The sequence below is a fragment of the Phyllobates terribilis genome, unplaced genomic scaffold (genome assembly GCF_046119375.1).
Source record: "Phyllobates terribilis strain yellow unplaced genomic scaffold, ASM4611937v1 Scaffold_11__3_contigs__length_659146591, whole genome shotgun sequence".
NCBI classification, from domain to species: domain Eukaryota; kingdom Metazoa; phylum Chordata; class Amphibia; order Anura; family Dendrobatidae; genus Phyllobates; species Phyllobates terribilis.
In genome coordinates, this window is record NW_027362771.1 from 158,558,033 (window position 1) to 159,711,465 (window position 1,153,433).

Here is a 1,153,433-nt window from a genome sequence, read left to right on the forward strand (position 1 = left end):
AAAATGTTTATTTCTTTTATTTAAATTTTATTTCAAAGGTTTTCTATAAATGTAAATATTTTTTTTCTTCTTTTGTAGCTTCTCTGGGAAGATCCTGCCAGATGCCTTGAGATCAATGGTAACATCAGAGCCCATAGGTTTTTCCAGCATATTTACTGGGACTCGGTGGAATCCCTTAGAATGTGTCCACCACATGTTCCTGTGCCAGTAAGTATTAAAGGAGATGTTTAATACAGACTCATAGATTGATAGTCTCACATAGCTTTAATCTATTTTTCCAAAATCATGTTACTAATAAGAGTGGAGGGGGCTGGTCTGAGTCTCCCTACCATGCTGGGATGAAGCTGAAACCAATAATATTTCCTTTAATATAAGTATATGTACACATAGGTAATGGATCTGAGGTCAAATTTGTCAGTGGAGAGATAGAGATGGGAAGCCCCCATACATGTTAAATGATCTGCAGTGACAAAATCTGCCAATCATTGGTTGACATACAGTATATAGAGGACCTCTAGCTTTCATGAACTTTATATATACTGTTCTCATATAATCATTTTGTTGTGCTTTCTTTTTCTCTTATAGCCAAGTAACATCCAGCGCGGCTCCAGACCATTCAATCTTCAAATTCAGGAAGCAGCAGAGGCTAACAACTCAGCCCTCTCAACAGACCACCAGGCCTTATTCACAGGGTTTTCATTTACCAACATCAGCTGGAAAACCCCAAACCATCCACCGGCTCTTTAATGCCATCAGAGCAAGCTGTCTTCCTAAGGCCCAAGAAGAACATCAAAATTAAGAAGATCCGGATGGACAAGGACCTGGCTGGGCAAGCAAGAAATAAGCATGTCAGGACTCAAGCCAGGATCAGGACCCCAGAAGAACACCAAAGATATTCCTGTTCAAAAGGATGGCCACAAAAATGGATGAGGTAAGGGAGGTAAGTGCCCAGTAGGGACTTTTCTATGGGGCATTATGATGTGCCTGGAATACCATACACACTACATGCCCCTGACAGTCACAGCCTTAAGATACTATATGTATAGTGTTACGCTACATATATACTACATACAGTGGGAAAAATAAGTAATTGATACACTGCCGATTTTGCAAGTTTTCCCACCTACAAAAAATGGAGAGGTCTGGAATTTTTATCGAAGGTACACTTCACCTGTGAGAGACGGAATCTAAAAAAAATAAATCCAGAAAATCACATTGTATGATTTTTAAAAATGAAATTGCATTTTATTGCATGAAATAAGAATTTGATCACCTACCAACCAGCAAGAATTCTGACTCTCAGGTGTCTCTGAAGATTTGAGATCAGACTCCACGACTATTTTCTCACTTTCAGACAGACAGCAGGACGGCAACCAACACACCGTGGATTATGAAGTATAACCATCAAGTATGATGAGAGACAGCTACATCATAACCACTGAGGTGCCTATATCGATATAACTCAGCTGAATCATAAGCCACTCCAACTACCGCACTGGACCATAAGACGCTCCTGGGTTTTAGAGGAGGAATATAGGAAAAAAAATGTAAGCAAAAAAATGTGGTCATGATGCCCTGTTAAGGGGGAGGGGGTCTGCTGCTGACACTGTTATAGGGGTAATATCCCCCAATTCTGTACTAATAGCCCCCATCCTGGTATGCATGGAACCCCTCATCCTGGTATGCATGGCTCCCCTCATCCTGGTATGCTTGGCACCCCCAACCTGGCATGAATATTCATTTTCCTTTAGAAGCAGGGGCAGTGTAGGCTACAGTAGCCGCAGCTGCCTCCTGTACCCCACTCCTCCGCCGCTACCGCTCCCCCCTATACCTCCACTACCAACAGCAACAAGACAGTATATTAGAAGGTTTGGACTATAAGACGCACCCCTCACTTTCCTCCAAAATTTTGGAGGAAAAAAGTGCGTCTTATAGTTCGAAAAATACGGTATATTGTTGGGACCTGGACAGCAGGAGCACTGGATTCATTTTTGATCTAATACGAATGTTACATAGAGGAGTGTGGTAAGAGACTTCTACATCCACACATGTCCACTTGAACATCATTGTATTGTAATTTTCTTCATGGATATATTCTTGGACATTTATTCAAATATATAAAGTGGTGTTACACAAAACGCACTCAAATAGCAACAAAAAAAACTATGCTTTTTTTTTCAATTGTCAGATATCTTTAATATAAGGTTGTTCACACATTAATTCCAAGTGCTGTGTATTGGAATTACTGACATTTGCATGCTGTATTTCTTCCATGAGGGCTACATGTTAACTTTTATTTAGGTATCATATTTCTGATTGTATTTATTTTGTTTAATAAAGTATTACTAATTGGTGGATTTATATCTGCCGGTAATTATTATTATTCAATTTAACTGCCTTTTTACTTTGTTGGATGTAAGGATTTACCAGAGCACCATCAGACATTGTGTCTTCCCTATAGTGATACCATAATGTCACGCAAGGTGTGGAAAAGAACCCAGACTCTAGGGAAAGGGGGGAAGTGGAGACCTCCTAGATTGATCTAGAGTCACCCTGTCTCCCTTAACGTCCCTGTATGGGCTCTTAACCAATCGCCGCACGTTTACCTCACCCTGTCTTTCCCTGGCGATTGGCCCAGCACTAGATGATCTCCACTAAACACTATAGACAACAAGGAAGGACAAACAGGGGGAAATTGCTTAGCTTTAGATGACTCCAGACAAATGCGCAAACGTCCTCATGCTCCAGAGAGGAGAACGTACTGCTTTTGCTGAAGCCTTCACAAGTAGTAATGAATATCGCCGGCACCTCCCTCTAGAACACACCAGATATTTATACACCCAGGCCAGGGAGTTAATTAGCCAGAGGGAGGTAGCCTGGGTCCTAGAAACAGCCTCTAAAAAGATGTCTGTAATGCCAAACGTAGAGAACTCCTGCAACCAACTGCATGGCGACTGTTTGTCACATTTGACACACCCGTGACACATATGCATTTTATTATTATTAGCTTTAAGTTTATGAAACTATGTTTTACCAGCTTTGCATACTTTTGTGAGCGACTTTGTCACATTTTACCTGCGTGATTGGTTCTAAGTTGCTCTAGATTGGAAAGATGATGACTGTATATTAAAAATTTCTAAATAATATTACAGATTCTAAATAGGAATTGGGATCTGGACTTTGACACAGTTTTGTGGAATAATTACTTTTTTGCTGGTAAACCACTTCTGTATTGCTTTGGCCTATATAGCCATCCTCACAATTAGTTGTGTAGAGTTCTTGATGTGGTTGACTGGCGCTCTAACACTCCAGTCGAGGCCACTAATTTATGGAGCTCATTCAAAGTAATTACACTGTTCTACATATTTTCAAAAGTTGTCAGGTTCAGTTATGAAATGAGCCATTTCTTAATGATTTTGACTTCCTGAATTCAAATCTGACAATGAAAATTTTTAGTTGGCTCTTGTTTCTATGATATCAAAGAGTTTTCCATTTACTGCTACATATAATTAATGCATAAAAGTTTCAGTACTTTGAAACATTATTATTTTTGCAAATATAAAGATGCAGAATATTTTGTTACGACAATTTTCTGATATTTATTTAGAGGAAATTAACAACAATTCAATTAACTAAAACCTGTCTAAACATTATTGCGAATCATAAACAGTTACTGAAATTGCACTACAACATTTGGTCCTCATTCAGTGACAGCTCTTGCTTGCTTGTATCTTGTACTCCTGCATCAGATCATCTCTTACAATTGTCCAACAGTAATCTGCAAGCATTGATTCCATTTTTCTTCATATCTTTTCTATCTTTCATATCTTGGTGAAATCTCTCACGGAGCTCGTCGTTCACTGCTGTGGAAAAAAGTCTAGATGCAAATAAAAGAAATGAATCTTTAAGGACATGTTACAGCCAAGATCCTTATATGTTTTGAGGAGATTTTCCACCAACTCTTCATAGTTATCTGCTCTTGAGTTTCCCAATAAATTAGTTACCACTAATGCGAAAGCTATCCGTGCAGCCATTTCCTTGCCCTTCAACAAATGGAGAAACTCCTCATCTTGAAGAAGCTTATGAATCTGAGGTCCAATAAAGACTCAATCCTTTATCTTTGCTTCACTCAACCTTGGAAATGTATCAATGAGATACTTGAATGCTTTTGCATTTTTAACCATTGCCTTTACAAAGTTCTTCATTAGGTCCAACTTAATATTAAATGGTGGTAACAAAATTTTCTCTGGGTCAACAAGTGCTGGATGCAGGACATTTTTACTCCCTCGCTGAAGTTAATGTCAATGTAGGAGAGGCCAGTCTCTTTTATTGTAATGATATCCTCTTGCATGACTATCCCATTCACACAGAAAGGAGCAGTGCTTTGTGTATCTACCCTGGAGGCAAGGTAATAGGGCAACCAACTTTATGTCAACACAGAGGGGCCACAAATGTTGGTCATAGTTCAGGCACCTCAACAGCTGTTTCATGTTGTCATAGGTTAGTTTCATGTGGACTGCATAACCAAATGGAATTAAAGGTAGCGCATTGCCATTAGGCAACAAGTCGGCTTTTAGGCTTGCTTTGGATAAATCGATGAAGAGCCTACATTTCTCTTTATTATGACTTATCTTAAGAGGACAATCTCTTTATCATGATTGTAGAACAAAAAAATCAAACATCACCGTATAGGAGATTCCACTGCTGTAGCCTGGAACCTAAGAGCTTAGCCTTACTCTTGGGCAGATTCAAATCTCTAACAAGATAGTTCAGTTCACTTTGTGTTATAAGGTGTGGCTCAGTTGAGGTTGCTGACAGAAAGCGTGGGTTGTGAGAGGAAGATGCTTCATGACACCAAGTGCCCTCTTCTTCCTCACTTTCCTCACTTGGCTCAACTGAAAATGTCTCTGGTGCTTTTGGAACTGGCAGTTCTTCTTTGTGTGGTACTGGGTGTCTTGCAGATAGAATGTTTAGATACTGTAAAGTCCACTTCTTCCTTGAAACTCCTGTCTTAACGGTGGGCACCATGCAGAAATAGCAATTGGCAGTGTGATCGGTTGCCTCTCTCCAGATCATTGGGACTGCAAAAGCCATAGATTGCTTCTTCCCATGCAACCACTGGGTAAGATGTGATGCATTCTATTGCGGCATATATGTGTAGCCCAACTCTTGTCCTGATCTCCTCATCTGCAGTCAAAATACAGGTTGTATGCTTTCCTTATCATGGTAGTCAAGTTTTGCCTTTGTGACACATATTTAGCAAAAACTATTCGCTTTGTTAATGCAAGAACGAGGCATATCTGAAATAACATATAGAAATATGCTAAGAAACTAAGCTAAGAACTCCTAAAACTGTATCCCTTACACAGAGAGCATTTATAAAAGTAAGTGATACAACTGTATTTAGGATTATGTCAACGGCGCTGAGTTAGCAGTTTTTGATCGGTTACCCTAAAATGATAGAATAAAGACGGCTCAATAGACTAAATAGAAGATGTAATAGACTAGCTACTAACAATACAATAATGATGATGAAATAATAAAGATGCAATTATTCTTTAAGCCTGCGTGAAAGGTGTCATAAGTAATTACAACATCCTCTAGATCTTGAATATTAGAGCCAATCAGAAAATTTAAGCTTTGTATTCGTTTTCAGCCCACAAAATTAGTTAAGTTCAACTGTTTTCATCTGTGAACCAATTTGGCTGTAGAACACTGTAATAAAACTAAAATTCCAGTACTTAATAGGTATAATATTTTAAATGACCAAATTTCTCCAGAAAAACTGAGTGATTATCCCCCACAAACCATGTGGGCATTAGCCGGGTATTGCGCCCCCCCACCTGCCCCCCATAAACCACAGCAGCCTTTTCAATAATATTTTAAAACCCCACATTGAATATATGTAAACCTATTTCAGATAAATGAACCAGGTCATTCCTGTACAATGCTAGGACAAAGTCTGCTAAGTCAATGCGTCTCTAAGGCCATCCATTAACCAATGACAGAAATTTTCCCTGATTTCTATTTATTCTCTTTCAAATTTTTTTCAAAGAAGAAAGATTGGGCATTATTCCAAAGAATTTTTTTTAACTATTTCCATAAATACAAGTCTTTTTTCATCTTTGCCAACAGATCCAGACTCTTTATTCTTCCCAAGTCATTGCCACCCACGTGTATTATAATATCATCCGGAGATGGTGAGGCCTGTAATTCACAATTAATATGTGATGTACCTGCCTCCATCACAAACTCTGATAATCCGTCCACTTAACAGTGATAAAAGGATTCAATGAGCAATTTCTCTGCGTAATTATGCTTCTCAGCCCTCTTCTGTGCCAAATACACAAAAGAGTGACTGCATATCCACATAGAAAGTTGTCTGGGATCTTAAAAAAGAATTAAATAATGACATTTGGCCGAATGTACATCCTAAACCGCTCTGATTCCCATATACCGATACTATTGATAAGAGCAGCATCTAAACCCAACCTCGCTGCCTCAGTCGCAGTACCAATGTGGGAAGAAGGAGATGAAAATTTGAATGACTGATTCCATGAGCTTTGAAGCATTTTTAACTACTGAATGGAACTGAACTTTAGATAAAGAGGAGACATCTAAATTAATTGAGAAGGAGTCGGGAATCTTAGGTCTCATTTGTAAGTAACCTCCACTGCTAGGACTGGACAAACAGATAATCTTTACCATGTAACATTTCCAACCTTTCCAACCACCTTTCACTGAAATTACTGCTGTAAGGCTATGTGCCCACGATGCAGAAATGCTGCATATTTTTTCCGCTTCTCCCTGGCAGGAAAAACGCATGCGGATTTTCATGCCAGGTAGAAGCGTTTGTCAAGCGTTCTTCACATCCATTTCTGCATGCGGGTTATCAAGCGCTTTCCAAGCGATTTTAGCATCACTTGGAAAAGTGCTTGACAGCTTGTTCACACTATATAAATCCATGCAACCGGCATGGATTTATATAGTGTGACCAAGTTAGTTAAAAAAAAAAAAGAATAAGAATGGTAAAAAAATAAAGATTATACTTACCTTCCGATGGCCCCCGGTGTTTTCTCTGCTCCGTCCGGTATCTTGGGCGGCTCGCGCTGTTGTGAAGGACCTGAGGTGACGTCATTGAGTCATGTGTCAGGTCACATGACTCAATGACGTCATGGCAGGTCCTTCACAACACCACGACCCATACAGCAGACCAGACGGAGCAGAGAAAACACCGAGAGCACATCGGAAGGTAAGTATAATCTGTATTTTTTATTTTAAATTCTTTTTTTACAGGTTCTATGGTACCCAGGTCTGGATGAGAGTCTCTTCTTCTCCAGACCTGGGTTCCATCCGCACATTGAACCGTGTGATATCCGCATGTGCAGATGCAGTAATGCGGATGTCACGCGGTCCAATGCAAGTCAATGGCGGCGATTACGCTGCGTGTTCACAAAATTAATGGACAGTGCACAGCACATGCGGATTATCATTGGGGACCATGGGGCACGTATTACCAAGCGTTTTTAAGCATTTTCGTTGCGGAAATTCCGCGGCAAAAACGCTTGAAAAACGCATAGTGGGCACGCAGCCTAAGTCTTTTGGGGTATTTCTCTACCAGCTTTGCACATCTAGAGGATGAATTTTTTGCCCATTCTTCTTTGTAAACTAGCTCTAGCTCAGTGAGATTAGATGGAGACGTCTAAGATCAGCAGTTATCAAGTCTTGCCACAGATTCTCTATGTGATTTCAGTCTGGCCATCGGGCCATTCACACACATGAATCTGCTGTGAGGGGCTCAGCATGAGACTGCGCTATGTCCATTGCATTACATACATCTATTGCTGGTACATTTTCATACTTACCATAATGCTCTTCAATTCCATAAAATAGGAATTTTGTAGACTGTGAGCAGGGCCGCCATCAGGGCATTACTGCCCTTACTGCTGTATGGGGCCCGGTAAGCAGAAGCAAAGAGAGGGGGGGCCTCGGGCCATGGGCTTGGGCTGGCGGGGCCACCCCTCTCTTTGCTTCTGCTTACCGGGCCCTTAGGGACAGCAGTTCGATGCATGATGCACCTGGAGGACAGAAATGAGTGCTGTACCTTTAATCCGCTGGGTGCATCATGGTCCTGTGACAGGCTACGCAGCTGTGCACGCTCATCTTCAATCTGTTGCGGCCGGGGACGGCGGCAGGCTGTCAGGCAAGTGAGTGAGTGAGTCTGCGTGTGTCAGTTTGTGTGTGTCAGTGTGTGTGTGTCAGGCAAGGCATTGTGTGTGTTTGGCGGCGGCGTGCAGTGTGTCTGTGTGTGATAGTGACGGGGATGCTGAGGGGGCGGCTGCTGAGAGGGAGGCTACTGAGGGGATACTGCTGAGGGGAGGCTGATGACAGGGAGGTTACTGAGGGGAGGCTGCTGAGGGGAGGCTGATGAGAGGGAAGCTACTGAGGAGAGGCTGATGAGAGGGAGGCTACTGAGGGGATGCTGCTGAGGGGAGGCTGATGGGAGGGAGGCTGATGAGAGGGAGGCTGCTGAGGGGAGGCTGATGAGAGGGAGGCTACTGAGGGGATGCTGCTGAGAGGAGGCTGATGAGAGGGAGGCTGCTGAGGGGAGGCTGATGAGAGGGAGGCTACTGAGGGGATGCTGCTGAGAGGATGCTGATTCGAGGGAGGCTGCTGAGGGGAGGCTGATGAGAGGGAGGCTACTGAGGGGGGAGGCTACTGAGGGGATGCTGCTGAGTGGAGGCTACTGAGTGGATGCTGCTGAGAGGGATGCTACTGAGGGGATGATGCTACTGAGGGGATGCTGCTGAGAGGGAGGCTACTGAGGGGATGCTGCTGAGGGGAGGCTGATGAGAGGGAGGCTGATGAGAGGGAGGCTACTGAGGGGATGCTGCTGAGCGGGGAGGCTGATGAGAGGGAGGCTACTGAGGAGATGCTGCTGAGGGGAGGCTGATGAGAGGGAGGCTACTGAGGGGAGGCTGATGAGAGGGAAGCTACTGAGGGGAAGCTGATAACAGGGAGGCTACTGAGGGGAGGCTGCTGAGGGGAGGCTGATGAGAGAGAGGCTGCTGAGGGGAGGCTGATGAGAGGGAGGCTTCTGAAGGGAGGCTAATGAGAGGGAGGCTGATGAGAGGGAGGCTGCTGAGGGGAGGCTGATGAGAGGGAGGCTACTGAGGGGATGCTGCTGAGAGGAGGCTGATGAGAGGGAGGCTGCTGAGGGGAGGCTGATGAGAGGGAGGCTACTGAGGGTATGCTGCTGAGAGGGAGGCTACTGAGGGGATGCTGCTGAGAGGAGGCTGATGAGAGGGAGGCTGCTGAGGGGAGGCTGAAGAGAGGGAGGCTACTGAGGGGATGCTGCTGAGGGGGGAGGCTACTGAGGGGATGCTGCTGAGTGGAGGCTACTGAGGGAATGCTGCTGAGAGGGAGGCTACTGAGGGGATGATGCTACTGAGGGGATGCTGCTGAGAGGGAGGCTACTGAGGGGATGCTGCTGAGGGGATGCTGCTGAGGGGATGTTGATGAGAGGGAGGCTGGTGAGGGGAGGCTGATGAGAGGGAGGCTACTGAGGGGAGGCTGATAAGAGGGAGGCTACTGAGGGGGAGGCTACTGAGGGGATGCTGCTGAGGAGAGGCTGATGAAGGGAAGGCTGATGAGAGGGAGGCTGCTGAGGGGAGGCTGAAGAGAGGGAGGCTACTGAGGGGATGCTGCTGAGGGGGGAGGCTACTGAGGGGATGCTGCTGAGTGGAGGCTACTGAGGGAATGCTGCTGAGAGGGAGGCTACTGAGGGGATGATGCTACTGAGGGGATGCTGCTGAGAGGGAGGCTACTGAGGGGATGCTGCTGAGGGGATGCTGCTGAGGGGATGTTGATGAGAGGGAGGCTGGTGAGGGGAGGCTGATGAGAGGGAGGCTACTGAGGGGAGGCTGATAAGAGGGAGGCTACTGAGGGGGAGGCTACTGAGGGGATGCTGCTGAGGAGAGGCTGATGAAGGGAAGGCTACTGAGGGGATGCTGCTGAGGGAATGCTGGTGAGGGGAGGCTACTGAGGGGAGGCTGATAAGAGGGAGGCTGCTGAGGGGGAGGTTGCTGAGGGGAAGGCTGCTGAAGGGGAGGCTGATGAGGGGGAGGCTGGTGAGGGGATTCTGCTGAGGGGAGGCTGCTGAGGGGGAGGCTGGTGAGTGGGAGGCTGGTGAGGGGGATTCTGCTGAGGGGAGGCTGCTGAAGGTGAGGCTGCTGAGGGGACTCTGGTGAGTGGCTGTGTAGCGGGGGCGCCAATTTTGTTTCAAGAGGGTGCCAAACTTTGGCAGACAGGTAGGGACGAGTAGTTGTGACGCGCCCCCTGGGACATATTCCTTTTTGAGGGGAATACCCGGCACCGGATCAGATGGGGGGGGGGTTGTAGTCTCCGAGCGGCTGTGACCCGGTCCCGTGCCCAGGGCGTCAAGCTCAGTGTGATGTGGCAGTTCTACAGGTGTTACTAAAGTTCTTTTGTGTCGACTACGCCACCCGTTGTGATGCGGTCACTGTGGCCGCCGCTGCAGCAGGGTCCGCTGAGGCTGATGGTGGGTGCGCAGCTTGGTGAGATAACCCCCAACGGGAGGGGTATAGCCTCAGAGGGGACAGGCGCAGAGGATGGGGGTTGTGGTGGTGTAGTGCAGACGGCAGTGAAGACAGAGTCGGGTTGTGCAGTTAAGGGTGTTTACTTACTGCAGATGTTGTACTGGTCACTCCAGCTGCTAGTGACCACCCGAGCCGTGCTGCGTCCACCAGGTCCTGGATCCAGCCAACCCCCAAACAAGTCCGGAGCGTGGCCCTGAGCTCTCCCTCTGTCCTTTCTTCAGCCGTCCCCACCAGTGATCCACCTAGGTCCAGCTCCCTCGGGCCTTCTGTTGGGACACCCTTGGCCCTGGGTTCCCTGACCCTTCATGTGGTGTGCCTTCGGGGTGAATGTGGTGGGTGACCGTGACAGACACTGCCCACGGTCTCCGGTCTCTGGCTGGGGATTGTTTTTACCCCCACCAGCTTGGGTTCCGGTACCCTGATGCTGACTCCTCACCCGGTGCTCTGATTTGGGTTCTTGGGTCCCTTCTCTTCTGTGCTCTGGGTCTTTCTCTTTTCTCCTCTCTCACTCTGGGTCTTGGTCTTTCTTCTCTCCTCTCCTAACTTGTTTTCTGCAGCTGATCCTCTCTGCATCTGACTCTCTGCGTCTGACCCTGATCTTAGTTGGTGCCCACCTTATATACACCCTCTATGTGTGAGCTCAGGTGACCAGCACCCAATGAGCTCCTATCTTTACCCAGGCTGCTCCCCCTATCTGCCCCTACACTACATGGGATGTACCACCCCCCTCCCACTCCAGCCAGGAACAGACTCGGTCGTACCTGCACATTTCTAAGTGGGAGTACCGTCGGCCTGTTCCTCGGAAATGGGATGTGTGTAGTGCATGCAGCCTACCGAGCTCAGTTCCACACTCCATCCTTACCCGGGAGTGGAATATCACACCTCTGGGTTGAGGTGCAATACCCCTGTAGCAGCCGAATCCTCAGGGTGCTACATTCCCCCCTGGTAAATCACAGCACGTCCTCGGGCTGTAAAGACAAAAACACCAAAACATACAAAAATTTTTTCATATAAACATATAAAACATATAAAAAACATTATATAAATAACATATCTTAGCAGATAAAACTTTCTCGTCGTCTCCTGTTTCAAGTTCCTCCTCCGGACACTGTGCACCGTGTGTCCGGGAAAAGTGCGACAGTCTCTTAGAAAATCTGGTTTTCTATAAAACCGGTAGGGGGCGCTTTAGGACGCGCAACTATTTACAGGGGAAGTTGGCCGCTCTCAGTCCTCGGCCAGTTAGAGGGAAGGGAATGGCTGCTCACAGTCCTCAGCCTGTAGGATGAAGGGGTTAACGGGTAAACAGTTCACTGGTCCCAACGGGGACTATTTTAGCAGCAACGGTTCACTGTGCCCCGACGGGCAACTATATACAGTCTCTACTCCCGTCCTCAACGACGGCTCCCTCCTGCTTTTTCTTGGTGATATGGTGTTGCTTCAGACCCGTCCGGGTCCTCTGGCTCCTCCTCCTCGCACCGCAACTCCTCCTCCGTCAGGCGGTGTACGTGGAGGGCGTAAGGTCCTTTGGCACACTTGTGCCGGGTGAAAGTGACCTCGTCTCCGACGTAGAGGTCACGACCTCTGTGCCCCTCCGGCAGATGGGACTCCACGTCTCTGCGCGTGACAAAGACGTCACCGCGGTTGTTACGGTCCCGAATAAAGCCCCACCCATGCTGCGGGTTGAACTTTATCACCGTCCCGATGGTGCGGGGACAGTGCGCTGCACGGGGGTTCCTCCTAGTCCGGCTCTTCTGCTCCGCGCTCCGGATTTGGGCCTGTTGTTCTCTGACCCGCCTCTCCTCCCGTTCTCTGGCAAACTCTGCTAGCTGCTGACGACAACACTCAGTACGCTCAGCGGCGACTGCCCGAGTTTCTCCGGTGAACCCCATCAAATCTTCTCCCGTGGGGTCCCACTCAAACTGTGCTTCCGCTAGCGGGGGCGAGATCCGTGCCACGGGCTTCGGAGCCGGAATCAGGGGTTCATCCAGGGGTCTTAGTCTCTGCTGCCGTTCCAGCTCATGGTATCCTTCGGGCCAGATGAAGGGCCGCCCGTCCGGCCATGTGAGCTGGCTGAACAAGTCCTCCCCCAGGTGTGGCACCCTTGGTATTGCGGGCGCGGGCGCGGTGGTGGTGGCGCCCGGGTTGCCCAGGCCTTGCGGCCAGGCCTGGGGCACCTGGAAGGTGAAGGGCACCGTTAGGACGGCGGCGCCCTGGGCTACTTGGCCCTGCGACCAGGCCGGGGGCTCCGCGGAGGTAGGGGGCGCTGTTGGTATTGCGGCGCCCGGGGGTACTAGGCCTTGCGACCAGGCTGGTGGTAATTCCTGCTTTGTCACGCTCCGGATCGAGGCGCGTGACGTCACAGGGGTCGCTGCGGCGGCTTCCGGTCGGGGCCTAGTCCATAGCGGTGACGTGGCGGCTACGGGCACAGCAGGGGGACTTTCGGGCTCTGCGACGGGGAGCTGGGGCAGGTGAGCGGTGTCACGGCTTGGGGTATAGGCGTCCCCTTTACCTGCCTCCATGCGTTCGGCTCCCTCCTCGGCGCCGTCTCCGGCCTTGGGTCCTCCCGCGCCATCCTCAGAGGCGGTCTGCTTCCTCTTCCAGGGTAGCGTGCTCCGTTGACTGGTCTCTGCTTGCTGGGCCATCTCCCGGCTCCACTCCGCCAGTATCTCACGCTGTACCCGGGCCATCCTCCGTGCGAGGCCCTCCAGGGCAGTTTGTGCACACTCCCGGTCTCGGGGGAGCTGCGCTAAGATCTCCGCTAGACCTAGCGGGGTTGTGGACTCTAGCAGGCTCCTGACCATCGGGTCGGTGCTGCTCTGCTCTGCTTCCGGCAGGCTCCTGGCCAGCGGGCCGGTGCTGCTCTGCCCTCCTTCCTCGGTCTCTAGCAGACTCCTGGCCAGCGGGCCGGTGCTGTTCTGCTTTCTCTCCATCTCCGGGTAAGCTCCTCCGCTACTCCTCGTTAGACCTCTTGTCTCCGGGTGCGCTCGCTCCAGACTCCTCCAAGCGACACCCATCTTTTCTCTTCTCTTTCGTCTCCTCCCACTTCGAGGGCGGTCCCGGGGCAACTCGGTGACTGTCAGCTCCAGGGGGAGTTCTTTCACGCTGACAGACACCTCCAGCATCACAGTCTCTGTTGGTGGGGGCGGTTTCCACTTTTGGCGCCATTTTCTGTCCTGGCCCACGATGGGAGGTGGCCTCTTGCCCTCCTTTGGCACGCCCATAATGGCGTCCGCTGCTCTTCCAAGGCGGGAAATCTGCGGTTTTGGCGGGAAGCGTCGCCCAGTGGCGGGAAACTCTGCAGATGGCGGGAACAAGCTGGAAATGGCGGACAATCGGCGGGAAACGACTGGTGATGGAGTCCGATGGCGTGGACCCTCCGGAACCGGCGGGAGACTTCTTTCTGAGGTAAACTTGCACTTTTCTTCAGGCACGCAGTACCCGGGTGTTGCGGGCACGTAATCCTGCCGACTACGCCAAAGTTGACGCGCCCCCTGGGACATATTCCTTTTTGAGGGGAATACCCGGCACCGGATCAGATGGGGGGGGGTTGTAGTCTCCGAGCGGCTGTGACCCGGTCCCGTGCCCAGGGCGTCAAGCTCAGTGTGATGTGGCAGTTCTACAGGTGTTACTAAAGTTCTTTTGTGTCGACTACGCCACCCGTTGTGATGCGGTCACTGTGGCCGCCGCTGCAGCAGGGTCCGCTGAGGCTGATGGTGGGTGCGCAGCTTGGTGAGATAACCCCCAACGGGAGGGGTATAGCCTCAGAGGGGACAGGCGCAGAGGATGGGGGTTGTGGTGGTGTAGTGCAGACGGCAGTGAAGACAGAGTCGGGTTGTGCAGTTAAGGGTGTTTACTTACTGCAGATGTTGTACTGGTCACTCCAGCTGCTAGTGACCACCCGAGCCGTGCTGCGTCCACCAGGTCCTGGATCCAGCCAACCCCCAAACAAGTCCGGAGCGTGGCCCTGAGCTCTCCCTCTGTCCTTTCTTCAGCCGTCCCCACCAGTGATCCACCTAGGTCCAGCTCCCTCGGGCCTTCTGTTGGGACACCCTTGGCCCTGGGTTCCCTGACCCTTCATGTGGTGTGCCTTCGGGGTGAATGTGGTGGGTGACCGTGACAGACACTGCCCACGGTCTCCGGTCTCTGGCTGGGGATTGTTTTTACCCCCACCAGCTTGGGTTCCGGTACCCTGATGCTGACTCCTCACCCGGTGCTCTGATTTGGGTTCTTGGGTCCCTTCTCTTCTGTGCTCTGGGTCTTTCTCTTTTCTCCTCTCTCACTCTGGGTCTTGGTCTTTCTTCTCTCCTCTCCTAACTTGTTTTCTGCAGCTGATCCTCTCTGCATCTGACTCTCTGCGTCTGACCCTGATCTTAGTTGGTGCCCACCTTATATACACCCTCTATGTGTGAGCTCAGGTGACCAGCACCCAATGAGCTCCTATCTTTACCCAGGCTGCTCCCCCTATCTGCCCCTACACTACATGGGATGTACCACCCCCCTCCCACTCCAGCCAGGAACAGACTCGGTCGTACCTGCACATTTCTAAGTGGGAGTACCGTCGGCCTGTTCCTCGGAAATGGGATGTGTGTAGTGCATGCAGCCTACCGAGCTCAGTTCCACACTCCATCCTTACCCGGGAGTGGAATATCACACCTCTGGGTTGAGGTGCAATACCCCTGTAGCAGCCGAATCCTCAGGGTGCTACAGTTGCTTAATGGAGTGGCCTCCCCTTCCCCCTTTACTCTTGACTACTTGATAATTTTTTTATATTATCACTTTGAGTTATCATGTTTTGAGATGTATTTGTATTTATATTCTAGAGTTTATAGGTTTTTAAGGAATACCAATAAAGATATTTTTGTAGTGTATAATCGGTGAATATATATGCAGTAATTTACCGTTTACATTTATTAATTCAGTGATCGCAGGCGGCAATGGGCAGGCTGAGGTGGCAGTGGTGGGCAAGCTGAAGTGACCATTAGATTCTTCTTGACTGGGCGGCGGTGCCACTGGCTGTGTGACTAGCTAACTTAAGTCCATGTATTAATTTGCCCACCATTTCAGTGTGTGATTGTATGATGCAATCATTCCCTCCCCTCCCCCCTTCCAAAACTTAAGCTACTGGATGACCCTGAGCGATGCTGCAAAACCAAATGCCCAATTACAACATCAGGCGGCAGCTCTCAGGATTCTCCAGGAGTTTATACATTTTGGTTGGGGAGGAGAGGGAATGATTGATGGAATCTACAATCAGAAATACACATTATAAAAAAATTGTCACAATCAGTTTACAATTAATTTTAAAAAAAATGTATGTGACACATTTCCTTAAAGAAAAATAAATAAAATATGCCTAAAAAAAGTATTGGGTATTATAAGAAATGTTTAACCCCTTAGTGACCAATAGATGTCTTTTTACTGACCTGTGATATAAGAGACTAGCGTTCCCCGACAGGTGACAGTCCTGTAGCTGACAGCTGTACATTATAGCTGACAACTTGCTGCATCAGCCATGATCAGTGTTGGCACCGACCATGGACATTTAACCTCTTAGGGATTCTGCTGTGAGTGTGGGGGCTTCCTCTTTAACCTCATCAGCACCCTGAGATCTTGATTGTGTGGTCCTGATGTTTGCCATGGCAGTTCTTGGCCAAATAACGGCCTTAGAGCCTCCCAGCTATAGCGGCCTGTTCAGAAGTTATCAAAATTTAGGTGGTGAAAATAAACTTTTTCATTCTTGTCATGCCACTTTCCATTACTTCCTGAAAGGAACCAGAAGGGTTAATGAACTACCTGAAAGCAATTTTAAATACGTTGAGGGGTGCAGTTTTTAAAATGGTATGACTTTTGTGTGGTTTCCAACATATAGAACCCCCAAAGTCACTTCAAAACTGAACAGGTCCCTATAAAAATATGTTTTGTAAATTTCCTTGAAAAAACAAAAAATTACTGCTACATTTTTAAACCTTCCAAAATGCTAACAAAATAAAATAACACTTTGCAAATGGTGCTGATGTAAAGCAGACATGAGGGAAATGTGATTTATTAATGTTTTTGGGTGGTATGACTATTGGGATTAAAAGGATAGTGATACAAAGTTTGAAAATTGCAATTTTTAAAACATTTTTGTCAAATTTCTGATATTTTTATAAACGCAAAACAGATCAACCTAAATTTACCATTATCATAAAGTATCATGTGTCACCAAAAAAAAAAAAACAGTCTCAAAATCAATGGGATTTGTTGAAGCATTCCAGAGTTGTTACTACATAAAGTGACAATGGTCAGATTTAAAAAAATTGGGTCGGTCACTAAGAGGTTAATAGGTTAGAGCAGCGTAGGGCCTGACCAGAAGTCCTGGTAGCGGCTTAAGAAATCTTTTGGCCAAAACAAAAGCTGCTGGCTCTGTATGTGATCTGGTGTTCACTGGGAACTGGTAATGTGTGATTGGTGAGGACGTGGTGGAGAATGGAGTTTTTCCAAGAGTGGGCGGTGGGACTGTGGAAGGTTCGAGGGGTGGAGGCGGAGCCTGGGCGGAGTCTTAAAGGGGCCCAAAAATTTTGACAGTATGGGGCCCTGAAAATCCTAGTGGCAGCCCTGATTGTGAGCCCTCGCGGTCAGGGTCTTCTCTCCTCCTGTACCAGTCGCTGACTTGTGTTGTTCAAATTATTGTAAGTGTTTGTGCTATGTATACCCCTTTCACATGTAAAGCGCCATGGAATAAATTACGCTATAATAATAAATAATAATAAGAAATAAAATGTAAATCTGACCTTTTACAGAGTCAATAACCAACACTTGGCCACAAAATTGGAATATGTCACTCCAGAGACAATACGTAGATCACACGTCACTCACTACACACATCAGTAGAGGGCATAATAGAGTATAGACACCATTAGACTATTAAAATATTTTTTATTAATTAATTAAAAAACAAAAATATTATCACACAATAATAATTAAAATTTAAGCAGGAGAATTATTAACAGTCCAGGATTATATATATGGGTCTCAATTAGAGATGAGCGGTGTTCTACTCGAACTGTTCGCCAATCTCAAATTCGAGCTGTTTTGGGCGGTGTTCGAGCCGGTCGGCGAACACGAACAATTTGAGAAAAATTCGGCTGTTCGAGGTTATGTTCGATAACTGTTCGTGCACCAAAATCATAACTGGATTTTTTCTCAGTAATGATGAAAATTAATGTTAATACGCAGTTTGAGTGTACAGCGGGGCGGGGGGAGGGGCAGGGGATGGATCTCTGCAGGAACAATGAAGATCTCCATTTTTTTTTCTCTTTCCCGCGTTTGCAGTGGGGAGGTGCAATCTGTCAGCCTATCAGCAGCGCACACACGGAGCGAAGTGCTTTTTTTCACACAAGCAAGGGCATGTGTGATTGGCAGTGTATGTCACATGTCCTTGCCCTATAAGACCAAGCCATTTTCCCCGTCGCCACCATTTTCTCACTGCTGCAGCTGCGTGTTAGACGGCACCGCTGTTGCTGTGTGCGCTATACCTTGTTAATTTCAAGCCAATTTTCGCACAAATATACAGATAGCTTGGGAGTAGGGAATAGTTGTGATTGCAGTCCTTTTAAGGACTAGGTTACAGCATTTCCTACGACTTTTATCAGGCAGGTCTGTGCTCTTAAATAGATAGATTGTGGGAGTAAAGACTAATTGTAATTGGAGTCCTTTTCAGGACTAGGTTACATCAGTTCCTATCAGTTTTTGCCAGGCAGGTCTGTGCCAGTGCTGTGCAAGTTTTTTTCACAGCATTTGGCTGAATCTAGCAAAGCTAATCCTTTTTGGCCTATTGCAGAGTGTGTTAGTCAGTGGAGTAGCCTATCTGTGTTGCAAGATATACCACCTGTGTATAGAATACCAATTTTTTTACTGCACCTAGTGAAGTAAAATCTTTTGGGCATAGCATCATTCTATTAGTCCATCTATACTGACCTCCATCAGGTTGCAAACTGAATATAATTTTTTTCTGCATCTAGCTCTGAAAAAATATTTGGGCTTCTAGCAGTGTGTGGGACTTGGTCTATTAGTCCATCTATACTGACCTCCATCAGGTTGCAAATTAAAAATAATTTTTTTCTTCATTTAGCTCTGAAAAAATATTTGGGCTTCTAGCAGTGTGTGGGACTTGTTCTATTAGTCCTTCTATACTGACCTCCAGCAGGTTGCAAATTGAATATAATTTTTTTCTGCATCTAGCTCTGAAAAAATATTTGGGCTTCTAGCGGTGTGTGGGACTTGGTCTATTAGTCCATCTATACTGACCTCCATCAGGTTGCAAATTAAAAATATTTTTTTTCTGCATCTAGCTCTGAAAAAATATTTGGGCTTCTAGCAGTGTGTGGGACTTGGTCTATTAGTCCATCTATACTGACCTCCATCAGGTTGCAAATTAAAAATAATTTTTTTCTTCATTTATCTCTGAAAAAATATTTGGGCTTCTAGCAGCGTGTGGGACTTGTTCTATTAGTCCATCTATACTGACCTCCATCAGGTTGCAAATTAAAAATATTTTTTTTCTGCATCTAGCTCTGAAAAAATATTTGGGCTTCTAGCAGTGTGTGGGACTTGGTCTATTAGTCCATCTATACTGACCTCCATCAGGTTGCAAATTAAAAATAATTTTTTTCTGCATCTAGCTCTGAAAAAATATTTGGGCTTCTAGCAGTGTGTGGGACTTGGTCTATTAGTCCATCTATACTGACCTCCATCAGGTTGCAAATTGAATAAAAAAAATTTCTGCATCTAGCTCTGAAAAAATATTTGGGCTTCTAGCGGTGTGTGGGACTTGGTCTATTAGTCCATCTATACTGACCTCCATCAGGTTGCAAATTAAAAATAATTTTTTTCTGCATCTAGCTCTGAAAAAATATTTGGGCTTCTAGCAGTGTGTGGGACTTGGTCTATTAGTCCATCTATACTGACCTCCATCAGGTTGCAAATTAAAAATAATTTTTTTCTTCATTTAGCTCTGAAAAAATATTTGGGCTTCTAGCAGTGTGTGGGACTTGTTCTATTAGTCCTCCTATACTGACGTCCAGCAGGTTGCAAATTGAATATAATTTTTTTCTGCATCTAGCTCTGAAAAAATATTTGGGCTTCTAGCGGTGTGTGGGACTTGGTCTATTAGTCCATCTATACTGACCTCCATCAGGTTGCAAATTAAAAATAATTTTTTTCTGCATCTAGCTCTGAAAAAATATTTGGGCTTCTAGCAGTGTGTGGGACTTGGTCTATTAGTCCATCTATACTGACCTCCATCAGGTTGCAAATTAAAAATAATTTTTTTCTGCATCTAGCTCTGAAAAAATATTTGGGCTTCTAGCAGTGTGTGGGACTTGGTCTATTAGTCCATCTATACTGACCTCCATCAGGTTGCAAATTGAATAAAAAAATTTTCTGCATCTAGCTCTGAAAAAATATTTGGGCTTCTAGCGGTGTGTGGGACTTGGTCTATTAGTCCATCTATACTGACCTCCATCAGGTTGCAAATTAAAAATAATTTTTTTCTGCATCTAACCCAGCCAATAGTTTTGGCCTAATACCACAGTTTGGCCACTCAGCTCTGCTCGGTTACCATCCATTGTTTTTTTGTGCAAACAACTCCAGAGTTGTGAATTAGTTAACCACCAAAATGAGTGGAAAAAGGCCTGCTGCTGGTGGAAAGGGGAATAGGCGTGTTGGGAAGGGGAAAAAAGGTTGTGTCCGTGGGGTAGGTGCAGAAGAAAGACCATCTTCCAGCCAAACTAAAATGTCTACTTCTTTTAGCGGACATTGTGATAAGATCCCTTTCTTACGGCCACGCCAATCGCTACAAATTCCAGATGAGGCACAAAAACAGCAGGTGCTTCAACGGATTTCAAGTGCTCCTTTAAGTGGGCTCTCCTCCACATCAACTTCAACATCACAAATACTCCAGTCCTCAAAGGTGTCACCCAAATCGCACTTGCTTCCTCACAGCTCCCAAATCTCCAGCTGCCCGTCTGAGTATGAGGTAGAACAGATGGTTGAGTCTGCAGAGCTGTTTACTCATACTATAGCGTGGGAATCAGAGGTCGACTCCAGCGCTTCTGTGAATCCAGACGAGGAAATGATCTGCACTGATGCCCAGAATCTTTATGAGTCGGATCCAGGACCAGACGCAGAAGGTTCTGACCATAATGTAGACCCTCATTCCCAAACTGTAACTCCTGTTGGTGGAGACAATGAGGAAGACGATGATGAGACTCAAATACCTGATTGGAGCGACAACTTTAGTTTTTTGTCAGGGCAGGAACAGGTTGGCTCTGAGGACGACGGGTGTGATAACGCACAGGGTGATGATGATGAGGTCGGAGATCCCACTTACTGTCAACCCACAGTCAGCCAAGAGATGAGGTCAGCAGAGGAGGTGGAGGAAGATGCTAGTGACGACGAGGTCAGGTTGCGCCTTCCTGGACAGAGACGTAGTACTGGAAGCACGTCAACAACTGCATCCTCAAACACAACTCTACCTCTCACCACAAGTCGTGGTGGCTCTTCAGGTCGCATGGGTGCTAAGCCTTGCATAGCCTGGGCATTTTTTCAGATCGATAAAGATGACCCAACTCGTGTTATCTGTAACATTTGTCAGCAAAAGCTAAGTAGAGGCCAAAAAATACATAGTTTGAGTACTTCATGCATGAACCGGCACATGGACATGAAGCATAAGTTGCAGTGGGAAGCTCAGTGTGCTACAATGCGGTCTAGCCGGCCGGGCCAACCACCGTCTGCCATATCTTGTGCATCCGCGGCCTCTTCATCCTCTGTGACTGGGGGGACAGCAGTCACACCTGTTTTGGGGCGCAGACCTGCCACCTCTTTACCCGCAACAGCCAGCGTGATTGGCAGGTCATCATTTTCTTTGGAGGTGGTAACACCAGCTGGTCTTGAGCGCTGTCCGACATCGATAGCACCACCTTTGGATCAAGGCAACCTAACATGTCCGCCTGCATCTTCCTCACAGACCGGCAGTTTGCCGGGGACACCCTTATCAACCCCGTCTAAGCACAATAGCCAGCCCTCGGTCCCTCAGATGTGGACAAGTAAAAGACCATTTCCTCCTAGCCATGAGAAAGCTAAGAGGTTGAATTTCACCATCTGCAAGCTCTTGGCTACAGAAATGCTGCCTTTCCGCCTGGTGGACACAGAGGATTTTCGAGACCTTATGTCCGTCGCAGTGCCCCAGTACCAGATGCCCAGTCGGCACTACTTCTCAAAGAAAGGTGTGCCTGCGCTCCACCAGCATGTCGCACACAACATCACCGCTTCTTTGAGAAACTCTGTGTGTGACAGGGTGCATTTCACCACAGACACTTGGACGAGTAGGCATGGACAGGGGCGTTACATGTCGCTGACTGGGCACTGGGTAACTATGGTGACAGCAGGACAAGGGGCTGCTGTCCAAGTCTTGCCGTCCCCACGAGCTGTGCGTCAATCCTCTTTATGTCATTTTTCCTCCACTGCTTCTGCCTCCTCAACCTCCTCTCGGTCTTCCACCTGCACCCAAAGCCTGTCTGGTCATGCCACAAGCTTTCTAACTGCGCAGAAGGGATCCTGCACACCTCCTTACTATGCTGGCAGTAGGGCTCAACGTCATCAGGCGGTTTTTACATTGAAATGTCTGGGAAATGTGAGTCACACAGCTGAGGAGTTGTGGTCAGCTCTGGAGAACCAATTTCATGAATGGTTGTCTCCACTGGACCTGAAACCAGGGAAGGCCGTGTGCGACAATGCTGCAAACCTGGGTGCGGCCCTTCGCCGGGGCAATGTCACACACGTGCCTTGTATGGCTCACGTGTTGAACCTGGTTGTCCAGCAATTTTTAGCCCACTATCCCAGACTAGATGGCCTTCTGCAGAGGGCACGGTCGCTGTGTGCTCACTTCCGCCGTTCGCATCCCGCAGCTCAGCGACTTACATCTCTACAGAAGTCGTTGGGCCTGCCACTTCACCGGCTAAAATGCGATGTGCCTACCCGGTGGAATTCAACTCTGCACATGTTGCAGCGACTGTGGCAGCACCGACAAGCCCTGGTGCAATACGTTCTGACGTATAGCCTGGGCCGAGATTCAGAGGTGGGGCAAATCACGCTGGAGGCGTGGTCTCAGATCAGGGACCTATGCACCCTTCTGCACAGTTTTGAAATGGCGACGAAGATGTTTAGTGCTGACGATGCCATTATCAACATGACTATTCCGGTGATTTACATGCTGGAGCACATGTTAAACAGAATTCGGAGTCAGGTGGTGGCACAAGAGGAGGTGGAGGAAGTAGAGGAGGAGGAGTTGTATGCGGAAGGGCTAACATCTGCAAGGTCCAGACGGTCGGCAGCACCAGGGCGGCAGGCATGTGAGGGTGGGGGAGATGATTTTACCAGGGCGCATGGTAGCAGCCAAACTAGTGAGGAAGGTGCAGGAGCCCAGGAAGAAGTGGAGGACGAACTGATGGAAGACTCATCAGATGAGGGAGACCTTGATCACATTTCTGTTGTGCGAGGTTGGGGGGAGAGGACAGAGGAAGGAAGCATGATTGTTACCTCGCCACCAACACAACAGGGACTTGGTGCTCCTGGATGCGCAACACACATGAGTGCCTTCTTGCTGCACTACCTGCAACATGACCCTCGAATTGTGAGAATTAGAAATAATCCTGACTACTGGGTTGCCACACTGTTAGATCCCCGGTACAAAAGTAAATTTGCAGAAATTATTCCTGCCATAGAAAGGGATGCACGCATGCAGGAGTATCAGCAGAGACTGTTGCAGAATCTTACATGTGCTTTTCCACAAAATACCAGTGGTGCACGTAGTGAATCTCACAGTTCCAACTTGCCAACCGTGGTCTGTATGGAATTGTTCAATAAAGGGCCCAAAATTAAGATAACATAGATGGGAGAGGTCTCTATGAATAGGAATTCCTAAGTATTTGATACCCTGTGAGGGCCAGGCAAAGGGAAAGTTGGACTGGATGGAATCCTATATGGATTTAGGGAGGGAGACATCGAGGGCCTCAGACTTCGCTGCATTGATTTTAAAATTTTACCATGTAACAAAGTGATCTATTTCAGCCATAACAGCAGGGATGGATATATGTGATTGAGTGATATATACTAGGACATCATCAGCAAATAGAGAGCACTTGTACTCGGTGCCTCCCACCTCAATCCACCTAATATTGGGGTTATGGCGAATTGATGAGAGCAGGTGCTCCGTCACTAGGATGTATAAGAGAGGGGACAGAGGACATCCCTGCCTTGTCCCATTGGTGATTGTGAAAGGTGATGAAAATGTTCTGACGCACCCCCTGGGCCTTGGGACACCCGAAGCCGGACCCTTTTTGGTGGATGCTGGTGGTTGTAGTCTTCGTGGCGGCGATCCGGTTCCGTGGCTCAGGGCGGTCAAACCAGTGGCGGAACTATTTATGTGGTTTTGATGTTTAAATGTCCGACTACGCCACCCGTGGATTGCGGTCAGAGTGAACCGCCGCTACAGGGCAGACCGCTAAGGCTGGTGTTGTGGGTGCAGCAGAGCGTAGCATAACTCCCCACGGGAGGAGTATAGCCTCAGGGCAGTGTATGCGGAGGATGGGGGTGATGGTGCAGGGCAGCAGCAGTAACGACACGGAGTCAGTGATGCAGTTCAGGGCCTTTACTCACAGTTCTTATTATCCAGACCACGTCTGCAGGTAACGGCTGCCCACGTCGTACTGTGCTCACCAGGTGAGGGGCTCAGACAACTCCCAGATAACTTTGGAGCGCTTCACAGGACCCCCTTTGTGTGTCCTTTGTCTGGCCTTTCTTACCAACACTTCTGTCCGGCTGCCTCGGGCCTCCTCTTGGTAAACTTGGCGCCAGTTTCCCTGACCCTATGTGGTGCCTTCCTAGCGGGTGGAGCAAGGGGCTGCGCCACATAAAATGTCAGAGCCTCCGGTTTCTAGCTGAGGGTCGTTTCCTGCCTCCACTAGTTCGGGGACCGGTCTCCCCCTTTGGCCTGACCCCTCCACGCAGGTGGATTCGGGCGTGCGGTGGCGACTCGCCCGTCCGCACCCCTGGGATCCCTTCATTCCTCGTTCCTGGAGCCTTCTCCGCTCCTCTTCCTTCCTTCTCCCTCTTGCAGGCCTGGGCCTCTGTTACTAGGCCCGCCTCCGGAGCAGAGCTCATGCAGAGCCCCTGCTCCCTGCCACTTCTGCTCAGACTTCTCTGCACTGAACTAAGATGGTGCCCACCTTTTATACTCCCTTCTCAATGCACCCAGGAACTGCTTCCTCCCTGCTCCTGCACTGCAGGGTTCCCCTTCCTCAGTGTTCCCTCCCCCCACTCCAGCCAGGGACAGGGACTGTCGTGCCCATCTCAGGGGCATATTGGTCGCCCTGCCCCACGGCAATGTGGTGTAATGCATGCAGGTGTCGGGTCCTGATCCACACTCCATCCTTATCTGAGAGTGAGATATCACACCTCTGGGTGAGGTGCAATACGTCTGTAGCAACCGAGCCCTCGGTGCTACAGTTCCATTTATCTTCAGCCTAGGTGACGTATTGTGATACAGGGCCGTGATTTTGGCTATAAAAGGGTCCCCTAGACCCCTACCCCAAGCTTTTTAAGAGAATCATATATGGCGTGCCAGGAGACTCTATGGAATGCTTTCTCAGCATCCAACGAGAGTATCTACTTACAAATTTTTAACTGCATCTAGCCCAGGAAATACTTTGTGCCTAGTAGCAGTGTCTGCTAGTCAGCGGATTATCCCGGCTGTTAAGCAAGCTACACCACCTGTAGTTTGGACACTTAATTTTTTCAAAGGAAATGCTTCGGGACCACGGGATACTTAGTGAAGAGCATCAGGAGGCACCCCAAGACATAGGGGCTGGGACTGGCACTAGGATGCCTTGCGGTGGACAGCCGAGCTCGATCCTTATAAAAGCTTTTTAACTGCAGCAGCTTTAGTGGACGCTACTGGAGCTGGAATTACGCGGCTGCTGGCATGAGACTTGCCCTCCAATAGATCCTTGTAAATGGATTTAAAGTGTATTCATTCAAATTAGAGGGACAATTTAAATTAAAAAGCTTAGAGCTGCCTCCACCACAGGGGGGCTCTCTCGACCCACCAGCGGACAGGCACCAGTATTGGGAGAGGGGGGCTGGCCGTCAGGGTTCACCGCGGCTCTGGCACAAACCCGGCGACACGGAGGTGGCACGGGCAGGAGCGGACTGGCCGTCTCGGCTTCTCACTTTTTGGATTTTAGAAGGGCATGACATGCCTATATCTGTGTCTCCCCCTCCTTTTACTCCTCCACCTCTTTTCTTTTCGCATGACTATATGTACTTGTCACTTTTCCATGTGTTAGTTGTGTCTTCTGAGCAGTTTGTCAGCTTTTGGACACCTTTGAAGGTGTTTTCTATGTGTTTCTATGTGTTTTTGTTTGCCTGCCATTGGTTTTAACGGTGTTCGAAGGTGTTCGACGAACAGTTCGACGAACAGTTCGGCGAACACACGGGTGTTCGACGAACCGAACCGAACTCGAACACTACGGGGGTGGCTCAACACTAGTCTCAATCCAATATAAGAGAGGCAAGGAAAATCTACATATTTTACTGATATTTAAACTATAAAGTTCAATTCCATAGAGTATTTATGGGTTTTCAATCGAAGAATATAAAGTGCAGCTGCCCATAAGGTGTCGAGTGCAAGCAGCCTGGGTGTATTACCCTAATGATTATGTACCAAATAGAGTTAGTTAAATATCCGGGGTGTATAAGGTGCCAATGTGTAAAGTGTCACGTGCTGATAGCCTTATAACTCTGATAGAAATATACCTAAAGTGTTAGCTAATAGTCTATACAGTTGTTCCATTGATTAGACAGATATCTAATGTATATGTAAAGTGCCAATCTGAGATATCCTGTGCTAATAGCCTAGGCATATTGCTATATAGAGACATATCCAAAGACCTACAATAGGCCCAATGAGTCCTAAAAATGCCAGTTACTTACAGGGAAAGAGCAGTAACCCCAGAAATCCCGAAACTGCACCCCGACGACGCCATTTCGCCACGCTTCTTCCAGGGGGTGGTGACTACCATAACTCAGCCAGCTCCTTAAATGGTGCCCACAGCCTATCATATCACACTAGAGCACCCATGTGATGCTCGACGTAGTGGGCGCATGCGCGCAGTCAGGCGCCTCATATTGATTGAGACCCATATATATAATCCTGGACTGTTAATAATTCTCCTGCTTAAATTTTAATTATTATTGTGTGATAATATTTTTGTTTTTTAATGAATTAATAAAAATTATTTTAATAGTCTAATGGTGTCTATACTCTATTATGCCCTCTACTGATGCGTGTAGTGGGTGACGTGTGATCTAATTTTACAGAGTCACCTGTATCTCAAGCTTCAGAGCTACAACTAGAAGATGATTCCAAAAGTAGAGAATCCAGAATATTAGTAATATACAGTGAATAGAAAAATAAGATGATCCTAAGATAATAGTACAAAACGCCAAGGTGTCATGCAGTGCTCCATCAGTAGTGGCAAACGTTGCCCCTGTCAGTAATGTCATACAGAGCCCATGTGAACAGTTTCACTGTCAATATTATATACCCAGATATGACACTAGTCATTATGGCACATTATATCGATGCGCGTGTATTCTCCGCATGGTGCTGGAATTCAGATGTTCCAAGTGTACATTTCTTATAGATATTATATGGCAACTATATGGCACAGCTGAATGGCATTACTCATATGGGCAATTTGTGGCACTAGTTATTTGCCCAATATGTGATAATAGAATTGTATCCACATGTATTATATATAAATTGCTGTCTGTAATAGGATAGTTTTTTTTACATCAGTCAGAATAATTTAATTATTAAAGGGCTAGACTCAATTCTTAACTGGATAAAATTGCAAAGTGTTTGTAAAAACAAGGAACTTTGCAATTTACCCCTTTTTAAAAATCCTCTTCATTTCTCATGAAAGGGATTTTTAATTCTAGAGTTTAATCGTTGCCTAGATTACCAGCCACTATTTCCGTCAGTCAGAGTTGACTGAAACAAAGAGGAGAACTCTTACAAGCTGTTTTCCATAGAGCTTGCGAGTGCTGCTGTGAAGCAGTCTAGAATAGATAACTGGGGATAACTGGAGTCAGCCACCTTCAGTGCCCCTGTGCTCCTCCGATCATGCAGAAGCAAATATGTATCATACAGCAGCATTGGAGAGAGCACAGTACGGCCAGTGATGGAACCATACCACATCCAGGCACTGATTTCACAATGCATACTGCTTACTGTAACGGGTCTGGGAGGCGGAACCTCTGGGCTACTATACAAGGGAGCGGTCCTTGTAAGGGAGCGGGTGGCGACCAGGCAGGCAGTCACAGCAGGTGACCGGGACAGTCTCTGGGTGTACGGGCAGGAGGTCACGGCAAGTGATCAGGGCAGTCTCTGGAAGAACGGGCTGGAGGTCACGGCAAGTGACCGGGGCAGTCTCTGGAAGAACGGGCTGGAGGTCACGGCAAGTGACCGGGGCAGTCTCTAGGTAAGGGGTAGGTACGACCTGTGATGGCTGAACCTCCAGGTAGGCTAGCAAGGCAGATGGAGGATGTGTGCTCCCAGGTGAGCAAGCGAGAGTCTCTGGAATAGCAGGTGGTCACAGCACGTGACGGCGGAGCCTCCAGGTAGGCAAGCAGGCAGGTAGCGGAGAAGCGCTCCCAGGTGAGCGGGCAAGAGTCTGGAATAGCTGGTGGTCACAGCACGTGACAGCGGAGCCTCCGGGCAGGCAAGCAGGCAGGTAGCGGAGAAGCGCTCCCAGGTGAGCGGGCAAGCTGGTCCATAGACAGACTGACCGGAGTTGTAAGGCAGACCGTCGGACCTCAGGCAAGCAGGCAGGTAGCTGATGTGCGCTCCCAGGTGAGCGGGCAAGTTGGTCCTTAGACAGACTGACCGGAGTTGTAAGGCAGACCGTCGGACCTCAGGCAGGCAGGCAGGTAACAGGAAATCAGGCAGGATTAGGACAGCAAGCTGGCAGGAATCTGGCAGGTAACTGGCAGGTAACTGGCAATGGGACCTGAGGGCTGAAGCAGAGTAGAACGGTGCAACAACATTGCTCGGGCACCTCCATTTTGGAGGAGGTGCCTTATATATGGTAAAGTCCTCCGGCCATTGGCCGGGGACTCCTTAGGACGGCGCGCGCGGCCCCTTTAAGAGGGAGGGAGGGCGCGCGCGCGCCCTAAGCACAGTGGCCGGGAAGGAGCGCGCGCTGCCAGCAGAGCGGGAGAGGGACGCCGGGCACGGAGCAGAGCGGTGAGGGGAACAGCGTCCCTGCCTAGCAGAGGGCAGGGACGCCGGCACTACAGTACCCCCCCCTTTAAGCCCCCCCTTTTTTAGGCCAGATAGAAATTTAGCTAGGATGAGAGGGGCATGGATGTTCTCCCGGGGCTCCCACGTTCTCTCCTCAGGACCAAACCCCTTCCAATCTACCAGAAAAAAGGTCTTTCCTCTTACCCTTTTGGTGGCAAGAATGTTCTCTACCTCAAACTCGTCCTCAGCAGAAACCGGAGCAGGAGGCGTACCTGTAGACTTGGAAAAAGAGTTAAGCACCACGGGTTTGAGGAGAGATACATGGAAGGAGTTAGGGATCCGTAAGTTGGCCGGGAGTTTCAATTTATAGGCCACCGGGTTGATCTGACTGATGACCTCCAGAGGACCGATGAACCGAGGCCCTAACTTGTAAGAAGGTATCTTGAGTCGAACATATTTAGATGAGAGCCAGACTTTATCTCCTGGACGAAATTGTGGAGGATCCAGGCGTTTTTTGTCAGCGTGTCTTTTCATACGCTCGGATGACAGAAGGAGTGCGGACCGGGTACTCTCCCATATGGAGGAAAATTTGCTAACGAGAGATTCCGCAGCCGGGTTGTCCACAGAGGTGGAGACAGGAAAAGGAATCCGAGGATGCTGACCAAAGACTACAAAAAACGGGGATTTGGAGGAGGATTCGCTCTCGTGATTATTATAAGAGAACTCGGCCCATGGTAGGAGATCCACCCAGTCAGAATGGTGGGCATTAACGAAGTGCCGGAGGTAACTGGTCAGGTTCTGATTGATCCGCTCCACTTGACCATTGGACTGTGGGTGGTAAGCGGAAGAGAAGTCCAGGGTGACGTCTAGTAGTTTACAAGTGGCTCTCCAGAAACGTGAGGTGAACTGTACCCCACGATCCGACACGATGTGGAGGGGCAGGCCATGAAGACGGAAGATGTGGCGGATAAAGTCTTTAGCCAGCTCGGGTGCAGACGGAAGGCCTGGCAGGGGAATAAAGTGAGCCATCTTGGAAAAGCGGTCAGCGACCACCCAAATGACCGTACAACCGGCAGAGACGGGGAGATCAGTTATAAAGTCCATTGCTATATGCTGCCAGGGGGCAGCAGGTACAGGAAGCGGAAGGAGGCGTCCGGCTGGCAGATGTCTCGGGACTTTGTTGCGGACGCAGGACACACAGGCAGAAACAAAGTCTATTATGTCCTTGTGCAGGGTAGGCCACCAATAGTGCCGGGCAATAAGCTGGAGGGTCTTTTTCTGACCGGCGTGGCCAGCTAGTTTAGACGAATGGCCCCAGTGTAGGATCTTCTCCCGATCAGGTACTGAAACAAACGTCTTACCGGGAGGGAGACGATTTAGACTCACGGGAGCCACCTGCATTACTCTGGCGGGATCGATGATATGTTTAGGTTCTTCCTCGAGATCGTACACCAGAAAGGATCGGGACAAGGCGTCTGCTTTGACGTTTTTGTCAGCCGGGCGAAAATGAAGAACAAAATCAAAGCGAGCAAAAAACAAGGACCACCGGGCTTGGCGCGGGTTAAGTCTCTGGGCATGCTGGAGGTAAGCCAAGTTCTTGTGGTCAGTGTAAATTATTACCGGATGAAGAGCCCCCTTGAGTAGGTAACGCCACTCCTCCAACGCCAGCTTGATGGCCAATAACTCTCGGTCTCCTATGGAATAGTTGCGCTCAGAAGAGGAGAAGAGTTTGGAGAAGAAGCCACAAGTTACCATTCTCCCGGAAGATGATTTTTGAGTAAGTACCGCTCCGGCTCCAGAGGAGGAGGCGTCAACTTCCAGGAAGAACTGCTTGTTGCCGTCCGGGCGATGCAGCACCGGGGCGGAAGAGAAGGCCTGTTTTAGGGAAAGAAAGGCCTCCTCTGCTTCGGGCGGCCACTCTTTGGGATTAGTACCCTTACGGGTGAGCGCGGAAATTGGGGCAGTCCGGGAAGAGAAGTGCGGGATGAAGAGGCGGTAATAGTTGGCGAAGCCCAGGAACCGTTGAATAGCCTTCAACCCCTCTGGTCGGGGCCATTTCTCGATGGCAGACAGTTTCTCAGGATCCATTTGTAGGCCGGTCTGAGAGATAATGTAGCCCAGAAACGGAAGCGAGGTCTGCTCAAAGAGGCACTTCTCATATTTAGCGTAGAGATGGTTCTGCCTGAGCCTGAGCAGGACCTGACGAACATCCCTCCGGTGAGTCTGGAGATCCGGAGAGAAGACCAAGATGTCGTCCAGGTACACCACTACGCAGGAGTAGAGAAGGTCCCGGAAGATGTCATTGACCAACTCTTGAAAGACGGCAGGAGCGTTACAGAGGCCAAAGGGCATTACCAGATATTCATAGTGGCCGTCCCGGGTGTTGAATGCCGTCTTCCATTCATCCCCCTGACGGATACGAACCAGGTTGTACGCCCCACGGAGGTCCAGTTTGGTGAAGATTCTAGCCCCCCTCAGACGATCAAATAACTCCGGAATGAGCGGAAGGGGGTACTTATTCTTCACCGTGATCTGGTTAAGGCCTCTATAGTCTATACAGGGACGGAGAGAGCCGTCCTTCTTTTTGACGAAAAAGAAGCCTGCTCCCGCCGGGGAGGTAGATTTCCGGATGAATCCCCTGGCCAGATTCTCCTCAATATATTCGGACATCCACCGGGCCTCAGCAGCGGATAATGGATAAATACGCCCACGGGGAGGAGAAGTACCAGGTAACAGGTCGATAGGGCAGTCGTATGGTCTATGAGGGGGTAGTGTCTCTGCCTCCTTTTTATTAAAGACATCAGCATAAGACCAATAAGGAATCGGAAGTCCAGGTAGATTAGCTGGGGTAGGAGAAGGACGGACGGGATGAACGGGAACCAGACAGGTCTTATGGCAGCCCTGTCCCCAGCGAAGGACTTCTCCGGTCTGCCAGTCAAGAACGGGTGCATGTTTCTGGAGCCAAGGTAGGCCTAGCAAGAGGGCGTGAGAGAGTCCAGGCAGAACATGGAAGGAGATACTTTCAGAATGCAGCATTCCCACCTGCAGAGTAATGGATTCGGTGATGAGTTGGATGGGGCGTGGTAAGAGCCCCCCATCCACGGCAGCAACAGACAAGGGTACAGCCAGAGGTTTGGTGGGGATGCGGTATTTCTCTACCAGGGACTGTGAAATAAGATTCCCGGCTGCTCCAGAGTCCAGTTGGGCTAGTTCGAAATAACGGTTCTCCCCGTAGACGATTGAAACTGACAACAGCAGGGATGGAGAGGATTTATTCTTGTCTAGGTGGACCTCTCTGAGCGAACCTAGACACAGGCGTTTCCCGACCTCTCCGGGCAGGCACGGATCCGGTGCTCCTTACTGCCACAGTAGAAGCAGGTCCCCTCGGCACGGCGTAAGTCCTGACGGGTCTTGACCATCTTGGTCTGGTCGACCTGCATAGGCTCAGGAGGGTGTACCTGGTTAGAGACAGAAGGAGTGACGGGTTTCTGAAAAGTAGGAGCTAGACGTGGTAACCTCCTCTCACGGGTGACCTCTCTGGCACGCTCCTGGAACCGTAGGTCAATCCGGGTGGCAAGAGTTATTAAGTCATCGAGAGTGGTAGGAATGTCCCGACCGGCAAGTTCATCTTTAATACGGCCGGACAGACCCTCCCAGAAGATGGAAACCAGAGCGTCGTTATCCCAGGCCAGCTCCGAGGCAAGGGTACGGAACCGTATGGCATATTGGCCCACGGTGAGACTTTCCTGACGGAGGCGTAGCAATGATGATGCGGATGAGGTCTTCCGTCCGGGTTCGTCGAAGACTTTCCGGAAAGCCGTGAGAAAAGCAGGCAAGTTGGACACCAGGGGGTCTCCTCTCTCCCATAGAGGATTTAGCCAGGCCAGGGCCTCCCCGGTGAGATGGGACATGATGAATGCAATTTTGGCTCGGTCGGAGTTAAACTGGTGGGACAATAGTTCAAAGTGCAGGGTGCACTGATTTATGAAGCCCCGAGCCTGGGCTGAGTCGCCTCCGAAGCGAGGAGGTGCAGAAAGCCGAGGTCCGGGGTAGGATATCATGGTGTTAGTGGACAGCGGAGCTGCCGGATTGCGAGACATGGCACTGGCGGAGGTTGTTGGTGGAACAGTCAGAGTGTCCAGGCGAGTATTGACATTCCGCAGGTGACCCAGGATGGACTCCTGTTGGGACCTTTGACGGGACAGTTCATGACACAGGTCCGAGAGCGAGGGAGCTTGGGTGCCACCGGGTTCCATGGCCCGAGCAAACTGTAACGGGTCTGGGAGGCGGAACCTCTGGGCTACTATACAAGGGAGCGGTCCTTGTAAGGGAGCGGGTGGCGACCAGGCAGGCAGTCACAGCAGGTGACCGGGACAGTCTCTGGGTGTACGGGCAGGAGGTCACGGCAAGTGATCAGGGCAGTCTCTGGAAGAACGGGCTGGAGGTCACGGCAAGTGACCGGGGCAGTCTCTGGAAGAACGGGCTGGAGGTCACGGCAAGTGACCGGGGCAGTCTCTAGGTAAGGGGTAGGTACGACCTGTGATGGCTGAACCTCCAGGTAGGCTAGCAAGGCAGATGGAGGATGTGTGCTCCCAGGTGAGCAAGCGAAAGTCTCTGGAATAGCAGGTGGTCACAGCACGTGACGGCGGAGCCTCCAGGTAGGCAAGCAGGCAGGTAGCGGAGAAGCGCTCCCAGGTGAGCGGGCAAGAGTCTGGAATAGCTGGTGGTCACAGCACGTGACAGCGGAGCCTCCGGGCAGGCAAGCAGGCAGGTAGCGGAGAAGCGCTCCCAGGTGAGCGGGCAAGCTGGTCCATAGACAGACTGACCGGAGTTGTAAGGCAGACCGTCGGACCTCAGGCAAGCAGGCAGGTAGCTGATGTGCGCTCCCAGGTGAGCGGGCAAGTTGGTCCTTAGACAGACTGACCGGAGTTGTAAGGCAGACCGTCGGACCTCAGGCAGGCAGGCAGGTAACAGGAAATCAGGCAGGATTAGGACAGCAAGCTGGCAGGAATCTGGCAGGTAACTGGCAGGTAACTGGCAACGGGACCTGAGGGCTGAAGCAGAGTAGAACGGTGCAACAACATTGCTCGGGCACCTCCATTTTGGAGGAGGTGCCTTATATATGGTAAAGTCCTCCGGCCATTGGCCGGGGACTCCTTAGGACGGCGCGCGCGGCCCCTTTAAGAGGGAGGGAGGGCGCGCGCGCGCGCCCTAAGCACAGTGGCCGGGAAGGAGCGCGCGCTGCCAGCAGAGCGGGAGAGGGACGCCGGGCACGGAGCAGAGCGGTGAGGGGAACAGCGTCCCTGCCTAGCAGAGGGCAGGGACGCCGGCACTACACTTACATTATTAAACTAGTCTTTTAGACCAGAGGAGGCTGGTGTACTTGTCAAAATCCCCATCAGGAGGGCTGTATAATCCTTTGTGAAACTTTTCCTTTATTATTAAAATAAGGATAAAATTCTCGCCCTAACATCAGGATATCAGAGCCTTCTTGATGTGAATTTTCAGGGTAAGTACATTAGCCCCATCTAGTACGGGATCTAATTACTAATCTATTTAAAGTTTGCTTTGTGAAATCTGGTCACATAGATGCTTGATAGTGTGAGTGGTGTAAAGTTTGGAAAGTGGAAGCCCAGCATTAATGTTTTTGCCAATCATCTACCTGTGTTGAAGCCATTACCCTATAAGAGCATAAGGGAGCATGTTGGAGTCTCGGAGACTCTGTGACCAGTAAGCTTGTTGCCTCTTATGAGTAACATTATCCTAATCTGTCCCCAGTATGTGCCTGAATTATTTCTGCTATCTATGAGTGGTGACACCAGATACCAGGCTGCCACCAATGTCATTGTATCCTATAGAAATGTTATAAAGGATTACCACCCCCATAATCACAAGGCTTACAGGCATATAGGTTTCATAGAGAGGGTTGCCTACTCTGGACCAACGTATATCATAAATCTTCACATGAAGAGCGTCTATCCCTTCTGTAAACCCAATATTTCTATACATTAGCTTTTTAACTAATAATACATTGAAAGCTCTGGCCAGAAGTGGCATTCTTGGTATTTCGAAAAGGGACTGTGTTCTTGAAACAAATTGCTTACGTTTTTTTTTTTTTTTTTTTTACAAAACATTAATATAAAATTTAGCACAGTTTTTTTGCATTAAAATTTTACTAAATATTATTTTTAGGTCAAAGTAAAATTCATAATAAGAAAGAATAAATAAAAAGGAAATCTGACGCTCCAATATCGAGATATAGCAGAATTTATTCAATTATATGGTGTAAAAATGTGACGTTTCGGTCAGTATAATTAAATCTTTATCAAACATGCACTGCGAAAAATACAGAAATAATGTGATACAAGAAAAATAAGAAAAAATCAAATATACATCCACGACAAAATTTATCATGTAGAATATAGTGAATAAGCAAATACTATAGACAACTGAATATCATCACGTATAAGCAAATAATCCCTATTATTTTTTAGCGGAAAATTACAACAAAGTTACAAACAAAATTATAATATGCTGAGACATTAGCAATGACTAATCTAGGTTTTAGCAGAAAAAAACAAGCTGTATTTAAATTACAAATAACTCCAGTCCATATACTGATAATCCAATATATTACAAGAAAATAGTAATGCCTTGATGTGAAAAAAGTATGTAGGATAGTGTAGAAAATATAGGTCATCAATATTATTGCTAGTAGCCAAATAAAATCCTTGTGTCCAGCCTAGGAGTGCTGTATTTCCCTATCTACACTAATAAAAAGGTGTGTTCATTACCTTGTCATTTCTTATAGTATTAAAACCAGAATGAGTAACCACAGCGGCATCTCAAGTTCAGACCTTATTTTTGATGGACTAGAAGCCGAGCGCATGTTCACATATTGCATTTTTTCCACATTTTTCCTGAGATATTTCCACTCGTTGTTTCCATGAAAAAACAGTGTTTTAATGTACTTGCAAAGTAAATGCGATTTCTGAAATCTCATGTACATGCTGCTTATTTTTTGCCCCATGTCAATTCGTTAAGTGTTTTTGCAGCGTTTTTCACCCAAATAGAAAAAACAAATAAAAATGCACATATTTTAGGCAGAAAAGCTAAAGTAAACCTCCAAGTGTGAGCTTCTCCTAATACTATGTGATATGATAAGAAGAAAATAAAAAAAAACACAAATATCTGTATAATTGATATATATGACTGCTTAAAGTCATTACTAATCACATGACCAGTGGCCTGAGCACATTGGAATATTGTCGGTTGGCAGTTGGAGAGTTGCGGTTGGATTGCATGCGGATGAGGAGGAGCTGCCTTCAGCAAAGCGACATTATGGAGATTAAAAAGGAGGTGTTTAGGAAGAGAGCGGAGAAAAGGAGAAGAAATGATTTGGACTCATCGGATGATGAGAAGCCGTCCATCAAGAAGAGCCATCGGAGAGGAGAGAAGAGAAATGGCTCAGAGTTGGAGATCGTCTCCCAGAAGATTGATCACCAAGGCCAGAACGAAGAACAGGAATGTCATCAGGAGGTCCAAGCTAGAAGAAGTGGAGCCAAGAGGAGAAGACAAATCTTTGGCTCATCACAAGAAAACTCTTCAATCAAGAAAGAAGAAGAAGGGCAGAAGACCACCAAGGGCACAGGTAATACTATACATCAATTTACCACAGGGAGCACCATGACATGTAGCTTCTCATGTCTACACTTACAGATCAGGGCTATGTTGTCACTTTACACAAGTTACTGACACTGCTTTTAAATCTGTCAGGTGGAGGATGTGATACATGAGCAAGATCTGAAGCTGGAGGGTTATAGAACTGTTCCCCAGTCCATATATATATATATATATATATATATATATATATATATATATATATATATATATATATATATATATATATATATATATATATATATATATATATATATTCATTCAGGCCTTTATTAAACCACTACAAGATCAGGCCATTTTTCCCCATTCTTGTCAAGGCACATTTTTTTATTTATGTACATATGGTTTAAAACACTGTAAAAAATATTATTGTTCAGATATTTAAATATTTTTTTTGCATCATTTTATGTGAAACATGGAGTCTAAAATGTACATTATTTTAATACTGTCTTATTTCATTTTTCTGGCAATATCAGTACTAAATAAAGAATTTATGTGTCTGTTTTACATTTTTGTTTCTGACCGCAAGGAACCACTAAATCACATGTTAAAATTTGCTCCCCTATCAGTATCAATTATTAATATATATGAGATACATGTCCTTTTGTTGATTGTGGGGCTTGAAACAGCAATTTGGATAGTCGGTGGTTTTTTACTTATTTATTTTTTTCTGTTTTTCTTGTCTTTTATTTTACACAGGGGTTGTTTAACTTTTGAAACATTTTTTTTTTTCTTGCTTGAATGGATACAAAAATTTGCAATTGGGTTTCAGTATAAAAAAAATGAGCCTTTCGCCTCCTATAGTCTTTGTGTTGCACTGTCTATTGCTGGCTGCAGAATTATTTAATAAGGATGGCCATTTTATCTTTACTTTAACAGATGTGTTGGGGATTTTGTGGCATTTTCTATTATATAGGTATGACAGGTTCTCCTCTGCTCTTGTTACTGCAGTTTTCCTTACAGACTGCACAGCCTTCCAGTCTATAATATGGCTGCTGGTGGAGGAGCAGTGACCAGACCTGTCCATCAGTCTACTTCACTATAAGGCTGTGTGCCCACAATGCGTTTTTTAAGCGTTTCCGCAGCGGCAAAAACGCTGCAGAAACGCTTAAAAATGCATGGTAGAAGGCCTGCCATGTTCCCCAATGATAATCCGCATGTGCTGTGCACATGCTGCGGAAATTTCCACTGCGGATTATCATTGCGGAAAAAAATGCAGCACTACCAATTATTTTGCAGAAGCGCTGCATTTTTGCCTCCATTGACTTGCATTAGAACGCATGGATTCTGCTTCACTAGATAAGCACATGCGGAATGCATGTGTTCAATGTGCGGATGGTACCCGGGTTTGGAGAAGAGGAGACTGTCCTCCGGACCCGGGTACCATAGAACCTGTAAAAAAAAGAATAAAATAAAAAATAAATGTTATACTTACCTTCTGATGGCCCCCACTGCGCTCGTCCTCTCATGCTGGCAGATCGCGATGGACTGGAGGACCTGCGCTGACGTCATAGTCATGTGACGGCAGGTCCTTCAGTGTACCGCGATCTGCCGGCAGCCAGGACGGAGTGAAGCAAGACTGCAGGGGCCATCGGAAGGTAAGTATAGATTTTTTTTTTTTTTTTTACCATTCTTTAAGGTCACACTATATAAATCCATGCCGGTTGCATGGATTTATGTGATGCTAAATCGCTTGGAAAGCGCTTGACAACCCGCATGCGGAAATGCAAGTGAAGAAGAATGCTTCACATCCGCATGTCCCTGGCAGGAAAACGCATGTACAATCCGCATGTACAATCCGCATGCGTTTTTTTCTGCCAGGGAGATGCAGAAACGCTCAAGAAAAATCCGGGGCATTTCTGCATCGTGGGCACATAGCCTAAAAGCATTTTTCTCATGTAAGGTTTCAATAGGACAAGGCTGATGGAGTGTTCTGCTCACATGCTCCTCCATCAGTGACCATTGTATGGACTGGAGAGCTGTGCAGGATGTGAGGAAAGCTGAACTAACAAGTGTAAGTGGAGAACCTGTCATACTTATATAATAGTAATTGTACACAAACCCGTGTCCTAAACACATTTGTTAAAGTAAAGTGAAGGCCAACCTCTTTAAAAAAAAAAATAATTAAGGTCTTATGTCCCCTGTAACTGGTGCTGTTATATTGACCCTAGTTACAGGGGAAATTCAACCTACTGCCTGTATAGCAGACTTGACTGGGTCTCCTAGGACCCATAAGCTACTGCTCTCTTCCTGCACCCAGCCATCACATGATCACTGGGTCTGTAGAAGGAAGTGCTATCTGCGCTTACCATACTGAATACATAGCACTTATTCAGTGCTGTGTACACAGTAACTTATAAGACAGTAATAAATCCTCTATACCTTCTCTATAGGGAATCCGACGGTGACTGACAGTAGGCTCCTCGCTGCAGCAGCTGCACGATCTGGTGCAGGTGTTATACAATGTAGGGTTATTTTAGAACAGGCCGGCACAACATATGGCCTGCGGACCCACCAAAGTTTTGCTGCAGCCCATGGAGCCATCCCAGATACGCAGCTTCCTTCTTCTTATATTCAAATGTATTTGAGTCTTTCAGACGCGAACATATTTGAATACGGTCGTTGGGACAGGGGTAGAGCAGCGCACATCAGTCCCAGCCCTGACATACAGCGACGTGATGAGATAATCATATTACTGTTGGCACCGAAGCGCCACAGAGGAGAAGAGATGGAGCTGCCAATAGTAAGTGCTCCATTAAGTAGCCAAAGAGTAAATGAATTATATCAATGTGGATGAGGAAGGAGGGAGATAATGTTACAGTGAGGGCACATATGGGGTTGACAATTGTGAAAGAGGACACAGTTTTGCAAGAGACAGTGGTGATGGGGGGTCCTTCATTAAGAAGGGCAATGTGTGGGGTTAGTTTGGAGAGGGGCAGTTTGTGGGAATATTTTGCAGAGGGGCAGTGTGAGGGGGACATTTTGCAGAGGTGCAGTTTGGGAAGGACATTTTGCAGAGGGGCAATGTGCGGGGTACATTTTGAAGAAGGGCAGAGGTGCAGTGTGCGGGGACATTTTACAGAGGGGCAGTGTGGGGGGTATTTTGTGCAGGAAGCACAAGCAATTAGTTATTCATGGGCACAGCATAGGAGATATTTTTATTTCTGGGGCAGTATAATGATACTTTTATTTTTAAGGGCACTGTGTTGGGAAGTTCTGCTGAAGACAGAGAAGAGGGAAATCTGCAGAGGCGAGCTCTGGGTGTGAAATCTCATCATGGGGTCTGTAATACATGGAGACAGAAAGGGATGAGAACAACTTCAATCAGGGAAGACAACAAATATAAGGTACCTGTATGTATTTGGTTATATATGATCCTTCCTGCTTCTCTTCAGTGCTGTGGTTTGTGTATGGTCCACAGTCTGATGATGACTGTTAACAACTCCTAGTATCTCCTTACCATTGTTAAAAACATACTGGGAGTTGCAGGTACTGATGGTGGTTCTCAAGATGTATTTATGTAAATAACCCTTTCAATTTTTGGCAGCCCTTGGGATAGGTTCAGTATGGCATTGCGGCTCTTAGACCAAAAAATGTTGTGTACCTCGGTTTTAGAACATCACTGCAGAGTAGAATGTAGACTGCCCCAAATGTTTAAAGTCTATTGGTGGCCCAGAAGTAGTTATTTGGTTATCAGATTTCACACCAACTTTGTTATATTATATTGGCTATGAAAAAAGGAATGATCCTAATATAATCCCATGCACATGTGAAGTCATGCCATAACAGATCATGGCTTAGGAGTCTTCTATATCAGGCATAATCATAAATTTCCACTTAGTAGAGTCCAGCAGCTGATTTCTCCGACAGAAGGAAGCAGTCATTATGTAGTTATTTCCCGAAAACAATCAATAGCCATTAATGTAACGTGTGAGCCCTCTGCTCTATTAGCTCTAATCCACTCTAACTATGAGATTGGAGAAACTGAATAGCAAATGATTTTTGCTATGACCCAAACTCTTTTAACTACACTTCCAGGTTTAATCCTCATAAGGGATTTTACCCAAAAAGGGTTATCACAAAAAAGGTAATAAAAGTGTAAATTCTGGGAGCCAGGGAAGCACTGCTGCCCCTTCAAGTAGTTGATAATTAGGAGTATTGGGATTTAGACACACTGTAAGCTGACACTGATGGCCTATTCTACATGCATTATATAAATAAATAAATAAATAAATACATAAAAATACAGTTGTTGCAGATTCATGGTTTTGCATAGCAGTGGCCCTCCGGCACTAATTATGGGGCAGAAACCTCAGGGTGGAGAGCTTTTATCTTGTACCATTTACATTTCCAATAAATACATTTAAAATCTCCCCCTTGCTACTTTAAAAGATTACAAATAGTTTATTAGTTTATTAAATAGTAATATGTTGCAATAATCTGATTTACTATAATGCAGTTGTAGTAGACAATATATCACGTTTATTTATATTCTATAATATACAATAAATATCCATAGTCTTCAATCATTTGTGTAAGAAAAACAAAATGTAACAAATATCATCCCTCACATATTATTCTATCATCCCTCCTCCCTTGAACCAAAACAAACCCCACCTGCACCCACTGCCGGATCCGGTTTTTGTGGGCCCTGGGCGAAAGAGTCTCAGTGGGCCCCTTTAACACATACCACGATTCATGGTGCACAGGTACCGCAGAGAAATATAGATATAGTACAATGCCAAAGATTTCACTTACGTCTTACATTACATGAGTGATATCTATTGTAAATTCTACAATAGCTCAGAAACCGGCGAGTCCCAGCAGCGCACAGTGCGTGCCCTCAGGGCATTCAAAAGTCTGCGGTCACATAGAGTATAGTCCTCCATACAGTATGGGCACCACATAGTCTTCCATACAGTATTATGGGCACCACATAGTCCTCCATACAGTATTATGGGCACCACATAGTCCTCCATACAGTATTATGAGCCCCACATAGTCCTCCATACAGTATGGTCACCACATAGTCTTCCATACAGTATTATGGGCACCACATAGTCCTCCATACAGTATTATGGGCACCACATAGTCCTCCATACAGAATAATGAGCCTCATATATTGCTTCATACAGAATAATGGGCCCCATATAATGCTCTACAGAATAATGGGTCTTATATAATTCTTCATACAGAATAATGGACCCCATATAATGCTCCATATAGAATAATGGACCCCACATAATGCCCAATACAATATAATGGGCCCCATATAATGCTCCATACAGAATAATTGGCCCCATATAAAGCTCCATACAGAATAATGGGCCCCATATAATGCTCCATAAAAAATAATCAGCCCCATATAATGTTCCATACAGAATAATGGGTCTCATATAATGCTCCAAACAGAATGGGCCCCATACACACGTGGTCAAAATTGTTGGTACCCCTTGTTTAATGAAAGAATAACCCACAATGGTCACATAAATAAGTTGAATCTGACAAAAGTAATAATAAATTAAAAATCTATGAAAATGAACAAATGAAAGTCAGTCATTGCTTTTCAACCCTGCTTCCACGGAATTTTTAAAAAAAATTAAACTCATGAAATAGGCCTGGACAGAAATGATGGTACCCATGAAAATAATGTGACAAAATGGACATGTTAAATCAAGTTGTGTCCACTAATTAGCATCACAGGTGTCTACAATCTTGTAATCAGTCAGTGGGCCTGTATATAGGGCTACAGATACTCACTGTGCTGTTTGGTGACATGGTGTGTACCACACTCAACATGGACCAGAGGAAGCAAAGGAAAGAGTGGTCTCAGGAGATTAGAAAGACAATTATAGACAAGCATGTTAAATGTAAAGGTTATAAGACCATCTCCAAGCAGCTTGATGTTCCTGTGACTACAGTTGCACATATTATTCAGAAATTTAAGATCCATGGGACTGTGGCCAACCTCCCTGGACGTGGCCGCAGGAGGAAAATTGATGACAAATAAAAGAGACGGATAATACGAATGGTAACAAAAGAGCCCAGGATAACTTCTAAAGAGATTAAAGGTTGTGGGGTAGCGCTATTCATCACTCTGGGGTACTCGCTTCACCGGGTCAATTAAAGCACACATGCAACGTTTTTCCGGTAATTCACAGTCCATCAGTTTATTACACATCATAAACCGCTCAAACATAGTCCATCTCAGTGGCTCACAGGAATGTTACATATGTATCCTAGAGCCTTTTCAGTGGCAGCTATGCCCGCTTGGCTTCAAATACAGACTTCAGCAAGGTACAGCAACTTATTGCTTATAGCGCCGATTTACCTTTGCCGGGTCTCAGCTGCTTCTATCAGCTTGGTTCTGCCACAGCTGGGGCTTTAAGGCTCCCCAGACGTAGTCCCCAAGCCACGTGCCTTCCAAGGCCACTGGCATCTCAAACCCAGGGATCCAGGCTAGTGGAGTCCCACACAGGGACCAGCCTCTGCCTTCCAGGCTTCACCAGGCCTCACCAGGCCTCACCAGGCCTCTCTCTCTCTAATTGTTTCAAAACCACCAGGATTTATATATCCTTCTGTGCACACAGGACCTGTGATGATGTCACAGTCATGTGATCAGTCACCTGAGGGGGAGGTAAATGGTCAGACAGAACACACCCCCTGGACATTTTAGCAATGCAGCAAGCCGCTGCATTACATATTCCTCTCCTCTGTTCAAACCTGTGGGGTTGAACACATAATAACGCACAGTTCACACAGAGATCATGTACTTGACATTTGCGCTCCTCAGCCCCTGGAACATTAGTCATCAACATCCCATTCCTTAGGGACCTACCATCTGTCATTGTCACTAACTTAGTCAAGTCACATTTCCGAGTCGTTCTTGGATTCACACAGCTCCCGGTTGAACTGTTCGCGCAGTCGTTCTAGGTCTTGATCACGTCCAGAAACTTCATCCTGCAGCGCCCCTTTGAAGGCAGATAGCTCCCTATCCCTCTGGTGTAGACCCTCATTCAGCCTTTGCTTCTCCTGCATCAGCTGCTTCACCTGCTCCTGAAATCTCTGCACTTCCTTTGAGACCTCTGCTTCTTCCGCATCCACAGAGCCTTTCTTTACTTGGTGCAGCTCTAACTGTACCAGGGAGAAACGATCGTTCATCTCGTATAGCTCATCTTCAAACACAGCTTTGTCAAACTTCAACCGAAAAACCTCCTCTTGGGTTCTGCGGAGGTCCTCTTTAATTTTCTGGAACATTTCCTTCCATTTGTTGATTTCCTCGCTGCTTTCCTCCAGTTTTTGCTGCAAGTTCCTCACAACCTGGTTTATTTTCTGCCATTCAGACTCCAGGCTCAGCTGGTCAGAGGACACGTTCTCGATGTTTTTCCTTAGTTGCTGCACGTCACTCTGATACTGCAGCCTGATAGGCTCCAGCTTTTGGTCAGGATTGGCCACCTCCTCTTTCAGGGCTGTCGGTTCATGATCCTTCTGTCTCAGTAGATCATCCTGCTTGTAACTAATCTGCAGAACTGCATCCAACTCTTCCTCCTTATCTTCTGCTTCTAAAGGAGGATCCACACTTGGAATAAAAGGCACACAACATTGCATTTTCTTTATTTGCCCTTTCATCAAAGTCTACAGGAGCAACTTTTTTGTGGCCCTTGCGCCGTCGACGACGAAAGGGGGACTTTCTCACCTCGTCTAGCTCCTCCTGACTGAACTCTCTTTCTACTGTCGTAGTGTCACCGTCAGCTATAGGGTCTGTGTCACTCCCCATGGTGTTGTGGACCAACAAGTCACCTCCCACTTTCACGTCAACCCCTTCTACTGGAGCTACCCCGTTATCAACGGTCAAATTGTCATTTTTAGGCGGCACCAACCCACTACCAGTAACCAATTTTGGTTTTCTATACTCCACGCTCTTTTGAAACCCCTCTCCCTTTTGAGACTCCGCCCCCTTTTGGGGCACCCACACCAGTAGGGGGATTTTTAAAAAAAAAAAAAACCACGCGATAGTCTTAGGACCCAGTTCACAACATCTCTTACCACCTCCCCGGGCACTCGGGGATAATACCGGCGCCCCAGGAGAACTCACAGAATGGTCCGCTGTCGCCATTCTATACGGTGCCAACAGCTCCTGCCGTTCCTGCACCATGTCCTGTTGCTGTAACTTTAACAGGTACCTTAACGCTCAGCAGCTTCAGTCTCATCTGCTGCTCCCTTCACAGCCATCTTTATCTGCTCTTGCATTTCTTCAGAAAACTCTATTTTGCTGAAGAGTGTTTGCAACCGGTCATCTAACAACTACTCCATTCCATCTGGGGATACTGCTCCATTCATAGCCATCGCAGTCCACTGTTCACACTAGACACTTCACACCGCTCTCCCCGGAAAATTTTCGTGGCCCCACCAAGCCACAGCAAACCAGGTTCGAGTGCGACAACAATTTTCGTAACCCCGCCGAGTTACAGCCAGATTCTTTAATCTTTGTGACTCCGCCAAGCCACAGCAAGATGCTTGCATCCACATTCGTCGTCCTGTGCCGTTACCCCTAGCAACCAGGCTGCAGTTGCCCACATTCTCCACCACATGTGGGGTAGCGCTATTCATCACGCTGGGGGCACTCGCTTCACCGGGTCAATTAAAGCACACATGCAACGTTTTTCCGGTAAATCACAGTCCAGCAGTTTATTACACATCATAAACCGCACATAACATAGTCCATCTCAGTGGCTCACAGGAATGTTACACATGTATCCTAGAACCTTTTCAGTGGCAGCTATGCCCGCTTGGCTTCAAATACAGACTTCAGCAAGGTACAGCAACTTATTGCTTATAGCGCCGATTTACCTTTGCCGGGTCTCAGCTGCTTCTATCAGCTCGGTTCTGCCACAGCTGTGGCTTTAAGGCTCCCCAGACGTAGTCCCCAAGCCACGTGCCTTTCAAGGCCACTGGCATCTCAAACCCAGGGATCCAGCCTCCGCCTTCCAGGCAAGTGGAGTCCCACACAGGGACCAGCCTCTGCCTTCCAGGCTTCACCAGTCCACACCAGGCCTCTCTCTCTCTAACGGTTTCAAAACCACCAGGAATTATATATCCTTCTGTGCACACACGACCTGTGATGATGTCACAGTCATGTGATCAGTCACCTGAGGGGGAGGTAAATGGTCAGACAGAACACACCCCCTGGACATTTTAGCAATGCAGCAAGCCGCTGCATTACAAGGTGAACTTCAAGCTCAATGAACATCAGTGTCAGATCGCACCATCCGTCGTTGTTTGATCCAAAGTGGACTTCATGTGAGACGACCAAGGAGAACACCATTGTTGAAAAAAAAACAATCACAAAAAAGCCAGACTGGAATTTGCCAAATTACATGTTGACAAGCCACAAAGCTAGCTTCTGGGAGAAGGTCCTATGGACAGATCAGACAAAAATGGAAGTTTTTGGCAAGGCACATCAGCTCTATGTTCACAGATGGAAAAATGAAGCATATCAAGAAAAGAACACTGTCCCTACTGTGAAACATTGAGGAGGCTCTGTTATGTTCTGGGGCTGCTTTGCTGCATCTGGCACAGGGTATCTTGAATCTGTGCAGGGAACAATGAAACCTCAAGACTATCAAGGGATTCTAGAGAGAAATGTGCTGCCCAGTGTCAGAAAGCTTGGTCTCAGCCGCAGGTCATGGGTCTTGCGACAGGATAATGACCCAAAACACACAACTAAAAACGCCCAAGAATGGCTAAGAGGAAAACATTGGACTATTCTGAAGTGGCCTTCTATGAGCCCTGACCTAAATCCTATTGAGCATTTTTGGAAAGAGCTGAAACATGCTGTCTGGAAAGGGCAACCTTCAAACACAAGACAACTGGAGCAGTTTGCTCATGAGGAGTGGGCCAAAATACCTGTCGAGAGGTGCAGAAGTCTCATTGACAGTTACAGGAATCGTTTGATTGCAGTGATTGCCTCAAAAGGTTGTTCAACAAAATATTAAGTTAAGAGTACCAAAAGAGAGAACCAGGTGATGGCGCTGCGTTTGCCACCAAGTGAGACCACGGTGCAGGAACTTCAGGTTGCTCGTAAGTAAAAAAAAAAAAAATTTATTATTCACACTAATATAAAACAATAAAACCTACATACACATTTGTGTATATAGGTTTTATTGCTTTATATTAGTGTGAATAGTAAAAAATTTTTTTTTACTCACGAGCAACCTGAAGTTCCTGCACCGTGATCTCACTTGGTGGCAAAGAGAACGTCATCACCTGGTTCTCTCTTTTGGCATCCTCGTTGTGGGATACTCCTGTCTCAGGATTCAATCCCACCTCACCAGGTCGGCCGCAGTTTTTTGCAAATTTATCCATACTACAAGCGGGAGTTGTGCCTCTGCTTGCACAACCGCATCAGGTGAGCAATTTCCTATAGATACTCACCCTTTTAATTGATCAAATCTTACTACGCTTAGATAGCGCCACGTTTTTTCTCCTTTAGGAAATCTATTATCGTTCAAGTTAAGAGTACCATCATTTCTGTCCAAGCCTATTTAATGAGTTTAATTTTTTTAAATATTCTGTGGAAGCAGGGTTGAAAAGCAATGACTGGCTTTAATTCGTTCATTTTCATAGATTTTTAATTTATTCTTACTTTTGTCAGATTCAAGTTATTTCTGTGACCATTGTGGGTTTTTCTTTCATTAAACGAGGGGTACCAACAATTTTGACCATTTGTGTATATTGCTCCATGCAGTATGGGCCCCATATAATGCTTCATGCAGTATGGGCCCCATATATATATTTTTGTACCGTGTTAGCCAGTAGATAGAAAAATATTTAGATTTGAGAGTCCTCAGTGGTTGATACCTTTTAATTGCTAACTGAAAAGATGGTAACAGGTTGCAAGCTTTCAAGACTACTCAGGTCTCTTCATCAGGCATAGTAAAACACAAAATCTGAAGAGTCACATATTTATACACAATATGGCACAGAAATAATGCAAGCTTATTTAATACACTACTGAATTTCCATCCAGTATCTTACTAAATCTGGACATCGCCAGGTCAAATTAATCAGCACTGTGAGTTTTCACTCTTCCCTATTTTATATAAAAAATCTGACGTACGATGTAACCTGCAGAAGAAAAAAAGAGTGACATTATATGTGATGCATTAACCCCTTAATGACATTGTCAGTAATAGTACGTCCCTGTGCCCTGGGCCTATTAGACCAGGTACGTACTCTTACGCACAATGTGATCGTGCCAGCACAGAAGTTGTGCGGGGCGATTGCCGTCGGGTCTCAGCTGATTCTCACAGCTGACACCCGGCACTATTTGCCAGGAGCAGTCCCGCACCGCTCCCGGCACATTAACCTCTGAAATGCTGCGATTGATTAGATGGCAGCATTTCCAGGGCAGGAAGTGGTAAGAGCGCCCTTCTTACCTTGGATAGGTATCCCACGCTGTGTGCGTGGGGTCCCGATAGTTGGTTGCCATGGTGACCCGATGTCATGACGACATCCGGGTCCACAGGCATCATCAAGTTAGATAGATCGCTCAGTGCACGATCTATCTAACTTGCTGCTGCATCTCTATGCTATGCAAGAAATCAACCTGCAAAAAAATGAAAGTCCCATAGTGGGACAAAGTGTAAACGTAAAAAAAAGTGTCAGAAAGTGAAAATAAAAATAGCAAAAAAATATATAGTACACCAAAAGTTTGGACACACCTTCTCATTTAAAGTTTTTTCTGTATTTTCATGACTTTGAAAATTGTACATTCACACTGAAGGCATCAAAACTATGAATTAACACATGTGGAATTATATACTTAACAAAAAAGTGTGAAAAAACTGAAAATATGTCTTATATTCTAGGTTCTTCAAAGTAGCCACCTTTTGCTTTCATGACTGCTTTGCACACTCTTGGCATTCTCTTGATGAGCTTTAAGAGCTCCATTCATGCTGCCCTGAAGCTACACTCTACCTGTGGGGAGTTACATCACCTTGCAGCACATACCACCAGCTTCAGCGGACTGCCCCGCAACGGCGGTTACCAATAACCGCAATCCACAGGTTGCGTAGTCGGACATTGATATTAGTGCACATAGACTACCCTGGTTTGACCGCCCTGGGTCACGGACCGGGTCGCCGCCACGGTGACTACAACCCCCAGCATCCACAAGGCCCGGCTCCGGGTATCCCCCCGGGGCGCGTCACTAGTGTTAAGGTTGTGCTAGGGTTGGGGTTAGGGTTGTGTTGGGGTTGGGATTTTTTCAAAATTAAAGAAAAAAATGATGACGATATGACAACTAGTTTTGAGCGCAAGTGCTCGCTACTTGAGTTTGCATAGGGTGCTCAGGTATGCACCGAGTATCGCGGGTGCTCGATTGGCATGCTCGAGTCTGCACACCATGTTTCGCAGCTGTTTTACAGCCAAAAAAACCTTGCGGGGATTGCCTGCCACGCACGAGCAATCCCCGCATTTTTTTGGGGTGTCTAACAACCGTGAAACATGCGGGGGGGCACTCGGGCATGTCACTCGAGCACCTGCGATACATCGTGCATACCCGAGTACCCAATGCAAACTCAAATAGTGAGCACTTGCACTCAAGACTAATGACAACTTATTCAATATGATGACCTAATGTTATCAAATTCTGTGTCGCACCTCTGGGTTCAAAATGTTCACTATACCCCTTGAAAAAATCCTTAAGGGGTGTAGTTTCCAAAATTGGGTCACTTGTGGGGGTTTCCACTTTTTAGGCACATCAGGGGCTCTCAAAATGCGACATGGCGTCTGCTCTTGATTCCAGCTAATTTTGCGTAAAAAAAAAATCACACAGTGCTCCTTCCCTTCTGAACCCTGCCCTGTACCAAAACTGTGTCTTTTCTCTACAAATGAGGTATCGGCGTACTCAGGAGAAATTGCACAACAGTTTTTGGGGTCCATTTTCTCCTCTTACCCTTTTGAAAATAAAAAATTTGGAGCTAAAATATCATTTTTGTGAAAAAAGTTACATTTTTTGATTTTTACGGCTCACTGTTCTAAACTTCTGTGAAGCACCTGGGGGTTCAGGGTGCTCACCACACATCTAGATAAGTTCCCTGAGGGGTCTAGTTTCCAAAATGGTGTCATTTGTGGGGGGTTTCCACTGTTTAGGCACATCAGGGTCTCTCCAAACGCGACATGGAGTCTGCTAATTAATGAAGCAAATTTTACATTCGAAAAGTCAAATGACGTTCCTTCCCTTCCGAACCCTGCCGTGCACTCAGACAGTGGTTTTCCCCCACATATTGGGTATCAGCTTACTCAGCACAACAAATGGTATGTTGCAATTTCTCTGGTTACTTTTATGAAAATGCAAAATTGGAGGCTGAAAAACATTTTTTGTGGGAAAAATCTGAAAATTAAATTTTTACGGCTCAATGTTATAAAATTCTGTGAAGCAGCTGGGGGTTCAAGGTGCTCACCACACATCTAGATAAGTTCCCTGGGGGGTCTAGATTCCAAAATGATGTCACTTGTGGGGGGTTTCCACTGTTTAGGCACATCAGGGGCTCTCCAAAACGCGACATGGCGTCCGCTAATTATTCAAGCAAATTTTACATTCAAAAAGTCAAATGGCTCTCCTTCCCTTCCGAACCCTGCTGTGTGCCCAAGCAGTTGCTTTCCCCCACATATGGGGTATTGGCGTGCTCAGGAGAAATTGGACAACAAATTTTGGGGTCCATTTTTCCCTGTTACTCTTGCAAAAATTGGTTCTAAAGTAACATTTTTTGTGAAAAAAGTTAAATGTTCATTTTTTTCTTCCACATTCCAAAAATTCCTATGAAGCACCTGAAGGGTTAATAAACTTCTTGATTGTGGTTTTGAGCACCTTGAGGGTGCAGTTTTTAGAATGGTGTCACTTTTGGGCATTTTCTGTCATAAAAGCCCCTCAAAGTCACTTCAAATTTGATTTGTTCTGTAAAAAAATGGTCAACTTTTAGCTTCCTAACAAAAAAAAATATTTTGGTTTCAAAATTGTGCTGATGTAAAGTGGACATGTGGAAAATGTTATTTATTAACTATTTTGTATAATATATCTCTCTGATTTAAGGGCATGAAAATTAAAATTTCGCCAAATTTCTGTTTTTTTCACAAATAAACGCAAGTCATATTGAATAAATGTTACCACTATCATGAAGTACAATATGTCACGAAAAAAAACAATCTCAGAATCAGGGGGATCCGTTGAAGCGTTCCAGAGTAATTACCTCATAAAGTGACAGTGGTCAGAATTGTAAAAATTGGCCTGGTCATTAACGTGCAAACCACCTTCGGGTGTAAAGCGGTTAATGGAAGCTTGCATCAAATTTCAAATATTTGCTTTCACCTCTTTCCTTAATATCTCCTATATCCGCCATACATTTTTCGCTGCATCACAACTTTTGATTGCTTTTGCTATTCATTTATAATAAGGTTAGAGCCTCTAAACACAAAGCCATTCACCTTCTGATCTTGTGTGATCATACATATATTTCAACTATAATTTTTTAAAATTTATATTTCTGTTTAATTTAGTTCATTCACAAGTGCAGATTTGTATAAAATTCCAGTCTCCCTTGTTAGTGCATCAAATTCCTTCAATTTTCCCTGTTACAAAACGGGCTCCATTATGTATGTTACTTTTTTCCCAGTCTATACAGAGTGGGTCATTTATATGGATACACCTAAATTAAATGGGAATGGTTGGTGATATCAACTTCCTGTTTGTGGCACATTAGTATATGGGAGGGGGAAAACTTTTCCAGATGGGTGGTGACCACGGTGGCCATTTTGAAGTTGGCCATTTTGGATCCAACTTTACTTTTTTCAATGGGAAGAGGGTCATGTGACACATCAAACTTATTGAGAATTTTATAAGAAAGACACTGGTGTACTTGGTTTTAAACATAACTTTATTCTTTCATGAGTTTTCTACAAGTTTATGACCACTTATAAAATGTGTTCAAAGTGCTGCCCATTGTGTTGGATTGTCAATGCAACCCTCTTCTCCCACTCTTGACACACTGATAGCAACACCGCAGAAGAAATGCTAGCTCAGGCTTCAAGTATCCGTTGTTTCAGATGCTGCACATCTCGTATCTTGATGGTATGGTGTGGTATATGGGGTACAAAGATAGTGGGGCCATTCTTCATCAACAGAAACCTCAATGCCACTGGATATCTGAAATTGCTACACGATGATGTGTTGTGCCCTCTCTATGCACTGAAGATGGCACGTTCCCTGAGTTTTTCCAACAAGATGGTGCACCACCACATTATGAGTGTCAGGTCCGAGCATTCCTACATGAACAGTTTCCTGGAAAGTGGATTGGTCGTCATGGGCCAGTTGAATGGCCACCAAGGTCTCCCGATCTGACCCCCTTAGACTTTTATCTTTGGGGTCACCTGAAGGCAATTGTCTATGCTGTGAAGATACGAGATGTGCAGCATCTGAAACAACGGATACTGGGAGCCTGTGCTAGCATTTCTTCTGTGGTGTTGCTATCAGTGTGTCAAGAGTGGGAGAAGAGGGTTGCATTGACAATCCAACACAATGGGCAGCACTTTGAACACATTTTATAAGTGGTCATAAACTTGTAAAAAACTCATGAAAGAATAAAGTTACGTTAAAACCAAGCACACCATTGTTTTTCTTATGAAATTCTCAATATGTTTGATGTGTCACATGACTCTCTTCCCATTGAAAAAAATAAAGTTGGATCCAAAATGGCCGACTTCAAAATGGCCACCATGGTCACTACCCATCTGGAAAAGTTTTCCCCCTCCCATATACTAATGTGCCACAAACAGGAAGTTGATATCACCAACCATTCCCATTTAATTTAGGTGTATCCATATAAATGGCCCACCCTGTATATCCCCTAATGTTACTTACTTCTCAGAATTTAATATTATCCCAGAAATAAGTAAATGTAAGATAACCTGTAATTTCCAAACCTTATTCATTTGGATTCAATATTCCGTCAATCAATTGCATCATTTAATTTTTACCTTTGTGATCAATACTCTGAATTAGCCCAGTTTCTAATATACCAAAGATGGACAAATAATCTACATAGTAGCTCACCTTTATAATTCACAATGTAGTAAACCGTCCTTCCATCCTCCGTCTCTCCCCTCTTATCTGTGCCAACTGAGAGACCAAATTGCCAATATTCCAATTGATCAGAGACAAACCTGCATCATAGGTTTCAATTGCAAAATATTATTTTTTATTCTTGCTATTTTTCCTCCCCAAAACAAATCACTCATTAAAGTGTCTATGACTTTATTGTCTGTGGTATTTTTATTGGCGACAGGACAGCTTGAAATATCCTTTATTTTGTCTGGAGAAATTGAGAGTAATTAATCAGGAACTATTTTTTTTTCTTAAATTCTTTGTCAGTTGCTAATCTAAGGGTTTTGGAGATATAAGTAGATAGATATGCTCCCTTACAATTGATTATGGAAGATTCATTTATTTAGGGGAGGGTATTTGTCAGTGGGTGGATGTCTGATTGAGGAGTTCTCTAAGGTCTCGTTCACACTCCCGTATAACATGGCCAACTGCTGTGTGATGTTTTATCATATAGCGCTCGGCTCAATGTTACACTATGGGGCAGTGCAGATCTGCAATTTTTTTCTCATTGCGATTCGGCATGAGAAAACAATCACAGCATGCTCTGAGTGGCTCCACAAATTGGATCACATGCACCCATTCAAGTCTATGGGTGCGTGTAAAACATCGGACCACACTCGGATGTCATCCCAGTGTAGTTCGATTTACGCAGACACAGACAATGGAGAAGATGGAGAAATTAAGTTCTCCATCTTCTCCGCACCTGTAATATGATTGTCTCAGACAAGAGAATTGGATCACAGTAAGCTCTGGTCAGAGCTTGAGCCTAGTGTCATTAGCATAAATGATCCAATTTTCTCATATGAGAGAGTCAACGCTCGTGTGACCCAGCCTAACATGTGAGGTTAGGGAGCTAAGAGTGGGAGATGGTTTGAAGGGGTGGGTGAAGTGTAAAGTGGAGTGGGGGAGGTATCATAAGAGGAGTGATATTTTAATTTAATTATTATTTTAGTATTGTGAAAGTTATTTAATTTAATGTTGCAGCGGTTTGAGATAGGTTGAAATGGTATGCTGTCTTTGATTCGATGGAAGAGATCTGTTGTCTCTGATATGTCTTCAAAAGACAAACTCAGAGGGTGATTCAAGAGTTAAAAGTGGGTTGTCCAGTACATGTATATCATGCTATACATAATGCCTACTCTCAAGGGTCTTTATCCTTGTTCAAAGGGGTGTAAATTTTTAGTATGTATCACACAGGGCAGAAGGAAAAGGTAATATATATTTTTGATCTTTAAAATTAACAACATAAGGTTAGAAATCGCAAACACCTATATTCCTCTCCCATATAAATGTGAGCTTCACTATGAAGAAAGTGAAAAATTCCAATATCCGATTTTGATTGTAGGAGATTTTAATACTGTTATTGACTTTACCCGGAATAGAAAATCACATAGACGTGTGGCTAAGTCTAGTCATACAACATCTTTTCCAATCCTCTGGAAGAATTTTTTGGGGAAGATGCTTATAAATCCCAAGGATTATCAGGAATCATGTTACTCTAAGATTTAGCAATCCTGATTCCATATTGATATGATTTTTGGCAAAGGAGAAATTTTGTAAAAACTCCATAAAGTGAAATATACTACCATGTCATTATCAGACCATTCTCTGGCAATAACACAAGTTAATTTACAGGGAGAAAGGATTCATAGGATACAGAATTTCCAATCCCAATGACTGAAACCATTGGATTAAAAAAACAAAAACAGAAATAATAGCATCTATACAAGTGAATTTATAGTATGGAATTAAAAAGGGACTTAACAATAATATCCACCAAGCAGAAAGGGAAGCAAAAGTGGCTTAAGGAGTTACTCTGGAAAAAGACCCAAACTTTACTCTTCTTTTTGAATGCTAAGATTTATGAAGAGGGAGAGAGAATGAGTAAAATGTTAGCTAGATTAATGAACAAATGTGATAACAAGGTAACAGATAAAGCAATTATGATTCTATTCAAAAGGCTCAGGCCTATGGAAAATGCTATAAGAAACTTTGAGTCCAAAAATGATTATGATTTAGTAGAATTAACAACCTTTTTTAAGAACATACCAGTTCAAAAACTTACAGAAGAGGAAAGGATAGCCTTGGATGTACCCATAGATGTTAGTGAAATGCAGTTGGCTCTTAAAGGGAATCTGTCATCAAGATCAACCCTCCAAAACGGTCTATAATTGTATAGATACTTTGCATTTTATGCAGTGTTTTTCCTGCCAACACATCAGGATTTGCAGAACAATTTTCTGCAGCAATCTTGAATGTGTGCACATAGCCTTAAGCAGGTTTTATTCCCATAGCTATTAAATACTATTAATAAAGTGAAGGAAGTAGGTATATTACCTAATAAAATGTAGGAAGCTATTATTACTGTTATTCCTACAGAGTTATTGCTAGAATCATATACGTTTATATCCAATGCAAATATAAACAAGATATTAGCTAATAGGGAGGCAAAGATAGAGGGTGAATTGATACATAAGGAACAAACAAATTTGTCTCAGGAATCTAGACTCGAATATACATCTGTTTTATTTTCAATTATTGTCTTCCATCCAGATAATGACGGTGCTAGGGGATCTTGTCATTAGATGCTGCAGTAGCATTTGATTGCATGGAATGGGCTTGTTTGGAGGAAATATTGGGTAGACTTGATCCAGAATGTATTAGGCTCTAATATACAAATCCCCAAGAGAGGGTGATGGATGGGTTATGTCCCTGCCTTTGCTGTTTTTGGGGGCACAAGACATGGATTTTATAATCCACACTGCTCTTTGCACTACCTATTAACCATATATAAGGGGTTGTAAAGGAATAAGGGGATCTCAGCGTGGGAAACGTTAGCAATGTACGCAGGTGATGTGTTATTATTTTTAGGCAATGTAAGGGAAGATCTAAGGACAGTTATTAAATTGGTGAAAGGATTTGGTATTTTTTCTGGATTAAAAATTAATTGAAATAAGTCACATGTTGATATTGGACAATAATTTAGAAGTTATAGAGGGTGATATACTTATTATTCAAGAGGGCAACAGTTTAAAATATTAGGCATTAAATATATCACATAAGATGGGGAACTATATAGAAACGAATTTCCAGAGTTGAGTCGTTTTAGCAGAATGGCAAAAATGTGGAGGGACAAGGAAGTAACAATCTGATTAAAATGTATTTTGTTTTTTATGTATATTTAATCAATTCCCCTTTTTGCTACTTAGTGACTGATTGTAGCAAGAAATATATGCTAAAGCGACCTTCCACCGAGAATGAAAAGTGACTACTTTGTAAATATATAGTCATCCTTACTGCCGCCCTCCTTTTGCCTCCCGCTACCTCCATTGCTTAGATCTATGTTCTGTTCATATTTCCTCCAAGATGGCCACCACATTGGTAAATGTAAACCACGTCTTCCCTGTCTTTTCAGTGCTGTCAGATGGGAAAGGAAAGGCAGGAGAGGTGCGGTTTAGATTTACCATTGCCCTCTCTGTGCCACTACGGCGGTCATCTTGGAAGTTGGAGGAAAAGAGCGCCGATCTCAGCAGAGGAGGCAGCAGGGAGAGTGCCTATACATGAGAAACGTATACCCACTTCTCAGTCCCGGGGATAGGGGAACTTTAAGTCTGTTGGTTGCAGGACAATATTAGAGTCGAGCTGTAATTCCTTCCTAAGGCAGTATGTTTAATATAGGACAATTACTGTGCTACCAGTATTATTCTGCACAGAAATGATGTTGTCTCCGCTTTGTAGGAAAATAAATAACCCTTTGTGCTAAAGTGAATAGTAAATTCTAGTCTGTTTTTCAAGTAACAACATAGTGCAATATGCTCACAAAGATGAATACTCCAACGCTGACCAAAACTGAATTCTCTGCTAAGGTTACAAAATAACCAACACATTATAAATGGACATTAAATAGTTTCTCTAATTTCTTGTCTTATTTCTGTTTGCCCTTTTAGGAGACAGCGGTGTGCGGCCATCTCTCCCCGGCAGCACAATCTCTGATAACATCAAGAGATTAGATTTTCATCAGGTGCTTGGCCGGGGAAGCTTTGGAAAGGTAAGATCCTACAACATTACGAGCACAGATTGTATATTCTTTGCCATACAATATAAGATCATGAGTGATGTACATAATAACACAGCTAATACCCATCCTAGATCCCCAAATTCAGGTGTTTCTAACAGAGGCAAATGCAGGGCAGTTTCCAAATGTGTTCTACCTATATGAGTAATAGTGTTTTCTAGAAGTCTACAGTGGGTTAAAGTGTTTTTCTGGTGCCTCTAGCTTCTGCACTAGGAAGTTGGACGCGCTGCTGATGTTGTCCCCACAGGTGCTTGCGCCTTGGAAAACTTGCATGGCCAGCAGATAACATGTATTTTTCAATACAAGTGCACGATCCTATTGGCTGTGCAAGTGTGGGCCAAGCACCTGTTTACACAACATCATGCAGAAGTGAGAGCTGCCGTAGAAACTCTAGGTGTAAATATCTGACCAGAGCACCTTCATCCGCATGCTAACTGTATCTCCTTCATGGAATGTGGAAGAAGGTGCTCTGGTCAGATGAGACCAATAGTTGAACTTTTTGGGTTCAATGCAACTATGTGAGGAGGTAAACTAACACTGCAGATCACCCTGAAAACACCATCCTCATTGTCAAACATGGTGGTGGCTGCATCATGCTGTGGGGAGCCTTTTCTTCAGCAGGGACAGGGAAGCTGGTCAGAGTTGATCAGAAGATGGATGGAGCTAAATCCTGGAGGAAAACCTGGTAGAGGCTGCAAAGACTTGAGACTGAGGCGTAGGTTCATCTTCCAGTAGGACAATGACCCTAAACATATGGCCAGAGCTACAATGGAATGGTTTGGAGCAAAACATATTCATGTGTTTGAAAGGCCCAGTCACAGACCAAACCTAAATCTCATTGAGAATTTGAGGCAAGACTTGATAATTGCTATTCACAGACATTCTCCATCCAATCTCACTAAGCTAAAGCTAGTTTGCAAAGAAGAATGGGCAAAAATGTCATCCCCTAGATCTGCAAGGTTGGTAGAGACATACCCCAAAAGACTTGCAGCAGTAAATGGAGCGAAAGGTGGTCCTACAAAGTATTGACTCAGGGGGGCTGAATACAAATGCACATCACAATTTTCGGATTTATATTTTTTAGAAAATGGTATATCATTTCCTTCACACTTCACAAATACTTGCTACATTGTCTTGGTATATCACATAAAATTCCAATAAAATACATTTAAGTTTGTGGTTGTAACTTGAAAAAATGTGGAAAAGTTCACAGGGTATGAATACTTTTTCAAGTCACTGTACATATTGTACATATGCATGTACATAGGTATGTGTAAATATATGTGTGTGTACTGAAAATTACATTTATTAAAGTTATTGTCCAGGATTAAAAAATAATAATAATTAAAAAAAATTCCAACAGCAGAGATTAGTTTAAAAATATATGACCAATCCTTACATCCCCCCGCTTATCCAGTGATCTCTGCTTACTTTGCGGCAGTGGTGACATCTCATACATTCTCCTGATTGCTAACTAATGACTGGTCTCAATGGTTTTGTCCAATAAATAGAAACATCCTCAATGAGACCAGTGATTGTCTGCAGCAAGGCAAACAAGCACAGGTTTGGACTACTGTGCCTGACTATGGAATAGCAAAGGATTTATCAGGGTAGCAGTTGTTTTTTTTTCTTCAAGATTCAATTTTTATTGAAAAATTATACAATTTTCAATGACAAAGATACAAAAAAAGAAGAATAAACAGGACAATATCAGCATCAATATATCATGGAATATACCGAAAGTATAACGTCCCAAGAAAAAAAACCATCAAGTTATAGGAAGAAAAAGGGGGAGGGGATAGCGTTTTAAGCCATCAGTATTCCAAATATGAAGTTACTAAAATCCAATGGAAACCATACATAGCGCAGCCAGGCGCGGACCAAGGCGGAGCAAGATCAGTAAAGAGAAGAAGCGCACCGGAGAAGAGAGTGGGTCACATCAGTCTGATGAAAGACGGTAGGTATCGGATTCCTAGAATTCAATCCAGTCTCTCCAAGTCTTACAGTATCTATCACAGTCAGTGGGGGATTGGGCAATCACATGTTCCATCCTATTTAGAAGGGCTATTTCACAGAACCACTTCTGCAGAGTAGGTGGAGAAGTTTTCCAGTGACGAGGAATGATATTCTTAGCAGCCTGTATAAATAAGGTAGCTTATTAAAGATCTTTTATATCTGGTGAAACTAGTTGGGATCATAAAAAGCAAAAGAGATTCAGTAGAGTCGGGCACAGAGAGACTAGTAATTTTTTTGAATAGTCTGAATTACCTGGGTCCAGAAACCTCTTATTATGGGACAGCTCCACCAAATATGTGTCATCGTCCCCTCTTCAACTCCACATCTCCAGCATCTAACTGATACTGCGGGAAGCCATTTATGAAGTATGTAACATACCTGGCGGCGTCCTTGCATAGTGGTCCATTTCCCACTGTGCAGGAGCGCGCACTTGATCTCCTGTCCGGAATGTCTCTCTGGCTTCCCTCCATGCTGTCTGTTTGTGTCTGTCTCTGCTGCTTAAGGGCGGCGCCCGATCACTTCCTGCTTTTTGTACCTGCTGTGGGTCACACCCCTTGTGCGTCCTCAGCCTATTGCTGTCTGACACTTGGTATATAGCTCAGCAGCTCCCTTCTATCCCTGCCTGAGCATAGTGTTTTCCTTCAGTGTGTGCTTGCACTCTGAAGGTGCCAGGTCCCGTCTCTTGTCTCCTGCTTTTTGTATCAGTTCCCGTGTCTGAACTGAGTCCTGTATGTCTCCTGCTTTGCGGTATCAGCTCCCGTGTCTGAACTGAGTCCTTTCTGTGTTCTCTTGTCTGTCCTGTCTGAACACGCTCCTAGCCTGTTCCTCCTGCCTTCTAGGGGCCGATTACCTAGACCCGTTCCTGTATCTTGTCTGACCTGTCTGTACTCGCTCCTAGCCTGTTCCTCTCGCCTTCTAGTGGCCGATTTCCTAGACCCGCTCCTGTGTCTGGTCTGTCCTGTCTGAACACGCTCCTTGCCTGTTCGTTCCGCCTTTTAGTGGCCGTTTTCCTAGACCCGCTCCTGTGTCTGGTCTGTCCTGTCTGAACACGCTCCTTGCCTGTTCGTTCCGCCTTCTAGTGGCCGATTTCCTAGACCCGCTCCTGTTTCTGGTCTGTCCTGTCTGAACACGCTCCTTGCCTGTTCGTTCCGCCTCTCTGGGGGCCGTATTCCCAGACCCGCTCCTGTATCCCGCTGCAGTGTCGGTCTCCTCCGTACACTCAGTTCCAGTCTGAACACTCTCCTGTCCTTTACCTGTTTTGCCTCTATGTCCGTTCCCTTCCTTTTTCTGCAGAGTCTGAACTCGTACCTAACTCCTGCTTGTTTTCTCTGCAAGTACTGTGTGAGTATCTGGCTCTGTCTTTCCCTTCCTGTCTGTTCCGTGTGAACAGAGCCCTGTCCTCCCTGCTCAGCCTTGTCTGCACTCTAGCTGTGCTTGCCTGTAACCCTCTGCCTGTATTGTTCCTGAGTCCCGGTGTGTACTGGGTCCTATCCCGCCTGTGTTCCTACCTGCTAGTGCCTCCCTGTCTGCACTCTAGCTGTGCTTGCCTTTACCCCCCTGCCTGCATACCCGCCTGCCTGCATACCAGTCGTGCCTGCCTATACCCACCAGTCTGTGTGCCAGCCTACCAGCCTGTTCCTGTATTCCCCTGTGTGGGTCAACAGCCGTGTCCGGGGTCTGTCCTGGAGTAGCACCTGGTCCCTCTGCTCGGTTCCTCCTTGGTGCACTGGCGTCGTATGCCGTCGTGCGACCCTGGTCGGATCGGGTGAATACTTAGTCACGCCCCTCCAGGCATTCACTCTCCGGCACGGTCCAGTGGAATCACTACCAATCACACGCACACGCCGCTTAGCCCGGGCGTGTGCATAACAAAGTAATACGGGAACTCGGTACCATCTGGAGATGATCTTAAAGGAGGTCTCTTGAGCTTTGGTTGCAATGGAAGTTTTGTGAGCAAATTGAAAATTACTCCCTATTACTCTCAACTCTCTCAGAATTTGCAAGACAATCCAGGGAAAAGGAGAGAGCGCATTGATTACCAGAAAAGCCAGCAAATTTCCCAACGCATACTCTTCAAAATATATTCACCTCTGCTTTTCCTGCAGTCCTTATATCTCCTGGGCATCACTGCAACATAAAACCTGACACCAGGGGTGCTGTGGAGAGAAAAAGAGTTTAGGGTCAGGGCAAAGTGTCTGCAAATGTAGTCTCAGGTCTGTGCTGAAGATTAAGGTGTATTTACACTGTGCAGTTATTAGGAACCAGTGGAAACAGGCTGACAATCGCCGACAAACAAGCAAAATGGTCTTTTGTAGAGTAAAATGATCTTTTGGTTTGCTTAAATGATCATTGATCTCGGTAGCACATTGTTTGTGTGAACAGGACTCATGCTGCTGGGAACAATGACCGCCTATGCACAGTGAATGCACAGATCGTAGTGCATGCATTACAGAAGCACTCCTTCCATCAAAGTCCTTATCCTCTTAATATTTTGCAATCATATTATATAGCACTGTGTACTTACAATTGCTCATTTTTCCTTTCTACGCAGTTAATTCTTCTCTCTTATCTACTCTATATAGAAACAGGATGTCTCTTTTCCTTGCATGATTCTCAGCAACTCCTGTCCCAGCTTCTCTGCTCCTCCCTCTGCCAGACACTTTTGCAGTGATGAGTCATGCAGGAAAAAGAGACTTCCTGTTTCTACATACAGCTTAGAAGGAGTCAGCTAGTCCGTTTTTAATCAAGTGATGTCATAGACCTAATAAAAAAGGAAAGAATTAACTGGATAGAAGGGCAAAATGGGAAATTGTAATTACAGAGTGCTATATAATATCACAGCAATATATTAAGAGGATAAAAAAATTGATGGGAGTACTTCTTTAAATATGGTCTGCCTTACTAAGCAGGTTACTAAACAACTGCTGATAGGCAAATAAGTAGCTGATCGGCGGATGCTTAGTGCTGAAAGTCAGGAGGCGTAAACCCACCTTTACTCTGGTTAGGGGTCTGTAGCAATGGTGAAAGATAGACTTCAAACCAGAGTCTGGAAGATATTGAGACTCGGTGCCTAGGGCAGCATGATTTATAAGTACATCCCTGAATGTATGACTGTCAGAAGACGCCACTACGAGTGTGCAATGCACTTTAGATTTCTATATTTCCCACAGGGTTCAATTGTAACTGTATAAAGCCTTATACAGAGTGCTCCCCCTAGTAGTGCTTGCTAACAGACATTTTAGTCGCTAAACAGGAATCTATACACTCTTTCTACTGCTAATAGAGAAATGCACAAATACAAAAAATGTATATAAGTTCAGTAGGAGGAATAATGACAACATAGCTAATAATACTAGAAACCTTCTCATCAGTTCTCCTACTGCCACCCAGTTACTTAACGGAGTTTTCCGACAAAAACAAAAGTTAATTTTACTCAATAGATCTTGGAATAATAATAACTTCCACAATTGGATGTGTTTAGATAAAATGTTCCTGTGCCGAGATAATCTTATAAATGTGCCCCTGCTGTGTACTGTGTAATGGCTGTGTCTGACCGTACAGGAACATGGTCTGATCATACCACATCTCCTGGACAGGGGAGGAAGCAGAAGAGTATACAGAAATTCCTGTACGGTCAGACACAGCCATTACACAGGGGCACATTTATAAGATTATCTCGGCACAGGAACATTTTATTTAAACACATTCAATTGTGGAAGTTATTATTATTCCAAGATCTATTGAGTAAAATTAACTTTTGTTTGGGGTTAAAACCCTTTATTATGTGGCATATTATTAATAAAAGGAGCCGTAAGGAACTGTAAGTAAAAAAAATAGTTATTAGAAAAATAATTTTTGTGAAGCTGCATAATTAGCACAACTTAATCAGAATCAGGACTGCTTCCATTCAGTATAATGGTTGTCAAATAAACTTGACCCTTGTCTTGACTTGACTCCAGACCCTCAAGTTTACAGCTTTATCAGCTTAGATGGACACAGAATGCTATTAGTTATACAAAACAATTGAAAGGAAATCTGTCATGTGAAAAATGCTATTAACCTGCAGATATAGCGATAATCTGCATTTTATTAGTGCTTTAAAGCCATGCGGCCGTGGCAGTGAAGGCCTGGCTGTCAGGGGGAAATAAACTTTATTCCTCTTGGCAGCTTCCGGCTTTCAGTCATAGAGGCGCGGCTGCAGTCATCGCTCAGTGCACAGTTGATAGCGGGCATAAGCCCTGGCACTGACTGACAGCTGGCTCAGAAAGTGCATAAGTGCTGAGTCAGCGGTCAGTAAAATTAGTAAAAGTAGGTATTTATACAGCATATTTTATGTATCGGACAACACCTTTTATTGTTTAACCTATACAAAATTGGAGTAACACCACCAAGTAAAATATAAATATTTTATTAGATCCAAATTTGATAACAAATTTTTACAATTACAAATAAAACAATTAAAAATGGAAGACATTAAACTGAGGAAAGACCCACATGGAATACAAATACATAAATAACAATATAGTACATGTTTGGCTATTATTGTGTACAGACTATAAATACATATGCCCTGGTTTATTACCAAGGACTCAATGAGTCCAGATCAATGCATTCTTAAAGGGTACAGATATAGGAGCACCGCAGTATTCCTTAGTTTGGGAGCAGGCGTTTAAATACCTTTTGTGTGAATGGTACAGTGAATGGGCACTGACGCTTGAGTAAAGTGGAAAAATTCCTACAGAGTCAGATAATCCTATATGAATTGCAAAGTACATGCATATGTGTGCAGCCATATTCGAGGATATCAAGATGTGATCACATGTTCCTACATTTGTTTAAACTGATTTAACAACTTTCATGTCTGCTTTGTATATCCCCTGGGCATGTTATACTGTGATTACATCTTGATATCCTTGAATATGGCTGCACACATACAGTACAGACCAAAAGTTTGGACACACCTTCTCATTTAAAGATCTTTCAGTATTTTCATGACTATGAAAATTGTACATTCATACTGAAGGCATCAAAACTATGAATTAACACCTGTGGAATTATATACTTAACAAAAAAGTGTGAAACAACTGAAAATATGTCTTATATTCTAGGTTCTTCAAAGTAGCCACCTTTTGCTTTGATGACTGCTTTGCACACTCTTGGCATTCTCTTGATGAGCTTCAAGAGGTGTTCACCGGAAATGGTCTTCCAACAATCTTGAAGGAGTTCCCAGAGATGCTTATCACTTGTTGGCCCTTTTGCATTCACTCTGCGGTCCAGCTCACCCCAAACCATCTCGATTGGGTTCAGGTCTGGTGACTGTGGAGGCCAGGTCATCTGACGTAGCACCCCATCACTCTCCTTCTTGGTCAAATAGCCCTTACACAGCCTGGAGGTGTGTTTGGGGTCATTGTCCTGTTGAAAAATAAATGATGGTCCAACTAAATGCAAACCGGATGGAATAGCATGCCGCTGCAAGATGCTGTGGTAGCCATGCTGGTTCAGTATGCCTTCAATTTTGAATAAATCCCCAACAGTGTCACCAGCAAAGCAACCCCACACGATCACACCTCCTCCTCCATGCTTCACCTTGGGAACTAGGTATGTAGAGTCCATCCGTTCACCTTTTTTGCATTACACAAAGCCACGGTGGTTGGAACCAAAGATCTCAAATTTGGACTCATCAGACCAAAGCACAGATTTCCACTGTGTGGCATTGACCTGGTCTCTAATCTGAGCTGCTGTTAACCTGCGATTTCTGAGGCTGGTGACTCGGATAAACTTATCCTCAGAAGCAGAGATGGCTCTTGGTCTTCCTTTCCTGGGGCAGTCCTCATGTGAGCCAGTTTCTTTGTAGCGCTTGATGGTTTTCGCAACTGCACTTGGGGACACTTTCAAACTTTGCCCAATTTTTCGGACTGACTGACCTTCATTTCTTAAAGTAATGATGGCCACTCGTTTTTCTTTACTTAGAATTTGTATTATGGCAAGAAAAAAGCAGCTAACAGTCTATTCAGTAGCACTATCAGCTGTGTATCCACCTGACTTCTGCACAACACAACTGATGGTCCCAACCCCATTTATAAGGCAGGAAATCCCACTTATTAAACCTGACAGGGCACACCTGTGAAGTGAAAACCATTTCCGGTGACTACCTCTTGAAGCTCATCAAGAGAATGCCCAGAGTGTGCAAAGCAGTCATCAAAGCAAAAGGTGGCTACTCTGAAAAACATAGAATATAAGACATATTTTCAGTTGTTTCACACTTTTTTGTTAAGTATATAATTCCACATGTGTTAATTCATAGTTTTGATGCCTTCAGTGTGAATGTATAATTTTCAAAGTCATGAAAATACAGAAAAATCTTTAGGTGAGAAGGTGTGTCCAAACTTTTGGTCTGTCCCCTAGCCAGATTTTCTTCGATGTACTCCGACATGGCCCGGGTTTCGGCCAACGACAACGGGTAGATATGCCCACGGGGTGGAGTGGCACCGGGTATCAGGTCAATAGGGCAGTCATATGGCCTATGGGGTGGCAGAGTCTCTGCCTCCTTCTTGTCGAAGACATCAGCATAGGACCAGTAGGGTGCCGGTAGACCGGGTAAATTAGTCGGAGTAGATTGGGGTCGAGACGGGCGAACCGGAACCAGGCAGGTCTCATGGCAATCCTGCCCCCAACGGAGCACCTCACCGGATTGCCAGTTCAGAACGGGTTCATGTTTCTGTAGCCAGGGTAGACCTAGCAAAAGGGGGTGAGAGAGTCCAGAAAACACATGGAAGGAGATCCTCTCCGAGTGCAGCATTCCCACCTGCGGGGTCATGGGCTCTGTGACGAGTAAGATGGTCACCGGAAGGAGTCTTCCATCCACGGAAGCGACTGCCAATGGTTCGGCCAGAGGTTTGGTAGGAATCTGACACTTCTCTACAAGGGACTGGGATATGAGATTCCCAGCGGCTCCGGAATTCAGATGTGCGGTTTCAAAGAAGCGGTTCTCTCTACAGGAAATAGAGACAGATAAAGTCAAGAACGAGAAGGATTTATTTTTGCCTAGGACAACCTCCCCGAGCGGTCCTAGACAATGGAGTTTCCTGGCTTCACCGGGCAGAAACGAATCAGGTGCTCCTTACTGCCGCAGTAGAAGCAGCTCCCCTCAGCTCGGCGTGTCTCCTGGCGAGATTTGACCATCTTGGTCTGGTCGATCTGCATAGGTTCGGGCGAGCATGCCCGGGGAGTTGCAGATTCGGAAGCAGGTCTCTGGAAAGCAGGAGCAAGACGAGGAAATCTTCTCTCCCGGGTAGTCTCCTTAGCACGTTCTAGGAAACGGATGTCAGTCCGGGTTGCTAGTGACACCAGGTAAGACATGACGAACAACACCTTGGCCCGAAATGTTATGGATCCGGGTGGTGGAACCTCTGTGCTGCGGTGCAAGGAGGGACCAGAGGGGCATAACTAGGTATCAACTCAGACCGACCAAGGTCGTACGGTGGCTCAATCGACTCTGTGACCAGGGAAGGACCGAGCAGAGGGACCAGGTGCTACTCTGGGGACCGACCTTGTATGAGAGCAGGTGACTCCCACGGGTCAGAAGGCAGGGACTGACCGGTACAGCAGATGAGCACGGCAGGCAGGCTGATGGGTGATCCGGGCAGATGAACTGGCAGGCACGGCAGGTAACAGGCAGGAGCCTCCAGGTAGGCTGGCTGGTAGGCACGGCAGGTAACAGGCAGGTGCTTCTAGGTAAGCGAGCTGGCAGGCACGGCAAGTAACAGGCAGGGGCTTCCAGGTAGGCTGGCTGGCAGGCACGGTAGGTAACGGGCAGGTGCTTCCAGGTAAGCAGGCGGGCAGAGCCCATAGACAGACTGGCGGACTGGCAGTAGGCAGACTGTCGGGCTGGAGAGTAGACAAGCAGACGGACTGGACTAGTAGTCCGGATGGTGGACTGGACTTGAAGTCTGGCTGGTGGGCTGGACTTGAAGTCTGGCTGGCGGGCTGGACTTGAAGTCTGGCTGGCGGGCTGGACTTGAAGTCTGGCTGGCGGGCTGGACTTGTAGTCAGGCTAGCAGCGGGACCTGAGGGCTGAAGCAGAGTATCACACACAAAGCTGCAACCTTGCACGGGCACCTCCATATTGGAGGAGGTGCCTTTTATAGGGGAAGTCCTCTGGCCATTGGCCGGGAACTTTTTAGGACGGCGTGCGCGGCCCCTTTAAGAGGGAGGGAGCGCGCGCCCCCTAAGCACAAGGCCAGGGAAGCTGCGTGCAGCAGCTGCAGGGAGGCCTGAAGACGCCGGAGCAGGACCGCGGCGGTAAGGGGGACAGCGTCTCTGCCGGGCAGGAGGCAGAGACGCCGATGCTACATGAAACTGCCCACAAGCCGCTACCAAGCTCACAACTGATTTCACAACTGGGTCACAATAATAACTGTATAATCAGGCAGTAAAGATAAGCAAATGGCTCTGTGGGGGGCGCTGCTTGTGGTACCAGGTAAGAAATGCATTCAACATAGGAAATGCAACCTGCACCATGGTCTATGATACATACATCAACATCTATACACATTTGTGGACCCCCACACAGTCTTTTTCTATAGATTCTCATCTCAGCTTTTCGTAGCTGACACAGAAATAATGCCAACCAGCTCTGGAGATGGAGTTATTCCTGTCTCAATCATGCATGACTAAGACTGAAATAATCCTTTAACTTCCTAGCTGTAATGGGTAATTCTAGTGGGGTTATTTCTCGGTGTCCATGTTTATATCTATTACGTCTCCTTTATGTAATCTAGTAGGAAACTGTGTAAATATAAAATTATAATAAAAGCAATAGCAATGGTATCACTTTCCTGCTCCCCTCCACACCTATTTAAACGGGTTGTTTGTCCTTAGGGTACAAGTCTGCAGTCACTCTATGTGACTGCAGACTTGTGAATCCTCGCACCATACAATGTGCTTGCTGTCAAGATTCTCCAGTGCCGGCACCAGGAATGGGCAGGAACATAACTGCAGGTGGCAATTTCCATACATGTGGTCACATGCCAACGAGACGTGTACAGTCTCACTTAATACCAGTGAATTGAGTGAGGCCGGATAAATGACCACCCGCTCTCAACACTGGAGAATCCTCACTAGTCTGCAATCACATAAAGTGTCTGCAGACTTGTACCCCAAGGCCGGACAACCCCTTTAATGAAGATCACCAACTAATGACCATTGTTTTCTAGGTGGTGCTGGCGGAAGATAGATATACCCGCCAGCAATTTGCTGTAAAGGTCATCACAAAGAGGAACCTGCTAGCTGAAGGAGAGGAGCGCGTGTTGGTGGAGCGGCGTGTGTTACAACTTGCATCTGGCAGCCCCTTCCTTCTTCATGGCACATTCGCCTTTCAGACCAAGGTAAAATTGTGACCGCTTCATTAATATTGGATAAAGAATAAAGTGCACTCATCTATATGTACAGGATATGTCCACATTTATATATGGTGTTTGTTAACATTTCAGCATTGGAAACATTTTAATGGCCTGCTCCTTGTATGTGTAGCTGTCACCTACTGTGGGAACACTGGACAAACCCTGGGAACCAGGCAATCTGCCTACAAATATGATCTGACGGTTAACTTTTTGGGTTTCTCTATTGAAGTCTATGGAAAATCTTGGAGTGGTCCAACTGGCTCCCAAAATCTGAAGTCATTTGTCCACTCCTATGGATGTCATTCTTAATGAGTACTTCACAATGGTGAGAAATGCAGACTTTATCATACCACTGATCTCTACATCTTGTCTGACAGGAGCTTGTGCTTCTTGGGATGGAGTATGTCACCTGTGGCGAATTCAACCATCTCCTGATGAGGAAGGGGTGTCTTGACATCCCCAGTGCACGGTACAGTAGTCACAGTCTAAGCAATACAGCTATGTATTTTCTTAATGAGACTGACTAGATTGATTAGATTGTTAGCCCTAAGGTTCAGGTAAATTCCTATCTCACATTCACAGGGATGTCATTAGCGAAACACTTAGGAAAATATGGCTCCTTTTTTTAACCAAAAATAGCACCACACCTGTCCATAGGTTGTGTATGGCATCGCAGCTCATTCTCATTCACTTTAGTGATCCTGGATAACCCTTTAACACCATATAAATAGTCCATTAATACTTGTGTTCCTAGTATTCAGATGAGCAGGTGCACTATAATTAGTGCGATATGTGCGACTGCCCTACTGGACCATAAAAATAATAATAATAATAATGTATAAATATATGCATATGATAAACATAAAATCCTGAAAAGTCCTGCCTGTCTAGTCTATTGAGCAGTATATATATCTGAGTTTCTCATTCACTGAATACTATTCTCTCCTCTTCTCTTTCGGCCAGATTCTACGCCGCGGAACTTGTGTGTGGAATTCAACACCTGCATTCTAAGGGCATCATCCACCGGTAACTAGAAATACATCTAATCCTCCACCACCAGTGATGCCTATAGCTCAGCATTACTGATAATTATACAGCAGACACTGATAAGAATCCATTTGTCTTCTTCACAGAGACCTCAAGCCTTCTAACATCTTGGTGGCTGCGACGGGCCATATAAAGATTGCCGACTTCGGTTTGGCACTTGAGAACATCTATGGAGACCGGTCAGCCACCGAATACGCTGGGACACCTGGCTTCATGGCTCCTGAGATGCTGGCTGCGGAGGAGTACAATGCTGGGGTAGACTGGTATGCATTTGGCATCATTTTGAACATCATGATTACCAGCAGGTCCAAATACCATCGAGGACTATTCAACGCCTCCAACAAGGAGGCGAAGAACATCATTAAAAAGGTCAGTACATGATATAAATTATTTTACTTTTATATTATTGTTTGATTCATTGTGATGTTAGCGGTAATTTACTATTATATCCAGCTCCATTGGCGGAAGGGATATAAATGTCCCAATCTCATAGTAGGTCAAGTGGTTACGTGGTCAATATATGGTAGGGAATTAGCAATGGTATATATTACCTGTCATGTATTATTGTAGATTTCAGAATAAAAACACTAATATGAAGCTTTTAAAAAAAATGTTTATTTTTTTATTTAAATTTTTATTTATAAAGCTATTATATAAATATTTTTTTTTCTTTTCTAGCTCCTCCGGGAAGATCCTGCCAGCCGTCTCGGAGTCAATGGTAACATCAGAGCCCATAGGTTTTTCCAGCGTATTCACTGGGACTCGGTGGAATCCCTTAGAATGTGTCCGCCACATGTTCCTGTGCCAGTAAGTATTAGAGGAGATGTTTTATACAGACTCATAGATGGATAGTTTCACATAGCTTTAATCTATTTTTCCAAAATCATAATATTACTAATAAGAGTGGAGGGGGCTGGTCTGAGTCTCCCTACCATGCTGGGATGAGGCTGAAACCACTAATATTTCCTTTACAAAGGTAATTAGTCTGTGGTCAACTTTGTCAGTGGAGAGATAGGAAGCCCCCATACATGTTAAATGATCGTCAGTGACAAAATCTGCCAATCATTTGTTGACATACAGTATATAGAGGACCTCTAGCTTTCCTGAACTTTATATATATACTGTTCTCATGTAATCACCTCGTTGTGCTTTCTTTTTCTCTTATAGCCAAGTAACATTCAGCGCGGCTCCAGACCATTCAATCTCCAAATTCTGGAAGCAGCAGAGGCGAACAACTCAGCCCTCTCAGCAGACCACCAGGCCTTATTCATGGGGTTTTCATTTAGCAACATCAGTTGGAAAACCCCAAACCATACACCAGCTCTTTAACACCATCAGAGCAAGCTGTCTTCTGAAGCCCCAAGAAGAACATCAAAATTAAGAAGATCCAGATGGACAAGCAGGACCTGGGCAAGAAAGAAATAAGCATGTCAGGACTCAAGCCAGGATCAGGACCCCAGAAGAACACCAAAGATATTCCTGTTCAAAAGGATGGCCACAAAGATGGATGAGGTAAGGGAGGTAAGTGCCCAGTAGGGACTTTCCTGTGTGGCATTATGATGTGCCTGGCAATACCATGCACACTACATGCCCTTGACAATCACAGCCTTATGATACTATATGTATAGTGTTACGCTATGTATATACTACATAAGAGATAAGAAGCATTCTAGTTATATTTACTGGTGGCTACCGGTGACTATAATTACCCTTTTCCCCCTCCTCCATAACAACTCATTGAGCTGTCCTGGGTGACGGGGAAATAAGGTGTGTGATGGCTGGCTATTAAGGGGTGGAAGGAGGCCAGTTTTTTTTTTTTTTAAATTTTTTAATCATAGCATTTAAAGCTATATTGCTTTGCTATGTAAAATAATTATATTTACCGGTGACTACCGGTGACTATAGTTACCCTTTTCCCCCTCCTCCATAACAACTCATTGAGCTGTCCTGGGTGACGGGGAAATAAGGTGTGTGATGGCTGGCTATTAAGGGGTGGAAGGAGGCCAGTTTTTTTTTTTTTTTTTTAATTTTTTAATCATAGCATTTAAAGCTATATTGCTTTGCTATGTAAAATAATTATATTTACCGGTGACTACCGGTGACTATAGTTACCCTTTTCCCCCTCCTCCATAGCAACTCATTGAGCTGTCCTGGGTGACAGGGAAATAAGGCGTGTGATGGCTGGCTATTAAGGGGAGGAAGGAGGCCAGTTTTTTTTTTTTTTTAATTTCTTAATCATAGCATTTAAAGCTATATTGCTTTGCTATGTAAAATAATTATATTTACCGGTGACTACCGGTGACTATAGTTACCCTTTTCCCCCTCCTCCATAACAACTCATTGAGCTGTCCTGGGTGACGGGGAAATAAGGCGTGTGATGGCTGGCTATTAAGGGGTGGAAGGAGGCCAGTTTTTTTTTTTTTTTTTTAAATTTCTTAATCATAGCATTTAAAGCTATATTGCTTTGCTATGTAACATAATTATATCTACCGGTAACTACCGGTGACTATAGTTACCCTTTTCCCCCTCCTCCATAACAACTCATTGAGCTGTCCTGGATGACGGAGAAATAAGGCGTGTGATGGCTGGCTATTAAGGGGTGGAAGGAGGCCAGTTTTTTTTATTTTTTTTATTTCTTAATCATAGCATTTAAAGCTATATTGCTTTGCTATGTAAAATAATTATATTTACCGGTGACTACCGGTGACTATAGTTACCCTTTTCCCCCTCCTCCATAACAACTCATTGAGCTGTCCTGGGTGATGGGGAAATAAGGTGTGTGATGGCTGGCTATTAAGGGGTGGAAGGAGGCCAGTTTTTTTTTTTTTTTTTTTTAATTTTTTAATCATAGCATTTAAAGCTATATTGCTTTGCTATGTAAAATAATTATATTTACCGGTGACTACCGGTGACTATAGTTACCCTTTTCCCCCTCCTCCATAGCAACTCATTGAGCTGTCCTGGGTGACGGGAAAATAAGGCGTGTGATGGCTGGCTATTAAGGGGAGGAAGGAGGCCAGTTTTTTTTTTTTTTAAATTTCTTAATCATAGCATTTAAAGCTATATTGCTTTGCTATGTAAAATAATTATATTTACCGGTGACTACCGGTGACTATAGTTACCCTTTTCCCCCTCCTCCATAACAACTCATTGAGCTGTCCTGGGTGACGGGGAAATAAGGCGTGTGATGGCTGGCTATTAAGGGGTGGAAGGAGGCCAGTTTTTTTTTTTTTTTTAATTTCTTAATCATAGCATTTAAAGCTATATTGCTTTGCTATGTAACATAATTATATCTACCGGTGACCACCGGTGACTATAGTTACCCTTTTCCCCCTCCTCCATAACAACTCATTGAGCTGTCCTGGATGACGGAGAAATAAGGCGTGTGATGGCTGGCTATTAAGGGGTGGAAGGAGGCCAGTTTTTTTTTTTTTTTTTTTTTTTTCATTTCTTAATCATAGCATTTAAAGCTATATTGCTTTGCTATGTGAAATAATTATATTTACCGGTGACTACCGGTGACTATAGTTACCCTTTTCCCCCTCCTCCATAACAACTCATTGAGCTGTCCTGGGTGACGGGGAATTAAGGCGTGTGATGGCTGGCTATTAAGGGGTGGAAGGAGGCCAGGTTTTGTTTTTTGCTTTTAATTTCTTAATCATAGCATTTAAAGCTATATTGCTTTGCTATGTAAAATAATCATATTTACCGGTGACTACCGGTGACTATAGTTACCATTTTCCCCCTCCTCCATAACAACTCGTTGAGCTGTCCTAGGTGACGGGGAAATAAGGCGTGTGATGGCTGGCTATTAAGGGGTGGAAGGAGGCCAGTTTTTTTTTTTTTTTTTAATTTCTTAATCATAGCATTTAAAGCTATATTGCTTTGCTATGTAAAATAATTATATTTACCGGTGACTACCGGTGACTATAGTTACCCTTTTCCCCCTCCTCCATAACAACTCATTGAGCTGTCCTGGGTGACGGGGAATTAAGGCGTGTGATGGCTGGCTATTAAGGGGTGGAAGGAGGCCAGGTTTTGTTTTTTGCTTTTAATTTCTTAATCATAGCATTTAAAGCTATATTGCTTTGCTATGTAAAATAATCATATTTACCGGTGACTACCGGTGACTATAGTTACCATATTCCCCCTCCTCCATAACAACTCATTGAGCTGTCCTAGGTGACGGGGAAATAAGGCGTGTGATGGCTGGCTATTAAGGGGTGGAAGGAGGCCAGTTTTTTTTTTTTTTTAAATTTCTTAATCATAGCATTTAAAGCTATATTGCTTTGCTATGTAAAATAATTATATTTACCGGTGACTACCGGTGACTATAGTTACCCTTTTCCCCCTCCTCCATAACAACTCATTGAGCTGTCCTGGGTGACGGGGAATTAAGGCGTGTGATGGCTGGCTATTAAGGGGTGGAAGGAGGCCAGTTTTTTTTTTTTTTTTAAATTTCTTAATCATAGCATTTAAAGCTATATTGCTTTGCTATGTAAAATAATTATATTTACCGGTGACTACCGGTGACTATAGTTACCCTTTTCCCCCTCCTCCATAGCAACTCATTGAGCTGTCCTGGGTGACGGGAAAATAAGGCGTGTGATGGCTGGCTATTAAGGGGAGGAAGGAGGCCAGTTTTTTTTTTTTTTTAAATTTCTTAATCATAGCATTTAAAGCTATATTGCTTTGCTATGTAAAATAATTATATTTACCGGTGACTACCGGTGACTATAGTTACCCTTTTCCCCCTCCTCCATAACAACTCATTGAGCTGTCCTGGGTGACGGGGAAATAAGGCGTGTGATGGCTGGCTATTAAGGGGTGGAAGGAGGCCAGTTTTTTTTTTTTTTTTTAATTTCTTAATCATAGCATTTAAAGCTATATTGCTTTGCTATGTAACATAATTATATCTACCGGTGACCACCGGTGACTATAGTTACCCTTTTCCCCCTCCTCCATAACAACTCATTGAGCTGTCCTGGATGACGGAGAAATAAGGCGTGTGATGGCTGGCTATTAAGGGGTGGAAGGAGGCCAGTTTTTTTTTTTTTTTTTTTTTTTTCATTTCTTAATCATAGCATTTAAAGCTATATTGCTTTGCTATGTGAAATAATTATATTTACCGGTGACTACCGGTGACTATAGTTACCCTTTTCCCCCTCCTCCATAACAACTCATTGAGCTGTCCTGGGTGACGGGGAATTAAGGCGTGTGATGGCTGGCTATTAAGGGGTGGAAGGAGGCCAGGTTTTGTTTTTTGCTTTTAATTTCTTAATCATAGCATTTAAAGCTATATTGCTTTGCTATGTAAAATAATCATATTTACCGGTGACTACCGGTGACTATAGTTACCATTTTCCCCCTCCTCCATAACAACTCGTTGAGCTGTCCTAGGTGACGGGGAAATAAGGCGTGTGATGGCTGGCTATTAAGGGGTGGAAGGAGGCCAGTTTTTTTTTTTTTTTTAAATTTCTTAATCATAGCATTTAAAGCTATATTGCTTTGCTATGTAAAATAATTATATTTACCGGTGACTACCGGTGACTATAGTTACCCTTTTCCCCCTCCTCCATAACAACTCATTGAGCTGTCCTGGGTGACGGGGAATTAAGGCGTGTGATGGCTGGCTATTAAGGGGTGGAAGGAGGCCAGGTTTTGTTTTTTGCTTTTAATTTCTTAATCATAGCATTTAAAGCTATATTGCTTTGCTATGTAAAATAATCATATTTACCGGTGACTACCGGTGACTATAGTTACCATATTCCCCCTCCTCCATAACAACTCATTGAGCTGTCCTAGGTGACGGGGAAATAAGGCGTGTGATGGCTGGCTATTAAGGGGTGGAAGGAGGCCAGTTTTTTTTTTTTTTTAAATTTCTTAATCATAGCATTTAAAGCTATATTGCTTTGCTATGTAAAATAATTATATTTACCGGTGACTACCGGTGACTATAGTTACCCTTTTCCCCCTCCTCCATAACAACTCATTGAGCTGTCCTGGGTGACGGGGAATTAAGGCGTGTGATGGCTGGCTATTAAGGGGTGGAAGGAGGCCAGTTTTTTTTTTTTTTTTAAATTTCTTAATCATAGCATTTAAAGCTATATTGCTTTGCTATGTAAAATAATTATATTTACCGGTGACTACCGGTGACTATAGTTACCCTTTTCCCCCTCCTCCATAACAACTCATTGAGCTGTCCTGGGTGACAGGGAAATAAGGCGTGTGATGGCTGGCTATTAAGGGGTGGAAGGAGGCCAGTTTTTTTTTTTTTTTTTTTTATTTCTTAATCATAGCATTTGAAGCTATATTGCTTTGCTATGTAAAATAATTATATTTACCGGTGACTACCGGTGACTATAGTTACCATTTTCCCCCTCCTCCATAACAACTCATTGAGCTGTCCTAGGTGACGGGGAAATAAGGCGTGTGATGGCTGGCTATTAAGGGGTGGAAGGAGGACAGTTTTTTTTTTTTTTTTAATTTCTTAATCATAGCATTTAAAGCCATATTGCTTTGCTATGTAAAATAATTATATTTACCGGTGACTACTGGTGACTATAGTTACCCTTTTCCCCCTCCTCCATAACAACTCATTGAGCTGTCCTGGGTGACGGGGAAATAAGGCGTGTGATGGCTGGCTATTAAGGGGTGGAAGGAGGCCAGTTTTTTTATTTTTTTATTTATTTTTTTATTTCTTAATCATAGCATTTAAAGCTATATTACTTTGCTATGTAAAATAATTATATTTACCGGTGACTTCCGGTGACTATAGTTACCCATTTCCCCCTCCTCCATAACAACTCATTGAGCTGTCCTGGGTGACGGGGAATTAAGGCGTGTGATGGCTGGCTATTAAGGGGTGGAAGGAGGCCAGTTTTTTTTTTTTTTTTTTAATTTCTTAATCATAGCATTTAAAGCTATATTGCTTTGCTATGTAAAATAATTATATTTACCGGTGACTACCGGTGACTATAGTTACCCTTTTCCCCCTCCTCCATAACAACTCATTGAGCAGTCCTGGGTGACGGGGAAATAAGGCGTGTGATGGCTGGCTATTAAGGGGTGGAAGGAGGCCAGTTTTTTTTTTTTTTTTTTTTATTTCTTATTAAAGCTATATTGCTTTGCTATGTAAAATAATTATATTTACCGGTGACTATAGTTACCCTTTCCCCCCTCCTCCATAACAACTCATTGAGCTGTCCTGGGTGACGGGGAAATAAGGCGTGTGATGGCTGGCTATTAAGGGGTGGAGGAGGCCAGTTTTTTTTTTTAATTTCTTAATCATAGCATTTAAAGCTATATTGCTTTGCTATGTAAAATAATTATGTTTACCGGTGACTACCGGTGACTATAGTTACCCTTTTCCCCCTCCTCTATAAAAACTCATTGAGCTGTCCTGGGTGATGGGGAAATAAGGTGTGTGATGGCTGGCTATTAAGGAGTGGAGGAGGCCAGTTTTTTTTTTTTTTAATCATAGCATTTAAAGCTATATTGCTTTGCTATGTAAAATAATTATATTTACCGGTGACTATAGTTACCCTTTTCCCCCTCCTCCATAACAACTCATTGAGCTGTCCTGGGTGATGGGGAAATAAGGCGTGTGATGGCTGGCTATTAAGGGGTGGCAGGAGGCCAGTTTTTTTTTTTATTTCTTAATCATAGCATTTAAAGCTATATTGCTTTGCTATGTAAAATAATTATATTTACCGGTGACTACCGGTGACTATAGTTACCCTTTTCCCCCTCCTCCATAACAACTCATTGAGCTGTCCTGGGTGACGGGGAAATAAGGCGTGTGATGGCTGGCTATTAAGGGGTGGAAGGAGGCCAGTTTTTTTTTTTTTTTTTTTTTATTTCTTAATCATAGCATTTAAAGCTATATTGCTTTGCTATGTAAAATAATTATATTTACCGGTGACTATAGTTACCCTTTCCCCCCTCCTCCATAACAACTCATTGAGCTGTCCTGGGTGACGGGGAAATAAGGCGTGTGATGGCTGGCTATTAAGGGGTGGAGGAGGCCAGTTTTTTTTTTAAATTTCTTAATCATAGCATTTAAAGCTATATTGCTTTGCTATGTAAAATAATTATGTTTACCGGTGACTACCGGTGACTATAGTTACCCTTTTCCCCCTCCTCCATAACAACTCATTGAGCTGTCCTAGGTGACGGGGAAATAAGGCGTGTGATGGCTGGCTATTAAGGGGTGGAAGGAAGACAGTTTTTTTTTTTTTTTTAATTTCTTAATCATAGCATTTAAAGCCATATTGCTTTGCTATGTAAAATAATTATATTTACCGGTGACTACTGGTGACTATAGTTACCCTTTTCCCCCTCCTCCATAACAACTCATTGAGCTGTCCTGGGTGACGGGGAAATAAGGCGTGTGATGGCTGGCTATTAAGGGGTGGAAGGAGGCCAGTTTTTTTATTTTTTTATTTATTTTTTTATTTCTTAATCATAGCATTTAAAGCTATATTACTTTGCTATGTAAAATAATTATATTTACTGGTGACTTCCGGTGACTATAGTTACCCATTTCCCCCTCCTCCATAACAACTCATTGAGCTGTCCTGGGTGACGGGGAATTAAGGCGTGTGATGGCTGGCTATTAAGGGGTGGAAGGAGGCCAGTTTTTTTTTTTTTTTTTAAATTTCTTAATCATAGCATTTAAAGCTATATTGCTTTGCTATGTAAAATAATTATATTTACCGGTGACTACCGGTGACTATAGTTACCCTTTTCCCCCTCCTCCATAACAACTCATTGAGCTGTCCTGGGTGACGGGGAAATAAGGCGTGTGATGGCTGGCTATTAAGGGGTGGAAGGAGGCCAGTTTTTTTATTTTTTTTTTTTATTTCTTAATCATAGCATTTAAAGCTATATTGCTTTGCTATGTAAAATAATTATATTTACCGGTGACTATAGTTACCCTTTTCCCCCTCCTCCATAACAACTCATTGAGCTGTCCTGGGTGACGGGGAAATAAGGCGTGTGATGGCTGGCTATTAAGGGGTGGAGGAGGCCAGTTTTTTTTTTAAATTTCTTAATCATAGCATTTAAAGCTATATTGCTTTGCTATGTAAAATAATTATGTTTACCGGTGACTACCGGTGACTATAGTTACCCTTTTCCCCCTCCTCCATAACAACTCATTGAGCTGTCCTGGGTGATGGGGAAATAAGGTGTGTGATGGCTGGCTATTAAGGGGTGGAGGAGGCCAGTTTTTTTTTTTTTAATCATAGCATTTAAAGCTATATTGCTTTGCTATGTAAAATAATTATATTTACCGGTGACTATAGTTACCCTTTTCCCCCTCCTCCATAACAACTCATTGAACTGTCCTGGGTGATGGGGAAATAAGGCGTGTGATGGCTGGCTATTAAGGGGTGGCAGGAGGCCAGTTTTTTTTTTTATTTCTTAATCATAGCATTTAAAGCTATATTGCTTTGCTATGTAAAATAATTATATTTACCGGTGACTACCGGTGACTATAGTTACCCTTTTCCCCCTCCTCCATAACAACTCATTGAGCTGTCCTGGGTGATGGGGAAATAAGGTGTGAGATGGCTGGCTATTAAGGGGTGGAGGAGGCCAGTTTTTTTTTTTAAATCATAGCATTTAAAGCTATATTGCTTTGCTATGTAAAATAATTATATTTACCAGTGACTATAGTTACCCTTTTCCCCCTCCTCCATAACAACTCATTGAGCTGTCCTGGGTGTCGGGGAAATAAGGCGTGCGATGGCTGGCTATGAAGTGGTGGAGGAGGCCAGTTTTTTTATTTTTTTTATTTTTTTAATCGTAGCATTTAAAGCTATATTGCTTTGCTATGTAAAATAATTATATTTACCGGTGACTGTAGTTACCCTTTTCCCCCTCCTCCATAACAACTCATTGAGCTGTCCTGGGTGTCGGGGAAATAAGGCGTGCGATGGCTGGCTATTAAGGGGTGGAGGAGGCCAGTTTTTTTATTTTTTGTATTTTTTTAATCATAGCATTTAAAGCTATATTGCTTTGCTATGTAAAATAATTATATTTACCAGTGATTATAGTTACCCTTTTCCCCCTCCTCCATAACAACTCATTGAGCTGTCCTGGGTGTCGGGGAAATAAGGCGTGCGATGGCTGGCTATTAAGGGGTGGAGGAGGCCAGTTTTTTATTTTTTGTATTTTTTTAATCATAGCATTTAAAGCTATATTGCTTTGCTATGTAAAATAATTATATTTACCGGTGACTACCGGTGACTATAGTTACCCTTTTCCCCCTCCTCCATAACAACTCATTGAGCTGTCCTGGGTGACAGGGAAATAAGGTGTGTGATGGCTGGCTATTAAGGGGTGGAGGAGGCCAGTTTTTTTTTTTTTTTTTAATTTTTATTCATAGCATTTAAAGCTATATTGCTTTAACCCCTGTACAACCCAAGGTGGTTTGCACGTTAATGACCAGGCCAATTTTTACAATTCTGACCACTATCACTTCATGAGGTAATTACTCTGGAACGTTTCAACGGATCCCCCTGATTCTGAGATTGTTTTTTCGTGACATATTGTACTTCATGATAGTGGTAAAATTTATTCGATATCACTTGCGTTTATTTGTGAAAAAAACAGAAATTTGGCGAAAATTTAGAAAATTTAGCAATTTTCAAAATTTGAATTTTTATGCCCTTAAATCAGAGAGATATGTCACACAAAATAGTTAATAAATAACATTTCCCACATATCTACTTTATATCACCACAATTTTGGAACCTTTTTTTTATTTTTATTGGGGAGCTATAAGGGTTAAAATTTGACCAGCGATTTCTCATTTTTCCAACAAAATTTACAAAACCATTTTTTTAGGGACCACATCACATTTAAAGTCACTTTGAGGGATCTTTATGACAGAAAATACCCAAAAGTTATACCATTCTAAAAACTGCACCCCTCAAGGTGCTCAAAACCACATTCAAGAACATTATTAACCCTTCAGGTGGTTCACAGGAATTTTTGGAATGTGGAAGAAAAAAATTAACATTTAACTTTTTTTCACAAAAATGTTCCTTTAGACCCAATTTTTTTTATTTTCGGAGGGGTAATAGGAAAAAATGGACCCCCAAATTTGTTGTGCAATTTCTCCTGAGTAAGCAGATACCCCATTTGTGGGGGAAAACCACTGTTTGGGCGCACGGCAGGGTTCAGAAGGGAAGGAGCGCCATTTGACTTTTTGAATGTAAAATTTGCTTGAATAATTAGCGGACGCCATGTTGCATTTGGGGAGCCCCTGATGTGCCTAAACAGTGGAAACCCCCCACAAGTGACACCATTTTGGAAACTAGACCCCTCAGGAAACTTATCTAGATGTGTGGTGAGCACCTTGAACCCCCAAGTCCTTTACAGAAGTTTATAACATGGAGCCGTGAAAATAAAAAATTCAAACTTTTTCCACAAAAATGATGTTTTAGCCCCAATATTTTTATTTTCACAAGGGTAAGAGGAGAAAATGGACCCCAAAAACTTTTGTGCAATTTCTCCTGAGTACGCCAATACCCCATATGTGGGGAAAATACAGTGTTTGGGCGCACGGCAGAGTTCAGAAGGGAAGGAGCACTGTGTGACTTTTTGAATGCAAAATCGGCTGGAATCGAGAGCGGATGCCATGTCGCGTTTGGAGAGCCCCTGATGTGCCTAAATAGTTGAAACCCCCCCTCAAGTGACACCATATTGGAAACTAGACCCCTCAGGGAACTTATCTAGATGTGTGGTGAGCACCTTGAGCCCCCAGGTGCTTCATAGAAGTTTATAACATTGAGCCGTAAAAATACAATTTTCACATTTTTCCCACAAAAATGTTTTTCAGCCCCCACTTTTGCATTTTCATAAGGGTAACAGGAGAAATTGCACAATGCAGTTTGTTGTGCAATTTTTCCTGAGTAAGCAGATACCCCATATGTGGGGGAAAAACCACTGTTTGGGCGCACGGCAGAGTTCGGAAGGGAAGGAGCGCCATTTGACTTTTTGAATGTAAAATTTGCTTGAATAATTAGCGGACGCCATGTTGCATTTGGGGAGCCCCTGATGTGCCTAAACAGTGGAAACCCCCCACAAGTGACACCATTTTGGAAACTAGACCCCTCAGGAAACTTATCTAGATGTGTGGTGAGCACCTTGAACCCCCAAGTCCTTTACAGAAGTTTATAACATGGAGCCGTGAAAATAAAAAATTCAAACTTTTTCCACAAAAATGATGTTTTAGCCCCAATATTTTTATTTTCACAAGGGTAAGAGGAGAAAATGGACCCCAAAAACTTTTGTGCAATTTCTCCTGAGTACGCCAATACCCCATATGTGGGGAAAATACAGTGTTTGGGCGCACGGCAGAGTTCAGAAGGGAAGGAGCACTGTGTGACTTTTTGAATGCAAAATCGGCTGGAATCGAGAGCGGATGCCATGTCGCGTTTGGAGAGCCCCTGATGTGCCTAAATAGTTGAAACCCCCCCACAAGTGACCCCATTTTGGAAACTACACCCCTCAAGGATTTTATCAAGGGGTATAGTGAACATTTTGAACCCAGAGGTACGACACAGAATTTGATGACATTAGGTCATCATATTGAATAAGTTGTCATTAGTCTTGAGCGCAAGTGCTCGCTACTTGAGTTTGCATCGGGTACTCAGGTATGCACCATATATCACGGGTGCTCAAGTGAAATGCTCGAGTTCCCACCCGCATGTTTCACGGTTATTAGACACCCCAAAAAAAACATGCGGGGATCACTCGTGCATGGCAGGCAATCCCCGCAAGTTTTTTCTGGCCGCGAAGCATACGGGGCGGAGACTCGAGCACCCGCGATACTCAATGCATACTCGAGCACCCGATGCAAACTCAAGCAGCGAGCACTTCAACACTTCACACTAGTTGCCATATCGTCATTTTTTTTTTTTTTTAACTTTTGAAAAAACAACACTAACCCCAACCCTAACATTAGCACAACCCTAACCCCAACCCCAGCCCTAGTGTTTATTTTTTATGCCGTTCCTAGTGTGGTACAAAGTGATTAGATGACCTTATTCTTCTGGTTGGTGCGACTACAGAGATACCAGAATCATATCGGGTTTTTATGATTGGCAGCTGTCACACTAAAAGACACATATTTTGTAAAATCTAGTTTTTGCATCGCCATATTTTGAGAGCTATAATTTTTCCATATTTTGGCCGACAGAGTCATGTGATGATTTGTTTTTTTGCGGGATAAGATGACGTTTTCAGCGGTACCATTTTTATTTATATTCGTCTTTTTGATCGCGTGATATTCCATCTTTTGTTTGGCGGTATGATGATAAAGCATTGTTTATTGCTTTGTTTTTTATTTTATTTTTTTACTGTGTTCACTGAAGGGGTTAACTAGTGGGACAGTTTTATAGGTCAGGTCGTTACGGACGCGGCGATACCAAATATGTGTACTTTTATTGTTTTTGTTTTTTTCATAATAATATTTATTGATGGGTACATTATATTTTTATTTTTGGTGGATTATTATTATTATTTTTTTTTTATTTTTACAATTTTTTTTTTATTTTTTTTTTCACTTTCTGAGAGTTTTTTTTACTTTTTTACTTTGTCCCACTCTGGGACTTTCACTTTTTTTATTATGATTGCCTGCATAGCATAGGGAAGGAGCACCATTCCTGTGCCATGCAGGCAGTCAGCGCTGCACAGTGAGAAGATTGTTTGGTCATGCAATGCGCATGACCAAACAATCTTCCTGCTGTCTGGTGACCCGGATGTTGTCATGACGACATCGGGTCGTCATGGCAACACCCGGGAAGCCGCAGCAGACAGCGCTGGAGGCCGGAAGAGGAGGTGAGTATTGCGATCACCTCCCCTTAGCCACCGCAATGCTGCGATCGACTTCGATTGCAGCATTGCAGGGGTTAATGTGCCGGGAGCTGTGCGGGACCACTCCCTGCACATAGTGCCGGGTGTCAGCTGTGACAATCAGCTGACACCTGGCGGCTATCGCGCCCGCACAACCTGTGTGCGCGCGCGATCGCCATGACGTACTAATACGGGTCAGGCTCTTAAGTCCCAGGGCACAGATGCGTATTAGTACGTCATGGGCTTTAAAGGGGTTAAATGACCTTCATTTAAAAACTGCATTTTGTGTTTACTTGTGTTATCTTTGTCTTATATTTACATTTGTTTTGTGGTCTCAAACATTTAAGTGTGACAGACATGCAAAAGAATAAGAAATAAGGAAGGGGGCAAACACTTTTTCACACCACTGTAGCTCTCTGCAAAGTCGTAAATTCTCGGGAGTTTCAGTTACTGGAAGTAGCTGAGACCCTGAAGAACACGATCAGGGTCGGTTTTTCCCGTCCCTGATCACGTGATCGCCGTTATTCAATGAATAATGGTGATCACGTAAAAAAAACCAACCTGTGTTCCGGTTAAAAAATAATTTCTCTTTCCTCCGACATGATATAACATATCAGACGAGAGAGAAATGATGTCCCCGAGCCCCCCACGGTACCTTTGCACTGGATCTGTGATCCCCCAGCCCCCCTTCTCCTTCCGCTGACAGAAAAAAATGGATGTATGCGCAGTGCCCCCGCCAAGATCTGCCTCCCTGCACCCACCAACCACTGGGATTTTTTTTAATTGGCTGATGGCTTTTGATTACTGTGATAGACCCTATCACAGTGATCAAAAGCACCCAATATTTGTAAATATGGCAGCACTTGGGCTGTACCTCTCTCTTCTCTCCTTGTTGTTGTTCTGGGAGAGGAGAGAGATAATTTCAGAGAAAAAAAAATTCTAGCTCCGTTTTTGTTACTCCTTCCCCTATGTCCTAATCACCCCTTTGATCAACCCTCCCTCCCCCGTGTCACCTCCCTTGTCAGATTTTTTTTTTTATATAATATTTCTTTCTTTCATTCTTTGCAGTTAGGGTTAGGATTAGGTTTGTTAGGCTTACAGTTTTTTGAAAAGTAAAAAATATATATATATATACTCATTATTATATTTACTAGTGGTAGATTAGGTTTAGGTCTAGTAGTGTTAGATTAGGTTTTTGGTCTAGTAGTGTTAGATTAGGTTTTTGGCCTAGTAGTGTAAGGCTGCGTGCCCACGTAGCGTTTTACAAGCGTATATGCGGAATTTCCGCAGCGTGAACGCTTGTGAAACGCTTGGTAATCCGTCCCCCATGGTCCCCAATGAGAATCCGCAATTTCAATGCCCATGCTGCGGATTTTTCCGCAGCTTTTATGCTGCGCTCAAAAATCTGCAGCATGTCCATTAATTTTGCGTTTACGCATGCGGAATTGACGCTTGCCAAATTCCGCATGCGTTTTTCCAGGAGAGGACATGCGGAAATGAAGCAGAAATTTTCTGGTTCATTTCTGCAACGTGGGCACATACCCTTAGAGAATGTTGACCGCGGAGCAGACATTCCCCATGCTTTTCCCCAGCAGTTCGAGTTGCAGAGCAGTTTTCAGCCAGTGACTACGACATTTCCTCCACGGGGTCAGACACCCCGATGGTAGTGGAGTCGGTTATCACTGCTGAAGTGTCAGAGGTAGGACCAAGTTTCTCAATTCACTGTGGTATCCCAACAATTCCTTTTTCCCGCAAGTTCTCCCTTTTTTGGCAGCCCCTCGTATAAAAGTTGATGTAACTAATTTTACCCCCTTTGATTTTTTCCAAATTTTCATTACCCCAGAAGTCCTATAGTCGATTACCCACAAAACAAATTTAAATGGCCGTCAAAACATTTCCCCAAAATCCACATCCTTTCATTCCCTTTCCTGGATCCCCACAAATGTCCCCGAAATATATACGGTATATATTTTTTTAGGTATTACCCTGAACATAGGTTTAGTAAAAAAAAAAAACACACTCCGCTCCTACTGAAAAATCTGTTCACAGTAATCCTGTATTTGCAGCTGTCATGTCCTGAGCTTGTTATGAAACCCTAAGGAGATTCCTTAATTTTAGTGATAATCCCCAAGCCACCCAAGAATTAACCCCAACTACAATCGCCTGAACAAATTGAGACCCCTAATTTCCCTCCTAAAATATTTATTTTTAAATTCATATACCCCTGAGCAAAATGTTGCAGTTAACGAGCCCGTGATGAGTTTCAAGGGCCGCCTGTAATTCCAATAATACCTCCCCTCCAAGCAGGGCCGGACAGGGACCAAAAAGCAGCCCTGCCACACAAACCCCACCAGCCCACATACTTACTTACATACATACATACTCCCCACCCCCGATCACTGAATTTTGCTATACTTTGTTGTGCCCTTCAAGACTCTCTTAAAGGAGTTATTTGAAGAGCCGCATGTGAGTGGCGCAGCCGTGTGCATTATCCACCACAGCTCCATTTACATGGTGCTCTTAAGAGCTCCTGTTCTCAGGATAATGGGAGTCTCAGTGGTCGGACCCCAGCAATTGGAAAATTCTCAGGATAGAGGATTACTTGAGATAATCCATTTAAACGAGTTTTCCAATATATATTTTTCCCATAGGAATATTGAATATAATAAACTAATATTGACCCTCCCTCCCTCGCCTTTCCGACAACAGGACAGGAGGAGTGGTACTGTGCTGTATATATATACAGGACAGGAGAAGTGGTACTGTGCAGTGTACATATACAGGACAGGAGAAGTGGTACTGTGCAGTGTACATATACAGGACAAGAGAAGTGGTACTGTGCAGTGTATATATACAGGACAGGAGAAGTGGTACTGTGCAGTGTACATATACAGGGCAGGAGAAGTGGTGCTGTGCAGTGTATATATACAGGACAGGAGAAGTGGTACTGTGCAGTGCAGGGGCGGAACTACCGCCCGTGCAGCCCGTTCATTGAACGGGGGCCCCGAGGGAGAGGGGGCCCCTCCAGGCTCCAGCAGGGCCGCCATCAGGGCATGTCTGCCCTGACTCCAGTGTGGGGCCCAGCCGGTAGGGGCCCCCTCTTGTGAGTCTCTCTCCTCATGGGGCCCCCGGCCCCATGCTAAGCGCCGGTCCGGGACATCTCAGCGCTGCGCCTTCATGATTCCCCTGACTTCCGGTCATGTGACGGTGCCGTCACATGGCCGGAAGTCAGGAGAACCTGGTGTCAGCGATTTGGACGAGTGCCAGGATTCTGCAGGGATCGCATGGGGGTAAGTATAACAAGTTTTGTTTTTTTCAAAATACAATTTACTAGGAGTGGGGGGAATGGGAGGTGTGTGTGTGTGAGAGATAAGAGATGCACATGGGGGGGGGGGAGATGATAAAAGATGCACATGGGGTGGGGGGGGTGAGAGAGGTGCACATGTGGGGGGAGGGGGATGAGAGAGGTGCACATGTGGGGGGAGGGGGATGAGAGAGGTGCACGTGGGGGGAGAGATGATAAAAGATGCACATGGGGGGAGGGGGATGAGAGAGGTGCACGTGGGGTGAGGGGGATGAGAGAGGTGCACGTGGGGGGGGAGATGATAAAAGATGCACATGGGGTGGGGGGGATGAGAGAGGTGCACATGTGGGGGGGGATAAGAGATGCACATGGGGGGTAGATAAGAGATGCACATGTGGGGGGGGATAAGAGATGCACATGGGGGGAGATAAGAGATGCACATGGGGGAGGGGGATAAGAGATGCACATGGGGGAGGGGGATAAGAGATGCACATAGGGGAGGGGGATAAGAGATGCACATAGGGGAGGGGGATAAGAGATGCACATGGGGGAGGGGGATAAGAGATGCACATGGGGGAGGGGGATGAGAGATGCACATGGGGGGAGATGAGAGATGCACATGGGGGGGGATGAGAGATGCACATGGGGGGGATGAGAGATGCACATGGGGGGGATGAGAGATGCACATGGGGGGGATGAGAGATGCACATGGTGGGGTGAGAGATGCACATGGGGGGGATGAGAGATGCACATGGGGGGGATGAGAGATGCACATGGGGGGGATGAGAGATGCACATGGGGGGATGAGAGATGCACATGGGGGGGTGAGAGATGCACATGGGGGGGTGAGAGATGCACGGGGGGGATGAGAGATGCATCGGGGGGGTGAGCTGCACATGGGGGGGATGAGAGCTGCACATGGGGGGGTTATGTTTACATAACTTTGTTGCCTTATGAAGCGCAGGGGGGGGGCCCCAAAAAATTTCTTGCACAGGGGCCCACTACAGTCTGTGTCCGCCCCTGGTGCAGTGTATATATACAGGACAAGAGAAGTGGTACTGTGCAGTGTACAGTATATATACAGGGCAGGAGAAGTGGTACTGGCGCAGTGTATGTACACAGAATTATATACACACACATATATATATCGAACTGAGGAGCACCAAATCTTAAAGGAGTTGTCCACTACTTTTTGATTGAGGCCCTATCCTTAAGATAGGGCATCAATGTATGATTGGCCTGGGGTACTGGGCATCCGCCTCCCATTGAACTGAATAGCCGTGTGTGGGACCCTACGGATAGGGCATCAATCAAAAAGTAGTGGACAACTCCTTTAAGCGGAGGACTCTTTATTAGCCCATGTGGTAACATTTCGATTCCATAGCAGAGAAAAGTTCTGTTAGGGATCCAAAACATTGCCACATGGGCTAATAAATTGTCCTCTGCTTTTTTCAACAGGAAAAGTATACACAGCATATAAAGCTCCATAATATATGCTACAATCAATTATATACACAGTTCCACACTATATAGTTATACTGTGCAAAAGAATATAGACTGGAGCTGTGTATATACTATTTAGTTTAGCGATATGCCCATGTAAATAGTGTGGATTCCACACTATATACTATAGTATATACACAGCACCATACTATATACACTGTGTGCAGAATTATTAGGCAAGTTGTAGTTTAGAGGATTATTTTTATTATTGATGAATAACTATGTTCTCAATCAATCCAAAAGACTCATAAATATCCAAGCTTAATATTTTTGGAAGTTGGAGTGTTTTTTTTTTTAGATTTGGCTATCTTAGGAGGATATCTGTTTGTGCAGGTAACTATTACTGTGCCGAATTATTAGGCAACTTAATAAAAACCAAATATAATCCCATCTCACTTGTTTATTTTCACAAGGTAAACCAATATCAGTGCATAAAATTTAGAAATAAACATTTTTGACATGCAAAAACCAAAACCAAAAAAATTAGTGATCAATATAGCCACCTTTCTTTATGATGACACTCAACAGCCTTCCATCCATAGATTCTGTCAGTTGCTTGATCTGTTTTCGATCAACATTGCGTGCAGCAGCCACCACAGCCTCCCAGACACTGTTCCGAGAGGTGTACTGTTTTCCCTCCCTGTAGATCTCACATTTTATGATGGACCACAGGTTCTCTATGGGGTTCAGATCAGGTGAACAAGGGGGCCATGTCATTATTTTTTCTTCTTTTAGACCTTTACTGGCCAGCCATGCTGTGGAGTAGTTGGATGCATGTGATGGAGCATTGTCCTGCATGAAAATCATGTTTTTCTTGAACGATACCGACTTTTTCCTGTACCACTGCTTGAAGAAGTTGTCTTCTAGAAACTGGCAGTAGGTCTGGGAGTTGAGCTTCACTCCATCCTCAACCCGAAAAGGTCCCACAAGTTCATCTTTGATGATACCAGCCCATACCAGTACCCCACCTCCACCTTGCTGGCGTCGGAGTCGGAGTGGAGCTCTCTGCCCTTTACTGATCCAGCCTCTGGCCCATCCATCTGGCCCATCAAGAGTCACTCTCATTTCATCAGTCCATAAAACCTTTGAAAAATCAGTCTTAAGATATTTCTTGGCCCATTCTTGACGTTTTATCTTATGTTTCTTGTTCAAAGGTGGTCGTTTTTCAGCCTTCCTTACCTTGGCCATGTCCCTGAGTATCGCACAACTTGTGCTTTTTGATACTCCAGTAACGTTGCAGCTTTGAAATATGGTAAAACTGGTAGCGAATGGCATCTTGGCAGCTTCACGCTTGATTTTCCTCAATTCATGGGCAGTTATTTGGCGCCTTTTTAGGCCAACACGCTTCTTACGACCCTGTTGGCTATTTGCCATGAAACGCTTGATTGTTCGGTGATCACGCTTCAAAAGTTTGGAAATTTCAAGACTGCTGCATCCCTCTGCAAGACATCTCACAATTTTGGACTTTTCAGAGCCAGTCAAATCTCTCCTCTGACCCATTTTGCCAAAGGAAAGGAAGTTGTCTAATAATTAAGCACACCTTATATAGGGTGTTGATGTCATTAGTCAACACCCCTCCTCATTACAGAGATGCACATCACCAGATTTACTTAATTGGTAGTTGGCTCTCAAGCCTATGCAGCTTGGAGTAGGACAACATGTATAAAAAGTATCATGTGATCAAAATACTCATTTGCCTAATAATTCTGCACACAGTGTAAACATCTCTACACAGTATATACACAACACTTTATAATTAAGACAGCAATATACTATAAACTATATTATGCTGCATACATCACATAGGAGACACCGCGACTGTTGAATATATATCACATTGAGACTACGGAATATACATTATACTAGCTATTGAACCCGCTCTACCATTTTTATTGGTATATGGTCTCCCATGCTGGTATGTGCTGCCCCCCTCCTTGTATTTGTGCTGCCCCCATCCTGTCCCCACCATCCAATCCTGGTATGCGTGGTACCCCTCACCCCTAATCCTGGTATGCGTGGCACCCCTTACCCCCAATCCTGGTATGTGTGGCACCCCTCATCCCCAATCCTGGTATGCGTGGCACCCCTCACCCCCAATCCTGGTATACATGGCACCCCTCATCCCTATCCTGGTGTGTATGGTATCCCTCATCCTGGTATGCATGGCACCCTATCCCTCACTCCCAATCCCGGTATGCGTGGCACCCCTCACCCCCAATCCCGGTATGCGTGGCACCCCTCATCCCGGTATGCGTGGCACCCCTCACCCCCAATCCCGGTATGCGTGGCACCCCTCACCCCCAATCCCGGTATGCGTGGCACCCCTCATCCTTATCCTGGTGTGTATGGTATCCCTCATCCTGGTATGCATGGTACCCCATCCCTCATCCCTATCCTGGTGTGTATGGTATCCCTCATCCTGGTATGCATGGCACCCGATCCCTCATTCCCAATCCCGGTATGCGTGGCACCCCTCATCCCCAATCCCGGTATGCGTGGCACCCCTCATCCCCAATCCCGGCATGCGTGGCACTCCTCATCCCCAATCCCAGTATGCCTGGCACCCCTCATCCCCAATCCCGGTATGCGTGGCACCCCTCAGCCCCAATCCCGGTATGCGTGGCACCCCTCAGCCCCAATCCCGGTAAGCGTGGCACTCCTCAGCCCCAATCCCAGTATGCATGGCACTCCTCACCCCCAATCCCAGTATGCGTGGCACCCCTCATCCCGTTATGCTTGGCACCCCTCATCCCGGTATGCGTGGCACCCCTCATCCCTATCCTGGTATGTATGGCACCCTTCATCACTATCCTGGTGTGTATGGTATCCCTCATCCTGGTATGCATGGTACCCCATCCCTCATCCCGGTATGCATGGCACTCCATCCCTCATCCCCAATCCAGGCATGTGTGGCACCCCTCATCCCCAATCCCGGCATGCGTGGCACCCCTCATCCCCAATCCCGGCATGCGTGGCACCCCTCATCCCCAATCCCGGCATGCGTGGCACCCCTCACCCTCAATCCTGGTATGCATGGTCCCCTCACCCCCCAATCCTGGTATGCATGGTCCCCTCATCCCCCAATCCTGGTATGCGTGTTACCCCTCACCCCCCAATCCTGGTATGCATGTTACCCCTCACCCCCCAATCCCGGCATGCGTGGCACCCCTCATCCCCAATCCTGGTATGTGTGGTACCCCTCATCCCCAATCCTGGTATGTGTGGTACCCCTCACCCCCCAATCCTGGTATGCGTGGTACCCCTCACCCCCAATCCTGGTATGCGTGGTACCCCTCACCCCCAATCCTGGTATGCGTGGTACCCCTCACCCCCCAATCCTGGTATGCGTGGTACCCCTCACCCCCCAATCCTGGTATGTGTGGTACCCCTCACCCCCCAATCCTGGTATGTGTGGTACCCCTCACCCCCCAATCCTGGTATGCGTGGTACCCCTCACCCCCAATCCTGGTATGTGTGGTACCCCTCACCCCCAATCCTGGTATATGTGGTACACCTCACCCCCCAATCCTGGTATGTGTGGTACCCCTCACCCCCCCAATCCTGATATATGCATGGTCCCCTCACCCCACAATCCTGCTATGTGTGGCCCCCTCATCCCTTTCACACTGTACACACATACAAAAAAAATTAACAGTTATACTCACCTTTCTTCTCTGTACTCCAGCGCTGCTGCTTTCTCTCTGCCGGAGGCCGGGGGAGGAGTGAGGCGCCGGAGCACCGCGCTGTCCGGCGCCATTTTGCTGAAGACACACTGTAAATGTGTCTTCAGTAAAATGGCGCCGGATAGCGCAATGCGCACGCGCCGGTCCGACGCCTTCACTCCGCCTCCGGTCTCCAGCGAAGAGAGGCGCCGCGGCAACGTTCCTCCCGGTCCGGTAAGTATGTAAGTATGGCGTCGGAGATCGCGGTATGCGTTCAGTGCCTACGCATACCTCGATCTCCGGCGCCATACACCTCCTCTTACCTGTAACGGCTGGATACCTGCTTCTCTCTGGAGCCAGACTGCGCGTCACGCATGCGCAGTCTATCGAGGCTTCAGACAGAGACACGCATCCCGCCTTATATTATAGATAGGTGATACTGCAATTATATACAGCAGTCGCAGTATCACCTATGTAACATACAGTACAGACCAAAAGTTTGGACACACCTCATTTAAAGATTTTTCTGTATTTTCTTGACTATGGAAATTGTACATTCACACTGAAGGCATCAAAACTATGAATTAACACATGTGGAATTATATACTTAACAAAAAAGTGTGAAACAACTGAAAATATGTCTTATATTCTAGGTTCTTCAAAGTAGCCACCTTTTGCTTTGATGACTGCTTTGCACACTCTTGGCATTCTCTTGATGAGCTTCAAGAGGTAATCACCGGAAATGGTCTTCCAACAATCTTGAAGGAGTTCCCAGAGATGCTTAGCACTTGTTGGCCCTTTTGTCTTCACTCTGCGGTTCAGCTCACCCCAAACCATCTCGATTGGGTTCAGGTCTGGTGACTGGAGGCCAGGTCATCTGGCGTAGCACCCTATCACTCTCTCTCTTGGTCAAATAGCCCTTACAAAGCCTGGAGGTATGTTTGGGGTCATTGTCCTGTTGAAATATAAATGATGGTCCAACTAAACGCAAACCGGATGGAATAGCATGCCGCTGCAAGATGCTGTGGTAGCCATGCTGATTCAGTATGCCTTCAATTTTGAATAAATCCCCAACAGTGTCACCAGCAAAGCAACCCCACACCATCACACCTTCTCCTCCATGCTTCACAGTGGGAACCAGGCATGTAGAGTCCATCCGTTCACCTTTTCTGCGTCGCACAAAGACACGGTGGTTGGAACCAAAGATCTCAAATTTGGACTCATCAGACCAAAGCACAGATTTCCACTGGTCTAATGTCCATTTCTTGTGTTCTTTAGCCCAAACAAGTCTCTTCTGCTTGTTGCCTGTCCTTAGCAGTGGTTTCCTAGCAGCTATTTTACCATGAAGGCCTGCTGCACAAAGTCTCCTCTTAACAGTTGTTGAAGAGATGTGTCTGCTGCTAGAACTCTGTGTGGCATTGACCTGGTCTCTAATCTGAGCTGCTGTTAACCTGCGATTTCTGAGGCTGGTGACTCGGATAATCTTATCCTCAGAAGCAAAGGTGACTCTTGGTCTTCCTTTCCTGGGGCGGTCCTCATGTGAGCCAGTTTCTTTGTAGCGATTGATGTTTTTTTCAACTGCACTTGGGGACACTTTCAAAGTTTTCCCAATTTTTCAGACTGACTGACCTTCATTTTTTAAAGTAATGATGGCCACTCGTTTTCTTTACTTAACTGCTTTTTTCTTGCCATAATACAAATTTTAACAGCCTATTCAGTAGGACTATCAGCTGTGTATCCACCAGAGTTCTGCACAACACAACTGATGGTCCCAAACCCATTCATAAGGCAAGAAATCCCACTTATTAAACCCGACAGGGCACACCTGTGAAGTGAAAACCATTTCCGGTGACTACCTCTTGAAGCTCATCAAGAGAATGCCAAGAGTGTGCAAAGCAGTCATCAAAGCAAAAGGTGGCCACTTTGAAGAACCTAGAATATAAGACATATTTTCAGTTATTTCACACTTTTTTGTTAAGTATATAATTCCACATGTGTTCATTTATAGTTTTGATGCCTTCAATGTGAATGTACCATTTTCATAGTCATGAAAATACAGAAAAATCTTTAAATGAGAAGGTGTGTCCAAACTTTTGGTCTGTACTGTATATACAGCAGAATCACCTATATAATGTATATAGCAGTCACAGTATCACCTGTATAATGTATATAGACTGCTGTATATACATTATATATGTGATACTGCAGTGTATACATTATATAGGTCATACTGAGACTGCTGTGTATAGTAGCAGTATCACCTAATATAATGTACATAGACTGCAGTATATACAATATATATGTGACATTGTGACTGCTGTATATAATCACAGTATCACCTACTATGTAATATATATATATACAGCATTCAGTCACCTATATATTGTATATACATCAATCACAGTATCGCATACATAATGTATATACAGCAGTCTACATACATTATACAGATGATCCTGCGATTGCTGTATATACATAAAAAAGTTTCCATCTTAGCACTCACCCAGTGGATGAAAAGCTATAGTGGGTCGGATGTGCAGAGGAGCGGATCCCTGGGATTGGCGAGTAGAGCCCAATGTGCTAAGGGCCCTGTAAACGCCGCAGCGGCCCTTTCAAACTTCTGAATTAAGGCCGTGTGTGCGAGTGCTCTGATGCTTGCACACATGATGGGGGCCGCGCGCTTACAGGGGCCTCTGCTGCGGAGTTCCCAGAGATGCTTAGCACTTGTTGGCCCTTTTGCCTTCACTCTGCGGTCCAGCTCACTCCAAACCATCTCGATTGGGTTCAGGTCTGGTGACTGTGGAGGCCAGGTCATCTGGCGTAGCACCCAATCACTCTCCTTCTTGGTCAAATAGCCCTTACACAGCCTGGAGGTGTGTTTGGGGTCATTGTCCTGTTGAAAAATAAATGATGGTCCAACTAAACGCAAGCCGAATGGAATAGCATGCCGCTGCAAGATGCTGTGGTAGCCATGCTGGTTCAGTATGCCTTCAATTTTGAATAAATCCCCAACAGTGTCACCAGCAAAGCACCCCCACACTATCACACCTCCTCCTCCATGCTTCACGGTGGGAACCAGGCATGTAGAGTCCATCCGTTCACCTTTTCTGTGTCGCACCAAGACCCGGTGGTTGGAACCAAAGATCTCAAATTTGGACTCATCAGAGCAAAGCACAGATTTCCACTGGTCTAATGTCCATTCCTTGTGTTCTTTAGCCCAAACAAGTCTCTTCTGCTTGTTGCCTGTCCTTAGCAGTGGTTTTCTAGCAGCTATTTTACCATGAAGGCCTACTGCACAAAGTCTCCTCTTAACAGTTGTTGTAGAGATGTGTCTGCTGCTAGAACTCTGTGTGGCATTGACCTGGTCTCTAATCTGAGCTGCTGTTAACCTGCGATTTCTGAGGCTGGTGACTCGGATAAACTTATCCTCAGATGCAGAGGTGACTCTTGGTCTTCCTTTCCTGGGGCGGTCCTCATGTGAGCCAGTTTCTTTGTAGCCTTGATGGTTTTTCTAACTGCACTTGGGGACACTTTCAAAGTTTGCCCAATTTTTCGGACTGACTGACCTTCATTTCTTAAAGTAATGATGGCCACTCGTTTTTCTTTACTTAGAATTTGTATTATGGCAAGAAAAAAGCAGCTAACAGTCTATTCAGTAGCACTATCAGCTGTGTATCCACCTGACTTCTGCACAACACAACTGATGGTCCCAACCCCATTTATAAGGCAAGAAATCCCACTTATTAAACCTGACAGGGCACACCTGTGAAGTGAAAACCATTTCCGGTGACTACCTCTTGAAGCTCATCAAGAGAATGCCAAGAGTGTGCAAAGCAGTCATCAAAGCAAAAGGTGGCTACTTTGATGAACCTAGAATATAAGACATATTTTCAGTTGTTTCACTCTTTTTTGTTAAGTATATAATTCCACATGTGTTAATTCATAGTTTTGATGCCTTCAGTGTGAATGTACAATTTTCAAAGTCATGAAAATACAGAACAAGCTTTAGGTGAGAAGGTGTGTCCAAACTTTTGGTCTGTACTGTACACAGACAACTACTACACGAGTATTCCCTGTGGCAAGACGACTCGCTCGGCTCTCCCAGAGGAAGACTCAGGACACACGTTCTCAGGTTACCTTCCTGCTGGCTTATTATATGACATAAACTCATACAGGGTTCCACAGGAAAAATAAACAAGACCCCTCTGGGTTAAACAGGAAACAAAACAAAATATAGCTCAGTCCATAGGTGAGCGGGTTGCGCCAGCTCTCGATAGCACAAACTGCACAGGCAAAGTCCTTATAAAAAGCTCTGCAGCTTCCAAAACACTGTCTAGTGACTTCACTCTCCAGAGAAAAAAAAAAAGGGACTGAGCTTTTACACATTGCTCAGCCACACCCTGAGGGGAGGTAGGGGGAATGGCGTCCCGCCCTTTTTGCCATTCCCCTAAAACCACACACCCTTTACCAGAGTAAACCCACCTTCATATAACATGCTGGCAGAAATAAAGTAGGTCTTATTTCACACAGGAGAGCGGAAGCGCTACGTTTTCGCCGCCATTGACTTGCATTGGAACGCATGGAATCCGCATCACTGCATCTGTACATGCAGAATCCATGCGTTTCAATGTGCGGATGGTACCCGGGTTTGGAGAAGAGGAAACTCTCCTCCGGACCCGGGTACCATAGAACCTGTAAAAAAAGAATAAAATAAAAAATAAATATTATACTTACCTTCTGATGGCCCCCGATGTCTTAATCCGATGCATACTGGCTTGCCGGCAGCTCGCGATGGTCTGAAAAGGACCTGCCATGACGTCATTTAGTCATGTGACGGGTCACGCGACCGCTGACGTCGGCAGGCCATCAGAAGGTAAGTATATATTTTTTATTTTTTACCATTCTTTTACGGTCACACTATATAAATCCATGCTGGTTGCATGGATTTATATAGTGTGACCAAGTTGTCAAGCACTTTCCAAGTGATGCTAAAATCGCTTGGAAAGCGCTTGTCAACCCGCATGCGGAAATGCATGTGAAGAACGCTTCACTTCCACTTTTCCCTGGCAGGAAAAACGCATGTACAATCCGCATGCGGTTTTTCTGCCAGGGAGATGCAGAAACGCTCAAAAAAAATCCGGAGCATTTCTGCATCGTGGGCACATAGCCTTACATTAATTGTATGACTCAATATGGAGCACACGTAGCCATCTATACACAGCAGGAGGCCGCACGTAGCCATCTATACACAGCGGGAGGCCGCACGGTGCCATCTATGCACAGCAGGGGGCAGCACGGTGCCATCTATACACAGCAGGGGCCGCACGGTGCCATCTATACACAGCGGGAGGCCTCACGGCGCCATCTATACACAGCAGGAGGCCGCACGGCGCCATCTATACACAGCAGGAGGCCGCACGGCTCCCCCCCCAGAGACTGCAGGAGGCCGCATGGCGCCATCTATACTCAGCAGGAGGCTGCACGCAGTCACGCACACACACAAACATATACAGACATACACATACATACACGCATAAACACATTTGAAACACAAAAATACATATAAACAGACATCACACAATTATGTCTGCCTGCACACACACACACTCACTCAATCACACACACACACACACTCACTCTCACACACTCACCATTCCCCGGTTCGGCTCCAGTCCTCCTGCTCCTCTCCGCTTCAGTCCTCCTCTTCCTCTGCGATGCAGGCTGCAGCAGTGCAGGCCGGGCGTGCACTGCGTGACGTTACAGCTAGGAGACACGGCCGCGCACAGGGCCGTGTCTCCTAGCTGTGACGCGGCCGGGCCAGCACAGGGAAATTAACTGCTGCAGTGCTGGCCCGGCCGAAGAAGAAGTAGCGGTCGTGCGCCGCTGCTGGGGGGAGCGGGTCCGGGGGCCCCCCGGCCACTGTCTGCCTGTATGCCGCGCCCCTGTGTATGCTGGGCCCTGCCTGACGTCATGTGGTAGGGCGGTACCAGCATCATTCAAACTGCCCACCCCGGTGGATCTGCAGCTGGCCGAATGGGAGCGGCTGCGTGATGCAAAGTGTCTGGGAGTGGCTGCTTTGAACTTTGGGACCGCCCTGCTTGACGTCATGTGGCAGGGCGGTCCCAAAGTTCAAAGCAGCCACTCACAGACACGCTGGCTGCATCACGCAGCCCTGTATATGCACTAGCGCCGGAGGAAATTTAAATGATGTTGGGACCGCCCTGCCACATGACGTCAGGCAGGGCGGTACCAACAGCATTTAAACTGCACGCCCGTGCTAGTGAATATACAGCCGCAGCGGCCAGATGGGAGCGTCATGTGGCAGTGGCAGGGCGGGGCGACACAGTATGATTCAAACCGCCTACAGCTGCAGGCCCGCAGCGGTGATCATCGAAACCTTCGGCCAGCGCGGCGGTGACCGAAAAAAATGCGCATTATAATGGGAGCAATTCATGGGCCCCCTGGAGCCTCAGGGCACCGGGCGGTAGCCCATATTGCCCTCATTAAAATCCGCCTATGCCTCCACTCACATATAAAACCAGTGACACGGTCACATATTCCCCCCCTCTGCCCAAAGCCGGGAGTTTGGTCAACTTCTGACACCAGGCAGGGAATCCTAGAGAGGACATCTGCATTTCCATGTAACTTCCCGGGCCTATGCTCCACATGAAAGTTAAAATCTTGGAGCATCTAGTTACCCTGGCATTTTTAACCCTCTTCTCCCTCAACCATCTCAACGGGGCATGATCTGATACTAATTTAAACTTCCGGCCTAATAGGTAATATTTCAGTGTATCCACGGTCCATTTTATGGCTAAACACTCTCTCTCTACTATGGCGTAGTTCTTCTCATAGGAGGACAGCTTTCGGCTCAGATAGAGAATGGGATGTTCTTCCCCATTTATCTCTTGAGAGAGTACAGCCCCTAGACCAACCTCTGAAGCATCCGTCTGGACCACAAATTCTTTCTTAAAGTCTGGCGCAACCAGGACCGGCTGCTTGCACAGTGTTAGCTTCAACTGTTGAAAGGCGGACTCCATTTCTTTCGTCCATTTCACCATGGTTGATTTTGTGCCTTTTAGAAGATCCGTTAGTGGCGCGGCCATCATGGCGAAAATCGGGATAAAGCGCCGGTAATATCCCACCATTCCAAGGAACGCTCTCATCTGCTTCTTGGAGAGCGGTTGCGGCCAGGTTTGAATTGCCTCCACTTTCTTGATTTGCGGCTTAATTTCACCTCTCCCAACGACATAGCCCAAGTACTTGGCCTCCTCTTTTCCGATGGCACACTTTCTCGGATATATGGTAAATCCCGCCTTGCTTAGAGCCTCCAGAATGGCCTGTAGTATAGGTAGGTGACTAGCCCAGTCTGGGCTAAAGACCACAATGTTGTCAAGGTACGCTGCGGCATACTTCTTATGAGGGGCTAGGATCCGATCCATAGCCCTCTGGAAAGTGGCTGGGGCCCCCTATAGTCCAAATAGCATCTGTGTAATGCACACGCCCGGACTGACTGGCAAGTGCGTGTTTAGTGGTTCCACTGTGCCATGAACCGGAGAGTGTCTGGAGGGGCGTAACTAAGTATCTGCCCGATCCGACCAAGGTCGCACGACGGCATACGACGCCAGTGCACCAGGGAGGAACCAAGCAGAGGGACCAGGGTCTACTCCAGGTCATACTCCGAACACGGCTGTTGACCCACACCGGGGAATACAGGAACAGGCAGACTAGAGCGCAGGCTGGGTAGGGTCCAGTACAGACTGGGAGACAAATTCGGAGCCGCAGATGCGGTAAACAAACAGAGTAAAGCAAAACCGCAGGTGTGGTAGTCAAGGCCGAGCAGAGCAGAACCGCAGACGCGGTAGACAAGGCAGAGCAGAACCGCAGACGCGGTAGACAAGGCAGAGCAGAGCAGAACCGCAGACGCGGTAGACAAGACTGAGTAGAGCAAAACCGCATACGCGGTAGACAAAGCTGAGCAAAGCGAAACCGCAGATGCGGTGGACAGGGCTGAGCAAAGAGAAACCGCAGACGCGGTGGACAGGGCTGAGCAAAGCGAAACCGCAGACGCGGTGGACAGGGCTGAGCAAAGCGAAACCGCAGACGCGGTGAACAGGGCTGAGCAAAGCGAAACCGCAGACGCGGTGGACAGGGCTGAGCAAAGCGAAACCGCAGACACGGTGGACAGAGCTGAGCAAAGCGAAACCGCAGACGCGGTGGACAGGGCTGAGCAAAGCGAAACCGCAGACGCGATGGACAGGGCTGAGCAAAGCGAAACCGCAGACGCGGTGGACAGGGCTGAGCAAAGCGAAACTGCAGACGCGGTGGACAGGGCTGAGCAAAGCGAAACCGCAGACGCGGTGGACAGGGCTGAGCAAAGCGAAACCGCAGACGCAGTGGACAGGGCTGAGCAAAGCGAAACCGCAGACGCGGTGGACAGGGCTGAGCAAAGCGAAACCGCAGACGCGGTGGACAGGGCTGAGCAAAGCGAAACCGCAGACGCGGTGGACAAGGCTGAGCAAAGCGAAACCGCAGACGCTGTGGACAGGGCTGAGCAAAGCGAACCACAAACTCACAAACGGAAGTACAGTGACAACGAGCAGGAGTTAGGTACGAGTTCAGACTCTGCAGAAAAAGGGAAGGTACGGACATAGAGAAAAACAGGCAAGGGGCTAGGAGAGTATTCAGACAAGAACAGACACAGCAGCAAGATACAGGAGCAGGTCTAGGTATGCGGCCCCTAGAAGGCGGAACGAACAGGCTAGGAGCGTGTTCACACAGACCTGGAAATACAGCTTCCAGGATAGGCAAAAGACAACAGGCTAGAGGATAATACAGACAGGACACAGTTCAGACACGGGAACTGATACCGAAGGCAGGAAACATAAACGGGACCTGGCATATCAGTGACCAGAAGCCAACTGACTGAACACAATGCTCAGGCATGGGTTAATTGGAGCAGCTGGTTTAAATACCAGGTGACAGACAGCAATAGGCTGAGGACGCACAAGGGGTGTGCCTGCAGCAGGTACAAAAAGCAGGACGTGATCGGGCGCCGCCCTTAAGCAGCAGACACAGAAGCAAACAGACAGCATGGAGGGAAGCCAGAGAGACATTCTGGATTGGAGATCAAGTGCGCGCTCTTGCACAGTGGGAGATGGACCACTATGCAAGGACGCCGCCAGGTATGTTACAATCTGCGTGTATTGAAAACACCCATCAGGTGTTGAGAAAGCCGTCTTCTCATTGGCCGTCTGGGACATGGGGATCTGCCAGTAGCCCTTCGTCAGGTCAAGAGTGGTGATGTACCTCGTCGGTCCAAGTCTCTCGATGAGTTGGTCGACGCGGGGCATCAGCTACGCGTCACACTTGGATACCTCATTCAGCCAGCGGTAGTCATTGCAAAACCTCCATTCTTCATTGGGTTTTGGCACGAGAATGATTGGGCTCGACCACCCACTCTTTGACTCCTCTATTACCCCGAGGTCTAACATCCTCTTCACCTCAGCCAAGATCACCTCCCGGCGTGCTTTCGGAATCCGGTATGGCTTCAGATTCACTCGTACGTGCGGCTCTGTTAGCACGTCATGCTCTACCACATGAGTATGCCCCGGCAACTCTGAGAACAGCTCCCGATTCCGCTGCAGTAATTCTCGACCCTGTTGCTTCTGGGCCTGTGATAGAGTCTCTGTAATAGTGACCTCCTCCACTTTGCCTTCTGGTGCGGCTCCCAGGCAAGGAGTTTCCACAGGTTACTGGTCCCGCCACGGCTTGAGCAAATTCACATGATATATTTGATGCGACTTTCTTCTCTCAGGCTGGTGGACTCCACCACCTCGTACGGACCTTGCCATTTGGCGAGAAACTTGCTCTCGACGGTAAGGATTAGCCCCAAAACACGGTCCTCAGGCTGGAACTGTCTTAGTCTCGCCGACCGGTTATATACCCTCGCCTGGGCTTCCTGCGCCTGGAGGAGATGTTTCTTCACAATGGGCATCACCTTTGACATTCTCAACTGGGCGACATGTTCGATGATACTCCGGTGTGGCGTGACTTTGGCCTCCCAAGTTTCCTTGGCGATGTCTAGGAGACCTCTTGGATGCCGCCCATATAGGAGCTCAAACGGAGAGAAGCCAGTGGAGGCTTGAGGAACTTCTCTGACCGAGAAAAGCAGAAATGGGAGCAGGTAGTCCCAGTCTTGCCCATCACTTTCAATGACCTTCCTGAGCATCGCCTTTAAGGTCTTGTTGAATCGTTCCACTAGGCCGTCCGTCTGTGGATGATAAACCGAGGTCCGAATCTGAGTTATCTGAAGGACTCTGCAAAGCTCCTTCATCACCTTGCTCATGAAGGGGGTTCCTTGGTCTGTCAGAATCTCTTTTGGCAGACCTGTTCGAGAAAAAATATGGACCAGCTCTCGGGCTACACTTTTACTGGACGAGTTTTTTAGGGGAACCGCTTCGGGGTACCGGGTCACATAGTCCATGACGACCAGGATATATTGGTGGCCCCGAGCTGATTTAACTAAGGGGGTCCACGAGGTCCATGGCAATCCTCTCAAAGGGAACCTCTATCACAGGTAGAGGGACTAAGGGGCTACGGAAGTGGGAAAAGGGAGCTAACAGCTGTTCCACTATCTCACTGCCCCTAAGTTTGGCCACCGGATATAGCAACTCCCTCTGCACTGCAAAGTGGGGGAATCTGGTGTCGGCCCCTGGCTCTTGGGCAACCCCATTACATACAGTAACCTGGTCGAACGCCCCCTTTAAGGTCAGGTCTCGAACTTGAGCAGTCCCAAAGTTCTCTCTGGACATATCTAACTCAGGGAGGTCGGCCTCCTCGGTCACCGTCTCACCTTCGTCACCGACAAGGACGCACAGTGGAAACTCCTCCACCTAAGACTTCGTCGGGGGTTCTTCTCCAAGGACCTGGCTTTTCCCCATGCTACTCAGTCCAGTTCCCTTCTCCCACAAGTCCCAAAATAAATAAAAATCACGGCCCAATATGACGGGGTGTATCAGGTCCTTCACTACCCCGACTTCATGCGACTTGACACCACAGTCTGTCTCCACTGTCACTGTGGCCACGGGATAGTCCATGGCATCACCATGGATGCACCGAATGCCCACAGTTTTGGAAGGGATCAACTGGTGGGGAAGGGTAGCTCTGATCAAGGTCACCAGACTCCCGGAGTCCAACAGCCCAAGCACTTTTACTCCATTAATGGACACTGCACATGCCTGCGGCCCCTCGCCGGGCCGACAGCCCACGCTACAGGCTGGATAGGCATAATAGGAGACCCGTCTGCCTAGGCTGCAATCCATGGGCTGACGGGATATTTGACACCTGGCGGCTACGTGTCCAGGGTTGTGACACCGCCAACAAACTATATCTTTACCAACAGTCCTAACGCCACCTTCAGTGGGAGTGGGACGTCCCCCAGTGGTAGCTCTAGACCCCTTCCGTGCTGAACCCGCCCCCTTTTGTGTATCTCAGTACTGAGAAATAACTGCATCCGGTTTCCCGAGGGATCTCTCAACTACCTGGTACCTCTCTACCAGGCCGATGAAGTCATCTGCATTCTGGGGATCACCCTGGGAAACCCAGGTCTGTACTGGTTTAAGAAGGGAATGCATGAATCTGTCAATCACCACCCGCTCAACCATCTGGGACTATATCTTTACCAACAGTCCTAACTACACCTTCAGTGGGAGTGGGACATCCCCCAGTGGTAGCACTAGACCCCTTCCGTGCTGAACCCGCCCCCTTTTGTGTATCCCATTACGGAGAAATCACTGCATCCGGTTTCCTGAGGGATCTCTCAACTACCTGGTACCTCTCTATCAGGCCGATGAAGTCATCTGCGTTCTGGGGATCACCCTGGGCAACCCAGGTCTGTACTGGCTTGGGAAGGGAATGCATGAATCTGTCAATCACCACCCGCTCAACCATCTGGGCAGGAGTGGAGGACTCTGGTTGTAGCCACTTCTGAACGAGGTGCAGTAGGTCAAACATCTGTGAGCGAGGGGGTTTGTCGCTAGCATACGCCCAGAGATGAACTCGTTGGGCTCTCACCGCCATATTTACTCCCAGGCGTGCTAAGATCTCTGTCTTTAGCTTGGGATACTCCTTAGCATCTTGCAAAGTCAAGTCAAAATATGTCTTTTGGGGTCCACCAGATAAATATGGCACCAGAACCTCTGCCGTCTGTCCTGGTGGGAGTCTCTCCCGATCAAAAACAGTCAGAAATGCTTCTACATCATCCCCAGGGATCATCTTCTGCATGGCCCTCCTTACTGCCTTCCTGACGTGAGAATCATCAGTCGACCCTGGGGGTGGGGCTGCCGCCCTGCTCTGGATGGCATCTGCCAGAAGCTGTATCTGCTGTTGCACCTCCTGCTGGTGCTGCTGCGACTTTTGCTGCAACTTGACTTGCTGAAGCAACAGTTTGGTCGTCTCCTGGTGCTGCTGCTGCATGCTCAGCTGGGCCTGCTGCATGCTCTGCTGGGCCCAGGGCCGGCGTCAGCACCTGGTGCACCCGGGCAATTGTCGGGGCCCTGAGCAGGCAGGGGGCCCACTGGCTATGGGCGGAGGAGAGCGGTGCCAGCGCCCGCCCTTTTCCTCCGCTTGCTCAGGGCCCCGGCAGCGGGATACTTACCTCTCCCCGTGCCTCCGCAGATCCGCTGTCTTCCTGCCGTGCGCTCCCTGTGACGTCTCAGGTCAGAGGGCGCGGTGACGTCTTTCCACCGCATGCTCACCTGAGCCGTCACAGGGAGCACAGAGCGGGACGAAGCCGGCAACGCTGGAGTCCGGACCCGAGCAGCGGGCAGCAGGTGAGGAGGAGGGAGGTGAGTATTTGATTTTTTTTTTTTTTTAAATGTATGGAGGCATGGGGCATAATATGGGGGGGGGGGGGTGACATCTTGCATGGGGCATTATAAAGAGGGGGGTGACATCCTGCATGGGGCATTATAAAAAGGGGGGGTGACATCCTGCATGGGGCATTATAAAGAGGGGGGGTGACATCCTGCATGGGGCCTTATAAAGAGGGGGGGTACATCTTGCATGGGGCATTATAAAGAGAGAGGGGGGGTGACATCCTGCATGGGGCATTATAAAGAGGGGGGGTGACATCCTGCATGTGGCATTATAAAGAGGGGGGGTGACATCCTGCATGGGGCATTATAAAGAGAGGGGAGGTGACATCCTGCATGGGGCCATGGGGCATTATAAAGAGAGAGGGGGGTGACATTCTGCATGGGGCATTATAAAGAGAGGGGGGGTGACATCCTGCATGGGGCATTATAAAGAGAGGGGGGGTGACATCCTGCATGGGGCATTATAAAGAGAGGGGGGTGACATCCTGCATGGGGCATTATAAAGAGAGGGGGGGTGACATCCTGCATGGGGCATTATAAAGAGAGGGGGGGTGACATCCTGCATGGGGCATTATAAAGAGAGGGGGGTGACATCCTGCATGGGGCATTATAAAGAGAGGGGGGGTGACATCCTGCATGGGGCATTATAAAGAGGGTGGGTGACATCCTGCATGGGGCATTAAAAAGAGAGGGGGGTGACATCCTGCATGGGGCATTATAAAGAGAGGGGGGTGACATCCTGCATGGGGCATTATAAAGAGAGGGGGTGACATCCTGCATGGGGCATTATAAAGAGGGGGGTGACATCCTGCATGGGGCATTATAAAGAGGGGCGGTGACATCCTGCATGGGGCCTTATAAAGAGGGGGGGTACATCCTGCATGGGGCATTATAAAGAGGAGGGGTGACAGCCTGCATGGGGCATTATAAGGTGGGGAACAGCCTGCATGGGGCATTATAAGGGGGGGGGGGGACAGTCTGCATAGTGCATTATGTGGGGGGAACAGCCTGCATGGAGCATTATAAGGGGGGAGACAGCCTGTATGGGGCATTATGTGGGGGGTAACAGCCTGCATGGAGCATTATAAGTGGGGGACAGCCTGTATGGGACATTATGTGGGGGGTAACAGCCTGCATGCAGCATTATATGGGGGCCACTATCCTGTATGGAGCATTATAAGGGGACCAGTATCCTGTATGGAGCGTTATATGGGGGCCAGTATCCTGTATGGAGCTTTATAAGGGGACCAGTATCCTGTATGGAGCATTATATGGGGGCCAGCATTCCGTATGGAGCCTTATATGGAGGCAAGTATTCTGTATGGAGCATTTTATGGGGGCCAAGTATTCTGTATGGAGCCTTATATGGGGGCCAAGTATTCTGTATGGAGCCTTATATGGGGGCCAGTATTCCGTATGGAGCCTTATATGGGGGCCAGTATTCTGTATGGAGCCTTATATGGGGGACAGTATTCCGTATGGAGCCTTATATGGGGGCCAGTATTCCGTATGGAGCCTTATATGGGGGCCAGTATTCCGTATGGAGCCTTATATGGGGGCCAGTATTCCGTATGGAGCCTTATATGGGGGCCAGTATTCCGTATGGGGCCTTATATGGGGGCCAGTATTCCGTATGGAGCCTTATATGGGGGCCAGTATTCTGTATGGGGCCTTATATGGGGGCCAGTATTCCGTATGGGGCCTTATATGGGGGCCAGTATTCCGTATGGGGCCTTATATGGGGGCCAGTATTCCATATGGGGCCTTATTTGGGGGCCAGTATTCCGTATGGGGCCTTATATGGGGGCCAGTATTCTGTGTGGAGCGATTCGCTGATTTCTGAGCTATTGTGGAATTTACAATAGATATCGCTCATGTAATGTAAGAAGTGAAATCTTTGGCCTTGTACTATATATATATATATTTCTCTGCGGTATCTGTACATCATGAATCGTGGTATGTATTAAAGGGGCCCACTGAGACTCTTTTGCCCGGGGCCCAGAAAAACCTGGAGCCGGCCCTGGCTGGGCCTGCTGCATTCTCTGCTGGGCCTGCTGCATTCTCTGCTGGCTCTGCAGGTGTTGCTGCTGCATGCTCTGCTGGCTCTGGACCAGGTGCTTAATGAGCTCCTCCATGCTGCAGGACTTCTCTGGCTGGCTGCCGGCCTCCACCCAGGACATCCACCGGTCTTTGTGGCAGGTATACGTCCTGCCACAAAGAGAGCATCCTGAGTGACACATAACTCCCCTCACATATAAAACCAGTGACATGGTCACACCCCCTATACAAATCCTCCATGCTGCAAATACACGGGCCTGTGGGACAGTCCAAACAAAACGAGTAGGTTTTTCGTGGCAGTTGGTGTCCAGACGTTTGGCGAAAGGGGGTCATTCTCACTTGCAAGTGACTACTTTCTTTCAGTAAAGTGGAATAACAAGAAGGACGTCTACATGCTGACCATTCTGCATGCATACACCACTGTGACAGTCAGAGGCAGAAGCGCCACCAGGGACAAGCAAAAACCAGTCTGCAAAACAGACTATAACAAAATTATGGGAGGCGTTGACTTGTCAGACCAGGTGCTTCAACCATACCTGGTGAAGCGGAAGACCAGGGCATGGTATAAAAAGATAGCAATCTACCTCATCCAGATTGCTACCTATAACAGATTTGTACTCTATAAAAAGTCACAAGGAGCACTCACATTTCTCCAGTTCCAGGAGAAAATTGTCGAGTATCTCCTATTTGACTCAACGGCACAGGAGGCAGTTTTAGAGTCAGAGGTTGCCCGGTGAGTATCAGAGTGACATTTTATTTGCTTTGTCCCTGCCACTTCCACCCAAAAAAGATGTCGAGTTTTTAGGAAGCTTGGTAGAAGGAGTGATTCCTGGTATTATTGCCCCATGTGCCCATCCCAACCAGGCCTTTGTGTCACCCGGTTTTGAAATGTACCACACAACTTACCATTATTAATTTGATATCAATAAGACCAAATTGTGTTTTAGTGTCTTATTTTTTTCAAATAATTTATATTTTCTGCTTAGCGGGCCCCAGTAGAGAGGAATTTTTATTGGACAAGTAATGAAAAGAATATTTTTATAAGTAAAACATATTTTACCCCATTTCACAATTAACTCCAGAACTTAATCATCCCATACCAAACTATTATACAAATTCTCGACCACATACCCACGTCTGTATACTCCAGAATGTTGACCCCACAAATATTCTTGAAAAGTCAGGTCATCAGACAATTAATTCCAGGACTTGATTACTCACAAACGTTTTTAACCATTTATCTTAGTTTGACTGTTTTTAAGACTAAGTCTTGCTACACAAAAATTTTATTTTGATTTATTTTACTTATATATAATTTATATTGGTGATAACGGGCATAATAATTTTATTGGAGAATCTCTAATAATGAGGCTGTTCCGTACTTATACACTATGGGCTTTACTGCATGGTTCTTGACGAACCTCCTGTACCAGACAATACTTTCAGGATCCTGTAAGGGATTGGTTGTTTTATGCACATAGCAGTTCCTACCTTGGCGTGCGAGAGCCTGCTATGGTGTACCACGTCTAATGGCACATTCGTCCCTCATATAGGGATTGATGGAGCTAAACGGACGTTGTACGACCAGTCTCTGAAAGATAAACCAAACATTCTAGCCCTGCTGGTGTTCTTTCATTTTTGGAACAAACTCAGGTTTGCCACATACACTGCTCAAAAAAATAAAGGGAACACTTAAACAACAGAATATAACTCCAAGTAAATCAAACTTCTGTGAAATCAAACTGTCCACTTAGGAAGCAACACTGATTGACAATCAATTTCACATGCTGTTGTGCAAATGGAATAGACAATAGATGGAAATTATTGGCAATTATCAAGACACCCTCAATAAAGGAGTGGTTCTGCAGGTGGGGACCACAGACCACATCTCAGTACCAATGCTTTCTGGCTGATGTTTTAGTCAATTTTGAATATTGGTTGTGCTTTCACACTCGTGGTAGCATGAGACAGACTCTACAACCCACAGAAGTTGCTCAGGTAGTGCAGCTCATCCAGGATGGCACATCAATGCGAGCTGTGGCAAGAAGGTTTGCTGTGTCTGTCAGCGTAGTGTCCAGAGGCTGGAGGCGCTACCAGGAGACAGGCCAGTACACCAGGAGACGTGGAGGGGGCCGTAGGAGGGCCACAACCCAGCAGCAGGACCGCTACATCCGCCTTTGTGCGAGGAGAAACAGGAGGAGCACTTTCAGAGCCCTACAAAATGACCTCCAGCAGGCCACAAAGTGCATGTGTCTGCCCAAACAGTTAGAAACCAACTCCATGAGGGTGGTATGAGGGCCCGACGTCCACAGATGGGGGTTGTGCTCATAGCCCAACACCGTGCAGGACGCTTGGCATTTGCCACAGAACACCAGGATTGGCAAAGTCGCCACTGGCGCCCTGTGCTCTTCACAGATGAAAGCAGGTTCACACTGAGCACATGTGACAGACGTGACAGAGTCTGGAGATGCCGTGGAGAGCAATCTGCTGCCTGCAACATCCTTCAGCATGACCGGTTTGGCAGTGGGTCAGTAATGGTGTGTGGTGTCATTTCTTTGGAGGGCCGCACAGCCCTCCATGTGCTCGCCAGAGGTAGCCTGACTGCCATTAGGTACCGAGATGAGATCCTCAGACCCCTTGTGAAACCATATGCTGGTGCGGTTGGCCCTGGGTTCCTCCTAATGCAGTACAATGCCAGACCTCATGTGTCAGCAGTTCCTGCAAGATGAAGGCATTGAAGCTATGGACTGGCCCACCCGTTCCCCAGACCTGAATCCGATTGAGCACATCTGGGACATCATGTCTCGCTCCATTCACCAACGTTACGTTGCACCACAGACTGTCCAGGAGTTGGCGGATGTTTTAGTCCACGTCTGGGAGGAGATCCCACAGGAGGCCATCCGCAACCTCATCAGGAGCATGCCCAGGCGTTGTAGGGAGGTCATACAGGCACGTGGAGGCCACACACAATACTGAGCCTCATTTTGACTTGTTTTAAGGACATTACATCATAGTTGGATCAGCCTGTAGTGTGTTTTTCCACTTGAATTTTGGGGGTGACTCCAAATCCTGGCCTCCATTGGTTAATAAATTTGATTTCCATTGATGATTTTTGTGTGATTTTGTTGTCAGCACATTCAACTTTGTACAGAACAAAGTATTTAATGAGAATATTTCATTCATTCAGATCTAGGATGTGTTATTTGAGTGTTTCCTTTATTTTTTTGAGCAGTGTAGTTGGCTGTATTTTCCTCCACATTTTGCCCTTCGCTCCACAACAGTTTATTCTTCCTTCTATAATATATGCAATTACAGGACAATTGTTTTGTTAGCAAGACCAAGTTTTATAATTAGCAAATGCGTTTTTAGGGGCATGTCTCCCTCTGTGAGTAATAATTCCTAGAAGGATTTTATTGTTTGGTAGCTCAATGTCTCTGTAAGCTTTGAATGGGTCCTGAAATGGATCAATTTTACCCTAAAGACCAAATGGTGTGCCATCCATTATTATAGGCACAGCCGTGTGTCCACTACTCACATTGGTGCCATATTGAATGTAGCTTCGAACACTGAAAAACTACTGCAATAAAATTTGAGGTGTGTTCCTCACATTGAACAAAAAAGATTTATAAAAAGAGACTGAAAAAAATGCAAATTGTAAAGGTTCAAACTTGTGTTGCATCAACTGCATAACAAAATGGTGGTATCAAACTACTCACTACCTACCTAAATACTCTGCAGGGTATAATTTACAAAAAAAAGACATTTATGGGGGATTTGTGTTGCTCTAGAACCACACAGGCTCTGCAAATATGACAATCTATTCCAAATAGAGCCAAATTTGTGTTCCAAAATTCACATTGTGCCCCTTCCGCTCTGAGCTCTGCCATTTGTCCAAATAGAATTTTTTGACTGAATGTGAGGTATCACCGCGCTCATAAGAAAGTGGGTAACAAACTATGGGGTCCACTTTTTGGTGTTACCTCTTGCAAAAGTGCAAAGACAAAGAAAATAACGATCAAGAGACCACTAATTTTATGCAAAAATATCAAAATTTATTGGAAGGTAGTGACAGGCAAAAGGTGGGGGGGAAGGGGGAGTAAAGTGCAAAGTGCAGACAGGAAAAAACCTTAAAGACAGCTCCACGCAGCAGCTACCACACATGTATATATGTGATATGATTGTACCCAATCTGCAAACATGCTTGATGGGTAGTACACCAGATGGATATGAAATTAAGAGAGTATATATAAATTAGTATACATTATTCAACACGATGTACACAATATATAATATAATGCTAGTAAGGCCCTGTATAACTGGCAGAATTAATTAAAGATGGTCGAATATATAGCCCTTAATGTATTAAGTTAATATAATATAATCCACATACATATATCAAAAGGTAGAAGAGAGTCACCCAGACCCTGTGTATACATATCGGGGAGTGGAAAGTAAAGAGCACGGGAGGCAGGACAGGTGCAGGGGCATACAGTGTGAGCCGCACACGTGGAGCCGTTGGCCCGACGCGCATTTCGGTTTCCCTTTGTCAGGAGGCATGGGGGAGTAGGCGGTGCAGGATTATATAGAGGCGCCACAGGACGCCGCAAGACCGGAAGTGACGCATCCAGCCGGCGTCCGCGTCACGTGATAGGCGGCGGCAGGACTGCAGGACCTGACGCCGAGCGCCACCCAGAGATACAGAGAGCCGGCTGGGGGCCTGGAACACATGGCACGCATGCGTACATGGTCACAATTGAAATGCATTGTGCTGTACATATTAGAACCGTCCATTCTCATATAACAGCAAGGGTGAGTTGATCTGCATCATTCATGAACTAACATACATAGAAAGAAGCCTGAATAGATAGAGGGACGACACAGAATCACTCCATCCCAATCAAAATACATTGTTACCAGGACAATGCATATCAACTACAACATCACTTACTATCAAAATATAGAACACTTACATAGTCCCTAATAGACCATCTATCACTGTTAGGCGTTCCAGGAACCTACGTGATTATTTAGTGCAGTCTCATTATGAGGGCTCTGTGGGTACTACCTTCCTTGATGGGCAGACTAGGCGACGTGGATGTGTTCCATGTGGTCGGTGTGTTGCATGCCCCAATGTGGAGCGTAGCGATACGTACTTCAAGTCTGATAGATCCAAAACCTATAAAATTAATAGATTTATTTCCTGTATCACTAAAAATGTGATATATTTCGCCACATGTCCCTGTGGACTTATCTATGTAGGTATGACGACTCGTCAATTTAAGATACGGATCCGTGAGCATGTTCTAGGGATTATTGCTGCAGCCGGCCACACGGACATATCCACATTGAAGACAATACCACATCACTTTAAAACCCACCACAACTGTGATGCCTCTCTTTTCAAAATTAGGGGTATTGATTCTATTATACCTAACATACGGGGAGGAAAGGTTGGACAAAAATTGGCCCAACTCGAATCCCGTTGGATTTGGACTTTGAATACACTGTACCCGAAGGGATTAAATGAAAACATAAGTTACGTACCCTTTCTCTGATCATCCACCACCTTCCTTTCTTCTTCCATTTTTTCCGTCTGTGCAAGGTCTGTTGGTTTAACCGTGATTTTAATTGTTTTTATCATTCACTTATGTTTTTTATTTTTCCATATATTCTTTAGAACCCTTCTTTTTCTTGGTCACCTCTTTTTGCCCTGGATGCTATGAACCGTCTTAACATCTTTATGAACATCTTCTATCAATTGTATATTATAATATACTTAAGTATTTTATGATGTATTACTTTGTCATTACTATCATTACTGTATACTATGCATTGAGTATTACTTTGTTATTACTACCATCACTGTATACTATGCATTGTGTGTTATACACTGTGATTTTAGCCTAATAACCATGTGATGTATTATGGCTTCTATATTTGCTCTATCATATATAATTACTTTCTTATGCAAATATATACAGTATCTAATAATGTACCTTTGAGACTATGTAAGTGTTCTATATTTTGATAGTAAGTGATGTTGTAGTTGATATGCGTTGTCCTGGTAACAATGTATTTTGATTGGGATGGAGTGATTCTGTGTCGTCCCTCTATCTATTCAGGCTTCTTTCTATGTATGTTAGTTCATGAATGATGCAGATCAACTCACCCTTGCTGTTATATGAGAATGGACGGTTCTAATATGTACAGCACAATGCATTTCAATTGTGACCATGTAAGCATGCGTGCCATGTGTTCCAGGCCCCCAGCCGGCTCTCTGTATCTCTGGGTCGCGCTCGGTGTCAGGTCCTGCAGTCCTGCCGCCGCCTATCACGTAATGCGGATGCCGGCTGGCGTCCCGGTCTCCATGGCTACGCGATGCGTCACTTTCCGGTCTTGCGGCGTCCTGTGGCGCCTCTATATAATCCTGCACCCCCTACACCCCATGCCTCCTGACAAAGGGAAACCGAAATGCGCGTCGGGGCGACGGCTCCACGTGTGCGGCTCACACTGTATGCCCCTGCACCTGTCCTGCCTCCCGTGCTCTTTACTTTCCACTCCCCGATATGTATACACAGGGTCTGGGTGACCCTCTTCTACCTTTTGATATATGTATGTGGATTATATTATATTAACTTAATACATTAAGGGCTATATATTCGACCTTCTTTAATTAATTCTGGCAGTTATACAGGGCCTTACTAGCATTATATTATATATGTGTACATCGTGTTGGATAATGTATACTAATTTATATATACTCTCTTAATTTCATATCCATCTGGTGTACTACCCATCAAGCATGTTTGCAGATTGGGTACAATCATATCACATATATACATGTGTGGTAGCAGCTGCATGGAGCTGTCTTTAAGGTTTTTTCCTGTCTGCACTTTGCACTTTACTCCCCCCCCCTTTTGCCTGTCACTACCTTCCAATAAATTTTGAGATTTTTGCATAAAATTAGTGGCCTCTTGATCGTTATTTTCTTTGTCTTTGCTCTTCTGGTTATTGACGATTAGGCCCTAGCTTGGTCCTTATCATGGTAGTTTTATTAATAATAAAATATCTCTTTGTATAGGCATAGATATTTAATATAAGCTCTTCTGCGGGCATATACTACCATCTCTCCATGAATTGTATTTATTACTCTTGCAAAAGTGCAAAACTTGGTGCTAAAACAATATTTTTTTAAAAAAAATAAACTTTTTCAATATGATGACCTAATGTTATCAAAATCTGTGTCATACCTGTGGGTTCAAAATGCTCACTACACTCCTGGATAAAATCCTTGAGGGGTGTAGTTTCCAAAATAGGGTCAGTTATTGGGGGTTTCTGCTGTTTAGGCACATTAGGGGCCCTGCAAATAGAACATGGTGCCAGACATCTTTCAGACAAATTTGTGTTCCAAAATTCAAAAATTGCTCCTTCCGCTCCTTCCAATTGTCCAAACAGTGCTTTTTGACTACATGTGGGGTATCGCCGCGCTCGTAAGAAAGTGGTTTACAAATTGTGGTGTCCACTTTTTGGTGTTACCTCTTGCAAAAGTGAGAAATTTGAGGCTAAAGCAAAATTTTAGAGGTAAAATTAAATTATTTTTTTTCCATTCCAAATTTGCATTAATTTCTGTGTAGCACCTGAAGAGTTAAAAAAATTCCCGACAACAGTTTTGAAGTATTTGAGAGTTGCAGTTTTTAACCCCTTACCGACATGTGTCGTATATATACGGCACTGCGGGAGCTAAGTTCCCGCAAAGTGAAGTATATATATGGTGCAATGGTGCAGTGATCGCGCGGGCTCAAGCTGGGCTCTATGTGAGAGTTGACACCCCGCAACAGGGGCATCACAGAGGGAGTTAGCTTCTTCTGTGCTCCCATCAGCACAGCACAGCACAATGCGATTGTGTTGTGCTGATGGTCTCCATGGTTACCTTGGGTCCCAAAACCAGGAGAGCCAACAGCACCAGCTGACACGCCTCCTCCCTGCATGTCAGATGCTGATCTGATGCTCTGCAGTGCAAAAGCATTACAGAGTATCAGATCAGCGATCTGACAGTGTAAAGTTGATGTCCCATCCTGGGAGACAATGTAAAAAAGTTTTAAAAAAAAGTTAATAAAAATTGCAAAAATATAAAAAAAATTACAAAAATAAAGAACAAAAAAAAAGAAAAATATTAATCCAATAATTTGTGTAAAAACAAAAACAGTACAAGTATTTGGTATCGCTGTGTCCAGAAAGACCCGACCTATAAACCTGTCCCACTAGTTAACCCATTCAGTGAACACTGTTAAAAGAATAAATAAAAAACTAGGCAAAAAATTATGCTTTATCATCATACTGCAGAACAAAAAGTGGAATAAAATGCGATCAAAAAGATGAATGTAAATAAAAATGGTGTCGCTGAAAAAGCCATCTTGTCCTGCAAAAAAACAAGCCGCTATACAGCTCCATCAGCCAAAAATAAAAAAGTTACAGCTCTCAGAATAAAGCGATGCAAATATAATTATTTTTCTATAAAATATATTTTATTGTGTAAAAGCCCCAAAAGATAAAAAATTATATAAATGTGGTACCGCTGTAATCTAACTGACCCGAAGAATAAAGCTGCCTTATCAATTTTACCACATGCGGAACGGCATAAAAAAAAAACAAAAAAAACAAAAACAATTCCTGAATTGCTGGTGTTTGATCATTCTGCCTCCCAAAAATCGGAATAGAAAGCTATCAAATATTGTCATGTGCTCAAAAATAGTACCAATAAAAAAGTCAAATCGTCCCGCAAAAAACAAGCCTGCACATGACTCTGTTGGCCGAAATATGGAAAAGTTACAGCTATCAAAATATGGCGATGCAAAAGCCTGTTTTTGCAATAAAAGGGTCTTTTAGTGTGTGACAGCTGCCAAACATAAAAAAAATATATATAAATCTGGTATTGCTGTAATCGCACCGACCCGAAGAATAAAGTCGTCTAATCACTTATACCGCATGAGGAATGTCGTAAAAAAAAATAAAACCAATTCTTCACCTGCTGTTCATTTGTTCATTCTGCCTCCCAAAGATCGCAGTAACGCTCGGCAAACATTTATCCTGCGCTTTGCGCTAACAACGCGGTTTCCGTGTAAATCTCTGAAATACGTGATTCAGACTGAACTTCCGGCGGAAGATTCCCTAGTATGCAGCAGATGGAGGCGCTGTGGACGCTGTCTGACCTGTGAAACTGCGGTGTCTGTTATTTTAAGGTGTGCATAAAAGTGCCGTCGGCCACAGTTTTGTGCACGTCTGAAAAGAAGGACACCGCTGAACAGAGGCCAGACTGAGTCTGGAGTAACTGCTGCCTCATTATAGTGAATGGATCTGTCGGGGGGTTTCATCTGTCATGTTATTCGGAGATTTAGATGGAAACCCCAAAGTAAGTGCTTAGCGTAAGAGAGCCGGATAAATGTGGTCCAAAATGTTATGCAAAACGTTCCCAATAAAAGCTTCAACTCAATCCACAAAAAAACCCCAGTCAGGTCCGTCATCTGTTATCAGAAATATAGGGGATTTCCATGTTACCGGTAGTACAAAAACTCTGGAAAAGCGCTATGGCTCCTTACCCCCCAAAAGAAATTCAGCAAATTCTGCGCTCCCAAATCCAAATGCAACTCTCCCTTCTGAGCCCCAGTGTGTCTAAACCACATTTATAGTCCACGTTTGGCATTTCTGTAGTGATGAGAGCCTGCCTAATTTATGGGTGCGTGTCTCCAGAAGCATGAGCTAGGCACAATGTACAGGCACTACAATGTACTGGTCACTGCAACATACTTCTTACTACAACGGTAGTTTGCAATTTTCATTCAGCAACATCCACTACTGCTTGCTTCTGGAAAACACCCATGGAGTCAAAATCGTCATTACACTTGTAGATAAATTACCAAAGGGGTATAATTTCCAAAGTGGGGTCACTTGAGGGTGGATTCTGCTGTTCTAGCACTTAGGGGCTCTGTATGTGGAGTCCGCAAACTATTCTAGGAAAATCTGTGCTCCAGAGACAAATAGCACTCATTCCCTCTAGAGTCTCGCCGTGTGGCTAAGCAGTACTGTACAGCCACATATGGGGTATTTCTACATTCAGCAGAAATTGGGAGACAAATGTTTGTATCACTTTTACCCATTTCAGTGTAAACATGTAAAATCCGGGGCTTAAACAAAATTTTGGTAGTAAAAATGTAATTATTTTTTCTTCACTGCTCAATGGTATAAAATGCTGTGATACACCTGTGGTGTCAATATGATCACTGCATCCCTAGATGAATTAATTGAGAGGTGTAGTTTGTAAAATGAAGTCACTTATGGGGGTTCGGCTGTTCTGCCAATGTGACATGGCACCCTCAAACAAGTCCAGCAAAATCTGAACTGCAATATGGCTCTTCTTCCCTTCTGAGCTTTGCACTGGGGCTCAAAAGTAGTTTTTAACCACATATAGAGTATAGGTTTACTCGGGAGAAATTGCACAACAAATTTTGGAGTCCATTTTCTCCTGCTGTCCTAGTGAAAATGAAAAGATTTGGGGCTAAAACACTATTTTCGTGTAAAATATATATTTTTCTCATTTTCACAGATCAACTTTGTAAAATTCTGTGAAGTACCTGTGGGTTCAATGTGCTCACCACACATCTAGATAAATTCCTTTAGTGGTTTAGTGTCCAAAAATGGGGTCACTTGTGGGGGGGTTTCCACCACCAGGTAGCACTGACCAGAGCCCCGGGAATCCATCGGCTCATCTCTAGCCCCCACTGTCCTGGATACAACCGACAGGCCTGGATTTGGGTCTGTGCCCTGCAGTCTCTAGTGTCTGCTGAATGCCCCTCATTACCAGCGCCCCTCTGACAACTCCTCCTGCCGGGGAGAAAGAAATGGTAAATGGGCGTGGATTGGGGTGTGGCCAGGGGCGTGGCCAAAATTTGCCGCATGGCGTGTCCCTCTTTCTGTTCTTGAAAAGTTGGGAGGTATGGGCTATGGGGACGAAAAAATAAAAGTCATGGCTCATGGAAGAAGTGAAGGGAAAAACTGAAAGCGCAATAGCATAAAACCTCCTGGGAGGTAAGAGGTTAAAAACAGAAATTTTGCCTGAACTAACAAGAGTATTTTGCAGCTATTTTCCGTAATAAAAACCAGATGTATCAAAGGGGTTCTCCTCATGAGCTCCACGTCTCTGTTATTGGAACTAAACAGAGTCCGAATTGCAAAATACAGCTGTGCACAGCTACAAGCGTGTGACTGAGTGACACAGTGAGACAGGCTGCACACATGCGCAGTAGCATCTAGGTAACATCGCTGCTCTTCTGTATCACGCATAAAAAAATAACCAACCAACAAAATGTCCGCCGCCACTGCTCGGCGACATTAGGTACCACAACAAACTCTGTGCACTGCTCAGCACTTTCGCTACGTCACTTCCGGTTTAGAGGGCGGCTATTTGGAACTACAGGCAGCAGTAGAATGTCTGACAGACGTGGATGGAGGGAGAAGCGCAGGGCTGGGGGCTGCATAGAGCTCAGGGGTCGCCTCTTGCCAGTGAAGGATGAGGAACCAGACACGGGGGACAGTGACGGGGACAGCGAGGGTCCTAACGACTCGGAACCGGAGTTCTTGGACGCAGATGAAATAGAAGGAGGAGCCAAACAAGTGAAGTCCTGGAGGGTGCCGATCAGCACAGGTACTGTCACGTGACTGTCATCGGGGGGGGGGGCTTCTGTGCAATTCTCATTATGACTCCCCCCTCCAGGGTGACACTGGCTGCAGGCTCTATCCCAACTATAGCGCCCCCTCGTGGGGAACAACGCTCATATGGTCTTTACCCATGGAATGGTCCGGATGTGTAAAGATGGTGACATTTTCCTTGTCCTGCCCTCACCCATCTCACCTAGCAGTGCTAAGGACGATCTGTCATCAGACTGTCACCTATTGTTTACATTCGGTTGATTGCGTTGAATGTTTTTTTTTCCCATATCACTGCCTGAATTAAAGGGGTTGTCCTGGCTGTGACTGCCGAATAGTGACTACACCTCCTATGTCTTCTAAGGTAGCAGCAGCTGGTCACTTACAGGGAACCTGTCAGCAGGATTTAACCCTATAAACTAAAGGCATGGATATAATGGCGCTGTGATCCTGATGTGAAGGGATCCGCTCAGTGGTTGTTTAATACTCATCTTATGAAGTTTTCAGAAAATGACGTCTCGGGTGCTTCAAGGAGGGATGTGGTAGCAGGGTTTTCTTCTGGTTCTCCTCCGCCAGTGAATAATCAGTGACCTGCAGGGGGGTGGGCGGAGAACCAGAAGAAGACCCTGCCACCACGTCCCGCCCTGAAGAACATGAGACGTCATTTTCTGAAAACTTCATAAGGTGAGTATTAAACAACCACTGAGCGAATCCCTTCACATCAGGTATAATCAGCATCACCGCACCATTATGGCCATGCCTTTATAGGGCTAAATCCTGCTGACAGGTTTCCTTTAAAGGGAACCTATCACCTGAAATAATGGTATTAACCTGCAGGTTAATAGCGTTATTATTATGCTGCACGCAGCCGAACGCTGTTTGGAGAAAATGAACTTTGTATTTCCCCGCCAGCATCTGATTTCAGTCTCTGGGGCGGCGCTGGCTCAGTCACCGCTCTGAATGTACTGAGCGGCGGCTGTAACCGTACCCCCGGCCCTGAGTGACTATGGCGAGTACCGAACACTCAAGCGTTTTAGTGCTCGATTATCACTCGTCTTCAATGGATATTCTGATCTAATTCTGGAAATATCAGAAGTGCAGAGGTTAGAAGATCACACAGAACACGTCACTCTACTTGATTTGAAAGAAAGGGTGCGCAGATTGATCACTCCACGCTTAAGAAATATCGAATCACGGCACTCCTTTGAAGACATGAAATGATGAAGTAGATAGAAATGAGTGCCCAAAGCATCAATTTTATTTAATGTTTCTCATCACTGCGGCAAACTCGCTCTTTTCATTGTGCTGCACATTCGTTTACAGTGGTCTGCATTATTCTGAAGAAGGCGTTGTCTGACCGAAACGTTAAATAAGATTGATGCTTTGGACCACTTTCTATGTACTTCATCATTTCATTTCCTCAAAGGAGTGCCGTGATTCTACATTTTTTCAGAGGTTAGAAGAGCCCTCTCACACTGCTGTCCACTATGTCTATCTGATCTAATAATGGAGATACAAGGGGTTCTGAGGTTAGAAGTGGCCTCTCACACTGCTGTCCACTAGGTCTATCTGATCTAATAATGGCGATACAAGGGGTTCTGTGGTATGAACAGGCTGCTCACACTACTGTCCACTATGTCTATCTGAACTAATAATGGAGATACAGGGGGTTCTGCGGTTAGAAGAGGCTGCTCACACTGCTGTCCACTATGTCTATCTGATCTAATAATGGAGATACAAGGGGTTCTGAGGTTAGAAGAGCCCTCTCACACTGCTGTCCACTATGTCTATCTGATCTAATAATGGAGATACAAGGGGTTCTGAGGTTAGAAGGGGCTGCTCACACTGCTGTCCACTATGTCTATCTGATCTAATAATGGAGATACAAGGGGTTCTGAGGTTAGAAGGGGCTGCTCACACTGCTGTCCACTATGTCTATCTGATCTAATAATGGAGATACTAGGGGTTCTGAGGTATGAAGAGACTGCTCACACTGCTGCCCACTATGTCGATCTGATGTAATAATAGAGATATAAGCGGTTCTGAGGTTAGAAGAGCCCTCTAACACTGCTGTCCACTATGTCTATCTGATCTAATAATGGAAATACAAGGGGTTCTGAGGTTAGAAGAGCCCTCTCACACTGCTGTCCACTATGTCTATCTGATCTAATAATGGCGATACAAGGGGTTCTGAGGTTAGAAGAGGCTGCTCACACTGCTGTCCACTATGTCGATCTGATGTAATAATAGAGATATAAGCGGTTCTGAGGTTAGAAGAGCCCTCTAACACTACTGTCCACTATGTCTATCTGATCTAATAATGGAGATACCAGGGGTTCTGAGGTTAGAAGAGCCCTCTAACACTGCTGTCCACTATGTCTATCTGATATAATAATGGAGATACAAGGGGTTCTGTGGTATGAAGAGGCTGCTCACACTACTGTCCACTATGTCTATCTGATCTAATAATGGAGATACAAGGGGTTCTGTGGCATGAACAGGCTGCTCACACTGCTGTCCACTATGTCTATCTGATCTAATAATGGAGATACAAGGGGTTCTGTGGTATGAACAGGCTGCTCACACTACTGTCCACTATGTCTATCTGATCTAATAATGGAGCTACAATGGGTTCTGAGGTTAGAAGAACCCTCTCACACTGCTGTCCACTATGTCTATCTGATCTAATAATGGAGATACAAGGGGTTCTGTGGTATGAACAGGCTGCTCACACTACTGTCCACTATGTCTATCTGATCTAATAATGGAGATACAGGGGGTTCTGCGGTTAGAAGAGGCTGCTCACACTGCTGTCCACTATGTCTATCTGATCTAATAATGGAGATACAAGGGGTTCTGTGGTATGAACAGGCTGCTCACACTGCTGTCCACTATGTCTATCTGATCTAATAATGGAGATACAAGGGGTTCTGAGGTTAGAAGGGGCTGCTCACACTGCTGTCCACTATGTCTATCTGATCTAATAATGGAGATACAAGGGGTTCTGTGGTATGAACAGGCTGCTCACACTGCTGTCCACTATGTCTATCTGATCTAATAATGGAAATACAAGGGGTTCTGAGGTTAGAAGTGGCCTCTCACAGGGAAAAAATATATCTAATATATCTAGGGAAAAAATTCTAGAGTGCTCACTAGTATTAAAAAAAATCCCTGTCATTAAAGATAAAACACTAATTTTATTAGATATGCATTAAAAAGTAAAAGGAAGTATAAAACGATATACACAGAAGACCGTGGTGTATTTAAAAAAATGAGATATACACCCAGATATAAACAACTTATTGAGGGATATAGGTCTGATGAGAGGAAAATAATTTGTTACTAAGCAGCCCTATTGTCTCGTACTGCTTTGCCACGGAGGTTGGCAGCCTAGAAGCAACACAAGTTGTGGTGCCCCCACTCAACGTAGACTTTCCCTTGCTGTCCCTAAAGCCTGCACAAAATTCACCAATCAACAGCTTATATAGCATAAAGAGTGACACAAAAATGGGTCACATAACCAAAACCAGTAGTGATAAAACAGGAAGAGCTCTACTCGCAGCATACAAATCCGTGTCCACATGTATATACATATAAATACTGATGCAACTGGTCACAATGGACATACCCAATACTCACATTTACTCAGAATGGGAAAACATCACTAATTCATATAGTTTGATATAAAGCATAAATTGCAAAAAAAAAAGGGCTACTGAAGGAAGAGAAAAAAATTATGCTTCCCTTTAAGTAGTGGTCCTAAGCCTGGCCTCAACACCACGCCACCCCCTGCCCCATAGGATGCAGGTTCATCAGGAGGCCGGGTAAACGGTGGACTGGCAGAGTTTGTAGCCAAGATGGATGCATCCGGCATGTTTTTTCCCGTGTAAGTACTTCTAACATTTGTGCATTGATTTCACCAGTGGACTCATTCCATTTTTTTTTTTATTGCAGTAAAAATTAAAACTGAAGACTCCCATGAGTATGTAGTGACTGGATCATTTCCACTTGATGATCCATGGTGGACTGTCAAAGTAAAAGTGACACCGCATCAGCGTCAGAGCTATGCCAAAGAACCACCTTCATATGAACTGGATGATGATAGCCTCGGAGATCAAGCCATTCTTTCATTGTTTCTTAAAAAATGTGGGATATCCGACGAACATCGAAGGGATTTTATGGACTGGCTATCAAAATACCCTCCTGTTTCCTTTAGCACATTGAGAGAGAAGGCAAATAACTTTGGGACACAAAATATCCTGAAACACCTGGAAAACTCCAGTAGGTCTTAAGTTTGTTTTGTCTGTGTGTAGAGTTAATGATTAGTGATGAGCGAGTATGTTCTGTTAACCCTTTCGCCGAGTATGCTCGGGCCGAGCTCCGAGTATTTACAGCTGCTCGGTGATATGGTTGAATCACTCCCGTGTGCATGATTTGCGACTGTTTGACAACTTTATTACATGTGAGGAATGTCTATTTCTTACACATTCCTCACATGTAGTAAAGCTGTCAAACAGTTGCAAATCATGCACACGGGAGCGATTTAACCTGATCACCGAGCAGCTGTAAATACTCGGAGCTCGGCCCGAGCGTACTCGGACAGAACATACTCGCTCAACCCTAGTTGTATCATCTTCTCTCTCGCTCAGCTCCCCGGCCTCTCGGCTTCCTGCTTGCTAGTGGGAAGAGGGGACGGAGTGCTCCTGATGATTGACAGTTCAGACCAGCGACATGGTTGATCCACACTGTGCGCTCCCTTATTCTGCAGGAAGAAGCAGTTTTGCATCTGCAGCTTCAGAGGGGATCGGGGGTACCAAAGCTGGCTGGATCTGGCCAGCTTCAGAGCAGCGCTTGCAAGCTCTAGAGCAAAAAAGCTTGCAAGCACCGCGCTCCTTGCCTAGGAGACCTGCTACTGCTGATAGAATACAGAGGTGGCTGCTAAAAAGCTGTAAACTATAGAATGAAAAATCCCTCAATTCTAATTTTTAATAAGAGTTAAATTGCAAAGTTGCTTATTTTGCAGGACTTTGCAGCTTTACCCATTTTTAAAGCAGCACTCCAATGTTTTGGTTGTTTTTTTTTTTTTTTTTTTTTTTTATACTTACCCCGGAATGGTGTCACTTATATCTGTTCCCTGCCCATAGTATAATACCAACCAGCCACCAGCTTCAGCTTTCCCTGGGCCTCTCCAGTCCTATTCCGTCATCTTGTGACCACAGCTGCTGATTGACCGGAAAGTCACAGCTAATGGTCACAAGCTCTTAGTGTAAGTCTATGGGAGCCTTGCTCTGGCTCACATAGACTTACATTGAGTAGTGACTTCCGGCTTGCCCAGCAAACACTGGTGTGATTCAGCAGGTCATAAACTGCAGAAGACAGGAGCGGCTCCGATAACAGCAGAAGACTGGTGATAAGTATTTTACTACAGGCAAGAAACATATATTAAAGAAGTTGTCCAGTACTTTTGATGCCCCAATGTCCCCCAATGTATTTACCTTGGGCGCATAAGTCTTTTTGTAATTACCTTGCTGTGTCTTCATGACCTGTGAGCGGCGCTATCGCTGGCCGCTCACAGGCATCATGTGACTCCAGCTGCTGCCGGCTCTTCCTTCCCTTGATGTCATGTCAAGTGAGGTGTGACATCAGTGACACGCGGCGTGACATCAGTGACACGCTCCCTGACGGACTGTGGGCTGGGTTATCCCAGAAGATGAGGCAACCCCTTTGAAAATGAATAAAATCCCTGAAATACCAAGTGTGACTGCTGTTACCCCAAGGCCTCCTTCACACATCTGTGTTTCCAGTACGTGTGGTGTCTGTTTTTTTCGTGGATACCACATGTATCCATTATAATCTATGGTGCTATGCACATGTCTATGTTTTTACATGGACCATGTGTCCTTGCAAACCACACGAGGACATGTCCATTTTTTTCGGGCAGCACGGATGACAAGGGCCAATACAAGTCTATCAAAAACACTTACAGCACACGGATGGCAGCAGTTTACAGTTTGTGTGCTGTCCATGTTTAACATTGTAAAGTATAGGAGAAGCTTTGTCATTTATCTATTACCGAAAAACACTGGTGCCTCACTTTTGGTGAAAACACTGATTGCACCAGTACTGTGTCTTGTGTGTTTAAACATGGACGTGTGACGGTGGCCTAAGACTAAGCAAATGCAGGACTCTAGCGTTTGTATAAAAGACGTGGTTTAGCTTCCCGCCTGTGATGCACGCAGTGGCTATAGGTCTCGTACAGTCTTCCTGCTTTGGCCTCTGTACTTGGAGAGCAACGCAGGGTGGTAACATACAGAAGCAATGGGGATATAATGTTACCAAACAGAAATGAACAATTAACAAACTCTCCTTCTATGCAGAGTCTGGAGCATTCGCATTTCTAGCACTACAAATTCCTCTGGTGCTGAAATATTTACCAAAACTTTTACCTTCCAAAATAAGAAGCTTGCTCACGTTGGATGTTAATGACCAGAAATCCTTCAAGGAATCTTCATGTAACACCTTGGAAGTCATTGAAAAAATGTTGGCTGTCAATCCTTGGAAGCTTGGGTTTGGCTCGGTAAGTGCATTTGTATCTCATATTTTATATTATTTGTGTCACTATATTATTTCCCTGAGTTTTATCTGTGCATGAACCTGCTATGTGCTAGAGAAACGGCCAGTGGGATTAGCAACTGGACAAGTAGTCAGTCAATGGAAACCTGCACAATACTATAGCAATGCTGCCCATGTTAATGCGCTCAGTCTACTTTTGGAAAGTCATCTGATTGCTCATCTCCGCAGATAACATACAGCTGACCAACAATGACTGCTGCCTTCCCGGGTGAAATAAATCCTATTTTACAATGTTGTAACTGCGCCTATGTCTAGCCGTCATTTCATCTACTTTGTGTAAAATATATGTATGTGACCTTTTAAAGATGCATTTGCCTTAACCAATTATTTGCAAATCAGCGGTTGTTTAATAGCCTGTTTATACCGACAGATTATACCATAGTGATCTGTAATAGAAAGTTCAGTGCACATGTGCTGCCATTCTTCTCGGTAGCACCGATCCTGTTTACACAGGATGATACATTGCCGAAAGTAATGGTCTTTTTTGCAGGACAAATGATTTCACCCAATGAACAAGTGATCGGCCACCTGTTTATGCTGCAATATTATCGTGAAGCGAATGTTCCTAGGAATGATTGTTCATGTTAATCTTTCAGTGTAAATGCACCTTTTAGTGAGCGTCAGAGTTTGTAGACTATTAGGGTTAGGGGTATGACTTGTAGGGAAAGTGACCTAAGATATACAAAAAGAAGATAATAAGGGCACCACTGAATAAATTGGAATCACCCTAGACCATACTAAAACTGTGCAAACATACAAGAGGAAATAAGGATGCCAAAAAAGTTAATCTATTTTTATTGATGTGAAAAGACAAAAGGCTACAAGAATAAAAACAATTAAAAACGCCTATAGGCTATATTTACAAAACTAGGTGTTCCCACAATAGGGCAACCGCCTATCCTCCTCTGTCAAAGTAACAGCAATAAACAGGATATTTGGAATACTACATTAACAATATCCATAGAAATGTTATAACATCATTAAGTGATGGTTAACCTGACATGAATATGACAATATCAAAGTCTTATAACCATGAATAAAGATGCATAAATGTTCCACAGAAAAAAGGAATAATAGATAATGATACAATGCCATTACACCCTAACCACCAGTTCAAATGCCCATGGATGTTTTTGAAAATAAATAACAAGTGTAAAAACCAAAGAACCCGTGAAGTAGGCAATAATAAGATGAGGAAATGAGGACCCACGCGTATAGCCACTGTGGCTTCCTCAGGGGTGAATCAAGTTCTTTTCTCTCAAATTATGCTATATATACATGAGTTAAATAAATTAAGTTGGTTTCATTTACCAAGTATGGGAAGCGGTGAGGTAAGATAACAGGTTGTGTTGGTGTCCTGGTAAGCACAATGCTTTTGTCTAAACAGGAAGTATGAATAAAGTTGGTATTACTGAATGCAGGCAAGCGAAGGGCGCTGTCATGCTCCTGAGTTCGAACCCTTAAAGGGGTATTCCCATCTCCAAGATCCTATCCCAATATGTAGTAGGTGTAATAATAATAATAATAATAGCAAATACCTACAATTAGAAATGTAGTATAATATTTTTGATTTGCTATTTCTCTTTCCTCATGTGCAGGCATTGCAGGACCTTAGGTATCCACGGTTATGTCCACTGACTGTGGATACCTAAGGTCCTGTGATGTCTGCACATGAGGTAAGTGGCATAGCGAATCATAAATACTCTACTACATTTCTAATTGGAGGTATTTGCTAATATTATTATTTTTACACCTGTGGAGGTTTCACCAATTTAAGATACACTAGGTAACTGCTCTCCTCCAAATTAAAGATGTCTGAGTGCATGCAGAGAAGCTAATTAACCGAATCTGCTAATCTGGTTGAAAAACTTCACTCAGAGACTGAACCACGCAAAATGGTATACTTTATTACGTAGACATGGGGTTATATAGTATTTCACTCCTAGGTGGGATTAGTAACATTTATTGCTCTTTTCTGATAACTTGGCACGCTGCAATTTGCTCATCCATGTATCTCTTAGTCTCAGTAATGCCTTAGGAATTCTGATGGGAGGGATGAGTTCGTCTCTCAGCGCCATCTTTGCCAACTCGACATGAATCTCTCTGTTATCAGCCATGCACATGCATACGTCATTCTCAGGAAATCATTTCTACAATAAGAATAGAAACTGTTAGTTATATATTCATTAACTATTAGCATAATCCATGTGCATATACACATTTGCATACATATATACACATAGATTATTTCATCATCTCTATATTAATTTGCACTGATTAGGTAATCTATCAAAAGAAACTAATTTATTTTCTATAAGATATATATATTTTACCTTGACACACCTACTACATATTGGAATAGGATCTTGGAGATGGGAATACCCCTTTAAGCCTGTGTTTTGTGGTCGGCTTCTCTGTTCGCCGAGCCACTGCAGACATACCTTTTCTCTGGGTGTTTATGTTCTGTTATTCTGGCTGCAGTCTGTTTAGCATAACACAGGTGTTTTCATTTGTCTGTCCTATCACCTTTCATGTGCGGCTTTATGTTCTTTCCCCCTGCTGGCATTTTCTGCTGGTGGTAGTTTTTTTTTGGAAGTCCAGCCATTCTGTAGTATAAAGCCAGTCAGTGAAATTCCAGCTAGGGTTGATCTCTTTGCTGTTTTTGTTCTTTACTCTGCACATCTGTTTCTTATTAGGAAGTAGGTGGCATATTATCTAACAGTATGTAATTTATACTTTTATTTTGTTTTTCATGGTTAATTTTACTCACTTGGGGATCTTTCCTTTTTTTTCAGCAAAATTTCCATTTTGTAGATAATTCACACTCTGCTCTGCCCTCCGGTTCTTTAGGAGGAACGTGAAGCAACCCGATGGCCTTTCGAGCAGCATAATTCCGAATTGCCATCATCTAGTCTGTGGTTAGGGCTATCTCTGCTCACGCTGGAACCACTAGGTTCTGCGGGGTCAGGCTCTCTAGTCTGCAACTGACTCTGCCGATACCTGTAGTTTTTAGCTTTACCTATTATTCTGAGTGAGTTGCATAAGAGGTGTGAATAAAGTTAGTTCAAGGTGAACACATGAGCATATCAATAAAGTTAGTTTGAAGTTAGTATTACACATACATTTAACAGCTTGTGTCAATAAAGTTATTTGACAATGAGAGATGGGGCATGCATAGAGACAATCGTGCAAAAGAATAATTTCTCAGATGACCAAAGTAAGAATGTTTGCTTAACACGAGAACGCACGCAGGAAAGGTAAGGAAATAATTACGCAAAGATGATTGAGCAAATATATTAGTCAAGACAAAGTGCTCGATTATGAATTGTGCTGACAAAGAAACTTACTTGACCCCTGAGGAAGCCACAGCTTTGGTGGCTATACGCGTGGGGTCCTCATTTCCCAATCTTATTATTGGCTACTTTTTACAGATTCTTTGGTTTTTACACTTTATTTTCAAAAACATCCATGTATACAATTTGAATTGGTAGATAAGTTGTGCTCACATTATATCATTATCTATTCTTATTTTTTTTTTTGTGGAACCTTTTATTTATGTATCTTTATTCATGGTTATTAGACTTTGATATTGTGATATTCATGTCAGGTTAACAATCACGTAATGATGTTATAATGTTTCTATTGACATTTATGAGTAAGGCCATGTGCCCATGATGCAGAATTGATGCGGATTTTTCCTGAGCGTTTCTTCCTCTCCCTGGCAGAAAAAATGCATGCGGATTGTACATGCTTTTTTTCTGCCAGGGAGAAGCGTTTTTTAAGCGTTTTTGCATTCATTTCCCCATGCGTTTTTTTCAAGCGATTTTGAGCATCACTTGGAAAAGTGCTTGACAAGTTGGTCACATGCTCTGTCCTGGGCGTCCCGCGGTGTTCTCAAAGGACCTGCGTTGATGTAATTTAGTGAGCTGACAGGTCACGCGACTGCCGATGTCAGCGGTCGCGTGACCATTACATGACTAAATTACGTCACCGCAGGTCCTTTGAGAACACCGTGGGACGCCGAGGACAGAGCACGCCACCGGAGAGGAGACCGGGGGCCACCGGAGAGGTAAGTATAATGTTTTTTTTATTTTTTTACGTTTTCATTCTTTTTTTTACTAATGGTACCCAGGTCGGATGATAGTCTCGTCTTCTCCAGACCCGGGTACCATCCGCGCATTGAACCGCATAACATTTGCGTGCATACATGCCGATGTTATGCGGTTCAATGCAAGTCAATGGCGGCGATTTCGCCGCGATTACGCACAAGAAATGGTTGTGCTGCGGATTTTTTCTCAATGATAATCCGCAGCAGAAATTTCCGCAGCATGTGCATAGCACATGCGGATTATCATTGGGAAACATGGCAGACAACTTAACAAGTGTTTTTAATGCATTTTCGCGGCGGAAATGCATTAAATCCGCATCGTGGGCACATAGCCTTAATGTATTATTCCAAATATCCTGTTCATTGCTGTCATTGCAGATGAGGATAGGTGTTTGCTCTATTGTGGGCATATCTTGTTTTGTAGATAATAACCTATTAGCGGTTTTAATTTGTTTTTATCCTTGTAGTCTTTTGTCTTTTCATACCAATTAAAGAACGTGATCCAAGAGTCATGCTTATGCATCCTTTAGGTTCTTTCACACTTGAGTGATTAGTTGTAGAAATTTCTGTGATGTAAAATCAGTTTCATATATCCGACAGGGACTGTATTAGTGACTGGCACCTGGATTTCTGCGTTACACGTTATGCAAATTGTCTCTTCAGAGAGGAAGAGAGCTAGAATTGTAGTTCCACCTATAGGAAGTAGCAATCCTAAAAGTCAATATTGACCCTTTAACAAGCTTTGTTACATGACTTAGGATAAAAGCTAATACCAGAAACTCCATTTGCAGACACTGTGTTTCGGGGTACTGCCCCTCGTCAGTGCAAAGTGTGAGTTCTCGTTTGGCTGGGTGAGAGGCGTTTGCGGCTTAAGTCTCTCTCCGCAAGGAGAAACATTACCCCTTGGATACTGATGTGATGCCTCTCACCCAGCCAAACCAGAACTCACACTTTCAACTGACGAGGGGCGGTACCCCGAAACACAGTCCTATAGGTGGCACTAGAATTTTAGTTCTCTTCCTCTCTGAAGAGACAATTTGCATATTTCCCAGAGGAGCATTGCTGCTTTAAAGTCTCCTCACCTTGACACGCTTAACATGTCACTCTCCGCAAGGAGAAACGTTACCCCTTGGATAACGTTATGGAAAGTAATACATCTTCTGTATACATTCTGTTTTCAATGCCACTCTCCCTAAGTTGTGTGTTCTGGAAATGATAGGGGTCCGACTGCTAGAACCTCCAGTGATTCCAAGAACAGAGTTCTTCAGAGCCACAACTGGGTAAACTGTGGTTGAGCATGCAAACCACTCTGTATTCATAGTCTTTTCAACTTTTGGAAATAGTACCGCACTCTGGCAGTCCCATGGACAAGGAATAGAACAGTAGTGTGCATGCTCTTTTCCTAGGATCGGTGGAGATCCCAGCAAAAAGAACCTCTGATGAATCAGCAAGTTATCATCTAGTATGGGGACAGATTTTTATTTTACTTTACTCACCTATATAGCGCCATTAATTCCACAGTGCTTTACAGACCTTATCGGCACTGTCCCCATTGGGGCTCACAATCTAGATTCCCTATCAGTATGTCTCTTTGGAGTGTGGGAGGAAACCAGAGAACCCAGAGGAAACCCACGCAAACACGGGGAGAACATACAATGATAAATTTAAAGCTCATTTCCCACAATGAGTATGTTGTGTTTTTTTATATGCACCAATTAGGTTACTTGCATTTTTTTCGTTGCGTTTTTTTTTTTTTGGGCCATTTCTTTTACGTGCAATTTTTTCAGCTGTGGGTTTTTGTCTCATTTTGGTATGACATATTTTAAATAAAAGCTGCTTTTTTTTCCTTCACGGTCCACATTTTGGTGGCCACAGGGGAAACAGTAGGGGATTGTAGCACAGAGAAAAATATAATGTATATACAAAACCATACATATTAATGGATATATTGCAATTGCGCTAAATTTGATGTTCTCCTGTATAAATTTAGGACAAGCATCAGAAGCATAGTTTGGTAAAATAAAATCACTGAGAATTTTTGGTGTACCATTTTTTTTCTTCTTCTTGGCAATAAAAATGTTTCTTCTTTCATCAGATAATCTATCGAGAGTTGCACATTTGTGGCTGTGAGGCGACATGGGAAAGTTTTCGCCAGTGTGAAGATCTTCTGGTAACGATCCCAGCCTTGCAGACCAATGCATTACTTATCTATGGAGAAGTGAAGAAGAAATGCATGGAGCTAGGCGACACATATGTGGACCTCTCTGAACTTACTAATGCAGTCACTAATTCTCAGGACATGTCAGTAGAAGCTGCATGGGAAGCTCTAGATTTCCTGAAGGAGCATGAGATTGTGGTGATTGAGCAGAAAAAAGTTTTCCTGTATAGCTGGTACTGCTATGAAGTAAACATTGCAGAATATATCCAGAAGATAGTGCACAGACAGACCTGGAATATTGACATTAATGAAAATGATCTATTTGGAGATGATCAGTCCTCACACGAGAAGCAAGAAAAAGAGCCCAATAACCAGAACGCTTCACAATGTCCGACTGCTGCATTTTGCTCTGTCATCGGTGACGGATCTGACGAGGGCATCGAATTATCGCAACCGCATGAATGTTCTGCAGAGCCGAAATGTCCAAAGTTACTGGATGATGACCAAAAGAGGGCAGGGAAAATGATTTTGGCAAACCCAGTGACCGTTATAAGTGGCAAGGGTGGGTGTGGGAAGACCACAGTGGTAAGTCTAGTGTTCAAGTCCATGATGCAGAAGGAAAGCGATGACATTGAAGAGGCCTGTAAAGCCTTTGAAGAAGATATCGATGCTTCAGAAGAATGGTTTTATGACACCATGGCCTCTAGCACCAAACAGAACAACCCTATACGTGTTTTACTTACTGCACCCACGGGAAAAGCTGCTTCTCTACTAAAGAAAAAAACTGGCCTTCCAGCTGCCACCTTGCATCAGGTACATGGTGGATTCTCAACATTTTTCCTTTGTTTTCTGTGTATTTAGCAAAATGTATTTTTGCACAATTGTAGATCTTTTTATTTACACAATTTTGTTTTTTTGTTTAAAAAAACCCAATCAATCTATATGCAGCCACTAAGTAATGAGTTGATTAACCCCCGTTTGTATAATACAAGGACACTCCAAGTCCTCCTGAGCTGGAGCAACTCTTAAAGGGGTATTCCCATCCCCAAGATCCTATCCCAATATGTAGTAGGTGTAATAATATTAATATTAGCAAATACCTCCAATTATAAATGTAGTATAGTATTTTTGATTTGCTATGTCTCTTTCCTCATGTGCAGGCATTGCAGGACCTTAGGTATCCATGGTTACGACCACTAGCAGCTAACGAACTCTCACTATATCACTGGTCGTAACCATGGATAACTAAGGTCCTGCAATGCCTGCACATGAGGAAAGAGACATAGCAAATCAGAAAAAACTTTACTACGTTTCTAATTGGAGGTATTTGCTAATACTATTATTATTACACCTACTATATATTGGGATAGGATCTTGAAGATGAGAATACCCCTTTAACAGTGCCTCTTCACTCTAACAGAGAGCAGTCATAAGTGGGGAATCTTTGCCCTGATGGTCAGGGAACCCATTTCCAGATGGGCTACCACTATACCCCTTCTTGCCAAAAAATGCCCATGTGCATCATTAGCAGTAAGTCATTGTTATTTGTTGCACTGACTGAGCACAATTTCTTACTAGTTCACTAGCCAGGAAAACCTTAGTGCTAACGCCTGTGATAACAATAAAAAGGGCTCTTTTTCTAGCATTGTCAGTCCAGCATTGCAGTTGCTAGGTGATTCATGTTTTTTATGGATATCTAGTATAGTCCTCGGGGTTGTATACCATTATTTCCTGTTGGAGCATACCTTAGGTATGCTTCATAATAGATTTTTATGCAGTTTCCTTAACCAGACAGTGACATAATGTCATATTGAAATGACATCAAATGAGGTTTAATAAAAACATATATGGTACCCCATACTCTTAGAGAGGACATCTCACGCGCTATAAATATGGTATGTAATTTTCCCCTGATGTAAACATAGCCTTTTCCCTCTCTCTAAATCTATTTTCTTTTCCTTCTGACTTTCCTTTCCTGAGAAACTGACCCCTCCTTCTTTTTTGTGCCTTTCATTTAAATCTAGTTTTGCAGGGAATGATAAATCTCATGATAAATCATTTAAACCTAGTCAAGGGGATCATGATTTTCAACTCTTCTCTTAGAGTCTATAGCTTTGTATGCAGGAGCAAAAAGGAAGACTGGGCCATATCTCAGACACATACATTCACAATGCATCAGGACACTGGGACCAATAGATGCATATGCTCCAATATTGCTATAAACGTTAAAAACGTAAGGTACCGTATTTTTCAGACTATAAGACGCATCGAACCATAAGAACCACCTAGGTTTTAGAGGAGGAAAATAATAAAAAAAAAAAATTAAGAAAAAAATGTGGTCATGATGCACTTTTAAGGGGGAGGGGGTCTTCTGCTGACACTGGTATAGGGGTAATATCCCCCAATTCTGACAATATCCCCTATCCTGGTATATATCCCCACCCCTTCCTTTAATACGTGGTCCCCATCCCTGTCCTGGTATGCATGGCACCCCTCATCCCTGTCCTGGTATGCATGGCACCCCTCATCCCTCTCCTGGTATGCATGGCACCCCTCATCCCTGTCCTGGTATGCATGGCACCCCTCATCCCTGTCCTGGTATGCATGGCACCCCTCATCCCTGTCCTGGTATGCATGGCACCCCTCATCCCTGTCCTGGTATGCATGGCACCCCTCATCCCTGTCCTGGTATGCATGGCACCCCTCATCCCTGTCCTGGTATGCATGGCACCCCTCATCCCTGTCCTGGCATGCATGGCACCCCTCATCCCTGTCCTGGCATGCATGGCACCCCTCATCCCTGTCCTGGCATGCATGGCACCCCTCATCCCTGTCCTGGTATGCATGGCACCCCTCATCCCCTTCCTGGTATGCATGGCACCCCTCATCCCCGTCCTGGTATGCATGGCACCCCTCATCACCGTCCTGGTATGCATGGCACCCCTCATCCCCGTCCTGGTATGCATGGCACCCCCTCATCCTTATCCTAGTATGCATGGTCCCCCTCATCCTTATCCTAGTATGCATGGTCCCCCTAATCCCCATCAGGCTGCACATAAAAAAAAAATAAACACTCCTATTCACCTTTCTTCTCTCCTCCAGCGCTGCGTCCTGTCTGCCCGCACTGATCTCTCCATGTGAGTCGTGCATGGCGTCACTGCCATGCGCGGCTCGCATGGAGAGTTCAGCTGCCGGAAATCACTGCTCCTCACGCCTGGACTGTGTGTGCGGGAGCAGTGACTTCATGCTGCTTAATAGCCGGCACACAGTGTAGCTGCGCTGTGGCTCCAGCTGCTGCCGGGCTATCTCGTGTGCCCGCTTAGTAAAGGGCATGAATATTCACCCCCTCCCCATGGGCGTGGAGAGAGGTTGAATATTCATGCCCTTTAACAGCGGGCACAGGCGATTCTGGCAGCCGCAGGAGCCGCAGCGCGGCTACACTGTGTGCTGCTATTAAGGAGCATGAATATTCAGTGCTCCCCACGCCCCATGGGCGTGGGGAGCAGTGAATATTCATTTTCTTTAGCAGCATGGACAGTGTAGACTGCAGCGGGCAGCTGCTGCCTTCTGTGCCCCGCTCCTCCACCGCTACCGCTCCCCCCACACACCACATATATATACCACCCCCCCCCAACATTCGGACTATAAGACGCACCTCCCATTTTCCTCAAAAAAATACGGTACTTTATTGTGTTTTGATTACAGAACACAAAAGACTTCCAACCACGTCAAGGTGTACCTACATATAAATGGTCCCTAACCACTAGATGTCCTATCTCTCCATGTGCCAAACCAGGCCTCATCTGAATGGGGAGTGAAAAGGAAAACAAAAGAAACCCTAAAAACAATACTTTATTCAATATTATTAAAAAAACCCCACAAATATAGGTTTATGCTCAAAATTTTAAAATGATACCATGTTGCACTCTGCCGTGTGCTGGGCTCAGTCATTTTTCTAATAAAAAAACCTGGGACTAACTGGTTGGAGAAAAGATCATTTGGAACTTTTTGGTGTAGTTTTTGGCATCTTGTCTGCCCTTCAAACACCTTTTTGTAGTGCAGTAACCAACAGGGCTGTGGAGTTGGTAAGCCAAATCTCCCGTCTCCTCAATTTCCATGACTCCGACTCCACGACTCCGACTCCCTCATACATGGTTCATGTTTAAGTGATACATTTACTGTAGCGCAGATTCATCTCAGCTAAAAGTCTAGACCCTTAGATCAGGAATAGGACAGACATTTATAGGACATTTCATAACTTTCCCAAATTCTTAGGAAAAAATATTCCCCACAAACTGCATTGAATTACTGTACCCAATTTTAGGAGTCTGAGTTGGTCCGTGTTATACCGACTCCACAGCCCTGGTAACCAATAGGGTATATAATAGATCTTTTGCAAACTGTAAGACAATAGGGGTGGTATACCTGTGCACATGTACCTGCCCCATGGATTATGTAGATAAGATGAAGTGTCAGTTCCATGTTCGCATTAGTGAACATCTGAGGGACATGCATAAAAGATATTCCCCCTGGCTTGACACTTGAAACAAAAACATGGTGGGGATATTGGTTTGATCTCTTTTCATGTGATGGAGATAGAGCCACACTCAGTAAGACAGGACGATTGGGACACGAGGATTGTCCAACGAGAAACGAAGTGCATCTTTTGGCTGGAGTCGTTAAGTCCAATGGGATTAAATCGGCATTTAAGTTTTGCTAGCTTCATTTGATTGCTAGCTTCTGGGGTTTATTGATTTGGTCTTGTTTACACTTAGAACCTATACTCTTCTAACTGGTTTTCTAGGACTTCTCCACATTTGTACTATCTTGTATGATCAACCATTTGCATTGATTCCTATGGTTATTTCTCATACACTCTGAGCTATTATGTGGCAATGAGTTATGGAGTGGGATTTGTACATGAATTCATATTTTGATAGTACTATAACCATAGTCATTGGCTTAATTAGCCCTGGTGCAAGATTTGGACCAGGCCACCTCCCCATCATTGTATAAATGTCCCTCATCCTGGTATAGATATATATATATGTGTATGTGTGTCACTCTGTATGTATGTGTATGTATAGATCTATTATAATCTCTATATCCTCCATCCTGGTAAATGGCCCTCATCCTGGGCCCCATCCTGATATATATATCGTTGGCCGCTCACAGGCATCACGTGACCCATCACTAATGTCACGTCAAGTGAGGCGTGACATCAGTGACCCGCTCCCCGCGGAAGACGCTGGGCTGTGGGCGGAGTTACCCCGTGCGTTACACCCAGCATCCACCGCGCGCTTTCCCAGTGAATGAGGAGATGAGAGGGAGAGCGCACGGTGGATGATGGGTGTGATGCACGGGGTAACCCCGCCCACAGCCCAGCATCCACTGTGGAACGCAGAAGTAAGTCACCCCCCTGCTGCAGCCGGAACTTGACATGACATCAGTGGATGTCAGAGCCGGCTGCAGCCGGTGGTCATGTGATGCCTGTGAGCGGCCAGTGATGGCGCCGCTCACAGGCAGAAAAGGCACCACGAGGTATTTGGAGAAACACTTATGGGCCCTGGGGGAATACATTGGGGGATCATATAAAGTAGTGGACAACCCCTTTTAATACTAAAGGGGTGTGGGCCCTATTTTTTTTTATTTTTTGTAGTCCATATCTTAGACACAGACACAGGAATGAAAAAAAACAAACAATTTTAGATTCAGGGAACAGCCGCATTTAGACCAGGCAAAAAAAATGCATTTTATGGTGAGTGACAGATTACCTTTTAAAGACCTACTTAAAGGAGTATTCTTAAGTTATTCAATTGTTCAATTGCTTATTTTTTCTGCTGTCATACTGCTGCAATTAGAGCTTTTATCTTTCATAGTGTACTGCTAGCTTCCATAGAGCTCAGCCACTAATGCCTGCACAGACCCTGGCCTAGAGTACACAGTAGTTACATTCCATGAGAGGGGTTAACTCCTTGCATACCAGTTGGCTCGCTCTATCATTGATTTCTATACAGCAGTTATCTGCTCACCTCCCTCTCAACTTCTGATGAGCTGCTGCTATAAATTTTGCAAAATCATCATTACTGCAGCTTTCAGAGCAGTTCTCCTAATCGGGACTCTATCTGTGTGTAAATGACCTTTAGGCTGTGTGCCCACTATGCATTTTTTAAGCGTTTCCGCAAACGCAATTCCGCACCTGCACATGCTGCGGAAATTTCCGCTGTGGATAATCATTGCGGAAAAATCCACAGCACTACCAATTATTTTGCAGAATCGCGACGTTTTCACCGCCATTGACTTGCATTGAATCGCATAATATCTGCATAACTACATGTGCACATGTGGATATCATGCGGTTCAATGTGCGGATGGTACCCGGGTCTGGAGAAGAGGAGACTCTCCTCCAGACCCGGGTACCATAGTACCTGTTAAAAAAAAAAAAAGAATAAAAAATAAATATTATACTTGCGTTCTGATGGCCCCCGGTGTCCTTATTCGATCCGTCCTGGCTTGCTGGCAGCTCGTGATGGTCTAAAAAGGACCTGCGGTGACGTCATTTAGTCATGTGACTGGTCACGCGACCGCTGACGTCGGCGGTCGTGTGACCCGTCATGTCAGGTCCTTTTAGACCACCGCGAGCTGTCGGCAAGCCAGGACGGATCGGATGAGGACACCGGGGGCCATCAGAAGGTAAGTATATATTTATTTTTTACCATTCTTCCGGACACACTATATAAATCCATGCCGTTTGCATGGATTTATATAATGTGACCAAGTTGTCAAGCACTTTTCAAGTGATGCTAAAATCGCTTGGAAAGCGCTTGTCAACCCGCATGCGGAAATGCATGTGAAAAACGCTTCACTTACGCTTGTCCCTGGCAGGAAAAACACATGTACAATCCGCATGTACAATCCGTATACGTTTTTTCTGCCAGGGAGATGCAGAAACGATCAGGAAAAATCCAGAGCATTTCTGCATCATGGGCACAAAGCCTTAAAGTTCTACTAATACTGCCATTCTACTATTCACCATATCTGTCATTCAAGGAAGAGAGACCACCCTGGAAGGCAGGAAGGAAACTGTAGGGAGACAGCATAGCTCTGAGCTGCTCAATGCCCCTTTAAGAAAAATGCAATAACAAAATCATTTTGGAAATGCTATTTTATGCATTTTGCCTCTATAAGGAATAATTTAAAGGGGTTGTCCCAGCTTCCTCCACATTGACCATTGCTTAAATCACATGAGGCACTTCACAGTTTGGCCAAGTTTCTAAGGGAATAAATTGAATAAATAACATATGGGGTTGGTGTGATGATTTTCTTACATTCTTGGATTATCAATCATACCTGAGCGGTACTTAATCACATATAGTAGTGCATGGTTCTGTATGGTAAACTGATTCTGCATTTTTTTTGTCTCCTGATGTCTAATGCTATTCTATCTATCTACTTATCTTCAGAGAACTGAGTACAGTGTATTTGACTCTTAAATGGTTTAAATATTTGATATTATATCTTTACTATTTCCAGGTGACATGCAGCTATTCTGCCTGGAAAAAGCTAGATAATGATGAAATAAAATGGAAATTTTCCCATGTGGAGGCCTTGGTGGTGGATGAAGCCAGCTTGGTGTCTGTTCGTATCTTTAGCGCTGTTCTGAAGCTTTTGTACTGTCACGGAAGGCTAGCTAAACTTGTAATCCTGGGTACGTATCCATGTACTTCTAACCATTTATCTCAGCCTGAATTACTGAACATCCACCAGGAGATGGATCCATGTAGAAAATGTCATGATAGTGACACACAGAAGGCGATCAGAAAACATTTATACTTTTATTTTGATTTGGGTACTAATTTTATTATGTAATGAGCAGAGAATTGTATGAAACATGTAATGTCTTGTTTATTCCAGGGGATGTTCGCCAGCTGCCAAGTATAGAGCCAGGAAATCTGCTGGCAGACATGTTTGCTGGTCTGAGTAGATTGAATTGGGCAATTGAACTGAAAACCAATCACCGGGCCGAGTCTCAGCTCATTGTAGACAATGCGACAAGGTAAGTGGAAGAGGAATGATGTACAGAACATACAATGGTTTCCTTTTTGGTTGTAATGCATTTTCCACAACTTTTGATATTGTCTATTTTTTTTTTTTTTATTATTATATTTTTAGAATCTCACATCAACGCGATGTGGAATTTGATGCAATTGTTCATTTTGATGGACACTCCAGCTCTGAAATGCCTACTGAGGAGAAAAAATTCATTCTGATTTCCCTGGCAGATGATGTTTGTAAGATTTACATTTATCAACCTTGATGCACACTGTCAATTCTTCCAGTAGTCTAATCTTTTTTTTAACAAATGCCAGGGTATTTCTCCACTCTGAGTTAACTCTTCTAGTATCTATACAGAATAGTATAGTAATGATGGAGAAAGCAATGGTGTGCTGCCACTGCTATGTGTGCCGGTAGTTTTACACAGCTGACACCCACTGACAACTGCTGCCACTGTAGCTAGTTCTCAGCAGGGCTGTGGAGTCGGAGTCTGAGTCTATTTTGTCAGTCGGTATAAAACAGACTGACTCCAACTCCTAAAATATATAATAAATTGGGTACAGTAGTACAAAGCGGAATGTGCTTTAAATGTTTTCATTAGAATTTGGGAAAGTTATGAAATGTCCTATAAATGTCTGTTCTGTTCCTGATCTAAGGATCTCGGCTTTTAGTGTAGATGAATCTGTGCTGCACTTTATGTACATGCTGAGTAGTGAGGCAGCGCTGTGGAGTCGGAGGTTTGGCTTACAGTCTCTACAGCCCTAGTTCCCATCACAGCAGTTTATTGCCTTAAATGCCTTGGTTGATGTTCACCATGGCATCTAAACGGTTCGATAGGGGGATGGTTGTTTCCTCTATCATCCTCATTAGGCCCCCCGCATCACAATCCATGTATTACTTTATTTTTTTTTATTTATTTTTTTAGTGAAAGCTGCGGGCTCATGGACCCTGGACTTCTGTGTATGCCCCTGGACAGCAGTATATATATTGGAAGTCCCATTAAAGGGAACCTGACTGGTTGATGCATGCTGCTCAAAGCAAGGGCAGTATATATCAGCCACGGGCTGTTGTATCCCAGCCATGTACGTTTGTCTCTGAAACGCTGCAGTGTTTCAGACAAAAACCTACTTTTAATAGCCTCCCGAGACCGAGCCACACTGGAGACTAGTCGTACATGCGGGTCCCTGTTGGCTTCTTCCTGTCTGCTGACAGTGACTGACAAGCTTCTCCCTATACGTACATGTAGGCAGAGACAAACATACGTGACTGTGATCGTACAGTCGTTGGCTGATACATGCTGCCCATGGTTTGGGCAGCATGTATCAGCTGTCAGGTTCCCTTTAAAGCTGCGGGTCTCTATTCCTAGTTGGCCAAATGCAGAAAAATGTCACCTGAGTAATATGAGCTATGAAACAATGCAGCGGACGCATAATCATGAGTCTGTTAAACTCATGGGTGAAGCACTTCCATGTCTGTCTTTTCTGTCAAACACTTTTTCCAACTGGACAGAAAAACTTAGACTTTTTTTGATAAGGGCAGCACGGTGGCTCAGTGGTTAGCAGCACTGTTGCTTTGCAGCAATGGGGTCCTGGGTTCAAATCCCACCAAGGACAACATCTGCAAGGAGTTTGTATGTTCTCCCTGTGTTTGCATGGGTTTCCTCCGGGTTCTCCAGTTTCCTCCCACACTCCAAAGACTTACTGATAGGGAATGTAGATTGTGAGCCCCCATGGGGACAGTGATGATAATGTCTGTAAAGTGCTGTGGAATTAATGGTGCTATATAAGTGAGTTATATAAATAAATTGTAGAAGTAAAAAAACTAAACTTGGTCAAGAGTGTGATGGCTATGATTGAAGTATGTGGCGTTGTGTTCTGTGTCTGACTAGCCTCCAAAACATGTTCTTAGCTAAGTAATCTTTCTTAATCCTCTTCTTATGCAGATTTGAGCACAGCTATAAAAACATTACTGGAGAAAGGACCTGGTTTACAGGATGATAAACATTCACAATTTATTACATTTAGGAGGTAAGAAGATTTCATACTTGGTTTATAGCTCTTATATGTGCCTAACATACACTGTGTGCAGAATTATTAGGCAAGTTGTATTTTAGAGGATTATTTTTATTATTGTTCAACAACTATGTTCTCAATCAACCCAAAAGACTCAAATATCCAAGCTTAATATTTTTGGAAGTTGGAGTGGTTTTTTTTTTATATTTGGCTATCTTAGGAGGATATCTGTTTGTGCAGGTAACTATTACTGTGCCGAATTATTAGGCAATTTAATAAAAACCAAATATAATCCCATCTCACTTGTTTATTTTCACCAGGTAAACCAATATCAGTGCATAAAATTTAGAAATAAACATTTCTGACATGCAAAAACAAAAACCCCAAAAATTAGTGATGAATATAGCCACCTTTCTTTATGATGACACTCAACAGCCTCCCATCCATAGATTCTGTCAGTTGCTTGATCTGTTTTTGATCAACATTGCGTGCAGCAGCCACCACAGCCTCCCAGACACTGTTCCGAGAGGTGTACTGTTTTCCCTCCCTGTAGATCTCACATTTTATGATGGACCACAGGTTCTCTATGGGGTTCAGATCAGGTGAACAAGGGGGCCATGTCATTATTTTTTCTTCTTTTACACCTTTACTGGGCAGCCACACTATGGAGTAGTTGGATGCATGTGATGGAGCATTGTCCTGCATAAAAATCATGTTTTTCTTGAACGATACCGACTTCTTCCTGTACCACTGCTTGAAGAAGTTGTCTTAAAGAAACTGGCAGTAGGTCTGGGAGTTGAGCTTCACTCCATCCTCAACCCGAAAGGTCCCACAAGTTCATCTTTGATGATACCAGCCCATACCAGTACCCCACCTCCACCTTGCTGGCGTCTGAGTCGGAGTGGAGCTCTCTGCCCTTTATTGATCCAGCCTCTGGCCCATCAAGAGTCACTCTCATTTCATCAGTCCATAAAACCTTTGAAAAATCAGTCTTAAGATATTTCTTGACCCATTCTTGACGTTTTATCTTATGTTTCTTGTTCAAAGGTGGTCGTTTTTCAGCCTTCCTTACCTTGGCCATGTCCCTGAGTATCGCACACCTTGTGCTTTTTGATACTCCAGTAACGTTGCAGCTCTGAAATATGGCAAAACTGGTGGCGAATGGCATCTTGGCAACTTCACGCTTGATTTTCCTCAATTCATGGGCAGTTATTTTGCGCCTTTTTTGGCCAACACGCTTCTTGCGACCCTGTTGGCTATTTGCCATGAAACGCTTGATGGTTCGGTGATCACGCTTCAAAAGTTTGGAAATTTCCAGACTGCTGCATCCCTCTGCCAGACATCTCACAATTTTGGACTTTTCAGAGCCCGTCAAATCTCTCTTCTGACCCATTTTGCCAAAGGAAAGGAAGTTGTCTAATAATTAAGCACACCTTATATAGGGTGTTGATGTCATTAGTCAACACCCCTCCTCAGTACAGAGATGCACATCACCAGATTTACTTAATTGGTAGTTGCCTCTCAAGCCTATGCAGCTTGGAGTAGGACATGTATAAAAAGTATCATGTGATCAAAATACTCATTTGCCTAATAATTCTGCACGCAGTGTATATGCTAAAGGCAGTGCTGCGTGCTGACATAGCAGCCGACATGTACAGAAGCTCTTTCTGTTGTTCATGCTGAAAACTTTCAATCCAAGGTCAGGATGACTCGAGTGTATAAATTGGATGAATGCTTTCTAATTTTTTATCAGATAGCACTCGGACTAATGTTATTCAATGGGGCAGTACTGATGTGGGCGGCACGGTGGCGCAGTGGTTAGCACTGCAGCCTTGCAACGCTGGGGTCCTAGGTTCAAATCCCACCAAGGATAACATCTGCAAGGAGTTTGCAGGGCTGCGGAGTCGTGGAGTCGGTAGGAGCATTTTTATTTTTGCCTGAATATGCACTGATCTTGGCTTCACAGCATTTGTTTTCGTCTGGATCATTTGTCATACACTGACAGACATAATGTTTTCAATCTTGAGTGATGGTGAAATGTTCAAATACAGCTGATTTAATGTGACACTTCTTTGACATTCTCAGGTTTTTAATTCTGCATTCACAATCCAAATGACAATTGTTTTTCCTAAAAACAATTGTACAAAATTATTGCCAGGTCGTACAACTGATATAGTGGTCAGTAATACTGTTATTCCTCATGTACTCACAGTTAACTGATGCAAAGTTTGTTGAAAGGATAATACTTCTTACAGTCTTCCTCTTCTGGACTCCGACTCCAGCTTTAAAAAAAATGTATTAATATTTCATAATTGAACTTTCATATGAATTTTATAAATGTTACTCAATATATATATATGTTCTATCAAACTATGAACAACAGTGATAAGCAGTTCTGCTAGAGATGGAGACATTTCTTACTTTTTGTGTGTCACTGTTCTCCACTGCCCTTATCTAATCTTATACTTGGTTAACCTCATGCTGCCCCAACCCCCCTACTTACAATGTATGAAACTGAAAGTGAAAATGTGTTGCAAATTCTTAGTAGTAAAGCTCCTCCTCTAGACTAGATGTTTACTAGGTGTGCGTCTTCCAAGCATCTCACAGCTGCTACTCAGAAGAGGAAGACTGTAAGAAGTATTATCATTTCAACAAACTTTGCATCAGTTAACTGTGAGTACATGAGGAATAACAGTATTACTGACCACTATATCAGTTGTACGACCTGGCAATAATTTTGTACAATTGTTTTTAGGAAAAACAATTGTCATTTGGATTGTGAATGCAGAATTAAAAACCTGAGAATGTCAAAGAAGCGTCACATTAAATCAGCTGTATTTGAACATTTCACCATCACTCAAGATAGAAAACATTATGTCTGTCAGTGTATGACAAATGATCCAGACGAAAACAAATGCTGTGAAGCCAAGATCAGTGCATATTCAGGCAAAGATAAAAATGCTCCTACCAGAGCTTCTAATCTAAAGAGACATTTACAGCGCTTTCATCCAGAAGTACTGAAAGCAGTGGATGAGAAAGACTGCATCCAAACCAATGCCCAGCTATTCCAGCCAAACAAAGGAGCAGAGAACTTTGCAGCCATCAGTTGCAAGATATTTTGTCAGTGACAAAGTTACTGTGACAATGACAGTAGATACATTTAACCGGTTCCCGACCGCCCACTGTACATAAACGTCGGCGCTGCCTGGGCTCTGTGCAGCGCCGACGTTTAAAAACGGTGGGTGGTCCCGCAGCGCTCAGGACCCCCAGGGTCCTGCTAGCGCTGCGGTACCGGTTCAGAGCGATAGCTCTGACATGTGGCATCATGGGGACCTGATTGGATCAGGTCCCCATGATGTTAACCTGTTCCTATCTTCTAGATGCCGCGATCCATAGCGATCGCGGCATTTAAAAGATAGTGACAGCCGGTGGTCGGCGATCCGGACCCCCCACATAACTGCCAGCGGCGGGGATCCCGGTGCTGTGACCTCTGACATCATCGAGACCTGATTGGCTCAGGTCTCGATGATGTCAGCGTCACACCAGCCAATCAGAGAGATCACCAGGGAAGTTTGTTTTAGCAACAAACTTTCCCGGGCGATCTGCCTGATAAATACACTGTTTCTCCTCCGATCTCAGTGAGAGAGCAGAGGAGAAACACTGTGACAAGAGCTGTCAGCCTTGCCACAGTAAAAGTGAAAAAAATAAAATAAAAAAGAAAGTAAGAGTTAGGGTTAGTCAGTCCTGTCAGGTCAGTCAGTCCTGTCAGATCAGTCAGTCAGTCCTGTCAGATCAGTCAGTCAGTCCTGTCAGATCAGTCAGTCAGTCCTGTCAGATCAGTCAGTCAGTCCTGTCAGTCAGTCAGTCCTGTCAGATCTGTCAGTCAGTCTGTCCTGTCAGATCTGTCAGTCAGTCTGTCCTGTCAGATCTGTCAGTCAGTCTGTCCTGTCAGATCTGTCAGTCAGTCTGTCCTGTCAGATCTGTCAGTCAGTCTGTCCTGTCAGATCTGTCAGTCAGTCTGTCCTGTCAGATCTGTTAGTCAGTCTGTCCTGTCAGATCTGTCAGTCAGTCTGTCCTGTCAGATCTGTCAGTCAGTCTGTCCTGTCAGATCTGTCAGTCAGTCTGTCCTGTCAGATCTGTCAGTCAGTCTGTCCTGTCAGATCTGTCAGTCAGTCTGTCCTGTCAGATCTGTCAGTCAGTCAGTCCTGTCAGATCTGTCAGTCAGTCAGTCCTGTCAGATCTGTCAGTCAGTCTGTCCTGTCAGATCTGTCAGTCAGTCTGTCCTGTCAGATCTGTCAGTCAGTCAGTCCTGTCAGATCTGTCAGTCAGTCAGTCCTGTCAGTCCTGTCAGATCAGTCAGATCAGTCAGTCCTGTCAGATCAGTCAGTCCTGTCAGATCAGTCAGTCCTGTCAGATCAGTCAGTCCTGTCAGATCAGTCAGTCCTGTCAGATCAGTCAGTCCTGTCAGATCAGTCAGTCCTGTCAGATCAGTCAGTCCTGTCAGATCAGTCAGTCCTGTCAGATCAGTCAGTCCTGTCAGATCAGTCAGTCCTGTCAGATCAGTCAGTCCTGTCAGATCAGTCAGTCCTGTCAGATCAGTCAGTCCTGTCAGATCAGTCCAGTCAGTCCTGTCAGATCAGTCCAGTCAGTCCTGTCAGATCAGTCCAGTCAGTCCTGTCAGATCAGTCCAGTCAGTCCTGTCAGATCAGTCCAGTCAGTCCTGTCAGATCAGTCCAGTCAGTCCTGTCAGATCAGTCCAGTCAGTCCTGTCAGATCAGTCCAGTCAGTCCTGTCAGATCAGTCCAGTCAGTCCTGTCAGATCAGTCCAGTCAGTCCTGTCAGATCAGTCCAGTCAGTCCTGTCAGATCAGTCCAGTCAGTCCTGTCAGATCAGTCCAGTCAGTCCTGTCAGATCAGTCCAGTCAGTCCTGTCAGATCAGTCCAGTCAGTCCTGTCAGATCAGTCCAGTCAGTCCTGTCAGATCAGTCCAGTCAGTCCTGTCAGATCAGTCCAGTCAGTCCTGTCAGATCAGTCCAGTCAGTCCTGTCAGATCAGTCCAGTCAGTCCTGTCAGATCAGTCCAGTCAGTCCTGTCAGATCAGTCCAGTCAGTCCTGTCAGATCAGTCCAGTCAGTCCTGTCAGATCAGTCCAGTCAGTCCTGTCAGATCAGTCCAGTCAGTCCTGTCAGATCAGTCCAGTCAGTCCTGTCAGATCAGTCCAGTCAGTCCTGTCAGATCAGTCCAGTCAGTCCTGTCAGATCAGTCCAGTCAGTCCTGTCAGATCAGTCCAGTCAGTCCTGTCAGATCAGTCCAGTCAGTCCTGTCAGATCAGTCCAGTCAGTCCTGTCAGATCAGTCCAGTCAGTCCTGTCAGATCAGTCCAGTCAGTCCTGTCAGATCAGTCCAGTCAGTCCTGTCAGTCTGGTCCGTTCAGTCCGGTCAAAAAAGATAAAAATAAAATGGCCCGTCAGACTTATACCGCAGAAGAGGTGTATGCCCTGCTATGTTCTGACACTGATGACAGCGCAATCTCAGATGGAGATATGGATTTTGAGGGCTTTAGTAGCGGCGACACTGAGAGCTCAGAAATGAGCAGTGATTCTGGTCCATCCTCAAGCCCAAGGACCAGTACAGCAATAGGGGTAAATAGCGCTACTGGAGAAACGTCTCCAAATCAGGGAACACTGTCCAGTACAAGCGCTGTCCCTGCTACTAGTGAATTGGCGCACGCCAGTGTACAAGGTGCGTTGCCACATGATCTAGCATTTCCCAGATGGGAGGCTTCGGATTCGGCTGCTCCATTCAGCCCTGATTTCAACGCCACTCCTGGTATAAATGTGGAGGTGGAAGATTTTGGACCAATTCATTTTTTTAATTTGTTTTTTACAGACAGCTTGCTAGAGCATATTGTCGTGCAAACAAATTTATATGCATCCCAATTCATAAGCCAGAATCCCCGATCTTACTATGCTAGGGCAAATTTATGGACACCAACTAATGTCCCGGAAATTAAAAATTTTTTAGGACTTACATTTGCCATGGGGCTTGTTAAAAAACCGAGCATTCGATCCTACTGGTCCAACCACCCTGTTCAAGCCACCCCTATGTTTTCAGTCGTTCTGCCTAGGACCCGTTATGAAATGCTCATGCGGTTTTGGCATTTTAACGACAATAGTCAATGCCTGCCCAGAAATGCCCCAGAACATGACAGGTTATATAAATTTAGACCCATCATTGAAAATTTGTCAGAAAAATTCTTAAGCCTCTACACCCCAACACAAAATATTTCTATAGACGAGTCCCTTGTAAAATTCAAAGGAGGACTGCACCTCAAGCAATTTATCCCATCTAAAAGGGCAAGGTTTGGAATAAAGATCTATAAAATCCGCTTTCCGCATATATGAGGGGAAAGATAGCCAGCTAAACCCACCAGGATGCCCTACTTATCTGGGGACATCTGGAAAAATTGTTTGGGAGCTGATAAGTCCATTTTTTCAAAAAGGCTACAATCTATATGTGGACAATTATTACACCTGCATACCCCTATTTTAAAAGTCTGGTTGAACACAACATCGGGGCTTGTGGGACCATCCGTAAAAACAGTCAGGGGTTTCCACAACCATTGGCCAACCAAAAGTTTCAAAAGGGGCAGTCAGGGGCAGTACGCAACGGAGAGCTGCTTGCCCTGAAATATAGGGATAAGAGGGATATTTTTGTCCTCAGCTCGATCCACACAGATGCCACAAGGGCCACTGTAGAACTAGGATCCACCACTCCGAAGCAAAAACCTGTGTCAGTCATTGACTACAACAAACACATGGGGGGTGTGGACCTTGCAGACCAGGTTCTACAGCCATACCAGGTATCAAGAAATTCCTATACCTGGTATAAAAAGTTGGTTATTTATTTGTTTCAGGTGGCCACATACAATTCTTTTGTGTTGTACAAAAAAGCAGGAAATTCAGATCCTTTTCTTGATTATCAAGAAAAGGTAATTGAAAATCTTGTCTTTCAAAGTGTTAGCCCCGCTCATCCATTAGAATCTGAGGATGTGAAAAGACTCACTGAGCGACATTTTATTGCACTTATTCCAGCAACGGAAACAAGAAGGAACCCCCATAAAAGATGTTGTGTATGTACTAAGAGAGGAATGAGGCGTGATACCCGCTACTATTGCCCACAATGCCCATCATTGCCAGCCTTATGCGTCACTGACTGCTTTAAAATCTTACACACAGAACCACGTTTTTAAACTGTAAAAATGTATCCCAATTTGTCATTCAAACATTTGGTTCATTTAGTGAATGACACATTCGAGTAGAGCTCACTTAATTTCCAGGGGGGGGGTTCTCCAGAATCTAAACCTTCCATTGCGTGCTTGTTTCTGGAAATCATCCATTGAGTTAAAATGGTCACTGAACCATAGATGAATTCCCAGAGGGGTGTCATTTCTAAAATGGGGTCACTTCAGGGGGGATTCTTTAGCTCTGGTACTCTGAAAAGTGCCAGAACAGCATAATCCCCCCTGAAGTGACCCCATTATGGAAATGACACCTCTGTGGGAATTCATCTATGGGTTTAGTGACCATTTACCTATCTACTTATTTTCCTACCACTAGATTAATTTATACAGAGGAGTAGATTGTAAAATTCGGTCACTTGTTGTGGGTTTCCTCTGTTTAGGCACCTCAGGGGCTCTCCAAATGCAACATGGCGTCCGCTATCCATTCCAGTCAAATTTCCATTCCAAAAGTCAAATGGCGCTCCTTACCTTCCAAGCCATGCCGTGCGCCCAAACAGTGGCTTTGCACCACATATGGGGTATCGGCGTGCTCAGGAGAAATTGCACAACACATTTTGGGGTCCATTTTTTCTGGCTGCCCTTGTGAAAATTAAAAATTTGAGGCTAAAGTAGCAGTTTTGTGTTAAAAATGTGTTTTTTTTATTTTCACACTTCAACATTATAAAATTCTGTGAAGCCCCTGGGGGTTCAAGGTGCTCACCACACATCTAGATAAGTTCCTTGAGGGGTCTAGTTTCCAAAATGGGGTCACTTGTTGGGGGTTTCCTCTGTTTAGGCACCTCAGGGGCTCTCCAAATGCAACATGGCGTCAGCTATCGATTCCAGTCAAATTTCCATTCCAAAAGTCAAATGGCGCTCCTTACCTTCCGAGCCATGCCGTGCGCCCAAACAGTGGCTTTGCACCACATATGGGGTATCAGCGTGCTCAGGAGAAATTGCACAACACATTTTGGGGTCCATTTTTTCTGGCTGCCCTTGTGAAAATTAAAAATTTGAGGTTAAAGTAGCAGTTTTGTGAAAAAAAGTTAAATGTTCATTGTTTTCTTCCACATTCCAAAAATTCCTGTGAAGCACCTGAAGGGTTAATAAGCTTCTTGAATGTGGTTTTGAGCACCTTGAGGGGTGCAGTTTTTAGAATGGTATTTGGGTATTTTCTGTCATAAAGGCCCCTCAAAGTCACTTCAAATAAGATGTGGTCCCTAAAAAAATGTTTTCGTAAATTTTGTTGTAAAAATGAGAAATCGCTGGTCAACTTTTAACCCTTATAGCTTCCTAACAAAAAAAAGTTTTGGTTCCAAAATTGTGCTGATGTGAAGTAGACATGTGGGAAATGTTATTTATTAACTATTTTGTGTGACATATCTCTCTGATTAAAGGGCATGAAAATTCAAAGTTTGAAAATTGCAAAATTTTCAAAATTTTCGCCAAATTTCCGATTTTTTCACAAATAAACACAAGTGATATCGAAGAAATTTTACCACTATCATGAAGTACAATATGTCACGAAAAAACAGTCTCAGAATCAGGGGGATCCGTTGAAGCGTTCCAGAGTAATTGCCTCATAAAGTGACAGTGGTCAGAATTGAAAAAATTGGCCCGGTCACGAAGGCAAAAACAGGCTCTGGTACGAAGTGGTTAAAAAACAGATCATAGAGCTTGTTGTAAAGGATAGTGTGCCCATTTCATTATTTTCACGACCAGCTTTTATGTGTCTGAATGGGGAAATGGCCCGCAAGCTTGGTGTTTCTCTGGAGAGAGAGAGAGTATTAGAAAATTAGTAATCGAAGAAGCTTTTAAACAAAAGGAAGAACTTAAAAAAACTCTCAAGGGACGCTTTCTGTTTCTTAAAATGGATGCCTGCACACGTCACAGAGTGAACTATTTTGCCATCAATGTCCGATTTGTTTGTGACAAAAATGAAATAGTTACCAAGACATTGGCAGTAAAAGACACCAAAGCTCATCACACCAGTGAGTTTCTCCAGGTCTTGGTGGAAAAGGTTCTGCAAGACTATGAACTTAAAAAAAGAGCAAGTTCTTTCTGTCGTAACTAACAATGCTTCAAATATAAGTACTATTAAGCTAATGAAAGAGTAATGATGGTGACCAGCAGCTAGAAGAACATTCTGGGTCCACAGACACAGAAATGTTTGAAATAGAGGAACACCGTATTGTAACTGAGGAGCAAACTGAAGTTGCTTCAGATGAACAGCAACATGATAGTTTAGATGATCTTGTTGAAACTGTGTCAATACGTTCTTTCATTCATCACATGTGCTGTGTTGTGCATACGCTACAGCTGGCTATAAGAGACAGTCTGCAAGAAGGACAAGCTGCTGCACTGATTGGCAAGGTGAGAAAATTGGCTACTGTTGCCAGAACCCCTAAAGTTGACTCCATTTTGAAGAGACGTGCTGGAAAAGGGGCAATTATTGATCAAGCCACACGATGGGGCAGTACTTACTTAATGATTCAGCGCTTGGTTGAACTGAAAACCTTTCTTGTAGACATGGCTAACCCTCAACTGACGCTAAATGAAAGTCAGTGGAATCAGGTGACCGAGCTGGAAAAATTGCCAGAGCACCCATTTACAGTGACTAAAAAATTACAAGCAGAGGACTTAACTCCAGGTATTTTCTTAAAGGAGTGGAAGAACCTGATGTTTCGCCTGTCCTAAAGAGGAGGGTTAATTGCAAGTGGCATTGCTACATCAATGAAACGAGGAGCTACTATTACAAAATAATCTTTTGGCAGCTGTTTATGTAGACCCAATGCATCGGATTCTTCTAGATGATCAACAGCTAACTAAAGGAAAAGAAGCTCTGTTTGAAATAGCAGTAAGGATGAAAGGGTTGCAGAACAGTCAGGAGGAACCAGAAGAATTTGGTCGTCCTGCCACATCTTCACCCTCATCAACTGATGAAGAATTTAATTTTGAAAAATATTTGGATCACAAGGACCGTGCAAAGCGTTCCCGCATAGAAGAAGAGTCATCCCCATCAAAGAACACAGCCAGTACATTTCAGCAGAATTTTTCATGTGCACTAAAAGAAATTGAGAAATTTGACCATTCATCAAAAATAACAGTGCAACAAGCGATTCCTCTGTATCCGGACATTGTCAGAGATGTTGCCCGAGTGGTTACTGCTTTGCCACCAACCCAAGTTAGTGTAGAGAGGTTGTTCTCTGCTCTCAAAATAATTAGATCAGATTTGAGGGCATCCATGAAGGAGGATCTGACAGAGGCAATACTTTTTCTGAGGACAAATTTATAGATTTCTTCTTATTAACTGCATAACAGTGTTTATTGCATATTTACTTACAAGAGTTTATAAAAGTTATTTGCTATATTCTAATTGTATTCTAATAAATATAGTTTTTGCTCTAAGTGGTCTGATTACTTATATGATGGTGAGAAACTGAATAAGCACGATGTTAATATTTTACAACAGTAAATTTATTGTTACGAATTGGCCATTTATGAAGGAGTCGGAGCCGGAACCTGATAAAATCCAGGAGTCGGAGTCGCAACTGTGGCTTACCGACTCCACAGCCCTGGGAGTTTGTATGTTCTCCCCGTGTTTGTGTGGGTTTCCTCCGGGTTCTCCGGTTTCCTCCCACACTCCAAAGACATACTGATAGGGAATCTAGATTGTGAGCCCCGATGGGGACAGAGACGATAATGTATGTAAAGTGCTACAGAATATGTTAGCGCTATATAAAAATAAAGATTATTATTATTATTATTATTATTATGACCGATTTTTTTTATTTATTTTTTTCCTGACAGAATCGGTCTGTGAAAAAAAAAATTACAGCATGCTGCAATTTCACTAGGAAATCAGAAAGCACTCATTCAAGTCGGTGGGTGCGTGGAAACATCGGACTGCACTTGGATGACATCTGAGTGCAGTCCGATTTACGCTGACTCGCACAATGGAGAAGATTGAGAAGATTGTTCTCCATCTTCTCCTGACAGTGTGCTACAATTCTCTCATCCAAGAGAATGAAATCACACTATACTGATACTTTGAGCAAACTTGGATCTGAGTTTGATCTGAGTGTCATTAGCATAATCGATCAAATTCTGTTGGATGAGGGAATCTATGGTCGTGTGGAATGTTGACCCACTCCGTCTGAAAAATTCTAAAAACTCACCATGGGAAGCAATGTTTCGTTAACGTTATCTCATTGCACAGTCCAGCATAGCCCAGAGCTCCATCTTCTATAAACAAGGTGGATGCTTTGTTCAGCAGCCCACCTGGCATGCAAAAAAGGCATTTGGTAGTTCCATGAGCCAGTCAGTCCACTGACATGAATTTTATAGTAACTAGTCTGGGCTATGCTTGATTTTGTTGGGCCAATGTGCACGAACACCTATTTCCCATGGAGAGCTTTTACAGTGTTTGCGGGCCGACTGGACTAACATTCCACAGGTCAAGATAGCAGAACTCATTGATTCCATGCCACATTGGGTTAAGGCTTTGAAGTAAGCAAGAGGTGGAACAACAACTTTTTAAAGGGACTTTTTCACAAGGTCACTGATTGGCTGCTTTCTGTGTACACTGTGCATAGGCACAAAGCTACCAATCCGTGTTGGGGGCGGGGTTATACTGAGATAATTAATATGGAGGACTAGTTGGCAGGTTAGTCCTCTAGTGATCATCTCCTGCTGATTTAAGAGTGATTTTATCAGAACTACACTAAGCAGCCCAGTAAGTGGCACATCCCTGGAATTAGGCTGTCTGTCTCTATATTATGCTTCTCTTGGATTAGGTGGAAAAAAACTTATTAATATGTATAGTTGGTATTTCTATGCAGTGGATATTGTAAAATAAAAGACAGTGTCCAAAAATCGGGATGTCTTTTTACTTTTGGTTTGTGCCTGTAGTATGTATTTATAGAATGTATTCGATTACTTAAAGGGAACCCGTCAGGGGCATAATGGTCACCCAACTAATATAGCAATGGATATGGTAGTGCTACACAGGATCTGTCATACCTTCATTGTTTTCAAATGGATTTCGCATCACTGAAAAAAATCAATTTTGAAACTCTACATAAATGAGGCTGTAAGTGCACCAAGGGTGGGCCGCTTCCTAGCAAGTGTGTCAATCCTCTGCTTTTCTCCCTGCTTAGGGCCACCCCATGTGATTGATGGCTGTTTAACTCCGTTACATCCGTGTTATTGTGGCGCCCAGCTGCGCTTGGTACCACAGATCCTAGAAGGATGCATTAATGGAATCCTCCACAAGAGGCCCCCATAAACATTCACGCATCTCCACCTTCCACCTCAGACCAGCAGAGGGAGCCCGTTAGGGATATAAATAGGTGGAAGGTGGAACTAGGCAGTAAGCAGTTCCTCTGGAGAGTTCAGCAAGTACAGATCTGAATACAGAGTTGAGCTCAGTTAGTCTGAAGTGCAAAGAATGTGAAAAGCTGTGTGTGCGGAGAAGCACGAGGGTTGCTGTGTAGGCAAGCTAGGCCTCCAGCGGTCCTGAAGCCCAGTCTAGACTCAGGAGCTCAAGTAAGTGAGCCCAAGGTGTGCCGACGCCTGTAAGAGCGGTGAAGAGCGGCAAGCTTTTAGTGTGAGTAGCCTAGTGAGGGCCCGAGCGTGGCCGAAGGCGAGTGGAAAGTGAGTAGCAGTGGGGGCAGAGGAGCTTACCCAGCTCACCCCGAAACATATACCGGACACCGGGTCCGAGCTTACCGGGATCTCTACGACCCAGTAAGACATAACTGGAATCCCTGGAGAACTACAGGTCCCAGGTTCACCAGAGAGCTGATACGTAACAGAGCCAGGAGACACACAGGCCCTGTAAGCTGGGAGCGTGCACTCCAAGAGAAGGCCCTACCACAACGTCAGCCGGTGCAGGACAGAGATAAAGTTAGGCCTAGCTTCAGGCAGGTCAGAAACTTACTACGCAGAGGCAAGAAACAGGAGGCCCTATATCTGCTACAGTGCTCCGGGCTGTGCCTGAACTACCACCAGTAAAAGGTACTGAAGTGACTACCGTGTCCGTCCCCGTTCTTGCTCTGACCCGGCTGGGTCTCGCCTGTCCTGCATCCCCCTCTCCGTACGCTGCCCTGAGGCCTAGCTCCACCTGTGGGGAGCTATACCATCGAGCTGCCTTATCACCGGCCTCAGTGGACTGCCGCAGCGCTGGTGATTCTCACCAGAAACCACAGGTGGCGTCACGAACTTCCATAAAATTAACCAACAATCCCCTTTTAAAAGCTGACCCCAGGGTACGGGCCCGGGAGCCGACCACCGCGACATCCCCAAGGCCAGGCAAAGGCCCGGGTTCCGAGTCGTCCCCACCCCCCTGGGCGAGTCATTATCAAAAATGTAGAACAGGCGTCACTCAAGGCAATGATGGGTTGCGCTTGCAAGGAATAATACATAGGATTGCTGGATTGTGCCTGCCCTTAGTGCATTTGCAGACAGATTTGCATTAAAGGGGTATTCCTATCTCCAAGATCCTATCCCAATATGTAGTAGGTGTAATATTAATAATGTTGGCAAATACCTCCAATTAGAAATGTAGTATAGTTCTTCAGATTCACTGTGTCACTTACCTCAAGTAGGGCATTGCAGTAGCTTCGTTATCCATGGTTACGACTAAGCAAAGACTAAGCTGTCTAACAAACTGTCACTATATTTGTGGTCGTAACCATGGATACCTAAGCTACTGCAATGCCCTACATGATGTAAGTGACACAGTGAATCTAAAGAACTATACTACATTTCTAATTGGAAATATTAATATTACACCTATTACATATTCGGATAGGATCTTGGAGACTGGCATACCCCTTTAAGCTTTAGCCCCTTAACAACCAGCACCATACATTTATGGCATTTGTTGTCAGAATGAAATGGAGAGGGCTGAGCCCATCCCATTCCCGGCAGATGATGGCTGTGTTATTCAACCATCAACTGCCTTTAATAGTCCCAAGTGGAACAGAGCTCCGAAAACTTTTAACATGTTAAATGCTGCTGTAATTCTCTTACAGCGGAATTTACAGTGCGCGACCCAGTGGCGTTCTGTTCTAACAGCTTATTGGTGCCCCTGTGATGCGATTTCGGGGTGCTGATGGAATGCCATGCTGGCCAGGGGTCTGCTGAAAATCCCCATGCCTGTTCTGATGGCACTCCTGTGAACATCCGCTTCTGACTAGTGTTCATAGTAGATGGTGATTTGTGCTTTATACAGCAATACCGTGGCATTGCTGTATGTAGTAAAAGTGATTGGTTGACCACAGGTTGAAGTCCCCTAAGGTAACTTTACAAATACAGTAAAAAGTGGCAAAAAAAAAGTTTTAACAAAATATTCAAATAAAAGAAACATAAGTTCAAATTATCTACCTTTTCCCCATTTAAAATAAAGATTTTAAAAAATACACACATACAGTGGCTTGCGAAAGTATTCACCCCCCTTGGCTTTTTACCTATTTTGTTAGATTACAACCGGTGTTTAATTATTTTTGTAATCCGATTTGTGTGTAATGGATCAGCACTAAATAGTCTAAGTTGAGGAAGTGAGAGAAATATAGGCATAAATTAAATTTATGGGATCAAATAACTAACAATTGGCATGTGCATATGTATTCACCTTTTTTGCTATGAATCCCCTAAAGATTTCTGGTTCAAGCAATTATCTTCATAAGTCACATGCTTAGTGAAAGGAAGTCCACCTGTGTGCAATCTAAGTGTCACATGGTCTGTCAGTGTATACACACTTTTTTTTTCTGAAAGACCACAGAGGCTGCAACACCATTAAGCAAGAGACACCACCAGCCAAACAACACCATGAAGACCAAGGAGATCTCCAAACAACTCAAGGACAAAGTTGTTGAGAAGTACAAGTCACGGTTAAGTTATAAAAAAACAAACAACAAAAAAAAAAAACCAATCTCTGATCTCAAGGAGCACCATCAAATCCATTATTATCAAATGGAAAGGACATGGTACCACAACAAACCTGCGAAGAGAGGACCGCCCACCAAACCTCTCAGCCCAGGCAAGAAGGGCATTAATCAGAGACAGCACAGAGGCCAAAGGTAACCCTGAAGGAACTGCAGAGTTCCCAAGCAGAGACTGGAGTATCTGTCCATAGGACCACAATAAGCTGTACACTCTATAGAGGTGGCCTTTATGGAAGAATGGGTAGAAAAAAGAACCTTTACTTACACACAAAAATTGTAAAGCTCGTTTTGAGTTTGTCAAAAGACATGTGGAAGACTCCCCAAATGTATGGAGGAAGGTGCTGTGGTCAGATGAGATCAAAATTTAACTTCTTGGCCACCAAGGTAAACGCTGTGTCTGGCGCCAAACCAACACAGCTCATCAAGAATTACCACCCCCACAGTGAAACATAGTGGTGGCAGCATCATGCTGTAGGGATGTTTTTCGGCAAAACAAAAAAATGGCAAGGGGGTTAAATACATTCACAAGCCACTGTAAGTGCTATCACTGCGCCCAAATATAAAATTAATAAATCGTTAAAGGCTCTAAAGAGAAAAAATAAGCAAAATGCCAGAATTGCGTTTTTTGTTTATTACAGTTCCTCGAAAAAATGCAATAAGTCATCAAAGCATTGTAACCACCCCAAAATAGTAAAATAGTATCCATAAGAATATTAGGTCACATTGCAAAAAGAAGCACTCACACCGCTCCATCAACTGCAAAATGAAAAGGTTATGGGTGATGCATGCAATTTTTTTTTCTTACAAATTTAAATTTTTTTTTCCCATAAATTAACTTAAAAAAAAAAACTACGCAAGATTGCTAGCAACTTAATTTTACTAATCTGACTAATCATATTTCCAGGTAATGTTTAATGCACAATGAACACCATAAAACAATCACCCCAAAAATATTGTTTTTTTCACAATTTCATCCTCACTCAATTTTTTTTTCCATTTTGCAGTACATTATATGGGAAATTGAATGGTATCATTCAAAGCTACAACTTGTTCCATAAAAAAAAACAAGCTCTTGTACGGCTATGGGAGTGGGAATATAAATAAATTATAGATATTGGAAGAAAGAGAGGAAAAACAAAAGCGCAAAGAAAAAAAATATCCTCCAATCCTTAGTTTATTTTTTCAGCAATACAAAGTAATTTTTTCTTCAGGATAGTATGATTAAAGAGGTCCTTTATTATCCTACCTGGTGCTATATTGGTTTTGTGTCTGATAACCTGAAAGGTTCCAATTAAGAAATTGCACACCTATTATATATTGTGTTTAATATATTGTAACATACAGGATAAAATATACACTGTTTAATGTAATATACACTATGTTTAATGTAAGTCTTATAATCGGTGGGTAAAGTCACTATTTTTATTTATTTTGTTTAGGAAAGATTGCCTGTTGATCAATGATTTGTGCTGCTTGCGATACTCTAACCATACCATCAAGTAAGTTGCTCTTCCATATAATGTTCATGGCACAGTGCAAAAATCCTAGGTCATGGAGAAAGCACCAGGAGATACTAGTAAGTGCTGCACTTATTATACACTCGACTGTACAGGAACCAGAAGTGTCATGGAAAGGAATGTGAATTAACGCATAGACTTAATGGTACTAGATCAACTTGTTCCTACATCGAAGCCTTTATCAGGTTCCATAAAACCATTGAATCAAAATACACAATTTACTTTTTCCTACCAAAAATCACATCCTATAATACACTCATAACCAATGACCATAAAACCTCATCCATAACGCATCAATAAAACCATTCATTTTATGCAATATGTTCATATAAATATATATTTAATAATATCTTGTATCGCCACAAAACCATCATTGTCTCACTACACCTTAAGGCTCTAATGTGATGATATCTCTACGGTAAAATAAGTGTGTCAAAAACCATAGTCAACAGAACGACTAGTGTCTGAGGGCTGCTTGAATGCTTCCAGGTCCTAGTGCTCATTTCCATCCTGCTGTCTATGTTCTAGATGTACCGTATTTTTCGGACCACAAGACTCACTTTTTTCCCCCAAATTTGGGAGGAAAATGGGGGGCGCGTCTTATGGTCCGAACGAAGCTTACCGGATAGTTGCTGTGGTGGTGGAGCGGGATCGCAGGGCCCTCCGTTATCTCCTCAGGAACCTGGTGGTGGCGGCCGCTGAAGAGGTGAGGTGCTGCGGGGCCGATGTCTGGCTGGCTGGCGGAGGTGAGGCAGAGCGGCGTTCGCCGCTTTTCGGTGGCCACGTCCATCTTCCTGAAGCTGTGATCTACAGGAAAATGGCCGCTCGAGCAAGCTCATGTGCAGACTGGGAGCTCGGGTGGCCATTTTCATGTAGATCACGGCTTCAAGAAGATGTCCGCGGCCACCGGAAAGCAGCCAGACACCAGCCCCGCAGCATCTCGCCTCTTCTGCTGCTGCCGCCGGGTTCCTGAGGGAACGGAGGGCCCTGCGCTCCCGCTCCACCACCACCGCAACTTCCCGCTGCTGGAGCATCGCCTTCTCGCACCCAGGGTCCGCCGGCTTCCTCCACTTCCGCCGGCTTCCTGAAGGACTCTGCCTCCTGTAACCCCTGCTCCACCGCCCCCAGGTAAGATACCGTACTTATTCAGACTAGAAGACTTATGGTCTGGTGCGTCTTATAGTCCGAAAAATATAATATTTTCTTTACGACTCGTTTAAAGTTGCCCTTTTGTGCTTTGAATACTGTATAATTTCTTCTATTATTTATATCCTTATTCTTTTCATTTTTCCTCACTCATACTTTTACTCTTAATGACACCATTTTAAATAATTATATATAAACAGATATGCATACACACACGTGTGTATGTGTAATATACTGTATGTATTTGTGTATGTGTGTGTTTATACGGTTAGGTCCAGAAATATTTGGACAGTCGTCGTGATTTGGGCTCTGTATGCCACTATTTTTTATTTAAAATAAAACAAGTGAGATGCGATTGAAGTGTAGACAATCAGGTTTAATTAAAGGGGGTTGAATAAAAATATCCTGTGAAATGTTTAGGAATTGCAACCATTTTTCTACAAGGCTTCCTCGCTTTAGGGGCTCAAAAGTAATTTGACAAATTAACTTTAACAAAAAAATAGAAAAGTTGTATATCGGGTCACCAACTGTTGAAAAATTCCTTGACTCAGGAGCGGTGCACGAAGGCTCTAGGCCGACTTCTGGGTGTAGATATAGCAGCAAAATGGAATAAACCAGCATCCACGGGAAATGAGGCAAGTATATTAAAGGATTATTTTATTAGCAACCTAGTTAAAAAAAGAGAGAAAAATTTAAAATCAAAACATACAGAAATAATAAAAGTACACAGGTCAAAGCCATGGACGTTTCCTCCTTTGTGAAGCTTTTCCAGTCCTTTACTGCAGCTGACCTCAGTTGTTGCTTGTTTATTGGTATATCTGTCTTAAGTTTTGTCTTATGCATGTGAAATGCATGCTTGCTGAGGTTGAGATCTGGTGACTGACTGGGCCATTGCAGAATATTCCACTTCTTTGCCTTAAAAAAACAAAACAAAAAAAACCAAACGCCTGAGTTGCAGTATGTTTTGGGTCATTTTCCATCTGTACTATGAAGCACTAGCCAATCAAGCTTGCTGTACTGTTGAATCTGAGCAGAAAGTATAGCCTCCACCATGTTTTACAGAGGATGTGGTGTGCTTTGGATCCTGACCTGTTCCAAGCCTTCTCCATACTTTCTTCTTCCCATCATTCTGGTACAGGTTGATCTTAGTTTCATCTGTCCAGAGAAAGCTTTTCCAGAACTGGGCTGGCTTCTTTAGATGTTTTTTGGCCAAGTTTAATCTGGCCTTTCTATTGTTAAGGCTGATTAATGGTTTTCTCCTTGTGATGAACCCTCTGTATTTGCTCTCATGAAGTCTTCTCTTTATGGTAGACTTGGATACTAAAACAACTATAGTGGCTTGCAAAAGTTTTCTCCTCTCTTGGCATTTTCCGTGTTTTTGTACCTCACAACCTGAATTTCACTGTTATGTTTTTGAGAGTTTGCATTAGTTCATGTAAAGAACGTGTCTAGAGCTGAGAACATTTGGTTTTCTTTTTATTGTGACAAAATAACTGAAAACTTCAGTGTTCATAACTATTCACCTCCCTAAAGTCAGTGCTATGTAGAGCCTCCTTTTGTGGCAATTTTAGCTGCAAGTCACTTTGGATAAGTCTCTATGAGCTTTCCACATCTTGCCACAGTGATTTTTTTTTCCCATTCCTCAAGCTCCAGCTCCTTCAAGTTAGTTGGTTTCCTCTGGTGAACAACAATCTTCAATTCTGACCACAGATTCTCATTTGGATTAAGGTCTGGGCTTTGACTAGGCCACTCCAAAACATGTACACATTTCTTCTTAACCCACTCGAGTGTTTCTTTAGCACAGGGATGTCAAACTCAAATACATAGAGGGCCGAAATTAAGAGCTTGGACAAAGTTGGCGGTCAACCTTGATATTTATTAAAAAATGTCTACAATTGAAGTTTTTCCTTATCAAATATGAACCTTTTCATATGGAAACAAACTTTAACCCCTATACAACCCAAGGTGGTTTGCACATTAATTGACCAGGCCAATTTTTGCAATTCTGACCACTGTCACTTTATGAGGTAATTACTCTGGAACGCTTCAACGGATCCCCCTGATTCTGAGATTGTTTTTTCGTGACATATTGTACTTCATGATTGTGGTAAAATTTCTTCGATATCACTTGCGTTTATTTGTGAAAAAAAACGGAAATTTGGCGAAAATTTTTAAAATTTTGCAATTTTCAAAATTTGAATTTTCATGCCCTTAAATCAGAGAGATATGTCACACAAAAGAATTAATAAATAACATTTCCCACATGTCTACTTTACATCAGCACAATTTTGGAACCAAAATTTTTGTTATTAGGGAGCTATAAGGGTTAAAAGTTAACCAGCGATTTCTCATTTTTACAACAAAATTTACAAAACCATTTTTTTTAGGGACCACATCACATTTGAAGTTACTTTGAGGGGTCTATATGACAGAAAATACTCAAAAGTGACACCATTCTAAAAACTGCACCCCTCAAGGTGCTCAAAACCACATTCAAGAACTTTATTAACCCTTCAGGTGCTTCACACCAATTAATTGAACGTGAAAGGAAAAAATGAACATTTTACTTTTTTTCACTAACATTTTATTTTAGACCCCAATTTTTTTATTTTCACAAGGGTACCAGGAGAAATTGGACCCCAAAAGTTGTGCAATTTCTAATGAGTACGCCGATATCTCATATGTGGGGGAAGGAGCGCCAATTGACGTTTTCCATGTAAAACTCGCTGGAATTGACAGCGGACCCCATGTTGCGTTTGGAGAGCCCCTGATGTGCCTAAACAATGGAAACCCCCCACAAGTGAACCCATTTTGGAAACTAGACCCCTTAAGGAACTTATTTAGATGTGTGGTGAGCACTTTGAACCCCCAAGTGTTTTGCTAAAGTTTATGACGTAGAGCCAAAATCATTTTTTTTTTCCACAAAAACGATCTTTTAGCCGCAATATTTTTATTTTCACAAGGGCACTAGGAGAAATTGGACACCAAAAGTTGTTCTCCGATTTCTCCTGAGTACGCTGATACCTCATATGTGGGGGAAAGCCATTGTTTGAGCGCACAGCAGGGCTCGGAAGGGAAGGAGCGCCAATTGACGTTTTCAATGTAAAACTCGCTGGAATTGACAGTGGACCCCATATTGCGTTTGGAGAGCCCATGATGTGCAAAGGTTTATGACTTAGAGCCGTGAAAATAACAAACATTTTTTTCCCACAAAAACGATCTTTTAGCCGCAATATTTTTATTTTCACGAGGGTACTAGGAGAAATTGGACACCAAAAGTTGTTGTGCAATTTCTCCTGAGTGCGCAGATACCCCATGTGTTGGAGAAAACTACTGTTTGGGCGCATGTCAGGGCTCGGAAGGGAAGGAGTGACGCTTTTGAATGCAGACTTTGATGGAATGGTCTGCGGGCGTCATGTCACGTTCTCAGAGCCCCTGATGTGCCTAAACAGTGGAAATGCCCAACAATTGCCCCCTTTTTGGAAGTGGTAGCTGATTTTTGAATCCTATAATGTAGTGTCATACGTCAGTTGTGTAGGACAACCTGACGAACACTACACAACTGACGTATGACAACCTGACAAACACTATGTCAGCTGTGTAGTGTTTGTCAGGTTGTCATACGTCAGTTGTGGTACCTTTTGAAGCAGTCTTTCATACACAGGCCAGGTTTGTCAGGGCAGGTGTCACATTGCTAAATGGTGTCCTTGCGTATTCCCCTTTTATAACACACTCGGCACCTCTTTTGTGACTTTCCTTTTTTTCCGCTGTGAGGCATCTCCCCTTTGAAATGCTGGCCTGGTACAATTCGAGGTCCTTCAGTTCTGAAAGTACTGGGTCCTGCTCCGTCACCGCTGCCAAATATCAGGGCCTTGATAACTGTCTCCTGGAAGTGAAAATACGACGTAGAAGTCTGGCCTGCACATTGTGACAGAAGGAAAGCGTTTTGCATTGCCATCTGTACAATGTGCACGGCCAGCTTCTTATACCACACCTTGGCCTTTCTCCAAGCACTGTACGGCTGGAGGACTTGATCAGAGAGATCAACTCCCCCATGTACTTGTTGTACCCCACTACACAGTCTGGTTTGGCGACCTGTGTAGTGGAACCTCGTACAGTGCTGAGGGTGCTTCCATCACCATGTATGGTGGTCAAGAAAAGGACATCCCTTTTGTCCTTGTACTTGACCATCAACAGGTGGTCACTACATTGGGCTCTGCTCTCACCCCTTCTGAGCATCTTAGCATCTTTGGGAGGCCTCTCTGATTTTTGCGAACAGTACCGCAGGCTGCGGTACGTCGCGCAGAGAGGGACTTGAAGAGCGGGATACTTGTATAAAAGTTATCCACGTAGAGGCGTAGAGGTGATAACCTTTATCCAGCAGTGGGTGCACCAAGTCCCACACAATTTTCCCACTTACTCCCAGAACAGGGGGGCATTCAGGGGGTTCAATCCGGAAGTCCTTCCCTTCATAAACTCTAAACTTGTGAGTGTACCCTGAGGTACTCTAACAAAGTTTATACAGCTTGATCCCGTACCTTGCCCTCTTACTGGGCAGGTACTGCTGAAATCCAAGCTGCCCCTTAAAAGCAATTAAGGACTCATCCACGCAGATGTCCCTTTGGGGCACGTACACTTCAGCAAACTTGTTGTTGAAGTGTTTGATGACCGGCCGAACTTTGAAAAGACGATCAAAGTTCGGGTCATCACGTGCAGGACACCTTGCATTATCTTGGTAACTTGTGGATGGCCTGAAAGTGTCTCTGGATCATGACCATTCGGAACACTGGAGTGTTATACAAAACGTCAACACTCCAGTATTGCCGAAGCTCTGGCTTCTTCAGGATCCCCATAAGAAGGACCAGGCCCCAAAACTTCATAATTTCTACTGCGTCTACAGGAGACCAGTTAGCAAATGATGAAGAGGGGTTTTGTTCCAAAAATTGATGAGCATATAAATTAGTTTGGCCCACCAGGAGGTTTACAAAATCCTCAGAGAAAAAGACTTTGAAAAAGTCTAGTTCTGTGAGGCCGGTGTGTCAAACTTCATTCCTGATTCCGCCACGGAATCAGGAATCAGTGGCTCATAATTTTCAGGGGGCGAGGTCCATATGGGATCAGTAGTGGGGAGCGCTGAATCATCTTCTCTCCTGCAGCGACTGCGGGGCGGTCCAGCAGCACCTGAGGAAGAAGAGGAGGAGGAAGACTACGAGGAGTCGGAAAAACACAGAAATGTGGGATCCTCGCTGTCAGTGTCGGAGGCAAGAAAAGCGTATGCCTCCTCCGCTGAATAGCGAGTTTGGGATGAGCGGGAAATTTTTTGTTATGTATGTGGTGCGTGTGTGTCAAAACTTTATTTAAAGTGTGTGTGTGTGTCAGTACTTTATTTAGAGTGTGTGGAAAAAGGAAATACTGTATGTGGTGCAAACAGCGCGAGCCCGGCGCTGGTGACCGGGAGCCCGTAGAGCGAGCCCGGCGCTGGTGACCGAGAGCCCGGCGCTGGAGACCGCTGCAGAACGCAGAAAAAAATATGGTGGGAAGGGGGGGGGGATTGGGGTGGATGAGGGGAGAACAGACTTAGCAAAGTCTTCTCTGCAGGATCAGCAGCAGGATCTGGAGGAGGAACCACAGCAGGTCAGGAGCAGGATACCCAGGACGCTGGAGCAGAAGATCCAGGAGCAGCAGCGACTGGAGCAGGTGAGTAGATGGTCTTATGGTGTCACAGAATATTCTGTGGCACTACAAGGCCCAGCACAGACACATCAGATGTGACCGCTCTGTAGAAATCCTCACCAAGTGTGAGGGTCTGCAGGGCAGTCACAGGGGGGTGATAGGGTGGTGACAGGTGGAGGTGACCACCCAGTCACCTCCCGGTCAGGTAATCTGATTGGAGCAATCGATGTCATCAATCAGAGTACCTGAATACAGGTGACCGGGCGGTCACAGGGAGGTGTCACCTCTCTGTGAAGCCCTGTGGTGCATGCTGTGCCCCAGCCATCTGATTGGTGCAATCAATGTCACCAATCAGACATGGCTGGGGCAGAGCACGCACCACAGGGGGTGACAGGGAGGTGACACCTCCCTGGGACCGCTCGGTCACCTGTATTCAGTTACTCTGATTGGAGCGATCGATGTCATCATCGATCGCTCCAATCACAGCAGTCTGGGGACTTGGATCACATTACAGGGGGTCATGGGGCGGTGACAGGCAGGTCACAAGCTGGTCACCACCCCATGACTGCCCTGTCACCGCGCGGTCGCACTACGATCGGTGCGATCGATGTGATCGGCGATTGCACCGATCTTAGCGCTTTGGGTCCAGGGCTGGGGTGTCCTAGCAACAGCCTAGGATTGGTGCTCTTAGGAGCACCGATGCTAGGCTGCAGATCACTGTTTCCGGCAATCACATTGCCGGAAACAGTGAGAAATGCTGTGATTGGCTGTTCAGATTTGAACAGCCAATCACAGCGATTGATGGTGCAGGTGGGCGGCGACACCCTCCGGGATGACGGCACCATCTACCCAGAGGTAAGATGGCGCCGGAAATTTAATACGATCACCGCGACGTACTAATACTTGTCAGGCTCTTAAGTCCCAGGGCACAGACGCGTATTAATACGTCATTGGCTGTAAAGGGGTTAAAGGAGTTGTCCCACAAACAAAGTACATTTGAATTAATAGATCTTAGCATACTGAAATAATGTTGTGTAAGAGTAGAAAAAAGCATATGACCCAGTAGCCTAATTTAAATAAGTAATAACAAAGATTGTTATAAAGTATGATGGCAACAAAAGTTCCCCCCAAACACCGTAAGATACCTCACAGTGAATTTCCCTACACTACCCTCCACATGCACGGTATGATGACCCCATCACAGTATTATTCTCCTACTGCCCACACAGCCCTGTACATGGTATAATGGACCCCACATAGTCCTCCATACAGTATAATGGCCCCACATAGTCCTCCATACAGTATAATGGCCCCGCCTGGCTTCGAGGGCTAAATATACCCTGGGGTCCAGATTTGGCCTGCAGGCCAGAGTTTGACGTGTGCTTTAGCAGTATGCTTTGGCCATTGTCTTGTTGGAAGGTGAACCTCCGTCCCAATCTCAAATCCTTGACAGACTGAAACAGGTTTTGCTCAAGAATATCTCTTTCGCACCATCCATCTTCCCCTCGACTCGGACCATTTTCCCTGTCCCTGCTGCTGAAAAACATCCCCACAGCATGAAGCTGCCACCACTATGTTTCACTATGGGGATGGTGTTCTTGGGGTGATGAGCTGTGTTGGTTTGGCGACATACATGGCTTTCACCTTGGTGGCCATACAGTTAAATTTTGGTCTCATCTGACCACAGCATCTTCCTCCATACATTTGGGGAGTCTCTCACATGTCTTGGCAAACTCAAAACGAGCCTTACAATTTTTGTTTTTAAGTAAAGGCTGTTTTAATGCCCTCTCTTGCATAAAGGCCACCTTTATAAAGAGTATGGCTTATTGTGGTCTTATTGACAGATACCAACACCAGACCTGCCCCTCACCAACACCGGAGTTGCTGCAACCCCCCCACCTACTGTCTACTTCCCCACCATCCTGTAGAATGTAAGCCCACAAGGGCAGGGCCCTCTTCCTTTAGTACCAGTCTATCATTGTTTATTTGTTACTGTAAGTGATATCTGTATTTTGTACGTAACCCCTTCTCATGTACAACACCATGGACTCAATGGCGCTATATAATTAAATAAATTAATAATAATACTCCAGTCTCTGCTTGGGAACTCTGCAGCTCCTTCAGTTGTTTCTGTGCTGCCTCTCTGATTAATGCCCTCCTTTCCTGTGCTGAGAGTTTTGGTGGGCGGCCCTTTCTGTTCTTCCCATTTTTTGCCATGTTATTTCCATTTGATGATCATTGATTTGATGGTGCTCCAAGGGATCATCAGAGATTTGGGATATTTTTTATAACCCAACCCTGACTTGCACTACTCAATAACTTTGTCCCTGACTTGTTTGGAGATCTCCTTGGTCTTCATGGTGTTTGGTTAGCGGTGCCTCTTGCTTAATGGTGTTGCAGCCTCTGTGACCTTTCAGAAAAGATGTGTATATACTGACAGACTATGTGACACTTAGATTGCACACAGGGGGGCTTCCTTTCCCTTAGCTGGTGGAAGGTAGTTGCTTGTGACGCGCCCCCTGGGCCATGTTCAAGAGACACCCGGAGCCAGATCTGGATAGGGGTAGTAGTCCTTGTGGCGGTGACCCGGTCCGTGCCCAGGGTGGTCAAACTAAGTGTGTGGCAGTCTTTTGTAGATGTTGTTTAAGTGTCGACTACGCCACCCGTTGATTGCGGCTAGGAGGCCGCCGCTGCAGAGCAGACCGCTGAGGCCGGTGGTAGGATTGTGCAGCAAGGATGGTATAACCCCCAACGGGAGGGGTATGGCCTCAGGGCAGCAGATGTGGAAGTTGGTGGTTGTGATGGTGCAGCAAGGAAGCTCAGAGACAGGTGATGCAGTTTCAGGGTTTTTACTCACAGGTATTGCTCCGGTCACTCCGGCCTTGAGTGACCACCCGAACCGTGCTGCGTCCACCAGGTGTGGGACTCTGCCAACTCCCAGGCAATCCAGAGCGTGGTCCTGAGCTCCCTTCTCTCTCTCTCTCTCTCTCTCTCTCTCTGCTGGCCGTTCCCACCAGGGATCCACCTTTGTCCGGCTCCCTCGGGCCTCTTAGTGGTAAAACCTTCTCTGGCTTTCCTGACCCTATTCGTGGTGTGCCTTCCTGGTGGATGTGGTGAGGGTCGTGGCAAAACTTAACCACGACCTCCGGTTCCTGGCTAAGGATCATTAGCCTCTGCCAGTTAGGGTTCCGGTACCCGTTTCTGCCAACCCTTCACCCTTTTGGTTTACTTCTGGGATCTTAGGGTTCCCTCTTGTCTTGTGTCTCTGGGCCTTTCTTCCTCCTTCTCTCCACTACAGGCCTGGCCCTGGAGCTGGGCCCAGCCGGAGCCACAGCTCCCTGTCAGCCCTCCTGGCTGAGCTCCTCTGCTCTGCTCCTCCTCAGTCTGACTGACCCTGTCCTAAGATGGTGCCCACCATATATACTCCCTCTATGTGTGAGCCCAGGTGACTAGCACCCAATGGGCTCCTACCTCTATGCCCAGAGTCCCTCCCCTATCTGCCCCTACACTACTGGGATGTTCCTCCCCCCCTCCCACTCCAGCCAGGGACAGACGCTGTCGTACCTGCACATCTAACTGGTGGGAGTACCGTAGTTCTGTCCCCCGGAAATGGGATGAGTGTAGTGCATGCAGCTGTCTGAGCTCAGTCCCACACTCCATCCTTACCCGGGAGTGGAATACCACACCTCTGGAGTGAGGTGCAATACCCCTGTAGCAGCCGAGTCCTCAGGGTGCTACATTTGCACCAGAAATCTTTTGGGGCTTCCTCGCAAAAGGGGTGAATACATATGCACATGCCAATGTTTAGTTATTTGATCACATAAATTTAATTTATGCCTATATTTTTCTAACTTCATTTCACTATCTTAGACTATTAAGAGATGATGCATCACACACAAATCAAATTACAAAAATATTTAAACATAGGTTGTAATGTACCAAAATAGGTAAAAAGCCAAGGGGAGTCGCAAGCCACTGTACTTAGAGAGTGTCCTTCACTTGGGTGGATGTTGTGAATTGTTTTTTCTTCAACATGGAAAGGATTGTGCAATCATCCACCACTGTTATCTTCTGTGGACATTCAGTCCTTTTTGAATTCTCAAACTCACCAGTTCACTCTTTTTTTTTTTTTTTTCTTTCTTTTTTTTGCCGAGTGTACCAAACTGTTGATTCTGCCGCTCCTAACATTTTTGCTTTCTCTCTGATGGATTTCTTCTTTTTTTCAGCCTAATGATTGTCTTTTTCACTTCCATTGAGAGCTCCTTTGACCGCATGTTTGGGTTCTCAGCAACAGCTTCCAAATGCAAATGCCACACTTGGAATAAACTCCAGACCTTTTTACCTGCTTAATTGATTATTGATTAACGAGAGAAAATCCCACGCAGCCCATTAAACGTAGAAATTTAGAGATAATTGTCCAATTACTTTTGGTCCTTTTAAGAAGGGCTGCTATATATTAACCCCTTACTTACCGGGGACGTATTAGTACGCATATTTGCGTACTGCCCGTTCAGTGAGGGCTGCTGCGCTGAGCCCTCACTGAACGGAGCACATGTCAGCTGATTATTACAGCTGACATGTGCCCGCAACAGCCGCGGGTGGAATCGCGATCCACCCGCGCCTGTTAACATGTTAAATGCCGCTGTCAATCTCCGACAGCAGCATTTAACGCGCGCTTCCGGGTAGCGCGTCATAAGCCCCGCCCACCGGCGACCCCGTCACATGATCGCGGGTCGCCGATGGGCGTGCATGACAACCCAGGGTCTGCAGCAGACGCCTGTTGTTGTCATGATCTTGTTGCTATGAGCGCCACCTAGTGGTCGGCGCTCATAGCACAGGACCATTTCTGCTGCATGCAGGGGACCTGCTCGTCCCCTGTATGTAGCAGAGGCGATCGGACAGTTGCTGCTTCTAGTCTCCTATGGAGACTATAGAAGCATGCAAAAAGTAAAAAAAAAAAAAGTTTTTTAAAAATATATATAAAAATATATATATATATATATAAAAGTTTAAATCACCCCCCTTTCGCCCCATTCAAAATAAAATGTATAAAAAAAACCCCACATACACATATTTGGTATCGCCGCGTTCAGAATCGCCCGATCTATCAATATAAAAAAAGAATTAATCCGATCGGTAAACGGCGTAACGAGAAAAAAATTCTAAACGCCAGAATTACGTTTTTTGGTCGCCGCAAAATTGCAATAAAATGCAATAACGGGCGATCAAAACATCGGATCTACCCCAAATGTTATCAATAAAAATGTCAGCCCGGCACGCAAAAAATAAGCCATCAACCAGCCCCAGATCACGAAAAATGGAGACGTTACGGGTCTTAGAAAATGGCGCTATTTTTTTTTTTTTACCAAATTTTGGAATTTTTTTTCACCACTTAAATATAAAAGAACCTATACATGTTTGGTGTCTATGAACTCGTAATGACCTGTAGAATAAGAAGGGCAGTTTTGCATTCAGTGAACGTGGTAAAAAAAATAAATAAAAAACAACTGTGGTATTGCACTTTTTTGCAATTTTACCGCACTTGGAATTTTTTTCCCGTACAGGATATGGTAAAACTAGTAATGGCGTTGAAAAGTACAACTCGTCCCGCAAAAAATAAGCCCTCACATGGCCATATTGACCAAAAAATAAAAACGCTATGGCTCTGGGAACAAGGGGAGCAAAAACGAAAATGCTAAAATGGAAAATGCTCCGGGGCTTAAGGGGTTAACCCCATCACGCCATGGCCGTTTTCAGTTTTTGTTTTTTCCTCCTCTTCTTCCAAGAATCATAACTTTTTTTTATTTTTTTGTCAATTTAGCTGTATGAGGGCTTGTTTTTTGTGGGACAAGTTGTACTTTTGAATGACACCTTTCATTCTATCACATAGTGTACGGGAAAAAGTGCAATTTCATTTGTTTAGGTTTTTCAATTTACCATGTTCACTATATGGTAAAATTGACCTGGCAACATGATTCTCCAGGTCAATACCAGTACGCAGGTACTAAACATGTATAGTGTTGTTTTTTTTTTATTTAAGTGGTGAAAAAAATTTTGCTTTTGTCTCAATTTTCCGAGACTCATAACATTTTTCGGGATATGGAGTTGACTGTGGGCTTATTTTTTGCGTCCTGATCTGAGGTTTTTACTGATACCATTGGGGATAGAAAAAATGTTTTGATTGCCTCTTATTGCATTTTATTGCAATGTTGCAGCAGACAAAAAACATAATTAGAGTTTTTTTTTCCGTTGCGCTGTTTACCGATCTGATTACTTTATTATAATTTCATAGATCGGACATTTCTGAATGAAGCGATACCATATTTGTGTATTATTTATTCTGTTTAAATTGTTTTTTTTTTATGGGGCAAAAGAGAGTTGATTTGATCTTTAGTGGTATTTTTTTTTTTTCTTCAGATTTTTAAACTTTTTTTTTTTTTTCTTTCACTTTTTACTGTATTTAATTGTCTCCTTTGGGGATTTGAAGCTGTGATCATCTGATCACTTGTGCCATATATAGCAGTGCGTGATTTCTGTTATACAGTGGCATGTAAAAGTTTAAGCACCCCTGCTCAAAAGTGTTATTGTGAACAGTAAAGCAAGTTGAAGATGAAATGATCTCTAAAATGCCTTAGAGAACCATTTCATCTGCAACTTGCTTAACTGTTCACAATAACAGCAATTTTGACCAGGGCTGCTCAAACGCTTACATTCCACTGTACATGGCAGTGCTGATGATCTCCTATGAATGCTGGCCATGTGCTGGCTGTCACAGGAGTATCGTAATGACAAGCACGAGGGTCTTCAGTAGAACCTCGGCTGTCATGACAACCCACTGGCGCACTGAGATCACGTCACGGATGCATTGATGGGAGCATGGAATGATACACCCCCGTCGGCGCATGTTAAATGTCACTTTCAGAGATTGACAGCGGAATTTAACAGGTTAACAGCTGCACGCAGAGCTCTGATACACCTGCGGCTGTAAGAGGCACATGATGGCTGATTACATCAGCCATCATGTGCGGGGAATGCTGCATGCTCGACGTGGGAGCCTGCATCAAAGTCAGGAAGCCGTCATATGACTTACTAGAATGTCATATGTCGTTAAGGGGTTAAAGAACTGACATTCCTAAACCCTTACCCTCATTTAAACCGCAGGGATATAGGTTCTGCAGTAAGATACCTATCAGGAACATCATATGGAATGCTTTCTACTGGGGTTATTTGCAAAGCCTCTGTGGATTTTAAGTGTATTTGTAAAAAGTGTCAGGACAAGCTATAATTTAAAAAAACAAACAGATTTAATGTTAAAACAATGATTATTCACTCTTTTTTCTCAAATTCTGCGTGGTTCTGCCAATATATCGTAGTCCACATTCAATGAAATAAGCTATGAGTGTGGAGCTACACTTGAAAGGTTTTTATTTCAAATTGGTCCTGAGTGACATAAAAAATCTAATTTTTTTTTTTTAAGGTGCAGTGATACTCCGAAATAAGATACTATTTTAAATATATATGATATTTATATGTATATATTTGCATAGGGTGAATTATGTTTTGTTGTGTTTTTTATGAATGTGATTTTTATTGTCATTTGTTTTATTTTTATTGTGTTGTCTTTGTTATTATTGACCCTCTGTATGTTTGTGACTGACGGTAAGAAAAGTATTAATTTGTGCATTTTGATTGAATTAATGAAGTTGTCCACTACTTTTACATTGATGCCCTATCCGTTGCTGTTATCAGTGCCTACGGATAGGGCATCAATGTAAAAGTAGTGGACAACCCCTTTAATGGTTTTTATTGAGCCTGATGAAGACCTTGAGTCGAGGGTATAAAAGTCTACGTATTCCTCTCCATGTGATTTACAGTTCCTGTACAGTCGAGTTTTAGAAGTCTAGACCTTACTAGCGCCTCACTGTGCTTCCTCCATGGCCCTATACAGTTCCTTCTGGTAGTATTTTTCTTGTCTTCCCAAGAGTCAATTTGTGAAATCGCCTGTCTTGTAAAAGTGCTTGTGACTATAAGCTATGTTTTGCAGTGGCCGTGTTGGTATACAGTGCTGAGCCCTATACCCCAACTATTCTTCGGCTAGGGTTACACTGTCGTAGATTCTCTCATCCAAGAGAATCGGGTCGATTATGCTAATGACACGCTATTCTAACTCTGATCACAGTTTAATCCGTATGTCAGCTTAGTGTGACCTCATTCTCTCGGATGTGAGAATTGTAGCACACTGTGAGGAGAAAATGGAAACATGTCTCCATTCTGTGAGAAGTTGAACTGCACTCAGATGTCATCCGAGTGCAGTCCGGTGATATCCACACACCCATAGCCTGACTTGCCATATTCTAGTCTATCTCTGCATGTGTCACAGCCGTCAAACAGCCATGACACTTGCAGGCGCGGCGACATTTGAAGAAATGACGAGCACGCCAAAATACTCGGCGAGCATACTCGCCAAAAGGGTTAAGAGAACTTGCTTGCTCATCACTAATTTCCTGTTTTCTTCCTACTAGAAAACCTACCCCCACTGATGGTATCGATGGAAATCCGTGCAAGTTTTTTTTTTTTTTTTTTTGCACGAACGAGAAAAAAAGGGACTTTTTAATGGTCCCACTACTCACAATACATGCTATTTCTTTGTGTTAGGCGCTACCATTTTTCATGGCAAACTGTTTACTGTCACAGCATGACATGCAAGCGATTGGTAGAAAAATGAAGATGGGTAAAATATAGAGAGAAAATATGTTTTTCCATTTATGGAGCTTTTTGTAAGTCAGTGCTTGCTGTAGACATGGCATTTTTCAATTATTGCCATGAAAGCGCCATGTAAATAAAGTCTCAGATGTTTAACTGCAGTAATAACTACATGTGCATTGTAGAAACCGGTTTACAATTCTTCATAATTTAAGACCACTACCTGGAAAGTTTTTTAAAGGGAACCTGTCGTAAAAAAAAATATGTTATAAACCTGCAGATATGGGGTTGATCTGTAGGTTAATGGCTTTCTGAACCTGCCCGGAAAGTGCACAGAGTTCTGGTACTGGGAGGAAATTAACTTTATTTCTCCTGGCATCCTCTGGCTTTCAGTCATAGTGGTGGGCCAGCGCGGCTTCGGTCACCGCTCAGTGCATAGTGAGCGGCAGCTGAAACCATGCCTCGGCACTGACTGTCGGCGCTGCAGAGATGGCTGTCAGTCAATATGTCCGCGGGGTTACAGCTGCCGCTCACTATGTACTGAGCCGTGATTGAAGCCGCACCTCTATGACTGAAAGAATGAGGCTGCCTGGAGGAACAAAGTTAATTTCATCCCAGCAGCAGGGCTCTCAGTGCAGAAGCCAGGCAGGTTCAGAGTTCTATTATCCTATAGATTTATCCCACATCTGCAGGTTAACGGTGTATTTTCACATGACAGGTTCCCTTTAAACTGCATTCCTTATATATTTTAAAAGGCTAAAGGGGAGAGAAAAACCAGTTTGCCTTAATATGAATTGTGAATCAGAAGGGTTACAGTAAGACTTCATGCACCTCCTGTAGCTGTCCTATTATAGCTCCATATGCTACAGAGCCAAAGGGGAATATTCATGAGCTCTAGTATGCCATGGTTATACTGCATGCGGTGCCTTTCTGATGGAAAGTTTGTAGCTGCTTGCCTAATATGCTGCTGTTCGTGATACTGAGACAAATGAGAGGTGACATGGATTATGTTTATTAGGAATCGGAAGTCCAGATTTGAATTTCGATGTGACGATAAGGTTTGCTGCACTAAAAACGCCTATGTCAAGGATCTCCTCTCCAAACCCAGGTAGGTGCTATTTCTTTTCTTAAAAGGGGTTGCCAACTTTCAGAAAACTTTTGGATATAAGTTGCAGTAGTTGTAAACAAAACACAAACTGAGTATTAATTCCCCTTGCCGGGTCCAGCCATTAACTGTGCAATCCACATGGAAAGAGCCACTGAGCTGAGTGATTGGCTGCAGTGCTGTCGACAGGACGTGATTGATGCAGCTAAACACAGACCAGGACAGTGGCTGCACCTGGGAGGCGTAAGTTATAGTCAGTTTGTTTGTTTTGTTTGTGGTTTTTTTTCTCAATTACTGCCGCTTATAGGCAAAAGTTTTCTGAAAGGGGGCAACCCCTGTGTCTTGTTGCTAGAGGAAATGCGTGGAGAATCTCTTACGCAGTCCTATTGTCATCGTATGTAGAACATACTAGCCCACAAAATGATACATTAACAAGAAGCAGGGGATAGATGGAATTGCGTGTGACTGCAGTACCAGAATACAGAGTCTGTTTGTAGTCTGTAACAATGGAGACACACAGGTGCTGTAGACCTTTAGGATATTTAATTCTAGGGTGGCTTATAACTTGCCTTCAGGTGCGTGCTGCCCCCTGGTTGTCTGGGGTAGTGCGCTTTTGACGATTGACAGTTCGGCCCAGCGGAATGGTTATACCACTGGCCCGACGCGGGCTGTTTCCGTTGCTGCAAGCTGAGCCAGATTTGCCTCCTCTTCAGTATCATCACTACAGCTGCCCAGATTGTGCGCTCCAGCAACCCAGCCAACATTAGATCAGCGCTTACAAGCTTTCGCTGCATATGCTTGGCCTCCACTGTTCCACTGCAGCAGTGGCCAGTAACCTAGACAACGAGCATCCAACCCATCTCACTTAAATACATTTCCCTCTTTATAGGAAGTTGATTCCTATGATCTCTAGTGTGACAGTCCAGGATATGCACTAATGTGTAGATAGGAAGTAAGCCTTTGACATTCTGTGAACTACAGGATGCCCCCGTGTCTCCTCTCATGTTACTGAAGATATTGGTGACAACTTATGAAACAGACTAAAAAAAAACACAAAAAACAACCTGTGTTTGCTGCCAAATCAATCATAGAGCAGCTTTCATTTTGTATTTTGCTCTTGGAAAATGACAGCTGTACTGTGACAGGCTGCTATAGACTGCAGAAAATTAAAGGTTTTTTTTTTTAGACAATTTCATAAATTTGCAAATATCATTTCAGCTTCATATAAGAGCTGCCATATAGTGGGAGAAACAGGCTGAAACCACATCTCATAGGATACATGGAGACACTGCTGTGTACATCACATGGGACACACGCCTAGAATGCTATATGCATTAGGCGATTACAGCTCTATGTAACCGATCTATTACTGACAACCATTAAATAGGAGCAAGAACAATATGACGAGACCCTGGCATCATGGGAAATGTAGTCTGTATCTCCATTTCAGAGGGAAGAAGGACCCAAGATGGCAAAAACCCAGATATAGTAAAAGAGGTATATACAAGAGCTTCTACATTATTCTTTAATAATAGCCTATACTGCACAATATCCGCAACACATAATTAGCTGGAGTGCTACTTTAACTACTTAATGACTTATGGAATGCATTTTTGTTACATAACCAGCATCTGCCTGTAGCTGCAGCAGTCGGAGCTAGCTCTGATTGCTGCAGGTTAACCATTTAAACACCTCTATCAGTCTCTGACAGTGGTATGTAAATGACGCCAAAGCCGATAGGAGCCAGTGTATGCTCCCATCGCCACTCCGCAATAAGGGCCTGTTCACTGCAGGCTGAGCTTCTCAAAAGAACCACAATTTCGCTACATACTGCTATACTGTGGTATTATTGAGATATATATTACACATGATCAAACTATCACAGGTTCAAGACCCCCTATAAGGACTGATAAATAAAGTCAAAAGGGGGGGGGTTGCCTTTCCCCTCGCAACTACGATCACTGTAATGGGCTGTTCAGAATTTTAGTGTTTTAGGCAATGAAGTCGCCCGAAACACTGAGGTCCAGCTATGGTCGGTGCTGTAACAGAACCGATCATAGACTGTAGCTTAGCAGTGGCAGGGTCACCGGTGGTCCTAGCACTGACTGGTGCGATCGGATGATAATCAGTGTGCAGAAAGGTGGTGAATGCTCAGTGACCGCTCTGCATTTTCTCATTCTAGCTTGGAGAAGTTGCAGAGCGGTCACTGTGCTGTTCTGCTGCCGGATTTCTTGGGACTTGTGGTGCCACAGACAAATTTTGCCTGTGATATCAGTGCTGCGCTGCTGCTGTACCTGTAAGGCTATGTTTACACATCATGTTTTTTTCAGCATCTTGTGATGCGTTTTTTTCTGCAAATTTTCAGCTGTTTTTTGCAGTGCCAGCAAAGTCTATGAGATTCCAGAAATCTCATGCACCCATCATGGTTTTTTTTTTATCAGGATTTTATGCTTTGCATGTTTTTTTGCAAAATAGAGCATGTCACTTTTTCTCAGCGTTTTTTCATCCATTGGAAGTAATGAGTGGTGAAAAAAACTCTGAAAAAACGCACCAAAAACACAGGTGTCAAGTTTTCAGCGTTTTTTCTGTGTTTTTTTGTGCCTAAACTAGAATGAGATTGTTTATGTACATGCATAACAGAGACAAAAGGACAGTGAAAAAAATCCACGAAAAACGCACCAAAAAAAAAAGCAACAAAGCAAGAAAACAGCAACAAAAATCCTGAACAACCTCCTGGCAACAGATCAGGTTTTTCTGCAGAAAATGAAAATGAATGTTGAATAAACCAAAGGAAAAGAGGTTGTATCCCGCTCCAGTTAAAAACAGTTGATTTATTGAAAAGTGTTTCAATAAATTTCACAGCACAATACACAAATCTCATTTGTTCCATATTTTTGGCACATAAAAAGTTATTAGATCTAATAGAGAGGGAGACCATGGGAGGCGTCTGCGAACCAGGGAAGCCTTTTGGAGTTATAATTGAGGTACTCGCGTCCCCAATGGCTTGAATATGCATCAGGAAATTGTTTCATTATTAACTTTGACAGGACATTTTTTTCTGTTTTTAGTTTTGAAATGTAATTTGATGTTTTTATATGTTCATTTCAATGTTACCTTTTGATTTTTTTTTTTGTATAATTTTGATTGTTTCTATACCTATGGTATTTATGCAAAATGCGAGCAGGCGCTACATGTCACATTACTTGGCAAGTCACCGGCATTTAATTCCAGCTGGCATTTAGTGTATGCTCACATTTGAATTTAACAGCTTTGACAAAGAACGCCAGCCGCGTCTGAAACGCGTTGCATTGTCAGTCTACCCCTTCACCCTCTCTCATGGATGCTTCATTTTAAAATTTTTCAATAAATGAACTATTTTTAACTGGAGCTGGACACAACTTATTTTCCTTTGAATGCTTCTCATGTCTGGTCAGGGCGACTTCCGTGCTCCTTTACACCAAACTGCAACAGGTGAGCTGGCTTCTTAACTTTAAGAAGAAAGAAAATGTTCCTGATCCTTTCCTGACCTGTTCCTGTCCCCAGCTTTTTCCTAATCCACCCCATTCCCTCTCTTCCTTCTTTACCCCTTCTCCCTAACCCCTTCCCCAACGATCGCTCGTTTTTTGTCAGATTTCTTTCTTATGCATGCGTCCTGCAACCGCTGATCAGTGACGCAAATCACTGATCGGCACCTGTGCTCTCTTTTTTCCAGGATTTTTTCCTATATTTTTTTTATCCTCTTTTTGCACCACATCCATGCGTGGTGAATTGAATAAAAAATAATTTAGATTAGCATAATTTAGTTGCTGGCGCTGAGTAATTGTTTTTACAATTACAATTTTTTATTTTACAAAAAATTTTATTTTCTCCTTTTTATTTTTCTAGATTCTTTTTTTCTATTCTTTCTATTATTTTCCTTTCTTCCTTTTTAACTCTAATTAAAAAAAAGTTTACACATGCACATGAACACATTACAACAAGAACATGGGAGGAGTTGATCACTCTGATCAAGTCCTCCAGTCCTACAGTGCCATGCGAAAAGCTAAGGTGCGGTACAAGAAGCTGGCCATGCATTGTATAACGCTTTTGTGCTATCACGATGTGTGGACCAGACCAGGTCCTTCCTTCTTTTCCAGGAGGTAGTGATCAAGGCCTTAATATTTGGAAGTCAGGAAGGAGCGGGCCCCAGTACCTCAGGAACTGAAGGTGCCCGTATTGTGCCAGGGCAATATTTCCCCGGTAAGGTCCCTCAAATTGGAAAGAGAAGAAGGTGCAATGTGTGTTACAGTTGGGTGATACGAAAGGACACCATTTATCAGCGTGACACTTGCCCCAACAAATCTGGTCTGTGTATGAAAGACTGTTTCAGAGTGTACCACTCATCCATGAACTAATAAATTTATTTCTGACTTGCACAACTCACGTATGCCAACCTGATGCACTATACACAACTCACATATGCCAATCGGATGCATTCTACGCAGCTGACACATGCCAACCTGATGGACTCTACACAACTGACGTATTATCAAATTCACATACCAGGAAAACACTAGATCACCTCAAATCTAGTGCCACTTGTGGGGGGTTTCCACTGTTTAGGCACATCAGGAGCTCTCCAAACGCGACATGACACCCACAGACCATTCCAACAAAGTCTGTGTTCAAAATTTCACTCTTTCCCTTCCAAGCAGTAGTTTTTCCCCTACATATGGGGTGTCTGCGTACTCAGGAGAAATTGCATAACAGTTTTTGGGGCCCATTTTCTCCTGTTACCCTTGTGAAAATAAAAAATTGGGGGCTAAAAAAAAACATTTTTGTGGAAAAAAAGTTAAATGTTAATTTTTTCCTTCCACATTACTTTAATTTCTGTTTAAGCACATGGAGGGTTAATAAACTTATTGAATGTGGTTTTGAGGGGTGCAGTTTTTAGAATGGTGTCCCTTTTGGGTATTTTCTGTCATTTAGACCCCCCGAAGTCCCTTCAAATGTGATGTGATCCCTAAAAAAAAAATGGTTTTGTAAATTTTTTTTTGCAAAAATAGAACTCGCTGGTCAACTTTTAACCTTCTAACTTCCTAATAAAAAACAATTGTTTCAAAAAGTGTGCGGATGTAAAGTAGACATGTGGCAAATTGTATTTATTAACTATTTTGTGTGACATCGCTCTCTGGTTTAAGGCCATAAAAATGAAAACTTCGCATTTTTCAAACTTTTCAAAATTTTTGCCAAATTTCCGATATTTTCACAAATAAACGCAAGTCGTAGCAAACAAATTTTACCACTATCATGAAGTACAATATGTCATAAAAAAACAGTCTCAGAATCAGGGGGATCCGTTGAAGCGTTCCAGAGTTCTCATAATGTGACAATTGTCAGATCTGTAAAATTTGGCCTGGTCAGGAAGGTGAAAACAGTCTCTGGGTTGAAGGGGTTAAAAGCAGCAGTTGTCATCTCCTATCTCAGTAATGGGCAAATCTATTTTCACTGAATACAGATTTTAACCGGTTCCCGACCGCCCACTGTAGATAAACGTCGGCGCTTGCCGGGCTCTGTGCAGTGCCGACGTTTAAAAACGGTGGGTGGTCTCGCAGTGCTCAGGACCCCCAGGGTCCTGCAAGCACTGCGATTCCGGTGCAGAGCGTTAGCTCTGACAGGGTACATCATCGGGACCTGATTAGATCAGGTCCCAGTGATGTTAACCCTTTGCTGTCTTCTATATGCTGTGATCTATAGTGATCGCGGCATATAGGAGACAGCAGGAAGAGAGGGGGTCGTCTTACTTACCTCCGAAGACCTCCGTTTCGTTTGAGGACCTGGGGTTGCTATGGCAGCTGGAGGTCACATGACCGCCTCCAGCTCTGCCATATATGGTGTCCTTCCTGTCTGACTTCAGCCTCTATGTAGCTGAAGTCAGACAGGAGACTGACTGAAACAGTCAGTGAAGATCTCATATAATGTAATATATGTGTATTACATTACATGAGATCAGTGATCAGAAAAATAAAAATTAATGTCCCATACAGGGACTAAGTAAAAATGTAAAAAAAAAGTTTTTAAACTATTAAAAAAAAAAATCACAAAATAAATAAAAATAAATAAATAAAATATTAAACCAATAAATCCGTAAATTATTACAAAACCAAAAAAAGTACACATATTTGGTATCGCCGCGTCCGAAACAACCCGAGCTATAAAACTGTCACACTAATTAACTCCTTCTGTGCACACCGTAATAAAAATAAATAAACGGAGCAAAAAAATATGCTTTTTCATCATATCGCCAAACAAAAAGTGGAAAAAAATGCGATCAAAAAGCAGAATAGAAATAAAAATGGTACCACTGAAAACGTCATCTTGTTCCGCAAAAAAAAGCCGCCATACAGCTCCATCAGCCAAAAAATAAAAAAGTTATAGCGCTCAGAATAAAGCAATGCAAAAAAAATATTTTTTTTTCTATAAAATTGTTTTATTGTGTAAAAGCGCCAAAACATAAAAAAAATACAGTAAGTGTAGTATCGCTGTAAACGTACTGACCCGAAGAATAACGCTGCCTGATCACTTTTACCACACGCAGAACGGCATAAAAAAAAACTCAAAAAACAATTCCTGAAGTGTTTGTTTTTGTTAACTTTACCTCCCAAAAAACGGAATAGAAAGCGATCAAAAAATGTCACGTGCCCAAAAATGGTTCCAATAAAAATTTCAACTCGTCCCGCAAAAAACAAGCCGTCACATGACTCTATCGGCCGAAATATGGAAAAATTATAGCTCTCAAAATATGGTGATGCAAAAACTAGATTTTGCAAAAAAAGCGTATTTTAGTGTGTGACAGCTGTCAGTCATAAAAACCCGATATAAATCTGGTATCTCTGTAATCGCACCGACCCGAAGAATAAAGTAATCTAATCAGTTATATCACACTAGGAACGGCATAAAAAATAAATAAAACAAATATTATTCACCTGCTACTGATTTGTTGATTATGTCTCCCAAAGATCCCAGTAAGGCTCTGCTCACATTTATCCTGTGCTCTGCGCTGAGCACTTACGCCAGAGTTTCCGTGTAAATCTCTGAAATATGTGATTCAGCCGGAACCCATGATGGAAGATTCCCTGTAATGAGGCAGATATAGGCCACTGTGGATGCCGTCTAGCCTGGGATCCCACGGTGTCATTTGTTTTAGGCGTGCATAAAAGTGCGGTTGGCCACAGTTTTGTGCACTTCTGAAAAAAAGGACACCACTAAACAGAGGCCAGACGGAGTCCAGAGTAACTCTGCTGCCTCATTACAGTGAATGGATCCTGCAGGGGTTTCATCTGAATTACATCACTTGGAAAATTAGATGGAAACCCTGATGTAAGTGCTCAGCCTAGAGCGCCGGATAAATGTTACGTAAAATGTTCCCAATAAAAGCTTCAACTCAGTCCTCAAAAAAAGCTAGTCCCCACTCAGGTCCATCATCTGTTAAAAATATAAGGGACTTCCAAGTTACTGGTAGCAGAAAGGCTCTGGAAAAGCAAAATGGTCCTTGCCCCCCAAAAGAAATTCAGAAAATTTTGTGCTCCGAAATCCAAATGCCTATTCTACAATAATTTGTGCTCCAATTGTCAAAAAGCGCTCCTTCCCCCTCAAATCTCACCGTATGGCTAAGTGGTACGATACAGCCACATATGGGGTATTGACACTTTTAGAAGAAATTGTGTGACACATTTCGGCACCATTTTTACCCATTGCCCTGTGTGAAAATGTAAAATCTGAGGGTAAAACATTTTTTTGTGGTAAAAATATAATTATGCTTTTTTCACTGCCCAATGGTATAAATTTAAAAATTAAAAAATGCTCACTACTTCCCTAGATGAATTCCTTGAGAGGTGTAGTTTACAAAATGGGGTCACTTGTGGGGGTTTCTGCTGTTTTGGCATGTCAGCAACTCTTCAAATGTGACATGGTGTCTGCTGCCTATCCCAGCCAACATAGCGCTTTTTTCTCTTCCGAACCCTGCCGTACACCAAAGCAGTGGTTTTCCCCCACATATGGGGTATCGGCGTACTCAGGAGAAATTGTACAACAAATTTCATGGTGCAATTTCTCCTGTTATCCTTATGATAATACAAAATTAGGGAATGAAAAACATTTTTTGAGGGAAAAATGTGAAAATTTTATTTTTACGGCTCAATATTATAAACTTCTGTGAAGCAGCTGGGGGTGCAAGGTGCTCACCACACATCTAGATAAGTTCCCTAAGGGGTCTAGTTTCCAAAATGGTGGCACTTGTGGGGGGTTTCCACTGTTTAGGCACATTAGGGGCTCCCCAAATGTGACATGGCGTCCGCTAATTATTCAAACAAATTTTACATTCAAAAAGTCAAATGGCGCTCCTTCCCTTTCAAACCCTGCCATGTGCCCAAACAGTAATTTGCCTCCACATATGGGGTATCAGCGTGTTCAGGAGAAATTGCATAACAAATTTCATGGTGCAATTTATCCTATTACCCTTATGATAATGCAAAATTAAGGGATGAAAAACGGTTTTGTGGGAAAAATGTGAAAATTTTATTTTTACAGCTCAATATTATAAACTTCTGTGAAGCACCTTGGGGTTCAAGGTGCTCACCACACATCTAGATAAGTTCCCTAAGGGGTCTAGTTTCCAAAATGGTGTCACTTGTGGGGGGTTTCCACTGTTTAGGCACATCAGGAGCTCTCCAAACGCAACATGGCGTCCGCTAATTATTCAGACAAATTTTACATTCAAAAAGTCTAATGGCGCTCCTTCCCTTCCGAACCCTGCCGTGCGCCCAAACAGTGGTTTTCCCTCACATATGGGGTATCAGCACGCTCAAGAGAAATTGCACAAAAAAATTTGGGGTCCATTTTTTCATGTTACCCCTGTGAAAATAAAAAAATTGGGTCTAAAGTAACATTTTTGTGAAAAAAGTTAAATGTTCATTTTTTTCTTCCACATTCCAAAAATTCCTGTGAAGCACCTGAAGGGTTAATAAAGTTCTTGAATGTGGTTTTGAGCACCTTGAGGGGTGCAGTTTTTAGAATGGTGTCACTTTTGGGTATTTTCTGTCATAAAGACCCCTCAAAGTGACTTCAAATGTGATGTGGTCCCTAAAAAAATGTTTTTGTAAATTTTGTTGGAAAAATGAGAAATCACTGGTCAACTTTTAACCCTTATAGCTTCCTAACAAAAAAAATTTTGTTCCAAAATTGTGCTGATGTGAAGTAGACATGTGGGAAATGTTATTTATTAACTATTTTGTGTGATATATTGCTCTGATTTAAGGGCATGAAAATTCAAAGCTTGAAAATTGCAAAATTTTCAAAATTTTCGCCAAATTTCCGATTTTTTCACAAATAAACGCAAGTGATATCGAAGAGATTTTACCACTATCATGAAGTACAATATGTCATGAGAAAACAGTCTCAGAATCAGGGGAATACGTTGAAGCGTTCCAGGGTAATTACTTCATAAACTGGCAGTGATCAGAATTGAAAAAATTGGCCCGGTCACGAAGGCAAAAACAGGCTCTGGCGCGAAGTGGTTAACCATGATTTGAGTGTTACATAGCTGTCCAGGAGGAGAAAGCATTTCTCTGATGAGATTCATTACAAAGATGCTTATTTTCATCTGTACTATTTATAAAATAAAAGTTAAAATGATGGTTACTCTTTTTAAGGGGTTAAACTTAATTTATAACTAGATGCTTAGGAGTTAAATGATTGCACAGGTAAGCATGCATTTTAATAAATGGAAGGAATATTGTGGTTACTATTGATATCAAGCTCACATTTTCTCTTTTAGTGTTGTAATATGAGCCCTAGCATTAGGATCCAAAGTCATCAGTTTTCTCATTGATATTTTGAATTAACCAGTTTTCAATATTCTGGTCAGAAAAGCAAAATTTTTAGGGATTGTATTTTTGAGACGTGTCAGAAACAAGAATGGCGCTAGATTATGCTATTTGTCAGAGATGTTAAATATTTGTTGATTATTTTATTGCATTTTTGGGCAGCCTCTTCATGCATATTTACAACAAAAAACACTGATTTATATGTTTCTCCAAAAAGGGGAAATCTAGTTAAAATAATATGTCATAAATAGACAAGAGACGATGATATTGGTGAAGTTTGCCATCTTCGAGACCACCACTAATTCCAGGAAAGCGCTCTAGAGTGGTGAATAATGTTTGCCGCTGCATGGAGGTTTCCAACCACGTCGTTCCAAGCGCTTCTGTTTTCAGAGTTTTGCCAGCAGTGACAATGGTTCAATGGGCCATCCATTCTGGAAATCCTTGGGGGAGATCAAACTTTGTTCTTGTGATCTTCACATATATATCAGAATTAATTTGACCAGATCTTCCCTTTGACAAATGTTTTGCGTTCCAGGAATTGTGGTGAAGAATCAAACGTTGCCTGTTCAGATGGAATAGTCACTGTCCGTCACCTTCAGCTGGAAGACACTGGATTGCCCCGGGTCACTGGTGAGCCTGCAGCAAAAGACCAAGCTAAGAAAGAGAATGCAGAAGACAGACTCTGTAATGGAGAAATCTTTTATGTCGTAGATGTAAGTAACTAAATCTTGATATACTTCACACTCTATATAAGAATAGAAAACTTGTAGATCAGTGATGGGTGACCTGCTACAATTGTAGGATGGATTTTTACATATATGATCTGCTGTTTTTTTCACACCAAAAGATACATTTTATTTATATTGGGATTTGCTCACACTGGCGAGAAGCCAGAGTGTAACTCAGACATGTTATGTTCCATTGGATAGCACTCACTCCAATGTTGTACTATGGAGAGGTGACGACTAGTGTTCTTTTTTTATTTTGTCTCTTGCAAAGTCGGCATGGGAAAAAAAATCGCTGCGTGCTGCAAGTCTATGGGTGCATGTAAACCTTAGATTGCACTTGGATGTCATTCGAGTGCAGTCTGATATACAGCAACTCACACAATGGAGATGATGGACAAATTAAGTTCTCCATCTTCTTTGCTCCTGAGATCCGATTCTCGCATATGAGAGAATCGGATCACAGTAAAATGACACTCTGCTCACGGTGGCAGCAGAGTTTGAGCCAAGGGTCATTTGCATATAGTGTTCGATGCTCTCGCATAAGAGAACCATCGGATGCTATACCCTAGTGTGAGCGAGCCCTTAAAGTACCATTAATTCCAGAGAGGGGTTTAAGGGCATAACCTCAGGCAATGGAAACGACACATTCAATAAATACATTTAATTCATAGACTAGTTAGGCTGAACCAGAGTGCCCCCTAGTGCTTAGAGGTAAGGAAACACATTCATGGAGAAAAGAACACTGAACACAACACAACACTGAATACAGGCATCACAGGGCTGCACACAAAACCGCATTGTAGCCCGTCACATGCAGGAAGCCTTCATCTATTTGGTAACACCGTATAAAACCTGATCCATGTGAGGCTCATGACCTTGAGAATTTAGAAAGTATGTATTTAACCTGTTTACATTGGCAATCACAAGAAAAGAATTATGCAAATGGATTGAGATCACACATAAAATTTCAATTTTTTTTATTATTGGCATGAAAAGACAAAAAAAAAACAAATATAAAAACAGGCCAATAGTATATATGTACAAAATTAGCCGTGCCCGTAATAAAGCGTTCACCTGTCCTCATCAGTCTAAACAATAACTTTATAGGATACCTGACTCAGTGGACTAACCTATGCATAAATAGAGATGGGTAACTTGTACCTATCCCCGGCACTGACTGCTAGCCGCGTCGACTAATCAGTGCCGGCTCGTGGTTACAGCCGCTGTTCGCTGTGTACTGAGTGGTGACTGAAAGCTCAAGGTTGCCGAAAGGAATAAGGTTCATTTCCTCCCAGCAGCGGGGCTCTCAATGTGGGCGCCAGGCAGTTTCACAATTCTATTAACCTGCAGATTAATCCCACATCTGCAGGATAATTTAGCCATATAGCGTGTTTTATTTTTACATGACAGGTTCCCTTTTAAAAAGATTCTGTCAACCCAAAAATCACTACTTAAAACGAAGGCCATACTTACACACGTGGTCAAAATTGTTGGTACCTCTCGTTTAATGAAAGAAAAACCCACGATGGTCACAAAAATAACTTGAATCTGACAAAAGTAAAAATAAATTAAAAAATCTATGAAAATGAACAAATGAAAGTCAGTCATTGCTTTTCAACCCTGCTTCCACAGAATTTTTAAAAACATTAAACTCATGAAATAGGCCTGGACAGAAATTATGGTACCCCTGAAAGTAATGGGACAAAAGGGACATGTTAAATCAAGTTGTGTCCACTAATTAGCATCACATGTGTCTACAATCTTGTAATCAGTCAGTGGGTCTGTTTATAGGGCTACAGATACTCACTGTGCTGTTTGGTGACATGGTGTGTATCACACTCAACATGGACCAGAGGAAGCAAAGGAAAGAGTGGTCTCAGGAGATTAGAAAGAAAATTATAGACAAGCATGTTAAAGGTAAAGGTTATAAGACCATCTCCAAGCAGCTTGATGTTCCTGTGACTACACTGGGTGCAGAATTATTAGGCAAATGAGTATTTTGATCACATGATACTTTTTATACATGTTGTCCTACTCCAAGCTGCATAGGCTTGAGAGCCAACTACCAATTAAGTAAATCTGGTGATGTGCGTCTCTGTACTGAGGAGGGGTGTTGACTAATGACATCAACACCCTATATAAGGTGTGCTTAATTATTAGGTAACTTCCTTTCCTTTGGCAAAATGGGTCAGAAGAGAGATTTGACGGGCTCTGAAAAGTCCAAAATTGTGAGATGTCTTGCAGAGGGATGCAGCAGTCTTGAAGTTTCCAAACTTTTGAAGCGTGATCACCGAACAATCAAGCGTTTCATGGCAAATAGCCAACATTGTCGCAAGAAGCGTGTTGGCCAAAAAAGGCGCAAAATAACTGCCCATGAATTGAGGAAAATCAAGCGTGAAGCTGCCAAGATGCCATTCGCCACCAGTTTTGCCGTATTTCAGAGCTGCAATGTTACTGGAGTATCAAAAAGCACAAGGTGTGCGATACTCAGGGACATGGCCAAGGTAAGGAAGGCTGAAAAACGACCACCTTTGAACAAGAAACATAAGATAAAACGTCAAGAATGGGCCAAGAAATATCTTAAGACTTATTTTTCAAAGGTTTTATGGACTGATGAAATGAGAGTGACTCTTGATGGGCCAGAGGCTGGATCAGTAAAGGGCAGAGAGCTCCACTCCGACTCAGACGCCAGCAAGGTGGAGGTGGGGTACCGGTATGGGCTGGTATCATCAAAGATGAACTTGTGGGACCTTTTCGGGTTGAGGATGGAGTGAAGCTCAACTCCCAGACCTACTGCCAGTTTCTGGAAGACAACTTCTTCAAGCAGTGATACAGGAAGTAGTCGGTATCGTTCAAGAAAAACATGATTTTCATGCAGGACAATGCTCCATCACATGCATCCAACTACTCCACAGAATGGCTGGCCAGTAAAGGTGTAAAAGAAGAAAAAATAATGACATGGCCCCCTTGTTCACCTGATCTGAACCCCATAGAGAACCTGTGGTCCATCATAAAATGTGAGATCCACAGGGAGGGAAAACAGTACACCTCTCGGAACAGTGTCTGGGAGGCTGTGGTGGCTGCTGCACGCAATGTTGATCGAAAACAAATCAAGCAACTGACAGAATCTATGGATGGAAGGCTGCTGAGTGTCATCATAAAGAAAGGTGGCTATATTCGTCACTAATTTTTTTGTTTTTGCATGTCAGAAATGTTTATTTCTAAATTTTGTGCACTGATATTGGTTTACCTGGTGAAAATAAACAAGTGAGATGGGATTATATTTGGTTTTTATTAAGTTGCCTAATAATTCTGCACAGTAATAGTTACCTGCACAAACAGATATTCTCCTAAGATAGCCAAATCTAAAAAAAAAAACACTCCAACTTCTAAAAATATTAAGCTTGGATATTTATGAGTCTTTTGGGTTGATTGAGAACATAGTTGTTGATCAATAATAAAAATAATCCTCTAAAATACAACTTGCCTAATAATTCTACACACAGTGTATAGTTGCACATATTATTCAGAAATTTAAGATCCATGGGGACTGTATTCAACCTGCCTGGACGTGGCCGCAGGAGGAAAATTGACGACAAATCAAAGAGACGGATAATACGAATGGTAACAAAAGAGACCAGGATAACTTCTAAGAGATTAAAGGTGACCTTCAAGCTCAAGGACCATCAGTGTCAGATCGCACCATCCGTCGTTGTTTGATCCAAAGTGGACTTCATGGGAGACGACCAAGGAGAACACAATTGTTGAAAAAAAATCATAAAAAAGGCATACTGGAATTTGCCAAACAACATGTTGACAAGCCACAAAGCTTCTGGGAGAATGTCCTATGGACAGATGAGACAGAAATGGAAGTTTTTGGCAAGGCACATCAGCTCTATATTCACAGACAGAAAAATGAAGCATATCAAGAAAAGAACACTGTCCCTACTGTGAAACATGGAGGAGGCTCTGTTATGTTCTGGGGCTGCTTTGCTGCATCTTGCACAGGGTATCTTGAATCTGTGCAGGGTACAATGAAATCTCAAGACTATCAAGGGATTCTAGAGAGAAATGTGCTGCCCAGTGTCAGAAAGCTTGGTCTCAGTCGCAGGTCATGGGTCTTGCAACAGGATAATGACCCAAAACACACAGCTAAAAAAAACCAAGAATGGCTAAGCGGAAAACATTGGACTATTCTGAAGTGACCTTCTATGAGCCCTGACCTAAATCCTATTGAGCATCTTTGGATAGAGCTGAAACATGCCGTCTGGAAAAGGCAATCTTCAAACAAGAGACAACTGGAGCAGTTTACGCATGACGAGTGGGCCAAAATACCTGTCGAGAGGTGCAGAAGTCTCATTGACAGTTACAGGAATCGTTTGATTGCAGTGATTGCCGCAAAAGGTTGTTCAACAAAATACTAAGTTAAGAGTACCATCATTTCTGTCCAGGTCTATTTCATGAGTTTAATTTTTTTTTAAATTCTGTGGAAGCAGGGTTGAAAAGCAATGTCTGACTTTCATTTGTTCATTTTCATAGATTTTTAATTTATTATTACTTTTGTCAGATTGAAGTTATTTCTGTGACCATTGTGGGTTTTTCTTTCATTAAACGAGGGGTACCAACAATTTTGACCATGTATGTATATAGAGGACTTAGCCCCTATAAAAATCTTGGATTTTATTTGATAAGCAAATTAGGGTCCTCTGTGCTCTTTTGGCATGGCCAAGAGATTCAGTGCACTGTTCTACCCCCTCACCCAAGTATGAACTGTCGCCTTTTTCTATGTTAGTTGATATTGCTCTTTTTGCCAGATTGAGCGCAGTCTTAAAAAACCCTCTGGCATGCACCGTCACAGTTTAACAACCAGGACCAGCATTCTCGCGCATCTTCTTTGCTGGGCCACTTGGTTCAGTGTAATACCCAGAAGTGGAGAATCTTCTATATATAATTGAATGTGTGTATGTACAGTTGTGGCCAAAAGTATTGGCACCCCTGCAATTCTGTCAGATAATACTCAGTTTCTTCCTGAAAATGATTGCAATCACAAATTCTTTGGTATTTTTATCTTCATTTAATTTGTCTTCAATGAAAAAACACAAAAAGAATTGTCCTAAAGCCACATTGGATACAATTCCACACCAAACCTAAAAAAGGGGGTGGACAAAAGTATTGGCACTGTTTGAAAAATCATGTGATGCTTCTCTAATTCGTGTAATTAACAGCACCTGTAACTTACCTGTGGCACCTAACAGGTGTTGGCAATAACTAAATCACACTTGCAGCCAGTTAACATGGATTAAAGTTGACTCAACCTCTGTCCTGTGTCCTTGTGTGTACCACATTGAGCATGGAGAAAAGAAAGAAGACCAAAGAACTGTCTGAGGACTTGAGAAACCACACTGTGAGGAAGCATGAGCAATCTCAAGGCTACAAGTCCATCTCCAAAGACCTGAATGTTCCTGTGTCTTCCGTGCGCAGTGTCATCAAGAAGTTTAAAGCTCATGGCACTGTGGCTAACCTCCCTAGATGTGGACGGAAAAGAAAAATTGACGAGAGATTTCAACGCAAGATTGTGCGGATGGTGGATAAAGAACCTCGACTAACATCCAAACAAGTTCAAGCTGCCCTGCAGTCCGAGGGTACAACAGTGTCAACCCGTACTATCTGTCGGCGTCTGAATGAAAAGGGACTGTATGGTAGGATACCCAGGAAGACCCCACTTCTTACCCCGAGACATAAAAAAAACAGGCTGGAGTTTGCCAAAACTTACCTGAGAAAGCCTAAAACGTTTTGGAAGAATGTTCTCTGGTCAGATGAGACAAAAGTAGAGCTTTTTGGCAAAAAGCATCAACATAGAGCGTACAGGAAAAAAAAGAGGCATTCAAAGAAAAGAACACGGTCCCTACAGTCAAACATGGCGGAGGTTCCCTGATGTTTTGGGGTTGCTTTGCTGCCTCTGGCACTGGACTGCTTGACCGTGTGCATGGCATTATGAAGTCTGAAGACTACCAACAAATTTTGCAGCAAAATGTAGGGCCCAGTGTGAGAAAGCTGGGTCTCCCTCAGAGGTCATGGGTCTTCCAGCTGGACAATGACCCAAAACACACTTCCAAAAGCACTATAAAATGGTTTGAGAGAAAGCACTGGAGACTTCTAAGGTGGCCAGCAATGAGTCCAGACCTGAATCCCATAGAACACCTGTGGAGAGATCTCAAAATGGCAGTTTGGAGAAGGCACCCTTCAAATATCAGGGACCTGGAGCAGTTTGCCAAAGAAGAATGGTCTACAATTCCAGCAGAGCATTGTAAGAAACTCATTGATGGTTACCGGAAGCGGTTGTTCGCAGTTATTTTGGCTAAAGGTTGTGCAACCAAGTATTAGGCTGAGGGTGCCAATACTTTTGTCTGGCCCATTTTTGGAGTTTTGTGTGAAATGATCAATGATTTGATTTTTGCTTCATTCTCTTTTGTGTTTTTTCCTTGCAAGCAAATTAAATGAAGAGACTAATACCAAAGAATTTGTGATTGCAATCATTTTCAGGAAGAAACTGAGTATTATCTGACAGAATTGCAGGGGTGCCAATACTTTTGGCCACCACTGTATGTCATATATTAATATGATATGTATGTAATGAATATATACATTAATGTGTGTATATGTATGTGGAATGCACTGTTCCAAATTATGCACAACAGAGTTTCCATTTTATAGATGGTAAAGAACTGAAAATGGTCATTTATTGAATTTGCAGCATTAAGAGGTCACGTTTACTGAAATAAAAATCTGTTTCAATCAAAAACACCTTAACAGGCCAAGTTACATGTTAACATAGGACCCCTTCTTTGATATCCCCTATACAATTCTTGCATCCATTGAACTTATGAGTTTTGGATTGTTTCTGCTTGAATTTCTTTGCAGGATATCAGAATAGCCTCCCAGCCTTCCAGCATGTTATGGTGTATTGTCATGCATGAAGATGATTTTGCTTCGGATGGCACAGTTCTTTTTGTACCATGAAAGAAGTGGTCAGTTAGAAACTCTACATTCTTTGCCCAGGTCATGTTCACACCTTCAGGGACCCTAAAATGGCCTACCTCTTTCCTCATGATTCCAGACCAAAACATGACTCTGTCACCTCCAGTTTTGATGAGACATGATGGCTATTCAGTAGTCCATCCATCTGGACTATCCAGGGCTGCATAGCACTCATCAGTAAACCTGTTTTAAAATTAGTTTTCATGCATGTCTGGGACCGCTGAAACAGGGTAGGTAGGCATTTATACACAATTGTAAGAATCTGAAGGATCCTACACCTTGAAGCTTCTTTTGCCTCTGGAGACCCGTGAACTTCAAGTACCTGTTCACTTCTTTGTAATGGTACTTTATTTTAGCAGCTGCTATCTTAATCAGGTGAATTTGTCTGGCAAAAACCTTCCTCATTATGTCTTTATCTGCACAAACCGGTCTGTGCTCTGTATCACCACAAATCTCTTTAAAGTACTATGATCACACTTATGTTTCTATGAAATATCTAATGTTTTCATACCTTAAGGAGTTGCTCTATTTGACGCTTTTCAGCAACATAAAGATCCTTTTTCTTTCCCATATTGCTTGAAACCTGTGGCCTGCTTAATAATGTGGAATGTTCTTCTTAAATAGTTTTTTGTTAATTTGGATCATCTGGCAAACAATTATCACAGGTGTTTGAGATTGATTTCAGTGACCAAAGAGCTCTGAGACACCATACCATCCTGTGAAACTACTGGTCATGTTGTTTTTTTTTTTGTTTTTTTTAAAACAAACAAAAAAAACTCCGCATACCTAGAAGAATCTTTTCAGAGCTTTTTATACCTTTTTAAAGGGAACCTGTCACAAGAAAAAAACGCTATTAACGCAGTTTAAGCCCATATCTGCAGCTTAACCCCTTTACAGCCTGTGACGTATTAGTACGCACAGGCTGTAATCGCCTGGTTCACTGAGGGCTCCGGCGGTGAGCCCGCACTGAACCGGGCACATGTCAGCTGATTCTTACAGCTGACATGTGCCCGCAACAGCCGCGGGTGGAATCGCGATCCACCCGCGGCTGTTAACATGTGAAATGCCGCTGTCACTCTGACAGCGGCATTTAACAGCGCCGCGCCGGAAGCGCGTTACTTACCCCGCCCATCGGTGACCCCGTCACATGATCGCGGGTCACCGATGGGTGGTCATGACAACCCTGGGTCTGCAGCAGACTCCAGTGGTTGTCATGAGCTGGTCGCTATGAGCGCCACCTAGTGGTCGGCGCTCATAGCACAGGACCATTTCTGCTACATACAGGTGATCTGCTGATCATCTGTATGTAGCAGAGGCGATCAGACAAGTGCTGCTTCTAGTTTCCTATGGAGACTATAGAATCAAGCAAAAAGTGAAAAAAAATGGTTATAAAAAAATATATAAAAGTTTAAATCACCCCCCTTTCGCCCCATTCAAAATAAAATAATAATAAAAAACCTACATACACATATTTGGTATCGCCACGTTCAGAATTGCCCGATCTATCAATATAAAAAAAGAATTAATCCGATTGGTAAAAGGCGTAACGAGAAAAAATTTCTAAACGACAGAATTACGATTTTTGGTCACCGCAACATTGCAATAAAATGCAATAACGGGCGATCAAAACATCGGATCTACCCCAAAATGGTATCAATAAAAACTTCAGCTCGGTGCACAAAAAATAAGCCCTCACCCGGCCCCAGATCCTGGAAAATCGAGACGCTACAGGTCTTAGAAAATGGCGCTATTTTTTTTTATTTATTTATTTTTTTTTTACAAAACTTTGGAATTTTTTTTCACCACTTAAATATAAAAGAACCTACACATGTTTGGTGTCAACGAACTCGTAATGACCTGGAGAATAATAATGGCAGGTCAGTTTTAGCATTCAGTGAACGTGGTAAAAAAAAAATAAAAACTTCTGTGGTATTGCACTTTTTTTGCAATTTCACCACACTTGGAATTTTTTTCCCGTTTTCCCGTACAGGATATGGTAAAACTAGTGATGGCGTTGAAAAGTACAACTCGTCCTGCAAAAAATAAGCCCTCACATGGCCATATTGACCAAAAAATAAAAACGCTATGGCTCTGAGTACAAAGAGGTAACTGTGCTTACAGCCGGCCCCAATGCAGACAGAGTGTCCGTCAGGGGCGCTGTTACAGCTGCAGCTCTGTAAACTCAGAGCTATGACTGAACCGGCGCCTTCCCCGTGATTCAAATCAGAACACTGTGGGATGAATAAAGTTCATTTTCTCCCCGCAGCGTTCAGCAAAGTGCAGGTGCCGGGCAGGTTAATAACACTATTAATCTGCAAATTAACCCCATTTCTACAGATTAATAGTGTTTTTTCTGGTGACAGGTTCCCTTTTAATTTCACCCATAATCTGTACAATTCAATTGAAAAGCAAACTGAATAGTTTTGTGTGGAAAAATAACTAAAATAATGTGGTTGCATGAATATGCACACTCTTTAAGGGGTACTTCGGGGAGATAAAAAATTATTGTAATTGCCAAGCCTTCATAAACAAACAAAAAAATAACATGTACAGTGCTCCCTGTCTGCAGTCCGAGGTGAGGCGGCGTGGCCAGCTCCCTTCTAGTAAGCCCTCTAGACAAGGAGACATTATTAGGGGGCTGGCTGCTGCTACTAGATGCAGGGAGCAGGCCACGCCTCCTTATCTGTGATTTAACGTCCCATAAGGGAGGGGGAGCAGTGAGGAGCAGCTCCATTGTCACACGAAGTTACAGGTACTCAGAGGGTTACAAACAGCACTGTTCATGTTATCTTTATTGTTTATGAAGGCTGGGCCATTAGAATAATTATTTTATCTCCCCGGAGTACCCCTTTAAACTAGTATTTACAACTGGATTCATTCACTTTTGCGTAGGAGTCTATCAGAATGGCACATCTTGAATTGGCCCACCCTTTGCAGTAGCTCCAAATCTGTCAGATTGTAAGGACATCTCCTGTGTACAACCATCTTCACATCACCCACAGATTTTACATTGGATTTAGGTCTGAGCTCTGGCTGCGCCTATCCAAAACTTGGATCTTCTTCAGATGAAGGCATTCTTTTGTTGATTTTGGATTTATGCTTAGGCTTCATGTGCTGAAAGGTGAAATTCCTAATTTTCTTAATATTTTTTTTAGCAGAGGCCTGTTTTTTTTGCAGAATTGACTGATATTTGAAATTGTTAATAATCTCTCCACCTTAACTGAAGAAGGCCCATTTCAGCTACCAATAAACAGCCCAAAGCATAATGTTAATACTGTGCTTCAATGTTGGTATGGTGTTCTTTTGGTGATGCGCTGTGTTGGCTTTTCACCAAACATACTTTTTGGAATTATGGCAAAAAAATTCAAGATTGGTCTCATCAGGACATAACACATTTTCCCACATGCTTTTGGCAGACGTGATGTAAATTTTTGTAAAAAAACATTGGGCTTGGATGTTTTTCTTTATAAGAAAAGGCTTTCATCTTGCCACGCTACCTCACAGCCTTGGCATATAAAGAATTGTTGTCACATGCCGCACACAACCAGTACTTGCCAGAAATTCTTGCAGCTCCTTTATAGGGCATATTCAGGACTTTACGCAAAAACAAAAAATATGCCTAAGCACTAACAGGCAGGTAATTGCAACTTACCTGCCTGTTATGCACGGCGCTGTTCTTCCCTGGCACAGGGCAGTCACAGACCACTCCTACCGGGGATTCAGGTGCCTCTGCTGACACGATGGGGCGTGACTTCCAACGTCATTCTGATTGACAGCCGGATCGCCACTGCCTATCAGAAAGACGTCGGAAGTCCCACCCCGTTGACAGAGCGGAGCAGAAAAGAAGCCTCCGCTCTGTAGATGTGACGTCAGCAGAGGCTTCTGAATGTCCGGCCGGAGCAGTCTGTGACCACACTGTGCCGGAGAAGAATGGCAATGTGCACAACAGACAGGTAAGTTGCAGTTACCTGCCTGTTAGTGCTTTATATACAATTTTTTGTTTTTTCTACAGCCTCGGATATCCCCTTTAATGTATGTACAGCTAAACTTTTCTATGGGGTTTAAATTATGGCAGCTGTGAACTGACTTTCACATGTATTTTAAATGTGATTTGGCTAATTCTAAACACATCCCCAATTATAAGAGGTTGTTCACACTTGTGCAACCACATTATTTTAGTTTTGTTATCCCCCCCCATCCTCCTCAAAATGATTTGTTTCTCAAATTATGTGTGCAGACTTTGGCTGACATTAACCACTTCACGCTGAAGCCAGTTTTCCCCTTTCTGACGAGGCCAATTTTTTCAATTCTGACCAGTGTCACTTTGTGGTAAAAACTCTGGAATGCTTCCACATATCCTAGTGATTCGAAGATTGTTGGGTTTTTTTGTTTTGTTTTTTTCGTGATGCATTGTACTTCATGATGGTAGTAAATTTAGGTCGATATGATTTGCGATTTTTATGCAAATTTCAAAAATGTTGAACTTTGAATTTTTATGTGATTTAAAAAGTCATACTGCTCAAAAAATTAATAAATAATATTTACCACATTTCTACTCTATCGGCATAATTTTCAAAGCATATTTCTTTTTCGTTAGGAAGTTAAAAGGGTTAAAAAAGTAATTTTCATTTTTCCTACAAAATTTAGAAATTGTTTTAGGGGCCACTTCACTTTTAAAGTGACTGGGGGTCCTATATGTCAGAAAACGCCAAAACAAGACCCCATTGTAAAAACGGCACTTCTTAAGGTATTCAAAACCGCATTCAGGAAGTTTGTTAAACCTTCAGGTGCTTCACAAGAATTATTGCAAAGTGGAATAAAATAATTAGAAATTATTTATTTTTCACTAAAATGTTGCTTTAGCTCCAAATTTTTCATTTTCACTAGGGTAACAGGAAAAAATAGACCACCCAATTTGTTTTCCAATCTTTTCTGAATACACCTATTCCCCATATGTGGGGGAAAACTACTGTTTGGGCACACAGGAGGGCTCGGAAGGGAAGGAGAACTATTTGACTTTTTGAGCGCAGATTTTACTGAAATCGACTGCAGACACCATGTTGCGTTTGAAGAGCCCCCAAGGTATCAAAACAGCAGACATCCCCAACAATTGAGCCCATTTTGGAAACTACACCCTCAATAAGTTTATATAGGGGTGTGATGAGCATCTTGAACTCACAGGTGCTTCACTGAATTTTAAAACTTTGGACAGTGAAAATTAAAAATTTTGCTTTAGCCCCAAATTTTTCATTTTTGCAAAGGTAACAGAAGAAAATGAACCACCCAATTTGTTGTGAAATTTCTCATGAGTTTGCCCCCATATGTGGGGGAAAACAATTGTTTGGACACATGGCAGAGTACAGAAAGGAAAGATTGCTATTTGACTTATTGAGCACAGATTTGGCTGGAATAGACTGTGGGCACCATGTCGCTTTTGAAGAACCACCGGGGTGCTAAAATAGCAGAAACTCCACACATATGACCCCATTTTGGAAACTACATCTCCTGAAGAATTTGTCTAGGGTTGTAGTGAGCATTTTAAACCCACAGTTGATTCACAGTATTGTATAACATTTGCCTGTGAAAATGAAAACTTATTTTTTTCCAATAAAATGTGTTAGCCCCAAGTTTTTAATTTTCAAAAGGGCTATAAGAAGAAATGGTGTAACAAATTACGTGGCCCATTTTCTCCTGAGTATGCTAATAATCTATATGTTCGCAAACTACTTTTCAGGCACATGGCAAAGTTCAGAAGGGAAGGAGCGCCATATTGGAGAGCACATGCAAATCATTCCAGCAAAATCTGCAATGTCACATTTGCAGAGCCTGAGCTGCCAGAACAGGAGAAACCACCATAAGTGAAAATATTTTACAAAGTTCACCCTTCAATTAATTCATCTAAGTTTGCATTGAGGATATTGACACCCCAGGTGTGTCAAAGAATTTTATTGGGTGGTGAAAAAAATCATTATTTTTATCACTAAAATAATATTTTAGCTCCAGATTTTTCATTTTCACAAGGGAAAATGGGTGAAAAAAAGGCCTCATAATTTGTTACACAATTTCTCCTGAATGTGGCAATACCCTATATGTGTGTGGTACTGTTTGGCCACACGGCAGAGCTTGGGAGGGAGCGCTATTTGACTTTCGCGGCACAGATTTTTCTAGAATAGTTTGCGGACTCCATTTGCAGAGCCTCTAAGTGCCAGAACAGTAGAACACTCTCCTCCCTCCCCCCTCAAGTGACCCCTTATTGGAATTTACACCCCTCTGGGAATTCATCTTCCGGTGTAGTGATGATTTTGACTCTATGGGTGTTTTCCAGAAACAAACACGCAGTGGAAGTTGCGTAGTGAAAATTCCAAATGCCACTGTAGTGCCCAGTACATGCTTGTGCTTCTGGAGCCACATACTTGTAAATTAAGTGGGCTCTCCTCACTACATTAATGGCAAACCTGTGAATGCTAACTGTAGTTTAGGCACACTGTGTGGCTCAGGAGTGAAGGGGGGGATTTGGATTTGGGAGTCCAGATTTCGCTGGATTTCTTTTGGTGGGAGCCATGTCGCGTTTCCAAAGCCTTTGTCCTACCAGTAACGTGGACACTTCCTATATTTCTGTTAGGTGACAGACCCAAATGGGGACTTTTTTCTGTGGGTTAAGCTGAAGCTTTTATTGGTGGCATTTTGGGGTATAGAACATTTTGGATCAGTTCACATTTATCCTGCTTTCTGCGCTTAACACTTACGTAAGGGTTTCCATTTAAATCTCTGAAATACACGATTCAGATGAAACTCCCCAACAGATGCATTCACTGAGGCAGACAGTTACTCCGGACTCTGTTTGGCCTCTGTTTAGCGGTGTCAGGCGTTTCAGAGGTGCACAAAACTGTGACTGACTGCGCTTTTGTGCATGCCTAAAAAGACAGTCTAGCTTATGATCTGGAGGAGTCCAAAATTATTCCATTCTCCTTCTTATAAGGAATATTTTTGGGGGGATTTTGTGTAAATCACAATTTTGTTTAAATCACAATTTTGTTTAAACCCCGATGAAAGCGCAGAGCGCAGGATAAATGTGAGCAGGGCCTTACTGCGATCTGATTTATTCTTAGTATTAGTGTGATTACCGCAATACCAGATTTTTTGTAGTTTTTATTTGCTTTGCTGCTATCCTACATTAACCGCTTCCCGACCGCCCACTGTAGATAAACGTCCGCGCTGCCTGGGCTCTGTGCAGCGCGGACGTTTAAAAACGGTGGGTGGTCTCGCAGTGCTCAGGACCCCCTGGGTCCTGCAAGCGCTGTGAGAGCGGTGCAGAGCGTTAGCTCTGACAGGGAACATCATCGGGACCTGATTAGATCAGGTCCCAGTGATGTTAACCCTTTGCTGTCTTCTATATGCTGTGATCTATAGTGATCGCGGCATATAGGAGACAGCAGGAGGAGAGGGGGTCGTCCACTTACCTCTCTGACGACCCCTTGATTGCTTTCAGGACCTGGCGTTGCTATGGCAGCTGGAGGTCACATGACCGCCTCCAGCTCTGCCATATATGGTGTCCTTCCTGTCTGACTTCAGCCTGTATGTAGCTGATGCCAGACAGGAAACTGACTGAAAGAGTCAGTGAAGATCTCATGTAATGTAATATATGTCTATTACATTACATGAGATCAGGGATCAGAAAAATAAAAATTAATGTCCCATACAGGGACTAAGTAAAAATGTAAAAAAAGTAAAAAAAAATGTTTTGAAACTGTTAAAAAAAAAAATACAAAATAAATAAAAATAAATAAATAAAATATTAAACCGATAAATCCATATAGTTATGCAAAAATAAAAAAAGTACACATATTTGGTATTGCCGCGTTCGAAACAACCCGAGCTATAAAACTGTCACACTAATTAACTCCTTATGTGTACACCGTAATAAAAATAAATAAAAAACGGAGCAAAAAACTATGCTTTTTCCTCATATCGCCAAACAAAAAGTGGAAAAGAATGCGATCAAAAAGCAACATGGAAATAGAAATGGTACCGCTGAAAACGTCATCTTGTTCTGCAAAAATCAAGCCACTATACAGCTCCATCAGCCAAAAAATAAAAAAGTTATACCTCTCAGAATAAAGCAATGCAAAAAAAATATTTTTTCTTTAAAATTGTTTTATTGTGTAAAAGCGCCAAAACATAAAAAAATATACAGTAAGTGTAGTATCGCTGTAAATGTACTGACCCGAAGAATAACGCTGCCTGATCACTTTTACCACACGCAGAACGGCATAAAAAAAAACCTCAAAAAACAATTCCTGAATTGTTGGTTTTTGTTAATTTTACCTCCCAAAAAAACGGAATAGAAAGCGATCAAAAAATGTCACGTACCCACAAATGGTACCAATAAAAATGTCAACTCGTCCCGCAAAAAACAAGCCATCACATGACTCTGTCGGCCGAAATATGGAAAAATTATAGCTCTCAAAATATGGCGATGCAAAAACTAGATTTTGCAAAAAAAAAGCGTCTCTTAGTGTGTGACAGCTGTCAGTCATAAAAACCCGATATAAATCTGGTATCTCTGTAATCGCACCGACCCGAAGAATAAAGTAATCTAATCAGTTATATCACACTAGGAACGGCGTAAAAAAATAAATAAAACCAATTCTTCTCCTGCTACTGATTTGTTTATTATGTCTCCCAAAGATCGCAGTATGGCTCGGCACACATTTATCCTGCGCTCTGCGCTGAGCACTTACGCCAGAGTTTCCATGTAAATCTCTGAAATATGTGATTCAGCCGGAACCCATGACGGAAGATTCCCTGTAATGAGGCAGATATAGGCCACTGTGGATGCCGTCTGGCCTGTGATCCCACGGTGTCATTTGTTTTAGGCGTGCATAAAAGTGCGGTTGGCCACAGTTTTGTGCACTTCTGAAAAAAAGGACACCGCTAAACAGAGGCCAGACGGAGTCCAGAGTAACTCTGCTGCCTCATTACAGTGAATGGATCCCGCAGGGGTTTCATCTGAATTACATCACTTGGAAATTTAGATGGAAACCCCGATGTAAGTGCTCAGCCTAGAGCGCCGGATAAATGTTACGTAAAATGTTCCCAATAAAAGCTTCAACTCAGTCCTCAAAAAAAGCTAGTCCCCACTCAGGTCCATCATCTGTTAAAAATATAAGGGACTTCCAAGTTACTGGTAGCAGAAAGGCTCTGGAAAAGCGAAATGGCCCTTGCCCCCCAAAAGAAATTCAAAAAATTTTGTGCTCCCAAATCCAAATGCCTATTCTACAATAATTTGTTCTCCAATTGTCAAATAGCACTCCGTCCCCCCCAGATCTCGCCGTATGGCTGAGCGGTACGATACAGCCACATATGGGGTATTGGCACTTTTAGAAGAAATTGTGTGACACATTTCGGCACCATTTTTACCCATTGCCCTGTGTGAAAATGTAAAATCTGAGGGTAAAACATTTTTTTGTGGTAAAAATATAATTATGCTTTTTTCACTGCCCAATGGTATAAATTTAAAAATTAAAAAATACTCACTACTTCCCTAGATGAATTCCTTGAGAGGTGTAGTTTACAAAATGGGGTCACTTGTGGGGGTTTCTGCTGTTTCTGCATGTCAGCGACTCTTCAAATGTGACATGGTGTCTGCTGCCTATCCCAGCCAACATAGCGCTCCTTTCTCTTCCGAACCCTGCCGTACACCAAAGCAGTGGTTTTCCCCCACATATGGGGTATCGGCGTGTTCAGGAGAAATTGCACAACAAATTTCATGGTGCAATTTATCCTATTACCCTTATGATAATGCAAAATTAAGGGATGAAAAACGTTTTTGCGGGAAAAATGTGAAAATTTTATTTTTACAGCTGATTATTATAAACTTCTGTGAAGCACCTTGGGGTTCAAGGTGCTCACCACACATCTAGATAAGTTCCCTAAGGGGTCTAGTTTCCAAAATGGTGTCACTTGTGGGGGGTTTCCACTGTTTAGGCACATCAGGGGCTCCCCAAATGCAACATGGCGTCCGCTAATTATTCAAACAAATTTTGCATTCAAAAAGTCAAATGGCGCTCCTTTCCTTCCGAGCCCTGCCGTGCACCCAAACAGTGGTTTGCCTCCACATATGGGGTATCGGCGTGTTCAGGAGAAATTGCACAACAAATTTCATGGTGCAATTTATCCTATTACCCTTATGATAATGCAAAATTAAGGGATGAAAAACGTTTTTGCGGGAAAAATGTGAAAATTTTATTTTTACAGCTGATTATTATAAACTTCTGTGAAGCACGTTGGGGTTCAAGGTGCTCACCACACATCTAGATAAGTTCCCTAAGGGGTCTAGTTTCCAAAATAGTGTCACTTGTGGGGGGTTTCCACTGTTTAGGAACATCAGGGGCTCTCCAAACGCAACATGGCGTCTGCTAATTATTCAGACAAATTTTACATTCAGAAAGTCAAATGGCGCTCCTTCCCTTCCAAACCCTGCCGTGCGCCCAAACAGTGGTTTTCCCCCACATATGGGGTATCGGCGTGTTCAGGAGAAATTGCACAACAAATTTAATGGTGCAATTTATCCTATTACCATTATGATAATGGAAAATTAAGGGATGAAAAACGTTTTTGTGGGAAAAATGTGAAAATTTTATTTTTACAGCTCAATATTATAAACTTCTGTGAAGCACCTTGGGGTTCAAGGTGCTCACCACACATCTAGATATGTTCCCTAAGGGGTCTAGTTTCCAAAATGGTGTCACTTGTGGGGGGTTTCCACTGTTTAGTCACATCAGGAGCTCTCCAAACGCAACATGGTGTCTGCTAATTATTCAGACAAATTTTACATTTAAAAAGTCTAATGGCGCTCCTTCCTTTCCGAGCCCTGCCGTGCGCCCAAACAGTGGTTTTCCCTCACATATGGGGTATCAGCACGCTCAAGAGAAATTGCACAAAAAATTTTGGGGTCCATTTTTTCCTGTTACCCCTGTGAAAATAAAAAAAATTGGGTCTAAAGTAACATTTTTGTGAAAAAAGTTAAATGTTAATTTTTTTCTTCCACATTCCAAAAATTTCTGTGAAGCACCTGAAGGGTTAATAAAGTTCTTGAATGTGGTTTTGAGCACCTTGAGGGGTGCAGTTTTTAGAACGGTGTCACTTTTGGGTATTTTCTGTCATAAAGACCCCTCAAAGTGACTTCAGATATGATGTGGTCCCTAAAAAAATGTTTTTGTAAATTTTGTTGGAAAAATGAGAAATCGCTGGTCAACTTTTAACCCTTATAGCTCCCTAACAAAAAAAAATTTTGGTTCCAAAATTGTGCTGATGTAAAGTAGACATGTGGGAAATGTTATTTATTAAGTATTTTGTGTGACATATTTCTCTGATTTAAGGGCTTAAAAATTCAAAGTTTGAAAATTGCAAAATTTTCAAAATTTTCGCCAAATTTCCGATTTTTTCACAAATAAACGCATGTGATATCAAAGAAATTTTACCACTATCATGAAGTACAATATGTCACGAAAAAACAGTCTCAGTATCAGGGGGATCCGTTGAAGCGTTCCAGAGTAATTGCTTCATAAAGTGACAGTGGTCAGAATTGAAAAAATTGGCCCGGTCACGAAGGCAAAAACAGGCTCTGGTGCGAAGTGGTTAAAAACGCTTTTTGACAAAAAAATAATAATTTTTATTGCATTGCCATATTTTGAGAACTATGATTTTTCTGCCGACAGTCATGTGAGGGCTTGTTTTTTACAGGATGAATTTAAAGTTTTTATTGGTACAATTTTTATTCGACACAACATTTTTTGATCATTATCTATTAAGATATTTGGGAGGCAGACTTGGCAAAAAAACAGCAATTTAGGAATTGTTTTTCTTTATGCCGTTCACCATGTGGTAAAAATGATCATAACTTTCTTTGGTTCAGTACAATTACAATTCTACATTAAGGCTATGTGCCCACGATGCAGAAATGCTCCGGATTTTTTCCTGAGCGTTTCTGCATCTCCCTGGCAGAAAAAACGCATGCGGATTGTACATGCGGATTGTACATGCGGATTGTACATGCGTTTTCCTGCCAGGGACATGCAGAAGTGAAGCGTTCTTCACTTGTATTTCTGCATGCGGGTTGACAAGCACTTTCCAAGTGATTTTAGCGTCACTTGGAAAGTGCTTGTGACAACTTGGTCACACTATATAAATCCATGCAAACAGCATGGATTTATATAGTGTGACCCGAGAGAGTGGTTAAAAATAAAAAATAAATCTATACTTACCTTCCGATGGCCCCCGGTGTTCTGCTCACTCCGTTCTCCCTTGCCGGCAGCGGTGGATTGAAAGACCTGCCGACGTCAGCGTCGCGTGACCCGTCACATGACTATTACGTCAGCGCAGGTCCTTCAATCAACCGCGAAGTGCCGGGAAGCAAGGAGGAGCGCAGCGCGGGCCGCCGGATGGTAAGTATATATTTATTTTATTCTTTTTTACAGATTTTTTAATGGTACCTGGGTGTGGATGAGACTCTCCTCTCCTCTCCACCCGGGTACCATCCGCACATTAGAACGCGCCAATTACGCAAGTACAGATGCAGTCTTGCGGATTTGGCGTGTTCTAATGCAAGTCAATGGAGGCGAAAACGCAGCGCTTCAGCAAAATAATTGGTAGTGCTGCGTTTTTTTCCGCAATGATAATCCGCAGTGGAAATTTCCGCAGCATGTGCACAGCACATGCGGATTATCATTGGGGAACATGGCAGGCCTTCTACCATGCGTTTTTAATGCGTTTCCGCAGCTGCAGAAACGCATTAAAAATGCATCGTGGGCACACAGCCTTATATAGTTTTTGATATTATGCTGCTTTTACACAATAAAAACGTTACACAAAAAATTGTTCTTGCATGGCCTTATTCTGACAGCTGTAGCTTTTCCATTTTTCCGCTGAGGGCTTGTTTTTTTGCAGGACAAGATGATGTTTTCAGCTATACCATTTCTATTTACATATGTCTGTTTGATTGCGTTTTATTCAGCTGTATGATTTAAGGCTATGTGCCCACGATGCCAAAATTATCCGGATTTTTCCTGAGCGTTTCTGCATCTCCCTGGCAGAAAAAAACGCATGCGGATTGTACATGCAGATTGTACATGCTTTTTTTCAGCCAGGGACAAGAGTTTGTGAAGCGTTCTTCATATGCATTTCTGCATGCGGGTTGTCAAGCGCTTTCCAAGCGATTTGAGCATCACTTGGAAAGTTCTTGACAACTTGGTCACATTATATAAATCCATGCAACCAAGTTAGTTAAATAAAAAAGAATAAAAATGGTAAAAAAACAAAAAAAAAAACATTATACTCACCTTCCAATGGCCCCCGGTCTCCTTATCCGATGCGTCCAGTCTCCCCGGTGTGTCGCGGTTGTGTAAAAGGACCTTCCATGACGTCATTTAGTCATGGGACAGGTCACGCGACCGCCGACGTCAGCAGTCACGTGACCCATCACATGACTAAATGACGTCATGGCAGGTTCTTTTAGACCATTGCGAGCTGCCAGGGAGCCAGGACACATCACTAAGGAGACCGGGGGCCATCAGAAGGTAAGTATAATGTATATTTTTTTATTTTAAATTTTTTTTTTTTTTTTTTTTTTTACAGGTAGTATGGTACCCGGGTCTGGAGGAGAGTCTGCTCTTCTCCAGACCCGGGTACCATCCGCACATTGAATCGCTTAATATCCGCATGTGCACATGTAGTCATGTGGATATTAAGCGATTCAATGCAAGTCAATGTGATTACGCAAAATAATTGGTAGTGCTGCAGATTTTTCCGCAATGAAAATCCGCAGTGGAAATTACAGCACATGCGGATTATCATTGGGGAACATGGCAGACCTTCTACCAAGCGTTTTTTAAGCGTTTCTGCAGCTGAATTGCCACTGCGGAAACGCTTAAAAAACGCACAGTGGGTACACAGCCTTAAAACATAATTTTTTCTACATTTTTAATTTATTTTTTTTATGGTGTTCACTGAAGGGGTTAAAGAATGTGACAGTTTTATAGAGCAGGTTGTTTTAGACATGGTGATACCAAATATATGTAGTTTTTTTCATGTAATTTTGTTTTTACATAAATATGCTTATTTATTGCCATAATATTTTTGGACAGTTTTTTTTTTATGTACATTTTTGTTGGACTTCAACTTTTAACTACTTTGATCACTGGTATAATGCATTTCAATATATATGTACTGCAATGCATTATAGCTGTCAGTGTTACACAGACAAAACGCCTTTTAAATGATGCTCCTTGCATGGTCTAACAGGCCACCGTAGCTGAAGACCCAGTATATAGAGTGTGTGTGTGTGTGTGTGTGTGTATATATACAGGTGTATGAGGTATTGTCAAGAGGAAGATGAGAGACACCAGACCCAACAATGCAGACGAGCTGAAGGCTGCTATCAAAGCAACCTGGGCTTCCATAACACCTCAGCAGTGCCACAGGCTGATCGCCTCCATGCCACGCCGCATTGATGCAGTAATTGATGCAAAAGGAGCCCCGACCAAGTACTGAGTGCATTTACTGAACATACATTTCAGTAGGCCAACATTTCAGATTTTAAAAACATTTTTCAAGCTGGTGTTATAAAGTATTCTAATTTACTGAGATAATGACTTTTGTGTTTTAATTGGCTGTAAGCCATAATCATCAACATTAACAGAAATAAACACTTGAAATAGATCACTCTGTTTGTAATGACTCTACATAATATATCAGTTTCACTTTTTGTCTAGAAGAACTGGAAGTAACTTTTTGATGATATTCTAATTTAGTGAGAAGCATTTGTAATAGAAATTTGGGGGCATGTGGAGGGGTTTGTAGACGTGCTTTTTTTATAATCATGTTTCTTGATCGATTCAGACATTGTTATTTTATAACAGTCAGTTGATTGAATGGTGAAGCATTAAATATAGAACTGGCAATATGAGTTTCAATTTTTGTATTGAAGAACTGAAATTAACTTTTTGATGATATTCTAATTTAGTGAGAAGCACCTGTATGTGTGTTGATTTAGTCATATGCTGGGCCAATTGTAAGTGAGAGCTTGCTCCCTATCCTCCTTTCTCTAAAGCCTCTCACTCACTACACTTCTGGACTTCTGCGTGTTTCAGTGGAGTGAGTGGCCGCAGCAGAGAGGAGAGAGGTTTGCAGTTATGTATGCTTATAGCATCACTTATCCATGGGGTTGGTAATAGATATCCGACTGGGACCACCACAAGTTGGGATTTTTTTTTTTTTTTTTTTTAAAACCAGGATTAATAAAATGGCAGCAATGGGGACTTTCTGCGGGCCTTAGCTGCCATAGCTACCTATTGGCACTCCACAATCCCTTCACTGGAGGTAAGAGAACATGTGTGCCCAATGGACACACAGGCAGCATCGGCCTCTTACATAAATGCCAATCTCCGACTGCAGTAAGGGATTAAACATCAGTTATCGAAACTAGCTCCAGTTGCTGCTGTATAACACAACTGGCTTCTGAGCCCTGTACCCACCACTGTATGATATAATAATACTTCATGTAGCAGAAAGGGGTTAAAGATATACTGTATATCTTAAAAGCAAGAGCTGTTTTAACTTTGCTAAATTTTCCTTCCTTGTAGGAACCACGGTATATTGTGCTGTATTAAGACCAGTGGATAGAATTATTAGTTTAAAATGGTCACAAAATCTTTTTCTGTCCTAGGATGTGGAAAAAGATAAGATTCGAGAATTAACCTTATCTGATGGAGAAGATAGAATATACACCCTGAATTATAAGTTACTTCGAAGTCGCAGTGGTTTGCGGCATGCTTGGGCTCGAACTATCCACACGTTTCAGGTAAAGACTCCTTAGCGGAGATAAGGTATATGGTATGAGGCCCTAGTAGAGTCGACGTAATTGCATGACGTGTTCTCTGGTTAGACCCAGTATTTGGCCACTGTAATAGCTCTTTAGTGGCTGTAGTTATAAAATAAAGAGTTTCTCCATTGAGTTATCCTAGCGGATATACAGTGGCATGTAAAAGTTTCGACACCCTTGGTCAAATTTACTATTATTGTGAACAGTTAAGCAAGTTGAAAATTAAATGATCTCTAAAAGGCCTAACGTTATTTTAGGCAAAAAAAAGGTCATTTTTTACATTTTAAAAATTACAAAAAGGAAAATGGGCCTATGCAAAAGTTTGGACACACTGGGAGAATTGTGTGCTCAAATAACTTTGACCAAGGTTTCAGACCTTAATTATTCTGTTAGGGGCTTGTTCACTATTATCGTTAGGAAAGGCCAGATGATGCAAATTTCTCAGATTCATAAAAACCCAACCTACTCTAACCTTGGGCCAAAAACAGCAGCCATGGGTTCTTCTAAGCAGCTGCCTAGCACTCTGAAAATGGTGGAGGCCCACAAAGCAGGAGAAAGCTATAAGATGATGGCAAAGAGTTTTCAAGTTGCCCTTTGCTATTTCTTAACTCCTCAGTTCGAAAAGTCATTAACAGGAACAGTGGAGATCAAGATATTGTCTGGAAAACCAAGCAAAATTTAATTGAGAGCTGCTTTTATGATTTCTAGAGAGGTAAATCAGAACATGCACTTGACTGCAAAAGACCTTTAAAAAGAATTTAGCAGACTCTGAAGTTGTGGTATTGTTCTACTGTTCAGAGACACATGCACAAATATGGCCCTCATGGAAGAGTCATCAGAAGAAAACCTCTCCTGCATCCTCACCATAAAAAAACAGTGTCAGAAATATGCTAAAGAATATCTAAACAAGTCTGATGCATTTTGGAAACAAGTCCTGTGGACCGATAAGGTTTTTTTAAAAATAGAACTCTTTTGCCACTATGATCAAAGGTATGTGTGGAGAAAAAAGGGCACAGAATTTCAGAAAAAGAACATCTCACCAACCATTAAGCATGGGGGTGGATCAATCATGCTTTGGGGTTGTGTTGCAGCCAATGGCATGGAGAACATTTCATGGGTAGAGGGAAGAATAGAATCCATGAAATTTCAACAAATTCTTGATGCAAACATAGCACCATCTGTAAAAAAAAGCTGACGTTGAAAAGAGGATGGCTTCTACAAATGGATAAAGATCCTATACACACACGTCAAAATCCACAATAGACTACCTCAAAAGGTGCAAGCTGAACACTTTACAATGGCCCTCACAATCCCCTGATCTGAACATCATTGAAAATCTGTAGCTAAACCTCAAAATAGCAGTGCATCCGAGACTACTCGGGATTCTCACAGAACTGGAAGAATGGATGAAAATCCCTCAAACAAGAATTAAAAGACTCTTAGCTGACTACAAAAAGTGTTTTGCAGCTGTGATACCTTCAAAAGGGGGAGCTACTCAGTACTAACCATTCAGGGTGCCTAAACTTTTGCATTGGCTCATTTTCTTTCCTTTTTGTAATTTTTAAAATAAAAAATGACTACATATTTTGTTGCCTAAAATACAAAGGAAATGTGTTATCTTTACCTTTAGGCCTTTTAGAGATCATTTAATCTTCAACTTGCTTAACTGTTCACAATAACAGTAATTTTGACCAGGGGTGCTCAGACTTTTACATGCCACTGTAAGTCTTTTAATTACGGTAGTTCTCTTAAAGTCTTTGGTTTTAGACATTAAATAACTTTTTTTTTTTTTTATTAGAAACATTTTAAATTTTCACACTTGTGCAAGATGATACCAGAATGGCATTATTACACACACTGCCTAAAAGCAGTGGTTGTGACGGTTGTCTTTAGGGATATGGTAAGATTAATTCCCATCAAATCCATGAGGTTTAAAGGGGTGGTTCTAACTAAAAACATACAGCCATATCTGGGCCAGAAGGTGTGCTACATGTGAATGCACGTGCTGCATTCTACTTTGTGATTTGTTGCATGAACATCTGCAACAAAGTCCGAACATAGCCTCGAGTTGTACCAGCACAAAAGGAGAGTAATGACCAGATCAATGTGCGCTAGTGGACTTGTAGATGTGAGTGCTTGGGTACCCAGAACCACTCCAACTGAATTATGGCAGATAATTATTAATATTTCACTAGAATAGTCAATATTTGGGATCTTTTTAGAAGTATAGTACAGAAATAGGAACTGTATTCTGCAGATGATTTCGGCATAAATCAATAGCACAAAACAAATCTAAGAAACTTTGTAATACATCTTCAGAGAATTCTGCTCTCTCCACTTTTAAGCCTCTTCTTCCTCTTTTCCCAGCCTCCTTAACTGAACAAGCAATCTGAAGAAAAGAAAGCTCAAATATGTCTTGTTCAAGACAAAATGGATTTTCAGCACATTGAGGTGTTAGATTTCACCTCCTATGGAGAAGGAATGTGCGAGGAGGAATGAGGAGCAGAGTCAGGAAACAACCAGAAAGAGACACAAAGCTTGTGCCGAGCTTTCTACCAAGTCTTATTTCTCCCTAGAGCCTCATTCACATCTACAAAGCTCCGTACTGCTGTATATTCTCCTCCATTCCTTTGCCACCTCTGTCTGTGTGCTAAGGAATAAATAGCAGGATACCATTCCTGTGTGCTTTCATTGAGAGAGAGCGTGCAGAGAGGAGAACTTGTGAAAAATGCATGATTAAGTCATTTAATTGCCAGAAATCATGTTTTTCCTCATGTACACACAGGACAGCCTAATCTGAAAAGTTCTTTGCAAGTACATTTTTCAAGAAGTAGTATATACAACAGTTCTGTGAATATGATTATATAGCACTAAACTAAATGGCCAAATAATATATTTTTCCTTTTATTTTTGATTTAGGGTTCAGAAGAGGATACGATCATATACGTTCTTGGCAATACTGGCTGGCAGAATTGGAAACATGTATACACTGCTGTAACAAGAGGCCGCAAGCGTGTGTATATAATAGCAAGGAAAACTCAGCTTGACAAAGCAATTGCCAGTAAGGCTCGTGATAGAAAGACCAGTTTAAAGCAGCGTCTGAAAGATAAACTGCCTCAGAGTAACATTTTTCAAAATCCAGCAGCCATGTCTTCTGCCCATCCAAAAAGCAGTCAGGCAGCTGAAGAGCAGGAAGCCGAGGTCATACTGACGCCACATCCACTACCCTACACACAGCTGAAATCACCACCGCGCTTTTCTTGTCCCCCTGTACCTACAACCCCAATAAAAGGCTCATGTACTTTAGGTGAGGATGAAAGGCTGGAACATGCTGAGCACATAATGCGTACACCACCTGACCGCATTCAAGACTGTGGGCTGGAGGAGTCTCCATCACAGAAGAGGACAGGAGGTCATGTGGATGATTCAGAGACCCCAAAAAAGATTAGAGCGAACAATAGCAGAATGGTAATTTGCTCATGGTTTTGTTATTTATGTATCTATAGACATTGATTGAAATGAGATGTAGATCAATGGTGGACCTGACAAAGAATCTCAAACATGGAGGATGTATAGTAGTGCAAGTCAGAGAACTTGGATCTTCATTAGTTTACAATGTTTTAATATCTTAACTTGCAAATAACGTGGTACAAAAGTCATCTTTATTTCTGAAAGATTGAGATTCCGAATACCTCTACTGCAGAAATAACCCAATTATGTGATAGCAAGACATTCCACTAACAAGTACAAGTGCTTCTCACTACATTAGAATATCATCAAAAAGTTAATTTATTTCAGTTCTTCAATACAAAAACCTAGATTGTGAGCCCCAATGGGGACATTGCCAAAAATGTCTGGAAATTGTCTAAATTCTAAAGCGCTGTGGAATATGTTGGCGCTATATAAATAAAAAGATTATATTTATTATAAAAAGTGAAACTCATATTATATAGAGTCATTACAAACAGAGTGATCTATTTCAAGTGTTTATTTCTGTTAATGTTAATGGTTATGGCTTACAGCCAATGAAAACACAAACGTCATTATCTCAGTAAATTAAAATAATTAACAAAAAACACCTGCAAAGGCTTCCTAAGCGTTTAAAAAGGTCCCTTAGTCTGTTTCAGTAGGCTCCACAATCATGGGGAAGACTGCTGACTTGACAGATGTCCAGAAGGCAGTCATTGACACACTCCACAAGGTCCCAGAGTTCCAATTTTCATTTGGAAATCAATTTCCCAGAGTCTGGAGGAAGAGTGGAGAGGCACACAATCCAAGCTGCTTGAGGTCTAGTGTGAAGTTTCCACAATCAGTGATGGTTTGGGGAGCCATGTCATCTGCTGGTGTAGGTCCACTGTGTTTTATCAAGACCAAAGTCAGTGCAGCCGTCTACCAGGAAATGTTAGAGCACTTCATGCTTCCCTCTGACGACAAGCTTTTTGGAGAAGGAAATGTCATTCTCCAGCATGACTTGGCACCTGTCCACACTGCCAAAAGTACCAATACCTGGTTTAAAAACAACAGTATCACTGTGCTTGATTGGCCAGCAAACTCGCCTGACCTTAACCCCATAGAGAATCTATGGGGTATTATCAAGAGGAAGACGAGAGACACCAGACCCAACAATGCAGGCGAGCTGAAGGCTGCTATCAAAGCAACCTGGGCTTCCATAACACCTCAGCAGTGCCACAGGCTGATCGCCTCCATGCCACGCCGCATTGATGCAGTAATTGATGCAAAAGAAGCCCCGACCAAGTATTGAGTGCATTTACTCAACATACATTTCAGTAGGACAACATTTCGGATTTTAAAAACTTTTTTCAAGCTGTTGTTATAAAGTATTCTAATTTACTGAGATAATGACTTTTGTGTTTTCATTGGCTGTAAGCCATAATAATCAACATTAACAGAAATAAACACTTGAAATAGATCACACTGTTTGTAATGACTCTATATAATATATGAGTTTCACTTTTTGTCTAGAAGAACTGGAAGTAACTTTTTGATGATATTCTAATTTAGTGAGAAGCATTTGTAATAGAAATTTGGGGGCATGTGGAGGGGTTTGTAGACGTGCTTTTTTTATAATCATGTTTCTTGATCGATTCAGACATTGTTATTTTATAACAGTCAGTTGATTGAATGGTGAAGCATTAAATATAGAACTGGCACAAATAAATGTTTTTAATTAATAAATTAATTCATTTTATCTACAGAACTGGACAGAAGAATCTCCTAACAGTCAAAGATTTCAGAAATTGAGTCTCCAGAGTCCCTGTCACAAGAAGTTATTCAACCCCTAAATCTAAAAAACATCCAAGCACCCCCCATGGCTAGTAGCCAGCAGTGGAAAGCTCAGGAAGTAGAGCTGTCTTCTGACACTTTTCCCACCCTTCTATAGTCCTTATCTACTTTATGTATTTGTACTCGTGTTTTTTGTACTGATGTTTGTTTTAATAGACTTTTATAGAAAATGACAAATCTGCTCTTAATTATGTAAAAATATCCTGGAATAAAGCAATGTTAATGTCCATTGATGTTGTTCCTTGGACAACAATTCACTTTGTAGCCTTAATATGTCAAGATATGTAAGCATAGACTGGAAATATTCCTATGTAGGTCTGCTGTTTTACTAAATCAAAGCACAAATCTCTACACTGGCAACAATTGGCTGAGTGCATCCATTTTTCTGTTTCGTGTGTGTCTGTGCTTATGTATAATACTTGGAGCTGACTACATCCATTGCTATCTTCTGACAGATGGTGTTTTCAAACTCGCTGGCAGCAAGCATCAAGCCTAGGACTTGCAAGTGCCAATATTGTAATTTATGCCCGATGTACGCGGAGTTCAGTGTTTACAATGTCTGCATTACACATACATACTCAATGTACTTGATGGTGCCGCCAATCTGACATAGCTTAAGCCAATTATTATGTTATTAAAGGAGTATTCCCATCTTAAAAAGTAGTGATGTCATCACTCTTGATTTGTGGGGTCTCCCCCCCGCTGATCCCCCTTGTACTGCAACACAGCCCCATTCACTTCTGATGAGAAGGAGGAGACATTCTTGTGAATAATACCTGCACTTTATAGTAACTTTTAGCATGGATTGGTTTTATATCATTGTTTATTCACTTTTTACAGTAGGATTGTTCCATACAAATTTTCAGCAGGTCGAGTTCCCGAAACCATACATAAGACAATAAAGTACATGCTATTAAAGTATTAAATTTGTACAAAAATACTTTACAGTTTAATACTTGTTTGTTACAAATAAAAATACATATTTAATTGACTTATGATAAATGATTTTCTCTTCTTCCGTTTCACTATTAGTTCACTTCATATTTTGACTGGCAGTGTTTTAAAACCATATGTTTGCACAGGATAGAGTAAGATATCCATATAACCGTACCAAAAAGACTGTAGTACGACGATTCAATCACACGAGACTGAGGCTTCCTGGATCCTCTCCTGCTCAGCAGATGCCATTGCTAAGTATCGCAAACCGAGCTGCTGGTGAGTATCCAATCAAAATAGGAACCGCGTTATTGCTTCCAGGCATAGACAACTGGCACAGCTCTTTAACACATGTACACTTCTAAAACAACAGTGAGGATGGCAGGAGAAACGGCTCGATGCTAAACCTTATTTATACTATACAAACACCAGAGCTGGGGTTAAATGTCTTCACTGTAGATGCCTCTGACACCAATCAAAAAGGTCAAAGAGTGAAAATATGTAACAAGACCACAGGCGCCAAGAAATTCTAAAAATCGTTACCCAATGCTATGTCTGAATATTTCATTTTGATTTTAAGTAGCAGCCCAAAAAAACCAAAAAGTAATGAAGACCTTACTGCAAGAACTGGGTAGAGGGTTAACTAAACCATACACAGTACAGGGAGCACTTGTACCAGAGGTCTGTGTAAAGGAGGAGAATCAGACACACCACTGTCAGGTCAAACAGGGAAGAAATTGTCGAAAACTTGCTTAAAAAATCCCGCTTAAAATCTTAGCAGCTGTAAGTTATATGCACAGGCTCATTCAGTGTGAGGGTCTTCTTAAAATGATGGATGAGTTCCCCTCTAGTCCATGGACATTGCACATCACAAAAGCCCCATATTTGTTCAAGGTTAAGCTTGGAATGGCACTATTATTTAGAGGAGTCTCATCATAGTAGTATGTATACAAATCGGGTTCTCCGACATAGGCACGTGGCGTACCTTTCATTTACCTAGCGTCTCCGATCCCCTGTGCTTAACAGTAAAGCCCCACTGTGACATCTGTGTCCTAAACATCACAGATCAGTTGTACGACAGGGATTTAGCACCAGTTTATATATTTTTTGCTACCAATTCAGTGGACTAAAACTATTTTTTGCTATAATGTACTTGTTGAGTCTCTTATATCCATAGCTGCTAGACGTCCACTAGTTGGCTGAGGGAAATGGTCCGTGTGATCAGTCCATTCTTCTGCAGGAAGACTTGAGCCATCTGGGGCGTCCTTCTTAGAAGCAATGGGATTCCTGCTTATTACCAAATCTAGTTTGTTACCAGATTCTGCTATTAAGGGAACAACCAAGCAGCAGTCAAAGTCTCTGGTGCGGACGTGATTTACCTGAGATGAAAGGAAAAAGGATATACGGTTATATTACAGCAAACAAATAAGAAGACCTCAGCTTACCCTCACAGGCTGTGCTCAGATCAGTCTCTGCAGACTTCAGAAATGTGCTCCAGCACCAAGTTTATTTCAGATTCCAATTAAAAATCCACAGCAAGTATATTATACATCGTTTGACGCGTTTTGCAACATAGCTTGTGGTAGATATATTGTTCTATTTGGTACATAGTGAAAAATGGGGCAATTGAGGACATTCATAGTCATTATGGAATAACAGTAGAGCTAGATCCACTGTGATGATGTTCTTTGATCCCTGTTCTTGTTTTCTATTCTCCTTGAGGATAAGATCCTTGCACATAAGATATACATATGTGTTGGAAAAAATGCAACCTTTTTGATAAGGGGTTTGACTCACTAGAACAACTTATCACCTATCCTGTGGATGGGATAAGTATCTGAACAATAGGACTTCCATCAATCCTGAGAACGGGGCTCTGGAGTCTCCGGTTTAGGTGAAACAATGGGCATACCTGCATTTGTCTATTTTTGCCAGTCCCCCAGTAATGATTAGAGTAGTGATGAGCATGTGTAACCATTGTTACATTCAAATGAGAAATGTAAGCACCCTGTTCTCTAGATCATTGGGGTCACAGAGATCAGTCACCCAATAATTTATCACCTATACACAGTATAGATGATATGTGGTGGGCCATCCTCTAACTATGACTGGATGACTACTATTTGAAATTTGCTTTTGGTGACATTTAAACAAGGTTTTTATGCAACACCTGATGGAGCCTGTCCAGCTCTGAAACGTGTTGTGGTTATGGATAGCTATAAAAAAAACTTTATACCCTATCGACCGAGCAAGTGTATCCATACAACACCCACGATCGCTTTACAGCTAATGTCCACATGGAAATACACAGCTCAACCCACTAGTGTCCGACAGGAGCAGCATCAAGGAAGCTGACCATAAAAAAAACTACTGGATGGCTATACAGGCTGCTATATAGTCCACATTATGTGCTGATGTGCAAAGGCTTACATAAACTTGTTTGAAGCTGACAAATACCTGCAGTAGTCGATCAAATGGCTTAAGTCCTCCTATATCTCCAGGTCCTTTAGGTCGAATGTTCTTCACATACACTCCTTTTTCCAGCAGACCATCAGCTACACTAAACCCAAAGTCATCTCTATCAGAGTCTTTAAATAAAGAGAACTGGGGAAGAGATGGAATAAGTCAGTTTGATCACATGAAACCAACCAAATCACTTGTAACGCTGTTGTGGGGCAAGTATCGAATTCCAGTATTTACTTGCTCATTAGTAGATCAAGCATACCAAAGAGGCTATGATATCTTCTAGGGCTAATTCACTCTTGTACTAGACACGGTGCCACACGTGCTACTGTGCCTTACTATGAGCTCAACTCCCTAGATCATATTGATAGGGGTTGGATCCCCGCTGATCACACATTAATCCCTAGGATAGGCCATCGATATAGATTCTTGGATATAAAATAAAAATAAATTAATAGTGCGGAACAAGTTTCTTTTACTAAGCGTCTGTATACGCTTTTCTACTAAGTTTGGTTACTCTGCATACAGAATGTCCATGCACTCTGGGTATAAGAATCATCTTTCAGGAGAACTTGCAGCAGAATGTCTCTATTCCTCCAGCTCCTCCCTCTTTCTCTTTCCTCCAGAGAACTTTGAGCACCACCTTACAGCTATCTTAGTAATGGAAAATTGGTTTTCATTGAAAACATTTTACCATCAGCTCAACCAGGAGGAGAAAGATTTCTCTAATGCAATATATTACCAAGTTTTTTATTTTCATGTGTACTATTGATTTATGAAATAAAAAAATGAAACAATGGTTACTCTTTGAGAGATAATTACAATGAAGAGCAGCCTGTCATGTTTTGGCAAGAGCACAGAACACAATGGGACACGCTCCTGACCTTGTGTAACTCCACAGGAGTTGGCGACATAATTTCTTTCATCTCTTGTTTCATTTTTCTCATTGACACAGATTTTCTCCCCACATCAGATGGTAACGTGTTGCTGCGGGTATTCTGGCTGTAATGTGATCTGACCGAGCTCTTTTCTTGAAAACTTGCTTGCCGACCCAACTGCCCCCGAGGCTGAGAGTTTTCGTGATTCAGACTCAGTGTGCTACCGGACATGATGGTTGCCTTTAGCATAAACAGAAACAAGAGTTCTCATAACTGGTCATAGCTCCAGGGTGGCGCTGGATAAACTACAACTGAGAACATGTGTTGATATAGACCGGTCAAAAGAATGTACTATGTGCTGCTTTACAATTTAGAGATTACCCTAGGCAATACATAGAATAAAAATCCTTGCAGCATAGGTTTATGTCAGTAAGGAGTTCATGTATTTCTTAAACATTTTGCTTGTGGTAATAAAGAGCAAAGTAGAGCAAGTCCTATGTATATTGTAGCTTCTGCATCATTAGGAGTGAATGATTGCACTGAGGAGTCCTGTGATCCGTATCATGTTGTACATCGTTCTGAGAACCATAGCCTCCCAATATATCTATAACTAAACCATACTTCTTTAAGAAGGAGCAGTAAAGCATGCGTCTAATGGAAGATCAATTATTTACTAGATCCAACAGCTTCAGATGGACAAATGTCCTTTACATAACTCCTGGGACATGTATAAATGGTCTTGTGCGTAAATTTCTATAGTCATGGTCCTTAGTCTACAGTTTTCTTTTCTGCCATCATACAGTAGCAAGATTCAGTATGAAAGTGTGACCATGAATAATGATTAATACTGTATTATTTCACACTAAATACATGTGAACTGTGTCTATTTAAAAGCATTAATTTCTCATCTCTCTACACTTTGTTCCACTTTATACATGTCCCTTTGAAAAGAGATGCAGTAGAGGTAAGAAGATCCCAGAATTGGTCTGGAGACAGGAGCGGAGGACACAACTTTCTTACATGCCATCAGCCAGCACACACAGCAGCCTCTTGGAAACGGGCACATATTGTTGATGCAATGTGTAAAAAAAACCAAAAAACATATATACACTCCCCTGAGCATTGGCTTCATCACTATAGGCTATTTATTATAGGACTGTTAGCATACTACATAATTGGTGCCTATTTTATCTGGAGTGGAGTAGTAAAATTATGCACAAGGTAAAATTAGGCTCAAGTGTTAAATGGGCAGTGAATTTAAAAGGGTCACAGTGGCTTGCGAAAGTATTCACCCCATTGGCTTTTTATCTATTTTGTTACATTACAACCTATGTTTAAATATTTTTGTAATCTGATTTGTGTGTGATGCATCAGCACTAAATAGTCTAAGTTGGGGAAGTGAGAAAAATATAGGCATAAATTAAATTTATGGGATCAAATAACTAACAATTGACATGTGCATAAGTATTCACCCCTTTTGCTATGAAGCCCCTAAAACTTTCTGGTGCCAGCAATTACCTTCATAAGTCACATGCTTAGTGAAAGGAAGTCCACCTGTGTGCAATCTAAGTGTCACATGGTCTGTCAGTATATGCACACCTTTTCTAAAAGGCCACAGAGGCTTCAACACCATTACGCAAGAGGCTCCACTAACCAAACACCATGAAGACCAAGGAGATCTACAAACAAGTCAGGGACAAAGTTGTTGAGAAGTAGAAGTCATGATTCGGTTATAAAAAAATAAAAAAAATCTCCCGGAGCACCATCAAATCCATGATCATCAAATAGATTGAACATGGTACCACAACAAACCTAACAAAAGATGGCCGCCCACCAAAACTCTGAGCCCCACAGTGAAACCTTGTGATGGCAGCATCATGCTGTTTTTCCGCAGCAGGGACAGGGAAAATGGTCCGAGTCAAGAGGAAAATGGATGGTAATAAATACAGGGATATTCTTGAGCAAAACTTGTTTCAGTCTGCCAGTGATTTGAGACTGGGACGGAGGTTCACCTTCCAACAAGACAATGACCCCAAAGCATATTGCTAAAGCAACAATCAAGTGGTTTAAGGGGAAATGTGTAAATGTTTTGGAGTGGCCTAGTCAAAGACCCAGACCTTAAAACAATAGAGAATCTGTGGTCATACTTGAAGATTGCTGTTCACCAGAGGAAACCATCTAATTTGAAGGAGCTGGAGCAGCTTTCCCTTTAGGCATGGGCAAAAATCCCAGTGGCAAGATGTGCAAAGCTCATAGAGACTGATACAAAGCGAGCTGCAGCTGTAATTGCCACAAAAGGAGGCTCTACAAAGTACTGACTTTAGGGGGATGAATAGTTATGTACACTGAAGTTTTCAGTTATTTTGGTTTTCTTTTTCTTGTGAAGCAAACAACAATGTTCACAGTTGTAGACATGTTCTTTACTTGAACTGATGCTAACCCCCCCAAAAAAACCTTGAAATTCCAGGTTGTGAGGTAGCAAAACACGAAAAATGCCAAGGGGGGTGAATACGTTCTCAAGCCACTGTATTTCCAACACTGCAAATTATCACAAGTCCATGGTAGGTAAAAAGTTTCTGATCGGTGCGGATATGTTGAATGGTGTCTCTGAAATGCCCAGTTTGAATGGAGCATTTGAACCTCCCCTCCAATCATTGTCTATGGGACTGCTGGCAATGCTGGATTTATATAGATAGGTGATAACTTGAAGCATTAGGGTGAATTCTCAAGCTGCAGTTTTTTTTGCAGAAGTTTCTGCAACTAAAAATCGGTTTAGATGAATAGGACAGTTGGGTTACTCCTGTCCTGTAGGAGATGTGCAACAAAATGTTTTTAGCGTCAGTTAAATTGGTCATACATATAATTAATCGACAACTGTCTTAGCATCCTCTCTCCCTCCTGTGCTGTGTAGGAGGATTATTTCTCCTTAGAGGTAAACTGTTGTCAAACACAAGAATTGGGGGTGGAAATTCAGGCTGCTGAGTCCTGTCCCCCTTAACATTGTCTGTTTGGACAATGGAGATTGTCAGATTGTCTTCTAGTTATGTCAAAATCTGAAGGTTGAACCAACTTTAATCTGACTTGTATGAAGGGGGTCGTTAGGCTCTGTTCACATCTGTATTGGAGCCCCACATTGTTGTTGACATGCAGTCAAAATGTTGGATACTAAGGCAGACCCTATTACAAGTTCATTATGTCTATTGTTTGACGGATCCAGAACATGGCTATGTCTTGCGTTCTCATATTGACCCGAACAGTACAAGTGTAACAATCAGCGTGTAGCAAAAAGTAAATAAAAAAAACAAAAAACAACCCGCATAGTAAGAAGCCCTCAAATGTGGAAAAGTCACACGTTTCAGATCCGCATAATAAATAATCTGCAGGTTCTCAAATTTCATTTTGGGCCATAAGGACCCGAGCAGAACATCAGGGTTCCTGATCTATTATCATCATCCCATATTAGGGATTTTCCTATAACTTTAGAGGTGATCCTCATCATAAAAATTGCAATTAACTTACTGAAAATGCTCTCCATTCTCTAGAACATAGTAATTTTTAATTTTGTTTCCAGCTTGTTGCAAACGTTACCAGCCACAGCTGCATTCTATCAGTAGTGGCCGGTCTTCTAGGCAAGGAGAGCAGCACGTACAAGCTCCTCGCCTTAGGGCACTCAAGTGATGTTCTGAAGCTATCCAGCTTATGTACCCACATGCGCCTCCAAAGCTGCAAAGGAAAAGCTGCCTCACATAGCAGTACCAGTGTGCACAGTTTATGCTAGCGGCACAACAATGTCACTAATCCAAACTGTCGATCAGTAGCACTGATGCAGTCCTAAAGATCAATTGTGAGAACAACCTTATAGCTAGAAGCTGGGGCAATGGGGTGGATTTATTAAAGTTTTATCTGACTTTATGCCACTTATAAGTTAGCATCCTTTGTGGCAGTATTTTGTGCACATGGTCAACACAAAATAAATGTTGCAAGGCATGTAGGACAGTTTTTGATGCAAAAAATTAGCTGTGTGAGTTGTACATAATAAACATATACTTCTATCCCGAACGGGTTCACCTTGTCGCTGGTGGGATGGCTTTCATACTATTTTTGATCAAAAACAGTGTTACTAAGAACCCTATTTTATTTAAATGCACTTTTGCTTTTTATTTATTTACAGCAGGGTTTATTTTCATTTTGCTTCTTGTAGCTTTTTCTGATTCATGGCTATTGTGAAACAAGCATTTATGTGCTGCATGTATACCATTTTAACCCCTTTACGGCCTGTGGCGTAATAGTACGCACCAGGCTGTCACCCCCTGTTGAGTGCGGGCTCCGGCGCTGAGCCCACACTGAACCGGGCACATGTCAGCTGATTCTTACAGCTGACATGTGTCCTCAACAGCCGCGGGTGGAATCGCGATCCATCCGTGGCTGTTAACATGTTAAATGCCGCTGTCAATCTGACAGCGGCATTTAACATCGCCGCGCTGGAAGCGCGTCACTTACCCCCCCCCCCCCATTGGTGACCCCGTCACATGAACGCGGGTCACTGAAGGGTGGGCATGAGAACCCTGGGTCTGCAGCAGACCCCAGTGGTTGTCATTGTCTGATCGCTATGAGCGCCACCTAGTGGTCGGCGCTCATAGCACAGGAACATTTCTGCTACATAGAGGTGATCTGCTCATCACCTCTATGTAGCAGAGGCAATCAGACAGTTGCTGCTTCTAGTTTCCTATGGAGACTATAGAAGCATGCAAAAAGTGAAAAAAAAATGTTTTGAAAAAATTTTTAAAAATTAAGAAAAATATAAAAGTTTAAATCTCCCCCCTTTCAAAATAAAATAATTTAAAAAAAAATCCACACACACATATTTGGTATCGCCATGTTCAGAATCAACCAATCTATCAATATAAAAAAAGAATTAATCCGATCGGTAAACGGCGCAACGAGAAAAAAATTCTAAACGCCAGAATTACGTTTTTTGGTCACCGCAACATTGCCATAAAATGCAATAATGGGTGATCAAAACATCGGATCTACCCCAAAATGGTATCATTAAAAACTTCAGCTCGGCGCGCAAAAAATAAGCCCTCACCGGGCCCCAGATCCCGAAAAATGGAGAAGCTACGCGTCTTGGAAAAGGCGTCTTTTTTTTTTTTTTTAGCAAACTTTGGAATTTTTTTTCACCAATTAAATAAAAAAGAACCTATACATGTTTGGTATCTACGAACTCGTAATTTCCTGGAGAATAAGATTGGCAGGTCAGTTTTAGCATTCAAGGAACGTGGTAAAAAAATTTTAAAAAAAACATTGTGGTATTGCACTTTTTTGCAATTTCACCGCACTTGGAATTTTTTTCCCGTTTTCCTGTACACGATATGGTAAAACCAGTAATGTCATTCAAAAGTACAACTCATCCCGCAAAAAATAAGCCCTCACACGGCCATATTGACCAAAAAATAAAAACACTATGGCTCTGGGAACAAGGGGAGCAAAAAACGAAAATGCAAAGACGGAAAATCTCAAGGTTACGAAAGGGTTAAACCAAGCTCAAATTTTTGTGTTTTTTCCCTGTCTATTTTGCATTCTGTGCAAACCTTGGTGTGGCCTCCCTTCCTAGAGCTGGACAACACATTTAAAAGCTTCCCTTGGCTGGTGTTCCTAGTTTGGGACCGGAGCCTCAGTCTGCCCTTATTCACACAGAGGTCAACTTTGACACATAGTTTTTAATATTAGACAGAGTAGGTTCTATCCCGAACGGGTTCACCTTGTCACTGGTGGGATGGCTTTCATACTATTTTTGATCAAAAACAGTTTTACTAAGAACCCTATTTTATTTAAATGCACTTGCTTTTTATTTATTTACAGCAGGGTTTATTTTCATTTTGCTTCTTGTAGGTTTTTTTTTTTTTTTTTAAATATATACTGTGGGTATAAAAAGTCTACACACCCTTGTTAAAATGTCAAGTTTTTGTCATAAAAAAAAAATACCAAAAATAATAATTTCAGAAGTTTTTCCACCTTTAAAGTCAACCATATTCTGTGCAAATATTTTGAGAAACAGACTGAAATCATTTTGAGGGTAAAATTAAAAATAAAACTAAAATAATGTGGTTGCATAAGTGTGAACACCGTCCAATAATTGGGGATGTGGTTCTGTTCAGAATCAGCCAATCACATTTAAACTCATGTTAAATAGTAGTCAGTACACAGCTACCATCGTATACAGTGATTCTGATTAACCCCATGCAAAGTTTAGTAACATTAAAGGATCTGCAGGAATTTCTGGCAAGTACTGGTTGTGTACTGCAAGTGACAACAATCTCCCGTATTCTTCATATGTCTGCATGTGAGAAAGGCTGGCAAGATGGAAGCTTTTTCTTAGAAAAACATCTAAGCCCCGCTATGTTTGGCTAAAACCTACATCAAGTCTGCGAAAAAGCATGTGGGAAAACGTATTATGGTCTGATGAGATCAAGGTTGATCTTTTTGGCAATAATTCCAAAAGGTATGTTTGGGGCAAAGCCAACACAGCGCATCACCAAAAGAACACCATACCCACATTGAAGCATGGTGGAAGCAGCATTATGCTTTGGGGCTATTTTTTGGCAACTGGGACATTAATCAAGGCGGAAGGAATTTTGAACAGTTCCAAATGTCAGTTAATTTTGCAATAAAACCTTCAGACCTCTGCTAGAAAGCTAGAGAGTAATCTCACCTTTCAGCACAACAACGTGTCTAAGCATACCTCAACAAAAGAAGGGCCGACCTGAAGAAGATCAAAGTTTTGGTATGGCCCAGTCAGAGCCCAGACCTGAATCCAATTGAAAATCTGTGGGAGACCTGAAGAGGGCAATACACAGGAGATGCCCTCACAATCTGATGGGTTTTGAGCACTACAGCAAGGAAGAGTGGGCAAAGATTGCCAATTCTAGATGTGTCATGCTGATAGACTCCTACCCAAAAATACTGAATGTAGTCATAAATTCAAAGGGTACTTTGAACAAATTATTAGATTAAGGGTGTGTGCATATTTATAAAACCACATTATTTTAGTTCTTTATTTTTCCACCTGAAAAGATTTCAGTTTATTTTTCAATTGAATTGTACAGATTATGGGTGACATTAAAAGTGGAAATGGTTCTGAAATGATTCTTTTGGTATGAGTTTTTTTACCTGGCATTTTAACGTATGTGTGGACTTTTTATCGCCAGAGTATAATGGAGTTAAAACTGGATCTGGATAGTCCAATAGATGTCCTCTTTAACTTGCCACCACTAGAGTAGATTATTTAGGGAATGAACCTTTCAATATTTTTGTCCCATATCTATAAATGTGATTGACTACATTTACTAACTACACACAGTAAATATAAATGCACGTCAGTTTGGTTTCTTATATGAGGGTATGCAGTAACAAGCTATGTATCTACATGCTGAAATTCACTTGCACACTCTGCACTCCAGCCATGACAAGCAAGAGGCTAGATCAACACACAGTAAGCAACACGCAGGAAATGTATACCAAAAGAATCATGTTCCTAGAACATTTGTGACTGTCTGCTTTCTCCTGTGAAAATAATAAAAGGATGTTATCTAAATAACACAACAATTCCCTTGATTTTATTCACCAGGGTTCATGTATTACCTCCAACTCTCTGAGAATTCCTGACTGTCCACAGGTTTCTAAGTCTTCCAGTGCTTGAGACCAGAAGTTCTCTTCTTGATCAACTTCTGGATCGCCAATAAATCTAGAAACATAATAATATTTTTTATAGAATATGCAAAATTTCATATACGAACATACATTAGGAATATTCTAAAAATGGTTGCACTGTTGAGGTCTTACTACATTGTGTGCACAATTATTAGGTCATTTGTAATTTTTGATTAATTTATTTTATTATTGAACAATTACAGTGCTGTTGGTCAATCCAAAAAGTTAATAAACCTGAATATTTAGGTAAAAGTGAGGCTTTGTCATTCTTAGGAGAATATCTGAGTGCATAATTATTGAGAAGCTATTAGTGTGCAGAGTTATTTTGGTTTTCTTAAAAGATGTAGACTTTTTCTTGTACCACTGCTTGAAGAAAGTATCTTCTAAAAACTGGCAGTAGGTTTGGGAGTTGATTTTGGGTCCAACTGGATAATCTTTAATAATACCAGCCCGTTAACAGTACCCCACCTACACCTTGCTGGTGTCCGACCTGAAGTAGAGGGCTTGCCCATTACAGATTCAGCCACGGACCTATCCATCTGGTCTGTCGAGACAGATTTTTCAAAGGTTTTAAGAATTGATTAGAGTGACTTAAGATATTTCTTGGCCTATAATTGATGTTTCAATTTATGTGTCTTGTTCAGTGGTGGTCAGGTTTCAGCCTCTCTTACCTTGGCTCAAACGGTTTAGAGACACGGCCTAGGTAAGAAAGGAAATATGGTACTTATCCATCTGGATTTTTCGAAGTGTGTGGCATGACTCTGCACTCTTTATTTCACACAGTCAAGGCACCTAGTGCCAGAGGCTGCAAAAGAACCCCAAAACATCTTTGCACCTCCACCTTGATTGAGTCAACTTTTCCCTTTTTTACCTGGTTTCAGGTGTTATTTTCATATTGCCCACACCTGTTACTTGCCACAGGTGAGCTTGAACTAGCATCACCTGCTTGAAAAAAAAGTTCTTTGCCCACAATTTTGGAAAGGTGTCAACAATTTTGTCCTGCTCAATTTTTTTTTTTTTTTTTGTGAAATGATGTCCAATTTGCCTTTTTTTCTCAGCTTTTTGTATTGTTCCAATACACACAAAGGAAATAAACATGTATATAACAAAACATGTAATTGCAGTCATTTTCTGGGAGAAATACTTCATTTTCTGGAACAATTTCACGGGTGCCAACACTTTTGGCTATGACTGTATAATCCTATTGATTTATTATGGTTTTTCTATGTAACCATAAAAAATGTTGTCTGTCCTTAATTTATTTTCGGAAGCTGTTCAGAATAACCGATTGGATCAAACGCCCCATACATAAATCCTGGGTTTTAATTGAAGAGGAAAACCTTCTATTTCCACTACAACCTATCTTCTCCCCTACAGATGGCCCTAAAGCCTCCCAAATCAAAAACCCCTTCACCGCAGCCACTCACAAAATAAGGTCATTGCCCCATATCAGGGAGAATTGTTACCCTTACCCCTCTCCCCTCCTACAAGTCAGAGATATTTTCCTCTCTCCCATACCTGCACTTAAAAATCTTTCCCTCAATCTTAAACAATCTCTACAAACCTCTACAAGATTTACTGGAAACAAGACTAATCCCCATCAGAGAGGAACTGGAAATACACCTAAACACCCCATTGCACGCACTCCATCTCCATAAATTCATGCCCCTCTTCAAATACATTGTAAACTACTCGGACTCGAACTGTCAATTAACAATGTTCGAAACACTTCTGCCTCAAAAAATATCGCTGAAACTATATACAACCACTTAATCTCCCTCCGAACACTTCCTAAGCAAATGGGAACAGGAGCTAAACAAACACTTCTCAACCACAGATACGGATAAAATTTTACTCGCCTGAAGCTCACCTCCAAATGTGTCCGTATACAAGAGAACGGATATAAAGTCCCAACTGGATGGCATATCACTCCGGCCAAATGCCACAGATTTAACAAAAAGTATAGCCCACTATGCTGGAGATGCCTCCCTGAGGTTGGCTCGTATTACCACATGTGGTGGACCTGCTCAAAAATCAAAACATTCTGGTCTGAGATGTTGCGCCTTATTAACCAGATTTTCAAACTAAAACTGGTTGTTACTCCTGAATTATGTCTTGTAAGGCAGCGCTAGTCATCATGCTGGGGGACACTCGCTTCACCGGGTCAAATAAAGCACACATGCAACGCCTTTCTGGTATTTCACAATCCAGCAGTTTATTATTTATCATAAACCGCTCATAACCGAGTCCATCTCAGTGGGTCGCCGACATATTACACATATAATGTCCAAGAGCCTTTCCAGTGACAGATATGTCCACTTGGCTCCAGATACAGCCTTCAGCAAGGTAACAATATAAATGTCCACATCAAGCAGTGTTTTACCTTTGCTGAGTTTTAGCTGCTTCAGATTTGTTCTGCCACAGCTGTGGCTTTACGACTTCCCAGATGGGGGTCTCCAGCCCTCGTACCTTCAAAGGCTACTGGTATGTTTTCACACATAACATCCAGCCTCTGCCTTCCAGGACTCTTGCCTTTCAAGCCTCTTGCCCTCCAAGGCTACAGGCATCTCTTACACATAAGGATCCAGCCTCTGCCTTTCAGGCTTCACCAGGCCTCACTAGGGTTCACACTCTAACGGTGTCCCACACAGGGAACAGGCCTCACGCCTCTCACACCTGTTTCAAAACTACCAGGGTTTATATATCTTCCAGGGCACACACAGTACCTGTGCTGATGTCACAGTCATGTGATCAGACCTTCTGTGTGCACAGGACCTGTGCTCATGTCACAGTCATGTGATCAGTCACCTGGGGGAGGTACATGGTCAGCCAAAACACACCCTCGACCATTACAGTAATGCCGCAATCCGCTGCATTACAGTCTACTACACCTCTTCCCAGACAAACTACCAAAAAACAAACTCAGAATTCTTCCTGCGGCTGGTATATGTCTAAGAAGAAGACAAATTCCTACTATTTGGAAATCTAACTTGTCCCCTTCTATTGCTCAATTGATATCCAATGTAGAACAAATTTTCAGACTTGAGGAACTCTTGAGTTGGGAACTCAAAAACTTTACAGAAATGTGGACTCCTTGGCGACTCTTTAGCAAATCCACCAAAGGACCACCCGTCCTGATAGATATCCATCTTTCCCAACCACATGCTAGCATTGATCCTCAATAATTATCCATAGAACATTTGAACACTGATGAAGAAATGGAACTGGACTCACCCACCCTCCCCCTCACCTCTTTCCTCCTACCTGTCTCTACTCCTCTGTTGACATTACTTGCTAAACAGGCCAAGTGCTGTCCGTGAAGAAACAGACAGTGCTTAGATCTATGTTATTTGATGGTGTTGGTCAGATGTGCCTTTAACGGGCGGTTTGTGTGTGAAAAAAATTGCAGCATTCACTAGTTTTTTCCGTATGTTAGATGAAACTTAGCCATTCAAGTCTATGGAAAAAAAAATCGGATTCATCAAGCACCTTATTTTTATGGATATATTGCAATTCTTAACATAGGAAACGGTATTTAGTCTTGTAAATTTGAATAACTGCAGATATATAAAAACGGATGTCATGCAGATGATAATTGAAATGAAAACTTTGTTTTTTTCTAGATGAAACTCGGATGATTTTTTATAAGCTTGTGTGAACCTATGACAGGCAGTGACACAAACGTGCTCCTGGTCTCTATCTCCTACTTCAGTGTACTTTGAACATGGAGTAGGGGATGTCAAATGTGACATTGCTCTTCTGTCCTTGTGATCTCAACTGCTACCTGTTTTTTCCCTGTCTGTCCATTGTTATGTTGATTTTGTATATATACCATTGTACAGTGTACTCTCTTATGTATATGCCACTTAAGTATTGTCATTGTATCAATAACCCTCTGTATTATAAATTGTGACCTGTTTGGCAATATCCTACTATATGTATGACTCTCCCCCAAGTGATTCACTCATATCTCATCTTTTCTTCGCAGTGACACTTTGAAAAACACCCACGTAGGGTCAAAACGTTGTCTAATTTGGTTACATTAAAGTACAGGATATGTTTATAAACTTTTCAATTTTGCCTTTCACGGAGACTAAATAAAATGGGCATCACCCAAAGGCCAGAGTGTGCAGGGAATTTCTATTTTATTACTCTAGGAGTACCATACCCTGTTCCACCAGCACCTCGTCCATCGATTGTGTGCACGCCAATTTTTATACATATCAATTGACTGTGTGAAAGGCATCAGGACATCTCAAGATTACCAAAAGATTTTGGGTCGCAATGTAGTGCCCAGTTTTAGAAGGCAGGGTTTACGTCCAAGGTCATGAGTCTTCCAGCAGGACAATGAGCCCAAACATACTTCAAGAAGCACCCAGAAATGGATGGAAACAAAGGGCTGGAGAGTTCTGAAGTGGCCAGCAATGAGTCCAGATCTAAATCCCAATGAACATCCGTGGAGAGAGCTTAAAATTGCTGTTGGGAGAAGGCACCCTTCAAATATGAGAGACTTGGAGCATCTCGCAAAAGAAGAGTGGTCCAAAATTCCAGTGAGAGGTGTAAGAAGCTTCTTGATGGTTATAGGAAGTGATTGATTGCAGTTATTTATTCCAAAGGGTGTGCAACCAAATATTAAGTTGGGGGTGCCAAAAATTTTGTCTGGCCCATTTTTGGTGTTTTGTGTGAAATTATGTCCAATTTGCCTTTTTTTCTCTGTTTTTTTGTGTTGTTTCAATACACAGAAAGGAAATAAACATGTGTATAACAAAACATGTGTAATTGCATTCATTTTCTTGGAGAAATACTTCATTTTCTGGAACAATTTCAAGGGTGACAACTAGTGTTGAGCATTCCGATACTGAAATATCGGGTATCGGCCGATATTCACTGTATCGGAATTCCGATACTTAATTCCGATACTTTTATAATATCGAATACCGGAATCGGAAGTTCCCATAATGCCTGCGCTCTGCAGTGTCTCTGAAGGATGACAAGCTGGATGGCAGCGCTCAGCTGCGATCCAGCTTGTCATCAGAATGCCATCCCAGTGTGGGAGAATTCTCCTGATTGTTTAAAAGCCGGCGCGCGGTAAAAAGCCGCCGGCTTTTAAACAATCACGCAGCCCCATACTGCTTCCCCGCAGCCTCCCACCCCGATCCTCCGCTCCCCTCGCCACCTCCCATCCCGATCGTAAATTAGGACCGGGCGGGGAGCGCAGCACCAAGGAGCGAAGGACCCGGGCGGGGAAGCCGGCAGTGAAAAGACTTCACCGCCGGCTTTCCCGTTCTGTGCTGCGCTTTCCCGCCGGTTATTTCAAATGAACAGCTGAGGTATCAGGTGATGCCGATCAGCTGTTCATTTGAAGTAGCCGCGGTGCCCTCAGAGGGTTCATGTGAGTTCATGCTTGACTGCATGAACTCACATCAACTTTCCCACGGCCGCACAGGTCAGCCTCACCTCCCGGACCCGTCATGATTAGTGTGTGCGGGGTGTGTGTGTGTGCGGGGTGTGTGTGCGGGTGTGTGTGCGGGGTGTGTGTGTGCGGGTGTGTGTGCGGGTGTGTGTGCGGGCAGACATAGGCCGATGTGACACTACTACTCCCATCGGCCTATGTCTGTCCCCCGTCCACTCCTGCCAGCAGGATCAGCTCGATGGGAGCAGTAGTTCCCATCAGCCTGATCCTGCTATTTAAATTGCCCTACTGTGTCCCCAATAAATGTTAAATACATGTCATTGGTGGCCAGTGGTTACCTAAAAGAAATTAGTTCATACATTACCTGTCCCCGCCGATCGCCACCTAAAATAAAGTAAAAAATAAACTACACCTATACTCACCAAGACACCTAATTCCCCGAAGCCATCGATCTCCTGTAATAAAATATAAAATAATAAACCACAACCTTATCCTTACCCCTCCGTAGTAGTCCACGAGTGTCCCACGAAGATCTCCAGTTCAGAGCAGCCACATAGAATGTGACCGCTCTGAACCGCTGCCGCCGCTAGAATGACGGGGCCGTAAGGGTTCACCGGAGTTCAGGCAGCGCTGCTCCGGTTAGCTCCTTTACGGCACTGCTGTATCGTGAGAAATTCCCACGGTACAGCACTGCCGTAAAGGAGGTCTCCGGAGCTGCGCTGCCTGAATGCACTCCGGTGACCTCAGTCAGTGGCTCCCGCTGCCGGGAGCGGACGTGTTCCCGGCAGCGTGAGCTTACAGCAGCCATGCACAGCTGTCACCATCTCCAGATGTGACAGCTGTGCATGGGAGATCAGCGCAGGAACGTGGACAGGTAACTATTTTTTTTTTAGTAAACTAAGAATTAAATAAAATGGTGTTTTATTTCAAATAAATTATTTTTTTCTGGGTGTAGTGTGTTTTTTCTTTTTAACACTTTGTAGGTTAGTAATGGGGGTGTCATATAGACGGCCATCATTACTAACCTGGGCTTCATGGCAGCTGGCGCTGACATGAACCCCACCACTATTACCCCCTGCCACCGCACCAGGGCAGCGTGGAAGAGCGAGGCTAAGTGCCAGAATTGGCGCATCCTATGGATGCGCCATTTCTGGGGCGGCTGACGGCTGGTGTTTCTAGCCTGGGAGGGGGCCAATATTCATGGCACCCTTCCTGAGCTATTAATATCAGCCCCCAGCTGTCTGCCTAGCCTTTGCTAGCTATTAAAATAGAGGGGACCCCACGTCATTTTTTTTTGGGGGGTCCCCCATTTTAATAGCTAGTAAAGGCTAGGTATTCAGCTGGGGGCTGATATTAGTAGCCTGGGAAGCTCCGTGGGTTTTACCCCCTTCCCAGGCTTCAAACATCTGCCCCAGCCGTCTGCTTAACCTCCGCTAGAGACTAAAATTATGGGGGATCCCACGCCATTTTTTTTTTAAATAAATCCTTTATTTTAACACTAAATGACATTTGAGGACTTAATAAAGATGCAGTCCCTAAATTATTATTTATTTTTTAATAAATTTTTCCCAAAACTTTTGACGTGGGCTTCGCCATATTTTTGTATGCCAGCCAGGTACAGCATCCAGCTTCTATGAACGCGCCATTTTCCGGGGCGGCCGCGGACTGCAATTTTCAGCGGGGGGGGGGAGGGCAAAAAGCTTGGGCCTCCCTGCGCTGCAGATTCCATCCCCCAGCTGCCTAGTTGTACCTGGCTGGACACAAAAATAGGGAGAAGCTCCACGTTTTTTTTTTTTTTAATTATTTCATGAAATTCATGGAATAATTAAGAAAAAAAGGGCTTCCCTATATTGTTGTGTCCGGCTAGGTACAAATAGGCAGCTGGTGGTTGGGGGCAGCCCGTTCCTGCCTGCTGTACCTGGCTGGACACAAATATAGTGTGAAGCCCCACGTCAATTTTTTTTTAATTATTTCAGGAAATTCATGAAATAATTAAAAAAAAATTATGTGGGGCTTCGCCCTATAATTGTGTCCAGCCAGGTACAGCAGGCAGGAACGGGCTGCCCCCAACCACCAGCTGCCTATTTGTACCTAGCCGGACACAACAATATAGGGAAGCCCTTTTTTTCTTAATTATTCCATGAATTTCATGAAATAATTAAAAAAAAAAATGTGTGGCGCTTCGCCCTATTTTTGTGTCCAGCCAGGTACAACTAGGCAGCTGGGGGCTGGAATCTGCAGCGCAGGGAGACCCAAGCTTTCTGGGTCCCACCCGCTGCAAATTGCAGTCCGCAGCCGCCCCGGAAAATGGCGCGTTCATAGAAGCGCCATCTTCTGGCGCTGTACCCAACTCATCCAGGGCCCTGGTGCGGTGGCTCACTGGGTAATAAAGGGGTTAAGGCCAGCTTGGCATTATCAGCTGGCCCTAAGCCCGAAATTCATGGGGTCACGCCAATATTAGACATGACCGCCATGAATTTCTAGTAAAGTATTTAAAAAAAACACAAACACCCAGAAAAAAGTCCTTTAATTGAAATAAAGACACAATTCTTTATTGTTCTAAATTAAACCATACTTACCGCCACACCCATTCCAGCTGAAGCCAACGATCTCCTGCAATAAAAGTAAAATAATAAAGCAACCTCATCCTTACCTTTCCATGGTTCCCAGGACAGCTTCAGCTCTGCTACATCGAGATGACAGGCTGGACCGCAGCAGAACGCTGCCATCCAGCCTGTCATCCCGCGGACACTGAGAAGCGCAGGCATGCTTGCGCTCCTCAGTGTCTTTCTGTGACGTCATCCAGATGAGCCGAGGTCATGTCCAATGAACTCAGCTCACCTCATGCACGTCACTGACAGCGTGGGAAAATTCTCCTGCACTCAGCGCTTCAGCGTGAGAATTCTCCCACGCTGTCAGTGACGTGCATGAGGTGCGCCGAGTTCATGGGACATGACCTCACCTCATGCACGTCACTGACAGCGTGGGAAAATTCTCACGCTGAAGCGCTGAGTGCAGGAGAATTCTCCCACGCTGTCAGTGACGTACATGAGGTGAGCCGAGTTCATTGTCGGCTCATCTGGATGCCGTCACAGCCAGACACTGAGGAGTGGAAGTATGCCTGCGCTTCTCAGTGTCTGCGGGATGACAGGCTGGATGGCAGCGTTCTGCTGCGGTCCAGCCTGTCATCTCGATGTAGCAGAGCTGGAGCCGTCGTGGGAGCCATGGAAAGGTAAGGATGAGGTTGCTTTATTATTTTTCTTTTATTGCAGGAGATCGTTGGCTTCAGCTGGAATGGGCGTGATGGTAAGTATGGTTTAATTTAGAACAATAAAGAATTGTGTGTTTATTTCAATTAAAGGACTTTTTTCTGGGTGTTTGTGTTTTTTTTAAATACTTTACTAGAAATTCATGGTGGTCATGTCTAATATTGGCGTGACCCCATGAATTTCGGGCTTAGGGCCAGCTGATAATGCCAAGCTGGCCTTAACCCCTTTATTACCCAGTGAGCCACCGCATCAGGGCCCTGGATGAGTTGGGTACAGCGCCAGAAGATGGCGCTTCTATGAACGCGCCATTTTCCGGGGCGGCTGCGGACTGCAATTTGCAGCGGGTGGGGCCCAGAAAGCTTGGGCCTCCCTGCGCTGCAGATTCCAGCCCCCAGCTGCCTAGTTGTACCTGGCTGGACACAAAAATAGGGCGAAGCTCCACGTTTTTTTTTTTTTTAAATTCATGAAATTCATGGAATAATTCAGAAAAAAAGGGCTTCCCTATATTGTTGTGTCCGGCTAGGTACAAATAGGCTGCTGGTGGTTGGGGGCAGCCCGTTCCTGCCTGCTGTACCTGACTGGACACAAATATAGGGCGAAGCCCCACATCAATTTTTTTAAATTATTTCATGAATTTCCTGAAATGATTTAAAAAAAATTGACGTGGGGCTTCGCACTATATTTGTGTCCAGCCAGGTACAGCAGGCAGGAATGGGCTGCCCCCAACCACCAGCTGCCTATTTGTACCTGGTTGGACACAACAATATAGGGAAGCCCTTTTTTTCTTAATTATTCCATGAATTTCATGAAATAATTTAAAAAAAAAATGCGTGGGGCTTCGCCCTATTTTTGTGCCCAGCCAGATACAACTAGGCAGCTGGGGGCTGGAATCCGCAGCGCAGGGAGACCCAAGCTTTCTGGGCCACCCCCGCTGCAAATTGCAGTCCGCAGCCGCCCCAGAAAATGGCGCGTTCATAGAAGCGCCATCTTCTGGCGCTGTACCCAACTCATCCAGGGCCCTGGTGCGGTGGCTCACTGGGTAATAAAGGGGTTAAGGCCAGCTTGGCATTATCAGCTGGCCCTAAGCCCAAAATTCATGGGGTCACGCCAATATTAGACATGACCACCATGAATTTCTAGTAAAGTATTTAAAAAAACACAACACCCAGAAAAAAGTCCTTTAATTGAAATAAACACACAATTCTTTATTGTTCTAAATTAAACCATACTTACCACCACGCCCATTCCAGCTGAAGCCAACGATCTCCTGCAATAAAAGTAAAATAATAAAGCAACCTCATCCTTACCTTTCCATGGCTCCCACGACAGCTTCAGCTCTGCTACATCGAGATGACAGGCTGGACCGCAGCAGAACGCTGCCATCCATCCTGTCATCCCGCAGACACTGAGAAGCGCAGGCATACTTCCACTCCTCAGTGTCTGGCTGTGACGGCATCCAGATGAGCCGAGGTCATGTCCAATGAACTCCGCTCACTTCATGTACGTCACTGACAGCGTGGGAAAATTCTCCTGCACTCAGCACTTCAGCGTGAGAATTTTCCCACGCTGTCAGTGACGTGCATGAGGTGAGCTGAGTTCATTGGACATGACCTCACCTCATGTATGTCACTGACAGCGTGGGAGAATTCTCACGCTGAAGCGCTGAGTGCAGGAGAATTTTCCCACGCTGTCAGTGACGTGCATGAGGTGAGCTGAGTTCATTGGACATGAACTCGGCTCATCTGGATGACGTCACAGAGAGACACTGAGGAGCGCAAGCATGCCTGCGCTTCTCAGTGTCTGCGGGATGACAGGCTGGATGGCAGCTTTCTGCTGCGGTCCAGCCTGTCATCTCGATGTAGCAGAGCTGGAGCTGTCCTGGGAACCATCGAAAGGTAAGGGTGAGGTTGCTTTATTATTTTTCTTTTATTGCAGGAGATCGTTGGCTTCAGCTGGAATGGGCGTGATGGTAAGTATGGTTTAATTTAGAACAATAAAGAATTGTGTCTTTATTTCAATTAAAGGACTTTACTCTGGGTGTTTGTGTTTTCTTTTAACTTTGACTATGGGGTTAGTAATGGGGGTGTCTTATAGACGCCTCTCCATTACTAACCTGGGCTTGATGTCAGCTGGCATTATAAGCTGACATCAACCCCAACCCTATTACCCCCTGCCACCGCACCAGGGCAGCGTGGAAGAGCGAGGCTAAGTGCCAGAATTGGCGCATCCTATGGATGCGCCATTTCTGGGGCGGCTGACGGCTGGTGTTTCTAGCCTGGGAGGGGGCCAATATTCATGGCACCCTTCCTGGGCTATTAATATCAGCCCCCAGCTGTCTGCCTAGCCTGTGCTAGCTATTAAATTAGGGGGGACCCCACGTCATTTTTTTGGGGGGGTCCCCCATTTTAATAGCTAGTAAAGGCTAGGTATTCAGCTGGGGGCTGATATTAGTAGCCTGGGAAGCTCCGTGGGTATTACCCCCTTCCCAGGCTTCAAACATTTGCCCCAGCTGTCTGCTTAACCTCCGCTAGAGCCTAAAATTAAGGGGAACCCCACGCCAATTTTTTTTTAAATAAATCCTTTATTTTAACACTAAATGACAAGTACAGTAATCAACACTGTCACTGTACTTCATATATATGTGACTGACATGTTTCTATCTATCTAATCTATGTGTGATTCTCTATTCCTTCTATTCTAAATTGTCGGGTACAGATGCTGAATTGCCGGCCGGCTTTCTTAAAGAGACGGTGCATGAAAACACTATTATTTTTTTAAATAAATCCTTTACACTAAATGACAAGTTCTGTAAGCAACACTGTCACTGTACTTCTTATATATGTGACTGACATGTTTCTATCTATCTAATCTATGTGTGAAGCTCTATTCTGTCTGTTATAAATTGTCGGGTACAGATGCTGAATTGCCGGCCGGCTTTTTTAAAGAGACGGTGCACGAAAACACTAATATTTTTTTTAATAAATCCTTTACACTAAATGACAAGTACAGTAAGCAACACTGTCACTGTACTTCATATATATGTGACTGACATGTTTCTATCTATCTAATCTATGTGTGAAGCTCTATTCTTTCTGTTGTAAATTGTCGGGTACCGGTGAATGCCGCTGATGAATTGCCGGCTTTTCATGTCATTCTACATTATTCTTAGTTGTTTTACTTCATGTAGAATTAACCTACAAGGAAAGAAAGGGTTTATTTTCATTCCGATATTTGTGTCCCATTGACTTGCATTGGTTTCCGGTATCGGAATCGGCGATATCCGATACTTTTTGGGTATCGGCCCGATCCAATCCGATACGATATTTCCTGATATCGGAAGGTATCGCTCAACACTAGTGACAACACTTTCAGCCATGACAGTATGTGATACTGGTCTACCACCAATAGTTTTTGATATGAAAACATTAACAGTATTCACTGTGAACTGTAAAATGACAATTGCAGTTATAATAATCCGTACAAGTTTATCCATTGATAAAAAAAAAAAAAATCACAGACACGTCAATTTTCTTTCACAAGAGAAGAAAGTATAATATTTTTACGGACTAGCCAAGAATTTCTGGCTTTCTGGAAGTAGAAAGATAGAGACAAAGACACACTTAGGGTATGTTCACATGATGCATTTTTCACGGGAAAAAAATGTGACATTTCACTGTCCCAGCAAAGTGAATGAGATTTCTGAAATCTCATGCACGCGTAGCTTATTTTTTCCTTGCAGATTTGAAGCAGTTTCACATCTGCAACATGTCAATTTTTTCAGCGTTTTAGCAGCATTTTATACCTATTCTAATGAATAGGAAAAATGCATTAAAAAACGCACGTAAAAATGCATGTTTTTTATGCAGCGCTTTTCCTCCCAAGAGACACGTTTTTGATGTAGAAATGTCTGCAACAGATACTTAATGTGTGCACATATCCTAAGACACTTGATGGATCTAGAACGAGTCATATCACACCCCAGAGCTAGATTTACAGCTACTGCTATATAATGTCTTCCATCCTGCTGCAGCTGAAGTCTCTTCTCACCATGGGAGACATAAAAGCAGCTAGTCTTCATCCTCTACCTCAGCGATAGCTAACAATCAGAGATATGCAGAGGCACAACTAGTGAATGTCATAAGTGGTCCGAATTAGTGCTATTTTTCATGTACACACAACAGCTTACTCTGAAAATTCATCTGGAACATTTACTCATTAAAGAAGCACCCTTCCCATCAAAGTTTTTATCCTCAATATATTGCAGCCATCATATTATATAGCACTGTGTACAATTGTTCATTTTGCCTTTCTACCCAGCTAATTTTTCTCTTTTCTCTGCTCTAGGAAGTCTCTTTACTAGAGATGAGCGTTGTTCGACTCGAACTGTTCGCCAATCTCAAATTCGAGCTGTTTTGGGCGGTGTTCGAGCCGTTCGGCGAACACGAACAATTTGAAAAAAATCCGGCTGTTCGAGGTTATGTTCGATAACTGTTCGTGCACCAAAATCATAACTGGATTTTTTCTCAGTAATGATGAAAATTAATGTTAATACGCAGTTTGAGTGTACAGCGGGGCGGGGGGAGGGGCAGGGGATGGATCTCTGCAGAAATAATGAAGATCTCCATATTTTTTTTCTCTTTCCTGCATTTACAGTTGGGAGGTGCAATCTGTCAGCCTATCAGCAGCGCACACACGGAGCGAACTGCTTTTTTTCACACAAGCAAGGGCATGTGTCATTGGCAGTGTATGTCACATGTCCTTGCCCTATAAGACCCAGCCATTTTCCCCGTCGCCACCATTTTCTCACTGCTGCAGCTGCGTGTTAGACGGCACCGCTGTTGCTGTGTGCGCTATACTTTGAGTGTTAATTTCAAGCCAATTTTCGCACAAATCTACAGATAGCTTGGGAGTAGGGAATAGTTGTGATTGCAGTCCTTTTGAGGACTAGGTTACATCATTTCCTACGACTTTTATCAGGCAGGTCTGTGCTCTTAAATAGATAGGTTGGGAGTAAAGACTAATTGTAATTGCAGTCCTTTTGAGGGCTAGGTTACATCAGTTCCTATCACATTTATCAGGCAGGTCTGTGCTCTTAAATAGATAGGTTGGGAGTAAAGACTAATTGTAATTGCAGTCCTTTTGAGGGCTAGGTTACATCAGTTCCTATCACATTTATCAGACAGGTCTGTGCTCTTAAATAGATAGGTTGGGAGTAAAGACTAATTGTAATTGCAGTCCTTTTGAGGGCTAGGTTACATCAGTTCCTATCACTTTTTGCCAGGCAGGTCTGTGCCAGTGCTATGCAAGTTTTTTTCACAGCATTTGGCCAAATCTAGCTAAGCAAATCCTTTTTGACCTCTTGCAGTGTGTGATAGTCAGTGGAGTAGCCTATCTGTGTTGCAAGCTACACCACCTGTGTATAGAATACAATTTTTTTTACTGCACCTAGCCAAGTAAAACCTTTTGGGCATAGCATCATTCTATTAGTCCATCTATACTAACCTCCACCAGGTTTCAAATTCAAAATAATTTTTATCTGCATCTAGCTCTGAAAAAAATATTTGGGCTTGAGCTTGTAGCAGTGTGTGGGACTTGTTCTATTAGTCCATCTATACTAACCTCCACCAGGTTGCAAATTCAAAATAATTTTTATCTGCATCTAGCTCTGAAAAAATATTTGGGCTTGGGCTTGTAGCAGTGTGTGGGACTTGTTCTATTAATCCATCTATACTAACCTCCACCAGGTTGCAAATTCAAAATAATTTTTATCTGCATCTAGCTCTGAAAAAATATTTGGGCTTGGGCTTGTAGCAGTGTGTGGGACTTGTTCTATTAGTCCATCTATACTAACCTCCACCAGGTTGAAAATTCAAAATTATTTTTATCTGCATCTAGCTCTGAAAAAATATTTGGGCTTGGGCTTGTAGCAGTGTGTGGGACTTGTTCTATTAGTCCATCTATACTAACCTCCACCAGGTTGCAAATTCAAAATAATTTTTATCTGCATCTAGCTCTGAAAACATATTTGGGCTTGGGCTTCTGGCAGTGTGTGGGACTTGTTCTATTAGTCCATCTATACTAACCTCCACCAGGTTGCAAATTCAAAATTATTTTTATCTGCATCTAGCTCTGAAAAAATATTTCGGCTTGGGCTTGTAGCAGTGTGTGGGACTTGTTGTATTAGTCCATCTATACTAACCTCCACCAGGTTGCAAATTCAAAATAATTTTTATCTGCATCTAGCTCTGAAAAAATATTTGGGCTTGGGCTTGTAGCAGTGTGTGGGACTTGTTCTATTGGTCCATCTATACTAACCTCCACCAGGTTGCAAATTCAAAATAATTTTTATCTGCATATAGCTCTGAAAAAATATTTGGGCTTGGGCTTGTAGCAGTGTGTGGGACTTGTTCTATTAGTCCATCTATACTAACCTCCACCAGGTGGCAAATTCAAAATAATTTTTATCTGCATCTAGCTCTGAAAAAATATTTGGGCTTGGGCTTGTAGCAGTGTGTGGGACTTGTTCTATTAGTCCATCTATACTAACCTCCACCAGGTTGAAAATTCAAAATAATTTTTATCTGCATCTAGCTCTGAAAAAATATTTGGGCTTGGGCTTGTAGCAGTGTGTGGGACTTGTTCTATTAGTCCATCTATACTAACCTCCACCAGGTTGCAAATTCAAACTAATTTTTATCTGCATCTAGCTCTGAAAAAATATTTGGGCTTGGGCTTGTAGCAGTGTGTGGGACTTGTTCTATTAGTCCATCGATACTAAACTCTACCAGGTTGCAAATTCAAAATAATTTTTATCTGCATCTAGCTCTGAAAAAATATTTGGGCTTGTAGCAGTGTGTGGGACTTGTTCTATTAGTCCATCTATACTAACCTCCACCACCTGTGTATGTAATAAAATTGTTTTACTGCATCTAACCCAGCCAATACTTTTGGGCTAATACCACAGTTTGGCCACTCAGCTCTGCTCGGTTCCCATCCATTGTTTTTTGTGCAAACAACTCCAGAGTTGTCAATTAGTTAACCACCAAAATGAGTGGAAAAAGGCCTGCTGCTGGTGGAAAGGGGAATAGGCGTGTTGGTAAGGGAAAAAAAGGTTGTGTCGGTGGGGTAGGTGTTAAAGCAACAGTAACATCTGCAGAAGAAAGACCATCTTCCAGCCAAACTAAGATGTCTACTTCTTTTAGCGGACAATGTGATAAGATCCCTTTCTTACGGCCACGCCAATTGCTACAAATTCCAGATGAGGCACAAAAACAGCAGGTGCTTCAACGGATATCAAGGGCTCCTTTAAGTGGGCTCTCCTCCACCTCAACTTCAACATCACAAATACTCCAGTCCTCAGAGGTGTCACCCCAATCGCACTTGCTTCCTCACAGCTCCCAAGTCTCCAGCTGCCCGTCTGAGTATGGGGTAGAACAGATGGTTGAGTCTGCAGAGCTGTTTACTCATACTATAGCCTGGGAATCAGAGGTCGGCTCCAGAGCTTCTGTGAATCCAGACGAGGAACTGATCTGCACTGATGCCCAGAATCTTTATGAGTCGGATCCAGGACCAGACGCAGAAGGTTCTGACCATAATGTAGACCCTCGTTCCCAAACTAACTCCTGTTGGTGGAGACAATGAGGAAGACTATGATGAGACTCAAATACCTGATTGGAGCGACAACTTTAGTTTTTTGTCAGGGCAGGAAGAGGTTGGCTCTGAGGACGACGGGTGTGATAACACACAGGGTGATGATGACGAGGTTGGAGATCCCACTTACTGTCAACCCACAGTCAACCAGTCGACGAGGTCAGCAGAGGAGGTGGAGGAGGATGCTAGTGACGACTAGGTCAGGTTGCGCCTTCCTGGACAGAGACGTAGTACTGGAAGCAAGTCAACAACTGCATTCTCAAACACAACTCTGCCTCTGACCACAAGTCGTGGTGGCTCTTCAGGTCGCATGGGTGCTAAGCCTTGCATAGCCTGGGCATTTTTTCAGATCGATAAAGATGACCCAACTCGTGTTATCTGTAACATTTGTCAGCAAAAGCTAAGTAGAGGCCAAAAAATACATAGTTTGAGTACTTCATGCATGAACCGGCACATGGATATGAAGCAGAAGTTGCAGTGGGAAGCTCACTGTGCTACAATGCGGCCTAGCCGGCCGGGCCAACCACCGTCTGCCACATCTTGTGCATCCGCGGCCTCTTCATCCTCTGTGACTGGGGGGACAGCAGTCACACCTGTTTTGGGACGAAGACCTGCCACCTCTTTACCCACAACAGCCAGCGTGATTGGCAGGTCATCATTTTCTTTGGAGGTGGAAACACCAGCTGGTGTTGAGCGCTGTCCGACATCGATAGCACCACCTTTGGATCAAGGCAACCTAACATGTCCGCCTGCATCTTCCTCACAGACCGGCAGTTTGCCGGGGACACCCTTCTCAACCCTGCCTAAGCACAACAGCCAGCCCTCGGTCCCTCAGATGTGGACAAGTAAAAGACCATTTCCTCCTAGCCATGAGAAAGCTAAGAGGTTGAATTTCACCATCTGCAAGCTCTTGGCTACAGAAATGCTGCCTTTCCGCCTGGTGGACACAGAGGATTTTCGAGACCTTATGTCCGTCGCAGTGCCCCAGTACCAGATGCCCAGTCTGCACCACTTCTCAAAGAAAGGTGTGCCTGCGCTCCACCAGCATGTCGCACACAACATCACCGCTTCTTTGAGAAACTCTGTGTGTGACAGGGTGCATTTCACCACAGACACTTGGACGAGTAGGCATGCACAGGGGCGTTACATGTCGCTGACTGGGCACTGGGTAACTATGGTGACAGCAGGACAAGGGGCTGCTGTCCAAGTCTTGCTGTCCCCACGAGTTGTGCGTCAATCCTCTTTACCTCGAAGTTCCTCCACTGCTTCTGCCTCCTCAACCTCCTCTCGGTCCTCCACCTGCACCCAAAGCCTGTCTGGTCATGCCACAAGTTTTCTAACTGCGCAGAAGGGATCCTGCACACCTCCTTACTATGCTGGCAGCAGGGCTCAACGTCATCAGGCGGTTTTTACTTTGAAATGTCTGGGAAATGTGAGTCACACAGCTGAGGAGTTGTGGTCAGCTCTGGAGAACCAGTTTCATGAATGGTTGTCTCCACTGGACCTGAAACCAGGGAAGGCCGTGTGCGACAATGCTGCATCCAGGGTGCAGCCCTTCGCCGGGGCAATGTCGCACACGTGCCTTGTATGGCTCACGTGTTGAACCTGGTTGTCCAGCAATTTTTAGCCCACTATCCTGGACTAGATGGCCTTCTGCAGAGGGCACGGTCACTGTGTGCTCACTTCCGCCGTTCGCATCCCGCAGCTCAGCGACTTACATCTCTACAGAAGTCGTTGGGCCTGCCACGTCACCGGCTAAAATGCGATGTTCCTACCCGGTGGAATTCAACTCTGCACATGTTGCAGCGACTGTGGCAGCACCGACAAGCCCTGGTGCAATACGTTGTGACGTATAGCCTGGGCCAACGAGATCCAGAGGTGGGGCAAATCACGCTGGAGGAGTGGTCTCAGATCAGGGACCTATGCACCCTTCTGCACAGTTTTGAAATGGCGACGAAGTTGTTTAGTGCTGACTATGCCATTATCAGCATGACTATTCCGGTGATTTACATGCTGGAGCACATGTTAAACAGAATTCGGAGTCAGGTGGTGGCACAAGAGGAGGTGGAGGAAGTAGAGGAGGAGGAGTTGTATGCGTAAGGGCTAACATCTACAAGGTCCAGACGGTCGGCAGCACTAATGCGGCAGGCATGTGAGGGTGGGGGAGATGGTTTTACCAGGGCGCATGGTAGCAGCCAAACTAGTGAGGAAGGTGCAGGAGCCTAGGAAGAAGTGGAGGACGAACTGATGGAAGACTCATCAGATGAGGGAGACCTTGATCACATTTCTGTTGTGCGAGGTTGGGGGGAGAGGGCATAGGAAGGAAGCATGATTGTTACCTCGCCACCAACACAACAGGGACTTGGTGCTCCTGGATGCGCAAGACACATGAGTGCCTTCTTGCTACACTACCTGCAACATGACCCTCAAATTGTGAGAATTAGAAATAATCCTGACTACTGGGTTGCCACACTGTTAGATCCCCGGTACAAAAGTAAATTTGCAGAAATTATTCCTGCCATAGAAAGGGATGCACGCATGCAGGAGTATCAGCAGAGACTGTTGCAGAATCTTACATGTGCTTTTCCACAAAACACTAGTGGTGCACGTAGTGAATCTCACAGTTCCAACTTGCCAACCGTGGGACCGTCGAGTGTTCAGCACTCAAACCGTAACAAACACAGTATCTGCTGGTAACATCAATTTTGCGGAATCATTTCACCACTTTTTTAGCCCATCCTTTGCAAGGCCACAGGAGACAAGAAGTCTGACACATAGTCAACGCCTAGAGACGATGGTACAGGTGTATCTCCAAGTAAACATTGAAGCCATGACTGTGTCACTGGACCCTTGCTCTTTTTGAGCTTCCAATCTGGATAAATGGCCGAAGCTCGCCACTTACGCCTTGGAGATCTTGTCATGCCCCGCAGCCAGCGTTCTGTCTGAACGTGTGTTCAGCGCTGCTGGTGGTGTGCTGACAGATAAGCGCACGCGGCTCTCCACTGATAATGTAGACAGACTCACGTTCATAAAGATGAACAAATCATGGATCCGAAAGGACTTTTTTACCCCTGTGTCATCCTGGGGAGAGTAAAAGCTTGATGATTTGTTAAAATCACCTCACCAACCGTTTTAAGCTTTCAAATTACTAATCATGTTTATCTGTATCTTGGCTGGAAAATAATTTGGGCCTTGTAGCAGTGTGCAGTACTGATTCTATTAGGCCATCTATACTAAACTCCACCAGATTTAAAATTACTAATCATGTTTATCTGTATCTTGGCTGGAAAATAATTTGGGCCTTGTAGCAGTTTGCAGTACTGATTCTATTAGGCCATCTATACTAAGAGTCCTCAATTTTCCCTTATCAACACGCACCAGTGTGTACTGTGAATCAGCTACATACTTCTTGATTGTGCGATGATCAGGATGAAGTGTCTTGGCAATGTTGATTGTAGTCATGCCTTGACCTAAACACTCCACAATTTGTTGCTTCTCAGCAGCCGACACATCCTTTTTCTTTCCCATTTTGGCAGAAAATGTAGGCTGCTTAATAATGTGGGACAGCCTTCTTAAGTAGTCTTGCCTTTCATTGGACACACCTGCCAAACTAATTAGCACAGGTGTCTGCAATTGCTTACAGTGATATAAAGAGCCCTGACACACATCACCATCAATGAGTTTAACTGACAAACAAACAAATTCTTCCCTTATCACTCCTAAACACTTTTTGCATAATAATTTGGAACACAGTGTACATGTGCTTTTCCACAAAACACCAGTGGTTCACGTAGTGAATCTTACAGTTCTAACTTGCCAACCGTGGTCTGCATGGAGTTGTTGAATAAAGGGCCCAAAATTAAGATAACATAGACGGGAGTGGTCTCTATGAATACGAATTCCTAAGTATTTGATACCCTGTGAGGGCCAGGCAAAGTGAAAGTTGGACTGGATGGAATCCTGTATGGATTTGGGGAGGGAGACATCGAGGGCCTCAGACTTCGCTGCATTGATTTTAAAATTTGACCATGTAACAAAGTGATCTATTTCAGACATAACAGCAGGGATGGATATATGTGATTGAGTGATATATACTAGGACATCATCAGCAAATGCAGAGCACTTGTACTCGGTGCCTCCCACCTCAATCCACCTAATATTGGGGTTATGGCGAATTGATGAGAGCAGGTGCTCCGTCACTAGGATGTATAAGAGAGGGGACAGAGGACATCCCTGATTATGAAAGGTGATGAAAATGTTCCATTTATCTTCAGCCTAGGTGACGTACTGCGATACAGGGCCGTGATTTTGCCTATAAAAGGGTCCCCTAGACCCCTACCCCAAGCTTTTTAAGAGAATAATATATGGTGTGCCAGGAGACTCTATGGAATGCTTTCTCAGCATCCAACGAGAGTATCTAATTACAAATTTTTAACTGCATCTAGCCCAGGAAATACTTTGTGCCTAGTAGCAGTGTCTGCTAGTCAGCGGATTATCCCAGCTGTTAAGCAAGCTACACCACCTGTAGTTTGGACACTTAATTTTTTCAAAGGAAATGGTTCGGGCCCCCGGGGCACTCAGTGAAGAGCATCGGGGAGGCACCCCAAGGCACAGGGGCTGGGACTGGTGGTAGGACGCCTTGCGGTGGACCGCCAAGCTCGATCCTTATAAAAGCTTTTTAATTGCAGCAGCTTTAGTGGACGCTACTGGAGCTGGAATTACCGCGGCTGCTGGCATGAGACTTGCCCTCCAATAGATCCTTGTAAAAGGATTTAAAGTGTACACATTCAAATTAGAGAGACAATTTAAATTAAAAAGATTAGACCTGCCTCCACCGCAGGGGGGCTCGCTCGACCCACCAGCGGACAGGCATCAGTATTGGGAGAGGGGGGCTGGCCGTCAGGGTCCACCGCGGCTCTGGCACAAACCCGGCGACACAGAGGTTGCACGGGCAGGAACGGACTGGCCGTGTCGGCTTCGCACTTTTTTGGTTTTAGAAGGGCATGACATGCCTATATCTGTGTCTCCCCCTCCTTTTACTCCTCCACCTCTTTTCTTTTCGCATGACTATATGTACTTGTCACTTTTCCATGTGTTAGTTGTGTCTTCTGAGCAGTTTGTCAGCTTTTGGACACCTTTGAAGTGTTTTCTATGTGTTTTCTATGTGTTTTTGTTTGCCTGCCATTGGTTTTAACGGTGTTCGACGAACAGTTCGGCGAACATACGGGTTTTCGACGAACCGAACCCGAACACTACGGGGGTGGCTCAACACTACTCTTTACCAAGCATAAATCATTCCCCTCTTCATCTCCTGACCCAGATGCTCTGCTCCCCCCCTGCCAGGGACTTTTGCAGTGACTCATGACTCAAAGAGAAAATTGACCTCCTGTGTCTACATAGAGCTTAGAAGGAGTCAGCTAGTCAGTTGCTAATCGTGTGATGTCATAGACCTAATGGAAAAGAGAAGAATTAGCTGGGTAGAAAAGCAAAATGAGCAATTGTAAGTACACAGTGCAATATAATATGATGACTGCAATATATTAAGAGAATAAAAACTTTGAGTGCTTCTTTAAACAGCCAGTGTATTCTAGCAATACAGGTGCATGGAAATCCGACTACAGGCTGCTGCAGAGGGCAGTCTACTGTCTCTGGATTAGATCTTGACGACAGACAACTTGCAGTTTTGTGATCGTCTACTGACAGGGAAGTTGCTGAGGACTAAAATTCATTTAGCTGCACTGTTTTATTGGTTTGCTCCTAATAATTAGCAACATAAGGAATGGCTATTATGCCTTTATGCCACAGATCAAGGATAAAGCTTCTCTTTCAAGCTTTTATTCATAATTTAAAAATGTGAAGCAAAAGGCAATAGAATTTACCTTCACAAAACTGCAAATAGTGGAAAAAGGCTTACTCACAGCTAAAAAGATGCTATAAATTGCAAATTTCGCTATATTTCGGTGGTAATAAATTCTGCTGGCAAGTAAGACATGAAGCTGGCAGAGTCCTGCACTGCAGATTGACTCTGCTGTAAAGAAAGGTTCTGCGGTTTCCCTGACATTGCACTAAAGGTGATTTACATATAGAGGGCACCTATATCGTCCATATCAATGTAAAATAGACTTAAGTGCGCAATTCCTTCTTTTTATGAATAAAACTGCACAGCAGAATTATTGTTGTGAGGATAAACCGAGGTAAATGGACACTAATATCAAGGATTATTAAAGAGGAGCAGGTCAGAAGTGTCCAGTTATTACTCATTTTATTCTAGAATATTCTGCTTTTTATTTAAATCTACCATATGGTTCCAGAGATGTGGGCCTTTTTATTTAGTGCCAATTTATATGGTTTTTACCATGGGAGCATTGCGTTAGGCTGCTCTGTATAATTACCCTGCGAGTCACGCCGCCCCCTTGGTAAAAATCCTAAAAATTAGCATCAAATAGACACCATACTGTATGGCGGATTTAAAAAGAAAACAGAAAAAAACTGATTACTCAGGGGAGCAGCGGGAATTATATAAGAGCATTCAAAGTGGACCTTTTACCAGGTCAAAAGTAGCCAGTTTTTGTTATGTCCACCTTTATAACCATTGTTTTATTGTGCCAATATAGCGAAGAAGAAAAATGAAGCAACTTTACAAATTGTCCTACTTGACACATTCTTAGTTCTATGTAAAAACTGCAGACACAAAACTATGTCTCCTAAGTAATTCACATACAAAAAGCAGAGAACAATGCAAGGGAGTAGAACTACAAGATCCAGACTACATAGAGTATGTTTGTAGTCTGTTACTATGCAGACACAAAGCTCTGCATAGAATCTATAGGCACAAAGTGCATTTGAAATGCAAAAGGTTTTCTTTTTTTTTATCCAAATGTTTTGGGATGGTAAAAAAACATGGTCGTAAACGTTATTATTTTAAGGGGAACTTGTAATGTCAAAAAGTGCCTATTAACCTGCAGATATAGGGTTAATCTTAAGGTTAATAGCGCTAGAAAGGCGCCCAGGTTCTGAGAGGAGCTCAGAAAAAAAAACACAGATAAAAGAAGTACAAACTCCCCTTCAGACCATCTCAGTGAGCTGATTGATGAGTTCTCAGTTAACTCATTCGGCAGCCAGCAATAGACAGTGCAACAAAGATTCTATAAACGGCAATTGGTGCAAAATTTTTAATTAAACCCAATTACAACCATTATTCTTAGCCCAAAATATATGACCAAGTAGAAAAAAATGTCCCCAAAGGTGGACAACTCGATTAAGGAATGAATTAGTAGTGCTGCAGCAGTAGTGGAAAAAAAAAGACTGCAGCTCCCAATACGTTGCGAGAGCCAGGGGAAGCAGCGATAGTTTTAAATGTCTCTGATAAAGTCTGATTCTGGTAGTATAGTCTGGTTTGCTGCAACGACTTCTTTATAGACCTACACAAGGTTGTGGCAGTAGCTTCACTGACAATACGCCACTTTGCGTTGCAGTCAGTGTAATAATCTGCAGGTAATCAGCAGATATAATTAGTTCTAGCAGAGTTGAATTAGGTATACAAGTAAAAGGTAAAAAAATAATAAAAAGTACTGTTCAGAAATATATTACCAGTGCCACGTGATAAATAGCATGCAGCTGACGAGGGTATGATATACAGGAAAAACGTGTGTTGCATCTTTGCTGGGCATCGGCTCTTCACCATCATAGAGATGCCACCCAGCAACCTGTAAAGGCCCTGTAGCAGCTTTCTATAGACTGGCAGCAGCATATGTAAAAATGTAAAATGCACTAAAGCACTCAACTTGAAAGCTTCACCATAGGAATCAAGTTAATTTCTGCCAAATCCATCAAACAGCGCATTTTAATCTCTTTTTCTAGCATTTTTCACTTGATCTCAAATGAACTGTCAGAGCATTAAATTAAAAAAGGAAAACCTAAGAGTGCTCTAAATGTCAGCAGTAATTAAAACGAGATGGTACGAGTATAAAATATGATGGCACTAGGAGAGGTCATCACACCTCTGGCAATGGATGGACGTGTTCTGTTCATTGCTGACGTAAACTGCAATCATCACGAAAAGAGCAGAACTTACCCACTGGTTGCTGGTCTTTCCCACTCATCATCACTAAGTCCTGTATCCTGAAAGTGATTATTGGTTGGCCTATTCAATGGAGACAGACTGCCCTTCTGCTTTGGGTTTCTCCATTCAAATGCATTGAAACTGAATCCAGAGGCTTGAAAATTGGGTCCTGAAAAAGTCAGAGAAACCTTAAAATTGACAACCAGTATTTAAAATCTGTCATTTTCAAGAGACATTAAAGGGGTATTCTAAATTAGTTAGCATGAAAATAAGCTAGTTTGCAATGGACTGGCTTTTTCTATCTGCTATCATTCTCCTGCAATGAGAGCTTTTGTCTTTTATAGTGTACAGCTGGTTTCCATTTTACTAGCCTCCAGACCCTGGCTGACAGTGCACAGTAGTTACATTCCAGGAGAAGAGTTACCGTATTTTTCGGACTATAAGAAGCACCGGACCATAAGACACATCTAGGTTTTAGAGGAGGAAAATAGAAAAAAAAATTGAGTTAAAAAATGTGGTCACGATGCCCTGTTAAGGGGGAGGGGGTTTGCTGCTGACACTGGTATAGGGGTAATGTCCCCCAATTCTGATAATATCCCCTTCCTATTATACGTGGCCCCCATCCTGGTATGCATGGCACCCCTCCATCCTGATATGCATGGCACCCCTCCATCCTGGTATGCATGGTACCCCTCATCCTTATCCTGGTATGCATGGCACCCCTCATCCCTATCCTGGTATGCATGGCACCCCTCATCCCCATCCTGGTATGCATGGCACCCCTCATCCCCATCCTGGTATGCATGGCACCCCTCATCCCTATCCTGGTATGTGTGGCCCCCTCATCCATATCCTGGTATGTGTGGCCCCCTCATCCATATCCTGGTATGCATGGTCCCCTCATCATTACCCTAGTATAAATGGTCCCCCTAAGCCCCATCACGCTGCACGTAAAAAAGGAAACACTCCTACTCACCTTTCTTCTCTCTCCTCCAGCGCTGTGTCCAGTCTGCCCACACTGACCTCGCCATGTGAGCTGCGCATGGCGTCACTGCCATGCGCGGCTCACAAGGAGAGATCAGCTGCCGGAAGTCACTGCTCCCCAAGCTGGGACTGTGTGCACGGGGAGCAGTGACTTCATGCTTCTTAATAGCCGGCACACAGTGTAGCCGCAGCGCGGCTCCTGCTGCTGCCGGGCAATCGCGAGTGCCCGCTATTAAAGGGCATGAATATTCACGCCCTCTTCACTTCCATGGGTGTGGAGAGGGGTGAATATTCATGCCCTTTAATAGCGGGCACACACGATCGCCCGGCAGCAGCAGGAGCCGTGCTGCGGAGACACTGTATGCCACTATTAAGGAGCATGAATATTCAGTGCTCCCCACGCCCATGGGTGTGGGGAGCAGTGAATATTCATTTTCTTTAGCAGCGGGGATAGTGTAGGCTGCAGCAGGCGGCTGCTGCCTCCTGTGCCCTGCTTCTCCACTGCTACCGCTCCCCCTACACCCCACACAGAATATATATATATACCCCCCAACATTCGGACTATAAGACGCACCCCCCATTTTCCTCCAAAATTTTGGAGGAAAAAAGTGCATCTTATATTCCGAAAAATACGGTAACTCCTGACATCCCAGCAAGCACTCTCCAGCTCACTGATTTCTATACAGCAGATTAGCTGCTCACCTCCCTTCCATTTTCTGAAGAGATGCTGTTAGAAATCTTGCAAAATCTGCTAATCACATTATTCAAATGCCTTGGTATCTCTGTGTTTAAATACAGTAATAACAGTGTGAACTCCAGAAAAAAACCCACTGATGGCTGAATGTGTTACAGCAGAACTTGTGCTGAGCTTCATAGATTTACTAATGCTACAGTTTTACTACTCACCAAAACTGTCACTCAGCGCCTGCCCTTCTCCAGAAACCAGGAAGTAAGCAAATTGGAGACTACATTACTCTGAGCTGCTCAAGAGACAACTAGAGAATACCCCTTTAAGTCCTACTGGCACTTCAAGAGAATACACTTACACATTAACTATGGTTTTAATTTATATTTCATAAATCAATAGTACTCATGAAAAATAAGCAACTATATAATATATATTATCAGAGAAATTAGCTTCTTTTTCCTCCTGAATTGATTTCTCAATCTCAATTAAAGGGTAAAGTGGTAAAATCTGTATGTACTGAAGTAGGAGATGACCGTGGGTGCTCAAATATCTATGGAAAGGGGAGGGGGAGAATGAGGGTGGAGATAGAGGCAGACACAGACATTTTGCTGAAACTTCACATTAAACAATAGTTCCACTTTAAGGGCACAGTCAGACAACCTTGCTACTCCCATCACAATCCTCGGACTGGCTGTCGGCTCTCCTGACCTGAGCGTGACAGCTGCATAGAAATACATGCTGTCACACTGAAGAGAGGATTGCGATGCTATCGCCGCGCAAGCAATGACTGCGCCCTAAAGTTAATTCACTGAATACAGATTTTCACTCATAAATTGAGAGTGAATAATCAGTTCATGAGAAAGAAGCAGATTTCTCTGACAAGATATATTATAAAGTGACTTATTTTCTACTATTGATTTATGAACTAAAAATTAAACAGACGGTAAGGCTATGTGCCCACGATGCAGAAATGCTCTGGATTTTTTCCTGGGCGTTTCTGCATCTCCCTGGCAGAAAAAACGCATGCGGATTGTACATGCAGATTGTACATGCGTTTTTCCTGCCAGGGACATGCGGATATGAAGCGTTCTTCACATGCATTTCTGCATGCGGGTTGTCAAGCGCTTTCCAAGCGATTTTAGCGTCACTTGGAAAGTGCTTGACAACTTGGTCACATTATATAAATCCATGCAAACGGCATGGATTTATATAGTGTGACCGAAAGAATGGTAAAAAATAAAAAAAAAAATCTATACTTACCTTCTGATGGCCCCCAGTGTCTTGCTTCCCTCCGTTCTCCCTTGCCGGCAGCGGTACACTGAAGGACCTGCCGACGTCAGCGTCGCGTGACCCGTCACATGACTATGACGTCAGCGCAGGTCCTTCAGTCCATCGCGAACTGCCGGCATGCGAGGAGGAGTGCATCGGGGGCCGCCAGAAGGTAAGTATATATTTATTTTTTATTTTATTCTTTTTTTTTTTTTTACAGGTTCTATGGTACCCGGGTCCGGAGGAGAGTCTCCTGTCCTCTAGACCTGGGTACCATCCGCACATTGGAACGCATGGATTGCGCATCTACATATACAGTGATGCGTAATCCATGCGTTCTAATGCAAGTCAATGGTGGCGAAGACGCAGCACTTCCGCAAAATAATTGGTAGTGCTGCGTATTTTTCCGCAATGATAATCCGCAGCGGAAATTTCCGCAGCATGTGCACAGCACATGCGGATTATCATTGGGGAACATGGCAGGCCTTCTACCAAGCGTTTAAGCGTTTCTGCAGCTGCGGAAACGATTAAAAAACGCATCGTGGGCACACAGCCTTACTCTTTAAAGTCAGTCCTGTTAGCTCATGTTGAGAGATCGAGAGCAGTCAATCTACTCCCATATACTTATACAAACGTCTTCAGCACAACCCTGGTCCAGTTTCCCTGACTGTAAAAAACACAGTACTTTATAGCAAATACTAATTACCAAAGGTCTTTTAATTCTCCACATTTTGGTAAAAATAGGATCTTCAGTAACAGTAGAAGTGGATAATTAGAAGCTTGTTAGGCCACTGTAGGAGCAGTGGAATAAGAATTTCCATAGACATCCACAGACTCATTTGCGACCAGGACCCTTGGATTTTTATCAAGTCCTGAGTGACTAAGGCCTTATTTAGTAGATGTCCATGTATCACGTACGTGTTCTATATGTGATTTTCATGGGTCTGTTCACATGCAAAAAAATGTCTGTGTGTCCATGCAAACATAGCGGAGACATGTCTGTTTTTACCAGTATCATGGATAAAAATTACCAATACAAGTCTATGGGTCCATGAAAATCACTGACAACAAATGGATGCCATGAGTGTAAAGTCCATGTGCTGACTGTGATTAATATTGTAATGGATAGGAGAAACTTTCTCATTTACTTATTAGTTTATCCATACGTGAAAAACACTGATGGCACACTGACCAAACACTGGGGTCAGCTGTACCATTTTTTTTGCATATGTGAAACACTGATATCTGAATGAGGCCTAAAGCCTTCTTTGTACCCAGGCTGCACAATATCACATTAAGATTTTACATATACATACTCATCCGGATGAGCTGGGGTTCGTTGTTGGACATCATCTTTATGGATTATCTGTGGACAGGTGAGGATTACTTTGTTTTTTTTATTTTTATTTGGATCTTAATAAATGAGTAAAAGTGGGTCGGGCAGTGTTTTGTTCAAATAAAGGACTTTGCTCTGTGTGTGTTTTTTTACTTAAAATTACGGGGTTAGTAATGGGTGTCTTATACACGCCTCTCCATTACTATCTCCTAGGCTTGATGTCAGTGGACATAAAACAGCTACCATCAACCCCAACACCATTACCCCACTTGCCAACGCACCAGGGCAATTTGGAAGAGCTGAGGCTAAGTGCTAGAATTGGCACATCTAATGGATGTGTCATTTCTGGGGCGGCTTAGGGCTGATGTTAGTCTGGGAGGGGGTCAATATCTAAGGCCCTTTCCCAGCCTATTAATATCAGCCCACAGCTGTCTGTTTAGCCTTTGCTGGGTATTATAAATAGGGGGGCCCCAATTTCTTTTTTGGGGTCTTCCATTTTTTATAACTAGTAAAGGCTACGCAGACAGCTGGGAGCTGTTATTAATAAGCTGGCAAGATTTAGTGTATTCAGTGAACCCAAATCTTAATGACATTGGCTGTATGTTTGGGGTCGTTGTCCTGCTGCAGAATAAATTTGTAGCCAATCTGATGGTATTGCATGATGGTTAAGTATCTGCCTGTATTTCACAGCATTGAAGACAACAGTCATCTTGACCCTAGTCTGTTTTTTGAAATGCAGCTCCAAACTTGCAACCATGTTGCCTATAGTCACTCATCATTGTACCTCTCTCCATCCCCTCAGCAAACAAAGTGCCTTCTGTTCCAGCCAAATATTTCACATTTTGACTCATTAGTGCAGAGCACTTGCTGCCATTTATTTGAACAACAGTTCCTATGTTTTCGTGCATAGTTGAGTCACTTGGCCTTATTTACATAAAAAAGGTCTGAGTTTTGGCAGTAATTCTTTCTTGAAGACCCCCTTCTGGCAGGACTTCTTTGAACAGTAGATGAGTGTAGGTGGATCCCATTGGTTGCTGCCAGTTTTGAGCGGATGTAAATGCTGAGCATCTTCTGATTTTGAACAGACGTAAGCATGATGTGTATTTCATCCGCTGCACTAAGTTTCTTTGGCCAACCACTGCGTCTACAGTCCACAACATTGCTCATGTCTTGGGTGTCTTCAGTGCTGAGAACTACAGACAGATGCTGATTCATCTTTCAATAGCATCAAGGAGGAGTCTGATTCCCTTAAATTTATTCTGCAGCAGTACAACGACTCCAAACATACAGCCATTGTCAATAAGAACTATCTTTAGTGTCAAGAAGATCAAGGAGTCTTGAAAGTAATATGATCCCTGCATAGCCCTGATCTCAACATCATCATGTTAGTCTGGGATTACATGAAGAGACAAAAAGATATGCAACTATATCCACAGAATATCTGCTTTCAGTTCTCCAATATGTAAGGAACAACCTTCCTGACGAGTTCCTTCAAAAATTGTGTGCAAGTGTATACTACCTGAAAAATTGTTGCTTTGATGATGTTTTGAATGTTTATCACACAAAATATTGATTTGATTCATATTTCTAGTTTGGCTTTTTTCATTCACTTTGCATTTTGTTAAAAAGAATCTGTCACCAGGTTTTTGCTGCCTCATCTAAGAGCAGCATAATGTAGGAAAAGAGACCCTGAATCCAATGATGTATCACTTAGTTTACTGGTGCAGAAGTTTTGACACAGAGTTTTTAAATGTAGAATGCAGCAGAGCTGAGAAAGCTAACCCTGCCCATGCCAGGCTCTGTATTGACATTGCCTATTGACAGTGAGCTGCTTATTACAGGAGGGGAGGAGGAGTTGCACCAGTGCTTGTGAGCCAGCTAGTCACAACAATAATAATGTCCTCATGGTAAAACTGTCACTTTAAGTAAACAACAGCACACAGCTTGATAAGTAACACATTGCTGAATGATGTTTTAACCGGTTATCTCATGTTGCCTCGGATTACATAGAAAACACCTGCTGACATATTCCCTTTAATTTGTAAAAATAAACTATTAACACTTCTATTCTTGAAAGCACTCTTACTTTGCAACAGTTTTTTCACACCTGCTTAAAACTTTTGCACAGTGCTGTATGAACTCAATCCCTTCAAACTGTAAAGATCATACAAGATATACACTACCATTCAAAATTTCATTATTTTTGAAAGAAAATCACATTTTTTTTCAATGAAGCTAATATTAAATAAATCAGAAATACACTCTATACATTGTTAATGTGGTAAATGACTATTCTAGCTGCAAACGTCTTGTTTTTATTGCAATATCTACATAGGTGTATAGAGGCCCATTTCCAACAACCACCACTCCAGTGTTTTAATGGTACATTTTGTTTGCTAACTGTGTAAGAAGGCTAATGGATGTTTAGAAAACCCTAGTAAACCCTTGCACAAGTATGTTAGACCAGCTGAAAACAGTTTGGCTGATTTGAGAAGCTATAAAATTGACCTTCCTTTCAGCTAGTTGAGAATCTGGAGCATTACATTTGTTTGTTCTATGAAACTCTCAAAATGACCAGAAAAAGAGAACTTTCATGTGAAACTTGACAGTCTATTCTTGTTCTTAGAAATGAAGGCTATTCCATGCGAGAGATTGCCAAGAAACTGAAGATTTCCTACAATGGTGTGTACTACTCCCATCAGAGGAGAGAACAAACAGGCTCTAACCAGAGCAGAAACAGAAGTGGGAGGCCCCGCGGCACAACTGAGCAACAAGACAAGTACATTAGAGTCTCTAGTTTGAGAAATCGACGCCTCACAGCTCCTCAACTGGCAGCTTCATTAAATAGTACACGCAAAACGCCAGTGTCAACGTCTACAGAGAAGAGGCGACTCCGGGATGCTGGTCTTCAGGGCAAAGTGGCAAAGAAAAAGCCATAACTGAGACTGGCTAATAAAAGGAAAAGATTAATATGGGCAAAAGAACACAGACATTGGACAGAGGAAGATTGGAAAAAAGTTTTATGGACAGACGAATCAAAGTTTGAGGTGTTTGGATCACACAGAAGAACATTTGTGAGATGCAGAACAACTGAAAAAATGCTGGAAGAGTGCCTGACGCCATCTGTCAAGCATGGTGGAGGTAATGTGATGGTGTGGGGTTGCTTTGGTGCTGGTAAAGTGGGAGATTTGTACAAGGTAAATGAGATTTTGAATAAGGAAGGCTATCACTCCATTTTGCAACGCCATGCCATACCCTGTGGACAGTGCTTGATTGGAGCCAATTTCATCCTACAACAGGACAATGACCCAAAGCACACCTCCAAATTATACATGAACTATTTAGGGAAGAAGCAGGCAGCTGGTATTCTATCTGTAATGGAGTGGCCAGAAAAGTCACCAGAACTCAACCCCATTGAGCTGTTGTGGGAGCAGCTTGACCGTATGGTACACAAAAAGTGCCCATCAAGCCAATCCAACTTGTGTGAGGGGCTTCAGGAAGCATGGGATGAAAGTTCTCAAGATTACCTCAACAAATTAACAGCTAGAATGCCAAAGGCCTACAATGCTATAATTGCTGTAAAGGGAGCATTCTTTGACGAAAGCAAAGTTTGAAGGAGAAAGTTATTCTTTCTAATAAAAATCATTATTTCTAACCTTGTCAATGTCTGGACTGTATTTTCTAATCATTTTTCAACTCATTTGATAAATAAAAGTATGAGTTTTCATGGAAAACACAAAATTGTCTGGGTGACCCTGAACTTTTGAACGGTATTGTACATAAGTTTATAAAAATCACACATCTCAAAAATTACATTAATTTACTTTTAATAAGAAGAAATATAAGAGTCAGTAGAGGATTGCCTACACTAGCTACTCACTAAGGAGTAACATTTGTTTATATATTCTTATGGTCATAAAGACTTCCAAATGTTGCAAATATGCCACTTGTGAACATACCCTTACTGATACCCAGTTTACACAGTCTTGTAACAATGGAAAATATCAGATTACGGTGAAGCCACAAGAATATTCCACTACATTTGTAGATTACCCAAGTAACACAGATTTTTTACCTTGACTTCCGTAAGCGGTGTCCACAGCAGAGCCATCCCAAGACTCAACTGCACTGTCTACACTTGGCACAGTGGTGGAATAAATATCTGAAAGGTTGCTGGACTTCTGTGTAACAGGGGTGTCATCTTCAGCATCACAAAGCTCACTGATTCTTCCAGATGATGTAAATGCCTTAGGACTAGTATCTGAAAGTAATAGAAAAGGATTTTTTTGCATAAACTTAATGCATCAGAGCATTCTACGTAATAAGAAAGTACTATTTGGATGTAGCAAGCAAGTAGATGGCAATAATAAAAGCAGAAGCTTAGGTTTAATGTGGTGATCCTGCCCTGCGTCTCTGATATGGTGTTGACAAATGCTTGCCAGGTACTGTGCATCTGTCCTATTTATTAGAAAAGGACGCACGCAAGTGGTCATCAAGTCCAGATCAGCGGCAACTCTCACCTTCTGATGGAAACAGCTGTAGACCGGGGGTAGGCAATTAATTTTCCCAAGGGGCCGCATGAGAGACCGTGACTGTTGTGGTGGGTTGAACCATAGGCTAAAATTAATTCTGCTAAATATTAATATTAACAAAATAATTAGAATTTCATGTTAACTGTATCACTTAATATTGAGCAGGATTAAGTATGCTGACATCCCCCTATATACCGTAAGAATCCACACACATACAGTATGAGCCCCCATATAACCCGTGTATATATAGTAAAGACTAAAAGTTTGGACACACCTTCTCATTTAAAGATTTTTCTGTAATTTCATGACCATGAAAATTGTACATTCATGCTGAAGGCATCAAAACTATGAATTAACACATGTGGAATTATATACTTAACAAAAAAGTGTGAAACAACTGAAAATATGTCTTATATTCTAGGTTCTTCAAAGTAGCCACCTTTTGCTTTGATGACTGCTTTGCACACTCTTGGCATTCTCTTGATGCGCTTCAAGAGGTAGTCACCGGAAATGGTCTTCCAACAATCTTGAAGGAGTTCCCAGAGACGCTTAGCACTTGTTGGCCCTTTTGCCTTCACTCTGTTGTCCAGCTCACCCCAAACCATCTCGATTGGATTCAGGTCTGGTGACTGCGGAGGCCAGGTCATCTGGTGTAGCACCCCATCACTCTCCTTCTTGGTCAAATAGCCCTTACACAGCCTGGAGGTGTGTTTGGGGTCATTGTCTTTTTGAAAAATAATTGATGGTCCAACTAAACGCAAACCAGATGGAATAGCATGCCGCTGCAAGATGCTGCGGTAGCCATGCTGGTTCAGTATGCCTTCAATTTTGAATAAATCCCCAACAGTGTCACCAGCAAAGCACCCCCACACCATCACACCTCCTCCTCCATGCTTCACGGTGGGAAACAGGCATGTAGAGTCCATCGTTCACCTTTTCTGCGTCGCACAAGGACACGGTGGTTGGAACCAAAGATCTCAAATTTGAACTCATCAGACCAAAGCACAGATTTCCACTGGTCTAATGTCCATTCCTTGTGTTCTTTAGCCCAAACAAGTCTCTTCTGTTTCTTGCCTGTCCTTAGCAGTGGTTTCCTAGCAGCTATTTTACCATGAAGGCCTGCTGCACAAAGTCTCCTCTTAACAGTTGTTGAAGAGATGTGTCTGCTGCTAGAACTCTGCGTGGCATTGACCTGGTCTCTAATCTGAGCTGCTGTTAACCTGCGATTTCTGAGGCTGGTGACTCGGATAAACTTCTCCTCAGAAGCAGAGGTGACTCTTGGTCTTCCTTTCCTGGGGCAGTCCTCATGTGAGCCAGTTTCTTTGTAGCGCTTGATGGTTTTTGCAACTGCCCTTGGGGACACATTCAAAGTTTGCCCAATTTTTCGGACTGACTGACCTTCCTTTCTTAAAGTAATGATGGCCACTCGTTTTTCTTTACTTAACTGCTTTTTTCTTGCCATAATATAAATTCTAACAGTTTATTCAGTAGGACTATCAGCTGTGTATCCACCAGACTTCTGCACAACACAACTGATGGTCTCAACCCCATTTATAAGGCAAGAAATCCCACTTATTAAACCTGACAGGGCACACCTGTCAGGTTTAATAAGTTTCCGGTGACCATTTCCGGTGACTACCTCATGAAGCTCATCAAGAAAATGCCAAGAGTGTGCAAAGCAGTCATCAAAGCAAAAGGTGGCTACTTTGAAGAACCTAGAATATAAGACATATTTTCAGTTGTTTCACACTTTTTTGTTAAGTATATAATTCCACATGTGTTAATTCATAGTTTTGATGCCTTCAGTGTGAATGTACAATTTTCATAGTCATGAAAATACAAAACAAATCTTTAAATGAGAAGGTGTATCCAAACTTTTGGTCTGTACTGTATATATGAGAAAAAAAAAACACATACTCACCTCACTCCTGTTCCCCGGCACCCTACTCCTGTCTCCAGTGTAACGACTCTCCGTACAGCTGATATGATGAAGTGACATAATCGCGCCAGTTATTTCACACGCTGATTGATGGAAGGAGTTGGCGGCTCCGTCCTCCGCTAATGTATTCACCGCTGTATGCATCTCGAGGATGCGGATAGCAGTGACAGCGGTGGACAGATGGTGGGCGAGGGCATGGAGAGGGCTGTTGGCCACTGTTTCAGTCCTTTGGCTGTCTCGGACCGCGGGCAGGACTAAAACAGCCAGGAGGTTGGATGTGGCCCGCAAGCTGCAGTTTGCCCATCTCTGCTGTTGACTGGTAGGATTTGCAGATTAAAGGGAAGCTGTCATTAGAAAATTACCTACTGTTATTAGGTTTTTGTGTTATTTTTTTTTTTACATTTTTTTGTTTTTTATTTTTTATGTCAGAATCTGTAGAAAAATATCATGCAATTTTTACACTGGCCACTGGGGCTTTATTAGATTATTTCAGGAAACAATACATGTACACAGCCACAATGGTCTGACCTTGACCCTATATTTTGTATTGAAAAGTGAGTTGTGCCTGTGAAAAGGTCATTATAAAGGGAGGAGGAGCAGGGTCAGCTGTGACATCGCCTATTGTGATTGGTGGATCCTGTGTTATCAGCTGTGAATAGAGGTTTTAACCTCACATTGTACTCCAGCCTCTGAAAACTCTTCCTGAAACGACAGGAAGTATTAGTCTTGAAAAGCCCCAGTGGCCAATGTGAAAATTGCAAGATTACTAATTACTTATTTTTTAAATAAAGATAATAATAAGAAAAAAAATTGTAAATTGCCAAAATTATTTTAAAAATACATGTTACAGAAATATCGGATTTAAACAATAGATCATTTTTAATGACATTGTCCTTTTAAATGGAGATTGGAATGCCGCTGACTAATTCACATGCTGTTACAGGCCACGATTTTTGTGCAAAATACACCCACAATCTGCTTCAATAAGTGACATTGCTGTTTTAATGGCAATGAGACTTTGTTTAGTAAGTGTTTGTTTTTTTGCACATATTTTGGAATGGAAAATGTAAATTTTACATGCCAAAACTCACGCAAAAAACTGTATATGAACATACCCTAAAGGATCATGGTTTTACTCATGTAACTGCGTGCTGGACGTCTCTTTTTGATCCACATTACAATTTAGGCTGTTGCACGCATTCCCCAGTGATCTGGCTTACCATCTGTTTGCTTCTTGATTTTTAAAGTGACGGTTTCTCCTGCCATCTGCAGTAAATGAATAGCTTCACTCAAAGGTTTTCCTTTCAGACTGTTACAATTTATGGCTAGAATTCGATCCCCTATGTGGATTGCACCCGTTCTATAAAAAGAAAAACAGAAAATTAATTAGTGAAGTAGAAAAGCAAGTTGTTGTTTTTTTTTACTTTCATCTAAAATAGAAATGCGCTTGCAAATTATTTTTATTCTAAGTCAGGCTTTTTGTTCTTGAAGTAAAATCTTCACGTTAATAACTTTGGAGCGGGGAATGACTCATCATCACATTTATCAATTCATCACCTTAAATAAGCTATTGTTCAAATGCAAAGTGTTTTCTATTATGTCCAACGTTTGCTCGCTGCCTGTAATATTATAATTGTGGCTCTCCAAAATTATTAGCAGCAGGTGAGCACATAACAAGCTCTTAATATCTGCTCTCTACGAGCCTTACAACAAAGAGCTCCATTGAAGCAATAGATCAAAGACGCAGGTCCTGGCGATGTAAAGAACAGGAAGACCTGCACGAAAGGATATGATGAGCTCCATAAATAATAGGAAAGTAAACAGGATTTTATGTTAATCTGATCCCAAACTCTGCAGATCATCATAACAGAGTGGTAATAAAGATTTGTCCAAAGTGGCACATAAATGAAATAAATGACATCCTGTCCAGACAGACAACCAGATAGACAGATATATTACCTTTCCGCTAGTCCACCTTTAGTAAGGCTTGAAATGATAATTGGATCAAAAGGTTCTTCAGTGCCTGAAATTGTAATTCCCAGGGGCCCTCCGTACCTCTTCAGCTCTACTGTGTAAATTATGGCTCCGCTGCTCTCCTGTTCGTCTAGAAGTGTGAAAATCGTGTCTCAGTTTCACTGCTGAGATAATTTGTAATTAACTGCCGACACTTAGGAGATTAACTGCATTGCATCTTTATTAGTCAATATGCCTTCCTTGTACATTGCGGCCAGATATTTCAGTTTACTGGGGCGATACATATTTTCTCTACTCGAGGATCTGGCAATCACTTACATACCCTGCTGGTCATTAAATCTCAGAATTTTCATGCTTACTGCCTTAATGTATTTCTAGGGAAAAAATGTTTGCATCTCTAGACGTCCCCAATGACCCATAAGGCCAAGGTCACTCATCGTTTAGTTTTGTATAGTGCATGAAGAACTATTTTTACCATCAAATATAACAGAATCCGCAACACAGGTTCGGAGCGGACCCTCCGACACAGAGGTGAACATAGTCTTATAGTGGCAAAATCTGACATTCTTGCCAAAAAAGAAGATACAAGCCCTATCTATTATGCTGAATAATATTTGCACATATTTAAAATTAAGCAAACTGCAGCCTTCTGTGTGACATCTGGGATAGGATCCATAGAATCATAGAATGGTAGAGTTGGAAGGGACCTCCTGGGTCATCTGGTGCAACCCCCTGCTCAAAGCAGGATTCACTAAATCATCTCAGACAGATGTCTGTCCAGCCTCGGTTTGAAGACGTCCATTGAAGGGGAACTCACCACCTCTCGTGGCAGCCTGTTCCACTCATTAATCACCCTAACTGTCAAAAAGTTTTTTCTAATATCTAATCTGTGTCTCCTCCCATTTAGTTTCATCCCATTGCTTCTAGTCTTTCCTCTCCAAAATTAATAGAAAGAACAGTCTGTTCTGAACTGGAATTATAGATATTGTATATCTTCTTTAATTTTCAGCAAGAAAACACTAGAAAAATAAAAACGTCATTAAGAGACGTTGATCTGCTCACCCACCTGAGTTATCTTCATCTTTGCGTATCTTCAGCTTAACAAGCTCTTCACATTGCTGTAGTATTTGTACTGCGTCTTCCATTGAGCAATTCTCCAGCCGGATGTTGTCTATGGCAAGAAGTTTATCGCCCAATTCCAGAGTGCCAGTGCTGTTTTTATGAAGTCAGAGCTATTAGTGTACTCCTAACTTGCATTTCTCTCTTTAACTATGTATACATCATATTAAGTCACATATACATTGGTGGAGCTTGATGAATTTTATTTTAGCCTTAAGTATAGGAAACATGCTGCATAAACTGTTCACTTTTTTCCCCACAAGCAGAGGCACATTTGCCCAAAAATGGCATTTGCTAATTTCAAATTTGTGAAAAAGGGTCAGGAAATTTTGCATGTACTACTGGTGGGCCCTTGGCACCCCAGTCTGACACCCTGCATACAGTGTGTGTGTGTGTGTATATATATATATATATATATATATATATATATATATATATATATATATATCTCACACTGAAGGCATCAAAACTATGAATTAACACATGTGGAATTATATACTTAACAAAAAAGTGTGAAACAACTGAAAATATGTCTTATATTCTAGGTTCTTCAAAGTAGCCACCTTTTGCTTTGATGACTACTTTGCACACTCTTGGCATTTTCTTGATGAGCTTCAAGAGGTAGTCACCGGAAATGGTCTTCAAACAATCTTGAAGGAGTTCCCAGAGACGCTTAGCACTTGTTGGCCCTTTTGCCTTCACTCTGCGGTCCAGCTCACCCCAAACCATCTCGATTGGGTTCAGGTCTGGTGACTGTGGAGGCCAGGTCATCTGGCGTAGCACCCCATCACTCTCCTTCTTGGTCAAATAGCCCTTACACAGCCTGGAGGTGTGTTTGGGGTCATTGTCCTGTTGAAAAATAAATGATGGTCCAACTAAACGCAAACCGGATGGAATAGCATGCCGCTGCAAGATGCTGTGGTAGCCATGCTGGTTCAGTATGCCTTCAATTTTTTATAAATCCTCAACAGTGTCACCAGCAAAGCACCCTCACACCATCACACCTCCTCCTCCATGCTTCATGGTGGGAACCAGGCATGTAGAGTCCATCCGACCACCTTTTCTGCGTCGCACAAAGACACGGAGGTTGGAACCAAAGATCTCAAATTTGGACTCATCAGACCAAAGCACAGATTTCCACTGGTCTAATGTCCATTCCTTGTGTTCTTTAGCCCAAACAAGTCTCTTCTGCTTGTTGCCTGTCCTTAGCAGTGGTTTCCTAGCAGCTATTTTACCATGAAGGCCTGCTGCACAAAGTCTCCTCTTAACAGTTGTTGTAGAGATGTGTCTGCTGCTAGAACTCTGTGTGGCATTGACCTGGTCTCTAATCTGAGCTGCTGTTAACCTGCGATTTCGGAGGCTGGTGACTCGGATAAACTTATCCTCAGAAGCAGAGGTGACTCTTGGTCTTCCTTTCTTGGGGCGGTCCTCATGTGAGCCAGTTTCTTTGTAGCGCTTGATGGTTTTTGCAACTGCACTTGGGGAGACATTCAAAGTTTGCCCAATTTTTCAGACTGACTGACCTTCATTTTTTAAAGTAATGATGGCCACTCGATTTTCTTTACTTAGCTGCTTTTTTCTTGCCATAATACAAATTCTAACAGTCTATTCAGTAGGACTATCAGCTGTGTATCCACCAGACTTCTGCACAACACAACTGATGGTCCCAACCCCATTTATAAGGCAAGAAATCCCACTTATTAAACCTGACAGGGCACACCTGTGAAGTGAAAACCATTTCTGGTGACTACCTCTTGAAGCTCATCAAGAGAATGCCAAGAGTGTGCAAAGCAGTCATCAAAGCAAAAGGTGGCTACTTTGAAGAACCTAGAATATAAGACATATTTTCAGTTGTTTCACACTTTTTTGTTAAGTATATAATTCCACATGTGTTAATTCATAGTTTTGATGCCTTCAGTGTGAATGTACAATTTTCAAAGTCATGAAAATACAGAAAAATCTTTAAATGAGAAGGTATGTCCAAACTTTTGGTCTGTACTGTATATACATACATTCATACACAGACATATTATCTATATATACACACACACACATATATGTATACACACACATATATATAATATATATATATATATATATATATATATATATATATATATACACATACATATATATATATATATATACACATACATACACTGTATACATAGGTATTCCTTAACGCTTCTAGAATGCTGTTGCATATTTTGTGTTTGTTTGCCCAAGGGTTGTGTCTGAAAAAGTAGCTCAACCCCATTCTCTTGAACAGAACGAAAGTGCAAACACCAGACACTACCCATAGAGAAGAGTGGGGATGCTTTTTAGGGGAAAAATAAAGACTTATTTTTCTAAAATCAAAGAAATTTATGGCTTAAAGGAGAAGAAAAATATCTACATCAGTTGCTCAGGCCATTTTCTTAGATTAGTAGAATTGTGAACATCCCATACATTTTTTTATGTCCATTTAGTTTTCCTCTAAATCTGTTATTAACACATTTTTAATCAGTAATGTCTACAATGTAACCACTTTGGTCCCTGAGAACAACTATCAGGATCACAGTGTATATTGCACTCTACTACTGGAAAAAAAAGCTTTAGAAACCTTTAAGTGTTGACTCTGTAGGATGACACTCACCGGTGAGCGACACTGCCTTTCTTTATATCTGAAATAACCAAATGATCGCCAGTTTTCCTGCTGGACGGAGCTGCAGGATACAGCAAAACACAAAGTATTGATTAATAATAAAAACAATCCCAATTCCAACTATAGATTTGGCTTTTTTTAAAGATCTATTACTAGCACTTTAGGAAGCAAGGTATACGCTGTGTGTCCTAAAGTGGAGATAGGTGGCCGACAGTTTTTTGAAGTGAAAGGGGAAAATAGTACCTGGAAATTTTAAAGAAATGAAAGCTTTTATAGACAACTCCTCCAGTTTTTCTTTGCATTATATATTGCAGGGGTCTCAAACATATGGCCTGGGGGGATAGTATGTGAATATGGAGAGGAGGATTTTTTTTTTAACCCCTACCGTACATTCGTTGTACATGTACGGTGCGTTAATGGCGCCAGCTCACAAGCAGAGCTTGCACCATCATCAGTGGGTGTCATCTACATATCATAGCTTTGATCAGTATTAGCACCAATCGTGGCCGTTTAACCCCTTAGATAATACTATCAATAGTGACGAGTATTTAGATGGTTATTGGAGGAAGGGGGCTCACTCTTTAAGCCTCTTAAATCATCAGGTCAGCTAGCTACGGTGGCCTGTGAGGCGAGAAGCAGGGTTTATCAGGAGAAGTAGCAGGGTAAGGCCAGGTGCAGACGAGTGTATGAAAAATTGTATATGTTTCATCCAGAAAACTTAGATGATTTTCATTTTTAATTTTCATCTGTGTGCCATCCGTGTGTCCGCTTTTAAAACAGTATCACTGAAAATGTCATCTTCAATTTTTTTTCTATTTGTGGCCCGTTTGCTTAGCAGAGTTTGAGACCCCTGGTATATTGTATACAGTGGTCATGGTATGTGGATGCTCATAATGAGGTCTTTGAGATTGTACATGGAAGAGACAACAACCCCTTTCATGATAGTAGTTATTATAACCATGCCTAAAACAAAAGTATTAAAGTCATGGAGTCTAGCTAATGGCATATACTGGGTATATAATCACGTATGGTAGGCATTGTGGAGCACCAGGGAATACTAGTCTCAGTATTTCTTGTCGGTAACATGACTAGTGAAGAAAAGAGGTAAAAATAACGTATATAATGTATATTAATCATTAGAACCCAGCATACACTGAGATAAAATGTAGGCTTCTGCTAAAAACACTTTTCTCTATATGTTGAAAAACATGAAATTGGTGCAGAAAATAGGCTGCAAACAGAAGCAAATGTTGTGATAGGAGCCTCAGATAGCATATGTGAGTCTCCAAAAACACAGAATACATCTGCGCTTGTCTGCCAAATGAAGAATCTGTTCGTCAAAATGACAGCCTCTATTTGTACCAACAAGCTGTTGTGCTACATGTCCCCTCGCAGTGTGGGCCCAGTGACTTTAATGGCTTGTTAGCCATGCCAGCTTCCTGCGATGCCCACTGGGAAATAACCCGATAGCTCTCAACCTGACATTATCTGCCTTCCGTTAAGTGAAAAGGAGACAGCAGTAACTTAACTTAAACCTCTCCAACCTATATCTATTTCCTGCAGCTGACCCCATCTCTATCCATAATTCATTAGTTCCTTATTATACACATACTGTGCTTTTAGCTATGCATTGGTAAGTAGCTTCCATTGTCTTTTATTCAGCAGTTTGATCATTTCAATCAATGCCATTACTGTCCCATATAACATTTGTCTCCATCTAATCTATGCAATGTGTCACAAGGCCCCGGGGGGATGTTCTACTTCGGTGCAGGATACTTAAACATCTATATTAATATATTAACATTTCCACTAGGTATAAAACAGCATTGACCCTTTTTATACTGGACTATAACAGTGATGGCCAAAGTGACAATTGCAGAATCTGTGCCTCCAGAGACATATTTAGGAGATCTCTTGTAGATTATCAGGAAGTATTCATGCAATATGGTGGAATAATATACACGAGAAAAGGCTCTTGAATATTATGTCACTTATGTCCGACGTTCTAGTGTATTGTAGATAGAATTTTACAGGTAATTGTTATAGCACACCTGCCTTTTCAAATGACCTTTTAGAATAAAAGGAATAACAGAATAACACGATTTCTGACCACTACATAGCTTGTATACTGCATTTTCACCAGTTTCCTCCTCTGTAGGCTTTCTCACTAATTTTCAGTTCTCTCTGAGCTAGTGGATGGGACTAGCTGCTATGATGTCTCCTATACACAGTCCACAGAAATGTGAATGTGACTCCAGCACTGAAGTGAAATAAATTTCCTGTAAGCTGACGTACGATCTGCCCAAGTCTGCCTGGTCTCTCACTGTGTCAAGTACTCCTTCCCGTTCCCTCTCCATAGACTTCAGTGTGCTGTGTAACCTAAATTCCTACTGTTTTGGCATCCCACCTTGCTTCTATCAATATAGATTTGAGCTGTGGCCTTTTAAGTGTGAATGATGAGTTCTGAGGGTAGTGAGGGAGAGGAAGAAGAGGCTTATAAGTGAAGAAAAAAGTAGCTTTCTCTGAGAAGATATATTACAAAGGTTTTTTAAAAATACTTGCCTGTACTATTGATTTATGTAAAGTTTTATAAAATGACAGTAACCACTTAACATAAACGATGGAGTTTGGAATATGAGGCACATAGTTTGTGACTGACTGATTTCTAGCTATGGAGTTAAAGCTAGGATTCATAAGCTTGAGATCATATTGAAAATAACTTATCAGCCTGCAATGATAATCAATTGCTGTGGTCTAGACAGATTATTATGTTGTACATAGAGATTGATTGGAAAGGTTACAATGTGAACCTATTATCAATATATTTACTTACAGCTAATGGTGATGCCAAGTTCCACATTGTGTTTCTTTGGTAGTTTAACATGGAATGTCCCACTGCTGGGTATCACAGACTCTAAGGCAGAGGAAAAAACAAAATAAACTGTCAATGAGCATATTTCATGGGACATTGAACTTAGTTTGGAGAACTCTCTACTCCTAACGGTGAAAACATCTGTAGATGTATATATTCCATCACCATATAAGAAAAAGCACCCTGGCCTGTAAAGATGAAATGTCACCTTTTTTGGTTCTATGACTTATGGGTTACGTGAAAGCTTCCTCAGAAAGGACACCCAAGATTGCCGGTCTTCATTAGCTCTAATACACCCATAAATAATACATATGTTTGCTATGTCCACCTATACTAAACTAAAACTGATCAGGCCAAAAGCACCATGAAGGTTATAAAGTGTACAGAACGATCAACTAATCGAGACCTAACTTCATAGCAATAAGACGCCTTAACACTTGCTTATCCTATGGCCTAGAATACGTCTAGGCTACATACCCTGCTTATAGAGCACTTATATAGTTTACCACAGTCCCATAGGATGTATTCAAATCTCATTACACATATTAATTGTTAAGCAACTAACCTGCAACATCAAATTCTATTTCCAGGGTGACTTTCCCAGCAATAGTTGCATCTCTTAGCAGTTGATTGGCCTCTTCGAAGGTGCTGTCCTCCGTCTGAACCCCATTTATCGCCATCACTCGATCTCCTACCTGTACAACTCCACATCTATGAGGGCATATATATTTTTTATTAATAAATTATAAGAATATTAACAGGGGACTTACACAATAGAGAATAAGTGAAATGTACAGTCTAGTGCATAGTCTAGATACAGGGACCCACTGTGTGGATTTTCCCTTGCAAGAAGAAAAACCACAGCCCCCCAATTCTGTATATAAAGCAACCTGTGAGTTTTGGAAGCCTGTAAAATGTCCTAAAGAAGTAATTAATAATTCACGAGTAGCATTTTCTTCGGATGTGATCAGAGCTCACACATAGACTGATGAAAGTTCCCCAATGGCAGGGAGAATATTAGAGACCTCAATGTGGCAGCCCCTTTCAGCGCATGTTCGCTTTTGTAATTAATATAGCCTGAGGCCCCCCGATGGAAAAGCCTGCATGATAAAGCCTCTGGAACTTGTTAATCTTCTCATACCAGATCAAGAACATGATATTTTATTGTCAGGACAGAAATTTCATTATGTGCTGCACGCAGAGTGAATGATCCTGAATAATTTATTAGGAGCCAAGAAAAGTATTACAAACAAAAAGCTTTGATAAATTTGCTGTCCGGAAAAAAAAGAAAGAATTTTACTCAAACAGTAGAGAGAAAGGAAGCCGCTCTGTACCCATTCACATAATCATTGGGGGAAGCAAAGGCTCCAGTGAGCGGGAAAATAGCCTGGATGTTTGCAATAAAAGCATTCACACATGGCAATTTCACACTGCGGGCAACTTCAGGCATAGCATGAATATTAATACTCCTGCCACATCTCCTCCGTGTATACACCTACACTGTAAAGAGTAGCGCCTCTCTGGCTTTGAAGCAGTGATCCCCAGGGGACATGCAGATTTGACTTTTTTTGGGTAGAAGTAAACTTTATGTTCTCCTACACAGGCTGCATTTAGGTAATTATTAACATGAAGAAATCAGTTTACATATTGTCACTACATGGCACTACACCACTCGCCTCAAATAACCAATCTCACAGACCTCATTTATCAAAACTGGGGCATGAAAAACATAATGGCGTTTCTTGTTTCTCCCAATTTCTCTAAATGCATAAGGCAATCTCAGAAAATGATGAAGGATGTAGTGCACATTATCAAGGCTCCAATAGACTGCTCATTTATAGAACGATGGAGAACATTTACTAATGCCGGTCATATTTCATTGTCCTAATACAGGCTACAATGTACAGAATGGTAGCGGGTCTACTGACCCAAACTGAGCAATCCCCATACATGCATATGATTAGAGACTAAGATGATGTTCTCATGTCCAGTAATCATCAGAACGGATTCAGCAGCAATCTGTTGGCTAGAAAGTTGTGCAGACACAACTTTTGTCTGTTTCTAAAAAACTGATTTCAGCTGGATCCATTTTAAAGTCTATGGAAAACGGATCCGCTAATTAAGCATCCGCTGTTCTCCCATTCTAAAAGGATCAGTTTTTTGCTTACTAGAGGTCGAAAATAGATATTTAACATATACAGTACTACCAGGTATGTGACCTTTCAAGTAATCATCTATTTGAAAATGATCCAGTAAGCAAAAAAAGGATCCTTTTCAAATGGGAGAACGAATGGTTAATTAACGGATCCGTTTTCCATACACTTCAATGCTAAAAAAAATCGGATCCAGCTGAAATCCTTTTTTTAGAAACTGACAAAAAAGTTATGTCTGCACAACTTTTTTGCCAACGTATTTCTGCTAGGTACATTTTAATGGATAATTGCTGGAAATGTGAACATAGCCTAAGGGTCCGTTTTCATGGACCAACTGGCGATACAATACGATAGTCGTTTAAATGCCTGTTTACACAGGCAGAGCAAAGTAAATGTTGTGCACTGAGCGATCTGTAATCCCACCAAGGATAACATCTGCAAGGAGTTTGTATGTTCTCCCCGTGTTTGCGTGAGTTTCCTCCGGGTTTTCTGGTTTCCTCCCACACTCCAAAGACATACTGATAGGGAATCTAGATTGTGAGCCCCAATGGGGACAGTGATGATAATGTCTGTAAAGCGCTGTGGAATTAATGGCGCTATATAAGTGAGTAAAATAAATAAATATATAGAAACCAAAAGGACTATAAAATAAACCATACTGACCACCTATACACTTTTTAACTCACCTTTCAGCAGGACTGTCAACATCAATGTAAGAAATTAAGGGTGGAGAAGACAAGGTCTCTGTGGCAAACACACTGCCCTGAAGTTGTATTCCAAATCCTACTATGGGGTCAGCAGTCAGCACCACTTCTGTACTTTCTGTGTGGACGACCTGTCCTGCCAAACCAACCGTACTAGATGCCAGGGACACTGCAATGGCCAACATCAGAAAAAATGTCAGGATATAAAATTTTCCAAACCAGTAAGGAAAAAAAAGTTTCTAATAATAAAAATGAAACATTACTCAATAAGAAAAATATTATTGTTTTTCTCATACAAACAGATGGACAATGGCTGTCAAAATGCCAGAGCTAGCAGCTGGTAATGCTTAGACAAGAATTTGGGATTATTTGTGGGGACAACAGTTCTCACAGGGGACTGTGTGTTATGACTAACACATACTGATACATAGGAAAAGAGGACCGTGCCAATGAGGACTTTCAGTCTTACAGGTCTATACCCAGGTATGAACATCCACCATTCGTGCCAGCAATGCAATGGATGGGACAGCCTGACTAACAAAGTTTTACTTGAAAAATGACGCTGTTCTTTAAGGGTATCCGGACGTACCAGACGTACAATTTTGCTATCAAAGCAATACTTGCAATACAATCACAGGTTGATTTTGAGTATCATCCTAAATAGAATTCACTGTGTTTCAATTTATTGGTCTACTAATGGGGCTTTGAGGTCCATAGTATGAGGATCATTAATGACATCATATAAGATTCACTGGTGGAGAAATGTAGGGTTTTAAAGGTATCATCTCATATAGGATCTCCATGTTTAGGTCTCTATACTTACTACAGATAATTTGCCTGAATTCACTTACTAAGAAATCATTCTCCGTCCACAGGGATAACTCAGTCAGAGATTGTTATTTAACAAGTCGTATCATTCATTGTTGATCAGAAAACATTTCAGAACAAAGGAATGGCTGCTGTGAAAACGGCACATACAGTTTACTGAAAAAGGTTCATGATGAAAAGTCAATTAGCCAGGCAAGAGCAACTAATTGAGAACATTGCTACATGCTGTAAATGGAACTTGCTCAGTTTATATAACAAAGTCCTTTTCTTAACTGATTAGTCATTAATAATAATCACAGTGAGGCTTTGTAAATGGAGAAAGGCTCTGTTCACACTGGCATTATGGCGGCCATTTTCACAAGATCCATAACAGATATCATGGATCAGTCATTAACCCTATTGTAATGTGCCCATCAGATTTCCTGTTTGATTAGCATACCTTGAATTATTCCAGTAGTCAAAAAACGAATTTTTCACATTGACACAGAATGTAATAATCTGCAGAGTGGAAAACCTTTTTTAAATTTGCCTCTCCATTGTAGAGATATTAGCATTCAAAATGTTTGGTATCTAATGAGTTAATTTTTGTTAAATTGGCATTTCCATCTCCAAGATCCAATCCCAATATCTAGTAGGTGTAATAATACTACTACTACTAATAATAATAATAATACCAAATACCTCCAATTAGAAATGTAGTATAGGTTTTCTGATTTGCTATATCGCTTACCCCATGTGCAAGGCATTGTAGTAGCTTAGGTATCTATGGTTACGACCACTCATATAGTGAGTTAGTTAGTTCTTAATGGCCGCAACCATGGATATCTAAGCTACTGCAACGTCCTGCACATGGGGTGAGCGACATAGCCAATCAGAAGAACTATGCTGCATTTATAATTGGAGGTATTGGCTATTATTTGCTATTATTATTATTACTACACCTACTACATATTGCGATAGGATCTTGGAGAGGTGAATACTAGTTTAAGTGGGTTTTATCAGACAGATTTCACTGGGGTGTGTATTTCTTACCTCTGTATGATGCTGGTCAATCACAAGCAGGCAGCAACACACAGGAGAAAGAACATGCCCACAATAGCTTTGAGGTTTCTCAGTGTGTGAGTTGTAATCACACTTATGTCAGCTGAAATCACAACAATTTGTACTCGTTGAGCAGTGAGAGCATGCTGTCATCACATCTCACACAGCAGCAGTCTGTTCTGGGCTACTCCTGTGTGAGACATATTCCTGCATCTTGCTCTGACCTCACTGTAGAATGATTATGAGTTGAGTACAAAAATGTGATCTCCAGATATACAGTGTGGGGGGAGGAGCAGTACAGCAGAGGTGTCCATGCTATAAGAGGAGGAGAGCTGATAGAAGAGTTTGTAGTATAACATAACTAAACTCAGTTGTGCTGCCCCTCTTCCCTCAGGGACCTTATCTGAATGGTGTTTGTCATCTGTGCTTTCTAATCAGGCAGGAGGTTAGACCAGGAGATCAGGGCTGTATTATTACATTTCACACACTACTGCTCTAAACTATAGTGAGGGAGTTTTCTTGTTGCCTGCGTATGACTGGTTAGCATCAGTACACGCCTTAAGTGAAAACAAAAGCTAAATAATTACATGCTAAATATTCTGATGCTAATATCTCCGCAAAAGAGAAGCAAAATTGAAAAACAAAGCAAACAAAAAAAAAAAACTAAATGTTTTAGTGCGCTCTCTAGCCACTATTGCATCGTGTGTCTAGTTCAACATGAAAAATTTGGTGAAAGGTCCTCTTTAAGTATAGAAAGAAATGGGATTTTCATTAGTTACTAAAAGGGGTTGTTCAGGACTTAAATACTGATGACCTATCAGCTGTTTCCACCTCCTGCTTCAGATGTGTATACACAGCGTACAGAGCCAAAACACTACGGCTCAGTATACGGTTTAGTATCTGTTCCCGGTTACTGCAGCTTAGCTCCTACTGAAGAGAAAGCAGCTGGAATCCAATCACCCGATCCATTTGTTCATGTATATGAGGGAGTCATAAGAGAGAGCTGTCAGATGAACAAGCTTTCAGCCATCAGTTATTACAGTTATTAACATTAATCCTACTGCAAACACCTAATTGGAGTTCAAAAACTCAATGTCATCATGATCAGATGGTAACTATGTTCAGTAATTAGTGACGGTGATGGCAGTCTATGGGTGGGTATTATTGACGATATGGAGAAGGCAAACAAAGAAGAGAACGGTGCACTGTAAGGCAGCATTGTAAATTATGCAAAATGCTGTTCTGACATGCCCCAGACACAAATGTCACAACTAAAACCAGAGGCGTATGCGCGAAAATAAAAAAGTGTAAAGCTAATTTTTTTGTAATAAAAAAAAAAAAAACATGTTGTAGAATGATTTAGGAAGAATTTAAATGGGTTTTCCGACAAACAAAAGTTCATTTTAATCAATAGATCTTGGAATAATAATAAGTTCCACAATTGGATGTGTTTAAATAAAATGTTCCTGAGCTGAGATAATCTTATAAATGTGCCCCTGCTGTGTACTGTGTAATGGCTGTGTCTGACCGTGCAGGGAACATGGTCTGATCGTACCACATCTCCTGGGCAGGGGAGGAAGCAAAAGTATACAGACATTACAGCACGGGATCACAGCTAATTCTTTCTTTAAGGTAAAACATTGTTTAAAAACAGGCAGTGAAAGGTTTTACCTCACAAAAAGAATCAGCTGTGATCCCGTGCTGTAATGTCTGTATACTCTTTTGCTTCCTCTCCTGCCCAGGAGCTGTGGTATGATCAGATTATATTCCTGCACGGTCAGACACAGCCATTACACAGTATACAGCACATTTATAAGATTATCTCAGCACGGGAACATTTTATTTAAACACATCCAATTGTGGAAATTATTATTATTCCAAAATCTATTGATTAAAATGAACTTTCGTTTGTGGGAAAACCCCTTTAAGTCAAAGAAAAGCCCTTTTAAGTAACCCTGCAGGAGATTTATCATAAAGTACAAGACTTTACAATGTAATCTTTGCCAATAAGAAGAACTACAATGAATATACTGTAGAAAAGGAAAGCTTTGTGAAGCTATCTTACATGAACTTTTGAAGTCCTTCTTCTTCATTCTCCTTCTCATTAGCGTTCCTCGTGGACTGGTGGGGTACAGACTGCGAGGTAGAGTCCCCGTGTTGAGCGAGCTCAGGCTGTATGCACTCATGGAGGTAGGAGAGAAGGATGAAGATACCAATGCTGCTGTAAGAAAGAGTACACATAGTACACCACACTCAGGAAAATCGAGGACTGAGCACTGCAATAAAGGGGATCGGTAGGAACCTTAAAGGGACACAGTCACGTTACACATATAGTCCTATCTGTATACAGACATGGTCTAGAAAAGTAGATGCTGAACAGAATGATATAACTTGTATTTTATGTATTGAAATCCTTGGTGTACATATATGCATTATTCCAGTGGGCGGTCCTACTCTGTGATTGACAGCTACCTCTGCATGCACAGACATATAGAAAAGACGGTCAATCACTGAATAGGACCGCCCATTGGACTCGTGTGTATAAACACCAGGGAATTCAATAAATAAAATCCACGTTTTTTTCAGAAACTTTTCCCCACTAAAAATGTACACCAATCTGATCAGCAACTTACGTTCTATAACATCCTGCAGCAGATCAGATACCGTTTTCAACATGACAGGTTCCCGTTATATATTTGGCATGTCAAACTGTTATACAAGAAGCATGAATTTTGTTGAGAAACCATTATAGGAGCTTAATGAACGTATTCACATTTTGCTGCCATTAATCCATTTGGATGTTTCAGAATGATTTAGTCATTTTACTACATTATGTATGTGTTTTTTAATTTGTTTTACTTGAAAGGAAGAGAAAAGCAGATGTTTCCGCTTTAGATATATAATGATTAACAGAAAGATGTACTCAATCAGAAATCATTCCGAGTCTCCATAATGTAACGGCTACGGCAATTTACTAAGCACTTTTCATTTGACATGCTTTTACATTCATAATTGATCTTCCACATAGGTAAATTATGTTTGCAACCATTTTGCACTTCATATCTACAAAGTAATTTATCTAATGTATTAGTAAAAAAACATCAGCAAGCAACAAAACTGTAATAAATGTGCTCTGATCTATGGATACAAATACAAGCCACTACTTCTAGAATACTTATAGATGTACAACACAACTTGTCCATAATGACGACAGTCAGACATGGGTGAAAGAAAAGAAAAAGGACAAACTAAAGTTCATGTCTTAATATTTTCATTTTCAGATCATTATGATCCATACTTAATTTAATAATGTTACACCGCCTAGAAGATGTGTAAAATTATATTTTGTATACATTTGTATTAATCTACTACCTAGATGTGTTATTACCCAGTTACCTTTCCTGTAAGGGAGTGGATCCAGTCAATTCATCCAAATAAGCTTGTCAGTGTTCATTCGACATCCTGATCAGTGATTACTAACCCTAATAGACTGCATTCACACATCTGTTTCAGCTTTTACATATATATAAAAAATGGACTGTTTTTTTTCTCATGTGTCATCCATTTTACATCCATTTTTTTCTCATCCTATTTTAAAAACTGAAGGAGGGAAATCGACTGAATAACAGCATTTTTTTTATCCACTGACTTTTGCAATAGATCAGTTAAAAATTGATGACTCATAGATGAAGCACAAAAATAAAAAGTATGGGACTGATTCATCAAGACTGGCCTAGCGCACGCTGGAGTAGAAGGCGCCAAATTCACTAACAGGTACACAGCACCTAATGAATTTGGCGTCTCTTCTGAGTGGTGTGCACCACATCAGAAATGCTACTCTAGTTTCTGGCGTACAAAATGCCAGCACTCTTGATGAATTTGATGGGTGGGTAAGGCCCCACCTATTTTGTAGATTCAGACTTCAAACTGGCATGAAAACGCCAAAATCGAAAAAAAATTGTGATTTTTTTAGAGCTTCTATATCAGTTTATGTATTATGTAAAATCTTTGATGAGTTGGCCCCTATGTCTCCTGTTTTTCATTCATTTTAATGGATTCCTGTATACTTCAATGGGCGAGTCTGATCCACAAAACAGATGAGAGTAGGACATACTTTGAGCCCTACGGATTAGACACATGAATCAGTTTTTCAAACGGATGTGTACATGGATCAATGAAACTCTAAGGGTCCGTATAAAAAACGGACAGCACACGGATGTGTACAACAGATGTGTGAATGTAGCCTGTGGGCCAGATTAATCAAGATCGACGTTGTTCATGACTCAGATGCTCCACATTCATGAAGAGGCATAAGCCTATTCATGAATCAATTGGTCTTCATGAATCAGGAGAGCCAGATGAGTGGCGCACATCTCAGTGAGCACATCGCTTTAAGACCTTCTCCAGCACCTGAATTTGACGAGCAGCAGTCATCACGCTCCCACCCTAGCTTTGTCAACTTTGTCTAAGCTTGGTGGAAATGGCGTGAGAACACCAAAAATCGCACAATTTTAGTGCAGCCGCCAGTTGTGACAAAATGAAGCGACTTTTCAAAGCTTTTTACTGGCCCTCAAAAAAATAAAGGGAACACTCAAATAACACATCCTAGATCTGAATGAATTAAATATTCTCATTGAATACTTTGTTCTGTACAAAGCTGAATGTGCTGACAACAAAATCACACAAAAATCATCAATGGAAATCAAATTTATTAACCAATGGAGGCCTGGATTTGGAGTCACCCCCAAAATTAAAGTGGAAAAACACACTACAGGCTGATCCAACTTTGATGTAATGTCCTTAAAACAAGTCAAAATGAGGCTCAGTATTGTGTGTGGCCTCCATGTGCCTGTATGACCTCCCTACAACGCCTGGGCATGCTCCTGATGAGGTTGCGGATGGTCTCCTGTGGGATCTCTTCCCAGACCTGGACTAAAGCATAAGCCAACTCCTGGACAGTCTGTGGTGCAACGTGACGTTGGTGAATGGAGCGAGACATGATGTCCCAGATGTGCTCAATCGGATTCAGGTGTGGAGAACGGGCGGGCCAGTCCATAGCTTCAATGCCTTCATCTTGCAGGAACTGCTGACACACTCCAGCCACATGAGGTCTGACATTGTCCTGCATTAGGAGGAAACCAGGGCCAACCGCACCAGCATATGGTCTCACAAGGGGTCTGAGGATCTCACCTCGGTACCTATTGGCAGTCAGGCTTCCTCTGGCGAGGACACATTTGTGGCCTATTGGAGGTCATTTTGCAGGGCTCTGGCAGTGCCCCTCCTGTTCCTCCTTGCACAAAGGCGGAGGTAGCGGTCCTGCTGCTGGGTTGTTGCCCTCCTCATGCCCCCTCCACGTCTCCTGGTGTACTGGCCTGTCTCCTGGTAGCGCCTCCAGCCTCTGGACACTACGCTGACCGACACAGCAAACCTTCTTGCCACAGCTCGCATTGATGTGCCATCCTGGATGAGCTACACTATCTGAGCAACTTCTGTGGGTTGTAGAGTCCGTCTCATGCTACCACGAGTGTGAAAGCACAACCAACATTCAAAAGTGACCAAAACATCTGCCAGAAAGCATTGGTACTGAGATGTGGTCTGTGGTCCCCACCTGCAGAACCACTCCTTTACTGAGGGTGTCTTGATAATTGCCAATAATTTCCATCCATTGTCTATTCCATTTGCACAACAGCATGTGAAATTGATGGTTAATCAGTGTTGCTTCCTAAGTGGACAGTTTGATTTCACAGAAGTTTGATTTACTTGGAGTTAAATTCTGTTGTTTAAGTGTTCCCTTTATTTTTTTGAGCAGTGTATAATCATATGTCCGCATCTGTCTGTGTACATCTTTGAGTGCGCCAGTGTGACTATGTATATTCTGCATATTCCTTCTCTGCTTTTAAAACTTAGGCTACGGAGAATAAGGTCAGTGAAAAATGCACCATGAAACCATGTTTTTTTATGAAAAACCAAAAGCAGGATGTGATTTTTGATCAAGTCAAAGCCACGGCAGTTTCTTCATCTGTCCTTACTCTAGGGCTCTAAGGAAAGACCCAAAATTTGCTTTTGGGCACATTATTCATTGCTATGCAACAACTCATCAGAAAACATATTATATTATACAAAAACAACACCGTGTGACTCCCATGCAGACAAAAGACAATGTGTTGCCCGAATCTTTCTTACTTGTGCTATGGTAATACAATAAGTGGTACAATGGATCTATCACTGTTTTTTTGGTAAATGAATATCTCATGCTATCATTTATGTCAACCCAGGGGGCGACAGTGGAATGTAAAAGTTTGGGCATCCCTGGTCAAAATTACTGTTATTGTGAACAGTTAAGCAAGTTGAAGATGAAATGATCTCTAAGAGGCCTAAAGTTAAAGATGACACATTTACTTTGAATTTTAAGCACAAAAAAATATATATACCATATTTTTCAGACTATAAGACGCACCGAATCATAAGACGCACCTATGTTTTAGAGGAGGAAAATAGAAAAAAAGATTTAAGCAAAAGATGTGGTCATGATGCCCTGTTAAGGGGGAGGGGGTCTGCTGATGACACTGTTATAGGGGTAATGTCCCCCAATTCTGTTAATATCTCCCATCCTGGTATATATGACCCCTTCCTTTCTGTTATATGTCGCCCTCATCTCCATCCTGATATGCATGGTACCCCTCATCCCCATCCTGATATGCATGGCACCCTTCACCCCATCCTGATATGCATAGCACCCCTTATCCCCATCCTGGTATGCATGGCACCCCAATCCCTCATCCTGGTATGCATGGCACCCCTTGATTCCCATCCTGGTATGCTAGGCACCCCTCATCCTGGTATGCATGGCACCCCTCATCCTGGTATGCATGGTGCCACTCATCCTGGTATGCATGGCGCCACTCATCCTGGTATGCATGGCGCCACTCATCCTGGTATGCACGGCACCCCCTAATCCTGGTATGCACGGCACCCCCTAATCCTGGTATGCATGGCACTCCTCATCCTGGTATGCATGGCACCCCATATCCCTCTTCCTGGTATGCATGGCACCCCATATCCCTCTTCCTGGTATGCATGGCACCCTTCATCCCTCTTCCTGGTATGTATGGCACCCCTTATCCCTCATCCTGGTATGCATGGCACCCCTGATCCCCATCCTGGTATGCATGGCACCCCTCATCCCTATCCTGGTATGCATGGCACCCCTCATCCCTATCCTGGTATGCATGGCACCCCTCATCCCTATCCTGGTATGCTTGGCACCCCCTGATCCCCAACACGCTGCACACACAAAAATAAAACAATTATACTCACCTCCTCTCTCCTCCAGCATGGGGAGCAGTGAATATAAATTTTCTTTAGCAGTGGGCAGCTGCTGCCTCCTGTGCCCCGCTCATCCCCCGCTGCCGCTCGCCTTACACCCCAACCACCAACAGCCATAGGTATAGAGTACGGAGCACAGTTCGGACTATAAGACACACCCCTCACTTTCCTCCAAAATTTTGGAGAAAAAAAGTGCGTCTTATAGTCCGAAAAATACGGTATATATTTTCATCTTTTACATTTTAAAAATTACAAAAGGAAAATGGGCCGATGCAAAAGTTTGGGCACCCTGCATGGTTAGTACCAAGTAACACCCCCTTTTGCACGTATCACAGCTTGTAAACGCTTTTTGTAGCCAGCCAAGAGTCTTTCAATTCTGGAGTGATTTTCATCCATTTTTCCTTGGAAAATTCTTCCAGTTCTGTGAGATTCCTTGGTTCTTTTGCATGCACTGCTATTTTGAGGTCTAGCCACAGATTTTCAATGATATTCAGATCAGGGGACTGTGAGGGCCATTGTAAAACCTTCAGCTTGCATCTTTTGATGTAGTCTATTGTGGATTTTGACGCGTTTAGGATCATTATCAATTTGCAGAAGCCGTCCTCTTTTCAACTTCAGCTTTTTTACAGATTGTGTTATGTTTGCATCAAGAATTTGTTGAAATTTCATTCATTCATTTCATGCATTCTTCCCTCTACCCGTGAAATGTTCCCAGTGCCATTGGCTGCAACACAACCCCAAAGCATGATTGATCCACCCCCCATGCTTAATGGTTGGTGAGATGTTTTTTCCTGAAATTCTGTGCTCTTTTTTCTCCACGCATACTTTTTATCATTGTGGCCAAAGAGTTCTATTTTAACCTCATCGGTCCACAGGACTTGTTTCCAAAATTAATCAGGCTTGTTTAGATGTTCTTTTGTATACTTCTGACACTGAATTTTATGGTGAGGACGCAGGAGAGGTTTTCTTCTGGTGACTCTTCCACGAAGGCCATATTTATGCAGGTGTCTCTGAACAGTAGAACAATACCACAACCTCAGAGTCTGCTAAATCTTTCTAAAGGTCTTTTGCAGTCAAGTTGGGGTTCTGATTTGCCTCTCTAGCAATCCAATGAGCAGCTCTCACTGAAATTTTGCTTGGTCTTCCAGACCTTATGTTGACCTCCACTGTTCCTGTTAACTGCCATTTCTTAATTACATTTCAAACTGAGGAAAGGGCAAATTGAATGCTTTGCTATCTTCTTATAGCCTTCTCCTGCTTAGTGGGCCTCCACCATTTTCATTTTCAGAGTGCTAGAACCCATGGCTGCAGTTTTTGGGCACAAGGTTAGAGGAAGCTGGGGTTTTAAAAAGCTGGGAAATTTGCATCAGCTGGCCTTTCTTAACGATGATAGTGAACAAGTCATAACCCTAACAGGCTAATTAAGGTCTGAAACCTTGGTCAAAGTTATCTGAGCACACAAATCTCCAAGGGTGGCAAAACTTTTGCATCAGCCCATTTTCCTTTTTGTAATTTTTAAAATGAAAAAAAAAAAAAAAGACTATATATATATTGTATATATATATATTGCCTAAAATACAAAGCAAATGTGTCATCTTTAACTTTTGGCCTTTTAGAGATCATTTCAACTTGCTTAACTGCTCACAATAACAGTAATTTTGACCGGGGATGCCAAAACTTTTTCATTCCACGTATGTGGAGACCAGCATATCAATGTCATATCTTCTATTAGTATGGAGAAGTGAGAAGTAAAAGCAAGCAATGCTGTTATGCCTGAAATGAGAAAGCATGAAGAAGAGAGGAGAAAGAAAGAGGCAGAAAGTAAAGGTGGCTCATTACGAAGGAGTTTTTGAGGAGGTGGTTTCTGGCATTTCATGGCTGGCGTCCTGGAATGGTCAGGGTGGTAGGTGTTATAATGTTGGTTGGTGAGGCGGCGGTGGCTGTTGGTTGAGCCGTCCCATGGAACTTGCTTTTCGCTGCTCCTTTGAACCTTTACTGCCCGTATGAAGGGATGACAGGGAATCATAAAGGAAAAGAACCAGAAAAGAGGGAAAGGTAACTGAGTTTTAATGAATTAAAGTGGAAGTGAGAGCAGTTAGCAAGGTAATTGAAAGCAACATGCCCTAGATGCTGACATTGAGGCATTACATGGCTTTTACAAGGACAATTAAAGATACGTTAATAATCTATCAGACTTCCATTTTATAAAAATTGTTACCACGTTTCACACATTAATTGATATCAGAAATAGACCTTTAGAGAAATCCAGTGAGTGCTAAATAATGATATTCTGTGCACATTGCTGGCAACTGGGCCATAACCAGGGCATTAGGACATTATTATTAGACCCACTTTCCATAATTTAGATGGCACAAATGTTACATGATGTTATCACCTTTATCACATATCGCACCTTCAGAACACCGCATTATTTAGCAGTCTGGGATTTTTAGCCCCTGGTATAATATACCAATGGGATGTACTGTTAATACATTTGCATTCAGTACATGATGGCAGTTCTAAAATATTTAAAGCTTATTTACTATTTTATAACTCCTATGTAAAGTGCAGATAAATGGATTTATTAATCTAAAGCTGTAAGATCTTTTCAAAGAGAAAATTGAAAACTAATGCTTAGCTACAATACAATGTGTCTTGGATGTTAAAATAATTTGTTTTCCTAGGCACAGCCTTTATATCTGAGAAAAGCATTTTGCTGCTCAGCTTGAAGGTTATGAATCCCAGCAGGTCAGAAGAAGAAAAACGGCTTGCAGGGAAAGTAGTGAATAAACAATCAAGGCTAAAATGTTAGAAAGACGACAAACCTTGTGTCTTCTAGTAATATCTTATCTAGTCATACAGTAAGTTGCAGCTGTCAACTTAAAAGCCAAATTAATGTGATGGCCAAAAAAAGAAGGTAGCCAGGAAGACAATAAAAGCTCCCCCCCCCCACCCCGGAAGACTGACCTGACCACTTTAGGGACAGAAGTTAGGGTCTTTTGAAAAGTAACCATCTTTTACACTTTTTTTTTCATAAATCAATAGTACATATTTAAATAAGAAACTTTGTGATATATCATATCAGCGAAATCTCCTTCTTTCTCCTCCTGGACTGATCACAATTCACAGGAATAATCTGTCTTCAGTGAAGAAAGATTTTTCCGTTACTAAGATAGATGACAGTTGGTGCTTATAAAGTTCTATGCTGAACTGTAACTGTCCTTTCAGAACTTGCAGCAGAATGTCTGTGTCGATCTCTAGCTCCTCCACTGCCATAGAATTCAAAAGCACCAACTGCCATCTCCTATTTCAGTAATGGGAAAATCTCTCTTTACAGAATACAGATTTCATCCATAACTTGAGAGTGAAAGTTCAATCTAAGAGGACAAAGAGGCACATTTCTCTGATAAAATATATTACAAAGTTTATTTTCATGGACACTATTCTAAAATAAAAATTAAAAAGATGGTTACTCTTTAACCTTCTTTGGTTTCTGTCAATATGGGGGTTAAGGGTCAACTTCCAGGTGGTGTTGGAGGGATGTTAATGAAATATGAACATAAGGCTAGCACTACCCTAGTGATTTTAGATGGCCCGAAAGTGTACAACTCTTCATTAATACAGTCTGGATTGGCTGATCTTTTGAACAATCATCTCATACTGTACATCACATTGAAGAATCACAGACAATGTGAAGGTAATTTTTGGCTTTGAGAACTGTTATAGGTGGAAGCCGAAAATAGTGATGAGGCCACAAAAGGAGGATGCAAGAAGTACTTGCATGTCCACTGAACTAGCCTGTCATTTATCATCACTACTTTATGATTATGCTAAAAGCTGTATCCCAGCAACAATGAAAAAATATAGCACATCACATCTCCTTTCCCACAGAAGCCTGCTTTGGGCCAACTGCTGGTACAAAAGTGTGCCAACAGAAGACTGAAAATAGCATACATCAGCCTTTGTGGCCATCTGAAATAATTAGTATTAATGTTTGTAACAAAGCAGCAAGCACTCATGTTCAGGGGTCACTCTTCAAAAAATGTCAGGTGCTGAGTATCTTTATACCCTGACAATTTACCCTCCTGGAAACTGCAGTAATACCTATATTGAGAAATAGTAGTATTGAATTGCTTCAGGCACTAAGGCTAATATTAGCATAGTCTCCTTTTAGAAATTGGAAGGGAGTACTCTGACTTTCCACTTATTCTAACAAGAATTGCAGGGTCATGGAGTAACTATGCTCTACATATTAAGGGGATCTAAAGCAAAGCTCTAGTTCACTGCACTGCAGTTTCACCTTAAAGGGAATCTGTCAGTAGGATTTCACCTCACAAACTATTGTTATCCATATGTAGCTCTTTCAAAGACACGTCCAGCAATACCTTCATCTAGATAGTCCGTTACTTTGTTAAGGAGAAATCAGCGTTTGAATGGATATGGAAATGAGGCGGAAGAGCTTTCAGACTGTGGCAGCTCTTCTCCAGCCTGTGTCACTTCAGCTCTATTTTTCCTCCTGCTTGACTAATATCTTCTTCGCTTGAAGTTACACAGCAGGAGGAGGCAGAGCTTGGCTGGTAACAGAGCCAGAATGACAAAGGCATGGGCAGAGCTTCCACAGGCCAGAAGCACTTCACCTTCATTTGCATATCCATGCAAATGCTAATTTCTCAGGAATGGAGGAATGGACTGTGTAGGTAAAGGTATTGCTGGATTTGTCTTTGAAAGAGCTACATATGGATAGAAATAGTTTGCGGGGTGAAATCCTGCTGACAGCTTCCCTTTAAGGACTTTTACATGCTTTGGCCAACGAATACATAGAAATTGTGGAACACACATCACGAACTGCTAACATGTCATGATCAATGATGCCTACAATTTCAGAGTTTTAATTGCTTTAATTATCATAATCAAGGTATACAGTGGCAGTGATGGCATAGTAGTGTTCCTTAGTGAATATCTCTTAGAGGTCACAATATTTGTGATCATCTTACCGTGATCAGGCCCCTTTAGTGCTAGCCGGGTCTGATGGTATGGAAGAATCTCTAGCTTCACTTGTTCACAGGTGCTTGCTAGGAGCTGTGTGGCTTCTGCTAATGTGCAATACTCCATACTTGTTCCATCTACAGACAAGATGTGGTCCCCAATATGAAGAGCACCACACCTGAGTATAAAGAAATGGAATGCCTTAATGTTCTTGTCAACAATCCAGTATCCATAACTCCATTACATTCATTCATTCCAGAGTATGAACTGTTAACATGAACCCAACTGCAGCCGATGATAACTTTTGTCAGCCACAGATTTGATTTGGTTCAATCAGAATTAGAAAGAGGTCATACTGAGGAAAAAATAAGCAAACTAAAAACATTGTGCGGCCTTACCGGTCAGCGATACTTGCAGATTTGATTTTGTCAATCACAATGACCTGTTTGTTGCAGTACATCGAGGTAGTTAGTGCTACTCCAAGGTTGGAGCCTGGAGTTTTGGCAACTTCAACTAAAAGTGGACCAGATGCCGTAGACACCGAATCTGTAAATGAGAGAGGAACAAGCAAAAACCATTACTTTTTATACAATGTAATAGTCAGCCTCAATGAACACTTCTCTGTTGCATTCAAAGGACTTTGGTATTGTTACAGTTTTATTGTAAAATTTACCACTTCATCGTTCTCTTATATATACTTATAATCTATACTTCCCCAAGTTTTGGTTCAATTTTTGACTTATTTTTTTTAACGCCAAATATGGATCATTCCATAAGTAAAAATAAAAGAGAACAACTTCCCCTCTCATTTGTATTTACTTCTAGATTTTTGTACTAAAAAAAGGGGGAAAAACACTAAGTAAAACCTACTGCAGATCAATAGAATTTCACAGTACATAACATTGTAGGTTATAGATAATTTAGTGACAAAAAAAATGTATAATTGGTGGAGAAAAGGTTGAACTTGATGGACCTAGGTCTTTTTTTCAACCTATGTAACTAAATAAAGAATTAAAGGAGTTTCCCATCCATTTGATTTAATTACCATATTGCCAAAGTGTGCTGGCAAAAAAATAAAAAAAATAAGGAAATATGGCTGGATCCTCTGCCGCTCTACTGTCCCACTGATTGGCTGCAGCAGTTAGGCGCCAACCAGATAGTGAGAGAAGGAAGGAGAGCATTGGGGGACTCTGACAACAGGAGAAGTGGCGAGGGATACGGGGGATAGTATGTTCTATTTCTTTTTATTCCTAGCACATTCGAAAGTTAAATGAAAGAGATAGAAGCATCCCTTAATTTCTGTATGAAGCCATAACATTTTCAGCTAAATATTTAGTCATTAATCAGCAACACACTATGATTTCTTTTTTTTATTTTTATTGCAACAGTGTTGCTAATAAGAAAATGCTTTCCCCTAGCCCACTGGGGAAGGTAGAGCAGAGTACATCTAAAAATGTAATGAGAAAAAAAAATACAATTAGTAGCGCCATTATAAATATGGTACAACACATGTTCCTCTTAAAATGAGCTTAGACTGAACTATAATAACAGATGAACAATTTGCTTAATTTCTACGGGCACACGCTACCAAAACAAACAAAGAAATAAACATAAAAAATATACATTTTGGAAATATTAGTTTGCAAGCAACAGATTGCAGGAAACAGGGAGATAAGGGTACTAAATACAGGAACAAGAAAAGTAAAAATTAATGTGAAGATCTAATTTGAAATAACTGTAAAAGTAAAGTACATAGGCATGGAATATATATTTATTAAAATCACTACGTCAGGAAGACAAAAAAAACTATTTTGCGTAAGAGTTACTAAACCAAACTCTCAAGAGTAGTCTTCAAAGATTGTCAATACAAATTTGAAAGTTATTGTTCATAAGAGTACTATTTGTTTTGACTCCAGACAAAAGTCTTAGGCAGTGCTCACATATAGCATTCTGAAGACTTAAAAATGATGACACTTTCAAGCAGAAAACTCTTCAGGGAACACACCCTCTTTGGTAAATTTTTGGAGGATTTTTTCTTCTCCTGAAGCAGTTTTGAAGACTTTTGGAAGATTGACAAAAAATAAATGCCAGAAAAATATACATAAAAACTGTGAACTATTAGGCTATGTTCACATGCAGCAGGGTTTTTTTTTCTGCCATTTTTAACTCCTTTATGACGTGTGCCGTAATAGTACGATGCACGTCATATCCCCGTTTGGTGCGGCCTCCGACGCTGAGCCCGCACCTTTCCAGGCACATGTCAGCTGACATGTGCCTGCAACAGCCGCGGGTGGAATCACGATCCACACGTGGCTGTTAACTCATTCTTCCTGGAAATGCGTCATTGGCTCCGCCCATCGGCGACCCCGTCACATGATCGCGGATCGCCGATGCGTTGGCTTGACAACCCGGGGTCTGCAGGAGACCCCTGTGGTTGTCATTGCCAGATTGCAATGAATGCCGCCCAGCGGTTGGTGCTCATAGCAAGTCAGAATTTCTGCTACACACAGGCGATCTGATGTGTAGTACAGGATATCAGACAACTGCGGCTTCATGTCTCCTATGGAGACTATTGAAGCATGCAAAAAGTAAAAAAAAAAAGGTTTTAAAAATATATATAAAAGTTTAAGTCACCCCACTTTCGCCCCATTCAAAATAAAACAATAAAAAGAAAAATCACACGTACACATATTTGGTATTTCCATATTCAGAATCGCCCGATCTATCAATATAAAAAAAGATTTCCATCAATAAACAGCGTAACGAGAAAAAAAATTAAAAACGTCAGAATTAAGTTTTTTTTGGTCGTCGCAACATTACAATAAAATGCAATAACAGGCAAGCAAAAACATCAGATCTACCCCAGAATGGTATCAATAAAAATGTCAGCTTGGCACGCAAAAAATAAGCCCTCACCCGGCCCCAGATCCCAAAAAATGGGAGACGCCATGGATATCGGAAAATGGCGCTTTTTTTTAGCAAACTTTTGGATTTTTTTTTCACCACTTAAATAAAAAAGAACCTATACATGTTTGTTATCTACAAACTCGTAATGACCTGGAGAATAAGAATGACAGGTCAGTTTTAGCATCCAGTGAACGTGGTGAAAAAAAAACAAAAAAGCAAATGTGGAATTGCACTTTTTTTGCAATTTCATCGCACTTGGATTTTTTTTCCTGTTTTCCAGTACATGATATGGTAACACCAGTGATGTCGTTCAAAAGTACAACTTGTCCCGCAAAAAATAAGCCCTCACAAAGCCATATTGACCGAAAAATAAAAAAGTTATGGCTCTGGGAAGAAGGGGAGCAAAAAACAAAAATGCAACAACGGAAAATGGCCCGGTCATTAAGGGGTTAAATACAAATAAGAATATGTGTTGAGATTTCTGAAATCTCATGCACACGCTTCTTTTTTTTTATTCTTGACTGAATTTGAGAACTGCAGCGTTTTTTTAATCTGCAGCATGTTCATGCTTTCAGCGTTTTTGCAGTGCTTTTTTCACCCATAAAAAGAAATGAGAAAGTGCAAAAAAGCACAAACCAAACCGGTTTTGCTTCTTTTTTGATTTTTTTTGTGAATAAAACTATCTTTATTAAATATATACTGTATGAATGCAGCGTTTTTACTACCAAGAGAACAGGTTTTGGCAGCAGAAAAAAAAAACTGTAAAAATGCTACGTGTGAACATAGCCAGTTAGGTACACTGAATGTAGCTAATTAAAAATCATGTGGTATGATCTTTAAGGGCCTGGATTTGGCAGCTCCTTTAAAATATTTTTTTTTTATTGTTAGTCCTATTCTGAAAGCAACAAGTAATCCGAATGATGACATTTGTGCAAACACCATTGTTGGTGACGCCACTAACAGCATACCGGATTTTATGATTTTGTAACATCGGTGAGGGGGAATACGTTCTGCTTTGCTAATTTGATGCTATATATCACAGACAGTCTCTCTTACCAAAGCAAAACCTAGGGAATGTGACATATACCAGCAATTCTACAGACTGATGTGTCATTATACTGGTTGCTGAACTAAATAGCAATTCTTATGCATCTTTTCTGCAAACTCGGCATTGTGATATTCCACAATTATTCTGTCTAGAAAATGTAACATCTGCATGTTACCATTTCCCAAACCGATGTGGTGTGTCTGCACGCAGATTGGACAATGCCAGTGTGCTGGAACGCATCCCATAGAGAGCGGATATGTAAAATACTAAATCTTCACAGTTGTGTTCAGAAATTTACATACTCCAAACTTCTGCTCTTCCTGGCACCGCTCCGGTCCCATTCCAGCATAATGTGATTGCAACTTTTAACTGACCGGAAGTCACAGCTAATGGTCACCAGCTCTCAATTTAAATCTATAAAAAACTCATTCGCGACCAAGCACAACCTCAGAAGACGACCAGAGTGGAGCCGATAACATATGAAGACGACAGCTGGGAGGTGTCTTGCCATAGGCAGGGAACTTAGATTAGTGATACCACTCCAGGGGTGAAATAAAGAATCGCCAAAGTGGTGCTTTAAGAAACTATTGGTTATTTCATCCTGGATGCACTTACTATGTTGGGTACTAAAACTTACTGGAAGCAAAAGTAGTTCTACTTTATAAATGAGGAAAAGCTTATAAAAAAAGATTTGAAAATGCCAATCAGTTCTTATAAAGCTATTAATAACCAGCCAAAGTAAAGTAAATCTGGAAAGATATTAGAGATTTTGCACAGGGAGTCAAAATTTTTTTTTTTGCACGAACCAGGCTGGAATTTCAGATCTAGTCACGTTGAAATTATAAAGTAAATTAGCCATATCATGAGAATAGATTATTGAACAGAGAATATAAACATGCTGGGAAAGTGCCTAGACAAGCATGATGTGGTCCATGTGATTGTTATCATACTACACTAACGCAACTGATTAAATCAGGGTACGCCCAAGCAGTTGGTATAATGGCAATGTAATGAATGGAATAACTGCTTATTGTACAGGGATAGGGGGAGAGAAAAAAGAGCTGGGCAGGCACTTGAATCTGGTATAATTACTGTGTCAAATGAACAATTTCAATCAGTGAAATAGCCTGAGCAATGCATTTTCATGTGACAATTCTAAAAACAATATTTCAGGTAAGGACAAATCTTATAGCATGTACATAATAATGCTAATAAAATAAGGCATCCTGCAAACTGCAGCTCCTAAAGTACTGCATTAGGCCCCCTTCACAAGTCAGTGTTTCCTGTACGTCTGGCGTCAGTTTTCACACGTATCGGAGACACTAACACCCATTGTAATCTATGGAGCTGCACACATGTCCATGTGTTCACATAGAGCGTGTGTCCGTGTGACCCATATGTAGACGTCCATTTTTTTCCGGCAGAACGGATAACAATATGTACCGCACACGGATGACATGCGTGTGCCGTCCATGTGACAGATAACGGAATAGAATGCAGAATAGAAATTAACGATTTTTAGGTGTTAAAGATGTGTAAATCTAAAGATAAAGAGATATCCGTGAGATATATAACTAGTGCCTTGCATATGTAGCTTACTGTACATGTATCAACCTAATAAATCAATAAATAAATGAAATAAAAATTACGTGGGGTCCCTCCCCACTATTTTTGATAACCAGCAAAGGTTAAGCAGACAGTTGTGAGCTGATAATATTAGGCAGGAAAGGTCCCAGGTTATTGGGCCCTTCCCAGCCTAAAAATACCAGCCCGCAGCCGCCCCAGAAGTGGAGCATCACAGGAGATGCACCAGTTCTTGCACTTCGCCTTCCTACTTCCCGATTGGCCTGGTGCATTGGAAAAGGATTTTGAGGTGGATCTGTTCTAAAAAAATTCCTAAAATACTGAAATACTCCTCAATCCTTCTCTAAAACGTAAATACTCTTGAATACTCATGCTATTTAATTCAAAGTAAAATCCATTTCGTTGTTCAAAGTACAAGTGTTTTGAGTTTTTTTTCTCACAAGGTTTTGAAAACAGTGTAGAATAAAAAAAAGCTACTTCTTTGAGGCGGATTCCCCTTGGAGTCTATTCCAAATTTGATACTGTCAGGTCAAAAGGCTGTAACACACAAAACAAAACACTCTTCAAAGTCACTTCAGGAAAAAAAGCAACTTCTTTAAAAACAAACAAAAAAGGAGAGTTTCCTGAAGTGGTTTCTTGTTGAAAAATTTGTTGTTTTTTCTGCCTCCAGAAAACTCAGTGTGAACGTGTTTTTTAATAGCATAGGCATATTCACAAGTAGCGTTTTTTTTCTGTACATAAAAAGTAGTGTTTTACAGTAGCAGAGAAAAAAAAAATAAAAAATGATATTTCTAAAATCTCATTGACATGGTGTCTTTTTATCTTTGCATTTTTAGAGCTGTGGAGCATTTTTATTTAAACTGCAGCATAACAATTCTTTCAGCGTTTTTGCTGTATTATTTTTACCTATTCAATTGAATGCATAAAAAACCCCATCACAAACGCAAAAAATACGCACGGGTAATGTACGCAGAATTTTTCCTGTCAAAAATCTGCATTTTTCATGTGGAAAAAAAAAAACGCTGCAAAAAAGCACTGTGGGAACATACTCTAAGTCTCCTATAACTTAGATACTTTCTTAAAGAGGTAAATGTCAAAATTTATATTAAAATATACAGTACGTACATACCAAACAGTAGGTTATATTGCTCTACATAAATATTCATATTACAAGACAATTATATGTTAAAGTGGCATTCTGCCATTATTATGGTTTTCCAAGCCTTGTACACAGCGACTATACCCTGGAAGCTACATAAACAGCTTTGAGATAATTGCACATACAGCAGCTTCCACTTTACATGCTGAGAATGGGCAGATGTGCACATAAAAACTAAAGATTATATTTTAAAAATTAAAACAAAACAGTTTAGAATAGGATAACAAAAATATATACGGTATATACAGTACAGACCAAAAGTTTGGACACACCTTCTCATTTAAAGATTTCTCTGTATTTTCATGACTATGAAAATTGTACATTCACACTGAAGGCATCAAAACTATGAATTAACACATGTGGAATTATATACTTAACAAAAAAGTGTGAAACAACTGAAAATATGTCTTATATTCTAGGTTCTTCAAAGTAGCCACCTTTTGCTTTGATGACTGCTTTGCACACTCTTGGCATTCTCTTGATGAGCTTCAAGAGGTAGTCACCGGAAATGGTTTTCACTTCACAGGTGTGCCCTGTCAGCTTTAATAAGTGGGATTTCTTGCCTTATAAATGGGGTTGGGACCATCAGTTGTGTTGTGCAGAAGTCTGGTGCATACACAGCTGATAGTCCTACTGAATAGACTGTTAGAATTTGTATTATGGCAAGAAAAAAGCAGCTAAGTAAAGAAAAACGAGTGGCCATCATTACTTTAAGAAATGAAGGTCAGTCAGTCCGAAAAATTGGGAAAACTTTGAAAGAGTTCCCAAGTGCAGTTGCAAAAACCATCAAGCGCTACAAAGAAACTGGCTCACATGAGGACCGCCCCAAGAAAGGAAGACCAAGAGTCACCTCTGCTTCTGAGGATCAGTTTATCCGAGTCACCAGCCTCAGAAATCGCAGGTTAACAGCAGCTCAGATTAGAGACCAGGTCAATGTCACACAGAGTTCTAGCAGCAGACACATCTCTTCAACAACTGTTAAGAGGAGACTTTGTGCAGCAGGCCTTCATGATAAAATAGCTGCTAGGAAACCACTGCTAAAGACAGGCAACAAGCATAAGAGACTTGTTTGGGCTAAAGAACACAAGGAATGGACATTAGACCAGTGGAAATCTGTGCTTTGGTCTGAGGAGTCCAAATTTGAGATCTTTGGTTCCAACCACCGTGTCTTTGTGCGACGCAGAAAAGGTGAACGGATGGACTCTACATGCCTGGTTCCCACCATGAAGCATGGAGGAGGAGGTGTGATGGTGTGAGGGTGCTTTGCTGGTGACACTGTTGGGGATTTATTCAAAATTGAAGGCATACTGAACCAGCATGGCTACCACAGCATCTTGAAGCATGCTATTCCATCCGGTTTGCGTTATAGTTGGACCATCATTTATTTTTCAACAGGACAATGACCCCAAAAACAACACCAGGCTGTGTAAGGACTATTTGACCAAGAGGGAGAGTGATGGGGTCCTACGCCAGATGACCTGGCCTCCGCAGTCATCAGACCTGAACCCAATCGAGATGGTTTGGGGTGAGCTGGACCGCAGAGTGAAGGCAAAAGGGCCAACAAGTGCTAAGCATCTCTGGGAACTCCTTCAAGATTGTTGGAAGACCATTTCCGGTGACTACCTCTTGAAGTTCATCAAGAGAATACCAAGAGTGTGCAAAGCGGTCATCAAAGCAAACGGTGGCTACTTTGAAGAACCTAGAATAAAAGACATATTTTCAGTTGTTACACACTTTTTTTGTTAAGTATATAATTCCACATGTGTTAATTCATAGTTTTGATGCCTTCAGTGTGAATGTACAATTTTCATAGTCATGAAAATACAGAAAAATCTTTAAATGAGGCGTGTCCAAACTTTTGGTCTGTACTGTATATTTTGGTTACACGAAACAGCAATACGTATCCATTCTACTGGGGTGGATTAATGAACGTAAATATCTTGCCCGCTGCAGAGCTCTCAATCATTGAAGGCTAAACTATTTTCTAGTGATGCTTCCAACACTTTGCTACCGGGCTCTTAGTGTTCTAGAACGCAATCAATTCTGGAGTGAGTGGATGTAATAGTGTTTGTAATGGCATCGTACGGTTATAAAAATCAGTTACTGCTTACTAAGCTTTGCTGGTAAATGTCAACTATAAAATAGCCTCCAGTTCTGCTTAATTCAAATGGAAGAAATCTTGTTCCAAATGTGTACTGATAGCTAGCGGACTATGGCATTAAAAATAGTGGGGCATTATGATGTATATGAGCTTATGGTATGGAAAACTGACTCAAGTAATAAAAAGAACACAAACATTAAATCATGTGCTAAATCTATAGTCGGAATGACTGGACTTTTAATCTCTGAGTTGTGTAATGCACCCATAGATGAAACGCTGTCTTATGCCCAGAGTACCACTTCTTCCTCTACTTTGTCACCCTTCCTTTTATTATGGTGACAGCCAAAGAGCCTGACAAGACTGGATTCCAAAAGCCAAGGTCTGGGAGGAAACTGGACTCTAATGAAATCATTGCATAGTGTTCAGAGATAGCGGAATATACTCAGTGGTGTAACTAGAAATGTTATAAAGATTCTCCTTGCGGAGAGTGCTAAGTCGGCATAAGGACACTTATAGGCCATCTGGGAATTTATATATGCAAATAGCCACTTCAGGGAGGGAGAGGACTAGTACTCTGGTGCCACCTAATGGAAGTATTGCGACCTCCAATAGATAGAACTGAAGTTCCAGTCGTTTTCCTACCTGAAGAGGCTATTTGGATACAGAAATGTTATGGTTCAGAAGAGAAGTAGATAAACCAGCTGACTAGGTCTTGGCGAGAGGAATACAAGAGAGTCTGGTGTAAGATGGCCACTGAACGGGTCCTCGAGGGGAGATGTATTATCAAGGTTGGTAGCCTTGGTGATGTAAGCCTGGAAAAGCAAGCTCCAGCACTCTCTAATGCTTAGATAGTTAATAGGGCGTGTCAGGGCTGGGTTTACGAGCAGTGAGAGAGATGGGTGGGACTGGCTGCTCACATAACCCCACCCGTGTTGTGGTACGGCAGATAAAAAGACGACCAGTTGTGTGTGGAGGTCTGCAGACCTTCAGTGTGTTTGTCTTTGCTAAGGACTAAAGAGCTGGATACTAACCCGAGCGGGCAAACTACTTAATGTTTTCACTTTGTGCCTGAAAAGGCTGTTTTGTTATCCTGAGCGGTTTTAATAAACCAGCCTGGACATTTTACTGAAACCGCTTGCTGTGCCTACCTCAAAATGCAACAGAGTAGAAACCCTACACTGGGTAGTACATAGTAATAAAGGAAAGCTCAGCATGCAATTTGCTTAAAATTGTTTTATTTAAATCCTTTAAAAGCAACATAGTCTACTCACGCGTTTCAGGCCTTTAGTTGTATAAACTAACAATGACAATATAACACTTATTAGGATATTGACGTCCAATCATGCACAAAAGGCAAGTGATTGGAAACCGGTAATTATGGTTATTGACTGCAAGCTGAAAATTTATGGGGCTTTGGATGTGTGTCTCTAAATAATGCAGAATTGCCCCACTTTAGATCCTTTAACCCATGATGTTTGTCACTTTCTTATTCAACCTACAAAGTACTTTCATGTTTTAAAATAACTTCGGAAGCAACTTTTGATGGCTTTTCCAATGTAAGATATTCTGGCCGTTAGCCCCATGCAGCTGCAATCCCTGTTTTTGGTAGCAGTAAGTAAGGGATAATATCTGGGGCTGCAGTTCATTGCATTGAGCGGTTACCACTGAAAGACATTATTACCTTCTTGATTCATAACTCGAATAATTAAAATCATTTACTAAATTTAACACTGTTTAGGACACCTGTAAGCACCAATGCACAGGAATACTTTGTGTTCGTACTGTTCATTACGCCTTACACAACCTGTATTCATATTAGCAGACGTGTATGACAGAAGCGACTTATGAAGGTACAGTATATTTGGGGAGTTGGAAAGACATAGCAGTACAATTTCCATGACAGAAAACAATTATTAGAAAGCACCAAGGCAAGCATGGAGATAAAAATGAATCACGTATCAATTATTCATACGCATGGACGTGTTTAGTCATTAAAATATTTACACCATGACTCAAGCACTTACACGCGGAGTTGATTTATTGGATGCTTAATTGCTTGCGATACACTAATCTTTTAATTTATTAACATCTTCATTACTAAGAAAACCAATGAAGCAGAACGGCAGATATCACATAGAAAAGGCTGAAAAGTAACAGTTAATGCCCCATCCTAGCATGACTGACAGCCTGCATACAGTGATTATTCTCTGCATCCATGTACAGCATGTGTGCACCTAATCTGGTGAACTATATAACCTGTGGAAACCCTTGTGTTCAGAGGCAATACGTTTTCCTTTCGTATTTTCTGCCACTGTACTTCTAATCAATAAATAATGGTTGTCTTCTAATGGGATAAAAAAAAATCAGGTTTAATGAAAGGTTCAATCAATTTGGTATACATCGAAGTGCTTTAAAAGTTGACTAGTACAATAGTTGCAGAATGTTCATTTTGCTGAAAGAGGAGCCACCATATTTTAGAGCCATCATATTTTATTAACATACAGACATAGTCGAAAGTGTTGGCACCCTTGAAATTGTTCCAGAAAATTAAGTATTTCTCCCAGAAAATTATTGCAATTACACATGTTTTGCTATACACGTGTATTTCCTTTGTGTGTATTGGAACAATACAAAAAACAGAGAAAGAAAGGCAAATTGGACATAATTTCACACAAAATCCCCAAAATAGGCAGGAAAAAATTGTTGCCACCTTTCCAAAATTGTGGGTAAACAACTTTGTTTCAACCATGGGATGCTCGTTCAAACTCACCTGTGGCAAGTAATAGGTGTGGGAAATATGAAAATCACACCTGAAATCATATAAAAAGGGGTGAAATTGACTCAATCTTTGCATTGTGTGTCTGTGTGTGCCACACTAAGCATGGAGAACAGAAAGAGGAGAAGAGAACTGTCTGTGGACTTGAGAACAAAATTATTGATAAATATCAACAATCTCAAGGTTACAAGTCCTATGTTTAAAGGGACTCTCATCACAGAATGACTGTTCACACCAAGTACAAGCTCTCGGTGCTTCACGGTTAGGTCAATTATTTATAAACACCTTCCCACCTGCTTGGTTTCCATCTATCTCTGTCCTTCTCTGGCTCTATGAAGCCAGAGCTGTCAATCTATGAAGAAGAGGGGTGGAGATGGATGGAAAATAAGTAGGTGGTGTAACATACCTGGCGGCGTCCTTGCATAGTGGTCCATCTCCCACTGTGCAAGAGCGCGCACTTGATCTCCAGTCCAGTCTGCTAGCCTGGCTTCCCTCCATGCTGTCTGCTTGCCTCTGTGTCTGCTGCTTAAGGGCGGCGCCCGATCACTTCCTGCTTTTTGAACCTGCTGCAGGCACACCCCTTGTGCGTCCTCAGCCTATTGCTGTCTGTCACCTGATATTTAACCCAGCTGCTCCAATGAATCCCTGCCTGAGCATTGTGTTTCATTCAGTGTGGTCTTTCACTCTGAATGTGCCAGGTCCCCTTCTGTGTTCTCTTGCCTGCCTATCCTGGAGGCTGTATTTCCAGGCCTGTCTGAACACGCTCCTGGCCTGTTCCTCCAGCCTTCTAGGGGCTGCATTCCTAGACCCGCTCCTGTATCTTGCTACTTTGTCTGTTCTTGTATGTATTCCCTTCTAGCCTGTTTTCCCGTGTTTCTCTATGTCCGTACCTTTCCTTTTTCTGCAGAGTCTGAACTCGTACCTAACTCCTGCTCGTTGTCTCTGTACTACCGTTTGTGAGTTTGTGGTCCACTCGCTACTTCACTGCAAGTACCCTGTGGGTATCTGGTTCTGCCTTTCCCTTCCTGTCTGTTCCGTGTGAACAGAGCCCTGTTCTAGCCTGCTCTGCCTTTGCTCACCGCTCCGGCGGTTATAGCCTGCTCTGCCTTTGCTCACCGCTCTGGCGGTTCTAGCCTGCTCTGCCTTTGCTCACCGCTCCGGCGGTTCTAGCCTGCTCTGCCTTTGCTCACCGCTCTGGCGGTTCTAGCCTGCTCTGCCTTTGCTCGCCGCTCCGGCGGTTCTAGCCTGCTCTGCCTTTGCTCGCCGCTCCGGGCGGCCTCGTCTTGCTCTGCTCTTGCTCGCCGCTCCGGGCGGCCTCGTCTTGCTCGCCGCTCCGGGCGGCCTCGTCCTGCTCTGCTCTCGCTCGCCGCTCCGGGCGGCCTCGTCCTGCTCTGCTCTCGCTCGCCGCTCTGGGCGGTCTCGTCCTGCCCTGCTCTCGATCGCCTCTCTGGGCGGTCTCGTCCTGCCCTGCTCTCGATCGCCTCTCTGGGCGGTCTCGTCCTGCCCTGCTCTCGCTCGCCTCTCTGGGCGGTCTCGTCCTGCCCTGCTCTCGCTCGCCTCTCTGGGCGGCCTCACTCTGCTGTGTTTGTCCGCCACATCTGTGGTTCTGTTCCTGAGTCCCAGTGTGTACTGGGTCCTATCCCGCCTGTGTTCCTACCTGCTAGCGCCTCCCTGTCTGCACTCTAGCCGTGCTTGCCTGTACCCCCCTGCCTGCATACCCGCCTGCCTGCATACCAGTCGTGCCTGCCTATACCCAACAGTCTGTGTGCCAGCCTAACCTGTCTGTTCCTGTATTCCCCTGTGTGGGTCAACAGCCGTGTCCGGGGTCTGTCCTGGAGTAGCACCTGGTCCCTCTGCTCGGTTCCTCCTTGGTGCACTGGCGTCGTATGCCGTCGTGCGACCCTGGTCGGATCGGGTGAATAACTAGTTACGCCCCTCCAGGCATTCACTCTCCGGCACGGTCCAGTGGAATTGCAAGCACACGCCGTACAGCCCGGGCGTGTGCATTACAGGTGGGAAGGTGTACATAAATTATTGGCCCCACCGTGAAGCACCGAGCTGCAGGACTTCGTTTAAACAGTCATTCTGTGCTGACAGAGTCCCTTTAAGATAACCTCCTGCATGATTTGTGAATGACCCACGCCATGGCAGAGTAGAGTGCTAGAGCGTCCCCCCAACATACTAAAGTTGGCTGATCCTGCTGATATCAAAGGGTTCGGCCAACAGTCAGATGATTGAGGAGTGAGTTAAGGATCCAGCATGTCTGATTTCAGACTTCCAATCCTTTTGCCCTCCCTGAGATAAGTGGTGACCAAAGATGTCTGGCAGTGGCTCTTTCAGAGTGGCATGTGTATGCTTATATTTCAGGCTTGACTTGGTTCATGGGAGGGAATAAATTGGCTAGCCCATAAAGACAGGAGTGCTATCCAGTCCAATTTTTTATTACTATTGTGTTGAAAAAATAAGACATCACCTTTAATTTGTTGAACTTTCTTTATAATGTTGTAGGAAGCCCCATTATATAGTGTCTGCCTAAGGTAAAAAGATTTATTGCAGGACGGCACTGGAAGGCTAATCTGTCCCTGATTTATACCGATTGAAAAGAGATACAGAGTGTCTCTGCTAACCTTCAGGGGAACAAGCAGAGCATGAACCACTGAACAAGGCAACTTAGTGAATAAAAAGGAGCAAAGTAGATTTATGATGAGCATCTGATTCTCAGCCGACCCTCGAGAAAGATGAACCAGATTTATGAACCTTAAAGACAAAATATAAACACCAGAGTTTTCCTTGGAAAAGGACAACCATCATTTTATAGTAGTAGAGGTTAGGGAGACAGCCCTCACTAGTCCTCCCATCATCTCTGTACATCGCTGGTCCCATTAGAAGCCCCCAATGCATAGCCAGTCAAGAAGTCCAACACATAAATAATGACAGCTGGAATAGATGCCATGGGAATACATATGGACTCGTAGCATCTCCACTGATCCGACAAAGGAAAAGCAATGTTTCAATTATTTAAAGATCGTTGATAGAAATGGTTATATGTGCAGAATTTATTAGTCACCTCCCTCACAGGCAGGTCCATATTGATCTGGTCATGCTCGCATAAAACGCAACATAAAGAAATAAAATTATAGTATTTAAAATATACTGGGATCTTGTTAATCTCAGATTTATAGCCTGTGGCCCTGACTTCTCATGCCATTATACAAATCGTCTCATCAGAAAGCGTCACTGCTGAAAAGTTCTCAGATTATAAACTTGTTTATTCTTGTGAACCTGAAAATAAAGAAAAAAAAAAAACACTTTCCACGATTCTCAGAGAATGGAAGTGTAGATCAGATGTTAGAATAGAGGGGGACTTCCATCTGTTTTATGCAGGGGTCTACCACAGGATCCAATTGTCTTTTGTGGAGTAGTGCCTGTTTCTAGACAATCCTGGGCATTTCTACCCATTCACCATTCAGTTTGTCATTGTTTCCCAACTTTTTATACTATGAGAGCCACATTCAGTTCGGAGAGATGGTCGCGAGCCATATTCTTTGCATAGAAATAATAGTAGACCTCTGTGTGTCCATTTTAATGTTACAATTCTCCGTGTATCAAGGAGTATCAAGTAATAATAGCCCCAGTGCCCTCAAATGGGCATTAAAAAATAAGAAAGCCCCAAGTGCCCCCTTAAAAGTAATAATGTTCCAAGAGTCCCTTGTTGAAAAATATTGTATTGAGTGCCCCTTTTAAAGCATAATTTCAGCCTTTTTTTTTTTTTTTTTTTTAACCTCTGCAGTGGCGTCACTAATGAAGGTTCCCTGACCCTAGTAATGTGCTCACCAGCCGCTGTCTTCAGTTATCGGGGCCGCATCTGTCGTCTTTTGCTACTTGTGACCTGCAGGATTGCTTCAGTGCTTGCTGGGCAATCCGGAAGTCACTACTCAATGCAAGTCTATGAGAGTCAGAAAAAGGCCCTCAGACTTAGGGTGCAGTCAGACTGCTGTATTACTCGCGCGAGGCTCACATTGCAATCCTCGGACTAGCCATCGACTCTCCTGACCTATGCATGACAGATGCATAGAAATACATGCTGTAATGCTCAGGTCAGGAGAGCAGATGGCCAGTCCGGAGATTTGGATGCGATCCTCGCGCGAATAATACGGCAGTCTGACTGTACTTTTACACTGAGAGCTTGTGACCGTTATCTCTTACTTCTGGTCAATCAGAAGCTACGGTCAGAAAATGGTGGCAATTGACCATAGTGGAACAAGGAACAACAGAAGACGGTAGCTAGTTAGTAGAATAATAGGGAAAGGGAACTTACATTAGTGGCACAACTCCAGCGCTGAAAAACAAAATGCTGGAGTGGTGCTTTAAAGTAATAATGCTCCTGGATTGACATTGTGGACACCAATCCAGAGTGGCACTTGCCTGAGCACACAGCCATGTGTCACACATAAGGGGCAGGGTTGCCAACCATCCAGAAATTCTAGGACAGTCCATAAAAATAGGGCCCTTTCTGTAAAAAAAATTGAAGGCGTCTGTGATTTTTCTTTGAAGCTGAAGAAACTTGTACAGATTATTTTGATCGCAATTATCATCAGTTTACATTAATGCAGCTGATATCAGATTTATGGGCTTTAGCATGTATGACTTATAAATATAATGATTTATTAAAGTTTTCCAATGTGTCCGTAAAAAATATTGTCTGTGATTTTTTATAAGCTGTCCAGAAAAAAATAGAAAGTCAAGTTGGCAACCCTGCTAAAGGGCCCAAGAGCTACATGTGGCTTATGAGCCACTGGTTGGGGACCCCTGTTCTAGATTATCGTTCAGTCCCTGAGTATTTTTCTGACTATTTTCAGAATCCAATACGTCATGATTCTATGACAAAAATCTGAAATCAGATCAATGATGTATATCAATAACCCAGTATGTCTACTGGTATGGCGCTCTATATTACAGCATTCCCCTACAATACCTTCATAATAGGACATGATTCTTTAAAGGGGTACTACAGGGAGATAAAAACATTATTCAAGTGGCCATGCCCTTATAAACTATAAAGATAACATCCACAGTGCTGTTTCCCATCCTCACAGTAACTGCAATTCAGTGTTACACTGGAGCTGCTCCTCACTGCGTCCCCCTTTCTGGGACATTACGTCGGGGGCGTGGCTTGTTCCTTGCTGCTAGTAGCTGACAGCCCCTTGATAATATCTGCCTCTGTTCAAGGGATTGTCCACTACTAGGACAACCACCCCTTCTCAATCTGAATGTTTGCCCCTGTTAAAATAGAAATACTTATACTCACCTCCCGTGGTGGTACCGCTCCAGTGGTGTCGGCACTCGTGTTCCCGGGGCTCATGTGAAGTCGTTATGTCACACAAGCAATGCGCCCAATCAGCTCCAGCTTCATTGTCCTTGCCTACAGATGAATAAGTAATCAAGAGGAAGTCGAATCTGTGGCTTGCCCCTCACTTCCTCTTGATTACCTATACATCTGAAGGGGGGGGGGGGGGGACAGTGACACCAGCACTGATTGGCTGAACAGAAGCAGATACTGGCAGCTACAAGCAGCAGGCCACGCCCCCGATGTGTGACAACCTTCCAGAAGGGAGAGGGAGCACCGAGGAGCAGCTCCAACATCACACTGAATTGCAGTTTCTGTGAGGACGGGAAACAACACTATGGATGTTATCTTTATAAGGGCATGGCCACTAGAATAATTTTTTATCTCCCTGGAGTAGCCCTTTAATATGGAATCCATACCTTTGAATTCCTTAATATAAAAACCAATAGCTTTTAGTAAATGATTGTAAAGCAGATCGTGAATACGGTGATAAGCCAGAGGAGATACACCTGTCCTGTGATATGACAATCATTGTGCAGACAGATCACAGAAGGCATCTAGTGAATTCATGCAGAAGCAGAGGTTAAACAAAGCTCACCGGCAGCAACTGGGAATAGGAAGGGTTTGGTAGGTGGGTGCTCCATAAACTGGAGAAATACATTCAAATTCATTGTCTTTTTAGATTTCAATAACATCTCAAGTGACCTAGATACCAAGTAACCAAGGAATAATGTGTTTGCCCAGGAGCAAACCACTGCCACACTATGTCATGAGCCATAACTGATCAGTCATTTCTCTTCCATTCTGAACACTCAGAAATGCAGCATCACCAGCAGATTCACATCAACTGCAACTTCCAATGTTCTTACCGTGTCAGCTTGTTAGAAATTTTCAGCAATATCAGATGTTCAACCTATTACATCAATTTATTCTTCAACAATGTCTCCCAGATAAAAGCTGCCCTATACACGTTGCATTGCACATAAACCTACAGGGACGTAGGTTTCATTTATAACCTTGCCCAAGAAATAATAAGCTTGAAATAATGATAAGACATTGCCTTTCTCTTTAGAGATTCCTATTTTATTGATGTATCGGGACAAGAATTATCTGCTCCAGCATAGCACTGCCATCAGGTCACCACATAAATGCAGGAAGCTGGCGAGGTGTAAATGAATTTGACCTTATTGAAAAGTTAGATTAACCTCTAACGTGTCCCTATATTTCACGGTGACCATCTGCCATATCTAAAGCGGAGGCTAATTGTAATTTCATTCACTTAAAGGGATCTGTCACAAGTTTTTTTTTCACCTAATCTGAGAGCAGCATAATGTAGGGGCAGAGATCCTGATTTCAGCCATGTGCTACTTAACTGACTGCTTGCTGTAATTTTGATAATCTCCTCCTGATAACATTGATTTTATCACTAGAGGACTAGTCCATATTCATGAACTCTAAATCACCCCGCCCCCATCACTGATTGACCGATTTCGGCTTATGAACAGTGTAAACAGAAAGCTATTAACCAGTGATGTGGGCAAGGTTATACTGAGCTCAGAGAACTGGTAATAGTAATTTGATCAAAATTGCAGCAGGCAGCCCAGTAAGTGACACATCACTAGAATCAGGGTCTCTGTGCCTACATTATGCTCCTCTGAAATGTGGTAGCAAAACCGTGGTGACAGATTCCTTTTAAGATAACATCAGAATTGCCAACAGTACAAATTTGTGCATATGTAATGACTGCCTACCAAGTCCTGATTATCAGACATTGGGCTTAACAAATGGAGTCAAATATATTGATTTATCAATCCTATCTTCTACCTGGTAGAAATGTAATCAAAATGCGATTTTTTGAAAAATTAAAGATAAAGTGCGATTGGTGAGCTTTAAGATAATGTGGTTATATAATAACTCTCAACCATCTCAAGAGTTAATACAACATCTGCAGACATAACAAATCAACCGAGAATCTATTTCTCCTTAAAAAGGGTTGTCAAGCCTTAGGCCACAAGTTGGGAGTCACTCTAAGTGACTGCAGACTTGTGACACATGACTTAAAGTGTGTTGCGTCACTGTGTAGCCCCCATAAAGGATATAGAATATGTACTGTGAAGGATCCGCTCTGGGGTAGGCGCTGGTTTACACAGAGGGATGCAGTTTGTTGGTGCAAACAACAGGCGGTTTATTAAACGTCCATAAACCGGTCAGGAAACAAATGATAATATCCTTTTCAGGTTCAAAAGAGGTATAACAAAACAAAGCTCAAAATAACAAGTCCATACAGCACAACCTCAGCAGTTTAAATGCAAGTGCTTTTCTCTGCCTTCAGCAGGGTCTGAGCAGCACATGCAAGGTCTGCTCACCTTGCAATACACACAGACAGAGTGAGACAGGTGCAGCTGTCTTAAATCAGGCCTTCCAAGACCTGGACTGGAGGTAAGTGAGCAGCCGATCTCTCCCAGCTCTTTCAGCTGCTCGTAAAACCCGGCCCTGTAATCCGGGCCCATTAAACACCTCTCAGCACTATGTGTGCTGGAGCCTGCTTCTCCGAGTCCTACATCACCGAGACATGGCACCTCGGGGACACATTCCTCCAGTCCACAACCTGTCCAGCTGCAACCTTACAGTACATATGTAATTCGTATAGTAATGCATCTTACAATTTCAGCCAATTACAATTATCATCATCACTATTAATAAACAACCAAGATCCGTTACTCATTGTGTATTGCAGATCAGACCCACTCAAGATAACGTGGCAGTACGAGGCACAGACTAAGGACAAATAAGTCATGCAAAGAATGCCCCACTAATCAAGGGTCTTCTTCATCAGTTCTTTGGACTTTGAATGAAGGGACACATGCGTGACTGATACTCCATGCAAAACACGGTCTGTTCGGGAGGTGTGTGTGTGTGGGGGGTCAATTATACTCTAAGGCAGGGATGTCAAACTTAAACACACAGAGGGCCAAAGTGAAAAACTTGGACAAAGTTACAGGCTAACCAATATACAGTATAATGGGCCCCACATAGTCGTCCATACAGAATAATAGGCCCTACATAGTCCTCCATACAGTATAATGGGCCCCACATAGTCCTCCATACAGAATAATGTGCCCCACATAGTCCCCCATACAGTATAATGGGCCCCACCTAGTCCTCCATACAGTATAATGGGCCTCACATAGTCCTCCATACAGTATAATGGGCCTCACATAGTCCTCCATACAGTATAATGGAGCCCACATAGTCCTCCATACAGAATAATTGGCTCCACATAGTCCTCCATACAGAATAATGGAGCCCACATAGTCCTCCATACAGAATAATGTGCCCCACATAGTCCTCCATACAGTATAATGGCCCCACATATAACTCCATACAGAATAATGGGCTCCACATAGTCCTCCATACAGAATAATGGGCCCCCCCTAGTCCTCCATACACAATAATAGGCCCCACATAGTCCTCCATACAGAATAATGGTCCCACATAGTGATGGCGGTTCTGGTGTCGCGGGCCAAATATAACCACCCTGCGGGCCAGATTTGGCCCACAGGCCGGAGTTTGACACGTGTGCTCTAAGGGAAGAGTCAGACGGTCAGATAACCTGGATGAGAATGGCAACGCTATGCTCGGACTGGCCGGCGGCTCTCCTGGCTTGAGCATGACAGCATGTATTTCTATGCAGCTGTCTCACTTGGATCGGGAGAGCTGACGGCCAGTCTGAGCATTGCGATGCGATCCTCGCCCAAGTTATACGGCCGTCTGACTCTTCCCTAAATGTGTGAGTATCCACAGGACAGAATAGATGTCTCAGGTAAAGTGGTCAATTTAAGGGCATAGCTAATGGGAGTTCATATGTAGCAGGTCTACCTGGCACTAGGTACCTAGGGGCTTTGGTACATTAGAAAACCCCTCTAATATAAATGTAACACGGTTAAGCGCCTCGTCTCAGAATCTGTATAGGAGGCCAGAAACTTGAATTTACTCTTCTGTGCTGATTCATATAATTTATATATAAGAGTAAATAAAACAAGAATATAGCAAAGCACATCCATCAGAATATTTTATTTTTACCTAATGAATTCAACCTTGCCCCATAATTGGCTACAATGTTCTTTAATGCTTAATGCACAGCCTACTAAGGAGGGTTGTTTTATGAAAATGCATTTCTAATTTCAGGGATATATTTGGAGCAGGAACGTATCATTATGGTTTCATATAATCATATTTATGCTTGAACACAGCCTTAGGCAGCCATAAAAGCATTTCTTGCTGCAAATAGATGAAACAATGATTTGAATTCCATTGAAATCCATGTTTATACAATTTACGCTTAGGGAAAAAAAATGAAAACAGAATTTTGTATTTTTCTCATAATACCAGTCTCATATATGGCATTATATTTTATAGCTAGTCCTTAAATTCGATGAGGGAAACCTGGAAACGGAGTCGGCAGGAACAGTGTTATTAGGGCTGAGGGGGGTGCAGTATAAGAGAATGTTCACATAGTATACCACAACTAAATTATTAATTCCTCAAATTAATTGCTTGAAAACCCACCTTTAGTTACTATGCACATAGGACTTGTAATATTTATTAAAAAAGAAAAAAAACAACTTTTGGATAATATTTGTTTTATAGGAAAAAGAAAAGATCAGCTCCCCTAAATATGAATGAACAATGCAGAGGAACTGGCCGTGCCCCAAGGGAAATCAATTAAAAAAAAATGAAAAAAAGGGATCCAGCACTCGTATCTTCATTAAAACACTCTTTACTGCAAAAATGAATTAAAGAAAGTCGCAAGTCCAGAGCCAAACAACGCGTTTCAGACAGGTGTCTCTAGTCATTGCAAACGTGTGTTAGCCATTTGCTAGCTCTGGACTTATGACTTTTTTAATTCATTTTTTTGCAATAAAGAATGTTTTAATGAACATCCGGATGCTAGAACCCTTTTTTCCATTTTTTAAATATTTGCTTTACATACAGATGCTGCTATTTTTGCAGGAGTGATAACAGAAAGAATTATGATTCAGTCTTTCCCTCCCACTCTGAATATTTACTATAAACCAGTCCTAAGGAATAGATCGTGTCATTAATGACAATTACGGTACTTCCCACAAGCCTGTTAGGACAAATGGATACCATAAACGGGGGCATGAACTGTTGGGGTATGTTTACACATAGCATTTTTGATGTTTTTTTTTTTTTTTGCATGAAAACCACAAGTATTGCCGGAAAACTGAATCGTAAATTACATGCGTTTTTGCTGCATTTTTTTATGCTTTTTTTAATGTGATTTTTGGTGCTAAGCCATTTTAATCTTAAAGGGTAAAAACTACATAAAGCCACTAAAAAATGTATCGAGCTGCATTTTTTAAAAACTGCACCACAGGTCAAAAACTCCAAGGAAAAAAAAAACACCTTGTGAATGAAATTTTAGAAATCTCATTGATTTTACCATTACTGTAATATGGTGCATTTTTACCACTTGAAAAAAAACACACAAAAAAATGCTAGGTGTGAAGAAGCCCTTAATAGACCACAGATCTCGCTGTAATAAACTTCCCCCTTTGATTTGCAGTATGTAACACAACATTTCATGTGCACCAATTACCGCAAACACAGGAATACAGCCAATAGTAACTTCCTCTGTAAAAAGAGCTGCTGGCCAGGAGAGTGAGAAGACGGACGAGTGGCTTCAATCTAACATAGTATTCTTTGTAAGAAAACCCCCTTCAGGAGAAAACTATTAAAAACAGGAGCACCTGACCACCCAAAGGCAGTGCTTACCTATGGAGTAGTGGGAAGCAACTTGGCCGAGCTCCTGCTGTAACCAGCCTAAACTAGGGAGACTCTCCAGTGAAGCTTTCCTTCTGATCTTCACCTCTTCTATCTGTACCTGAGTAGTGATGCTCTCGATTTCATGAAATCTTTTTATAAACTGTGCCGGTCACTTCATGGTAAGCGGTCATGTATGTACGCAAGGAATAGGACTATTTATGGCCATTATATGACTTGTATCTTACAATTTTCATAAGTGTACGCTAGTCACTATGAGGTCTCCCATATACAGTATAAAAAGAAATTTGAAGATCCTCCCTTTTTCTCTGTAGCACATGTCAAGAATCAACAGCACTTGTACATTACACAGCAGAACTGAGCAGTGTAGCTATGAATCCAGCAGCAGGTGAGATAAACACAAAAAGAATGATCTATCTGTCTCTTCCACTGCCTGTTCTCTTACTGTGCTCCTTCCTTTCCCCCTTCTGCCTCTCAATAGACTTCAATAGGCAGATGTAATATGATCTCTCAGTGATCTGTTAAGTCAATCTTGTTTTGACTATGAAGATAGACTTTTAGCAGTTTTCCAGAGTGTATATAGTAAGTTCAGGATGCAGCAGAGGAAAAGTAGCTCATAAGCGAAAAAAGAAGAATATCTCACTGATAATACATTTTACATCGATTTTATATTTGCTTGCACGATTGAAATGATCATAACTAGATAAAATTTCTCAGTACAGAAATTTGTTATAAAAACTAAAGAGGATTCTAGTGTTATGTGATCTTCTCACTTGGATAAAAATACTATCAGAACATAATTTATGAATGGCTTTCCTCTTTGCGTATTTTCTTGACATAACACTAACAGTCTTATGGACAGACCCAGTAAGGATAAATTATCAGTCACACTGATCAGAGTTTGATCAGAGTGTGAACATAGTGAGATCCGATTCTCTCGCATGAGGAGAAGATGGAGAAAAAATGTCTTCATCTTCTCCATTCTGTCAGTCTGTGGAAATCGGACTGCACTCAGATGTCATCCGAGTGCAGTCCAATGTTTTCCACACACTCACCGACTTGCGTGGTTGGCTCTGTCAGGCTGTGTGCCCACGATGCGTTTTTTAAGCGTTTCCGCAGCGGCAAAAACGCTGCAGAAACGCTTAAAAAACGCTTGGTAGAAGGCCTGCCATGTTCCCCAATGATAATCCACATGTGCTGTGCACATGCTGCAGAAATTTCCGCTGCGGGTTATCATTGCGGAAAAAAACGCAGCACAACCAATTATTTTGTGGAAGTGCTGCGTTTTCGCCGCCATTGACTTGCATTGAAACACATGGATTACGCATCACTGCATCTGTAGATGCGCAATCCACGCATTCCAATGTGCGGATGGTACCCAGGTCTAGAGGAGAGGAGACTCTCTTCCGGACTCGGGTACCATAGAAAACTGTAAAAAAAAGAATAAACTAAAAAATAAATATTATATTTACCTTCTGATGGCCCCCGCTGCGCTTGTCCTCCCTTGCCGGCAGCTCGCGGTGGACTGAAGGACCTGCGCTGACATCATTTAGTCATGTGACGGCAGGTCCTTCAGTGTAGTGTACCGCGATCTGCCGACAAGAGAGAATGGAGCGAAGCAAGACTGCGGGGGCCATCAGAAGGTAAGTATAGATTTATTTTTTTATTTTTTACCATTCTTTTGGGTCACACTATATAAATCCATTACTGTCTGCATGAATTTATATAGTGTGACCAAGATGTCAAGCACTTTTCCAAGTGATGCTAAAATCGCTTGGAAAGCGCTTGACAACCTGCATGCGGAAATGCATGTGAAGAACGCTTCACATCCGCATGTCCCTGGCAGGAAAACGCATGTACAATCCGCATGTACAATCCGCATGCGTTTTTTTCTGCCAGGGAGATGCAGAAACGCTCAGGAAAAAATCCGGAGTATTTCTGCATCATGGGCACATAGCCTCAGAGGAAAAATCGGACATGTGAATGGCCCCATCGCATAACAGTGGTTTGGGTGTGATCCGATGTTTGGTTGGATCGCAGTCAGACCACTAATATGGTCGTCTCCACAAGCCCTAAAGTAGTACAGACATCAGTCCTAATTAATGTAAGGCAATCAGGTGGAAGTAACTGTCAGCTAGAGACCTAATGGACATAACAAAGCCAAGTGCACACAGACACACGGAGACCCTGCCAATCAATACTATAGCGATGTATGCACTCTGTGAGCCGCCATGTGGAATGTATAATAGAGAATACCTCTGTAATACGGCATCTAATAAAAGTAAATCACTATTTTTCTGTTAGATAAGTTTAATTGAATCTTACAGAAAAAAACCTTTATGCTTCCATGTATCAAAAAATATACAGACCTTGAAGGACGGAATATGCAGATGCTCCATAAAAAAACACAGAGCAAGGCGATTTCAAGCCTCTCTAAGCATTTATTGTATCAATAAAATTGAGGGTATTTCTCAGATATCTGAAGGAAAGAAAGCTATGCCCATTCTGGAAGACATGCCCCTCACACATCCCATGGTATTGTTGGGTTTTCACATGTTGAATCATGCCAAAAATGTTTTAAATTAATTTCAGAATGGCGGCTGAGCGTACGGACTTGGGACACTGGATCCCGTCAGGCCTCCCTCTGTAATTATACCACAACAGCACACTTGTATTTTATAGCACAATTCACATGCTTCATTGGAGATGTAGTTAAACTGAACATTGTGCATGGTTATAGATTACTATGCAATGTTACAATTAATCCTGCCCATAAAATTAATAAAATGTCACACATGAATTATGCTTCCTTGGTGAAGTGGTGAAGGCCATTATCTTTATTACAAGGTTTCATTTACCTTTTATGAGATTAGCAGAAATTACAACTTCTAAAGCATATTTCCTTTATATTAATGGTGGTGACGGTATTATGGTCTTAAAGTTAATTTCATGAAAAATGTAAAGTCACCAACGTTTGTTAAAGGAGACCGACCAAAAGAAAATGAAAAAATGGTCTCTTAAATCGACATTGAGAAATCTCACTTCTGAGATCGGAGCTCGGCCTGAGACTAAACAACTGTGAAATCCTGCTGAAAACATGTGCCCTAAAGACATACTATGATTACATCAGAATAGAACTCACATATTTTAAAATTTCTTAGATTTTTTATGTGCATTAGGAGGCTATCAAGACTCTGAAAATTGATGGCCAATCCTGATCAGTGGGGGTTGGCGAGATTTGGTTCTGCACTAATCTAATATTAATGATCAATCCCAAGGCTGGCTAATCAGTTTCATTGGCATGTATTTATTTTGTAAGATCTCTGTTAATGTCTCCAGCTACAAATGCACTTACACTGCACCATTAACATGAATGAGCGTCCCCAGGAACGACTATGACTATGATAATCGTGCAGCCTATACAGGCTGCTGATCCCCCAATGAGCAAGCAAAACGTTTGTTTGTTGGGTGAAATAGTCTTTTGCTTCGCTCAAAAGATCATCATTCTCAGCAGTGCATGAACCTGTGTTAACCGGACTTTGGCTGCCAAGAATAACGGCAGTCTATGCACACTGATCATGCTCATCTGAAATGACGTTGACTTGTATAGATAGGCTATTGAAACGACCACCGACTGTCAAACTACTTGCTGGTTGGCGGTCGTTTAATGCTATGTATTGTGCAGTGTAAGTGGACGATAAGAATGAATCTGACTAATTAAATAATGGTCTGAATTTATCACAATACAGGAATATTAGAATTAAGCAAAAAGATTTGTGGAAACCTGTTCCACTGGCCAATGACCTCACGGCGGTCTACTAATCAGAATAGATGCTAGAGATGCCACAGGTGACAGGAGGTTCACAGGGCTCTGGTTCCGTAGCAAAGGACAACCAATGTGGTTGCTGGACCATGGTCATGGGAATCTTTTTGCTCAACTCTAGGGAATATGTAATGTCCAGAATTGGATAAGCGGGGCGGCTTTTGAAAACAGCATCACATCAGTTCATTGGTTGGTTATAAGCGGCATTATGGCTCCATTAACTTCAACAAATATCAGCTGCAAAACCAGACACATGGTAAGATGAGCTTCAATACCAGACAGTAACATAACCCATTATTCATACATACATTAACATCTGCGAACTGCACGCAGAGCATAAAGATCATTAAGCAGATGATAGGACTCCTGCTTACCCATGACGGAGACTTCATATTCTACAAGTAAGGTCGCTTCTTGGCCGCACTGCTTAAGAATACTCATGGCTTCAGCATGTGTTGTTCCATGTAGGCGAATTCCATCCACGCTCAGCAATCTGTCCCCTGGCTTGATTGTGCCCTCTCTAGAACAGGATGGAAATAACAATCCTTATTAATTTGATGTAATGTGGTTTAGAGATAATAGCCACTCACATAAAATGATTCATTTGCAGCGTTCATGACATCAATCCTACTTGTCCACACTCTTAACATTTACCTTGACAGTTATCAAGCTCTAGGTCACCGAGGGATAGAAATTACTTTAATCTGAAAATCAGTGATGGGAAAATAAGTGCTTATTACTATCTAATGAAGAGCAAGCACACCAGTGCTGTATTCGGCTTTCATACACTATAGCAAGTAAACTTCACTAAAAGGTCAAAGTTTTTCCATACACTCCAGGAAATAGGCTCGACCCACCGCATTATGTTGTGTCCACTCCTTCCAGAGGAACTGTGCTATAGTTATGAATTGCAGACTAACGCCATGTCATATTTTCGGGGTGAAGACCCATAGGCTACAATGTATGAGCCACAGTCTGTAGAACTGAATATACATATATGCCTCATGACAAGGTGTAACATCCCTGGCGGCGTGCTTGCATGGTGCACCACCTCCCACCATGCAAGACCGTAATCTTACCCGTCAGTCCATGCTGCACTGTTTGCTCCATTACCTGCTGTGTCCATGTCTCTTGTCTGATTGCTTAGGGCGTCGGCGCGGCTTTCTGCTTGTTTCTTATAGCTACTGTGTGCACAGTCCTAATGCGTCCCCAGCCTATTGCTGTGAGTCACTGGATACTTCAACCCCCTCCACCCAGTAGGAGGTGCCTGAGCAACACTTTCACTCAGTTTGGCTTTTGCAACTGAGGTGCCAGGTCCTGTCCTTACTCTAGTCTGTCCGCCACCCTGGGGGCTGAGTACCCAGGGCCTTTTCCTGTACCTGTGACTTCTAGTCTGTTTCCTCCACCCTGGGGGCTGAGTTCCCAGGCTCATTCCTGTATCTTGTTCCCGGTTCAGTTCCTGTCTGAACAGTGTCCTAGCCCATTACTTGTTTCTCTCTATGTCCGTACCTTCCCTTTGCCTGCAGTGTCTGAACCTGCACCTAACTCCAACTCGTTGTCTCTGTACTTCTGTTTGTGAGTTTTGTGTCCACTCGCTACTTCATTGTAAGTACCTTGTGTGTATCTGGTTCTGCTTGTCCCCTTTCCCTGCCTACGTATCTACCTCCTGTGTTCTAACCATCTTCCTGTATTTTCCAGTCTGTTCCATGTGAACAGAGCCCTGTCCTGTCTGCCTTCACCTTCTGCTCTGCTTGTTCACCGCTCCGGCGGTTCCGCTCTGCTTGCTCACCGCACCTGCGGTTTTGCTCCGTTCTGCTTGCTCACCACACCTGCGGTTTTGCTCCGCTCTGCTTGCTCACCACACCTGCGGTTTTGCTCCGCTCTGCTTGTTCACCGCTCCTGCGGTTTTGCTCCGCTCTGCTTGTTCACCGCTCCTGCGGTTTTGCTCTGCTAGTCCACCGCACCTGCGGCTCTGTTCCTGTATCCTAGTCTGTACTGGTCCCTATCCAGCCTGCGTTCTTACCTGCCAGTATCTGCCTGTCTGCATTCCAGCCGTGCCTGTCAGCACCCGCCTGTCTGCATACCAGCCGCGCCTGCCAGTACCCACCTGCCGTCATACCAGCCGTGCCGGCCAAGTACCCACCTGCCGTCATACCAGCCGTGCCTGCCAGTACCCACCTGCCATCATAACAGCCGTGCCTGCCAGTACCCACCTGTCTGCATACCAGCTAACCTGCCTGTTCCTGAATTCCCCGGTGTGGGTCAACAGCTGTAACCGGGGTCTGACCTGGAGTAGCACCTGGTCCCTCTGCTCGGTTCCTCCCTGGTTCACGGAGTCGACTGAGCCGCTGTGCGACCTTGGTCAGACCGGGTTGATACTTAGGTCACTCCAGGCACTCCTCGGTTCATGGTACAGTGGGATCACTAATCACGCTCACGCCAGTCAGTCCGGGCGTGAGCGTAACACAAGGTACTGGATATTGGTGAAATAGGTCAAATATATCCAAGACACCACTTTAGGAGCTTCATTGTTTAGTGTTGTAAAAGTTTAGTTTTAAAGGCAATCTAGTCATATGCCCAAACATTAGTAACCTGAAGATATAGGTTTTATTTGCATGAACTTTATTTAGAAAATATTAATACATCACATAACATTGATTCTGCTCTGCTTGTTCACAGCTCTGGTGGTTCCGCTCTGCTTCGCTTGTTTACCGCACCTGTGGTTTTGCTCCGCTTTGCTTGTTCTCCGCACCTTCGGTTTTGCTCCGCTCTGCTTGCTCACCGCACCTGCGGTTTTGCTCCGCTCTGCTTGCTCATCGCACCTGCGGTTTTGCTCCGCTCTGCTTTCTCACCGCACCGGCGGTTTTGCTCCGCTCTGCTTGCTCACCGGCGGTTTTGCTCCGCTCTGCTTGCTCAACGCACCTGCAGTTTTGCTCCGCTCTGCTTGTTTACCGCTCCTGCGGTTTTGCTCCATTCTGCTTGTTCACTGCTCCTGCGGTTTTGCTCTGCTAGTCCACCACACCTGCGGCTCTGTTCCTGTATCCCAGTCTGTACTGGTCCCTATCCAGTCTGCGTTCTTACCTGCCAGTATCTGCCTGTCTGCATTCCAGCCGTGCCTGTCAGCACCCGCCTATCTGCATACCAGCCGCGCCTGCCAGTACCCACCTACCGTCATACCAGCCGTGCCTGCTAAGTACCCACCGGCACCTAACTCCTAACCATCTTCCTGTATTTTCCAGTCTGTTCCATGTGAACAGAGCCCTGTTCTGTCTGCCTTCACCTTCTGCTCTGCTTGTTCACCGCTCTGGCGGTTCCGCTCTGCTCCGATTGTCCACCGCTCTGGCGGTTCCGCTCTGTTCCGCTTGTTTACCGCACCTGCGGTTCTGTTCTGCTCTGCTTGCTTACCGCACCTGCGGTTTTGCTCCGCTCTGCTTGCTCACCGCACCTGCGGTTTTTCTCTGCTTGCTCACCACACCTGAGGTTTTGCTCCTGTCTGCATTCCAGCCGTGCCTGTCAGCATCCGCCAGTCTGCATACCAGCCGCGCCTGCAAGTACCCACCTGACTACATACCAGCCGTGCCTGCTAAGTACCCACCTGCCGTCATACCAGCCGTGCCAGCCAGTACCCACCTGTCTGCATACCAGCTAACCGGCCTGTTCAAAAGGTGTATCCAAACTTTTGGTCTGTACTGTATAATCACCGTGTATATGATATGTAGTTTTATGAATTTATGCTGCACAGTCACTTTATTTTATATACTAGCTACACTATTCATAATAATATTTATAATGCCTATGGGGATTAATTATAATTGAATCATCATGCACAATTTATTCTATGTAATTGAATCTATTGAATCTTAAATAGCTGACCATATTTATTTATGTTGCACTAACAACCATCTACTATATCTATACCTATACATGAAAATAGCTATTTTTTTTATCTTTCTCCATAATAGATATATTTGTTTGTACTACTAAGAGAAGAATCCTATGTTTATTATAGATATAGGTATATGTTGACCCACACCCCCTGCATGTTATTCCACTTGTCGCAAATTTTCTTCCCTTTTCTTTTAATGTTTTGTACAATTGCAATAAAATCTTTATTAATTATAAACTACTTGGTTGTGTATCATAATTTTTATGATAATCATGATTTTATGATTATCATAATTTTTAGGTTTAATAGTTCCAGTGGATACACAACGCTTATGCAAATTTTGAATATGTGCAAACTATTAATCTGCAGATTAACCATATATCTGTAGGTTAACAGCATTTGGGGACTGTGATTAAAACTGTGATGTCTCTCTCGATAGTGTAATCTCTTGCTTTTTTCCCACTTGCATTAACCAATTATTGCTACAAACAGTCAGAAACACCTGATTAAGAAAGGACAGGTGGTCATTTTACGGCATTAAATGTACGTACATAAGAATGTATTAATGTATTCTGCTCTAAATATGCTGAAAAACACACAAAAGAAAACACAAAAAAAAAAACCAAGAAAAAAAAACGTACATTTCGGAAGACTCCTCTTATGCTTAGGGAGTGAACAGGCAACAGGCTTGTAGTTTAGATTTATTTTTTATTTCTTCTGTCTGCTGGTCTCAGAAGTTTTGAATAATGTTAAGTATTGCCATCATAAGTCATCGTATTATATTGTGGCTAAGATTGCTCTGACAAAGTAAAATCCAGCCGTAATAGCTGATAACGGGTAAAAGAGGGGAGGCATAAGCATCCTGTGCAAATCTTATTGTCGCTGCTGCTTTTAATACATAGTAAGGGCTTTTACATTCATTATCCTTGCTTATAGCATTTGATGCGTAGCTTATCTGCTTGTGTGCCAGAGCAACCCAGATCCATCTGTATTGCCAGAGAAAGATGTATTGTACCTGTCAGCTGGTCCTCCAGGTCTAACGCAAGTTATTACAACAGGACGAGATTTATTTCTGTCCTCATGCGCTCCTCCTGGAAACAACAAAACAGAATACATTTATTGCTCAAAGCGCATATACATTCTGCTCGCTGCATAGCCTAAAGGATATTAGCAGCAGCCATTCCATGTGAAGATCATATTCAGTCCTTCCTGGCTTTCTAATATAAAACAAGACAGATATACTTTTAGGATGTCTTCTACAAAAATAAAAAAAATTCTAAAGGTCAATAGAAAGAAATGAGAAAAATGCAAAAGTCTCAACCTTTAAAGTCGGATAGGAAGTAGAGATTACAAAAACAGATAATATGCACTTTCCCTGAAAAAAGCAGAATAGATGAAGAATAAAGCTAAATCTATTTGTGGTCTGTTTTTACAACTATATTGTGCATACATGTACCCTTTAAATTGCAAAGTGCTGAGAAGTGTCTTGCCGCTATATAGATATAAATTATTATTATTTTTATGATTATAACTGGTTGAATTTCAATGTCTTATTTGCTTGTGCCATATTTGCTTGTGCCATATTTGCTTGTTCCATATTTCTCATTTTACTCCATATATTACACAAAGCACTTTCTGCCCTGCACCTTGCAGGAGTATCAGTGTAATGAGAATTGGTTATGTACTAATAATTTCAATACTTTCCAGCCTAAAAGTCCCCATACACATTAGACTAAATTCGGCTGAACCAGCTGATATCGGTGGGATAGGTAGGCGGTCTGATGTGTATGGGGTCCTCCTGGCTATCCCCCCTACAGATGATGTTGGAGAAGAGAAGAATTGGTACACTGAAATTCCTACGGCTGATCCTTTTGTTCTCCGGAAGATGCTTAAAAAGAGTCTTCACTTTGAATCTTCCCTTCACACATGTACTTATAAACACATGTATTAAAGAAAAACTCTTTATAAAGGACATGTATCATAGGAAGATTCTTTATAAGCAAATGTAAGAGGGCAAGACTCTTTATAAGCACATGTATGAAAGGAAGACTTTATAAGCATGTGTATGAAAGGAAGATTTTGTAAGGACATGTATGAAGAGCGGACTCTTTATAAACACATGTATGAAGAGCGGACTCTTTATAAGCACATGTATGAAAGGAAGACTTTATAAGCACATGTATGAAGAGCGGACTCTTTATAAGCACATGTATGAAGAGCGGACTCTTTATAAGCACATGTATGAAGAGCGGACTCTTTATAAGCACATGTATGAAGAGCGGACTCTTTATAAGCACATGTATGAAGAGCGGACTCTTTATAAGCACATGTATGAAGAGCGGACTCTTTATAAGCACATGTATGAAGAGCGGACTCTTTATAAGCACATGTATGAAGAGCGGACTCTTTATAAGCACATGTATGAAGAGCGGACTCTTTATAAGCACATGTATGAAGAGCGGACTCTTTATAAGCACGTGTATGAAAGGAAGACTCTTTATAAGCACATGTATGAAGAGCGGACTCTTTATATGCACATGTATGAGGGTAAGACTCTTTATAAGCACATGTATGAACGGAAGACACTGGTTATAAACCCATGTATGAAGTGAAGATTCTTTATAAGCACATGTATGAAGGATAGACTTTATAAGAACGTGTATGAGGTGAAGACTCTTTATATGCACATGCATGAGGGCAAGACTCTTTATAAGTACATGTATGAAGGGAAGACTCTATTAGCACACAAATGATAGGAAGACTCTTTATAAACACATATATGAAGTGAAGTCTCTTTACTAGCATGTGTATGAAGGGAAAATTCTTCATAAACAGATATATGTAGGGAAGACTCTATATAAGCACATGTATGACCGGAAGAATCTTTATATGAAAATGTATGAAGGACAGACTCTTTATGCACATGTTGTAAGGGAAGACTTTTTATAAGCAAATATATGAAGGGAAGACTCTTTATAAACACATGTATGAAGGGGAAGACTTTCTAAGCACGTGTATGAAGGGAAGAATCTTTCTAAGCACGTGTATGAAGGGAAGACTCTTTATAAGAATATGTATGAAGGGAAGATTATAAGCACACAAATTATGGGAAGACTCTTTATAAGTACATGTATGAAGGGAAGACTTTTTATTAGCACATAAAACATGGGAAGACTCTTTATAAACATATATATGAAGTGAGGTCTCGTTATTAGCATGTGTATGAAGGGGAAATTCTTTATAAACAGATATATGTAGGGAATACTTTATATAAGCACAAGTATGAGGGGAAGACTTTTTATAAGCAAATGTATGAAGGGAAGACTCTTTGTGTGCACATGTATGACGAGAAGACTCATTATAAGTAAATGTATGAAAGGAAGACTCATAAGTAAAAGTCTGAAGGCTAGACTATTTATAAGCACATTGATGAAGGAAGGATTCTTTATAAACACATGTTTGAAAGGAAGACAGTTTAAGTAATTTCTTGGCTTTGGATACCAAACCACTTGAAGACATGCTTACTATATAAATTTAATACTACCTAATTTAATGTATTACTACTATCCAATATGGATTCACACAAGTAAAAACTAAACCATTACAAAGGAAGAAGTGTTGTAATAGGAGATTGCCTCAGGTGCACACAGGGAGCATGCAATTGCACACTTTGTATTGATTCCAAAGAACATTGATGGAGTTCTCCTTTAACCCCGCTTTCTTCTGCACGCTATTCAGGATGATGACATTTGCAGGATATATATATGCAGTTTGCTTACATTTCCTAGCTTTGCAAAATTGGTAACAGGTTGCTAAAGTGTTTTCAGATGTTCTGCAAAATTAGTTTCTTATCTTTTAATGAAAATCTAAGGATATTTGTACCGGGTAGTGAATTAACTAAAAAGAATATTGTTTTACGTCTTCAGCAAAGGATCTTACTGATATAGATTTAGCAATCAAGTAAAAGTGTTGAAAGGCTGCAAAACAGACCATAGCAAACAAGCTTAGAGGATTCAAAGAGAATACAGCTTTCATCATGTGTAGCAAAATAATACAGAAAATGTAATTTACCATCATGTTAGAGACTTTCAAAAAGGCTATCAGGGGAGATGCATTGAAAAAAAATTACAATTGCACGCAATACATTTTCTCCAAGAACCTACACTTTTTATATGCATAGTGGCTGGTAACTGCATAGTGTAGGTAATGGTTAATATCAGAGATACTAAAACTACACTGCTATCACCACCTCTGTAAAACAGCAATTTTTGGAACTGAAACTCTTATAGCTACAAAAGAAAATAATTCACCATTTCAACAAGATGGGTATAATATTAATTTCCAAAATGTTACTTACCTCGTATTACAAATCCAAATGTGTTACCTTCTTTGTGAAGGGTCACTTCAACAGTCCGAAAAATCACCCCTGATCCTTGTATTGCTGAGGTGAAACAGAAAAGAAAGAAGGCTATATATTACAGGTAGAATTTTTTCTAAAATCTATTACCAGCAGACACAGATAATTATGTAGACATAAAAATAAAAAAGTAGGTAAAATAAACAATCATCAAACAACCATGGAATTGATAAGATAATAAAAATATATATATAAATATGAATGTACTTTATATACGTACACACAGACAAACATATATCATATATATATATATACATACATACACACACACATATGTATACACATACATATACACACACAGACACACACACGCACACACATATGTATACACACACATACATGAAGGCCAACTTCATAGGAAGCCAATTAAGTAGGATGAAACAGATCGGGTAACTAAATAAACACAGAAGGAACATACAATTCGATGAATATGTTTCCATCTACTTTTCCCTCTTTCTCATGCCTATGTATAGTCTATTCATCTGTGTATGTATAATACTATAGTAATTCTTGGGTTTTATAACTTCATCTTATTTATAAAGGTACTACAATTTTCCAGAGTGCTGTATAAATATTGCAGGCAGGTAAACCTACAATATTAATATAAAACTGTAAAATGTAATAACAGCAGGCACCAACAGAAAGAAAGAACTGAGAGTTAAAAGAACACAATATCCTATACAGGTGAATGGATACATCAATAACTGTTCACAGTGTAATTTGATAATGTTTTTTTGGTTTTTTTTTTTTTTTTTAAGACAAATGTGATTAAATGAAAAACAAAAAATCATGATAAAGTGAAAGAGTAACCGTCCTTTTAATTTTTATTTCATAAATAAATAGTACACATGAAAATAAGCAATTTTGTAATATATCTTATAAGAAAGATCTGCTCCTTTCTCTGCCAGAATTGATCAGTGATTATCAAAATTCTCAATTCTGAGGTAAAATCCGTATTCAGTGAAGACAGACTTTCCCATTACTGAAATAGGAGATGACAGCTGCTACTGATGAGGTTCTATGTAGATGGAAGGAGGAGGAGCTAGAGGCAGGGCTCCTTCCTCCTCCTCCTCCCCCTTCAAAATAGATAGGAGATGACGGCTGCTACTTATGAGATTCTCTGTATTAATACATTAAAGAGGTGGTCTCATGAAGACATGCCCTATTAGAACTTGTAGAACAGGGATCCCCCAATCCATAAGGCAGAATGAGGTGATCTCTGAAAGACTCAAGCCATTTTTGCATTACATGGATGGGCATTCATATAAAACAGCACTACGTAATATTACATTTTCCCAGCTCTTGCTGGCAGTGTGTGGGACGTGCTTGAAGCACGATCTGAGCATGATCTGTGATTAGATAGCCCCTTTAAAATAGATTGTATTCTGCACAGAATAATATTTTTACCCCAGATAGAATGCTGAAAAACTCAATATCATATGGAGACCACAATAGGCAAACAGAAATTGTTTATTTACTCTGTAAAATAAATAAAAGTTTTTTTTTTCAGGAATTATAAATTGAAGACCTAGCCTCAGGATAGGTAGCAACTCAAGACAGACCCTAAAAGGTAGTAAAAGACAATCAATGCAATTAATGCAGACGTTTATGTATGATCTATATATACTCAAAGCATGCAACACTTTGTAATGATTTTTCACAATTCTTTACAAGCACATGAATGAAGGGAACACACATGAATAAAGGGAATACTCTTCATAAGCATGTTTATGAAGGGGAGACTCTTTATTAGCACACAAGTGATGGGAAGACTCTTTACTAGCATGTGTATGAAGGGAAAATTCTTTATAAACGGATATATGTAAGGAAGACTCTATATAAGCACAAGTATGAGGGGAAGACTCTTTATAATCAAATATATGAAGGCAAGACTCTTTAAAAGGCTGTGTGCCCACGAAGCATTTTCCAAGCGTTTATGCTGCGGAATTCACGCAGCGTAAACGCTTGGGAAACGCTTGGTAATCCGCACCCCATGGTCCCCAATGACAAGCCGCAATGTCAATGCCCATGCTGCGGATTTTTCCGCAGCATTTATGCTGCGCTCAAAAATCCGCAGCATGTCCATTAATTTTGCGGACACGCAGCGTAATCGTCACCATTGACTTGCATTGGACCGCGCAGACATCCGCATCACTACATGTGGATAAGCGGATATCACACGGTTCAATGTGCGGATGGTACCCGGGTTTGGAGAAGATGAGACTCTCATCCAGACCTGGGTACCATAGAACCTGTAAAAAAAAAAGAATTTAAAATAAAAAATAAAGATTATGCTTACCTTCTGATGTCCTCCCGGTGTTTTGTCTGCTCCGTCCGGTCTCTTGCATTGCTTGCGCTGTTGTGAAGGACCTGCCATGACGTCATTGAGTCATGTGACCTGACACATGACTGAATGATGTCACCGCAGGTCCTTCACAACAGCACGAGCAATGCAAGAGACCGGACGCAGCGGAGATAACACTGGGACGACATCGGAAGGTAAGCATAATCTTTATTTTTTACCATTCTTAATCTTTTTTTTTAACTAACTTGGTCACACTACTATAAATCCATGCCGGTTACATGGATTTATATAGTGTGAACAAGTTGTCAAGCACTTTTCCAAGTGATGCTAAAATCGCTTGGAAAGCGCTTGATAACCCGCATGCAGAAATGCATGCAAAGACACTTGACAAACGCTTCTACCTGGCGGGAAAAACGCATATAAAATCCGCATGCGTTTTTCCTGCCAGGGAGAAGCGGAAAAAATATGCAGCATTTCTGCATCGTGGGCACATAGCCTAAGAATATGTATGAAGGGAAGACTATAAGCACACAAATGATGGGAAGACTCTTTATAGGTACATGTATGAAGGGAAGACTCTATATAAGCACAAGTATGAGGGGGAAGACTCTATATGCATATGCTGTAAGGGAAGACTTTTTATAAGCAAATGTATGAAGGGAAGACTTTTTATATATGCTCGTGTATGAAGGGAAGACTTTTTATAAGCTCATGTACGAAGGAAAGACTATAATAATAATAATCTTTTTTATTTATATAGCGCCAACATATTCCGCAGCGCTTTACAATTCTGACAATTTACAGACTTTATGGACACTGTCTCCATTGCGGCTCACAGTCTAGATTCCCTGTCAGTATGTCTTTGGAGTGTGGCAGGAAACCGGAGAACCCGGAAGAAACCCATGCAAACACCGGGAGAACATACAAACTCCTTGCAGGTGGTGATCTTGGTGGGATTTGAACCCAGGACCCCAGCGCTGCAAAGCAACAGTGCTGCTAACCACTGAGTCACCGTACTGCCCTATGAGCCCTAAGACTATGAGCTCATGTATGAAGGGAAGACACTTTACAAGCAAATGTATAAAGGGAAGACTCTTTATATTCACATGTATTAAGGGAAGTCCGTATAAGCAAATAATAGTAAAAGACAACCAATGCAATTAATGCAGACGATCTATATATATTCAAAGCATGCAACACTTATTAATGATTTATCACAATTTACAATAGCTAAATATGGGTTAAAAAATGAAAAGCATTACGTAAGTTTTGAGGTTATTTATACTTTGATTTAATTACTAAAATTGTTCTTTATAAAATACACATAGGCAGCCCTAACATATAGATCTATACAGTAAATAAAGATTTCATATAGAGAAAGAAACAAATCATCTGCTTTAATATCTAGAATAGTGCCACAAAGTATGAACCTTGGCTTCTGACATTGACTTTTCCCGCCATTCCATATGGTATCACATAATGTAATAAGGTAAATGACCCTACAAACTCATTAGAACAATGTACTGAAAAGTGAAAAGGTTAATTTTAATTCTCCACTTGGCACACAAAGAATCTAGGCAAGGTTTTTACAACAATATTGTATGAGACTAATTCCTAACAACTTACAGACAACACATTGACAACAGCCAATGGGCCATTATTATAGACATTCATAATAAGCAAAGGGAATACCAATGCAGAAGACCCATTTACAGTTAGTTATATGGGTAATGTAAATCCAAAGAAATACAGTAAAAATTCCAGAAGTAAACAATTACAATTAAATTCTGGTATAAAGAAGTGGCAAGTATAGCTGTAAACACCATGTTGTGTGTAAAATTGAGCACATTATCCAGGGTAGCATTTTTCAATTATACTATTTATTCTTCAAGTAGACGGACCATTCACTCGTACAGTATTCAATTACCTTTTCATCAGTAAAAACATAATTCGAACTCACAGTGTATCAGCAGGATGAGAAGGTTTGTATAATTATTCCTCGTTGATGGTTTAAGTACAAATTCCAATCCCGTCAGTCCCATTATTAAAGCACTGCATGTAGTATATGCTTTATGGTGCCAATGCAGGGTGGCGCACCGGGCTTTATTTCACAAAATGTTCTCACTGAACTATTGGCCATTGGCAAGTTGAGCTTTGGGCAGCAAGGCCACATCTCTCCGAGACATTTCTGAGTCATGTGGCCCAATTTGTTATCTCCATATTTCTAATGCATCTCAGCATTTCCCGTCTATGCAGCCAACGGTATTTGTTGTGAGATATATTACATTTTGGCTGCTCTGAAGGTAGATGAAGTGACCAACTCATTTGATGTCACGCCAGCTCTTTGTCACAGTGATGACTTCCACACCGTATGCTGGACCCCTGGGCAATGAATCACAGCTGCCATCTTATCCTCTAAATGCAATTGATTCAGACCTGAAGAATTGTAGATTGAATTGGCAACGGAAAGTAGAATGGTTTCCTATGCCATGCCTTCATTTCTGCCAAAGATCACAATAACTTCATTTCAGTAGAGAACTTAGTATACTAAGCATCAAAGCAGAAAGATGTATTCCTCATTGACTCATAGCTTATACTCCCATTCAGGCTATCCGGGGGTGTACAGGATAGAATATCTGGCAGAGTAGACAGACATGAAAGCAACAGTTCTTCGTAAGCAGCTTATTCTCACAAGTTATTTTCCTTGGCACTATCCCTATTAGATCTAGAATAGTACGGTTACACTTTGTGACAAAAATGGTACTAATAGAATTGGCAACTGAAGCTTGTTATATAGTATAGCTGAATGTATAGGACTTCATACATAACAGGGGGGTCTACCAGAATTATACAAAACACTATAAAGAGTACTTATCACCAATCTGGGGCCGCCAATTGTTATTAAATAAAAAGCTGAGCAGCTTCAGATAGGTCAAAATTAGAAAAGTCACAAATTAGCAAAAAGTGACCAGAAGTCCCAATGCCCCTCAAAAGGGCCCAACTTCCTAGCATAAGTTGGGTTCCAACTTTTGGTTTGTGGGATATCCAAAAAATTAAAGATATATCAATTAGTATGTTAAAGAAGCACTCTTAATTTTTTATTAACTAAACCTGTGTAAATGTGTGTTAATATACTCACAGATTGCCATCTTTCCTGGTTTCCAGCACCACTCCGGTCCTTTCCTCACTCATGGAACTTTTATCCCAACACGCCGGATCACACTGGAGTCCATGTGTGAACCGGAAGTGTCTTTTACCATACAAGTCTATGGAGCGTCAGATCTAGACTTCTTAACCCCTTCACCCTCGGGCAATTTTCCGTTTTTTCCTCCCCTTCTTCTAAGAGTCATCACTTTTTTATTTTTTTCTGTCCATGCACCCGTATGAGGGCTTGTTTTTTGCGTGCCAAGTTGTACTTTTGAATTACATCATTCATTTTATCATGTGATGCATTGGAAAGTGGGAAATTACAAGTGTGTTGAAATTACAAAAAAAAGTGCAATTCCACAATTGTTTTTTATTTATTTTTTTATTTACTATGGTCACTATATGGTAAAACTGACCTGGCAACATGATTCTCCAGGTCAGTACGAGTACGCAGATACAAAACATGCATACTTGTTTGTTTTTTTTATTGAAGTGGTGAAAAAAATTTCAGAAATTTGTAAGAAAAAGAAAATTTACTTTTGTCGACATTTTCCGAGACCCGTAACGTTTTCATTTTTTGGGATATAGGGCTTTGTGATGGATTATCTTGTGCACCCTGAGCGGACGTTTTTACTAATCACATTTTGGGGTAGATACGATGTTCTGATCACCTCTTATTGCATTTTACTGCAATGTTGTGGTGGCCAAAAAGAACGCAATTCTGGAATTCAGATTTTTTTTTTACGCTACACCATTTACTGATTGGATTAATCAACCTTATATTTTGAAAGACCAGACTTTTACAAATGCAGCGATACCAAACGTGTATTTTTTTTTTATTGCTTTATTTAGAATGGGGCAAAAGTGTTGCAGTTTGAACTTGTTTTTTTTTTCCTTCTATTTTTAAAAATGTTATTTCACTTTTTACTTTATTTAATAGTCTCCTTAGGGGACTTGAATCTGCGATTGTCTGATCGCTTGTGCTATACATAGTAGTAGATCAGCAATGCTATGCGCATAGCTAAAATTACAATCTCCTAAGAACAACAGCCATGGGCTGGCTTACACAGGAAGATCGTAATGACAGGTACTGGGGTCATCAGCAGACCCACGGCTATCAAGACAACCCAACGGCACACAGAAACCACGTCAAGGGAGCGCTGAAGGGAGCGTGGCATGACGAGCCCCCCTGCTGGTGAGTGTTAAATGCTGCTGTCAGAGATTAATAGCAGGATTTAACAGGTTAACAGTCGCTGTTAAATGCACATCAGTCATCATGTGCGGGGAAAGATGTGAGCTCGCGCCGAGCCGGCATCAAAGTTAATGACACGACTTTTGACGTACATGATGTACATGTACGTCAAAAGTCATCAAGGGGTTAAGCTTGTATTGTAAAAGACTTCTGGCTCACACATGGAGACTAGTATGACCCGGCGAGTTGGAATAAAAGTAATATGAGTGAGTAAAGGATCAGAGGGGCAGTGAAAACAGGGGAAGATGGCAATCGATAAATATATTAACATACTTATACTACACTAGATGGTGGCCCGATTCTAACGCATAGGGTATTCTAGAATATGTATGTAGTTTATTCTGTCATCCTCATTGGTGTATTTTCGCTTACGATCCATTGGAAGACGGGAAGCGTAAATCGTGATAGCGTACAGTAAAGAAGTATCTGATCAGCGCACTGTGACTGACTGAATGTGTTCAGTAAACGTGAGTGAACTATGTGGAACTGTGACTGACAGAACTTGTTCAGTAAACTTGACTGAACTAGGTGGCACTGTGACTGACAGAACTTGTCCAGTAAACGTGACTGAACTACGTGGCACTGTGACTGACAGAACTTATTCGTTAAACGTGAGTGAACTAGGTGGCACTGTGACTGACAGAACGTGTTCAGTAAACGTGACTGAACTACGTGGCACTGTGACTGACAGAACTTATTCGTTAAACGTGAGTGAACTAGGTGGCACTGTGACTGACAGAACGTGTTCAGTAAACATGACTGAACTACGTGGCACTGTGACTGACAGAACTTGTCCAGTAAACGTGACTGAACTACGTGGCACTGTGACTGACAGAACTTATTCGTTAAACGTGAGTGAACTAGGTGGCACTGTGACTGACAGAACGTGTTCAGTAAACATGACTGAACTACGTGGCACTGTGACTGACAGAACTTGTCCAGTAAACGTGACTGAACTACGTGGCACTGTGACTGACAGAACTTATTCGTTAAACGTGAGTGAACTAGGTGGCACTGTGACTGACAGAACGTGTTCAGTAAACGTGACTGAACTACGTGGCACTGTGACTGACAGAACTTGTCCAGTAAACATGACTGAACTAAGTGGCACTGTGACTGACAGAACTTATTCGTTAAACGTGAGTGAACTAGGTGGCACTGTGACTGACAGAACGTGTTCAGTAAACGTGACTGAACTACGTGGCACTGTGACTGACAGAACTTATTCGTTAAACGTGAGTGAACTAGGTGGCACTGTGACTGACAGGACGTGTTCAGTAAACGTGACTGAACTACGTGGCACTGTGACTGACAGAACTTGTCCAGTAAACGTGACTGAACTACGTGGCACTGCGACTGACAGAACTTGTCCAGTAAACGTGACTGAACTAAGTGGCACTGCGACTGACAGAACTTGTCCAGTAAACGTGACTGAACTACGTGGCACTGTGACTGACAGAACTTATTCGTTAAACGTGAGTGAACTAGGTGGCACTGTGACTGACAGAACTTGTTCAGTAAACTTGACTGAACTAGGTGGCACTGTGACTGACAGAACTTGTCCAGTAAACGTGACTGAACTACGTGGCACTGTGACTGACAGAACTTATTCGTTAAACGTGAGTGAACTAGGTGGCACTGTGACTGACAGAACGTGTTCAGTAAACGTGACTGAACTACGTGGCACTGTGACTGACAGAACTTATTCGTTAAACGTGAGTGAACTAGGTGGCACTGTGACTGACAGAACGTGTTCAGTAAACATGACTGAACTACGTGGCACTGTGACTGACAGAACTTGTCCAGTAAACGTGACTGAACTACGTGGCACTGTGACTGACAGAACTTATTCGTTAAACGTGAGTGAACTAGGTGGCACTGTGACTGACAGAACGTGTTCAGTAAACATGACTGAACTACGTGGCACTGTGACTGACAGAACTTGTCCAGTAAACGTGACTGAACTACGTGGCACTGTGACTGACAGAACTTATTCGTTAAACGTGAGTGAACTAGGTGGCACTGTGACTGACAGAACGTGTTCAGTAAACGTGACTGAACTACGTGGCACTGTGACTGACAGAACTTGTCCAGTAAACATGACTGAACTAAGTGGCACTGTGACTGACAGAACTTATTCGTTAAACGTGAGTGAACTAGGTGGCACTGTGACTGACAGAACGTGTTCAGTAAACGTGACTGAACTACGTGGCACTGTGACTGACAGAACTTATTCGTTAAACGTGAGTGAACTAGGTGGCACTGTGACTGACAGGACGTGTTCAGTAAACGTGACTGAACTACGTGGCACTGTGACTGACAGAACTTGTCCAGTAAACGTGACTGAACTACGTGGCACTGCGACTGACAGAACTTGTCCAGTAAACGTGACTGAACTAAGTGGCACTGCGACTGACAGAACTTGTCCAGTAAACGTGACTGAACTACGTGGCACTGTGACTGACAGAACTTATTCGTTAAACGTGAGTGAACTAGGTGGCACTGTGGCTGACAGAACTTGTCCAGTAAACGTGACTGAACTAAGTGGCACTGTGGCTGACAGAACTTGTCCAGTAAACGTGACTGAAATAGGTGGCACTGTGACTGACAGAACGTGTTCAGTAAACGTGACTGAACTACGTGGCACTGCGACTGACATAACTTATTCAGTAAATGTGAGTGAACTATGTCGCACTGTGACTGACAGAACTTGTTCAGTAAACGTGATTGAACTACGTCACGCTGTGACTGGGGATTAAATGCCGCGCCAATATCTCTGATTGGGCACTCCCGGCTGGCCGCGACCAATCAGTGAAACAGTGTTTAAAGGGGTTGTCCACTACTTTAAATTAACCCCCCAATGTATCCCCCCGGGGTCCCTAATGAATTTTGTAAATACCTCATGTTGCCAATACTGCCTGTGCGCGGCGCTATCGCTGACCGAGCACAGGCAGCACGTGACCCCCGGCTGCAGCCGGCTCTTGCTTCCGCTTACGTCACTACTATTTGCGGCTGCAGCCAGGGGTCTCCTGTTCCACGTTGAGTGACAGGTTGTGGGCGGGGTTATCCCCCATCACGTCACACCAGGCATCCACCCCGCGCCCATTCATTGAGGTTCAAATCCCACATCAATTCGCGGCCAGACTGATTGGTCGCTCCAGCCGCTCGCGACCAATCAGCGACACGGGATTTCCGTTACAGACAAACAGACAGAATTAGACGGTTATATACAGTACAGACCAAAAGTTTGGACACACCTTCTCATTTAAAGATTTGTCTGTATTTTCATGGCTTTGAAAATTGTACATTCACACTGAAGGCATCAAAACTATGAATTAACGCGTGGAATTATATACTTAACAAAAAAGTGTGAAACAACTGAAAATATGTCTTATATTCTAGGTTCTTCAAAGTAGCCACCTTTTGCTTTGATGACTGCTTTGCACACTCTTGGCATTCTCTTGATGAGCTTCAAGAGGTAGTCACCGGAAATGGTTTTCACTTCACAGGTGTGCCCTGTCAGGTTTAATAAGTGGGATTTCTTGCCTTATAAATGGGGTTGGGACCATCAGTTGTGTTGTGCAGAAGTCAGGTGGATACACAGCTGATAGTCCTACTGAATAGACTGTCAGAATTTGTATTATGGCAAGAAAAAAGCAGCTAAGTAAAGAAAAACGAGTGGCCATCATTACTTTAAGAAATGAAGGTCAGTCAGTCCGAAAAATGGGGCAAACTTTGAATGTGTCCCCAAGTGCAGTTGCAAAAACCATCAAGCGCTACAAAGAAACTGGCTCACATGAGGACCGCCCCAGGAAAGGAAGACCAAGAGTCATCTCTGCTTCTGAGGATAAGTTTATCCGAGTCACCAGCCTCAGAAATCGCAGGTTAACAGCAGCTCAGATTAAAGACCAGATCAATGCCACACAGAGTTCTAGCAGCAGACACATCTCTACAACAACTGTTAAGAGGAGACTTTGCGCAGCAGGCCTTCATGGTAAAATAGCTGCTAGGAAACCACTGCTAAGGACAGGCAACAAGCAGAAGAGACTTGTTTGGGCCAAAGAACACAAGGAATGGACATTAGACCAGTGGAAATCTGTGCTTTGGTCTGATGAGTCCAAATTTGAGATCTTTGGTTCCAACCACCGTGTCTTTGTGCGACACAGAAAAGGTGAACGGATGGACTCTACATGCCTGGTTCCCACCGTGAAGCATGGAGGAGGAGGTGTGATGGTGTGGGGGTGCTTTGCTGGTGACACTGTTGGAGATTTATTCAAAATTTAAGGCATACTGAACCAGAATGGCTTCCACAGCATCTTGCAGCGACATTCTATTCCATCCGGTTTGCGTTTAGTTGGACCATCATTTATTTTTCAACAGGACAATGACCCCAAACACACCTCCAGGCTGTGTAAGGGCTATTTGACCAAGGAGGAGAGTGATGAGGTGCTACTCCAAATGACCTGGCCTCCACAATCACCAGACCTGAACCCAATCGAGATGGTTTGGGGTGAGCTGGACCGCAGAGTGAAGGCAAAAGGGCCAACAAGTGCTAAGCATCTCTGGGAACTCCTTCAAGATTGTTGGAAGACCATTTCCGGTGACTACCTCTTGAAGCTCATCAAGAGAATGCCAAGAGTGTGCAAAGCAGTCATCAAAGCAAAAGGTGGCTACTTTGAAGAACCTAGAATATAAGACATATTTTCAGTTTTTTCACACTTTTTTGTTAAGTATATAATTCCACATGTGTTAATTCATAGTTTTGATGCCTTCAGTATGAATGTACAATTTTCAAAGTCATGAAAATACAGAAAAATCTTTAAATGAGAAGGTGTGTCCAAACTTTTGGTCTGTACTGTATATAGATTACACACACATTTACACAGGTTTAACAAATAAAAATAAATTGGAAGTGCCTATAGTCACATAACTAGCACAATACCAATTACCGTATGTGGTGCCACATGAAATAAGTCTGTTCATATGCTTGTTTATATAGTGGCAACTGCGGCACTTTACAGACACTGCCATCACTAACATACATTTCCCATTTGGGCCGTGCAGTCCTTAGTGGAATTTGAACAAAGTAAAGTGCTTCTGCTAACCAATGAGCCTCTGAGCTGTATAGTTTATTACATATTATTTTGGATGGAAACTACATTTCTTTATACAAAATCAGTCTGTTTGCAGATGACCTCTTTCTGACTCTCTGATCCTGTCAACTCTATTTGTGAACTCACCAAAATTCTCAAAGCATTCTCAAAAATCTCATATTTCAAGATCTATGAAAGCAAATCTAAAATTCTGCATTTCAATCTTAATGACTTTTCCATACATAAAATTAAAAACCTCTCATCATTCTCTTAGACAGAAAAAGAACTCCCCTATTTAGGTATCTCAATCACCAAAAATATCAATTCTATGATCTCTCTTAACATTGACAATTTAAGCACTACCATAGCTAAGGACTTACTTGCCTTGGGTAATCATGACCTTTCATGGTTGGGTAAAATATTAATAATTAAATCTATCATTCTTCCGAAAATTTTAGACCTTTTCAGAACATTACCTCTTACGATTCCCTCCTCCTCTTTATTGAGGCTACAAAACCAAATTAATTCCTTCATCTGGAATTATAAAAAAGCTAGAGTCCCCACTAACATTCTATACAAGAAGAAACAAAATGGAGGTGCCAATCTCCCTAACATTACAGCTTATTATTTGGCCAATTTGATCAAAGTTCTTACTGATTCATCCCAGATAACCCTCCTGCCTGGTATAATCGGGAACTTCACCAAAATAATAACTCCCCTCCTTGCAACTTGTTATATAAACAATTAATTAAAAATTCTTCCAACTACTCTAATAACCCCATTTTCCAAGCTACTATTTCCGCTTGGGAAAAAATCTCAAAGCCCAGAAGGAAAGTAAAAAAATTCGACATTATTAAAACTCTTCCTTTATCTTTTATAGCTTCTCTCAACAACTCCCTAATCCCCTATCAATGGTCGAATCTTGGCCTTAAAAAAGTAAGAGATTTATACAATGGTGACAATATCTGCTTATACTCTGAATTAAAAACCAAATTTAACCTACCTTCATCTGATTTTTTTCATTTTGTGATCTTAAAAGATTATATAAAACTTTTTTTAATCAATAAACCAAAAACTTCTGAACAATCAGCTCAACTCCTTTGCAATATTAACCACAATCTGTTCTGGGGTACAAAAAAATTATATTCCTGGTTCAACAATGACATTGAAGTCGTTGAAAACTCATATTTCGCCAAATGGGAATCGGACTTAAAAATTTCTCCAGATTTAGACCAATGGGAAGACGCTATAAATTACTCCTACTCAGCCATCTCTTCAAGAATCTTATTATAAAATTTTGACCAGGTGGTATTACACCCCCTCTAGACTATACCATATTAGTTCTGAATCATCTCCATTGTGCTGGAGAAATTGCGGTATTAAAGCCGACCTACTACACATCTTCAGGTCCTGCCCGAAAATCTAAATCTTATGGGATCAAATCTCCTCCCTCATAAACCAATTACTCAACAGATCACTAAAAATCACCCCACAGATGGCCCTACTATCTATTGATTTAGAAACTCTGGAACCTCATTGCAGAGGTCTCATCATACACATTTCTTGTAGTCAAAAACTCACTGGCCTTGTTCTGGAAGAAAACAGACATTCCCAAATTATCAGATATTCTCGACAAAATCTCTACACACAGGGAATTTGAACTTAGATTTGCTATTATAAGTAATTGTCTTCCTAAGCATACCAAAAAATGGGATCTGTGGTCTCATGCTTACTCTTAAAATCCCTTTGCTTGTAAAAGAAGATTTATATTCTGCTATTGGGTGAATATTGATTGTTTATTCTTTATAACTGTTCATTAATGATTATTACTAATGTACTAAGGTATCGTTATGTTTTTTTTTTGTTTTTTTTTACATTACTACTTACCTTTGTCATATCTGTTTACTTTATTGTGCCCTCCTTTATTTCCCTCCTCCGTTTTTCCCATTAGTTCCCCCTACCATACTCCCCACTCCCTTATCTTTTCCTCGTATTACATTTCCCCCTCCCTGTTTTATAAAAAATGTTATCAATAAAAATTATTGGAAAAGGAAACTACATTTCTTTAATAGTCATTCAATATGTCCGAGGTCATATGCAGGGCCACCTACATGGAAACATTTCTAATAAGTCAAAAGTTCCTATTTCTTTGATGCTTCATCAATATTTTCTTCTAAGCTTAGGGCAAGCTCTTTTGCACCCAAGGCATCATGCTTGCCCATAACTTGCCGCCATTAACGTCAATCACAATGATTTTGTAGGAAATGATCCCAGCATTAAATACACACTAATAAATGTCAGCCGAATCTGTTGATCACGTCAGGGGCATCTGACCTCTAATTTGTATAAGTACAGCTTGATTTCTTACATCTCTTTAGGGGAAAGAAGGATCAGGCATGTAGGATTTCAACATCCCCAATCTTTTGTTACCCCAAGGTATGAGTCTTCCTATTGAATTAAAAGTACATGCTTGTCAGCTATAGGGACAACAGCTATATCATATGCATAGCCAGAGTTAGACAGACTCTTCTTTAGAGTTTTAGACGTAGTTTGCCATAACAATGCCAGCCATGGTGCAGTGTACATCTAAAATGTTAGGAAGTGTCAACATAAGACTGCTCATCATAATGTCCTAGTAGCAGTGCCATCCTCTAGTAATCTTATACCAATCTCATCAGAACCAGCTGCAGTACCGACATAAATGCCACACCACAATGTCCCAATAAATAAGAGTCACAGTGTCCATAAGTGCTATTGATGGGTCTACCATCAGCAGCCACACTGCCTCCATGAATACCAGCTCCAGTGACACTTTATTACTTGTCACAGTATCCACTTGCTCGCTCCCTATTCACACACAGGTCCTGCACTGATAATAGAGAGAAGTGCAGGTATACATTGACAGTACTGCCGAAGCAGTGCCTTTTGTGTCTGCCTATCGAGCCTACGTGAAGAGGTTACATTCCCCTAAAGTCTCATACACTCAAATACTGATGACTGCTGTAAAGACTGAGCTGATATCGACTAAATCCATTTGGAAGCAATGCTCAGAGTCCCCTAATGTATCTCTTTCTTGTACTTTTCTATGTGTGCACAAATGTAGCAAGAAATAGAAAAGGCAGATATAAAATAATGACTTGGCTCTATGAGCTCTTTATTCTCTCTGCACTTAACAGGAACACAATCCCTGGCAATAGAGACAAGGCTTTTTGCATATGCATTACATCTGTTTCTCTCATCTCTCTGATTATATAGTAAATGTTCATCTGCATAATGGACATCATCTAAAAAGCGAGAGGCCTGTCAGCATAATGTAAAAGTGGAAGATTTGTTTGATGCATACTGCACATAAGGCAGCCGATTATTCTGCCCGGAGAGGGACCTATGGCAATGACAATACACAGCTCTAAACACCCATGTAATAATAATTTATCTGCCATTTATTCTATCCTGGCACAGCTAAGAGTCCGCTAGTATATGAGCATGCTCACTGACATTGTGTGCCCCCCTCCCACCCCGGGCCATGACAAACTCCGCTCGCTCTAAAGCAGTGGAATAAAACAACGTGCTTGCAGTTTTATCTGCTCCTGTATCACACTATAAGTATGCATACCTTACCAGTATGGAGGGGCAGAGGGTTCCAGGTAATATGGCTGCTCATAGATGGAGGAATAGGTTTTGGAGAGATTTATACTACATTAGGAATTGCCGTGAAAGGCAGCTCCATTTATATCATGCTTTAGATTTAATATGATGCTGTGTTAACGGAAAGAAAAATTAAGTCTATGTCGGCAAGCTCCTAGTCTAGGCAGAGGGGAATTAAAGCACAGCTCTACTTAATACAGGCACTAAGCACAGTCAAGCTGTCTGAAAGATAGATTGTAATGTATTCATCAGCTAATACTAATCTGCCCTAGAAATGAGGAAAGCAGTTTCTGAAAACTTCCCCATAAGGACTAAATTCCATTTAGAATGGGCAATATTTCTGCGTGGTGGTTAAGATATCTTTTTCTGTCTTCCAGAGAGCACAGCTCCCCAGCATTCAGGCCTTCTGCTTTGCAGGTGGTGGTGTGCTCCTGAAGAGTGGCAGTTCAGAACCAGTGAATTGGTCCATACTTAACCCCCTTCATCCCTGGGCGATTTCCTGTTTGTTTTTTTTGTTTTTTTTTACCTTCTTCCAAGAGCCCTAATTTTTATATTTTTCTAGCCATATAGCCATATGAGGGCTTTGTTGTACTTCTGAATAACAGTATTTATTCTGCCACATAGTGTACTGGAAAGCGGGAAAAAAGTTCCAAGTGGAGTAAAATTACAAAAAAAAGTGCAATTCCACCATTGTTTTTTTTTTATTCACAATGTTCAATATATGGTAAAATTGACCTGGCAATATGAGTCCTCAGGTCGGTGCGAGTACACAGATACCGAACATGTATAGTTTGCTTTTTTTATTTACGGTAAGTGTGAAAAAAAAATTCAGAAATTTGTCAAAAAGAAAAACTTCACTTTTGTCGCCATTTTCTGAGACCCGTAAGGTTCTCATTTTTTGGGATCTTGGGCTGGGTGAGGGCTTATTTATTGCGCCCTGAGCTGATGTTTTTATCGATACCATTTTGGGGAAGATATGATGTTTTGATTGCCTCTCATTGCATTTTATTGCACTGTTGTGGCAACCAAAAAACCCCGAAATTCTGGTGTTTTGTTTTTTTTCTCATTGCACCATTTACAGATCAGATTAATTTTGTTTTATATTTTGATAGACCGGACATTTCTGAACGTGGCGATACCAAATATGTGTATTTTTTTTTAAATTGTTTGTTTTATTTTTAATGGGGCAAAAGGGGGGTGATTTGAACTTTTTTGCTTTTGCTTTTTAAAACTTTTTTTTTTAAACTTCATACTATATTTAATAGTCCCCTTAGGAGACTTGAAGCTGTGATCTTCTGATCGCCTGTGCTGTATATAGCAGGGCTTCAGCACTCTTATGTACAGCAAAAATCACAGTCTACTATTAACGCCGACCACGGGCTGGCATTCACAGGAGAATCATGAAGATAGGCACGAGGGTCTTCAGCAGACTCCCGGCTGTCATTACAACCCATCGGCGTCCCACGATCACGTGACGGTCACCCAGATGGGCAGGATCAATGACACGCTTCCTGTCGGCGTGTGTTAAATGCCGCTGTCAGTGATTGACACTGGCATTTAACTGGTTAACAGCCATGCGGCTGTTAGAGGCACTTGATAGCTGATTAAATCAGCCATCAAGTGTGGGGAAAGATGTGGGCTCACACACTGAGGGACACGCCAGGCAGGGTCATCGCCGATGACGTACATGTATGTCATCGGTCGTGAAGGGGTTAAAGTTGCAGAATTTTAGAGCACTGACTTTGCAGCATGAGAGAAGTGCAGAATGTTAGAGCACTGACTTTGCAGCATGAGAGAAGTGCAGAGGCACTGAAGCTGGTTCGGCTACTTTCAGAGCAGCAATTTAATGCTCTAAACTTAAAGGAAATTTATCAGCAGGTTTTTGCTATGTAATCTGAGGACAGCATGTAGGGGCTGAGACACAGATTTCAAGGATGTGTCACTTATTAGACCGTGTGCTGTTGTTTCCATACAATGAATGTTTTCTTACCAGGAGATAATCACAGCCTGGGCTACAGCTCCCATGAGTCATGGTCCGACCACGCCCCCTCCTCTAATAAGCAGCTTACTGTCAATAGACAATGTACATAGAAAGCCTGGTGTAGTGGGGTCACCATTCATGCTACATCTAAAAACTCTATGTTACAACTGCTGCACACTGTAAACGAAGTGATTCTACGTTCATATGTTCAGTATTTGTTAAGTATTTCACATCAGTATATATAAGCCAAAACCAGGAGTGGGTGATAAATACAGAAGTGGTGACGTGTTTCCATTATACTTTTCCTCTGATTGTTCCATTCCATATATTGGCTTACAAATACTGATGTGAAATACTAACCAAAATATTGACCGTGGGAATGTAACCTGATACATTACTGGTCAGGGTCTCTTTTCCTACATTATGTTGCTTTCACGTGAGGTAGCAAAAACCTGGTGACAAATTCCCTTTAGATCATGCAAGCGTGCATTCCTTGCCATGAAATCGGCCACCTCTGACACTGCACAAGTGGTCGGTAAGCTAAGTAATGAGCAGTACACAATAGAATTAAAAATCCCACCATTCTTGAGAATGGAGAGGATTTTTAATATGAGGGATAAATTCCAAAAGTTGCTTGTTTTTACCAGCAGTTTGCAATTTTACCCATTTACTAAGATCAGACAACCACTTTAAGATAATGCATCAAAAAACCCAGATTATAAAAATAAAGTGAGGTACATTTCAATTTTTATTATGTGACCAAGGCTACCATCACCAATAAAGTAAACTGTCTGTCTAAAAAAAAAAAAAAAAAAAAGATTTCAACTGGATCAGTTTTTGTTAACTTTGAAGTCTATGGAAAACAGATCCGTTAGATAGCTATTCATTTTCTTCCATTTGAAACTGATCCATTGAGGAAAAAACAGATCCTTTGCAAATAAAATAAAAATAGATGGCCATTTATTTAACTGAACTAATTCCATACACTTCAATGTAAAAAAAAAAAAAAAAAAAAAAAAAAAAAAAAAACAGATCCAGTTGAAATCAGTTTTTTTTAGACCGACAAAAAAGTTGTGTCTACACAACTATTTTGTCAACGGATTGCTACTGGATCTGTTGTGATGGATGATTACTGGACATGTGAACGTAGCCTTAGATAGCTGTGGGTGGGTCAGCCGATCATTCATTCAGTAACTCTCTTACCTGACTTTCCCATACACAGGAGCGATTGATCTCAGAGAGCTGCTGCCAGATATCTCTGGTTGCGGCTTATCTCGTGGCCAACAAAAGAAGTCCAAAATAGGACATGCCGTATCCTTAACTCCCCCATCAATCATCTGTTGGAGACCCCCCATAGATATTAAGCTTTGTTTGCATGTCCAGTAATCATGTTAGAACAGATCCAGCTGCAAACTGTTGACAAAAAAGTTGTGCAGACACAAGTTTTTTGTCCGCCTGAAAAAAACTGATTTCAACTGGATCCAATTTTTTTAACATTGAAGTCTATGGAAAACGGATTCTTTAAATAGCCATCTGCTTTTCTTCCATTTCAAAAGGAACCATTTTTCTCTTACTGGATAGGTTTTATATGGATGATTACTTGGCAGTTCTGGCTATTTTCACATGTCCCGTAATGGCGGATTCAGCAACAATCCATTGACAAAAAAGTTATGCAGACACAATTTTTTTGTCAGTTTAAAGAAAATGATTTCAACTGCATTTGTTTTTTTAAACATTAAAGTCTATTGAAAACGGATTTGTTAAATCGCTATGCATTTTGTTCCATTTGAAACTAATACAGTAGGCAAAAAACGGATCTTTTTCAAAGTAAAGAAAATGGATGGCTAATTAACAGATCCATTTTCCAAAGACTTCAATGTTAAAAAAACGGATCCAGTTGAAATCAGTTGTGTCTGCATAACTTTTTTGTCAATGGATTGCTGCTGGATCCGTTTTAAATACTAGTATTCTCCATGAATGAACAGTTCTAGAATATGTTTTCTTATAACTCTTTTGTGCCATTTGTTTGTTAGAAATCTAGAAATGAATTGATAACTGAGTGTTAAGCTGTGTGCCCACGATGCGGATTTATTGCGTTTCCGTGGCTGCATTTCCACTGCGAAAACGCATTAAAAACGCACGTTAAGTTGTCTGTCATGTTTCCCAATGATAATTCGCATGTGACTCTCCTCCAAACCTGGGTACCATAGTACCTGTAGTTAAAAAAGAATTAAAATTTAAAAAAAACATATACTTACCTTCTGATGGCCCCCTGGCTGCTCCCGGCAGCGCTGCTGGTTCTTCAGCTGCTCGCGGTGGTAAAAGGACCTTCCATAACGTCATTTAGTCATGTGACAGGTCACGCGACTGCTGACGTCGGCGGTCGCGTGACCTGTCACATGACTAAATGACGTCATGGAAGGACCTTTTACCACCGCGAGCAGCCAAAGACACCGGACACACCGGAGAAGGAGACCAGGGGCCATCGGAAGGTGAGTGTAATGTTTTTTTTTTATTTTTCAACATTTTTATTCTTTTTTTTTTTTTTTTACTATTGATGCTGCATTTTCAGCATCGTAACTTGGTCACACAACATAAATCCATGCCGGTTGCATGGATTTATATAATGTGACCAAGTTGTCAAGCACTTTTCCAAGTGATGCTAAAATCGCTTGGAAAGCTCTTGACAACCCGCATGCGAAATCACATGTTTAAAACACTTCACAAACGCTTCTACCTGGCAGAAAAAAACGCATGTAAAATCCACATGCGTTTTTTCTGCCAGGGAGTTGCAGAAAAGCTCCGCAGCATTTCTGCATCGTGGGCACTTAGCCTTACCATTTTCCTTTTGATCACTGATTGGATGCAGTCAGAGTGTCTACAGATATGCCCAATTTGTGACATCCAGTTTTCAATTTATTAATAGGAGAAAGGCTCCTGTGTGGGCCGATACATGGTGACATGTTGTGAAGCCCAATAAAGGCCTATCTGTTGCCCTTTATGGCTACTGGTTAAATTCTATTTTTTCACAGCAGAAGAGCAAAATGAAGGTAAATGTTATAATATGGGGAATATAATTATTTTCTAATACAAACATATCTAGATAGGTCCACTTTAATAAATCTGTATTGCAGATGAAATTAGGGGAGGGAACAAAGCTCAAGGCAGACATTTCAGAGCATATTCCTTCCACAATAGGTACCTGAAGAACAACATGATTGTCAAAACCGATCTCTAGGATTCTTATTTTTAATACATACTCATTTCAGTGGACTGAATTCCTTTCACTCATGTGAAATCTTCAATGTAGGGCTGGTTGGCCATCTTACCACATATTCTGCTGCTCTTCCCCTGGCTCTACCTTTCTCCTGCTTTACAAATGCATGTTACCACCGACGTTCCATCTCTCAACAACTACAGTACTTCTCTTTTACAAGAATGAAACTATTAGCTACAGTTTTCTCTTATTATACAGTGAAACATTAGCTAGCTGTTGGGTAAATCATCTCTCCTATGCACAAAAATGCTCGTCGTGGCTGAGTGCTTCGATGTTCTCTAAGAGAAAGCCGCTAACAGACTCCTCTGGCAGTAGCTTACCTCCCCATCAAACCCAAGGATTGGCCACTGAAATTCTAACAGCCAGATCCTTCTCTTCCCTGTCATCATCTGATGGCAGATCCTGGTGAAATTGGTGGGCTTTTACCTAACGTCTTTGAAGACAGGTGTTCTTCCTTTCCTCAATGCACTAAACAGAACTCCTTATTATACCCTAGGCACCTAATAAATTAGCATTAAATGGATTGTGCCGGGGTTGTGGACTCCAAGCTATTTCTGGATGGTGTTGAGGCAGAGTTGGTAGATTTATTAACTTTCATATAAATTTAGACAAGATTAGAAATGTTATTAATATAAACCTAAGGATCCTATTAAAAAAAAAAAAAAAAAAAAAAAAAGAGAGAGAGTCAGAGTTGTAGTAGGAATGCGGCAAAATAGAGGATCAGAACCTTAGCTTACTGACTCCAAAATCCTGGATTTTGAGCAAACCTTCATTTGTGACATAATCTGTTCTTTACTCAAGACTTACAAGTAAAAGTGCCAATAGCGGCTCTTGAGAGGCAGCTTTCCTGAAGAAGAGTTAGTATGCATAGCCTTTTCCCAGAAAGCAGTGCCTGGCCTATAAGACACTCTACATCAACATCAACTTACAATGTGAAATAGTATCCCCCTAGATCAGACATCATGTGCAAACTATGGTTCATGGGCCCCATTTGCCATTTGGCTGTTCCTGTCCAGTCGGTGGACTAGGCCATCAAAAGGGCTGGAAACTGTGGCATCTCTCTTGTGAGTTGGGTAAGCCCAGTGCCAAATGGCATCCCTATTCCCTCACTCAGCATCTCAATTTCAATGCTATCTTCAGGATGCAATTGCAGTTCAATACAATCATAAAATAGGGAACAATCGGCTCCCTGTTCCATCATTCAGCTTGTGCGTGAAGTCTCAGTGCAGAAAGTATGATGACATCATTAGATCGCTCTTGACTGAAACAGAACATCAGGGGAATGAGACTAGGAAAGAAGTTGTCGTTTTTTTCTTTTTTTTTTTTTTGTCAGTACTTGTGGGAGCAACTGTGGGGGAATCATATTGTGTGTCTGGCTGTGGAGAGGTTGAGGGGAATCATACTATTTGACGGACTGTGGGGGTCATCATACTGTGTGTGGGACTGTGTGGGAACAGCTTTGCTGTATGGGGGGCAGTAGGGGTCATCGTACTGTTTGGGGTGCTGTGAGGGACATTCTGTAGTGGGAGAGTGTTGGGTTGGGATCATACGTTTTAAGGGATTGAGAGGACCATCATAGTATTTGAAGGTCTGTGGGAGCCATCATATGTGTGGGGGGTGACTAGGGCATCATACTTTGTGTGTGGGAAGGCTATGAAGGCATTATACTGTGTTGAGGGCTGTTGCAATCATAATGTTTGGGCGGCTGAAGGGCATTATAAAGTGTGGGATTAACTCTGGAGGCATCATATTGTGTGTTGGGGAACTGTGGGAGATCATACCTGTCTGGGGGTATAGGCATCATCAAATATGTATGTACAGTACAGACCTAAAGTTTGGACACACCTTCTCATTTAAAGATTTTTCTTTATTTTCATGACTATGAAAATTGTACATTCACACAGAAGGCATTAAAACTATGAATTGACACATGTGGAATTATATACTTAACAAAAAAGTGTGAAACAACTGAAAATATGTCTTATATTCTAGGCTCTTCAAAGTAGCCACCTTTTGCTTTGATGACTACTTTGCACACTCTTGGCATTCTCTTGATGAGCTTCAAGAGGTAATCACCGGAAATGGTCTTCCAACAATCTTGAAGGAGTTCCCAGAGATGCTTAGCACTTGTTGGCCCTTTTGCCTTCACTCTGCGGTCCAGCTCACTCCAAACCATCTCGATTGGGTTCAGGTCTGGTGAATGTGGAGGCCAGGTCATCTGGCGTAGCACCCCATCACTCTCCTTCTTGGTCAAATAGCCCTTACACAGCCTGGAGGAGTGTTTGGGGTCATTGTCCTGTTGAAAAATAAATGATGGTCCAACTAAACGCAAACCGGATGGAATAGCATGCAGCTGCAAGATGCTGTGGTAGCCATGCTGGTTCAGTATGCCTTCAATTTTGAATAAATCACCAACAGCGTCACCAGCAAAGCACCCCCACACCATCACACCTCCCCCTCCATGCTTCACGGTGGGAACCTGGCATGTAGAGTCCATCCGTTCACCCTTTCTGAGTCGCACAAAGACACAGTGCTTGGAACCAAACATCTCAAATTTGGACTCATCAGACCAAAGCACAGATTTTCACTGGTCTAATGTCCATTCCTTGTGTTCTTTAGCCCAAACACGTCTCTTCTGCTTGTTGACTGTCCTTAGCAGTGGGTTCCTAGCAGCTATTTTACCATGAAGCAGAGGTGACTCTTGGTCTTCCTTTCCTGGGGCGGTCCTCATGTGAGCCAGTTTCTTTGTAGCGCTTGATGGGTTTTGCAACTGCACTTGGGGACACTTTCAAAGTTATCCCAATTTTTCGGACTGACTGACCTTCATTTCTTAAAGTAATGATGGCCACTCGTTTTTCTTTACTTAGCTGCTTTTTTCTTGCCATAATACAACTTTTAACAGTCTATTCAGTAGGACTATCAGCTGTGTATCCACCAGACTTCTGCACAACACAACTGATGGTCCCAAACCCATTTATAAGGCAAGAAATCCCACTTCTTAAACCTGACAGGGCACACCTGTGAAGTGAAAACCATTTCCTGTGACTACCTCTTGAAGCTCATCAAGAGAATGCCAAGAGTGTGCAAAGCAGTCATCAAAGCAAAAGGTGGCTACTTTGAAGAACCTAGAATATAAGACATATTTTCAGTTGTTTCACACTTTTTTGGTAAGTATATAATTCCACATGTGTTAATTCATAGTTTTGATGCCTTCAGTGTGAATGTACAATTTTCATAGTCATGAAAATACAGAAAAATCTTTAAATGAGAAGGTGTGGCCAAACTTTTGGTCTGTACTGTATATATAATGACCCCAACAGTTTTTCCCCATATGTGCAATGGTAACTGTTGGCAGCGGATTAATCTCTGTACTGTCCAGCCATTCAACAGTATATATATATATTTATTCAGGAACAAAGATAACATAGCTTACAACTGGTATTTCTTATAGTTTAGGATTTTAGCATATTGTTTGTCAGTCTGCAAAGTGAAAGTAAAAATGTGCTCCAGCTACACACAGTGAACAAGAACTTCCTGTTTTTTTGTTTTTTTTAACAGTGCTTTACTAGCAATATAACACTATTGCTGAAGACAAAAACTCATGCACTATTAAACGGTAGTAAATGGTAGTTGTTGCAATATATACAATAATAAGCATTATTCCAACAGTAATCAAACCGGATATGGAAAGCTGCAAAGGTGTAAAAATATTTAAGTTTAATCGATAATGGCTGACTTTGATATTGTCACAGAAAACACAGGAATTAGAGAATAAACATTGTTTTTAGAATAATTTGGTTAGTAGTTTGGGTGTTATTGTGTGGGAAGCCTTTAAGTCATTTTTGAGTGGGCTTTTGATAAGGGGAGTAGCCAAAAATAAAAGAACAGATAGGGATGGTATATTGGGATTGGAACAGAGAACAAAGAGCAACTGCAGAAATTGGATAATGACTATAGATTGATCTTATTAGAAATCTCTAAAAAAAATATATTTATTTAATCTTTTAATGTAGCATTTTCTAGTGGTATAGGTAGGAAATGGTTAGCTAGTAGGAGAAAGTTAATTGTGGGTATTCTCACATTTCAATGTTAAGACAAGGTTTAAGTTCTGACTAAAGAAGTAGATGTTTTGGAATTTGTTAAGCGATATTTTGAGATATTACATCAGCCTATAGTCAAGTTTCAATTGAGGAGATAAGGGAACTTTTCAATTATGTAGACCTTCCAAGACTCTCTGATCATGCCAGAGATTTATTAGATGCACCAATAACTCTAGAGGAAATTCCTAAGGTAGCTTGCTCATTAGAAAAAAAAAAGTCTATGACTTAGGCCACAGCCCCACTATCAGTATTTGGTCAGTATTCGGTCAGTATTTTTTCTCAGGAGTGGGAACCAAAACCAGGAGTGGGTGATAAATGCAGAATTGGTGACTTGTTTCTATTATACCTTTTCTCTGATTGTTCCTCACCTGGTTTTGGCTCCTACTCCTGAGAAAAAATACTGACCAAATACGGATAGTGGGGCTGTGGCCTTAGATGGATTATTACCAGAAATTTATGAGAGCTTTAGCCATGGCTATATGTCTTTTTTCCCTTAAGTATGCTGAATGAAGAATTTTCGACACAACTTCCCTCTTCAATTACAAAAGTCAGAAATTGTTTTGATCTTCAAGCAAGGTAAAAATAAGGGTAAAATGCAATCCTACCATCCAATCTCCACGTTAAATTCTGATTGGAAGATTATACGTTTTATCTGTAACAGTGGCAGTACGCCACTGTTACAGATGCTGATACAGCACACGGCCATATCTGGTGAAATGCCGGCAATCAAGCAGCAGCGCCGATGGTCCTGCGGAGATGCTGGGGGAGTGGCCCGGGCCCCGACGGCGAGAGGGCCCCCCTGATGGTCCAGGGCCATGTCTGTGATGTCCATCACATATGCCGGCGGCCCTGCACTGCCACATGAGGAGCTGGACGAGACATAGGCCGGGGGGCAGGTGAGCGAGGCTTGTCGAAAGCTTCCCCAATCTCCATATTAAAAATAATTCTAATGTGTCTGTGTGTATGTCAGTGTGTATGACTGTGTATATATATTTATGCCTGCTTTATGTGTTTTTAAGGCTGCGTGCCCACTATGCGTTTTTCAAGCGCTTTTGCCGCGGAATTTCCACAGCGAAAACGCTTGGTAATACGTGCCGCATGGTCAGCAATGATAATCAAATTTCCGCTGCGGATTATCATTGCGGAAAAATATGCAGCATGTCCATTAATTTTGCGGACACGCAGCATAATTGCCGCCATTGACTTGCATTGAAATGCATAATATCCGTGTGAACACATTTGCACATACGGATATTATGCGATTCTATGTGCGGATGGTACCCGGGTTTGGAGAAGAGGAGACTGTCATCCAGACTCGGGTACCATAGAACCTGTTAAAAAAAGAATTTAAAATAAAAAATAAAATTATACTTACCTTCCGATGGCCCCCGGTGTTTTCTCCGCTCCATCGGGTCTGTTGTATGGGTCGCGGTGGTGTGAAAGGACCTGCCATGACGTCATTGAGTCATGTGACAGGTCACGCGTCCGATGACGTCGGCAGTCGCGTGACTTGTCACATGACTAAATGACGTCATGGCAGGTCCTTTTACACCACCGCGAACCCTACAACAGACCGGACGGAGCAGAGAAAACACCGGGGGCCATCGGAAGGCAAGTATAATCTGTATTTTTTATTATTTTATTTTAACTATTAACTTGGTCACACTATATCAGTGCAGGTCTGCGTTGTTCTCTATAGACCAAATCATTCTGATATATGCAGCATGCTGCGAGTGGCTCTGGAATTCGGATCACCTGTACAAGTCTGAAACATCGGACTGCGCTCGGACGTCATTTAAGTACAGTCTGATGTAAGCGGACACAGACAATGGAGAAGATGAAGAAATTCAGCTCTCCGCCTTCTCCGCACCTGAGATACGATGCTATTGTGCGAGAGAATCAGATCACAGTAAACTGACACTGATCAAACTCTGACCAGACTGTGATCAATGTCATTACCATAATATATCTGATTATCTGGCAATAATCGATCTGAACGAGCCCTTAACCCCTTCACCTTGAAGCCTGTTTTCACCTTCATGACCAGGCCAATTTTTTGAATTCTGACCACTGTCACTTTATGAGGTAATAACTCTGGAAAACTTGAACGGATCCCGGTGATTCTGAGATTGTTTTTTCATGACATATTGTACTTCTTGAGAGTGGTAAAATTTATTTGATATGACTTACGTTAAATTTCAAAATTTTAATCTTTATGCCCTTAAATCAGAGAGATATGTCACAGAAAATAGTTAATAAATAACATTTCCCACATGTCTACTTTACATCAGCACAATTTTGGAACCAAAATTTTTTTTTGTTAGGAAGCTATAAGGGTTAAAAGTTGACCAGTGATTTCTCATTTTCCAACAAAATTTACAAAACCATTTTTTTAGGGATCACATCACATTTGAAGTGACTTTGAGGCGTCTTTATGACAGAAAATACCCAAAAGTGACACCATTCTAAAAACTGCACCCCTCAAGGTGCTCAAAACCACATTCAAGAAGTTTATTAACCCTTCATGTGCTTCACAGGAATTTTTGGCGAGAGCATTATACTGTGTGGAGGACCATGGAGAGTGTCTTATACTGTGTGGAGGACCATGGCGAGTGTCTTATACTGTGTGGAGGACCATGGTGAGTGTCTTACACTGTGTGGAGGACCATGGGAAGTGCATTATACTGTGTGGAGTGTGAAGGTTTGTGTGGGGGCCATTATACTCTATGTAGGCCCATTATAATGCATGGGGAGCTGTGTGGAAGTCACAGTTGGGGGAATATACTGTGTTGGGGGTCAGCATACTTTGCCCTGGGAGTTGAGGTGGGGTAAAGTAGGGTCAATATACTGTGCATGTGGAGGAATTCACCATGCAGGTATCATACGGTGTTTGGGGGACACTTTTGTTGGCATCATTCTTTATGGGGGCAATGAAAGAGGAATCTAGGACTTCAGCAAGAGGAAAATTACTATGTAAAGGATGGAAACTTCTGTGACCCCGACAATTATTTAAATTTTTTTTGGGAGGGGGGGGGGGCAATTAGAACTTCTGCTATCGGGCCCCATGATTCCTATGTACGCCCCTGATCTGTAAGATTATCAAGTGTATCTGAAGAAGTGATCAAACCTGATCAATCTTAAATTTATGGCGGGTAAAACCATGTTAAGAAATATACAGAGACTGCATCTCAATATTCAGGCTGAGGCGGACAGCAGGGCCAAAAGGGCAAAAAACGAGTGACACTTGAACGGCCTCTGTTGGTGGAAGTATTAAGAAAATTTAAAATCCATTCCAAAAACTTACCTCTAAATCCAATTGTATATAAAGATCTAAGGCCTTGTGTACATCTTAAAATATCAGAAGAGTTCTAACTTAAGAGGCATGGTTGTCCTTTTTCGCATAGGTGATTGATTTATTAGCAGAAAGTACTCAAAAATAACATGTTATTAACATGGGTTACACTCTAAAAAATAATGTTACATGCAGAGGACATTGTTTTATTATTAGGAGATACTAAAGAATACCTTGATAAAGCTAAGGAAATCCTTCCTCTTTTTGGTAGGCATTCCGATATAATAATAAAGCAGGAAAGGTCAGGGCTAATGCCTTTGGATTAACAATCATTCCAATGTAAATGTCATTTTTTTTCTTATGGCAATAGCATAAAAAAAAAGAAACTTTCTTTTTCCTGGAATGATAGTTCATCCTCAAAATTCTCAATTTACTGGTAAAGCTGACGTCACAGTAGCGTATAAAAAATTGGTCCGATGTTCATCCAGAAAAGTAGGACGAGTGTCATGCGATTACGATGCGATTTTTCTCAACTAGCATCCGTATGACATGCGTATGCAATCCGTATGCAAAGACTTTTTAACATCAGCTTTTACATACTGTAATTCTCTATGTAATTTAAAGCTAGTTTTCAACTAATAAAGCAATTTTATATATAGAAATAGATAGAATAGATAAATAGAATAGATAGAAAGATGTCCGTGAGATACATAATTAGTGCCGTGCATGTGTAATGGGATCCCCCCTACTTTTAATAACCTGCCAAGGGTAAGCAAATGGCTGTGAACTGGTCTTAATATGTTGGGAAGGGCCTTATAACTATGGAGCTTCCCAGCCTATTAATATCCACCCCCAGCTGTCTGCTTAGCCTTTGCTGGTTATACTTTAAAAGGGGGGACTCTAAAATAAAATGACATGTGGTTCCCCCTATTTTTAATGGATACTGGCCCCCTCCCAGATTAATAAGACCAGCCCTCAGCCGTCCCACAAATGGTGCATGTATTAGATTCTTCCGCTTAGCCTCGGTTCTTCCTGATTGCCGTGGTGCATTGACAATCGGGAAATGGGTGTGGGGTTGATGTCAGCTGTCTAATGTCTGCTGACATCAAGCCCAGGGGGTAGTAATGCAGAGGTGTCTATCAGACACCCCCATTACTAACCCCATACTCAAAATAAAGAAACACACACATATAAGTCCTTTATTTGTAAGAAGCACTCCTCAACAGTTTCCCTCTTTCCCCCATTTATTAACAAAAAAAAAAGAAAAAAAGTAATCCACAGTGGTCCATCGTATTCCATATGGAGGTCCCACGATGATCTCAGTCTTCTTCGTCTAGTGTATGGAGCCCTGTTCAGAGAATGAAGCTTCATACACTGGAGCAGCAGCCACTGCCAAATCTCACACAGCCCAGAGCGAGAACCTGGCTGCTGTGACGAGCGGTGACGTCAGTAAGGTTTCTGCAGTTCAGCAGCTGTGAGCTGCGATAACCTTACTGACGTTACCGCTCGTCACAGTGTGAGAACTGGAGACTGGAGCAGCAGCCACTGCTGGTTCTCACAAAAAAAATGGTAATTTTGAATGCGACATTTTTATTACCAAGAGAGCAGGCTTTGGTTGCAGGAAAAAAATGCAACAAAAACTGCATGTGAACATAAAAGTTGGCACTGGAGAGACCGCTTTCTTTCTTTCATCTGGAGCGGTAATACCTTCCTGAGGAGTCGAAAGCATATCTTTTCCCTAGAGAAGGCTACCTGGCCTAAAAGGCTGTGTGACCACGATGAGTTTTTAATGCTGCATATTTTCACAACGTAAAAAATGCAGTGTCTTACAGTTCCAGAAAAGTGGTTGGGATTTATAGAAATCTCATGCCCACTGTGCTTCTTTTTTACTCAGCGTAAATTGACCTTTGGAGAGTGTTTCAAATCCACAACATGACAATTTCTCTTGCGTGTACGCTGAGTTCTATGTGCAGATTTTCCCCATAGACTTGCATTAGAAGCGGAAAATCAGCAAGTAAAAACACACATCCATTTTTAGTGCCTTCCCGAATCAAAAACACATTTACATGACTATCAATCAAGATTTGCAAAGCCAAATACCAGAAAGTATCAAAAACAAAGCAGCTTTGCTTAAGACATAATACGGAAACACAGACAAAAAATGCAGCGATAAAAAAAGCATGTAAAAAACACACTGAAAAACGCAATGAAAAAACACAAATAACCTAATTTATCTAATAGGTGCAAACATGGTGCAGAAATTCGGCATCATCAAAAGTTCATTGTCTCATCATGGGAACGTAGCCCATGACACCCTAAGTTAGTGGCCTCCACTAGAAGAAACAGTATGTCATCGACCTATGTTAGGTTCAATCCTCCTGTTTGAACACATTACAGCAGCTGAAAACACTAACATATAAATACTTAGGTAAATCTGTTAGGCAGAGTGGAGGCAAACTAGGGACTACATTAAATTTGTGATTTATAGATGAACAGTTTTAATGAACTGGGTATGAAAATAATTAAGTCTACTACATCCTGACTAGAATAGTAATATCTGTGAATCTTAAGAGCACTGCACTCTGCAGTCATTCTTGTGGTCTCACTTGATAGAGAACAGTCCATGATAAGCATGTTCATTATTTCAGTAGTGCTGCTTCAAGTTGAAAGACCCCAGAGAAAACAGGAGGATGTAATATAAAATTGTTTAAGATGAATTTATTCAGAGAATTCCAGAAAAGAAGAGGAATGTCACAGTTGTGTCAAGTCTTTAGATTTACATTCCTGGTGAACAGACACTAAAACCCCCCCAAAGAAACAGATGAGTGCCTACACTAGGAAAGCATCTCATTTTGGGGAGGAACAATTTTTTAATCCAATTTTTAGAGGTGGATGTGATCCAATAATAGAAAAGGAAACCCATAGGGAAATCAGAGTTCCTGTTACTTCTCTGTCTCCATATCAGCAGACAGGGGTTGTCTTACATCTGCTGCCTTAGGGTATGTGCACACGTTCAGTATTTGATTGTAAAAATTTCTGCAAGGTTTCTGCATCTCTTGGTGGCAAAAACGGGCGTTTTGATGCAATTTCGATTAGTTTTTGATGCATTTTTGTAAAGCAACGGATGCTTTTTGGATCTAAATAAAAATATTTGAAAAAAAAAAACTGGGACATCGCTTTAACCCTGGATTACCATAGGACCTGGGGTGAGTATATTGGGTAATTTAAATTATTAAAGAATGTGTGTGCTCTATTTCAAATAAAGTGTTTTACTCTCAGTGTGTGTGTTTATTTAACTCTGTTCTTACAGGTTTGTTTAGTAATGAGGGTGTCTAGTTGACACCTCTTCATCACTAAACAAAGGGCTTCGTGCCAGTGACACCTAATCCCGTAAACCCTAATCCCATTAACATTAATTACCATTCATGTCATTTCTGGGGCAGCTGACTGCTGCTATTTTTAGCCCACCGCATGTAATGACATTTAAATTGGTCAAAATCTGCAGTGGAGACCGCTACAGAAATTGACATGCTGTGAGTGAGTTTTGGTATGGGCCTACGATCAGGAGCCGCTGCGGGTTTCAAGATGAGTGTTTATGTAGCATTAAACCTGCAGCGGCCAGATGTTACAGCATAGTGGATGGTATTTCGAGAAATCCCATGTCCACTATGCGTGCATCTGAGGCTGCGGATCACCCGTCGACACTGACATGCGGCGCGTCTTTCAGGACCGCAGCATGTCAAATTCACTTGCGGAGTCGCTAGTCTCCACAATAGAAATTTGACCACTAGAATGTATTGGATGAGGTAAATCCTCATGGTTCAGTGAACACATGCGAATTAACCTGCGTTCAATAGCACGCAGCGTTTTGGACGGAGAAAAAATATGCCGTGTTCAAAGCGCTGCTACATAGTGGACACATAGCCTAAAATAAAAAAATGGTGTGGGCTCCTACGTCATTTTCATAACCAGCATAACCAGCAGAGGGAAAGCCGACCGCTGGGAGCTGATATTAGTAGCCGGGGAAGGGGCCATTAACCAAAAATGTTCCCTTGCTATTAATTACAGCCCACAGCTGTTTGCTTAATCTTTACTGGCTAGATTACAGGGGAACCCCAGAAAAAAATTTACATGGGATTTCCTCTATAAAATCTAACCAGCTAAGGCTAGGCAGACATCTGTGAGCTGATATTAATAGCCAGGGAAGGGGCCATGGATACTGGCCCCCTCTGAGACTAATAATAGCAGCCCTCAGTGGCCCCAGAACTGGGGCATCCAAAAGATGCACCTAATCTTGTGCTTAGCCTCCACTCTTCCCACTTGCCCTGCTGCGGTGACATGTGGGGTAATAGGGTTGGGGTTCATGTCACCCGTGTATTGGCAGCTGACATGAAGCCCAGGATAGTAATGGAGGGCGTCTATAAGACACCCCCATTAGTAACTCCGTAGTAAAGTTTTTGAAGCTTTTGAAATAAAGACACGGCCAGAATAAAGTCTTTTATTTTAAATAAAATTCCACATCGTTTTAATCTTTTATTTAAAAATAAAAAACACTGTATACTCATCTAACGCCTAATCCCTTGTCTCCTGTTAGAAACCAAAAATAAAAAACAACCATATCCCTCACTTGTCTGCCGTGATGACGTAATCCACAATGACACACGATGATCCGAGTCACTTCTACAGCAGGCACATCAGAAATTACGGATGTGACTGTTGTAGAAAACAGCATTGTATACACTGACAGGAGTGTATTTACTCCGGTCAGTGTATAGCGCTGTGCTGCAGGAGTGAGGTCACTTGAGTTCATCAGCTGAAGATCAGCTGATAAGCTCCAGTGACCTCACTTACTGTATCAGTATTGCGAGGGAAAATTCTCATGCAGCACCTGTGCCATAAGTGAGGTCTCCGGTGTTCATCAGCTGATCTTCAGCTGATGAACTCCAGTGACCTCCATCCTAGCAGCTCAGCGCTATACACTGACGGGAGCAATCGCGCTCCCATCAGTATATCGCCGGCTGCCAGGTGATCGGATCGCCGTGGGACACTCGGGGTACGGTGGACAGGTGGATATAAAGTGTTTTTATTTTAATATTGATTTATTTTAATTTTGTTTTGTTTTTTTAACACTGAGCACAGACGCAGGCTGAGGAGACTACTTCTCTCAGCCACGCCTGCTCTCGCTATTGTCAGCCGGGAGCCACCATAGGATGATGGGAGGAGTAGTCTCCCGCGGGCAATTCTTTGTGCATTTTTGCTGCGTTTTTGACTCATTGACTTGAATTGAGTCAGTCAAATACGCAGCAAACATTCGCAGCAAATCCGCAAATATTTTTATACCTGCGTTTTTGCTGCGGATTTGACTGACTCAATTGAGGTCAATGGGTAAAAAATGCTGCAAATACGCACGAAGAATTGACATGCTGCAGGTTTAAACGCAATGACAATCCAGACAGGAAAATTCCTGATCATGTGCACAGCACTTCAGGATTGTCAGGAAAAAACTCTGCAAAAATGCACCAAAAACGCACAGTGTGCACATAGCCTTACAGGCAGAATATTCTGCTTAATAGACTTTTAGAACAAAAATATACATTTCCTGCTGCCATGTTACTTTACTAAATATCCAGCTAGAGCCATGTGACGGAGAGTACCCAGAGTGGCTCCAGTCGCTCAACATCCTTGTAGACAGATCACTAACATGGGATATGAGCTCTTACATTGAAGTGGTATAGTTTGTTTTTTTCCAACCGTACAGTACAATGGTGTCCCTGAATGCTAACCATCACAGTAGGCTCCATGCAGACATTAGATCAGCAAGGAATGCTGGCAGATTTCAGAAGCTGCCAAAAGAATGTAAATGGAGATCAAAACTTTAATGGGGCTATAACTAATGATAATACAAGATAAGAACTTTTTACAAAGATAAGCTTCATTTACACAGAAAGATCATTGTGTTCTTATGAACGTTAGTTTCCCGATAATCGTGAAGTGTAAACAGACTGATGATCACACGATAAGCGAGCAAAAAGCTTGTTCGTAGGGTGAAATGGTTTTTAAGCCGGTTTAAAAAATTATCGTTCTCAGTAGCACATCATTCTCTGTAAACAGGACAATGGAAGCACATTGTGTAGCGCGGTCTGACTGTGTAAACAGGCATTTAAACAACTGCCGATTGGTAAATATTTCCAGAGTGGCAGAAATTTAGCGCCGTTCGTCGGCCTTTGTAAACACACCCTTATTCAACTTTTTGATAAATGTGTGCGTATTTATATACATAGTTAAATCTAAAATGTTAATTATTTACAACACATCATCTTTTATATTGCTTCTAAAAGATTATAATTGACTACTTTTTTTTATTGCCTCAACTAATAAAAACATTTACTGAGAAGTAGTGATTTATTTCTGAAATACCATTCTTATGAATTCATTACAGGTAACCTGTCACATTGACCATGGTATCTGATGTACAGGTCATAGAGTAGGAGGAGCTGGGATGATCACTATACTGCGGTGTTGGAAAAGCCTCAGTATAACTTGTATTTTACCCTCTTAAATCCTTTTCTTTTCAGGATTAGGAGTCCAGTTGGAAGTCTTATTCAGTGACTGCCAGTCTTCTCTGTTTGATTGTGCATACAGATAGCAGTCAGTCACCATCCACTGGACTATACAGAAGAACAAGATTTTACGAGAAAAAAACCCCAAACATTAGCAGTTTTTCCAAAGTTTGTATCAATCTATTCAGCTCCTGCTGCTCTATAACCTGCTATGTGCAGATCATTCATGATAGGTTCCTTTTAAGCCAGGGGTGTACAACCTGCAGCCTAGGGACCACATCCAACCCGCCATGTCACCTTGTGTGGCCCCCAACTTTCTGTACACAGCAGTTTCCACGTCAAAGGGAAAAAACGTAGCCCACCGCTCAGGAACAGGGATGGGCAATCACAAATACAGCACTGTATCTGGGCCCCCATACATGAAGAGACTAAGATTACTTGACCCTGTTAACCCTCCACAAAGACATATATGAGTTGTAGTGCTGCCTATGCATGCAGCTCTCGCTATTCTATTTTAAAAGGATTGTGAAATGCAGCCAGCGACTATAACACCCATAGCCTTCAATGGAGAGAGTTATATGTGTCCAGGATCTCTTCTTCTATAAAGCACTACGTCGGGGAAAAGAGCACTTCTAGCCTCCAGATATGTGGGAGTCCTAGAGGGGGAACCTGCATCTCTTAGACATTTATACTTTTTATATTCTGCAATAAACCTCTCAAAATTGAATACCCTTTTAAGTTTTACTGTGGCCCTTGGAAGCTGTTCAATATGAAATTGTGGCCCTCAGACCAGAACACATTCCTGCTTTAAACCCATAAGCTTTTTTAATGAATGAATGAATGAATGAATGAATATATTAAATAATGAGTTTCATTTTAAAATTAGACTCTAAGTTCACCATTTCTCAGTGAAATCAGTTTTTTCATAGCTGTATTTGTGAATCATGCTATCTTCCTTAAATTGTATTACATGTTTTGCTTCATATTGTTTTAAGTAAGTTTCTATTTATTTTTTTTAATTATTGATGTCTATTATTCAGCTGATGACAGCTAATACATGATCCACCACAGCCAATATGTGATGGGGACAGCTGACCTCTTCCTCCTTCCCTGCACAATGACCTCTGCACAGATCACAGAGCATGACTGCAGCACATTCTTTCTGACTATGCTAACGTTACCTACATCTATGTGCCTGCTGTAAACTGAATCTCTGAAGCTACTTTTCACAGCTCCAAGCTGCTCCTTGACAAGGCAAGATGCCTGTCCTCTAATCATATACAGAAAAGAGAATATAGAAAATATATCATCAGGAGAGATCACCTGATTCTAATTACTGTTTATCTTTTATATCATTAAAAAAATTATATAAAAGTAACCTACGAGTAACCACGTATATAGTAAAATAACTATGCAGATACTGTGTATTGTTTAGAAATACAGTTATATGAAAAAGTTTGGGCACCCCTATTAATCTTAGGCTTAATGTTTTATAAAAATTGGTGTTTTTGCAACAGCTATTTCAGTTTGATATATGTAATAACTGTTGGACACAGTAATGTTTCAGCCTTGAAATGAGGTTTATTGTACTAACAGAAAATGTGCAATCTGCATTCAAACAAAATTTGACAGGTGCATAAGTATGGGCACCCTTATCATTTTCTTGTTTAAAATACTCCTACCTACTTTTTACTGACTTACTAAAGCACTTTTTTTGGTTTTGTAACCTCATTGAGCTTTGAACTTCATAGCCAGGTGCATGCAATCATGAGAAAAGCTACTTAAAGTGGCCACTTGCAAGTTCTTCTCCAGTTTGAATCTCCTCTGAAGAGTGGCATCATGGGCTCCTCAAAACAACTGTCAAATGATCTGAAAACAAAGATTATTCAACATAGTTGTTCAGGGGAAGGATACAAAAAGCTGTCTCAGAGATTTAAACTGTCAGTTTCCACTGTGAGGAACATAGTAAGGAAATGGAAGAACACAAGGACAGTTCTTGTTAAGGCCAGAAGTGGCAGGCCAAGAAAAACATCAGAAAGGCAGAGAAGAAGAATGGTGAGATCAGTCAAGGACAATCCTCAGACCACCTCCAGAGAGCTGCAGCATCAACTTGCTGCAGATGGTGTCACTGTGCATCGGTCAACTATACAATGCACTTTGCACAAGGAGAAGCTGTATGGGAGAGTGATGCGAAAGAAGCTGTTTCTGCAAACACGCCACAAACAGAGTCGGCTGAGGTATGCAAAAGCACATTTGGAGAAGCCAATTTCTTTTTGGAAGAAGGTCCTTTGGACTGATGAAACCAAGATTGAATTGATTGGTCATACAAAAAGGCGTTATGCATGGCGGCAAAAAAACACAGCATTCCAAGAAAAACACTTGCTACCCAAAGTAAAATTTGGTGGAGGTTCCATCATGCTTTGGGGCTGTGTGGCCAATGCCGTCCCCGGGACTCTTGTTAAAGTTGAGGGACGCATGGATTCCACTCAGCTTCAGCAGATTCTTGACAATAATTTTCAAGAATCAGTGACACAGTTGAAATTACGCAGGGGATGGATCTTTCAGCAAGACAATGATCCAAAACACCGCTCCAAATCTACTCAGGCATTCATGCAGAGGAACAATTACAATGTTCTGGAATGGCCATCCCAGTCCCCAGACCTGAATATCATTGAACATCTGTGGGATCATTTGAAGAGGGCTGTCCATGCTCGGCGACCATCAAACTTAACTGAACTGGAATTGTTTTGTAAAGAGGAATGGTCAAAAATACCTTCATCCAGGATCCAGGAACTCATTAAAAGCTACAGGAAGCGACTAGAGGCTGTTATTTTTGCAAAAGGAGGATCTACTAAATATTAATGTCACTTTTCTGGTGAGGTGCCCATACTTATGCACCTGTCAAATTTTGTTTGAATGCAGATTGCACATTTTCTGTTAGTACAATAAACCTCATTTCAAGGCAGAAACATTACTGTGTCCAACAGTTATTACATATATCAAACTGAAATAGCTGTTGCAAAAACACCAATTTTTTATAAAACATTAAGCTTAAGATTAATAGGGGTGCCCAAACTTTTTCATATAACTGTATATATATATATATATATATATATATATATATATATAATATAAAATATATTTTATATTATGGCACTATGATACAGAATACGGAATATTGGAAAAGGTCAGCAAACGCTATGGCCTTCTGGTGCTGAAAAAAAAATATCTTTGATGAAAAATACCAAAAGAAAGAAGTCTGCATTCAGATTGTAGAGACATGCAATAAATAAGAGCTTGAAGCATAAAGTATTTAGATTTTCATGCTTCATTTACAAGAAGAAACACCGGCCTCACTTCTTACGGCTGATGAAATGAAAACCTCAAATGGCAGAAAAGCTTGCGCGGCTCAGCCCTTGCTTCTAAATAATTAAAGAAAACACACATAGGAACAGAAGCAGAGCAGCAGATGCCAGCTAAGGTCACTTGTTTTGTATAAAGAGCAAAGCAATAGAACAGAAGGAAGGAAAATGTAGAGTGAAATCTGGAGATAAGCACCCACATATCCATTTATAGACAGCTACAGTGCCTCAAGAATGATCACCAACGTTTCATAAAGGCACTTAGCATAAACACACCGTAGGGCAGCGCACCACTAAATCCGTACATTAGCATATGTGTCAGAACGCTAGAACAATCCTGATTATGCTAACAGAAATAGGTTAACGCTATTACATAAATTAATGTCAATTCATATTATACCCAAGCTACATGAACAGGTCCACAGGCTCCTAGATGGGCATCCTGAGCTCTTGGAAATGCTGGAACAAGCATTCAACAAGTATTAGGTGTAATTTTTCACACTTTGATTACATACAGAGACCACAAAGACTGCTAAAATTGTATATTTCTACAGTGGACTGTCTATTTACTTGTATCCAATTCAGTGGGAGAACCCAAATGTAGGCCATGTCAACACACGGTGCAAAAGCGCCCCATATAATGAACACAATGCACAGCAATGCCAAAACTACATTGCTGTGCACATGTTCCATCTTATGTCACTTGTTTTAACAGCTTCATGGTTCAGAAACCATGAAACTGTTAAAAGAAGTGACATGCTCATTCTTCTTCCAAACATAAGTCGCCTGCGCTCTATATTTGAAAGTATAGCGCAAAAGACGCCAATGTCGGAGGCACGGGAAAAATTACAGCGAAAGTGTCAGCGAATTCGCTTCAGGAAAACAAATGCTGTCAGCCTGGGAAAACTCGGCGGGCACGCCGAGTGCACATAGCTGTAGGTAGTAAATGTGCAATGTAATGTCCATATTGAGAAAAGTCCCATGCACCACAAGAAGAGCTCCACGCAACATTGGCTCAACCTTCGCCCCAGCAGGAGAAACAAGCAATGTCCAAGGTAATAACTAAAAGATGAAGTTTCAACCTATTAGGATAAAAGACAAAAATTTATGGAAACAATGTAGAGATATTTCGGCCATATGGGTTTTTATCATGTATGCCAAGAATAAAAATCTTGTCTGGCTTGATAAAGGCAATATGGCTGAAATGTCTCTACATTGTTATGATAGTATGCTTGTCTTTTAACGTGACGGTATAAATGAACGATAAAGTTTCACCTTTACTAGCAAAACGATGACATTTCGGCCAGATGGCCTTCAGTAAGTGACATAAGATTTATTCTTGTCTCGTTTGATAAAGGCCACAAGTCCAAAATGTTGCAACATTGTTTTATTACTATTTTTGTCTTTTAACCTGATTGGACAAATAAAAGATGAAGTTTTAATCCACCTAAGATGTCTTGGGTTCTTGGCCTGTGCACTGTAATGTCTTCTATATTGGCCATACTAGACATGACAAGTTCAAATCATTCTTTTAAGCAAAGATGCAGCATTAAGCTCCATTAATCTTAATTTGTAGGGGCCACACTTAGGCTATGTTCACACACGTTGTATTTTTTTCTGCTTCTAACTTTTCTCTGGCAGGAAAACAGCTGCGGAAATAACGCGCGTATTTGCTGCGTATTTGTTGCGTTTCTCCTTCTTATTTTTGTCCACCCACTACTTCCTATGGGTGAAAAAAAACAGCAAATACACAGTAAAAATACAGGTGTGTTTTCTGCTGCAGAAACGATGAAAGAAGCGACCTGCTCATTTTTCCAAATACAGTTAGGTCCATATATATTTGGACAGAGACAACATTTTTCTAATTTTGGTTCTAGACATTACTACAATGAATTTTAAACAAAACAATTCAGATGCAGTTGAAGTTCAGACTTTCAGCTTTCATTTGAGGGTATCCACATTAAAATTGGATGAAGGGTTTAGGAGTTTCAGCTCCTTAACATGTGCCACCCTGTTTTTAAAGGGACCAAAAGTAATTGGACAGATTAAATAATTGTAAATAAAATGTTCATTTCTAGTACTTGGTTGAAAACCCTTTGTTGGCAATGACTGCCTGAAGTCTTGAACTCATGGACATCACCAGACGCTGTGTTTCCTCCTTTTTGATGCTCTGCCAGGCCTTCACTGCGGTGGTTTTCAGTTGCTGTTTGTTTGTGGGCCTTTCTGTCTGAAGTTTAGTCTTTAACAAGTGAAATGCATGCTCAATTGGGTTGAGATCAGATGACTGACTTGGCCATTCAAGAATATTCCACTTCTTTGCTTTAATAAACTCCTGGGTTGCTTTGGCTTTATGTTTTGGGTCATTGTCCATCTGTAGTATGAGACGACGACCAATCAGTTTGGCTGCATTTGGCTGGATCTGAGCACACAGTATGGCTCTGAATACATCAGAATTCATTCGGCTGCTTCTGTCCTGTGTCACATCATCAATAAACACTAGTGACCCAGTGCCACTGGCAGCCATGCATGCCCAAGCCATCACACTGCCTCCGTCGTGTTTTACAGATGATGTGGTATGCTTTGGATCATGAGCTGTACCACGCCTTCGCCATACTTTTCTCTTTCCATCATTCTGGTAGAGGTTGATCTTGGTTTCATCTGTCCAAAGAATGTTCTTCCAGAACTGTTCTGGCTTTTTTAGATGTTTATTAGCAAAGTCCAGTCTAGCCTTTTTATTCTTGGTGCTTATGAGTGGCTTGCACCGTGCAGTGAACCCTCTGTATTTACTTTCATGCAGTCTTCTCTTTATGGTAGATTTAGATATTGATACGCCTACCTCCTGGAGAGTGTTGTTCACTTGGTTGGCTGTTGTGAAGGGGTTTCTCTTCACCATGGAGATTATTCTGCAATCATCCACCACTGTTGTCTTCCGTGGGCGCTCAGGTCTTTTTGCATTGATGAGTTCACCAGAGCTTTCTTTCTTTCTTTTTAAGGATGCACCAAACTGTAGATTTTGCCACTCCTAATATTGTAGCAATTTTTCGGATGGTTTTTTTCTGTTTTTGCAGCTTAAGGATGGCTTGTTTCACCTGCATGGAGAGCTCCTTTGACCGCATGTTTACTTCACAGCAAAACCTTCCAAATGCAACCACCACACCTCAAATCAACTCCAGGCCTTTTATCTGCTTAATTGAGAATGACATAACGAAGGGATTGCCCACACCTGTCCATGAAATAGCCTTGGAGTCAATTGTCTAATTACTTTTGGTCCCTTTAAAAACAGGGTGGCACATGTTAAGGAGCTGAAACTCCTAAACCCTTCATTCAATTTTAATGTGGATACCCTCAAATTAAAGCTGAAAGTCTGAACTTCAACTGCATCTGAATTGTTTTGTTTAAAATTCACTGTGATAATGTCTAGAGCCAAAATTAGAAAAATGTTGTCTCTGTCCAAATATATATGGACCTAACTGTACATAAGCAAGGCAGAAAATACGCAGCAAACAAAAAGCAACATGTGAGAACAGGGAATTCTGGTTTCTCACAGACTTTGCTGGTACTGCTAGACACAGATGAAAATTTGCATAAAAATCTGCTGTAAAATATGCAGCAAAGCACAATATGTGTGAACATAGCCATAGTGTAAAGTTTATATAAAGTGGAACGCTAGAAACATTTTTCATAATTCGTAAAATGAGTATACTAGAATTATTTAACAAAACCTGCAAATATTTTCTTTCCTCTGGAATACAAGCTTTCAAGGCGCTCTGTATACAATTCATTAACTTCACACTAAATAATAAAACACAAACACTAAATAATAAAACACAAGTTATTGGCCTTAGGCTGGGTTCACATAGAATTTTTCCACAATCAATGGCTTCGTCGGGGCTTAGGTACGAACCCCTTGCAAAACGGTGAAGGGAGTTGAGGTGGGCACCAAAACGTAGTCAACTATGTCTTACTGCCCGCCTCCCATAGGCGTACTCAGCTGAAAATGATGAACGAAGGAGCACACTGCGACTCGTTCTGCATCATTGCTGTCAATAGCCCCGTCAGCACATACGCCTGAATTCCATTTTGCGAGGGGTTTGGACGTAAACGGCGACGGAGCCACTGGCTGTAGGAGAAAATGCTTTGTGAGCCCAGCCTTAAAGAGTAACAGTCAGTTAATTTATTTAAAAATCAATAGTACCCATGAAAATAAGAAATTTTGTAATGTATATTAGCAGGACTGTGGAGTCAGGAGTCGTGGAGTTGGAGCCCATTTTGGAGTCGGAGTCGGTCCATTTTATACCGACTCCGAAAATATGTAATAAATTGGGTACAGTAGTTAAATTCAGTTTGTGGGGAATATTTTTTCATAAGAATTTGGGAAAGTTATGAAATGTGCTATAAATGTCTGTCCTATTCCTGATCTAAGGGTCTAGACTTTTAGCTGAGATGAATCTGTGCTACAGTAAATTTATCACTTAAACATGAGCCATGTATGAGGGAGTCGTGGACTCGGAGTTGGTGTCATGGAAATTGAGGCGTTGGAGTCGGAAGTTTGGCTTACCGACTCCACAGCCCTGTATATTGGAGAAATCTGCTTCTTTCTCCTCCAGGACTGATCAGTCATTCTCAAAATTCTCAATTCATGGGAAAAATCTGTCAGTGAATACAGATTTTCCCATTACTAAGATAGGAGGTGGCAGTTGGTGCTCATAAAGTTCTATGGAGGACTGTAACGGTTGTTTCAAGAGAACTAGTAGTAGAATGTCTGTGTCTGCCTCTAGCTCCTCCCTATCCCTCCCCTTTAAACAGAATTTTAAAAGCACCAACTGTCATCTCCTATCTCAGTAATGGCAAATCATTCTTCACTGAATACAAATTTTACCGAAATTAAGAGTCAAATATCAGTCCAGGAGATGAAAGAAGCAGTTATCTTAATTCAATTTATATTACAAAGTTGCTTATTTTTAGGTTCACTACTGATTTATTTAAAAAAAAATTAAAACAACGATTACACTTTTACCAATACCGCTGTCTCTGGGAAGGGATGTGGCTGTGGTGGAGAGGGATCACAGGAGACAGGGTCGCTGCTGCAGGAGGCCAGCGGTAGGAGTGGGGCGATGCAGCAGGAAAGCCCAGGGCCTCGCACCGCCGGGACACCCTTTCCTCCCAGCGCGGGGCACACAGCATCGCCCCACTCCTGCCACCGCCAGTCTCCTGCAACAGCGACCCTGCCTCCTGTGACCCCATTCCACTGCAGCCGGTAAGCAACATTCGGGTTATAAGACTCACCCCGTTTTCCGCCAAAATCTGTGGGGGAAAAGTGCGTCTTATAATCTGAAAAATTCAGTAGCTCTTTTTAATTTTTACACCAAATGCAAAAGAGAGCAGCAACACTGGAGTAGAGAGCTCTCAAATCTATGGCTCACCTTGCGGGATTGTAACCTACACTGATCTGATCATCTAAAGTCCCAATCTACTTGGTATAACCATTAACCACACATGTAAACAGCTTCCCATAACACAAGAACCCTCTCGGAGATGTTCGTATTTATTGTCCGTGTCCATGGTATGTGGCAGATAAAGGTGAGATACCTTAGACAACAAATTGATAACACTGGTATACAGTGATTTTGGTGCCAATGATGTCTGAACGGTTTTACATTAAGTTTATGGTGCTGATTAAGAATAAGACTTTGGTTTTGCCAGATTGGCTCTAGATTCTGAGATATTTAATAGTGGGCTCTAGTTTCTGAGATATTTAATAGTTAATTAATTAAAGTAGAATTCTGGCTTCAAAAAGTAGCTTTTATAGCATTGTAAGCCTGCAAATTGAAATACAAAATAATTCTATGGGATATTTCATTACATAAGACACTGTTAAAGAGTCAAAAGACCAAAAGCTATTGCATTTAGTATCACACACAAGTCACATTGGGGGAATGCATTATGTTCATGGATGAATTATTTCAACAACTAGAACCAATTCAACAAAAGTAATGGGATTTTTGAATTCCGCACTCTCAAAGTACCCTAAATCCATTCAAAAAACCTTGGCACCTGAAAAAAAAATTTTTTTTTGTAGTCCTGTAATTAGAATATCTTGGTGAAATCATTAAGATCTCCCCATGCGCTGTTTATAGAGGTCATCACTAAAGATGAATACTTACACACAGGAGGAAGCTCATATTCCACTTCAAGAACCACTCGCTCGCCCACATTCTTCAGCAGGCTGATGATCTCATCATGGCGAAATTTCGTAAGGTTGATGCCATTCACGCACTTGATATAGTCTCCCACATTCAGCTGGTCACTTCTGTAAGGAACACTAATCTGTCAGAATTGACACTATACTATATAAGTCTTATTAACAATGAAATGTGATTATTCCAAAAAGCATTGCACCTATTTCTGGTCAGAAGCTAGGGCACATAGGAATGACACCATTATACGTGGTGTTCTATTCCCCCATTCTAAGTGACAGACACCTCTACTAACAATATCATTTGGCTATTATACTGTATGTGCAATATTTCAAGATAAAACTTTTTAAAGCAAGGAAACTAAGTTCAGCATCAACAGTAGTGACATGCAAATTGCTATGGAAATAGTTAGGACTCAATACTGCTGGAAACACAATCATAACCCACCGCTTAATAATATGTTTCAGAGCTTTACCCGAAGAACACGACTATTGCTGAACAGACCATATGCAGAAGATTGAATATTATTGGCAGGCCTACAAAAAGTCACCAAAGGCAAGCTATTCCAAGTTTAATTCTCTTAGTAAATCTTTAATAATGTAAGCCATGGGTAATAGAAGGAAGCAACAATCAATGTTATTTTATCTTTGTGCATAGATTTCACCCCTTCCCTGGCAGAATAAAACAATAAATGCATTGAAATAAGGATTTCTTAAAAATGGTTAACTTGGAATAAACGGTTTTGTTTTTTTTATAGAGGGACTTGGCAGTCTTGCAGATGTGATTATTGTCTTTGGGTCAACAGAGCTAAACCTGCTGCATTCTAGGATTTACCCAAAAGTCATAGGTTTTTTAAAGCTGCTAAAGGAAGCATCTACCCATCACCTTCTGATGTAAGCGATATTGTGCTATTCGATTTCTTCATCAGTCTAAAAGTGGTCAGAAGTCGCCTGCACAGACACAGAAATGATAGAATGGTGGCAATCTGGAGCCATCACAGAGGCAGCATTCAGTAAGCTCCTACCATTGTGGTGGCTGCTGTAACCAGCCACAATTCTACTCTCCAACATTGTCTATGACAGGTATAGTAGTGGGTTTACATTACTCAATTTTGCAGCGTTAAACGACCGGTGATCGATAAGTATTTACAGCTTGGCGGTTGTTTAACAACCTGTTTACACAGGCAAACTGCAGGTAATGATGCGCACTATCTGAAAAGGATCGCTCAGTGCAGATAGGCTGCCATTGTACTCAACAGCACAAGCCCTGTTTACAAAGGATGATGTGCTGCCAAGAACGATGATCTTTTGTGAAAGCTAAAAGATGATTTCACCCGATGAACGAGTGTTCTGTCGCGTGAAAGTGTTGATATGACTATCACTCATGGTCTAGCACAAAAAGGGTATTTATTCTAGTTTCCTTGGTTTTCCAGGGCAGTGAATGGGTAAGTAAAAATATTCATTGTGGTCTAGGGCAATCATATGGTAAATTGTATGATTCTTCATGGCGGGCAATTGAAGGATTAATGCTTAATACCTTAAGTCCTATGGTTACTTGCCTCTTCAGACTCCAGCTTGGGCCTTGGTTGTAACTTCCTGTTTTGTTTTTTTTTACCTCTACTGATCATAGAGATGTAACTGTATGGCACAATTCTCTCTATGATTTCCCTGTACTGATCACAGAGATGTAACTGTATGGCACAATTCTCTCTATGATGTCCCTGTACTGATCATAGAGATGTAACTGTATGGCACAATTCTCTCTATGATTTCCCTGTACTGATCATAGAGATGTAACTGTATGACAATTCTTTCTATGATTTCCCTGTACTGATCACAGAGATGTAACTGTATGGCACAATTCTCTCTATGATGTCCCTGTACTGATCATAGAGATGTAACTGTATGGCACAATTCTCTCTATGATTTCCCTGTACTGATCATAGAGATGTAACTGTATGACAATTCTTTCTATGATTTCCCTGTACTGATTATAGAGATGTAACTGTATGGCACAATTCTCTCTATGATTTCCCTGTACTGATCACAGAGATGTAACTGTATGGCACAATTCTCTCTATGATTTCCCTGTACTGATCACAGAGATGTAACTGTATGGCACAATTCTCTCTATGATGTCCCTGTACTGATCATAGAGATGTAACTGTATGGCACAATTCTCTCTATGATTTCCCTGTACTGATCACAGAGATGTAACTGTATGGCACAATTCTCTCTATGATGTCCCTGTACTGATCATAGAGATGTAACTGTATGGCACAATTCTCTCTATGATTTCCCTGTACTGATCATAGAGATGTAACTGTATGACAATTCTTTCTATGATTTCCCTGTACTGATCACAGAGATGTAACTGTGTGGCACAATTCTCTCTATGATTTCCCTGTACTGATCATAGAGATGTAACTGTATGGCACAATTCTCTCTATGATTTTCCTGTACTGATCATAGAGATGTAACTGTATGGCACAATTCTCTCTATGATTTTCCTGTACTGATCATAGAGATGTAACTGTGTGGTACAATACTCTCTATGATTTCCCTGTACTGATCATAGAGATGTAACTGTGTGGCACAATTCTCTCTATGATTTCCCTGTACTGATCATAGAGATGTAACTGTATGGCACAATTCTCTCTATGATTTTCCTGTACTGATCATAGAGATGTAACTGTGTGGTACAATACTCTCTATGATTTCCCTGTACTGATCATAGAGATGTAACTGTGTGGTACAATACTCTCTATGATTTCCCTGTACTAATCATAGAGATGTAACTGTGTGGTACAATACTCTCTATGATTTCCCTGTACTGATCATAGAGATGTAACTGTGTGGTACAATTCTCTCTATGATTTCCCTGTACTGATCATAGAGATGTAACTGTATGGCACAATTCTCTCTATGATTTTCCTGTACTGATCATAGAGATGTAACTGTATGGCACAATTCTCTCTATGATTTTCCTGTACTGATCATAGAGATGTAACTGTATGGCACAATTCTTTCTATGATGTCCCTGTACTGATTATAGAGATGTAACTGTATGACACAATTCTCTCTATGATTTCCCTGTACTGATCATAGAGATGTAACTGTATGACAATTCTTTCTATGATTTCCCTGTACTGATCACAGAGATGTAACTGTATGGCACAATTCTCTCTATGATTTTCCTGTACTGATCATAGAGATGTAACTGTATGGCACAATTCTTTCTATGATGTCCCTGTACTGATCATAGAGATGTAACTGTGTGGTACAATACTCTCTATGATTTCCCTGTACTGATCATAGAGATGTAACTGTGTGGTACAATACTCTCTATGATTTCCCTGTACTGATCATACAGATGTAACTGTGTGGTACAATTCTCTCTATGATTTCCCTGTACTGATCATAGAGATGTAACTGTATGGCACAATTCTCTCTATGATTTTCCTGTACTGATCATAGAGATGTAACTGTATGGCACAATTCTTTCTATGATGTCCCTGTACTGATTATAGAGATGTAACTGTATGACACAATTCTCTCTATGATTTCCCTGTACTGATCATAGAGATGTAACTGTATGGCACAATTCTCTCTATGATTTTCCTGTACTGATCATAGAGATGTAACTGTATGGCACAATTCTTTCTATGATGTCCCTGTACTGATCATAGAGATGTAACTGTGTGGTACAATACTCTCTATGATTTCCCTGTACTGATCATAGAGATGTAACTGTATGGCACAATACTCTCTATGATTTCCCTGTACTGATCATAGAGATGTAACTGTGTGGTACAATACTCTCTATGATTTCCCTGTACTGATCATAGAGATGTAACTGTGTGGTACAATTCTCTCTATGATTTCCCTGTACTGATCATAGAGATGTAACTGTGTGGCACAATTCTCTCTATGATTTCCCTGTACTGATCATAGAGATGTAACTGTGTGGTACAATACTCTCTATGATTTCCCTGTACTGATCATAGAGATGTAACTGTGTGGTACAATTCTCTCTATGATTTCCCTGTACTGATCATAGAGATGTAACTGTGTGGCACAATTCTCTCTATGATTTCCCTGTACTGATCATAGAGATGTAACTGTGTGGTACAATACTCTCTATGATTTCCCTGTACTGATCATAGAGATGTAACTGTGTGGTACAATTCTCTCTATGATTTCCCTGTACTGATCATAGAGATGTAACTGTAGGGCACAATTCTTTCTATGATGTCCCTGTACTGATCATAGAGATGTAACTGTATGACACAATTCTTTCTATGATGTCCCTGTACTGATCATAGAGATGTAACTGTATGACAATTCTTTCTATGATTTCCCTGTACTGATCACAGAGATGTAACTGTATGGAACAATTCTCTCTATGATTTCCCTGTACTGATCATAGAGATGTAACTGTATGGCACAATTCTCTCTATGATTTTCCTGTACTGATCATAGAGATGTAACTGTATGGCACAATTCTTTCTATGATGTCCCTGTACTGATTATAGAAATGTAACTGTATGACACAATTCTCTCTATGATTTCCCTGTACTGATCATAGAGATGTAACTGTATGGCACAATTCTTTCTATGATGTCCCTGTACTGATTATAGAGATGTAACTGTATGACACAATTCTCTCTATGATTTCCCTGTACTGATCATAGAGATGTAACTGTATGACAATTCTTTCTATGATTTCCCTGTACTGATCACAGAGATGTAACTGTATGGCACAATTCTCTCTATGATTTTCCTGTACTGATCATAGAGATGTAACTGTATGGCACAATTCTTTCTATGATGTCCCTGTACTGATCATAGAGATGTAACTGTGTGGTACAATACTCTCTATGATTTCCCTGTACTGATCATAGAGATGTAACTGTGTGGTACAATACTCTCTATGATTTCCCTGTACTGATCATACAGATGTAACTGTGTGGTACAATTCTCTCTATGATTTCCCTGTATTGATCATAGAGATGTAACTGTATGGCACAATTCTCTCTATGATTTTCCTGTACTGATCATAGAGATGTAACTGTATGGCACAATTCTTTCTATGATGTCCCTGTACTGATTATAGAGATGTAACTGTATGACACAATTCTCTCTATGATTTCCCTGTACTGATCATAGAGATGTAACTGTATGGCACAATTCTCTCTATGATTTTCCTGTACTGATCATAGAGATGTAACTGTATGGCACAATTCTTTCTATGATGTCCCTGTACTGATCATAGAGATGTAACTGTGTGGTACAATACTCTCTATGATTTCCCTGTACTGATCATAGAGATGTAACTGTATGGCACAATACTCTCTATGATTTCCCTGTACTGATCATAGAGATGTAACTGTGTGGTACAATACTCTCTATGATTTCCCTGTACTGATCATAGAGATGTAACTGTGTGGTACAATTCTCTCTATGATTTCCCTGTACTGATCATAGAGATGTAACTGTGTGGCACAATTCTCTCTATGATTTCCCTGTACTGATCATAGAGATGTAACTGTGTGGTACAATACTCTCTATGATTTCCCTGTACTGATCATAGAGATGTAACTGTGTGGTACAATTCTCTCTATGATTTCCCTGTACTGATCATAGAGATGTAACTGTGTGGCACAATTCTCTCTATGATTTCCCTGTACTGATCATAGAGATGTAACTGTGTGGTACAATACTCTCTATGATTTCCCTGTACTGATCATAGAGATGTAACTGTGTGGTACAATTCTCTCTATGATTTCCCTGTACTGATCATAGAGATGTAACTGTATGGCACAATTCTCTCTATGATTTTCCTGTACTGATCATAGAGATGTAACTGTATGGCACAATACTCTCTATGATGTCCCTGTACTGATCATAGAGATGTAACTGTATGGCACAATTCTTTCTATGATGTCCCTGTACTGATTATAGAGATGTAACTGTATGACACAATTCTCTCTATGATTTCCCTGTACTGATCATAGAGATGTAACTGTATGGCACAATTCTTTCTATGATGTCCCTGTACTGATTATAGAGATGTAACTGTATGACACAATTCTTTCTATGATGTCCCTGTACTGATCATAGAGATGTAACTGTATGACAATTCTTTCTATGATTTCCCTGTACTGATCATAGAGATGTAACTGTATGGTACAATTCTCTCTATGATTTTCCTGTACTGATCACAGAGATGTAACTGTATGGCACAATTCTTTCTATGATGTCCCTGTACTGATCATAGAGATGTAACTGTGTGGTACAATACTCTCTATGATTTCCCTGTACTGATCATAGAGATGTAACTGTGTGGTACAATTCTCTCTATGATTTCCCTGTACTGATCATAGAGATGTAACTGTATGGCACAATTCTCTCTATGATTTTCCTGTACTGATCATAGAGATGTAACTGTATGACAATTCTTTCTATGATTTCCCTGTACTGATCACAGAGATGTAACTGTATGGCACAATTCTCTCTATGATTTCCCTGTACTGATCATAGAGATGTAACTGTATGGCACAATTCTCTCTATGATTTTCCTGTACTGATCATAGAGATGTAACTGTATGGCACAATTCTTTCTATGATGTCCCTGTACTGATTATAGAGATGTAACTGTATGACACAATTCTCTCTATGATTTCCCTGTACTGATCATAGAGATGTAACTGTATGACAATTCTTTCTATGATTTCCCTGTACTGATCACAGAGATGTAACTGTATGGCACAATTCTCTCTATGATTTTCCTGTACTGATCATAGAGATGTAACTGTATGGCACAATTCTTTCTATGATGTCCCTGTACTGATCATAGAGATGTAACTGTGTGGTACAATACTCTCTATGATTTCCCTGTACTGATCATAGAGATGTAACTGTGTGGCACAATTCTCTCTATGATTTCCCTGTACTGATCATAGAGATGTAACTGTGTGGTACAATACTCTCTATGATTTCCCTGTACTGATCATAGAGATGTAACTGTGTGGTACAATACTCTCTATGATTTCCCTGTACTGATCATAGAGATGTAACTGTATGGCACAATTCTCTCTATGATTTTCCTGTACTGATCATAGAGATGTAACTGTATGGCACAATACTCTCTATGATTTCCCTGTACTGATCATAGAGATGTAACTGTATGGCACAATTCTTTCTATGATGTCCCTGTACTGATTATAGAGATGTAACTGTATGACACAATTCTCTCTATGATTTCCCTGTACTGATCATAGAGATGTAACTGTATGGCACAATTCTTTCTATGATGTCCCTGTACTGATCATAGAGATGTAACTGTATGACAATTCTTTCTATGATTTCCCTGTACTGATCACAGAGATGTAACTGTATGGTACAAATCTCTCTATGATTTCCCTGTACTGATCACAGAGATGTAACTGTATGGCACAATTCTCTCTATGATTTTCCTGTACTGATCATAGAGATGTAACTGTATGGCACAATTCTTTCTATGATGTCCCTGTACTGATTATAGAGATGTAACTGTATGGCACAATTCTTTCTATGATGTCCCTGTACTGATCATAGAGATGTAACTGTGTGGTACAATTCTCTCTATGATTTCCCTGTACTGATCATAGAGATGTAACTGTATGGCACAATTCTCTCTATGATTTTCCTGTACTGATCACAGAGATGTAACTGTATGGCACAATTCTCTCTATGATTTTCCTGTACTGATCACAGAGATGTAACTGTATGGCACAATTCTCTCTATGATTTTCCTGTACTGATCATAGAGATGTAACTGTATGGCACAATTCTTTCTATGATGTCCCTGTACTGATCATAGAGATGTAACTGTGTGGTACAATACTCTCTATGATTTCCCTGTACTGATCATAGAGATGTAACTGTGTGGTACAATTCTCTCTATGATTTCCCTGTACTGATCATAGAGATGTAACTGTGTGGCACAATTCTCTCTATGATTTCCCTGTACTGATCATAGAGATGTAACTGTGTGGTACAATACTCTCTATGATTTCCCTGTACTGATCATAGAGATGTAACTGTGTGGTACAATTCTCTCTATGATTTCCCTGTACTGATCATAGAGATGTAACTGTATGGCACAATTCTCTCTATGATTTTCCTGTACTGATCATAGAGATGTAACTGTATGGCACAATACTCTCTATGATTTCCCTGTACTGCTCATAGAGATGTAACTGTATGGCACAATTCTTTCTATGATGTCCCTGTACTGATTATAGAGATGTAACTGTATGACACAATTCTCTCTCTGATTTCCCTGTACTGATCATAGAGATGTAACTGTATGGCACAATTCTTTCTATGATGTCCCTGTACTGATCATAGAGATGTAACTGTATGACACAATTCTTTCTATGATGTCCCTGTACTGATCATAGAGATGTAACTGTATGACAATTCTTTCTATGATTTCCCTGTACTGATCACAGAGATGTAACTGTATGGTACAATTCTCTCTATGATTTTCCTGTACTGATCACAGAGATGTAACTGTATGGCACAATTCTCTCTATGATTTTCCTGTACTGATCATAGAGATGTAACTGTATGGCACAATTCTTTCTATGATGTCCCTGTACTGATTATAGAGATGTAACTGTATGGCACAATTCTCTCTATGATTTCCCTGTACTGATCATAGAGATGTAACTGTGTGGTACAATACTCTCTATGATTTCCCTGTACTGATCATAGAGATGTAACTGTGTGGTACAATACTCTCTATGATTTCCCTGTACTGATCATAGAGATGTAACTGTGTGGTACAATTCTCTCTATGATTTCCCTGTACTGATCATAGAGATGTAACTGTATGGCACAATTCTCTCTATGATTTTCCTGTACTGATCATAGAGATGTAACTGTATGGCACAATTCTCTCTATGATTTTCCTGTACTGATCATAGAGATGTAACTGTATGGCACAATTCTTTCTATGATGTCCCTGTACTGATTATAGAGATGTAACTGTATGACACAATTCTCTCTATGATTTCCCTGTACTGATCATAGAGATGTAACTGTATGACAATTCTTTCTATGATTTCCCTGTACTGATCACAGAGATGTAACTGTATGGCACAATTCTCTCTATGATTTTCCTGTACTGATCATAGAGATGTAACTGTATGGCACAATTCTTTCTATGATGTCCCTGTACTGATCATAGAGATGTAACTGTGTGGTACAATACTCTCTATGATTTCCCTGTACTGATCATAGAGATGTAACTGTGTGGTACAATACTCTCTATGATTTCCCTGTACTGATCATACAGATGTAACTGTGTGGTACAATTCTCTCTATGATTTCCCTGTACTGATCATAGAGATGTAACTGTATGGCACAATTCTCTCTATGATTTTCCTGTACTGATCATAGAGATGTAACTGTATGGCACAATTCTTTCTATGATGTCCCTGTACTGATTATAGAGATGTAACTGTATGACACAATTCTCTCTATGATTTCCCTGTACTGATCATAGAGATGTAACTGTATGACAATTCTTTCTATGATTTCCCTGTACTGATCACAGAGATGTAACTGTATGGCACAATTCTCTCTATGATTTTCCTGTACTGATCATAGAGATGTAACTGTATGGCACAATTCTTTCTATGATGTCCCTGTACTGATCATAGAGATGTAACTGTGTGGTACAATACTCTCTATGATTTCCCTGTACTGATCATAGAGATGTAACTGTGTGGCACAATTCTCTCTATGATTTCCCTGTACTGATCATAGAGATGTAACTGTGTGGTACAATTCTCTCTATGATTTCCCTGTACTGATCATAGAGATGTAACTGTGTGGTACAATACTCTCTATGATTTCCCTGTACTGATCATAGAGATGTAACTGTGTGGTACAATTCTCTCTATGATTTCCCTGTACTGATCATAGAGATGTAACTGTATGGCACAATTCTCTCTATGATTTTCCTGTACTGATCATAGAGATGTAACTGTATGGCACAATTCTTTCTATGATGTCCCTGTACTGATTATAGAGATGTAACTGTATGACACAATTCTCTCTATGATTTCCCTGTACTGATCATAGAGATGTAACTGTATGGCACAATTCTTTCTATGATGTCCCTGTACTGATTATAGAGATGTAACTGTATGACACAATTCTTTCTATGATGTCCCTGTACTGATCATAGAGATGTAACTGTATGACAATTCTTTCTATGATTTCCCTGTACTGATCACAGAGATGTAACTGTATGGAACAATTCTCTCTATGATTTCCCTGTACTGATCATAGAGATGTAACTGTATGGTACAATTCTCTCTATGATTTTCCTGTACTGATCACAGAGATGTAACTGTATGGCACAATTCTTTCTATGATGTCCCTGTACTGATCATAGAGATGTAACTGTGTGGTACAATACTCTCTATGATTTCCCTGTACTGATCATAGAGATGTAACTGTGTGGTACAATTCTCTCTATGATTTCCCTGTACTGATCATAGAGATTTAACTGTGTGGCACAATTCTCTCTATGATTTCCCTGTACTGATCATAGAGATGTAACTGTGTGGTACAATTCTCTCTATGATTTCCCTGTACTGATCATAGAGATGTAACTGTATGGCACAATTCTCTCTATGATTTTCCTGTACTGATCATAGAGATGTAACTGTATGACAATTCTTTCTATGATTTCCCTGTACTGATCACAGAGATGTAACTGTATGGCACAATTCTCTCAATGATTTCCCTGTACTGATCATAGAGATGTAACTGTATGGCACAATTCTCTCTATGATTTTCCTGTACTGATCATAGAGATGTAACTGTATGGCACAATTCTTTCTATGATGTCCCTGTACTGATTATAGAGATGTAACTGTATGACACAATTCTCTCTATGATTTCCCTGTACTGATCATAGAGATGTAACTGTATGACAATTCTTTCTATGATTTCCCTGTACTGATCACAGAGATGTAACTGTATGGCACAATTCTCTCTATGATTTTCCTGTACTGATCATAGAGATGTAACTGTATGGCACAATTCTCTCTATGATTTCCCTGTACTGATCATAGAGATGTAACTGTATGGCACAATTCTCTCTATGATTTTCCTGTACTGATCATAGAGATGTAACTGTATGGCACAATACTCTCTATGATGTCCCTGTACTGATCATAGAGATGTAACTGTATGGCACAATTCTTTCTATGATGTCCCTGTACTGATTATAGAGATGTAACTGTATGACACAATTCTCTCTATGATTTCCCTGTACTGATCATAGAGATGTAACTGTATGACACAATTCTTTCTATGATGTCCCTGTACTGATCATAGAGATGTAACTGTATGACAATTCTTTCTATGATTTCCCTGTACTGATCACAGAGATGTAACTGTATGGAACAATTCTCTCTATGATTTCCCTGTACTGATCATAGAGATGTAACTGTATGGTACAATTCTCTCTATGATTTTCCTGTACTGATCACAGAGATGTAACTGTATGGCACAATTCTTTCTATGATGTCCCTGTACTGATCATAGAGATGTAACTGTGTGGTACAATACTCTCTATGATTTCCCTGTACTGATCATAGAGATGTAACTGTGTGGTACAATTCTCTCTATGATTTCCCTGTACTGATCATAGAGATGTAACTGTGTGGCACAATTCTCTCTATGATTTCCCTGTACTGATCATAGAGATGTAACTGTGTGGTACAATACTCTCTATGATTTCCCTGTACTGATCATAGAGATGTAACTGTGTGGTACAATTCTCTCTATGATTTCCCTGTACTGATCATAGAGATGTAACTGTGTGGTACAATTCTCTCTATGATTTCCCTGTACTGATCATAGAGATGTAACTGTATGGCACAATTCTCTCTATGATTTTCCTGTACTGATCATAGAGATGTAACTGTATGACAATTCTTTCTATGATTTCCCTGTACTGATCACAGAGATGTAACTGTATGGCACAATTCTCTCAATGATTTCCCTGTACTGATCATAGAGATGTAACTGTATGGCACAATTCTCTCTATGATTTTCCTGTACTGATCATAGAGATGTAACTGTATGGCACAATTCTTTCTATGATGTCCCTGTACTGATTATAGAGATGTAACTGTATGACACAATTCTCTCTATGATTTCCCTGTACTGATCATAGAGATGTAACTGTATGACAATTCTTTCTATGATTTCCCTGTACTGATCACAGAGATGTAACTGTATGGCACAATTCTCTCTATGATTTTCCTGTACTGATCATAGAGATGTAACTGTATGGCACAATTCTTTCTATGATGTCCCTGTACTGATCATAGAGATGTAACTGTGTGGTACAATACTCTCTATGATTTCCCTGTACTGATCATAGAGATGTAACTGTGTGGCACAATTCTCTCTATGATTTCCCTGTACTGGTCATAGAGATGTAACTGTGTGGTACAATACTCTCTATGATTTCCCTGTACTGATCATAGAGATGTAACTGTGTGGTACAATTCTCTCTATGATTTCCCTGTACTGATCATAGAGATGTAACTGTGTGGCACAATTCTCTCTATGATTTCCCTGTACTGATCATAGAGATGTAACTGTGTGGTACAATACTCTCTATGATTTCCCTGTACTGATCATAGAGATGTAACTGTGTGGTACAATACTCTCTATGATTTCCCTGTACTGATCATAGAGATGTAACTGTATGGCACAATTCTCTCTATGATTTTCCTGTACTGATCATAGAGATGTAACTGTATGGCACAATACTCTCTATGATTTCCCTGTACTGATCATAGAGATGTAACTGTATGGCACAATTCTTTCTATGATGTCCCTGTACTGATTATAGAGATGTAACTGTATGACACAATTCTCTCTATGATTTCCCTGTACTGATCATAGAGATGTAACTGTATGGCACAATTCTTTCTATGATGTCCCTGTACTGATTATAGAAATGTAACTGTATGACACAATTCTTTCTATGATGTCCCTGTACTGATCATAGAGATGTAACTGTATGACAATTCTTTCTATGATTTCCCTGTACTGATCACAGAGATGTAACTGTATGGTACAAATCTCTCTATGATTTTCCTGTACTGATCACAGAGATGTAACTGTATGGCACAATTCTCTCTATGATTTTCCTGTACTGATCATAGAGATGTAACTGTATGGCACAATTCTTTCTATGATGTCCCTGTACTGATTATAGAGATGTAACTGTATGGCACAATTCTTTCTATGATGTCCCTGTACTGATCATAGAGATGTAACTGTGTGGTACAATTCTCTCTATGATTTCCCTGTACTGATCATAGAGATGTAACTGTATGGCACAATTCTCTCTATGATTTTCCTGTACTGATCACAGAGATGTAACTGTATGGCACAATTCTCTCTATGATTTTCCTGTACTGATCACAGAGATGTAACTGTATGGCACAATTCTCTCTATGATTTTCCTGTACTGATCATAGAGATGTAACTGTATGGCACAATTCTTTCTATGATGTCCCTGTACTGATCATAGAGATGTAACTGTGTGGTACAATACTCTCTATGATTTCCCTGTACTGATCATAGAGATGTAACTGTGTGGTACAATTCTCTCTATGATTTCCCTGTACTGATCATAGAGATGTAACTGTGTGGCACAATTCTCTCTATGATTTCCCTGTACTGATCATAGAGATGTAACTGTGTGGTACAATACTCTCTATGATTTCCCTGTACTGATCATAGAGATGTAACTGTGTGGTACAATTCTCTCTATGATTTCCCTGTACTGATCATAGAGATGTAACTGTATGGCACAATTCTCTCTATGATTTTCCTGTACTGATCATAGAGATGTAACTGTATGGCACAATACTCTCTATGATTTCCCTGTACTGATCATAGAGATGTAACTGTATGGCACAATTCTTTCTATGATGTCCCTGTACTGATTATAGAGATGTAACTGTATGACACAATTCTCTCTCTGATTTCCCTGTACTGATCATAGAGATGTAACTGTATGGCACAATTCTTTCTATGATGTCCCTGTACTGATCATAGAGATGTAACTGTATGACACAATTCTTTCTATGATGTCCCTGTACTGATCATAGAGATGTAACTGTATGACAATTCTTTCTATGATTTCCCTGTACTGATCACAGAGATGTAACTGTATGGTACAATTCTCTCTATGATTTTCCTGTACTGATCACAGAGATGTAACTGTATGGCACAATTCTCTCTATGATTTTCCTGTACTGATTATAGAGATGTAACTGTATGGTACAATTCTCTCTATGATTTTCCTGTACTGATCATAGAGATGTAACTGTATGGCACAATTCTTTCTATGATGTCCCTGTACTGATTATAGAGATGTAACTGTATGGCACAATTCTCTCTATGATTTCCCTGTACTGATCATAGAGATGTAACTGTATGGCACAATTCTCTCTATGATTTTCCTGTACTGATCATAGAGATGTAACTGTGTGGTACAATACTCTCTATGATTTCCCTGTACTGATCATAGAGATGTAACTGTGTGGTACAATACTCTCTATGATTTCCCTGTACTGATCATAGAGATGTAACTGTGTGGTACAATTCTCTCTATGATTTCCCTGTACTGATCATAGAGATGTAACTGTATGGCACAATTCTCTCTATGATTTTCCTGTACTGATCATAGAGATGTAACTGTATGGCACAATTCTTTCTATGATGTCCCTGTACTGATTATAGAGATGTAACTGTATGACACAATTCTCTCTATGATTTCCCTGTACTGATCATAGAGATGTAACTGTATGACAATTCTTTCTATGATTTCCCTGTACTGATCACAGAGATGTAACTGTATGGCACAATTCTCTCTATGATTTTCCTGTACTGATCATAGAGATGTAACTGTATGGCACAATTCTTTCTATGATGTCCCTGTACTGATCATAGAGATGTAACTGTGTGGTACAATACTCTCTATGATTTCCCTGTACTGATCATAGAGATGTAACTGTGTGGTACAATACTCTCTATGATTTCCCTGTACTGATCATACAGATGTAACTGTGTGGTACAATTCTCTCTATGATTTCCCTGTACTGATCATAGAGATGTAACTGTATGGCACAATTCTCTCTATGATTTTCCTGTACTGATCATAGAGATGTAACTGTATGGCACAATTCTTTCTATGATGTCCCTGTACCGATTATAGAGATGTAACTGTATGACACAATTCTCTCTATGATTTCCCTGTACTGATCATAGAGATGTAACTGTATGACAATTCTTTCTATGATTTCCCTGTACTGATCACAGAGATGTAACTGTATGGCACAATTCTCTCTATGATTTTCCTGTACTGATCATAGAGATGTAACTGTATGGCACAATTCTTTCTATGATGTCCCTGTACTGATCATAGAGATGTAACTGTGTGGTACAATACTCTCTATGATTTCCCTGTACTGATCATAGAGATGTAACTGTGTGGCACAATTCTCTCTATGATTTCCCTGTACTGATCATAGAGATGTAACTGTGTGGTACAATTCTCTCTATGATTTCCCTGTACTGATCATAGAGATGTAACTGTGTGGTACAATACTCTCTATGATTTCCCTGTACTGATCATAGAGATGTAACTGTGTGGTACAATTCTCTCTATGATTTCCCTGTACTGATCATAGAGATGTAACTGTATGGCACAATTCTCTCTATGATTTTCCTGTACTGATCATAGAGATGTAACTGTATGGCACAATACTCTCTATGATGTCCCTGTACTGATCATAGAGATGTAACTGTATGGCACAATTCTTTCTATGATGTCCCTGTACTGATTATAGAGATGTAACTGTATGACACAATTCTCTCTATGATTTCCCTGTACTGATCATAGAGATGTAACTGTATGGCACAATTCTTTCTATGATGTCCCTGTACTGATTATAGAAATGTAACTGTATGACACAATTCTTTCTATGATGTCCCTGTACGGATCATAGAGATGTAACTGTATGACAATTCTTTCTATGATTTCCCTGTACTGATCACAGAGATGTAACTGTATGGCACAATTCTCTCTATGATTTTCCTGTACTGATCATAGAGATGTAACTGTATGGCACAATTCTTTCTATGATGTCCCTGTACTGATCATAGAGATGTAACTGTGTGGTACAATACTCTCTATGATTTCCCTGTACTGATCATAGAGATGTAACTGTGTGGCACAATTCTCTCTATGATTTCCCTGTACTGGTCATAGAGATGTAACTGTGTGGTACAATACTCTCTATGATTTCCCTGTACTGATCATAGAGATGTAACTGTGTGGTACAATTCTCTCTATGATTTCCCTGTACTGATCATAGAGATGTAACTGTATGGCACAATTCTCTCTATGATTTCCCTGTACTGATCATAGAGATGTAACTGTGTGGTACAATACTCTCTATGATTTTCCTGTACTGATCATAGAGATGTAACTGTATGGCACAATACTCTCTATGATTTCCCTGTACTGATCATAGAGATGTAACTGTATGGCACAATTCTTTCTATGATGTCCCTGTACTGATTATAGAGATGTAACTGTATGACACAATTCTCTCTATGATTTCCCTGTACTGATCATAGAGATGTAACTGTATGGCACAATTCTTTCTATGATGTCCCTGTACTGATTATAGAGATGTAACTGTATGACACAATTCTTTCTATGATGTCCCTGTACTGATCATAGAGATGTAACTGTATGACAATTCTTTCTATGATTTCCCTGTACTGATCATAGAGATGTAACTGTGTGGTACAATACTCTCTATGATTTCCCTGTACTGATCATAGAGATGTAACTGTGTGGTACAATTCTCTCTATGATTTTCCTGTACTGATCATAGAGATGTAACTGTATGGCACAATTCTTTCTATGATGTCCCTGTACTGATTATAGAGATGTAACTGTATGGCACAATTCTTTCTATGATGTCCCTGTACTGATCATAGAGATGTAACTGTGTGGTACAATTCTCTCTATGATTTCCCTGTACTGATCATAGAGATGTAACTGTATGGCACAATTCTCTCTATGATTTTCCTGTACTGATCACAGAGATGTAACTGTATGGCACAATTCTCTCTATGATTTTCCTGTACTGATCACAGAGATGTAACTGTATGGCACAATTCTCTCTATGATTTTCCTGTACTGATCATAGAGATGTAACTGTATGGCACAATTCTTTCTATGATGTCCCTTTACTGATCATAGAGATGTAACTGTGTGGTACAATACTCTCTATGATTTCCCTGTACTGATCATAGAGATGTAACTGTGTGGTACAATTCTCTCTATGATTTCCCTGTACTGATCATAGAGATGTAACTGTGTGGCACAATTCTCTCTATGATTTCCCTGTACTGATCATAGAGATGTAACTGTGTGGTACAATACTCTCTATGATTTCCCTGTACTGATCATAGAGATGTAACTGTGTGGTACAATTCTCTCTATGATTTCCCTGTACTGATCATAGAGATGTAACTGTATGGCACAATTCTCTCTATGATTTTCCTGTACTGATCATAGAGATGTAACTGTATGGCACAATACTCTCTATGATTTCCCTGTACTGATCATAGAGATGTAACTGTATGGCACAATTCTTTCTATGATGTCCCTGTACTGATCATAGAGATGTAACTGTGTGGTACAATACTCTCTATGATTTCCCTGTACTGATCATAGAGATGTAACTGTGTGGTACAATTCTCTCTATGATTTCCCTGTACTGATCATAGAGATGTAACTGTATGGCACAATTCTCTCTATGATTTCCCTGTACTGATCATAGAGATGTAACTGTGTGGTACAATACTCTCTATGATTTCCCTGTACTGATCATAGAGATGTAACTGTGTGGTACAATTCTCTCTATGATTTCCCTGTACTGATCATAGAGATGTAACTGTATGGCACAATTCTCTCTATGATTTTCCTGTACTGATCATAGAGATGTAACTGTATGGCACAATTCTCTCTATGATTTTCCTGTACTGATCACAGAGATGTAACTGTAGGGCACAATTCTCTCTATGATTTTCCTGTACTGATCATAGAGATGTAACTGTATGGCACAATACTCTCTATGATTTCCCTGTACTGATCATAGAGATGTAACTGTATGGCACAATTCTTTCTATGATGTCCCTGTACTGATTATAGAGATGTAACTGTATGACACAATTCTCTCTATGATTTCCCTGTACTGATCATAGAGATGTAACTGTATGGCACAATTCTTTCTATGATGTCCCTGTACTGATTATAGAGATGCAACTGTATGACACAATTCTTTCTATGATGTCCCTGTACTGATCATAGAGATGTAACTGTATGACAATTCTTTCTATGATTTCCCTGTACTGATCATAGAGATGTAACTGTATGGCACAATTCTCTCTATGATTTTCCTGTACTGATCATAGAGATGTAACTGTATGGCACAATACTCTCTATGATTTCCCTGTACTGATCATAGAGATGTAACTGTATGGCACAATTCTTTCTATGATGTCCCTGTACTGATTATAGAGATGTAACTGTATGGCACAATTCTCTCTATGATTTTCCTGTACTGATCACAGAGATGTAACTGTATGGCACAATTCTTTCTATGATTTCCCTGTACTGATCATAGAGATGTAACTGTATGGCACAATTCTCTCTATGATTTTCCTGTACTGATCACAGAGATGTAACTGTATGGCACAATTCTCTCTATGATTTTCCTGTACTGATCATAGAGATGTAACTGTATGGCACAATTCTTTCTATGATGTCCCTGTACTGATCATAGAGATGTAACTGTGTGGTACAATACTCTCTATGATTTCCCTGTACTGATCATAGAGATGTAACTGTGTGGTACAATTCTCTCTATGATTTCCCTGTACTGATCATAGAGATGTAACTGTATGGCACAATTCTCTCTATGATTTTCCTGTACTGATCATAGAGATGTAACTGTATGGCACAATTCTTTCTATGATGTCCCTGTACTGATTATAGAGATGTAACTGTATGACACAATTCTCTCTATGATTTCCCTGTACTGATCATAGAGATGTAACTGTATGGCACAATTCTTTCTATGATGTCCCTGTACTGATTATAGAGATGTAACTGTATGACACAATTCTTTCTATGATGTCCCTGTACTGATCATAGAGATGTAACTGTATGACAATTCTTTCTATGATTTTCCTGTACTGATCACAGAGATGTAACTGTATGGCACAATTCTCTCTATGATTTTCCTGTACTGATCATAGAGATGTAACTGTATGGCACAATTCTTTCTATGATGTCCCTGTACTGATTATAGAGATGTAACTGTATGGCACAATTCTTTCTATGATGTCCCTGTACTGATCATAGAGATGTAACTGTGTGGTACAATTCTCTCTATGATTTCCCTGTACTGATCATAGAGATGTAACTGTATGGCACAATTCTCTCTATGATTTTCCTGTACTGATCACAGAGATGTAACTGTATGGCACAATTCTTTCTATGATGTCCCTGTACTGATCATAGAGATGTAACTGTGTGGTACAATTCTCTCTATGATTTTCCTGTACTGATCATAGAGATGTAACTGTATGGCACAATACTCTCTATGATTTCCCTGTACTGATCATAGAGATGTAACTGTATGGCACAATTCTTTCTATGATGTCCCTGTACTGATTATAGAGATGTAACTGTATGGCACAATTCTTTCTATGATGTCCCTGTACTGATTATAGAGATGTAACTGTATGACACAATTCTTTCTATGATGTCCCTGTACTGATCATAGAGATGTAACTGTATGACAATTCTTTCTATGATTTCCCTGTACTGATCATAGAGATGTAACTGTGTGGTACAATTCTCTCTATGATTTTCCTGTACTGATCACAGAGATGTAACTGTATGGCACAATTCTCTCTATGATTTTCCTGTACTGATCATAGAGATGTAACTGTATGGCACAATTCTTTCTATGATGTCCCTGTACTGATTATAGAGATGTAACTGTATGGCACAATTCTTTCTATGATGTCCCTGTACTGATCATAGAGATGTAACTGTGTGGTACAATTCTCTCTATGATTTCCCTGTACTGATCATAGAGATGTAACTGTATGGCACAATTCTCTCTATGATTTTCCTGTACTGATCACAGAGATGTAACTGTATGGCACAATTCTCTCTATGATTTCCCTGTACTGATCATAGAGATGTAACTGTATGACAATTCTTTCTATGATTTCCCTGTACTGATCACAGAGATGTAACTGTGTGGCACAATTCTCTCTATGATTTCCCTGTACTGATCATAGAGATGTAACTGTATGGCACAATTCTCTCTATGATTTTCCTGTACTGATCATAGAGATGTAACTGTATGGCACAATTCTCTCTATGATTTTCCTGTACTGATCATAGAGATGTAACTGTGTGGTACAATACTCTCTATGATTTCCCTGTACTGATCATAGAGATGTAACTGTGTGGTACAATACTCTCTATGATTTCCCTGTACTGATCATAGAGATGTAACTGTGTGGTACAATTCTCTCTATGATTTCCCTGTACTGATCATAGAGATGTAACTGTATGGCACAATTCTCTCTATGATTTTCCTGTACTGATCATAGAGATGTAACTGTATGGCACAATTCTCTCTATGATTTTCCTGTACTGATCATAGAGATGTAACTGTATGGCACAATTCTTTCTATGATGTCCCTGTACTGATTATAGAGATGTAACTGTATGACACAATTCTCTCTATGATTTCCCTGTACTGATCATAGAGATGTAACTGTATGACAATTCTTTCTATGATTTCCCTGTACTGATCACAGAGATGTAACTGTGTGGTACAATACTCTCTATGATTTCCCTGTACTGATCATAGAGATGTAACTGTGTGGTACAATACTCTCTATGATTTCCCTGTACTGATCATACAGATGTAACTGTGTGGTACAATTCTCTCTATGATTTCCCTGTACTGATCATAGAGATGTAACTGTATGGCACAATTCTCTCTATGATTTTCCTGTACTGATCATAGAGATGTAACTGTATGGCACAATTCTTTCTATGATGTCCCTGTACTGATTATAGAGATGTAACTGTATGACACAATTCTCTCTATGATTTCCCTGTACTGATCATAGAGATGTAACTGTATGACAATTCTTTCTATGATTTCCCTGTACTGATCACAGAGATGTAACTGTATGGCACAATTCTCTCTATGATTTTCCTGTACTGATCATAGAGATGTAACTGTATGGCACAATTCTTGCCATGATGTCCCTGTACTGATCATAGAGATGTAACTGTGTGGTACAATACTCTCTATGATTTCCCTGTACTGATCATAGAGATGTAACTGTGTGGCACAATTCTCTCTATGATTTCCCTGTACTGATCATAGAGATGTAACTGTGTGGTACAATACTCTCTATGATTTCCCTGTACTGATCATAGAGATGTAACTGTGTGGTACAATTCTCTCTATGATTTCCCTGTACTGATCATAGAGATGTAACTGTGTGGCACAATTCTCTCTATGATTTCCCTGTACTGATCATAGAGATGTAACTGTGTGGTACAATACTCTCTATGATTTCCCTGTACTGATCATAGAGATGTAACTGTGTGGTACAATTCTCTCTATGATTTCCCTGTACTGATCATAGAGATGTAACTGTGTGGCACAATTCTCTCTATGATTTCCCTGTACTGATCATAGAGATGTAACTGTGTGGTACAATACTCTCTATGATTTCCCTGTACTGATCATAGAGATGTAACTGTGTGGTACAATTCTCTCTATGATTTCCCTGTACTGATCATAGAGATGTAACTGTATGGCACAATTCTCTCTATGATTTTCCTGTACTGATCATAGAGATGTAACTGTATGGCACAATACTCTCTATGATGTCCCTGTACTGATCATAGAGATGTAACTGTATGGCACAATTCTTTCTATGATGTCCCTGTACTGATTATAGAGATGTAACTGTATGACACAATTCTCTCTATGATTTCCCTGTACTGATCATAGAGATGTAACTGTATGGCACAATTCTTTCTATGATGTCCCTGTACTGATTATAGAGATGTAACTGTATGACACAATTCTTTCTATGATGTCCCTGTACTGATCATAGAGATGTAACTGTATGACAATTCTTTCTATGATTTCCCTGTACTGATCACAGAGATGTAACTGTATGGAACAATTCTCTCTATGATTTCCCTGTACTGATCATAGAGATGTAACTGTGTGGTACAATTCTCTCTATGATTTTCCTGTACTGATCACAGAGATGTAACTGTATGGCACAATTCTTTCTATGATGTCCCTGTACTGATCATAGAGATGTAACTGTGTGGTACAATACTCTCTATGATTTCCCTGTACTGATCATAGAGATGTAACTGTGTGGTACAATTCTCTCTATGATTTCCCTGTACTGATCATAGAGATGTAACTGTGTGGCACAATTCTCTCTATGATTTCCCTGTACTGATCATAGAGATGTAACTGTGTGGTACAATACTCTCTATGATTTCCCTGTACTGATCATAGAGATGTAACTGTGTGGTACAATTCTCTCTATGATTTCCCTGTACTGATCATAGAGATGTAACTGTATGGCACAATTCTCTCTATGATTTTCCTGTACTGATCATAGAGATGTAACTGTATGACAATTCTTTCTATGATTTCCCTGTACTGATCACAGAGATGTAACTGTATGGCACAATTCTCTCAATGATTTCCCTGTACTGATCATAGAGATGTAACTGTATGGCACAATTCTCTCTATGATTTTCCTGTACTGATCATAGAGATGTAACTGTATGGCACAATTCTTTCTATGATGTCCCTGTACTGATTATAGAGATGTAACTGTATGACACAATTCTCTCTATGATTTCCCTGTACTGATCATAGAGATGTAACTGTATGACAATTCTTTCTATGATTTCCCTGTACTGATCACAGAGATGTAACTGTATGGCACAATTCTCTCTATGATTTTCCTGTACTGATCATAGAGATGTAACTGTATGGCACAATTCTTTCTATGATGTCCCTGTACTGATCATAGAGATGTAACTGTGTGGTACAATACTCTCTATGATTTCCCTGTACTGATCATAGAGATGTAACTGTGTGGCACAATTCTCTCTATGATTTCCCTGTACTGGTCATAGAGATGTAACTGTGTGGTACAATACTCTCTATGATTTCCCTGTACTGATCATAGAGATGTAACTGTGTGGTACAATTCTCTCTATGATTTCCCTGTACTGATCATAGAGATGTAACTGTGTGGCACAATTCTCTCTATGATTTCCCTGTACTGATCATAGAGATGTAACTGTGTGGTACAATACTCTCTATGATTTCCCTGTACTGATCATAGAGATGTAACTGTGTGGTACAATTCTCTCTATGATTTCCCTGTACTGATCATAGAGATGTAACTGTATGGCACAATTCTCTCTATGATTTTCCTGTACTGATCATAGAGATGTAACTGTATGGCACAATACTCTCTATGATTTCCCTGTACTGATCATAGAGATGTAACTGTATGGCACAATTCTTTCTATGATGTCCCTGTACTGATTATAGAGATGTAACTGTATGACACAATTCTCTCTATGATTTCCCTGTACTGATCATAGAGATGTAACTGTATGGCACAATTCTTTCTATGATGTCCCTGTACTGATTATAGAGATGTAACTGTATGACACAATTCTTTCTATGATGTCCCTGTACTGATCATAGAGATGTAACTGTATGACAATTCTTTCTATGATTTCCCTGTACTGATCACAGAGATGTAACTGTATGGTACAAATCTCTCTATGATTTTCCTGTACTGATCACAGAGATGTAACTGTATGGCACAATTCTCTCTATGATTTTCCTGTACTGATCATAGAGATGTAACTGTATGGCACAATTCTTTCTATGATGTCCCTGTACTGATTATAGAGATGTAACTGTATGGCACAATTCTTTCTATGATGTCCCTGTACTGATCATAGAGATGTAACTGTGTGGTACAATTCTCTCTATGATTTCCCTGTACTGATCATAGAGATGTAACTGTATGGCACAATTCTCTCTATGATTTTCCTGTACTGATCACAGAGATGTAACTGTATGGCACAATTCTCTCTATGATTTTCCTGTACTGATCACAGAGATGTAACTGTATGGCACAATTCTCTCTATGATTTTCCTGTACTGATCATAGAGATGTAACTGTATGGCACAATTCTTTCTATGATGTCCCTGTACTGATCATAGAGATGTAACTGTGTGGTACAATACTCTCTATGATTTCCCTGTACTGATCATAGAGATGTAACTGTGTGGTACAATTCTCTCTATGATTTCCCTGTACTGATCATAGAGATGTAACTGTGTGGCACAATTCTCTCTATGATTTCCCTGTACTGATCATAGAGATGTAACTGTGTGGTACAATACTCTCTATGATTTCCCTGTACTGATCATAGAGATGTAACTGTGTGGTACAATTCTCTCTATGATTTCCCTGTACTGATCATAGAGATGTAACTGTATGGCACAATTCTCTCTATGATTTTCCTGTACTGATCATAGAGATGTAACTGTATGGCACAATACTCTCTATGATTTCCCTGTACTGATCATAGAGATGTAACTGTATGGCACAATTCTTTCTATGATGTCCCTGTACTGATTATAGAGATGTAACTGTATGACACAATTCTCTCTCTGATTTCCCTGTACTGATCATAGAGATGTAACTGTATGGCACAATTCTTTCTATGATGTCCCTGTACTGATCATAGAGATGTAACTGTATGACACAATTCTTTCTATGATGTCCCTGTACTGATCATAGAGATGTAACTGTATGACAATTCTTTCTATGATTTCCCTGTACTGATCACAGAGATGTAACTGTATGGTACAATTCTCTCTATGATTTTCCTGTACTGATCACAGAGATGTAACTGTATGGCACAATTCTCTCTATGATTTTCCTGTACTGATCATAGAGATGTAACTGTATGGCACAATTCTTTCTATGATGTCCCTGTACTGATTATAGAGATGTAACTGTATGGCACAATTCTTTCTATGATGTCGCTGTACTGATCATAGAGATGTAACTGTGTGGTACAATTCTCTCTATGATTTCCCTGTACTGATCATAGAGATGTAACTGTATGGCACAATTCTCTCTATGATTTTCCTGTACTGATCACAGAGATGTAACTGTAGGGCACAATTCTCTCTATGATTTTCCTGTACTGATCATAGAGATGTAACTGTATGGCACAATACTCTCTATGATTTCCCTGTACTGATCATAGAGATGTAACTGTATGGCACAATTCTTTCTATGATGTCCCTCTACTGATTATAGAGATGTAACTGTATGACACAATTCTCTCTATGATTTCCCTGTACTGATCATAGAGATGTAACTGTATGGCACAATTCTTTCTATGATGTCCCTGTACTGATTATAGAGATGTAACTGTATGACACAATTCTTTCTATGATGTCCCTGTACTGATCATAGAGATGTAACTGTATGACAATTCTTTCTATGATTTCCCTGTACTGATCATAGAGATGTAACTGTATGGCACAATTCTCTCTATGATTTTCCTGTACTGATCATAGAGATGTAACTGTATGGCACAATACTCTCTATGATTTCCCTGTACTGATCATAGAGATGTAACTGTATGGCACAATTCTTTCTATGATGTCCCTGTACTGATTATAGAGATGTAACTGTATGACACAATTCTCTCTATGATTTCCCTGTACTGATCATAGAGATGTAACTGTATGGCACAATTCTCTCTATGATTTCCCTGTACTGATCACAGAGATGTAACTGTATGGCACAATTCTCTCTATGATTTTCCTGTACTGATCACAGAGATGTAACTGTATGGCACAATTCTTTCTATGATTTCCCTGTACTGATCATAGAGATGTAACTGTATGGCACAATTCTCTCTATGATTTTCCTGTACTGATCACAGAGATGTAACTGTATGGCACAATTCTCTCTATGATTTTCCTGTACTGATCATAGAGATGTAACTGTATGGCACAATTCTTTCTATGATGTCCCTGTACTGATCATAGAGATGTAACTGTGTGGTACAATACTCTCTATGATTTCCCTGTACTGATCATAGAGATGTAACTGTGTGGTACAATTCTCTCTATGATTTCCCTGTACTGATCATAGAGATGTAACTGTATGGCACAATTCTCTCTATGATTTCCCTGTACTGATCATAGAGATGTAACTGTGTGGTACAATACTCTCTATGATTTCCCTGTACTGATCATAGAGATGTAACTGTGTGGTACAATTCTCTCTATGATTTCCCTGTACTGATCATAGAGATGTAACTGTATGGCACAATTCTCTCTATGATTTTCCTGTACTGATCATAGAGATGTAACTGTATGGCACAATACTCTCTATGATTTCCCTGTACTGATCATAGAGATGTAACTGTATGGCACAATTCTTTCTATGATGTCCCTGTACTGATTATAGAGATGTAACTGTATGACACAATTCTCTCTATGATTTCCCTGTACTGATCATAGAGATGTAACTGTATGGCACAATTCTTTCTATGATGTCCCTGTACTGATTATAGAGATGTAACTGTATGACACAATTCTTTCTATGATGTCCCTGTACTGATCATAGAGATGTAACTGTATGACAATTCTTTCTATGATTTCCCTGTACTGATCACAGAGATGTAACTGTATGGAACAATTCTCTCTATGATTTCCCTGTACTGATCATAGAGATGTAACTGTGTGGTACAATTCTCTCTATGATTTTCCTGTACTGATCACAGAGATGTAACTGTATGGCACAATTCTCTCTATGATTTTCCTGTACTGATCATAGAGATGTAACTGTATGGCACAATTCTTTCTATGATGTCCCTGTACTGATTATAGAGATGTAACTGTATGACACAATTCTCTCTATGATTTCCCTGTACTGATCATAGAGATGTAACTGTATGGCACAATTCTTTCTATGATGTCCCTGTACTGATTATAGAGATGTAACTGTATGGCACAATTCTTTCTATGATGTCCCTGTACTGATTATAGAGATGTAACTGTATGACACAATTCTTTCTATGATGTCCCTGTACTGATCATAGAGATGTAACTGTATGACAATTCTTTCTATGATTTCCCTGTACTGATCACAGAGATGTAACTGTATGGTACAATTCTCTCTATGATTTTCCTGTACTGATCACAGAGATGTAACTGTATGGCACAATTCTCTCTATGATTTTCCTGTACTGATCATAGAGATGTAACTGTATGGCACAATTCTTTCTATGATGTCCCTGTACTGATTATAGAGATGTAACTGTATGGCACAATTCTTTCTATGATGTCCCTGTACTGATCATAGAGATGTAACTGTGTGGTACAATTCTCTCTATGATTTCCCTGTACTGATCATAGAGATGTAACTGTATGGCACAATTCTCTCTATGATTTTCCTGTACTGATCACAGAGATGTAACTGTATGGCACAATTCTTTCTATGATGTCCCTGTACTGATCATAGAGATGTAACTGTGTGGTACAATTCTCTCTATGATTTTCCTGTACTGATCATAGAGATGTAACTGTATGGCACAATACTCTCTATGATTTCCCTGTACTGATCATAGAGATGTAACTGTATGGCACAATTCTTTCTATGATGTTCCTGTACTGATTATAGAGATGTAACTGTATGGCACAATTCTTTCTATGATGTCCCTGTACTGATTATAGAGATGTAACTGTATGACACAATTCTTTCTATGATGTCCCTGTACTGATCATAGAGATGTAACTGTATGACAATTCTTTCTATGATTTCCCTGTACTGATCATAGAGATGTAACTGTGTGGTACAATTCTCTCTATGATTTTCCTGTACTGATCACAGAGATGTAACTGTATGGCACAATTCTCTCTATGATTTTCCTGTACTGATCATAGAGATGTAACTGTATGGCACAATTCTTTCTATGATGTCCCTGTACTGATTATAGAGATGTAACTGTATGACACAATTCTCTCTATGATTTCCCTGTACTGATCATAGAGATGTAACTGTATGACAATTCTTTCTATGATTTCCCTGTACTGATCACAGAGATGTAACTGTATGGCACAATTCTCTCTATGATTTTCCTGTACTGATCATAGAGATGTAACTGTATGGCACAATTCTTTCTATGATGTCCCTGTACTGATCATAGAGATGTAACTGTGTGGTACAATACTCTCTATGATTTCCCTGTACTGATCATAGAGATGTAACTGTGTGGCACAATTCTCTCTATGATTTCCCTGTACTGGTCATAGAGATGTAACTGTGTGGTACAATACTCTCTATGATTTCCCTGTACTGATCATAGAGATGTAACTGTGTGGTACAATTCTCTCTATGATTTCCCTGTACTGATCATAGAGATGTAACTGTGTGGCACAATTCTCTCTATGATTTCCCTGTACTGATCATAGAGATGTAACTGTGTGGTACAATACTCTCTATGATTTCCCTGTACTGATCATAGAGATGTAACTGTGTGGTACAATTCTCTCTATGATTTCCCTGTACTGATCATAGAGATGTAACTGTATGGCACAATTCTCTCTATGATTTTCCTGTACTGATCATAGAGATGTAACTGTATGGCACAATACTCTCTATGATTTCCCTGTACTGATCATAGAGATGTAACTGTATGGCACAATTCTTTCTATGATGTCCCTGTACTGATTATAGAGATGTAACTGTATGACACAATTCTCTCTATGATTTCCCTGTACTGATCATAGAGATGTAACTGTATGGCACAATTCTTTCTATGATGTCCCTGTACTGATTATAGAGATGTAACTGTATGACACAATTCTTTCTATGATGTCCCTGTACTGATCATAGAGATGTAACTGTATGACAATTCTTTCTATGATTTCCCTGTACTGATCACAGAGATGTAACTGTATGGTACAAATCTCTCTATGATTTTCCTGTACTGATCACAGAGATGTAACTGTATGGCACAATTCTCTCTATGATTTTCCTGTACTGATCATAGAGATGTAACTGTATGGCACAATTCTTTCTATGATGTCCCTGTACTGATTATAGAGATGTAACTGTATGGCACAATTCTTTCTATGATGTCCCTGTACTGATCATAGAGATGTAACTGTGTGGTACAATTCTCTCTATGATTTCCCTGTACTGATCATAGAGATGTAACTGTATGGCACAATTCTCTCTATGATTTTCCTGTACTGATCACAGAGATGTAACTGTATGGCACAATTCTCTCTATGATTTTCCTGTACTGATCACAGAGATGTAACTGTATGGCACAATTCTCTCTATGATTTTCCTGTACTGATCATAGAGATGTAACTGTATGGCACAATTCTTTCTATGATGTCCCTGTACTGATCATAGAGATGTAACTGTGTGGTACAATACTCTCTATGATTTCCCTGTACTGATCATAGAGATGTAACTGTGTGGTACAATTCTCTCTATGATTTCCCTGTACTGATCATAGAGATGTAACTGTGTGGCACAATTCTCTCTATGATTTCCCTGTACTGATCATAGAGATGTAACTGTGTGGTACAATACTCTCTATGATTTCCCTGTACTGATCATAGAGATGTAACTGTGTGGTACAATTCTCTCTATGATTTCCCTGTACTGATCATAGAGATGTAACTGTATGGCACAATTCTCTCTATGATTTTCCTGTACTGATCATAGAGATGTAACTGTATGGCACAATACTCTCTATGATTTCCCTGTACTGATCATAGAGATGTAACTGTATGGCACAATTCTTTCTATGATGTCCCTGTACTGATTATAGAGATGTAACTGTATGACACAATTCTCTCTCTGATTTCCCTGTACTGATCACAGAGATGTAACTGTATGGCACAATTCTCTCTATGATTTTCCTGTACTGATCATAGAGATGTAACTGTATGGCACAATTCTTTCTATGATGTCCCTGTACTGATTATAGAGATGTAACTGTATGGCACAATTCTTTCTATGATGTCGCTGTACTGATCATAGAGATGTAACTGTGTGGTACAATTCTCTCTATGATTTCCCTGTACTGATCATAGAGATGTAACTGTATGGCACAATTCTCTCTATGATTTTCCTGTACTGATCACAGAGATGTAACTGTAGGGCACAATTCTCTCTATGATTTTCCTGTACTGATCATAGAGATGTAACTGTATGGCACAATACTCTCTATGATTTCCCTGTACTGATCATAGAGATGTAACTGTATGGCACAATTCTTTCTATGATGTCCCTGTACTGATTATAGAGATGTAACTGTATGACACAATTCTCTCTATGATTTCCCTGTACTGATCATAGAGATGTAACTGTATGGCACAATTCTTTCTATGATGTCCCTGTACTGATTATAGAGATGTAACTGTATGACACAATTCTTTCTATGATGTCCCTGTACTGATCATAGAGATGTAACTGTATGACAATTCTTTCTATGATTTCCCTGTACTGATCATAGAGATGTAACTGTATGGCACAATTCTCTCTATGATTTTCCTGTACTGATCATAGAGATGTAACTGTATGGCACAATACTCTCTATGATTTCCCTGTACTGATCATAGAGATGTAACTGTATGGCACAATTCTTTCTATGATGTCCCTGTACTGATTATAGAGATGTAACTGTATGACACAATTCTCTCTATGATTTCCCTGTACTGATCATAGAGATGTAACTGTATGGCACAATTCTCTCTATGATTTCCCTGTACTGATCACAGAGATGTAACTGTATGGCACAATTCTCTCTATGATTTTCCTGTACTGATCACAGAGATGTAACTGTATGGCACAATTCTTTCTATGATTTCCCTGTACTGATCATAGAGATGTAACTGTATGGCACAATTCTCTCTATGATTTTCCTGTACTGATCACAGAGATGTAACTGTATGGCACAATTCTCTCTATGATTTTCCTGTACTGATCATAGAGATGTAACTGTATGGCACAATTCTTTCTATGATGTCCCTGTACTGATCATAGAGATGTAACTGTGTGGTACAATACTCTCTATGATTTCCCTGTACTGATCATAGAGATGTAACTGTGTGGTACAATTCTCTCTATGATTTCCCTGTACTGATCATAGAGATGTAACTGTATGGCACAATTCTCTCTATGATTTCCCTGTACTGATCATAGAGATGTAACTGTGTGGTACAATACTCTCTATGATTTCCCTGTACTGATCATAGAGATGTAACTGTGTGGTACAATTCTCTCTATGATTTCCCTGTACTGATCATAGAGATGTAACTGTATGGCACAATTCTCTCTATGATTTTCCTGTACTGATCATAGAGATGTAACTGTATGGCACAATACTCTCTATGATTTCCCTGTACTGATCATAGAGATGTAACTGTATGGCACAATTCTTTCTATGATGTCCCTGTACTGATTATAGAGATGTAACTGTATGACACAATTCTCTCTATGATTTCCCTGTACTGATCATAGAGATGTAACTGTATGGCACAATTCTTTCTATGATGTCCCTGTACTGATTATAGAGATGTAACTGTATGACACAATTCTTTCTATGATGTCCCTGTACTGATCATAGAGATGTAACTGTATGACAATTCTTTCTATGATTTCCCTGTACTGATCACAGAGATGTAACTGTATGGAACAATTCTCTCTATGATTTCCCTGTACTGATCATAGAGATGTAACTGTGTGGTACAATTCTCTCTATGATTTTCCTGTACTGATCACAGAGATGTAACTGTATGGCACAATACTCTCTATGATTTCCCTGTACTGATCATAGAGATGTAACTGTATGGCACAATTCTTTCTATGATGTCCCTGTACTGATTATAGAGATGTAACTGTATGACACAATTCTCTCTATGATTTCCCTGTACTGATCATAGAGATGTAACTGTATGGCACAATTCTTTCTATGATGTCCCTGTACTGATTATAGAGATGTAACTGTATGACACAATTCTTTCTATGATGTCCCTGTACTGATCATAGAGATGTAACTGTATGACAATTCTTTCTATGATTTCCCTGTACTGATCACAGAGATGTAACTGTATGGAACAATTCTCTCTATGATTTCCCTGTACTGATCATAGAGATGTAACTGTGTGGTACAATTCTCTCTATGATTTTCCTGTACTGATCACAGAGATGTAACTGTATGGCACAATTCTCTCTATGATTTTCCTGTACTGATCATAGAGATGTAACTGTATGGCACAATTCTTTCTATGATGTCCCTGTACTGATTATAGAGATGTAACTGTATGACACAATTCTCTCTATGATTTCCCTGTACTGATCATAGAGATGTAACTGTATGGCACAATTCTTTCTATGATGTCCCTGTACTGATTATAGAGATGTAACTGTATGGCACAATTCTTTCTATGATGTCCCTGTACTGATTATAGAGATGTAACTGTATGACACAATTCTTTCTATGATGTCCCTGTACTGATCATAGAGATGTAACTGTATGACAATTCTTTCTATGATTTCCCTGTACTGATCACAGAGATGTAACTGTATGGTACAATTCTCTCTATGATTTTCCTGTACTGATCACAGAGATGTAACTGTATGGCACAATTCTCTCTATGATTTTCCTGTACTGATCATAGAGATGTAACTGTATGGCACAATTCTTTCTATGATGTCCCTGTACTGATTATAGAGATGTAACTGTATGGCACAATTCTTTCTATGATGTCCCTGTACTGATCATAGAGATGTAACTGTGTGGTACAATTCTCTCTATGATTTCCCTGTACTGATCATAGAGATGTAACTGTATGGCACAATTCTCTCTATGATTTTCCTGTACTGATCACAGAGATGTAACTGTATGGCACAATTCTTTCTATGATGTCCCTGTACTGATCATAGAGATGTAACTGTGTGGTACAATTCTCTCTATGATTTTCCTGTACTGATCATAGAGATGTAACTGTATGGCACAATACTCTCTATGATTTCCCTGTACTGATCATAGAGATGTAACTGTATGGCACAATTCTTTCTATGATGTCCCTGTACTGATTATAGAGATGTAACTGTATGACACAATTCTCTCTATGATTTCCCTGTACTGATCATAGAGATGTAACTGTATGGCACAATTCTCTCTATGATTTCCCTGTACTGATCACAGAGATGTAACTGTATGGCACAATTCTCTCTATGATTTTCCTGTACTGATCACAGAGATGTAACTGTATGGCACAATTCTTTCTATGATTTCCCTGTACTGATCATAGAGATGTAACTGTATGGCACAATTCTCTCTATGATTTTCCTGTACTGATCACAGAGATGTAACTGTATGGCACAATTCTCTCTATGATTTTCCTGTACTGATCATAGAGATGTAACTGTATGGCACAATTCTTTCTATGATGTCCCTGTACTGATCATAGAGATGTAACTGTGTGGTACAATACTCTCTATGATTTCCCTGTACTGATCATAGAGATGTAACTGTGTGGTACAATTCTCTCTATGATTTCCCTGTACTGATCATAGAGATGTAACTGTATGGCACAATTCTCTCTATGATTTCCCTGTACTGATCATAGAGATGTAACTGTGTGGTACAATACTCTCTATGATTTCCCTGTACTGATCATAGAGATGTAACTGTGTGGTACAATTCTCTCTATGATTTCCCTGTACTGATCATAGAGATGTAACTGTATGGCACAATTCTCTCTATGATTTTCCTGTACTGATCATAGAGATGTAACTGTATGGCACAATACTCTCTATGATTTCCCTGTACTGATCATAGAGATGTAACTGTATGGCACAATTCTTTCTATGATGTCCCTGTACTGATTATAGAGATGTAACTGTATGACACAATTCTCTCTATGATTTCCCTGTACTGATCATAGAGATGTAACTGTATGGCACAATTCTTTCTATGATGTCCCTGTACTGATTATAGAGATGTAACTGTATGACACAATTCTTTCTATGATGTCCCTGTACTGATCATAGAGATGTAACTGTATGACAATTCTTTCTATGATTTCCCTGTACTGATCACAGAGATGTAACTGTATGGAACAATTCTCTCTATGATTTCCCTGTACTGATCATAGAGATGTAACTGTGTGGTACAATTCTCTCTATGATTTTCCTGTACTGATCACAGAGATGTAACTGTATGGCACAATACTCTCTATGATTTCCCTGTACTGATCATAGAGATGTAACTGTATGGCACAATTCTTTCTATGATGTCCCTGTACTGATTATAGAGATGTAACTGTATGACACAATTCTCTCTATGATTTCCCTGTACTGATCATAGAGATGTAACTGTATGGCACAATTCTTTCTATGATGTCCCTGTACTGATTATAGAGATGTAACTGTATGACACAATTCTTTCTATGATGTCCCTGTACTGATCATAGAGATGTAACTGTATGACAATTCTTTCTATGATTTCCCTGTACTGATCACAGAGATGTAACTGTATGGAACAATTCTCTCTATGATTTCCCTGTACTGATCATAGAGATGTAACTGTGTGGTACAATTCTCTCTATGATTTTCCTGTACTGATCACAGAGATGTAACTGTATGGCACAATTCTCTCTATGATTTTCCTGTACTGATCATAGAGATGTAACTGTATGGCACAATTCTTTCTATGATGTCCCTGTACTGATTATAGAGATGTAACTGTATGACACAATTCTCTCTATGATTTCCCTGTACTGATCATAGAGATGTAACTGTATGGCACAATTCTTTCTATGATGTCCCTGTACTGATTATAGAGATGTAACTGTATGGCACAATTCTTTCTATGATGTCCCTGTACTGATTATAGAGATGTAACTGTATGACACAATTCTTTCTATGATGTCCCTGTACTGATCATAGAGATGTAACTGTATGACAATTCTTTCTATGATTTCCCTGTACTGATCACAGAGATGTAACTGTATGGTACAATTCTCTCTATGATTTTCCTGTACTGATCACAGAGATGTAACTGTATGGCACAATTCTCTCTATGATTTTCCTGTACTGATCATAGAGATGTAACTGTATGGCACAATTCTTTCTATGATGTCCCTGTACTGATTATAGAGATGTAACTGTATGGCACAATTCTTTCTATGATGTCCCTGTACTGATCATAGAGATGTGACTGTGTGGTACAATTCTCTCTATGATTTCCCTGTACTGATCATAGAGATGTAACTGTATGGCACAATTCTCTCTATGATTTTCCTGTACTGATCACAGAGATGTAACTGTATGGCACAATTCTCTCTATGATTTTCCTGTACTGATCATAGAGATGTAACTGTATGGCACAATACTCTCTATGATTTCCCTGTACTGATCATAGAGATGTAACTGTATGGCACAATTCTTTCTATGATGTCCCTGTACTGATTATAGAGATGTAACTGTATGACACAATTCTCTCTATAATTTCCCTGTACTGATCATAGAGATGTAACTGTATGGCACAATTCTTTCTATGATGTCCCTGTACTGATTATAGAGATGTAACTGTATGACACAATTCTTTCTATGATGTCTCTGTACTGATCATAGAGATGTAACTGTATGACAATTCTTTCTATGATTTCCCTGTACTGATCACAGAGATGTAACTGTATGGCACAATTCTCTCTATGATTTTCCTGTACTGATCACAGAGATGTAACTGTATGGCACAATTCTCTCTATGATTTTCCTGTACTGATCACAGAGATGTAACTGTATGGCACAATTCTCTCTCTGATTTTCCTGTACTGATCATAGAGATGTAACTGTATGGCACAATTCTTTCTATGATGTCCCTGTACTGATCATAGAGATGTAACTGTGTGGTACAATACTCTCTATGATTTCCCTGTACTGATCATAGAGATGTAACTGTGTGGTACAATACTCTCTATGATTTCCCTGTACTGATCATAGAGATGTAACTGTGTGGTACAATTCTCTCTATGATTTCCCTGTACTGATCATAGAGATGTAACTGTGTGGTACAATACTCTCTATGATTTCCCTGTACTGATCATAGAGATGTAACTGTATGGCACAATTCTTTCTATGATGTCCCTGTACTGATCATAGAGATGTAACTGTGTGGTACAATACTCTCTATGATTTCCCTGTACTGATCATAGAGATGTAACTGTGTGGCACAATTCTCTCTATGATTTCCCTGTACTGATCATAGAGATGTAACTGTGTGGTACAATACTCTCTATGATTTCCCTGTACTGATCATAGAGATGTAACTGTGTGGCACAATTCTCTCTATGATTTCCCTGTACTGATCATAGAGATGTAACTGTGTGGTACAATACTCTCTATGATTTCCCTGTACTGATCATAGAGATGTAACTGTGTGGTACAATACTCTCTATGATTTCCCTGTACTGATCATAGAGATGTAACTGTATGGCACAATTCTCTCTATGATTTTCCTGTACTGATCATAGAGATGTAACTGTATGACAATTCTTTCTATGATTTCCCTGTACTGATCACAGAGATGTAACTGTATGGCACAATTCTCTCAATGATTTCCCTGTACTGATCATAGAGATGTAACTGTATGGCACAATTCTCTCTATGATTTTCCTGTACTGATCATAGAGATGTAACTGTATGGCACAATTCTTTCTATGATGTCCCTGTACTGATTATAGAGATGTAACTGTATGACACAATTCTCTCTATGATTTCCCTGTACTGATCATAGAGATGTAACTGTATGACAATTCTTTCTATGATTTCCCTGTACTGATCACAGAGATGTAACTGTATGGCACAATTCTCTCTATGATTTTCCTGTACTGATCATAGAGATGTAACTGTATGGCACAATTCTTTCTATGATGTCCCTGTACTGATCATAGAGATGTAACTGTGTGGTACAATACTCTCTATGATTTCCCTGTACTGATCATAGAGATGTAACTGTGTGGCACAATTCTCTCTATGATTTCCCTGTACTGATCATAGAGATGTAACTGTGTGGCACAATTCTCTCTATGATTTCCCTGTACTGATCATAGAGATGTAACTGTGTGGTACAATACTCTCTATGATTTCCCTGTACTGATCATAGAGATGTAACTGTGTGGTACAATTCTCTCTATGATTTCCCTGTACTGATCATAGAGATGTAACTGTATGGCACAATGCTCTCTATGATTTTCCTGTACTGATCATAGAGATGTAACTGTATGGCACAATACTCTCTATGATGTCCCTGTACTGATCATAGAGATGTAACTGTATGGCACAATTCTTTCTATGATGTCCCTGTACTGATTATAGAGATGTAACTGTATGACACAATTCTCTCTATGATTTCCCTGTACTGATCATAGAGATGTAACTGTATGGCACAATTCTTTCTATGATGTCCCTGTACTGATTATAGAGATGTAACTGTATGACACAATTCTTTCTATGATGTCCCTGTACTGATCATAGAGATGTAACTGTATGACAATTCTTTCTATGATTTCCCTGTACTGATCACAGAGATGTAACTGTATGGAACAATTCTCTCTATGATTTCCCTGTACTGATCATAGAGATGTAACTGTGTGGTACAATTCTCTCTATGATTTTCCTGTACTGATCACAGAGATGTAACTGTATGGCACAATTCTTTCTATGATGTCCCTGTACTGATCATAGAGATGTAACTGTGTGGTACAATACTCTCTATGATTTCCCTGTACTGATCATAGAGATGTAACTGTGTGGTACAATTCTCTCTATGATTTCCCTGTACTGATCATAGAGATGTAACTGTGTGGCACAATTCTCTCTATGATTTCCCTGTACTGATCATAGAGATGTAACTGTGTGGTACAATACTCTCTATGATTTCCCTGTACTGATCATAGAGATGTAACTGTGTGGTACAATTCTCTCTATGATTTCCCTGTACTGATCATAGAGATGTAACTGTATGGCACAATTCTCTCTATGATTTTCCTGTACTGATCATAGAGATGTAACTGTATGACAATTCTTTCTATGATTTCCCTGTACTGATCACAGAGATGTAACTGTATGGCACAATTCTCTCAATGATTTCCCTGTACTGATCATAGAGATGTAACTGTATGGCACAATTCTCTCTATGATTTTCCTGTACTGATCATAGAGATGTAACTGTATGGCACAATTCTTTCTATGATGTCCCTGTACTGATTATAGAGATGTAACTGTATGACACAATTCTCTCTATGATTTCCCTGTACTGATCATAGAGATGTAACTGTATGGCACAATTCTTTCTATGATGTCCCTGTACTGATTATAGAGATGTAACTGTATGACACAATTCTTTCTATGATGTCCCTGTACTGATCATAGAGATGTAACTGTATGACAATTCTTTCTATGATTTCCCTGTACTGATCACAGAGATGTAACTGTATGGTACAAATCTCTCTATGATTTTCCTGTACTGATCACAGAGATGTAACTGTATGGCACAATTCTCTCTATGATTTTCCTGTACTGATTATAGAGATGTAACTGTATGGCACAATTCTTTCTATGATGTCCCTGTACTGATCATAGAGATGTAACTGTGTGGTACAATTCTCTCTATGATTTCCCTGTACTGATCATAGAGATGTAACTGTATGGCACAATTCTCTCTATGATTTTCCTGTACTGATCACAGAGATGTAACTGTATGGCACAATTCTCTCTATGATTTTCCTGTACTGATCACAGAGATGTAACTGTATGGCACAATTCTCTCTATGATTTTCCTGTACTGATCATAGAGATGTAACTGTATGGCACAATTCTTTCTATGATGTCCCTGTACTGATCATAGAGATGTAACTGTGTGGTACAATACTCTCTATGATTTCCCTGTACTGATCATAGAGATGTAACTGTGTGGTACAATTCTCTCTATGATTTCCCTGTACTGATCATAGAGATGTAACTGTGTGGCACAATTCTCTCTATGATTTCCCTGTACTGATCATAGAGATGTAACTGTGTGGTACAATACTCTCTATGATTTCCCTGTACTGATCATAGAGATGTAACTGTATGGCACAATTCTCTCTATGATTTTCCTGTACTGATCATAGAGATGTAACTGTATGGCACAATACTCTCTATGATGTCCCTGTACTGATTATAGAGATGTAACTGTATGACACAATTCTCTCTCTGATTTCCCTGTACTGATCATAGAGATGTAACTGTATGGCACAATTCTTTCTATGATGTCCCTGTACTGATCATAGAGATGTAACTGTATGACACAATTCTTTCTATGATGTCCCTGTACTGATCATAGAGATGTAACTGTATGACAATTCTTTCTATGATTTCCCTGTACTGATCACAGAGATGTAACTGTATGGTACAATTCTCTCTATGATTTTCCTGTACTGATCACAGAGATGTAACTGTATGGCACAATTCTCTCTATGATTTTCCTGTACTGATCATAGAGATGTAACTGTATGGCACAATTCTTTCTATGATGTCCCTGTACTGATTATAGAGATGTAACTGTATGGCACAATTCTTTCTATGATGTCGCTGTACTGATCATAGAGATGTAACTGTGTGGTACAATTCTCTCTATGATTTCCCTGTACTGATCATAGAGATGTAACTGTATGGCACAATTCTCTCTATGATTTTCCTGTACTGATCACAGAGATGTAACTGTAGGGCACAATTCTCTCTATGATTTTCCTGTACTGATCATAGAGATGTAACTGTATGGCACAATACTCTCTATGATTTCCCTGTACTGATCATAGAGATGTAACTGTATGGCACAATTCTTTCTATGATGTCCCTGTACTGATTATAGAGATGTAACTGTATGACACAATTCTCTCTATGATTTCCCTGTACTGATCATAGAGATGTAACTGTATGGCACAATTCTTTCTATGATGTCCCTATACTGATTATAGAGATGTAACTGTATGACACAATTCTTTCTATGATGTCCCTGTACTGATCATAGAGATGTAACTGTATGACAATTCTTTCTATGATTTCCCTGTACTGATCATAGAGATGTAACTGTATGGCACAATTCTCTCTATGATTTTCCTGTACTGATCATAGAGATGTAACTGTATGGCACAATACTCTCTATGATTTCCCTGTACTGATCATAGAGATGTAACTGTATGGCACAATTCTTTCTATGATGTCCCTGTACTGATTATAGAGATGTAACTGTATGACACAATTCTCTCTATGATTTCCCTGTACTGATCATAGAGATGTAACTGTATGGAACAATTCTCTCTATGATTTCCCTGTACTGATCACAGAGATGTAACTGTATGGCACAATTCTCTCTATGATTTTCCTGTACTGATCACAGAGATGTAACTGTATGGCACAATTCTTTCTATGATTTCCCTGTACTGATCATAGAGATGTAACTGTATGGCACAATTCTCTCTATGATTTTCCTGTACTGATCACAGAGATGTAACTGTATGGCACAATTCTCTCTATGATTTTCCTGTACTGATCATAGAGATGTAACTGTATGGCACAATTCTTTCTATGATGTCCCTGTACTGATCATAGAGATGTAACTGTGTGGTACAATACTCTCTATGATTTCCCTGTACTGATCATAGAGATGTAACTGTGTGGTACAATTCTCTCTATGATTTCCCTGTACTGATCATAGAGATGTAACTGTATGGCACAATTCTCTCTATGATTTCCCTGTACTGATCATAGAGATGTAACTGTGTGGTACAATACTCTCTATGATTTCCCTGTACTGATCATAGAGATGTAACTGTGTGGTACAATTCTCTCTATGATTTCCCTGTACTGATCATAGAGATGTAACTGTATGGCACAATTCGCTCTATGATTTTCCTGTACTGATCATAGAGATGTAACTGTATGGCACAATACTCTCTATGATTTCCCTGTACTGATCATAGAGATGTAACTGTATGGCACAATTCTTTCTATGATGTCCCTGTACTGATTATAGAGATGTAACTGTATGACACAATTCTCTCTATGATTTCCCTGTACTGATCATAGAGATGTAACTGTATGGCACAATTCTTTCTATGATGTCCCTGTACTGATTATAGAGATGTAACTGTATGACACAATTCTTTCTATGATGTCCCTGTACTGATTATAGAGATGTAACTGTATGACACAATTCTTTCTATGATGTCCCTGTACTGATCATAGAGATGTAACTGTATGACAATTCTTTCTATGATTTCCCTGTACTGATCATAGAGATGTAACTGTGTGGTACAATTCTCTCTATGATTTTCCTGTACTGATCACAGAGATGTAACTGTATGGCACAATTCTCTCTATGATTTTCCTGTACTGATCATAGAGATGTAACTGTATGGCACAATTCTTTCTATGATGTCCCTGTACTGATTATAGAGATGTAACTGTATGGCACAATTCTTTCTATGATGTCCCTGTACTGATCATAGAGATGTAACTGTGTGGTACAATTCTCTCTATGATTTCCCTGTACTGATCATAGAGATGTAACTGTATGGCACAATTCTCTCTATGATTTTCCTGTACTGATCACAGAGATGTAACTGTATGGCACAATTCTCTCTATGATTTTCCTGTACTGATCATAGAGATGTAACTGTATGGCACAATACTCTCTATGATTTCCCTGTACTGATCATAGAGATGTAACTGTATGGCACAATTCTTTCTATGATGTCCCTGTACTGATTATAGAGATGTAACTGTATGACACAATTCTCTCTATGATTTCCCTGTACTGATCATAGAGATGTAACTGTATGGCACAATTCTTTCTATGATGTCCCTGTACTGATTATAGAGATGTAACTGTATGACACAATTCTTTCTATGATGTCCCTGTACTGATCATAGAGATGTAACTGTATGACAATTCTTTCTATGATTTCCCTGTACTGATCACAGAGATGTAACTGTATGGCACAATTCTCTCTATGATTTTCCTGTACTGATCACAGAGATGTAACTGTATGGCACAATTCTCTCTATGATTTTCCTGTACTGATCACAGAGATGTAACTGTATGGCACAATTCTCTCTATGATTTTCCTGTACTGATCATAGAGATGTAACTGTATGGCACAATTCTTTCTATGATGTCCCTGTACTGATCATAGAGATGTAACTGTGTGGTACAATACTCTCTATGATTTCCCTGTACTGATCATAGAGATGTAACTGTGTGGTACAATTCTCTCTATGATTTCCCTGTACTGATCATAGAGATGTAACTGTGTGGCACAATTCTCTCTATGATTTCCCTGTACTGATCATAGAGATGTAACTGTGTGGTACAATACTCTCTATGATTTCCCTGTACTGATCATAGAGATGTAACTGTATGGCACAATACTCTCTATGATTTCCCTGTACTGATCATAGAGATGTAACTGTATGGCACAATTCTTTCTATGATGTCCCTGTACTGATTATAGAGATGTAACTGTATGGCACAATTCTTTCTATGATGTCCCTGTACTGATTATAGAGATGTAACTGTATGACACAATTCTTTCTATGATGTCCCTGTACTGATCATAGAGATGTAACTGTATGACAATTCTTTCTATGATTTCCCTGTACTGATCACAGAGATGTAACTGTATGGTACAATTCTCTCTATGATTTTCCTGTACTGATCACAGAGATGTAACTGTATGGCACAATTCTTTCTATGATGTCCCTGTACTGATTATAGAGATGTAACTGTATGGCACAATTCTTTCTATGATGTCCCTGTACTGATCATAGAGATGTAACTGTGTGGTACAATTCTCTCTATGATTTCCCTGTACTGATCATAGAGATGTAACTGTATGGCACAATTCTCTCTATGATTTTCCTGTACTGATCACAGAGATGTAACTGTATGGCACAATTCTCTCTATGATTTTCCTGTACTGATCACAGAGATGTAACTGTATGGCACAATTCTCTCTATGATTTTCCTGTACTGATCATAGAGATGTAACTGTATGGCACAATTCTTTCTATGATGTCCCTGTACTGATCATAGAGATGTAACTGTGTGGTACAATACTCTCTATGATTTCCCTGTACTGATCATAGAGATGTAACTGTGTGGTACAATTCTCTCTATGATTTCCCTGTACTGATCATAGAGATGTAACTGTGTGGCACAATTCTCTCTATGATTTCCCTGTACTGATCATAGAGATGTAACTGTGTGGTACAATACTCTCTCTGATTTCCCTGTACTGATCATAGAGATGTAACTGTGTGGTACAATTCTCTCTATGATTTCCCTGTACTGATCATAGAGATGTAACTGTATGGCACAATTCTCTCTATGATTTTCCTGTACTGATCATAGAGATGTAACTGTATGGCACAATACTCTCTATGATTTCCCTGTACTGATCATAGAGATGTAACTGTATGGCACAATTCTTTCTATGATGTCCCTGTACTGATTATAGAGATGTAACTGTATGACACAATTCTCTCTATGATTTCCCTGTACTGATCATAGAGATGTAACTGTATGGCACAATTCTTTCTATGATGTCTCTGTACTGATTATAGAGATGTAACTGTATGACACAATTCTTTCTATGATGTCCCTGTACTGATCATAGAGATGTAACTGTATGACAATTCTTTCTATGATTTCCCTGTACTGATCACAGAGATGTAACTGTATGGTACAATTCTCTCTATGATTTTCCTGTACTGATCACAGTGATGTAACTGTATGGCACAATTCTCTCTATGATTTTCCTGTACTGATCATAGAGATGTAACTGTATGGCACAATTCTCTCTATGATTTTCCTGTACTGATCATAGAGATGTAACTGTATGCCACAATTCTTTCTATGATGTCCCTGTACTGATTATAGAGATGTAACTGTATGGCACAATTCTTTCTATGATGTCCCTGTACTGATCATAGAGATGTAACTGTGTGGTACAATTCTCTCTATGATTTCCCTGTACTGATCATAGAGATGTAACTGTATGGCACAATTCTTTCTATGATGTCCCTGTACTGATTATAGAGATGTAACTGTATGACACAATTCTCTCTATGATTTCCCTGTACTGATCATAGAGATGTAACTGTATGGCACAATTCTTTCTATGATGTCCCTGTACTGATTATAGAGATGTAACTGTATGACACAATTCTTTCTATGATGTCCCTGTACTGATCATAGAGATGTAACTGTATGACAATTCTTTCTATGATTTCCCTGTACTGATCACAGAGATGTAACTGTATGGAACAATTCTCTCTATGATTTCCCTGTACTGATCATAGAGATGTAAGTGTATGGCACAATTCTCTCTATGATTTTCCTGTACTGATCATAGAGATGTAAGTGTATGGCACAATTCTCTCTATGATTTTCCTGTACTGATCATAGAGATGTAACTGTATGACACAATACTCTCTATGATTTCCCTGTACTGATCATAGAGATGTAACTGTATGGCACAATTCTTTCTATGATGTCCCTGTACTGATTATAGAGATGTAACTGTATGACACAATTCTCTCTATGATTTCCCTGTACTGATCATAGAGATGTAACTGTATGGCACAATTCTTTCTATGATGTCCCTGTACTGATTATAGAGATGTAACTGTATGGCACAATTCTTTCTATGATGTCCCTGTACTGATTATAGAGATGTAACTGTATGACACAATTCTTTCTATGATGTCCCTGTACTGATCACAGAGATGTAACTGTATGACAATTCTTTCTATGATTTCCCTGTACTGATCACAGAGATGTAACTGTATGGAACAATTCTCTCTATGATTTCCCTGTACTGATCATAGAGATGTAACTGTGTGGTACAATTCTCTCTATGATTTTCCTGTACTGATCACAGAGATGTAACTGTATGGCACAATTCTCTCTATGATTTTCCTGTACTGATCATAGAGATGTAACTGTATGGCACAATTCTTTCTATGATGTCCCTGTACTGATTATAGAGATGTAACTGTATGGCACAATTCTTTCTATGATGTCCCTGTACTGATCATAGAGATGTAACTGTGTGGTACAATTCTCTCTATGATTTCCCTGTACTGATCATAGAGATGTAACTGTATGGCACAATACTCTCTATGATTTCCCTGTACTGATCATAGAGATGTAACTGTATGGCACAATTCTTTCTATGATGTCCCTGTACTGATTATAGAGATGTAACTGTATGACACAATTCTTTCTATGATGTACCTGTACTGATCATAGAGATGTAACTGTATGACAATTCTTTCTATGATTTCCCTGTACTGATCACAGAGATGTAACTGTATGGAACAATTCTCTCTATGATTTCCCTGTACTGATCATAGAGATGTAACTGTATGGCACAATTCTCTCTATGATTTTCCTGTACTGATCATAGAGATGTAACTGTATGACACAATACTCTCTATGATTTCCCTGTACTGATCATAGAGATGTAACTGTATGGCACAATTCTTTCTATGATGTCCCTGTACTGATTATAGAGATGTAACTGTATGACACAATTCTCTCTATGATTTCCCTGTACTGATCATAGAGATGTAACTGTATGGCACAATTCTTTCTATGATGTCCCTGTACTGATTATAGAGATGTAACTGTATGACACAATTCTTTCTATGATGTCCCTGTACTGATCATAGAGATGTAACTGTATGACAATTCTTTCTATGATTTCCCTGTACTGATCACAGAGATGTAACTGTATGGAACAATTCTCTCTATGATTTCCCTGTACTGATCATAGAGATGTAACTGTGTGGTACAATTCTCTCTATGATTTTCCTGTACTGATCACAGAGATGTAACTGTATGGCACAATTCTCTCTATGATTTTCCTGTACTGATCATAGAGATGTAACTGTATGGCACAATTCTTTCTATGATGTCCCTGTACTGATTATAGAGATGTAACTGTATGGCACAATTCTTTCTATGATGTCCCTGTACTGATCATAGAGATGTAACTGTGTGGTACAATTCTCTCTATGATTTCCCTGTACTGATCATAGAGATGTAACTGTATGGCACAATTCTCTCTATGATTTTCCTGTACTGATCACAGAGATGTAACTGTATGGCACAATTCTCTCTATGATTTTCCTGTACTGATCATAGAGATGTAACTGTATGGCACAATTCTTTCTATGATGTCCCTGTACTGATTATAGAGATGTAACTGTATGACACAATTCTTTCTATGATGTCCCTGTACTGATCATAGAGATGTAACTGTATGACAATTCTTTCTATGATTTCCCTGTACTGATCACAGAGATGTAACTGTATGGAACAATTCTCTCTATGATTTCCCTGTACTGATCATAGAGATGTAACTGTATGGCACAATTCTCTCTATGATTTCCCTGTACTGATCATAGAGATGTAACTGTATGGCACAATTCTTTCTATGATGTCCCTGTACTGATTATAGAGATGTAACTGTATGACACAATTCTTTCTATGATGTCCCTGTACTGATCATAGAGATGTAACTGTATGACAATTCTTTCTATGATTTCCCTGTACTGATCACAGAGATGTAACTGTATGGAACAATTCTCTCTAGGATTTCCCTGTACTGATCATAGAGATGTAACTGTGTGGTACAATTCTCTCTATGATTTCCCTGTACTGATCATAGAGATGTAACTGTATGGCACAATTCTCTCTATGATTTTCCTGTACTGATCATAGAGATGTAACTGTATGGCACAATACTCTCTATGATTTCCCTGTACTGATCATAGAGATGTAACTGTATGGCACAATTCTTTCTATGATGTCCCTGTACTGATTATAGAGATGTAACTGTATGACACAATTCTCTCTATGATTTCCCTGTACTGATCATAGAGATGTAACTGTATGGCACAATTCTTTCTATGATGTCCCTGTACTGATTATAGAGATGTAACTGTATGACAATTCTTTCTATGATGTCCCTGTACTGATCATAGAGATGTAACTGTATGACAATTCTTTCTATGATTTCCCTGTACTGATCACAGAGATGTAACTGTATGGAACAATTCTCTCTATGATTTCCCTGTACTGATCATAGAGATGTAACTGTGTGGTACAATTCTCTCTATGATTTTCCTGTACTGATCATAGAGATGTAACTGTATGGCACAATTCTTTCTATGATTTCCCTGTACTGATCATAGAGATGTAACTGTATGGCACAATTCTCTCTATGATTTTCCTGTACTGATCATAGAGATGTAACTGTATGGCACAATACTCTCTATGATTTCCCTGTACTGATCATAGAGATGTAACTGTATGGCACAATTCTTTCTATGATGTCCCTGTACTGATTATAGAGATGTAACTGTATGGCACAATTCTCTCTATGATTTCCCTGTACTGATCATAGAGATGTAACTGTATGGCACAATTCTTTCTATGATGTCCCTGTACTGATTATAGAGATGTAACTGTATGGCACAATTCTTTCTATGATGTCCCTGTACTGATTATAGAGATGTAACTGTATGGCACAATTCTCTCTATGATTTCCCTGTACTGATCATAGAGATGTAACTGTATGGCACAATTCTTTCTATGATGTCCCTGTACTGATTATAGAGATGTAACTGTATGACACAATTCTTTCTATGATGTCCCTGTACTGATCATAGAGATGTAACTGTATGACAATTCTTTCTATGATTTCCCTGTACTGATCACAGAGATGTAACTGTATGGAACAATTCTCTCTATGATTTCCCTGTACTGATCATAGAGATGTAACTGTATGGCACAATTCTCTCTATGATTTTCCTGTACTGATCATAGAAATGTAACTGTATGGCACAATACTCTCTATGATTTCCCTGTACTGATCATAGAGATGTAACTGTATGGCACAATTCTTTCTATGATGTCCCTGTACTGATTATAGAGATGTAACTGTATGACACAATTCTCTCTATGATTTCCCTGTACTGATCATAGAGATGTAACTGTATGGCACAATTCTTTCTATGATGTCCCTGTACTGATTATAGAGATGTAACTGTATGACACAATTCTTTCTATGATGTCCCTGTACTGATCATAGAGATGTAACTGTATGACAATTCTTTCTATGATTTCCCTGTACTGATCAAAGAGATGTAACTGTATGACAATTCTTTCTATGATTTCCCTGTACTGATCATAGAGATGTAACTGTGTGGTACAATTCTCTCTATGATTTCCCTGTACTGATCACAGAGATGTAACTGTATGGCACAATTCTCTCTATGATTTTCCTGTACTGATCACAGAGATGTAACTGTATGGCACAATTCTCTCTATGATTTTCCTGTACTGATCACAGAGATGTAACTGTATGGCACAATTCTCTCTATGATTTTCCTGTACTGATCATAGAGATGTAACTGTATGGCACAATTCTTTCTATGATGTCCCTGTACTGATCATAGAGATGTAACTGTGTGGTACAATACTCTCTATGATTTCCCTGTACTGATCATAGAGATGTAACTGTGTGGTACAATTCTCTCTATGATTTCCCTGTACTGATCATAGAGATGTAACTGTATGGCACAATTCTCTCTATGATTTTCCTGTACTGATCATAGAGATGTAACTGTATGGCACAATACTCTCTATGATTTCCCTGTACTGATCATAGAGATGTAACTGTATGGCACAATTCTTTCTATGATGTCCCTGTACTGATTATAGAGATGTAACTGTATGACACAATTCTCTCTATGATTTCCATGTACTGATCATAGAGATGTAACTGTATGGCACAATTCTTTCTATGATGTCCCTGTACTGATTATAGAGATGTAACTGTATGACACAATTCTTTCTATGATGTCCCTGTACTGATCATAGAGATGTAACTGTATGACAATTCTTTCTATGATTTCCCTGTACTGATCACAGAGATGTAACTGTATGGTACAATTCTCTCTATGATTTTCCTGTACTGATCACAGAGATGTAACTGTATGGCACAATTCTCTCTATGATTTTCCTGTACTGATCATAGAGATGTAACTGTATGGCACAATTCTTTCTATGATGTCCCTGTACTGATTATAGAGATGTAACTGTATGGCACAATTCTTTCTATGATGTCCCTGTACTGATCATAGAGATGTAACTGTGTGGTACAATTCTCTCTATGATTTCCCTGTACTGATCATAGAGATGTAACTGTATGGCACAATTCTCTCTATGATTTTCCTGTACTGATCACAGAGATGTAACTGTATGGCACAATTCTCTCTATGATTTTCCTGTACTGATCATAGAGATGTAACTGTATGGCACAATACTCTCTATGATTTCCCTGTACTGATCATAGAGATGTAACTGTATGGCACAATTCTTTCTATGATGTCCCTGTACTGATCATAGAGATGTAACTGTATGACACAATTCTCTCTATGATTTCCCTGTACTGATCATAGAGATGTAACTGTATGGCACAATTCTTTCTATGATGTCCCTGTACTGATTATAGAGATGTAACTGTATGACACAATTCTTTCTATGATGTCCCTGTACTGATCACAGAGATGTAACTGTATGGCACAATTCTCTCTATGATTTTCCTGTACTGATCACAGAGATGTAACTGTATGGCACAATTCTTTCTATGATTTCCCTGTACTGATCATAGAGATGTAACTGTATGGCACAATTCTCTCTATGATTTTCCTGTACTGATCACAGAGATGTAACTGTATGGCACAATTCTCTCTATGATTTTCCTGTACTGATCACAGAGATGTAACTGTATGGCACAATTCTCTCTATGATTTTCCTGTACTGATCACAGAGATGTAACTGTATGGCACAATTCTCTCTATGATGTCCCTGTACTGATTATAGAGATGTAACTGTATGACACAATTCTCTCTATGATTTCCCTGTACTGATCATAGAGATGTAACTGTATGGCACAATTCTTTCTATGATGTCCCTGTACTGATTATAGAGATGTAACTGTATGACACAATTCTTTCTATGATGTCCCTGTACTGATCATAGAGATGTAACTGTATGACAATTCTTTCTATGATTTCCCTGTACTGATCACAGAGATGTAACTGTATGGAACAATTCTCTCTATGATTTCCCTGTACTGATCATAGAGATGTAACTGTATGGCACAATTCTCTCTATGATTTTCCTGTACTGATCATAGAGATGTAACTGTATGACACAATACTCTCTATGATTTCCCTGTACTGATCATAGAGATGTAACTGTATGACACAATACTCTCTATGATTTCCCTGTACTGATCATAGAGATGTAACTGTATGGCACAATTCTTTCTATGATGTCCCTGTACTGATTATAGAGATGTAACTGTATGACACAATTCTCTCTATGATTTCCCTGTACTGATCATAGAGATGTAACTGTATGGCACAATTCTTTCTATGATGTCCCTGTACTGATTATAGAGATGTAACTGTATGACAATTCTTTCTATGATGTCCCTGTACTGATCATAGAGATGTAACTGTATGACAATTCTCTCTATGATTTCCCTGTACTGATCACAGAGATGTAACTGTATGGAACAATTCTCTCTATGATTTCCCTGTACTGATCATAGAGATGTAACTGTGTGGTACAATTCTCTCTATGATTTTCCTGTACTGATCACAGAGATGTAACTGTATGGCACAATTCTCTCTGATTTTCCTGTACTGATCATAGAGATGTAACTGTATGGCACAATTCTTTCTATGATGTCCCTGTACTGATTATAGAGATGTAACTGTATGGCACAATTCTTTCTATGATGTCCCTGTACTGATCATAGAGATGTAACTGTGTGGTACAATTCTCTCTATGATTTCCCTGTACTGATCATAGAGATGTAACTGTATGGCACAATTCTCTCTATGATTTTCCTGTACTGATCATAGAGATGTAACTGTATGGCACAATTCTTTCTATGATGTCCCTATACTGATCATAGAGATGTAACTGTATGGCACAATTCTCTCTATGATTTTCCTGTACTGATCATAGAGATGTAACTGTATGGCACAATACTCTCTATGATTTCCCTGTACTGATCATAGAGATGTAACTGTATGGCACAATTCTTTCTATGATGTCCCTGTACTGATTATAGAGATGTAACTGTATGACAATTCTCTCTATGATTTCCCTGTACTGATCATAGAGATGTAACTGTATGGCACAATTCTTTCTATGATGTCCCTGTACTGATTATAGAGATGTAACTGTATGACACAATTCTTTCTATGATGTCCCTGTACTGATCATAGAGATGTAACTGTATGACAATTCTTTCTATGATTTCCCTGTACTGATCACAGAGATGTAACTGTATGGAACAATTCTCTCTATGATTTCCCTGTACTGATCATAGAGATGTAACTGTATGGCACAATTCTCTCTATGATTTTCCTGTACTGATCATAGAGATGTAACTGTATGACACAATACTCTCTATGATTTCCCTGTACTGATCATAGAGATGTAACTGTATGGCACAATTCTTTCTATGATGTCCCTGTACTGATTATAGAGATGTAACTGTATGACACAATTCTCTCTATGATTTCCCTGTACTGATCATAGAGATGTAACTGTATGGCACAATTCTTTCTATGATGTCCCTGTACTGATTATAGAGATGTAACTGTATGACACAATTCTTTCTATGATGTCCCTGTACTGATCATAGAGATGTAACTGTATGACAATTCTTTCTATGATTTCCCTGTACTGATCACAGAGATGTAACTGTATGGAACAATTCTCTCTATGATTTCCCTGTACTGATCATAGAGATGTAACTGTGTGGTACAATTCTCTCTATGATTTTCCTGTACTGATCACAGAGATGTAACTGTATGGCACAATTCTCTCTATGATTTTCCTGTACTGATCATAGAGATGTAACTGTATGGCACAATTCTTTCTATGATGTCCCTGTACTGATCATAGAGATGTAACTGTGTGGTACAATTCTCTCTATGATTTCCCTGTACTGATCATAGAGATGTAACTGTATGGCACAATTCTTTCTATGATGTCCCTGTACTGATTATAGAGATGTAACTGTATGACACAATTCTTTCTATGATGTCCCTGTACTGATCATAGAGATGTAACTGTATGACAATTCTTTCTATGATTTCCCTGTACTGATCACAGAGATGTAACTGTATGGAACAATTCTCTCTATGATTTCCCTGTACTGATCATAGAGATGTAACTGTATGGCACAATTCTCTCTATGATTTTCCTGTACTGATCATAGAGATGTAACTGTATGGCACAATACTCTCTATGATTTCCCTGTACTGATCATAGAGATGTAACTGTATGGCACAATTCTTTCTATGATGTCCCTGTACTGATTATAGAGATGTAACTGTATGACACAATTCTCTCTATGATTTCCCTGTTTCCCTGTACTGATCATAGAGATGTAACTGTATGGCACAATTCTTTCTATGATGTCCCTGTACTGATTATAGAGATGTAACTGTATGACACAATTCTTTCTATGATGTCCCTGTACTGATCATAGAGATGTAACTGTATGACAATTCTTTCTATGATTTCCCTGTACTGATCACAGAGATGTAACTGTATGGAACAATTCTCTCTATGATTTCCCTGTACTGATCATAGAGATGTAACTGTGTGGTACAATTCTCTCTATGATTTTCCTGTACTGATCACAGAGATGTAACTGTATGGCACAATTCTTTCTATGATGTCCCTGTACTGATTATAGAGATGTAACTGTATGGCACAATTCTTTCTATGATGTCCCTGTACTGATCATAGAGATGTAACTGTGTGGTACAATTCTCTCTATGATTTCCCTGTACTGATCATAGAGATGTAACTGTATGGCACAATTCTCTCTATGATTTTCCTGTACTGATCACAGAGATGTAACTGTATGGCACAATTCTCTCTATGATTTTCCTGTACTGATCATAGAGATGTAACTGTATGGCACAATACTCTCTATGATTTCCCTGTACTGATCATAGAGATGTAACTGTATGGCACAATTCTTTCTATGATGTCCCTGTACTGATTATAGAGATGTAACTGTATGACACAATTCTCTCTATGATTTCCCTGTACTGATCATAGAGATGTAACTGTATGGCACAATTCTTTCTATGATGTCCCTGTACTGATTATAGAGATGTAACTGTATGACACAATTCTCTCTATGATTTCCCTGTACTGATTATAGAGATGTAACTGTATGACACAATTCTTTCTATGATGTCCCTGTACTGATCATAGAGATGTAACTGTATGACAATTCTTTCTATGATTTCCCTGTACTGATCACAGAGATGTAACTGTATGGAACAATTCTCTCTATGATTTCCCTGTACTGATCATAGAGATGTAACTGTGTGGTACAATTCTCTCTATGATTTTCCTGTACTGATCATAGAGATGTAACTGTATGGCACAATTCTCTCTATGATTTTCCTGTACTGATCATAGAGATGTAACTGTATGGCACAATACTCTCTATGATTTCCCTGTACTGATCATAGAGATGTAACTGTATGGCACAATTCTCTCTATGATTTTCCTGTACTGATCACAGAGATGTAACTGTATGGCACAATTCTCTCTATGATTTTCCTGTACTGATCATAGAGATGTAACTGTATGGCACAATACTCTCTATGATTTCCCTGTACTGATCATAGAGATGTAACTGTGTGGTACAATTCTCTCTATGATTTCCCTGTACTGATCATAGAGATGTAACTGTATGGAACAATTCTCTCTATGATTTCCCTGTACTGATCATAGAGATGTAACTGTGTGGTACAATTCTCTCTATGATTTTCCTGTACTGATCACAGAGATGTAACTGTATGGCACAATTCTCTCTATGATTTTCCTGTACTGATCATAGAGATGTAACTGTATGGCACAATTCTTTCTATGATGTCCCTGTACTGATTATAGAGATGTAACTGTATGGCACAATTCTTTCTATGATGTCCCTGTACTGATCATAGAGATGTAACTGTGTGGTACAATTCTCTCTATGATTTCCCTGTACTGATCATAGAGATGTAACTGTATGGCACAATTCTCTCTATGATTTTCCTGTACTGATCACAGAGATGTAACTGTATGGCACAATTCTCTCTATGATTTTCCTGTACTGATCATAGAGATGTAACTGTATGGCACAATACTCTCTATGATTTCCCTGTACTGATCATAGAGATGTAACTGTATGGCACAATTCTTTCTATGATGTCCCTGTACTGATTATAGAGATGTAACTGTATGACACAATTCTCTCTATGATTTCCCTGTACTGATCATAGAGATGTAACTGTATGGCACAATTCTTTCTATGATGTCCCTGTACTGATTATAGAGATGTAACTGTATGACACAATTCTTTCTATGATGTCCCTGTACTGATCATAGAGATGTAACTGTATGACAATTCTTTCTATGATTTCCCTGTACGGATCACAGAGATGTAACTGTATGGAACAATTCTCTCTATGATTTCCCTGTACTGATCATAGAGATGTAACTGTATGGCACAATTCTCTCTATGATTTTCCTGTACTGATCATAGAGATGTAACTGTATGGCACAATACTCTCTATGATTTCCCTGTACTGATCATAGAGATGTAACTGTATGGCACAATTCTTTCTATGATGTCCCTGTACTGATTATAGAGATGTAACTGTATGACACAATTCTCTCTATGATTTCCCTGTACTGATCATAGAGATGTAACTGTATGGCACAATTCTTTCTATGATGTCCCTGTACTGATTATAGAGATGTAACTGTATGACACAATTCTTTCTATGATGTCCCTGTACTGATCATAGAGATGTAACTGTATGACAATTCTTTCTATGATTTCCCTGTACTGATCACAGAGATGTAACTGTGTGGTACAATTCTCTCTATGATTTTCCTGTACTGATCACAGAGATGTAACTGTATGGCACAATTCTCTCTATGATTTTCCTGTACTGATCACAGAGATGTAACTGTATGGCACAATTCTCTCTATGATTTCCCTGTACTGATCATAGAGATGTAACTGTATGGCACAATACTCTCTATGATTTCCCTGTACTGATCATAGAGATGTAACTGTATGGCACAATTCTCTCTATGATTTTCCTGTACTGATCACAGAGATGTAACTGTATGGCACAATTCTCTCTATGATTTTCCTGTACTGATCATAGAGATGTAACTGTATGGCACAATACTCTCTATGATTTCCCTGTACTGATCATAGAGATGTAACTGTGTGGTACAATTCTCTCTATGATTTCCCTGTACTGATCATAGAGATGTAACTGTATGGCACAATTCTCTCTATGATTTTCCTGTACTGATCATAGAGATGTAACTGTATGGCACAATACTCTCTATGATTTCCCTGTACTGATCATAGAGATGTAACTGTATGGCACAATTCTTTCTATGATGTCCCTGTACTGATTATAGAGATGTAACTGTATGACACAATTCTCTCTATGATTTCCCTGTACTGATCATAGAGATGTAACTGTATGGCACAATTCTTTCTATGATGTCCCTGTACTGATTATAGAGATGTAACTGTATGACACAATTCTTTCTATGATGTGCCTGTACTGATCATAGAGATGTAACTGTATGACAATTCTTTCTATGATTTCCCTGTACTGATCACAGAGATGTAACTGTATGGAACAATTCTCTCTATGATTTCCCTGTACTGATCATAGAGATGTAACTGTGTGGTACAATTCTCTCTATGATTTTCCTGTACTGATCACAGAGATGTAACTGTATGGCACAATTCTCTCTATGATTTTCCTGTACTGATCATAGAGATGTAACTGTATGGCACAATTCTTTCTATGATGTCCCTGTACTGATTATAGAGATGTAACTGTATGGCACAATTCTTTCTATGATGTCCCTGTACTGATCATAGAGATGTAACTGTGTGGTACAATTCTCTCTATGATTTCCCTGTACTGATCATAGAGATGTAACTGTATGGCACAATTCTCTCTATGATTTTCCTGTACTGATCACAGAGATGTAACTGTATGGCACAATTCTTTCTATGATGTCCCTGTACTGATTATAGAGATGTAACTGTATGACACAATTCTCTCTATGATTTCCCTGTACTGATCATAGAGATGTAACTGTATGGCACAATTCTTTCTATGATGTCCCTGTACTGATTATAGAGATGTAACTGTATGACACAATTCTTTCTATGATGTCCCTGTACTGATCATAGAGATGTAACTGTATGACAATTCTTTCTATGATTTCCCTGTACTGATCACAGAGATGTAACTGTATGGAACAATTCTCTCTATGATTTCCCTGTACTGATCATAGAGATGTAACTGTATGGCACAATACTCTCTATGATTTCCCTGTACTGATCATAGAGATGTAACTGTATGGCACAATTCTTTCTATGATGTCCCTGTACTGATTATAGAGATGTAACTGTATGACACAATTCTTTCTATGATGTCCCTGTACTGATCATAGAGATGTAACTGTATGGAACAATTCTCTCTATGATTTCCCTGTACTGATCATAGAGATGTAACTGTGTGGTACAATTCTCTCTATGATTTTCCTGTACTGATCACAGAGATGTAACTGTATGGCACAATTCTCTCTATGATTTTCCTGTACTGATCATAGAGATGTAACTGTATGGCACAATTCTTTCTATGATGTCCCTGTACTGATTATAGAGATGTAACTGTATGGCACAATTCTTTCTATGATGTCCCTGTACTGATCATAGAGATGTAACTGTGTGGTACAATTCTCTCTATGATTTCCCTGTACTGATCATAGAGATGTAACTGTATGGCACAATTCTTTCTATGATGTCCCTGTACTGATTATAGAGATGTAACTGTATGACACAATTCTTTCTATGATTTCCCTGTACTGATCATAGAGATGTAACTGTATGGCACAATTCTTTCTATGATGTCCCTGTACTGATTATAGAGATGTAACTGTATGGCACAATTCTTTCTATGATGTCCCTGTACTGATCATAGAGATGTAACTGTGTGGTACAATTCTCTCTATGATTTCCCTGTACTGATCATAGAGATGTAACTGTATGGCACAATTCTCTCTATGATTTTCCTGTACTGATCACAGAGATGTAACTGTATGGCACAATTCTCTCTATGATTTTCCTGTACTGATCATAGAGATGTAACTGTATGGCACAATACTCTCTATGATTTCCCTGTACTGATCATAGAGATGTAACTGTATGGCACAATTCTTTCTATGATGTCCCTGTACTGATTATAGAGATGTAACTCTATGACACAATTCTTTCTATGATGTCCCTGTACTGATCACAGAGATGTAACTGTATGGAACAATTCTCTCTATGATTTTCCTGTACTGATCATAGAGATGTAACTGTATGGCACAATTCTTTCTATGATGTCCCTGTACTGATTATAGAGATGTAACTGTATGACACAATTCTTTCTATGATGTCCCTGTACTGATCATAGAGATGTAACTGTATGACAATTCTTTCTATGATTTCCCTGTACTGATCACAGAGATGTAACTGTATGGAACAATTCTCTCTATGATTTCCCTGTACTGATCATAGAGATGTAACTGTGTGGTACAATTCTCTCTATGATTTTCCTGTACTGATCACAGAGATGTAACTGTATGGAACAATTCTCTCTATGATTTTCCTGTACTGATCATAGAGATGTAACTGTATGGCACAATTCTTTCTATGATGTCCCTGTACTGATTATAGAGATGTAACTGTATGGCACAATTCTTTCTATGATGTCCCTGTACTGATCATAGAGATGTAACTGTGTGGTACAATTCTCTCTATGATTTCCCTGTACTGATCATAGAGATGTAACTGTATGGCACAATTCTCTCTATGATTTTCCTGTACTGATCACAGAGATGTAACTGTATGGCAGAATTCTCTCTATGATTTCCCTGTACTGATCATAGAGATGTAACTGTGTGGTACAATTCTCTCTATGATTTTCCTGCACTGATAATAGAGCTGTAACTGTATGGCACAATTCTTTCTATGATGTCCCTGTACTGATCATAGAGATGTAACTGTATGACAATTCTTTCTATGATTTCCCTGTACTGATCACAGAGATGTAACTGTATGGCACAATACTCTCTATGATTTCCCTGTACTGATCATAGAGATGTAACTGTGTGGTACAATTCTCTCTATGATGTCCCTGTACTGATTATAGAGATGTAACTGTATGGCACAATTCTCAATATGATTTCCCTGTACTAATCATAATTTGGGTAAAACCAAGATTGGGTAAAATCATACAGGAGAGCTCTGTGACCAAAAAGCTATTTAATGGTTACTACTGGATACAAGGATGCTTTAATTCTTGTTTTGTGCACATGTATAGATATATCTATGTATCGGGACACAGAAATGGTAACCAGAATAAGGTTTATATGTCTTTTTATGTAAGTTAATGACAACTAAAAGGAAATGGAAACTGACCACACACCATACATACAGTGGGTCCGGAAAGTATTCAGACTCCTTTAAATTTTTCACTCTTTGTTTCATTGCAGCCATTTGGTAAATTCTAAAAAGTTCATTTTTTTTCTCATTAAAGTACACTCTGCAACCCATCTTGACTGAAAAAAACAGAAATGTAGAAATTTTGGCAAATTTATTAAATAAGAAAAACTGAAATATCACATGGTCATAAGTATTCAGACCCTTTGCTCAGTATTGAGTAGAAGCACCCTTTTGAGCTAGTACAGCCATAAGTCTTCTTGGGAATGATGCAACAAGTTTTTCACACCTGGATTTGGGGATCCTCTGCCATTCTTACTTGCAGATCCTCTCCATTTTCAGGTCTCTCCAGAGATGCTCAATTGGGTTTAGGTCAGGGCTCTGGCTGGACCAGTCAAGAATAGTCACAGAGTTGTTCTGAAGCCACTCCTTTGTTATTTTAGCTGTGTGCTTAGGGTCATTGTCTTGTTGGAAGGTGAACCTTCGGCCAAGTCTGAGGTCCAGAGCACTCTGGAAGAGGTTTTCATCTAGGATATCTCTGTACTTGGCCACATTCATGTTTCCTTCAATTGCAACCAGTTGTCCTGTCCCTGCAGCTGAAAAACACCTCCATAGCATGATGCTGCCACCACCATGTTTCACTGTTGGGATTGTATTGGGCAGGTGATGAGCAGTACCTGGTTTTCTCCACACATACCACTTAGAATTATCACCAAAAAGATCTATCTTCGTCTCATCAGACCAGAGAATCTTATTTCTCATAGTCTGGGAGTCCTTCATATGTTTTTGAGCAAACTCTATGCAGGCTTTCATATGTCTTGCACTGAGGAGAGGCTTCCATCAGGCCACTCTGCTCTAAAGGCCCGACTGGTGGAGGGCTGCAGTGATAGTTGACTTTGTGTTACTTTCTCCCATCTCCATACTGCATCTCTGGAGCTCAGCCACAGTGATCTTGGGGTTCTTCTTTACCTTTCTCACCAAGGCTCTTCTCCCACGATTGCTCAGTTGGTCTGACATGCACTGTGAGCTGTGAGGTCTTATATAGACAGATGTGTGTCTTTCCAAATCAAGTCCTATGAGTTTAATTAAACACAGCTGGACTCCAATGAAGGAGTAGAACCATCTCAAGGAGGATCACAAGGAAATAGACAGCATGTGACTTAAATATGTGTGTCTGAGCAAAGGGTCTGAATACTTATGACCATGTGATATTTCAGTTTTTCCTTTTTTAATAAATTTGCAAACATTTCTACATTTCTGTTTTTTTTTCAGTCAAGATGGGGTGGAGTGTACTTTAATGAGAAAAAAATGAACTTTTTAGAATTTACCAAATGACTGCAATGAAACAAAGAGTGAAAAATTTAAAGGGGTCAGAATACTTTCAGTACCGACTGTACACCAACCCATACACATGTATGCTTGCATGTGTTCTCAATAGACAAAGGCCATTGCCAGACACCTTTGATGGTGGCTTATCTCCCTTAATTGGGTTTTCCCACTAACAAAAGTTCATTTTAATCAATAGATCTTGGAATAATAAGAACTTCCACAATTGAATGTATTTAAATAAAATGTCCCTGATCTCAGATAATCTTATAAATGTTCCCCTGCTGTGTACTGTGTAATGGCTGTGTCTGACCATACAGGAAGATGATCTGATCATACTACAGGAGAGGAAGCAAAAGATTATACAGATATTATAGCAGGGGATCACAGCTGATTATTTCTGTGAGGTAAAACATTTCCCTGTCTGTTTTTAAACAATGTTTTACCTAAAAAAAAAAGAATTATCTGCAATACCGTGCTGTAATGTCTGTACACTCTTCCCCCCTGTCCAGGAGATGTGGTATGATCAGACCATGTTCCTGCACTGTGAGACACAGCCATTACACAGTACACAGCAGGGGAACATTTATAAGATTATCTCAGCACAAGAACATTTTACTTAAACACATTCAATTGTGGAAATTATTATTATTCCAAGATCTATTGATTAAAATGTACTTTTGTTCATGGGAAAACCCCTTTAAGTACACAATGATCACACACGTTGAAATGTAATATGGCCAACCCTTCTTTCCACAGTCATTTGATGTCAGTAGAAAATGTAACTACCATAATACACATTTTTATGGTTGGCTGGTTCCAGTGAAATGTGAATGGTCACCCAAAGATTAATTATGCATATGCAAAGGTTTCCATAAACTGATATACACCCCTAATTCAATGCACTTGATTGTCTTTTAGGAAAACTTCTTGTTTAGCAGGAAACATACACAGTAAAAACACGGTAATAATTATCTGGGTCGGTAAGACATGCTGATACCTCAGTAGTAGCCTCCTACTGTAGAAAGCAATACAGTAAATGAACCATCTGGCTCTGTGCTGCTACCACATTCTGACTTTCTATGTCTTTGGGCTGGAGTGGATATGAGATTACCTAGCAGCGATTCCTCCTTGACGCAGGTTTGATACTCTTGGCTTCCCATCCTTGTCAATTCCACCTGACACTGTAAGCCCTAGTGTGGTGCCTTCTTTCTTCATTAATTCAACGATTGTTGAGCCCTTGAACTCTTCTGTTAAAAGGAAAATGATGGATATCATTAAAGTGGAATCTCGGAAAGGTTTCCACACAACCTGATTTGCATTAATGAAAGATTAAATGAGACAGATGTGGTTTTCTTATTGATAAATGACACAGTCCTATTTTATACCATCCTATGTATCAGGTCTTCTGAAAATGACAATATAGGAAAGGAAAAGCATTTCACAAAAAAAAAAAGAGAGCAGAGTTTCCTACGTTCACACACTAATAAGCAAGACATAATGTCAATGTGAGTGGGTGGGAGACCATGAAGGGTAAACAGTCAGTTTTATGATTACAAGTTACTGAAGGCCTTAATTATGTTGTCTGGCTTTGCTTTCTCTAAATGGAAGATGCTTTATTCCTCTGTTCGGCAGTCATACATCTTTTCCAGCTTCTTCTCTCTCAAGACAGGAGGTCATCTGAGCCAATAAACCTTTGCAGATGCATATTTTGATTATATTATACTCTGGATAGATTAAAACATGGGTGTCCTCTAGTTGGAGCACACATAAAAAGAGTGGTGTGATCCACGGTAGAACGCTCAGCAGCCGTAACCTTCCAGTTCAAACCCAATTATCTTCTACTCAGCATGAGATTAGCTACTTTCCAGACACACACAAGAGTCTTGACTCTATTTATTTGTGTAATATCTCGGTAATAAACACTACTTTATAATGCAGAAAAATGTATGTGAAATAATGGCTTTTGTTAGAAAAATCAATGTCACAGTAACATAAATAAATAATATTTATTTAAATAAATAATAATAACCAGTAACCTCCAATAAAAGCAAACTGTGCAATAAAAAGAATATAACTGACTAGTGCAAGAAGCCAAGACAACCTAGCGCCATGTATCCGGCATTGATTTTACTTTGTAAAATAACGACCTATTGTTCTGTAACATGTTGTAAACTAATCATTGGCTCATGAACAGGACACTAGTCTAAAGCAAATTCTCCATTACATCTTGTATAAATAATAGCAATCAGAAATCTATAAACTATGACATGTATCTATACGAAACAGTAAAGTCAGAAGAAGCACTAATGATCGGCTACCCGTATGAAACAGAGAATAAGCTATTACCCCAACCTCAGTCCTCGAGCCCCATCAACTAATCAGGTTTTCAGGATTTCCATAGTACTGCATAGGCGATACCTGTGCAATACTAAGGAAATCCTGAAAATATAATTAGTTGGTGGGCCTTGAGAACTGGACTTGGGTAACACTATAGGTACTGTCTGTAGGTACATGTCAAATGTAACAATGTTGTTACTTGTTTGTGGGTCTTTCTGCCTTAAGTTTTATCTTAAACATGTGAAATGCAAGCTGGAAGGGGTTGAGATCTGCGATTAACTCGGCCATTGCAAAATATTCCATTTCTTTGCCTTAAAAACTACTGAGTTGCTTTCGCAGTATGTTTTGGGTCATTTTCCATCTATACTGTGAAGTGCCGCCCAATCAACCTTGCTGCATTTGGTTGAATCTGAGCAGAAAGTTTAGCCCAGTACACTTCAGAATTCATCCGGCTGCTTCTGTCTTCATTAACATCATCAATAAACACAAGTGACCCAGTGTCATTGAAAGCCATGCATGCCCATGCCATCACACTGCCTCCACCATGTTTTACAGAGGATGTGGTGTGCTTTGGATCATGAGCAGTTCCAAGCCTTCTCCATGCTTTCTTCTTCCTATCATTCTGGTACAGGTTGATCTTAGTTTCAAATGTACAAACATATCTTTTCCAGAACTGGAAAAGATGTCTTTTTGGCAATGTCTGATTTATGGTTTGCACCTTGTGGTGAAACCTTTGTATTTGCTCTCAAGTCTTTATGGTAGGCCATGGCCCCACTATCAGTATTCGGTCAGTATTTTTTCTCAGGAGTGGGAGCCAAAACCAGGTGAGGAACAATCAAAGAAAAGGTATAATAGAAACAAGTCACCAATTCTGCATTTATCACCCACTCCTGGTTTTGGCTCCCACTCCTGAGAAAAAATACTGACCGAATACTGATAGTGGGGCCGTAGACTTAGATACTGAACACCTACTTCTTGGAGAGTGTTATTCACTTGGGAAATGCTGTGAAGGGGTTTTTCTTCACCATGGAAAGAATTCTGCTATCATTCACCACTGTTGTCTTCGCTGTAACTGTACTAACTTTCCATGCAAACTGTCTGGTCCTCCACACACCCAACATCATCTGAGGAGAGTTTGGAGGCTCCACCAAGCACATTGGATGGTTGGCTGGTATTTAGGGTTGGGACTAATTTGAAGGGATGCTGTCAGTTCATTCATGCTTTCCGAACCATGGCCATTAGGAATTGGAGACCTTCTCCATTATCGTTTTAAAAGCCATCCGGGACAATGCATCTATGATAACTAGTCCAAGAGGCCAGTGCCCAACAGTTTTCCTCCATCTCTTCCCTTGGTTTCTCTATACACAGACACGTATTAGTCAAGAGGTCAGAATAGGGTACAGCCTCTGGGGACATGCCCCTTTGACTAGTCGCATCGTCTTGTCCCACTTCCCCCTCCCAGGACTTAAAAGTGTAATTATCTGAAATGCCACAATGTTTCAGAGTAAAACATATACAGCTGCAGTAATGGAGCCGGACTCTGATTCATGCAACCCAAACGATGGGCACCATGACTCTGATGCCTGCCTCATTATCACAGTTGTGTATGTTTTAGGCTATGTGCCCACGTAGCAATCTTGTAGCATTTTTTTTTTTTTTTTTGCACTTTTGTTTCCCCCTTCCTTCTTCCAAGAGACACAACTTTCTCTTTTTCCTTTAACATAGGCATATATAGCCATGTGAGGGCTTGTTTTACGATATCTTCTTATTGCATTCTTTTATAAGGTGCAGCGACTGAAAAAAAAAACAAAAAGCAAATTCTGGAGGTACAATTTTTTTTACTATTTCCCACAATTACCATACGAGTTAGTTAATATTTTATTTTGATAGATCGGACGAATGCGCCAATACAAAATATGTCTAAAATTTTACTTTATTTTTAAATTACGAAAAGCCTATAATTTAAACTTTTTTTTCATTATCTGACTATTTTTTAATCCCGTGGAAGACTTTATCCAGTGATCAATCTTTTGATCGCTTGTTCTATATACTGTAGCAATGCAATGAAGATGATTGCTAGCTTGGTAATCCTTGGTACCTGAGTTTCATAGGAGACAAAGTGGTGAGATTTTGCAGCAGGGAAGGGAGAATTGGCATCCAAAATGGCACACCCCATCGATCATGGCACTTAAATAGCCCTGTCACTTTGTGACAATTTAAGTGTTTAAACAAAAGCGATCAGAACTAGCTCTGGTCGCTGCTGTTAGAGGCAGATGATTGCACATTAACGCAGCAAGTACTTTCGGCTTGTGGATCAGAATTAGAAGTCTTAGGACACGGCTCCACTATCAGCATTTGGTCAGTATTTTTTCTCAGGAGTGGGAGCCAAAACCAGGAGTGGGTGATAAATGCAGAATTGGTGACTTGTTTCTATTATACCTTTTAACTGATTGTTCCTCACATGGTTTTGGCTCCCACTCCTGAGAAAAAATACTGACCGAATACTGACCAAATACTGATAGTGGGGCCGTGGCCTTATACTCACACTCCAGCATCTTCACCTTTAAATCGGCGCCTCTCCACTCCCTCGGCGCCATGTGACTGCAACTTCTGAATGTCTGGAAGTGAGAAGTTACGTCACATGCTCTACAATGTAAGTATATGACAGCCAGAAAAAAGCGCTCATAGACTTGCATTGAAAAGTGATCTCTGGCTGCCCAGCAAACACTGAAGCGATCTGGCAGGTCACAAACTGCTGGAGACCGACTGGAGCGGCGGTGATAGGAGGTAAAGATAGTGGCAGGTGAGTATAAGAGTAGGGTCGGTCAGGGACCTTAGATTAGAAGCACCACTCCAGTGGTAAAATATAAAAAAAAACGCTGAAGTGTAGCTGTAAAAATTTACTACACTATTTCATTTCAAGGCTTATAAAAATCTCACAGTTATATCTCTATTATCATAAGCATTGCTGTCTGGCTAAGTCACCTGCAACACTTTTATTTTGGTGCAATGCTCAGAGGTGCTGCAGCATTTATTTCTGCCAACTAAATTTCTCATATAGCCATGCAGATTGTGCAAGATTCAGCACCCGCCAAGGCTTCACATTGCCTCTGGCACTAGGCTCTTAGAAAGGGTTAATGTTCTATAGATCCTTCCTGCAGTAATAAATATATGTATGCATAATTTACACCTTACCTTTTAGAATGAAATCTCGCAGAGATGTGAGGTTTGTATACAATGGTAATCTATTCCTATAGAATTGCCATTCAATTGCAATTCAATGATTATACAGCAAGCTGGAATCACACACCATTCATCTTACTTTGCTTCCCAACTAGACGTTTCCTCTGGAATTAAGTGCGATCCCGCTGTTACTAAAACCTTTCAGAACCTAAAATCACACTTCTTAGAGATCTCTCATTTGGTCTGCAGACATGCTACACATATAAATATAGATTGTATTGTTAGGATGCTGAAACTTTATTTCATAGGAAAAATGTATCGCTTGGGAGTAGTCTTATAGGTATATGGACAATCAAGGATATTTCTCGCCATTACATGACTTGTATCTTGCATTTATCAGTAGTTTCCCTTGTGCATGCTCCACATATAGCTTTCAGTTGTCTCTGAGCTGGAGGGGGGAGACTACTTGCTATTATATCACCCACACATAGTGCGCACAGGCAGGAGAGATACCTGCTCCTGGTCTCTATGTACCTTACCCTCAGAAGCAGCATGGTGGACATTACACAGCACTTCTGAGAAGTATAGCTATGAATCCAGCTGAGCCTAAGATAAAACACTTAATAGTACTAGAAGCAGTAAATAGCTACTGCAGCAACATTTGTGTGTCTCTATGCATCTCTCTCTGTTCCTCCCTGCTCCTCCCAACCCTATAGATTTATACGTTTCATTTGGCAGCTATAATCTGATTTCTCAGCGAGCTGGCAATCCATCTTGGTTTTGCCAGAACTGAGTTTTAGAAGTTTTTCAGAGTGAAGAGTACTTGAGGCAAGTGGAAGCAAAAGAAGTGGCTCATAAATGGAGAAAAATGTAAATCTGTCTAATAAGATACACAGGGGATATAAATATGTGCATGTAGGCCTAACATTTTCCACAATATGGTCACGGATGTTTCAACAAACTGTGCATGAATCAAAAGTACTGCACTCAAAAATGCAACGAAACAAAATGCAAGTCAACTAATTTACCAAACAGGTGCAGAAAAATTCACCTCTTTGTGGTAACATATCCTTAATGTCACACATAATCTGTACAAATTCATTGAGAAAATAAAGTAAATTATTTTGACGAGGAAAATAAAAAAAAAAAAAAACTAAAATAAATGTGATTGCATAAGTTTGATCATCTTCTTATAACTGGGGATGTTTTTGTGTTCAGAATTAGTGATGAGCGAGTATGTTTTGTTAATCTTTTCGCTGAGTATGCTCGGACGAGCACCGAGTATTTATAGCTGCTCGGTGATATGTTTAAATCGATCACGTGTGCATGATTTGCGACGGTTTGACAGTTTTATTACATGTGAGGAATGTGTAAGAAGCAGACATTCCTCACATGTATTAAACCTGTCAAACCGTCGCAAATCACGCACACGGGGATCGATTTAAACATATCACCGAGCAGCTGTAAATACTCGGTGCTCGTCGAGTATACTTGGCGAAAGGGTTAACAAAACATACTCGCTCATCACTATTCAGAATCAGTAAATCACATTTAAACTTGTTAATCAGAATCCCTAAAAATTATGGCAGCTTTGTATTGCCTTCTATTTAACTCAATATAAAGTTTAGCTGTTCTAATAGGATTTTCCTGACATGTACTTAGTTGCATTTTCTTCAACAAAAGCCATGGTCCGTAAACAGCTTACAACACAGCAAATGGATCTCATTGCTGAAAGTAAACAATCAGGAGAAGGGTAAAAAAAATCCAAGCCATTAGATATACCATGGAACACTGAGGACGGTCATCAAGAAGTGGCTTAAATTTTGTACAACAGTGATGTTACCAAGAACTGTACGTCCCTCAAAAATATTTGAAAAGACAGGAAGAAAATTGGTTAGAGAGGCTGCTAAATGGCCTACAGCAACATTAAAGGGGCTGCAGGAACTTCTGGAAAGCACTTGTGTACTGCATGTGACAACAATTTCCTGCATTCTTTATATATCTAAGGGGTAGGGTGGCAAAGTGGAAGCCAATTCTTACAAACAAAAACATCCTAGCCCAGCTATGTTTTAACGACCTATAAAAAGTCTGCCAAAAGCACATAGGAAAATGGTCTGATGAAATTAAGGCTGAACATTTTGGCCATAATTCCAAAAATTGTGTTCGGCGCAAAGCCAATACTGCGCATCACCAAAATAACACCATAGCCATAGTCAGGGCTGCCACTAGGAATTTCGGGGACCCATACTGGTAACATTTTGGGGCCCCCTTGAGACTCCACCCAGGCTCCACCCCCAACTCCACAGCCACAAATAGCCACCTCACAGGGCCAGACAAAGCCCCCTCACAGGGCCAGACATAGCCCCTCATAGGGCCAGAAACGCCCTAGCAGCCTTCCCCAGTTCTCATACACTGCCTGCTGCTGCCGCTGTGTCCTCCTCACTGACACACACACAGACACTGACACACACACAGACACTAACACTGACACAGGCAGACACTGACACAGGCAGACACTGACACAGGCAGACACTGACACAGGCAGACACTGACACAGGCAGACACTGACACAGGCAGACACTGACACAGGCAGACACTGACACAGGCAGACACTGACACAGGCAGACACTGACACAGGCAGACACTGACACACAGTCTGCCAACCTCCTCCTTCTGCCACCGTCGCTGACGTTGCTGAAGTCTGCCTGTCCCGGGTAAAATCAAAGTTTTGGAATGGCCCAGTCAGAGCCCAGACCTGAATCCAATTGAAAATCTGTGGGTGACCTGAACTGGGATGTATAGAGGAGATGCTCTTGCAATCGGACAGATTTGGAGCTACTGATTGGACGAATGGGCAAAGATTGCCTATTCTAGATATGCTATGGTGACTGCTACCCAAAAAGACTGTTGAAGTAACCTATGAATTTATGACATCATTCAAAGTATTAGCTTAAAGGTGTGCATATTTATGCAACCATATTGTTTTAGCTCTTTATTTTTATTTTTCCACGAAAAGATTTCAGTTTCTTTTTCAATTACCGTAATTTATGGGTGACATTAAAGGTAGAAAAAGTTCTAAAAGACTTCTTCTTGGTATGATTTTTTTCCATGACAAAAAACTGTCACTTTAACAGGGGTGTGTAGACTTTTTCTATCCAATGTGCTACAAAGTTTCCACGTTTTTACTATTGAATTATTCAAAATTTGTTGAAACATCAGCGACCATGCTATAAAAAAATGTTAGGCTTACATCCTCCACTGGGGCTGGCCCTGTATAATTAATGTCCATGACTGCATACTACTTGTGGTTTATGGAGAGTAAATATAAAGATATTTTATTTTATTAAAAACAAGTAGGAAAGAAGCTAAGTAATACATTTAGCTACCCCAGTTATGGCTGTATAACTTCCCATAGTTTATCTGCCAATCAATGCTTAGTGTCAAAGTACAGAGGGCGAAAAATGCAAATCAGTAGATTCCCCTCTAGAAACCAATTGTCTGTTTCACTAATCAATCTCCCTCCTTGGTCCCTGAAGAAAAATGCATGCATAATGAACCAAAAGTCAAAGAAGACAGAAGATGGATGCTTTCATTTGCATGAGCTAACTTGTTATTTAACCTAGATGACGGTATGAAAGGAAGCTATACCTGGAAACATTTATTATGCACAATAATAAGAAAACATTTATTTCATACCAATTTGAGCTTTTAATTAAGTGTCTAAATTTCTAGGGAAATACATAGACATTTATATAAAAGTCAACCATGCCACCCCAGGAGCAATAAGTGTTCCCACAGACATCCATGAGAATATAGTTAGAAGATCCGGCCAAGGACCATAGCCGGAGACCAGACTAGACCAGGGATGACCCCATCTGACTTCTCCAAGAGAACCTCCAGATTATAAACAGGTTTCTTCCATAGAGGGAGAGACCCATCAATCAATTGGAGCAGCACTCGGATAAGTCGGATGGGGTGTAGGACTAGTTTAGTCTCTGGCTATGATTCCCGACTTTTTCCTCTAAGGGTATGTGCACACGATGCAGAAATGCTCAGGATTTTTTCCTGAGTGTTTCTGCATCTCTCTGGCAGGAAAAAAAGCATGCGGATTGTACATGCGGTTTCCTGCCAGGGACATGCGGATGTGAAGCGTTCTTCACTTTCATTTCCGCATGCGGGTTGACAAGCGCTTCCCAAGCGATTTTAGCATCACTTGGAAAGTGCTTGTCAACTTCACACTATATAAATCCATGCAACCGGCATGGATTTATATAGTGTGTGAATGTCAAAAAATAAAAAATAAATATATACTTTACCCTCTGATGGCCCCCGGTGTCCTGCTTCGTTTGGTCCCGGCTGCCGGCAGTGAAGACTTTAGGACCTTCCGACGTCAGCGTCACGTGACCCGTCACATGACTCTGACATCAGCGAAGGTCCTTCTTCATTCAACCCCGAAGTGCCGGGAACCAAGCAGGAGCGCTGCGCGGGCCGTCAGAAGGTGAGAATATATATATTTTTTATTTTATTCTTTTTTTTTTTAATGGTACCTGGGTCTGGATGAGACTCTCCTCTCCTCCACACCCGGGGCCCATCCGCACATTAGACCGCATGAAAAGCGCATCAACATATACAGTGATGCGGATTCCATGCAGTCTAATGCAAGTCAATGGTGGCAAAAGAGCAGCGTTTCCGCAAAATTAATTGACATGCTGCGGATTTTTGACCGCAGCGTTTACGCTGCGGAAAAATCAGCATCATAGGCACAGCACATGCGGATTTCAATTGGGGAACATTGCTGCCCTTCTACCATGCGTTTTTAATGCGTTTCCGCAACTGCAAAAACGCAGCGGAAACGCATTAAATACGCATCGTGTGAACTCTATTATAGTTTCTCTGAAATGCTTCGATTGTGTCGACAGGCTCGGATTCATGTTGCCTGTGGTTTTGGTAGTGTGAATCAAGTGACAGGTTCCCTTTAAGGAAAAAGCATGTAATAATGTCAGTCATTATGTTTTGAAGTTTCTAAATTTCTAAGGACCGAAAATCCCAAAAAGAATGTAAGAAAGTTGATCCTTTAGTGGTTGGCCTTGCAGTACTTATCTTCTAGATAATTCCCAAAGCAAATTAAAGTTTCATTACTACACAGTGCAACGAGTCAACCTTTCCCCTCTGTTATCAAGCACAACATTTAGACCAAATTTACTGCCAGGGTTGCAAACTTTCCAATATTTTAAGACATTTCTGTGATTGTTCTTACAAATATTCAAGAAGGAAACCTTAAGAAGTAAATACGTTAATTTGCCTGGATTAGAAATTCCCTCTATATGGGAGGCTGTATGCAATCAGTGTATAAGCCACTGCTGAGAAAAGGATAGGAAAATAGGTCATATTCCACACTTCCATGCACATGCTTATGTGCTGATCGCAATCTCTTGGGGCAACATGCTACAAGCCCACTCTGCTACACTGCCTTTATATAACTCACTCTTAAGACAGATGGAATATTGTCATTGAAAGGAAAAAGAAAACATGGCACATGTTTAATACCACTGGTGCCCATAAAAGTAATGCCCCCTTCCCCATAAAGGTTTGCATTTTTTAGGATTAATAAATACTTTCATAAACTGAAATATCACAATGCAATTTCCTTAAAGATTCCAAGGATTTTATTCTACACCAGAAACAAAACAGACCAATATAACTACACAATCTATACAATCTGAGGATTCCTTAATTCTGCTAATATTTCAATTGTGATCCCTAGTCTGAATTCGATTTCATTACAGGAAGCAAAGTTACATTGGTGCTTCTATAGAGGACATGCTGCCAACAATGTGGAACAGAAAATGTTAGAATAAATATTCACAAAATCGAAATCGTGTCACAGATAGATCTGAGATTTCTGAACTATTTTCCAAGTCCCCAAAGTTTTAAATTTTAACGTTACAATTTTTTCCAGCGAACGAAAAATGTTACTTTTCATGTGAACACAATGTGACAGTGCTGGCAAAAATACCAATAGCTTAACTGTTATGTTAAACAGATTGAAAAAAAACAAACAAACAAAAAAAAACCTTAGTCTTTTTCTCATGTTACCATCTATAAAACAAAATCTTGAAATTATGCAGTTTTCACATTGGCCATTGAGCCCTAGTAGTATGCTGATACAGTTAGGTCCATATATATTTGGACAGAGACAACATTTTTCTAATTTTGGTTCTAAACATTACCACAATGAATTTTAAACAAAACAATTCAGATGCTGTTGAAGTTCAGACTTTCAGCTTTCATTTGAGGGTATCCACATTAAAATTGGATGAAGGGTTTAGGAGTTTCAGCTCCTTAACATGTGCCACCCTGTTTTTAAAGGGACCAAAAGTAATTGGACAATTGACTCCAAGGCTATTTCATGGACAGGTGTGGGCAATCCCTTCATTATGTCATTCTCAATTAAGCAGATAAAAGGCCTGGAGTTGATTTGAGGTATGGTGCTTGCATTTGGAAGGTTTTGCCGTGAAGTAAACATGCGGTCAAAGGAGCTCTCCATGCAGGTGAAACAAGCCATCCTTAAGCTGCAAAAACAGAAAAAACCCATCCGAGAAATTGCTACAATATTAGGAGTGGCAAAATCTACAGTTTGGTACATCCCAAGAAAGAAAGCAAGCACTGGTGAACTCATCAATGCAAAAAGACCTGGGCGCCCACGGAAGACAACAGTGGTGGTTGATCGCAGAATAATCTCCATGGTGAAGAGAAACCCCTTCACAACAGCCAACCAAGTGAACAACACTCTCCAGGAGGTAGGCGTATCAATATCCAAATCTACCATAAAGAGAAGACTGCATGAAAGTAAATACAGAGGGTTCACTGCACGCTGCAAGCCACTCACAAGCATCAAGAATAAAAAGGCTAGACTGGACTTTGCTAAAAAACATCTAAAAAAGCCAGCACAGTTCTGGAAGAACATTCTTTGGACAGATGAAACCAAGATCAACCTCTACCAGAATGATGGAAAGAGAAAAGTATGGCCAAGGCGTGGTACAGCTCATGATCCAAAGCATACCACATCATCTGTAAAACACGGCGGAGGCAGTGTGATGGCTTGGGCATGCATGGCTGCCAGTGGCACTGGGTCACTAGTGTTTATTGATGATGTGACACAGAACAGAAGCAGCCGAATGAATTCTGATGTATTCAGAGCCATACTGTGTGCTCAGATCCAGCCAAATGCAGCCAAACTGATTGGTCGTCGTCTCATACTACAGATGGACAATGACCCAAAACATAAAGCCAAAGCAACCCAGGAGTTTATTAAAGCAAAGAAGTGGAATATTCTTGAATGGCCAAGTCAGTCATCTGATCTCAACCCAATTGAGCATGCATTTCACTTGTTAAAGACTAAACTTCAGACAGAAAGGCCCACAAACAAACAGCAACTGAAAACCACCGCAGTGAAGGCCTGGCAGAGCATCAAAAAGGAGGAAACACAGCGTCTGGTGATGTCCATGAGTTCAAGACTTCAGGCAGTCATTGCCAACAAAGTGTTTTCAACCAAGTACTAGAAATGAACATTTTATTTACAATTATTTAATCTGTCCAATTACTTTTGGTCCCTTTAAAAACAGGGTGGCACATGTTAAGGAGCTGAAACTCTGAAACCCTTCATCCAATTTTAATGTGGATACCCTCAAATGAAAGCTGAAAGTCTGAACTTCAACTGCATCTGAATTGTTTTGTTTAAAATTCATTGTGGTAATGTCTAGAACCAAAATTAGAAAAATGTTGTCTCTGTCCAAATATATATGGACCTAACTGTACATCCTGTAACTTTTCAGCTTGTGCTGTGCACATGAAAATGAATCAGTAGATTCTCCTTATCACCACAATGAAAGTTAACATCTCATTTAAAACTGGAGGCAGCTAACAGGAACACACAATGGACAATAGGCAGTTAGTAAACTTGGTGCATCGCCATGTCAGTAATCCGTGACCGCTGGACTGAAGTCCTGAGAACCACCTCTTACTTGACTGCATCTACGGCTCTTCTTTTGATTAACCAGACTGGTGCAACGTTACATGTGCATCAAGCTACAACAATGACATTGTGCCAGGCCAGCTAATCAAAGGAAGAGCCATGGCTGCCATCAGACAAGAGGTAGTTCTTAAAGAAGCACTCCCAACAAAGTTTTCATTTGTTTGGTAGAAGGGCAAAATGAGCAATTGTAAGTACACAGTGCCATATAATAAGATGGCTGCAATATATTAAGAGGATACAAATTTTGATGGGAGTGCTCCTTTAAGGCTCCCATCCGGTGGCTACAAATAATGAGGTATCTAATGGACCAGGTCCTGTGAATGGATTCACACCAACTGTACTAGTAGAGGAAGCTTGCGACCTTCCCTTCCCGTAAATGTAAAAGGGCATGCCTAGTTGAAGATGTTTCCTTGACATCACAACTACTCTACTACAGGGAATCACTGATGGTCAGTGGTCTCTAACATCAAGTTGTCTGTAGCCAAATTTTTAAAAAACTGGCCTTTTCTGTTCCCAGAACTTACTAGCCTACCAAAACCTAAAATTTCCATTTCAGTATTCAATGTGCCATAGCTGCTTTGTTTTGGGAAAATGATAAAAGTTGCATCCTAAAATTGCTAAGAGTAATTGCTCCGAGACATAGAAATTACGTTGCTACTATAGAAAATTGTGAACGCGCTACAAAATGTACACGTGAAATATTTCACAATTTTCTATAGTAGCAACGTAGCTTCTATGTCTCAGAGCAATTACTCTTAGCAATTTAGGATGCAACTTTGATAGTTTTTCCATAGTTTGAATTTTTTAGTTGGATCCCGTTCACACTGATTTGGATTTGCTGGTCATTTTAGCTATTTGCATTGTTTTGGGGTTATATTTAATGTCCTCTCCTTCACTTCCTATATTAAATCATTTGTAAATTCATGTTACCCGCACCTTAAAAATAACTCCAGAATTTGCGCTTTCCTCACTGTGAAAGCAGTAAAAAGTCTAATTGCTGCTCTGATTAGGTCTTTCTTCGAATAACTGAAAATAACTACTGATTAGCATACTCTTTCCCCTCACCAAAATTTCCATTTTTCTCTCAATTCTGAAAACAGCAGGCAGACTCATAGTGTGATCGCTTTACCACTGCCTCTGCCCAGAGCCAGTCACTGCCCAATTCCTTTAGAATTCAATTCAAAATTAAAGCTCTCAACACTGATCACATTTCCTAATTCGACGCCTTTCCTTTTAACCTCCTGTCCTACATTATTTCTACAAACAATAGCTGGACCACAGTACTAATTACACACATTTATAAGAAGTTATACTACTCAGTTCAGTTTCATAAGTATTCCTGTTTTCCAACACTTGCAGCGATATCAGAACAATTAATCCACATATTACTTAACCCCTCAGGCTCCATAAATGAGGGCTGTGAGGAAGCTGAATGCTCTATGTGCAACATGTTCAGCTTTCCTGATCATAGAGATCATTGCTGAATAGGGAGAGAGAGAACTGTGCAGACGTAGACAGCTGCCATATTCCTTCTCTGTACTGATCATACTGACCAGTGCAGTATGTTGGGTAGAAGAAAAAACAGCTGCACAGATTATCAAACACCAGGCCAAAAATGTTATGAGCATTAATAAACTGGTCAGAGGTATCGGTTGCAGCCAGGTCCTACTGACTGCTGACTATAAGGCCGGTTTAACATGTCTGTATATTTCCGGTACTGAAAAAAAACGGTACCGGAGATATCCGTGTCCAGTGTGTCTGTGTGTGTCACGTGTGTGGCAACTGTGTGCCGCCCATGCGCTGCATCAGTATCACACGTACCGGCACCTGGGAATCAGCGTTACAGTTAGCGCTGTTCCCAAGCGTCGGGTGCTGAACACTGCCCCTCATCATGGTTCACTGCCGACACTGCGATCTGCACCAGTAGGGACAATGATGAGGGTAGTGGTAGTCTTCTCCCGCAGTGTCCCTGTGTAAAAATAAGAATAAAATAATAAAATCCATTTACTCATCTGTCAGGAGATGTCCCCCGCTGTAATCTATGCGACCGATGGCGCTGAGGAGCCAGGGAGAATGAGCTGCTCCAGGAAGCAGCTCCGGAGCTGAGCTCAGAGTGACAGGACACCGCTCCTGAGCTCAGCACAGCTCCGGGGCGCGCTCGCTGGAGCGGCTCATTCTCCCTGGCGTGAGCGGTCAGAGGATTACAGCCGGGGACACTTAGGGCAGGTGAGTATAAGGATTTTATTATTTTATTCTTATTTTTACACAGGAACACTGCGGGAGCAGACTACAACTAACCTTATCATTGTCCCTGCTGGTGCTGATTACAGCGCCGGCAGGGAACCATGATGAGAGCAGTGTTCAGCACCCGGGGCTTAGGAACAGCGCTAACTGTAGTGCTGATTCCCAAGTGCCGGTACGTGTTACACGGATGTCATCCATGTGGGACGTTTTGTGGACCATGCATCCGCAAAAAAACGGACATGTTAGAGTGTGGAATACACGGTCCTTGGAAACACACTGACATGTGCGCGGACCCATAGATTTGAATGGGTCTGCATGTGTCAGTGTCTCCAGTACGTGTGGAAACTGTCACCACAAGTACTGGAAACAGGGACGTCTGAAAGAGCCCTAAGATACAAGAGCTTCTAAAAATGTTTTTTTTCTAATTAAAAAGTGTATTCTATACTTCAAAATATTCCAAAAGAAATAAATATATTTCCTTCATACCGCCTTACGTATAGTAGAACACCATTTCCTAAAAAAGTTGCGATGCTGTGTAAAATGTTAGGAAAACAAGAATGCAGTGATTTGGAAATCCCCTATAGGCATATTGTACTTACAACAGAACATAGAACATGTGTCAGAAGCTAAAAGTTTGACTTTTTTTTATCTCATTAGAAAAAAAACTAATTTAGAAATTGATGTCAGAAACACATTTCAAAAAAGCTGGAATGGGGTTAACAAAAAGGCTGGAAATGTAGGTGGTACTAATGAAAAACTGGAGGGTCAATTTTCAACTACAAATGACTGTGTATAAAAAAAAGAGCATGTTAGAAAGGCAGAGTCTCTCAGAAGCAAAGAAAGTCATAAGTTCATCAGTCTGTGAACAACTGCATCTATAAATTATGGAACAATTTCATAATAATGTTCCTCAACGTAAAATTGCCAAGACTTGAATATCCCACCATCTACAGTAGATTACATCATCAAAAGATTCAGAGATTCAGGAGAATCTACAGTATGTGCACAAGGGACAAGGCTGATGGTCAATGTTGAATGACTGATCTATGGGCTATCAGGCCGCACTGCATTAAATCAGTCATGATTCGATCGTGTAAATCACTGCATGGGCTCAGCAGTATTTCCAGAAATACTTCTCTGAACACAGTTCGCCGTGTAATACACAAATGCAAGTTAAAACTCTATCAAGCCAAGAAGCCAAATATCAACACAATCTAGAAACCTGCCATCTTCTCTGGCGCAAAGAACATTTAAAATAGACCGAGGCAAAATGGATAACTGTTTGTGGTTTCCATAAAGAATTTAAAATTTTGATTCATCTGACCAAAGGATGCAGTGTCCTGTGGCTAAAGAGGAGAAGAGATCATCCAGCTTGTTATGCGGGTGCATTAGTGCCTATGGCATGGGCAGCTTACATATCTTGAAAGGCACCATCAATGCTGAGCATTACATAAAGGTTTTAGAACAACATATTCTCTCATTTAGATATCCATTTCAGGTAAGGCCTTTCATATTTCAGTAGAACAATGCTAAACTACATACTGCATATGTAGCACCCCGAGGGTTCGGTTGCTACAGAGGTATTGCATCTCACCCAGATGTGCGATATCTCACTTCCAGGTAAGGATGGAGTGTGGCTCAGGACCCTAACACCCACATGCACTACACCACATTTCCGGGGGACAGCTCGACGGTGCTCCCATTAGTTATGCAGGCACGAGTGAGCATGTCCCTGGCTGGAGTGGGGGGAGGGAACACCTAGAGAAGGGAACCCGGTAGTGTGTGCGTGGGGGAAGTAGATCCTGGGTGCACTCTGTACAGGAGTATAAAGGGAGGCACCATCTTGGAAAGTGAGTTGAGAGAGGAGAAGACAGGGAGCAGAGCTGCTTTATGGGCTCTGCTCCACAGGCAGGCCCTGTCAGGAGGCCTGAGCCTGGAGGAGGGAAGAAGGAGGAAGAGGAGCAGACTGGGCTCCAGGAAGGACAGAGGGGACCCCAGGGGTGTGGACTGGCTGGTAGCCACCACACGCCCGCCGCTACCTGAGTAGGGGGGTCAGGTCAAGAAGATGGGAACCGGATCCCAAATTAGTGGAGGAGAGAAACTACCCTCAACTAAGAACCGGAGGCTGCGACATTACATGTGGAGCAGCCCCTCACCACACCCGCTAGAAAGGCACCACATAGGACCTGGGAAACGCAGGCCAACGTTTGCCCACCAAGAAGGTCCGAGGCAGCTGGACATAAGCGTGGTCACTAGTGGGGTTGAAGACCAGAGACAGGGGACATAAAGGGGGTCCTGCAAAGCACTCCAGAAAGACCTGGGAGTTAACCGAGCCCCTCACCTGGTGAGCACAGCGCGACACAGGCGGCCACCTCTGCAGCGGTGGCCTGGAGCAGTAACCGAGTAACCGTGAGTAAAGACCCTGAACTGCACCGCCAAGACTCCGAGTTGTCTTTGTTGCGCTCGTGTACCACCATCACCCCCATCATCTATCCCTGCTGCCCTGAGGCCATACCCCTCCCGTTGGGGGTTATAACATCATCGCTGCACCCATACAACCGGCCTCAGCGGACTGTTCTGCAGCGGCGGCTGCAAAGCCGCACTCAACGGGTGGCGTAGTCGACATCCAAGTTAACATCTACTGCCATAGACTGCCACTTAGTTTGACACCCTGGGCACGGACCGGATCACCGCCACGAGACTACAACCCTCAAGAGATCCGGCTCCGGGTAAGCTCCCGCGTGCGCAACGCTGCGCGATACAGGCCCAGGGGTGCGTCAACTTTTGGCGTAGTCGGCAGGATTTCGTGCCCGCAACCACCGGGTACTGCGTGCCTGAAAAAGAGACTTTTAAAACTTACCATCCGTGAAGTTTTCCCGCCATCCGGCGCCATCTTCAGCCTTCTTCCCGCCATCCGTGAAGATTCCCGCCATCCGGCGCCATCTTCAGCCTTCTTCCCGCCATCTGTGGAGTTTTCCCGCCATTGGGCGCCATCTTGAGGACGCCGCGCGGGAAGAAGAGGGGCGTGGACTCCGAAAGCGCGCGAGAACTGAAGCCCCGCCTCACGTCCGGACGTTGCGTAAGGTCCTGGAAGGAGCCCAGCAGACGCCGACGTCACTGGAGCGCGACGGAAGGTCCTCGACCCTGATGATCAACTGCGGAGCCGCGGCCTACGGAAGAGGATCATCGCCAGGTAGGCCACGGTCCACCAGGGGGGAGGAGGACACCAGGAACGGACAGCAAGATGGCGGACCGGCAGCAGACTAAGCTGCCCAGCATCGGCAGCGCCCCAGCCGTCGCGGGCCCCGACCAGCACCAGGAGAAGACGCGTGACGCAGGAGCGGTCGCGGGAGCAGGTAAGAGGAGTCTCCCTGTCCCGGACGCTGCCAGCGTCAGCCTGCTCCCGGGCCACCCGGTGGAGCCGCCGATCCCGGGCGCTGCAGACGCAGACCTGCTCCAGACCCCGCAACAAGCCCTGCAGCCGAGCCCTCCAGACCTGGGCACTGCCACCACTAGCCCGCGCCCAGGCCCAAAGTCGCACCCCCTGACCCCGGGCGTCATTAACAGTACCACTCAGACCCCGAGTACCAAGAGGGCCCGGACGGGTCTGAACCTGAGAAAGAGAAAGGAGCGTGTGGAGCACACCGTTAATCGTAAACGGTAAAAGAGGAGATGTAAATAGTTACCCGACCGGGTATAAGGACTGTTGTGGGACTGTTTCCACTAAGAGTGTGGTCCCCGTTGGGACAGAAAGAGAACTGTTTCCCTTACCCCCTACCTGGCTGGGGACTGAGAACAGCCACCCCCTTTACCCCCTACCTGGCTGGGGACTGAGAACAGCCACCCCTACCTGGCCGAGGACTGAGAGCGGCCATATCCTGTAAATAATGTGTTTCTAGTAATGTATAGGAGTCCTTGGTGGATTTACCGGGAATCCTTTGTACAGTTAGTGGAGCGTAACCCAGGATGGACTAAAAGACTGTTAAGGACTCGGGGCAGGACAGACCCCTACCTGGTTACGTCTCCCTGTTTTAGGAAAATGGACACCTGGTTGCAGAACAAACTGTGACCTGTTATAAAGAGACTTCTTCGTGGATCTGCTGCTAGAAATGTTTTATATGAAAAATTTATATGCTAGAATGTGTTACTATGAAAAAGAGTTCCAGAACAGTACATATGCACTTATACCGTTTAAGAGAAAGCCGTTACCATAAAGGGAAACTGAATGTTGATACCTGTTATACTTGTTGTTTATGAAAAATTTGCATGTTCTAATGTATACCCTGTCTTTTGCTCAGTTCCAGCCCGCGGACGTGCTGGGTTTTGCCAGGGGGGAATGTAGCACCCCGAGGGTTCGGTTGCTACAGAGGTATTGCATCTCACCCAGATGTGCGATATCTCACTTCCAGGTAAGGATGGAGTGTGGCTCAGGACCCTAACACCCACATGCACTACACCACATTTCCGGGGGACAGCTCGACGGTGCTCCCATTAGTTATGCAGGCACGAGTGAGCATGTCCCTGGCTGGAGTGGGGGGAGGGAACACCTAGAGAAGGGAACCCGGTAGTGTGTGCGTGGGGGAAGTAGATCCTGGGTGCACTCTGTACAGGAGTATAAAGGGAGGCACTATCTTGGAAAGTGAGTTGAGAGAGGAGAAGACAGGGAGCAGAGCTGCTTTATGGGCTCTGCTCCACAGGCAGGCCCTGTCAGGAGGCCTGAGCCTGGAGGAGGGAAGAAGGAGGAAGAGGAGCAGACTGGGCTCCAGGAAGGACAGAGGGGACCCCAGGGGTGTGGACTGGCTGGTAGCCACCACACGCCCGCCGCTACCTGAGTAGGGGGGTCAGGTCAAGAAGATGGGAACCGGATCCCAAATTAGTGGAGGAGAGAAACTACCCTCAACTAAGAACCGGAGGCTGCGACATTACATGTGGAGCAGCCCCTCACCACACCCGCTAGAAAGGCACCACATAGGACCTGGGAAACGCAGGCCAACGTTTGCCCACCAAGAAGGTCCGAGGCAGCTGGACATAAGCGTGGTCACTAGTGGGGTTGAAGACCAGAGACAGGGGACATAAAGGGGGTCCTGCAAAGCACTCCAGAAAGACCTGGGAGTTAACCGAGCCCCTCACCTGGTGAGCACAGCGTGACACAGGCGGCCACCTCTGCAGCGGTGGCCTGGAGCAGTAACCGAGTAACCGTGAGTAAAGACCCTGAACTGCACCACCAAGACTCCGAGTTGTCTTTGTTGCGCTCGTGTACCACCATCACCCCCATCATCTATCCCTGCTGCCCTGAGGCCATACCCCTCCCGTTAGGGGTTATAACATCATCGCTGCACCCATACCACCGGCCTCAGCGGACTGTTCTGCAGCGGCGGCTGCAAAGCCGCACTCAACGGGTGGCGTAGTCGACATCCAAGTTAACATCTACTGCCATAGACTGCCACTTAGTTTGACACCCTGGGCACGGACCGGATCACCGCCACGAGACTACAACCCTCAAGAGATCCGGCTCCGGGTAAGCTCCCGCGTGCGCAACGCTGCGCGATACAGGCCCAGGGGTGCGTCACATCCATCACAACAGCATGGCTTCATGGAACAGTTCGAGTGATGGCCGCCTGCAGTTCAGACCTTTCATCAATAGAAAACATTTGGTGCATTATAAAACAAAAAATCAGGCAAAGACCCAGGACTGTTGAGCAGCTAGAATTCTACATCGGACAAGAATGGGACAATATTCCTCTCCCAAAATTCCAGAAATCGGTTTCCTCAGCTCCCAGACATTTACAGACGGTTTTAAAAAAAAAAAAAAGAGGATGCTACACAATGGCAGACATGGTCGTGTTTCAACATATTTTGAGATGTATTGCCGACATCAATTTCTAAATGAGTTTTTTTTTCATAGAAAAAAAAAGTCAAATTGTCAACTTTTGATCTGTGTTCTATGTTCTGTTGTGAATAAAATTTGGTTAAAAGAGATTTCCAAATCATTGCATTCTTGTTTTCTTTACATTTTAAACTTAAAGTGTCCCAACTTTTTTGGAATTGGGTTTGTGCGATTCTTAGTCTGGTATGCAAAAAAAATTGTGGGAACAACATATTTTCAAAGAGAAGCTCATATTTATCATGTGCAGCATGGATAGTCACTAGGGGCTGAGCATCAAATAAGTACAAAGTAAGCACTATACTAATAGGGCATCAGGATAGTGTATACATGTGTTAATCTCTTCCATAGGGAGAGGGATAGCGCATAACTGCAGAATCAGACTACACACAGGGTTTGTTTGGAGTCTGTAACACAGAAGAAAGATGAATTTGCTAATGAACAAAAAAGCCAGATTTTTTTTACAATGTAGCCTATTTGCGAACTTGCTTAAAGGGATTGTCTGAAACGAACAGCGAATTTCATACTATTTCTAACAATTTCATTCAATCATCTAACCACTTTTCAAATTTCTACTTCAATAAAAAATTCCCTACCATTCCCTTTCTACTCTAACTTTCTGGGGTTTTTTCTTACTTCAGATGATGATTTGATCGTCATCTGTGGGCTGTAGCTGCTGTCACTCCCACTGCTTTCTTTTTCACCCTGATGATGCCTTGTTCCAGTAGCGTTGATGGAGAAGTGACCACAGCTTCTATCATACTCTATACTTCTTCTGTCCCTGAAACACCGCATCTTCAGCCACACTGCTACTGTCCCTCATTCAATGAAACAAGATGTCATCAGGGGGTAGTGATTGAAGAAGGGTAATGATATCTCGTTTCAGTGAACGAGTTGGCGGGGACAGAAGCAGTGTGGACTGAAGATGCAGGGCAGCCACGTCAGAAGAAGTGTGGTGGTGTGATTGAAGCTGCTACTGAAACAGGATGTCATCAGGGGATGGCAGTGAAAGAAGCTGTGGTAAGTGAGTGCAGCGCAATCCCCTGATGAAGCGTTGTTTCAGCGTGGAAAGGAAAGCAAAGGAAGGGATAGCAGCCTCGGGTTCCTGATGACGATCTGCTTGAGGATACCCAGTGCAAGCGAATCAGCATCGGAAGCAAGATAAAAAAAAACAGACAGGAAGTTAGAGAGGGGAAGGTAGGGAAGTACATTAGAAAAGTGGTTAGATTATTAGATTAAATAGTTAGACATATATAAGGGAAATTCACTGTTAATTTCAGACAACCCGTTTTTGTCCATTTATATGTACTAGAACAGTAAAAGGTAGCTGAAGTGCGAACAGCCTTTACTATACAGTTGAGTCAGTGGATGGGTACAATTTATTCAAGTTCATTTCCATTATGTTCAGGATGCATTGTTATGATATTTTCAGACAGATACATGTGAATTCATCAGGGATTGGAAATGTTTTTCTATGCTCATAGTAAATGAATTCAGCTCTTTTACAACTCAACTCTTACTTCTTGACCCGTGGCACTGTATCCATTTAATCTCTTTCGTCAAAACGGTTCCTGGTTCTAAAAGCTGTGAGGTGCCATACCAGCACTTGTAGATGTTCATCATTTTAAATTGCTTTATGCCCTCTATATACATACGTAAAAGAGCCATCACCTAACCATATCTTTATTGTAGTACATGGCAATTTATGTATACAAGGCAGGTGAGCTTAAATGACCACGATGCCCAATTAGGATTTACCAAATGGGAATCAGTTATTTAGGAGTTTGCTGCCAATCGTTAACCAAACATAAATGACCAAATAGGTGTCTAAAATCACAGTGACTATATGGAGACTCTGTAACACCACAGCCAGCAAATATTAATGGCTTTAAAGTTTGCTTTCGGCTATTGATCCTTCTAAAGATCTTCTGAGCCGGACAAATAAGACGGCAGGTTGCATCAAGAGCTCTTTTTGGATTTTGTGTTCTGGACATAGCTTAGTGCTAATATTTGAAGTGACACATCTGTCATTTTGCGTTTGTCGCTCCAAGTTTCTGTTCTATTTAAAAGCCGCTGTAAAATCACTCTTGCTTTTTCTCTCTTTATATAGTTTAAGGCTATAAGCAATCAGGTTCCTCTTATTAAAATACCAACCCATAGCACTGCAGATATGAGAGAGTCTTCTAGAAAGGGGAACGTCTACAGTGTATACATCTCCTAATATGCAGACATTGGATGCAAGGACAACTGCACTCAAATACGTCAATTTGTTTTATATGAATCTGATTGTTCCATTTGATTGCCCAGTAAGTGATGCATTGCTGGAATCAGGGTTTCTGCCACTAAATCATACATCCTCTCAGAAGGGACAGCAAAAACCTAGTGACAGATTCTCTAACTCACTGGGCATTTTCCTTAATAATTGGGCAGAGTGCAGATTAAAGGGTAGTCCGGGCAAAATTTTACCAATGACTTACTAAGTTAAAAATCAATAAAAGGCCGCAGTGGTTAGATGTTTTCTGCAGCAAGTCATCATAATGTTACAATAATGTAAGCTGCAGTGGCCAATCACAGATGCCAGCGGTTGCTGTCGCTTCGAATGGTGCCTAATTATAGTGAGAACTGTGTGTTTTTTTCAATTACAGCTGCACAGTTCACTCTATCCCCTTATCCCCTTCCCTGCACTGATCTGTATAAGGCTAAGGTCACACCACCATATTTTCTCTCATCCGAGAGAATCGGGCTAATTATACTAATCACTCTGATAAAATTTTGATCAGCGTTTGATCACAGTGTGATTTAATTTTCTCGGATGTGGAGAAGATGGAAAAATTTTTTTTCCATCTTCTCCATTCCGTCAGTCTGTGAATACCGAACTGCACTCTGATGTCATCCGAGCGCGGTCTATAGTTTTCCACTAACTCATTAAGTTGCATTTGCGAGTGTGATCCGAATATTGGATGCAAATCGTGCACGCTGAGATTTTTTCTGAGAACAGGCTCTGTCTGAGAAAAAAAAATTGGACATGTGCACGGCCCCATAGAATAACATTGGTCAGAGTGTAATCCGATATTTTGTCGGATTGCACATGGACCGAAAATACAGTTCTCTGCAGGAGCCCTGATTATCCATAATCGGTTTTCATTCTGCATTCTACTAATATAAGCTTTTCCTAAATACTTACTATATAGTGCCTGCAGACTAATCAGGTCACATACTGGTGACAGTGGCCATGAAGATATGGTTGGCGATCTCAAAGAAAATTATAATATATATTCATATATTGGCCACACTTCAATTAGAACAGTAATTGAATCATTAGAACAGAGACTGCACATCCTAAACGTTGCTGTCACTGCCTACTGAGATGTGGCTACTTACCAGCAGGGCGCCATTGCAACCACAGGATCCTGCTATATGAATTCTGAGAACGTTTAATACTGTTTTACAATATTTGCTTGGCATAAGCAAAATAAGTAACAGAATGACAGCGAGGAATACCGACTGGGTATAAGTTTACATCTAGCACTGCAAAATATTTTAGAACTATACTTCAGCAGCAACATTTACAGCGAATCTATAGAGGCCATCTCTCAGCAGCAGTACAGTCAATTAGAGGTAGAGTCTATCACGCACTGCCGCTTTAATCTTCTTCCGCTTTTTCACACTCATTAGAGCAGACAGATTTAAACCCAGAACAGCTATTTCACTAAGTATGTCTCGTGGAAGAAACTGTAAATATATAGAAAAAAATTGCTTGCTTCACACCAACAGCCATGATCTGCCTCACCTCGGAATCTAGCAGCCAAATGCATCTGAATCCTATTTCCAATAGAAATGGCTTAATGTATTAATAGTGAGGACTAAGACCTGAGGACTTACCCATAGTAACCAGATTCTAGATAGATATTACCATTGTAGAGGTTGGAAAACTAGAGCCTGATTACTAAAGACGACTCTTCCACGTTTTGTCTAGTTTTCACAAATAGGGGGCAGGTCTTTTTTCTTAACAAGAAAAATATTATACTTAATTAAGACGTAGTTCAGTAGATTTGTACCTACCGGTGATGCTCTGCCGTCTAACAGCCAAAGAACCATCTGCCGCTTTCGTCTGGGAAGCAGACTTTGTATAAGGACCTTCATCTGCGAACAAAAGAAAAGCAAACAAACATTGACTTGGTTAGAACTTAAGAAAGAAGGAATGGTTAAAAACGAAAAATGTGACACAGAAGGCAAGTACAAGTCGCTACATAAATTACCGCACTTATTTTGACATCCGCACACTAACATGTAATAGTTATGTCTGGCAAAGCACTGTGAGCACATCTCACTAAATGGCATGTAATTGAGGCAGATTCATTCATCTTAAATTGTTTGTGAATAATTGAACATAAAGCATACATAATGTGACGGAAATCAAAGTCATCGGGTAAACTAGGTGTGTGAAACGTCTTTCTTACTGTCTACACAATTTTGCAAATACAAGCAGCTAGACAAAGGTAAAATGAAATACTGTAGGCCACACCAAAATAGGAAATAAATCTGAAGGTTTCCAACAGGGCTGGCACTGGGCATGATGGCAAGCTGAGCGGTTGCCCATGGTCCGTCTTATGGTGGAACAGCTTAACAACTTCCCAAGTTAGGAAAAGCCTGCAGACTCACAGAGCTCCCCTTATTGATTAGGCAGAGTGTCAAGGCTCTCAGAGAACGGAGGCTGTATAATTACATCTGCACAGTCTTCTGTATACCCTCCCTGACCAATGACTGAGTGGATTGGGGAGGAATGCTGAACAGTTTTTGAGAGAGGGAGGAATGGGGAGCAGCCCGTGTAACAGTTGTAGGGAACCAGTCTCTCAGGTAGGCATTAGGTATCGTTCACACAGGCAATGTTGTTTGGTCCAAACAGGTACAGTTTTATTGCTTTCATAAAACGCCAAGGGATTCAACCAAACAGGTAAATCAGCAAATAAACTGTTCATTTAGAAGGCACATATGTCAGTGCGGGCTCAATCGAACAGATTACAGTCCTTTCTCCTGGAGCAAACTTCATACAGAGAAAAGGCACGATCCTACCAGTCTCCGTATCATGCTCAGCCTAAGCTAAAGCAGCTTCCAGCGCCAAACAGAAGTATTCCACTCCAGGCACAGTTCACACTGAACAGGCTGCAGCTTTGACACGGTTCTCTGCACACACAGACTTCTAAGCTTTCCTAGCTAACCCATGAAGTCTCCATTCAGAAAGAGACTCTGGCATGTCTGTCTCCCAGCTATAGCTCACATGTTGGCTGGACACTCTCCAGCTACAGCCCACTCGACTCTGCTCCATCCAGCAGACTGTCACACATCTAGTGAACACAGGCCTGCTTCTTAGTCAAGGCAAGTCAGGTGTATCTAATCAAGACCTGCAGTGCTAGGATTTAATCCTGTCCTACTTCGCTCTGCTAAACAGTGTAGAGAATCAGTCTGGCTCTCGTCCCCCTCTTTCACACAAAGTCTGAAAGAGGAGGAACCATAGTAGTGATCCGTGAGAGAGATTGTGTTGTGGGGAGCAGTCTGAAAATAAAGGGGGTTATAGGGAGCAGTCTGTAACAGTGTAGGGCATAAGGAGCAATCCGTATGAGAATTGGCACCATAAAGAGCAGACTTAAAGCACAAGTCTTTTTAAGAGAGGTGAACCATGGTGAACAGCCTTGTAAGAGAGGGCAATATGCAATAATAGCAGTCTGAGTGGTAGATGGGGAATATAGTAGTTTGAATGAGCAGACTTTTAGATACAGAGATGCATGTGATCAGGCTGTATAGGAGAGGGGGACATGGGGAGCAGTTTGTGTTAGGCTAAGTGCCCACGATGCAGAAATGGTGCATATTTTTTCCGCATCTCCCTGGCAGGAAAAACGCACGCGGATTTTACATGAGTTATTCCTGCCAGGTAGAAGCGTTTGTCAAGCGTTTTTGCATGTGACGCACCCCCTGGGCCATATTCTTTAGGGGGAATACCCGGAGCCGGATCAGATGGGAGTTGTAGTCGCCGAGTGGCTGTGACCCGGTCCGTGCCCAGGGTGTCAAGCTCAGAGTATGTGGCAGTCCTACAGATGTTATAAAGTTCTTTATGTCGACTACGCCACCCGTTGTATTGCGGTCACTATGGCCGCCGCTGCAGCAGGGTCCGCTGAGGCTGATGGTGTTGGTGCAGCTTTTGATAGTATAACCCCCAACGGGTGGGGTATAGCCTCAGGGGGTCAGGTGCAGAGGATGGGGGTTGTGGTGGTGCAGCGTAGATGTTAAGTGAAGACAGAGTCGGGTTGTGCAGTTTAGGGTATTTACTCACTGCTGATGTTCCGGTCACTCCAGCTTCAAGTGACCACCCGAGCCGTGCTGCGTCCACCAGGTCCTGGATTCAGCCAACCCCCAAGCAAGTCCGGAGCGTGACCCTGAGCTCTCCTTCTGTCCTTTCCTCTGGCCGTCCCCACTAGTGATCCACCTAGGTCCAGCTCCCTCGGGCCTTCTGTTGGGAGACCCTTGGCCTTGGGTTCCCTGACCCTCCACGTGGTTTGCCTTCGGGGTGGATGTGGTGGGTGGCCGTGGCAGACGCTGCCCACGGCCTCCGGTCTCTGGCTAGGGTGTGCTTTTGCCCCCACCAGTTTGGGATCCGGTACCCTATTGCCGACTCTTCACCCGGGGATTGAATTTGGGTTCTCAGAGTCCTTTCTTTTTCCCCTCTGGGTCTTTCCTTCTCTGCTCCACTCTCTCTCTGCAGGCTCATCTGGACCTCTGCTTCTTACTGACTCTGACAGACTGACCCTGATCTTAGATGGTGCCCACCTTATATACTCCCTCTATGTGTGAGCTCAGGTGACCAGCACCCAATGAGCTCCTAACTTTACCCAGGCTGCTCCCCCTATCTGCCCCTACACTACTTGGGATGTTCCACCCCCCTCCCACTCCAGCCAGGAACAGACTCGGTCGTACCTGCACATTTCTAAGTGGGAGTACCGTCGGCCTGCCCCTCGGAAATGGGATGTGTGTAGTGCATGCAGCCTACCGAGCTCAGGTCCACACTCCATCCTTACCCGGGAGTGGAATATCACACCTCTGGGTTGAGGTGCAATACCCCTGTAGCAGCCGAATCCTCAGGGTGCTACATTCCCCCCTGGTAAATCACAGCACGTCCTCGGGCTGTAAGAACAAAACACCACAAAACATACAAATTTTTTTCATATAAACAACATAGTAAAAACATATAAAATATCATATATATATCAGAAAACTTTTCATATAAATAACATTCTCGTCGCCTCTGGCTCCTCCTCCGGTCACTGTGCAACGTGTGACCGGGTAAAGTGCGACAGTCTTTTCTTGAAAAAACTCGTGGCTTTCCTGTAAAACCAGTAGGGAGCGCTTTAGGACGCGCAACTATATACAGGGGATATGGCCGCTCTCAGTCCTCGGCCAGGTATAAGGGAGGAATGACCGCTCTCAGTCCTCGGTCAGTGGGATTTAAGGGATAAACGGGTAAACAGTTCACACATGCTGGTCCCAACGGGGACTATATTATCAGCAACAGTTTCTTTGGTACCCCGACGGGTAACTATGTACAGCCTCTACTCTGCCGTACTCAACGACGACGTCCTCCTGCTCTTTCTTTGTGGTTACCTTTAGCTTCAGACCCGTCCGGGTCCTCTTGTTCTTCCTCCTCACACCGCAGCTCTTCCTCCGTCAGGCGATGCACATGGAGGGCGTAGGGTCCTTTGGCACACTTGTGCCGGGTAAAGGTGACCTCGTCCCCGATGTAAAGGTCACGACCTCTGTGTCCCTCCGGTAGGTGGGACTCAACGTCTCTCCTGGTCACGAAGACGTCGCCTGGGGTGCGGTGGTCTCGGATGAAGCCCCACCCATGCTGCATGTTAAACTTGATCACAGTCCCGGTGGTGTGGGGACTATGCGCTGCACGGGGGTCTCTCCTGGCCCGGCTCTTCTGCTCCGCGCTCCTTACTTGAGCTTGCTGTTCCCGGACCCGCCTTTCTCTCCGCTCCCTCTCGAAGACCTCGAGTTGTTGGCGGCAGCACTCAGCACGCTCCGCTGCAGCTGCCCGAGTCTCCTGAGTGAACCCCATGAGATCTTCTCCGGTGGGGTCCCACTCAAATTGGGCCTCTTCTAGCGGGGGCGAGATCCTCTTTACGGGCTTTGGAGCCGGGATCAGGGGTGCACACATGGCCCCAGCCTTCCTCTGCCGTTCCAGTTCATGATATTCCTGGGGCCAGATGAAAGGCTGCCCATCCGGGCACGTGTGTTGGGTAAACAGGTCCTCTCCCAGATGCGGCACTCTTGGTCTTATGGGCGCGGTGGTGTTAGCGCCCGGGTTGCCCGGGCCTTGCGGCCAGGCCTGGGGTATCTGGAAGGTGAAGGGCACCGTAAGGATGGCGGCGCCCTGGGCTACTTGGCCCTGCGACCAGGCCGGTGGCTCCGCGGAGGTAGGGGGCGCTGTTGGTGTTGCGGCGCCCGGGGGTACTAGGCCTTGCGACCAGGCTTGTGTTACTTCCTGCTTGGCCACGCTCGGGGTCATTGCGCATGGCGTCACAGGGGTCGCGGCGGCGGCTTCCGGTTGAGGCCTAGTCTGCAGCAGTGGCGTGGCGATTACGGGCACGGCAGGATAGACTTCGGGCTCTGCGACGGGGAGCTGGGGCAGGTACGCGGTTTCCCGGTTTGGGGTATAGACGTCCCCTTTACCTGCCTCCACTCGTTCGGCTCCCTTCTCGGCGCAGTCTCCGGCCTTCAGTCCTCCCGCGCCATCCTCAGAGGCGGTCTGTCTCCTCGTCTTGGGTGGCGTGCTCCGCTGACAGGTCTCGGTCTGCTGGGCCATCTCACGGCTCCACTCCGCCAACGTCTCTCGCTGCACCCGGGCCATCCTCCTTGCGAGGCCCTCCAGAGCGGTCTGTGCACACTCCCGGTCTCGGGGGAGCTGTGCTAGGACCTCCACTAGGCCTAGTGGGGTCGTTGCTTCCAGCAGGCTCCTGACCAACGGGTCGGTGCTGCTCTGCTCTCCTTCCACTGTTTCCAGCAGGCTCCTGGCCAACGGGCCGGTGCTGCTCAGCTTTCTCGCCATCTCCGGGTAAGCTCCTCCGATACTCTTCTCCAGGCTTCTTGCCTCCGGGTGCGCTCGCTCCAGACTGCTCCAGGCGGCACCCATCTTCGTTCTTTTCTTCTCAGTCCTCCCACTTCGAGGGCGGTCCCGGGGCCACTTGGTGATTGTCAGCTCCAGGGGCAGTTCTTTCACGCTGACAGACACCTCTAGCATCACAGTCTCTGTTGGTGGGGGCGGTTTCCACTTTTGGCGCCATTTTCGGTCCTGGCCCACGATGGGAGGTGGCCTCTTGCCACCCTCTGGCACGCCCATAATGGCGTCCGCTCTTCCAAGGCGGGAAACCTTTGGAAATGGCGGGAATCGTCTCCCAGTGGCGGGAAACTCTGCAGATGGCGGGAAAAAGCTGTTAACGGCGGACAACCGGCAGGAATCGACCTGTGATGGAGTCCGATGGCGGGGACCCTCCGGAACCGGCAGGAGACTTCTTTTTGAGGTAAACTCGTTCTTTTCTTCAGGCACGCAGTACCCGGTTGTTGCGGGCACGGTATCCTGCCGACTACGCCAAAGTTGACGCACCCCCTGGGCCATATTCTTTAGGGGGAATACCCGGAGCCGGATCAGATGGGAGTTGTAGTCGCCGAGTGGCTGTGACCCGGTCCGTGCCCAGGGTGTCAAGCTCAGAGTATGTGGCAGTCCTACAGATGTTATAAAGTTCTTTATGTCGACTACGCCACCCGTTGTATTGCGGTCACTATGGCCGCCGCTGCAGCAGGGTCCGCTGAGGCTGATGGTGTTGGTGCAGCTTTTGATAGTATAACCCCCAACGGGTGGGGTATAGCCTCAGGGGGTCAGGTGCAGAGGATGGGGGTTGTGGTGGTGCAGCGTAGATGTTAAGTGAAGACAGAGTCGGGTTGTGCAGTTTAGGGTATTTACTCACTGCTGATGTTCCGGTCACTCCAGCTTCAAGTGACCACCCGAGCCGTGCTGCGTCCACCAGGTCCTGGATTCAGCCAACCCCCAAGCAAGTCCGGAGCGTGACCCTGAGCTCTCCTTCTGTCCTTTCCTCTGGCCGTCCCCACTAGTGATCCACCTAGGTCCAGCTCCCTCGGGCCTTCTGTTGGGAGACCCTTGGCCTTGGGTTCCCTGACCCTCCACGTGGTTTGCCTTCGGGGTGGATGTGGTGGGTGGCCGTGGCAGACGCTGCCCACGGCCTCCGGTCTCTGGCTAGGGTGTGCTTTTGCCCCCACCAGTTTGGGATCCGGTACCCTATTGCCGACTCTTCACCCGGGGATTGAATTTGGGTTCTCAGAGTCCTTTCTTTTTCCCCTCTGGGTCTTTCCTTCTCTGCTCCACTCTCTCTCTGCAGGCTCATCTGGACCTCTGCTTCTTACTGACTCTGACAGACTGACCCTGATCTTAGATGGTGCCCACCTTATATACTCCCTCTATGTGTGAGCTCAGGTGACCAGCACCCAATGAGCTCCTAACTTTACCCAGGCTGCTCCCCCTATCTGCCCCTACACTACTTGGGATGTTCCACCCACCTCCCACTCCAGCCAGGAACAGACTCGGTCGTACCTGCACATTTCTAAGTGGGAGTACCGTCGGCCTGCCCCTCGGAAATGGGATGTGTGTAGTGCATGCAGCCTACCGAGCTCAGGTCCACACTCCATCCTTACCCGGGAGTGGAATATCACACCTCTGGGTTGAGGTGCAATACCCCTGTAGCAGCCGAATCCTCAGGGTGCTACACATGCATTTCTGAATGCGGGTTATCGAGCGCTTTTCCAAGCGATTTTAGCATCACTTGGAAAAGTGCTTGACAACTTGGTTACACTATATAAATCCATGCAACCGGCATGGATTTATATAGTGTGACCAAGTTAATAGTTGAAAAAAAGAATAAAAATGGTAAAAAATAAAAACATTATCCTTACCTTCTGATGCCCCTGGTCTTTTCTCCGCTGCGTCCTGTCTCTTGTACGGCTCGCGGTGGTGTGAAAGGTCTTACAAGAGACCGGACGCAGTGGAGAAAAGACTGGGGGACATCGGAAGGTGAGTATATGTTTATTTTTTATTTAAATTTTTTTTTTTACAGGTACTATGGTACCTGGGTCTGGAGGAGAGTCTCCTTTTCTCCAGACCAGGGTACCATCCGCACATTGAATCGCTTAATATCCGCATGTACACATGTAGTGATTAAGCGATTCAATGCAAGTCAATGGCGGCAATTAGACTGCGTGTCCGCAAAATTAATGGATATGCTGCACATTTTTCCGCAATGATAATCCACAGCGGAGATTGCCGCAGCATGTGCACAGCACATGGGGATAATCATTGGGGACCATGGGGAACGTATTACCAAGCGTTCTTTAAGCGTTTTCGCTGCGGAAATGTAGAGGCAAAAACACTTGAAAAACACATAGTGGGCACGCAGCCTTAGAGGATGCATGAGGAGCAGCCTGTGAGAGTGAGTGCATGGGAAGCAGTCCATGTGAACAGTTACTTGGGGAGCAATCTGTGTGAGTGGGTACTTGGGGAGCAGTCAGTGTGAACAGGTACATGGGGAGCAGTCAGTGTGAGCAGGTACATGGAGGAGGGCAAGGGGAGCAGTCAAAGAAGGGAGAGCATAGAAAGCAGTCGGGGGGGTCAACAAGATAGCAGACAGAGGGGAGGGCACGGGGAGCAGACAGAGAGAAGAGAGCCTACTGAGTAGTCATAGAGAGAAGAGCACCAGAGGAAGTCAGAGAGAGGAGAGCACCGGGAGCAGTCAGGCTGTGTGCCCACGATGCGTTTTTTAAGCATTTCCGCAGCGGCAAAAACACTGCAGAAACGCTTAAAAACCGCATGGTAGAAGGTCTGCCATGTTCCCCAATGATATCCCCATGTGCTGTGCACATGCTGCGGAAACTTCCGCTGCGGATTATCATTGCGGAAAAAAATGCAGCACTACCAATTATTTTGCGGAAGTGCTGCGTTTTCGCCGCCATTGACTTGCATTAGATCGCATGGATTAGGCATCACTGTATATGTAGTTGCGCATTCCATGCGTTCTAATGTGCAGATGGTACCCAGGTCTAGAGAAGAGGAGACTCTCCTCTGGACCCGGGTACCATAGAAAACTGTAAAAAAAAAAAAAGAATAAAATAAAAAATAAATATATACTTACCTTCTGGCGGCCCCCGCTGCACTCCTCCTCGCATGCCGGCAGCTAGCGATGTACTGAAGGACCTGCGCTGACGTCATAGTCATGTGACGGTTCACGCGACGCTGACGTCGGCAGGTCCTTTAGTGTACCGCTGCCGGCAAGGGAGAACGGAGTGAAGCAAGACAGCGCGGGCCATTAGAGGGTATATATTTATTTTTTCATTTTTTGACATTCTCTCGGGTCACACTATATAAATCCATGCTGTTTGCATGGATTTATATAGTGTGACCAAGTTGACAAGCACTTTCCAAGTGACGCTAAAATCGCTTGGAAAGCGCTTGTCAACCCGCATGCGGAAATGCAAGTGAAGAACGCTTCATATCCGCATGTCCCTGGCAGGAAAACGCATGTACAATCCGCATGCGTTTTTTTTCTGCCAGGGAGATGCAGAAACGCTCAGGAAAAAATCCTGAGCATTTCTGCATCGTGGGCACATAGCCTTAGAGAGCGAAAGGCATGGGGAGCAGTCAGAGAGGAGGGCATGGAGAGCAAACAAAGAGGAAAGCATGGGGAACAGATAGAGATAGGAGGGCACCGGGAGCAGTCAGAGAGAGGAGGGCATGGTGAGCAGTTTGTGCAGCAGTGGGGGTGGACTATAGGGAGCATTTTGTTTGAAAGAAGAATGCATCAGCATGAGACTCATTCTTCTTGTGATATATATATAAAAAACACAAACACACACATGTACATACACATACATAAATACATCTAGACCATAAGGGATACTGACATTAGAATTTTCTCTGCTGCAACCAGGCATGATATATTAACCACTTCTCTACTTTAGATCACCAGAGTTCCAGATATCAACACCCTTCACTGCCCCAGACCACCATGATTGCAGACATTAATCCCTTCTCTGCCCTAAACCCCAGAGATGTCACCATAAACCTATTAGCTACCAGGGCCGTGGAGTCTGTGACCATTTTGGTGGAGTCGGTATAAAATGGATCGACTCTCGACTCCTAAAATATATAATAAATTGGGTACAGCAGTACAATGCAGGATGTGCTGTAAATGTTTTCATACGAATTTGGGAAAGTTATGAAATGTCCTATAAATGTCTGTTCTGTTCCTGATCTAAGGATCTCTGCTTTTACTGGAGATGAATCTGTGCTGCACTTTATGTACATGCTGAGTAGTGAGGCAGCGCTGTGGAGTCGGAGTCAGAAGTCAGGGAAATTGAGGAGTCGCAGTCAGTGGTTTGGCTTACCGACTTCACAGCCCTGTAATAGCTATCCTACCTAATTATGTCAAATTACCTGGTGCTATAAAGTAATATAAAGTATAAAGTAATATTTTTTGCTGTAGTTTTGTATTGCCATATTTGGGCTTCTGACTTTACAGACCAGAAGAGGTTCCAGCTGTTCTGCTCATTGTAGAATGGAGTTAAAAGTGTGTATAAATTTTATTATGTTTTGGGGAAAAAGGGGACACTTAACTTTTAGAGGACACAATGGCAGGCATTTTTTAATTTTACTTGGGTATAAATGGGGTTGTCATCATCGTTTAGAGTATAAAAAGTGGCATTATTGAAAGTTGTGCCCTCACACAATCAAAAATGCCCACTTTTATTATTTTCTTGAGGACATAATGAGGATACTTTATTGGCTATGAGGCTATCAAGTGGGAGACACAATAAGGATCATTAAGACTGTGCAGAATTCGCCTAGTGCGCTGCGGGGATTCGCCGGTTTGAGCTGGGAACAGAGGGTAATGTATGCGTTATACATACTTTCACAAAGCCCGTCTGGTGGGCGCAGCCTCGCTCCATACACTTGTATAGAGAAAACCCCGTCTGGTGGGCGCAGCCTCGCTCCATACACTTGTATAGAGAAAACCCGCGCCCCGACTAGGGACCCGGCCGTCCAGTGGGTGTGGCTGACTAGAGGGCGCAGCCTTGATCAACACACCTGTATGTAGTGAGGTTGCGCCCACTGGATGGGCTCTCGCTGGGAGTACATATAACACATACATACCCTCTGGTCCCAACTCAGAAACCGGCGAATCCCCGCAGCGCACAGTGTGTGTGCTAGGGGGATTCATAAGTCTGCAGTCACACAGAGTGGGTGCAGACTCATCGATCTGGACTGGACAACCCCTATCTCATGAAGACTGAGAGAACAGCACTCTCTCCGATGCTGCTAGCAGATGTAGCTTTGCCTGTGCAAAATTGGAGAAGCTCAGGGGCTCAGGCAAAAGGAGGTGGTCGGTAGCCATGGCTACGAGCAATACAGAATTAAAAATACTGCTCTTAAGAATAAAGATGGTTTTCAATAGGAGGTAATTTTAATAAAATGAATGAGGCTTAGCTGGTGTTGCCAACACATCCAGGAGTGCTGTCCTACAGGGAAAACTAAAGAGGGATACAGCAGTAAATCAGAGCGTCAGCCTATTCCTTTTCAAGTATTAAACTTGAACTGCAAAATTACAGTTGAAAAACTACGATTGGTAAGTGATTGCAATTGTTCACATGGCTGCTGCATTCTAGATGGACCTGGCCTGAATATGTCTAAATTGACAGCACACACATTTGTAATTTGTAATTTTTTAGGTATTATACCAATTTTAATACAGTGGTTGACAATGTTCATTTTCACAACTAGCATGGCATGATTTGACATAATAACCCTGGCCAACCTAATAAAAAGTAAAACAAAAAGTCTAACTAGTCATTTTTGTGACATCTGGAATGAAATGCAGCTCATGGATGATATCAGCTGAAAGGACAGAAGAAAAGTAGTTACACTGCTTACACTACAAACAGGCTGTTATTGATACGTGTAGCATCCCAAAATATCCCCCCACATTCTTCAGACCTGCTTCTGCTTGGAGCTGGAGCTTTCTGTACATGATGATCTGCAAACTGCACAGAGCTTACACTCCAGATAAATACATGTATATATAAATGCATGAAACCGAAGTCACACATTGTCATATTAATGTGTCTCACAGGATTTAGAGAAATATAGCGGAAGCAGAGCGGTTGTCTTTCTAGAGCACTCAGTGTACAGTTTTTTGCACTGCATCGTTGAAACTGCAAATGTTTCCAGTGTCTATGCCTTCAATATTTATTATTATGTAGGATTCATTAAAAGGAATCTGTGAGCAGGTTTTTGCTACCTCATCTAAGATGGCATAATGTAGCAAGAAAGACCCAGATTCCAGCAATGTATCACTTAACTGGGTGCATGGTGCAGAGCTCAGAAAGCTAACCCCGCCTACAACACAGCTTGTCTATTGTCAGTGAGCTGCTAATCAGTGGTGGGGGCGGAGTTGGACCAGGACGCATGTGAGCTGTAGTCCTGTAGTGTTGATCTCCTGCTGATAAAAACTTACTGTATTGAGACAACAGCATACAGCCTGGTAAGTGACACATGACTGAAATCTGTGTCTCAGCCCCTACCTCATGCTGTCCTCAGATTACATGCCAAAACCCTTCCAACAGATTTCCTTTAATTATACTAAATATATGACAGACAATTCTCAGGTTAAGGCTGCGTGCACACGATGCGTTTTTCATGTGCTTATGCTACGGAATTTACGCAGCGGAAACACATCAAAAACGCATGGTAATCCGCACCCCATGGTCCCCAATGGCATTCTGCAATGTCAATGCACATGCTGCGGATTTTTCCGCAGCGTTTCTGCAGCGCTCATAAATCCGCAGCATGTTCATTAATTTTGCGGAAGCGCCGCCATTGACTTGCATTGAGACGCATAGAATCCGTGTCTGTACATTTGTACAAGCGGATTCTATGCGTCTCTATGTGCGGATGGTACCCAGTTCTGGAGGAGAGAAGACTCTCATCCAGACCTGGGTACCATTCTACCTGTAAAAAAAAGAATAAAATAATAAATAAAGTTTATATTCACCTGTCCGGCGGCCCCTGCAGCGCTTACCTTCCAGGACCTGAGATGACGTCGCGGTCATGTGACCACAGGCTGTCTCGCGAGATGCCGGCAACCCGGAAGAAGCCAGGAAGAGCGCGACAGCACACGCGGCGGGGGATAGGGAGTAAGAATAGCTTTATTTTTTTATTTTTAAGGTCACACTATATAAATCCATGCCTTTTGCATGGATTTATATAGTGTGACCTAGTTGTCAAGCACTTTCCAAGTGATGCTATCGATTGGAAAGTGCTTGTCAGTCCGCATGTGGAAACACATGCGTTAACGCATGTGGGAACCCATGTGAATCCGCATGTATTCTGCAGGAAAAACGCATGCACAATCTGCATGCGTTTTTTCGGCCAGGGAGATGCAGAAATGCTGCAGAAATTTTCTGCTTCATTTCTGCATCGTGGGCACATAGCCTGAAAGTTTTCACATAACTCCAAACCAAAAGTATTGCGGCTATATGTGCAACTTTTTATGCTGCTTGTAACAAATAAACAAAAAATGACTCATGAAGAACAGTAATCCAAGAGATCTCAATGACAGTGACCTCCCACAGCTCAAACTAATTTAAAGTGACTCTGTAAACACGATCTACCCCATGTTGCTCTCTGGAAGATAATGTTATTCACACCTTTACTTTTCTGTTGCTCCTGTTTGAAAAATCGCAAATTGAAATGCAACTAGGGCTAAAGTGCTTTGGACGTCTGGAAGCATTTCCCAAGCATCTGCCTGCTTGATTTATTTCCCACCCAGCCCCAGCTTCTTCTACTTAAAGAGTTTATCCAGGACTTTTTTTTCATATAGGCCTAAAAACTAACAGGCAGGTAGTTAGTAACTACCTGCCTGTTCTACTTGGCACCGGCACAGATCGGTCACTAACTGCTCCTGCTGGCGATTCAGCTGTTCCACGTCAACAGAGCAGCTCTTCTTCTGGGCTGCTCCGTAGACTGGGCATGACTGCGGACATCATTGACAGCTGGCTCACCCCAGTTAGGCAGCAGGGAGCCGGCTATCAGTCCGCATGAAGTCAGCAGTCATGCCACGACAACAAATCAGAACGGAAGAGAACCAATACTCTGTCGACGTGATGTCAGCAGAAGTGCAGAATCGCCATCAGGAGCGCTCTATGGTGGTCGAGATCGGCGCCGAGCAGAACAGGCAGGTAGTTAGCAACTACCTGCTTGTTTTTTTTTTTTTACTATGGGCATAAAACTTAGTTCTGGATAGACCCATTAACTGAATTCAATAGCTGTGCAGTCAAAAAAAGTGAAGGTGGTTCTGTTTTGGGAATAGAGCCAGGGAAGCAGAGGCTTAGGAAGTGCTTTCAGATGCCCACAGCACTTTACCTTTATTTGCATGTGAATTAAAACAGCGATTTGTCAGGAGCAACAGATTGCAAAAGTAATCGGGCTGACAGATTCCATTTAAATTAGTCATAGCTGTGGTGGGAGGTCACTTTATGTGTAGGGGCCACCTTAAAAGTGCATTTATATGTGGTGGATTTTTTTTTTTTAAAGGCATCAGTGAATTAACTGCAGAATCCACATAGGAATTTTCCACTGTATTTGCTGCAGCCAAATGTATGGTGTAAAAATATGCCACATATGAATTAACCTCACTTGTGATCAGCTATTTTTTTGCAATACACCTGATAAGGATGCTAAAGAGACCGCTGTAAACTTGTGAGCAGGAACTTCGATTAGAGATCACAGACATGCCTTTTATAAAACTGCAAGCAAACAGTTTACCATGTATGCAAAATGTAATAAACCCTAAGTAGTGACTTACCAGTCTCCGACGGGATATTCTGATTAAAGCCACAGAGGAGGGCCATCAATACCCCTATGCTACACAACCCGAACTATTCGAATCCAGATGTTTTGCTACCTTGGAAATGTCCGGTTCTGGCCTTCTTCCATTAAGCGGAGACTATTCCTGCCTTTGCACCATTTTGGAAATGTTCATCCAGAGCCTGGGGAAGTCCATGGTGCCTTTTAGAGGGGAATGTGTCAAGTCAAATTTTGTGTTAGGCTGCGGGATTCCTTAGAAATTGGTAGAGCAGCAGAATGCTTTTTGTCTGGCTGTAACCCGTCTCGGAGCCTGGGCTGCACTAACTAGTTTTAATTTAGCTCTTGGTCTCAGCATGCAGATACTTGGCAGCTGTAACACATATCCATTGCTGCATTGATACTTCTCCTCCCCCTCTCATCTCGCAGCAGATTAATACTTGCAAGCAAGCAAAACTGAGCAGACACAAAGGTATATAACGCATGGTAAGCTGTCCACCGTTTGTTCCCATTCATTGAAAATACACGTCTGATTATAGAGGGGCTAACAATATTTACAGGTGCCCACTTCAAATGTCTGACCCTATAAAATACCAGTTGTTTCCAGACACCTGTGCCTCCTTTATTGGCCAGCATTTGCATTCAGCATAAGTCTGATGGCTGCTGGTTTGATATGGCAGCAGAGCAGCACAGAGAACAGCTTTTAAGGGGCAATAAAATACCGGCATTAGCGGCTACGACAGTCAATGACCGAACGCCACAAATCTCCTTTGCTGCTGCAATATTAGTGTCATCTTTATGGAAAGTCGACTTTTCCCTTCTGCAGTAGGCTCCTCCTAAAACAAAGCTTGGCCGTATACATTTGGCACAGATGTAAATTCAGAATATTACCAGAAGATAAAAAGCCTGCAAACAACGCCAGATGCGGAGAAATATACAGGTGGCAGAAAAATAACACAAGCTGCAGGAGTTCGGAGAAAAGGCTAGGGACATAATGTGTTTATGGCTTCTGTTGGGCACATACGCTCAGGCGGCATACACCCGACAGTGGCCACAGACAGGATGAACCGTCCGCCATAGAGACCCACTCTAAAACAAAAACAAAAAAACAGCTTACATTTTGGGTATACTTTTTTTTTTTTGCAATGGCACTCTCTATGAAAGTACTTTCTGCTGCATTTTCCTACACAGTTAAACAGTGTGCAAACACATACCTGCCAGATGAAAGCAAAAAGGGAATGGGGGCCTATGGGAAGGTTAACCCCTTCCCGTTTCATTTTTTACTCCCCTTCTTCCAAGATCCGTAAAAAATTTTTATTTGTCCATCATATGAGGACTTGTTCTTTGCAGGACCAGTTATAGTTGTTAACGACACTCCTAGAAAATATCAAGATCACTAAAGTCACTGTAGTGAAGGGGCATCTCTCACCCTCCCTCCTCCTCTCTCACACAGAATTGCCGTAGGAAAGAGAGCTTACAATCTACCAACCTCTTTTGATAATAGGACTACACAGTTAACATATGGTGTAGTGAGGAATCCTAATTAAAATGCAGGAGGGCCTTTTGTGTGAAAGACTGAGATTTATAGAATGGACAGGTCTTTTCAGAGGGTTGGATAACAATAAGGACATGTGTTTACACATAGAGAAGTGAAAGAAGCCTTTTGTCCCCAGGAAATACCTTGTCCTTTCAGGGAAAATGTTATACATTTACACTAGACACAGAGGCACCATTGAAGAGTTAGGAATATCGGGGTATGTATGGATCCGATAGTAATGGGACATAAATTTTCAGCTTAAGGGCTTATTGGGGAAGAAGATGCATATATTCTCCTAACTAACACCTGCCTATACACCCCAAATCAATAGTGACAGAAAACTGACACCAGCCATGTCATGTTTACTATCTATGGAAAGGTAAAATCCCAATAAAAAAATATATTGGCGATCTCAAACTTAACTTCTGCAATCGGCTTGAGAGAAGATATTGTTATTGTGAGGAATTTCATAAAACCCTGTAGGGCTGAGAAGGTCCCACAACCCGGCGCACATAAGGTCATCAAGGGGGGGGGGGGGTGTAACTTAGGTGCTGATTAAAGGTCAAGGCGAATTATGATCTGTGTTAAGTGCTAAGGAAGATACATATCAGTGTAGGCTTGATCCCTTTAACCAGACATCTTCAATCGAATTGTTCCATTTGCTAGCTGACTCATCTCTGTGAGTGGCGTAGTAATTTTTTTTCGTTATTTCTTTTTAATTTATGTAATTGTATATGCTGTATTGTTTTGTCCCATTTATAAAAAAAATATATACAAAGGATTTTACAAACACTGCCTATCGCTCTAGATTAAATAGAAAATGTAATAGTTCTGTTCCTTTTGTTTTGCAAACCGCACCCCGAAGCCATATGCTATCAGAACCAGGTGTTCAGTCGGCCTGTATATAAAAAAACGACGGGTAGTGGCAGTGAGTAGTCTTGGGTTATTGTGAAGTTCGCAGAGACCGTATAGGGGGTATATACATATGCCATGCGTTGGAATCACAGGTGTATATACCATATGCTCACTATTAGTTTCTCAATAACAGGCCTATTAGTAGAAACAGCCAGCAGTCTCCTGCGTTAATAGTCGGTCAATCGCGTAATTGTCCGAACAACAGGGGGTAGCAGAGGGATGGTCGCTCCAAAGATAACAGTGGGTCAGTATAGTTACGACCCCCCTGGCTGTGATTCCTTGACAGACACTATTCACTTTACGTTAAATTTACTGAAAAACGAAAGGAAAAATTAAAAGTATGGTACAATTAGTGAAAGAAAAAGCGATTCGGACATATTTTGGTGGGGTTTGTTTTTATGGCACTCATTATGCAGTTAATGACCTGGCAGGATGACCCTTCAGGTCAGTACTGCGATAACAGACCTATTATATATATATATATATATTCTGAACTCTATAAAATAAAAATTTTGCTTTGAGTTGCTATTTTCTGAGACCCATAATTTCTTTTATTTTTCCGACAATGGAGCAGAGTGAGGGCTTGATATTCACAATACCATTCTGGCTCTTTTTCCTTTCGGAGTTTAAAATGTGATTAAAAGAACTTTACATATTGGACTTTTACAGATGCAGAGATATCAAATATATTTGCTTTTCATTTTTTTTAAATTTCTCTAATGTTTTAAAATTGGAAAATGGAGGTGATTTAAATGTAGAATTTTATCAAAGTGTACAGACACAGCATGCAGCTAGCCCATTTGACAGGATGGATCTTTTCTATAAAATAAAGAATATTTTATTTTAAGCAAACACTGGGGCAGATCCTATCTATTATATACACAGAATAAACTTAAATTTGGCACTTTTTAAGACTGTCTAGTCTATCACGAGTGTTAATGATGAATTTGCCTAACTTTACACTACCTTTTGGCTTGCTTACTTGTAGACTTTGTTATTGGCTACAATTTCAGCGCATGTTGGCGCAGCCAGACCTTTTATTACACAAGATGGAAACATTGCTTTAAACTCAATGGGTCTAAATCTAGATATGAAAAATTTGTGCAAATTCCTGTAATACCCAATAGAATGTGCAGCATAACGGTTTTGGACTAGAGGCTTTCTACCACTGTACCCATCAGTCCAACTCCACAGCACACTAGCACTAACTACACAAAAGTTTCTGAGTCTTCTTGTTCCTACACCAGCTAATATACAGTCATATGAAAAAGTTTGGGCACCCCTATTAATCTTAAGCTTAATGTTTTATAAAAATTGGTGTTTTTGCAACAGCTATTTCAGTTTGATATATGTAATAACTGTTGGACACAGTAATGTTTCTGCCTTGAAATGAGGTTTATTGTGCTAACAGAAAATGTGCAATCTGCATTCAAACAAAATTTGACCGGTGCATAAGTATGGGCACCCTTATCATTTTCTTGTTTTAAATACTCCTGCCTACTTTTTACTGACTTACTAAAGCACTTTTTTTGGTTTTGTAACCTCATTGAGCTTTGAACTTTATAGCCAGGTGTATGCAATCATGAGAAAAGCTACTTAAAGTGGCCACTTGCAAGTTGTTCTCCTGTTTGAATCTCCTCTGAAGAGTGGCATCATGGGCTCCTCAAAACAACTGTCAAATGATCTGAAAACAAAGATTATTCAACATAGTTGTTCAGGGGAAGGATACAAAAAGCGGTCTCAGAGATTTAACCTGTCAGTTTCCACTGTGAGGAACATAGTAAGGAAATGGAAGAACATAGGGACAGTTCTTGTTAAGGCCAGAAGTGTCAGGACAAGAAAAACATCAGAAAGGCAGAGAAGAAGAATGGTGAGATCAGTCAAGGACAATCCTCAGACCACCTCCAGAGAGCTGCAGCATCAACTTGCTGCAGATGGTGTCACTGTGCATCGGTCAACTATACAACGCACTTTGCACAAGGAGAAGCTGTATGGGAGAGTGATGCGAAAGAAGCCGTTTCTGCAAGTACGCACAGAGTCGGCTGAGGTATGCAAAAGCACATTTGAAGAAGCCTATTTCTTTTTGGAAGAAGGTCCTGTGGACTGATGAAACCAAGATTGAGTTGTTTGGTCATACAAAAAGGCGTTATGCATGGTGGCAAAAAAACACAGCATTCCAAGAAAAACACTTGCTACCCACAGTAAAATTTGGTGGAGGTTCCATCATGCTTTGGGGCTGTGTGGTCAATGCCGGCACTGGGAATCTTGTTAAAGTTGAGGGACGCATGGATTCCACTCAGTATCAGCAGATTCTTGGCAATAGTGTTCAAGAATCAGTGATAAAGTTGAAGTTACGCAGTGGATGGATCTTTCAGCAAGACAATGATCCAAAACACCGCTCCAAATCTACTCAGGCATTCATGCAGAGGAACAATTACAATGTTCTGGAATGGCCATCCCAGTCCCCAGACCTGAATATCATTGAACATCTGTGGGATCATTTGAAGAGGCTGTCCATGCTCGGCGACCATCAAACTTAACTGAACTGGAATTGTTTTGTAAAGAGGAATGGTCAAAAATACCTTCATCCAGGATCCAGGAACTCATTAAAAGCTACAGGAAGCGACTAGAGGCTGTTATTTTTGCAAAAGGAGGATCTACTAAATATTAATGTCACTTTTCTGGTGAGGTGCCCATACTTATGCACCTGTCAAATTTTGTTTGAATGCAGATTGCACATTTTCTGTTAGTACAATAAACCTCATTTCAAGGCAGAAACATTACTGTATCCAACAGTTATTACATATATCAAACTGAAATAGCTGTTGCAAAAACACCAATTTTTATAAAACATTAAGCTTAAGATTAATAGGGGTGCCCAAACTTTTTCATATGACTGTAACTGTCCGCAGTAAAGAACACCTGTACAAAGAAATGGCCATTCTCAGAACTTCAGTTTCCAAAATAAGAACAAGGATAGGTCTACAAAATGAGAATTCAGTTAGCAAGTTAATAAGTTAGCATATGACACCTGCCAAAATTTGGTCTACCTGGGATAATTTCAAAGTGCATGCTTTACAGCATTTACATGAAACTTTTATAATAACGTTTAAACACTGTAGTTCATCCGATTATTATTAACATGTAGTACTATCACAGTAGAACTTAGCAGTAATGCTATTAACTTTTGGAGATTACAAACATGATTGCACATGATAACAATCGCTTTGAATCTCTTCATCGCCAATGGACATGTTGGATATTATTCAGTGAGGGGAATGACCTGGCTATCTGGTTGTCAGAAAAGAATAGTTAAAACAGAATGTTGTGGTAGATGTGGTCTCCTCTGAAGTGATGGTTTCAATAAGTCGTGGGCTTTGGGGGTTTTTGCCTCCCTATCCACCTCCTTTTTCTTCCCATTCTTTTTCTTTCCGCCCTCCTTTCTTCTTACATTCTTCTAGCACACACATAATTATTTGGTTCATATTAGAGTTTATATTAATACCTCATCATGTTGGTTATACTTATATTGCAATATTTGACGATAACTAAATATTAACAATCGTTCTCTTTTTTTATTGCTGTTATTAAACGTAGTTGGAATGTTCTGCTTTTATATCAATGTTATTAAAACCCAATAAAACCATTTAAAGTAGAAAAAAAAATTGTGATGACAGAATTGATTCGAAATTAGAAAACTACAGTTTGCATCAAATTGTGACAAAAAAAACTAGTTTTTTTTATCTTGAAATAAGTAAAGTATTACAAAAGAATAGTCTTCTGTCTTGTGAAAGATCTTGCGTTTTTAATGTCAAGCTTTCAGTTGTCTTTTAGTCTACACATAGCATGTGCCCCATACAAAATAACAACACGTCCTTTCTACACATCTATTAAGTTTAAAACACCAAGCTCAAATAAGACTTGGACATATTTCGGTGAGAAGAGTTCGCCCTAATGGATGATTTTGTAGCAAATTACCTGCAGGCAGGTTATCCTACCTTACTCTCCAACAGATAACAGTTAGATAGCACACAATGTCCTGATGTGGCAAACATATGGGCCATAAGTGGCAGTGCCTGTAGTTGAAAAGAAGCCATCAGATTATCTTGTAAAAATACCACCAGCACTGTTGACCACTTCAGCATGGGTTTCTATTTATGGTGAGTGATATGTGTGCCAGTCATATCATTGGGAAGCTAATGAGCATATCATTATGCAACTATAAGAACAATATAAAAACATATAAAAAGGGAGAATGTGAGACACAGAATAATCTCCCAATAACCCATCTAAAACCAGGTCATTATAGGTTACTAAGAAAATCATGTACAATTAATAAGGTAATAAATATATCTGTGTCCGTTTGGAATGTAAAGGTACAGTGTCAATCTGTATACCACAAAACAGATAAATATAGATCAAGAATAAGGTGCCTGTGTGTGAAAGATAGAGTAGATTAAGTCATACTGAGCATATTTAAGGTGCCTATGCATCAAGGATATGATGCGTTAAGCCATAATGGACAAAGAGGTAGTAATGAGATCAAAACATAATTGCAAAACAGATCCAAGAAAACAACATCAGATGGCATCACATAATATAAACAACCTGATATGTATTGGAAGGCAAAGGAGTGATGAGACCCCGACGCATGTTTGGCATAGGCTTCTTCCAGGGGGTGTGAATCCTTTAACAGGTGGTCTCTCTTACAGACATTCTTGAATAGGGGCATTCTGACTGTCATATAATTGCCACTATTTCCGTGTTTGTGTTATTTCTGGTAATGTGTCCTCTATTGTAGTAGTCTCAATGTTTCAGTCTGTCTGATTTTTTTTTGTCTGAATTTAGTGGGATAGGTTCTAAGCTAAGTTAAGAGTCAGGTTTGGGGTGTTTGTTTTCTTTAAATTCTGGGCTGAGGTTTGAATTTATTCAGGAGTGTGAATGGGGCCTAGGCCATGGTTTAAATGTATTTAGGTGTCCAGTCTAGTATCTGAATGCACCCAATTCTATAATCAGTCTATGAACAGATTCATAAATTATACACAAACACAAAGCATACATATAAAAGGGTTTTTAATCAATCTATGCACGTTCTTAACTCCGTTTGCATGCACACTTCAATACATCTTCCTACTTCACACTGAAACTCCTTTAAGGTTTGTAGCAGTGCATTTATTTCTTCTGCAATGCAAATTCCTCCTCAACAATGCCTGAGGGCATGCTCATTTGGCAGGACACAAAATCCTCCATTTTCTTTATCCTGTTCCATCCTGCTGCGTGTTTGAAGAGTATACCCAGATGAATATTGGCTTAGAAAACGGCACACAAATATAAAGACTTCTTGAACTGCAGTACAAAAACTACCAAGAGCTAAGAAGCCAAATTACTGCCTTTAGGGATATGCATTCTGGATACTATCGTGTTCTTGCTATTATAAAGATTTGCACAGAACAAGGGGTATAGTTTGGCTCCCTTGGACATACTGTTACTTTGGAAGCCTTTGTAGACTTGGAGTATCATCTATGATGCAATACCTAGAGTACTTTCTGATAATATTTAACAGTTTAGTCAGAAGAGAATAGTAATTATTTACCAGGACCACATGTTTAAAAATTTTGTCAGATCTAACACATGAAATAAACCTGTACCAAGTAACATACTTCTCTTTTTATAGTTTTCACAATACTGAAAAGATCGCTTGCCCGATTTCGTCACATTTATTCAAAGAGTTAAATTTTATCCTTTTAATTCAATCATTATTATAACGATAGTTAGTATCACTTGTTAACTGGTAGAGTGCCATAATATTATACAGCAAAGAAGCCCCGAATCAAAGTTTTTATCCTCTAATATATTGCAGTCATCATATTATATGGCACTGTGTACTTACAATTGCTCATTTTGCCCTTCTACACAGTCACTTATTTTGTTTTCCATTAGGTCTATGGCATCATGTGATTAAAAACTGACTTCTATGCTCTATGTAGAAACAGGGGGTGAATTTTCTCTGCACAAGTCATGAGCCACTGCAAAAGTCTATGGCGGGGGGGAAGCAAAGCAGGTGGATCAGGAGTTGAAGAGGGGAATGATAAATGCATCAACAAGAGACAGGAAGTTTCTATATACAAGAGAAGAATTAGTGGGTAGAGAGGCAAAATGAGCAATTGTAAGTACACAGTGCTATATAATATGATGACTGCAATATATTAAGAGGATAAAAACTTTGATGGGAGAGCTTCTTTAAAAAAAAGCACTTTTCTAGTGAAGAATACTTTACTGGAAGGCTAAGAGTCTTGTGCACAGATCCTATTATTTAAATAGGACTCATGCAAGAAATTCTTCGGGCATCAGACCGTTGCCTTTGCAATTGTATTACCCAAGGTGTTGGGTATCTGTATGCCATATGTAAAATTGGGTAGGAGATTGCATGTATAGGCACAATTTAATATGGACTTTACATACTATATACACCAGTTTTAAACATTTGTTTAAAAAAATGTTTGCTAATTTGGATGAAGCTTTTTTTTCTCTAAAATCAAATATATGAAAGGCAAGCAAGTTGAAAATTGTCCTTTTTAACGAGCCTTTTAAGAAATGCAAACTATAAAGTAACCATTTCCATTTAGGAAATCTTACCGGCATTGAAAAAAAAAAAGAAAATTATTTTGAGACATATTTTAGAATCATTTAGCATATTTTTTAACTTTGAATAAGTCATCTGGAAGCTCTTTAAAGACCTTAAATCTTCTGACTTGTTGAAAAAGCACATGCCATCTTTACTGTCATTATCACAAGTGCTTCGATTAGCTGACGCTCAGAAAAAGATATATATATGTTACTTAGAAGAAAGAGGGAGCTAAGATCTGATCGTGTCCTATCAAGCAAAAAAAAAACATTAAAGGGATCATCAAAAGCAAACTGAAAGACATGGTTAATACACAAGAAGCAGAGAGCTCCTGCCAAGATAAAAAGAGAGATCAGAAGTACTAGACTTGTAACTTCCCTGGTAAACATATTTGATAAGTCAATTTTTAAAATTTTAGAGAGGATTGAAGAGATCATTAGGCAACCGCAATTACAAGACAGCGACAAGGAAATATTGTGAATATTATCAGGAATATAAATGAGATGTTTACTGAGGTCCGATCTAATGAAAGTAACCGTAATACCAGGTAAAACATGAATGTTACATAAGTTAAGATGTTGTCCTGGTATATAATACTGATAATCTATCCTTCAAAATGGTGATCAATATCATATTGGTGAGGGTCCGAATTAAACACCACCATGAATCAGCAGTTGTTATTATCTTTGGTGGTGGTCAGATGCAAGTACTGAAAAGAGCTGAACAGCTCTGTTCAAAGTGTATATCAGTGTTTCCCAAATCCAGTCTGCACGGCCCCTCCAACAGATAATATTTTCAGGATTTCTGTAGTGTTGCACGGGTGATTAAATTATTATTAAAGCATCAGAAATTTCCATAGGTTCTCCCACCTTTGCAATACTAAGGAAATCCTGAAAACAATCTGCTGGGGGGGCCGTAAGGACTGGATTTGGGAAACACTGGTGTAGAGGCTGCTGCAAAGAACTGCAGATCGGTTCCTATTCTGTTAAATAGGTGATGATCTGCAATACCTAGCTGCGTCCACTACAACTTTGAACTACAACAGTGGTTTAAAGGAGTCTAAGGCTGTGTGCCCACGATGAGTTTTTTAAGCGTTTCTGCAGCGGCAAAAACGCTGCAGAAATGCTTAAAAAACGCTTGGTAGAAGGCCTGCCATGTTCCCCAATGATAATCCGCATGTGCTGTGCACATGCTGCGAAAATTTCCGCTGCGGGTTATCATTGCGGAAAAAAACGCAGCACTACCAATTATTTTGCAGAAGCGCTGCGTTTTGGCCGCCATTGACTTGCATTGGAACGCATGGAATCCGCATCACTGGATCTGTACAAGCGGAATCCAATGTTTCAATGTGCGGATGGTACCCAAGTTTGGAGAAGAGGAGACTCTCCTCTGGACTCGGGTACCATAGTACCTGTAAAAAAAAAAGAATAAAATAAAAAAGAAATATTATATTTACCTTCTGATGGCCCCCGGTGTCCTGGTCTTCCCTTGCCGGCAGATCGCGGTGGACTGAAGGACCTGCGCTGACATCATTTAGTCATGTGACGGCAGGTCCTTCAGTGTAGTGTACCGCGAGCTGCCGGCAAGCCAGGACGGAGCGAAGCAAGACACCGAGGGCCATCAGAAGGTAAGTATAGATTTATTTATTTTTTTTTTACCATTCTTTAAAGGTCACAGTATATAAATCCATGCAGTTTGCATGGATTTATATAGTGTGACCAAGTTGTCAAGCACTTTCCAAGTGATGCTAAAATCGCTTGGAAAGCGCTTGTCAACCCGCATGCGTAAATGCATGTGAAGAACGCTTCACATCCGCTTGTCTCTGGCAGGAAAAACGCATGTACAATCCGCATCTACAATCCGCATGCGTTTTTTCTGCCAGGGAGATGCAGAAACGCTCAGGAAAAAATCCTGAGCATTTCTGCATCGTGGGCACATAGCCTAAAGGTCCCTTTGTCACATAAAAGGTCACCAATATTATAAATGGCATATGGAAGGTAGATTTATCTGTAGAGAGATCTGTATTCGGAACTGATGATGCACTTAAATCTAGGAAGTTCAACTAATACTTCTGGATAACCTTTAATACAAAATAATATGACAAATATGTTAAATTGTTCTCGGATTAAAAAGACTGAATCAACATGAGTGTCAAACAATCATTTTTTTAAGAAAAATTGGGCAACACACACACATGATACAGTCAACAAGTTCAATAGCCTGCATCTCTGAAGGTATGCGGTTGCATTAATGCCTATGGCATGGGTTGCTTACATATTTTGTAAGGCACTATCAATGCTGAGTATTATATAGAGGTTTAAGAACAACATGTTATCCCATCCAGACAGTGTCTATTTCAGGGAAAGCTTTGCAAATTTCAGCAAGACAATTCTAAACCACATACTCCCATCCATCACAACAACATGGCTTCATAGAGGAAGAGTTCGGGTGATGAACTGGCCGCCTGCAGTCCAGATCTTTCACCAATAGAAAACATTTGGTGCATTATGACATGAAAAATCTAGCAAAGAAAACGCAGGACTGTGGAACAACGAGAATCCTACATCATACAAGAGTGGGACAACATCCCTCTCCCAAAACTTTTGCAATTGGTCTCCTCAGTTCCCAGACAAAGAAGAGGGGATGCTACACAATGGTAGATATGGCTGAAGCCCAACTTTTTTGAGATGTGTTGCTGCCATTAATTTCTAAATTAGTTAATTTTTTTTCAAATTATATGGAAAATTGTCTAACTTTCGCCTTATGATCTGTGTTCTATGTTCTGACATGTAAAAAAAATATGGTTGTGAGAGATTTCCACATCATTGAATTCTTGCTTTCTTTACATTTTACAGTGTCCCAACATTTTTGGAATTAGATTTGTACAAGCAATGGAAAATAAACAATTGAAACCTACCAACCTATCTAACTTCTATCAAGAAATGTACAAGTCAGGTGTTCGCATGCTAGCTGTTTCAACAATAGGCTGCTTTAGTTCATAGATTTCCTAATCAATAAGAAAATTGAAGGAGCCCAGGGAAATACAACCTTCTTCAAGACAGAATACCATAGCGTAATTACAAGTCTAACAATTCAAGTAAAATAAGTATGCTCTACTTGCCGCAGTATCAATAACCCAGGCATAAAACCATCTAAAGATTTATTTCTTTGTATTCAATCACATAACTTGGGCATTTCGTTAGCTCGCCTTGGACTCTTTGTCTGTATAAGAATCAGCAATAGTTGCGCACATCACATTCACAATAACCATTTTATTGAAGCTAAATAATTAGAAAACATAAGCTGCTCTCTGAAGTCTCTTCTCCAAACATGGAATATAAGGAGATCCTGTATGTTAGGTAGCATTAATAGATCTAAAGTAGAAATATATACATTAAAGAATACTAAAACCGAGGTTCAGCAATGCAGTCTATTAAATCCAAGCACAAAGCTTTCCTTATGCCTTCATTTAATGATGCTGAGGAAGACACATCCCTGGCCTTGTGACACCCCCGCCAGCATATGACAGCATCAGAGCCAGAACAAAAACCATATCCCCGACAAATCCTTAAGACATTCTAAAAGGTGTCAGCTCCTCTCAAGTACCCCGACTGTGTGCTCAAATAGCCACTGAGTACAAACAAAACTTTCACATCGTGACGAGACATTTTTTTAGTACTATATTCGTGCAGCTGGCGATTTTAGAGCCAAAACATAGAATCAAAGCAATATATCTGACATGGAGGTCTAAGATCTCTATGTAATGTGCCATGGCCCAATGCACATCACTTATAAACAGGTGGATTTCTCACAGAAGCCCATGATACTGTCTCCACCATCAATTCCTAAGGCTTGTAGCTCCCGTTGTAGTGAACAGGGTCTTTCCTGTCATTCTCCATGTTTCCAGTATCACACAGATGAATATACAAAGGTTTGGATTATTTTTTTTAAGCAAATTGCCTCTTCAGAGAGGAAGAGGACTTGAACTCAAGTGCCTCCTATTGGAAGTAGCAACCCTAAAAGTCATTATCGATCCTTTAACGAGCCTTGCCATATGACTTAGGATAAAAGCCAAACCAGAATCTGTATTTGCAGTCACGTGTTTACATTCGCATCGCTTTTGAGTTTGTTTCATCCAGGTACTTTAGATTTCCTATAATCATAAATAATAAGACATCAGACGTCTTTCATATGGTTTCCAGGAAGACCTCCTCAGTACGACAAATCGATAGTCTGTTCTCAGGGTAATGATACAAAAGTTAGCAAGTCATAATTAAACTTCTGTTGAGCTTACTCAAAGCTCATAATTATCACCTATGATAGAAACAAAGGTATAAATAAGTTAAAATTTCAGTTTAGAAAAGTCCACTTTCTTTAAAGGGAATCTATCACCAGGTCTTTCATACCTCAACTGAGAGCAGCATATAGAGAGTAGCATGTAGGAAAGGAGACCCTGATTCCAGCGATGTTTGACTTACCGTATTTTTCGGACTATAAGACAAGCCCTAGGTTTAGACATAACCTGATTATAATTAAGAACCACGGTGGTTGGAAATGCGTCATCATCCAGACATTTTAGTCTTTCATCATATTTTTAATATTTTTCTATTAAATGGAAATATATACAGTATATACAGTACAGACCAAAAGTTTGGACACACCTTCTCATTTAAAGATTTTTCTGTATTTTCATGACTATGAAAATTGTACATTCACACTGAAGGCATCAAAACTATGAATTAACACATGTGGAATTATATAGTTAACAAAAAAGTGTGAAACAACTGAAAATATGTCTTATATTCTAGGTTCTTCAAAGTAGCCACCTTTTGCTTTGATGACTGCTTTGCACACTCTTGGCATTCTCTTGATGAGCTTCAAGAGGTAGTCACCAGAAATGGTCTTCATTTCACAGGTGTGCCCTGTCAGGTTTAATAAGTGGCTTTTCTTGCCTTATAAATGGGGTTGGGACCATCAGTTGTGTTGTGCAGAAGTCTGGTGGATACACAGCTGATAGTCCTACTGAATAGACTGTTAGAATTTGTATTATGGCAAGAAAAAAAGCAGCTAAGTAAAGAAAAGCAAGTGGCCATCATTACTTTAAGAAATGAAGGTCAGTCAGTCTGAAAAATTGGGCAAACTTTGAAAGTGTCCCCAAGTGCAGTTGCAAAAACCATCAAGCCCTACAAAGAAATTGGCTCACATGAGGACCGCCCCAGAAAAGGAAGACCAAGAGTCACTTCTGCTTCTGAGGATAAGTTTATCCGAGTTACCAGCCTCAGAAATTGCAGGTTAACAGCAGCTCAGATTAGAGACCAGATCAATGCCACACAGAGTTCTAGCAGCAGACACATCTCTACAACAACTGTTAAGAGGAGACTTTGTGCAGCAGGCCTTCATGGTAAAATAGCTGCTAGGAAACCACTGCTAAGGACAGGCAACAAGCAGAAGAGATTTGTTTGGCCTAAAGAACACAAGGAATGGACATTAGACCAGTGGAAATCTGTGCTTTGGTCTGATGAGTCCAAATATGAGATCTTTGGTTCCAACCACCGTGTGTCTTTGTGCGATGCAGAAAAGGTGAACGGATGGACTCTACATGCCTGGTTCCTACCGTGAAGCATGGAGGAGGAGGTGTGATGGTGTGGGGGTGCTTTGCTGGTGACACTGTTGGGGATTTATTCAAAATTGAAGGCATACTGAACCAGCATGGCTACCACAGCATCTTGCAGCGGCATGCTATTCCATCCAGTTTTCGTTTAGTTGGACCATCATTTATTTTTCAACATGGCCAATGACCCCAAACACACCTCCAGGCTGTGTAAGGGCTATTTGACCAAGAAGGAGAGTGATGGGGTGCTACGCCAGATGACCTGGCCTCCACAGTCACCAGACCTGAACCCAATCGAGGTGGTTTGGGGTGAGCTGGACCGCAGAGTGAAGGCAAAAGGGCCAACAAGTGCTAAGCATCTCTGGGAACTCCTTCAAGATTGTTGGAAGACCATTTCCGGTGACTACCTCTTGAAGCTGAACAAGAGAATGCCAAGAGTGTGCAAAGCAGTCATCAAAGCAAAAGGTGGCTACTTTGAAGAGCCTAGAATATAAGACATATTTTCAGTTTTTTCACACTTTTTTGTTAAGTATATAATTCCACATGTGTTAATTCATAGTTTTGATGCCTTCAGTGTGAATATACAATTTTCAAAGTCATGAAAATACAGAAAAATCTTTAAATGAGAAGGTCTGTCCAAACTTTTGGTCTGTACTGTATAAAAATTATATTATATATATATATATATATATATTTTTTTTTTTTCCTGTTGATTAACTCAAGCACCTTTCATGTCATGTGCTCAGTCACGTGTCCTGAAAGGTCCTGGAATTACTTGTGCAGAAGGTCCTGCAGCTGCTCAGCTCCTGCAGCCTCCATTCATTTCCAGTGGCTTCCTCTCCTACTCTGCACCGATCACATAGATCAGTGTCAGAGAGGAGGAGAGACAGCATCTCTCTCTGTGATTGGGAAAGATGCAGTGACTGTGTTCTCCTCCATCACAGGAAGCTGCCTCCGCACTATAAGATGCAAACATTTTTTTAACAAGAGTTTTTCTTGTTAACAAATGTTTGTTCTAGTCCAAAAAATACGGCAGTTTACTGGGTGCAGCAGTTGTGACACAATCAGAGTTCCTAGGCTCCCTGTGTACAGTGTCTATAGACAGTAAGCTGCTTATCAGAGGAGGCAGCGTGGTTGAACGACTTGGCAGGCAGCAGCTGGTCAGGGCAGTGATAATGTTCTAATGATGAAACCTTCATTGTAAGTAAACAACAGCACACAACCTGATAAGTGACACATCGCTGAATTCAGTGTTTTAACCGCTACCTCATGCTGTCCTCAGCTTACATAGCAAAAACCTGCTGACATATTCCCTTTAATGACATTATTCTTACTAGCATCAGAGGACAAGATATTTTAGCCTCTAACTTAATTACATTACTTGAGAGCAAAAAAATGTCAGCAAACTCTCCCTCCTAAAATAATGGATGTCCATAGCTGCCTTGTATTTCGTATTGGTTTAGGAATAAAGTGGGTGCGCAGATCATATGTCCACTCAAATTTCCGTTCCTCCCTTAGGATACGCAGATAAAGATAACTACTAATAATCGAATACATATTTATACATATTGATGGCTTAACCTTAGCATAGGCTTCACCTTATCATTGGAAATCCCACTCCCAGCACACTGACTGATGGGGCTAGGGAACTCCAGTAAGCATCGCATTCTCTTACTTGTTAGCAAGTACAACTCTACATTTTGTATTAGCGGTGTATAGTACAATGTATAGGGCCATGTCTTGTGAACAATGAAGGGGACATAGCTTCTTTAGACAGATCAGAGCAAGTGCTGGGAGTCAACCACCTGCCTAATATTGATGGCCTATCTTAAGGATTGGTCATAACTAAAAGTGTCACAACCCCTTGTTAATAGCGCTTACATGGATAGTTCTGTAATGATCTTTTCATGCACTGTAGGACACAACAGTGCACAGTTTGGCATAGCATATATCTGACTTGACATGTTAGACAAGGAACCTTTGACAAGAAGCTGATCACTAAGTTAACTGTTGGGACTGACTAGATTTCTCTAATCTATGGAGAAATCAGGTGGCGTCTATGTAGCTCAGATATCTGTCGGCCAACAGTTATCTCTCCCAACTACACCATATACATGACCGCCCAGCTGGGCCTCTATGGGAAAAATAGAACAAGCCGCTAACAGACACCTCTAGTTGCGGCTTATCTACAGGGACAACAAGACAATATGACAATTGAATTCAAACTGCCCAGTCATTATCTTCCCTGACATCATCCATGGTGGAATAGTCCGGAGGCCCCCATACATATTAGATGGTTGACTGGTCATATCGAAATTTACAGGTTCTGACAACTTTAATCTAATGTGTATGGGGTCTTTAAAAATTAGCATTTTTTATGGTTAAAAATTAAATATTTTTTGTCCTCAGTTTTCTTTAACATGTGCTATACAGTGCAGTGATGCCTGAGGTGAAATTACACGGTGCCCTTTTAATAGCCACTTTCAACTTTAGATAAGAAATGAGGTTCCTGAGACCTAGAGATTAGTTCCTGAACCTTTATTAACTCAACATTTCCTAATAAGGCACATGAAAATGGATTTTTCTAAACTAGTAAACTCACTTATATATATTTTTTTGAAGTGTCCAAACCCTACATACATTTAAACTTCAGCCCATATTTTAGTATGATCAGTCCCACCAGTCATTTAGTGAAGGTCAAATCTGGAGTATGCGTAGAGATAACGGAGGTGATGAAATCTTTGTAGACTAGGAGTCAGAATTGGATTCTGTGTTTGACAATTTCCTTCTGCCAATTTCCTCCAGGACTTCAATCTGCTGCATATAATAACAACTGCAAGCCCACCAGGCAAATTCAATTCCCCGCTTCTAAACCAATTTTCTATATAATAAGGTGCAAGACAGACAGTCCTCTTATTTTGTGGTCTATCATTATTTATTCAGACATTGTGCAGCCAATTGTCAGGTCTATCATGTCATTTTAATAAATTGTTCTACATCTTTCAAAGACCAGTCACTGGTACTCAATGCACATTTAAATAACTTATAAGATCATTTTATTAAGCCTCTATTTAATTTCCCCACTCTGCCATTCAAACGCTTCTGGGTGAAATTGAAAGAGATACTCGTGCAGTCGTTTAGGTGACCTAGGTTATTACTTCGGGAAGATTTGAGGCTGTTCTTGCAAGTTCACATTACAATGCCTAACATGTGTTTGAGATACTATGGAGCAAGCTCTTTGGCTCTATGCGCACGGTTTACAATATGGATGAACATGAGAGTCCCTGAGGCTCTGTACACCGAGTACCCGTACAGTGCTGCAGATAAAGCTGTGTCTCGCAGAATAGCTTCATAGTAGGACAAAAAATCATGGTTGTTTGTATGACCCATCAGATTTTACATGGAAAAATCCTCACTGAAGACCTCAATATTGATTTAAAGGCACTGTATTTTAACCATAATAAATGCATTTTTATAAAGCCTATAAAATATACTTTCTGGTTGATGTATTAAAACATTAATGTTATTCTGGGCAGGGGATTAAGTCATATTTTGTGATGTAATAAACGCTGACCCTAATAAAGAATTGGATGGGGGTAGCCATGCCCCATTCTGGCTCCTCCCCAGCTCTACTCACAATGGCAGCGCTGCCCGAAACTGGTAAGAAAATGCCACAATTTGCAAACATGTTGCGACTTTTCAAAATGTTTTATGCCAGTTTTCTGGCATAAACACTTTGATGAATCGGGCCCTAAGTGTTTAAGATACCCTAAAGCTAGAGATACATATTAGACTTTGTTCCTAAAGCAGCATAGAAAATCAGAACTCAAAATGAAGATGTGAACAAAGAATTAGAATTTTTGTGGAAAATAGATCTGGTGTAGAACTACAGCATAAGAGTCCCATTGACTATAACGGGACAAACTGTACAGCATGCTGCACTTTTTGTTCTATTTAAAAAAACGGACAAAAACAGAAACCAGACGGACCCAATAGAGTAAATGGTGCACTTTTCTTTTGTTTTATTCTGTTCTGCAAGTGATCATTTTCCACATGAATTCCATATTTCCCATTTCTCAGCCCCTTGAAATTGCATCACCAAGAAGGAAATGTCATGGAACTATGGAAATAACAGGATGGATAGACATGTTAATGATATGCAAATGATGAAATAATGGAGGCAAAATTTTTAAAACATCACAATTTATTAAGTATCGGAGTTTGAGCAGCACCCACAGAAATGTACGCAGTTACACTCCTTGGCATACTATCTATGGGGTTATTAATGGCTGTCTGAGGAATGCTCTGGCACCATGAATGCACTTGGGCACGTAAATCATTAAGATCCGCTGCTGACAGCTCCCTTTGCAACTGCCGACCAATGACATCCCAGATGTGGACAATGGGAGATAGGTCCGGAGACGCTGCAGGCCTTTGTAGCATGTTTTGGTAATGCAGGTTGCTCACATGAGCACAAGTGACTCGCCCCCTGGGCCGTGGGGTACCCGGAACCGGGCTTCTGTACGATGTTGGGGGTAGTAGTGGCAACCCGATCCCGTGGCTCAGGGTGGTCAGACCAAATTGTGGCAGTCTATCAATCAGTGCTTTAAATGTCCGACTACGCCACCCATGGATTGCGGTCAGGGATAACCGCCACTGCAGGGCAGACCACTGAGGCTGGTGTTAGTGTGCAGCACAGGGATACGATAACTCCCCACAGGAAGAGTGTAGCCTCAGGGCAGTGTAAGAGGATGCTGGGGATGATAGTGCAGGCCGCAATAGTAAGAGTTCAGAGTCCGCTTCAAACAGTTCAGGGTCTTTATTGTAGGTATTAATGACCCAACAGTAGTACAGGTTAGGAATGGGCCTGGGTGTCTGAGAGCATTCGGGGAACCCCACTGGTCAGGGTGAGTGTGTAGGCCTACCGTTCTCTCTATGCTCTTTCTGACTATCCCCCTCTTCGTGGTGTAATAGCCCACGTCCCTGAGCTGGCCGTGTACTTCTCGCCTGTATGGCTTGCGACTCGGGCCTTGGGTACCTTTTGCTTTCTCCTCGCTGTACTGGTCCCTCTGTGTGGCGGAGCCTCCAGGCTTCTTAGGCCAAGGGACCTGAAATCCCTCGCGGGTTGGTTCTCTGCTGTTGGGCTTATAACCCTGACAGCCTCGGACCCCAATGTCCGGTTGTGTGATTCTCTCAGCCAGGACCGGCTCTCGTCGCCTCTGTCCCTGGCTCACAGTCTCTCCTCTGCCTCACGAACTCCTCAGCTGCTGCTGACCTGTCCCTTTTCTCTGAGAACCCTTCTGGACACTTCAGAAGTGGGTTCTGGTCTCTCTAACCCTGCCCGAGTTCCAGCTTTTATAGGGCAGCCAGCTCCCCCTACTGGCCTGGGACAGGAGGTGCTGCATGCTAATGGTCCCTAACCAGGGAACCTCTCTCCTGCTCTCAGACACAGATTATGGTTTGTGGCATCCAGGCCTGGGGTGACACACAAGCAACATGTGGCCTGGTGTTGTGTAGAAAATTGTTTACATTTCTTCTTGCATATAATTAACATGTCTATCCATCCTGTAATTTTCATAAACCCACACCTTTTTCTTTTTGGTGTTGCAATTTCAATGTTGGGGAGTGTAGATTGTCAGAGATCTCAAAAACAGCCAATTCCATTTCTAAGTTGTAAGAAGCCCTGACATCAATAAAAGGATGTCATCCCCAAAAAAGGACTGACAAACACTTTTTTTGCATTTATGTTACAAGTAAAAACCTTGAACTCTATTCTTCTAAGATCTCCAACTGCGTCGGCGAAAAATGAATTATTTAATTCCGTATTATGCTGTCATTTGAAATTCATATTCTGTGTTCATCAAGCAGTCTTGTGCTACTTACGGTTTCATGACAGAATGCTCTTCTGAACAGCTAAATCATGAATATTTCAAGTATTACAATACATGGAGGGACATGTTCTCTGTTCTATTTTACTGTTATCCAATGCCAAAGGAAGCTGTCCATGTCCTTCAACCCAAAACTAGCATGCAGAGGACACATGGTAGAAACGGGCAGCAGACCCAAGGGAGCCAAGGTTAAAGTGAACTTGTAATTTAAAAAAAACGTTATTAACCTGCAGATATGGGTTTAATCTGCCCGGTGCCCACATTGAGAGTACCACTGCCGGGAGGAAATGAACTCTATTCCTCCTGGCAGCCTTGGGCTTTCAGTTATAGGGGTGAGCTGGCGCGGCTTCAATCATCGCTCTGTACATAGTGACCGGTGGCCCCGACACCGACTGACAGCCGGCTCAGCATTAAGAATAAAGTACACTCCTCCCGGCAGTGGGGCTCTCAGTGCCAGACAGCTTCAAAACGCTATTAACCTGCAGATTAACCACACATCTGCAAGTGAATACCGTTTTTTTTTTACATGACAGGTTCCCTTTAAGATCACTGCATCTTATTTTGTTTTTATTAAAGGGGTTGTCCGGTCAAAAGCGATAAGTCTGCAGTCACTCTGTGTGAATAAATGCATTCTCCCAGCTGTAGACTCGCCATTACAGTCAAAGCCTCGAAAGTAATAGGACAGCTCTATTGCTGTTACCTGGGTTACTCATAATAATACAGATTCTCTAATCCATCCATACCTAATTAACTTACACGTTACTTCATGCAGCAATAAATTGTAACCTGCACATTACAAAGTATACAGTAGAGGACTATATATACAGTGCATCTGTACTATGAAAAAAAGCCCATTATGATCCAGAGGCTTACCTCCAGTTCCTTATGAGAAATTAAAAATGCATGCTACTGTAAAATTCGACTGTTTGATATTGGGATGGTCTGGGTCCTGTTTGTATCTGGAATTGCAGGAACACAAGCCAGTCAATCGTGTCAGTCATTTTGATGGCAAAAATAGTTCTGCATACAATAACAGCATACACATAACATAATGGAAGATTGTGCCAATGCAATATTTAGATCTTTCCTTTGGAAAAAATCCAGTGGTCCTCAACTTTTATTACCCTGAGAGCCACATTTAGTTCTGAGAGATGGTCGTAAGCCACATCCAGCGTGAACCACCTTCCCCTACCATAGTGTCTCCGAGAGCCCTGATTACCAGTATGATTACAGCCAAAACTACCCAACCAAAACACCTTCCTTATAGGCAGTATACTTATATCCAAGTGTTCCCACTTTACCCCCATTCGTAATTCTCAGACGAAGCACTCCCACCACACTATCCCATCCAGCTTGAACATCCCTCTATCTATCTAATAGTATCAGCCTATCTCCAGCTAACCATATTTCACTTATCCCCCGCCACTATATGCACATCCAGATCTGCCCTTCTGTTTGGGGCTATTCATAAAAGTCACCATCTGGAGACCTTCTCTACATAACATACATCATGGGCCCGCAAGCGACATGTGGCTCCCGAGCGACAGGTTGAGGACCCCTGATATAGAGGATGTTATGGTAAGGAGTTAAAATGACTCACCCGTAAGGGGGTCACATCGGATTGGGTGGAGGGGTTATAAGCTAGGATGATAAATATGATGTGGTAGACCTTAATGACAAAGCATCTCTCCAATGGCAGAAAGAAGCAGTTGCACATAGATTGATACCACAGTTTTACATGAAGCAACAAGCTTGATGGTTTACACAGTCTCACAGGAGGCAAAAAGTTTGACTTGACAGAGTTAACTGATATTAGCTACTGCGGGCCGACCGATAGAACCCATTCCCAACTCTTCAGATGGTCTAAAAGCCATCAATGCTGAACTAAAAGAGCATTAAGAAGCAATATGTTATGCTTGCTGTGTAGGACCAGCAATATACTGCACCAACATGTTCTACAATTTGACAGAGTTATTGCCACCACATCAGCTCGACAATAACCCATAGTAACCATTATTTTACTTTTTTTTGCAATTTTGATGTTTTTATGTTCTTTTAAATACTCCCTTTTAGGAATGACTTGTTTTTTTTAAAAAAAACAAAAACAAACCATCAAATATACAGCGCAGTGGGTTTCCAGTTTTAGCGATATGTGTCGCAAATAATTGCCTTGTCCTGCAGTGTAAGATCATTTTCTACACACTTCTTTCTAACATCCCCTCCCCCAACAGTCTGGGTTGTCTCCTTAGTCCCCTCTTACCCAGCAGCTGGAATTCTTTTTCATTCCCGCTGCCTACTGAGTGACATCTAAGACTGGTTGCTGCTGCAGGATCTATCACTAGAGTGAACAGGGCTGAGAAACCTAATGCAAGATTCTCCTGAATCTGACTACAGAAGACTGACTGTAGTCAGAATCGATATATTTCTATAATTAACCAATTTGCCACTAGAAAATATACCCAGGAGTGAAACGTAAAGAGATAAAATAAGTAATAAAGATTCATTACAAAGTGTCGTATAGTTACATTTATATATCATAGTGTTTATTGAACCATTATACAATAAAAAGCAGAAATACATGAAATGAGGACATAAGACCTCAAGGAATAATAAATAATAAATTACATAGAGACAAGTGAAGATAAATAAAAAAAAATATGTATATTATATGTATTTCTCAAATCAGAATGGCAATAAAATAACAAGAAACTAAGTTGACGCCCTAAAATTAGACTTTGCCATGTCTACTAGAATATGATGACTTACTAGAATTTAATAACATATGATAGGATGAGACCAACAATTCCGTGACACTCCGTTTACTCAACATCAGTAGCTCCTATGTCCCACTCACCCATGAATCAGGGCGTAGAAAGTCACTAGACAATAATACAAAAGGATCAGGATAGAGAAGAGAGTTAAAGGAAGAAAAGAGAGGAGGAGAAGAAAGGTCTGGCTAGCAAGAGAGGAAATTTAGAGAGTAAACCACCAGTCTCCAACTCCACAGGGTAAACAGCTGACTGATAGGCCCATCAAAGAGGGAAGAATCCTGGAAAATCTGTGCAAGCCTCTGAAGTGTCAAATACCATCTCATGAGGTGTTTATACCCAAGTTCCGACAAAGCTGTATTAATAGAAAGCTTCTATGGAGCCATATTTTGCCAATAAAGATTCTCAGATCCTCCTTCCAGCAGAGCAGATTTATATAGACTGGATATATTTCCAGGTCAGGCAGGGTTATTAAAACTTCTATGCCCAAAAATGGAATTTACATTTAGATCTTCATACTTTCGGAAGAGGGCACACCATAAAAATACAGGAGAGAAATTCCTGGGATATTATACCTGACCAATCGGCAAAATCTACAATACTACAATAATAATAGGCCCTTATTTGTATACCAGAGGAACTTCCCCAGCTCCCAACCAGAAGTCAAGTCTGGATTATTATCGGAGCTCGAGGAGTATGGCAAAAATGTAAGTGATATCTTTTTGATATGCAATCCCAAAGTCAAGGGAATGGGATAACAGGGGTTATTCCCAGGGGCAGCACAGTGGCTCAGTAATTAGAACTGTGGCCTTGAAGAGCTGGGGTCCTGGGTTGAAATCCTATAGACATCTGTAAGGAGTTTGTATGTTCTTCCCGTGTTTGCATGGATTTCTTCCAGGTTCTCCGGTTTTACTCCCAAACTACAAAGACATACTAATAGGGAATTTAGATGGTGACCTCCAGTGGGGACAGTGATGAATATGTCTGCAAAGTAGTGTGGAAATGAATGATGCTAAGTAAGGGATTTAAATAAATAGTTGATAATATAGAAGGCCAAAAGGAACATTTTAAAATTTAAAATCAGGGAGAGCTTTAGTCTCCATTGAAACCCAGAGTGGCATAGCACAAATTGAACTCAGTTGGGCCAAATGAGCCGCGTGATATTTTACTAGGTGTAGTACTTACCAACCACCTCAGGGTTTTGGGCAATCAAAGAAGATTAGGGAATCCTCTTCATTTTACCCTGTGAGACAAATGTAACTAGTTGAGACTGAAAGAGGAAAAGGTCTCTTTTAGGGACCTGGGTGGGGAGGGTCCTCACAAGACAAGAGGGTCATTTTTATTGGATGAATCCTACCCAATCAGGGAATTTGGTATGTGACCCATTAATGATGGGAGGGTAATTGACTTTATAAGCCAAATCCGTGAAAAGAGAAACGTGGACCCCCCAAATATGGAAGAAGCAAAGAGGCCCACTTAACTCAAAATTAACGTAAAGTAGTTTGACAGTTGGGATAGGGAAGATGATGTTAAAGTCTTCAGATTTGGTATTGTATACTTTCAGCCCAAGAAGTAAACCAAAAATATCAAAGATCCTAAAGATGTTAGGTAAAAAAGTGAGCAATGAGGTAACAAAAAAGAGGACATTGCAAGCAAACAATGCACATTTGTGTTCCTTTGCATCACTGACTATGCCCCAAATGTTGGGATCCTTATGGATAAGATTAGCTTGTACACACTTTGCACACTGCAAAAGATCAAACTCAAATGCGCAAATGCAGACCCTAGCTAGAAGATCAGAGTTAAGAGAGTGGAGAATTTTGAAAAATACAGGGCTAAAAACTATGAGTTCTAAAACACTCCGCAAATACAACCATGAGAAAGGCCTTTAGTAGATTCATATTTAAAACTCTGCCCTGTCTAGCAAAACACCATCCCAATCCGACTTTGGAAGGTAGATAGCATTAAAAACTGGCCGAAAATTGGCCGCAGCTTGTTTATGAGGTATAAATCCCATCTGATTGGGATGAATATATTTATCATAGAATCATAGATTAAAGTTGGAAGGGACCTCCAGGGTCCCCCCATGGAATTAAAATGAGTAGCCAATATTTTGTTAAGGATTTTAAGATTATTATCAATGAAATGAGCTGATAAAAATCTCTTTGGCCGATAAAATTATCAGATCTGCGTATTATTAAAGTAGACAAGATTAGAGAAGGGCCTCAACTGTCCATCAGAGCACAAGTGATTAAAGAAGAGACTAGTTGCTGGGTTAAAAAGCTATTTTTTTGTAGCATTGACTAGGCAACACATTAAGTCCTGGAGCCTTGGATGGTGTGCCAGATTTGATGGCCTAGAAAAGTTCTTGTAATGAGATGGCTTCTTCCATTAAATTGCGATGCTCCGCATCTCAGGCAGGGCTGACCCTAGGAACCAAGACCTCATCTACAAGCGATCTCGGGAGGAGGCCAGAAAGAGCAAACAGAAATGATAGAATTACTTCACGTGGAAATTAGGATCCTGGATTAAAACTCTTTCTGAGGTGCACAGTTTAAGAAAGGACCCATTTAAATAGCTATTTGCAACAACAGCATTTCGAATGAGCTGATGCTCTGTCCTCTGTACTATGAGTAAAGGTTTTTTTTTTTATTTGCCCACCATATTAATTAAAGGGAGTCTGTCAATTGTGCCAAGGTCAACGGGTGCCATAAGAAGAGAGTTTATTTAAAAGTAAGAAAAATCATTTATTCTTAAGAGAGCTAAACATAAACCCCATAGAGTTTGGATAACCGCTTTTACACATATCATCATTGACAAACAGGAAAAAGTCTAAAAGATTGTAAATTGATAGTGAAGTCAGTGACCCTGCAGAAATGAAGCTAGTCAACCTTCTCAGCAGTACTTCATTGTTTGATGCTTTGGAAGTTTCTCTGCTCTGTGCATCAAACACTGTTCATTGCTGCAAGTTCTGAACTAGTTGGAAAGAATTTTCTTCATCTCTGTATATTTTACTGTTTAATCAATAGCTGGTTACCTACTGTATAAACTCCAATAAACAGAAAGACACAGTGGACGATTAAATGAGTCAAAACGTGTGTAGAAAACTTACGGAAACAATTTTTTCCTTCTAAACAATTGATACCATACGTAATCTAACTAATGGCTATAACTCAAGGAAGCAAGAAATGTTTGACATTTTGGCCAGGCATCTTTAAGAAACTAAAAATGCCTCTAGTTTTTCTAATGCCTTAGGTTGTGTGTGCACAGAGTTTCTTGCGGAGTGGAAACTGCAAACTTTTGAAGAGGATTTGGAGAGTTTCCGCTCAGTTTTTGCACCAAAATCTCCTAAAAAAAACCTCCCGTTGCACATAGTCTTACATAAAATTAGGAAATCTTGTGGATATAGTGTTTTAACTTCTTATTCTCCAGACAGTGATTAAAATTACAAAGACAATTTTAAAACCACAGTATTTCTATACCTGCACTTCTAGCACTAATGTAGTCATAATGATAATAGATGCACTGTCAGACACAAAGGTCACAGTTAGCATGAATTAAAGCATACATATTTCAAGGGCCTCTGCTATAAATTAGTTATCAGCCTCAGCTACTGGAAGCCATATGCCAAACCGAAGTCTGCATATACACGAGAGGTTAAATGCCATGAACGGTTAAGACATTAAGCTAAGTGTCAGGAATATTCTATTTGCCTGTTGATGCAAAAGTATGTAAAAGTTGCAAATAAGATACTTCTAAGTTTCACAAAAATATAAGTAAAAAATATTATGAAGTCAATTATAAAACAGAAAACTGTAAAATATCAGACTTATGAAAAACACAAAAAAACATACTAATAATAAACTCTGGCACAAAGCAGAAGTATGCAAAATATAAACTAAGATAATTTCAAGCTCTGTTTTTGCCCAAGATGGTGGTTACAGAATGTTCTCCTCGCCGTTAACCAATGGTCATAGTGACCTGATGCATTTCAACAGTCAAATTCTTCAGGGGGTCTACAATGCTAAAAATGGTACATTTCAGTACTGCAGCATCACTGGCATTAAAAACAGCAACATGGAAATAGTCGCTCCCTGAGGAAGTGTTTACGAAACGCACGTCGGGGTTGAGTGATGCGTGCATGCCCTACTCAGAGCTCTACTGTTACTACAGGTAACTTATTGCTATTTTATGGGTATCCATAGATAACAGATTGATAGAGTGCTGCACTTAAATTAGGTCCAGCGTTTCTGGCTGTACCAATTTCATATGACTTTGAGATATATTTAATCCTATATTGGGTACTGTTTGCATTTTGCACTTTATTCCATTCAGTCTGTGGATCTCATAGTAGCCATCACCTTATGTATTACATGATTACTGTGAGTGTCAATTTAGGTTTTATATAATTATTGGATTGGTATCTTGTTTATTTATGCCACTTGAGCTATTATCTATAAATATATGTAGCCACTTGAGCTATTATCTATAAATATATGTATTTTTCCTATTAAGACATATATAGTTGAATTTTGACCTCTGGAGTCACAATTATTTACAGGGCATTGCTATAGGTTGTCCCTCACAACTGAGGTACCTTGCTTTTTGTATTTTAATATGGTTAATATTGTTATTTAATAAACATTTTTAATATTAATTGTAGTGGTCATGGTTTTGATTACCCCACCATGCCTTTTGGTTTTGGGGTCTCATTTTTTGATCTGATGGTTTGGTTATGACTATATTTATTTTGGATCCATTGATTTATAACATGGAAATAGTGCAGACATTAAAGGGGTTACCAATGACTATTTTTATGCAAAGGGCTTAGATGTAACAGGCCTGTAGTTGCTAACTACCTGCCTGTTCTGTCCGGGACCATCTCTGCAGGCTTACCTGGTGATTCTGCTGCTTCAAATCACTAGACATCAAGAGAGCAGCTCTTCCTTTTTCAGTCTGCTCTGTCGGTGGGGCATCACTGTAGACGTCATGCTGATTGACAGCCTAACTGCGGGGAGCCGGCTGTCAATCAGCATGACATTGGCAGAGACACCCCCTCAACACATCAGAGCGTAAGAGAAGTCACTGCTCTGTCAACATGACGTCACCAGAAGCCGCAGACTTGATGGCAGGTGTGGTCCATGACCGCTTTGAGCTGCAGAGATCAGCGCAGGGCAGAACATGGCAGGTAGTTAGCAACATCTGCCTATTAGTTATGAGCCCCAGAGCAAAAAAACTAATAAAAGTTCCAATAACCACTTTAAGTATAAATAAAGGTGGGCTCCTCCTTACAGTCTTAATTGTACCACTATCCACATCTTTAAGCATCTCTAATGATACTACATTGGCTTACAACTCTGCTGTGGGCCTTGAATTGGATGCTACTTTAATTTCCATATGGACTTGTTACACTATCCTGGCTTCACAAGAAATTACTGAAAAAAATTACAATATTGGCTACGATGATCTAGGTTGATCTGATGAGGTTGGATGTAGGTTGGCTTAAGGGCACAAAAGTAGATTGCTGGTAGGCCATAAAATGCAGTCAAGACCCACTTCCCCCAATTGTTCAGCAGTTTTCTACAACTTATTATGTCTCCAATGCCTTATTATAACACAAATGAAACTAGAGTCAGTGTATTTGTGTTTATCTTCATTATTTCTTCATTTTCCTCCACTGAGAGATAGGTATGACAAACAGAGATATCAAAGAATTGGAATGTATTACATAACACATCATCCTACTCAGTTCACTCCTTATGGTTTGCTTGAACTCGTTCATTTGTTACTAAATACCTTCATACAATCATCTCTAATCAACAGAGACAACAGAGAAAACGTTTCTCGGCTTCAATTTCCAGAATTTCCTTGGATTAATAGTTTAGATGTTACAATATATCGGCCTTGTTGGAAGTTTATTGCTACTGGCAAAATAGCAACAATGAAATATAGTAAATCTAAATATATTTGTCAATATATTGGTACAAGGAATATTCTCGTGGTGTAAGAACAACAGTATATTATCATCTTATAGGTCATTATATCAATAACTGCCTCAGCTTAGATGTTCTCTAATAAGGCTGTATATGAAATATAGTAATTTGCTCCAGGCAGTTAAAGCATCTGCAATAGTGTTGAGTGAATGTGCTTGGATAACATGCTATCCTAGCATGCTCGGGTATTATCCGAGTATCTTCAGCGTGCTTTGCTAATATGTTTGAGTCCCTGCGGCTGGATGTTTTGCGGCAGCAGACAGTCGCAACACATGCAGTGATTGGCTAACAAACAGGCAATCCCCGCATGTGCTGCATCTGTCTACTGCCGCAAAACAGGCAGCTGCAAGGAGTCAAACATATTAGCAGAACACGCCAAAGGTACTCGGATAACACCCGAGCATGCTTGGATAGCATGTTATCCAAGCACATTCGCTCAACACTAGTCTGCAACTAAAGTGTCTAATGATATGTATGCTCTAGGTAAGGTTGTCCCAGTTTCACCTCCTTTTAGGTGACTTCACAATTTCAAATGACTGGAGTATAATACTGTGAACATTTCTTATGGCTTTCTCATATATGTTTTCCTATTGTGATGGTCCTTTTATTTTTCACATCACATACACGATCTCTAAAACTGCCAATGACACCGTCTAACCGCCTTGCCTACAATAACATGGCCAGATAAAAGTTGTAGGATATTCCACTCCAATGGATGAACAGTGAATGAAGAATATGGGCCTGATTCATCAAAATTTTGAAACCAGAATTCTGACATGAAAGCTTTGAAAAGTTGCCACACATTGAAATATAATATGAGGTTTTTTAAACATGCCAGGTATAAAACTTGGATATTAGAGACAACTGTGTAGTAATCCTTTCAATTTTTACCTCTTCTATAAGTGATTGATGGAGCTTTTATTATGCCATCAGCAATATTCTTAGCAGCTTTTAGGATCCCCGTGTTTCACACCATATGTTCCAGTTATGTATCCAATATCTTAGCCTGAAGATCTTTAGGGGAGATTTTATATGAGTTTTTCTAATAAGCTTTATGGCCTTCTGGTAACGGGCTCAAAAATGAATTCTTAATAAAGTCCATTGTGGTGTTAAAGCGTACCTGTCAGCAGGATTGTGCTTAGTAAACCACATACACTGTCAGGTGGGCGCGTTACACTGATTAAAATGATACCTTTGTTGATGAAATCCATCCAGTGGTTATTTTTTAATCTTTATTTTCATTTCTGGGATAATGATATGCTTGTGCCCCGGGGCAGCTTTTGGGGAGTGGCTTTATCTGGTTGTCTGCTTATGTATTCAGCTGTATGGCTTCTGGTAGATCACTGTGCCTTGAGTGACCTGCCTGCTATTTTAAATACTGCCTGTGTAATCATGCTAAAAATCAAGAAGTTTATATGTAGCAAAATGGACCCGCTGCCCGCACATGTGCAGTAGCATCTCTTGCTTGCTGAGAGATGCTACTGCGCAAGCGCGGCCGGTGACGCTATGTTGCTGCAGGAAATTTTTTTTCCTACAGCAAAATAGTGCCCGTGCAGTAGTATCCATCGCTTACCGATAGATGCTACTGCGCAAGCACCACTATTTTGTTGGAAGAGAAATTTGCCAGCAGCAATATGGCACCGCCGGCCGCGCTTGCGCAGTAGCATCTCTCGGCAAACAAGATATGCTACTGCGCATGTATGGGTGGCTGGGGCCATTTTGCTACATGTAAATGCAGTACATGCAGTAAGTAAAATAGTAGGCAGGTCACTTGAAAGCACAGTGACCTGTCAGAAGCCATACAGCTGAATAAACAAGCAGATCACAAGATAAAGTCCCTCCCCAAAGGCCGCCCTGAAGCACCAGAATCTCATTATCTCAGAAATGAAAATAAAGATTAAAAAAAGAACCACAGGACGGATTTCATCAACAAAGGTATCTTATTACTCAGTGTAACGGCGCCCACCCGACAGTGTATGTGGTTTACTGAGCACAATCCTGCTGACAGGTGCGCTTTAAAGCTCTAATGTAACATCCACTTGGTATCCTATTTCTGAATGCAAAAGGGTGTTCGTGATCCGATTGCATTACGTTGTTTGTAGCAAGCTCCTTGCAGTGGACTGCAATGACAATATGACCCTGAGGACTCTGATTTTTAGGTTTCAAAAACATGATGGTATTCTCAAAGATTTTAGTAAATAAGTTTAGACAATATGGGTTTCTATCAAGTACTGAAAAAATCATTAAAAAATGTTCCTTGGTAATCCTGCTGCTCAGGACAGGCACTATCATATAAACATCAAGATTAGATATACTGATTTGTTTATACAGTCATGGTTCAGAGAATACAATTCACTGATCCAACATGTCAAAAGTACAGATTAGCAAAGTTAAGGCACAAGAAATTTTGCTGCACAGTCAGTCCCTTTGCACTGCGGGCAAATTACAAATAAAGGCTGCAAACTTCTACATATCCTCCATGAATGCAACATGCACGCAGTGTCAGACTGGGGTGCCAAGGGCCCACCAGTAACCAACTCCAGGGCCCCACCTTTCAGCTACATGCAAAAGTGACATTATCCTCAATCACAAATGTATATAACAATCAACTGGGTAGATTGTTAAATGAATAAGATGCTGCCTTTGTCTGTACATCGTGATTCAAGTATATTGTGCCAAGTACTGCTCATATAAGAGGATGGTGGCCCACTCTTACACAGGGGTCCACCGGAAGATTCTCCTGTTCTCCTGTGGGCCAGTCCAAGCCTGCATTCGCATGTCTGTCTCTATCATCAATGCTGTATGAAATAATGCTGTACCACTAAGAAATAATCTTAAATCTAATGGACCCCTAAAAAAATAGTGCTATAGGACTGCTCTACCCTCTGATTTTTTATATTTTCTATTCTCATGAAGTGCAATTTAAGGTTTCAATCCATACCAATAAAGTATTGCAGTTTTAACATTCATCACCTTATATAATATATTGCTAAAAATGCATAAAGTTCAAATACTAATGGTTATAATTTACGAAAATGTCAAAAATAAATGGCATGTGACAGAGCATAAGTGTTACCTACATCAACATTTTATTGACGAAAGTGATTTTCAGCAGAATACAACTGTCTCATCCATTCTTTAAATATCAGTGCAGCATCACTAAGCCACAAATCAATATTAAGATATAGCTTCTCTAATAGAGATTTCAAGACAATAGGTTATGTGCAGAAATAGAAATAGGTGTTGATCAAATGTTAAAGGTATACAAAAATTTTCATTTGCAGTGTGACTGCTCACTAAATGCATCCATTCTAGGTTAGTGCAGGATTACTGAAGATTTGGAAGAGGGTAGGGGTAGAGAGGGGTATTAGATCATCAACAATGAGCCATAAAGTATACCAATGTCTATGATCATGACTTTGATACTTGTAAAATAAAGGTTTACGGTTATCAGAAGTAAAGATATGTGACATACTCTTAACTTTTCCAGTATAGTTCACAATGAGCTTTCAAAAAATTATGTCACCAGAATTGATCCACAAGTTGCTCATCTAGTCTATAGATAAGGATGGTGCTAAAGAAGGAGATGGCCTCTGATATTGTTTGGAGCCATATTGTAGTTACTAAAACAACGTTGGCATCTAAGCTAGGTGAGAATGGTAAATCCATTACTCTGTGATGCCATAGGAGTGGAATAAGGAATTTAACACCAGTGTCGGATCCATCACACCCTTTGTAGATAATTGGTTCCATTAGATCTCTGACATGGTGTCAAGCATTTGACAAGACATAAATGGCACAGCATATTGCACTATTTTGTCCAATATTTCAAGTGGAATCTGTGATGGTGGCAGCAATGCAGATGTGAATGAAGCCTCAGGGTGTGGTCACACAGCCATATAAATCGGACCGAGATCGGATCGCAATGCACGGACTGGCCGACGTCTCTCTCGACAAGAACATGAAAGCTGCATGTATTTCTATGCAGTGGTCACGCTCGGGTCAGGATAGCTGCCAGCCAGTCCGTGTACTGCGATCCGATCTTGGTCCGATTTATTCGGCAGTCTGACTGAGCCCTTAAACGGATCGATAAACATATACCAACATAAATCACCAAATGTTCTGGGGTGGAGACGTGAACATTTCAGGAAGTACTTGTGAACTGTTTATTCTTACATTTCTAATAAATTTTGACATCTTTGCTACAGAACATGAAGCAGGTTTTATTGTCTCTTTGCCCTCTAATAGCAATCTTGCTGTTGCTTGATATCCAAGACTCCAACAGCTCATCCATCAATATCAAGATCATTGAAACTGGCTCTCTGCAAGAAAGTTATTAGCCATCAAACTGTCAAAGATGTGATTTAGAAGATTAGCACCTGCACAGCCTGTTCCTTTGGTACATAGACAGCTTTCAAGTTCTTCCGTCCTGCAAGCTTTCCAGTCTCTGACTAATCATCAATTACTGGATTTAGCATGTGCAGCTTGTGGAAGAGTTCTAAGAAAATATAGAATATATATCAGGGGATTTTGATGAGCATATTCCATGGTGTCAAAAATGGAATATGCAAGGATATATTGGAGTCCAGGGTCCAGGATAATGTGGACTGATGTAATTTAAAAATGCCAGCAAAGGATTTATAACACAGAACCCATACATAAACAGTTTATCTACAGGGGTTTTCAGATAAGCAAGGGGCACAGAAGACATCTACAAAATTAATTTAAAAGAATCAACCCTACTCAGCAGTCTATATGGGCATTCAGGTTATAAGAAGTTGAATGAAATGACACCTTGATATCTGCGATCTGATTTTTATTCCAGAGAAATCCATATTTTTCATAATACATAAATGAGCAGTTAAGATCTAAGGGCCTGACCTAGATCTCCTCAAGAGCTTGCCTCCAGAGCTTATTTTAACCCTCAACTGGTGAGGTGGGGTTTTTGTCACGCAACTGGTGATGTGGGGTTTCCTATACCCCAGTGTTTAGAAATCTCTTATTTTTACAGGAAATGCAAAGATCACGTTTGTTTTAATCGTTTTCTTATTGGCGATTGATTACACATGAGTATAACAAATTTTTGATACCCATAAATGGATGGAAGCTAGTGAGACACGTATCCTCATACCAGCATTTTTCAATGAATGGCAGCCGAACAAAAATTCCATGGGATGTGGCAAACCCCACCTCACCAGTTGAGGGTTAAATGAAATGAGGCATTATCAGTGTGAGACATATAGATAAGGAGAGCAGATTGTCAGACATTACATGTCTCACACCGGTAACTACCCCTTTTACTTAATATAAGCTCTAGTGGCAAATTTTCAGGGAGCTATGTGTCCAATCCACAGATCTTAACAGATAATTTACATATTAATAAAGATATGGATTTCTCTGAAACAAAATATCAGATCACAGATATCAAGGTATCATTTTATTCAACTTTATATGACATACATGCCCATATAGACAGCTTAAAAGGATTGATCCTACTGACAGATTCCCTTTAAAAGCAAGACCAAATCAACAAAAGACTTTTTCCAAATAACAAAGTATCACAAAACAAGATCCAACATAAAATAGTTAAGCCAATAGGTTACATTAATTAACAAATACATACTTCCATTTGCAAAATAATTTTTTATGGAATGAAAGAACAGTAAAACACCTTATACCCTTGTGCTATGTACTTACCCCTTAGATCTAAACTCCTGCTTCTTGTGATATCTCCTCCTACCAAGCCATAGATTATATGGCAAATTAAAGGGGGACAGAAAAAAAAATCATCTCCCACAAAATAACTAGTTCTTATACGTCTATAATGACAGAAAATTAAAAAAAAATATTATGAGTATTGCAAGGTGAGAAAAAGAAAAGAAAAAAATGGCATTCGGGTAGCAACTTGGTTACTTGACATACATGACCTGGGTCAACACAGGACACAGCTATGGGATAAGTGAGTAAAAGTAATGGTCAAGGGACCAGGTTTAGATTTATTTAGTTGTTCTGTATAGGATTAATTTGAGCAAAGTATTTTCAACATTTTTTTTTTAAGATTCAGGTTTTTGCATAAAGATGATATGCAAGCAAATTTATCAATACGTGTATATATTAAAAAGTGCACAATTTTCCATTCCTTATACAAATTACACAAATACTGGAATGCCCCATAAAGGTTTTATGACTTATTCAATAGGACTATTCTTTCCATTCCATGTGGCTAGCTATGTTCACACATCATAGTTTTTTCAGCGTTTTTTCACTGCCCATTACTTCCAATGGGTGAATAACGCTGAAAAAACGCTGAAAGAAGTGACATGCTCTATTTTCCAAAAACCCAAAAAGGCACAAAATACCCAACAACAAAAAAACGTGATGTGTGAACAGAGAATTCTGGTTTCTCATAGACTTTGCTGGTACTGCAAAACGCAGCTAAAAATTTGCATAAAAATCTGCTGCAAAATAGGCTGTAAAACCCAACATGTGTGAACATAGCCAAAGAGTAACGAGGACAACGTGACTATAATGTCTTCAGAAGCCTTTCAGATTTTGCTAGCACAATATTGAATCACTACAACATTATTTAACCAGATTTGCTTTTCAACTCACCTTTTCACAAACTGACAAGTTCATTAATATACTAGAGAATGAAAACAGGACAGCGTGGGTGTTTTTATAAACAGCGAGAAAATAAGAACCGCTCGCTCTGCGAAGCAAAGGCAAACTATGCAAATGACATCGTTATTGACATGAAGCAGGGGAGAGCAGGGCATTACAGGCCCTGACGCGCACCCGAGTCCTCCTAGATTCACAGCTGTTCTAGCAAAGCAACAAAAAAACAAAACTACTGTATGGTTAGGGTACTTACTAACTACAATACTATTACTTCTTGCTAGATGATTCTTTTATTTTTGCTGCTAGGCCTCATGCACACAGCTGTTTAATGAATGTATTACAACCTCAGAGCAGCAATGGGCCACAATACAATATGGTGTCAGTAGAAATGTATAGCTCCTTACTGTACCTCTATATGCTTCTGATTTCATATGAAGGCATTCAGAGGTTTTCAGAATCTGAGGCCACGTGCACACGTTCACTACTTGATCAGTTTTTTACCTCAGTATTTATAAGCCAAAACCAGGAGTGGAACAATCAGAGGAAAAGTATAATAGAAACACGTCACCATTTCTACATTTTTTCACTGACTCCTCGTTTCGTCTTACAAATACTGAAGTAAAAAACTCAACAAATACTCAACATGTTCACGTGGCCTAACAGAGAAAATGCAGAACTTAACTCTTGTTGTATTCGCTGACGTATTTTTCTGTCTATTTCTTCAAAATAGCCAAACGGATCATCAATAAAGTGCAAGATCACAAAGGCTCTTTTTGTCTTTAACCAATTTGTGTGACTTTTCAGCACCAAAAGTCACAAATTCTTTATAAAGTTTGTCTAAAACTCCACCTGAAACCTTATTCCAAGGAAGGATGGAGTTAGATGTGCCCAAATAAATAAGAAATTTGGTAATGGTCACATTTCAGGAGTCTGCCTACACATTTGGATAAGCAAAGATGTCAACGAAAAATCAAAACCTTTTTAAAAAATAAAAAGTGGCACAAAACATATAGCGAATAAGGCGTAAATACTAAAGCCACGGAAAAGGAGCAAATTGCTACAGAAAACTGGAGAACAGCAATGAATCGGACCAATAATTCTTTAATATGGCTCCCAATAGGGTATTGTATGATGTCACATTGAGTTCCAGAGCAAATATGCCAATGTATAGGTGAGCTGTCATTTACACATAAGTAAATCAAGAGAAATACTGTGCAAAGTTTGTGACAAATCTTCCTTAGCAAATAAGGTTCTGAGAAGGTTTCATAAAGCTCATGGAGGCAAGACCCTGAGAAAAGGAGGATACTGCAGGATAAATTAAACATTGCCCAATTTTCAGTAGTTTTGACCCTTGAAAATTGCTTAAGCCCTGTGTGGTCAGCAATTTTACAGGTTGAAAACAGCTAAAAGATTCTCCTTATTACTTCCCTGCTACATGATGTACTAATACACCATAGACCAGCCACGGGGGTATTGAGCTGAGCCCGCTTCAAAAGGGTTGCCAACTTGACTTTTTTCTTAACAGCTTACAAAAAATCATGGGCAGACTCATTGAAAAACCATAGGAAATCAAAAAGATTATGTCTATAGTCCATAATTCTGATATGAAGATATTAGCAGCAAAAACTACGAACTGTAAAATGATAATTACAGACATCATAATCTGTACAAATTTCTCCAGACTAAAAAAATTCCCAGATGCATTAAATTTTTTTTTGTCACAGATGGGGTAATTACTGACTGTTCAAGAATTTCAGGATAGTCGGCAATCCTGTGCTCCAAACAGGGCAGGTGCCGTACCAGTTTCGCACGGCAGTATTTACGAGGCGTTATCCAAGTTCTGCCTCCTGTCGAATTGAACATGAAGGGAAGTCAGAGAGCAGCCGCAGCCTGGACCACTTCTTCATGTTCGATTTGTTCAAAGGCGCGGACAGGGACGCCAGTGCTGATTGGGCGCTGGCGTCACATGTCACAACAACAGCACGGGAGTCCCGGGTAGAGCGAGTGCCGACACCACGGGAACGGTGCCAGCACGGGAGGGGAGTATAAACTTTTCTTATGTTATGGGGGCCAAACATTTAGATCAAGAAAGGGTTGTCCAAGTAGTGGACACCCCCTTTAAGTACACTATGGGGACTAAAAAATAAAAAAATGTAATAGTAATAAAAAAGTTTATTAAAATATTAACAAAAATATATATATATAATAATTTAATTAGTTTAATCCCCTCTTTCCCCCTCATTAAAAAAACATTTTTTTTTATTTCATAAAAATTGTGATCTATCAGAACTTAATAAGGTAAACTGGTCCACTCCATGATCTGTTACCAATTGTTCTGTGCTCATCGTAAGTATGGTGGGTTTGCTTAAACAGGCTGTTAAAAAACAGCTGATCGGCAAATATGTAGCTGATCGCCAGTCTCTTAATGCCGCAGGTCATCCAATGTAAACGAGCCCTTACAGGGCATAAATTATTAATACATAATGTTATAGCCACTTCACAACACTCTAGCAATGATAATAGCTTGCGAAACCTTGTTTATTTGCATCTATAGAAAAGCAGGTAAAATTGGCAAAAAGTCATAAATGACACCTAAACCATGGATATGTTGTAACCTGTTACTATATTTCACTTCAACCAGTGACCAGATACAAGGAGAAGGACGAAATGACCCACTTGTTAGTCAACAAACGCAACAAATGGTTGGCATGTAGGTACCGGATCAGTGAGCAACAAGCTAAACTATTTTAACCATAAAAAAACACTACAGACTGTTTTTCACAAGACAAGCAAGTTGCAACCTCTTAAAATAAGTCGTGTGCAAGGTATGGGGAAGGAAGCACCACATGGTCACTTTTTGACAATGCTCACATAAAAAACTCAAAAACATAAAACCGTGAGCGATAACATAAGGATATAACGGAATAATTAAAGTAACGGGTGACGCTGTAATATTTTCAGGCAGAACCTGACCAGAGACATTCTGCTGTCTATGGTGAAATCCCGACACAATCAAGAACATGTCAGCTACATTAATTTCAGTAAAGAAAAAAATCATCTTCAGTAAAATGATTTGCATTTTACATGCTTATTAATTAGAAGTTAATTTTCTTTCTAAATAATTAATCCCAGCAGTGTTCTTCATCCGCAGATCAAAGATGGAGCTGTAACCAAGAATGGGCTCAGGCTTCCCTTTCCCCTTCCTGGGGAATGAATATAAATCAGAGCATGGTCGCCGGCCCAAATCAATACTACGGGTCCATAAGAACAAGACATCCCGAAGAAGCAAAACACTCGACACAAGAAAAAGATTGGGGCCATTTTCACCGTACATCGGAACAGATACGGCAGAACACAAATGAATAGTGACAATTCTCAGCTGCCTTCATTGTGACCAACAGCTCCGTAACCATCTTATTAAAATATCATTATCAAGTCACTGCAGCGAGCTACCATCAACGGCCTAGGGGAAAACATAGCCACATGTGAAAACTACAATGAGATGTTTGTATTAATGGTGGAATGAAGAGCGACAAGAGGTAACAGAACCTACATTATACATATGGTCTCTGGTCTTAACCCCATCCTTGCCGATGGGAGCTGTGTGCACAAACAGACGTGCAATGCTTTTTAAACAACCTCTACACTACATTTTGGTGACCGGTATAAAATATTGTAGATGTCATGGAGGCTATTTTTTATTTAAATAATAAATGCTACACTGGTTTATAACCCAAGAATAAGGTCTCTGGTATTGTAGTCCTGTACAATAAATGAGTTCTTTCAATGTCTGTTTAATGGGAGAAATTGAAATCCATGGAAACTAATGCAATATGTTCTGGCGGAAATCATTTACCCAAATGTATGGAGGTAAAATGAGATCCTGAGGTCATGGGTTCACCATTTCCTAATGCAGCTAAGATGAGGCACACTGCAACCCTCCTTCATGCAGGATCACAGTCATTATTGCTGCGGGTATATATCTGTATACACATGAATGAAAAGCCCAATCCAAATTCAAGGTAATATGTGAAAACTTATTTCTGTAGAAGTTCTACTTTTCCTATTAATTTTTATAAAGGCTTCATCTGCACAAAGATGTAACCGTAAAGCCATGAAGTGTATCCCATAGACTATTGTCTATTAACATTATGCCACCAGAATATATGTCACCGATTGTGTACTGTACGACATGAGAAGAGACGGGTAAAAAGGAGCAGCAGAAAATATGGAGACAACTGCAGGTACCATAAAAGGCCCTGACGTGAATGGCTTCTACAAGACCCGAGCTCTGAAAACCCTGCTCCCTGCCGCTTGACTATAAATTCTTAGGACAGGCATATTTGTAAGGCAAAAGCATGAGCCAGCGCATTTGATAGCCAGGCAGAGTGTCAGTGGCTGAAGCCAAATAAGAAAAAGCTCCTTACCCTTCACCAGTCTCCGCAGGATTTGACAGCGACATTTGAAAGAGACAGCTATCATTCTTCTATGCTGCTTTCCACCGGCAATACTCATACACAGTCCTTCCCGGAGAGATGGAACAGCAGCAGCGGCAGCACAAGCATACGAATTCCTAGCGCGTATTACAGGAGAAGGTAGTCCCAGAGGGGAGTGACACGGTTTGATTCCTCCTGGCTGATGCAGAGATCAGCTCTGTGTCATCTAATGACACTGTATCAGTCACACCGCTCCACACTGCTACTTCAGCAAGGAACCTGCAGCACTGGATCAATTGCCTGACGGGCACAACTCCTCCGTTATTGCAGGCATCACTCGGAGGAAGGGATGATTATGAGAGCTGGATGGAACCAGCTCCTTCTTCTTCCTCGCTTACTCCCATTTACTCTCATTCATGCTCAGTGCTGTGTCTAATGCACAAGTGTAGACCGTAGAGGGCTGTGCGTTCCAACATCAGCTGGAAAACTGCATTTTTTCTCTTCCTATCAATGGGATGTTCCTTTACTGAAAGGTTTAATTCTTGCAGTAGGATGCACTTTCCTCAATCGGATTGATAGTAAATCACAATAAAGACAGTAACGCCAGCATCTTGGAATAGCACTGTGGTTATATCACTGCAATAAATACAACTGCGAGCAGCCATAACTAACATTTTGTACAATTCAGATAAGGATTTTATTCGGGCTGGAAAGGAACTCAGAACCTAGGTATCTTCCGATAACCACAAATTTGGATAAGAAATTGGAATTCTATCCGCACAAATATATACATCAATGATGTACATCTATGGCATGGGATTACTGCAGAAAGCTGGATTAAGGCTATCTTCACATGTACACTTATCTGTTCCATCTAAAACAGTAATGCACTGAATGCTGATTCCATTTATCTGTTCCTTTTGTCGGTTCTAAACAGAAGCAGATGGGTCCCACTAATTTATATGAATACAGAACTTTTTCTCCCATTCTAAACATTAACGGAAACTAGACAGACCCCAATAATAATCGGTACGGCCCATTGATTCCATTGCAGTGGAATCAAACTACATTTATTTGCTCCATTTGTCTTTACTAAATGGAAAAGATAAATGGACAGACACATAAACAGAGCCTAAGTCATAGATAAAGCACTACACCAAAGTATCGTCAATGCTTTTTTATACATAGCTCGGCTCAGTAGAAATCACATCACACATAGATGTGGTAAATCTAGACTTGGGGTGTCCAAAAAATTCCATCAGAGACGCTTTAGGTCCACAACACCATCAATCAAACGACATCCGCACTGACACCATGGTGTTTTGAGGCCTTCCTATTTTCAAACAAAACATTTTTGAGAAATTAAAGTGTGAAAAAGGGAACGCCTCAAAACATCACGGTGTGAGTGTGGATGCAGTTTGATTGATGACGTCCCCACCAGTATGGACCTAAGGTGTATCTGCTTGAAGACATCTCAAACCTGGACTTACCACAATTGGTGAATATGATAGCCATTTAGGATTGTCTTCCGTGTGTAATTTATACTGCGCAGAACTATATATATAAAATAAATAACTAAAGATACTTTGGTGTACAATAGAGAACACTGTGACTCAGTCGGCATAATTAAAGAAAATGGCCCAGTCAGTGCATATGCCCAAAACCCGTTTTTGGGGGATGGGACATAAGTCCCGACGGAGCCACTAAATGTAGGTACAAACTTGATGTGAACCCAGCGTGAGTCAACAGATATACAAACATACTTTTAACAGCTGTTGGTGACCGAGCCGCATGGGTGATTAATCGTACAGGCAGGTCTCCGGAGGCTTCTCCCTGCCCACTGACAGTAACTGACAAGCCTCTGCCTACATGCACATATAGGCAGAAGCTTGTCAGTCACTGTCAGTGGGCGAGGAGAAACCAATGGGGACCCGCCTGTATGACTAGTCACCTGTGCGACTTGTTCCCCGGCGGCTATTACAAGTATGTTTATCTCTGCTTTTCAAAGAAAAACATACAGTGGGTATGGAAAGTATTCAGACCCCTTTTAAATGTTTCACTTTTTGTTTCATTGCAGCCATTTGGTAAATTCTAAAAAGTTAATTTTTTTCTCATTAAAGTACACTCTGCACCCCATCTTGACTGAAAAAAAAACAGAAATGTAGAAATTTTGGCAAATATATTAAAAAAGAAAAACTGAAATATCACATGGTCATAAGTATTCAGACCCTTTGCTCAGACAATCATATTTAAGTCACATGCTGTCCATTTTCTTGTGATCCTCCTTGAGATGGTTCTACTCCTTCACTGGAGTCCAGCTGTGTTTAATTAAACTGATAGGACTTGATCTGAAACGGCACACACCTGTCTATATAAGACCTCAGAGCTCACAGTGCATGTCAGACCAAATGAGAATCCTGAGCTCAAAGGAACTTCCCAAGGAGCTCAGACAGAATTGTGACAAGGCACAGATCTGGACAAGGTTACAAAAGAATTTCTGCATTACTCAAGGTTCCTAAGAGCACAATAGCCTCCATAATCCTTAAATGGAAGAAGTTTGGGACCACCAGAAGTCTTCCTACACCTGGCTGTCCAGCCAAACTGAGCAATCGTGGGAGAAGAACCTTGATGAGAGAGGTAAAGAAGAACCCCAAGATTACTGTGGCTGAGCTCCAGAGATGTAATAGGGAGATGGGAGAAAGTTCCACAAAGTCAACTATCACTGCAGCCCTCCACCAGTCGGGCCTTTCTGCAGAGTGGCCAGACAGAAGCCTCTCCTCAGTGCAAGACATATGAAAGCCTGGATAGAGTTTGCTCAAAAACACATGAAAGACTCCCACACTATGAGAAATAAGATTCTCTGGTCTGATTGAGACGAAGATAGAACTTTCTGGTGATAATTCTAAGCGGTATGTGTGGAGAAAACCAGGCACTGCTCATCACCTGCCCAATACAATCCCAACAGTGAAACATGGTGGTGGCAGCAGCATGCTATGGGGGTGTTTTTCAGCTGCAGGGACAGGACGACTGGTTGCAATTGAAGGAAACATGAACGCGGCCAAGTACAGAGATATCCTGGATGAAAACCTCTTCCAGAGTGCTCTGGACCTCAGACTTGGCCAAAGGTTCACCTACCAACAAGACAATGACCCTAAGCACACAGCTAAAATAACAAAGGAGTGGCTTCATAACAACTCTGTGACCATTCTTGACTGGCCCAGCCATAGCCCTGGACTAAACCCAATTAAGCATCTCTGGAGAGACCTGAAAATGGCTGTCCACCAACGTTCACCATCCAACCTGATGGAACTGGAGAGGATATGCAAGGAAGAATGGCAGAGGATCATTCCCAAGAAGACTCATGGCTGTACTAGCACAAAAGGGTGCTTCTACTCAATACTGAGCAAAGGGTCTGAATACTTATGACCATGTGATATTTCAGTTTTTCTTTTTTTAATAAATTTGCAAAAATTTCTACATTTCTGGTTTTTTTTTTGCAGTCAAGATGGGGTGCAGAGTAGTGTTGAGCGAATTTGTTTGCCATTTCAAATTTGGGTTCGTGTTCGAGGTTCTGACTTGTTCGTGCAAAAAAATCAGCTCCGCCCATGAACATCCCTGATTTGCCATGCTGTCACGCAGATGTTATTTGCGTGACAGCGTGGCAAATCAGGGATGTTCATGGGCGAAGTCGATTTTTTGGCGCGATCAAGCCGGAACCCCGAACACGAACCCGAATTTGAAGTGCCAAACAAATTTGCTCAACACTAGTGCAGAGTGTACTTTAATGAGAAAAAAAAATGAACTTTTTAGAATTTACCAAATGGCTGCAATGAAACAAAGAGTGAAAAATTTAAAGGGGTCTGAATACTTTCCGTACCCACTGTATGTGGCTGTGATTGTACAACTAGTGGCTGATTCATGCTACCCACGGTTTGGGCATCCTGTAAGGTTCCCTTAAAGAACATGCTTTTTCAACAATGTAGCATCCGCATTAGAGGTTTCCTATTTATACAAGTTTAGCTTATAACTTACCGATCCAGATGACCATATCGAATTTGCACTAAATTTCCTAAAAATTTTGAATTTTGATAAATCCAAAATTTGGGGGATTTGGCTCTCATGAATACAGTAAAATAGCAGACAGCCATCCGCTATTTCACTGTATTCTTTAGAGGGCTGGCAAAGTTTTATAATAATGAAATAAATTCTACCTTCTTTCCTATGCTGCCTCTCCTACCACAGCGGTGGAGTAAGACAGGTGACGGTCTCATAAAGGTGAATAGAACATATTTTGCTCATAATCCCCTTCAATATCATCCCCTCCGTTTATGATAATTTAGGTCTGGAGAGATCTTAGAGCAGGGTTCCCCAACTCCAGTCCTCAAGGCCCACCAACAGGTCATGTTTTCAGGATTTCCTTAGTATTGCACAGGTGATGGAATTATTGCCTGTGCAGGTGATGCAATTATCACCTGTGTAATACTAAGGAAATCCTGAAAACATGACCTGTTGGTGGGCCTTGAGGACTGGAGTTGGGGAACCCTGTCTTAGAGCATAATAAATGTCTTTTCACGACATCCAGGGCACTTTTGATTAGAACCAATGTTATTCCGATCAAATGGAATGTGTCTACCAATTCGAGCGAATTTGCCCAAAATTAAGTTCCAGCGATTCACTCCTCTTTATTTACTTGCTTAACTAGAGGTGCACACATTAAATTTCAGATTATACAATCTATAGGGACTCAGTACGCTTGTAATATCAAGGTATATTTGCTTTCTTGGGATAATGACTAAGCAATTTCTTTTTGTTAGAACAATCATGCAATAACGACAGTGCTTCTGTTGAGGAAACTGAGCATTACACAGTTTTCTTTATATTTAATCTCCATTGAAAGCAATGTCCATCTGACAAAGGCAATTTCTTGTATTGCTATTTAATAATATTATTATTCATCTAAAACCATGTAGCACTGATAAGGTTGAATGTTATAACAAAGATTTAAGGAGCTTAATAATAAGGCAGTATTTAATGCTCCATGGTATACAAATCCCAAGGAGGAAATAGGAGCAGCAAATAAGACAAGAACAGAGGAAAATATATGTGCTGAGACTGTGTTTGGACTGCTCTTGGAATATTGGAAATCAAGTTTAGGTGGGTTTCTGACATTTTTGGTCTGAAAATGTACCACATACAGTCCTGCTCATCGTTATTGGCACCCATGAAGTTTAAGTACATAATGTGGAATATCTCCTGAAAAAAATGAATCAAGTGAAAGTTTTTTTGTATAGAGCACTCGTGTTAAATACAAAAGAGCAAATGATAAACAATAATTTAAAACATAAAACAATGGGAGGGAAAAATAGAAAATGCTAAAGCTTGCTGCATCACTGGTATTGGCACCCTTTACATTAATTTAGAATGGAAACACATTTTGACTGGCCTGTGGTAAATCACAAAATAGATTCACCTATGATTAATTGTCGGGGCCCACGTGACATGACTTAACCAATGAATGATGACTTCAGTGTTTTAAAAAGCCACATGGTAGGCCCTGTTACTTTGTCACAATGGTGAAGACAAAGGAGCAGTCTGAGGACATCAGAACTGCTATTATTAGCAAACACAAGACTTCCAAAGGTTATAAAGCCATCTCTAAAGACTTTGGTATCACAGTTTCTACCGTGCGCAATGTTATTAAGAAGTTTGCCAAGATAGGAACCATCAAGAACCTCCCTACACGTGGAGAAAAGAGGAACATTGATGAGAGGTCTTTGAAGCTTGGTGTGAATGGTGGAAAAAACACCACATCAAACATCCAAAGACCTGAAGGCCAACCTGGAACAGTGTAGGGTCATGGATTCAATAAGTACCATATGCCGCACACTAAACCAAGCAGAGCTTTATGGGTGAAGGCCAAGGAAGAAACCATTGCTGAAGAAAAGACATAAAAAGGAACAACTGATCTTTGCCAAAGAGTACCTTGACAAACCACAATCCTTCTGGGAAAATGTTCTCTGGACAGATAAAACAAAAATAGCTTTTTGGCAAAGCAAAGCAACAGTTTGTTTACAGATGGCGGAATGAAGCTTATAAATAAAAGAACACCTTACCAACAGTTAAGCATAGTGGAGGATCCATAATGCTGTGGGGTTGCTTTCCTGCATCCGGTACTGGATGCCTTGACCGTATAACAGGAATCATGAAATCAGAGAATTGTCAAGAGATTTTAGAGTGAAATGTTCTACCCAGGGTAAGAAAACTTGGTTTGAGTCGAAGATTATGAGTCCTCCAGCAAAACAATGACCCAAAGCACACAGGAATGGTTGAAAAAGAAAATATGGACTGTTTTAAAATGGCCAGCAATGAGTCCTGACCTCAATCCCATTGAAAATCTTTGGGTTGAGCTGAAATCTGCCATTGGGAAAAAGAACCCTGAAAACATTCAAGAGCTTGAAGAAACTGCAAAGGAAGAGTGTGAGAAAATTCCATCTGAGAAGTGCAAGAAGCTTATAGATGACTACAAGAAATTCTTGGAGGCTGTCAGCAATGTCAAAGGGTGTGTAACCAAGTATTAATTAGGGGTGCCTTTATTGCTGCACATGCTGCTTATTCTGTTTCTTCTTTGAAACTGCAACATGGAAGTTGTAAAACAATGTTTTATTGTTGTATTACTTTGGACCAATAGTTACAAAATCCTGAGGATATAACTTTGGTATATTTCCATTTATTTCTAAAGATATTGTACAGTCTATGAAAAAAAATGAATAATGGTGAGCAGCACTGTATCTGTACTGGCCACAGTTCCCTTAACCTGAACTTAACATATGCCTATGTACTGAATATTAAGAGATAAAAATCACGAGATTCCATAACATGGATTCAATGTTTTAACCTTCTCTGAATATGCAAATTGTCTCTTCAGAGAGGAAGAGGACTAGAACTCTACTGCCACCTATTGGAAGCAGCGATCCTAAAAGTCAATATCGACTCTGTAACGAGCCTTGCAATATGACTTAGGATAAAAACCAAACCAGGATTTCAACACCCAGAAACACTGTATATACAAATTGAGATTTGGGTTTGGCTTTTATTCTAAGTCATATTACAAAGCTTGTTAAAGAGTCAATAGTGACTTGTAGGATTGCTACTTCCAATAGGTGGTGATAGAGTTCTAGTCCTCTTTCTTTCTGAAGAGACAATTTGCCTGTTTAATTTCCCAGAGGAGCATACGTGGCTTATAAGTCTCCTCACTCTAACATGCCAGGCTTGGCTTGTCACTCTCCACAAGGAGAAACATTACCCCTTAAACCTTCTTTGAATAAACTTGAAATTTTTAACGAGCTTGAATCTCTTCACTCTTTTCGCTCTTGAATCGCACGTGTGATCGCACGGTTTCCCTGTTCCTGAACGTCCTGAGCTGCCCAGGTGAGCTGGTTACAATCTTTTTCCTTACCAATTACTGAATATTGAACGTGTGAAACCAGCCTTCGGGTTTGTGCACATGAAGTCTTTTTCAGGCGGGTGAACCAGCAGAGTTTTTCCAGATGACGACGCTTCAATAAACGCTGGTGTTTTTGTTTCTCCCTGAAGCATCTATCTTTTTTAGTGTTTTTGGTAGTCTCCTTGGTAGTTTTAAGACTTTTTGCTTACCAGTGGTTTCTTTTTAGTGTTTTTTTCAGCATTTCATGCCATTTTTTATTGATGTTTTAAATAAATTGTATTTTAACTCTGTTCAACAATAAGGGCATGTGCACACGATCAGAAGATGCAGCGGGTTTATGCAGCATTTGTAGAAATCCCATGTCCACTATGCGGCTCCGTGCTTCTGCGGATCACCCACGGACACAGACATGCAGTGTGTCTTTCCAGACCGCAGCGTGTCAATTTCTCTTGCGGAGTCGCAAATCTTTGCAAGAGAAATCTGATCAGTACAATGTATTGAATGCAGTGACTCTGCATGGTTCAATGAACACATGCGGATTCACCTGAGTTCAATAGAACGCAGCGCTTTGGACACAGCATAAAGTATTCTGCATCCAAAGAGCTGCCTGTCCAGATTGTGTGCACATACCCTAAAGCAAAATCGCTGGCAGTTTTTCAAGCAAAAAAGCTGGAAGAACGATCAAAAAGATGCCTGTTCGTCTTTTGAGACTTCCTATTGGCTTGTATTGTAAAGTATAGAGCATTTTCAGAGGAGAAAACGCCTGCATAATGGTCCGCTCACTTCTTTTAACCACTTGGCATCTTGGAAACTTGAAGTGGCTAAAGGACGCTCAAAAGACTTAACATTTGCACAGCAAGTTGTCTTTACATGAAGATGAATATGTTCATTCTTTTGAGCGGTTTCTGGGTGCTTTTTTAGTTGCGTTTTGAACCACATCCACCTGGAAAAGACAATGGAGCGTATTCATCAATGTGCTTATGTCAGAAATCTGGCGTAAACACCTTAATAAGTCGCAATATTTTTGCGCAACTGGGCAGTTGTGCAAAAATATTGTGACTTTTGACATTTACATGATAATCTCGGCTAGCTATGCCAATATGTTCATAGCATGGGTGAGATGGGGCATGATCATGCCCGCCTGTCAAATTCATTAAAAGTTACACTACTAAATTGACGTAACTTACTCCAGAAATGTACGCCAGTCCTGGGCACATGCTTGATATCTAAGACACCTTTAAGCAGCACACACCGCTTAATGAATTAGCTCATTGTACTCCAGCGAGCGCTTCATTAAGACTAGCGTATGCTACGCCAGTCTTGTTGAATTGCCCCAATGTGTGCAGATTCCCTTAGAGAGTGCTTTTAATGTTTAGCTGTTTTTACATAATTTTGCCCTTTCAAAAAAATTTCTTGTTCTAAAATGTATACAATCTATAATCAACCAAATACTTTTTACAGATTTTTTAGTTATTATATTCTTACATCGGTTGGTAAACACGACTGCCATGGATTATTACAGCTTTGTGAAGTTTGCATGAGAACGTATACGACCAAAACATAGTAATGACCTTGTCTACAAATTCTGAACTTCCAAATAAAACATTCAGTAAAGAGATGGACTCAATAGCGTATATCTCTGCAGTAATGTGCCCAGGTCAGTACTAGTTACAGAAGTATGCTTCCCGGCTGCTGCAATACTGATGGGCTTTATAAGGCAAGATAATGCTGTCATTCTGATATATGAATGGGTTTCTTATTTTACCACGGTGCCTTTTAAAAACTCCTTCCGTATGCTCCAGTTTATCTCTGCAGTACTTTTCTTTATACAGTCATGAAAGCAGAGTGGAGGAGGGAGAAATAGAAGTTCATCATTGCGGTTTCTTGGAAACTGCTTGCTACACCTGAAGCCAACGTGCGTGCTTTCTTGAGAGGTTTCATTAGATTTCCCACATCACTCCTACAGTAAATGTACTGGTGTCCAAAAATAATATGCATTCATCTTTATTAATGGCGGAATCGTGTATCTGTACGATAGTCATGGTTATCTGTGGCCATGGACAATAGTAAGAAAAAAATATAGTCACTGATTACATATCAGTGGCATTAATTTTATAGTTAAAGTCAGTAACATGGATAATCTCATCACAATGGCACTTGTCAATGGACAGTATATATTAGTTAAGAAATGAACAGTCATTCCATGCCTTGATAGGTCAGAGAATGATGGCTACCATCACAATATGGATACCACCCACAGCGCCTATTTTATGGGCAATAAGGCATTCTTGTCACATCTCAACCTGGTAGACCAAAAGGAATACTATTTATTTATTATGCTTAGCTTATACAGCGCCATTAATTCCAATTCTGTCCTCATTGGGGCTCACAATCTAGATTCCCTATCAGTAAGTCTTTGGAGTGTGGGAGGAAACTGGAGAACCCGGAGGAAACCCACGCAAACATGGGGAGAACATACAAACTCCTTGCAGATGTTGTCCTTGGTGGGATTTGAATCCAGAACCCCAGCAATGCAAAGCAAAAGTGCTAACGACTGAGCCACCATGCTGCCAGGGACATGTAAAGTATGATTCAAGTGCCGAATAAAGTCTATTTTCATCATTACACACACAGATTATATGATTCATGTAATCAGTCATCATCAGTGCCATTCATTGTTAACTTGGCCAAGGTATATTGTACATCCTCGCTCACATGGTACCCATCTGCTATTAATGTAGTCATGTTTAGTTGTACTTGATTAGTATTTGTTTTATTTTGTTAAGTCCTCTTTACCACCTATCTGGCTTTTTGCCCTCTCCGAGGTAGCAGTGAATAGCCTGAGGAAAATAATGATGTGAAAACAACTCTCACAGTTTGCTGTGGGATTGTTCACATTATACGATGCATCAGTTGTTGAGCTGAGCCCTTCAAAGAACAAGATCAGAATAGTCACATGTTGTGTATTTCAACCAGTTTTGCAGTAGAAACTGGTGAAAAAGCTTGACGACAATTTATGCTGTTTTGTCATCACTTTAGGCATAAAAGACCTGATATGGACAGCCTGGACCAATGGAAACCTGGCCTAAAGGATTTCAGAGTACTGGAAACCATTCTCACTGGAATTAATGGCGCTTTAAGATAAATAATTAAATAATGAAGAATAATAATAGGTTAAAACCAAAAAGTGATGTCCCAGTCTTATGTAACGCAAAGAAATGTGCACATGTATGCAGGTATACTGGATCAAGTAAATCACAACTAACAAGAAATGAGCATATTCTATTTGTGTACAGTTACCGTACATAGGCTACCTGTCAAATCTATGCGTCAGGACATAATATATACATATCTATAATATAACTGGGGATGCATCCCTCTGTCTGAAGCCTGTATAGACTGCGCATGCGCGACGCGCAGTCTGGCTCCAGACAGAAGAACGCATGGAGCCGTTACCGATAAGAGGAGTGCATGACGCCGGAGTTCGCAGTATGAGTAGACACTGAACGCATACCGCGATCTCCGGCGCCATACTTACCCAACGGGGAGGAGCGTTGCAGCGGCGCCTCTCTTCTGGCCGGAGACCGGGGGCGGAGTGAAGGCGTCGGAATCGGCGCCTGCGCATAGCGCTATCCGGGGCCATTTTACTTTAGTGCTCCGGCACCGCACTCCTCCCCTGGCCTTCGGCAGAACAGGATACAGCAGCGCTGGAGCACAGGGAAGAAAGGTGAGTATAAGTGTTTATTTTTTTTGTATGTGTGCAGCGTGAAAGGGATGAGAGGGCCACACATACCAGGATTGGGGGATGAGGGCGCCACACATACCAGGATTGGGGGATGAGGGGTACCATACATACCAGGATTGAGGGATGAGGGGGCCACACAGATCAGGATTGGGGGATGAGGGGTACCATGAATACCAGGATTGGGGGTGAGGGGACCATGCATACCAGGATTGGGGGATGAGGGGACTATGCATACCAGGATTGGGGGATGAGGGGTACCATACATATCAGGATTGGTGGTGAGGGGACCATGCATACCAGGATTGGGAGATGAGGGGACCATGCATACCAGGATTGGGAGATGAGGGGACCATGCATACCAGGATTGGGGATGAGGGGGCCACATATACTAGGATTGGGGGATGAGGGGTGCCATGCATACCAGGATTGGGGGAAGAGGGGTGCCATGCATACCAGGATTGAGGGGTACCATGCATACCAGTATTGAGGGGTAAGGGGTACCATGCATATCAGGATTGGGGGATGAGGGGTACGTACCATTCATACCAGGATTGGGGGATGAGGGGTACCATGCATACCAGGATAGAGATCTGGTGGGGGGGGGGGCATGCATACCAGGATAGGGATGAGGGGTACCATGTATACCAGGATAGGGATGAAGGGTACTATGCATACCAGGATTGAGGGTGAGGGTTGCCATGCGTACCAGGATTGGGCGTGAGGGGTGCCATGCGTACCAGGATTGAGGTTGAGGGGTGCCATGCATACCAGGATAGGGATGAGGGCAGCACATAACAGGATGGGGGAACAGGATTGGGGAGCATAAATACCAGGATGGGGGCAGCACAAATACCAGGATGGGGGCAGCACAAATACCAGGATGGGGGCAGCACAAATACCAGGATGGGGGCAGCACAAATACCAGGATGGGGGCAGCACAAATACCAGGATGGGGGCAGCACAAATACCAGGATGGGGGCAGCACATACCAGCATGGGAGACCATATACCAATAAAAATGCTCACCACCCGGGTAAAGAACGGGCTCAATAGATAGTCTATATATAAATACATAAGATGGGTTTACATCACCTTGCCTGAGGCATTATAAGAGCGCCGATCGGTAAATATTTACCCTTTTTCCCCATCAAACAGCGCTCAATGATGACCACTGAACGATCTTTAATAGATTGTCTAATGTAAATAGGACTTGTGATGCTTAGAACAATGTGCTGCCGAGAACAATGATCTTTTCAGCAGCCCAAAAGATCATTTCACCCAACGAACAAGCATTTTACTCTTTTGGGTGATCAACAGCCTTTTTAGACTGCACGATTATCGTTCCTAGGAATACAGTTCACTAAAGTCTTGCAGTGTAAATGGAAACTTACAATGGGGACATACATAGGAAGGATGACAATAATGGCACAAATAATACTATGCAGTGATAAATACATCTGGTGATTTTAACACAAGCCTTTGGCGGCATTCACACATCCATTTGACAAGTCCGTGTGCGATCCAAGATAAAAAAAGAGAACAACCCCACAGAGTTTTGCGTTTCAGACTCGGCAATGAAAATCTATGGGGATCCGTATAAAACAGTTAAAAATTGATAAAATTTGGATGGAACATTGAAGTACAGACAGTCTACCTGCGCCAGTGAAAAAAATGCATGAGAAAAAAAACATTCGGATGACACCTGAGAAAAACAAATTGTCGCGTTTGTCTCAGTAACAATCACAGGGAAGTGTGAATGCAGCTTTAGTTGAGGAGTAAACGCTTTTTTTCTCTACTCTAAGGCTATGTGCCCACGTTGCATTTATGAAGCAGAAAATTTCTGCTGCATAAATGCAAGTCCTCTCCCGGAAAAACGCATGCGGAATTCCGCACGCGTTTATCGCGCGTTTATCACGCGTTTTCCACATGCGGAATTGCCTTGCGTTTTTTATGCATTGAACAAAGGCAATTCTGCTTGCGGAAACGCAAAATTAAATGACATGCTGCGGATTTTTGAACGCAGCATAAACGCTGCGGAAAAATCCGCAGCATGTGCATAGAACTTGCGGAATCCCATTGGGGACCATGGGGTGCGGGTTACCAAGCGTTTTTCAAGCGTTTACGCTGCGGAAATTCCGCATCAAAAACGCTTGAAAAATGCTACGTGGGCACACAGCCTAATGCTAATTACCCATCTCTCGCACTTGTAACATAATGCCTCTACTGCACTTCTCTAACAGAGTACATGCTCTTATGCCTCCAGAAAGCACTTGATACAGAGAGAAACCAATAATGAAGCTGTTACTATGAAGCATATTAGGCCCTTTCACAATTCCATGCATATATCATTGTGTTTTCGTGCATTATTACATATATTAGGGACACTACTAAATGTGTCATCTATTTTTTTTATATTTTCTATGTTAGCGTATGATATAGAATATACTCATATCAAATGTTCATTCTTATTGGTCTAATAAGCAAAGAAAATAAATGAATAGACAGATTTGTATATTTTATTTCCTAATATGGTACCAAATAGTTTTTATATAACCAAATATTCTACAGTGCAATAAATAAACCATTTAGTCCTTAGAGCGTTTTAATGTAGCATTGCAATGTTTCTTTTTGTATGAGGGTTCCCATGCAGTGGAGTGCATACCATGCACGCTTGACTGAGTAGTCATACTTCAAGAGATATGCTTTTAAATATACTACAACAGCTGGGCAAAGTGCGGCACATGGACCAAATCCGGCCCTTTGGCTCTTCCAGTCCGGCTTGAGGACCGAGACAATCGAAAAACTGAAACCGTGGCCCAAGGGCCGCACTATGCCCTAGCTCGTTGCTCGTCTGTCACCGCTATCTGCATCCTCGGGATGCAGACAGCGATGAAAACATTAGTGGAGGACAGAACTGCCGGCTCCTTCTACCACAAATCAGTGTGTGCGGCTGAGTCAGCAGACACGATGACATCACTTCATCGTGTCTGCTGTGCGGAGAGTAGGAAGTAGGAGCGAGGAGAGTATGTGACGCTTTTTTTTTTTCATACGTGTGAGGGCTCATACTGTGGTTCATACTGTATATAGAAGGCTATGTGGGGGCTCATACTGTATACAGGGGGCTATATGAGGGCTCATTGTATATAGAAAGGCTATGTGGGGGCTTATACTGTATACAGGGGCTATGTGAGCGCTCAAACTGTATATAGGAGGCTAGGTGAGGGCTCCTACTGTATACCGGGGGGCCTATGTGAGGGCTCACAGTGTATATAGAGACACTATGTGGGGGCTAATACCATATTTAAGGGATAATATGGGGGTCCCATACTGTATATAGAGGTTATGTGGGTGCTGACACCCAACATAAGGCTATGTGGGGGCTCATTCTGTATATAGCAAGCTATGACAGGGATCATACTGTATATCGAGGACTAAGTGGGGCTCATACTGTATATAGGAGGCTATGTGAGGGCTCATACTGTATATAGATAGGCTATGTGGAAGCTCATACTGTATATAGAGAGGCTATGTGGGAGTTCACACTGTATATGGAGGGCTATGTGGTGGCCCATTCTGTATATATGAGGCTATGTGAGGACTCATGAGACAGAGTGGGGGCTCATACTCTATATAGGGGGTTATTTGGAGGTCTCATACTATATATAGAGAGGCTATGCGAGTGCTCACACTGTATACAGGGTGCTATGTGGGTGCTCACACTGTACACAGTGGGCTATGTGGGGGCTCATACTGTATAATAATAATAATAATTTTTATTTCTATAGCTCCAACATATTCCGCAGCACTTTACATTTCAGAGGGGACATGTACAGACAATAACGACATTACAGAGTAAAACATAATTCAACAGATACCAAGAGGAGAGGGGCTATGTGGGGGCTTATACTCTATGTAGGGGGCTGTGTGTGGCCTGTTACAGTATATAGGGGTCTGTGTGCGCGGTCATACGTTATTTAGTGGGATATCAGCATATTTAATTCTGCTCAATTAAGTTATACAATTATTGATATAATTATAATAAATATGTTAATATTAATATTGAGCAGAATAAATTTTAGCCTATTGGTTTGGCCCTCCACAACAGTCACGATCTCTTATGTGGCGCCTTGGGAAAATGAATTACCCACCCCTGTACTGTAAGATGTAATATCTCAACAATTGTGGCAAATTAAGGTTTTCATATCTATATAATATAATATATATTTTTTTTAATCAAATGTTTTTTATTGATTTTTATAAAGATTTTCACAAAGGTAAAAATAAAAAAACAACAACAACAACAACAACCACCAGACAAACATTGAAGAAACACAGTTCTCCAACCCCCACCTTAAGAAGCATCAAACATGAGTTATTTATCCATCCTGGCTCTGCAAAACCAGCATAATTAGGTGGACAAATATTTGAACATAGTAACAATAGTCAATCCAATTACATAAAACTTGTGGAAGTAATAATAACATTTTTATTAATTTTCAACGAAGTTTAAATTTGAGGCATAATATAAAAGTAACTCAAAGCAAGCCGAGGCGAAATCCCCTCAGTTCCCTAGATGTCAAACCAGAGCCATCAATCCATAGACCCCATATCTTGTCAAATTTAGAGATAGCATCTCGTTTTAGGTATATGCCTTTTTCCAAATTTACTAGCCAGTTAACTTTATCTATAAATTCTGATATCATAGGCTCCTGATCTGCTATCCATTTTTGGGCTATCAATTTTCTTGCCATATATAACATACATGCCGCAGTATAGTAATAATTTTTATTTCTACAGCACCAACAATTACAATTTTATTAAAGAAGCACTCCAATCAAAATGTTATCCCCTTAATATATAACAGTCATTATATTATATGGCACTGTGTAATTACAATTGCTCTTTTTGCCTTTCTACCCAGCTAAATCTTCTCTTTTCCATTAGGTCTATGACATCACATGATTAAAAACTGACTAGCCGACTCCTTCTAAGCTCTATGTAGAAACCGTAAGTCTCTTTTCTTTGTATGACTCATCACTGTAAAAGTCAATGGCAGGGAGAGGAGCAGAGAAGCTGGGACGGGAGTTGAAGAGGGGAATGATAAATGCAGAGACAAGAGAATTTATGTTTCTACATAGAGCAAAGAAAACAGAAGAGTTAGCTGGGTAGAAAGACAAAATGAGCAATTGTAAGTACACAGTGTTGTATAAAATTATGGCTGCAATATATTAAGAGGATAAAAACTTTGATGGGGGGGGAATCTTCTTTAAAGGAATTGAAAGCTGTGGTGTAGTAACACCAGTTTATGCAGTTTTTAATGTTCTGGTCAAGTGATAAAAAATGATCAGAATGACAAATTGTGGAAATGGAAGTAAAAAAAATCAAAATTGGAATTGCAATAGTCAACATCTGGTCTCTGGGGTAATTCATCACAGTTGCAAAAAACACAGCAAATGAATGTATAGTATAACCCTAGAGAATCCCGCTATATTCTATAGGTTATATTGCCTATTAAAATGGATCTTACAAAGATTATTCTCAGCTGGTGATTTCCGCTCGAGACAAAATTTAGGAGCTAAAAAGTGCCGGTCAGTAGCATGCAGATGTGAAACTTGTCCCTAGAAAACCTCACCACTTTAGCCCTGAGCACTAACCAATACAAGAGTAATCTGCTGCGCACGGGTTTATGTTATGTTGGGATAAACTACTTCCATACATCACGGCTTGAATGGCTCCTGGTTATAGATGATAAACATGATAAATGTTATGCTTGACAGCCAACAATGCTTAAAGAAATGTAAAATCTTACAAGTTTTGAGCGAGGTATTTTGGTTGCTCTGCCCTACTACTGAGAGTACCGACAGGAAATAATTCTGCATATCACATAAAGCAATGAGTGCCCAGATATAAAGAACACTTCAAGAGCCCGCGTGTGAGCAAAACGATAACATGAAAGCTCATTTTATATGAGAAATGCGATGGCGATCATTCCAGTAATTACCATGGACAATCATTATCAGTGTACAGAACCTGCATGTGACCCCTACGTGTGATCATACACATACAGAAACTATTAAACATTTCTAAATGCTTCAGCAGATTTAATTTCACACATCCAGTTTATGGAAAACCTTTGTTATAAAAAATATTTATTTCCACAACCGTTTGTACTAAATATGTGATGACATCGATTGTTTTGTTTTTTTCTCAAAGAAAACTGCTAAACTTGTTCTTTACAGATCTGCAGTAAAATTCAAAATGGTCTTAGGGCTCATTCACACGTCTGATTTTCACGTACGAGTGCAATCAGTGTTTTTTCAAGGACAGTACTCATACCGGTGATAGTATATGGGGCCATTCAAATGTCCGTAATTTTTTGCAGCCGAGAAGTCCGTGGAAAAATGTCCGATTTTGATCTGAGGGTTTAATCAAAATCAGCAATGCAAGACACAGGGCTGTGGAGTCGGAGTCGAGGAGTTGGAGCCCATTTTGGTGGAGTCGGAATAAAATGGACTGACTCAGACTCCTAAAATATATAATAAATTGGGTACAGTAGTTGAATGCAGTTTGTGGGGAATATTTTTTCATAAAAATTTTGGAAAGTTATGAAATGTCCTATAAATGTCTGTCCTATTCCTGATCTAAGGGTCTAGACTTTTAGCTGAGATGAATCTGCGCTACAGTAAATGTATCACTTAAACATGAGCCATGTATGAGGGAGTCTGAGTCGGTGTCATGGAAATTGAGGAGTCGGAGGTTTGGCGTACCGACTCCACAGCCCTGGCAAGACAATAGGTCGGTGAAAAAAATCTGACTGCACTCGGATGACATATACTCGGATTTTCACAGACTGTCAGAATGGAGAAGGTGAAGATTTTTTTTTTTATCTCTCCACCTATGAGAAAAACGATCACACTCGTACCACACACTGATCAAAGTCTGATTAGAATAATCGTTACGTTTTTCTCATATGTGGAAAAATTGGAAAAGTGAATGAGCCCTTAATGAGAGAGGACATTAAGATATTTAAATAAGAAAAATAAGAAAACATGTTAAATATTGTGAGGCAAAGACCTAACAGCACATAAAAAATATCCTCATACAGGCACGTATTTTCGGTTAGTGTGCTGTCCGTGCGGTTATCCAACACAGCACTCATCTGGTAATAACCTACAGTACAGACCAAAAGTTTGGACACACCTTCTCATTTAAAGATTTTTCTGTATTTTCATGACTATGAAAATTGTACATTCACACTGAAGGCATCAAAACTATAAATTAACACATGTGGAATTCTATAGTTAACAAAAAAGTTTGAAACAACTGAAAATGTCTTATATTCTAGGTTCTTCAAAGTAGCCACCTTTTGCTTTGATGACTGCTTTGCACACTCTTGGCATTCTCTTGATGAGCTTCAAGAGGTAGTCACCGGAAATGGTCTTCCAACAATCTTGAAGGAGTTCCCAGAAATGCTTAGCACTTGTTGGCCCTTTTGCCTTAACTCTGCGGTCCAGCTCACCCCAAACCATCTCGATTGGGTTCAGGTCTGGTGACTGTGGAGGCCAGGTCATCTAGAGTAGCACCCCATCACTCTCCTTCTTGGTCAAATAGCCCTTACACAGCCTGGAGGTGTGTTTGGGGTCATTGTCCTGTTGAAAAATAAATGATGGTCCAACTAAACGCAAACCTGATGGCTTCATGGTGGGAACCAGGCATGTAGAGTCCATCCGTTCACCTTTTCTGCGTCCCACAAAGACACGGTGGTTGGAACCAAAGATCTCAAATTTGGACTCATCAGACCAAAGCACAGATTTCCACTGGTCTAATGTCCATTCCTAGTGTTATTTAGCCCAAACAAGCATCTTCTGCTTGTTGCCTGTCCTTAGCAGTGATTTCCTAGCAGCTATTTTACCATGAAGGCCTGCTGCACAAAGTCTCCTCTTAACAGTTGTTGAAGAGATGTGTCTGCTGCTAGATCTCTGTGTGGCATTGACCTGGTCTCTAATCTGAGCTGCTGTTAACCTGCGATTTCTGAGGCTGGTGACTTGGATAAACTTATCCTCAGAAGCAGAGGTGACTCTTGGTCTTCCTTTCCTGGGGCGGTCCTCATGTGAGCCAGTTTCTTTGTAGCACTTGATGGTTTCTGCAACTGCACTTGGGGACACTTTCAGGTTTTACCAATTTTTCGGACTGACTGACCTTCATTTCTTAAAGTAATGATGGCCACTCGTTTTTCTTTACTTAGCTGCTTTTTTCTTGCCATAATACAAATTCTAACAGTCTATTCAGTAGGATTATCAGCTGTGTATCCACCAGACTTTTGCACAACACAACTGATGGTCCCAACCCCATTTATAAGGCAAGAAATCCCACTTATTAAACCTGAAAGGGCACACCTGTGAAGTGAAAACCATTTCCGGTGACTACCTCTTGAAGCTCATCAAGAGAATGCCAAGAGTGTGCAAAGCAGTCATCAAAGCAAAAGGTGGCTACTTTGAAGAACCTAGAATATAAGACATATTTTCAGTTGTTTCACACTTTTTTGTTAAGTATATAATTCCACATGTGTTAATTCATAGTTTTGATGCCTTCAGTGTGAGTGTACAATTTTCATAGTCAAGAAAATAAAGAAAAATCTTTAAATGAGAAGGTGTGTCCAAACTTTTGGTCTGTTCTAGTGAACAGCAACAAAGGAGATAAGTAAGGGAATATCTCACATATATGACTAGTTCATGATGAGAAAACCTTGAGATAAATTCATGAGACTTCTCTCTGTGGGATGCTGCTCTGTCGGAGCAATAATCCCTCTCTCGTCGCTTCTGCAGTCACAGTCCAGTCCTGCAGTGATGATGTGATGCCTATCATTCACATGACCATTGCCGTCAATCACTGACCTTGATGGCCAGGTGCTGTACATGAAAGCATTACAACTAAGGCCAGTGAGTGCCTACAGTGGCCAAGAGCATAATGGAATTGATGTGGGACAAGACCAGAAAGGTCAACCGAGCAGAGATGCTTAAGCAGCACCAAACTTAATGGGTGAATAATGCTTATTTTTCATTCATACCTTTACCTTCTCTCAGACAAGTTTTTTTTTTAAATCTCAGACAACCATTTTAATACTTAAAGGTAACCTGTCATATAAAAAACATGATTAACCTGCAGATATGGGGTTAATCTGCAGGTTAATAGAGTTCTGAAGATCCCTGGCACCCTGATAGCCCAGCTGCTGGGAGGAAATTAACTATCTTCCTTCCGGCAGCCTCCGGCTTTCAGTCGCGGAGGTACGGCTTCAGTGGCAGCTGTGACTGCATCCCTGGCACTGACTGACAGCTGGCTCTATTGCTGATCCAGCTGTCAGTTAGTACTGGAAGTGGTTATAGCCGCCACTCTCTATCCACTGAGTGGGTAAAACCATGCCAGCCCATCCCTATGACTGAAAGCCGGAGGCTGCTGGGAAGAATAGAGTTCATTTCCTCCCAGCAGCGGGGTTCTCTGTGTGGGTGGCAGAGCAGCTTCAGAGCGCTATTAACCTGAAGATGAACCCCATATCTGCAGTTTAATAGCTTTTTTTTACATGACACGTTCTCTTTAAAGTGCTGGAAAAAAACTGTCCAATCAATTTATCAGAACCATTCAGTGCGTACAAGTTGAAGTAGTTTTGCAACAGAAGGCTGAATAACATTGCTTAACACGATTGTGGGACTGCTATATGAAAACAAGAGAGATTCATGAGTGACATCCAGTAAAACACACCTCGCAGAAGGAACAAACATGATGAACAGAGTTAATACGCACAACTGTATAATTGCAATATTCACACCTCCATAAAAGCATAGCTGACATGAACATTTTTTTTTCCATCTGTACTTTTAAATGAAGACAAATTTTATAGGTGCCACTAAAAGTAAATGTATATTCTGGAAAATTAGGGGAAGATCTGGTTCTCCTTGAAGAGACCAGCTGAGTCTTTCAGGAAATGCTTCTTATGAGGAAAGTATGCAGATTAGCTGTCTTACAGAACAAAACTACCTTACAGCTGCTCTATAAGTCAATATCCATCCACTTAACCTGCATTGTAACATGTCCAGGGATAAATCCCATGCCAGAAACCCATGTACAGACAGACAGTTTTGGGATGTTTGCCATTCATCAGTGTTACATGTTCAGATTTACTGCTGATTAGCCAACTATTTTCATTGAATTAGACGGGTTCTCTTGGAATAGAAAAAATAACTAAGAAAATGTCATTCTGAATAAATCTCCAAATACTTTGAAGGAACAATTCATGCCCATTTTGCCTAGGGGGGAAATCACTACAGGCTGCTGTGCTTGTGGAAACTTGATAGACATCTGTCCTAGAATGTTAACATAAGTATCTGTAAGTATGTGCAGTAGGAAGCTATGCTGCTGTGATCTTTAGATAGCGTAACAGTACTGATACATGTTATCTCTAGGTCACAGCAACCACTCAAAATTCAGATACACAAGGTGGACAGCAGGGTGAGCAGCCTCTTCTCACCTCAGCACTCCTGGTATCTCCAGTATTAGATCAGAAAGACAGGGTGGACAGCAGTGTGAGCAGCATCTTACTTCAGCACTCCTGGTATCTCCAGTATTAGATAAGTCAGACATGGAGGAAAGTAGTGTGAGCAGCCTCCTCTTCCCTTTGTACTCCAGGTATCTCCAGCATTAGTTCAGATAGACAGGGTGAACAGTAGTGATGAGCGAGCGTGCTCGCCACTGCTCAATACTCCATTGAGCACCAGGGTGCTCAGGTACGCTCATTGCTCGATCTAGCATAAGACTCAACGACGTGATGCGGTCGATCAATCTCCGTAATGCCAGTAGCCAACAAGGATATGGCATTACCGTGTATTGCAGGCAATCCCAGCATGTTTACTGGCTGTCTAACAGCTGCTAAATATGGGGGTACGGTGACTCTAGCATGGCGCTCGAGCTTCCGCGGTACTCGATCAAGAACCCGAGCACCCTGATGCTCGATCGAGTAGTGTGAGCAGCTTCTTCTTACCTCAAAACCCCTGGTATCTCCAGTATTAGATCAGAATACCCACTGGAAGAACATATTCGTACACATGAAGTGAGAAATGAAGCTTGAACTACACATGCTCACAGACACTATTTATTTTTTTCTTTCTATTCCCAGATAACCCATACATGATGCTTCCCTGTTAAAGGGAATATATTAGATTAGAAAAACAACATGCTATTTTTCCTCCAGAAAACATCATAAATTGTGTCTATCGACTGGTTATGAAATCAATCCTTTGCCCAAGTCACTTCATGCTATGTCAGACACAGCCCATGAAAAACAGTGACATTTCTTTTTTTAGGAGGTAAAGAGATTCTATATTCAACCTTGTAAAATTATTACATAAATGATAAAATATTATTATTATTACACAACAGCACCAGCAATATGCCCCAGTAACAGTATCGCTGCCTTTCCTTAGACCTCAGTCCAGAGCCTCTCATCTAGCCAAATCAGTTCTCATATTTTGCACTGACGAGGGGTAATATACAGAAACACTGTCTGCAAATTGAGATTTTGATTTGGCTTTTATCATAAGTCATATTGCAAGACTCGTAAAAGGGTCGATAGTGACTTGTAGGATCGCTGCTTCCAACAGGTGGCGCTATAGAGTTCAAGCCCTCTTCCTCTCTGAAGGGGCAACTTGCATTTCACATTAACTGAAATTTAACTTGACATAACTCAGCAAGGAAAGGACTTGGTGTACTGGTCACCGGGAAGCTAAGTAGTAGTACTGTAGCCTAATAGCAGTGCATACAAAGTGGCCATTTTCCTACGACTACTTACACAGAAGACCCCTTTGTAGTATAATTTGGAGTGGTTGTCTATTAAAAAAAAAATAAAATGATTCACTGTATAATATTAACCCTTAGGTAGAGGGCATAAGTATTGGCATTATCTGTGGAAAACCACCTTAACTCTGAACTTATAAAGAACTGGTGTCACCAATTCTAGACTAGCATTCAACATATGGTACTCCGGGAAAAAAAAAATCTACTTCTACTTCCTTACTTTTATCTTTTAATAACAGTAAAAATGATGGGCAAACATTTTTTGTGAAAGTGATGAAAGCCTGCATTTCTGCTCAGATGATACACCTGCCGGTTCATTCTTTTTATCCCTTAGTTTATTTGCGTCATTTGCCTTTTGTTGTATTTCAGCTTGAAAAATCCACCGCTCGCTAGATGAAACGTCTGAAAACAAGACAGGGACTAGGAACCTATTATACATAGCAATTCCCCATTGTACACAAAATACCGATACTACATAACTGCATTAGTACTATCAAGGACAATTAGGGGTTTCAGAGTAAATTAAATTTCTTGTAAAATTTGAAGTTGTATTATCAGCAATCGTAAATATTTATGGATCGTCCAAGTAAAGTCAGCGCCAGCAGTGTGCTGCCCGATGTCATTTTCATTTTGGGTGCTCAATTCTTCATTCAACCTTCCCCGGCTCACTGAGTTCAGGTTGAAATGAAATCTATAAACCGGCTTGTGATTGCTTTTATCAGCGAGCCTCCTGTGAGAAGCAGAGCAAATATCACAGAGCCAGTGGGAATGACAGAAAGATGGAATATGTTGCAGAGAATCTCTGCAGAGCAGTGTGCAGCACGGTTACCCTGCCACACGCACGTGATCTGCTCGCAGGGAACAAATCAATTTCCATTTGCAAGATTAAAAATTCAGCATCAGCGTGTGCAAGCAGACAATTTCCTTCTGATTTTTAATAAGATTCTGTGAAAGATTAATAGAAAAAAAGTAATCTCGTGAGAAAATAATAAATGGGGTTTTTCCACATTGTCCTTCCCACGGCTATGTAACAAGTACAAGAGCATTTAAATATGGACTATTTCACTTAATTTTAGCAGTTCCAAACACAGCCCATTGCACTAGTAGGTGATCTGCCATAAAACACTAAAATAAAGATATTCTGTATATTGGTAAAGTTTCAACGTATAAGGTTATGTTCCCACAGGATATATCTGCTGCATAAAATTTACAGAGGAAAATCTATAGCGGAAAAATATCGTCGCAGATTTGATTGCGGAAATGCTGCAGATTTGCAAAGGAAAAGGAATCTGCTGAAAGACTCAACACAAACGGACATGTCAATTTTTCCTGCACGTGGATGTGATATTTTGGAATGCTGATGCTGTAATATCATCCCATGAGAACAAATCCTAAAACTACTGAAAAGATTATGGACTAAAAAGACAAAGAATGGGATGAAAGACTGTAAAAGAAGCTGTTCTCAAGACTTCCACAGAAGTGAAGGTAGAGAACCAACAAGCGTGGCCACCTCTCTATACTGTATGTTCTCCGCCTAGATGTTATTACTACTGTTCAGAGAAGTGGGTCACACACCTATTAATCATTGAATATGCCAGAGATCTCAAATGCGGAAATACCCCGTCACTGTCACTACAGTTCTCGCAGGAATAAAAATGACTGCTGATTTGCTGCGTATTTTCTTGGGTTTTTGCATGCGTTTTAGAAGGCAGAGAATGCTGTAGAAATAGATTATAGATATATACACTGCTAAAAAAATAAAGGGAACACAAACAGAATATAACTCCAAGTAAATCAAACTTCTGTGAAATCAAACGGTCAAGTGGACAATCAATTTCACATGCGGTTGTGCAAATGGAATAGACAATAGATGGAAATTATTGGCAATTATCAAGACACCCTCAATATAGGAGTGGTTCTGCAGGTGGGGACCACAGACCACATCTCAGTACCAATGCTTTCTGGCTGATGTTTTGGTCACTTTTGAATGTTGGTTGTGCTTTCACACTCTTGGTAGCATGAGACGGACTCTACAACCCACAGAAGTTGCTCAGGTAGTGCAGCTCATCCAGGATGTCACATCAATACCAGCTGTGGCTAGAAAGTTTGCTGTGTCTGTCAGCGTAGTGTCCAGAGGCTGGAGGCGCTACCAGGACACAGGCCAGTTCACCAGGAGACATGGAGGGGGCCGTAGGAGGGCAACAACCCAGCAGCAGGACCGCTACCTCCGCCTTTGTGCAAGGAGGAACAGGAGGAGCACTGCCAGAGCCCTGCAAAATGACCTCCAGCAGGCCACAAATGTGCATGTGTCTGCACAAACGGTTAGAAACTGACTCCATGAGGGCCCGACGTCCACAGATGGGGGTTGTACTCACAGCCCAACACTGCAGGATGCTTGACATTTGCCACAGAACACCAGGATTGGCAAAGTCACCACTGGCGCTCTGTGCTCTTCACATATGAAAGCAGGTTCATACTGAGCACATGTGACAGATGTTACAGAGTCTGGAGATGCCGTGGAGAGCGATCTGCTGCCTACAACATCCTTCAGCATGACCGGTTTGGCAGTGGGTCAGTAATGGTGTGGGGTGGCATTTCTTTGGAGGGCCGCACAGCCCTCCATGTGCTCGCCAGAGGTAGCCTGTCTGCCATTAGGTACCGAGATGAGATTCTCAGACCCCTTGTGAGACCATATGCTGATGCGGTTGGCCCTGGGTTCCTCCTAATGCAGGACAATGCCAGACCTCATGTGGCTGGAGTGTGGCAGCAGTTCCTGCAAGATGACGGCATTGACGCTATGGACTGGCCCGCCTGTTCCCCAGACCTGAATCCGATTGAGCACATCTGGGACATCATGTCTCACTCCATCCACCAACGTCACGTTGCACCACAGACTGTCCAGGAGTTGGCGGATGCTTTAGTCCAGGTCTGGGAGGAGATCCCACAGGAGACCATCCGCAACCTCATCAGGAGCATGCCCAGGCGTTGTAGGGAGGTCATACAGGCACGTCGTGGCCACACACAATACTGAGCCTCATTTTGACTTGTTTTATTGACATTACATCAAAGTTGGATCAGCCTGTAGTGTGTTTTTACACTTTAATTTTGGGGGTGACTCCAAATCCAGGCCTCCATTGGTTAATAAATTTGATTTCCATTGATGATTTTTGTGTGATTTTGTTGTCAGCACATTCAACTTTGTACAGAACAAAGTATTCAATGAGAATATTTCATTCATTCAGATCTAGGATGTGTTATTTGAGTGTTCTCTTTATTTTTTTGAGCAGTGTATAATAGATAGACATATAGAAATATAATTGTACAATCACCCAACATATAATAACATTGCACCCTGTGGAGATTGTTTGACAGCCTTTTATGATTACGTAAATGAAAAAAATGACGTGGAGTCCCCCCCCCCCCATTTTTTGTAATCAGCAAAGGTAAAGCAGACAGCTAAGAGGTGATATTATCAGGCTGGGAAGGCTAGACTAAAAATACCAGCCCACAGTCGTCCCAGAAGTGGCGTATCACATTAGATGCACCAATTCTGGCGCTTTGCCTTTGCTCTTCCCGATCGCCCTGGTGCGTTGGCAATCAGGGTAATGGGGTTTGGGGTTGATGTCAGCTGTGTAATGTCCAAAAACACAGTTGACATCAAGCCCTGGTGCTAGTAATGGACAGGTGTCTATCAGACACTCCCATTACTAGCCCAGTGTAAAAAAAAAAAAAAAAAAAAAAAAAACACATACAAAAATACTTTATTGAAATAAATACTCCCCCATACTATCCCTTGTTCACCAATTTATTAATAAAAAAGTTCCCACGCAGGTCCGCCGTAGTCCAACGACTCCGATGTAGTCCTGAGTGACCAGGAAACCGGAATAGCAGCGACGTTACTGAAATCACTGCTCTTCAGTGGCACCGGGACGTAACGTCACTGCACTTCAGAAGTTCCTGGTCACTCTATGCTCTGGACTACGTCGGATTCGTTGGACTACGGCGGACCTGCATGGGAACTTTTCTATCTAATAAACTCGTGAACAAGGGACAGTGTCTTGTGTTTATTTTTCTCAGTTCATGTTTTTAGGTTTTTATTTGTGGTCTATGTCGGATTCGGTAGACTACAGCGGACCTGCGTGGGAGCTTTGTTTTCAATAAATTGGTGAACGAGGGATATGTTTATTTCAATAAATTATGTTTGAGTGTGTTTTTCTTTTTTTCTTACTGGGCTAGTAATTGGTGTGTATGATAGACACCTCTCCATTACTAACACCAGGGCTTGATGTCAGCTGTGTTTCTGGACAATTCACAGCAGACATCAACCCCAAGCCCCATTACCCCGATTGCCAATGCACCAGGGAAATCGGGAAGAACCAAGGCAAAGCGCCAGAATTTGTGCATCTAATGTGATGCGCCACTTCTGGGGCGGCTCAGGGCTGGTATTTTCAGGCTGGAAAGAGCCCAATAACCAGGGACCTTCCCAGCCTGATAATATCAACTCTCAGCTGTCAGCTTTACTTTGCTTGTTACATAAAAATAGGGGGGGGGCCCCCCATGTTATTTTTTACATTCATTTAATCATTAAAAGCTGTCCAATAAACTCCACAGGGTGCATTTTTATTATATGTCAAGGAGGGGGGGGGGGGTGTTTAAGCAATTACCGTATTTTTCGGACCATAAGACGCACTTTTTTCCTCCAAAACTTTGGAGGAAAATGGGGGGTGCGTCTTATGGTCCGAATGTTGGGGGGGGGGGGGTGTATATTTATGTGTGGTGTGGGGGGAGCGGTATTGGTGAAGGAGTGGGGCACAGGAGGCAGCAGCCGCCTGCTGCAACCTACACTGTCCCCACTGCTAAAGAAAATGAATATTCCCTGCTCCCCACGCCCCCAACTGAATATTCATGCTCCTTAATAGCGGTATACAGTGTAGCGACGCTGCGGCTCCTGCTGCTGCCGGCTATCTCCAGTGCCCGCTGTTAAAGGGCATGAATACGCAACCTCTCTCCACGCCCATGGGCGTGGGGAGGGGGTGAATATTCATGCCCTTTAATGAGCGGGCACAGGAGATAGCCGGTAGCAGCAGCAACTGCAGCGCGGCTCCGCTGTGTGCCGGCTATGAAGGAGAGTGAAGTCACTGCTCCCCGTGCACACAGACCCGGCGTGGGAAGCAGTGACTTCCGGCAGCTAATCTCTCCTAGTGAGCCGCGCATGGCAGTGACGTCATGCAGGACTCACATGGAGAGATCAGTGCAGGCAGACCGGACGCAGCGCTGGAGGAGAGAAGAAAGGGGAGTAGGAGTGTTTATTTTTTTTTAATGTGCAGCATGATGGGGATTAGGGGGACCATGCATACTAGGACAGGGATTAGGGGTGCCATGCATACCAGGACAGGGATTAGGGGTGCCATGCATACAAGCACAGGGATTAGGGGTGCCATGCATACCAGGACAGGGATGAGGGGTGCCATGCATACCAGGACAGGGATGAGGGGTGCCATGCATACCAGGACAGGGATGAGGGGTGCCATGCATACCAGGACAGGGATGAGGGGTGCCATGCATACCAGGACAGGGATGAGGGGTGCCATGCATACCAGGACAGGGATGAGGGGTGCCATGCATACCAGGACAGGGATGATGGGTGCCATGCATATCAGGATAGGTATGAGGGGTGCCATGCATACCAGGATGGAGGGATGTCAGGCATACCAGGATGGGGATGGGGACCACATATAAAAGAAATGGGGGTGGCATATATACCAGGATGGGGGATATTGTCAGAATTGGGGGACATTACCCCTATACCGGTGTCAGCAGAAGACCCCCTCCCCCTTAAAAGTGCATCATGACCACATTTTTTGCTTAAATTTTTATTTTTTTATTTTCCTCCTCTAAAACCTAGGGGCGTCTTATCGTCCGGTGCGTCTTATAGTCCGAAAAATACGGTATATGTCTATCTACATCTATTATCTATCCCTATAGCATTCATTGCTTTCCAAAAACGCATTCAAAAGATGCATCGAAAACACTGCAAAAAGTCACATTTTTTCTGCTGTACTTTTCCAGCTAAGATGCAGAAAAGGTGCAGAAATTTCTGAATTCACATGCTCAACATGTACACATAGCCTTTAAGTATCACTGACAAAAGGTTCTGGTGGATATGGTAGGAAAATGCAATGATATTGACACATAAAATTCCATGTATATCTGTGCAAATATATATCTATATATATTTATATAATACATACATACACACATACTGTAAGTACATATATATATATATATATATATATATATATATATATACATACACACACATATTTCTTTTTTTTAATGATTCAGCTTTGTAAATACTCTAGATGTGGACCAGATTAATGCCACTTCATTTTCTGTGTGGCAGATGTTCAGATTTTTTTTTCAAAGTGATAAAAAATTAATTGCAATCTGATGTTATTTTGTTATTAGGGTAGGGGCATAAGCAACATTTTTGCAATGACCACTTTCAAGGAGTTCTGCAGCGGATAAGCAAAGCGAGATCTGCTTTAAGTTTTGATGCGAACATAGTGCCATAAAGCAGAACATTAATAACCTCCGCAGCATAAATTTATATACGCTGGTCAATTTACAGGTCTCCTGCTGTGCACATCATTTTTTGTAGTCTCTGTACATATATCATCCGTTTGTAATGGAAACAGGATTAAGAAAAAACTGGATTCAGATGCACACTGTAACGGGTCTGGGAGGCGGAACCTCTGGGCTACTATACAAGGGAGCGGTCCTTGTAAGGGAGCGGGTGGCGACCAGGCAGGCAGTCACAGCAGGTGACCGGGACAGTCTCTGGGTGTACGGGCAGGAGGTCACGGCAAGTGATCAGGGCAGTCTCTGGAAGAACGGGCTGGAGGTCACGGCAAGTGACCGGGGCAGTCTCTAGGTAAGGGGTAGGTACGACCTGTGATTGCTGAACCTCCAGGTAGGCTAGCAAGGCAGATGGAGGATGTGTGCTCCCAGGTGAGCAAGCGAGAGTCTCTGGAATAGCAGGTGGTCACAGCACGTGACGGCGGAGCCTCCAGGCAGGCAAGCAGGTAGCGGAGAAGCGCTCCCAGGTGAGCGGCAAGCTGATCCATAGACAGACTGACCGGAGTTGTAAGGCAGACCGTCGGACCTCAGGCAAGCAGGCAGGTAGCTGATGTGCGCTCCCAGGTGAGCGGGCAAGTTGGTCCTTAGACAGACTGACCGGAGTTGTAAGGCAGACCGTCGGACCTCAGGCAGGCAGGCAGGCAGGTAACAGGAAATCAGGCAGGATTAGGACAGCAAGCTGGCAGGAATCTGGCAGGTAACTGGCAGGTAACTGGCAACGGGACCTGAGGGCTGAAGCAGAGTAGAACGGTGCAACAACATTGCTCGGGCACCTCCATTTTGGAGGAGGTGCCTTATATATGGTAAAGTCCTCCGGCCATTGGCCGGGGACTCCTTAGGACGGCGCGCGCGGCCCCTTTAAGAGGGAGGGAGGGCGCGCGCGCGCGCCCTAAGCACAGTGGCCGGGAAGGAGCGCGCGCTGCCAGCAGAGCGGGAGAGGGACGCCGGGCACGGAGCAGAGCGGTGAGGGGAACAGCGTCCCTGCCTAGCAGAGGGCAGGGACGCCGGCACTACAGTACCCCCCCCTTTAGGCCCCCCCTTTTTTAGGCCAGATAGAAATTTAGCTAGGATGAGAGGGGCATGGATGTTCTCCCGGGGCTCCCACGTTCTCTCCTCAGGACCAAACCCCTTCCAATCTACCAGAAAAAAGGTCTTTCCTCTTACCCTTTTGGTGGCAAGAATGTTCTCTACCTCAAACTCGTCCTCAGCAGAAACCGGAGCAGGAGGCGTACCTGTAGACTTGGAAAAAGAGTTAAGCACCACGGGTTTGAGGAGAGATACATGGAAGGAGTTAGGGATCCGTAAGTTGGCCGGGAGTTTCAATTTATAGGCCACCGGGTTGATCTGACTGATGACCTCCAGAGGACCGATGAACCGAGGCCCTAACTTGTAAGAAGGTATCTTGAGTCGAACATATTTAGATGAGAGCCAGACTTTATCTCCTGGACGAAATTGTGGAGGATCCAGGCGTTTTTTGTCAGCGTGTCTTTTCATACGCTCGGATGACAGAAGGAGTGCGGACCGGGTACTCTCCCATATGGAGGAAAATTTGCTAACGAGAGATTCCGCAGCCGGGTTGTCCACAGAGGTGGAGACAGGAAAAGGAATCCGAGGATGCTGACCAAAGACTACAAAAAACGGGGATTTGGAGGAGGATTCGCTCTCGTGATTATTATAAGAGAACTCGGCCCATGGTAGGAGATCCACCCAGTCAGAATGGTGGGCATTAACGAAGTGCCGGAGGTAACTGGTCAGGTTCTGATTGATCCGCTCCACTTGACCATTGGACTGTGGGTGGTAAGCGGAAGAGAAGTCCAGGGTGACGTCTAGTAGTTTACAAGTGGCTCTCCAGAAACGTGAGGTGAACTGTACCCCACGATCCGACACGATGTGGAGGGGCAGGCCATGAAGACGGAAGATGTGGCGGATAAAGTCTTTAGCCAGCTCGGGTGCAGACGGAAGGCCTGGCAGGGGAATAAAGTGAGCCATCTTGGAAAAGCGGTCAGCGACCACCCAAATGACCGTACAACCGGCAGAGACGGGGAGATCAGTTATAAAGTCCATTGCTATATGCTGCCAGGGGGCAGCAGGTACAGGAAGCGGAAGGAGGCGTCCGGCTGGCAGATGTCTCGGGACTTTGTTGCGGGCGCAGGACACACAGGCAGAAACAAAGTCTATTATGTCCTTGTGCAGGGTAGGCCACCAATAGTGCCGGGCAATAAGCTGGAGGGTCTTTTTCTGACCGGCGTGGCCAGCTAGTTTAGACGAATGGCCCCAGTGTAGGATCTTCTCCCGATCAGGTACTGAAACAAACGTCTTACCGGGAGGGAGACGATTTAGACTCACGGGAGCCACCTGCATTACTCTGGCGGGATCGATGATATGTTTAGGTTCTTCCTCGAGATCGGACACCAGAAAGGATCGGGACAAGGCGTCTGCTTTGACGTTTTTGTCAGCCGGGCGAAAATGAAGAACAAAATCAAAGCGAGCAAAAAACAAGGACCACCGGGCTTGGCGCGGGTTAAGTCTCTGGGCATGCTGGAGGTAAGCCAAGTTCTTGTGGTCAGTGTAAATTATTACCGGATGAAGAGCCCCCTCGAGTAGGTAACGCCACTCCTCCAACGCCAGCTTGATGGCCAATAACTCTCGGTCTCCTATGGAATAGTTGCGCTCAGAAGAGGAGAAGAGTTTGGAGAAGAAGCCACAAGTTACCATTCTCCTGGAAGATGATTTTTGAGTAAGTACCGCTCCGGCTCCAGAGGAGGAGGCGTCAACTTCCAGGAAGAACTGCTTGTTGCCGTCCGGGCGATGCAGCACCGGGGCGGAAGAGAAGGCCTGTTTTAGGGAAAGAAAGGCCTCCTCTGCTTCGGGCGGCCACTCTTTGGGATTAGTACCCTTACGGGTGAGCGCGGAAATTGGGGCAGTCCGGGAAGAGAAGTGCGGGATGAAGAGGCGGTAATAGTTGGCGAAGCCCAGGAACCGTTGAATAGCCTTCAACCCCCTCTGGTCGGGGCCATTTCTCGATGGCAGACAGTTTCTCAGGATCCATTTGTAGGCCGGTCTGAGAGATAATGTAGCCCAGAAACGGAAGCGAGGTCTGCTCAAAGAGGCACTTCTCATATTTAGCGTAGAGATGGTTCTGCCTGAGCCTGAGCAGGACCTGACGAACATCCCTCTGGTGAGTCTGGAGATCCGGAGAGAAGACCAAGATGTCGTCCAGGTACACCACTACGCAGGAGTAGAGAAGGTCCCGGAAGATGTCATTGACCAACTCTTGAAAGACGGCAGGAGCGTTACAGAGGCCAAAGGGCATTACCAGATATTCATAGTGGCCGTCCCGGGTGTTGAATGCCGTCTTCCATTCATCCCCCTGACGGATACGAACCAGGTTGTACGCCCCACGGAGGTCCAGTTTGGTGAAGATTCTAGCCCCCCTCAGACGATCAAATAACTCCGGAATGAGCGGAAGGGGGTACTTATTCTTCACCGTGATCTGGTTAAGGCCTCTATAGTCTATACAGGGACGGAGAGAGCCGTCCTTCTTTTTGACGAAAAAGAAGCCTGCTCCCGCCGGGGAGGTAGATTTCCGGATGAATCCCCTGGCCAGATTCTCCTCAATATATTCGGACATCGACCGGGTCTCAGCAGCGGATAATGGATAAATACGCCCACGGGGAGGAGAAGTACCAGGTAACAGGTCGATAGGGCAGTCGTATGGTCTATGAGGGGGTAGTGTCTCTGCCTCCTTTTTATTAAAGACATCAGCATAAGACCAATAAGGAATCGGAAGTCCAGGTAGATTAGCTGGGGTAGGAGAAGGACGGACGGGATGAACGGGAACCAGACAGGTCTTATGGCAGCCCTGTCCCCAGCGAAGGACTTCTCCGGTCTGCCAGTCAAGAACGGGTGCATGTTTCTGGAGCCAAGGTAGGCCTAGCAAGAGGGCGTGAGAGAGTCCAGGCAGAACATGGAAGGAGATACTTTCAGAATGCAGCATTCCCACCTGCAGAGTAATGGATTCGGTGATGAGTTGGATGGGGCGTGGTAAGAGCCCCCCATCCACGGCAGCAACAGACAAGGGTACAGCCAGAGGTTTGGTGGGGATGCGGTATTTCTCTACCAGGGACTGTGAAATAAGATTCCCGGCTGCTCCAGAGTCCAGTTGGGCTAGTTCGAAATAATGGTTCTCCCCGTAGACGATTGAAACTGACAACAGCAGGGATGGAGAGGATTTATTCTTGTCTAGGTGGACCTCTCTGAGCGAACCTAGACACCGGCGTTTCCCGACCTCTCCGGGCAGGCACGGATCCGGTGCTCCTTACTGCCACAGTAGAAGCAGGTCCCCTCGGCACGGCGCAAGTCCTGACGGGTCTTGACCATCTTGGTCTGGTCGACCTGCATAGGCTCAGGAGGGTGTACCTGGTTAGAGACAGAAGGAGTGACGGGTTTCTGAAAAGTAGGAGCTAGACGTGGTAACCTCCTCTCACGGGTGACCTCTCTGGCACGCTCCTGGAACCGTAGGTCAATCCGGGTGGCAAGAGTTATTAAGTCATCGAGAGTGGTAGGAATGTCCCGACCGGCAAGTTCATCTTTAATAAGGCCGGACAGACCCTCCCAGAAGACGGAAACCAGAGCGTCGTTATCCCAGGCCAGCTCCGAGGCAAGGGTACGGAACCGTATGGCATATTGGCCCACGGTGAGACTTTCCTGACGGAGGCGTAGCAACGATGATGCGGATGAGGTCTTCCGTCCGGGTTCGTCGAAGACTTTCCGGAAAGCCGTGAGAAAAGCAGGCAAGTTGGACACCAGGGGGTCTCCTCTCTCCCATAGAGGATTTAGCCAGGCCAGGGCCTCCCCGGTGAGATGGGACATGATGAATGCAATTTTGGCTCGGTCGGAGTTAAACTGGTGGGACAATAGTTCAAAGTGCAGGGTGCACTGATTTATGAAGCCCCGAGCCTGGGCTGAGTCGCCTCCGAAGCGAGGAGGTGCAGAAAGCCGAGGTCCGGGGTAGGATATCATGGTGTTAGTGGACAGCGGAGCTGCCGGATTGCGAGACATGGCACTGGCGGAGGTTGTTGGTGGAACAGTCAGAGTGTCCAGGCGAGTATTGACATTCCGCAGGTGACCCAGGATGGACTCCTGTTGGGACCTTTGACGGGACAGTTCATGACACAGGTCCGAGAGCGAGGGAGCTTGGGTGCCACCGGGTTCCATGGCCCGAGCAAACTGTAACGGGTCTGGGAGGCGGAACCTCTGGGCTACTATACAAGGGAGCGGTCCTTGTAAGGGAGCGGGTGGCGACCAGGCAGGCAGTCACAGCAGGTGACCGGGACAGTCTCTGGGTGTACGGGCAGGAGGTCATGGCAAGTGATCAGGGCAGTCTCTGGAAGAACGGGCTGGAGGTCACGGCAAGTGACCGGGGCAGTCTCTAGGTAAGGGGTAGGTACGACCTGTGATGGCTGAACCTCCAGGTAGGCTAGCAAGGCAGATGGAGGATGTGTGCTCCCAGGTGAGCAAGCGAGAGTCTCTGGAATAGCAGGTAGTCACAGCACGTGACGGCGGAGCCTCCGGGCAGGCAAGCAGGCAGGTAGCGGAGAAGCGCTCCCAGGTGAGCGGGCAAGCTGGTCCATAGACAGACTGACCGGAGTTGTAAGGCAGACCGTCGGACCTCAGGCAAGCAGGCAGGTAGCTGATGTGCGCTCCCAGGTGAGCGGGCAAGTTGATCCTTAGACAGACTGACCGGAGTTGTAAGGCAGACCGTCGGACCTCAGGCAGGCAGGCAGGTAACAGGAAATCAGGCAGGATTAGGACAGCAAGCTGGCAGGAATCTGGCAGGTAACTGGCAACGGGACCTGAGGGCTGAAGCAGAGTAGAACGGTGCAACAACATTGCTCGGGCACCTCCATTTTGGAGGAGGTGCCTTATATATGGTAAAGTCCTCCGGCCATTGGCCGGGGACTCCTTAGGACGGCGCGCGCGGCCCCTTTAAGAGGGAGGGAGGGCGCGCGCGCGCGCCCTAAGCACAGTGGCCGGGAAGGAGCGCGCGCTGCCAGCAGAGCGGGAGAGGGACGCCGGGCACGGAGCAGAGCGGTGAGGGGAACAGCGTCCCTGCCTAGCAGAGGGCAGGGACGCCGGCACTACACACACATTGGATACCATTTTGGATCCGTCTTTGTTCCATTTGTAATAATTCCGTTTTTACTAAAGGTGTCTCTGAGTGATCTGCTTCCCAAAAACTTCAATGTAAAAAGAGTTTACAGTTACTATCCATTTTTATTTTTTGGGGGCAAATCAAAAAAAGTTATGCAGACTATGGGCCAAATATATCAAAGCTTTTACGGCAGTATTCAAGGGTAAAAAGTTTTGAAAAATCACATAATTTGGGTGCAACTCTAGTCTATGCTAAAAATGTACGACTTTTGGCATTTTCACCCTATTTTTGCCCAGCTCCAATAGAATGGGCAGAGAAAGGAGGGTAGCAACTGCCGCTCATCAAAAGAACTTGAGTAAGGCTTGGGGCAAGGCGCACACAGTGGTTTATGCCACTCGTCAGACTCTCCCGATTCATGCCTTTTTATGAATCAAGAGCACCTGACTTCCAACACATCTCGTCAAGATCGGCGTGAACCACATCGGCCTTGATGAATCGGGCCCTATGTTTTTTGATCCAGCTAAAAAATGGATTGTAGTCAAAGAGAAGATATGTCCTAAACTATCGGTCCACATTTACATAAATGGATCCTGTACTGGATGATTTTATTTCCTTTTTTATTATCCCAAAAGAGATCCAAAGAGCAAAATAAATTACTAGAGATGTAAACATAGTCTAAGCACAATCCAGAGGCTGAAAAGCATATACAGTAGTTACGATCCTTTCTTGTAAGGAATCTGTGGACATTATCACTTCAAAGTCATAGTTGCTATGAAGCTCTCCTAGTACAATCATGGAGTCATCCATTTGAGGTAAGGTTAGTGTTAGAAGTCTTTTCCTCGTCACTCAGAATAATATAATCCTCGTTAACATCGAATTAGAATCATGGGCACCATCTAGTGGCATATCTCTCCGCTTCACCCAAGATTCCTCGTCATTCCATGGCTGGAAGAAATTCTTCTGCATCTTTCTCCTATCACATTTCTGGTAAAAAGTGATGTATACATTTGTACAGTAAATGTTCCTATACATAAGAAAAAGTTAAAATAATAAAAAGGCATAGTATATACATCGAAGCATAAGCATTACGGCATCTACGTATGAGGATTTGCTTTGACCGAAATGATGTTAACACCTAACGCCTTGTGCATTTAGCCTTTCCTGGTCCAAAGTGTGGAGATGAGTGGCACACACATGGACAAATGAAAAGTATGCTTAGTATGGTCCCCAATTACAGGCTGAACGTGCCATGTCCATAGTATACAGAATTTAGACTACATAGCTGGTGGGTGATCTGAATTCTATTTCAAGTCAGGTTTACTTTTTTTTTAATCTATTTAATCCATGTAATGAAAAAATAATTCTACTATCAGATACTTCAATCATATAGCTAAAACTGACAGACAATAAAATGATTGGTAAGACCCCAGCCAACTGAATAACATCTACAAGAGATCGGGCCGCTAAAGCTACAGCTTATCAAACGGAAGAGTTTGGAATCACCGCCTAATATTGTGTTCACCACTTACAGATACATTGCGCATATTTTATTCTGTAAAATATAGGAGTCATAATCACAATACTAAACTAATTTTTAGCTGCAGGACTTGGAACTGTGCATTTACTTCTATACTGTACTAATAAGTGCACAAAGACTTGTAATGCTGCCCTCTGCTGAATGAGAGAAACAACTAAAACTATTCAACATTCAATGCTGCCAGCTAACACATAGCAATTTATTATTATTCCAATAGTATGATCATACACAGAGTTCAAAATATTGAAAAAAAAAAGTTTCAAGAAAGCAAATTTAATTCCAGGATCAGAAAAAGTATAGTAAATGGGAAGTACCGCAATGTGATAAGAACCTATGCTCAGCGCCCCTGCTCCTTCACAGTTTTTGTTTAATGTACCACTTTAGCCACTTATTGGCCTCAGCGGTGATGCGGACACGACAGCACTAGGAGACCGAGACTAGCAATTAATTGTCTGCAGCAGCCACGTGGTAGATAACAAAGAGTCAGGGACCAGGAGAGCAGCAGCGCTGGAGTAGTGAGTGATTAAGGCTGGGATCACAAGAGCGGATTAAAAAAATAGGTCCGATTTTCATCCAGAAAAGTGGGACGATTTTTTTCTCACTTGTCATCCATGTGCAACCAATTATTTTACTCAGCAGCTATTAATCTTTTACAGGACCATCTGCAGTTTCCTATGCTACAGAATTGTAATGTATCCATAAAAATCAGATGCCATACTGATGGTCTGTATGGTATGCGATTTTTTTTTTCACGCCGCAATGAATATAGGCGAGAAAAAAAATGCATATCTGCACTGCCTCACTGAATAACATTGGTCCGTGTTCAATCCATATTTTTTTGGGATTGCACTTTTACAAGTTATATGCCAGTGTGAGTGACCCCTTATAAAGTGGATATAGGTTATATTGTAATTTTATGATATCCTTTTCCCTTTGAGAAAGTTTCATCCAATACCGGAAAACCCTTAAAAGAATACACATAATTTCATTTTTATTTTTTAACTGATAAGCTGTAGCGGTGATGTAACTAGAGTCTGATGGGCCCCAATGCAAGATTTGGACCAGGGCCCCCAGCCATCATGAATAATAAAAAGATTATAATATATATATATATATTATATATATATATATATATTATATAATATATATATATTTTATATATATATATATATATATATATATATATATATATATATATATATATATATATATATATATATATATATATATATATATATATATATATATACACACACATACACAGTGCCTACAAGTAGTATTCAACCCCCTGCAGATTTAGCTGGTTGACCGATCCGGAATTAACTTGGCATTGTGACATTTGTACTGTAGATCAGCCTGGAAGTGGGAAATGCACTGCAGCAATTTTTTTTTTTTAAACGTTAAAAGTTAATTCAGAGCGTCATTTATTATTCAACCCCTCAAACCACAAGAATTCTGTTTGGTCCCCCTAAAGTATTAAGAAGTAGTTCAGGCACCAAGAATAATGAGCTTCACATGTGTGGATTAAAGATCTCTTTTGCCAGCCTTTTCTGACTATTTAAGACCCTCCCCAAACTTGTGAATAGCACTCAGACATGGTCAACATGGGAAAGACAAAGGAGCATTCCAAGGCCATCAGAGACAAGATCGTGGAGGGTCACAAGGCTGGCAAGGGGTACAAAACCCTTTCCAAGGAGTTGGGCCTACCTGTCTCCACTGTTGGGAGCATCATCCGTAAGTGGAAGGCTTATGGAACTACTGTTAGCCTTCCACGGCCTGGACAGCCTTTGAAAGTGTCCTCCCGTGCCGAGGCCAGGCTTGTCCGAAGAGTCAAGGCTAACCCAAGGACAACAAGGAAGGAGCTCCGGGAAGATCTCATGGCAGTGGGGACATTGGTTTCAGTCAATACCATAAGTAACGTACTCCACCGCAATGGTCTCCGTTCCAGACGAGCCCGTAAGGTACCTTTACTATCAAAGCGTCATGTCAAGGCTCGTCTACAGTTTGCTCATGATCACTTGGAGGACTCTGAGACAGACTGGTTCAAGGTTCTATGGTCTGATGAGACCAAGATCGAGATCTTTGGTGCCAACCACACACGTGACGTTTGAAGACTGGATGGCACTGCATACGACCCCAAGAATACCATCCCTACAGTCAAGCATGGTGGTGGCAGCATCATGCTGTGTGGCTGTTTCTCAGCCAAGGGGCCTGGCCATCTGGTCCGCATCCATGGGAAGATGGATAGCACGGCCTACCTGGAGATTTTGGCCAAGAACCTCCGCTCCTCCATCAAGGATCTTAAGATGGGTCGTAATTTCATCTTCCAACAAGACAACGACCCAAAGCACATAGCCAAGAAAACCAAGGCCTGGTTCAAGAGGGAAAAAGTCAAGGTGTTGGAGTGGCCTAGTCAGTCTCCTGACCTTAACCCAATTGAAAACTTGTGGAAGGAGCTCAAGAATAAAGTCCACATGAGACACCCAAAGAACCTAGATAACTTGGAGAAGATCTGCATGGAGGAGTGGGCCAAGATAACTCCACAGACCTGTGCCGGCCTGATCAGGTCTTATAAAAGACGATTATTAGCTGTAATTGCAAACAAGGGTTATTCCACAAAATATTAAACATAGGGGTTGTATAATAATTGACCCACGCTTTTATGTTTAAAATGTAATAAAATTCAACTGAGCAACATAACTTTTTGGTTTGTAAGATTTATGCTTCTGTTCATAAAACCTACTCTCGTTTGCAGTTTGAAGGCTCTAACTTATTTGCATCTTATCAAACCAGCTAAATCTGCAGGGGGTTGAATACTACTTGTAGGCACTGCATATATATATATATATATATATATATATATATATATATATATATATATATATATATATATATATATATATATATATATATATATATATATATATATATATATATATATACACATACAAACATACACACACATATACACACTTGAAACCAGAAGTTTACATACACTATATAAAAAGACACATATGCATGTTCTCAATATCTGATATGAAATCAGTATAAACCTTTCGCGTCTTAGGTCAATTAGGATTACCATAATTTTTAATATTTGCCAAATGCCAAAATAATGAGAGAGAGGGAATTTTTTAAGGCATTTTTATTACTTACTGCAAAGTCAAAAGTTTACATACATTTCATTAGTATTTGGTACCATTGCTTTTAAACTGAATGACTTGGGTCAAACCTTTGGTATATATTTCCACAACCTTCTCACAATAGTTGGTCGGAATTTGGGCCCATTCCTCCTGACAAAACTGGTGTAACTGATCCAGGTGTGTAGGTCGCCTTGCTCGAAACCTGCCTTTTCAGCTTTGCCTTTCAAGAGGATGGAGATGAGGGCTTTGTGATGGCCACTCCAAAACATTGACTTTGTTATCCTTAAGACACTTTGTTACCATTTTGGCAGTATGCTTCGGGTCATTGTCCATTTGGAAGACCCATTTCCTCCCAAGCTTTAACTTCCTGGCTGATGTCTTGAGATGTTGCTTCAATATTGCCACATAATTTTCTTTTCTCATGATGCCATCTATTTTGTTAAGTGCACCAGTCCCTCCTGCAGCAAAACAACCCCAAAACATGATGCTGCCACCCCCATGTTTCACAGTTGGAATGGTGTTCTTAGGCTTCCTTTATTATTTTTCTTTTTTTTTTTTTCTTTTCACAATGAGAAATAATGTAAAAATTATGATTATGACTGCATCTCGCGTCCTGGCGATACATGCGGGATGCTATCTATACGTGCTGTCTCCTGCCCTTGCTCCTCTGACACATGGGTGAGTGGCATGTGCGTTCCATGCATATGGAGCAGGTACTCTTCACTAATTCACATATACAAAAAAACAGATCCTGTCCTCCTCTCTCTGTGTGAGGGCAGACTCTTTGGAGCAGCGGCTCTTACCAGTATTCTTCAGGGTGTAGTAGTGCAATACTAACCTGGAAGCATGGGTTCTATTCCATGAGAAGTGTTTAAACCATTTTTTTTACATAATACTCCGAGCATGAAGACACAATTTAACAACTTTCAGATTTTTTATTCATTTTAATTAATTTATATTGGATTACAACATAAGATTTGTTAACATGTTTTTGAACATATGTATATCGATTTGCTTTTATACCAAATGCAACAAATAGGTGCCTTGGCAAAAAAAATATTATTTTTTATCTCTTAATTGCCTGTATATAAGGGATACTAAGAACATCTGTGTATCAGCTACTCACTGACGAAGTGGACAGGACGTCTGTGAAAAGCGTATGAATGTAGTTTATTAATAAAAAATGTCTATACAAGGAGCACGGATATCTATACACCTTTCTTCTGCCATATCCACCTGTTGATGTCACTGTGGATATTGACACAATATGTTTAGTGTATGTAAACTTTTGACTTTGTAGTAAGTAATAAAAATGCCTTAAAACATTCTCTCATTATTCTGGCATTTGGCAAATATTAAAAATGATGGTAATCCTAACTGACCTAAAACGGGAAAGGTTTATTCTGATTTCATGTCAGATATTGAGAAAAACATGCATATGTGTCTTTTTATATAGTGTATGTAAACTTCTGGATTCAACTGTACATATACTCCCGGGGACTGGATCTAGCTGTCATGCGATCAGGTCCTTACCAGATCCTGCAGACGCCCACTGCACATGTTCTCACGGGTCACTACTTTATTAATTTACTTCAGCACATATATATAGGTTTATGGCATTGCTGGGTGATTTATACTCCTCTGACGAAGCTGTCTGCATACGGAGATACGCATGGGGTTCCTTCCCACATTCCTTCATTAGTTTTTGCCAGCTTCCCTCCTATGTCTCCAGGTCAGGTGCTAGCAGGTTGCATTACCCTCCTTTCACGGCTTCTTACCATTGGTCTTATACCAAGTGTCTTCATTTGACATGTACATCTTAGGACTTGGTATGTGGCATACTTTCTGGTGGCATTTGGGATTTCACCTCCTATTCATGATCATCATTATCTTTAGATGATCATTTTTGCTCTGGACACATAGGTTATATTATATACTGATTACATATTTTGCACACTGCGATCTCTGTTTATATTTCTCAATCTAGCCTATCTTTACCTATGATTTGTTTTAGGGAGATATCTGCTGCGTCTCGCACCATGTTTTAAGGAGATATCTGTTGCGTCTCACACCATGTTTTAATGAGATATCTGCTGCGTCTCGCACCATGTTTTAATGAGATATCGGCTGCGTCTCACACCATGTTTTAATGAGATATCGGCTGCGTCTCACACCATGTTTTAATGAGATATCGGCTGCGTCTCGCACCATGTTTTAAGGAGATATCTGTTGCGTCTCACACCATGTTTTAATGAGATATCGGCTGCGTCTCACACCATGTTTTAATGAGATATCGGCTGCGTCTCACACCATGTTTTAATGAGATATCGGCTGCGTCTCGCACCATGTTTTAAGGAGATATCGGCTGCGTCTCGCACCATGTTTTAAGGAGATATCGGCTGCGTCTCGCACCATGTTTTAAGGAGATATCTGCTGCGTCTCGCACCATGTTTTAAAGGAGATATCGGCTGCGTCTCGCACCATGTTTTAAGGAGATATCGGCTGCGTCTCGCACCATGTTTTAAGGAGATATCTGCTGCGTCTCGCACCATGTTTTAAAGGAGATATCTGCTGCGTCTCGCACCATGTTTTAGGAAGATCTCTGCTACGTCTTGTATCATGCTTTATAATGATAGCTTACACCATATATGTGTGATGTAACTTTAATTAAGTGTATCCCATCATTTCTGTTATGGTGGATCCATTTATCATATTTATAAACTATTGTCTTTTGACCGGTTAAGATTGGCTGCTACTTATAAAACGTTTATTATACGTGTATGATTATTTAGGGATGTTTTGTGTAGACCATTCTTGGCTTTTTAAGTGTTTTTATCCTTGTCTTGCTGTTCAATAAACTTTTTGTATTACATATTTTAGGTGTGCACATCTCTATGTAGTATTTTCTATTTTGTTATACTAGTGATAAAACCTTCCTTGTAAGTAAACAGCCTGATAAGTGACACATCGCTGAATTCAGTATTTTACCCCCTACCTTATGCTGTCCTCAGATTCCGTTATACAACATTACAATATTAGTAAAATACATGACTACATTTAATAAATGGAGTGTCATACCAGGTTATCTAAGTACAGCGCTCATCTTGAATATATAAAACTTCTAATCACAGTACTGCAAGCCTGGTTCTGTATAATTACAGTTTTCCTGCCTGACAACACATCCTACAGCCAAAGTTACCATCTTGTTCCAGAAATAGGAGATACAATAAAGGATGTTGTCAGCTGTACCAGTAAGTGACTTCAGAAGGAATTCATTTATATCCTGACCTCAAGTCACAGAGGAATTGCTGAGTGGGGATGCTGAATAAATAAGTAAACATGCAAATATTAATGGTCCCCTTATCACTAACTGCAGTGCTGCCCGGCCATAGCCTGTGTGAGATTTATGAACGTGCTGCCTGTGTTTGACTTTACTAATAAGAGACCAGGATTTCAAAACCAATGCTGTAACACTAGAGGGCATCATGGTGTCCTTGAATGATATGCTCCACAATAAACACAAAGTACCATCAGGATAGAGTTTGGAGAAATAATTTTATTGCTTACAAATTATCTAATTTTTATATGCCAATTGTAATAAAAAAAAGAATTATCTATATAAGGAGTGGTTAGAACAATTAAACCAGAATGTGTGATATAAGAATTATAATACAAATGCTATGTTTGCTTATCGAAAATCCTGTAAAGTATGTAACAAGTGCTTTAACTCCTTATTACACAATGATATTAGAACACATCATGGATTGCCTTACCAACAGGTTCAAAAGACTTAGGCTATGTTCACAAGTTGCATTTTTTATGCAAATTTCTGTCAATTAAAAGCTGCTTTTACAGTACCAGTAAAAGCTATGAGATTTCAGAAATCTCATGCACACACATTGTTTTTTTTCCTGAGTGATTTGGAAAACTGGTGCATTTTTTGCAAACTGCAACATGTCACTTCTTTCGGCATTTTTTTCACCCATAGAAAGCAATGAGTAAGTGCAAAAACGCAGCAAAAAAACACAGGCATCAGGTTTTTCGGTGTTTAGTGAAAAAAAGCAGGTATAGCAGTATATGAAACTCATTTATTTTTGTGACTTTCCCAAGTTTCAACCATAATGTCTTGGTATCTTCACCTGAGGTGGCAGTTAGGATTAGTACAGTTTAATTAAATTAGTGATACGCACAAAGTAATCATTGGCTGAATAAGGTGTGAAATTGAACAATGCCTGTGGCCGACCAAAGAGTGAAATTGAACAATGCCTCAGCAACTCAATGACCAAAGTGTAAATATAAACATTATAGACTCAATGCTCTGCCAATGTCTTAGGTAAACTATTCCTAACCAATCCCCCCCCCCCCGCTGTTACATTTGTAATGTGCATTTTTTCATGAACATATGTCTTGCATTGGTGACCCATGTTTATGCTTTTGTGGTGGAAGCAAAGCTGAACATTTCAATGGTAAATGATACAATTGTTGGGAGAAGGGGAGAGAAGAGAGAGATGAAAGAGAGAAGAGGGGTGGGAAAGGGGAGAGATAGAGAGGAGACAGACAGGGACAGATTTTCCCAATGTATACGTTAAATGAAGGCCATCAAAAGTGGTATAAGCAGGGGCATAGAAATTTTGTATTTTCAGCATAATTAGATACCTAAAGACATATAATCATTTGAACTCTAAAGTTTGCTGCTTTATCTAAAAGCATATGTGCAAGCAATAAGTTCACTATGCATTTTTATCAACTGGGAACTTCTGATTTCATTCTAGCAGAATTAGTTGTGCCCGTCATCATCCATTTAATAGCACAATGCCTGTCTGACAATACCTTTTCAAAGCGCACTCCAGGCATACCGTTTGGCTTGTATGGCTCATATTGAGCAACGCTGCAAAATAAGTTTTAAAGTATATCATAGAAATGTCCTGCTGTGAAAAGTGACAGTTTCATAAAGCAGTTACAGTTATTTACAGGGAACTGTTCCATTATCCAAGCATGCAGAAAGACTTCATATCAGACCACGTCCTACTAAAGCATACCAAATATCTTCTAAGAAATTTACATACTGTGATGGTCTCATTTCTCCAATCAGGGTTGTCAAATGGAGCTTTTATTTTATTTTTTTCTGGACAATGTATTTTAAGCACCACTCCAGCGTTTTTTTGTTTGTTTTTATTGCACCGCTGGAGCGGTGCTTTAAATGCAATTCCCCAGCCACCTGTCTGATATTCAACTTCCGACGTTTTCATCTGTTTTTGCCACCGCTCCCATCAATCTCTGGCGAAAAGTGACCTGCCGGTAGTTCCATTGTTTCATGGAACACGTAGGAGGTCACTTTTCAATACAAGTCTATGGGAGCTTCGTTCTGGCCTCGTTCTCGCTCTCATAGACTTGCATTGAGAGCTTGTGACGTAGCTTCTTACTTCCGGCCAGTCAGAAGCTACTGTCAAAAGATGGTGCTGCGGGACAGGAGCAGTGTCGAAAAACGTTGAAGACGCCAGAGGGTGAGTATATGACTGGGGGCAGGGGACTTGCATTTAAAGCGCCACTCCAGTGCTGAAATAAAAACAACAACTCTGGAGTGGTGCTTTAAAAAAAAAAAAAATCATGGGCAACAAACATTTCATTTTAGATACTTTGGAAAACCATGATGAATCATTATGATTATACTGCTCGGAATACTGATATTTACACAGTAGCAGCATTTACTGTGGCTGGCTTCACCATTTTTCTTTTTTAGTGGACAGAGAAGAAGTAAATTTTTGTCCGCAGATGGTCCAGGAATTTATGTACGGGTCGGGTTTTTCATGACGACTAAGGAGAAATCAAGGGATCACAATTTGATGCTATATTTTCCCAACTTTAATTAGGGTCATTGCCTGCCACAAATGCCAGTACGAAGGGATTTACAGACAACAGGTCACAACAATTTGCAGCTTTAAACCACTGTGAGTTCTTTTTTTAGGCGCAGATACAGCATATCCACTATGTGTTTTTATTAGCGAATAGTTCAGTAGAAAACAAAGTTTTGGGGTACGTTGTTATTGGGAAGACACAGCATACTTTATGGTCAGATTTTCCATACAAAATATCAGCTGCATTACAGTGCCAGCGTTGTGCATGAGATTTTGAGATATCTGATGCTGTGGAGTGTATCCTTTATGGAAATCTGCAGCATGGCAATATCCACAGCTATATTTAACACTATAGATATCACTACAGTATTTCTCGTGTGGGGAATCCAAAGTGGGACGTTCCCCATCGAGAAATACTTTCGGGTAAAAATCATTGTGGCTGAGCAACACCGTTCAAGCAAAGTTGACGTGATTTAAAGGGGTTTTCCCATGAACAAAAGTTCATTTTAATCAATGGCTGTGCCTGACTGCGTAAGGAACATGGCCTGATCATACCACAGCTCCTGGACAGGGGAGGAAGCAAAAGAGTATACAGGCAGGATAGCACGGGATCACAGAGGATTCATTTTGTGAGGTAAAATATTGTTTAAAAACAGGCAGGGAAATGTTAAACTTTAGCATTTCTTGTTGTATATTTTCTCTATACACTCCTATGCGCAGCCTGAAAAAAAATGCATGTGACAAACACAATTGCAACTGAAAAAGTAGAATCCCAGCAAAAAAGGATTAAAAAAAAAGCTGCATCAAAAAAGGGAAAGTGCATGAAAAAAATATAGATTCAGAAGAGAATACTATTTTGTATATAGTAGAGATGAGCGTATTGATTTCCAGGATACTGGTCCAGCAGCCATGTCATTAATCTGTAGCCGCCAGACGGGAACCCTACGAATCGCCTCCTACCTATTGGAATCCCTGGCGCCTCTTCTGATTTGCAGGCCTACTAATCAGAAAAGGCTAATCGGAGAAGGTTACTGATATGGTCACTGGACAAAGCTCCTGAAAATCAATTTGCTCATCTCTAGTATTTTGGTGTTGACACCTGCAGAAAAAAATTAAAAAGTACAGTGTTTTTGTACATGGGAGCATAGCCTGTGAATTTTGTTACAGAAATGCCACACGTTACTCTCTGCCTAAAGCATAAATTGACTTGCTGAAGATTTCACATACGCAGCACTGGTCAATTTACACTGAGGATGTAACATTTCTTCTCTTTCACAGCACTGTACTGAATAGGCAGTGGATTTTGAGGTGTATATGTCTCATGTGCACACACACTTACAGTCATCAGTTATCTGAGCTTCAGCCTGGAACAGTCAATCAGGCACTAATCATGCATTAGTGCTAGGACAAAGATGTCGGGCAGTGCTTAAAAAAATTCTTCACATATTAATTTCCTAGTATGGGTCCAAGCCAGAATAAAATATTCTTCATAAGGCAGGGTGTTATCGAATATAGATCGAGCTCTAACCTAATTGGACTTTTGGAGAATACCATTAGGTGATGCCACTATCAGGGCTGCCACTAGGAATTTCAAGGCCCCATACTGGCAAAAGTTTTCAGCCCCCTTGAGACTCCGCCAAGGCTCCACCTCCACCCCTCGAACCTTCTACAGTCCCACCGCCCACTCTTGGAAAAACTCCACTTCTACACCACATCCTCACCAATCACACATTACCAGTTCCCAGTGAACACCATATTACATAGGTATATAGCCAGCAGCTTTTGTTTTGGCCAAAAGATTTTTAAAGCCGCCACCACGACAAGGTAGACTCTTCTGGCCGGGCCCTACTCTACTCTAACTTCTTAAAATTTTCTTAAAATATCCAATACTCTTTTTAGGTATATTTTTATTTAAGGGAATGTGTCATATACATTTTTTAAAATGACCAATAATACCACCACACCATGACCAGACCACATATTACCACCACATAGTGACTGAATAATACAATATACAATGGACAAAAACCACCACACCATGACCAGACCACATATCACCATATTGCCACCAAATACTACAATACTGTTCATTAATAAAAAAAACACAATACTAATATTACCATAAGTGCCATTATACACGGGAGCTTTGTACGTGGTATACAGTGTATAATGTAAGTGTACAGGTAATACAGTGATCACCAGTGACATTGTACACAGGAGATCAGTATATAGTGTCAGTGTACAGGTAATACAGGGATCACCACTGACATTATACACAGGAGCCCTGTACATAGTATATACACTGTGTTCCAAATTATTATGCAAATAATATTGTCTCAGATTTTCCCAAATTACCTATATGAATTGCAGTCATTGTAATTTTCCAGTCAAATAACTATTAGAGTACAATTGAAAGGTTTTTGTACAAACTGCCTATGATAACAGTATATTTTAAAAAAATAAACTCAAAATGCATGTTCCAAATTATTATGCACAGCAGAGTTTTCAACCTTTTAATTTTAATAAAGAACAAAAAAATGGTCATTTTTGAAATTATAAGCATTAGCAGGTTGTTACAAACTGAAATCAAACAGTTTTCAACTCAAAACTTTATTCTAGGTGATGTTACATTTGCACATAGGACCCCTTGTTCGAAAGGAGCTTCTGAACTCTCTCGTCCATTGAATTTGTCAGGTTTTGGATGGCTTCTGCTTCAATTGTTTTGCATGAGGACAGAATACCCTCCCAGAGCTGTTGTTTAGATGTGAACTGCCTCCCGCCATCATAGACACTCCTTTTGATGATGCTCCAGAGGTTCTCAATGGGGTTGAGGTCAGGGGAGCATGGGTGCCACACCATAAGTTTGTCCCCTTTTATGCCCACAGCAGCCAGAGATGCAGATGTGTTATGTGCAGCATGAGACGGGGCATTATCATGCATGAAAATGATCTTGATGCGGAATACACGGTTCTTCTTCTTGAACCATGGAAGGAAGTGCTGTTTGAGAAACTCAACATACATTATGGAGTTCATCTTTACCCCTTCAGGGATCCTAAAAGGGCCGACAATCTCTCTCCCCATGATTCCAGCCCAAAACATTACTCCACCTCCTCGATAGAGCCGTAGCCGTGTTTGCATGGGGTGTCCATCAACCAGCCATCCTCCACTCCATCCATCTGGACCATCGAGATCATTTCATGCATGATAATGCCCCGTCTCATGCTGCACATAACACATCTGCATCTCTGGCTGCTATGGGCATAACAGGGGACAAACTTATGGTGTGGCACCCATGCTCCCCTGACCTCAACCCCATTGAGAACCTCTGGAGCATCATCAAAAGGAGCGTCTATGATGGCGGGAGGCAGTTCACATCTAAGCAACAGCTCTGGGAGGGTATTCTGTCCTCATGCAAAACAATTAAAGCAGAAACCATCCAAAACCTGACAAATTCAATGGACGAGAGAGTTCAGAAGCTCCTTTCGAACAAGGGGTCCTATGTGCAAATGTAACATCACCTAGAATAAAGTTTTGAGTTGAAAACTGTTTGATTTCAGTTTGTAATAACCTGCTAATGCTTATAATTTCAAAAATGACCATTTTTTTGTTCTTTATTAAAATTAAAAGGTTGAAAACTCTGCTGTGCATAATAATTTGGAACATGCATTTTGAGTTTTTTATTTTTTAAAAATATACTGTTATCATAGGCAGTTTGTACAAAAACCTTTCAATTGTACTCTAATAGTTATTTGACTGGAAAATTACAATGACTGCAATTCATATAGGTAATTTGGGAAAATCTGAGAAAATATTATTTGCATAATAATTTGGAACACAGTGTAGTGTATAGTGTCAGTGTACAGATAACACACTGACTCACTGGTGACGTCTCTAGGTGAAGTCCTTCATCCAGTGCAGACCACCATCACTTCTTCCAGCCAGGACTCGTCTCTGCATAAAATAACAGTTATCTAGAGCACATTCCCCAACTTCTACACTACACAGCTGAATACAGACGTACACCCAAAATTAATAAATAGTCATTATGCAACTCACCATTCCAAATATAAATTGTAATCCACCACTGTGCTCCCACTAACTGTAAATAGCCACTTCCCCACCTAATAAATACATAAATTAAATAGAACCTGTACTCTTTCCCACAATTTATTACCAGTCACACTCCTGCATCCTCAATGCCCCCTATTCTGTACTTCCTGCTCTGCCTATTCATATTTACATGCACCCTCTGCCCCAATTCATTATGTCATGTCCGTGCTCTCCCCCCACCCTCTATTCATCATTTACTCTCCCCCACCCTCCCAATTCATCATGTGCTCTCCCCACTCCCAATTCCCCATTTGCTATCCCCACCCCCAATTCATCATGTGCTCTTCCCATCCTCCACGCGCTCATCCCCCCTCCCAATTCCCCATGTGAAGCTCATCCTCCCCCCACTCCCAATACCCCATGTGCAGCTCATCCTCCCCCCACTCCCAATACCCCATGTGCAGCTCATCCTCCCCCTACTCCCAATTCCCCATGTGCAGCTCATCCTTCCCCCCACTCCCAATTCCCCATGTGCAGCTCATCCTCCCCTTACTCACAATTCCCCATGTGCAGCTCATCCTCCCCAAGTTCCCAATTCTCCATGTGCAGCTCATCCTCCCCCCACTCCCAATTCTCCATGTGCAGCTCATCCTCCCACTCCCATTTAATTTCTTCTATTTAAAAAAAATAAAGTTGTCATGCTTACCCCTCATACGATCCCTGCAGCATCCTGGCGCTCCTAGGGTCCCTGCTGCTAAGAGGAGATGCACGCTGCCGCCGGGTTATCATGACTTCTGGTCAGGTGACAGCGCGTACGTGCTGTCACATGACCAGAAGTCAGGAGAAGTATGAGGTAGCTGCTGGAGCTTGCGCGGCTGCGGAGCTCCGGTAAGGCACTCAGCGCCGAGGTGTGCGCTGCCTAATTTTTTTCTATCAGTGAAAATTTAAGAAACTTTAATGAAACTCGTGATATTTGTACATGAAAAATAATTGACATCTGAATGAGCCTTAACGGTGTAAGAAGTATATCTCAATGTTCTCAGAGTTACCGAATTATTTGATATCAGTCACTTTTTTTCTTTAACTTGAGATGTCAGTTTTGTGTTCCTCCATTCAGAGTAATGATGTATAAAGTGTGTTCGGCAAGTGGCCTTGATGCAAACTATTTTTCTTTTTATTATTAAAGAGAGTGCAAATATAAATAATGCAGGATCTGTAAAACAGTACTTTAAATTCCTTCTAAAATATTTATATCATGCTTTAAACAGATAAAACCCTATCTTCAATTTACTTGAAACCCTTGAACATGAAAGGAAAGTTATGCATGAGTGGATGGCCAGGCCTGTGCAGTGGGAGGAAGGGAAAGTGAAGGGAATGACAGGCACCATTATTGTTCCACTTGTGACCAGTTCTTCCTACATGGTTATACCTGTTTGTGGAGACCAAGAAAACTTTGTACAAATGCACAAGATTTCTCTACTAACTGTTTATTCATGGACCCCACATATTAAATAGCTGTGTACAAATAATAAATTTTAATAATATTTTTTTATTTTTTATAGTGCCAACACATTCCGCAGCATTTTACAATTTTAGGGATACGATAAGGTGTATTTTCATGCTTAGTGCTACTGGCATCACATTTCCAAAACCCAAAGTGGCAAAGACTGCAGTCACAAGAGCTCCATGCTGTCATTAAACAAGCACTATTAAATTATGCTATAGATTTCATTTTATAGAATTTTATGGCAGCCATGAAATCTTGTGATAACTAGAGTTCTCAATGGTGCTATGTATACTGCCAGGATTGTAGGAATAGGAAGTCAATGGTGATGGGTATAATGGGACTCATGAAAAGCTCCTGACTAAATATCTAAAGGCATGTGTGGATGCCATACAATGGTATTCATTAAAAAAGATAAATACATAGAAAATGGGTGAAAAATGCCAGATATTCCCTATATCACTGAATAGAAAATGAAGATTGCACCAAAGCAATGATTCAAGCATCTTCAATTGGATTCTGATAGAAGAAAAGAGCCATAATATGCTGCAGTAACAGAACTGCATGTAGCATTAAAGTATTGTCAGCTTTGTGCATGCCGATTATCAAGCCCTGACTATTACGGCTTAATCATTTTGATTTAATTGTCACTTTTAAAAAATAATACAGACCCCACAAGCTCTAGGATTTGTCATTTGTTCTTCAATTAACCTCTGCAATAATTACATTGGAAATGTTATCTATAAGCCAATATCTCTCTCCATAGTAACAGCCTTGGAGCTTTGAAGTCCTGTTAAAAATCAAATAGTTAAGGAAAAAAGGTAAAGAATAAAAAGGAACAAGGAGTAAACAATCCTCAAAAGAGGTGATCTATTCATGGGGATAGCATATAGATTATCAAGATTTTCGAGATCCTATCCAATGTTGTTGTGAAATAAGTCGCACTGTGTAATTAGATTTTTTATACCTGCTGTTGTGCAGTAACAAAGGTGATCCTAAGGTTTTCTCACAACGTACACCGCTGTCTATCCTCCTTATCAGGACAAATGGACTTCATAGAGGTGCTCTTGCATGGGGTATATCCCTCTATGCGCCAGCTCCACAGGACGTTATGGTAGACCCAATGTATATATGCATTACATGGATGGCCATTTATTTGCATGTCTTCTACGTAATGATGGATTTTTCTTGCAGCAGTCTGCTATTTACAACATTCCCAGCAACATCTGATTGCTGGAGGTTAGAGAAGATGAACTCTGCTTTTTAAAAAGTTGTTGCTTTAATCCCCCCATACACAATATATAGCGGTCAGCCAAACCATTGTTTGTCTGACAACTCTCTCTCCTCCGCTGAGTGCTCCTGTATTCGCTACAGAGAGCAGCTGCCAGACTTCTCTGGCAGTGGCTTATCTCATCGAAAACAAAGTATCAGCAATTAGAGAGGCCGCTGACATTGGCAACTTCTGTCAATGTTGGTCTAATGGATATAGCGGTCTCCCTTTAGGCTATGTGCCCACATAGCAGATTTGATGCAGAGCGTTTTTGCCTCTCTCTGGCAGAAAAAAACGCATGCAGATTTACATGCGTCTTTTCTGCCAGAGAGAAGAGTTTTTTCAGCGTTTTTTCAAGCACTTTTCCAAGCGATTTTGAGCATCACTTCGAAAAGTGCTTGACAAGTTGGTAACGCAATATAATCCATGCAACCTGCATGGATTTATATTGTGTGACCAACTTAGATGATTTAAATGCTGCATCTATAGTAAAAAAAAACAAACAAACAGAAGAATTAAAAAGTTAAAAATAAAAAAAACCTGTATACTCACCTCTCCGAACTGCTCGCGGCGGAGTCCACTGTCCTCGGCGTCCCGTGGTGTACTAGCAGGACCATCACCTGTCCCCTGACGTCAGCGGTCGCGTGACCATCAGTTAACTAAATGACGTCACCGCAGGTCCTGCAAGTACACCGCGGGATGCCGAAGAGAGAGGACGGGAGGAGACCGGAGAGGTAAGAATACAGGTTTTTTTTTATTTTTAACTTTTTTATTTTTCTTTTTCACATCGTGGTAGCCGGTGAAGAGGAGTTGTCGTCTCCTCTTCATCCTGGGTACCACATCCTGGGTACTTAAATTCGCGGCCACTGAATTTAATTGAAACGCAGCAAATCCACATATACCTGCGGGTTTACTGCGTTTCAATGTTCCTCAATGGCCGCGAATTTGCAGCGTAATCGCGGTAGAAATGGTCATGCTGCGTTTTGCAACGCAATGCGAATTTGGCGCGCTAATCAGTGCATCATGTGCACAGCACATCCGAATTCACATTGCTTTGCATGGCAGTTTTACAAGCATTTTCGCGACCGTAAAAACGATGCAAAAAAAAGCTACAAAAACTCTATATGGACACAAGCCTTAGAGTTACAAGTTTATAAAGGGTGTTTTGAACATGCTGCTATATCTGGAGGTCCTGTCATATGGGAAATCTTATGATGCTCCACACAGATACCTCACTTAAAGTGTACTTCTGTAAGTTTTTCTATATTACAGGAGCAGCATAGTCTCTCTCTTCAATGGGGACCTCGGAACTGACACCCCCATCGATCGTTCAAAACACCACTCTAAAGTCTGCAACTTCTGCATGAGCCGTGCATGGGTTCAATAGTCAGTCTATAGGACTTACTATTATACCTATACACCGCTGTGTGAGAGTGAATGTACAGAGCCATAGACTTACTATTATAACAATACACCGCTGTGTGAGAGTGACTGTACAGAGCCATAGACTTACTATTATACCCATACACCGCTGTGTGAGAGTGAATGTACAGGGCCATAGACTTACTATTATACCCATACACCGCTGTGTGAGAGTGAATGTACAGAGCCATACACTTACTATTATACCCATACACCGCTGTGTGAGAGTGACTGTACAGAGCCATAGACTTACTATTATACCCATACACCGCTGTGTGAGAATGAACGTACAGAGCCATAGACTTACTATTATACCCATACACCGCTGTGTGAGAGTGAATGTACAGAGCCATAGACTTACTATTATACCCATACACCGCTGTGTGAGAGTGAATGTACAGACCCATACTTACTATTATACCCATACACCGCTGTGTGAGAGTGAATGTACAGAGCCATAGACTTACTATTATACCCCTACACCGCTGTGTGAGAGTGAATGTACAGACCCATAGACTTACTATTATACCCATACACTGCTAAGTGCAGGAGCTGTACACTTCAAGGTGGTATTTTGAGCAATAAGTAGGGGCAGAAGGGAGATTTGCACCATCCACAGCCGGCGGGGGGTCACTGTCGAAGTACCTGATGCGGCGGTCCAAAGTGTCTGCCCGGTGAGATATATCTTCAAGCTGATAGCCGGCTCAGAATAGGTGTAACACGCCTGGCTTCCAATATTCAATTGTACTTGCGTTTTTCAGTCACGAGCATAATTGAAGCCCTGACCACCAGCACTTCTGGGTCAGGGCAACATAAGCAGCATGATCAGGTCAAAATATGTGACGGGACAGTATAGTGGGAGAAAAGTGTGAAGGGAAAGTATTGAAGGGAATAGTGTGAGGAGACAGTAAGGGTGGAGAAAAGTATGAGTGGGCACTGTATTGGTAGTGGTAGTGTGGGGGTCAGTATAGAGAAGGGGCATCATGGTGAGGGACAGTGTGAGGGCACAGCAAGGAGGGGAAAGTATGCTGAGGAGGGGCAGTGTGAGGGGGGTACAGTATAGAGACTTAGCATTATAAGGGGGATAAAGTGAGGGGACAGTGTGAAGAGAGGGCCCAGCATGGAGTGGAGAACACAATGTGGAGATGTGGAATCTCTGTACCCCATCATGTACCCTATGAGAGATAGTGGAGGGGGTCATATTTTGTGCAGGGAGAATAGTGAGGGGCAATTATTTATTCAATGGGAACAGCATAGGGCAGATATTTTTATTTAGGATCATTATAATCATGCTGCCATTTTTTAAGGACACCGTGATGGGAACTGCAGCAGAAGACCGAAAAAGAAAGAAGTCTGCAAAAAATAGAGGCATCATGGCATCTGGACCAGATGGAGAACTCCAATCAGAGAAGAGGTCACCTATAAGGTACCTAGATGTAAATGTTTATTTTTCATACCGATTACATTTCATCAGTACTGTGGTTCCTGTATGGTATGCAGTCTGATAATGACTGATAACAACAACTCACAGCATCAATTTACCATTCTTAATGACACACTGGGAATTGTAGGTTCATGCAATACAACTGTATTTGAGGCTGACCTGATATTACAATTGATCGCTGTAGTAAGCTTGGTAGTATTCATGTAACGATTGTGTTTGTGATGCTGTACATCTGTACTGATGGTAGTTCTGGTAATTTATTCCGGTACTGATGGTGGTTCTGGTGATGTACTCCAGTACTGATGGTGGTACTGGTGCTGTATTCCTTTACTGATAAAGGTTTTAGTAATGTATCCCTGTGATATTATGAATTGTTAGATGTATACAGGATCATAACCAATAATATGTAAGATTACATAGCCATATTAATAAAGTATTGTGCGGTCTAACAAGTTAAGGGTTACATTTGTATTTATGTTAGGAGAATTAATGGTGTTGCTCAAGTTTGTGATGAAAGTCTGCAGTCACACTATAACTGCAGACCTCTGAATCCTCACAGCATGAGCATTGCATGCTGTCAGGATCTTCTAGTGCAGGCAGCAAAAGTAGGAGGTCACGTAACTGCACATAGGTTCACAATTCACTTGCATTAAAGGGGTTGTCCGTTCCTATTCGATAAGTCTGCAGTCAGTCTGTGTGACTGCAGACTTATGAATCCCCCCAGCGCACGCACTGTGGGCTGCGGGGATTCGCCAGTTTCTGACCCGGGACCGGAGGGTATGTGAGTTATACATACTCCTGCCACTGGGCGTGGCCTCGCTTCCATACACGTGTATGGAGCGAGGCTGCGACCTCTAGTCGGCCACCCCCACTAGACAGGCCCTGGCTGGGAGTATGTATAACTCATAAGTCTGCAGTCACACAGAATGACTGCAGACTTATTGATTTGGCCCAGACAACCCCTTTAATTGAGGCCACGCACGTCTAGTTGGAATGTAGCCAGAAGTATGCAAATTGCAAACCTGCAGTGACATGGCTGCCCGCAACCAGCACGAAAGAATCATGACAGCGTGCAGTGCACAAGCTGTGAGGGTTTGTAAAGGAAATATTGATATTCATGATATGGCAACTCCATTTGTCTGCTTGCTTCAAAATCATGTTATTATACTCTTTGCATAACATACATTCTTTCCTTCTTTCCTCTTGATTCACATGCAACTTTCCCACACTAACCTTTTCTCTCAAGAACATTCTATGAGACACCCTGCTCCTGTTATCTAGCTAGTCTGAGCCGGGATGTATAACCTTGTAACTTTCCATCATGCACCGAACTAACGATAATATGACCATATGTGTATTTCCGTAATAATTGTACTAACATTGGTTCAAGCTTGTAGTATGGCTGTAGGTGATTGGCTATTGATAAACTCAAAACAATATAAAATGCTAAGTAGAAATAAACTGGGTTAGAGATTCTCTGAATCCTCCCATACAGAGCTTTGCCTCCATCTGGTTTTCTGTTGGATTGCGCAAATCAACCTTGTAACATAATAATTTGACACTCACTTGGTCAACCGTGAAGGGTCATTACTGCCCTCCCTTAACAGGTTCAGCAGTCTGCAGTCACATAGAATGACTTCGGACTTTCATCACAAACCTGTGTTCATCACAAAGCATGTCCAATCCTAACAGCATAGAATATGCTCTTTGTCAGGATTTGGCTCTGTTTGACAGTTCTAGTGGTCCTCACGTGACCACTCATATGTGATATTCATACTTACAGTCACGTGTCAACTAGCTTCTATTCCTGCTTCTTTCAATGAAGCGGGAGCTGTAGTTTTTCACTGAACATTGAGAGAATTATGAAGAGCAGCTAGTCAGTATGCGACTGTGAGCAAATCACATATGAGTGTTCACATGATGACTAATCAAACTTCTTAAGTTGTGTATAGGAATGGGCAAGGGGTCTCAGGACAACACTACTCAGCACATGTAATACATAAAAACGTTTACGAAATGACAGTTATGCTTTAATTCTAGCTATAGACAGAGAACAATGACTAGTATAATAACATGTATAGAGATTAGCCCTTATTAGAAATCCACTTTATTTTCCATTTTTTTTTTTTAAGTACCTTCAATAAATCCTATTAGCCTTCAGACTACGTTAAACACACAGTATGGGTGCAAGACAGATTACAAATGATTCCCTTGCTTAGTGTTATGTAGCTTACTTTCTTATATCTCCTTCTGGCCATTTCATTTATCAATGCCTTCCTAATCAGATATCTCTATAAAACCATGAAAACTTTATTACCCTTTCCAAGGTTTCTTCTAAACTCAATTAGGCTTGTTTCACACATCATTTTTTGGTACGTGTGCTGTTATTTTTACAAATAGATCATGGACTCATTACAATCAATGTTGTTTTTCACATGCGCTTTGTTTTTGGGGTCCGATTTTTGATAGTGTCCTCAGGATACATGTCTTTTATTGATTCATGTTGAGAATCAAACTCTCAAAGGCAAGTCATTGGCCCTGTAGAAAAAAATGGATAGCACACGGCTTTCACCTGTGTGTTGTCCATATTTTATTCTTTAATGCAAAGGAGGAGCTAAAATTTTTATTTTCAAACCAGAAAAACAGATCCAATAAGGATTCCTTTATTATTTACCAAACCCAAAATAAAAAAAAACAAAACAACCACGGACTGTTTTTCACATATGAAAAAAAAGAACGGATGTGAAACTGGCCTTAGTTTAAGATACTTTCAATAGTCAGACAGTATAAAGTTAAGGCGGTGGCTCCAAGGAGGAATAAGGTTAATTTCCTCCTGTTAGCCACGTTTTCAGAAAGGTGGCCGGACAGCATTGGAATGCTAATAAACTGCAGATTAACCCTAAATCTGCAGGTTAATAGCATTTGAAGACATGACAGGTTCCTAACACCAATCTTGAAGAATAGGGCCTTATTTGGATTACTTTAGACCCTTAATTTGCACCAAAAGATGCATGCCAATAATACGCTGGACAAATCATGACAACACTTGGCTACGCTGACTTCTGTGATGAAAAAAAAAAGGATGGTGTAAGCGCAGTGTACATACACTAAAAAAAATCTGTCTAAAAAACTTTATGCCAGAATTTTGGTGGAAAATATGGCAGGAAACAGACACAATAACTTTGGTAATCGTGAGCCATAGTGTTTAATTTTCACGTGAATACAAGCCAGAGCGTATACTTTTTTTTTTTTGCAATTTCTTCTGGGGTATGAGAACGCAAAAATGAAGTTTGCGTCTAAGATGATACATTGTAGCAATATAGTAACTTGTAGAATCCAGACGGTTTTGTCTTCCGTTATAAACAGAAGCTACAATGCCAAAGCGACATGTAAAATAGACAAATAAATATTGATTTGCAGGACTGAGCGAGACATAGACCTATTTATTTAGGTTCTCTTGGCTGATTTGTGACTGTATGAGAGGTATAATGAAGGAAGCCTGGAATAACTGTCAACATAACCAATCCCAAGTGTCACATACCAGAACAGCAAATCACACAATGCAACCCATTATCTGAATGTAATGGATAGACAGAAATGTACAAATACTAAGCACACGAGGAGTAACATTTATCAGGTTATCTGCTATATGGCTTTATGAAGTGCACAGAAGCCGAGCTCCAATATTTGTGCTAGAAACTAACAACCTCCTGTTGCTAGCAAATCACATTCTGTCCTTAAAAACAGTAAGGACACAACTTAAAATCTTACTATTTCCCAATCTGCCTGGACTCCTACAGTGTTATATTCTCCAGCAACTTTGATCAGTAGATCCGCCATTGACCCTATTGTGAAGACAGCATTTCACACAACAGCGTGCACTGTGATCTCCTAAGGCTAGGGATACAAAGCGACTCGCTGATCAGGCTGACGACCTGCAAGCGGCCGTGACCAGGCAGACAGTCAGAAAAAATCCATCACTTATAGATTTCTGTGTGTCTGCATTCACTCTCATTATTTGTGGCAGCAGGACAACGTGATCTCATGTCATGTGGCCACAAGCTGCTATGTAGCCACAGCCGTACCCAACAAGCTTCACAAACACAGCGGGAGCTTGTTACACTAAAGCTGCAACAGACATAAAATAGTATCAAATGCACCATAAAGACAGCACAGTGAAAGGAAACAAGCCTTTTAAAGTAGGGACATTATAGTCATTATAGGGTGAGGTTCCAGCACCTGTAAATTGAGTCACTGTATAAGGGCAGTAACACTTCGCTAATTTGAAGAAACAGAATAGACTTCTGTTTATTGTTCTTTCAACTATTATAGTATTCTACAATATTCCACACAACAGTATCCAGTAAACCATATTCAGATGGTCTGCTTATTTGACATAAAGCTAGGTGATAAACTTTGGATCACTTGGGTCCCCACTGAGAGAACAGAGAACACATCAACCCAGTTTCTCCTTACTGCAGTCATAGTAAGAAGGTTAAAAGGAACCCGTCAGGAGGTTTTAGTACCCAAACTGATCTAATTTGTATTAGGTCACTGTAATGCAAATTCATTTCATACTCTTGTTTTTTCAATCCAGGAATAGAACAAAGAATGGAAAAAACAAGGGTACGAAATTAATCAATTTGGCCAATGAATGACTCAGTGACCTGCCTACCCTATCGGAGATCTCACACATGGCATAATTCCTTGTGGCAACGTATGCGGAGATCCATAGTCCAACTCTGAAAATGTCATCAGGACTTGGCTGTGCATGCACCGCCCCAGGAAATCATAGTGCCTGTAGGAGATGTCTTGTAAGGGAGGCACTGAGACAAGAGTGATCTGCCATTCAATGACTAGAGGATGGCGATGGGCAGAGAGAGCGGGAGAGGCCGGAGAGCTCTTACATAAAAATTGGAAAAGAAATACCGTAACGCAAAATGGAATAAGAGATTGAAAAATCTAGTGTACGAAATTAATCTGCATTACAGTGACATGACACAGATTAGATCAGTTAGGGTTAATTAATCCTGCTGACAGTTTCCATTTAGAGGTCTGTCATGTTCTCTGATCTGCAGATAGGATGTTATAAAGGAGGAGGAGCTAATCAGATTGATAAACATTTTTGTGAGAAAAGTTTCAATAAAACTTGTGTTTTATTCATTTAAACATATTTGTACGTATTGGAGTCCAGTGGGCGGTTCTAGTCAGTGATTGATCGTTTTCGCTGTATAACTGCATGCAGACAGCTGTCAATCACAGATTAGGACCACCCACTGGACTCATGCATACAAACAACAGGGACTTCAATACATAACATTCAAGTTAAACTTAATCTTTTACAACAAACCTATATATCATTCTGCTCAGCTTCCCCTTCTTTACACATTGCTGCATACGGATCGGACTGCATGTACAATGTGACAGGTTTCCATCAAATGAAGCCACGACAGAGGAGTGCAGCGCCTGACCACTGCTCTAGCCAAATTTTTCTACATTGCGGTAATTTAGTAAAAAAAAGGGGAGCTCAGGATTCCTGCTTTAGTAATCAATAGGGGTCACCATCGATCAGACTTTCATCAACAATCACGTCGAAGAGTTTAAAAAAAAAACGATGACATGAGAATCTTCAGTTTTGGTCATAGTTTCCCTTTAAACTCTAACCTGCTACAATATGATATATATTTTATGGTCTATTTATGGATTACAGCACACTCCTCACAGCAATTTTACAAAACGTTCCCGCTAGAGCAGGCTGACATTTTGCCTGTGCTGATATCAACAAAATGTTTTACCTTTCTACAGGTTTGCCGTGATATTTAAGGTGCACGTGCTGCCTGCAATGCGCTCTGATGCATGACAGGAAATAAGTAAGTACCAAATCGGGAAAAAGAATAGTAATTCTAGAGCATATATATGCTGATCCGCAGCAGGGAACACAGATCCACATGATCAATTTCATCTTGTTTTTTTTCTTTTCTTTTTTTTCCCCTTCTGCTGCATTCCAGGGAATGAAGTGACAATATAATAACGATGAATGACAGCCCCATTATTACTACTTTAGGAAGGAAATAAAACACAAATTAATGTCAGGACAGATAACAACTGGGTATACAAATGAATCTTCTCCTCTTTTACAAGGAACATAAATACCAGCTAAAACGAGCTAATAATTGCAGACATATCACAAGTGACAATGCCATCTGGCAGGGCCACACTTGTTCGGGCAATACAGGAAAGTTTAGTTGCAGTCTACTCCAATCCAATGTAGTCATTTTACTGTCTGCCATTTTTAGTGTACTGACACAAATTACAATGCAGTGAGGCAAGCACTCCCATTTCTTCCCAAGAAGCAGAGGTTGCAGATGACAGACCTAACTAACCGGTTATTATTTCCAAGGCACAGAAGCAGCTGTTTTTTTACATTAAGGGTATACTAGAGATGGGAAGTGGTGGTTTTATACATAAAAAGTGACATTTAATTATGAAGCTATTATGTCAAATTACCTTCACCATTTGTAACCAAATGTAATTATAGAAATAGTAAATAAAAGCAAGTGGGCTCTGTGACTATTAGGGACGTAGGAGTGGACTGCTGTGATTAATGGGGTATTAGGGAAGTAGGAATGGACTGCTGTGACTATTAGGTAAGCAGGAGTGGACCCTTGTGGCTACTATGAAAGTAGGAGTGGACTGCTTTGACTATTAGGGTAGTAGGAGTGGACTGCTTTGACTATTAGGGTAGTAGGAGTGGACTGCTTTGACTATTAGGGTAGTAGGAGTGGACTGCTTTGACTACTATGAAAGTAGGAGTGGACTGCTTTGACTACTATGAAAGTAGGAGTGGACTGCTTTGACTACTATGAAAGTAGGAGTGGACTGCTTTGACTACTATGAAAGTAGGAGTGGACTGCTTTGACTACTATGAAAGTAGGAGTGGGGTGCTTTGACTACTATGAAAGTAGGAGTGGACTGCTTTGACTACTATGAAAGTAGGAGTGGACTGTAGTGACTATTAGGGAAGTAGGAGTGGACTGCTTTGACTAATGGGGAAAGGAAGTTTGCTACAAACAGATGTGGGCACCCACTTCAACTAATGGAGTTAAAAATACAGGGGTTGGGACTACTCTGCTGTGACTACCAGAAGCCTGTGCCCAAAGAGATAAAAAAAATACAGTAAAAATTCTTTCCACACCTTTATAACAACTCACTTGGCAAAGAATTTGTTCAAAGTCCATTACATACATCAAGAAAAATGTAGGATTCGTGTCTTATTTTATAGCAATGTGCTTTTAATTTAAAGGGAATCTGTCACCCCCTGGGAGACATCAGACCTCCACTATGGGCATACAGGGTATACAAAAGTAAATCTATACTTACCTGTATGGCCCATATTAGAGGTTTGATTGCAGAGAAATCTGGTTTTATAAAGTCTGTTTTCCAGAGGCCTGGGGTCCGGGGGACGCCATGCAAACCCCTCCTATCTGCTTACTATTCTCCTATATCGCCGCCTCTGTTCTAAATTACCATATTCCCCCCCTCCCCTGCACGTCACAGTGTCCTGTGACTGTCCTGCTCTGCCTCCCCTCCCATGGAGCGTGCTTTGTTTCCCTCCGGCCCCGTTTGGTGCGTACTGCGCCGCAGCCTTGTATTGCGCAAGTGACGATGAGTCACTGAGACTTCTGCTCCGCTGGTAGTACGCAGCCAAATGTGTTTGAAGTGAAACAAAGAGAGCTCCATGGGAGGGGAGGCAGATCAGGACATGTCACAGGGCAGTTACAGGACGCTGTGATGTGCAGGGGAGGGGGGGATATGGTAATTTAGCACAGAGGTGGCGATTTAGGAGAAAAGTAAGCAGATAGGAGGGGTTTGCATGGGGTCCCCCGGACCCCAAGCCTCTGGAAAACAGACTTTATAAAACCAGATTTCTCTGCTATCAAACCTCTACTTTGGGCCATACAGGTATGTATAGATTTACTTTTCTATACCCTGTATGGCCATATTAGAAGTCTGATATCGCCCAGGGGGTGACAGATTCCCTTTAAAGACTTTCTATATTTCAGTACACAGTATTAATAAAACTTGCCACATAGATAAAAGCGCCAAATCACACCACAATTAGACAGTTTTACCTATTTTAACTCCTTCCCAGTCTGGGTTATTTTCAGTTTTTGCACTTTTGTTTTTCCATGTACTTTCTTCCAAGAGCCATAAGTTATTTTTTTCGAGAAATAGCTGTATGTGGGCTTCTTATTTGAGGGATGATTTGTAGTTTTGAAAGACACCATTCATTTCACCACTTACAGCACCACTCTAGCATTTTTGTTTTTTTTCGGCGCTGGAGTGGTTCTTCTAATCTAAGGTCACTGACCGTAGTCTTATACTTACCTGCTGCCGTCTTCACCTTCTATTGGCGCCGCTCAGTCCAGTGGCGCCATCTTGTGATCACAACTACCGACTGTCCAGAAATCAAAAGTAACTGTCACAAGCGCAGTATGAAGCTCTCATAGACTTGCATTAAAACGTGAATTCCGGATCGCTCTAGGAAACACTGCAGCGATCCAGCAGGTAATAAACTGCTGGGGAGCAGTGGTGAGAGAAGGTGAAGATGGCGATGAGTAAGAATAAGACTAGGTGCAGGGACCTTAGATTAGTAGCACCACTCCAGAACTGCAATTTAAAAAAAAAAAACGCTGGAGTGGTGCTTAACACTAGAACTACTGATGGAGTCATTTTGACTCCTTTCGTTTTTTATTTCTCTTCTGTGACTACATTTTTCAGAATTCCGGCTTGAAACTCGGTGACTTTTCCTCAAATATGATGTGAAAAAAGATTTTGTGAGAATAAATAATTTTGGTGAAAAATTTGCACGTTTTTTTCAAAATTTACCAAGAACTACTGAAGGGAGTCATTTTGACTACCTACTATATTTTGAGGTCCTTTTGTCACTAAATGTTGCTATAAAGTTTTGTGCATAATTTTTTCACTCTGTCTTATTTACCCTGATGTTCATATAGATGTAGTTCAATTTACATGTCAACTTTTCACATTTTCCTTGTGTTTTACCTGCTTGTATTACTGTGTAATGCTGAACAAAATAGCTTGTTTACTCTAGGCTCTTATCTTATGCTAATGAAGGGTGGTGTTTTTCTAAGGTCATAGCAGGAGACAGTATTCTGGATAGTAACTTTACTTTCAGTTCAGCTGAAGAGACAAAGAGAACAGACGCAGACATACGAGCTCTGAAGACTCATACAGGTATGAATTGTTATGAAATAGTTTAGCTGTCTGTCAACTGATTCAGCCCACCTACTTTTGAAGGTGGCAGAACAGTTATTATTTCTTTTAGTTTTCATTTCATTTCTATTTTTCAGCAGGGAACTATATAGAATTATGGAATTTGTGAGGAATATGGAGAGAAGACGTTTGATAAAGCCTCAGGATATTCTGGCTACTTTGCAATCCATACCGGAGGATGAATCGGAATCCGAATTGCAGGAACATGTATTTGATTCTGACAGTGATGAAGATTTCATTCCTCAGAACATATCAAGTGAATCTGAAGACTCAGAAGGAACAAATCCAGAAGGTAAGTAGTTATGTGTATTTATTTGTTCTTCCACACACTGAGTTAGGGCCTGTGCACACTAGCAGAATTCTGGCTGAATAGCCATCTGGATATTCTTGCCGCAATACAGGCCGTACCTGCCCGCTCATGCCTGAAGCTCCGCTCCAAACCCCGGGCTGGAGCCGCTGTCAGGGACAGAGCAGCGCTTGCTTACGCGCGAGCACGGCTCCGTCCCAGACAGCGGCTCCAGCCCGGGGTTCGGAGCGGAGCTTCAGGTATGAAACTCCGCTCTGTACCTGAGCGGGCAGGTACGGGCCGGATTGTGGTGAGAATATCCGGTCGGATATTCCGCCGCTAATCCAGCCAGTGTGCACGGACCCTTACAAAACAAAAATTCTAAATATTCATCAACTTTTTTACAGATATTCCAAGCACATCAACTGGGGATCGGGCTCATGCAGTTATGTTGCCTCGTGACCATCCTCCTGGTCGTGGACAGAAAAAATCAGCAAAATGTCCCAGAAATGAAAGAACAACAGATAACGATGGCGGCGAAGGTAATGCAACAACAAACACCAGAGAAGGCGAATCTGAAGGAATACTAGTTTCAGCGGATGGTATTCAATGGAAACCTGTTGAAATTGGAGAACACTTGCCTGGTAGGCGTGACAGCCAAAATATTCTTCGAGAAGCACCTGGCCCTACAGGATACGCCAGAAGAAATATCATTATCGATAGTCCTTTGAGCGCATGGCGTTTATTTTTTGATTCATATATATTGACACATATAAAGAACTGTACGCTTGCAGAAGCATGCAGGAACAATAATTTACAGTTTACTCTATCTGATGAGCTAGATGCATTCATTGCGATATTCTATGCTCGTGGAATATCTGGCACGAACCGTCACTCGATTAGCAGTATTTGGTGTAATGACTGGGGAATACCGTTTTGCAAAGCGACAATGTCTAGGGACCGCTTTGTTGAAATTATGAGGTTTCTCAGATTTAATGAGAAATCTACTCGATCGGAGAGACTGCAAACGGACAAGTTTGCTCTATTTTCTACTGTGTGGGACAGGTTTATTGAAAATTGTATTGCGTGTTACAAACCTGGCCCATACATAACGGTGGATGAGCAACTTTTCCCAAGCAAAACTAGGTGTCCATTCACGCAGTACATGCCGTCCAAACCAGATAAATATGGCCACAAATATTGGCTAGCTGTTGATAAGAGGAGAAAATATCTGGCAAATGGCTTCCCTTATCTAGGCAAAGATGACACACGCCGTGCTGAGGACCGTTTAGCTGACCATGTGGTAATGAAGTTATTGGACCCGTTTTTGAAAAAAGGTCGCAATGTTACAACCGATAATTATTTTACTTCAGTAAAATTAGCTAAACAGCTAAAAAGCAAAGGAACAACCATCGTGGGAACACTGAACAAGATAAGGCGAGAAGTGCCTAAAGAAATAAAATCCATGAAAGAGGAATTGTACAACACTAAAGTGTTTAGAAATGAAGACAATTTTACACTTACAGTATATCAAGGAAAGCCCAACAAAAATGTTGTCATTTTGAGTTCCGTCCATCCAGATGTTGTTGTTGCGTCTGATTCCGCTAAATAAACTCCAGAAACGGTAAAGTTTTACAATGAAACAAAATATGGAGTAGATGTAGTGGATCAGATGGCACGAAAATATACCACACGAACATGCACAAGGAGATGGCCTGTTCATGCATTTGAAAATGCCTTAGACTTTGCGGGTATAAATGCATGGATAATATTCAAGGAGATTACCCACCAAAAAATGTCACGCAAGGCATTTTTGCAAACGCTTGTGAGAGAGTTGAGTGGTCCTTATGTCACAGATAGGGAAAAGGGTTCCACGTCCCAAGTTTCTACATGCTCAGAAGTGATGGTTCAAACAAAATTTTGCCAGATCAAAGAAAAGTGCAAGAAAAATAGATCTGTCGGAAATTGTAAGACTTGTGGTAAGTCTTTGTGTGGGCAATGTACTGCCATAAATCAAGGTCAATGCCTAAAATGCGAAACACCAAATGTTTAGAAGGTGAATTCTGCGCCATATTTTCATTTTTATGCTCCTCCACCTACATTTTCTCTGCTTTTTGTTCTTCAGTTGTTGTTTATATGTGTGCACTTGAATAAAAAAAAATGTTTGAAAAACGTCTATTATAATTATTGTTATTTTCTGTAGAAAAATAAGAAAAGCAGAAAAAAAACAATCAAAAGCATTACTGTTGGATCTCACAATAATAATACATTACAAAAAATATAATTATTAATAAATAACCACAAATGAAACTCTAAAAATAAACGAAAACAAGCAAGGAGTCAAAATGACTCCTTTCAGTAGTTCTAGGCGGGGTCACGAGTCCAGTAGTCCTAGTGTTAAGGCTATGTTCACACATCATGGTTTTTTCAGCGTTTTTTTTTCTGCAGCAAAACCAGATCTCTTGCCAGGAGGTTGTTCAAGATTTTTCTTGCTTTTTTTGGTGCGTTTTTGGTTTGTTTTTTTCAGCGCTTTTTTCACTGTACTTTTGTAGCTTTTATGCATGTACATAAATTTCAGCGAAAAAAAAATCTCATTCTGGTTTTGGCACAAAGAACGCTGAAAAAACGCTGAAAAATCTGACAGCTGCGTTTTTGGTGCGTTTTTCAGCGTTTCTTTCACTACCCATTAGTTCCAAAGAGTGAAAAAAAGCTGAAAAAACGCTGAAAGAAGTGACATGCTCTATTTTGCAAAAAAAAACATGCAAAGCACAAAATTCTGAACAAAAAAAAAACCATGAGGTGTGCATGAGATTTTTGGAATCTCAGACTTTGCTGGAACTGTGAAACACAACTGAAAATTTGCATAAAAAAACACATCAAAAAAACAATTCATTTTTATTTTGATAGATCGGACCTCTACGAATGCAGCAATGCCACTTTTATTTTTCATTTTTTTATTTTCAACGGGGAAAAAGTGGGGCAATTTTAATCTTTACATTCTTTTTTCATATTCTTACATTTTTAGTTTTCACTTTATATTTTAGTCCCCTTAGCGGATTTGAACCTGCGATTGTCTGATCACTTGTTCTATACACAGCAATAAAATTGTATTGCAGTATATCGACCTATGAAGCCCAACCACAGACTGGACTTCAAAATAGGACAAGGATGGCAGCCATGGGGGCTTTCAGCAGACCCCCAGCAGCCATAACAGCTTGATTGTCGATGCACACCCATTTAAATGTCGCTGTCAGTGATTGACAGCAGCAATTAAATGGTTTAATAACAGTAACTGTTGCGCTATCTGGCTGCTGCTGTCACAGGAAGATGTTGGCTGTTTATCACATCCGGCATCTACCAGGTATAGAGGCAAGCTCAGCTCCTGATCGTGCTCCAAACATGGGCATCTAACATATGACTTACCAGTACGAGATATATCTGAAAGGGTTAAAGGAAATACGACCAGTTCATGTTTTAAATGGCATTCGGGAGTCAGGGGTGAGGTGGACATATTTCTATATGGAGGCACAGAGGGGGGCACTACTATTATGTGAAGACACAAAGGCGGGAGTTATTATATGGAGGCAAAAAAGGGGTCACTATCATTATATGGAGGTACAAGAAGCACTTAATATGGAAACACGTTTTTTATATGGATGCAGAAACGGGGCATAGTTATACAGTACAGACCAAAAGTTTGGACACACCTCATTTAAAGAGATTTCTGTATTTTCATGACTATGAAAATTGTACATTCACACTGAAGGCATCAAAACTATGAATTAACACATGGAACAACTGAAAATATGTCTTATATTCTAGGTTCTTCAAAGTAGCCACCTTTTGCTTTGATGACTGCTTTGCACACTCTTGGCATTCTCTTGATGAGCTTCAAGAGGTAGTCACCAAAATGGTCTTCCAACAATCTTGAAGGAGTTCCCAGAGATGCTTAGCACTTGTTGGCCCTTTTGCCTTCACTCTGCGGTCCAGCTCACCCCAAACCACCTCGATTGGGTTCAGGTCTGGTGACTGCGGAGGCCAGGTCATCTGGCGTAGCACCCCATCACTCTCCTTCTTGGTCAAATAGCCCTTACACAGCCTGGAGGTGTGGTGTTTGGGGTCATTGTCCTGTTGAAAAATAAATGATGGTTCAACTAAATGCAAACCGGATGGAATAGCATGCCGCTGCAAGATGCTGTGGTAGCCATGCTGGTTCAGTATGCCTTCAATTATGAATAAATCCGCAACAGTGTCACCAGCAAAGCACCCCCGCACCATCACACCTCCTCCTCCATGCTTCACGGTGGGAACCAGGCATGTAGAGTCCATCCGTTCACCTTTTCTGCGTCGCACAAAGACACGGTGGTTGGAACCAAAGATCTCAAATTTGGACTCATCAGACCAAAGCACAGATTTCCACTGGTCTAATGTCCATTCCTTGTGTTCTTTAGCCCAAACAAGTCTATTCTGCTTGTTGCCTGTCCTTAGCAGTGGTTTCCTAGCAGCTATTTTACCATGAAGGCCTGCTGCACAAAGTCTCCTCTTAACAGTTGTTGTAGAGATGTGTCTGCTGCTAGAACTCTGTGTGGCATTGACCTGGTCTCTAATCTGAGCTGCTGTTAACCTGCGATTTCTGAGGCTGGTGACTCGGATAAACTTATCCTCAGAAGCAGAGGTGACTCTTGGTCTTCCTTTCCTGGGGCGGTACTCATGTGAGCCAGTTTCTTTGTAGCGCTTGATGGTTTTTGCAACTGCACTTGGGGACACTTTCAAAGTTATCCCAATTTTACGCACCGACTGACCTTCATTTCTTAAAGTAATGATGGCCACTCGTTTTTCTTTACATAGTTGCTTTTTTCTTGCCATAATACAAATTCTAACAGTCTAGTCAGTAGTACTATCAGCTGTGTATGCAGCAGACTTCTGCACAACACAACTGATGATCCCAACCCCATTTATAAGGCAAGAAATCCCACTTATTAAACCTGACAGGGCATACCTGTGAAGTGAAGACCATTTCCGGTGACTACCTCTTGAAGCTCATCAAGAGAATGCCAAGAGTGTCCAAAGCAGTCATCAAAGCAAAAGGTGGCTACTTTGAAGTATCTAGAATATAAGACATTTTCAGTTGTTTCACACTTTTTTGTTAAGTATATAATTCCACATGTGTTAATTCATAGTTTTGATGCCTTCAGTGTGAATGTACAATTTTCAAAGTCATGAAAATACAGAAAAATCTTTAAATGAGAAGGTGTGTCCAAACTTTTGGTCTGTACTGTATGTAGGCACTATTACATGGAGGTAAAGGGGGCATTTATTATATAGAAGTATAATTTAGGGCACTATTATACGGAGGAACAGGGCGTAATATTATATGGAAGCACTATTATATGTAGGCACAGAGAGGGACACTACTATTGTGTGGGCCACAAAGGTGGCATTATTACAGTTTAGGGACCTATGGATGGTTATAGCGGCTGCCAATACCATATGTGCACCCACACCCCACTTCAGCCAGCCACTTTATAAAACATGCAAAAAAGATGTATATAATATGCAGGGTGCAGGCCGGGTCCCTCCAGTGGTGGCTGGGTAAAGTGGGGTGTCTAGCCTGTGGGTGCACATATGGTATAGGTAGACTACCTGATGTAATAGTAGGGGAGTTATAATAGGCTGTTATATGGACAAAGGTGCATCTCACGTAATGGTGTAAATTGCACCCTATGCATGCCTGTGTGCATTTTGAATACTAGGCAGCCACCCCATGGATGTTTGGTGGGTAAGTTGTTGTTTCAATAGTATTTTGCGCCTGCTGCATCCTGTTATGTATTTGTGTCTGGACATGGTATTGCATTTATGGCTGCTTTTTCTCTCTTTCAGTGATGTTTTTATTGATTTTTTTAGTCCTTTTTTCAGTCACTACGTAGTACATGTGCATCTCACAAAATTAGCATATCATCAAAAAGTTAATTTATTTCAGTTCAATACAAAAAGTGAAACTCCTATATTATATAGAATTATTACAAACAGAGTGATCACTGAGACACCAGACCCAACAATGCAGACGAGCTGAAGGCTGCTATCAAAGCAACCTGGGCTTCCATAACACCTCAGCAGTGCCACAGGCTGATCTCCTCCATGCCACGCCGCATTGATGCAGTAATTGATGCAAAATGAGCTGCGACCAAGTATTGAGTGCATTTACTGAACATACATTTCAGTAGGCCAACATTTCGGATTTTAAAATAATTTTTCAACCTGTTGTTGTAAAGTATTCTAATTTACTGAGATAATGACTTTTGTGTTCTCATTGGCTGTAAGCCATAATCATCAACATTAACAGAAATAAACACTTGAAATAGATCACTCTGTTTGTAATGACTCTATATAATATGAGCTTCACTTTTTGTATTGAAGAACTGAAATAAATTAACTTTTTGATGATATGCTAATTTTGTGAAATGCACCTGTATATGGTGTATAATGATAGTATTGATAAGATTGGTGTTTGTACAGTGATTTTTGTTCAGCAAAAGTATGGGAATGTCATTTATTTACTATGAAGTGGCCATTGTGTGCAGGTATTACCAGTCTTGTATAATGGTACTATTTGTAATAATGGTCTTATTATAGTAGCTTTTAATCAAACCTACTTTTAATCAGTAGGTCATATTCATTTCTGGTATTTATTTATTTTGCTTACTTATATAGCATCATTAATTCCAGTGCTTGACAGAGATCATCAAATAACCGAAGAGATTTTATTAGAGATTAATTTAAAGGGAATCTGTCACCCCCTGGGAGATATGAGACCTCTAATATGGGCATACAGGTTATAGAAATGTAAATCTATACTTACCTGTATGTTCCATATTAGCGGTCTGCTTGCAGAGAAATGTAGTTTTATAAAATCAGTTTTCATCTACTTGGTAGCCAGAGGATGCCAAGAAATCCCCGCCTATCTGATTAGGAAGTTGAGAAATCCCCCCCTAACTGGTTATTTAGCATTTTCCTCCCATCCCCTGCACAGTGTCACAGCGCCCTGTCACTGTGACTCTTCGACGCCTGAACACTACAGCACTGCAGGTAAAAATGGGCCCGGGAGGAAAAAAGCGCTCCTGATGTCAGCGGCACTTTGCGCATGCGCGGCATGTCAATGAGAAGAAGGTATGCATAGATTTACATTTCTATAACCTGTATGCCTATAATAGAGGTCTAATATCTCCCAGGGAGTGACAGATTCCCTTTAAAAACAGAAGGATCCATCGTGAGGATAAAACCTTAAGCGTTTCTGGCGTACACTACACCCTTAGTCATAAGAATATTTTTGACAGATATCACTGTCCCCATTGATAGATTGCTACAAACAAATCACATTTTACAATACGATTATTCTGAATATGTATTTTGTGTGGGGGAGGGGTAGCTTATGGGGAGACACATCACTTGGGTCACTGATTTTTCAATACCCTAGCCCCTGGTTTTCACAAAAGTGAATACATATCAAGCTCACTTTCAAGATGCAAAGCTAAAAGTCTTGATGGTGTGGCAGACATTCATATTTAAAACAAGACGCGGCAAGTTAACCGTTGTGTTATTATATACTGCAAAAACATAGTAAACGTAGACATTGTGGGTTGGGTGTGAGCCTTAATTTGCAAAAATCAAACCACAAAAATCAAACTAAAACAAAGCAGCAACATATACATAATATGGCCAGTATGGGGAGGCAAATTTCCATCCAAAACGTCCTTTCTTGCCTAGGTAATAGTTACTGCTGTTAATATTTAAGTTCTCATTACCAGATATGTAATAGTTATAAACCACTGCGGGAATGTTAAGGATATGAATCTCAGAGTACATGGAAACACTGTCTGATAAATATCAATTCTCTGTTTCAGTCCAAACATGAATAAGGTTCTAGCTAGGAAACATAACTGACTGGCAGCACAGTCTTGGTTTCATGTAATTAGATTTTCCTAGCAGTATATCAGCTTAAACCTCTTTAGGTAAGAAAGTAATGCAACTGTTCTTGTGCAAACTCATTACAATACTTTAATGATTAACCTATTTCAAATGACTGCGGATAAGTGGTCCATGTAATAGTCACAGAGCTACAATCAATGCAGTTATAATACATTGTGCTAAAAACACAGTGCATTACTTTGCTAAGGATAGAAAAATGGAATCATGATAGGTTACATATATTGTGTGGGTAACAGCATGAGGGACTCCTCATTATTAGTGATTGGATTAGTCACCGCATAAGTAATTTTCAAGAAATCCTGTAGACTATACATTAACTTTTTTACCAATACTTAAAAGGACTGTCCATTTTATTTTAACAAATGTTTAGGGTTCATGCTTTTGTGACTCTTACTAACACAGTGGTACATGAAGTTTGTGATTATTATTTATTTAGCGGCCTTCGGCTAGATCTTGTGCAAGCCTTGATAGGTCCACCAGGGTCTTCTACGCCATTATCTTGTTAGTATTAAGCCATTGGGTTTCAGGTCTTCCTCTTCGCCTTGTTCCTTCTGTTCTTCAGACCATGATATCTTTCTCCAGTGATTGCTCTTTTCGTATGATGTGTCCAAAGTAGGCAAGTCGTAGCTTAGTGATCCTTGCTTCGAGTGACATGTCTGGCCTGATTTGTCCCAAAATGGATTTGTTTGTTCTTCTTGCCATCCATGGCATTGATAACATTCTTCTCTAGCACCACATTTCGAAGGAGTCAGTTCTTGTTCAGCCTGGTTTCTTTATCACCCAGGTTTCGCATCCGAATGTTACCACAGAAAAGACCAAACTATGTACGAGCCATGTCTTTGTTCCCAGTGAAATGTTCCTTGAACACCTTGTCCAGTATCTTCATTGTTCATTTGCCCATAGTTATTCTCCCATTGACTTCCGGTGTCGTCGCTGCATCGAGTGATCATTGATCCAAGTAGGCTGAAGTCCTTTACAACTTCCAGTTCATCACTGTCCATCTCCAATGTGTCCTGGTCGTACCTGGCAGTAGTCAGTCAATATCTTTTGTCTTCTTTGTGTTGAGCAGCAGTCCCATGTTCACGTGCTTTCCTTAATGGCACTCCAGAATAAATCCTTCATTCCATCTACGCTTATTGCTATCAATGTTGTATCGTATGCATATTTAAGATTGTTGATGATTCGTCCAGCAATTATGATTCCTTTTTCTTTTCCGTCAAGTCCAGCCTTCCTGAAAATAGCTTCTTGTCAGACGCCTCGCTCTACATTGAACTATGCTGTGTCACAGTGTTCCGTTCGGACTCTTGCTTCTCAGTTGATGTAAAGATTCCTAATGAGGCCGATCAGATGGTCCGGAACACCCATATGCTTCATGGGTATGGCACACCCATATCCTTAATCTGCACTTAAAGGACGAATCGAATATCAACAGGAAGTCAGGGCTGTGGTTCATCTCTGACTTCCTCTTGATGTTCGATTTGTCCGAAGGCGAGGATAGTGAAGCTGGCACGGATTGGGTGCAAAGCTCAAGTGACGTAACAACCTCACGTGAGCTCCGGGAACACAAGTGCCGACACAGCTGGAGCATCGCCGGCACCAGGAGTGAGTATAGGTGTTTTTATTTTAGCAGAAGCAAACATATTTATTTGTCTTGACAGTAGACAACCCCTTTAATGCCTTTATAGCCTGGGACGTATTAGTACGCACCAGGCTGTAACCCCCGGTTCAGTGAGGGCTCCGGCGCTGAGCCAGCACTGAACCGAGCACATGTCAGCTGATTCTTACAGCTGACATGTGCCCACAACAGCCGCGGGTGGAATCGCGATCCACCCGCGGCTGTTAACATGTTAAATGCCGCTGTCAATCTCTGACAGCGGCATATAACATCACCGCGCCGGAAGTGCGGCTTTAGCCCCGCCGGAAGCGCGACCTTAGCCCCGGCCATCGGTGACCCCGTCACGTGATTGCGGGTCACCGATGCGTAGGCATGACAACCCTGGGTCTGGAGCTGATCGCTATGAGCGCCACCTAGTGGTCGGCGCTCATAGCACAGGAGCATTTCTGTTCCATAGAGGTGATCTGCTGATCACCTCTATGTAGCAGAGGTGATCAGACAAGTGCTGCTTCTAGTCTCCTATGGAGACTATAGATGCAAGCAAAAAGTGAAAAAAAAATGGTTTTAAAAATCTAAAAAAAATATAAAAAGTTTAAATCACCCCCCTTTCGCCCCATTCAAAATAAAATAAAATAAAAACCCACATACACATATGTGGTATCGCCACGTTCAGAATCGCCCGATCTATCAATATAAAAAAAAAATTAATCCAATCGGTAAACGGTGTAACGAGAAAAAAAATTCTAAACGCCAGAATTACGTTTTTTTTGGTCGCCGTAACATTGCAATAAAATGCAATAACGGGCGATCAAAACATCGGATCTACCCCAAAATGGTATCAATAAAAACTTCAGCTCGGCGCACAAAAAATAAGCCCTCACCCGGCCCCATATCCCGAAAAATGGAAAAGCTACGGGTCTCGGAAAATGGCGCTTTTTTTTTTTAAGCAAACTTTGGAATTTTTTTTTCACCACTTAAATAAAAAAGAACCTATACATGTTTGGTGTCTAAGAACTTATAATGACCTGGAGAATAATAATGGCAGGTCAGTTTTAGCATTCAGTGAACGTGGTAAAAAAAAAACAAACAAAAAAAACATTGTGGTATTGCACTTTTTTGCAATTTCACCGCACTTGGAATTTTTTTCCCGTTTTCCCGTACAGGATATGGTAAAATCAGTAATGTCGTTCAAAAGTACAACTCGTCCCACAAAAAATAAGCCCTCACACGGCCATATTGACCAAAAAATAAAAACGCTATGGCTCTGGGAACAAGGAGAGCAAAAAAAAAAAAAAGGAAAATCCCAGGGTTGCGAAGGGGTTAAATATGCAGCTACAGAGTCACAGGGCCCGGTGACGTGCAGGGGAGGGGGGAATATTTAAATTGAGTAGTTAGGCGGGGATTTCTTGCCGTCCACCGGTTGCCAAGCCTAGGTGAATGGATTTATCAAAGAAGGCAGACCTCTAATGTGGGCCATACAGGTATGTATAGATTTACATTTCTATCACCTGTATGCCCATATTAAAGGTCTGATAGATCCCAGTGCGTGACAGATTCCCGTTAACATACAGTAGCAGCCAGGGGTGCCTGCTGACAGCTCCGTTGCTTCCATCTTACTCCTGTGAACTTCAGCAATTTCCACTATATACTGCAATACCATGAAACTGATAGTTTAAAAGGGATCGGATGATTGCAGGTCCAAGTTTCTTAAAAAGGACTAAAAACAAAGTAAAAAATAAAAAGGTTTTAAAAATATTTAAAAAAATAGAAATTTGAATTAACTCCATTGTCACTATTAAAAAAAAATAAACAAACATAGTTGGGATCTCCACATCCGTAAAAGTCTGGTCTACTAAAATATGAAATAAATTAACCCATACGGTAAAAGCCTGAACACTAAAAACTGTTATGTTATTTTGGTCATCACTGCTCCCTAAAAATGTGCAATAAAAAGCTATCAGAATGTCATATGTTCCCCAAATTGGCATCAATAAAACAGTCGGCTTGTCATGCTAAAAAAAAAAAAAGCCCTCACACAAATGTAAAAACGAAAATTGGTTGCATCCATAAGTGGTTAAACAGGAGGTAACGTCTGATGATATGTTCCCTTTAAACCATGTGTAGACAATGTTTAAAGACTTGAAACCATGTAGTGTAATTGGACAATAAAGTGGCACACCTCATTGTTTTGATATCAGTATCTCATTAGTAATCATTAAAGAGTGAATAATTAGACTGAGCAAGGAACCAAATTGTAGAAGGATGGGCAGCTATGCCATACTGCAGCTGGCAGGCACGTTCAGTGCCTTCTTCCAAATAGTGTTGCCTCAGCTGTAAATACAAGAGCGGTAGAACCACAGCTGTTCCTAGCACACGGCTTGGTAAGTAGCCGTATATTGTGAAATAGAAAAAAATAATCTAATTTGAAGATAGACCATGGATAAAGATTGTAAAGCCGATCAAGAGATTAGCATTTCAGCATAAAAATCTATATGTACAGCGAGGATTTCATCTAAGCCAACAGAACTCTCCTCTACAAGGGTTTTAATACGCTGAGCCTTTTGGCAATAGACAAGTATAAATAAGTTATTACCTTAATTATAGGATACAGATGAAGCCAAATCTCCCCAATTATTGTTCTCATTTGTTACACGTCGTATGCTCGCCTTTAGGTTAGAAAGATTAATATCCAAAATTTTACTGTTCCGAGGACTGTGTGCTTTTGCAATGAATCATTTTGGATGTACTTTTACCTACTGATTAGCCTTTCAGGTTAACAGCAGCAGCAGATATATTTACATGAAGTAGTCGCTGGTTATTACAATAGAATTCCTCCAATCCAACATCTGATGTTAATAGAAATCACATGGGCTCTACTGCTGCCAAAAACAGTGACTCAAACTAGATTTAAAGGGAATCTGTCAGATTTTTATTATGTAATCTGAGGACAGCATGAGGTAGGGGCTGAGACACAGATTTCAGTTATGCGCCACTTACCAGGCTGTGTGCTATTGTCTCAATACAATGAGTTTTTATCAGCGGGAGAGTAACACTACAGGACTACAGCTCACATGCGTCCTGGTCCAACTCCGCCCCCACCACCGATTAGCAGCTCACTGACAATAGACAAGCTGTGGTGTAGGCTTATTGGGCTTATGTATCACTTATTGTGTTGTGGCTTCCATACAATGAATGTTTTATCACAAGGAGATAACTACAGCTCCCGTGACCCCTGGTCCGACCACGATCTCCCCCTCTGATAAGCAGCTGTCAATATACAGTGTACACAGAGCTATGGTTTGGGTGAGGGTAGCTTTTGAGCTCTGCTATATGCTGCATCTAAAAACTCTGATTGTGCCACAACTGCTGCATCCAGTAAACTAAGTGATACATCGTTGGAATCAGGGTCTTTTTCCCTACATTATCCTATTCTCAGATGAGGTAGCAAAAACCTGGTGATAGATTCCCTTTAAGGGTACAGCCACATGGGAATTATAATTACCTATTTTCTGCAGCAGAAAACCTACAGCGAAATCCGCATCAGCAAAATCCACACAAATCTGACAACAGTTCTGCACAAAATCTGCAAAATTGCTGCAGATTTCCGTTTTTTTAGCATTGCAAAGGGTGAAACGGGCTGTGAAAATCTGTATTGTGTGGATGAGATTTTGTACAATGTTGCTTCTATAATACATAAAGCAGATTTTTAATCTTGGCCTTTCCATCCTTTGTGTGCACATACCTGAAGCATTTTCCACATTATAACGGGAGATCAAATACCTGAATTTACTGAAAATATGCACTCATTACAGTAAAAGATACTTTATCTACCTTTATTGAATCATTTGACAGAGATCAGGGCTCACCCAAAATACTGCTCCATAATCTTATACCATCAATATTTCCAGCGTATCCAAGAATGCACGAAAAAACATTTTGTTGGTGTAGTATATTTTGGATGATATTTTACTTTTATTTTTGAGGGTTTTTTTTAGTTTGTTCAGGAAAACGCATTATTTGCCTCTACTATAAAAAAAAATCCCAATAATTAAGATACTTTTGAAAAAGAGGCAACTACATTTTTTTCCTGCAGCTGAATATGTCATCATAATATTAAGACACAAAATTTACATTTGTCACCATCTACAGAATACATTATCGGGATCTTATTGTAAAATATTACGGTTAGAAGGAAGAAGTTCATTTTCTGCAAGTCATAAAGCAGAAATTAATTTCTTCAATATTAAGTGCCACTGCGTATGTAAGGTATTTCTGAGGATTAGGCTAGTTTCAGACAGAGGTAATACAGTTGTATTTTATAAATCTGTATTACAGCTCCTTCAGTGTTTTTCGCATATGAAAAAAAATAATACTCTTGTCATCAGTTTTTATCATATATGGATAAATAAATACGTTACAGAGCTTCTTCTATTTATTGCAATGTTAATCACGGACAGCACACGAACTGTACACTGATGCCATCTGTGCGCGGTCTGTGATTTTCATGGACCCATAGACTTGTATTGGTATTTTTCATCTGTGCTGTTGGTAAAAAAATGGACATCTCTTCATGATTTTTGGAAAAAAACAGACATGTGAACAGCCCCAAAATGGATACATGTTGGATTTGTGAAAAATACAGATAAAACACATACATGCAACACGGAAATCTGAATGAGGCCTTATGGCAACAAGACCTGGACTACCATGGTTGTATAGTAATGTAGTTGGTTCAATAGAATCCTGACTTGACAGATGCTTGGGTTTCTTCCATTTTCGAATAATTGTGCCAACAATTGTTAACTTCTCACCAAGCTGCTTGCCTATTGTCCTGTAGCCCATCCCAGCCTTGTGCAGGTCTACAATTTTGTCCCTGGTGACCTTAGACAGCTCCTTGGTCTTGGCCATGGTGGTGAGGTTGGAGTGTGATTGATTGAGTGTGTGGACAGGTGTCTTTTATACAGGTAATGAGTTCAAACAGGTGCAATTAATACAGGTAATGAGTGCAGAGTCGGAGGGCTTCTTAAAGAAAAACTAACAGGTTTGTGAGAGTCAGGATTCTTGCTGGTTGGTAGGTGATCAAATACTTATTTCATGCAATAAAATGCAATTTCATTTTTAAAAATCATACAATGTGATTTTATGGTTTTTATTTTTAGATTGTCTCTCACAGCTGAAGTGTACCTACGATAAACATTACAGACCTCTCCATTCTTTGTAGGTGGGAAAACTAACAAAATCGGCAGTGTATCAAATACTTATTTTCCCCACTGTATTATCTCCTACATGCAATGCAGCCTTTGTGACATTATTGGATGAAGTAAAGCTTTACATGCCCTTATTGTACACCAGACCATGAATAACAATGTACTAGCAAGGGAAGCTGACAAAGGAAAGGCAGAAAAAAAAAATAGCCGTAAACTGCATTAGACAGAGCAATCAATGTGTATTGGATTTTTCACTCCAGGCTAGCGTTTCTGACAAGCAAGTCCATCAGTCCTCGCATTTCCACTTCTACCATAATGAACAAGGTCAAAATTCCACAATGAAATGTATTAACACCAAGTGTAAGTGCTCGGTGTGTCAACAGATGTCACGCACAACATCTGATGTGGCTGGGAGAATCAGTCTGTGACCGTTTAGCCTTTGGTGTGCACACAGGCAGGGCTTTAGTATATTGTCCATGAACTTGTCACCAAAAACATGATCAAATGTAGTCAAAACTTGGTTGTCATTTTCACACTGAGAATACAGCAATCATCCACAATCTGGACCTGCAAGTCCATTGCTTTTTCTTTGGCGTTAGTATATAAGCGTATAAGGCTGTGTTCACATGTCAGTTTTTATTTCCGTCAGTTTAGAGAGCATGTATAAAATGTTCAGTTACAAGAGTCATTCACTTGAAGGGGTTTTATTTTTCTTAAAATTGTCATCAGTTTCTAACCATGACGTCTCCCATTTTATTTATTTATTTTGGGGGGAGGGGTGGAATTGCTTCAAAAAAAATAAAATTTACTCTACACAACTTTTATTAATCTAAAAAAAAAAAAAAAGACAGAATAGACACTTCCATTAATTTATTTTTAAACACTGAAGTCTGTGGGAAATGGATCAAAATACATGATCATCTGTTATGACATCCTCGTAACAATCCATTTTACGCACTGCACATGCCCAGAACAATAAAGGTGCTCAGAGAGACCTCTAATACAAACGGATCCATCAGAAACAGAAAAAAATGGATGCAAATGGATACAAAGCGGATATCAAAGCTTTTGTTTTTAAAAGGATCCAACAAACAATCCATTTAAATAAAGAGATCAGTTTGCATGTGTTTTTTTTTTTTTTACAAACACATCCTACTGTAGGAAAGCCAGGCAGACTATGGCTAATCCTAGTACTACAGGTTCTGATTAGGTTCTCCTGGACAGCAATTACTAGAACCAGGCCATGTGTTCACTGGTCAGTCAGCTGGGGGAGCTGAGCAGTGTGGGTTGTGTTGGAGCTAAAGAGAGACCAGCCACAATCTCTCAGAGACAGCACTGGTTGTGTGCACCAAACTGCAAATATCACTGATTGCTATGGACAATACCAGTTTTGTGTGACTGCACTGGGACTAGCTCAGCAAGGGGTGGATTAAGAGTAGCAAGGGCCCCGGGCAGTTTAGAAGGCGCGGGCTGCCCCCCCCCACACCTGATGTATCACGTGACATGTCACATGATCCCCTGTGATAGATCATGTGATAGTTCACGTAAAATTAATTTGGCACAATATTAATTATAATAATTTTTTTAGGCTGTGTGCCCACTATGCGTTTTTTAAGCGTTTCCGCAGCGGCAGTTCCGCTGCAGAAACGCTTAAAAAATGCTTGGTAGAAGGTCTGCCATGGTCCCCAAATGATAATCCGCATGTGCTGTGCACATGCTGCGGGAATTTCCGCTGCGGATTATCATTGCTGAAAAATCCGCAGCACTAACAATTATTTTGCGGAAGCCCGGTGCTTTCGCAGCCATTGACTTGCATTGGAACACATGGAATCCGCATCACTGCATCTGTACATGCAGAATCCATGCGTTTCAATGTGCGGATGGTACCCGGGTTTGGAGAAGAGGAGACTCTCCTCCGGACCCGGGTACCATAGAACCTGTAAAAAAAGAATAAAATGAAAAATAAAATATTATACTTACCTTCTGATGGCCCCCGGTGTCTTTATCCGATGCGTCCTGGCTTGCCGGCAGCTCGCGATGGTCTGAAAAGGACCTGCCATGACGTCATTTAGTCATGTGACGGGTCACGCGACCGCTGACATCGGCAGGCCATCAAAGGTAATTATATATTTATTGTTTACCATTCTTTTATGGTCACACTATATAAATCCATGCCGGTTGCATGGATTTATATAGTGTGACCAAGTTGTCAAGCACTTTCCAAGTGATGCTAAAATCGCTTGGAAAGTGCTTGTCAACCCGCATGCGGAAATGCAGGTTAAGAACGCTTCACATCCGCAAGTCCCTGGCAGGAAAAACGCATGTACAATCCGCATGTACAATCCGCATGCGTTTTTTCTGCCAGGGAGATGCAGAAAAGCTCAAAAAAAATCCGGAGCATTTCTGCATCGTGGGCACATAGCCTTACATTGATTGTATGACTCAATATGGAGCACACGTAGCCATCTATACACAGCGGGAGGCCGCACGGCGCCATCTATACACAGCGGGAGGCCGCACGGCGCCATCTATACACAGCGGGAGGCCGCACGGCGCCATCTATACACAGCGGGAGGCCGCACGGCGCCATCTACACACAGCGGGAGGCCGCACGGCGCCATCTACACACAGCGGGAGGCCGCACGGCGCCATCTATACACAGCGGGAGGCCGCACGGCGCCATCTATACACAGCGGGAGGCCGCACGCAGTCACGCACGCACACAAACATATACAGACATATACATACACGCATAAACACATTTGAAACACAAAAATACATATAAACAGACATCACACAATGATATCTGCCTGCACACACACACACAGACACACACTCGCCATCCCCCGGCTCGGCTAGGGCCATGTCTCCTAGCAGTCACGCTGCCGGGCCAGCACAGGGAAGTTAACTGCTGCAGTGCTGGCCCGGCCAAAGAAGAAGCAGCGGCCGTGCGCCGCGGCTGGGGGAGCAGTCCGGGGGTCCCCCCCGCCACTGTCTGCCGGTATATGCCGCGGCGCCGCACATATAATGAGGGCAATCTGGCCATAGACACACTGGAGCCCCGGGTCCCCTGGAGGTTCGGGGCCCTGGGCGGTAGCCCAGATTGCCCTCAATATAATCCGCCTATGAGCTCAGCCATGTATGGAGTCACCAATGAATGTGAGCCCATCGAGCCTAAAGAAGGACCTGAAATGCTGTCTGGGTGAGACCCTTGCTTTGCCTTCATTGTAAAAGGACTGTGATTTTTGTTATTACGTGTGTGCAGGAAAAAGGCTGTTTTCATTTAAAGAACTAAAAGTAAAGACGTCTCAGAGTAGATCTCATTTATATGTATAAATATATGTGTGGTCAATATAAAAGGACTAGCACATGACTTATTCATTCCAAAGACCATACTAAGGACTAGGGGGCACTCATTACAGGTGGAATAAAAGGCAATTCCAGCAGCTAAACAGGAAAGGGTTCTTTACAGTCAGAGCAGTCAGACTGTGGAATGCCGACCACAAGAGGTAGTGATGGCAGATACTATAACAGTTTTCAAAAAAGGGCTGGATGATTTCCTCAGTAGAAATAACATTTTGGGTTCTAGATAATTTAGTGATAAAATGTATAATTGGTGGAGAAAGGTTGAACTTGATGGACTTAGGTCTTTTTTCAACCTATGTAACTGTGCAAGTTAATGGAGTTCAATAAACCTCACATTGTTTGGACACAAGAATCCGGTGCCTGTGTGAGCGTGAATCCCTACACTACATTTTTCAATACATTATATTCTCTGTCATTCTGGAAAGTCACTTAAATGTATAAAAACGGTTGTTTTTCTTAGAAATAAATTGTACATGGAGCTTTCTCACACAAACAAGAGACATTCTTTGCCTCCGGGGAATTGTTAACAAGCAGAAAACAAAAAGCAGTAACAAACTATAGTACAGCTATAAACAATGAACAGAATAGTCTTCTAATAATATCTAGACTGCCTATAGACAGAATGCTTCAGGTCAATCTCCTCTTGATCGCACCAGTATTCTAGCATTTTAAACTATAGGGAAGCTGAGAGATTCATGTTATCCCATAATTGAGAGAATTTCTGCATGCTTCATCTGCTTAAATAAAAAACATGCATCAGGGCTGTGAAGTCGGTAAGCCAAACCACCGACTCCGACTCCTCAATTTCCCTGACTTTTGACTCCGACTCCACAGCACGGCCTCACTACTCAGCATGTACATAAAGTGCAGCACAGATTCATCTCAACTAAAAGCCGAGATCCTTACATCAGTAACAGAACAGACATTTATAGGACATTTCATAACTTTCCCAAATTCTTATGAAAACATTTACAGCACATTCTGCATTGTACTAATGAACCCAATTTAACTATATATTTTAGGAGTTGGTCCATTTTATACTGACTCCGACTTCACCAAAATGGACACCGACTCCGAGTCCACAGCCCTGGTTAAGTGTCAACATATAAGGATATACAATATACAACACATATAATATTTTGGATTACTACATTCATACAATAAAATACAAAATAAATATCCTATTAAATCCCTCCATCTTAGACTGATGGCCAACTAAAGCTGGTCCCCTTAAGGGGTTTGGCTTATTAAACTGTTGTCCTACTGCAGACAGAGCAGAGAAGGGAGGCTTCTGCTGCAGTCAGTTGTTTAGCAGTCACACACAGGACAGTCAGGAGGAGGAGGACGACAACATTGAACTCAACAGTTTCTCAGCAAGGGAAAAAACAGTATATAGTCCAGCACCATACTGTGGAAAAATCAGGAAAAAATGAAAACAACCTTTATTACCCAAGTGTATTAAAAATTAATATTATAAAAAAAAACAAGCACTGTATCAGATGCATGCACTGACGCGTTTCAAACTAAAAAAAGTTCTTACTCCTAGTATACATGGAGTCTGTGCGCCAAGTGGTTGCTTAAATGAAATGAGTAAAGGGGGGGGAGTGTCAAAGAAAATGAAGTATACCCTGAAACAACAATGATTCAGCAAGAAAGACATAATATTATCACAATATATATATTATATATATATATATATATATATATATAATTTATTAGATCTGATTTTATATTCATCCCATTCGGGATTCTGCTGTTTAATTTTAAGAGGAGGCATCTTTAAACTTTAAAGTACGTGTTCTATAACCACCCCTTTTTGGAGGCAGAACTCTCTCATCTGCATTGGTCCTTGGACATCTCCCTTGTGTAAATGTAAGAAATGTTTTGATGCACCAGATAAACTACGAGTAGTAGTATTTTGGGCATCGTAGATGTGTTCAGAGATCAGTCTTTTTAAAGGGCGAGAGGTGCATCCCACATACTGCAGCATACATTTCTCACAGGAGATAAACTACATAAGTGCTATTGCAGTTTATTAAATCATAAATCAGATACTCCTTATTATCACTGGCGGAGACATTTTTTTTTGTATTAAGCATATAAGGACATAAACCACATGTTTTTTGTCCACACCTGGACGATCCTTTCACAGAGAGCCAACTAGTGGTTGCTCCTGCCCCAGTGTTGGTGTGATCACTGGGAGACACAATATTGCCTATAGTGGTTCCCCGATTAGCCACAAATTTACAATCCACCTCCAGAACATTCCTCACATTTTTACCCGTGCACAAAATAGGTAAATTTCTCCTAAAGATATTCATTATCTGGTGATAATTTGTGCTGTAATTTGTGGAAAAAAATTAGAATATTCTTTGAGAGTTCAATAATATTTTGTATTTTATCCTGTGTCAAATATTCCTCTCTAGTTTTAGTATTAGCTTTCATTTTAGCCCTATTTAGTGTATGAGATGAATACCCCCTCTTTTTAAAGCAAGAATCAATTTTGACACATTCCTCTTTGTAATTTGACTCTAAAGTGCAGCTGACTTTTGCCCTGACATACTCGCCCATAGGCGAGTATTATTTAATTATTATTATTATTTAATTATAATCTTATTTTCACACAGGGACTCTGCAGGGGCAGACTACTACTACCCTCATCATTGTTCCTGCTAGTGCTGATTGCAGCGCAGGCAGGAAACCATGATAAGGGCAGCGGTCAGCACCTGGGACTTGGGGACAGTGCTAACTGTAGCGCTGACTCCCAGGTGCTGGTACGTGTGATCCTGATAGGGCCCACGGGCGGCACATGGTTGCGACACACACAGACACATGGAACACAGATATCTCCGATCATGGAATTCTGTAATCGCTTTGATGAATCGGGGCCTTGTTGAGCAAGAAATATGCCCATTTTGTCATTTTCCAGCACCCAGCAGAAGCACTATGTTGGCAATACATTGGGGTGCATTTTCAGGTCTCCAGTTGTAATTCCCATGCACTTTCAATAGCAGTACTCCCTAAAATTACAACCCAATCTAGATATTTTTAAATATCGCAAAACCATTTGCGACTCTGCAGCTGTACAGATTTCATCAACCCTTCCATTTCCATAAATATAGCTGATGACAATTCTCACATTGCTTATTTAGTCCATTATTGTAAAGCCTTCATAAACCACTGGCTGGGCACATGGCAAAAAACATCTCTCCACAGAGTGTCAAAATATATCGATTTTTTAAAGCTGGTAATTTCACACCATACATTTTCAGATACAATGAACCACTAAGAATGATGAAGGACACATCTGTCAGAAAAATCACAGTAAGAATAGTATTTCGCAAGTTACCATATCTCTGAAAGCCCTGCATCGGTTTTAAATTGTTCTAAATACCAGGTGGCTTGGCCAGTGACAAATGGTCAAGTACACTCATCTTCTCATAATACTAAGTTAACTCTGAGCACATAGAATCATCTGGACACTGTTTCTGATAAGCTTCTTGTATCAATGTCTGCTGGTCCTTGATTTATTATGGTATGACAATAAAATCTAAAGGATTTTTCCTTTATCTATTGGCCACATAGAGTATTTGTGTACCTGTACATTAATTTAATGCCAAAAGGTGTGTGTGGGCCCCATATATACAGGTGCATCTCAATATTAGAATATCAACAAAATTATTTAAGTTCTTCAATACAAAAAGTGAAACTCCTATATTATATAGAGTCATTACAAACAGTGTGATCTATTTCAAGTGTTTATTTCTGTTAATGTTGATGATTATGGCTTACAGCCAATGAAAGCTAAAAAGGCATTATCTCATTAAATTAGAATACTTTATAACAGCTTGAAAAATGTTTTTAAAATCCGAAATGTTGGCCTACTGAAATGTATGTTCAGTAAATGCACTCAGTACTTGGTTTGGGGCTCCTTTTGCATCAATTACTGCATCAATGCGGCGTGGCATGGAGGCGATAAGCCTGCGTCACTGCTGACGTGTTATGGAAGCCCAGGTTGCTTTGATAGCAGCCTTCAGCTCGTCTGCATTGTTAGGTCTGGTGTCCCATCTTCCTCTTGACAATACCATAGATTCTCTATGGGGTTAAGGTCAGACGAGTTTGCTGGCCAATCAAGCTGTTTTTAAACCAGGTATTGGTACTTTTGGCAGTGTGGACAGGTGTCAAGTCCTGCTGGAGAATGAAGTTTCCATCTCCAAAAAGCTTGTCGGCAGAGGGAAGTATGAAGTGCTCTAAAATTTCCTGGTAGACAGCTGCGCCGACTTTGGTCTTGATAAAACACAGTGGACCTACACTAGCAGAGGACATGGCTCCCCAAACCATCACTGATTGTGGAAAATTCACACTAGACCTCAAGCAGCTTGGATTGTGCGCCTCTCCACTCTTCCTCCAGACTCTGGGACCTTGATTTTCAAATAAAAATTGGAACTCTGGGACCATGTGGAGTGTGTCAATGACTAACTTCTGGACAACTGTCAAGTCAGCAGTCTTCCCTATGATTGTGGAGCCTACTGAAACAGACTAAGAGACATTTTTAAATGCTTAGGAAGCCTTTGTAGGTGTTTTTTTGTTAATTATTTTAATTTACTGAGATAATGACTTTTGTGTTTTCATTGGCTCTAAGCCATAATCATCAACATTAACAGAAATAAACACTTGAAATAGATTACTCTGTTTGCAATGACTCTATATAATATAGGAGTTTCACTTTTTGTATTGAAGAACTGAAATAAATTAACTTTTTGATGATATTCTAATTTAGTGAGATGCACCTGTATTTTGTTGTTTTTTGTAGTATAAAAAGGGGGTGACCCCCTCCAGGGCTCAGCACCCGAATCCACCCATCTTTCCCATTTAAGGTTTGAATTGCGGGCGATGGCTGGTTTATGCTATACTCACATGCTGCGTTTTTTTATGCAAATTTTAAGCTGTGTTTCTACCACCAGCAAAAGCTATGAGATTTCAGAAATCTTATGCACACAAATTGTTTTTTTTTTCCTGATTTAATTAGAAATCTGTTGTTTTTGAAAACTGCAGCATGTCGCTTCTTTTAGTGTTTTTGCACCGTTTTTTCACCCAGCGAAAGCAATGAGTAAGTGAAAAAACGCAGCAAAAAAATGCAGGTATCAGGTTTTGCTGCATTTTAAGTGAAAAAAAGCATGTACAGCAGTATGTGAAAAATTTATTTATGTGATTTTCCCAAGTTTAAACCATAATGTCTTGATCTCCTCGTCTGAGAATGGCAGTTAGGATTAGTACAATTTAATTAGGGTTAGTACAGTTTAACCCCTTTACAACCCAAGGTGGTTTGCACGTTAATGACAAGGCCAATTTTTACAATTCTGACCACTGTCACTTTATGAGGTAATTACTCTGGAACGCTTCAATGGATCCCCTGATTCTGAGACTGTTTTTTCGTGACATATCGTACTTGATGATTGTGGTAACATTTCTTCGATATCACTTGCGTTTATTTGTGAAAAAAACGGAAATTTGGTGAAAATTTAGAAAATTTTGCAATTTTCAAAATTTTTATTTTTATGCCCTTAAATCAGAGAGATATGTCACACAAAATAGTTAATAAATAACATTTCCCACATGTTTAATTTGCATCAGCACAATTTTGGAACCAAAATTTTTTTTTGTTATGGAGCTATAAGGGTTAAAAGTTGACCAGCGATTTCTCATTTTTCCAACAAAATTTACAAAACCATTTCTTTAGGGACCACATCACATTTGCAGTCACGTTGAGGTCTTTATGACAGAAAATACCCAAAAGTGACACCATTCTAAAAACTGCACTCCTCAAGGTGCTCAAAACCAGGGTTCCCCAACTCCAGTCCTCAAGGCCCACCAACAGGTCATGTTTTCAGGATTTCCTTAGTATTACACAGGTGATAATTGCATCACCTGCACAGGCAATAATTCCATCACCTGTGCAATACTAAGGAAATCCTGAAAACATGACCTGTTGGTGGGCCTTGAGGACTGGAGTTGGGGAACCCTGCTCAAAACCACATTCAAGAACTTTATTAACCCTTCAGGTGCTTCACAGGAATTTTTGGAATGTGGAAGAAAAAAATGAACATTTAACTTTTTTCACAAAAATGTTACTTTAGGCTGAATTTTTTTTATTTTCGCAGGGGTAACAGGAAAAAATGGACCCCAAACTTTGTTATGCAATATCCCCTGGGCACGCAGATACCCCATATGTGGAGAAAAAAAACACTGGGCGCACGGCAGGGCTCGGAAGGGAAGGAGCGCCATTTGAATTTTCGATTGTAAAATTTGCTTGAATAATTAGCGGACGCCATGTTGCGTTTGGAGAGCCCCTGATTTGCAGTGGAAACCCCCCACAAGTGACCCCATTTTGTAAACTAGACCCCCCTGGGAACTTATCTAGATGGGTGGTGAGCATTTTGAACCCCCAGGTGCTTCACAAATTAATCCGTAAAAATGAAAAAGTATTTTTTTTTCCACTTTTTCATTTTTACAAATCAATTTGTGAAGCACCTGGGGGGGTTCCAAGTGCTCACTATGCATCTAGATAGGTGCCTTTGGGGGTCTAGTTTCCAAAATGGGGTCACTTGTGGGGGAGCTCCAATGTTTAGGCACACAGGGGCTCTCCATACACGACATGGTGTCCGCTAACAAATTGAAAGGAAAATCGGCTCAAATTGTTAGCGGACACCATGTTGCGTTTGGAGAGCCCCTGTGTGCCTAAACATTGGAGCTCCCCCACAAGTGACCCCATTTTGGAAACTAGACCCCGCAAGGATTTTATCAAGGGGTATAGTGAACATTTTGAACCCAGATGTACGACACAGAATTTGATAACATTAGGTCATCATATTGAATAAGTTGTCATTAGTCTTGAGCGCAAGTGCTCGCTACTTGAGTTTGCATCGGGTACTCAGGCATGCACCATGTACTGCGTGTGCTCGAGTGACATGCTCGAGTCCCTGCCCCCCAAAAAAACATGTGGGGATCTCTCGTGCATGGCAGGCAATCCCCGCAAAGTTTTTTTGGCCGCAAAGCATATGGGGCGGAGACTCGAGCATGTCACTCAAATACCCACAATACTCAATGCATACCAGAGCGCCCGAAGTAAAACTCAAGTAGCGAGCACTTGCGCTCAACACTAGTCGCCATATCGTCATCTTTTTTTCTTACTTTTGAAAAAAATCCCAACCCCATCACAACCCTAACCCTAGCCCAACCCTAACCCGAGAGTTTATTTTTTACGCCGTTCCTCGTGCGGTATAAGTGATTAGACGACTTTATTCTTCGGGTCGGTGCGATTACAGCGATACCAGAATCATATGGGGTTTTTATGATTGACAGCTGTCACACACTAAAAGACGCATTTTTTGTAAAATCTAGTTTTTGCATCGCCATATTTTGAGAGCTATAATTTTTCCATATTTTGTCCGACAGTCATGTGATGGCTTGTTTTTTGCGGGATGAGTTGACATTTTTATTGGTGCCATTTTCAGGCACGTGACATTTTTTGATCGCTTTCTATTCTGATTTTTGGGAGGCAGAATAAACAAAAACCACCAATTCAGGAATTGTTTTTTTTTATTTTTTTTTATTCTGTTCCGCGTGTGGTAAAATTGATAAGGTAGCTTTATTCTTCGGGTCAGTACGTTTACAGCGGTACCACATTCATATTGTTTTTCTATGTTTTGGCGCTTTTACACAATAAAAGATATTTTATAGAAAAAATGATTTTTTGCATCGCTTTATGCTGAGAGCTATAACTTTTTGATTTTTCGGATGATGGAGCTGTATGGCGGCTTGTTTTTTGCGGGACAAGATGACGTTTTCAGCGGTACCATTTTTATTTATATTCGTCTTTTTGATTGCGTGTTATTCCATTTTTTGTTTGGCAGTATGATGATAAAGCATTGTTTTTTGCTTCGTTTTTTATTTTTATTTTTTACCGTGTTCACTGAAGGGGTTAACTAGTGGGACAGTTTTATAGGTCAGGTCGTTCTGGACGCGGCGATACCAAATATGTATACTTTTATTGTTTGTTTGCTTTTTTTTCATAATAATATTTATTGATGGGTACATTATATTTTTATTTTTGGTGAATTATTTTTTTTTTATTTTTTTTTTCACTTTGACAGTTTTTACACTTTTTTACTTTGTCCCACTGTGGGACTTTCACTTTTTTTATTCTGATCGCCTGCATAGCATAGGGATGGAGCACCATCCCTGTGCCATGCAGGCAGTCAGCGCAGCACAGTGAGAAGATTGTTTGGTCATGCACTGCGCATGACCAAACAATGTTCCTGCTGCCTGGTGACCCGGATGTTGTCATGACGACATCGGGTGATTGAGTATTGCAATCACCTCCGCTTGCCACCGCAATGCTGCGATCGACTTCGATCGCAGCATTGCGGGGGTTAATGTGCCGGGAGCGGTGCGGACTGCTCCCTGCACATAGTATCGGGTGTCAGCTGTGACAAACAGCTGACACCCGGCGGCGATCGCGCCCGCACAGCCTGTGTGCGCGCGCGATCGCCATGACGTACTAATACGGGTCAGGCTCTTAAAGCCCAGGGCACAGACGCGTATTAGTACGTCATGGGCTGCAAAGGGGTTAATTAAATTAGTGATACGTGTAAAGTAAACATTGACTGAGCAAGGTTTGAAATTGAACAATACCAGATCAACTCAAAGACCAACCAAAGTGTCAAAATGAATAGTGTCCTACAAACTCAATGCTCTGCCAATGTCTTATGTAAACTATTTCAGACCAATTCAATTCCCACTGCTGTTACATTTATAATTGTGTATATTTTCATGAACTCGTGAACTTTTTGTTCTGAATAGTCACTATTTTTTCAGTCATAAAAATCGTTTTCCACTAAATAATTTGATCAAATTGTCCTTTTTTCCAAAATGGTTTTATGGTTTCACATACACATGGTCAAAATTGTTGGTACCCCTCGTTTAATGAAAGAAAAACCCACAATGGTCACAGAAATAACTTGAATCTGACAAAAGTAATAAATTCAAAATCTATGAAAATGAACAAATGAAAGTCAGACATTGCTTTTCAACCCTGCTTCCACAGAATTTAAAAAAAAATTAAACTCATGAAATAGACCTGGACAGAAATGATGGTACTATTAACTTAATATTTTGTTGAACAACCTTTTGAGGCAATCACTGCAATCAAAAGATTCCTGTAACTGTCAATGAGACTTCTGCACCTCTCGACAGGTGTTTTGGCCCACTCCTCATGAGCAAACTGCTCCAGTTGTCTCTTGTTTGAAGATTGCCTTTTCCAGACGGCATGTTTCAGCTCTTTCCAAAGATGCTCAATAGGATTTAGGTCAGGGCTCATAGAAGGCCACTTCAGAATAGTCCAATGTTTTCCTCTTAGCCATTCTTGGGTGTTTTTAGCTGTGTGTTTTGAGTCATTATCCTGTTGCAAGACCCATGACCTGCGGCTGAGACCAAGCTTTCTGACATTGGGCAGGACATTTCTCTCTAGAATCCCTTGATAGTCTTGAGCTTTCATTGTACCCTGCACAGATTCAAGACACCCTGTGCCAGATGCAGCAAAGCAGCCCCAGAACATAACAGAGCCTCCTCCATGTTTCACAGTAGAGACAGTGTTCTATTCTTGATATGCTTCATTTTTCCATCTGTGAACAAAGATCTGATGTGCCTTGCCAAAAACTTCCATTTTTGTCCCATCTGTCCATAGGACATTCTCCCAGAAGCTTTGTGGCTTGTCAACATGTAGTTTGGCAAATTCCAGTATGCCTTTTTTATGATTTTTTTTCAACAATGGTGTTCTCATTGGTCGTCTCCCATGAAGTCTACTTTGGATAAAACAACGACGGATGGTGCGATCTGACACTGATGTTCCTTGAGCTTGAAGCTCACCTTTAATCTCTTTAGAAGTTATCCTGGACTCTTGTTACCATTTGTGTTATCCGTCTCTTTGATTTGTTATCAATTTTCCTCCTGCGGCCACGTCCAGGGAGGTTGGCTACAGTCCCATGGATCTTAAATTTCTGAATAATATGTGCAACTGTAGTCACAGGAACATAAAGCTGCTTGGAGATGGTCTTATAACCTTTACATTTAACATGCTTGTCTATAATTTTCTTTCTAATCTCCTGCGACCACTCTTTCCTTTGCTTCCTCTGGTCCATGTTGAGTGTGGTACACACCATGTCACCAAACAACACAGAGTATCTGAAGCCCTATATACAGACCCACTGACTGATTGCAAGATTGTAGGTACCTGATTAGTGGACACAACTTGATTTAACATGTCCCTTTTGTCACATTATTTTCAGAGGTACCATCATTTCTGTCCAGGCCTATTTCATGAGTTTATTTTTTTTTTAATTCTGTGGAAGCAGGGTTGAAAAGCAATGTTTGACTCCCATTTCTTAATTTTCATAGATTTTTAATTTATTATTACTTTTGTCAGATTCAAGTTATTTCTGTGACCATTGTGGGTTTTTCTTTCATTAAACGAGGGGTACCAACAATTTTGACCATGTGTGTGTGTCTTGCATTGGTGACCTGTGTTTATGCTTCTGTTTCAGAAGCAAAACTAAACTTTGGGATCCTAAAAAAACAGCAAAAATGCAGCAAAACTTGCTTTTGTAAGCAGCTTCTTTACTGCAAAAAGAGCATGCTTAGCCTGCAGAAAAAAACAAAAAACGCAACGTGTGAATATGTGTCACCCTGGCCTGGATGCCACAAATGTATAATAAAGCTGTGTCTGAGAGCAAGGGGGAGGTTCTCTGGTCAAGGACCATTAGCATGCAATACCTCCTGTCCCAGGCCAGTAGGGGGAGCAGGCTGCACCTATAAAAGCTGGAGCTGGGGGCAGGGTTAGAGGAGAACTGGACAACCTGTCTCTGGATGGAGAGGTGTCCCAGAGCAGGGACCGACAGTTGTGTTGCAGCCTAAGAGGCAGTGTGGCAGTAGGAGAGCCACGAGCCAGGGACAAGAGGCGAAGCGAGCCTGTCCTGGCAGATAGAGAAGCTAATCTACCAGACTTTGGTGTCTGAGGCTGTGAGGATTCCAAGTCCTACAGCAAATAACCAGTCCGCAGGGGATTGTATGTCCTTTGGCCTAAGAAGCCCGGAGGTTCCGCCACAGCAGAAGGGACCGGTGAAGCCACACCAGGCCAAGAGTAAAAAGGGACCCAAGTCGCCAGCCATACGGGCGAGAAGACACGGTGAGCTCAGGAACGTGGGCTATTACACCACGAGGAGGGAAATAGCCAGGGAGAGCGCAGAGAGCACGGTAGGCCTACACCCTCACCCTGATCAGGCCCAGCTTCCCACTTGTTCTCAGACATCCAGGCCCCCTCCTAGCCGGGCCTGTTTTTGGGTCGTTTCACCTGTTCTAATAAAGACCCTGAACTGTTTAAGAGGCCTCCGCTTCCTGGCTGTTGCTGTCGGAATCATCCCCTCCATCATCCATTATATACTGCTCTGGGGCCATACTCCTCCCGTGGGGAGTTGTACTATTCGGTGCTGCAAATTTACATCTGCCCCAGCGGTCTGCACTGCAGCGGCGGTTAACCCTGACCGCAATCCACGGGTGGCGTAGTCGGACATTGCAAAACATAGACTACCACTGGTCTGACCACCCTAAGCCACGGACCGGGTTGCCACTACTACCCCCATCATCACACTGAAGCCCGGTTCCGAGTGCCCCACGGCCCAGGGGGCGAGTCAAATAGCCTTACTTTCACTCCCCATTCAGATGAGGCCTGGTTTGGCACATGGTGGACATACAGTGGTTAGGGACCATCCATATTAATAGGTACACCTTGACATGGTTGGATGGCTTTTGTGCTGTTGATCAAAAAAAGCTAACTAAGTACCTTATGTTTTTAATGTTTACAGCAATAGCGGAGTTCATGTACTCATTAATCGCAGTGTGCCGACGCATCGTGTATGAATGTTTTCCTTTATCTATATAACATAGCACAAGCAAAGATCTTGTTTCTATAGGGAATACAAACAAGCATACAATATGTAGTAGAAGCAGAATTCTTGTCTACTGGTAATTACGGAAGGAGCTTCATGTAATCTATGGATTAATAAAAATGGTGTTCTTAATGTTGGCAGCATGGGAGATCTGTGTTAAAAGATTAGAATCCATCTAGTGAGTGACGTACTGACAACTACAATGCTTATTTGCTCTAATATTGCTCTCCCCTGTGTAAGACTCTGTAGCAAACATTGCTAACAAAGCCGCATCTTAAGAAAGTGCACAATAACAGGCTCACTTTAATCTATGCACTCATGTCTGCAGTGCTCAGCCAGCTCTTCACAATCCAGGCTAAACAAACCTTCCGAAAGCCCAATACACTAATGACTCCACAACAGACAGCTAATAAACCTTAGTGTCTCAGTCTGATGCAAAAAATGTGTTATGGATAGAAAAAAATGCTGCAAAACATCCAATTATCTGTAGCAGAAAGCAGACCACCGGCCCTTTGGGCTGTGACAAGGATGACCTTCTACTGCTTTGCTTAAAGGCTGGAAACAATTATAGTGGCACATAATCCATTCTATTGGACTCACATCCCATTAAAAGCCTTTCATAATATTAGGTGTTTAAAGCAAAAGATAACTTGACACATGGCATCCAATCCATGTGATACACACACTGAACACATCACAGTATTCTAATGCCCGATTAACAAGGACAAAGCCTTTACAGGGCTGTGGAGTCGGTAAGCCAAACCTCCGACTCCTCAATTTCCATGACACCGACTCCGACTCCCTCATACATGGCTCATGTTTAAGTGATAAATTTACTGTAGCACAGATTCATCTCAGCTAAAAGTCTAGACCCTTAGATCAGGAATAGGACATTTCATAACTTTCCCAAATTCTTATGAAAGAAATATTCCCCACAAACTGCATTGAACTACTGTACCCAATTTATTAGATATTTTAGGAGTCGCAGTTGGTCCATTTTATACCGACTCCAACTACGGCAAAATGGGCTCCAACTCCACAGCCCTGCTTTACACATTTTACCCCACACTCATACAGAAGACTGTGGCAACTTTGTGATTCTAGCTTGTAGAAAGGAGATTGACTCTGGGGAAAATAGTTTATCTCAGTTATTGTCATTAAATAGAAAGCAATTGCTTGACAAGCAGCCTGGATACTCACATGCTCCCAAGGCTTTGATTCTGTGCCCTTTCTTCTTGCCCATTTCCTTACACTTCTGAATGCCTTAAGAAAGGTTCTGAGAAAGTGTAATAATATTTAGACTCCAGCTCGGCAATGTTCAGCAGCATGGGCTTCATTCATGTATTTTTTTTTTTTCAAGCCCACAAGTCATTTTATGTTAGCATCAGCAATTTGTTCCTTCGGGAGATATGTGAGCTGTTAACACTAAGAGCCAATGTGGAGAATACAAAGTGTGCACATATAGATTATATTCAGGATCTTCTTTAGGAAAGCAGGATGTGATAAATTTCAGTATGTTACAAATGTAACAATAATCATTAGATATTTGTGAATGAGAACCTGCCTTTAAAAATACTTTCCAGCTGAAGATTTTGTTCAACCTCATCAGATAATGAAAGTTCACCCCACACCTCCTATCATTATCCTGCACAAAATAGGTGATTAACTTCACTGATCATAGCTGTAGAAAAAGACATGGATCGCAAGTCTAAAACGTATATATTAATATATAGTGGCTAAGAAAATGTACAAAAAACTGATCATGAGGTTCTTAGTTAACATTCTGTATGAAGCCCACAACCATGTCACAACGAACCTTTCAAGGGGTCATGACGAACCTCTCAAGGGGTCCTTGATCTTAAAAGTGCAGCACCTAGCACAAACCACCACCAAAGCTGCAGCAGACCAACAGGATGGGTCAAAACACCCGTGGTCAATCCGTGCTTCGATGACGGTACTCTGGCTACATCCACACAGTCCAAGGAAAATCCCAGTTACGTAACAATTAAAAATAATAGTGAAAGTTGTAACTTTAGGTACATTGCTATATTGCCGTTCCTCTTATTCTCTAACCTCTTCAATTGTGCCCATTTTGTCCCCTCCCTTTCTCTCTAAGCGTTGCTTCACTTTGCTTTATACATGAATATGTTTGAACAACTGATATATTACATTCTATATATTCTATCGCTAAAACCATAACAAGATCAGATATTTTTTTGCACAGTGTTGTAATTCCTTTATCTACATGGAAACTTTTTCTGTAAAAACAATTACTGGATTGTACACGCTACTTTGTTTTTTGTCTAAAACTATTTTAATTACAAAAAACACAACAAAACAAAAACTACACTGTGTGTAGAATTATTAGGCAAGTTGTATTTTAGAGAATTATTTTTATTATTGATCAACAACTATGTTCTCAATCAACCCAAAAGACTCAAATATCCAAGCTTAATATTTTTGGAAGTTGGGTTGTTTTTTTTTTTAGATTTGGCTATCTTAGGAGGATATGTTTGTGCAGGTAACTATTAATGTGCAGAATTATTAGGCAGCTTAACAAAAAACAAATATAATCCCATCTTGTTTATTTTCACCAGGTAAACCAATATCAGTGCATAAATTTTAGAAATAAACATTTCTGACATGCAAAAACAAAAAAATTAGTGATTAGCCACCTTTCTTTATGATGACACTCAACAGCCTTCCATCCATAGATTGTCAGTTGCTTGATCTGTTTTCGATCAACATTGCGTGCAGCAGCCACCACAGCCTCCCAGACACTGTTCCGAGAGGTGTACGGTTTTCCCTCCCTGTAGATCTCACATTTTATGATGGACCACAGGTTCTCTATGGGGTTCAGATCAGGTGAACAAAGGGGCCATGTCATTATTTTTTCTTCTTTTAGACCTTTACTGGCCAGCCACGCTGTGGAGTAGTTGGATGCATGTGATGGAGCATTGTCCTGCATGAAAATCTTGTTTTGTTTTTCTTGAATGATACCGACTTTTTCCTGTACCACTGCTTGAAGAAGTTGTCTTCCAGAAACTGGCAGTAGGTCTGGGAGTTGAGCTTCACTCCATCCTCAACCCGAAAAGGTCCCACAAGTTCATATTTGATGATACCAGCCCATACCAGTACCACACCTCCACCTTGCTGGCGTCGGAGTCGGAGTGGGGCTCTCTGCCCTTTACTGATCCAGCCTCTGGCCCATCCATCTGGCCCATCAAGAGTCACTCTCATTTCATCAGTCCATAAAACCTTGGAAAAATCAGTTTTAAGATATTTCTTGGCCCATTCTTGACGTTTTATCTTAGGTTTCTTGTTCAGAGGTGGTCGTTTTTCAGCCTTCCTTACCTTGGCCATGTCCCTGAGTATCGCACACCTTGTGCTTTTTGATACTCCAGTAACGTTGCAGCTGTGAAATATGGCAAAACTGGTGGCGAATGGCATCTTGGCAGCTTCACGCTTGATTTTCCTCAATTCATGGGCAGTTATTTTGCGCCTTTTTTGGCCAACATTCTTCTTGCGACCCTGTTGGCTATTTGCCATGAAACGCTTGATTGTTCAGTGATCACGCTTCAAAAGTTTGGAAATTTCAAGACTGCTGCATCCCTCTGCAAGACATCTCACAATTTTGGACTTTTCAGAGCCCGTCAAATGTCTCTTCTGACCCATTTTGCCAAAGGAAAAGAAGCTGCCTAATAATTAAGCACACCTTATATAGGGTGTTGATGTCATTAGTCAACACCCCTCCTCATTACAGAGATGCACATCACCAGATTTACTTAATTGGTAGTTGGCTCTCAAGCCTATGCAGCTTGGAGTAGGACAACATGTATAAAAAGTATCATGTGAACAAAATACTCATTTGCCTAATAATTCTGCATACAGTGTAGTAAAAAAAAAATTGAAAAACTTTCCCAATATAAATTTTAAAGATTCCAATAATTTATATTGATCACATACACAGATTTGTCACTATGTACTGAAGTATTGCCATCACTGTTAATGGACTGGACTGCAAATATATAATTAACACATAACCCCCGACTGTAATGTAAAATTACTTTAAAAAGCTAAAATTCCAACAAATCCAATTTTTTTTGCACATTTCAGTAAATGCGACAGTAGCATTTCATGTTCCCTAGGCACATAATGGTAAAAGAGGCTGTGTGGGATTGGTCGAGCAGGTCTCCGATGGTTTCATGTCCGCGTGATGCTATCTCAAGGCCAGCTACAGGCTATACTCCCATATGACTGTGTCTATCACAGCAAAAAAGTGGAATTTCTCCTAATCTGGTGAGTGTCACGAATAGTCTTAAAATTAAATAACGCAGACAGTATATGCCATACATTTATCTAAAATAGAAAGGTTACATTTTCACTGACTTCACCTGCAATACCAAAGAGCCTATAGTCAACAGGGGTGTTTTCGGGGGAAGATAACAGACACCTTCTATTCACTAAAGGTGCATTTTTACTGTACAATTATCGGAATAGAGCAGCTCCAGTAATGCTCTTTCCAAGTAATCGTGCAGTGTAAACAGGCTGCTGAACACCCAGCAAACAAGCAAAATGCTTGCTCGTCATGTGACATGATCTTTTGGTTTTCTTAAAAGATCATCGTTCTCGGCAGCACACAGTCTTGGGTACCAGGACATGTGCTGCCGAGAACAGTGACAGCCTGTGCGTATACAATGATGCATCAATGATTGTTCTGTGTGCATTGCAAAAGCGATTGGCCTTTCTAAACATGTAACTAAATAACCGACGATTCTATGTAGCCAATCAGTGGTCATTTTCGGATGCTGATCGGCCAGTGTAATCTAGCCCTTAGTTGACTGTGGTTCAGAATCATAAAGGAAGCCACCTTCCATCAATCTCCATAGAAATTTAAAAATGTGGTCAAATTCCAGAATCGTGTAATCAATCATTGGGCAGCACGGTGGCTCAGTGGTTAGCACTGCAGCTTTGCAGCACTGGGGTCCTGGGTACAAATCCCACCAAGGACAACATCTGCAAGGAGTTTGTGTTATGTTCTGCTACCAGAGCTAAGGAAAGAGAGGAGATCTGTCCCTACGATAGAACTCAGCTTAATCCCTACGATGTAACAGGGGACCTGATCCTGCGATCAGACCTGCTAAAGTCCTAAGCTAGTCTGTACGGAGACCTATAGATGTGGGGAAGGAATCCCTACAAGTACTAAGGACTGGGAGGAAAATGGGACACCTCCTAACAGAAATAGTAGCAGACAGACAAACAAACAAAATATATAGAACACTGAGGTCCGTAGACCAAGCAAACTAACAGAGTTAGATACAGAGCACAGGCTAGCTAGAAAGTAGTTATACAATGAAGTCCAGCAAAGCCAGAAGGGCGGAGCAGGATTAAATAGGCCAACAAGGTCATGTGACCAGCAAAGGAAAAAACCTAAGAGCAAGGTTCTAACAGTTTGTATGTTCCCCCTGTGTTTGTGTGGGTTTCCTCCGGGTTCCTCCCATACTCCAAAGACATACTGATAGGGAATTTAGATTGTGAGCTTCAATGGGGACAGTGATGATAAAGTCTGTAAAACGCTGCGGAATATGATGGTGCTATTTAAGCAAAGCATAATAAATAAATAATAATCATAGTTCTATATTCTAACTACGAACTGTAGTTTAGAGTATAGAGGCAGTGAAAGAATCGTATGAGCAACACTGCAGAATGTGAAGGAAACATATCTAGAAAAAAAATCAGTTATACACTTTTACACGCATCCATTCTTTTTTTCATTAGGTCTATGACATCATGTGATTTAAAACTGACTAGCTGAATCCTTCTAAGCTGTATGTAGAAACAGGAGGTCTATTTTCCCTGCATGAGTCATTACTGCAAAAGTCCCTGACAGGGGGAGGAGGCAGCAGCTGGGTCAGGAGGTGAAGAAGGGGATGATTTATGAAGGGACAAGACACTTAGGGTATGTGCACATGTGTAGTATTTAATTGCAGAAATTTCTGTAAGGTTTTTGCATCTCTTGGCAGCAAAAAAGCGTGTGTTTTTGTACAGCAATGGATACTTTTTGGAGCGAATAAAAGATATTTGAAAAAAGAAACGTGGCACATTGCTTTAACCTTTGGATTATTATCGGACCTGGTGTGAGTATATTGGGTTAATTTAAATTAATAAAGAATGTGTCTTTTATTTCAAATAAAGTTTTTTAGTCTCAGTGTGTGTTTATTTAACTCTTTACTTACAGTTTTAGTAATAATTGTGTCTGACTGACACCTCTTCATTACTAAACCTAGGGCTTTGTGTCAGCGACACCTAATCCCATTACCTAATCCCATTACTCTGATGCAATTGCATCAGGGAATCAGGAAGAGCCTGGGCTAAGTGCCAGACTTGGCACTTCAAATATGAAGTGCCATTTCTGGGGCAACTGAGGGCTGGTATTTTTAGCCAGAAAGGTGCAATTAGGCCAACATGTTGCCTGGCTGTTAATAACAGCTCACAGCTGTTTGGTTAGCCTTTACTGGCTAGATTACAGGCCCCCCCCTCCTCCCCAAAAAAAAAGAATTGACGTAGGGTCCCCCTATAAAATCTAATCAGTAAAGGCTAACTAGACAGTTGCAGTCTAATAATACTGGCCAGGAAAGGGGCCATGGATACTGGCCTCCTCAGAGGCTAATAATATCAGCCCTTAGCTGCCCCAGAAATGGTGCATCAGTTAGATGCGCCAAATCTGGCACTTTGCCTCGCTCTTTCCATTTGCCCTGATGCAGTGGCAAGTGGGGTAATAGGGTTGGGGGTTCATGTCAGCCTTGTATTGGCAGCTGACATGAAGCCCAGGTTAGTAATGAAGACCCCATAGTAAAATTTTGGAAATAAACACACTGCCTGAAAAAAATCCTTTATTTGAAATAAGAGTCTATATACTCACCTAACGCCTAATCCCCTGAAGCCAATGCCCCCTGTAAAAAACAGAAAATAAAAAAAGCAACCTTATACTCACCTAACGCCCATTCCATTTGAAGCCATTGTCACCTGCAAAAAAAAAACAAAACCAAAAAAAAAAAAAAAAAAAACACCATATCCCTCACCTGTCCAACGTGATTAAACTGATGTGACTGCTCTACAGGACAGCAGGCTGACACAGGAGTGTAATTGCTCCTGTGTCAGTGTATAGCGCTGAGCTGCAATGCGAGAGGTCACAGGACTTCATCAGCTGATGTGCACCAGTGTTCTCATTTACTTTACGAATTTTCTCATGCAGCGGTGGTGCCGTGAGATCACTGGAGCACATCAGCTGATGAACTGCTGTGACCTCTCTCATGGCAGCTCAGCGCTATACACTGCGGGAGCGATCATGCTCCTCTCAGTGTATCGCCGGCTGCCGGATAGAGCAGTCACATCTCTCGATGTGACTGTTCTACCAATGATCCGATCACCGTGGGACAGGTGAGGGATATGGTGGTTTATTATTTTTTACAGGAGACATGGGCATCTGGGATTTGGTGTTAGGTGAGTATAAGGTGTTTTTATTTTTATTTGAATATTTATTTAAACTTTTTTTTTCTTGACTGGGGGTCACAGGCGCCGGCTGATGAGAGACTACTTGTTATCAGTAGTAGTCTATCAGCCGACGCCTGTGACCCGCGGTCAATTCTTTATGCTCTTTTGCCACGTTTTTGACCCACTGACTTCAAATGAGTCAGTCAAATACACAGCAAAAATCCGCAGCAAATTCGCAAACATTTTTTAAACCTGCATTTTTGCTGCAGATTTGACTGACTCAATTTAAGTTAATGGGTGAAAAACGCGGCAAAAACGCACAAAGAATTGACATACTGTAGATTTAAACGCACTGCAAATACTCAAAAGGAAAATTTCTGATCATGTGCACAGCACTTCAGGATTCTCATGTAATTAGCTGGGATAAAAATTCTCTAGCGTTTTTGGCCCAAGTCCGTGTGAAAAAAATGCTGTGAAAACGCACCGTGTGCACACAGCCTTGCTGTTTCTACATAGAGCAGATAAAAGAATAATTAGCTGGGTAAAAGGGCAAAATGAGCAACTGTAAGTACACAGTGCTATATATTATGATATATTAAGGGGATAAAAACTTTGATGGGAGTGCTTCTTTAATTTCCTATTTGTGTTTGATGTACGCCGCTCTAAACTTCATCATTTTTGTATACATTGTATTATTTAGAACATGTATTTGAACATATAATACATGTAATAGAAGATCTGTATTATAAACGCTATGAAATTATATAGAAATTTCTGACACTAGAAATATATAAGAACAAGGGCACATGTGCTTGTGTTAATTCCATGGAAGAAACCCACAGGATGGATCCACTTGCCTAAACATGTCTTTAGAAGAGCTTCCACAAGTATTTCAATTCATGAGTATTCAGCCGCACACACACCAGACACTTTAGAAAAAAAAACACCGGTCCCCTATATACAGTGTCTAGAAAAGTATTCACGTCATATTCATACTGTTAGAATACAGTCATTTCTTTCTGTATTACTGCTACAGGTCACATAGCTAAAAAAATCATACAAAGCTACAAATAAATGGATCTAAAAATATATTTTTTATTTTCCTCAAGTTTTGCATCAGAAGAATGAAGTTTAAAATGCTTTAAATTACGGCACAAAAAAAAAAAAAAAAATTTAAAATGACTATATAAAGGGTCGTCTTTTCCGGAGACTGGTGACTGGCATCTCAAAGCTTATGTCCTGCCCTTGAATTTTTTGTGAGACGGGCAATTAGACAGAGGATGATAGGCAACTACGATTGGGGATATGAAGTCAAAGTCACCAATTTCGATATACAGATTGCCTTAAAAGAAAACTAAGTGTTCATTAAAATATAAATGTGTTTAACTTAAAAATATATATTATCTATATTTTGCTTAAATGTTGACATTTCTTTATTTACAGCTAGTAAAAATAATAATACAAAGTATATGATAAAAAAGAGCAGGAGAGGAGGGCAGTTGTCACCACAGTAACACTGGTAAAGATGGAAAAATCCACTGCCGATCATTGTTACAAATGACACTGGACATTATCCTTATGCAGCAGCAGTGATGCCGGTCCAGGGGTAATTTTTCACATATTCCGGACTGTGGTAACAGTTTGTGCTGCATCTTGTTCCAGAAACCTGAGGGCATTTGATGGATTTTTTTTACTAGTATTATTAATACCTACATGCCAGCGGAGTGATAAATTTTACTTTGTAGCGCCAGCTAATCACTATTGAAAGCCTTAGTGCTCTCCAGGGAATGAGAGCCAGTTGACACTGTCATAAGCAGAGAGATGCATGTATGAGGACATTGGAGTAGGTGGAAGAATAGCAGAATACAATATTGCTACGAGTTAACACAGTCTGAGGAACGCTGGAGGTTATTTAATGCATGAAATGATAGAGTACATTGAACAATGAGTAATATTTCCCCTTCCTGCAATGATGAAGCCACAAGTGCCCTATGTGAGTTATCCCACTGGCAGGGGGAAGTGAAATTGTCTGCATCATTTATTTTGTCAACTGCAATAAAACTAATTGATTTCTGTTTAGGTCCCTCTTCCCACACTCTCCGCAGAATGAGCTCAGCACCGAGCCTGTGACTAAGTGTGCATTTCAATTGGAAGTGCTGCTATCTATGGTCTAATACAGGCGGCAGCGAAAGGTGGATCATGATTCATACGCATGGAGTCCTCCCACTTAGGCTAACCATAGGCAAATGATACATGTCTCATCTCACCAAGCTTCTATTGCTTCGTTTCTAATAGACACTACTAATTTATTTCAGATATCTGCAAAAATTCTCAAGTTGCTAGAGAGTTCTCAGGGTTTTTAGGATATACATATTGTAGGGTTTCTACTCCGTTACGTTTTGAGGTAGGCACGGGAAGCGATTTCAGTAAAATGTCCAGGCTGATTTATTAAGACTCCATAAACTGCTCAGAATAACAAAACAAAAACAGCCTTTTCCAGCACAAAGTGAAAACATAAAGCAAATAGTCCATATATTAGTGAGGGTTCGCCCGCTCAGGTTAGTGTCCAGCTTTTTAGTCCTTAGCAAAGACAAACACTGGAGGTCCGCACACCTCCACACAGACACTGAATGAGTCAACTGGTCTCCTTTTTATCTGTCATACCACGCCCCAGGGTGGGAATATGTGAGCAGCCAGTCCCACCCATCTACCGGACTGCTCATAAACCCAGCCCTGACACGCCCTATTAACTCTCTCGGCACTATACGTGCTGGAGCCTGCTTAGTCGGGCTTACATCACTGTGGCTACCAACCTTGATGATACATATTTCCCCTCAAGGACCTGTCCAGTGGCCATCTTAATATGATAGAGATATATATATATATATATATATATATATATATATATATATATATATATATATATATATATATATATATATATATATATATATATATATATATATATATATATATATATATATATATATATATATATATATATATATATACATACATACACACACACATACATATACACACACACACACAGTACAGCCCAAAAGTTTGGAAACACCTTCTCATTTAAAGATTTTTCTGTATTTTCATGACTATGAAAATTGTACATTCACACTGAAGGCAACAAAACTATGAATTAACACATGTGGAATTATATACTTAGCAAAAAAGTGTGAAACAACTGAAAATATGTCTTATATTCTAGGTTCTTCACAGTAGCCACCTTTTGCTTTGATGACTGCTTTGCACACTCTTGGCATTCTCTTGATGAGCTTCAAGAGGTAGTCACCGGAAATGGTTTTCACTTCACAGGTGTGCCCTGTCAGGTTTAATAAGTGGGATTTCTTGCCTTATAAATGGGGTTGGGACCATCAGTTGTGTTGTGCAGAAGTCTGGTGGATACACAGCTGATAGTCCTACTGAATAGACTGTTAGAATTTGTATTATGGCAAGAAAAAAGCAGCCAAGTAAAGAAAAACGAGTGGCCATCATTACTTTAAGAAATTAAGGTCAGTCAGTGCGAAAAATTAGGAAAACTTTGAAAGTGTCGCGAAGTGCAGTTGCAAAAACCATCAAGCGCTACAAAGAAACTGGCTCACATGAGGACTGCCCCAGGAAAGGAAGACCAAGAGTCATCTCTGCTTCTGAGGATAAGTTTATCCGAGTCACCAGCCTCAGAAATCGCAGGTTAACAGCAGCTCAGATTAGAGACCAGGTCAATGCCACACAGAGATCTAGCAGCAGACACATCTCTTCAACAACTGTTAAGAGGAGACTTTGTGCAGCAGGCCTTCATGGTAAAATAGCTGCTAGGAAACCACTGCTAAGGACAGGCAACAAGCAGAAGAGACTTGTTTGGGCTAAAGAACACAAGGAATGGACATTAGACCAGTGGAAATCTGTGCTTTGGTCTGACGAGTCCAAATTTGAGATCCTTGGTTCCAACCCCCGTGTCTTTGTGCGACGCACAAAAGGTGAACGGATGGACTCTACATGCCTGGTTCCCACTGTGAAGCAAGGAGGAGGAGGTGTGATGGTGTGGGGGTGCTTTGCTGGTGACACTGTTGGGGATTTATTCAAAATTGAAGGCATACTGAACCAGCATGGCTACCACAGCATCTTGCAGTGGCATGCTATTCCATCCGGTTTGCGTTTAGTTGGACCATCATTTATTTTTCAACAGGACAATGACCCCAAATACACCTCCAGGCTGTGTAAGGGCTATTTGACCAAGAAGGAGAGTGATGGTGTGCTACGCCAGATGACCTGGCCTCCACAGTCACCAGACCTGAACCCAATCGAGATGGTTTGGGGTGAGTTGGACCGCAGAGTGAAGGCAAAAGGGCCAACAAGTGCTAAGCATCTCTGGGAAGTCCTTCAAGATTGTTGGAAGACCATTTCCGGTGACTACCTCTTGAAGCTCATCAAGAGAATGCCAAGAGTGTGCAAAGCAGTCATCAAAGCAAAAGGTGGCTACTGTGAAGAACCTAGAATATAAGACATATTTTCAGTTGTTTCACACTTTTTAGTTAAGTATATAATTCCACATGTGTTAATTCATAGTTTTGATGCCTTCAGTGTGAATGTACAATTTTCATAGTCCTGAAATACAGAAAAATCTTTAAATGAGAAGGTGTGTCCAAACTTTTGGTCTGTACTGTATATATATATATATATATATATATATATATATATATATATATATATATATATACACACACACACACATATACACACATATGTATGTATGTGTATGTATGTATTTCACAGGCAAAAACACTTGACAGCCTCTTCTTAACAATTTCTACTGTAAAACCACTTTATTGTCCATATGTTTGAGGTTTTGAAAGTTTTTCCCTTTCTGTTTCTGTTTTTTAAAAATCCTGCCAATGGGAGAAAAAAAAAAAAAAGCATAATACTTCTTTGAAGTAGCTCCTGGAATCCACACCAAACTTGGCGCTGTCCAATCTGAAGGCTGCAAAAAACCTTCGGAAAACGGCTTCAGGAAACAAAAAAACTCCTCCAAACAATCTTCAAACAAAGAGCATTTCCTGAAGTGGTTTCCACTAGTTAACTTGTTGTTTTTACCGCCTTGAAAAAAAAAAAATCTGTGTACACTTAGTATTTTTCAAGTTTTCTAGATTGGACAGTGCCTACTTTGGCACTGTCCATCCGAAACAGCTTTGAAGAAGTGGCATGAGTTTTCTTTACTCCCACCAGCCATTTTTCAAAACCTGATGCGGAAAACACTGAAAAGACAGAATGTATTAAAGCAAAGAGGTTTTACAATAAAAATCAATAGAAACAATCTTTCAAGTTTTTGTTTTTTTCTTAAAGTGGACCCGCTCCAAAAGTCTTTTCTAAAAACTCCATGTCCACATACTCAGGGGAGCATGGATAATAATGTAAGAACTAAAAAGGTCCACTTTAACGAATGTCCAAAAACATGACAAAATTGCCCTGAAAAAATAAATAAATGAAACCCCTCAAAAATAACGATAAATTTCCTGGATCGTTTTGTTATTTGTTAACGCTTTCCTTGACCGATTTTGGTTAACAAAGATAAAAAACTGCTCTGGGTCAGAAAAAGGCCAGCATTTCCTGAAGGGTTTTCTGCTTGAGAAACTCACGGTCTTTGATCACTGGGGGGAAAAAAAACTCAGAGTGAACATACTGTAGCAGTAGTATTGACCATCCACGGTTAGATGAACAAAAACATGCAAAATCAAATCAAAAAAAAAATTCCCCTGTACCGCCCAATATTTTCTAGGTCTGGGCTTTCGTATATCCGCACCATTCTGATCAGTTTTCTCGTTCTTCAACTGATGTCCAAACATCAGTTTTCATCAGGCTTTTTTTTTACCAGTTTCTACTGCAAAATTGGTGAGCCAGATCGAAAAACAAAATATTTGGCGCTTTCTGATCTGCTTCCTAAAGAGTCATGCGCAACAACTCATGTGATGGATGAACTTTAACGATTTCATAAAAAAGTAAGGGATTCGTCTTCACATCAGTTTCCAACAGCCACATCGGAAGTAATATAAAAAAAAATCAGAATGGCCCGATATGTAGAAATTACGCTTTTAAGTCACCCCCCAGCATATATTATTTTCCCTTGATTTATTATAATTTATTTATAAGCCTTTGGCTCGGTCTTGAGCCATGGTGACTTGATGGATAAACAATATGTAAGAAGATCAATCTTGTGCAAGCCTAGAGAGGTCCACAAGGTTCCTCTCCGCCTGTCACGGGTGTGTCAGAAGTGACAGACGTTTCACATTGCAGACACCTTCTTAGAGGCTGTCTCTCTAGGACCCAGTGGCTACCTTCCTCTGGCTAATTAACACCCTGGCATGGGTGTATAAATACCTGCTGTCTGCTGGAGGGAAGTGCCGGCGATACTCACATTACCCTTTGTGAAGGCTCGGAGCAAGTGCATTACTTCATCCTCTCTGGAGCTATGAGGACGGGTGTTCGTCTGTCTGAAGTCGACTAAGCTAAGCTATCTTCCCTTGTTTGTTCCCCCTTGTTGTCTTTAGTGGTCAGTGGGGATCGACTAGCGCTCACCCCCCTCTCTTCCCTAGCCAGGGCCCAAAGCCAGGGAAAGGCAGGGTGAGGTTGCGGCGATTGGTTTAGAGCCAATACAGGGACGTTAGTGGAGACAGGGTGATATTAGATCAGCCAAGGAGGTCTCCACTACCCCCTTTCCCTAGAGTCTGGGCTTCCTTTCCCTCTTCCCTTTGTGTTGCATGCACTAAGTCTTTCCCACACCTTGCGTGACACTGCCATTATCTTGATAGTATCAAGCCAACGGGTTGCTGGTCTTCTTCTACGCCTTGTTCCTTCTATTATTCAGACCATGATGTCCTTCTCCATTGATTGCTCTCTTTGTATGATGTCTCCAAAATAGGCAAGTCATAGCATGGTGATCCTTTCTTCGAGTGACATGTCTGGCTTGATTTGTTCCAAAATTGATTTGTTTGTTCTACTTGCCATCTATGGTATTGAGACCTTGGCCCTTAGCTTGCAACTGTCAGCAGTGTACAGAAAAGGATAAAGAGTTCGTTTTGAGGAAAAAAGGTGGTTTGAATGTAAAATAACCCTTTGGATAGAGCCATTACACAGTGAATATACAGGGCACATTACATTAAAGACTACTTTTCTTACAACAACAGTGAGATTGCCTAGAAATTATGGACATGAAGGTTTACTGCAGCATCACAAGAAAAATGTATATAGTTTCTAATACCCAAGAACAACTTGACGGTAAAACATCCAAGATCTTGAAGTTACAAATGGTCAATGTCACTAACTGTATCTACCTGACACTAGAAAATGTCACTTTACACAGGTCCTAATGATGTACATGCATACCAATACATTAACCTTTATATGTCAATTGTTGCATCAATATTTGAGATTTTGTAACTTTGGTATTTTCAGATAATGCGCTATTATTGTTTGGAGCTATTCTTTTTGAAATGCTGTCCTTCAGAAGTACAAACTATATTGTTAATACAGGTTTTACATTTTTTTGCTTTGAATTCAATGTCACAGCCACGCATGTACTGAACATACTCAGTATACTCTATTAACCCTCTGAAAATGCAGCATGATTTTTAGACCTCTCTTTCTAATCCATTAAACTACATGCTGTGCATCAAAACATTCCCATGGCTATTCCAAATTTATATCCATTTAATAAATGGAAAAGGGGTTATCTGTGTTCTAGTAAATTAACTTTAATAGAAGGGAATCATTAGAAAAAAAACAAATTCCAATACATACCATGACCCAAGTTAGCACCATTTACCTGTCATGTGGCGACATCAGAAGAGTGTTTTGAGTTGTCCATGCAAATTTAAGAAAAGAAAGACTGAGGATTGTTCTATCCTGGAGGCCTCTACCCTCCTTGCTGCTTATAAACATTTTATAAACTTTTAATAAAATCAATACAGACAAAAAGGCCCCAAATCATGAGTTTTTGCCAGAATTTGAGTGAAACATCACACAATTACAGAACTTGAAGTTGTGCAAAAAGTGTTGCAATTTTTCACGGTTTTAAGCCACCCCTGGCCAGCTAAGCCCCCTTTTTTTTAAAAATTGATAAAGCTTAGTCAGGAAGAGGCATGGGCAGACAAATTCATCATAATTTAAGCCATTACTACAGAAATATACTGTAACCGTGTCACATTGCATCTGAAAGATGAACCAAAAGCATTACGAGGCACAGTTTTCTAAATGAGTTTAGAACCTCTTATTCTAGCGCAGCCTTCATCGAGACTGGATTACAAAACGCTAATCGTGATGAATTGAGGACAAATGGACCTAATTCAGCAAAGCTTTCAAGCCACAATTCTTGTGTAAAAGCTTTGAAGAGTTGCAAAACTTAAGCACAACTATGAGTTGCGCCTAAATTTTGAGACTGTTAACATCTTCATAAAGTTTCTCTCAGCTCTGCCAAAATAGGCAGGGCGGGATGACACAGCTCATCTATTTTATGACGAACTGTGGCGATCCCTATGCCAGAAAGCTCACTCCGGTAACTGACTGCAGTGAGACTTCTGGTGTAGTGCACAGAGGCGCAGGCCACTAGTTAGATGCTCCTGATTCGTGAAGAGGCGTGAGCCTCTTCATGAATCAAGAGTGTCTGACTCCAGCATGCCCCTCATCAGGATTGGTGTGAACAACACCAGTCTTGATGAATAGGGCCCAAAGTGTTTTCAAGAAGGATTACAATAAAAAATGCACACAGAACAGACCAAAATATTCAGTACAAGAATAAATAAATAACTCATGTCAATATAAGCAAAAATCTGTTAAAATCACATGAATAGCCACAATGGGACAGCTACCACCGAATAAGTAAAAAAAAATGTAGCTAAACTAGCAAGGCAAACAAACCAAACATAACCTGTAAATCAGCAGGACAGGCTGTCAAGGGTGTGTCAGGTGTGACAGACATGGTCGTTCTGGATCCAGCTGTAGAAGGTCATTGCACTTGGCTCTGCAGGCACCTTCTTGATCTTTTCATCTCTGTAGTGTAGTGATATCCTTTTCCCTCTAGGACCTAGCAGTGACCTCTACCTTCTGCTGCTAATTGACACCCTTGCTGGATGTTTAAATACCTTCTGTCTTTTTCAGAGAGTAGCCGGTGATAGCTCTATTTTCCTCTCTCCAGGCTTGAAGTACTAGTAGTCGGCTAGTGTCTTCTTGGAGTTCCCTTAGAGGATAGATGGCGTGATCTCTCTAGTGTCTTCTCAAGCTAAGTGTATTCCCTTGTCTGTTTACCTGTTTGTCTTTAGTTGCAGTGGGGGCTGACTAGTGCTCACCCCGTCCCCTCCATATCCAGGGCTTATCGATAGGGGCAGTCAGGGATTAGGTTTCCTGCTCGGTGATAGATGCGGAACCTATTTAGGCACGTTAGGGGAGTCAGGGTGTTGTCAGATCTTCCCCGGGGGTCTCCACTTCCCCTAGTGTTTGGGCTTCCTCCCCCTCTTCCCGTTGTTGTGCACTTAGTCCTTCCCTCACCTTGCGTGACACAGGCAAAGCGCCTTATCCATATTGATGAAGGTCTGGCCACCCTATATGTCACCTCGCTGAGTATGCACCAGAACCCTTTTATAAGGATGTATTCTATGAGACGACAAACTAGCTAGTAGGGAGGGTTTCAAAACTAGCCAGCATGACTCTACAGGCGAGAGGCACTACCTCCATGACTCTGGTCATTTGCATGTGGTACCTGCGGTGTTAAAACTTTGTATGTGTATCAACCTATGTATCGAATTTTTGAAAATAATGCAACTAATAATAGATATAGGGGAGAAATTAAGAAAACAAATCCACCGGAATATGACGGGTGTAATGGCAGGTTCCCTCTAACACAGGCAAATATAGTGAGCAATACAAGCACCCAACAGAGTATCAGATGATGCTATGTGCCAGTCAGTACACAACGAGGTATTCCTTGGCACTAGTGCCTCAGATGTCATCACTTGATAAAGGCTTCTTTGTGATCACATGATTGATGCAGAGCCAAAACAACAGAAGCCCAAGTCCCATCTCCGAATTCCATCTCTAGCACATAACTCAGATGTTTGCCTCAAGTAGGTTTGGATAACAGTGGGATATTATTACTATTTCACATACTTTCTTGGCATCTATACCTAAATATTACAAATGCATGACACGTGTACATATGAAGAAGTATTTTTACAGAGCGCCAAGAATGTAATAGAATATAATGCAATTAAAGAGGTTATCCAATTAAAACAAGTTATCACCTATCTTTATTATAGCTGATAACTTGTTGATAGGTGGGGTTCCAACCTTTGAGATCGCAGTGATCAGAAGAGAAAATTTTTTATTCTTGTTGAAATTAAGTGGCAGTGCGTGTGCTTGACAAGCACTCCATTTATTCCCTACAGGGTTGCCACGTGCTGCGATTGGCTTTTTTCTGGGAGTCTCAGAGAATAAATGGAGAGGCATATGACCTGCCATGCCATCTTGTAACGAAGATGAAAGTTCCCTGATCTACCGATCGGTGCAGGTCCTAGCGGTGGGACACCCACCAATCAGCCAAATATCACCTATTCATTAGACAGGCAATAACTTCTTTTAACCAGACAACCTAGTTAATAATATTTGGTTTTCTTTTCATTGAAATGACAAAGGGTCAAGCATCAGAAGGAATTAAGTAAAACACACTATGACTGAACTCGGGAGTGATAAATCACCATCTGCCATTCACAGATTGCTGATGATAGACTGTTAAGATTATTTTCATCTATGTAGCAAGTTAACTGTAAACATATGACTTAATTTGCATTGTTTCAGCATTATAACATATATTACAATTCAGAAGGCTATTCACAATTCTGCTCTTCCCATCAGAAATGACAAATGCTTTAACTTAAAGCTGATCCATGCTGCCTGAACCACGAGCAGTATGAATCTATTATGGCAGCCAACTATGTTTTACTATGAGGATGCCTTCAAGATGACCAAGAATTCGGGCCCTGGTGACTTCTACCCACTACACTCACATAGTCCGAAAGGTCTTTCCTTATGTACAGTATAGATGGCAGGGCCTTTCCCTGTGTGTATATATAGCAGGGCCAGGAATGGGGGACAAGTTGGAGTACCTAACTTTTGGATCAGTCAGAGTCTAGACTAGACACATTACCAGGTTGGCTTCTGAAAGCATTTTTCTCTGAAATGCCAGAATAAAACGCACACGTCTAATAACGTAGCCAGTCTCCGACTGCTGCCGCACTTGGTTCTGGCAACATGAATCAGTCATCAGGTTCAGTTCAAAAGTTCAGCTGTGCTCCTATAAATACAGTGACATCAGCACTGCGGTGCCTGGCGTAAAAAGGACACTAATCAGGTTTGAAAACACCAAAACGCACCCTGTATGAGCAAGGTATGCTACTAGTAATCTTGCAGAATTGTGAATGCAGCTCTGGACTACAATAGGTGATATAATTCAGAATGACTACAAAGTAAGTTATATAGTGTATTAAAGCTAAATTCCCACTATGAGTATTTGATTGAACTGTAAGACACTGTTTTTTGGCAGCAAAAATATGCAAAGTCAAAAACGCACCAGACTGGATGGGATTTATAGAAATCTCATGCCCACTGTGCTTTTCTATTATGCAGCATAATATTACCAGCAGTGCATTTTTAAAATCCACAGCATGTCAATCTCTCTTGCAGTAAATATGTTTTATTTGCAGATTTTCCCCATAGACTTAAATAAGATGAGAAACATTCTATATAACATTTGTTTTCTCTGCACTGGAAACGCACTAAAACCACATATAATCCGCACATATCTTTGTAAAAAAAAAAAGTTTTAATCAAAGCTAAGTAGCAGGCAGCATCCAAAACAAAAGTTTTATTTAACATGCTATACCAAAAGGAGACAAAAAACACAGCAGAAAAGAAAGTAAAAAACAACAACAATGTAACCTAATTTAGCCAATTGGTGGAGAAATGCAACATAAAATCCGCAACCACAAATACGCACCACATACTCATTACTAAAAGGTAAATTTATTTTTATTTTATTGTTCATTAAAAAAAGCATACATGTACAACCCCTGGCAAAAATTATGGAATCACCGGGCTCGGAGGATGTTCAATCAGGTGTTTAATGTTGTTGAAAGAAAGCAGATCACAGACATGGCACAAAACTAAAGTCATTTCAAATGGCAACTTTATGGCTTTAAGAAACACTAAAAGAAATCAAGAAAAAAAATGTGGTACTCAGTAAGGTTAATTTTTTTTCAGACCAAGCAGAGGGAAAAAATTATGGAATCATGAAAAACAAACACACAAAAGAACACTCCAATACATCACTAGTATTTTGTTGCACCACCTCTGGCTTTAATAACAGCTTGCAGTCTCTGAGGCATGGACTTAATGAGTGACAAACAGTACTCTTCATCAATCTGGCTCCAACTTTCTCTGATTGCTGTTGCCAGATCAGCTTTGTAGGTTGGAGCCTTGTCATGGACCATTTTCTTCAACTTCCACCAAAGATTTTCAATTGGATTGAGATCCGGACTATTTGCAGGCCATGACATTGACCTTATGTGTCTTCTTTCAAGGAATGTTTTCACAGTTTTTGCTCTATGGCAGGATGCATTATCATCTTGAAAAATGATGTCATCATCCCCAAACATCCTTTCAATTGATGGGATAAGAAAACTGTCCAAGATATCAATGTAAACTTAGGCATTTATTGAAGATGTAACGACAGCCATCTCCCCAGTGCCTTTACCTGACATGCAGCCCCATATCATCAATGACTGTGGAAATTTGCATGTTCTCTTCATGCAGTCATCTTTATAAATCTCATTGGAACGGCACCAAACAAAAGTTCCAGCATCATCACCTTGCCCAATGCAGTTTTGCGATTCATCACTAAATATGACTTTGATCCAGTCATCCACAGTCCACGATTGCTTTTCCTTAGCCCATTGTAACCTTGTTTTTTTTCTGTTTAGGTGTTAATGATGGCTTTTGTTTAGCTTTTCGGTATGTAAATCCCATTTCCTTTAGGCGGTTTCTTACAGTTCGGTCACAGACATTCACTCCAGTTTCCTCCCATTCGTTCCTCATTTGTTTTGTTGTGCATTTCCTGTTTTGGAGACATATTGCTTTAAGTTTCCGGTCTTGACGCTTTGAGGTCTTCCTTGGTCTACCAGTATGTTTGCCTTTAACAATCTTCCCATTTTGTTTGTATTCGGTCCAGATTTTAGACACAGCTGACTGTGAACAACCAACATCTTTTGCAACATTGCGTGATGATTTACCTTCTTTTAAGAGCTTGAAAATCCTCTCCTTTGTTTCAATTGACATCTCTCGTGTTGGAGCCATGATTCATGTCAGTCCACTTGGTGCAACAGCTCTCCAAGGTGTGATCACTCCTTTTTAGATGCAGACTAACGAGCAGATCTAATTTGAGGCAGATGTTAGTTTTGGAAATGAAAATTTACAGGGTGATTCCATAATTTTTTCCCTCTGCTTGGTCTGAAAACAATTACCCTTACTGAGTACCACAATTTTTTTTCTTGATTTCTTTTAGTGTTTCTTAAAGCCCTAAAGTTGCCATTTGAAATGACTTTAGTTTTGTGCCATGTCTGTGATCTGCTTTTTTTCAACAACATTAAACAACTGAATGAACATCCTCCGAGCCCGGTGATTCCATAATTTTTGCCAGGGGTTATATATAAAGCACAACCATGTCAGGTAGCGCTGTTTTGTTCTGGGTTTTATGGCTCAACATGATTTATATGATATGCATTGTAAAATTGATTAAGTGCTGCAATATGTTCGGAGCACTTCTCAAGATTAAGCCTTAAGTGATTGTGCATTATTTTTTCATAATTATGCAGAGCATCTTAAACAGACAGCTTCATATGGACTAAAGACGTCCTTACAAGAATCCTAATCTGGGGTGTAGCTAGAATTCATGAGGCCCCATAACAATCTGTGATCGGCCACTTCACATACAGGAATGCAGATCTATAGTTCAGCCTCTAAACATTATTACTGCATACTATGGCCTTAGAAATATTTATTTCTTCAGACCTACAAAGAAGAAAAGTGGGTCACCCGTACAGTCCCAAACAGTCTCCATGTGGACAGTTGATAATTTGTTCCTACGTGCGGGTGCAGAGAGACTGCTGGGTTACTACACTACATTCATTGCTATGTGCACTTATCACTTTGTTATTTAGTACCTCGTTTCTCTACTCCATGCATTTAGCTAATGTGCAATTCATTATATTTAACTGATGTACGGCTCTAAGATTTTCTGTGTCGTGTGCTCTACTCCATACAACCCGACTTCCAACTTGCTGTATTCTCATATATATCCTACACAAAAACGGCGTAAATAGCCAAAAGTAATAAAAAAAAAATACCATTTTATTAAATAAACAACATACATAACATATAATGCATTAAAAACTGATAAAATGGATGTACAAGCAGAAATATGCACTCACATACTGGTCACCCGAAGGGTGTATGTATCAGCTATGTAACCGCCTCAAAATAATGCCTACTAATGACTAATCAGAGGATCCATGGTCAAATAATACATATCACTAAGGTAAGAGATTATACCCAAATCTGTACATCAGACTGCGTAGTATAGCCTATACCGTTGTTCTATATTGTGGCAGGTGACAGTCCATACAAATAGTAAAAAGAGCAATACATAAAGCAGCACCACATTATCCTCGCAGTGCAAATGTTAAGTTTAACCAGACTATTCCGGTGCATGCATGTATAAATTTATAAATTTTAATATACATATATAAATTTGAATATTGTTAAGTAATGCACTGTACTGAGTGTACAAAAGAGGATAGCAAGGTTATTATAGCAAGTGGGGAATACACAAATACATATTCAGACCATCATTATGCAGTAGAGGGGTATCAAAAAGGCATCATAGAGGCATACTAGAATGAGAGTGCAGCAAGGAACCACCCCTGACGTGCGTTTCGCATCAGCTTCCTCCGAGGGAACGCATGATGCGAAACGCGCGTCATGGGTGGTTCCTAGCTGCACTGTACATCCATTTTATCAGTTTTAAATTCATTATATATGTTATGTATGTTGTTTATTTAATTAAATGGTATTTTTTATTACTTTTGGCTATTTACTCCGTTTTTGTGTAGGATATATATCTAATTGTGGAGTGCCCCTTTATATTCACCCAATTGATTGGTTTTCTGCTGTATGCTCAGTTTTCCACCTTTATATTGCTTTATAACATTTTTTATGATGGCATAGCTATTAAAATTACAATTTTATCCTGATTTAGTGTACGGTATTTGCTTTTTGGTGTATGAATATTAATTTCCAGTATTCCGCCATTTAGTTGTTTATATATTCATCTTTTGGAAATATGCAGCCACCAGAAAACTGTATGTGTGTAAACCTTCAGCACATAAAATTTACAATAAAAATTTATGAGTAATCTATGTGCACTAATTTATTAAATGGTGTTGCAGGTAATTACTATTTTGGCATCAGTTACAAAATAAGAAGCTCACTGAATATAATATTACATGTATAGTCATTTGGGATATACAATGTGTATATACTACTCTGGCCAACCAAAAAAAAACTAAGATAAAATACAATCGTGTTTGCGTGGGTTTCCTCCGGGTTCTCCGGTTTCCTCCCACACTCCAGAGACATACTGATAGGGAATCTAGATTGTGAGTCCTAATGGGGACAGTGCTGATCATGTCTGTAAAGGGTTGTGGAATTAATGGTGCTGTATAAGTGAGTAAAATAAATAAATTGTAATTAAAAAGCTGAATAACTTATTAAAATAACTTAGCAGCGTTCAGCTCTCTTTAGATTTAGAAAAAGCTGTGACCGCTTTTCTCTTGTCATCATGAATTGGCAAATGTGGTCACAGGACTCACATAATCGTTAGGCGAGTTTCTCAGAAAAGAGATGTCTAGTAGGCATTTTGGCATATATTACCATCCTGACCTAAACGTTTACAATGAGAATACCCCATATCCACACTGATTGAGGTTTAGTTAGCTCAGTATATGACCTCAGTAATTCAGTGAGCTCACTGTTCTTACTAATAAATCTAGGAAGAAAACAATCTCGGCTTGTTTCATCACATGCAGTGTTCCAGAAGTATCCTTCCCTAGAAGCAATGGAAGCCCCAAGTGTAGAAATCACTTGATAATATCCTCACTGGTGATTTAGTTGCTTGTACTTTACATCACCGTTATTAGTCATTACTGTTGAGGAAATCAGCCTTCCATGCCCCGTATTGGGCTCTGAAGCTATAAGAGTAAAGTCCTCATTATAGGTTTAGTCCATAAACCTTATGAATGGAATAAGCAGTCAGAAATCCAAAATGCAGCAAATTGTAAAAAAAAAAAAAATGATCAAATAACTCATAGAATATGTATGTAACTGAACAAATGCAAAGTCATGTTGATACATTTTTCTTTCAAGTGAGACTACAGCTGCACCTTGTAAGTGGCCCACCTTTCTACCTGCACATGGCTGTATTTGTGATCTCTCTAAGGACATGGGACTGCTACTCAACACAAAGACGATATTGACTACTGCCAGATAAGACCGGGACACATTTGAGATGGACGGAGACGAATTGGCAGTTGTAAAGGACTTCAACCTACTCGAATCGATGATAACTCCAGATGCAGCGACGACACCGGAAGTCAATAGGAGAATAGCTATGGGCAAATCAACAATGAAGTCACTGGACAAGGTCTTCAATCGAAGAACGTTTCACTGGAAATGAAGACATGGTTCATACATAGCTTGCTCTTTTCCTGTGGCAACATACGGATGTGAAACCTGAATGATAAAGAAACAAGGCAGAAGAAGAATCGACTCCTTCAAAATGTGGTGCTGGAGAAGGATACCATCAATACCATGGATGTCAAGAAGAACAAACAAAATCAATTTCGGAACAAATCAAACCAGGCATGTCACTCAAAGCAAGGATCACCAAGCTATGACTTGCCTACTTGGGACACATCATACAAAAGAGCAATCACGGGAGAAGGACATCTTGGTCTGAAGAACAGAAGGAACAAGGCGAAGAGGAAGACCAGCAACCCAATGGCTTGATACTATAAAGATAACAGCGGAGAAGATCCAGGTGGACCTATCTGGGCTTGCACAAGATCAATCTTCCTACAGAGGGTTCATCCATCAAGTCGCCATGGCTCAAGATGGAGTCGAAGGCCGTTAAAATAAAATAAGGAGTGTCCCAAACACAGTATCTGTAGCTACCTGTAGGCCCGTATTTCCACTCTCTTCAACAAAAAGATCAAAAGATTCCACACTCAAAGATGCTGAGGGAATGGAATTGTGGCATGCACCACTATATACCGAATTACCCAGGTATCCACTGCTAAACATATTTATCGGTACTCAGTGGGAGCAAGATAACAAAACATGAATTATGTTGTATATAACTAGCAAAACATGACTGCTTTCTTCCAAAAACAAAGTCACCCCTGTCCACTGTTTTTGGATAGGGGTAACACCGCTTTTGTGGCGCTGTTTCTACAGGGAAGCAACTATGTTTTTCTATCACTGCACAACCCATTTCACCTGCTGGGTATCCCCCTATAGTGAGCTGCTTTACAAGGGGTTACATTTAGAAAGGGATTTGTCCACAGCAGTCAAACTGTATTAATTCCGCATGGTCAGAACAAATCCAATACTAGAACTTTGAATTTCAATAGTTAATTTTCTGATTCTCTGACAAAGTTTTGTTATTCCATCTCCATCTCATTGATCTGCAACACGACGTAGAAAAAAAGCTTTTTGGAAACTGGTACAACACCATTTTGATGGGATGTATATTGTGCTCTTCCACTTTCTGCTGTTACATATTACCTTGTCCACAATGAAAGCAATAGTTGATGTTACTGTCTCCTCGGTAAGTAAATTACACAAGATTGTGCCATTGCTTTAAAGGTTCTCCAATACTTCACAGGAGAAAACTACAAAGGTTTTAAATTGCCACTCAAATAGCTGAACAGCTGAGACACATAAACTAAGTGAAACCAAATAATGGGAACAGGACATAAAACCGATATAGTACCAAAAAGAACATCAGAAAGAGGGAAGGAATAGAAGAAAGGAACGGTGCCCGGGTATACCAAGCAAACAATGCCGTATCTGGATCAAGCGGGTTTCTAAAACTTTAATACATTTTGAAAACTACCTGGAGAATAAATTTAATAATTTAAGTTTGTGGCTTAAATACAGAAAAGAGCTATCTGGCAGTAATATACAGAGTCAGTGAGGATATTTTACTTTGACAGTTACCAAAATAGTTTTAAAAAAATTGCAGCCGACTATAAACCATTTTATTGGCAATCTTTTGTCCGCTAACGTACTTCATATTACAGAAAACCATAAAACCCGCTGTGGTTATTGACAACCACACTTAGGACACTGCAGGTAATTAGAAACTCCACCAAGTTGCCCTGCTCTTTTGAGATCATGATCATTGCTTCTAGAAGAAACTGTATAGATCCAGAAGCCATGTAAATTGCTTCCTTCGATATTTTGTCTTGTTTATTGCGGTTCCCTTTAACAGTAAACTTTAGACTATTTGTAATGCAGCACGGTGGCTCAGTGGTTAGTGCTGTAGCCTTGGGGCGCTGGGTCTTGGGTATAAATCCCACCAAGAACAATGTCTGTCAGGAGTCTTTATGTTCTCCCTGTTTTTGCGTGGGTTTCTTGAGGGTAGTCTGGGTTAATTCCAGACTTCTAAGACATGCTAATAGGGAATGTAGATTGTGAGCCCCAATGGGGACAGTGATGACAATATCTGTAAAGCGCTGCGGAATTAATGGCGCTATATAAGCGAAAAAATGAACAATTCATAGGTTTGTTATGAAACGTAAACTACGGACTATTCTTTGACATATTAATCTATGTACTTCCCTTCTTTTAAACATTGCCAGAATACATTTTACATAGTGTAGCATTTCCAATGATTTTGTGCTTGAGTGATCTGCAAAACACTGAACTCTAAACGGAAACATTACAGACAGATTAATTACACCGAGAGCATCCTAATCTACATTACTGTGCTACTGGAACTCTTACCACACCAAGCAGCGAGGAACCCTTGATGTATTCATTAAATTATTGGGTTAAAATACTAATAACCGATCTCAGTAACTTCTAATAGGACGGTTTTGTTATACTCTACGGTAGCGGCATGTCCCAGGTACTGGTTGTCGGAATGCAATATTGCATTGGATTTCATTTTAATTGGTTCTTGGTGATGGCAATGAACACGCAGTGACAGGCTTTCTTGATATCTTGCATTGCGGAGAGCAAAGATGATGGTCACCACTGCACACATAATACAAGATGACACAGCGGGCTCAGCGAATACTGCTTGGCCTGTAGTTTGCCTGACACTGTCTCCTCGGGCAGATCTGGCTATCTGTAAACTAAAGGGACAAGCCCGAGATAGGCCAAGAGAAGACAAGAGCGACAGCCGCACAAAATATAGGAAAGCACCCCACCTCCCTTACAGTTGCGTAACTGTTGTCTTTTCAGGACCATTAACAAGCAGGATTCTTGCAGGAATGATCATGTTCACACAGCAGATAGCAACAGATAAGAGTAGGATAAAGAGCTTACCTATCGGCCCCACATGTATACTGAAACTTTAACTGAGGCTATATCATCAAGCCAACACATCTACAGCAGCAAGAAACTACCCAGGAATCGACAGTAACATAATAATACAAAGAAATACTAAGGCTATGTTCACACATCTTGGTATTTTCAGCGCTTTTTTTCTGCAGCAAAACCCGATCTCTTGCCAGGAGGTTGTTCAGGATTTTTCTTGCTTTTTTGCTTCCTTTTTGGTGCGTTTTTCAGCATTTTTTCCACTGTCCTTTTGTCTCTTTTATGCACGTTCAGTGAAAAAAAAAATCTCATTCTGGTTTTGGCACAAAAACCGCTGAAAAACCTGACACCTGCATTTTTGGTGCGTTTTTTTTTTCACCACCCATTACTTCCAATGGGTGAAAAGAAGTGACATGCTCTATATTGCAAAAAACATGCAAAGCACAAAATCCTGAACAAAAAAAAAATACATGATGGGTGCATGAGATTTCTAGAATCTCATAGACTATGCTGGTACTGCAAAAAACAGCTGAAAATTTCCATAAAAGAAAGCATCAAAAAATGATGAAAAAAAAACAAGATGTGTGAACATAGCCTAAATAATATTAGTAAATACAAATAATAGTAAAATGATATGTAATAGTAAAGTAAACCTGGCCACATTAGAGGGGCATTTAGACTGAACGCATTGGGGCTCATTCAGACGGCAGTGATTTTACTCATACTCAGTGTTTTGGATCAGATTTTCATCAGTGTCAGTTTTTACTATCAGTTTCATCAGGTTTTTCTGCAAAATAAAAAAAAACACAAAAAAACCTGTTGGAGATTTCTCAAACGTCTCCCATCAAAAATTCAGCGAAAAATGGACAGCACACAGATGGCATTTATGAGCTCTCCGTTTTTTTCACTTGTCCGACTTGCATTAGAGACTCTGATCCATAATTCAGACCAAAATCAGTCATGCCTCAGTGATTTTGGACAGACCACTTGGTCCACAAAAATACAAGGACATGTGAACAGCTGCACAGACTTTAATAGGTACGAGTCCTAGCCACAAAAAAACACAGATACAAGAAAAGCTGACATCTGAATGAGCCTCTGTCCTCTGAAGACCCAATTGCTGAAGGCTCTGATATATGACACTATGGAAACACGTTACAATGTTCCACAGGTATTAGATAAGATCTCATCAAAACTCCATTAACGCACGCTGGCTCTCAGAGAGCCCACTCATCAGACGGAGGGGCCAGGAAAGCCTTGCAAGTATGTTTGATAGGAGCAATAGCGCCACTCTTGTTGTTCTAGGGTGGCCATAAGGGCACTGTGGTATATTTTCTTTACATATTGTACGCTAATTCTTAGGGAAAATATTTAGAAGGGAGGACATAGTGGGCATTCTTGGGAGCTAATGGACCAGCTGCATAATTGCAATCAAAAGAATGATGTGCACTCCTAGCACCAACACACAGGGGGGCATGGGATAACTGATGGAGGAGAGTTCTGCTAAATTTACAAAACTGTACACAGCCTGATTTCTTTCTCCAAAAGGTTTGGAGAGAGTGCTACACAAATGTTTCAGTACCATTACCCCTTGACACAATCAACACATTTGGGTCATCATTAGTGTTGAGCATTCCGATACTGAAATATCGGGTATCGGCCGATATTCACTGTATCGGAATTCCGATACTTAATTCCGATACTTTTATAATATCGAATACCGGAATCGGAAGTTCCCATAATGCCTGCGCTCTGCAGTGTCTCTGAAGGATGACAAGCTGGATGGCAGCGCTCAGCTGCGATCCAGCTTGTCATCAGAATGCCATCCCAGCGTGGGAGAATTCTCCTGATTGTTTAAAAGCCGGCGCGCGGTAAAAAGCCGCCGGCTTTTAAACAATCACGCAGCCCCATACTGCTTCCCCGCAGCCTCCCACCCCGATCCTCCGCTCCCCTCGCCACCTCCCATCCCGATCGTAAATTAGGACCGGGCGGGGAGCACAGCACCAAGGAGCGAAGGACCCGGGCGGGGAAGCCGGCAGTGAAAAGACTTCACCGCCGGCTTTCCCGTTCTGTGCTGCGCTTTCCCGCCGGTTATTTCAAATGAACAGCTGAGGTATCAGGTGATGCCGATCAGCTGTTCATTTGAAGTAGCCGCGGTGCCCTCAGAGGGTTCATGTGAGTTCATGCTTGACTGCATGAACTCACATCAACTTTCCCACGGCCGCACAGGTCAGCCTCACCTCCCGGACCCGTCATGATTAGTGTGTGCGGGGTGTGTGTGTGCGGGGTGTGTGTGTGTGCGGGGTGTGTGTGTGCGGGTGTGTGTGTGTGCGGGGTGTGTGTGCGGGGTGTCTGTGCGATGTGTGCGGGGTGTGTGTGCGGGGTGTCTGTGCGATGTGTGCGGGTGTGTGTGCGGGTGTGTGTGTGTGCGGGTGTGTGTGTGTGCGGGTGTGTGTGCGGGGTGTGTGTGCGGGGTGTCTGTGCGATGTGTGCGGGGTGTGTGTGCGGGGTGTCTGTGCGATGTGTGCGGGTGTGTGTGCGGGGTGTCTGTGCGATGTGTGCGGGGTGTGTGTGCGGGGTGTCTGTGCGATGTGTGCGGGTGTGTGTGCGGGCAGACATAGGCCGATGTGACACTACTACTCCCATCGGCCTATGTCTGTCCCCCGTCCACTCCTGCCAGCAGGATCAGCTCGATGGGAGCAGTAGTTCCCATCAGCCTGATCCTGCTATTTAAATTGCCCTACTGTGTCCCCAATAAATGTTAGATACATGTCATTGGTGGCCAGTGGTTACCTAAAAGAAATTAGTTCATACATTACCTGTCCCCGCCGATCGCCACCTAAAATAAAGTAAAAAATAAAAAACTACACCTATACTCACCAAGACACCTAATTCCCCGAAGCCATCGATCTCCTGTAATAAAATATAAAATAATAAACCACAACCTTATCCTTACCCCTCCGTAGCAGTCCACGAGTGTCCCACGAAGATCTCCAGTTCAGAGCAGCCACATAGAATGTGACCGCTCTGAACCGCTGCCGCCGCTAGAATGACGGGGCCGTAAGGGTTCACCGGAGTTCAGGCAGCGCTGCTCCGGTTAGCTCCTTTACGGCACTGCTGTATCGTGAGAAATTCCCACGGTACAGCACTGCCGTAAAGGAGGTCTCCGGAGCTGCGCTGCCTGAATGCACTCCGGTGACCTCAGTCAGTGGCTCCCGCTGCCGGGAGCGGACGTGTTCCCGGCAGCGTGAGCTTACAGCAGCCATGCACAGCTGTCACCATCTCCAGATGTGACAGCTGTGCATGGGAGATCAGCGCAGGAACGTGGACAGGTAACTATTTTTTTTTTAGTAAACTAAGAATTAAATAAAATGGTGTTTTATTTCAAATAAATTATTTTTTTCTGGGTGTAGTGTGTTTTTTCTTTTTAACACTTTGTAGGTTAGTAATGGGGGTGTCATATAGACGGCCATCATTACTAACCTGGGCTTCATGGCAGCTGGCGCTGACATGAACCCCACCACTATTACCCCCTGCCACCGCACCAGGGCAGCGTGGAAGAGCGAGGCTAAGTGCCAGAATTGGCGCATCCTATGGATGCGCCATTTCTGGGGCGGCTGACGGCTGGTGTTTCTAGCCTGGGAGGGGGCCAATATTCATGGCACCCTTCCTGAGCTATTAATATCAGCCCCCAGCTGTCTGCCTAGCCTTTGCTAGCTATTAAAATAGAGGGGACCCCACGTCATTTTTTTTTGGGGGGTCCCCCATTTTAATAGCTAGTAAAGGCTAGGTATTCAGCTGGGGGCTGATATTAGTAGCCTGGGAAGCTCCGTGGGTTTTACCCCCTTCCCAGGCTTCAAACATCTGCCCCAGCCGTCTGCTTAACCTCCGCTAGAGACTAAAATTATGGGGGATCCCACGCCATTTTTTTTTTAAATAAATCCTTTATTTTAACACTAAATGACATTTGAGGACTTAATAAAGATGCAGTCCCTAAATTATTATTTATTTTTTAATAAATTTTTCCCAAAACTTTTGACGTGGGCTTCGCCATATTTTTGTATGCCAGCCAGGTACAGCATCCAGCTTCTATGAACGCGCCATTTTCCGGGGCGGCCGCGGACTGCAATTTTCAGCGGGGGGGGGAGGGCAAAAAGCTTGGGCCTCCCTGCGCTGCAGATTCCATCCCCCAGCTGCCTAGTTGTACCTGGCTGGACACAAAAATAAGGAGAAGCTCCACGTTTTTTTTTTTTTAATTATTTCATGAAATTCATGGAATAATTAAGAAAAAAAGGGCTTCCCTATATTGTTGTGTCCGGCTAGGTACAAATAGGCAGCTGGTGGTTGGGGGCAGCCCATTCCTGCCTGCTGTACCTGGCTGGACACAAATATAGTGTGAAGCCCCACGTCAATTTTTTTTTAATTATTTCAGGAAATTCATGAAATAATTAAAAAAAAATTATGTGGGGCTTCGCCCTATAATTGTGTCCAGCCAGGTACAGCAGGCAGGAACGGGCTGCCCCCAACCACCAGCTGCCTATTTGTACCTAGCCGGACACAACAATATAGGGAAGCCCTTTTTTTCTTAATTATTCCATGAATTTCATGAAATAATTAAAAAAAAAAATGTGTGGCGCTTCGCCCTATTTTTGTGTCCAGCCAGGTACAACTAGGCAGCTGGGGGCTGGAATCTGCAGCGCAGGGAGACCCAAGCTTTCTGGGTCCCACCCGCTGCAAATTGCAGTCCGCAGCCGCCCCGGAAAATGGCGCGTTCATAGAAGCGCCATCTTCTGGCGCTGTACCCAACTCATCCAGGGCCCTGGTGCGGTGGCTCACTGGGTAATAAAGGGGTTAAGGCCAGCTTGGCATTATCAGCTGGCCCTAAGCCCGAAATTCATGGGGTCACGCCAATATTAGACATGACCGCCATGAATTTCTAGTAAAGTATTTAAAAAAAACACAAACACCCAGAAAAAAGTCCTTTAATTGAAATAAAGACACAATTCTTTATTGTTCTAAATTAAACCATACTTACCGCCACACCCATTCCAGCTGAAGCCAACGATCTCCTGCAATAAAAGTAAAATAATAAAGCAACCTCATCCTTACCTTTCCATGGTTCCCAGGACAGCTTCAGCTCTGCTACATCGAGATGACAGGCTGGACCGCAGCAGAACGCTGCCATCCAGCCTGTCATCCCGCGGACACTGAGAAGCGCAGGCATGCTTGCGCTCCTCAGTGTCTTTCTGTGACGTCATCCAGATGAGCCGAGGTCATGTCCAATGAACTCAGCTCACCTCATGCACGTCACTGACAGCGTGGGAAAATTCTCCTGCACTCAGCGCTTCAGCGTGAGAATTCTCCCACGCTGTCAGTGACGTGCATGAGGTGCGCCGAGTTCATGGGACATGACCTCACCTCATGCACGTCACTGACAGCGTGGGAAAATTCTCACGCTGAAGCGCTGAGTGCAGGAGAATTCTCCCACGCTGTCAGTGACGTACATGAGGTGAGCCGAGTTCATTGTCGGCTCATCTGGATGCCGTCACAGCCAGACACTGAGGAGTGGAAGTATGCCTGCGCTTCTCAGTGTCTGCGGGATGACAGGCTGGATGGCAGCGTTCTGCTGCGGTCCAGCCTGTCATCTCGATGTAGCAGAGCTGGAGCCGTCGTGGGAGCCATGGAAAGGTAAGGATGAGGTTGCTTTATTATTTTTCTTTTATTGCAGGAGATCGTTGGCTTCAGCTGGAATGGGCGTGATGGTAAGTATGGTTTAATTTAGAACAATAAAGAATTGTGTGTTTATTTCAATTAAAGGACTTTTTTCTGAGTGTTTGTGTTTTTTTTAAATACTTTACTAGAAATTCATGGTGGTCATGTCTAATATTGGCGTGACCCCATGAATTTCGGGCTTAGGGCCAGCTGATAATGCCAAGCTGGCCTTAACCCCTTTATTACCCAGTGAGCCACCGCATCAGGGCCCTGGATGAGTTGGGTACAGCGCCAGAAGATGGCGCTTCTATGAACGCGCCATTTTCCGGGGCGGCTGCGGACTGCAATTTGCAGCGGGTGGGGCCCAGAAAGCTTGGGCCTCCCTGCGCTGCAGATTCCAGCCCCCAGCTGCCTAGTTGTATCTGGCTGGACACAAAAATAGGGCGAAGCTCCACGTTTTTTTTTTTTTAAATTCATGAAATTCATGGAATAATTCAGAAAAAAAGGGCTTCCCTATATTGTTGTGTCCGGCTAGGTACAAATAGGCTGCTGGTGGTTGGGGGCAGCCCGTTCCTGCCTGCTGTACCTGACTGGACACAAATATAGGGCGAAGCCCCACATCAATTTTTTTAAATTATTTCATGAATTTCCTGAAATGATTTAAAAAAAATTGACGTGGGGCTTCGCACTATATTTGTGTCCAGCCAGGTACAGCAGGCAGGAACGGGCTGCCCCCAACCACCAGCTGCCTATTTGTACCTGGTTGGACACAACAATATAGGGAAGCCCTTTTTTTCTTAATTATTTCATGAATTTCATGAAATAATTAAAAAAAAAAAATACGTGAAGCTTCTCCCTATTTTTGTGTCCAGCCAGGTACAACTAGGCAGCTGGGGGATGGAATCTGCAGCGCAGGGAGGCCCAAGCTTTCTGCCCCCCCCTCCCCCCGCTGAAAATTGCAGTGCGCAGCCACCCCGGAAAATGGCGCGTTCATAGAAGCTGGATGCTGTACCTGGCTGGCATACAAAAATATGGCGAAGCCCACGTCAAAAGTTTTGGGAAAAATTAATTAAAAAATAAATAATAATTTAGGGACTGCATCTTTATTAACTCCTCAAATGTCATTTAGTGTTAAAATAAAGGACTTATTTTAAAAAAAATTGACGTGGGGCTTCGCCCTATATTTGTGTCCAGCCAGGTACAGCAGGCAGGAACAGGCTGCCCCCAACCACCAGCTGCCTATTTGTACCTGGCCGGACACAACAATATAGGGAAGCCCTTTTTTTCTTAATTATTCCATGAATTTCATGAAATAATTTTTAAAAAAAATGCGTGGGGCTTCGCCCTATTTTTGTGCCCAGCCAGATACAACTAGGCAGCTGGGGGCTGGAATCCGCAGCGCAGGGAGACCCAAGCTTTCTGGGCCACCCCCGCTGCAAATTGCAGTCCGCAGCCGCCCCAGAAAATGGCGCGTTCATAGAAGCGCCATCTTCTGGCGCTGTACCCAACTCATCCAGGGCCCTGGTGCGGTGGCTCACTGGGTAATAAAGGGGTTAAGGCCAGCTTGGCATTATCAGCTGGCCCTAAGCCCAAAATTCATGGGGTCACGCCAATATTAGACATGACCACCATGAATTTCTAGTAAAGTATTTAAAAAAACACAACACCCAGAAAAAAGTCCTTTAATTGAAATAAACACACAATTCTTTATTGTTCTAAATTAAACCATACTTACCATCACGCCCATTCCAGCTGAAGCCAACGATCTCCTGCAATAAAAGTAAAATAATAAAGCAACCTCATCCTTACCTTCCCATGGCTCCCACGACAGCTTCAGCTCTGCTACATCGAGATGACAGGCTGGACCGCAGCAGAACGCTGCCATCCATCCTGTCATCCCGCAGACACTGAGAAGCGCAGGCATACTTCCACTCCTCAGTGTCTGGCTGTGACGGCATCCAGATGAGCCGAGGTCATGTCCAATGAACTCCGCTCACTTCATGTACGTCACTGACAGCGTGGGAAAATTCTCCTGCACTCAGCACTTCAGCGTGAGAATTTTCCCACGCTGTCAGTGACGTGCATGAGGTGAGCTGAGTTCATTGGACATGACCTCACCTCATGTATGTCACTGACAGCGTGGGAGAATTCTCACGCTGAAGCGCTGAGTGCAGGAGAATTTTCCCACGCTGTCAGTGACGTGCATGAGGTGAGCTGAGTTCATTGGACATGAACTCGGCTCATCTGGATGACGTCACAGAGAGACACTGAGGAGCGCAAGCATGCCTGCGCTTCTCAGTGTCTGCGGGATGACAGGCTGGATGGCAGCTTTCTGCTGCGGTCCAGCCTGTCATCTCGATGTAGCAGAGCTGGAGCTGTCCTGGGAACCATCGAAAGGTAAGGATGAGGTTGCTTTATTATTTTTCTTTTATTGCAGGAGATCGTTGGCTTCAGCTGGAATGGGCGTGATGGTAAGTATGGTTTAATTTAGAACAATAAAGAATTGTGTCTTTATTTCAATTAAAGGACTTTACTCTGGGTGTTTGTGTTTTCTTTTAACTTTGACTATGGGGTTAGTAATGGGGGTGTCTTATAGACGCCTCTCCATTACTAACCTGGGCTTGATGTCAGCTGGCATTATAAGCTGACATCAACCCCAACCCTATTACCCCCTGCCACCGCACCAGGGCAGCGTGGAAGAGCGAGGCTAAGTGCCAGAATTGGCGCATCCTATGGATGCGCCATTTCTGGGGCGGCTGACGGCTGGTGTTTCTAGCCTGGGAGGGGGCCAATATTCATGGCACCCTTCCTGGGCTATTAATATCAGCCCCCAGCTGTCTGCCTAGCCTGTGCTAGCTATTAAATTAGGGGGGACCCCACGTCATTTTTTTGGGGGGGTCCCCCATTTTAATAGCTAGTAAAGGCTAGGTATTCAGCTGGGGGCTGATATTAGTAGCCTGGGAAGCTCCGTGGGTATTACCCCCTTCCCAGGCTTCAAACATTTGCCCCAGCTGTCTGCTTAACCTCCGCTAGAGCCTAAAATTAAGGGGAACCCCACGCCAATTTTTTTTTAAATAAATCCTTTATTTTAACACTAAATGACAAGTACAGTAATCAACACTGTCACTGTACTTCATATATATGTGACTGACATGTTTCTATCTATCTAATCTATGTGTGATTCTCTATTCCTTCTATTCTAAATTGTCGGGTACAGATGCTGAATTGCCGGCCGGCTTTCTTAAAGAGACGGTGCATGAAAACACTATTATTTTTTTAAATAAATCCTTTACACTAAATGACAAGTTCTGTAAGCAACACTGTCACTGTACTTCATATATATGTGACTGACATGTTTCTATCTATCTAATCTATGTGTGAAGCTCTATTCTGTCTGTTATAAATTGTCGGGTACAGATGCTGAATTGCCGGCCGGCTTTTTTAAAGAGACGGTGCACGAAAACACTAATATTTTTTTTAATAAATCCTTTACACTAAATGACAAGTACAGTAAGCAACACTGTCACTGTACTTCATATATATGTGACTGACATGTTTCTATCTATCTAATCTATGTGTGATTCTCTATTCCTTCTATTCTAAATTGTCGGGTACAGATGCTGAATTGCCGGCCGGCTTTCTTAAAGAGACGGTGCATGAAAACACTATTATTTTTTTAAATAAATCCTTTACACTAAATGACAAGTTCTGTAAGCAACACTGTCACTGTACTTCATATATATGTGACTGACATGTTTCTATCTATCTAATCTATGTGTGAAGCTCTATTCTGTCTGTTATAAATTGTCGGGTACAGATGCTGAATTGCCGGCCGGCTTTTTTAAAGAGACGGTGCACGAAAACACTAATATTTTTTTTAATAAATCCTTTACACTAAATGACAAGTACAGTAAGCAACACTGTCACTGTACTTCATATATATGTGACTGACATGTTTCTATCTATCTAATCTATGTGTGAAGCTCTATTCTTTCTGTTGTAAATTGTCGGGTACCGGTGAATGCCGCTGATGAATTGCCGGCTTTTCATGTCATTCTACATTATTCTTAGTTGTTTTACTTCATGTAGAATTAACCTACAAGGAAAGAAAGGGTTTATTTTCATTCCGATATTTGTGTCCCATTGACTTGCATTGGTTTCCGGTATCGGAATCGGCGATATCCGATACTTTTTGGGTATCGGCCCGATCCAATCCGATACGATATTTCCTGATATCGGAAGGTATCGCTCAACACTAGTCATCATTAAAATTTGCAGACAATGTACAATGTTCCCACACATGTAACAAAGTTTCATCTGATTTACTCAACTCCAGTAAAAGTAACATTTTTATCCTGCCTGAGCTAGAAGACACAATCACAGGGGCACAAGAATCATAAGGGCACACCATCACAGGGGCACAAGAATCATAAGGGCACACAAGCACAGGGGCACAAGAATCATAAGGGCACAAGAATCATAAGGGCACACCATCACAAGGGGCACACCATCACAGGGGGCACACCATCACAGGGGGCACACCATCACAGGGGGCACACACATAAAAGGCATACCATCACAATGGGCAGAAAAATCGGGAACACAAAAGCTACACCATCATAAGGGGCACACAAATCACAAGTGGCACACTATCACAGGGCACACAATCAAATACAATGCACACCCATAAAAGGCACACCATCACAGGGGCACATACATAGGTGCAGGGTACTTTGTTATGTGTCATTGCTCTCACATGACTACTCCAGGAATAGCGGGGGGCTACAATCACCCTCCTGATGGCACAGGTCCATCACCAGACACTTCCCAGCCCCTCTATCAGCGACAGTGTAACTTTCGCAGGCGCTGGTCCCCCAGATCCATCCATGAAGCCTTACAGCCATGTGATGGTGCCGGATCTGCGGGCTCTGTACACTGCACCACCAGCGCTGCCCACCACACATCACACACAGGCGCTTACTTCGGAAATGCTCGGAGGCGTAGTAATACACGTCCTCGTAGCCCTCATGGTAATCCTCCTCGGGTCGGTACTTCTTGCCTTTCCTTCTCCTGGATCTCCGGATCTGTCTGACAAAGCCCAGGAAGCGCTCCATGCCTGCTGCTGCTGCTGCTGCTGTGGTGCCGGCTGGTGAGAGGAGACAGGCTGGGTGCAGGGCGGTGTGTGGAGCATCCACTGGGGACCTGTCACCGCGCTGCGTGGACTGCTCTCACCTGCTTCTTCACAATGAGTCAGTCACCTCCCCGGGGTTTCCTTGGCAGTGAGGTGCCCACAGGGGCAGAGAGTAGTAAACTTGGCTGGCTCAGTGACTGAGTGCGGTGTGTGAGAGGTCTCCTGCACTGACATGTCTGCCCACTCCCCTCCTCTGCTGCCGGCTCTCCATCATTGGGAGAGGGGGCTGGAGGGAGACGCCTTGTTGTCAGGGCTGAACCATTGTGCTGCAGAGCAGGAGCTGCTACCAGGTCGGGGCAGCCTCCTCCTTGTGTTTGTGGGGGGCTGAAGACAAAAACTCAAGGTTAGATCCCCCCTCCCCACAGCATTATAGTACAAGAGTGGTGCAGCCCACACAGGATCACAGTCCTGGGCTGTGCAAAACTGCAGGACTAAGGACTACATATACAGTCATGGTCGAAAGTGTTGGCACCCTTGACATTATTCCAGAAAATTAAGGATTTCTCCCAGAAAATTATTGCAATTACACATGTTTTGTTATATACGTTTATTTCCTTTGTGTATTTTGAAACAACACAAAAAATCAGAGAAAAAAAGGCAAATTGGACATCATTTCACACAAAACCCCCAAAATTATCAGACAAAATTGGTGGATCCTCAACTTCATATTTGGTTGCACATCCTTTGGAATAAATAACTGCAATCAATCACTTCCTATAACCATCAAGAAGCTTCTTACACCTCTCACTGGGATTTTGGACCACTCCTCTTTCTTCTTTTGTAAACTGCTCCAGGTCTCTCATATTTGAAGGCGCCTTCTTCTGACAGCAATTTTAAGCTCTCTCCACAGGTGTTCAATGGGATTTAGATCCGGACTCATTGTTGGCCACTGCAGGACTCTCCAGCGTTTTGTTTCCATCCATTTCCGGGTGCTTCTTGAAGTATAGTTGGGGTCATTGTGCCACTGGAAGACGCATGACTGAGGCTGCGTGCCCACATTGCGGATTACAAGCGTTTTTGATGCGGATTTTCCGCAGCGTAAACGCTTGTAAAACGCTTGGTAATCCGCACCCCATGGTCCCCAATGAGAATCCGCAAGCTCTATGCCCATGCTGCGGATTTTTCCGCAGCGTTTATGCTGCGTTCAAAAATCCGCAGCATGTTCATTAATTTTATGTTTCCGGATGCGGAATTGCCTTATTCAATGCATGAAAAAACGCAAGGCAATTCCGCATGTCGAAAACGCGTGAAAAACGCGCGATAAACGCGTGCGGAATTCCGCATGCGTTTTTCCGGGAGAGGACATGCGGAAATGAAGCAGAAATTTTCTGCTTCATTTCCGCAACATGGGCACATAGCCTTAGGATGCAAACCCAACTTTCTGACACTGGGCACTACATTGCAACCCAAAATGCACTGGTATCTTCAAATTTCATGAAGCCTTGCACACAGTCAAGGCACCCAGTGCCAGAGGCAGCGAAACAGCCCCAAAGCATCTTTGAACCGCCACCATATTTGACTTTAGGTACTGTTTTCTTTTCTTTGTAGGCCTCATTCCTTTTTCGGTAAACTGTAGAATGATGATTTTTTTTTTACCAAAAAGCTCTATCTTGATCTCATATGTTCACAAGAAGATTTACTAGAAGGATTTTAGCTTACATACATTTTGGCAAACTGTAGTCTAACTTTGTCTCTGTGTCAGCAGTGGGGTCCTCCTGGGTCTCCTGCCATAGCATTTAATTTCATTCAAATGATGATGGATAGTTCGCGCTGACATTGATGCACCCTGAGACTGCAGGACAGCTTGATTTTTTTTTTGGTACTTGACTGGGACTGCTTATTGCAACCTTTCATAAATTTTTCTCTGTCGTCTACGTCCAGTGAGATTAGCTACAGTACCACGGGTTGTAAACTTCTTGATTATGTTGCGCACCATGGGCAAAGGAACATCAAGATCTCTGGAGATAGACTTGTAACCAGGGCTGTGGAGTTGGTAAGCCAAACCTCCGACTCCTCAATTTCCATACCACCGACTCAGACTCCCTCATACATGGCTCATGTTTAAGTGATAAATTTACTGTAGCACAGATTCATCTCAGCTAAAAGTCTAGACCCTTAGATCAGGAATAGGACATTTCATAACTTTCCCAAATTCTTATGAAAAAATATTCCCCACAAACTGCATTCAACTACTGTACCCAATTTATTATATATTTTAGAAGTCGGTCCATTTTATACCGACTCTGACTCCACGACGTCACCCCTCATCATTCTGGTTTTTGCACTGCAGCAGCGTCAGACACGGCGGCAGTGAACTGTAGTAACCTTACTGACATCAGGATTCATCATAGCAGCTGGGTTCTCGCAGAGTGCAGTGTGAGAACCGGCATTGGCTGCTGCTCCAGTCTATGAAGCTTTGTTCTCTGAGGGACTCCATACGCTGGACGAAGAAAACGGGGATTGTCGTGGTACCTCCATGGGGACTACGATGGACTGTTATGAATTTTTGTTTTTTAATTAATGGGTGAAAGAGGGAAATTGTCGGGAAGTGCTTTTTCCAATTAAAGGACTTTTCTCTGTGTGTGTGTTTATTCCTTTTGACTATGGGGTTAGTAATGGGGATGTCTGACAGACGCCTCTCCATTAATAATCCCATGACTTGATGTCAGCGCCAGCTGCTGAGATCAACCCCACAATCCCACTACCCTGAAGAGCCGAAGCTAAGTGCCAGAACTAACGCATCTAATGGATGCACAATTTCTGGGGTGGCTGAGGGCTGATCTTATTAGACTGGAAAGGGGCCAATATTCATGGACCTTCCCAGCCTCTTAATATCAGCCTGCAGCTGTCTGCTTAGCCTTTGCTGATTAAAAATGGGGGGACCCCCTATGATTTTTTTAGGGTCACCCCATTTTTAATAACCACCAAAGGCAAAGCAGACATCTGTGAGCTCATAGTAAGAGGCTGGAAAGCTCCATGTTTATTGGGCGCTACTCAGCATAAAAAGACCGGCTCACAGCTGTCTGTTTTCCCTTGGCTGGTTATTAAAAATAGGAGGGCCCCAAGCCATTTTTCGCTAAATAAAAGTACAGTAAACTACACACACATGGCACTAATTATATATCTCACAGCATCTTTCTATCTATGTTTATTTTCTATCTTTGCACATCTAACACTTGTTTGTCATTTCTATTCAGCATTCTATTCCAGTTCGTGTCACACTGATGGTGCACACAGACGGCACACGGATGACACACACGGACACAGATAGCACTGGTACTGATTTTTCCAGTACCGGAAATATCAGGATGTGTGAAACAGGCCTTTCTGTGTGACAGGAGCTATACAAAATATAGCAGCCAGCAACACCACTGCAAAGAAAGAATGCAACCTTAATGAACCAAGGAATCCAACTTTCTAAAAATTGCCACAAGAATAATGGTGATCTGGCAGTATTAGGTGTACATAACTATTCACCTCCCTAAAGTTAATACTTTGTAGAGCCTCCTTTTGCGGCAATTACAGCTGCAAGTCGCTTTGGATAAGTCTCTATGAGCTTTCTACATCTTGCCATTGGGATTTTTGCTCATTCCTCAAGGCAAAACTTTTCCAGCTTTGGAAAGTGGAAGGTGAACCTCTATCCCAGTCTCAAATCACTGACAGAATGAAATAGGTTTTTGTAACGTCTGACCGAGGCCACAGGCTCAAAAGGCTACCTCGGACAGGCTTAGCACAAGCCACTCCGTCTGGCAGACTCCAGAGAAATCCCAATACCCTTTAACCCCTGTACAGGAATCTACTTTTACAACAGGACCCATTGGAAAGCTACCATGGGAGGGCTGGTTGCCAAGCAGGGTCAGGGTTGAGAGGTCACATCAAGGACAAAAATCAGAATCTGCATGAATAGTCAGATCCCGTGGGTAATTATGGTTACTTCTTTAATGATACTGTTAGGGGCTGTTTTTTATTGACACTGTCATCTATGTATGCAGCTCTATGTGTATATATATGTATAATTGGGTGGTGTTATTTTATACCATATATATTTATTTATTCTACTAAGCTATACTTCACTTGCCATTTGTATATATTTATATATTTTGATAAAAAAACATTTAGGTGATTTTCAGTCATCTTTTTATATTTCACATTTTTTGCTGCCTTACATTTTATGCCCTTTAATGTTATATTAGTGGTCACGTGTCTACCTGGGGGAACTATTAGTAGGATATATTACCTCATATACGATTGGGGTCCAGATTCTCCATCCTTTTTCTTCTGTGGTGTGTCTTTGATTTTATTATTGTGTGTATTTACCTTTATATGTCTTTATGAAAGTTTTGGCAAATTCTTACCTGGGCTATGTATTCATTTATTTTGCCCTAATTTGGTGTTATTCATTGTCTCTCTTTTTTTGGCCTAATGATTTATCGGTGTTTATAGAAAAAATCTAGGGTCAAAACAGGAATACACTAAACAAAACAGGAGCAGAAGCCGGACACCTAGCCAGGGGAACACTAAGCTATATCTAGCAGCTTCCAGCCACAAACTGGAAGGCTTAGTAGGGTGTGGTGCTGTCCAATTGGTTGGAGCATGGAGCTGATAACTTCAGCTGGACAGCACACACACTCATAATGCCAGACTGGACGGCACTACAGATCCCAGCCACTCTAACCTTAGTGGATGGACAGAGCACGCCTTCCAGAGCTTCTGATTCTGACAACTCTATCACCAGATCCGCCCGCACAGTGAATATGGCAACGCCTGGCGACAGAAGCAGGAGCAGGTTCTGGTGAAGATGTGACAGTTTTGCTCAAGAATATGGCTGTGTGCCCACGTAGCATTTTTCAAGCGTATATGCTGCGGAATTTCCGCAGCGTAAACGCTTGAAAAACGCATGTATATCCGCACCCCATGGTCCCCAATGGGATTCCGCAACTTCTATGCACATGCTGCGGATTTTTCCGCAGCGTTTATGCCGCGTTCAAAAATCCGCAGCATGTCATTTAATTTTGCGTTTCCGCAAGCGGAATTGCCTTTGTCCAATGCATAAAAAACGCAAGGCAATTCCGCATGTGGAAAACGCATGATAAACGCGCGAAAAATGCGCGATAAACGCGTGCGGAATTCCGCATGCGTTTTTCCGGGAGAGAACTTGCATTTATGCAGCAGAAATTTTCTGCTTCATAAATGCAACGTGGGCACATAGCCTAACTCTATATTTCGCACCATCCATCTTCCCCTCCACCATGCCTATATTTTTCTCACTCACTTCACTTCACCAACTGAGACTATTTAGAGCTGATGCATCACACACTAATTAGATTGCAAAAATATTTAACCTCTTTACAGCCTGGGACGTATTAGTACGCAAGAGGCTGTCACCCCCTGTTCTGTGCGGGCTCCGGCGCTGAGCCCACACTGAACCGGGCACATGTCAGCTGATTCTTACAGCTGACATGTGCCCTCAACAGCCGCGGGTGGAATGGCGATCCACCCGCGGCTGTTAACTAGTTAAATGCCACTGTCAAGCTCTGATAGCGGCATTTAACATCGCTGCGCCGGAAGAGTGCCACTTACCCCGGCCATCAGTGACCCAGTCACGTGATCGCGGGCCACCGATGCGTGGGCATGACAACCCTGGGTCTGCAGCAGACCCCAGTGGTTGTCATGTGCTGATCGCCATGAGCGCCACCTAGTGGTCGGCGCTCATAGCACAGGAGCATTTCTGCTAAATAGAGGTGATCTGCTCGTCACCTCTATGTAGCAGAGGCGATCAGACAAGTGCTGCTTCTAGTCTCCTATACAGACTATAGAGGCAAACAAAAAAGTGAAAACAAATTTTTTTAAAAATATTAAAAAAAAAATTGAAAAATATAAGAGTTTAAATCACCCCCCTTTCGCCCCATTCAAAATAAAATAATAAAAAAAAAACCCCACATATACATATTTGGTATCGCCGCGTTCAGAATCGCCCGATCTATCAGTATAAAAAAAGAATTAATCCTATAGGTAAACGGCGTAACGAGAAAAAAATTCTAAACGCCAGAATTAGGTTTTTTGGCAATCAAAACATCGGATCTACCCCAAAATGGTATCCATAAAAACTTTGGCGCGCAAAAAAATAAGCCCTCACTCGGCCCCAGATCACGAAAAATGGAGACGCTACGAGTCTTGGAAAAAGGTGCCATTTTTTTTTAAGCAAACTTTGGATTTTTTTCACCACTTAAATAAAAAAGAAGCTATACATGTTTGGAATCTACAAACTCGTAATGACCTGGAGAATAATAATGGCAGGTCAGTTTTAGCATTCAGTGAACGTGGTAAGAAAATAAAAAAAAAAACATCTGTGGCATTGCACTTTTTTTTCAATTTCACCGCACTTGGAATTTTTTTCCCGTTTTCCTGTACACGATATGGTAAAACCAGTAATGTTGTTCAAAAGTACAACTCGTCCCGCAAAAAATAAGCCCTCACACGGCCATATTGACCAAAAAATAAAAACGCTATGGCTCTGGGAACAAGGGGAGCAAAAAACGAAAATGCAAAAACGGAAAATCCCAGGGTTGTGAAGGGGTTAAAGGGGTTTTCCCATGAATAAAAGTTAATTTTAATCAATAGATCTTGGAATAATAATAACCCTTACAATTGGATGTATTCAAATAAAATGTTCCTGTGCTGAGATAATCTTATAAATGTGCCCCTGCTGTGTACTGTGTAATGGCTGTGTCTGGCCGTACAGGAACACAGTCTCATCATACCACATCTCCTGGGCAGGATGGTGGGGGGAATACAGACATTACAGCAGGGGATCGCAAAATGATTCTTTCTTTGAAATAAAACATTGTTTAAAAACAGGCAGTGAAATGTTTTACCTCACAAAAAGAATCGGCTGTGATCCCCTGCTGTAATGTCTGTATTCTCGTTTCCTTCCTCCCCTGCCCAGGAGATGTAGTATGATCAGACCATGTTCCTGTACGGTCAGACACAGCCATTACACAGTACACAGCAGGGGCATATTTATAAGATTATCTGAGATCAGGGACATTTTATTTAAACACATCCAGTTGTGGAAGTTATTATTATTCCAAAATCTATTGATTAAAATGAACTTTCGTTCATGGGAAAACCCCTTTAACCCCTTAATAACATCTGACGTACTAATACGCGTCTGTGCCCTGGGACTTAAGAGCCAGACCCGTATTAGTACGTCATCGCGATCGCGCGCGCACACAGGCTGTGCGGGCGCGATCGCCGCCGGGTGTCAGCTGATTGTCACAGCTGACACCCGGTACTATGTGCAGGGAGCGGTCCTGCACCGCTCCCAGCACATTAACCCCCGCGATGCTGCGATCGAAGTCGATCGCGGCATTGCGGGGGCAAGGGGAGGTGATCGGCGATACTCACCTCCTCTTCGGCTTCCAGCGCAGTCTGCAAAGGCTTCCCGGGTGTTGCCATGACGACCCGATGTCGTCATGACAACATCTGGGTCACCAGAGAGCAGGAAGATTGCTTGGACATGCGCAGTGCATCTCCAAGCAATCTTCACACTGTGCACTTCTGACAGCCTTCATGGCATAGGGATGGTGCTCCATTCCTGTGCCATGCAGGCGATCAGAAAAAAAAAAGTGAAAGTCCCAGAGTGGGACAAAGTAATAAAGTGTATAAACTGTGTGAAAGTGGAAAAAAAAAAAAAAATGTGCAAAAATATTATAAAAAAATAAAAATAATACACCAAAAATAAAAATATAATGTACCCATCAATAAATATTATTATAAAAAAAATTTAAAAAAAACAATAAAAGTACACATATTTGGTATCGCCGCGTCCAGAACAACCTGACCTATAAAACTGTCCCACTAGTTAACCCCTTCAGTGAACATGGTAAAAAAAAAAAAAAAAAAACGAAGCAAAAAACAATGCTTTATCACCATACCGCCAAACAAAAAGTGGAATAACACGCGATCAAAAAGACGCATATAAATAAAAATGATACCGCTGAAAACGTCATCTCGTCCTGCAAAAAACAAGCTGCCATACAGCTCCATCAGCCGAAAAATAAAAAAGTTATAGCTCTCAGAATATAGCGATACTAAAAAATCTTTTTTTCTATAAAATAGCTTTTATTGTGTATAAGCGCCAAAACATAGAAAAATGATACAAATGTGGTACCGCTGTAAACGTACTGACCCGAAGAATAAAGCTACCTCATCAATTTTACCACACGCGGAACAGAATTAAAAAAAAAAAAAAAAAATTCCTGAATTGTTGGTTTTTGTTTATTCTGCCTCCCAAAAATCGGAATAGAAAGCGATCAAAAAATGTCACGTGCCTGAAAATGGCACCAATAACAACGTCAAGTGATCCCGCAAAAAACGAGCCGTCACATGACTGTCTGACAAAATCTGGAAAAATTATAGCTCTCAAAATATGGCGATGCAAAAACTAGATTTTACAAAAAATGCGTCTTTTAGTGTGTGACAGCTGTCAGTCATAAAAACCCCATATGATTCTGGCATTGCTGTAATCACACCGACCCGAAGAATAAAGTCGTCTAATCACTTATACCGCACAAGGAACGGCGTCAAAAATAAACTCTTGGGTTAGGATTGGGCTAGGGTTAGGGCTGGGTTTGGGGCTAGGGTTGTGCTGGGGCTAGGGTTGTGCTAGGGTTAGGGCTGGGGTTGGGATTTTTTTCAAAAGTAAGAAAAAAAGATGACGATATGGCGACTAGTGTTGAGAGCAAGTGCTCGCTACTTGAGTTTGCATCGGGTGCTCTGGTATGCATTGAGTATCGTGGGTATTTGAGTGACATGCTCGAGTCTCTGCCCCATATGCTTCGCGGCCAAAAAACTTTACGGGGATTGCCTGCCATGCACGAGCGATCCCCGCATGTTTTTTTTTGGGTGTCTAATAACCGTGAAACATGCGGAGCAGGGACTTGAGCATGTCACTCGAGCACACGCTGTATATGGTGCATACCTGAGTACCCGATGCAAACTCAAATAGCGAGCACTTGCGCTCAAGAATAAGGACAACTTATTCAATATGATGACCTAATGTAAACAAATTCTGTGCCGTACCTCTGGGTTCAAAATGTTCACTATACACCTTAATAAAATCCTTGAGGGGTATAGTTTCCAAAATGGGGACACTTGTGGGGGAGCTCCACTGTTTAGGCACATCACGGGCTCTCCAAACGCGACATGGTGTCCGCTAACAAATTGAATGGAAAATCGTCTCAAATTGTTAGCGGACGCCATGTTGCGTTTGGAGAGCCCCTGTGTGCCCAAACATTGGAGCTCCCCCACAAGTGACCCCATTTTGGAAACTAGACCCCCCAAGGCACCTATCTAGATGCATAGTGAGCACTTGGAATCCCCAGGTGCTTCACAAATTGATTCGTAAAAATGAAAAAGTGAAAAAAATAACACTTTTTCATTTTTATGAATCAATTTGTGAAGCACCTGGGGTTCCAAGTGCTCACTATGAATCTAGATAGGTGCCTTGGGGGGTCTAGTTTCCAAAATGGGGTCACTTGTGGGGGAGCTCCAAAGTTTGGGCACAGAGGGGCTCTCCAAACGCAATGTGGTGTCCGCTAACAATTTGAGCCGATTTTCCATTCAATTTGTTAGCGGATACCATGTTGCATTTAGAGAGTCCCTGTGTGCCCAAACATTGGAGCTCCCCCACAAGTGACCCCATTTTGGAAACTAGACCCCCCAAGGCACCTATCTAGATGCATAGTGAGCAGTTGGAACCCCCAGGTGCTTCACAAATTGATTCGTAACAATGAAAAAGTGTTTTTTTTTCACTTTTTCATTTTTACTAATCAATTTGTGAAGCACCTGGGGGTTGCAACTGCTCACTATGCATCTAGATAGGTGCCTTGGGGGGTCTAGTTTCCAAAATGGGGTCACTTGTGGGGGAGCTCCAATGTTTGGGCACACAGGGGCTCTCTAAACGCAACATGGTGTCCGCTAATTATTCAAGCAAATTTTACAATCAAAAAGTCAAATGGTGCTCCTTCCCTTCCGAGCCCTACAGTGCGCCCAAACAGTGTTTTTTCCCCACATATTGGGTATCTGCGTGCCCAGGGGAAATTGCACAACAAATTTTGCGGTCCATTTTTTCTTGTTACCCCTGTGAAAATAAAAAAAATTGGGTCTAAAGTAACATTTTTGTGAAAAAAGTTAAATGTTCATTTTTTTCTACCACATTCAAAAAATTCCTATGAAGCACCTGAAGGGTTAATAAAGTTCTTGAATGTGGTTTTGAGCACCTTGAGGGGTGCAGTTTTTAGAATGGTGTCACTTTTGGGTATTTTCTGTCATAAAGACCTCTCAAAGTGACTTCAAATGTGATGTGGTCCCTAAAAAAATGGTTTTGTGTATTTTGTTGGAAAAATGAGAAATCGCTGGTCAACTTTTAACCCTTATAGCTCCCTAACAAAAAAAAATGTTGGTTCCAAAATTGTGCTGATGTAAAGTAGACATGTGGGAAATGTTATTTATTAACTCTTTTGTGTGACATATCGCTCTGATTTCAGGGCTTTAAAATTCAAATTTTGAAAATTGCAAAATTTTCAAAATTTTCGCCAAATTTCCGTTTTTTTCACAAATAAACGCAAGTGATATCGAAGAAATTTTTCCACAATCATGAAGTACAATATGTCACGAAAAAACAATCTCAGAATCAGGGGGATCCGTTGAAGCGTTCCAGAGTAATTACCTCATAAAGTGACAGTGGTCAGAATTGTAAAAATTGGCCCGGTCATTAACGTGCAAACCACCCGCGGGGCTTAAGGGGTTAAATACAGGTTGTAATGTAACAAAATAGGTAAAAACCACATGGATAAATACTTTCGCAAGCCAATGCACCTAAAGCTCCTTGAAATACTGGAGCATGTAGAGAGGCATGAACCACCCCCTTCTCTTCCTTCTCCCCATCCCTCTGTAGTTTTTTTTCCTTTTCTTTTCCTCTTTTTAGTTGTTTGGTTATTTATCTGTTTATATTTTCAAAAATGCCATTTACAATAGTTTTATATTGTCTATGTGTATTCAGTATTTATTGTACAACCATTTTATGTAATTCTCTGAACATTTCAACCCTGGGTTGCCAGGTTGTTTTTCTTTTGTTGATTAGAATCTAAAACTTCAATAACAACAAGTTAAAAAAAAAATATTCAACTGATATTTGACATCTGTAAAGTGCTGAGGAATATGATGGTGCTATATAACTTAGTAAAATAAATAAAATCATGAAAAATGTGAAAAAAAACCCACAGCATTTGTACTTGCAGAAGAAAACCAGTACATGTAAAATAGAAAGAAAACATACTGACTGTGAAGGCCCAGAATGCATCCAGGGGGAGGGCTTGTATTGTGTGATGAATATATATATATATATATATATATATATATATATATATATATATATATATATATATATATATATATATATATATATATTTTATATTAACCTCACCCTGATCTTCGGAGTGCCTCAACTCCCACACAGAGCAGCCACACTAACTCAGGTTAGCCAAACATAGAGCAGATCATTAGTGACCTCTTACCTCCCTTCCACACTGCGTCCTTCCCCGCGCTCACTGGTCCTGTTAGGGTTTACGTTCAAACTCCCCCAGCAAAACGGATTCGGGTGTATGTGATGCGCCCCCTGGGCCAGTGCTGTTTGGGGATTACCCGGAGCCGGATCTGATGGGGGTTGTAGTCTCTGAGTGGCGGCGACCAGGTCCGTGCCCAGGGTGTCAAACTCAGTGTGTGGCAGTCTTTACAGATGTTATTAGTTGTTCTTAGTGTCGACTACGCCACCCGTTGATTTGCGGTCAAAAGGCCGCCGCTGCAGCAGGGTCCGCTGAGGCTGGTGGTATATGTGCAGCTGTGGTAGTATAACCCCCAACGGGAGGGGTATAGCCTCAGGGGGTCAGGTGTAGAGGATGGTGGTAGTGGTGGTGCAGTGTGGATGGTAAGAAGACTCAGAGTCGGGCTGTGCAGTTCAGGGTTTTTACTTACTGCTGTTCTGTTGGTCACTCTGGCCTTGAGTGACCGCCCGAGCCGTGCTGCGTCCACCAGGTCCTGGACTCGGCCAACCCCCAAGCAATTCTGGAGCGTGGTCCTGAGCTCCCTTTCTGACTGTCCTCTCTACTGGCCGTTCCCACCAGGGGTCCACTTATGTCCGGCTCCCTCGGGCCTCCTGTTGGGTGAACCTTCTTTGGCTTCCCTGACCCTATGCTCGGTGTGCCTTCTTAGTGGACTTGGTGAGGGGCTGCTCCACATGTAATGTCGCAGCCTCCGGTTCTTAGTTGAGGGTAGTTTCTCTCCTCCACTAATTTGGGATCCGGTTCCCTTGCGTGCCAACCCTTCACCCTTCTGGTTGTATACTGGGTTCTTGGGGTTCCTTCTTCTCCCCCTCTGGGTCCTTCTCTTCTTCTCTCACTCTTCTCTCTGCAGGAGCTCCTGGACCTCTCTCAGGACTGACTGACCCTCTACAGAAGACTGACCCTGATCTAAGATGGTGCCCACCTTATATACTCCCTCTATGTGTGAGCTCAGGTGACCAGCACCCAATGAGCTCCTAGCCTTACCCAGACTGCTCCCCCTATCTGCCCCTACACTACTGGGATGTTCCACCCCCCTCCCACTCCAGCCAGGGACAGACACTGTCGTACCTGCACATATACTGGTGGGAGTACCGTCGGTCTGTCCCCCGGAAATGGGATGTATGTAGTGTATGCAGCTATCTGAGCTCAGTCCCACACTCCATCCTTACCCAGGAGTGGAATACCACACCTCTGGCTTGAGGTGTAATACCCCTGTAGCAGCCGAGTCCTCAGGGTGCTACATTCCCCCCTGGTAAATCACAGCACGTCCTCGGGCTGTAAGAGAATAAAACATCCATAAACATACAATTTTTTTCATAACAACATAAACATATAAAACATTATATATATATTTCTGCAGCATAAAACTTTTTCATAATAAACATTCTTGTAAACTTTCTTGTTCCTCCGGCCACGGTGCAACTTGTGACCGGGTAAAGTGCGACAGTCTCTTGTAGAATAACACAGCTTTCCTATAAAACCAGTAGTGGGCGCCTTAAAAAGCGCAACTATATACAAGGGGAAATATGGCCGCTCTCAGTCCTCGGCCAGGTATTAGGAAAGGAATGACCGCTCTCAGTCCTCGGTCAGTGGGAATAGGGACACACGGGTTTCAGTTCAATTTGCTGGTCCCAACGGGGACTATATTTTAACTAGCAGCAGTAACAGTTTTTATACCCTGACGGGTAACTATGTACAGTCTCTTTACCGTACTTTCATGACAGCGTACTCCTGCTCCTCCTTCAGACCCGTCCGGATCCTCTTGCTCCTCTTCACACCGTAGCTCCTCCTCCGTCAGCCGGTGTACATGGAGGGCGTAGGGTCCTTTGGCACACTTGTGCCGGGTGAATGTGACCTCGTCCCCTACATATAGGTCACGACCTCTGTGTCCCTCCGGCAGATGGGACTCCACGTCTCTTCTGGTCACAAAGACGTCGCCGGGGGTGTGGTGATCCCTGATGAAGCCCCACCCGTGCTGCAATTGAAACTTAATCACAGTCCCGGTGGTACGGGGACCATGAGCTGCACGGGGGTCTCTCCTGGTCCTGCTCTTCTGCCCTGCGCTCTGTTCCTGCAGCCGCTGCTCACGGACCCGCCTCTCTCTCCGTTCTTGCTCGAAGACTGCCAACTGCTGGCGGCAGCACTCCACACGCTCCGCTGCGGCTGCCCGAGTTTCCTCAGTGAACCCCATGAGGTCTCCTCCGGTGGGGTCCCACTCGAACTGCGCTTCTTCCAGCGGGAGCGGGGTCCTCTTAACGGGCTTCGGAGCCGGAATCAGGGGCTCGCACAGGGGCCTTGCTTCTTGGAGTTCCAGTTGGTAGTACTCCGGTGGCCATTTAAAGGGCTGCCCATCCGGGCACGTATGCTGGGCAGATAGGTCTTCACCCAGGTGTGGCGCTGTGGATGTTGAGGGCGCGGTGGTGGAAGCGGCGCCCGGATTGACCAGGTCTTGCGACCAGGCCTGGGGTACCCTGAACGTAAAGGGCACCGTGAAGACGGCGGCGCCCGGGGTTACTTGGCCCAGCGACCAGGCCGGTGGCTCAGTGGAGGTAGAGGGCGCTGTTGGTACTGCGGCGCCCGGGGGTACTAGACCTTGCGACCAGGCCGGTGGTGTTTCCTGCTTTGCCGCTCTCAGGGTTGAGGCGCGTGACGTCACAGGGGTCGCGGCCGCGGCTTCTGCTTGAGGCCTTGTCTGGAGCGGTGACGATGCAGCGACGGGCACGGCAGGGGGAATTTCGGGCTCTGCGACGGGGAGCTGGGGCAGGCACGCGGTTTCTCGGCTCGGGGTAGTGACGTCCCCTTTACCTGCCTCCATCTGTTCAGCTCCCTCTTCGGCGCCGTCTCCGGCCTTCACTCCTCCTGCACCATCCTCAGAGGCGGTCTGTCTCCTCGTCTCGGGTGGCGTGCTTCGCTGGCGGGTTCTTGCCTGCAGGGCCATCTCTCGGCTCCACTCCGTCAGCGTCTCTCGCTGCACCTTGGCCATCCTCCATGCGAGGCGCTCCAGCGCGGTCTGCGCACACTCCCGGTCTCGGGGGAGCTGTGCCAGGATCTCCACTAAGCCTAGTGGGGTTGTTGCTTGCAGCAGGCTCCTGACCACAGGGTCGGTGCTGCCTGACTCTCCTTCCATCTCCGGGTACGACTTCTCCGGAGTCCTCTCCAGACTTCTTGTCTCCAGGTGTGCTCTCTCCAGACTCCTCCAGGCTGCACCCATCTTCGCTCTCTTGTTCTGTCTCCGCCCACATTGAAGGTGGTCCCGGGGCAACTTTGTGATTGTCAGTTCCAGGGGCAGTTCTCTCACGCTGATGGACATCTCTAGCATCACAGTCTCCGTTGGTGGGGGCGGTTTCCGCTTTTGGCGCCATTCCTTTACCTGGCCCACGATGGGAGGTGACCTCTTGCCACCCTCTGGCACGCCCATAATGGCGTCCGCTCTTCCAAGGCGGGAAATTTTCTGGAAATGGCGGGAAAAAGCTGCAGATGGCGGGCAACCGGCGGGAAACGATCCGTGATGGCGTCCCATGGCGGGGACCCTCTGGAACCGGCGGGAGACTTCTTCTTGAGGTAAATTTGAACTTTTCTTCAGGCACGCAGTACCCGGTGGTTGCGGGCACGAAATCCTGCCGACTACGCCAAAGTTGACGCGCCCCCTGGGCCAGTGCTGTTTGGGGATTACCCGGAGCCGGATCTGATGGGGGTTGTAGTCTCCGATTGGCGGCGACCAGGTCCGTGCCCAGGGTGTCAAACTCAGTGTGTGGCAGTCTTTACAGATGTTATTAGTTGTTCTTAGTGTCGACTACGCCACCCGTTGATTTGCGGTCAAAAGGCCGCCGCTGCAGCAGGGTCCGCTGAGGCTGGTGGTATATGTGCAGCTGTGGTAGTATAACCCCCAACGGGAGGGGTATAGCCTCAGGGGGTCAGGTGTAGAGGATGGTGGTAGTGGTGGTGCAGTGTGGATGGTAAGAAGACTCAGAGTCGGGCTGTGCAGTTCAGGGTTTTTACTTACTGCTGTTCTGTTGGTCACTCTGGCCTTGAGTGACCGCCCGAGCCGTGCTGCGTCCACCAGGTCCTGGACTCGGCCAACCCCCAAGCAATTCTGGAGCGTGGTCCTGAGCTCCCTTTCTGACTGTCCTCTCTACTGGCCGTTCCCACCAGGGGTCCACTTATGTCCGGCTCCCTCGGGCCTCCTGTTGGGTGAACCTTCTTTGGCTTCCCTGACCCTATGCTCGGTGTGCCTTCTTAGTGGACTTGGTGAGGGGCTGCTCCACATGTAATGTCGCAGCCTCCGGTTCTTAGTTGAGGGTAGTTTCTCTCCTCCACTAATTTGGGATCCGGTTCCCTTGCGTGCCAACCCCTCACCCTTCTGGTTGTATACTGGGTTCTTGGGGTTCCTTCTTCTCCCCCTCTGGGTCCTTCTCTTCTCCTCTCTCTCTTCTCTCTGCAGGCGCTCCTGGACCTCTCTCAGGACTGACTGACCCTCTACAGAAGACTGACCCTGATCTAAGATGGTGCCCACCTTATATACTCCCTCTATGTGTGAGCTCAGGTGACCAGCACCCAATGAGCTCCTAGCATTACCCAGACTGCTCCCCCTATCTGCCCCTACACTACTGGGATGTTCCACCCCCCTCCCACTCCAGCCAGGGACAGACACTGTCGTACCTGCACATATACTGGTGGGAGTACCGTCGGTCTGTCCCCCGGAAATGGGATGTATGTAGTGTATGCAGCTATCTGAGCTCAGTCCCACACTCCATCCTTACCCGGGAGTGGAATACCACACCTCTGGCTTGAGGTGTAATACCCCTGTAGCAGCCGAGTCCTCAGGGTGCTACATATGCACCAACATGGCCATTAACTATAATGGTGCCTGCAGAGTCTTACGTGTGCTCTTTCATGCATCATTTTCGGGCTTATACGCCCACTGGAGGCAGAAACTCAGACATACTAGACTGAATTTGAGTGTCGACCTCCAGTAGGCATACACGCCCAAAAATGATGCACAACAGACCACACGTTGAATCTCTTGGCACCATTATAATCAATGGTCCCATTAGTGCATACGCCTGAATCCGTTATGCTGGGGGAGTTCAAACGTAAACCCCGACGGGACCACTGAGCAAGACTTCAGAAATATTTTATTTGCAGTGCAATTACCCAAGAGTGTTCTTGCCACTTTTTAAACCAAGTAAACAGGAAGAAGTGATAAACACATTTCGGTACACGAAATTTAGAGGATACCATCACATTAAATTAAAATAGGAAAAAAGGAAAAGATCCTCCAGCGAAGAAACAAATATTAAAAAATATGTTCTTTATTAATCCATCATGGGAAGATTAAAAACATGCAAACACCTTAGGACATCCAAGGAACACAGACAGACGCGTTTCGGCGAAGCGCCTTAACCATGATTTGCATGTTTTTAATCTTCCTATGATGGGTTAATAAAGAACATATTTTTTAATATTTTTTTCTTCGTTGGAGGATCTTTTCCTTTTTTCTTATTTTTGTCTACACGTTCCTGATTAGAGCGCCTCCGGGCGAAGGTTACTGAGGATCTGATGGATACCTGCTCCTACAACTGAATGGTGAGCTGACTTTCCATTTCCCCTCATACCCTCCTTTTTTCCATCACATTAAATTGGTTTCCTCGTCTTTTATCATCAGGAGCACATCGCTATACTATTTCCCAGTTTTCTACTTGCCTGGGAGTGGTGCGCTTGTGAAGATTCAGAGTAACGCTTCCAAGCTCTAGTCTAAAGGAAAGAGCCCCTTGCATGGGTAAACCGTTCATCTCTGATAGACAGCAGAGGTGGCTGGTAACATAGGCAACAAACAACAAACAATAAACAACAGAATTAAATTCCTCTCTGTTTTTACAAGCACTTTTTACCCATTTTACAGGATGAGACAACCCCTTTAAGGCAGGGTTTACACAAGGATTTGAGCCCCAATTACAGACTAAACTAATTCACTGAGATGAGAAAACATTCAGAGTTTCCAGTTTATCTACATATACTTAAAATACAATAATTGTACAGGAAATTAAAGAAGTAAATAAGCAATGCCATCGCTGATAATCCAGTTTGTTAATAGTCAAGTGTATGGTAGCAAAAATGTTAATAGAATAATACAAGAGACTGTCTCTGCTTTAAAATTTTGCTTATTTGTTATTTAAAGCTACACATACATATAAGAGAAAAGTCGACCAAACACAGCAAAAAAAAAAATAGGAAGCATCAAAAGACCGAGTATGAGTACCTTTCTGTTGGTCATGTGGGTTGTGCCCTGGGACAATAGATGTGGATTAGCTGGACTTGTGGCTGCTACATGTGTTTATCATACATGTGCTTTATAAGCTACACATAATACAAGTAATTTTGTTCTTTTTCAGAACAACAGTATATCTGGGCCACCGATGAACAGTTTCCTTTGGGCTGTATTATCATGCTGCCTCCAAAATACAAAGTCTTTTACAGACTGCCATGAATTTGGCCTAGAGAACTGTGAGGGTATGTCTCTGTAATGCAGTGAATTGGAAGGCTGGAAGATCCAATGAATTCTACAGTACTAGCATTAAGAATAAGATTTTGAAGGGAATCTGTCACCAGAGATTCACTTACTAGGCTCCTTGCTGTAGATTTGCTAAAGTCACGTTTTATCTGCTGCGGTTCTGCTAGTCCTCTCAATGAGTATAGTGTTGCTTCAATTTGTGCCGATGACACCAAGCTACGTAGTATAATGCAGCCCATGGATAAACTGGACAATGCAGTCTATGGACAAATTGAAATGTTTTTGCATCCTCCTGGCAATTGAGGTTCAATGTGGATTAATGTAAAGTTATGCATGTGTGCATTTATAACCTGAGGGCAGGATATGTTCTAGTGGGATTAAAACTAGGAGAGTCACTAATAGAGAAGGATCTAGGTGTACTTTTAGATCACAGACTCAATAACACCATGCAATGTCTTCTAAAACCAGCAATATATTGTCATATAGTAAAAGAGGCATGGACTCGCAGGACAGGGATGTAATAGTGCTAATTTGACCTCAACTAGAATACGCAGTTCAGTTCTGAGCCAGTGAATGGAACAGATGCCCTGGAGTTAGAAAAGGTACAAAGAAGAGCCACAAAACTTAAAAAGAATGGAGTATCTTGGTTATGAGGAAAGACAAAGAGAATTATATTTATCTTGAGAAGTGTAAGAGGGGATCTTTTTTATTTGCACAAGTACACAGGGGCGGACCTACCGCCCGTGCAGCCCGTTCATTGAACAGGGGCCCCGAGGGAGAGGGGGCCCCTCCAGCTTCCAGCAGGGCCGCCATCAGGGCATGACTGTCCTGACTCTAGTATGGGACCCGACCGGTCGGGGCCCCCTCGGAGCCCCGTTGGGGCCCCCCTCTTGTGCGTCTCCTCATGGGGCCCCCACAGGGCAGGCGTCAGCACCCAGGCAAATGCCGGGGCCCTGAGCAGGCAGGCAGGGGGCCCTCACCGTTGGGCACCCCACGCGCTATGGGACCCGTGAGCGGAGGAGAGCAGTCACAGCGCAGAGCGGGATGAGTCCAGCGACACTGGAGTCCGGAGCAGCGGCAGCAGGTGAGACGTGAGGTGAGTATTTAATTTTTTTTTTTATTGTATGGAGGCCTGTGGCAGTATAATGGAGGAGGGTGAGGTGGTGTGTGACATCCTGCATGGGGCATTATAAGGGGGGGGGTGACATCCGGCATGGGGCATTATAAGGGAGGGGGTGTGTGTGACATCCTGCATGGGGCATTATAAGGGGGGGGTGACATCCTGCATGGGGCATTATAAGGGAGGGGGGGTGTGACATCCTGCATGGGGCATTATAAGGGAGGGGGGGTGTGACATCCTGCATGGGGCATTATAAGGGAGGGGGGTGTGACATCCTGCATGGGGCATTATAAGGGAGGAGGGGGGGGGTGACATCCTGCATGGGGCATTATAAGGGAGGGGGGGGTGTGACATCCTGCATGGGGCATTATAAGGGAGAGGGGTGTGTGACATCCTGCATGGGGCATTATAAGGGAGGGGGTGTGTGACATCCTGCATGGGGCATTATAAGGAAGGGGGGGGTGTCATCCTGCATGGGGCATTATAAGGGGGGGTGACATTCTATATGGGGGGGAACAGCCTGCATGGGGCATTATGTGGGGGGAACAGCCTGCGTGGGGCATTATGTGGGGGGAACAGCCTGCGTGGGGCATTATGTGGGGGGAACAGCCTGCATGGAGCGTAATATGGGGGCCAGTATTCTGTATGGAGCGTTATATGGGGGCCAGTATTCTGTATGGAGCGTTATATGGGGGCCAGTATTCCGTATGGAGCGTTATATGGGGGCAAGTATCCTGTATGGAGCGTTATATAGGGACCAGTATCCTGTATGGAGCGTTATATAGGGACCAGTATCCTGTATGGAGCGTTATATAGGGGCAAGTATTCTGTATGGAGAATTTTATGGGGGCAAGTATCCTGTATGGAGCGTTATATAGGGACCAGTATCCTGTATGGAGCGTTATATGGGGGCAAGTATTCTGTATGGAGAATTTTATGGGGGCCAGTCTCCTGTATGGAGCATTTTATGGGGGCCAGTATACTGTGTGGAGCGATTCGCTGGTTTCTGAGCTATTGTGGAATTTACAATAGCTATCACTCATGTAATGTAAGAAGTGAAATCTTTGCATTGTATTATATATATATTTCTCTTCGGTATCTGTGCATCATGAATCGTGGTATGTGTTAAAGGGGCCCACTGAGACTCTTTCGCCCGGGGCCCACAAAAACCTGGAGCCGGCCCTGGGTCCCCGGCCCCATGCTGAGCGCTAAGCACCGAGATATCTCAGCGCTGCTTTCCTCTGTGTAGCAGTGCAGCGCTGCTATGGCAGCGCCTTCATGATTCCCCTGACTTCCAGTCATGTGACGGCGCCGTCACATGGCCGGAAGTCAGGAGAACCTGGTGGAAGCGCGCCAGGATTCTGCAGGGATCGCATGGGGGTAAGTATAACAAGTTTTATTTTTTTTAAATACAATTAATTAACTAGGAGTGGGGGGAATCAGAGACGCACGGGGGGATGAGAGATGCATGGGGGGGTGAGATGCACGGGGGAGGATGAGAGCTGCACATGGGGGGATGAGAGCTGCACATGGGGGGGTGAGAGATGCACATGGGGGGGTTTTGTTTACATAACTTTGTTGCCCTATGAAGGGCAGGGGGGGGGCCCAAAAAATTTCTTGCACAGGGGCCCACTACAGTCTGTGTCCGCCCCTGCAAGTACATATATGGCCCATACAAAAAGTATGGTCAACAGCTGCTTCATATAAAAACTCAAATGCCAAGAGGGTAATCCTTCTATCTGGAGAAAAACAAACAGGTACAATATCCATAGGAGGCAAGGGTTCTTTAGCATGAAACCTATTAATCTGTGAACAGTCTACCTCAGGAGCTGGTCACAGCAAGAATTTGTCTATGGTTCAAAAAAGGCTTATATGCTTTTTTAAGAAGAAAATAATAAACAATTATGCAAAACATATGAAGTTCTTATTCTGAATTTGATCCAGTCGACACTTGGGATCAGAAGGGAATGACCTGCTTTTTAGAGCAGACTGGACCATGCATTATGGATGTAAATATATGTAGCGCCCCTGAGGGTTCAGTCACCACAGGGGTACTGCACCTCAGAACGAGGTGTGGTATCTCCTCTCCCAGGTAAGGATGGAGTACCTCACAGGACCCCAACCACACACTCAACACTACACCACTCCAGTTCTGAAGGGGGCCTAAAGCACCATAGTGCTGCCCCGGGCCTGAATGGAGGAGTTGGGGGGAACCACGTAGTGAGTGAGGGTGGAGGAAGCACTTTACCTAAGCACTTAATAGAATTCTATATAACTGGAGGCCATTTTAATAACCGGGTCTTTGGTCGTGGGTCTTTGGGAAGACAGGTCAGCACAAGGCTGCAGCCGCATCAGGGTCCACGGTTCCCGGTCTCAGGCCTAGAGACGGGGGATTGGGGCAGAGTTAAAACCGGCTCAGTCCCCGGTCAGAGTCCAACCAAGAAGGCCCAGGACGGGAGCAGAGGAGATAGGCTCCACAGGCGAAAGGATCTCAGGGGGTGCGGACGGAGCGGTGTCGCCACCTGCATACCTTATTCTGGCCCTGCCAGAGAGATCCTGCCACAAGAGGGGGTACCGGTCCCCGATTATCTGACTTCGCACTTCACGTCCCTGTCGGAAAAGTCCAGAGGCTTATGTGGATCCCAGGGGGATATGGATGGAGCGGAGTCGCCACCTGTATGGCCTAATCTGAGTTTATCCAGAGGGACCCGGCCTTACGCCACGTTCTCACAAGTAACCAAAAAGGGCACCCAGTCGGTCCGGGAACTACACGTTACCCACAAGGGACATCGCAGTACCCGTATGGGACTCAGTGGGGGGACACAAGGCGGGAGAAGTACAACAGGAGAGGAACACTTTAGAGCGGGGGACCTGTCAAGCGCTCCTGAACTACCTGGAGTGTGCTGAACCCCTCCCTGGCGGCCGCAGCTCGCCGTGTGACAGCAGAGAGAAGCTCTGAGCTGAGAAAGCACCACCGTGAGTAAAGACTTGGATGACTTTAATTACTGCCTCTGTCTGTTCTTTCCTCCGCGGCTCTGCACCCGCTAACGCTCTATCCTACACTCCTCTCTAAGCTGCCCTGAGGCCTGCTCCACCTGTGGGGAGCCAAACCATCTACAGCTGCCCTGACACCGGCCTCAGAGGACTGTTGCAGTGCTGGTGATTCTCACCAGACACCACTGGTGGCGTCACGAACTTTCCCCTTTCCCATACACCTTTTCCCCTTCCCTTGCTTTTAAGAGTGACCCCAGGGTACGGCCCCGGGAGCCGGCCACCGCGACATCCCCCAAAACCAACAGCAAGGACCGGGCGCCGAGTCGTTTCCCCATCCCCTGGGCGCGTCATATGCATATCTTTTCCCTTGGTTGAACTTGACGTGTGTTTTTTTAACTGTACGAACTATACAACTATATAATTATATGAGCTCAGTCTTAACCTGGCCTCACCATTGATTGACAGCTCTCTACCTACACTGGGCATAGACAGAAAACTGGCACTCAGCGGTAGAGGGCAGGCATAGCCAGAGCTCATGAATATTAAATCCTACATTCCATGAGCTCATCACTGAGAAGACTAGCAGAACTGCAACAGATAAAACACTGGTTTTATCAAAACTACGGCAATAAGTCCGGTATCTAATACATTGGCTCTACTTGGGATGAAGTTTTGTGCCGTTCCTCCGTTAGTTTTTCTTGTATGAATAAATTGACATCTTTGTGTGTTCTGTACACACTTTACGTGTTATTTAAGGTGGCTCTACTAGATTGTTCTCAATAGGGAGGCAAAGATTTGATGATAGGTTCTCTAAGAAATATAATGCACACGCTGTGAAATATATCCGCAGCGTAAATTGACCAGTGCTGCAGATTTTAAATTCTCAGATGTCAGTGCAAATTTCACACTTTGAAATGCAAATACTCTGCATTTATTTCCCAAAACACAAATGCACATTAGAACATATCCTGAAATATTGTCATTTGCACTGTGTGTTTAGTTGTATAAATTTTGCAGGTTTTTTTTATTCACACTGTATGCTTTTTTGCTGTATTACTGCATATGTTATAGTGTCAACTGTTAAAATTGTTACAAAAGGACTTGCAGCAAGAAGCAGGGGGATGTGGCTGGGTTCACATGGTTTGATGGAAGAGCCTGCTTCTCCCCTGCAGCGTGGGTGGTGATGTTGGTGCATTATACCACCACACAAGTGGGCGAAGCCCCTGCTGATATACAGTATTATTTTAGAAAGTTAGTAGTGTGGTGTGAAAGAGAAGATTCAGGTTAGGTGGCAAGAGCAGATGGGAATACTTGTCACCACTGTCACATCTGTCATCTCTGTTTTAGGGAATACAAGTTTAGGGGAATACTAGTTTAGGGAATACTAGTTTTCCAAATGAAATAATTCTGGATTGGATCACCCTTACTTGTGATGTTGCTTTTTGCTGTTCCTCAGTTAGTTTTTCTTTTATGAATAAAAATACATCTTTGTGTTTTTCTTACACACGTTACGTGTTATTTAAGGTGAGTCTTTGGGACTGTGTCGTAAGTAGGGTAAACATTGCCAAAAAAGTTCATATTTCTGTTGATGCTTCCTACATGGATTAGTACTCAATAGTGGCAATCATATCCATTCTGTCGCCTATTGCTTTTATGCCGTTTTTATCAGCAGTCATTAGGTTTTATAGCTTATTTACACTTTAAGTGTCCTTTTAGATCCCCGCTGGCAGCAATGTTTTGGTCTTTATTATTATTATGAAGCATAGTCCAAATCTTTGCTGATGTCCTTAGGCATGACCCTTTCATCTGTACATTTCTCAAGCATCAAAACATTCTTCAAAAGAATCATCATTACAGAATGAGCATTGTGAAGTATTTTTATCTAAAAAGCCACACGGCGGCATAAAAATTCATTTCCCCACTGCCTTTACCTGCCTAAACAGAAGAGAAGAGTAAACATAGCTCCCACATTAAAGGTGCGCCATTTGTCACACAGACCAAAGCAGAGCTCCGCTTTTATGAGTTCAGGGAAACTAAAAGCTTAGCAGCTGCTTACAAATTGCATCTTACAGGCTGCTTATTAGATTCACATCTGTTTCGTAAAGTAGAGGCAAAAGTTTTTACTTTATGGAAGCAACTAACAATCTTGGTTTACATAGGAAGAGCATTAGCTAACACATAACACATGCCAGCAGCACTGGCTGTCAGGGACGCAGACTTCCAGGATACTCCAGACTGTGCAGAAAGTAACTGCATTCATATTAGTGTCACATTCACATCGAAAATCCAATGAAACAAATATAAAGTGCATCACTTCATTAAAGTGAATGGAATTTGTTACCTTATTTTTTTTTTGGTCAAGTTGTTATAAATTCTGTTATGAGATTATTTAGGATTATCTGGGTAAATGAAAGCCACAAAACGAGGAATATGGACAACACAAGACATTTTTACATCAAGCATTGAAGACCTGTTCTCATGTACAGTACAGACCAAAAGTTTGGACACACCTTCTCATTGGACTACCTCTTGAAGCTCATTAAGAGAATGCCAAGAATGTGCAAAGCAGTCATCAAAGCAAAAGGTGGATACTTTGAAGAACCTAGAATATAAGACATATTTTCAGTTGTTTCACACTTTTTTGTTAAGTATATAATTCCACATGTGTTAATTCATAGTTTTGCTGCCTTCAGTGTGAATGTACAATTTTCATAGTCATGAAAATACAGAAAAATCTTTAAATGAGAAGGTGTGTCCAAACTTTTGGTCTGTACTGTATATCTTTATAGATCAAAAGGCAAAGTGAGGGGGCCCAAGGTAGCGATACATTATTTCCTAATATTTCATTATGGAAGAGTTCTCATCTACTTTGATCAAAGGAACTAGGAGTAAGATTCTTCAGTCAAAACGTATAAGCAAAATGTAATTTTACTGATACTGGATTTTTTACACTCAACATGAAGATAAAGGCATTTTAGTTTTTACCATTGTGTCATCCAGCACCCTGAGAGCCAATGCATAATAGAGTAATAACACAGAGGCAGGGAATGTATACTGCATAATCAGGCAGACTTGCCATTCAAATGTTTAGGTAAATTATATGATAACATTGCCAGTGAAGGATAAATGAATATAACACTCAAATAGCTTAAAAGGGGCTGTCCACTACTTTTAAATTGATGAGCTATTCTAAGAATTAATCATCAGTATAAGATCGGTGGGGGTCAAGACACCTGATACCCACAATGATCAGTGGCGTGCCACCCGGCTGCTATGGGGCCTGTGAGCCGGGCATTACGGGTGCCAGTGCCAGCACTGGGCCCCCCCTCCGCCTGTCATCGCAAGTTCAACTGTATCAGCAACAAGGATGCCAATACAGTTGAAAGCAATGATGGAGGATGGACCATCATCTGACGTTCCCTCCCCAACTTTCTTCCTCGGCGTCTGACGTCTAAGCTCAGGGGGCGCGATGATGTCACTACGTGGCGCCCGCTGCGTTGAGATGTATGGCACTTCAGAAAGCTAGCTGCAGAGACCACAGCAGCAGAGGAACCAGGAGGAGAGGTGAGTATGGTATTTTTTTTTAAATAAATGAGTAAATTGTGGTGGCCATAATACTGCATAGAGGACTATGGGAAATGCAGTGTACTGTATTGAGGACTATGGGGAGTGCAATGCACTGTATATGGAGGACTATGGAAAGTGCAGTGTACTGTATGAAGGACTATGGGGAGTAACAGGGGCGGACACAGACTGTAGTGGGCCCCTGTGCAAGAAATTTTGGGGGGCCCCCCCTGCCCTTCATAAGGCAACAAAGTTATGTAAACATAACCCCCCATGTGCATCTCTCACCCCCCCATGTGCAGCTCTCATCCCACCCATGTGCAGCTCTCACCCCCCGTGCATCTCTTATCCCCCCCATGTGCATCTCTCATCCCCCCCATGTGCATCTCTCATCCCCCCCATGTGCATCTCTCATCCCCCTCCGTGCATCTCTCATCCCCCCCATGTGCATCTCTCATCCCCCCCATGTGCATCTCTCATCCCCCCCATGTGCATCTCTCATCCCCCCCCATGTGCATCTCTCATCCCCCCCCATGTGCATCTCTCATCCCCCCCCCATGTGCATCTCTCACCCCCCCCCATGTGCATCTCTCATCCCCCCCCATGTGCATCTCTGATTCCCCCCACTCCTAGTTAATTAATTGTATTTAAAAAAAATAAAACTTGTTATACTTACCCCCATGCAATCCCTGCAGAATCCTGGCGCTCGTCCACGTCGCTGCCACCAGGTTCTCCTGACGTTCGGCCATGTGACGGCGCCACATACATAGCCATCAGCTTTTGTTTTGGCCAAAAGATTTTTAAAGCCGCCACCACGATAAGGTAGACTCTTCTGGGCGGGCCCTACTCTAACCTATTAAAATTTTCTTAAAATATCCAATACTCTTTTTAGATATATTTTTATTTAGTTTTCTTTAAGGGAATGTGTCATATACATTTTTTTTTTAAATGACCAATAATACCACATACAGGGAATACCGCCACACCATGACCAGACCACATATTACCACAACATAGTGACCGAATAATACCACACAGAAGGGAGAAAAACTGCCACACCATGACCAGACCACATATTACCACTACATTACTAATATTACCACCACATTACTAATATTACCATAAGTGTCATTATACACGGGAGCTCTATACATGGTATGTATAACGTAAGTGTCCAGGTAATCTAGTGATCACCAGTGAAATTATACACAGGAGCTCTGTATATAGTGTCAGTGTACAGGTAATACAGTGACATTATACACAGGAGCTCTGTATATAGTGTACAGGTAATACAGTGATCATCAGTGACATTATACACAGGAGCTCTGTATATAGTGTCAGTGTACAGGTAATACAGGGATCACCAGTGACATTATACACAGGAGCTCTGTATATAGTGTCAGTGTACAGGTAATACAGTGATCACCAGTGAAATTATACACAGGAGCTCTGTATATAGTGTCAGTGTACAGGTAATACAGTGATCACCAGTGACATTATACACAGGAGCTCTGTATATAGTGTCAGTGTACAGGTAATACAGTGATCACCAGTGACATTATACACAGTGTACATGTAATAGACTGACTCACCGGTGACGTCTCTAGGTGAAGTCCTTCATCTTCGCTTTTCTCCTTCATCCAGCACAGACCGCCATCACTCGTCTCTGCATAAAATAACACAGTTATCTAGAGCACATTCCCCAACTTCTACATTACGCAGCTGAATACAGACGTGCATCCACCATCAATATATGGTTAGTTATTAGGCAACCTACCATTCCAAATATAAATTGTAATCCACCACTGTGCCCCCATTAACTGTAAATAGGCACTTAATATATAATTTAATTAGAACCTCTACTCTTTCCGCCAATTTGTTACCAGTCACACTCCTGCATCCGCAACGCCCCCTACTCTATACTTCCTGCTCCCCGCATTCAATATTTACATGCACCCCCTGCCCCAATTCATTATATCATGTCCGTGCTCTCCCCACCCCATCATCATTTATCATTTACTCTCCCCCACCCCACATTCGTTATGTGCCCCTCTCTCATCCCCCTCCCCCACATGTGCCCCTCTCTCATCCCCCTCCCCCACATGTGCCCCTCTCTCATCCCCCTCCCCCACATGTGCCCCTCTCTCATCCCCCTCCCCCACATGTGCCCCTCTCTCATCCCCCTCCCCCACATGTGCCCCTCTCTCATCCCCCTCCACCACATGTGCATCTCCCATCTCATCCCCCTCCACCACATGTGCATCTCCCATCTCCCCCCCCACACACATGTGCATCTCCCATCTCCCCCCCACCACACACATGTGCATCTCCCATCTCCCCCCCACACACACATGTGCATCTCCCATCTCCCCCCCCCACACACACACATGTGCATCTCCCATCTCCCCCCCCACACACACACATGTGCATCTCCCATCTCCCCCCCACACACACACACACATGTGCATCTCCCATCTCCCCCCCCCCCACACACACACACACATGTGCATCTCCCATCTCCCCCCCCACACACACATACACACACACATGTGCTTCTCCCATCTCTCCACTCCTAGTTAATTGTATTTTAAAAAAAATAAAACTTGTTATACTTACCCCCATGCGATCCCTGCAGAATCCTGGCGCTCGTCCAAATCGCTGACAGCAGGTTCTCCTGACTTCCGGCCATGTGACGGCACCGTCACATGACCGGAAGTCAGGGGAATCATCAAGGCGCTGCTGCAACAGCGCAGCTCAGCGCTGAAATGTCCCGGACCCGGCGCATAGCATGGGGCCCCGGAGAGAGACGCACAAGAGGGGGGCCCCCGAGGGGGCCCCTACCGGCCGGGCCCCATACTGGAGTCAGGGCAGTCATGCCCTGATGGCGGCCCTGCTGGAGGCTGGAGGGGCCCCCTCTCCCTCGGGGCCCCCGTTCAATGAACCGGCTGCACGGGCGGTAGTTCCGCCCCTGGGGAGTACAGTGTACTGTATGGAGGAATATGGGGAGTACAATGTACTACTGTATGGAGGACTATGAGGAGTGCATTATACCGTATGGACTATAGGGAGGTTAGTATACTGTATGGAGGACTATGAGGGTGCATTATGCTATATGGAGGACTATGGGGGGTGAATTATACAGCATTGGGACTATAGGGAGTGCAGTATACTATATGGACTATGGAGTGCATTATACAATATGGAGGACTATGAGGGGTGCATATACTATATAGAGGACTATGGGGAATGCATTATGCTATATGGAAGACTGAGAAGTAAGTGCAGTATACTGTATGGACGATGGGGAGTGCATTATACTGTACGGAGGACTATAGGGAGTGCAGTATATTGTATGGAGGACTATGGGGAGTGCATTATACTATATGGAGGACTATAGGGAGTGCAGTATATTGTATGGAGGACTATGGGGAGTGCATTATACTATATGGAGGACTATAGGGAGTGCAGTATATTGTATGGAGGACTATGGGGAGTGCAGTATACTGTATGGGGGACTATAGGGAGTGCAGTATATTGTATGGAGGACTATGGGGAGTGCAGTATACTGTATGGGGGACTATGAAGACTGCAGTATGATAATAATAATCTTTATTTTTTATATAGCGCCGACATATTCCGCAGCGCTTTACAGACATTATCATCACTGTCCCCATTGGGGCTCACAATCTAGATTCCCTATCAGTATGTCTTTGGAGTGTGGGAGGAAACCCATGCAAACACGGGGAGAACATACAAACTCCTTGCAGATCTTGTCCTTGGTGGGATTTGAACCCAGGACCCCAGTGCTGCAAGTATACTGTATGGAGGACTATGGAGAGTGTATTATACTGTATATACTATGGGGAGTGCATTATACTATATGGAGGACTATGGGGAGAGCATTACACAGTATAGACTAGGGGGGAGAGCATTATTCTGTATACACTATGGGGGGTGCATTATACTGTATGGAGGACTATGGGGTGCAGTATACTATATGGAGGATTATGGGGCCCATTATCTTAGATGGAGGGTTATGTGGCAGCTATTATAATGTTTGGAGGGCAATGTGGGGGCCATTATAATATTTGGATGGCTACATGGAAGCTTTTATACTGTATGCAAGCAATTATACAGTGTGAAGGTTTGTGTGGGGTCCATCATACTGTGTGGAGGGCACTGTGGAGGCCATTATAGTGTTTGCAGGGCTAGTGCGGGTCATTATACCGTGTGGGGACCATTATACTGTAAGTAGGCCCATTATACAGTACTGTATGGTGGGCTGTGTGGGGGTCACAGTCGGAGGGTCATACTTTGTTGGGGTCACCATATGTAGCCGGAGGAGTTGAGGTGGGGTACAGTAGGGTCATCATGGTGTGCGAGTGGAGGGTACAGTGGAGAAATTCACTGTAGGAGTATCATACAGTGTCTGTGTGGCACTCTTGTTGGCATCATACTTCATGGGTGCAATGTAAGGGGAATCTAGGGCTTCAGTAGGAGGAAAATTACTTTGTAAAGGTGGTAAAGTTGTGAGGTGTTCTCTTCCGTGACCCTGCCAAAAAAATTTTTTTGTTGGGGGGTAGGGGACCCAATTAGAACTTCTGCTATGAGGCCCCATGATTTCTATGTACACCTCTGTCAGTAGCTAACATTTCCGGCAATGGATGAACATAAACATGAAATTTACTGAAAAGGATATTAGATCACAAAAAAATATCACAGTATCTGGTCACAATACTAAAGGCAGTGCAGATGCAGCAAGCCCCATGGATAATAGGCAGAGGCAACGAAGGTGCAAAATACTGAAAAAACAACCAGTCACACATACCTACACATTGTATGGAGTGGAAGAGCACAGCTCCCTAAACTGTTATGGCAGCTGATCCGCACTATCCGGTAGTGGCCACTAAACAGAATATTGAGCCGTGGTTTCAGCTCCATACCTGATAACATGCAACAGCCACTGGAAATATTAGCAGCTAAAAGGTGAGGGTGTTGGTTATTGGACCGCCATAAGTTTTCATCTTGTATTGCTAACCTACCCTAAGGATTAATGTGGTTACAAATACCAGTATATAAGCCATTATACATTGCACTGACATCAGTTCCGCCTATGGGTTGCACAGTCTAATTTCCCAATCTCGGATATACACAAGGGCCCTTTTCATCTATCACTAGGTCTTTTTTTATAGTGTAGGAGGAACTTCATGAATAAGAAACACCTCACATGTCGAACCCTCATATATTACAAGGCTTCTGGTAAAACGTCTATATACTAATTTCACTGTTCATCAGCACTGCAAATTAAAATATTTCACATTTCAAATACTAAACAACATGAAAGCAACATAAGGGTTACGTTCTAAGCCGATACATGCATACGTATATGCCCCCTGATAATGCTCCCAGCAAGATGAAACCCATTGAAGCAGTTGATGACAAGATACGTAAACAAGTCAGGCGACAAGGACAATGTTTTAGGGCTTCAATATTTTATTCAATTAACATTATTTTATTCAATTAACATGAATGTGTCATCAAAAAATGGCCTACAGCTTATGGCCCCGAATAATCAAAACTTTCACACTAGAATTCTGCCATAAAAGCTCTGAAAAGTCACAAAGTTAAGCCTACATTTTGTAGTTCATCAAGAGAATGCCAAGAGTGTGCAAAGCAGTCATCAAAGCAAAAGGTGGTTACTTTGAAGAACCTAGAATATAAGACATATTTTCAGTTGTTTCACACTTTTTTGTTAACTATATAATTCCACATGTGTTAATTCATAGTTTTGATGCCTTCAGTGTGAATGTACAATTTTCAAATTCATGAAAATACGAAAAATCTTTAAATGAGAAGGTGTGTCCAAACTTTTGGTCTGTACTGTATATATCACAAAAATTAGAAACACTTAGAAAAACACAGAGACAAAATCCCTTATAAAAGGTTAAAGGGGGTAACCAGTATAACCTACTCTAACACCTCAAATATAAATTTACAAAATAGCACAATATTGAAGCAATAACAAAAATTTTAGTAAAAAAGATTAATATGGCACAATAAATACAGGTCAAAAAACAAAAAAGCATGTATCTAAATACCAATATAATGACTAAAGAATCATAAACCGATAAAGCCAAGAGGGCGAGGAGGGTCAGAAAATGTGTTATGCTGCTTTCAAGCGTAGCTTCATCAGGGGTTCTGTCACCCCAACAGCCCCTCGCAACGCAATTGCAGGGTGCTGTTCTGTTGTCATGGCAGCAAAGACCTAAGACCCTCAGATCTGTCATCTTTGTACTCCTACTAGAAATCTGACAGGTATAATACACTGCGTTCCAAATTATTATGCAAATTGGATTTAAGTTTTTTAATGTAATTTTTTGTTTTTCAAATAAACTCATGGATGGTATTGTGACTCAGGGCTCTTTGGATCAATTAATTCAATCTTAATCACCTGTGAATTAGTTTGCCAGGTGAGCCTAATTAAAGGAAACAATTTAAGAAGGATGTTCCATATTATTAAGCAGGCTACAAGTTTCAAGCAATATGGGAAAGAAAAAGGATCTTTCTGCACCCAAAAAACGTCAAATAGTGCAATGCCTTTGACAAGGTATGAAAATATAAAATATTTCATGAAATCTTAAGTGTGATCATCGTACTGTAAAGAGATTTGTGGCAGATACAGAGCACAGACCAGTTCCTGCAGATAAAGGCATAATGAGGAAGATTTCTGCCAGATAAATTCATTGGATTAAGGAAGCAGCTGCTAAAATACCATTACAAAGCAGAAAATAGATATTTGAAGCTGCTGGTGCCTTAAGAGTCCCAAGAACCTGTGCAGGATCCTCCAGAGCCTTGCAGTTATGCATAAACCTAGTTTGGCTACTTCTAATCAGTGCTCACAAGCACAAACAGTTGCGTCGGGCCCAGACATACATGAAGACTAATTTTAAAACAGTCTTGTTTACTGACGAATGCCGTTCAACTCTGGATGGTCCAGATGGATGGAATAGTGGATGGTTGGTGGATAGCCATCATGTCTCAACAAGGCTGTGACGTCAGTAAGGAGGATCATGGGGAGAGAGCTGGTAGGTCCCCTTAAAGTCCCTGAAGGTGAAAAATTACCTCTGAAAAGTATATAAAGTTTCTGACTGACCACTTTCTTCCATGGTACAAAAAGATCTGTGCCATCCGTAGCAAAATTGTCTTCATGCATAACAATGCCGCATCTCAAGCTACAAAGAATACTTCTGAGTCATCGGCTGCTATGGGCATAAAATAGGAGAGAAACTCATGATGTGGCCACCATTCTCCCCTGACCTCAACCCTACTGAGAACCCATGGAGTGTCTGCAGGCAAAAGATCTATGAGGGAGGGAGGCAGTTCACATCAAAACAGCAGCTCTGGGAGGCTATTCTGACATCCTGCAAAGAAATTCAAGCAGAAACTATCCAAAAACTGATAAGTTCATTGGATGTAAAAATCGTGAAGATCATATCAAAGAAGGGTCCTATGTTAACATGTGAATTGGACTGTTAATATGTTTTTGATTGAAAAAGCTTTTGATTTCAGTAAATGTGACCTCTTGATGCTGCAAAATAAACAAATGACCATTTTCAGTTCTTTACAACCTATAAAATGTTTGGAATCTCTTATGCATAATAATTTGGAATGGTGAATTTTGATTTTTTTTTTTTCGTTTTGAAAAAAAAAAATGTTATCATTGGGAGGTTTTTCCAGTGAATTTGATTTAGACTCCAACGGTTGATGATTTGAACATTTTACTGACTCATTTGCATAGACCATTTAGGAAAATCAGAAAAAAATAGGATTTGCATAATAATTTGGAACGTGGTGTACACTGCAATAGAAAATGGTTTTCTTTTGGTCAGCTTGCTTCCCAGATAAAAATGGAATACAAAGTGATCACAAATTCGTATAGAACCCAAAATTGTACCACTGAAAACTAGAGCTTATCATGGAAAAAAAACAATAAAAAAAATGTTATTGGTCTCAAAATATGGTGACACAAAACATATGTTCAGTATCTGGTTTTAAATTAGTAAAAAAAAAATGTAGACGATACATTCGCTTTAAATGGCATATTAAAGTTGACTCTAGTAAGTGTAAAAGAATAGAAACCAGAGCATTACTTGCCAAAGTGATAAACTGCTTTACTGTTGTGACTGGGGAATATAATGGATACAGTTTCCATAGATTTTAATATTAATGTGTCCTCTAGTTATCTGAAACAGAAAGGTTGTTCTGTTTTTATACATATCTGCCGTCTTTTATTGGTAACTGAATAAAATGTATGTCTGAAACAAAGCAACGGAAACAATGTATAATGTCCAGGGGCTTTTTTTTAATTACTTGCCCATTAAAATGCCTCATTGAAGAGAAACTTGACCTAAGAAGAAAATTAAAAAAAAAAGTCCCTTGTGTGAACTTATGTCTGAATGTATGTCTAAAGTAACAGCTATATGGTCAAAGAACAGATGTAATCAGAAGAACTTGGGGGGAGTGGGGGAGGGGAAGGCACAACTGTAGACAATGGCATTCGTTGCTGTACTATGATATTGTTAAGAAAAAAGCTAATAGGAATTGACATATGTGGGAAGCGGTTAGTATGTAAGGTCCACTAGAACGGTCAATAGTGTTGATTACAGAGCAGCGGTACAAATCCTACATCAGGACACTACACTGGAAGGTCAACCATCCATAATGACTTGTAAGGAAATCCAATGACGTAATCAAGCCAGGAGCCGCCAGCAGAAAAAAAAATCACTCAAGAATATTACCTCTTCGTTTTGTACCAACTTCTATGTAGAATATTAAAACCCAATACCTTGTAAGGTGATTTCTGATGAGCTCATCATTTAATTAATATCTGCTAGTCTTGACAACCAGATATTGTATATTCAGGTAGCAGATGCTCATTAATTTAATACAATGCCATTACAACAGGTTTAATCATGAAATGACATTAGTAAAAAACATTTTATACAACACAGACCCAGCAGTTACCCCTCTCGTTTACATCAGTATATAGTTATTCAAGACCACTGCGATCCATTCTGTTGGTCCATTATTTATTATAAGAAAAACAAAACACATTTAAAACTTGAGTCACATTGTTCTAAAGGGGAAAACATTTTTCCGAGAGCAGTCTTGAGGCATCATTCCGTCATCAATGATTTTTCACGTATGCAAAAAAAAGGTCCGATTTTCATAAGTGTTTTGGATTTGAGTTTCATCAGTGTTTGGCCTGTGTGTCTGTTTTTACCATCAGTTTTTTTCTCATATAAGAAAAAAAAAATGCAAAGCTTTTTTTAGGCGCTACAATATTAATTACAGACAGCACACATTGCTATGCCTGTATAATCCGTGTTTTTGCACAGATCCATAGAATTTTTAGGGTAATTTTGATGCATAACTCAAGTTTTTTTTTTTACAGACACTGGATCTATCCTTAAAAAAGACGTCTGAATGAGTCCTAAATAAATGAGATTTTACTCAATGCAGCAGGTTCCAGGTAGATTTGATTCTGCTAAAAGAATTGGGCATGTAACAGCACATCCATTAGCCCCAATGATCTGTATGTGAAGGTTAATGATTTAAAATAGATTAACTAAGGGAAAAGCCTGCACACTGTCCTCCCTGTTTATTGTAACTTTATTCCATACATGCTAAAACCACTGAATACAGATCCTCAAACAACTGACAAGTTTCAGAAGTAAAATAAACTACCGTATGTTTCGGACTATAAGACGCACTGGACCATAAGACGCACCTAGATTTTAGAGGAGGAAAATAGAAAAAAAAAATGTAAGTAAAAATTGTGGTAATGATGCACTGTTAAGGGGGAGGGCGTCTGCTGCTGACACTGTTATAGGGGTAATGTCCCCCAATTCTGTTAATATCCCCCATCCTGGTATATATGGCACCCCTGATCCCCACCCTGGTATGCATGGCACCCCTGATCTCCATCCTGGTATGCAAGGCACCCCTCATCCTGATCCTGGTATGCATGGCACCCCTCACCCTTATCCTGGTATGCATGGCACTCCTCATCCTGGTATGCATGGCCCCCCTCATCCCTCATCCTGGTTTGTATGGCCCCCCTCATCACTCATCCTGGTATGCATGGCACCCTTCATCCCTCATCCTTGTATGTATGGCCCACCTCATCCCTCTTCCTGGTATGCAAGGCTCACTCATTTCTCTCCTCCATGGAACCCCTCATCCCTCATCCTGGTATGCATGGCCCCCCTCATCCCTCATCCTGGTATGTATGGCCCACCTCATCACTCATCCTGGTATGCATGGCACCCTTCATCCCTCTTCCTGGCATGCATGGCACCCCTCATTCCTCTTCCTAGTATGCATGGCACCCCTCATCCCTCTTCCTGGTATGCATGGCACCCCCATCCTGGTATGCGTGGCCCCCTAATCCCCATCACGCTGCACACAAAAAAACACAACTTCTACTCACCTTTCTTCTCTCTGCTCCAGCGCTGCATCCCGTTCTGCTGCCAGCACTGATCTCACCGTGTGAGCCAGGCATGACATCACTGCCATGCACCCTCACAAGGTGAGATGATCTGCTGGAATAGTCACTGCTTCCCACACCTGGACTGTGTGTGTGGGGAGCAGTGACTTATTTCTCTCTAATAGCCAGAACACAGTGTAGCCTCAGCGCAGCTCCGGCTGCTGCCGGGCGATCGCGTGTGCCTGCTATTAAAGAGCATGAATATTCACCCCTCTCCACGCCCATGGAAGTGGAGAGGGGTGAATATTCATGCTCTTTAATAGCGGGCACACGCGATCGCCCGGCAGCAGCAGGAGCCGCACTGCGGCTACACTGTGTTCCGGCTATTAAGTCACTGCTCCCCACGCACACAGTTCAGGCGTGGGAGCAGTGACTATTCCGGCAGATCATATATATACACACACCACATTCAGAAAATAAGACGCACCCCCCCTTTCCTGTAAATCTTTGGAGGAAAAAAGTGCATCTTATAGTCCGAAAAATACGATACCTTATTCATAAGGAAGTTTATTTCCGAAATGTGGCAGTATTTGAGGATTTGTTAAGCTAAGTTTGCATCGAGCCATTTTCATTTTTGTAATTTTTAAAATGTAAAAAATGACATTTTTTTTTAACCTAAAATACAAAGTAAATGTGTCATCTTTAACTTTAGCCCTTTTAGAGATCATTTCATCTTCAACTTGCTTAACTGTTCACAATAACAGTAATTTTGACCAGGGGTGCCCAAACTTTTACATGACACTGTATATCTTTTTCCTTTTCCTCAAAAATCAATTAAAATTAGTATAACAAAAAAGAAAAGGTTGTAGTTGATTAACACTGTGGCACAGATTCACCAAGAAAGGCGTTTTTCATGCCAGTCTTGATTAGGGGACATGATTGAGTTAGAACCACCTAATTCATTAAAAAGAGCATGCCTCCTAATGAATCAGGTGTGTCTTGAAAGTGGAGTTGGCCTCTGTGCACCTTGTCATAAATCTTTCTCCAGTCTGGGACTGGAGTAAGATTTGTAGCATAAAACACGTCACAGCTCATGAATTAAACGAGCACGCCGTTCAGCCCCACCTCAACCCATATTTGTGAAAACGGCAAAAGTTGCTACATTTTTGCACAAGCTAGTGTTGTGCAAAGTGTTTGAGTGTTCAAAGTGTTTTATGACAGAATTCTAGAATTTGATGAATTTGTTAATGTATGTCTATCAACAGGGGCAGTCTTATTAGGACACCAGCAGCTCTCTCTCTTGCAGACTGAAGGCCTTCATGTAGCCATGTATTAAATGAATCCAAATAACAGTCACTAGAGCTAAATGAACATCTGATAGCAAATTCCCCCTTTTCAAATTAACTATCTGTTTGCCGGAGTGTGAAGGGTTCTTGGTAGCTGTGCACTCTATAGCTGTATCTCTACCACATATCAAGCAAATGGCTGAAATCAGTTGACATTGATACTGCAAAGAGATCAACTCATGGTCCATGCTTTCTTCCATGGAAATCCCAAGACCAGAGTTCAAGGAACGCCAAAGTTCCAGAATCCCCTGGTAGGGAAACACATCACTTTGTCCGGCTTCCATCTTTTCACACGCTTTGATGTCATTCACTGAAAGCAGGCAACAAATTGCCTCTGTTCTTACTAAAGGATTCCGCAAAATGACTGCTTGATGATGAATATGCAGTTTTGATGCAATTTTTTGGTAGTATAGTCCTAAAACTTTCAGAAACATACAGCATTAAATTCTTACATGTACATTTGAAATGTTTTATTTACAGCAGTGAACTATGCAGACTTATCTCACAAGTTTTCATCTTCTAGACTCAGGTTTGCATTCTTTGTAGCACTGAAGATAAGGGAGGAATTTCTCAAAACACACTCCCTTATTAAGTATTTCAAAGAACAAAGAGTCACGGTGATGCTATTTAGAAGGAGTGCACTGTAAATATGTTGGGAGGTTGACTTTAAGTCCCCAAAACAATTTAAATAGCTGTCGGCCGAACAATGGTTCGGCTGATCCTTCAACCGACAGCTATCTCGCCCAACTGTCCCATACACATGAGCGCTCGCTCTGCCAAGTGGTCCTCTGTGCTCTATGAGAGTGCATCTCTGGCAGCAGCTTATCTCTTAGAGAACAACAGGCAGTCTAAAATTGGACATGCCGGATCTTTATCTCCCCCATTATCATCTATTGGGGAGAGTTGGGCGAGTTCCCATACGCATTAGATTGTTGGTCGAAGCCATCGATATGAGCTAATGTTATGGGGCTTTAAGTGAACCCCCAAGTGGTCACCATGAATTGCAAATGGCCACCAGTGCTCTTTAGTAAAGTATGTTATATCCTCACTCTAATAACCAGGTTTTTATTTGTATATAGGGATATTTTCATGGAAGACAGGTGGTGCACATACACAGGGTCACATTTGTTTAGTTAGGTGGACTATGACTCACAGAACTGGGATTTATTTCCAATAAGACTGCAGACAAGATAATGCATCAAAGATAAGACTATGGTTATTTTCTTTATAATCCGTCCCTATAGAATTCCTTTTGGCAGATTGTTAAAGGAGAGGGTCACTGCTTTTCCTAGCACCTGCTATTAAAGACCAACTGTTTAACATGTCATAATATTTCACTAAAATTTAATAATGCATAAATGGCCACTTTCTGGTCACCAGGAAAACAGTGAAATTTCACATTCAGCTTTAGACAAAAATGGAGGAAATATTTAGTAATATTTTAAAATCACTAGCGCAAAGTATTTAACCTTTTTACCCCTGAGCCTGTTGAAACTTCCTGACCAGGCCAAATTTTACAATTCTGACCTGTGTCAATTTATGTGGTAATAACTCTGAACAGCTTCAACGTATCCTAGTGATTGTTTTTTTGTGACATATTGTACTTTATGGTAGGGGTAAATTTAGGTCAATATTTTTTGCATTTATTTGTGAAAATATTGAAATTTTGGTGAAAAGTTCACAATTTTCAAACTTCTAATTTTTATGCCCTCAAACCAGATAGTTATATAACACAAAATAGTTACTAATTAACATTTACCAAATGTCTGCTTTACATCAGCATCATTTTTGAAACATATTTTTTTTTTTTGTTAGGAAGTTGGAAGGGTTAAAAATGTATCAGAAATTTCTAATTTTTCCATCAGAATTTACAAAAACAATTTTTTTAGGGACCACATCACATTTGAAGTGACTTTAGGAGGCCTATGTGACAGAAAATACCCAAACGTGACACAATCTAAAAACTGTACCCCTCAAAATGCTCAAAACCACATTCAAGAAGTTTTTTTAACCTTTCAGGTGCTTCACAAGAATTAAACAATGTGGAAGAAAAAAATGAAAATTTTACTTTTTCCCATAAAAATGTTGCTTTAGCCCCAAATTTTTCATTTTCACAAGGTTAACAGGAGAAAACGGACAGTAAAGTTTGTTGTGCAATTTCTCCTGAGTACATTGATACCCCATATGTGATAGAAACCTACTGTTTGGGTGCACGGCAGGGCTTGGAAGTGAAGAAGCACCATTTGACTTTTGGAGTGCGAAATTGGCTAGAATTGATAGAGGATCCCATGCCGTCTTTGCAAAGCCCCTAATGTGCCTAAACAGTGGAAACCCCTCAAGGAATTTATTTAGAGCTGTGGTGAGCACCTTGAACACACAGGTGCTTCACAGAGTTTTATAATGTTTAGCTGTGAAAATGAAAAAAAAAATTTTCCCACAAATTTTTTTAGTTTTGCCTCAAAGTTTTTCACAAGGGTAAAGAAGCAAATGGACCAAACAATTTGTTGTGCGATTTCTCCTGAGTACAAGGATACCCAGTATGTGGTGAAAAAAATAATGTTTGAGCACACAGCAGGGCTCAGAAGGGAAGAAGCACCAATTGACTTTTGGAGTGCAAAACTGACTAGAATAGATAGTGGCCGCCATGTCGCGTTTGCAGAGCCCCTGATGTACCTAAACAGTGAAAAACCCCCACAAGTGACCACATTTGCAAACTACACCCCTCAAAAAACGTATCTAGAGGTTCGTGAGCACCTTAAACCCACAGGGGCTTCACAGAATTTTACATTATTCCGTGAAAATAAAAAATATATATTTTTTCCCGCAAAAATGTTGCTTCAGCCCAAAATTTTACATTTTCACAAGGGTAACAGAAGAAAATGTACCAAATAATTTGTTGTGCAATTTCTCCTGAGTATACCGATACCCCATATGTGATGGAAAACTATTGTTTGGGCGTACGGCAGGGCTCAAAAGTTAAGGAGCCCCAATTGACTTTTGGAGTACAAAATTTACTAGAAAAGATAGCGGACGCCATGTTGCATTTCCAGAGCCTGTGATGTGCCTAAACAGTGGAAATCCTCCACAAGTGAGCCCGTTTTGAAAATTACTCCCCTGAAGGAACTTATCTAGAGGTGTAGTGAGCACCTTAAACCCACAAGGGCTTCACAGAATTTTATAACATTGAGCCATGGCATGGATTCAATCACCGCTCTGCGTATACAGAGCAATGGCTGTGACCGCACCCTCGGCACTGGCTGACAGCAGCTCAGCATTAGAACCTGCTGTCAGTCAGTTTTGGGGGCGCAGTTACAGCCGCCACTCTCTATACACAAGGCGGTGGCTGAATCTGTAGCGGCACCATCCACGTGACTGAAAGCCGCCGGGAGAAATAAAGTTAATTTCCTCCCTGGCAGTGGGGATCTAAGTGCCAGGCAGGTTCAAAATGCTATTAACCTGCAGATTAACCCCATATCTGTAGGTTAAATGGCGTTTTTTCACATGACAGGTTTCCTTTCAAAAAAAGTTACACAACCTTTTAAACAAGGTTTACAGCACTTCGATATCGATGATCTATCCTCAGAAACTTCGATCACACAATAAGTTGTTTGCAGTGCCATCAAAGGGCAGATTCATATAATACAGGTGCATCTCACTAAATCAGAATAACATCAAAAGTTAATTTATTTCAGTTCTTCAATTCAAAAAGTGAAGCTCATATATTATATAGAGTCATTACAAACAGAGTGATCTATTTTTAAGTGTTTATTTCTGTTAATGTGGCTGCATGGTGGCTCAGTGGTTAGCACGGGTCCTGGGTTCAAATCCCACCAAGAACAGCATCTGCAAGGAGTTTGTATGTTCTCCCCGTGTTTGCGTGGGTTTCCTCCGGGTTCTCCGCTTTCCTCCCACACTCCAAAAAGACATACTGATAGGAAATCTAGATTGTGAGCCCCATTGGGGACAGTACCGATAATGTCTGTAAAGTGCTGTGGAATTAATGGTGCTATATAAGTGAGTAAAATAAATAAATAAAATGTTGATGATTATGGCTTACAGCCAATGAAAACACAAAATTTATTATGTCAGTAAATTAAAATAATTAACAAAAAACACCTACAAAGGCTTCCTAAGCATTTTAAAAGGTCCCTTAGTCAGTTTCAGTAGGCTCCACAATCATGGGGAAGACTGCTGACTTGACAGATGTTCCAAAGGCAGTCATTAACACACTCTACAAGGTCCCAGAGTTCCAATTTTCATTTGGAAATCAAGGTCCCAGAGTCTGGAGGAAGAGTGGAGAGACACACAATCCAAGCTGCTTGAGGTCTAGTGTGAATTTTCCACAATCAGTGATGGTTTGGGGAGCCACGTCATCTGCTGGTGTAGGTCCACTGTGTTTTATCAAGACCAAAGTCAGCGCAGCCGTCTACCAGGAAATTTTAGAACACTTCATACTTCCCTCGGCCGACAAGCTTTTTGGAGATGGAAATTTCATTCTCCAGCAGGACTTGGCACCTGTCCACACTGCCAAAAGTATCAATACCTGGTTTAAAAACAGCAGTATCACTGTGCTTAATTGGCCAGCAAACTCGCCTGACCTTAACCCCATAGAGAATCTATGGGATATTGTCAAGAGAAAGATGAGAGACAGCAGACCCAACAATGCAGACGAGCTGAAGGCTGCTATCAAAGCAACCTGGGCTTCCATAACACCTCAGCAGTGCCACATGCTGATCGCCTCCATGCCACGCCGCATTGATGCAGTAATTGATGCAAAAGGAGCCCCGACCAAGTACTGAGTGCATTTACTGAACATACATTTCAGTAGGCCAATATTTCAGATTTTAAAATCATTTTTCAAGCTGGTGTTATAAAGTATTCTAATTTACTGAGATAATGACTTTTGTGTTTTCATTGGCTGTAAGTCATAATCATCAACATTAACAGAAATAAACACTTGAAATAGATCACTCTGTTTGTAATGACTCTATATAATATGTCAGTTTCACTTTTTGTATTGAAGAGCTGAAATAAATTTGAAGATATTCCAATTTAGTGAGTTGCACCTGTAGGTGCTTATCTGCAGCACTAGCTAGCAGCTGACCATTGTGATGCCATGTGTCAGACCTCAAACTATCTAATATTGATGACTTATCTACAGAATAGCTCATCAATATAAAATTGGTGGAAAACCTTTAATGTTGATTTTGAAAAGTACTTCACCTTTGTTCATAAATTCTGGATGAGAAGCTGACCTTTATCATATGAGCATTCAGCCCCAATAGTGGAGAATAGTGGCACAGTATCTTTTTCTTTCCTAATTCCAGAAAATCCTTTATCAATGGAACTTTGTAAACTATTCAGCTGCCCCCCCCCACCCAATATACTCTAAACAGCTATCAACCCTAATTCTACCATACACAATTCTCTCAGTTGGCCACACACTCCTGAGTTCTCTACAAAAGAACATCTCTGGCAGTGGCTTATCTCTTAAACCAGAGGTCCCCAACCGCCGGTCCGCGGACCAGGACCGGGCCGCGGCGCCGCTGACAGTTGTAGAGGATCAGCAGGGAGAAAGCCAGCATGTGATCAGTAGCCTATAAGAAAAGAGGAGGAGGGACTGGCAGTGAATAGATAATTAGCCATGCGGCCCTACTCGCAGAATGTGCTCAGGCAGGAGCAGGGACAAGCAGGTCATGTGTGTCCAGCGCTCCTTCCCCTCCTGCTAGCTGCGAGTTGGAGGGGGAGGGGCTCTGGATGCTAATGGGCAGCTAGATATGACGTCAGGTGTCCCACCCTTATGACTCCTGTAGCTGTGTTCTGGTGTCGTGCGGCCCAGCAGCAGATTTTCTGGTTAAAGTGAAAAAAGCAAATAACAGTGAAAATTCATAGCAGCAGTTGCTGTGTCCAGTAGCAGCAGTAGTGGTCATCATCATCATCAGATGGGACCGTCTTGTTGCAGGAAAACAAGCCCAGTGCTCCCACTGATCCAGGGAAACAAGCCTGGTGCTCCCACTCATTCTGAACCTATGGTAAGTTGAATCACATTCTCATTATAAATGTCATAATTATATGATAAGTATGCACTAAGCTCCACCCCTCCATAACCCCACCCACATATGACCAAAGCCCCGCCCCCACCTCCACCAGGCCATTGAAAACTGGTCTTGCTTAAAGCCGGTCCCTGGTGCAAAAAAGTTTGCCGACCACTGTCTTAAACAAAAGGATAGGCACTTTATGCCAGATCCTTCAACATCATCTATTGGTGAGACAGTATGGAGGATCCCAAACACATTAGACTATCATTCGAACTCATATATATCAGCCAATGTTAGTCTAATCTGTATTGGGGCTTTATATTTCAGTATTAGAGACGAGAAGATCGCTTTACGCAACTCTGGCCCATGTCATTGCTCTCTGTCTGTGGACAGGAGCTGTGTAGGGTTGAGCGAGTATGTTCTGTCCGAGTACGCTCGGACCGAGCTCCGATTATTACAGCTGCTCGGTGATCAGGTTAAATCAGCTCCCTGTGCATGATTTGCAACTGTTTGACAGTTTTATTACATGGGAGGAATGTCTGCTTCTTACACATTCCTCCCATGTAATAAAGCTGTAAAACAGTCGCAAATCATGCACACAGGAGCGATTTAACCTCATCACCGAGCAGCTGTAAATACTCGGAGCTCGGCCCGAGCGTACTCGGACCAGAACATACTCGCTCAACCCTAGTTAAATCGCTCCCGTGTGCATGATTTGCAACTTTTTGACAGCTTTATTACATGTGAGGAACGTGTAAGAAATAGACATTCCTCATATGTAATAAAACTGTCAGCAGTCGCAAATCATGCACACGGGAGCGATTCAACTAGATCACCGAGCAGCTATAAATACTCGGAGCTCGGCCCGAGCATACTCGGCGAAAGGGTTAATAGAACAAACTCGCTCAACACTAGAACTGTGCAAATTTTCTTACCTACCGTAATCCCAGGCTCGGTTTATGATTATGTGGGCTAGCGAGACATTACCTATGCGATGCACACCACACAGATTACGTCGCACCAGGCTGGCGAATCAAACGCTGTGCTGTGGAACCATGATGTTCAGGAAATTTATACAGCTCCTGTACATGGCCAGAGAGTCCTGACCTGGACAATGGACAGGGGTTTGGCAAAGTGATTCACTCATGTCTACTACAGTACAAATAAAAGGTATAAAGTCAAGACAACATAGGCTTATGTACAAATCTGTATTTCCGCAGCTTTGAACAGAGCCATAATAGGACTTATATACAGGATCAGAAGCCCTCTACAGTACTACAAATGCCTCCTGATTATTTTTTTTTTCTTTCAGATTATAAATAGAACTTTCTTCAAAGCAGATTTATGACTAAATCAAACTTCAGCTTAGAAGAGAGAGGTTACAAATAGTGTTGACCGATACCTTCCGATATCAGGAAATATCGTATCGGATTGGATCGGGCCGATACCCAAAAAGTATCGCCGATTCCGATACCGGAAACCAATGCAAGTCAATGGGACACAAATATCGGAATGAAAATAAACCCTTTCTTTCCTTGTAGGTTAATTCTACATGAAGTAAAACAACTAAGAATAATGTAGAATGACATGAAAAGCCGGCAATTCATCAGCGGCATACACCGGTACCCGACAATTTACAACAGAAAGAATAGAGCTTCACACATAGATTAGATAGATAGAAACATGTCAGTCACATATATATGAAGTACAGTGACAGTGTTGCTTACTGTACTTGTCATTTAGTGTAAAGGATTTATTAAAAAAAATATTAGTGTTTTCGTGCACCGTCTCTTTAAAAAAGCCGGCCGGCAATTCAGCAGCGGTACCCGACAATTTATAACAGACAGAATAGAGCTTCACACATAGATTAGATAGATAGAAACATGTCAGTCACATATATAAGAAGTACAGTGACAGTGTTGCTTACAGAACTTGTCATTTAGTGTAAAGGATTTATTAAAAAAAATATTAGTGTTTTCGTGCACCGTCTCTTTAAAAAAGCCGGCCGGCAATTCAGCAGCGGTACCCGACAATTTATAACAGACAGAATAGAGCTTCACACATAGATTAGATAGATAGAAACATGTCAGTCACATATATATGAAGTACAGTGACAGTGTTGCTTACTGTACTTGTCATTTAGTGTAAAGGATTTATTAAAAAAAATATTAGTGTTTTCGTGCACCGTCTCTTTAAAAAAGCCGGCCGGCAATTCAGCATCGGTACCCGACAATTTATAACAGAAAGAATAGAGCTTCACACATAGATTAGATATATATGTGACTGACATGTTTCAATCTATGAAGTACAGTGACAGTGTTGCTTACTGTACTTGTCATTTAGTGTAAAGGATTTATTAAAAAAAATATTAGTGTTTTCGTGCACCGTCTCTTTAAAAAAGCCGGCCGGCAATTCAGCATCGGTACCCGACAATTTATAACAGAAAGAATAGAGCTTCACACATAGATTAGATAGATAGAAACATGTCAGTCACATATATATGAAGTACAGTGACAGTGTTGCTTACTGTACTTGTCATTTAGTGTAAAGGATTTATTTAAAAAAATAATAGTGTTTTCATGCACCGTCTCTTTAAGAAAGCCGGCAGGCAATTCAGCATCTGTACCCGACAATTTAGAATAGAAAGAATAGAGAATCACACATAGATTAGATAGATAGAAACATGTCAGTCACATATATATGAAGTACAGTGACAGTGTTGATTACTGTACTTGTCATTTAGTGTTAAAATAAAGGATTTATTTTAAAAAAAATTGGCGTGGGGTTCCCCTTAATTTTAGGCTCTAGCGGAGGTTAAGCAGACAGCTGGGGCAAATGTTTGAAGCCTGGGAAGGGGGTAATACCCACGGAGCTTCCCAGGCTACTAATATCAGCCCCCAGCTGAATACCTAGCCTTTACTAGCTATTAAAATGGAGGAACCCCCCCAAAAAAATAACGTGGGGTCCCCCCTAATTTAATAGCTAGCACAGGCTAGGCAGACAGCTGGGGGCTGATATTAATAGCCCAGGAAGGGTGCCATGAATATTGGCCCCCTCCCAGGCTAGAAACACCAGCCGTCAGCCGCGCCAATTCTGGCATTTAGCCTCGCTCTTCCACGCTGCCCTGGTGCGGTGGCAGGGGGTAATAGGGTTGGGGTTGATGTCAGCTTATAATGCCAGCTGACATCAAGCCCAGGTTAGTAATGGAGAGGCGTCTATAAGACACCCCCATTACTAACCCCATAGTCAAAGTTAAAAGAAAACACAAACACCCAGAGTAAAGTCCTTTAATTGAAATAAAGACACAATTCTTTATTGTTCTAAATTAAACCATACTTACCATCACGCCCATTCCAGCTGAAGCCAACGATCTCCTGCAATAAAAGAAAAATAATAAAGCAACCTCATCCTTACCTTTCCATGGCTCCCACGACGGCTCCAGCTCTGCTACATCGAGATGACAGGCTGGACCGCAGCAGAACACTGCCATCCAGCCTGTCATCCCGCAGACACTGAGAAGTGCAGGCATGCTTGCGCTCCTCAGTGTCTGGCTGTGACGACATCCAGATGAGCCGAGGTCATGTCCAATGAACTCAGCTCACCTCATGCACGTCACTGACAGCGTGGGAAAATTCTCACGCTGAAGTGCTGAGTGCAGGAGAATTTTCCCACGCTGTCAGTGACGTACATGAGGTGAGCTGAGTTCATTGGACATGACCTCGGCTCATCTGGATGCCGTCACAGCCAGACACTGAGGAGTGGAAGTATGCCTGCGCTTCTCAGTGTCTGCGGGATGACAGGATGGATGGCAGCGTTCTGCTGCGGTCCAGCCTGTCATCTTGATGTAGCAGAGCTGATGTGTCGTGGGAGCCATGGAAAGGTAAGGATGAGGTTGCTTTATTATTTTACTTTTATTGCAGGAGATCGTTGGCTTCAGCTAGAATGGGCGTGGTGGTAAGTATGGTTTAATTTAGAACAATAAAGAATTGTGTGTTTATTTCAATTAAAGGACTTTTTCTGGGTGTTGTGTTTTTTTAAATACTTTACTAGAAATTCATGGTGGTCATGTCTAATATTGGCGTGACCCCATGAATTTTGGGCTTAGGGCCAGCTGATAATGCCAAGCTGGCCTTAACCCCTTTATTACCCAGTGAGCCACCGCACCAGGGCCCTGGATGAGTTGGGTACAGCGCCAGAAGATGGCGCTTCTATGAACGCGCCATTTTCTGGGGCGGCTGCGGACTGCAATTTGCAGCGGGGGTGGCCCAGAAAGCTTGGGTCTCCCTGCGCTGCGGATTCCAGCCCCCAGCTGCCTAGTTGTACCTGGCTGGGCACAAAAATAGGGAGAAGCCCCACGCATTTTTTTTTTAAATTATTTCATGAAATTCATGGAATAATTAAGAAAAAAAGGGCTTCCCTATATTGTTGTGTCCAACCAGGTACAAATAGGCAGCTGGTGGTTGGGGGAAGCCCATTCCTGCCTGCTGTACCTGGCTGGACACAAATATAGTGCGAAGCCCCACGTCAATTTTTTTTTAATTATTTCATGAAATAATTTTTTTAAAAAAGGGCTTCCCTATATTGTGGTGTCTGGCCAGGTACAAATAGGCAGCTGGTGGTTGGGGGCAGCCTGTTCCTGCCTGCTGTACCTGGCTGGACACAAATATAGGGCGAAGCCCCACGTCAATTTTTTTTTAATTATTTCATGAAATAATTTTTTTAAAAAAGGGCTTCCCTATATTGTTGTGTCCGGCCAGGTACAAATAGGCAGCTGGTGGTTGGGGGCAGCCTGTTCCTGCCTGCTGTACCTGGCTGGACACAAATATAGGGCGAAGCCCCACGTCAATTTTTTTTTAATTATTTCATGAAATAATTTTTTTAAAAAAGGGCTTCCCTATATTGTTGTGTCCGGCCAGGTACAAATAGGCAGCTGGTGGTTGGGGGCAGCCTGTTCCTGCCTGCTGTACCTGGCTGGACACAAATATAGGGCGAAGCCCCACGTCAATTTTTTTTAAAATAAATCCTTTATTTTAACACTAAATGACATTTGAGGAGTTAATAAAGATGCAGTCCCTAAATTATTATTTATTTTTGAATTAATTTTTCCCAAAACTTTTGACGTGGGCTTCGCCATATTTTTGTATGCCAGCCAGGTACAGCATCCAGCTTCTATGAACGCGCCATTTTCCGGGGCGGCTGCGGACTGCAATTTGCAGCGGGTGGGGCCCAGAAAGCTTGGGCCTCCCTGCGCTGCAGATGCCATCCCCCAGCTGCCTAGTTGTACCTGGCTGGACACAAATATAATGCGAAGCCCCACGTCAATTTTTTTTAAATCATTTCAGGAAATTCATGAAATAATTAAAAAAAATTGACGTGGGGCTTCGCCCTATATTTGTGTCCAGTCAGGTACAGCAGGCAGGAACGGGCTGCCCCCAACCACCAGCTGCCTATTTGTACCTAGCCGGACACAACAATATAGGGAAGCCCTTTTTTTCTTAATTATTCCATGAATTTCATGAATTTAAAAAAAAAAAACGTGGAGCTTCGCCCTATTTTTGTGTCCAGCCAGGTACAACTAGGCAGCTGGGGGCTGGAATCTGCAGCGCAGGGAGGCCCAAGCTTTCTGGGCCCCACCCGCTGCAAATTGCAGTCCGCAGCCGCCCCGGAAAATGGCGCGTTCATAGAAGCGCCATCTTCTGGCGCTGTACCCAACTCATCCAGGGCCCTGGTGCGGTGGCTCACTGGGTAATAAAGGGGTTAAGGCCAGCTTGGCATTATCAGCTGGCCCTAAGCCCGAAATTCATGGGGTCACGCCAATATTAGACATGACCACCATGAATTTCTAGTAAAGTATTTTAAAAAAACACAAACACCCAGAAAAAAGTCCTTTAATTGAAATAAACGCACAATTCTTTATTGTTCTAAATTAAACCATACTTACCATCACGCCCATTCCAGCTGAAGCCAACGATCTCCTGCAATAAAAGAAAAATAATAAAGCAACCTCATCCTTACCTTTCCATGACTCCCACGACGGCTCCAGCTCTGCTACATCGAGATGACAGGCTGGACCGCAGCAGAACGCTGCCATCCAGCCTGTCATCCCGCAGACACTGAGAAGCGCAGGCATACTTCCACTCCTCAGTGTCTGGCTGTGACGGCATCCAGATGAGCCGACAATGAACTCGGCTCACCTCATGTACGTCACTGACAGCGTGGGAGAATTCTCCTGCACTCAGCGCTTCAGCGTGAGAATTTTCCCACGCTGTCAGTGACGTGCATGAGGTGAGGTCATGTCCAATGAACTCGGCGCACCTCATGCACGTCACTGACAGCGTGGGAGAATTCTCACGCTGAAGCGCTGAGTGCAGGAGAATTTTCCCACGCTGTCAGTGACGTACATGAGGTGAGCTGAGTTCATTGGACATGACCTCGGCTCATCTTTATGCCGTCACAGCGAGACACTGAGGAGCGCAAGCATGCCTGCGCTTCTCAGTGTCTGCGGGATGACAGGCTGGATGGCAGCGTTCTGCTGCGGTCCAGCCTGTCATCTTGATGTAGCAGAGCTGAAGCTGTCCTGGGAACCATGGAAAGGTAAGGATGAGGTTGCTTTATTATTTTACTTTTATTGCAGGAGATCGTTGGCTTCAGCTGGAATGGGCGGGACTGTAAGTATGGTTTAATTTAGAACAATAAAGAATTGTGTCTTTATTTCAATTAAAGGACTTTTTTCTGGGTGTTTGTGTTTTTTTTAAATACTTTACTAGAAATTCATGGTGGTCATGTCTAATATTGGCGTGACCCCATGAATTTCGGGCTTAGGGCCAGCTGATAATGCCAAGCTGGCCTTAACCCCTTTATTACCCAGTGAGCCACCGCACCAGGGCCCTGGATGAGTTGGGTACAGCGCCAGAAGATGGCGCTTCTATGAACGCGCCATTTTCCGGGGCGGCTGCGGACTGCAATTTGCAGCGGGTGGGGCCCAGAAAGCTTGGGCCTCCCTGCGCTGCGGATTCCAGCCCCCAGCTGCCTTGTTGTACCTGGCTGGACACAAAAATAGGGCGAAGCCCCACGTATTTTTTTTTTTAATTATTTCATGAAATTCATGGAATAATTAAGAAAAAAAGGGCTTCCCTATATTGTTGTGTCCGGCTAGGTACAAATAGGCAGCTGGTGGTTGGGGGCAGCCCGTTCCTGCCTGCTGTACCTGACTGGACACAAATATAGGGCGAAGCCCCACATAAATTTTTTTTAATTATTTCATGAATTTCCTGAAATAATTAAAAAAAAATTGACGTGGGGCTTTGCACTATATTTGGGTCCAGCCAGGTACAGCAGGCAGGAACGGGCTGCCCCCAACCACCAGCTGCCTATTTGTACCTGGTTGGACACAACAATATAGGGAAGCCCTTTTTTTCTTAATTATTCCATGAATTTCATGAAATAATTAAAAAAAAAAAAAACGTGGAGCTTCTCCCTATTTTTGTGTCCAGCCAGGTACAACTAGGCAGCTGGGGGATGGAATCTGCAGCGCAGGGAGGCCCAAGCTTTCTGCCCCCCCCCCCCCCCCCCGCTGAAAATTGCAGTCCGCAGCTGCCCCGGAAAATGGCGCATTCATAGAAGCTGGATGCTGTACCTGGCTGGCATACAAAAATATGGCGAAGCCCACATCAAAAGTTTTGGGAAAAATTAATTAAAACATAAATAATAATTTAGGGACTGCATCTTTATTAACTCCTCAAATGTCATTTAGTGTTAAAATAAAGGATTTATTTAAAAAAAAAATGGCGTGGGATCCCCCATAATTTTAGTCTCTAGCGGAGGTTAAGCAGACGGCTGGGGCAGATGTTTGAAGCCTGGGAAGGGGGTAAAACCCATGGAGCTTCCCAGGCTACTAATATCAGCCCCCAGCTGAATACCTAGCCTTTACTAGCTATTAAAATGGGGGACCCCCCCAAAAAAAATGACGTGGGGTCCCCCCTATTTTAATAGCTAGCAAAGGCTAGGCAGACAGCTGGGGGCTGATATTAATAGCCCAGGAAGGGTGCCATGAATATTGGCCCCCTCCCAGGCTAGAAACACCAGTCGTCAGCCGCCCCAGAAATGGCGCATCCATAGGATGCGCCAACTCTGGCACTTAGCCTCGCTCTTCCACGCTGCCCTGGTGCGGTGGCAGGGGGTAATAGTGGTGGGGTTCATGTCAGCGCCAGCTGCCATGAAGCCCAGGTTAGTAATGATGGGCGTTTATAAGACACCCCCATTACTAACCTACAAAGTGTTAAAAAGAAAAAACACACTACACCCAGAAAAAAATAATTTATTTGAAATAAAACACACAATTTTATTTAATTCTTAGTTTACTAAAAATAATAGTTACCTGTCCACGTTCCTGCGCTGATCTCCCATGCACAGCTGTCACATCTGGAGATGGTGACAGCTGTGCATGGCTGCTGTAAGCTCACGCTGCCGGGAACACGTCCGCTCCCGGCAGCGGGAGCCACTGACTGAGGTCACCGGAGTGCATTCAGGCAGCGCAGCTCCGGAGACCTCCTGTACGGCACTGCTGTACCGTGGGAATTTCTCACGATACAGCAGGGCCGTAAAGGAGCTAACCGGAGCAGCGCTGCCTGAACTCCGGTGAACCCTTACGGCCCCGTCATTCTAGCGGCGGCAGCGGTTCAGAGCGGTCACATTCTATGTGGCTGCTCTGAACTGGAGATCTTCGTGGGACACTCGTGGACTGCTACGGAGGGGTAAGGATAAGGTTGTGGTTTATTGTTTTATATTTTATTACAGGAGATCGATGGCTTCGGGGAATTAGGTGTCTAGGTGAGTATAGGTGTAGTTTTTTATTTTTTACTTTATTTTAGGTGGCGATCGGCGGGGACAGGTAATGTATGAACTAATTTATTGTAGGTAACCACTGGCCACCAATGACGTGTATTTAACATTTATTGGGGACACAGTAGGGCAATTTAAATAGCAGGATCAGGCTGATGGGAACTACTGCTCCCATCGAGCTGATCCTGCTGGCAGGAGTGGACGGGGGACAGACATAGGCCGATGGGAGTAGTAGTGTCACATCGGCCTATGTCTGCCTGCACGCACACACCCGCACAGACACCCGCACACATCGCACAGACACCGCGCACACCCGCACACACACCCCGCACACACACCCCGCACACACACTAATCATGACGGGTCTGGGAGGTGAGGCTGACCTGTGCGGCCGTGGGAAAGTTCATGTGAGTTCATGCAGTCAAGCATGAACTCACATGAACCCTCTGAGGGCAACGCGGCGACTTCAAATGAACAGCTGATCGGCATCACCTGATACCTCAGCTGTTCATTTGAAATAACCGGCGGGAAAGCGCAGCACAGAACGGGAAAGCCGGCAGTGAAGTCTTTTCACTGCCGGCTTCCCCGCCCGGGTCCTTCACTCCCCGCTCCTTGGTGCTGCGCTCCCCGCCCGGTCCTAACTTACGATCGGGATGGGAGATGGCGAGGGGAGCGGAGGATCGGGGTGGGAGGCTGCGGGGAAGCAGTATGGGGCTGTGTGATTGTTTAAAAGCCGGCGGCTTTTTACCGCGCGCCGGCTTTTAAACAATCAGGAGAATTCTCCCCCGCTGGGATGGCATTCTGATGACAGGCTGGATCGCGCTGCCATCCAACTTGTCATCCTTCACAGACACTGCAGAGCGCAGGCATTATGGGAACTTCCGATTCCGGTATCCGATATTGTAAAAGTATCGGAATTAAGTATCGGAATTCCGATACCGCGAATATCGGCCGATACCCGATATTACAGTATCGGAATGCTCAACACTAGTTACAAACCTTGCTATCAGGACTAGCTCTCTGATTGACTTACTGTTAACTCATTCTGCAGTTCGCTGTGTACTGCAAAACAAAGGCTGCAGAAGCAAAACAGTCCAAATTTTTTTTCACAACAAGCTATAGTGAAAATGCCTCCCACCCCCGACAGGGTCTATATTTTTCAGAATTCTGGGAGAGATATATGCTCCATCCAGGATATTGCCTACTGCCGGCTTATTTTCTGTGAGTGCAAGCAGCAGAGTTTCTGCTTTTTATGAAAATTTATTTTAACTAATTTCATCTGAGAGTGATACATTTTATTTATTTTTTTAATCTCAAGAATAACAATAATTTTCTAAACAAATAAACCACAACACAACTTAAAATCTTTCCGGAGTGCGTTCTAACATACAAAAAAAATACACACACACAAAAAAAATAAAATAAAATGAGGAGATATTCATCTTGTATAAATTATCTATGTTGTCATCTCTGACCCAATTCTTGGCTTTCCCATCACTGACTGTCAGCATGAATTACAACCAAGCCTGTGATCGGCAGAAACTAAATTTATATGCAGCAAATGTGTATCTGAATTTCATGCTTTTAAGGTTTTAAAGTACACTGGAACAGTAGAGTCCCTCAAAATATACTTTAAATGCCTGACAGGACCTGACAGATACTTCATTATCAAGCATTCAAGATTACAAGACTGATTTGGAGAAGTGTATGTACAAAATAAAGGCATTAAAAATATTTAAAGGATTTTACGGGAATAGAAAAAAACATTAAGAAAAGAAATGTAATTGTGAATAAATCATTAAATACCTCTAATTAGTAAATCACATTTGTTTTGTCTATGTGGTAAAGACAAAACACTAAGTTTCTCAAAATGGCCGACTTTTTGTTACACGGACAGAAACTGCTGGAATGTTAATGGGATAAGTGCCTGTGAGCATGTGTGGTACAAAGCTCCACTGCTGTGCCCTGCAGATAGCTTGATAGTACATGTTATAGGTTAGCTCAAGGTGATAGCAGTGGAGATTGCTACTGCACATGCTCACAATTAACATCCCAGGACAGGTCTCAGACAGTGTAACATTGCATCAGCCATTTTAATGTGCTGTGGTTTTATACTTCCCTGGACAAAACAAACATAGATTCATGATTTTAAGGTTGAAAGAAGATGCAAGTTAATAAATTTCAACCTACAACCCAACATGTTAATCCAGAGGAAGACAAAAACCCCGTGAGGCAGATGCTAATTGCTCCATATTCTTTCCTGACTCCACATACAGCAATCAGACTAGTTTCCTGGATCAATGTGCCATTACAGAATTTAAGAAGATGCGCCAATGACATTGTTGTAGGCCTAAGTGTAAAAAGATCATTAGAAAGACCTCTGTATATATATTCATTCATATATATAGTAACATAGTAACATAGTTTGTAAAACCGAATAAAGACTTGCGTCCATCAAGTTCGACCTATTAGTTCTGTAATTGCTAAAGTTGATCCAGAGGAGGGCAAAAACCCCAAATGATTTAGCCAATCTTCACCTGAGGAAAAATTCCCTCCTGACTCTGAAACCAGCAGTCAGAATAAATCCCTGTATCAACCTACTATTTTATTTTATTTTTAAGTATATGCAGAAATCTGCCTGGTATCTAGAAATGCATCCAGTCCCCGCTTGAACTGGTGTAGTGAATCCGACATTACCGTCTCCTCACTCAGTGAATTCCATATTCTCACTGCTCTTACCGTAAAGAACCCCTTCCTATGCTGGTGCTGAAACCTTTTCTCTTCCAGTCTTAGTGAATGCCCTCTTGTTACCGTAATATCCCTCCTTTTGAACAAATCTCGGGCAAGATCTCTATACTGTCCCCTAACATATTTGTACACATTTATTATGTCCCCCCTCAACCTTCTCTTTTCCAGGCTGAATAGTTCTAGTTTTGCCAACCTCTCTGGGTATTGCAGTCCCTCCATTCCCTTTATTAATTTTGTTGCCCTCCTTTGTACCTTTTCAAGCTCATTTATATCCTTTCTATATATTGGGGCCCATAACTGAGCACAGTATTCCAAGTGTGGTCTGACCAGTGCTTTGTACAGTGGAAGAACAATGTTCTCATCCTTTGCAGCTATACCTCTTCTGATACATCCCATTACCCTGTTTGCCCTTACAGCAGCGGCCTGACTTTGGGCACTCCAATTTAGTTTGCTATCAATCAAGATGCCCAAGTCCTTCTCCATCTCTGAATTCCCCAATGATTTCCCATTCAGTGAGTACTGGTGACTTCCATTTTTCCTTCCCATATGTATGACCTTACATTTCTCCTCGTTAAACCTCATTTGCCATTTAATGCTCCACCTACCCAGCTTATCCAAATCCCTCTGTAGGTCTGCACTGTCCTCTTTTGTATTAATTGTTTGACATAACTTTGTGTCATCTGCAAATATTGATATTTTACTATTTATCCCGTTGACTATGTCGTTAATAAAGATATTAAATAACATTGGGCCTAGTACAGACCCCTGTGGTACCCCACTAGTGACGCTTACCCATTCTGAGTATATTCCATTTATAACCACCCTCTGCCTTCTATCCCTTAGCCAGTTTGCTACCCACTTGCAAACATTTCCCCCCAGCCCCATCATTCTCATTTTGTATACCAACCTATTATGTGGCACGCTATCGAACGCTTTTGAGAAGTCGAGATACACGACATCCACTGGTTCCCCCTGATCTACTCGAGAGCTAACCTCCTCGTAGAAGTCAATCAGGTTTGTTTGGCAGGAGCGATTCCTCATGAATCCATGTTGGTTCGGGATTAAAAGATTATTAGCATCAAGATGCTCCGTAATTGCCTCTTTAATGAAGCTTTCAAAAATTTTGCCCACAACGGACGTCAGACTCACCGGCCGATAGTTTCCGGTGTCACTTTTCGCTCCCTTTTTGAATATTGGCACTACATTCGCCTGTCGCCAATCAAGTGGTACAGACCCAGTCTCAACAGAGTCCTTAAATATAAGATATAACGGTCTGTCTATCACATTACTTAGTTCCCTTAGTACCCGTGGGTGTATGCCATCAGGTCCTGGTGATTTGTTTATTTTAATGTTACTGAGGCATTTCTGTACCTCAACTTGGGTTAGATTAGTCATACTTAGTGGAGGATTAAGCTTGTCACTTCTCATTTCTCCTGTTAGTTCTATTTCCTTTGTGAAAGTTGTCGAAAAAAAATAATTTAATAGATTAGCTTTATCCTCATCTTTCTCTATGATTTTGCCTTCCTCACTTTTTATCGGCCCAATATTATTCGATTTAATCCTTTTACTATTTATATACGTAAAGAACAGTTTGGGATTTGATCTACTTTCCCTAGCAATACGTTTCTCTGTTTCCTCCTTCGCTATTTTTATTCGTTTTTTACAGGTTCTCGTTTTTTCCTTGTAACACATTAGTGCCTCCTTACTGTTTTCCTGTTTTAATCTCTTGAATGCCTCTTTTTTGCTATTTAATGCCCCTTTTACGTTCTTGTTCAACCATATTGGTTTCCTCTTATTTCGGGCCCTTTTATTCCCATACGGTATATATCTCTCGCACTGAGTATTCAGAATTCTTTTGAAGGTTTCCCATTTACTTTTCGTATTCCTTTGATTAAGAACTTTGTCCCAGTCAATAAGTTGAAGGTTTTCTATCAGCTGATCAAACTTCGCCCTCCTAAAGTTTAATGTTTTTGTTGTTCCCTTATTGATAACCCTACTGAAGGGCATTTTGAAGTCGATAATATTATGATCGCTATTACCTAGGTGCCCCCCTATCTGTACCTCAGTTATTCTATCAGGCCTATTAGTCAATATTAAGTCCAACACGGCTTTCCCTCTCGTTGGTTCCTGCACTAGTTGGGAGAGATAATTATCCTTAATATTTGTCAAGAATTTTTTTCCTTTCTGAGATCTACAGGTTTCTGTTTCCCAGTCAATATCCGGGTAGTTGAAATCCCCCATTACAATCAATTCATTATGTTTTGTTACTTTGTCTATTTGTCCTAATAGCAGATTCTCATTCTCCTCTGTTATATTTGGTGGCTTATAGCAGACCCCCAGTAATATTTTATTATTATTTTTTGCCCCCTCTATCTCTACCCACATGGACTCGACCCCCTCTTCTCCCTCTCCTATATCTTCCCTTAGTCTGGGTTTTAGACATGACTTTACATATAAGCAGACTCCTCCGCCTTTCCCCTGTTTCCGGTCCCTTTTAAATAAACTATAATCTAATAAATTTACCGCCCAGTCGTAGCTATCGTCTAGCCAAGTCTCTGTTATACCTACGATGTCATACCTCTCCTCCGATATAAGCGCCCGCAGCTCATCCGCCTTATTGGTCAGGCTTCTTGCATTGGTCAGCATGCAAGATAAAACTTTGGGATTATTTAGCATCCTATTCTTCTCTAACGATCTAACTGTACTACCCCCACCCCCCTCTCCACCCTCATTATATTCACTTCTCCCCTTCCCCCTTGCTTGCCTCACATCCCACCTATCTCCTTGGTTTCCCCCCAATTTGTACATAAGATCGCCCCTAAGTCTTTGTTTTTAAAAAACTAAATAACCTCAAGTTTGATAACCTGGCTTGATATTGCAGTTCACCCATTCCCTTAATAACCTTGGTCGCTCTTCTCTGCACCCACTCTAGCTCAGATATAGCCTTCTTTTACACTGGAGCCCAAGATTATACACAGTATTCTAAATGTGGCCGCACTAGTGACTTGTATAGAAGCAAAACTATGTTCTCCTCATGAGCATCTGTGCCTCTATTAGTGCATCCCATGATTTTACTTGCCTTGGCAGCAGCAAACTGGCACAGCTTTGGTCCAACAATACACTCAAGTCTACAGTTTTTCCCAGGGTTTTATTATTTAGTACATATTTGTACATTTTATTTCCTTAGCTCAAGTGCATTACCTTACATTATGTATCTTAAACTTAACTTGCTATTTCTCCATCCAAGCCTCCAGCTTATATAAATCCCTCAATAATATTAAATCCTCATATGTGTTGATTACCTTCAAAGCTTAGTATCTTCTGCAAAATTCTACACTGTATGCCCTCAGTCAGGTCATTAATAAATTTAATAAGAAAAAGAGGGCCAAATACTAACCCCCTATGATATCCCCATAGTTTAGTGCTTGTACCCCAGCGCAACTATAATTTACTAATTAAAGATATTTAGGGATTTAATCATAATGATATCTTTCCTTCATCATTTTTTTTCTATTCTTGGAGAACCCCTTTTAAGAAACTGAGAAGGGGTCTAGCTTAGCTATTGAACTTTATGAGTTGACATTGCATGGTCATGTGCTGATACAGTGAAGTGGAGGAACCTTCCTGTGTCAGGATCAAATCAGGTATGGATGTCACGGGTGTGTCAGGTGTAATAGACAGTCGCTCTGGATCTGGCTGTAGAAGGTCACTGCGCTTGGCATTGCAGACACCTTCTTAATCCTTCGTCTTTTAAGACCCAGCGGCGACCTGCTGCTAATTTTCACACCCTTGCATGGGAGTTAAAAACCCTCAGTTTGCTTCAGGCAATCACCGGTGATACTTCTATGTACAGGCTTGGAGCACTAGCAGTCGGCTAGCGTCTTCTCTGCTGCCCTTGGAGGACTGTTGGCGTTAATCCTCTGGTGTCTGCTCAAGCTAAATTAATCCCCTTTGTTTGTCTACCTTGTTGTCTTTAGTTTGTAATGGGCCTGATCAGTTCTCACCCCTCCTTCTCCCTATCTAGGGCCAAGCTCTAGGGTCATCAAGGGTTTAGGGTCCTGCTCGGCGATAGGTATGGAACCTATATAGGGACATTAGGTTAGGCATGGTGATATTCGATCTTCCTAGGGGTCTCCACTTCCCCTTTTCCTAGTGTTTGGGCTTCCTCCCCCTCTTCCCTTCGTGTTGCACTTAGTCTTTCCCACACCTTGAGTGACAGTGGATCAAGCAGATGTGGATCAAATCAGATGTGAATCAAGCAGATGTGGATCAAAGCAGTGGGGACCCAGGCTGAGCAGTGAAATTGGGGCATCAATGGAACCTTTAGAAATTAAGACTAAAGTAGATCAATGAATTTCAGTATGAAACACTTCCAGACCACGTGTTTTAGCTGTAAAACCCTTTACCTTTTAGGCTATGTTCACACATGTTGGGTTTTTCAGAGTTATTTTGCTGCAGATTTTTATGCAAATTTTCCATTGCGTTTTGCAGTACCAGCAAAGTCTGTGAGAAACCAGAATTCTCTCTCCACACATCTTGTTTTTTTTGTTGGGTATTTTGTGCTTTGGTTGCGTCTTTGGAAAATAGAACATGTCACTTCTTTCAGTGTTTTTGAAATCATAGGAAGTAATGGGTGGTGAAAAAAACGCTGAAAAAAATGCATAAAAAATGCAGCAAAATTTGCATCAGAGTTTTTGATGGCAAAATAGAATGGGGTTCTTTTTTTTCACAGAACTTTATGTACATGCATAAATAGAGGCAGAAGGACAGTGAAAAAAATGCTAAAAAAACGCACAAAAACGCAGCAAAATCTGCTTTTTTGACGCAGCTGATTTCCTGCTAGAGATCAGTTTTGCAGCAGATTTGTGATGTAAAAAAAACTATAACACGTGTGAACATAGCCTTAGAGCTAACTTTCTTTTCAGGAGCCCTGCATAAAATAAGTATGTGTGAAGCGCTACAACAGAAAGTACACTTAAGGCCTCATTCACAATGCCATGTTTAAACACGTGCATGAAAAAATGATACCCGTGTCATCAGTGTATCGTCCGTGTGTCAAGAATAAATATAAATAAATAAATTGCAAAGCTTCTCCTATACTTTGTGAAGTATAATGTTAAATACAAACAGATCACGGATGCCATCCATATGCTGTACCCATAGAATTGTATTGGCCCTTTTCATCCAGGCTGCCGGAAAAAAACAGACATGTCTCCATGTGTTTTGCAGTCTGTGAAAATACACAGATGTGTGAATGAGGCCTAAAGCATAGATTCAAGTATGTATGTGTTTTTGGTCGTATCCAAATGTCCAATTGTTCCAGATACCGGTCTTCTTTTCCCTCTGTATTTTTCAAAAAATATATTGAATTTAATTCTATGGTTGAAGGTAGTTCTGTGACTTACCAGTGCCTAACGATGAGAGCTTTTGCAGCATTAAAAAAGTGGACAATTAGAGTCTTTATATTTGGGTCTAGGTTAAGAAGTGTTCACTTTGGAATAATGGGTTATTTGGTACCAGAGGTTGTTTGCCTTTTTAATCTTTTACACTTATCTAGTAGTCACTTAAAACCTAACATTCACTATGACTCTTTGCAAACTTTTCTTGTCATACTCTCACTGACCCAAAAGCAGCTGCTATCAGTAGGCAAAAAGACGAAACTGACATCAGAATATGAACCCTGTGATCCGTTAATCTTCCGCCCACTCTTACATATGCGGTTCTCTACAACAAGGTTTATTGATACATCTTTTTGCTAAACTCCGTTTCTAGAACTTGTTCATAGTTTTGCCGGCATGTCTTCTACAGAGCTGGTTCATAAATTAAAGGGGTTGTTCAACACCAAATAAGGCATGGATGGTTTTAAGATAAACTGAGGCAGACTCCCTTAAAGCACTCCCATGGATCCAGTGCAGGTCGCTCGGGAGGTTTGCACCAGAAGCTATGTCGTTTCCATTTAGAAGTCACAGGACAATCACAAGCTGTAGCGGTCAGGTGACTAGAAGAGCAAGTCATTGGATGTTTCTCTGGTGCTACAGTCTTATAGTCAGCACTGCAGCCAATTACAGATCCCGTGACTTCGGAACAGGGTAGACACCACACCCAGTGCTGACACAGAGACTCCTAAGTGTCCTGCCCTAGATCTGCGTTAGTGCTTGAAGGAAATTATGTCCCAGATTATGATGTTAAAACCACCCATGCCTAAGAAATAAATATTTCATTGTTGAACAACCTCTTTAAAGGGAGTTGCTTTACTCTTTTGGGCTTCATGGACCTTTGGTTAGAAATTCATAAAATCCCATGCTCTAGGTCTGCAGTCCAAGAACTAAATGTAAACCCATAACACGACATTCAATACATATTTCTCTGGTAGGCACATTGCAAAAAACTTAGTTTCAGGACACTGGAATGGTCATTGGGCAGGTTATTGGTGCAAATTGTACAACTGACTGTCATTTGCTAATATTATTATTACTACACCTACTAGATATTGGGATAGGATCTTGGAGATGGGAAAACAAAATTAATTCCTTGTAAACCCATCAGTGAGGGTATTTTTTGGAAATTTGAGATAATTTAGGCAACTTGAGCTTCCTTATATTATTAAAATTAGGTGCAGACATACCCCTAAATCATTTATAAATATACTTCGTAGAGGGAGGATGCTGACTTTTTTTTAATCCAAATACATTTTACAATTTTAGAGTGTAAAAATGCCATATCTGCTGAGGTTTAAGAAATAGTGTGAATACAAATAAATGTACATACTTCAATTGAGGTCTGTGGATCAATTTACATTGAGAGAGAATGCTCTTATTAACTGAAATTCGGGTAAGCTTAAATGTTAACTCTAATTCAATGGCATTAACATTTAGGCTTGTCATAGTATGGAAGGCATAAAGTAGCAAGAAATCTTTGGAAAGTGAAATTAGTAGCTGGGTAAGGATGAATAACATTTCAAAAACTGTCTTCTCTTGAAAGTTTGATAACTAATAAATGACCCCAGGGATCCATTGGGGCTGAATACCCTACAGCATGCTCAAACTATTCTAGTGACTATACGTACCCTTGTCAAGTACCCTGGTTGGTGGTTATAACATTTCCATTGGTGCTGGGAAGCTTTCATTGCTCTGTTGATGTATTATAGAACATTTTGAGTGCTGTTAAAAACAAAGTTACGGTAAATAAAGCAGCCAAGAGATAGGTCCATGACAGGTTGTCAAAGGCCATATCTATGTCTAAGGCTGTGTGCCCACTATGCGTTTTTCAAGCGTTTTTGATGCGGAATTTCAGCAGCAGAAACGCTTTAAAAACGCTTGGTAATCCGTGCCCATGATCCCCAATGAAAATCTGCATGTTATGTGCCCATGCTGCGGATTTTTCCGCAGTGGATTTTCCTTGCGGAAAAATCAGCAGCATGTCCATTATTTGTGCGTTTCTGCATGCGGATTTGAGGTCCCAATGGACTTCAAAAAACGCAAGTCAAATCCGCATGTAAAAACGCTGCAAAAACGCGTCAAAAACGCGTGTAAAATCCGCAAGCGTTTTTGACTGCCAAGACTATGCAGAAACGCTTGCAGAGATTTTCTGCTTCATTTCTGCATCGTGGGCACATAGCCTAAACCTACCATAGTAGAAGGATAATTTAGGGTACTGAATATAGGAAAGAATACCTTCCATGGAATGTTAATCAGGGGCTCCTACCAGTCTGCAACGACCAAAATGGGCCAAAATTCTGTTAATATAAGAGGTGTGTATAAAGGCACATACCTTAGGATGAAGGTTTACAGGCATGTGGGTCAGTATTTTTTACATTTCTAGAGTCTTTTTTGGGCTCTTATTAAAGGGGTTGTCCAGTCTAAAATAAAAAGTCTGCAGTCACACTGGGTTACTAAACCAAAGATAACAACGAGATGAGCAAATACCCTGCAGTAAAGAAATAAATAGCAATAGTGCATGAAAATAACATAGGGTGTGCACTGTGGGGATTCAAAAGTCTGGATCTGTTTTGCCAAAGAGTCCGCTATTTCAGTATGTTTCTTTATAAAGGATACTTGCATATTTTAGAGAAAATTCTGATTGTGGTAATAACCAGTGAATGTTGAATTTGGCACTTTTCTTGAACTTGGCCAAGAATTTTGGTTTGCATGTTTTAATGTAAATCGGATGTGCCTTATTATGCTCTGGGGCCTCTTCAGATCCTAGAGCATGAAAAACAAAAAATCACCTCATTACTCCTCCGCGCGGCTCCCTTTGGCCGCTTTACGGCTTCACCGCGTGCAAAGTCCTCGTCTTCCATCTTCATCATGTGCCGAGGAAGTAGGCTTTTAATGTCACTATGTGCATTACCAAGGCATTAACTAGGCCTTGGGCAAAGCATATCGTGTTGTCACAACTTGCTTCACCTGAGGCTTAGTCAGTGCTTTGGGTGATACGTCAGAGGCCTATTCACTACTGGAAGTCCAGGCGAATGGAGAAGATAGAGGAAGAGGATGTTCCGTGTGGTGGAGTAGTAAAGAAGAGGCTGGAGGAATCTAAGCGGAGGACAGGAAAGTGAGCTTTTTTCTTATCACCCCTTTCATGGCCTTCTAAAAATCAGCAAAATTGCGGTTTGATAGCAGTAATTTTACTGATTTTGCACAAAGCAAAATCACAATTTTTTTTGTAAAATTAGAGGTGAATTCAATTTGCCAATTGTAAGCCGTCAATGCTGCAGCCAGCAGAGAAGGCCATTGCTTCTGAAATAGGAGTAGGTTGCATTAAGCCACCCATGGCCAAGAAGTACCCAGTCTTTTTGCTCATTATGTGACTTGATAGGTCGGTGTAAGTTGTTTTCAGACACCTGTGATATTTTTACAGTGGAGATGTGGCAACTTTTTAATAAATGATTTGAGTCTTTACAGGTACATGCATTAATATACAATATCTATTATTTAAACTCACTAACAGCTACACTTACCTACACTTAATAAAAAGCCATAATAAATTTATCATATACCAATAGTTCCAAATACGAGCTATAACATAATACATTATGATGAAATGACGTGTAATTTGCAGAATGAAGGTCAGTATTGGGTATTCTGGTTGTGTTGGTAACATTTTAATCCTATGTATTTTTTAAGCTTTCAAAGTAGTATTGCAATGTGCTTTATTATCAGCCTCTGTGGTTTAAGTCAGATTGAAATGTAAGAACTATATGATGAATGGGCAGTTCTGTTCAAATGAAACCCTCTTGACACCATTCAATCTTAATGTGCGGGAATGTACTACAAAGAGATGTGTTGAATCACTTGCCAGAAAAGAATGAAAATGCCTTCTATAATTCAGTATGTAAGTTTTTGGTATTGTGTTTCCACACAACCCACATTTTATTCTTTTTACTATTAAATTGAGAAATTTCTGAGCATAATTTTTTACATTTTCACATATCAGAAAAAAATGACCTAAAGGCAATCAGTAAACATTTTGTGAGCCACCATAAACTGCTCTCACAATGAAAAGGTGTAAGTGAAAGAAGATAAAAAATGATAGTATTTGAAATAATAACGAATACAATAGAAAATCAACTTTTATCCGCACCAGCGTTGTATGAAAATGACTCCTCAACTGTTTCCTTCAGGGCATTTCCTCAACTCATAAATAACAACTGCAGCCGCCATCCTTTCCTGGAAGGGACGGTAGATGATACAGGAGACATCAGTTTTGACCTGATGGGAGGGGTGTGGGTGCAACCCTTCACACACAGAACTTGCCAGATAAAGCAAGATTCAACAGACATTAGTTATTTGCATCTGGTGAAGAATAAGGCTACAGTCACACTACACTGTGTGCAGAATTATTAGGCAAGTTGTATTTTAGAGGATTATTTTATTATTGATCAACAACTATGTTCTCAATCAACCCAAAAGACTCATAAATATCCAAGCTTAATATTTTTGGAAGCTGGAGTGTTGTTTTTTTAGATTTGGCTATCTTAGGAGGATATCTGTTTGTGCAGGTAACTATTACTGTGCAGAATTATTAGGCAACTTAATAAAAACCAAATATAATCCCATCTCATTTGTTTATTTTCACCAGGTAAACCAATATCAGTGCACAAAATTTAGAAATAAACATTTCTGACATGCAAAAACAAAACCCCAAAAAATTAGTGATCAATATAGCCACCTTTCTTTATGATGACACTCAACAGCCTTCCATCCATAGATTGTCAGTTGCTTGATCTGTTTTTGATCAACATTGCGTGCCTCAGCCACCACAGCCTCCCAGACACTGTTCCGAGAGGTGTACTGTTTTCCCTCCCTGTAGATCTCACATTTTATGATGGACCACAGGTTCTCTATGGGGTTCAGATCAGGTGAACAAGGGGGCCATGTCATTATTTTTTCTTCTTTTAGACCTTTACTGGCCAGCCACGCTGTGGAGTAGTTGGATGCATGTGATGGAGCATTGCCCAGCATGAAAATCATGTTTTTCTTGAACGATACCGACTTCTTCCTGTACCACTGCTTGAAGAAGTTGTCTTCCAGAAACTGGCAGTAGGTCTGGGAGTTGAGCTTCACTCCATCTTCAACCCGAATAGGTCCCACAAGTTCATCTTTGATGATACCAGCCCATACCAGTACCCCACCTCCACCTTGCTGGTGTCTGAGTCGGAGTGGAGCTCTCTGCCTTTTATTGATCCAGCCTCTAGCACATACATCTGGCCCATCAAGAGTCACGCTCATTTCATCAGTCCATAAAACCTTTGAAAAATCAGTCTTAAGATATTTCTTGACCCATTCTTAGAATCATAGAATCATAGAATGGTAGAGTTGGAAGGGACCTCCTGGGTCATCTGGTCCAACCCCCTGCTCAAAGCAGGATTCACTAGATCATCTCAGACAGATGTCTGTCCAGCCTCTGTTTGAAGACGTCCATTGAAGGGGAACTCACCACCTCTCGTGGCAGCCTGTTCCACTCATTAATCACCCTAACTGTCAAAAAGTTTTTTCTAATATCTAATCTGTGTCTCCTCCCATTTAGTTTCATCCCATTGCTTCTAGTCTTTCCTTGTGCAAATGAGAATAAAGATGATCCTTCTACAATGTGACAGCCCTTGACATATTTGTAGACAGCTATTAAGTCTCCTCTCAGTCTTCTTTTTTGCAAGCTAAACATTCCCAAATCCTGCAACCGTTCCTCATAGGACATGGTTTGCAGACCAGTCACCATTCTGGTCGCTCTTCTCTGAACTTGCTCCAGTTTGTCTATGTCTTTTTTAAAATGTGGTGCCCAAAACTGTACACAGTATTCCAGATGAGGTCTGACTAAAGAGGAGTAAAGACCGATAATGACTTCACGTGATCTAGACTGTATGCTTCTGTTAATACATCCCAGAATTGTATTTGCCTTTTTTGCTGCTGCATCACACTGTTGACTCATGTTCAGTCTATGATCTATTAGTATACCTAAGTCTTTTTCACATGTACTGTTGCTTAGCTCTATTCCTCCCATTCTGTATATGCTTTTTTCATTTTTATTGCCCAGATGTAGTACTTTGCATTTTTCCCTGTTAAAAACCATTCTGTTGGTTGCTGCCCACTGCTCCAGTTTATTTAGGTCTTTTTGAATCCTCTCTCTCTCTTCTCTAGTATTAGCTATCCCTCCTAGCTTTGTGTCATCAGCAAATTTAATCAGTTTACCCTCAATTCCTTCATCTAAATCATTGATAAAGATGTTGAACAATACAGGTCCCAGGACGGAGCCCTGTGGTACCCCACTTGAGACATTCATCCAGCTGGATGTGAAGCCATTTACAACCACCCTTTGAGTCCGATCACTAAGCCAGTTATGAATCCACCTAACAGTTGCCTGGTCCATTGCATACTTGGTCATTTTTTCAATAAGGATGGTGTGAGATACTTTGTCAAATGCTTTGCTGAAGTCAAGATATACTATATCTACAGCATTTCCCTGATCCACCCAGTCAGTGATTCTGTCATAGAAGGAAATTAAGTTAGTCTGACATGACTTGTTAGTTACAAACCCATGCTGACTCTGGTTAATCACTTCATTCTTATCCATGTACTTACATACATGTTGTTTAATAATTTGTTCAAAGATCTTTCCTGGTATAGAAGTCAGACTCACCGGCCTATAGTTCCCTGGGTCCACCTTCTTCCCCTTTTTGAAGATAGGAACAACATTTGCTCTTCTCCAGTCTTCTGGGACTTCTCCTGTTCTCCAAGAATTTTCAAAGATTATGGAGAGTGGTTCTAAAATTTCTTCTACGATCTCCTTCAGTACTCTGGGGTGTAATTCATCTGGACCTGGAGACTTGAACTCATTTATGTTAGCTAAATATTCCCTCACAATCTTTCTGTTTACAGATAACTTGGATTCCTCTATTCCTTTAAAAGGACAGTGAAGATCAGTTGATGTTACATTTTCTTTCTGAGAGAAAACAGATGCAAAATAGGAATTAAAAAGTTCGGCCTTCTCAACATCCTCTCTTACCATTTCTCCATTTTCATCCTGTAAAAATCCTATAGCATCTTTGACTTTTCTTTTACTTTTGACATACCCCCAAAATCCTTTTCTATTGCTTTTGACATCTCTTGCAAGCCTTAATTCATTGTCAGCTTTAGCTAACCTGATACGTGCCCTGCAGGATCCGCAGACTGCATTATAATCTTTTTTAGATATGCCTCCCTCTTTCCATTTAATAAACATTTCTTTCTTTCTTTTTAGCATGTGTTTAAGTTCTGTGTTCATCCATCCTGGTTTCCTTAAATGCTTCCCATTCTTTCTACTTTTCGGGATTGTTAACGATTGTGCTTTGAGAATCTCATTTTTAAAAATTTCCCATCCTTCCTGGACATTTTTGTCCTTAAGGACATCCAGCCATTGGATCCCTCCTATTCTCTTTCTGAGTCTCTTAAAATCTGCCTTTCTAAAATCTAACCTTGAAGTTTGAGTCTTCACATGTCTTCCTCCTCTAGTTATCCAAAATTCTATAATAGCATGGTCGCTGCCTCCTAGGGTCCCAGCCACTTTTACCTCCTCAACCATTTCCTCCCTGTTTATAAGGATTAGATCCAAAGTAGCAGATCCCCTTGTTTTCTCCCCTACCTTTTGGAAGATAAAGTTGTCAGCAAGAGAGGATAAGAATTTGCTTGACCTGTTAGTTTTACTTGAGAGAGATTCCCAACAAATGTCTGGATAGTTGAAATCTCCCATGACCACTACGTCATATTTTTTGGAGAACTTGGTTATTTGATACATAAAGAGTTCATCCATATCTTCAGCTTGCCCAGGTGGCCTGTAGTAAATGCCTACAATGGTGTCCTTTCCGTTGTTCTCTCCTTGTATTCTTACCCAAACAGTTTCCACAGAACTCCCAGTCTCTGAAGCTTCAATCTCTGTGCAGATATACGCTTCTCTAACATACAATGCAACACCTCCTCCTCGTTTATCAAGTCTGTTTCTTGCAAATAAGTTGTATCCTTTTAGCCTTTTATTCCAATCATGTGTATCGTCCCACCAAGTTTCAGTGATTCCAATTACATCATATTCCTTTTCCTGCATTAGTAGTTCCAATTCTCCTTGTTTGTTGCCCATGCTTTGTGCATTTGTATAAAAACATTTTAGTTTGTGATTGGTTTCTCTTCCTCCCATATTTTTATTATTTAAATTGTTTTGTCTTTGTTCTTCCTTTCCACTTCCAGTAGCAGAGATCTCAATAGTATTTGTCAGCTGTATGGCTTTTTCTGGCCTTTTGTTTCCCTTCCCACATTGTTCTAGTTTAAAGCTCTCCTGATGAGTGTAGCAAGGCGACTTCCAAATACATGTTTTCCAGTCTTCGTAAGGTGCACCCCATCTCTAGCAAGTAGTCCATCGTATAGGTAATTCATTCCGTGATCCAGAAATCCAAATCCTTGTTGACGGCACCATCGACGTAGCCAGTTGTTCACCTGTAGAATCTTATTCCACCTCATTGTTCCATGGCCATCCACTGGGAGGATGGATGAGAAGACCACCTGCGCTCCCAATTCTTTCACTTTCTTGCCTAAGTCTTCAAAGTCACTGCAGATGGTTTCCAGGTCCTTTCTTGCGGTGTCATTTGTCCCCACATGTATTAGCAGGAATGGGTAGTGATCTGTAGGTCTGAAGAGTCTTGATATCCTGTCAGACACATCTTTAATTTTTGCTCCTGGAAGACAGCACATTTCTCTTGAGGTTATGTCTGGTCTGCAGATAGCGGCCTCTGTTCCTCTTAACAGGGAATCCCCCATGACCACCACTCTCCGTTTTTTCTTCACAACATTCTTCTTTCTCCATCCAGGAGGATTCTGAGGGCTTACAAGGTTATTCATTGCTGGCAAAGTCTTATTTTGCTGTATTTCTTCCTGGTTCTCCTGCGTGAGAGCCTGGTACTGGTTCCTGAGCAGTATGGGTGCTGACTGCCTCTCGATCCTCCTGCTTCTGTGGGTCACATGCTTCCATTCCTCTGTTTCGTCAGGTGCAGTTCGAATTTCTTCTCTTTCTGAATCATGAAGAGATAATTCTGCTCTGTCTAAGAACTCTTCACCTTCCTTAATGATTTTCAAGGCAGTTAACCTCTCTTCTAGATTTCGCAACTTTTCCTCCAACAGGGACACAAGCTTGCATTTCTGGCATGTGAAGTTTGGCTTTTCCACTGGCAAGTCTGTGAACATGTAGCAGGATATGCAGCTCACCAAATGGCTCCTGGACTCTTCCATGTTCTTATTGTTAATGTTCTGAAAACAGTGAAAAAAGCTTAAAAAAAAGCTTCAAAATGCGCGCGCCGGTTTACCGATGTCCTCTTTTCAGCTCCAACAGCCAAAATCCAGTGTTCTTTGAGCTCGCGGAGACTCTTCACTTACCCCAAAATGCAGTGGGAATATGCAAATTATCTCCTCAGGACTCCTCCCCTGGTTTACCGATGTCCTCTTGACGTTTTATCTTATGTTTCTTGTTCAAAGGTGGTCGTTTTTTAGCCTTCCTTACCTTGGCCATGTCCCTGAGTATCGCACACTGTAACGGGTCTGGGAGGTGGAACCTCTGAGCTACTATACAAAGGGGCAGACCTTGTAAGGAAGCGGGTGGCTCCCAGGGAAGGCGGGCAGGTAGTCACGGCAAGTGACAGGAACAGTCTCTGGGTAGAAGGGCAGGAGGTCACGGCAAGTGACGGGAACAGTCTCTTGACAGGCGGGTGGTCACGGCTAGTGACAGCAGGGTAAGAGTCTCTAGACAGGCAGGTGGTCATGGCAAGTGACGGCAGAGCCTCCAGGTAGGCTAGCAGGCGGGTAGCAGGTGAGCGCTCCCAGGTGAGCGGGTAAGAGTCTCTCGGCCGGCTGGCAGGTGGTCACGGCAAGTGACGGCAGAGCCTCCAGGTACGCTAGCTGGTGGGTAGCAGGTGAGCGCTCCCAGGTTAGCGGGTAAGAGTCTCTCGGCTGGCTGGCAGGTGGTCTCAGGCAGGAGTCAGGCAGGTGTCAGGCAGGTGTCAGGCAGGTGTCAGGCAGGTGTCAGGCAGGTGTCAGGCAGGTGTCAGGCAGGTATCAGGCAGGTATCAGGCAGGTGTCAGGCAGGTATCAGGCAGGTGCTTCCTGATCCGCAGGCGGACTGGTCCATAGACAGACTGGCGGTTGCAGGTAGACAGACTGTCGGACCGCAGGAATACAAGCAGGAAGACAGAGCTGGAAAGCAGACTGGCAACGGGACCTGAGGGCTGAAGCAGAGGTGAAAGGCTTTGCAACAACTTTGCTCGGGCACCTCCATTTTGGAGGAGGTGCCTTATATATGGGAGCTTCACCGGCAATTGGCCGGGGATTCCTAAGGATGGCGCGCGCGGCCCCTTTAAGAGAGAGGGAGCGCGCGCGCCCTAAGCACAGTGCCCGGGAAGCGGCGAGCGCTGCCAGAAGCGCGGGAAGAGGACGCCGAGGACGGAGCAGGGAGGTGAGAGGAGCGGCGTCTCTGCCTACCCGGAGGCAGGGACGCAGACGCTACACACACCTTGTGCTTTTTGATACTCCAGTAATGTTGCAGCTGTGAAATATGGCAAAACTGGTGGCGAATGGCATCTTGGCAGCTTCACGCTTGATTTTCCTCAATTCATGGGCAGTTATTTTGCGCCTTTTTTAACCAACACGCTTCTTGCGACCCTGTTGGCTATTTGCCATGAAACGCTTGATTGTTCTGTGATCACGGTTCAAAAGTTTGAAAATTTCAAGACTGCTGCATTCCTCTGCAAGACATCTCACAATTTTGGACTTTTCAGAGCCCGTCAAATCTCTCTTCTGACCCATTTTGCCAAAGGAAAGGAAGTTGCCTAATAATTAAGCACACCTTATATAGGGTGTTGATGTCATTAGTCAACACCCCTCCTCATTACAGAGATGCACATCACCAGATTTACTTAATTGGTAGTTGGCTCTCAAGCCTATGCAGCTTGGAGTAGGACAACATGTATAAAAAGTATCAAAGTGATCAAAATACGCATTTGCCTAATAATTCTGCACGTGGTGTAAATTTTTGAAGAGTAGTTGAAAAAACAAGAGTTTTTCAAGCAGAAACTTCAGGAAATTCTTTTTGGAGGATATTTTCATTTCCTTTCTTTCATTTTTTCTTTATAGAAGATCTCACATGACAGACATGGGGGCATTCATAAGGTCCCGGCTGCCATTGCGACAGATAGGAACCCCACTGATGGCTGTCAGAAGTGGTGGCTGCAATATTAAAAGACTAGATTGGGGCTCTCAATCTACATTCCCTATCAGTAAGTCTTTGGAGTGTAGGACGAAATTGGAGAACCCGGAGGAAACCCATGCAAACCCGGAGAGAACATACAACCTCCTTGGCAGTCACGTATAGTCCGGACAACCCCTTTAACAATAATAATAAAAAATCTGCCCCATTATAAAATATCTAATTGACAGCAAGATTTTTTTTCTATTTTACGGAAAATTGTTAGAAAAGTAACAGTTAAGCAGACAGGACGTCATTCTATCACACTATCATCGGGAAATGTAGATTGCCATGGAGCATACTGGGAAACTTCACTAGGTATAATTTAGGCAAAAATGTGTATTGCTTTATCTAACAATATGACTACCATTATACACTAAAACTAAAGCTTAAGACACACTACTGTCCAATGAGCTGTTTGCTGTGCAACACTATATAATCTTACGATTTGGCACACTAAAGTTTAACCCCATAATGACCAAGCCAGTCAAGAAAGAATAAGAATATATTTCTCCATGCGAAATTATAAATTGAAGAAACCCTATTATCCACATGCACAATTGGGTAGTACTAAAATACAAAAAAAATATGCTTCTCCCATGGACACGATATGTTTACCCTTAGAGTAACCGGCAGAATCACAGACTTCAGGGGTTGTGTGTAGGACATGCCAATCATGCCTGGGAAGTATTCTTACACCATGCTGAGCTGCTGTCAGCTGTAACAGAGAACTAAATGCTTCCTCCCTGAAGAAGAGTAAACTGGGGGGAACTTTACACCTTGAAGCCGAAAAATCTTGATGTACAACAGTGAAGTGAACCTATGGTGAGCTGACACTGACTGACTCATATTGACACATCAGTATTCCCGACAAATGTATACCAAGCTACCTTCAGTGAAAGAGAAATTGTCTACACTGCGATCATTTTCTCCATGCAGCAAGTATATGGATTTAGATGCTATCATGTGGGCAGAGTTGTTGAACTTGTTATAACTGTAGTTACAAAAAAATCCTAACTATTCAGATACAGTGAAATAAAACATCATGCTGGGAATCATTGATAACACAAATGACAGTTGGTAGCCTTTGTATTCTGAATTTATAATATTCCTTTAAGACAAGGCAGCTGTATCTTCACTAATGTGTTTGATGAAGGTAGGGCTGGAAAATTGTTCAAGGTAACTTCATTTGTCACCGTTTAGGCGCCTAATGATTCTGATTTTGAATTGGATTTGGGGAGAGATGCACCACAGCACAAGCAGCATTGGCCTCTAGAGGGGGCAGCTCAGCGGTTTTTCCAGTCTACCGGAAGTCACAGCATGTACTGGTGGATGCAGGAATATTTTTGCTTCACTCTGCTCTTGTTGTCATCATGAAAAGAAAAAGGGAGACAAGAGTACATAGTGTAAAAACATGTTTTAAAAGTGAATTTGGGGGGGGGGTGAGATGGTTGCTCACTTGATTCGGTTGTGTATGTCACAACTCCAATAAATGCCGGTATATTATTCAGCTCCGGCAGTAACGTCCGCAGATAAAGGAGGATCTTGTTCTGCATGTAGATTGAGGAGAAGTAGGAGATAGACGTTCTGGTAGACCGTGCTGCTTTGGAAAAAGAGTAATTCCACGTGTGGTAATACTTCAAGTAGCTTTTATTAACGCGTTTCAGGTTCGTTCCCTTTCTCAAAGCTGAACTACATATCAAGATCAATACAACATGGGGGGGTTTAAATTCACAAAAGGGGTGTCAATATTCAAAGAAACTTCCACCTGGGCATGAGTAAGGTTTGGTTTATAGAAAAAGCTGGCGATAACATAATAAAATAACAGAATAGACTTGACCATATGTGTTTTAGGTCTGTGTTTTCTGCACTCTAGTTATTTCACACACTTACCTACACATTTATCTATTTCAAAAATACATTCTTTTTCCTATGGCTGCTGTGTATTTTAATTTAACCACCAGAGCATGCAGATTTTCTGTGCATCACTTAAACACCCATATTTACGTTGACAAGTTTGTGTTATTTGAAAAGAATCTTTATGATGACATTTTTTTTAAAAGATCGCACCCACTATTTCATCAATCATCAAAGAAAATTGTGGGGTCTAGGACAGCAACTCAACAGCAGGAACATTACAGTGATCATGATCTTGTGAACAGCTCTTCTCAGCAGGGAAAACCAATAGTCTGCTCTGGTAGTGGCTCAGATAACGATTAGAGACCCAAAATAAATATTGATTATTGGGAATTACTTATGGAGAGATTGTTCACCATTAGAGGGCTATTCCCATCTCAATTTCAGACATTGAGAGACTATTTGCAAGCTATGCCTAAGTATCTGACAAGTACTGGTTCCAGGTGTGTGGTCCCTATGCACCTCCAGAGCGAGGGCTGCATCTTGCACCCCTGTGAATATAAGAGGTGTCGATTAAAGTGATTGCAGGTCTAACTTCCAAATTTTCCTGAATTGATCAGCTACTTGCCAGGCCAGCTTCAGAACAAGAGGAGCTGTCTTTGTGTATGAAGAGTTCTACTTGATGGAAGAGATATTAGACTCTGACAATCAATACAAAAAATTGTATTTGTAATGATCAGTTCACCATTGCTGCATGCAAAAAAACAGCCAGTGTCATACTGCACTAGCCTCTTTCCAGTTTTGTGTAGTTTGTGAGTGGTGCGTCGAAACCGAATTCATCAGATTGTGAAATCCTAAAAGCATTACATATCACATTCTGTACCAGAACTAGCAAGTCTTTTTTTCCGGGCTACTTTTGGGTATTGAGCAAGTTAAGAATGACCAATTGCCATTTTATATTCCAAGAAATCTAAACAACCATAATAAATTAAGAAATACAGTGAAAGCACACTGTTAAATTTCATTTCACGCTCACTGAGCAAACATTACCAAACTCTAAGTACTGTCACCTTCTATCTTTTTAGCTAGAAATCTTGTGGCCAACCGAGCTGTGACCTTGAAATATTTCACAGCGGGAAGCTTACTTCAGTTTGCAATGCTCAGTTGTCTGATAGATTGGGGTCTTCTCATTTCTTTTGCTGCTAATACACCGAAATCAGAAAGAGCTTCATTCGTAGTACACTGAAATACTATTTCTGCATATTCCTTACCATATAGTATACGGGTATATACACTTCCCTAAAAGTAAGTAGTGAGCGATGAAAGACTTTCAAGGGCTAGTATTTACTATTAGCAGGAGGGAATTGATGGTGAAGTGTGCCATTACTCCTGGAAGATTGAAAGGTTTTCAAATTGTTTGTCATATGCTGCCAAGTTTTAAAAACAAGAAAAGATAAATAAAAAAAACACATTTATATATATATATATATATATATATATATATATATATATATATATATATATATATATATATATATATATATATATATATATATATATATATATGACGCGCCCCTGGGCCTGTGTCGCGCTGCGTTGCGCACGCGGGAGCTTACCCGGAGCCGGATCTCTTGAGGGTTGTAGTCTCGTGGCGGTGACCCGGTCCGTGCCCAGGGAGTCAAACTGAGCGGCGATGTAACAGCGGTAGATGTAGGACGACTACGCCACCCGTTGAATGCAGCTATGGAGCTGCCGCTGCAAGACAGTCCGCTGAGGCCGGTGGATGGATGGTGCAGCGTAGATGGTATAACCCCCAACGGGAGGGGTATGGCCTCAGGGCAGCAGATGTGGATGATGGGGGTAGCAGGAACCACTCAGAGACGGTGCGGTGTAATTCAGGGTCTTTACTGGTAACAACGATAGACCCTCCCGGAGTACTTGCTAGTGAACGGGGCCTGGTCAGTCCTTGAGCAGATGGGATCTCCCCTGGCCAGGCGGAGTTGTAGGCCTCCCAAACTGACTGTACTCTTCTGGCTACCTTGCTAGAAGCGGATATAAGTAGCCCACGTCCCTGAGTGTACCGTGTGGTGCTCACCCGTATGGCCGGTGACTCGGGGCCTTCTAATGGCTTCCGCTCCACGATGGCGGTGCTGGTCCCACGCGTGTGACCGTGCCTTCGGGTTTCTGGGCCTGAGGACCTGAAATCCCCTGCCGATCGGCTTCTGCTGCTGGGTAAGAGTTAGTCCCCACAGCCTCGGACGCCGGGTCCTGTAAGAAAGCTTCTCAGTCAGGGCGAGCTCTGCAGCTGCCAGCCCCTGACTTGTAGTAGTATTGCTCCCACTGAGCTTCTGCTGTTTCTTCCTGTGACTGTTTCTTGTCTCTACTCTCCTTGACTGACTAACCCTGCCTCAGCCCAGGGTTTATACAGGGGAAGTTCTTCCCCTCCCAAGACTGGGCAGGAGGTGTGGCATGCACAGGATCCCTGACCAAAGGACCTCCCACCTGCTCTCAGACATAACATTACATTACTGTGGAAAACCAGACCCCTGGGGTGCCACATTCCCCCCTAGTGAAATTTAGTAGTCCGGGACTAAACATATTTTAGAAAAAACATAACAAGATATAACAACAATAATAGTACAATAAGAAGAAACACATAAAGGTGGTCACGGCATGTCCGTAACCGGGTGTAGTCTTTGAAGAAAGCAAGGTGTCCATTTCACCAAAACAGGGAGACGTAACCAGGTAGGGGTCTGTCCAACCCCGAGTCCTTAACAGTCTCTAGTCCATCCTGGGTTACGCTCCAACTATGTACAAGGATTCCCGGTAAATCCACCAAGGATTCCTAAAAATAACTGGAAACACAAAATTATACACAAGCAACAATACACAGATAAACATAAATAAAACAATTTATACACTTCAAATCCTCCAGCGTGCGGGTAACTGGCCTCTAGTGGCCCTAGTGGACCTACGGAGCTGACTGTCTGGCCCTGAACTACAGGGTGTAGGAGCTGTCAAGGGTAAACTGGGCAGCTGTCTACCGGCTCTTTGTCTCACTAGGGGTACGGCAGGCTCACTATAAGCAGAGGGTTGATCCTCCTGTCCTGCTTGTGTGGAGTCTTCTGCCTCCTGGACCGGCTGTTCTTCCAGCTCTACCTGTTGCTCCGTAGGTGCTTGGGATGCTGGTTGGAGGAAGGTGAGTACGGGTACCACAACTGCACCACTGACTTGAGTCCAAGACCGAGGGAAGTCCCCGAGCACAGTACTAACCATATCTTCCCTTTCCTCTACGGGTCGATGGTCTTCTTGTTCCTCTTCAGGGTTCCTCAGTTGTTCGGGACACTTCTTCAGGTGGTCCCGGGATACAATGGCTGTGGTTTCCCCTCCGTCTTTACTGATGGTACAAACCTTCGGGTTCTCGTGGCTTGAGGGCAGTACGGTGTACGGGTCCTTCTCCCACTGGTCATCCAACTTGTGGAGCCGTCTCTTCCTCTTCAAGACCTGCTCTCCGGGTACCAGGGGAACAGCGGGAGCATACTGGTTGTAAGTTTTCTCTTGTCTTTCCCTAGCCTGACAGAGACTTCGCTCCACGCTCTCCTGTACTCTCCGGTACTGCTGCTGCCTCTCTGTGTCCCAGTGTGTTTCTGGTGAAGTGTCCTCGGGTGTCAGGACTCCCATTTCCAGGTCAACAGGTAACTTACCAGGTCTTGCCCTCATTAGGTAAGCCGGGGTACAGTTGGTGGAACCTACCGGGATGTGGTTGTATAGGTCCACCAGATCGGGCAACTTCTCAGGCCACAGACTGCGTTCTTCCAGGGGCAACGTTTTTAGAAGATCCATTACCACCTGGTTCATTTTCTCACAAAGTCCATTAGTTTGCGGATGGTAGGGTGTCGTCCTTATCTTCCGGCAGCCATACAGATTGCAGAATTCCTGGAAGACCTCCGCTTCAAAGGCAGGTCCCTGGTCCGTCAGCACTTGGTCCGGGTACCTGTGTGGACGGCAAAAGTGCTGCTGGAAGGCTATAGCTGCTGTTTGAGCCGTTAAGTCCTTGACGGGGACGACAACCAGAAACCGGGAGTAATGATCCACGATGGTTAACGCGTAGACGTAGCCACTTCTGCTTGGGGTCAGTTTTACATGATCCAAGGCTACCAGTTCCAACGGTTGCCGGGTGACGATGGACTGCAGGGGAGTCTTCTGGCTGGCACGGTCCTTCCTTCTCAGGTTGCACGGGCCACAGTCTCTGCACCACTTCTCGATGGTTCCCCTCATGCCTACCCAGTGGAACCGCTCGCGCAGCAGGAACTCCAGCTTCTTCCACCCGAAGTGTCCAGCTCCGTCGTGGTATGCCTCCATCACCATGGCTGCGTCTCTTCGTGGCACCACTACTTGCCAGAGTAATTCATGCGTTCGGGAGTTAACCATTCTGCGGCACAACTTCCCTTTGTAAAGGAACAGTCGACTCTTCTCTGCCCATAGTTGTTTGGCTTCCTCCGGAGCGTCTGGTTCAAGGCGAGCCTCCGGCCGAGTCAGCATCTCCTTCACCAGTCGGACGGCAGGGTCGCTGTCTTGCGTTTCCGCCCAGTTGTAGTGGGGTAAGGGGTTCAACGTAGCAGCCTGCTTACTCCTTACCCGGTGGGAATACTGGATAGTCCCATGACGGTGGAACGCAGGGAGTTCAACTTCTTCCAGTCCCTCCGGATCTTCTCCTCCGTCCGGCAGGTTGGGCATCCTGGACAGGGCGTCCGCGTTGGTATTGGAGCGTCCTGCCCGGTATTTGATTGTGAACTCGTAGTTGGACAGACGGGCCATCCACCTCTGCTCCAGGGCACCGAGTCTTGCCGTGTCCAGGTGTGTCAACGGGTTGTTATCCGTGTACACGGTGAACCGGGAAGAAGCGAGGTAATGCTTAAAGCGCTCGGTGACTGCCCATACTACGGCCAGGAACTCTAACTTAAATGAGCTGTAATTCTCGGGGTTCCTTTCGGTGGGTCGCAGTTTTCGGCTGGCGTAGGCGATTACTCGTTCCTTCCCCTGCTGGATCTGGGACAGTACGGCTCCTAGCCCGATGTTACTGGCGTCGGTGTAGAGAATAAAGGGCTGGCTATAATCCGGGTACGCCAGGATTTCGTCCCCCGTGAGGGCCATCTTCAGCTGGCGGAAGGACTCTTCTTCCAGCTCCTCCCATTTGAAGGGCGGCTTCTGGTTCTTGGCCTTCCGGGACTGGCCTATCAGGAGGTCCTGCATAGGTGCTGCCTTTTTGGTGAAACCGGGAATAAACCTTCGGTAGTAGCCTACCAACCCGAGGAACTGCCGCACTTCTTTTACGCTGGAGGGGCTTGGCCATTCCTTAATTGCGGTGATCTTATCAGGGTCGGGAGCCACTCCGTCAGCGCTCACCACGTGTCCCAGGTACTGCACCTTTGGTTTCAGGAGGTGACACTTGGAGGGTTTCACCTTTAGGCCGTAACTTGCCAGAGCTTCGAACACTTCCGCCAGGTGTTTCAGGTGGTCCTCATACGTCTTGGAATATACGATGACATCGTCCAGGTACAACAGGACCGTCTCGAAGTTTCTGTGGCCCAGACAACACTCCATTAGTCGTTGGAAGGTTCCCGGAGCGTTGCAGAGTCCGAACGGCATGCAGGTGAACTCGCTAAGTCCCATCGGGGTGGTGAATGCGGTCTTCTCCCGGTCCGCCTCTGCTACAGGAACCTGCCAGTACCCGCTAGTGAGATCCAAGGTGGAGAAGAAGTTAGCAGATCTTAAAGCAGCCAAAGACTCCTCTATCCTTGGTAAAGGGTACGCATCCTTGTGTGTGATACGGTTGATTTTCCGGTAATCTACACACATCCTCATAGTGTTGTCTTTCTTTTTGACTAAAACTAGTGGGGCTGCCCAGGGGCTACAGCTATCCCGGATTACCCCAGCCTCCTTCATGTCTGTAAGCATCCCCTTGGCGTGTTGGTAATGTGCAGGGGGTACGGGTCGATACCTCTCTTTTATGGGAGGATGATCTCCCGTGGGGATGCGGTGTTCTACCCCCTTGACTCGCCCGAAGTCTAACGGGTGTTTACTAAACACTCTCTCATACTCTTGAACCACCCGGTAGACTCCCTGTTTCTGGTGGGAGGGAGTGGAGTCAGTTCCCAAGTGTAGTTGCTGACACCAATCCTCCATTACTTTCTTAGAGCCGTTACCTTCCTCCGGGTGAGATGGAGGCAAGGGTTCCACAGACTGTATAGAGTTTTGGTTGATGGTATATAATTTGGCTAGCGTGGCATACCGGGGCAGGTACACTTCCCTCTCCCCGATATTGATTATGCGAACGGGCACCCTCCCATGGCGTACATTGACCACCCCCCGTGCTGTCAAAATGGTGGGCCTACTGTCTGAGTAAACTGGTTCTACCATTGCCTGGTAATCTCTACCTCTCAGACCAATAGCTGCCCGGCACCAAATCATCATTTCACTTTTTGGGGGCATGGCAATAGGAAAAGGGTCACACATTCTTACGCTACCAATCTCACCGCCGGAGAGTTCCACCTGTTGCCGTCGCATCAGTGACCGGATCTCTTTCTGGAGCACCCGCTGCTCGCCAGAGCTGGCGTTCTTGGCAACCTGCTGTAAAAGGAAAATCACCTCTGCAAGACAATTTTCAATGACATTAGTTCCTAGAGTTATTTTTGGGTGACTCTCATGTTTGTCAATGTCTACAATGATCAGTCCCTGTGCTGCCAGTTCGACTCTACCGATTTTGATGGTCACCTCTTTAAATCCGATCTGTGGCACGGGCTGGCCATTGCTGGCGATGATACTCAAGTCGTCGTCAGGGTAGCGGGTAATATCCGAGTCATTCCAGTACTGCTTAAAGAGCACGTACGGGATGGTGGTGACCTGTGACCCGGTGTCCAGTAGGGCACTCATGGGAATGCCATCCAGTACCACAGGCAAGACTGGACGTCCTCCCACATATCTGTCGCGCCAGTTCGATGGGCCTGGTGATCTTTTTCCTGGGGGTTGGCCCTCTACCCCAGGTTGTGCCCGTTTAAAGAACAGTACCTTGCCATATGTCCAGGTTGATTGCAGCGGCGGCAGATGGGTCGTCCGTCCTCGCTGTATCGGTCACTGGGTCTTCCTCTCGCCGGTGGGGTCCTCCTTGGTCGACGCCACGGGATGTCCTCCGGTCCGGATGCCAGCTGGATCTTCCCTGGGGTGGAAGCCTGTAAAGACTGCACAGTTCGGGTTAGCGCAGCAACGCTCTTAGCTAGCTCTTGGACCTGATGGTGTAGGTCTGGAGCCGGGTCATTGTCCAAAGCCTGCGCATCAGCTCCCACAGGCCCTGCCGACAAGGGCGCCGCCTCCTGGTGGTAAGTGATAGCAGGGCGCTTGTGGGTCACAACGCCACCCGGTGCCGGTTCTCGGAGCACCCGGATGGCTCTGTCCTTGAACTGTGCAAAGCCCAGATGGGGATCCTGTAAGGCCATTGCCCGCAACTGGGTTCGGTGGGTATTACAATACAGTCCCTCTATAAACTGTTCGGTCAACAGCCTGTCCTCGTTTCCCACTCCATCAGGGTCGGTCTGCTTAATGGCCCTCAGGGCCTCTTGTAGGTTTAGTGCATAGTCCCTTATACTCTCATGCGCTCGCTGCTTGCACCCGTAGAATCTAAGCTTAATCTCGGCTGAGGTGCGGGTATCAAAGGTGTCCTTCAGCCGGGTTAGTATCCCTGCGACAGTCTTCCTCCCAGGTGGCCAGGATTTTACTTCCCTTTTGGCTGCCCCGGTTAGTTGGGCCACCAGGATGCTCACTTTTTGCTCTTCTGTGAGGGGGTACACCTGGAAGAGGCTATCCAGCTTTTCTCTAAAGTCATGCAGGGTATGTGACTCCCCTGAGTACTGGGGTAGCCAAGCTGCTCCCGGGATATAGGGCATGGTGAAGGGCATAACTGCAGCAGCGGTAGCGCTGGCGGGGGTTGAGGCAGTGAAGCTCTCCTCCGTATCCGACATCTTCCTCCCCCCTAGTGGACCGTGGCCTACCTTGCGATGATCCTGTTCCGTAGGCCGCGGCTCCGCAGTGGATCGTCAGGGTTGAGGACCTTCCGTCGCGCTCCTGTGACGTCGGCGTCTGCTGGGCTCCTTCCAGGACCTTACGCAACGTCCGGACGTGAGGCGGGGCTTCAGTTCTCGCGCGCTTTCGGAGTCCACGCCCCTCTTCTTCCCGCGCGGCGTCCTCAAGATGGCGTCCAATGGCGGGAAAACTCCACGGATGGCGGGAAGAAGGCAGAAGATGGCGCCGGATGGCGGGAAACTTCACCGATGGCGGGAAGAAGGCTGAAGATGGCGCCGGATGGCGGGAATCTTCACCACAGGTAAGTTTGAAAAGTCTCTTTTTCAGGCACGCAGTACCCGGTGGTTGCGGGCACGAAATCCTGCCGACTACGCCAAAGTTGACGCGCCCCTGGGCCTGTGTCGCGCTGCATTGCGCACGCGGGAGCTTACCCGGAGCCGGATCTCTTGAGGGTTGTAGTCTCGTGGCGGTGACCCGGTCCGTGCCCAGGGAGTCAAACTGAGCGGCGATGTAACAGCGGTAGATGTAGGACGACTACGCCACCCGTTGAATGCAGCTATGGAGCTGCCGCTGCAAGACAGTCCGCTGAGGCCGGTGGATGGATGGTGCAGCGTAGATGGTATAACCCCCAACGGGAGGGGTATGGCCTCAGGGCAGCAGATGTGGATGATGGGGGTAGCAGGAACCACTCAGAGACGGTGCGGTGTAATTCAGGGTCTTTACTGGTAACAACGATAGACCCTCCCGGAGTACTTGCTAGTGAACGGGGCCTGGTCAGTCCTTGAGCAGATGGGATCTCCCCTGGCCAGGCGGAGTTGTAGGCCTCCCAAACTGACTGTACTCTTCTGGCTACCTTGCTAGAAGCGGATATAAGTAGCCCACGTCCCTGAGTGTACCGTGTGGTGCTCACCCGTATGGCCGGTGACTCGGGGCCTTCTAATGGCTTCCGCTCCACGATGGCGGTGCTGGTCCCACGCGTGTGACCGTGCCTTCGGGTTTCTGGGCCTGAGGACCTGAAATCCCCTGCCGATCGGCTTCTGCTGCTGGGTAAGAGTTAGTCCCCACAGCCTCGGACGCCGGGTCCTGTAAGAAAGCTTCTCAGTCAGGGCGAGCTCTGCAGCTGCCAGCCCCTGACTTGTAGTAGTATTGCTCCCACTGAGCTTCTGCTGTTTCTTCCTGTGACTGTTTCTTGTCTCTACTCTCCTTGACTGACTAACCCTGCCTCAGCCCAGGGTTTATACAGGGGAAGTTCTTCCCCTCCCAAGACTGGGCAGGAGGTGTGGCATGCACAGGATCCCTGACCAAAGGACCTCCCACCTGCTCTCAGACATAACATTACATTACTGTGGAAAACCAGACCCCTGGGGTGCCACATATACATACATACATATATATACACACACACTGGCAGATTCCACTTTTTATAGTTGTCGAGTCAACTGCCTGCCTCAGAGCCTTAATAATGTTAGAATTTAAGGTGTAACCAGGAAGGTTTACTGCTTGTAATACAGTTCCTAAATTATTAATTTAGCAAATATATTTAGACAAAATTAGGCGTTAGGAAAAGTTTAAAGGGTATTTCCACATTGAGCACATGACGTGCAATTTATGTATTATTGTTTGTTCTTTCATTCATTCAATTATATGGATGATACTAAGGCTCAGGACTCAAAACATCACGTTTTGTCACAATTTACTGAATCTTAAAGCTGATTTTCCCATGTATCTACTTATGAAAAGTTTTGGAATTTACATTGAATCTATATATAAATAATCTTTCATTACAAGACAATGAATGGAGTGTGCTGTGTAACCCTATATGGATTATCTCTGAAATCATTCTCCTCACTAGCACTTCCTAGCCCAATCATGGGCAAAGTGCGCCCACGAGCCACATCTGGCCCTTTGGCTGTTCCTGTCCAACTACAATACTACAACGGACCCTGCAGCCACCCTACTCAGCCTGATGTTGATTTTACTGGGGTCTGCACTGCCTCAGGATCTAGATACAAGTGTACACAATGATGGAGGAGGAAACTGTTGGCTCTCTCTTCCACCATACTGCCTTTGTGACTTAGACTCCGCTCAGCAGGTGCAATGACATCACTAGACTGTGCCTGCTGTGTAGAATTTCAGCCTGCATACAGCAAAGACTGGAGCAGCAACAGCAGAACAGAGGCGAGGTGAGAAGTAATTTATTGTCATTTGTGAGGGGAGTATGTGGAGTCATCGTACTGTGTATGTGGGAGGCAGTGGCAGCCATCATACTGTGTTGGGGAGGCTTTTGTGGCTATCACACTGTGTTGGGTGGCTGTTAGGGCCATCATACTGTGTTGGGGCAGCACGGCGGGTCAATGAATACCACAGTTGCTTTGCGGCGCAGGGGTTCTGGGTTCAATTCCCACTTAGGACAACATCTGCAAGGAGTTTGTATGTTCTCCCCGTGTTTGCATGGGTTTCCTCCTGGTACTCCGGTTTCCTCCCACATCCAAAGACATACTGATAGGGAATTTAGATTGTGAGCCCCAATGGGACAGAAATGATAATAATTGCAAAGCGTTGAGGAATATGATGGCGCTATATAAGAAAAGCATAATAAATAATAAATAGTTGGGGCGGCTGTTGGGGCCATCATACTGTGTTTTGGGGGCTTTTGGGGCCATCATACTGTACTGGGGGGCTGTGGAGTCCATCATACTGTATAGGGGGCTGTGGGGTCCATCATACTGTGTGAGAGAGGGCTGTGGGGACATCATACTGTTGGGAAATTATATGGTTTTAATTAGCTGCTACTGAGAGGGCTCATTATAATATGCATTCTATAATAAAATTATTATTATTGTATTAGCAGTAGCAATTAATCAACATATTTTAATGCTGCTCACTAATAAGAAGTGTTAAAATGTATATTAATATCAAATAATTATAGAATTTGTTAACATTCATATTGAGCAGAATTAATTCCAGCCTATTGGCCCTCCATAACAGACAGTCTCTCATGTGGCCCCACGGGAAAATTAACTGCCCATCCCATACATATAATTCTCCCTGAATCTATTTGTAATTTTTATTTGTCCAATAGTCGAGATATTTCACGCTTTGTTCAGAACTAGAGGATTTTCTGAAAATGCGTGAGTTGACAAATCACACACATTTAGCAAAAGGACAGGGACCACTTTAGGGGAAATTCTGCAAAAAGGTCACTGCATTATTAAAGCAAAATTCCACCTTTTTGACAATATCTTTACAGTTAAAATGAAGCAAAAACATCAAGTAAGTATTTGCAAAGTTGCAATGTTTTATATATAATTGCAATTCATTTCAATATTCCCTATCCATAAACGTTTTCAATATCCATAAACATAACCTATGCAAATTGTCTCTTCAAAGAGGAAGAGGACTTGAACTTCCATTTGGAAGTAGCAATCCTGAAAAGTCATTATCGACCCTTTAACAAGCCTTGCCATATGAAAAGTTTTGGCATTTTAGAATAGCTACTTCCAATAGGTGGCACTAGCGTTCAAGTCCTCTTCCTCTCTGAAGAGGGAATTTGCATATTTAATTTCCCAGAGGACCATGCATGGCGTATAAGTCTCCTTACTCTGACATGTCAGGCCTGGCTTGTCACTCCCCACAAGGAGAAATGTTACCCCTTAGATCCTAAACATAGCCTAAAACAACAGAATTTCGAATGAAAGCAGCTATGCTCACAATGTTGTCAGGGCCTCTTTAACAGATTACGTCATAGGTCACTGGAAAAATTGCATTGCGTGTACCTTGGCATAACCCAAAGGAGTCTATTAAGAGTCTACTTGGCGTTAGTCGAACAGAGTCAAATTTTGAAATTTACCTCCATCCAGGTGACGGATAATGTGACTTCTGCACACAACTAACTGTATAACTGCCCCTTGAACTTCCACAGTGCACTGCTCTTTAGTAACAGGAATTCAATAGAATTCTAAATGTGCTTTTCTGGCTGAACTGCTAAACAATGCTATTTAAAAATGTTAGGTAAGTAAAGTACAGTAAATGATTTATAAGGTTACTCACATTTTTATGCAGATATATACTACGGAGTATTGATGCATGCTATTTAATTTACGGTAAATGAGTATCTTTAGGTTTTTTTATGTTGTCAAAGAGTGTGAAATTTTGTTGGGTAAATGCTTCCATCATAAATGTTATTTTGGATTATTATTAAACAATAATGTAATTGAATATTGTAGTCTCCGTGCAATGTTTGTATAGAATTAAAGGGAACCTGTCATGAGGTTTCTCCATTATGAATTAAAGCCATCACCTTCATCTGCTCTATTACTTCAGTCTATCAACCTGCATCTAAGCCCTGAACTCCTTCTGCATATAGCAAATAATACCTAACGGCGATTCTGCACATAGAGGAGGCGCCGAGAAAACAAAAACGCCCATCGGAATGGACTGTGCCGTATGCAAGAAGCATAAAAGGTATTTGTTGATATATGCAGGGGGAGTTCAGAGCTTAGATACAGGTTGATAGACTGCAGTAATAGAGAAGATAAAGGTGGTAGCTTTAGTTTATACTGGGAAAACCTGGTGACAGGTTCCCTTTAATCAAAAGAAGTTCAAGGCAAATATCTGAGGTAAAACCACATCTTCACTAATACATCTGAAATTAAATACACTGATGATATTAGAGACAACACAAGATCATAATAACACAAACGGGATGGGAAAACACCTGGACAAAGTTGCACACCATGCACTTTCAATGTCTACCATGGGATGGCAGCCACAAGTGCAAAAAGAACAAGCATTGGAAAGCAAGGAAAAATAATATAGCAAATAAAGAATAAGCCATAAGATGTTTAAGCTATAACTGACTCAACAAACGTGTGGTCCAAAAATAAGCCTCCCAGATAGGCTAATACTAGGTAAGAGGTAGTAAACACTCCATGGCATATAGTTCATAAACTAGAATTATCACTAGAGATGGTGCAAATTGATTCGCTGGGCCCAATCCAGCGGCTAAATCATTCATCTGTTTCCACCGGATTGGAGCCATCAGAAACGCCTCTTCCTAACAACATCCCCAAATCCTCTTGATTAGCTGACCTGGCGCGATCTCATCACTGTGGTGTGACGCATATGTGATCTCAAGCTAGATGGCTAATCAAAAGAAGAGCCACAGATATTGTTAAGTAAGAAGGTGCTCACATGGCTCCCATCGGAAGGCCACAGTATATTGACATGGCCTCTGGGCTGGGTCCTGTAAATCAATTTGCCCCAGCTCTAGCTACAACAGTAATAAAGTCAAAGGAACATCAAGGACTAAGGGATCCACTGCATTACATTAAAATTGCAGGGTGTGCATTCTAGTCCAGATATTTTCCCTTTCAGTTTGTCAGTATCTTGTGTTGTCGGTAAACTAATACCATCAGTGTATTTATATTTGTATCTAGTGACCTGTAACATTGAAATCCATCACTGAGCTTATCAGGTGACAGAATCTGTAATCCTTCTCTGCTTTCCTGAAGATCATCTAAGCTGGTGTCCCCTTCAACCAAGGAAGCAGTTGCAGAGATTCTTCTCTGGGTGTTTATTTTTTCCCCTCTAAGATTCTGACCAATCATAAAAAGACAGAATCTTAGAGGGGAAAAAAGCAAGTGCTCAATGAGAAGGTCAAAACAGGCATTTCCAGTTATTACACTGCTAGGAGAGGAGGAGAGCTGTAGCAGTGGAGATAATCGTGGTAGCAGATGGAGAGGTACCGGGGCATATAGTCATATCATTTGGGGGAGTAGCGTTTGTCACATAAGATTAACTGCTCCAGACGCTCCCACGCTGCAGCTCTCCTCCTCCGGAAGAGATCACACCAGAAATGTCTGTTTTGTTCTTTCATGGGCATTTGCAATTTTTTCCCCTCTATAATGCTGCCTTAAAGTGCACCTGTCAGCAGGATTGTGCTTAGTAAAATGATACCTTTAATGATGAAATCCGTCCAGTGGTTCTTTCATAATCTTTATTTTCATTTCTGCCATAATGAGATGCTAGTGCTTCGGGGTGGACCTTTGGGGAGGGGCTGTAACTGGTGCTCTCATTATGTATTCCTATGTCTGGTTTCTGACAGGTCACTGTGCTTTCAGTGACCTACCTACTATTTTAAATACTGCCTTAGTAATTTCTATGACAAAGTGAAATTTAAATGCCCCAAAATGTCCGCCGCCGCCCGCGCATGCGCAGTAGCATCTTTCAGTTGCCGAGAGATGCTACTGTGCACCCGCAGGTGCCATTTTGCTTTTGGAAAAATAATTTGGGGGCAGCAATATGGCGCCGGGCATGAGCAGTAGCAGCTCTCGGCAAAAGAGAAATGCTACTGCGCAAGTGTGGGCGGCGGGGACCATTTTGCTGCAGGCAAATTTATTTATCCTCTAGCAAATTTTGATAGATGCCCCAAAGCATGAACAGCTCATTATGGCAGAAATGAAAATAAAGATTATAAAAGAACCACTGGATGGATTTCATAAACAAAGGTATCATTTTACTCAGTGTAACGGCGCCCACCTGACAGGGTATGTGGTTTACTAAGCGCAATCATACTGACAGGTGCGCTTTAATATAAATGAACAGTGTCACAAAGGGAATAAAGTAAATACCCAGAGAGTAGATTCCCTGCTAACACTCCTTTGTACAAAGGGGAGATTTGCATATTGAGTCCCCTAAAGCGCAAGAGCTCATATCTCATCAACAGAGTGGAGAAAGGAAAAAATCAGCACTTCACCACTTTTTAAGTGAGCCATACAGTTTAAAATAAAAAATGTATTTAAATATCCTCTTTAAGGGTTTAGTATCGCTGACTGAGGAATGTCTGTGTTATTAGAATCTCAGTCTGTTAAGGTGAAACGTGATGTTATTGTAAACTGCCATATAACAGGGCAGAGACTACAACAATAACAGCATGAAGTCAACCAGAGCGTAGTTTAAAATCCCCGTGTGTCCTGATGAAACTTCACAATGCTATTTGATCTGCAGGGAGTGACCTAAATAGCAGAGCAAACACCTGACATTAACTCCAGGCTTGTAAATGGCTACTTCAGGTCTTTATAAATAAAGCATGAGCTGATACAGTTATTTATACAACCCAATTGTAAATGGTCATAATCTAGGCAGAATCCAAGTGGCTGACCTACAGTTGTGTCAATTACCATTTAATGCTGTGTGCCCACGATGCGTTTTTTAAGCGTTTCCGCAGCGGAAATTCCGCCTGATTTTCAGCCACTAAACATGCGGGGATTGCCTGCCAATCACGGTAATGCCATTGCCATTCTGGTTACTGGCATTACTTTAATTGGCCGGTCGAATAGTTTCATTGGGTCTATATAAGACTCGGTGACGCCATCTTAGGCGCATTGTACCTGGTTATAGTGTAGGGAGAGACGCTGCTGCAGAAGGGACAGTGTGTTCTATAGCGTTTATTTACCTGCTGCTGCAATATTAGACCCGCAGCCCTTATTATATCTAATTCAAATAGATTCTATTCTAACCATGGATACCTAAGGTCCTGCAATGCCTGCATATGAGGAAAGAGACATAGCGAATCAAAAAAATGATACTACATTTCTAGTTGGCGGTATTTGCTAATATTATTATTACACCTACTACATATTGGGACAGGATCTTGGAGATGGGAATACTCCTTTAAGGTAGGATTAGCTGCTGCAGTAGGAAGAGTATTAGAGGCACTTAGAGCAGGGTTGATAGAGTTACAGATCTTGTTGCTGCCGCGTACAAGAAAAGCTCCTTTCAGGGACAATTCAAATAGATATTATTGTCTAATAATACCGCTCATATCAGAAAATCATTTAGGGTTAGCTGGCGGAGTGGGGATTAGCGTATTAGAGACATTTCGGCAGGGTTTGATTGCATTACCGATCATGTTGCTGCCACGTAAAAGCAAAACTCCTCTCATGGTCAATTCAAATAGATTCTATTCTCTAATAATACCGCTCATAGCTGCATAAATAATTAAAAATGCACAAGGCGTGCGGTAAGGGACAGGGAAGTGGACGTGCTGCTGATGGTGCATGCAGAGGTCGTGGCCGTAGTCCAGGTGTAACTGTGCTGCTATGAGAGCACAACAAACACGATCATCCACAATACCTAGCTTCCTGTCCCAGTTTGCACAGGGTGCGGGGCACCACAGTTGAAGCCAAAACACTTCGAGCAGGTTGTGGGTTGGATGGCAGATAATGCTTCCAGTCTGTTTCCCAGCACCACCCTTTCTTCCACATGGTTCAGTCTTACTAGCCAAGAGTCTGGATGAGTTAATCTTCACCCTGATCTTCCTTCCTCCCAACATGGTGAGTCCCAGGACACAAGTAACCCCATACTTAGACACACAGAGGAGCTTTTTACCTTTCCATTTATGGCTTCTTCTGGCCTCTCACCATGCAAGTTTCAAGAGGGACATGAGGAAATTGTGTGCGCTGATGCTATTTGAAAAGCCACGGTCAGAAGAAGCCGATGGTGGTGAACAGCAATTACTGTCTCAAGAGGTGGATAATGATGAGACACAGTTGAAAACAAGTCATTTTAGGACAACAAGTCACAAGGAGGACTAGAGTGAGAAAGTGGAAGAAGAGGTGGTGGATGATGAAGTCACTGACCCAACCTTGCAAGGTGGCATGCAGAGCAAGCACAGCAGCGCAGAGGGGGAGGGATCCGCAGCACCACAGCAGGCAGGAAGAGGCAAATGGGCTGACAGAGGGAGGAGGTGGTCAACTGTTCCCCAGAGCACCCACACGCAGACAGATCCCAGGCCAAGGGTTAGGTGTTCCCCAGTCTGGCATTTTTTTTTTTACAGAAAATGGGGACGACAAGAAAACAGTAATTTGCAACCTGTGCCACACCAAGTTCAGCAGGGGCCAGACCACTAGCAGCCTGACCATTAGCAGCATGCTCAGGCACATGTCATCCTAGCATCCAACTAGGTGGCCCGAATGCCTAGGTCCACAATTCGTGTCTGCGGGTGACAATCCTGCCTCTTCCCCTGTGCTATGAGATTGCCAATCCCCTGTCCAGGAGGCAAGCACGGATGCCTCCCGCCTTGCGCCCGTCACCACATATGCAACCAGTATCAGCAACCACATCCACTTCCTTGTCCGAGCACAATGTTCAGCTGACCCTACTACAGGCCTTGGAATGCAAGCATCAATACACTAAACGGTCACATTTCCAGACTGCTTGCCCTAGAAATGTTGAAGTTTAGGATAGTGGACACATAGGCTTTCCGCAACCTCATGGGTGTGGCCGTCCCTCGGTACTTGGTCCCCAGCTGACACTATTTCTCCTGGAAAGCCACCCCCGCCATACACCAGCACATGTCCCATAACATAACCTGTGCCCTCACCAATGCAGTTACTGGGAAGGTCCACTTAACCACCGACACGTGGACAAATGCTTTTGGCCAAGGACGTTACATTTCCCTGATGGCACACTGGGTGAACCTGCTGGAGGCCAGGACCAAGTCGGAGCCTGGAACGGCACACATGCTACCGACGCCTAGAATTGCGGGCCCAAATTCCATCAGGGTTTTCCCCTACTCCTACGCCAGTTCCTGCACCCCCTCCTCGTCCTCCATCTTAGAATTATCGTCCATATCAGTTGCAAGCTGGGAGCACTGTCTTGGCAAAGTGGCAACAGGCTCTGCTTAAACTCATATCTTTAGGTTACATACAGCACACCGTGGCAGAGTTGTTGAAAAGTCTAACAGACCAGACAGATCTGTGGCTCTCGCCCATGAAACTACAACCAGGGATGGTCGTGTGTGATAATGGCCGTAACTTGGTGACAGGTCTCAACTTGGCAAGCTGGCACATGTACCATGCCTCGTCCACGTGCTCAACTTAGTGGTTCAGCGCTTTCTGAAAACCTGATTTGCCTGAGCTACTTGTGAAGGTACGCCACGTGTGCGCCCATTTCCGCAAGTCACCTATAGCTGCCACCAGTCTTGCAGTGCTGCAGCACCGCTTGCAACTGCCACCTCACCAACTGGTTTGCGAACTGCCCATGCACTGGAACTCAACATTGCATACGTTGGCAAGGCTTTGTAAGCAGCAGAAAGCAGTAGTTGAATAACAACTACAACATGCCCGTCGGTATTCGGCTCAGCCTCCGCACATAACCAACAAGTGGCCATGGATGTCTGACATCTGTACGATTCTCCAAAACTTTGAGGAATCAACCAAGATGGTGAGCGGCGATGACTACATAATTAGCGTGACCATCACACTTCTGTGTCTGCTCAAACGCTCACTGATCACAATGAAAGAGGAAGCTTTGCATGCGGACCAAGTGGCGATGGAGGAAGAAAGTAGACAGGGTGATACTACTCAGCCCTGCCTCATCTCATTTTCTCAGCGCGGATTGGGTGATAATGAGGAGGAGGCAGAGGAGGAGGAACAGGAGATGGTTACCTGAGCTACAGAGGGTACTACCAACACTAGCTTCTCATCTGTTCAGCGTGGATGGCCTGAAGAGGAGGAGCAGGAGGAGGAGAGGGAGGAGGACCTGGAGCTGGTCATCCTCTTGGTGGGGACAGGGAAGTCTTGATTGTTTGGAGTCTGGCACACATGGCAGACTTTATATTACTGCTGCCGTTCACATGACTCTCGCAATATACTCATTTTGGCCACCACTGATTACTAGTTGCTTACTGTTCTAAACCCATGCTACAAGGAGAACTTTCCATCTCTTCTCTCTGTGGCAGAAAGGGCTACTAAAATAATGCAATACCAGAAGGCCTTAGTTGAAGAATTGGTCAAAAATTTCCCATCTGACAACGCTGGCGGCAGAGGTCAGGGTTCTTTGTACAATCAAATAGTATAGAGGAGGGAGACAAAAAAACAGGTCGAAAAAAGGCAGGGGAACACTATCAAAGGACTGAGACTGTTTCATTAGACCCTCCCAGCATCCAGGCCCTGATTTGTGGGGTACTCTGACAAGAAAGGAAAAGTTAATGAAGATGGTGAAGGAGTACCTAGCTGACCGTACTTGCGTCTTCCGTGATTCCTCTGTGCCGTACTGTACAACTATTGGGTGTCCAAGCTAAACACGTGGCATGAACTGTTCCTCTATGCCTTGGAGGTGCTGGCCTGCACTGCCACTAGTGTTTTGTAAGAACGAGTTTTTAGTGCCGGCGGCGGCATAGTAATTGATAGTCGCATCTGACAGGCCGACTGTTATCAAAATGAACAAGGCCTAGATTGGCACAGACTTCTCAACCCCACCGGATGACAGCAGCGGAACAGAAAGTCAAATAAAATGCTCCATTTTTTTCTGGTGTATTCCCGTGCACTCCTTCCCACCCAAACAGGGTTATACAGTTCTTGTTTTGTAATTTTTAGTGTCCTCCTCCACCATATCTACAGGGTCATGATCCGACCCTCGCTCCTAATTTTTCACAGGTATGATGCCCTATTAGATAATTTTTAAAGGCCTACCTGTAAAATATATATATATATATATATATATATATATATATATATATATATATATATATATATATATATACACTGCTCAAAAAATAAGGGAAACACTCAAATAACACATCCTAGATCTGAATGAATGAAATATTCTCATTGAATACTTTGCTCTGTACAAAGTTGAATGTGCTGATGACAAAATCACACAAAAATCATCAACGGAAATCAAATTTATTAACCAATGGAGGCCTGGATTTGGAGTCACCCCCAAAATTAAAGTGGAAAACCACACTACAGGCTGATCCAACTTTAATGTAATGTCCTTAAAACAAGTCAAAATAAGGCTCAGTATTGTGTGTGGCCTCCACGTGCCTGTATGACCTCCCTACAAGGCCTGGGCATGCTCCTGATGAGGTTGTGGATGGTCTCCTGTGGGATCTCCTCCAGACCTGGACAGTCTGTGGTGCAACGTGACGTTGGTGGATGGAGCGAGACATGATGTCCCAGATGTGCTCAATCGGATTCAGGTCTGGGGAACGGGCTGGCCAGTCCATAGCTTCAATGCCTTCATCTTGCAGGAACTGCTGACACATTCCAGCCACATGAGGTCTGGCATTGTCCTGCATTAGGAGGAACCCAGGGCCAACTGCACCAGCATATGGTCTCACAAGGGGTCTGAGGATCTCATCTCGGTGCCTAATGGCAGTCAGGCTACCTCTGGCGAGCACATGGAGGGCTGTGCGGCCCTCCAAAGAAATGCCACCCCACACCATTACTGACCCATTGCCAAACCGGTCATGCTGAAGGATGTTGCCAGCAGCAGATCGCTCTCCACGGCGTCTCCAGACTCTGTCACATCTGTCACATGTGCTCAGTGTGAACCTGCTTTCATCTGTGAAGAGCACATGGCGCCAGTGGCGACTTTGCCAATCCTGGTGTCCCATCTGTGGACGTCGGGCCCTCATACCACCCTCATGGAGTCGGTTTCTAACCGTTTGTGCAGACACATTCACATTTGTGGCCTGCTGGAGGTCATTTTGCAGGGCTCTGGCAGTGCTCCTCCTGTTCCTCCTTGCACAAAGACGGAGGTAGCGGTCCTGTTACTGGGTTGTTGCCCTCCTACGGCCCCCTCCACGTCTCCTGGTGTACTGGCCTGTCTCATGGTAGCGCCTACAGCCTCTGGACACTACGCTGACAGACACAGCAAACTTTCTTGCCACAGCTCACATTGATATGCTATCCTGGATGAGCTGCACTAACTGACCAACTTCTGTGGGTTGTAGAGTCCGTCTCATGCTACCACAAGAGTGAAAGCACAACCAACATTCAAAAGTGACCAAAACATCAGCCAGAAAGCATTGGTACTGAGATGTGGTCTGTGGTCCCCACCTGCAGAACCACTCCTTTATTGAGGGAGTCTTGATAATTGCCAATAATTTCCATCTATTGTCTATTCCATTTGCACAACAGCATGTGAAACCGATTGTCAGTCAGTGTTGCTTTCTAAGTGGACAGTTTGATTTCACAGAAGTTTGATTCATTTGGAGTTATATTCTGTTGTTTAAGTGTTCCCTTTATTTTTTTGAGCAGTATATATATATATATACACAGCTCTGGCAAAAATTAAGAGACCACTGCAAAATTTTCAGTTTCTCTGATTTTTCTCTTTATAGGTATATTTTTGAGTAAAATGTACATTGTTGTTTTAGTCTATAAATTACTGACAACATGTCTCTGAAATTCAAAGCTAAAAATTTTGTATTTATTTGCAGCAAATGATAAAGCGTCAAAATACTAAAAAAGAAACAGTGCTTTCAGACCTCAAATTACTCATGTTTTAGCTCAGGAAGAGTTCAGAAATCAATATTTGGTGGACTAACCATGATTTTTAATCACAGCTTTCATGCATCTTTGCATGATTTCCACCAGTCTTTCCATGCTTTCCAATAGAAAACTGTTCAGTGGTCTCTTAATTTTTGCCAGAGCTCTATATATGCATACCCCCCAGGGGTAAATGTTTTTCAACCCTTGCACATAGTGCATTGGCTTTACCAGTGTAGGCGTCCCACTCCTTCCAAATACTAAAAAATATTTTCTGAGACCCTCCTCTACGTCTCTTCCAGGGTGTATCACAGTGCTTTCTAATTTTTGGAATCCCTTGCACATAGTGCATCAACTTTACAAGTCTAGCAGTCCCACTCCTTCCAAATACTAAAAAAATGTTTTCTGAGGACCTCCTCTACGTCTCTTCCAGGGTGTATCACAGTGCCTCATTCTAATTTTTGGCATTCCTTGCACATAGTGCATCGGCTTTACCAGTCTAGGAGTCCCACTGCTTTCAAATGGAGAAAAAATGTTTTCTGAGACCATCCTTTATGTGTATTCCAGGGTGTATTGCAATCCCTCCTTTCAATTTTTGATAGGCCTTGAACTTACTGCATAGGCTTCACCAGTCTAGCAGTCCCACTCCTTACAAATGGGAAAAAAATTCAGAAATCTCATGCACACGATTTCTTATTCCTTTTTTTTCATTACTAGAATGGAAGACTGCTGCATTTTTTTAAAGAAGGAGCATATAAATTCTTTTAACGTTTTTGCAGCGTTTTGTTTTTACCATTGAAAGCAATGAGAAAGTGCAAAAACGCTATGTGTGAACCTAGCCTAAGGGGTAGAGGAGGCGTTTTTTTTTTTATTTCTCTCTTTTTTTATTTGCCTTATACTGGAAAGAATGTTTCCTAACCTTTTTTCCTTAACTTTGGTATGTTTTATTGTCAGTCCGTAAAAGTGACGTAATTCTCTGACAACATTGTTCCCAGTAGCGACCTGGGAGTCAGATGCGTCCAGGCATCTTCCCCATGCTGTTCCCATTCCATTTCAGTGCTGTTTCCATTCATTTCAGTGCTGTTTCCATCCATTTCGGCGATTTTCCTGCCTCAGACATCTTGGGAGGGTTCGCCAGAAATATGCTTGAATTTTCCACTGACTTCCATTATGCTCGTTACTCGAATGAAACACTCGAGCAGTACGAAAAGCTTGTTACGAGTAACAAGCATTTTAGTGCTCGCCCATCACTAGTAACCACTAACAGTTATTGACTGTGTATAGAAGCTTTTGCCAGCCTAAGTCTTAAAAATATGATGAGAGAATCTAAACATATGTTAAGTTCAATATTATAAAATCCTATACACTGAAAGTCAGTCTTAATATTTGATGGTCTTGGCACATGGAAGAAAAGCTTGTAAAGTCTTCATTGTACTTGTTTAGAAGTTCCTTTATTTTTCACTAATATTACAAAAAGAAATTAATTGGTCAATTGGCCTTCTATGAAATTGCCATTGTGTATCTTTGGATCTGCGAAATATCAGTCTGATAGCCTACTAGGGATGTCAATTTAGGGATTTACAGTCTATAAATCTTTGGGTAGACAACTTGTTTCTCGGCACCATCACAGCATTAGATGCATCTATTATCTCTGGTTGAAAAATGACACAGAATAGATCCAAACACTACATTCCTGTATAATGGAGCATCTTTGGATTAACATGTGTGCTTTGCTGTACTACAACAGTTTTCCAACCTTAAAGGGGTTGTCTGGAACCTAACTGAATTTAATACTACTCTATTTAATGTAATGAGACATAGGGAAGGAAGAGAAGGGGTCCCTGCCGCAGCTGCTGTCCCCATCCTGAAACGCCATTTTTGGAGCTGGCAAAGAGTGCGCATTGTCAGTGCGCAATTTAAGTAACAGCATACTGCTCATGCGTTGGTACTGATAACAGACGCAGGGGATGAGCTATTCTCTGCTGTACTGAACATGCAAGAGTCGTCCCTGATAATGATCAGAATTAGGATGGGGACAGCAGCTGCGGCAGTGACCACAGCATCAGTCCACCGATGAAGTCTCATTTGAGATTCCCCAATGCATGCTGTAAGACTCAAAGGAAACATCATCGAGTTAGGAAAAAGATACAGATAAAAACTAAGTAGATAGGGAAAGGTAGAGATTTTTTAATTGAAGTATATTAGAAATGTGCTTAGTTTTTTACATTAGTTTGACATTTTTTACATTAGTTTGAGATGAAATATTAAATTCAGTTAGGTTTCAGACATCCCTTTTAAATAGGTCATTTGAACTTAGAAAACATACAAACCCTAAAGGCTCCTGACCTGTTAAATTTGTATTATAATAAAGTACTAATGTGCTACTGTGGCTAAGGAACATCCGATTTTAATGATCATCTCTTCTACTGATTAAAGAAAACACCTTCCAACAAAATTTATTTTGCCAATTTTGTATTCACACAGCATATTGTTAAATCACTGAAAAACTGTAATTCAAAATCACATCTGTTTTTGTCTGCCAGCATTTCTGTTCTCTACAATGCACACCAGGGAGGAAGTATCAGTATCACAATTAGTAACATGTTGCTTGTCAGTGATTTACTGTTCCATCTGCTTCAGCCTCAACTGAAAGCAAAGCACTGGCCTTTTAACTCAGTCTGAGATGGAGAAAGGAGTCTATATGATCTATCAAAGAAGGAATTGCAGAAAAGTACAAAACAGAAACACGCAAGGTAGTTGGAACAGACATGTCAATCTCCGTTATATTTTGACTGCAGCAGTGCGCATCCTCTACTTCTGCTCCATTGAAACAGGGGACTCAGAACCCTGTTCTCATAATCAGCGGTGATCTCAGTAACCGGGCACTTACAGGTGAAACCAGAAGTTTACATACACTATAATAAAAAGACACATATGCATGTTTTTCTCAATATCTGAAATGAAATCAGAATAAACCTTTCCCGTTTAGGTCAATTAGGATTACCATAAGAAAAACATGCATATGTGTCTTTTTATATAGTGTATTTAAACTTCTGGTTTCAACTGTATATATGCAATTATGGGAAAGCCCTTTAAAAGCAGATCAGTGATTTGATTTTATTTGCCTTGTCTAAAGCGAGAGTGATTAAGTGTGAATTGCGCCTACTGACTGCATTACATAGTCTGATGCTGTGTCTCTCCCCAATGCTTTACACCACACTTCTGCTTCTTGAGAATGCCTGTTTATATACTCCCAAGCTCACCAGAAATCTGTTCCTTTTATCATCACATCAAGGTTATGTGCTGATTAATTATGCAGTATATCTTCATAATGGTCACAGCTTTTTTTTCTACACAGAGTTCCCAATCAGTGATCTGCAGTACCCATGAGTAGGCACCAAACACAGTGGTGTTCGCTATTTACATCTGGCTGATTACAGCTGATCTGTGGAGGCGTTGGATGTCAGACCCTCAAAGATCTGATATTGATGACCTATCAAAGAATATATTATCAATAATATAGTAATGGAAATCCATTTTAATGCATTTTTTCCAGGGATTATTCATGGCAAAGTCTTTAATTTACAATGCTCCTCTAAGGCCCCAGACAGATTACCAAAACTGTGAGGGACTTCCAGACACTCCCCAAGAGATGATGCTGGGGCAGATAAGGATTGAGCAGGATAAATACAAATGCCCAAATACATTTGTTTTCGAGGTAGAAAAGCCACTGTCAGGCTGTGTGCCCACGATGCGTTTTTGGTGCGTATTTTGGTGCGTATTTACAGCGCGTAAATGCTCCAGAAACGCATTGCATACCTTATCCCATGGCTTCCTATGACATTCAGCAAGTTCTGTGCACATGGTCAGGATTTTTTCTGCGCAGATTTTACTCGCAGAAAAAATACGGACATGACCAATTCTTGTGCGTTTCTGCATGCGTATTTGCCTATACAATGCATTGGAAAAACGCGTCAAATACGCGTCAAAAACGAATGTAAAAACCGCATGCGTTTTTCTGCCAAGGAGACGCAGAAATGCTCAGGAAATTTCTGCTTAATTTCTGCATCGTGGGCACTAAGCCTCAGAAGAGTCTGGGAGCACCTTAATTCTCTGTCCCCATAGGGAACACATTGAGCGTTCATGGGTATGGAGGAGTAGGGAGAGACAGCTTTCGGCCAAGGTGTATGCCGACATTTATGTAATCCAGTTATGTATTCCTATTAGCTATGCCTGGTTGGTACAGTATCTTCAGCCATTTTACTGCTATTTGAAGCTTAAATATTCTTATAAAACCATGCACACATCAGCGATGTCTCATTCTCCAACTGAAGAATCGCTGTCAGTGCACAACATTCTGGCAGGAAGGAATTGTTATGACTGCAGCCTGTATTCCAACATGACATGAATTAACAAGAATTTAAGCTCTGCTGCACAGTAAAATGTAGAATGAGAAAAGGAAAAGACTGTGTATTGTATAATATCTGCATGTCAGGAGCATACAAATGAAAATAATAGGGAAGATGATGAGCCACAAATTGACTTTCAATTTACATGTGCTTGTGAATAGGAGATGACAAAATTAAAACTGCAGAACTAGGCTGCAGATAGTTCTTGATTGATAGATACCCTTATTAGCTAAAACGTGTTCATTCCCATCATTTGTGGGAGAATAGCCATGTACCACTCACTTTTCCTCCACTCGGCGTCTACGAGTATGATCCATTTAGATTCTCACTCTTGCTGCCTTCCCTCTCCCTAAATGCCTTTCGGCTGCAGATCTCTACAGAGACTACAAGACACAGACAAGTGAAGTGGAAAACGTTTTAGTTAACTGGACCCGATGATGCCTTTAAAAGCACTTCCATTCTCGTGCCTCAGTCTACTGTATCGTTACATTCACCTTCAGCCCGAGAGCCTAAAAGGAAGGACGTTTATGCTGAATGTTTAGCACAAAGCATATGTTTTCTACTAGATTATTTGGACCGAGTGCATCAAATGGCCTACTTACCGATCATGGACGCTTTTCAATCCTATAAACTGCAGATTTGTGCAATCTGATTTGCATTGCAGATGCTTCAATGCATTAAGAGACATGTATGCCGAGCAAATTTGGAAGGGCAGCATTAACTCTGTGGCTGTTTGTTGATAGAATTGTGCTTGAGCGAGTATGTGACTGACAGGGCCAGATGTCTCAGTGTGTCCTTGCTGAATGAATGGAAATGGAAAGTAAATAATCAAATGTATAATACTGTTTCACTTGATCAACAGTTTCAATGTATGCGATTACTGAGATGCAAAAAACAAGCCTGTATACAGTCAGACCAAACTGACTAGAGTCGCTTTTGTGTTTTATTTATATTAGCCATTACTTTCATTGATGCTGTACATACAGTATGTATTAAATTTAATCTGTCGGTAGGATTAACCCTCCTAAATCGTCTATATGGCAATTCAGGTCATAAGCAGCTGAACAAAACGATACCTTGATATCTGTGATCCGATGTCTTATTCCAGAGAAATTCACATTTTTCTTAATGAGCTGTTAAAATCTATGGGCTGGACACTGAGCTCCATGAGAATCTGACTCCAGAGCTTATTGTAAATAAAAAGGGACATTACCAGTGTGAGCCATGTAGACCAGGAGAGAAGACTGTTAGTCATTACATGTCTCACATTGGTAATGCCTCCTTTCATTTAAAATAACCTCTGGAGGCGGAGTCTCAGAGATCAGTGTCCGGCCCATAGATCTTAACATATTTACTTATTAAGAAAATATGGATTTCTCGGGAATAAGACATTGGATCACAGATATTTTATTAAACTTTATACAATCTGCATGTCCACATAGACGGCTTAGGAGGATTAATCCAACTGACAGATTCCCTTTAAAGCCCCCTCTCTACTTCATAATATAAATAAATTATAAAAAGAAGAAAGAAGGTTATTGAGGGGCAGACTGTTACAGGGAGAGAGATGGTTCTGTCCATGAGAGCTTACAATCTGTGAGGGAGAGTGAGTAGCAGCTACAGTTGTGTAGTGAAGGCAGCGTTACGACAGGATGTAAGCTTTTGTAAACAGATACATTTTTAAATTGTTTCGAAAGTTTAGATTATGGGAGTAAATGGAAAGTGTCGGGGTTTCAAAATATGTGAGAATGCCTTGTGATAAATTGCTGTTCGGATGGAATATGAGGTTGCAGCCAATCAGCAGGCACTGAATGGCTGCACAAGTCATGTGACATTGTTTAGGACAGGGGACTCACCAGTCAGTGCAGAAGAATACCTAGAAAGAATAGAGGCTTGTATATTTATTTTTTCATTTCCCAATCTGGGTCCATACATACTAAAGTTGTTTTTTTTTTATAGAAACTTTCTAACAATGCTTTTGCTTTAGGCTGAAATCACAGTTTCTGCAGCAATTGTTGGGGTGGATTGACAGAAGGAAGGAAAAGTAACATGAAAACTCTGATTAGTCTCTTGTGTATTTACTCTTATGTTTGGCTCATTAAATGCAACAAAAAAGGGTGGTTTCACACATACTGCTTTTAAAGGGGAAAAAAGCAGCATTTTTGTGGGATTTTCCTGGTGGCTTTCGCTGCATTGTTAGGCTATGTGCCCACGATGCAGAAATGCTCCGGATTTTTTCCTGAGCGTTTCTGCATCTCCCTGGCAGAAAAAACGCATGCGGATTGTACATGCGGATGGTACATGCGTTTTCCTGCCAGGGACATGCGGATATGAAGCGTTATTCACTGGCATTTCCGCATGCGAGTTGTCAAGCGCTTTCCAAGCGATTTTAGCATCACTTGGAAAGTGCTTGTCATCTTGGTCACACTATATAAAGCCATGCAAACGGCATGGATTTATATTTTGTGACCTTAAAGAATGGTAAAAAATAAATCTATACTTACCTTCTGATGGCCCCCGGAGTCTTGCTTCGCTCCGTCCTGGCTTGCCGGCAGCTCGCGGTACACTGCACTGAAGGACCTGCCGTCACATGACTATGACGTCTGCGCAGGTCCTTCAGTCCACCGCGATCTGCCGGCAAGCAAAGACAAGCACACTGGGGGCCATCAGATGGTAAATATAATATTTATTTTTTATTTTATTCTTTTTTTTACAGGTTTTATGGTACCCGGGTCCGGAGGAGAGTCTCCTCTCCTCCAGACCTGGGTACCATACGCACATTGAAACGCATGTAATCCTCATGCACAGATGCAGTGATGCGAAATCCATGCGTTCCAATGCAAGTCAATGGCGGCGAAAAAGCAGCGCTTCCGCAAAATAATTGGTAGTGCTGCGTTTTTCCGCAATGATAACCAGCAGCGGAAATTTCAGCAGCATGTGCACAGCACATGCAGATTATCATTGGGGAACATGGCAGGCCTTCTACCATGCATTTTTTAAGCATTTCTGCAGCATTTTTGCCGCTGCGGAAACGCTTAAAAAACGCATCGTGGGCACACAGCCTTAGACAAAAAAAAATATTGTGTTTAGACACCTGGATGTTACCTTGTGCTCAATAGGAAAACAATAAACACACTACAAAAACTATTCCAAAATAATCAGTTCACGTGTGGAGCTACTTTCTACTCATAAAGACTGTGGTTTAAATGGTACGAAGAGACAAAGAAAGAATCTTGTACACAGGCACAAGGATTAATGAATATATGCTGTTCATCTCATTTGCATTTATTAGATACATCGTTATGACAAGCAATAATCAGTCTAATAAATATTTCATAACAGAAACAACAGCTAAGAAAATATACATATGTATATTACTTTACATAAGCAGTGACACACTAAACATTAAAAATTTATAAAATTGTCTAGAAGCTAATTAACAGAATACCGAGAAATCTAAACGTTACATTAAAAATTAAATGATAGAGTTTAGAAAAATATGGGAGCCCGTGGCTTGGTATGGGTGTGTGTGTCTAAATAGGAGTGGATGTTCCTATAAGATACTACTAGAAAGTGCCTAAATAATACCGTCATATATATGAAAAATTATGTAAGCAATATAGTACATTCACTATAGTATGTACAGGGGTTGAAATCTAGTTCTTCTAATGGTTTAGGATTTTGAATAATTTAATGGTATAGTTTGCGTCTTTCTACTGTAGAAAAGATGTTAGGAAAGTATTTATAACTTTATTTAATTAAAGTTACATAAGTACAGAAATTCCTACCGTCTCCCTTGACCCAGTTATGGTGTTGAAAAGGCTGGCATTAAACAACAAAATGGTGCCATTAATCTCTTAAAGCTCCATGGAGTAGTTCAGAGTGTGCAGAATGGGGTGGTCTACACTGGGCAGATGCTGGATGTGTCACACAGCTGGCATCTGCCTCTAACAGCAGCAATTGGAGCAACAGTGGCAATTTAATGCACGGTATTTCAGCTGGGCTGCATGGGAAACAGTAATTAGGACTATATACTGCAATATTGTAGTATTAAAGTGAATAGTACAATGGCTCAAATGGTTGTAGGGTCAAGTTCCCTATGAAAACTAAAAAAAAAAAAAAAAAAAAGAGAAAAGTAAATAAAAAGTCTAAAAAAATATTAAAAGATAAAAATAAAAAAATGAGTCAGCCTCTTTGTAAAAGTTGAGAAAAAAAAGCATATTTAGCATTGTCGCACCTCCCACAAATAATGCAATAAAAAGTGATCAAAAACCGTACCAATAAAAACATCAGCTCGCAAAAAAACAAGCCCTTATACAAAGCCATCAACAGAATAATAAATTATTTATTTTTTACAAAGTTCAAAATTATTTTAACCAATTAAACTAGTAAAGCAATACATGTTTCATATCACCAAAACAGTACTTGCCTGGAGAATTAAAATAAAACTTTAACTCGTCCCACAAAAATACAAACCCTCATATGGCAATGCCGATAGAAAATAAAGTTATAACTGTTTGAAGAAGGGTAGAAAAAAAAGAAAATGCAAAAACAAAAATTGAATACGTCCTTAAAGAATACGGTCCTGCTCATTGTTATTGGCACCCATGAAGTTTAAGTACATCATGTGGAATATCTCCTGAAAAAAATGAATCAAGTGAAAGTTTTTTTGTATAGAGACTAGTGTTAAATACAAAAGAGCAAATGATAAACAATAATTTAAAACAAAAAAACAATGGGAGGGAAAAATAGAAAAACCTAAAGCTTGCTGTGTCACTGGTATTGGCACCCTTTACATTAATATAGTATGGAAATACATTTTGACTCGCCTGTGGTAAATCACAAAAGAGACTCATCTGTGATTAATTGTCAGTGCCCATCTGACATGAATTAGCCAATGAATGATGACTTCAGTGTTTTAAAAAGCCACATGGTAGGCCCTGTTCCTTTGTCACAATGCTGAAGACAAAGGAGCTGTCTGAGGACATCAGATCTGCTATTATTAGCAAACACAAGACTTCCAAATAGTATAAGGCCATCTCCAAAGACCTTGGTATCTCAGTTTCAACAGTGTGCAATGTTATTAAGAAGTTTGCCAAGATGGGAACCGTCAAAAACCTCCATGGACGTGGGAGAAAGAGGAAAATTGAAAAGAGATGTCTTCGAAGGTTGGTGTGAATGGTGGAAAAAACACGTCAAACATCCAAACACCTGAAGGCCAACCTGGAACAGTCTGGGGCCATGGTTTCAACAAGTACCATATGCCGTACACTAAACCAAGCAGAGCTTTCTGGGTGAAGGCCAAGGAAGAAACCATTGCTGAAGAAAAGACATAAAAAGGAACAACTGATCTTTGCCAAAGAGTACCTTGACAAACCACAATCCTTCTAAGAAAATATTCTGTGGACAGACGAAACAAAAATAGAGCTTTTTGGCAATGCAAAGCAACAGTTTGTTTACAGACGGTGCAATGAAGCTTATAAGGAAAAGAACACCTTACTGAAAGTTAAGCATGGTGGAGGATCCATAATGCTGTGGGGTTGCATTGGTGCATCTGGTACTGGAGCCCTTGATCGTATCATAGGAATCATAAAATTAGAGAATTATTAAGAGATTTTGAATCGAAATGTCCTACCCAGTGTAAGAAAACTTGGTTTGAGTCGAAGATCAAGGGTCCTCCAGCAAGACAATGACCTAAAGCACACATCTAAAAGTACACAGGAATGGTTGAAAAAGAAAACATGGACTGTTTCAAAATTGCCAGCAATGAGTCCTTACCTCAATTCCATTGAAAATCTTTGGGGTGAGCTGAAATCTGCCACTGGGAAAAAAGGAAGAGTCTGAGAAAATTCCAGCTGAGATGTGCAAGGAGCTTATAGATGGCTACAAGAAAAGTTTGGAGGCTGTCATCAATGCTAAAGGGTGTGCAACCAAGTATTAATTAGGGGTACCTTTATTGCTGCACATCCTGCTTATTCTGTTTCTTCTTTTAAATTGCAACATGGAAGTTGAAAAATAATGATCTATTGCTGTATAACTTTGGACCACTAATTTAAAAATCCTGAGGATATAACTTGGGTATATTTCCATTTATTTCTGAAGATATTGTAAAGTCTATGAAAAAAATGAAGAGATGCCAATAATGGTGAGCAGCACTGTATGTTTCATTTTCATTTTTATTTCATAAATTAATTGCAGACATAAAAATAAGAAACTTTGTAATATATCTTATCAGAGAAATCTGCTTTTTTCACCTTCTGAATTGATCTATAAAGGGGTGTTCTCAAGTTCAAAAATTGCTTTAGTTAATTAGACATCATGAAAATAAGGAAGTTTGCTATTGACTTGCTTTCTCATTCTTCTGCAATGACAGCTTATTTTTTTTTATAGTAAACAGCCTCCAGACTCTGGCCAAAAGTGCACAGTAGATACATTTCGAGGAGTTAACTCTTAACATCCCAGTCAGTTCTTTCCAGTCTATTGATTTCTATACAGCAGTTATCTGCTCACCTACCTCGGCCTTCCTCTCATCTCATGGAAAAGATGCTGTTTTAAAATCACCAGCCCCCAGCTTTCACAGAAAGTCTGCTATTCTTGGCTCAATCTTCCTCAGAGCTGTGTGCTGAAATGCCCTGTTATCTAGATGTGTGAATATAGTGATAGTATTGCACTGTAAACTCCATAACAAATCACTGATAGCAGAATGTTTTACAGCAAGACGTGTGCTCGGCTTTATAGTTCTACTAATACTACAGTTCTACTATTCACTAGAGCTGCCACTCAAGAACGAGTGCCCACCCTGCCAGAAACCAGAAAGTAAGGAAACAAAAAAGAATGCATAGCACTAAGCTGTTCAAGAGACAAGTTGAAAACACCTCTTTAACGCTTAAGTTATGGGTAAAATCTGTAATAAACACCTATGACCACAATCCTTATAGCAATGCTCATATGCATCGTATAAACAATAACCCAAATTTTTAAAAAATGCAAGCTAAAATATATTAAAAATATCACGTTTATTTAGAATTTATGTCCACGAGAAAGCATTTCTATGCGAAACACGCATCGAGTGCAGAGGGCCCCTGGTTTTGACCTCTCCCTGACTGATTTTTCCTTACATGTACAGGTATTATATATTTTTTTTATGTTTATTGTCTGTTTTACATGTAATCTCCTATAGATGGCTATAGACCCACCTCAGCACATATATATGAATTATATATGTACAACTACAGTTGTGCTTAAAAGTTTACATACCCCGGCAGAATTTTTCCTTCTTGGCCTTGTTTCAGAGAATGTGAATGATAACCAAAAAACTTTTTCTCCACTCATGGTTATTGGTTGGATGAAGCCATTTATTGTCAAACTACTGTGTTTTCTCTTTTTAAATCTTAATTGACAACCAGAAACATCCAAATGACTCTGATCAAAAGTTCACATTCCCCAGTTCTTAATACCATGTATTGCCCCCTCTAACATCAATGACAGCTTGAAGTCTTTTGTGGTAGTTGTGGATAAGGTTCTTTATTTTTTTCACATGGTAAAGCTTCCCATTGTTCTTGGCAAAAAGCCTCCAGTTCCTGTAAATTCCTGGGCTGTCTAGCATGAACTGGGCGCTTGAGATCTACCCAGAGTGGCTCAATGATATTGAGGTCAGGAGACTGAGATGGTACTCCAGAACCTTCACTTTGTTCTGCTGTAGCCAATGACAGGTCAACTTGGCCTTGTGTTTTGGATCGTTGTCTTGTTGGAACGTCCAAGTACGTCCCATGCGCAGCTTCCGGGCAGATGAGTGCAAATTTGCCTCCAGTATTGGCAGATAACGTGCTGCATTCATCTTTTCTTCAACTTCTACCAAGTTCCCTGTGCCTTTGTAGCTCACACATCCCCAAAACATCAGTGATCCACCTCCGAGCTTTACTGTAGGAATGGTGTTCCTTTCACCATAGGCCTTCTTGACCTCTCTCCAAATGTAACGTTTATGGTTGTAGCCAAAAAGTTAAATTTTGGTCTCATCACTCCAAATTACCTTGTTCCAGAAGTTTTGAGGCTTGTCTCGGTGCTGTTTCGCGTTTTGTAGGCAAGATACTTTGTGGAATTTGCGCAGTAATGGCTTTCTTCTGGCGACTCGACCATGCAGCCCATTTTTCTTCAAGTGCCTCCTTCTTGTGTATCTTGAAACAGCCACACTGCTAGTTTTCAGAGAGTCCTGAATTTCAGCTGATGTTATTTGCGGGTTTTTCTTTGCATCCTGAACAATTTTCCTGGCAGTTGGGGCCAAAATTTGTGTTGGTCTACCTGATCGTGGTTTGGTTTTTAGAGAGCCCCTGATTTTCCATTTGTTAATCTCAGTTTGAATGCTGCAGACTGGCATTATCCAATCCTTGGATATTTTTTTGAATCCCTTTCTTGTGTTATACAGTTCAACTACCTTTTCCCATAGATATGTTGACAATTCTTTGGCTTTCCCCATGACTCACAATCCAGAATCGTCAGTGGCTGGATGAAAGATGCAAGAGTCTGTCTGGATCCCAGAAACTCACTCAGCTTTTATGCACACACACCGATTACAAGCAAACAGGTCACAGGTGAGGATGTTACCTTTAGTAGCTGTAACGGGTCTGGGAGGCGGAACCTCTGAGCTACTATACAAGGGGGCGGTCCTTGTAAGGGAGCGGGTGGCGACCAGGGAAGACGGGCTGGAAGTCTCAGCAGGTGAACGGGACAGTCTCTGAGTGAACGGGACAGTCTCTGAGTGAACGGGCTGGAAGTCACGGCAAGTGACCGGGGCAGTCTCTAGGTATAGGGTTGGTACGACCTGTGGCGGCTGAAGATAGACGTGAGCTCCCAGGTGAGCAGGCGAGAGTCTCTGGATGAACGGGTGGTCACAGCATGTGACGGCGGAGCCTCCAGGAAGACCAGCGGACAGGCGACAGATGAGCGCTCCCAGGTGAGTGGGCAGAAGTCTCTGGACAGGCGGGTGGTCACAGCACGTGACGGCAGAGCCTCCGGGTAGGCAAGCAGACAGGTAGCAGATGAGCGCTCCCAGGTGAGCGGGCAGGAGTCACTGGACAGGCAGGTGGTCACAGCACGTGACGGCGGAGCCTCCAGGTAGGCTAGCAGGCAGGTAGCAGATGTGCGCTCCCAGGTGAGCGGGCAAGCTGGTCCATAGACAGACTGACAGGAGTTGGAAGGCAGACCGTCGGACCTCAGGCAAGCAGGCAGGTAGCTGATGTGCGCTCCCAGGTGAGCGGGCAGGCTGGTCCTTAGACAGACTGACAGGATTAGTAAGGCAGACCGTCGGACCTCAGACTAGCAGGCAGGTAGCAAGTAATCAGGCAGGAATCTGGCAGGTAACTGGCAGGTAACTGGCAACGGGACCTGAGGGCTGAAGCACAGGTGAGACACAGGTGCAAACAACATTGCTCGGGCACCTCCATTTTGGAGGAGGTGCCTTATATATGGTAAAGTCCTCCGGACATTGGCCGGGGACTCCTTAGGACGGCGCGCGCGGCCCCTTTAAGAGGGAGGGAGAGCGCGCGCGCGCGCCCTAAGCACAGTGGCCGGGGAGGAGCGCGCGCTGCCAGCAGAGCGGGAGAGGGACGCCGGGCACGGAGCAGAGCGGTGAGGGGAACAGCGTCCCTGCCTAGCAGAGGGCAGGGACGCCGGCACTACAGTACCCCCCCCTTTAGGCCCCCCCTTTTTTAGGCCAGACAGAAATTTAGCAAGGATGAGAGGGGCATGGATGTTCTCCCGGGGCTCCCACGTTCTCTCCTCAGGACCAAACCCCTTCCAATCTACCAGAAAAAAGGTCTTCCCTCTTACCCTTTTGGTAGCAAGAATGTTCTCTACCTCAAACTCGTCCTCAGCGGAAACCGGAGCAGGAGGCGTACCTGTAGACTTGGAAAAAGAGTTAAGCACCACGGGTTTGAGGAGAGATACATGGAAGGAGTTAGGGATCCGTAAGTTGGCCGGGAGTTTCAATTTATAGGCCACCGGGTTGATCTGACTGATGACCTCCAGAGGACCGATGAACCGAGGCCCTAACTTGTAAGAAGGTATCTTGAGTCGAACATATTTAGATGAGAGCCAGACCTTATCTCCTGGACGAAATTGTGGAGGATCCAGGCGTTTTTTGTCAGCGTGTCTTTTCATACGCTCGGATGACAGAAGGAGTGCGGACCGGGTACTCTCCCATATAGAGGAAAATTTGCTAACGAGAGATTCCGCAGCCGGGTTGTCCACAGAGGTGGAGACAGGAAAAGGAATCCGAGGATGCTGACCGAAAACTACAAAAAACGGGGATTTGGAGGAGGATTCGCTCTCGTGATTATTATAAGAGAACTCGGCCCATGGTAGGAGATCCACCCAGTCAGAATGGTGGGCATTAACGAAGTGCCGGAGGTAACTGGTCAGGTTCTGATTGATCCGCTCCACTTGACCATTGGACTGTGGGTGGTAAGCGGAGGAGAAGTCCAGGGTGACGTCTAATAGTTTACAAGTGGCTCTCCAGAAACGTGAGGTGAACTGTACCCCACGATCCGACACGATGTGGAGGGGCAGGCCATGAAGACGGATGATATGGCGGATAAAGTCTTTAGCCAGCTCGGGTGCAGACGGGAGGCCTGGCAGGGGAATAAAGTGAGCCATCTTGGAAAAGCGGTCAGCGACCACCCAAATGACCGTACAACCGACAGAGACGGGGAGATCAGTTATGAAGTCCATAGCAATATGCTGCCAGGGGGCAGCAGGCACAGGAAGCGGAAGGAGGCGTCCGGCTGGCAGATGTCTCGGGACTTTGTTGCGGACGCAGGACACACAGGCAGAAACAAAGTCTATTATGTCCTTGTGCAGGGTAGGCCACCAATAGTGCCGGGCAATAAGCTGGAGGGTCTTTTTCTGACCGGCGTGGCCAGCTAGCTTAGACGAATGGCCCCAGTGTAGGATCTTCTCCCGATCAGGTACTGAAACAAACGTCTTACCGGGAGGGAGACGATTTAGACTCACGGGAGCCACCTGCATTACTCTGGCGGGATTGATGATATGTTTAGGTTCTTCCTCGAGATCGGACACCAGAAAGGATCGGGACAAGGCGTCTGCTTTGACGTTTTTGTCAGCCGGGCGAAAATGAAGAACAAAATCAAAGCGAGCAAAAAACAAGGACCACCGGGCTTGGCGCGGGTTAAGTCTCTGGGCATGCTGGAGGTAAGCCAAGTTCTTGTGGTCAGTGTAAATTATTACCGGATGAAGAGCCCCCTCGAGTAGGTAACGCCACTCCTCCAACGCCAGCTTGATGGCCAATAACTCTCGGTCTCCTATGGAATAGTTGCGCTCAGAATAGGAGAAGAGTTTGGAGAAGAAGCCACAAGTTACCATTCTCCCGGAAGATGATTTTTGAGTAAGTACCGCTCCGGCTCCAGAGGAGGAGGCGTCAACTTCCAGGAAGAACTGCTTGTTGCCGTCCGGGCGATGCAGCACCGGGGCGGAAGAGAAGGCCTGTTTTAGGGAAAGAAAGGCCTCCTCTGCTTCGGGCGGCCACTCTTTGGGATTAGTACCCTTACGGGTGAGCGCGGAAATTGGGGCAGTCCGGGAAGAGAAGTGTGGTATGAAGAGGCGGTAGTAGTTGGCGAAGCCCAGGAATCGCTGAATTGCCTTCAACCCCTCCGGTCGGGGCCATTTCTCGATGGCAGACAGTTTCTCAGGATCCATTTGTAGGCCGGTCTGAGAGATAATGTAGCCCAGAAACGGAAGCGAGGTCTGCTCAAAGAGGCACTTCTCATATTTAGCGTAGAGATGGTTCTGCCTGAGCCTGAGCAGGACCTGACGAACGTCCCTCCGGTGAGTCTGGAGATCCGGAGAGAAGACCAAGATGTCGTCCAGGTACACCACTACGCAGGAGTAGAGAAGGTCCCGGAAGATGTCATTGACCAACTCTTGAAAGACGGCAGGAGCGTTACAGAGACCAAAGGGCATTACCAGATATTCATAGTGGCCGTCCCGGGTGTTGAATGCCGTCTTCCATTCATCCCCCTTACGGATACGAACCAGGTTGTACGCCCCACGGAGGTCTAGTTTGGTGAAGATTCTAGCCCCCCTCAGACGATCAAATAACTCCGGAATGAGCGGAAGGGGGTACTTATTCTTCACCGTGATCTGGTTAAGGCCTCTATAGTCTATACAGGGACGGAGAGAGCCGTCCTTCTTTTTGACGAAAAAGAAGCCTGCTCCCGCCGGGGAGGTAGATTTCCGGATGAATCCCCTGGCCAGATTCTCCTCAATATATTCGGACATCGAGCGGGTCTCAGCAGCGGATAATGGATAAATACGCCCACGGGGAGGAGAAGTACCAGGTAACAAGTCGATAGGGCAGTCGTATGGTCTATGAGGGGGTAGTGTCTCTGCTTCCTTTTTATTAAAGACATCAGCATAAGACCAATAAGGGATCGGAAGTCCAGGTAGATTAGCTGGGGTAGGAGAAGGACGGACGGGATGGACGGGAACCAGACAGGTCTTATGGCAGCCCTGTCCCCAGCGAAGGACCTCTCCGGTCTGCCAGTCAAGAACGGGTGCATGTCTCTGGAGCCAAGGTAGACCTAGCAGGAGGGCGTGAGAGAGTTCAGGCAGAACATGGAAGGAGATACTCTCAGAATGCAGCATTCCCACCTGCAGAGTAATGGATTCGGTGATGAGTTGGATGGGGCGTGGTAAGAGCCCCCCATCCACGGCAGCAACAGACAAGGGTACAGCCAGAGGTTTGGTGGGGATGCGTTATTTCTCTACCAGGGACTGTGAGATAAGATTCCCGGCTGCTCCAGAGTCAAGTTGGGCTAGTTCGAAATAACGGTTCTCCCCGTAGACGATTGAAACTGACAACAGCAGGGATGGAGAGGATTTACTCTTGTCTAGGTGGACCTCTCTGAGCGAACCTAGACACAGGCGTTTCCCGACCTCTCCGGGCAGGCACGGATCCGGTGCTCCTTACTGCCACAGTAGAAGCAGGTCCCCTCGACACGGCGTAAGTCCTGACGGGTCTTGACCATCTTGGTCTGGTCGACCTGCATAGGCTCAGGAGAGTGTACCTGGTAAGAGACAGAAGGAGTGACGGGTTTATGAAAAGTAGGAGCTAGACGTGGTAATCTCCTCTCACGGGTGACCTCTCTGGCACGCTCCTGGAACCGTAGGTCAATCCGGGTGGCAAGAGTTATTAAATCATCGAGAGTGGTAGGAATGTCCCGACCGGCAAGCTCATCTTTAATACGGCCGGACAGACCCTCCCAGAAGACGGAAACCAGAGCGTCGTTATCCCAGGCCAGCTCCGAGGCAAGGGTACGGAACCGTATGGCATATTGGCCCACGGTGAGACTTTCCTGACGGAGGCGTAGCAGAGATGATGCGGATGAGGTCTTCCGTCCGGGTTCGTCGAAGACTTTCCGAAAAGCCGTGAGAAAAGCAGCCAAGTTGGATACCAGGGGGTCTCCTCTCTCCCATAGAGGATTTAGCCAGGCCAGGGCCTCCCCGGTGAGATGGGACATGATGAATGCAATTTTGACCCGGTCGGAGTTAAACTGGTGAGATAATAGTTCAAAGTGCAGGGTGCACTGATTTATGAAGCCCCGAGCCTGGGCGGAGTCGCCTCCGAAGCGAGGAGGTGCAGAAAGCCGGGGTCCGGGGTAAGATACCATGGTATTAGTGGGCAGTGGAGCTGCCGGATTGCGAGACATGGCACTGGCGGAGGTTGCTGGTGGAGCAGTCAGTTTCCAGGCGAGTATTGACATTCCGCAGGTGACCCAGAATGGACTCCTGTTGGGACCTTTGACGGGACAGTTCATGACACAGGTCCGAGAGCGAGGGAGCTTGGGTGCCACCGGGTTCCATGGCCCGAGCAAACTGTAACGGGTCTGGGAGGCGGAACCTCTGAGCTACTATACAAGGGGGCGGTCCTTGTAAGGGAGCGGGTGGCGACCAGGGAAGACGGGCTGGAAGTCTCAGCAGGTGAACGGGACAGTCTCTGAGTGAACGGGACAGTCTCTGAGTGAACGGGCTGGAAGTCACGGCAAGTGACCGGGGCAGTCTCTAGGTATAGGGTTGGTACGACCTGTGGCGGCTGAAGATAGACGTGAGCTCCCAGGTGAGCAGGCGAGAGTCTCTGGATGAACGGGTGGTCACAGCATGTGACGGCGGAGCCTCCAGGAAGACCAGCGGACAGGCGACAGATGAGCGCTCCCAGGTGAGCGGGCAGAAGTCTCTGGACAGGCGGGTGGTCACAGCACGTGACGGCAGAGCCTCCGGGTAGGCAAGCAGACAGGTAGCAGATGAGCGCTCCCAGGTGAGCGGGCAGGAGTCACTGGACAGGCAGGTGGTCACAGCACGTGACGGCGGAGCCTCCAGGTAGGCTAGCAGGCAGGTAGCAGATGTGCGCTCCCAGGTGAGCGGGCAAGCTGGTCCATAGACAGACTGACAGGAGTTGGAAGGCAGACCGTCGGACCTCAGGCAAGCAGGCAGGTAGCTGATGTGCGCTCCCAGGTGAGCGGGCAGGCTGGTCCTTAGACAGACTGACAGGATTAGTAAGGCAGACCGTCGGACCTCAGACTAGCAGGCAGGTAGCAAGTAATCAGGCAGGAATCTGGCAGGTAACTGGCAGGTAACTGGCAACGGGACCTGAGGGCTGAAGCACAGGTGAGACACAGGTGCAAACAACATTGCTCGGGCACCTCCATTTTGGAGGAGGTGCCTTATATATGGTAAAGTCCTCCGGCCATTGGCCGGGGACTCCTTAGGACGGCGCACGGCCCCTTTAAGAGGGAGGGAGAGCGCGCGCGCCCTAAGCACAGTGGCCGGGGAGGAGCGCGCGCTGCCAGCAGAGCGGGAGAGGGACGCCGGGCATGGAGCAGAGCGGTGAGGGGAACAGCGTCCCTGCCTAGCAGAGGGCAGGGACGCCGGCACTACAGTAGCCATTCAAACCCATTTGTGTTAAATTCTGTTTATGTTATCAGGCTAAAATCACCAGGGTATGTGAACTTTTGATCAGGGTCAATTGGATGTTTTTGGTTGTCATTAAGATTTAAAGAGAGAAAACACAGTAGTTTGACAATAAATGGCTTCACCCAACCAATAACCATAAGTGGAGAAAAAGTTTTTTGGTTATCATTCATATTCTCTGAAACAAAGCCAAAAAAGGAAAAATTCTGCCTGGGTATGTAAACTTTTGAGCACAACTGTATATACTGTTCTATTAAATTATATACCCACGCTTTATTTATTTATAAGTCTGTATACCAACTTTGATCTTTTTAATCTATTTATATACATTTATACCAGGTGTCTCCTTTTCTTACCTGTGTTGTCTCATTATCATCGTATGTCATTTTTGTTGTATTTTATATATTCTAAAGAAAAGTGATGTTTTAATATATTTTGCCTTGCATTTTTTTCTAAATCTGGTTTATTAAAATCTGTATTAGGTGAAGACAGATTTTCCCATTATGGAGATAGGAGATGACAGTTCCTGCTTTTAAAATTCTATGGAAAGGGAAGGAGGGAGAAGTTAGTGGTAGACACAGACATTCTGCTGCAGGGTTTTTGAAATGACAGTTACAGTCCTCCATAGAACTTTATAAGTCACCAACCATCATCTCCTATCTCAGTAATGGGAAAATCTGTACTCGCTGAATACAGATTTTACCTCAGAATTTAGAATTTTGAGAATGAAAGATCAGTTCACGAGGAGAATATAAAATATCTTATCAGAGAAATATGTCAAAGTTTCTTATTTTCACATGTATTATTGATTTATGCATAAAAAAAATTCATACTGCAAGCCCTAATGAAATGAATTTCTGTGTTTCTCGTTGTCATTAGGTGGTGATCACGGGATTCAAATATACACTGCGCCAATTGAAATCAATATTACCTATATTCATTCAAATACAATTAGATTTCCCTGGCTCTAAGATATTCATTAGATAACTCGTAAATAACCAGTGAAAAACTGGTGACCAACAACCTAGAAGGGAGGACAACTTTGTTTCTACTATATGCAGATAGTATATAAAGAAGTGCATACCAATAGGATGATTTATGGAAATCATTTATGGATATCTCAGTTTGAGGCTCACATCTGCATATAGTATAAAAGTCATTGAGGCACGTGTACAAATTACAGCTCCCTTTAAAATTAAAACTAAAAGGAAATTCAATGCCTTAAATTACGTTTGTTTCCCAATAATTTTGAGGATCTCTGTGTTCCATGCATTTCAGTGACCTACATTTGTAAAGTTCCCATGTACCCCTCTTTCTTGGCCCAGATATTCACACTTATTAAGGAGTGTTAGCCAATGATGCCAAGATTCTGCATGCAAGCACAGCTGTGCACACTTTATCGCAAGAGCAAAATGGCATACTTAATGTTGGACCAGATTGAAACCCAAGGGCGCAAGAGATTATTAAGAGATCGCTGGCTCGATGATGTCCCTGACAAGACCACTGAGCAGATAACAATAGTTATCAGATGTGTACCAAACAAATTTACATATCAAAATGGAAATTAAGCTACAAGAGACAGAGCAATCATACATTACATGAATATTTTCCTAAGTGTGTCTGCAAAAAACATGACATTAGGTCATACAAGTGACAGATCAAGAAATATGTTCCAGGCTGTAGATATGCATTTAACAGAATTACTTCCTTGAATTGACATTTCATAAGAGAATATATGAAATATCAGCTTTGCTCATATACATATATATCTAGGACAAAGAAAGTCCAGAGAAAAAGGTAACATAAAAAACTACTTTAATAACATATTGGACTGCGTGGCTTCTGCAGCCTCAATGCTTTACAGTACAGTCGTGGTCAAAAGTTGAGACTGACACAATTTTTGTCAATTTGCATTAAATCTAGATTGTTAGGAGAAGTGATCAGATGAATTTAAAAAAATTGCAAAGTCAGTCCTTGTCATGAAAATTTAATTAATCACATAAAAAACATTTCACTGAATTTTAGCCCTGTCATAAAATGATTAGCTTACCGTATTTTTCGGACTATAAGACGCTCTTTTTTCCTCCAAAATTTTGGAGGAAAGTGGGGGGTGCGTCTTATAGTCTGAATACTATATTATTGCATGGCCGCATGGTGGTAGGTGTGGGGGAGCGGCAGCGGGGCACAGAAGGCAGTAACCGCCAGCTGCAGCCTACGCTGTGCCCGCTACTAAATAAAAATGAATATTCCCTGCTCCCCACGCCCATGGGCGTGGAGAGCAATGAATATTAATTTCTCTTAATAGCCGGCACACTGGAGCCGCAGCGCGGCTCATGCTGCCGCTCTGCGGTCAGTGTGCCTGCTATTAAAGCTCATGAATATTCCCTACAACCCCCTCCCATGGGTTGTAGTGAATATCCATGGTCTTTAATAGCGGGCACACAGACCGCAGAGCAGCAGCAGGAGCCGCGCTGCGGTACAGTTTGCCAGCTATTGAACAGATTGAATGGTCACAGCTCCCCACGCACAGAGTCCCAGCGTGGGGAGCAGTGACTATTCCAGCACAGTGTCTCACACTGTGTGAGGGCGCATGGCAGGGACGCCATGCGCGCCCAGCCATGCGCGGCTCACACAGTGAGAGTGTCGGCAGCAGAGCGGGACAGCGCTGGAGGAGAGAGGAGGTGAGTATGAGTGTATTTTTTTGTAGGCAGCGTGATGGGGGCTCAGAGGGTGCCATACATACCAGGATGGGGGCTCAGATGGTGCCATGCATACCAGGATGGGGGCTCAGAAGGTGCCATACATACCAGGATGGGGGCTCAGCGGGTGCCATGCATACCAGGATGGGGGCTCAGAAGGTGCCATGCATACCAGGATGGGGGCTCAGAGGGTGCCATGCATACCAGGATGGGGGCTCAGAGGGTGCCATGCATACCAGGATGGGGGCTCAGAGGGTGCCATGAATACCAGGATGGGGGCTCAAGGGGTGTCATGCATACCAGGATGGGGTATCAAGGGGTGTCATGCACACCAGGATGGGGGCTCAGGGGGTGCCATGCATACCAGGATGGGGGCTCAAGGGGTGCCATGCATACCAGGATGGGGGCTCAGAGGGGTGCCATGCATACCAGGATGGGGGATATAGGGGTGCCATGCATACCAGGATGGGGGATATAGGGGTGCCATGCATACCAGGATGGGGTATAAAGGGGTGCCATGCATACCAGGATGGGGGATAAAGGGGTGCCATGCATACCAAGATGGGATGGGGGCCACTTATACCAGGAAGGAGGGGCCATACATACCAGGACAGAGGATATTAACAGAATTGGGGGACATTACCCAAATACCAGTATCAGCAGAAGACCCCCTCCCCCATAACAGGCCATCATGACCACATTTTTTGCTTACATTTTTTTTCCCTATTTTCCTCCTTTAAAACCTAGGTGCGTCTTATGGTCCAGTGCGTCTTACAGTCCGAAAAATATGGTATATCATTTCAGTGATGATCTTGTTAGCTCAAGAGAAAGATAACATTGACATGGCAGCTGATATCACTCTGTTATTCTAATTAATTTATTTGAGCAGACTGGTTGCTTTAAAAGTGGGCTGTTGCTTGAAATCATTGTCCTCTTCTGTTAACCTTGGCTACCGCCAAGGAAACACCTGCAGTTATCATTGCTATGCATCCAAAAGGGCTTTACAGGCAAGGACATTGCTGCTTGTAAGATTTCCCGCTAATCAACAATTAATTGGATTATCAAGAACTTTAAAGAGAGATGGTCAATTGCTATGAAGAAGGCATCAGTATGCACAAGAAAATGTAGCATGTGCCAGGACTATCTACTAAAGATTGTTTAAACTAAAACAAATTAAAGGCTGAAGAAGCCATGCAGTCCAAAATTGTAATGAAATTTTATTACAAAAGTGTTTCACAGTCAAATAAACATGCATTAAAGTAAAAGACAGTCCCACCCTGTAACAAAGCGTCATTAGTGACATCTGTTTCAGTGGCGTGGCTAGTCCCTGCTTTACTGAGCATGCATCAGTTGTCAATTCCAACTTATGCTTAGTAGGAGCTCCCTTGTCACTGTGCAATATTCTTTTCATGCAAAGTAACAGTGTGCTCCCTCGCTGACTCTGATGAGAATTGATGAGCTGGGTAGAGAGCACACTGTCAGTGTGCATTGTAAGGAGACAGCCCAGTGAGTAGTGAGAACAGAGACCAGTCCCTCCTCCAAAAGTGATGTCTGTTTCGGGGGCGTGACTGGGCTCTGCTTCTCCTGCTCTCCCGGTTCTCTCCTTACAATGTGCACTGACAGTGCACTCTCTTGCCATCTCATTGTTTCTCATCAGAGCTGACGAGGGAGCGCACTGTCTCTGTGCATGAAAAAGAATACTGTGCATGAAAAAGAATACTGCACATTGACAAGGGAGCTTGTATTGATCATACGTCAAAATTGACAACAGACTCATGCTCAGTAGAGCAAGGACTAGCCAAGCCCCTGAAATGGACGTCACTGCTGACGCTTCATTTAAGGGTGGGGAAAGAGGCAGCGGTCACTGCCCCCTGATGATGCCTCGTTTGAGTATCGCAACATGCAATGGGGATTCTCAAACAAAGCGCCATCAAACCGGAAGTAGCTATAAAAATTATGAAGCAGTTAGAGAGAATAGAGAAGGAATGGTAGGGACTTTTTAATTAAGGTATATTAGAGTGGAGATTCGATTATTACAGTAAATAAATATTTAAAGGGGTATTCTCATCTCCAAGATCCTATCTCAATATGTAGTAGGTGTAATAATAATAATATTAGAAAATACCTCCAATTAGAAATGTAGTATAGTATTTTTGATTCGCTATGCCGCCTACCTCATGTGCAGGCATTGCAGGACCTTAGGCATCCATGGTTACGACCACTAGCAGCTAGCTAACTAACTGTCAGTTTATCAGTGGACGTAACCATGGATACCCAAGGTCCTCCAATGCCTGCACATGAGTAAAGAGACATAGCGAATCAAAAATACTATATTACATTTATAATTGGAGGTATTTGCTAATATTATTATTATTATTACACCTACTACATATTGGGATAGGATCTTGGAGATGGGGACACCCCTTTAAGATTAAAAATCCATGTTAGTTTCAGACCACCCCTTTAAAAAGACAGTTTACTAGGGCAGTTATATATATTCAGCCCTGACATCTTTTGCATTTGGATCTTAGTGATCTAAGAGTTTTGATTACATAGGCCGACCTGTAGCACTAAATGACTGCCAATAGGCTGCTTATTTGATCAGATGTTTAATAGTACTGAACGATCTGTAATATATCAGTGCACATAGACAGCCATTGTTTTCAGCAGTGTTAGCCATGTTTAGATAGGATGATGTGCTGCTGAGAATGATGATTATTTGTGTAGCAAAAAAGATCATTTCACTTAAACAAGAGCTTTGCTCATTTACTGGGTGATCGGCATCCTGTCTCAAATGAAACATCACAAGAAGTACAGTAGAAAAACACATTTAAAGATTAGGCAAATAGAGAGAAATGTAAGGTGTTGTGTAATAAAGAAAATTACAAACGTGGTTAGGGTGTAAAAATTTGGTCATGCCTGTAATAGATCCACACAGTCTAAGAGATTGAAGTGGGCAGACACACAGCTGATGATGTAATTAACCAGCCCCTACCCATCCACACCAGTTTGATGTGGTGACCACTAAGAGGAGCAGCAGGAAAAGAGAAGATAGGTGAGTAGAACTAGTATTTTCTTATTTAGTTTACAGTAAGATGATAATTACAGTCCAGCCTGGACAGTAATTTTAGTCCAGAACTAGTTGAGTTTCAGCTCCTAAGACAACTTGTTTTCACCGGAAAAACCCTTTAAAGGGAATCAATCAGTAGGATCAACCCTCTTAAGTTTATATATTTGTATGGGCATGCAGGCCATAGAAAGCTGAATAAAATTATATTTTGATTTTTGCGATCTGATGTCTTATTCCAGAGAAATCCATGTTTTTACTATGTAAATGACCTATTCCAGGCTATGGGGAAGACACAGATCTCCTTGAGATTCTGCCTCCAGAGATTATTTTACATGAAGGGGGAGTTACCAGTGTGATGTGTGATGGCTGCTCTCCGCTCTCCTGATCTCACTGCAGAGTTGTGTGTGATTATACCTGACACATCTGCAGGTTCTTCTCAGCTTCAGTTTCCATCTCACAGTCAGACAGGGTTGTAATATTGTTACAATACAGCAAAGCTGAAGAGCTGCAAGAAATGTATTTACAAGAAGATAAAGTTCATTTCTCCTGTTCTGTTCTGTGTTAGTTACTTGTCTCACACTGGTAACTCCCCCTTCATGTAAAATAAGCTCTGGAGGCCGAGTTAGCTTCCAGGTAACATCCTCCCCAGAGCCTGGAAGAGGTCATTTATGTAAAGTGATAAAAGATTTATAAACAACAAAGCATCTGATATGAGGCATACAGGGGTGGTTCTGTAGTAACAGGCCACAGCCACTATAGAAGTGACGGAACTGTTGTGTCCCGGCAGAATCAGAGAAATTCCGTTCATCGCCAGTAACAGCTAATCGGCACGGGATGCCGGTTGTCGGATCCCCACCGATAAGATATTAATAACCTATAGTAAGGATAAGTTATCAATAAAAAAGGTTATGGTCAACCCCTTTAATTCAGGTCTTTGTCTAGACCAATCGAAAACTTCTTTTTGTCGGTAGCAATTTAGATGTAGACATGACATTTTGCTTTGGATCCTTGGATCTTGCTGTAAAATCAAATTACATTTTAGGTTTAGCTTCCAGACAGTTTCTGGTACAGTGCATAATTTTTACTTCCTTCAGCTAAAGCATTGGAGGATTAAGTTCGATTTTTTTCTTTTGCAAGCTGCATTTTGCATTTAAAATGCCAATTGAAGCAGATTTCTAGAGCAAATCCAGTTTGAACCAAACTTTTAGTGACTGCTTTCAGGAAACTAACTCTAATGCGTTGCAAAAAAAACCCCACAATAAAAGCAGGTAAAGGAAAATAGAAATAAAGATCAAAATAAAAGCATATGGCTCCTGGAAATATTCTACAGCTCATATTCATCCTTACAAAGTGAATTTAAGGCAAGGACAAGTATAAAGCAGTTTGGTAGAATTTATAGACTATAAATATTTTTTTTTTTCAGATCCAATCCTTGTCATTGATTGAAATAAATAAAACAAATAATCAAAAATACTTATCTTCTGTGTCTTTAAAATTAATTTTGGAAGGGGGAGTTTTCCTTCATTCTGTGTTCACTGTGTATGTTTTATTTTCTGTGTTTTGGAGACCTTTCTCTTTGCAACGAAACTCACAAAAGCTTGATGGTCTATTTAAGTTACCTATCAAGAGTGCTTTCAAGTCTGTTGATTATATAAGATCAAAAATATGCTTCTTTTTCTACTACTTTTGAAGAATTAAAAACATTTTAAAATTAAAAAAAATTCGAAAACTATTTTTGATTTAATCGAAATATGTATTAGTTGTGGACTTTGACATAGTGCAACTTTTTTCCAACAACTAAAGTTAAGGGTGTTTTCCAGGACTATTGATTTTTTCCTATTGGGCTAAGAACCGACAGCCGGGTAGTTGCTAACTATTTGCCTGGTCTGTCCAGCGCCAGCACAGAGAGGTCACGGATTGCTCCTGCTGGCGATTCTGCTGCTTCACGTGAACAGAGCAGCTCTTCCTCTTCCAGGCTTCTCTGTCGATGGGGCGTGATTGACTAAGTCATGCCAATTGACAGGAGGCTCCTGCCTATTCTGCCTTTAATAGCTCTAGATGGATTACTCCTTATACAGCACATGAGGAATCTTTTGATCATTGTGTTGGCTGACAATGATGCTGACAAAATGAGTAGTTATACTCAATCTGTTTTGGGTGCTAACTTGAGATGATTGAATCTTGTGAGTTTTACAATTTGTCAAGTTTGCAATTTTTTTCCAAAAATCCTGCACAAGGGTCAACTCCAAATTCATCTGCATAAGCCTGTGGTGCATGCCAAACCCGATTGACCATGCAATTTATAAACCATGCACACAGGCTCCTGGACTTGATGACGGCCATACATTCTTGTGGCAATGACACTGAGTGTCTTATCAAACTGGATGGTACTTTCCATAAGTAGCGGTGTCCGAAACACGTGAAACAGAATCAGGATTCTATTCCTCAAGTGATCACCCTCTCCATCCATGTGAGATAAATGCCAATAAATGACACTGTGGAATGACGAACCAGTAATGGAGAATTTTAAAGCTGTAACTGAAGAATCAGTAATAGATACTGTATCACCAGAAAAATTAAGACATTACTAATGTAATGTAAATTGTTGAGCCTGAAAGCCTTGAAGTGATGCCTTTTCAAGAAATCGGTTTAATATCGCCATCTCTTAAACATATATCTTACAGTATTGAGCAGGATCCATCTGTCTCTAAGCTACATATTTGTTTCATAATGAATATAGAGTGTTATGCACACGCCCGGGCTAAGCGGCGTGTGCGTGTGATTGGTAGTGATTCCACTGGACCGTGCCGGAGAGTGAATGCCTGGAGGGGCGTGACTAAGTATTCACCCGATCCGACCAGGGTCGCACGACGGCATACGACGCCAGTGCACCAAGGAGGAACCGAGCAGAGGGACCAGGTGCTACTCCAGGACAGACCCCGGACACGGCTGTTGACCCACACAGGGGAATACAGGAACAGGCTGGTAGGCTGGCACACAGACTGGTGGGTATAGGCAGGCACGACTGGTATGCAGGCAGGCGGGTATGCAGGCAGGGGGGTAAAGGCAAGCACAGCTAGAGTGCAGACAGGGAGGCACTAGCAGGTAGGAACACAGGCGGGATAGGATCCAGTACACACCGGGACTCAGGAACAATACAGGCAGAGGGTTACAGGCAAGCACAGCTAGAGTGCAGACAAGGCTGAGCAGGGAGGACAGGGCTCTGTTCACACGGAACAGACAGGAAGGGAAAGACAGAGCCAGATACTCACACAGTACTTGCAGAGACAACAAGCAGGAGTTAGGTACGAGTTCAGACTCTGCAGAAAAAGGAAGGGAACGGACATAGAGGCAAAACAGGTAAAGGACAGGAGAGAGTTCAGACTGGAACTGAGTGTACGGAGGAGACCGACACTGCAGAGGGATACAGGAGCGGGTCTGGGAATACGGCCCCCAGAGAGGCGGAACGAACAGGCAAGGAGCGTGTTCAGACAGGACAGACCAGACAACACAGAAAGGACTCAGTTCAGACACGGGAGCTGATACCGCAAGGCAGGAGACATACAGGACTCAGTTCAGACAAGGGAACTGATACAAAAAGCAGGAGACAAGAGACGGGACCTGGCACCTTCAGAGTGCAAGCACACACTGAAGGAAACACTATGCTCAGGCAGGGATAGAAGGGAGCTGCTGAGCTATATACCAAGTGACAGACAGCAATAGGCTGAGGACGCACAAGGGGTGTGACCCACAGCAGGTACAAAAGGCAGGAAGTGATCGGGCGCCGCCCTTAAGCAGCAGAAACAGACACAAACAGACAGCATGGAGGGAAGCCAGAGAGACATTCTGGACAGGAGATCAAGTGCGCCCTCTTGCACAGTGGGAGATGGACCACCATGCAAGGACGCCGCCAGGTATGTTACAGAGAGTATAACTAAATAAGAAACACTACCAAAGCCTTTTATGTTCTTAGTTCTGAGCAGGGGTCACATGCAGCACCGTGTTTTACCAGGGAACATGCCTTGACCCCCTAAAAAAATCATTAAATATTTATACAAAAAATGAGAATTTAGTTAGAGAAAATTGCATTCATTGAATACCAAGAATTTTTGCTTGCCAAGTTAAAACTATTTTTCCCCCTGTGCCCTGCCTGTGTAGGACCCTGCACAGGGGCCCAATCCTGCGCAGGGTCCTGGCAAGGGAAGTCCCACCTTAGTAGATTATTTTATGTAAATTCAGATTTACATAAAAATGATGGTGAAGAAGGTGAGATCTAAAAAAAAAATGAGGTCATAGAAGCCCCAATTCTTTTTCTTAATTTTTACACTATGTGCCCATCCCTGTTTAGGGACCATGAGATACTGCTCCCCAAAAATTATTTCACTAATAATGAATAGTGTAGGGTGTCACTCTCTCGGGTAGGCGTTAGGTAGTGTTCACACAGGCAATGCAGTTTTGGTCCAAACAGTTTTTATTGCTTTTCACAGGTTGCACAGCACCAAAACAAACTCAAACTTAAATCCCTAGCCTTGTCCAGGCACTAACTAAACAGAACAGACCCTGGCTACTCATACACGGCTGAGCTAGCCCCAGCTCAGTCAAACAAAACTGCTATTGTCCATAGCAACCACTGATACTTGTGGTTTTCTGCACAAGGCCCGTGCAAACTCTTCTCAGAGAGGTAATCTGGCTTATTTATCTTTTTCAGCTTCAAGACACATCCAGTCTGGTCAGCTTCCTGAACTGACTGACTAGATTAACACCTAGCCTGTTTATATGCAGGGCCAGCCAGGTGTACTAATCAAAGCCTGCAGAGTTAGGATTTGACCCTAGCCTACCTGGCATTGCTACAGTACACTAAAATCAGTTTTCTCCCCCTTTCAATGGCTTCAGTAAGAGACACATGGCCCTCATTACATAGCAATGGCAGATTTAAAAGTAACACAAGCTCCAGCTTCTATGTTGCACAATATTATCCATCACCTCACTGACTGATGTTACTCGTACAGATGCTGCAGTATATACAGTGGTGAGTTCAATCATGTTGCTATTTCATGAATCAGTGGCTCAGTAAAAACCTGTGTGTCACAGAAAATTCTGTAATGGCTGAAGTGCCCATACAGTTTTCTGCCACTGACCACAACTCAGTTCCAGCGGGCCTACTTTTTAAAAGACTGTTGCACAATTTTAAAGTGTGTGCCATGCAGCAAGCATGTGTTTTTTGCCCAATTGCAATGCAGTCACATTATTTCGGACATTGTTGCTTACTAGATTGATTGGTTGTAGTTGACTAGGCATCATCTTGTGTGACATTTGATATGTTATGCCTTATTGCTAGTGGAAACAAGGAGATATGGAGGAATTGCACAAGCAAGTCATGCATTGCTTGCAATGTAAAACGGTAACTCAATGGGGCATAAAATAAACAAAGTCCCTGGCTATAACTGCTGCTGTCGGCAGTGCAACTTACAGCACAATGCCAATTCCATCAAGGAAAATGCATATGAGATGGCTTTATTCAATAAATAAAGGCAGCTTGGTATCTTCCATTGAGGTTAAGTCCACGTAATTCTTTCCCAAAAGACAGTACAGTCCAGGTTCAGAGTCCACACAAACGAACTGAGCACATTTCTAATGGGCACACAAAATGCTGACGATGCAATGGTGGCAGAGTAAGAAAAGTAGGGAAAGCAGTAGATGAGGATGATGATGACGGGGCTGACAACAATGATAAGGCAGTGGCACTACTTATGGATGTGGACTGACTAACAGAAACACTATAATAAGCAGAAAAAGGACAGCTTGAGCTTTGCTTATCTTGTGGGTGATTTTACTTTCCCCACATGAACAGATGACGTTGATTCAACTGCTGACAGAAATACTTAGTTACTAGTCAATGCGTGCAAGGATGTATAAGACTTATTTTCCAACAACAGAGCCTGAACACTGCAATATATTGATTCTTCGTCAACCGTCAACATGTAAAAAAATTCTCACATTTGATATGCCCGTACATAGGAATCGTCACCACTACTATAGCTTTCAAGCATTGTTGAGCCTTCTATATCAACATCAATCGTGACATCAGCTGCTTATAAGTTTACTGCAAAAAAAGCAGATTTTCCTCCAAAAGATCTTTTGGTTGCATAATGGCTGGGCTATTAATGCCAACTCCACTACCCTACCCCTCTGATGACATCAATTCCTCAGCACCCCGATTTGGTTCCCTTTAATTAGCAGCATTATTCATGGCTTGGCTCATAGTAGGGTCAGTGTGGAAAATGTCATACTCTTTTTGCCCCCAACGCCTGACTCAGGGTACCATTACTACTGAACCTACCACCACAGCCAACAAAGCCAAAAATGTAGCTATGCATTTGAATTGTGTCCTCTATCTCCTCCTGCCCCATGTCATCAAAGTACAAAACATGACTGTCAACCTAATCCTATAATTCAACTGTAAGGCTGCGTGCCCACTATGTGTTTTTCAAGCGTTTTTGCCGCGGAATTTCCGCAGAGAAAATGCTTAAAAACGCTTGGCAATACATGCCCCATGGTCCCCAATGATAATCCGCATGTGCTGTGCACATGCTGCGGAAATTTCCGCTGCGGATTATCGCTGCGGAAAAATACGCAGCATGTCCATTAATTTTGCGGACACGCAGCGTAATTGCCGCCATTGACTTGCATTGAAACGCTTAGTATCCATGTCAGTACATTTGCACACACGGATGTTAAGCGATTCTATGTGCGGATGGTACCCAGGTCTGGAGAAGAGGAGACTCTCCTCCAGAGCCGGGTACCATAGTACCGGTAAAAAAAAGAATTTAAAATAAAGATTATACTTACCTTCCGACGTCCCCCGGCCTCCTCAGCGATGCGTCCGGTCTCTTGTATGGCTTGCGGTGGTGTGAGGACCTGCCATGACGTCATTTAGTCATGTGACAGGTCACGCGACCGCTGACGTCAGCGGTCGCGTGACCTGTCTCATGACTCAATGACATCGCAGGTCCTTCACACCACTGCGAGCCGCCCAAGACACCGGATGCATCGCTGAGGAGGCCGGGGGCCATCGGAAGGTAAGTATAATCTTTATTTTTTACCACTCTTATTCTTTTTTTTTTAACTATTACTTGGTCACACTATATAAATCCATGCCGGTTGCATGGATTTATATAGTGTGACCAAGTTGTCAAGTACTTTCCAAGCGATGCTAAAATCGCTTGGAAAAGCGCTTGATAACCCGCATGCAGGAATGCATGCAAAAACGCTTGACAAACGCTTCTACCTGGCGGGAAAAGCGCATGTAAAATCCGCATGCGTTTTTCCTGCCAGGGAGAAGCGGAAAAAATATGCAGCATTTCTGCATCGTGGGCACATAGCCTAAGAAGTGGCTCTTGTAAAATATGTTTCTTAGACCCAAGGGTGGTGTAGGTTAGAGGACTAAGGGGCTGAACGGATAAAGGTGGCATTGATGGATTTCACCATGTAAAATATTAGGTGTTTTAGAGGCAGCAGTTACCTTCCAGGCAATGTCTTCCCCATAGCCTGGATGAGGTCATTTGCATAAAGTGATAAAAGATGATTTATCAACAACAAGGAATCTGATATGAGACATACAGGTAGGACTTTTTTCAGCATTCTATAACCTATATGCCCATATTAATAGTTTAGATAGGTCAAATGTTGTGACAGATTCTCTTTAAAAGGTTATGATGAAATCATTGTTCCTAGAAATGCTTTTTCACTATAATTCTTTAGTATAAATGCACTTTAAATGCTTCCCTTTTCAACATTTTGATCGACCATGTACTGTACAAACTCCTTCCCTTCTCTTCTGACATTTCTTAAAGTTAGAGAAGAGAAGGGAGAGCAGAGAAAGCGGACTGTTCCAAGGAAAGAAAATCTATCTTGTGTATCATATACACAATAAAACATATCAATTCAAAGGTGAACACATCAATTCAATTATATAAGGATTAAAGATTCTGCATAAATAAATATTTATAAACACCACACGTTGGCTACCTGTAGACAAAAAACTTAAGGGAGCATAGGAGCACATGGGTATCCAGTGAACCCTATGATAACAATATGTTGTAAGCGTCAATCTGGTGATGGCTGTATGGCACATTTTTAATTTAGGGGGCGATTAGCAAAGAGACTGAAATGAAAAATTGGGCTTTTTGTCTATAGCAACAAGAATACAGCTTTAATTTCTGAAGATGCTCTAGAAAATAACTGTTGTGGAGATCAGGGCAAGTCAAATAGTTAATAACAATCGATGTTTTGGCCTAACGTTTGCACTAAAACGTCAAGTGAATGGTGTTAGATATAGTTCCCTATATTAATTATATTACATGACTTTATCGAGTGTATGATTGATTCTAAAGTCAGATAGACGCTTGTTTAAAAGTGGATTAGTCTAACATGGGCTATTGAAAACTGCCATTAATCTCTCTGTGGATTGAAGTCCTTTGGTCATAAAGTCATGAATCAAAAGAAGCTGAAAAAAATAAGAGGCTTCCAGAGACTCAATTAGAACTAATCTATCTATATGTAGACAAATGATGCAAAAATGCTGCCGCAAAAGCAGGGCTATGTTATGTCATGTAACACAAGTCTAGGGGACACATATAGGGGAGAGATGAACTATTCCTATATCAGGCCTGCACAGTACATGGCCCCCAGGCCGCTTGCGGCCCACCAAAGGGTTTGCTGCGGCCCGCAGAGCTGTCCGGGAGATGCTTGCTCCCTTTTTTCCTTCTTCCCTTATTCAAATGTATGAAACATGTGAATACATTTGAACACTTGAGGGCTGGGAGTGGGGCCGAGGATTAACCGTTAGTCCCGGCCCTGACGTACAGCAGCGTAATGAGGTCAACACGATGTTGACCTCATCACACTGCTGCCTTCACCAGCGCTGTACAGGCAGCGGAGACGTTGGGCACCGGTAAGCGCACCATGGAGAAGCTAAAAATTAAATGTCCTGTTATTTTAGAGGAGGTGGATGGGGGAGGGGCAGGGGTTTTGTTACTAACAGGGCATATACTGTGGCAATGAGGGACATTATTGTGTGTGACGACACGGCATTTATTATTAATTATGCCAGAGGTATTATTCAGTAGGCCCGGGGACATGAGCTATTGTTCATTTGAGACTGAACATTGACTATTATTGTAGATTGAATTGATGTTTGTTGAATAGTTGCTGACTACCTATTGCATCAGTCCTTGCAGCTTATTGCTCTGCTATCCTTGAGGCACAAAGGCGCAGGTTAATTGAACAATCAATGTTTGTTAATATGTTGATTACCCATTGTATCAGTCCATGCAGCTTGTAGTTCTGCAAACATTACAGGACAAAATATGCAGGTTAAATGAACACTCAAACAATGAGAGATAACCTATGGAAAAATGGCTGAATAAGAGCTGTGAACTATAAAAGGGGGATCTGCCTCTGTTTTCACTCAGACTCTACAAGACAGCAACCAAAGAACCATGGAACCAACTGAAGGAATATAGATCTTCTCCATTGACCATCACTGAACCTATGGAGTCGTTTGGAGAACCCAGGTTGGGACAATTAGGTCACCTGGCCAAATACCTCAATGGACTGTCCGCTTCCTAATCTTGCCGTTACCTCCTCTCTGTGGGTGCCTGCCAAAAGCGGGGAGCCACTGGTTAGGGTAGTTAGCCCTAGAAGCCCCGAAGTCGCACATGTTCTAATTCCTGGCGAGACAGATGAAGGGTGAGACTCTGTCATTTGCACCATCTTATGTACTTGCAGGGACTGTACTATACGTTATTGACTGTTGTTGATCCAGTAAATTATTACTGTAGTATGTTACCCTTACCCTGTGTTGTCTGAGTAGTATTCTGCCCACGGGGAAGGAGTACGGGTGTTCAGTGGGATTAACCCTGGTCCATGCGGTCTTTCTAAAGACAGCCAGGCCAGCTCTCACTGACCCTCTTGTCTCCACATGCGAGGGGCAGTGGGGTGGAGAAACTTTATGCAGAGAGGCAGAGTGAGGGAGCTATGGAAAGGGCAGTATATTGAAGAGGGGCAGTATGTGGGGAGACATTATGGAGAGGGGCAGTGTGGGGGTATATTATGGAGAGGGGCAGTGTGGGGGATATTATAGAGAGGAGCAGTGTGGGGGAATTGGTGCAGGAAGCACAGGGAGAGACAGTTATTATTCAGGGGCTTAGCATGGAAGATACGTTTATTTTATTTTTAAGGGCACAGTGTTGGGATGTGCTGCTGAAGATGTAAGTCTGGAGAGACGAGCTCTGGGCATGAAATCTAATCATGGCGTCCCTGCAAAATATAGACAAAAGGGATGGGAATGACTCCAATCAGAGAAGATGTCACTTATTAGAGTCCGGAGAAAGTGTGTATATCACTGGAATAAAGATTAAAGACATTCCGTTAATATATGGTAACTTATCTGATTTTTTGCTCTTGCACCTGTGATGCATTTCTTGGAGTTTAATGAGTATTGGAAGTATGTCTGCTAACAGGAAGAAATTGTGTCCTGGGATACAGATAAGTTCTATGGGTGTAAATGTTTTTTTTTGTAATACGGTCTATGTCTCATCAGTGCTTTGGTTCCTGTATGGTTCGAAGTCTAACGATAGCTGGTAACAACAACTCCCAGTAAATCCTTACCATTGTTAAGGACATACTGGGAATTATAGGTTCATGCAATACAATTATATATGGGGCTGACCTGACAATGCCATTGATCACTGTACTAAGCTTGGTGCTGTATACTTGTATACATGCACAGATGGTGGTTCTGGAGCTGCACTCATGTACTGACTGTGGTTCTGGAGCTGAACTCATGTACTGACTGTGGTTCTGAAGCTGCACTCATGTACTGAAGGTGATTCTGGAGCTACACTCATGTACTGACGGTGGTTCTGGCGCTGCACTCTTGTACTGACGGAGGTTTTGGTACTGCACTCTTGTACTGACGGAGGTTTTGGTACTGCACTCATGTACTGATGGTGGTTCTGGCACTGAACTCATGTACCGACGGTGGTTCTGGTGCTGCAACCATGTACTAACGGTGGCTCTGGCGCTGTACTCATGTACTGACTGTGGTTCTGGAGCTGAACTCATGTACTGACTGTGGTTCTGGAGCTGCACTCATGTACTGAAGGTGATTCTGGAGCTACACTCATGTAATGACGGTGGTTCTGGCGCTACACTCATGCAATGACGGTGGTTTTAGAGCTGAACTCATGTACTGACGGTGGTTGTAGAGCTGTGCTCATGTACTTAAAAATTAGTGTTGAGCGAACATGCTCGGATAACGTGTTTTCGGCGTGCTCTGCTAATATGTTTGCCTCCCTGCGGCTGCATGTTAGACAGACGCAACACATGCGGGGATTGCCTAATAAACAAGCAAAAAAGAAATCCCCCAAAATTTGACATTATGCAGAGGATTTGCCTAGTTTCTGCTCCAAAAAACTCAGTTTAAGTTAACGTGTATTCACATTGATTTTTTTGGAGCAGAAACTCTCCAAATCCCCCTCAAATACTGAAAGCTTGGTTTTAGTGATGTATCAATGTACTGATGGTGGTTCTGGTGATGTATTCAAGTAATTACCCGTTTACATTTTTTTGAGGCCCTTGGGATTGGTTCAGTATAGCAATGTGGTCCTTCGACCAAAAAATGTTGTGCACCCCTGTACTAAATTATGGTCTTGTGGGTAATATATATAATTTTTATTTTATAAATGTCCCAGCATGAGGCCAAATTGTCTAAGCCATAGTATAAGAAAGCTAAAATGGCCCTATGAACTTCTATTTATGCGCTTGCTTACAAGTTTGGTCCTTTCAGCAGACTAAAGCAGATTACTACTACTTAGCAAGAAAGGTTCTGTGGATATGGCCATCTAAATTATTTTAGCAACAGGGTAACCTTAAGGCTGAGGTCAGGCGAACAAATGAACAATCGTTCGATTTTCATCTACATAGTCATCTTTATGCCATCTGTATATATCAATATTTTCAAATGTACATCATCAAATACAGTTTCCTAGGTTTACAATATAATATATAATGGCAATGTATCCATAAAAATCAGATGCAATACGGATGTTCCGTTTGGGTTCTAATTTTTTTGTGCACCAATAGACTTGAATGGGAGACTCTTATCTGATATATACGAAGGAGAATAATGCATGCTCCAATATTTTTTTAAATGGACACTCCGTGAAAAAACTGACATCTGAATAGCCCTGTTGAATAACATTGCTCAGTGTGCTGTCTGATTTTTACTCAGACAGCACACATCCATATAATATGAACGAGCATATTATAGTTGGGGCTACACATGAAGTAGCTACATTGTAGCATAATGCAGGTGAATAGGGTTGCATTGCGAATCATAGGGTACTGCGACAAACAATTTGCAAAATTCTTTTCTGACTGAATTTGTTTCTGACTTTTTGCAACTTGTCACATTCACTGGGGATTGCAACGTGACCCTATTCAATTGACAGAGAGTGATTTTATCCATGTGACCTGTGTCATGGCCAATATTGCGGTGTAGCTCCAGTAAGAAAAAAAAAAGTTTTCTGGTCTCTCATGGCCATCACTGGGTTAAAATAACAAAAGAAATATTACTCACCCTCACCTGATATACACAGTACAAGGCGATGAACTCAGTTATTGGCAATGATGTGCGCAGTAGTCACAATGTCACTACTGCAGATAGTAAACAGAGGTCAAAATAGCATCAGAGAAGAGATACTGGGATGGATCGGAGAGTGTGAGAACCTTAAAATTATATTATTTTAACCCAGCGTTGGCCATTAGAGGCCAAAAACCTACCAGTAGAAAACTTCTTTAACTTTTATCATATGCCCTCTTGTGGCCCCTCCAAATGATAAATCCTCTATAGCACAGATGTCAAACTCCGGCCCGTGGCCTAAATCTGGCCCTCAGGATAGTTTTATTTGGCCCTCGACACCAGAACCCCCACCCCTATGTGGGGCCATTATTCTGTATGGAGGACTATGTGGGGCCGTTATTCTGTATGCAGGACTATGTAGGGTTCATTATTCTGTATTGAGGACTATGTGGGGCCCATTATACTGTATACTGGTTGTCCCGTGAATTTGTCCAAGTTTTTCATTTTGGTCCTCTTTGTGTTTAAGTTTGACATCACTTATCTAGTTTAGATTCACATTTTACATTAGTCGTCATACAGGACATTGTAGAAGAGTGTATTGATCTATGTGTTCACTTATACTGCCTTACTTCACACTCAGGAATACATTTAAATGTTAGGCTATGTTCACATGTCCAGTAATCATCCTTTAGCACGGATCCAGCAGAAATCCTTTGCCAAAAAAATGTGCAGACACAACTTTTTTGTCCAGCTAAAAAAAACTTGATTTCAACTGGATCTGTTTTTTTTTAACATTGAAGTCTATGGAAAACAGATCCGTTAAATAGTCACCCGTTTCCTTCCATTTGAAACTGATCCAGTGAGGAAAAAACTGATCCTTTTCAAATGAATGAAAAATGGATGGCTAATTAACGGATTCGTTTTCCATAGACTTCAATGTTAAATAAATGGATCCAGTTGAAATCAGTTTTTTAAGCCGGACAAAAAGGTTGTATCTGCACATCTTTTTTTGTCAATGGATTGCTACTGGATCCGATCTAAATGGATGACTACTGGACATGTGAACATAGCCTCAGAGTGGAGATGTGGGAAGGAGAGAAACACCACAAATTTTACTTCTAAAAGAGAGGAGAGTGCTTTCCCGTAACTATAAGGGGGAGCTTTATTCTGACTAGAGAGAAGAACATCAAATATAATGTAAAGTCAGGCTAGCACATCCCTGGTTACAGTTGTAAGAAACTCATTTTTGAACATTAATTGTTCCTCAAAACAAAATTGTTGAAAATTGGTTTCTCCAAATGTATTGAAATATTCCAGCATAACACTGTAAACCAGATGCCTTTAGCAAAAGCGGATTAAGTTAAAATGTTCCGTCTGATTACTTGCATCAAGAAAAATCAACACAAACTACTGATGAAGAATTGGTGCCCGTTTGTTACAGTACCGCGAGGCAACAATTATCAGTTTTAATGTAATCTTTTGGGAGACTGTTGTAATATGGAAAGGGTTAAGAGAACAAGTAACGCTCCAGGCCTGCTTGCAATTTGAATGGAAATCTGAAATGATCAATTACCTAACCACAGATCAGAGGCAGAAAGAAGAGAACGCATCAATGCATGAACATTTATCTGATAAATCCAGCTCCCTCTGTATTCTTCTCTATTGGTTGCCGAACACTGCCCTCTATTGCACACACAATGCACTCTCTCCAGTCACCTGTAAAAATCATGGTGGATTAAGGGAAGAACATGAAGAAAAAAAGGCTAGATCCATCAAGCAGAGAAAGCAAAATAATAATATGTCCCTGGGCCAAAATGTGAATTAGTATTACTGCATCCATAAATAAGTAAAGGACTTAACCTCAAAACATTTTGTATTTAATATGAATACACGGAGCACTGGAAAGCAACAGAAAAACAACAGTACATTACTAAAGAGAATAAATGTACAACGTTCTGCATGGCAAATTACTGTCGCATCATATTAGTAGTTCAAAACGGCATACAATATCCAGGAATGAAATTTGAGTAAATGAAAGGGTGAAATCTGCTGCAAAACCGCAGATAGACTGCAAAAATATCTGCAGCAAATCTACTACATGTGAACAAACACGTCCTATTAACACATTACCATTGGTCACCTACAGTATGACTATACTATGCAATTTCTTTCCCTTATCTGACAATCACAGTCTCTAGCGAAGCTTTTCAATTTTCTAAGCTAAATATCCCTGAACAAATGAATTATAAAGTACTTATGATACAATGTGCTGCATCTATAAAAAAAAATCTAATTATTTATATGCCATGGTCACCACTGACCGTTGAATTAAGGGATAATATTTGTTCTCAATCTTGCCTGTTGCTATAGAGTAGCAAGTAATCATGAGCTCACCTACAGTTTCCTGCAATCACAGTACCACCGTTAGCAAAAAGAGCTGGGCGCTAATAACTAGCTACCGCTAATGTACATTTATGAAGAATGGCATCTAGGGGTTAAAAAGGACTTTTCATTGGAATTTTTTAATTTAAACCTACAATTGTTGCAGTAATGCTGATTCTGGAACGGTTTCTTTTTATTTTTTTCCTATCTCATCGTGTTCTCCTAAGATAAAATTTGTTTTACAGGAGACTATGCTCTTCTGCTCTCATGTGCGCCAGCTCTAAAGAACAAGAAGGGACACAGCAACTGCAGAGTTTTCAGAGTGGCCACGTAAGGCAAATTTCGGCTCAGGGGAACAGAAACGCTAAGCCAGGCTGTAGCTGAGCCTTTCTGTAGGTATTTGCCTTTTCCCCCTCTATGACGCAGCCAGAATCATAGAGGAGAAAAAGCAAATGCCCGCAGAGAAGTTCTGTGGTATACACCCAGTTAGTTGAAGGGGAAATCTGCATCTTTATTACTAGGGGGCATAATCTTGGAATGGTGGGGCACAGAGAAAGAAAAAAAGTGTTCCAGAATTAGTGGAACAGCTGCAGTTGGATAAGGTGCCCAGTTTACGTTAAAGAATACAGTGAAAGGTCCTCTTCAAAATGGTAAAGAAAAGGTAAAATTAAAAAATTAATCAATATACAGTGCCTATACTTCACACAAAAAGATGTGACGTTAAAGCAGACAGGTGTTTAATGACATGCTATTCAACTCCTCTTGAAGAAGCACCAAGAAATGGACAACATTGAGGACTATAGACACAGTGTTGGGCTATAACGTGGCACAGGGCGGTAGCCATGGGTGAGGCACTCCTCTGTGGTGCCCGCCACGTTACATGAAAGTGGGGGTCGTGGCTGGATGTGTGGACGCTACGCCAGATGTTTTACAGGCCACCATTCAAAAATAAACTTTTTACTGCACGGGAACTTGTTAAGGAATATATAAAAGAGATAGCGGGTACACAGTGTTATGAACGTTTCCTTTACATCTCAAAGCATTTTCCACAGTTTCCTTATTTCCTCTTTTGTCCTCTATCTTCGCTTTTCCTCTTTCTACTGGTCCTCTGTTTCCATTTCTCACTACTTCACCACAACCCAGCTTTAACTTTACAGTCCTGCTTAACAAGAGTCCTTCACTCGCCCCGCGATTCCGTGTCTTCTTTTCCCTCAGAGTGCGGGTATGGCTGAACTTAGCATCAAGCTCTCTGACGGTCTGGAACTCTTGCCCCGGACAATCTATTCGTATCTTGTACTCAGTCCGGTCTAGGCCCCTTTCTTTGCACGCTGTAAACTCTAGGCCTTTCTGCTAGGCGTCCTCTCCCCGGGCCAGTCTCCAGAAGGTCACTTTGTCTCTTAGTCACTTCTGCTCTGGATCTCACTATCCCTATACTTCAGACTCCTCTCATTTAGGGACACCCCAGAATACGGCACTTCTCACCTTGGACCTTAAATTAAGTTATGTGTAATAACGAGAACTGACACAGGGAAAAGGTATTGAACACGCTTACTGAAATGTAATACTTTGTACAAAAGTGTTGATGACAGCTCCAAGATGCCTCCAGTATGGAGAAACTAGTCGCATGCATTGCTCAGGTGTGATTTTGACCCATTCTTCCACACAAACACAAATCCTAAAGGTTCCATGGTCTCCTTCTATGAACTCTGAGCTTTACTTCCATACATTGTCTATTGGAATCTATTGGATTCAGGTCAGGTGATTGGCCAAATTATTCTAGTAGCTTTATTTTCTTTCTCTGAAACCAATTGAGAGTTTCCTTGGCTGTGTGTTTGGAAAAATTGTCTTGCTGAAATGTCCACCCTCATTTCATCTTCATCATCCTGGTAGATGGCAGTAGATTTTTTTCAAGAATGTCTTGGTACATTTGTCCATTTATCCTTCCTTCAATTATATGAAGTCTGCCAGTGCCAATTACTGAAAAACAGCCTCACACCATGATGTTCCCACCTCCAAACTTCACTGTTAGTATGGTGTTTTTTTGAGTGCCGTCCAGTGCCCTTTGGCCTCCAAATATGGTGTGTGTTATGGCAACCAAAGAGTTCAGTTTTGGTCTCATCTGACCAGACTATATTCCCCCAGTATTTCACAGGCTTCTATAAATGTTGTTGAGCAAATTTTAAACGTGCTTGAACATGCTTTTTGTTTAACAATGAAGTCTTGCGTGGTGAGCAAGCATACAGGTCATGGAGTTTGAGTGCAATACTTATGGTTTTCTTACAAACAATTGTACCTGCCGATCCAAGGTTTTTCTGTATCTCTCCACAGGTGGTCTTTGGCTCTTGAACAACTCTTCTGATAATTAATTTCACTCCTCTATCTGAAATCTTGCTGGCAGCACTTGATCGTGATCGGTTTATGGTGAAATTATGTTCTTTCCACTTCTGGATCATGGTCCCAACAGTGCTCACTGGACCCTTCAGTAGTTTACAGAAGAACTTTTAACCAATGGCAACAGTATGTTTTGCAACTATAAGGCAGCTCACTGGTTTAAACCATCATGAGAGGTTTCTTTTGTGGCACCTTGGTAATGAGACACCTTTTTATAGGCCATCAGTTGAGCCAGCTGATATTTTTCACTAAGTGGCAGGGTTGCTTTCTAATTAATGATAATGTTAAATGCTTAATTTTGGTTGATAAGATTTGCGTTTATTCAAGAAAATATCAAATTTTTCCAAAAAATTTTAAAGTTTTGCAATTTTCAAACTTCGAATTTTTATGCCCTTATATAGTTATACCACACAAAATATATAATAAATAACATTTACCACATGTCTACTTTACATCAGCATTATTTTTTAAACATATTTTTTTTACGAAGTTAGAAGGGTTAAAAATTTATCAGCAATTTTTCATTTTTCCAACAAAATTCACAAAACGAATAATTTTAGGGACCACATCACATTTGAAGTGACTTGGAGGGTCTTATGTGAAATAAAATGTCCAAAAGTGCTAGTATTTTAAAAACTGCACCCCTCAACAACCACATTCAAGAAGTTTCTTAATCCTTTAGGTGCTTCACAGGAATTAAAGCAATGTGGTAGGAATAAATGAACATTTACATTTTTCCCACAAAAAATGTTGCTTTTGCCCCAAATCTTTAATTTCCACAAAGGTAACAGGAAAAAATAGACCATACAATTTGTTGTGCAATTTCTCCTGAGTACGTTGACACCCTATATGTCAGGGGTGGGGAATCTTTTATCTGCCAAGGGCCATAAACGGTGGACACCCCCCACAAGAGACCCCATTTAGAAAACTACACACCTCAAGGAAATTTATTTAGAGGTGTGGTAAACACCTTGAACTCACAGGTGCTTCTCAGAATTGTATTCTTTTGAGCTGTGAAAATGAAAAAAAAATAAAAAATAAAAAAATTTTCACACAAAAATGTTGTTTTTGCCCCAAATTTTTAATTTTCACAAGGGTAGTAGGAGAAAATGGATTATACAATTTGTTGTGGAATTTCTCCCGAGTACACCGATACCCTATATGTGGTGGAAAACCATTGTTTGGGTGCACGGCAGGGCTTGGAAGGGAAGGAGCGCTATTTGAATTTTGGAGAGACATTTTGACTGGAATAGATTGCAGACGCCATATCACATGTGAAGAGCCCCCGACATGCCAAAATAGCAGAAACCCCCACAAGTGACTTCATTTTGGAAACTACACTTATTGAGGAATTTATCTAGGGGTGTAGTGAGCATTTTTAACCCTCAGGAGATTCCCAGAATTGTATAACATTGAGCTGAGTAAATGGAAAATCACCATGTTTTCCACTAAAATGTTTCTTTGACCCCAAGTTTTTAATTGACAAAAGGAATAATAGGAGAAAACGAACAGTACAATTTGTTACACAATTTCTCCTGAGTATTCCAGGAGAATCTCAGAAGGGAAGAAGCGCCATATTGGAGAGCAGATTTTGCGGGAATGGTTTGAGGGTTTCATGTTGTATTAGCAGAGCCTCTGACATGCCAGAAAAGCAGACCTCCCCAAAAGAGACCCCACTTTGCAAACTACACCCCTCAATGAATTCATCTAGGGGTGCAGTGAGCATATTGACACCACATGTGCTTCACAGCATTTTATACCATTCGGTATAAGTTTTTAATTTTTATAAGGGCTAATAGGAAAAAAATTAACCTCAGTTTGTTGTGCAATTTCTACTGAGTGCGCCAATACCCTACATCTAAATCAGGAAATACTTTTCAGGAACAGTGCAAAACTCAGAAGGGAAGAAGCACCATATTGTAGTGCAGATTTTGCTGGAATTGTTTGCAGTTGCCATGTCACATTGGCAGAGCCCCTGAGGTGCCAGAACAGCAGAAAGCCCAATAAGTGACAAAATTTTACAAACTACACCTCTCAATGAATTCATCTAGGGGTACAGTGAGCATATTGATACCACAGGTGGGTCACAGAATTTTATACCATTGGGCAGTGAAGAAAAAATAATTACATTTTTACCACAAAAATGTTGTTTTAGCCCCAGATTTTACATTTTCACACGGGAAAATGGGCAAAAATGGCACCAAAATGTAACACATCTGTTGAATGTGGCAATACCTCATATCTGGCTGTACAGTACTGCTTAATCATACAATGAGAATCGGGAGGGAAGGAGCACTATTTGACTCTAGGGAGAACAAATTTTGGTAGAATAGTTTGCAAACTCCATATACAGAGGCTCTAAGTGCCATAAGAGCAGAATCCTACATCAAGTGACCCCATTTTGGTAGGTACACTCCTGTGGGAATTTATCTAGAGGTGTAGTGACAATTTTGATTTCATGGGTGTTTTCCAGAAATAAGCAGCAATGGATGTTGCTGAGTGGGAATTGCAAATCTGCCATTGCAGTGCCCAGTACATTGTAGTGCCCAGAACATTATGCCCAGCTCGTGTTTCTGGAGACATTTATCTCGCAAATTAAGCGGGCTCTCATCGCTACAGAAGTGCCGAATGTGTGGAATTTAAATGTGGTCTAGGCACACTGTGAGGGGTGGCATTTGGGAGAGCATTTTGCTGAATTTCTTTTAGGAGGCGAGGAGCCATAGCGCTTTTCCTGAGCTTTTGTGCTACCAGTAACATGGAAGCCTCTATATTTTCATTGACAGATTACGGACCTGAGTGGGGACTTGTTTTATTTGTTGATTTGGTTGAAGCTTTTATTGGGAACACTTACATAAAATTTTGCATCACATGGATCCTGCGCTCTAAGCTGAGCACTTACATCAGGGTTTCAATCAAAATCTCCAAATAAAGTGATCCTAAATTTTGTACGTGTGCATGTAGCTCTTTCAAAGACAAGTCCAGCAATACCTTTACATGGTCAGTCAGTAACTCTGTTACTGAGAAATCAGAATTTGATTTGATATGAAAATGAGGCTTTAGATCTGAGGCCTCTGTCACTCCAGCTCTATTCCCTGCACAGCACTGCCTCATTTTGCTTGACTGACAGCCTTTATGCTTCTGTGACTTCAGGCAATGGAGCTGTCAGTCAAGCAGGAGGCGGCATTGGACAGGGAACTCTGATTTCTCAGTACTGGAGAAATGGATTCGCCATGTAACGGTATTACTGGATTTGGCTTTGAAAGACCCACATGCACATATAAATAGTTGGGGTGAGAACTCCTGCTGACAGATTCCACAGTCACTAAATGATCTGGAAATTGTCGTTCCATTGTGCTGCACAATCTCATCACTTTCACAGGATGGGGAAATGCATCACACAGTGAAAAGCCATGATTCAAGAATTACCACGTGCAAAAAGTATGTATTTAGGAGTTGATGAGCCTCCAGAGAGTATGGACATTTCAGATTCAGAAGTTGAAAAGTCTCATATTCAGTTCAATTAAATAAAAATCTTACAGTGTGTGGCAATGTCACATACATACTTCTCTGCACGTGACATGAGGTGCGACTGCAAGGGTTAATCTATCTCTTCTCACCCAATCTCGCTCTCAACCTCCGATATAGGATGCAACGTGAGCATAAATCAAACTCTAACACAGTCGATATTAGATCGCTCAGCGCGTGTAGGCTACCATAGTTCTCAGCAGCACGAGACCTGTTTATACAAGACGATGCGCTGTCGAGAATGGTGATTTTTTTTGCACTATGCAAAAGAGTATTTCAACAGATGAACCAGCGTTTTGCTTGTTCATAGGGTGATCGACAGTCTGTTGGCAAAGCAAGATAATCGTGAAATGAGCGTTTTTAAAAATGCTCTTTCATGATTATTTTGCAGTGTAAATGCATCAGTTCGGACCAGCAGCATGATTTGAGCCACTGGTTCGAACTGTGTGATCTCTAATGCTGCTGCAGCATCAGAGGAGATCAGTAACTCTAAAGCTGGCCAGATTGTGTGCTTCAGCGATCCAGCCAGCTTTTGATCAGTGCTTATAGTGCTCTATTGAAAAGAGCCTATAAGCACTATACAAGCTCAGCCACACTTTTAAACTGCAGAAGTGGTGGGTAACCTAGACAATGAGCATTAAACAAAATTAAAAATCCCTCTATTCTAGAGAACGGAGAGGATGTTTAATATGATTACATAGTATTAATAGGATATAAAAAATAAGATTACCAGCACTTTGCAATTTTAATTATTGATGTTGAGACATCCCATTTTAAGGTCAGAGCTCTGTGTATGTCAGTTGAGTTCCTCTACATTAAACTGGTAACACCATATCTTTATGGACCTTGATCACTGTATGAAAGTGTAATTAAAGGGAACGCTATTAACCTGCAGATATGGGGTTAATCTGCAGGTTAATAGCGTTGTAATGCTGGCCAGTGCATGCACTTAGCCAGGGTTGCTGTTGCTGGCCCTTTACTGCCCGACATCTTTTTGACTACTCCATCATATTTTTCTACCATGGGGTTTCTGACTTTAGACCTACAGTACAGACCAAAAGTTTGGACACACCGTCTCATTTAAAGATTTTTCTGTATTTTCATGACTATGAAAATTGTACATTCACACTGAAGGCATCAAAACTGTGAATTAACACATGTGGAATTATATACTTAACAAACAAGTGTGAAACAACTGAAAATACGTCTTATATTCTAGGTTCTTCAAAGTAGCCACCTTTTTTTTTGATGACTGCTTTGTACACTCTTGGCATTCTCTTGATGACCTTCAAGAGGTAGTCACCGGAAATGGTTTTCACTTCACAAGTGTGCCCTGTCAGGTCTAATAAGTGGGATTTCTTGCCTTATAAATGAGGTTGGGACCATCAGTTGTGTTGTGCAGAAGTCAGGTGGATACACAGCTGATAGTCCTACTGAATAGACTGTTGGTATTTGTATTATAGCAAGAAAAAAGCAGCTAAGTAAAGAAAAAAGAGTGGCCATCATTACTTTAAGAAATGAAGGTCAGTCAGTCCGAAAAATTGGGCAAACTTTGAAAGTGTCCCCAAGTGCAGTTGCAAAAACCATCAAGCGCTACAAAGAAACTGGCTCACATGAGGACCACCTAAGGAAATGAAGACCAAGAGTCACCTCTGCTTCTGAGGATAAGTTTATCCGAGTCACCAGCCTCAGATATCGCAGGTTAACAGCAGCTCAGATTAGAGACCAGGTCAGTGCCACACAGAGTTCTAGCAGCAGACACATCTCTTCAACAACTGTTAAGAGGAGACTTTGTGCAGCAGGCCTTCATGGTAAAATAGCTGCTAGGAAACCACTGCTAACGACAAGCAACAAGCAGAAGAGACTTGTTTGGGCAAAAGAACACAAGGAATGGACATTAGACCAGTGGAAATCTGTGCTTTGGTCTGATGAGTCCAAATTTGAGATCTTTGGTTCCAAGCACCGCGTCTTTGTGCGACGCAGAAAAGGTGAATGGATGGACTCTACATGCCTGGTTCCCACTGTGAAGCATGGAGGAGGAGGTGTGATGGTGTGGGGATGCTTTGCTGGTGACACTGTTGGGGATTTATTCAAAATTGAAGGCATACTGAACCAGCATGGCTACCACAGCATCTTGCAGCGGCATGCTATTCCATCCAGTTTGCGTTTAGTTGGACCATCATTTATTTTTCAACAGGACAATGACCCCAAACACACCTCCAGGCTGTGTAAGGGCTGTTTGATCAAGAAGGAGAGTGATGGGGTGCTACGCCAGATGACCTGGCCTCAACAGTCACCAGACCTGAACCCAATCGAGATGGTTTGGGGTGAGCTGGACCGCAGAGTGAAGGCAAAAGGGCCAACAAGTGCTAAGCATCTCTGGGAACTCCTTCAAGATTGTTGGAAGACCATTTCCGGTGACAACCTCTTGAAGCTCATCAAGAGAATGCCAAGAGTGTGCAAAGCAGTCATCAAAGCAGAAGGTGGCTACTTTGAAGAACCTAGAATATAAGACATATTTTCAGTTGTTTCACACTTTTTTGTTAACTATATAATTACACAGGTGTTAATTCATAGTTTTGATGCCTTCAGTGTGAATGTACAATTTTCATAGTCCTGAAAATAAAGAAAAATCTTTAAATAAGAAGGTGTGTCCAAACTTTTGGTCTGTACTGTACATAGATATTGTCATTGAGCACCTCCTCACACCCCATTAGTCTCCATCATCAGATTGGACCATATTGCGCTTTTATTGTTTTTCCAGCCTTCTCTAATAATAAAAACATCTGCTCACTCCGCAAAAATACAAGCCCACACAGAGCTCCATGAAGCAAAAAAATTAAAACATTACGGCTCAATAAATAAAGACACAAACAAAGAATTTGTTTGTTTGTTTTTTACAAATTTGCTTTTTTTTTCTCACCACTGAAATAATAACAAAAAAATGGCCATGTTTGGTTCCGCCGTAATCGTACTGGGAATCTTGATGCCAGGTCAATTTAACCGCAGAATCAACTACATTTGGATTTTATTTTTCTACTTTCCAGTTCATTTTGTGGTAAAATGGATGGTATCATTCAAGAGTTCAACTAGTCCCGCAAAAATCCTATAAGCCCTCACATGTCCATGTGGATGGAAAAATAAAGTTATGGGTTTTGCAAGTACGGGAGGAAAAATGACCCTTCATTTGTCCAGTGTGTTGTATAGCTATAGTGTACTGGGGCTAGTAAGTCTTCAGGGTACACAAACATGAAACCACTCCCAAAATAGAGATAATTTTTTTAGGTTTGTTGACAAGCCATTGCTTCTTCACTTTGAAAGCAGCTAATCTGTTCCTTATGTTCATACAGAATTTTTGTATGGCTCTATAAAAAGGCATCATAATTGTTTACTTATTTTGAGAATAGCAAACCAGTTGCAGATCTCAAAAAAAGGAGAAGCCATTGCTACTTCAATTTCAAAACATCACACTTTTTGTGGTCCCTAAATGAAAGGATAATCTTTGGACAGCTTGTGAGCAAGTAACAAAGCTCTTGATATGCTCCAAACATGGATAATTTTCGCCTCACCCTTTATGAAAAGTCATGGCTTATTCTGTTGCAACACCTCTGTATAAACACCAACTAAGCAGGCATCTACCCCCAAATAAGGATCATTTTGGACCGTTTTTACAATTTAAGAAGTTTAGGAAGTTTGCTACTGCAATGTTGTTAAATGGGCGTTTGGTTACAACGGGTTACCCTCCGTTTTCTCCTTGTCAGATATGATGAGGTCACTTGGACATTACTAAAGCTGGGTTTGCTTAAATCTTACAGTGTAAATGGACCTTAACAAGCTATTTGGGAAATAATGTTCTCCTATAAAGTCCATGTCTGCTCATTTTCTACTCCGCAATTATGTCGTGGGGCAGAAGGGGTACTCGAACAGACACCTGGACAAAATCATGCACTTTAAATGACCCTGTCAGGTATTAAAAGTGACATTGAAGAAGTTAAACAGCAGCGATTGGAGCTAGCTAAGAATATTGGCTGGGTAACACAGCTGGAACATGGAGAGGGCTATTACATCTTTTGTCGGGAAGGGGTTGTCCAGGATTAGAAAAATATGGTTAAATTCTTTCAGAAAAGTATTGTAAGGCCACGGCCCCACTATCAGTATTCAGTCAGTATTTTCTCTCAGGAGTGGGAGACAAAACCAGATGAGGAACAATCAGTGAAAAGGTATAATAGAAACAAGTCACCAATTCTGCATTTATCACCCACTCCTGGTTTTGGCTCCCACTCCTGAGAAAAAATACTGACCGCATGCTGACCAAATAATGATAGTGGGGCAGCAGCCTTACTGTAACTCCGCTTTATTTAAGTGAATGGATCTGCGGTCAATATCAGGTACAACCCAATGTCAGGGGTGGTCCTGTATCTGAAAACTGGAGCCATGTTTTTTTAATTCTAGACGACCCCTTTTAAATAGAACTTTTAATTTTTAAATATTAAAGTCCTTTGTCTAATATTGGTTACACAGCTAGCAAATATAAAACAGGCTATATAGTTACCAAATATAGAAAAAGTATCTTTGCAAAACATCTTCATTATCTTTTTGTTACTTTCAGTTAATGCTCAGTTTGATTTTAGTCAGAAGATGAAAATTCTGGAAACAATCAAATACTGTTGGCATATCTTAATATGGCTCGAGTAAATGTCCAGTGAAGCAGGGCTCATTATAAAATGATGCTCCACAGTATATGAATAGCTAAATATTAAGATGCATATATAAGAAATGATAAAAATAGCCAATTCATCAACGGAACGGGAAGCATTGGAGATTTTGTTCTACAGACAGTAGAAACGGCACAACTTGGCAGTTCTAATATATTACAAAGATGTCGGTGATTGTGTGTGAGCTGGACCTTCACTTTAATGGCTCCTGTTGTAAACTAAGTAGTAAAAACCTTTTCCTACAGAAATCTAAACCTACACATAAAGAACAGTCCAGTTGGCAATAATACAGTCACAATTGATCTAGTCACAGATTTGAAGGCTCAGTCTATGGGATTAGTTAGCTGTATATTTTCTGACAGATTTGTCAAGATACATTTGCTGTCTGGTCAGATTTCCAGTTCAGTGAAGCAATTAAGTATATCAATGCTGGCTCCATCACTAAATCTGATTTCCTATCCAATCATTAAAATCTTAACTAAAGTAACTGCAATAACATGCTAGTCAAAAGTCTGCAGAATTAAAATGATATAAAACGAAAAACAGAATTTAATAAGAAAATAAATGGATATGACTAGATACTAGATAATAGACTAGGTACAGGACTTCCAATCAATGTAACATCATAGTTTTGATTTTCTCCAAACCCAGATACCTTTCTACGTACTAGCTATTTATACGATTTATTTATGTCCACTCATTTATTGCTGACCAGAACTAAATTCTGCACACAGAAAAATCATCAATATACTTAGCGCTATGAATATATGTTGCAGAGTTATGATGTCGCCAAGTTATGGCGCTATGACTAAACTTGCGCTTGAAAAAGGCCACATGTATGCATTGACTGCCCCGGTAAAAGCATCCATCAGGTACTAAGTGATTTTCTAACAGTCAATTATTCATCAGAGATCGGTAAAGTGCCTGCTGGAGTCGCATGTTGTGATGGCGGTGCATTTCTTGCTAGTGCAGTTTTACAGAGATTGCGACAAAAAAAACAGTGCAGGTGCAATGTAACAATGCAGCCTTAGTCTGTGTTCACTAGGTGCGTTCGCAATGTGTTTTTTTTTTGTCAAGATTTAAAAAAAAAGTAATTGTCTACCCTATATTACTTAGAACTGAAATATGCCGGCACCAGCTCCCAAATCTTGCCTGTTTAGTCAAAAAAAACTCTATGACGGTTTTTCTAGCCCTCGGCTATCCACATCAGGAGCTGCTATGTCTGAATAAGCAGTGCAGCTGGTTCAGTGGTTCGGGGATGAAAGGACGACGGCCGTTTTGCGCACGAGCAGCACTTCATACTGGACCCGTGCAAGCGCTGCTCATTCGCGAAACGACCGTCGTCCTTCTTTCACCCCCGAACCCCTGAACCAGCCGCAACGTCTCTATGCTGGATCTGAAATAAAAGGATCTTTTATTGGCATGCATTGGTGAGTGCTGTCCTTCTCATACTTCCTTGGACATTTGATCCACCATATATTATCATCATCAACTATACATGTTGATGATTCAATGCAGTTTTTTTCCTAATATATCTTTATTGTGGTCAGTGCCCCACTTTTGGATTTAGAGCTCTAACCCCTTTGTGCACCTTGCCATACATGTATGTCACAGCCTTGCTGTGCATGTTGTATGGAGCAGGCTCAGGAGCTGTGCCTGTCCAATACAGGGCAGTTGCCAGCTGTAATACATAGTCTGCGTCTTTCCGTAACAGCAGAGAACGGCATTAGCTGTGATTGCAGCTTAACTATTTTAATGCCGCAGTCAATCATGGACAACTGAATTTAATTAGAGCCTTTGCAATGTAATTTTTTGCAATTAGTCTTCATTAAAAACTGTGCATTGTCTCTTTGATGTGTCCCCTGGTCATAACTAAGCTGAGAGGAGCTCAGAAAAAAAAGAGTTACAAATTTCTTGTCAGACCATCATAGTGGGCTGGCTGACAGATTATCAGTTAACTCATTCTGGTGCAACATTTTTAATTGTAAAAAATTATTTAAAAAAAAAACGAAACATTTCCGCAATAGTGGACAACCCAGATTAGAAAAATAACATACTGGTAACCTGTAGTTGCCTCTAGAAGCAGCAATGAAGTTTACAGTTCTATACTAGACTCAATGACGGGACAGTATATATTAAGCTCCCATGCTTCCTTTAGTGGTGACTATAGTCATCCACCAAGTTATTACTTCTTTTTTTTTTTTTTAAAAGGAACCTGTTACCAGATTAATGCTGCCCAGCCAGAGGTGGAGCTTGTCTTGTCTCATCTCCGGTTATGGCCCATTGACTGATACGTCAAAGATGTCATGCATCCAGGCTCTGATTCATAATGTTTTCAACACCATCTAACAAGTGACATGTTCTACGTCAATAGATAAAAGCCATTAGCTATTAGAAAATCATGGCTCTAGCCATTATAATCATATATTGAAAAATTCTGGGGTGACCATACCACCTGTGCTCCCGCACATGGGCCTAGAGTGGTGGATGGCCCATTGCAGCAAGGTGCTGCTCACCTGGGGAACAATAGTAATAAGGATATATTAATATAAAAAATTCCTTTAGTCACTGCAAATGGAGATAGAGCTAAGCGGCATGTTATGGAAGGGGCTTAACTTGACAAAAAGGCAGGACTTATTTTTGCCATGAAACTGCCATCACCTGACAAAAATGTGCAGTTTGTGTAGAGAGTGCGTAGCCATGCTTCTAATACATGCATGTCCAATATGCGCAGCTTGTGAATTAGTATGTAAAGTGTCTGTGCGGCATGTTTAATGTGTGTATGTAATGCGGAGTGCATGCAATATGGTCCAGTACTTGTTTCCACTATATGAACATAGTGAATCCTTCATGTGTCAGAGGTGTGATCGTCCTGTATGTGGCATGTTTCTCATGTGTGAGTGGTGAGTATGGATCAGGTTTCCAATGTGTGAATGGCCTGCATGAATTATTTACCTCAGATCTCTGTGTAGGGGAGGTCCCCAGACAAACTTATTGCACAGGGGAGGGGCCCTTTGCTTTCAGGGTCTGCCTGTGGAGCAAATAATAAGCACAGAATTTTCCATTGTAAAATTACATGATGATAAGAGGCAGATTCACAGTAAGGATAAAGTCACAATTGTCATCTTGGCTTGACTATGTCAACATAAACCAGCATCGGTATAGAGGCTTTTTAAAAATCTAATGCAAAATGAATTTTTCAGTCAACTTTCTAGTTCTTAAAGAAACACTCCCAGCAAAAACTGAATCTCCTCATCCTTCCTAAATATGTATATGATGTAGAATAGGTGCATTAGAAAATACTTTCCAACCGCAGTGTTCTCCTGTTTACAGTGCAGCTCCAATCCTCTTCTGAGTAACATCTGACTGGCAGGACTTTTAATACACTGCTCAAAAAAATAAAGGGAACACAAACAACAGAATACAACTCCAAGTAAATCAAACTTCTGTGAAATCAAACTGTCCACTTAGGAAGCAACACTGATTGACAATCAATTTCACATGCTGTTGTGCAAATGGAATAGACAATAGATGGAAATTATTGGCAATTATCAAGACACCCTCAGTAAAGGAGTGGTTCTGCAGGTGGGGACCACAGACCACATCTCAGTACCAATGCTTTCTGGCAGATGTTTTGGTCACTTTTGAATGTTGGTTGTGCTTTCACACTCGTGGTAGCATGAGACGGACTCTACAACCCACAGAAATTGCTCAGGTAGTGCAGCCCATCCAGGATGGCACATCAATGCGAGCTGTGGCAAGAAGGTTTCCTGTGTCTGTCAGCGTAGTGTCCAGAGGCTGGAGGCGCTACCAGGAGACAGGCCAGTACACCAGGAGACGTGGAGGGGGCCGTAGGAGGGCAACAACCCAGCAGCAGGACCGCTACCTCCGCCTTTGTGCAAGGAGGAACAGGAGGAGCACTGCCAGTGCCCTGCAAAATGACATCCAGCAGGCCACAAATGTGCATGTGTCTCCACAAACGGTTATAAACCGACTCCATGAGGGTGGTATGAGGGCCCGACGTCCACAGATGTTTGTTGTGCTCACAGTCCAACACCGTGCAGGATGCTTGGCATTTTCCACATAACACCAGGATTGGCAAAGTCACCACTGACGCCCTGTGCTCTTCACAGATGAAAGCAGGTTCACACTGAACACATGTGACAGTCTGGAGAGGCCAAGGAGAGCGATCTGCTGCCTGCAACATCCTTGAGCATGACCGGTTTGGCAATGGATCAGTAATGGTGTGCGGTGGCATTTTTTTTGAGGGCCGCACAGCCCTACATGTGCTCGCCAGAGGTAGCCTGACTGCCATTAGGTACCGAGATGAGATCCTCAGACCCCTTGTGAGACCATATGCTGGTACAATTGGCCCTGGGTTCCTCCTCATGCAAGACAATGCCAGACCTCATGTGGCTGGAGTGTGTCAGCAGTTCCTGCAAGATGAAGGCATTGAAGCTATTTACTGGCACGCCCGTTCCCCAGACCTGAATCCGATTGAGCACATCTGGGACATCATGTCTTGCTCCATCCACCAACATCACGTTGCACCACAGACTGTCCAGGAGTTGGCGGATGCTTTAGTCCAGGTCTGGGAGGAGATCCCACAGGAGACCATCCACAACCTCATCAGGAGCATGCCCAGGCATTGTAGGGAGGTCATACAGGCACGTGGAGGCCACACACAATACTGGGCCTCATTTTGACTTGTTTTAAGGACATTACATCAAAGTTGGATCAGCCTGTAGTGTGTTTTTCCACTTTAATTTTGGGGGTGACTCCAAATCCAGGCCTCCATTGGTTAAATTTGATTTCCATTGATGATTTTTGTGTGATTTTGTTGTCAGCACATTCAACTTTGTACAGAACAAAGTATTCAATGAGAATATTTCATTCATTCAGATCTAGGATGTGTTATTTGAGTGTTATCTTTATTTTTTTGAGCAGTGTATAACAACTTCACTACATTACTGACATATTTAGAAAGGATTAGGTAATAACATTTTCGGAGGGAGTGCTTCTTTAACACCTTTTTGTCTCATCCAATTTTCATTTATGCATTTTCATTTTTTCCACCCCTTCTTGCAAAACCCATAACTTTATTTTTCCATCCACGTGGACGTGTCAGGGTTTATAGGATTTTTAAGTTAAACGCTTGAATGATACCATCCATTTTACGAAAAAATGAACTGGAAAGCAGGAAAAAAAAATCCAAATGCAGTTTCTTCTGCGGTTAAATTTACCTGGCATCCAGATTCTCAGTACGATTACAGCAGAACCAAACATGTCCATTTTTTTTGTTATTATGTCAGTGGTAAGAAAAATTGCAAATTTGTGAAAAAACAAAATAATTCTTTGTTTGTCTCGACATTTTCTGAGCCGTAACATTTTCATTTTTTGCTCCATGGAGCTTTGTGAGGGCTTGTTTTTATGCGGAGTGAGCAGATGTTTTTATTAGTGAAGGAGGCTGGAAAAATAATAAAAACGCAATAGGGTCCAATCTGATGATAAAGACAAATAGGGTGTGAGGAGGTGCTCAATGACTAAAGTAGCTTAGAATGTCAGCTGTTGCAGACCCCAGGGAAAATCCAATGAGAAACAATGGTGGAAGAAAATGGGTTAACAGCACTACTGATAGAAATTGAAGATTCCAGGAGACAGAACATTTTTCTGTGGTGTTTATTGTCAACGCGTTTAGAAATCATCAGACTGCTTCATCAGAACCACAACTACATTGTGGTTTGTCCTGATAAAGAAGTCGGATGACTTTGAAATGCAATGATAATAAACCACCCAGAAAAATATTATGTCTCCTGGAATCTTCAATTGGATATCAGCAGCAGTGCAGTTAACCCATTTCTTTACACCATTGTTTCTCGTCAGATGTTTTTATTGATACCATTTTCGGATAGATATGAAGTTTTTATCTCTTGTTATGCAATTTTTTTGCATCAACGCCCCCCCCCCCCAATCCTCAAAAAACATGCAATTTTGGCATCTTGATTTTTTTTCTGTTTAGGAGGCTGAAATTCCCTTGTAAATGGAGCCAATATACCAGATCCAGTTACAGGGGATGAAACAACAATGAAAAGAATCCATTAATATGTTAAAATGCACCCCAAAAGTTATTTTAAGACCTCATATGGGGCAAAATGTGTGAAATAAATGAAGAAAAAAAGCAGAGAAAAACAAAACACAGTCATTGTTGCTGTTGCTAGTCCCGCCACCATAAAAAAATGTCCAATATATAAAATGAATTTCTATGGTAAAACAAACGCAATTTAAAATGTTTAATTTTTTTGGGCAGTCCTTTGTGGTCGTAGAAAAAAATAAATACGAAAAATAGGCATGTATATTCTATTTCTCTTTACATTTTCCCACCAATATCAGTAAATAAATTAAAAAAAGGCAAAAATTAAAGACGTTTTTCACTATCCTAACTCAGTTACTGGTTTTGCCATAAATGCTTAAGGATAATGCTTCTAAAAGATCCCCATATACCTTTTCTGCCAAGTCTCATGTTTTATGCCTTCCTGCTCTGCTTCCTGTGCCTTGGCACCAGCTCTGTGGTCATGGTGATAACTTCCTCTTCAAAATCCTCTGTTCCTTTCTTACTACATTTCCCATCATTCCTTGTGCTGGATTGCAAGCTAGCAGTGAGCAAACCCCCTTTAACCAAGCCTAAAGGCCCCGTCACACTAAGCGATGCAGCAGCGATCCCGACAACGATACGACCTGTCAGGGATCGTTGCTGCGTCGCTATGTGGTCGCTGGTGAGCTGTCAAACAGGCAGGCTCACCAGCGATCAGGGGAGCAGCGATATCGTGGAAAGAATCTTTCCACGATGTCCTGCTCCCGGTTACCAGCCTGCGGCTGAAGCCGGAGCAGGCTGGTAACTATGATAAACATCGGGTTACTAAGTGCGCGTGTGCCCCTAGTAATCCGATGTTTACCATGGATCCCACTCTGCTACGGTGCGCGGGAGGTTACCGTTCACCTTAGAGTCGTATCCATGATAAACATCGGGTTACTAGGGGCATACCTGCACTTAGTAACCCGATGTTTATCATGGATACGACTCTGCTAAGGTGAACGGTAACCTCCCGCGCACCGTAGCAGAGTGGGATCCATGGTAAACAGCGGGTTACTAAGTGTGCGCGTGCCCCTAGTAACCCGATGTTTACCATGGATACCAGCCTGATCGTTGGTCCCGCTGGTCACACACAGCGATGTGTGCTGGCCAGCGGGGGGCCAACGACCAAAAAATGGTCCAGGACACTTTGCAGCGATCAGCGACCTCACAGCAGGGGCCTGATCGCTGCAAAGTGTCACACATAGCGACATCGCTGGTGAGGTCGCTGTTGCGTCACCAAAACCGTGACACAGCAGCGATCTCGCTAGCGAGATCGCTATGTGAGACGGGGGCTTAAACCTTTTCCACTCCTCCCCCAGAGTTATACACAGCATCAGCACAATGTCCTGTACTGGACACTGGTCAGGGAATTGAAGTAATGCACAAAGCACCATTACAGCAGCACTGGCAATAAATATTATCCCCTACCCCCACTGACATGAATATATGGATCGATGAATATATAGATGGAAGGATGGATGGATGGGTTGGATATGTTCACATTATAAAAGGTAATACAGTAGAGTGTATATACATTACACAGGGCATACAGCAGTGCTATATACAGACTAGATACAATGGTTTCCCAATGAAGCATACGCGAAACGCGCGTAGGGGCTCTTGTTTCTGACTAACTTGGCACTGCAGCACTTTATGGGTCAGTCTATTGACTTTATATGCCACTGCGCTCTTCTGGACACATGGCCACTTTGGCTAGTTTTGGGGTTCATCTTGATATCTGATTGTATCACGGAGTATTACGGAGCACTAGTCCCCTATATAGTAACATTCATTTATACAGGGACCTTACAATCATTTATATAAACACTCTGATTATCCCCCATATATGGAAGATGTTATTATGTATTTTCCTAGGTGTCTAGATACCCTATGTGCAATACCATTTCATACAAGTGCCAAATTCGTCACACATTTGTTTTTCTCATCACTTACTTTTTACCATTACTATAACAATTAGCTTTGTTTTTAAATTGATCAAATAAATGTTATTATGTTTAACATGTATTACGGTTGCATTGACTCTTTATTGGGTTACAACTCCCTGCTGCCTCTTATTGTTGTTCATATCTAGTTTGGGAGGACCCCCTGGTTACTATGGTCCCTACTTATTTAGACAGTTCCATCTTATTCTCAGATACAATGGAGAGCTGGGTCGGCAGTGAGAGCTGGGTCGGCAGTGAGAGCTGGGCCTGCAGTGAGAGCTGGGCCTGCAGTGAGAGCTGGGCCTGCAGTGAGAGCTGGGCCTGCAGTGAGAGCTGGGCCTGCAGTGAAAGCTGGGCCTGCAGTGAAAGCTGGGTCTGCAGGGAGACTTGGGTCTGCAGGGAGAGCTGGGTCGGCAGCGAGAGCTGGGTCGGCAGCGAGAGCTGAGTCGGCAGCGAGAGCTGAGTCGGCAGCGAGAGCTGGGTCGGCAGCGAGAGCTGGGTCGGCAGCGAGAGCTGGGTCGGCAGCGAGAGCTGGGTCGGCAGCGAGACTTGGGTCGGCAGCGAGACCTGGGTCTGCAGCGAGAGCAGGGTCGGCAGCGAGAGCTGGGTCGGCAGTGAGAGCTGGGTCGGCAGTGAGAGCTGGGTCGGCAGTGAGAGCTGGGTCTGCAGTGAGAGCTGGGCCTGCAGTGAGAGCTGGGTCTGCAGTGAGAGCTGGGCCTGCAGTGAGAGCTGGGCCTGCAGCAGCAGCATTCACAGAAACAAAGTGAGCTCCGCTGAATGCAGCTCAGCCTACAAGCAGGACAAGCCTCATCAGTTTCCAGAGCCCAGAACTGGGGGATAATTTGATGGGACATCACAGGAGATCAGGAGATTCTCAGCCAAAGATCATGTGACCAGCGGAGCAGCTCTGTTTACAGTAGGATTTGGCAAAGCAAGGTATTTAGTGAAGTGTTTATCTGTGGGAGTTAGTTTACAAGAAGGGACATATACAGTAGTGACCAATACCTTTAAGCCATTATCAAAATTAGAAGCAAAAATTATTTGAATATCTGAACATAACATTTTTTATAAGCTGTTAAAAGTGCATGTATGAAAAAAAACGAGAAAGTGATGGTTAAATCATAGCATCATTTATAACATATCTGACAGGACTGACAACATTTTACTGACCACAAAAAAATATATATGTAGAATAAAGATTGTGAGAAAGAATCAAAGGTCATTTTAGTGACAAAGATAAATTTTATAACGTGTAGTTATGATAGAGTGCAGTACTGCATTTATATGGGTGTGTGGTTATAAGTTCAGGTAAAGGAGCACTTAGCACCCAATATATAACCACAGTCACATGGTCAAAACTATCCACTGACAAAAGAATGAACACAGTACTTCGCTAATATTTACAAAAAATGTATAGATAATAATATTTACGTCTGTGTGATCTGGCGGAACCACCATATCGACCTCTTACTTCCGAAGCCAATTTTGTCCTTTATGGCACGGCCCCAATTATTTTTAATCTGACATGTTAGACTATGAGGTTGTAACTTTGTGGCACACTGGGGCAGATTTAAATAGCACCTTGACTTGTGAGTCCACATTGCAACTAATTGTCAACTTTTTTTTAGACCCACTTATTGCTGAAAAATGCTTAGGTAGAAATATGCACCAAAGTGCACCCCAATTTCGGAGCAAATTGGTCTAAAGGGAAGCTGAAAAAGAGGTAGAGTACTCTATAGTTAGACAAAAAACAACAACCTAAAGTTATCATCCAGTATGAGCCACTGTGACTTGCACATTTTTTTTAGTTCTTTTTTTTTATCATCAAAATGGGCACACAATGTTTGATGAATTGGTTCAAATTCAGAAATTCAATTTTATTTTTTCATTTTTTGCCGGTTTGCTTTTTTTTTTGCACCTTTTTAGAAAATAATAGATTTTTTTCTTCTTGCCATCCATGGTATTAATAACATCCTTCTCCAGCACATTTCACCGACGTTGATTCTTCTTTTGTCTTGTTTCTTTATCGTCCAGGTTTCGCATACATATGTTACAAACTATGTACGAGCAGTATCTATGTCTCCAGTGAAATGTTCCACGATTTGAAGACCTTGTCCAGTGACTTCATTGTTGATTTATCCATAGATATTCTCCTACTGACTTCTGGTGTCGTCGCTGCATCTTGAGTTATCATTGATTCGAGTAGGTTGAAGTGTGACACCCCAGGGGTCTGGTTGTCACAGTGATAGAGATATTACGTCTGAGAGCAGGTGGGAGGTCCTTTGGTCAGGGATCCTGTGCATGCCACACCTCCTGCCCAGCCTTGGGAGGGGAAGAACTTCCCCTGTATAAACCCGGGGCTGAGGCAGGGTTAGTGAGTCCAGGAAGAGTAGAGACAAGAGCAGCATAGGAAGCAGCAGAGTCACAAGGAGTCAGGGGCTGGCAGCTAAAGAGCTCGCCCTGACTAAGAAGATTCTTTACCGGACCCGGAGTCCGAGGCTGTGGGGACTAACTTCTACCCAGCAGCAGAATCCGTCAGGCAGGGGATTTCAGGTCCCCTGGCCCAGAAGCCCGAGTCACCGGCCATACGGGTGAGCACCACACGGTACACTCAGGGACGTGGGCTACTTACATCAGCTTCTAGCAAGGTAGCCAGAAGAGTACAGTCAGCTTGGGAGGCCTACAACTACGCCTGGCCAGGGGAGATCCCATCTGCTCAAGGACTGACCAGGCCCCGTTCGCTAGCAAGTACTCCGGGAGGGTCTATCGTTGTTACCAGTAAAGACCCTGAACGCTACCATACCGTCTCTGAGTGGTTCCTGCTACCCCCATCATCCACGTCGGCTGCCCTGAGGCCATACCCCTCCCGTTGGGGGTTATACTATCACGCTGCACCATCCTTCCACCGGCCTCAGCGGTCTGCCCTGCAGCAGCAGCCCCCTGGCTGCATTCAACGGGTGGCGTAGTCATCAACCATTTTCTACCGCTAACAGACTGCCGTCCAGTTTGACTCCCTGGGCACGGACCGGGTCACCGCCACGAGACTACAACCCTAAACAGATCCGGCTCCGGGTAAGCTCCCGCGTGCGCAACGCAGCGCGACACAGGCCCAGGGGCGCGTCAACTTTGGCGTAGTCGGCAGGATCACGTGCCCGCAACCACCGGGTACTGCGTGCCTGAAAAGCAAAGACTGTTCAAACTTACCAGTGGTGAAGATTCCCGCCATCGGTGAAGATTCCCGCCATCCGGCGCCATCTTCAGCCTTCTTCCCGCCATCGGTGAAGTTTCCCGCCATCCGGCGCCATCTTCAGCCTTCTTCCCGCCATCCGTGGAGTTTTCCCGCCATTGGACGCCATCTTGAGGACGCCGCGCGGGAAGAAGAGGGGCGTGGACTCCGAAAGCGCGCGAGAACTGAAGCCCCGCCTCACGTCCGGACGTTGCGTAAGGTCCTGGAAGGAGCCCAGCAGACGCCGACGTCACAGGAGCGCGACGGAAGGTCCTCAACCCTGACGATCCACTGCGGAGCCGCGGCCTACGGAACAGGATCATCGCAAGGTAGGCCACGGTCCACTAGGGGGGAGGAAGATGTCGGATACGGAGGAGAGCTCCACTGCCTCAACCCCCGCCAGCGCTACCGCTGTTGCAGTTATGCCCTTCACCATGCCCTATATCCCGGGAGCAGCTTGGCTACCCCAGTACTCAGGGGAGTCACATACCCTGCATGACTTTAGAGAAAAGCTGGATAGCCTCTTCCAGGTGTACCCCCTCACAGAAGAGCAAAAAGTGAGCATCCTGGTGGCCCAACTAACTGGGGCAGCCAAAAGGGAAGTAAAATCCTGGCCACCTGGGAGGAAGACTGTCGCAGGGATACTAACCCGGCTGAAGGACACCTTTGATACCCGCACCTCAGCCGAGATTAAACTTAGATTCTACGGGTGCAAGCAGCGAGCGCATGAGAGTATAAGGGACTATGCACTCAACCTACAAGAGGCCCTGAGGGCCATTAAGCAGACCGACCCTAATGGAGTGGGAAACGAGGACAGGCTGTTGACCGAACAATTTATAGAGGGTTTATATTGCAATGCCCACCGCACCCAGTTGCGGGCAATGGCCTTACAGGACCCTCATCTAGAATTTGCACAGTTCAAGGACAGAGCCATCCGGGTGCTCCGAGAACCGGCACCAGGTGGCGTTGTGACCCACAGACGCCCCACTACCACTTACTACCAGGAGGCGGCGCCCTTGTCAGCAGGGCCTGTGGGAGCTGATGCGCAGGCTTTGGACAATGACCCGGCTCCAGACCTACACCATCAGGTCCAAGAGCTAGCTAAAAGCGTTGCTGCGCTAACCCGAACTGTGCAGTCTTTACAGGTTTCCACTCCAGGGAAGATCCAGCTGGCATCCGGACCGGAGGACATCCCGTGGCGTCGACCAAGGAGGACCCCACCGGCCAGAGGAAGACCCAGTGACCGATACAGCGAGGACGGACGACCCATCTGCCGCCGCTGCAATCAACCCGGACATATGGAAAGGTACTGTTCTTTAAACGGGCACAACCTGGGGTAGAGGGCCAACCCCCAGGAAAAAGATCACCAGGCCCATCGAACTGGCGCGACAGATATGTGGGAGGACGTCCAGTCTTGCCTGTGGTACTGGATGGCATTCCCATGAGTGCCCTACTGGACACCGGGTCACAGGTCACCACCATCCCGTACGTGCTCTTCAAGCAGTACTGGAATGACTCGGATATTACCCGCTACCCTGACGACGACTTGAGTATCATCGCCAGCAATGGTCAGCCCGTGCCACAGATCGGATTTAAAGAGGTGACCATCAAAATTGGTAGAGTCGAACTGGCCGCACAGGGACTGATCATTGTAGATATTGACAAACATGAGAGTCACCCAAAAATAACTCTAGGAACTAATGTAATTGAAAATTGTCTTGCAGAGGTGATTTTCCTTTTACAGCAGGTTGCCAAGAATGCCAGCTCCGGCGAGCAGCGGGTGCTCCAGAAAGAGATCCGGGCACTGATGCAACGGCAACAAGTGGAACTCTCCGGCGGTGAGATTGGTAGCGTAAGAATGTGTGACCCTTTTCCTATTGCCATGCCCCCAAAAAGTGAAATGATGATTTGGTGCCGGGCAGCTATTGGTCTGAGAGGTAGAGATTACCAGGCAATGGTAGAACCAGTTTACTCAGACAGTAGGCCCACCATTTTGACAGCACGGGGGGTGGTCAATGTACGCCATGGGAGGGTGCCCGTTCGCATAATAAATATCGGGGAGAGGGAAGTGTACCTGCCCCGGTATGCCACGCTAGCCAAATTATATACCACTAATCAAAATTCTATACAATCTGTGGAACCCTTGCCTCCATCTCACCCGGAGGAAGGTAACGGCTCTAAGAAAGACATGGAGGACTGGTGTCAGCAACTACATCTGGGTACTGACTCCACTCCCTCACACCAGAAACAAGGAGTCTATCGGGTGGTTCAAGAGTATGAGAGAGTGTTTAGTAAACACCCGTTAGACTTCGGGCGAGTCAAGGGGGTAGAACACCGCATCCCCACGGGAGATCATCCTCCCATAAAAGAGAGGTATCGACCCGTACCCCCTGCACATTACCAACACGCCAAGGGGATGCTTAGAGACATGAAGGAGGCTGGGGTAATCCGGGATAGCTGTAGCCCCTGGGCAGCCCCACTAGTTTTAGTCAAAAAGAAAGACAACACCATGAGGATGTGTGTAGATTACCGGAAAATCAACCGTATCACACACAAGGATGCGTACCCCTTACCAAGGATAGAGGAGTCATTGGCTGCTTTAAGATCTGCTAACTTCTTCTCTACCTTGGATCTCACTAGCGGGTACTGGCAGGTTCCTGTAGCAGAGGCGGACCGGGAGAAGACCGCATTCACCACCCCGATGGGACTTAGCGAGTTCACCTGCATGCCGTTCGGACTCTGCAACGCCCCAGGAACCTTCCAACGATTAATGGAGTGCTGTCTGGGCCACAGAAACTTCGAGACGGTCCTGTTGTACCTGGACGATGTCATCGTATACTCCAAAACTTATGAGGACCACCTGAAACACCTGGCGGAGGTGTTCGAAGCTCTGGCGAGTTACGGCCTAAAGGTGAAACCCTCCAAGTGTCACCTCCTGAAACCAAAGGTGCAATACCTGGGACACGTGGTGAGCGCTGACGGAGTGGCTCCCGACCCCGATAAGATCACCGCAATTAAGGGATGGCCAAGCCCCTCCAGCGTAAAAGAAGTGCGGCAGTTCCTAGGGTTGGTAGGCTACTACCGAAGGTTTATTCCCGGTTTCACCAAAAAGGCAGCACCTATGCAGGACCTCCTGATAGGCCAGTCCCGGAAGGCCAAGAACCAGAAGCCGCCCTTCAAATGGGAAAAGCTAGAAGAAGAGTCCTTCCGCCAGCTGAAGATGGCCCTCACGGGGGATGAAATCTTGGCGTACCCGGACTATAGCCAGCCCTTCATCCTCTACACCGACGCCAGTAACATCGGGCTAGGAGCCGTACTGTCCCAGATTCAGCAGGGGAGAGAACGAGTAATCTCCTATGCCAGCCGAAAACTGCGACCCACCGAAAGGAACCCCGAAAATTACAGCTCATTTAAGCTAGAGTTCCTGGCCGTGGTATGGGCAGTCACCGAGCGCTTTAGGCATTACCTCGCTTCTTCCCGGTTCACCGTATACACGGATAACAACCCGCTGACACACCTGGACACGGCAAGACTCGGTGCCCTGGAGCAGAGGTGGATGGCCCGTCTGTCCAACTACGAGTTCACAATTAAATACCGGGCAGGGCGCTCCAATACCAACGCGGACGCCCTGTCCAGGATGCCCAACCTGCCGGACGGAGGAGAAGATCCGGAGGGACTGGAAGAAGTTGAACTCCCTGCGTTCCACCGTCATGGGACTATCCAGTATTCCCACCGGGTAAGGAGTAAGCAGGCTGCTACGTTGAACCCCTTACCTCACTACAACTGGGCGGAAACGCAAGACAGCGACCCTGCCGTCCGACTGGTGAAGGAGATGCTGACTCGCCCGGAGGCTAGCCTGGAATCAGACGCTCCAGAGGAAGCCAAACAACTATGGGCAGAGAAGAGTCGACTGTTCCTTTACAAGGGGAAGTTGTGCCGCAGAATGGTTAACTCCAGGACGCATGAACTACTCTGGCAAGTAGTGGTGCCACGAAGAGACGCAGCCATGGTGATGGAGGCATACCACGACGGAGCTGGACACTTCGGGTGGAAAAAGCTGGAGTTCCTGCTGCGCGAGCGGTTCCACTGGGTAGGCATGAGGGGAACCATCGAGAAGTGGTGCAGAGACTGTGGCCCGTGCAATCTGAGAAGGAAGGACCGGGCCAGCCAGAAGACTCCCCTGCAGTCCATCGTCACCCGGCAACCGTTGGAACTGGTAGCCTTGGATCATGTAAAACTGACCCCCAGCAGAAGTGGCTACGTCTACGCGTTAACCATCGTGGATCATTACTCCCGGTTTCTGGTTGTCGTCCCCGTCAAGGACTTAACGGCTCGAACAGCAGCTAGAGCCTTCCAGCAGCACTTTTGCCGTCCACACGGGTACCCGGACCAAGTGCTGACGGACCAGGGACCTGCCTTTGAAGCGGAGGTCTTCCAGGAATTCTGCAATCTGTATGGCTGCCGGAAGATAAGGACGACACCCTACCATCCGCAAACTAATGGACTTTGTGAGAAAATGAACCAGGTGGTAATGGATCTTCTAAAAACGTTGCCCCTGGAAGAACGCAGTCTGTGGCCTGAGAAGTTGCCCGATCTGGTGGACCTATACAACCACATCCCGGTAGGTTCCACCAACTGTACCCCGGCTTACCTAATGAGGGCAAGACCTGGTAAGTTACCTGTTGACCTGGAAATGGGAGTCCTGACGCCCGAGGACACTTCACCAGAAACGGACTGGGACACAGAGAGGCAGCAGCAGTACCGGAAAGTACAGGAGAGCGTGGAGCGAAGTCTCTGTCAGGCTAGGGAAAGACAAGAGAAGACTTACAACCAGTATGCTCCCGCTGTTCCCCTGGTACCCGGAGAGCAGGTCTTGAAGAGGAAGAGACGGCTCCACAAGTTGGACGACCAGTGGGAGAAGGACCCGTACACCGTACTGCCCTCAAGCCACGAGAACCCGAAGGTCTGTACCATCAGTAAAGACGGAGGGGAAACCACAGCCATTGTATCCCGGGACCACCTGAAGAAGTGCCCGGAACAACTGAGGAACCCTGAGGAGGAACAGGAAGACCATCGACCCGTGGAAGAAAGGGAAGATATGGTTAGTACCGTGCTCGGGGACTTCCCTCGGTCTTGGACTCAAGTCAATGGTGCAGTTGTGGTACCCGTACTCACCTTCCTCCAACCATCATCCCAAGAACCTACGGAGCAACGGGTAGAGCTGGAAGAGCAGCCGGTCCAGGAGGCAGAAGACTCCACCCAAGCGGAACAGGAGAATCCACCCTCTGCTTATAGTGAGCCTGCCGTACCCCTAGTGAGACAAAGAGCCGGTAGACAGCTGCCCAGTTTACCCTTGACAGCTCCTACACCCTGTAGTTCAGGGCCAGACAGTCAGCTCCGTAGGTCCACTAGGGCCACTAGAGGCCAGTTACCCGCACGTTGGAGGATCTAAATGTTTAAGTTGTTTTACAATGTTTACCTGTTTATTGTTGCTTGTGTGTAATTTTGTGTTTCTAGTTGTTTTTAGGAGTCTTCGGTGGATTTACCGGGAATCCTTTGTATATAGTTGGAGCGTAACCCAGGATGGACTAGAGACTGTTAAGGACTCGGGGTAGGACAGACCCCTACCTGGTTACGTCTCCCTGTGTTGGTGAAATGGACACCTTTGCTTTTCTTCAAAGACTGCACCCGGTTGCGGACATCCGTGACCATCTTATTGTGTTTCCTTATTGTATTTTATTGTTCTTTGATATACCTTGTTATATTTTTCCAAAAAGTGTTTAGTCCCGGAGTACTAAATTTCACTAGGGGGGAGTGTGACACCCCAGGGGTCTGGTTGTCACAGTGATAGAGATATTACGTCTGAGAGCAGGTGGGAGGTCCTTTGGTCAGGGATCCTGTGCATGCCACACCTCCTGCCCAGCCTTGGGAGGGGAAGAACTTCCCCTGTATAAACCCGGGGCTGAGGCAGGGTTAGTGAGTCCAGGAAGAGTAGAGACAAGAGCAGCATAGGAAGCAGCAGAGTCACAAGGAGTCAGGGGCTGGCAGCTAAAGAGCTCGCCCTGACTAAGAAGATTCTTTACCGGACCCGGAGTCCGAGGCTGTGGGGACTAACTTCTACCCAGCAGCAGAATCCGTCAGGCAGGGGATTTCAGGTCCCCTGGCCCAGAAGCCCGAGTCACCGGCCATACGGGTGAGCACCACACGGTACACTCAGGGACGTGGGCTACTTACATCAGCTTCTAGCAAGGTAGCCAGAAGAGTACAGTCAGCTTGGGAGGCCTACAACTACGCCTGGCCAGGGGAGATCCCATCTGCTCAAGGACTGACCAGGCCCCGTTCGCTAGCAAGTACTCCGGGAGGGTCTATCGTTGTTACCAGTAAAGACCCTGAACGCTACCATACCGTCTCTGAGTGGTTCCTGCTACCCCCATCATCCACGTCGGCTGCCCTGAGGCCATACCCCTCCCGTTGGGGGTTATACTATCACGCTGCACCATCCTTCCACCGGCCTCAGCGGTCTGCCCTGCAGCAGCAGCCCCCTGGCTGCATTCAACGGGTGGCGTAGTCATCAACCATTTTCTACCGCTAACAGACTGCCGTCCAGTTTGACTCCCTGGGCACGGACCGGGTCACCGCCACGAGACTACAACCCTAAACAGATCCGGCTCCGGGTAAGCTCCCGCGTGCGCAACGCAGCGCGACACAGGCCCAGGGGCGCGTCAGAAGCCCTTTACAACTGCCAGTTTGTAGCCGTCCAAATCAAATGTGTCCCGGTGGTACCTGACAGTAGTCAATATCTTTATCTTCTTTGTGTTGAGTAGCAGTCCCATGTTCAAGCTTTTCATCTTGGCACTCTGTATTAAGTCCTTCATTCCATCTATGCTTAGCAACAAGCATAGATGGAATGAAGGACTTATTACAGAGTGTCAAGGTGAAAATCAGTGTTGTATCGACAGCGTATTTAAGATTGTTGATGATTCCTTCTTCTTTTCGGCAAGTCCAACCTTCCTGAAAATAGCTTCTGAATATAAATTGAAAAGAAATGGTGACAGGATGCAGCCTGGTCTGACGCTTCATTCTACTTTTTACCATGCCGTGTCGCCATGTTCCATTCGGACTCTTGCTTCTTGGTCGAAGTAAAAATTCCTAATGAGGCTGATCAGATTTTTCGGCACACCCATATCCTTCATGGTATTCCAAAGTTTCTGGTGATCACAGTCAAAGCAAAAACGGTTCTCCTTGTTGTATTCTTTGGCCTTTTCCATTATCCATGTAATGTTAGTAATCACATCTCTTGTTCCTGTCTCTTGTTCAGTATAACCCCAAGTAAATTATGGACATCAATCTATCCAGTTAGGAAGCATAAGGCTGTAGCAATTGTCACAAAAATGCATCTTTTTGCAGAAATTTTCCAAAGTTGTGGAAAAAAGATTGTGTTTCTACTACGATTGCAGCAGTAAAATGCAGCAAGACTGCAAAATTTGAATGGAGCTTAAATGATTGTGAATCAATTTTATCAGCTTTGACCAATAGGTGATACTAGAGTTCTAGTCCTCTTCCTCTCTGAAGAGTCAATTAGCACATTTAATTTCCCAGAGGAGCATGCATGGCGAATAAAAGTCTTCTCACTCTGACATGCCAGGCTTGGTTTGTCACTCTCCGCAAGGCGAAAAGTTACCCCTAAGACATCAGCTTTGGTAAAAATTAAAGTGACAACAAGTACACTGATAAAGGCAAGACATTTCTCTCACATTATCATTCCTGACTGATTCTTCTCTAGTTGTGCATTTTGCAGCACATTCAGGTTGCACGGATAGTCCAGCTCCTCCAGTTTCGCACATCCTTTTGTGCCATCTCAAGATGTTCGGTCTCCCAGCACAGTCTCAAGAGCATGGAGCATATACTAGGATAGAGGCCATTACATAAGGGGAGCAAAATTGTTGTAAAAGAGCAACAACCTAGCTGTAGGATTGGAATGTGCTTCTTTGAATGGGGGAGTTTGAGGGTTGAAAACAGAAAGAGCACTGGATAGCTCATCAATATAAGGTGTTGCAACAATCCCTTTTAACAATTACCATAAGTCAACTTTATAAGCATCCTAATGTCCTAACCAAATTGTGAAGTTTAGCAGAAAATATTTAACTTTTTTTTTAAAACCTAGTTTTTAAAGGGACCAATTCTGCCACTTAAATGTTTTGTAGGTGACATGATTTGGTGGCAAATAGATGATGTATATGTCATGTATGTTTCTCACTTACATGGTGAAAGGATCTAGATTGGTCTCTCAAATAGTACCATTTCTATACAGCCTTTCATGAGCAGATGCAAAACAGTCAGGTCTAGTTCTTGCTCTGCCCCCATCTATTTTGAGGTCTGCTGACAAATAGCGAGGTGAACTACAAGAGTTAGGGACCATCCTGATTGGGTACACCTTGTTGCAGAGGGTTGGTTTTTATGCTCTTTTGATTAAAATAGTGTCAACTAAGTACCCAATGTTATTTACATGTACCATTTCAATTTATTTACTTACTGCAGGCTCATTTTGTTTTTATTCTAGATGCGGCCCCTCCAGTTGCTTCTTGCGGCCCGCAGCCATATAGACCCCGTAATGATTGCGGCTCTCTCCAGTAGCCGCCATCAGCGCTGTAGTGCAGTGTATTGCCGCGCAGAGACCGGCTCTCTGCACAACAATGCCAGTGCAAGCCGCCGGCCTATCAGAGGCCAGCAGCTGACATCTGCGTCTCAGCGCAGCGGCGTATGACGTCACTGCCATGCGCAGATGTCAGCTGCTGGCCTCTGATAGGCCGACGGCTTGCACTGGTATTGTTGTGCAGAGAGCCGGTCTCTGCGCGGCAATACACTGCACTACAGCGCTGATGGCGGCTACTTCTGGAGAGAGCCGCGATTGTTACGGGGTCTATATGACTGCGGGCCACAGGTGCAGAAAGGACAGCGAGGGAACGGAGGACAGGTGAGAAGAATCTTTTTTTTTTCTGTCATGTGAAATACAGCACAGGGGACCTGTGCTCAGTATAGGGGGGGTACTGTGTGCAGTAAGGGGGGGGGGCACTGTGCGCAGTATGGGGGACGGGGACCCTGTACGCAGTATGGGGGGGGGGGACGGGGACCCTGTGCGCAGTATGGGGGGGTGGGGACCCTGTGCGCAGTATGGGGGGACGGGACCCTGTGAGCAGTATGGGGGGCACGGGGACCCTGTGCGCAATATGGGGGGCACGGGGACCCTGTGAGAAGTATGGGGGGCACGGGGACCCTGTGAGAAGTATGGGGGGCACGGGGACCCTGTGCACAGTATAAGGGGGGACCCTGTGCGCAGTATGGGGGGGTGGGGACCCTGTGCGCAGTATGGGGGGGGGGACCTGGATGGGGGACATGTCTTCAAGATAAGGACCTGGATGGGAGACCATGTCTGCAATATGGGGGACCTGAATGGGAGACCATGTCTGCAATATGGGGGACCTGGATGGGAGACCATGTCTGCAATATGGGGGACCTGGATGGGAGACCATGTCTGCAATATGGGGGACCTGGATGGGGGACATGTCTGCAAGATGAGGACCAGTTCAAAAGGTGTATAGAAAATAAAATGGTATCACTAAAAATATCACTTTGTCATGCAAATAATGCGGCCCCCCAAATTAAATGTTTTTCCGTGTGCGGCCCATATACCCAGCTGAGTTTGAGACCCCTGTTCTAGATGTTGTCTGGTAAATGGCCACAGTGTGAATGTGCACCTACACATTGCACTTGTAATCAGAACTTGGAGGTTTTTTATTATACTGGGTAAGAAAGCCTCCATTTCAAGTCCACTACTAATTTTGCTTTTACTAAGGTGTCATTATTAAGGCAAATATGTCACTAGGCTACCTAATCTGAAAGCAGCATAATGTAGTAGCAATCCTTAGTGAAGTATATATAAAACCATTGTTTTATCAGCAGGAGATTATCACTAGAGGACTACTTGGCCTGCTGCCGGGTAGCCCAACTCCACCATTGATTGGCAGATTCTGTGTACACTGTACATAAGCAGAAAGCTGCCAATCAGTCGTGTTGGCGGGGTTAAACAGAGCTCAGAATTCAGAGAACTGCTAGATCTGTAGCAGATAAAACAGTAATTTTAACAAAACGGCAGTATTCAGTAAAGTAAGTGTTACATAAGCAGAGCAGAGCCCCTACATCATGCTGCTCTTAGGTGCAATAAAAATAACAGTCCCAAAAACAATTCCCTACTTAACGAAGGGGCAACACTCCACAATGACTAAAACCATAATGACCCCTACGACCATGAGTCTTTGAGGATCAAGAAGTGTTTTACAAATATGCAATATATAAACTGTAATTCTTTATTAATTAGTATAATAAAATACATATGAATAAAATAATAAAAAGGTGCCAAGCGGGAACACAGCTCCAGAATCATAATAACCAAATAATTGCTAAATAACTATGGTCATGTTAGGTGCACTTGTAAATAATATCAATACATCTTGATCTGTGGACTTCACATACAAAAATAGTATTGGCTGTACTAAGTATGCATATCAATGATATCCATCTATTAATATACAAAATTCACACACACTGATAGCCAAGGCAAAGATTACTTGTTAATAATTATGATAAATATCTTTCATAGCATGTGCATGCCTAGATCTAATATAGCTGTCCTTCAAAGTGCCCACAGTAAATCAGTATGCCCATAGGATATGCATCTAAATCCTGTTTAGAATGTTGACAACAAATATGTCCGAGGTAGGCCAGATACAAAGACAGAAGGTGTCATTGTGTTAATTACCTAAATAGTAAGTGTATTTGACCAAATCCGCAGAACAGACTGGAGCTGAATCCCTCCACCCCAATGCGCGTTTCGCCTTGCTTATTCCCCTGTCAGACACTTCTTGATCATCAAAGACTCATGGTCATAGAGGTCATTTTGGTTCTGCTATTAGGTGGGGTAGCAAAAGCCTGGTAACAGATTACCTTTAAAAGCAGTTGGACAGAGACCTGGAGATGATCACTTACTGGCCACATTGTTGCAGGGTGACTGCTCTCAAGCTGTATGCAAACTACAGGTACAGGTTGCTACTGTTTTGTGTGTAAGATAGACAGGGAATTCATATTGTATAGCAAGTGCTCAGACAAGCAGGATTATTGTTTAAATTGTTTTAATCTTACAACCTGTATGTTTGTTGCCTGTAATGATTTACATTACTAATGTCTGGAAAAAGGCAGAACAACACCAGACTACATGTTGCTGGTCTAAACGTGCTGCCATTGCCTACCGAACTTGTCCCCCATTAAGTGCATAGGGACGTCATTATTCGTCAATTTCAAAGGGAGCTGCCACATGAGGTTCTTGATGATTTGTATGCTCGAGTGCATTCAGTGTGGCAGAACATTCCTCCAACAAACAACTAATAGCATCATGGTGCTCATACTAAATACTGAATAGATTGAGAATATTTTGTTTCCATTTTTCATCATGTGCTTATCTTAAACATTTCTATGCATTCTGTGATTTCCATAAGTCCACAACTTTTCCTTCTTGGTGTAGCAATTTCAATTCAATGTTGAGAAGTGTGTATGCATATATATATTTATTTATTTATGTGTATAAATACACACAACAGGATATTGTCACGCACTTAATAGTGAAGCGTTTTTCACTGCACATCTATAGACAAAATAGCAGATGTGCTTGGTCACTCCTTGCTAGAGATTAAATGCCATCCCTGCGCCGTAAAGATATAAAGGTTTCCAGAAGTGTAATAGCACAGTATAATGTATTATTTCAAACAGCTTAACCCATTCCTATCATTACTACTTTTTATGAGCACTTCACTCCATCGAGGAAGGGGTGCTTCAATTCTCAGGTGCCAGAGCTTTTGGTTAAAATATAGTAATATCTCTTCTAGCATAGCTGGGAAGGACAGGGTTCAATACCAGCTCTGCAGTGTTTGATTAGAAGCACCTGCATGGTTTCTCTAAGAATCAGGAATTAGATTCAGAGAAGCTGACCAGCCAAAATGTGAACTGTAGCTGAAAGAGACATGCCGGGGTCTCTCTCTGACTTAGGATTCAGTCAGTCTGCTGGATGTAGCAGAGGCAAATGTGTTAGCTCATGAATACACAGACCGTGGACACCAGACTGGATGTGTTTTGGAGTTGAAGAGAGGTCAGAATCCCTCAGGTATTCCTCAGGTATAACATCATGCATAGAAACAGATCTATCTACACACATTTTATAGCAGATATCCCGGCTTGTCATTTTGGGTGGAGACTGAAAGATCTGTTTTTCATACACACCCAGATACTCAGATATTTAGTATATGGGTTTTGCTAGATTCCTCAGAGTGCAAAATCCTGCATATCTGAGTATCTGGGTGTGAGGAAGACTCAAAGAAGTCGAAACCGGTTGTATTTTAGTTTGAAATAAAAATTCTTTAAATCCGAATATCAAGTTCCATCATCATCCTTCAGGAGCGCATATTGCTGGGAAAAAAGTATTTACTCAGAATGGATGTCTTCTGACAGTGGATGTCAGAAGGGGTTAAATATATACAGTACACACCAAAAGTTTGGACACACCTTCTCATTTAAAGATTTTTCTGTACTTTCATGACTATTAAAATTATACATTCACACTGAAGGCATCAAAACTATGAATTAACACATGTGGAATTATATACTTAACAAAAAAAGTGTGAAACAACTGAAAATATGTCTTACTGCAAAACATAAAATCCTTATATGCTACTCATTATATACTGAACTATACAGCATCAAAAGCGAACTAAGAGTGGCACAAGTACAGATGATGTAGATGTGTCTTGGAAAACAAAGATGACAGGGATGAGAACAATTACCTATATATTCAGCCAATTGTGTTATGCTGATAAGGGGATCTATGTCATGCTGTAGATTGTGGAATTGTTTGTAGAGATTACGCAGCCGTCCCTGTAGTGTTTGTCAATACCTGCATTAATGTACGCTGTGAAATTCACTTGGGGATGCAGCGTTATGCCCTTCTGCTCTCTTGGTTACTGTACAGCAACAAGCGATACCAGTGCACATACAGCATGCTCCAGTAACCTGTCCAGACATTTGCCTTCTTCAAATTACACACATATGCTCCTTCAGATAACAACATTCACTCTGCTCACTGACCAATGAGACAGCACAGATGGCCACCGTGGAGGTTTTTCTTTATCGTGAAAGGAAAAAGATTTGAATTTGGCCTAATATGTAAGGACACCTTAAAGGGAATCTGTCCCCCCCCCCCCGGGACCTATCAGACCGCTAATATAGGCACACAGGTTATAGAAATGTAAATCTATGCTTACCTGTATGTCCCATATTAGTGGTCTTATGGCTGTGAAATTGCTTTTTATAAAATTCATTTTCCTAGGCTTGGCGTCCAGGGGCTCTGTGACGTGCAGGGGCGGTAAAGGGATGGGGAAAATATTTTAATTAAGCATATAGGCGGACATTTCTTGGTGTCCCCCGGACGCCGAGTCTAGGAAAATGGATTTTATAAAAAGCAATTTCACAGCCACAAGACCACTAATATGGGACATACAGGTAAGTATACATTTAAATGTTATCACCTGTATGCCCATATTAGAGGTCAGATAGGTCCCAGAGGGGTGACAGATTCCCTTTAAAAAAAGAAAATGAGGCATTCTCCTTATGCATAAGAAAATTATAAAAATGTTATATTTTCAAATGGAAATAATGCACTTTTAATAACTATAAAGCTTATTGTGATTACAGAGTCCCTTACCTAATTTAATAATTTTTGCTTTGTTTTAGCTGTTTAAGCAAATGTAAATGTATTTATTAAAGACATCGCACGTGAGCAAAAAATTATTTAAAGGGCTTGTCCCACAAACAAAGTACACCTTAATTAATAGATGTTGGAATACTAATAAGCTCTACAATTGGATGTGTTTCAAAATAATGTTCCTGTGCTGAGATAATCTTACAAATGTGCCCCAACTGTGTACTGTGTAAGGCTGTGTCTGACCGTGTAGGAACATGATCTGATCATACCACAGCTCCTGGGCAGGGGAGGAAGCAGAAAAGGATACACACATTACATAATTTAAACACGGGAATGAAAATGTGATTTTGTACTAAAAAGTCAAAGATAACATAAAGCTTTTCTTTAAAATTTACGGAACAGCATTTTATAATCTGAAACAGACCTGCGCTTTATAATTTCAGCACACAGAGTTAAATAATATAAAACCCACCATGCTGTTTAATGTGGGCAAGCCGACAGCACCTGCTATTGAGTTAGTGACCTGAAAAGAATTCTAATAGCTTTGGCAAAACATAACTTTCAAATGCCTTCTACTTTATATAGTGAATGTGTAGTAAATTACATTTTTTTCTGCACATCTGTTATAACTACAGAGCAATATATGCAATTGTTCAGTTCATGCATACGGAAAAGAGGCATTGGAGTGTAAGTTTCAATAGGTTTTTGATGACCTAGTATGGACTCAACTCCAGGATCCCATGTTTTTACAATGCAGGACTTCAATTAGAATTTGCTCTCCCATGGAGTGGAATTCAGCCGTACTCCGAGCCGGTTATTAAACTGACAGCCGGCTCAGAGAACATGTAAAATGCCGGCTCCTTGCATTCCACTGTACTGTACTTGTGACCTAGTCTCCCGGTACATACCTACACGCAACCTCCGATCTCTCCTTCTCTACTCCCCTCTTATCGCCTCCTCATAATCGCATACAAAATATCTCCTGTGCATCCTTCCTACTCTGGAACTCTCTACCCCAACATATCAGACTTTCGCCTACCGTGGAATCCTTCAAAATGAATCTGAAGACCTACCTCTTCCGACAAGCCTACAACCTGCAGTAACCACTGCTCCACCATACCATACCGCTGCACGACCAACTCTCCCCTTGACGAGCCCCCTGGGCGGTGGGGTACCCGGTGCCGGGCAGGTGGATGCTGGGGAAAGTCACAGTGGCGGTGACCCGGTCCGTGACCCAGGGCGGTCAATAAAAGGGGGTTGTGGATAGGGGATTTATAGTGTTTTTTATAGAGTTCGTGATGCCACCTGTGGAATGCGGCTAAAGGGAGCCGCCGCTGCGGAGCAGTCCTCTGAAGCTGATGTTACTGCAGCAGGGATGGTGTGGCTCTCCAGAGGAAGAGCTAGCTGCAGGGTAGTGTAGATGTTGTACGTTGTGCTGGGCGTTGTAGTGCAGGGGTTGATGGCGCAGCAATAATCAGTCCACAACTTAATGGCAGTTTACTCTTGTCTTTACTGTTGGTGATTAGACAAGCCGGGACTAGGGTACTGGCTAGAAGTGGAAGTCCGGGCAGCCTGGAAGCAAGTAAAGAATCCTCCTTGCCAGGTGAAGTTGGAGGCCTTCCCTTTCCACTAAACTCTTTGGCCCTGCTGTCTGTAGCTGTGCGGTGGCCCTCGTCCCTGAGTGTAACGTTTCTGTGCTCACCCGTATGGCAGGCAGCTCGGGCCTTGCTGGTGCGAAGCTCCCACGTGGCAGTGCTGGACCCTGCAGTGCTACTGAGCCTCCGGGCGTCTGATGGGGCCAGGACACCTGCAGTCTCCTGCCCTCCGGTTTCTGCGGCTGGGCCTTCAGTGCCCCACAGCCTCGGACTCCGGTGTCCGGTTCTTCTGTGCTGATGCTTCTGGGGTGAGCTGCCGCGCAGCTCCAGTCCCCAGCTCCTCTCTCCTCGACGTCCTGACTCCAAATCCTCACACTAAGACTAACTAACCCCGCCCCCAGATCCCAGTTGCCAAGGGGAGTGGCTCCCCTTGCTGGTCTGGAGCCGGGAAAGTGTTGCATGTTTAGTATACCTGACTAGGGGATCCCTGCTTGCTTCCAGGCATGGCATTACCTCTTTTGAGGGAGGCAATGCCACTGTGGCAACCGGACCCCTGGGGTGCCACACCCTCACCCATCCCTTGTAGATTGGGAGCTTTCCCGTGCAGGGTCCTCTCTCCTCCTGTACCAGTCAGCGACTTCTATTGTCTAAGATTATTATACTTATTTTTATTATGTATACCCCTTTTCACATGTAAAGCTCCATGGAATAAATGGCGCTATAATAATAATAATAATAATAATAATTGAAGCTATGACCGGCAGGGTCAACGCGACAAGGTCACCTGATCACGTTGCTGACATCACGCCTATGCCGTAGAAGAGAAGCAGATGGCAATAAGTTAAACAATTCAATGCAGCTGAAGAAACTGGACTTTTATGGGCGGGGGTGGGGAAATAGTGTGAGGGGGCACAGTATCAAGATTAGGCACTGTCAAAGGGAACAGTTGAGAGAGGAGGCAGTAGAAAAATTGTGACAAGGAGCACAATACAGAGACCGGGCAATATAGGGGGACAATATAGAGAGGGGGCAGTGCAGGTGGACAGTGTACGTGCACAGCAAGGAATAGACAGAATAAGTGGGGGGATGTGAGGAGGGGCACATTTTAAAGCCCACATACTGTGAAAGCACAGTATGTGGGACAGTGTGCAGAGGGAGAGGACAGTGTGAAGAGGTAACCCAGTATTGAAGGAGGCACCATGAGAACACAATGTAAAGACAGTGTGGTGGTTGTAGTTAATAAAGAACAGACAGTGTTGTGGTTAAAGCTTATAAAAGCTAACAGTGTGGCAGTTATAGCTAATAAGGCCAGAAAGTGTGGTGGTTATAGCTAATAAGGGTGTACATATACTGATGGAGGTCCTGGTGATATATTTCTGTACTAATAGTGCTTCTAGTGAAGTATTCCTGTACTGATGATGGTTGGGATGCTGTATTTTACTGATGGTGGTTCCGGTGATGTAATTTTGTACTGATGGTGATTCTGGTGCAGTAGTCCTGCACTGTTATTGGTCCTGATCCTGTACACATGTAGTAATCCATAAGTTGTCAGTTAATGTGATACATGTTTATGTTAATTAATGTTACGCTGGTAGGTGTGGACCTGCACCATGGGCCGGGCTTACCCTGGAGGGGCGTAACTAAGCGGCTACCTGGTCTTCACTTAGAGCCTCTGATGGTGAGGTTAGGATTGAGCTGCAGGTAGCCACCAGGTACCACTCCAGGGCAGTCCCTGGTACTGCAGCTGCTGACCCCATGGGTCAGGAATGCAGGTACAGACTAGGAGTGTAAGGCGGGACAAGAGCAGGATCACTGGTAAAAAGGATACTAATGTTGGTTCAGACTGGACGGGTTCTACGGGTTCAGGATCATAAGTACTGGTTCAGGTAGGATGGCTGGTTTAGACAGGACGGGTTCAGGATCACAGGTACTGGTTCAGACAGGACGGGTTCAGGATCACAGGTACTGGTTCAGACAGAATGGCTGGTTTAGACAGGATGGGTTCAGGATCACAGGTAGTTGTTCAGACAGGACAGGGATCTGACAATGGACTAGAAGGTTTGAAGACAAACTAGAAACTAGAGTTACTCAAGCATCTCCCTACAGGGTAGGGTGCCTTAAATACATGATGCCTTTCAGCAATAGACTGGGGACACTTTCGGAGTGCTCGTGCTGACCATTTAAGAAGCGGGGAGAGCGCGTGCCCTAAGCACGTTGCCAGGAGACTTGCACGGCGTGTGCAGGCTCTGGGGCTTGGGAGCTGCGGCGGGAGCCAGAGCAGGAGGAACCACACAGTGGCCGTGACGGTGAGCATGTTGGCGTCCCCGCCGGGGGGGAGGGGGAAGAACCATGCAGGCGTTACAATAAAGTATGGCGTCGTCTGAGAATTTAAGGATTTCTACATCTGTATTTATGTTAGGACCATTAATTATAAAATTAAGAACTATAGCATGCCAAAACCTATACCAAGCATGTAATATACTGTCAAGATTCGGCTCTTCTTGACCATTTCCAGCATTAATCAAATGACCACTAATACTATGGTCACATGTCAACTAGCTTCTCTTCCTGCTTTTCTCAGTTCAGCAGGGGCTGTAATATTTCACTGAACATTGAGAAAATTAGGAAGAGAAGCTAGTAAGCATGTAAGTATAAGTATGCAAATCGCATATAAGTGGTCACATGATGACTACTCAAACTTAAGTTTTGAGTAGGAGGGGTTGCCAAACTGAATTTTTGTCCTGGGTGCAGGAAAACCTAGATTCATCTCTGGGTTTCACACCATGCAATAGTAGTGGATTTTTTTACTGCGATTTTCCAAAAGTAGCAACGAAACGTTGCAGTGGTTTAACAGTGATCTTGAAATAACACACCAAAAGCATCTTGTGAACCCACCCTAAGGCATACCTTCCAACTTTTGAAGAAGAGAAAGAGGGACAGATTATGCGGTGCGCATATCGTACCGTGGCACATTTTGGCCACGCCCCTGGCCACACCCCAATCCACGCCCATTTACCATTTCTTTCTCCTTGGCAGGAGGAGTTGTCAGAGGGGCGCTGGTAATGAAGGGCATTCAGCAGACGGCCCTCATCCCCTTTACTGATATGCATGGCCCCTCAGCCCCAATCCTGATATGCATGGCCCCCTCAGTCCCAAACCTGGTATGCATGGCCCCCTCATCCCCAATCCTGTTATGCATGGCTCCCCTATCCTGGTATACATGGCCCCCCATCACTGCACACATGAAAAAAAAATAAACACTTCTACTCACCTTCCATCCTCCCCTCTGCCCCAGCGCTGCATCCTGTCTGTCAGTAGCTGATCTCAGCATCAGAGCAGTGCATGACGTCACTGCCATGCACCCTCGGATGCAATGGTGAGCTGCGGGCATATTCACTCCTCTCCACACTGGGACTATGGGCGTGGAGAGGAGTGAATAGTCATCCTCCTTAATAGCGCGCACTGTCAGCACGACCACGTGCCACGGTGGCCTGCAGCTGCAGCTACCACGTGTTTCCACTGCTAAAGAAAATTAATATTCACTCCTCTCCACGCATATGGGAGTGGAGAGGAGTGAATATTCATTCTCCTTAATAGCGCACACTGTCAATCGCAGCCGCCGGCTTCCTGCTGCCGCTCAGCGATCCTCGGTACCCGCTACTAAAGAGAATGACTATTCACTCATGGGAGTGGAGAAGAGTGAATATTCATCCTCTCTAATAGGGGGCACACAGGATCACGGAGCCGCAGCAGTTAGCTGGCAGCTGCAATTGACAGTGTGCGCTATTAAGGAGAATGAATATTCACTCCTCTCCACTCCCATGGGCGTGGAGAGGAGTGAATATTAATTTTATTTATTAGCGGGCACACATGGTAGCTGCAGCTGCCGGCTACTACCTGTGCCCGCTGCTCCACCGCCCCAACCCGCCCCACCCTCCACAGCCAGGAGAACAGCTGAGCTGTGAGGGGACGCTGAACTGTGCCCTCAAAGCGGGACAGTCCCACGGAAACCGGAACGATTGGGAGCTATGCCCTAAGGCTACATTCCCATGATGAATATTTGATGAGTTTTCGTAGTTGCAGATTTTCTGCAGCATTACTGCACCCATTACCTAAATTTGGCAACATGTGTTTTTTACAATGTGCTTTTCTACATGCTATAGCGTTTTGATGCTGGAGTTTTTGTCTCTTGCTGGTATGTTATGCTTTAAATAAAGCTGCTTTATTTTTGATACTTCCTGGTATTTGGCTTTGATAAAACTTTATTGATACAGGCATGTGTAGTTTACATGCTATTTTTACCTGCAGATTTTCTGTATCTAATGCAATTATATGGGCAAGAACTACACACAAAACTTAGTGTATCCGCAACAGAACTTGACATATTGCAGATTTCAAAAATGCACCACAGGTCAGTATAATCAGCATAAAAATATAAAAAAGAAAAGGGGGCATGAGTTTTTGTTGCATTTAAAATGCCTGATTTGCAGCAGTTTTGTCACTTTTTTTGCAGCGTTTTTTTTTTTGTTGTGAATTACATGTGTGATTTGTCTACAGTACATGTCTAATAAAGTTAGTTTTATTTACCAAAAATTATTCAAAGATGCACTGGAAAATGGCGTTGCATTTTATTGCAGCGTTTTTTCACTTTGCCATTGCTTCCTATGGTCGAAAAAAAAAGCTGCAAAAATGCTGAAAGAATTTACATACAGCAGGTTTAAAAAATGCTGCAGTGCTCAAATTCAGTCAGGAAAATAAACAATCGTGTGTATGAGAATTCTGAAATCTCATAGATTTTGCTAGTACTGTAAAAATAAGCTTTTAAAAAATGCTGCAAAAAGGCTGCTTGTGAACATAGCCTAAATTCCATCTACTTTGCTGGAACTGTAAGACACTGTGTTTTTTTGCCCAGTAAAAATATGCAGCATCAGAACCTCAATTATGGGAACTCAACCATAAGGCCTCTGTGACAAAGTCACTGGCAAAGTACTGGAGGAGAGATATGTAGCACTGAGGTTGTTGGCTTCAGTGATATGAACCTAGAAAAATGCTCCAGCACGCTAAGTGCTGAGAGGGACTAATCGGCCATGTTTAGGGCTAGGTTGATTCAACAGCTGAAGAGCGTGTGGGAGGCTGTTCAACATATCTGCAACCCAGGGTGGAGTCCAGAGGGTAAATATACAGCCTTCTGGCTGATTCATTGGTGGGTGTGTCTGGAGTTGGGAGCTCCAGAGCTGGATGTTTGTGTTAAGAAAAGCTGAACCTTTATATGTTGGTTCCTAAGCAGGCGGATTCCAGCAGCAAAACGGACTGTGCCATATGTTATTTTTTGTTTTCTCGTTAGGCCAGAAAGGCAGTGTTTATTTTGCTAACCCTGCAACGTTTTATGCAGTATCTTTAATAAACCAGTGGAAGATTTAAAGAGACCGTGTTCCTGTGTCTACCTCTATGTGCAGCCGAGTGAGCCGATCTACCACACCTCATTTACACGGACGTGAAAAAATGGTACAAGTGTCAATCAGTGTTGTTCATCCGTGTCCGTTATTACCATCAGTGTGTCATCCGTGTGTCCATTATTACCATCAGTGTGTCATCTGTGTGCCCATTATTACCATCAGTGTGCCATCCGTGTGCCCATTATTACCATCAGGGTGTCATCCGTGTGCTCATTATTACCATCATGTGTCATCCGTGTGCCCATTATTACCATCAGTGTGTCATCTGTGTGCCCATTATTACCATCAGTGTGCCATCCGTGTGCCCATTATTACCATCAGGGTGTCATCCGTGTGCTCATTATTACCATCATGTGTCATCCGTGTGCCCATTATTACCATCAGGGTGTCATCCGTGTGCCCATTATTACCATCAGCGTATCATCCGTGTGCCCATTATTACCATCAGTATGTCAATCATGTGTCCACTTTTACCATTAGTGTGTCATCCATGAGTCCATTATTACCATCAGTGTATCAACCGTGAATCCATTATTACCATCAGTGCATCATCCGTGAATCCATTATTACCATCAGTGTATCATCCGTGAATCCATTATTACCATCAGTGTGTCCGTTTTTACTATCTCTGTGTCATCAGTGTGTCTATTTTTAACCATCGGGGTGTCATCCGTGTGTCCATTATTACCATCAGGGTGTCATCCGTGTGTCCATTATTACAATCAGTGTGCCATCCGTGTGTCCGTTTTTACTATCTGTGTGTCATCAGTGTGCCCATTTTTATCATCGGGGTGTCATCTGTATGTCTGTTTTAACCATCAGTGTTTTTCATGCCAAAAGAAATAAATAAATGACAAAGCTTCTCCTATACTCTGCAATGTTAAACACGGATGGCACGCGGAAGCCATTTGTGTGCTGTATGTGTTTTTTGCACAGACTTGTATTTACCCATGTCATCCACGCTGACAGAAAAAAACAACGACGTCTCCGTGTGGTTTGCACGGTCTGTAAAGAAACACGGACATGTGAATAGCAGCATAGATTTTAATAGGTACATGCTGTATCTGTGAAAAAAATGGATACAACACGTACATGCAACACGGATGTCTGAATCAGGCCTAAGAATAATAAGAATACCTAAACAGTCCCATCTGTGGAAGTTATTGGACATTGATATCTTTTGTTAACCATTTTTTTTGTTAAAAAAAAAACAGCTTCAGATACCAGATAATCATATGGTATAAAAACATAGGCAAAAGATGAAAATAAAATAATTGAATTTGATCATACTCATAAATTCTATCAAAGTAGACAATTTCAAGATCATGAATACCTAATTAAGGGTCAAATCCATCTAGCAGCTTTTCACTATAGGCATTTACAGCTTGTCAGATTTCTCACAGATAAATGAAACTTTTAGAGGAAATTAAAAAACCTCAGCAGGTTCATTTCTTTGTCTCAAAACTGCAGAAAGATTAAAGGAAAATGAACAAAAAAAGGTTGCAGATCACCATGGCCATAAATGAATATTTAATAGTTGCTTTCATCCAAACCATCAAAATGTCACTTGCTGCACATTTCAATACAAAAGAGGGGCATACACATTTAGGGGGTTCCATATGTTTTAGTAATCGTAAAGTTGTTTAGTCATGAAGTAAAAAGTCACAAAGTTACACAAGGATGTTTAAAACAAAAATAAACCACAACCATGCACACCAGGTTACACTTACTAAGCTTCCCCTGGTGCAGTATTGCATTTTTCTTTTAATTTGAGCAAAGGGTACTGGACCAAGCCAGGTTTAACAATACAAACTATTTACATTTAAAAAATCAGTCACTTGGACCTGACAAAACTTGTGTGCTATGCTTAAAAGTTCATCACAGGTTCCATTCTTTTTGAAAGTTTAAGCTCAATCTTCACCCACTTAGTCTGATTGGCAGCCCCTCAGTGTCCCTCCTCCTGCTGAGATCTCACACCACTCCATACAAGCTGCAGCTGTCAGTCAGGCAGGGTGGGCAAAGGCTAAATACATTTGTACTCATGAGCATTCTCACTCATTGGTTGAGTCAAAAATTGCTAATTTTATGGTTAAGATTTTCAGCCATTCTAACATGGATTTTTAAAGTAAATACACCAGTTTCGTCTAGTCTAAAAAAAATCTATCAACATTTGCAGTTTGTATTTTCAAATCTGGTGACGTTTCTGCTTTAAGAGATTATTAATATTTCAGCCTTGCGGCTTGAAAAGTCTCCTCACCTTGACGTGCTTAGCATGTCGCTCTCCGCAAGCAGAAACGTTACTTCTTAGATACATAGATGAGAGGGAAATTTATTCTTGCTCCACTAGAGGTGGAGCTTTGGAAACAGCAGAGAGCATCTGAGATACACTGTTTATGTAACTCCCTATAGAAATTAATGAGAGTTACAAAAACGGTAACACAGAGAGCTTTTCTGTTGCTGTAACTCCCAAGTTGAGAAACACTGTTCTAGCTTGTTTAAAAATGTACCTTCAAGCACTTCACACACTGCGCTACATATTAAAAGTATGACGCGAGTTCAACGTGCAAAAGTAGCCCCTAGAGCAATGCTGTTCAAAGTGTGATGCCCTCAGTTATTGGCGAGGCACAGCTGGAGAGACAGTTTTGACAGGAATGATCATATGCTGCCCAGAGATTTATATGTTTGCAACAATCTTCAGTATAACAAAACTGACTCGCTTTATATACCGTATATTTTACAGGGATATTTCCAGAGTCACTATAAAGGTTCAGTGGGTTATATTTGAAAAGTCTACCAATGCAATAAATTTTTTTTTTCTGATTTGAACTCACACTCCTCTTTCTTTCCCAAAATTATCCGTACCAAGTGGCGGTGGATCAGACATTGCTACAGGATACATCATTCTGTGATTATTTTCATGATGGAGCATACACCGTACTTTTTCTCTTTTCTTCTTTTGTAAGAGCTTGTACTTCCTATGCAGATAATTAATGCATATGCAGTTTCCCACTTTGTGCTGCCTAGTACAAGCATGTGCAGAGCTTCTATACTCTCAGGAAAACAAAGCCCATTTGGGCATAGCAACTAGGGTAAAACCAAATACCACAGATCAATATATTAACAAGTCAACTACATGCGCTTAGCTATGTGGGTACCTACAACACAGGCTAGCACTGTCCTTGGAAAATATGTACAGTCAATATAAGGCAAGAATGAACTAACCCAAATATCCTCTTCCGGTACCAAATTTTAAAACTGTAGGCAAGTTGTTTCCAATTGCATGGTGTGAACTCAATTGCTGTCCTGATATAAACTTCCGGTTGGAATTGCTGTAAGTGCTAAACAGGAGTTATTCTGTTAAAAGTGCCCAAGCCAGAGGCATTCCCATGTTATCTCTCAGCGTTCTGAACTAGGTTTCGGGTATGCAGTATGAGACTTCATGATACGGTGTAATGTTAGGTCCAGATTCAATCCCATTGAAAAGAATATTCAACACTCAAAATAACCTAACTTCTGACATAGAAACATTCAGTCACTTTTATCAAACAGATCAGATGTTGGATAACTGTTCTTTTTTTGTCCCTCTGGCTGTGAGTCTCTATCCTGAGATGTAGGCAGAAAAACTCAGGCACCTTACACTGGTCCTGTCTGTTTTTGCCTGGCTGCCAGTCTTTAGCCAGAGACACATTTTAAAGACTTAAGGTGCCCCATATTGCTAATCAAGAATGCCTTGCTTCGCTCTACAAGCTGGTTGTAACATGACTGTTAGATATCCCGGGGCTAGGGGCTCCTTCTTTATCCCTAAAGCTAGGGGCACCCTAGCATTCCCTACTCCCTGGATTACTTCTAATGGTAAAGACGCCAGGGCTACATACCTTGCTGAGCTCCTGAAACAGCCCTTATCCATCCCAGGAAGCCATTGCGTTATAGGTGTTTTGCGCATGCGCAGGATCTGGAAGACGAGACTGCACGTCACAGGGCACTGTAACGTGCAGTGAAGGGGGGACATTGTAATTAGCCCGGCCCGCAAGAATGAGAAAACGGACTGAATAAAAAGACATTTCAAAGCAACCAGACCTCTAATATGAGGCATACAGGTATGTATAGATTTACATTTCTATCACCTGTATGCCCAAATTAGAGGTCTGATACGTCCCAGGGGGTGACAGATTCCCTTTAACTTGTGTGTATTGGAACAACACAAAAAAAAACTGAGAAAAAAAAGGCAAATTGCATATCATTTCACAAAAAAAAACCAAAATGGGTTGGATAAAATTATTGGCACCCTTAACTCTGTGCTGGCCACTTCATAATCATTTTCTGGAACAATTTCAAGGGTGCCAACATTTTTGGCCATGACTTTACCTAAAAGGTGGAGTGATATCTTACATAGATGCCGCATAATGTACACCCATGCCCACTTTGCTTCTATTTGATGCTGCATAAACTCACCAGAGGCGAGGGTCAATTATCTGCAGCGGAGATGCTAGTCTTCACTGAGTAGTTAAACCCATAGCCATTCAATAGATGCGTTAAATCAGCATGGTTCAATGAACACATGTGGATTTAACTGCGTGATTAGAACTCAGCGTTTTGGAAGCAGCAGAAATACGCCGCTTCCAAAACGCTGCTATTTCCTGATCGGGGGCACATAGCCTAAGTCTTCCACTGGTTTGTTAAAAAAAAAGTGCTGCATAAACCAGTTCAAAAGTAAATAACCAAACGCGGCCCTTCTGTCATAATGGGAAAAACAAAATATCAAAGTACAGGCTGTGTGGCTGCGGGGATCCGCCCGCTCAGGGAAAAAACACAAAGTTCAGCTCTCTTTAACATGAGCATAGCTGTGGAGCTCTCATCTCCAGAGACACCGAACACTGATGGAGTCCAATGGCTCCACATTAAGCTTCTGGACCCCACCCTGGGGTGGAGATATGGTGAACAGCCTACCACCCACTCTTCAGCTGCCCAGAAAAACCCATATAATGTAACTCTGAAACACTGTGGCGGGCTTCTTCCCGCCCACTGCCCTGAAATGACAAGTCTATCCCTATACATGTGCGCAGGGAGAGACCTGTCAGTCACTCGCAGCGGGCGGGGAGAAGCTGCCGGGGATCTGCCTTTCCGACTAGTCTACTACCGTTCTGCTTGTTCTCTGGCGACTTTTAAACTATATTTTTCCCTGAAACGCCACAGCGTTTGAGTTAAGCATATATGACTGAAATCATGCTTCCAGTGTCTGATACATGCTGCCCGTGGATTGGGCAGCTTATATCAGCTGTCAGATACCCTTTAAAGATGCACTCCTATGACCTTTTTTTCTGTCCTAAACCTGTGTATGTAGTGTAGTGCCAGTGTGTCAATATACTCACCTACTGCCATTTTCTGTGGTATCCAGCACCATTCCAGTCCTCTTCTGAGTGATGTCACTGCTCTTCAGACTCTCCGGGTAACACCCGCAAGTGGCTTTCACAATGTATATGTAGTGTCGGCGTCCCTGCCTCCTGCTAGGCAGGAACGCTGTTCCCCTCACCTCTCCGCTCTGTGCCCGGCGTCTTCCTCCCGCTCTGCCGGCAGCGCGCGCTCCTTCCCGGCCACTGTGCTTAGGGCGCGCGCGCTCCCCCTCTCTTAAAGGGGCTGCGCGCGCCGTCCTAAGGAGTCCCCGGCCAATGGCCGAAGGATCTCTCCATATATAAGGCACCTCCTCCAAAATGGAGGTGCCCGAGCAATGTTGTTGCAAAGCCTTCACTCTGCTTCAGCCCTCAGGTCCCGTTACCAGTTACCTGCCAGTCACCTGCCAGATTCCTGCTTGTTACCTGCCAGTCACCTGCCAGATTCCTGCCTGATACCTGCCTGATATCCACTTACCTGCTTGCAAGCCTGCGGTCCGACGGTCTGCCTTCCGACACCTGTCAGTCTGTCTATGGACCAGCCTGCCCGCTCACCTGGGAGCGCTCACCTGGGAGCGCTCACCTGCTACCTGCCTGCTAGCCTACCTGGAGGCTCTGCCGTCACTTGCCGTGACCACCTGCCTGTCCAGAGACTCTTGCCCGCTCACCTGGGAGCGCTCACCTGCTACCTGCCTGCTAGCCTACCTGGAGGCTCTGCCGTCACTTGCCGTGATCACCTGCCTGTCCAGAGACTCTTGCCCGCTCACCTGGGAGCGCTCACCTGCTACCTGTCTGCTAGCCTACCTGGAGGCTCTGCCGTCACTTGCCGTGACCACCTGCCTGTCCAGAGACTCTTGCCCGCTCACCTGGGAGCGCTCACCTGCTACCTGCCTGCTAGCCTACCTGGAGGCTCTGCCGTCACTTGCCGTGATCACCTGCCTGTCCAGAGACTCTTGCCCGCTCACCTGGGAGCGCTCACCTGCTACCTGCCTGCTAGCCTACCTGGAGGCTCTGCCGTCACTTGCCGTGACCACCTGCCTGTCCAGAGACTCTTGCTCGCTCACCTGGGAGCGCTCACCTGCTACCTGCCTGCTAGCCTACCTGGAGGCTCTGCCGTCACTTGCCGTGACTACCTGCCCGTCTTCCCTGGGAGCCACCCGCTTCCTTACAAGGACCGCCCCCTTGTATAGTTGCTCAGGGTTCCGCCTCCCAGACCCGTTACAGTATACCTATGGAGCGTCAGAAAGAGGCTCCATAGGTATTGCTCAGCTCACGCATAGAGCATAGAGTGTGCCAGATAGTTTGAAAAGTGGTGATGTCATTCATAAGAGGACTGGAACGATGCTGGATACTGGAGAAGACAGCACTAGGAAAGTATATTAACACACTGACAGTACACTACATACACAGATTTAGGAAATAAAAGTTCATGGGAGGGTTTTTTAAGTTAGCCATAGGGAAGAAATACCTGTTGGCTGAACACTTGTTATAGCCCAACATCTATTTTTCTATACTTCATAAAGGCTTGGCGAATCGTGCATCTTAATTTTGGATCAGGAGATGGGAGTAAATGAATGCTGGAGCCCTCTAACAGTGGATAATATCGAGAAGGAACAAAATAACCCTTTCCCTAAACCCTGGTGTAGAAGAGTTGGGAGGCCACCATGCACATAGGCTCATCAGACTAGTCATCTAAAGAAATAAGATGGTACATGCCTTAATCCCTTTACCCCCGGGCCATTTTCCGTTTTTGCTCCCTTTCTTCCCAGAGCCATAAGTTTTTTATTTTTTCCGTCAGTATGGCCATATGAGGGCTTATTTTTTAAAAGTTGTACTTTTAAATGACACCATTCGTTTTACCATATCTTGTACTGGAAAACGGGAAAAAAATAAATTCCAAGTGCGGTTAAATTGTAAAAAAAAGTTAAATTCCACAGGTTTTTTTTTTTTTTTTTTTTTATCAAGTTCACTAAATGCTAAAACTAACCTGCCATTATGATTCCCCAGGGCATTACGAGTTTGTAGATACCAAACATGTATAGGTTCATTTTTAAGGGGTGAAAGAAAAATCCAAAGTTTGTTAGAAAGAAAAAAAGAAGTCGCCATTTTCCGAGACCTATAGCATCTCCATTTTTTCGGGATATGGGGCCGGGTGAGGGCTTATATTTTGCGCGCTGAGCTGATGTTTTTATTGATACAATTTTGGGGTAGATCTGATGTTTCGATCGCCCATTATTGCATTTTATTGCAATGTTGCGGCGACCAAAAAACGTAATTCTGGCATTTTGATTTTTTTCTCATTATGCAGTTTACCGATCGGATTCATTCTTTTTATATATTGATAGATTAGGCAATTCTGAACGCAGCGATACCAAATATGTGTATAATGTGATTTTTTTTATTGCTTTATTTTGAATTGGGCAAAAGAGGGTCATGTGACACGGGCGCCGATGGGCGGGACTAATCCTTCCGACACAGAGATATTAAATGCTGCTGTCAGAGATTGAAAGGGGCATTTAACATGTTAACACCCTCGGCTGTTAGGGGCATATGACAGCTTATCAGATCAGCTGTCATGTCCCTGGAAAAGTGTGGGCTCAGTGCCGGAGCCTGCACCAAAGGGAGAGACCCGACATGTGGCGTTCAAGGGGTTAAGATAAAATCTGTCCGAACTTAAGACAGGATCTAATCACAATGCAATTATATGATATACTGAAAGCCTGGCACATTAATGCTCCAATTCTTACATGCCCTTGGGCATTCATTTTGTACACTGAGAACTAGAAAACAAAGCACAACAGAAATAATTTGGGTCATTAAGAAGGGATGTGAAGAGACTAAAGTTTACAAATGCTTTAATATTGTGATTACATTTTGTAACTCTACCTTCTCTTTAGGTCTCCTATTCGGGATAATGTTTTTGTACTTAGTCTCAAAGTCATCATTTTCTGTAATTTCATAGCAGTTTCAAAGGCTTGATCAGTTTGGACAATGACTTCACCCATTTTGGGGTTCTTTGTGGTCAGCTGGGTTTTTTTTACTGTAGGAGACACTGATCAGTTGTTGGCTGGCAAGTCCTAATGCTTATTTATACCACAGCACTAATACGCTAAAACAAATTAAATAACATCTGTAACAACTTGTTTTCTTCCAAACTTGTAAAATTTTAATGAATAAACGCTAGTTTCAACCATTGAGGATAAAAGTAGTAACATCCCTTCATGCCATTGTAGTAATTTTTTTGCTACAAGAATTGTACAAAAAGTATTAGGCTTAGTGTTGTTTCTGTAATGTTTTTAAGTTACTCTCTACGGCAGATGTCTGTCACATAATCAATATTCCAATAAGTAACAAAATGAATGAATCTATTATAATTTGAAAAACACATGAATAGTATTGACCAGGAGATTTCTAAAATGTTGTAGCAAAGTTAATTGCTTCAAGCATTGCTTCAAAAACGGTTTACAAGTTGTGTTTCGAAAATTACAAATGATTCGATTGCATGTGAAAATACAGAAGACAAGCAACAATGACCGATGTTCCACAGAGTAATGAAAACAATTAGATTAAAGTCACACAACAATCTAACATTGTTTTTAGTCGCAACTTGAGGATTTTCTGTGAAAAACGTAAAATTAGAAATAAAAATGTAAATCTTGATATATTATATAGATGTGCCACCACAACATTGTTGATACTTGTTCTCCTTGATTATAAACTGTACGAAATGCGAACAGTTATGTGATTCTACGTTGCTATAATGGCCCATTACATTGAGGTTTGTTCCCTGTAATGTCTGGCCAAGAAACTCTCCTGGACCTTTGTAAATAGGTTTGTAAGGTAATGTATGTGTACCAAAATACTAACAGAATGCAGTCTTCCTTGGTTTTCCAGCCCCACTCCAATCCTCTTGTAGGTCACTTGACAACTTCTCTCTTTTGCCAGGTCACTCAAGAACTGCAGTGTGGGGCAGTGCTACTTCCATCAATGGAAGCCTATGGAACGAGGCTTCATAGACTTAAATTGTATAAGCGACTTCCGGTCCACAGATAAACCCCCTTGCGATCCGGCAAAGTCTGATTTGAAGTCATGTGGCCCGGAGAAGAGGACAGGAGCGAAGAAGATGGTAATTGGCAAGCATTGTAACACACCTACACTACATATAGACACATTTCAAATGTTTTAGGAGATACCATTTTTTGTAGGTAATGAGTCTTTAAGATAACTGATATTACTAAAGTACAGTTGAAATCTTTCAATTTAATTTCAGACCACCAAGGTGAAAAGTTGACTGAAAGGAAAAAGAAAACATGAACAAGAGTAAAAAAAAAAAAAAAAAGTTACTATTGTCTGTGGATGTTTTATAGAAGTCATATTTTAGATATGAAAATACCGAGGTTTAGAGAATTTCTGAAATATATTAACTGTGTAGAAAGGCAAAATTAGCAATGGTAAGTAGACAGTGCTATATAATTTGATGATTTAAGAGGGTTTTCCAAGAATTTACAAAAGCTGCCCTAAGGTAATTAATGTTAGAAAATAAAGAGTTAAGCACTAATTACCCATTTAAAGGGGTTCTTCGAGAAATTGAATAAAATAAAGTAAATAAAATACATTTAAATATTACAAATTTTACTAAATACCTTTATTTAGCAACATACAGGAAACAACATACAGTCATGGCCAAAAGTATTGAGAATGAGACAAATAGTAATTTTTCCAAAGTTTACGGCTTCATTTTTTGTAATGGCAATTTGCATATACTCCTGAATAAAAAGAGAGGGGTCGCTCACTGGTCTATTCGGGTGCTCTGAAGAAAAGAGTAATCTCAATTGCAAAAAGAACTTCGGCACTCCATACATGAATATATACATTGCAGCAGGTACGTGTTCACACTATTAGAAGTTTGACAGCCTTTTTTCTGACCATGTGTCCCTCCCATTCAGTCACAGGTGGTTTTAACTAGCTCTACCAGCCCATACATTGTAGGTTAAAAGCCCAAGCAGAGACATATTGTCCATACAGGCTTACAGCCCAAGAGTGGCATATCCAGTGGTAGCGTAGCGTAGTTTCCCATCATACGAAGGTGACCTTGTCGTGGTTGATGGGCACACATAAATTGGCCAAATTATGCGCAAAAACCCTTCATTTTTCAAAGTGACATTAGTCTAGATACAATATTTCTTATATATTCATGTATGGAGTGCCGAAGTTCTTTTTGCAATTGAGATTACTCTTTTCTTCAGAGCACCCGAATAGATCAGTGAGCAACCCCTCTCTTTTTTTCTATTAAATCATTTTTGGGATCCCGCTCCTGGAGCATTGCAGCAGGTACGTGTTCACACTATTAGAAGTTTGACAGCCTTTTTTCTGACCATGTGTCCCTCCCATTCAGTCACAGGTGGTTTTAACTAGCTCTACCAGCCCATACATTGTAGGTTAAAAGCCCAAGCAGAGACATATTGTCCATACAGGCTTACAGCCCAAGAGTGGAATATCCAGTGGTAGCGTAGCGTAGTTTCCCATCATACGAAGGTGACCTTGTCATGGTTGATGGGCACACATAAATTGGCCAAATTATGCGCAAAAAACCTTCATTTTTCAAAGTGACATTAGTCTAGATACAATATTTCTTATATATTCATGTATGGAGTGCCGAAGTTCTTTTTGCAATTGAGATTACTCTTTTCTTCAGAGCACCCGAATAGACCAGTGAGCGACCCCTCTCTTTTTTTCTATTAATCATTTTTGGGATCCCGCTCCTGGAGCATTGCAGCAGGTACGTGTTCACACTATTAGAAGTTTGACAGCCTTTTTTCTGACCATGTGTCCCTCCCATTCAGTCACAGGTGGTTTTAACTAGCTCTACCAGCCCATACATTGTAGGTTAAAAGCCCAAGCAGAGACATATTGTCCATACAGGCTTACAGCCCAAGAGTGGAATATCCAGTGGTAGCGTAGCGTAGTTTCCCATCATATGAAGGTGACCTTGTCGTGGTTGATGGGCACACATAAATTGGCCAAATTATGCGCAAAAAACCTTCATTTTTCAAAGTGACATTAGTCTAGATACAATATTTCTTATATATTCATGTATGGAGTGCCGAAGTTCTTTTTGCAATTGAGATATACTCCTGAATGTCAAAGAGTGATCAGCTTAACAGCAATTACTGTACTTGCAAAGTCAATATTTGCCCAGAAAATGAACTTTAACCCCCAAAACACATTTCAACATCATTGCAGTCCTGCCTTAAAAGGAGCAGCTAACATCGTTTTAGTGATTGATCCATTAACACAGGTGTGGGTGTTGATGAGGACAGGGCTGGCGATCAATCAGTCATGATTAAGTAAGAATGACATCACTGGACACTTTAAAAGGAGGCTGGTTCTTGATATCATTGTTTCTCTTCAGTTAACCATGGTTATCTCTAAAGAAACACGTGCAGCCATCATTGCACTGCACAAAAATGGCCTAACAGGGAAGAGTATCGCAGCTACAAAGATTGAACCTCAGTCAACAATCTATCGCATCATCAAGAACTTCAAGGAGAGAGCTTCCATTGTTGTCAAAAAGGCTCCAGGGCGCCCAAGAAAGACCAGCAAGCGCCAGGACCGTATCTTAAAACTGTTTCAGCTGCGGGATCGGACTACCAGCAGTGCCGAGCTTGCTCAGGAATGGCAGCAGGCTGGTGTGAGTGCTTCTGCACGCACTGTGAGGTAGAGACTCTTTGAGCAAGGGCTGGTTTCAAGGAGGGCAGCAAAGAAGCCACTTCTCTCTAGAAAAAACATCAGGGACCGACTGATATTCTGCAAAAGGTACAAGGAGTGGACTGCTGAGGACTGGGGCAAAGTCATTTTCTCTGATGAATCCCCTTTTCGATTGTTTGGGACATCTGGAAAACAGCTTATTCGGAGAAGAAGAGGTGAGCGCTACCACCAGTCTTGTCTCATGCCAACTGTAAAGCATCCTGAAACCATTCATGTGTGGGGTTGCTTCTCAGCCAAGGGAATCGGCTCACTCACAGTCTTGCCTAAAAACACAGCCATGAATAAAGAATGGTACCAGAATGTCCTCCAAGAGCAACTTCTCCCAACCGTCCAAGAGCAGTTTGGCGCCCAACAATGCCTTTTCCAGGATGATTGAGCACCTTGCCATAAAGCAATAACTAAAGCGATAACTAAATGGCTTATGGAACAAAACATAGAGATTTTGGGTCCATGGCCTGGAAACTCCCCAGATCTTAATCCCATTGAGAACTTGTGGTCAATCATCAAGAGACGGGTGGACAAACAAAAACCAACAAATTCTGGCAAAATGCAAGCATTGATTATGCAAGACTGGACTGCTATCAGTCAGGATTTGGTCCAAAAGTTTATTGAGAGCATGCCAGGGAGAATTACAGAGGTCTTGAAGAAGAAGGGGCAACACTGCAAATATTGACTTGCTGCATTAACTCATTCTAACTGTCAATATAACCTATTGGTACTCATAATATGATTGCAATTATATTTCTGTATGTGATATAAACATCAGACAAACACTAATAAAAACCAGAGGCCAGCAGATCATGTGAAAATATAATTTTTGTGTCATTCTCAATACTTTTGGCCATGACTGTACAGTGTAACATACATTTTTACTCAGGATACTCATGATGCTGAGAGGATTTTGTCACTTACTGAACAGAAATGCCTGGGCAGGCTCAAGACAGTTGGTACTGTTTGTCCAGCAGCTCCATCCTCCTGTCCTTCAATAAATCTGTCAGAATGACTGAGATAAATGTTTTCAGTCAGGCAAAGAAAGGTTATCTTCTTCTGCTTTAGTAGCACAACTCCTCCAGTCCATTTCAGTGAACAGAGGAATGCGCGTTCATGATACCTGACAGGACCATACTGCAGTATCACCAGACATCTGTCTTTAAGGGACCCCTCCTACTATATCACAGCTGAGACGGCTGGGAAACTAATATGGCAGTTGACATATTTAAAATTCTGACAGTTCGTTAAATAAAGATTACTTTTTTGCTAAGTTTTTGCTGAATAAAAGGTATTTATTAAAATTTGTAATATTTAAATATATTTTATGTATTTACTTTATTCAATTTCTCAGAGAACCTCTCTAATGTTGCTTTGGTGGTCCCAGTTGGTACTGGAAGCGATGACCATCAATCACTTGAAATCTGCACTCAATGATTGTTTATTTTAGATCATTACCTATTCTTTATTAAAGGGGTTGTCCACTATTAGGAAGACTCTTAAAGTGATACATGTAGATATGTTAACATGAATCAATTTTTACATGAAAAAAAGTGATTTCACAATGCACAGAGATGACTATTGGTAACTATTCAACTGGACATACATGGTAATATGCAATAAATCTGTATATTGTGAATGCTCTAGATTTTATTCTAGATCATATCATCATGCAGCATAATACATATGTATATTATTGATGCATATAATACGGTTGTCTTGCAGGTACTTGAACATTTCCACTTAGTTGAGAATGAAATGATTAACCATGCTAGGTTACATATGCTCTGATAACAAGGCAAAGCTCCAGAAACTCTCAAAAGGCAATGGAAAAAGCTAACCGATCTGAATGCAATAATACAGGTTATTCAAGGTCTAATCAACAGAAGCTATTTACGCAGCGCAAAATCCAGTTCTGCTGATTTTGCAATCAGTGGGGTTATTAGTACAGTACTTAAGCTCCCTGTCATGCTGTCTATACCTAGAGCGGCATGATTCGCTTCCTTCCTGTACGACAAGGCGCTCATTCATTTGGACAGCCATTAATACTCATTTAGAGTCTTCAACTGAACAAGGCTCATTGACTAGTAAGTGACTTCAATGAGAAACAGTGTTGTAAAATAGCATCCATTTAAAGGATCATAAAAATGCAAGCACTTTAAAAATAGAACAAGGCAACAGAGAAAAGAAGAGCAAAAAGATTCCACTTTTGGTCTTCCACTTCGGTACTTCGTGGCAGCAGGACCAAGGAAGAGAGAATTTCCTTGGGTGTTTTTTACAATTTCTATGCCTTCACAATGTCATAATGTCACTTGAGTCATGGTAATAGCAAGAGGCGCCCAGGATGCTGGCTTTCCAGTGGCGGTCAAGGAAGTTCACACTAAACTGTTCTTCCCAAGAGATTACCGAAGTGGGCATTGGACCAGGGATGTGTGAATTTTTTTTTGCTCATTTTTACGAATGAGGGAATTTTAAATACCTTTTGGTTGCATTTTTATAAGCAAGCTACCATGAATTGCTTAGTGAGTCAATACAGACTACAGACTTCTGTAACACATCTATAGTCTGCTTACTGACTGTAGATGTGCTGTAAGACTTGTGTGATGGAATACAGCAAAGTTCTTCAGCAGCACCAACCTAACTATCAATATATCAGCCTTGTTGGCTCTTGGAAATCATGATGGTGCCTTAAATAATAAAATGGCTGTAAATCAAACACCATACATAAAATCTTTAATGGTAGATGCACAGCGGTTAAATAGTTAAAACTTTTATTACATTGGAGATCCACAAAGAAGAGCTAACTCATGAGCCAGCCAGGCTTAGCTCTACAGTTCACACAAGGGCCCTGAGGCAATCTCTACCCCTACAAAAATAAATAATTAAAACGCATATCATGGCTATTGTATTGCCACAACAGATTTGCTAATACCTTCAGTTATCAATTGTAACTGAAAAGAAGTTAAAATAGGTTATACAAAGGATTGTGTGCTGCAGAAAGAAAACCGAGGATTAATAGAATGCTAAGAAATAGATCCTGATAATGATGCCAAGTCAAATGAGATATAACAGAAAAAAATACTTCCCAAAAGACAAATTGTAGAGCTGCAGGAGTAAGTCAATCTTTTCAGGGCATTTAAATGGTTATAATTATTTTTGTTTTTCAAAGAGATTAAACAACATAGCGGTTTAGGTAAAATACTCACGTAACCTTACAGCTTAACCCCTGTCCGAGAGGTGCTGTACATGTATGGCACATGTCAAGTCTCTCTCAAGTCTCATCACCGGAGCCCGCACCTTTCAAGGGACATGACAGCTGATCTGATGGAATCGCGATCCACCCGGAAGGACGTCACTAGTCCCGCCCAACAGCGCCTGTGTCAAATGACCGTGGGTCGCCGATGGGTTGGCGCTCATAGCCAGTGAGCATTTTTGCTACACACAGGCGGTCTCATCATCGCCTGTGTGTAGCACAGGCAATCATGTAATCGCAGCTTCTAGTCTCCCATGGAGACTATTGAAGCATGGAAAAAGTAAAAAAAAATGTTTAAAAAAATAAATAAATAAAAGTTTAAATCACTCCCCTTTGGCCCTATTCAAAATAAAACAAAAAAAAATCACAAACACATATTTGGTATCGCCGCATTCAGAATCGCCTGATACATCAATATATGAAAAGAATTAATCAGATTGGTAAATGGCATAATGAGAAAAAAATCGAAAAGCCAGAATTACGTTTTTTTGGTAGCTGCAACATTGCAATAAAATGCAATAACGGGCAATCAAAACATCGTATATACCGTCAAATGGTATCAATAAAAACGTCAGCTAGGTGCGCAAAAAATAAACCCTCAATCGGCCCCAGATCCCGAAAAATGGAGACGCTAAGGGTCTCAGAAAATGGGGACTTTTTTTAACAAACTTTGGATTTTTTTTTCACCACCCAAATAAAAATGAACCCATACATGTTTGGAATCTAGGAACTCTTAAAAACCTGGAAAATCATAATGGCAGGTCAGTTTTAGCATTTAGTGAACATGGTAAAAAAAAACAACTGTGGAATTTCACTTTTTTTGCAATTTCACCGCACTTGTAATTTTTTTTATTGTTTTCCAATACACGATATGGTAAAACCAATGGTGTTATTCAAAAGTACAACTTGTCCGGCAAAAAGTTAAGCCCTCACATGGCCATATTGACCAAAAAAAAAAAAGTTATGTCTCTGGAAAGAAAGGGAGCAAAAACCGAAAACGCAAAAACGGAAAATGGCCTGGGGGTAAAGGGGTTAATGGTGGACTGCTCACTATATAGAGATTCAGGGGCAGTAAATTTTCCTGTGCTTAAAGGCTTTTTCCTGTCTCAGTCATGAATTGTTGAGATACAAATAACAGGGTTCAGGTGCTGGCCTAAGGAGTTGCGGCTATGGAAAAAGTCTAGCTACACTATAGCCTTAATTTCTATAGTAGTAAATGGGAATTACAGAACTAGCAGAGAATAATGAGCTACACCAGATGTGGGCAAACTGCGACCCGTGGGCCACATTCAGTCCTTTGAGCTACACTATTCCCTAACTCTCATTCACTTTTATAGGGGATATAAAAACAGCGTATGCTAGGATGTTTCTGTTACCCCAACTCCTGTGACTGGCACCTGTGCACTGATATTCCTCATCTAAGCCATGCATGGCCAATATGGAGGCAACTCTTTAAAGTGAATGTTTACATTTTAGAACGGGGTCATTAATTCTGTAACAAATCCTCGAAGTTCAGAAAAAGTAGAAAATCCAGCGATTAAAAAATCTATAGTAAAACTTCAACATTTATACATATTAAAAAAATGTCATAGCAAATACAGACTGTTCCACATGGGACAATAAACGTACGTGTTTTGGCATATAGCCTTAATCTATCGTCCAATAAGGAACAGTCAATATTTGCTATGAAGTTTTTTTTAATATATCCTTCAGAAAAAAGGTTGTGATTAACCCCAAAAAGCTAAGACAAAATAATGGAGACCTATTTGAGTATAAAAAATATCAAGTTTTATTACATAAAACAAAAATAGGCAAAATATAATTATGCTATACAAATGTATAGTAGTGGATCAATGGTGAGGACACAAAAAATGGTGCCATCAAGGACAGAAAATGTAATCAATAAGTGATTTGGCTGCAAAAAAATACTATACACATGGTTGCATGTTATTAGCAATGAAAAAATACTCACAATGTATGTTTCATGGGAATGAAGGTAATGATGTGGTATGCCCAATAAGTGGCCCCCAAACATATTAAACAGAATTAAGTATGCTGACATCCCCCTATATACCATTAGAACCCACACACAGCCCCCGGGCCTGCTTGGTCCTTATTCACATTGAGGTCATTTTTGACACATAGAAAGATTTTAATACTAGAGGTGTTAGAACCTTGCTCTTAGGTTTTTTCCTTTGCTGGTCACATGACCTTGTTGGCCTATTTAATCCTGCTCCGCCCTTCTGGCTTTGCTGGACTTCATTGTATAACTACTTTCTAGCTAGCCCGTGCTCTGTATCTAACTCTGTTAGTTTGCTTGGTCTACGAACCTCTATGTTCTATATATTTTGTTTGTTCGTCTGTCTGCTACTATTTCTGTTAGGAGGTGTCCCATTTTCCTCCCAGTCCTTAGTACTTGTAGGGATTCCTTCCCCACATCTATAGGTCTCCGTACAGACTAGCTTAGGACTTTAGCAGGTCTGATCGCAGGATCAGGTTCCCTGTTACATCGTAGGGATTCAGCTGAGTTCTATCGTAGGGACAGATCTCCTCTCTTTCCTTAGCTCTGGTAGCAGAACATAACAAGAGGTTAGGACTGTCCTGACTGGGTACACCTTGGCAGTGGTGGAATGGCTTTTACGCTTTTTTTTTTTTAATCAAAAACAGTGTTTACTAAGTACCCCATATTATTTATATGCACTATTGTTTTTTACTTACTTATAACAGAATATATGTTAATTTTGTTTCTAAGGTTTTGTCCAAATCACCTGCATAGATCCAGAGTTAAAAACAATACATTATTAATAAAACACATTTATTAATTGACATATGGTCTTCTGTTTCTGGATACAAGTTTGCCCTAGTCTTACAATATTGAAGTAAGATTTCCATTATATAGCTACATTCAATGAATGCATTTCAATTGCTGAAACTAGAATATTCCTTTAAAAAGTCCACATTTAAGGGTTTAGAAGTATCTGTATATAAAGAACGGATTCACTTTCACTTATAATGAACAGGAATTATTCATCTTTTTTTCCCCATAAATAAAAGACCATAACATAAACATAGTCATGTAAATTGCACACCGATGGATATGCTAAATTAAAAATATAATACATTTATAAGGAAAAGCTTAAAAGCTTATTTGACAAAATTTAAGGAAGAATTCTGTAACCAGAAATCAAATTACAAATTTGGATGAGTAAAAATTGATACACATCATCTCTGGAAAATTTGGTACCAAATACAGCAATATACCTAAAAATAATGGCAATTTGTCTGCTCTCACTAGTTCTTTACTAAGAATTTAAAGTTATCAAAAACACCCAGCAATAAAGTCAATAACAGAATAACATGCAGAGAAAAAAAAGAACGAACTGAAGAAACATTTATTGATTAGTGTTTCATTAACAGTGAGAAATGGCAGTGCTATAAAACACTGTGCGGGGAATGTCACTTTAGAACATTACTGAAAAAAAATTGTATTCTAGACTTCTCCAGTTTCAGACACAAAACGCAAGAGCTAAAATACAGAAAATATTATTTTCTCTCCATCACAGTAATTCTAAAAGTCACAGACGCAATAAGAGTATTACCACTTATGTGCAGCTCAGTGCACTAAATAAATTGTGAAAAAAAAATATATATGAAAAGGGATTTTTTTTTAAGTAATCTAGCAATTCTATTGTCCATCACGTGGCATATGGCAATTTTTTGACAACCCAGAATGTCCAATGAGTACAGACTATTCCCTACCTTCTATGATAAACAGGTACCAAAGAAGTGAATTTAGATTTCCAATTCTGCAACTGACTAGTCAAGCCTAACCTACTGCTTTCCTAACCACTTTCATTCCTCCTGGCTCATTCAGCAGATAAGGAGGAAGGATGTGTATTTGGAACTAGCAAAAAGACTGGTTTATTCTCAATGTAAAGATGACCAACAGGATCAGAAGAAATTTATAAAAGATCCTTAAAGAGAAAATACCAGTGCCATATGGAGTGTTCCACTCCTCCTGGAAATTTAAAAATCAGTGCTGACCGTTTCAGACTTTATAGGAACACACCATATTGCCAAAGATAGCGGTAATGCTATCCTTCAAGACTTATCCTCATCCCCACTCAGCACCTAAAAAATGGTAAATTGATGTTCCCCTCAGGGCTGAGGAGTCAGAGTCGTGGACTGGGAGTACATTTTGGTGAAGTCTGAGTCGGTATAAAATGGACCGACTCAGACTCCTAAAATATATAATAAATTGGTACAGTAGTACAATGCAGGATTTTGTAAATCTTTACATAAGAATTTGGGAAAGTTATTAAATGTCCTATTATATATATATATGTATATTCTACATATCTGTATATATATCTGTATATATATATATATATATATATATATATATATATATATATATATATATATATATATATATATATATATATATATATATATATATATATATATACAGTTCAGACCAAAAGTTTGGACACACCTTCTCATTTAAAGATTTTTCTGCATTTTCATGACTATGCAAATTGCACATTCACACTGAAGGCATCAAGACTATGAATTAACACATGTGGAATTATATAGTTAACAAAAAAGTGTGAAACAACTGAAAATATGTCTTATATTCTAGGTTCTTCAAAGTAGCCACCTTTTGCTTTGATGACTGCTTTGCACACTCTTGGCATTCTCTTGATGAGCTAACGCTAACATTAACGCAGGCGATAGCATCACTTGGAAAGTGCTTGACAACTAGGTCACACTGTATAAATCCATGCAAACGGCATGGATTTATACAGTGTGACCGTAAAAATAAAAAAAATAAAGCTATACTTACCTCCGATGCCGCCGCGTGTGCTGTCTCGCTCCTTCCTGGTTCCTTCCTGGCTTGCCGGCATCTCGCGAGACAGCCTGCGGTCACATGACTGCGACGTCATCTCAGGCCCTGGAAGGAAAAGCGCTGCAGGGGCCGCCGGACAGGTGAATATAAACTTTATTTTTTATTTTATTCGTTTTTTTACAGGTACAATGGTACCCAGGTCTGGATGAGAGTCTTCTCTCCTCCAGAACTGGGTACCATCCGCACAATGAAACGCATATTATCCGCTTGTACAAATGTACAGACACGGATTCTATGCGTCTCAATGCAAGTCAATGGCGGCGCTTCCGCAAAATTAATGAACATTCTGCGGATTTATGAGCGCTGCAGAAACGCTGCGGAAAAATCCGCAGCATGTGCATTGACATTGCGGAATGCCATTGGGGACCATGGGGTGCGGATTACCATGCGTTTTTGATGCGTTTCCGCTGCGGAAATTCCGCAGCGGAAACGCATGAAAAACGCATCGTGTGCACGCAGCCTCATACCTTCAAGACTAGAAGGCTGATTGTAAAGTACACCCAGTCTTGCAGGTGAAACAGTCGTGTCCCTGTAAGATTAAGTGATTGTGCAACAAATCAGTAGAAAGACCGCAGTGGCACAGGGCTGTTGTGGTTTTCAGTCACAGCGTGACCACTGCACGTGAACGCAGACTAAAGCAGGGGGCAAAAATCATATTAAGCTATAATTAAATAGAATTAGACTCACAGGTCACCATCCTGTCAGTGCTTAACCCCTTAGCACAAAGTACTGTACAAAGCTTTTAGGCAGGTGTGGAAAAATGCTGTAAAGGTAATGCTTTAAAAAATAGAAGTTTTAATAGTTTATGTTTATCAATTAACAAAATGCAAAGCAACTGAACAAAGAAAAATCTAAATCAAATCAATATTTGGTGTGACTCCCATTTGAAAAAAAGCATCAATTCTTCAAGGTATACCTGCACAAAGTCTGAGATTTTGTAGGATCATGATCAATTGTAGAAAAAGGCAATTATACAAAACAGGTGAAAATTATCATTTATTTCATATGTAAGTTGAAACAGTCATTAACTGAAACAGATGTATCTATGTAGAAGGCTTGTTGAAGATAGCTTTCTGTTAGAGGTCATACACCATAGCAGCATAAACATAGCAACAACACACAAGGTAAATATACTGCATCAGCAAGGTCTATCCCAGGCAAAGGATTTCAAAGCAGACTGGGGTTTCAAAGTGTGCGGTTCATAGCTCTTTTGAAGAAGAACCAAGAAATGGGCAATGCTGAGGACCGAAGACGCAGTTGTCTGCCAAGGAAAGTTAGTCAAGCAGATAAAAGACATCATTCTTACTTTCCTTCCAAATCACAATATGTCCAGCAATGACATCAGATCAGAACTAGCAGCAACCAGTGGGCCCTAGATACTATCCTGTCATGTCCTGTTCAGAGAAGTCAGACCAGAAGTGGTATTCATGGAAGTATTGTGGCCAAAAAGCTATACCTTTGTCATGGTAACAAGGGCAAGCGACTCAATGAAACATAGAAACTTTGGTGCTGAAAAAAGGCACAAGGTGCACTGGACTGGTGAGTCAAAACATGATTTACTTGTTTGTAACAGAAGGACTGAAGAGCAGTACAATAAAGAGTGCTAGCATGCAACAGTGAAGCATGGTGGAGGTTCCTTGCAAGTTTGAGGTTACATTTCAGCAAATGGAGTTGGGGGATTTGTTACAAATTAGTGATGTCCTCAATACTGGGAAATAGCAGATACTTATTCATCATGCTATACCATCAGGGAGGCGTCTGATTGGTTTCAAATTAGTTTAACAGCAGAACAGCAACGTCCCCAAAAATAGAGAGGATGAATATTCATTCATCTCCACGCCCATGGGCGTGGAGAAGAGTGAATATTTATTCTCTTTAGTAGTGGGCACATATGATCGCAGAGCGGCTGCAACTCACACTGGGCTATTAAGGAGAATGACTATTCACTCCTCTCCACGCGCATAGTTCTGGCATGGAGAGGAGTGAATATCCCGGCAGTTCACCTCGGCGTCTGAGGGCGCATGGCAGTGATGTCATGCGCTGCTCAGGAGCGGAGGTTAGCTGCTGCTGGCAGAGCAGGACGCAGCGCTGGAGCACAGGGAAGGAAGGTGAGAAGGAGTGTTTATTTTTTTTTCATGTGTGCAGTGATGGGGGGTCATGTATACCAGGATAAGGGGGCCATGCATACCAGGACTGGGGGATGAGGGGCCATGCATACCAGGATTGGAGATGGGGGACCATGCTTACCAGGATTGGGGATGAGGGGTGCCATGCATACCAGGATTGGGATGAGGGGTGCCATGCATACCAGGATTGGGATGAGGGGTGCCATGCATACCAGGATTGGGATGAGAGGTGTCGTGCACAATGCGCTATTACGGAGAATGAATATTCACTCCTCTCCACGCCCATAGTCCCGGCGTGTAGAGGAATGAATATCCCTGCAGCTCACCTCGGCGTCTGAGGGCGCATGGCAGTGATGTCATGCCCTGCTCAGGAGCGGAGGTGAGCTGCTGCTGGCAGAACAGGATGCAGCACTGGAGCACAGGGGAAGGAAGGAGAGGAGTGTTTATTTTTTTCATGTGTGCAGCGATGGGGGACCATGCTTACCAGGATAGGGGATGATGGTGCCATGCATACCAGGATTGGGATGAGGGGTGCCATGCATACCAGAATTGGGGATGAGGGGTGCCATGCCTACAAGGATTGGGGATGAGGGGTGCCATGCATACCAGGATTGGGGATGAGGGGTGCCATGTATACCAGGATTGGGGATGAGGGGTGCCATGCATACCAGGATTGGGGATGAGGGGTGCCATGCATACCAGGATTGGGGATGAGGGGTGCCATGCATACCAGGATTGGGATGAGGGGTGCCATGCATATCAGGATTGGGATGAGGGGTGCCATGCATACCAGGATTGGGATGAGGGGTGCCATGCATACCAAGATTGGGATGAGGGGTGCTATGCATACCAGTATTGGGAATGATGGGGCCATGCATACCAGGATTGAGGATGAGGGGGCAATGCATACCAGTATTGGGGATGAGGGGGCCATGCATACCAGGATTGGGATGAGTGGGCAATGCTTACCAGGATTGGGAAAATTTACCAGTAGCAGCTGGATTTCTCATCCTAGGCTTATACTCGAGTCAATACGTTTACCCAGTTTTTTGTGGTAAAATAATATTTGGGTCGGCTTATACTCGAGTATATACGGTATATGAAAAACATATTCGGTATTGCCGTGTCCGTTAAAGACCAGTCTATCAAAATTAAATGGTAAGTGCCGTAAAGAGAGAAAAAAAACCCACCCAGTTGGTATGAGCTTTAACAGTACAAACACATTTTGCATTTCAAGCAAATAGCATGGCAGAAGAGATGCATTGAGCACACAAGAAGCCCGAGGAGTCTCCAGACCTTTAAGTCATGCATTGCCTTAATCAAAGTGACATCTGGTTTGAATTCTTTTTGATTCAGTGAATATCAATTTAGATCTTTGAAACAGCGGTTTGATTCTCATTTGCAATGTATTTGTCTTCATTTCATTTCCTCTGCAAGAATCTTTAACGACTAAGCTTAAAGATGTCAGAAATGTCATTTACAAAATAAAAGATCTGAAATGGTAAATATTAAAATAAAAATTTCAGAAATACAGCAATGATAGAGAAGTTGTGAAGTTGCTCAATTTATTAAATAATCGTTTTACTCAAATATAATTTCAGATTGCTATGTGCATGGGCGTTGTATATTACCCCTAAAGCACCACATTTTAAGAACTTTCTATTTTTACGTTCCTGCATTTGACATCCAGAACTATTTTTGTGCATTGACATAGCTGTAAGGTGGTGGGTGTAATAGAGAGGAGTGGGTCACATTTCATAAAGTGATGCGATTACGTCTGACCATGACCATCCTGGTCTGGAAAGTCTGTGCATGAAATAATTTTGTTTTCCACAGAAGTGTCTATAGCTGGTTTGGGGTTCCCTGACCTGAAAAAAAAAATGGAAATTGGGGCTGATATGTCATAGCAGCTGATGGTAGACAAGTACTGCACATAAGTTACAGTAGAAAAGGGGAATATGCAGCAAGCGGATTTACTGGACATCTGCTATTGAGACGGAAACTAAATTGTTGGACGTTGCCACCAACACTAATTGGTTCTGCCAACCTTAATATAATAGATTCAAGTCTGACCTGGGTTTCCTCAGGGTACTTCGCTTTCCTACTACACTCCAAGAGACATGTGGAAAAGAAATGTTATACTATGAGCCCCAATGGGGACAATGAGTTATGACAATGTATGTAAAGTGCTATGGAATATGTTGGCACTATATATAAGCAAGCATAATACAGAAAATATGAATCGTCAACATTAGGACATCACAATATAATGCATTATAAGCAACATTGTGTTGATAGCTTGTCTCAACAGTAAAACGCAGGTTCTAGATCTGTGATTGGAGATTCACTATAAAAAGCATCATCAACATACTGGAGTGCAAACGACATTAAAGGGTCCCCTCCCCCAAAAAACAAACGTGAGGTTAATGTCTATTTAAAGGATACGGGATAACTTGCGTAATACTGGTGGTCCATCTGCTGGAACTCTTAATGTTACTAAGACGTCCATTCTTTTGTTGTCTATGGTACGGACTGAGAAAGCCAAGAGCTGTACTTGGCTAGAGTTCCAATCAATGTCAATGGGACTGATGGAAATAGCCGATTATACACAACTCCGTTCTATTTAAGACAGGGCTGCAGAGCAAAGTTTTCAAGGTTCTAGACCACAATCTTGGGATCGCTGTGGATTCCAGCGTTCAGATCCTAGTGATCAGTAAGTAACCCTCTATCCGGTAAACAGAAGATAACTTTTTTGAGAGGAAAGGAGGGATCATTTTTTTACATAAAAACAAGAAAGTAAAACAATTTTTAAATATCATGTTATTCTCACATCGGCATATATTGTTAATACAAAGATATCTTGGCAAATGGCAAGACCAATTAGTACAAGATGCCCTGCTGCAGCACTTATTTTGCAGATGTGGTATTCAGCCCTCTAAAATTAACACATTTATTTATGATGATATTACAGCTGCATGCCAAGAATATTCTGATTGTTCCTCCGAGATCCAATATCTAGCTTCCTGGACAGATGGATCATCATTTTATTCTATCTTGTATAAATTAGTAATAGAGAAATCCAATCATTTAAGCAGGCAGAATGCAGCCACAGGGGGATTTATCTTGGGAATTAATAACTATTGGTCCCCCAGGTCTTAAATAGTAACATGTGATTTGCCCTCAGGTATCCCTTTTCAGTATTTATCCAGATGATACAGTGCTTCTTTATGTGGAACATAGCTTTTTCTTCTAGATTACCAAACTGCTTTCTAATGAATACTAGAATACTCATTATTGCTCAAGTTTTCGGTCTACCGTACAGTAAAAACAGTACTTTGAGATATTCTTAAGTCTACAATTGATACCTAAACGTACATGCATTAGCATAATACACTAAAGTTATGACCTGAACCTAAATGTATCACAAGGAATAAGTATTATGTAAAATCAACTTTATTCTAATTTCCCGCTGCCATTTCTGAGAATGAATTCAATTTATATTATGCAGTTCCCTGTATGATAATTTACATCACTGCTTCAAATAAAATTGTGGAAGGACAGATGAAATTCCAAAGACAGGTTACTGAATGCCACTTATTATGACATTTAAATCAAAAGGCTCTTACCCAATTAAAAAAAAATAAATTAGGAAGCATTTACACTACAGGTCTTTGTTGAATAGGTACATTTCACTTTGAGCAAAACACAGCTGTACTCTAAGAAGAGAGTCCAGCATCAGCTATTCAGAAACACTTGTAGAAAATCGGTACTGTGTTTCAACCATGTCAACGTTTCTAAAAAAAAGGGCTGGTAATCACAAGGTGGGAAAAAAAACATTTCAAAAAGTTTCCATCATTTTATCAGGAAAATCATATTTTTTTCTCCTGGACTGATCATTTTCAAAATTCTCAGTCTTCAGTGAACACTGATTTTTCCATTATTGAAATTGGAGACTGCAGTTGATGTTCATAGAGTTCTATGAAGAACTATCGCTTCAGGAAAACTTGCAGCAAAATGTTTGTGTTTGCTTCTAGTTCCTCCATTCTTCTCCCAAACAGAAGGTAAAAGAAGCAAATTTCTCTAAGATTTATTACAAAATTGCTTATTTTCATGTGTACTATTGATGTATGAAATAAAAATTAAAACCATAATTGCTCTTTCAGCTTTTGTTAGCTGAGCCAAGTCATTGCAACAAAAGACTAAAATAAGGCTTTAAAAGGAGCTCTACAGCAGTGTTTTATATTTTTTGCAATTTTCAAACTTTGAATTTTCATGCCCTTAAATCAGAGGGATATGTCACACAAAATAGTTAATAAATAACATTTCCCACATGTCTACTTTACATTTTGAAACCAAAATTTTTTTTGTTAGGAAGTTATAAGGGTTAAAAGCTGACCAGCAATTTCTCGTTTTTACAACCAAATTTCCAAAACAATTTTTTTTTAGGGACCACATCACATTTGACGTGACTTTGAGGGGCCGATATGGCAGAAAATACCCAAAAGTGACACCATTCTAAAAACTGCACCCCTCATGGTGCTCAAAACCACATTCAAGAAGTTTATTAACCCTTCAGGTGCGTCACAGGAATTTTTGGAATGTGGAAGAAAATATTGAACATTAAACTTTTTTTCACAGCAAATTTTTTTATTTTTGCAAGGGTAACAGGGAAAAATGGACCCCTAAATTTGCTGTGCAATTTCTCTTGAGCATGCCAAACCCGATATGTGAGGAAAAACCACTGTTTGGGCACACGGCAGGGCTCGGAAGGGAAGAAGCGCCATTTGACTTTTTAAATGTAAAATTTCCTTGAATCATTAGCTGACACCTTGTCGCGTTTGGAGAGCTCCTGATGTGCCTAAAGAGTAGAAGCTCCCCACAAGTGACCCCATTTTGGAAACTACACGCTTCAAAGATTTTATCAAGGGGTATAGTGAACATTTTGAACCTAGAGGTACGACACAGAATTTGATAACATGAGGTCATCATATTGAATAAGTTGTCATTAGTCTTGAGAGCAAGTGCTTGCTACTTGAGTTTCCATCTGGTACTCGTGTATGCACCATGTATCACGGGTGCTTGAGTGACATGCTCGAGCATGTTTCATGGTTGTTAGACACCCAAAAAAAAACATGCGGGGATTGCTCGTATATGGTAGGCAATCTCCGCAAGTTTTTTTGGCTGTATAACAGCCGCAAAACATATGGGGCGGAGACTCAAGCATGTCACTCGTGCACCCGCGATACTCAGTATATACCCGAGCACCCGATGCAAACTCAAGTACTCTAGTCGCCATATCGTCATCACTTTTTTTTCTTTACGTTTGAAAAAATACCAACACCAACACAACCCTAACCCCAACCCTAACCCAAACCTAACACAACACTAATGCTAGCACAACTCTAACACAACCCTAATCCTAACGGTAACTCTAAACCTAGAGTTTATTTTTTACACTATTCTTTGTGCGGTATAAGTGATTAGACGACTTTATTTTTCGGCTTGGTGCGATTACAGCGATACCAGATTTATAGCGGGTTTTTACGATTGACAGCTGTCACACACTAGTGTGATGCACTAGTTTTTGCATCGCCATATTTTGAGAGCTATAATTTTTCCATATTTCATCCAACAAAGTCATGTAAGGGCTTGTTTTTTGCATTGACGTTTTATTGGTACCATTTTCGGGCACGTGATATTTTTTGATCGGTTTCTATTCCGATTTTTGGGAGGAAGAATAAACAAAAAACAACAATTCAGGAATTGTTTTTTTTGGATTTTTTATGCCATTCTGCGTGTGGTAAAATTGATAAGGCAGCTTTATTCCTCGGGTCAGTACGTTTACAAGGCTACTATATTTATATAGTTTTTTTTATGTTATGCTTTTACACAATAAAAACAATTTTATTGAAAAAATAATTTTTTTACTTTATTCTGAGAGCTATAACTTTTTTATTTTTCGGCTGATGGAGCTGTATTGCCGCTTGTTTTTTGCGGGACAAGATGACGTTTTCAGCGGTACCATTTTTCATACAGTTTTATTCCATTTTTTGTTTGCCGCTATGATGATAAAGCATTGTTTTTTGCTTCATTTTTTTTTTACCGTGTTCACTAAAGAGATTAACTAGTGGGATAGTTTTATAGGTCAGGTCGTTCTGGATGTGGCGATACCAAATGTGTGTAGTTTTATTGTTTGTTTGTTTTTCAAAATAATATTTATTCATGGGGGTTTTTTTTGGATTATTTTTGAAATTTTTTTTATATATTTTTACAATTTTTTTTCACTTTCTTTTACTTTTACACTTCGTCCCACTATGGGGCTTTCATTTTTTGCAGGCTGATCCCTTGCATAGCATAGGGATGTAGCAGCATCCTTGTGCTATGCAGGCTGTCAGCCTTGCAGACACAAGTTAGATAGATCGTGTGCACTGTGCATCATCTATCTAACTTCCTGATGCCTGGTGACCCAACATCAGGTCACCATGGCAACGATCGGGACCCCGCACTAACAGCGCGGGGTCTCCGATGCAGGATAAGAGGGGCTGTTTCTCCTCTCCTTGCCCCCAGAATGCTGCAAAGGACTTTGATCGCAGCATTACGGGGGTTAATGTGCCGAATCAGCTGACACCTGGCGGCGATCGCCCAGCACAGCTTCGTACTATTACTGACAATGTCAGAAAGGAGTTAAAGTATTTCCGAGTTGCAGTTTATATCAGTGCATGATTTATGCAAAGTAATGTTAACAGCATAAATACAGTGATGCACATGTATATTCGTAATCATGGGGAAATCTAGAATAGGATGCTTAGCATTAAAGAGAAGACTTAATTCACAGGTGTGGAAGGAAATGAGGAAGCATGATAATAGAAGAAAGTTTCATTTGGATCATTTATTAATAGTGTGGCAGATCGTTTCACTTGCCTGCACATAGAGGTGGACACAGGAACACTGTCCCTTTAAGTCTTCCACTGGTTTATTAAAAGTACTGCATAAAACCAGTGCAGAGTTAGCAAAACAAACATGGCCTTCCCGACTTAACCCCTTAAGGATCGAGCCACTTTGTAGGTTAATGACCAGGCCTCAATTTTTAAATTTGACCATTGTCACTTTATGAGGTAATAACTCTGGAAAGCTTCAACAGATCCCACGGATTCTGAGACTGTTTTTTCGTGACATATTGTACTTCATGATAGTAGTAAAAGTTTTTCGATAAGACTTGTGTTTATTTGTGAAAAAATTGGAAATTTGACAAAAATTTTAATTTCAATTTTTAATTTTAATTTTTATGCCCTTAAACCAGAGAGTTATGTCACACAAAATAGTTAATAAATAAGATTTCCCACATGTCTACTTTACATCAGCACAATTTTTGAAACATAATTTTTTTTTGTTAGGAAGTTGTAAGGGTTAAAAGTTGCCCAGCAATTTCTCATTTTTCCAACAAAATTTTCAAAACCATTTTTTTAGGGACTACATCACATTTGAAGTGACTTTGAGGGGTCTATATAACAGAAAATACCCCAAAGTGACACCATTATAAAAACTGCACCCCTCTAGGTGCTCAAAACCACATGTAAGAAGTTCATTAACCTTTCAGGTGCTTTACAGGAACTGAAGCAATGTGGAAAAATGTTACTTTAGATCCATTTTTTTTATTTTCAAGAGGGTATCAAGAGAAAATGGACCCCCAAATTTGTTGTGCAATTTCTCCTGAGTACGCCGATACCCCATATGTAGGGGAATACCATTGTTTGAGTCCACGGCAGGGCTCGGAAGGGAAGGAACACTGTTTGACTTTTTGAACGCAAAATTGTCTGGAATCGAGAGCGGATGCCATGTTGCGTTTGGAGTGCCCCTGATGTGCCTAAACAGTGGAAACATACCACAAGTGACCCCATTTTAGAAATTAGACCCCTCAAGGAACATATTTAGATGTGTGGCGAACACCTTGAACACCCAAGTGCTTCACAGAAGCTGTAAAAATAAAAAATATTTTTTTTTCCACAAAAATGATCTTTTAGTTTCAATTTTTTTATTTTCACAAGGCTACCAGGAGAAAATGGACCTCAAAATTTGTTGTGCAATTTATCCTGAGTGCGCCAATACACAATGTGTGGTCGAAAACTACTTTTGAGGCACAGTGCAAAGCTCAAGCGCCATATTGGAGTTCAAATTTTGCTGGAATGGTTTGAGTGTGCCATGTCACATTGGCAGAGCACCTGAGGTGCCAAAACAGCACAATCCCCCATAAGTGACCCCATTTTACAAACTACACCTCTCAATGAATTAATCTAAGGGTGCAGTGATCATATTGACACCACAGATGTGTCACAGAATTTTATAACATTAAGCAGTGAAGAAAAAATAATTACATTTTTTCCATAAATATTTTGTTTTAGCCCCAGATTTTACATTTTCACATGGGTAAATTGGGAAAAAAATGGCACCAAAATGTGTCACACAATTTCTGCTGAACATGGCAATACATCACATGTGGTTGTACAGTACTGCTTAGCCACACAGTGAGACTCGGGAGGGACGGAGCGCTATTTGCCTGCTGGAGCGTAGATTTTCCTAGAATAGTTTGCAGACTCCATATACAGAGCCCCTAAGCTCTAGAAGAGCAGAACCCCCCCCTCAAGTGACCCGATTTTGGAAATCATACCCCTGCCAAACATGTGGACGCTAAATGTGGTTTAGACACACTGTGGGGCTCAGAAGGGAGGGGGATTTGAATTTTGGAGCGCAGAATTTGCTGAATTTCTTTTGGGAGGCAAGGAGCCATTTCGCTTTTCCAGAGCCTTTATACTACCAGTAACATGGAAGCCCCCTGTATTTCCATTAACACATGACAGACCTGTGTGGGGGCTTTTTATGTGAAGCTTTTAATGGGAACATTATACATAATATTTTGGATCACATTTATCTAGAGCTCTACGCTGAGCACTTACTTTGGGGTTTCCATCTAAATCTCCGAATGACGCGATTCAGATGAAACTCCCAAGGGATCCATTCACTATAATGAGATGACGCAGCAGAGTTACTCTGGACTCTGTTCAGAGTTGTCCTTTTCAGAGGTTCACAAAACTGTGGCTGACCGCACTTTTATCTACGCCTAAAAAGACGGACACCGCCGGATCATAGGTCAGACGGCGTCCACAGTGCCTCCATCTGCTTCATTACAGGGAATCTTCTGCCGGGGGTTCCGTCTGAATCACTTATTTCAGAGATTTACACGAAAACCCCGATGTAAGAGCTGAGTGCAGAGCGCAAGATAAATGTAAGCAGAGCCTTATTGCGATCTTAGGGAGGCAGAATGAACAAATCAACAGGTGAAGAATTGGTTTTATTTATCTTTTACGCTGTTACTCGTGCTGTATAAGTGATTGGGTGACTTTATTCTTCGGGTCAGTGCGATTACAGCGATACCAGATTTATAGTAGGTTTTTATGATTGATAGCTGTCACACACTAAATGCTTTTCTTTAGCAAAAACTAGTTTTTGCATCGCCATATTTTGAGAGCTATAATCTTTCCATATTTTGGCCGACAGGGCTTGTTTTTTGCGGGACAAGTTGATGTTTTTATTGGCACCATCTTTGGGAACATGACATTTTTTGATCGCTTTCTATTTCGATTTTTGGGAGGCAGAATAAACGAAAACCAACAATTCACAAATTGTTTTTTTTATGCCGTTCTGCGTGTGGTAAAATTGATAAGGCAGCTTAATTCTTCGGGTCAGTACGATTATAGTGATACCTCATTTGTGTATTTTTTTTTTGTGCTTTTGCATAATAAATACTTTCACAGAAAAAATAATTATCTTTGCATCGCTTTATTCTGAGAGCTATAACTTTTTTTTTTTCCACTGACGGAGCTGTATGCCATTTTTTTTTTTGCGGGACAAGATGACGTTTTTAGTGGTACCATTTTTATTTACATTTGTCTTTTTGATCGCGTTTTATTCCACTTTTTTCTAGCAGTATGATGAAAAGGCATAGTTTCCCCTTTTTTTTTTTACACTGTTCACTGAAGGGGTTAACTAGTGTGACACATTTATAGATCAGGTCGCTCCGATACTAAAAATGTGTACTTTTTTTGTTTATTTTTTTTACATAAAATGTGTATTTATTAGGGTAATATATTTTATTTTTTTACTTTTTTTTTTTAGATTTTTACAATTTTTTTTTTACTTTAAAACTTTTTAACTTCGTCCCTCTATGGGACTTTCACTTTTTTCCCTCTTTCCACAGGTATAATGTATTGCAATGCACTAGCATTGCAGTACATTATACCTATAATGAAAGCTCCTGAGACCATGCTGTCAGCATGGTCTCAGAAGCTTTCCGTAGCTTGGTGACCTGGGGGCTGTCATGACGACCCAAGGTCACTATGGCAATGGTTGGGCCCCTGTGATGACGTTGCGGGGGCGCCGATCTGAAGGCAGAGGGAGCTCTCGTCCCTCTGCCTGCATCCTCAACGCTGTGATCGCGCTCGATCGCAGCATTCAGAGAGTTAACAGCCAGGGGTGGCGCTGACACCACTCCTGGCTGTTTAGTGCAGGAGCTCAGCCACTGGCAGCGCTGAGCTCCAGCACTGATCTGGCAGGAGACGCTGATATTTCAGCTTCTCCTGAGCGATCATGCTGAGATTGGTCTGTCAGATTGACTAACTGATCACAGCGATCTGGGTGCGGGGTCCACTGGCATGGGTCCCCGCACCTCTTCCCCTGCCGCTCAGCTGTCTGTGACAGCTGTCGGCACTGAGTTGTCACTGTGTATTTACACGCAGTGACAGTTCTAAGCCATGAAGGGGATAACCCATCATGGTGCGCGAACAAACATCCAGCCATGACGGGTTATCCCCTTCATTGGGCGTTATGGGGTTAAGAGGAAAACAAAAACATAACATATGGCATGAAAACCCAGCTCCAGCTTGCACCTCCAGACCCACCCACACTGAATGCTCTAGAAAGCTGGGTATTTATCCTCTGGGCTCCTCCCACTCTACAGCTGTTCAATCATCCTAGCACTAAACATGGCTGATTAACCCCTCTCAGTACTTAGTGTGCTGGAGCGTTTTCCTAGGTTTATATCACTGAAGCCAACAACCTCAGTGCTACATATCTCTCCTCTAGTACTTTGCCAGTGACTTTGTCACAATAGGTACATCACTTTATATTGAGATAATGAGGTCCAAACAAGCAGAGTTAGGTCACGTTCACACATTAAGTATTTGGCCAGTATTTTACATCAGTATTTGTAAGCCAAAAACAGGAATGGAACAATCAGAGAAAAAGTATAATAGAAACACGTCACCACTTCTGTATTTGTTGACCACTCCTGGTTTTGTCTTAGAAATACTGATCTAAAATACTGACCAAATACTGAACGTGTGAACGTGACCTTAGGCTGGCTGGTTTCATATGAGTGAATTACAGCTGTATGCAGGAGCCATCATTATAAGCCACGTTCACATATTCAGTATTTGGTCAGTATTTTTCCTCAGTATTTGTAAGCCAAAACCAGGAGTGGGTGAAAAATGCAGAAGCGGTGACGTGTTTCTATTATACTTTTCCTCTGATGGTTTAACTCCTGGTTTTGGCTTATAAATACTGATATAAAATACTGACCAAATACTGAACATGTGAACGTGGCCTTATACAGTTAGGTCCATATATATTTGGACAGAGACAACATTTTTCTAATTTTGGTTCTAGACATTACCACAATTAATTTTAAACAAAACAATTGAGATGCAGTTGAAGTTCAGACTTTCAGCTTTCTTTTGAGGGTATCCACATTAAAATTGGATGAAGGGTTTAGGAGTTTCAGCTCCTTAACATGTGCCACCCTGTTTTTAAAGGGACCAAAAGTAATTGGACAGATTAAATAATTGTAAATAAAATGTTCATTTCTAGTACTTGGTTGAAAACCCTTTGTTGGCAATGACTGCCTGAAGTCTTGAACTCATGGACATCACCAGACGCTGTGTTTCCTCCTTTTTGATGCTCTGCCAGGCCTTCACTGCGGTGGTTTTCAGTTGCGGCTTGTTTGTGGGCCTTTCTGTCTGAAGTTTAGTCTTTAACAAGTGAAATACATGCTCATTTGGGTTGAGATCAGGTGACTGACTTGGCCATTCAAGAATATTCCACTTCTGCTTTGGATCATGAGCTGTACCACGCCTTCGCCATACTTTTCTCTTTCCATCATTCTGGTAGAGGTTGATCTTGGTTTCATCTGTCCAAAGAATGTTCTTCCAGAACTGTGCTGGCTTTTTTAGCCTTTTTATTCTTGGTGCTTATGAGTGGCTTGCACCGTGCAGTGAACCCTCTGTATTTACTTTCATGCAGTCTTCTCTTTATGGTAGATTTGGATATTGATACGCATACCTCCTGGAGAGTGTTGTTCACCTGGTTGACTGTTGTGAAGGGGTTTCTCTTCACCATGGAGATTATTCTGCGATCATCCACCACTGTTGACTTCCGTGGGCGCCCAGGTCTTTTTGCATTGATGAGTTCACCAGTGCTTTCTTTCTTACTCAGGATGTACCAAACTGTATATTTTGCCACTCCTAATATTGTAGCAATTTCTCTGATAGTTTTTTTCAGTTTTTGCAGCTTAAGGATGGCTTGTGTGTGCTGTGAGGATTCACAAGTCTGCAGTCACATAGAGTAGTTTTAGACCAGACAACCTCTTGAATGAATCTGATGTTTTATTTAAAAAGCAAAGTCACAGGGCTCACACCGATCAGCAGAACAATGAATTTTATCCTTGACAGGGCACTTTCATATCTTTTTTAGGTCTGTATTATTGCTAAGAAAACTTTAGAACAGAAAAAAAAAAGTGATGAAAACTATCAAAAAGTTGTATCCGAACAAATATTTTTCAAGAGCGAGAAAAAACTGTTGCAAAATCATTTAGCCTAAAAGAACATATTTTCATCAGTCAGTAAAAATTGTAAGATCACAGACATATGAATAATTATAAGCAACGTTTAAATGGTTGGTTTACCCACAGATAATGTAAGCAGATGTTGCTGGTTATTGTTGCTTTTGCTTGAATTGTAGTACTGTATAGTGGAGAACAAAATACAGTCGTGGCTGGTTTTGATACCTTCAGTGTGAATGTACAATTTTCAAAGTCATGAAAATACAGAAAAATCTTTAAATGTGAAGGTGTGTCCAAACTTTTGGTCTGTACAGTAGAAATGCAGATTTTCATTTTTCGAGCACTTTTTAAGTGTTTTTTTTCAGGCAGGTTTCAAGGCGGATGAAATTGTTTGAGTGCAAAAGCAGCAAAACATAAAAAATTATATAAATGTGGTATCGATGTAATCGTACTGACCCGAACAATAAAGTGATCTTATCACTTTTATCAGGTGGTGAACGGCATAAAAAAAAGCAAAAACAAAACAATTCTAGAATTCCTGGGTTTTGTTCATTCCGCCTCCCAAAAATTGGAATACAAAGCGATCAAAAAACTGTTATGTGCCCGAAAATGGAACCAATAAAAAGCGTGAACTCATCCAGCAAAAAACAAGCCCTCACATGACTTGACAGAAATATAGAAAAATTATAGCTCTCAAAATATGGAGATATTTGTCTTGCAAAAAAAGCGTTTTTTTAGTGTGTGATACTAGCCAAACAAAAAAAACAATATGAATCTGGTATCGCTGTAATTGCACTGACCCGAAGAATAAAGTCGTCTAATCACTTACACTACACGAGGAACGGCGTTAAAAAAAAATAAAACCAACTCTTGACCTGCTGTTGATTTGTTCATTCTGCCTCACAAAGATCGCAGTAAGGCTCGGCTCACATTTATCATGATGTAAGGTGGCCGCCGGACAGGTCCTCAAGGGGAGATATGTAATGTGGAAGCCTCGGTGATGTAAGCCCGGAAAAACAGGCTCCGGCTAGTATAGTGCTGAGAGACCTAACGAGGCATGTCAAGGGCCGGTTTTACGAGCTTTCAGAGCGATTGGTGGGCCTTGTTGCTCACATATCCCCACCCTGGGGCGTGGTATGGCAGATATAAGGAAGTCCAACTGTATCGTTAGGAACTGGGAGTTGAGGTGTGCAGACCTCCAGTCTTGTCAGTCTCCTACCGAGACTTAGAGCTGGACACATTATTCTGTTTGGGTGAGCCCTGACTGTCACGTAGGTGCCGATTTACATGGACTCTTTATTTTGTTTTTCTTACGCAGTGTGGTAATGCGATTCACTCAGCTGCTCACAGAAGTGGACCCAGGAACGTTTCTTCTGCTGGTTTATTTAAATCACGGCATAAACCAGTGCAGGGTTCAACAAAATAAACATGGCCTTTCTGGCAAAACCAGGAAACAAAAAGATATCCCATAGCACAGTCTATTTGCCTGCTGGAATCTGCTAGTTCAGGTTACAATCAACAGAGTCCAGCCCAGGCACACATAAAACACTTCTCTGGAGATTCCTGCCTCCAGACACACAGACAAAGAAAAAAACTCAGTGGCCAGACATTTAACTTGCTGAACCACACCCTTGGGTTGGAGATATGGTGAGTAGCCGTCCCACCAAGGAGTGAAAAGAATTATCAGAAGAGTTGTCCAAGAGCCAAAGACCACGTGTGGAGAGTTACAGAAAGACCTGAAATCAGCAGGTACAATTGTTTCAAAGAAAACTATAAATAATGCATTTAACTTCCATGGCCTGTATGCACGCTCACCACGCAAGACTCCATTGCTGAACAAAAAGAAAGTTCAAGCGCATTTAAAGTTTGCTCAACAACAATTAGACAAGCTGTGAAATACTGGGAGAATACAGTTAGGTCAGATGAGACAAAAATTGGATCTCTTTGGATGCCATAATGCACACCACATTTTGAGGCCAAAAAGCATGATGAATGGACCAAGACATTCGTGATAAAAATCTTCTGCCATCTACCAGGATGATGAAGATGAAACGAAGGTGGACATTTCAGCAAGGCAATGATCCAAAACACACAGGCAAGGAAACTCTCAATTGGCTTTGGAGAAACAAAAAAAAAGCTACTTGAATGACCCAGTCAATCACGTGACCTGAATCCAATAGGAAAATTATGGAAGGAACTAAAGCTCAAAACCTTCAGGATTTGAAGAATGTTTATGTGGAAGAATGGGCCAAAATCACACCAGAGCAATGCATGTGACTAGTTTCTTCATACAGGAGGCATCTTGAAGCAGTCATTACCAATAAAGGCTTTTGTATGAAGTATTAAATAAATTTCAGTAAGCGTGTTCAAAACTTTGTCCTTGTGTCTTTTCTCATTATTACAAATACTTTATGGACATCTATGATTTGATTTCTTTGCCTGTGTGGATTGGATGGATTGGATGGGTTGTTACCGATATCTGGTGAGAATGAGAATTTCATGTCAATAGCACCTTTAGATATATATTTACTTAGAAAATTGGTGACGTGTTCAATACGTATTTTATCCGCTGTATATAAAGTAGTGAGAAACCATCAGAAGAATGGACCGCTCACTTGTTTTAGCCACTTCACAGCTATCAAAGCCTAAAATGGTTATAATAAGCTGAAAAAGACTGAACACGTGCACAAGTCTTTTTGACACTGCTGCGCATATGGCGATTATTTTTAAAGCTTATATACCACTTTTTCAGGTGGGTTTCATACAGAACCTGCCTGAAAAATAAGTTTTGTGAACATACCTGTGAAGTGGATAAAAGAAGTGACCTGACAATTCTTCAAGCAGCTACTATTTATTAAATAAGAAATTATGTTCATTTTATGGGGCACTTTTGTGACGCTTTTTCATGCCAATTCTGGATGGAATACACCTGAAAAAGCATCACAAAAGTGCCCCATAAAATGAACCTAATGCACAGTAATGTCAAAACGACATTGCTGTGTACATGTTCAGTCTTGTGTCATTTCTTTTAAGTGCTTCAGAAACGCTGGAACAGTGACACGCTCATTCTTCAGGCTCATACTCATTTGTGAGAAAAAAGACGGTACGTTGTTGTTCCTGAAAAGTAGGACGAGTGTCAAGTGAGTACAATACGATTTTTATCTCACATAGCATCTGTATGACATCCATATGCAATGAGTTTTTTTCTCTGCAACTATTATTCAACAATAATTTACAGGACCATTTACAGTGTTCTATGCTACAAAATGGTAATGCATCCGCCATGCGCACCCATTTACTTGCATTGGCGAGGCTCGTCCGATATACATGGCAGATCGCATCATGCTGTGATTTTTTTCTCAGTCCCATTTCAGCTGAGAAAAAAAAAAAAAAAATCACAGATCAGCTGTAACTCATAGATTAACATTGCTCAAAGTGCAATCCGATTGTACTCATCCGTTTATCTTGCAAATGAGTATGAGCCCTTCAGGGGCTTTCCTGAAGCCCACCACAAGATGAATGTGGCAAGTGCCACCTGCAGTCATGACGGCGAAGGTGCAAAACTTTAATCAGAATGAAGATACGAACACCAGAGGCAACTGAGGCGCCATGGCAAAGACAAAGACCCTACCCACAGTCCCGCCCTGATGCACAAACATCTTATTGCACCCAAATGTCTAATGATCATTAAAGAACAACGAGGCTGCGGATATCTACACTGAAGGTGCCTATTAAATCAGTAGAACAGCGCCTTAATGAACATACCCTTTAGTGTAACATACCAGCTCCTGATGACATGTTCTCTTTAACAACTTACTGCTGCAAGTCCCTTCACAAAACTTATCACAAAGTTGACTGCGCTTCAGACTGACTCAAATCTAGAAAAGTTGTGAGAAGCAACACGATCACCTAACATCCCATGCCACACCAAAGAGAAGCAGCTTCAACCATCACATTAGGGTTGAGTTAATTAATTGTTTGTCAAGTTGATCATTTTGTACGGCCCCCAAATGATGGTAGAAATAACCAAATGGCCCTTGGTAGAAAAAAGGTTCCCCAAACCTGCAATAGTCCATCATTGGATGAAACTGTAGATTTTGATTAACTTCATAGCAATGTGCATGGTCACCTCTAGGTTATGTTCACACCACTGTAGATTTTACTACAGATCTCAATGTAAATCTGTGGCAATGTTTCCTCTGCGTCCATTCAGCCCAGGGGAGGTCTAAAACCTGTGACAAAATCTGCTTGTATTACATGCAGATTATTCTTCAGGTTTCACTAACGGCATCCAGGGTTGTGGAGTTGGAGTCGTGGAGTCGGAATAAAATGGACAGATTCAGACTCCTAAAATATATAATAAATTGGTAAAGTAGTACAATGCAGGATGTGCTGTAAATTTTTTCATAAGAATTTGGGAAAGTTATGAAGTGTCCTATAAATGTGTGTTCTGTTCCTGATCTAAGGATCTGGGCTTTTAGTGTAGATGAATCTGTGCTGCACTTTATGTACATGCTGAGTAGTGAGGCAGCGCTGTGGAGTCGGAAGTCAGGGAAATTGAGGAGTCGGAGGTTTGGCTAACCTACTCCACAGCCCAGACTGCATCTCAGCTTGTCACAACCACTGCTAGCATCTGCAAAAATTTACAGCATAACGTGGACATTCAAATTCTCGGCAAGCCCTTAAATGCAATGCATGGATACATGGAAAGACATACATAACGTCTAACCAATGATAAGCAAAAGACACACGCAACCTGGTCCGGCTTCCACTTCAGTACTCCATGGCAGCCGAACCAGTGCAGTTTTAACTCCTACACTGGCACTCAAATTCCCTCATCTTGGTCATCTCTGATGTGTACTAGACACTATGATGTTATAGCGTCATGGGGGCCTAGTAATCAGATAAAAGGTGCAGAAAATACTGGCATTTGATTGCGAGCGGAGATAGTTCACACCGCAATGATCCAGCTAGCGTGGAGAACCAAAATAGAACCAAGACCACGTTAGAGCAAATCATTCTGCTCACCTCAACTTCTAACTGTAGAGACTTTGCAAGAATTGCATACAGTCTAGGAAATAAACGGTGAGGCTAATACACTCAAATCTAAGCTGAAACCTTATACCTACAGTGGTATTTTGCAACAAGACAAATAGAGAGTTGTAATGTTCATGTACTTAGCTCATAGAGGATTGCCCTCCTGAGGGGAAATCTCTGTCAGAAAATAATCAGATCTCGTATTATCCTGTATTAAAATGTACAAATAATGACACAGCAGTGAAAGCCTGGAATCTGATTGGTTGTGCTAGATAATACATACAGCATACAACTCAGAGTGCTAAACTTCACCTGCCCAAGCCACTAAACACATTATTCAGAACAGCAACTTTATTGCAACAGTTGGCTACAAAAGCCTTGTTGTCAGAGCCTTTTGTTGTGTGGGACCACGATCCATAGATGGGAATGGTATATATGCATGTCATGAAAGGGTTTGTGCCATCCATGTAATACACAGACATCCATTACAATTAATGGCTGCCATGTAATAAACACATTTCTAACTTCTGCAACGGGAAATGACTGGTTAGCATCAACCTTTTGCAGGAAATTCAATGGCATCCTAAAGGTCTGGGGAGCAAGACCCTTAATTTTCACATGTAAGTGGTCGAATATGTAAAGCTCATTAAAGGGGTTGTCCAGGTTGTATATACTGATGACTTCCAAGATCAGCTATTTGCCGCTTCTACTGCGTATAGACCTGAAACAGCACAATGTAGTGGCCATTCTTGAGTACTGCAACTCAGCCTCCATTCAATCTAATAGGAGCTGAGCTACAGCACCAGAGAATGGCCACAATATAGAGAACAAAGCAGCGATGTACTGTGTATGTCTACCTGCAGTGGGACCTGCAAAAAGCTGACCGTGGGCGAACGTTGACAAAACGCACGTTGGAGGGCGAGGTGGAGGACCAGCAGCGCTGATGGACTCTTTGGGTCTTTAGCCCTCTATTACCTTATTATCATCACATTAGTTTCGCCTGTCTTTGTACTATCAATTGACATGATCAATGTTATTGCATTTATCATTGTATTATGGATGGGTCACTGCATTATTTATCATGCACTAGCACTTCATTGACTCTTATATACAGATGGTTATCCATTTATGTAATGATGCACTTGTGCACTTTATAGACAACCATTAACGATTTATTTTCAATCTCCATGCCATTCCTATTATTCATTTATTTACAGTGTCATTTGTGTTTGTGCGCTACCTTCATTTTTTAACATGGTCTATGTTATGTCTTTTATTCTTCTGTCCGGTTCACTTTACACCTAATAAAGAATATTTTATTAATATGAATTTCTGGTCATGTGATCGACTTATATAGGTGTTTCTACGATTACGTTTTGTCCGGCTGACTACATTCAAAAGTTTTAAGTACATTGGTTATTACCCTTTTCTATGGGTGTTAACAATCCCATTAGGTAAGCTTACAAACAGAGAAGATCATGTGTTGCCACCACTATAAAATTATACAACGAACATCTATTTCTCCTGACTAGTCCCTTTCCCATTAATCATTTACTTCACAGGTCATGCGGAGGCCTCTCAAACAGGACACCGACTCTAAGTTTATTAGATAAGCCTTGTTCACATTAGATTAGCCTTGTTTACATGGTGCAGTTTTTAAAGTTGATTTCTTTGTATATTTTCTTTGCTTTTATCAAGAGAATGCAGCAGAAGAAGCATCTTTATTTTTTTTTTTTTTTTGTGTTTAAAATTCACTCGTATCGTTGGTTTAACATATTCTAATAAATGTTAAATGGTTTGTCCACAATAGACTTTTATTATGCATCCACAGGATAGGTGGCAAATCACTGATTACTAGGCCCCTGGCAATCAGTGAAATGGGCATCCCAAACCACAATGTTCCTTCTATAAGCCACATGGAGACAGAGAAGAGACTCATCTCTGCAGTCAGGCAGTATGGAGAAACAGGGGGCTCAGGAACCCCAATTCTTGAGTGGTCTCAGCAATCATAAATGCTAGTGTCCCATCCCCTGATGATGCCGCTGAAGCGGTGAAACATGTTGTGTGGCCGTGTGCTATACTAACTATTGTCCTATTCTACCGTAAATGGTGGTACCCTGTGGTCTCATCAGAACACTAACATATAAATGGTTATAAAAACAAAATGATTTAGGTAGATTAGGGACAACATTTTAATACCCTCTATGCATTTTAATAGGATATTAGAGTAAAAGTTAAGTTTTATAGCCTAATAGAGAGGGATATTTATATGGGGTTTTCCCTATTTGGTTAATAATCACATATTTATCATCTATTCTGTGGATACCTGATAAACATACTTTGTGGGTCAACCCCTTTAGTGGGGTTGGACCATAAAAGCAAGATATCACTTGTCCATGGGGCTATCAGAAGAATGGGGCTCTGGAGTGTCCGGTTTAGCTGTACCCAACTTTCCCATAGTCAATGAATGAAGTCATGGTCTGCATGCAAAAAAAAAAAATAAAATAATCACTCCACTCAAAAGGGCCACTAGAGATGGGTGGGAGTGCCTGCCAGGGGTGGACATACCACATGTACAGCTGGTTTAGTTCTATAGGGGCCTAGTCACAGGACAAGTGTACTATATGTCATTTCTGACACAGGACCTCCCATACTCTGATTTCTTTTTTACATTTTTATAGATTATTTTTTTTTATAAATTTAATTAACTTTATTTTTTGAGCTGATCTTTGACTCAAGCAGAAGTGTAAGAGGAAGACGCTCTAATAGTGAGCCACAGGATCCACTGGGTTGTTTTTTTTTTTGCTTTATAATTTTATTGTTCTTTATAGATATATCTATACATTCTAGTACATTATAGGTAAAGAAAAAAAAGTTATTTTTCTTTCCAGAAAGTTATTATTAATAATACAAAAATAATGACATTTTATAAATAAATGTGGCATTACAGTAAATAACCCAGACATGTACAATCCAGATAAATTGTGATCATTCTGTATAATATCTGCTCTGGTGGGCTATGGCGGACCCCAGCTGAGCAGCTGGTGCTGGAGAAGTGCAGAACACATTAATCATAAACTACATGAGGGCAGCAGCAAGTAAACGCTTATAACTTTACAAAATGTGAATGAGAACCTATTATCACCAAGGAAAAAATATTAATGGAAACAAACTTAAGCTGAGCTGATGACAGAAAAGTAGTGAGCACATCTCCCTCAAGAGTGACTGGTCCCCAATGTGGGACCCCTGAGCAGCAGGAGCTGGCAGTGCAGCCTGTGGAGGTGCTGCAGACACCTGAGCTCATGCCTTCTAGCCACCATGGCAGGGATTGCTGAGGGACACAATGCAAGTTCCAGGCACTTGGCCGCCCCCAGCATGCACCTTACCTCGCTCGGGCTCCGCTTGCAGGCAGATGGGGATATTCTTCTTCCAGCCGGGCATGTTCCCAGATGTGCGCTCTGCTCTCTGTCAGGGGCTGCACAGCCTTTGGCACATATCACCTCACAGTGCTGTTCTGCTGGTGCTGTAGCCTGGTGTGACCGGGACTTGTGCCGCCTGCTGTGCTTCTTGTCTCGGGGGAGAGGGCTCCGGCAGGAGGGGCTGCAGCAGCGCAGGAAGGCACAGAGTATGGAGTAGGAGGAACAAGTGCACGGCGATAGAGGCAGTGTCAGGGGGCGGGGGATTCAACTTCACAGCACACACCGGGAGGAGGCGGCTGCTGCACGCGCGCAGGACATTCCCGGCGGGCACACATTCTAGTGTAGGGAGCGGAAACTGAGCGCACTGCATGACTGGGGACATGGCGGCTTCTCCTCACTGTCCGCTCACTTTCCATTCATATCCAGAGTGGTCACTCCCTCTGTCTCACCTCTAGCAGGTGCTCCCTCTGTGTCCCCTCAGCCCCTCCTACCGGTGCTCCCTCTGTGTCCCCTCACCCCCTCCTACAGGTGATCCCTCTGTCCCCTCAGCGCCTCCTACAGCCTCTCCTTCTGTGTCTGCTCAGCCCCTCCAGCAGGTACTCCCCCTGTGTCCCCTCAGCCTCTCCTATAGGTGCTCCCTCTGTGTCCTCTCAGCCCCTCCTACAGCTGCTCCCTCTGTGTCCCCTCAGCTCCTCCTACAGGTACTCCCCCTGTGTCCCCTCAGTCTCTCCAGCAGGTGCTCCCTCTGTGTCCCCTCAGCCCCTCCTACAGGTGCTCCCTCTGTGTTCCCTCAGCGCCTCCTACAGCTTCTCCTTCTGTGTCCCCTCAGCCCCTCCAGCAGGTACTCCCTCTGTGTCCCCTCAGCTTCACCAGCAGGTGCTCCCTCTGTGTCCCCTCAGCACCTCCAGCATGTGCTCCCTCTGTGTCCCCTCAGCCCCTCCTACAGGTGCTCCCTCTGTGTCCGCTCAGCCCCTCCTATAGGTGCTCCCTCTGTGTCCCCTCAGTCTATCCAGCAGGTGCTCCCTCTGTGTCCCCTCAGTCTCTCCAGCAGGTGCTCCCTCTGTGTCCCCTCAGCCCCTCCTATAGGTACTCCCCCTGTGTCCCCTCAGTCTCTCCAATAGGTGCTCCCTCTGTGTCCCCTCAGCCCCTCCTATAGGTACTCCCCCTGTGTCCCCTCAGTCTCTCCAGCAGGTACTCCCCCTGTGTCCCCTCAGTCCCTCCTGCAGGTGCTCCCTCTGTGTCCCCTCAGCCCCTCCAGCAGGTACTCTCCCTGTGTCCCCTCAGCTTCTCCAGCAGGTGCTCCCTCTGTGTCCCCTCAGCCCCTCCAGCCGGTGCTCCCTCTGTGTCCCCTCAGCCCCTCCAGCCGGTGCTCCCTCTGTGTCCCCTCAGCCCCTCCAGCTGGTGCTCCCTCTGTGTCCCCTCAGCGCCTCCTACAGCTTCTCCTTCTGTGTCCCCTCAGCCCCTCCAGCAGGTGCTCCCTCTGTGTCCCCTCAGCCCCTCCAGCAGGTGCTCCCTCTGTGTCCCCTCAGCCCCTCCTACAGGTGCTCCCTCTGTGTCCCCTCAGCGCCTCCTACAGCTTCTCCTTCTGTGTCCCCTCAGCCCCTCCTACAGGTGCTCCCTCTGTGTCCCCTCAGCCCCTCATACAGGTGCTCCCTCTGTGTCACCTCAGCTCCTTCTACAGCTGCTCCCTCTGTGTCCCCTCAGCCCCTCCTACAGGTGCTCCCTCTGTGTCCCCTCAGCGCCTCCTACAGCTTCTCCTGTGTCCCCTCAGCCCCTCCAGTTTGGTACTCGCCTGTGTCCCCTCAGTCTCTCCAGAAGGTGCTCCCTCTGTGTCCCCTCAGCTTCACCAGCAGGTGCTCCCTCTTGTGTTCCCTCAGTCCCTCCAGCAGGTGCTCCCTCTGTGTCCCCTCAGCCCCTCCAGCAGGTGCTCCCTCTGTGTCCCCTCAGCCCCTCCTACAGGTGCTCCCTCTGTGTCCCCTCAGCTCCTCCTACAGGTGCTCCCTCTGTGTCCCCTCAGCTCCTTCTACAGCTGCTCCCTCTGTGTCCGTTCAGCCCCTCCAGCAGCTACTCCCCCTGTGTTCCCTCTGTCCCTCCAGCAGGTGCTCCCTCTGTGTCCCCTCAGCCCCTCATACAGGTGCTCCCTCTGTGTCCCCTCAGCCCCTCATACTGGTGCTCCCTCTGTGTCCCCTCAGCTCCTCCTACAGCTGCTCCCTCTGTGTCCCTTCAGCCCCTCCTACAGATGCTCCCTCTGTGTCCCCTCAGCGCCTCCTACAGCTTCTCCTTCTGTGTCCCCTCAGCCCCTACAGCAGGTACTTGCCTGTGTCCCCTCAGTCTCTCCAGCAGGTGCTCCCTCTGTGTCCCCTCAGCTTCACCAGCAGGTGCTCCCTCTGTGTCCCCTCAGCTCCTCCTACAGGTGCTCCCTCTGTGTCCCCTCACCTCCTCCTACAGCTGCTCCCCCTGTGTCCGTTCAGCCCCTCCAGCAGCTACTCCCCCTGTGTTCCCTCAGTCCCTCCAGCAGGTGCTCCCTCTGTGTCCCCTCAGCCCCTCCATCAGATACTCTCCCTGTGTCCTCTCAGCCCCTCCAGCAGGTGCTCCCTCTGTATCCCCTCAGCTCCTCCTACAGCTGCTCCCTCTGTGTCCCCTCAGCCCCTCCTATAGGTGCTCCCTCTGTGTCCCCCTCAGCGCCTCTTACAGCTGCTCCCAATGTGTCCGCTCAGCCCCTCTAGCAGGTATTCCCCCTGTGTCCCCTCAGTCCCTCCCGCAGGTGCTCCCTCTGTGTCCCCTCAGCTTCTCCAGCAGGTACTCTCCCTGTGTCCCCTCAGCTTCTCCAGCAGGTGCTCCCTCTGTGTCCCCTCAGCCCCTCCAGCAGGTGCTCCCTCTGTGTCCCCTCAGCCCCTCCAGCAGGTGCTCCCTCTGTGTCCCCTTAGCCCCTCCAGCTGGTGTTCCCTCTGTGTCCCCTCAGCCCCTCTAGCAGGTACACTCAATTAGTATTGACAATGGGGGCTGTAAATGTTCTTGCTGTGTGACATTTCTACAGAAAAGTGAACTACATTAGTCCTCTTCCTTTTACTAGGACCATAGTTATCCCCTGTTGTCATATACTTCCTGCTCATTACCCTAATACTGTGCCCAGTTTAGCCCTCTCATATAAAACTCCTTCATGTTAATTTTCTTTTTTTTTTTCTTGCTTTTGTTTTTACTCTCCTTCTTCCAACAGCCATATATTTGGACTTTTCCACCATTGGAGGGCTTGTATTTTTGCCGGGATGAGATGTAGTTTCAAAGGCCACCATTTAATTCACAATATACTGTACTGGAAAGCTGAAAAATCCCAGCTAATCCGCTCTCATTTCTAAGATTTCCTTTCGACTGCGTTCGCTGAGATAAAAATGACCTGAGAGCGCTTATCAATTTTATATTATGTCTTATTGCTTTAAAAATACTTCTTTTTACGAAATAGAAAAAAAATTTAGTGTTTTATGTTGCTATATTTTGTGACCTGTAATATTTTTCATTTTATTTATTTTTTGGAGGGGTGAACGGTAGTTTTCATTGGTGCCATATTTAGGTACATACAACTGATCATTTTCTTTTTTTAAGGAGCGGGTGTTGGAAGTCAAGGTGAGTTAAAATTGGTAATTCTGGCTTTTTTTGGGAGGGGGGAGCTCTCACTTTGGCAGTTTTTTTTTATTGCAGCTTAGCTCCCATTCACTTCAATATGAGATTTGCTGCAGTACCCCTGAATGGCCACTACACAGTGTTCAGCGCTGCGCTGTTCCCACTCAGTATATTTCTTGCATCTGGCTGTCTACCCCCTCAGACCTTATATTTATGACCTATGCTAAGGATAGGTCAGGAATGTCGAAGTAGTGGACAAATCCTTTAAGTATGTCGAAGACTTTCAAATATATTAAGATTTGAGTGTCCTCAGTGGTTGATACCTTTTAATGGCTAACTAAAAAGATGGTTGCAAGCTTTTAAATTACAAGCTTTTGAGACTACTAGGGTCTCTTCATATTTATGCACAAGACACAGAAAAAATGCAATAGATAGGACAAGTGACCTGAAAGAGAGCTCTCATTATGGGAGAGAGATAAACAGTTGTGGCTGTAAATATTGGAACAGTTCATAGATAAGGGGTGTGAAAGTTTTATTGTCCTGTGATAGATGTTCATTATTGTGATGCCCCCACACGGTCTGAGGAGCACATTCCTTGGTTGAAATAGATAGACATAAATCCTTGTGACACATTTATTCCTGCATTGTGTGTGTCAAAGGTTGTCATAAGTTTGTACTCCCAGGCTCTCCTGGCTCTCTGAGATTTGAAGTTACCTTATAGTACCAGTAATTTCATGTCCATGATGCTGTGATCAGGGATACAAAAATGTTTTACCACAGGTAGATCTATTCTTTCTTTTTTTAATGTGTGGCGATGAGAATTCATCTTTGTTCTAAGTTTTTGCCCTATCTCCCGTACATACAGACCCTCAGCTAGACATTTGGTACATATAATTAAGTGCACCACATTAGATGTGATGCAGCTGAAAGTAAATAGGATCTTGTAGTCCTGATGTGAGTTGGGGATCTTTATCTTGTCTGTGGTCTTTATAAATGGACATGTTTTAAATTTTTTCTGGTTGCTGGGAAAGGATCCTGTAGCTGTTGGAGAGGTCAGGGACCTTCTGACAATGATCCTTAGATTTTCATCTTTCATACATTTGTATTTTCAGATTCTTCTGATTCTTTGAAGTTGGAAAATGTTTTTCAATATACAAATTTAAATATGCTCTTCCTTGTGTCCAGTTCTATAAAAAAAACAAAAAACATTTAGCCACAGATAATGAGCAAAGGCTCTGAATACTTATGCTCATGTAATATTTCAGTTTTTCTGTTTTAATAAATTTGCAAACATTTCTACATTTCTCTTTTTTTCAGTCAAGATGGGGTGCAGAGTGTACTTTAATGAGAAAAAAAATGAACTTTTTAGAATTTACCCAATGGCTGCAATGAAACAGAGTGAAAAATTTACATTTTTTAAATTCAAATACTTTCCGTACCCACTGTATTCCACAGCGCTTTACAGACATTATCATCACTGTCCCCATTGGGGCTCACAATCTAGATTCCCTATCAATATGTCTTTGGAGTGTGGGAGGAAACTGGAGACCCCGGAGGAAACCTACGCAAACACGGGGAAAACATACAAACTCCATGCAGATGTTGTCCTTGGTGGGATTTGAACCTAGGACTGCAAGGCTGCAGTGCTAACCACTGAGCCACCGTGCTACCCTGATGTCTATGAAAACCAGGAAATAAAACATTTTAGTGATTAGTTCGGTCTGGAGACCTGCGGCTGGTCCAGAGAGCACCGTTCATACTCGAAGCGTGAATGTCGGACATGTTAAACCAAGCCTAAGGGTGCTATTTCGTGATGAGCGAGCATGATCGCTACTGCTCAATGCTCGCTCGAGATGCTCTGCGCTCGCCGAGTATTTCAGGGGTTGCTTGGCGGGAGCTTGGGTCCTCTCCCTGCATGTCTGGCACTCTTCACAGAGCCAATGAACATGCAGGGACTGTAATGCCGCAGCCATGTTGGTTGTGGCATTACAGTGATTGGCTGGCCGCACAGCGTCATCAGGTCTATATCAGACCTGGCGCCGCCATGCTCGTCACAGTCACTCCGGAATCAGACAGTGTAGGGAGAGGTGCTGCTCAGCTAGGGAGAGATTTGCTTGTTTCTAGATAGTGTAGGTATACCAAACTATATTAGAGACACATATATATCTTAACAAACAGTCCTTCTGAGTACTAATCCATCTGCAGAGATATCAGGCAGGCAGTGTATATAGGCAGGCAGGCAGTGAATATAGCAGACTGCAGTGCATATAGCACAAGAGGCTCCATTCCAGTTTTGTCTGCTGCAGCTGCTGTTAGATATTTCTAGAAATAGGCCCAGGTCTCAGAGGCCAGGAATAATTTTTTTGGGATATTAATCCTCATTATTTGCTTAAAAGGCTATCCAGAGAACACAGTTTTTCTGCACCATTTGCTTGTTGGCACTGCAGAATACAGCCAGGTCCTTTCCATATTACAGCGCTAAAAATCCAGCTATTTAAAACTGGTTTGTCCGTCATACGGATCACATATAATTGCGCTGAAAATACTGCCATTTCTGGCCTCCATTAAAAATTTGTTTCAGTGTGTCAGTGAAGCTATTGACACCAGTTTGCTGTTCAAAATAGTTACCTACAGGCCAGCTATTTAAAACTGTGGTTTGTCCGTCACACGGATCACATATAAGTTCACATATAAGGCACGTGGCAAGGGACGGGGAACTGGACGGATGGTGCATGCAGAGTCCGAGGCCGTGGGCAAGCTGAAATTTTGCCACAACAAACAACCACATCTTCTCACTCGACCTTCCTGTCCCAATTAATAGGAGACCGCAGAACACCACTATTGAACACAGAGCAGTGTGAAAAGGTTATTGGTTGGATAGCAGATAATGCTTCTAGTCACTTAGCCACGACCACCACCCTGTCTTCCACACGGTCAAGTTTCAGTAGCCGTGAGTCTGGACCGCATATTCCTCACCCTGAACCTCCTTCCTCCCACCATGCTGAGTGCCCAGAGACAAGTGATCCCACACTTGGACACCCCGAAGAGCTGTTCACTTTTCCATTTATAGATTCGGGCCTCTCGCCCGGTCCACTTGAAGCGGGGCAAGAGGAGATCGCACGTAGCTATGCCCAAATATTTGAGCAGCCACGGTCACACGAAGGCGACGGTGAGAAAGTGTCACAAGAGGTGGACGATGATGAGACACAATTGCCAGAAAGTCAGGAGGAGGACCAGGGTGCGGAAGTGGAAGACGAGGTGGTGGATGATATACTAACTGACCCAACCTGGCAGGAGAACATGCAGAGCGCGGACAGCAGCACACAGGGGGAGGGAGGCAGAGCACCCAAACAGGCAGGAAGAAGCAGTGTGGTTGTCGCAGACAGAAAGTAGGCAACCATTCCTCGTAACACCAACAGGAAGGAAGTTGCCAGTACAACTGTTAGGTCTTCCCGAGTCTGGTTGTTTTTTAAAGACTCTGCCAAAAACCCCAAAAAGGCCATTTGCACCACCTGTGAGGCCAGCATCAGCAGGGTTGGCAAAACTACCAGCCTGACCACCACCAGCATGATCAGGCACATGGCAGCAAAGCACCCGACTTTGTGGGCTGGACTCCAGGGTCCAGGAACAGTGTCTGCTGGTGGCACCACTGCTTCCACTGTTGTGCATGCAAGCCAATCCCCTGTCCATCGTTCATGCAAAGATGCCTCCTGCCCTGCACCTGTCATTGCACACTCTCAAGTAGCAGCATCAGGAAGCACGTCCTTGTCCCAGCGCAGCATTCAGTTGTCCATACCCCAGTCCTTGGAACGCAAGCGCAAATACGCAGCCAACGCCCCTCAGGCCACTACTAAATTCCCACATTTCGTGACTGCTTGCTTTCGAAATGTTGCTTTTTAGTCTTGTGGAGACGGAAGCATTCCGCAATCTGATGGCGGCGGCCGTTCCTCGGTACTCGGTCCCCAGCCACCACTATTTCTCCCGGTGTGCTGTCCCCGCATTGCACAAGCACGTGTCCCAAAACATTAGCCATGCCCTCAACAACGCAGTTACCGGCAAAGTCCACCTAACCACGGACACATGGTTGTGGGCAGGGACGGTAACATCTCGCTGACGGCACACTGGGTTAACATAGTGGAAGCCAGGACCCAGTCAGACCTTGGGACGGAACACGTCCTCCCAACGCCAAGGATTGCAGGCCCTAGGTCAATTACGGTTGCCCCCACAGTCTACAGCTCCTGCATCTCAGCCTCCTTCTCCTCTTCAGCCTCCATCTCCATCAAATGACCACATCAGTCACAACCTGGAAGCACTGCCTCGGCCAAGCGGCAACAGGCTGTGCTGAAGCTAATATGCTTAGGTGACAAACCACACAATGCTGAAGAGTTGTGGACAGCTCTGAAAGAGCAGGCAGATCTGTGTCTCACACCCTGAATCTACAGCCATGTGCTTAACCTCATGGTTCTGCGGTTTCTCAAATCCTACCTGGAGCTGCCAGATCTGCTTGTTAAAGTACGCCGCCTGTGTGCCCATTCTAGAAAGTCACCTACAGCTTCCGCCACCCTTGCCCTCTTTCAGCAGCGTTTGCAGCTTTCGGCTCACAGACTGGTGTGTGATGTCCCCACGCGTTGGAACTCTACACTGCAGATGTTGGGAAGGATTTGTGAGCAGAAGAAGGCAGTTGTTGAGCACCAGCATCAACAAGGCCATCGATATTCAGTTCAGACTCCACACATAAGACCTCAGGAGTGGACATGGATGTCAGACATATGTACCATCCTCCAAAACTTTGAGGACTCCACCAAGATGGTGAGCGGCGATGATGCCATAATTAGCGTCACCATCCCGCTTCTCTTTCTTCTGAAACTCTCTCTGCTCACAATCAAAGAGGATGCATTGCAGGCGGAGCACGATGAGATGGAGCAAGGAACCATACAGGGTGATTACACACAGCCCAGCTTCATCTCATTCCAGTGTGGATTGGGCGACAATGAGGAAGAGGAAGAACAGGAGCTAGTTTCATGCGCTATAGACGGTACTACCTGCACAACTGTCATACCGTCCGTTCAGCGTGGATGGCCTGAGGACAGAGAGGAGGAGGAGAGCATGGTCACTCGTCCTCTTGGTGAGGACACGGAGGTCTTGCCTGTTAGCAGTATAGCACGCATGGCTGAGTTTATGTTACGCTGCCTTTCCCATGACCCTCGCGTTCTCGTTTTGGGTGACAGTCATTACTGGTTGGTGACACTTCTAGACCCACGCTACAAGGAGAACTTTATATCTCTTACTCCTGAGGCGGACAGGTCTACAAAAATGGGGCAGTACCAGAAGGCCCTTGTTGCAAATATTAAAAAAAATACCCATCTGAAAATGCTGGCGGCAGAGGTCCTAGTTTGTTGGACAACCAAGGACTACAATCGAGAGAGACACAACTCCAATCCAGCAGAGGAAGGGGAACACTGTCAAAGTTCTGGGAGAATTTTCTCAGCCCCTCCCATCTCACAGTCCCTGAGGCGTGGGGTACTCTCACACGGAGTGCAAAGTTTGGGAAGATGCTGAAGGAGTACCTTGCCGACTGTACCAATGTCCTCCGTGATTCCTCTGTGCCTTATAATTATTGGGTATCCAAGCTGGATACGTGGAATGAACTGGCGCTTTATCAAAGCGGGTTTTTAGTGCCGCTGGTGGAATTATAACTGATAAGCGCATCCACCTGTCAACTGAAAATGCTGACAGGCTGACTCTTATAAAAAATGAACAAGGGCTGGATTGGGACAGACTTCTCAACACCACCGAATGATAGCAGCGTAACAAACTCAAATCAAGTGTCTTTTTTTGGGAGATGTGTTCCCATGCACCTTTTCACAACCACACATGGGTATACCCTTCCTGATTTTGGCTATTTGCTCTTGTCCGCCTCCTTCTCCTCATCCTCCGCCACCATATCACCAGGGTGACCCTGGTCCGTGATGCAACACCCACATAATTTTTTTAACCCCTTTAAAGCCCAAGATGTACTAATACGTATCTGCGCCCTGGGCCTTAAGAGCCTGATACGTATTAGTACGTCTTTGCGATCGCACCTGCACACAGACTGTGCGGGCGCGATCGTCGCCGGGTGTCAGCTGATTGTCACAGCTGACACCCGGTGCTATGTGCAGGGAGCGGTCATTGAAGTCGATCGCAGCATTGCGGTGGCAAGGGGAGGTGATCGCAATACTCGCTTCCTCTTCCGGCCTCCAGCGCTGTCTGCCGCAGCTTCCCGGATGTTGCCATGATGACTGAAAATGGTACCAATAAAACGTCAACTCATCCCACAAAAAACAAGCCGTCACATGACTCTGTCGGCCAAAATATGGAAAAATTATAGCTCTCAAAATATGGCAATGCAAAAACTAGATTTTACAAAAAAATGTGTCTTTTAGTGTGTGACAGCTGTCAATCATAAAAAAAACGATATGATTCTGGTATCTCTGTAGTCGCACTGTGGTGCCCCTGAGGGTTCGACCGCCACAGGGATGCTGCACTTTTCTAATGGAGTGTAGTGTTCCTCCTCTGAGGTAAGAACAGTGCGATGGACAGGACCCTTCCTTCACATCCAACACCACACTTCTCCCACCAGAGGGGGCTAGAATGCACTAGGTGCTGCCCTCCTGGGAGACTGGGGAACCAAGAGATAGGGGAACCATTTAGTGGGTGAGGATGGAGGACTCGCATTTTAGTGACACTGTAAATTTCAAATTTAATACACAGCTATTTTGGTTGTTGGTCCGTCCTTTTTAGTTCTTTGATCGTGATCTCTCCTCCCTGAGCGTGGATCCTGTGTGGACCTACAGAGGACGGGGACACGGCCACTCGGCCTTGGGTCGAGGGGCAGGCTGCAGATAATGAATGTCTCAGCCCGGTCAAGGACCATGACCAAGAAGGCCCGGAGCTTAGAAGTGTAGCTCCATGGCAAATGGATCCCAGGGAGGATGCAGACGGAGCGGTATATGCCACCTGTCCTCGCCACCTGATATATTCAGAGGGAGTCCGGCTGCAAGAGGGGTACCGGCCCCCGACACCCGACCTTGCTACTCCATGTCCTGGTCGGCAAAGCCTGGTAGGCCCTGAGGATCCCACCGGGTATTGGAAAGAGCGGAGCTGCCACCCGTGCCCTTTTTCTGAGAGGAGTTCAGAGGGAGCTCAGGCCTATCTACACACACACCGACAGGAAAGAATCCGGTCTGTAGTTTAGGAACACTCTGGTGCGGGGTCCTGATTGAACACTGGACTTACTCGGAGGTTGTCGGACCCCCTTCGTCTCTGGTGACCGCAGAACTCCGTGAGGAGCAGGGAGTCGCCTTTTTACTGCCATCTCTTATGTGAGTAAAGCCTTGGAAGTTCACCCCTATGGCCTCCGGACTCTTTATTCTACCCCCTCCATCCTGTCCTTCTGCCCTGAGGCCCTGCTCCGCCTGTGGGGAGTAGTAACAACTTCGACTGCCATAACACCATGCCTCGGCGGACTGCAGCAGTGCTGGTGGCCTTCACCAGGTGCCACAGGTGGCGTAGTCGTAAATCAGCCACTCAACCCGGATAAGCCCATACCATCTTTTTTTAATGTGACGGCCCTGGGCACGGAGCGGGTCCGGGCCACGGCTGCACCCCATCTCTCCATCACAGGACCCGACTCCGAGTCCCCCATCTCCCAGGGAAAGGAGCTTACAGAAGGCTTTGAGGCGTGACAGCTTGGCGTAGTCGGCAGGATCGCGTGCCCGCAGCAACAGAAGGAAATTGCCCATTGCTACCGGGTACTGTGTGCCTTACACCTTGGACTGTCGTTTTCACTTAAAATGGCGCCCGCCCAAGAAGAACAGGCGCCATAATGCTGTGGAAAGATGGCCTTCTAATACCTCCCATCGTGGGCTGGGCTCCCGCATTGCGCCAAACGTGTGGACCGCCCCCTTCCAGAGACTGTCCGCGGGGTAATGCCCGTCAAACCGGATGGGCTGAACAAAGGCGGGCCTGTCAGCATGCCGCCCAGGAACCGCCCCGAAAGAGGAGGAAGAAGAAGAGCAACAAGGTGCGGCCATTGCAGTCGGAGGTTGGCAATCTTCGGGAGCAGACATGGACGCTTCTGGAGCGCAACCTACGGAGCCTTCCGAACCCGGTCCAGGTCCTTCCCCCGGCAGGGAGCGAGGCAGCAAGATCCTAACAGCGGGTGATTTGGAGTTTCTTCACCAGGAAGCCCCGGGTTTCGTGCGGAGACAGAGGCCTAGGAGGCGGCGACGGCTGCGTGGCGGGAAGAAATGCTGCTCCGCATCCGGACCCGCCACCAAGGAGCTGAAGCCCAGGGAGATGCGGTGACAGAGGTCGCGAGCGGCCCAGAGGCAGGTGAGTGTGCTACCCCTGCCCCGGCTGCTGAGCCTACAAGGGTATCCACCGACCCCAACCCGGACAGTCACAGCACCAACCCGAAGAATAAAGTCGTCTAATCACTTATGCCGCATGAGGAACGGCGTAAAAAATAAACTCTCAGGTTAGGGTTGTGCTAGGGTTACGATTGGGGTTGTGCTAGGGTTGGGGTTGGGGTTGGGCTAGGGTTGGGGTTGGGGTTGGGGTTGGGCTAGGGTTGGGGTTGGGGTTGGGCTAGGGTTGGGATTCTTTTCAAAAGTAAAAAAAAAAAAAAAATAGATGACGATATGGCAACTAGTGTTGAGCGCAAGTGCTCGCTACTTGAGTTTGCATTCTGTGCTCGGGTATGCATTGAGTATCGCGGGTGCTCAAGTCTCCGCCCCATATGCTTCGAGGCCAAAATAAACTCGCGGGGATTGCCTGCCATGCACGAACGATACCTGCATGTTTTTTTTTGGGTGTCTAATAACCGTGAAACATGTGGGCGGTGACTCGAGCATGTCACTCGAGCACCCGTGATACATGGTGCATACCTGAGTACCCGATGCAAACTCAAGTAGCGAGCACTTGCGCTTAAGACTAATGACAACTTATTCAATATGATGACCTAATGTTATGAAATTCTGTGTCGTACCTCTGGGTTCAAAATGTTCACTATACCTCTTGATAAAATCCTTGATAGGTGTAGTTTCCAAAATGAGGTCACTTGTGGGGGGTTTCCACTATTTAGGCACATCAGGGGCTCTCCAAATGCGACATGGCTTCCACTCTCGATTCCAGCCAATTTTGCATTCAAAAAGTCACACAGTGCTCCTACCCTTCTGAACTCTGCCGTGCATCCAAACACTCTATTTTCCCCACATATAGGGTATTGGCATACTCAGGAGAAATTGCACAAAAGTTTTTGGGGTCCATTTTCTCCTCTTACCCTTGTGAAAATAAAAAAATTGGGGCTAAAACTTCATTTTTGTGCAAAAAGTTTGATTTTTTTATTTTCACGGCTCCATGTTATAAACTTCTATAAAGGACTTGGGGGATCAGGGTGCTTACCACACATCTAGATAAGTTCCCTGAGGGGTCTAGTTTCCAAAATGTTGTCAATTGTGGGTGGTTTCCACTGTTTAGGCACATCAGGGGCTCTCCAAACGCTACATGGCGTCCGCTAATTATTCAAGCAAATTTTACAATCAAAAAGTCAAATGGTGCTCCTTCCCTTCCGAACCCTGCCGTGCGCCCAAACAGTGGTTTTCCCCACATATGGGGTATCTGCTTACTCAGGAGAAATTGCACAACAAACTGCATGGTGCAATTTCTCCTGTTACCCTTATGAAAATGCAAAATTGGGGGCTGAAAAACATTTTTGTGGGAAAAATGTGAAAATTTTATTTTTACGGTTCACTGTTATAAACTTCTGTGAAGCACCTTGGGGGTTCAAGGTGCTCACCAAACATCTAGATAAGTTCCCTGAGGGGTCTAGTTTCCAAAATGGTGTCACTTGTGGGGGGTTTCCACTGTTTAGGCACATCAGGGGCTCCCCAAACGCAACATGGCGTCCGCTAATTATTCAAGCAAATTTTACATTCAAAAACTCAAATAGCGCTCCTTCCCTTCCGAACCCTGCCGTGCGCCCAAACAGTGTTTTTTCCCCACATATGGGGTATCTGCGTGCCCAGTGGAAATTGCACAACAAATTTTGGGGTCCATTTTTTCCTGTTACCCCTGCAAAAATTAAAAAAAATGGGTCTAAAGTAACATTTTTGTGAAAAAAGTTAAATGTTCATTTTTTTCTTCCACATTCCAAAAATTCCTGTGAAGCACGTGAAGGGTTAATAAAGTTCTTGAATGTGGTTTTGAGCACCTTGAGGGGTGCAATTTTTAGAATGGTGTCACTTTTGGGTATTTTCTGTCATAAAGACCCCTCAAAGTGACTTCAAATGTGATGTAGTCCCTAAAAAAAATGGTTTTGTAAATTTTGTTGGAAAAATGAGAAATCGCTGGTCAACTTTTAACACTTATAGCTCCCTAATAAAAAAAAAAAAACTTGGTTCCAAAATTGTGCTGATGTAAAGTAGACATGTGGGAAATGTTATTTATTAACTATTTTGTGGGACATATCTCTCTGATTTAAGGGCATAAAAATTCAAATTTTGAAAATTGCAAAATTTTCTAAATTTTCGCCAAATTTCCGTTTTTTTTCACAAATAAACGCAAGTGATATCAAAGAAATTTTACCACAATCATGAAGTACAATATGTCACGAAAAAACATTCAACAGAGGGGGATCCTTTGAAGCATTCCAAAGTTATTACCTCATAAAGTGACAGTGGTCAGAATTTTAAAAATTGGCCTGGTCATTAACGTGCAAACCACTTTGGGTTGTAAAGGGGTTAAAGAGTCTTTATGATGCCTGTAGAAAAAAATTTTTATACAGTATATTCATGTATACCCAACAGGGGTAAATGTTTGTCAGCCTATACACTTAGTGCATGGGCATTACAAGTAAAGGAGACCCGCTCCTTTCTAATGGGAACATTTTTTTATGAGGCTCTCCTCCACGTCTCTTCCAAGAGGCATTGGAGTGCCTCCCAATTTTGGGCAGCCCTTGCATTCACTGCATAGGCCAACACTGTGGGAGACCCACTTCCTAATAATGGGAACATTTTTTCATGAGGCCCTCTACATCTCTTCCAAGGGGAATTGGAATGCCTCTGTAGCGCCGGCGTCCCTGCCCTCTGCTAGGCAGGGACGCTGTTCCCCTCACCTCCCTGCTCCGTGCCCGGCGTCCTCCTCCCGCTCTGCTGGCAGCGCGCGCTCCTTCCCGGCCACTGTGCTTAGGGCGCGCGCACGCGCTCTCCCTTCCTCTTAAAGGGGCCGCGCGCGCCGTCCTAAGGAGTCCCCGGCCAATGGCCGGAGGACTTCACCATATATAAGGCACCTCCTCCAAAATGGAGGTGCCCGAGCAATGTTGTTGCACTGTTCTACTCTGCTTCAGCCCTCAGGTCCCGTTGCCAGTTACCTGCCAGTTACCTGCCTGATTCCTGCCAGAGTCCTGCCAGTTTGCTGTCTGTTTCCTGCCTGTTATTCCTGCTACCTGCTTGCTAGCCTGAGGTCCGACGGTCTGCCTTACAACTCCTGTCAGTCTGTCTAAGGACCAGCTTGCCCGCTCACCTGGGAGCGCACATCAGCTACCTGCCTGCTTGCTAGCCTGAGGTCCGACGATCTGCCTTTCTACTCCTGTCAGTCTGTCTATGGACCAGCTTGCCCGCTCACCTGGGAGCGCTCCTCCGCTACCTGCCTGCTTGCCTGCCCGGAGGCTCCGCCGTCACGTGCTGTGACCACCAGCTATTCCAGAGACTCTTGCCCGCTCACCTGGGAGCGCTTCTCCGCTACCTGCCTGCTTGCCTGCCCGGAGGCTCCGCCGTCACGTGCTGTGACCACCAGCTATTCCAGAGACTCTTGCCCGCTCACCTGGGAGTGCTTCTCCGCTACCTGCCTGCTTGCCTACCTGGAGGCTTCGCCGTCACGTGCTGTGACCACCTGCTATTCCAGAGACTCTCGCTTGCTCACCTGGGAGCACACATCCTCCATCTGCCTTGCTAGCCTACCTGGAGGTTCAGCCATCACAGGTCGTACCTACCCTTTACCTAGAGACTGCCCCGGTCACTTGCCGTGACCTCCAGCCCGTTCACCCAGAGACTGCCCCGGTCACTTGCCGTGACCTCCAGCCCGTTCATCCAGAGACTGTCCCGGTCACTTGCCGTGACCTCCTGCCCGTACACCCAGAGACTGTCCCGGTCACCTGCTGTGACTGCCTGCCTGGTCGCCACCCGCTCCCTTACAAGGACCGCCCACTTGTATAGTAGCTCAGAGGTTCCGCCTCCCAGACCCGTTACAGTTTGCTTGGGCCATGGAACCCGGTGGCACCCAAGCTCCCTCGCTCTCGGACCTCTGTCATGAACTGTCCCGTCAGAAGTCCCAACAGGAGTCCATCCTGGGTCACCTGCGGAATGTCAATTCTCGCCTGGATACTCTGACTGCTCCACCAGCAACCACCGCCAGTGCCATGACTCGCAACCCGGCAGCTCCGCTGCCCACCAATACCATGGTATCCTACCCCGGACCCCGGCTTTCTGCACCTCCTCGCTTCGGAGGCGACTCCGCCCAGGCTCGGGGCTTCATAAATCAGTGCACCCTGCACTTTGAACTATTGTCCCACCAGTTTAACTCCGACCGGGCCAAAATTGCCTTCATCATGTCCCATCTCACCGGGGAGGCCCTGGCCTGGCTAAATCCTCTATGGGAGAGAGGAGACCCCCTGGTGTCCGACTTGCCTGCCTTCCTCACGGCTTTCCGGAAAGTCTTCGACGAACCCGGACGGAAGACCTCATCCGCATCATCTCTGCTACGCCTCCGTCAGGGAAGTCTCACCGTGGGCCAATATGCCATACGGTTCCGTACCCTTGCCTCGGAGCTGGCCTGGGATAACGACGCTCTGGTATCCATCTTCTGGGAGGGTCTGTCCGGCCGTATTAAAGATGAACTTGCCGGTCGGGACATTCCTACCACTCTCGATGACCTAATAACTCTTGCCACCCGGATTGACCTACGGTTCCAGGAGCGTGCCAAAGAGGTCACCCGTGAGAGGAGGTTTCCACGTCTAGCTCCCACCTTTCAGAAACCCGTCACTCCCTCCGTCTCTCCCCAGGTACACTCTCCTGAGTCTATGCAGGTCGACCAGACCAAGATGGTCAAAACCCGTCAGGACTTACGCCGTGCCGAGGGGAGCTGCTTCTACTGTGGCAGTAAGGAGCACCGGATCCGTGCCTGCCCAGAGAGGTCGGGAAACGCCTGTGTCTAGGTTCGCTCAGAGAGGTCGACCTAGACAAGAATAAATCCTCTCCATCTCTGCTGCTGTCAGTTTCAATCGTCTGCGGGGAGAACCGTTATTTCGAACTAGCCCAACTGGACTCTGGAGCAGCCGGGAATCTTATTTCACAGTCCCTGGTAGAGAAATACCGCATCCCCACCAAACCTCTGGCTGTACCCTTGTCTGTTGCTGCCGTGGATGGGGGTCTCTTACCACGCCCCATCCAACTCATCACCGAATCCATTACTCTACAGGTAATTCTTTACCCTTTTGGTGGCAAGAATGTTCTCTACCTCAAACTCGTCCTCAGCAGAAACCGGAGCAGGAGGCGTACCTGTAGACTTGGAAAAAGAGTTAAGCACCACGGGTTTGAGGAGAGATACATGGAAGGAGTTGGGGATCCGTAAGTTGGCCGGGAGTTTCAATTTATAGGCCACCGGGTTGATCTGACTGATGACCTCCAGAGGACCGATGAACCGAGGCCCTAACTTGTAAGAAGGTATCTTGAGTCGAACATATTTAGATGAGAGCCAGACTTTATCTCCTGGACGAAATTGTGGAGGATCCAGGCGTTTTTTGTCAGCGTGTCTTTTCATACGCTCGGATGACAGAAGGAGTGCGGACCGGGTACTCTCCCATATGGAGGAAAATTTGCTAACGAGAGATTCCGCAGCCGGGTTGTCCACAGAGGTGGAGACAGGAAAAGGAATCCGAGGATGCTGACCAAAGACTACAAAAAACGGGGATTTGGAGGAGGATTCGCTCTCGTGATTATTATAAGAGAACTCGGCCCATGGTAGGAGATCCACCCAGTCAGAATGGTGGGCATTAACGAAGTGCCGGAGGTAACTGGTCAGGTTCTGATTGATCCGCTCCACTTGACCATTGGACTGTGGGTGGTAAGCGGAAGAGAAGTCCAGGGTGACGTCTAGTAGTTTACAAGTGGCTCTCCAGAAACGTGAGGTGAACTGTACCCCACGATCCGACACGATGTGGAGGGGCAGGCCATGAAGACGGAAGATGTGGCGGATAAAGTCTTTAGCCAGCTCGGGTGCAGACGGAAGGCCTGGCAAGGGAATAAAGTGAGCCATCTTGGAAAAGCGGTCAGCGACCACCCAAATGACCGTACAACCGGCAGAGACGGGGAGATCAGTTATAAAGTCCATTGCTATATGCTGCCAGGGGGCAGCAGGTACAGGAAGCGGAAGGAGGCGTCCGGCTGGCAGATGTCTCGGGACTTTGTTGCGAGCGCAGGACACACAGGCAGAAACAAAGTCTATTATGTCCTTGTGCAGGGTAGGCCACCAATAGTGCCGGGCAATAAGCTGGAGGGTCTTTTTCTGACCGGCGTGGCCAGCTAGTTTAGACGAATGGCCCCAGTGTAGGATCTTCTCACGATCAGGTACTGAAACAAACGTCTTACCGGGAGGGAGACGATTTAGACTCACGGGAGCCACCTGCATTACTCTGGCGGGATCGATGATATGTTTAGGTTCTTCCTCGAGATCGGACACCAGAAAGGATTGGGACAAGGCGTCTGCTTTGACGTTTTTGTCAGCCGGGCGAAAATGAAGAACAAAATCAAAACGAGCAAAAAACAAGGACCACCGGGCTTGGCGCGGGTTAAGTCTCTGGGCATGCTGGAGGTAAGCCAAGTTCTTGTGGTCAGTGTAAATTATTACCGGGTGAAGAGCCCCCTCGAGCAGGTAACGCCACTCCTCCAATGCCAGTTTGATGGCCAATAACTCTCGGTCTCCTATGGAATAATTGCGCTCTGAGGAGGAGAAGAGTTTAGAGAAGAAGCCGCAAGTTACCATCCTCCCGGAAGATGATTTTTGAGTAAGTACCGCTCCGGCTCCAGAGGAGGAGGCGTCAACTTCCAGGAAGAACTGCTTGTTGCCGTCCGGGCGATGCAGCACCGAGGCGGAAGAGAAGGCCTGTTTTAAGGAAAGAAAGGCCTCCTCTGCTTCGGGCGGCCACTCTTTGGGATTAGTACCCTTACGGGTGAGTGCGGAAATTGGGGCAGTCCGGGAAGAGAAGTGCGGGATGAAGAGGCGGTAATAGTTGGCGAAGCCCAGGAACCGTTGAATAGCCTTCAACCCCTCTGGTCGGGGCCATTTCTCGATGGCAGACAGTTTCTCAGGATCCATTTGTAGGCCGGTCTGAGAGATAATGTAGCCCAGAAACGGAAGCGAGGTCTGCTCAAAGAGGCACTTCTCATATTTAGGGTAGAGATGGTTCTGCCTGAGCCTGAGCAGGACCTGACGAACGTCCCTCCGGTGAGTCTGGAGATCCGGAGAGAAGACCAAGATGTCGTCCAGGTACACCACTACGCAGGAGTAGAGAAGGTCCCGGAAGATGTCATTAACCAACTCTTGAAAGACGGCAGGAGCGTTACAGAGACCAAAGGGCATTACCAGATATTCATAGTGGCCGTCCCGGGTGTTGAATGCCGTCTTCCATTCATCCCCCTGACGGATACGAACCAGGTTGTACGCCCCACGGAGGTCCAGTTTGGTGAAGATTCTAGCCCCCCTCAGACGATCAAATAACTCCGGAATGAGCGGAAGGGGGTACTTATTCTTCACCGTGATCTGGTTAAGGCCTCTATAGTCTATACAGGGACGGAGAGAGCCGTCCTTCTTTTTGACGAAAAAGAAGCCTGCTCCCACCGGGGAGGTAGATTTCCGAATGAATCCCCTGGCCAGATTTTCCTCAATATATTCGGACATCGACCGGGTCTCAGCAGCGGATAATGGATAAATACGCCCACGGGGAGGAGAAGTACCAGGTAACAGGTCGATAGGACAGTCGTATGGTCTATGAGGGGGTAGTGTCTCTGCCTCCTTTTTATTAAAGACATCAGCATAAGACCAATAAGGAATCGGAAGTCCAGGTAGATTAGCTGGGGTAGGAGAAGGACGGACGGGATGAACGGGAACCAGACAGGTCTTATGGCAGCCCTGTCCCCAGCGAAGGACTTCTCCGGTCTGCCAGTCAAGAACGGGTGCATGTCTCTGGAGCCAAGGTAGGCCTAGCAAGAGGGCGTGAGAGAGTCCAGGCAGAACATGGAAGGAGATACTTTCAGAATGCAGCATTCCCACCTGCAGAGTAATGGATTCGGTGATGAGTTGGATGGGGCGTGGTAAGAGCCCCCCATCCACGGCAGCAACAGACAAGGGTACAGCCAGAGGTTTGGTGGGGATGCGGTATTTCTCTACCAGGGACTGTGAAATAAGATTCCCGGCTGCTCCAGAGTCCAGTTGGGCTAGTTCGAAATAACGGTTCTCCCCGTAGACGATTGAAACTGACAACAGCAGGGATGGAGAGGATTTATTCTTGTCTAGGTGGACCTCTCTGAGCGAACCTAGACACAGGCGTTTTCCGACCTCTCCGGGCAGGCACGGATCCGGTGCTCCTTACTGCCACAGTAGAAACAGGTCCCCTCGGCACGACGTAAGTCCTGACGGGTCTTGACCATCTTGGTCTGGTCGACCTGCATAGGCTCAGGAGGGTGTACCTGGTTAGAGACAGAAGGAGTGACGGGTTTCTGAAAAGTAGGAGCTAGACGTGGTAACCTCCTCTCACGGGTGACCTCTCTGGCACGCTCCTGGAACCGTAGGTCAATCCGGGTGGCAAGAGTTATTAAGTCATCGAGAGTGGTAGGAATGTCCCGACCGGCAAGTTCATCTTTAATACGGCCGGACAGACCCTCCCAGAAGACGGAAACCAGAGCGTCGTTATCCCAGGCCAGCTCCGAGGCAAGGGTACGGAACCGTATGGCATATTGGCCCACGGTGAGACTCTTCTGACGGAGGCGTAGCAACGATGATGCGGATGAGGTCTTCCGTCCGGGTTCGTCGAAGACTTTCCGGAAAGCCGTGAGAAAAGCAGGCAAGTTGGACACCAGGGGGTCTCCTCTCTCCCATAGAGGATTTAGCCAGGCCAGGGCCTCCCCGGTGAGATGGGACATGATGAATGCAATTTTGGCTCGGTCGGAGTTAAACTGGTGGGACAAAAGTTCAAAGTGCAGGGTGCACTGATTTATGAAGCCCCGAGCCTGGGCGGAGTCGCCTCCGAAGCGAGGAGGTGCAGAAAGCCGGGGTCCAGGGTAGGATACCATGGTATTAGTGGGCAGCGGAGCTGCCGGATTGCGAGACATGGCACTGGCGGAGGTTGCTGGTGGAGCAGTCAGAGTGTCCAGGCGAGTATTGACATTCCGCAGGTGACCCAGGATGGACTCCTGTTGGGACCTTTGACGGGACAGTTCATGACACAGGTCCGAGAGCGAGGGAGCTTGGGTGCCACCGGGTTCCATGGCCCGAGCAAACTGTAACGGGTCTGGGAGGCGGAACCTCAGAGCTACTATACAAGGAGGCGGTCCTTGTAAGGGAGCGGGTGGCGACCAGGGAAGACGGGCTGGAAGTCTCAGCAGGTGAACGGGACAGTCTCTGAGTGAACGGGACAGTCTCTGAGTGAACGGGACAGTCTCTGAGTGAACGGGACAGTCTCTGAGTGAACGGGCTGGAGATCACGGCAAGTGACCGGGGCAGTCTCTAGGTATAGGGTTGGTACGACCTGTGGCGGCTGAAGATAGACGTGAGCTCCCAGGTGAGCAGGCGAGAGTCTCTGGATGAACGGGTGGTCACAGCATGTGACGGCGGAGCCTCCAGGAAGACCAGCGGACAGGCGACAGATGAGCGCTCCCAGGTGAGCGGGCAGAAGTCTCTGGACAGGCGGGTGGTCACAGCACGTGACGGCAGAGCCTCCGGGTAGGCAAACAGACAGGTAGCAGAAGAGCGCTCCCAGGTGAGCGGGCAGGAGTCACAGGACAGGCAGGTGGTCACAGCTCGTGACGGCGGAGCCTCCAGGTAGGCTAGCAGGCAGATAGCAGATGTGCGCTCCCAGGTGAGCGGGCAAGCTGGTCCATAGACAGACTGACAGGAGTTGGAAGGCAGACCGTCGGACCTCAGGCAGGCAGGTAGCTGATGTGCGCTCCCAGGTGAGCGGGCAGGCTGGTCCTTAGACAGACTGACAGGATTAGTAAGGCAGACCGTCGGACCTCAGACAAGCTGGCAGGTATCTGATGTGCGCTCCCAGGTGAGCGGGCAGGCTGGTCCTTAGACAGACTGACAGGATTAGTAAGGCAGACCGTCGGACCTCAGACTAGCAGGCAGGTAGCAAGGAATCTGGCAGGTAACTGGCAACGGGACCTGAGGGCTGAAGCACAGGTGAGACACAGGTGCAAACAACATTGCTCGGGCACCTCCATTTTGGAGGAGGTGCCTTATATACGGTAAAGTCCTCCGGCCATTGGCCGGGGACTCCTTAGGACGGCGCGCGCAGCCCCTTTAAGAGGGAGGGAGGGCGCGCGCGCGCGCCCTAAGCACAGTGGCCGGGAAGGAGCGCGCGCTGCCAGCAGAGCGGGAGAGGGACGCCGGGCTCAGAGCAGAGCGGTGAGGGGAACAGCGTCCCTGCCTAGCAGAGGGCAGGGACGCCGGCACTACACCCCTCACCTCCCTGCTCCGTGCCCGGCGTCCTCCTCCCGCTCTGCTGGCAGCGCGCGCTCCTTCCCGGCCACTGTGCTTAGGGCGCGCGTGCGCGCTCTCCCTTCCTCTTAAAGGGGCCGCGCGCGCCGTCCTAAGGAGTCCCCGGCCAATGGCCGGAGGACTTCACCATATATAAGGCACCTCCTCCAAAATGGAGGTGCCTGAGCAATGTTGTTGCACTGTTCTACTCTGCTTCAGCCCTCAGGTCCCGTTGCCAGTTACCTGCCAGTTACCTGCCTGATTCCTGCCAGAGTCCTGCCAGTTTGCTGTCTGTTTCCTGCCTGTTATTCCTGCTACCTGCTTGCTAGCCTGAGGTCCGACGGTCTGCCTTACAACTCCTGTCAGTCTGTCTAAGGACCAGCTTGCCCGCTCACCTGGGAGCGCACATCAGCTACCTGCCTGCTTGCTAGCCTGAGGTCCGACGGTCTGCCTTTCTACTCCTGTCAGTCTGTCTATGGACCAGCTTGCCCGCTCACCTGGGAGCGCTCCTCCGCTACCTGCCTGCTTGCCTGCCCGGAGGCTCCGCCGTCACGTGCTGTGACCACCAGCTATTCCAGAGACTCTTGCCCGCTCACCTGGGAGCGCTTCTCCGCTACCTGCCTGCTTGCCTGCTCGGAGGCTCCGCCGTCACGTGCTGTGACCACCAGCTATTCCAGAGACTCTTGCCCGCTCACCTGGGAGCGCTTCTCCGCTACCTGCCTGCTTGCCTACCTGGAGGCTTCGCCGTCACGTGCTGTGACCACCTGCTATTCCAGAGACTCTCGCTTGCTCACCTGGGAGCACACATCCTCCATCTGCCTTGCTAGCCTACCTGGAGGTTCAGCCATCACAGGTCGTACCTACCCTTTACCTAGAGACTGCCCCGGTCACTTGCCGTGACCTCCAGCCCGTTCACCCAGAGACTGCCCCGGTCACTTGCCGTGACCTCCAGCCCGTTCATCCAGAGACTGTCCCGGTCACTTGCCGTGACCTCCTGCCCGTACACCCAGAGACTGTCCCGGTCACCTGCTGTGACTGCCTGCCTGGTCGCCACCCGCTCCCTTACAAGGACCGCTCCCTTGTATAGTAGCTCAGAGGTTCCGCCTCCCAGACCCGTTACAGCCTCCAAATTTTTGGCAGCTTATGCATTCACTGCATAGGCAAACCCTATGGGAGACCCACTTCTTAATAATGGGAACATTGTTTTTAGGAGGCTCTCCGACCTCTACGTCTCTTGCAAGGGGCATTGGAGTTCCTCCAAATTTTTGGCAGCTGTTGCTTCACTTCATAGGCAAACAGTATGGGAGACCCTCTCCTTTCTAATGGGAATTTGTCGTTACTGTGGCCCTGCTCTATGTGTCTTTAAATTCTTAGTGGGGTTTTTACCAAATTTTGGCAGCACTTGCAGTCACATCATGGGCATTACCACTATAGGAGGCCCGCTCCTTTATAATGGGAACATTTTTTTTACTGAGACCCTCCTCTATGTATCTTCAAAGGGGTATTTGGTTGCATCCGACTTCTTGGCAGCCCTTGCAGTCACTGCATACGCAATAACAGTATAGGAGACCCACTCATTAATAATGGAAACAACAAAGCACAGCCGGCTGATGGCTCTCTAACAATAGCGAGGGCCGACTGCTGGCCCTTTGAGAATAGTAAGGGCCGCATTATTGCCCTATAAAAATAGGCTTTGTGACTTTCAGAGTCCCTACATCATAAATGAAACAGGATGTGTCTGATGATGTGTCACATACCACATGGCCAGATAAAGTTGCAAAATGTTAAAATGACATTTCCCGGTGAATGCATGTGTCTTAAAAAATAACATAAAAAAAAAACAAAACAGTAGGATCTTTCTTTAGTATAAAAAACAGTCGCCAACGTAACCTTAAGGTAATCACATTGTTCAGCTCCTGCACCTCCTCCTCCATCTCCGAAATGACCACATCAGTCACAAGCTGAAAGCACTGCAGCACTGCCTTGGCCAAACGGTAACAGGCTGTGCTGAAGATAACATGCTTAGGTGACAAACCGCCCAGCGCTGCAGAGTTGTTGAAAGCTGTAACACAGCAGCCTGATCTGTGGCTCTCACCACTGAACATACAGCCAGGCATAGTCGTGTGTGACAATGGGCGGAACCTGGTGACGGAGAAATGACAGCCAGAGTAGATACGGTTTCCCTCTATGCCAGTCCTTTCACCGAGCTAAAGAATATGGCTGTGGTGAAATACAACTCCCACTGAGAAGCTGTTTCAGATTGAGAAAACATTAGGCCCACCAGAGGATTTGATTCTGAGGGCTCACCTTTCTCCCCTGCTCAAGAGCCCCATAGCAGCTGCAAAGTTTGCGCTATCATGAACTCTGCTGATGTAGAAGCCAGGGCACACCAGAGGATTCTCTGGTGGGACCATCCAACCCTGCTGAGAAGCAGTCCTGGCTAAGAAAAGTGTGTGGGAAGGTTCCCGGACACTTTATGGCTGCTTTTTTACTGAGGTGGAAACCCACGCAAACACGACGAGAACATTCAAAATTCTTGAAGATGTTATCTCTGATATCTAACAGGCTGGAGAGACTTGCACCTACTGCCACTCTATCAGCTCCTTTGTGAGAAACTAATGTATTTGGGCAGCCACTCAGTCTACCAAATAAAATTCCTGAAAAGGAAATTGGGGACGGCTTCGCTACTGGTACTGGGGGCAGTGCTAATACCATGGCGTCGTACCATAGTTTACTTGAAATATTCCAGGCTGCTAGGAGGCAAGCAGATTCCCACAGAAAAGTACCAGTAGTAATGTTCAGGGACCCGCGCTTGTAGAAGGCGGAGACAATACTGGGAGAAATAGTGGTGGCTGGGGACCGAGTATGGACACCCGGCCGCCACCGCCATGAGATTGTGGACTGCTTCCACCTTCACGAGGCTAATAGGCCACATTTCAAGTGCAAGCAGCTGCCCAGAAATCTGGCAGTTTAGTATTGCGGCCTGTGGGTGGGTGGCTGGCTGCATGCTTGCGCTTGCATTCCAAGTAACAGAAAACTAAGCAGATGATGGCCTCAATCATCAGCATGGCCTCACCTTGGCACAATTAACTGTCTTGAAGGAGAAGCCAGGGCCCACCGGAGGAGTCTCCGGTTCTCTGATGGGCCCATCCAACCCTGCCGAGAAGCAGCCCTGGGTAAGAAATGTGTGTGGGAAGGTTCCCGGACACTCTATGGCTGCTTTTTTAATGTGGATTGGACGTGCTTATGCATGTTATTTCTCAAACAGCATTGCAGATCAGGCCATTGCCCAACTCTGTAGTCATGAAATTAAAAGTCCTTCCCAGTAATCAAACTGGGGAGAGCACGGGTAATGTTGTAGGACCCGAGCTTGTGGAAGGCGGAGATGACACCGGGACAAATAGTGGCGGCTGGGGACCGAGTTTGGATACCCGGTCGCCGCCGCCATAAAGTTGTGGAAAGTTTCTGCCTCCATGAGCCTAAAAGGCCACATTTCAAGTGCAAGCAGCTGTCAAAAATTTGGCAGTATAGTATTGCAGCCTGTGGGTGGGTGGGTGGCTGGCTGCATACTTGTGCTTGCATTTCAAGGAATGGGGTAGGGACTACTGAATACTGCACTGGGACAGGGACGTGGACGGTGATTGTTGCAAGTCTGCAATGACAGGTGCATGGCGGGAGGCATCTTCGCATGCGCCAAGGATCACTAATCATGGGCACACTTTTAGGCAGTGACCTGGGAGTCAGAGATGCTTCCAGGGGTCTTCCCCATTCTGTTCCCATGTCTTTTCAGCACTGTATGCATTTGTCTGGTGATGTGTCACATACCACATGGCCAGATAAGATTGTAAAATGTTAAAATGACATTTCCCAGTGAATGCATTTGTCTTGGTTGAAAGCAATGCAAAAACGCATCAAAAACGTATTTTTGTTTTTGGTTATTTATTTTGCTTTATATACAAGTCATTACCCTGGAAAGGATGTTCCTTAACTTTTTTCCAGGAAAATCCATTTTGGTTTACTTTTTGTATGTTTTATTGTGAGTCTGTAAAAGTGGCGTAATACCTCTGACAACGTTGCTGACAGCAGTGACCTGAGAGTCAGAAATGCTTCCAGGGGTCTTCCCCATGCTGTTACCATGTCATTTGAGTGCTGTTCCCATCGATTTGGGCAATTTTTAGGCCCTCCGCAGACCGCCGGGGGGAGCCGCCTGAAAAATGCTTGAGTTTCCCATAGACTTACATTGGGCTCGTTGCGCGGGTCGAGCACCCGAGTATTCCAATGTGCTCGACCCGAGCATCGAGCACCCGAGCATTTTAGTGCTCGCCCATCACTAGTGCTATTCTATGTAATGGCTCATTCAAATGCCAGTTTTTCTCATACAAGTTCTATTCATTTTTTTTCAAAGATAGCACTCATACCTATTATAGTCTACAGGGCTGTTCACATGTCCATAGATTTGTGCTGACTGAGTAGTCCTCAGGTCAAGCTCACCAAAACAGTTATATGGGTCTATGAAAAATTGGACCGCACTTGGGTGCCATTTGCGTGCTGTCCGTTTTTCACGGACTGTTTGCGAAATCTCCATTTTTTTTTCATCCGAGAAAAACTGATGAAACGCTGACCAAACTCCAATGGTAAACATTGATCATACTCTGATGACGAGCTAATTAAAAATACTGATGAAACTCTGTTTTTTACGTATGAGAAAAATGACTGACTTTTGAATGAGCCCTTAGTGTCTTTATTAGTGGCATAAATGCATTTGAAAATACACGTTTCACATTTTATATCACTGATAATTAAAATGGATTCATAATGCAAAAATAACGTATTTTGTGGACTATAAGATGCACCAGACCATAAGACACACCCCAAATTTGGGGTTTGTAAATAGGAAAAAAAAAATTTAAATTAAATGGGGGTTTGTCTTATAGTCCGAATTTACGGTAGCTTACCGAGGGGGGCGGTGGAGCGGGGTCACAGGAGGCAGGGTCGCTGCTGCAGGAAGTCAGCGGCAGCAGGCTGGGAAGAGGGGGTGTCCTGGAGGTGCGTGGGTGCAGGCCCAGGGCTTCAAGAAAATGTCAGAGACAGGAGCACAGTCCATTGATTTCCCAAAAGTGGGCTTCAGGAAAATGGCCGCCAGAGGCGGCGCATGCGCAGATTGAGATCTCAGCTCGTCAATGAGGGCCTGGGTAAAGGCAGCTACAGCACTGCAAACACGGTCTGAAAGAATGGAAGCGCTGTCCTGCTGGAAGGTGAAATTGCTGCAGTGTCATGGCATCCCTGGTGCAGCGTGGGGGAGCCGTCTCTTTGCCGGGTGGGCGAGGTTCACATAGCACATCGGTGTAGACAGATGGTGGAACTGACCAAGTCCTAGAACCAATGGACTGCAGCATTGGCCTATGCAACTCCTACTTCGCCTACCCTGCCGGCAGTGCTGTTCCTCATCCTGGCAACGGGTCCAGACATTCCAGGTGAATATCAACTGTCTCCAAGTGACAGGACTTCAGGACTCATGGAATTTGAAGACCCTGGCAAGGGCCACACTTCCGCATGTGCTCGTACCTGGGAAGGGGGTGGGGGTAAAGTGTATCCATTGAGATGATAAGAACTATCCCATGGCCCAGATTGATATACGCACAGACTGTGGTTCCGTGTCCCACCAAATGGGATTGGTCAAGGATTTGTTGCATGCTATTATTATTGGACGTGACTTTCCATTGTTCTGGGATTTATTGGCTAAAGCTGTGGCACCCAATAGTCTGATATTCCATCTGCAGTCGGCTATGGTAATAAGGTCATTTGATCTAAATGGTGAATTTCCTTTCACTATACTGGCTAGAGAGGAGGATGTAGTATACTGAGCACAGACCAGTGTCTGTCATGACTCAAGATTCGATCTGGCAGTCCTGTGGTCTTCTGTCAGCATCTCTGTCCGCTGAGCCACAGGAGATCCTGACTGTCTGGGTGCTGATTTACCTTTTGTCTTTCCTCTATTCCTTTCTGACAACAGGTGTTTTCCATTTGCTATCTGGCTTGTCCTATCACACTGCAAGTACTTGTATTTAAACCCCTCTTCTGCTTGTGTTCTCTGCTGGTGATAGATCCATTTAGATGTTCTAACTGTCTATTGATGTTTAGCTCCAGTCTGTGAGTTGCCAGTTAAGGGTTTCCGCATTGCTGTGTTCTTACTTACCTTTGCACCTATCTTCTGTTGGTCATTAGGAAGAAGGCATAGTATTTGTTTACAGTATTTGCTTTATTCACTCTGGGAACTGTTCTTTGTACAGCACACTTCTCATCTTGAAGGTAATTCACACTGTACTCTGCCCTCCGGTTGTTTAGGAGGAACGTGAAGCATCTTGATGGCCGTTTAGGCAATTTTAGGTCCAAGTTGCCATCTCCTAGTCCATTAATAGGGCTATTTCTGTACCCATAGGCACCACTAGGGACTGTGGTGTTGGAATACCTAGTCTGTTCAAGAACTGGCAGGTACAGTTGCGGTTTTTAGTATTAAACCAAATATTCCTGAGTGATCTATTTCACAGGCAAACCTCACCAGCTCACTCCATTTTTTGTGTGCTGAGAGGCCATTATGGACGCTGTAGACTCCCTGTGGTCCTTGTCTTTGGAGGTGGCAGACATCAAGCAGCAACAACAGCATGTGCTAACCGCCGCTACGCAGGTTCTGCTACATCTGACCTCAGGTAAATTTGCCGGATTGTTTCAACAGAGACCGAAGTAAGTTTTCTATTTCTCTTTCTTCATGTAAATAATTTTTTCGTTTCGTCCTGTTTCATCCGGAAGTGAGAGTCAACTTGTTGCTCTTTGGAGATCCTCAGGCTTGGGCATTTTCTCTGCCTGAGGATTCTCCAGTGCTTTCCACAGTGGATGCTTTTTTTCTCTGCTCTCGGGCTTATTTATGACTACCCTGATAAAGTGGCAGTTGCTGAATTAATGATCCACTGGTTGATTCAGGGAAAATGTGTGGAGGAGTATTGCTCTCTGTTCAGATGCTGGGCAGTGGAGACCTCCTGGAATGACCCAGCTCTCTGCAGTCAATTTTGCCAGGGTCTCTCCTCATTGTCCTTGGATGAGACCATGTCATTGGCAGTGCATTTGGACAGACGTCTTAGGGATAAGAAAACATTAAAGGGTGTTTTTGTGGCTTCTCCCTCTCAGCCTTTTTAGGCAGAACAACCGATGCAGATTGGGCCTGCAGAGCTTCCAAGCAGGGAGTAAAACTTGAAACACCTGCTCGTTTCTGTCTATACTGCGGTAGAACGGGTCATGTAATTATTCAGTGTTTCAGATACAATGATTTTATAAAGGCTAAGGCTGTGTGCCCACGTAGCGTTTTTCAAGCGTTTTTGATGCGGAATTTCCGCAGCGGAAACGCTTGTAAAACGCTTGGTAACCCGCACCCCATGGTCCCCAATGGGATTCCGCAAGTTCTATGCACATGCTGCGTTCAAAAATCCGCAGCATGTCATTTAATTTTGCGTTTCCGCATGCAGAATTGCCTTTGTCCAATGCATAAAAAACGCAAGGCAATTCCGCATGTGGAAAACGCGTGATAAACGCGCGAAAAATGCGCGATAAACGCGTGCGGAATTCCGCATGCGTTTTTCCGGGAGGGGACTTGCAGAAATGAAGCAGAAATTTTCTGCTTCATAAATGCAACGTGGGCACATAGCCTAAGGAGAAGGAAAAAAAAGAGTCACTAATATGTAAAGACACTGATTCTAAAGGTTTGAGGTTATCTCACATGCAGACTACTGGTTATTCCTTACAAGTATCTTTGACTACAAAATTTGGAGTCATAGAATCATAGAATGGTAGAGTTGGAAGGGAGATCCTGGGTCATCTGGTCCAACCCCCTGCTCAAAGCAGGATTCACTAAATCATCTCAGACAGATATCTGTCCAGCCTCTGTTTGAAGACGTCCATTGAAGGGAAACTCACCACCTCTCGTGGCAGCCTGTTCCACTCATTGATCACCCTAACTGTCAAAAAGTTTTTTCTAATATCTAATCTGTATCTCCTCCCATTCAGTTTCATCCCATTGCTTCTAGTCTTTCCTTGTGCAAATGAGAATAAAGATGATCCTTCTACAATGTGACAGCCCTTGAGATATTTGTAGACAGCTATTAAGTCTCCTCTCAGTCTTCTTTTTTGCAAGCTAAACATTCCCAAATCCTGTAACCGTTCCTCATAGGACATGGTTTGCAGACCGATCACCATTCTGGTCGCTCTTCTCTGAACTTGCTCCAGTTTGTTGATGTCTTTTTTAAAATGTGGTGCCCAAAACTGGACGCAGTATTCCAGGTGAGGTCTGACCAAAGAGGAGTAAAGTCCAATAATGACTTCACGTGATCTAGACTGTATGCTTCTGTAAATACATCCCATAATTGTATTTGCCTTTTTTGCTGCTGCATCACACTGTTGACTCATGTTCAGTCTATGATCTATTAGTATACCTAAGTCTTTTTCACACGTACTGTTGCTTAGCTCTATTCCTCCCATTTTGTACATGCTTTTTTCATTTTTATTGCCCAGATGTAGTACTTTGCATTTTTCCCTGTTAAAAACCATTCTGTTAGTTACTGCCCACTGCTCCAGTTTATTTAGGTCTTTTTGAATCCTCTCTCTCTCTTCTCTAGTATTAGCTATCCCTCCTAGCTTTGTGTCATCAGCAAATTGAATCAGTTTACCCTCAATTCCTTCATCTAAATCATTGATAAAGATGTTGAACAATACAGGTCCCAGGACAGAGCCCTGTAGTACCCCACTTGAGACATTCATCCAACTGGATGTGAAGCCATTTACGACCACTCTTTGTGTCCGATCACTAAGCCAGTTATGAATCCACCTAACAGTTGCCTTGTCCATTCCATACTTGGTAATTTTTTCAATAAGGATGGTGTGAGATACTTTGTCAAATGCTTTGCTGAAGTCAAGATATACTATATCTACAGCATTTCCCTGATCCACCCAGTCAGTGATTCTGTCATAGAAGGAAATTAAGTTAGTCTGACATGACTTGTTCGTTACAAACCCATGCTGACTCTGGTTAATCACTTCATTCCTATCCAGGTACTTACATACATGTTGTTTAATAATTTGTTCAAAGATCTTTCCTGGTATAGAAGTCAGACTCACCGGCCTATAGTTCCCTGGGTCCACCTTCTTCCCCTTTTTGAAGATAGGAACAACATTTGCTCTTCTCCAGTCTTCTGGGACTTCTCCTGTTCTCCAAGAATTTTCAAAGATTATGGAGAATGGCTCTAAAATTTCTTCTACGATCTCCTTCAGTACTCTGGGGTGTAATTCATCTGGACCTGGAGACTTGAACTCATTTATGTTAGCTAAATATTCCCTCATAATCTCTCTACATTTGTTGACTTATGTTCCGCCTTACATCTCATTGACAGTGATTTTGCTGGTGAGTGTGGGTATACAGTTGCTACTCTTGGTCATCCTGTTCAAGTAGCCGCCATTGATGGTTCTCCCCTTATGCAGACTCATGTTACTTCTAAGGTTGAGAATGTGTGCTTGAAAGTGGGTGTGTTACACAAAGAATCTATTTCTTTCATGGTTCTTCCTTCCTTGCCAGCTAGAACTGTTGCTGAAACACAATCCTACAAAAAATTAGGAGACTCACAAGGTTAAGTCTTGGGGTAATAACTGTTTTGCCAATTATTTATCTAAATCCCTGTCATCTAAGAGATCTTCTCCCGATTTGGTTCGGGATTTTGAGACTGAGGGTGAAGTTCTTCTCACGTATAGGTCTTTTGATGGTGCTTAGAGAGATCTGTTAAGGTACAGGCCGTCCTTGATTGGGTACAACCAACTAATCGTAATCTCTTTACAGGTGTTCTTGGGGGTTGCTTATTTTTATCGTAGGGTCATTAAGAATTTTTTGGTTATAGTGAAACCCCTTACTGATATGAACAAAAAGGGTACTGATTTCTCCTCCTGGTCTACTGAGGCTTTTGTTGCTTTAACTGCTCTCAAAACAGCTTTCTCTAAAGCTCCTGTCCTCGGTCAACCCGATGTTTATTTTTCTGTGACATATCTCCCTCATACTAAGAATAAGGACTATAAGAGGGAGCGGGTGTTTGGTTCAAGATGTGTCAGACGTTGACGGCAACATCATGTTAAATGTAAAGGTTTTGGTCTGAAGAATATTGCCGGGTTGATGCAAAAGATTGGCATGAGGGTCACACAGTGAGGAAGTTCTGTCAGTGGCTGAGGATTTCTTTGGATCCAGTGGACCCTAGTAGAAGGGGGCTACGGTCATGCCTCGGGATTCGATCCGGCTGTCCTGTGGTCTTCTGTTAACATCTTTGTCCGCTGAGCCACAGGAGATCCTGACACTGTCTGGGTGCTGATTACCTTTTTCCTTTCCTCCATTCCTTTCTGACAACAGGTGCTTTCCATTTGCTATCTGGCTTGTAGTATCACACTGCAGGTGCTTCTATTTAAACCCCTGTCCTGCTTGTGTTCTGTGCTCGTGATAGATTCATTTAGATGTTCTGTCTATTGATGTTTAGCTAAAGTCTGTGAGTTTCCAGCAAAGGGTTTCCGCTTTGCTTTTTCTTCCCTTCACTTTGCACCTATCTTCTGTTAGGCATTAGGAAGTACTCAGAGTATTTGTTTACAGTATTTGCTTTATTCACTGTAGGAACTGTTCTTTGTTTAGCACACTTCTCCTCTTGAAGGTAATTCACACTCTGCTCTGCCCTCAGGATCTTTAGGAGGAACGTGAAGCAACTAGACATCCGTTTAGGCAGTTTTAGGTCAGAGTTGCCATCTGATAGCTCATGGTTAGAGCTATTTCTGTACCCGCAGGTATACTAGGGAATGTAGTGTTGGAATACCTAGTCTGTACAGGAACCGGCAGGGTCAGTTGTGGTTTTTAATGTTTAACCAATTATTCCCGAGTGATCTACTACGCAGGCAACACGGCGTCACTGGATATTGTAAAAGTGAGTGTCTTTGTAATATGATAAAGTGGAGTCCTGAAATGTGTAAATGGAGTTCCCCAGGAGCCAATAATCATTTTCCACAACTGGCCTGGCATGAGGCTTTCACTCCGGTTAATTTAAGCCCTAATAACCAATAAAAAAGTGGAAGCTACCAAGTCCAGTAATGAAATAGAGTAACAAACTTTATTGATTACATAAATCGACATACAATATTAAATAGATAAAAATTGTCAAGGGACAATTCCCTTCTATCCGAGACCCAATTGTACAGGACAAATAAGAATACTATGCAAAAAAATAAATAAAGTCTACCTGAGAGCATGAATTCCCCACAATCTTTTAAAACTTTCCATGTGTTTTTAAATACATTTGTATGTGTTTTCGTCTGGAATAAAAACACGTGTAATAACGCCTTTACTCTCCAAGCTCATTCTGTCAAAGTCAACCCCCACTGCAAATTAGGTTAATTAGCAACATTTACACTTTTTCCAATCTTTGCAATAAACCAGGCAAACAAGAACAATTAAAATAGGTCAACATAACTAATATAACAAGTGGTTTCTCCAAATTCTACACACAATACCACTTTTAATGACAAGTGCAGTCTCAGAATAATTCATCCCTTTCATGACAAACTTACTTCTTTAGTACTTAGTAGAACACATTTGGCTGTTATGACCTGCTGTAGACATGATGCTTATCCAAACATCAGGTTATGACAACGTTCCAAAAGATTCATAGCCCATTCACTATAGCAGTAGCCTCTAGTTCACTGATATCCTTGGGTTTGCATGCTGCAAACTCCTTCTTTAACCCCTTTCTGGCCCAGGGCATACTAATACCTATCTGTGCCCTGGGCCTTATGGGGCAGATACGTATTAGTACGCCTTAGCGATTTCGCCCGCATACAAGCGGTGCGGGCGAGATCACCGTCGGGTGTCAGCTGATTGTTATAGCTGACATCCGATGCTATGTGCAGGGAGCGGTCCCGCACCGCTCCCGGCACATTAACCCCCGAAATGCTGCGATTTAAATCGATCGCAGCATTCCGGTGGCAAGAGGAGGTAAGCGCGATACTTACCTTCTCTGCCGGCGTCCAACGGCGTCTGAGTCCGGTCCCGGATGTTGCCATGGTGACCCGATGTCATCAAGACAAGATCAGGGTCATGCAGAGTGCGCGACCAAAGTAACTTCTCCCTGTGCAGCGCTGACAGGCTGCATAGCACAGGGATGGTTCTGCATTTCTGTGCTATACAGCCGATCAGGCTACAAAAAGTGAAAGTCCCATAGTGGGACAAAGTGTAAAAGTAATAAAAATGTCAAAGTGAGAAAAAAAAATTGTAAAAATATTACAAAAAATGAAAAAAATAATCAAAAAAAAAAATATATATATACCCATATTGTACCCATAAATAAATAATCTGAAAAAAAAATAAGCCAATAAAAGTACACATACTGTATTTACTATCGCCGCGTCTGGAATGACCTGACCTATAAAACTGTCCTGCTAGTTAACCCCTTTAGTGAACACAGTAAAAAAAAAACCAAAAAAACATAAAACGATGTTTTATCATCATACCGCCAAACAAAAAATGGAATAAAACGCGATCAAAAAGACGAATGTAAATAAAAATGGTACCGCTGAAAACGTCATCTTGTCCCGCAAAAAAACATACAGCTCCAACGGCCGAAAAATAAAAAAGCTATAGCTCTCAGAATAAAGTGATGCAAAAACAATTCTTTTTTCTATAAAATAGTTTTTATTGTGTAAAAGCACCAAAATCTAAAAAAAATATATAAATGCGGTAGCGCTGTAAACATACTGACCCGAAGAATGAATCTGCCTTATCAATTTTACCACACGCAGAACGGCATAAAAACAAACCCCAAAAAATTCCTGAATTGTTGTTTTTTGTTTATTCTGCCTTCTAAAAATCAGAATAGAAAGCGATCAAAAAATGTCACGTGCCCGAAAATGGTACCAATAAAAACGTCAACTTGTCCCGCAAAAAACAAGCTGTCACATGACTCTGTCGGCCGAAATATGGAAAAATTATAGCTCTCAAAATATGGCGATGCAAAAACTAGATTTTACAAAAAAATGTGTCTTTTAGTGTGTGACAGCTGTCAATCATAAAAAAACGATATGATTCTGGTATCTCTGTAGTTGCACCAACCCGAAGAATAAAGACGTCTAATCACTTATACCGCACGAGGAACTGCGTAAAAAATAAACTCTCGGGTTAGGGTTGTGCTAGGGTTAGGGTTGTGCTAGGGTTAGGGTTGTGCTAGGGTTAGGGTTGAGCTAGGGTTGGGCTTGGGTTAAGGTTAGGCTAAGGTTAGGGTTAGGCTAGGGTTAGGCTAGGGTTAAAGTTGGGCAAGGGTTGGACTAAGGTTAGGGTTGGGCTAAGGTTGGGGTTGGGATTTTTTCAGAAGTAAAAAAAAAAAATGACGATATGGCGACTAATGTTGAATGCAAGTGCTCGCCACTTGAGTTTGCATCGGGTGCTCGGGTATGCACCGAGTATAGTGGGTGCTCAAGTGCCATGCTCGAGTCTCCGCCCCAAACAAATGTTTTGCAGCTGTTATACAGCCAAAAAAAACTTGTGGGGATTGCCTGCCATGCACGAGCGATCCCCGCATGTTTTTTTTTGGATGTCTAATAACTGTGAAACATGCGGGGCGGGGACTCGAGCATGTCACTTAAGCACCCGCGATACTTGGTGCATACCCGAGTACCCGATGCAAACTCAAATAGTGAGCACTTGCACTCAAGACTAATGACAACTTATTCAATATGATGACCTAATATTATCAAATTCTGTATCGTACCTCTGGGTTCAAAATGTTCACAACACCCATTGATAAAATCCAGGAGGGTGTAGTTTCCAAAATGGAATCAGTGGGGGGGGGGGGGGGTTTCCACTATTTAGGCACATCAGGGACTCTCCAAACGCTACATGGCGTCCGCTAATTATTCAAGAAAATTTTACATTCAAGAAGTCAAATGGCGATCCTTCCCTTCCGAACCCTGCCGTGCGCCCAAACAGTGGTTTTCCCCCACATATGGGGTATCGGCTTACTCAGGAGAAATTGCGCAACAAATTGCATGGTGCAGTTTCTCCTGTTACCCTTATGAAAATGCAAAATTGGAGGCTGAAAAACATTTTTGTTGAAAAAATGTGAAAATTGTATTTTTACTGTTCAATGTTATAAACTTCTGTGAAGCACCTGGGGGTTCAGGGTGCTCACCACACATCTAGATAAGTTCCCTAAGGGGTTTAGTTTCTAAAATGGGGTCACTTGTGGGTGGTTTCTACTGTTTAGGCCCATCAGGGGCTCCCCAAACGCAACATGGCATCCGCTAATTATTCAAGCAAATTTTACATTCAAAAAGTCAAATGGCGCTCCTTCCCTTCCGAACCCTGCCATGCACCCCAACAGTGGTTTTCCCCCACATATGGGGTATCTGTTTACTCAGGAGAAATTGCACCACAAATTGCATGGTGCAATTTCTCCTGTTACCCTTGTGAAAATGCAAAATTGGGGGCTGAAAAACATTTTTGTTGGAGAAATGTGAAAATTAGATTTTTACGGCTCAATTTTATAAACTTCTGTGAAGCACCTGGGGGTTCAAGGTGCTCTCCACACACCTAAATAAGTTCCCTGAGGGGTATAGTTTCCAAAATGGTGTCACTTGTGGGGGGTTTCCACTGTTTAGGCACATCAGGGGCTTCCCCAAACGCAACATGGTGTCTGCTAATTATTCAAGCAAATTTTATATTCAAAAAGTCAAATGGTGCTCTTTCCCTTCTGAGCCCTGCCGTGCGCCAAAACAGTGGATTTTCTTCACATACGGGGTATCTGTGTGCTCAGGGGAAATTGCACAACAAATTTTGGGGTCCATTTTTTCCTATTACCCCTGTGAAAATAAAAAATTGGGTGTAAAGTAACATTTTTGTGAAAAAAGTTAAATGTTAATTTTTTTCTTCCACATTCCAAAAATTCCTGTGAAGCACGTAAAGGGTTAATAAACTTCTGGAACGTGGTTTTGAGCACCTTGAGGGGTGCAGTTTTTAGAATGGTGTCACTTTTGGGTATTTTCTGTCATAAAGGCCCCTCAAAGTCACATCAAATGTGATGTGGTCTCTAAAAAAATGGTTTTGTACATTTTGTTGTAAAAATGAGAAATCGATGGTCAACTTTTAACCCTTATAGCTCCCTACTAAAAAAGAATGTTGGTTCCAAAATTGTGCCGATGTAAAGTAGACATGTGGGAAATGTTATTTATTAACTATTTTGTGTGACATATATCTCTGATTTAAGGGTATAAAAATAAAAATTTTGAAAATTGCAAAATTTTCAAAATTTTCGCCAAATTTCCGATTTTTTCACAAATAAACGCAAGTGATATCGAATAAATTTTACCACTATCATGAAGTACAATATGTCACGAAAAAACAGTCTCCGAATCAACGGGATCCGTTGAAGCGTTCCCGAGTAATTACCTCATAAAGTGACAGTGGTCAGAATTGTAAAAGTTGGCCCGTTCATTAACGTGCAAACCACCCTCGAGGGTAAAGGGGTTAAATCCCACCAAAGATTTTCTATAAGTTTCAAGTCAGGCAATTGACGGTAACTCTAAAATCTTCCAGGACTTCTTCTGATACCAAGTCTTGGTGGATTTTGAAATCTGTTTGGAATCATTGTTTTGTTGTACGGTCCAATGACAGTTCTGCTTCCTCACAGAAGTCATGACATTTTCCATTAGGATTTCCTGATACTTGATAGAATCTGTTTAGCTCTCCACATGCTGCACATTTCGACTGCCAAAAGAAGGAAAGTTCCAGAGCATCACAGAGCCACTGCTATGCTTCACTATAGGAAAGGTGCTGATTTCAACATATACTTCATTCTTCTTCCTACTGACATAGTGCTCATTGATAGGCCCCAAAAGTTCCAGTTTTGTTTCATTCCTTCACAGTACAAAATCCTCAAACTTCTGTGGCTTATTTCCATGGATTTTGATCATACTGGAGCTGACATTTCATGGTGACCTACAACGTTTAGTATGTGTCTAAAGCTATGTTGACCTGAAATTTTTTGGAGGAGTGTTTTGAGACACAACCTCTCCAAAATCCTCAACAAAAATCTTTGCTTCAAAAATGCTTGGAAAACTGTTTTTCATTTCTATGGGAAATCTACATTGCTGTTTATATAAGGATTTTCTTGATCTTTTATTTCCCTGAAGAGGTTTTGAAAAACAAAGGGCCTAAAACCTACAGTGCATGAAGTAGTTCCTGAAGGAAACCTCTCTAAACTAGGCACTGTCAATCAAGTTCATACAAAAAAAAAAAAAAAAAAAAAACTTCCAAAAATCCCCCAAAAAGGAATGTTGTTGTTTTTTTTTAAGCAGTTCCCACTTGAAAACTCATGGGCTCTGATTCATTGGCAATTTTCTTGCAGGTCTTGATGATGGGGCCTGTAGGAGTCAGATGTTCCTGATCATTAAGAGGCGCCCACCTCTTAATGAATCCAGCACGTCTGGCGAGTGGCGTGCGCCATGCCAGAAATCTTACTCCATTCAAGGACTTGAGTACGATTTCTGACGTACGGTTTCATGCCCTCTTCGCACCCCAGCTCTGCCCATTTTGGAAGAGCTGGGAGAAACTGGCATGAAAATACCAAAAGTTGCAATTTTTTTGAGCAATTCTGAGTTTCTGAGTTGCACAGAAATTTTGTGATGCTTCAAAGCAATTTATGCCAGAATTCTGGTGAAATTAGTTTGATGAATTGGGGCCTTGGTTTTGAACATTTTAAAAAAATCTGTGTGAAAATATCCTCACTGTATATTCTGAAACCCCAGTGTCTCTTTCCTACAAATCTTACTGAAGGTCTTTTTCAGTCACTAATGAGTTTTTCACCACCTACCTTCTCAAAAATCTGGTGGCAGCCAGTGATAACTTCCACTTTCTGCCATGTTCAGGTAGTGTAGGCAGTGTTCCTTTAAATTTGAAATATGCTTTCAACTGTATTTCTAGTAACATTCATTGTCTTTGAAATCTTTTTGTATCCTTTCCTTGTTTGTGCAATACAATGATCTCTTTTTAAAGAGTAACCGTCGATTTTTAATTTTTGTTTCATAAAACAATAGTACACATGAAAATAAGTAACTGTAATATATTCTCAGAGAAATTAGTTTCTTTTTCCTCCTGGACTGGAGGAATTCACTGTCAATTCATAGGTAAAATCTATAAAAATCTGTATCCAGAGAAGACAGATCTTCCCATTACTGCAATGTTTCTGCATTTCTTGGCAGGAAAACGCAGCCTCAAAAACGTTGCGATTTTGCCTCGTTTTTTGCCTGCGGTTTTTCAGTGCATTCAGTGAGTGAAAACACACAGAGAATTGACTTGCTGCAGATTATTTTCTCCATCAAATCTGCTAGTCAAAAATGCTCAACGTGTGCATGACACTTCAGGTTTCTCATTCACTTTGCTGGCATCAGGTTTTGTCATAAATCCGCGCAGAAAAAAAAAACGCTACAAAAACGCAATAAATAATAGAAAAAAATTCAGCTCACCCCTGAGATGCTGTTCCAATCCGGGAGGAGCACGGTATCCCAGCTGCTGCACAGTGCTGAAGGTAATTGAGGAAATTAGAGTTGGAACCAGCTCAACACACCAGAGTAAAAATTCACAAAATCTTTATTGGAAATCATTTAAAAATAAAATTGCTGAAAAATTGGGCATCTCAGACAACAAAGCAATAAAGAAGGGTGATGTGTATAACATGAATCAGTCCATATGCGTTTCGGGCTACATGATCCAGTGTTCAAGAGCCATGTAGCTCGAAACGTGTGTGGACTAATTCCTGTTATACATACCACCCCTCTTTATTGCTTTGTTGTCTAAGATGCCCAATTTTTCAGCAATTTTATTTTTAAAGGATTTCCAATAAAGATTTTTTGAATTTTTACTTCGGTGTGTGGTTCCAACTCTAATTTCCTCAGCTACAAAAACACACCAAATCTGTAACATGTCCACACAGCCTTAAAATTCTTTTGAGAGGGGAGAAAGGAGGTGAAGCTAGTGGTAAAAATATTTTTTGCTACAAATTCAATTGTGAAAATTATTTATATTTCAAGATCTAATATTTAAAATGTAGGGTACTTTGTTCGTGGGAAAACCCCTTTAATGTTTAATTGTATATAAGTATGAAATACTGTATATGCATACCAAATACCGTATTTTTCGGACTATAAGACGCACCGGACCATAAGACACACCTAGGTTTTAGAGGAGGAAAATAAAAAAATAAAAATGTAACCAAAAAATGTGGTCATGATGCACTTTTAAGGGGAAGGGGGTCTTCTGCTGACACTGGTATAGGGGTAATGTCCCCAAATTCTGACAATATCCCCCATCCTGGTATATATGCCACCCCCCTTTCTTTTATATGTGGTCCCTCATCCTTATCCTGCTATGCATGGCACCCCTCATACCTATCCTGATATGCATGGCACCCATCATCCCTGTCCTGGTATGCATGGCACCCCTCATCCCTGTCCTGGTATGCATGGCACCCCTCATCCCTGTCCTGGTATGCATGGCACCCCTCATCCCTGTCCTGGTATGCATGGCACCCCTCATCCCTGTCCTGGTATGCATGGCACCCCTCATCCCTATCCTGGTATGCATGGCACCCATCATCCCTATCCTGGAATGCATGGCACCCATCATCCCTAACCTGGTATGCATGGCACCCATCATCCCTGTCCCGGTATGCATGGTCACCCCTCATCCCTGTCCTGGTATGCATGGCACCCCTAATCCCTGTCCTGGTATGCATGGCACCCATCATCCCTATCCTGGTATGCATGGCACCCATCATCCCTATCCTGGTATGCATGGCACCCATCATCCCTATCCTGGTATGCATGGCAACCATCATCCCCAATCCTGGTATGCATGGCACCCATCATCCCTATCCTGGTATGTATGGCACCCCTCTTCCGTGTCCTGGTATGCATGGCACCCCTCATCCCTGTCCTGATATGCTTGGCACCCCTAATCCCTGCCCTGGTATGCATGGCACCCCTAATCCCTGTCCTAGTATGCTTGGCACCCCTAATCCCTGTCCTGGTATGCATGGCATCCCTAATCCCTGTCCTGGTATGCATGGCACCCCTAATCCCTGTCCTGGTATGCATGGCACCCCTAATCCCTGTCCTGGTATGCATGGCACCCCTAATCCCTGTCCTAGTATGCATGGTCCCCTTAATCCCCATCAGGCTTCACATTAAAAAAAAATAAACACTGCTACTCACCTCTCTTCTCTCCTCCAGCGCTGCGTCCTGTCTGCCTGCACTGATCTCTCCATGTGAGCCGCGCATGACGTCACTGCCATGCGCGGCTCACAAGGAGAGATCAGCTGCCGGAAATCACTGCTCCCCACGCCGGGTCTGTGTGCGCGGGGAGCAGTGACTTCACTCTCCTTCATAGCCGGCACACAGCGGAGCCGCGCTGTGGCTGCTGCTGACGGCTATCTCCTGTGCCCGCTCATTAAGGGGCATGAATATTCACCCCATCCCCATGCCCATGGGCGCGGAGAGAGGTTGAATATTCATGCCCTTTAACAGTGGGCACAGGAGTTAGCCGGCAGCAGCAGCCGCAGCGCGGCTACACTGTATACCGCTATTAAGGAGCATGAATATTCAGTGCTCCCCACGCCCCATGGGCGTGGGGAGCAGTGAATATTCATTTTCTTTAGCAGCGGGGACAGTGTAGGCTGCAGCGGGCGGCTGCTGCCTCCTGTGCCCCGCTCCTCCACCAATACCGCTCCCCCCACACCACACATAAATATATACACCCCCCCCCAACATTCAGACCATAAGGCGCACCCCCCATCTTCCTCCAAAATTTTGGAGGAAAAAAGTGCATCTTATGGTCCGAAAAATACGGTAAGTTTGTTGATAATTCTTAATGGAATCTGTAATTTTGTTATAAGTTCATCCTCACTTGTTTATTTGGGAGTGGCATCTAAAACCATTTGTTAAAACATGTCGATTAACTTGAAATTATAGAAAAGAGCATCCACATTGAGTTGATTCTTCTCTTGTCAATGCTGTCAACAGTAAATTCTGTAATAGATACAAGAGAGGGACTGTCATAACGTCAGCACATCATCACAGTCCCTTTCCTCTCTCCATTCAGAGAATTTAACTCGGTAAATTACTAGATGAAAAATACTTTGTATTCTATTATAAATTTGTCTTTTGATGCTTTGGTACTTACATTTCAGTTTTTAGAACTGCAAGAATGGTGAATGAGATGACAAATGATTCCTTGTAGCATTCCTATTTCTGACAGCATCTACACTGCATATAAAATAGATAAAAAGCGAAGTATAACCATTTCCTTTTTTACAGCAGTTATTGTCCAAAAATTTCAAATGAAGCAAAGAAACTCTATAACTAGCTATTGACTTGCTCAGAATAACTAATGATTCTTAATTGGTGTAATTACAATACCAAGTATAAAATGCAAATACTTCATCAGTTAGCAAAATGCTCCTTCTGAATACAAATTATTATAACTCAATGAGCAAAAATAATTCCAGTTTCTTCTATTATTCTGTTCTGTTCATTGCAGTTGTTTGTTAAAAGTTTATTAAGTAAGGGAAGTTTTGTTATGTGTTACACACAGTTATCATTAATAAATATTGCCAAAAATTTAGATAGAACACATAATGTTAGGGCTTACCTGGTGAGGTGGATCCACTAAGTCACAAGTTGGGGTGTACGCACGGACTGAGAGAGATGATACAGTGACAAGGATCAGGGCAATGAGTTACCCTGGACAGAAAGCAAGCATCAAGCGAAGAAAAAACACTGGAAGCCACAGAGCCAGGAATACAGACAAATACTGACGAGCAGGTGAAAGGTTAAATGGCAGGACTGAACCAGGATGTAGTTGATGGTTGTAGAAACCAAATGAAATGAGTTTTGCATAAATAATTACAGCATGGTGTGAATAGTTTCTAGATTGCAGCTCATAATGCATATAGCAGACAATAGGTTAAACATCAAGCAACAGTAGATGCAGCTTGCAGAAACCACTGGAATTTGAAGAGATAACAGCATAATGGGAATAGTCTCTAGCAGTTCGTAATGCTTTCAGCAAGCAATGAGTTAATCAGCAGGTCTGAGAAGCAATAGATGAAAGTTGTAAAAATCACAGGAGTTGTAAAAGATGATTGTAGCTGAAGACACTGGCAAACCCTGAAAAACAACTGAAGACAACACTGACTTGACACTCAGATGTATCTAAGTGGAATTTAAAAGGCCTTGGATGATGTCAGAGATGCATACTGCATCAGGCGAGTAGTGAACCTTGATGGGGAGCATAGCAAATGGTGGTAACTATAGAGGAAGAGCGCAGAGCCTGACCCTGGAGTTGAGATGTGTAACACATAAATATGATGTCTGAAATGGTCTGTATTTTTATTAAAGGGGCTCTCTGGGAATAGAATAGAAAATAAGTAATGGAAATCACAATATTTTTGTCTAGGGAGGAAATCATTATAGAATTAAAGTGGCCGCTGCCTTGTTACATTGAGAAACCTGTTATTGCTCTTTGGTCTGTTGCGAATTCACTCTAAGGCTGGGGTCCCACTAGCTTATCACATCCGATGCCAGAACTTTGAATGCGATATCCTAATGACACTTGGCACCCGAGTGTCAGTGCTCTGTGCTCCAATCATCTCGCATGAGAGGATCGCAGCACAGCTGCGGAGGAGACAAAGAAATTAATTTCTCCATCTCCACTGCTGCTGGTGTCGACGGAAATCGCACTGCACTCGGGTCATATCCGCGTGCAGTGCGTTGTTTCACACGCACCCATAGAGTCATATGGGTGCGTGCGATCCAATTTGCGGATGCCGAATCAGCATGAGAAAATAATCGCAGATGTAGGCTACTCCATAGGGTAACACTGGGGCAAGTGCAATCCAATTTTTTATTGGATTGCACTTGTCCGATTGTATCGCAAGTGGGAGTGAGCCCTTAGACTGCATTTGGACATACTACTAAAACTTTTAATGAATAACTTGTTTACGAAACCTTTTCTTAATAGCATCCAATACTCCTTCTTGGGTTAGAATTTGTGGTCTGTAAAATATAGCCCATATAGATAAATATAATTTAGTTTGGTCTTTGGCTGCCATGACAATCAACCCATTGGCACACTATGTTTTTTTGGAGGGGCAATGGGATGTAAAAGTAATAAAACGTGAAAAAATATGTAAATTTGCATCAAGTAATCGATAACAGACTTACAGAATAAAGTTAATGCATCAGTTATACACAGTGAACACTAAAAAGCAAAAGACAGATTTGTTATTCCTTTTTTATTTCACATGGCAAAGATTTTTTTCAATTTTCAAAACATTGTATGGTAAATTAAAGTACAAATACTACTCCTCTGAGAAAAGAACAATTTTTTATATGGCTTTGATCGGGAAAATAAAACAAATAAGGTTTTTGAAAGGTGGGGATGAGAAAAACATAGAGTATGAAAATTGGTTATGGCTGCAAGGGGATAAGAGCAGCTCACCTTTTCTTTCTCCTGATGGTCAGGTGCTGATGCTCCAGTCGTCCTTCTGGTCTTTGCTGGGCAGTACATAGATAAGATTTGGCTGTTGACACCATTTTTATTAATGTTTACTTGGAGGCTTAGACAACCCCCTCCCTCCTCCATGGTGCACATTTAAATTATATCAAATGCCTATGTACTAACCTATTGTCCTCACCAGGGATGTCCACTGGTGAGGGAGGGCTGGTCAAAATGTAAGTAAGTCGTAAATTCCTGTGTTCTATGAAGACCGTAAAATGTCTTTATGTATTCCACAGAGACTGGAAGTGGTGTTCATTTGTAACTCTATTGGTGAATATGGTGCAACCAGTGGTTACATGGATATCATAGTAATGGAGCAATTGGGAGACAAATTATTATAATTCTGCGAATTGCATAAAGGCAGAACAGATGCATGTAAATCATATAAGGTACAGATCTTGGGGGCCCAGATCAGGTAAGACATACACTGATGAGCAAAAGGGTAACAATGTTTTGAAATTTTGACTTGACATGACAAGAATCCGCATAACTACTCATATACTAAATAGTTGCAAGTCAAATTTATGTATGAGATAGCCAAGATGGTTGTCTATAAAATGATGGTAGTCTCACGTTCAAGGCAGTAGTGAATGATGAAATATGGAGCCTGAAAGTCAAAAGTTCAAACATTGTTACCCTTTTGCTTGTCAGTGTATGTATGCTAGGAATATGGCTTCTTTGAAGCCTGCACTCTGGATTTATTAAACCTATTAAAAAATTAGTTAGTCCCCCGAGTATAGCTTCCCTGATGAATTGCAGTGGAGGAAATGCGCTGGGAAATGGATAGACGCATATAGGGCACACTAACTGCTAAGACCTGAAGGAGGACCCTGGGCCACAGAGCTCAGACAAGGTAATGTTAGGGTGTCTGACTGATGCCCCCCTGATATTGAATGGAGCTACAAAAGTGATGACCAGAGAAATCCTGATGCCTTTCAGCAGTCTACAACAGATGGGGGAGGATAGTTTCCTCTTTTGTTCTATACAAAATATAATGCTAATTTGCTTTTTCTGCCTTCTGGTCAATTATACTCTTCTGTATCTACATAACAAAACTGTTTGCAACAATCTACCTAAAGTTCTGAAGAAAATCTGTTTTAGATTGTATAATCTTAGTAATAACTTTGTAGTAATATTGCAACTAAAAACCAAAAGATACTAACTGGAATATAAGTTGGTATGCATGCAACGTGTCAATCAATCTCATAATGAATACAAATTAGTATATAAGACATATTTCCTGGTCATATAACATAAAAGTAAATGCATGCATTAAATCAGGGGTGGGCAATTAATTTTCCCACGGGGTCACCAGCGAGACCATGACTGTTGTGGAGGGCCATCATTTTAATTAATAATATATTAATTAAAATTATTTATATTGTATTACTTGAGCAGAATTAAGGATGCTGACATCCCCTATATACCTTATGAGCCCACACACAGTGCCTTATATACCGTAAGAGCCCACACGCAGCCCCCTATATACAGTATACAGTATGAACCCCACATAGCCTCCTATATACAATATGACCCCCCCACATAGCATCCTATATACAGTATGAGCCCCCACATACCATCTGATATACAGCATGTGCCCCACATAGCCTCTTATATACAGCATGTGACTTACATAGCCTTTTATATACAGCATGTGCCCCACATAGCCTCTTATATACAGCATGAGCCCCCAGTTAGACACCTATATATAGTGTGAGCCCAGACATAGACTCCTCTATGCAGCATGAGTCCTGCATAGCCTCCTACATACAGTGTGAGCCCCCACATAGCCTCACTATATACAGCGTGAGCCCCACATAGCCTCTTATATACAGCGTGTGCCCCTCATAGCCTCTGATATACAGCGTTAGATAATTAGGTCTACATTAAATAATAGTAATTTGGTAGTTACTCATTTCACAGTTGTGTATTTATATTAATATATTAGAGACTTGCATATATCTCAGTCTCCTATGTGCCTGTTATTTAAAGTGAGTCACCCCCAAAACGCAAATTAAAACGAGGACTTAGCCCTAATAATAAATCATACCTGTAGTAAAGATCTCACTGATTTTGTTATAAATATATTGTAGGAAAGCCATCCAGTATTAGGTTAAAACCTAGCACTGGAGGTCCTGATAACGTGCTCCTGGCTAGTTATGTCTAGAGCCAGGCCCCATGTTCATTTTTAGTCAATCAGCTGGGGGAAGCTGAGCAGTCTGTGTTGGAGTTGGTGAGTGACCAGCAAATGTGAGTTGTCTGGGAGGTGAACAAGTCTGTGCGGTAGTGGAGCTGAAGAGAAGCCGGTGTTGATTTACGGACTGTGCCTGTGACAACTAATTCCCGTGCTGTGGTATGAGTACAACCGTGTTAAAGTACTGTGCCTACCCTGACAAAAGGATTGTGTGATTTAATATACGTTTTGGGCTGAAGAAAAGCTGTTATGGTTTGATCTTATGCTGGAGAAAGCATTTTAATTTGGAGTGAAGAGGAATGCAATAAATCGTACCTTATTTTGCACCAAGACGTTTGCCTGTGCTACGTAAGTGCCTACTGCTGAGCGTGAATCCCTACTATATATATATTCTCTTGCCACCGAGGTAGCTGCCTAGGTCCACACCATGCATGAGTTTCCATGTCAAACAGGATAAAGTTTATTTTCCAACATAAATTTTCAACATAAAGTGAACTGCTTTTCTTAAGCAAAAACATTCCTTTCCCAGTGTTGGCACAATAATGTAGCACGGTCTCACTCAATGAGCAGTACAGGCAACACTAATATACTCAGGCACAGTCTGTTCGCCATTAAGGAAATTTTTCTCACCAATATTACAAAGCCTGGCATCTCAGACATGGCTGAGCTAGTCTTAGTTCGGTGATACTTGCGGCTTGGTGCACATGTCCTGTGCAGACTCTTCTCAAAGAGATTCTGGCTTGTTTCTCTTCCGCCCCAACATAACCCACTTTGCTTAGTTTCCACCAAGCTGATTAGCTAGAAATTAACACAGGGCCTGGTTCTAGACATAGCTTGCCAGGTGCACCTAATCAAGACCTCCAGTGCTAGGTTTTAACCCTGTCCTACCTGGCTTTCCTACAATATTTATATATAATTATATTAGTTTTATATTATGCATGTAAATGAGGGGTTCTGTGTGCACCTTTATGTGGCTTAGTGCGCCTTACTGCCCCTATAATGACAATACTCCACACCTCTCTTATGATGTTTGGCCGAGCATACTTTGGAGCACTGTCTGAATTGAATCACAAGCACTGCAGGCACTAACACTACAGAAGCAGAGAGCACACACTGTGTCAGTGCATGCAGCTGCTGCTCACAGCACACAGAAAAACACAGTGCTGGACGGCTGATGATAGAAGATGGGGAAGAGAGCGTGCCGATACTGTGTGTGCTCTCAACTCCTTCTGGGTCAGTGTGTCCAGGGCTGAGGATTCAATTCAGACATTGAGTGCTCTCAATCAACATAAGAAGAGCATTATAATTGAGGGGCAGAACGTTACGCAGAGGATCCCTCATTTACATATGTAATAAAATTTTTATATAAAAGAAATTATTGACCCAGTACAAGTGGTTTGATTTTTATGATGGCTAAGTTCCCTATATGAATATATAAGTGGGATAATTTGAGGTTTAGGGGTGACAGTCTCCTTTATATTACTGCTTTCATAAGCAGGAGCATTATAATATTAAAAAGGTTGTCAGAAATAAATATTTGCAAATATATAATTTCAATGGATAGCCAATAAAAGTATCACTCCTGAAATACTTTTCTTTTTACATTAAAATATTTACACTAAAATTAACTGATATTTATAAAAAAAAAATAACTCTTTATTACGTCAGCAGCTTCATCTCAAGAGAGCCATGAACACCCTCCCTCTCCCCAATCTACTTGATGAAACAGCCACTTGACATGGAGTGCTGCTTTGCACATTGTATGGAGAGAGCCATGTACAGGCTGAGCCACAGCTGCAATGTTAATTGGCCATGGCCAGCCCAGAGGGATGTGCAACAAAATAACTAGGACATTATTTTATTTTTTTAAATGATCAATTAGAAACATCTATGGTCACAATTAGGTATGTGAATGTTTTCTCGAGAGAAGCGATACACACAAAATATTCCTAATTTACAGAAAATATAAATACACTGAGGATAACAAGTTTCATATGTGTATATACAGTACAGACCAAAAGTTTGGACACACCTCATTTAAAGATTTTTCTGTATTTTCATGACTTTGAAAATTGTACATTCACACTGAAGGCATCAAAACTATGAATTAACACATGTGGAATTATATACTTAACAAAAAAGTGTGAAACAACTGAAAATATGTCTTATATTCTAGGTTCATCAAAGTAGCCACCTTTTGCTTTGATGACTGCTTTGCACACTCTAGGCATTCTCTTGATGAGCTTCAAGAGGTAGTCAACGGAAATGGTTTTCACTTCACAGGTGTGCCCTGTCAGGCTTAATAAGTGGGATTTCTTGCCTTATAAATGGGGTTGGGACCATCAGTTGTGTTGTGCAGAAGTCAGGTGGATACACAGTTGATAGTCTTACTGAATAGAGTGTTAGAATTTGTATTATGGCAAGAAAAAAGCAGCTAAGTAAAGAAAAACGAGTGGCCATCATTACTTTAAGAAATGAAGGTCAGTCAGTCTGAAAAATTGGGCAAACTTTGAAAGTGTTCCCAAGTGCAGTTGCAAAAACCATCAAGTGCTACAAAGAAACTGGCTCACATGAGGACTGCCCCAGGAAAGGAAGACCAAGAGTCACCTCTGCTTCTGAGGATAAGTTTATCCGAGTCACCAGCCTCAGAAATCGCAGGTTAACAGCAGCTCAGATTAGAGACCAGGTCAATGACATACAGAGTTCTAGCAGCGGAGACATTTCTACAACAACTGTTAAGAGGAGACTTTGTGCAGCAGGCCTTCATGGTAAAATAGCTTCTAGGAAACCACTGCTAAGGACAGGCAAAAAGCAGAAGAGACTTGTTTGGGCTAAAGAACACAAGGAATGGACATTAGGCCAGTGGAAATCTGTGCTTTGGTCTGAGGAGTCCAAATTTGAGATCTTTGGTTCCAACCACCGTGTCTTTGTGCGACGCAGAAAAGGTGAACGGATGGACTCTACATGCCTGGTTCCCACCGAGAAGCATGGAGGAGGAGGTGTGATGGTGTGGGGGTGCTTTGCTGGTGACACTGTTGGGGATTTATTCAAAATTGAAGGCATACTGAACCAGCATGGCTACCACAGCATCTTGCAGCGGCATGCTATTCCATCCGGTTTGCGTTTAGTTGGACCATCATTTATTTTTCAACAGGACAATGACCCCAAACACACCTCCAGGCTGTGTAAGGGCTATTTGACTAAGGAGGAGAGTGATGGGGTGCTACGCCAGATGACCTGGCCTCCACAGTCACCAGACCTGAACCCAATCGAGATGGTTTGGGGTGAGCTGGACTGCAGAGTGAAGGCAAAAGGGCCAACAAGTGCTAAGCATCTCTGGGAACTCCTTCAAGATTGTTGGAAGACCATTTGCGGTGACTACCTCTTGAAGCTCATCAAGAGAATGCCAAGAGTGTGCAAAGCAGTCATCAAAGTAAAAGGTGGCTACTTTGAAGAACCTAGAATATAAGACATATTTTCAGTTGTTTCACACTTTTTTGTTAAGTATATAATTCCACATGTGTTAATACATAGTTTTGATGCCTTCAATGTGAATGTACAATTTTCATAGTCATGAAAATACAGAAAAATCTTTAAATGAGAAGATGTGTCCAAACTTTTGGTCGGTACTGTATCTTTACTTATATCAATTGCTGCAATTTCATTCAGTTTCTACAAATAATAGTTATAGAACAGAGGCAAGTCAATTTCACTTGACTTCCAATTATTATATATAAGAAACACTTGCAGAGGAAAGTAGATGCATTATTAATTTACATCTTATGGTTATTTTCTCAGTTGTTAACTTCCCATAAGGCTATAACTCATTATCCTTATGCACGTAGCTCATGTTTCTCAGACTACTGGTGCTGCTATGACCATACTGGATAAATATATTAAGTTCTGGTTTTCACGTTAACTTGACCTGAGCTGTTTTCAGAGAGTTTTACAGACCAGTGCAAGCTATTTTTGGCTGCAGATTAATAAACAACAGTTGACATTTCTACTGAAGAATTCTGGTCAGAGATTTGACAGTCTGCCACGCTCGTGTGTCAGCTTGCCTGAATGTTACTGAATATGTAACTCTATTTCATACCTGGAAGCACTTTATCAACTGGAGATAAGTCAAACTTCTTGAAAAAAAAAAAATTGATGTCAATGTGCATTTCTCAAAGCAAAAAAAGCAAGCCCTTACTAGCTAAAGCCAACATGGCACACTTCCATTGTCTACACTATTAATTCAAATATTAATAGCCTGATCTTATTTATTAAAGGGGTGTTCCCAATAATAAAGTACATTTTAATCACTAGATCTTGGAATAACAAGTTCCACAATTGGATGTGTATGATAATCTTATAAATGTTCCCCTGCTGTGTACTGTGTAATGGCTGTGTCTGACCATACAGGAACATGGTCTGATCATACCACATCTCCTGGGCGGGGGAGGAGGCAAAAGAGTATACAGACTGTTTTCTGTGAAGCAAAACATTTTTTTCTGCGAGACAGAAGGCAGTGAAATGTTTTACATCACAGAAAGCAGCAGTTGTGATCCTGTGCTGTCCTGCCTGTATACTCTTTTGCTTCCTCCCTTGCCCAGGAGCTGTGGTATGATCAGACCATGTTCCCGTACGGTCAGACACAGCCATTACACAGTACACAGCAGGGGCACATTTAGCGTTGGACTGGTGTGCCTTGGGCTCACCAGAGAAAATAATTCCTGGGGCCCACTATGTAGCTACATAGAACTAATACAAGCCCACCAATTGCGAAGTAAAACGTGCTAATGTTGTGGTGTAACATAAAAACACAATGGTTCACATTTATCAAAAATGGCGTAATTTGAGCCAAATCTTGTGCACTCCAACTCCACTATTCCATATTTATCAAATTTCATCCCTAATGATAACTTTGGTGCAAATTATTTAAGCACAACATTTTAAGCATGGTAGCACACTTCTCGATGTTAAAAAAAGAGCTGACGTCCAGTGTGTCAAATGTTGCATAGTTATATCATTATGTACAAATTGCAACTTTATGCATGTAAAAAGGTTGTAATATAAATGCATTTCTTCCGTGCCTTTTTTAAGACAGCCAGTGGCGATAAGGGCGCTCCTCTCCCATGTACATACAGTACAGACCAAAAGTTTGGACACACCTTCTCATTTAAAGATTTTTCTGTATTTTCATGACTATGACAATTTTACATTCACACTGAAGGCATCAAAACTATGAATTAACACATGTGGAATTATATACTTAACAAAAAAGTGTGAAACAACTGAAAATATGTCTTATATTCTAGGTTCTTCAAAGTAGCCACCTTTTGCTTTGATGACTGCTTTGCACACTCTTGGCATACATATATATATATATATACACACAGTATGTGTGTGTCCATATGTGTATGTGTCCCTATAGTTATAGTTTTGGATGATTACTATTGTCCCTTCATTGTCTGCACCGTAGCATCCACATAACCTGTTCACAAAATCAAAGTACGTCATTGGGTTGGAAGGGGTTAAACAGGCAGTTTTGATGACATCACAAAGCACATAAACATCATGGACCTCATGTGACATCACAATTGGTATAGAATGTACAAAGTGTAACACCTGAGCCGTCTTGTTTCATTAGAGCCGGACAGCTTGAAGGAAACAAGTCCAGGTAGGGAACTCTTCACTTACGACCTCACTCATACATTGTATAGATGGGGGGTTAGTAGTGGGATTCAGAACTGCATCATTAACCTGAAAATCTCAGCAAATGGCGCTGGATCATGTGTTCCTTGCTGTGATTGTTATAATGATTCTATGGTTTAAAAAAAATGTTATTGACCAGATTCCAAGGAAAATATGGACATTTGGGAGCCTTAGTAAGCCAGTGTGAGCCTGGCCTAACAGGGGTTACCAATCTGGACAACCCCTTCCATAAATGAGGACTTGCTGGTCGATCAACTGATCATCTGTCAGTGGTCTTGAAGACCCTCAGCAATCGGCTGTTTTTGCCCTCTATGACACCCATGTGCTCTAATAAAAGCATGAGACCACTCCATTTGGTTCCATTTTTGGGTAGCTTTGCCATTAATGTTGTCAAAACATAGCGTTTTCATATTATAAATAAAATTGCAGACTGCGACTGTTCTCCATTGTCAGCTCTCTTGGTCCTGTTGGATCATGGGTGACCTGGAACTGACGGTTTATCGTGATCAGGAATTGCAGTATGGTGTCCTGTGTTTTCCTTTAGTTCATAGAACAGTAGGTGATGTGGATTACAATAAAAGGATGGAAATGTTCTGGTTTTAACGTGTGTCAAGACTCAATGAAAAATGAGGTTATTTGCCGCCTATGCTATTGACGCGCCCCTGGGCCTGTGTCGCGCTGCGTTGCGCACGCGGGAGCTTACCCGGAGCCGGATCTCTTGAGGGTTGTAGTCTCGTGGCGGTGACCCGGTCCGTGCCCAGGGAGTCAAACTGAGCGGCGATGTAACAGCGGTAGATGTAGGACGACTACGCCACCCGTTGAATGCAGCTATGGAGCTGCCGCTGCAGGACAGTCCGCTGAGGCCGGTGGATGGATGGTGCAGCGTAGATGGTATAACCCCCAACGGGAGGGGTATGGCCTCAGGGCAGCAGATGTGGATGATGAGGGTAGCAGGAACCACTCAGAGACGGTGCGGTGTAATTCAGGGTCTTTACTGGTAACAACGATAGACCCTCCCGGAGTACTTGCTAGTGAACGGGGCCTGGTCAGTCCTTGAGCAGATGGGATCTCCCCTGGCCAGGCGGAGTTGTAGGCCTCCCAAACTGACTGTACTCTTCTGGCTACCTTGCTAGAAGCGGATATAAGTAGCCCACGTCCCTGAGTGTACCGTGTGGTGCTCACCCGTATGGCCGGTGACTCGGGGCCTTCTAATGGCTTCCGCTCCACGATGGCGGTGCTGGTCCCACGCGTGTGACCGTGCCTTCGGGTTTCTGGGCCTGAGGACCTGAAATCCCCTGCCGGTCGGCTTCTGCTGCTGGGTAAGAGTTAGTCCCCACAGCCTCGGACGCCGGGTCCGGTAAGAAAGCTTCTCAGTCAGGGCGAGCTCTGCAGCTGGCAGCCCCTGACTCGTAGTAGTTTTGCTTCTGCTGTTTCTTGTCTCTACTCTCCTTGACTCCAGGCTCAGGCCTCTGGACAGGGCCTGCCTGTGGAGCAGAGCCCATAGAGCAGCTCTGCTCCCTGTCTTCTCCTCTCAGAACTCCCTACCCTGCCTCAGCCCCAGGTTTATATAGGGGAAGTCCTTCCCCTCCCAAGACTGGGCAGGAGGTGTGGCATGCACAGGATCCCTGACCAAAGGACCTCCCACCTGCTCTCAGACGTAATATCTCTATCACTGTGGCAACCAGACCCCTGGGGTGTCACACTATTGTCTTATTAATTCAACTCTTCCTTGATATTTGAAACGTGATACATAACACAGCAGTGGCAGTTATTTTGACATCACAGGTGACATGACATCACAGGCCACATGACATCATAGATATCACATGACAACACAATTGGTACAGAAAATGTAAGGTTCTAATCCTGAACCATCTTGTGTCCCAGAGGCAGCAGCTTGAGGAAGACAAGTCCCCGTAGGCAGCTGTTCACTTAACACTAAGGCCCCATTCACACCTTGTGTAGCTGTGGGATGTTTGTGGTTAAGTTTAGCACTGCACCATTTACCCCTAAAAAATCTCAGCAAACATCTCTGAGTGACGTGTTCACTATTGTATAACAGGATGACTCCTTAAATAGGACCTATCATTTAATCCTCTTTTTTTTGTAATGATAGGTGTAATGTCTCATCTAGTTCAGATGCAGAAACAACGGAGAACGTAGTAGCTTAACCAGAGGACCAGAACTGGAACCACAGGAAATCATGAGCAGAATTGAAGCAACGGCAACTGGCGTAATAGTTACAGACTCTGATCAGACTTTGATCAGAGTGGCATCCATTTTTCTTGGACGTGGAGAGGAGAAACAAAAGGTTTCTCACCATCTCCCTTCTGTCAGCTGTCAGTCGGGGAAAATCAGACCACACTCAGATTTCACCAAAGTGAGGTCCAATTTTTTCACAGACCCACAGACTTACATTGCCTTTACCATATTTTGCGGACGATGAGACACACCGTACCATAAGACGCACCCCAAATTTTGGGGTGGAAAATATTTTTTTTTTAAATAAAATGGTGGTGCCTCTTATAGTCCATTTAATGGTAGGTTAACGGGGGGGGAGGGACGGTGGTGGAGCGGGGTCACAGAAGGCAGGGCCGCTGCTTCAGGGGGCCTGTGGCGGCAGGAGTGGGGCAATGTTGCAGGCCCTGGGCTCTCATAAGATGTTGGCGCCAGTGAGCAGAGTCCCCTTTCCTTTTGATTGCCCTGCAGTGAGCTTTGGGAAAATGGCTGCTGGAGGCGACATATGTGCAGATTGAGATCTCGGGAGATGTATGTGCCTCCTCCAGCGTCCATTTTCCCAAAGCCCACTGCAGGGCAATCAATTGGAAATGGGACTCTGCTCACCGGCGCCAACATCTTATGAGAGCCTAGGGCCCACTGACACCGGCTTCCTGAAGCAGTGATACTGCCTCCTGTGACCGCGCTCCACCGCAGCCACTCCTCGGTAAGCTACCTGCAGATATTATATATTAGATTGTAAGCTCCTAGGGCAGGGTGTGCATTATTAAGCATGCCCTCAGGAGCAGCATGTATATTATATATTAAATTGTAAGCTCCTAGGACAGGGTGTACATTATTCTGCATGCCCTCAGGAGCAACATGTATATTGTATAATAGATTGTAAGCTCCTAGAAGCAGGGTGTGCATTATTCTGCATGCCCTCAGGAGTAGTGACAGTGTGGCAAATCAGGGATGTTTGTGGGTGGAGCCGATTTTTTTGGCGCGAACAAGCCAGAACCCCGAACACGAATTTGAAATGCCGAACAAATTCGCTCAACACTACTCAGGAGCAGCCTGTATATTATATATTAGATTGTAAGCCCCTAGGACAGAGTGTGCATTATTCTACATGCCCTCAGGAGCAGCATGTATATTATATATTAGATTGTAAGCTCCTAGGACAGGGTGTGCATTATTCTGCATGCCCTCAGGAGTAGCTTGTATATTATATATTAGATTGTAAGCCCCTAGGACAGGTTGTAGATTATTCTGCATGCCCTCTGGAGTAGTCTGTATATTATATATTAGATTGTAAGCTCCTAGGACATGGTGTACATTATTCTGCATGCCCTCAGGAGCAGCCTGTATATTATATATTAGATTGTAAGCTCCTAGGACAGGGTGTGCATTATTCTGCATGCCCTCAGGAGTAGCTTGTATATTAGATATTAGATTGTAAGCCCCTAGGACAGGGTGTGCATTATTCTGCATGCCCTCAGGAGCAGCCTGTATATTATATATTAGATTGTAAGCTCCTAGGACAGGGTGTGCATTATTCTGCATGCCCCCAGGAGCAGTCTGTATATTATATATTAGATTGTAAGCTCCTAGGACAGGGTGTACATTATTCTGCATGCTCTCGGGAGTAGCCGGTATATTATATATTAGATTGTAAGCTCCTAAGACAGGGTGTGCATTATTCTGCATGAACTCAGGAGCAACCTGTATATTGTATAGTAGATTGTAAGCTCCTCCTGAGCAGGGTGTATTTGTCTTTTCCTTCACCTAAGCTTATAATACATGCAGATATACAGCAATATGCAGCAGGTCAGACGTGATCCAGGGAAATATCCGATCGCCACAACTGGGGTCAGGAAGGAATTTTTTACCCCCTGAGGCAGAACTCTCCGGGGGGTTTCTTCTCCTTCCTCTGGATCTTAGGGTCCAGTGTCTCTCAGTTGGTCCTCAATGCCCACAGCTAGTTCTGTGGACTTTATGGGGTCTGGCCTGAGAGTCATTGTGATCATAGTTTAATTTCTTAAAGGGCCAGTAATATTTTTATTACAATGTTGCTTATTGCTATTCCAATAAAAATAAAAAGAAAGAAAAGAAAAGTGTCATGTGAAGGTTTTTTGTCTTGACTTTTTTTTTACACAGTTACAATGATGGGAGTGATAATTACTATCCTCAATATTTCTCAAGTAGAACCAGGAATTATGGGGGCGCCATTTACAGAAGGGAAACCACATATATCTCCACCCATTGTGGTATCATAATGTCAGCTCCTGTCCCAAGTTACATTACAACTGTTATGGGGTCGATCTCTGTGATGGGGGCAGGGCACTAAAATAGTATGTGTCCTACACAACAAACTACCTAATAAAAGACTGAAGACCGGGACACAGAGCTGCCAAATACAAGAGACACAAGCAGTGTCGGACTGGGCTGCCAAGGGCCCACCAGTAACCAACTCCAGGGCCGTACTTTTCAGCTTCATGCAAATGTGACATTATCATCAATCACAAATGTATATAACAATGAACTGGGTAGATTGGTAAATGAATAAGATGCTGCCTCTGTACGTCGTGAGTCAAGTATATTGTGCCAAGTACTGCTCATATAAGAGGGTGATGGCCCACTCTTACACAGGGGCCCACCGGAGAATTCTCCTGTTCTCCTGTGGGCCAGTCCATGCCTAGGCACATTTATAAAATTATCTCAGCACAGGAACATTTTTTTAACACATCCAATTTTAGAACTTATTTGTATTCCAAGATCTATTGATTAAGATGTATTTTGTTCATGGGGAAACCTCTTTAATCTTTATTAGAGAGGTTGTCTTGTTGAAACAAGCCTTTTAACTATGAGAAATAAATAAAAATGCTATTTTACGGCATTTTGGAAATAATGTGGGCCACGATATCAATTAACATTACATGAACATTTGTGAAATTAGTTGCAAATACTACCTTATATAAAAACATATTAATATGAAATTGGTCTGACATTGCAAAGAAAATTAATGACAGTATTGACAATTTCCCATTATGTTTATGGGAAGCATAAAAGTTGCAAGACACATGTGAAAATGTATTATTTTTTCTTCTTCTGTGAATCAGATATAGTAATTGTCAAAAATTTGTACATACCTGTTCATGGAATGATTTTCATTTTTCTTATTGGAATGTGTATATGGTAGATTCAGACTAAAGGCTGCGGCAGAATAACCATAAAACTACACATTTGGAAACAAGGAATCAAGAAACACATGCAGCTGAGTTTCAATAATTATTTAGAACCAATCGCCTTCTATAGGCTCTGTTATTCTAATCCTGGCTACAAAATTAGTTTGTTTCACTAATTTTTGATGATTTATCATCAGACTATTTAAAAGATGAATGTGCAAGGAAACAAAAGCCATGTAAAAACCAAAAGGTGCACATTTAATGAATTCCAATTGTAAAAATTATAAATACATGCATTGAAGTAAAAAAAAATGTCCCAAATGGTGAACAATCCCTTTAAACCTTAGATTCCTCAAAGTACCCCCCTTGTACTCTAATGACAGCTTTACACACCTTTGGCATTCTCTCAAGCAGCTTTGTCAGGTAGTCACCTGGAATGGTTTCCTATGAACAGGTATGCCTTGTCAAGAATTCATTTGTGGAATTACTGACAATTAGAAATTGTTTGCGACCATCCGGTGTGTTTTGCAATGTTGGTACACAGTTCCATACAGTGCTGGGCTCTATTCCACAATTGTTCTAAGCCAGAATATGGCAATGACCACTCTAGTAAGGATAGGGAAATGACGGTCCATCATTACCTTAAAGGTATCCTCAAGTGCAGTTGTGAAAACCAACAGCGCTATGATGAAACTGGCTCTCATTAGGACCATCAAAGTGTTTATTATATTAATATATTGCAATTATACTGTATGGCACTGTGTACTTAAAATTGCTCATTTTGGGGGAAGGGGGAGTTGTGTTACTATGGGGGTGCTTTGCTGTTAACACTTGGTAAGTTCTAAAATGAAATGCCATCCCATCTGGTTTGCACTTAGTGGGACCATCATTTGTGAGGCAACAGGACAATGACCTAATACACATCTCCAGGGCATATAAGGGTTATGTGACTTAAAGGGAATTTATCACCCCCTGGCACTCATCTGACCTACCAATATGGGCATACATGGCACTGTGACGTGTAGGGGAGAGGGGAAACATTATAATTCACACAGGAGGCGGGGATTTTTTCTGGGCCGCAAGGCATCAGAAACCTGAATTAATAAAAAGAAATTTCACAGCAACTAGACCTCTAATATGAGGCATACTGGTAGGTATAGATTTACATTTCTATCACCTCTAAGCCCATATTAGATGTCAGATAAGTCCCAGGGGGTGACAAATTCCCTTTAAGAAGGAGAAGGATGGAGTGCTGCATCAGATGACATGGTCTCAGCAATCACCTGACCTCAATACAATTAAGATGGTTTGGGATCAGTTAAATCATAGAGGGAAGGCAAAACAGCCAAAAAATACTCAGCACCACTGCGAATTCCCTCAAAACCTTTGGAAACCGGAGTACCCGGAGGAAACCCACGCAAGCATAGGGAGAACTTACAAACTCCTTGCAGATGTTGTCCTTGGTGGGATATGAACCAAGAATTCCAGCGCTGCAAAGCTAACCACTGAGCCACCGGTCTGCCATTGACCAGTTCTGTATTACATGATGAATTTTACTATGTAGTCTCAGTCTGTTTTGGAAAGCTGATAATTGGCCTTCATTAGTTCCCTTGTTGTATGAAAGTACAGAGTTGCTGGTTAAAGTTGCCACTTGATTTAAGGATTGAAAGTTCGGTCTAGGAATGTCCATTTGTGTCAGACAGTGATTGTCACATCCTTGACAGTATAAACTAAATAGAAGTCACATTTTTACATTTTCTAATTATAGCTACATTTCAATACAGATTAGAGCAGCTACTTTACCATTCAGTGACCAAATAAAATAATTTGTGGTAAAATGTTTTTAGCTGTAGTTTGTCTTTCTAGCTTTTATTTTTGACCTGAATTAATCTTTCATAGCTAGCATTTATTTAATTATAGCGAACATGTAACCTCGTTGCCTTGGGGTGTGCAAACAGACAGACAGATGATACCCCTTTCACTTCAATGGGAGCTGAGCTGCAGCGCTTAAAAACTGGAATGGTTTCCAGTGAACAGGTATGTCTTGTCAAGAGTTCATTTGTGGAATTACTGACCATCAGAAATTGTTTAAGACCATCAGGTGTGTTTTACACAGCTCAACATACTGTGTAGTTTTGGTAGCTGGAGGATCTGGTAATAGCTGAATGGTGGGAGTGTTGGGTGGTGTACCCCCCAACGATTTGATATTATTGTCTTTTCCTAAGCAGTGATCTGTTAGTTCTGGACAACCCTTTTAAGTTTGGTTGAGTGTTATAATGTGAGTGAATCCCCATTTACCTGTGGCACTTGGAATATGTGGAATTATTAGTCCTGTTTTGTTTTTTTTTAAAAAAACCCAGCTTAAACGACTGTGAGCAGTGATGTAATCAAAGCAATTGTCACAATACTTCCCTCACAACACTGGGCCAAAAGACTAGATTTATAAATGTATGGAACTTCCAGGGCTATAGCTATTTTATTAATATCCTACTGCTATTGCATATCCTTTACACATTCTTTAAAAACATAAATGAAAGAAGAAAGGTGATATGATATGATTTTCACAGATCCAGTATTGACTGTTCAAGTTTGGATGGCAATGTATAGGAATATATCAAATTGTTGAGTTCGGGACAAGAGACCCACGGGTGATTTGGACATTGCTGTCCATATTCAAACTGTGAATGTCAGAGGTGTGAATTCCTCCTTATATACCTCAGTGTATGTAACCTGCTAGGGCCCTGGACCCAACAGTCTATGATTCAGAACAGAGAGATACTAACAAGGAGTGGCTCTCTTCCCATGTGGACCATGTCTACAGGATCATTCATTTGTAAAGCTGCCATGTAGATTTCCATGGAAAATGTGTTACTGGTTTTCCCTGCCGATAAGCTAGACAATCTATCTCACAAATTAAGTCTAAGTGAGGTAACCCTTGTAATTATGCTTACATCAAGTTAAATAATAGTATTTTAAACTATAGTAGTCCTTTTGTATATCAGGAAATGTCTGGTTCCATTTTATTATTTTTTTTAGTTTATTACTTTTTTCTTGTTTGTGTGAACATAACAGTCATCTCAAATCAATGCAATTACAGGCATTGTGATGGAGACTTCTCAGAAAGGAATGATAGAGCAATGGAAGCTTAATTACTTTGCAACATATTAGCAATAAAATCACAGCAGTTCCTTCCCTGTCTGAAGTGTTCACATAGCAATATTCTAGATTAGTTGGCAACTTTCTCTACGACTGAAAGTACAGTGATTACTCTACATTTCTCTGTGAGGCCAAGAATAACATTTCATATTGACTGACAACTAGAGAGAAACAATTCCGCTAATTTATATGTATCATTCTTTTTTTCTTACATCTGATATCCTCATTAAATTGGTATTATATCTTTGCCAACAGCTAGAAGAAAAGATTAATTACTCGAGCTGGACACTTAATCATTTTATCAGCTACATTTATGGCTATCATGAACTTGAGATAACAGAAATGGAAATTATTGGCCATGAAACTCCAAGATTCCCATTGCAATGATTTCTTTTAACATGCACATTTTGTAGATGAGCTTAGCGCATTGAAGTTTAATTAAAACTGGGGGATGACAATTTAACTATTATACTTTTAATAATAACCACAAACAGAATTACTTATAATAGTGTTTTATGTTGTGGAATTGCTGCTTTTTTTGACTTGTCAGTCCATAAATACAGTTATAACACCAATATACATGCATTGTAACTTATTGCTCCATCTATAAGTTTATTAGTGTTAAGGAACCTATAATTTACCAGTGAACTTGAACAGGCTGTTAGTTTACCAGTGAAGAGAAATCACTATTAAGTTGTAGAGATGTTAGGCTCTGTTGAAATCTGCATTATTTCCATATTTCTGTTCTATTATAGAAACAGTAATATGAAAATAAAAAGTGATGTTCCCCTGAAAGGCAGAGACCAGCAGTGTGCAGCTCCATTCGCTGTGTAGTGGCACTGACGGGTGCTGCAGAACAGCTCCTGAGTACTGGTCCACAATAGAGCTGCGCATTGCAGCTTTGTTCAATGTGTTTATATCCACACTCTGCCTTCGCTTATAACAGCTAATCGGTAGGAGTGCCAGGTGTCAGACTCCACAAAATCTAATATTGATGACCTTTAAAAAGGATAGGTCAACAATATCTTGTGACCTGTCAACAACCCCTTTTAAGCCCCGATCCTTTTACAAGTCATTCTACAAGGAGTGCATTTTCTATTATTATGACACCATATATTCCACATTAAAGGGAAGAATAGAGGTCAATACTATAAAAGGCCAAGTATGTAGACATAAGACCATGACAGCTTGGACTCCCTTTTGCATCCATAACAGCCTCCACAAGATGTTAGAGTATGTTTGTGGTAATTTGATTCCTTTCACCTACAAGAGAATATGTGAAGTCAAGCCCAGATGTTGGATGAGAAAGTCTGACTTTCAAGCTGCATTAGAGAGTTCTCCATTCAATATATACCGTAGGTTTTAGACAACTTTGAGCAATTCAATTAGAGAGAATGAGCTGACAATGTGTGTTCATGTTACTTAAGAATAAGTATATATATAAAATGATACAACATTTTATACAGCCATAATATGGCTGTGTGGGAGAAATATATAAATTGTACTAAGAACTGAAATTAAAACCCATCAGAACAAAGCTGAAAAACCTTAAAGAATACCTATCACCAATCTGGGGCTGCTTTTTCGAAATGTTTGTTTTTCTAAAAGCATTTTTTATTATCTAAAACAATGAACATATAAAAATAGTCTCAATACATGACAAAAATGCGTAAGGGGAAAAGGAGATAAAAAGTAAAAGAGAAGGATCCTTTCCCCTTGATATCTTACACATTCATTGAGAGAAAATCTAATATATACTAGTCCATTATATGTTTCAATGTGAACAAAATAATTTGTCTTAATGTTTAACTGCAGTGCCAAATCTTCACATGATAGGTGTTGGGGAATGGGTGGGAGGGAAGGAGAGAAAAGAGAAGAGGGGGAAAAGAGAGAGAGAAAAAAAACCCATAACACATTTAACCCCTTAACGACCGCCGATACGCATTAAAAAGGCGGCCACTAAGGGGCCTTATTCCTTCATTGCTGTTTTAAAATGTTGATGGGGAATAAATGTATAGTGCCCCCCAGAGTCTGAAAATCTCCAGGGTCTCAGCTACTGGTGGTAGCTGAGACCCTGGAGACCATGATCAGGGCTGGATTTTCCAGTCCCCGACCACATAAAAAAAAAAAGTGTGCCTGCTATTAAAATCATTTCTCTCTCTTCTGACATCATATGCATGTCAGAGGAGAGATAAATGATGTCCCCAAGCCCCCCCTGTAGGTCTGCCATCCCCCGGGCCCTCCAGCTCCATCCCCCAGCCCTCTGCCTTCTATTCCTATAAAAAAAAATGGCGGGCGCATGCGCAGTGTGCCCGCCGAGATCAGCTGGCTGGTACCCAGCAACAGCAGGTATTTTTTCCTATTGGTTCCTTTTGATCACTATGATAGACTCTATCACAGTGAACAAAAGCTAATAATTAGTATGTCATTCCCCCTGTGTCATCCCCTTAGTCAGATTATTATTTTTTTATTTTATAATTTTTATTTCTTTAATTCTTTGCCGTTGGAGTTGGGCTTAGGGTTGGGTTTAAGGTTGGGCTTAGGGTTAGGGTTGGGTTTTTTCAAAAGTAAAAAAAAAAATAATGACAATATGATGACTAGTATTGATAAGATAAGATTTTAATAAGAGTGGTCAGCCCCAGACTGGTGATTTTATTAAATATACGTTTTAGTTAAAAGCATTCATAAATGCGCCTCATGCTCCTTGAAAGGGACCGACTTTCTATCCAAATCGGGCCCGAACTTACAAGTTATGGAATTCTGGCATGCAAAGCGGGTTCCCACAACCCTCCACAGCCACTCTTGCTGTGAAAGAGCAATATCTCGTTTTTTTGTGTTAATCCAGTGCTACCATTTATACTAAGCTGTTACCGGTCGGGAAGCTGTTTCCACAGCACTGGATTAGTGCAAAGAGTGAGATCTCGCTATCTCCTCTTTTATTGCGAAAGTTGTGGCAGAGGGTTGTGGAATCCATTTCTGCATGTCGAAATCCCACAACCCGGGAGGTCAGGCTCCACTTTCATAGAAAGTTGGGCCCTTTTGGGGGGCATTAGGGGCAATTTTGAAGCTTTTGACAATAACTTACGGTATATGTACGGTAATGAAATCCACAGTTTGGGGCTGCCCATTCTTTTAGTAAATAAAAAGGTTTGAGTCTCAGATTGGTGACAGATGCTCTTTAAGTAGGCAAAACATCCAATCTCGCTTTTGGCGCAAATATATTCAGTTTGCATACAAACAGTTTTGTTTGTTAATTATTAATACACCCAAAACCAAGATTTTAAAATATAATGTAAAAATAAGCAAGACTTTTTAGTTTCAATGAAAGTGTGAGAATACAATAAGGGCTTATGACTTTGACAAAGGAATATACAAATGAATTTGAGGAAATCCTAAAAATTCACCATTCTGAAATTCCATTTAAATCAAGCAAAACAATTAAAGCAAAAATATAATTTACATTTCTAAATATTTCATGGCTCAGAGACTAGTGGACAAGCCCAAAGATTGACTGCAAATATTGACATTTCATTGTGGTCATAACTGTGATATAAATGATTTTTCTCTTCTGCCTATCCTGATACATATAAAGTGAGCTTTTTCTACATCCCAATCAAACAATAGGGATACATATTTATACAGTTATGTCAAACTAAATAGTGGCATTCACAATCTAAAAATAAAATGTAGTAAAACTGTCATTTTGATTAATTTGGAACATTGAAAAGTAAAGTCCTAAAGATGACAGTGACAGGAACGAAGTACGATTATTTGAGGTAACTCTGTGAAACTGAAAAACAGGCAGTAAACTTTATAAAGCACTCTTGTCGAATTACAAACAAAATCTAGTAGTCAAAGGATCCTGGCGTTGCAATATGTTTTATTAGTGCTTAGATTTTGCATATTTTAGTACTTTGAAACTTTGTCTATACATTGTATGTGCATCTTGTGTTTATTCAGAATTACAGTTTTTTTTTAGGCTGGGTGCCCACGTAGCGTTTTTCAAGCGTTTATGCTGCGGAATTTCCGCAGGGTAAACGCTTGTGAAACGCTAGGTAATCCGCACCCCATGGTCCCCAAGGGGATTCCGCATGTTCTATGCACATGCTGCGGATTTTTCCGCAGCGTTTATGCTGCGTACAAAAATCGGCAGCATGTCATTTAATTTTGCGGAAGCGCAGCGGAACTCCCGCCATTGACTTGCATTGAGATGCATAGAATGCGCGTCTGTACATTTGACAAGCGGATTCTATATGCGTTTCAATGTGCGGATGGTACCCAGTTCTGGAGGAGAGAAGACTCTCATCCAGACCTGGGTACCATTGTACCTGTAAAAAAAAGAATAAAATAATAAATAAAGTTTATACTCACCTTTCCGAAGTCTTCTCTGCATGCCGGCATCGCTGAAGGTCCTTCGGTGACGTCACAGTCATGTGACCGCAGGCCCTTCACCGCTCTGTCTCGCGATATGCCGGCAGCCGGGAACCAGACAGGAATGAGCGCTGCAGCCACGCCGGGGCATTGGGGGTGAGTATAGCTTTATTTGTTTTAATTTTTACGGTCACACTGTATAAATCCATACTGTTTGCATGGATTTATACAGTGTGACCTAGTTGTCAAGCACTTTCCAAGTGATGCTATCGCCTGGAAAGCGCTTGTAAATCTGCATGCGGAAACGCATGTGAATCCACATGTAGATCCGCATGTATTCTGCAGGAAAAACGCATGCACAATCTGCATGCGTTTTTTCTGCCAGGGAGATGCAGAAATGCTGCAGAAATTTTCTGCTTCATTTCTGCATCGTGGGCACATAGCCTTATAGTGTACTAAGTGCAGAGCTTCATTTACAAATTTGCTATTTGAAAAAAATGTTGATAGACAGCACTCACAGCTTAAAGGGGTTATGCAGGACTTTTATTATTTTTGTGTATGAGGCTAATAACTAACAGGTAGGGAGTTGCAAACTACCTGCCTGCTCTGCATGGGGATGATCTCTGCCGGTTCAGTCGGTGATTTCCCTGCTTCATTTCACCTCTCCAACAAAACAGCACCTTCTCTTGTGGGCTGCTCTATTGACAGTATGTCAAAAGGAGAATTCCTACAGATTGACAGTCTACTCCCCGTTAGTTATGTAGCAGAAAGCAGGCTGTCAATCAGCATGACACTGGCAGAGACGCTCTGTCAACAGTGCAGATCAGAAGAGGAGATGCTGTTCTGTTGATGTGACATCAGCAGAAGCAGGGGAATAGCCGTCAGGAGCGGTACGTAATCGCTCTGAGCCGATAGAAATAATCACCAGGCAGAACAGGCAGTTAGCAACTGCCTGCCTGTTATGGCAAAGTAAAGGAAAAGAATGCAAGCAATTCAACTTCTAAAATATAAAAGAGCTCCTTGTGCTGTCCTAGTTTTTATGCAAAACTAGGACAACACAAGGAACTTTTTAATGGAATTCAAATATTCTTTTTTTTGTATTTTGAGTGCCATTGACAGTATTCTTTTCCTTTACTTTGCCATATTGATCTCCCAGTGAGCAGCCAAAATGACATCCATGACAATATTTGCAGTATTGGAATACGTACATATGCGTGGTGAGTTCATTGTTTTTCCCCTTTTTTCCACTATATCTGAATGTTAGTTCTTACCCCCATATGCAAAAATAATAAAAGTCCTGGATAACCCCTTTACTTTTGCTACTTCATTTCTGTGAATTAGTTGGAGCGTAGCTAGTGGGGCTGATGTGACATATGCTGAGTGCCAATTGGGGCTCAAATATGCTACTGTATCTTGGGCAGGGTTTTAGATATAGGACTAGGTCATTAAAAATGAATATTTCCTTAGGAAAGCATAGGTACAACTCTGCAGTCAGTATGCTTTTCTTTACATCAGATTGCATGGAGTGCTAGTAGACTGCAGCTCAGAAGTAGTGTTGAGCCACCCCCGTAGTGTTCGAGTTCAGTTCGTCGAACACCCGTATGTTCTTCGAACTGTTCGTCGAACACCGTCGAATACCGCTAAAACCAATGGCAGACAAACAAAAACACATAGAAACACATAGAAAACACCTTCAAAGGTGTCCAAAACCTGAGAAACTGCTGAGAAGACACAACTAACACAAGGAAAAGTGACAAGTACATATAGTCATGCGAAAAGAAAAGAGGTGGAGGAGTAAAAGGAGGGGGAGACACAGATATAGGCATGTCATGCCCTTCTAAAACCAAAAAAGTGCGAAGCTGACACGGCCAGTCCGTTCCTGCCCGTGCGACCTCCGTGTCGCCGGGTTTGTGCCAGAACTGCGGTGGACCCTGACGGCCAGCCCCCCTCTCCCAATACTGGTGCCTGTCCGCTCCCAATACTGGTGCCTGTCCGCTGGTGGGTCGAGCGAGCCCCCCTGCGGTGGAGGCAGGTCTAAGCTTTTTAATTTAAATTGTCTCTGTAATTTGAATGAGTATACTTTAAATCCTTTTACAAGGATCTATTGGAGGGCAAGTCTGATGCCAGCAGCCGTGGGAATTCCAGCTCCAGTAGCGTCCACTAAAGCTGCTGCAGTTAAAAAGCTTTTATAAGGATCGAGCTTGGCGGTCCACCGCAAGGCGTCCTACCGCCAGTCCCAGCCCCTGTGCCTTGGGGTGCCTCCCGATGCTCTTCACTGAGTGTCCCGGGGGCCCGAAGCATTTCCTTTGAAAAAATTAAGTGTCCAAACTACAGGTGGTGTAGCTTGCTTAACAGGTGGGATAATCCGCTGACTAGCAGACACTGCTACTAGGTCCGAAGTATTTCCTGGGCTAGATGCAGTTAAAAATTTGTAATTAGATCTACAGGCGGTGGCTACTCCGCTGACTAGCAGACACTGCTACTAGGCCCAAAGTATTGCCTGGGCTAGATGCAGTTAAAAATTTGTAATTAGATACTCTCGTTGGATGCTGAGAAAGCATTCCATAGAGTCTCCTGGCACGCCATATATTATTCTCTTAAAAAGCTTGGGGTAGGGGTCTAGGGGACCCTTTTATAGCCAAAATCATGGCCCTGTATCGCAATCCGTCAGCTAGGCTGAAGATAAATGGAACATTTTCATCACCTTTCATAATCACCAATGGGACAAGGCAGGGATGTCCTCTGTCCCCTCTCTTATACATCCTAGCGATGGAGCACCTGCTCTCATCAATTCACGATAACCCCAATATTAGGTGGATTGAAGTGGTAGGCACCGAGTACAAGTGCTCTGCATTTGCTGATGATGTCCTAGTATATATCACTCAGTCACATATATCCATCCCTGCTGTTATGGCTGAAATAGATCACTTTGTTACATGGTCAAATTTTAAAATTAATGCAGCGAAGTCTAAGGCCCTCGATGTCTCCCTCCCCAAATCCATATAGGATTCCATCCAGTCCAACTTTCCCTTTGCCTGGCCCTCACAGGGTATCAAATACTTAGGAATTCGTATTCATAGAGATGTCTCCCGTCTATTTTATCTTAATTTTGGGCCCTTTATTGAACAACTCCATAAAGATCTTACTTCTTGGACGGTGAAGGATTTTTCCTGGTTCGGCAGAATAAGTATACTAAAAATGAACGTCCTACCTAAACTCTTATACCTCTTCCAAACCATTCCCGTGGTAATTCCCTCAAATTTTTGGAAAAGACTACGCAGTAGCTTTTAGTCTCCAGAGGATAACACAGGTGGGGCAGATGGTGGTTGTCCCGGCCTGCTAGGCCGCATTGTAGCACAGTGAGCTTCGCACTGCAACTTATGCTTCATATCCATGTGACGGTTCATGCATGAAGTACTCAAACTATGTATTTTTTGGCCTCTACTTAGCTTTTGGTGACAAATGTTACAGATAACACGAGTTGGGTCATCCTTAGCGATCTGAAAAAATGCACAGGCTATGCAAGGTTTAGAGCCCATGCGACTCTGCTACTATCAATACTATCAAATGATTGGCTGGGTTAGATGCAGAGCGTCTGGGTTTGGTTGGGGGTCCCCACAGTCTGCCTAGGCTAGATGCAGTTAAAAATTCTCATTAGATACACAGGCGGTGCAGCTTGCTTCGTAGATGGGCTAATACGCCCAAAGTATTGGTAGACTCTATACTAAATAAGGAAGGATTCACTGACTGTGGTGGCCCCTCCATGGGCCGTGGCGATTGGTGGAGATTTGGTGGATGATTATAGGAGAAAGATCCTTAATAGAGAAAGTTGGTGGATTTATACTTTAAATACACGTGTACCAGCGGATTTAAACATCAGACATGATTTGATGTATCATTATGAGTGATCATTTATAGATTATTATTATATATATGTTCCTTTTTTCTTCTTTTCTCTTTCTTTTTGATTATTTACATTTATATGCATTGTTTCTATGCTATACAATTTTAACATGGTATGTGTGTTTAAATTTCTGATTAACTCAGCCTTGAACAGGTGCATAGCAGGACATGACATATAAATACCACTTCCTTGCTGTTTTTTTGCTATGCAATGATTAAGAACTCGTATATATATTGTGCAGAAAGAAGGGTGAAAGTCTGCCCAGGCGGGAGGAAATTGGAGTTTCATAACACATATTTGAACTGGATAGGTATTAGAGGCCTGCAATGGCCACAGGTACTAATGAAGGTAATCATGGTAGGGAGAGAGGCAAGAGGTCCGGTCATCATAGTTATACAGGCCGGGGGAAACGACATAGCTTATCACAAGAGCGCATAACTAATGGCAATAATGAAACTAGACACTGAGCGCTTCAGAGAATTTTTCACAAAACTAACTATAGTATGAGATTGTGCCGAGAACGGTATGGCAAGGTGCGTGAGACATCACGGCCATCGAACGGACAAGGCAGGTAATAAATATTCGGATGGCAAAATTTATAAGAGACAGAGGCTGTGTAGTGATATGACACCGACAACTGGAAGGAGATAAAGCAGGCCTCATACGGCCCGACGGTGTTCATTTAATGGATATTGGACTGGACATATTACTGTCAGGACTCCAGGACGAAGTGGAACAAGCGTTAAGAATGATGGATGGGGGTCGGAGTCCTGCATACGAGTAAGCAGGATCCTCCGTGGCCTGGAAATAGAAAGGACATGTTGGAGAGTTACACTTGTTGGCCAACTTGCCGTTGTGGAGACTGGAGACACAGGGCATGCTGCAACAAGCTGAATTATTTTAGAAATAAAATGCATTTCTAATGGAATGAGCATAAACAGTTAATAAAGCTGTGACCGATCCTCACCCATCCAGTTGTAAGAGTTACATGATTGTATTGTCAATGAAAGGGGGGCGTTAGGGGGCTGAGCGTCTGGGTTTGGTTAGCGGTCCCCACAATCTGCCTAGGCTAGATGCATTTAAAAATCATTATTAGATACACAGGCGGTGCAGCTTGCTTCGCAGCTGGGTTACTACGCTGACTAGCAGACACTGAAGCTTTGGAGCAGACCTCTGAGTAAACAGCTCTTCAGGCTCAACCATCTGTGTTACCCTAAGCCATAGTGTATGTATTTTGTTACGGTTAAAAGGGGGGGGGGAGACCCAACCCACCTCTAATTGACGATGGCAACGTCACGTAAAACAAAGCAAGGGGACTCCAAAAAGAGTCTCCATTTTTTCCAAAAATTTGTGGCACAGACACAACTTAAGTGGCATCAATTGCTCCAGAGTTGCTTAAAACGCTTGGTTAGAATGAGTACCACACACTGCTACTATGCCCAAAATTATTTTCCAGACAAGATGCAGCTAAAAATTATTAGTAATTTGCAAGCTTAAAACGGTTGGTGAGGTGATTTTACGAAATCCTCAAGCTTTTACTCTCCCCAGGATGACACAGGGGTATAAAAGTCCTTGTGGATCCATGATTTGTTCATCTTTATGAACGTGAGTCTGTCTACATTCTCAGTGGACAGCCGCGTGCGCTTATCTGTCAGCAAACCACCAGTAGCGCTGAACACACGTTCAGAGAGAACGCTGGCTGCGGGGCATGACAAGATCTCCAAGGCGTAAGTGGCGAGCTCCAGCCATTTATCCAGATTGGAAGCCCAAAAAGAGCAAGGGTCCAGTGACACAGTCATGGCTTCGATATTTACTTGGAGATACTCCTGTACCATCGTCTCTAGGCGTTGACTATGTGTCAGACTTCTTGTCTCCTGTGGCCTTGCAAAGGATGGGCTAAAAAAGCTGTGAAATGATTCCGCAAAATTGCTGTTACCAGCAGATACTGTGTTTCTGTTACGGTTTGAGTGCTGAACACTCAACAGTCCCACGGTTGGCAAGTTAGAACTGTGAGATTCACTACCTGCACCACTGGTGTTTTGGGGAAAAACACATGTAAGATTCTGCAACAGTCTCTGCTGATACTCCTGCATGCGTGAATCCCTTTCTATGGCAGGAATTATTTCGGCAAATTTACTTTTGTACCGGGGATCTAAGAGTGTGGCAACCCAGTAGTCAGGATTATTTCGAATTCTGATAATTCGAGGGTCATATTGCAGGTAGTGCAGCAAGAAGGCACTCATGTGTCTTGCGCATCCAGGAGCACCAAGTCCCTGTTGTGTTGGTGGTGAGGTAACAATCATGCTTCCTTCCTCTGCCCTCTCCCCCCAACCTCGCACAACAGAAATGTGATCAAGGTCTCCCTTATCTGATGAGTCTTCCATCAGTTCGTCCTCCACTTCTTCCTGGGCTCCTGCACCTTCCTCACTAGTTTAGCTGCTACCATGCACCCTGGTAAATCCATCTCCCCCACCCTCAGATGCCTGCCGCCTTGGTGCTGCCGACCGTCTGGACCTTGCAGATGTTAGCCCTTCCGCATACAACTCCTCCTCCTCTACTTCCTCCACCTCCTCTTGTCGCACCACCTGACTCCGAATTCTGTTTAACATGTGCTTCAGTATGTAAATCACCGGAATAGTCATGCTGATAATGGCATCGTCAGCACTAAACATCTTCGTCGCCATTTCAAAATTGTGCAGAAGGGTGCATAGGTTCCTGATCTGAGACCACACCTCCAGCGTGATTTGCCCCACCTCTGGATCCCGTTGGCCCAGGCTATATGTCAGAACGTATTGCACCAGGGCTTGTCGGTGCTGCCACAATCGCTGCGACATGTGCAGAGTTGAATTCCACCGGATAGGCACATCGCATTTTAGCCGGTGAAGTGGCAGGCCCAACGACTTCTGTAGAGATGTAAGTCGCTGAGCTGCGGGATGCGAATGGCGGAAGTGAGAGCACAGCGACTGTGCCCTCTGCAGACGGCCATCTAGTCCGGAATAGTGGCCTAAAAATTGCTGGACAACCAGGTTCAACACGTGAGCCATACAAGGCACGTGTGTGACATTGCCCCGGTGAAGGGCCGCACCGAGGTTTGCAGCATTGTTGCACACGGCCTTCCCTGGTTTCAGGTCCAGTGGAGACAACCATTCATGAAACTGGTTTTCCAGAGCTGACCACAACTCCTCAGCTGTGTGACTCACATTTCCCAGACATTTCAAAGTAAAAACTGCCTGATGACATTGAGCCCTGCTGCCAGCATAGTAAGGAGGTGTGCAGGATCCCTTCGGCACAGTTAGAAAGCGTGTGGCATGACCAGACAGGCTTTGGGTGCAGGTGGAGGACCGAGAGGAGGTTGAGGAGGCAGAAGCAGTGGAGGAACTTCGAGATAAAGAGGATTGACGCACAACTCGTGGGGATGGCAAGACTTGGACAGCAGCCCCTTGTCCTGCTGTCACCATAGTTACCCAGTGCCCAGTCAGCGACATGTAACGCCCCTGTCCATGCCTACTCGTCCAAGTGTCTGTGGTGAAATGCACCCTGTCACACACAGAGTTTCTCAAAGAAGCGGTGATGTTGTGTGCGACATGCTGGTGGAGCACAGGCACACCTTTCTTTGAGAAGTAATGCCGACTGGGCATCTGGTACTGGGGCACTGCGACGGACATAAGGTCTCGAAAATCCTCTGTGTCCACCAGGCGGAAAGGCAGCATTTCTGTAGCCAAGAGCTTGCAGATGGTGAAATTCAACCTCTTAGCTTTCTCATGGCTAGGAGGAAATGGTCTTTTACTTGTCCACATCTGAGGGACTGAGGGCTGGCTGTTGTGCTTAGACGGGGTTGAGAAGGGTGTCCCCGGCAAACTGACGGTCTGTGAGGAAGATGCAGGCAGACATGTTAGGTTGCCTTGATCCAAAGGTGGTGCTCTCGATGTCGGAGAGCGCTCAACACCAGCTGGTGTTTCCACCTCCAAAGAAAATGATGACCTGCCAATCACGCTGGCTGTAGGGGGTAAAGAGGTGGCAGGTCTGTGTCCCAAAACAGGTGTGACTGCTGTCCCCCCAGTCACAGAGGATGAAGAGGCCGCGGATGCATAAGATGGGGCAGACGGTGGTTGGCCCGGCCCGCTAGGCCGCATTGTAGCACAGTGAGCCTCCCACTGCAACTTATGCTTCATATCCATGTGACGGTTCATGCATGAAGTACTCAAACTATGGATTTTTTGGCCTCTACTTAGCTTTTGGTGACAAATGTTACAGATAACACGAGTTGGGTCATCCTTATCGATCTGAAAACATGCCCAGGCTATGCAAGGCTTAGCACCCATGCGACCTGAAGAGCCACCACGACTTGTGGTCAGAGGCAGAGTTATGTTTGAGGGTGCAGTTGTTGACGTGCTTCCAGTACTACGTCTCTGTCCAGGAAGGCGCAACTTGACCTCGTCGTCACTAGCATCCTCCTCCACCTCCTCTGCTGACCTCATCGACTGGCTGACTGTGGGTTGACAGTAAGTAGGATCTGCAACCTCGTCATCATCACCCTGTGTGTTCTTACACCCGTCGTCCTCAGAGCCAACCTCTTCCTGCCCTGACAAAAAACTCAAGTTGTCGCTCCAATCAGGTATTTGAGTCTCATCATCGTCTTCCTCATTGTCTCCACCAACAGGAGTTACAGTTTGGGAACGAGGGTCTACATTATGGTCAGAAGCTTCTGCGTCTGGTCCTGGATCCGACTCATAAAGATTCTGGGCATCAGTGCAGATCATTTCCTCGTCTGGATTCACAGAAGCTCTGGAGCCGACCTCTGATTCCCAGGCTATAGTATAAGTAAACAGCTCTGCAGACTCAACCATCTGTTCTACCCCATACTCAGACGGGCAGCTGGAGACTTGGGAGCTGTAAGGAAGCAAGTGCGATTGAGGTGACACCTCTGAGGACTGGAGTATTTGTGATGTTGAAGTTGAGGTGGAGGAGAGCCCACTTAAAGGAGCACTTGATATCCGTTGAAGCACCTGCTGTTTTTGTGCCTCATCTGGAATTTGTAGCGATTGGCGTGGCCGTAAGAAAGGGATCGTATCACATTGTCCGCTAAAAGAAGTAGACATCTTAGTTTGGCTGGAAGATGGTCTTTCTTCTGCAGATGTTACTGTTGCTTTAACACCTACCCCACGGACACAACCTTTTTTTCCCTTCCCAACACGCCTATTCCCCTTTCCACCAGCAGCAGGCCTTTTTCCACTCATTTTGGTGGTTAACTATTTGACAACTCTGGAGCTGTTTGCACAAAAAACGATGGATGGGAACCGAGCACAGCTGAGTGGCCAAACTGTGGTATTAACCCAAAAGGATTGGCTGGGTTAGATGCAGTAAAACAATTTTATTACATACACAGGTGGTGGAGCTTAGTATAGATGGACTAATAGAATGAGTCCCACACACTGCTACAAGCCCAAAATTATTTTCCGAGCTAGATGCAGATAAAAATTATTTGTAATTTGCAAGCTGGTGGAGCTTAGTATAGATGGACTAATAGAATGAGTCCCACACACTGCTACAAGCCCAAAATTATTTTCCGAGCTAGATGCAGATAAAAATTATTTGTAATTTGCAAGCAGGTGGAGTTTAGTATAGATGGACTAATAGAATGAATCCCACACACTGCTACAAGCCCAAAATTATTTTCCGAGCTAGATGCAGCTAAAAATTATTTGTAATTTGCAAGCTGGTGGAGCTTAGTATAGATGGCCTAATAGAATGAGTACCACACACTGCTACTATGCCAAAAATTATTTTCCAGACAAGATGCGGCTAAAAATTATTTGTAATTTGCAAGCTGGTGGAGCTTAGTATAGATGGCCTAATAGAATGAGTACCACACACTGCTACTATGCCGAAAATTATTTTCCGAGCTAGATGCAGATAAAAATTATTTGTAATTTGCAAGCTGGTGGAGCTTAGTATAGATGGACTAATAGAATGAGTCCCACAAACTGCTACAAGCCCAAAATTATTTTCCGAGCTAGATGCAGATAAAAATTATTTGTAATTTGCAAGCTGGTGGAGCGTAGTATAGATGGACTAATAGAATGAGTCCCACACACTGCTACAAGCCCAAAATTATTTTCCGAGCTAGATGCAGATTAAAATTATTTGTAATTTGCAAGCTGGTGGAGCTTAGTATAGATGGACTAATAGAATAAGTCCCACACACTGCTACAAGCCCAAAATTATTTTCCGAGCTAGATGCAGATAAAAATTATTTGTAATTTGCAAGCTGGTGGAGCTTAGTATAGATGGACTAATAGAATAAGTCCCACACACTGCTACAAGCCCAAAATTATTTTCCGAGCTAGATGCAGATAAAAATTATTTGTAATTTGCAAGCTGGTGGAGCTTAGTATAGATGGACTAATAGAATAAGTCCCACACACTGTTACAAGCCCAAAATTATTTTCCGAGCTAGATGCAGATAAAAATTATTTGTAATTTGCAAGCTGGTAGAGCTTAGTATAGATGGACTAATAGAATGAGTCCCACACACTGCTACAAGCCCAAAATTATTTTCCGAGCTAGATGCAGATAAAAATTATTTGTAATTTGCAAGCTGGTGGAGCTTAATATAGATGGACTAATAGAATGAGTCCCACACACTGCTACAAGCCCAAAATTATTTTCCGAGCTAGATGCAGATAAAAATTATTTGTAATTTGCAAGCTGGTGGAGCTTAGTATAGATGGACTAATAGAATGAGTCCCACACACTGCTGCAAGCCCAAAATTATTTTCCGAGCTAGATGCAGATAAAAATTATTTGTAATTTGCAAGCAGGTGGAGTTTAGTATAGATGGACTAATAGAATGAGTCCCACACACTGCTACAAGCCCAAAATTATTTTCCGAGCTAGATGAAGCTAAAAATTATTTGTAATTTGCAAGCTGGTGGAGCTTAGTATAGATGGCCTAATAGAATGAGTACCACACACTGCTACTATGCCAAAAATTATTTTCCAGACAAGATGCAGCCAAAAATTATTTGTAATTTGCAAGCTGGTGGAGCTTAGTATAGATGGCCTAATAGAATGAGTACCACACACTGATACTATGCCCAAAATTATTTTCCAGACAAGATGCGGCTAAAAATTATTTGTAATTTGCAAGCTGGTGGAGCTTAGTATAGATGGCCTAATAGAATGAGTACCACACACTGCTACTATGCAGAAAATTATTTTCCGAGCTAGATGCAGCTAAAAATTATTTGTAATTTGCAAGCTGGTGGAGCTTAGTATAGATGGCCTAATAGAATGAGTACCACACACTGCTACTATGCCAAAAATTATTTTCCAGACAAGATGCAGCCAAAAATTATTTGTAATTTGCAAGCTGGTGGAGCTTAGTATAGATGGCCTAATAGAATGAGTACCACACACTGATACTATGCCCAAAATTATTTTCCAGACAAGATGCGGCTAAAAATTATTTGTAATTTGCAAGCTGGTGGAGCTTAGTATAGATGGCCTAATAGAATGAGTACCACACACTGCTACTATGCAGAAAATTATTTTCCGAGCTAGATGCAGCTAAAAATTATTTGTAATTTGCAAGCTGGTGGAGCTTAGTATAGATGGACTAATAGAATGAGTCCCACAAACTGCTACAAGCCCAAAATTATTTTCCGAGCTAGATGCAGATAAAAATTATTTGTAATTTGCAAGCTGGTGGAGCTTAGTATAGATGGACTAATAGAATAAGTCCCACACACTGTTACAAGCCCAAAATTATTTTCCGAGCTAGATGCAGATAAAAATTTTTAGTAATTTGCAAGCTGGTGGAGCTTAGTATAGATGGCCTAATAGAATGATGCTATGTCCAAAAGGTTTTACTTGGCTAGGTGCAGTAAAAAAAATTGTATTCTATACACAGGTGGTGTAGCTTGCAACACAGATACGCTACTCCACTGACTAACACACACTGCAAGAGGCCAAAAAGGATTTGCTTAGCTAGATTTAGCCAAATGCTGTCAAAAACACTTGCACAGCACTGGCACAGACCTGCCTGGCAAAAAGTCCTAGGAAATGCTGTAACCTAGTCCTCAAAAGGACTGCTATTACAAGTAGACCCTACTCCCAACCTATCTATTTAAGAGCACAGACCTGCCTGCAAAAAGTCGTAGGAAATGCTGGAACCTAGTCCTCCAAAGGACTGCAATCACAACTATTCCCTACTCCCAAGCTATCTGCATATTTCAGAGAAAATTGGCTTGAAATTAACACTGAAAGTATAGCGCACACAGCAACAGCGGTGCCGTCTAACACGCAGCTGCAGCAGTGAGAAAATGGTGGCGACGGGGAAAATGGCTGGGTCTTATAGGGCAAGGACATGTGACATACACAGCCAATGACACATGCCCTTGCTTGTGTGAAAAAAATCACTTCGCTCTGTGTGTGCGCTGCTGATAGGCTGACAGATTGCACCTCCATAATGTAAATGCGGGAAAGAGAAAAAAAAATGGAGATCTTCATTATTTATGCAGAGATCCATCCCCTGCCCCTCCCCCCGCCCCGCTGTACACTCAAACTGCGCATTAACATTGATTATCAGCATTACTGTGAAAAAATCCAGTTATGATTTTGGTGCATGAACAGTTATCGAACATAACCTCGAACAGCCGGATTTTTTTCAAATCGTTCGTGTTCGCCGAACGGCTCGAACACCACTCAAAACAGCTCGAATTTGAGATTGGCGAACAGTTCGAGTCGAACACCGCTCATCTCTACTCAGAAGGAATTCTGAATGAGATTCTTGGATATTATAGCCAAGTTCCTATTTCCCGTGTCTGATGGTTTCAGACTTCCTTCTTCTCCCCATAATTTTTTAGCTATTTCTAGCATCAAAGCACTCTCTAATGGTCAGCATTCAAAACTATGTACTAGAATTCCCTCTGGTGGTTGGCATATATATAAAACTCTTTCTTACCATGAACAGGTAGCAGAGTTTGAGGTCTCATTCTAACTCCAGTACTCTTGTAGTTGTACCTGACCTTGCAATTTCCCTTTTGAACCACTGCCTGTGACACTAAAGCTAACGTCCAAAGCAGCGCATAACGGTACTCTGTTGGTTATCATTTTCAGTTGACTACGTCTTGGTGCCTGATTCTAATATGTGTATACGGCCAAAAATTATGTTTGACAGAGCACATTGTAACTCTGTCTGCATCTCACAGCACTGAGATCGGCAGCTTTAAGCATGCACTGGCACTGACTGACAGCCGGCTCTGTACTGATGCACTGCAGAGCTACCTAGGCAAGTTATGGCCTTCTTATATTTGTGAAAATGACTTAATAGTGTTTTCCATATAAGCATTACAAAGGTTTTTAAAATTATGGCCCCAAATAATTAAAGGGAACCTGTCATGTCATTTGTATAACGTAAACGGTCCCCAGGTCACAGTTAGTGATGCAATGTGAATCACTAACATGCTTTTTCCATGCTTGCGCCGTGACAAGCGGCTTCCCCGAGTATGCGTCGTGAAGCTGTGTTTAGCTCACAGCTTTACTGACTGTGTGCATGCGTGTGGGGACCCAATGGACAATGCGCAAGCGTGGCTTACAAACACACACTGCGCAAACGTGGATAAGACTACACAGTACGCAATCGTGGAATTTGAACTCCACTATTCAGATGACGTAGCCGCAAACACTGGGACAGAATTCAAATTGAGTGGGCGGCGACCACTATGACTGAATACGGCCGAGCTGTCAATCAAAACACCAACAGCTCAGCACGCTCCTGCACCAGAGTGGACACTGAGCACTCAAAGTACTGACAGCTCAGCACGCCCCTGCACCAGACTGGACACTGAGCAGTCAAAGTACTGACAGCTCAGCACGCCCCTGCACCAGAGTGGACACTGAGCAGTCAAAGTACTGACAGCTCAGCACGCCCCTGCACCAGACTGGACACTGAGCAGTCAAAGTACTGACAGCTCAGCACGCCCCTGCACCAGACTAGACACTGAGCAGTCAAAGTACTGACAGCTCAGCACGCCCCTGCACCAGACTGGACACTGAGCAGTGAAAGTACTAACAGCTCAGCACGCCCCTGCACCAGACTGGACACTGAGCAGTCAAAGTACTGACAGCTCAGCACGCCCCTGTACCAGATTGGATGGCTGAGCCATCAGTAACTGCATCCCAGACACACTGAGGGGTGGAAACGTGACATAACCCCATTTAAATTATGTTAATATTAAAAATAGACTAGAGAAATAGAGATTTTGGCACTGGCCTTAATGTATATGCCCTGAAATACAGCATATTGCCTTATATATAAAGCTATGGGCTCCATAGGCCGGGCAGACAATGGTGACCGTTGACACCTTTAATGGGTATATCCCACCAGATTTGACATCTATAATACTTGGTGTAAGTCAAGATCAGTACAAGATGAGTAATGCAATTTATTATAAAATAGTAAGATATATGATAACTGTATTAGCCAGAAAATATGTCACATGATTTCATTTCTATCAGATATTTAACTGTCTGTAAACTGTTTTATCTTGTCTACATATTCACAAGAACCCATGATTGTGCATGCACCTCTGTTTGTCTCCGGTTCTCCTGAATATAGTCAATGCAATATACATGTTCCTGTTAATGAGAATGTGTTGCTATGGTTGAATAAAATCCCAGTAGACAGAAACTGGCATATTACTTAACACAAACTAGGAAGAGCAGGTCTCTGTGGATTACAGTTACACATTCTCTTCTGCTATATACTGTGTACCAGGACAAAGACATTTAGATTTGTCCAAATCATGAAAATATATGATATTGAACATAATAAATACAAACTGGGCAATGCCAGCTGCATATACTATGCCTGTGCTAAATTTCATAAAATACCCCACATAAGCAATATGCTGGTTTTCTAAATTCTTAAATTAAAAGAATTGTCCTGTTTCTGAAAAAAAACAAACAGTGTATCTAAATAAGAGGTAGGAAATGTTTGACTCTTACTTAACCTTCTGTGAGCATGTAGCCAATCTAGCTTCTAGTTGGACAGAGGCAGACTGGTTGGGTGCATACTCATAGCCATCAGCTAATGTATGTGGTCACATTATAATGTCTTATATTTTGCCCTATTGTACGGGTTGAAGGCTAAATTTGCACATGACGTTTTTATTGGTAAGTGTTAGAACCTTGCTCTTAGTTTTTTTCCTTTGCTGGTCACATGACCTTGTTGGCCTATTTAATCCTGCTCCGCCCTTCTGGCTTTGCTGGACTTCATTGTATAACTACTTTCTAGCTAGCCTGTGCTCTGTATCTACTCTGTTAGTTTGCTTGGTCTACGGACCTCTATGTTCTATATATTTTGTTTGTTCGTCTGTCTGCTACTATTTCTGTTAGGAGGTGTCCCATTTTCCTCCCAGTCCTTAGTACTTGTAGGGATTCCTTCCCCACATCTATAGGTCTCCGTACAGACTAGCTTAGGACTTTAGCAGGTCTGATCGCAGGATCAGGTTCCCTGTTACATCGTAGGGATTAAGCTGAGTTCTATCTTAGGGACAGATCTCCTCTCTTTCCTTAGCTCTGGTAGCAGAACATAACAGTAAGTCCAGCCTGCAAATTCTCTAAGGAAAGATTTTTCTGTTCCATCATGGTGTCGGTTCTGGATTTGGCTAAACGCCTGCAGGGACTCTCTCTGGAGGAGACTGAGCTCCGTCAGCACGTGAGTAACTGTCCTGGTGCACATTTCTTGGAGCCTAAGGTACGTTTGCCTGATTTATTTTTTGGTGAACACCAAGAATTTTTTTCATTTAAAAATGCTTACTTATTGTATTTTCGTTTGAGACCCAGGTCCTCTGGGGATGAATCCCAGCGCATAGGGTTCATAATGTCACTTTTGCGCAAAGAGCCTCAGGAGTGGGCCTTTTCTTTGCAACCTAGTGATACATGCTTTAGATCAGTGGATAGTTTTTTTTCTGCTTTGGGGCTATTATATGATGATCCTGACCGTATCTCATCTGCTGAGACTGAGTTGAGACGTTTGAGACAGGGATCAGGTAATGTGGAAAAATATTGTACTCATTTCCGTCGTTGGTCTACTCAAACAGGGTGGAACGATTCTGCTCTGAAAAGTCTATTTCTTGCTGGGCTCAATGAAAGGGTTAAAGACCTGCTAATTGCTTATCCCACACCTGAAGATTTGCAACAGGCTATGCAATTAGCTATACGGGTGGATAGGAGACTGCGTGCAAGGGTTAATGAGAGCAAATCCTCTGCTATGTCAGTTTCTGGTTATGAGAATGTGTGTACTAACCGTGGTGAACTGATGGAGATTGGATCGGTGGCACCTCGCTCTCAAGAAAAAGACCGTAGATTTTCTGAAGGCTTGTGTTTCTATTGCGGAAAATCTGGTCATTTGATTAAAGGCTGTGAGCTTCGTATGAAGAAAGAAAAAAAAATGGTCAGTCATGCCCGTATTGCCTGTTTAAATTCCAAGGGTGTATTTTTAGCTGCTTCCACTATTGCGCAGAAAAAATTAATGGAATTTCGGGTGTTTGTTGATTGTGGGTCTACTCTGAATGTAATTGATGGGGGATTCTTGGAAAGACTCAATTTAAAACCCGAACCTTTATCATCCCCCATTGCTGTGGTTTCTGTGGATGGTTCCCCTTTGAAGAATATTACTCTGAAGGTCTGTGAATTTCCTCTCACTATTAATGGTGTTCACCATGAGAAATTGGATTTGGTAGTTTTGAATAACTTGCCTTCTCCAGTAATATTGGGATTGCCCTGGTTAAAATTTCACAATCCTGTACTGGATTGGTCTACCAGTGAAATTAAATCCTGGAGCCATAAATGTTATGACAAGTGTTGTAATGGGCGTATTGCAGCTGTGGATAGGGGAGAATTGCCTGTTCCTATTCAGGATTTTTGGAGAGTTTTTTCTGAGAAGGAATCGCAGGTTTTGCCTCCCCATAGAGACTATGATTGTTCTATTGAATTTGTCCCTGGAGCGACTCTTCCTAAAAGTCGTTTATTTAACCTTACTATTCCTGAGAGGAAGGCTTTGGAGGAATACATACAGACAAGTTTGGCCGCCGGTCACATTAGGCCCTCTAAGTCTCCTGTGGCGGTTGGATTTTTTTTTGTAAAAAAAAAGGACGGCGGTTTACGTCCTTGTCTGGATTTTCGTGAGATTAACAAAATTACTGTACGCAATCCTTACCCACTGCCATTGATTCCTGATCTGTTTAACCAGTTAATGGGGGCCAAGTGGTTCTCTAAAATTGACCTTAAGGGGGCATACAATCTGTTGCGCATGAAGGAGGGTGACGAATGGAAGACTGCTTTTAACACTCCTGTGGGTCATTTTGAGAATCTGGTTATGCCTTTTGGTCTTACTAATGCTCCTGCATTTTTTCAGAATCTTATTAATGACATCCTTAGACCTTTGATCGGCAAAAATGTGGTTGTGTATTTGGATGACATTTTGATTTATTCGCCGGATCTGGAGTCTCATTGGCGGAGCGTACGTGAGGTATTACAGTTATTAATGGACAATTCGCTTTTTGCTAAGCTGGAGAAATGTGAGTTCGCTGTACAGAGAATTAGTTTTTTGGGTTACATTATCTCCAGCGAAGGTTTTGAGATGAACCCGGTTAAAGTTCAAGCTGTACAGGAATGGCCTAGGCCTATTGGTTTGAAATCGATACAGAGGTTTTTAGGTTTCGCCAATTATTACAGAAAATTCATAAAAAAATTTTCTAGTATTGTCAAACCTCTGACCGATCTCACCAGGAAAGGTGCTGATGCGGTTCAGTGGTCTTCTGAGGCCATTGAAGCTTTTGTGTATCTCAAGGAAAGGTTCACCTCTGCTCCCATCCTTATGCAGCCTGATGTGACTAAGCCGTTTTTGGTTGAGGTTGATGCTTCCTCTGTGGGGGTTGGCGCAGTATTGTCTCAGGATAACGGGGATGGATTACATCCCTGTGCCTTTTTTTCAAAAAATTTTTCGGAGACTGAACTGAATTACGATATTGGTAATCGGGAATTATTGGCTATTAAACTCGCATTTGAACACTGGCGCCACTTCTTGGAAGGTGCGGAATTTCCCGCTCAGGTTCTTACAGATCATAAAAATCTTATATATCTTGATGCTGCCAAGCGCCTGAATGCCCGTCAGGCTAGGTGGGCACTGTTTTTCTCGCGGTTTAATTTCTCCGTTACTTACATCCCTGGTACTAAGAATGTTAAGGAGGATGCCTTGTCTCGCAGTTTTTCTCCCATAGTCGGTGCTGAGAAAGAGGAGAACATTTTACAAGAAGGTGTTGTGATAGCTGCTTTGGACTCCGTTTTGGAAGATGAGATTCTTAAAGCACAGGAGAATGCCCCATCTAACACTCCTCATGGGAGGTTGTTTGTGCCTGGGACCTTTAGGAGAGATTTGTTTGTTGAGTGTCACGAATCTCGGTTGGCAGGTCATCCCGGAATCTCTGAGACCAAGAGACTGGTGGGTCGCAGTTTTTGGTGGCCTGGATGGCAGAAGGAAGTCATTAAGTGGGTGCGTCAATGTACTATATGTGCTAGATCTAAGTCCTCACATACTCCTGCTGCGGGGTTGCTTTGTCCTTTGGAGGTTCCCAGTGCTCCTTGGACACATTTGGCTATGGACTTTATAACTGACCTTCCCCCCTCTGAGGGTTTTACTGTCATCTGGGTGGTCGTGGACAGTTTTAGCAAGATGTGTCACTTGGTTCCCTTCATCAAACTGCCCTGCGCTAAAACTCTCGCTAAGGCCTTTGTCAAGGAAATTGTCAGACTTCATGGCGTTCCTTCTGACATTGTTTCTGATAGGGGTCCTCACTTCGTGGATCGTTTTTGGCGTGCCTTTTGTGACAGGTTGGGAGTTCATTTGTCGTTCTCGTCCGGATATCATCCTGAATCTAATGGCCAGACAGAAAGGAAAAACCAGGATGTTGAGCAGTTCTTGCGTTGTTTTGTGGCAGACAATCAAGAGGGGTGGTCTGAGTTTCTGCCACTTGCTGAATTTGCTCTGAACAATCATACATCTTCTTCTGCTGGTTGTTCGCCTTTTTTTTGTTGTTCTGGGAGACATCCGTCGTTTGGGTCGTTCTCCAAGTTGGGATCTGCCGTGCCTGAGGAGGAGAATTTTTCCGGTGATTTGGAGAGAGTTTGGACGGATGTGCGTGGTAATCTTCAGGAGGCCAACAGAAAATCTAAAGACTACTTTGATAGGAAACGACAGGAGGTTTTGTTCGCTGTTGGTGACATGGTTTGGTTGTCCTCTAGGAATCTGCGGTTGAGGATTCCTTCTAAGAAATTGGGTCCCAAGTTTGTAGGGCCCTTTAAGGTGCTTCAGGTTGTCAACCAATCTGCTGTTAGGTTGGAGGTTCCTACCTCCTGGAGAATTAATCCGGTATTTCATGTCTCTCTGTTGAAAAAAGCTGTTGTATCGGATTGTGACGCCTCTGCCTCTGTTCCTCTGGTGGTGGAGGACGGGGAATATGAAATTTCTCGCATCCTTAACTCTAGACGGTATAGAGGTAGTTTGCAGTATCTTGTGGCCTGGAAAGGTTTCGGACCCGAGGATAACTCTTGGGTGAGGTCGGATGATGTTTCCGCGTCCAGACTTATCAGAGCGTTTCACAGGAGATTTCCTGATAAGCCTGGTCCTAGGGGATCCGGAGGATCCTCTTAGAAGGGGGGGTACTGTTAGAACCTTGCTCTTAGTTTTTTTCCTTTGCTGGTCACATGACCTTGTTGGCCTATTTAATCCTGCTCCGCCCTTCTGGCTTTGCTGGACTTCATTGTATAACTACTTTCTAGCTAGCCTGTGCTCTGTATCTAACTCTGTTAGTTTGCTTGGTCTACGGACCTCTATGTTCTATATATTTTGTTTGTTCGTCTGTCTGCTACTATTTCTGTTAGGAGGTGTCCCATTTTCCTCCCAGTCCTTAGTACTTGTAGGGATTCCTTCCCCATATCTATAGGTCTCCGTACAGACTAGCTTAGGACTTTAGCAGGTCTGATCGCAGGATCAGGTTCCCTGTTACATCGTAGGGATTAAGCTGAGTTCTATCTTAGGGACAGATCTCCTCTCTTTCCTTAGCTCTGGTAGCAGAACATAACAGTAAGTGCATTCAATTATTTTCATAAACTTTATAATAAACATTATAAAATGTTCATAAACAAATCATAAATATCAAAATAAGGTCTAATAGGTTATCTGGAAATCATTGTACAGAAAATAAACCTGAGTAGTATGTGATTGGTTAAAAATAATCTCCAAAACTGATTGTCTTAAATTAGACTTTTGGGTCCTGTTATACAAAGGACAAATAATCTTATACTCTGGTAGGCTAGTAAACGCTGACTGGAGACTTAGCTTCTTAACATTTTGGAAGTAGTTTCAGTTGCTTAGCATCTCACTAGGGTCCTTGTCGCTTAGCATCTCACAAGCAGGGGCAAACATACCGCTGGTGCAGCTGCACTAAAGGTGGAGGGGGGTCCTTGCAGGGCAACTAATAGTGAAGGCAATCTGGTCTGTTTCTCGGAGCCCGATGCTCCAGAGGGCCCTTGTCAGATTGGCCTCATCATGTGCGGTGGGCAGGAAGCGATCCCTGCAGCTCCGCTGTCTACAGGAGAAAATGGCAACGGAGCTGCAGGAATCCGTCTTCTGCTTCCTACCTGGCGCTTTCTGTCTGACACAGGCACGCTCGGCTTGATGACGTCAGCATGCAGCGTGCGCCTCTGTCAGAGAGAAAGTTGCTGGCAACAATGATACTGCGGGGATACAGACAGAGAGGTGAGTGTTGTTTTCCTTTTTTTTTTTAACCAATACACTGGGGAGAGGACACTGAGGTGTGGTGGGGGAAAACAATGATGGGGTGGTTGAGTGGACACTGAGGGCTGGTGGTGAAGAGCAATGATGGTGGGGGCGAGGATACTGAGAGGTGGTAGGGGAAAACAATGATAAGGGTGGTGGGGAGGACACTGAGATGTGGTGGGGGAAAACAACAGTAAGGTTGGTGGAGAGGACACTGAGATGTGGCGGGGGAGAACAATGATGGGGTGGTGGAGAAGAGGACAATGATGGGGTGGTGAAGTGGACAATGAGGGGTAATGGTGAAGAACAATGATGTTGGGAAGAGGACACTGAGAGGTGGTGGGGAGAACAATGATGGGGGTGGGGAAGAGGACACTGGAGTGTGGTGGGGGAGAACAATGATAAGGGTGATGGAGTGGATACTGTGGGGTGGTGGGGGGAACAATGATGGGGGAGAGCAATGATAAGGGTAGTGGAGTGAACACTGAGGGAAGTTGGGGGATAATAATGATGGGGTGGGAGAGAGGACACTGAGGGTTGGTAGGGGAGAACAATGATGAGGGTGGTGGAGAGGACACTGAGGTGTGGTAGGTGTTAAGGGGACGGTTGCAAACAACTTTGTTAAATAATGGAAAGCAACCGAACCTGGGGTCCGCGATGCAGTCTGGAGGACTGCGGCCGAACACCTTCCGGGTAAGAAGGTAAAACAACCAACTGAAATAACAATCCCTTCCGTGTTACTGCACACCAGAATGGGAATAGGGATTCGCACTCTCTCCGTTAACTGCACGAGAGATGTGCGATAAATAATGTATCTGTAGCCCTGTTTACAGCACAGGGACTACACAGCAGGCGCTAGGATGCGTGTGTGATACACGCTGACGTATACAGTACAGACCAAAAGTTTGGACACACCTTCTCATTTAAAGATTTTTCTGTATTTTCATGACTATGGAAATTGTACATTCAGACTGAAGGCATCAAAACTATGAATTAACACATGTGGAATTATATACTTAACAAAAAAGTGTGAAACAACTGAAAATATGTCTTATATTCTTGGTACTTCAAAGTAGCCACCTTTTGCTTTGATGACTGCTTTGCACACTCTTGGCATTCTCTTGATGAGCTTCAAGAGGTAGTCAACGGAAATGGTCTTCCAACAATCTTGAAGGAGTTCCCAGAGATGCTTAGCACTTGTTGGCCCTTTTGCCATCACTCTGCGGTCCAGCTCACCCCAAACCATCTCGATTGGGTTCAGGTCTGGTGACTGTGGAGGCCAGGTCATCTGGCGTAGCACCCCATCACCCTCCTTCTTGGTCAAATAGCCCTTCAACAGCCTGGAGGTGTGTTTGGGGTCATTGTCCTGTTGAAAAATAAATGATGGTCCAACTAAACGCAAACCGGATGGAATAGCATGCCGCTGCAAGATGCTGTGGTAGCCATGCTGGTTCAGTATGCCTTCAATTTTGAATAAATCCCCAACAGTGTCACCAGTAAAGCACCCCACACCATCACACCTCCTCCTCCATGCTTCACGGTGGGAACCAGGCATGTAGAGTCCATCCGTTCACCTTTTCTGCGTCGCACAAAGACACGGTGGTTGGAACCATAGATCTCAAATTTGGACTCATCAGACCAAAGCACAGATTTCCACTGGTCTAATGTCCATTCCTTGTGTTCTTTAGCCCAAACAAGTTTCTTCTGCTTGTTGCCTGTCCTTAGCAGTGGTTTCCTAGCAGCTATTTTACCATGAAGGCCTGCTGCACAAAGTCTCCTCTTAACAGTTGTTGAAGAGATGTGTCTGCTGCTAGAACTCTGTGTGGCATTGACCTGGTCTCTAATCTGAGCTGCTGTTAACCTGCGATTTCTGAGGCTGGTGACTCTGATAAACTTATCTTCAGAAGCAGAGGTGACTCTTGGTCTTCCTTTCCTGGGGCGGTCCTCATGTGAGCCAGTTTCTTTGTAGCGCTTGATGGTTTTTGTAACTGCACTTGGGGACACTTTCAAAGTTTGCCCAATTTTTCGGACTGACTGACCTTCATTTCTTAAATTAATGATGGCCACTCGTTTTTCTTTACTTAGCTGCTTTTATCTTGCCATAATACAAATTCTAACAGTCTATTCACTAGGACTATCAGCTGTGTATCCACCAGACTTCTGCACAACACAACTGATGGTCCCAACCCCAACACCTGTGAAGTGAAAACCATTTCCGGTGACTACCTCTTGAAGCTCATCAAGAGAATGCCAAGAGTATGCAAAGCAGTCATCAAAGCAAAAGGTGGCTACTTTGAAGAACCAAGAATATAAGACATATTTTCAGTTGTTTCACACTTTTTTTGTTACGTATATAATTTCACATGTGTTAATTCATAGTTTTGATGCCTTCAGTCTGAATGTACAATTTTCATACTCATGAAAATACAGAAAAATCTTTAAATGAGAAAGTGTGTCCAAACTTTTGGTCTGTACTGTACGTGCTCCCAGCCGGCGTGCTACCGGACTGAGGAGTATCTCTCCACGTGGCTTACAGGAGGTGCCGGGAATACGCCGTCTGCAGACTGCTCGGGGTGTATGGCGACCCCTTTGTCGAAGCCAGACTGTCAGACGAAGCTACCTGCCTCCCTCCATCTAAAGCTGCCTATCCCCCGCTAAACCTGCCTGACAGAAGCTAAAGCACACGTGAAGCCCAAACGACCAAGCGTCCACACAACAACACCATCACAGCTCAATGATCAGAGCGCGCCGCCATGTTTGTGGGCGGGCTATTTAAAGATTAAGCCCTGCCCACCGTCACACTATTGGTGACGTCACCCGCGACCAATCAGGCGATGCCAGGTCACCGGATCAGCTGACTCCCAAACCACCAATTACGGTCCGCCATGTCACGGGCATGCTCAGTCCAGTGAATCCTGGACTTAGGCTGTAGCAGCCCTGTCTCCCTCCGCAACCTATGCTTCATGTTGCTAGGAACAAAGACCCAAGAGAAAACTTGTACATCTTGTGCACCAGCTAGGTGTTGGGACTGATGATGATGCTGAGCAGCAGCAGCCCTGGCTGGACTGGAATGGGAGAATACAGAATCCACTGATGGTTCTGAACTCATTTTGAATCCAGCAAATGCCCGATGCCTAACAGGTGGGGGAGAACAATCATGGGAGTGGTGGAGTGGACACTGAGGTATGGTGGAGGAGAACAATGATACGGTGGGAGAGAGGACTATGAGGAGAGTGGAGGAAAGGAAAATGATGGATGTGGGGGAGAGCACAATGAGGGGGTGGGAGACTATACAAAATTCCCAGCAACATCACCAGAACCTGTGGCTTAATTGATTTAGCCCCTGTCTGTAATGTTAAAGGTTGTGGGTTCTAGAACAACATAGGTTCAGAAAAAAAGAAAAAATGATATTTTTGTAATTGCTTTTTATTATTTTTAGTAGTTTTATAGGAACAAAAAAAATCTGACTTTTTCTTCATCTCTAGTATACAGGGAATATAGAAATACACTGTTATATACAATGTATCTCTATGTATATGTGCTTAAAGGGAACCTGTGATGTCCTATCTACTATGTAAACTGCCCCCATTGCGTTGTTAGTGATGCAATATGCATCACTAACACACTTTTTTCATTAAAATCGGTGCTTATATCATGAGTATAAAGCATTTTATAAACTTATATGATACCTGCTCGTTCAGTCATAGGGTTGTGATCCTCGCATTCAGTCAGGCCTGGCACCGCTCACACATTTGAATTCTGCTCCTGGCTCGCGCTGAAGTATGGGGCGCTTGCACAGTATGACATGGCCAGCCAGAAGTTTGCAGAGATGGGAACTGCGCATGCGCTGTGACATGCGGCTCCCTGCGCATACGCAGTGAGGCTGTGTAGTTCCTAGCTTCACTGCGCATGCGCTGTGATGAGCAGCTCCCCGCGTGTGAGCAATCAGGCTGCGTAGTTCCCAGCTTCACTGTGCATGTGCTGTGACGAGCGGCTCCCCGCTGTGCGCAATGAAGCTGTGTAGTTCACAGCTTCACTGTGTGCGGCTGGAGCCAATCATCACAGCGCATGCGCAGTGAAGCTGGGAACTACATCACAGCGCATGCACGGCTCCCAGCGCTCAAAGCTTCAGGCTGGCCATGTCATACTGCACAAGTGCCCCATACTTCAGCACGAGCCGGGAGAAGAATTCAAATGCTTGGGTGGCGCCAGCCCTGACTGAATGTGAGGATCAAACCCGTATGACTGAACAAGCATGTATCATATAAGTTCATAAAATGCTTTATACTCATGATATAAGCACCAATTTTAATGAAAAAGGCGTGTTAATGATGCACATTGCATCACTAACAATGCAATGGGGGCAGTTAACATAGTAGATAGGACATGACAGGTTCCCTTTAAGATTACTAAATTCTCCTATCTACATCATTATGGGCTTATAATCATGGCTAGATTCCTGCCTGCGAACATGGAAACGTGCGATTGAGCCCCGGATAGACCAGATCACAAGAGAAAAAGTGAACACTATCATTTAATTTATGTCAGTGCAGAGAGATGCAGCCCCACCCCCTAAGGAGGAGTAGCAATGGAGCGATGACAACATCTGAGAGAGATGAGTATTATAATTCAGGACAAAGCCCTGATGTGGGGGTACTGATCCCTCAAATCTGGACAGCCCCTACTGAATCCAGGACGGTTGGGAGCTATGCCATTATGCTATCACATGATTAAAAACTGACTAGCTGAATTCTTCTAAGCCCTATATAGAAACAGGTAGTCAATTTTCATTGCATGACTCATGAGTCACTGCAAAAGTCCCTGGCACAGGGAAGCAGTGGATCAGCTGGGTCAGGAGTTGAAGAGGGAAATAATAAATGCAGGGACAAGAGACTGCCTATTTCTACATAAAGCAGAGAAAAAAGAAGAGTTAGGTGGGTAGAAGGGCATAATGAGCTATTGTAAGCACACACTACCACATAATATGCTGATTGCAGTATATTAACCCCTTAAGGACCGAGCCACTTTGTACGTTTATGACCGAACCTCATTTTCAAAATCTGACCACTTTATGAGATAACTCTGGAATGCTTTAACATACGCCAGTGATTCTGAGACTGTTTTTTCTTGACATGTTGTACTTCATGTTAGTGGTAAATTTTGGTTGATATGATCTGCATTTATTTATGAAAATATAAAAAATTTGACAAAACATTAGAAAATTTCACAATTTTCAAATTTAAAATTTCGATGCCCTTAAATCAGATAGTTATACCACACAAAATAGGGAATAAATAACATTTCTCATATGTCTACTTTACTTCTGCATAATTTTTTAACCATATTTTTTTTTTGTTAGGAAGTTAGAAGGGTTAAAAGTTTGTCAGCAAATTCTCATTTTTCCAACAAAATTTACAAAACCATTTTTTATGGACCACATCACATTTGAAGTGACTTTGAGGGGCCTACTTGACATAAATACACAAAAGTGACACCATTCTAAAAACTGCACCCACCAAAGTGCTCAAAATCACATTAGAGAGGTTTATTAACCATTCAGGTTCTTCACAGTAATTAAAAGAACGTGGAAGGAAAAAGTGAACAGTTTACTTTTTTTAACAAAAATGTTACTTTAGCCCAAAAAATTTTATTTTCAAAAGGGTAACAGGAGAAAATGGAACTCAAAATTTGTTGTGCAAATTTTATCGATACCCCATTAGTGAGGGAAAACTACTGTTTGGCTGCACGGCAGGGCTCGGAAGAGTAGGAGCACAGTTTGACTTTTTGAACACAAAATTGTCTGAAATTGAGAACTGGCGCCATGTCACGTTTGGAGAGCCCTTAATGTGCCTAAACAGTAGAAAGCCCCCACAAGTGACACCATTTTGGAATCTAGACCCCTCAATGAATTTATCTAGATCTGTTGTGATCACCTTGAGCCCCCAGGTGCTTCACAGAATTTTATAACCTTGAGCCGTGAAAATGAAAGATCACATTTTTCCCACAAAAAAATGTTTTAGCCCCAAATTTTCATTTTCACAAGGGTAACAGGAGAAAATGGTCCATACAATTTATTATGCAATTTCTCCTGCATATGCCGACATCCTATATGTGATGGAAAACTACTGTTTGGGCCCATGGCAGGGCTCAGAAGGGAAGGAGCGCTATTTGACTCTTGAAGTGCAAAATTGTTTGGAATAGAATAGCGGACACTATGTTGTATTTGAAGAACCGCTGATGTGCCTAAACAGTGGAAAAACCCCACAAGTGACCCTGTTTTGGAAACTACACCCCTCAAGTAACTTATCTAGCGGTGTTGTGAGTACCTTGAAACTACAGGTGCTTCACAGAAATTTATATCGTTGAGCCGTGAAAATGAAAATATAAATTTTTCCCCAAAAAATGTTGCTTTAGCCCAAAATTTTTCATTTTCAGAAGGGTAAGAGCAGAAAATGGTCCATACAATTTGTTGTGCGATTTCTCCTGAGTACGCCGATACGCTATAAGTGGTGGAAAACTACTGTTTGGGCGCACGGCACAGTTCGGGGGGAAGGAGCGCTATTTGACTTTTGGAGTGCAAAATTGTTTGAAATAGATAGCGGACGCCATGTCGCATTTGCAGAGCCCCTGATGTGCCTAAACAATGGAAATTCCCCACAACTGACCCTATTTTGGGAACTACACCCCTGAAGGAATTTATCTAGAGGTGTGGTGAGCATCTTGAACTCATAGGTGTTTTGCGGAATTTTAAAACATTGAACCGTGAAAATTACAAATATTACAAATTACGTTTTTTCCCCAGAAATGTTGTTTTAGCCCCAAATTATTAATTTTCACTAAGGTAACACGACAAAATGGACTCCAAAATTTGTTACGCAATTTCTCCTGAGTATGACAGTGCCCCATATGTGGTCAAAAACTACTTTTTAGGCACAGTGGAAAGCTCAGAAGGAAGGAGCACCACATTAGAGTGCAGATTTTGCTGGAATGGATTGCGGGTTCCATGTCACATTGGCAGCCCCTTTGAGCTGTCAGGACAGCAGTACCCCCATAAGTGACCTCATTTAATAAGCTATACCTCTTAATGAAATCATGTAGGAGTGCAATAATCATATTGACACCACATGTGTTTCACAAAATTTTATACCATTGAGCAGTGAAAATTTTTTTTTACCACTATAATGTTGTTTTAGCCCCAGATTTTACATTTTTTGACACGGAGAAATAAGTAAAAATGAATATATAAATTGTTACACAATTTCTGCGGAACAAGGCAATACCCCATATGTGGATGTACAGTATTGTTTGGCCACACGGCGAGGCTCGGGAGGGAAGGAGTGCTATTTGACTCTTGGAGAACAAATTTTCGTAGAATAGTTTGCGGACTCAATATGCAGAGCCCCTAAGTGCCAAAAGAGTAGAATCCCCCTCAATTGGCCACAATTTGAAAACTACAGCCTTCTGGGAATTTATCTACAGGTGTAGCAATGATTTTGAGTCCTTGAGCATTTTCCAGAAATGAACAGCAATGGATGTTGCTAAGTGAAACTGGAAATATGCCATTGTAGTGCCCAGTACATTGTAGTGCCCGTACATTGTTATGCTCGTACATTTTGCCCAGCTCGTTCTTCTGGAGACAGGCACTCCGTAATTAAGCGGGCTCTCCTCGCTACATTAATGCCAAAGATGTGGATGCTAACTGTGGTTAGGCAAACTGTGGGGCTCAGGAGGAGGGGTACATTGGTGTTTGGGAGAGCAAATTTTGCTGGATTTCTTTTGGTGGGAGCCACGTCACTTTTTCAGAGCTTTTGTGCTGCCAGTAATATGGAAGCCCCCTATAATTTTGTTAATAGATGACGAACCTGAGTGGGGATTTGTTTTTTTGTGGGTTGAGTAGAAGCTTTTATTGGTGGCATTTTGGGATACAGAAAATTTTGGATCAATTCACATTTATCCTGTGCCCTAAGCTGAGCACTTATGTGCAGGATGGCACCAGAGAGATCATGCAGTATCCCACCGCTGCCATCACATGTGCTGGATCTGCACCTCGCCACCCCGCCTGATGTCACTATTACGTCATTAGGATCACGTAATGTGATCTCACCACTTTCACCAACGTGACGTTCTGCACCCTCTGGAGACACGTAACGTCAGCTTGGTACAGTTTTACACAGACACCCTGTGTCCACATGGGTCCAGGGAGGCACTTAGAGTGAGAAGATGTGGCCCACGGAGTCAATGACTTGGCACCGCACTTGCCCACAACCCTGACATGCCTCTTTCACTAGCACCATTGAAACAGCGCCTGGTCAGCCCGGTAGGGCTGCTACCATTTCCTCGTTCGATATAAGCCCGGTTCGTTAATGGGATTATAGTGGACCAGAAACCAGCCCTAGTAGCATGGAAAGTTAAACTGAGAAACGGTTGAGTGGATTCGTGGATAGAGATAAAAGAGTAACCCATGGTTAAATTATATATTTAATCCCCTTAAGGGCACACTAGACAATACACTATATACGCAATGGTTATACATATATAATGGTCAGATATGCAAATACAGGTGATAATACAAAAGTTATAAGCAGATGAGTCATGTCAACTACAGGTTTGATGTACGACCATGCGTGTGCTGGGCCGCAGGCATGCCAGAGAGAGAGACCAATTGACCTTACACTAGCCTTCATCCCCTTTGGGTCACTCCCCTCCTGCCCTCTGGGCTGAAAGTAAATCCCTTCTCTGTGCTTCCTGCAACTAAAACTTAAGATGGGTCATAGGTTTTTAATGGACAGTCATAGGGAGGCGGTTTTGGTGCCATTGGATCCAGTCGGGTCCCTGCTACGCGTTGAGACCAAACACAGCTTTGCTACGAGGCTTCTCCTAGCTGTTCTATGTATCCCCATACCCTTGAGTGCTAAAACGGGTCGAGACCTAGGCAAGCGTTCACCATGTTCTGGGGTCTCGGAAATATACATGATGTGTGTCTAGGACGTACGATAAGTCCATATTCTCCATCTGATATCCTGGTTGTCTGGACAAAGGAGTTAAGCCCCCGTCTCACATAGCGAGATCGCTAGTGAGATCGCTGCTGTGTCACGGTTTTGGTGACGCAACAGCGACCTCACCAGCGATGTCGCTATGTGTGATACTTTGCAACGATCAGGCCCCTGCAGTGAGGTCGCTGATCGCTGCAAAGTGTCCTGGACCATTTTTTGGTCGTTGCTCTCCCGCTGGTCAGCACACATCGCTGTGTGTGACCAGCGGGAGCAGCGATCAGGCTGGTAACCATGACAAACATCGGGTTACTAGGGGCACACGCGCACCTAGTAACCCGTTGTTTATCATGGTTACGAGCCTGCTAAAGTGAGCGGTAACCTCCCGCTCACTGTAGCAGAGTGGTAACCATGATAAACAACGGGTTACTAGGAGCTCGTGTGCCCCTAGTAACCCGATGTTTACCATAGTTACTAGCCTGCTCCTGCTTCAGCAGGCTCGTAACCAGGAGCAGGACATTGTGGAAAGATTCTTTCCACGATGTCGCTGTTCCCCTGATCTTTGGTGAGCCTGCCTGTTTGACAGATCACCAGCGACCACATAGCGACGCAGCAATGATCCCTGACAGGTCGTATCGTTGTCGGGATCGTTGCAGCGTCGCTAAGTGTGACGGGGCCATTAGACAGCATGGCTTGGATCCACAGGAGGTCTTCCTGCAGGAGTTTGGACAATGGCTAGTTGGTGGGGTGTAAATTCAGTCTTTACAGCTGATAAGGCTGGACCACCTGCAAAGCCAGGTGTCCTATTACAGCTACACATGCTGAAGGAGGATTGTAAGCTGCCATTACATCCCCTCATCCTTCCAGAGCCTTTGTACTAACAGTAATGTGGAAGCCCCCTATAATTCTGTTAACAGATGACAAACCTGTTTTTTTTTGTGGGTTGAGTAGAATCTTTTATTGGTGGCATTTTGGGGTACAGAATATTTTTGATCAGTTCACATTTATCCTGTGCTCTACGCTGAGCACTTACATTGGGGTTTCCATCTAAATCTACAAAATACATTATTCGGATGAAACCCATTAGGGATCCATTCACTATAATGAGGCAGCAGAGTTACTCTGGACTCTGTTTGGCTTGTTTGGTGGTATCCGGCTTTTCAGAGATGCACATTACTGTTGCCGTCCATGCCTAGAAAGATGGAAACCGCCTGATCACAGGCCACACTGCGTCCACAGTGCCTCCATCTGCCTCGTTATAGGGAATCTTCCACTGAGGGTTCCGTCTGAATCGTGTATTTCAGAGATCTACACGGAAACCACAGAGTGAGCGCTCAGCGCAGAGCGCAGGGTAAATATGAGTCGAGCCTTACTGTGATCAAAAAGCAAATCAATAGCAGGTGGAGAATTGGTTCTATTTATTTTTTATGCCATTGATCGTGCGGTGTAAGTGATTAGACGACCTTATTCTTCGGATCGGTGCGATTACAGCGATACCAGATTTATATCAGTTTTAGATGTTTGGCTGCTGTCAGACATTAAAAGACGCTTTTTATTTGCAAAATAAAGTTTTTGCATCGCCATATTTTGAGAGCTATAATTTTTCCATATTGCTGCTGACAGTCATATGAGGGCTTGTTTTTTGGAGCACAAGCTGCCGTTTTTATTGGTACCATATTCGGGCACATTTTTTTGATCGCTTTCTATTCCGATTTTTTCGAGGCAGAATGAACAAAAACCAGCAATTCAGGATTTATTTTTTTTATATACCGTTCACCATGTGGTAAATGTGATAAGACAGCTTTATTCTTTGGATAAGTACGATTACAGCAATACCACATTTATATTGTTATTTTTTGTTTTGTCACTTCTACACAATAATAACAATTTTATAAAAAAAAATATTGTTTTTGCATCGCCTTATTCTGAGAGCTATAAGTTTTTTATTTTTCCACTGATGGAGCTATTTGGCAGCTTCATTTTTGCAGGACAAGATGACGTTTTCAGTGATACCATTTTTATTTACATTCGTCTTTTTGATCGCGTTTTATTCCACCTTTTTTCTAGCCGTATGATGAGAAATCAGAGTTTTTTGCCATGTTTTTTACGGTGTTCACTGAAGGGGTTAACTCGTGGTAAAGTTTTATAAGTCAGGTCATTCCGGACGTGGCGATACCAAATATGTTTTACTTTTATTGTTTATTTTTGTTTTTACATCATGCATTGCAATGAACCAGCATTGCAATGCATGAGATCTGTATTATTGCATAAGCAGTTCTCTTGTTATACCTAGCCTGTGGTTGGATGTAATAGGCCACCGTACATGGCACACCAGGAGGTCATTGTTTATCCTCCGGGTGCCATGACAACCATCGGCTTCCCGTGATTTCATCATGGGGGTGCCGATGGGGGTGAGAGATGGAGCCTAATCCCTCTCCCAATCTTCCAAATGTCGCGATCGCTCTCAATCGCAGCATCTGTAGGGTTAACGAGCCAGGGGCGGTGCTTTTACTGTCCCTGGCTCTCACTGCAGGAGTTTGGCCATTAGCTGAGCCGAGCTCCTGCGGTGATCATGTGAGACGTGCTGATATTTCAGCACCTCCTCCACGATCATGCTGTGATCGGTCAGTCAATCTGATTGACTGACCGATCACAGCGCTCTCAGTGCTGGGACCGATGGCATGGGTCCCCACACCTCTTCCCGTGATGCTCAGCTATCATCAATGACAGCTGTTCGCACGGAACTGTCACTGCGTTCTTACACACAGTGACAGTTCTAATCCATGACAAGACATAGCACATCATGATGCGGGAACTGACACCCTCTCACAATGTGCTATGTCCGTCATTAGTCGTAAAGGGGTTAAGAGGTTGAAAACTTTGATGGGAGTACTTCTTTAATTCCAGGTTACTTATTATTTAATATGGGGTCCTGGCTTCTCAGACTGTAGTTCTTGCTGTTTAGCTTTTTTTTTTTTTTTTTGCAAGGATCTTGTCCGACAAGCATGTCAGCCAAGTTCTTGGTTGTTCAGTAATTTTGTTGGGGTCCCGGCTTCTTAGCATTTTCCGATTGACCCAAACGTTTTTTTTTCTGGAAATAAAACTAAATGCATTGAGCCATACTGAACCATAATTATAAATTTTTTGAATACAAGAAAGATATGATTGTTTAGTGTAATCCTGTGACCATCGGATTATGTTATGGGTTCATAAAAATATTAAAGAAATCCGTATTTCTAGTTAATTAGAATTATTTCATAAATGTGCTCTCCAAGATGTGCACTTGCTTTCCATTTTCACTCTTCTACTAGTAAAAAAAAGCGCTCAGTGGATCAAAAGTATTGAAGTAAATGAGAAAAGATTATTCTTATATCCGTCTGTCTTTAAGCTTTCGATTCTGCTCATGAGCTTTTTCATACTACAGCGGCTGTAAAATTATCCAGTAAATTATTACACAGTAACAAAGGTTCCCGAAGCAGAAAATTAGTTAACAAGTTCTATGTTTTAGTGATTGAGAGATTTGGAATTCTTACAACTTGGACTATGGAGGATTTCCACTTCAAGTCTGTTTGAATTCGTGTAATGAAATGTTCAAAAACAAAGCACCAGAGTTTTGCCAGTTACTATTAAGCTAACATTTGTTCGCTTCACCTCTGCTGCCAGGGGTTTATAGGGATTTTGCAACTATGATTAACACTCCTAACACATTGACATGTGTCTTGGATGAGTCGGTATGCAGTGATGTTGAAGAAGTAAGCAGTAGTAGTGGAAGAGTAGAAACTTGAATGTAGAGGAAACAAGTAACGAAGTTGTAGTAGTAGAGAGTAAATGTGGCAGAGCTGGAACAATAGAGTTGCTGTAGTGGAACCAGATGTAGCTGAACTGGAACACAGGAGTCATTATATTGGAAACCAGAAATAGCAGTGCTGGAATGGCAGAAAATAAGGAATGGACATTGTTGTAGTGGCAGGGATTCCAGCTATGTGAATACTCAGGCCACTGTCCAGCCTCCTGAGCTGAGTTGAAATGATCCAGAGGCGTGACATTTTCGAAACATATGGTTGCTATGTAAACTGAAATGCAGGAAAAAATGACAGGACTGACTAAAGAAGGGGAGTGAAGCAGCACTTGATGCTGTAACAGGTGAGTACGGGTATGTGCACACAATTTTTCTTTTGAGGCCTTCAAAAACAATACGTTTTCTAGTGGAAACTACTTCAGGAAATGCTACTTCTTTGGGAAGTTTTTGGTTTCCTGAACTGGTTTTGAAGAGTTTTTGAAGCATTTTAGACAAGACTTTTTCCTGAAGCATTTTATTGGAACTGTACTAATTGTAAAGAGCCTAGTAAGGAGCGGATTCCATGAGGAGACACTTTAAAGAAGTAACATGCACTCGTTTCTTCAATCAGGCGTATTTCATAATCTGAAGCAGGAAAAAAAGCTCAAGAAACTGAACATATGATCAGCAATGTAGTTTTGCCAATAGAAATGAATAGGAAGAGTCTTTCAAGTGCTTTTGAAGAAACTTTTTAAGCATTTTTTAAAGTAGACCTGCTCGAAAAAAACTCCTAAAACCTGTATGCACATACTGGAACAGGACAGGTGAGTAGCACATGCATAACAAAAAAAAATTAATTACATACTACAAATATCAATAGTTTACCATCATTCCCATATATTTTCTGAAAGTAGACATTGTCAAGATTACCATAAAAAATTTACATTACCTAATTTAAATGAACAAAAAAGTTTCCTGATAAAGGAAATAGCTATTCTAAACTATAATTTGCCAATATGTTATAATACATGTTATATGTCAGCTTTATAAAATCATGTTTCGTTTCAGCTAAAAGAAACCAAGGCTAACTCTACAGATATTATTAGAGTGTTCCCTAAGATGCTGTTCTATAGATAAGATGTACTCACAGAAGCGACAAGCCTCAAAGTCTTTTGCAATAGAATTATCCTTTTAAGCTAATTACTGTTTAGGTTTTGCTTATGAATTATTTAATTATTACTAATGTTCAACATTCTTTGGTTTGGGCAAGCATAAAAACTCCTTTGCTGCTAGACAAAATTTTGGTTTAAATACTGTACCCTTTTGCAACAGGAAAGATCCTTGTTTCATATTCATAGGAATTCCATATAGGTAGTTTAATATCTTTATCTCTTTTAATTCTCTCTATTCTATTCTATCTCTTTATTCTAATTCAGTTTTCCTTTTATTCAGATCTCTTGTGAAGATATGGATCTTTGCTGGATTTTCCATATCAACACATTCACTATATAATATATTATTTGTTGTTCTATTTTTTTTTCTAAAAAATTCTAGCATGAAATCTCATTTATAATAGTTCAGAAGAGTGAACTTGCATTGAGCTTAGGTTCAAATATGTGATTTCATCCTGCAGAGAAAAATATATATAAAGTGAGAGGAGTTGGAGAGGGAGCAGGAAACAGTGGACAACCTGCCATGCCGAATAGAGCACAGCCTTTCTCTTATTATTAAAGAACTTTATGTTCCACCATTTTAAAATGAAGTAGATTGTCTTGTGCTTGCTTTTAGGGTGAAGTCACGCACAGATTTTTTTTATGTAAAAGCACTACTGCAGTTTTTGAATCAAAGTCAGAAGTGGATCCATCAGGAAAGAGAAGTTTAAGCCATTCTTTTATATTTCCTATTACTTTTTAATCTTTTTGAAAACTACTTAATGTTCCTTGCTTGACAATGGTTATGTGACTTTCTGAGAAAGGACTTTGGCTTCGGGAGATATAGGTATTTAAAAACTGCTTAAAAAATGTGCCAATAAAGTAAGCCATTTAGTAGGTGATATAAACTTAAATGAGTAAGTTTAAATGTGCACCAAATTTATTAACCCTCCGTCACATACAATAGGCCTGACAGGCACATCTCTTTTACTTTCATTTCTCCTTCCTCACCAGATTGTGAGGAAATCTCCTCCCTCCAGGTAGTCTCCTGTCTCTAGCAGCTCTGTGAAACCTCATACCACAGTTGGATTGCAGAGCTTCAGGACAGATATAACTGCGCTAATCTCTCAGGCTCATTGTATGTGAACACGTCACACTCAATAAGGTTGGTATTTTATGTTTTTATTCATCACAATTGTTTATTTAGCTTGTTTTATGAATGTATAGCACAAAGTGTGAGGATATTTCATAGAAATAAGGCAGATTAAAAAAGAAAGTGTGCTGCTCAGGCATATACAGTAGTTCCCTAACACATATTCCTTCTCTTGCTTCAGATTATCTGCTGAAATGGAGAGGAAAATGTACAATTTATCAAAAAACCTTGATGTTGAGGAAGTAACAAACATGCTGTTAGATGATGCAGACCCCACACTGAATGAGGATTTAGGAGAGGAAAGTGAGATTGATTCTCATGATGAGGTGGAAGTATGTGAAGTGGATTCTGAAACAGAGCAAGACGGTGACAGTGATGAGGATGAAGAAGTAGAATCTTATTATATGGGAAAAGATAAAAGAAAAAACAATGGAACAAGAAGCCACTCCAGAAAAAACGTAGGGAACCTCAAAACATTATTACTCACCTTCCTGCAGTTGTAGGAACTGCAAGTAATGCAAAAACTGCAGTTGAATGCTGGAATAGTTTATTCACAGATGACATTCTGGACTCTATTGTCACATATACCAACCAATATATAGACATTATAAAGGACAAGTTCATCTGCAACAGAACCATCAAGGCCACAGATGAAATAGAACTGCTTGCTTTTTTGATTATTATAACTTGCAGGAGCTTATAGGGCAAATAGACAAAGTTTGGAGGAACTTTGGAGTAAAGATGGGGATGGAGTTGAAAAATTTGGCCTTGTTATGTCCATAAACAGATTCAAGCTTCTAATTCGTTGCCTTCGGTTTGACGACAGAACTACCCGAACCGAACGTAAAACACATGACCGACTTGCTCCAATTCGTGATATATTCCAAAAATTTGTTGAAAACTGTAAAAAAAAGCTATTGCCCTGGGGAGAATCTCACTATTGACGAAATGCTCCCTGGTTTTCGTGGTAAATGTGCCTTTCGTCAATATATTCCATCAAAGCCTAACAAATATGGAATAAAAATGTATGCCCTTGTTGATGCCAGTAAGACCTACACTTACAACCTGGAAGTTTATGCAGGAAAACAACCAGAAGGTCCTTACTGTGTCAGCAACAAACCCAGTGATGTTGTAAAAAGACTGGCTGAGCCCTTATTTGGATCGGGTCGCAATATAACAGCGGACAATTGGTTTTCAAATTGTGATCTGATTATCTGAAAATGCAGAAGCTTTCATATGTCGGAACTGTAAGAAAAAATAAAAAAGAATTGCCTACACAGTTTGTAAGTGTGAAAGGGAGACAACAGTACAGCAGTATGTTTGCATTCCATAATGGAAAGGTTTTGGTTTCCTATGTACCACAAGCAAAAAAAATTGTACTTCTTCTATCAACACTTCATGATGATGATGCCATCGATCCTGGGACTGAGGCACAAAAAAACCCGGAGATAATTACATTTTATAATGCAACCAAAGGGGGTGTTGATACAGCTGATCAGATGTGCTCAACTTTCAACGTCAGCAGAAACACCAAACGCTGGCCAATGGTCATATTTTTTGCTATGTTGAATTTGGGTGGTATAAATTCACAAGTCATTTACCTTGAAAACAAGCTTGAACCACTCCATAGACGATTCTATCTGAAAAAATTGGCCCATTAACTAGTGCTTGGAGAGCTACGCAGGAGAAGTATGAAAACAATCGGTATCCCCTCTCGCCTTCAAGTTCAGCTCAAAAGATTCCGCCCAGAAGATGATAGTGAAAATTCACCACCTGCACCACCTCCCAAAAGAAGGAGATGCACCACCTGCACCTCGGAAAGCGGAATCAGAAGCCTTTCTAATTATGAATGTCACAAATGTCATAATGCAATCTGCCTGACACATGCAAAAATGATGTGTAATTCTTGCTCTTTGCTCTGCAAGTGTAATTTTTCTGGGGAAACTTCAGGATCTAATTCTGATTGAATATGTGTTTAATAGTACTTAACGTACCTTAAAATTAAGTTTGTTTCCATAAATTTTCTTTGTAGAGTTTTTGGACAGAGTCGAACTGGGGACTATTTGGCGGGAGTTTTGAAATGCAACAATTAGAAAGGAGTGTAAGAAAAAATTATATATGTAGATGTGTCTATTTAGCCATAGAACCTATATGTATGACACATAAACTAAATGCAGTATAAAATATAACATTTATTAATGATAAATTAAAAGTACATAATAAAAAATAAAAGATGGGGAAAGGAGTCACAAAAAAGAAAGGCCACAGAGGTAAGTATCAGCAATACTAGGATAAACATGCACGAAATGAATATATCAACCAATTCTCCACATGAAGTGTTAAAATGTTATATATGCAGATAATAAAGTGAAACAGTGGTAAAGTGCAATGTGCTAGTATACTTCCCACAATATTGGATGTATATAAAAGTAACAGAACAAGGTGAGAATGGTGTGCAAGGATCGGGCATGTGTAGGGAGTAGACAATAGTTTCCAATTTTGGAGATCACAAGAAATACAGACTTTACACTAACAACATATAAAATGCCATATATACCATACCATAAATTATATACCATACCATATATTGAGTATTTGCAATAATAAGATATGCTGTTTTTTTTTTAATCAAGATGGAATAAAATTTGGATGTTTTTATACAAAGAATTGGGACTTTCAGTTGTCTCTACCTTATACAAAATACCCATTTGCATATCTTCTACACGCCTTTCTCAAATGCTTCATTTCTGCCACCTATCCACTTGTTATGCACACGCCCGGGCTAAGCGGCGTGTGCGTGTGATTGGTAGTGATTCCACTGGACCGTGCCGGAGAGTGAATGCCTGGAGGGGCGTGACTAAGTATTCACCCGATCCGACCAGGGTCGCACGACGGCATACGACGCCAGTGCACCAAGGAGGAACCGAGCAGAGGGACCAGGTGCTACTCCAGGACAGACCCCGGACACGGCTGTTGACCCACACAGGGGAATACAGGAACAGGCTGGTAGGCTGGCACACAGACTGGTGGGTATAGGCAGGCACGACTGGTATGCAGGCAGGCGGGTATGCAGGCAGGGGGGTAAAGGCAAGCACAGCTAGAGTGCAGACAGGGAGGCACTAGCAGGTAGGAACACAGGCGGGATAGGACCCAGTACACACTGGGACTCAGGAACAGGCAGGTTAGGCTGGCACAGACTGGTGGATATAAGCAAACACGGCAGGTATGCAGATGGGTGGATACAGGCGAGTATGCAGGCAGGGAGGTACTGGCCGAAAGGACGGGCTGGAGCACAGAAAGGTTAAGACCCAGTACAGACTGGGTCACAGAACCGCAGATGCGGTAGACAACCACAGCAGAGAGGGAACGCCCGAAGCGGTGGGCAAGAACAGAGCAGGACGGGGCTGCAGGAGCAGCGAGCACAAGCAGGGCAGGACAGGACTGCCGGAGCAGCGAGCACAAGCAGGGCAGGACAGGACTGCCGGAGCAGCGAGCACAAGCAGGGCAGGACAGGACTGCCGGAGCAGCGGGCACAAGCAGGGCAGGACAGGACTGCCGGAGCAGCGGGCAGAAGCAGGGCAGGACAGGACTGCCGGAGCAGCGGGCAGAAGCAGGGCAGGACAGGACTGCCGGAGCAGCGGGCAGAAGCAGGGCAGGACAGGACTGCCGGAGCAGCGGGCAGAAGCAGGGCAGGACAGGACTCTGTTCACACGGAACAGACAGGAAGGGAAAGACAGAGCCAGACACCCACAGGGTACTTGCAGTGAAGTAGCGAGTGGACCACAAACTCACAAACGGGAGTACAGAGACAACAGGCAGGAGTTAGGTACGAGTTCAGACTCTGCAGAAAAAGGAAGGGAACGGACATAGAGGCAAAACAGGTAAAGGATAGGAGAGAGTTCAGACTGGAACTGAGTATACGGAGGAGACCGACACTGCAGCGGGATACAGGAGCGGGTCTGGGAATACTGCCCCCAGAGAGGCGGGACGAACAGGCAAGGAGCGTGTTCAGACAGGACAGACAAGATACAGGAGCGGGTCTAGGTAATCGGCCCCTAGAAGGCGGGAGGAACAGGCTAGGAGCGTGTTCAGACAGGACAGACAAGATACACAGAAAGGACTCAGTTCAGACACGGGAACTAATACCGCAAAGCAGGAGACATACAGGACTCAGTTCAGACACGGGAGCTGATACCGCAAAGCAGGAGACATACAGGACACAGTTCAGACACGGGAGCTGATACCGCAAAGCAGGAGACATACAGGACTCAGTTCAGACACGGGAGCTGATACCGCAAAGCAGGAGACATACAGGACTAAGTTCAGACAGGCCTGGAAATACAGCCTCCAGGAAAGGCAGACAAGGAAACAAAGACGGGACCTGGCACCTTCAGAATGCAAGCACACACTGAAGGAAACACTTATGCTCAGGCAGGAATAGAAGGGAGCTGCTGAGCTATATACCAAGTGTCAGACAGCAATAGGCTGAGGACGCACAAGGGGTGTGACCCACAGCAGGTACAAAAAGCAGGAAGTGATCGGGCGCCGCCCTTAAGCAGCAGAGACAGACACAAACAGACAGCATGGAGGGAAGCCAGAGAGACACTCTGGACAGGAGATCAAGTGCGCTCTCTTGCACAGTGGGAGATGGACCACCATGCAAGGACGCCGCCAGGTATGTTACACCACTCTTCCTGACACATTTGCTATTTCAATTGGATTTTTTTTACTTAACTAACTAAAGGATGAACACACTTTGAATGATAAATTAAATACAAAAACTGTGAATGACTAGAACAATATGTTCTATAGGGAATTTGCAATATTTATGCAAAAAAACAAAACTTCCCTAGCCTATTTCTCAGCATTTCTATTTGTAAACTTTTGTGGTAATGTGTCTAACTATAACTTGATTCTTCATTATTTTCTAAAAAGGTCTAATTATGCATCTTAACAATATAATAAAATGAGCCATTTGTCTCTGCAAACACTGCATCATCAAATCCTAAGAAAAGAAAAAAATAGAACTGCCTAATGCCAAGAAGAAGTGCTGTCTCATTTTATCGGAGATTGTGATTTATAAATGAGAGCGCGGTTTTGGCTGCAAATCAGCAGTCGAAATAGGCTGATAGTATTGCATTTAATTTGGTTCATTCAGGATCTCCTGTTGTTGCCACGCATAATTAGATTCTGTTTAGTTACGAGCCTCAGCATGAATGCTAAGGAAATGGGGACACACAGCACAGATTGGTTTAGAATTCATGAAAGAGATGTAGCCTTCCCCAGACCCTTTAGACAAGTAGGACGTTTTAATTGACTATACACTACAGCTTTTACAACTGACATCTACAGGCTGCTGCAAATTTTTGGTGAGTGTTGGCACAAAGTTCAACAATCATTCACTGCAGATGCAGGATGCACAATTTGTACAGAGAAACTACCATGAGCTGGGCCACAAAGGTATGTGCTCACTTTTTTTTCAGGCACTTTTAGAGCACTTTCGCTCCGAAACCCGCCTGAAAAAGTGCTAACAAAGTGCTCAAAAGCGTGAACATGTATATTTCTTTGTTAAAAAAAGTACTTGCTGTTCATGTGGGGCAGCATGGGGGCTCAGTGGTTAGCACTGCCACCTTTCAGCGCTAGGGTCCTGGGCTCAAATCCAACCAAGGACAACATCTTCAAAGAGGTTGTATGTTCTCCCCATGTTTACGTGGGGTTCCTCCAGTTTTCTCCCACACTTCAAAAGACATTGTGAGATTTTGAGCCCCAATGGAGACAGTGCTGATAATGTCTGTAAAGCACTATGGAATTAACGGTGATATATAAGTGAGTAAAAGAAATAAATATGTCTAGGATTTTGAGCATCTTTTAATGCCTTCAGATTTCCCAAGATGCTAAGCAGTTAAAAGAAGTGAGCCGACCATTCTTTAAGTGTTTTCCATTGGGCAGATGCTCCATGCTTACAATACAAATCAATAGGAAGGCTCAAAACATGCCAGAAGAGGCCTGAGCATATTTTGGAGCATTTAGGCTGCGTTGTTGCTTTAAAAAACGTTAGAGATTTCTTAATTGTCGAATTGAGTAAGAAAAAAATATCTGGAAAACACCAGTACAAAAGGAAACAGTCCAAAAAGTTGAAAAAGTGCTTTCCAAAAAAAATGTTAAAACAAAATGCTTCAGTGTTACCAAACGAAAAAGATAGCTTACCATAGCGTTTTCCGCTTGAAAAACAGACATTTTTGGAGGCTTGAAAAAGACATACACATACCCTTACACATCCAACTATAGGCAACATTTGCCATGTATAGAAACACAGTTTTAAAAAATGTTTTGATTTATCGAGTATTAAGCTCCGCATGCAGAAATACAAGCGGGTCATTCCAGTGATCCAAATCTGATTATTTTTTTTATCCGATGTCTCCAGATTTTTATTACTATGTTTTAAAAGCTACTTTAGTGAATTACAGAAAAAAAGTTTAGCATTTTTATCTTCATTAGTTAATTTTTTATAGATTTCTAAAGTTTTGAAAGTCTGAATTTTGGGCTTGTATGATGTTACATTTTTTTTTTTCATATCCCGGGTTAGAAATAATATAAAGAGATGGGAGAAGCACCGTTTTGTTTAGAACGGTACAGGCTTTAACCCCTTTACCACCTTGAGTTTTTCCGTTTTAGTTTTTTGCTCCCCTTCTTCCCAGAGTCATAACTTTTTTGTTTTTCAGTCTATATGGCTATGTGAGGGCTTGTTTTTTGCGGAACAAGTTGTACTTTTGAACGACACCATTGGTTTTACCACATCATATACTGGAAAATGGGAAAAAAATTCAAAGTGCTTTGAAATTGCAAAAAAGTGCAATTTCACAATTTATTTTTTATACTATGTTCACTAAATGCTAAAACTGACCTGCCATTATGATTCTCCAGGTCATTACGAGTTCATAGACACCAAACATGTATAGGTTCTTTCTTATTTAAGTAGTAAAAAAAATTCCAAATTTTGCAAAAAAAAAAAAAAGTCATTTTTCGAGACCCATAGCGTCTACATTTTTTTGATATCTGGGGCCGGCTGAGGGCTTATTTTTTTGCACCAAACTCACTTTTTTATTGATACCATTTTGGGGTAGATACGATCTTTTGATCGCCTGTTATTGCATTTTATTGCAGTGTTGCAGCGACCAAAAAAAAATTAATTCTGGCGTTTTGATTTTTTTTCTCGTTACGCAGTTAATCGATTGGATTAATTAGTTTTTTTATATTGATAGATCGGGCGAATATGTGTATATTTGATTTTTTTTATTGTTTTATTCTGAATGGGGCGAAATGGAGGGTGATTTGAACTTTTTATATTTTTAAAAACTTTTTTTTTTACTTTTCACATGCTTCAATAGTCTCCATGGGAAACTAGAAGCTGCAATCATCCGATTGCTTGTACTACACACAGCAGGGCTTCATGCTCACTTGCTATGACCGCCGACCGCTGGGGGGCGCTCATAGCATCCCGGCAATGACAATCACAGGGGTCTCCTACAGACCTTATATACTTAGGATAAACTCATTTTGTGCTAAAGGCGAGATTTAATCTTGTCCACAATTTCTTACTAGCAATGGCCATTTTCTTGTGTCAGTACGTACAGCTGTTATGGGGTTTGGGTCCACCTGAGTTAATATCTGTTTTTTCTTTACTATTAATATGTCTCGTTTTCTTGGATACACAAAGGACGGGAATGGACCAGAAGGTGCAGAAAAGTCACTTGTACTTCTTCATTAGCATAATCTTTGGCGAGTCCATTAGCAGCTACCAGTGCCGATCATACTCACAGGTCACCTAACCAGTTATGTCATCCATTGTCAATCTTGTGCCATCTTCACTCACTTCGTGGACTTCACTGTTGTTGCTGAATGAAAAAATCCTTGTTTTTATTTCTGTTTTACTCAATGGAATGAAAGTGTGGTATTGCCGAGTCCATTTAATTGGTTCTCCTTTGCCTCTCTCGCTTTTAAAATAATACTTCACTTCCGTCAGTATTAACCCCTTAATTTTCCCCTTGAGGTATTTATTAATTTGTTCCTTTTTTATTGTAATTATTGCTATATTCCACACCCATTCTGGGGTGTGCTTGGGGTACTAACATTTCTAGAATCTGCTCAGGTTGTCTCCATTACTGGGCAGATCTGGGAGAGGTGACTGGATTGGTGGAGAGCAGTTTGAGTGTTTAGTGAAATTCATACACAAGTACACAATACAAAAAAATAGCAAAATAAAAATGTGGTAGGTAAAAAGAATACAAAATTGAAAACAATGCAGGGACACAATTTCTGGCAGCCTATGTTCAGTTTAAAACAAAAGACAAAATCAGTATAACCATTGAATAATTAGAAATTACCCTCGCCTGTACCAACCTTGTGATTACCTTACCACCAATTACCAGCAGTCTAAAGTTTACAGAACTTTCTCCAAAGACCTTGATATCCTGGCTTTAACAGTTAGAAATGTTATCAAGACATGTACGGGTCAAAAAGGGGAAAGACATGTACAAAAGATTGGTTGCACTTCCTAAATTTAAACAATGCAAATCTTTATTAGGTAACAAACACAAAAGCCTACACAAGTTTTGAAGCGTTTTAGATGAAATTTTTTTCTGGTGAGCTGCGTCCAAGACGCTGTTATTCCTGATCGTGGGCAGGTAGCCTAAAGAAGTAACATGCACTCTCTTTTCTTCCATCAGGTGTATTTCGAAACCTGAAGCAGAAAAAAAGCTCAAGAGACTGAACATATGATCAGCAAAGTGGTTTTTCCAATATAAATGAATAGGAAGAATCTTTTAAGTGCTTTTGAAGAGATTTTTTTAGCCATTTTTTTATGGAGACCAGCTCTAAAATATTCTCAACAAACAGTATCTACATACTGTAACAGGACAGGTTAGTAACACATGCATAAAAAACTATGAAGTAAATGCTACAAATATCAATGTTTTACCTCATTCCCATATATTTTCTGAAAGTAGACATTTTCAAGATTACCAGAAAAAATTACATTAATTTACATTACCAGAAAAGTTTCCTGATAAAGAAAATAGCTATTAGATATTATAATTTGCCAATATGTTATATTACCGTATATGTTATATGTCAGCTAGATATCAGCTTTATAAAATCATGTTTTATCTCAGCTAAAGAAACCAAGGCTAACTCTACAGATATTATTAGAATGTTCCCTAAGATGTTGTTGTATAGATAAGATGTACTCATAGAAGCGATATGACTCTATAATGCAGGTAAACCGTATGCAACAGCGGAGAGAAAGGCAGAACAAAAGTGTATTTCTGTTATTTAACAACTATTAATTGTAAAACACGTATTATATGGTAACAATTTCTTTACAATGTTTGACAGTAAAATAAGCAGTAAATCACATAACAGAATAAATTATCAGAATAAACTAGAATTCAGGGGCTGGTAGTTTAAAATGATCTACTGAAGGGAAGGGAAACTAGATTGTCATTAACTATACCGGGCAAGAGGCAGTCTTTTAAAGCTTTGGCAATACTCTGTTCCTATCACAACTCGCAGCCTGTTTCCTGGTCACTTTCTATCCACTTTTGCGATGCCGCTCTGGTGTCTACTGGTCCACGTCTGACTACTGTCTTTCCCTCTATCCGTTCCCGGTACCAAATGTCTCTGTCAGAGGTAACGGCCCATCTCACGCGTCCTTCCTAGTTGCCGAGCTGACTGTGAATCTCCGATCTGACACCTTCAGTGTCTGAGACGTCCTGTCACTTGCGCACACGTCTGAGAACCGTGCCGCCGCAACCTGTTCCCATTCTGTCGACGTCACCCGGGTGAGGAACCTTGACTAGTGTCGCCCGGATCTTTGGGGCTTGACCGTCTACGTCTGGTCTGGGAATCTTGACTGGTGTCGCTCGGATCTTCGGGGCTTGACTGCCAACGTCTGGGCTGGGAACCTTGAATGGTGTTGCTCGGGTCTTGACTGTCGATGTCTGGGCAGGGCAGGTACGAGGCACGTTTCTTTCTATCTGGAGCTCCGAACGCTGCTGTTGGTCCTCCCGTCTCTCTCTTTGGCGCCAGAATCACCTCAGAAAACATTTCTCCTCAGCTTGTTTCCCTGAAAACGCTGTACCCAGAGTCCTGATCAAACTCTTCCCCTCTGCCACGCCTCCACTGTGTTCTGGTTCTACAGTTCTACAGTATCTTGCCTTTTAAAACCTCAAAGTCTTTTGTGATCGAAAAATACGCTGATTATAAGGATAATTCTGACTATAAGATGCACCGGAACATAAGACGCACCCCAAGTTTAGAGGAGGAAAATAGGAAAAAAAATGTTTAACCTGCCATCAGAATCAGGCATGTCAGGGGTCACAGGTGCGTTTTACAGTCCAAATGTAGCTTAACGGGGGGGTGGGGAGGCGGCGGCGATGGAGCGGGGTCACAGAGGTCAGGAGCAGGGTCACATTTACGTCATTTGAGAGCAGGAGTGGGACGATGCTGCGGGTCCTGGGCTAAGAGGCGTGAGGCAGGAGTGAAGTCACCGCTGCGCACATTGATCTCTTGGCGGTCTTCAGTAAAATGGCACCGGAGGCGGCACATGCGCAGATTAAGATCTCAGCTCATTATTGAGCTGAGAAATAAATCTGCACATGCGTCGACAACCGGCACAATTTTCCTGAAGCCCACCGTGAGATCAGTGTGTGCAGTGGGGACTTTGTTCCTCCCTCGCACCACCAGGACACCCCCTCCTCCTAGCCAAGGACCCGCAAGATCGCCCCACTCCTGCTGCCAGTTTCCTGCAGCGGTGACCTCGCTCCATCACTGCTGTCCCCTGCATATGGACTATAATTTGCACCCCCATTTTACTCCCAAATTTTGAGGGAAAAAGTGCTTCATATAGTCCGAAAATTATGGTAATAATTGTTTGTTTTGATTATGAATTATTTAATCATTACCAATGTTCAACATTCTTTGGTCTGGGCATATATAAAAACTCCATTGCTGTGAGACAGAATTTTCATTTAAATACTGCACCCTTTTGCAACAGGTCAGATCCTTCTCTCATATTCATAGGAATTCCATATAGGTAGTTTTATATCTTTATCTCTTTTAATTGTAACTTTATTCTAGTGCATTTTTCCTTTTATTCAAATCACCTGTGAAGATCTGGATCTTTGCTGGATTTTCCATATCAACACATTCACTATATAATATGATATATGTTGTTCAATTTTTTTAAACTATAACAACCATTGTACAGCAGAGTTGAACATTGCCTTATTACAAATACAACAAGCACATTTACAGCAGTCTTCTCACAGTGCTGTCAACTTTGGTTTGCTGCCTTTCTCCCACACTGGCTGCATGTGAGAACGATAATGAAGCACTGTGAGAGGACTGCAGCTGCAAATGTTTTTTTTGTAATAAGACAAACTTCACTTCTTCTGTACTTTGTTAGCTCTGATGTACTGTGTTAGTTTTGATTTTACTGCAGAACTGTGTGTGATGAGAGAAAGTGTCAGTCATTACTTGGTTCACACTGGCAACGTTGCCTTTCATTTAAAATGGGCTCTGGAGGCAGATTCACAGGGAGATTAGTGTCCGGCTCATAGTGTCATGCAAGGTGTGGGAAAGACTTAGTGCAACACAAAGGGAAGAGGGAAAGGGAGCCCAGACTCTAGGGAAAGGGGAAGTGGAGACCTCCTTGGCTGGTCTAGTGTCACCCTGTCTCCCCTAACGATCCTATATTGGCTCTTCACCAATCGCCGCCGGCGTGCCTCGCCCTATCTTTCTCTGGCATATGGCAAAGGCTAAGGAAGGGAGGAGATGAGCACTAGTCTATCCCCACTGAACACTAAAGACAACAAGGGAGGACAAACAGGGGGAAATTGCTTAGCTTTAGATGACTCCAGACATATGCACACACGTTCTCGAGGAAGAAGTACTGTTCTTGCTAAAGCCTTCACAAGGGGTAAAGAATATTGCTGGCACCTTCCTCTGGAACACAGCAGGTATTTATACACCCAGGACATGGTGTTAATTAGTCAGGGGAAGGTAGCCGCTGGGTCCTAGAGACAGCCTCTAAGAAGATGTCTGTAATGCCAAACGTAGAGATCTCCTGCAACCCACTGCAGGGCGACTGTCTGTCACTTCTGATACACCCGTGACAGTACCCCCCCTCTACACTCAGGATCAGGTTTCTCAGGATAAGAGAGCATTCACCTCTGATGCTGAAACCCACGTCCTCTCTTCTGGACCATAGCCTTTCCAGTGCACCAAGTATTGTAGAGCACGACGTTGGAGACGAGAGTATGGATCATGGATGGTAATTTGATTTAATTCCTGGAAATCTAAACAGGGACGTAGACCGCCATCTTTTTTCTTCACAAAGAAGAACCCTGCCACCACGGGCGAAGATGAGGGTCTGATATGTCCCTTCTCCAGACTTTCTGCAATGCAATCCTTCATGGCTTGTCTCTCAAGGCCAGAAAGATTACACAGTCTAGAATTCAGTAGTTTAGCTCCGGGGGTCAGGTTAATAGGACAGTCATAAGCACGATGAGGAGGCAAATCCTGACACCCCTTCTCAGAAAAAACGTCCTCAAAACCAGACAGAAAAGCAGGTAATATTTCCGTAGAGACAGTAGCAAGGGAAATATTTAAACAGTTCTCATGGCAGTAATCTCCCCATTCAATAATATCCCTGGTTTGCCAATCCACCAGCGGATTATCTGTAAGGAACCAAGGAATACCCAAAACAATAGGTGTGGGAAGATTATCCAGGACATAGCAAGGGATTATTTCACAATGAACTGACCCCACCCTCAGTTTTACATTATGTACAGTCTGAGTAAATGCTTTCTGGGCAAGTGGCGTCGAGATTGAAATAGGTTCAGCTAAAGCACAGCAAGCAAGACCATGATTTTTCACAAACTCAGCATCAATCATGCTGACTGCGGTTCCACTGTCAACAAACACAGAAATTTTCTCGGTTTTGCTCTCTAGCACCACCTCTGCTGACAGGACAAAGTGGGAACTGCAGTTTGGTAACAAATGAACCCCTTGTTTATCCAACTCCAGACTACCAAGAGTTAATCAACTCTCCTATTATTTAGGAATTGAAGGACAGGTCCCAACAAAATGTCTCTTTTTCCCGCAAAAAAAAAATACGCCTTTTTTCCTGCAAATTTTTCTGGGGAGATGTATGATGTAGAGACACCCCCTAACTGCATGTGTTCCTCCACCTCCCCCAGTACTGGCTCAACCCCAGACCGCTCCCCCGGCAGAGATACACAACCCCGACAAGAAGGCCCTGGAGAAGGTGGTCTCACCTGTCTATCTCGAAGGTGTCTATTAAGACGTATGGCCAACAACATGGCAGCCTCCAAGGGCTGAGGGGTTTCATATACTGCCAAGGCATCTTTCAACCTTTCGTTTCACCCATCTACGGAATTCCGAACTGTACGTCTCCACTGACCGATTCCCCTGCTGAAGGCAGGGGAATCCTAGATGAGAGCCAGAGCCCCGAAAAACCCCTCCACAGACTGGAGACAAACCGAGTCCTGCGGTAGGGAAAACGACCACGACTGAGGATCTCCTTGCAATAGAGAGATCATAATACCAACCCGTTGCTTCTCATTTCCACAGGAGAAAGGACGAAATTTAAAATACAGTTTGCATGCCTCCTTAAATACAAAAAACTTGTCCCTGCAACGGGTCTGGGAGGTGGAACCTCTGAGCAATTATACAAAGGGGCAGTCCTTGTAAGGAAGCGGGTGGCTCCCAGGGAAGGCGGGCAGGTAGTCACGGCAAGTGACAGGGACAGTCTCTGGGTAGAAGGGCAGGAGGTCACGGCAAGTGACGGGGACAGTCTCTTGACAGGCGGATGGTCACGGCAAGTGAAAGCCGGGTAAGAGTCTCTAGACGGGCAGGTGGTCACGGCAAGTGACAGCAGGGAAAAAGTCTCTAGACGGGCAGGTGGTCACGGCAAGTGACAGCAGGGAAAGAGTCTCTAGATAGGCTAGCAGGCAGGTAGCAGGTGAGCGCTCCCAGGTGAGCGGGCAAGAGTCTCTGGACAGGCAGGTGGTCACGGCAAGTGACGACAGAGCCTCCAGGTAGGCTAGCAGGCTGGTAGGTGAGCGCTCCCAGGTGAGCGGGCAAGAGTCTCTGGACAGGCAGGTGGTCACGGCAAGTGACGGCAGAGCCTCCAGGTAGGCTAGCAGGCAGGTAGCAGGTGAGCGCTCCCAGGTGAGCGGGCAAGAGTCTCTGGACAGGCAGGTGGTCACAGCAAGTGACGGCTAAGCCTCCAGGTAGGCTAGCAGGCAGGTAGCAGGTGAACGCTCCCAGGTGAGCGAGTAAGAGTCTCTGGACAGGCAGGCAGGTATCAGGCAGGTATCTGGCAGGTACTTACTGGTCCGCAGGCGGACTGATCCATAGACAGACTGGCAGGTGCTGGTAGGCAGACTGTCTGACCACAGGATAGCAAGCAGGTAAGCAGATATCAGGCAGGTATCAGGCAGGTATCAAGCAGGAATCTGGCAGGTGACTGGCAGGTAACTGGTAACGGAACCTGAGGGCTGAAGCAGAGTTGAAAGGCTTTGCAACAACATTGCTCAGGCACCTCCATTTTGGAGGAGGTGCCTTATATAAGGTGAGGTCCTCCGGCCATTGGCCGGGGACTCCTTAGGACGGCGCGCGCGGCTCCTTTAAGAGAGGGGAAGCGCGCGCGCGCCCTAAGCACAGAGGCCGGGGAGCAGCGCGCGCTGCCAGCAGAGCGGGAGGAAGACGCTGAGCACGGAGCGGAGAGGTGAGGGGAACGGCGTCCCTGCCTAACAGGAGGCAGGGACGCCAACGCTACAGTACCCCCCTTTAGGCCCCCCCTTTTTTAGGCCAGACAGAAATTTATCAAGGATGAGCGGGGCATGGATGTTCTCCCGGGGCTCCCATGTTCTCTCCTCAGGACCAAACCCCCTCCAATCCACTAGAAAAAAGGTCCTTCCTCTTACCCTTTTGGTGGCCAGAATGTTCTCTACCTCAAACTCGTTTTCAGCAGAAACCGGAGCAGGAGGCGTACCTGTAGACTTGGAAAAAAAGTTAAGTATCACGGGTTTGAGTATAGATACATGGAAGGAGTTAGGAATCCGCAAATTGGCCGGGAGTTTCAATTTATAGGCCACCGGGTTGATTTGTTTGATAACTTCCAGTGGGCCGATGAACCGAGGCCCTAACTTGTAGGAAGGAATCTTGAGCCGGACATATTTGGACGAGAGCCAGACCTTATCTCCAGGACGGAATTGTGGTGGATCCAGACGTCTCTTGTCAGCCTGTTTTTTCATCCGCTCGGATGACTGAAGAAGTGCGGATCTGGTACTTTCCCAAATGGAGGAAAATTCGTTAACGAGAGATTCCGCAGCCAGATTGTCCACTGAGGCGGAGACGGGAAACGGGATCCGAGGATGCTGACCGAAGACTACAAAAAACGGGGATTTGGAGGAAGATTCGCTATCGTGATTATTGTAAGAAAATTCGGCCCACGGTAAAAGATCCACCCAGTCGGAATGGTGAGCATTAACAAAGTGCCGGAGGTAACTGGTTAAAATTTGGTTGATCCGTTCTACTTGGCCATTGGACTGTGGGTGATAAGCAGAAGAAAAGTCCAAGGTGACCCCCAGCAGTTTACACATGGCTCGCCAAAAACGAGAGGTGAACTGAACCCCTCGGTCGGATACGATGTGGAGAGGAAGACCATGAAGACGGAAGACATGATGGATAAAGTCTTTAGCTAACTCTGATGCAGACGGGAGACCCGGCAGGGGAATAAAGTGAGCCATTTTGGAGAAGCGGTCAGCGACCACCCATATGACCGTACAACTGGCAGAGACAGGGAGGTCCGTAATAAAGTCCATAGCTATATGCTGCCACGGGGCAGCAGGTACAAGAAGAGGAAGGAGACGGCAGGACACACAGGCTGAAACAAAGTCTATTACGTCCTTGTGCTGGGTAGGCCACCAGTAATGCCGGGTAATAAGCTGGAGGGTCTTTTCTGACCAGCGTGGCCAGCTAGCTTGGACGAGTGTCCCCAGTGTAGAACCTTCTCACGATCAGGAACAGTTACAAATGTCTTACCGGGTGAAAGACGATTTAGATTCACGGGGGCCACCTGCATTACTCGGGCAGGGTCGATGATGTGTTTAGGCTCCTCCTCAAGATCAGAGACCAAAAAGGATCGGGACAAGGCATCAGCTTTGATGTTTTTGTCAGCCGGGCGAAAATGAAGAATGAAATTAAAGCGGGCGAAGAACAAGGACCACCGGGGTTGGTGCGGGTTAAGTATCTGGGCACTCTGGAGGTAAGCCAAGTTCTTGTGGTCCGTGTAAATTATTACCGGGTGAAGAGCCCCCTCGAGCAGATAACGCCACTCCTCCAGTGCCAGCTTAATGGCCAACGATTCTGGGTCTCCTATAGAATAATTGCGCTCCGAAGAGGAGAAGAGTTTGGAGAAGAAGCCGCAAGTTACCATTCTTCCGGAAGACGACTTTTGGGTAAGTACTGCTCCGCCTCCGGAGGAGGAAGCGTTGACTTCTAGAAAGAATTGTTTGTTGCCGTCCGGACGATGCAGCACAGGGGCGGAGGAAAAAGCTAATTTTAAGGAAAGGAAGGCCCCCTCTGCTTCGGGCGGCCATTCTCTGGGATTAGCGCCCTTACGGGTGAGCGCCGAGATAGGGGCAGTCCGGAATGAAGAGGCGGTAGTAGTTGGCGAAGCCCAGGAACCGCTGAATAGCCTTCAACCCCTCTGGTCGGGGCCACTTCTCGATGGCAGACAGTTTCTCAGGGTCCATTTGTAGGCCGGTCTGAGAGATTATGTAGCTCAGAAACGGAAGCGAGGTCTGCTCAAAGAGGCACTTCTCATATTTAGTGTAGAGGTGGTTCTGCCTGAGCCTGAGCAGGACCTGACGAACGTCCCTCCGGTGAGTGAGAAGATCCGGAGAGAAGACCAAGATGTCGTCCAGGTACACCACCACGCAGGAGTAGAGAAGGTCACGGAAGATGTCATTGACCAACTCTTGAAAGACGGCGAGAGCGTTACAGAGACCGAAGGGCATTACAAGATATTCATAGTGGCCATCCCGGGTGTTGAATGCCGTCTTCCATTCATCCCCCTGACGGATACGGACCAGATTATACGCCCCACGGAGGTCCAGCTTGGTGAAGATTCTAGCCCCCCTCAGACGGTCAAATAATTCAGGAATGAGCGGAAGGGGGTATTTATTCTTCACTGTGATCTGATTAAGGCCTCTATAGTCTATACAGGGACGGAGTGAGCCGTCCTTATTTTTGAAGAAAAAGAAGCCTGCTCCCGCCGGGGAGGTAGATTTCCGGATAAATCCCCGGGCCAGATTCTCCTCAATATATTCAGACATGGACCGGGTCTCAGCAGCGGACAAAGGGTAAATACGCCCACGGGGAGGAGTAGCGCCGGGCATCAGGTCAACTGGGCAGTCGTATGGTCTATGAGGGGGTAATGTCTCTGCTTCTCTTTTATTAAAGACGTCCGCAAAAGACCAATAGGGAGCCGGTTGGCCGGGTAGATTGGCTGGGGTAGGAGAAGGACGAGCAGGATGAACAGGAACTAAACAAGTCTTATGACAGTCCTGTCCCCAGCGAAGAACTTCTCCTGTCTGCCAATCAAGCACGGGTGCGTGTCTCTGGAGCCAAGGTAGGCCTAGCAAGAGGGCATGAGAGAGTCCAGGCAGAACATGGAAGCAGATGCTCTCAGAGTGCAGCATTCCCACCTGCAGAGTTATGGATTCGGTGATGAGTTGGATGGGATGTGGTAAGAGGCCCCCATCCACGGCGGCGACAGATAAGGGTACAGCCAGAGGTTTGGTGGGAATGCGGTATTTCTCTACCAGGGACTGAGAAATGAGATTTCCGGCAGCTCCAGAGTCAAGTTGAGCCAGTTCAAAATAACGGTTCTCCCCGCAGATGATAGAGACCGACAGATGGAGAGGGTTTATTTCTGTCTAGGGTGACCTCTCTGAGCGATCCTAGACACAGGCGTTTCCCGACCTCTCCGGGCAGGAACGGATCCGGTGCTCCTTACTGCCACAGTAGAAGCAGCTCCCCTCGGCACGGTGTAATTCTTGACGGGTCTTGACCATCTTGGTCTGGTCGACCTGCATAGGCTCGGGTGAGTGCGCCGGAGGAGTAACGGAGGAAATGACGGATCTCTGGAAGGTAGGGGCAAGGCGTGGAAACCTCCTCTCACGGGTGACCTCTTTGGTGCGCTCCTGGAACCTGATGTCAATCCGGGTGGCAAGTGTAATTAAGTTGTCGAGAGTGGTAGGAATGTCACGACCGGCGAGTTCATCTTTAATACGGCCGGACAGACCCTCCCAGAAGACGGACACCAGGGCGTCGTTATCCCAGGCAAGCTCCGAAGCAAGGGTATGGAACCGTATGGCATATTGGCCCACGGTGAGACTTCCTTGGCGGAGGCGTAGCAGAGATGAGGAGGATGAGGTCCTCCGTCCTGGTTCGTCGAAGACCTTCCGGAAAGCCGAGAGAAAGGCTGGCAGATTGGACACCAGGGGGTCTCCTCTCTCCCATAGAGGATTTAGCCAGGCCAGCGCCTCCCCCGTGAGATGGGACATGATGAAGGCTACTTTGGCTCGGTCGGTGGAAAACTGGTGTGCCAACAGTTCGAAGTGCAGAGTGCACAGGTTAATGAAGCCCCGTGCCTGACCGGGATCTCCGCCAAAACGAGGCGGGGCGGTGAGGCGGGGACCGGGAAGAGATGCCATGGAATTGATGGGCAGCGGCGCTGCCGGGGTAGGAGTCGTGCGACTGGAAGCTGGTCCCGAAGATGTAGTCAGTGTGTCCAGACGGGAGTTAACACTACGCAGGTGGCTCAGGATGGACTCCTGTTGGGACCTCTGACGGGACAGTTCATGGCATAGGTCCGAGAGCGAGGGAGCTTGGGTGCCACCAGGTTCCATGGCCCGAGCAAACTGTAACGGGTCTGGGAGGTGGAACCTCTGAGCAACTATACAAAGGGGCAGTCCTTGTAAGGAAGCGGGTGGCTCCCAGGGAAGGCGGGCAGGTAGTCACGGCAAGTGACAGAGACAGTCTCTGGGTAGAAGGGCAGGAGGTCACAGCAAGTGACGGGGACAGTCTCTTGACAGGCAGATGGTCACGGCAAGTGACAGCAGGGTAAGAGTCTAGACGGGCAGGTGGTCACGGCAAGTGACAGCAGGGAAAGAGTCTCTAGATGGGCCGGTGGTCACGGCAAGTGACAGCAGGGAAAGAGTCTCTAGATAGGCTAGCAGGCAGGTAGCAGGTGAGCGCTCCCAGGTGAGCGGGCAAGAGTCTCTGGACAGGCAGGTGGTCACGGCAAGTGACGGCAGAGCCTCCAGGTAGGCTAGCAGGCAGGTAGCAGGTGAGCGCTCTCAGGTGAGTGGGCAAGAGTCTCTGGACAGGCAGGTGGTCACGGCAAGTGACGGCAGAGCCTCCAGGTAGGCTAGCAGGCAGGTAGCAGGTGAGCGCTCGCAGGTGAGCGGGCAAGAGTCTCTGGACAGGCAGGTGGTCAAAGCAAGTGACGGCTAAGCCTCCAGGTAGGCTAGCAGGCAGGTAGCAGGTGAACGCTCCCAGGTGAGCGAGTAAGAGTCTCTGGACAGGCAGGCAGGTATCTGGCAGGTACTTCCTGGTCCGCAGGTGGACTGATCCATAGACAGACTGGCAGGTGCTGGTAGGCAGGCTGTCGGACCACAGGATAGCAAGCAGGTAAGCAGATATCAGGCAGGTATCAGGCAGGTATCAAGCAGGAATCTGGCAGGTGACTGGCAGGTAACTGGTAACGGGACCTGACGGCTGAAGCAGAGTTGAAAGGCTTTGCAACAACATTGCACGGGCACCTCCATTTTGGAGGTGCCTTATATATGGTGACGTCCTCCGGCCATTGGCCGGGGACTCCTTAGGACGGCGCGCGCGGCTCCTTTAAGAGAGGGGAAGCGCGCGCGCCCTAAGCACAGAGGCCGGGAAGCAGCGCGCGCTGCTAGCAGAGCGGGAGGAAGACGCCGGGCACGGAGAGGTGAGGGGAACGGCGTCCCTGCCTAGCAGGAGGCAGGGACGCCGACGCTACAGTCCCTACCTCCTGAAAACCTGTCTGAGAGGACAACCTTGGGTTCAGGCTGGACAGGCCTACCTGCAGAGACCCCCACATTGGCGACCTGTAACCGCTGATGCTGCTGCTGAACCTCACAGCGGAGGTCATACTGTTCTTGCTAAAGCCTTCACAAGGGGTAAAGAATATCGCTGGCACCTCCCTCTGGAACACAGCAGGTATTTATACACCCAGGCCAGGGTATTAGTTAGTCAGAGGAAGGTAGCCGCTAGGTTCTAGAGACAGCCTCTAAGAAGATGTCTGTAATGCCAAAGGTAGATATCTCCTGCAACCCACAGCAGGACGACTGTCACTTCTGACACACCCGTTACACATAGATCCTAACAGCTCATTTGCATATAAAAATAACATGGATTTCTCAGAAATAGGACATTATATTTTAGATATCAAGGTATAATTATATTAAATTTTTTATGACCTACTGATAGATTCCCTTTAAAGAAAGCATAAAAGAGAGCAACTGAACATTATTAAAAGTTACACAGACAACTCACTATCCTTCTGGGAAAATGTCCTGTGTACAAATAGACAGATGTAACCAGGTTAGAGCTATTTGGCAATGCATGCCAGAATTATGTTTATAGATGAAGAAATAAAACCTATAACTGAAATTGCAAGAAACTCACAGATGGCTAGAAAAACTTTTAGAGGTGGTCATTGTTTCCAAAGGTTGTGCAACCAAGTATTAGGAAATAGTGCTTTTAATATTATATTTATAATATACTTTATTTCCACTTAATTTGTTTATATGACAACTTTTTTGTTGAATGTATATGTTGATGTACATAGCCACTTCTGAAGATAATGCTTTTTTTTTTTTTTTAAATACGCCATCAGGGGTGCCAATAGTGCCTTGTCTTGTGATATCCTTCCTAACTGGACCTTGTGTTGTAGATGTCAGAATATAAGAAAGTCACCGGGTCACTTTTTTAGTTCCCATACATGGAATATCTCTGCTACGATTTCCAGCATGTATATATATCATACAGAATCTTACATCCTCAGCATCTCTGAAGATAGTAGAAGTGACAGTTTCATGTTAATCAGTCGATTATGGCTTCTTGACACGCTGGTAATTATTTTGGAATAAATATCTAAGCTAAACTCTGGCTGAGCATTGTTTCCCATTTTGATATGTATTCCAGGTGACAACCATTTGACATTTAGGGACTTATCAGTGAAATGGGAAGCACGTCTAAATAGGCTTATCCAAAGCAAATTAATAAGATGCTGCTACTGACTAAAACTGGTTTCAAAAGAATAACTTTTAAAACAAAAGACTGCAAAAAATTTAATTTCCATACATATATAATTTATATGTGCGTTTTTCTGACATCTTTTCAAATAAATTTTTGCAAACACTGAACTTTTTAAGCAGTGTCTGATTAGAGGAATGCCCCTGCGTTGTAAAATGCACAATCAGATAAGTCATTTTTCACAATTCTGCTGCAATAACAAAAGAGAGAAAGGGTCAGGAGAGATAATGAGCACAGTTACAGTTACAAACTATAGCAGACAGAAATGCCACCAGGAATATCTGGGCCAGATATGCCCAAAGGACCAGGTCCCCAAATCCCTATTATGACCATTACCATATTTTCCTTTTTAATCAAGAATATAGCTGAATATTTAATGCATGTAGGCCAATTCAATATCAGCTATTCCTTCATTTATAGTTGTAGTATGTTATCCATTAGTGAACTAGAATTTATAAAATGTACTCTAAAAGCAGAGTCATGGTATGAATCAGTTAATTACACCACCACCCCAAGAAAAAAACCACAGAGATATGGATATGTAGGAATGGAAATGCCACAGCAAATTTCCCACCCTCTTCACTCTCTTACACTTAAAAAGTCAACATGACACTGTCTCTGACAACCCCCCTGGATGATTAATCAGAAATGATGTCACAAAAGCAATAATGCCATAATTCACTATGAAGCCCTAAAGGGATGAAAAAACCCAAGGGCAATCTCTGCTCCAATGTGCAGCCATTCTGGGAATCTATCAACAGTAAGTCCTAAAGCTCAGCTTTTATAAGGCTGGTACCTCTTCTTGCCAACTATTATATAATTACAGCTATTATGTCATGATACCGATGTTGTCAACACCCTGTGATGTTATCAAATGCAATCGCTACTCTACTGGGCTCCTATCCATCCATGTTCAATCCTCTCTCCAATCAATCATCTCTCTAAGCTAAGCTATCTAGAGAGGAAACAGTCCAAGTAGACCAGTTTTCAGTTAACTAGCTCAATTACAGATATACCTCTTTGCAAAGTCTAAAATTGTTTAACTCTTTGTGACGCTGAGTCACTTCTCACAGACGAGGCGTGAGTCAGGGTAGTCAAGGAGTCCAAGGTCTAGAGCTAGGAGGGTACGTCATAAACAGAGGGTAGAGACACAGGCATAGTCAGGTCACAGACCAGAGTCAGAATTCCAAGGTCAGAGTGTGGCAAGGCAAAAGGAGTAATACAAACAGATAGTCAATAGGCAAATCCAGGGTCCAGCAACAAAAGTTCAGAATATATGAGTTCACAGCACAAAGTACAGAGAAAACACCACACTGAACTGAAAGCTACGACTAGCAGCTATCTGTGACTGACAGCTTAGTTAAATAGCTGAGTAATCACCAAGAACAGGGAACACCTGAAATAAGCTAAGAAGTTCCCGGTCTCAGATTGGATGGCGGGGCTGTCAATCAAAATACTGACAGCTCAGCATATTCCTGCCCAAATTTGGACAACTGAGCAGTCATTCATTGTATCCAAGGCACACTGAGCAGTGGAATAGTAACAGTACCACTTCTGCTAAGAGGCCACCAGACCCCCAAGTTTCCCAGGAAGTTTCAGATGGAAGGCCCTGAGTAACCAATCAGCCTTTATGTCTTGAACTGGGATCCAGGATCTCTCCTCGGGTTCATATCCCCCCCCAGTGGATGAGGTATTGGAGGTCATTTCGGACCCTACGAGAATCCAAAATCTTCTGAACTGCATACTCCAAGCCAACATTGACCGAAACTGGAGAAGGCGGAGATGAGAGAGACACTGATGAAGGAACAAACTCCTTTAATAGGGATCTATGTAAAACGTTTGGGCTCCGAAGAGATGGAGAAAGCTTTAATCTAAAAGCCATCGGATTGACCATCTCTCATATGGACTAATAAACTTTGGAAGCAACTTCGCTGACGGCACTTAAAGATTAATATTTTTAGATGACAACCAAACCTTATCACCTATTTTAAAGGGGCTATGTGGTTAATCTGCAGGATAACAGCGTTATTATGCTGCCCAGCGCCTGCACGTAGCCGAATGCAGCGGGGAGGAAATTAACTTTATTCTCCCTGGCAGTATTCGGTATTCAGTCATGGAGGCGGGTTATGCGCTGGTTCAGTCACCGCTCTGAGTAAGCCGAGCAGCCACTGTAACCGCACCCCCGGCCCTGACTGACACTCGCTCTGCTTTGGAGCCGACTGTCAGTCGGGGGCGCGGTTACAGCCGCTGCTCTGTATACTCAAAGCAGTGACAGAACCGGCGTGTCCCCCGCCTCCATCACTGAAACCAAATGCTGGTGGGGAAAATAAAGTTAATCCCCCCCCCCCCCCCCGCTGTATTTGCTGCAATCTCTGGCGTCTCTGCAACAGAAATTGACATGCTGCGGCTCGTAAACCCACACGGCGTGTGAGTTTACACAGCATCAAATAGAAGCACAGTGGGAAAGAGATTTCTATAAATCCCATCCACTGTGCTTCCAATTTAGAATGCAGTGCTTTGGACGTAGCGCAAGTGAGCTGCGTCCAAAATGCTGCTATTCCTGATCGTGGGTCCGCAGCCTAAATAATGCACATTATTACAGAGAAACCAATCAGAGAGTATCCTCTCCCCCTCAGAACAACGTAAGTGAACCTAATAAAAAAACAAATACACGTGTATATAATGTGGTAAAGCGACTTGCTCGATTCTCACAGAGGCAGACACAGGAAACACGTCTCGGCGTGTATCTACATGTTTGGTATCTACGAACTCATAATGACCTGGAGAATAAGAATGGCAGGTCAGTTTTAGCATTCAGTGAACATGATGAAAAAAAAAAAAAAAAAAAAAGTGGTATTGCACTTTTTTTGCAATTTCACTGCACTTGGAATTTTTTTCCCGTTTTCCCATACACGATATGGTAAAACCAGTAATATCATTCAAAAGTACAAAATAAGCCCTCACATGGCCATATTGACCAAAAAATTAAAACGCTATGGCTCTGGGAACAAGGGGAGCAAGAAACGAAAAAGTGAAAACGGAAAATCCCAGGGTCTTTAAGGGGTTACCGCCTAGTAGGTAATATCTCAGAGTATCTATGGCCCATTTTATGGCCAAGCACTCTTTTTCTAATATAGTGTAGTTTTCTCGCAGGAAGAAAGTGCCAGCTTCATCTGTTGGAACGCCGTCTCCGTTTCATCCGTCCATTTCGCCATCGTTGATCTGGTGCCTTTGAGGAGATCCGTAAGTGGCAAAATTTGGGATAAACCACCGGTAATATCCCACAATTACAAGAAACGCTCTCACCTGCTTCTTGAAGAGCTGTTGCGGCCAGTTCTGGATTGCCTTGACTTTATTGACTTGTGGCTTAATTTCACCTCTCCCGACGACATAGCCTAAGTGCTTGTCCTCCAGGTAGGCAGCAGCATAGTTCTTATGTGGGGCTAGGATCTGATACATGGCCGTCTGGAAGGTGGCTGGAGCTCCCTGCAGTCCGAAAGTCATTCGGGTGTATTGGAAACACCCATCAGGTGTTGAGAAGCTGTCTTCTCCTTTGCCCTCTGGGACATGGGGATTTGCCAGTAACCCTTTGTCAGGTCTAGGGTGGTAATATATCTCGCAGGTCCAAGCCTCTCGATGAGTTCATCGACGCGGGGCATCGGGTATGCGTCACACTTTGATACCTCATTCAGCCGGCGGTAGTCATAACAAAACCTCTAGTAACCGATGGCCTTTAGCACGAGAACGATGGCACTTGACCATCCACTCTTTGACTCCTCTATCATGCCGAGGTCCAACATCCTCGGTTGAAATCACCTCCCGGCGTGCTTCAGGGATCCTATAGGGCTTTAGGTTCACTCTTATATGTGGCTCCGTCAACACATCACGCTCTACCATCTGCGTATGCGCCTGCAACTCTGAGAACAGGTCACTATTTTGCTGCAGCAGTTCTCGACACTGTTGCTTCTGGGCCGGCGATAGACTCTCCGCTATCGTGACCTCTTCCACCTTGGCTTCGGGACTGGTTCCCAGGCAAGGAGCTTCCACGGTTTCCCGATCTCGCCACGGCTTGAGTAAGTTCACATGATAAATCTGGCGCGGCTTTCTTCGGCTATAATTAACTTCACTGAGTTTCTTCACCACCTCGTACGGGCCTTGCCACTTGGCCAGGAACTTGCTCTTGACTGTGGGGATTAGCACCAGAACACGGTCCCCAGGCTGGAACTGCCTCAGTCTTACTGATTGGTTATAGACCCTTGCCTGGGCCTCCTGTGCCTGGAGTAGATGAGCCTTCACGATAGGCATCACCTTCGCCATTCTCTCCTGCATCTGGGCGACATGTTCTATCATGCTCCGGTGGGGCGTAACCTCAGCTTCCCAGGTTTCCTTGGCAATATCCAGGAGCCCTCGCAGATGTCGTCCATACAGTAACTCAAACGGGGAGAATCCAGTAGAGGCTTGTGGAACCTCCCTTACTGAGAAGAGCAGGAACGGTAGGAGGTAGTCCCAGTCACGACCATCCTTCTCTATGACCTTTTTGAGCATCGCTTTTAAGGTTTTATTAAATTGCTCCACTAGGCCGTCTGTCTGCGGGTAGAACCAGTGACTCTGTCACAACACATAAATCAGTGTGTAGATCATACATTATCCTAATTAGAAATACATAAGTGCCATATATATAGTGAGTTATATCAGCATATAATTATAATGTATTCAAATGTATGCATAACACATATAATATCAGAAGATGAAGAAAAGGGCCTCTATTATCCAATCATTAGACTGCATGCCCGTTGTCCAGGTAACCTCAAGCAAATCCCAGACGCTTGCAGAATCACATGTCCATATGTCAGTTCATCAGCCAATAGTGGTGTGTCTCCTATGTGCATGGGTCTGTGCCGTCCAATCCAGGATACGGCGCTGACGTCATCTGATGGTCACATGTTAACGGAGTCATCAGCAAGCGGTCACATGACCACAACTCCACATACAGGCTTCAAGCAGCATATAGAAACGACAAACAACCATAGTAACAGGGGTCATATGACACAGGCTTTAAGCAGTACATAGTAACAGGGGTCACATGACTCAGATAAACAAACTCCTTATACTAGCTTTAAGCAGTGCATAGAAACAGCAAGCAACCGTAGTAGCAGAGGTCATATGACTGGGATGCATAGATTTATTTGATTATTCTCAAAAAGGGAATTATCTCATCTCAGAGCCCTTTACTGTAGAATACATATTAATCTGGGAATTAGCAAAATAATTATATCATCTCTTTTAACTTAAAGCAATATTATATTTAATGCTACATAATGAATATTTAAAATTGTTGTAACTAATATCTGAAATACAGGAAAGGGAAAGGAGAGAGGCACAAAAAGAGGCAAAGGAAGGTAAAATTTATCAAATTAACATCATGACTATCTCGTTGGTCTCAGTCCTCAATCACTGTCCCATAAAAAACAAAAACATGTTAAAAACATATAATAACACAGCTTTGACCATTATCCAAAAAAACATCCATGTAAATTATATTCAATATTTAATCCCTTTGGTTGAAGACAATCAAGTTCATGTATCTGTAAGAGGAAGCGATGGTACCCCTGAAGAGCCCCTGCGTGATGTGAAATTAGTGAGGAAAAGACTGCCATCTGCTGACAGGACGAAATCAGGCCGAACTAATTGGCATTGGAAGAATTGCACGGTGAGCCAGTTCTTGTGTGGGACCTGGTCAGATGCCTTGCATGACAGAGTCCCTAGATATAAAATCCCTGCACGCCAAACCGCAGGGGGAGTTGGCACCAAGAAAAAGAGTGGAGCAGACGCGGACCAGTGACGGCGCTGAGGCCAGCATGACAGGCCGCAGCGGAAAGCATATGCCACTAAGGTGCTGGTCATCCACAGACAAGGTCCAGACGATGCCCAGTGAGACCCAGAGACTCAATTACGCCAGTCAAGACCTGGAGTCCCAAGCTACACTGGTCAAAACCCAGACATAGGACTGTGACGGTTAAGACCATAAACTTTGCCCCACGCTGGTCAAGTCTCAGAGGCCAGACGACTCCCATCGAGAGTCTGGATTGTGAAGCAGTGACCGGGATCGTATACGAGGGACATTATATATCCCCCAGAATGTGTACAGAAACCTATTAAATCCATTGGAGTGCATTGCAGTCACAAACTCACCTGCGGCTGCAATGCAGGAATGAAGGTGAGCATTGACCTGGTCAGGCTATCTGGCTAAGGCAGATTACTGTAGTAAAACCCGGCAGGGCCTTCATTTCTTGGAGGAGGCTATAGGAAGGCAGTGGGGCGGTCTCCTCCCTCCAACCCGGGTTTTCCAGTGGCTCTTGCCACAGGTCCTGTAAAAACCCTGCACTAAGGATTAGTCTTGTTCAGTGTTGGGACCTGCTAGAAACATAGCAAGAAAGCTTGACGGGCCTGTGTGTAGCTGAACCCACGCCTGGGAAGGCTCTGCACCCGCCATGCTCTGAGCGGCCCGGCGCGGCATTGCCCACGGCAACCGTTGTTTAAGGACTCATGTTAACCAGGCTGCGAACCAGAGGACTTTTCTGTTTACTGGTGAGTTGCTGAATAAAGCTGTTTATGTTGGACTTGCTTGGGACACTGACTCAGTTACTGCACAGTGTGAACACCGCCGCCTTACAGTACTCAGTCCTTTTTGCCCCGAGCCTAGGAGACGTCTGCCAACGGTCAAGCACTGAAAATCTGAGAGGAGACGACGACCAGAGGAGCACACCTGCGGATACAGAAGGATGACATGAGTGAGCAGGGCCGTCACTTCCAGCTATAACGTACGGTAACGGGGTTGGTCTGGGTTAGGACAACAGGTGGAAAGGGGCCGGTTGGTGCATGGGAGGCTCAATGCTCCTTGATAGACTTTGTCAGAATAACTTGAGGCCTAGCGAAAAAACCCGGTGACCCTCGTTAGGGCCAGAATTGCAGGAGGAACTAACGTTGTAGCTCCCATGAATGGGAGTTCCACCCTTGCAAGGAGAGCATTAGTATAGTATATTGAGAAACTTTCCCTGTTGTTATAATTGTATTGTTGTTGATTTGCATTGTTTGATATCATTAACTGCCCCCTAACTACTGTAAATTCCCGCTGCATTTGAAAGAATTAAAGTGTTCACTGACCTTTTTCTCCCCCATGCCTTCTGTGAGTTGCATTTGGTCACTTGCTTACATATCCACCGTAGTTCTTTTCTCCTGAGTAATCAAAATCTATCTCCTCCTCTTTTAAGCAAAGTTACACTATCAATAACTCTAAAACGTAATTGATTAACGGAGTGTCTATTCTCCAAAAAATGTTTAAGGACTTGTAAGTCTATTAGACCTGATCTAATCGTGCTCTTATGTTTACTGTTAAGAGTCCGTATCTCCATGGTTGTCTCACCAACATAAAGAAGTCCACGAGGACATGAGATTACATAACCCACATAACTACTGTAGTGCTACTGCCAGGCCCCTGCATGGTGTCCCCTTCTCCCTTCATGCAGGGATGTCAGCTTACTCAATGCCCCAGTCCCCAGCATGCTCCCCGGCGTGCTTCCTGCCCTCTGCTGTGCATGCTGCATTGTGTGCTGTCGGCGCGCCTAGTGCCCCAATCTAACAGCTGGGAGGAATTTAGTTAAAGTCTTCACCTGCAAAGTGTCTCCCAGCCAATAGCTGGGAGGTATCTTGTATAAGAGGCACCCTCCCCAATAGAGAGGTGCCTGAGAAACCCCTATAGTTTCTGTTAGGTGGTTTGGTGTGTGCAACTGTATGTTGCCAGGTCCCCCGTCTCTAGTCTGTTAAACTTATTCCCGTATCGTGTGTCTCATTAGTCCAGTATAGTTTGTCCTAGTTCCTGTGAGCACTTCAAAGGTGTCCGTATCCTGAAACCACATCGGCGGTACCTGTCTGCTATCCTGAGACCTGTCAGTCTGAACCTATCGTAGTGGCCGCCCTGTCTACACAGTCTGCACCTGTCCCAGTGGCCGTCCTGTCTGCATAGTCTGAACCTGTCCCAGTGGCCGTCATGTCTGCACAGTCTGAACCTGTCCCAGTGGCTGTCCTGACCTCTTAAAGGAACCGCACATCTGATTTCACCAATTTATCCTTAAGGTTAGAGCTACGTCTATAAGATAAAAGGGGGGAAACTTGAAATCCTCAATCATAGGATGACCTTTAGTTAAAAGTGACCACTGCTTTCTAAGAATACCTGATCATTTTCCAATCATAGGTTTATAGGTGGACACAAATGGGATTCTTTTTTCTTTTGAAACCTAATCTCTATCCCTCAGAAGATCATCACGTCTCAGATAAAGGGCCTTTGTTTTAAATCTTAACAATTCTCTTGTCAGACAGCCCCTAGAAATATTTTTTTACACATACCCTCAAGTCTCTCATCTATTTTTGTTTCAAAAGATACTACTCTTCTTACTCTAAGTAGTTGACTCCATGGCAGAGATTCAACCATCCTACGTGGGTGATTGCTATTGAAATGAAGAAGACTATTTCTACCGGTTGTTTTGACAAATCCATAGAGAGGAATCCATTCTCTTTATAGACCAAAGTATCAAGCAATTGTCATTTCTTGGTAGAGCTAGTAAGAGTAAATTTTAATTTCACAAAAACCCAATTTAACCCTTCAAACTCTGTTTGAAGACTTTAATAGAAGTCTTCAAACAGAGGCTGGACAGACATGTGTCTGAGATGGTTTAGTGAATCCTGCATTGAGCAGGGGGTTGGACATGATGACCCTGGAAGCCCCTTCCAACACTAATATTTTATGATTCTAACCCCTTCACGACCATGGGATTTTCCGTTTTTGCATTTTCGTTTTTTACCCCAAAATGGTGTCAATAAAAACGTCACATTGGTTTGGTCTGGGTGATATCCCTGACATGCATGGACCTTTCACTCTAGAAATTGTAAGTACATTTACTCATGGAAAATGTTATGCTACCATTGGGAACAGCCTAGATGTATACTCCACACTTAAGGTTTATATAAACTACATAAGCATAAGTGGATTTATATGCACCTTTGTATATGAGCTGTCAAGTGTCTAGCATGATCAGTGGGCTACAATGTGGAAAGCTCCTGTTTATTAGTTTTTATGTTTTTTTAAATATTTTTATAATAAAAATAAATGTTTTAAAGATAGAGATTGCACGAGTGCCTTCTTCATCTGAGCATACATATCTCGGATTATTTTTGTTGTATATCTGACCTGAAGGCTAAATGTACCCATTTTGTTGACACATTGTGTACATTATTGCATTTTATTGCAATGTTGCGGCCACCAAAAATCATAATTTTGGTGGTTTGATTTTTTATTTCTCGTTACACCATTTACCAATCAGATTAATTATTTTTTTATTTTGATAGATCGGGCGTTTCTGAATGCAGCAATACTAAATATGTGTGTATTTTTTATTGTTTTATTTTTAATAAGGTAAAAGAGGGGTGATTTGAACTTTTATATTTTTTTCATTTTTTTAATATTTTTTAAAACACTTTTCTTCTGCTTTTTACTTGCTTCAATAGTCTCCTTAGAAGACTTTAAAGGGGGCACATGACAGATGATAAAAGACACAATCTTAGATACACAGACACAAATAATTTGGATCCTGGAGTAGTGGAAGGAGCCAATGACTGGACTTTATGGATCTCTGCTTCCAACTTCGAAGATACCATGGAAACCACTATGCTCTCAGGAAGAATGGAGGATGGGGGTTCTAGAAGAGAAACTGATTCAAGGCTGTGAGATAATGCATTAGCTTTCACATTCTTAGACCCTGGCCTGAATGTGATAGAGAAAAACAAGGACCATCTGGCCTGTCTGTGGGTTAATCATTTCGCTGATTCAATGTATGCTTTATTCTTATGATCACTGACCACAGTAACTTGATGAACCGCCCCCTCCAAAAAATGCCTCCATTTCTCAAAGGTAAATTTAACAGCAGGTAACTCATGATTCCCAACATCATAATTTCTTTCGGCAGATGAGAATTTTTTAGAAAAAAAGTACATGGACGCAGGTTTGTCAGACTTTTGGACTACTGCGATAAAACTGCTCCTACCCCAACCTCCGAAGCATCCACCTCCACAATAAAAGTTCTTGGAGATCGGGTTGGATTAGAACAGGAGCAGACATGAAACACTCTTTTAATCTTTCAAAAACCCTAATAGCATCCGGCAACCAAACCTTTAGATATGCCCCCTTACGTGTAAGGTCAGTAATAGGTTTAGCAATCTGAGGAAAACCCTTGATAAATTTTCTAGAATAGTTGGAGAATCCAAGAAAACATTGCAAAGCTTTAAGGTCATGAGGTTAAACCAAATCAATTATGGCTTGCACCTTCCCTGGGTCCATCTTAAACTCTTTGGCTGACAAGATAAACCTCAAGAACAAAATTTCCTGAAAAGAAAAAACACATTTCTCTAATTTAACCAACAAAGACTTCTCCCTTAACCTTTGTAATACTACACGGATGTGTTCCTGGTGAGAGTCCAAATCGGGCGAAAAAATTTGAATATCATCCAGGTGAATCACAACAAATTTTACAATGCAATCAGAGAAAATATTCATAACATTTTGAAAAACAGAATGTGCATTGGATAACCCAAATGGAATGACAAGATTTTTAAATAAACCCTCAGATGTTAGAAACACCGTTTTCCATTCATCACCCTTCTGGATGCGTATCAAATTGTAAGCCCCTCTAATATCAAGTTTAGAAAACCACTTAGTACCCATAAGCTGATTATACAGGTCGGGGATGAATGAAAGTGGGTAAGAATTTTTAACCATGATTTTGTTTAGTTCTTGGAAATCGAGTCAAGGACAGAGACCACCATTTTTCTTTTTTAAAAAGAAAAATCCGGCAGCTACAGGGCAGGAGGAAGGACAGATATGAACATTTCGTAAACTTTTGTTAACGTATTCTTTCATGGCGGTCTGTTCAGGCCCAGACAAATTGTAAAGATGACCTTTAGGTAATTTGGCATTAGGGACAAGATTAGCAACAGATCGGGAGTAAATGAATGCCAATACTGCTAACACCTGGTTCTTGAAGGATAACATCGTATTCATCAGTACTTTATCAGAAGAAGAAAAAGGTACCTGGGAGTCTTGTTACCTCCTCGGCCCACCAAGACTCAGACGTTCTCCTGACGGTTTGCTTGCCTGGGGATGAGTTGGGCAGTTCTTGAGAAAATCTCCAGTGAGACTACAGTATAGACAAAATCTTGTCTACGTTTTTTCTCCACAACACGAAAACTGGCAACTCTAACCTTCAATGGCTCCATCTCAGGTAAATGGACCTGTTGCAGGGAACTATAACTGGCAGTTTGCTGTTCACCATGTCTCTCATGGATTTTGCGGTCCATTCATATGGCCTGGGTCATGGCCTCCGCCAAAGAACAAGGGGAGTCATGAAAAACCAGAGTGTCCTTAAGAGTTGTAACATACCTGGTGGCGGGCTTGCATAGTGCACCATCTCTCACTATGCAAGATCGCAAACTTGATCATCAGTCCAGTCTGCTAGCCTGGCTTCTTTCCATGCTGTCTGTTTGTCTCTGTTCTGACTGCTTAGGGCGGCGGCCCGGTTACTTCCTGACTCTTGTAGCTGCGTGGGCACACCCCTAATGCGTCCTCAGCCTATTGCTGTCAGTCACTGGATATTTAAACCAGCTTCACTTGGAAGCTGATGCCTGAGCAACTTTAACATTCAGGGTGCTTCTAGACTCTGAGTGTGCCAGGTCCCGTTCTGTTTTTCCCTGCTTGTCTGCCTTCCTGGAGGCTGTATTTGCAGGCCTGTCTGAACACGCTCCTAGCCTGTTCGTTGCTGCCTCTGGGGGCCGTATACCCAGGATCGTTCCTGTATTTCGCAGCAGTAACAGTTCCTGTCTGAACTGTCTCCTAACCTGTTACTTGTTTTGTCTCTATGTCTGTTTCTTCCCTTTTGCTGCAGTGTCTGAACCAGCACTTGGCTTTACCTAGGCTCGTTCCTGTATTTCGTTGCAGTAACAGTTCCTGTCTGAACTGTCTCCTAACCTGTTACTTGTTTTGTCTCTATGTCCGTTTCCTCCTTTTTGCTGCAGTGTCTGAACCAGCACATGGCTTTACCTAGGCTCGTTCCTGTATTTCGTAGCAGTACAGTTGTTGTCTGAACTGTCTCCTGGCTTCTTACCTGTTTTGTCTCTGTGTCCGTTTCCTCTCTTTTTCTGCAGAGTCTGAACCTGCACCTAACTCCTACTCGTTGTCGCTGTACTTCTTTTTGTGAGTTTGGAGTCCACTCGCTACTTCTTTGTAAGTACCTTGTGTGTATCTGGTTCTGCTTTTCCCTTCCAGTCTGTTCCGTGTGAACAGAGCCCTGTCCCCTCTGCTCTGTCTTTGCTCACCGCTTTGGCGGTTTATCCCTGTCTGCCTTTCTTACCGCTCTTGTGGTTTCTGCCCGCTCTGCTCAGCCTTGTCCACCACTCTTGTGGTTTCTGCCCGCTCTGCTCAGCCTTGTCCACCGCACTTGCGGTTTCGCTCTGCTCAGCCCTGTCCACTGCACTTGCGGTTTCGCTCTGCTCAGCCCTGTCCACCGCACTTGCGGTTTCTCTCTGCTCAGTCCTGTCCACCGCACTTGCGGTTTCGCTCTGCTCTGCCTTGTCCACCGCATCTGCGGTTTCGCTCTGTTCTGCCTTGTCCACCGCATCTGCGGTTTCGCTCTGCTCAGCCTTGTCCACCGCATCTGCGGTTTCGCTCTGCTCAGCCCTGTCCACCACACTTGCGGTTTCGCTTTGCTCAGCCCTGTCCACCGCACTTGCGGTTTCGCTCTGCTCAGCCCTGTCCACCGCACCTGTGGTTTCGCTTTACTCTGCTTGATTACCGTATCTGCGGCTCTGAACCCGTCTCCTAGTCTGTATTGGACCCTACCCAGCCTGTGCTCTAACCTGCCTGTTCCTGTATTCCCCGGTGTGGGTCAACAGCCGTGTCCGGGGTCTGACCTGGAGTCGCACCTGGTCCCTCTGCTCGGTTCCTCCCTGGTGCACAGGCGTCGTATCGGGTAGATACTTAGTTACGCCCCTCCAGGCACTCTCCGGTTCATGGTCCAGTGGGATCACTAAACACGCACACGCCAGTCAATCCGGGCATGTGCATAACAAGAGTCTTGGAAGTCTCAGAAAGATCTTTGGGGAACTGGCACCTGAGAGCTGGATCATTCATTAGAACTTTAGTGGACCACTGCCGGAACTCAGTGCAGTAGTCCTCAGCAGAAATGTCTCCCTGTGCCAGGTTCATGATCTTTGCCTCAGCGACCTGGATCCTGTTGGGTTTGTTATAGATGAAACCTAAGGCATCAAAAAAGGCATCAACAGAAGACTATTCAGGGGCTTTTGGGACAAGTAAAATGTCCTGGAATGAGGACCCCCTTGCAGTAGGGACATGAATATCCCCAGCAACTGGAACTCATCCTCTTATGACCTGGGTGGCAGGGTAAAAAATAGCCTACAGCTCTCCCTGAACACCCTAAACTGTTTTTCCCTTCCAAAAATATATCAGGGAGGAGAGCTATATGAAGTTTTCAAACTATTTATTTGACCCTGCAACTGAAATTCCGATGATTCAAGACTCTGGCACCCCTTAGCCAGATCCTACATCATCTGCGTCAGATTCGCCACCTGTTCAGAGATTGTGAACAGGATCCATACTGTTGAAAAAGAAAAACATATTGGCCAGTCGTAATGTGACGCTGAGTCACTTCTCTTGGACAAGCTCTGAGTCAGGGTAGTCAAGGAGTCTAAGGTCAAGAGCAAGTAGGGTACGTCATAAACAAAGGGAAGAGACAAAGTTGTAGTCAGGTCACAGTCCAGAGTCAGAATGTAAAGGTCAGAGTGTGTCAAGGCAAAAGGGTTAATACAAATGAGTAGTCAGTAGGCAAATCTAGGGTCTGACAACAAAAGATCAGAATATCTGAGTTCAGAGGACAAAGCACAGAGAAAATACCATACTGAGCTGAAAGCTACGTCTGGCTGCTATCTAGGACTGACAGCTTAGTTAAATGGCTGGGTAATCACTAAGAACAGGGAACACCTGAAGTAAGCTCAGCACCTCCCAGTCTCAAATTGGGCGACTAAGCTGTCTATCAAAATACTGACAGCTCAGCACTAGTGATGAGCGAGCATGCTCGCTACAGCTCGGTGCTCGCCCGAGCTACTCACTGCTCGAGATGCTCGGCGCTCGCCGGGTATTTCCGAGGTTGCTCGGCGGGAGCTCGGGTCCCCTCCCTGCATGTTTGGCGCTCCTTAAAGCACCAATCAACATGCAGGGATTGCTTGCCACACACTGTAATGCCACAGCCATGTTGGTTGTGGCATTACAGTGATTGGCTGGCCGCACAGCGTCTTCAGGTCTATTTCAGACCTGGCCCTGCCATGCTCGTCACAGTCACTCCGGAATCAGACAGTGTAGGGAGAGGTACTGCTGAGCTAGGGAGAGATTTGCTTGTTTCTAGTTAGTGTAGGTATACCAGACTATATTAGAGACACGTATCCATCTCAATTAACAGTCCTTCTGAGGACTAATCCAGCTGAAGAGATATCAGTGCTAGGCAGGCAGGCAGGGTATATAGCAGACTGCTGTGCACATAGCAAGAGGATCCATTCCAGTTCTGTCTGCTGGTGCTTTTAAAGATATTTGTAGAAATAGCCCCAGGTATCAGGGGCCAGGAATATATTTTTTTTATCTTAATCCTGATTATTTGCTTAAAAATAATCCAGAGAACACTGCGCCATTTCCTTGTTGGCACTGCAGAATAAAGCCAGGTCCTTTCCGTATTACAGCGCTAAAAATCCAGCTATTTAAACTATGGTTTGTCCGTCACGCGGATCACATATAATTGCGCTGAAAATATTGCCATTTCTGGCCTCCATTGAAATTTTGTTGCAGTGTGTCAGTGAACTTATTGACACGACATTGGCGCTGTTAAAAATAGTTACCTACAGGCCAGCTATTTAAAACTGTGATTTGTCCGTCACACGGATCACATATAATTGCGCTGAAAATATTGCCATTTCTGGCCTCCATTTAAATTTTGTTGCAGTGTGTCAGTGAACTTATTGACACGAGGTTGGCGCTGTTAAAAATAGTTACCTACAGGCCAGCTATTTAAAACTGTGATTTGTCCGTCGCAAGGATCACATATAATTGCACTGAAAATATTGCCATTTCTGGCCTCCATTGAAATTTTGTTGCAGCGTGTCAGTGAACTTATTGACACGAGGTTGGCGCTGTTAAAAATAGTTACATACAGATCAGCTATTTACAACTGTGGTTTGTCCGTCACATGGATCACATATAATTGCGCTGAAAATATTGTCATTTCTGGCCTCCATTGAAATTTTGTTGTAGTGTGTCAGTGAACTTATTGACAAGAGGTTGGCGCTGTTAAAAATAGTTACCTACATGCCAGGTATTTAAAACTGTGGTTTCTCCGTCACACGGATCACATATAAGTTCGCTCCAAATTCAGCCATTTGGAGTGAGCGTGGAAGATATTGTCCTCCATTTAAAATGGGCAAGGCATGTGGCAAGGGACGGGGAACTGGATGTGATGGTGATGGTGCATGCAGAGGCCAAGGCCGTGGGCAAGCTGAAATTGTACCGCAACAAACACCCACATCTTCTCGCTCGACCTTCCTGTCCCAATTAATAGGGGACCGCTGAACACCACTATTGAACACAGAGCAGTGTTAAAAGGTTATTGGTTGGATAGCAGATAATGCTTCCAGTCATTTAGCCACCACCACCGTCTTCCACGCGGTCAAGTCTCAGTAGCCGTGACTCTGGACCGCATATTCCTCACCCTGATCCTCCTTCCTCCCATCATGCCAAGTGCCTAGAGACAACTGATCCCACACTTGGACACTCCAAAGAGCTGTTCACTTTTCCATTTATAGATTCTCGCCTCTCGCCTGTTCCACTTGAAGCGGGGCAAGAGGAGATCTCATGTAGCGATGCCCAAATATTTGAGCAGCCACGGTCATACGAAGGCAACGGTGGGATGATGAGACACAATTGCCAGAAAGTCAGGAGGAGGACCAGGGTGCGGAAGTGGAAGACGAGGAGGTGAATGATATAGTAACTGACTCAACCTGGCAGGAGGACATGCAGAGCGAGGACAGCAGCACACAGGGGGAGGGAGGCAGAGCACCCCAACAGGCAGGAAGAAGCAGTGTGGTGGCCGCAGACAGAAGGCGGGCAACCATTTCCCGTAACACCAACACGATGGAAGTTGTCAGTACAACTGGTAGGTCTTCCCGAGTCTGATTGTTTTTTAAAGACTCTGCCGGTAACCCCAAAAAGGTCATTTGCACCACCTGCCAGGCCAGCATCAGCAGGGGTAGCAAAACTACCAGCCTGACCACCACCAGCATGATCAAGCACATGGCAGCAAAGCACCCGACTTTGTGGGCCGAACCCCAGGGTCCAGGAACAGTGTCTGTGGGTGACACCACTGCTTCTTCCGCTGTTGTGCGTGCAAGCCAATCCCCTGTCCATAGTGCATGTGAAGATGCCTCCTGCCCTTCACCTGTTGTTGCACACTCTCAACTAGCACCATCAGCAAGCACGTCCTTGTCCCAGCAAAGGCCCATGTTGGCGCAAGCTGCACAGCTAGGCAAGTCCTTGAGGGCCAGGAATACTTTTCACCCAGCTCGCAGTATGGAAGGGGACTTAGGCAGAGCCCTTCCCAGGCCCACTGCCGCCGGTCAGCTGGCATCTGGTGACGTGGCCGGTGCCTAGTTTAGAACCAGGTGGGTACCTCTGCAAGAACCCCTAGGAAGATAGAACAGGGAAGGAGAAGACCCCTACGAAAAAAACCTGGAAAGATAACAACCAATAATGATAGCACCACTCACCAGCACAGCACATAGGAACTGCAATAAACAGCAAAGGACTGAGCAGGGAACAGGGTTAAATAGGCCACCCAATGCTGAAGAAAATGATCTGGTGTAGACTACATCCCAATCATCTTCAGGCAACCACTCATTGCTAACTTGCATGTCAGAATGGACACAATCCCACCACTGCCTAGTGCCAGACACAGCAGCTTCCTGCCTTGCCTGGCAACCAGGAAACACAGCAGCCCATGTACACAGGGCAGTGAAATCAGTGGGAGATACGGCATCACGCATCCTCACACATCCCACCACTCCAGAACACAACACTCCATAAGATTGGGACGGTTCCCTGCACGAGTAGTAGCTCCGCCTGCGGGTCAGGACAATAGCGGTGCCTGTGACCAGAGCAGCGCAGCACCAGACCTGCTCCATTCCCAGGTGGGAGTACAGACCCACAATTCCTAAAAGCTATTCACAGAATTGTATAACATTGGGCTGAGTAAATAAAAATTACCATTTTTTTCACTAAAATGTTGCTTTGGCCCCAAGTTTTTAATTTTCAAAAGGGTTAAAAGGAGAAAAAGAACAGTACAATTTATTATGCAAATTCTCCTGACTACACCGATACCCCCATATGTGGTCAAAACCTACTTTTGAGGCACAGTACAAAGCTCAGAAGGGAAGGAGCGCCATATTACAGTGCAGATTTTGCTTTTGTGGTTTGCAGTTGCCATATCACCTTGGAAGAGCCCCTGAGGTACCAGAACAGCAGAACCCTCCCATAAGTGACCCCACTATACAAACTACACCTCTCAATTAATTAATCTAGTGGTGCAGTGATCATATTGACATCACGAGTGTGTCACAGAACTTTATACCATTGGGTGGTGAAGAAAAAATAATTACATTTTTACCACAAAAATGTTGTTTTAGCCCCAGATTTTACATTTAAACATGGGGAAATGGGTAAAAATGGCACCAAAATTTGTCACACAAGTTCTATTGAATGTGGCAATACCCCATATGTGGCTGTGTAGTACTGCTTTGCCATACACCATGACTCAGGAGGGACAGAGCGCTATTTGACTCTTGGAGTACAGATTTTTCTATAATCATTTGCGGACTCCACATACCGGGAATTTATATACAGGTGTAGTGACAATTTTGACTCCATGAGTGTTTTCCAGAAACAAGCATCAATGGATGTTGCTGAATGAAAATTGCAAATCTGCTATTGTAGTACCCGTACATTGTAGTGTCCAGTACATTGTAATGCCCATACATTGTATCAGCTCGTGCTTCTGGAGACACATACCCTGTAAATTAAGTGGGCTTGCCTCTAGTGATGGGCGAGCACTAAAATGCTCGGGTGCTCGATGCTCGGGTTGAGCAAATTGGAATACTTGGGTTCTCGACCCGATTAACGAGCTCAATGTAAGTCTATGGGAAACTCAAGCATTTTCAGGCGGCTCCCCCTGGCGGTCTGCAGAGGGCCTAAAAATTGCCCAAATCGATGGGAACAGTGCTCAAATGACATGGGAACAGCATGGGGAAGACCCCTGGAAGCATTTCTGACTCCCGGGTCACTGCTGTCAACAACGTTGTCAGAGGTATTACGCCACTTTTACGGACTCACAATAAAACATACAAAAACAAATCCAAAATGGATTTTCCTGGGAAATATGTTAAAGAACATCCTTGTAATGCACACGCCCGGGCTGAGTGGCGTGTGCGTGTATATGTAGTGATTCCACTGGACCGTGCCGGAGAGTGAATGCCTGGAGGGGCGTTACTAAGTATCCACCAGGGTCGCACGACGGCATACGACGCCAGTGCACCAAGGAGGAACCGAGCAAAGGGACCAGGTGCTACTCCAGGACAGACCCCGGACACGGCTGTTGACCCACACAGGGGAATACAGGAACAGGCAAGTTAGGCTGGCACACAGACTGCTGGGTACAGGCAGACACGGCTGGTATGCAGACTGGCGGATGCTGGTAAGCACGACTGGTATGCAGGCAGGGAGATACTGGCAGGTACGACAGGTTGGAGCACCGAGTGGATAGGATCCAGTACAGACTGGGACTCAGGAACAGAACCGCAGATGCGGTGGACAAACAGCAGAGTGAGGCCGCCCAGAGTGGAGAGCAAGAGCAGAACAAGACGAGACCGCCTGGAGCGGTGAGCGAGAGAAGAGCAAGACAAGGCCGCCTGGAGCGGTGAGCGAGAGAGGAGCAGGACGAGACTGCCGAAGCAGCGAGCAAAGGGTCAGAGCAGAGAGAGACTACCGGAGCAGCGAGCAAAGGGTCAGAGCAGAGCGAGACTGCCGGAGCAGCGAGCAAAGGGTCAGAGCAGAGCGAGACTGCCGGAGCAGCGAGCAAAGGGTCAGAGCAGAGCGAGACTGCCGGAGCAGTGAGCAAAGGGTCAGAGCAGAGCGGAAACCGCAGGGGCGGTGAGCAGGGCAGAGCAGGCAAGAACCGCCAGAGCGGTGAGCAAGGCAGAGCAGAGGGGACAGGGCTCTGTTCAGACGGAACAGACTGGAAGGGAAAGGCAGAACCAGGCACACACAGGATACTTGCAATGAAGTAGCGAGTGGACTCTAAACTCACAAACGGGAGTACAGGGACAACGAGTAGGAGTAAGGTACGGGATCAGATTCTGCAGGAAAAGGGAAGGTACGGACATAGAGAAAAACAGGTAACAGGCTAGGAGAGTATACAGACAAGAACAGACACAGCAGCAAGATACAGGAGCGGGTCTAGGTATGTGGCCCCTAGAAGGCGGAACGAAAAGGCTAGGAGCGTGTTCAGACAGGAACAGGCAAGATACAGGAATGGGTCTAGGTATGCGGCCCCTAGAAGGCGGAAAGAACAGGCTAGGAGCGTGTTCACACTGGCCTGGAAATACAGCCTCCAGGATAGGCAGAAGACAACAGGCTAGAAGATAGTTCAGACAGGACACAGTTCAGACACGGGAACTGATACCGCAAGGCAGGAAGCATAGACAGGACCTGGCACATCAGTGACCGGAAGCCAACTGATAGAACACAATGCTCAGGCATGGATTCCAGGGAGGAGCTGGGTTAAATACCAGGTGACAGACAGCAATAGGCTGAGGACGCACAAGGCGTGTGCCTGCAGCAGCTACAAGAAGCAGGAAGTGATCGGGCGCCGCCCTTAAGCAGCAGAAGCAAAGGCAAGCAGACAGCATGGAGGGAAGCCAGGCTAGCAGACTGGACTGGACTGGACTGCGCGCTCTTGCACAGTGGGAGATGGACCACTATGCAAGGACGCCACCAGGTATGTTACAATCCCTTCCAGGGTGATGACTTGTATATAAGGTAAATTAAGTAACCAAAACCAAAAATACTCCTCCACACCTTGGGCTATGTTCACACATAGTGTTTTTGATGCGTTTTTGCACTTTTGCATTGCTTTCAACCAAGACAAATGCATTCACTGGGAAATGTCATTTTAACATTTTACAACCTTATCTGGCCATGTGGTGTGTGACACATCATCACACACATGCATACAGTGCTGAAAAGACATGGGAACAGCATGGGGAAGACCTCTGGAAGCATCTCTGACTCGCAGGTCACTGCCTCAAAGTGTGCCCATCATAAGTGATCCTTGGCGCATTCGAAGATGCCTCCCGCCATGCACCTGTCGTTGCAGACTTGCAACAATCACCGTCCACGTCCTTGTCCCAGTGCAGCGTTCAGTTGTCCCTACCCCATTCCTTGGAATGCAAGCGCAAGTATGCAGCCAGCCAGTCACCCACCCACAGGCTGCAATACTATACTGCCAAATTTTTGACAGCTGCTTGCACTTGAAATGTGGCCTTTTAGGCACGCGGAGGCGGAAGCTGTCCACAATCTTATGGCGGCGGTGACCGGGTATCCATACTAGGTCCCCAACCGCCACTATTTGTCCTGGTGTCCTCTCCACCTTCCACAAACACGGTTCCCGCAATATTACCTGTGCCCTCCCCAGTGCACTTACTGGGAAGGACCGCCTACCCACAAACACGTGGTCAAGTGAATGTGGCCAGGGACGGTATGGAGCCAGTCCACAGCTTTTTTTGCTGAGTTGTATTTCACCACAGCCATATTGTTTAGCTTGGTGAAAGGACTTGGGAAACCATATCTACTCCAGCTGTCATTTCTCCCAGAAAGTCCTCTAAAGCTGCTTTCACTTGAAATGTGGCCTTTTAGGCTCGTGGAGGCGGAACCTTTTCATAACCTCATGCCGGCGGCGGCCGGGTGTCCATACTCGGTCCCCAGCCGCCACTATTTCTCCCGGTATCGTCTCCGCCTTCCACAAGCACGGGTCCCACAACATTATCCGTGCCCTCCCTAGTGCACTTATTGGAAAGGACCGCCTAACCACAAACAAGTGGACAGGTGAATGTGGCCAGGGACGATACGGAGCCAGTCCACAGCTTTTTTGCTGAGAGTTGTATTTCACCACAGCCATATTCTTTAGCTCGGTGAAAGGACTGGCATAGAGGGAAACCATATCTACTCTGGGTGTCATATCTCTCATGAAGTCCTCTAATGCACCTTGTTGCAGAAACAATGGCAGCCCATCCAACATCAACTCGCACTTGTCGGTGGTGCTTTGACACACAAAGATCTTTCTTTGCACATTTAATTTCAGAGTTGGGTAATGACCTGATCTGTAATGCAATTTGAGAAATAACATGCATAAGCACGCCCGATCCACATTAAAAAAGCAGCCATAGAGTGTCCGGGAACCTTCCCCCCCACTTTTCTTAGCCAGGGCTGCTTCTTGGCAGGGTTGGACGGGCCCACCAGAAAACCGGAGACTCCTCCAGTGGGCCCTGGCTTCTCCTTCAGGAGAGTTCATAGTGCCGATGTCAGGCCATGATGATGATAGAGGCCACCATCTGCTTAGTTTTCTGTTAATTGGAATGCAAGCACAAGTATGTAGCCAGCCACCCACCCACTTACCCACAGGCTGCAATACTAAGCTGACAGATTTCTGGGCAGCTGCTTGCACTTGAAATGTGGCCTTTTAGTCTCGTGGAGGCGGAAGCTTTTCACATCCTCATGTCCATACTCGGTCCCCAGCCGCCACTATTTCTCCCGGTGTTGCCTCCGCCTTCTCGAAGCGCGGGACCCTGAACATTATTGCTGGTACATTTCTGTGGGAATCTGCTTGCCTCCTACCAGCCTGGAATATTTCCAGTAAACTATGGTACGACGCCATGGTATTAGCACTGCCCCCAGTACCAGTAGCGAAGCCATCCCCAATTTCCTTCTCAGGAATTTTATTTGGTAGACTGAGTGGCTGCCCAAATACATTAGTTTCTCACAAAGGAGCTGAAGATAGAGTGGCAGAAGGTGCAAGTTTCTCCAGCCTGTTAGATATCAGAGGGCGAACGGTAGCACATTGGATCAGTGGTTAGCACTGAAGCCTTGCAGAGCTGGGATCCTGGGTTCAAATCCCAGCAAGGACAACATCTTCAAGGATTTTGTATGTTCTCGTCGTGTTTGCGTAGGCTTCCACCTCAGTAAAAAAGCAGCCATAGAGTGACCGAGAACCTTCCCACACACTTTTCTTAGCCAGGACTGCTTCTCGGCAGGGTTGGACGGTCCCACCAGAGAGTCCTCTGGTGTGCCCTGGCTTCTACATCAGGAGAGTTCATGATAGTGCTAACTTTGCAGCTGCTATGGTGGATGGAGCAGCTGCAAAGTTAGAGCGGGGGAGAAAGGTGAGCCCTCAGAATCAAATCCTATGGTGGGTGTAGCGCCGGCGTCCCTGCCCTCTGCTAGGCAGGGACGCTGTTCCCCTCACCTCTCTGCTCCTAGCCCGGCGTCCTCCTCCCGCTCTGCTGGCAGCGCGCGCTCCTTCCCGGCCACTGTGCTTAGGGCGCGCGCGCGCGCGCTCCCTCCCTCTTAGAGGGGCCGCGCGCGCCGTCCTAAGGAGTCCCCGGCCAATGGCCGGAGGACTTCACCATATATAAGGCACCTCCTCCAAAATGGAGGTGCCCGAGCAATGTTGTTGCACTGTTCACTACTCTGCTTCAGCCCTCAGGTCCCGTTGCCAGTTACCTGCCAGATACCTGCCAGATTCCTGCCAGCTTGCTGTCTTATTCCTGCCTGATATTCTGCTACCTGCCTGCTAGCCTGAGGTCCGACGGTCTGCCTTACAACTCCTGTCAGTCTGTCTAAGGACCAGCTTGCCCGCTCACCTGGGAGCGCACATCAGCTACCTGCCTGCTTGCCTGAGGTCCGACGGTCTGCCTTCCAACTCCTGTCAGTTTGTCTATGGACCAGCTTGCCCGCTCACCTGGGAGCGCACATCTGCTACCTGCCTGCTAGCCTACCTGGAGGCTCCGCCGTCACGTGCTGTGACCACCTGCCTGTCCAGTGACTTCTGCCCGCTCACCTGGGAGCGCTCATCTGCCGCCTGTCTGTTGGTCTTCCTGGAGGCTCCGCCGTCACATGCTGTGACCACCCGTTTATCCAGAGACTCTCGCCTGCTCACCTGGGAGCTCACGTCTACCATCAGCCGCCACAGGTCGTACCAACCCTTTACCCAGAGACTGCCCCGGTCACTTGCCGTGACCATCTGCCCGTTCATCCAGAGACTGCCCCGGTCACTTGCCGTGACCATCTGCCCGTTCATCCAGAGACTGCCCCGGTCACTTGCCGTGACCTCCTGCCCGTTCATCCAGAGACTGCCCCAGTCACTTGCCGTGACCTCCTGCCCGTTCATCCAGAGACTGCCCCAGTCACTTGCCGTGACCTCCTGCCCGTTCATCCAGAGACTGCCCCGGTCACCTGCCGTGACCTCCAGCCCGTTCACTCAGAGACTGTCCCGGTCACCTGCTGTGACTGCCTGCCCGTCTTCCCTGGTCGCCACCCGCTCCCTTACAAGGACCGCCCCCTTGTATAGTAGCTCTGAGGTTCCGCCTCCCAGACCCGTTACAGTGGGCCCAATGTTTTTCAATCTGAAATAGCTTCTCAGTGGGAGTTGTATTTCACCACAGCCATATGCTTTAGCTAGGTGAAAGGACTGGCAAAGAGGGAAACCGTATCTACTCCGGCTGTCATTTCTCTGTCATCAGGTTCCACCCATTGTTACACACGACCATCCCTGGCTGTATGTTCAGCGGTGAGAGCCACAGCTCAGGCTGCTGTGTTACAGCTTTCAACAACTCTGCAGCGCTGGGCAGTTTGTCACCTAAGCATTAAGCATGTTATCTTCAGCACAGCCTGTTGCCGCTTGGCCAAGGCAGTGCTGCAGTGCTTTCAGCTTGTGACTGATGTGGTCATTTCGGAGGAGGAGGTGCAGGAGTTGAACAATGTGATTACATTGAGTTTACATTGGCGACTCTGTTTTTTATACTAAAGAAAGATCCTACTGTTTGTTTGTTTTTTTGCGTTATTTGTTAAGACAAATGCATTCACCGGGAAATGTCATTTTAACATTTTACAACCTTATCTGGCCATGTGGTGTGTGACACATCATAAGACACATCCTGTTTCATTTATGATGAAGGGACTCTGAAAGTCACAAAGCCTATTTTTATAGGGCAGCCCTTATTATTCTTAAAAGGCCAGCAGTGGGCCCTTGCTATTGTTAGAGAGCCATCAGCCTTCTATGATTTGTTGTTCCATTATTAACAAGTGAGTCTCCTATACTGTTATTGCGTATGCAGTGACTGCAAGGGCTGCCAAAAATTCGGACGCAACCCAATACCCCTTTGAAGAGACATAGAGGAGGGTCTCAGTAAAAAAAATGTTCCCATTATAAAGGAGCTTGTCTCCTATAGTGGTAATGCCCATGCTGTAACTGCAAGGGCTGACCAAAATTTGTGAAAACCCCCACTAAGAAGTTAAAGACACATAGAGCAGGGCCACAATAACGACATGTTTCCATTACAAAGGAGCGAGTGTGCTATACAGTTATAGGGTATGCAGTGAGTCCAACGGCTGACCAAATTTAGGAAAAACCCCACTAACAATTTAAAGACATGTAGAGCAGGGCCACAGTAACGAGTATGACATGTTCCCATTAGAAAGGAGAGGGTCTGCTATACAGTTATAGAGTATGCAGTGATTCCAACGGCTGACCAAGTTTAGTAAAAACCTCACTAACAATTTAAAGACACATAGAGTAGGGCCACAGTAACGAGTACGACATGTTCCCTTTGGAAAGAAGAGGGTCTGCTATACAATTATAGGGTATGCAGTGAGTCCAACGGCTGACCAAATTTAGGAAAAATCACACTAAGAATTTAAAGACACATAGAGCATTGCCACAGTAATGACATGTTTCCATTACAAAGGGGCGGTATGCTATACAGTTATAGGGCCACAGTAACGACAAATTCCCATTAGAAAGGAGAGGGTCTCCCATAGTGTTGGCCTATGAAGTGAATGCAAGGGCTGCCAAAAATTGGGAGGCACTCCAATGCCCCATGGAAGAGATTTACAGGGCCTCATGAAAAAATGTTCCCATTATTAGGAAGTGGGTCTCCCAAAGTGTTGGCCTATGCAGTGAATACAAGGGCTGCCAAAAATTGGGAGGCATTCCAATGCCCCTTGGAAGAGACTTAGAAAAATGTTCCCATTAGAAAGGAGCGGGTCTCCTATACTTGTAATGCCCATGCACTAAGTGTATGGGCTGACAAACATTTACCCCCGGGGGGTATACATGAACATACTGTATAATTTTTTTTTTTACGGGCATCATAAACACCCTTTAAAAAAATTATGTGGGTGTTGCATCACGGACCATGGTCACCCTGGTGATATGGTGGTGGAGGATGAGGAGAAGGAGGAGGACAAGAGCAAATAGCTAAAATCAGGAAGCGTATACCCATGTGTGGGTGTGAAGAGGTGCATGGGAATACACCTCCCAAAAAAAGACACTGGATTTGAGTTTATGTTACGCTGCTATCATTCGGTGGTGTTGAGAAGTCTGGCCCAATCCATCCTTGTTCATTTTTATAACAGTCAGCCTGTCAGTACTTTCAGTTGACAGGTGGATGCGCTTATCAGTTATAATTCCACCAGCGGCAGTAAAAACCCGCTCTGATAAAACGCTAGTGGCAGGGCAGGCCAGGACCTCCAAGGCATAGAGAGCCAGTTCATTCCATGTATCCAGCTTGGATACCCAATAATTATAAGTCACAGAGGAATCACGGAGGACGTTGGTACGGTCAGCAAGGTACTCCCTCAGCATCTTCCCAAACTTTACACTCCTTGTGAGAGTACCCCGCGCCTTAGGGACTGTGTGATGGGAGGGGCTGAGAAAATTCTCCCAGAACTTTGACAGCGTTCCCCTGCCTCTGCTGGATTGAAGTTGTGTCTCTCTCGCCTGTACTCCTTGGTTGTCCAACGAACTGTGTCCTCTGCCGCCATCGTTTTCAGATGGGAATTTTTTAATAGTTCCGCAACAAGGGCCTTCTGGTACTGCCCCATTTTTGTAGACCTGTCCGCCTCAGGAATAAGAGATATAAAGTTCTCTTTGTAGTGTGGGTCTAGAAGTGTCACCAACCAGTAATGACTGTCACCCAAAATTTTGAGAATGCGAGGGTCATGGGAAAGGGAGCGTAACATAAACTCAGCCATGCGTGCCATACTGCTAACAGGCAAGACTTCCGTGTCCCCACCAAGAGGATGACTGACCATGCTCTCCTCCTCCTCTCTGTCCTCTGTCCATCCACGCTGAACAGAAGGTATGACAGCTGTGCAGGTAGTACTGTCTATAGCGCATGAAACTAGCTCCTGTCCTTCCTCCTCCTCTTCTTCATTGTCACCCAATCCACGTTGGGATGAGATGAGGCTGGGCTGTGTGTAATCACCCTGTATGGTTCCTTGCTCCATCTCATCGTGCTCCACCTGCAATGCATCCTCTTTGTGAGCAGAGAGCGTTTCAGAAGACAGAGAAGCGGGATGGTGATGCTAATTATGGCGTCATCGCCGCTCACCATCTTGGTGGAGTCCTCAAAGTTTTGGAGGATGGTACATATGTCTGACATCCATGTCCACTCCTGAAGTCTTATGTGTGGAGTCTGAACTGAATACCGACGGCCTTGTTGATGCTGGTACTCAACAACTGCCCTCTTCCGCTCACAAATCCTTCCCAACATCTGCATTGTAGAGTTACAACGCAAAGGGGACATCACATACCAGTCTGTGAGCCGGAAGCTGCAAATGCTGCTGAAACATGGCAAGGGCGGCGGAAGCTGTAGGTGACTTTCTAAAATGGGCACACAGGTGGCGTACTTTAACAAGTGGATCCGGCAGCTCCGTGTAGGATTTGAAAAACCGCTGAACCACGAGGTTAAGCACATGGGCCAGGCATGGTATGTGTGTGAGCTCGCCTCGCCTCAGAGCCGCCACCAGGTTCCGGCCATTGTCACACATGACCATGCCTGGCTGTAGGTTCAGCGGTGTGAGCCACAGATCTGCCTGCTCTTTCAGAGCTGTCCACAACTGTTCAGCATTGTACGGTTTGTCACCTAAGCATATAAGCTTCAGCACTGCCTTGGTCGAGGCAGTGCTGCAGTGCTTCCAGCTTGTGACTGATGTGGTCATTTCGGAGATGGAGGCTGAAGAGGAGGGGGAGGCTGAGGAGGATGAGGTGCAGGAGCTGTAGACTGTGGGGGCAAACCTGATTGACCTAGGGCCCGCAATCTTTGGCGTCGGGAGGACGTGTTCCGTCCCAAGGTCCGACTGGGTCCGGCTTCCACTATGTTAACCCAGTGTGCCGTCAGCGAGATATACCGTCCCTGCCCACAAGCATTTGTCCACGTGTCCGTGGTTAGGTGGACTTTCCCGGTAACTGCGTTGTTGAGCGCACGGCTAATGTTTTAGGACACGTGCTTGTGTAATGCGGGGACGGCACAATGGGAGAAATAGTGGCTGCTGGGGACCGAGTACCGAGGAACGGCCGCCGCCATCAGGTTGTGGAATGCTTCCGTCTCCACGAGCCTGAAAGGCAACATTTCTAGTACAAGCAGTGGCGAAATGTGGGAATTTAGTAGTGTGGCCTGTGGGGCGTTGGCTGCGTATTTGCGCTTGCGTTCCAAGGACTGGGGTATGAACAACTGAACGCTGCGCTGGGACAAGGACGTGGACGTGCTTCCTGATGCTGCTACTTGAGATTGTGCAATGACAGGTGCAAGGCAGGAGGCATCTTCACATGCACCATGGCTTGCATGCACAATAGCGGAAGAAGCAGTGGTGCCACCTGAAGACACTGTTCCTGGACCCTGGCGTGCGGCCCACAAAGTCGGGTGCTTTGCTGCCATGTGCCTGATCATGCTGGTAGTGGTCAGGCTAGTCATTTTGCCACCCCTGCTGATGCTGGCCTGGCAGGTGGTGCAAATGGCCTGTTTGGGGTTATCGACAGAGTCTTTAAAAAACAACCAGACTCAGCAAGACCTTACAGTTGTACTGGCAACTTCCTTAGTGTTGGTGTTACGGGGAATGGTTGCCAGCCTTCTGTCTGCGGCCACCACACTGCTTCTTCCTGCCTGTTGGGGTGCTCTGCCTCCCTCCTCCTGTGTGCTGCTTTCCTCGCTCTGCATGTCCTCCTGCCAGGTTGGGTCAGCTACTATATCATCCACCACCTCGTCTTCCACTTCCACACTCTGGTCCTCCTCCTGACTTTCTGGCAATTGTGTCTCATCATCATCCACCTCTTGTGACACTTTCCCACCGTCGCCTTCGTGTGACCGTGGCTGCTCAAATATTTGGGCTTCGCTACATGCGATCTCCTCTTGCCCTGCTTCAAATAGAACAGGCGAGAGGCCCGAATCTATAAATGGAAAAGTGAACAGCCCTTCGGAGTGTCCAAGTGTGGGATCAGTTGTCTCTGGGCACTTGGCGTGGTGGGAGGAAGGAGGTTCAGGGTCAGGAATATGCGGTCCAGACTCACAGCTACTGAGACTTGACCGTGTGGAAAACAAAGTGGTGGTGGTGGTGGTAGCTAAGTGACTGGAAGCATTATCTGCTATCCAACCAATAACCTTTTAACACTGCTCTGTGTTCAATAGTGGTGTTCTGCTGTCCCCTAACAATTGGGACGGGAAGGTCGAGCGAGAAGATGTGGGTGTTTTTTTGTGGCACAATTTCAGCTTGCCCACGGCCTCGGCCTCTGCATGCACCATCATCACCATCACGTCCAGTTCCCCGTTCCTTGCCACGTGCCTTGTCCATTTTAAATGGAGGACAATATCTTCCACGCTCACTACAAATGACTGAATTGGGAGAGAACTTATATGTGATCCGTGTGATGGAAAAACCACAGTTTTAAATACCTGGCCTGTAGGTAACTATTTTGAACAGCAAACTGGTGTCAATTGCTTCACTGACACTGAAACAAATTTTTAATGAAGGTCAGAAATGGCAGTATTTTCTGAAAATGTATATGTGATCCATGTGACGGAGAAACCACAGTTTTAAATACCTGGCCTGTAGGTAACTATTTTGAACAGCAAACTGGTGTCAATTGCTTCACTGACACACTGAAACAAATTTTTAATGGAGGTCAGAAATGGCAGTATTTTCTGAAAACGTATATGTAATCTGTGTGACGGAGAAACCACAGTTTTAAATACGTGGCCTGTAGGCAGACCACGCGACTGCTATGGGGCCCGTGAGCCGGGGGGCCCCATAGCAGTCCAGGGGTGGACGTACCGCCGCGGGTGCAGCTGTGCCGGGTCCCCACCATGCAGCTGCACCAAGGGGCCCGCAAGGTGCAGCTGCTCCCTGCACGTGGCGGTCAGTGAGCGATCCCTAGAGCTCTGCTGCTGCCAGGAGGAGAATAGCAGTGGAGCTGGAGGGTTCGTCCTCTGCTTCCTCCCTGACCTAGGCGCGCGCAGCTTGATAACGTCATCATGCAGCGCACGCCTGGGTCAGGAAGAAAGCTGCCGGCAACCAGGAGGATGCTGCAGGGGAGCGAGCTGAGGTAAGTTTTTTTTTTTTTTTTAACTGTAACGCTGGAGAGGGGAGGTGGGGGGAGAGCAATGGTGGGATGGTGGGGCTGGGGAGAGCAATAATGGGGCTGGGGAGAGGAAAATGGGGCTGGGAAGAGCAATAATGGGGCTGATGGGGCTGGGGAGAGGAGTGATGGGGCTGTGAAGAGCAATAATGGGGCTGGGGAGAGCAATAATGGGGTTGTTGGGCTGGGGAGAGCAATATTGGGGCTGATGGGGCTGGGGAGAGGAATGATGGGGCTGGGGAGAGGAATGATGGGGCTGGGAAGAGCAATAATGGGGCTGGGGAGAGGAATGATGAGGCTGGGGAGAGGAATGATGGGGTTAATGGGGCTTGGGAGAGGAATAATGGGATGCGCCGTATTGCGCTTGCTCGCTCATCACTACTCGCCTCACTACAGTGTCAAAACGTGGACACTAAGTGTGGTTTTGCCACAATGTGGGGCTCAGAAGGGAGGGGGTATCTGGATTTAGGAGCGCAGAATTTGCTGCATTTCTTTTAGGGGGAGCCATTTTGCTTTTGCAGAGCCTTTGTGTTACCAGTAACGTGGAACCCTTCTATATTTCTGTTGTCAGATGACAGACCTGAGTGGGGACTTGCTTTTTTTGTGGATTGAGTTGAAGTTTTTATTGGGAACATTTTATATACAGTGGTGTGAAAAAGTGTTTGCACCCTTCCTGATTTCTTATTCTTTAATATATTTATCACACTTAAATGTTTCAGATCACAAAACAAATTTAAATATTAGACAAAGATAACACAAGTAAACACAAAATGCAGTTTTTAAATTAAAGTCTTTATTATTAAGGGAAAAAGAATTCCAAACCTACAGGGCCCTTTGTGAAAAAGTGATTCCCACCCCCATTAAAATATAAATTTAACTGTGGTTTATCACATCTTCGGGAAGCTGAGTTCAATTTCCCTAGCCACACACAGATCTAATTCCTGCCACACCCGTTCTTAATCAAGAAATCACTTAAATAGGACCAGCCTGACAAAGTGAAGAAGGCCAAAAAATCCTCAAAAGCTAGACATCATGCTGCAATCCAAAGAAATTCAGGAACAAATAAGAAACAAAGTAATTGAGATCAATCATTCTGGAGAAGGTTATAGGTTATATCTAAAGCTTTGGGTGAACCTTCCCAGCAGTGGCGGCCGACCAAAATTACCCTAAAAGCGCAGCGACGACTCATCCAAAAGGTCACAAAAGACCCCACAACAACATCCAAAAAATTTGTATTCAATTCAATTTGTTTCTTGCTTTTGCAAGATTAGGGAGGTCTTCACCCCTCCCTTGTGGGCCATGCACATAAAATGTCGTCCTCTGCAGCGTGTCCACATTGGCATTACCTGTTAGATCTTCTCATATAGGTACCATACACATGATCAGTTTTTAAACACATCAGATAGGGACTGCTCTGATCTGGGTTACCTTGATGTTGGTAGAGCGGCTTAGTATACATTTTTTGCAAAAAACGTGTCAACTAAATACCCTGTTTTTTATCACCTTTTTACTAGCACTTGCTGTTTACTGTTACTTTTTTACAACAGAGTATTTTTATACGTTTGTTTTACTGTGTCCTTGTGTGTTTCAGTCTTTTGGTGGTGTGAACACTGTTCTACAGACTTGTTCACTGTGTGCATGGCCCATGTGTTTGTATTCAACATCCAAAGAACTGCAGGCCTCACTTGCCTTAGTTAAGGTCAGTGTTCATGACTCCACCATAAGAAAGAGACTGGGCAAAAATGGCATGCATGGCAGAGTTCCAAGACGAAAACACTGTTGAGAAAAAAGAACATAAAGGCTCATCTCAGCTTTGCCAAAAAACATCTTGATGATCGTCCAGACTTTTAAGAGAATACTCTGCGGACTGACGAGACAAAATTTGAACTTTTTGGAAGGTGTATGTCGCATTACATTTGACGTACAGTACAGACCAAAAGTTTGGACATACCTTCTCATTTAAAGATTTTTCTGTATTTTCATGACTATGAAAATTGTACATTCACACTGAAGGCATCAAAACTATGAATTAACACATGTGGAATTATATACTTAACAAAAAAGTGTGAAACAACTGAAAATATGTCTTATATTCTAGGTTCTTCAAAGTACCCACCTTTTGCTTTGATGACTAACAACAGTAAAATATGGTAGTGTGAAGGTCTGGAGCTGTTTTGCTGCTTCAGGACCTGGAAGACTTGCAGTGGTAAATGGAACCACGAATTCTGCTGTCTATCAAAAAATCCTGAAGAAGAATGTCTGGCCATCTGTTTGCGATCTCAAGCTGAAGCATACTTGGGTTATGCAGCAGGTAAGTGATCCAAAAAACACCAGTAATTTGGAGTGGCCTAGTCAAAGTCCTGACCTTAATCCGATTGAGATGTTGTGGCATGACCAAAAAGGCGGTTCATGCTCGGAAACCCTCCAACGTGGATGAATTACAACAATTTTGCAAAGATGAGTGGGCCAAAATTCCTCCAGAGCGTTGTAAAAGACTCATTGCCAGTTATCGCAAACATTTGATTGCAGTTGTTACTGCTAAGGGTGGCCAAACCAGTTACTAGTTTTAAGGGGTAATAACTTTTTCACACAGGGCCCTGTAGGTTTGTATTTCTTTTTCTCCAAATAATAAAAGACCTTCATTTAAAAACTGCATTTTGTGTTTACTTGTGTTGTCTTTGTCTAATGTTTAAATTTTCTTTGTGATCTGAAATATTTAAGTATGGCAAACATGCAAAAGAATAAGAAATCAGGAAGGGGGCAAACACTTTTTCACACCACTGTAACATTTTGGATCACGTTTATCCTGTGCTCTATGCTGAGCACTTACATTGGGGTTTCCATCTAAATCTCCAAATGACGTGATTCAGATGAAACCCCTGAGGAATCTATTCACTATAATGAGGCAGCAGAGTTACTCTGGACTCCATCTAGCCTCTGTTCAGCGGTGTCCTTTTAGGAGGTGCACAAAACTGTGGTAGACCGTGTTTTTATGCATGCTTAAAGGGAATCTGTCACCACTTTGGAGTTATCAGACTTCTACTATGGCCATACAGGGTATAGAAAAGTAAATCTATACAGTCATGGCCAAAAGTTTTGAGAATGACACCAAAGTTATATTTTCACATGATCTGCTGGCCTCTGGTTTTTATTAATGTTTGTCTGATGTTTATATCACATACAGAAATATAATTGCAATCATATTATGAGTACCAATAGATTATATTGACAGTTAGAATGAGTTAATGCAGCAAGTCAATATTTGCAGTGTTGCCCATTCTTCTTCAAGACCTCTGTAATTCTCCCTGGCATGCTCTCAATCAACTTTTGGACCAAATCCTGACTGATAGCAGTCCATTCTTGCATAATCAATGCTTGCATTTTGCCAGAATTTGTTGCTTTTTGTTTGTCCACCCGTCTCTTGATGATTGACCACAAGTTCTCAATGGGATTAAGATCTGGGGAGTTTCCAGGCCATGGACCCAAAATCTCTATGTTTTGTTCCATGAGCCATTTAGTTATCACCTTTGCTTTATGGCAAGGTGCTCCATCATGCTGGAAAAGGCATTGTTGGGCGCCAAACTGCTCTTGGACGGTTGGGAGAAGTTGCTCTTGGAGGACATTCTGGTACCATTCTTTATTCATGGCTGTGTTTTTAGGCAAGACTGTGAGTGAGCCGATTCCCTTGGCTGAGAAGCAACCCCACACATGAATGGTTTCAGGATGCTTTACAGTTGGCATGAGACAAGACTGGTGGTAGCGCTCACCTCTTCTTCTCCGAATAAGCTGTTTTCCAGATGTCCCAAACAATCGAAAAGGGGATTCATCAGAGAAAATGACTTTGCTCCAGTCCTCAGCAGTCCACTCCCTGTACCTTTTGCAGAATATCAGTCGGTCCCTGATGTTTTTTCTGGAGAGAAGTGGCTTCTTTGCTGCCCTCCTTGAAACCAGCCCTTGCTCAAAGAGTCTCCGCCTCACAGTGCGTGCAGAAGCACTCACACCAGCCTGCTGCCATTCCTGAGCAAGCTCGGCACTGCTGGTAGTCCGATCCCGCAGCTAAAACAGTTTTAAGATACGGTCCTGGCGCTTGCTGGTCTTTCTTGGGCGCCCTGGAGCCTTTTTGACAACAATGGAAGCTCTCTCCTTGAAGTTCTTGATGATGCGATAGATTGTTGACTGAGGTGCAATCTTTGTAGCTGCGATACTCTTCCCTGTTAGGCCATTTTTGTGCAGTGCAATGATGGCTGCACGTGTTTCTTTAGAGATAACCATGGTTAACTGAAGAGAAACAATGATACCAAGAACCAGCCTCCTTTTAAAGTGTCCAGTGATGTCATTCTTACTTAATCATGACTGATCGCAAGCCCTGTCCTCATCAACACCCACACCTGTGTTAATGGATCAATCACTAAAACGATGTTAGCTGCTCCTTTTAAGGCAGGACTGCAATGATGTTGAAATGTGTTTTGGGGGTTAAAGTTCATTTTCTGGGCAAATATTGACGTTGCAAGTACAGTAATTGCTGTTAAGATGATCACTCTTTGACATTCAGGAGTATATGCAAATTGCCATTACAAAAAATGAAGCAGTAAACTTTGGAAAAATTACTATTTGTCTCATTCTCAATACTTTTGGCCATGACTGTACATACCTGTATGGCCCATAGTAGGGGAATGATTGCAGAGAAAAGCGCTTTAATCAATTCTATTTGTACAGGTTTGGTGTCCGCCTATCTGCTTATTATTCCCCCAAATCCCCGCCTATATGCTTAATTATCATAATCCCCCCTCCCCTGCCTTTAGGCCTTTTAGAGATGATTTCATCTACAACTGCTTAACTGTTCATAATAACAGTAATTTTGACCAGGGGTGCCCAAACTTTTACATGCCATTGTATGCTTGTATTTCGCACCATCCATCTTCCCCTCAATTTTGACCATTTTCCCTGTCCTTGGTCTCGAAAAACATCCCCACAGCATGATGCTGCCACCAACATGTTTCACTGTGGGTGTTCTTGGGGTGATGAGCTGTGTTTGTTTGGCGCTAGACATAGTGTTTACGTTAGTGGCCAAAAAGTTAAATTTTGGTCTCATCTGACCACAGCACCTTCCTCTATACATTTGGGGAGTCTCCCACATGTCTTTTGGCAAACTCAAAATGAGCCTTACAATTTTTGTGTGCAAGTAAAGGTTTTTTCTGGCCACTCTTCCATAAAAGCCATCTCTATGGAGTGTATGGCTTATTGTGGTCATATGAACAGATAGTCCAGTCTCTGCTTGGGAACTCTGTAGTTCCTTCAGGTTTACCTTTGGTCTCTGTGCTGTCTCTCTGATTAATGCCGTCCTTGCCGGGCTGAGAGTTTTGGTGGCATGTTCTTTCCATTTAATGATATTGGATTTGATGGTGCTCTGAGAGATCATCAGATATTGGGATATTTTTTTATAACTCAATCCTGACTTAAACTTCTCAACAACTTTATGCCTGACTAGTTTGGAGATCTCCTTGGTCTTCATGGTGTTGTTTGGTTAGTGGTGCCTCTTGCTCAGTGGTATTGTAGCCTCTGTGGCCTTTCAGAAAAGGTGTGACACTTAGATTGCATCAGAAATTTTTATAGGCTTCGTATCAAAAGGGGTGAATACATATGCACATGCTAATTTTTAGTTATTTGATCCCATAAATTAAATGTATGCCTATATTTTTCTCACTTCACTTCACCAACTTAGACTATTTAGTGCTGATGCATCACACACAAATCGGATTAAAAACATATTTAAACACAGGTCGTAATGTAACAAAATAGGTAAAAAGCCAAGGTGGGTGAATACTTTCCCAAGCCATTGTAGTGACTCTTCTTTCATGATTATGATGTCATAAATAGGTGTATACAGAAAAAAACAATGGAATCTGTCAAAAATAAGTGAGGTTATTTTGTGACAGATTTTATGTGAGGCAAAGGGGAAAAAGTATATGTCTATTGTGATTAGTAAATGGTCTTATGAAGCACAAGAGTTTATCAAGGAATGTTCAAGTATAATCATTTTTCAAGCTCATACGGTATCCATACGGTATTGCAATGCTCTGCAGCTAATCACTGGTATATATATCTCACTCCTCTGCTATGTGTTACCCCTTCTGAAAGCTGCATTGTACCTCCATGTTACTAGCAATGCTCTGCAGCTAATCACTGGTATATATGTCTCATTCATCTACGTTGTTTAATCCATGATACTTTAAGGTCATCACACTTACTTTAACAGTTTATGATCCATGTTGAGTTGCCAGTCTGTTTTTTTTCTCTGCACTTTTATTGTCTCTTGTTGTCTTAAGCTAGTTGATTGATTGCTAACGAGTTAAATCTGTGTACATCTAAGCAGATACGTCCATATATATTGAGACATAGTCAAGGGGCAGCATTTATGCGGGGGCATTTATGCATATAGCATTTATGCATACTTTATCGAAGTGCCATAGTTTATCAAAGTGCCTTGGCAGTTAGATATGGCAGTTGGACAGGGCAGGACATGCAAGACAATTAAATGCTTCCAGGTCATCTGTTTTGCAAACAGTATTCCCCATTTGTATTTGTGCCATTTATGTTCTGGCTGCTACAATCATCCACATTCACCGTTCTCCCACAAATTCTCAACACCTCATCCATATTAACCCCTCTCTCCTCTCTTCTCCTATGTACAGCTGTCATGCTCTCTTCACAATGTTATACCACACAGATCCATTGATTCCCACTATACAACACAGGAAATGCTCTCACAAATCACTCAACCATCTGCTCACTCTCTGTATCTTCCTTCTCTTAGTCGCAGGTGATATTTCTCCTAATCCAGGACCCTCCAGTAATAATAACACTAACTACTTCCCTATTACATTCAGAAACCCTGCTAATCTCATTAATATTCCCTGCATATCTTCTGTCTCATTCAACTGTGCCCTTTGGAATGCACGCTCAGCATGTAATAAACTCTCTTACATCCATGACTTTTTCCTCTCTAATTCCCTCGACCTTCTGGCTCTCACTGAAACCTGGATCCAGCAGTCGGACACCACAGCCGCTGCAGCTCTCTCCTATGGTGGCCTACACTTCTCTCATACCCCGCGACCTGACAACAGATTAGGGGGAGGTGTTGGTCTGCTTCTTTCAACAAAATGTACTTTTCAGGTTATCCCCCCAGTACCCTCCCTTATCTTCCCTTCTTTTGAGGCCCACACAGTCAGACTCTACCGGCCCTTCTCCCTGCGAGTGGCGGTTGTCTATCGCCCTCCAGGTCCCTCCCATCAGTTCTTGGATCACTTTGCTGCCTGGCTTCCAAATTTTCTATCCTGTGACATCCCCACGATAATCATGGGAGATTTTAACATCCCAATTGGCGATTCTCTTTCCCCATCTGCCGCTCATCTTTTATCATTAACCTTCTCCTTCGGCCTTTCACAGCTTGCTAATTCTCCTACACATGAAGACGGGAACACATTGGACCTGATCTTCTCCCGGCTTTGCTCAGTACATGACTTTACTAACTCTTCCCTTCCACTCTCTGACCATAATCTTCTTTCATTCTCTGTCAAGAACTGTGACTCTACTCAAGACACCCCCACTCTCCACACTTATAGAAATATACGCGCCATTAACACCCAGAAATTTATGAAAAAGTTGCAATCATCATTGGCCCCAATCTCCTACCTCTCATGTCCTGACTCTGCATTGAAGCATTATAACGAAATAATGGTATGCGCCCTGGATGAAGCCGCACCTCCTACACAAAGAACAATTCGACATAGACGGCGACAACCCTGGCACACACCTCAAACACGTCTTCTCCAGCAGTGTTCCAGGTGCGCTGAAAGGCTGTGGAGAAAATGTAATCTGCCCGAAGATTTCCTCCATTATAAATTTATGCTGAAAACATATAACTCTGCCCTTCACCTCTCCAAACAAACCTACTTTAACAACCTCATCATCTCACTTTCCAATAAACCTAAACGACTCTTTGACACGTTTCATTCTCTCCTCAATCAAACAGCACAGGCCCCGACCACCGACCTCAGCGCTGACGATCTGGCCAATTATTTCAAAGAAAAAATTGACCATATCCGACAGGAAATTTTCTCCCAATCCCCAAACATTATGCATGCTCTCCCCCGCCCCATTGTATCTTGCTCACTCTCTGACTTCGAACCAGTCACGGAAGATGAAGTGATCAAGCTCCTTGCATCCTCTCGCCCTACCACCAGCACCAGTGACCCTATTCCCTCACATCTCCTTCAGTCCCATTCTCCAGCTGTCACCACTCACCTAACTAAAATATTCAAACTCTCCCTCTCATCTGGTATCTTTCCCTCTTCTTTTAAACATGCCAGCATACATCCATTACTTAAAAAACCATCCCTTGACCAAAACTGCACGGCCAACTACAGACCTGTTTCCAATCTTCCCTTTATCTCTAAACTCTTGGAACGCCTGGTCCATTCCCGTCTAATCTGCTATCTCTCCGACAACTCTCTTCTTGACCCTTTACAATCTGGTTTCTGCTCTTTACATTCTACTGAAACTGGCCTCACTAAAGTCTCTAATGATCTACTAACAGCTAAATCTAATGGTCACTACTCCCTGCTGATTCTCCTGGATCTCTCTGCAGCATTCGACACTGTGGATCACCAGCTCCTCCTCATCATGCTCTGCACTATTGGCCTCAAGGACACTGTTCTCTCCTGGTTCTGCTCCTATCTCTATGACCGCTCCTTCTCTGTGTATTTTGCCGGCTCCTCCTCCTCTCTCCTTCCCCTTACTGTCGGTGTTCTTCAAGGATCAGTCCTAGGCCCACTTCTTTTCTCCTTATACACCGCTCCTATTGGACAAACAATCAGCAGATTCGGTTTTCAGTACCATCTCTATGCTGATGACACTCAATTATACACCTCTGCTCCAGACATCACCCCTGCATTACTACAAAAGACCAGTGATTGTCTTTCTGCTGTGTCTAACATTATGTCCTCCCTCTACCTAAAACTGAATCTGTCAAAAACTGAACTACTCGTCTTTCCTCCCTCCACTAACCTACCTGTGCCCGATATTGCCATTTCCGTTTGTGGCTCAACTATTACTCCCCAGCAACAAGCCCGCTGTCTTGGGGTCATTTTTGATTCAGATCTTTCCTTCACTCCTCACATCATATCACTTGCTCGTTCATGTCATCTACACCTCAAAAACATCTCAAGAATCAGGACTTTTCTCACCTTTGACTCTTACTGTAGCTCTTATTCATTGTCGTCTCGACTATTGCAACTCTCTACTAATTGGTCTCCCTCTTACTAAACTTTCCCCTCTCCAATCCGTCCTTAACGCAGCAGCCAGGATCATATTCCTCGCCAACCGCTACACCGATGCCTCTTCCCTGTGCCAGTCATCGCATTGGTTGCCCATCCAATATAGAGTTCAATTTAAACTTATCACGCTTACCCACAAAGCGCTCCATGCTTCAGTACCCCCCTACATCTCCTCCCTTGTCTCAGTCTACCACCCTACACGTGCCCTCCGTTCTGCCAATGACTTAAAGCTAAAATCCTCCATAATCTGAACTTCCCAATCCCGTCTCCAAGACTTCTCGCGTGCTGCGCCAATTCTTTGGAATGCACTACCCAGGACAGTTCGATTAATTCCCAATACCCACAGTTTCAAGCGGACCCTAAAAACCCATTTCTTTAGACTGGCATATCGCCTCCATACACTATATGTCCGTCCCAGTTTTCCCCCATATTAAAATCTTCTTCAATTTCAGATTCATACCATCCATGTACTTAATAGCCTCAGTCAGGACTGTACACATACTGGCTGGCGACCAGTCCATGTATTATTATTTATCCTATTTAGTATATCAAGGCTGCATTATACAATATATGTACACTTTACCTTTTGTGTCTCCCCCATTTCCTCATAGACTGTAAGCTTGCGAGCAGGGCCCTCACTCCTTTTGATTTGAGATATGCTTATTCTGTATTATCTGTATAAGTTCCCACTAAAATTATAAAGTGCTGCGGAATATGTTGGCGCTATAAAAATAAAATATTATTATTATTATTATCCTTCTAGCAGACTTAGTAAAGCACTGATATGCACATTATTGCAATGTAGAAATCCGCAACCATCTTAAATCATGTCTGTTGTATGAAAATAACTCTTTACATTATATTTTTGTTAAAGTTACAAATGTAAACATAATTTGGTTTTCATTTTGACAGTTATTCATAGGAAAATAAATTGTATTCTGAATTGTAATTTTCATATTGTCCACTAGGTGTCAATATAACCAGCATTGACATGACAGCAAATTGTGTGCAAGTAACTGTCACAGAGTGCCCTAATAATACTGTTACATATTTTAGCTGTACTGTTATTATAACAGTGATCAGATACACTTATTTAAAATATGTTTTGCCAGTCGTTATTGATACTGTATGCTTATTTATTACACGGTTATGGAATCTAAAAATATGGACAATATCCGTGACTTCCTCATGAACAGCACTGGTGTTCTTATGCTCGGGCACCAATGCCCATGCATTGTTACTTCAGGGAGACTACTTTTACTTTAGCACCAGAAGTGAGCTACAACTATTAGATTGCAGCACCCTGTGGTGTGCCAGCTGATCAGAAATTGGCATCTAAATACACTGCTCAAAAAAATACAGGGAACACTCAAATAACACATCCTAGATCTGAATGAAAGAAATATTCTCATTGAATACTTTGTTCTGTACAAAGCTGAATGTGCTGACAACAAAATCACACAAAAATCATCAATGGAAATCAAATTTATTAACAAATAGAGGCCTGGATTTGGAGTCACCCCCAAAATTAAAGTGGAAAAACACACTACAGGCTGATCCAACTTTGATGTAATGTCCTTAAAACAAGTCAAAATGAGGCTCAGTATTGTGTGTGGCCTCCACGTGCCTGTATGACCTCCCTACAGCGCCTGGGCATGCTCCTGATGAGGTTGCGGATGGTCTCCTGTGGGATCTCCTCCCAGACCTGGACTAAAGCATCCGCCAACTCCTGGACAGTCTGTGGTGCAACGTGACGTTGGTGGATGGAGCGAGACATGATGTCCCAGATGTGCTCAATCGCATTCAGGCCTGGGGAACGGGGGGGCCAGTCCATAGCTTCAATGCCTTCATCTTGCAGGAACTGCTGACACACTCCAGCCACATGAGGTCTGACATTGTCCTGCATTAGGAGGAACCCAGGGCCAACCGCACCAGCATATGGTCTCACAAGGGGTCTGAGGATCTCATCTCGGTATCTAATGGCAGTCAGGCTACCTCTGGCGAGCACATGGAGGGCTGTGCGGCCCTCCAAAGAAATGCCACCCCACTGCATTACTGACCCACTGCCAAACCGGTCATGCTGAAGGATGTTGCAGGCAGCAGATCGCTCTCCACAGCGTCTCCAGACTCTATCACGTCTGTCACATGTGCTCAGTGTGAACCTGCTTTCATCTGTGAAGAGCACCGGGCGCCAGTGGCGACTTTGCTAATCCTGGTGTTCTGTGGCAAATGCCAAGCGTCCTGCACGGTGTTGGGCTGTGAGCACAACCCTCATCTGTGGATGTTGGGCCCTCATACCACCCTAATGGAGTCGGTTTCTAACCGTTTGTGCAGACACATGCACATTTATGGCCTGCTGGATGTCATTTTGCAGGACTCTGGCAGTGCTCCTCCTGTTCCTCCTTGCACAAAGGCGGAGGTAGCGGTCCTGCTGCTGGGTTGTTGCCCTCCTATGGCCCCCTCCACGTCTCCTGGTGTACTGGCCTGTCTCCTGGTAGCGCCTCCAGCCTCTGGACACTACGCTGACAGACACAGCAAACCTTCTTGCCACAGCTCGCATTGATGTGCCATCCTGGATGAACTGCACTACCTGAGCAACTTCTGTGGGTTGTAGAGTCCGTCTCATGCCACCACGACTGTGAAAGCACAACCAACATTCAAAAGTGACCAAAACATCAGCCAGAAGGCATTGGTACTGAGATGTGGTCTGTGGTCCCCACCTGCAGAACCACTCCTTTATTGAGGGTGTCTTGATAATTGCCAATAATTTCCATCTATTGTCTATTCCATTTGCACAACAGCATGTGAAATTAATTTTTAATCAGTGTTGCTTCCTAAGTGGACAGTTTCATTTCACAGAAGTTTGATCTACTTGGAGTTATATTCTGTTGTTTAAGTGTTTCCTTTATTTTTTTGAGCAGTGTAGTTAAACAGTAGTGATTGACTCTAGCTCATCATTACAGTTAGATGTAACTGCAGCTGTATGAAACAGCCCGCACCAGCTGTATATTGTGCTGACTTTGTTCTTTAGCCCACTCCATACAACCTCACCTGACACAGAGCATACTATTATTTCTGTCACGTACGTGGCGCATGTGGATTGAGGATCCACTGTGCCACGGGACCGGGTTTACCTAGGAGGGTTGTGGATAAGCGGCTACCTTGTCTTCACTAGAGCTCCTAATGGTGAAGTTAGACCTAAGCTGCAGGTAGCCGCCAGGCACCACTCCTAGGCAGTTCCCGGTACTGAAGCGGTTTACCCCAGGGGTCAGGATCGCAGACAAGGACTGGACTCAAGAGTAACCGGCAGGACAGGATTCGGACTCTGTTTTGACTATACAGGTTCTGTGTCCTCGTGCAGAACGGGCACTGACGCGAAGTTATAAGCAGAGCTGGATTCGGATTCTGTTCAGACAAAACAGGGATACTGACACGGAGTCACAGACAGGGCTGGATTCGGATACTGGAACAGGCTCCGACAGTACAGGCTCTGGAACACAAACCAGGACAGACACTGGTGCAGGTTCACGTACCGCCGGAACTGCTTCAGCTTCGGTTACCACTGGTGCGGCTTCAGGGTTCAGGTACCGCTAGTGCGGCTTCAGGCACAGGTAGCATTGGGAGCGATGTCAGGGTTCACGTACCACGGACGCGTCTTCAGGCACAAGTGCTGCTGGGAGAGGTGTCTGGCTACAGGTACCGCAGGTGCGGCTTCAGGCACAGGTACCGCAGAGAGCGGTGTCAGGTTTCACATACAGCAGGTGCAGCTTCATGTGCAGGTACCACAGGGAGTGGTGTTAGAGTTCACGTACCGCGGTTGCGGCTGCAAACACAATTACTGCCGGGAACGGTGTAAGGGTTCACATAACAGAGGTGCAGCTTCAAGCACAGGTACCCCCAGGAGCGGTGTCAGGGTTCATGTACTGCAGGTGTGGCTTCAGGCACAAGCATCGCCGGGAGCGGTATCAGGGTTCACGTACAGCAGGTGCGGCTACTGGCACAGGTACCGCTGGAAGAGGTGTCAGGTTTTACATACTGCAGGTGCAGCTTCAGGCTCAAGTACCATCAGGTGTAGCTGTAGGTTTAGGGATCGCCGGGTGTGATTTAAGGCTTTAGGGGCTGCCGATGCGGGTTCAGTGTCAGACCCTGGCCACACAAGGAGCAGGGTGTTCAGGTTCAAGCTCTGGCCACACAAGGACCAGGGGTTCACTAATAACTGCAGAATCAAAGGATCTGACAACTAGCTGGCAAAGGCTACTCAATTAACGCTAAGGAGGATGTTGTACAGGCACCTCCCTACAGGGGAGTGTGCCTTAAATGCTTGATGCCTCCTAGCTATTGGCTGGAGCATATTCAGAGTGCTGCCCCTTTAAGAGACAGGTAGCGCATACTCTTGCACACTAGGCGTGCTGCCAGAAGACCCGTGCACAGTGCGTAGAAGCTGGGGTCTGCAGCAGGACAGGGAAATGCTGCTAAGCAACTGCGATGGAATGTCGGTGAGTATATTGGCGTCTCTGCCGGTAGGAGGAAGAGGGAACGTGCAGGGACACTGGCATTAGTGTTACAGTACCCCCCCTTACAACCCCTCTTCTTCAGGCCCGCAAGAACTATCTGCAGAATAAGTGGGGTGCAGACATTCTTCTTGGATTTCCACGATCTCTCTTCAAGGGGAAATCATCTCCTGATCACTAGAAGTTTGGGCCTCAGGAGTACAGGAGCAGAAGAGAGAACCAGATTAAAGACAAGAATTGAAGATACCTTTTCTGGGCCCATCTTCAATTTGCTGTCCAGGATGATACAACTTGAGGGGGAGAGTACCCTGGTAACCAATGGACCCCAATTTCCCTGCAAGGCCAAATGCTAGGAAAGAATTGAAGATACCTTCTCCTGGTCCATCTTCAATTTGGTTTCCGGGATGATACGTCCTTGAGGGGGTGAGGATCCCGGAGGCAAATCTCTGGAACCGTCACCCAGTTTGTGTGGGTGTAAAAACTCCACTTCCTTTCTTTCGGAGACGTCAGTGCATATCCAGACAGCAGAAGAAGTCAGCAATGACCGAATCGGACATACAAGAACCAGTCCCTTCTCATGACAAGGCTGTCCCCAACGAAGTACCTCCCAGGAGCCACAGTCTAGGACAGGCTCATGAGTCTGTAGCCACGGAAGACGCAAGAGACGTAGATGGAATAGACTAGACAGCATATAGAACGTGATCTTCTCCGTATGCGATATTCCTACCCAGAGCTTCACCTGATCAGTAACTACTTGAATGGCTTTGGACAGGACACGTCCTCCAACTGATGACACTATCAAAGAATTCTAGAGGCGACAGACGGAGATCTGATACCGATCTGACACGACTTGCTGCAAGAAATCTCTCGCCGAACGGGAGTCGAGGTCGGCTGCCTCGACAAACTGGAAGCCCCCACATGATACGGGAACAGTCAGAGTCAACAGTGGAGAGGTGTTATTCTCGCCTAGGGTAGCCTCTCCTATAGACCCTAGGCTTTGGAGTTTTTCAGGTTTCGCAAGACAACAAGGAATGTAATGTTCCTCACAACCACTGCAGTAATCCAATTCTTTGGCATGACAGTGTTCCGGCTGTGTGCTCAGCTAGCTTGTCATAGTCAACTTGAATGGATTCAGAGAAAACAGCTGTCTCATGAGGTTGGGGAACTAGTGGTCTCTGGAAGGATGGAGCCAGATGTGACGGTTTCCTCTCACGCATTACCTCTCTGGTTTGTTCCTGGAACTTGAGAAGAGGAATACAGCAGAACACTCGCGACCTGGCTCATCGAAGACCTTACGGAAGGCCATCAGGAAGGCCTGCAGATCTGAGGTCACAGGAACCCCTATCTCCCACAAGGGCTTGAGCCACGCTATGTACTCTCCTGCTAGGTAGGAAATTAGGAATTCCACATTAAGCCTATTAGAGGGAAACTGATGAGCCAATAATTCATAGTGCTGTGTGCACTGTTCAAGGAACCCATGGCACTGCTTAGGGTCCCCATCATAACGTGACTGAGCAGGCAGGACAGGTTCAGCTCCAGGAGCGTAAGTTGCAGGCTGACTAGTCATGGCCACTGGTGCTGCAACTTGGGCTAAAGTGAATGAAGCAGCCGTGGTCAGGGCATGCAATGGAGTATTCACAGTCCGCAGATACTTTTTTCCTGATCTCGCTGATCAACTATCGATAAAGCTCTGAACGCAAAGGGGCCTGGGGGTCCATGGCCTGTACAAATTGTCATGCCCACATGTGGCGCACGTGGATCGGGGTCCCACTGTGCCATGGGACCGGGCTTACCTAGGAGGAGCGTGGCTAAACGGCTACCTTCTTTGCTAGATGGTGGAGTTAGGCTTGAGCTGCAGGTATCTGCAAGGTAGCACTCCTAGGCAGTCCCCGTTACTGCAGCTGCTGATCACAGGGGTCAGGATCCCAGACAAGGACTGGAATCTGAGTAACTGGCAGGACAACATTCGGACTCTGTTCTGACTACACAGAACTATCATATATGATATTTCCAATTATATGCATTCCATCCTTGACTATTTTGGGATTCCTCATTATTCTAATATACAATTATAAATTGGTCTGATGTATATACTATAGAGGCAATCATATTATGGGCCAGATATAGGGGACACAGGTCTCTGTACAGGCACTATTACCATCTTAGCCTGTTTGTTTTCTTTTTTTTAGCTGTAACTTCTTCCAATTGTTATCCCCTTATGATGTCATGTTTTTATGTAATTATATTCTATTTATCCCTTTTTCAGTGTTTTGGAGTCAGCCTGTGACTATTATCTGTCCTATTTAGGATATACAGGAATTCTTGGTAATTTATATAGTCCTAGAATCTTTCTCCATATCTTCAGTTTGGCCCTATACACAGTATGCTATTCCACTCCCCCACTCCCAGGCCCTATAATTTAAGAGAAAAAATAATACTGACCTTATCCTGGTTCCCCCTCCAGTTCAGCCTCTGACTTCTCTTTTTGTATAAACAATGGACTGACACAGGGATTGGGATCCAGTGATGTTGTGGTGCCGGCCTCCTAAAGGTTTCAGAAATGGGAGGCAGCGGGTGGTGAATAGGGAGAGAGACAGCACTTCCAGCCCGCTGCACTTGTGACTAATTTAAGATTTCACCTCTGGATTTCTCTAAAACAGCAAAACGGATTTCTACAAGCAAGGTATCTAAGGGGTAAGTTTTCTCCTTGTGGAGAGTGATATGCCAGGTCTGGCACGCCAGTATGTGTAGCATCCCTGAATAGTATCCCCTTCTCCCTCCATGCAGAGATGCTGGCTACTCCCTGCCCCGGTCTTCGGAGCGGTCCCCGACGTGCTCCTGCTGTGCACGCTGCACTGTGTCGTGGTGGCAAGCCTAGTTTGCAAGTGCACAAGCTCCCCTGTACTTAAAGGGGCAGCGCGCACATGGTTAATAGGTATAGTTAATAGCTGGGAGGCATTTAGTAATGTGTTCACCTGCAAGGTGTTTTCCAGCCAATATCTGGGAGATATCTTGTATAAAAGACACCCTCCTCAATAGGGAGGAACCTGAGCAACCCCTATAGTTCCTATTAGGTGGTTTGTTAAGTGCAACTGTATGTTGCCAGGTCCCCCATCCCTAGCCCGTTAAAATAATTCCCATATCCTGTGTCCCGGGTTGTCCATGTTCCTGTGACCTTTTCGGTGGTGATCGAATACTGAAACCACATCGGCGGTACCTGACTGCTGTCCCAGTGGCCGTCCTGTCTGCACAGTCTGAACCTGCCCCAGTGGCCATCCTGTCTGCACAGTCTGAAACTGTCCCAGTAGCAGTCCTACCTGCACAGTCTGAACTAGAAAAACCTAAAGCTTGCTGTGTCACTGGTATTGGCACCCTTTACATTAATTTAGCATGGAAACACATTTTGAATCACCTGTGATAAATAACAAAAGAGATTCACCTGTAATTAATTGTCGGTACCCATGTGACATGAATTAGCCAATGAATGATGACTTCAGTGTTTTAAAAAGCCACATGGTAGGCCCTGCTCCTTTGTCACAATGGTGAAGATATAGGAGCTGTCTGAGGACATCAGAATTGCTATTATTAGTAAACATAAGACTTCCAAAGGGTATAAGGCCATCTCCAAAGACCTTGGTATCCCAGTTTCAACAGTGCACAATGTTATTAAGAAGTTTGTCAAGTAATGGAACCGTCAAGAACCTTCCTGGACGTGGGGAAAAGAGGAAAATTGACAAGAGATGTCTTCAAAGGTTGGTGTGAATGGTTGTAAAAACATCACGTCAAACATCCAAAGTACCATATCATATGCCGCACACTAAACCAAGCAGAGATTTATGGGCGAAGGCCAAGGAAGAAACCACGACTGAAGAAAAGCCATAAAAAGGAATAACTGATCTTTGCCAGAGTACCTTGACAAACCACAATCCTTCTGGGAAAATGTTCTGTGGACAGATGAAACAAAAATAGAGCTTTTTGGCAATACAAAGCAACAGTTTGTTTACAAACGGCGCAATGAAGCTTATAAGGAAAAAAACACCTTACCAACAGTTAAGCATGGTGGACGATCCATAATGCTGTGGGGATGCTTTGCTGCGTCTGGTACTGGAGAGCTTGACCGTATCACAGGAGTCATGAAATCAGAGAATTATTAAGAGATTTTAGAGCAAAATGTCCTACCCAGTGTAAAAAAACTTGGTTTGAGTCAAAGATCATGGGTCCTCCAGCAAGACAATGACCCAAAGCACACATGCAAAAGTACAGAGGAATGATGGAAAAAGAAAAAATGGATTGTTTTAAAATGGTCAGCAATGAGTCCTGACCTCAGTCCCATTGAAAATCTTTGGGGTGACCTGCAATCCGCCATTGGGAAAAAACCCCTGCAAACATTCAAGAGCTTGAACAAACTGCAAAGGTAGAGTGGAAGAAAATTCCAGCTGAGAAGTGCAAGAAGCTTATCGATGGCTAGAAGAAATGTTTACAGGCTGTCATCAATGCCAAAGGGTGTGCAACCAAGTATTAATTAGGGGTGCCTTTATTGCTGCACATACTGTTTATTCTGTTTCTTCTTTGAAATTGCAACATGGAAGTTGAAAAACAATGTTTTATTGTTGTATTATTTTGGACCACTAATTTAAAAATCCTGATATAACTTTGGTACATTTCCATTTATTTCTGAAGATATTGTACAGTCTATGAAAAAAATGAAGGGGTGCCAATCAGGGCTGTGGAGTTGGAGTCGGAGTCTGTGTCCATTTTGGTGGAGTCGGAATCAGAATAAAATGGACCGAATCCAACTCTTAAAATATACACTGCTCAAAAAAATAAAGGGAACACTTAAACAACAGAATATAACTCCAAGTAAATCAAACTTCTGTGAAATCAAACTGTCCACTTAGGAAGCAACACTGATTGACAATCAATTTCACATGCTGTTGTGCAAATGGAATAGACAATAGATGGAAATTATTGGCAATTATCAAGACACCCTCAATAAAGGAGTGGTTCTGCAGGTGGGGACCACAGACACATCTCAGTACCAATGCTTTCTGGCTGATGTTTTGGTCACTTTTGAATGTTGGTTGTGCTTTCACACTTGTGGTAGCATGACACGGACTCTACAACCCACAGAAGTTGCTCAGGTAGTGCAGCTCATCTAGGATGGCACATCAATGCGAGCTGTGGCAAGAAGGTTTGCTGTGTGTGTCAGCGTAGTGTCCAGAGGCTGGAGGCGCTACCAGGAGACAGGCCAGTACACCAGGAGACGTGGAGGGGGCCGTAGGAGGGCAACAACCCAGCAGCAGGACCGCTACCTCTGCCTTTGTGCAAGGAGGAACAGGAGGAGCACTGCCAGAGTCCTGCAAAATGACATCCAGCAGGCCACAAATGTGCAAGTGTCTGCACAAATGGTTAGAAACCGACTCCATGAGGGTGGTATGAGGGCCCGACGTCCACAGATGGGGGTTGTGCTCACAGCCCAACACAGTGCAGGATGCTTGGCATTTGCCACAGAACACCAGGATTGGCAAAGTCGCCACTGGCGCCCTGTGCTCTTCACAGATGAAAGCAGGTTTACATTGAGCACATGTGACAGACGTGACAGAATCTGGAGACGCCGTGGAGAGCAATCTGCTGCCTGCAACATCCTTCAGCATGACCGGTTTGGCAGTGGGTCAGTAATGGTGTGGGGTGGCATTTCTTTGGAGGGCCGCACAGCCCTCCATGTGCTTGCCAGAGGGAGGCATTAGCTCGCCTGCCTGCCATTAGGTATCGAGATGAGATCCTCAGACCCCTTGTGAGGGTGCGGTTAGCCCTGGTTTACTCCTAATGCAGGACAATGCCAGACCTCATGTGGCTGGAGTGTGTCAGCAGTTCCTGCAAGATAAAGGCTGTAGTGCCGGCGTCCCTGCCCTCTGCTAGGCAGGGACGCTGTTCCCCTCACCGCTCTGCTCCGTGCCCGGCGTCCCTCTCCCGCTCTGCTGGCAGCGCGCGCTCCTTCCCGGCCACTGTGCTTAGGGCGCGCGCGCGCGCCCTCCCTCCCTCTTAAAGGGGCCGCGCGCGCCGTCCTAAGGAGTCCCCGGCCAATGGCCGGAGGACTTTACCATATATAAGGCACCTCCTCCAAAATGGAGGTGCCCGAGCAATGTTGTTGCACCGTTCTGCTCTGCTTCAGCCCTCAGGTCCCGTTGCCAGTTACCTGCCAGTTACCTGCCAGATTCCTGCCAGCTTGCTGTCCTAATCCTGCCTGATTTCCTGTTACCTGCCTGCCTGCCTGAGGTCCGACGGTCTGCCTTACAACTCCGGTCAGTCTGTCTAAGGACCAACTTGCCCGCTCACCTGGGAGCGCACATCAGCTACCTGCCTGCTTGCCTGAGGTCCGACGGTCTGCCTTACAACTCCGGTCAGTCTGTCTATGGACCAGCTTGCCCGCTCACCTGGGAGCGCTTCTCCGCTACCTGCCTGCTTGCCTGCCCGGAGGCTCCGCTGTCACGTGCTGTGACCACCAGCTATTCCAGACTCTTGCCCGCTCACCTGGGAGCGCTTCTCCGCTACCTGCCTGCTTGCCTACCTGGAGGCTCCGCCGTCACGTGCTGTGACCACCTGCTATTCCAGAGACTCTCGCTTGCTCACCTGGGAGCACACATCCTCCATCTGCCTTGCTAGCCTACCTGGAGGTTCAGCCATCACAGGTCGTACCTACCCCTTACCTAGAGACTGCCCCGGTCACTTGCCGTGACCTCCAGCCCGTTCTTCCAGAGACTGCCCCGGTCACTTGCCGTGACCTCCAGCCCGTTCTTCCAGAGACTGCCCTGATCACTTGCCGTGACCTCCTGCCCGTACACCCAGAGACTGTCCCGGTCACCTGCTGTGACTGCCTGCCTGGTCGCCACCCGCTCCCTTACAAGGACCGCTCCCTTGTATAGTAGCCCAGAGGTTCCGCCTCCCAGACCCGTTACAGTTTGCTCGGGCCATGGAACCCGGTGGCACCCAAGCTCCCTCGCTCTCGGACCTGTGTCATGAACTGTCCCGTCAAAGGTCCCAACAGGAGTCCATCCTGAGTCACCTGCGGAATGTCAATACTCGCCTGGACACTCTGACTGTTCCACCAACAACCTCCGCCAGTGCCATGTCTCGCAATCCGGCAGCTCCGCTGTCCACTAACACCATGATATCCTACCCCGGACCTCGGCTTTCTGCACCTCCTCGCTTCGGAGGCGACTCAGCCCAGGCTCGGGGCTTCATAAATCAGTGCACCCTGCACTTTGAACTATTGTCCCACCAGTTTAACTCCGACCGAGCCAAAATTGCATTCATCATGTCCCATCTCACCGGGGAGGCCCTGGCCTGGCTAAATCCTCTATGGGAGAGAGGAGACCCCCTGGTGTCCAACTTGCCTGCTTTTCTCACGGCTTTCCGGAAAGTCTTCGACGAACCCGGACGGAAGACCTCATCCGCATCATCGTTGCTACGCCTCCGTCAGGAAAGTCTCACCGTGGGCCAATATGCCATACGGTTCCGTACCCTTGCCTCGGAGCTGGCCTGGGATAACGACGCTCTGGTTTCCGTCTTCTGGGAGGGTCTGTCCGGCCGTATTAAAGATGAACTTGCCGGTCGGGACATTCCTACCACTCTCGATGACTTAATAACTCTTGCCACCCGGATTGACCTACGGTTCCAGGAGCGTGCCAGAGAGGTCACCCGTGAGAGGAGGTTACCACGTCTAGCTCCTACTTTTCAGAAACCCGTCACTCCTTCTGTCTCTAACCAGGTACACCCTCATGAGCCTATGCAGGTCGACCAGACCAAGATGGTCAAGACCCGTCAGGACTTACGCCGTGCCGAGGGGACCTGCTTCTACTGTGGCAGTAAGGAGCACCGGATCCGTGCCTGCCCGGAGAGGTCGGGAAACGCCTGTGTCTAGGTTCGCTCAGAGAGGTCCACCTAGACAAGAATAAATCCTCTCCATCCCTGCTGTTGTCAGTTTCAATCGTCTACGGGGAGAACCGTTATTTCGAACTAGCCCAACTGGACTCTGGAGCAGCCGGGAATCTTATTTCACAGTCCCTGGTAGAGAAATACCGCATCCCCACCAAACCTCTGGCTGTACCCTTGTCTGTTGCTGCCGTGGATGGGGGTTCTTACCACGCCCCATCCAACTCATCACCGAATCCATTACTCTGCAGGTGGGAATGCTGCATTCTGAAAGTATCTCCTTCCATGTTCTGCCTGGACTCTCTCACGCCCTCTTGCTAGGCCTACCTTGGCTCCAGAAACATGCACCCGTTCTTGACTGGCAGACCGGAGAAGTCCTTCGCTGGGGACAGGGCTGCCATAAGACCTGTCTGGTTCCCGTTCATCCCGTCCGTCCTTCTCCTACCCCAGCTAATCTACCTGGACTTCCGATTCCTTATTGGTCTTATGCTGATGTCTTTAATAAAAAGGAGGCAGAGACACTACCCCCTCATAGACCATACGACTGCCCTATCGACCTGTTACCTGGTACTTCTCCTCCCCGTGGGCGTATTTATCCATTATCCGCTGCTGAGACCTGGTCGATGTCCGAATATATTGAGGAGAATCTGGCCAGGGGATTCATCCGGAAATCTACCTCCCCGGCGGGAGCAGGCTTCTTTTTCGTCAAAAAGAAGGACGGCTCTCTCCGTCCCTGTATAGACTATAGAGGCCTTAACCAGATCACGGTGAAGAATAAGTACCCCCTTCCGCTCATTCCGGAGTTATTTGATCGTCTGAGGGGGGCTAGAATCTTCACCAAACTGGACCTCCGTGGGGCGTACAACCTGGTTCGTATCCGTCAGGGGGATGAATGGAAGACGGCATTCAACACCCGGGACGGCCACTATGAATATCTGGTAATGCCCTTTGGCCTCTGTAACGCTCCTGCCGTCTTTCAAGAGTTGGTCAATGACATCTTCCGGGACCTTCTCTACTCCTGCGTAGTGGTGTACCTGGACGACATCTTGGTCTTCTCTCCGGATCTCCAGACTCACCGGAGGGATGTTCGTCAGGTCCTGCTCAGGCTCAGGCAGAACCATCTCTACGCTAAATATGAGAAGTGCCTCTTTGAGCAGACCTCGCTTCCGTTTCTGGGCTACATTATCTCTCAGACCGGCCTACAAATGGATCCTGAGAAACTGTCTGCCATCGAGAAATGGCCCCGACCAGAGGGGTTGAAGGCTATTCAACGGTTCCTGGGCTTCGCCAACTATTACCGCCTCTTCATCCCGCACTTCTCTTCCCGGACTGCCCCAATTTCCGCGCTCACCAGTAAGGGTACTAATCCCAAAGAGTGGCCGCCCGAAGCAGAGGAGGCCTTTCTTTCCCTAAAACAGGCCTTCTCTTCCGCCCCGGTGCTGCATCGCCCGGACGGCAACAAGCAGTTCTTCCTGGAAGTTGACGCCTCCTCCTCTGGAGCCGGAGCGGTACTTACTCAAAAATCATCTTCCGGGAGAATGGTAACTTGTGGCTTCTTCTCCAAACTCTTCTCCTCTTCTGAGCGCAACTATTCCATAGGAGACCGAGAGTTATTGGCCATCAAGCTGGCGTTGGAGGAGTGGCGTTACCTACTCGAGGGGGCTCTTCATCCGGTAATAATTTACACTGACCACAAGAACTTGGCTTACCTCCAGCATGCCCAGAGACTTAACCCGCGCCAAGCCCGGTGGTCCTTGTTTTTTGCTCGCTTTGATTTTGTTCTTCATTTTCGCCCGGCTGACAAAAACGTCAAAGCAGACGCCTTGTCCTGATCCTTTCTGGTGTCCGATCTCGAGGAAGAACCTAAACATATCATCGATCCCGCCAGAGTAATGCAGGTGGCTCCCGTGAGTCTAAATCGTCTCCCTCCCGGTAAGACGTTTGTTTCAGTACCTGATCGGGAGAAGATCCTACACTGGGGCCATTCGTCTAAACTAGCTGGCCACGCCGGTCAGAAAAAGACCCTCCAGCTTATTGCCCGGCACTATTGGTGGCCTACCCTGCACAAGGACATAATAGACTTTGTTTCTGCCTGTGTGTCCTGCGCCCGCAACAAAGTCCCGAGACATCTGCCAGCCGGACGCCTCCTTCCGCTTCCTGTACCTGCTGCCCCCTGGCAGCATATAGCAATGGACTTTATAACTGATCTCCCCGTCTCTGCCGGTTGTACGGTCATTTGGGTGGTCGCTGACCGCTTTTCCAAGATGGCTCACTTTATTCCCCTGCCAGGCCTTCCGTCTGCACCCGAGCTGGCTAAAGACTTTATCCGCCACATCTTCCGTCTTCATGGCCTGCCCCTCCACATCGTGTCGGATCGTGGGGTACAGTTCACCTCACGTTTCTGGAGAGCCACTTGTAAACTACTAGACGTCACCCTGGACTTCTCTTCCGCTTACCACCCACAGTCCAATGGTCAAGTGGAGCGGATCAATCAGAACCTGACCAGTTACCTCCGGCACTTCGTTAATGCCCACCATTCTGACTGGGTGGATCTCCTACCATGGGCCGAGTTCTCTTATAATAATCACGAGAGCGAATCCTCCTCCAAATCCCCGTTTTTTGTAGTCTTTGGTCAGCATCCTCGGATTCCTTTTCCTGTCTCCACCTCTGTGGACAACCCGGCTGCGGAATCTCTCGTTAGCAAATTTTCCTCCATATGGGAGAGTACCCGGTCCGCACTCCTTCTGTCATCCGAGCGTATGAAAAGACACGCTGACAAAAAACGCCTGGATCCTCCACAATTTCGTCCAGGAGATAAAGTCTGGCTCTCATCTAAATATGTTCGACTCAAGATACCTTCTTACAAGTTAGGGCCTCGGTTCATCGGTCCTCTGGAGGTCATCAGTCAGATTAACCCGGTGGCCTATAAATTGAAACTCCCGGCCAACTTACGGATCCCTAACTCCTTCCATGTATCTCTCCTCAAACCCGTGGTGCTTAACTCTTTTTCCAAGTCTACAGGTACGCCTCCTGCTCCGGTTTCTGCTGAGGATGAGTTTGAGGTAGAGAACATTCTTGCCAACAAAAGGGTAAGAGGAAAGACCTTTTTTCTGGTAGATTGGAAGGGGTTTGGTCCTGAGGAGAGAACGTGGGAGCCCCGGGAGAACATCCATGCCCCTCTCATCCTAGCTAAATTTCTATCTGGCCTAAAAAAGGGGGGGCCTAAAGGGGGGGGTACTGTAGTGCCGGCGTCCCTGCCCTCTGCTAGGCAGGGACGCTGTTCCCCTCACTGCTCTGCTCCGTGCCCGGCGTCCCTCTCCCGCTCTGCTGGCAGCGCGCGCTCCTTCCCGGCCACTGTGCTTAGGGCGCGCGCGCGCGCCCTCCCTCCCTCTTAAAGGGGCCGCGCGCGCCGTCCTAAGGAGTCCCCGGCCAATGGCCGGAGGACTTTACCATATATAAGGCACCTCCTCCAAAATGGAGGTGCCCGAGCAATGTTGTTGCACCGTTCTACTCTGCTTCAGCCCTCAGGTCCCGTTGCCAGTTACCTGCCAGATTCCTGCCAGCTTGCTGTCCTAATCCTGCCTGATTTCCTGTTACCTGCCTGCCTGCCTGAGGTCCGACGGTCTGCCTTACAACTCCGGTCAGTCTGTCTAAGGACCAACTTGCCCGCTCACCTGGGAGCGCACATCAGCTACCTGCCTGCTTGCCTGAGGTCCGACGGTCTGCCTTACAACTCCGGTCAGTCTGTCTATGGACCAGCTTGCCCGCTCACCTGGGAGCGCTTCTCCGCTACCTGCCTGCTTGCCTGCCCGGAGGCTCCGCTGTCACGTGCTGTGACCACCAGCTATTCCAGACTCTTGCCCGCTCACCTGGGAGCGCTTCTCCGCTACCTGCCTGCTTGCCTACCTGGAGGCTCCGCCGTCACGTGCTGTGACCACCTGCTATTCCAGAGACTCTCGCTTGCTCACCTGGGAGCACACATCCTCCATCTGCCTTGCTAGCCTACCTGGAGGTTCAGCCATCACAGGTCGTACCTACCCCTTACCTAGAGACTGCCCCGGTCACTTGCCGTGACCTCCAGCCCGTTCTTCCAGAGACTGCCCCGGTCACTTGCCGTGACCTCCAGCCCGTTCTTCCAGAGACTGCCCTGATCACTTGCCGTGACCTCCTGCCCATACACCCAGAGACTGTCCCGGTCACCTGCTGTGACAGCCTGCCTGGTCGCCACCCGCTCCCTTACAAGGACCGCTCCCTTGTATAGTAGCCCAGAGGTTCCGCCTCCCAGACCCGTTACAAAGGCATTGAAGCTATGGATTGGCCCACCCGTTCCCCAGACCTGAATCCGATTGAGCACATCTGGGACATCATGTCTCGCTCCATCCACCAACGTCACGTTGCACCACAGACTGTCCAGGAGTTGGCGGATGCTTTAGTCCAGGTCTGGGAGGAGATCCCACAGGAGACCATCCGCAACCTCATCAGGAGCATGCCCAGGCATTGTAGGGAGGTCATACAGGCACGTGGAGGCCACACACAATACTGAGCCTCATTTTAACTTGTTTTTAAGGACATTACATCAAAGTTGGATCAACCAGTAGTGTGTTTTTCCACTTTAATTTTGGGGGTGACTCCAAATCCAGGCATCAATTGGTTAATAAATTTGATTTCCATTGATGATTTTTGTGTGATTTTGTTGTCAGTATATTCAACTTTGTACAGAACAAAGTATTCAATGAGATTATTTCATTCATTGAGATCTAGGATGTGTTATTTGAGTGTTCCCTTTATTTTTTTGAGCAGTGTATAATTAATTGGGTACAGTAGTTCAATGCAGTTTGTGGGGAATATTTTTTCATAAGAATTTGGGAAAGTTATGAAATGTCCTATAAATGTCTGTCCTGTTCCTGATCTAAGGGTCTAGACTTTTAGCTGAGATGAATCTGTGCTACAGTAAATTTATCACTTAAACATGAGCCATGTATGAGGGAGTCGGAGTTGGTGTCATGCAAATTGAGGAGTCGGAGGTTTGGCTTACCAACTCCACAGCCCTGGTGCCAATAATGGTGATAACCACAGTAAATGCCTTGCATGCTCCTTTGGGAAATTAAATATACAAATTGTCTCTTCGAGGAGGAAGAGGACTTGAACTCTAGTACTACCCATTGGAAGTAGCAGTCCTACAAGTCAATATCAACCCTTTAACAAGCCTTGCAATATGATTAGGATAAAAGCTCTCAATTTGCAGACACGGTGTTTTGGGGTATTGCCCCTCGTCAGTGCAAAGTATGAGATCTGATTTGGCTGGGGTGAGAGGCTAAGACTGAGATCTAAGGGGTAAGTTTTCTGCTTGTGAAGACTGACATGCCAGGCCTGGCACGCCAGTATGAGGAAACTTAAACGCCTTGCATGCTCCTCTGGGAAATTAAATATGCAAATTGTCTCTTCAGAGAGGAAGAGGATTTGAACTGTAGTGCCACCTATTGGAAATAGCAATCCTACAAGCAAGGTGATGAGTTATTCAGCATTACAGTGCCTGTACATATATGCCATGCCACGTTCAAATTAAGGGTTCAGAATCTACAGTTTCAAGCTCACTGCAGGACACTCGGGTCACATCCCAGGTCTTATGCATACTCTGAATGGCAGTTGGTAGCTTTCAATTTTGTACATCAATCCAAACTCTCAATGTGGTCTCTCTTAGTGAATTAGGCGTTCCTCATTAAGACAGGGGCACGAAATGCCAGTCTAAATTAATTGGGGCCGTTATGGGAACCTGGCGTGTCCAATAACACTAATAACCTGCAAAGATAGGGTTAATCTGCAGGTTAATAGCGTTATGAAGGTGACGGACTGTTGTACTAAAAGTTTGGCATCTGGGAGAAAATTAACTCTATTTCTCTAGGGAGCCACCAGCATTCAGTTATGCAGGCGTTACTGCTCACAGCACTGAAAGCAGCGGTTGTAAGCACGACCCAGCACTGACTGGCAGCTTGCACTGCTCTGATGCACTGCTGAATGAGCTGTCAGTCAGTGTCAGGGTGTGCTTACAGCCGTTGTTCTCAGTGCTGTGAACGATGACTCTAATTGCTACCTACATGACTGAAAGCCGGTGGCTCCCAGGAGAAATAAAGATAATTTGATCCCAGGTACCGCACTTTCAGTTCCGAGGTCAGTCACCTACATAATACTATTAACCTGCAGATTAACTCCATGCCTGCAGGTTAATGGTGTTATTGTACATCACTGGTTCCCTTTAATGTCCATATAGTGTCTTCACAAAAATATTCATACCCCATAAACTTTTCCACTTTTTCTCACGTTACACTAACAAACTTAAATGTATTTTATTGGTTATCACAGTTTTTTCAGCATTTTTTTATGTAGTTTTTTATGTGCTATGTTCAAACATCATGTTTTTCTCAGCATTTTTTTGATACAGTTTTTTATGCAAATTTTCAGCTGCCTTTTGCAGTACCAGCAAAGTCTATGAGAAAACCAGAATTCTCTGTTCACACATCATTGTTTTTTTTTGTTCAGGATTTTGTGCCTTGCATGTATTTTTGGAAAATAGAGCATCTTACTTCTTTCAGCATTTTTTCACCCATAGGAAGTAATGGGTGGTAAAAAAAATGCTGAAAAAATGCATCAAAATTTGTATCAGCGTTTTTTTTTATGCCAAAGTAGAATGGGTTTCTTTTTTTTTCACAGAACTTTATGTACATGCATAAAAAGAGGCAGAAGGACAGTGAAAAAAACGCTGAAAAAATCCATAAAAAAGCACCAAAACAGCAAGAAAAATCCTGAACAAAATGCCATTGAAGATCTGGTTTTGCTGCAGAAAATTGACGCCAAAAAAACATGATGTGTGAACATAGCCTAAAGGAAATTATATATGGGTTTTCTACTTATTTTAAAAACATAAATCTGAAAATGGGTTTTCTACTTATTTTAAAAACATAAATCTGAAAATTGTGACGTGCATTTGTATTCAGCCCCTTGTAGACTGATTCCCCTAAATCCTGAGTGAACAGTTGCCTCCAGAAGTCACATAAATTGAGTCCACCTGTGTGTAATTTATTCTCAGTATAACTACAGTTGTTCTATTCTATGAAGGCCTCAGATGTTTGTTTGAGAACATTAGGGATCAAACAGCATCATGAAACCAAGGAACACACACCAGACAGGTCAGGGATAAGTGTGTGGAGAACAATAAAGCAGGGTTAGGTTATTGAAAATTAGCCCAAGCTCTGAACATCTCACGGAGCTCTGTTCAATCCATCATCCAAAAATGGAAGGAGTATGGCACAACTACAAACCTACCAAGACATGGCTGCTTACCTAAACTGACATCCCAAGCAAGGAGAGCACTAATTAGAGAAAAAGTCAAGAGGCTCATGGTCACTCTGCAGTCACTCAGGTGGGAGTTTCTGTCCACAGGACAACTCTTAGACGTATACTCCACAAATCTAGCCTTCATGGAAAAGTAGCAAAAAGAGAGCCATTTTTGAAAGTAAACTGTAGCGTCGGCGTCCCTGCCTCCTGCTAGGCAGGGACGCTGTTCCCCTCACCTCTCTGCTCCGTGCCCGGCGGCTTCCTCCCGCTCTGCCTGCAGCGCCCGCTCTCCCCCGGTCACTGTGCTTAGGGCGCGCGCTTCCCCTCTCTTAAAGGGGCCGCGCGCGTCGCCCTAAGGAGTCCCCGGCCAATGGCCGGAGGATCCCTCCATATATAAGGCACCTCCTCCAAGATGGAGGTTCCCGAGCAATGTTGTTGCACTGTTCACTACTCTGCTTCAGCCCTCAGGTCCCGTTGCCAGTTGCCTGCCAGTTACCTGCCAGTCTCCTGCCAGTTTGCTGCCTGATTCCTGCCTGTCATCCGCTTTCCTGCTTGCTAGCCTGAGGTCCGACGGTCTGCCTTCCGACACCTGTCAGTCTGTCTATGGACCAGCTTGCCCGCTCACCTGGGAGCGCTCACCTGCTACCTGCCTGATAGCCTACCTGGAGGCTCCGCCGTCACGTGCTGTGACCACCTGCCAGTCCAGAGACTCTTGCCCGCTCACCTGGGAGCTCTCATCTGCTACCTGCCTGTTAGCCTACCTAGAGGCTCCGCCGTCACGTGCTGTGACCACCTGCCAGTCCAGAGACTCTTGCCCGCTCACCTGGGAGCGCTCATCTGCTACCTGCCTGTTAGCCTACCTAGAGGCTCCGCCGTCACGTGCTGTGACCACCTGCTTATCCTGAGACTCTCGCCTGCTCACCTGGGAGCACTCATCTGCCTGCTAGCCTACCTGGAGGCTCAGCCGTCACAGGTCGTACCTGCCCGTTTACCCAGAGACTGCCCCGGTCACTTGCCGTGACCTCCTGCCCGTTTACCCAGAGACTGCCCCGGTCACTTGCCGTGACCTCCTGCCCGTTTACCCAGAGACTGCCCCGGTCACTTGCCGTGACCTCCTGCCCGTTTACCCAGAGACTGTCCCGGTCACTTGCCGTGACCTCCTGCCCGTTTACCCAGAGACTGTCCCGGTCACTTGCTGTGACCTCCTGCCCGTTTACCCAGAGACTGTCCCGGTCACTTGCCGTGACCTCCTGCCCGTTTGCCCAGAGACTTTGCAAAAAGCCATATAGGGGACAAAGCTAGCATGTGGAAGAAGGTGCTGTGGTCAAATGAGACCAAAGTAGAACTTTTGGGCCTAAATGCAAAATGTTATGTGTTGCGGAAAACTAACACTGCGCATCACCCTGAAAACACCATCCACACCATCAAACATGGTGGTGGCAGCATCATGCTGTAGGGATGCTTTTTTTCAGCAGAGACAGGGAAGCTGGTCAGAACTGATGGGAAGTTGGATGGAGCTAAATACAAAGCAATCCTGGAGGAAAACCCATTAGAGACTGAAAAAGATTTGAGATTGGGGCGTAGATTCACATTCAGGCACGACAATGACCCTAAACATACTGCTGGAGCTATAATGGAATAGTTAGATCAAAGCATATTCATGTGTTTGAATGGCCCACTCAGAATGTAGACCTAAATCCCATTAAGAATCTGTGGCAAGACTTGGAAATTGCACAAACGCCCTCTATCAAATCTCATTGAGCTAGAACTAGTTTGCAAAGAAGAATGGTCAAAAATGTCAAAATCTAGATGTGAACATCTGGTAGAGACATACCCCAAAAGATTTGCAGCAGTAATTGAAGAGAAAGGTAGTTCTACAAGGTATTGACTCAGGGGGGCTGAATACAAATGCACGTCAGTTTTCAGATAAATGTTTTTCAAATATTTAGAAAACCATGTATGATTTCCTTTACACTTCACAAATACTTGCTACTTTTTATTGGTAGATCACATACAATCCCAATAAAATACATTTAAGTTTGTTGGTGTAATGTGAAAAAACGTGGAAAAGTTCACGGGCTAAGACTGTATATCCACCAACAATATGTCAGTTCATATAGCTTGTTATATGAACACGGCTGCATGTGTCACATCTTTTAGCTTCGTACAGACCTCCTTGTCACTCTTCAGCATTCAGCAGCGGACAGCTCTTCTCCGCTTCGTACAGACCTCCCTGTCACTCTTCAGCAGCCGACAGCCTTGATCAGCTTCGTACAGACCTCCTTGTCACTCTACCACTCTCGGGTCCATCAACTTCTCAGCCTTTCATTTTACCCCTGTTCAGTGTTGCCAACTTGATTTTGTATTTTTTCTGGACAAGTTACCCAAAAATCACAGACAGATATTTTTTTTCTGGACACATTTGAAAACCATAATAAATCATTAGGATTTTAAATGGAACCTGACAGCAACTCACTGGCAGCATGTTTCAGACACTGGCTGTCTGATTTCAGCCAAGTATGTCTGACTCTGAAACACTGCAGCCGATGGGTGCTGAGATGCAAGGGAGACTCCTCCGCGGCCACCTGTCAATTTTTGAAAAGTGTCTCTTTACACAGTGGATTGCGAAAGTATTCACCCCTTTGGATGTTTACCTAATTTTTTACATTACAACCGGTGTTTAAATATTTTTGTAATCCAATTTGTGTGTGATGCATCAGCACTAAATAGTCTGTTAGTGAAGCGAGAAAAATATAGGCAAAAATTTAATTTATGGGATCAAATAACCGTAAAAATTGGCATGTGCATATGTATTCACTCCTTTTGTGATGAAGACCCTAAAAATTTATGCCGCAATCAATTACCTTCATAAGTCACATACTTAATGAAAGGAAGTCCACCTGTGTGCAATCTAAGTGTCACATGGTCTGTCAGTATATGCACACCTTTTCTGAAAGGCCACAGAGGCTGCAATACTATGAAGCAAGAGGCACCGCTAACCAAACACCATGAAGACCAAGGAGATCTCCAAATAAGTCAGGAACAAAGTTGTTTACAAGTACAAGTCAGGGTTGGGTTCTAAAAAAAAAAATCTCAATCTCGGATGAACCCCAGAGCACCATCAAATCCATTATCGTCAAAAGGAAAGCACATGGTACCACAATAAACCAGCCAAGAGAGGACCACCCACCAAAACCCTCAGCCCCGGCAAGGAGGGCATTAATCAGAGAAGTAGCACAGAGACCAAAGGAACCCTAAAGGAGCTGAAGAGTTCCCAAGCAGAGGTGGCCTTATGGAAGAGTGAGCAGAAAAAAGCCTTTACTTACACACACAAACTGTAAGGCTCGTTTTGAGTTTGCCAAAAGACATGTGGAAGAATACCCAAATGTATGGAGGGAGGTGCTGTGGTCAGATGAGACCAAAATTGAACGTTTTGGCCACCAAGGTAAATGCTATGTCTGGAGCTAAACCAACACAGCTCATCACTTCAAGAACACCATGTTTTTCGGTAGAAGGGAGCAAGAAAATGGTCTGAGTCTGGGGGGAAGATGGATGGTGCAAAATACAGGGATATTCTTGAGCAAAACCTGTTTCAGTCTGTCAGTGATTCGAGACTGGGGCGGAAGTTCATCTTCCAACAAGACAATGACCCAAAGTATACTGCTAAAGCAACCACGGCTGTGGTGTCAGTAAACCAAACCTCCGACTCCTCAATTTCCCTGACTCGCGAATCCGACTCAACGTCTTCGACTCCACAGCGCTGCCTCACTACTGAGCATGTACATAAAGTGCAGCACAGATTCATCTCAACTAAAAGCCCAGATCCTTAAATCAAGAACAGAACAGACATTTATAGGACATTTCATAACTTTCCCAAATTCTTATGAAAAAATTTACAGCACATTCTGCATTGTACTAATGTACCCAATTTATTATATATTTTAGGAGTTGGAGTTGCTCCATTTTATACAAACTCCGACATCACCAAAATGGATACCGACTCCGCATCCCTTAAAGAAACACTCGAGTGGTTTAAGGAGAAACATGTAAATGTTTTGCAGTGGCTTAGTCAAAACCCAGACCTTAATACAATTGAGAATCTGTGGTCAAAATTGAAGATTCCTATTCACCAGAGGAGACCATCTAACTTGAAGGAGTTGGAGCACTTTTGGCGACTTGCAGCTGCAATTGCCGCAAATGGAGGCTTTACAAAGTACTGACTTTAGGTGGTGAATAGTTCTGCACACTGAAGTTTTCAGCTATTTTATCCTATTTGTTGCTTGTTTCACAAAAAAATGAAAACCAAATGTTCACAGTTGTACTCATGTTCTTTATATGAACTGATGTGAAAATTGCCTCTTCAGAGAAAAAGAGGACATGTACTCTATAGTGCCACCTATTGGAAGTAGTAATCCTACAAGTCACAATCAACCTTTTAACGAGTCGTGCAATATGACTTAGGATAAAAGCCAAATCAGAATCTCAATTTGCAGACACGGTGTTTCAGGCTGTTGGCCCTCGTCAGTGCAAAGTATGAGAACTGATTTGGCTAGGTGAGAGGCTCTGGACTGAGGTCTAAGGGGTAGCGTTTCTCCTTATGGAGAGTGACACACCAGCTCTGGCACGTCAAGGTAAGGAGGCTTATATTGCACTGACGAGGGTCAACAGCCCGAAACACCGTGTCTGCAAATTGAGATTCTGATTTGGCCTTTATCCTAAGTCATATTGCACGACTCGTTAAAGGGTTGATTGTGACATGTAGGATTGCTGCTTCCAATAGGTGGCGCTATAGAGTACAAGTCCTCTTTTTCTCTGAAGAGGCAATTTACATATTAAATTTCCCAGAGGAGCATTGCATGGTGAATAAGCCTCCTTACCTTGACGTGCCAGAGCTGGTGTGTCACTCTCCATAAGGAGAAACGCTACCCCTTAGACCATGAACTGATGCAAACCCTCAAAAAAACAGGTGTATAAGGGAAAAAAAAGGGAAAATTTCAGCATACCATGCATATGCCATAAGGGTCCACTGGTGCACGGAAATCCTTGGTAGCAAATCCAGGGATGAGAAGCAGTAAGAAGTAGATTAGTGAAGACGATCACAAGCCACTGTAAACGCACACAATTGTAGATACACTGTGGTTTGTCCTCCTGGTGAAGAAGTTTGGAACTTTGAAACGTGTTGACTAATAAACCGCATTCCTGGATATTGTTCGCAGCCCAGATTAACCCTTACATTCCTTTTACCTTTTCCAAGCCGTGGGTCTGCAGCAGCCTCGAACTTTTCAGTGGTTATGGATACACAACCTTACCAGGTGAGTACCATTGCCTTCGGTCTCCCCACTGTGTCTCGGATAAGACACTTTTTGCGCTTTATTGTTATTCCAGTTTTTTCCAAATTATTTAGAAACACACACAGGCAGAGACCAGTCAGTCCAGGGCAGCGGGCGGGAGAAGCCACTGGAGACATGCCTGTCCGAATAGTCACCCGTGCAGCTCGGTCCCCGGCGGGTGCTAAACTATGTTATTTTCTGAAACGCCGCAGTGTTTAGAGTCAAACATACCTGGATCGGGCAGCATGTATCAGATGTCAGGTTCCCTTTAAGTGATACAAATCTACAGCCCATGACGCCGATATTAGCAGCATTCATTGTAAACTGATGATAATTAGTCATAATAATCTGTACAAATTTCTGCAGCTTAAAAAAAGTCACTTTTTTTTAGCGAATGCTTAAAAATGTGCCCTATTTTTTAAGGACTGTCCAGGAATTTCTGGGTGGTTGGCAACCCTGCCCGTCTCACTGCAGAGAAACAAGCTGCTCTTACAAGTGATCCAGGTCACAACCTAAAAACGACAGAACTTCATCACTCGGGGCACCTCAGGAGGTCACTGGCAGAATGGCATCAAACCTTACACAGATTCTCTATTGCCCCCACCTGATGGTGAGGTGGCACAGGGCAGCAGGGACCACCCTCTGTGCCCAGGTAGCACAAGGTGTCCTGAGCCTTACCCGCCCTCTGCCAGTGTGGCCCAGACGTCTCCCATCCTTCCTCCTGTCATCACACATGCAATGGTGCCATGGGGCACTTCGGCCAATAGAACAAAACATGGCAGCAGTTACAATTGGTTTTGATCTGCGGAGTTTTGATGGGTTTTTTGCCTTTTGGAAAATGTAAGAAATTTGTGATTTTCATCATTTATTTGATCTGTGGAAATAGAAGCCCAAACCCCACACTAATGTGACATATTGATATGTAAGGGGTCTACTAGCGACCCTCCATCTGCTCTACTGTCCTCTGTTATCAGCCCTTGATGGGTGCTGCCTGCAGAGTGCTCGGAGGGTTTTAGCACAGGAGTTTCTCCAGGATCTGTCTGCAGACATACATTGTAGCCTTGCAGCTCTTGTCCTAGGCCGCACGGACCCGGCCACTATGCTCGGCCAGTCACACGCAGGCATTTCAGGACGGTCTGTCAATCATCTTGACTGACAGATCGCTCGGCCAATCAGAGCGTTGGGCTCACGGCGCGCGGACGGCGCCAGAGGCCGTTTACTTTCCATGTGTATGTGAAGCCTGAGCCCCGCCTCCCCACCGGAGAGCCCCGCCTCCCCACCGGAGAGCCCCGCCTCAGCTGCGGGGCTGTGAGTGAGACGGAGGGGTCGCTGTATCTTTCCTCCCTTCCCTGGAGGCTTCACTGTTATCAGGCCGCGGCCAGGCAGAGGCTTTGTGGGAGCGGATCTGGGCGGGGACAGCCAGGGACGCGCACGTAGACACACGTACACGGGGCAGGCGCCTTGCGGATACAGCATCGTGCACGCGCCCGTCCCTCTCCTCGACTGCTGCCGCTGCAAGGAGCCTTGTCTGCGGCTGGACCGGGGAATTTCACACACGGGGCCCCGGCTGGGGAGGATACTGCAGCGTTATCACCGGAGGCAACCGCAGCGGCAACATGGCGAGCGCCTCATACCACATCTCCAACCTGCTGGAGAAAATGACGTCCAGCGACAAGGACTTCAGGTGAGAGGCCGCACGGAGCGGAGCGTTGTCACCTGGGACGTAGCGCCTTGTGCGGGGGACGGGTGCGGCGTGGGCGTCACTAGTGGGCGCTAGGCCGCGGCTGTGACTGTCAGGGCCCGGTTTGAGCGGCCTGGAGCCTGCACCATGTGCTGGAGCCTGCACCATGTGCTGCCGCCTGTACATGGAGGGGGGCACACTGCAGCCCCTGAGCACCTAGTGGGGTCCCATTACTGTGCAGATAGCCAGCTGGGAATGGAGCAGACATGGCTGTCATCTGTCTGTCCCGCCTCACCCATCAGCATGCATGCGGGGGCTGCAGACACATCCAGAGCGGTGGGACCACCATGTAGGCACCTGGGACGTCCTGTATAAGATGGCTCCTATATCTTTAGCTACATGGTTATATAGTAACTGTCAGATCAGTGAAGGGTCCCTCCACTAGGACTGAACTTCTCTGACAGCCTTTTGAATGGAGCTGCTGGCGGTGCCGATACTCTGCTGCTGCCAAGCACCCAGTTACCTCGGTATCTTGGGGTAGACAGAGAAAATTCTGATCCCAATGTCACATTGTGACTTTACATCTAAGGCTAAATACATATATCCTTTAATCAAACAGAAGGAAAACTGATGGCTGCCTAACACATCCGTTTTCCATAGATTTGAATGTTAACGTGAATCTGTCACCCCTGGGATGTATTTAAGCTATTAATATGGGCATACAGGTGATTGAATTGTTCAAATAGTCCTACTTGTATGCCTTGTAGCTGCTGGCTTGTTGAGAAATCTTTTAATCCTGTATGTTAATGAGGTCTATCAGGCTCTGGGGTGTGCGGTGCCTGGAACAAAACTCTGCCCCCGGTCTTCATTTGCGTACCACCCCTCTCCCATCAGCGTCACAGTGCCCTGTGACATGTACTGGAGGCCCCAGAATCCCGCATCTGTGTCCTGCAATACTGCGGTTATACTTAAGTTTTCTGCCCTTATATCAACATTGGCTTCACTGTTCTTCTGCGCAGGCCACTGCTACTTAAACGGCGCCTGCACAGAAGAACAGTGAAGCCAATGCCCATAGAAGGGTAGAAAATGGTGCCTATAATCGAGCTATTTCAGGGCACAGGCGCGGGATTCCGGGGCCACCAGTACATGTCACAGGGCCCTCTGACGCTGATGGGAAGACGGTGGTACGCAAATGAACATTGGAGGCAGAGTTTTCTTCCAGGCACCGCACACCCCAGAGCCTGAAAGACCGCATTAACATACAGGATTAAAAGATGATTTCTGCACGACAAGACCGCAGCTATGAGGCATACAGGTATGACTATTTGAACAGTTCTATCACCTACCTGTATGCCCATATTAACAGATTAAAAATGTCCCAGGGGGTGACATTCACTTTAAAAAACAAACAAAACACAGGTCAAGTTGCAATCCCTTTTTTAGTGGGACAAAAAAAAGTTGTCTGGAGACCTTCTTTGTTATGGTAAGATAACTGGATCCGTTTTGAGTGGATGATTACTGGACATGTAAACTCGGCCTAAAGACTGTCATTGGTCTGGTTGCTGCCAGAGATGAGCAGAATGGACCTGGTCCGTGGCCCTCTGGAACAGAGCCCTGTGAACCTTATCGTACCTGCCGGCATCCCTGACAACTCTTTTGATTAGTAGTTGTGATTACTTGGGGGCCTACAGATCAGAAGTGGTGCCAGGCATGCCCCAGCTAGGATGAGGGTCACAGAGCTCTGGTCCAGCTACCATGAACTACTTATCTGCTGGATTAGGGTTCTGTGAAGCTTTTTGCTCATCTCTAGTGGCAGCAGGACAGCGGTGATTTAGCAGCCTAGATTCGCCCGTCTAAAAGGGTTATTAGGCTAAAGTAGATGTATTAATAACCAATAATATCTAATATAAGTCCCGGTAATTGCTCAAAAATCCTAAAAAATGCTCCAGTTTACATGAATGCATTAACAATATGCCATTGAATTCTTACAACATACCTTTAGGCTATGTACATACAGCGTTGTTTAGACGTTGGCTCAGCCGCCGGGCTTTCCCAGGCAAACTTGTGTCAGGAAAACACCAGAGCTCATTTTCCTGAGGCGGCTTTACCAGCGTTCTTGCATTGGCTTTTATTTTATACTGTGAAGTAAGAGATCGGGCAATAATAAAATAGTATGATCCTTCTTAGTTATTTAGGTGATGTGGGAGAGCAGCTAACCCCGTTTTAGCTCCCCAAGCCGAGGATTAGACTTGGCTGTCAATACTATAAAAAATGAGTGGAGCAGAGGTGTGCCTGAAGCTACAGTACATTGTGGCATTTTATTACCCCCATTTTCAATATTGGTGTGTGTGTGGGGAGAGGAACTTAATTCATAATTAACAACAACACCTTTAAAGTGGTTGTCCAAAGGTCAGTCATTTCCCTCTTAAATCCCTATCTGCTTAGTGCCATAATCTAACCCATTTTCTAATCTACTTGCATTAAAAACTCCCTATCCTTCCCTAACTACACTACTTGCTTTTCAATTTTTTTTTTTCACTTTTTTTTTTATCACGCTTTGAGAATCACAGTGCCTTCTGGGATACTCCAACATAGCATCATCATCTGTCCCATCCTTGAAATGAAGCTTCATCAGGGACGCTTGTTTCAGGAACTGGGCTAGTCACTGTGTGATGTGTACAATGACAGTGCACTCTACTGCTGATCTACAGGTGCATCTCACTAAATGAGAATATCATCAAAAAGTTAATTTATTTCAGTTCTTCAATACAAAAAGTGAAACTCGTATGTTATATAGAGTCATTACAAACAGTGATCTATTTCAAGTGTTTATTTCTGTTAATGTTAATGGTTATGGCTTACAGCCATAGAAAACACAAGTCATTATCTCAGTAAATTAAAATAATTAACAAAATACACCTGCAAAGACTTCCTAAGCGTTTAAAAAGGACCCTTAGTCTGTTTTAGTAGGCTCCACAATCTTGGGGAAGACTGCTGATTTGACAGATGTCCAGAAGGCAGTCATTGACACACTCCACAAGGTCCCAGAGTTCCAATTTTCATTTGGAAATCAAGGTCCCAGAGTCTGGAGGAAGAGAGGAGAGGCACACAATCCAAACTGCTTGATGTCTAGTGTGAAGTTTTCACAATCAGTGATGGTTTGGGGAGCCATGTCATCTGCTAGTGTAGGTCCACTGTGTTTTATCAAGACCAAAGTCAGCGCAGCAGTCTACCAGGAAATTTTAGAGCACTTCATGCTTCCCTCTGACGACAAGCTTTTTGGAGATGGAAATTTCATTCTCCAGCAGGACTTGGTACTTTTGGCAGTGTGGACAGGTGCCAATACCTGGTTTAAAAACAACAGTATCACTGTGCTTGATTGACCAGCAAACTCGCCTGACCATTACCTCATAGAATCTATGGTATTGTCAAGAGGAAGATGGGACACCAGACCCAACAATGCAGACTTGCTGAAGGCTGCTATCAAAGCAACCTGGGCTTCCATAACACCTCAGCAGTGCCACAGGCTGATCGCCTCCATGCCACGCCGCATTGATGCAGTAATTGATGCAAAAGAAGCCCCGACCAAGTATTGAGTGCATTTACTGAACATACATTTCAGTAGGCCAACATTTCGGATTTTAAAAACATTTATGAAGATGTTGTTACAAAGTATTCTAATTTACTGAGATAATGACTTTTGTGTTTTCATTGGCTGTAAGCCATAATCATCAACATTAACAGAAATAAACACTTGAAATAGATCACTCTGTTTGTAATGACTCTATATAATGAGTTTCACTTTTTTTTTTTTATTGAAGAACTGAAATAAATAAACTTTTTGATATTATAATTTAGTGAGATGCACCTGTAAGTTGGCCATAGCAAGCCAGGAGCAAATCGTGTTGTCAAAATAGCCGGTGTGCAGAGACCAGTGACGTCACTTGCGGGGGTGGCGTTTCTCTGCATGCCAGGTATTCTGACACCGCACTCTGGCAACATAGGGCACGCTGTCATTGTGCACATCGCGCAATGACAGCGCACAGGGACTAGCCCAGACCCTGAAACAAGCGTCACTAACGATGCTTCATTTCAGGGATGATGATGCTTTGCTTGAGTATCCCAGCATGCATTGGAATTCTCAAATGAAGAGTCATCAAAAAGGAAGTGGAAAAAAATAGAATAGCAGTTAGATAGTGTAATTAAAGAATGGGAGAGAATTTGTGATGAAAATATATTAGAAAATAGTTAGGGAATTAGAAGGAAAATGGCTTTGGCCTTCGGCCCACCCATTTAAGGAAACAGCCATTTTTCATTTGTGATATAGTTTCCCATCACTCCCTTCTTCCAAGAGCCTTAACTTTATTTCACTGTCTCCATAGCTGTGGGATGAGTTGTAGATGTAGTTTTGTATGATGCCATACATGCACGTATAGAGAGATGTGACTTGTCACGTGCTGGTTGCTGCTAATCAACATCCACTGTTTGGCTACAGCTCATCAATATTCTGTCAGGGTGGACGTCTGCTCTGATAAAATAGTAAAATTATAAGCATCTAAACAGCAGCCGCACGTTGGCTGCAACCAGCAGGTAACACAAGTCCCATCTCTCCAGGAACTCTATGCAATGGTGCTAGGAGGTATACAGGAGTATACAATGTTTTTATTTTAATTGAGGTCCTGAATTCTTTAAAGGGAATCTGTCACCCCCTGGCACTTATCTGACCTCTAATATGGGCATAAAGGTGATAGAAATGTAAATCTATACTTACCAATATGGCCCATATTAGAGGACTGGTTGCTGTGAAATGTCTTTTTATTCAGTCAAGTTTCTGATGCTTGCAGGCCTGGGTACAGGAAGAAATCCTGCCTCCTGTGTGAAGTACAATGTTTCCCCCCTCTTCTGCATTGTCACAGTGCCTGGATTTGGCTGCTGCAACTGCACATCACAGGGCACTGTGACCTGCAGGGGAGGCAGGGATTTCTTCCAGTCCCCGGGACTGGAACACATCAGAAACTTGTATGAATGAAAAGACAGTTCATATACATAAAAAAAAAAATTTCTATCAGTCTTAGCACAAGGGCTCTTCATCAGAATGTGCCCTAATGATGATGCTGAAGGGGCAGAACCAATGTTGTTAGCTGGGTAGGCATTACATTGCATGGATGATTATTAACCTTGACTCTTTGAATAAAGATTTATTTCCATCAAGGAAAACAATAAATGTGTTAATGGATTGGTTAAAGAGAGAGACAGAATAGCTTTTTTTTTTTTATTTTTTTTATTTTTTAAACATTGCATCACATTTATACACACGTCCTCTATCTTATGGGTGTAATTAATTTCTCAAGTCTGTTATATTTTGTACTTTGTGATTGCGGAGTCATGTGACGTTAAAGCACTCCCCATCACCCCCGTCCCATACACAATAGATAGCTATCTCTTCTAACTCCCCCATACACCGTGTCACACCGGCATCTCACAGCCCTTCTCAGTGCCACTCTACTCACTTCGTTCACTGTTCTGCTTCCCCAGAGTCAGACCATCTCCCTGAGCTGCCTTGTTCTCACTGCCACATCTGCTCCTAGAGAGTCTCCACCTGGCTATAGGGTGGCTCGGCCAGATCCTGCAGGAATTTAACCTGTCTGTGTCCTGCGGATTTGCCTTCCCTAGCCTCTTCCTAGGCAGCAGGGGGTTTATTAGGCAGCTTCTCACACCACTTATTGCCAGATCCTTGGTTCCCAGTTGCTTGTCTCTGCATCCTGTGGGTGCATTTTTGTTCTATCTTGCCTGTTATCGACCTTGTTGTATAACCTGTGTTGTGTGACCTCTCTGCCCCTGACCTCAGCTTTATACTCTGTTCCTGGACTGCCTGTCCTGACCCCTGATTGTCTAACCACGTTTGTCTTTGCCCTCCTGTACCTCTTATGCATGCTTCTGACCCTCCGATCAGCTTCTACTGACTTGGGGAATGCCTTGGAGTGGTATCTGGTGACTACCTGTGGCGAAGCCTATCCTCACCATCAAAGGCTTTAGCGAATACTAGGTAGTCACTTAATTACTCCCCTTTAGGGTAAGCCTGGCTTGTGGCGCAGTGGGTCCACACTCACCAGCGTTACACACAGAAAGGATCTCAGCCAAATGTTTGTCTTATTAAATTGGGGATTAGAGAGGCCCTGCTAGACAGCTTTTGCAGCTGCTTACTTCTTGAATAACAAAAGGATTAGTCGTTAAAATTCAAACTACCTGTGTCTTATGTCCCGACATCATCTGTCAGGGGAGAGTCACGTGGCCCCATACATATTGGACTGCTAGCTAATGCCGCCGATATTGATGGGTTTAGCCCACATTAGTGTGGACCTTTACTCTGACTACCCACTGGATACATGACTTGCTGCATGGACTGGAGGTCTCTGACTTCCTGCAAACTACAGAGTCAAGTGTGCAACTCCTCTCAATTTGGCCTCCTTGCTCCTCCTCATCACTACCCTGCTGCTTCTATGCTAACTGGAGCAACCTTTTAACTGTGAAACAGCATTCTCATTTTCAACTGCTCACCTCCGGTCACCCTCAAATGTAGCTGGGGCAACACAATGATTACACATTTAATTTTTCTGAGAATGTTCCTTTGAATGCTGTCAAATTGTGGCAAAATGGCATAACTAAACTATGGTACTTTGCCCCGATTTGGTTGTAATTGTAACAAAATACTTCAACTTCCATGCACCTCCTGAATGCCGCAGATGGTTGAATGTAATTACTCATAAAGCAAGACTGGCCCGTGACAATAGGGGGGGGGGGGGGGGGGGCGCTTTTTAAAGAACCAGTTGACTACTCAAGTTCAAGAACAGAGCCGTTGGATACCACTGAGCTGGCAGCTGCAGAGTCTAAAGGCTTGCTCTGCTGCTGGTATTGAGACCACTGGATATCACACAGTCCCAGTGAGGGTACAAGATCTGTTCATGGCCAATGCATTTTCTTCAAAGTGTGCTGGCCTTAAGTTCAGTTCAAGCCTAATGTTTAATCATTCACGTGACGCCAGTAATTGAGCAAAGTATGAAATATTGTCAATGTACCTGCAGACGTTTACCTTGTACACATACTGCACATCTGTGTATATATACAATATAACTGCATAAATCCAGATACTCTGCAGACCTGCATGCACATTGTGTTTATCGGTCTAGTTACCCCACTCACATGTTTACCTACCTCCAGACTCTTGATCACAATCACCATGTATATGCCTTCTGCATGTATCTGTACTCTCCTCAGATGGACACCATACATGGTCTTTGTCTGCAGGAGATAATTATAAAGGTGGACGCTGGATACTGAATGACAAAGTAGACAGCAATAAAGCTCGCTTCATATCACATTGGAGCCTTTCATCAGACGTATACTTTGGGAGCCTTGCCCAACGTATACCTCTGATGGAAGGTTCTGACATCTCACTATACTGTATAGGCATACATTGGCTTTTCTCAGACTCCTATGTGCAACAATGCAAAGTATACTTTTTGGCAGATGTCACCACATTGGCAAGTGTAATTAATCTGTGGAGGTTCTGCCATATAAACCTCTTTCAGCCAGCTGCTGGTGTTAGAGATAGCATTTGTACTTCTCTGGGTCTTCTCCATCCCTTCCGACATTGAGCTTCTCCAGCTGCAGGTTGGGCACCTCTCCAAATTCTAAATGGAAGCATCTGATTAGATGGAGCATTAATTTGTCTCAAGATGGTCATACACTTAAGACAATTGGCAGCTATATTTTGGCAGTACCATTTAATATGTAATGATGTCTAGACTTTTTTTTCCCCCCAGTGGCAGTATATGGGGCAAAAAGGATGTGGCATGTTGAATTTTTACCATGCATGATCCTTGTTCTACAAATACTTTTGTAATATCAAATTGATGGGGATCCAGAAACCCCGCTGATCAGTTGTTCTCAGTGCCCGTGGCAGTTGCGGAGCTGAAAAGCGCAGCTTTGTGACATGTAGTGACTGTTACTGCACACACGGTTGGGTTGGTGGGTGTCTGACCCACACCAATCTGATATCGGTGACCGATGTTTTGGATGTGTCATCAATGAGAGTAGTCGGCCTACTTCCTCCTCTTAAGAACACATACATGGTATGCATGAATATGTGGAGTCGTGAGTAATGGATAGCTGTTGGCTGAACAAGTGTTGAGAAGACAGCTAAGTTCTGTGGTCACTTTTAGACTGGTGGGCTTTGCTTTGTAACCAACTAGCTGTTCTTTACTGCAAATGGAGCCCTAGTCACACTCTCTGCATCCGCACTATATTATCAGTCGCTCAGGCGTAGCACTAGGCAGTTAACTTCATAGGGTCATGTAAAGCAGCTGCATTGTGTGCTGCTTCTTGTGTGGATACTTGCCTAACTCTGGATGGGTCTCTACTGTCAAATGACTTTGTTGGATAAATTGTGCTTCCTAACATTGTAAGTTTGGTAGTGCCCTAATTGGCTGCCTGCTTTGCTTACCTCCTGTTCGTGCCTCGGGCCGTGCATGCTGAAGTTTTCACTTTGTTGGGAGTCTTCTTCTGCCGTCTACATTCATCTTACTTTTCTGATTCTAGAAAAATGCCCAGTGCCCTTCTTTGCTGTTCTCTTCCATCTCCTTCTCTGTAACCATACTGTACAATGCAAACATGTAAATATATGCAACGTACACCTTACTCAGTTAGGAATGCTGTACTCCGTGTGTAGTTTTACAATCCTCTATACTAAAGATCCCATATGTTTTGTCTAATATACAAATGATTGTTTTTACAAAATGAAGGATGACTGTTGTATGTAGCAAGTATTTGAAAAATTAGGAATAATTTCTTTACAATTATTCTAATCATGGGGCATGTCATTTGATACACTTTTAAAGCGGATCTATCGCCATATTAGGAACACCTCTTTAAGGGTAGTTTATTATGGGACGAATCCACTGCCCTATTTGAGGTAGGCCACAAACTCTAGCGGCCAGTAGTCACTGCGGTTTTCAAGTTGCTGTTTCACCTGCAGAACTGCTTGGCCAAATTTCAGCAGCCTGTAGTTCTCCAGATATGTTATATACGTTTTTCAGCCCTCCAGATGTGATGTGTCTATAGTAATCCAATGCATTGTATTCTGGCTAGTGGATGGAAGCTGTTTAGAGACAATAACTGTGAAGACAGCTGATAAACGCAGAGCACTTTGCATAGTACTTGTGAGATGTCTGGGCAACTGCTCCAAAGTGACAACAAGCCTCACATCAGGAGGAATCTGTGCTTGCTCAGAAAGAAGGCAAGCAAAAGTAGTACATATATACTTGCAGCAGCCAAGCAAAGGGATTGAAAAAAGAAATGCATGTTACACTCAACATCTTGTTTTGACACTGTTCTGCTTAAAGCGAACCTGTCATGAGGATTTTGTACCTCAAACTATTGACATGTATGTTCAGTCACTTTCATGCTGATTAAAGCCATACCTTGATTGTGAAAATCCGTTTTGCAGTTTCTTAGAAATCCAGCTTTGAAATCATTTACAAATGAGCTGCATATATCTGTCTTGTATCTGATGGACTGGTGACTCTCTTGTTTCGGTGACCTGCATCCATTGACATGTCAGTCAGGCATTGCAAGCAGGCAATGTGCAGGGAATAGTGAGGGAGGGCAGCAGAGCTGCAAATGCAGTGTCCCATGTCAATACACTTGAAGCTTATTTGCATACTTTTTCAACTCTGGATTTCTCAGAAACTGCTATACCAATTTCTACGATTGAGGTACAGATTAAAATCTGCATGAAAACGCCACTATATGAATGCTATTAGCTTGAGCTATAAAATCCTCATGTTGGGTTCCCTTTAAAATTGCTATATGCAATACATCCACCCCCCCCTGCTCCCTCTCTCTGGAGCACTCTAGAATGCCCACTCTGTCTTCAACAAGCTCCATTTTGTCCACGACCTCTTTACCTGTCGTCCTCTCTCCTTCCTGGGCATCACAGAGACATGGCTGACACCCTCCGACGCTGCCTCCCCTGCTGCTCTGTGTTATGGTTGCCTCCACTTCACCCACACTCCTCGCCCTGTTAACAGACATGATGGAGGAGTGAGTCTTCTCCTTTCTACCAACTGCAGCTTTAGCCCTATACAACCTCTACCCTCCTATTCTCCCTTCTTTTGAAGTCCACTCTATCCGCATCTACTCTCTCTCCAACCTCCAAGTGGCTGTTCTATACCGACCTCCGGGCCTGGTCACTGCCTTTATTGACCAATTCTCCACCTGGCTTCTCTACTTTCTCTCTGCTGACATTCCCACAATCATCATGAGCGATTTCAACATCCCCACTTACACTCGCGAGTCAACAGTATCCAAACTCCTGTCTCTTACTTCGTACTTTGGACTTACTCAGTGGTCCTCCTCAGTCACCCACACAGACGGACACACACTAGACCTCAACTTCACCCGACTCTGCTCCCTATCTAACCTCACAACCTCCCCCCTACCCCTATCTGACCACCATCTACTCACATTCTCATCCCTGTCCTCCTCACCTGTCACCCATTTCCAGCAATTAGCACCCCCCCGCAGAAACCTTGCACATTTAGACACACACACACTCTGACTCTATTCTACCACTGACATCCATATCTTCACTCCACGACACAGACGGCGCCACTGCTTTCTACGATGCCACTCTTGCATCAGCTATTGACTCGATCGCCCCTCTTGTGCATGGCAGAGCGTGACGAGTCAACAGGCAACCCTGGCACAACAACCTTACTAAACAGCTTCGGCAAGCATCCAGGGTTGCGGAGCGAAGTTGGAAGAAAACACATTCGCAAGATGACTTCACTGCATTCAAACAAGCAACACTCCCTTTCAAATAAGCCCTCACTTCTGTTCATAACCCTCATATCTTCCTTATCCTACAACCCCAAACAGTTATTCAACACTTTTAACTCTCTCTTCCGCCTTGCACTGCCCCCCCCCCCCCCCGACCTCCTTCGTCATCTCTGACGAGTTTGCCAAACACAAGTCTTTACTGTCCGACCATCACAACCCCTTTGTCTCCCAGACCATTGCCCTACCCCCATAACCTCCCTTTCCAACATCACGGAAGGAGACCTCACTCGTCTCCTCTCCAAATCACACCTCGACCCCATCCTCAAACTCATCCCTTCCCTAACCCATCTCTTCAACCTATCACTAACTTCTGGTACCTTCCTCGCTGCCTTCAAACATGCCACAATCACGCCCAGCCTCAAAAAGCCGTCCCTCGACCCAACCGCCTTGTCCAGCTACCGCCCCATATCGCTGCTCCCATTTGCCTCCAAACTCCTTGAGCAACACGTTAACACTGAACTTTCCTCTCACTTCTCATCTAACTCTCTTCGACAACCGACAATCTGGCTTCAGCCCCCACCATTCCACCGAAACTTCCCTTACTAAAATTACTAATGACTTACAGCCAAAGCTAACAGACAATTCTCTGTACTCCTTCTTCTTGTCCTGTCCTCTGCCTTCGACACGGTTGACCACTGCCTCCTACTACAGATACTCTCTTCCTTTGGCATCAAAGACCTTGCCCTATCTTGGATCTCCTCATACCTTTCTAACTGCACATTTAGTGCCTCCCACTCCCATACTACCTCCTCATCCCACCCCCTCTCTGTTGGAGTCCCTCAAGGCTCTGTCCTAGGACCCCTACTCTTCTCAATCTATACTCTTGGCCTGGGACAGCTCCTAAAATCCTATGGCTTCCAGTACCATCTATACACTGACATGCAGATCTACCTCTCTGGCCAAGATGTCACCTTCTGCTGTCCAGAATCCCAGCATGTCTATCAGCCATATCCTCCTTCTTCTCCTCTCGCTTTATCAAGCTAAATGTGGACAAAACTGAAGTCATCATCTTTCCCCCATCTCGCATATCTTCCCCACCTGATCTTTGTATCACAATAAATGACATCTCACTTTCCCCTGTACTGGCAATACGCTGCCTCGGAGTAACCCTTGACTCCGCTCTGTCCTTCAAACCCCACACCCAAGCTGTCGCCTCCTGCTCAAAAATATTTCCAGAATCAGTCCTTTCCTCATCCCACAAGCTATCTACTAAAGTGCTTGTGTATGCCCACATCATCTCCCGCCTCGACTACTGCAACATCCTCCTCTGTGGCCTACCTGCTAACAATCTCGCACCTCTCCAGTCTGTCCTTAACTTTGCTGCGCGACTAGTTCGTCTCTCGCTTCGCTACTCCTCTGCTACCCCATTTGCATATCCCTTCACTGGCTCCCAAATGCCCAGCGTATCCAGTTCAAACTACTAACACTGACCTACAAAGCCATCCATAACCTTTCTCCTGCATACATCTCTGAACTAATCTCCCGATACGTTCCCTTACGTAATCTCCGGTCCTCCCAAGACCTCCTTCTCTCCTCCACAATTATTCGTTCATCACCCAATCGCTTCCAAGATTTCTCCCGAATATCCCCCATCGTATGGACTTCTGTGCCTCAACACGTCCGATTAGACTCTACATTTGGAACCTTCAGATGGAACCTTAAAACCCATCTCTTCAAACAAGCCTACAGCCTGCCATGACCTTGCTTGCTGCCACCTTAACAACAATAGAGCTACTGCAACCCCCCCAACCTACTGTCTGTTCCTGAAGAATGTAAGCCCGCAAGGGCTGGGTCCTCTTCCCGCTGTACAAGTCTATCATAGTTAGTTTGTTCACTGTAAGTGATATCTGTATTTGCTATGTAACCCCTTCTTATGTACAGCACCATGGAATCAATGGCGCAATATAAATAAATAATAGGTTGAATCTATGAAGGTATACATTGGTATTGCCACATTCCTCTACTGTAGAGAAATATATAGTAAACGTATTCTCCACAAATAGCTTTGGATTTATTCTTCTGTGGCCAATATATGTTGGGCAAATACTCCCATATATAGACAGAATATTCCTGCTTGCAATACATTCAGTAGATGGAACATATGAAGTGATTGTTATTTATTTTGTGACACAAAGCATGCTTTGTTCTATAGTCATGTTCCCTTGTTCTTGTTCAAATACTTATTTATTTTTCTTCTAGATTCATGGCAACTAATGACTTAATGACTGAGCTACAGAAGGACTCCATTAAACTAGATGATGATAGTGAGCGTAAAGTGGTAAAGATGATTTTAAAGCTTTTGGAAGATAAGAATGGTGAAGTGCAAAATCTAGCGGTGAAATGGTAAGTTACATCACCCAATGTAAGCTTGTCCTCCCACTTTTCTCGTAAATCATTACGGATATTGGAGGATTTTGTATTCACGGACTTCATGAAACACCAAAGTAGTTACTACAGTGATTAAAAAAGAAGTTAAAGTGTAACTCTTTTTGAAAAAAGTTTTTATATTAGAGGCACTACAGAGTGTTGCCGACAGGAATGGGGGCAAGGTCCTGAGATCCACACGGATTGGCCAAAACATGGCTCTAAAATGTGCAGCTCCTTCGTGCACTGCATGTACAGAGCGTTGTACAGGCTCAATAGTAAGTCTATGGCTCTGTACATTCACTCTCACACAGCGGTGTATGGGTATAATAGTAAGTCTATGGCTCTGTACGTTCACTCTCACACAGCGGTGTATGGGTATAATAGTAAGTCTATGGCTCTGTACAGTCACTCTCACACAGCGGTGTATGGGTATAATAGTAAGTCTATGGCTCTGTACATTCACTCTCACACAGCGGTGTATGGGTATAATAGTAAGTCTATGGCTCTGTACATTCACTCTCACACAGCGGTGTATGGGTATAATTCACTCTCACACAGCGGTGTATGGGTATAATAGTAAGTCTATGGCTCTGTACGTTCACTCTCACACAGCGGTGTATGGGTATAATAGTAAGTCTATGGCTCTGTACGTTCACTCTCACACAGCGGTGTATGGGTATAATAGTAAGTCTATGGCTCTGTACATTCACTCTCACACAGCAATGTATGGGTATAATAGTAAGTCTATGGCTCTGTACAGTCACTCTCACAGCGGTGTATGGGTATAATTCACTCTCACACAGCGGTGTATGGGTATAATAGTAAGTCTATGGCTCTGTACGTTCACTCTCTCACACAGCGGTGTATGGGTATAATAGTAAGTCTATGGCTCTGTACATTCACTCTCACACAGCGGTGTATGGGTATAATAGTAAGTCTATGGCTCTGTACATTCACTCTCACACAGCGGTGTATGGGTATAATAGTAAGTCTATGGCTCTGTACATTCACTCTCACACAGCGGCGTATGGGTATAATAGTAAGTCTATGGCTCTGTACATTCACTCTCACACAGCAATGTATGGGTATAATAGTAAGTCTATGGCTCTGTACAGTCACTCTTACACAGCGGTGTATGGGTATAATAGTAAGTCTATGGCTCTGTATATTCACTCTCACACAGCAGTGTATGGGTATAATAGTAAGTCTATGGCTCTGTACATTCACTCTGACACAGCGGTGTATGGGTATAATAGTAAGTCTATGGCTCTGTACAGTCACTCACACAGCGGTGTATGGGTATAATAGTAAGTCTATGGCTCTGTACATTCACTCTGACACAGCGGTGTATGGGTATAATAGTAAGTCTATGGCTCTGTACAGTCACTCTCACACAGCGGTGTATGGGTATAATAGTAAGTCTATGGCTCTGTACGTTCACTCTCACACAGCGGTGTATGGGTATAATAGTAAGTCTATGGCTCTGTACATTCACTCTCACACAGCAATGTATGGGTATAATAGTAAGTCTATGGCTCTGTACAGTCACTCTCACAGCGGTGTATGGGTATAATTCACTCTCACACAGCGGTGTATGGGTATAATAGTAAGTCTATGGCTCTGTACGTTCACTCTCTCACACAGCGGTGTATGGGTATAATAGTAAGTCTATGGCTCTGTACATTCACTCTCACACAGCGGTGTATGGGTATAATAGTAAGTCTATGGCTCTGTACATTCACTCTCACACAGCGGTGTATGGGTATAATAGTAAGTCTATGGCTCTGTACATTCACTCTCACACAGCGGCGTATGGGTATAATAGTAAGTCTATGGCTCTGTACATTCACTCTCACACAGCAATGTATGGGTATAATAGTAAGTCTATGGCTCTGTACAGTCACTCTTACACAGCGGTGTATGGGTATAATAGTAAGTCTATGGCTCTGTATATTCACTCTCACACAGCAGTGTATGGGTATAATAGTAAGTCTATGGCTCTGTACATTCACTCTGACACAGCGGTGTATGGGTATAATAGTAAGTCTATGGCTCTGTACAGTCACTCACACAGCGGTGTATGGGTATAATAGTAAGTCTATGGCTCTGTACATTCACTCTGACACAGCGGTGTATGGGTATAATAGTAAGTCTATGGCTCTGTACAGTCACTCTCACACAGCGGTGTATGGGTATAATAGTAAGTCTATGGCTCTGTACAGTCACTCTCACACAGCGGTGTATGGGTATAATAGTAAGTCTATGGCTCTGTACATTCACTCTCACACAGCGGTGTATGGGTATAATAGTAAGTCTATGGCTCTGTACATTCACTCACACAGCAATGTATGGGTATAATAGTAAGTCTATGGCTCTGTACAGTCACTCTCACACAGCAGTGTATGGGTATAATTCACTCTCACACAGCGGTGTATGGGTATAATAGTAAGTCTATGGCTCTGTACGTTCACTCTCACACAGCGGTGTATGGGTATAATAGTAAGTCTATGGCTCTGTACATTCACTCTCACACAGCGGTGTATGGGTATAATAGTAAGTCTATGGCTCTGTACAGTCACTCTTACACAGCGGTGTATGGGTATAATAGTAAGTCTATGACTCTGTATATTCACTCTCACACAGCAGTGTATGGGTATAATAGTAAGTCTATGGCTCTGTACATTCACTCTGACACAGCGGTGTATGGGTATAATAGTAAGTCTATGGCTCTGTACAGTCACTCTCACACAGCGGTGTATGGGTATAATAGTAAGTCTATGGCTCTGTACATTCACTCTGACACAGCGGTGTATGGGTATAATAGTAAGTCTATGGCTCTGTACATTCACTCTGACACAGCGGTGTATGGGTATAATAGTAAGTCTATGGCTCTGTACAGTCACTCTCACACAGCGGTGTATGGGTATAATAGTAAGTCTATGGCTCTGTACATTCACTCTGACACGGCGGTGTATGGGTATAATAGTAAGTCTATGGCTCTGTACAGTCACTCTCACACGGCGGTGTATGGGTATAATAGTAAGTCTATGGCTCTGTACATTCACTCTCACACAGCGGTGTATGGGTATAATAGTAAGTCTATGGCCCTGTACATTCACTCTCACACAGCGATGTATGGGTATAATAGTAAGTCTATGGCCCTGTACATTCACTCTCACACAGCGGTGTATGGGTATAATAGTAAGTCTATGGCTCTGTACAGTCACTCTCACACAGCGGTGTATGGGTATAATAGTAAGTCTATGGCTCTGTACATTCACTCTCACACAGCGGTGTATGGGTATAATAGTAAGTCTATGGCTCTGTACATTCACTCTGACACAGCGGTGTATGGGTATAATAGTAAGTCTATGGCTCTGTACAGTCACTCTCACACAGCGGTGTATGGGTATAATAGTAAGTCTATGGCTCTGTACAGTCACTCTCACACAGCGGTGTATGGGTATAATAGTAAGTCTATGGCTCTGTACAGTCACTCTCACACAGCAGTGTATGGGTATAATAGTAAGTCTATGGCTCTGTACATTCACTCTCACACAGCAATGTATGGGTATAATAGTAAGTCTATGGCTCTGTACAGTCACTCTCACACAGCGGTGTATGGGTATAATTCACTCTCACACAGCGGTGTATGGGTATAATAGTAAGTCTATGGCTCTGTACGTTCACTCTCACACAGCGGTGTATGGGTATAATAGTAAGTCTATGGCTCTGTACATTCACTCTCACACAGCGGTGTATGGGTATAATAGTAAGTCTATGGCTCTGTACATTCACTCTCACAGCGGTGTATGGGTATAATAGTAAGTCTCTGGCTCTGTACATTCACTCTCACACAGCGGTGTATGGGTATAATAGTAAGTATGGGTCTGTACATTCACTCTCACACAGCGGTGTATGGGTATAATAGTAAGTATGGGTCTGTACATTCACTCTCACACAGCGGTGTATGGGTATAATAGTAAGTCTATGGCTCTGTACATTCACTCTCACACAGCGGTGTATGGGTATAATAGTAAGTCTCTGGCTCTGTACATTCACTCTCACACAGCGGTGTATGGGTATAATAGTAAGTCTATGGCTCTGTACATTCACTCTGACACAGCGGTGTATGGGTATAATAGTAAGTCTATGGCTCTGTACATTCACTCTCACACAGCGGTGTATGGGTATAATAGTAAGTCTATGGCTCTGTACATTCACTCTCACACAGCGGTGTATGGGTATAATAGTAAGTCTATGGCTCTGTACAGTCACTCTCACACAGCGGTGTATGGGTATAATAGTAAGTCTATGGCTCTGTACATTCACTCTCACACAGCGGTGTATGGGTATAATAGTAAGTATGGGTCTGTACATTCACTCTCACACAGCGGTGTATGGGTATAATAGTAAGTCTATGGCTCTGTACAGTCACTCTCACACAGCGGTGTATTGTTATAATAGTAAGTCTATGGCTCTGTACATTCACTCTCACACAGCGGCGTATGGGTATAATAGTAAGTCTATGGCTCTGTACAGTCACTCTCACACAGCGGTGTATTGTTATAATAGTAAGTCTATGGCTCTGTACATTCACTCTCACACAGCGATGTATGGGTATAATAGTAAGTCTATGGCTCTGTACAGTCACTCTTACACAGCGGTGTATGGGTATAATAGTAAGTCTATGGCTCTGTACATTCACTCTCACACAGCAATGTATGGGTATAATAGTAAGTCTATGGCTCTGTACAGTCACTCTTACACAGCGGTGTATGGGTATAATAGTAAGTCTATGGCTCTGTATATTCACTCTCACACAGCAGTGTATGGGTATAATAGTAAGTCTATGGCTCTGTACATTCACTCTCACACAGCGGTGTATGGGTATAATAGTAAGTCTATGGCTCTGTACGGTCACTCTCACACAGCGGTGTATGGGTATAATAGTAAGTCTATGGCTCTGTACAGTCACTCTCACACAGCGGTGTATGGGTATAATAGTAAGTCTATGGCTCTGTACGGTCACTCTCACACAGCGGTGTATGGGTATAATAGTAAGTCTATGGCTCTGTACAGTCACTCTCACACAGCGGTGTATGGGTATAATAGTAAGTCTATGGCTCTGTACAGTCACTCTCACACAGTGGTGTATGGGTATAATAGTAAGTCTATGGCTCTGTACAGTCACTCTCACACAGCGGTGTATGGGTATAATAGTAAGTCTATGGCTCTGTACATTCACTCTCACACAGCGGTGTATGGGTATAATAGTAAGTGTATGGCTCTGTACATTCACTCTCACACAGCGGTGTATGGGTATAATAGTAAGTGTATGGCTCTGTACATTCAGTCTCACACAGCGGTGTATGGGTATAATAGTAAGTCTATGGCTCTGTACATTCACTCTGACACAGCGGTGTATGGGTATAATAGTAAGTCTATGGCTCTGTACAGTCACTCTCACACAGCGGTGTATGGGTATAATAGTAAGTCTATGGCTCTGTACAGTCACTCTCACACAGCGGTATATGGGTATAATAGTAAGTCTATGGCTCTGTACAGTCACTCTCACACAGCAGTGTATGGGTATAATAGTAAGTCTATGGCTCTGTACATTCACTCTCACACAGCAATGTATGGGTATAATAGTAAGTCTATGGCTCTGTACAGTCACTCTCACACAGCGGTGTATGGGTATAATTCACTCTCACACAGCGGTGTATGGGTATAATAGTAAGTCTATGGCTCTGTACGTTCACTCTCACACAGCGGTGTATGGGTATAATAGTAAGTCTATGGCTCTGTACATTCACTCTCACACAGCGGTGTATGGGTATAATAGTAAGTCTATGGCTCTGTACATTCACTCTCACACAGCGGTGTATGGGTATAATAGTAAGTCTATGGCTCTGTACATTCACTCTCACACAGCGGTGTATGGGTATAATAGTAAGTCTATGGCTCTGTACATTCACTCTCACACAGCGGTGTATGGGTATAATAGTAAGTCTATGGCTCTGTACATTCACTCTCACACAGCGGTGTATGGGTATAATAGTAAGTCTATGGCTCTGTACATTCACTCTCACACAGCGGTGTATGGGTATAATAGTAAGTCTATGGCTCTACATTCACTCTCACACAGCGGTGTATGGGTATAATAGTAAGTCTATGGCTCTGTACATTCACTCTCACATAGCGGTGTATGGGTATAATAGTAAGTCTCTGGCTCTGTACATTCACTCTCACACAGCGGTGTATGGGTATAATAGTAAGTCTATGGCTCTGTACATTCACTCTGACACAGCGGTGTATGGGTATAATAGTAAGTCTATGGCTCTGTACATTCACTCTCACACAGCGGTGTATGGGTATAATAGTAAGTCTATGGCTCTGTACATTCACTCTCACACAGCGGTGTATGGGTATAATAGTAAGTCTATGGCTCTGTACATTCACTCTCACACAGCGGTGTATGGGTATAATAGTAAGTCTCTGGCTCTGTACATTCACTCTCACACAGCGGTGTATGGGTATAATAGTAAGTCTATGGCTCTGTACATTCACTCTGACACAGCGGTGTATGGGTATAATAGTAAGTCTATGGCTCTGTACATTCACTCTCACACAGCGGTGTATGGGTATAATAGTAAGTCTATGGCTCTGTACATTCACTCTCACACAGCGGTGTATGGGTATAATAGTAAGTCTATGGCTCTGTACAGTCACTCTCACACAGCGGTGTATGGGTATAATAGTAAGACTTTGGCTCTGTACATTCACTCTCACACAGCGGTGTATGGGTATAATAGTAAGTATGGGTCTGTACATTCACTCTCACACAGCGGTGTATGGGTATAATAGTAAGTCTATGGCTCTGTACAGTCACTCTCACACAGCGGTGTATTGTTATAATAGTAAGTCTATGGCTCTGTACATTCACTCTCACACAGCGGCGTATGGGTATAATAGTAAGTCTATGGCTCTGTACATTCACTCTCACACAGCAATGTATGGGTATAATAGTAAGTCTATGGCTCTGTACAGTCACTCTTACACAGCGGTGTATGGGTATAATAGTAAGTCTATGGCTCTGTATATTCACTCTCACACAGCAGTGTATGGGTATAATAGTAAGTCTATGGCTCTGTACATTCACTCTCACACAGCGGTGTATGGGTATAATAGTAAGTCTATGGCTCTGTACAGTCACTCTCACACAGCGGTGTATGGGTATAATAGTAAGTCTATGGCTCTGTACGGTCACTCTCACACAGCGGTGTATGGGTATAATAGTAAGTCTGTGGCTCTGTATAGTCACTCTCACACAGCGGTGTATGGGTATAATAGTAAGTCTATGGCTCTGTACAGTCACTCTCACACAGTGGTGTATGGGTATAATAGTAAGTCTATGGCTCTGTACAGTCACTCTCACACAGCGGTGTATGGGTATAATAGTAAGTCTATGGGTCTGTACATTCACTCTCACACAGCGGTGTATGGGTATAATAGTAAGTGTATGGCTCTGTACATTCACTCTCACACAGCGGTGTATGGGTATAATAGTAAGTGTATGGCTCTGTACATTCACTCTCACACAGCGGTGTATGGGTATAATAGTAAGTCTATGGCTCTGTACGTTCACTCTCACGCAGCGGTGTATGGGTATAATAGTAAGTCTATGGCTCTGTACATTCACTCTCACACAGCGGTGTATGGGTATAATAGTAAGTCTCTGGCTCTGTACATTCACTCTCACACAGCGGAGTACGGGCTCAATAGTCTGTACACCTCTGAGAGTGAACGTACACACCCTGCATATACCTCATACAGTGTTTTGAGCGATTGGTGGGGGTCTCAGGACCTAGACACTATGCAGCACTTGGAACATAAAACCTTTTTCAAATTGACAGTTACACTTTAAAGCAGCATAAACGTAGAAAATATCTCTCTTCACAATGTAGTAAAAAAAAAAAAAAAGTTTATATAGTACTGGGGAAAAAATCCTGCAAAGTAAGAATGCTTTCAAAAATAGAAGTTTAAAAGGGGTTGTCAACTACTAGGACAACCCCTTCATGATCTTAATGTTTGGTCCTGATAAAATAAAGCTTATACTCTTGTCCTGTGCCGGCGCCATTCCCGCAGTATTGGCACTCACATTCCCTGGTCTCTCGTGCGGTTGTTGTGACACATGAGCCCGGCGCCCAATCGGCGCTGGCGTCACTGTCCCCGCATTCGTGCAGATTGAACATGAAGAGGAAGTCAGGTCTGCGGCTGCTCTCTCGCTTCCTCTTCATGTTCAATTCATGCAAAGGTGGGGACAGTGATGCCAGCGTTGATTTGGCTTCAGACTTGCGTGTCACAACAACCGCACGAGGGCCCTGGGACCGTGAGTGCCGGCATCGCTGGAACGGTGCCGGCACGGGAGAGGAGAATAGGCTTTTTTTAATTTATTTTCAGTGCCAAACATTTAGATCAAGAAGGGGTTGTCCTAGTAGTGGACAACCTGTTTACTAATGTAGATTTTTAATCTGTTAAAACACAAAGTGAATGAACAAGCAATAAATCTAAATTGATGAATATTTGGCGTAATCACCTTCAAAACAGAATCAATTCTCCTAGGTACACTTGTACAAATGGCTTTTGTAGGATTTTTCGGATGTATGATTATCCAATTACACTAAACGTGATAATGATCATCATTTTGATATGTGGGTCATTAACAGAAACAGCTGTGTAGGAGGCTTAAAACTGGGTGAGGAACAGCCACATTCTGCTACCATGTTGAGGTTGTGGAAGACTGTTTCATGTCAGAAGTCATATGACTCAGCACCAGCCAGTTTTCTCCCAGAGGGTGCAGAAAAATGGTAACGTGTGCTCTGGGCTAAAAGATTTTAAAATTGTGCCTTTAACCCCTTTACCCCTGAGGGTGGTTTTCACATTAATGACCGGGCCAATTTTTACAATTCTGACCACTGTCACTTTGAGGTAATTATTCTGGAACGCTTCAACGGATCCTGCTGATTCTGAGATTATTTTTTCGTGACATATTGTACTTCATGATGGTGGTAAAATTTCTTCGATATCACTTGCGTTTATTTGTGAAAAAATCGGATTTTTTTTTTTTTTTGAAAATTTCGCAGTATTCAAAATTAGAATTTTTATGCCCTTAAATCAGAGAGATATGTTACACAAAATAGTTAGGCTGTGTGCCCACGATGTGTTTTTTAAGCTTTTCCGCAGCAGCAAAAACGCTGCAGAAACGCTTAAAAAACGCATGGTAGAAGGCCTGCCATGTTCCCCAATGATAATCCGCATGTGCTGTGCACATGCTGCGGAAATTTCCGCTGCGGATTATCACTTCGGAAAAAAACGCAGCACTACCAATTATTTTGCGGAAGTGCTGCTTTTTCGCCGCCATTGACTTGCAGTGGAACGCATGGATTACGCATCACTGTATATGTAGATGCGCAATCCACGCGTTCCAATGTGCGGATGGTACCCAGGTCTAGAGGAGAGCAGACTCTCCTCTGGACTCGGGTACCATAGAACCTGTGAAAAAAAAAAAGAATAAACTAAAAAATCAATATGATACTTACCTTCTGGCGGCCCGCGGTGCGCTCCTCCTCTCATGCCGCAAATCGCGATGGACTGATGGACCTGTGCTGACGTCATAGTCATGTGACTGGTCATGCGACGCTGACGTCGGCTGGTCCTTCAGTGTACCGCAATCTGCTGGTAGTCAGCACCGAGTGAAGCAAGACACCGGGGGCCATCGGAAGGTAATTTTAGATTTATTTTTTATTTTTTTACATTCTCCCGGGTCACACTATATAAATCCATGCCGTTTGCATGGATTTATATAGTGTGACCAAGTTGTCAAGCACTTTCCAAGTGATGCTAAAATCGCTTGGAAAGCGCTTGTCAACCCGCATGCGGAAATGCATGTGAAGAACGCTTCATATCCGCATGTCCCTGGCAGGAAAAATGCATGTGCAATCCTCATGTGCAATCCGCATGTGTTTTTCCTGCCAGGGAGATGCAGAAACGCTGAGGAAAAATCCGGAGCATTTCTGCATTGTGGGCACATAGCCTAAATGACATTTCCCACATGTCTACTTTACATCAGCACAATTTTGGAACCAACATTTTTTTTTTCTTATTAGGGAGCTATAAAGGTTAAAAGTTGACCAGTGATTTCTCATTTTTACAACAAAATTTACCAAATAATTTTTTTAGAGACCACATCACATTTGAAGTGACTTTGAGGGGCTTTATGACAGAAAATACCCAAAAGTGACATCATTCTAAAAACTGCACCCCACATTCAAGATGTTTATTAATTTTTGGAATGTGGAAGAAAAAAATGAACATTTAACTTTTTTCACAAAAATGTTACTTTAGACCCAAATTTTTTTATTTTCGCAGGGGTAAGGCTGCGTGCCCACTATGCGTTTTTCAAGCGTTTTTGCCGCGGAATTTCCGCAGCGAAAACGTTTAAAAGAAGCTTGGTAATGCGTGCCCCATGGTCCCCAATGATCTGCATGTGCTGCGCACATGCTGCGGAGATTTCCGCTGCGGATTATCATGGCGGAAAAATACGCAGCATGTCCATTAATTTTGCAGATACGCAGCGTAATCGCTGCCATTGACTTGCATTGAATTGCTTAATATCCGCATCACTACATGTGCACATGCGGATATTAAACGATTCAATGTGCGGATGGTACCCGGTCTGGAGAAGGAGACTCTCCTCCAGACCCGGGTACCATGGTACCTGTTAAAAAAAAAAAAAAAAAAGAATTATACTGACCTTCCGATGTCCCCCGGTCTTATCTCCTCTGCGTCCGGTTTCTTCTACGGCTCGCGGTGGCGTGAAAGGACCTTCCATGACGTAATTTAGTCATGTGACAAGTCGCGCGACCGCTGACTAATTTTTTGAATGTAAAATTTGCTTGAATAATTAGCGGACACCATGTTGCGTTTGGAGAGTCCCTGATGTGCCTAAATAGTGGAAACCCCCACCCCCCCTCCCACCAGTGACTCCATTTTGGAAACTACACCCCTCCAGGATTTTATCAAGGGGTATAGTGAACATTTTAAACCCAGAGGTACGACACAGAATTTGATAACATTAGGTCATCATATTGAATAAGTTGTCATTAGTCTTGAGTGCAAGTGCTCGCTATTTGAGTTTGCATCGGGTACTCGGGTATGCACCATGTATCACGGGTGCTCAAGTGACATTCTCGAGGCCCCGCATGTTTCACGGTTATTAGACACCCCAAAAAAATAACATGCGGTGATCTCTCGTGCATGGTAGGCAATCTCTGCGAGGTTTTTTTGGCTGTATAACGGCTGCAAAACATTTGGGGCGGAGACTTGAGCACCCGCTATACTTGGTGCATACCCGAGCACCAGATGCAAAGTAACCAGACCTGAACCCAATCGAGATGGTTTGGGGTGAGCTGGACCGCAGAGTGAAGGCAAAAGGGGCAACAAGTGCTAAGCATCTCTGGGAACTCCTTCAAGATTGTTGGAAGACCATTTCCGGTGAATACCTCTTGAAGCTCATCAAGAGAATGCCAAGAGTGTGCAAAGCAGTCATCAAAGCAAAAGGTGGCTACTTTGAAGAACCTAGAATATAAGACATATTTTCAGTTGTTTCACACTTTTTTGTTAAGTATATAATTCCACATGTGTTAATTCATAGTTTTGATGCCTTCAGTGTGAGTGTACAGTTTTCATAGTCATGAAAATACAGAAAAATCTTTAAATGAGAAGGTGTGTCCAAACTTTTGGTCTGTACTGTATATATTTATGTACTTAAAAATATGTATGAGTACATGGATGAATCTGTTTATATACGAGTACACGAATGTATATGCTTGTATGTATGTGTGTATGTATGTATCTGTATACGCATGTGTGTGTATGTATATATATATATATATATATATATATATATATATATATATATATATATATATATATATATATATATATAAATAATGGACTGCTTACTGCTGTGACTACTGCTACTACTGAAAGAATGAGAAACAAAGCTTTTGCATAGTAGAACACACAGTTTATTAGACACATCAGTACAGAAATGTCAGTAGTGTAGAAACATGAGTAGTTGCCCACTATAGGTTCTGATGCTGCCAAGGAACAGCACCAGGACCGTTAAAATACTGGCAGTAGTTGTTGCGGCAGGTCTTCGCATCATGGGTGTTTCTGCCATGTCCCACTGGTTGAAGGCCTGCAATTGCAGGATCGTTTGCATGCCATTCACGGAGCTCCACTTCCCCATTGGCTAGGTCCACAGAGTCCACGAAGCCAGGCGGACAGTACGTAATTGCATCACGTCGACGAAGAAAGTTGTGAAGCGTGCAACAGGCCAAAACAACAGAGTCTATTGATTTAAGATTCATGTTAATTGGCGTGTGAAAAACTCTGAAGCGGTTGGCCAGGACAGCATGTCAGAAAACGTGCTGTGTGGGTGTGTGTGCACGAGACCCCTAAAATATCTGACCATGCAAAAGCATATATATACAAATAGAAGCCAAGCCCTCCTTCCCTGAAGAGCAATGATAGCAGATAATTGGTAGATGTCCTATAAATGAATTAAAAATGGACACTCATTTAAGACCCCAAACAATACCTACCTCGCTAAAGATGTCTGATTTATTCAAAGTGGAGTCACAGCCGGAGAACGCTGGTGGGATCCGAAAAACAAGGACGCAGTAGCGACCCCCAATTGGGGACGAGGGGCGCGGAAAAGTCCAATTTATGCACGCCTACGTGTCTCAGTTCTAAATCGCTAATGAGGTCGTTCATAAGGTGTCAAATACAGCGATGCACATTGCCCAGCGGGAGCGCAACGACCCAGGAATGGTACAGGAAGCTTTGTAACGATCAGCGATCTCACAGCAGGGGCCTGATCGTTGCTACCTGTCAGACATAACGAGATCACTAGCGAGATCGCTATTGCATCACAAAAACCAGGACGCATCAACGATCTCGCTAGCGATCTTGTTATGTGTGACGGGGCCTTTAGGGTTAATCTGGGCTGCCGGTGTAGTAGAATGGAAAAGAACAATATCCAGGAATGCGGTTTATTAGTCAACACGTTTCAAAGTTACAAACTTCTTCACCAGGACAAACCACAGTGTATCTACAATTGTGTGTGTTTACAGTGGCTTGTGATCGTCTTCACCCCCTTCCTTGGCATTATTTGTGTTTTCTGACCTAACAACTTGGAATTTCACTGTTTTTTTTTGAGGTAAGAAGTAGATTAGAAAAACTCCAGCACCTTTTCCGTATCCATTTTGATGGATACGGTGAAAGTGCTGGAGTTTTATATATATATATATATATATATATATATATATATATATATATATATATATATATATATATATATATATATATATATATATATATATATATATATATATATATATATATATATATATATATATATATATATATATATATATATATATATAATATACACTCACTCTCACACTCACACTCACACTCACACTCACTCTCACTCTCACTCTCACTCTCACTCTCACTCTCACTCTCACTCTCACACTCACACTCACACTCTCTCACTCACACACACACACACACTCTCACTCTCACTCTCACACACACTCTCACTCACACACACACACACTCTCACTCACACACACACACACACACTCTCACTCACACACACACACACACTCTCACTCACACACACACACACACTCTCACTCACACACACACACACACTCTCACTCACACACACACACACACTCTCACTCACACACACACACACACTCTCACTCACACACACACACACACTCTCACTCACACACACACACACACTCTCACTCACACACACACACACACACACACTCTCACACACACACTCTCTCTCACACACACACCCAATCTCAATCAACCCAAAAGACTCATAAATATCCAAGCTTAATATTTTTGGAAGTTGGAGTGTTTTTTTTTTTTTTTAGATTTGGCTATCTTAGGAGAATATCTGTTTGTACAGGTAACTATTACTGTACAGAATTATTAGGCAACTTAATAAAAACCAAATATAATCCCATCTCACTTGTTTATTTTCACCAGGTAAACCAATATCGGTGCACAAAATTTAGAAATAAACATTTCTGACATGCAAAATCAAAAAACAAAAAAATTAGTGACCAATATAGCCACCTTTCTTTATGATGACACTCAACAGCCTTCCATCCATAGATTCTGTCAGTTGCTTGTTCTGTTTTCGATCAACAATTGCGTTCAGCAGCCACCACAGCCTCCCAGACACTGTTCCGAGAGGTGTACTGTTTTCCCTCCCTGTAGATCTCGCATTTTATGATGGACCACAGGTTCTCTATGGGGTTCAGATCAGGTGAACAAGGGGGCCATGTCATTATTTTTTCTTCTTTTAGACCTTTACTGGCCAGCCACACTGTGGAGTAGTTGGATGCATGTGATGAAGCATTGTCCTGCATGAAAATCATGTTTTTCTTGAACGATACCGACTTCTTCCTGTACCACTGCTTGAAGAAGTTGTCTTCCAGAAACTGGCAATACGTCTGGGAGTTGAGCTTCACTCCATCCTCAACCCGACTAGGTGCCACAAGTTCATCTTTGATGATACCAGCCCATACCAGTACCCCACCTCCACCTTGCTGGCGTCTGAATCGGAGTGGAGCTCTCTGCCCTTTATTGATCCAGCCTCTGGCCCATCCATCTGGCCATTCAAGAGTCCCTCTCATTTCATCAGTCCATAAAACTTTTGAAAAATCAGTCTTAAGATATTTCTTGACCCATTCTTGACGTTTTATCTTATGTTTCTTGTTCAAAGGTGGTCGTTTTTCAGCATTCCTTACCTTGGCCATGTCCCTGAGTATCGCACACCTTGTGCTTTTTGATACTCCAGTAACGTTGCAGCTCTGAAATATGGCAAAACTGGTGGCGAATGGCATCTTGGCAGCTTCACGCTTGATTTTCCTCATTTCATGGACAGTTATTTTGCGCCTTTTTTGGCCAACACGCTTCTTGCGACCCTGTTGGCTATTTGCCATGAAACGCTTGATTGTTCAGTGATCACGCTTCAAAAGTTTGGAAATTTCAAGACTGCTGCATCCCTCTGCAAGACATCTCACAATTTTGGACTTTTCAGAGCCCGTCAAATCTGTCTTCTGACCCATTTTGCCAAAGGAAAGGAAGTTGCCTAATAATTAAGCACACCTTATATAGGGTGTTGATGTCATTAGTCAACACCCCTCCTCATTACAGAGATGCACATCACCAGATTTACTTAATTGGTAGTTGGCTCTCAAGCCTATGCAGCTTGGAGCAGGACAACATGTATAAAAAGTATCAAAGTGATCAAAATACTCATTTGCCTAATAATTCTGCACGCAGTGTGTGTATATATATTTATTGTATGTATATATTTTATTTTTTATTTTTACAATTTTTATTTTTTTTTCACTTTCTGACATTTTTATTACTTTTATACATTGTCCCACTATGGGACTTTCACTTTTTGCAGCCTGATCTGCTGTATAGCACAGGAATTCAAAACCATCCCTGTGGTATGCATACTGTCAGCGCTGCACAGGGATAAGTTACTTTGGTCGTGTACTGCTCATGACAAAAACAACTTTCTGCCTTCTGGTGACCCGGATGTTGTCATGATGACATCGGGTCACGATGGCGACATCCGGGATCGGACTTGGACTCCGTCAGAGAAGGTAAGTATAGCGCTTACCTCCTCCTGCCACCGGAATGCTGCGATCGATTTCTATCGCAGCATTTCGGGGGTTAATGTGCCGGGAGCGGTGCGGGACCGCTCCCTGCACATTGTTACAGCTGACACCCAGTGCTATCAGCTGACACCCGGCGGCGATCTCACCCGCACCGCTTGTGTGTGGGCGAAATCGCCAAGGCGTACTAATACGTTTCTGGCCCATAGGGGCCAGGGCACAGATAAGTATTAGTACGCCCTCGGCCAGAAAGGGGTTAATTGAAGGCAGTTTGTTCACCAAATGGCTGAAGAGCAATACAGTGAGTGTCTGCTGGTAACGGTGAAGTATGGTGGAGGTTCCTTGCACATTTGTGGATGTATTTATGCACATGGAGTTGGGAATTTGGTCAGAATTAATGTATCCTCAATAATGAGACATACTGGCAGATACCATGGTGGAGGTGTCTGATACAGTCAATGCCATTAAAGGAGTTGTCCACTACTAGGACAAACCTTTCTCAATCTGAGTGTTTGGCCCTGTTTAAAATAAAAACACTTGTACTCTCCTGTGGCGGTGAGTATAAGAATTTTAATTGTTGGGTATAATGTTGTGCTATACCAGGATTATTATGCATGTTCTTATGCGACAGATATTCTACTACTAAAATTAGAGATATTTGGCTTTCGGGCGAAATTTATGGAAAACTTAAAGTTCATGCTACAGTGATACTTTATCATGAAAGTTGGCCATTTAAGTAGAAGGATGCAATAGTGATTTCCTAATCTCAAACAATTTATTGAAACAAAAGCCAACAGTAGTAAGTGTACCCCAACAAAAAATGTCAACGTCTAAGGCTATGTGCCCACGTTGCATTTATGAAGCAGAAAATTTCTGCTGCATAAATGCAAGTCCTCTCCCGGAAAAACGCATGCGGAATTCCGCACGCGTTTATCGCGCATTTTTCGCGCGTTTAACACGCGTTTTCCACATGCGGAATTGCCTTGCGTTTTTTATGCATTGGACAAAGGCAATTCCGCTTGCGGAAACGCATAATTAAATGACATGCTGCGGATTTTTGAACGCAGCATAAACGCTGCGGAAAAATCCGCAGAATGTGCATAGAAGTTGCGGAAACCCATTGGGGATCATGGGGTGCGGGTTACCAAGCGTTTTACAAGCGTTTCCGCTGCGGAAATTCCGCATCAAAAACGCTTGAAAAACGCTACGTGGGCACACAGCCTTAATAACTTGTGGCCTTGAGCATCAATTACAGGTTGACAACGACATCTCATGCTGTTCACAAGTTGAATTATTGTCTGCTGAGGCATGGCATCCCACTCTTCTTGAAGGGGGGCACTCAGGTCATTGAGGTTCTGGGGGTACAGAGTTACGAGCCTCTACATGGCGGCTCAGCTGATCCCATAGGTTTTCTATGGGATTCAGGTCTAGAAGAAGTGTAAGCATCTCCACTTGCGTTACCACAGTCTCCAGCAGCCTTTCCCTAATAATACAACCTCAACGAGCTGAAGCATTGTCTTCCATGAAGATAAAATTAGGCCTTTGGTGTTCGTGGAGAGGCACAATGATTGGAATATTGTTGTTCAAGGAGTAGGTGCTTGTCACTGTACCACTCACAAAGTGTAGGGCAGTACTGTATTGACTAGACAGACCTGCCCACACTAACACCACCACCAATGGCTCGTCTGGTGACAAGTGGCTGATGCATAGCATTCTCCTTGACATCTCCAACATCGTTGGTGGCCATCTTTTCTGTTCAGTGTGAAACTACTTCAGTGAACGGCAGTGAGGCCCACTGGTCCTTCGTCCAGCGTAGATGCTCCCTGGCCCATGCAAGACTGTGATGCCTGTGCCTGGTGGTGTGGTCAGGTACCCTTGCAGGTCATCTAGCATGCAGACCACGCTGATGTAAACTGTTTTGAATGGTCTTACATGACACTTTGGTGCCTCTCACCCTCCCTTAGATGTGCCTAGAGTTGTGTGACATTCATCATAGTAGAGCATTGTTCACAATATGGCGGTCATCAGTGTGGGATGTTGTCAAAGGACGTCCACTTCTCTGCCTTTCTGTAACTCTTCCAGTCTCTCTCGCAACCTGCTGATGACACTATGTGACACTCTAAGCTCAGTAGCCACTTCCGTCTGAGAACACCCTGCTTGACGCGATACCGTTCATTTGTTCGGTGTCTTTTTGGTCTCGTAATGTCAAAATGTGAACAGCATGATGTGGAGGACTGTTTAATACCAATTCTAATTGAACCTCGAAAATTATTGGGCGTTTCATGTATCAAACACCTGTTGTGAATTTTGCCATTAAGCTCCTTGCTAGAGAACAGCAAGTTGTGTGAGAAGTACTGAAACATTGAACAGTTGGACTTGTGCATTCAAAAGTTTAGAGAAGGTCACATTAAGTTCACCTGAAAGGGTTAGAGTGCATTTTAGGTTCATGCTCAAATTTCACCCGAAAGCCGAATACCCCTAACTTTTTGTGAGTAGTGTTTATTGCAAAAATGAGTGTCCCATTCATTTGAATAGGTCTTTAGCTTTCACATTTGTTTAACTGTTGCTTTACCTTTTTTATGTTTTTTTGTAGTTTTAAGTAACATACTTTTATAAAGAAATAAGTAAGCAATGTGTGTTGTCAAACGTGGCACTTGAGATGTATGTGTTCTTATTCTGTTTAGCCTCGGCCCTCTTGTAAGTAAAGTAAAAGAATATCAAGTAGAGACTATTGTGGACACTCTCTGCACCAATATGTTGTCCGACAAGGAACAGCTACGCGATATATCGAGCATTGGACTGAAAACTGTAATTGGAGAGCTTCCGCCAGCTTCTAGTGGTGAGTTAGAGTATTCCCCTTACAATGAATGCTTAACAGGCAGTTGCTGATGATGTTCTTTAGAAAATATGGTTTGTTAGTATGGGAAAGTGACGTTGTTCATTACAATACCCTGTATGTCTGTTGCCTCTGTAATGGAGCCTGCTTGTTCTACTAGATTGGGCTCTAGTTAGTGAAGTCTCAAACTTATTAACGGCAAGCAGAGATCTTGAACTATTGTTACAGAAATAACAAAAAATAACATTTATGTGCTTAAACCAGCTTTAGCATGCAGGTCTTTGAAATGTTAGTCCTTTGACGTCTTTTATAGCTTCTACCATAGCAGCATTCTCAAAGTAGCTAGCATTGTCATATGCAAATGAGTTGTTAAGTGCTGTGGGTGTGACTGTGCACTTAAAAACAAACAAAAACACTGGCTTCTTACCTTGTTTCTTTGCCCAGCACCAGTCTCTTTATCTTGATAGATGGCTCACAGTCTGAGAGGTCAGACAGTGAGCTGTCACTCAGTTCAAAGTGATCATTTTAATCTTAACATGACAGTCGTTAATAATTGCTTTTTACAGTTGCGTTCCTAATGTCCCGTCCCCCCCACCCAAAATGAGATCTTTTTATATGTCCACTTTGTTTTAACTGGAACTTTTAAAGAGAATAGAATTCTTGGATTTGAGCTCAGTGTCTTTTATTTTACAGGATCTGCTTTGGCTGCAAATGTTTGCAAGAAAATTACTGGACGTCTCACCAGTGCTATCGCAAAGCAGGAGGATGTGTCCGTGCAGCTGGAAGCCTTGGACATCATGGCTGATATGCTAAGCAGGTACAATTTATAAGGGCCAATTCTTATACTTGCAGCACTAGAAAGTATTGATACAGATTAGATTTTACATACCAAATGGTTTCTTTCTTCAGACAGGGCGGCTTGCTTGTTAATTTCCATCCTTCAATTCTGAGCTGTTTGCTTCCACAATTAACAAGCCCAAGACTGGCTGTAAGGAAAAGAACCATCATTGCTCTTGGTCATCTGGTTATGAGTTGTGGGAACATTGTATTCATTGATCTCATTGAGCACCTCTTGGCAGAGCTTTCTAAAAATGATTCCATGTCTACCACTAGGACCTACATACAGTGCATTGCTGCCATCAGTAGGCAGGCGGGTCACAGGATTGGTAAGCAAAAGCATGTAATATTTGTATGTTCTACATGTATATTTTGACTATGATATCTAAACATGTCATAAAATTCTTGTTGCAGGTGAATATTTAGAGAAGATAATTCCTCTTGTGGTTAAATTTTGTAACATTGATGATGATGAACTAAGAGAATACTGCATTCAGGCTTTTGAATCATTTGTTAGACGGTAGGTTAAATATGTTTGCGTTGACTCCTACCTACACATGAGCCCCTATCTAGGCCCTGTTGAGCTGTCATTATGGCTAAAGCTCCATTAATCCAATGGAGGCTAAGTGTGTGAATTTTGGCCTTTGTCTGGCCATAGTAATCATATGTGCAGCCTTCTGTGAGAGATCTATTTCAGGAGCTTCTCCCAGCATTTATGTTAAATGCAGGCTCAAAAGGTAATGTGGACAGGGTCTACCCCAAATGTGAATGTCTTCAGCTCATACTGAAAATACTTTCACTTCAGAAAAATAGTCGTTCAAAAAATCAGGCCCTTTTGGATGGAAATAATCCACACAGTAAATAAGAATCTTCAGCTTCAATTGGCTGTATCCCCAGAAGTCTGTCTATTACACCTGTTCCCAGAAGATATGCCTAAAAATAAATTCTTCTGAGACACCTCCTAGCTTCTGCTAGAGTTATTATACCCACCATGTGTGAAATCAGACAGCGCTCCAAATATACAACTCTGGAAATCAAAAGTGGAACAAATATATAGACTAGAGGAACTGGCGAATTGGGAGCTGAAGAATCATAAGCGGTTTGTTGAGATCTGGCTTCCTTGGCGCAACAACTTTCCTCGTCTATAAAATATAAAACCTGAACCTCAGCTTCTTGGACAAAACAGTCCCCCCCCACCCTTTACCCTCTATTCTCCTCCTCTCCTTACCCATTCTATGTTATCTCTTCTCTATTACCTGGTTTACCTCTTTAATTATAATCTCATATAAGGTAGATTATTACAGTTTGACAGAATATCTTCTTTTCTTATATAATGCCTATGGACGTTAAAATACTGTCTAGATTAAATTGTCCTTAGTTGTTTTCACCTACCATTTACACTACAACCCCTAAGATTGTCTTGTAATTAATCACTAAATTTTGAGCAATTATGTAATGTTCTAGGCAAAGAAAAACCAGCTGTATTATCTAAAGTGATTTATACTATCTTCAACCTACGTTTACCTTTTTCTTTCCTTTTTGTTATGTATTGTTACCTATATATAAAATCCTCAATAAAAAAATTTTGCTTTCTTTTAAACATCAAGTCATAGGTTGAAAGTTAGACTGTCTTGTGGCCCACCTCCAATAGCTGTATACAGCCAAAAATGAGGTGTGATGGAGCACACGGTCTGCATCATTATGTCCAATGGCCTCTTCAGGCCATTGAGCGTAGTGGAAAGCGCTATGTGAACCCAGCCTTAGTGAGTGTCTGTGCTTGAAAAACTGCTTATTAAAGGAATTGGTTATCCTCTAAGTGGCACTTGGAGAAATGGTGTGACACGGGCACTTTGGTGTTCCTTTTTTTTTTTTTTAAAAAAATGCTTGCTTGTATTTGGTGCTAAATATTCACTGTTTAGCTCTTGCATATGGTTTTCTTGTACATGTTAACTTTGTGGTCATAAATCAGCTGAGAGAAGCTCAGAAAAAGGCAGTTACCATTTTTCCTGCCACAACAAGCTGTATGACCAATTCCTAGTTTACTCACAATAGAGACTATAGAAGGCAGACAGTGCAATATGTTTAAGGGAAACCTGTCACTATGACATTGCACCCAGCATGCTACAGGGCTGGGTGAGCTGAGTAGACAGATATATAACTTTGTGAGAAAAGATTCAGTGTAATCTGTGTTTTATTCATTAAACCTTTGTGCTTTCTGGGATTTTCTCTCAAGCGGGCAGTCCTATCGGTGATTGACAACCTTCTTTGTACAGGTGTACGTACAGAGATGGCTGTCAATCACTGATGGGACTACTCACTGGACCAAAAATCCCAGAGAGAACGGAGGTTTAATGATGACAACATGGGTTATACTGAGTCTTTGTTAGCAAAACTATATATCATTTTGTCAGCACACACCCACCCCCCTCCCCCGCTCTATAACATGGTGTCTGTAGATTAGTCTGCCTTATCATAGTGACAGGTTCACTTTAAAAGGAACCAGACCGTTTCCCTAGGCCCGCCCCCCCCCCAAACCACCACCATTTATTTATTGCTACCATTATACCCTTCATAACATTTTCGTTTTAGTGTCTTATTGATTACTAAATTAATTACGATTATATTATGCCAAAAATTGTTTTCTCTATCACTTCATTGGTGGACGAAGGCAACCATGGGTGTATGCTGCTGTCACTAGGCAAAAAAGTTGGCTGCTCCTCAGCGGGGTGCACTCAGCAACTGGCACAAAGCTAATCCATTTTAGCTTGGTGTCAGAAGGAGGCAGACACGGATCTGATCCTAGACTCGTCTCTACTGTACCTCAAGGCTTTGTAGTTTTTTAGTAACTTCTCCCCTTTTTTCTTTCAGATCTGTTATTTAAGGAAACAGAGTGGAATGTGTCACTCTGTTATCCCACTCGCGACCAAGAGAACAGTGTGGAATCTGTTACACTGTCCATTCTCCGGTCTGCATGGCAGGACCCTAACGCATTGAGAGCGTTAAGGTGACTAGGCGGATGGTCCTTGCCCTTCCCCCTATGGCAAAAATTGTTTTTAGAACTGCAATGGCAATATGCTAATTATTGGATTAGTTTTGGCATATGCAGTGATCAGCAAGACAATAAAATGGCCTTGAAAGGAAGGGTATAATGATAGCATTAAATATATGGTGGTTTCAGGTGTCTTGGAAAGCTGTAAGGTTAAAAAAAAAATAAAAAAATTGCTTTTTAGTCTAAATTACATGTAATAACAAAAATAAATTCCGTAACAGTGGACATCTCCTTTTTTAATGTTCTGCATTAGGTATAGTGTATCCTTTTTTTCCTGATATTTCTTTGTAAATATTCTGTGGTTAATATTCTTGGTCTAAAATTGATGGTCGTCTGGATTAGGTCCTGGCATGTAATGTTTTATGGTATTTAGAAAGAGATTGCATTAACCAGCATAGAATGACTTTGCATCTTAATCTTTCTAATAGTTGCCCCAAGGAAGTATATCCACATGTTTCCACTATCATAAATATCTGTCTCAAGTACTTGACTTATGATCCCAATTACAACTATGATGATGAGGATGAAGATGAAAATGCGATGGATGCTGATGGTGTCGATGATGATGATCAAGGTATTGTGAACAAGTGACTAAAAGTCATCCAAAAGCTAAACTTCCTGCAAGCCAGCATATCTAGCAAAAGAAAAACCTGCTGACTGAAAGTTCTTCCTGTGGTTTCTTTAAAGTATTAAGTGTGAACTGTTGTAATGCAGTCACCTGCCAAGTATGAATGAAGTCATGCTATGCTTGGCGGCTGAAAGTGACTGTGGTGTTGTAACCTTCATGTAAAAGTGTACGACTATAATGCCTTTATCTGGCCGCAGGTAGTGATGACGAGTACAGTGATGATGATGATATGAGCTGGAAGGTGCGACGTGCAGCTGCTAAGTGCCTGGATGCCGTGGTGAGCACTCGCCATGAGATGCTGCCAGAATTCTACAAGACGGTCTCTCCAGCACTAATAGCCAGGTTCAAGGAACGTGAAGAGAATGTTAAGGCTGATGTGTTCCATGCGTATCTATCACTTCTAAAGCAAACCAGGCCTGTGCAAAGCTGGCTTTGTGACCCAGATGCAATGGAGCAGGGAGAGACGCCATTGACAATGCTGCAGAGCCAGGTTGGTGACGTTATTGCCTTTTATTTTATGTAATGATTTATTGAATAGCTTTATTTTATAGAACGTCAACCACCACCACCGGTAAGTTGCGTTCGGACCATAAGACGCTCCCCCCCCCCCCCCCCCATCAAATTTGGGAGGAAAATGGGGGGTGCGTCTTATGGTCCGAACGCAACTTACCGGTGGTGGTGGAGCGGGATCGTAGGGCGGCGGCGGAAGAAGAGGTGAGGCGGGCCGGTATCTGGCTGGGGGCCGGTGTATCGCTGTGAGCGGAGTGGCAGAGCAGAGTGAGCGGCTTCCGGTGGCCGCGGCCATGTTCCTGAAGCTGTACTCTACAGGAAAATGGCTGCCGGCGCATGTACTCTGCCGAGCTGGCTGCCATTTTCCTGTAGATCACAGATTCAGAAAGATGGCCGCGGCCACCGGAAGCCGCTCACTTTGCTCTGTCACTTGGCTCACAGCAATACACCGGTCCCGGCACCAGGCCCCCAGCACCCCAGGTACGAGGCCACCAGGACCAGGGCACCAGGCCCCCAGCACCCCAGGCACCTGGCCACCAGCAGCCCGGGTACCAGGCCCCTGGCACCAGGCCCTCAGGAACCAGGGCTCCAGGCCCCCAGCCACCAGGTACCAGCATGCCTCCACTTCCGCCGGCTTCCTGAAGGATCCTGCCTCCTGTGACCCCAGCTCCACCGCCCCCCCCCCCCCAGGTAAGATACCTATTCAGACTATAAGACTGACCCCCATCTTCTAAAATTTTTTTTTCCTATTTTCCACCCTAAAATTTGGGGTACGTCTTATGGTCCGGTGCGTCTTTCAGTCCGAAAAATACAGTATATATCTCTTGTAACGAGTACAAGCGCAAAATAAGAGTAAAAGTTCTTTACACGTGCTGGTAATCGACAAATTAGCTTTTTTAGAAATGTTTTTTTCCCGTTTATTGATTAGGGTGAATAAACAATCACATTACTCAGTCTTTGTGATTGGATTTTTATTCATGAAAATAAATAATTTTTATTGGCAACACATCGCCCTGTGTAACATGCTGACAACAAGTTCTGTATACAGGGACAGAATGATCGTATAATTCATTGTATTGTTCATCAGGCCATGTTACTAAACTGGGAAAGGAGCACTGAAACACTTGAATATTGTCGATCAGTGCTTGTTACCGGCCAATGTAAATGGGCCATAAGAGAAAGATAAAAGAAAGTATAAATGATTAGAGTAGTATAGAAAAGTAAAATATTACCTTGGCTCCAATGATGCAGGAGTCCAGTAGTGTAAACCAATGTCCAGATCAGTTCAAAAAGATTATAGAGTGGGTTTTGAGCATACTGTTCACTGTCTAGGCAAGCTCCACCCCGTCTGTCTAAGCTGCTCTTATTTACCATATTTTTCGGACTATAAGACACACATTTTTTCTCTTCGAAATTGGGGGAGTGCATCTTGTAGTCCGAATGTATCTTACCTGGGGGGCGGCAGCGGTGGAGTGGGGTTGCCGCTGTAGTAAGCGGCAGGAGTGGGGCGATGCTGCGGGCTCTGGGCTAGGAGGAGAGGGTATACCGGAGGTGCGAGGCAGCCATATATCTCCGAGCAGTGGGCTATAGGAAAGTGGCGCATGCGCAGATTTAGATCTCTGCTTAATGATGAGCCGAGATCTCAACTTGCCCTGCCTCCTGCGCCATTTTCCTGTAGCCCACTGCTGGGAGATCAACAGTGGGCTCCTCCTCACACCGCTGACATTTTCTTGAAGCCCACTGCCAGGAGATCAGTGGCTCCTGCCGCCGGCTTCCTGCAGCAGCTACCCTCCTCCCAACAGTAAGCTACATTCGGATCTATAAGACGGACCTCCATTTTCATACAAATTCTCCCCCCACGACCCCACCCCATTTTCGTCCCCTAAATTTGGGTGCGTCTAATGGTTCGGTATGTCTAAGGCTGTGTGCCCACGATGCGTTTTTAATGCTTTTCTGCAGCGTTTTTGCAGCTGCGGAAACGCATTAAAAACGCATGGTAGAAGGGCAGCAATGTTCCCTAATGATAATCCACATGTGCTGTGCACATGCTGTGGAAATTTCCGCTGTGGATTATCATTGCGGAAAAAAACGCAGCACTACCAATTATTTTGCGGAAATGCCGCATTTTCGCCGCCATTGCCTTGCATTAGATCGCGCCAATTCCGCAAGACTGCATCTGTACTTGCGTAATTGGTGCGTTCTAATGTGCGGATGGTACCTGGGTGTAGATGAGAGAAGAGTCTCATCCACACCCAGGTACCATTAAAAAATCTGTAAAAAAAAAAAAGAATAAAATAAAAAATGTATATTTACCTTCTGGCGGCCCGCGCTGCGCTCCTCCTTGCTTCCCGGCACTTTGCAGTGGATTGAAGGACCTGCGCTGACGTTAGTCATGTGACGGGTCATGCGACGCTGACGTCAGCAGGTCTTTCAATCCACTGCTGCCAGGACCGAGCGAAACAAGACAGCGCGGGCCATCGGAGGGTATGTATACATTTATTTTTTTATTTTAAACCATTCTCTCGGTTCACACTATATAAATGCACTTTCCAAGTGATGCTAATCGCTTGGAAAGCGCTTGTCAATCCGCATGCGGAAATGTCAGTGAATAACGCTCCATTTCCGCATGTCCCTGGCAGGAAAACGCACGTACAATCCGCATGCGTTTTTCCTGCCAGGGAGATGCAGAAACGCTCAGGAAAAAATCCTGAGCATTTCTGCATCGTGGGCACATAGCCTTATAGTCCAAAAAATTTGGTAATTTTATGTTAAGTGCTGCAGAGAAGGTTTCCCAAGAGTTTGGTAGAGAAAGGTATGAGGAGAGCTTCTAATTCATCTTTTTTTTGTCAAGGTTAGCAGTCAGATCCTAAGATAAAAACAAAATGAGCAGACACCCGGCAATAAGTAAATAATTAGTAATCGCACATGTAAATTACATAGGGTACTTGGTTAACACAGTTTTGATCAAAAAAGAGTAAGAGCCACCCCACTGCGACAAGGTGTACCCGATCGGGAAGGTTCTATCTCTACTCACCCTGTGTCAACAGGCCTCTCTGTAGATGGAAGCAGATTGGGACCTAGGCCTGACTGTTCAGACACCTTCCCATTGAAAAGCTACATATAGATGAAATGCCCAGCCCAAAAATGGGGGACCCCCCGCCCCTTTTTGTACAAAAACACAAAACAAATGAAATGAGACAGGACATATGTTGATATGAGTGCAACGTGTAGGTACACATTTACACTGTATACAACTAACAGACGAAACCTAAGATGGAAAAACAAAATGAGCAAATACCCTGCAGTAAGTAAATAATAGCCCATATAGATAACCTGAGGTACTTGGTTTACACTGCTTTGATAACAAAGAAAAAAGTATAACCAACCCACCATGTCAAGATGTACCCAGTTGGGACGGTCCTATTTCTATGAAAGGGGTTGTCCACTACTAGAACAATCCCATCTCAATCTGAATGTTTGCCCCCATTAAAGTAAAAGCGCCTATATTCTCCGCCCTTGCTGGTGTTGTCACTCGTGTGAGATTTACGTCACGTGAGCCCTGCTCCTAATCAGCGCTGGCGTCACTGTCCCCACCTTCAGACCTATAAGTATTCAAGAGGGAGTGAGCAGCCAGCCGCAGCTCTCATTTCCTGTGTCACTGCATGAAGGTGAGGACAGTGACACCAGCACTGATTGGGCTCAGGGCTTACGTGACATGACATAACCTCCTGTGAGCCCCGGAAACGCGAGTGGTGACACCACTGCAATGGTGCCAGCACGAGAGGTGAATTTGGTGTTTTTATTTTAATGGGGGCAAACATTGAGATTTTGCTAATATAAGTTTCAAAGTTCTTTTATGTAGAGAAACGCTGCCTGTTAAACCCCTTTGGGATTTGGCAGCTTAAAATTGAAGAGAGTTTAGGCAGTATGCAATATTTCACCCATCTCTAAGCTTTTCAGCATGTATATACAGTCATTATATTTTCTTTGTGTATGTAGGTACCTAACATTGTTAAAGCTCTGCATAAACAGATGAAGGAAAAAAGTGTAAAAACGCGGCAGTGTTGCTTTAATATGCTGACCGAATTGGTGAATGTACTACCTGGGGCTCTGACACAGCATGTTCCTGTTCTTGTGCCAGGTAAGTGGCCATTTCCTTTGTGTGTATCTTTTTGTCTCCCTCTCCCCAATCTACAAAATATTCTGTGTGGACTGAACTTTTAAAATCCTGAGAGAAAAAAACCCTTTTATATAATTTAATGATTCATTACTTTGTATTTTTTTTTTTTTTTTTTTTTACAGGAATTATCTTTTCATTAAATGACAAGTCAAGCTCTTCTAACCTGAAAATAGATGCTTTGTCATGTTTGTATGTAATCCTCTGCAATCATTCTCCTCAAGTCTTCCACCCACATGTCCAGGCCTTGGTGGCACCTGTAGTGATCTGTGTCGGAGATCCCTTTTACAAAATTACTTCTGAAGCCCTGTTAGTTGCTCAGCAGCTCGTTAAAGTCATTAGACCACTGGACCAACAATCTTCCTTTGATGCAACCCCATACATAAAAGATTTGTTTACGTGTACAATCAAGAGGTTGAAAGCCGCAGATATTGATCAAGAAGTCAAAGAACGTGCAATCTCCTGCATGGGTCAAATAATCTGTAGTCTTGGGGATAATTTGGGAAGTGATCTCCCCAGCACCCTTCAAATCTTCCTTGAGAGACTGAAGAATGAGATCACTCGGCTTACTACAGTGAAAGCTCTAACATTAATAGCTGGGTCTCCATTGAAAATAGATCTGAGGCCAATCTTAGGAGAAGGAGTGCCTATCCTTGCCTCATTTCTCCGGAAGAATCAGAGGGCATTAAAACTGGGCACTCTGTCTGCTCTAGATATCTTGATAAAAAATTATAGCGACAGCCTGACTGCCTCAATGATTGATGCAGTGCTGGACGAGCTTCCGCCTCTCATTAGTGAAAGTGATATGCACGTGTCTCAGATGGCAATAAGCTTTCTGACCACATTAGCTAAAGTTTATCCATCCTCTCTGTCAAAGATTAGTGGATCTATCCTTAATGAACTAATTGGCCTTGTGAGGTCACCATTACTTCAAGGAGGAGCTCTTAGCGCAATGTTAGAGTTTTTCCAAGCCTTAGTCGTGACATCGACTGTGAGTTTGGGCTACATGGATTTACTGCGCATGCTGACCGGTCCAGTATATGCCCAGAGTACTTCTCTCACCCACAAGCAGTCGTACTATTCTATTGCCAAATGCGTTGCAGCACTAACTCGAGCATGCCCAAAAGAGGGACCAGCCGTCGTTGGTCAGTTTATCCAAGATGTTAAAAACTCTAGGTCTACAGACTCAATTCGCCTGTTGGCTTTGCTTTCTTTGGGTGAAGTTGGACATCACATTGATCTGAGTGGACAGATAGAGCTAAAATCTGTTATATTAGAAGCCTTTTCCTCTCCTAGCGAAGAAGTAAAATCTGCAGCATCTTACGCACTTGGAAGTATCAGTGTAGGCAACCTACCAGAGTATCTGCCATTTGTCTTACAAGAGATAACTAGCCAACCCAAAAGGCAGTACCTTTTACTTCATTCCTTGAAAGAAATAATAAGCTCTGCATCAGTAGTGGGCCTTAAGCCATATGTGGAAAATATCTGGTCTTTACTACTGAAACACTCTGAATGTGCTGAGGAAGGAACCAGGAATGTTGTCGCTGAATGCTTGGGCAAGCTGACATTGATAGATCCAGAGACGCTTTTACCACGGCTCAAAGGATACTTGGCGGCAGGTATGTGTATAAATATTAGGCATGTAGTGTACAGACTCTCATAGCTCTACATAATCAGTCTTATTCGTGAATTACTGTTTAATTATAAGCAGTGCAGTGCGGCCTCTTTTTAGAAATACCAGGGATATTCTTAATTTCTTTCGACTGTGTTTTAACCATGTGACTGGCATACTGTTCATTGCATGTAGTTTTTTAATTTGTGGACACTTAAAGTAATTAACCATATTGAGTTTTACCTGATTAAATACACTTCTGGACTCCTTTACATGGTGAAACACATACATATTTTGCCTTTAGGTACTGCCAGCCTGGAACATAGAGCATACCATGGCAATATGTCAAACTTTGTTTGGGGCCCAAACTTTGAAGCCTCTGCAAAAACAAAGGGATCGGACTCTTGGGCATTTCCCATGCTCAGTGGCTGGCCAGACGTGTCGCTGTCCAGGGAAAACTTTGTAATGGAGCTTTTATAGAGGTTGTCACATTTAAAACATTTTAGGCCACAAGCTCTTTGATGTATAAATTAACGAACTGAGCTTTAACCCTACCTGGATCCAGTGCTATCTCTTGCTCTGGTCTTTGACTGGCTACAGTGGGGACATCCCATTAGCTGCAGCACTGCCAATCACTGAGCTCAGAGGCTCATGCTGTCTATATTTGTTGAACCGCTGAGCTCAGTGACTGTCTGCAGCCTTATAAATGTGACATCACTGATGCTGCCGATCAACTTGATCAGCAGCAAAAAAGGCTGTTCTGGACCCCGGAGGGTTAATTAAAGGCCAATTTATTTGTTTATGCTAGTAAGCCTGTGGGCTACAAATACTTAAATCCGGACAAACACATAACCCTTCCATTATATGGATAAAAGGGGTCATTTTGGCCTTCAACGATTTGAAAGTGATGACATAAGGAAAGAAAAGTAGAACAGACGCATTTTTTTATTTAGGCGGTTTGGCTAATGGAGAGATGCAACTTCATACTGAGTGGTACAGTCACTCAACAAAAAATGTCTGACGTAGTGATCGTGTACCAATACATTATAATATGAAAATAGAAGCTTGGCATGATTCTCATTAGGGGGTTGATTGGAGAGCGTGAGCAAACCCTTTTTAATGTCTGCAGATTTAGTACCCTAATTTTTTTTTTCTTTTATGCTTCAAGGTTCATCATATGCACGGAGCTCTGTAGTAACAGCTGTTAAGTTTACAATTTCTGATCATCCTCAGCCTATTGATCCACTGCTGAAGAATTGTATTGGTAAGCTTCATATACTGATGATATATTTAATAGGCGGAGGTAATTCATGCTGAAGTGTGCCTATATTGGTCTTTTTCACAGAACAGTTATAAACTTACAATCTTTCATGCCCCTCAACAGTTGGTCATTAAAGTCTTTAATTTATTACATCAACATGTTTTTTTTTTTTCTTCTAACAGGTGATTTTCTGAAGACCTTGGAGGATCCAGACTTAAATGTGAGACGAGTAGCCCTTGTGACCTTTAACTCTGCTGCACACAACAAGCCATCATTAATTCGAGATTTGCTTGATTCTGTGCTTCCTCATCTTTACAATGAAACAAAAGTCAGAAAGGAACTTATAAGAGAGGTTGGTAAAAGACATTATGAATTGTCTACAGTTATCTTTCCATTTGTACTCCAGAGTATTTCATGTATTTATTTCAGGTGGAAATGGGTCCCTTCAAACACACGGTCGATGATGGTCTGGACATCCGGAAAGCAGCCTTTGAGTGTATGTACACTCTTCTTGACAGTTGTCTGGACAGGCTGGACATCTTTGAATTCTTAAACCATGTGGAAGATGGCTTAAAAGATCATTATGACATTAAGGTAGTGTAAGATTAGATTGATGTTAAGTAAAGCTAGACTTAACAATGTTCTATTGTATAATATATATGTCCTGTGGATCTGTGGGTGTCCATGCAATGTCTATGAACCTGTACACTGCTGTGGATGCATGCAGAATCTTAGTACTTGTCTCCTGTAGTCAGCACTTTGTAACAGTGTTTCGAACAATTGGTAGGGGTCTCGGGAATTGGATCCCCCACTAATCTGTAGGTCATTTAGATACACATTATGGAAAAGTATATAAAGTGCAGTTACATCTTCTAATTACATAATAATTTATTATTTTGATTCCATGGTGCTATACATGAGAAAGGGTTTCATACAAAATACAGATGTAACTTCCAGTAAACATACTAACAAAGAGAGACTGGTACAGAAGGAAGAGGACCCTGCCTTTGTGGGCTTACATTCTACAAGAATGGGGAAGGAGACAGTAGGTTGGAGGGTTGCAGTAGCTCTGGTGATGGTGAGGTGTCAGCGAGGTCATTGCAGACTGTAAGCTTTTTTGAAGAGATGGGTTTTCAAGTAATGTCTGAAGGATCCGAATGTGGTGGATAATCAGACATGTTGGGGCACAGAATTCCAGGGGATAGGGGATTTCTGAGAGAAGTCTTGGAGGCGATTGGGTGAGGAACGAATAAGTGTGGAGGAAAGGAGGAGGTCTTGGGAGGACCTGAGATTACGTGAGGGAAGATATCTGGAAATTAGGAGATATATGAAGGAGACAGGTTGGCTTTGTAGTTCAGTGTTAGTTGCTTGAACTGGATACGCTGGGGAATTGGCAGCAAACAAATGGATTTGCAGAGGGGAGAAGCGGAGGAGAGAGGTGTGAGTGTTGGCAGGCCACAGAGGAGAATGTTGCAGTAGTCAAGGCTGGAGATGAAGGCATGCACAAGCATTTTAGTAGATTTAGGGTTGAGGAAAGGACTGATTCTGGAAATATTTTTGAGCAGGAGGTGGGAGAGCTTGGATGTGTGGTTTGAAAGACAGTGCAGAGTCAAGGGTTACTCCGAAGCAGCAGATTTCCGGTACAGGGGAAAGCGTGATGTTATTTATTGTGATAGATCAGGTAGGCAAGATGTGTGAGATGGAGGGAAGATAAGGAGTTCAGATTTGTCCACATTGAGCTTGCAAAGCGAGAGGAGGATATGGCTCATAGACACGCTGGGATTCTGGACCGCAGAGAGGAGAGATCAGAGTGTCATCAGCTTATAGGTGGTACTCCAAGCCATGGGACTCGGAGTTGTCCCAGGCCAAGGTATAGATGGAGAATAGTAGGGGTCCTCGGACAGAGCCTTGAGGAACTCCAACAGAGTGGGTGGGATGAGGAGGTGGTGTGGAAGTGGGAGACAATAAATGTGCAGTTGGAAAGGTATGAGGAGATCCAGGATAGGGCAAGGTCTTTGACGTCAAAGGAAGAGAAGATGTGTAGTGGGAGGCAGTGGTCAACTGTGTCAAAGGCAGAGGACAGGTCTAGAAGGAAGAGTATAGAGAATTGTCTGTTAGCTTTGGCTGTAAGTCGTTAGTAATTTTTGTCAGGGCAGTTTCAGTGGAATGATTGGTACGGAAGCCAGATTGTAAGATGTCTAAGAGCTAGTTAGGTGGGAGGAAAGTTTGGCATGGACATGCTGCTCAAGGAGTTTGGAAGCAAATGGGAGCAGCGATATGGGGCAATAGCTGGACATAGTGGTCGGGTTGAGGGATGGCATTTTGAGTATAGGTGTGATTGTGGCATGTATGAATGCAGAAGGGAAGGTGTACAAGAAGTTAGTGATGGGTTAGAATGCGAGTGTTGCTTGTTTGAAAGCAGTGAAGTCATCTTGTGTATGTGTTTTCTTCCAACGCCGCTCCGCAACCCCGGACGCATGCTGAAGCTTTTTAGTGAGGTTATTGTACCAGGGTTGTCTATTGCTTTGTTGCACCCTGCCATGCATGGGGTGACCGTGGCGTCAATAGCAGATGCGAGAGTGGGATTGTAAAAAGCAGTGGCACTGTCGTGGAGTGAAGATATGGATGACAGTGGTAGAATAACGTTAGAGAGTGTGTAAGTGTCTAGATGTGCAAGGTTCCTGGGGGGGTGGTGTGCTAGTTGCTGGACATGGGTGACAGGTGAGGAAAACAGGGATGAGAAAGTGAGTAGATGGTGGTCAGATTAGGGGAAGAGGGCAGGTTGTGAGGTTAGCTAGGGAGCAGAGTCGGGTGAAGATGAGGTCTAATGTATGTCCATGTGTGTGGGTGGCTGAGGAGGACCACTGAGTAAGTCCAAAAGATGAAGTAAGCGACAGGAGTTTGGAGGCTGCTGACTGGAGGATGTCAGTAGTGATGTTAAAGTCACCCATGATGATGGTGGGAATGTCAGCAGAGAGAAAGTGAAGAAGCCAGGTGGAGAATTGGTCAATAAAGGCAGTGACCGGGCCCGGAGGTCGGTATTAGTAATGTTTAAACATTTATTGAATTCAGAAACTACCATTCAAATGTCCTTATTTTTTTCTTTTTCTCTTGTACAGATGCTGACATTTTTAATGTTGGTAAGATTGTCTACCTTATGTCCAAGTGCTGTACTGCAGAGGCTGGATAGATTGGTAGAACCCTTGCGTGCCACCTGTACAACCAAGGTATGCTACTTTTGTTTTTATTCTCTGCTGATGTATTTTGGACCAATTCCATGTTAAGCCATTTTTACACTTGTGTATTCTGTTCAGTATTTTACATCAGTGTTATTAAGCCAAAAGAGGGCTTTACTGAAGACCGATAAGTTATAATGGAAACACTTGCACCTCTTCTAATTTTAGCTTACAAATACTGATGCAGTATACTGATGAAATTGCTGCCATTTAAAGGGAGCCTGACAGGTCCCCAGTGTCCTCCAATTCACCAGCCTGTGTCCATTAATAAATACCTAACCAGCCCTTTTTATTGTATAACTCATGATCATGTGTGTCAAAACACAATTTTTAAATTTAGTTTTCAATATGCATGTAAGTTTCAGACCAGTCAATGAGGCGTTGGTTTCCCCAGACTAGGCTTCCCACTCACAATGTTATCACAGGTGGTAGTTGTGGCGAGTGACTGATGTTCTCCCACACCCTGGCCTCCCACAATTAAAAGATAATGTCCTGTCTTTTCGTGTGACCTGTGTGTATTGGATAACACTCACGTTTTCTCCTGAGGGCTCCATGTGTTCAGCGGTCCCAGTTTCAGTCACACAGTTCACATCAGACACTTGATCCGTTTTCAACAGTTTAACTTTACTTAAAACGTTCAGTTCAGTTTTAGTGATGGACACCGTACAGCATGTTACAGTGGTAACAGTTTCTGACCCCTGAGGCGTTGTCCCTTTCTCTCCTGGCACTTCTTTCCCCTGGGATATTTCACACAGCTGCGCAGCCTCCTGCACCACTGACCTAACTTCTGTCCGTGAGTCCCCGTCCGTTATTCCCTTTGGGAACGAAAACAAGGGTGACTCCTTCATACCTTTTCCAGGCAATAGGCCTCAGACATTAAGCGATATTTCACTGAAATTGGTTGCTGCTGTTCTCATGCTGCCTTCTTTTTCTTTTGTTTTCCTGGTGTCCTGAGTGACTTTCAGCCCACTGGCCCTGAACTCCCCTTATATTGTTTCTTATCTTTCTTTAAACAGAACTATATTCCACTCCATCTACATATCTCTCCATCTCTGGCTAACAGGAAAACCATTGCTCTTCTCTGGCCCAAACCCCTCCCAGTTTTAACTGGACCAATCACTGACTGTCTCCTTTGGTTGCTGGGCAAGCTTCACCCTTCACCACATAACTGCAGTCACTACCCTCTAACAGCATGCACTGAGCTTCCTGTGTCTAATGTGCCCCCAACTAAATCTTTCTCCTTTCTAACTTAAACCCTAGACTTTCCCTATAAACTATACATGAATAACATCATATGTTAATCACAATACAATATTTCCTATGAAACTCTATGCAGATACACATAGTATAACAGTCTCAAATCAAGACTGTGGTCAATCAGTATATTAACCCACTTACACTATATGACCTACACATTTACACAAGCTTAGGGAATATTACCATTTGTTGGAGTACTTCTTAGAAGTTTTAGTGCAATCCAAGGTCTTTCTAAATCCAGTCCTGCCTGCAATACCACATATGGTATCTGCATTTTGAGATTTGAAATGTGAGATTTGTGTATAGAAGAGCACCAAAATGGGTGCTGTGATCATCTCATAAAGTTTTTTTTTTTCTCACAAAATCTGGAATATTTTGAAGTGGGTTTTTTTTTTTTTTTATACTACTTTGCAATTAAAACCTAAATAAAGCAGTGACCCTTCTGACTTGCACTCTACATTACAGCTTTGTTTGGGACATGGTAGGTCAGCACACTATAAAGCTTATTTCATCAGGGACATTTATAACACAATTTTTTTTTCATCTACAGGTGAAGGCAAACTCTGTGAAACAAGAATTTGAGAAGCAAGACGAACTAAAGCGCTCAGCAATGCGAGCAGTGGCAGCACTTTTAACCATTCCTGAAGCAGAAAAGAGCCCTTTAATGAGTGAATTCCAGTCCCAGATCAGCTCAAATCCTGAACTTGCCACAATTTTTGAAAGTATTCAAAAAGATACTTCATCCGCCACCATGGAATTAATGGACACAACTTAAATATTCCTTAAGTGGGACCATAACATTGAACCATATAAAGCACTGAAATTAAAAGGTTCTGAATAAGGCAAACGATTGAAATCTTGCGTATCAAGCTTCACAATGTTCCACGTTCTATAAGGAGGGGGTTTGGCTTAATTCCATTGTTGCTTTTTGTAGCCTTTATTCCAAGACTATGTTTCCATAATAAACAACTTATTGGTTTAGCCATTTTAAAGATGGTTATCAGTTAGAATATATTATGTATGGGAATACCTTCCAGAATCCATTTCCCCTGTATTGTTTAGGATTAAAACTGTTAAAACGAACCATGAACCTATTTTTATTCTATTTTTGTCTCTGGCTTCAGAGCAGAAACCATTTAGCTTTTTTTTTTTTTTTTTTTTTTTTTTTTTATTACTTCTGTTCCGTCATTCCTCTACATAAAAGGCTTATGGCTTGCAGATCAAAGTGTTTGTAATATTTATTACATCAAACATAATTGAGAAGTTCCCTTTTAAATTTGTTGTGGTAGAACTCTATCCTTAATCTGCACTTAGATTGCATGACTGGGTTCACACACACAATATATGATGTCTGTAAGAGAGCATGCATTTCTACAGAAACTGCAGATTGTTTCCCGTGCAGTTTTAATATTACAAATTTGACAAGCATTTAAGTGTATTATAACATTTTGTCCTAGCGTCTTTACAGAACACTCAAGCAGTTCAATGTAGGCTCCTGACTGCTCTACATAACCTATTTCACCAAGGTTTTTATAAGTGGTGTGAAAATATAGCTTTTGTTGAAGAGTTGGCCAATGCCAACAAATGAAAACTGAAAAAATATATAATAAAAGTGAAGATAATTGAAATTTTGGAAATCAAACAAAATGTGTTCATACTACATACCTGGGAACATCAATAAATAACTGGCTTATGTGCTCTTTTCATTTTGCATTTCTATGTCACAACTTTTCTGTTCTGTTCTGTACATTGTGACCATGTACCATACAAGGAGTAAGTGAAAAAATAAACAAGAAGGAAATATCTATCTATATATATATATATATATATATATATATATATATATATATATATATATATATATATATATATATATATATATATATATATATATATATATATATATATCTGGATAGATAGATAGATAGATATAATACAATTTCATTCATGTTCTGAATATAAACGGGACCAAGGTTTAGTTCACTTTTGTGGGTGTTATCTTGCTCTGAAGAGTAAACTAACAAAACTAAAAGGACCTTAACTGCACAATTTTACTAGTGAAACTAATGGTATGGCTGTGTAAGATCCTAGTGGAATAATAAAAATGTTACCTCTCCTGTAGTAATCCGATATGTCAGCCCTGAGAAATCAAGCTGTGAAGCCACATGTAAATTAGCCAGGGGCGTGTCTAGATTAATTTGCATGTGCTGTCAAATCTTGGTTTCTCAGCGCTTGCACTTTGGATTACTATACTGGTATTATTTTTAGTGTTTTACTAGCACCCAGCTGTATCACTAGTTTCACTAGAAAAATTGTTTTGGCAAGATTGATTACATAATAATAAAAAAAATATATCAGCGTTTACTATAAGGGGGGGGGGGGTCAATATTTTTGGCTTAACCTACAATGGACGCTCCAAACGGCCAACTTGAACATACCAAAGCTGTAATACCAGACAGCTGTAGGCAAAAGTGATGGTGTTGATGTGGGGAGAAAACTTTATTTAAAAAAAAAAAAAAAAGTAAACTACTTTTGAACTGCATAGTAAAGTTTGCCTCCAATTTTGTATTGATTAACTAGACATGCAATACTTCTAGGAGAGAATACTTCTGGTCGGTTAATATTAACCTTGTATGCAATCTCAAAAATACCTAAATTTAGTTCATGTTGGTATTTAAAAAAAAAAAAAAAAAAAAAAAAAGGAATGATTTAAAGACCTTTAAATCTACCATTTTGTTCAGTGTATATGACATTAAATCAATCTAGCTTTAAATTGTATCCAAAGTACCAGAAAGTCAGTAGCATGTGTCTACTGTTCAATACTCTGATCAATAAAAAATGGCTTTTTTTCATGTACCTTAAATAATACCAGTGTTTACTCTGAAATTTTGTGACTTGGGTCTGATGTTTTATCATAACCACTTCTACCAGTTTATTCTAGAAAATGAGCCCCCCTCAGAATTGTCGTTCTCTCACTATTAAAGGTGTATCGGTATTTGGTTTCTCTTTTTCTTATAAGACAGAGGAAATACTTGCAAAGGTGACTTACGATACACCTGATATTACTGAATGGGAGTGCTTGGATTGAATAATTGTGGAGCTTCTGCCTATGTGGGGCACAAAATTCAAGAGAGGTGGCTAGGAAACTTCTAGTATGTTTTCTGCAGGACTGGCACACAAGACTAAGCCATGCACCTGGATTCTATGCTAATTGATTTAATTAATCCTTTCGCAACCCTGGGATTTTCCGTTTTTGCATTTTCGTTTTTTGTTCCCCTTGTTCCCAGAGCCATAGCGTTTTTATTTTTTGGTCAATATGGCCGTGTGGGGGCTTATTTTTTGCGGGACGAGTTGTACTTTTGAACGACATTACTGGTTTTACCATATCGTGTACGGGAAAAAAATTCCAAGTGCGGTGAAATTTGCTAAAAAAAAGTGCAATACCACAGATGTTTTTTTTTTTTACATTTTTTTTACCACGTTCACTGAATGCTAAAACTGACCTGCCGTTCTTATTCTCCAGGTCATTACGAGTTCGTAGACTCCAAACATTTATAGGTTCTTTTCTATTTAAGTGGTGAAAAAAAATTCCAAAGTTTTGCTTTAAAAAAAAAAAAAAAACGGCGCCATTTTCCAAGACCCGTAGCGTCTCAATTTTTTGGGATCTGGGGCCGGGTGAGGGCTTATTTTTTGCGCGTCGAGCTGAAGTTTTTATTGATACAATTTTGAGGTAGGTATGATGTTTTGATCGCCCGTTATTGCATTTTATTGCAATTTTGCGGCGACCAAAAAACGTAATTCTGGCGTTTAGAATTTTTTTCTCTTTACACCGTTTACCGATCGGATTAATTCTTTTTTTATATTGATATATCGGGCGATTCTGAACTAGGCGATACCAAATATGTGTATGTGGGTTTTTATTTTGAATGGGGCGAAAGGGGGGTGATTTAAACTTTTTATATATTTTTTTAATTTTTTTTTAATATTTTTAAAACCATTTTTTTTTTTCACTTTTTGCTTGCTTCTATAGTCTCCATAGGAGATTAGAAGCATCACTTGTCTGATCGCCTCTGCTACATACAGGGGACGAGGTGGCGCTCATGGCGATCAGCACATGACAACCACTGGGGTCTGCTGCAGACCCAGGGTTGTCATGACCACGCATCGGTGACCCGTGATTACGTGACGGGGTCACCGATGGGCGGGGTAAGTGATGCGCTTCCGGCGCGGCGCTGTTAAATGCCGCTGTCAGAGATTGACAGCGGCATTTCACATGTTAACATCCGCGGGTGGATCGCGATTCCACCTGCAGCTGTTGCGGGCGCATGTCAGCTGTAAGAATCAACTGACATGTGCCCAGTTCAGTGCAGGCTCAGTGCCGGAGCCCTCACTGAACCGGGGGTTACAGCCTGGTGCGTACTAATACGTCCCAGGCTGTAAAGGGGTTAAGTTTAGGAAGGAGGCTCTAAGGTGTATTTATGCTGGCCGATAATAAGAATGGACTGTCTAAACAGTTCACCAATCACGTGAGCAAATAACATGCCTGTTTGTCTAGTGAATGATTTCTAAAATTCATCGTTCTGTGCAGCATGTCTTATGTAAACAGGCCACATGCTACGAGAATAATAATCTTCTTTGCACACATAATGATAGATTTTGCCTAATCGGGCTATTAAATGACGGCCGAGCTACAGTCATTTAATGATTAAGTTGGCCAGTGTAAATACAGTCAGTCTCCAAATAAGATTTGTAAGCAAATGTGCAAGGATGCATCATTGAGATTAAAATGTTACAGCTTTGTATTAGAGATGAGCAAACTTGACCTTAAAAGTTCGGGGTTCGTACCAAACAACTAGTGTCTGGTGCTAAACTCCAAACACTGACTTCTGGAAATCCATTGCACCGTTCGGAGTTCTAGGGGAAGGGCAGAGAGAATATTTTCCAGCTCAAAAGTTTGGGTCCTTATTGTTTTCAATGGGGTTCAAGTTCTGGTACCTGAACCGAACCACTCATTACTGCTCTGCATCCATGTCTCCTGGCAGGCACCTTTTTGATGGCATACAATCGGAGCAGTTCATATCTCTTTCCTCTGATGTTGGAGCCACTTCTTGAGTATAAGGCTAAGTTCACACGATGCGTATTTCATGCGTTTCCACGGCGTTTTTGCAGTTGCGGAAACGCATGAAAAACGCATGGTAGAAGGGAAGCAATGTTCCCCAATGGAAATCCGCATGTGCTGTGCCCATGATGTGGATTTTTCCGCAGCGTTAACGCTGCGGTCAAAAATCCGCAGCATGTCAATTAATTTTGCGGAAACGTGGCGATTTCGCCGCCATTGACTTGCATTAGAACGCGCCAATTCCGCAAGACAGCATTTGTACTTGCGTTATTGGTGCGTTCTAATATGCGGATGGTACCCGGGTGTGGAGGAGAGGAGAGTCTCATCCACACCCAGGTACCATTAAAAAAGCTGTAAAAAAAGAATAAAATAAAAAATAAATGTATTCTTACCTTCTGTCGGCCCGCGCAGCGCTCCCGCTTGGTTCCCGGCACTTGCAGTGAGTTGTAGGACCTGCGCTGACGTCAGAGTCATGTGACGGGTCACGTGACGCTGACGTCGGCAGGTCTTTCAATTCAAAGTTGCCGGCAGCCGGGAACTTTGTAAAGCAGGACAGCGCGGGCCATCAGAGGTAAGTATATACACTCTCTCGGGTCACACTATATAAATCCATGCTGTTTGCATGGATTTATATAGTGTGACCTAGTTGTCAAGCACTTTCCAGGTGATGCTAAAATCGCCTGGAAAGCGCTTGTCAATCTGCATGCGGAAACGCATGTCAATCTGCATGTGGATCCGCATGTATTCTGCAGGAAAAACGCATGCACAATCTGCATGCGTTTTTTCTGCCAGGGAGATGCAAAAATGATGCAGAAATTTTCTGCTTCATTTCTGCATCGTGTGCACATACCCTAAGGCTGAGTTCACAACGATGCGTATTTCATGCGTTTCCGCGGCGTTTTTGCAGTTGCGGAAACGCCGCGGAAACGCATGAAAAACGCATGGTAGAAGGGAAGCAATGTTCCCCAATGGAAATCCGCATGTGCTGTGCCCATGATGCGGATTTTTCCGCAGCGTTAACGCTGCGGTCAAAAATCTGCAGCATGTCAATTAATTTTGCGGAAACGCGGCGATTTCGCCGCCATTGACTTGCATTAGAACGCGCCAATTCCGCAAGACAGCATTTGTACTTGCGTTATTGGCGCGTTCTAATATGCGGATGGTACCCGGGTGTGGAGGAGAGGAGAGTCTCATCCACACCCAGGTACCATTAAAAAAGCTGTAAAAAAAGAATAAAATAAAAAATAAATGTATTCTTACCTTCTGTCGGCCCGCGCAGCGCTCCCGCTTGGTTCCCAGCACTTGCAGTGAGTTGTAGGACCTGCGCTGACGTCAGAGTCATGTGACGGGTCACGTGACGCTGACGTCGGCAGGTCTTTCAATTCAAAGTTGCTGGCAGCCGGGAACTTTGTAAAGCAGGACAGCGCGGGCCATCAGAGGTAAGTATATACACTCTCTCGGGTCACACTATATAAATCCATGCTGTTTGCATGGATTTATATAGTGTGACCTAGTTGTCAAGCACTTTCCAGGTGATGCTAAAATCGCCTGGAAAGCGCTTGTCAATCTGCATGCGGAAACGCATGTATTCTGCAGGAAAAACGCATGCACAATCTGCATGCGTTTTTTCTGCCAGGGAGATGCAGAAATGATGCAGAAATTTTCTGCTTCATTTCTGCATCGTGTGCACATACCCTAAAAGTGGAAATCATCTAGTTGGAGACAGTAAAAAAGAACAAAAAAACCTCACTTATTTTGATGCACATGGCTAATGCAAGATAACAGCATCCATGAAGACTTTGTAGACCTCTAATCCAGAGCAATAGCAAAGTGCTATGGCCAATTAGTTGTCAGTCCAAGTTCATGGTCGAATTATTTGTCATATACATTTAACTCTAGCCCGAGTTCTTCAAGTGTATCTGATTATTTGAAAAGAACTGTTCCTTGTAATAGAAGATAACATACTACCCCCCTGAGCATGTATAATGGGGGGAATTTCTAGGAATTGCTGCAAGCTCAATAAGCCTTCAATAAATAGCTAAGGCCAAATTAACACCATATTCAGCAAGCTCAGGAGGCTTGCATCTACATAACTGTCTATTTCAGATGTGCCTTTGCTTTAGCTGTTGATTTGAATGAGAAAATCTAAAATATAATATTTTGATTTCCCACCAGAGTGAATCTTGTTTGCCAGTCACATAATTTGGTAAACCACAATTGTCTGTTCTCAAAATGGGAACAGTGACAATATTAACAGCAAGCCCTCGCACAACTCCATTGTATTATTATGGCAATAAAATAAATTATACAGTGCAAAAGTAGTAAAACTATATATTTGATAAATGTAATGACCCATAGAATAAAGTTGATCTCATTGTAATTTATAGCACATCATTACCGCTGTACTATAAAAATATTGCAAAATTGCTGTTTCTTTCAATTCTTTGACACCGGTCTTGATGAGGGGGTGTGCCTGTGATCTTGATTAAAGAAGCGGTGCACTTGTCTGACAAGTGGCGTGTACCTCCATGCACAACATCTGAAGTCTTATCCAGTCAGGTACTGGAGTAAGATTACTGGTGTATGGAGCACCACAACTCATCATGGATTACATGAACTGTGGTGTCCCACCATGCCCTCATCCCACTCCAGTTCCGCGCAGTTTGTTGGAGCTGGGAGAAAGTGGTGTGAAAACACCAAAAGTTGCAAAATTTTGTTGCAACGCCAAGTTACACCTAAATTTCACGACTTTTCAAAACTTTTACTCCAGAATTCTTGTGTGAAATCTCTGTTGAATCTGAGTCATCGTGCCTGACATGGATGTCTCTTAAAAGCGTATTCTATATGGCAAAAAGTATATCTATAGTGGGAAGCACCAGGGACATGGACTGGGACTTAGATTTTGAGACAGACCTGCTCAAACTTCACTACCTGACCTCACAAATGCCCGCAGACACATGCCAACATCTTGTGGAATTTCTAAGAAGAGTTGAGATTTTTACACATACAAAAGACTGCATGGTCTTGGAATAATATTTTGAATAAACTCATATAGGTGTGAGCAGAGGTGTAGCTAGGGGTTCAGCTCAGGGAGGGAAGGAGGGTGGTTGTGGACGGCAAAACACCTGAGTGGGCACCTAACTGGTATTCCTGATTAAAATTACGGTGATGCAGCCTAATCGTGAGTATAGGGGAGCGTCAGCAGATGACCCCGGTTACTGGAAAAAAATTCTCTACAAAGACCAAAATCTATATTACCACCATATGGTGACCATATAGTAGTAGATAACAATTTACCTATAGAGATTACAACAAAGACACATTAGACTTCTCACATTTCCAGCACCGTCCCCATCTATTCCCAACCTGCACAAACTCCTCATCTTACTGATACCCCAATATTGAGCCGCTGCTGTATGTGTCCCTACTCCTGCACCTGCTATGTGGTACAATAACGACGACTCTTACTGCCTGGCGTAATAATACCCACCACTGTGCCCCTTACATAGTAATAATGCCTTCTTTGTGCCCTCTAGATGGTAAAATTGCCCCCTAGAAAATATTAATGCCCTGTGCAAGTGCCCTAGAAAAGTAATAATTCTCCCTATGCATGTTTGACGGTACTCTTGTTAAGGAGAGCCATAGGATCAAATAATTAACCTCAAGATATAGGAGATTGAGAGAAAAGACCCATAAAGTGTATTATTTTACCTTACATAAGCTTGTTTAGATCAAAAGATGGCTGCCATTTCCTGCATCATCACACCATGCTCTGGTATGCAAGATGGCGACTGGACCTATGACTACATCCTATTGTAGATGTGGCAAAGGTGGAGACTTTATTTATGACTACACCCTGTCGTACAAGGAAGTTCTGGGAGGAAGCTGAATGCTATAGAGGGACCAACCAATCAGATAGCGACACGTCGCTTGGAGACACCCGATCGAGACCACGCCCCCTGATGACCTCATGGATCCACCCATGGACTTGCCCATTGCCCAATCCATTAACCACTGAATATATCTGGTTACTCCCATTCTAGGGCTAGCTGAGCCCCTTTATAGAGTTTATATGTTTGGGTTGAATAAAGACAGTTGGAGCTGTGCCATAGCTGTTCAAGGAGAGCTTACATCCAACTGTGTGTCTGATGTTATTCTTTCTTGCATGCACTTGATCATACCCATTAGGCCAGGAGCAGGCAACTAATGAACATATCAAAGTGTTCACCCTAACATTTTTGGCGCCCAATGTGGGGCCAGCAGAGGAAGAAGCCCTACACCCTGAGGACCGGCGAGTGGAATGGCAGGACGCACTGAATACCCCGAGCCAGGAGACTGATCACCTCCTTAACCAAACACGGTAAGTCTGCTGATTTTTATAATCTGTAGTGTTCCTCGGGGTATCCTGTGCAGATTGCCTGACTGTGTCTGGTTTTCGAGGTATCTGTAAGACGGCAGAAGAGTCTCCGCTGCTGGCCATTTAATTGCGGAAGAACCGTCACATGCTCAGTTGCCTGCTGCCTGTTATGTGTCGTGTTGAGGGGAGATTGACTGGTATTAAAGGGAGCAAGTGGGGTTTTTGAGCGTTGTCTGGAGAAGTAAACAATATTGTCTGTGGTACAGTTCACATTTGTCGCCTGTGATACGATTTTCAGTTCTGGTGGAGAAAGTAGGGGTATTTGGCCTAGAGTGAGTGACTCGACGTGGCCTAGAGTGAGTGACTCGGCCTGGTACCTAGTAAATTGAGTTTCAGCACATAGCCTAGAGTGAGTGACTTGGCCTGGTACGTAGTAAATTGAGTTTCGGCATGTAGCCTAGAGTGAGTGACTCGGTACGGGGCCTGGTAATTGGATTAATACGAGGTGTTTTATTTATTTATTTTTTATATGCGGAAATCAGACAGGGACCACGTAGCAGGATGGAGACGGATAGAAAGTGTATGCTACAGACTCAGCTTTCCTTTAGAATCTCAGGTTTTAGTCATTCTCCCCGGTCTTATTGTTTGTTTTGTGTTTGTTATGTTGGTCTATATAGAAAAAGATGGAGAAATTAATGCAGTTGTGTCATATTGGCACTAAGCCAAATTCAGATGGCAAGTTAGACCCGTGTACATTAGTTGCGACTCGTGAAGGGAAAAGTCATGTTAAACAATGTAAAAAGCTTATGAAATTGTGTGGAATGCCAGAAGGGGGGCAGATTACAGCACCTGGAGTGGAAAATTGTCTTAAAAGAGAGAAAAGGTACTCTAGAAGACAATGAATTGTTGTCTACTGCTAGGGCATGGGAAAGAGTCTCTGAAAGTTTGTATAGAGAAAATTGGGTAGAAGAGGAAAGGAAAAAGAAGTACAGAGTTTTAAGTTATGTGTATTACAAAAATGTATCCTGTGAGCGGCCACCGCCATATAATGGTGGTGATGATGGCACATTGCCATGTGCTGCTTCTGGCGGCGGCCATTTTGTGGATGGCACATGTGCTGCCTCCAGTGGCGGCCATCTTGGAACGTTGCCCCAGATCATACAAAGCCATATCATCATGTAACTGACATAGATCTGGCTAAATCGAGTGAGGCACAATCCAGGAATATATGACGCGCCCCCTGGGCCGTGTGTGGGGGAATACCCGGAGCCGGGTCTCTGTATAATGCTGGGGGTTGTAGTCTCCGTGGCGGCGACCCGGTCCCGTGGCTCAGGGTGGTCAAACCAGTGGCGGATCTGTTTACTTGGTTTTGTAATGCTTAAATGTCCGACTACGCCACCCGTGGATTGCGGTCACTGAGAACCGCCGCTGCGGGGCAGACCACTGAGGCTGATGTTGTGTGCACAGCAGGGGGTAGTATAACTCCCCACGGGAGGAGTATAGCCTCAGGGCAGCGTGTGTAGATGGTGAGGGTTGTGATGCACGGGCGCAGCAGAAATGACTCAGAGTCCGTGCAGTGCAGTTCAGTTCAGGGTCTTTACTGTTGGTAATGAAGAAGGCCCTGCCGGGAGTACTGGCTAACATTAGAGTCCTGGTCAGTCTGTGAGCGAACAAGAGTCCCCCTGGCCAGGTGGAGGTGTAGGCCTTCCCGTCTGACTGCACTCTTCCTGGCTACCCTGCTGTAGTCGTGTAGTAGCCCACATCCCTGAGTGTACCGTGTGGTGCTCACCCGTATGGCTGGTGACTTGGGGCCTTTGGTTCCTTCCGCTCCTTGATGGCGGTGCCGGTCCCTTGCGTGTGACTGAGCCTCCGGGCTTTCTACGGCCAGAGGACCTGAAATCCCCTGCCAGGTGGTTTCTGCTGCAGGATGTGAATATCCTCACAGCCTCGGACTCCAATGTCCGGTTCTCTGCGTCTTCTGCCCGGACGAGCTCTCTGCTCCAGTCCCTGGCCTTCAGCTCCTGGCTCCTACAGAGCTCTTTGCTGCTACTCTGTCCCTTCCTCTGGAACTAGACTTCTCTAACCCCGCCCCAGATCCAGTTTATAAAGGGCAGGTTCCTCCCCTCCCTTGACTGGGGCAGGAGGAGTGGCATGCAATAATGCTCCTGACCAGGAAAACCCATGCTCGCTCTCAGACATGGTATTTCTACCACTGTGGCAACCAGACCCCTGGGGTGCCACATATACACACGACTTTCGGTGGTGAACATACTAGGCCAATGCTAAACACCACAGGACCAGATCCTTTTTACCGAGTAATGACCACTAATGGCCAGTACTATACTCCTTCGGGAAGTGAACAGGCTTTACCCATGTTCCCTGTCACAACGGTATCCAGTGGGCCACCGACCCTTTCACCTAACACTCCCATCGTGAGCCCAGCTATTCTCCCACCTGGATCATCCCCAGCACCGACCCTTTCCACTGTCACTTCCACTGGCAACTCTGCAGCACGTCCACACAAGTTACTTCAAGCAGCGACCTCCTCTCCCAACACTTCCACTACAACAGCACTCTCACACAGTCTACTTGACTCTATTCCCAGTACCTCACAGCGTCTCTCGCAGCCGAGTGCACACCTGTATGTAATGGCCACTGAATCAAGGAGGGGTGCAATCTGGGGGGGGGGGGGACACCAACATCACAGGAGCACAAAGGGGAGGGAATGTTGGCAACCCATTCTTGAAAAAGAACTTCCTGAGGGACCCTTGTTAGTGGTGGGTAAAGGTGACATAACGACAATGGAAACTGACACTATTGTTAATGCTGCCAACCCTCGGTTAGAGCACAACGGAGGTGTGGCTAGAGCTATAGTGAAAGCAGGAGGGGCGACTATTCAAACTGACAGTCAAATCAATGTTGAGTCACATGGTCAGATAGCTGTTGGGGACATAGCGGTGACTAAATCTGGCAATCTTCCTTGAAATTGATCATACACGCTGTGATCCCTACTTTTGACCCTATTCATCCAGATGAACTTCGCGCTGCAATAACTCGTATCTTAGAGTATGCGAATATTAGTGAGCAGATTGAGACCCTGCCAATTCCTGCCATTGGTGTTGGCATCTTCGGGTTCCTTGTTCATGCGTGTACAAGGGAGATTGTTGGAATTATAATGAACAAGTGTAGCCCCCCAAGCATTTGCTGCCTCTCCGAAAACAGGTGAATTAGTAATGAGGACAGGACTGTTAAAGCTTTTAAGACTGCCTGCGTCACTTGGACTCCACGCCATGATATTGGAGCAGCACAAATAGAACCCCTCATTCCAGGACTGTTACCTCCTGCTGCTCCTCATACACAAGTGATTACACCTATACTTCCGGTGCCATCTCTACTCCCGCCTCAGGTGCCACCACCAACAGTGCCAACGCCCACGTCCAAGGAGCTCACCCATTATGTCAAGTTTACACCCCAGCAAGCTGCTACTCTGTTAAACCAACTCCCAGATCCAGAAAAACAGCCGATGCCTTTCTATAGAAGCATGCTTCAAATCCAAAGGAATTACTCAGCCACATGGCAAGATCTCATTTCCCTGGCAAATCTTAAAGCAGGCGATGCATATTGGCCTGTTATGGACACTGCATTTAATGATGCCTCACTTTTCAGTGACACCACATGGGACTCTGGTGTTCAGTTCTGCCAACAACTTAAGACATGGGCCTCGGATAAGTTGGCTGATCAGTCAACATCTTTCAAGGACGTCACGCAAGAACCAAGGGAATCGGTGGAGAGATATCATGCTCATCTAACTCAAATGTTTAATGACCTTGGCTTCAGTAACTAAATTAAAGTTCAATGGACACTGCTCGTTTCCTCTTTTGTTGAGGGCCTTCGGGAAGCTCTGAGGAAGCAATTTCAAGCAATTAGACCTGAATATGTTACATTGGATCCTAAGGATGTCTTAACAATAGCTAAGGGCTTCGAAAAAACACTCTCTAAGAAATCTATGACAACCTCGAACAAAAAGACCCATATTCTATTGACTGATGTGCAACATCAAACCCAGAAACCTCCATCACCTCGAACCAAAGATGTCTGCTTCAATTGTGGTAATCCGGGTCACCAAAGATGGGATTGTAAGGCCCCTCTTCAAGGATGCAAATTCAGGAACCACAATGAGGATAATCGCAGATTCAACTATCCTCAACGCAATGACCAATACTACGAACGACCACCACAAGCTCGGATACATCCAGATACCAATCACACCACTGCTCTGATGGATCTCACTATCCAATAGGACAAGGGCAAGCCCGTGTCCATTACTTTGGCTTCTATGTCTGGTCCAATAGCCAAAGTAACTATCAACGTGCAAGGCAAACCCTTACCATTCCTTGTGGACACTGGTGCAGCCAGAAGTGTTATCAGATTACAGGACCTGCCTTTTCCTGATTTGATATCCTCTGAAGCCGTGACATGCGTGGGAGTAGATGGAAATACTACTTTTAACAAGCTCACCCGCAAAATACAGGTTGGACCATACGAAGATGTGTTTATGCGTCTTGTGGTGTCTCCCACTTGTCCTACTAACCTTCTGGGAGCAGACCTTCTTCAAAAGTTAAGAGCGACCATCGCCTATTCATCAGATGGTCTCACCATCACCATCACTGACCCGCTCGATCCGAGTGAAGAGTGTCAACTTCAAGCCGCACCTCTGCTCATGATGATGGACGAAGCTGCTAACACCACCTCAAGTGTTGCGCCAGAAGTGATGTCACAGGTCCCATCTACTCTATGGTGTACTGGCTCTGAAGATATTGGAAGTCTTGTTGTACCTCCGGTACGGGTCATTCTTAAAACTGGAGCTCAACTCCCTAGGGTGACCCAATACCCACTCAAATCTGCCCAGGAAGAGTCTTTGGGCACTCAAATCACGGCTCTCCTGGAAAATGGGGCACTAGTCAAATGTAACTCTCTCTGTAACATGCCCTTGTTCTCAGTAAAGAAGAGGACATTAAAAGGAGAAGCCCCGAAGTACCGTATGGTTCAAGATCTCTGAGCTGTTAACACGGCAACTGTACTAGAAAGTCCCATTGTGCCCAATCCACATACATTGTTTTCAGAAATACCATCAGACGCAAAACGTTTCACTGTCATCGATCTGGCCAATGCTTTCTTCAGCGTACCACTACATCCAGAAGATTGGTACCTGTTTGCCTTCACTTACAGAGGATCACAATACACCTGGACGGTCTTACCACAAGGAGCACAGAACTCACCAAGTCATTTTCTCAGGCCCTTGCCTCTTGTTTACCGCCGTGGAGAGAGACTAACCATCAAGTTGTCCTTCTTCAGTATGTGGATGATCTCCTACTATGTTGTCCCGATCAGGCGACAGCTGAAGAGTCGAGTCTCAGTCTTCTCTTTCATCTTGCACAACAAAGCTGCAAGGTGTCCCTCAACAAAATCCAGTGGTGTCAGCCCAAAGTTGTGTTTTTAGACCACTGTCTCTCTCCAAACCTGAAACACCTAACGGGTGAAAGGAAACTTGCTATTGAGACCGTTCCTCTACCAAAAGGACCTAAACAATTACAAGCTTTCTTAGGACTTATTACATATTGTTGCCAATGGATTCCAGATGCCTCAAAGCTGATGCAACCATTGTACGATGACCTCAAGACGTCAGCTTTTCCACTACGTCCCAAATCCGTGGAAGTCTTCTACGCTCTTAAACAGGCCATACAGTCTGCACCAGCTCTTGGAATCCCAAATTATCAACTAACTTTTTACTTGTTTGTCAGTGAAGTAGCAGGACATGCTTCCGGAGTCCTAGCACAGAAACATGGGGGAAGAACAAGACCCATTGGCTACTACTCGGCCCACCTGGACTCGGTGTCTCAAGCTTCCCCCACTTGCCTCAGAGCCGTACATGCTGCACATATGCTTCTGGACAAAACTTCTGATATCATCTTAGGTCATCCGGTTCTCTTAATGGCTCCACATGACATAAAAGCTATTCTTGACCAAACTCAACCAAAACACCTGTCGCTGCAGCATCATATGAGACTCCAATGTTCCCTCTTGATTCCGGATAATGTTACTCTTGTCCGTTGCACCATCCTCAACCCATCCACACTACTTCCTCTTTCCAGGGGGATGTGGATGATGATACTGATGCTCTCAGTGAAGACGCTTTTACACACTCAGAGGATCATGATTGTCTCGAGCAGATGCAGGACGAAGCAGCCTCCAAGAGAAACGTGTTTGAAGACCCACTCCCGCATGTTGTCCTGACATTCTTCACCGATGCTTCCAGATTTGCAGATAAAACAGGAAGATTCCATACGGGATATGCCGTGGTTACACATGACCAGGTCGTCTCAGCCGGATCCCTATCACCACACATGTCTGCACAAGAAGCGGAACTTAAAGAGGTATTCCCATCTCCAAGATCCTATCCCAATATGTAGTAGGTGTAATAATAGTAACATTAGCAAATAGCTCCAATTAGAAATGTAGTATAGTATTTTTGATTCGATATGTCTTTCCTCATGTGCAGGTATTGGAGGACCTTAGGTATCTATAGTTACGTCCACTGATAAAGTGACAGTTAGTTAGCTAGCTGCTAGTGGTCGTAACCGTGGGAGACCTAAGGTCCTGCAATGCCTTCTCATGAGGTAAGTGGCATAGCGAATCAAAAATACTATACTACATTTCTAATTGGAGTTATTTGCTAATATTATTATTATTATTACACCTACTACATATTGGGATAGGATCTTGGAGATGGGAATACCCCTTTAAGGCTTTGACACTGGCCTGTCAGGAAGTGGCGGAGGTGGTGGTCAACATCTACATGGATTCAAGATATGCTTTCGGAGTGGCTCATGACTTTGGCACTATCTGGGCAGCCAGAGGATATCTAACGTCCAGTGGAATACCTGTAAAGCATGCTTCTGCATACAAGAACTTTTGGCCGCTCTAGATCTACCTTCGGAGGTTGCGGTGATCAAGATCAAAGCTCAGGGGAGATTGGATTCTCTAGAGGCAAGGGAGAACTTCTTTGCTGACAAAACAGCAAAAACTTATGCTGTGGATTCATTTAGGAAAGAGAAAGCAGCGGTGTACATGTCTCAAGACACTGAAGGAGGGCCTCAAAGCCCTCTTATGAAGTTTATCCATTTACATCAAGACAAGACACCAGATGATGAAAAGAAGTCCTGGCAAGAAGCAGGAGCTAAAAAGGATGAAGATGGAGTCTGGAGGAAGAACAAAAAGATCTGTCTACCTCGTAATCTGTACCCCTCGGTGACAGAATGGGCACACGGTATCACCCATAGAGGCAAGAATCAGATGAATGACTTGATTTGGAAAACTTATATGGCACCTAGGATTTCTACTGTTACCCAAAAATATTGCAAGTCCTGCTTTGTGTGTGCAACATGCAATCCAGCACCGCCTCAGAAAGTTACTCAAAAACATTTGACTAAACCACTCTATCCCTTTCAAAGAATTCAAATCGATCATATTCAAATGCCAAAAGTAGGGAAGTACGAGTATGTACTGGCAGTAACTGACATGTTCTCGGGATGGCTTGAAGCCTATCCAGTAACCAATATGACTGCCAGAGTGACTGTTAAGAGATTGATGACTGAGGTAGTGTGCAGCTATGGAATCACAGAGGTAATTGAGAGTAACCAAGGACCCGCATTCATTGCAGCACTGACTAAGGAACTATGGACATTGATATGGGCCGATTTGGGTTTACATACTCTGTATCACCCCCAGAGCAGTGGTAAAGTAGAAAGGCTAAATGGCACCTTGAAAAACAAAATACTGAAAGCCAGTCAGGAGGTCAAACTTCCTTGGACAGACATGAGATTCTTTTTGGGGGGCCTCCAAGTTTGAGTCAATATTTTCCACAACAGCTAGCCTTAGGAAGTGATACTCTTGTAAATTATGTCATTGCCCTTACTAAAGAACTGTCAGTAACACATACATGAGTTTTGTCATCCATTTCAGATCCAGATTTCAGTGAAGGTACTCACACTTTCCAACCTGGTGACTACGTGCTGGTAAAGAAGTTCACCAGAAAAACATCCCTAGAGCTGAGATTTCAGGATCCCTAACAAAGTGCTCCTGACCACTCCTACTTCAGTCAAACTTGAAGGAAGACTGATGTGGATACACGCCTCCCACTGCAAGAAGTTCGTGCCAGCATCAGAACCTTCTACATAATGTTGCATATTCTTTACTTTGTGTGTTGTGCCATTCTATACTCATTTGTAGGAGCACAACAGGTCGCAATCACCCAAGCAAGGGGGATGATCACGTTATGGTATAACACCACAGCACACGTTGCTTCTTTCAAATTCGATTATTGTGATGTAGTACAGTCTGATACTCAATGGGTTTCCTCACCCTCCGCAATGAGTCAACCGGCACAGCTGAGATCAGGGCAACAATATATATGTGTTATGGGAGATAGATGAGGACAAACTTGTATTTCATGGAGGGCGGTCGGGTGGAACACTGGTGGAGATTGGGGGTATAGATCAAATACAGCCTTAAATTAACAAGACCCACAGGGTAAATCCCTACTCACTAGGATGACACTTTCCTGTACAAAAGTCCTTAAGCCCTGTGATACCATTGGCCAATGTAATCCTTTAGTCCTCAACCTGGAGGACCCTCAACCTGGCGATAAGGGCACCTATCTGCTGGGTACACATGTATATGGTGTGTGTGCCAGTTATGCCTAGCTAGGTATGTTCAAATTAGAGGACATAAAAGAAATGTCACCAAAAGATAATAATACACACCCAAACACCCTAATGTTCCTTATCCAAAAATGTAACAAAATTGATAGCCGTTGCAAATCCCACATTTGAATTGTTTGTTGTGTTCTTCCTTGTGTAAGGAAGATCGAGAAAGCAGTAGAAACATCAGTGCCCACTTTCTTAGCTCAAGAGGTTAGTTATTCTGTAGATATAGAACAGCTAGGCACTCTTCAGTCTTTTACAGTCCCCAACTAGGCAGTCAGAGTAGGTGTATGCAAGTTTGTGTTTGTTGTGTTAATTTCCTTTGGATATACTTCTGATATGGCATGAAATGTTGACTAGCTATGCACAAACCATTATTCTATTATCAAGGTGATTAGGTTCATCTATAAAGGGAAAAGTTACCAAAGAATCCCTTGTGGTATAATATGGACCAGAGACAAGAAGATCCATTAGTGTTGTGATACAATTGTGGGTATGCAGGTAGGGAACTGAGGTGAAGCAGGTAGGAAAGCCCCGAGGACGCGAATAGCGCACTCCTATATACCTCCTGATATACCCATAATTGGTCACACATTCTCTGATGTCCATAGCATCCATATTGCCATGAAGCCTCTGATGTCATAGTGACACTTAACACTGATGGGTAAGGGAACCACAGTAGGGACAGAAGGTTAATAAAGTATTTAGTGGGGACTGTTGAGGAGAACCATAGGATCAAATAATTAACCTCAAGACATAGGAGATTGAGAGAAAAGACCCATAAAGTGTATTATTTTACCTTACATAAGCTTGTTTAGATCAAAAGATGGCTGCCATTTCCTGCATCATCACACCATCCTCTGGTATGCAAGATGGCGACTGGACCTATGACTACATCCTGTTGTACATGTGGCAAAGGTGGAGACTTTATTTATGACTACACCCTGTCGTACAAGGATGTTCTGGGAGGAAGCTGAATTCTATAGAAGGACTAACCAATCACAGAGCGACACGTCGCTTGGAGACACCCGATTGAGACCACGCCCTCTGATGACCTCATGGACCAATCCTGATGACCTCATGGATCCACCCATGGACTTGCCCATTGCCCTATCCATTAACCAATGAATACATCTGGCTGCTCCCATTCTAGGGCTAACTGAGCCCCTTTGTAGAGTTTATATGTCTATGTTTGGGTTGAATAAAGACACTTGGAGCTGTGCCATAGCTGATTAAGGAGAGCTTACATCTGACTGTGTGTGTCTGATGTTATTCTTTCTTGCGTGCACTTGATCATACCCATTAGGCCAGGAGCAGGCAACTAGTGAACATATCAAAGTGTTCACCCTAACACTCTGAGTGCCCCTATAACAATAATTTATTCTTAAGTGCCCACTTAACATCTAATAATGACCCCTGAGTCACCCAATGTACAGCTCCTCTATATACAGTGGCTTGTGAAAGTATCCCACCCCTGAGGATTTGCATCAGTTCATGTAAAGAACATGCTCACAACTGTTAACATTTGGTTTTCATTTTATTATGAAGCAAACAACAAATTGGACAAAATAACTGAAAACTTCAGTGTGCATAACTATTCACCACCTAAAGTCAGTACTTTGTAGAGCGTCCTTTAGCAGCAATTGCAGCTGCAAGTCACTTTGGATAAGTTTCTATGAGCGTTCCACATCTTGCCACTGGGATTTTTGCCCATTCCTCAAGGCAAAACTGCTCCAGCTCCTTCAAATTAGATGGTTTCCTCTGGTGAACAGCAATCTTCAAGTCTGACCACAGATTCTCAATTGGATTAAGGTCAGAGCTCTGACTAGTCCACTTCTAAACATTTACTCGTTTCCCCTTAAACTACTCCAGTGTTGATTTAGCTGTATGATTTAGGTCATTGTCTTGTTAGAAGGTGAACCTCCGTCCCATTCTCAAATAACTGACAGACTGAAACAGGTTTTGCTCAAGAATGTCCCTGTATTTCGCGCCATCCATCTTCTCCTCGACCATTTTGCCCATCCCTGCTGCCGAAAAATATCCCCACAGCATGATTCCACCACGTTTCACTGTGGGGATGGTGTTCTTGGGGTGATAAGCTGTATTGGTTGGGCACCAGACACAGCGCTTACATTGGTGGAAAAAAAGTTTAATTTTGGTCTTATCTGACCAGAGCACCTTCCTCCATACATTTGGGGAGTCTCTCACATGTATTTTGGCAAATTCAAAACGAGCCTTACAATTTTTGTGTGTAAGTAAAAGCTTTTTTTTCTGCCCCCTCTTCCATAAAGGCCACCTCTATGGAGTGTATGGCTTATTGTGGTCGTATTTACAGATAATCCAGTCTCTGCTTGGGAACTCTGCAACTCCTTCAGGGTTACCTTTGGACTCCGTTCTGCCTCTCTGATTAATGCCCGTCTTGCCCGGGCTGAGAGTTTTGGTGGGCAGCCATCTCTTGGCAGGTTTGTTGTGGTACCATATTCTTTCCATTTGATGATAATGGATTTGATGGTGCTCCCAGGGATCATCAGAGATTGGGATTTTTTTTTATAACCAAGCCCTGACTTGTACTTCTCAACAACTTTGTCCCTGATTTGTTTGGAGATCTCCTTGGTCTTCATGGTGTTGCTTGGTTAGTGGTGCCTCTTGCTTAATGGTGTTGCAGCCTCTGTGGCCTTTCAGAAAAGATGTGTACACTGACAGACCATGTGACACTTAGATTACACACAGGTGGACTTCTTTTCATTAATCATGTGACTTCTGAAGGTAATTGCCTGCACCAGAAATTTTTAAGGGCTTCATAGCAAAAGGGGTGAATACATAAGCATATGCCAATTTTTAGTTATTTAATTTATGCCTACATTTTTCTCATTTCACTTCATCAACTTAAACTATCTAGTGCTGATGCACCACACACAAATCGGATTACTAAAATAATTAAACCCAGGTTGTCATGTAACAAAATAGATAAAAAGTCAAGGTGGGTGAATACTTTCCCAAGCCACTGTATATTATGATGGGCCCACAGCTCCTCTATACACAATATGATGTTCCCACAACTGCCCTCTACACAGTATAATGGGCCTACAGCTCCCCTATATACAGCATAATGGGCCTACAGCTCCCCTGTAAACAGTATAATGGGCTCACAGCTCCCCTACACATAGTATGATGTCCCCACTGCTCCCCAAAAACACAGTATAATGACCCCCACAGTAGACCTCAGACTGTATAATGGTCTCCACATTATCGCCAAACTGTAAAATGGCCCCCCGCATTAGCTCTCAAACTGTACAATAGCACCTACATTAGCTCCCACACTGTATAATGGCCCTTGCATTAGTTCCCAAGCTGTAGAATAGCCCCTACATTAGTCCTCAAGTTGTATAATGGCCCTCACATTAGTCCCCAAGCTGTATAATGGCCCCTGCATTAATCCCTAAAATGTATGAGGGTCCCTCCACGCTGTTCGTCATGTGCATACTTTGGCGCTTGGCTGTCCTGTACACCGCAGGCTTAAAGTGACCTTCAGTTTACAGAACGGAGAGCGGTAGTGCAGGGAGACCGTGTGCACGCTGATCAGATATGGGGTGGCATTGCTCTGGGTTGGCCTCTCTGAGCGGGGGCACCCTCTGCTCCCCGGTAGCTATGCTGCTGGGTGTGAGGTACAGGTATCCCTGAAAAACAAGGATGTGTGTGAAGAACGCCTCATAGCTATATGTGCTGACATTAGAAAGGCATTAGCCTCATTTTCTTGGAGAAAAGTATTAGTAATTTCCGATTGGGAGTTAATATGCTTTTTGTTTTTTCCTCTATCCTATGCACACTGCGCTCACTATTGTGTCACCCTGGCCTGGATGCCACAAGTGTAATTAAAGCTGTGTCTGAGAGCAAGGGGGAGGTTCTCTAGTCAGGGGAACATTAGCATGCAATGCCTCCTGTCTCAGGCCAGTAGGGGGAGCAGGCTGCCCCTATAAAAGCTGGTGCTGGGGGCAGGGTTAGGGAGAACTGGAAAGCCTGTCTCAGCACTGAGACGTGTCCCAGAGTGGAGCAGGGACAGAAAGTTGCACTGCACCTAAGAGGAAGTGTGGCAGGAGGAGAGCCACAAGCCAGAGACCAGAGGCGAAGAGAGCCTGTCTTGGCAGAAAGAGGACTTAATCTACCAGACTTTGGTGTCTGAGGCTGGAAGGATTCCACATCCCCCAGCAGAGAACCAGTCCGCAAGGGACTGTACATTCCTTGGCCTAAGAAGCCTGGAGGCCCTGCCACAACCGAAGGGACCAGTAAAGCCGTACAAGGCTGGGAGCAGAAAGGAACCCACGTCGCAGGCCATACAGGCGAGAGTACACGGAAAGCTCGGAAACGTGGGCTGTTACCTTATAAAGAGGAGATAGCCAGAAGGAGCGCAGAAAGCACGGTAGGCCTACACCCTCACCCTGACCAGGGCCAATTTCCCCGTTGCTCTCAGACATCCAGGTCCCCTCCTAGCTGGGACTGTTTGTGGGTCAGTTTGCCTGTTTAGTAAAGACCCTGGACTGCAACCTGTTGTCTGTGTGCTCCTTGCTCCTCCAGCACTATCAGCACTGGGACTCTCACTACCATCACTCCCACCATCCACTATACTGCCCTGGGGCCGCACTCTTCCCGTGGGGAGTCACACTACCATAGCTGCACACCTCATCAGCCCCAGCGGTCTGCATGCAGCGGCGGTTCCTAATAACCGCAAATCCACGGGTGGCGTAGTCTGACATAATCAACAACACATAACGGACTACCACTGGCCTGACCACCCTGAGCCACGGAACCGGGTTGCCACTACTACTCCCATCGTTTCCCTAATTGCCCGGATCCGAGTGCCCCACGGCCCAGGGGGCGAGTCAGCTTTGGCGTAGTCGGCAGGATTTCGTGCCCGCAACCACCGGGTACTGCGTGCCTGAAAAAGACTTTTGTAACTTACATGTGGCGAAGTTTCCCGCCGTCTGGAGTCGTTTCCCGCCATCCGGAGCCGATTCCCGCCATCAGACGCCATCTTGGACCGTTTCCGGCTGTCTTCTGCCGTCTTCCCGCCATCCGCAGCTGTTTCCCGCCATCGGACGCCATCTTCAGGACGCCGCGCGGGAAGAAGAGGGGCGTGGACGTCGAAACCGCGCGAGATCCGAAGCTCCGCCCCACGCACCGACGCTGCGCAAGGTCCTGGAAGGGAGAGAGAGCGACGCTGACGTCATCAGGACGCGACGCCAGGTCCTCGTCCATAGCAGCAGCAGCGGAGCCGCGGCCTACAGAAGAGGATCGTCGGAAGGTAGGCCACGCTTAACTAGGGGGGAGGAAGATGTCGGACACAGAGGCGCCCACTACCACCAACGCAGCTGCAGCAGCGGTGATGCCCTTTTCCCTGCCCTACATCCCTGGAGCGACCTGGCTGCCCAAATACTCAGGGGAGCCCCATGCCCTAACTGAATTCAAGGAAAGGCTATACAGTTTGTTCCACGTTTACCCCCTGACAGAGGAACAGAAGGTCAGCATACTAACAGGGCAGTTAACTGGCGCTGCCCAAAGGGAGGTAAAATCATGGCCCACTGAGGAGAAAAGGACTGTGAAGGGTATTCTGGCCCGGCTGCGGGGTACCTTTGACACACGTACCTCCGCTGAGATTAAAATGAGGTTCTATGGATGTAGGCAGCGGGCACAGGACAGCATCAGAGACTATGCCCTAAATCTGCAGGAAGCCTTGAGGGCTATTCAACAAACTGACCCTGGCAGTGTGCAGGAAACCGATAAGCTGCTAACAGAACAATTCATAGAGGGTCTGCTGTCTAGCGCCCACAGGGCCCAACTGCGCCTCATGTTCTTTCAGAACCCCGACCTGACCTTTGCCCAATTTAAGGACAGGGCCATAAGGGTGCTCCGTGAATCTGTAACCAGTGGCGCTATAAACCCCCGGCGCCCTGCTATCACCTACCACCAGGAGGCGGCGCCCTCCTCTATGGACCCCGTGGGGGCTGATGCACAGGCCCTGAACCAAGCCCCGTCGAAAGACCTGCACCACCAAGTCCAGGAGCTGACCAGGAGCGTCGCGGCGTTGACCAGGACCGTCCAGGCGTTGCAAGTGGACCCGTCAAGACCCATCGAGCTGGCTTCAAGTCCGGAGGATGTCCCGTGGCGTCAACAGAGGAGGATCCCGTCATTCCGAGGGAGGCCCACAGACCGCTACGCAGAGGATGGACAGCCCATTTGCCGTTGATGCAACCAGCCCGGACACATTTCCAGGTACTGTAATTTAAACGGGTCCAACCTGGGGCAGAGGGCCAACCCCCAGGCATAAGATCACCAGGCCCTTATAATTGGCGTGATAAGTACGTTGGGGGGCGCCCGGTTTTACCCGTGGTGCTGGACGGTATCCCCATGAGCGCCTTGCTGGATACTGGGTCGCAAGTAACCACAATCCCTTATGTACTTTTTAAGCAGTATTGGACTGATGCTGATATCACACGGTATCCAGACAGTAACTTGAGCATCATCGCCAGTAATGGCTTACCCGTGCCGCAGATGGGGTTCAAGGAGATGACCATTAAAATTGGTAAAGTTGAACTGCCGGCACAGGGAGTGATTATTGTGGACATTGACCGTCATGAAAGTCACCCTAAAATAACTGTGGGTACTAACATAATTGAAAATTGTCTTTCAGAGGTAATTGTAATTCTACAACAGGTGGCGGTGAATGCTAGTTCCAGCCAACAGAGAGTCCTCAACAAGGAGATAAAAGCCCTGATGAGACGGCAGCAGGTAGAACTGTCTGGTGGTGAGATCGGTAGCGTAAGACTCAGTGATCCATTCCCCATTTCCATGCCTCCCAAAAGTGAAATGATGATCTGGTGTCGGACTGCAATCGGGTTGAGAGGTAGAGACTACCAAGCCATGGTAGAACCCGTGTACTCAGACAGCAGGCCCACCATTTTGACAGCCCGGGGGGTGGTTGATGTCCGTCATGGGAGGGTGCCCGTCCGCATCCTCAACATTGGGGAGAGAGAAGTACACTTACCCAGGTACGCTACACTCGCCAAACTGTTTGTTGTCGAACACCAAGCTATCAGGGCAGTGGAACCCTTGCCTCCATCTCCTCAGGCGGAGGGTAATGGCTCCCAGAAACAAAAGGAGGACTTGTGCCAGAAACTCCACGTGGGTGCTGACTCCACTCCCCTGCACCAAAAACAAGGAGTCTACCGGGTGGTACAGGAGTACGAGAGAGTCTTTAGTAAGCACCCGCTAGACTTCGGCAGAGTAAAAGGGATAGAACACCACATCCCCACAGGGAGCCACCCACCAATAAAAGAGAGGCACAGACCTGTACCCCCTGCACATTATCAGAACGCAAAGGGCATGCTAAGAGAGATGAAAGAAGCTGGGGTTATTAGAGACAGCTGTAGCCCCTGGGCAGCCCCCTTGGTTCTGGTGAAAAAGAAAGACGGCACCATGAGAATGTGCGTCGACTATAGACAAATCAACCGTATCACCCACAAAGACGCATATCCGCTGCCTAGAATAGAAGAGTCTTTAGCCGCACTAAAATCAGCTAACTTCTTTTCTACTTTGGACCTTACTAGCGGGTACTGGCAGGTTCCTGTGGCAGAGGCTGACAAGGAGAAGACCGCCTTCACCACCCCGATGGGACTGAGTGAGTTCAACTGTATGCCCTTCGGGCTCTGTAATGCACCAGGGACCTTCCAGCGGCTGATGGAATGCTGTCTAGGGCACCGAAACTTCGAGACGGTCCTCCTTTACCTGGACGACGTGATCGTCTATTCGAAAACCTACGAGGACCATCTAAAGCACCTGGCCGAGGTGTTCGAAGCCCTGGCAGGCTACGGCCTGAAGGTGAAACCATCGAAGTGTCACCTGCTGAAACCAAAGGTCCAGTACCTAGGGCACGTGGTGAGCGCGGAAGGAGTGGCCCCCGACCCTGACAAAGTCACGGCAATCAAGAGCTGGCCAAGCCCCTCGAACATCAAAGAGGTGAGACAGTTTCTCGGGTTGGTAGGCTACTACCGAAGATTCATCCCCGGGTTCACCAAGATGGCAGCTCCTATGCAGGACCTCCTGATCGGACAGTCTAAGTCCAGGAGTCAAAAGTCGCCCTTCAAGTGGGATAAACCGGAAGAGGAGTCCTTCCGCCAGCTAAAGATGGCCCTCACGGGGGATGAGATCCTGGCCTACCGTGATTACGGCCAGCCTTTCATTCTCCACACAGATGCCAGTAATGTGGGACTGGGAGCCGTGCTGTCCCAAAACCAACAGGGCAGAGAACGGGTGATCGCATATGCCAGCCGGAAGCTGAGGCCCACCGAGAGGAACCCGGAGAATTACAGCTCCTTCAAGCTAGAATTCTTGGCGGTGGTGTGGGCCGTGACGGAACGCTTCAAGCATTACCTGGCCTCCGCGAAGTTCACCGTGTACACGGACAACAACCCGTTGACACACCTGGACAATGCAAGACTGGGTGCCCTAGAACAGCGGTGGATGGCCCGTCTCTCCAACTATGACTTCGTGATCAAGTACCGGGCCGGCAAAACCAATGCCAACGCAGACGCCCTGTCGAGGATGCCTCACTTACCTGAAGGTGACGAAGACCCAGAAGAGCTGGAGGAGGTAGAACTCCCCGCGTTTCACCGGTATGGAGCCGCTCAATACTCCCACCGCGTGAAAGAGGAGGATCTAACAACCGTGATGATCAATCCCTTACCTCACCACAGCTGGGCCGAGACCCAAGATAGTGACCCTGCAGTCTGCCTGGTGAAAGATCTGCTGACCCGGGAAGACGCCCGCCTAGATCCAGATGCCCCAGAGGAAGCCAAGCAGCTATGGAAAGAGAAGAGCAAGCTGTTCCTCTACGAAGGCAAGTTGTGCAGAAGGATTGTCAACCACCGGACGCATGAGCTGACCTGGCAAGTCGTAGTTCCAAGGCGGGATGCAGCTATGGTCCTGGGAGCTTACCATGACAGAGCGGGACACTTCGGTTGGAAGAAACTGGAGTTCCTGCTAAGAGGATGGTTCTTTTGGGTCGGCATGAGAGGAGCTGTAGAAAAGTGGTGCAGAGACTGTGGCCCTTGTCACCTGAGGAGGAAGGACCACACCAGCCAGAAGACACCCTTGAGGCCCATCGTCACCACGCAGCCTCTTGAGCTGGTAGCTCTGGACCACGTCAAATTGGCTCCAAGCCGGTCTGGATACATCTATGCCCTGACAATCGTGGACCACTATTCCCGTTTTCTAGTGGTGGTCCCGGTAAAGGACTTGACAGCCCAAACAGCAGCCAGAGCCTTCCAGCAATATTTCTGCCGTCCACACGGGTATCCGGAACAGGTCCTGACAGACCAGGGTCCAGCGTTCGAGGCTGAAATCTTCCAGGAGTTCTGCAACCTCTATGGCTGTAAGAAAATACGGACAACGCCTTACCACCCCCAAACCAACGGGATGTGTGAGAAGATGAACAATATAGTCATTGATCTCCTGAAGACATTGCCCCTGGAGGAACGCAGCCTGTGGCCAGAAAAATTGCCGGACCTGGTAGACATGTACAACAACATCCCGGTGAACGCTACAAACTGCACCCCGGCTTACCTGATGCGAGCTAGACCAGGTAAGCTGCCCGTAGACCTGGAGATGGGAGTCCTAATACCTGAGGACACCTCCCCGGATGCGGACTGGGATACGGAAAGGCAACTGCAGTACAAGAAGGTACAGGAGAGTGTGGAGAAGAGCCTGGCCCAGGTGAGAGAGAAGCAAGAAAGACTCTTCAATCAACACGCCCCTGCTAGTCCCCTAGAACCTGGTGAGCAAGTCCTAAAGCGAAAGAGAAGGCTACATAAGTTGGACGACCAGTGGGAAAGGGAACCCTACACCGTACTGCAGTCTGATCACGACAACCCGAAGGTGTGCGTGATCACCAAGGACGGAGGAGAAACCACTAGTGTCGTCTCCAGAGACCACCTCAAAAGGTGCCCCGAGCAACTCTGTAGTGCAGAAGAGGATCAGAGTGACCTTGAACCCGCAGAGGACAAGGAAGAAATGATCATCACCGTTCTCGGAGAGTTCCCTCAGTCCTGGACTCGCATAAATGATGCCATAGTGGTACCCATCCTGCATTTCCTGCAACCGGCACAGCAACAACCAACACCAGAGCCGGAAGGTGAAGAGGAGCAAGCGGTTCCAGAGGCAGAAGAGCCTGTACCAGCAGCCCAGGAGAGTCAACCCTCTGCTGACAGTGAGCCTGCCATGCCTGCGGTAAGCCAAAGGACCCGCAGACAGCTGCCTGCCCTACCTGTACACCCAGCTGGTAGCTGTACCCCTAACGCTAGTGGGGAAAGCCAGGTTGGTCCACCACCAGACAGTGGGCTACGTAGGTCAGCCAGGAGCACAAAGGGACAGATACCCGCTCGCTGGAGAATATAGAGTGTACTAATAGTGTAAATAACCCTGTTGCCAAATGTTGAAATGTTTGCCAAGTTACCTGCATGTTTATTAATAGTGTGTTTCAGTTTCTTGCAGCTACCGTAAGGACTCACAGGTTATGGACTTTTTTATAACCGGGACCTTGTGTGGACTGCATTCTGAGCCTAACCCAGGAATGAACTAAGACTGTAAAGGACTTGGGGTAGGACAGACCCCCACCTGGTTCAGGCTCCCCGTTGTGTTGGTGATATGGACACCCGGTCACAGGCCACACTGTGACCTTAAGAACTCAATCTGTGCGTCGTCTGTCTATTAATGTTTTATAGTTATGCATATTGTCCTTGTTTATTGTTTAGTCCCGGAGTACTAAATTTCACTAGGGGGGAATGTGTCACCCTGGCCTGGATGCCACAAGTGTAATTAAAGCTGTGTCTGAGAGCAAGGGGGAGGTTCTCTAGTCAGGGGAACATTAGCATGCAATGCCTCCTGTCTCAGGCCAGTAGGGGGAGCAGGCTGCCCCTATAAAAGCTGGTGCTGGGGGCAGGGTTAGGGAGAACTGGATTGCCTGTCTCAGCTCTGAGACGTGTCCCAGAGTGGAGCAGGGACAGAAAGTTGCACTGCACCTAAGAGGAAGTGTGGCAGGAGGAGAGCCACAAGCCAGAGACAAGAGGCGAAGAGAGCCTGTCTTGGCAGAAAGAGGACTTAATCTACCAGACTTTGGTGTCTGAGGCTGGAAGGATTCCACATCCCCCAGCAGAGAACCAGTCCGCAAGGGACTGTACATTCCTTGGCCTAAGAAGCCTGGAGGCCCTGCCACAGCCGAAGGGACCAGTAAAGCCGTACAAGGCTGGGAGCAGAAAGGAACCCACGTCGCAGGCCATACAGGGGAGAGTACACGGAAAGCTCGGAAACGTGGGCTGTTACCTTATAAAGAGGAGATAGCCAGAAGGAGCGCAGAAAGCACGGTAGGCCTACACCCTCACCCTGACCAGGGCCAATTTCCCCGTTGCTCTCAGACATCCAGGTCCCCTCCTAGCTGGGACTGTTTGTGGGTCAGTTTGCCTGTTTAGTAAAGACCCTGGACTGCAACCTGTTGTCTGTGTGCTCCTTGCTCCTCCAGCACTATCAGCACTGGGACTCTCACTACCATCACTCCCACCATCCACTATACTGCCCTGGGGCCGCACTCTTCCCGTGGGGAGTCACACTACCATAGCTGCACACCTCATCAGCCCCAGCGGTCTGCATGCAGCGGCGGTTCCTAATAACCGCAAATCCACGGGTGGCGTAGTCGGACATAATCAACAACACATAACGGACTACCACTGGCCTGACCACCCTGAGCCACGGAACCGGGTTGCCACTACTACTCCCATTGTTTCCCTAATTGCCCGGATCCGAATGCCCCACGGCCCAGGGGGCGAGTCACTATACTTTGAGCTAGAATAATGCAGATTCATATATTAGTTACTTTTACCTGTACTTAGATTTTCCTAGGAAAGCAGCTTGCAGTCAATAAGCTTTAATCTGCTACATCTACTCAGTGACTAGCGCTTATTTATTGAACAAAAGTATAGGAAATCTTTGCCTAAAACAATTTGCTGTCCAAAAAGAATTCATTGTCATCCATTAAACTAATTATACTGATCAGGCATTTCCTGAATTTCAGAGAGGATACTACACTTGGCTTAGTAGATGTAGCGTATAATATTTAGCCAAAGCTAAAAAATTAGTGAAGAAAAATCCTGTAGGATAGACATAAAACATACACATAGAAGCTTTGCTGTATATTTCTCTGTAGCATATCTGCATGTGGATTTCAACCTTTCCATAGCAAAGGGGACAATTTGTGATGCGTTCCGCACATTTTTTGTGCAGAAATTTGCAGCAATGTGTAGAAAATCCAATCCTGAATATTAAAGGGAATATGTCAGCAGGTTTTGCTATATAATCTGACAGCAGCTTGAAGTAGCGACAAAGACCCTGATTCCAGTGATGTATCACACAATGTACTGGGTAAAAAGAAGAAAAAAATACTTATCATCCCTCCCAAGGTTGAATAAGGTTCCAAGATCCACATATTCAGGGAGGAATGCACGGATAATTTACCTAGCTGGTTTACTAGGTGCGGTAGTGCCAATTACAGAGTAGAAATCCAGCAATCCCAAAAAAATATTTAAAAGTTCATCTTTAATCCATCTTTTTTTTAAAAACATTGTGAGAAGATAGAGAGAAAAAAGGATAAAATCAAGTGGATGATGTGTTGTGGATGACGCGTTTCGAACCACAATGGATCTGGATCTTAATCATACATAAGTACAAAAGCAATCAAACATAATATAAATATGTATATATATGTAACGGGTCCGGGAGGCGGACTGTAACGGGTCCGGGAGGCGGAACCTCTGAGCTACTATACAAGGGGGCGGCCCTTGTAAGGGAGCGGGTGGCAGTCTCTGGGTGAACGGACAGGGAGTTACGGCAAGTGATCAGGGCAGTCTCTGGGTAAGGGGTAGGTACGACCTGTGATGGCAGAGCCTCCGGGTAGGCTAGCAGGCAGGTGGTAGATGTGTGCTCCCAGGTGAGCAAGCGAGAGTCTCTGGAATAGCAGGTGGTCACGGCACGTGACGGCGGAACCTCCGGGCTGGCAGGCAGGTAGGTAACGGAGAAGCGCTCCCAGGTGAGCGGGCAAGAGTCTCTGGAATAGCTGATGGTCACCGCACGTGACAACGGGACCTCCGGGCTGGCAAGCAGGCAGGTAACGGAGATGCGCTCCCAGGTGAGCGGGCAAGAGTCTGGAGTAGCTGGTGGTCACAGCACGTGACAACGGAGCCTCCGGGCTGGCAAGCAGGCAGATAACGGAGAAGCGCTCCCAGGTGAGCGGGCAAGCTGGTCCATAGACAGACTGACCGGAGTAGTAAGGCAGACCGTCGGACCTCAGGCAAGCAGGCAGGTAGCTGATATGCGCTCCCAGGTGAGCGGGCAGGCTGGTCCTTTAGACAGACTGACAGGAGTAGTAAGGCAGACCGTCGGACCTCAGACTGGCAGACAGGTAACAAGTATTCAGGCAGGAATCAGGCAGGTAACTGGCAGGTACTGGCAGGTAACTAGCAGGAAACTGGCAGGAAACTGGCAGGTAACTGGCAACGGGACCTGAGGGCTGAAGCACAGGTGAGACACAGGTGCAAACAACATTGCTCGGGCACCTCCATTTTGGAGGAGGTGCCTTATATATGATGAAGTCCTCCGGCCATTGGCCGGGGACTCTTTAGGGCGGCGCGCGCGGCCCCTTTAAGAGGAGGGGAGCGCGCGCGCGCGCGCCCTAAGCACAGGGGCCGGGAAGGAGCGCGCGCTGAGAGCAGAGCAGGAGGAGGACGCCGAGACGGAGCGCGCGCTGACAGCAGAGCGGGAGGAGGAAGCCGGGCACGGAGCAGAGCGGTGAGAGGAGCAGCGTCCCTGCCTAGCAGAGGGCAGGGACGCCGGCACTACAGTACCCCCCCCTTTAGGCCCCCCCTTTTTTAGGCCAGACAGAAATTTAGCTAGGATGAGAGGGGCATGGATGTTCTCCCGGGGCTCCCACGTTCTCTCCTCAGGACCAAACCCCTTCCAATCTACCAGGAAAAAGGTCTTTCCTCTTACCCTTTTGGTGGCAAGAATGTTCTCTACCTCAAACTCGTCCTCAGCAGAAACCGGAGCAGGAGGCGTACCTGTAGACTTGGAAAAAGAGTTAAGTACCACAGGTTTGAGGAGAGACACATGGAAGGAGTTAGGGATCCGTAAGTTGGCCGGGAGTTTCAATTTATAGGCCACCGGGTTGATCTGACTGATGACCTCCAGTGGGCCGATGAACCGAGGCCCTAACTTATAGGAAGGGATCTTGAGCCGGACATATTTGGACGAGAGCCAGACTTTATCCCCAGGGCGGAATTGAGGAGGGTCCAGACGTTTTTTGTCAGCGTGTCTTTTCATACGCTCGGATGACAGAAGGAGTGCGGACCGGGTACTCTCCCATATGGAGGAAAATTTGTTAACAAGAGATTCCGCAGCCGGATTGTCCGCCGAGGTGGAGACGGGAAACGGGATCCGAGGATGCTGACCGTAGACTACAAAAAAACGGGGATTTGGAGGAAGACTCGCTCTCGTGATTGTTGTACGAGAATTCGGCCCATGGCAGGAGATCCACCCAGTCAGAATGGTGGGCATTAACGAAGTGCCGAAGGTAACTGGTCAGGTTCTGATTGATCCGCTCCACTTGACCATTAGACTGTGGGTGGTAAGCGGAGGAGAAGTCCAGGGTGACGTCCAGCAATTTACAAGTGGCTCTCCAGAAACGGGAAGTGAACTGTACCCCACGATCCGACACGATGTGACGGGGCAGGCCATGAAGACGGAAGATGTGGCGGATAAAGTCTTTAGCCAGCTCGGGTGCAGACGGAAGACCTGGCAGTGGAATGAAGTGAGCCATCTTGGAGAAGCGGTCAGCGACCACCCAAATGACCGTACAACCGGCAGAGACGGGCAGATCAGTAATGAAGTCCATCGCTATATGCTGCCAGGGGGCAGCAGGTACTGGCAGAGGTAGGAGGCGGCCGGCCGGCAGGTGTCTCGGAACTTTGTTGCGGGCGCAGGACACACAGGCAGAAACAAAGTCTATTACATCCTTGTGCAGGTTAGGCCACCAGTAGTGCCGGGTAATAAGCTGGAGGGTCTTTTTCTGACCGGCGTGGCCAGCTAGTTTAGACGAATGACCCCAGTGTAGAATCTTCTCCCGATCAGGTACTGGTACGAACGTCTTACCAGGAGGAAGACGATTTAGACTCACGGGAGCCACCTGCATTACTCTGGCGGGATCGATGATATGTTTCGGATCCTCCTCGAGATCAGACACCAGAAAGGATCGAGACAAGGCATCCGCCTTGACGTTTTTGTCAGCCGGGCGAAAATGAAGGACAAAATCAAAACGAGCAAAAAACAAGGACCACCGGGCTTGGCGCGGGTTAAGTCTCTGGGCATGCTGGAGGTAAGCCAAGTTCTTGTGGTCAGTGTAAATTATTACCGGGTGAAGAGCCCCCTCGAGCAGGTAACGCCACTCCTCCAATGCCAGTTTGATGGCCAATAACTCTCGGTCTCCTATGGAATAGTTGCGCTCAGAGGAGGAGAAGAGTTTAGAGAAGAAGCCACAAGTTACCATCCTCCCGGAAGATGATTTTTGAGTAAGTACCGCTCCGGCTCCAGAGGAGGAGGCGTCAACTTCCAGGAAGAACTGCTTGTTGCCATCTGGGCGATGCAGCACCGGGGCGGAAGAGAAGGCCTGTTTAAGGGAAAGAAAGGCCTCCTCTGCTTCGGGTGGCCACTCTTTGGGATTAGTACCTTTACGGGTGAGCGCAGAAATTGGGGCCGTCCGGGAAGAGAAGTGTGGTATGAAGAGGCGGTAGTAGTTGGCGAAGCCCAGGAAACGCTGAATGGCCTTCAACCCCTCCGGTCGGGGCCATTTCTCGATGGCAGACAGTTTCTCAGGATCCATTTGAAGGCCGGTCTGAGAGATAATGTAGCCCAGAAACGGAAGCGAGGTCTGCTCAAAGAGGCACTTCTCAAATTTAGCGTAGAGATGGTTCTGCCTTAGCCTGAGCAGGACCTGACGAACGTCCCTCCGGTGAGTCTGGAGATCCGGAGAGAAGACCAAGATGTCGTCCAGGTACACCACTACGCAGGAGTAGAGAAGGTCCCGGAAGATGTCATTGACCAACTCTTGAAAGACGGCAGGAGCGTTACAGAGACCAAAGGGCATTACCAGGTATTCATAGTGGCCGTCCCGGGTGTTGAATGCCGTCTTCCATTCATCCCCCTGACGAATACGAACCAGGTTGTACGCCCCACGAAGGTCCAGTTTGGTGAAGATCCTAGCCCCCCTCAGACGATCAAATAATTCTGGAATGAGCGGAAGGGGGTACTTATTCTTCACCGTGATCAGGTTTAGGCCTCTATAGTCTATACAGGGACGGAGAGAGCCGTCCTTCTTTTTGACGAAAAAGAAGCCTGCTCCCGCCGGGGAGGTAGATTTCCGGATGAATCCTCTGGCCAGATTCTCCTCAATATATTCGGACATTGACCGGGTCTCAGCAGCGGATAAAGGATAGATACGCCCACGGGGAGGAGTAGTACCGGGTAGCAGATCGATGGGACAGTCGTATGGTCTATGTGGTGGTAATGTCTCTGCCTCCTTTTTATTAAAGACATCTGCATAAGACCAATAAGGAATCGGAAGTCCAGGTAGATTAGCTGGGGTAGGAGAGGGACGGACGGGATGGACGGGAACCAGGCAGGTTTTATGACAGTCTTGTCCCCAGCGAAGGACCTCTCCGGTTTGCCAGTCTAGCACGGGTGCATGTCTCTGGAGCCAGGGCAGACCTAGCAAGAGGGCGTGAGAGAGTCCAGGCAGAACATGAAAGGAGATACTTTCAGAATGCAGCATTCCCACCTGCAGGGTAATGGATTCGGTGATGAGTTGAATGGGGCGAGGTAAGAGGCCCCCATCCACGGCAGCGACAGACAAGGGTACAGCCAGAGGTTTGGTGGGGATGCGGTATTTCTCAACCAGGGACTGTGAAATAAGGTTCCCGGCTGCTCCAGAGTCAAGTTGGGCTAGTTCGAAATAACGGTTCTCCCCGTAGATGATCGAAACTGACAACAGCAGGGATGGAGAGGATTTATTCTTGTCTAGGTGGACCTCTCTGAGCGAACCTAGACACAGGCGTTTCCCGACCTCTCCGGGCAGGCACGGATCCGGTGCTCCTTACTGCCACAGTAGAAGCAGCTCCCCTCGGCACGGCGTGAGTCCTGACGGGTTTTGACCATCTTGGTCTGGTCGACCTGCATAGGCTCAGGAGAGTGTACCTGGGGAGAGATGGAGGGAATGACGGGTTTCTGGAAAGTAGGAGCTAAACGTGGAATCCTTCTCTCACGGGTGACCTCTTTGGCACGCTCCTGAAACCGTAGGTCAATTCGGGTGGCAAGAGTTATTAAGCCATCGAGAGTGGTAGGAATGTCCCGACCGGCAAGTTCATCTTTAATACGGCCGGACAGACCCTCCCAGAAGACGGAAACCAGAGCGTCGTTATCCCAGGCCAGCTCCGAGGCAAGGGTACGGAACCGTATGGCATATTGGCCCACGGTGAGACTCCCCTGACGGAGGCGTAGCAACGATGATGCAGATGAGGTCTTCCGTCCGGGTTCGTCGAAGACTTTCCGGAAAGCCGTGAGAAAAGCAGGCAAGTTGGACACCAGGGGGTCTCCTCTCTCCCATAGAGGATTCAGCCAGGCCAGGGCCTCCCCGGTGAGATGGGACATGATGAAGGCAATTTTGGCCCGGTCGGAGTTAAACTGGTAAGACAAAAGTTCAAAATGCAGGGTGCACTGATTCAAGAAGCCCCGAGCCTGGACGGGGTCGCCTCCGAAGCGAGGAGGTGCAGAAAGCCGGGGTCCGGGGTAGGATACCATAGTATTAGTGAGCAGCGGAGCCGCCGGATTGCAAGATATGGCACTGGCGGAGGTTGTTGGTGGATCAGACAGAGTGTTCAGGCGAGTATTAACATTCCGCAGGTGACCCAGGATGGCCTCCTGTTGGGACCTCTGACGGGACAGTTCAAGACCGAGGTCCGAGAGCGAGGGAGCTTGGGTGCCACCGGGTTCCATGGCCCGAGCAAACTGTAACGGGTCCGGGAGGCGGACTGTAACGGGTCCGGGAGGCGGAACCTCTGAGCTACTATACAAGGGGGCGGCCCTTGTAAGGGAGCGGGTGGCAGTCTCTGGGTGAACGGACAGGGAGTTACGGCAAGTGATCAGGGCAGTCTCTGGGTAAGGGGTAGGTACGACCTGTGATGGCAGAGCCTCCGGGTAGGCTAGCAGGCAGGTGGTAGATGTGTGCTCCCAGGTGAGCAAGCGAGAGTCTCTGGAATAGCAGGTGGTCACGGCACGTGACGGCGGAACCTCCGGGCTGGCAGGCAGGTAGGTAACGGAGAAGCGCTCCCAGGTGAGCGGGCAAGAGTCTCTGGAATAGCTGATGGTCACCGCACGTGACAACGGGACCTCCGGGCTGGCAAGCAGGCAGGTAACGGAGATGCGCTCCCAGGTGAGCGGGCAAGAGTCTGGAGTAGCTGGTGGTCACAGTACGTGACAACGGAGCCTCCGGGCTGGCAAGCAGGCAGATAACGGAGAAGCGCTCCCAGGTGAGCGGGCAAGCTGGTCCATAGACAGACTGACCGGAGTAGTAAGGCAGACCGTCGGACCTCAGGCAAGCAGGCAGGTAGCTGATATGCGCTCCCAGGTGAGCGGGCAGGCTGGTCCTTTAGACAGACTGACAGGAGTAGTAAGGCAGACCGTCGGACCTCAGACTGGCAGACAGGTAACAAGTATTCAGGCAGGAATCAGGCAGGTAACTGGCAGGTACTGGCAGGTAACTAGCAGGAAACTGGCAGGAAACTGGCAGGTAACTGGCAACGGGACCTGAGGGCTGAAGCACAGGTGAGACACAGGTGCAAACAACATTGCTCGGGCACCTCCATTTTGGAGGAGGTGCCTTATATATGATGAAGTCCTCCGGCCATTGGCCGGGGACTCTTTAGGGCGGCGCGCGCGGCCCCTTTAAGAGGAGGGGAGCGCGCGCGCGCGCGCCCTAAGCACAGGGGCCGGGAAGGAGCGCGTGCTGAGAGCAGAGCAGGAGGAGGACGCCGGGACGGAGCGCGCGCTGACAGCAGAGCGGGAGGAGGAAGCCGGGCACGGAGCAGAGCGGTGAGAGGAGCAGCGTCCCTGCCTAGCAGAGGGCAGGGACGCCGGCACTACAATATATACATAAATATATCTATATATATATATATATATATATATATATATATATATATACAGTGCCTTGTGAAAGTATTTGGCCCCATTGAACTTTTCTACCTTTTGCCATTTGCAATAATATTCTAATTTTTTGGGGGAAGAATCAACAACAAGTGGGACACAATCGTGAAGTGGAACGAAATTTATTGGATATTTTAAACTTTTTAAAAAAATTAAAAACTGAAAAGTAAGGCGTGCAATATAGTGTTGAGCGAACATGCTCGACACTGCTCGGTACTCGCCCGAGCATCACGCTACTCGGGATGTTCGGCAAGCACCGAGCATTTCCGGGTTACTCGGGCGGGAGCTCGGGTCTCCGCCCTGCATGTTTGGCCCTCTTTACAGAGCCAATGAACATGCAGGGATTGCCAGCCAGTCACTGTAATGCCGCAGCCATGTTGTTTGTGGGCATTACAGTGATTTGCTGGCCGCACAGCGTCACCTCGAGTATTTAAAACCGGGCGCCGCCATCTTGGACACAGTCGCTCCGGATCAGACAGTGTAGGGACAGCGCTGCTGATTTAGGGAGAGATATATCCTGCAAAATAGTTAGTGTAGGGTCTGTAAAGGCTGCCAGATCAAACAAACAGTCCTTCTCAGGACTAATATCCATCCCAGGTATATCAGGCAGGCAGGCAGGCAGGCTGTATAGGAGACGCAGTGGTTATACCAGCAAACGCTACATTACAGTCCTGTGTGCTGTTCCTGTTGCTGAAATTGCTGGACTTAGCTCCAGGTCCCGGGGGCCAGGAAAAATCCTTTTTTTTTATCTAAATCCTCTTTTTTTTTTCCTCCTTCACAATGTACAAATACCCATCTTATTAACCTTTTGGTGCCCCCCCCCCCCCCCCAAAAAAAAAGTGTGCCTCTGATTTTTCAGACACAAATATATCTGTTGAAAATAGTCTGGTGTAGGCCAGAGAAATAGAAGTGTGGTTTTGCAGTTCTATGGGCCATTTGTATCTAAAAGAAACAGTTTGAGTGTGTCGCTCACTGTTCAGCCGCAAATATATATATATTTTAAAAAGCCTGGTATACACCAGTAAATTATTACTGTGGTTTTGATGTTCCACGGTAAAACATCTCTATTATCCTGTTTTTGGCATTTTTTGCTGTATAAAAATAATAATAGTGTCTCCCTGATTTTTCAGACACAAATATATCTGTTGAAAATAGTCTGGTGTAGGCCAGAGAGACAGAAGTGTGCTTTTGCTGTTCCACGGTAAAAAATCTCTATTATCCTGCTTTTTGCATTTTTTGCTGTAAAAAAAAAAAAATAGTGTCTCCCTGATTTTTCAGACACAAATATATCTGTTGAAAATAGTCTGGTGTAGGCCCGAGAAATACAAGTGTGGTTTTGCAGTTCCACGGTACAAACCTCTGTATTATCCACTTTTGGGCCATTTGTATCTAAAAAAAACAGTTTGAGTGTGTCGCTTACTGTTCAACCGCAAATATATATATATTTTAAAAAGCCTGGTATACACCAGTAAATTATTACTGTGGTTTTGATGTTCCACGGTAAAACATCTCTATTATCCTGTTTTTGGCATTTTTTGCTGTATAAAAATAATAATAGTGTCTCCCTGATTTTTCAGACACAAATATATCTGTTGAAAATAGTCTGGTGTAGGCCAGAGAGACAGAAGTGTGCTTTTGCTGTTCCACGGTAAAAAATCTCTATTATCCTGCTTTTTGCATTTTTTGCTGTAAAAAAAAAAAAATAGTGTCTCCCTGATTTTTCAGACACAAATATATCTGTTGAAAATAGTCTGGTGTAGGCCCGAGAAATACAAGTGTGGTTTTGCAGTTCCACGGTACAAACCTCTGTATTATCCACTTTTGGGCCATTTGTATCTAAAAGAAACAGTTTGAGTGTGTCGCTCACTGTTCAGCCGCAAATATATATATATATTTTAAAAAGCCTGGTATACACCAGTAAATTATTACTGTGGTTTTGATGTTCCACGGTAAAACATCTCTATTATCCTGTTTTTGGCATTTTTTGCTGTATAAAAATAATAATAGTGTCTCCCTGATTTTTCAGACACAAATATATCTGTTGAAAATAGTAAATTATAACTGTGGTTTTGCTGTTCCATGGTAAAAAATCTCTATTATTCAGGTTTTGGTAGTTTTTTCCGTAAAGAAAAACAGTAGTGTCTCTTGACTGTTGTGACACAAAAATATATCTGTTGAAAATAGTCTTGTGTAGGCCCGACATCCCAGTGTGGTTTCGCAGTTCCACGGGTCAAATCGCTGTACTATCCAGTTTTGGGCCTTTGGTATCTAAAAAAAAAAGCAGTTTGAGTGTGTCGCTCACTGTTCAGCCGCAAATATCTCTATTTAAAAAAGTGTGGTATACCCCAGTAAACAATAACTGTGGTTTTCCTCTTCCACGGTTCTAATCTACTCTTTATTACCCTTTTTCCATTGATAGTGCAAGTGTAAGCTATTTTACTTCAATTACAATGGGCAAGGCGCGTGGCAAGGGACGTGTTGTGCGTGTAATAGAACTCCCTGTTGTGTGTGCAAGGCAATCCCCTGTCCATACTGCATGTAAAGATGCCCCCTCCTCTCAGTCTTCACTTGTTATGGCAGTTTCTCAAGAAACAGCATCAACGTCTACGTCCACGTCCCACCGCAGCGTTCAATTGTCCATATCCCAGACCTTTGAACGAAAGCGGAAATTCGCAGCTAACGCCCCACAGGCCACAGTCCTAAATTCGCACATTTCACGACTGCTTGCATTGGAAATGCTGCCTTTTAAGCTGGTGGAGACGGAATCCTTCCGCAATCTTATGGCGGTGGCCGTCCCTCGGTACTCGGTCCCCAGCCGACACTATTTTGCCCGGTGTGCCATCCCCGCACTACACAAGCACGTGTCCCAAAGCATCTGCCGTGCCCTCAACAACGCAGTTACTGGGAGAGTCCACCTGACAACGGACACGTGGACAAGTGCTTGTGGCCAGGGACGGTACATCTCTCTGACGGCACACTGGGTAAACATAGTGGAAGCCGGGACCCAGTCGGACCTTGGGACGGAACACATCCTCCCCACACCGAGGATTGCGGGCCCTATGTCAGTCAGAGTTGCACCCACAGTGTACAGCTCCTGCGCATCCTCCTCCTCCTCCTCCTCCTCATGTTCAGCCTCCATCTCAGATATCACCACATCAGTTACAAGCTGGAAGCATTGCAGTACTGCCTCCGCCAAGCGGCAACAGGCTGTGCTGAAACTCATAAGCTTAGGTGATAAACCTCACACTGCTTGTGAGTTGTGGACAGCTGTGAAAGAGCAGGCAGATCTGTGGCTGAGACCGCTGAACCTACATCCCGGCATGGTCGTGTGTGACAATGGCCGTAACCTGGTGGCGGCTCTGAGGAGAGGTGAGATCACACACGTACCATGCCTGGCTCATGTGCTTAACCTCGTGGTTCAGCGGTTTCTTAAATCGTACCCCGAGTTGCCAGATCTGCTCGTGAAAGTACGCCGCCTGTCAGCTCATTTTCACAAGTCGGCTACAGCTTCCGCCGCCCTTGCTGTGTTGCAGCAGCGTTTGCAGCTTCCGGCACACCGACTGGTGTGTGATGTCCCCACACGTTGGAACTCTACCCTCCACATGTTGCAAAGGATTTGTGAGCAGAAGAGAGCAGTTGTGGAGTACCAGCTGCAACAAGGCCGTCGATATTCAGGTCAGACTCCACACATAAGACCTCAGGAGTGGACCTGGATGTCTGACATATGTACCATCCTGACAAACTTTGAGGAGGCCACCAAGATGACGACATCATTAGTGTCAGCATCCCACTTGTCTGTCTTTTGCAACGCTCTCTGCAGAGAATTAAAGAGGAGGCATTGCAGCCAGAGTATGATGAGATGCATCAAGAAGCCGTAGCGGGCGATTACACACAGCCCAGCCTCATCTCATCCCAATGTGCATTGGGGTACAATGAGGGAGAGGAGGAGGAGGAGGAGGAAGAACAGGAGCTGCTATCATGCGTTGTAGACGGTAGTACCTGTACAAGTGTCATACCGTCGGTTCAGCGTGGGTGGCCTGAGGACAGGGGGGAGGAGGAAGAGGAGGAGGAGGAGAGCATAGTCAGTCGTCATCTTGGTGAGGACACGGAAATCTTGCCCGTTACCAGTCTGGCACGCATGGCTGACTTTATGTTACGCTGCCTTAACCGTGACCCTCGCGTTGTCAAAATGTTGAGTGACAGTCATTACTGGTTGGTGACACTTGCAGACCCCCGCTACAAGGAGAACTTTCACTCTCTTATTCCTGAGGTGGAGAGGTCTACAAAAATGGGGCAATACCAGAAGGCCCTTGTTGCAGAACTCTTAAAAAAATTCCCATCTGAACACTCTAGCGGCAGAGGTCACAGTTCGTTGCCCAACCAAGGCGTACAGGCGAGAGAGATGCAACTCCAATCCAGCAGAGGCAGGGGAACACTGTCAACGTTCTGGGACAGTTTTCTGACACCCACCCAGCTTACAGGCCCTGAGGCGCAGGGTACTCTCACAAGGAGTGGAAAGTTTCAAAAGATGGTGAGGGAGTACCTTGCCGATAGTACCAGCGTCCTCCGTGATTCCTCTGTGCCTTTTAATTATTGGGTATCCAAGCTGGACACTTGGAATGAACTCGCTCTGTACGCCTTGGAGGTCCTGGCCTGCCCTGCCGCTAGCGTGTTATCGGAGCGTGTTTTTAGTGCTGCTGGGGGAATTATAACTGATAAGCGCACTCGCCTGTCAACTGACAATGCTGACAAGCTGACCCTTATCAAAATGAACAAGGGCTGGATTGGGCCAGACTTCTCATCACCACCAAATGACAGCAGAGTAACATAAAGTCAAATCCACTGTGTTATTTCGGGAGGTGTATTCACATGCACCGCTTCACACCCACACATGGGTATACGCTTCCTCGTTTCGGCTGTTTAATCTTCTTCTCCTTATCCTCAGCCTCCACCACCACTATACCACCAGGGTGCCAGCATTGCAAGTTCCTCCGTCCTAATTTTTGGCAGCTTTTGCTGGGAAAGCATAAGCAAATACCATGGGACACCCACTCCCCAATAATGGGACTTATGTTTGTAATATGCTGTACTGCATGTGACGCGCCCCCTGGGCCGTGTGTACACGTGTGTGGGATACCCGGTGCCGGGTCTCTGGGGTCTGTAGTCTCCGTGGCGGTGACCCGGTCCTGTGGCTCAGGCTGGTCAAACCAGTGGCAATCTTTCTTAGGTTTTGAGGTTAATTGTCCGACTGCGCCACCCGTGGATTGCGGTCAGGGAGTACCACCGCTGCGAGGCAGACCGCTGAGGCTGGTGTTGTGTGCGCAGCATAAAATGGGATAACTCCCCTCGGGAGGAGTATAGCCTCAGGGCAGTGAGTGTGGATGATGGGGGTGATGGTGCATGAGCGCAGCAGGAATGACTCAGAGTCTTTGCAGTGCAGTTCAGGGTCTTTACTGATGATTATAAGGTAGACCCTCCCGGGAGTACTGGCTAGCATAAGAGGCCTGGTCAGTCTGTGAGCAAGCAGGAGTTCCCCTGGCCAGGTGGAGTTGTAGGCCTCCCCGTCTGTCTGCACTCTTCCTGGCTACCTTGCTGTAAGCGGGTAGAAGTAGCCCACGTCCCTGAGTGTACCGTGTAGTGCTCACCCGTATGGCTGGTCACTTGGGGCCTTCTGTTAGCCTCCGCTCCACGACGGCGGTGCTGGTCCCTTGCTTGTGACTGAGCCTCCGGGCTTCTATGGCCAGAGGACCTGAAATCCCCTGCCGGCTGGTTTCTGCTGCTGGATATATAAGTCCTCACAGCCTCGGACTCCTGTGTCCGGTTCCTATTGTCTTCTGCCATGGCGAGCTCTGCTCAGCTTCCAGCCCCTGGTCTTTAGCTCCTAGCTCCTACAGAGCTCCTTGCTTTTACTTTCCCTTGCTCTCACTCTGACTCTGACTGTTCTCTGACTCACTCAACCCCGCCCCAGATCCAGTTTATAAGGGCAGAATTCTCCCCTCCCAGGATTGGGGCAGGAGGATGTTGCATGTTTAAGGGATCCTGACCAGGAAACCTCCCACTTGCTCTCCGACGTAATATCTCTATTACTGTTGTGACCAGACCCCTGGGGTGCCACACATGGCTCTTGTAAGGGGCATTGCAGTTCCTCATAATTTTTGGAAAGCCTTCCATTCACTGCTTAGGCCAACAGTGCACGGGAGACCCAGTTGCTATAAATGGAAATAAAGGTTTAGTTAATGCCCTCTGACCTCCATGTCATTTCCAAGGGGCATTGGAGTGGCTCAAAATTTTTGGTAGGCATTGCACTCACTGTATGCCCTATAACTGTGTAGCCGATCCGCTCCTTTTGTTACAGAAACATATCCTACAAGACATATCTGGTTGACTGGCCTGATATTGATGTGAATGGTCCCTGTTCCTCCTGCTCTTTCTCCTTTGCCACTACCTCATCCATCATTTATCACCTGAAGCTTTGTTTTAACGGGAGTCATAGAACTTGGATAGTAGCAGGAAAACATCCAGCAATCCTCGGAGGAGGTAGGATATGCGCCAAAACGCTGACCACCTCAGGCCTAGCCGCTACTACATACATGCGCTTGCATTACAACAAAACAAAGCAGATGCTAACTTCTATCATCCTCATCATGCTCCTCACCTTGGCACTCTCAACTCCCCTGATGGAGAAGCCAGGGCCCACCGGAGGAGTCTGATAGTCCGGTGGGCTCGGCCAATGCTGCCCTAAAGCAGGCCAGGCTAAGAAAAGTGAGGGAAAGGTTACCGGGACAAATAGGGGTGGCTGGGGACCGAGTATGGACACCCGGCCACCCCCTGGAGGCTAGGGAGCAAGCGGGGACACCCGGCCACCAGGCGGCTGGGGACTGAGTATGGATACCAGGCCGCCGACACAGCCATGGCGTGGTGGCCAGATTCCGCCTCCACATGCCTAAAAGGCCCAATTTAAAGTGCAAGCAAGCAAGCAGTATGGTATTGCAGCCTGGGGGTGGGTGGGTGGCAGGCAGCATACTTGAGCTTGTATTGCAAGGAATGGGGGAGGTACAATTGAACACTGCCCTGGGACTAGAACTTGCATGGGGATAGTTGCAAGTCTGCATCTTCTGATGCGGTAAGGATCACTTATGATGGGCACACTTTTAGACAGTGACCTGGGAGTCAGATGCTTCCAGGGGTCTTCCCCATGCTGTTCCCTTGTCTTTTCAGCACTTTATGCATGTGTCACACAGCACATGGCCAGATAAGGTTGTAAAATGTTAAAATGACATTTCACGGTGAATGCATTTGTCATAGTTGAAAGCAATACAAAAGTGCAAAAACGCATAAAAAATGCTACTTGTGAACATAGCCGAAGGTGTGGAGGAGTATTTTTGTTTTTGGTCATTTATTTTAACTTATACACAAGTCTTTTCCCTGGAAAGGATGTTCCTTAACTAGTGTTGAGCATTCCGATACTGAAATATCAGGTATCGGCCGATATTCGCGGTATCGGAATTCCGATACTTAATTACGATACTTTTACAATATCGAATACCGGAATCGGAAGTTCCCATAATGCCTGCTCTCTGCAGTGTCTCTGAAGTATGACAAGCTGGATGGCAGCGCTCAGCTGAGATCCAGCCTGTCATCAGAATGCCATCCCAGCGTGGGAGAATTCTCCTGATCGTTTAAAAGCCGGCGGGCGGTAAAAAGCCACCGGCTTTTAAACAATCACACAGCCCCATACTGCTTCCCTGCAGCCTCCCACCCCGATCCTCCGCTCCCCTCGCCACCTCCCATTCCGATCGTAAGTTAGGACCGGGCGGGGAGCGCAGCACCAAGGAGCGGGGAGCGAAGGACCCGGGCGGGGAAGCCGGCAGTGAAAAGACTTCACCGCCGGCTTTCCCGTTCTGTGCTGCGCTTTCCCGCCGGTTATTTCAAATGAACAGCTGAGGTATCAGGTGATGCTGATCAGCTGTTCATTTGAAGTAGCCGCGGTGCCCTCAGAGGGTTCACGTGATTTCATGCTTGACTGCATTGCATGAACTCACATGAACTTTCCCACGGCCGCACATGTCAGTCATGATTGGTGTGTGTGGGTGTCTGTGCGTGTGTCTGCGAGTGTGTGCGGGGTGTCTGTGCGTGTGTCTGCGAGTGTGTGCGGGGAGTCTGTGCGATGTCTGCGGGTGTGTGTGATGTCTGCGGGTGTGTGCGGTGTCTGTGCGATGTGTGCGGGTGTGTGCGGGTGTGCGCGGTGTCTGTGCGATGTCTGCGGTGTCTGTGCGATGTCTGCGAGTGTGTGCGGTGTCTGCGATGTCTGCGAGTATGTGCGGTGTCTGTGCGATGTCTGCGGGTGTGTGCGGTGTCTGTGCGATGTCTGCGAGTGTGTGCGGTGTCTGTGCGATGTCTGCGAGTGTGTGCGGTGTCTGTGCGATGTCTGCGGGTGTGTGCGTGCAGGCAGACATAGGCCGATGTGACATTACTACTCCCATTGGCCTATGTCTGTCCCCCGTCCACTCGTGCCAGCAGGATCAGCTCGATGGGAGCAGTAGTTCCCATCAGCCTGATCCTGCTATTTAAATTGCCCTACTGTGTCCCCAATAAATTTTAAATACATGTCATTGGTGGCCAGTGGTTGCCTACAATAAATTAGTTCATACATTACCTGTCCCCGCCGATCGCCACCTAAAATAAAGTAAAAAATAAAAAACTACACCTATACTCACCTAGACACCTAATTCCCCGAAGCCATCGATCTCCTGTAATAAAATATAAAGTAATAAACCACAACCTTATCCTTACCCCTCCGTAGTAGTCCACGAGTGTCCCACGATGATCTCCAGTTTAGAGCAGCCACATAGAATGTGACCGCTCTGAACCGCTGCCGCCGCTAGAATGATGGGGCCGTAAAGCAGCCCCGTCATTGCATAAGCGGGTTTGCCGGAGTTCAGGCAGCGCTGCTCCGGTTAGCTCCTTTACGGCCCTGCTGTATCGTGAGAAATTCCCATGGTACAGCAGTGCCGTAAAGGAGGTCTCCGGAGCTGCGCTGCCTGAATGCACTCCGGTGACCTCAGTCAGTGGCTCCCGCTGCCGGGAGCGGACGTGTTCCCGGTAGTGTGAGCTTACAGCAGCCATGCACAGCTGTCACCATCTCCAGATGTGACAGCTGTGCATGGGAGATCAGCGCAGGAACGTGGACAGGTAACTATTTTTTTTTAGTAAACTAAGAATTAAATAAAATTGTGTGTTTTATTTCAAATAAATTATTTTTTTCTGGGTGTAGTGTGTTTTTTCTTTTTAACACTTTGTAGGTTAGTAATGGGGGTGTCTTATAGACGCCCATCATTACTAACCTGGGCTTCATGGCAGCTGGCGCTGACATGAACCCCAACCCTATTACCCCCTGCCACCGCACCAGGGCAGCGTGGAAGAGCGAGGCTAAGTGCCAGAGTTGGCGCATCCTATGGATGCGCCATTTCTGGGGCGGCTGACGGCTGGTGTTTCTAGCCTGGGAGGGGGCCAATATTCATGGCACCCTTCCTGGGCTATTAATATCAGCCCCCAGCTGTCTGCCTAGCCTTTGCTAGCTATTAAATAGGGAGTACCCCACGTCATTTTTTTGAGGGGGTCCCCCATTTTAATAGCTAGTAAAGGCTAGGTATTCAGCTGGGGGCTGATATTAGTAGTCTGGGAAGCTCCGTGGGTATTACCCACTTCCCAGGCTTCAAACATCTGCCCCAGCCGTCTGCTTAACCTCCGCTAGAGCCTAAAATTATGGGGGATCCCACGCCAATTTTTTTTAAAATAAATCCTTTATTTTAACACTAAATTACATTTGAGGAGTTAATAAAGATGCAGTCCCTAAATTATTATTTATTTTTTAATTAATTTTTCCCAAAAATTTTGACGTGGGCTTTGCCATATTTTTGTATGCCAGCCAGGTACAGCATCCAGCTTCTATGAATGCGCCATTTTCCGGGGTGGCTGCGGACTGCAATTTGCACCGGGGGGGGCAGAAAGCTTGGGCCTCCCTGCGCTGCAGATTCCATCCCCCAGCTGCCTAGTTGTACCTGGCTGGACACACAAATAGGGAGAAGCCCCACGTTTTTTTTTTTTTAATTATTTCATGAAATTCATGAAATAATAAAGAAAAAAAGGGCTTCCCTATATTGTTGTGTCCGGCCAGGTACAAATAGGCAGCTGGTGGTTGGGCGCAGCCCGTTCCTGCCTGCTGTATCTGGCTGGACACAAATATAGTGCGAAGCCCCACGTCAATTTTTTTTTAATTATTTCAGGAAATTCATGAAATAATTAAAAAAAAATTGATGTGGGGCTTCGCCCTATATTTGTGTCCAGCCAGGTACAGCAGGCAGGAAGGGGCTGCGCCCAACCACCAGCTGCCTATTTGTACCTGGCTGGACACAACAATATAGGGAAGCCCTTTTTTTAAAAAATTATTTCATGAATTTCATGAAATAATTTAAAAAAAAAATACGTGGGGCTTCGCCCTATTTTTGTGTCCAGCCAGGTACAACTAGGCAGCTGGGGGCTGGAATCCGCAGCGCAGGGAGGCCCAATCTTTCTGGGCCCCACCCGCTGCAAATTGCAGTCCGCAGCCACCCCGGAAAATGGCGCGTTCATAGAAGCGCCATCTTCTGGCGCTGTACCCAACTCATCCAGGGCCCTGGTGCGGTGGCTCACTGGGTAATAAAGAGGTTAAGGCCAGCTTGGCATTATCAGCTGGCCCTAAGCCCGAAATTCATGGAGTCACGACAATATTAGACATGACCACCATGAATTTCTAGTAAAGTATTTAAAAAAAACACAACACCCAGAAAAAAGTCCTTTAATTGAAATAAAAACACAATTCTTTATTGTTCTAAATTAAACTATACTTACCATCACGCCCATTCCAACTGAAGCCAACGATCTCCTGCAATAAAAGAAAAATAATAAAGCAACCTCATCCTTACCTTTCCATGGTTCCCACGACAGCTTCAGCTCTGCTACATCGAGATGACAGGCTGGACCGCAGCAGAACGCTGCCATCCAGCCTGTCATCCCGCAGACACTGAGAAGCGCAGGCTTGCTTGCGCTCCTCAGTGTCTCTCTGTGACGGCATAAAGATGAGCCGAGGTCATGTCCAATGAACTCGGCTCACCTCATGCACGTCACTGACAGCGTGGGAAAATTCTCCTGCACTCAGCGCTTCAGCGTGAGAATTTTCCCACGCTGTCAGTGACGTGAATGAGGTGAGGTCATGTCCAATGAACTCAGCACACCTCATGCACGTCACTGACAGCATGGGAAAATTCTCACGCTGAAGCGCTGAGTGCAGGAGAATTCTCCCACGCTGTCAGTGACGTGCATGAGGTGAGCTGAGTTCATTGGACATGAACTCGGCTCATCTGGATGCCGTCACAGAGATACACTGAGGAGCGCAAGCATGCCTGCGCTTCTCAGTGTCTGCGGGATGACAGGCTGGATGGCAGCGTTCTGCTGCGGTCCAGCCTGTCATCTCGATGTAGCAGAGCTGAAGCTGTCCTGGGAACCATGGAAAGGTAAGGATGAGGTTGCTTTATTATTTTTCTTTTATTGCAGGAGATCGTTGGCTTCAGCTGGAATGGGCGTGATGGTAAGTAGAGTTTAATTTAGAACAATAAAGAATTGTGTCTTTATTTCAATTAAAGGACTTTATTCTGGGTGTTTGTGTTTTTTTTTTTAACTTTGACTATGGGGTTAGTAATGGGGGTGTCTTATAGACGCCTCTCCATTACTAACCTGTCAGCTGGCATTATAAGCTGACATCAACCCCAACCCTATTACCCCACTGCCACCGCTACTGGGCAGTGGGAAGAGCGAGGCTAAGTGCCAGAATTGGCGCATCCTATGGATGCGCCATTTCTGGGGCGGCTGACGGCTGGTGTTTCTAGCCTGGGAGGGGGCCAATATTCATGGCACCCTTCCTGGGCTATTAATATCAGCCCCCAGCTGTCTGCCTAGCCTTTGCTAGCTATTAAATTAGGGGGGACCCCACGTCATTTTTTTGAGGGGGTCCCCCATTTTAATAGCTAGTAAAGGCTAGGTATTCAGCTGGGGGCTCATATTAGTAGCCTGGGAAGCTCCGTGGGTATTACCCCCTTCCCAGGCTTCAAACATCTGCCCCAGCCGTCTGCTTAACCTCCGCTAGAGCCTAAAATTAAGGGGAACCCCACGCCAATTTTTTTTTAAATAAATCCTTTATTTTAACACTAAATGACAAGTACAGTAATCAACACTGTCACTGTACTTCATATATATGTGACTGACATGTTTCTATCTATGTAATCTATGTATGATTCTCTATTCCTTCTCTTCTAAATTGTCGGGTACAGATGCTGAATTGCCGGCCGGCTTTTTTAAAGAGACAGTGCATGAAAACACAATTATTTTTTTAAATAAATCCTTTACACTAAATGACAAGTACAGTAAGCAACACTGTCACTGTACTTCATATATATGTGACTGACATGTTTCTATCTATCTAATCTATCTGTGAAGCTCTATTCTTTCTGTTGTAAATTGTCGGGTACCGGTGTATGCCGCTGATGAATTGCCGGCTTTTCGCGTAATACATTCTACATTATTCTTAGTTGTTTTACTTCATGTAGAATTAACCTACAAGGAAAGAAAGGGTTTATTTTCATTCCGATATTTGTGTCCCATTGACTTGCATTGGTTTCCGGTATCGGAATCGGTGATATCCGATACTTTTTGGGTATCGGTCCGATCCAATCCGATACGATACGATATTTCCTGATATCGGAAGGTATCGCTCAACACTATCCTTAACATATTTCACAGGAAAAAAGTTTCACTTTCGTTTTTGAACGTTTTATTGTGAGCCCGTAAAAGTGGCTTAATACCTCTGACCACGTTGTTGACAGCAGTGACCTGGGGGTCAGAAATGCTTCCGGGGGCGATCCCCATGCTGTCCCCATGTCATTTGAGCACTGTCACTATCGTTTTGGACACTTGTTAGGCTTTTAAAAGACTGCCGGGGGTGCCACCGCAAAAATGCTCGAGTCTCCCATAGACTAACATTGGGCTCGTTGCTCGGGTCGAGCACCCGAGTATCACGGCGAGCTCGGCCCGAGCTTCGAGCACCCGAGCATTTTAGTGCTCGCTCAACACTAGTGCAATATTATTCGGCCCCTTTACTTTCAGTGCAGCAAACTCACTCCAGAAGTTCAGTGAGGATCTCTGAATGATCCAATGTTGTCCTAAATGACTGGTAATGATAACTAGAATCCACCTGTGTGTAATCAAGTCTCCGTATAAATGCACCTGCTCTGTGATAGTCTCAAGGTTCTGTTTCAAGTGCAGAGAGCATCATGAAGACCAAGGAACACACCAGGCAGGTCCGAGATACTGTTGTAGCGAAGTTTTTAGCTGGATTTGGATACAGAAAGATTTCCCAAGTGTTAAACATCTCAAGGAGCACTGTGCAAGCGATCATATTGAAATGGAAGGAGTATCAGACCACTGCAAATCTACCAAGACCCGGCTGTCCCTCTAAACTTTCATCTCAAACAAGGAGAAGACTGATCAGAGATGCAGCCAAAAGGCCCATGATCACTCTGGATGAACTGCAGAGATCTACAGCTGAGGTTGGAGAGTCATACACTTCACAAATCTGGCAAGAAGAAAGCCATTTCTCAAAGATATCCATAAAAAGTCTTGCTTGAAGTTTGCCACAAGCCACCTGGGAGACACACCAAACATGTGGAATAAGGTGCTCTGGTCAGATGAAACCAAAATCGAACTTTTTGGCCACAATGCAAAATGATATGTTTGGCGTAAAAGCAACACAGTTCAAAATACCATCACCACTGTCAAACATGGTGGTGGCAGCATCATGGTTTGGGCCTGCTTTTCTTCAGCAGGGACAGGGAAGATTGTTAAAATTGATGGGAAGATGGACGGAGCCAAATACAGGACCATCCTGGAAGAAAACTTGTTGGAGTCTGCAAAAGACCTGAGACTGGGACGGAGATTTATCTTCCAACAAGACAATGATCCCAAACATAAAGCAAAATCTACAATGGAACGGTTCAAAAATAAACGTAACCAGGTGTTAGAATGGCCAAGTCAAAGTCCAGACCTGAATCCAATCGAGAATCTGTGGAAAGAGCTGAAAACTGCTGTTCACAAACGCCCTCCATCCAACCTCAATGAGCTCGAGCTCTTTTGCAAGGAAGAATTGGCAAGAATTCCAGCCTCTCGATGTGCAAAACTGATAGAGACATAACCCAAACGACTTGCAGCTGTAATCACAGCAAAAGGTGGCGCTACAAAGTATTAACTCAAGGGGGCCGAATAATATTGCACGCCCCACTTTTCAGTTTTTAATTTTTTTTAAAAGTTTAAAATATCCAATAAATTTCGTTCCACTTCACGATTGTGTCCCACTTGTTGTTGATTCTTTCCAAAAAATTTAGAATTTTATATCTTTATGTTTGAAGCCAGAAATGTGGCAAAAGGTAGAACATTTCAAGGGGGCCAAATACTTTCACAAGGCACTGTATATATATATATATATATATATATATATATATATATATATATACATATATATATATATACAGTACAGACCAAAAGTTTGAACACACCTTCTCATTTAAAGATTTTTCTGTATTTTCTTGACTATGAAAATTGTACATTCACACTGAAGGCATCAAAACTATGAATTAACACATGTGGAATTATATACTTAACAAAAAAGTGTGAAACAACTGAAAATATGTCTGATATTCTAGGTTCTTCAAAGTAGCCACCTTTTGCTTTGATGACTGCTTTGCACACGCTTGGCATTCTCTTGATGAGCTTCAAGAGGTAGTCACCGGAAATGGTTTTCACTTCACAGGTGTGCCCTGTCAGGTTTAATAAGTGGGATTTCTTGCCTTATAAATGGGGTTGGGACCATCAGTTGTGTTGTGCAGAAGTCTGGTGGATACACAGCTGATAGTCCTACTGAATAGACTGTTAGAATTTGTATTATGGCAAGAAAAAAGCAGCTTAGTAAAGAAAAACGAGTGGCCATCATTACTTTAAGAAATGAAGGTCAGTCAGTCCGAAAAATTGGGCAAACTTTGAAAGTGTCCCCAAGTGCAGTTGCAAAAACCATCAAGCGCTACAAAGAAACTGGCTCACATGAGGACCGCCCCAGGAAAGGAAGACCGAGAGTCATCTCTGCTTCTGAGGATAAGTTTATCCGAGTCACCAGCCTCAGAAATCGCAGGTTAACAGCAGCTCAGATTAGAGACCAAGTCAATGCCACACAGAGTTCTAGTAGCAGACACATCTCTTCAACAACTGTTAAGAGGAGACTTTGTACAGCAGGCCTTCATGGTAAAATAGCTGCTAGGAAACCACTGCTAAGGACAGGCAACAAGCAGAAGAGACTTGTTTGGGCTAAAGAACACAAGGAATGGACATTAGACCAGTGGAAATCTGTGCTTTGGTCTGATGAGTCCAAATTTGAGATCTTTGGTTCCAACCACCGTGTCTTTGCGCGACGCAGAAAAGGTGAACGGATGGACTCTACAGATTTCTGAGACTGGTGACTCGGATAAACTTATCCTCAGAAGCAGAGGTAACTCTTGGTCTTCCTTTCCTGGGGCGGTCCTCATATGAGCCAGTTTCTTTGTAGTGCTTGATGGTTTTTGCAACTGCACTTGAGGACACTTTTAAAGTTTGCCCAATTTTTCGGACTGACTGACCTTCATTTCTTAAAGTAATGATGGCCACTCGTTTTTCTTTACTTAGCTTCTTTTTTCTTGCCATAATACAAATTCTAACAGTTTATTCAGTAGGACTATCAGCTGTGTATCCACCTGACTTCTGCAAACACAACTGATGGTCCCAACCCCATTTATAAGGCAAGAAATCCCACTTATTAAACCTGACAGGGCACACCTGTGAAGTGAAAACCATTTCCGGTGACTACTTCTTGAAGCTCATTGTTACGAGTCTGGGAGGTGGAACCTCTGTGCCACGGTGCAAGGAGGGACCCAGAGGGGCGGAACTAAGTATCAACCTGGACCGACCCTGGTCGGACTGCGGCAACCGACACCGTAACCAGGGAGGGACCGAGCAGAGGGACCAGGTGCTACTCTGGGGACGACCTTGTAAGAGAGCAGGTGGCTCCCACAGGTAAGACAGCAGGGACTGACCGGTATAGCGGATGGACACAACAGGTAGGCAGCAGTCTCTGGGTTAGCTGATGGGTGGTCACGGTACGTGACGGAAGAAGTCTCTTGGCAAGCGGGTAGGTGGTCACGGCAAGTGACAGCGGGAGCCTCCGGGTAGGCTAGCAGGTGGTCACGGCAAGTGACGGCAAGCAGGCTGTAGTCTCTAGGCTGACAGGCAGGTGGTCACGGCATGTGATGGCAGAGCCTCCAGGTAGGCTAGCAGGTGGTCACGGCAAGTGACGGCAAGCAGGCTGTAGTCTCTAGGCTGACTGGCAGGTG

General features: G+C 43.2%; 4 protein-coding genes across 11 annotated transcripts; 3 read left to right on the forward strand and 1 right to left on the reverse strand.

Moving 5' to 3' along the window:
• The first annotated feature begins 117,979 nt into the window (after window positions 1-117,979).
• HELB (DNA helicase B) lies at window positions 117,980-214,462 on the forward strand. The gene is given in 15 exon segments (XM_073651744.1): window positions 117,980-117,995; window positions 117,998-118,318; window positions 122,275-122,601; window positions 124,698-124,897; window positions 131,157-132,032; window positions 138,753-138,927; window positions 139,134-139,275; window positions 139,392-139,510; window positions 141,217-141,301; window positions 157,954-158,013; window positions 174,572-174,661; window positions 185,057-185,234; window positions 208,012-208,146; window positions 211,087-211,635; window positions 213,384-214,462. Coding segments are annotated over 15 exon segments (3,360 nt in total). The 3' UTR covers window positions 213,471-214,462.
• Window positions 214,270-861,957, reverse strand: GRIP1 (glutamate receptor interacting protein 1). Of its 8 annotated transcripts, XM_073651743.1 has the most exons (25): window positions 639,499-639,943; window positions 451,484-451,564; window positions 426,850-426,985; window positions 365,282-365,427; window positions 321,044-321,127; window positions 317,702-317,777; window positions 313,175-313,320; window positions 286,646-286,793; window positions 286,256-286,425; window positions 283,101-283,256; window positions 276,001-276,156; window positions 272,049-272,235; window positions 269,775-269,920; window positions 269,171-269,251; window positions 266,329-266,398; window positions 263,641-263,786; window positions 262,560-262,704; window positions 261,821-261,960; window positions 258,205-258,390; window positions 249,865-250,021; window positions 225,390-225,492; window positions 225,267-225,311; window positions 217,755-217,988; window positions 216,865-217,011; window positions 214,270-215,786 (listed from the first exon to the last, which is right to left on the reverse strand). In XM_073651743.1, the coding sequence occupies exons 1-25, from the start codon at window positions 639,629-639,631 to the stop codon at window positions 215,550-215,552; spliced, it is 3,456 nt and encodes a 1,151-aa protein (XP_073507844.1). In that variant the 5' UTR covers window positions 639,632-639,943; the 3' UTR covers window positions 214,270-215,549. The 8 variants fall into 8 exon arrangements, with proteins under 8 accessions (XP_073507844.1, XP_073507838.1, XP_073507837.1 ...); XM_073651737.1 differs by lacking the exon at window positions 225,267-225,311 and having other exon boundaries at window positions 214,276-215,786; window positions 276,001-276,153; window positions 639,499-639,941; XM_073651736.1 differs by lacking the exon at window positions 225,267-225,311 and having other exon boundaries at window positions 214,276-215,786; window positions 639,499-639,941.
• Window positions 570,709-574,500, forward strand: LOC141165601 (uncharacterized). The gene is made up of 4 exons (XM_073651318.1): window positions 570,709-571,097; window positions 571,214-571,428; window positions 571,830-572,457; window positions 574,467-574,500. Exons 2-4 carry the CDS (start codon window positions 571,233-571,235, stop codon window positions 574,498-574,500), a joined length of 858 nt encoding a protein of 285 aa, XP_073507419.1. The 5' UTR covers window positions 570,709-571,097; window positions 571,214-571,232.
• Window positions 861,958-1,050,477: 188,520 nt separating the features above from the next.
• Window positions 1,050,478-1,101,059, forward strand: CAND1 (cullin associated and neddylation dissociated 1). The gene is made up of 15 exons (XM_073651745.1): window positions 1,050,478-1,050,886; window positions 1,063,982-1,064,125; window positions 1,082,628-1,082,782; window positions 1,083,473-1,083,596; window positions 1,083,689-1,083,945; window positions 1,084,031-1,084,136; window positions 1,087,094-1,087,239; window positions 1,087,491-1,087,783; window positions 1,091,803-1,091,944; window positions 1,092,106-1,093,599; window positions 1,094,761-1,094,856; window positions 1,095,036-1,095,205; window positions 1,095,283-1,095,447; window positions 1,097,973-1,098,080; window positions 1,099,897-1,101,059. Exons 1-15 carry the CDS (start codon window positions 1,050,819-1,050,821, stop codon window positions 1,100,119-1,100,121), a joined length of 3,693 nt encoding a protein of 1,230 aa, XP_073507846.1. The 5' UTR covers window positions 1,050,478-1,050,818; the 3' UTR covers window positions 1,100,122-1,101,059.
• The last annotated feature ends 52,374 nt before the right edge of the window (window positions 1,101,060-1,153,433 follow it).

What these genes read in the sequence shown, in the direction of transcription:
- LOC141165601 (XM_073651318.1), top strand. Translation starts at nt 571,233, where the DNA reads ATGGAATTTGTGAGGAATATGGAGAGAAGACGTTTGATAAAGCCTCAG. An exon ending in AGAAGGAACAAATCCAGAAG is followed by an intron (nt 571,429 to 571,829) that starts GTAAGTAGTTAT and finishes ACTTTTTTACAG; the next exon opens with ATATTCCAAGCACATCAACT. An exon ending in GAGAGACTGCAAACGGACAA is followed by an intron (nt 572,458 to 574,466) that starts GTTTGCTCTATT and finishes TTTATATTTTAG; the next exon opens with TCCCCTTAGCGGATTTGAAC.
- GRIP1 (XM_073651743.1), bottom strand. Translation starts at nt 639,631, where the DNA reads ATGGAGCGCTTCCTGGGCTTTGTCAGACAGATCCGGAGATCCAGGAGA. An exon ending in CACCGCTTACGGAAGTCAAG is followed by an intron (nt 250,022 to 258,204) that starts GTAAAAAATCTG and finishes TGACTTTTTCAG; the next exon opens with GACCCAATTTTCAAGCCTCT. An exon ending in CATTTGATCGACTACTGCAG is followed by an intron (nt 215,787 to 216,864) that starts GTATTTGTCAGC and finishes CTTTCATCTCAG; the next exon opens with GTAAATCACGTCCGCACCAG.
- CAND1 (XM_073651745.1), top strand. Translation starts at nt 1,050,819, where the DNA reads ATGGCGAGCGCCTCATACCACATCTCCAACCTGCTGGAGAAAATGACG. An exon ending in TTTGAATCATTTGTTAGACG is followed by an intron (nt 1,084,137 to 1,087,093) that starts GTAGGTTAAATA and finishes TCTTTCTAATAG; the next exon opens with TTGCCCCAAGGAAGTATATC. An exon ending in CAAAGGATACTTGGCGGCAG is followed by an intron (nt 1,093,600 to 1,094,760) that starts GTATGTGTATAA and finishes TTATGCTTCAAG; the next exon opens with GTTCATCATATGCACGGAGC.